Source organism: Clarias gariepinus, chromosome 7 (assembly GCF_024256425.1).
Source record: "Clarias gariepinus isolate MV-2021 ecotype Netherlands chromosome 7, CGAR_prim_01v2, whole genome shotgun sequence".
NCBI classification, from domain to species: domain Eukaryota; kingdom Metazoa; phylum Chordata; class Actinopteri; order Siluriformes; family Clariidae; genus Clarias; species Clarias gariepinus.
This window is the reverse complement of record NC_071106.1, coordinates 24581312-25722269: the sequence shown is the minus strand read 5'-3', so window position 1 is coordinate 25722269 and position 1140958 is coordinate 24581312. Positions and strand designations below refer to the sequence as shown.

The 1140958-nt window shown below is 39.9% G+C and overlaps 7 protein-coding genes, 1 long non-coding RNA gene and 1 pseudogene across 13 annotated transcripts in view; 4 read left to right on the top strand and 5 right to left on the bottom strand.

Moving 5' to 3' along the window:
- Nucleotides 1–2575: 2575 nt before the first annotated feature.
- Nucleotides 2576–18521, bottom strand: spred3 (sprouty related EVH1 domain containing 3). The gene is made up of 6 exons (XM_053500770.1): nt 18396–18521; nt 16324–16489; nt 16003–16171; nt 15730–15791; nt 5001–5165; nt 2576–4454 (listed from the first exon to the last, which is right to left on the bottom strand). The coding sequence occupies exons 1-6, from the start codon at nt 18404–18406 to the stop codon at nt 3471–3473; spliced, it is 1557 nt and encodes a 518-aa protein (XP_053356745.1). The 5' UTR covers nt 18407–18521; the 3' UTR covers nt 2576–3470.
- A 36562-nt stretch (nt 18522–55083) lies between these two features.
- On the bottom strand, nt 55084–63522 carry psmd8 (proteasome 26S subunit, non-ATPase 8). Its single transcript, XM_053501020.1, has 7 exons — nt 63366–63522; nt 62967–63039; nt 62780–62882; nt 59517–59682; nt 56952–57052; nt 56155–56266; nt 55084–55953 (listed from the first exon to the last, which is right to left on the bottom strand). The coding sequence occupies exons 1-7, from the start codon at nt 63474–63476 to the stop codon at nt 55816–55818; spliced, it is 804 nt and encodes a 267-aa protein (XP_053356995.1). The 5' UTR covers nt 63477–63522; the 3' UTR covers nt 55084–55815.
- A 16763-nt stretch (nt 63523–80285) lies between these two features.
- Nucleotides 80286–151591, top strand: sema4ba (sema domain, immunoglobulin domain (Ig), transmembrane domain (TM) and short cytoplasmic domain, (semaphorin) 4Ba). 2 transcript variants are annotated; one of them, XM_053501133.1, is made up of 15 exons: nt 80286–80613; nt 101953–102339; nt 121455–121615; nt 125716–125778; nt 126123–126221; nt 131930–132041; nt 136376–136492; nt 136805–136962; nt 139802–139983; nt 141561–141711; nt 144252–144462; nt 144693–144808; nt 145729–145886; nt 146993–147081; nt 147387–151591. In XM_053501133.1, the coding sequence occupies exons 2-15, from the start codon at nt 102216–102218 to the stop codon at nt 148157–148159; spliced, it is 2514 nt and encodes an 837-aa protein (XP_053357108.1). In that variant the 5' UTR covers nt 80286–80613; nt 101953–102215; the 3' UTR covers nt 148160–151591. The 2 variants fall into 2 exon arrangements, with proteins under 2 accessions (XP_053357108.1, XP_053357109.1); XM_053501134.1 differs by having other exon boundaries at nt 80286–80624.
- Nucleotides 151592–179678: 28087 nt separating this feature from the next.
- znf710a (zinc finger protein 710a) lies at nt 179679–190294 on the top strand. Of its 2 annotated transcripts, none has more exons than XM_053501171.1 (5): nt 179679–179723; nt 182918–184438; nt 187116–187307; nt 187466–187640; nt 187757–190294. In XM_053501171.1, exons 1-5 carry the CDS (start codon nt 179679–179681, stop codon nt 187918–187920), a joined length of 2097 nt encoding a protein of 698 aa, XP_053357146.1. In that variant the 3' UTR covers nt 187921–190294. The 2 variants fall into 2 exon arrangements, with proteins under 2 accessions (XP_053357146.1, XP_053357145.1); XM_053501170.1 differs by having other exon boundaries at nt 182918–184468.
- A 34-nt stretch (nt 190295–190328) lies between these two features.
- Nucleotides 190329–215717, bottom strand: idh2 (isocitrate dehydrogenase (NADP(+)) 2). Its single transcript, XM_053501173.1, has 11 exons — nt 215534–215717; nt 210992–211083; nt 208624–208789; nt 208364–208524; nt 208124–208267; nt 200292–200428; nt 197380–197531; nt 196746–196858; nt 195839–195936; nt 190975–191067; nt 190329–190670 (listed from the first exon to the last, which is right to left on the bottom strand). The coding sequence occupies exons 1-11, from the start codon at nt 215643–215645 to the stop codon at nt 190586–190588; spliced, it is 1353 nt and encodes a 450-aa protein (XP_053357148.1). The 5' UTR covers nt 215646–215717; the 3' UTR covers nt 190329–190585.
- A 1699-nt stretch (nt 215718–217416) lies between these two features.
- On the top strand, nt 217417–220101 carry LOC128527654 (uncharacterized; annotated as a pseudogene).
- Nucleotides 220102–248814: 28713 nt separating this feature from the next.
- On the top strand, nt 248815–809626 carry rasgrf1 (Ras protein specific guanine nucleotide releasing factor 1). 4 transcript variants are annotated; one of them, XM_053500653.1, is made up of 28 exons: nt 248815–249327; nt 293168–293274; nt 321748–321895; nt 353563–353655; nt 362465–362718; nt 372543–372622; nt 372727–372920; nt 416380–416489; nt 454037–454155; nt 454761–454921; nt 458506–458569; nt 486351–486493; nt 486607–486689; nt 496187–496435; nt 501899–502269; nt 555852–555941; nt 645995–646114; nt 646774–646944; nt 647048–647154; nt 647352–647464; nt 647709–647769; nt 649551–649654; nt 714822–714906; nt 721299–721496; nt 747265–747344; nt 753876–753993; nt 754289–754357; nt 808826–809626. In XM_053500653.1, the coding sequence occupies exons 1-28, from the start codon at nt 249052–249054 to the stop codon at nt 808916–808918; spliced, it is 3861 nt and encodes a 1286-aa protein (XP_053356628.1). In that variant the 5' UTR covers nt 248815–249051; the 3' UTR covers nt 808919–809626. The 4 variants fall into 4 exon arrangements, with proteins under 4 accessions (XP_053356628.1, XP_053356629.1, XP_053356631.1 ...); XM_053500654.1 differs by lacking the exon at nt 555852–555941; XM_053500656.1 differs by lacking the exons at nt 747265–747344; nt 753876–753993; nt 754289–754357; nt 808826–809626 and having other exon boundaries at nt 714822–714914; nt 721299–721388.
- Nucleotides 809627–830227: 20601 nt separating this feature from the next.
- Nucleotides 830228–831947, bottom strand: LOC128528359 (uncharacterized). The gene is made up of 3 exons (XR_008360932.1): nt 831862–831947; nt 830968–831014; nt 830228–830785 (listed from the first exon to the last, which is right to left on the bottom strand). It is a non-coding gene; the product is annotated as an uncharacterized LOC128528359 (long non-coding RNA).
- An 85410-nt stretch (nt 831948–917357) lies between these two features.
- reln (reelin) overlaps nt 917358–1140958 on the bottom strand; it is a 1039407-nt gene continuing 815806 nt past the window's right edge. The window contains exons 56-69 of the mRNA XM_053500241.1: nt 1119617–1119771; nt 1062493–1062707; nt 1018866–1019043; nt 1018569–1018744; nt 1018297–1018403; nt 1017886–1018128; nt 1013052–1013227; nt 957050–957123; nt 956199–956360; nt 936682–936839; nt 936367–936586; nt 935933–936130; nt 935762–935860; nt 917358–917427 (exon numbers count right to left, since the gene is read on the bottom strand). Of these exons, the coding sequence (XP_053356216.1) occupies nt 917415–917427; nt 935762–935860; nt 935933–936130; nt 936367–936586; nt 936682–936839; nt 956199–956360; nt 957050–957123; nt 1013052–1013227; nt 1017886–1018128; nt 1018297–1018403; nt 1018569–1018744; nt 1018866–1019043; nt 1062493–1062707; nt 1119617–1119771 (2174 nt within the window). The 3' untranslated portion in view covers nt 917358–917414. The remainder of the gene's footprint in view (nt 917428–935761; nt 935861–935932; nt 936131–936366; nt 936587–936681; nt 936840–956198; nt 956361–957049; nt 957124–1013051; nt 1013228–1017885; nt 1018129–1018296; nt 1018404–1018568; nt 1018745–1018865; nt 1019044–1062492; nt 1062708–1119616; nt 1119772–1140958) is intronic.

The window sequence follows — 1140958 nt, the reverse complement described above, 5'->3', positions numbered from 1 at the left end:
CATTTATCAATATGAATGAATGGTGCATGAAAGGGAAACTGAACAAGGAAAGATCAAGAACTAGTTAGCAGTGAAACTGGTGATGGTCTCACTTAGATGGGGAAAGTGTTAGTAGGTAGGCATGTGATTTGTCTTTGTTTTTTTGTAATATATTACATTTTACAAACTTTAGTTAACTATAAAGTGCTTCCAATCAGGAGTTAATGTGTAATTTTACTGATTCAGTAAGTGGATACTATTTAAGCATTGTCTCAAGTGTCATATCAAAATATGTACACAGCATACATTGCATCACACTGATTTTTCTGTCTCTGAAACTATTCCTCAAAATCTGTATTGGGGTTGTATTGGTGAGGTTTCTCAGCCAAAGAGGTAAAACAATAATAGTTAGGGGGGAGAGCAGGGAAAAAATAGCAGCTTGTAAATATTAGAAATATTTTAAAGCCTGTCCCATCAGATACACATTATAAGCTATGAGGTTCAATCTGTAATCAGAGGCAGTGTTTTTTTTTATCTGATTTGTCTAAATTCATTATTGTGAGAAGCATTTTTGTACATTGTATTCAGTTGCAAAAAGACCAAGGTCTGTATTAAAAAAATTATATTCTTAATCATAAAATTTTGTATAAAATAAGACAATTATAATTAAATATGATAGAGGATCATGCTAGAACAATCACTGCAAAAACAGGATCCATTCAGCTTAAATTATAGAGGACTAGTTTTATAAAAAGGTCACTTTGCAATTGATTACTGTGACAGTTGTGCAATATTGAACAAATTGGCACTAAAACTGGCCAACTGACTCCTGTGGGATTCTGTACACACATTAAACAAAACCAGTTAATAGTTTTTTTTATATGCAGATACAGACTTACTAAGCAGACTGATTAGATTGGAGGTTTGATTTTGTGCCATAACCGGTTTTCACTTTTAAATTTTTACAATAATATTTCTTGTCCTCTTTGACAAGCCTGAATTTTACCTGACCCCAGTGATTTTTGTCAACAGATTCCTATATACAGCGAGGAAAATAAGTATTTGATACATCAGCATTTTTATCAGTAAGGGGATTTCTAAGTGGGCTAAATTTCCACCAGATGTAGCCATCAAGCCAAATATTCAATTCATACAAAGAGATCAGAACATTTAGGTATACAAGTTGAGTCATAATAAATAAAGTAAAATGACACAGGGAGTAAGTATCGAACAAAGATAACAAGGTGCAAAATGGCATAGAAAGCCTGGAGATCACCTAAAATCTGTCAGTACTGACAGAGAAACCCTGAGGGGCACTGGTGGCTCAGTGGTAGGTGTTTCGCCTGCCATGTGGAAGGCCCGGGTTCGATTCCCAGCCAGTGCCCAAACCCGGATAAAATGGGAGGATTGTGTCAGGAAGGGCATCTGGCGTAAAACCTGTGCTAATTTGTAGTGCGGACTAGGTATTCCGCTATGCTGACCCCTTGCCGGGAGCAGCCGAAAGAACGACAACATCTGACAGAGAAACCCTGCCACCTATTAGGTTACCTATTATTCGGAAACGGAAAAAGCATCAGTTTATCATAAACGGGCCACGATCAGGTGCTCCACAGAAGAGCCCTGTCCAAGGAGTCCAAAGGATAATCAGGAGAGTTTTCCAAGATCCACTCGGGCAAAATTTCAGGAAGACCTTGCATCAGCAGGAAATGCTGAAGTAAACTATAAAGCATTGAAGAGAAAATGCTGCATGCTCACCACGCAAGATTCCATTGCAGAACATCATTTAAAGAAGCCTGTGGATTATTAGGAGACTTATATGGTCAGATGAAAGCAAAATTAAACTTTTTGACAGTCATTCTACACACCATGTTTGGAGAAGTAATGGCACTGCCCACCACCCCAAGAACACCATACCAACACTTAAGTTTGGGGGTGGAAGCATCATGGTTTGGGGCTGCTTTTCAGCAAGGGCTACTGCCAGACTTCACTTTATTGAAGGCAGGACAAATGGAGAAATTTACTGGGACATTCTGGATAAAAATCTGCTGCCATCTACCAGAAAGCTGAAAATGAAAAGAGGTTGGACATTTCAGCAAGACAATGATCCCAAACACAATTCCAAGGAAACAATGAAGTGGCTTCAAAGAAAGAAAATCAAGTTGCTTGAATGGCCCAGTCATCACCTGACCTAAATACCAAAGAAAATCTATGGAGAAAACTGAAGATCAAAGTTCATAAAAGAGGCCCAAGAAACCCTCAAGATTTAAAAAACGTTTGTGTGGAAGAATGGGCCAGAATCACTCAATGAGTGCAATGCAGACGACTGGTTTCTCCATACAAGAGGCGTCTAGAAGCTGTAATCACCAACATAGGCTTTTCTACAAAATATTAAATAAAGTGTGTTTAATACTTATTCCCTGTGTCATTTCACTTTATTTATTATGACTCAACTTGTATATTTAAATGTTCTGATTTTTTTGTATGAGATCAATATTTGGCTTGATGGCTACATCTGGTGGAAATTTTCTGTCAATAGCCCACTTAGAAATCCCCTTACTGATAAAAATGCTGATGTGTCAAATATTTATTTTCCCCACTGTATTTTTTTCATTGTTGCATTTTACATTGAACATCAAAGCCAATTTCTGTAATTTTGGTATGTTATTATCTTTTGCAGTTTCAGAACAGGTTTGTTTTTTGACCATAAAAAATACAAAATAACTTTCTTTTCTGAAGAGTGCGCATGTTTGTTCATTGTAATTTTGGTGATCCTACCCATAAGCACTCTTTTACTCTTTGTCAAAACATAAAATAATCATTCCTACATCAAATCGTAATTCTTCTTGAACAGTGTTCTCTTACTTGTCGTCTCCTGAAACTGCTCCAAAGACACACTGACGACTCAATGTGCTTCTGTATGTCAATGTGTCTGTAATATCGTCTACTTTTTCTTTCTGTATATTTTTTCTCTCCCTCTAATCTGTGTGGAACATTGAGGCTAAACTCAGTAAAAGGGGAGCATGTAAAATAATAAATTAAACAAAAACCTCTCAATGTCAAGGAAATTAACATATATTATACATTTTGTAATTTTGCCGTGTATTGTCCTCCTAAAAACAACAACAAAAAAAATTCTAACCTAGCTTTATACGTTGTTGTTTTCACCATCCACGTTCTGTGAGCCTTCACAACAGTCAGACGGAGATGAGAGAGGCTGGCGATGAGAGCCATCTTTCTGCATCTTTGAGTCTCTCTGAAGGTCACAATGCAAAGCTGCCAGTGCATTATGTGTTGGCACCACCATTAAGGGTTCTGGCAGAGTACAGATGGAATGCAGCAAAGGATTATGGGAAAAGGGACTTTTTAATGATAGTTTAAGAGATCTAGCTTAAATCCATTAAAGAATATTTAATCTATTCCTTAAAAGAAAAAGAGTGTTCCTCCTTTCCTCTCAGCCTTTTCCTGGCCTCAGATCCTCCCAAAGCCAGACCTCACCGCACAGCCTTGTGCTTTCCACCACAGCAGCCACATCTCTCTCCACAGCGCAGACATGCTCGCAGGGGCAGGTAGCAGCACATGCAGGGCACAAACAGTGAAAGTGCCAGCAGTGCCATCCAGCCAGCACAGCAAAGTGGGTGTGGCCTACGGCCCAGCGAGTCTTCACATGAACATGGCTCCCAGAACTCGCCTTCAGAGTCTGACATGCAGTGGTAGAGCAGGCTTTCAGCACACCATACACACGTCCACTGGCGTAGGCAGTGTAGAGCTGGATCCGGAGCATCCCGGCAGCGGCCACGTCCATTCTCTGAGGCACTAAACACCGAGCGACAGTACACACAGCGTGATGAGCAGGAGGACGAGCCTTGTGGACACGGGCTGTCATCATCAGGTGAGATGGCATCTCCACCCCCACTGGTCCCACTGCCCCCTCTCTTGCGAGTCCGAGAACGGGGTGTGGCAAGTGAAGTATGAATGCAGCATGGAGAAGGTGAAATTTTCCCCATCTCCTGTGGGGAGCCGCTTGCAGGAGATGCTCCAGGCATGGCATTAGGCATACAGGTGGGTGAGGAGGAGTGTCGCCGAGAGCCTTTGGTGTCCAGCATAACAGTGACCTCACAGCCTGTAGTGCCTACACCTGCCAGTTCTTTCTCAAAATGCACCACACACAGCTCTGTCTTGTCTGGTCCACTTCCTACCATAACACCTCCTGTCAGACCTCCAACTTTGGTCCGTGTGGCCCCAGCACGTCGGTAGTCCTCATAACCCCGTGAGCCCCATAAATCCTTGCATGGATCAATACTGCGTAGGTCACCTTCTTCCAGCAAGGACATGGTAGGCGAGAGTGGGGACAAGGGTGAGGAGGCTGGGGGTGCCAGAGGGGGGGTAGGGGGAGCAGGAGGAGGAGGAGGAGGGGCTGGAGGGTTCAACACAGCAGGTACTTGAGAAAGCTGGTGCTGGCAGGACCGCCTGTGGACCTAAAGAAATACAAATGATGGTTGAAGGAAACAGATAATTATAAATTAGGACATAAATATCCTAAAGTTGTGGCTAAAGTTGTCTGGAACTTTACCAATGAAAGAAATATTGAATATTTTAACCATTTCTTCCTTATATACAGTCAGGTCCATAAATTTTGGAGCAAAGTTATTATTTTTGCCGTTTGACCTTTGTACACCACATTTAATTTAAAGCTGTGACAGAAGTCAAGACTTTCAGCTTTAATTCAAGGGTGATTAAAGTGTGGTCTTAACCATTCCAGGACTTAACCATTTTCATACAGACAGGCAGAAGGATTGCCTTAAAAGCTTGAATGAAAATTATACACATCTTGAATGTTATTTCAAATTCAAGGTCCTGGTGTAAAGATGCTGGTCCAAAAAAATAATCTTTGTTTTAAATTTTTTGGACATGAATGTACATTTTTCTAAACAATTTTATATTATATAAGCTTTGGTCCATATAAACTTACCCTGCATATTTACTCTAAATGCTGTAAGAAGCAGAAAAAATTATTAAAATACCTGGGCAGGGGTCTGAGTAGTGATGGCATGGCCTTCTCCATAACCAAACTCTTCTGCTGCAGAGAGGACAAAGCAAGTGGAGGAGGACTCGCTAGTCACTATGGTGATGGGCTTGGGCAACATCTCCTTCCTGCTGTTGGAGGACGACTCACTGCCTGTGTGAGACTGATACAGACTGCAAGTTATCAAACATGCAGGAACTGCTAGTGCAAGTGTGTCCAAAGTCTGGCCCAGAGACAGATGTTAATTGGCCTGCAGCTTCTCTCTATATCAATGTATGATAGGTTGACCACTGTGGGGTCTAAAATTACTTTATATGAACAGTAAGCTAATGCTCACTGACAGCTAAATTGTAAATTCAAATACTGCCAAATATATTTAAATTAAAAAGCTAAAATTATTGTTTCATTTTTTTCACATATTATTTAATTCAGTTTATACATACATATGTGTGTATTGAACATCCAATTCCAAAATTAAGGACAATAATATTAGTTGTTGCGTCTTGCTGATTAAATTTATAACCAGGAGAATGTGTTTAAAGTTAGTTTTTCAGTTCTTCATCCCAAAGGTATTTATTTGGGTTAAGATAAGGGGTTTGTGGAGGCCACTTAAAATTTTCCCGACCTTAGTAAACTATGCCTATATCGAGCTCAGTCTGGACCATTAGATTTCGAACAATTGTGTTTTCCAATTCTTTTAGCAGCAGTTTTGGGAAGACACTTATAAAGTAATCAGGACCAATCAGAAGTGGTCCAAGGAAAGAAAACTGGTGAACCGGCAGGGTCATGAGCGGCCAAGGCTCACTGATGCATGTGTGGAGTGAACCCTGGTCTGTGTAGTCTGAACCAATAGAAGAGCTAGTGTACTGTAGTATATTCTAGATTCATTACACAAAAAGTGAAATATTTCTTTTTTAAATGTTTTATAAATTTTGATGATTATGGCTTACAGCCATAATCTGTCATCTCAAAATATTAGAATATTACATTTCAAATTTTAGTTCAGCAGTATAAATACGGTGTATGTCTCTCTCAGTTTAGTTCAGTACAAGCACAGGGAAGACTGCTGACTTGACCATTGTTCAGAAGACCTTCATCATCATTCTCCACAAGGAGTGTGTTCCACAGAAGGTGCTGTATTGGAGCTATTCATGAAGAGTTTACTGGAAAGGAGTGTGTCGCAGGTTATGGTTCATAAGCAACAGGGATGACTGCAGCCTTAAGAAGCAAAGTTGACCAAGACCTTGGAAGTGGCTCCGAAGGAGCGAAGTGAGTCCGCATCAAGAGCCACCATGCACAGACGTCTTCAGGAGTTGTGCTACAAGTGTTGCATTTCTTGTCAAGCCACTCTTGAACCAAAGACAACGTCAGAAATATATTGCCAAACTGAATCATTGCTTATTGGCCCAGGTCCTTTTTTCACATGAATTTAAATTTTGCATTTAGAAATAACTAAACCTAAACCAAAGTCCTCACAGTCTGGAGGAAGCGTGGAGCCTCACCGAACTGAAAGTGAAAGTTGCCATCTACTAGAAGACTTTGGCGAAAAAAAGAAGAAATTTATATTTATACTTTATGACTGTCTACTGACAAATTTTATGGAGATGCCAATTTCTTTTTCCAGCAGAACTTAGCACCTGTACACTGTTCCAAAACTACAACTAACCGATTTGCTGACCTTTGCTGCCTTATTTATTTATTCATTTATTATATTAGAAAGTATTCTAATCTTTTAAGTTAATGGACATTTTATTTTTTAAGCTGTAAGCCATAATCATGAAAATGTATATTTTACCTTACATGTAATGTATAGAAAATATACAACAGTTTCACTTTTTAAAATAAATTATGAAAAAAAATTAACTGGCCGGCTGTGGTGCGCTGGCTGTTTTGGTGTCTTTCTATTGAGGTCAGCATTGCCTTTTTTCCACGATTTATGCTGCATTGGCTTTTCTGTGGGATCGGACGAGACAGGGTAGCCTTTGGTCCCCACAGGCATAAATGAGCCTTAGGTGCCCATGATCCTGTCGCCAGTTTAATGCTGTATAATACAGAAATAAAAACAGATAATCAATATTAATGTTTTGTGGTGTTAACGTCATGGCTAATCGTGGTATATGTAATATGTGGGTATAATGTGTGTAGCTGCTGTGATAATGTATATTGATAAAGGCTAAATACATGCCCATTAGAAACATCAGGAGAGAATAATCAGATTTGTTTCTGCTGAAAGTTAAAAGTCTGTAGTAACTCAAATAAGCACTCTTTACAACTGTGGTGAGCAGAAAAAGCATCACATTAGGTTTATGGGCTACAACAGCAGAAGACCACTTTACGTTTAGGAATGAGAATTTAATACCATCATGAGCACAGACTCACTAAAACTGAACGTTTCATTGAGGTGACGTTCCTAAATTTTTTTCTGTCCAGTTTTGATGAGCCTGTGTGCATGATAGTCTCAGATTCCTGTTCCTATTTCTTAGTTCTTAGACTCAAACCAATGTATAAGTTCTTAACTTACTGTAAATTTCAAAGTTTAATTTTTACTCACTACTGTAAACAGTTGTATGAGTGACAATATAAGTTACAATATCCCTTAAGGTGGCTCAAACAATCCATTTGTTCCCCTTTGACTGCTCAACCAGTGAATTTTCACCCACAGAACTGTTGCTCACTCAGTGTTTTTTTTTCTGCACTGGAAACTATTGTGTGTAAAAATCAAATGAGCTCAGTAGTTTCCGAAATACTCTTACCTGTCTATGTGGTACCAACATTCATGTATAATTATGGATGTTGGTACCACATAGGCAGATCAAATAAAGGTAAGGGTTAAAGTAACAGCATTTGGATGTGAATATTAGTAGCTCTTTGTCTGAATTTTGTAAAAAATCGCATGAATTTAAAGGTGTACAGGTGTTGTTAATAAAGTAGTCAGTAAATGTATATTTATATGCTATGTGGCTAAAAGTATGTGGGCACCCTACCATTACACCCTCATGAGGGAGCCCCAAACTATTGACAAAGCGAATGAAGCACAAAATTACTTATAAAGTCTTTGTATGTTGAAGCATTAGGATTTCCCTTCTTTGAACTATGGGGCCTACCATAAACATGTTCCAGTATGACACACAACCATTCTGAACACTTTTGGGATGACGTGTAGCCAAATGCACACCAGACCTCCTTGTCCAACATCAGGTTTTTACTAATGCTATTGTGGCTAAATGAGGAGAAACAGGAACATCCTAAAATCTAGTGGAAATGCAGTTATAGCAGCAAAGTAGGGCCAAATTCATATATTTAATATCATCTATTGAATTATTGGCATGGCAAAGGCAATCATTCAAGCTATTTGGGTTTGAAATGTATATAAAAGGTGAATATGAGATAATAAATCAGAATTTCAAATCAAGTGAGTTCAGAGTTCCCACCAAACACAGGGAGAACATGCAAATTCCATGCACACAGACCTTGAGGTGAACTTAAATAATTCATCAAACAAATTTGAATATTTCACAAAGTTAACCTAAATAAATACAAAATGCATTCTTTTAAAACGGCGATTACGTTTATTAAGGGGGAAAAAAAGCTGTTGAAACCAACCTGGCCCTATGTGAAAAGTATTAAAAAACTGTGATTTTTAAAAAGCTGAGTTAAATTTCACTTGCCACACCCAGGCCTGATTACTGCCAGACATGTTAAATCAAGAAATCACTTAAATAGAGCCTGTCTGACAAAGTAAACACTAAAAATTTTACAATTAAAAATAAAAGCCACACAAAAATTTGAAACAGTGGTAACCCTTTCCGAGAGTTGCCTCCAACCACCAGCAAGTGGATCTCGAAAACCCCCACAAAATTAAGATTGGTGTGGCATAGTTAAATCCAGACTTAAATCCAAATGAGATGCCAGGTTGCCACGTATCACGAAAGTTTACAACCACAAACAACAATGTATTTTATTGAGATTTTATGTAATAGACCAATAGGCACATAATTGTGAAGTGGAAGAAAAATTATAAATGCTTTTCAACATTTTTTTTTACAAATAAAAATCTGAAGGTGTGGTGTGTATTTATATTTAACCCCTCTTTTATCACTAACTTGGTTCCTGTGGAACCAATTGCTTTTAGAAGTCATCTAATTAGTAAATAGAGTCCACCTGTGTATTATTTAATCTCAGTATAAATACAAGTGTTTTGTGAAGCCCTCAGAGGTTTGTTAGAGAACATTAGTTAATAAACAGCATCAAGCCCAGGGAACACACCAGACAGGTCCAGGATAAAGTTTTGAGAAGTTTAAAGAAGGGTTAGGTCATAAGTATGGCACAACTGCAAACCTACCAAGACATCACGTCCATCTAAACTAACAGGCTGGGCATTAATCAGAGAAGCAGCCAAGAGGCCCGTGCTAACTCTTGTGGAGCTGCAGAGGTCCACAGCTCAGGTAGGAGAATCTGTCCACAGGACATCTACGTATTAGTCATGCACTGACCTATGAAAGAGTGGCATGAAGAAAGCCATTGTTAAAAGAAAGCTATAAGAAGTTCCGTTTGCAGTTTGCGAAAGGCACCTGTGAACATGTGATGAAATAAAAATGTAAGTCGCTCTGAATAAGAGTGTCTGCCAAATGCCTAAATGTAAATGTAAATGTAAACATGTGACTCACAGGGACACAGCAAACCTGTGGAAGAAGGTGCTCTCTTTGGTCAGGCCAAAATGGAATTTCTGTGGCCTGAATGCAAATGTGTGGCAGAAAACTAACACTGCACATCACCCTGAGCACTCTATCCCCACTGTGAAACATGGTGGTGGCATCATCATGTTGTGGGGATCCTTTTCTTTAGCAGGGACACGGGAAGATGGAAAAGCAAAATACAGGGCAATCTAAGAAGAAAACCAGTTAGTGTCTGCAGAGGACAGCCTGGGCCAGAAGTTCACCTTCCAGCAAGACAACGACCCAAAACATTCAGCAAAAGCTGCATTTGAATGGTTTAAATCAAAGCATATTCATAATAGCACAGTCAAAATCCAGACCTAAATCCAAGAATCTGTGGCCAGACTTGGAAATTGCTGATCACAGACGCTCTCCATCCAGTCTGACTAAGCATAAGCTATTTCGCAAAAAAGAATGGGCAAAGATTTTACTCTCTAAATGTGCAAAGCTGGTAGAGACATATCCCAAAAGACTTGTTTTAATTTAGCCCCCTAAGTCAATATCTTGCAGAACCATCAGCAAAAGGTGGTTCTACATGGTATTGACTCAGGGCGTTAAATCCAAAAGCATGCCACACTTTTCAGATATTTATTCATAAATAAAAAAAAAAAAACATTTATAATTTTCATTCCACTTCACAATTATATGCCACATAAACACCTTATGTGTTGGTATATCGCATAAAATCCCAATAAAAATTTGAGGTTGTAACATGACAAACTGTGGAAAAGTTCAAGGGTATACTTCTGAAAGGCACTGTATGTTGTGTAAAATGTAAAATCGGGAAGGAGCAAATACATTTTCACAGCACTGTATAAGCCCAAGCCATGACACTATCTCCACTGTGCTTGGACAATGCTCGCCATTTTGGATCATAAGCAGGTTATTTCTTTGTTCATTCTTTGGCCTTCCTGTCATTTTTGTAGAGGTCCTTTTGTAGATCTTAGTTCCAGATCATTTATGGCTCATCTCTATAGTTCTTTACAAATTAATTTCAATTTGGCCATCTTAACTGCTGATATTGGGTTTGTATGTGGTATAACCTCTAAATTTCTGATTAAAATTTTTGTTGATTAGGGGATTGTGATTACCTTCACCCCTGTGTTGTGAAGTTGTTAGTGTAGTCAGTGACTTCTTTTAGTGGGAATTTACAGTTCACACATCGATTCTTTTTTCAACTTGTTGTTTATTTTTCTTGGCTGACCTGTTTGTTTTCTGGTTGTTAGTACACGGGTGTTTTTGTTTGTGCGTTTTGTTTTGTTTTGTTTAGCTTTTATATTTTGTCACTTACAGTACATGTAAATGTGTTAAACAACTTTACAGCATTGGCACATGTGACTCAAAGGTACATCTAGTAGCCCTAAGTTTCACTGTTAAGATTGCATATGTTCATAAAAAAATAATAATAATGATAATAGAAATACAGGCTTAAGCCATAAAAGTTCTGGAACCAAGATTAACCTCCACGAAAAGATGGAAGGGTGGAGAAAGAAAGAATCTGATCATGATCCAAAACATACAAACTCCTTGATCAAGCACAGTGAGGTGCATGTCATGGCCTGGGCTTAAATGGCTGATTCCGGAACTGGCTCACTAATCTTTAATAATTAGCTAAAAGCCTGAACATTCTGTCTGCTAATATATGAAGAAATACATCTTAGCTAATTGGAAGACTTCCATCATGCAGAAAAAAGTTATCCAAAACACAATGTGAACGCAGCAATGGACTTCATCAAGGGGAAAAAATAGAGGGTTTTAGATGGTTGAAGTCAGACCACAACCCAATTGAGCATGTATTTCACCTCCCATGACTGCCCATGACCTAAAATTTAAAATAGAAATAGGGGTATTCAAACAGAAACCTGAACAGTGAATTAACTCAACAAGTTGGGGAAAATATATACCGCCAAGGCTAAAAAGGTTTTACATTAATATTTTGTTTTAACTATCTTTAGCTTTGATTAAAACAAATTTGTGGTGGCATATGTGTGAAAAATGGTTATGCATGGTCCCAGAACCACTCATCTGCAGTGTAGAGTCCTGCCCATTTTATCTGAGAAGCAAAAAAACATCAATTGATGTGATAAACTGGTTATTCAGTACATTTAGATACTCAGCTGACTTTATTTTATTGACAAATAATGATGCAGAGCCTAGACCTGACCAAATTAAACAACCCCAGATCATAACACTGGCTTGGCGAGTGGGTACTATTCATGGTGGGTACATCACTTTATTAGGGCAAATCTGGACTCATAGATCACATGACCTTTCCCGTTGCTCTAAAGTCTAATCTTTATGCTTCCTAAGTTTTTTTTCCTGAGTAGCCTCACAAACAACTGTTCTAAGTTCTTGTTGCATTATGTGTGCTTTTACTTGTAACTATTAAACATACAGTTGCTTTGATTTATACTATAGATTTTTACAATGCAAATTAAACAAAAGATAATTGATCTTTAGTGCAAAAAAAGCAGGTAAATTTTAGCAGTGCAATTCTAGCAAGTGAAATATTCTTGAATCTACAGTAGCTAAACCTATGTATAATTTCTTAATATAAGATTACAACAAAACAAATATAGGATTATTAAGCTTATTTTTATCAAATTTCAGGTAAAATGTTGTGTACTACTGGCAGATACTGTAATTTTGCTTGGTTTAAGCAATTTATTTATCGAAAGAAGTAAAATTATCTGCCAATAGAACATTTTTTGTAAAAAAATATTTTTTAAGGAATTATAGATGGATATGGCAAAATTCAAGGGTATTTAATTTGCTAAGATGTGATTTTTTGCAGCGTCATGAAATTTTAATCGTCCAAATTTCTTCCACAAAGTTGACGGCTCTGCGCTATTCTTCCAGGTTGTAATAATCTGTTGGAGGTTCCCAACAAAGCCTCCATTTAAATAAACAACCTAATCCATCTCATGGCATAAGCTCACACAACCTATCAAACACTGTGGGCAATTTGGATATGCCAGTCAACCGGTACCAGATCTTTGGACAGTGTAAAGAAACCGGATTAACTGGAGGATACCAACCAACCACAGGGACAACAGGGCTACAGTGCTTACCACTATATTATACACTATATTGCCAAAAGTATCTTCCCATCTGCCTTCATATGCATATGAAATTGAGTAACATTTAATTCTTAATGCATAGGGTTTGATATGATGTTGGCTCACTCTTTGCAGCTATAACAGCTTCAATTTTTCTGGGAAGGCTTTTTCACAAGGTTTAGGAGTGTGTTTATGGGAATTTTTGACCATTCTTTTAGAAGCACATTTGTGAGGTCAGATGCTGATATTGGAAGAGAAGCTTTCTGCACTGTACTTGAGCTCATCTAAGGGCCACATGAAGTTTGGAGTTCTGTAGCTATTGCTATTCTGTAGACTCTGCAGAAAGTTGGCGACCTCAGCATTCGCTGACCCCACTATGTGATTTATGTGGCCTACTGTACAACTTTGTGGCTGAGTCGCTGTCATTCTGTATAAATTCCACTATAAGGCCTCCGAGTGGCGCAGTGGTAAAGTGCTCACCCTATCATCCGGAAAGAGATGATATTATTGGCCGAGCTCTCTCAGAGTGGAGGAATAAGAGGTATTTCCTGGTCCCACATTATCACGGCTTTACAGCCAATCAGGGGTGTCTGTGAGCTCACGCAAGCGGAAGGAGTGGATAGCGCTGTGTTACACCGCCCCCAACGATGCATGAGCAAGCAGTTCGAAAAGATGTGGTCGGCTGGCGTCACATGGTTCGGAGGAAACACGTGATAGTCTTCGGCCCTCCCGACTGAGTGGTAGTAATAGCCTAAATGTGGGAGCCCCCTAGTGACGGGGAGGAATTGGACACGACTAAATTAGGGAGAAAATCAGGAAAAAATCTAAAAAAATAAATAAATAAAATAAAATAACTTTCACTATGATATAATACCACTAACAGTTTACTGTGTAATATTTAGTAGTAAGGAAATTTCTCAACTGGACTTATTGCACAGGTGGCCGTGGTATCACAGTACCACGCTGAAATTCACTGAGCTCCTGAGAACAATGATTTTATACACTTATAACCAAAGAAGTGATTGGAGCAACTGAATTCAATGATTTTGACGTTTGAATACTTTTGGCAATATAGTGTATGGAGACTTAGAATGGATATAAAATGTCTGAACATCCTTGTTAGAAAAATCAAGGCATCAGGATCATAGGAAACATTTTATACTCCTTAATACCCCTTAACATCTTCATTTGGCAATTTTTTCAACTTTTTCTTTCAAAAATTTTATAGATCTAAGAGAAATTGGTATATCCTGTGCACAACCCTCAAGTAATTTTACAGGGTTTTGATAGATTTAGATCTGGACCCTCCCCCAAATGCCAGAAATGCCAGACTGCAAGAAATTGCTATCTCATAAAAGGAGTGTCCAGTACTTGTTAGATATTTTTGCAGCTTCTTTAATGTTACCATAGTTCTTGGTTGCCTACCTGATTAGATTTCATTTGGATTTTGGATATGTCCTGTTTTTTGTCTGGTAATACCAATCCCTTGGTAATGTGATGCAATTTCTCCACTTTATGAGGTACTTATCACTTAGGCCAACTTGGGCTGTAGGCCCAATAGTTTTTCCATGTGATGTATTCAAATGCAAGACAGGAGCAGCTTGTGGCTAGCAAGGTCACAATGTAAGACAAGATGTTTGAGAAGAAGATTGAGAGTGCTGCTCATAAAAGAAAACTGTTAAAAGGCGAAAGTCATTCATGATTAGAAATTATTGAAAAAAGATTCTGTTGATAAAGATGTTAATGATTCTTTAACTGTGTTAATAAGAAGGAATGAGTGTCAAGCTCAACAACTCGTGTTGACTAGGGGTAAAAAAATATTGGTGGCAGGGATGGTGAAGGTGGGGTCACCCCTGGCTGCGGGGCCTCAGAGCCAAGTCTGGTTCTACTAACTATGGAAAGGAAATGGCAGGAGAGGATAAGCATACAGGAGGAATGTTACCTGGATCAGCTGGAGAGTGTAAGGTGTGTATGTAAGTACATGGGACTATTTCCGTACCAAAGAAGAAGACATTACTTTGATTTGTTGTTTTTATGCTGTTATTATTAGTGTTTCTGCAGGGTTTTTTCTTTTTTTCGGTAATATGGAGTGGACTTAAACTTTCACACATTTTGGTTTTAATAATCATCTAGTCTACTTTTTCACTTTCTAAGTCACTTGTGAGTGTGGTTGTTATTAAAAGTGATTAGACTGGGTTTATGCTCAAGTAGGCTTAAGTGATTTGGTCATCTGTTGATATAAATATGGTTTATTTTCTGGCTCAGAGAGAGACAAGTCACCAATGTTTCTCCTAAGATAAACTTATACAGTCTGCGCGGTAGATAAAAGTAGCTATTATGCATTTTTATTTTGATATTTAGTGGGGAAGGGGGCTATAATACATCTCAGGGCCTACACAGTGTTTCATGGTATATCTCTTCTTTTTATCATTTTGTTCACCTCTTCTGATTGATACCTTTAAATAAAGGGATTTTGTTCATGATTTGTCAAGCAAATTTTACAGTAACAGATTATCCTTATTTAGGGTTAATTAGAAGCACTTAATTGATAACAGGTTTATGATAATTGCTTTTTAACAGGAATTTAAATATGATTATTTCTGAGCACAGGCAAATGATAATTACAAAAAGGTGTGCTTAACTAACATTAACTCCTAAAACCTCCTTATAACTCCTTATATTTTTGTTTCATTACTTAAATGTCATTGATTTCTATGTTCCTTGTTTATTTTTTTCAACATCACAAAGCTTCAATTTTAATTTGGATGTGTAGAACTTTTATAGTATATCCACTGTATATTTATTGTAATAAAATCTTAAATGTTTTATGTAATTTACTAAATAAACCGATAGTTATCACTGAGGTTTGTCTGTCTTACTATTAGTGCAGTAGGTGAAATATAAGGCATCATGATAAAAATATAGATAATTAATAATAGATAATTAGACTTACTTCTTGACCATCATCTTCAGTGTCTCCTTCTTCTGGTGTGGAGGAAGAAGGGGAGTCAAAGCCTTAAAGGCAAGTTATTAAAAAACAAGGAGATTTGGATTTTAGAAAAAATGTGTGTACATTATTATTAAACATTCAGTGCTCATGAAGAGTGTAATATCTTATTTCAAGTAATAAACTAAAGAAATCTGACCATAAGATTCCACAAGAAACTAAACTTGCTGTCGGTATCCTATCAAGATCAAGTTTTAAGCCTCCAGGTTGCTGGCATACCTTTTTCCAGTTTGTCAAGCACAATTTGAAGGCCTTTTTCAAATGAAATGGCATCAGCTGGACTCTGGAAGGTTAGGCCAAACTTCCTCTCCTCTACACGCCAATGATGGAAGATGGGGTTCACCTTATTGTAGATCAGACCCTTTTGAATGGCACATTCGAGCACAGGCTACATGAAAAGAGAATCAGCAGTGTGGGTTTTGTGAATAAATTGGCACATTGATATCACATCTATAAATCGCTGACCCAAAGAGGGCATAAGTTAGAGTCCTGTGAAGAAATGAGATGGAGACGGGCATGAACACACACGCACACACTCACTGCTCGATCGCGCAGCCGCTCTCCACGTATGATATACTCCTTCTGCCCTTGGCTTTCGGAACTCCTCCCTTTACAGATGACAACGTGGCTAAGGCCTCCACCTCCAAGGGGCACCCAGCCGCCACTAGAATCATCACGTGTCATCACCACTGCTCGGACACGCACTCTGTAATGGAAGTGTGAGGTGTGAGGACACAGGCTAGTAGAGCATCAGATATCAAAAGCAGTTGCATACAAAAACACTTAAACACCTACATAAATGCATGACACACAAACAGCCAACATTATCCACCCACCTTAATACGTGCACGCACACACACGCACATGCACACACACATACACACACACACACGGACAAACACACGGACAAACACACACACACACACACACACACACAGGGGCATACCCAAACAAAATAACAAGCAAACAAACACACACAGTTCTACTGATGGGCCAGTAAAAGAGCAGACATTTTGGATCAACGACAAGTATAATGGAAATTATGAATATCTTCAATAAAATATTCCTGTTTATTCATCTACTTGACATAGGCACTATGATAAACAGATTATTTGTATGATCATGGTGATAAAACATGAGTGTTTCCCTTTAATGTCTACTCCTCCATCAACTTTGGGTTGAAATAAACCAGTGAGTCACGATTATATCAATGACAGGAGGACAGCACGAGTTTTAGTGAATGGTCACGTGGAAAAGGAAACGTATTCTCTCTTTCATTACAGGAAACTCATACAGATATTCATACAGATCGTTGTCTTAATATTGTCTGATGCTTGGTGTAAACCGAGACGAGGTATAATAGGTGAATGTGTTAATATGAAACAGCTTCGTTCAAAAGAGTTAGATGAATTAATGGCAACAATAAACCTAAAGAAAAGGAAAAAAGAAAAGTGAGATATATCAATCCAGTGAGATATATCAATGAACGCGCCCATTAGCTGGACGAGGCCCGTGGTATGTGAGCACAGCCACAATGTTGCCGCGATCTTTTTCGACATCAGTATGTCCAGTTTAACACACAGTCTACAATAATACGCGCAAAGGATCGTACACACATATTAGATTGAAATATTCTTCGATATTCTGTGCTGCTATTTTTTTTAAGCCATTACGTCCTTCCCTCTGTGCCACCTCTCGCCAGCTGACATCCGCACTCACTCGCGTATCGCCACAAGCAGTTTTATGAATGAAATAGAATAAAAGTGGCGGATTAAAAGGTAATATGCTATATGAGTGCACAAAACGCAGTTGTTAGGATAAAAGAAAGATGAGTGGGTGCAAGAAGGAATGGAGGAAGCAAGCGCTGGGTTGGGGGGAGGGGGTGACATGAGGAAAGGAAGAAGAGGAGGGGGTTGAGGAAGAGGAGAGAGAGAGAGAGAGAGAGAGAAAATCGCATTTCATTCATAAAGTTTGGCTTTAAAACCATAATGAAACTCGAGGCGCGTTGATAAAAAACCATAAGGAGGTCCACATCTCCCATTATGTCAGGGTACATTAGTGAGTACTATCCGCAACGCGATAAAGGTCAAAAAAAGAGAGAAAAACGCCATATATTGGATTTATTTCTTTCAGTACATCTTCACATTCCGTGACATATTTCACTATTATATGAATTGTGCAAAGAAAAATATCTGGACGAAACATGCAGTTGCGTATTTTGAAGGAAGATGTGGCTACTGCTGGCAATCTATTTGTCTTTGCTACGGCGTTTCCAGTAAAATATTTTGACACTATGGTACAGCAAATTTATGTAATCTACCTGCATATATTACTTTACAAAGATGCGCGTAGAAAATAATGTACATTAGGTCTTGATAGCTAAAGGCACATCGTATAATATATGTATCTTATTTATTTAATATCTTAAATAGCAGCTATAAACGCATTTGTATTAAAGGTGGAACACACACACACACACACACACACATATATATATATATATATATATATATATATATATATATATATATATATATATATATATTCCACAGTCCATCTTGTGTGTTGTAGCAATGCAGTAATGTTTGCTAAAATAAAATATAAGGACTTACTCGCCGTCCATGACTCGGTGCTGCTTGCCGCTTCGAGCTGGCTGCCCCCGGTCTCCTGTCTTTTTTTATTCCCCTTCTCAACAGAACATACACGCACGCTTACTCTCACTCTCTCTTGCTCTTTCGCTCTCTCTCATACACACACTCGCACGCATGCACCCCTTTCCAATCTCTTAACGTATATCCATATATCTATACATCTACATAACCGCACAGTCCTAAACGCACTCGCTGTTTTCATTGTCTTATCTTTTTGTGTATTTTTTGGTGTATCACGATAGGGCTGAAGGTTGCAGCAGCCATTTTCCTTTGGTTATAGCGACAGCTCTCTCTCTCTCTTTCTCTCTCTCTCTCTCTCTCTCTCCCAGTCACTCCCTCCCTGTTTCTTTTCCTTGTTTTCCTTGTACGCTACCTGCCGTGTTTCCTTTTGACCATCGCAGCACCAGAACAACAGATCACTCACCAGTCTCAGAGGATGACGTCTAGTGCAAATAGCAACTATAAAAGTAGTCAGTTCTTCGCGATACATTACCTTGTTCAGATACGCCGTTAATCGGTTGCGATCGCCAGGTGTCTTGTTCCAAAAATGTTAGGTCACTTGTCACGCTAATGTAATGTTTTCGTTGTTGTTGCTATTATTTGTTTGTTTTGGGTGTTTTTTTTTTTACGCGAGATAACGGCTAAAGTTAAAAGCAGATATCTCATATACAGTCCACATTGTCTCGATCAGGCCTAACCTGCACATTTGTGAAATCAGTAAATAAATAATCGAATATTTTATGCTATCGGCGGCAAAGGCCTTTTAGCATTAGCCTAGACATTAGCTGCGATACTGTTCAGTACCTTGGAAAGCTCCTTTCAGGCTCCCATTGTATACGACGTAGAGCCACAACAGATTCTTACTTGTTTCCATTGAGTTGTCCCTCCATTCATGTACAACTCCCATTCATTTTTTTTTACCAAGAGTCAAAGCACATAGCCTGTCATTGATAAACAACCACTACATATTAGAAGGGTTTTTATTATTCCTGTAATGAAATTAATGTACAGCATAACATTTTTATTTTATTTTAATGGAATTAAAAAAACATTATCCAGTATTAATGGCACGTTTAATGAAACACGTCTGAACTAAAGAATCCACTCATCTAATTTAAGTTGCAGTACATTTCGACACCCTTTGTGTACACATTACCTAAAAATAACAAATATCTACTAACCCTAATACTGAGGCTATCTATTTATCCCCTTTTTTTGGGGTGGGGAAGGGGGGATAAAAGCAGATAGGTGCCATGTGAGTTTTCTCACTGGGGTGAAAAAAGACACCCCATTACTTTATTATATACTTTATTTTAATATGATTTCATGACAAACATAAATTGGCAGTTAAACAATCTCTGGCCCTATTGGATTTAAAACCAAAATACTTGTCAATAAAACTAAAGTAAGTAGATTTTAAATACATTAGGATTTTTAGGTAAGTTATCATAATCATATCTAAATTAAAATAAGTAAATATCATTGGAATTGCAATTTTAGGTATATCCACACCCCTGATTATTTATGCAATAATCCACTCAGCCAATAATGTGGCATCAATGGAATGGACAAGATAAAGCAGATATTGGTCAGAAGCATAAGACAATGTTCTGTCATTACAGAAAACACGGTGAGAGAAAAATAAACTTTTTATTCAGGATCCTGAAGAGCAGTATATTATAATGCCAATGTGTGAACAGGGAGGGTCTGAAGGTAGGATCTTTTTGGATCTAGAATATGTACTATGTCTATCTATACAGACGCAGAAGGCCCCACATAAATTTCCCTAGTGGGCCTGTACAACAAGTACAACACATGCAGTTAAATCTCTTTAAATATGGTCATAAAGCTCAAATAATCAACATCATAGGTATTAAGGTTCCATTCGTCTTCAGACAATGAAAATCACCACAAATCTCACATTTGTGTGCATCAATGTTAGTCCTAAAAAACATACTGCTTTGAGAGCTATATGATAAAGATTGATCATTTCTTGACTGAACACGAAACAAAATCCTAGTGTTTCAAATCAAAGATAAAAAAATGTGATGTCAGTAAGTTTGAGTGTGGCATGGTTGTTGGTGCCAGATGGGATCAAGCTGTGGGACAAAACAAAAACAAATATTGTGTTGTATATTTGTGTTTTGTACAGTGCTGCAAAACAAAAATTATATGATGTGTATTTAGTTTTTGGCAGCCAATAAAATGTCTTTAAATGCATGCAGGTCTCCAAACTCTATACTCTGAGTGATGATTACTGTCACTGAGAAAACATGGGTAATACTCAGTAAGAACAAGATTAGTACATAAAAGGTTTACAAGGGAGGACAGACCAAAACCAGGGAAAAAAGACTTGAGAGACAACATCAAGCTGGACCATCATTTTCCGATATGCTAAATACCAGGAACAACAGTTCAATGCGCCCTTGGAAGTCATTTGAGAGCATTATAGAAGCAGCAACAGAGATACATCAAACACGCCACCAACCCCCAGTGTCTGTGTTGACTTTACTTTCAGCTTTACTCCTGAAAACCTCTCATAGCACAGATACACAGGCAGTTTATTAACTATTATTTTGCTCCCCTTTGCCACTAAAAGCCTTGGAACCCTTGGAAAAGACTGCCCATAACATAAAACAGAACAAAAACTGTGACAACTAAAGCTACCATTCATGCACCACAGTCTGAAACCACAGCTTCCAATATCATATTTAAAAACTCAAGACCCCTTCCAAGCATTAAGATGAAGAAAACATAAAATTGTACAGAAATGACTAATGGGTTTGGAAAACATGTAACTGTTGTACATAGTTACATACTATTTATGTCCTTACTTTTCTTCAAGTAATCAGTCTCATAAAATAGCTTGAATTAATATTATTATTAGTTGCATAATTACCTATAATTATATTGTTATGAATGAATTAAGTTACCAATAATGATAAACTATTATTAATTAATTATTAACTAGGATAAGAACAGTGACTATACAGTACAGTGAATGTTTGGAGATTTTCAGTAATAGCTTTTCTTCAGTTTTGAGCTGATAAACAACAGACAATATCAATAGAAAAACATTTACTGAGGACATAAATCAGCAAACACAAATTTGTAGCATTAGAGCATAGAACGTTTAGTAAATTTTTAGGTGATACTGTGTACATGTGTGTGTTGCATTACTATGTACAGTAAATGCGCATGAAAAGACGGGTGCATTCACACTTGGCTTGGGAACAAATGAAGAAGTCTGCTCTGCTACTTCGCACAGATTTATGCCCCACACATGCGGTAAGGCATTTAAAGGGATCAGAATGTGGCATGACTAGGTGCAGTTCTTATAGGTTGATTACCTGCATGTGCCCATTGCATAGCAAATGGTGGCAGATCTGTAATAAAACCAATTTAGGCAGACATGGACTTGCCTGAGAAGCATGGAATTAAGATAGCTCTAAGATGTTTCCTGCACCATTTGCATAGTTCCTACATAAGTTCCCTAATGAGCTCTGGGTCCAAGATGTCTCAAACTGGGAGCCAGGAGCATTCCTCTAGACCACAATTTTCCCAAGGCCCCAAGGACTGGATGACATCCTGACAGAAGACTACATTGAAATAATTTTAGCCATGACATATGGAAGACAGGGTCAATTCCCATGGTAAGAGGGAGCACTAGGTTGAACATCATTAGATTGATCCTCCTCAAGATCTTTAATGGCCCATATACAATGGGGATGATGTCTTGGGTATCTAGCCATAACAGAAAATTTATGGTAGATGATAAGTTTAGGCTTAGCTTGGGCTTTCTGTCAATTTTTCTCTGTGCAGCTGGGTTAATCAGGGTTAATCAGGCTTTCTGACAGACTTTGTTCCACTAAATGAACCCCAAATTCTTCTTTCTGCTCTGCGAAGATCGATATAAGATCTAACTATTTAATTTAATTCAATTCAATTCAAATCTATTTTAGAATGCTTTTAACAATGGAGTTCTACTCCTTTGCATTTCTTTGAACTGTGGGAGGAAACAGGAGTACCTGGAGGAAATTCAGCAAGCACAGGAAGAAAATACAAACTCCGTGTTCACAGACCCATAGTGGAAATGAAACCCTCTTCCCAGAAAGTGCAAGGCCATAGTGCTAACCAGTATGCCACCGCTGCCGATATGATAATTTGAACGATTTAAGTGAATACTGCAATGATGCTCCTGTTCCTGTTAACAAAATTAGCATAATTTGACTATGTAGGATTCACTGGTATGTAGGTTAACAGCAGATTCAATGTCCTTCTGAAAGATGGCCTTGTGCTATAAAGGTCTTGAAGTAAAGTTGGATGGTAGAAGCATTGTCTTTTAAATGGGAATGTGGAAAAATGTATCTTTATGCTTGTGGGCTGTTTCATTACATGTGTATGTGTGACTAAAAATGTGCATAATATAAAATATCTATATTATTTTTAATACCTATGGTTGGAGATGTTGATTCTCAATGCTTTTGTGGCAAGCCATCCATACCATGCACCCCATGCTGACGTGTTCATTATAATTGTTGGTCACACACATATCGGACATAACACCGGACATAGCAGGTAATCAAGGGCTCTAGTACCTCATTTCCACTACAGTGGTGCTTGTGCCAGGTGCCGGTTCTGGTGCTCGGCCAGTGCTGGACGGAACCACCAAGAACCGGCCCGCTTTTACACTAGACAGGAGTTTAGCGGGAGCTGCATGATAATACGTCACAGGCCAGGCCCACTAAACAGAAACGAACATGGCCGAAGTCAGTTTACTTTTTATTCTCCAAACTATGAAAATGTATTTCAGTATCCAAAAGCAGCTTATTCGACGTGTTATAACCGCTGAAAGTTTTTTTAGCTTATTTACTATTTGGTCGGTTATTCGTGTGAAGACTATTAGTTCTTCTCTTATTTCCTCATAAACTTTTTTTTTTTCTTAAAGCAATTTCTGCTGAATCTCGGCGGATGTCCAAATTGATAAAAGCGCTTTTGTTTCGTCCGCGCTCCACATTAACGGACTTTGGGTCTCCGGCATTTTTTTTTACGCTCCCTATAACTGAAGGACTGTTTCGAGAACCCTGACTGGAACATGTTTAGGGAGGCTGCAACTTACGGCGACTTCACTGACTTGGAGGAGTACACGTCATCAGTGACCAGCTACATCAACAAGTGCACCGATGACGTCACTGTCTCCAAGAACATCATCTCACGACCCAATCAGAAACCGTGGATTACTGCAGAAGTGCGTGCACTTCTGAAGACCCGAGACTCTGCCTTCAAAGCGGGAGACAAGGTGGCCCTTAGAAGAGCAAGGGCCAAAATTTCTCGTGTCATCAGAGAGGCGAAGCGCGCACACGTCCAGAGAATCCACAATCACTTCAGGGACAGCAGCGACACACAGCGCATGTGGCAGGGCTTACAAGCCATCACCAACTACATGACATCATCACCTGCCTGTGACGGTGTTGGCTCCCTCCCAGATGCGCTGAACAACTTCTACGCTCGGATGATGTGGTGGCGAGAAAGTCCACCTCTCCTCCGAACGATCAGGTGCTGTGTCTCACTAAGCTGATGTGAGGAAAACTCTACACAGGGTCAACCCACGTAAAGCTGCTGGTCCAGGCAACATCCCAGGCAGAGTGCTCATAGAATGTGTGGAACAGCTGGCAGATGGTCTTACCGACATCTTCAACATCTCTCTGAGCAGTGCAGTCGTTCCCACATGCTTCAAGGCCACCACCATCGTTCCCGTGCCCAAGAAGTATTCTGTGTCCTGTCTCAATAACTACCGTCCCATTGCACTCACACCCACCATCATGAAGTGCTTCGAGCGCCTCGTCATGAGACACATCAAGACCCTGCTGCCCCCTCACTGGACCCACTGCAATTTGTGTATCATCCTAACCGCTCAACGGACAACGCCATCTCCACTACACTCCATCTTGCCCTCACACACTTGGACAATAAGGACACATACGTTCGAATGCTGTTCATAGATTTCAGCTCAGCATTTAACACTATCATCCCCCAACAACTGATCGGGAAGCTGAACCTGTTGGGCCTGAACACCTCCCTTTGCAACTGGATCCTGGACTTTCTGACCGGAAGGCCTCAGTCAGTACGGATCGGGAACTGCACCTCCAGTACCACCACTCTGAGCACTGGGGCCCCACAGGGCTGTGTGCTCAATCCTCTGCTGTTCACACTGCTGACTCACGACTGTGTAGAAACACGCAGTTCGAATAACATCATCAAGTTCGCTGATGACATGACCGTGGTGGGTCTCATTAGCAAGAACGACGAGTCAGCGTACAAAGAGAAAATGCAGAGGCTAACGGACTGGTGTAAAGACAACAACCTGTCTCTGAATGTTGACAAGACAAAGGAGATGGTTGTTGACTTTAGGAGGACACGAGGCGACCATTCTCCGCTGTGCATCAATGGCTTCTCTGTGGAGATCGTCGAAAGCACCAAATTCCTAGGCGTCCACCTGAAGAAGGACCTCAGCTGGTGCCTCAACAACAGCTCCCTGGACAAGAAAGCCCAACAGCGTCTCTTCTTTCTGAGAAGACTGGGGAAGGCCCAGCTTCCACCACCGATCCTGACCACCTATAGAGGAACTATCGAGAGCATCTTGAGCAGCTGCATCACTGTCTGGTTTGGGAATTGTGCCATATCGGACCGCAAGACCCTACAGCGGATAGTGAGGACAGCAGAGAAGATCATCGGTGTCTCTCCCCTCTATTGAAGACATCTACACCACACGCTGCATCCGCAAAGCCACCAGCATTGTGGCTGATCGGACACATCCCTCTCACACACACTTCACACTTCTGCCATCTGGAAAAAGGTACCGAAGCATTCAGGCACGCACATCCAGACTGTGCAACAGCTTTTTTTCACAAGACATCCGTCTTCTCAACAAAAAGGGCTTGGACTGATCCACACACACACACTCACACAACACACACACACACACACACACACACACACACACAAACATTATCACTTAGCTTAACTCAACTACCTCAAAACATTGAGACTGGACTGACTAATTAACACAAGCGCAAACACACTGACCTACACTACTAAACTATTGTACACACCAACCTGTAAATGCTCTTCTTTGCACAATATTCATTACTGGATTACATTTTTGCACTAACTTCCTAATTCTTGCTGCTACTTTAAGGAACGTTTACTGGTTCTGCACTACCCCAGCTCACCACCTCGACACCACAAAGTATTATCTTATGTTGTGTTTGTCACACCGTCATTTTGCTGCTCTTGTTTGTACATTTGCATGTGTACTTTATGTTGTCTGTTGTCTGTAAAAAAAAAAAACTAAAAAAAATAAAATAAAACTACAGTCCTCTCTTCCTCTCTGGGTAAGCTAGTTAGTCTTTGTTAATTTATGTTGTTAAATTTATGTTGTTAAAATTTATGTTGTCAGGTCAATCTGTCTTGTCTCCGCTAGCCAGCTAACTAGGCCTTTTAGTTAGCTAGTTTTAGCTCTTCTGTTAATTTATGTTGTAAATTTATGTTGCATGTAGCACCTTGGTCCTGGTGGAACGTTGTTTCGTTTTACTGTGTACTAACTGTATATAGTTGAAGTGACAATAAAGCCTACTTGAACTTGAACTTGAACCAATGAGACGTGGCGACATAGCTTACAGCAGGTTATGGTCGCTGAACCGCTGCATGTCCAGGTGGTGTTTTGAAAACAATGTGGACTTTATACACATTTGGAAGACCTTTGAGGACAAAACTGGCCTGTTAGGGTGGGACGGTGTCCATCCCACTCGGGAAGGTGCTGCTCTCATTTCTAGTAATATAGCTAATAATCTCAGAAGAAGCCTAGTTAATCGGTGACAATCCAGAGATCAGGCCAGGGAACAGACAGACAGGCTAAACCAACCGTCTGCTAGCTGCATAGAGTTGTCACTCAGGGTTCATTATATTAAGACCTTTTCTGTTGTCTGAGCTAAACAAAAATGTAGAAAGATTTAGAAAGTCTGTTTTAGTAATTTAATTATCATAGATACCACCGGCACCACTGATCTAAAGCTAGGACTGTTGAATATTAGATCTCTTGCATCTAAAGCAGTTATAGTTAATAAAATTATCACGGATCAGGAATTTGATATTCTCTGTTTAACTGAAACCTGGATTAAACAGGATGAGTATGTAGTTCTAAATGAAGCTAGTCCTCCTGGATACAGCTACATACACCAGCCTCAGTTAACTGGTAGAGGAGGAGGCCTTGCAGTTATTTATAATGATCTGACTATCGTACAAAAACACGGACACAAATTGAATTCATTTGAAGTTCTCTACAGTAACATAACAAATGTAGCTACAAATATTAAGTCAGCTCAGTCGATCCCGATAATCATCATTTACAGACCTCCAGGGCCGTATTCTGAATTTCTTTGTAAATTTGCAGATTTCCTCTCAAACCTAGTCGTTTTCGTAGACAAAGCATTAATTGCTGGAGATTTTAATATTCATTTTGAGAATCCAGAAGACCCTGTGCATAGAGCATTTATGTCCATACTGGACTCAGTAGGAGTAAATCAGTGTGTAGTAGGACCCACTCATAAAGCAGGTCACACTTTAGTTTTAATAATATCTTTTGGATTAAGAATAAGAAATTTATTCACAACTCCACTGTCTATGTCAGATCACTATCTTGTCTCAATTAAAATGTATTATAGTGATATTGTATGTACAGCGCTGCGCTACCGTACTAAACGTACATTCACATTAAGTACCACAAGGAGCTTTACCAGTAATCTCCCAGAGTTAACAACTTTGATTGGATCACTGTCTGACCTCACAGAACTCGATCGGGTGACTGAATATTTAGAGTCGACGTTCTGTTATATCTTAGATAATGCAGCTCCAGTTAAAAGAAAAATTATTAGAGATAAGAAACTTTCTCCCTGGTATAACGACCACACACTTCCTTTAAAACAGGAAATTAGAATGAAAATGGCATCAACCTAAATTGTTAGTATTTCAAATAGCATGGAAGGAGAGCATCCTGAATTATAGAAGAGCTCTTAGTGTAGCTAGATCAACATCTCTCTCCACTCTTAGAGAAAATAACAAAAATAATCCTGGACTTTTATTTAACACTGTAGCCAAATGAACTAGAAATAAGACCACTTCAGAAATATCCACAACAACATCGTGCAATAGTGAGGACTTCATGAACTTTTTAAATAATAAATTGTAAATAATAGGCATAAAATTGAGGCTTTAAAATCAAACAATTTAATTGATGCAGATGTTAAACTAGCCATGTCAGATTGGAATCTAGAATACTTTACTCTCCTTGAAGAGAATGAACTAATTTCACTCATCTCCTCTGCAAATTTATCAATCTATATTGTAGCGTTTTTCCGCCGGGAAGAATGCTGGAGAGACGAGTGAGCTTATTTGCTACCCAATGCAATGGCTGGGAGTACTTTATTAAGCACACAGCATGTAAGGCATGAGCAGCACCTTCACTCAGGAGCCTACATCCAATTCAGCACTAGCTTGAACTGGAGCACATTTCACACGTCACACCCTACACACACAAACAGGGCCAAAGCCACCAACCCAAACACCTTTCCCCATCATGGTGAACACACACCGACATCCCCGCAAGGCATGCTGGTCGTCAGCCGCCGCCCCGCCCACGCCACAATATATTAGATTCTGTACCGACACATTTTTTTAAACAGATAGTACCAGCAATAACAGAACTAATTGTTAATTCCTAATAAACTAATATTTAATTCCTCACTCAGCATTGGGTATGTTCCAAAATCCTTTAAATTAGCAGTTATTAAACCGATTATTAAAAAACCTGACCTCGACCCCTGTCAGCTGTCCAATTACAGGCCAATATCAAACCTCCCCTTTATCTCTAAGATTCTGGAAAAGATAGTAGCGGAGCAGCTCATATCTACATAGAAATAGCAAACATGAACTGTATCAGTCAGGATTTTGGCCTCATCACAGCACAGAGACAGCACTCGTTAAAGTAAAGTAAGTAAAAGTAAAGTAGTTAAAGTTTGTTGACAGTGAGGTGATTGATTGCTTTGCATCTCACGAAGCCCTCATGTCTGTGTTTCCTTCTGGCTCTCCCCTTTTAGTTATGCTGTTATAGTTAGTCCTGCCTGACTCTCTGCTTGCACTCTACACTAAATATACATTCACATTATACATTGTGTGACTGCGACCATACCTAACTCTTATCTCTTCTCTTCTGTTCTCTCTCCCCCTATCTCCCTTTCCTCTCTCCCCCTCTCTCTCCTTCCCTCTCTCTGTCGAGCTACACATGTCGTTCCTGAGTTGCCAGTGATCCAGACTCCCTCTGCCCTCTGAACCTGTCTGACCCATCCTGGTGCCCCGCTTCCGGTTGGAGTTCTCGTCACATGGATGCCCCGTGTGTCTCTTTGGGATGCATCTGGTGTCTGGGGTAGTTTCACTCTACCATAAAGACGGTTCTGGCATCGACTGGTGTTGACAGCTGTTTCTCTGAGAACTTGACTTGGCTGCAGTTGCTTGATAGTTCAGGACTGCAATTGTCTCCAATAACTACCTGGACTCCATATTTACATCAATTAATATCAACTGTTATAGCTGAACTGGCTGGCACCTAACACACTGTATAAATGCAGATCAATTCCTGCTCTCTGTTTCACCCAAATGAGGATGGGTTCCCTGTTGAGTCTGGTTCCTCTTAAGGTTTCTTCCTATTACCATCTCAGGGAGTTTTTCCCTGCCACTGTCGTCCTCGGCTTGCTCACCAGGAACAATTTGCTCATTTTGATTTATGCGCACACACATTCCATACAGACTTAATTCTTTAGATTGTGTAAAGCTGCTTTGCGACCATGACAATTGTTAAAATCGCTATACAAATAAAATTGAATTTAATTTAATTGAATATCAGAAAGCTTGAAAATCTGACCAACTGTAGCCTTAAAATCAAATCAAATTAAATCAAATCAAATCACTTTTATTGTCACATCACGTTACTGGTACGCTGGTATGGTACATGTGAGTGAAATTCTTATGTGCAAGCTACACAAGCAATAGTGGTTTACAATTATAAGAATAAATATATATATATATACACGCACACACATATCTACATATAAACATACACACATATGTATACATGTATATACACATACACGTTTGTGAGTGTGTCTACTTTTTTTCCCTCTTTTTATTTGTTTTCAAAGTATCATATAATTTTACATCAAACAAGAAAAAGTATCAAACAATTTTTGCCCCCTTAGCCTCCCACCAACCCTCTCCCCTCCCATCATAAAAAAAATTAAATAAAAAATAAGGGAATAATTTAAATATCCAAAGTCTCTTTGACTGAATATATACAGTTCTTCCTCATAGATAAAATGGTGGGTTTTGCGTGATTTGTCCGCGTTGAAGACAGTTCCAAATATAATAGCTCAAGTAGAGAATGTTACCAATGTTTAATAGAAAGGTCGCGTGGAGGTTTCCATCGTTGGACAAAAAGTTTTTTTGCAGCAGTCGAGGCAGCTAACCAAAATTTACAATCCTTTTCCTTTAGAGGAAATTGAGAGTTGTCATTCAGCAGTAAGAGAACAGGATCTTTGGGAAAGCAAATTCCAGTAATCTTGTATATAACCTCAAGCACCTTATCCCAGAAATCTTGCACATCTGGACATTCCCAAAGCATATGCATCAGTGTGCCCAGGTAACCTAGCCCACAAAATTACAATAAGGGTGTGGTGATAAACCCATAACATGTCTTGTACGCATGGTTAAATAAGCCCTATGAATGATTTTAATGTGGATAAACTGAGGATTGGGGTTTGTGGATGCATGAAATGTATTATCCCATACTTTTTCCCATTCAATTTTACGATTATTATGAATCAATTTAGATAACCATATTCTTGCTTTTGGAAAAATCTCTGCGTTATAAGTTGCAAAGCAGAAATATAAAAATAAGAAACTGTCCCTTTGTTTGGCGCATTGTTAATTCATTTTACTACTGGATGGGTTTGGAGATCAGCGCCCCAAGGTACAGTACCTTACACGCCTTTAATGCTGCACGTAATTTAAAATATAGAAATAAAGTATTCTGAGAAATATTAAACCTTTTGATCAGTTCTTGAAAGTCTAGGATTGATTTTTCTCCTTTTATGTCATTTAATATTAGAATACCTCTCTTTGTCCAAGATGTCTGTACAAATGGTTTTACACCAGAAAGTAAATTTAAATTGTGCCAAATAGGGGTATGGGTGTGCCATATAGTTTTAGAAGAGAAAAGACTTTTTATTTTCTTAAATATTTGAAGAGTGTAGGACAGAATAGAATCGTAGTATAAAGGACACTTCCTGTAAGAAATGCCAGGAAACAGAAAGTCTTGCAAACTAATTGGTGCAATTAGTTCTTTTTCTAGTTGTTTCCACGAAGATTGTGAACAGGGATCAAACCACTTCACAACCGGGAGCAGAACAAAGGACCAGTGATACCATTTAAAGTTGGGGCAGCCCCATCCACCTTCCGATTTGCTTTTCTGAATAGACCACTTAATGCGTGGACGTTTTCCATTCCATACATATTTTATCAGTAAGGAGTCTAACTTTTTCCAATAATTTGCTGATGGAGAAAGAGGGACCATGGAGCTAATGAAATTAATAGGAGGCAAAATATTAATTTTTATTGATGACATTCGGGCAGGTGATGATGAAGGTAGACACATCCATCTTTGGATATCAGCTTCAACATTTTTATAGATTAACATATAATTGACTTTTGAGATGAGGGATACAGAAGGCCTCAGTTCAATCCCTAAGTATTTAACTTGCGTTGATATCTGAAAATTATTGATAATAATAAGGGCATTGGAACCTCCTGATTTGAGAGGCATCAAAATCATTTTAGAATGATTGATTTTAAATCCAGAAAGCTTGCCAAATTCATCCATAACTTTAGGGGCATTAGGGAGTAAACGTTGTAGGTCAGATAGAAACAATAAAGTATCATATGCATATAGAGAAATGGAATAGACTGATATGCCCAACTGAAGTGGAGTAATATACTTACACTGTCTAATGAACTGTGCCAAGGGTTCTATTGAAAGATTAAACATAAGAGGGGAAAGTGGGGATCCCTGCCTCGTACCTCTACAAATATTGAAGATATCTGAAATAAGCCCATTGGTAGAAACTCTGGCCATGGGATTATTGTATAGGGTTAGTATCATTCTAATAAACTTATCGCCAAATTTAAACCTTTTCAATGTATACCATAAATACCCCCATTCCAGCCGATCGAAGGCTTTTTCAGCATCTATAAATAGAAGGCCACTAGGTGTTTTTAGTTTCCCTGATTCACCGATAACATGTAACACTCTACGCACATTATCCGCAGCCAAACGGCCAGTAATAAGTCCTGATTGATCTGGATCAATTAATTTATGAATCACCGATTGTAAGCGTCTGGCAATAACTCTAGCGTATATTTTAACATCTTCATTAATCAAGGAAATTGGCCTATAATTAGAACAATCTGAATGGTCTTTGCCAGGTTTAGGTAAAACTGTTATTAAAGCCGTATTAAGATCTTTATGAAAGTGGCCCTTGAATATGGCGTCATTAATAGTGCGTAACCAGATATGACCTAGTAGATCCCATAGCATTAAATATAAATCGATTGGGATGCCGTTAATTCCCGGTGACTTTCCCTTATGAGAATCCATTGCTGCATTATAGAGTTCTTCCAATGTAATTTCAAAATCTAAACTATCAGTTTCTCCCTTTGACAGTTTGGTTAAATTCATTTGGTCAAAAAATTATTTAACTGGTCTATGTTAGGTTGTGTTTCTGAAGTATACAATTTTTCAAAAAATGTTTTGAATGTTTTATTAATCTCCATGGGATGCGAGGTGAGATCATTTTTAGGGTTTTTGACTGCTTGAATATTAAAAAGTTGTTCATGTTTTTTCTGAGTGAGCGCAAGGAGTCAGCTTGGTTTACTACCGTCTATGTAATATTTATGTTTTGTAATAAATTAAAATTCAAATTTTATTTGTCACATACACAGTCATACACAGTACGATATGCAGTGAGATGCTTGTACAACCGCCGGTGACCTTAAAAATAAAATAAAAACTATACATAAGGAATAAATATAAATAAAAATAAATGAAATACAAAAGAAAAATAAATGTAACTAATATAATAAACAAACTGTACAAATATGGGAATAATAAAAATATTACAAAATATAGAAATATAGGAATATGGAGGGGGGGAAATATATATATTAAAATTTTAAAATGTTTTCAAGTGGCATTAAAATGTTTTAAAGTGGCAAAGTGTCATGTGCAATGGCAGATATATATGTATTGTATAAAGTTACTTATGAAAGTGACGTGCAATGGTTTCAGATATGTAAATATGTATTGCATGAATGTGTCCATGATTGTCCAGTCAATGTCAATGTTTAAAAGATATTAAAAGATATTACTCCTGTGTGGTGTGATTGAGAGACCTTATCGCCTGCGGGAAGAAGAACCTCCTCAGTCTCTCTGTGTTGGCCTTCAGGGAGCGGAATCGCTTTCCTGACCTTAACAGAGGGAACAGTCTATTGTTGGGATGGCCTTGGTCCAGCACCGCTTGCTGTAGATCAAGTGCAGGTCAGGGAGCTCAGTGCGGATGATGCGCTCAGCTGATCGCACCACCCTCTGTAGAGCTCATCTGTCCTGCATGGTGCTGTTTCCAAACCAGGTTGTGATGTTTCCCGTCATGATGCTCTCTATGGTACAGGAGTAGAAACTCCTGAGCACCTTAGAGGACAGTCTAAAGTCTCTCAAGTGTCTGAGGTGGTAGAGACACTGCCGGGCCTTTTTCACCACGATGTTGATGTGACCGGACCATGACAGGTCCTGCGTGATGTGAACACCGAGGTATCGGAAGCTGTCCACTCTCTCCACTGGGCTCCTGTTAATGATGGGGGTCTGGTAGTGTAGTTCCCCTCCTGCTTTGTACTTAAGTCCACTATCAGCTCCTTTGTCTTGCTGACGTTCAGGAGGAGATTGTTCCTCTGGCACCAGTTCTCCAAATTTACAATCTCCTCTAGGTAATCTCATCACTTGATGATGGCGGTGGAGTTGGTAGTGGCCACGCAGTCGTGGGTGTACAAAGAGTACAGCAGGGGGCTCAGAACACAACCCTGAGGGGCTCCAGTGCTGAGAGTGAGTGAGGCTGAGACATATCCGCCCATCCTTACTCCCTGTGGTCTGCCAGTCAGAAAATTGGAGATCCACTGACACATTGATGAGCTGAGTCCCAAGTGCTCCAGCTTGGTGGTGAGTGTGGAGGGAATTATGGTATTAAATGCAGAGCTGTAGTCGATGAAGAGCATTTTAACATAATTCCCTTTCCTAGTGTCCAGGTGAGTAAGTGATGTGCGGAGGAGATGAGAGATGCATCGTCTGTGGAACGGTTCTGGCGATTTGCAAACTGTAGTGGGTCGAGTGTGTCCGGTAGTGGAGAAATAATGAAGTCTCTGACCAGGCGTTTAAAGCACTTCATCACTACTGCGGTGAGGGCTACAGGGCGATAGTCATTGAGATAAGCAGGATGAGGTTTCTTCGGAACAGGAACAATGATTGACTCTTTGAAGCATGTGGGGATCACCGACTGAGATAAAGAGATGTTAAATATCTCAGTGAACACAGGTGCTAGCTGGTCTGCGCAGGCTCTGAGGATACGACCTGAGATGCCGTCTGGTTCTGCTGTTTTCCTGGTGTTTACTCTCTTGAAGGCTGTCCTCACGTCACGAGCATAAAAGATGTTTAGCTTGTCTGCCAGAGTCGCGTCCGCGTTCGTCATACCGGTTGTTGGTGCTTTATGGTCCGTAATTGCCCTTAGTCCCTGCCACAGACTCCTAGAGTCACTCTGTTGAAGCCGTGACTCTAGTTTTCTCCCGTAGCGCTGCTTCGCCTCTTTCACCGCCTTCCGGACGTTATACGACGCAGCCTTGTACGGTACCATGTCCCCCGACGCAAGTCCCGTGTTGTAGGCAGCGGTGCGAGATCTCAGAGCGTCGCGGATGGTTTTATCCACCCACGGCTTCTGGTTGGGAAATGTTCTATATGAGATATGTTAGATAGTCTTTTTCTCCACGGTATCATCCGCTAGTTTCCCGATGAATCGCACAACCGCTTCCGTAAACACGCTGCCGTCATCATCAGAGCTGTTTCGGAACATGTCCCAGTCTGCGTCATTGAGTGCATCCTGTAACGCGGCCACCGATTGGTCCGTCCAGCACGCGACCTCCCTCCGAACCGGAACTTCCTGTTTCAGCCTTTGTTTGTATTTTGGCATGAGGAAGATGGCGGCATGGTCGGATTTACCAAACGGAGGAGGAGATTGTGCCTTGTAGCCGTCCTTGACTGTAGTGTAACAGTGGTCCAGTGTCCTTTCACCCCTGGTGGGGCAAGTGATATGTTGATGAAAGTTCGGCGCTGCGCGTTTGAGGTTGGCACTGTTAAAGTCCCCCGCCACAATAAGCGCAGCGGGAGATCGGGAGATGCTGTGTTTGGTGCTGTGTAAGTGCCTCATGCAGCTCGCATAAGGCAGTGTCCGTGTCCGCTGGTGGTGGAATATAAATGGCGCTGATTATGACCGATGTAAACTCCCAAGGTAGATAAAAAGGACAACACATGATGGACAGTAGTTCCAGGTTTGGTGTGCAGGAGCGTGTGAGAGGTACAACGCTCGCGCTGTTGCACCAGCTGCTGTTCACCATTAAACACACGCCGCCTCCTCTTCATTTCCCCAAATCCCGCGTCCTGTCCACGCGGTGAACCGAGAAGAACTTGGCCGGCTGGATGGCGTGGTCTGGCACCGCTGGGTTTAGCCATGTCTCGGTGAAGCAGAGCAGATTGCAGTCCCGAATGTCTCTCTGGAACTTTATCCTGGCCCTGAACAAAACAAACAGAAAAAACAAAGAAAAGGTGGTCGGAGCAGTCGTGACGGCAGCCGACCTCACCGGCGCCATCTTAGACTATTTCCTTAAATATGCATTAAATATTCTGTTCTTTGTCAAAGCAAATCATTAAGAGCAGCCCTTTCAACAATCAATTTCTGTTGTTTTTCTCCAGAAAATTTAAAACCCAATTCCCTCTCTAATTCCCCACACTTACTCTCTAATGTTGATAATTGTTCAAGATATTTTTTTTAGTCTGGCAGCGAAGTAGATGGCATTATTTCTTAAAAACTTTTTGATAGATGCCCAGAACATGTCTTGATTAGAAACAGAATTTTGGTTTAAGTTAATAAATTCAGTTCTGCTCTCAGTTGAGAAAGGAATTCTTCATTTTGCAGTAAAAAAGTATTAAATCTCCATCTGGAAGGTTTACATAAAGTGTTAATCTGGAGATGTGCAAATACAGCATTATTGTTTAAGATACTTAAAATTTTTTTTAAATATTGATTAGATCTGGATGTAAAGATGATGAAAACATCAACACTGTTGTGTCGTCCGCAAACTTCAGAACAATGTTGGAGCTGCTAGTGGCCGTGCAGTCGTATGTGTAGAGTGAGTACAGTAGAGGGCTCACTACACACCCCTGTGGAGCACCAGTGTTCATTGTGATGGAGGATGAGGTAATACTGCTCAGTCTAACCATCTGGCATCTGTCGGACGAAGTTGAGGATCCAGCTGCAGAGAGAGCTGCTCAGTCCTAAATCTTGTAGTTTCCTGTTCAGCTTTGAGGGTACGATGGTGTTGAATGCTGAGCTATAATCGACAAGCAACATTCTCACATATGTATCTTTCTTCTCCAGGTGGGTGAGGGCAGTATGTAGAGTCAGGGCTATGGCATCATCAGTGGACCTGTTATAGTGGTATGCAAATTGTAGAGGGTCCAGTGAGTCCGGGAGCGCAGAGCAGATGAAGTTCCTGACCAGCCTCTCAAAGCATTTGCTCACGATGGGGGTCAGGGCTACTGGTCACCAGTCGTTCAGGGATGTAATGGTGGAGGATTTGGGTACAGGGACGATGGTGGCCATTTTGAAGCAGGCTGGGACTACAGACAGAGAGAGGTAGAGGTTGAAGATGTTCATGAACACTCCAGACAGCTGAGTGATTTACGCATGCATGATTTAAGGGTATGACCGGGGATTTCATCAGGACCAGCGGCTTTGCGTGCGTTCACCTGTCTGAAGTACTTCCGTACATCCTCTGCAGACACAGTGTGCGCACTGACGTCATCCATGATGCGTTCGCTGTCCAGTCTCGTGGTGTTAGTTGTGTCAAATCTAGCATAAAATACGTTTAGATCCTCACACAGAGAAGCCGTGGTCTGCGGTGTGCTGGTTTTTCCTCTGAAGGCCGCGATTGTATTCAGTCTCTGCCACATTCTTCGAGGATCATCAAATTGTTGTTCCACTCTGTCCCTGTACTCATGTTTCGCAGACTTAATAGTCTTTCGGAGTTGGTAGGTGGCGTGTTTATATTCCAATGTGTTAGCGGAGGCAAAGGCAGAGTTCCGTGCTGCCAGTGCCATGCGAACATCACTGTTTATCCATGGTTTCTGGTTTGGATACATTTTTACTGTTTTGGTTGGGACAACATCATCTACACATTTCCTGATAAATCCGCAGACTGAGTTTGCGTATTCATCAATGTTGTCCGCTGCCATTCTATATATTTTCCAGTCTACATGATCAAAACAGTCCTTTAACATGGAATCTGATTGGTCCAATCAACAGTGCACCGCCCTTAGGGTTGGAGCTTCCTGATTCAGCTTCTGCCTGCCTATAGGAGCGATGATCTGATTGGCTGAATGGGGCACGGGGTAGGGCTTTGTACGCATTCCGGAAGGAAGTGTAGCAGTGGTGAACTGAATGTGTTGATGGAGTTTCGGTAAAACTTTCCTCGAGTTGGCTTTATTAAAATCTCCAGCCGTGATAAACACCGCCTCTGGGTGCGCGGTTTCCTGACTGCTGATCACGCTGTACAGTTCCCCGTGTGCTCGGTCAGTGTCGGCTTGTGGAGGAATATAAACAGTCATAATAATGACTGCTGAAAATTTTCTCGGTAGCCAGAATGGCCGACACATAAGCAACTAAGAAACTCCAGTCCGGTAAGCAAAAGGACTTTATCGGGTGCACGTTTGCATAATCGCACCAGGAGTTATTGATCATGAAGCACACGCCGCCGCCTTTGCTTTTTAGGGCACCCTGGAAAATTATCTTGTTCCAGCCAGAAGCCACATGTGACTGCAAAGGTGCTACTGTTGACCTGTTGACCACATTCAAAAACAGTTGTCAAGGTTGCCCTAAGAACAGGAAGGGCAAACTGTCCCAGAGGCAAAGCATTCACATGCCCAAAGAATCCACCACAGCAACACATGGTACATGTGGCCGTAAATTCATAGAATAATATTACATGTTCTGAAATACCAACTGTTCTGAAATACTTTTTGCAGAATGGCATGGCAGCAAGAAAGACCACTTCTCCTCAACAGACAGAAGGCAGTTGGACCCAACAAAATTCTCGCAGTGCTCGCAGATATTTTATACTAACATATGCAATATATCGCTCCGGGCAATCCCATCATACCAATGTGCTTCAAGCCACCACCATCATCCCTGTACACAAGTCTCCAGTGTCTTAATCATCTCCAATCAAGTCTCCAGTGTCTTAATCATCACCATCATCCCTGTACACAAGAAGTCTCCAGTGTCTTAATGCCTACCATCCCATCACACTCACACCAACCACCATGAAGTGTTAGAAAGTCTCATCATGAACCACATCAAAACCCTACCCCTCTTACTGGACCCCGCACAGTTTACACATCATCCCAAATGCTCAGAGGTGAAAACTGTTTTCAACTTTGTTCATCTGGCACTCAATCACATAGATAAAAAGGCCAAGTAAATTTAAATGCTGATAATAGATTTCGGTTCAGCATTCACCACAATCATTCTGAACCTGCTAAATACCCCCCTCTACATTTGAATCATAGGCTTTCTGACTGTGAGACCTCAGACAGTCCAGAGTGGGAACACCATCACCAGCATCATTACACTAAGCATTGGGACCCCCCAGTTCTGTGTTATTAGTCTTCTGCTGTTCACTCTGTTGACTTATGACTGTTCATGCTTTGTGTGATCATTAGTTCATACCCCTAGGTTAGACTATTGTAAAGCCTTACTGTCAGTTGTTGGTTGTTTAACTGGGTGCATGAACAAGCTTCAGTTAGTTCAAAATTCAGCAGCGACAGTCCTCACTAGAACCAGAAGTTACAAGCACATTACCCCATCTTATCCATACTGCATTGGCTCCCAGTGAAATTTTACATTGATTTTAAAATACTACTTTTGACGTATAAAGCATTAAATGGTCTCGTGCTGCAGTATCTTAGTGAACTGCTAGTGTCTTATGATCCACCACACCTACTTCGATCAAAGGATAGAGGCTGCTTGTAGTACAGCGTATTATGAAAACTACAGCAGGGGGAAGAGCAGCTTTTTCCTACAAAGCCCCAAAGTTTTAGGGCTTCCAGTTAATATTCAAGAATCAGACATTCCATTCCATCTTTTCAAATCTATAAATGGCTTAGCTCCCACTTACCTTTTTAATCTGCTTGCCCCCTACATTCCGACTCGGTTACTACGTTCCTCCGATTCTGTTTTTTTTTGTTGTCGCAAGGTACCGCCTTTCTTCAATGGGCGGCAGATCATTCAGTGTTATTGCTCCCAAATCTGGAACTCTCTACCACCCTCTCCGTTCTGTTAACAACATCTCCATATTTAAATCTTTACTAAAAACTCATTTGTTTTCTGAATGTTACACTTGAATCCACCTGTCCTCTGCATATCTGGGTTTTTTTTTGTGTGTGTCTGTTTGTTGACTGTTTTTTTCCCCTCATTGTAAAGTGTCCTTGAGCTCTGAAAAGGCGCTATATAAATAAAAATTATTATTATTTTTAATAGGGATAACCCAGCGGAAGATGAGGTTGAGAGTTTTTTGACCCATGGCAGAAACTTGCTCCAGGTGCCCTGAGAGGTCATGCAGCACAGAGTGACCTTGAGGGCTTAAAGTCTTTCTTTCAGTCTATCCATTGGATTGGGGGTAAAACACTGATGATAAACTAGGAGTACCCTGATAAACACTGTAAAAAGATATCCTGTTTAATACTGGCTGCTTAAACCAAGGCAATACATAAAAACTTGTTAAAACATTACATTTTAAACTGTAAAAATGTTCAGTAATTATAACAATACAAGTAATACCAAAACAGTAGAGTACAAGTAACATTTTGGTATTTACTTTCTATGGGTCCTGTGAGGGGACACATGCACAGTACCTGTAATCACTCCTTGGATCATTGTTTCCATCCAGGTTTGGAAACAATCCAAAAAAGAAGTAAGCACTAATTTAGAAACTTTCTCAAGCAACGATAAGAACTCACATAGTATGGTGATATTCACACAGCATCGTCTCACAAAAACATAACTTAACCCATTCCTAACATTACCAATATTTGTTTAGTATTTAACAACTTTTTTGAAATTTGAAGGTTAGCCCACAAAGAGAAATCAAAAATAATAAAAAAATCATTAACTATATGATTAACTCTATAGTCCCTGATCAGCGGAAATAATTGTATATAACTATATAGATACAAATAACTATATACATAGTAAATAACTTTTAACATGCAATATTTGATCAATTTTAAGAAAACTTTAAGGCCATGGTAACGTCTGGAATTTTGGGATGACAACACTGTTGTAAATATATACCACCTGTACAAATCTTTGCCTCTAAACTTCAAATCATATACCAAGTAAATTAAATCCGTGTTTATGTATTTTATACACAAAAAGAATCTGCTCCCTCACATTGTAAACATAAGCCACCAAAATTATCTCCATTAATAATGATGGTTAACACTTAACTTGAAACAATGAATACTAATATTTAAAAGATAATTTCAACAGTGTAATAAGGCTTGGGGAGAGCAAAATTCTTGAAAATATACAGTAGATGCTTGAGTTACCCACATGTCTGCACTAAAGTAAGTTCTAAACACATTTTCAGTTTCCAAAAAAATACTGAAATATACCATTATTTAAAACATTAGCAAATAGGACTAGATCACAATACATTGCAATATACAGAAGATAACAGTATTAAATAAATATAGAAGCCTAATGTTAAATAGTGCAAAATATTTTCCAGAATACACTGTTTTCTACAGAACATCACTGCTTTAATGGAAAACAGTACATTACTGTCAGATTGTGGCAGTTTTTAACAGCAATTTTTTACAGTGAAGGTTAGAGAGGTTAGGTAGTTAGATGCTGCTATAGAGCTGTAATCTCTAATAAAATGGCAGTAAAAGAAGCCTAAGAACCTTTGGAGATCAGGTCATGAGGCTGGGGTTGGCCCGTTGGTCACTGCCTGCAGTTTGGCTGGCTCCATCTCCATCCTCAAGAGTAAGATGACAAAACCCAGAAGTGTGGTTGATGTCATGTGGAAATTAAACTTCTCAGCCTTGGCATTCAAATTATTTTTTAGGAGGCTCTAGAGGCCCTACATGCATCCCAATGCTCCTCCAGGGTGCATAAAAAGATAAACATGTTTTCCAGGTAGATAAACACAAAGGTATTCAGAACGTCCCTGAGAACATCATTGATGAGGGCCTGTCAGGACAGCTGCCACAATGGTCAGTCCAAATGGGAATATTAGATACTCATAAAGTCTGGTAGGAATGTTAAGCTGTTTTCAAGTTTTCTGCCTTGTGAATTTGGACGAGGTTTTTAAGTGTTACAGAGGTCTAGTTTTGTAAAGATATTGGTCCCTTGGAGAAGCTTGAATGCAGTGATCATGAGAGACAGGGGTATTGGTTTAATTTATGAAAGGACAAAGATAACCATCTTTTACAGAAACCTGCCCCAATTGGCTATGAAAAAGGACGAATAATTCCTGCAGCGAGAGACTCAGTAATATATTTGTTTATATCCTCTCTTAATTGAGGTGTTAGTGAATAGAAACAGCTCTTGGTAGCTCTTGTGGATTCTGGAGAGCCAAAGAACACACATGATGATGGCAGCGTGGGAGTTATTCATAATGAAGATCTCCTCCGACTGATTGCCTGACACTTTTAGCAATAGCAAAACAGTCCTGGGTGATAGATGATAGAGAACTCCCATTGAGGACCTGAACCTTGATTAGAGGTTCTACAGGTAAGAAGGAGGTTCTCAAGGCTTTGACAGTAGTAGAATTGTTTAGGTCCTGAATTGACCAATGTTTGAACCCGATAAGCTTCGCATTCATGGACAATGATCATGGGGAGTAATGGGCATTGAAGCCTCCCAAAGTCTCTTAAAAGTCTTGCCCTCAGCCATGCTTAAGGGTGCACCCGTTTACTGGAAAAGCACATCTCCAGATTTATCCACAATAGAAACATTTAAGCCAACAGCGTCAACGCCCCTCCAAGAAGAGGGGCAGACATGGAAGGGAGACAGGTGTGCTTTCATGGGAGTTGACTATCTGTTCGGTCTTCTGAGACAGAGCCACAAGTCCAATTTACCAACCCAGTCCATTAGTTCATGAAGTGATGTGGGTAGTTCTTGGGAGATCAAACCGCCCCTTTATCTCTAAAATACTGGTAAAGATAGTTGCGGAGCAGCTATGCTCATATCTACATAGAAATGGCATACATAAACTGTTTCAGTCAGGATTTAGGCCCTTATCACAGCACAGAGACAGCACTCGTTAAAGTAGTAAATTACCTCCTATTGGCCTCTGATCAAGGTGGGTGTAACCATGCTTGTATTACTCGACCTCAGTGCAGCTTTTGACAATATTGATCATAGTATTCTTCTTTACAGATTAGAAAATGTAGTAGGAATTAATGGTACAGCCCTCTCCTGACTCAGATCCCATTTGACATCCTTTACATGCTTTCTCTGGGCAACATAATCCATAAGCATGGTATTAGTTTTTACTGTTATGCTGATGACACACAGTTATATGTCTCAGCAAAACCTGATGAGGTAAACCAGCTTACTAAAGTTGAGCAATGTGTGCAGGATATAGGAAATTAGGTGCTAATTAACTTCCTTCTGCTTAATCCAGATAAGACAGAAGTTCTAGTCATAGGACCGCATACAGCTAAACCTAATACCTGGTTGGGCCACCTTTAGCAGCAACAACTGCAATCAAGAATTTTTGATAACTTGCAAAGAAAGTGTTACAGCGCTGTGGAAAAATTTAGGCCCACTCATCTTTGCAGAATTGTTGTAATTCAACCACATTAGACGGTTTTCGAGGATTAACTGCCTTTTTAAGGTCATGCCACAGCATCTCAATTGGATTCAGGTCAGGACTTTGTCTTCATTTTGTTTTTCTTCAACTATTCAGAAGTAAACTTGTGTGCTATGGATAATTGTCCTGCTGCAGAACCCAAGTTCGCTTAAGCTTAAGGTCACAAACAGATAGCCGGACATTCTCCTGCATGGTCATTCAAACAGATGCAGAGAGAGAACCGTGGCAAACTGCAATGCTTGAACTGATGTCCAATCTGGAGGATGCCATTTCGTGCCATGCCATCAGCGTAATATCTAATAGGACCAAGCTAAAAAGACATTTATTTTGGACATCTAAAAAGCACAGTCATTTTTGTTTTAGTATTGCTTTTAATTAAATTTCACCTTGAAATGCACATTTGTTAATTTTTTCCATATTTTATGTTTTTTTTTCCCTATTCTTACTTTGCTTTGTATATTTATTACTGTTTGGTTTAATTTTAATAAAAACATTTTTAAATCAATTCTATTGTCATTTTTTAAAGGATGTGGGGGATATATAGTACTGTGGGTGGGGTGGGGTGGGTAGCGCCTATCTACATACCTGCCCAGTGACCAATCAAGTTACTAAGTTATGAGGGCTTGGGTTAGGCTAAATAAAATTTGTGACTGGGTAATGTACCAATAGATGTCAGGATTTTGGAAGTCGTTTTTTTTAACACCAATCAATGTTGAAATAGAAAATCAATAGGGAAGAGCAGAGTTGTGCAAAGATGTAAAATGCAAATGGAGCTTGAGGTGTGAATTTCTCCTGACAAAATCCTTGAGTAGATTATTTGCCATGGCAACAAATGGCTGAATCATAGAAGGATTCCTCAGCAAGATACATCCGAATTGGTATCAATCCCGAAAGATCCTAGGTTAGTGGAATTTGATGTATACGCTTAGTGGTACTTGTAGATACCTTCGAAAAATAGTGGTGTATATGGGAGTTTCCTAATACAGATACACCTCTTTTTATGCAGTGATTATTGTTGCTGCGCCTGATTGGTGAAACATTCAGGTGATAGATCCACCTGCATGTGTAGAATAACTGGTTAGAAAAGTAACGAGTTGAGTGTAGCCGAATGTCGCAGAGTAAGAGTTGCATTTCTTCTTCACAAATCTACTCAAGTAAAGTACTTTTTTTTTTCAAAAAGTTGCTCAAGTAAATGTAACAGAGTAAATGTAATGTGTTACTACCCACCTCTGATCCACAGAGTATTTTCCCAAAAGTCTTGGGGATCATTAAGATGTTTTCTGGCAAAACTGGGATTCTTTGGATGTTGTTGTGGGGTCTTTTGTGACCCGTTAAATAAGTTGTTGCTGCGCTCTTGGGGTAAGTTTGGTCGGTCATCCACTCCTGGGAAGGTTCTCCACTGTTCCATATTTTTGCCATTTGTAGATAATGACTTTTATTGTGGTTCGCTGCAGTCCCAAGGCTTAAGAAATGGCTGTATAACCATTTCCAGACTGATAGATCTTAATTATTTTCTTTCTCATTTGTTTTTGAATTTCTTTGGATCTCGGCATGATGTCAAGATGTCATGATGTCAATGTCGAGGATCTTGTGGTCTACTTCACTTTGTCAGGCAGGTCCTATTTAAGTGATTTCTTGATTGCGAACAGGTGTGGCAGTAATCAGGCCTGGGTGTGGCTAGAGAAATTAAACTCAGGTGTAATGAACCACAGTTATGTATGGATACACACCACTAAACCTCCAGCAAGAAAATCAGGAGATTCGTCAATTCTCAGGAGAGGATAGGCGTCTTAGATCGTTACCTTATTTAGCGTACAGTAATCTATACAGAACACCTGACTGCTTTGGGATAATTACAACTGGAGCAGTGCACTGACCAGAGGCAGGCTCAATTATCCCCTCCGTTAATATGGCCTTGATTGGGCTCAATCAGTTCATTTTTAGCAGCAATACTAAGTACGATAAGGGTTGCCCTTGAGGGTTGATGGACTTGGCTCACATTACCTGTGTTGATTTCATGCTCTAAAAGTGAGGTGTGTCCTAAAATTTCCATCAAACAAACCATTTTTTGTCACAAGTCTCAAGCAGTTCTGATAAAAATTTTTTGTAGTCACCAAACAGCAAAGACGGCAGAAAAACTGTTGCAAAATCTCACAGAACTAAACCCAAGTAGTCACATAAGTGCTTAGGAGGGTTAACCATTTTCTTGGCTCTTTAGACAGGAAATGTGGAAACTCGCAGATGCTCAATGAGAATCTGTGCATCTGTGAGATCCAGGGAGGTTCTGTACACATTCATTGAATGAAGCCACTCTTCAGAGTTAAGGGAGCCATCTGCTGTGAATATGCATGAGTTGAAGCATGATTGAAAAAGCTTAGCAAGTTCATTGTGGTATTCATATCAAAAGTATGTGGTTGTGTAAATATGGGTGAATTACACTCAACAAAAATATAAACGCAACACCTTTGTTTTTGCTCCGATTTTTCATGAGATAGACTTAAAGATTTAAAATTCATTCCAGATACACAATATTACCATTTCTCTCAAACATTGTTCACAAATCAGTCTAAATGTGTGATAGTGAGCACTTTTGCTTTGCTGAGATAATCCATCCCACCTCACAGGTGTGCCACATCAAGATGCTGATCTGACATCATGGGTAGTGCACAGGTATACCTTATACTGCCCACAATAAAATGCCACCCTGAAATGTGCAGTTTTTTGCTTTATTGGGGGTCTGGGGATTCAGAACCGGTCAGTATCTGGTGTGACCACCATTTGCCTCATGCAGTGTAACACATCTTCTTCGCATAGAGTTTATCAGATTGTCAATTGTGGCCTGTGGAATGTTGGGCAACTTCTCTTCAATGGCTGTGCGAAGTTATACGCCGCTCAAGCACATCCCAAACATGCTCAACGGGTGACATGTCCGGTGAGTATGCTGGCTATGCAAGAACTGGGACATTTTCAGCTTCCAAGAACTGTGTACAGATCCTTGCAACATGGGGCCGTGCATTATCTTGCTGAAACATGAGATGATGTTCATGGATGTATGGCACAACAATGGGCCTCAGGATCTCATCACGGTATCTCTGTGCATTCAAAATGCCATCAATAAAATGTACCTGTGTTCTTTGTCCATAACAGATGCCTGCCCATACCATAACCCCACCACCACCATGGGCCACTCGATCCACAACATTGACATCAGCAAAGCGCAGCACACACGGTGTCTGCCATCTGCCCTAAACAATGTAAACCGAAATTCATCCATGAAGAGAAGACCTCTCCAACGTGCCAGACGCCATCGAATGTGAGCATTTGCCCACTCAAGTCTGTTACGGCGACGAGCTGGAGTCAGGTCAAGACCCCGATGAGGACGACAAGCATGCAGTTGAGCTTTCCTGAGACGGTTTCTGACAGTTTGTGCAGACATTGTTTGGTTATGCAAACCAATTGTTTCAGCAGCTGTCTGAGTGGCTGGGCTCAGACGATCTTGGAGGTAAACCTGCTGGATGTGGAGGTCCTGGGCTGGTGTGGTTACACATGGTCTGCGGTTGTGAGGCCGGTTGGATGTACTGCCATATTCTCTGAAACGCCTTTGGAGACGGCTTATGGTGGAGAAATGAACATTCAATGCACGAGCAACAGATCTGGTTGGCATTCCTGCTGTCAGCATGCCAATTGCACGCTCCCTCAATGCTTGTGGCATCTGTGGCATTTTGCTGTGAGACAAAACTGCACATTCCAGGGTGGCCTTTTATTGTGGGCAGTATAAGGTACACCTGTGCACTACTCATGATGTCAGATCAGCATCTTGATGTTGCACACCTGTGAGGTGGGATGGATTATCTCAGCAAAGCAGAAGTGCTCACTATCACACATTTAGACTGATTTGTGAACAATGTTTGAGAGAAATGGTAATATTGTGTATCTGGAATGAATTTTAGATCTTTAAGTCCATCTCATGAAAAATCGGAGCAGAAACAAAGGTATTGCGTTTATATTTTTGTTGAGTGTAGTATAAGCTGCACTGAATGGTACAGACCTTAAAGAAGTCAATAGAGCCTGAGCCCCACCATAAGGCGTTGAGCTGGCCAAGGGAGCTTGGTGTAGAGTAACTGAAGCAGAACACTCTTGCTGCTCCAAGCGCTCCAGCATACCTTTTTGTAGGTCACTTGAGTAACGAAGGCACCTCTGTACCATTGCCACTCCGCAACTGGACCTAAGCACTTAAATCTTTTACAGAATGCTGTGATCCCCCCGGAGTGGAAAACAGGTCATCAACATCGGGCCAGACAGTAATGTCAGTCTAAAAGTCAGAGTAAATAGCCATTTCTAACTTTCAGCTGCCTAATGCACAGTATGACTCCAGATCAATCCCTGCTATCCGTTATCACCCAATGAGGATAGTTCCCTGTTACGTGTCCGGTTCCTTTCAAGGTTTCTTCCTATTGTCATCTCAGGGAGTTTTTCCTTGCCTTAGTCGCCCTCGGCTTTCTTATCAGGGACTATCTAATAATTTTTATTTATACACATTAATATTTCATACAAACATTCATATTTTTCTTTTGATTGTGTAAAGTTGCTTTTGCAACATTAGCAGCTGTTAAAAGTGCTATACAAATAAAATTTTACTGAATTTAATTTTGTACAAAAAAAACAACTACGATCAATAAAATTTAAAAAAGAATAAACACAAATTCTAAGTGAAATGCAACAATATCTTAGAAATAAATTTAAGTAAGTACAATCACAAGAAATAAACAACAATATGTATACATATCTATGCAAACGTGGTCACTAGATACAGACTCCTGTTTGAATGCCATTCGAAGCTTTGTGTGCAGAAGAGGCCAGGTGTCAATCCTGAGAAGTGACAATGGAAAGTGCTGAGATTAAATTGCGTAAAGCTATCCAACAGTGAAATCAGTCAAAAATTGAAGGCGTTCTCATGCAAAAGGGGATACAATGGATATTCAACCCACCTTCTGGGTCTTATTTTGGTGGAATATGGAAAAGGCAGATAAGATCATTTGGAAAGATCCTGAAATCTGTACTAAAAGAACAAACACTAAACGATGAGAGCTTGCATACATTTCTGTGTGAAGTGGAAGCAATAATGAATGACCGACCCCTTACCACTGCTACGGATAATCCCACAGACCTGGAGCCCCTGACACCCAACTACCTGCTGCTGATGAAAAAACAGTCAAACTTGCCTCCAGGACTTTTTTTTTTTTTTTTTAAAGGGACATTTATGTACGTCGCAAGTGAGGCAAATTCAATACCTTGCTGACTTATTCTGGAAGTGATGGGTGCGTGAATATCTGCCCTTGCTTCAGGAGCGTCAAAAATGGTTTCAAGTGAGAAAAAACCTTTCGATTGGAGATGTGGTTCTAATATTTTTTTATGTTGAAAATAAAACAAGAGACAAAAAATTCAACTGACGATTCGCGCGTCAGAACTTGTGAATAACATGCCCGTACACATGTCTTTTGTGTGTCTGTTGTAGGACATTTCTTGTCACCTTTGATTTAGTTTCAGTCCATGCGTTGTGTCAATTACTTTTGGATTCAACAGATTGTTGTGTGTTGGAAAAAGTTTTCATTTAGCAGGGCATGCATTCAGTTCATTTAGTCTCTAAGCACGGCATGCATTCAGACCCTGTGACGAGTGCTCTGTGATCTAATATTGCAAGGTATAGATCTTGTCCTGGCATCTTGGCTCTCTGCATCAGACGTTTTGCTGTCTTGTAAGCAGACTTCCTCTTTCCAATTTTTTGTGGGTGACGATGTTTTATGCTGAAACTCCCACCATTTACTGAATTGTTGAAATTCGGTTGACGTACTGTACGTTGTGGCCCATTATCTGAAAACACAATGCCAGGTATTTCTTGCCTGGCAAAATAGGCTTTTAGCTTGTGAATTACCGTGGAAGACTTTGTGTCTGGCAAGTAATCCACCTCCCAAAAAATTGTTCAGTGATCAGATAGACACGATTATTGAAAACAAACAGGTCTGTGCCCACAGTCTTTCAGGCATTTCATATGGGCAGAGTGATTCTTTCTGATGTTTTACTTCTAGCGGTCTACACAGATCTCTTTATCTCTGTATCTATTTATCTGCGTGTTCATTCCGAGCCAATAGAGGCATTCCCTTGCTCTTCTCAAACATCCTTCGATATCAAGATGCGCTAAGTGAACTCCTTGTATCATGTCACTTTTTTCACCTTTGAACACAATACCATCCTGCATAGATAGTTCATCCTGGATTGAGTAGTTGTGATCTATTTTAATTGGTATATTTCTTTTGTTTATTGGCCATCCTTCTCTTATTGTCTTTATTAGTGTCTATATTGCTGTCCCACCTTTTCCTGATTACTTTTAGTCTCTCTTCAGATACCGGGATGTACCGAATAATGTTCACAATTTCTCTTTTTCCACAGATCCTTCCTGTGCGGTGTCCTCCAGCTATGCTCGGCTCAGTGCATCTGCCAACAGCATCTCCTTTCCTGGAACATAGTTAATGATGAATTTAAATTTTGTAATCTCATTAACATTTTTTAAAGTCTTTTGGGCGAATGCAGCAGAGGCTTCTTCACAATACTCTCAAGAGGCTTATCGTCAGACTGTATGATTACTTTTATTCCATATGTTTACTAATGGAATTTCTCCATGCCACTATGGTTAGGCACTCTTTTTCTATTTAGGCATAACCCATTCAGTGCCCAGCTTACAAAACCAGCTACCACTCCGCAATAATGCAGCACCAAGGCCTGTCTCAGAAGCATCACATTGTAGAACTAGCTGTTCCTTGAGGCTGTAGTAGCACAGTACCGGTGCCTTGGTTATGGGGTCTTTAATGTTCTTAAAAGCTTGTTCATGTACCTCAGACTTAAACAGATAATTCACCATGCCCAGAATTCTCTGTACACTTCTCAAGTCAGTTGGTCTTGGCATCTCTTTTATGGCCTGTACGTTCTCTGGAGCTACTTTTAGGCCTTCAGATGTGAGCAGATGTCCAATCTAGGGCACTTTGCTTTGTCTCAGTCTGAATTTGTCGGCATTCAGCTTCATGTTTCTCTCTCTGCATCTATCTAAGAACAATTTCAGAACAGAGTTGATCTTGCTCACCATTTCCATTGTTTCACTTTTCTTGTTATTAACACATCATTTGCGATTATGTGTATACCTTGATGTCCCTCTAATGCCTGGTTTAGCACTCTCTATAAAACCTCAGGTACTTGGCTTATTCCCATAGGCATTCCCAACCACCTGTACAGTATCTTCCGTAAGGTGTTGCAAACGTGGTGAGATAACTTCCTGGATCATCAAATTGGATAAACCTGGAGCAATTTTTTACACCGCAGATCTAAAATACTTGCTTTTGACAGCATAGGTAAAATCCTCAATTGTGGGCATATGGAAGTAGCTCCTTTTTAAGGTCTTGTTTAACAGTCTGAGATCTATGCAGATTCTTAACTTGCCACTGGGTTTTTACGACAATCAGACTGCTTATTCAGTCAGTGCTATGGTGTACTGGTGTTATTATACCTCGTTCATGGAGATTGTTCAGCTCCTCCTTTAGTGGTCCCATCACTGTGACTGGTACTCCACCCCCTGATCTGTCTCTATCTTGTAGTTACCTGGCAGACAACCATCACCTGTGAAAACATCTATGAACTCACTTGTTATTTGTTTCATTGTGCATTACAGTATCTGACTGCAACATCTTGGTCCATCATTGTCATAGCATTATCCACTACTAGGATATTCTCAGATTGTACTTCAACCTTCTGCATCCCCTAGACTGCTATGCTTCCTGGTACAGCAGAGTATGCATCAACTCCAGTCTGTACAACTTTTTGTTACATGGATTTCTCAATTTCAGATGGCATTTGTCTACTGGTTTTAGTGTACTTTTGTTGTTCGTCACAAGTACTTGGTCTGTTTTCTGCATTTGAACGTCAGTTTGTCAGTTCAGTCTTGACAAATCCTTTATCAGTTCCTGATTTCTCATAAAGAAACCATATCTCTCTACGGTTTCATCCAATTTCGGGTTGCGGTGTTGATCAAAGGCTTCTATTAATAGCTTTACAGTTCTGTCCTCCATTGATGAGTCCAATAGCGTTTCACAAAACACTCTACCAGTTTTCCTACCAGGTAGTAGAAAAGTTTCACCTTTGTGAAGTCAAAGAGAGACTTAGTCAGATCCACATAAGGAAGACACATGCTAAAGGAACACATACCCCCTCCAGCAACGCCTCAAATACAAAACAAAATGACACAAATTAAAGAGAAAAAGGAGAAGGACTCAGTAACAGACCACCCCTCTCTATCTGCGCACTTACTTACGCACATGCGCATTCACTCCACATTCTAGTAGTGTATTTCCTGATGGTGTTCGCATCTGAAAATGTACATTTCCGTCTCTGTGTGCATGGCGTTTGCATGTTCTCCCGTGCTTGGTGGGTTTCCTCCGGTTACTTCGGTTTCCTCCCAGTCAAAAGACATGGAGGATAGGCTAACTGGCATTCCCAAATTGCCCATAGTGTGTAAATAAGTGTGTAAGTGTGTGCGTGCCCTGCGATGGATAGGCACCCTGTTCAGGGTGTACCCAAAGCCTCCTTAGATAGGCTCCAGGTCATAATCAATATGAGTACATCCCCCCCCCCGCCAAAAAAAAAAAAACCTAGCTAACCCTAGCTACCAAAGATATCCAAGGTAGCAGACAAAGTTATATGATTATCTTATGAACAAGACCAAAGATAACTAATCCTACGTTAGCCGTCTTCCTGACTGCTCCATTTATTTTTTGGTGAACAAAATTGGCATACACCGCAGCAGTGTGATAGTGATGGCTAGTGATGATGATCGACTGGTGGTTTCATAGCATTAAACCATACGTCGCACACTGCAACAAGCTGGTTTACATGGCTGTCATCCCAGAAGGAAGCTTCTTCTAAAGCTGGCTCACAAGAAAGCCCACAAACAGTTTGCTGAAAACAACCTGTCCAAGAGCATAAATTACTGGAACCATGTCCTGTGGTCTGATGACACTAAGATCAACTTGTTTGAGTCAGATGGTGTCCAGTATGTGTGGTGACGTCCTCGTGAGGAGTACCAAGAAGATTGCCTGGGGGCTGTGGTCCATTGAGGGGAAACATGAATTGCAGCATGTACTGTGACATTCTGAAGCAAAACATGATGCCCTCCCTCAAAAAACTGGGCCAAACAGCATGATAACAATTCCAAAAACAGCGCCAACCTGACAACTGCCCTGCTGAAGAAGCTATAGGCAAAGGTGAAGAAGTGGTGAAGTATGTCTCCAGACCTGAACCCTGTTGAGCACCTCAAGCGGAAATATCAGCTCCGTGATATCATGGAGGAGTGGAAGAGGATCCCATAAATTTGTATGGTTCCATTAAGCTGACAAACGCATGAACACGATGAATAGGACATGTGACTTTGTATGGTTAAACAATGTACAGTTGTTATCACTTAGGGTGTACTCATTTTTGTTGCCAGCTATTTTGATAATAATGGCTGTATGTTGAACTATTTTCAGAAGACAGTAAATCCATACTTTTATGCAAGCTGCTCACTGACTACTCTTAAATATATCCAAGTTTTATTTCTATAGTATTGTCCTTTGAAATAATATACTAAAATGTTTGCTGAAATTAGAGGGGTATACTCACTTTTGTGTGATACCTTATACACTACATACACTTATTTACATGAGTGCTTTTCCTATTTGCTCTGAATTTAAATAAAATAAGTAAAAGTTCCCTTTGCTATTACTAATAATGTACAGTATGAGAAGAAACACCATTTTTATTAGTTTAATATTTATTACCCCAAAAATTTAGACAATAACAGGGATAGCCCTAAATAACAAAAATCGACAATGTCAGTAGCGGGTATTTCCACCATTTGCCACAATGACAGCTTGACAGCAACGCCTCATGCTCCTCACTAGCCTTATGATGTTGTTCTGAGGCAATGCGTTCCATCCCCCCACAAGTGCTACACGCAATTCTGCCAGGTCACGTGGAGGTGGGGTACAATCATCCAGTCTCTGCTTCAACTGGTCCCAGACGTGCTCTATGGGGTTCAGGTCAGGGGACATTGATGGCCATACCATATGATGCACTCCAACTTCCTGAAGTTGAGCTGTAACAATTCTGCTACGATGTGGTGGAGCATAATAATCTATGAACATAAAGTTGGGGGTGTTCTGGCAGAATTGGGGGATGATGATTTCTATGATGTCTCTGAGGTCAGAACATGCAGTGACTGAGCCATGTACAATAACCAAATCTGTTTTGCGCTGACTGGTGATGCCTGCCCAGACTGTTGCACCTCCTCGATCAAAGCAACCCTGGGGACCATGTTGACCCCAGTGTATTGCTCACCTCGCCTTCTCCAGCAACGCTGACGACAATCATTTCTGTGCACAGGACCACTGCTGCATTGCCCAGGTCACATGGTCTTGAGCCCACTGTAAACGTTCATGGCGGGGTCTTGGTGTCAGTGGAGTCACCTGCAATAAGCGTTTGGCATTCAATCCAAAGCGGTGGAGCTGATTGCGAATGGTTTGTCTGGAAACCCTTAGTACCCCTCGCATCTCGTAAACGGGCTTGCAGCTCAGTGTCAGCTGCATAATGATGTCTGAGTGCATAGGTCCTTAGGTACTGGTCATTGTTGCGGTCCGTCACTCGTGGGGCTCCACTCCTGGGTCTGTCATGAACTCTGCCAGTAGTTCTGTGTCTTGATGCAAGTCTGCTGATGACACTTTGAGACGCACCAAGTTCACAAGCAACATCTGACTGCCTGCCACCGACCCAAAGGCACGCCATGGCCAGGTGGCGCTGCTCGTCCGTTAAGTGACGTTGTGTATTTTGACAGTTTGAATGATGAACTTGGAATGACTTACTGACAATACCAGCTTTTTATACCCACAGAATGTTAACATTTATGCCACATTGAAAAAAGGTTCTTTTGGGACGGGCCCCAATATAAGGCAAACCTGTACACAATGAGACCATTACATGGAAAACACAAAATAAGGTGTATCTATCACCCCAATGCAATTGCCTCTCTATCCCAAAAATGTTTGATGTGAAACAAACACCGTATGTATGACATCCACCAAGTCTCTCACAATATCCCTAACTTATTGTGAGTAGTGTGCATATACTGTATGTATTTGATGGAAGGAGGTTTTCTTTCATCTCACGATACTTGGGCCTATTCATTTTTTACCTTGACACGAATCAGTCGTCTTGGTCCCTTTGCAGAAAAACAGCCCCAAAGCTGTTGAAAAAAAGTTGATTTCTTTACACCAAGCTGCTTACCTATTGCAGATTTAGTCTTCCCAGCCTGGTGGCCTTTGACAGCTCTTTGGTCGTGGCCATAGTGGATTTTGGAGTATGACTGTTTGAGGTTGTGGACAAGCGTCTTTTATACAGATAAGTTTAAAAAGATGCCATTAATACAGGTAACGAGTGGAGAACAGAGGAGGCTCTTAAAGAAGTTGTTACAGGTCTGTGAGAGCCAGAAATCTTGCTTGTTTGTAGGTGACCAAATACTTATTTTACCAAGGAATTTACCAATGAATGCATTAAAAATCGTACAACGTGATTTTCTGGATTTTTTATTCGTTGAGGTATATCATGATGAAAATTACAGGCCTCTCTCATCTTTTTAAGTGGGAGAACTTGCACAATTGGTGGCTGACTAAATACTTTTTTGCCCCCAAATTCTTTTTTTAGAATTGTAATCAAGTAACTGGGCTAAAAATGAATATATCTGTTTAGTAAGATGAAACAAACTAGCTATGTATTGTTTAAATGGACAGTGACTTGGTATTGTTAACTTCTGGAATTCGGACATAATAAATTGAAGAGTACATAAACATGCCTCTAATAGATTATTTTCAAATGACCTCAGGTACAAACTAATTAGTTGCCCTAATTAACCTGCCAAAAGAATGGGTTAGGGTTAAGTTTTACCAACTTGTAAAATTGTTGACTGGTGTAATAAAGCTAAATTTCTGTTGACATTTGGCTGGTAAAGTCAGAATTTGCTGTAATCATGGATCCATCCTGCACTGTTTTAATGATTCAGCCTGGTGGTAGATTAATGGTATCTGATATTTTCTTGGCTTACATCAGGCCCCCTATTACCAAGTCCACCGGTATATTGTTGCTCAAAACAACAAAAAGAAGATTCACATTATGGATGTACAGCCAATAATGTACAACAATTGAAAACCATTACTGATTTGTTTTTCAAAAATTTTACTATGTTAACACAATAGTATTCAATGAATTTTAACACGAGGTGAACATAAACAACAATGTTTACCTTTAGATTGATGTGTTGATTGTGTGTCAAAGTACACACATACAGTTTTTAAAGGCAATGATAAGTGGAGTTTGGAAAAAGAAACTAATTTAAAGTTACCCATCATAATTAACTTAAAACGATTAAAGATTTTTTTTTTTTTATTAAATATAACCAAGCCAATTAATGACCAACTGATAAGCACCTGCAAACTTTCACACTAACCCTCATTCAGTTGCTAGGATACAAAGCATGGGCATCTAAATCTGAAGATTTTTGCAGTCAGTCAAAGGGCAATAATAAACAGGTCAACAGGTTTTTGGCTTCTGATAAAGTTCTTATCTGAAATACAAATATTAAGGTGTTTCATTGCTTCCATCATTAGTTATAAAATTGTGCAAAATTCTTACACAAACTTTATTTTTTTTTACACTAAAATGTGCACAAAGAACTATCCAATTCCTTACATTAGCTCAACCCAGGCACAAGTGAGTAATAAATGATAAGATGTGTGCATGTGTTTACTTACTAGCACCAGTCCTGGGGAACCCATCTTTTCCACACAACACAATGTTTAAATTGTGAATATGTGGATTACATTGAGTTACAACATATCAATCTAAAGCAAGTCAGTGTTGGTAGAAGTTAAGGGGTTCATATGTAATTGAGTTACACAATCATTTCAAGCTGTCTTGCATATTCAATGACTTGTGTGGCCAGTTCTGTTGAAGGAATAGTTACTTCCTCTGTCCGCTGCTGCTGAGGGCTGAAAGAGTAGTAACCATCAGGGCTCTGTGTCCAGCCTCTCTACAAAAAAGCAAAAGAAAAGAAAAAAATTATTAAACGAGTACTTTATGCATGCAAGAGCAGCAACATATAAAGTACATTAAAAATATATATAAAAAAAAAAAACTTAAAACAAATTTAAAAGCCTTATTTATTTTAAACTCATAATACTACAATCTGGTATCTCTATCCACACACAAAAAAAATACTGCATATACTTACTTTCTTAGCATATTCTGTCATCTTTTTTGGCGTTGAGAAGAAAAGCACCCTTGTTGCCTCAGTGAACTGAATCTGCTCATATGCCTTTTCTATGCATCCTGCAATCTCATCACTTAAAAATAAAAAATTTATTATTAGGGAAAATGTTAATGTAACTTTTAATTAGGTTAACTACAAACTGTTAAACAACTTCAGAAAATACATGGTATATCGCTACATTCTTTAATTTGCTTTTATTTTAGCTTTTAGATTTTTGAGGACCATCAAGTCAATTAAACTTTTGGCCATTGTGATTTAATGTTACCTGTCATGACCTTTATATTTGTTTTGAGTAACAAAATTACTTACACATAAATCCTTTACAATAAAAACATACTAAACGTATCTACAATACACTGAAATTAAACTTGTTTTGTTGATCTCATGGACTTATTTTACCTAAACAAACAATTTGTATATGTTTTTAGTTCATCTGATCATTGATTCTCAGGATAATGCACTGTATGTAGTAACAAAATTATTGGGAACAAAACCCCCCTTTTGATTTTTTTTTTTTTTTTTAATAAAATAAATAACTGTGTAGCTCTAAGTGTTTTACACAGCTGATGCAGGCTTTCCTTCATACTAAGCCTGAAATATAAATGAATAATAAAATAGGTGATTTTAATCACAATAAATGCACCTTTTATGTTCTCTGTTTTTTATGGCTATGGTACTGATGTAGTTATTTCTAATTAGGTAACTTCCTAGGAGGGAGTCAATATAAAGTTCAATGGCTGCATGTCAGCAATACATACCGGATTGTGTCAAGAAGAATGTCTATAAAAAAGGTATAGCTCTCAGCAGGAATATTTCCTTTTGCAAGAAAAACTTTGTTGTAGCTCCCCTCCATCAGGTACTACAATAAAAAAAAGCACATAGTAAAATCTGAGCATTTTGCCAGTTACCACAATACTATAATGTGAAAAATTGATACCACCATGTGAAATGAAGAACACTTTGTGAATGTTCATGGCAAAATAATATCTACAGGAAAAATATAGGTGTAGCCATGTTTAATAGTGAAAGTAAAAGCATTTTTATACACCCACACATTCATGAGAATTCACAGGATTCTGCTGTGTAACAGCTGTGTGGTCATAAAACCACTTGGTAGAGAGGATATTTAAAAAAGCTTTTAATTTGTTAGGGATCATAAAGTTTGGACTTTGAAATTAAAAAAATGTGGTAAAATACTCAACAGAAAAATGCTGTGTAAAAGCAATATTATTAACAGTTATGTGCCTGTTTTAATAATCTACTTTAAAATAAGCTACTAATAAGCTACGTGCTAAATGTAAACAAACACCTGCACCAATAGATACAAGTTAGAAAAGCTACACTGAATACGCTTACTAAGATTGCTTTATATTTTAAATGCGGAAATAACAGTGCTTAAGTGGTATAAATGAATTTTAATGTGGTGGAATCGCTTTAACCTTTTTCCCCATCTACTTTTTCGATGTCCTATCTGTGATTCAAAGGGAGTGTATCTATCTGCCAAAGTGCATGTCAACGTGGTGTAAACAAGGCGCAAGATACTCGACCTTACAAAAAAAATTCTTTGAATTAATAGGTTAGGCAGAGATTTCTGCCATACTAAAAGACAGACAGACATGTATGTGGGCTTCAACCTGAAATAATATCAATCATTACATTAAAGCTGATCAGCTTTTTTTTTAGTTTTAACCTTTTAACTAAAATGTAACAAAAATGTCTGTTGATAAAAAAAATCAAATAAAGGGCTTGTCCCTGCCAAATTAGGACTGTTCTGTAGTGCATTGATGGAACAATACATAGTGTCTCTTACTACAGCTGTAAAACCTTCCATACACTTGTAAAAAACCAATAAAACACACAAACTGATATTTTTAACCACAGTCATGCAATAGACAAGGTGCTGCTGAATTAACAAAGCGCCTAGCCTCTCCAAAACAGCATTACTCTGTAGTACACTCATGGAAGTTCAAAAGTCTTTTGTTGTTCACAAATTTTAACACTAAAACCTTTACCCTTTTGCCATTATCATTTTAATGATCGATAAAATAATCATTCAATGCTTTTCTAGAACAAGGTCTACATTTATGCGCAATGACCACCAGTAAACTTGGCCAATATTGAAGCATGTCATATACACTAAAATTCTCTCCACACACACACACACACACACACACACACACACACACACACACACACACACAAACAAACAGTCTCTGTCGGCAAACAGGAATCATCTTTTTTGTGACATTAACAAGGAACCTCTCTAATGAGGTTTTGCCTACTTTTGAGGATTTCATGGTAATGTTACGTTGCATTGTTGAACAGATTTATCTCCTGCTCTGCTACAGCCTTTTTTTAACCTTTTTCTTTACAGGGGCCGTTGTTGCAATATGGTTACTAAAGTAGCTGTGGCCTGTTCCCTTGTTACCCCATGACTAATTAAGCTGATAAAAGGCCTGGGGGTATTTCTGAGTGTTGCATTTGGAAGCCGTTCACTTGAACCCTCAACATAAGCTGCCTATGCAAGAGAAGAAGGCACTTCAGAAAGCAAATAAAATAAACCCATCAGAGACATAGCATTTGAAATGGCCAATACAATCGTATGGAACATAAAAAAAAGAAATAAAAAGAAAGCAGACATAGAAGACAACTCCATTGGATGACCACATAATTCTGTCCACTGTGAAAAAGAACGCTTTCACAATGTCTAACCAAGTCAAAAACTCTCTTGAGAAAGTGGGTGCATTATTGTCAAAGTCTACAGTCAAGATACGGCTCCATGAAGTAAATGCAGATGCTTCATAAGGTGCAAACAATTGGTAATATTCAAGATCAGAAAGGTCCAATTAGACTAAACCAGAAAAGTTTGCCAAATTTTTTGAACTTCCAAAATCAAAATTAACTTGTACCAGAATGATTGGAAGAGAAAAGTATAAAGATTCCTCACTGTGTCAAACCATTACATTTCCTTTTGATTGAGCAGTAAAGCATTTAACAACAAATTATTTACTGTAAACTATGCATTTAATTTCAAACTACATAAAATCTGTGACATTTACCTTATTCTTGTTTAAAAAAAATATATATTTATTTAATTTAAACTAACATGTTATATGCTCATATGTTTTGTTTTTTTGCTACATCCCGCACACCATTAGCACAATGTCACCCGTCAGTGTTCTGCATAAAGAGTGAGATTTCTATCAGTCAGATATAAAATACTGGTATTGTACTGTTTATGACCTCAACACAACACTGATATGTATGTATGTACATGTATGTATGCAAGCTACAAGTTATCCTGGAGTTAATGTTTTAATTACCTGCTCTAATGAAACAGGGTGCCTGATGTACACATTGCTCTGGATGTCTTTAGCACTCAGCCTCTCCAGCTCTGTGTGAAACTCAGACACTCTGTTCTGTGAGAGCAGGAAGAGCAGATTAAGTCCCAGCAGTTGATGGATGTAGGCTGACTCTGACAGCTCATCCCTGCATGAAGAAAAGGGAAGTGGATGCATTACAAACAAGTTTTGACAACAACAGAGTTGTCAAATATTTTCTATTCATGAGCAAAGAAAAATATTAAAAACAAGCAAAAACTGATGACTATTCAACTAAAACCAAATGAAAAACTTTTTTTTTTTTTTTGCAATATCCTTGTCTTTATATGCAACTATTAACTTTTAAACTTTGCATTATGGGAATTTCTTTTTTTTTTTATTTGTAACAAACTGTGGTGATTTGTATCAAACATCTTTCATGGCCTATGTTAGCACAATAATTAAAATACAAAACTGTATCTTTCATTTACACCTGCCTTTCTCATAATGTAACCCAAGACACCATGTGGTCCTAATTAGAAAAATCTCCACTACACAATTAAATATATGCACATCCAGATGTTCAACTCTTGATTGGGCTCTTTACTGAAATACAAGTTACTGACAGGAAGTCTCAGTAGTCTGGATCCATAGGCAAGAATCATCTGATTAATTAATTAGTCTGCATTTGTGTTTTAAATAAGCAAGTAATTAATGAATTAAGTGCTTGGTAGATAAAAACATTTACAGCAAATGCTGGTACTGATGGCCCCTGATTTCAAAGCACTTGTGTTTATGTTAAATACAAGAAGGTTGAACATACAGGTCTTGCTGTATAAGAACTGATACTGATGTATGCAAAAATAATTTCCTCCCCAAGTGTAATAAAATAGACTACGGACCCAAATTAAAATGTTATGTGGTGGTTCACCTGGTTCTAACTTGATATTTAGATCTTCTATTGTTATGCCTAGCCTAAACATACAAGGGTATTTTTAGAAACTTTCTTCTGGGTATTTTTACCTTAAATACACACAAAAATCGCTTATGGATAACTCTTTCCAGGTAAAGATAAAAAAAAAAAAAAAAAAAAAAAAAAAAAACTAAACTCAAGCTTTCACAGCATTAGTGTGCCTTTTTATGTGAACAAATATTTTTATAAGAACCCAGGGGCAAAATCTCCTAGAGGACAGAATTTCAAAACTATCTTCGGTCTGAAATTTTAGTGTGTAAATGTTTTAGTCAAGTGTGAAGAAAAAAAATGCCTCAAAAATATATAACTCAATATTATATTTTTAACAAATAACAAAATGAAACAAACAGAAACAAAATCCAAATCAAATTAGTATTTGCAAAACTAGAATTAAAACCAATTTTTCTAAGAACACTTGCACAATTTTTGGTGGAACTTGGCAGGTACGTTTGTTCCAAACATCTTGGAGAATTAAGCACAGATCCTGTGTGGATGTAAGGAGCCCCAAATCTTTGTCTTCATCTAATCCCAGCCTGACTCGATGTTGAGATCAGGGCTCTGTGTGGGCCAAACCATCACTTCCAGGCCTCCTTGTTTTTCTTTATGCTGAAGATATATTCTTAATGACTTCTGCTGCAAGTTTGACATTTTCTGCTGCAGAATAAATGTGGGCCTCCCTGATGAGATAGCATAATTGATAATTATCTGCCTATATTTTTCAGAACTAATTAGCAGCGTTAGTTGTGACTAAATCTCCAACTCCATTTGCAGAAATGCATCCCAAAACATGCAAGAAGCCTCCAGCATGCTTCATTGTTGCTGGACATCACCTCGCCTAGCAGAGTTTGGCTGTTCCCAGTTTTAAGCCTCCAATATAGCCGTTTCTGTTTTAGTTAATGGCAGTTTTTCGACCTACATATAACACTGATGATCATTAGCATCTGATTGATAAACCTCTGCAAATATTATATATTTTTTAAATCAATATTTGGTATGACTACCCTTTGTATATATACTCAGCAAAAAAAGAAACGTCCCTTTTTCAGGACTGTGTATTTCAACAATAATGTTGTAAAAATCCAAATACCTTTACAGATCTTTATTGTAAAGGGTTTAAACAATGTTTTCCATGCATGTTCAATTGACAATAATCAATGGGAAGGGTCCTTAAGACCTTAACAGCTTACAGAAAGTAGGCATTTAAGGTCACAGTTTTAAAAACGCAGGACACTAAAGAGACTTGTCTACCGACTGTGAAAAACACCCAAAGAAAGATGCCCAAGGTCCCTGCTCATCTACGTGAACGTGCATTAGGCATGCTGCAGGGAGGCATGAGGACTGCTGATGTGGCTAGGGCAATAAATTGCCATGTCCGCACTGTGAGACACCTAAGACAGCGCTACAGGGAGACAGGAAGAACAGCTGATCATCCTCGCAGTGGAAGACTACGTGTAACAACACCTGCACAGGATCGGTACATCCGAATATTACACCTGCGTGACAGGTACAAGATGGCCACAACAACTGCCTGAGTCACACCAGGAACACACAATCCCTCCATCAGTGCTCAGACTGTCCGCAATAGGCAGTCCATGAGGAGGAGATGCACTGCAGTACTTCAAGCAGCTGGTGGCCACACCAGATACTGACTGGTACTTTTGATTTTGAGCCTCCCTTCATTCAGGGACACACTGTGAAACATTTTTAGTTTATGTCTTATGGTGTTGACTCTGTGTTCATACAAATATTTACACATTAAGTTTACTGAAAGTAAAAACAGTTCAAAGTTAAAGAACGTTTTTTGCTGAGTATATAAATAAAAAAACACATGCCTATGGACTTTCAGGCTAACCTGTATAGTTGACAATTATACAAAAGTGCATCATAGGTTTTTCTACGATCCACAGTTCATCATTCTGAATTGTAACCTAGCGGTAATATTCTTCTACACGTTGTTGCTTGTGTTGTTGATTGTTAAAATCTCTGAACTGCTGCTGTATTACAATTAACATTACAATTTCCCTTTGGGATTAATAAAGTACTATCTATACATCTGTCTATCATAATTCAATTCTTTCTTGCGTTTTCCATAGCTATACATTAAAAACTCTGTCAAAAGGAAGAAAAAAACTATTAAATAGCTGATTAGGTAATGCAAAAATCCAATTAGGCAGTTTTAAAACTACTCATGCTGACTTCATAGCAAATATCTCAGGTAGTAAATCTAGCATGTAACTAATGTAGACATCACAATTTCATAAAACAAATGCCATGTGTGTTTATGATTAATTACTTGTAATCAAAATAATAACACTTCAGCTGGGCCATGTATCGTTCAAAGGACGGGATGTCTTTCTTCAGGATACTCCATAAGGCTCCGATTTCCAGTACATCGCCTGCAAAACAGAATTCGACGTCACCACATGCGACACAAAACACTGACAAAGTCTTAGCGGTCAGCTATGCGCAATGTTACTCACGGGCTAAAATCAGCTGCTGTTTGGCGAGTTTGGTCCCGGTGGTTGGTAAAAAATTCAATTCAAGAAGCGAAATCTACAATAAAACAATTTAAATGTTTATCCTGAACACACAAAAAAATGGTTTCCTGTGCAATAGTGTTATCGATATATTTAGGAAATGGTAGTTATTCGAGCTGAACACAAAGCATAAGGACAATGATAGTGTAAATTGCCTTTAAAAAACACACACGAACAATCGCTAGGCCTGAATAATACTGAAAACAGTTATTTCATTATGCTAAATTAGCAAGCTAAATCGTAACATCTCGCTTACAAACTCACGCCTTTCATTTTTGTCTTAATTTCTCAACCCTTAATTTAATTACTTTCGCCTATCATTCACAAATTTAAAAGCAGTACCTTGAGCTTGCTCAGTATCTCCCCGCATTTGTTTAAATTAGGATTTTTCTTATTCCATTCGGCTTTCAATGTTTCATACAATCCAACAGTCTCTTTCAACACAGACGCCATAGTGATTCTGCAAAATGTACGACAAGAGGCGCGCACAAATACGTCATTCAACTACTTCCCTCTGCCTCTTCTTCTTTTCGGGGCTGTATTGCGTTAGCGTCACTGGTCGAGCAGCGCCGCCTATCTATAAAGTCTCTGGTGACGCCACGGACTAGGCATCAAGAAAAATAAATTATGGATTAAATTATATAATTTATATTTATAAACCTTATGACAAAGGATAATCGGGCAAGAAAGCCACTATGTTTCACAATTAGGTAAATAATGTCCAAATTGTGGACATTTGTGAAAAGAACATCGGTAGATAGCTTTCACTAGCTACTAACCATCTATTATTTCACAGTTGAATCCAGCAACTTAGAACGTAGGAAATAAATCTAAACTCGTCTCCCAATTTATTTGGTTGCTATTATATTAGTTCTCTGGGATTGACAGATTGATAGACTAATCGAGCAGTAGATGAGACCAAATTCTTGTAACCAATCATAACTCTAGAATGACCCCCCTCCCTGGTGTCAATTTTACTTTCTTCTTCTACAATGACGAGGGCGTCTTCTTCTTCATTGTTATCGTTACCGCCACCTGTAGGTCTTGTGCGCCCTCATTTTCTCAACCTTTCAAAACCGTCCTTAAAAAAAACGTTAAATGCTTCTTTCACTGCTCTTGTTCTCTGTCTCACACCCTTCGTCTGTTTTTATCCGGCACGTCCATACACACTTCCACACATCTTCTCTACTTCTCAGTAACGCTCCGTGCCTTTGGTTCAAGTCCTGTAAGTTGCATCACCGCCACCTATAGGCCTAAATCTCACTTTGTAATTTATTATAGCATGTAACTCAAGCAGAGAGCCTACTCGTGATAGTAACTGATAACCACGATACTCTTTTTTTACCCACTCAAACATCCAGTTCTATTAAACTATCTGGTGTACAGCAATTATAGGACACCACATAGTTACTCACATCTATCTATCTATATTAGCGCCCGTCTATGATATACTGTATGGTTATTGTATGGTAAAACAGACATACATAATTGGCATTTTTACATTAAATAATGTATCTGAATTGATTCTTTTTCTTTAATTTTACAAAGTATGAAACCTTGAAATTTATTAAAATTTTCTGATGCCCATACTTCAATTAAAAGACAGTGTTTTTTTTTTTTAACTGTGCATTGTGTTACCTGTACCTCATGTACACATGTCTCTGAGTCAATATGAGACATCTGTGATACTCCCACAGCCAGCAGTAGTTTTCTACTTTTAAATAACTGTTTCTAAACCTGCTTACAGAACTATATACAGGCTATATGCTCGGTTCACATTTTTAGTCATTTAGGACAAAATGTTTTGATCCTGTGGCACGGTGGTGCAGTGGTTAGCACTTGCACGCAAAGGTCCAGGTTTGATCCCATCTCTGTGTGCATGGAGTTTGCATGTTCTCCCTGTGCTTGGTGAGGTTCCTCCGGATACTCTGATTTCCTCCCACAGTCCAATTGGTGTTTCCAAATTGCCCCTAGTGTGTGAGTGTGTGTATGTGTGTGCCCTACGATGGATTGGCACCCTGTTCAGGGTGTACCCCACCTCATGCCCTAAGCCTCCTTTAATAGGCTCCAGGCCCTTTGCAACCCTGAATACAGGATAAAGCAGTATAGAAGATGAGTAAGTGAGTGAGTGATTGAGTGAGTTTTTTATTTTTTATTTTGATCCTTTATACATCCAACTTATCCCTCACACATGCAATTTCCTTAAATATTTTGTATTATCTTTTTGTATTTTGTATTGTTAAAATGAATTAGTCAGCCTATGTTTTTACAATGGTATAATAAGGGGATAAACATATTATATGTGCATTTAAAAAAGCATGAAAAAATGTATGGACATAAAGTTTTTTTTTTTTAGGATTAAAAATTATATATTCATGCCCTTTCCAAACCTTTTCCAAAAATAAATATATTTGGTTCCATACATTTTGTAATTTTACATTTTGCCATTTAGTAGGGAAGAGGATGTTGTTTGTATTATTGTAAGTCACTGCACCAGTAGTTGTGGAAGGCGAAAGAAGTTGCTCAGTTGCTAAGAAATTTGGATGGAGACAGGATGGATGCGACACAATATAACATAGGCTAATTTTTAGTTACATGTTAACAACAGGAAAATATATTGTTTCTTAAACGAAATGGGAGAAGCATGTAATTCGACGACATGCAATCAGGTTGGTTAAGGTATTTTTTAAATAAAGTGCGGACTAATACATTTTTTTTTTTTTTTTTATTTATTATTATTATTTTTTGTTTAACAACAAGGGAATGTACACTAGCAGTCAAACGTTTGGACACACCTTCTAACTCCATAGTCTTTTTAAATTTTTGTTACTTTGAGAATGAAAGGAAAGGTGTTCAAGACAGTGGTGAGACCAGCTCTACAGCTTAGAGACAGTGGCACTAAAGAAAAGTCAGGAGGCAGAGCTGGAGGTAGCAGAGCTGAAAGCTGGATAGAATGAGTCCATCAGAGGGACAACGTTAGATGTTTTGAAGATACAGTAAGGTCAGAGAGCCCAGATTGAGGTGGTTTGGACATCTCCTTGGAGAAACTGTGAATATATCAGTAGAGGGATGCTGAGGTTGGATCTGCCAGGCAGGGGGTCTAAAGGAAGACCAAAGAGGAGATTTATGGATGCTGTGAGAGGACATGAAGTTAGTTGATGTGAGAGAAAAAAGGCAGATGATTCTTGGTGTCATTGGTGAACATGGCCACTGGACTATTGCTGTAAGAAGGCATCATGCATACTGTTATAGTTCATGAAATAGAAACCATTTCCTTACACATTGCCTTGTCATATGTCATGGTATTCCAAGACTGCATATTGTCTTCTTTACCTTTACTTCTCACAATCACCTGCTTAAATTTGTGCTTGGCATTAATGTATCCATTTGAAAAATAAATAGTGTTTCTGGATTCACTGGGGGAATCTGAAGCTAAAATAAGCAAATTCCATAACAGCACAATACGTACATACGTATTTATTTTTTCATTTCTTAATTTTCACAGGTTATCAAGTAATTGAACAAATGAACATTCTAAATATTAGGACTGTTTTTAATATTTGAATACTTGGATGAATGTCCTCTGCTGAAAACATTGCATTCTAACTTGGCATTCTGTATTTTTTAGCAATATCTCAGCTTGTGAATTTGTCCAATCCTAAATTTCAGCTGTCTATCTTATATGTCTGTTCTGGGTTTTTTTAATTATATCTTCCTTTACTTGCATCAGCACCTCTGTGTACTGCATGTTGAGAGTTCCTATAAACAGATACCAAATATTAATTTAACATTTCGAATCAACTTTTGATATTGTATCTTTTTTTATTATTATTATTATTATAGAGCTTTTATGAGAAGTAAGGGGTGCAATGTGTCAAGGTGGAGGTGTGAGACTTTCCCACACTCACTACAACGAGATGAAGTGTCATGTGGTGTCATCTGTGCAAGGCATGCCATACATACAAACATACATAATTAATATTTTATTAAAAGTTTTGCAATTTTATAACATTTAAAAAATGTGTATTTCACACATTGGTTACTACAAGATCAGCCTGTGTGTTTCTCCAATGAACCACAGCTAACTGATAAACATCGAAGACAAATGGCAGTTAGACTTCCCCAGGAATCGGGTAAATGTTGTAAAACATAAAGATGTATGAATATTGATATGCATTTTGTTATTATTTTTTATCTGTATTTTTTATTGTTAACAGATGACATCAGTGAACTCTGTTAATTTTGCGGAGAAGTGGAGACTGAAACCTAGTGGTTAAAGGACAATATCTAGGCACAAACTTGTTTTATCTAATATCATGACCTGTAGAGCATATGCCATCACATTATCACTCCACTACAGTATGTCAATACAAAAGTCTGATCAACTGCTATCTATGTTGTAGTTGTGAGAAAAAAACAAAAATAATGAATGCCCAGAGGAAACACACACTTACAAACTACCTTTCAGATTGCCTGCAATGCATGTGACAGGTGGTTTCATATGTCTTGGAGTGGAAACCCACGAATGGATGTGAACATTTTTTGTGGACTTATTTTTGTGCACAGTGTGACGTTATAAGCCTGTTATAACAGATCAGCACATCCCCTCCAAAAGCAATTACTTTGTAACTTATTTATTATTTAAATGTAAAACTTGTTTATTTATTTACAAATTTTATTTTCTGATGTTAGCTTGTTTTTTTTATTTAATAAAAAACTAAACCATTTGTGTTATTTCTTAGTTTTGAAATTTCATATTTTAGAATATATATATATTATATAAATATTTTTTTCTATGTAAAAACTAGTCCATCGTGTAATATGTTGCTTTCTTTACGTGATACAGGCTTCAAGTAATTACCATTTCTTTTAAATCAATTAGCTGGGAAGCCTTGGTCCCTCATGAAGCCTCATTTGGATATTTACTTCTTAAAAGACACTCAAAAAGATTTATTGACAGCAAGGGTGTTAAGTTAAAAATTAAGGATTGAAAGAAAGAATTGTTGCACGTGTCCACGACTTATCCGCCAGCTCAGCAAGTTTGTTAAACGAGAAAACAGAGACAGATATGCACCCATGATGTGTCTGAATGCAAATTTTAGTTTATTTTCAGCGAAAGTCAGAGTATCTTTTTTTTGTCACATGACTTATGCTACATACATCTGTTAACAAGGTTCAAAGATAATTAGCATGTTCAAGCTAGAACAAAGAAAATTAATCATATGGAAACTCAGACAGACAATAGGAGGCACATTAGCATATTCTGGTTCGACAAAAGGATTCAGGGAAGCCATAGGAAGTATTACCATATAAGGAAGGAGGAAGCACATCAAGGGGATTGCTTTATGAACATATGACGTAGAACAAAGAGAGATGTATGAGATAGAGACGTGGGAAGTTTAACCAATGTAATAAAACATTACAAAGGGGACGTGTGAAACTAGACAATACACAGAACCAAATGAAAATTAACACATAACACGCATAGAGCACAATAGAGAACACATTAGGCCATGATCAATTTAGCTACCAAACAATTGTGAACAGCAATATTACAAGACATAGACATATAAGGATCTATATAAAAATATATATATTTTGCCTTTACATTGGTCAGAAATAGCTCTTTCAATAATGTCTTTACATTTCATACATTGGAGGACCTGAAACCAGACTCAGGAAAGTTTCTATCTGCTTCTATGTCTGTCTGTGTCTATGTATGTACAGTATGTATGTATGTATGTATGTATGTATGTATGTATGTATGTATGTATGTATGTATGTATGTATGTGTGTATGTCCATCTGTCTGACAAGCCATTTTTTGTCTTTTTTAATTTTTTGTCATATTTAATAAAACTTTGGCAATATCTAGGTATTTGCCTAAGTTAACAGGTTTAACTGCCAAGTTAAATCTGTGCCATAAAAGAAATCCAAATGTTGAAAAGAAGTGACCATATGATATGTTCCAGATTATGTCCCAGCATTTAGCATTTTTGCCCTTATATGGTGGTTATATGCATCACTCAACCAGTATGCGGAAGAAACCGAAATGACAAAATCCTTCAGAAACAGAAATAAACATGCAGCACAGTATGTCTTACTCCAAACAACTGAACCTTCAAAGATGAATGGACAGATCAATATATGTTTTTTTTTCTACGGGAAGTTTAAAACCAGTGTCTCATGTGTCCCGACATAAAACATGGGTCATTAGAAAAACATATCCACAGCAGTCCGAGGTGAGGGCATGTAAAATACCCAAATTTAGAGCACAGTGTTATGCGTTAAGATGCCCATTGGCATGGATTGCCGCCTCCACATAACCGGTATAAAATTATATATTACAACATAATTTTATTATGCAAAACTGTCTGGAAAGAAGTTAATGAAGCTTTTGGACCATGGACATCTACACACACATGCACATTCGCACACCTCCTGGACATTCATCTTTATATATTTTTTTCTTAACGTACGAATAAGTTTTTTTTATATTTCTTATATATTTTTAAAAATACTTTTTATATTTTGTTCTATTTATTTCTTGTTAATTGCTCTTTACATTTTTAAGGTCATGGGGTGGTCGTTTAACCATTTCACTGCATATCATACTGTGTATGACTGTATGTGAAATAAAATTTTAATTTGAAGAAGATCTGTGTGTATAGAGGAATGGAGTGTCATTAGGGATTATGCTGTTGCTCGGTTTATGAAAGAAAATGTTACGACATGTAGACTTGTAAGTAACTAACTAAAAAAACTAATATATAAATGAATAAATAGGTTTTTAAGGTGAGAATTCGCATCGTAAAGCACATTTCCCAAAGGAAATGATGTCAACGCAGATCATTCGTTCCAGCCACCCAAAACTATTGTCAATATTACCTATTTACAACAACAACAAAAAGTAAACTTGCTTTACTTGGCCTTCCACTGATGCGGTAGAAGTTTTGAATGACTCTCGGACGTGCGTGCAATTTGGCCGGTGTTCTGGTCGGCTTGGTTAGTTTGCTCGCAAAATTTCAGTTTTGAAGGTGAAAATTCATAAAAAATAAAAATAATAAACAATCATTGTAAAAACAATATGCTACACTTCAAAGTTTCCCCTGGAGGCAGGTCTGCTTAAAAGGTATGAATTTCTGCAATACTAAATGCACCGTAGAAAAAAATTGTTACACATTTGTTATATCTTTTGCAGTACTTTAATATCTTCCAGAAGTTTAACCTGCACCATAAATGAAATCAAAATGTTAAATAAAAACAATATTCTGAACAGTTATGTGTCGGATTTAACAGCGCTGAAGTGGTATAAGTGAATTTTATTGCGCTGGAGTCATTTTAAGACAAAACCGGACAGAGAGTATATGTGGCTGACGATAAACCAAATACAACTTATCGTAAACAAGGCGTAAGATACTCAACAAAAATGGATTTCTTTGTATTAACAAGTTAGCCAGAGATTTCTGTCGTACAGAAAGACAGACAGACAGACATGTATGTGGGCTTCAGCCTAAAATAATAATATCACTGATTACATCAAAGCTGACTAATGTACTTTACTTTATAAGTAAAGTATTTATGCTAGTATATTACAGGTCTAAATAGACATGTATGAATAACTAAATGACACATGCAGACATACACAAAAACATAAGCATCCATACTGAAGATGCAACCAAGACACAAGATGTGAACAATATTCCACTACACAAATACTCTAATATACCCGAGGCTTGCCACTTAATTATGGTGGACACCCTTATTTTAATCTCCGAATAAGGCTACAAGATTCAAAATAAGTGTCTACAACCACAAGAGGGCACTGTTGTAACAGTTTAAACTAGGGAAAAGACTAAACACTGATCACTAACTCATTCTCTATTCTGCTTATCCTGTACTGGGTTGTGGGACGCTGAAGCCTATCCCAGGATATGCAGGGCATTAGGTCAGGGTACTCCCAGGATGCACAAGCACACACACATACACATTCGTCCTATCGTGCACAGACTCAAAGGCAGGACTTGAGGCCACTGTTCTAACCACTACACCACTGTGCTAGAATGTAGGATGAATCTTCTCTGTGATTACTAAGATACAATCAGAATATTTAAAGTGAGGGTTAATTCTTCATTATACTTGAGTATAATTGGTTTATTTTATTTTTTACATTTTTATAAGGTATTTGATTCTCTTGAGCCTTTTATATTGAAAATGTTACAATATTTTGGATTTAGACATAAATGTAGCCTATTAGTGCAACTGATACATTATATAGGGGCATCAGTAGATCTACAACTATAGAACATGCTACTCGAGATTTAACATTAAGAGTGGTAGCTCACTGTTACTCTTTAAAATAGTTGCAGAGATATCTATTTCAGTTAGATATCTATTTCAGTTAAAAATAGTAGTATTGAAGGGGTAAGTGTGATGGCAAAGAAATAATCATGTCAGCTGGCAGATCAACTCTATTTTTAAAAATGCAGACCACATTCCCTTAGCATTGCAGACATCAACCATTTTCCCAAAGGTTTATGTTTACAGTTTATAAATGTAAAATTTTACATTACATGATCATGCTCTGTAGTCAATTCATTATAATTTATTCATTACAATATGTAATAATGTATGGAATAACACTAATAAAACACTAATAAAAATACATTATAAACAGATGGTTACAGAGCGATATCACAATATTTGGGAGCACTTCGTTTTTTCAAAATGCACCACTTGTCTAGACTTATTTACCCAATCCTCAATAAGTTAAAATAATAAAATCTTTAAATGATTTCATGATTTTGATTGTAATTTACTTTTAGTTAAACTTTCTGCTTTCCATCTGCAAGTCCCCTCTATTTGAAATTAATTTACAAACAAATACATATTGTTTAGAAGAGTGCACAGTTATGGACACTATGCAGGACTAATCGTCTCTGCATTTTTGCACACTGCACAGTAATGAAACTCATGGACATAGCTCATCTGTACACTCAGGCACAGTTGCACATACCCTGGACATTGTACATTTGCACATTCATGCAGATTTGCACTTTTGCACATTGCAGATTATGGACATTTATGGACCATGGACATCTACACATACATGCACATTTGCTCACTTCCTGGACATTTCCATTTATTTCCATTTAAATTCATCTTTATATTTTTTTCTTGATGTATTTTTTATATTTCTTATATATTTTTAAAAATACTTTTTATATTTTGTTCTATTTATTTTTGTAAATTGTTTTTACATTTTAAGGTCACGGGGTGGTTGTTAACCATTTCACTGCATATCATACTGTGTATGACTGTGTATGTGACAAATAAAATTTAAATTTGATTGAATTTGAAGAAGATCTGTGTGTATAGAGGAATGGAGTGTCTCTAGGGTTTATGCTGTTGCTTGGTTTATGAAAGAAAATGTTACGACATGTAGACTTGTAACTAAACAACTAAACAAACAAATAAATAAATATTTTTTTAAGGTGAGAAATCGCATAGTAAAGTGCATTTCCCATAGGAAATAATGTAAACGCAGATCATCCGTTCCAGCCACCCAAAACTATTGTCAATATTACCTATTTACAACAACAACAACAAAAAAAAGTCAACTTGCTTTACTTGGCCTTCCACTAATGCAGTAGAAGTTTTGAATGACTCAAGAAAGGTATGGATTTCTGCAATACTAAATGCACCATAGAACATTTTTGTTACACATTTGCAATATCAACACTGTTAAAAGAAAATATATCTTTAAGGAATAATATATTTTATTTCCTCTTCCTTCTTAGGTCACAGAGGTTAATTTTAAATGAGAAATATCTTCACTCATGCACTCATTCTCTTTGCAGCTTATCCTGTACACGGGAGACCTGGAGCCTATCGCAGGAGACTTGTGGCACTAGGAGTAACAGGGCACAAGCATGCCCACATTTACTCCCTCACACATTATGGACAATTTGGACATATCATTTTGCCTGATCCGCATGCTTTTGGACTGGGGGAGAAAACTGAAGTGCCCAAAGGAAACCCAGCAAGCACGGGAAGAGCATGCAAACTCCATGAACACAGATGTTAGGCAGGAATCAAACACTCAACCCTGGTGTGCAGGGCCACAGTGCCAATCATTATGACACTGCACCACCAAGATATACCCAACAAAGTTAAAAAATTTAAACATTATTTTGATATAATTTTTTTTTTCACCTTGAGAAGGATATAAAACATTTTAATAATTTGATTTTCAACTGTGATGTCTTTCTGGAGTGAGAATGTAGACCTGGCTACAGTCAAAATCAATTGTTGTACCATTAATTACAGTGGCACCTATCTGTTAATTTATTTATTTAATTATTGACCGCTGTTTATATGGCTGTCAGATGTTTGATGAGTACATACATTAGCCCAGTTGCTGAGATAATAAGAAATGGCTGATAAAGTTGTAGATGTAGGATTAATTACTAGAAAATTTGAGAACAATATTAATGTATTACAGTCTTAGCAATCTTAAAGCTGATCATACTCTAGAAGTAATACTAACTTACGGATTAAATATAGAAAATATAGTGACGTTTCCACAGTCTGAAGTTTACTCAGACCATTATCTCCACTTATTAAAAGTGTGTCTTAATCATAATATACATATATTGCAGGACTTCACAACATACATTCATAGCAACTACTGCACAGAGCTTTATCAGTAATATTCCAGAGTTATCAATTATAAAAGATGAAAGGATCACTGACTGACTGCACAGAAATCGATCCGACGAGTCGGCATTCCATTTTAATGGCATCAAACTAAATTGGTAATATTTCAAACAGCATGGAAGGAGAGCGTCCAGACCTATAAAAAAGCTCTTAGTGCTGCTAGATAATCATATTTCTCTTCTCTTATAGCAGATAACAAAAACAATACTAGATTCTTATTTAATACTGTAGCAAAATGACCACCAGTATTGTAATGTACCATGTAGTAGTAAGGACTTAAAAAAAAATTTTTTTTAGAAACAAAATTAAAAATTTCAGGCAAAAAATTCTGGTTTGTGAAACCTGTTAATTGCACGGTGGTGTAGTGGTTAGTACTGTCGCCTTGCACCTCCGGGGTCCGGGTTCAATTCCCGGCTCTGTTTGCATGGAGTTTGCATGTTCTCCCCGTGCTTGGTGGGTTTCCACTCGGGGGACTCCGGTTTCCTCCCACAGTCCAAAGACGTGTAGATTAGGTTAATTAGCGTTCCCATAGTGTGTGAATAAGAATGTGTGTGTGTGCCATGCGATGGATGTCCAGGGTGTCCAGGGTGTACCCCGCCTTGTGCCCTAAGCCTCCTGGGATAGGCTTTGTGACCCTGAATACAGGATAAAGTGATAGAAGATGAGTAAGTGATGCTCATGATAATCATGATAATATATGAGGTCAACACTTATTTTTTTTACTTGCCTTAATCTTTTACTCTCTTTCAAAAGACTGAACTAAATTCACTAATCTCTTCAGCAAAATCATTAATTTGTATACTAATCCCAAAAAATGTTGTAGTGTAGTCATACTGTATTTACAAACGAATTACATTCATGAAATGTATCAGTCAGGATTTAGGCCTCATCGTAGCACAGAGACAGTACTGTTTAAGTGGTAAGTGACCTCCTGTTGGCTGGTACAACACATGCAGCTGGAAATAAGTTTTCCAAGATAACACAGTAACTCTGCCACAGTCTCAGTCTAGGCAGAAAACTCCATTTTGAAACTTTATTGTGAATAGATCTGTCATTTATAAAGTTGCAGATCTGGGGGGCTTATTAACACAGAGTTTTTATGCTGGACTGGTGCATTTGAATGGTGTCTTCCCCCACTTTCTTTAATCACTCAGGTTTGCTGACAGTGCGGTAAATTGTTGCTTTAATTCTCAGGTAGTTACCCTGTACCCTCTCTCTTTCTCTTTGTCGAGCTGCACATGGCCCTCCTCAGTTATTAGTAATCCTGACCCCTCTTGGCCTGTCTGACGCATCATAGTGCCCTGCTTCGGGTTGGAGTTCTAGTCGCTTAGAGCTCTCTGTCTCGCTGCTGAAAATGGCTGTTTGTGGTCTGCTTGGAATGTATGTGGTGAGTGGGGATGGTTCCACTTGATTATGAAGATTTTCTTGGACTTGGCGGATGCTGGCAACTTTTCTCTAATAACTTGTGACTACAGTTGCTCAGTTTTGGATCGAAAGTAAAAACAAACAATTTTGTACCCAAGTCTCCAACAGCAAAAGTAAACTGCCCTGTTGAGTCTGTTTTCTTTTAAGGTTTCTTCCCATTGTCCCCCTCCATGCAACTCATAAGGGACAAATTTATATTTATGTCAAACATCACAGCTCCACACGGGTGTTGCAAACCTCAGTGCTTTTATGTTTTTTATAGACAGAAGAGCTATCTTCTGGCAACACTTCCAAACAAACCATACTTGTTCAATCCTCTTCTAATTGTGCTGTAATGGATTGTAAGATTTAAACATGCTTAGTGAGTTCTGTATGGTCTTTTTTTGTATGTCTCTGAGAATTGCCCATTCACCTTGGGGTGAATGTGCTTGGACGTCCACTCCTGGGAAGATTGGCAACGACCCTATGACCATTGTTAATGTCTTCCCCTCTTGGCATTAACATTAATGCTCCAGACCAGCAAACTGGAAAAAAAACAATGTTTTTATAGTCATCTGCACACCTACTAATGATCAATTAATCATGGGCTGATAATTATCAGCACCTGGCTGCAACTTACCCTCTTAAATCCTGTGAAAGCTGCAAGGTGGTAATTAGTATTGCCATGGTTTGTGCATGGAGTTTGCATGTTCTCCCCATGCTTGGTAAGTTTCCTCCGGACACCCCGGTTTCCTCCCACAGTCCAAAGACATGCAGATTAGACTAATTGGTGTCACCAAATTGGCCATAGTGTGTGTGCCCTGTAATGGATTGGCACCCTATTCAGGGTGTACCCTGTCTTGTGCCCTAAGTCTCCTGGAATAGTCTCCAGGCTTTCCACGAGAATGTACAAGATGAGCAGTATTGAGGAGGAATGAATGAATGAATGAATGAATGAATGGTGAAAAAAAAGTTATATAATGTTGTTCATCTGAGGTTGTATTTGCCAAATAAGACTATGATCCACTATGATCAGATTATTTTTATGTTTTTACATTAAAACATATAGAATTAAAAGATGGGTTACCAACTTTTGAACAGGACTGTATATAGGGTACTGGATATACATGAAAAGCGATGTCACCACAATATTTTTTAATTAATATTAATAATAATAACAATAATAATAATAATAATAATAATACTTTTTATTTAACGGCGCCTTTCATGGCATTTAAGGACACCTTACAGTACTTACAGGTGTAAGTACAATGGTTAAAAAACGACGATAAAGTGTAATTGTTTATTTTGCAGTCATGACTTGTCAGCTTGGAGCATGGATAAGAAAAAAATCACAATAATTAATATATTTTATTGCAGTCACATAATCTCAGACATAATTTCTGTCTCAGGGGCCATGTCTGGCAGATTTCTCATGTCCACTTCTGTCAAACATGTAAATGCCAACTTGACCTGCTTATCAGACTGTGCAGGATATGGGTCATGTTACCAATGAAATATTTTCTATTAGCACCACATCACTAACTTCTTATACATTATGCTTATACTATATATGGATTAAATAACTCCTCTGCTGGAATAAAGTCTTGGGTTGGTGCCCCCATCCTATTCCTGATCTTTTTTAACTGCTAAAATCAGTTACAGAAAATAAAATATGTCACATGACAAACACACAGACATATATGTGTGTGAGTGCACAAAAAACATACATGAATGGAAACACTGACCTATTGGAATTCTTTTCGAAGGTAAAGTGCAGGTTAATTTATTTTATATGTTTACTTATTATTTTGTATTAATTATTTTTATATGAATATCTTTGGGTTGTGGAACGAATAATCAGAGTTATAGGCATTATTTCTTATACGGGAAATTCACTTGGATATACGAGTGTTTTGATATACACGTACGCTTCTGGAACGAATTATGCTCCAAGGTCCAAGGTTTAACTATATATATACTCCTTAGTTACCTTGGCAGTATATTTGGGGTCCACAACCCATCTTCAGGAGGTTCTCATCCAAAATTTTACAAAACATGGCCTCATCCATTGGCCCCTCAGTGCAGCAAAGTCAATCAGCACCTTTAGCCAGTGGTGTCAAAAGTATTCACATTCCTTACTTAAGTACAAGTATAGATACTAGGGTTTAAAAAGACTTCTTTAGAAGTTGAAGTATCAACTCAAGCTTTTTACTCAAGTAAAAGTGTAAAAGTACTGGTTTCAAAGCTACTTAAAGTATAAAAGTAAAAGTAAGGTGGGGGGGGGGAGCATTAAGGATAAAAGCTTAGGCTGTGTCACGGGCCTATATACTGCACTAACACCTCATTAAAAAAAAAAGAAAAATGTGTTGTTGTTTTTTTGTTGTATTTTTTTAACGGCAATAGTGATTTGGGATACTGTATACGGCAATTTTAAAAGAATGCATTTTAGTACAATGCAAATACATTAAAGAACCATATATGTGTACTACTGAGCATTACCATGTTTTATGGAGAAGAAGATATGATAACTAGTTACCTATTAGTATTTTAATGGTGCAAAAAGTCACACCTCAGAGTAATATATATATATATATATATATATATATATATATATATATATATATATATATATATATATATGTTTGTTTTTTGAATGATAAGCTGAAATAAAATAGGAGTAATGAAGCTATTTTTAAAATGTACGGAGTAGAAAGTACAGATAATTGCGTGAAAATGTAAGAAGTAGAAGTAATGAAAAATAATTACTCCAGTAAAGTATAGATACCCAAAATTTCTATTTAATTAAGGCAACGAAGTATTTCATTACTTGACACCTCTGCCTTTAGCAGAGAAACAGCCCCAAAGCATTGAAATGCAACTTAATTCATAACATTTGTATCATGTGCTTTTTCTGGATTTTTGGTTGATATTCGGTCTCTATCCTATACCACAAACCTATGATAAAAAATTATCGACCCTTCATTACTTTGTAAGTGGGCAAACTTAGAAAATATGTAGGGGATCAAATACTTATTTCCCCCACTGTATATATATATATACAGTTTTATTGTATTAAATGGGTTTTCATTATTTTGCATTACTTAAAACTGTCAGTCACTTATCATAGGCAGAAAATGATTTTAAAAAATTACAGTAAAGTTATATGATGTTAAATGAACTTGTTAAGGATATTTGAGGCAAAATAAATCTATAGGAATAATTTCATTCAAATATGCCAAGAAAGCAGTTAGTAGTGGAAGAACGAAAGATAAGTAAAATGATTTATAGAGAACGGAAGGAAAAATTGAATAACAGGGTAAAAGAAGGCAAATGTACTGAACAATAAATCCACAATCAAAGTTCTATTATCTTAGCCTTGTTTCATGTTAAAAAATTATTTTTAGTTTATTGTGACCTGATTCTCTAGATAAAATATTTTTTCCTTCATGCGATTTTTTTTCCTGTTCAATTTAAAAGTAAAAAAAATGACTACATTGAGTTGAAACAATAATTATAATAAAGTATGTAAATTCAGCGGTTTTATTTTAATTCTGCGTAAAAGTCTTAAATCACATTTACTCTCATTCACTTATCGTTTATACCACTATAATGCTCTGGGGGCCCTGGAGCCTATCTCAGTGGCTCCCAAGACTTAATGCACGTGATAGGGTACACTCTTTACGGGATGCCAATCCATTGTAGGGCACAAATATACACACAGTAATTCACACAGAATGGGCAATTTGGGCAATTTAGACCCAAATTTAGACCCACGTTTTCAAAACTTGTTAGCATTAAAAATGTTTTAGAGATGTAAACGTTCCAAAGTGTTAAACGTGTAAAAGTTTAAAATATAATTTAATAGTTTTGTGTTTATAAAACCTTTGATATATTTAAAATATCTCTTCTCTTATTACTTTTTAGAGGTTACTCTTGGCTCTGTCCACATACATGAGGTTTACCTGTGACTGACCCTGTGTGCAGATCCTGATGCCTGCACGCTATGATTACCTGCAAATGGAGTGTGTTTACTGAAGGCTCACAGTGGGTTATTCTTGAGGACAGATGACTGCTTTACAAAGCAGCAAATGCAAGTAAGGACATTTGAAATTACTCAAGGTGGCACGGTGGTTTAGTGGTTAGCACTGTTGCCTTGCACCTCCAGGGTCTGGGTTTGATTCCTGGCTAGGTTCGATTGCCGCCTCTGTGTGCAGTGAGTTTGCATGTTCTTCCCGTGCTTGGTGGGTTTCCTCCGAGTATTTCGGGCCCCCTCACTGTCACAGATTAGCTTATTTGGTGTTCCCAGATTGCCCGTAGTGTGTTTATATATGTGCGTGAGTGACTGAGTGAGTGTGAAATTACTTAAATTGGGTTAAGAACTTTCCAGCACTTATTAAAACCTGCAAGGACTGTGCTGAATCTTCAACTTTGTGGAAGAAATGTGGTCAGATATGTGAATATATATATATATATATATATATATATATAAATATATATATATATATATATATATATATATATACAGAGTCAGGCAAAAAAATTTATATAATATATATAATATATATATTAATACTAACTTTATTGCTATATTATAATATTATTAATATTATATTAATATAATATACATCATACTAATTTTCTTTTATTGAAGTGTGTCTATATTTTTGTGTATACATACACTAATTCGCATACATGCATACATACACACACACACACACACACACGGTTAAAGGAGACATCAAAAGAGTCTAAAGTGAAGTGCTGTTTGTTCCATATAGCCTTCTGAATCGTGCATACGCCATTATAGCCAGATTTGATTTTCTCTGCATTGGACACACTATGGCGGAACAATTGTTGCTGAGACTTGTTTCCGGCCGACGTGGTTATAAAAGCACAAGGATTGGCCAATCGGATTAACCAGACACTAAGAAAGCGTGTTAAAAAAAAAAAAAAAGGTATGTTCCCATAGTGACTCGGTTGCTTTCAAGATTAGCTTCATTCGTGCAACCGAAATTGATGGATATTATTCGAGTTGCCAGAAACAAGCTTGGCTTATCGAAGTCGCTCTTTTTATTAAATATCCCTACGGACCAGATATAAATATGTTTTTAAGGTTTAAGGGAAACTAAAATGAAGCTGTGATTTATTTATTTATTATTTTTAGTTTGCCTGTGTTTTCCGCCACTCCACCCTTTTCCCTGTCTCATGAACCTTCCCTGTCTTTTGTGTAAGGGGAGGGGCGGAGCAGCGTGTCATTTAGTTACCGTACATATGCACACAGCGTGCTCAAAACGGCGTTCCACACTCATCTCAGTTAACCGTGGGTAATTTAGCCCACTGGACAAATTTAAGAGTATTTATTGCAGACTCGCGTCTAAATCCGACCGGAAGAAAAATGGAATTGTAGAGTTTAGATCTTCATCGACTGCTTCGAAGAGTGCACTGGAAAGCAAGCCTGGAAAAGAGTGAGTCCGCGGTAATTGGCACAGATTACGTTGTATTGCCTCGATAACTGGTAACACCCGCTAATGATTGATCCTGGACCGCAGGTTATTTGCTTAGTGTGTAAAACGGGTTTACAATGCGGATCTTCTGTTGTCGGCGAAATGATGCCTCTGTCTACGTGTGGTTTGTTATTGCAAGCGCTTTTTTTGGTCTGGTGTCAGTAAGGGAAGGGGCAATCGGAGACTCCATGAGAGCAAGACCTTATCTGTCTGCAAGGTGTTAGGATACCTTATGCATCACTGAAAAAATTCCCACCACGCACGTAATAGCGACAACTGACGTAATCTTTAAATCTGAGAATTCCTGCTGATTCGGTGTATTTGGAAACCAGGAAACCGTACATAGATCATCGTGTTTAACAGAATTTTAGAACGTTCTTATCAAAAAACAACTCTAAGGAAAATAAACATCTAAAGGCACAGAAAGGAAAGTCTAGGGCTAATTCTTGTTCATAATAGTGCTTGTGCAGTCTAGTCTGCAAATAAACAGGATAACTTTTAAATCAACTCTGAGTATACAGTATAACAATATAACAGGCATAAACAACAAATACTTGCAATAGTGCAACAAAAACTATTAAAAGTAAAATATTATCAACAATTCTTTCTGTTCCTTGCTACTCTTCTGAAGCAGCAGATCTTTACAAAAACAAAATGTGAAAAAAAGCAAAAACAAGGAAGGTACTGGAAAGAAAACCTAAAATAAAGGTTGTATTGGGTCAGATCTGCCTGAACAGCATTTTTGGAACAACAGCAATATGAGATCATCATTGTGAGGCTGTCAAAAAGGCTTTAACTGATCCTGCAGCTTCTGTCACTGGCATGTAACCTTGGGGAATACAAACACACATGAACATATGTGTCGTGCAATCTCTCTCTCTCTCTCTCTCTCTCTCTCTCTCTATATATATATATATATATATATATATATATGAGGAAGTCTGGAGCAGAGAAGTATGTTAGTGTGGTACAGGACATGTATGAGAGCTGTAAGACAGGGGTGAGATGTGCTGTGTGTGCGACAGAAGATTTTAAGGTGAAGGTGAGTCTGCATCAGGGATTGGCTCTGAGCTCCTTCTTTTTTACTCTGGTGATGGACAGGATGACAAAAAAGGGTAAACAGGAGTCTCTCTGGACTGTTTTTTTTTTTACAGATGACATTTTGCTTTGTAGTAAGAGCAGGAAACGGGTTAAGGAAAATCTAGAGTTGGAGGTATGCTCTGGAAAGCAGAGTAATGAAGGTTAGTTGTAGCGAGACAATATGTGTGTGAATGAGAGGAACCCAAGTGGAATGCTGAGGCTACAGGGAGCAGAGGTAAAGAAGGTGCAGGACTTTGGGTTAATGGTCCAGATCAATGAAGAGAGTTAAAAGGATGTGAAGAGGTGTGTGCTGGCAGGATGGAACCGGTAGAGAAAAGTGGCAGGTGTGCTGTGTGATAAAATATCAGCGAGAATGAAAGGAAAGGTGTTCAGGACAGTGGTGAGACCAGCAATGCTCTACAGCTTAGAGACTGTGGCACTAAAGAAAAGGCAGGAGGCAAAGCTGGAGGTAGCAGAGCTGAAGATGTTAAGGTTCTCTTTGGGAGTGACAAGGATGGATAGAATCAGGAATGAGTCTCAGAGGGACAACCCATGTTAGATGTTTTGGAGATAAAGTCAGAGAGGCCAGATTGAGGTGGTTTAGACATGTTCAGAGGAGAGATATATTGGAAAAATATCAGTAGCAGGATGCTGAGGTTGGAACTGCCAGGCAGAAGGTCTAAAGGAAGACCAAAGAGGGGATTTATGGATGTTGTAAGAGAGGATACGAATTTAGTTTGGGTGAGAGAAGAGGATGCAGAGGATAGAGTTGGATGGAGGCATATGATTTGCTGTGGCAAATCCTAAAAGGAAACAACTGAAACACAAAAAAGATATTTGCTGGCTGGAACTGTGATATAGAGAATTATAAGTAAAATAATCTATTTGTAAACAATGGTTGGAAGAATTTTTTCCCAACAATGTAATGCATGAAGTAGATGTCCCAACAGACTTGGCCAAATCAGTTTGAAGTCAATGGAGGTGATAAGAAAAAAAAAACAAAAAACTTTTAATAACTTCAGTGCAAATATGAAGCCAAAAAAGAAAAAAATGTGAATGGGTACCCTATGATAGCTTGTAGATACACCTTTAGCAGCAACAACTTGAAGTAATTGTTTATTGTAAGACTGTCTCTCACAACATCATTGTGGAGTAATTTTGGCCCATTCTTCTTAACAAAATTGCTTTAGTTCATTGAGGTTTTTTGGAATTCACATGTGCACAGCTCTCTTAATGTCATCATCACAGCATTTCATTTGGATTGAGGCCTTTGACGAGGCTGATCCAAAAACTTGATGTTTTAATTTTCATCCATTCTGATGTAAATTTACTGGTGTACTTCGGATCATTGTCCTGTTGCATGACCCAGTTTTGACCAAGCTTTAGAGTTGCAGAGAGATGCCCTCATATTTGACCCTCGAATTCTCTGGTATACAGGGTGGCCAGCTCCTGTGGCTGCAAAACAAGCCCAAATCATTACCCCGCCACCGCCGTGCTTGACAGTGGGTATGAGATGTTTCTGCTCCAACGCTGTTTGGTTTTTGCCAAACATGGCTCAGGGCATTAAGGCCAGACAACTCCACTTTGGTCTCATTTGTCCATAGGCCGTTGTTCCAGAAGTCTTGTGGTTTGTTCAGATGCAATTTTGCAAACCTCAGTCGTGCTTCCATGTTCTTTTTAGACAGAAGAGGCTTTCTCCTGGCAAGCCTTCCAAACAAACGGTACTTGTTCAGTCTTCTAATTGTGCTGTCATGGGCTTTAACATTTAACATGCTCATTGAGGCCTGTAGGGATTAAGATGTAGCTCTTGTTTTTTTTGTATTTCTCGGAGCATTGCATGATCTGACCTTGGGGTGAATGTGCTGGGACGTCCACTTCTGGGAAAATTGGCAACTGTCTTGAATGCTTTCCTTTTGTGAATAATCTTTTTTACTGTTGAATGTTAAACTTGAAATTGTTTGGAAATGGTTTTCCATTTCACCATTGGGGGTGTCGGAGTTGGAGGGAATTTATTGTTATGAATTGCAATTCTTTTGTGTTTCCAAAATTCCCAAGTCGATTTTCACATTCATAATAGAGATGAAACAGTCAATCTGTGGTTTTTAGTTTGATGGACCATGTCTGGTGATCGGCCGATCAGCCTCCAGTATAAACAATTCTGTACCGAGCGCAAAAGCTTCAGAGTGGTGCAATAGAAATATTAGAAGTATTTTTATGCTGTTACATTATCAAAAAGCACGCTCATGAAAGCCTTCGATCTGCCTCTTTTTCCAATCACTGTATGTGAATTATTCCCAAACCCACTCATTACACACTCACACAAGTTTCAAAACACTGCAAGCCCCTGTCAAGTTGAGTTTTAAGTTTTTGGTGGCATATGAGGCAGTTAAAGGTCGCTCTTTTTATAGTTCTACAGATAGTACACTCTGAACTATGTACACATTTTCATCCCGTGTGGTAGGAGTGATCAATGTTTACTTAGAAATAATAGTTATGGTGGAAGGCAGATACGTGCTGCTTAGTAAAATGTAGCTTTTTGTTTCATTTAAATTTAAGTTAAATGTTAAACTTTTCAAACTTTGTATTTAAAGTTTTGTATTGTTTAAATGCTGCTCTTGGTTTATAAGTGAGAAAACTAATGTTATAAGAAAATTGCTATTTTTTTTTAATCGTTAAAGGTTTTAAAGGTTTAAATTTTGACAAAATCAGGGAAAAATGTAACATCGAATTGGGACATTTATAAGATTGTGATACTTATAGAATTGCAATTTTAATCGAATCGGCACCTAGGTATTATGATATTGTGTTGGGTGGTGATTGGGGATTTCCATCCCTAGTGCAAACTGCCAAAACTTCTGCTTTTATAGTGGTCTGCACATCTGCTGATGATCAAGGGCTGATGATTAGCAACACCTGACTGTAACTTACTTTTTTAAATCCTGTGGAAGCAGTAAGTGGTAAGTGCCCAGTTTGTTTTCCCCCTAAGGTTTTATCTGAGGTTGTATTTGCCTAACTACTAAGACCCACTGTGATCAGATGATGATTTTTTTTTTTTTTTTAACACAAAAACACCTAGAATTAAAAGTGGGCATTTTCTAACTTTTGAACATGACTGTATTACATGCGTTTGTTATTATTCATAGATATATATACTGACTAGATCTCGCCTGTGACGCTGCTGTCCATAGGAACGATGCGTCGGGGGAAGCCGCGTCTACCCTGCATTAGTTAAAATTGGCAGAGAACTATCAACGATTAAAATCACCTTAATTTGCTTAATTGTTAACCGATTTTCAAGCCGTTTGGTTTAATATAAATGTCAGACATATATTATAGATAGAACATAGATTACTTAATTATTTTACTTATATGATATAATAAATCGTCCAAATGTCAAATGATTTTTTTTTTTTTAGTTTTTTGGTTTGTTCCAACCAAAACAAGACAGACATGTATTTATGATCGAGTCCAAAGAAAATTGAAGCTTTTGATATTAATCTACTTCAAAACTAGGTGTAAGTTTATTATTCTTCGACTTCAGTGAACTTAAAATGAACTATTGTTACTTACCTTAGCCTAGTCTACTGCACACAAAATGGCTACAATGGTGTGATATCCATACTTAAAAATACATGTTAATTAAAACATTTAAATTGTACTGGTTTATTTTGTACATCAGCCAGCCTGCAATACAATGACCCAGCGTAAAATGGTTATATAACACAAAAACAAACATAATGTGCATACGAAATGTGAAAACATCTTCCAGTATTTACAACAGCTTATTAAATAATTAGGCTACAGTATATAACACAAGTCCAGCATCTTCAGAATGGATCTGAATGCCGGGACACTTTGGCGCTTCCTTCAGATCCCCGTCCCAAGATGGCGGCGATGTTGACATGCTTAGAGGCCCAAGGCGACATCTAGTCAGTATATATATATCTATGGTTATTATTATTATTATTATTATTGCTATTGTTATTTTATGTTTTTAAATGCATCTTTTTTTTTATTTGATTATACTGTAATTTTTACAGCTATAATTTCTTACAGCTATAAAAAGGGAAAAAATCACATTGTAGAATATATTAGAATATTTTTAGTAGGGATGGAACCATCAGGGACCACACAATATGGTTTCACGTTATCTAGGTGCAGATTTGATTTGTATTGAGATTTTTATAAATATTTAAATGTTTTAAAATCTTTTTATTAAAAACAATTTGGAAACCTTGAACACAAGGAACACACGTGTGTTAGAAAAAAACAGTACACACGCGCTGTACACACCCACTTACAAACACAAAATAAAATGTTTTACGAGCACACACATGGTCACAGTGTTATAGTAAACAGTACACGAGTGCACGGATGTTAATTATACCAGTGAGAGTCGCGCACTAAGACCGAGCAGGGGATACGATTACGCACCGTTCCGCAGTGCAAGAGAGAGAAAAAACATTGGCTCAGTTGTGATCACGTGACGTTCGGCATCAAAACAACAAACGCATAATACTCGGTACTCGTAAACCAAAACTTGCTAGTTTTGCAAGTCAGAATTTATTAAAAATCTTTGCTCGTCTTGCGGAACACTCGCAAACTGCGCTACTTGCAATTCGAGATTCCATAACACTTAATTAACAATGTAAAAGAAAAAAAAATGTCAGTACGCTCTTCTTACGCTCTTTTTATACCTTCTTACAGCATCCGCTGGTACCTGTTTATTTTGCTAGCACATAAGGGACCTGTCCGCTACTATTTAATCGATTGCAGATCACCATGAAAGATGGAAGATGGATTGATTCTTAAAAAGTGTTGGTGAATATACTTGGGTGGTTGTCAATATACTTTCTGTAGGTCATCGACATCAACAAAACAAGCATTTACATAATACAACATAACTTTCAATATCAGTAGAAAACTCAATTTAAAATCACACAGAAAACCTATTTTTTTTGCTGATCTGTTTGCTACATCAAACAAGTATTTAGAGAAGGCTGCATTTTTAGGCAAAAACATGAGCTAGTCAATATGCTCTGGGAAAGATTGGTCTCTGCTCAGTAATTATATCCCCTGCAGTTGAGAACACATGTTCAGCAGTCACGCATGCTCCTGGCACACACATGTACAGCTTGGCCAGCTTAGCAAGGAAGGATCTTCAACAGGCTCACATTCCCTAAGCTCCTGCAATGACTGCAAAAGTTAAAGGGAAATTATTATTATTTTTTTTATTTCTTGTAATTTATTTGCAATTTAGCTTAATTGGGAATATTGGTCAGCTGTTTCTGTGCACTGATGAGGCAAAAGTTTAACTTATTGGAAGCTGTCCCAATAGATCTGACAGTCTAAGTCTAACTGAGCATTTCATAAAACGAACATCATAGCATTAGTCAAACATGGTGGTGGTAGTGTGATGGTTTGGGGTTGCTTTGCAGCTTCAGGACCTAGAAAACATTGCATGGTTAATGGAACCATGGATTCTGTGCTCAACCAGAAAATACTGAGGGAGATTGTCCGGCCATCAGTTCGCTACCTCAAGCTCAGGCGCACTTGGGTTATGTAGTAGGACATTGATCCAAAACACACTATCAAGTCCACCTCTGAATAGCTCAGATATAACTTAAGGTTTTTGGAGTGGCCTAGTCAAAGTCTAGACTTAAATCCAATTAAGATCCTTAAAATGGCTGTTCATGCTCGAAAAACCATCCAGTGACGCTGAATTAAAAATAATTCTGTAAAAAAAGAGTTAGCCAAAATTCCTCCACAGTGATTGCCAATTATCTCAAATGCTTGATTGCAGTTGTTGCCACAAATAGCTACGCTTAGGTTTAGGGGGCATTTTGTATAACAAATATATTCGGTATATACAGTACATGTAAAAACTGCATTGGCATAAAGTAGGTTATGGGAAAATATTCGTATATAGAAAGTCATTATTTTCACTCATGTATTTATTTATTAAAACTTACACAGTCTCTGGAAAAGCTACTTGACATTTACCACAAACTAAATCGGTGTATTCATCGCCAGCTTTAAAAACGTGCTCCACTGGAAAAACACGTTCTTTTAATGGTTAACATTTTCACACAAAAATATACAGCCAACGTCTCACAAAGAATACATATTATTCCAAAACCAAGGTTTTGGAATAATATATATTTAAAAAAATTGGTTAATAAAATTATATACTCTGTGTGATGCCCCTGCATCGCTGTGATTGACAGTGGGTATGAGATGTTTTTGCTGAAATGCTGTTTGGATTTTCCCCAAACATAGCACTTGGCATTAAGGCCCGTCTCTAAGCTGGCAGTTCCTTTGACCTCTTGACTTTTATTTGGACACAATATACATTGTCAGCTGTGACGCCTTCCATAGAGGTGTGTGCCTTTCCAAATGAGTAATTATAAAATTACTTCTATATGAATAAAAGAAAGGTTTGTTTGTACATTGGTCAGAGCACACTCTTTCAATTATATCTTTATGTTTTATACATTGAAGGAGGAAACTAGTGTCAGAAAAATTTGTTCATATGTCTGTATGACAGAATTTAAAGAACCTTTGCCAGACCTTCGGTATTTGCCTGAAGTTAAATCTGCGCCGTAAATTAAATCAAAATTTTGAGTGGAAGGGACTATATGAGCAGTTTCGTTAAACTTTTGTTAAAGTTTTTGTTTGAGCCGATCAATGCAATAGTTTACCGTAAATACACAGAGTATGCAGAACCCAGAGAAATGACTGTAATGTCCCATACGAAGTCCACAAATCCTCACCAAACACGCAACACACCATAGCTTACTCAAAAAAAAGCTATGTAACTTTTGTGAAAACTGAATCTTCAAACATGAATTGACTGGTTATTCATTGTTTATTCTTCCTGCAGGAAGTTTAAAACCAATTTATGACATATATTCCAAAATCATGGTGATTAATGCAGCCATGGAAGTAGACACTATGAAATAAAACACCGGCCGTTAGAGCAAACATATCCTTAGCAGTCCAAGGAGAGGGAGTGTACAATATCTGAAATGACAATATTGAGTCAATATGTTTTACACTAATTTTTTGTGAACGAGAAATAACCAAGTAAACTCTCTAGTCGGTTTAGGTCTGCCTCCTTGTTACACATCATGAGTGGCCGTGAGAAATGAGGAAGAAAGATCAGAAAAGTGATTAGAGTTGTATGACTGAATCTGGCCTGATTGGTAAATTGATAGTGTTTTGTTTGACTTTGTGCGTTTGTGTGTGACCAATGAGTGTGACTGATGAAGTGAATGCAGCGTCATCTAAATGCAGGGAAACGTGTGTGAGTAAATCGCATATTTGTACGAAATGAGATGGTGATTTTATCTTTTTATTTCTTTTTATTGTATTTTTTACAATTAATTATGCATCCCTACTGCAGGAATCTTCGTCTCGCTTAGTAACCACAAGCCCACAAAAGTAGTATACTTTTTTTTTTTGTCTACTCTTCATCATTGTCTTATAAATCTAAAAAGAATATGCATAAACTGAAACAGTAAACAGATTTATTGAAAATAGTGCTAAATTAAATGTCGCAAAATAAATGGTGTTTTGCCTGGAATGAACTTGTTATTCACTGCAACTCAGGAGAGAAGAGGGATACAGAACCCAAGCTTTGGATTGGCTGTTTGACATTCTTCTATAGTTGTCTTAAGCAAGACTTAAACATACTCAATCCCATTGTGAATGTTTAATTTTATTTAATTTTAATTTGCTTATAACTGTTTTTTTTTTATATGATGCATTTGGAAGGTTACCATCCGTAATGTATGATGTATGATTGTATGTATTTTTGCATTTATGAATTCTCCAGATTATAATTGACTGCAATGATCAATTGTAGTGCTAAGCCAACAATGGATTGGTATGTCTAAGATGTTGTTCCACGGAGCTCCAGTGATCAAGCTCACATGGCATACAACTGTCATTCTTGACCACACTTTTAACATGGTGACCCATTTATTTTTGCAGGGCCATTACACCGCATGGCATAGTGGTGTCATATTCACTTTTTAAATAGCTCAGTGACTGGCTGAGCTCCCTCTGTTAAACCTAGACTGTAAAGAGGTTTTTGTGCTAAATGGTGGTGGTAACCAGCTAGAAATCCGTATATGGGTGGAAAAGACTTTTGCTGTGGGGTTTTCCTAAATGCCAAATCTGACAGTTTTGCAATAGCTTTTTAGTAAAATAAGTAAAGTAAGGCTCCATAAGTTGATTTCTGTTTTTAAATCATTTTGCTAGCCTCCCCTTGCCTAAATTACAGAGGAATGGCCAATTTCACTAAATAGTGAAGTGAGTTAGTGAAAAAGAGTATGATATATTAGTATGTTTATAGTAGTAGAACTAATGTACACACATTTTATGTATTTGGCACAATGTGAGATATTAATATACAAATATAAGTTTATACAATCAGGTCCATAAACTTTGTAGCAAAAGTAAGTTTCTTGCTATTCGCCTCTGTAAACCACCACATTGAATTGGAAATGAAAAACTCAAGATGTGAGCAGAGTCAAGACTTTCTTTATTTAAACGGAATTGACCAGCAGTGTGGCATCAACAATTCAGGAATTACAGCCATACACGCAACAACATTGGCTCATGGAACAAAAGGCGACAAGCAGTTGCATGGTCAGGTGTGACCTGTTCCCTCATTAATCAAGAAGAGAAATGGTCTGGATGTTTCAGATGGTTCTGAATGTTACATTTCCCTTTGGAGCTTTTCACTCAAACTGTCAACATGAGGTCCAAAGATGTTTGTGCAAGTGAATGATAATTAAAATAAAATTGAATAAACCTAAGATAGCAAAAATGTTGGGAGTGGCCAGTACAACAGTTTGGAACATTCTTAAAAATAAAGCTTTAACTGGCAAGCTTAGTAACAGCAAAAGGCCTGGAAGACCACGGAAAATAACTCAATTTGATGACTGTAGAATCCTGTCCTTGGTTTAAAAAAAACACCAACACTTTTACAACATTTGGGCAAGTTAAGAACACTCTTGCAGGTGTTTGACAATGACACTTTCACAATGAATTTTATTTCATTTTAACCAACACTACAAAAACGATTTAATAAAAAGAAAAAAATGGGTCACATTCTATAGCTTAATTTTGTTGCTCAGAATGAGCTTTTTCATGTCTCATGAGACTGAATTTCTCCTTAAGCTGACTTAGGAGAAACAAAGAGACATAACTAAGACACAACCCGAGACATACTTAAGAAACATTTTAAGTTAATTAAACATATCAAAGATCCTCAATTAACAGCAAATCGTGACACTAAATGATACAAAATGTCATCCACCCTGAAAAAAGTGTCACACTGCTTAACTCAAAGTATGATTTATACAGGAGTTACACAAAGGCCACAGCATTGTGACAATCTTCCAGTAAAAAGAATTATTCAAAACGAGATGAAAAATTTTAAAGGAAAATTGGTTGTTTGCTCTATGTAAGGGCTACAAGAATGGCTCAGGAAAAGTTCTTTTTCACCAGTCCTCTCTGTCAATGTCCATCAAGTTTGTCCAAAGTCTGCAACGCCTAAAGTTGCTTAGTATCTTATAAAAAAAAAATAATAATAAAAATAAAAATAATATATAAATTGAGATTTGCCTAAACACCATTCCGCTACTCCATTCCCAACTTTCTGGTTTCTTGAGAGGTGCGCTTGAGCTTGCTCATGAGCTGGTGCTTACCTGACTGATGATGTGGTGCTGTTGGAGACTTCGGAACATTCTCCTGCAGTTTCTTTGTTGAGATTCTTGTTCTCCTTGAAGGTTTCTGAGGTGACATGCTACTGCAATATTGGTCTTTATTTACTGAACATAACTAACTGATGTCTCTAAAGTTACATGTTCTGGTAACTACTGTTAAACACTGAACACTATAAAAAAACTTACTGGTTTGCAAAAACTGATCAGGCAGTAACAATAACTTACTATTTAAAAAAAGGTAAAATGTAACTTGATATGTCAAACCACACTGGTTAAATTAGGGCATGCCTAATAATAATACTGTAACCAGGGTTAGGGTTAGCTGACTGATTTTTACCATGAGGGTTAGCTGACTGATTTTTACCATGAAAAAAATTCAACCTCGTGTTCAAGTGTTAGTTACCTAGAAAAGAACGTAAGCTGTGTAATTTTAAGCTAAGTATATCACAGCCTTTTTTAAAATTAATTTATTTTTTTATTATTATTTTTTTTTTTACTATAGACTGGTTTTAACTTACGTTCTTAAAAAAAAAATATATATTTTTTTTTTTTGGAAAATTTTTTAATTACTACTATTTATAACAAAGCCCAAGATTCGCCCATGCTACAGTCTCTCTCACACACACACACACACACACACCATGCATGCATACATATGTGTACACATACACAAATATAAGCACACACGTTATAAACATACGTACATACAAATATGTACATAATTAGAGGGATAGGAAGTATATCTTAAGATTTCACTAGGTCTGATAAAATCTCAATAATGTCCAAACAAAATTGTATTGTCCTTCTGTTGGTGCCATGCACTTTGGCTGTAGAACACTCCAAGAAAGCAATATCTAGCAAATAGGACATCCAGGTATGGGAAGGCTGTATCTATCCACAGTTTCAGTATAACTTTTTTAGCAGCAGTGAGGGCAATAAACAGAATCCTTTTTTGATTTGCAGACAGTGACAGTGAGGAATCATCTAACAGAAGGGAAATCAGTGGGTCCTTTTTTATTTGAGTCCTTGTAAGATCAGTCAATATAACCCGAACCAAGGACCAGAACATTTCGATTTGAGGACATTCCCAGACCATATGTATCTTGGCTTGCACTACTACATAAATGGCAAAGGAGCTCAGACTTTCTTTTCATTTTATATAATAAGTAGGGAGTGGCATATGCTTTACAAATTAGCTTATAGTGAATTATTTGATGAGCTGGGTTTTTTGAGGTAGCAAAACGGTTCCCCCAGACTGTATCCCACTTGATTGCTGCGCTAAGTTCCCTCTCCCAAAACCCTCAATAGAAATGTTGGAGTACTGTTGTACGACAAGTAATTTATAAATTTTACTCACTCATTTTACTCAACGGCTCTAGAGTCCGTATTGTTATCTGTCCAGTTTATCATAGGATAAGGAGATATTTTAGTCGACCATGGTACACCATAAGCTTTTAACGCATATAATCTCAGGTACAGAAAAAAGGAGAATCCTGGCAAAAAAAAAAATCATCTTTTAAAGTTTGAAAGGATTTGAGTCCATAATAATTGTATAGATTTTTAACGTGCCACATTCAGTCCAGGATTTGGAAGTGAATGGTTTATTGCCAGTACAAAAATTATTGATGGGGGTAGAATCGCTATAGGGATCTGGAACTCGCATAACCATTTTCCAAATTTTAATTGAGTGACTTATGATTGGAGCCATCTTTTCCAGAACTTTCTTGGATGTTCCTGTAAAGAGTAAATCTTGCAAACGTATTGGATAAACAAGATTCACCTCTAAAGCTTGCCATGGTACAGGGGAGTTGACATCCATCCAAATCCTAAGTGATCTTATTTGATAAGCCAGATGGTAGGACCAAAAATCTGGTAAAGATAAGCCACCATGAGATTTTAATACATACATAGATTTGGGACTAATTCTGGGCCGTTTTATTGTTCTACAGGAATTTTTTTTACTGTTGTGTTGAGCGCTTTAAAGTAGCCCATAGGGGGTGCTAAAAGTAGCACATGAAAACAAAAAAACTAACCTATATTCATCTTAGTAGTGGTTATCCTGCCATAAAGTCCCAATCAAAGCTGAGACCAGCATCTTAGGTTACTTTTAAAACTTATCCAAAAGAAATTGATAGTTCCTCTTGGAGATACAAGTTAATGAAGGAAAAACTCTGATTCCAAGATAGTTAAATTGGTCACTAACTGGAATCATAGTAGGTAGGGACTGAATTTCTAATTTAGCAGCTACATTAAGGGGCATACTGTAAGTGTGGATTTGCCCCAATTAATTTTGTACCCGGAGAGTTTACCAAATGTATTGAATAGTTTTAAACATTCATTAACCGAATCTGTGATTTTAGATACATATAACAAAATATCATCAGCATAGAGAAAATTTTATGGGATGTATTAATGCATCTTATAGGAGTTATTAGAGAGCATTGTCTAATCGCTTGGGCCGAAGGCTCCAAAGATAAATTATAGGGCGGAGGTGACAAGGGACATCCTTGACGTGTGCCTCTGCCAAAATAAAAGGAAGGGGAGATATAAGGGCCAGTGAGAACCCTGGCTGAACAATCAAAATAAATAGTTTTGACTATTCTTAAGAGAAAGGCGCCAAACCCAAAATGCCTCAGAACGGACCACAGAGAATTCCACTCAATTCTGTCAAATGCTTTCTCTGCATACAAAGAGGGGATTGCAGAGGATGCTGTGTAAGAATCTGCTTGTTGAATAATATGAAGAAACCTGCGTATATTATTTGCAGCAAATCTTACCCATTAGAATCCGGATTTAATCATTATTAATCAAATCTCCTATCCGCTTTGGACTCTAAAAATTTACCTTTTAATTCTTTTTTTTAGTAGATTCCCCCTAATAAAACACTTAGTGATTTCCCACAGTATTTGGGGGTTGGAGGCTGAATCTCCATTGATCTGCAAAAATTATTTTAAAGAATTGCGTAGTTCAGCCACAAATGTGCCATCCTGTAACAGAGACATATTAAATCTCCATCGGTTGTGTCTAGGACCCAAAGATACAAGAATTAAAGATGTCATTACTGAAGAATGATCAGATAAAAGAAGCGGTAGAATATTATCTTTACTAATAAATGGAATAAGAGAAGGAGACAAATGAAAATAATTGATCCTTAAATGACTCTTATGATGAGCTGAAAAGAAAGTGTAATCTTTAGCACCATCATTTTGTAGATGCCAGACATTGCACATGTTGCAAGAATGAATTAAAACAACAAGACTTGGAGGCATGATATCTGTCTAACTGGGGATCTATCACTGCATTAAAATCGCCCCCAAACATTATAGTCATCATTACAGTCATCTAAACTTGCGGCTAAATGTAACAACTCTTGAAAAAATAAAGGATCACCCTCCGTGGGTGCATATGCAGAAATAAATGCATGTTTAACATTATTTATGGAACCAATAACATAATTCGGTTTTCAGTATTTCCACCCGTTTAAGTAATTATGAAATCAAAATTATGTTTTAATACTATCAACACCCCTTTATTTTGTTGGTAGCATGGGAGGAGGAAATCACTTTAAAGTAATTATTTTGAAAACTATTTATTGCCATATATCATTAATGTAAAGAAACAAACTAGAGCTAAGGTGGAAACATCCTAAGGTAATCCCTTGAAAACATGGTATTGATCATAACTTGTACTTACATAGTCATAAACATGTTGCACACAAAACAGATGCATAAAACAGATTAGACTTACGTGGGCATCTCGGGCATAAAACAAAAGATAAAAACAACAGTATTGAAATGGGCAGAAAACGAAAGTTAGAATACACTCTTCCACCTGCCCTTAAAGTAAAAGTCTTTGGTTACGCGGCCAACCTAGCAATCCGGTTCATCTGTCAACACCTGACCCGTTCATTTTCCGGATGTAAAGCCATTCAGATTTATTTCAGTGAGATCCTCCATAGGAACTGCAGGTTCCTCTTCCTCCACCCCAGCACCGTCTCGTGGCACCGTTGTTACAACTCCTTTTTGAGAAGATTTTATGGGATGATTCAGATTGAGAGTTAGTTTTTCAACCTTCGCCGGCGAATTGAGAAGTAAGGTCTTTCCCCGGTGGGTAACTTTCACTACTGTGGAGTATAGCAAAAAAGACAATATTCCCAACTGACTTAGCTTCTACCTTGCCAATGTCATTGCTCTGCTCTTGGACGCTGTGTGTGTACTGTAGTCTGGAAAGAATATCAGCGTCATTCCCATATAAAAGATCTGTCCAACACTTTGAGCTCCATTGAGGATCGCACTCTTTTAATCTTCATTAGGTTGCCGGCGAGAGAATCATTAGGAAGATGATTTTATATAAATCGCACAGGGTCATCTCCTTCTGCACCTTCTTTCATTTAGTCATAAATGTATCATCAAAAATAGGTTTGCTTTAAATGATGTGTTTACAGAAATCACTAAACACAAACATACCAATAAAGAACTAAAATAAATTTTTTTTTGCTTCACTTCTCGATAAAAAAAAAAAAATGTATTTTAGTTCTTTATTGGTAATGACATTTGTACAGAATGTAAAGTATGTTTGCCATTTACCAGTTTAATTTCAATAAGTTCATTAAAGTGTACACAATTGTGAAAGGTTAGACAGGTTGATCAAATGGGGACATCTGGGTGTACTGGTGAATAACTGGTGATTTTTTATTTTTTTTTAAATAAAACATTTATCTATTATAAGCAATTTTGTAATTGACTTTTAGTCGTTACCAATCTACATATCTTCATTGAACAAATGGTTAATTAAAAGAGAAACTTCCTTGGGTACTTTAGTTTTGAAATTTTAAAGCAAAAAAGCAGTGTTTCCCACAGGAGTGAAATATACCTGCGGTGGTAGCCAGCAGAGTGGGCAGCATTACCATTAACCATTTTATGCATTATGTTTTAATAAATATACTGTATAGGTGTCAGGATTGTGCAATATAGAGTGAAATTTTTTTTCAGCACGATATATTTAATATAAATAACTCAATTTAATTTCATTTTAACTAAAAATGACTAAAAAATTTTAACAGAACCATATCGGCAAGAAATAGAACAGATTTATAAGATCACATGACCATAATAATAATAAGAGGAATGCATACATTAACTATGTAGTCTAAAATAAAGTGACACATGATGAAAACCCTCTCTGTCAGCAAACATACATTTTATATCAAGGAGATAATATATAATAATATGCGCATTTTGTGAGTGCTACATTTTTGCATCGTCATTCCGGTAGTACCAAAATGTTAATTTTTTAAAATTGACAACGAGTTTAATCTACACAACATATCAGAAAACCCAAATGCACAGTTTTCAAGTACTATATACTTTATGTGTGGGATAAGATAATGAGAAGATTTCTGCATCTTTGATGATGCAGAAAACGCCTAAATTTTATTCAAGTCTCAAAAATGGCTCATTTCTGTCTAGGAGACAAAGAAAAAATTAACATGAGCTTGGAGTTTCTTTGCTATTTGGATGTCTTGTGTGTCTTTTATTGCATATACCATAAATATTTTTGGCTCTGCTGTAAATTAATTTAATCGTACATACATTTTTTTGCATAAAAAATGTTAAAACAGTAATTGAAAATCAAATGAATAAAAAAAAAACCCTTGGCATAGATTCAAATATAGAAACATGCAGCAGAAATTCTGATAAATTACAAAAAATAGGGACCCACTTTTCAGACTTAAACAAGTATATGAAGATTTAACTGTGTAATGAATTGTGATAAACTATCAACTCAACTATAGCCAGATGTACCCTGTAGCCAAAACACTGAAAACTTGTTCAGTTGTTTAGGGAGGCTGCTTTTACAATGTTTGATCTACTGTCCATGGTGATGTACACCACACCATTTCTTTCCTCCTCCAAACTCCAGGGCCCGTATTCACAAAGCTTCTTAAGCCTAAAAGTTGCTCTTATTGAGGAAAAATCTTACTTTGATATTTTCATATAATTTCCCCTTAAACTTAGGATTAAATCTTAGTTAAGATAAAAATGATTCATGAAACATCTTAGCCCTAAAAACGGCTCCTAAGGTTAAAATTGTTAAGAGTAGAGAGGCTGACTTTTAAGGGCCTTAAGAGTTTCTATAGCAGAGGACAAAATGGCGAAAATAAGAAATATTCTTCAAACACTAACTGTAAAAGTAAACACTCCTCTTCTGTCCAATTTGGTTTTCTTGTTCTTTTACTTTCTTCCATCTCTCTTGGGTTGTTGACTATAGTACATACCATCCAAAAGTGCAACTTTAATAGACTGTCCTGCAATCATGTAAATTGGTAAAAGGTGAGCAATTTCCATCAATTTGAAATGGATTATAAATAATACAGTCAGTACTGTAAATAAATATAAGAACTTAAAAATAGTAACTATTTTGTGGAAGTTAGTTGCTGGAAAAGTAGACACATTTTTAAAATCTGGTTGTATTAGTTAACTTTGAGCCTATAATGGAAACTTTGCATAAAGTAGCCAGTATTCATGATTATACAATTTTTTTGTACTGTCCTTTCTCAGAGTTGCACTAAGAAGTTTCCTAAGTTACTTAATCTAGGACTCCCAGCTAGCTTTGTGAATACAGGCGCAGATGTATGAAATGCACTGTCGGACTTAAATATGGCTCCACAGCTCAGCTTGACAGTAGGGCTTGTCTACAGTCTTTATCATTGCCTTAAATAATTTGTTTTCAACTGTGCTAAGTGACAGGCTGTGATAGATGGATAGATGGATAGATAGATAAATTTTATCTATTTATCTATCTCGTTGTGCGGCTGAGAACTTGGTGTATGACGATGCACTATGTAATGTCTGAATTATTTACGTTTGTGTGGTCTGGCGGCGGGTGTTTTCAGATGTTGTTCTCTAGTACTTAATGGCTAACTTATTTTGTGGTTACATTCTAAGGTCCAAGCACTGCTTACAGTTTATTACACTTTGTGGTTTGTCGTCAGGTTTAAACTCAAGAAAAGTTGCACAACGTAGCAGCCGTTTCTTTCTTCTTTTTTTTTTTTGTACCAACGCTGTTCCATCGTCACACTCACCACCACCACTAGGTTTTTCCACACAGGTTTTTTTTTGTGTGAAACTACAGGTTTAGATCCACCTTCTTCTTAGACATCATGTAAGTGGAAAATAAATTAAATAAAAAAAAAAGGAAGAGTGATGAGAGCCATGATTGCTAATCTTTGGCATGATTGGTGAATTAATACTATTTTGTTTTATACTGTGTGCATTTGACTGATATAGCAGTTTGGGATTGTTATAAAGTAGGGAAGTGAACCTGTAAATGCAGCGCGACTTGAATGCCGGGATTACATGAGGGTGTAGTCAGCTAATCTGAAATTAAATATAGCAATGATGAAAAATAATAATCCTACAGTATCAATTGAAATTGCATGTATGAGTCAGAAATGTTTGTAACAAGCTGTCTGATGGTTCTTAAGAATCTAAAAGCCGTGTGTATGTATGTTTGTGTCTGTGTGTTCGTGCGTGTGTGCCATGATTTTATTACTTACGTTGAAACACAAACAGGGATCATGGACACACGGGGTGGCTCTAGGTATCATGGGACTCCTTGATTCCTTGATTGCCACATGTTTTTGATTTGGGGTAAATGGTAGAGGTGATTTCATAGTCCACTTGTCTGTGTGTGAGCTCAAATGGTTCTCCCTACTTGAGAGTAATCACATTAAACCTGTCATTCTTGGACCTCAGACAAATTGCCCTGTGTGTCGGGAGAATTTGTCTGAGGTCCAAAGTTGGGTGTCAGAGTGTTGTTTTTTTATTCTCACTTTCAGAACCTAATGAATTTTTTTTATGCAAATGCTCATTCTTTGTAATATTTAACTCAAGATGCAGTAGGGCTTGTTTGTTTAGTACCTCTAATAGGATGAACCCTGTGGAGGTTTGTGGGACCTCTTATGGGGCATTTATTTATTTTTTTGAATTAATTATTATTATTTTTTTTTAACCAGACCATTTATTTGTGTATGGTAACCATTGCTGCCAATCAATTTATGATCATTTGTTAAACTGAGGTAGCATTTGTGACACAGCCTAGAGCACTTGTGGATCAGGATCCCGACTCGGGGAAAACTAAGACAAATTGATGCCCTCATGCAGTTCTGTTGCAATGGCCCTATGAGGTCCAAAATTTCTATTTTTTTTTTTATAAGGGGGCTCAAGTTAAGGAAGTCTGTTCAATAGAATGTTAGTACCAGCATGTGGGCGAGGAGAAAATTAGATTTGAAAGTTGGAAAGGACACTTTTTCGTCCTTCATTTTGTTTCCCAAACAGTAATGGTGTCTTAGATGTGTGGTTTGCATTCTCTAGCGCTTAGTTAGCCCAAGAAACCATAGGAAGCCCCATTTCTCATGCAGTATGGGTAAAGGCCAGGGGATACAAAAGTAAAAAAAAAAAAAAAAAAAAAATCCAAAACACACAAAATCTTTGTTGACCGCAGAGCAAATCATACCACTGACATGAAGCAGCTAAATAAAACAAAGAAGTAACTTTTTAAAATACTTTTTAGGGAACAGCAGCTGCCTATAATGGTATTATACAGTTTTTCTTTACATGGGCCAAAAGGTATGTATATTGCTGGAACTTAATGCATTTAGTTGAATTCTTGCCAAAAGAAAGATCTATGTTAGTTTTTTTGCCAAGGGTTCACATTTTTTGTGTAATGGATAAGGTATCAAGACTCCCTATTTAGTTGTTCGTTAATGGATATAGTCTCAACTTTATTGCTTCCTTTGATAGATAAATTGTTTCTGGTAATTATGGAAAAATGTATGTATTCATTTGTGTATTTTTAACATCTAAATAAAAGATATAGCAGAAAAGCAAAGAAGAAAAACAGAGTTAATCACTTTCTTAATGGCACACCACGCCTTTTGACTCTCAACTGTGATCAGCTGTGGTCATGGTACCTGTTAGTGCAATTGAAGCAAAAAATAAACTATGGGTGGCAAGGCACTGTCAAAAGATCTCCAAGATAAAGTACTGCAGAGTCACAAGTCAAGAGATAGATACAAATCAACAAAAAAACAAAAAAAAACAAAGGCTTTCTCTTTGTCTAGAAACATATCTGTTTTTAAGAAGTGGAATGGATTTGGTACAACACAGACCCTCCCTGGATCAGGACATTGCTCCAAGTTGGATAAAAGAGTCAGGAGGGAACTAGTCAGAAAGGCTATCAAGACTCTGAAGCAGTTGTTGGAATTTATGACAAACAACAATATTATGGGGCCTATCTTGATATTGTGACAACAATATTATAAATTCTCCACAATTGTGGGAGGGTTACGAGAAGAAAAAAAAAAAGATTCCCTGCAACAACGGCCATATGCCATCACAACTGAGCTTGGCAAAAATGCAGGTGGTTAAAAGAGACTAAAATTCTTTATTTGGCCACAACACCAAACAATATGTCTGGTGGAAATCCAATAGAGCTCACCATCCAGATAACACCACCATTCCTACATTAAAGCATGGTGGTGGTAATAATATGTTATGAGGGTGTTTCCCTGCACTTTTCAGGATAGAAGGAAAATAGATGGGGCTGCCTTCTGCGAGAAAGTCAATGGGAAGAAGATTCCGATATAACTATGACCCAAAGCACTCGGCAAAACTGGCCATGCATTGGTTGGAGGAGAAAACGTTCAATGGCCTTGCATGGCCTAGTCAGAGCCTATACTTAAACCCCACAGAAAATCTGTGGAATGACTTGAAGACTGCAATTCACAAATTTTCACCATCAAATTTAACTCAACTTAAGCAGTTCTGCAAAGAAGAGTGGGCATGTATTGCAAAGTCTAGATGCGAAAAGCTGCATGTGCCATTAAGAAGGTGATTGGCTTCACCTGAATTCAATCTGCATTTTTAGTTTTTTTTGCTCAAGTTTCAAAAAACTGTTTTCTTTTATGTGAATGTGAAGTTGCGCATGATTCTGACATACAGTATTTAAATCAAACATAATATGAAAACCAAGTTTGTGTTCTGTATAAAATAAGTTAAAGTTTTTTTAGCCACTACATTTATGAAGATTTGAAATTTACACAAATCTAAAAAGAGTCCTGTCTTACTACAGGTCTTCAGAAAGCTCTGAGATTGCAAGGTATAAATAAAAAATACCATATTCCTTGTGTCTTCCTTTTCAATGTTATATGTCAAATTTTGTGAACACATTTTAAATTATAGACAATTTATTAAATTAGACCCGCATCCCTTCATAGACTTCTATTTCTTGGTCAAATACCACTGCAGTTGTCACACTTGTGTCAAGCAAAGTGCAAAAATAACACACAGTTGTTTTTCAGGTCAGTCACTTACACTGTGCCTACTAAATGGGAATGCAATTTGACATACCCTTAGAAAAAAAAAATTTATCTCCCTATTATGTGACTAACTTGACTTTTGTCTTGTGTTTTTATTTGCAGGTTTTATTTGAGGTGCTGTAATGACACAAGCTGAAATGAGTGCACTGCATGTTCTGGGAGGCTTACCTGTTTGTGGAAGGATGCTGTATTAAGTTTTAAGCTCAAGCATTTCCTCATCATCATCAATACCAGCTTCACACACAGCTTTGTCATTTGGTGGAGTAGTACACAGAGACGGAACCTTAAAGGAAAGGAGTAATGTTATTCCTCTATTCAAAAACCTCATCAATGTCCATGACGGTCATTTTGTAAGAGGCATAAGGATGGCAAGTGTGGTATGGAACTCTTTCCCAATCTGTTTCCTTTTCCTTCTGACCATCTTTTACATGGCTACTTCAGTGCACAAGGCTGAGGATGATGTCACGCCCCGCCTAAGCTTTGTATATGGTAAGAGCAATACACAGACACAGACATTGAAGTGTGGTTGATTATTACTGTATGTATTAAAGCTTGCTTCTTAAACAAGGAAAAATCCTGAGCAAAAGGTGTTCTAATATCTAGCAAAATTCATCTTCCAAATTTGTGGAATGATCCTGCAACTGTTTCTATGGGTCGAAAGTTTGTTCTTAAGCTTATTGAACAAAGCAAATCTGACCTTAGATCATTCAACAGTTTCTGCTGGGTTCTTCTAGAATTGCAATCAGCAAAAATGGGTTAAATAACCCCAAATATGTTTTAGATTTTTTATTTAAGTAGCTAAGGCAAAGTAGCTACTTTTTGCTTTGTTGACAGCTTTGTACACTTTTGGCATTCTTTCAGTCAGCCTTATGAGGTAGTCACTTGGAATGGTTTCTGAAAATCTTGAAGGAGTTTCCAGAGGTGTTGAGTACTTGTTGGCTGCTTATCCTTTATTCTTCAGTCCCAAACCCTCTCAATTGGATTTAGATCGGGTAATTGTGGAGGCGCTTGGTCATCTGATGCAGTACTCTGTCACTCTCCTTCTTGGACAAATAACCCTTACATAACCTAGTCACGCTTTGGTGGTCATTGTCCTGTTGGAAAACAAGTAAATGCATAATGCTTTGGTAGCCATGTGAATTATGTGAATGCTGGTTAAGTGTGCCATGAATTTTGAACAGGTCACCACTGTGTCACCAGCAAAGAACCCCCACATCATACCTCCACCTTCTTGCTTTACAGTGGGAACCACACATTTAGGAACTGTCCATTCACCTTATATACTGTACGTATAACAAAGACACAGTGGTTAGAAATCTTCTGCTGTTTTTTCTTCTGAAGTAATGGTTTCTTTGCACCAACTTGACCAAGAAGGCATTGACTCATGCAGTCTTCTCTGAACAGGGAGTGTTAAAATCTGTCTGCCACTTAAACTCAAAGAAGCTCTAATTTGAGGTGCTGGTGGTTCGGAAACCGAAATTAGTAAAAAGTAAAAAGGCAGAATAAATTTTGTCGAACAATGACGTTTTTAATGACGCGATCAAATAGTAACCCGCGTAAAGTGAGAGGCGCGGGCTTTATGCAGCAAACATGTCAGCAGTGTGGAAGCACTTTAAAGTGTCAGAGAAAGAGGCAAAAACGGCCGTTTGCAGACACTGTTCTGCTGAATTGTCCAGAGGGGGTGCATCTGCAAAAACGTACAGCACGTAAGTTTAATTTATCACTTAAAATCTTCGGCTTCGGCCAAGAATTTCATTTCGGTGCATCCCTAGTTATAACAGTGATTATCATAGCTCTTCTCTGTGGTACTGTTGACCGCTCTCTGTACCAATACCCAAAAATATTCATATAAAAATAATACAGAATGTAAAAAATAAAACCTTCACTTAACTTTCGAAAAGAATCCCGACAGAGCAGTGTTTCCGTTAGTGTGTGTGTGTATTTGTGCACCAGTGTTTGGTGTAACGTGTTACAAAATAATGCGTTAGACAACTTGGATTACATTTTTAATGTAACGAGTAATCTAACGTGTTAGGTCAGCCATTTAAGTCCTCGAGTAATTTGATTACAAAAAAATGATCGAGACAAAATCTTCTGCCTCGAAGCTTCTATTAATTGATTTTAAAAGCGTGCGTTATGTTTTTGCGCAATTATTTGTTTGCCGTGACAGCGCGCTTCCAGATGCAAGTCGCCAGTAAACCCCGACGAAGAAGAAGCGCTGACGTCACCCACAAAGCGGAAGGAGACGCAAACAGTTAGCTGTGTATTGATTTGATGGAGTGTTCTGTTGCGGGCTGCAAAATAATTAATTTTTTTCTTTAAAAAGCAATAAAAATATCAGCTTGCCAAGAGAAGAATAAACCAGTCAGTAAAGGCTTATATTATGCTCGAGCTGTAGATTTTGAAACTTTTAGTTCAAAGTCCGCACTACAACTTGGCACAGGTTTTACGCCGGATGCCCCTCCTGACCAACCCTCTCATTTTATCCGGGCTCGGGACAGGCACTGCATGTTGTTATGCGCTAAAATGCCCCCCTGCCAAGGATTGCCCCCCACACACAATCTCTATCAAATATAATAGGACACCACAATCAAAACTTCATATTATTATTATTTTTAAATATATAATAGTATCAATATTATCAAATATATCATTACTAATATAATTAACCCTAGAAATGTGACAAATTAATACACGAAAATTAAGACACGTAATATAAATTCTCATATAATGTTTATTTTGTGGAACATTTATTTTGCAGGTGTTTGTCATGTAATAATTTTTTTTTACACTAAATATTGTGTAATATAAATATCGTTTATGATAAAAAAATTACACGAAAGGATTTTTATTATAAAATAAGCTGTATTTATTTTTTTTGCCTCATGTCTGTTTTAGAGACATGTTACAGGTCTTTGATAAAGATCTACTTGTTTTCCTTTGGAAAAAGGTTTCATATTCACACTGTAAAACGTCAAAATGTTTGATTTTGTGTGTGTTAAAATCAAAATCGCATTATTGTTCGAGAAAATTGTGATAGGTTTCTTATGTCCATCTCGCACGGCCCTAGTGTGCATGTACTGTAGTATAACTTTAACATGAGTGAAGGTGCATATTTTATAATTTTCAGTAAAACTCAATTATGTATATATCTGTACACTAAATGTTTTTAAAAGAGTACTAGGAAAATGAAAGCCTTATGGTATAATATAAACCAACTGATATTTTACTTGTAACACACTTGCAATCACATGAGAGACAAATTCCCTACCTAAACCTGTTCATGATACAGCAGAAAGTTTCATTTGCTTTATGGCAAGCTTGTCACTAATGTGTTACATTACTGTATGTATATTTACAGTGTATATATACACCACACAGTAGTTGGACAGTGTACCAATGTCAGTTAAAAAAAATCTTTGCTGTCGCAATGGAAAAAGGTCTATAGTAGGGTGTGTTGATGACCCACATAATGGTTAAGTTGAAATTCAGACTTTCTTTCAATTGTATAATAGTTTTACGTTAATACAGTCATTTTACTTAAGCCATCCTTTTCAGTTATAGACAAGTCAGACTCTAAAAAACTTTACATTGTGCTGTCAAAATATCCATCCTTACAGTCATGGATCATAAAAGAGCAAAAAGACAAGAATTATACATGTCTATGCAGGCTTCCTGTTTTTGAGATGTATAATCCCTTTTGCTTGCAATTTCTATGCAGAAACAGGTCATACAGGACTGTTAGCATTTCACAACTAAAACATCTCAAGTCTTTTTATTGGCCTCTGTCTTTTATCATGGCGTAGGCCTGAGGAAAATTTCTTCTTAATTAGTGTATGAAGTTGTAAAGGGAAATCTTGTCTAACTATGCCAGAGGCATTCTTACATGGAATAATCATGCAGACAGATTTGGACCTGTAGATATCATCTTGCGTTTTAAAATAAAACGTCCACAAATCCCTGTTAAAACTGCAGGTTTTTGATGTAAGGGTGTAGGGTGTAGGGTGCGCTGTAGGGTGCGCAGGACCCTCTTGTTTTCCTAATCATTCTTTTTTTTAGGGCCCAAGCACTCTAAGTTGCACAGGACCCTCTTGTTTACCTATGGATTTTTTTTTACCCTTCTCTGCATTTTGGGTGTCTTAGCATGCTCAAAAACTCATGAAAATTGGCAGACGTGTTGGAATCTGCTGCCATTAGGATGCCTGAGAGGCCCAGGGCCCCCACACGAGATATTGCTCCATAGTTCATACGCATTTGCATATAAACCCTGTATACATTTAGGCCGTCAACTCTCGCAATTTACGCTGGAAAGGGATTAATAACTTTGTGTGGCATTATATTGAGGGACGTTAGATCCAGTGATGCGTTTAGTGACATCACGGTCAGTGACATCACATTAAGGAACATAATAGTGAGATGCTTTTCTTCCAGCATCTGCGGCCTATTGTACACACACACACACACATTGCAAATGCTGCTACACACGTACACATCACAAATTCTTACATCTGTCTCTCTCTCTTACACACACACGCACACACACACACACACACACCAACGCACTCAACAAATATTTAGGGCCTAAACTGACATCGGACCTACTGTATATAGTGTGTAATGTGTGCAAGTTGGAGCTGGCTGTTTGTGCGGTGGACCCGGGGTGGTGATGACACAGGATGCTTGATATATATATATATATACACACACTCACCTAAAGAATTATTAGGAACACCTGTTCAATTTCTCATTAATGCAATTATCTAATCAACCAATCACATGGCAGATGCTTCAATGCATTTAGGGGTGTGGTCCTGGTCAAGACAATCTCCTGAACTCCAAACTGAATGTCAGAATGGGAAAGAAAGGTGATTTAAGCAATTTTGACATGGCATGGTTGTTGGTGCCAGACGGGCCGGTCTGAGTATTTCACAATCTGCTCAGGTCCTGGGATTTTTACACACAACCATTTCTAGGGTTTACAAAGAATGGTGTGAAAAGGGAAAAACATCCAGTATGCGGCAGTCCGCTAGAGGTCAGAGGAGAATGGGCCGACTAATTCAAGCTGATAGAAGAGCAACTTTGACTGTAATAACCACTCGTTACATCCGAGGTATGCAGCAAAGCATTTGTGCACACGCACAACCTTGAGGCGGATGGGCTACAACAGCAGAAGACCCCACCGGGTACCACTCATCTGGACTACAAATAGGAACAAGAGGCTACAATTTGCACAAGCTCACCAAAATTGGACAGTTGAAGACTGGAAATATGTTGCCTGGTCTGATGAGTCTCAATTTTTGTTGAGACATTTAAATGGTAGAGTCAGAATTTGGCGTAAACACAATAAGAACATGGATCCATCATGCCTTGTTACCACTGTGCAGGCTGGTGGTGGTGTAGTGATGTGGGGGATGTTTTCTTGGCACACTTTAGGCCCCACAGTGCCAATTGGGCATGATTTAAATGCTACAGGCTACCTAAGCATTGTTTTTGACCATGTCCATGCCTTTATGACCACCATGTACCCATCCTCTAATGGCTACTTCCAGCAGGATAATGCACCATGTCACAAAGCTTGAATCATTTCAAACTGGTTTCTTGAACATGACAATGAGTTCACTGTACTAAAATGGCCCCCACAGTCACCAGATCTCAACCCAATAGAGCATCTTTGGGATGTGGTGGAACAGGAGCTTCGTGCCCTGGATGTACATCGTACAAATCTCCATCAACCCTAAGATGCTATCCTATCAATATGGGCCAACATTTCTAAAGAATGCTTTCAGCATCTTGTTGAATCAATACCACGTAGAATTAAGGCAGTTCTGAAGGCGAAAGGGGGTCAAACACCATATTAATATGGTGTTTCTAATAATCCTTTAGGTAAGTGTGTGTGTGTATGAGTGTATGTATGTATGTGTATATGTATATATGTATATGTATATCACTGTGTGTGTGGGTGGGTGTGTATATATATATATATATATATATATATATATATACACACACACACATACAGTGAAACCTTGGATTGCAAGTAACGCGGTTTGCGAGTGTTCCGCAAGACGAGTGGCGATGTGTTCCGCATGTGTGAAAAGAGTGGAGGAAGGGGGAGAGGGGAGCTTACTTTAGATTCACACACACACAGTGCCTGTGCGCACAAACGAAAACACTTATCTGTGGGGATTTATTTTTACTTTTTTTTTTAAGGTAAAGTGCAGGTTAATTTGTTTTATTTTTTACTTAATATCTTTAGTTAATTATTTTTATGTATTTATTTTTTGGGCTGTGGAACAAATAATTAAAATTTCCATCATTACTGATGGGAAAATTAAATTTGGTTTACAAGTGTTTTGGAATATGAGCCCGCTTCCGAAACTAATTATGCTCATAATCCAAGGTTCCAGATACTGTATACACTAGATACCGCATGTATGTGTGTTTATTTATTTATATATATATATATATATATATATATATATATATACACACACACACATCTATACATGATATGTATATATACACTCATACTCATACATATATACACTCATACACATATACATATATACACACACATTATTAAGTTTTGTGGATGATCCCTACACTGTGCAAAGTGCACTCCATACACAGAGGGGTCCAATAAAATGTATACAAACTTCAATATGAAAAATATATGCCCCTCTTCTGATTATCACATCAACAATACTGCAACTACTGACTTTTTTTAGTGAAAACTTGTTAGTCTTTCAGCTGCTCCGGTCCCCTCCCATTTTATCCAGGCTTTGGATCAGCACTCCTAAGGCTGGCGTTTGGGCAGTGGGAGGAAACTGAACCCTGGCCTTTCACTTAGCGGGCGAGCAACCTATCACTGAGCCATCAATGGCCTCACAGCCAGAAGTGTTAGTGTGTACATTTTTTTGGGCCCCTGTGTGTGTTTGTGTGTTCGCGTATTTGCGTGTTCGTTTGCATACACTATATATACCTAGCCATATAAATTGAATCAATTCTTAAGGCAAAATTTTGTATTATGAAACGCATTTTCCCATAGAAAATAATGTAAATGCAGATAATTTTTTCCAGCCATCCAAAAATATTATCAATATTACCTATTTCCAACACTTAATTGACAGACATTATACAGTACCTCACTTAAACTTAATTTATGATTTCTCTTAACATGACAGCTTCAAAAAACGAAACTGGAAGTGGCTGTCTTTGCTTTATTGCCACCGGTCTTGATGACACCATGAGTACAAAGAATGTTATGTATTTACTAAATAAATAGGCAATTAATAAACAAATAAAAATTTAAACTTGTTTGCTTGGCTTTTATGCATGCACAAAAATGATGCAAAACATGACGCATTAATGCAAACGGCTTTAAACTGTCCGGACGTGTGTGCAACTTATGCACATGCACAACATAGCCAGTGCTTGGTTTGGCTTGGTTCAGATCTTCGTATGCCGAAAATACTTTAAAAGGCAAATTTCTTGGCACATTTTAGGCAAAAATTCATGATATGGGTCGATCGTAATTTGAGGCATCACTGTTTGTGTGTGTCTGAATGTACGTATGTAAAATAGAGTTTCACTCTAAATTATGATGTCCCCATTGAAAATAGAGTGAGATTTTTTGCAGCTGTTTGTAATAAATTAGTGAAACTAGAACAATTTAAATGGCTAAACATAACTAATATTGTAGCTGTAGCTATTATGAACTTCTGAAAAAGTGATATATAGCCAGACACTAACTTTCAGAGGGATCTTAGCCCATTCCTCATGGGCAATGGCTTGTAGTTAGGTAAAATTTTCGGGTGTGCATGCTGCAACTGCTTTAAAGTGCCCCTATTATGCGTTTTTAAATATGAGCTTTCATGCAGTGTGTCATGTAGCTGTATGTGACCATAAACTATCTGCAAAGTTGTGATGCCGACAGTGCCCTATTTTTGCCTATAAAAAAAAAAAAAGTCAGCTCACATTCGCCTAAACGAGTCGTTAGCAAATCAAATGTTTTTCTGACCAGCGCTCCTAAGGCTTGCGTTTGGGCAGTGGGAGGAAACTGAACCCTGGCCTTTCGCTCAGCGGGCGAGCGACCTACCACTGAGCCATCAATGGCCTCACAGCCAGAAGTGTTAGCGTGTGTAATTTTTTTGAGCCCGTGTATGTGTTCATGTATTTGCGTGTTCGCGCGCATATACTATATATGGGTCATTGATGGATAAGACTTTTAAAAAAAAAAAAAGCCTTAAAAAAGTCATCTGGGGCAACCGTAATATATCTCAGAATTCACATTTTTATGTATCATTAAGACTAGTTAAACTCATATCAGTAAGTGGATAAACTGATGAAAAAAGATAAACTTCAATGCCCTTTCATTTTATGAAAACCATTATTTTACAAGTTTATTCTATAATATCAGAGTCTCCTTCATTATCCAGTTAAAATAAATGTTTATCCCTATAAAAGGAATGGAAAATGGCTGAATTAAAAAAAAAAGATAAAATATACAAATAATTATACTTAAACAATTAACTCTATGTATATAATTGATGTATAGAATATGAAAACTACAAATATAGGACATATATCTACCATTTAACACATTTAGCAGTGGTCGCCCCACATGATACTCGGTCGCCCCATATGATGATTTCAAGTTTACTCAAGTATAACAGGCTAACGGTTAGCCTCAGAAACCAAACTAGCTTCTTCTAGTGACAAAGCACTATCAAATTTATCATCAAAATATAGATTTGTGGAAAAAAATTATAATTCACAGTTTTGGGGTGGTCGCCCCACATGATGACCAAAAGTGACTACGACATCACAGCAGTTAAAAAACAGCTTTTTCTTACTATATGAGAGAGACTGACCATACAGTTGTTTCCAGGGGGTCTTCACTTGTGTCTGGCTGATGCAGTATCCCATCCTTGAGATGTTTTTTAAAATAAAGGTCCCAAAATTGTGGTTTGTTGGTCGCCCCGGATAAAATGGATAGAATCAACATAATTCGAACAACATTGGTTTGTATATCATGATAAAAATATATGAGCAAATGCTTTATAGTTTTACAATGGATGTAAAACATGTTTAAAATTATGCCAACTAGGAAAAGGGATATATTTAAGTTGATTTAAAGTGTTTTTAAACCAGTTGTCCTAACTAAAGTCAAGGCCGGACGGTCGCCCCATATGGTGTTTTGGCACTTCGGATAGCAGAAAAATGATGAAAAACTTAAAAATTTGGAGAAGTTAGAGTGGTTTAGTAGGTAAAGAAGGTATAACTTCTGATGAGAAATTTTTATGTATTTTTTAGTTTTTTCTGCAAAATAAAATTAACCCGGACAGAAAAAGGGGGCGTCACGTCATTGACCCATATACCTAGCCATATAAATTAAATCCATTCCGGAGGCGAGCTTTTAAATCAAAATTTTGTATTATGAAACGCATTTTCCCATAGAAAATAATGTAAATGCAGATAATCTTTTCCCAGCCATGCGAAAAATATTATCAGTATTACCTATTTCCAACATTAAATTGACAGACATTATACAGTACCTCACTTAAACTTAATTTATGATTTCTCTTGACATGGCAGCTTCGAAACTGAAAGTGGCTGTCTTTGCTTTATTGCCACTGGAGTCGTTAGCAAATCGAATCTTTTTCTGTTACTCTTCCACGTCACTAAGTAACATATCTGCATAATGTCCGCCCACATTCTACGTCGCTCACAAACAGTACTATTTCCACGTAGCTTAACGTTACATCATGTCAAGAAGATGCTGTATCCTGCGCTGTGAAACGTCCTGCTCCAGTCGTGCTTGCGAAACAGTTTATTGTCGATGTGCCACTTCAACCGTTTCATCGTCAAACTCCGGCTCGAATTGATAGGGTAAAATCGAGGCAATCTTTTCTATGTATTGACAGGTCTCCAGAGCTGTCATTCAGTTATGGTTATTGGCGTTACGTTTTCCGACACGCGCTGTAGTGGTAGACCAATCATAAAGGACCGTGCCATCTGACCAATCACAGCAGTGAGGGCTCACGGAAAGGAGGGGTTTAGACAGACTGATTCTTCAAACTGCTTTACACAAGTCGTTTACATTTAGAAATGGGGTAAAATCAAATCTATTTTTGAAGAAAACTAAAGTGTTTTTTAACCTTGCATACATGTAAACCTGTTTTAAGCGACTCATAAAGCAATATTAGCAACCTTTAAAATGGCATAATAGGGGCACTTAAAAAAAAAAGTCCTTGATTTAGGACCTTAAAGTCCACCAAGGCTTGGTTTAGAGGAAGTATGCTTGTGGTCATTATTCCGTTGGAAGATCCAATGACACAGAAGCGTTAGCTTCCTCACAGATGCCATAAAGTTTTCTTTAAGGATACTTAAATAAAATGTCTTGCTCTCTTCACGCTGCAGATTTCCAGTGCAGGCGGAAGCAGAGCAGCCACAGAGCATCACCATGCTTCACTGTAGGCAGGGTTGCATGCTTTATTCTTTCTCCTCCAAACATACTGCTAAATCATAGACCCTAAAAGTTAAAGTTTTAATTAATCAGTCCATTGAACAAAATTCCCAAACTGTCTTTTTTTTTATTTTATTTTTTTAGCAAATTGGAGCCAACTTTTCTTGTGTTTTAGGCTTAGTATCAGGGTACGACCTGACTTGACCTTCAGTATTCAGTATGCGCCTTATAATTCTGTATTAGTGCCTGTTGCCTCCAAATCTTTCTTTGGGTCCTCTGCAGTAATTTAAGGTTTTTTGAACACTTGCCTCCGCAGAAATTTTGTAGCAGCAGGTGATTGCTTCCTCTGTCTACCACATCCAGGTAGTATAGCCACTGTTTCTTTAACTTTGAACTTGCAAAATAGGCTTCCAACTGTATTTCTAGAAACATTTGGGTTCTTGTTTGTGCAAGGCAATGTTCTCTTCTATTTACTTCATGGACAACTCTCTTGCCATTTCTGACATGCATCCGGGCATCAACTAATCTCTAGAAAGACCAGGTATTTAATGTTTTCTAAATCAAGTAAATCTGTGCCTGGGACAACACCTGATTCGCCAATTTGTGCTCTAATGAGGGATTTTATTCGGAGGGTTGAATAATTCTAAAACTGCAGTAATGATTAAAATCGTTCATTTTTGTTGAATTTTGAGAAATGACTTCTTAGTAGTTGTGCTAAGCTATTTAAATTATTCTTGTTTTACTGATTTATTACCAACAGCTGCAAGTTAGTCATTTTGGTTAAAAAGGATTAAAAAAAAAATCAGTGGTGGTTGATTAATTTTGAACTTTTTTTGCAGATTTCAAATGCGCACTCATGAAAAAAAAAAAGAAGTACAGCGCCATCTGTTTAATTTTTAGATTAACTATTCATTTTTTAAAGCCAATATTTATTTATAATTTTTTTAATGATACAACGGCGTTATCACGTGCAACCACACGTGCTTTCAGACATATTTTGCCGGGGAAGCAAAATGAAGCGAGCGAAAAGAGATGCCTGCAATTTTTTTAACTGAAAAAACTTAGGCAAATTTTGTCAGACATTGGCTACTATGTCTGATCGTCAAAGCTTCAAAGTTATTTCAGCGTATTTTCGTTTTTGTAATCTTAATTTGTTATTTAAGTAAAAAATATTTAGTGCCGGCCTATTTATTTTATTCTTTTAATTTATATTACTTTGTTTTTCTCTGTTGTTGGAAACGCTGCAGGTGCGTGAAAATTTGACGATGTGTGAATCCAGATTTTGTTCTTGATATGTTCTGTGTGCTGTTGTTCGCACATGTTAAAATAAAAACAGAAAAAAAATGTTAGCATATTTAATTAGACACTCCTCAGTCCTATTTTCATTCAATTTTTATTTAATATTCTAATCTGATCAGTTAACGATTAATGTTCGGATAACGAACGGCGGTTGGGAAAATTAATCAAAATAAGCACCCCGATTTCCAACCCTTTTGTGGAATAACACAAAAAACATAGATATGTATGTTTACATCTGCCAAAAAGATATAGTGGATCCTTGGATTACGAGCACAATTAATTCCGGAAGCAAGCTAGTATTCCAAATTTAAGTTTTAAATACGCTAACGGAATCACTGCTGTAAACTAAAATAAAACAAATTACCCTGCACTTCACCTTTGAAAAGAATCGCCACAGAGCAGTGTTTCTGTGTAAAGCAGAGAAAACGAGTGTGTGTGTGAAGGCAAAAGTAGGAGGGGTCTGTGTGTGTGAGGCACGGTGTCCAATGATGCGCGCGCACGCACCTTAAGTAGAGAGAGAATATGGATTTTTAACGTCTCTAATGAGACTTGCTTTTGCTTTACACGCGTGTTGTGCACACGCATACAGACACAAAATAAAACATGTTTTACACACACACACATGGTCAGTGTTATAGTAAACAGGACACGCGTGCACGGATGTTGATTATACCAGTAAGAAACACGCACTAAGGCTACGTTCACACTGCAGGTCTCGATGCCCAATTCTGATTTGTTGCCTACATCTGATTTTTTTGACCGTCTGTTTACACGTTCTTTTAACTATGACTCATATCCGATTCACGTGTTTACACTTGCCATGCCATCTGAAACATCGCACATACTTTAATGGAGGTTCTTGCGCTACACACTAGCCAAGATAGACGAAGGTGAAATATGCTTGACGCTCTACGATATATGCAAAGTTCGCGGAACGTCACCATGGTTTTAAAACGGAGGAGGAGAAAAAAACGGCATAATTGCAGCCCGTGCATATGCTTCATTCACCAAATACTGATTACTAAATTTTATTTAGCCCTTATAAGCATTAAAAAGGGGGGGCTTTTCCTTTTCCATGTCACCTGCGATGTTATAATTCCACACGCGCTTCCACGACAATCACATTAGCACATATCTGATTTATATATATGAATGAGGCCTGAAACTGATCTCGAAATACGGAATGCATGCGTTTTTTTCCTGTTTACACAGACATAGAACATATCCGCAGGCTGCTGGGTCTTAGGCTACGTTTACATTGTCAGGTAAATGTGACCCAATTCTGATTTTTTGCTCATGTGTGACACATATCGGATATGTTCTATACTATGTATCTTTCCTCTACCTCCGCTTGTATTTCTTTTTCTCCGTTCTGTCTGAGGCGCTAAACTCTGCTAGCATCAGTGCGCAAGACCGAGTGTGTTCACTCCGCTTCGCGCTCAACTAATGTTTTTTTTTTTTTTTTAAATAATTAAATGTCTCCACGTCGCGCGACACAACGAATCGATTATGAAATTCGTTGCCAGTGCTTTTAGTAATCTATTTTTAGCGATTTTATCGATTCTTTGTTGCAGCCCTTATGCACAGACACAAATTTCAAAAACCATCTTTATCACCCAAATCTCCAAAGCTCTCTGTAAGAGAACTGCATCAAAGAGTGGCATCTTGGGGTCACAAAGCGCATTTTTAAATGAAAACCTGATGGCCTCGGTCAGAAAGCTGAAGATGGGTCGTCATTGGGTCTTTTAGCAGGATAATGACTCAAAATGTGGCGAAATCTACAGAAAAATGGTTCAACAGACACAAAATTAAAAACCTCCCATGGCCATCTTCGTCCCCAGACAACCCAATTAACAACCAGTGGGGTGGGGTGAATAGGGGAGTGCGTAAGAGAGGGCCTAGGACTCTGACCATTCCTTTTGTTTTGAATCTTTCTAGATCATCCAAAGATGCCTCTACTTGGTAAACGAACAAGTCATAATTTATTGAAAAACGCTCACAAACCGCATTACTCGCAATCCGAGGTTTCCCTGTATATATAGACACAAACTTAATCTCACATACACTTAATCTCCTCTTATAACATTTTACAAGATAGGAGATTTACCTGACCATGAAAAAATAAAGTGAATGCTTTATTCACTTCACAAAAACATGTGAAGCTGTGTTAATGATAGCAATATAACCAGTGGCAAAGGCAGTTGAGCATAAACGCATTTTACACAGCACGCACAGAAACCGCTAAATATATAGCTTTTAAATCCGCTGGCCTTTACGTCCATCTTAGTTGAATATTAATGAACTCTACACAAATGATGAATCATGATGCTGCCTCAAATGCAGCTGTGAAATTCTCAAGCTTATGCACCTGCAGAAAAAAGAGCAACTTAGGACGCACAGAACCTAAGGCAGGAGATATGAGAGCAGATTTAAGTTTGGCAAATGCGGTTGTGGCCAAAAAAAAAAAAAAACATATTATAACACATTATAATTTTTAGTCTATGGTCAACAGTACTGGGTATGACTGTGTATGTGACAAATAAAATTTGTATTTGAACAGTAGTTACACATGCCCAGAAAAGGCCATTGCCCTTTGCTGATGTTGTTTCTGCCACATGATCAGAGAGAATATATATGTCTGTCCAGCAGTGATTTATTGTCCTAAAAATTTAGTAGCAGCTAATTGAGCTTAAGCAATACTAGCTTTATGACTGTGTTCACCAATGTCAATTAAAATGCTTCAATCATGAGCATTTACAAGTGATTACCATATATGCCACCATGATCATGCATAACTGGCTGCAAAATATTCCTTCACAGAGCACATTTCTAAAAAGAAATCAGAAGAGAATGAGAAAGCGGAGTCAGCTCATTTGAATTCACTTGCATGGTACAGTATAAATGGTCTGCCAGGCACATCTGTTGAGAGCCCCAGCCCTTAAATCCAGCACAAAACAATGTTTCTTATCAATCCCGATAAGCATTCAGCTTCTCCATTTTTTCCGTAGGCAAAAATATTGTGATGGAACATTCCAAAGAAAAAAATGTATATAGCTAAATTTATTGTCTCATCTGGGACAGAAATGGACTTACCCATTTCTCAGGAATGTTTAAGAGCTGTATACTGTACTTTACACAAAAACAGGTTTTTACCTATTTTCTCCTGCCATGAGCAGGACGTGGCAGACTGCTTATAAGTTTCTGAGCAGAGCTAGTATCTTATCTAGTAGCATTTCTGTTTGAGCTTTGTGCTGTTTTCATTGTGCGTCTCTCACTCAAACTTGTCACTCTATCTTGAGTTAAATTCTGCATTCAGAAAGTGTGCCACTGTCTGAACCCCTGCAAAACACATTTTGTCCTCTAAAAATGATCAGGGGGAATCAAGCAGGAACTCTGACAATTCACCCTGTGACAACACTATTGACAAAGAGAGCAGCATCCAATCATTCCATTTTCAAAAACATTAGTTGCCTCTAAACACTCCAAATCTTTCTGTAAACAAGTAAGGCTTGTTTACACCCTAACAAAAGACTTAAATGGGCTAAAATGTTTTAACTTAGACTTGAACACTGAGACTGTGTCTAGTGGAGAGAGAGAGAGAGACGCAATGGGCCCAAAGCAGAATCTTGTTCACATAGTCAAATCATCATTTACATCTGCCAACTGAAAACGATCAGTCAAATAAGCCCTGAGCTAGGAGAGAACTGTTCTTTTAAAGTCATGAAATTTTCTAGTTTATCAAGGAGAATACTATAATCAAAAGATGAAAAAAAAACGGCAATAAGATCAAGCAGCACAAGCAAGGACATACGACCCTGATCAAAAGCCAGCAGCAGGTCATTTTACCACTTTAACTGAACCTGTCTCTGTGTCTGGGGTGAAGTTCTGGACTGATAGGGAAATGGAAATGAGATTATGGAAAAGCCTGAAACATTCTAATATATTTGTGTGTGGCAATGTGCAGTTGTAGACAATAATGTGCACTAAAGTGTTGTAATGTAATATGGAGTAATGTGCAGTATTATGCACTAATGCACAGTTAAGTGCTGTTAAGTAATATGCAGTAATGTGTACACTCTAAAAATGTCAACTATGATTTCTACTGTAAATTTCTTTTGGTGAGATGTTTGAGTTTTTACACTTTAAAATATTTAGTAAATATTAAAGTTGTAAATGTTCCTAAACTATATTAGTAAAATAATTTATTGCTGGACCATCAGACAGCAACTGTTAATGTTAATATTGAAATCTCCCGAATGGTCAACTCCAGACAGCAACAATAATATTGTTGATTTAGTTGAGGTCTGCCTGCTCCTATAGTGGTGATCATATCCTTTGGCTCCTTTTTTAATTTGGTTAGCGTAACTGGCTAACACAATTGTACATGCACATACTGTATGTGTATTATATCAGTTTCCATCAGCAAAATGTTTTTCTTCTGTTTTTAGCCCATGAGTGAGTGCAGTTGCCATTTGCTTGAGCAAACAACTTTGTTTTAATCCAAACTTTAATATTGAAGCTTATTATAATGAAACCTGCCCTTCAGCACATTTTTAATGTTTCCTCAGTCATTTTATCACATACAGCCATTAGGGTTAATCTAGTAATGCCTTAAAATTTCTAGATTAATCACATGTTAATATTGACAGCCCTTTACTGGCTGGATGCATTATGCAGAAAACCAGTTTAAACAATAGAGAACCAATATTTTTACAATTTAACTTGAAGTATCCTTTTTCCAAACCAACTCTAGGGTTAATAAGTCATTTAAGTGTGACAAATATGCAAAATAAATCAATAAAAATCAGGAATGGGTAAATACGTTTTTACAGCACTGTATGTAAAGAAATAAAGGTAGTTTTTAATTTTAGCCGTGTTCTGTTTTTCTGCAGAATTAAAAGTCCTGTTTTTCTTTACACTTAATTACACTCTATTTTTATTTTTACATATTCATTGTCTCAGTTTCCAATAAATGTTCCCTGGCCAATGCAACCATACAGAAGGTACAACTCATTCTGCTTATTCACTGCTTGAACTTGTATGTTCAAAAAAGTTTAGTTGGAATTATTGTTTCAATGGTTGTACATTTAATACTCCTTTAAAACACTAAAATAAATGGCTGACATTTTCCTCCTCTCTTTTATCTCCTCAGTTAAACTTCTCTTCGTTAAAGGTGTTGGTGTTGTGCAACAGATATTGAAAATATTTTACATTTTTGACATTACTTGCTCTAGGCAAAGTCACTAAAACTTGCGTTTTGTCAAAAAATACCAAAGTGCATAAATTTGTTATGTACCTATAGTGTCAGTTAAATATGTGTACACCTTCTTATTCAAAAGTTTCAATTTATTTTTATAGTTCTTAACATTGAATTAATACTGAAGAACAGAACAAATATGGAGTTATGTGGTCAACAAAAACGTGTTGATGCGGAATGTGTTTTATACTATCGTTTCTCTTTAAAGTTGCCACCTTTTGCTTTGATAACAGCTTTGTACACCCTTGCCATTTTCTCAGCCTCATGAGCCAGTCACCTGGAATGGTTTTCCAACAATTTTCCCAGAGGTAGTGATGGTGAAATGAAGGCATATTTAGGCATCAAAGACTTCAACAGTTCACCAAAAGAATCATATCATAAAGCTTTATTTAAGGGATTATTGTGTGTGACAAATTTTGTATAGCAAGTAGATCCTCACATGGCAAGCAGCACAATTAATTCGGGCATGCAGCTGCAAGTAATGTTTATTTACATAATCATCACTATCTCTGAATCTAAAAATTAAGTGAAGAAAAAATAGAGAAAAACATGTTTTTTTCCTCTTTTTTTTATCAACATGAATACAACTAACAAGCCACTGTTTAAAATCTTTGAACAAAAATATAATTGAAATATAAATTGGCCAGTCAGTGGGAAAGATACAATACAAAAATAAATTATTAAAACACACAATAGAAATAGAAAATTAACTGAGAAGGGGAAGTAGGAAAATAGATTTAAAACCTAGATGCAATCACACTAGAGTTTATGAGATAGATTGAAGTCATTAATATAAATCAAAAGTTATCGTTTGCATTTTCCTTTTACACATATTAGATAAGACGTAAATGTATAGTTCCTTGTAAAATTAAAATTTAAAAAAATCTCCAATACAATAATTCACAATACTATATTGGATACGACCCTTCTGCTTAAAACAAGCTTCGGAGCTTCTGTGTCATACGCAACATCACCCACCCAGAGGCACTTGTTGGCTACTTTTCCTTTATTCTCAGGTCCAACTCATCCCAAACCATCTCAATTGGATGAAGCTTGGGTGATCGAGGTGGCCAGGTCATTTGATGCAGCACACCATCACTCTCCTTCTTTAACAGATAACTCTTAGACAAATTAGTGGTGTATAAGGGGTCATTTTTCTATTGGATAACAAATTATGGTCCCAATAAGTGCAAACCAGGTCGGATGTTACGTCGATACAAAATGATGTGGTAGCCATGTTGGTTAAGTGTGCCCTGAATTTTAACCAAGTCACCAACATTGTCACCAGCAAAACACACACTACACCTCTTCCTCCATGCTTCACAGTGGGAAGCAGACGTTAAGGAACTGTCCATTCACCCTCTAAATGTCTAACAAAGACATGGGTGTTGGACCCATAAATCTCAAATTTGCACTGGTCAGTGGACAGTTTTACACTGATTTAATGTCTCTTACTTGTTTCTTTTATCTAGCAAGTCTCTTCTGCTTGTTCTTCTTTTAAACTAATGGTTTCTTGCTGCAATTCGACCAAAAAGACCCGACTGATGCAGCCTCGTCTGAACAGTGAATGTTGAAATACAGTATGTCTGCCACTTGAACTCCAAGTAGCATTTATGTCAGCTCTAATCTGAAGTGATATAAATCTGTGGTTTCTAAGGTTGGTCATTCTAATCAAGTTATTTTCTGCAGCAGAGGTAGCTCTTGCTCTTACTTTCTTGGGACAGTCCTCTTCATAGCGTTTACTTAGGGATACATTCAAAGTTCTTGAGATTTTTCAAATTGACTGACCTTCATTTCCTAAAGTAATGATGGACTGACTTTTCCCTTTACTTGTGTACTTGTGTTTCTTGCCATAATATGGATTTGCACAGTAGTTGTAGAAATCTGCACAAGGCTACTGTTGGTCTAAAGCACATTAAGAAGACAAGAAATGTCTCAAATTAACTCTTGACGAGGCACACCTGTGAACTGAAAACCATTCCAGCTGATTACGTTATGGTTCTGATGAGAGAGTGCCACATTCTTGCATATTTTGGATCTTTATAATGTTGCAAGAAATAAAATTTTGGAAAGATCATGTAGTTAGAGGTTATAAATAAAAAGTGTATACTTGTAGTATGCATGTGTGTATGTAACACTGTTTATGGGCTAGCCACATTTCTCATTCCTACCTTACGTTATTAGGTCCTTTCTTACCAAGAATGAGCCTAAAGGACACTTTTTTGTTAGCCTTTTGCTGCTTCCGCCAAGGGGTCGTTACAGCGGACCATTCAGTCCGCACGTACAAGCTTGGCAATGGAGCATTAAGGACACAAAGGTAGACAAAAACAAAATAGTAGGGCACCCTTTTTGGCACTTTTTATGCTCTCAGAATAGCATAGTTGCATGTTAGAGTCACAATATGCAGGTCTTCATAATCATGTTGTCTGGGGTAAAACTAACATTAACATAATAACAATGTTATTATGTTAACAGCAGTAACCACTGTGTTAAAACCATTTGGTATGCTTCACCATTGTTGTCTCAATGATTTTAAAATATGTTCTTCATTTCTGTCTTTTTATGTTTTTTTTTCTCCAGAGACAGAAGACAGGCCAGCCAAGAGGTTTTCACCTGCTGGAGTATTCAATTTTACCTCTTTACTTCTGAGCCCAGAAGATAACAAGCTATACATAGGTGCACGAGAAGTTCTGTTTGCAATTAACCTCAGTGATATCAGCAGACTTCAACTGCACCGCAATGTGAGTTGGTGTATTTGTTTTTGTGCTGGTATGTGTGTTTAGACTTTAGACTGACATTGACATCTGTCCACCATGGTCCTACCCAGTAATGGATGGCAAAACGGATGTACACAGTATGTGCACAAAATGCAAGTGCCAAAACCTACATTCAAAACCAGTCAAGGTAGCACTTTCTGCAAGAAAACACATCTGTTATTGTTGCATTATCAAATCACACCTGTTTAGTGATTGCTTTTAGGTCATTCCTAATTGCCTCTGAACCGTCCATGTTGTCTTGATCTTTTATTACAGCTACTGTAGTTATGGTGAGTCCAAGCTTCCTCACTAAAAGGTCTTGCTTCGTTTAGCTAACTAGATTCTAACACAATCCTGAATTCCTGAAAGTTACTCTCTAACCTCTGAACAAAGGCATTAAGGTGTGTGGACAAGGGATTCTACACCCTACATATTGCAAAAGTTTTACTGATGTAGAGAACCTTAGAAGATTTCCACGAGTGCCTACCACCTCCATAGTTTATTCCCCCCCGCATTTTGGCTACCGGCCAAAAAACTACTAAACTACTTTCACTTCTGGTTGGTTATCTTCTGTTGTCTAGTAGGGTGTACTTACTAACAGGCATGAAGGGAAGGCAGGAGTGGATAGCAGCCATACATCAGAAGAATTGGTAGCTATCAAAGTACACAAGACTTTTGTTTGAGATAAGAGTCTGTTATGGAGTGTTATTAATTAAAAAGCCTGAAATTATAAGTAATAGTTACCGGTACTAAAAATGATGATGCATATACTGTAGCACACCATTATCTCTTTTGTGAACCACTGAATAAACCCTGGCCTAATCCTACTAAATCTAAGAGGAATCACATATTTGTATGAGTAATCTGAGGTTATCATGTTATAATGTCTGCAAATGAATATCCTTGTGACATACTTCATCTATTTTCATGTGCTTGTTTTTCTTTTGAATAAGTTATAAAGTCCACCAGAACATATTTGTATTGCGATTCTTCTACAAGTATTACTCGTCAAATTGCTCCTACTAAACAGGATGCAAGTGTGCCACCTGTAGGATCATAGAAGATTGGCAACATTTTACCTCCTTCACCTCCTCAACTGCAAATATTTAAAATATTTTAAAAACAGTGCATCCGGAAAGTATTCACAGCACATCATTTTGTTACTGTATGTCACAGCCTTATTCTACAATGGATTAAATTCATTTTTTTCCTCAGAATTCTACACACAACACCCCATAATGACAACATGAAAAAAAGTTTAAGATTTTTGCAAATTAATAAAAAAAAAATAATAATGAGAAAGCACATGCACATAAGTATTCACAGCCTTTGCAAAATTGAGCTCAGGTGCATGAAGTCAAAAGGAATTGTCTGTAGACCTCCAAGACAGGATTATCTCGAGGCACAAATCTGGTGAAGGTTACAGAAAAAATTCTGCTGCTCTGAAGGTCTCAATGAGCACAGTGGCCTCCATCAACCGTAAGTGGAAGAAGTTTGAAACCACCAGGACTCTTCCTAGAGCTGACCGGCCATCTAAACTAAGCGATCGGGGGGAAGGGCCTTAGTTAGTGAGGTGACCAAGAACCTGATGGTCACTCTGTTAGAGCTCCAGAGGTCATCTGTGGAAAGAGGAGAACCTTCCAGAAGGACAACCATCTCTGCAGCAATCCACCAATCAGGTCTATATGGTAGATTGTCCAGACAGAAACCACTCCTTAGTAAAAGGCACATGGCAGCCCCTCTCTCCATCCATATATATATATATATATATATATATATATATATATATATATATATATAGGGCCCAAATTGTATACAGACTTAAATTAACTTATGGCAGCAATGTGTAGTATTATGTTTCCCTAAATATGTCAGTAGTCGCATCATCGTTAGGTAGGATCACTATTTTAAGATTGGAAATGTCAGATTTCTATCATGACACCATTAAGAAGCGACTAAGAAGTTTACATAAATTTAGTTAGTTTTTGGTAGCAATGCCTTTAATTTGTTTACTGTACCTTGGGTCAAACATTTAAGGTAGCCTTCCGCGAGCTTCTTAAAATAATTAGAATTCTCACTAGAATTTTTCTGAGTAAGGTTTGTAGGCCTCCTTGCTTGAACATGCTTTTTCATTTCTGCACACAAATGTTTTATTCTATTGATGTCAGGGCTTTGAGATGCTCTTCCCAATGCCCGAGTTTTGTTGTCCTTTAGCTATTTTTTTATCTTTGAATTTGTTTGTTCATGTATGTTGTATTTATTCTACACTCTATGTTCCAAATAAAAAAAAACTATGATGACCAAGATTTTACTTAAAGCCACAACCAGTTCTTCAGGTCTGCCCTCACCACAGAAGTCCTGACCATAACTGATTTTTTAACGAAACGAAAGATGCGTAGTACGTATAGAGAAATACCAAATGTGCATAGGATAAAATGTGTTAAGATACAGGATCTAGTATACCACCTGTCAGCTTTAAGTGTGTGCATGAGAGACCAGCCATAACACTGATACCCCCTGCTTAATGTAGGAGCAATGCTTCTGTCCTGCCTGGTTCCACAGATCACCAGGGGTAACTGATCAAGCAGACCTTACAATGCCAGCAAGTCATTAAATCGTACTAAAACTTCTCTGATTATCTGAACGCAGATAAACTATCCAGACTTCTCTATCAAGACATTTTTTCTTTCTGCAGATGTTGTGTCTGGCCATGTTAGACCATCGACACAGCCAAGGGCCTGACTGTGGTGAAACCTTAATGGCTATATTTCAAAGAAATCATATCACTTATCTTGCACCACCATCTTACTAAGACTAAGAGGCGAAAGATTACAAATCTCTGTGAACAACTGACTTTTACAACAGGAAAGAAAACTTTTATTTATGCATGGGTTTTACCTACATATGTTTATTTTGGCCATATCATAAGTATGTGAGAAAGTATGAATGAGCAATGAGTAAATATGCTAGATATGTAAGACTCATGTTCATTGGCAAATAAATTGAACCACTCTTCCTGTTGAATTTTAGTGGTTAAAATGAGAACAAAAAGAAATTCTGTGATTGGGCATGGTCTTTATCTATAAGTAAGATACCTCTAAAACTTCTACCAAAGCTTATTGGACCATATACAAATGTGGAAATGAGAAAACTAACACCCCAAAAGACCTACCAATATGGCCATTGTTATATGAGGCAATTTTATTGACTAATTTTGAGATTGTATAGTCTCGTTATTTTGTGTTACCCAGTAGAGAAAAGCTCCTCATTTATTTATTTATTTATTTTACATTGCAATGCTTGGACCTAAAGCTGGTCAATTGAAGCAACCCTAAACCCAGATCATAACACTGCCTCCAGGGGCTTGTACAGTGAGTTCTCATTATTTTTAAAATAAAATGCATCTTCTGACATGGATGTTTTAAGAAATGATAATCCACTCATGGAATTATGTAGAGTTAGTGTTTGTCAGCTAAAACATTTGAATCACTGCAGTAATTATTTAATCTAAAGCTATTAAGGAGTTGCTTATCTAATTCCTGTCAGCAATTTTTAGCATGCATTGTATGACTACATGATGACAAGAGAACTAGAGACACTTCCTGAAGAAATTATAAAGCAGGTTCAGAAAGGTGGTGCATCACTTTAGCTGGATAAAGTAGTGATAATGGCTCATGCATAGCCTGTGCATTACTAAAGGAATAATAATTTGTACTGGTTATAACTCCACTATGTCAAAATTAAGGTGAGATAAAGTTGTCCATTTAAACTGTTAAAACGTTATTTCAATTATTTGTTTTACTGTTGGTCCAATTCCTTAGAAAAGTAATGGTGAAAGCCTCCCGAGGAGGAGGATTAAGTCGCAAATTTTTGGGGATTTAAAAAGTAGAATAATAATAATTAATAATCATTATGATATTATTATTATGGAGGGACTTTCTGCCCCTGCTAATAAAGTTTTCCCTGTGTTCATATAAATGAAAATTATTTAAAGAGTTTATATTGCAAAGGAAATTAGTCTACCATGTTTTATGTATTGTATTCATTAAGGATTTTTGTATAATTACTTTATCAATTCTTTTCAGTTCACATGGAGCACACCGGAGAGAAAACGGGAAGAATGTAGCTTTAAAGGCAAAAATCTACATGTAAGTACAAACACTTATTATTATTATTTACCGTTTTGTCATAAGTCATAACCTACAAAAGCTAACTAGTACAGTATGTGGTGATGTTTTATTTCGTGGATATTCCACCTTTACACTTTCTAGAAACCTGAACCAATGCAAGAGCTGGTTTGAATTTTAAAAACAGGCTGTTTAATATGGTGCCTGATGAATTTGCTTGGTGATCCAGGCTTAATAAGATAAAGAAATAGATGTTTTATACATGTATTAACATGGGATCTGACCCCAAACACTGATGTGGTCTATCTTTCTCTTTGCCCTTTCTATCCACATGCTGTTATCCTTTCATGCTGTTGATCCGCCAGACTGACTGTTTCAATTATATTAAGATTTTACTACGTGTGAACACCACTCATCTGTATGTGTGTGGAACATATGCCTTCAGCCCTGTGTGTGCACACATTGTAAGTACATATTGGTTCTTTTACAACACTCATAAGTCAGTACATGTATTTGTTGCAGGCAGTAATCAATTATTTATATAAACAAAATTAATAAAAATTCCAAAGTGTAAAAGTGAACATTACATTGTTCAGTTTTCCCAGTTTTATTATATTAATAATCTTAATATCCTCAGATTATAGCTGTCATAATCAACTCTTCTCAGAAGCACCAAATGTCTCTATGATAAACCTCTTAAATTATTTATATTTTCCCCCTTTATGTACAGTATATGCATTCAATTGCTCCTTAACATGAAATAGAGCAGGAAAAAAAACTACTTTAGAGGTGTTTAGATGTTTTTCACTTCACAGTGCTTAATCTCTCACTGGCGCCTGCTGCCTACGTGCACATACAGTATAGAGGTTGCCTTAAACCACACACAGTTATACGTAGTCACTCATTACCCAGTCGTTCTTCACAACTCTTCTTCTTTACAGCTGTTTCACAACCACTGACCAATTGCCACACAATCTTAATTAAATCAATTTTTACAAAAGTATACTTTATAGAATAGTTTAGATGTAAGAATAGTAAAGAGCATACAACTATTTTTATTAAACTAAGAGCATACAACTATTTCCATAAACTATGTTTATTAAAGTACAGTATACGCTCTGTAAAATACTAGTTTTTGCATTTTTATAAAACATTTTTTTACTCTTTAAAGTATACTACTAGGGTTTTTTTTTTAAGGTGTAACTTCTTATGATTAAAATATACCTTTAAGTGTACTTTAAGTAGATTTGAAGTTAACTATTATTATAATTTCTATGTTGCACATAAATAAACACAGCACACAGTCAGGATTTAGAACATATTTATTTTCTTTATAAATACACATTTTAAACAAATATTTTACTTATACCAAATAATAATAACTCAAATCAACACTGCAGTTCAAAACAAAATGCCATAAATACTCAGTAATACTCAGTATACTAAGTATGGATACAGTCTTGATCTCAGAAGTTAGAGAATTTGTCCTGCAGCCTCTCAAAAATCAGTCCCTGTCTGCCAACAGGCGGGTTGTACCTCTCTACAAATATCTGCCTTGTTACATGGCTGAAGCAGAGGTACCTTAGATCCAACTAATTGTTAAAATAAATGGTAACAAGAATGACCTTTTCATGTGGTCTTCTTTGCAGTGGTTTGCTTGCCAGTATATCATACAAAATAACATAATGATAACATACAAAATAAACATTCAAAATATTTAAATCTCTTTTACTCTTTAAGCAATGCCTAAATACCTTCATGTGTGTTCTTGGCAGAAATTGCAACTCGTGAAAGTGTAAGTGTACAACATTAAACATATCATTTACACTTAGGCATTAGGAAAACACTCTTATACAGAGCGACTTACAAAAGCGCTTACGTTTCCACCATTGGATAGATCCTTACACTGGTTTACAAGGTGTCTAACCGGTCAAACACTGTTGGAAAGGATTTTTTTTAACTTAAGTACTGAAGTCTTAAGTTGTCTAGAGAAAGTTCATTTCACCACTTAGGTGCCAGAACAGAAAAGAGTCTAGATGCACATCTTTCTCGCTCTCTGAGATGGTGGGACCAGCCGAGCAGTGCTCGAGGGCTTTGTGGGCAAGCATCAGGGTTTTGAAATTGATGCAGGTAGCTACAGGAAGCCAGTGCATGAAGCATAAAAGTGGGGTGGTATGGGAGAACTTGGGGAAATATCAAAATTCCTGCTAATTATTAATGCAATGCAAATAAATATTCATGACAATAAATCAAAAAAGAATAATAACATTTCAGAGAATGACTATTGTGCTATTTTATATTAAAATTATTTGTCCCCCAACAAACTGACATGCATTAACAAAGATTCTAATTAATTAAACAGCTCTTTGACAGGCACTATCTTGTGGATTATTACACTCAGTCGTGTATTTCAAAACATTACACTGGATCATTGAACAATTAAAATAAACATCATTACAAACATTAACTTAATGGACACCTGAGCAATTGTGCCTGAATGCATACGTGTGTGCGGTTTGTGTACTAGGGCATCTAAAAATTTTTTTTGATATAATGGAAAATTGTATTATTATTATTATTATTATTATTTAATTTAAAAAGTTAAGTTTTCTTATACTCTACATTGATCATGCATAGTGTTAAATATTTCAAGCCTTATTTGCTTGTTTTAATTCCAATTACTACAGCTTACTGCTTCCTAAAAGAAAATTCAGAAATCCAAACATTAAAAAAGGATTTACAGGGGGAGCTTTTGTACCACTTTGAAAAACTGCCATCCTGCACTCAATTTTTGTAATACACATATTAAACTTGCCATCCCACAAATTGAATGCGCCTCTGTCTCAAATAATCCAAAGCTCTAGCATATACAGTTCCTCCGATATAAGTAAAAGAAGTGTAGTTGTGCCATTTGCTTGGGTATAATTTGTTACTTTCTCAGTGTCTGAGTTCCGCATACAAGCGGTAGGAGTGGCTGCAGCAAGTTGCCCAAGCCAAGCCCCCTCGACTCACGCACACACTCCCTGGAATCTCAGGCAGTATACTCAACTCAATTTAATTAAATTTTATTTGTTTACCACTTTTAACAACTCTCATTGTCACAAAGCAACTTTACACAATTAAAAGAAAATTATCGAAATTTGCGTAAAATGTGAAAAATGTGTATGAATCTAGATGATTAGAAAAACCTCCCTGAGATGGCACTAGGAAGTAATTTTAAGAGGAACCAGACACAACAGGAAAGCCATCCTCATTTGTTATGATGAAACTATAGTATGACCGTATAACTGAAAGGGAGAGCCAGAAAAAAACACAGACATAAGGGCTCCCTGATATGTAAAGCAACCAGTCACTCCACCATCAACAAACCTGAGTAATCAATGAGAGTTGGGAAAGCAGCAATAACATACCAGTTCGTCATAATACTCTACATCAATGAGTCCCCCAGATCTGCCCTTTCACCTCAGGCAAATCTGTTTTATAAAAATGATTGGCTGAATAGGTTTTTAGTCTAGACTTAAACACTACTTTTACACGAACATTAATTTGAAGGCTATTTTATAACTTTGGCTCATTTGTTAAAAAAAAAAGCTCTGCCCCCTGCTGTAGTTATCATAACACACGTTAATGACAACAACCTAGCATCCTTTGATCAAAATAGCTGTGGTAGATCATAGGACACTACCATGATTTTCACACACTCGCGCGCTCACGTACTACTGGAATCACTTCTCTAAACAGAATCATCTCCTGCACTGCTACAGCATTTTTTTGTTTTTTAAAAGGGCTATTGTTAATGTGCAGTACAGTTACTAAAGAACAGTCACTACACTTGGACACAAAATGAAAATTAAAAAATGCTGTACGCGATTGTTGACTAAACGGATGTTGACTACTGTACATAAGTGACGCACGCGCACTAAGACTGAGCATGGGAGACGATTACCCACAATCCCACAGCGCAAGAGAGAAAAGAACTATTTGCTCAGTTGTGATCACATGACGCTCGGCAGACAAAGCGCATGCATACTACAGTATATCCATACGTCGCTTATTTAAAAAGTCAAAATTTGTTACAAAAAATTTTGCTCGCCTTGCAAAGGCTCGCAGACCAAGTTATTCACAATCCAAAAAATATTTTTAAAGTGAAATTTCACTGTGAGCAAATTCAGTGTGAATAAAATAGGGATGATCATATCTTCTGGTTCTAGTGAGGACTCTTACATTAACAAAATTTCCTTCATTGTTTAGTGACAATATATTCCTTATCTTGGCAATATTTTTGAGATGAAAGAATCCTTTCCTGGTAATATTATCTACATGAGCTTCAAATAAAAGATTGGAATCTATAATCACACCAAGATCTACAGTATACAGACTCTAGTTGCCAAATGAAATGGAAAATTTACTAAAAGATGACTTTGAATCACTGAGTTTTTTCCTTAGCTCAGGCAAGACACTTCTGACACTTTTCCCTGCCACACTTTTCCCTTGCAGTCAACTTTCCATGAATATGCTTTGATACAGTACTCTGTGAACAGCCATCCTGTGCACCAATAACCTTCTGTGGCGTAACCTCCTTGTGTGTTGTTGATCATCTTAGCAGGCCTTAGTCACAAATGTCATAATTATTGAAAGTAAAACAAAAAAGGCTTGAAATATTTCACTACATGTTATTAATTTAGAATATGAGTTTCAGGTTGATAAAGTAAAAAAAAAAAAAACTCTCTGGATTAATACACTTTAATATTTATTTTTGTAAGGGATTCATTTATTAGTGAAACAGATATTAAATACATTCCAACAATAACATCTGACATTATGTGTTAGCATCTGCACTCATATTGTTCAAAAGTTGGGGTGATGAGATCAGAGCACATATGCTTTCCTGACTATTAATATTGTGAATTAAAAATTTTTGAGGAAAAAAAAAGAACATGATATTTTATATAATTTTAGACAAAAGTTGGGATACAAGTTTGGACTTTTTTTAAAGATTCTAGAACAATAATGCATTTAAAAAAAAAAAAACTAGGAAATAACACACAAGGATTACAAGGTAATTAAGTAACAACAACCCCCATCAACAATTGTTATTTTAAGACACAAAGCTTAGCTGTTCCAGAATAGTTATTTCAAGAACAGGATTGTCAAGTGCATTTGCAAAAACTATGATGAAACATACCTCCACTGCAGAGGAGTTAATTTAGAGGGATCAGCATCAAAAATCAACAATTTACAGCACTGGCTTTACAGGGCATAAGTAGCAGACCCATTTTAATAGCAACATGCTCATGTAAGGTTATTGCATACTTTGGATGCATTTTACAATGTAGAAAAAAAAATAAAATTAGGGAAGACCATGGAATTGTAAGATGTAACTGGTAGTTCAACTTAAAAGAAGAATCTTAAAAGATTGTTTCAAGTCTCATCCCAGACTTGAAACAATCTGGTGTCAGGTTCATGGTTTGGTATTGCTTTGCTGCCATGTGTCTAGCTTGTCATTACTGATGGTACCTATGATTATATAGGCAAATTTGCTTGACAATAAGAGTGTCTGAATACCCAAACTGAAGCTTGGAACACCAATTTACAAATAAGTCTACAAAGAAATTATTTAACATTTTGATTGACCAAGTCAAAGTCCAGACCTTCTGTTGTGGGAGAACCTAAACAAAGCAGTTCTTTCAAGGAAGCACACAAAATTATTGTGTTGAAGGAATCTTGTAAATAGGAACATTTCTTTACTATGTTGTGCATTACTGAAAATGTTGTTGAGGCTCAAAAGGGTCACAGCAGTTACTGGAACCAAAGGTTCATATACCTTTTATGACTATATTTTATAGATTTTAATAATTTTGCTTTAATCATTTATAATGCTCTTAGTACAAAAGCTTCTTTCAGGGACTTTAAGATTCCAAAAGTATTTTCTTTATTTACTTTAAAAACCTTTTTGCTAGGAAAACACCCTGCTGTTTGCATGGCTTTAAGGGTTTGGGAAACAGCCAAAATGACCTTCTCCAATAGTTATTTTAATAAAATATGAGTTGCGAATTGGCAAAGAGTGGCAGCAATATAATGTGATAAATCGGTAATCCTTATTGTATGGAAAAATCAATTTGCCTTAACAAAGCAATTTTAGAAAGACTCATTACAATATTTTCTTCTACAGAGCACAGCAGACTTCTCCTTGGTGCGCAGCAATAAGGGGGAGATTGTGACAGAGGATGGACGCAGTACCTGCCCTTATAATCCTGAATATAAATCCACTGCCATCATGGCCGGTATGTAAAGCCTAATTTATTGGTCTGTGTGCGTGGAGATTTGCATGCTTGGAGGGTTCCCTCTGGGTACCACTGTTTCCTCTCACAGGCTGAAGACTGTGATTACGCTTCCATCTTTCCGCGTAAAGAAAAATAAACATGTTTAAATTTTATACATTTAAAAGATGTTTAATTTTTTTGGCGGTCTTCACGGAAGCTGACATACCTTGCAGAACTTCATGGAATGTCGGGCAGTCACTCATGGTGGCTCACGGTGCCTAACACTGCATCTTACCGCGAGTTAAACTGCATAGGTCATAAAGACACCTGTGCACCCCACAATCAGCCAAAGTCTAAGTAGATACATGGGGTATCAATGATGCTTAGAATGGTAAAGAATCAGCCCAGAACTACACGGGAGAGCTGGTCAAAGCCATGAAGAGAGCTGGGACCATCGTTTCCAAGTATTACTGATGGTAGCCACTAAGACGTCATGGTTTAAAATCTTGCATCGCACGGAAGGTTCCCCTGCTTAAGTCAGCCCATGTCCAGAACCGTCTGTAGTTTGCCAGGGACCATCTGGATGATCCAGAGGTCAGATGTCCTGTTGTCGGATAAACCAAAGTAGAACCTTTTGGTCTTAACTCCATTTGCCGTGTTTGGAGGAAGAAGAATGATGAGTATCATCCCAATAATACCTACAGTGAAGCATGGGGCTGGACGCATCATGCTCTGGGAGTGTTTTTTCGTCACGTGGACAGGACGACTGCACTGTATTAAGGAGAGGATAAACGGGGCAATGTATTGTGACATATTGGGCAAAAACCTCCTTCCCTCAGTCAGAGCATTAAAGGTGGGTCGTGGCTGGGTCTTCCAACATGACAATGACCCAAAGCACACAGCCAGGAAAACCAAGGAGTGGCTCCGTAAGAAGCATATGGACTATTTAAAAGCAAAATAACAGGTCTTTGAGGGTCAGAAATCTGGCTGATAAGCAAGTGATCAAATCTCTCACAGTGGAAATGCATCTATGCTGGAAATTGTAGACCCCTCCATGGTTTCTAAGTAAGAGAACTTGCAAACTCACAGGATGATCAAATACTTTTGACTATTGACCTCACTGTATCTATTTAACCAGTATATTATACTGTATATATGTAGTATATATATACTGCATAATTATATATGTAATTATGGGACAAGAAAGATGGTATGGTACAGTGTGATGCATAGACAAAACTAACACACACAGTGGATGCTTCCTTAACGAAATGCATCGTTATCTGCAGTACACTTTGCATGCCTATCCAATAACCAAAAGTACAAATGTCTAAAGAGCAGATGACATGGTATGTAGTGATGTGTATAGGCCTGCTTGTATTTTCCTGTCCAAACTTCAACAACAAGCAAGAAGGATTTTTAAAATATGCTTAATTCACACAAATTATTCTTTATTCATGTGAGCCTAATAACTAATGGCAGCTTGCATGTAGAAAGGAATTAGTGACATTAGTGAATGGCATGAATGACTGTTTCCTATATTATAACCAACAACATGAATGAAAAATGTAGCCATGTTAATTTGCGTCTTTGATTTGAATACCGAATAAGACAGAACAAAGACCCACCCCCATAAATAAAATAAATAAATAAATAAAAAACAGTGTTCCGAATTCAACTCTATGCAGAGCATCGGCAACAACATTGTCAGCCCCCTTCTTTTGTTGGATGTCCAAGTTGAGTTTTAAGTCATCAAAGATCATCTTATTAGATTTTCTGGTCGTACATTCAGGACAGAAACACAGATTATGGTCAGCGAAAAACAACAACCGGGCAAGAACTAGAACTGATATGAACATTCAGATATTACAATGCCATTAACAGTGCCATTAACTGTAACATTTATAAATGTGTGTGCAACAAGTTTTATCTATAATGTACAGTAAATGCATAATAATATGCTAAATTGAGTGTTTTACCCTACAGATGCAGCCACTCAGAATTGCTTCTATCATCTAAAGGCTTTTAAACTTTTACAAACTTTAAACAAAGTGCAGCTGACCCTTGGGCACAATTTTAAACCTACTGAGATGTTCAGATCAAATTAAAATAAATATTTAAAATAAAATAATAAATAAACTACCCAAAACAATGAACTATTTAAAACAAATCACAATTAAACAGAACAGACACTTTTATCCAGAGTGACTCACAAAAGTGCTTAAGTTTCTGTCATTGGATAGATCCTTACACTGGGTTACTAGGTTACTAAGTAAGTACTAGCCAAACACTGTTGGGAAGGTTTTTTTGGTGGGTGGATTTACCCAAGTACTGAAGAAACAGAAATGTCTCAAGTCGTCATTTAAAGATTGACAGAGATTCAGCTTTACTGACATCTATAGGAACTTCATTCTACTACCTAGTTGCCAGAACAGAAATGAGTCTAGATGCACATCTTCCTCGATCTCTGAAATATGGTGGGACCAGCCGAGCAGTGCTAGAGGATTGGAGGGAACGTGGTGTGGTCTGTAGAGTGATTATAGCTGAGAGGTATGTGGGTGCTGGGCCATTTTTAGCTTTGTAGGCAAGCATTAGGGTTTTGAATTTGATGCAGGCAGCTACGGGAAGCCAGTGCAGGGAGCAGAGAAGTGAGGTGGTGTGGGAGATCTTGAAAAAGTTGGAAACAAGCATGCAATTCAGCTGCAGAGGACAGAGGCAGACCTGTCAGGAGTGAGTTGCAGTAGTCCAGTCTTAAAATAACAAGAGACTAAAAAAGCATCGGACTAGCCTGTGAAGAAAGAAATGGGCGAATTATTCTGATGTTGTACAAAAAGAAATATTAGCAAGTGACATTAGCAAAGTGTGGGGAAAATGACAGTTGATTGTTCAGAGTTAAGCCAAGATTGCAGGCAGTGGCTGAAGGAGTGATCTGATTGTTGTCCGGAGAGATTACAAGGTTTTGAACGGGGTGTTAATCACCAGGAATGGGCTGCAGTTTGGTTTTACTCAGATCAGAGCTTCAGCTGATGAGCCGTCATCCAGGATAAGATGTCTGCCAGACATGCTAAAATCCGAATGAAAACCTGATTTTCTGAGGGAAGTTGCAATGGTATGAAAAGCCAAGTGAGCTCTCTAAGTGACCAGGTGTAGTGGGAAAACAGGAGAGGAGCAAGTACTGAGCCCTGTGGGACACCAGTAGAGAGTCTACGTGGGGCAGATGTGGATCCCCTCCATGTCAGCTCATACGACCTATCTAACTAAGACAATTAATTAGTTATTAAGTGCCAAAACCCCAGAATTAATTGCTTTTATTAACAATAAAAAAGGAAATGCTCTCAGACAGGAGCGGGCTCTTAAGGCTTACATAAGCTCAGTTAACAGATGAGTCTTTAGCTGTTTTTTTTAAAGCATCCACAGTGTCCACCTAAATCAATTGGAAGAGAGCTCTAATGTTGGGTGTCTCAATGGTACAGTTTCTTTTAATCTTAAGCATAGAGGAAGTAACAGCAGGAATGCATGGACTTAAAGACCTTAGATTTCTACTGGCAATGTAAAGTTGCAGTCGTTCTTTAATATAGACAAACTGGATTCTAACTTTAAAATATATGCACGATTCACCTCTAGAATGTCCAGAAAAATCATAATAAGAAAGAAATCATAATAATGATTATTAGAAATTGATGTAATAAATGCATGTATAATTATCTCCAATTTAAAATATGCAGTAACAGTTGATATTGAGATGTGTCTGCCACTCATGTCTTCATAAGGAGTCTAATCTGATGTGCTGTAAATTGGTAATTTTTGTCAGGCTGGTAACTCTAAATGTAAGTTTTGCTCTTGCGTTCCTGGGATGGCCTTCATGAGAGCCAGTTTTATCATTGTGCTTGATGGGTTTTGCAAATGCATTTGACTGTACTGTTTTTAAACTATTTCAGAACCTTTGTGACCTTTTGAGTCCTAAAATAACAGACTGTTATTATATTGTATTGTTATATTATTATAAGTTCTGGGATTAAATCCCAAAAATGATTTTAGGCCATTACTAAGAAGACACAGTGCTGTTTTAGATGACAATATCTGTATGTGTTTTCTTGTTTTTGTGACTGGTGTTGAATGAGTTTTGGTAGGCAGCCACTTTTTTTTCTCTTTCCTGTACTGTGGATTGTACTGACGTAACATAATTAACAATTGTTATAACACCTGTAAAGTGTAGTGATACAAATAAATAAATGCCCCAGTGCTATTATGCTTTATTGCTGAACTTCATTGCACAGTATATGCACACATACACATCTATAAACGTGTGTGTGTGTGTGTGTGTGTGTGTGTCTAAAATATAAATTCGTTTGCAGGTGGAGATTTGTATGCTGCTACAGTCAGTAATTTTCAAGGGAATGAGCCCATCATTTACAAAAGCCTTGGTCAGGGCATGTCCATAAAGACAGAAAATTCATTGAACTGGCTTCAAGGTAAGAGACAGGACTGTTTTTAGCTTAAAGTCCCCTCAGTCCCGGCTTCTTATATTATCTGTAAGTCTATATGTTGGAGAGCTGTATGTTTTAATGTTCAATTTATATTTAAACATCCAGAATGAAATTAATAGTTGAAATAACCCACATTTCCCACTTGGCTGATAGTAAAAAGAGACACTGAATTAGAAAATGATTTTTAGAGTATGTGTATTCTTACTTCGTACAATCAGCATGTACACTATAAGTGTGGTGGAGGAGTGTGGTGGAAGTGACAAATTGAGCAATTTTTTGGATTTGCTCTTTCTACAGACCCGGCTTTTGTAGGCTCTGCATTCATACAGGAGAGCCTCCCAAAAGGCAATGTGGTGGGTGGTGATGATAAAATTTACTTCTTCTTCAGTGAAGCAGGAAAGGAGTTTGATTTCTTCGACAACACCATCGTTTCACGTATTGCTCGTGTGTGTAAGGTGAGGAGTGCTTTGAGTTTTTTTTTTTTTAATCCCTCTGACAATGCACCATAAGCACACGCGCACACACATTCACTCACACTCACTCACTACACATACAACTAAACTAAATGCTGAAGAAAATGCCCATTAACTCGGAATTACTATTCAGACTCCTCAACTCCAATTACACCATGTGATGTCAATTTACTATGCCTGCACAGCATTAAAGCAGTGAACAAGGTAGCACTTTTTTTTTTACCTTTAAATTAATTATACAGTTATTGCTTTAATACAGTTACAGTATTGCCCCCACCTCCAGATAGCTGACTGATAATACTTAGTTAGTAACCTACATTGTAAAAAATGATATACCGCCTCAATGTAAAAAAAAGTTTTGTAACAAGTTGCACAGCTTTTTTAGGTTTCCTCAACTTTCCGAGAAATTTGTGGGCCAAAAAAAAATTCAAATGGCTGCTTAGTTAACACAACATGTACCCAGTTCAAAATCTTAATTTGACTCAACTTGTAATTCAAATATTTAGGTCAGCTCAAGTAGTATTGGTTGTGGGCTCAATTAATTATATGTCTCTAGGGTTAAGCCCAACTTTTCATTTACTTAAAAAAGCAAGTTATCTCACGCTGTAGTCCATTGATGTGGACGAGTGCTTGTTTTTCTCTAAGAATCATGTTGCCCTAACAATACCCCAACAATTAAAACACACAAATATTGCTTTAAAAATTCTCCTAAAACTAGTCAAAGTTAAAAGTTTTGCAGTGAACCTGCATAAGAATACAAGTTCTATTTTGTTTAAAGGTTTTTAAAATACGTACCTGTATAACACCAGATGCTTATGAGTCTCTTCCCAGTGTGTCAGACATAAAAGACTTTGTTTCTCAAAATGTAAATCTAAGTGGAGCATGGCTCTCCAAGTCCAATAATAATAATAATTTAAATGGCTTCATAGGTGTCGGTCCAGTCCTTTTGGAATTTTTTTTAACATTAGCTAAGATCACGGGTATTCCGGGTATTACTTACCCGGAATAGAGAGTCCACAAAAATAGCCATCTTCACATTTAGTGTGATGCTTGACAGCATCAATGCAGCAGTGGAGGTGGTAGGGATCTTATAAATCCTGTGATTGTATCTCAGGGAAGGGAAACTTTACTGTACGAAGATGGGCCAACAATACAATATTAATTTATTCAACGTTTATTTAGTTGAAGTTTTTACAGGGTAGTAACCCAGTGTAAGAATCTATCCAATAAAAGAAACTTTTGTGCATCACTCTGGATAAGGGCATCTGCCAAATGTCTATGTAAATGCAGTTGTTATGAGGAACAAAATATCCATTATTCATCATAGTTAACTCGCTAGCATGTTGCAAAGACGGGGGATCCAGGTATTTAGTCTTGTAGAACAAACGCACACAGTCAAAAATTATCTAATTCAGAACTGCAGCTTCTTGCTTCTGAGGTAAGTCTGATGCAGCATAAATCCCCCACTACATGGTCACACAATTTCTTAAAGTGGTATTATGGAAGCACTTTTTTTTTTTTTTCTTGGATCTTCTCACTGTTACGTGATAAAAGACGACTATATTAATCTACTTTAGAACTAATTTATTTGCCCCATCATCTAACACACAACCTCATGGATTACATACCATTTCTGCTTACTTTTACAATAACTTCCTTCAAGCACAATATGATGTGTACATCCTTAAGTAGGCATTTATTTATTCAACACGATATAATGCAAACAGTTTAACGATATTACAAGTAAACCAGCATACTGTGTATGCCAGCATACATATTCATATATATGGAACTTTATGGCATCCATCTCTTTAAAAATAATTAAAATGAAATAACATTAACAGAGTTAAACTATTTCAGTGACCTAACACTGTACATCTCCTTTTAACTTTAAAATTTATATACACACAGTATGTATATATATATATATATATATATATATATATATATATATATATATATATATATGGTAATGTACCTAAATATACAGTACTGAAGTTTGTGCATCTTGGACAAGCATTTGCGTTTGTCAACAGAACATGTCTCTAGACACACATGTTTCCAGTAGTAAAAAGGAAGTTGTGTTGTGTACAGTAGTTCTTTTTGGTCTTGATATGGGAAAAAGTATTCACAATTGAGTATTATTTCCGGGGACAGAGTTTAAAAAAAGATGGCGGAACAAATTCCTTCCCATACCTGTCCCATTCCTAAAATCTTACACCACCTGATGCCTACTTGTGGGGAATGTTAAAGGAGAGTGCGGCCAATTATAAAGATCTGCAAATCTCAAATAAATCGGCTCCTTTCGTAGGAGTCTGCAGCATCTTTTTGTTTCGGGAATCCGGGTTAAGAATCTGCATGAACAATATGAACGCTGTCTACAGCATGGCAGTGCACACATACTTTAAATGTCACTTGCCCTACCCAGACCTGATTACAGCCAGACCTGTTCAATCAAGAAAACACTTAGATAGACAATGATCATGCAGAAAACTTTTTTTTTTTTTTTTTTCAGAAATAGTGGTAATGTGAAGCCATTTATCTTTGTCTATATGTGTGAGCCACGTGTAAATTGATGAACCAAAGTTTTCACACTGTTGAATGTTTGGCTTGATATAATACACACAAATTAACACACACATGTTTAAATTGCTATTAAGTTTCCACACCTGTCACTTGTAATCATTGTCTGTTTTTTAACTCTTGAAAGACCCCTTTACATTTAATCCAGTTAAACTGTTTAACTTAATTGATGAGGCAAAATAATTATTTTATATTATCTATATATTTTAATGTACAATTATTGTGTGTGTAATTGCAGGGTGATAAAGGAGGAGAGAGGGTCCTGCAGAAGAAATGGACAACTTTTTTGAAAGCTCAGCTCCTCTGTTCATTACCCGAAGATGGCTTTCCTTTTAACATCATTCAAGACATGTTTGTCTTGACACCCAGTAAGGGGGACTGGAAGAGCACTGTGTTCTATGGAGTTTTTACCTCTCAGTGGTATGAATTTGTTGTTTAATGACGCACGTAACTCAGTTAAATTTTATTTGTATACTGCTTTTAACAATAGAAATTGTCACAAAGCAGCTCCAAGGAATTTAAGAATATATGGGAATAGGGAAATGAAAAATGTAAGAAAATATCTATAAATTCTTGTTTTAAAGTTCTAGTTTGTTCCTAATGAGCAAGCCGGTGGCAATGTTGGCAAGAAAAAACTCAACAGGAAAACTGATCTTAATTTGGGTGATGGTATGACCACAAATCAGTCTGTGCTGTATCTGTGTGCTATAAGACTAAGAGTTCAGTAAAATGGGAAAGGTGGTCAAGTTAATATAAAGTCCACACTTCCTGCCTTCCACTGTTAGGGTACAAACTGTTTTTGGTATTTTTAGTCCTCAATTATTTAGTCACAAGCCATCACAGAAAAACTGCCTGCATCAGCCCAGTCCAAGTTCATCTACATGGTTATTGAGTAGAACCATCCTCAGTCTCTATATACATCCCAAACAGCATCCAGAGGCCCCCAATTGACAAGAACTCTATTCAGAAGCATGGCACCAGGATGTGTCCAACAGGTCTGGAGGGCAGAAGGGGTTGGTATTGCTGGCGACTCAGGTGCCATGTTTAGCTCGGCAGAAATAGATTGAAAAAGGAAAAAACAGTTAGATGTGCTAGCAGTAGTGTAGAATGTGTACAATGTAGTGCAGAATGCAAGCAGGGACTCCTGCAGGACCAACTATGCTGACTAAAAGGTAACCGATAAAAAACTTACTGACAAATGTGAATAATAGCATATTATTTTGCACAATGATGCATCCGCACCAATCAGCCATAAAATTATAATGACTGACAGGTGATGTGAATTACATTGACCACCAATTATGCACCAGTAAACTGGTGACATGGTCATGGTCCCCGAAGGTTCACCCTTACTCACGGAGACCATGACAAAAAGGTACCAGAACACCCAGTATACTACAGCCCACTACACACGGGGCACAGCAGACAAAGAGCTAAAGGGCGGTCTGGCCTTCAAACTATGCAGATTATAATTCAATCAAGCACCCATGAGATGCGCTGGACAATCAAGTTTCATCCACGGAGGCCCCACCCCACAATACCCCACTTGCTGTGGGATCTACTGACAACAGACTGTCACACCACAGCACACTTCCAAAGGCCCTGTGGAGCCAAGCCCCAAGGGGCTATTGTCATTCCAGTGGTACAAGGGAAACCCAAATCCTACGTAGATTTTATGTTGATGGATACAATGGTATGACTGATCAGTGTAAATGTAGACTAATTGCATATATTAATGCAATATATGAATATAGAATGGATTCATTTTACTGTTTAACAAATTTTATAAATATTACTTGTTTGTATAGACTCGCTTAGGTCTGTGAATGCAGGTTTTGTGTTCACCAAGTTTGTTTCATCTCCATGTGAAATTTAGGAGTGGTCAGCATAGGTCGGGATCACAGTACAAGATTACAACTATTTATGTTAAGCTGCTATTTGACAATATCCATTGTTAAAAGCACAAACAAATTAAGGTTTTATATGCATCTTTGCAGGTACAAAAGGACATTGGGAAGCTCAGCTGTGTGCACCTATACCATGAGCCAAGTGGAAGAGGTGTTTAATGGTCGTTATCAAGAGGTTAACAGAGAAACACAGCAGTGGTACACCTATAATCACCCAATCCCAGAACCTAGACCTGGAGCGGTATTTACTTTCTTATCAGAAACATTGTATTGTTTTTTTTTTTGTAATAAATAATGGAATTTAATTATTTGACTAACCCTTTAAACAATCATAAGACTTCATTTACATTACACATGGATGAATTTGTGGGTATTCTTTCATTAAAAAAGGGGAAAAAAACAAATGGCACAAAACTGACAAAAGTTTTAAATAAATAATATAATAATAATGTAATTAAAATCAATCATTGCTTTTGAATTGTTATTCAAGAGAACAGTTTAAAAAAACAGCCAGGAGCCGTGTCAGAGCAGATTGGTCGCAGTCAAGTTTATACTCCAATGGCTTATCCTGTTGTGCCTACAAAACTGGTGAAAAAAAGATTTAACCTGGTTATGGTTGAGCACCAGGTTTTATTTTTGTTACCTTATTTCACCCCTAATTTTTAGTCCAAATTTTAGTCCTTAAATTTTAGCTTCATGTCTTTCCTTTTCTACAGTCTATGTTGACATTCTTGTGTTTAATGGGTCTCTCCAGCTTGCAAAATTTTTATGAAATCTTTTTAATGGTTTTATATAATCATTTATAGTGTATTTGTCACTTCACCAATCAAACCAGTCAATGTGGTTCCCTGTGTCAGACCAAATACTTATCTTGGCTGTGCAGTTGGCTTCTGCAAACTGTTTGTGGCTTGGCCTTCTCCGTTCAAGTTTTACTGCTATGTGCTACTGTTTTCTTATGTTTCTTATCCTGAATCTACCACAGTACATCTGTGAAAATCCACTTCTTGTGCTAGTGGTTCCTTCATTCTAGTACTTCTTTGCATGATGATGACTGCCTCTTTAATCTTCTGTCACTTGCTGTCTAAATCTGTCTGCAGTTCTTCAAAACAATCTTTTGGAAGGCTTGAAATTTGTTGTTGATGGTCAATGTAAACTCCTCTTTGGTTGGTTTGTCCTTCAAATGTCCTATGTTAAACTTCACAAGCTGGGGCAACTCTCCTCTACAATTCTTGCATGTAGCAAATGTTTGTGTTGCTCAGACCTACGCTTTCAACCCCTGTAGTTACAGTGGGGAAAATAAGTATTAGATCCCCTCCCGATTTTGGAAGTTTGCCCACTTACAAAGAAATAAAGGGTCTATAATTTTTTTCATAGGTTTATGGTAAAGGATTGAGACAGAATATCGACCAAAAATCCAGAAATAGCACATGATACAAATGTTATAAATTGATTTTCATTTCAATGAGGGAAATAAGTATTTGATCCCCTACCCAACCAACAATAATTCTGCCTCTCACAGACTGGTAATGTGCTCTTGTGGTACACATATTGATTTATGAAGGTGCTCCTAACAGCAATGTGGTATGTGTATAAAAGACACCTGTCCACAAAATCTCTATCTTCCATTTAAACCTCACCACCATCGGCAAGACCAAAGAGCTGTCAAAGCAAGCCAGGAACAAGATTTTAGACCTGCACAAGGTTGGGCTACAAGGCCATCAGCTAGAAGCTTGATAAGAAGGAGAGAAATGCTGGAGCGATTATTTACAAATAGAAGAAATACAAAGTATCCATTAATGGCCCTTAGTCTGGAGCTATATGTGAGATTTCCCCTCATGGAGTAAGAATTATCATGAGAAAAAAGAGGAACCAGCCCAGGACTACATGGGAGGAGCTTGTGAATGATCTCAAAACAGTTGGGAGCACAGTCACCAAATAAACCATTGCATGGATTGAAATCCTTCAGTGCAGCAAGGCCTCCCCTCCTCAATAAGACCCGTCTGAGGTTTGCCAATGAACAGAGAAAGATTGGGATAAACTGCTGTGGTCAGATAAGACCAAAATTGAGCTCTTTGTCATCAACTCGACTCGCTGTTTTTGGAGGAAGAATAATGCTTACTATGACACTATGAACACCACAGTCCCTACAGTCAAGCACGGAGGTGGAAACATTATGCTTTGGGGCTGTTTCTCTGCTAAAGGTCAGATTGACTTTTCTGCACTGAGGGGCCAATGGATGCGACCCTTTGTGGGTTGAAGATGGGTTGTGGATGGGTCTTCCAGCATAAAAATGACCCCAAACATACTGCCAAGGCAACTAAGGAGTGGCTCAAGAAAAAGCACATTAAGGTCATGGGGTGGTCTAGCCAGAATTCAGACCTTAATCCAATAGAAAATTTATGGAGAGAGCTGTAACTTCGAGTTGCCAAGCAACAGGCAAAAACCCTTAAACATTTAAGAAAATCTGTAAAGATTAGTGGATCAAAATGCATCCCAAGATGATTGCCAGCAAGGGTTTCTCTACCAAGTAATAAGTCCTGTTTTGCTTGGGGATCAAATACTTATTTCCCTCATCGAAATGCAAATCATGTGCTTTTTTTGGATTTTTGGTTGATATTCTCTCTCAATACTTTACCATAAACCTATGATAAAAATTATAGACCCTTAATTTCTTTGTAAGTGGGTTTTTACTATTGTGTAATTAAAATGGGCTTATATATATTGTGTGAAAGTTAAACCTCCTTCATGCTAACTTTTTGTTCTTTATCCTTCCCTTTCTAGTGCATTACTAATGCAGTTCGGGCTCAGGGCATCTTTTCCTCACTGCACATGCCTGATAAGGTGCTAAACTTTGTGAAGGATCACTTCTTAATGGATGGTGTAATTCGCAGCCAGCCACTGCTGGTTAAACACAATGTCCAATATATGAAAATCACTGTGCATCATGTCCAGGCTGTACACCGGGGCTACAATGTGCTTTTTTTGGGTACAGGTGAGTTTATTCTATTATTTTAGTAGTAGTATTTTTTAAATAAAAAATATTATTTTTATTATAATTAACAATAAAACATACTATTAATTATTAATTAAAAATAGTATTAAAATTTCAGTAATCTATTTCTTTTTTAGCAATGCTATTTGTAATGCACACAACGGATTATACTGTTAAATGTGTGTAAATAGGACTCCTGTTTGTAGTATTTTACCTGTCACTTTTTCCAGATGATGGCAGACTTCACAAAGCCATTAACTGCAAGGGCAAGATGCACATCATTGAGGAGCTAACACTTTTTCTAGGACTGCAGCCTATACAGCACATCAAACTAGATGATGAAAAGGTATGGACGTTTGTTTTATGATGCAAAGGCTCTATAAATTAACACGCTTAGATATTATCTTCTTCTGTAGAGAGAACTAGGCTTGGCTCTATTGGGTGCCATTGCTTCATCTGTTATTTCTACTTTGGCATGTCTGCAGTTGTGTATGTACAGTGCTTCCGGAAAATATTCACAGTGCTTCACTTTTTCCACATTTTGCTATGTTACAGCCATATTTTAAAATTGATTATCTTATAAATTATAAATCTTTTTCTAAAAAAATTACAAACAATACCCTATAATGACAATGTGAAAGAAGTTTGTTTGAAATCTCTGCACATTTATTAAAAAAAAGAAAAAACATATGTACATAAGTATTCACAGCCTTTGCCATGCACATCAGAGCACAAACCAAGCCAGGAAGTCCAAGGAATTGTCTGTAGACCTCTCAGACAGAATTGTGTCAAGGCGCAGATCTGGAGAAGGGTACAGAGATTTTTCTGCAGCATTGAAGGCCCAGATGAGCACAGTAGCCTCCATCATCCATAAATGGAAGAAGTTTGGAACCAGCAGGACACTTACTAGGGCGTTTTTTTTTTTTTTTTAGATTTTTTTTTTTTTTTTTTTATAATTATATATATATATATAATAAAAAAAAAGATTCAACAAACTTCCTCCATGTTGTCATTATGGGGTATTGTTTGTAGAATTTTGAGGAAACTAATGATCTATTTTGAAATAGGGCTGTAACATACCAAAATGGAAAAAGTAAAGCGCTGTGAATACTCCCCGGATGCACTGTGATTACAACTATTTTTCAGTTGTCGTTCTAAGTGAAAAGATATTTAGTTCATATTCAGGTATTTACTCTCTGATAGTCATAAGCATCCTAGACTCAAATTTGCTTGTTGATTTAATGTGTGTTATCTCCTTTGGATCAGGGTGTGCTGTTTGTGTCCTCTTACTCTGAACTGGTGGAGATTCCTCTTGCTAACTGCTCAAATCACCGGAGCTGTGGAGAGTGTATACTCACCAGAGACCCTTACTGTGGCTGGGCAGGGGGAAAGTGTGTTGATGTCAGGCAGGCATCATCTAAAAGGTTAGCGGAGTAAAAGAAAAAAAAACTACATACTGATTAGATTTTTTAAAATCAATACGTTAATATCACAGTATACACTGAGTGTATGAGCATGCATACTCTGTTATTATAGTTAAATAGTACCGTGGAACCTTGGATGTGTAATGTGGCCTGCGAGTGTTTTGCAAGATGAGCCAAATTTGTTAATGAATTATGAGCGTCACTTAATCACAGTTGAGCCAACATAAACATATTTATTTAATTTTAAATATTCATCAACAACATTAGTAAATACTATAGTACTACAGAGTAGAATAACGTTATAATGAATACCGGAATCTAGAGTATCCACAACCCATACTCACTTTCCACGTCACCATGGCATACAAAGCCTGGATAAATACAGTCCATCCACACGTACAGTCGAGGCATTTCAAAATGACCAAGATCAGTACTGTAAGCTTCATTCTCAAGACATCAGGACAGTCTGCTGGACGTCCCAGAGCTCTGATTAGACTCCAAAAATAAAAATGATTAATGATAGCAATTTAATCAGACTTAATAGTTGGATTTGACTTTTCTTTTTGTTTACTGTATGGGGTAGTATGTCTGCAGTTTTATCGATAAATCTGCTCATATCTGCGCATGCGTTTATCAGCCTTTTTATCAAAAAGCTGGGTCTTAGTGCTTGCAGAGTTTATGTGTAAGGCAGAGTGTGTGTGTGTGTGTGTGTGTGTGTGTGTGTGTGTGTGTGTGTGTGTGTATTCACCCAGCAGAGGAGACGATTACTTACAATTCCGCAGCGCAAGAGAGAGAAAAAACGTTGGCTCAGTTGAGATCACGTGACGCTCGGCGTCAAAACAAGAAGTGCATGCGTGATGCATGATACTCAGTACTCGTAAACCAAGACGATGTTTTTTTTTTTTTTTAATGTAAAAATTTATTAAAAATCGTAAATCGGGTTACACGTAATCCGAGGAGTCACTGTGTATGTATATGTATGTATATATATATGAAAAAATATATCTATTGGGTATCAAAGTTTGGTATCCAAAGTAAGAAAGTATGCTTATTCTGTTCATCACTGGAATGGGTCCTAATGCGTCCTATTCTTGTTAATTTTACAGTAAAATTTTCCAAGATATAGAAGATGCCAACATAGCCACATGTGATGAAGCTATACCAAGGTCCCACTCTGCACAACTGCCATCCATACGTGAGTGAAATCAAGAATCACTTAAAATGTTATTCTCTTTTTTTGTGTTTGTTTGTTTGTTTTATATTTAGTTGAGGACTAAACTCAATGTCCAGGCATAAATGAAACTGATAAACCAACAGCAGCAGAGATCTATATGCTATAAAGTATTGAAGCAAAAACAGATCTAGCATTACTAACATACTGTAAATAACCTTACAATGTAAAGTGTATAAATAATACTTTAAATAAGTCAAGAAGGGACATTTATTTGTCTTATTGGGGAAGTTTTTTTAATTGTTACTTGTAATTTACTTTACCCACAGGTATTCTTCCTTGTCAAGTAATCAGAATCCCAGCAAACACATTTCAGGTGCTGCCATGTAAGTTGCGCTCTAACTTGGCTGAAAGACGATGGAAGTATAGCAAGGGTGCTGGACGATTTCTCTATCCAAGCTCTGAAGGAGGGCTAGTAGTAGTGGCCCAAACAGACAGGGAGGAATCCTATGAATGCTGGTCAGTTGAAAACGGCTTTTGGCAGCTCCTGGCCAATTATTGTGTTAAGGCAGAGCCACAACATGTGAGTACCATGCTGATCGGTAGCATACACACTCCGCTGGTTCCCAAAGAGGAGCCAATGATCCTTCCAGGTGAAGCTCGCTCATCACGGATAGAGACCAAAACCTACTGGAGTGAGCTGATTGTAGTATGCACACTGCTGGTCTTCTGCCTCCTTGTCTTTTCTGTGTTTGTGATCTACCGGGATAAGGACCGAATTAAATCCATGTTAAAGCAAAGCGAGTGTCCCAACATTCAGCAGAGAAAGGTACAAATGGCTGGAAAGCTCACTGAAAGCCTACCCACGAATGGCCACAATGCACCTTCCCCAATGCCAGACCAAAAGGGCTACCAGACATTGCATGAAAACCTCTTCTACAATACATCACCACAAGAGTTTTCCATATCTGAGAACAGCAAAGGTTTCTCAGAATCAGAACACCGCCCCTTGCACCGTAAGGACACCCATGTAGAGATATCACCCACCTGCCCATGTCCTCGAGTACGGCTCGGCTCAGAGATCAAAGATTCCCACATTTGAGACTACATATGCAAATGGCAACTTGAGAGTGAATGTTGAGGGAAATGATGTTGAGGGAAATGGCAGTGCCACAAAGACTTGAAAACTATATTTCTGTTGAAACTTTCAGGCAATGTTTGTATTATTTTCTTTGCACTTTTTCCCCTACTTATGTCTTTGTGATGTCCATATTCTCTCAGTCACTGGTAGTATGCATTTCATGGGACACAAATGAGAGAAAAACTAAATTATGATTCTTGAAAAAAACATTTAAAGCTAAATAATCCCATGAATATGGTGTGCTGATGTAATGCCAGTGGAACATTTGTCATATGTTGCATCCGTTGTCTGTTGGCATTCCTGTTAGTTATGGGATTCCCTCAGGGATTACTATCCTCACCCACACACATCAAGCTTTATTTTGCCGTTTGATGATTAATTTTACCACTGCAGGGTTTTAGAAGGCTATACAGTGACAGAAGGCTACATGTAGTAGTGTTGTAAACCAGCAAAGTGTAATTGGTGCAATGTGAACAAGTTTTGACTAACAAACCTCACAATATATATGCAAGGCTGAAATACGTCATCATGTCCTCCCTACAAATCAACTGTATTATGCAAACCACTGGGAATCTATTAGGAATTGGATTACTGTTGAGAAAAGCCAGCATTGGCACATAGCCAAATGTTGGTACTGCCTCTTACAGCAAATACACGTACAATCAAGTATTTAAAAAAGCTTGAGGTAATATGGTACAGTGAGGTGGTATTAATGCAAATTGGGAACAGGATATAAGGTGGCGCATGGTACAGGTCGAGCATTATGTAAAAAATTCAGGCTGTGAATGGAAAAAAATCAAGAATCTAAAAGTGGAAGAAATTTACAGCTTATGATTATTAAAGATAAGTGACGCACCAGTGTTGGGAATGAAATATAAAATTTGAGAGATAGTTAATGTAGACACTGGTGGTTACCATTATCAATAATAGTATACCCATTTTAAGAATCTGACTTGTAGTCCTTTGTGCCAAATTTTCTTAATGTAAATCAATAATCATTTGTTGTATTGCAATGTGGCACAAAAATTGTTTAAAAAAAAAACTAAACTATTAACTTTTTAGTTTAAGTGCAAAGTCATCATTATTGTGGGCTAAAATATTGGGAGATTTATCTGGACTGTATTTCATTGCTGTTTACCTTTTGAAAGTTAAAGATTCCTGGATATTCGTCTTGTTTCTTCAATGACTTAACTACTAAGACCAGTATGTTTAAAAACTAAAACAGAACTCGGTAGACTTAAATGTTGTTGTTGGTCTTTCGGCTGCTCCCGGCGAGGGGTTGCCACAGAGTCCGCACTACAACTTGGCACAGGTTTTACGCCGGATGCCCTTCCTGACACAACCCTCCCATTTTATCCGGGCTTGGGACCGGCACTGCATTCAGTGGCTGGGCATGGCAGGCGAAACACCTACCACTGAGCCACCAGTGCCCCTAAATAATAGTATCAAATCATAACACACCATCTCATTAAAAATTAATTTGGAATGAACGAATGAATGGGTTCATGGTTAAAAATTACATCCAACATCGGGGACTGAAGCATTGCCGCCTTGCACATCCAGGGTTCGGGTTAGATTCCTGACTAGGCTTGATTCCCGTCTCTGTGTGCATGGAGTTTGCATGTTCTCCCCGTGCTTGGTGAGTTTCCTCCGGGTACTCCGGTTTCCTCCCATAGTTTAAAGATTAGGCTAATTATCATTCCCAAAATTGCCTGTAGTGTGTATGTGTATGTGCCCTGCGATGGATTGGCACCCTGTCCAGGGTGTACCCTGCCTCGTGCCCTAAGCCTCTTGGGATAGGCTCTAGGTCCCCACGACCCTGAATACAGGATAAAGCGGTTTAGAAGATGAGTGAGTATGTGATAGGGGACTGAAAATCTTCCAAAGAACTTTCTATTGCACCACTTTGAACATATAATGTAAAAACACAATGTCATTTGTCTTGTAAGAGCATGCAAATATTTGTTCAATGGACTTTTCAGAAAGTATTCCAAAACAGAATTATTTAATTTTTTTTCTTGTTTATTTTTACAAAATGTTTATAAATGACTTAATTTAATATGTTGTGGAAAAATGTAGCTGTGTGCGCGCTAGTGTCCTGTTGATTGACTGCTGTTGTGATAATGGGTGTATATGTATAAAATATTTCCACAGAATGTTAACATAAATGAGGCTGTTAAATTCCCAATTTATGTAAAAATTTTGGCTGCCATAAATCTGTTGACAGTTCAGTATCAAGATTTTTTTTATGTGAATCCAGGATCATGTTCCTTGTCGTATGAAACAAAGCAATTCAGATTTATTTATATAGCGCTTTTAACAAGGGTCATTGTCACAAAGCTTTATAGAATCAAAATACTTATGAAAATGAGTTTGAAAAGTAAGGAAGCACAGTGGAGCCACCAATTGTGCAAGTTCTCCTACTTAAAAGGATGAGAGAGGCCTGGTTTGGTCACCTACAAACAAGCAAGATTTCTGGCTCTCACAGACCTGTAACTTTTTATTTAAGAGGCTCCTCTGTCCTCCACTCGTCACGTGTATTGATGGCATCTATTATCAGTATAAAAGACACCTGTCCACAACTTCAAACAGTCACACTCCAAACTCCACAAAAATCCCAGAACCACACGGGGGGACCTAGTAAATGACCTGCAGAGAGCTGGGACCAAAGTAACAAAGGCTACCATCAGTAACACACTGCGCCACCAGGGACTCAAATCCTGCAGTGCCAGACGTGTCCCCCTGCTTAAGCCAGTACATGTCCAGGCCCGTCTGAAGTTTGCTAGAGAGCATTTGAATGATCCAGAAGAGGATTGGGAGAATGTCATATGGTTAGATGAAACCAAAATAGAACTTCATGTTTGGAGAAAAAATGCTGAGTTGCATCTAAAGAACACCATACCTACTGTAAAGCATGGGGGTGGAAACATCATGCTTTGAGGCTGTTTTTTTTTTTTTTTGCAAAGGGACCAGGACGACTGATCCGTGTAAAGAAAAGAATGAATGGGGCCATGTATAGTGAGATTTTGAATGAAAACCTCCTGCCATCAGCAAGGGCATTGAAGATAAAACGTGGCTGGGTCTTTCGGCCTGACGATTATTGAAAACACACTGCCCGGGCAACGAAGGAGTCACTTAGTAAGAAGCATTTTAAGGTCCTGAAGTGGCCTAGCCAGTCTCCAGATCTCTACCCCATAGAAAGTTTTTGGAGGGAGTTTAAGTCTGTGTTGCCCAGCGACCGCCCCAAAACATCAAAAGGAATGGTCCAAAATACCAGCAAAAGGGTGTGAAATCCTTGTGAAGACTTACAGAAAACGTTTGACATCGGTCATTGCCAACAAAGGGTATATAACAAAGTATTGAGATAAAATTTTGTTATCGACCAAATACTTATTTTCCACCATAATTTCCAAATAAATTCTTTAATAATCCTACAATGTGATTTTCTGGATTTTTTTTTTTTTTTTTTGTCTTTCAGAGTTGAGGTATACCAATGAAGAAAATTACAGGCCTCTCTCATCTTTTTAAGTGGGAGAACTTGCACAATTGGTGGCTGACTAAATACTTTTTTGCCCCACTGTATGTATAAATAATAATTATCAGATTGTCCCTGATGAGCAAGCTGGGACAGTGACAAGGATAAACGCCCCTGAGATGACCAAAACCTTGAGAGGAACCAGACACAACAAGGAATCCATGTTATGACCATAATGGATCAGCACTCAGAGTGTGTCTTAGAAGGCTGGAAGTTCAGTATTACAGCACCGGTGTTCAAGTTAAGTCCACTTTCATTATTGGAGGCTCAGGTAAAAAAACATTTGTGGGACTGCCGTCACAAGTCATCAGAGACAGCTGCCTGCATCAGCCGAGTCCAAGACCATCTTCAAGGTCAAGTGGGACCATCCCAAAGCAGACCATACAGGGCCTCCATGCATCATGATCTCCAACCTGAAGTGCGGCAACAGGATAAGTCAGACAGGTCTGCAAGGGGAAGAGCTCACTGTTTTTCACATTTATCGGGTACATGTTAACAGTGACAGGTGGCATTTCACAAATAGCCATTCCACTTACTCTTTTCATCTTTAGAGGTAGAATTTTTTAGGCAAAATTTCTTTATATTTTACTACTTCCTCCGCAGGTAGAAACGATCTCAATAATTTAGAGAGAAATTCAAAGGACCCCTGGGTGTCTGTAAATAATAATTAGCAGAATGAACTAATTTAGGTTAATTTGTGGCTAAGTTTGTTATGTTGGTATAGAAAACTTCTAAGGCATTAAATTTGTGTCCACGTTTTTCTACAATGGTCGGATCATGATTATAAATAACCGCAACGCCTCTTTTACTGGTTAGGTGAGGCTGATCTATGTAGCTGTATTCAGGAGCTCTAGCTTCACTTAATGCTATATACTCATTAGATTTAATCCACGTTTTTGTTAAACACATTATATCAAACTCCTGATCAGTGTCAGTTTTATTAACAATAAGCACTTAGATATGGGAGATCTACTGTAACAGTCCTAGCTTCATCTCGAAGGCATCTTAGTACATTTTTGTTTAGGTCATGAAACAGGCACAGTCTCAATACGGTGGAACCTGATTGATGACTCAGTGCAGCTAGGAGATGTATGTTTGTCTGCTCCTTGGCCCAGGCTCTGGATAGTCACCGGTTGACTAGGCCTGTTCTGAGACTGAATATACACACAGAGTGGCCTAAAAAATGCATACACAGCATCAATGATGTATACACACACAAACATATTTCTTTTTATTTGTCTTTCGGCTGTTCCCTTTCAGGGGTCGCCACAGTGAATCATCTGCTTCCACCTAACCCTATCCTCTGCATCCTTTTCTCTCACACCAACTAACTTCATGTCCTCTCTTACTACATTCATAAATCTCCTCCTTGGTGTTCCTCTAGACCTCCTGTCTGGCAGTTTCAACCTCAGCATCTGTCCTCTACAGCATCTGTCCTCTGAACATGTCCAAACCTGGGTTGTCCCACTGATGAACTTATTCTCGATCATATCCATCCCTGTCACTCCCAAAGAGAACCACAACATCTTCAGCTCTGCTATCTCTAGCTCAGCTCTGCCTCCTGTCTCTTCTTCAGTGCTACTGTCTCTAAGCCTTAAACCGCCTTTCCACACTCTCCATTGCTTTGGAGTGTTGACCCTAAGTACTTAAAGTCCTGTACCTTCCTTACCTCTGCTCCCTGTATCCTCACCATTCCTCTTGGGTCCCTCTCATTCACACACATGTATTCCGTCTTGCTGCGGCTAACCTTCATTCCTCTGCTTTTCAGAGTATATCTCCACCTCTCCAAATTTTCCTTTTCCTGTTCCCTGCTCTCGCTACAAAGCACAATGTCATCTGGAAACATCATTATCCATTGTCCTGTCTAACCTCATCTGTCATCCTGTCCATTACCATAGCAAACAAGAAGGCTGATCCTTGATGCAGACCCACCTCCACCTTGAACTCTTCTGTCACACCTACAGCACATCTCACCACTGTCTTACAGCTCTCATACATGTCCTGCACCACTCTAACATACTTCTCTGCCACTCCAGACTTCCTCATACAACATCACAGCTCCTCTCTCGGCACCCTGTCGTACGCTTTCTCTAAATCTACAAAGACACAATGCAACTCTTTATTACCTTCGCTGTACTTCCTCACCAGCATCCTCAAAGAAAATACTGCATCTGATGTACTCTTTCTAGGCATGAAACCATATTGCTGCTCACAAATGCTCACCTCTGCCCTTAACCTAGCTTCCACTGCTCTTCCCCACAGCTTCATTGTATGGCTCAAAAGGCTTTATGCCTCCGTAATTGCCACAGCTCTGTACATCTACCTTGTTCTTAAAAACCGGCACCAATACACTTCTCCTCTGGAATCCTCTTACAGAGCTTGTTAAACAAACTAGTTAGAAAGTCTACTGCCACCTCTCCTAAGCACTTTAATACATCCACAGGTATGTCATCAGGACCAACAGCCTTTCCACTCTTCATCCTCTTCCACGCCCTTCTCACCTTACTGTTGCTAATATTTGCTACTTCCTGCTCTACAACTTCCGTCACCTCTTCTACTCTTTGTTTTCTTTCATTTTCCTCCTTTACAACTCTTTAAAGTATTCCTTCCATCTTCCCATCACCCTCCTGGCATCTGTCAGTACATTTCCATCTCGATGTTTAATCACTCTAACCTGCTGCACATCCTTCCCATCTCTATCCCTCTGCCTCTCCAACCTGTACAGATCCACTTCTCTCTCCCTACTGTCCAGCCTAGCACACAAGTCCTCATATGCCCTTTGCCACCTCTACCTTCACCTTATGCTGCATCTCCCTGTACTCCTGTCTACTCTCTTTAGTCCTCTCAGTGCCCCACTTCTTACAGTGGCTAGCCTCTTTCCCTGTATACACTCCTGGATTTCCCCGTTCCACCACCAAGTCTTCTCATCCACTTTTCCCTTACCTGATGATACACCAAGTACCCTCCTACCTGTCTCCCTGATCACATTGGCTGTAGTTGTCCAGTCAACTGAAAGCACCTCCTGACCACCGAGAGCCTGTCTCAACTCCTTCCTAATAAACTACTCAACATTCTTCCTTTTTCAACTTTCACCACTTTGTCCTCTGCTCTGCATTTGTCCTCTTCACCTTTCTCACCACCAGGGTTATTTTACACACTACCATCCTGTGTTGTCTGGCTACACTCTTCCCTAACAACACTTTGCAGTCACTGATCTGTTTCAGATTACAAAGTCGACACAAGATGTAGTCGACCTGAGTGCTTCTGCCTCCACTCTTATATGTCACCCTATGTTCCTGCCTCTTCTGGAAGAAAGTATTCACTACTGCCATTTCCATCCTCTTCGCAAAGTCCACCACCATCTGTCCTTCTACATTCCTATCCTGAAGACCAAACCTGCCCATCACATTTTCATCACCTCTGTTCACTTTCCCAACATGTCCATTGAAGTCTGCACCAATCACCACTCTCTCCCCTCTGGGGATGCTCTGCATCACTTCATCTAACTCTCCCCAGAATTTCTCCTACTTTTCTAACTCACACCTGTGGGGCATAACCACTAACAACATTAAACATCACCCCTTTAATTTCCAGCTTCACACTCATCACCCTATCTGATACTCCCTTCATCTATAAAACATTCCTTACAAATTCCTTTTTTAAAATAACTCTTACTGCATTTCTTTTCCTATCCACACCATGGTAAAACAATTTGAACCCTGCTCCTAAGCTTTTAGCCTTGGTCTCCTGGACGGACAGTATATCCACCTTCCTTCTCTGCATCATATCATCAACTTTCTTGCCTTTCCTGTCATAGTCCCAACATTCAAGTCCCTACTATCAGTCCTTAACTCTTGCCTTTCATTTCTCTCTCTGCTTTCGAACACGTCCTTCTCCTCTCCTTTTTTCGACCAACAGTAGCCCAATTTCCACCGGCACCCTGTAAGTCAACAGCACCGTTGTTAACCCGGGCCGCAACCAATCTGGTATGGAAGTGATCTTTGTGATTTACATCATTGATTTGGTAAATGTTTTACGACAAATGCCCTTCCTGACACAACCCTCTGCATTTATCCAGACTTGGGACAAGAAGACACTAGAGACACAAGTGTTTATTTTGTTTCATTTTTGTTGATTATGGCTTGATAATGAAATCAACATGAAAACACAAAATTCAGTATCCCAGAAAATTTGAATATTGTAAAAAAATCCAATATTGGAGACTCATGGTATCGCACTCTAATCAGCTAATTACTTCAAAATACCTGCAAAGGTTTCCTAAACCTTTAAATCATTTTATATCATCTTTAAATCATCTTTTTAGATGAAAAAAAATTTTGCATTTCATTTGGAAATCAAGATCTCAGAGTTTGGGAAAAATAGAGGAGAGATACAGAATCCAAGTTGCTTGAGGTCCAGTGTAAAGTTTGCACAGTCTGTGGTGTTTGGGGAGCCATGTCATCTGCTGGTGTTGATCCACTGTGTTTCATCAGCTCCAAGGTCAGTGCACCCATCTATCAGGAAGTTTTAGTTTTAGTGCACTCCATGCTTTCCTCTGCTGACCACCTTTATGGAGATGCTGATTTCATTTTCCAGCAAGACTTTGTACCTGCCCACCCTGCCAAAAGTACTAACACCTGGTTTAAGTACCATGGTATCCCTGTGCTTAATGGAACAGCAAACTCACCTGACCTAAACCCCTATGGCGTACTGTGATGAGGAAAATGCGAGACACCAGACCTGACAGTGTAGAAGAGCTGAATGTCGCTATCAGGGCAACCTGGGCTTCCATAACATGTCAGCAGAGCCACAGACTGATCGCCTCCATGTCACGCTGCATTGCTGCAGTAATTCATGCAAAGTGAGCCCCGACCAAGTATTGAGAGCTGTATGTTTATCCTTTTCAGTAGTCCAACATTTTTGTGTTAAAAATCCCCCTTTTTTTCATTTATCTTAAGTAATATTCTAATTGTCTGAGATACTGAATTTTGGATTTTCATTAGCTATAAGTCATAATTATCAAAATGAAAGGAAATAAACACTTGAAATATATCAGTCTGTGTGTAATGAATCTGTGTAGGAGTTTCACTTTTTGAATTGAATATCAGAAATAAACTTTTTGATGATATTCTAATTTTTTGAGATGCACCTGTATCTTCTTAAGCTGTTTGTGTCTTCACAAACAAATTGACAAAAATAAAAGAGCTTTACAGAGCTGCATTCTGTGCTGCACCTGAACGTCTCACACACACAGTGCTGCTGCTATTGATCTGCTGCTCAACACACATTGCGAACTGCTGCAGTATCTCAAGTTTCTATTTGTGGAGTTGTAAATGATTACACCAGTTAAACTCGGTTACATGTAACAGTTCCTAAACAGCATTCAGTAATAATGGTTTGTCTGTCGCATACAACACACTGTCTGCATACAAACATTATGCTTTCTTTACTGCTGGATCGGGAACATACAGTATCAACCATGATGATATACCATGATATCTAAAGATTGCTTGAAGAGGAAGATGAGCACAGGCAGTTTTGATGTTGAGTCAAAAATTCTCCACTTGCTTGTTGTGAATATTCTTTACTGCTTTCCAGCACATATCATATCTCTTCCTCCCGCAGGCAATACACACCCAAATTTCTCTAGCCCACTCGCTCTGCTCACTTTTTATAGCTTCCTTAAACTCACTGCAACAGACGAAACAGTATGCCTTAAAGCTCGGAGCATTTGAGCCATCATTTGTTTTATCTGTTGATGTTTATATATATATATATATATACACACACTAGTATTGTGCAGTATAGAGTGACGTATACTTTTTTTGTAGATTGACAATATATATATATTTTTTTTAATTTTTTTTTAATACTGAATTTTGGGTTTTCATTAGCTGTAAGCCGTAATCTTTAAAATTAACAAACATTTAAAATATATAAGTATTTGCGTGTAATGAGTCGACATAATAAGCTTCTTCTTTTTAAATTGAATTACTGAAATAAAACAACTTTTCAAAGACATTCTAATTTATGAGATGCACCTTTATATGTCTGTGTATATGTATATAAAATTGGATTTTCTAAATGAAATTCTGTGTTTTGAGCTGTAGAAGACTAACCTGTTTGTTAATTCAGATCTAATAGGACAATTGTAGGTAGTGTTCATGTGTACTGTTAATTGGCTAAGCTAAAATTTATGAGCATGTAATTGATGTTTTTGCAATGTGATTTAATGCTAGATCTGTTTATGGGGAGTTATATACCAGGATGGTGCGGATCTAAGGGCTATTAATTGTGAATTGTGTTTTACGTAGATTTTTTTTCCCCCTGTAGCTGCCATCTTCCTCTTGCCAAAATATAAACAAAGACTTGAACAGGAAGCCCTAGCGCAGAGAGAGGTTGCACGCTAAACAGACCAATCGTTGTGTCGCTCTGCAAGGTGCATTGAATGATGCCAAAAGGGACATGTTCCTGTGCATCACTGATGACATCACCATGTTTACAAAAGCAGTTGTTAGATTTATCGGGAAACTAGTGAATGATACTGTCCAAAAGAAATACTATCCGAATGTTCCCTAGTTAGAACCCCTGGATAAAACCATCTGTGATGCTCTGAGGCCTTGCCGCCTGCCTACAATGCAGGACTTGTCTTTTGGGACAAAACTGCATCAAACAACTTATTTATGTGGCTTAAAGCAGTGCTACAGGAGGAAACTAGCTCCTCCAGAGTGACTACAGGAACTGGTGGCAGGGATGTGCTGAAAGTCAGAGGCTTTATGTTCTCAATAACTGATTCACTGAACCCATTATAGTTTGGATATCATTCAAAACAATCAACTCATGAAAACAAAGAAAATCAGTCTGTCACCTTCATCTTCAGTGGGTTTTTATTTATTTATTTTTTTAAATATTTTTAACTTTGTACATTAATACTGAAGACATTTAAGCTATAAAAGTACACATGAAATTATGTAGTTAACAATTGTTTTAGATTTTAAATTGTCCGAAGTAGCTACATTTATCATTGACAGTTAGAGAGAGAGAAAGAGAGCATTCTCTCATCAGAGTCAATAGTTAATTTATGAGTTATTTTATGATAACGATATGTGTTAATTTTTGAGTTAATCATAATGAATTAATCAGTTGTAGTGTGTAGAGGAAGGGTGGATCCAGAGTTAATAAACTTATTAGTGCTACTACAACTACTCTACTCTTAGTCCAATGAAGAGAAAGGAGAGTCCATTATTATTTTAAGATACTGAGGTCAGTCTAAAAATCTTCAGAACTTTAAATACATATCCAAATGCCGTTTCCAGTCTAAGCAAGTGACCAACATATTTTAACATCCACTGTTCAGAGGAGATTGCATGAGTCCGGTCTTCACAGTCAAATTGTGGCCGAGAAAACGTTAGTGTTTGCAAAGCTGTCATCAAAGCAAAAGGTGACTGCTAATCAAAAATATGAAAACATATTCGAGATCATTAAATGCATTTGATTATTTAAGCATCTAAAATATATCATTCTACATTTGTTCAGTCATCATAAATTCGGTATTAATATACAATATGGAATACAACCAAAATAAAGAAAAAGACATTGAACAAAAGGATGTGTCCAAATCTGATCATTTTTATATATATATATATATATATATATATATATACACTGTGTGCGGCATTAGTGACTCAGAAAGTCACTTACATAAATGGTAAGTTAAACTGTTTCAAATGTGGTTGGCAACAAATGAGTGTGAATGTTATAGAGATTAGATAGGTGTTTTTTAGCCCAGTGATGTCTGACGTCACTAACCACCAGCTGATGCATAAAAAAAGTTTTTTTTCTCTTAAGATTTTTTGAATATAAACAAAAGAAGTCTGGCTTCTAAACTAATATTAGCTATGTCTATTCATAACATTAGTTTGCAGAGTTTATTTGGCAGCTTGCAAAATTTAAAACATTTTCTACTTGAACAAAAGTGGAATTCTTCTGTGAACTCACTGAGCACTACTAATCCGTGTAATTATTTATACAGCTAATCATTTGGCTGGATTGCAATGCATACAATGACACAGATATGGGCAATCATATCTATTTGTCACATTAAACAAGAGAATGTGTAAACATGATTGTTGGTGCCACATGGGCTACCTTTAGTATTTCTATAACTGCTGAGATCTAATTTCTGATCAGTGTTTTTTACTTACAACAATCTAGAGTTTAATAAATAAAAAAGTTTAAGGAAGAAAATGTCCAATGGGCAGCAGGTCTCCAGATTTAAATGCCTTATTGATAGCTGTCAAGTCACACTGGCCAATCCGGTTCAAGCTGATATAAACGCTACACTAACTGAGCTAACCACTCAGTGTACAATTGTCATACAGATAAAGCAGAAATAATCTGAAAATAGCCAATATTAAGGAAGTCTGAGAAATTGCTAATAGGAAATAGCTGTCCATGGTGCTCCTCAATAGGTCACTTTAACAACCTGGGACCTGTCAAACCGTAGTCCAATGCCTTAACCACTGAGCTATCCCTGTCTTGTCTATAAATAAAATGAACAGCCATGATATAATGGTGATAATATAATAGTTAAATAATAGTGCAATAGTGAGGACTCCATGAACTTTTTTAATAATAAAATTGTAAATATTAGGCATAAAATTGAGGTTTTGAAACCGAACAATGTAATTGATGCAGATGTTAATCTAGCCATGTCAGATCAGAACCTAGAATACTTTACTCCCCTTGAAGAGAATGAACTAATTTCACTCATCTCTTCTGCAAATTTATCAACCTGTATATTAGATCCTGTACCGACACATTTTCTTAAACAGATAACAGAACCCCTGTTGAGAATAATTAATTATTCACTCAGCATTGGTTATGTTCCAAAATCTTTTAAATTAGCAGTTATCAAACCAATAATTAAGAAACCTGACCTCGACCCCTGTCAGTTGTCCAGTTACAGGCCAATATCAAACCTCCCCTTTATCTCTAAGATTCTGGTAAAGATAGTAGCGGAGCAGCTATGCTCATATCTACATAGAAATGGCATACATGAACTGTATCAGTCAGGATTTAGGCCTCATCACAGTACAGAGACAGCACTCGTTAAAGTAGTAAATGACATCCCATTGGCCTCTGATTAGGGTTGTGTAACTATGCTTGTATTACTCGACCTCAGTGCAGCTTTTGATACCGTTGATCACGCTATTCTTCTTTACAGATTAGAAAATGTAGTAGGAATTAAGGGTACAGCCCTCTCCTGGCTCAGATCCTATCTGACCCATCGTTATCAGTATGTAGACTTAAATGGTGATTATTCTGCATGTTCTCTAGTGGAGTTTGGCGTTCTGCAGAGTTCAGTTTTAGGTCCACTGCTTTTTTCCCTTTACATGCTTCCTCTGGGCAACATAACCCGTAAGCATGGTATTAGTTTTCATTGTTATGCTGACGATACAGTTATATGTCTCAGCAAAACCTGATGAGAAAAAACAGCTTACTAAAATTGAGCAATGTGTGCAGGACATAAGAAATTGGATGCTAATTAACTTCCTTCTGCTAAAGTCATAGGACCGCATACAGCTAGGAGTAAAATTTTAGATCACACCGTAACTTTAGATGGCCTTTCTGTTCCATCAAATGCAACAGTGAAAGACCTTGGTGTGATTATTGATTCCAGCCTTTCATTTGAAGCTCATGTAGATAATATTAGCAGGATAGCATTCTTCCACCTCAGAAATATTGCCAGGATAAGAAATTTATTGTCGCTAAACGATGCAGAAAAACTAGTTCATGCTTTTATCACCTCTAGGTTGGACTATTGTAATGCCTTACTGTCTGGTTGTTCAACTAGGTGCATAAACAAGCTTTAGCTAGTCCAGAATGCAGCAGCGAGAGTCCTCACTAGAACCAGAAGATATGAGCACATCACCCCTATCTTATCTTCACTGCATTGGCTCCCTGTGAAATTTCGCATTGATTTTAAAATACTACTCTTGACATATAAAGCATTAAATGGTCTCGCGCCGCAGTACCCGAGCGAACTGCTATTGTCTTATGATCCGCCACGCCTACTTCGATCAAAGGATGCAGGCTGCTTGTCAGTACCGTGTATTATGAAAAATACAGCTGGGGGCAGAGCTTTTTCTTACAAAGCCCCAAAATTATGGAATAGTCTTCCAAATAGTATTCGGGACTCAGACACAGTCTCAATGTTTAAGTCCAGGCTAAAAACCTATTTATTTAGCCAAGCATTTTTATAAATAGATTTGCCATAGGTAAAGGAGCAGATCTGGGGGACTCATGGACGTAGAGTATTATGGTGAACTGGTATGTTTAGATGCTGTCCTTCCCCACTCTCATTGATCACTCAGGTTTGCTGACGGTGAGGTGATTGGTTGCTTTACATCTCAGGAAGCCCTCATGTCTGTGTTTCCTTCTGGCTCTCCCTTTTAGTTATGCTGTCATAGTTAGTCCTGCCGGAGTCTCTGCTTGCACTCTACAGTTAATATACATTCACATTATACATTGTGTGACTGTGACCATACCTAACTGCCATCTCTCCTCTTCTTCTCTTTCCCCCCCTCTTTCTCTTTCCTCCTCTCTCCCCCTTTCACTCTTTCTCTCTTTCTGTCGAGCTACGCATGTCGTTCCTGGGCTGCCGGTGGTCAGGACTCCCTCTGCCCTCCGGACCTGTCTGACCCGTCCTGGTGCCCCGCTTCTGGCTGAGGGTCTCGTCACATGGATGCCCCGTGTGTCTCTCTGGGATGCGTCTGGTGTCTGGGAATGATTCTCTCTACCTAGAAAATGGTTCTGGCCTTGACTGGTGTTGGCAACTGTTTCTTTGGGGACTTGACAGTTCGATAGTTCAGGACTGGAACTTCCTACAAGTCTACCTGGGTCTTCAATAACTACCTGGACTCCATATTAACATCAATTAACATCAACTGTTATAGCTGAACTGCCTCCCACCCTACACACTGTATAAATGCAGATCATTTACTGCTTTCTGTTTCACCCAAATAAGGATGGGTTCCCTGTTGAGTCTGGTTCCTTTCAAGGTTTCTTCCTATAACCATCTCAGGGAGTTTTTCCTTGCCACTGTCGACCTCGGCTTGCTCACCAGGGACAAACTGACCATTTTGATTTGTACAAATTCACATTTCATACAAACTTAAATAATTCTTTTGATTGTGTAAAGCTGCTTTGCGGCAATGAAAATTGCTAAAAGCGCTATACAAATAAAAACTGAATGATATGGAGACAAAAACAGATGCAAATGCTTTGAGGTATTATTACAGCAGTGAGTGAAGAACTAGGCTCAGGTATGTGTGAGATTAGAAATTTAAGTTAATATGAGTGTGATAAACTTTGACTTTGATATTAGAAAGTGATTGGACACTTATTGTCTGATATGTCAATCCTTGAAAGGTGCCACTGTAAGAAGAATTTCAGAAAGGGGTCTGACTTTTGAAAATGTGTCATTTGTGGGATCCTCCTCTAGAAAATTAAATAAATAAATAAATAAATAAATAAATTAGCTAGCCCATACATTGAATGGGGAATTGGAAATAGGGAGGTCTGGGGTTCTTTTACAATCAGAGTTAAATTTGATGAGTGCCTTAAATTTGCACAGCTAGTTAAAGCACCTTAGTAGTCAGGTCACCCGCTCTTATTCGTTGAAACATTCCCAGGCACCCTGTGTTTTTAGGACTTTATTAATTAAGTACAAAAACATTTTTGATTTGCAAACATCAATATTGTACTAAGTCGGCACGGTGGTGTAATGGTTAGCATTGTTGCCTTGCACCTCCGGGGTCAAGGAGAGTGGGCCACAATTCCTTCACTGATGTAAATGACTCAATGCTTCTTATCGCAATCATTTGATGGCAGTTTTTGCAGCCAAGGGTTGCACTACCAGGAGCAATTCAGGTTCAGCAGCAATTACTTTTTTAATTAAGGCCACAGAGGTTTGGACAGCTTTTTTCATTTAAAAACTGCATTTTGGATTTGATTGTTTATATTTGTGTAATATAACATAATGTGGCCAAAAACCGTAACCGCCTAAGGAAATGAATTTCACAGTAAAATGTTGTCTCTGAGCCTTTTAATCACAAGAGGAATAACAGATTTTGTCTCAGACCAAATTTCCCAATAAGAAATTATGGAAACATTCGTTTCACAACTCAAAGATATTCATAAAAAATATTAAATATTAAGTACAAATAAAACAGAGAGGGGTTATTGTGTAGGATGACTTTTACACATACACACACACACAAATGTTGACTTTACTTGGACTGTAAACTAAGTTACTCACAATGCAAGATTCTGTTGCTTTGTGAAATATAACAGCGTTGTCTCTACGCCCTTAAATTCTGCCATTCTGTCAGCTGATTTTCACTTTCTTAAACTGTGAACTCTGTTTTCCGAAATTAGGATTATTCTCCTATGGGACAGCTTTACAGAACAGCCAGTTTCTGTCATTGGGCTCCCAGACTGATTAATTGAAGCCGATTAATTTCTTTCGCACCCCTAAATGCACACACATACAATATACCAGACATTTTATACATTTACTTACACACTGAAAATATTGTATAGAATTGGAGGGAGAGAGAGATTTCATGCCCCTTAAATTTTTCCACATTTGGTCATGTTACAATCACAAATGTATTTTAGACCTACTCAATGTTGCACATCATTTTAAAGTGGAAGATAAATAAATGTTTTTTAAAAATTTTTACTAATAAATATCTAAAAATGTACATGTAAAAATCAATCTAAGTGAAATATTTATAGCCTTTTATTTATTTATTTATATTTTTAATTACGGCTTATAGCTCATAAAAATAAAATAAAAAACCCACCAATATCAAAATATTACAATATTTCCTAAGCTCAATCAGAAAGGGATTTACAAGTATATCTTGCAAATTGCCACTTTCTTTTGTTGTTATTATTATTATTATTATTATTATTATTATTATTATTATTATTATTATTATTTCTATTCTACATTATTTATTATTATTTTGTAAAAATGCAGTGGGTAGCCCAAACCATAAATAATAGAAACAGCAAAAATTTTCAGATGGTGCATAATTCCAACCCTTACTCAGCAAAGATATGGGCCCAGTGTTGGCCTCTTGGTGGAGCCATAGTACAAGCATTTACATTTTTTATCTGCCTCAACAACTTTAATCTTTTCAGAACTATCAGAATTGATTTTTATATTACTTTTTTCATTCTGCCAAATTCGGCTGAATACTGCCCACTGTTTTCACCATGATACATGGGCTTTAAAAAAAAAAATATATATATATATATATATATATATATATATATATATATATATATATATATACACACAATAAAATGTATGACATGCGTAGATCTAGAGGTCATATGTTTAGGTGATTCTTATAATAAATCCAAGTGACTGTTTCTCGGGACCTATAAGTCAGATCAAGCTAAAATCTGTTATATTTTATCTCCTCTGCTAGTCTGGCCTAATGGTGATGTATGGCCTAAAAGTATGGCTGTCATCAGCCACACAGATTTTAACAGCCATTTAACAGCTTTACCCTGCCCTAAGATATTGGTACAAAACCGGAATAGTATATTTGCCCATGGACTTTCCAATCTCTGATCCAATCTCTCAGCTGCCCCTTTAGGAAGACTTTATTTGTTTGTTTGTTTTTGCCTTGGATTGCTTTTGTAAGTTTTGGGTTATTGTATGTGTACAACGAAGCACTGCCATCAATTTAACAGAAATGCTATTATATCTGAGCAGAAAGTATAGCTCAATACACTTAATTATTGATCCTGCTTCTGCTATCAGTAATCACATCATAAGTAAATGCCAAGGACTCAGTTCAGCGCACCCATACGAAGTGGTTTCAAAAAGTTTCTAAACTATTTTTGTACCATGCCAACAGATAGCAGAACAAGGTTGCAAGCACAGTCACAGAGAGCACCGACCAGTCAGTGTGCCAAAAGACATCATCCTGTGTACATCAGGAGCTGTGCAACTGGTGCTATTCTGACCACATCTCTGCTTCATTTCATCATGGACAGCGTTTTAGAACAAAAGAAGGAATGTGAAATTCTCATGAAACTGGGCAAATCTGCCACAGAGGCATTTGACATGATTCACGAGTGGAACTTGTGCGTGATGATCATCGGTGAACAATCCACAACATTGCTGCCATTGTTGGTGTGTCACACGAACAGTCCAGGCAATCCATCAGCGTGTCATGGATGACCTGTCCTTGATCTTCGACATGTCCTTCATGTTGAAGATCATTACTGGTGACAAAACTTGGGAGTATGGGTATGACTCTGAGATGAAGCAACAGGACGAGACCATCTTCCCCGTGAGCAAAAAAGGCGACGAGGTCCACAGCTCGACTAAGTTGTCCTGATATCACCTCGTACAACATACAAAATTTCCCTCTTCATGTTCTTCTTCTCGTTTTGTGTGTGTGTGCGTGTGTGTGTGCGTGTGTGTGTGCGTGTGCGTGTGCGTGTGCGTGTGCGTGTGTGTGTGTGTGTGATTTGCCAGGAACTGAAAGTTGATTTTGATGAAATTTGGTGTGCTGCAACAATGTGCTACTCTCTAACTGGATTGTTCATTACTACTATAATGCTTCAAAAGCATGACCAACTGTACCCAATGAGCTTTCAGCACACAACCAGGAGGGGCAAACGTAATGGGTAATGTTCATGTATAGTTTTGTTATTGTCTACTGAAAAAACTGGCCACTGGGAGCAGTTTGCTATGTCTGCTTGCACCCCATAAAGCACCACTATATGTATGGTCCCAATCATTTAGTTTAAAATCCTGATGTTTTCTTTGTTGTTTTTGTTTGTTTGTTTGTTTGTTTGTTTGTTTGTTTGTTTTTCCTAACAAACTTTCTTTTACGTTTTACATATTAGCTTATATCTCCATTGACTCAACTCCTACTTTGAAAATTAATTTACTTTAATAATTATCGTCAAAATAGGTTGGTGCTTTTAAACAATGTGACCACCAGAGTTAAAGCAATTCTAATAAGTTGGAGTGTTATCAATAATAATAATAATAATAATAATAATAATAATAAGATGGCACTGACATTTGACAGTGTGCATCACATTTGACAGTTACTGTAGGTTCCAAACCACCTACTTGACATGGACATATCCACCTGAAGGGGACTTTATAATTAATTTAAAATTTCCATCGTTAATGTGCTCATGGGCAGCATGGTGACTTAGTGGTTGGCACTGTTGAACCTGTTGGCACAGGTTACAGTTTTGATACCTGCCTCAGGTCTGTGTGCATGGAGTTCTCCCTGTGCTAGTATCTTCCAGGTACTAAGGTTTTCTCCCACAATCCAAAAACATGCAGACTAGGCTAATTTGCATTACATAAATTGCCCGTAGTGTGTCAGTGAGTGTGTGCCCTTTGATGGATCGGCACCATGTTGAGGGTATACCCCATTTTGTGCCCTAAGTCTTCTGAGATCTGCTCCAGGCCCCCTGCAACCCTGTGCACACAGGATAAAGTGGTATAAATGATAAATGAGTGAGGGAGTGGGTGAGTGAATAACGTGCTCATCTACAGTATATGTGTTGTCAACGTAATGCGTTAAGGCACACATTGATTTCTATTTTAAGAAGGAAATGCTAATGAATACATATGCCAATCTTCATCAATGAAGTGTGCTTTTGTAACCAAAGTACTGATAATTGTAGCTCATGACGGTAATTCATATGGGATGCTTTGGATCTTTACTTCCTCAATGTGACACAAGACAAATCTGATTTAACAGAACAGAAAATCAGAGATGCGCTGAAGGTAACAGGTCTGAGAACAATTTCAAATCATCAAACTGGTTCAATCAAATAGGCCCTGATTCAAATAACTGGTCTCAAAACGGATTTTCTGTTGTGCATCTGTGACTTTCAGTTCTAGAATTTTTCCAATCAGATAAGCCCTGCTTCACTTTAAGGAAGCTGGGGGAATTTGAATTTATTTGTATGAGATTGTTTTAATGTGTAAATGAATTTAAATTAATTGAATGTGTTGCTTTGTCTTAAAACAATAACTTTATCCAAATTAGGCTAATGTGTTTTGTTTAATGGAACATGCAGACTGCAACATCTTAATGGAATTTACATCCCATCAAACAAGGTATTTTCCTTTTCAGCGACTGGTTAAATAGATGAATAATGATAATTACTAGTTATATAAACTTTTTAGTTTCTGAATATGAGGGTGCAGTTGGGTTATACTGCACTCATTTAAAGTTGTCCAGTAAGGAAATATGGTTTAATAATAATAGTATTAATAAAAATAAAATAATAATAATAATAATAATAATAATAAACTCATCAAGATCAAACTCCGATGCTCCATTGTCATTTACACATGCAAAACTTTGAGAAGGATTCTATAATGTGCAAATAACTATGGAATATCCACAGTGTCACTAGTTTATCGGTCTAGATGTCGATAGATCATTGGGTATCTGCAGCCTCTAATGAATTCATTACACTACATTTTGTATTAATCTTGCAATGTTGCTGTAAAAAATTCCTACAAAACCAAGTTCAAATAATTTGCCATTTATGGCAATATATTATTTATGTTGGAGATTCATAAATGTTTGTGTATTATATATTAGTGGAGGATTTTAGAAAAGGATTTTAAAAAAGTTTATATTAAAGCTGGAGTACCTGGGACGCACCTGCCTATTTTTGTATCAGTGGATCTCCAAGTGGCAGACCACAGGCAAAAAGGATGGGCAGATATGTCTCAGCCTCCCCCACCCTCGGACCTGGAGCCCCCCAGGGTTCTGTTCTGAGCCCCCTCCTGTACTCACTGTGCACTTACTGTATGACTGCATAGCTACTACCAACTTCACCACTATCATCATCAAGTTTGCTGACGACACCGTTGTAGTGGGCCTGATCTCTGAAAACAATGAGAAATCTGGAGAACTGGTGCCATAATTGCACCCAAACATCAGCAAGACAAAGGAACTGATAGTGGACCATCCTGACAGGAAACATCACAACCTGGTTTGGAAACAGCACCATGCAGGACAGATGAGCTCTACAGAGGGTGGTGCGATCAGCTGAACGTATCATCCGCACCAAGCTCCCTAATCTGCACTCAATATACAGCAAGCGGTTCTTGACCAAGGCCAGAAGGGACTTCAGCCACCCCAACAATAGACTGTTCTCTCTGTTGCAGTCAGTTAAGCAATTCGGCTTCTTGAAGGCCAACACAGAGAGACTGAGGAGATGCTTGAGGTAGAGACCTGAGCGGAGAAGAGATGTTTTAGTAACACTGAGTGACATAGAGCTTATAAAAGACACGCTTGGACAAAAATGGAATAGTATGGAAAATATGGAATAAATGGAATTTATTTTTTTAAACATCAAGGTTTAACTTAACATTTTTCATTTTTTTTTTTTAGATTATTTGGTATAATCAGCACTGCATTAACATGGTGTACCCCCCTTTTTCACACACTTCTGGGGTAAATGTGCCAAATTAACAGGAGGCATTGATTGCCGCCCTCTCACTTTTTATCTTTAGAGGTAAGAGTATGGAAGAATTTTGCCTTAATTATTTCTGTACATTTTACTAACTCCTCCACAATAAAACGCTCTCATCCTCTCTCCAGTTTCTTTTTCTTTTCGAAATCATTTTGTCATGGTTATGACAGTCCTACACAGCCCTATTATAGTGGACTGAAACAGGTGTGATTGGATCAGTCTGATTGGAATAAAGTCAGGCAGCCGAGTCACAAATCCATAAGTTTTGTCTGTGTGCACAAAGCTTTCACACAGCTGCTACTGATTTCACCATTTCCACTATTTAAACTACAAAAACCTGTAGAAACGACAACACCCACTATAACATGCAGCCTACTTTGTGGCTCTCAGTATCGTAAAAAGTGACATCACACGTCCTACTCCCCGCTGTAAAAAAAAAAAAAAAAAAAAAAGAGGTAGGAAGCTTCCTTAACAAGATTTATTCCAACTCTAAGGTAACAATATTATCAGTCCTAAATTAACTTTTTGATTTTTACAAATGATTCTGATATGCTTAGTTAATTCAGGCCCTGATGTGTCCAATGCTCTTGCAGTAGCATTTAAGAGGAAGGGAAAATAGCACACCATAAATGCCAGCTTTACAGGGGGGAAAAATCCTTTTAAAGTGATAACCATATCTCCAAAATTTCCCCTATCTTTTTTGTTTTCTCTTGCACTTGTCTTTTTGTACTTTGCTTTGCCTCTTTTTCTATATCTCCTTCCCCTTGCTGTCCATTTTCTCTTAATAAAACACCTTTTTGTTGTTCCTGCTGCTTTTCATTCGTATTTTTCATTTCTTTTTTTCACCCGCCCAACCCTCACTGGGACCTCAGTTTCTTCTCTTCCTCTATGTGGTTTTTCTTTATTCTCTTTTCTCAATAGTTGCAGTACTTAAAGGGAAAGGGGAAGGAGAAGGGGAGAGAAAGAGAGGTCCGTTTCAGTCACAAAACTTCCTCCTACTTGCAGCTAGTATCAGATACATGAACTTTCTCTACTCTATACAAGCTTACCAGAATCAACAAATAACATATTTTAGACACTCTGAGCACCTTTTGTGAACAGATAGCCACAGTAGCTACAGATAGTGGTTTGACCTTGGGTTAAAGTGCCTAAATTATACACTGCACACATTGTTAATTTCCTTGCTTGTTTGTTTATATTTGTTTACTTACTAACTTGCGTACATACAGTACATACGTACATACATATATACATACAAACAAAATGCCTTTTCTCAGTTTGGAGTGATTCATAATGTGTATTACCAAATCATATTTTATAACACTGCTACAATGGAATTAAGAAGAGGAATTTAAGGTGTGATGAGTGAAAAACCTTTAAAAGTTCCAAATGATCTAAGATTGTATGTTCCATCATGTGGCACTGGTCAGGGCTATTTAGGAACTGGTTGAGCCATGTAGTCAACACAATAATGCCATCATGTGAACACAGTAATGGGTTTTATGCTATTGACTTGGATATTCAAATGCACCGTCTTGCCATGGAAGCTTGAGAACCAGCAGCCATGAAACCAGTGTGCAAGACCGCTCAGTGTATCTTACATATAATGAGCAATGGTAAAAGAAGTAAAAAGTCGCCAGGACGGAAAATTATTAAAAATAGATTTCTCTCTCTCTCTCTCTCTCTCTCTCTCTCTCTCTCTTACACTACTCCATAAGTAAGAAACAGAAAAAAGCTCAGCATGATGGAATGGCAGGCTTGAAGGGGAGAGAAAGGTGAAAGACAGATGAAAGTGAAAAGAGATAAAAGGCAGAGTGAGGAGGGTGCAGGATAAAGCAGGAGGAAGGGAGACCGAGATGAAAGCAAAATGAGAAAAGATAAGAACAGAGTGAGGGAGACAGAAAGAGAAACGGACGGAGAGATAGTGTACGGTGCAGCAAAAGGGGTAACCATGGAAACAAGAAGGTACAAAAGAAAGAGAGGGGGGTTGATTTAAAAGAATGAAACTCAGAAGAAGATGATAAAGTAATTCTGGCTGAAATTTGTTAGAGTGAGGGATAAATACAAAGAATAGGAAAGTCACATGGAAGGGGCATGGCTTCTTGTAACCTATATGGAGATGTCCAAATGAGGATTAGAGCACAGTCAGGCACTGTGGAGACATCTAGTGTTAAGAGGCCTTGCAACTTCTGCATAGGGCCTCAGAATGCAATTGGAGCACCACTCATCCTAACAATGTCTTACATGTAATGTTATGTCTAAGAGAACAAATATTAGGACACATATGCCTCCCATATATGTCCACAATGAAAGCCAAGATTCATTTTAATACTTAACTCTGCACAACCCATTACCATTTATTGAATTTGAATCAGAATTATGAAGCAGGAACATATGACAGTCACGGGTGTGACCCCATGACCCTGGTGGTTGTGCCTGATTCGGTGAACTCAGGATTATGTTCATGTATTTATGACCGTTTTATTCACACCATCACTGTGGCTGCGTGACATGAAAAAATATTAAAATTTGCCTTCATGTTTGCCTATCCATATAGAATATGAGGCAGACAGTAGGTTCTTATTCTATGGTTTTGGATCTCTCTTGGCTGTGTTTTCTTTATCTCTTTCTCCCTCCCCTTTCTGTTTTACTCTTGCTCTCTCTTTCTCACTCTTTCCATTTGCTTTATCTCTCTCTCCTCATTCTCTCCCTCTCCCTATTTCCTCTCTCGTCTACCCCACCTTTCTTGTACACACACTCATTTTTCTTCTCATCCTTTTCCTTCCATCTTCCTCTTTCTGTAGCTCTCTCATGCTACCTCACAAAAGAGACTACCACTATATTTTCTTTTAATATATTCCTTGGTGAATGCTTTTAATGCTGTTTTTTTCTTTACACTTTCTATTCTTCTCTCCTTCCTCAGTACAATCTTTTCAACATTCTGCCTCTTCATTTTGTTCCCCAATGCCAAATTATTTATTTTTGCATGTGTTTGTGTATGTGTGATTAAAAAAAAGAGCCTGTGCTGAAACCATATAAGTATTGAAATTTTATAGTCCTGTTTCCTGAATTCATGGAGCTTGTCTGTTTGCTTGAGCATGTGACGAACTGCATCGGCAACTCTTGTGTCAAAATGATTAAGACATTTAGAAAGCCATTTTAAATAACAGACATGAAGGCGTTCCAACAGGGGAACAGCTCCTCCTTGCTTTGCCCAAATGAAAATGGGTAGGTCAGCACATGTCCTTTATAACTGGGTAGTTGAAGTAAATGAGAGGTAAGCTTAGCACAAATGGAGTGTTTGGTTTATGCAGACTGGGCAAGCATTTCATCCTAACTGCTAAATATTGCTCACTGACTTCATCAACATCTAGCCTGTCTGCCTTTTCTCCATAGCTGTATGTTTTTGTACATATTACCTTTGTCTTTCAGAATTATAGTCCCAGCATACCTTGTATAAGTGGAATATAGTTTCATTCACTTGCCACATAATGATGCCATAATAACATCTAAAAACATTTTGAGAAAGGTCTGCAACATGGATTCATGCTGTTGTTGATTCAGAAAACCAAGCGTAATTTTGCCAATATTAACTGCTCTGTTCCAGTTAGCCAATGTTCACAGTAGTTTCAGATTCCTGTTTTTGGCTTAGAACAGTGCAATGTATTCAGTTTCACAACATGTGCACTCTGATTTCATTGCTGCTCAAATAAGTGTGACAGATTACTTTACAGTATTTACTGTATAATTGTGAACACGACAAACTAAATCTGACTTGAGCAGTGTTTTCTCTTACCCAAAATATACATGAAAATAATTTCCTGACCGTACCTAGATATTTGCCTAGTGGTTGAAAATGAATCAATAAACATAAATCAATAAACAATAAACCTGTGTTAAATTTAATGTCTAACAACAAGAGGTCTCTTTTTTATGAAAATGATAAAAACATGATAAGAAACACTACCTTGTCAAAAAAAAAGTAATCATTTGGATTTAAATGCAGTTAATACGGTTTAAGTACAGTCAATTCTTAAAATATTTTTTTTAGATACTACCTAATGTAATTTATATGTTTCCATTTTACCCTCAAAGAAGCAGTAAGTAGATTCTTGGTTTTTAAACAACATATGTTTGAAGCTGTATACCACTCACTCACTCACTCACTCACTCTTCCTCTATACCACTTTGTCCTGTATTTAGGGTCGCAGGGAGCCTGAAGCCTATCCCAGGAGGCTTAGGCCACAAGGCAGGGTACACCCTGGACAGGGTGCCAATCCATCACAGGGCACACACACATACAGGTACACTCACTCACGCACTCATTCGCACACTATGAGCAATTTGGGGATGCCAATTAGCCTAACCTGCAGGTCTTTGGACTGTGGAAGGAAACTGGAGTACCTGAAGGGATCCCACCAAGCACGGAAGCTGTTTACCTTTCTTTTGGAAAAAATGTTCCTGTGCTTTGGGAGTTTCAAATTATAGCATCAAGCAAATAAGGAGACTGCTAGAATTATTGAAATTGAAGAACTGTTCAGTTAAAACAATTGTTCAGTAATGCTGAACTATCAGCATTACAGAAAAATTGTTGTTGAAAAAAACATGACTGACCATTAATAGAATTCACTTTAAAGCTTGGTGAAGTTGCATCATGAAAAATTGGACGTCAGAAAGCACAGCAATGTTTAATAGTGAGACTAAGACTATTTCACATGTACATTGCAAAGAGAACTTTAAAACCACATATAAAAGATTTAGTTCGCTAGAGAGCATAAAGATTGGACATTGAGCATGGAAAATGATAATATGATCGGATGAGTCCAGATCTACTCTATTTCAGAATGGTGGACAAGAAGCAAAGCACATGTAAAGATGCACCCATCATGCATAGTGCCCACTGCAACCAATTCTAGAGGCAGTGTTATGATTTGTGGTTCAGTTTTCTCCAACATGATGTTGGGTTTATTTTACATAAAGTTGGTTTTACACATTAGGGCAGTATAGGGTGCATTTATTGTTCCCATGTTTTTTCTCAATGTTGGTTTTCTTTTTAGTGAAATCTGTTAAAATCTGTTTTTTTTTCTCTCACTTGAGGTTGTTTAATTTTTGAGGAATTGAAGAGCAGTTGTTTTTGATGCCCTGATAAATACAAATGTAACACTGAGGGAGAATGTACTTTTTTTTCCCCTGACTGTACATCTAGATGAGACCTGTGAGACTCATTGTTTTAATAATGAATATCTCAACATTTCGACTAAAATTTTTGAGCCTTGGGTTTCACTTGTGAAGATTGCTTTTATTGTTAAAAAGGATGAGCTAATATGAAGACCAGAAATCTGTGGAAGAAAATCAAGACCTTCAGCATTTAAGAAAAGAAAGGGGGAAATCAGAGCATTGCACAAGCATTTCCATAGCCAATACAAGAATTTGGAATATATTGGAAAATAAAATAAAATAAATCACTGATAACCAAAAAGTGAATAGTGTGGCCAGAAAAAAAAAACAGTGTGAAAACTTCAAAAGAAAATTTAGCAACCTATGTACCAACATTCTTCACAGGGCAGGAGTGACGATATCACATTTTATCATTGTAAGGAAAATTTCAGAAGATAAATATCGGGGCTATTCCAAGATGAAAGCTATGCGCCAAATATAAAAATTTAAACAATATACTTAAATAAAGTGATGACCCACAAATGTGCAATGATGAAGATTGCCTTAACCAAAGTGATGATAAGGCCATGGTGTGTCTTCAGCCGAGACAGAGCAAGAGTAGAGGTGGAGTTATTGCATTTATTGCATGTATATATATATATATATATATATATATATATATATATATATATATATATATATATATATATATATAATCAATTAATTAATCATTGTCAATTTGCAGTATTTTTTAACCTCAGTTAAGTTCCATTGTAATGTAATCCAATGTAAAGTTGAATAATTGGATGTGTTACAAAATAGATATGTTATCTCTCTTTATTTATTATCTATATTATCTATGGTACATAACTCATTTACTTATTGCATGTGTGTGTGCATGTTGACATCCCAGCGTAGTAGTGTTGACTCTCAATAACTAGTCCGGTAAAGGCCAACCTTCCTTTTTCCTGTTTTCATCCCTCCTGCTGTCTTCCTTCTCCTTTTTTCTCAACCCAACCTCTACTCTTGCTCTGTCTCGGCTTCTTATTTATGAAAAATAGCAAGGATAGGAAAGTGTCGTGTAACTGAATGCAGAGTAAAGAAGACTTTCTCACTGCTGTAGAAATGCAGATACAGTACATTTTGTAATTGGTAAATAATGCAACATGGCTTGGAAAATCACTGACCATCCTTGACAATTTCCATAACTAAGTTGAGCCAAGTCATAATTAAGTATCTATGTTGAATTTGGGCCCCTTCAGGCACCTACTTAGTTACTACATATATATAAAATAGCTTTATGAGCTTTAAAATAGTAGTTGTGTAAAACAGTTGTGCAAATGTTTAGATTCTGATTACATTTTTTGCATCTGTAATGCCAACATTTCTCACTGTTTTCAAAAGTGCATTTAAGCCGTTTTAAACAGGATGCAAAGGGTTTAGAAATTGATCTGTGTTGATGAACAATTGGGCATTAAATTAATTTTAAAGACTAAAATTGTGTAGTGTAAATGTGTAGAAAGGGCAACAACTTCATGGTGCAGTGCATTTTGGGTAGTAATTAACATGTTTTAGGACAAAATTCTTCAAAAAGAACAGAAAAAAAAACAGAAGTGCATTGTGCAAAAATCAAGTGCAAGATTCCATACAAAGCAAAGAAGCGCTACTTAAAAGGGGGTGGGGGAGAGAGAAATTCAGTCTCCACTGTTCAAGTAATTTAGCACTTGAAGGTTAAACTGCTACTTTACTTATTTTACCTATTGTATTTACACTACCAGTGGTACAGTACAGTAAGCTTAACATATATTCCATATTCCACTGTTGTTGTTGGTCTTTCGGCTGCTCCCAGCAAGGGGTCGCCACAGCGGAATATCCAGTCCGCACTACAACTTGGCACAGGTTTTACGCCGGATCCCTTCCTGACGCAACCCTCCCATTTTATCCGGGCTTGGGACCGGCACTGCATCCAGTAGCTGGGGTTTGGGCACTGGCTGGGAATTGAACCCGGGCCTTTCGCATGGCACGGTACCATTGTGCCACCAGTGCTCTTATATATTTCATATTGTACTGATCAATATTATATTACACAGAATTGACTCAGAATCGAAGTAGTTTTCCACAATTTATTAATATACTAAACAGTATGCAACATATGAATAACACTGTTAATGCACCATGTAGTGCGCCCATTTCTGATTCTAGACTTTGAGTAGCAGGGGTAGTGTTGTTCCAAGTGAGAGCTTGCTGTCACTTTATCTTTTGGTTAGACTGCTCAGTGTTTATCGCTTTGAAGACACTCTAGAATTTCTTCCTTAGTCTTCATTAGTTGATTAATTAGGCAGATATGCAGCCAGCTAGTTGTAAGTTAGCTAAGTTGCAATCATTTTAAACCATGTATGCCCAGCTAACATTAATTACATTACAGGTATATGTGTTTTGTTTAGAACTCAACTGTGTGAAAATATATACAGCAAACCCATGAAAATGTGTTGAGAAATGTTGTTCAAGGTGACGTTTGTCCGTCTTTCAGCCACTACTTATGCCAAAGAGACCCGAGTTTAATTGGTTTGCTTTAATGTTTTTTTCATCCTGGTCATGAAAATGGTTATGGAAGTCAACATCACAGCAAGCATTCACTATTCCAGCATGTTTTAAGTTGGATAATATAAAGATCATCGCAACTGCACCTCTTTTTCCATTCATGGTTACTACTGTAGCTTTCATGTACTAAAGTCCAACAATGGACTTTGTTCTTAATGTCCTGATCCAATCCCTATTGCCTTTAAAATAATTCACTGTGTCAGCACTGAACACATTTTAACATTTACCAGGTTACATATTGAGTAGTATTTCACTTCTTGTGTCTGTCATATCATTACCCAATAAACTGTATAGAAAGTGCTGATTTTAATGGTAGAGGTATTCAGTTGAAAAGCAACACACATCATTGGCCAGGATATCGATAGTTTTGGGTATATATTTGTTGCAGAGCCATGACAAGCCACAGACTTTGGTGGAGAGGTTCAAGTATAGTGCCTGTAGGAGAGGCTTTCTCATTCAATCTCTCTGTGGATACTTGCAGGGAAACTGAATACACACATGATTGAGAAATCTTTTGCCCAGAAAAATTTCCTCTTCAAAAACCAGCAGAAACACACATGAACGGACCAAAAAAAAAAAAAAAAAATCCTACTTGGTGCACACTATTCTTTGTGCATTATTCAGTGTGCAAGTGTGATTTATGTGTTTTTTTTATGCAGAAGTCTGATACTTTTGGGCAAGTGGACAAGTTTGAGCTTTTGTTTCTTCTTATTTCTCTGAGAGGTGTAGGACTGAATTGGAGCCAGTGTATTTCTTCTTTTCTCAACTTTTATTGTTGATTCTATTCTCCCTTTTCCCCATAGGCGTAGCCATGTATTGTTTTATGTATGCATCCCCAGCTATTCTTCTGAGGTTTCTTTGCCTTTCTGTCACTTATCTCTTTTTTCCCCTTGCACTCTTTCTATTTTCTCATTCTGTTTCTCAACTTCTGGGTGCGCCCACCCTCCTCCCAGCCTCCCTCAATCTCTCTTTATCTGTCTCTATCCCCTCCCTTTCCTGATATCTTTCCCTCTATCCTCTTGCTCTCTCTTCATTTCCCTCTCTCACACACATTCATCTTATCTGTTTCACAGCCAAATACACACACACACACACACACGCACGCGCGCACTCGCGCACGCACACACTCCTTTTCTGTTCCTTGTTCCCTCTCACACATTCTCTCAGTATGCAATCTTTCCTCCAATGTCATGTTTTGTCTTTTTTTCTTTTTACCTTGTTTATTTAATGAATTGTCATTTCCTGTTCAGCAACTTAATTTTTTTTTCCTCTGGCTCCTTACGAATAGTGTAGTGTTAAATCTGCTCAGGTGTGTTGCATTTTAGGATGCACAGACCCGATGAGGGGAGTGCTTTTGTGAGATGACAGGGTCATGCCCCTCTGGTAATAAACCTACAGGAAGTCTTATTCTAATACTCTGCTATTTTCTATAATCAGGAAACAATCAAGGTTCAAATCACCTTTGCTATTCACCCAACAAACGTCTACCAGGTGCATTCACACCTAAAACTACAACTGTGAATTTTATTCTGTTATTCTGAGTCTATCTTCTTCTTTTTTTGTCTTTATTCTGCTCACTCCATTTCTCATCCTCCCTCTGCATTCTCAGCCTTTTTCATGATTCTTTTTTCACCCTCCACCATTGCCCTTTTCTATTTCTCTTACCTTCACTGCATTTTCTTTTCCCTTCTGTTCCCTCTCTCCTGCAATCCCCACCCTCCCTAGTGCACCCCTCCCTACTCTCTTTCTTTCTGTCTTATTTCTTTGACCTCATCTTTTCTTCTGTTCTCGCTATCCCTCCCCCAGTTTCTTTTCCTCCTTTTTTGCTGCATTCTCTTTCTTTCACCCTCCCCCACACCTCTCTCTTTCTATTTCTCTGTCATCCCCCATACCTCTCTCACCCTCCTCCCTCTTCCTCTCATTCTCTCTCCCCTGTCTGTCTCCCTCCCTAGCTCTTTTTCCAAAATGCTTTTCTCTCCTTTTCTTTAGGCACTTTTTTGCACTAGCTTTCAGACATTGTATAACATCCTGCAGCTTAATTCTTTGAAATTTGGAAATAAACAGACAAGTGTAACAACCCACAACTACTCCAGAAAGTGTATTACACATGATTTATTATAAATTGCTGTGCATGTATGTGCATGTGTGTGTAAAAAAAAAGAAAAAAAAAAGAAGCAAGAGCTTTTGTTTGTATAGGCTATTTAGAGGTATATGTTTGTCGAACGTCCATGTAGTTTTGTGTGTGTGTGTGTGTGTGTGTGTGTGTGTGTGTGTGTGTGTGTGTGTGTGTGTGTGTGTGTGTGTGTGTGTGTGTGTGTGTCTGTGCGTCTCAAAGGGAGAAAGAGAAGTTATACAAAAGTGTGTATGTATTTGTGTGCACACTGGCATGTGTGAATGAGAGAAAAAAGAAGAAAGGAGAGCATAAAAGGAAATAGAAAGAAAAAAGAATGTCTGTGTGTGTGTGTGTGTGTGTAAGAGAGAGAGAGAGAGAGAGAGAGAGAGAGAGGCCAGCACAGTCAGTTCTGATAACAGCAACAGTGGGAGGAGGAGGATGAGCAGAGGCACCACCCCTTTTTCTCCTTCAGCTATAAATAAGAGGTGGGTTTTTTTGCTCCACACTTCACTTGAAGGATGAGAGCTTTGAAACACCTTAAACATCACTCCAGGACCAATTTGGTAAGTACAGTTTTAACACACAAGTTTTAACACTATAGGTAACTGCATTGCAGCTTTACATTAAAGTTTGTTAATTGCAGCGGGAAAAAAAAAGTTTCACTTTTTATTTAATGTTTCTCTGAAAATGGGACACCTGACAGGAAAGTGACAGGAGTATATCCATCGCTGATAAAGGACATACTCCATCTTTCCGACATACTCCTCGCAGTTTTAATCAAAATTTTCTATCATCTCTCATTCTCACTCATACATACTCATATATGCATCATGTGTTCATATCATTGTTGTGTTTATATTAACATTCAGTTCAGCTCTGCTCTTAGTGACAGTGCGCCTATCCTGCCTGACTGCTTTTCTTTCATTTGTCTTTCTGTCTTTCATTTTCTCTGCCTTTCATTTTGCCAGTTATTTTCTCTGTTCCTTCTCTTTCCTACTCCCTCCCTTCCTGCTCTTGCTTTTTTCCCACCCTCTATCTCTCTTTCTTTCTGTTTCAGTCTCTCACTCCCCACAACCCCTCCCACTCTGTCTCTCTCTTTATCTGTCTCTTGTACTCTCTGTTTCTTAGTCTCTCTTCCCCCGCCATCCCCTTGTTTTTTCCTCTCATGCTTTCTCTATTTATGCCTCTCTTTATCTTGCTCCCCTTCCTCCTCTCTCACCCTCTCTCGCACCCCTCTTCATTTTCCTCTTTCATGTGTTTTCTCCATAAACAATCACTCTCCTTCTGTTTCATTCTCTTTATTGCACTTATCCAATCATCTGTCCCACATCGGCTTTAATACAAATAATTATAAATGATCTGCTTATCAGGTCATTTAGTTTTCCTTCTTGCTTTCTCTCACTTTTCTCTGTTGCTTTTCCTCCATGTTTCATTCATCTGTCATTACAACTATTTCCCCTTTGCAGACAAATGCAATTTGCATTTGCACATATTCGACTGGCCTCTTATCCATTCATTTTAAGGTAAATTGTTAAAAACAATTAAAAACAGCTTTAAGTGTTAACAATACTTTACTCTGTCCACAGTGTGTGATTGATCTGCTACTCCTACATGGCTTGTTTACAGGTGTTTGTGGTATATTCCAGTGACCTCAGAGATACGATATTAAAATATGCCACATTCACATCACTCTGTAGGAGAGGGTCACATAATTTTTCTAGCAGCAGGACCCTTTATCCTGAGTCCTAGGCCAGTCTGTATTGTGATCACTGAAGCTTGCTGCAGTTCAACTTTATATCTGAAGTAGAACTTTATATTAGGAAGTTTCTTTTTAATAGATTTAATGCAAGCATTTCCTCCAACATAAAGAAGGTGACATCATTTTGGGACAATATTGTGTTTACACACCATGTCATTAGGATCATGCATCTTTTTATTAGTGAATTTTTTTTATTTTATTAGCTGTGTTTTGATTTTCTAGAGTGACTCTGATAACCTTTTTATCCATGATACTGCCACTGTAGATCAAACCATTGTTTAGGGAGAAAACTGGACAATGGAATAAGTTTTTCACCTTTAACCTTATTTTTTAAAACACGATCCAAGATTATAGCAAAGCTTTTTGTTAATAATGTGTCTAAAATCTATAGCTTATAACTCAACAAAATAATCACATTGCTGAGTGTTTTGTATTTTGTTTAATTTAATATTTGAGCTAGAATAGAGGAGTGCCACTTTAACTGAGTGCCACTTTACCTGACTGTGCTCTCTCAGTTTTCCAGTTTGTTAATACACCCAATCACTGTTCATGAGCTTCCAGAAATGTATGATTTTTAAACTCATGCACCATTTATGCACAAACAAAAAGCTATATAGTTTTTACTGAGTCTTGAGCGCCTGAGTTATATGGATCTGTGATATGGATTTAGCTAAAACAAAACAAAACGTGTCTAGTTGCCTAACATAGAAGCCACAGGTAAACACAGAAGTTTGGGGCAAAAGTAGCTCAGTGGTTAATATACTTGACCGTGCAGAAGATTGCAGGTTCAAACCCTAAGACCACCAACCTGCCACTGCTAGGCCCTTGAACAAGGCCCATTACCTTAGTTGCTCAGGTGTATAATGAGGTAAATATAAGTAACACTGGATAAAGGTGTCTGCAAAATGCTGTAAATGTGATGTACATTAACTGAAATGTTGTGGAGAGTCTATTAACTATGAAAGCCAATGAGAAAGGACCCATGGAATTTTTCAGCTCTTTACCTCCTATATATAACTAAATTTAACACACTCTTAGTCCTTACTAAACAGATTTGCTTTTGGCTGTCTACCCATGGTAAATAACAAGCATAGATGTATATGTGTATAAACATAAAAGGATTTATTTATTGGGGGGATAGTTGGCATTGTTTTTTGTTAAAGTAAATTATACAACAGTTAGTTTTGACTGAATAATCTGACTGGATGAGATGGAGTGGTGATAATGAATGGTAACACTATTGTCCCAGGTGTTCTACAATCGTTAATTACATTAACTGTCGGTTACAGCATGGGTAAAAGTGGGTCTGTAAGGTCCACCATACTGTAGAGAGAGCAACTGTCTTACAAAAAACATATCCAAAACCAGCCACAGAAGTACTCAGCAGGAAATCACATATAGCTAATGTACAAAGCTAACTAGCTTGTAACAGAAGCCTGCATTCCAAACCTCTCCCAACCCCTTATCAAGGGCACTACTTTGTTGGCTGGGGTGGGTGGGTGTGTGTGTTAAAGAGACAATAAATTGTACACCCTAATACGCTAGCTTTCCATTTAACATTATTTGGGGTTCAACCCCAGAACCTGGAAGTGAACTGAGCTGATATATTTGAAAAGCAGGATAAGTGGAAATATAAAAAAAACAATCATGAGATTTACAGGACTGTCCAACATCTCCATGTTTTATATTCCTCATTTAGTACTGGTTAGAATTTTAAACTACTTTCACCAATGTAAATTACACTGTTGGTTACTAACTGTTGGTCGCTTAGGATGTGTCAGCTATGCTATATCCAGCAGTACAAACCCCCCTCTCATGTGATATTGCTTAAATATGTCACCTTGGCCTGTTATTCCACTCATTTTCCCTTATTTCACATTTATGCTGATGCACTAAATGTTCTGATTTTACAGTAGTGCCTGTTGCCACGACTGTTGTTTATAGCCATGTGATTTTAATATTATGTTTTTTGACTGTATGTCATTTGTTATCTTGAAGGAGGAGCAGGCAGTTCCTCTGGTGCACTGCTACAATGAAGTGATGGGGAGTGTTGTGGACACTGGCACACAGACTGATCCAGTAGTGGTTCTATCCTTGGCTCAAGCAGCTGTGCTGGGCCTCATATCTCAGAATGAATTCTTTGGCACCACCATTGCCCCTAATGGCTTTTACACAGGAGAGGCACGTGACTGCCCCCCTCCACCTCAAGAGGCAATGGAATATGAGTATTCAGACCAATTAATTGGTGCAAATGGAGACTACCTACCTGAGCCCAATGAAGGGAATATGAGGGCACATGGACATTTAGGGGTGGAGAAGAGGCGTTCAGGACCTCGGGTAAAGGCCAAAAGGCACCAAAGTGAAAACGATGAGGCAGAAGTACTGGCTAAGAAGTCCTTAGATGTACAGACTTGGGTAAAAGGAGAACAGCCTGAATATTCCAGCCCCTGCTACTACTCAAATAATCATTGCAATGACAGTGAGTCTGAAGTATTGGATCTTGCCCCTCACAGAATAATGTTAAAGGAGGAGCAAAATAAAGACAGCCCTAAGCCTGCAAAGGAGTCACACAAGCAACAGAGTGATCCAGATTCATACATACCTCCACAAGGCGCTGATCACACACAGGAAAGAGAAGCACACAGACAGCCTGTGGAAGGTAGCACCAAACAGGAGGGACCAGATGAGCAAAGAGCACTGAATCTTAAGACTCCCGAGGAGGAAGTGAGCCCAGCAATGAGACGCTACTATGAATCAAGTGTTTTGACTTATGAGGCTGCTGAGCCAGATCAGACAGCAGCAGAATATGATGATAGTGTACCAATAGCAGCATGGGCAGATGGTGAAAATCCTGTGGCCCGCCGTGTGCAGATTGACCGTCTGGATGTCAATGTGCAGATTGACGAGTCCTACTGTGTGGATGTGGGTGAAGGCCTGAAGCGCTGGAAGTGCCGAATGTGTGAGAAGTCATACACGTCAAAGTACAATTTGGTAACACACATCCTGGGTCACAGTGGGGTCAAGCCACATGAGTGTCTGCACTGTGGAAAACTGTTCAAGCAACCAAGCCACCTACAGACACATCTGCTTACTCACCAAGGCACAAGGCCACATAAGTGCACTGTGTGCAAGAAAGCCTTTACACAGACCAGCCACCTCAAGCGCCATATGCTGCAGCATAGTGACATCAAGCCATACAGCTGCCGCTTTTGCGGACGTGGGTTCGCCTACCCCAGTGAGTTGCGCACACATGAGGCCAAGCATGAGAATGGCCGGTGTCATATTTGCACACAATGCACCATGGAATTCCCCACCTATGCTCACCTCAGGCGGCACCAAATCAGTCACCAGGGGCCTGCTGCCTTTCAGTGTAGTGAGTGCCACAAGAGCTTTGCCTACCGGAGCCAGCTACAGAACCACTTAATGAAGCACCAGAACATGCGGCCCCACATTTGTTCTGAGTGTGGCTTAGAGTTTGCGCAGGTTCACCACCTCAAGCAGCACCTGCTCACACACAAGGTACTAGCACAGCAGGCCCTTGAACACAAGGTACTTTTAAGCTCAGTTCCTTACTGCAAATCCCAATTGTTTGGAAGATTTTTGACTTATACTCTTCATCCTTCATTTCTTTCATAATACAGATAATAATAATAATAATAATAATAATAATAATAATTATTATTATTATTATAATAACAATAACATTAATAATAATAATGTTTTAGTAATGATTTTAGTGTTTCCTCAGCTCCCAGCACACCTGAGCTAACTAATCTGTTAATTAACAGTTTTATCTTAATTGAAGAGGGTGTGATAAAGGAGGGAAAATACTAAAATGTGCAGGCCAGGGGAAGGTCCAGGACAACCACTGCTCTAAGTTAGTCCTTACCCTTTCTGTCCGTCAGACAGACAGAGTCCCCAATGGAAAACCCAAATGGAAATTGTAAATTACTCGTCAAATTACATTTTTCAGCTACTGTATAGCCCTTCTACGTTTTATTACAAGCATTAATTGGTAGTTAACATTTTTCCCTGTATTTATGCTGTGCTGTGATTTTTTTTTTTTGCCCTATTACAAAACTTTTTGTAAATAGAATTGGTCAAATGCATAAGCCAAAAAATTCAAATTGCATTAGTATGATAAATATTTGACTTATCATTACACTTATCTCAAATTTCTAATTAGGTTAAAATTAGGTAATTAAGTTATGTGACTTTCCAAAGATATATAAAGTAAGGGAATTATATCATTCACAGGTCCATATTATCGGACGTTAAGCATTTTATGCAACCCCATTTTAATTAAAACACAATGCTATTAATTTATTTTCTGGAATCCAAAAAGAAAAAAAAAAATCTATACATTAGAAATACGTTAGTAGTACAAAGCAGACTGAACTTTACATCCATCCATCCATCCATCCAGTGTCATTTGCTCACTTCATGCCTGCTTGATTGAGAATTTCCTAGTTTCAGTCATTTTTAAGCAGAAGTAAACAACCCAGCTTCAGAAAGTAAAAGTCCTGCCACATATTTGTTCCAGCTATTACCTATACCAACTGATTCTCATTAGCACAACTCTTCAGCTAGTTGGTGTAATCACCTGCTTTGTGCATAGGGAGATACATGAATATTGCACTATATGCTAAAACCATAAACTTGCACCGGTTGTAAAATTATTTAACTAGTCAATCCACTTATCTTAAAATTAGGTTTAATTAGGTTAATTAGGTAATTGTCCTAAATTACTTAAAGTAAGCACATTACCTAACTTTTTAAATGTTACTTGACATCAAACATGAAAAACGATTTGATTAAAATTAACAAAGTATGCATGTATGTATTAGCAAACATACATGCATACATATACATACATACACTGATCAGCCATAATATTAACACTGATTGGCAGTTATATACTAGTGAACTGGTGAGATGATACTCCGCCGATCCCGGCCTCTCAACTTCCCAGATCCCAATCGAGAATCCATATGATGTACTGAACAAACAAGTCTGATCAATGAAAGCCTCACCCATCAACCCACAGCAGTTAAAAGATCTGCTGCCTACACACCGTCACAGGTCTTGTGGAGTAATGCCCCAGAGGGCCAGAGCTGCCCAGGGAGCACAAGGGGATCCTACATAATATTGAACATAATGTTTTGTTTTGTAATGATACGGCTGATGAATGTACACATCCACACATTCATACAAACAAAAACAGGGTGTCCCAAAACTCTCCATACATATAGGAAATTGATCCCTTTTTTTAATCAAAGTGTCACTTAATTTACCAGAAATGGTCTACACATTTGCAATATCATTGAAAACACACATATACTAAGATAGTTGCAAGAGGGTCAGCCTCTTGCTTGAGCTCATGTGTGAGAGGATGCCTCATTGGCTGGAGCTAGTTTGGAGCAGTATGAAGCTCATATAAAGCTGGAGCATCCTCAAATGTAATTTCATTACATTGTATTATGATAACTGCTGGCAGGGTGATTATGGCGTGCACCCTTTTGGTCTTCCTGCTGTGCAATCTGTCAGAAAAAGGGTGCTGAGACATATGCAAGTAGTTTTGTTGAGGCTTGCAATCAAATCCAAACCTTAAAAAAAAATTATAAACAGAAACAGGAAAGAGGTCTGGCGATAAGCCCATAATTTTTTTATGGGTAAAATCCAAAACACAGAAATCAGGGTAAAAAAACAAAAAAAAAAACAGAACTGAACAGCACTGGAATATACGCCATGGTAAAATCAGTTAATGTTACACTGACCATTTACTTTGCACCACAACAGAGAAACATGTGAGAAACAGAGAAAAAAAAACTAACTGAAAGTATAGATATTATATAAACTTATGATTATTTTGAAAGAGATTCTGCAAAAAAAAAGTATTACTTATAGAGCATTTCTTGGGACACCTTGTGTTAGTAGCCCAAAAGGTAACCATTCTCTTCATATAGAGAGATCATAATCCCAGAGATTGTTCTACTATAAAATAAGTAGAGTCCAGATAAATATAATTCTTCTAAAATTATTCGCATAAAATTAATGAGATGAGCATTTTGAACCACACCTTCCATTTCCTTAGTAAACCTATACAGAACAAGAGTTGATATTAATTGTAGGAATCGAATTGTTCTTAACGACAAAGGAACAAAAAAGTAATTTTTTGGTTCTCTCTCTTTTAAAGGGTATGAAAGAGTACAAATGTGACGTGTGTTCTCGTGAGTTCACCCTGTCAGCCAATCTAAAGCGGCACATGCTGATCCATACCAGTATGCGGCCTTTCCAGTGTCACATCTGTTTTAAGACCTTCGTACAGAAACAGACCCTCAAAACCCACATGATTGTCCACCTTCCTGTCAAACCCTTCAAATGCAAGGTGAGATAGCAACAACTTTGCAGGATTTTTGCATGTTTAATTAGTCACAACTGCTGTTTTAAATTAGTATTTATTTATTTTTTACCTACTTCAGTCTATACTTCAGGTTAAGCAAAAGATTTCTTCACTAAGACTTTGGGTTCAATTTTGTTTTAAAGGTATGTGGGAAATCATTTAATAGAATGTACAACCTACTTGGCCACATGCACCTTCATGCTGGTAACAAGCCCTTCAAGTGCCCCTACTGCAGCAGCAAGTTCAACTTAAAGGGGAATCTCAGCAGGCATATGAAGGTGAAGCATGGCATTCTAGATGTCTCACCAGATGGGCAAGGTAAGAATATGCTTGTTTAGGGCTGCCCTGAAACTGTTATTGTGCCCTCTTGTGTACATAAGTGGCATGTATTAAATGAATGATTTAAGGTTTTAATAATTGTCTTGTATATTCAGACAGCCTCCCCGATATGGAGGGCCAGGAAGACTATGAGGAAGACAGCTTTGAATACAGTGAAAGAGAAAATATGGCAAGCAGCAACACCCAAGACCTGGCTAAACTGGCCGAGATTGGGTATTACAACTATACGAAGGCTGCTACTTACTACACCACAGCATAATGCACTGTGAGACACTCACTCACCGATAGCCTGTTTTTTTTTAAGCCTCAAGGTTTTAACATGGACTAATGATTAAATGGTTACCTGGTGGTTGTGCACTGGTATTTTAATTACTCTATAAGAGGAAATCATTCATATGCCTCCAGATCATTAGAGATTGACAGGTTTCATGATAGGTTCCAATGTGTGTATAATACTACAAGTATATTTAGGTTTCAAACAGGGGGAAATCAGCTAAAGGTCATCAGCTAAACATTCATCGCGGGAAAATGATCTAAAGCCATACACAGCTTTGGAAAGTTTTCAAAAATAACACTTCTGAGACTAATAAAAAAAGAAATTCGGCACACAGAGGTGCACTGGGAACACTCCTCAGCCCTTTGGAAATATCCAAACCATGTAATACTAAACCATTAAAGCTTCTACAAAAACACAAAATATAATGCACAATAATAAATTTTATATTTAACATGAATTCAAAAATAAATAAATTAATTAATACAATTGTTTAGGAAGAAATGCTGGAATCTGGTGAACTAACTTTTTGTAAATCATCTACCACGTCACATGTAAACCCAACTATTTTAATAGGAGGCTTGATTTGCCTAATTAATTGTTTAACAACATTCACACCCATCAGTTTTAACTAGAACGATCAATACTAATATTTTTTTCAATATTAGCATTAGCTAAATTAGGGAGCCGTCTTAGCATGTGGGTGTCTAAAATTCTAGGTACTGGTACCACATCATTCTTAAATATTAGATGTGATGACCCCAAAGTGTAACTGCATTTAGTAACTGACACACCCCATAGAGATTACTTTAGAAATAACACCATTACTTCTGATACTCAAGTATTGCACATTTTGCTCAGAAAATGCTAGCAATACATTACTGTGATTAACAACCACACTTTTATTTCTTAAAAAAAATATTTAAAATATTACAAATATTTAAGTTTTGATTTTTTTTTATCTGTAGTGCTATGAAGTGGCATAGCAGAAATGTATTGAACTTGTTAGGGAAGTGTTGTTTTAAATCTGATGATGCCACAGGCACCCTTGACTGGGAGACCAAGAATGCCAAATTGGCCATTCTCAGAAAAGGTGGAGTCTCATTGTCTCTCTTTCCTATCAATCAAACCCAGTAGGCTTACATGACATTGTGTTATTCTGACCAATTATGTTAGCACAGCTATTCCTTGCACAGATTACATCTAGACACAGAAATTGGCCTAGGCTTCTTTGACACTCTAGCTTTGACCTGGAAGTCGATCAGCGGAAGAGCCACTAACAACATGGCATCGTTATCTGCCTTTTGATAGCAACATGAATTCAAGGGACAGCATCCCCCTCATTTGTACAAAAAGTAAAGTGTACAGCATATACAAATACAGCAATACTTCGTTCCCCTGCCATGCATTTATAATGGGACATGGGCAGTAGTCAATTTAAATGGCCTAGTGCATGCAAACTTACTAACACTAGGAAATCAGTGTAGTGAACTGAGAGTTCAAAAAGATTTAGTCAGCTGGTTTCATGTAGTACAGTTTCTATAGCAACAGGCCATTTGTGTTAGGAGCTGCTATCAAAATTAGGCAAGGTGCAAAATCTTGTTTGATTTTAATTGTGTAGTACAAATTAATTATTAATCCCATTCCAGACAGTTTTATATCATGTTTGACATATTTGAGCCATTTTTAGTTTGCAATGTTATTCTTTATCATCAAAATTCCATTTTCTTGGGATGCTTGTAATGTACCATTATTAGTCTGGTATAATATATCTGGGTAAAAATGTTAGCTTTCTCATTAAAGCTAGATTACATGGTTCTTACCACATTAATTCAGGGGACCATACAAGGAACACATTACCCCATAATTCGTAGGACTTCTATTTGTCTCCAGGGGTAAATGTAAATATCAAGCCACAAACAATTTTCCCCACCCCGCATAACTATATTAACCGTCCCTGTGTAACACTGTGTGGAATACATTTTTTTCATATGGAGATCTACAGTGATGAATTACAGTCTGCAGAGGTGTGGCAGGGCCATAGATGCAAGGCACAATGACTATAAAGTTAAGCAATTTTTAAAAACATTTTTTCTTTCATGTCCACTAAACAGCTACCTGGTCAAGGCTACATGTTGTAACAGCACAAAATGGTCCAAAATGGACATTTCTACTGTTTTAAAAGCTGTCGTTAAGGCTTGAGGTATCCTGCCATACTAAGCAGGGCAAGTCTTGTTTAAGTTTTGTATAAGCTTTGATTTTGTTTGCACATCATTGTACATATGCTGTTGATAAAGTTCTATGTTAAATGTTGTGCTCTGAACAACACTGTATATTAATAAATTTACCTTTAAAACTGTCATGTTCATGAGAAGCAAAAAAGAGAAGACAAATTTATTGTTTCCAAAATGACCTTTTACCTCTGTTTCCAGGTTTAATACAGTACTGCTTACAGTAATTCATATTACAAAACTAAAACCTTGTGGTAATAAGAACATTTGGGAAATGGAGTGGACATCTACAGTTTAGTTAACACTAGCCAACAGCACTGCTGCCAAAAACTTTTCCCTTCAGCAATGATTTTTGTTACAATTACATTTAAGTTAAATGAGGTACAAAAAGGAAAGATGTGCTTCAGTGTCTTCCCTCTTCATTTACCCAGGGCTTTGTCCAGGTTGGTCTTGATTGCATCTAGGAAGTCAGTCGTGTTGACATAATGCTCATTAAGCTTGACACTGTAGACAAAAATGGATGGCAAGTTAGAAATGGGCAATTCATCAGACTGATTTCAGCATATTAAAGGAACCTGAAGTTGACACAAACATTAAAAAGATAAAAAATAAAACCTGCATGCCTTTTTGTTTCTAAAAGGTTTTAGTAAGCTAAAATGCAGGTGGTTATAACCACCTGCATTTGTATTAGTTTAAATGTTATGGTAGATCACATAATACAAAATGCCTTGGTAAGAATAAAAACAACAAAGAAAGCAATGCAGTTTTACAAACTTTTATGAACTAGCAATTAAGACAGATAAATTACTTAGCGAGTCCATGAATGCAGCCAGCGAGATCCTTTGTCATGACCCCACTCTCCACAGTGTCCACACACACTCGTTCCAGAGTCTGAGAAAACCTGGGGATAGTATGGCGTTTAGAGAATTTATATTGGTGTCAAAACTGCTTGTAGAATTGATAATGGATCATGCCTAAATTTGACCCATTATCCAAAATTTTATTTTAGCCATTTTTAGACATTCAATACATTTTTAATAATATGCTGCCAAAAATGCTTTCCCAAACAAGAACGATCTATGTCTGAACGATCATAGATTTTTGATATCTGAGACTGTGGCAAATTTCTGTCAAAAACTTTAGTCGCTATCTTGCAGTGAGGCTCTGATGGTCCAGTCTTGCACAATTCCATGGAAAAAAAATAAAAATAAACACTTTAATGGGCCTGAACACAATCCTTTAATTCTCAGTGCAAAGCAGACAAACCATACTTATCTGCTTCTTCTAAACCATGCTGGTCCCTTTTTGTCTTTTTATTTAATTGCTAAAAGCAACTTTGGTTTTTCTTTGAGATATTTCATTTACATAGAACTTAAACGTACAGTGTTAGCACTTGCATTGGACCCAGGCTTACTGATGCTTACACAATGCTATAGGACCCACCATAGAGATAGTCTCATCCTTGATTTACATTTGAATTACATATAGAAAATGTGGTCAAACAAAGACTGAAGCTCTCTCATATTACCTCGTCTTATTTACAATGCGTCTTAAGGTGTTCACACTACGGACTCCTGTGTCAAAGAAAGTCGAGACAGTTTACTTAGTGAATACACTATATAAGGAAACATTCGGTATTATATGTAATTTCATTTATTCCAATGTGTATGCTGATGTATTTTTGTTAAAAATGTATATTTTATCAGGCAGTACTAGTCTGGCATTTCTAGTTTCCAGTGTGGCAACAAAGTTGCTTTTTGATCCTTCAGGCGCTGAACAAAAGGGAAGATCAATATCGTTCTACGCTTTTTGTTGGTGTGCGGCATTTTGCGATGATCCCTAAATCATTGTTGTGCTGTAGAGAATAATGGTGTTTATGCTTTTAAACATGTACAATTTAAGGCGGTTGTAGGTTAAAGACAATGTAGAGAGGAAATACATGTGGATATCTTATTTGCGGGTTTATATACGCAGCTATTGAATTCGGAGATGGATATATTTTTTACATGGACCACAAAAAAGCAGGCGATTCAGCACTATCAGCCTAATCAACCAAAAAGCCAGCCGAAAGGAAAATTTGATGAAACCTATGTTGCGCTTGGATTCACGGTGGGGGTGGTGGGGGCAGAGGAGAGACCCGTGTGTGTTTTGTGTCTTAAACCGCTGGCAGCAGACAGCAAGAGACCCAACAAAGTAGGAAGACACTTGGAGACAACACACCCCAGTCACGTTAATAAGCCACTCGACTTCTTTGAAAGAAAGCTCTAGATAAGTGACAAAGTAAGCCTGTTATAACAATTGCACGTGTATTTTATCTGTTTTGAACTTGGTGTTATTTGATCTTATTGGTTCAGAAATTGATATTTCAAAAAATAGTAGACTTGGCAGATTTCGTTATCATTTTGTTGACAAGTGGGGCTTGAAAATTTGCCCACCCCCCTTAAGTGGGGAATGACAAAAAATGTTTTGACATTTGAACCACTGCCTTACAAGAAGATCACAGCACTTTAATCATATCCACAATGATTAAAGTGTATAAAGCACTATAGGGTCCTTACCTATCTCCTTTAATAATTATGAACAAGAGCATACCCAAAGATCTCTATTTTACATTTCTCTCTTCTACCTTTTAGTTCTTTCGCTCTCACTCTCTCTCTTTCTCTAGCTACACATGCTAAGCCCAAGTGACCAGAGGTTGCACCATCCCACTTTTACCCAGATTAGGATACATTTAGGCATTTGGCAGACGCTCTTATCCAGAGCGACTTACATTTTTATCTCATTACACATCTGAGCAGTTGAGGGTTAAGGGCCTTGCTCAAGGGCCCAACAGTGGCAACTTGGTGGTTGTGGGGTTTGAACCTGGGATCTTCTGAAACGTAGTCCAATGCCTAAACCACTGAGCTACCCCTGGCCCCAGGATAGGTTTCCTTTTGTGTCTAGTCCTCTCAAGTTTTCCCCTCATGTTATCTCGTGGAGCTTTTCCATGCCACTGTTGTTGTGGCTTGGTCAATAGGGATTAATTTATAAAATTAAAAAAGTCAAAGCTTAGTTGCTTTAGTTTTTCAACTAACACTCCTATGTGTTTGCAAAAGCGACTGTTGTGACTAAATCATCTGAATCACTTTTCATTAAAATATAACTTACTACTTTTATTTACTGTGTGTTTTTTTCACTATAACAATTACTATTTTGGAAAAGTGTGCCAGCAAGAATTGTAGAATTTCTTATCTTAAACAAAAATTTATGAATGCTAGCTCATCATACCTGTATGTGCCCTCTCTCAATATAAGGCTATTTTTTTGACAAATGTGACTGCAATCTTGCTATGCTAGTTTATATATTTTAAACTCTGCTTTATAAAAACTAATAATAATCTTAAATTTATATTGCACCATAAACCCCCTCATATTGCATAAAACAAAGTTTTAATAAGTTTTTCAAATCAGTGTTATTTAAGCCTATTTTACCCTTATAAGACTACCTGCAAGGTGTCAGGTCAACACACCATTGCTGAATAATAAAGCATCCTTTAAAGAAAAGACCAAATCATTCATGGAATTGAATGCTGTCTGACTAGCTGACAATTCCATTTTCTGCACACCTTAATAAACATGGGCAAGCAAGATCAACAAGCTAAAAATGACTAACACAGCTCAAGGACAATTACTATATAAAAGTCTTTAGGTGTAACAAAAACCCTTATAACATTTCATTTTGACCCAGAATTAAGTTTTCAATGCATAAAATTAGACAAATATGTTACATTTATGAGAATAAGCAGGTCAGCACTAAAAGTAAAAAGCAGCAAAAACAGTAATACGTTATAGGGATTAATACACCTCTTGGTGTCCTGATTTAGCAGAATAAGCCCTTTAATTAATCTGTATAAATCTGATCATTATTATGATATGCATTTTTACTATGTTTATTTGATAATGAATTGAGAAAATGGCTAGTCTACATGAAACCAATGGACCAAGTCCGTTGGTCCACTGGGGATGGGATCCCCAATACAAAAGCTCTGGGACACCATTCCATTGTGACCTTTAATCAAAGGTTTTATCAGGCTCCATTTTACACACTGGGAGTACTCTGATATCAAAAGATCATGGAAATGGAGCTTGTATGATATTTTTGAAATTACAATTATATATTGCTCTGAACCCAGGTTTACCAAAGAGTGGTCAGCAGACTCCCTCTAGGGGGTGCACAAGGCAAAGCACTGTAAGGCTAGACTACTGGGCCAGAGCAACACTATCAAAACAAAAACAAAAAATCTGCAGCACTCCTGGCATGTTCCTTGTAATCAGTGGTCAAATTATGACGTATACACATTTTCTCACACATTTAATACTTCTTTCCATAATTTTTTTTTTTGATTCTGTAAAGCTGCTTTGTGACAATGACTATTGTTAAAAGTGCTATATAAATAAAATGAAATTGAACAAACTACCAAAAGTGGCCCAAGGACATAAAAACTGAACAGGCAACAGGGTTATATGCAGTCAAGGCTCACTGATGAACGTGGGGAGTAAAAGCCAGCCTGTGTAGTCCGATCCAAAATAAGAGCTACTGGAGCTCTAAATGTCATTAATGCTGGCTCCAATAGACAGAGATCAATACACACAGTACATGACTGTTTTGGTGGCAAAAGAAAGACATCCTCAATATTAGGCGCATGGTCGTACTTAAATAGACCGCAAATATTTAAAAATTCGCTGTGATCATTTTCTCATTTACTCATGTGACAGGCCAGATGCAAATGCTTTTTTATAAAATAATTCACATGCTATAGTACAAGAAGTCCTGTTATTTTTAATCTCACTTTAGACTCCAAGCTCTCATTTGAATCTAAGTAAAAAAAGGATTTTACCCCAAAAACATTGCTAAACTTCATTCCCTCTGCACTTACAGTACTTACTTTACACTTTCAATGCTGTACAAACTTATAATCAATTGTATGAACAAGTTGCAGAATTACATTTTCAGCTAGCAGAGTTTCTAACATCACCAGAATATGAGAATGCATCACATTACCCTTGAAAAGTTACACCTGCTACATTCAAAACAATTTTGGTTTACACAGCTTAAGTGTTTTAGCCACATATGGCAAATTCAGACAAACAGAGAAAATCTGAAAATACTTTAAAATTGCTAAATCTTCTACACAACAAGACAATTTGCCATATCAGATTTTCAGCAGTTTTATAAGTTCTAAAATAAAGTGTTACACTTCTTAGAAATAGAACATGATAAAAAGTTGCTTCTAGCATTATTGATGTATTGACAAAACAAACCTTGATGACTGAAATTAACCTGGTTATTAGTTACAAATTCCAAAAACTATTCATCAAATCAGAGATCTTCAAATAAATTTTTAGATTAAACAAAGATAACCTGAGTAAAAAGGGGAGTAAACATATACGGATTTTACCACAAAAAAGTGCTTGTTCCAAAAAATAAATTAATACATTCGAGCCCAAGTAAAAGTGATAATGTTTGATAAAAAATATTACATGTTACTCAAAGTTAAATTTTTGCTAATGATGGATAAGATTGTTCCATGCGTTTAACCTTTTACCTAAGCCAAATTGACTGTATATTGGAAAATACCAATCCACATAGCCAAGATGAATACAAGATTAAAATAAAATTATTTATAATCTTACTTGATCAAATCTGGGTTTCCATCAAGCTTGCCTCTGTGTTCCAGTCCTCTGGTCCAGGCAAAAATGCTCGCGATAGGATTGGTGCTGGTTGGTCTTCCCTAACAATAAATGAACACACCAAAAAAATATCTATGTTGTATAAATGTGGTACCATGTCATTTTCTAAGATGCACAGACTGTCTAAAAAAATAAAGTTATGAGAATCTGAAAATATTCAGTATATTAAAATAAGATGATATAAATAATCCTGCTGCCACTACAAGATGCAATTGTCTGCATTTACTAGCCTAGCATTCTTAAATGTTATCTTACCTGAAGAGTTCACAATTAACTTTTAGTTCTTTTACGGCTTAAATAAATTTTCAACTCACTACTATCCAAAAACAAAAAAACTTATTACTCACATTGATAAATATTTACAATAACAGTTTAATATAATCGAATATTAAAATCAAGAGCAAAAAAATATTAACATTTTATAATTACACACTTTAACAGTTATCTACGCCACTTTTAAAACTTGAATTGAATTATGGCAGCAATGTGTATGTTCCCTCTAAAGAAATCAGTGGTCACATCATCAGTGATGCAATCATGTGACTGTGATTTTTTTTTTTTTTTGTGCATATATTTTTTCCATGTTGCATTGTGCTAACATTTTGGGCCCCTCTGTATAATTATAAAAAAAAAAAAAATAATATATATATATATATATATATATATATATATATACACACACACACACACACACACACACATACCTTTTGCAACAATGTTAAAAATAAACAACAGTATACAATAAAAAGCAATGGCTGAGGCGAGAGGGGGAAAAAAAAAACACATTAGCAGACAAAAACAGCACAATGGTTTAGAAAGTGATGCAGCAGAGGATGGAGGCTGGACTAACCTTCTGATGCTCACGGTAATGCCTAGTGACTGTGCCATGGGCAGCTTCGGCCTCAATGGTCTTTCCGTCAGGACAGACGAGAACAGAGGTCATCAATCCCAGGGAGCCAAAGCCTGGGGACATTGTAGTTTTAGCAAGCACCGTTGCAAATATGGAAAAATGCTAAAATTGAATTGAATTGAAGCACATGGCATTTAACTTGATTTAAAACCCAAAAAAGATCTTTAGGCTCCATTTTTCGAACCATTTAATAAATGGTTTTAACTGTGCTTAAAAGCATTTTTATTGTTCCTTTTTTTTTTTTTTTAAATATATATTAATTACCTGATTTGTGAAGGTCAATGCCAAATTACTATTGTGTTCATTTATGATTTATCTGTGTTGATCTGTGATTAATCCTATTCTAATGGATCCCAAACAGATTATACAAATCAGGGGAAATTCCTATTTGTCCACCGGGAACAGAGGACAAGCTTAGGACTTTTAAGACCCATGCTATTAAAATTGAACAATAAAAATAAATACATGATTATTATTTAAAAACGGCTCCAATAAAGAATGAATATTTTGTTGCAATGGTTTAAGGAGCGTTATATCATGTTCTGCTGTAAACTGAGTACATCATAAAACTTGCCTTGTGCCAAAATGTCTGACTGGACATCTCCATCATAGTTCTTGCAAGCCCAAACAAAAGCACCAGTGGACTTTAACACCTGCGCCACCATGTCATCAATAAGCCTGTGCTCATACCAGATCTTCAGCTTGTCAAACTCGGGCTTATAATTCCTGTTGACATGTTAATAAATAGCTGAATACACTGCTTTAGCTGCAAATGACTACTTAACAACATGTCCTGTCAGTGGTGGTAAACATCACCTGGATATCTCTGGGTCTGGAAGAATTGCACGTGGCCCAACTGATCGATTGACAAAAATACAGTCAGGTCTATGAATATAGGTTTTGTTTTTGTTTGTTTTTTATGGGGAGGATATTTGGTCACTGTACACCACACTGAAATTAAAAATAATTTCTTAAGATGCAAGTGACGTGAACACATTCAGCTTTAAGTCAATGGGTTTAAAAAAATAATAAAAATCACAAACGCACACATGCACATACGTGTGCGCACACAAATACATACTGTACGTACATAGTTCTGCCAGTTTTCTAGTCTGGAGCATTTAGGTGTGTTAATATATTGTCATGGGGGAAGAGACAAATTGTCTTTAAAATGCAAATGTTGCTATATCAATCTGAAAATGGTTATAAGACCATTTCTAAACAATTTGGATTTCAATGATCCACAGTGAGAAAGATTAAAAGACAAGACAATTACCAATTTTTACCAGGAGTGGACATTCACCTCAAGATCAGACCATGCAATGCAGGGAAAAAAACTTAAGAGCTTCATCACAGACCCTACAGGCCATATTGAGCATGCTTAGTGTTAAATTTCATAATAGGACTGTTAGAAGAGGACAACTATGAATAACTATGGTTTGTTTGGAAGGATGCCAGAAGAAGCCTCTTCTGTCTAAAAAGACCATGGAAGCACAACTGAGGTTTACAAGACATCTAGACATCTGGAAAACTGTCCTATGGACAAATAAGACAACGGTATTCCACTGTTGGCCATGTTTGGATCCAATCCCTTCCCAGAGAGGCAAACTTGGCTTGGCTAACACCAATGTCGAAGTGACACGTGGTCACGAAGTCCTTTGACTTCCAAGAAACGATGACTAATGACTAATCTTGGCCCACCTTAAACAAAAATGAAAAAAAAGGATAGCTATTGGACCCCTGCAGTTTGCTTATGGGGCAAACAGGTTAGTGGGCAATGCAGTCAACATGGGGCTGCAGAATATGACAGCCAGGAAACAGCAGGTAGGGCTGGGCAGAGTCAAGCACTCAGTATACAAACAGTCAGCACTGGTGCTTACCAGTGATATGTCCTCTCCCCACTGCTCTTATCCTTTTACACTAATGACTGCACATCCAAGGACCCCGCTGTTAAATGCCTGAAGTTTGCAGATGACAATACAGTCACTGGACTCATCAAAAATGGCAAGTCTGCATATGAGCAGGAAGTTGAGCAGCTGGTGCTCTGGTGCATTCAGAACAACCTGGTGCTGAACACACTTAAAGATGAGAAGATGACAGTGGACACTGGGAGACAAACCACATACTGTACACTTGACAATTTCAATTTAATAAACAAGCAAGGTCTTGACATACTAGTAATATACATGCACTTTGTCTGCCAAGCGTCACATGATCACAACTGAGCCAATTCTCTCTGTATTCTCTCTCGCGCTATGGGATTTTGAGTAATTGTCTCAAATTGTTCGTATAGTCAACATCCGCGCGCACGCGCGCGTACTGTTTACTATAACATTTTAACCATGCATATGTGCGCGCAAAAGACTAAATTTGGAATGTGATTTTTTAATTTTTTTAAATGCAGTTTTGATGGTCAGGTGGTAGGGTCTCAGCAAGACAATTCAAAATATATTGATGAATTTATGACTACTGTATTTAGAGTATATACAACAATAGACAGTTTCTTGAATACGTCGATGGTGATGTTTGTTTGTTTGGATTTGGATTTATTGCCATATCAGCTTCTCAAGCTATTTCATGGCAAGATTCACATCAAATATTAAACTGATTTATTATGTTTTGAAAATGTAAGCGATAAAGAGAATAGTGAGAAAGTTAAAAGGATATAATAATAATAAATCACATAATTAGCATGGTCTTGGTCAGAATAACAAGGTTTTACATTTGGTTCTTTTTGTGTACTTTTGACAGAAATTGTAAGAGTTTTTTTGGTTTTGCCTTGCAGAACATGTTTTTTTTTTTTTTTTTTGTTCCGGTAGAAATAGTTTTCTTATGGTGGTAAAACTTGGGCAGTCCAAAAGTATGTGTTTTATGGTTAGGATAGTTCTGCCTAGTTTATGGTTAGGATAGCGCTGACTGTCGATGGTGAAACAAAGGAGCAAAGGAAGGTATCCAGGTGATATCAACCTTCCCTCATGAATTCAAAGGAATTAGTTACATACACAATTAGCAATTTCAACGCATTATTAAAACATTTATGACACACAGACCTTGTAATACAAAAAAAAACCAACGTGACATCCATTATATAGCCAAAAGGTTGTGGAAAAATGACAATCACCCTCTCATGTGACCTTCCCTAACTGTGCAACTAACTGAGGTAGTAAAATTTACCTTGACTAAGTTTAATTCATGTTGTCTAAATCTTTTCTAGCATGACAATGTCCATGTAAACAAAGTGAGGCATATTAAGACATTGTTTGGTAAGGCTTACACTAGCATCCAACCTTATAACTGATCTTGAGGCTATACAAGCCACAGCCATGCTTTAAAGCCTAGCGGAAAGCCTTATAGCAACAATTTCCCCATTAAATGTACATAATTCTGGAATTGGCTGTTCAAAAAGCACACAAGTGTGTGGCAGATGTCCACTTTTTTTGGCCACATAAAGATCTTTAACTTTCTGAAGTAAAAAAAATAGCTCACTTTTCAAAGATGTCCTGGAAGATGTCCTTGAAGCGGCCATCATACGCTTTCAAGATCGTATTCTTGGTGCTCATGTAGAGTGGCCATTTTTTCTGGATTGCATACTGAAAGCAGCTGTGAGCAAAGCCAGTGATGGACTTGTGGAGAGAAAATTATCATATAAATATTTTACATATGGGCCCCTTAAACAAGTTTTAAAAAAATCCAGGCAAAATATTATCTAAATATTTATTAGCAACTTCACCTCACTTGCATGAGCTAGAGGTTTGAGCCAGGTACTGTAGTGACTTCATTTGGGGTTTACAGTTAGCCATGTTTAGTTGTTTGTTTTATATTTAAGTGTGTGATAATGTGTGGTAATGACCTGTAGTCTATAAAAAACAATCACTATCACAATTTAGCATTTTTATCCAGATAAAATGATCAATCACTGAAATGAAAGAATTGGAATTTCTTCACACACAAGACACAAAACAATGTTAAAGGTGGGAGAACATGAATTGAACATGAATTTGTCCCTCGAATGTGATGTTTCTACTTAAAAAATAAATGAATAAATAAATAAATAAATAAATAAATAAATAAATAAAACAATGCTTACACATTTAGGCTACTATATTGAAAATAATTAGCAAACTACATCTTAAAAATTGTGCTTTTCACAGCCAGAACCTTAAAGGAGCTTATTAATATGCACGAGTTCATACCAGGTGTCTGATCAGGCAAATAAATAAATAAATAAATACAGTAAAACCTTGGATTGCAAGTAACTAAGTCTGCATGTTTTTTGAAGTAAAAGCAAAATATGGTCTCCCATGCTTAGTCTCAGTGCACATGCGTCACTGCACTGTATATTCAACATCTGTGTCCACGTGTACTGTTTATTAAAGCATTGTGACCATGTGTGTGCATGCGTAAAGCATTTTCTTTTCTATTTTGTGTCCAAGTGTAATGACTGATTGCACAAAAAGATTATATATTTTTGATTAAACATTCCAGTGACCTGATAAAGAGCATTGATTCCAATAGTATGTGTGAAAGTCATCCTACACAAATTCACTTTGATAAATGAGTGTTTTGGGTTACAAGCAGGTTTCCTAAACAAATTATGCTTGCAATCCAAAGTTTAGCTGTAAATGCAACTTCTTTACCCATTTTTCCTAATTTGAAAATAGATATTCAATATCCTATAGCCAATGCCTTGCTAAATGTGTCATCTAATCAAAGGTTGAGTTGCAGACTTTCAAATAATAGGAAGCTGTGTTTTTGACTGTATGGAAGCTCAGGACTCAAACACACTGCAATGTTGGCTTAAAATGTTCCTTAAACCATTTAAAACCATCCAAACAGTTGGTCTAAAAAGTTTTCATTGATCCACATTAACCAAGAGTCACATGAAAAAGAGAATAAAATAATACAAGATGCTAGTGGCAGGTTTAAAAAAAAGGATTTAATTCAAATTGAATTAATTGAAATATTTTAACCTAACGGTCATATGCGGTCTTCCTTACGGTCTTATTACACACAAAATTCAAAGCTGCTTCTCTACTTAGTCCCTTCAACATCAACATTGTTTTAACTCTTCTTTGTCTGTTAAGATCCTGTAAAGTGATCTTGTACACAACCCTTTGATTCACCGTGTATCTACTTAATTCGTGTTCATTTATTTTTAATTGCCCCCTTAAAATAAACAGGAAAATATCTAAACTTATCCAGCCATGTTCGATTCCCTGTCATCATGTTAGGGCACTCCCATGTCAGCGACAGCTAACATCCAGAGAGGGTGTAGGCAACACGTGCTCCCACCAACATATGTGAAGCTGCCAACCACGTATTGTGTCACTCACTCAATCGTTTGGGGGGGGAGTAATAAATTAATAAATCTTGATTTATACATACATACATACATGCAATCTCATTTCTAAATGATGCAGATTTACTTGAATGTTTTTTTCCTGCATTCACATTTTTACTTACTTGACAACAACCCCAGATTGATGCATCAGTCACACTCATTGGTCACACTTGTGTAAAAAACGAAAACACTATTAATGTTAATAATATATTAGTAATTAATTACTATTAATTCACCAATCAGGCCAGAGATTAGTCACTTCTCTTGTTTCTTCTTATTATTTATGGTGTTTCGCCATCACTCACATGACGTGTAACAAGGAGGCAGACATGAACAAGCTTGGTGGAGTTGGAGTAGTATTTCATTATTTTTTCTGTCCAAAACATAAACTTTGCTCACTTAAACTCTCATTCTTGCCCTCTTAATTTATACCAGTATTATTTTCTAGGGATGCACCGAAATGAAAATTCTGGGCCGAAAACGAAACCGAAATTTTTGGATGCACTTGGCCGAAAACCGATACCGAAACCGAAAATGGCTTCATTAAAAAAACATGTTTAAAATATTTTCTTTTTGTTTGTATTAAAAAAATGTTGCATATTGCAACTTTGCTGTCCTCATCTGAAACTTTGAAGTGCTTCCAAACCGCCGACATACTCCGTGTTTGATGCGTAATGACAGCGCGAACGAGACGGGAGGATGGGAGAGGCGTGGCGACAATTTCGGCTTTTATTTTCGGCGCTTTCTTACGTTTCGGCCGAAACCGATAATGCTATTTCGGCCGAAAATTTTCGGTGGCCGAAATTTCGGTGCATCCCTATTATTTTCATAAGCAGAAAGTAAATCCCTCACAGATGCACATACGCGCAATTGCACAAAAATATATTACTGTCTGAATTTAGACAGGCATGTGAAAAATTCTAACTGGGATATAACTTACTGTATTAGTTAATTAAATCGGATGCTTCCATGCTAGCTGTTACACAGTCTCTGAAAACAGATCAAGAGTTTTGTCAGAGTCTATCATTATTAAAAATATTACAATAACATGAACACCTGGTATGATATCACTGCACATGGTAAGTTTCCCTCAAGGGGGTGCTTAATTGCAGCCAATCTTTATGGAAAATGGGCACTTTTGGCCTCTGGATCCAACATGTGCATTAAAATTTTTCCTTTTTGTATTTTTAAACAAATTAATTATGGGTAAATTAAAAAAAAAAATTAATCCTCCCAACTTTAAGAAGTATTGTGCCTAAACCTTAGAAGCACTACTCCTGAGCATAAAATGAGAGATCAACAGTAACAAAAAGAACCTAAAAAGCAACACAAAATAAATTAGGCATTCTAATTGGTCCTTCCTAAACCTATTTATTTTCAAAGGGTGTTCCCTACAGCCTATCATATGTCTCCTACAATTTCAACCAAATTTACATGACCGTAAATTTGAGTTGATAATTGGATCTGCGCAATATTGCATTACATCTGCTCAGCGTGCATGTGGACTGCTTAATTGCGGTTAAGCGATCAGCTTAAGACAAAAAAAAAAAAAAAAAAAAAAACTGCACCAAAGCCAAAAAAAAAAAGAAAAAAACTGCTTGCAACCTCCTTAGACCATAGCAACTTATGTTATAAGTAACTACTGTGAACCATTTAGTAGAAATTGCAAAGTATAAAGGCACACACAGTACCAGTCAAAAGTTTGCACAAGTTTAGACAAATTTATTTTCTACATTCTAGAGCAATACTAGAGTTTTTTTTTTATTTATTACATTTTATTTATATTGCACTTTTAACAACGATCATTGCCACAAAGGAGCTTTAATGGAGCAACAACAGGAAATAATACTACAGAGTTTCTTAGTAAAAAAATCACCATCTACACTTTTTTAGGTTGAATTTAGCAAATTATTTAACACTTTAGCTTCTCTTTACATTTGAACAGTTTTGTAATGTAAAGGATTATCACACAGTTGAGCCTGTATGCTCAGACAATGGATCTTACTGTATGCAGACAGTGAAGTGTTTTTGACTGTGTAGAGTTTGAGGATGCTCACACTCCTGTTAGTGCTGTTAGCTTCAAGAGTGTAAAAGCTGCACAGCTAAAATCTCAATGTGGCAGATATTTTCCGGAAGAGTGGCCGTTTTTACTTTTTGGTGGCCAGGTTGACATTAACTCACTTGAGGTTTAACTCACTCAATAAGTGCATAGAGTTATTAGCAAGTTATGATATTCTTTTTTGTTTAACTCTTCCTGGTCTTGACAAGGGGATTTTCCAAAATCCATTTTTAGGACTTTCAAGACCATACAAACCTTGCCACATTATCAATTGTCAAATCTAAACCAGACATCTAGCACAGTCCTGGAGAACTGTACAGCTTTGAATTAATACATACAGCATTAACTAATTAAGTAACAAGTCAGTTGTTACTTTAAGAAATAAAGATCAGCTGTTCTGGAATAGGGTTTATCAGGGCAGTATTTAAGTGCTTTATATTCTTTAGCATGCTCAGTAAAACCTCCCCTCTGTTTTACTTATAAAAACAGTAATGATTATTTTTAAGCATTGTTTCCACACCAAATATTGACTGTTTATTTTTTTACTTCAGTTTCCTTTCCAAAGAAATGTTTTAAAAAGCATCTTTTTTATGGCTTTTTGTTCCCAAGATGTTTGCACCGCACTGTAATGTCTATGCAAGCATTTAATATGCAGGGTAGGCTAATTAGTGTGTTCATAATACCTGCAGTGTGCGCAACTACGTGTGCTTGTGCCATGTGATGAATTGGTACCCTGTCCTGTACATCCTGTCAGGTTGTACCCTGCCATGTGCCCTTAATTCCCTGAAATAGCTCCAGGCTTCCCGCAATCCTGCCATAGTATAATTGGTATACAGAATAAGTGAGTGATTTTATTACCCCATGTGATTCTTGGCCATTGTAAAGAAGCTAAAAAACTGTGCTTCTCTGTTTCTCATTGCCAAGGCATGCAGATTGATCAAAATAAAAAAATTAATTAAGACACACAGAACATCCAACACTGTTAAACACTGCTTGGCCAAAATAATAATGATAATAAATAAATAAATAAACAAACAAATAATCACACAAACTAATACCATGTCATAACATTTATCCCTATCCAGAATTGCAGTGATTTCTCTCCAAGATCGTGTATTGATGATGGGAGATACAAACCACTGCGTATAGTCTTCTCCAGCTCACCCTAGAGACTCTCAATAGGGTTAAGGAGGGCGCCAATCCAAGTGTAAAAATGATGGCTCAAAATTTGAGCCCAATACATCCTGGCATTGTCATCTTGGAATATGCCCGTGCCAACAGGAAAGAAAATAAAATATATCCATTGATGGAAAAATCTGGGCCCAGTTTCCCGATAACGCACACTCTTAGCGTTAATATAATATATCTTACGTAAAGTGATTACTTTTCCAAGTGTGTTTCGCGAACTTTTCCCTAGGAGTCTTCTTAAGTCGCTGCCTCTTGTTTAATATATTAAATATTAAACAAAATAATTAAATATGTTTAATACCCCTATCTCACCTACAAGGTTTCGCTTGGTGGCCGCAAGTACGGTTCGTCATGATTCAGCGCGAGTTTTGGTGCCGTGATTACGTTTCCATCTTACCACGCAAAAACATTTCCGCATGTTAAACATGCGGAAGCTCGCAGACCTTGCAGATCTTCGCGGAACATTGGGCTGTCACTCGAGGCGGCTCTTGGTGCCCAACACCCCGCATACATCGCATCTCACCTATGCGGTTTGACTCAGGGTGAGATGCGATGTAAGACACTGTAAGCTGCCGCAATTGCCCGCTAACGTTCCGCGAAGTTCTGCAAGATCCGCAAACTTCCACCAAAAAAAATTAAACATGTTTAGCGTCTTGAGCTGAAACATAGTAAACATGTTTAATTTTTACGCGGAAAGATGGAAACCTAATCACAGCGCAAAAACTCATTTTCGCAGTGAATCATGATGAACCACCGTGCGAAACCACGTAGGTGAGATAGGGGTATAACACCGCATCTCACAGCGAGTCAAACCGCATAGGTGAGTCAAATCGCATAGGTGAGAGGTGTATTACGCATTACAATTACTCAGAAAAATTAATGGATGCGGGGTTTAAAACTCAAGTTTATTTTCTCATTTAACTAAATCAAATTTCATCATAAAATAAAACGTCCATCCAGTCATGAATGATCAATGAATCATATTTTAAACAAAAAGCAGCAAGCAGCAAGCAGCTGGACATCGGGATGTGGAGCGCAAGTACGGCCCGTTGGCCTGGCAAGTGCAGGTCTGAGCAGGTCAAGAAGCTCCATAATCTGTTGCCTTGGATGGCGAAACCTTTTTTTTTTTTTTTTTTTTATAGCCACGTCAGGCAAAATATGAAAAGGGCTGAAGTTTTGCCTAAAGGAAAAATGTACATGAATCACACGACTCGCGGACGGCGCTGTCTTCAGTTTAGCACAACAACACGCTGTATTGCTGCCAAATTGTTCGCCACCTGTTTAATATTAAAAGTGATTGACTTTTAATTAGCCTATTTCATAATGTGACTTATGCATTAAAATTGTCACTCTATTAGTTCTGATATCAAATAAAATAAAATTCTTAAACGGGCCTACAGCATATTCCATCATTAATATGACTTTAATAACGTGCCATAATGTGCTTGCAAACACCGCTGATTTATAAAGACTGCTGCTTAGTAGCGGCAACTAGCGTCTTGAGCTGAAACTACGCTAAGAGTGAGTTAAGGTTGGTCCAGACCAACCTTACGAACATGTGACTTACCCAAGAGATACTTAAAATACGAATGTTTCGTGAAATGTGCCATAACGTTAAGAGAGGTTACAAGTACAACTTAAAAACTACTTAGCAATAAGAACCTTTCGAGAAATGGGGCCCTGGTCATTCAATATATTCAGGTAGTCACAGCTGACCTCACTTTTTGGGCAGATACCATTGCTCAACCTAGACCTGGTCAAATAAATCAACCCCAGATCATAATCACTGCCCTAAAAGCTTGTATGTTAGGCACTAGGCATGATCGGTGCATCACTTCATCTTGGGGCACAAGTTGGGGTTAAATAACTTGTTGCCAGCTAAAACAAAATCACTGCAGTAATTATCCAGTGTGTAATTATCGGTATGCGTTTATGCCTCTTACGACCTATTCAAGCAAAACAGCCTTCAGTGTAAAAGATAATGACAGATAAAGTGCCTTTAATGAGAACTTGCAGTAAAACTCTACTGTAAAACTACTTAATTGTGTGTATATACACTTTTAGCCTTTCTATTTAGAAATACTGTTTTTATTATTTTTAATTATAATTATATTGTAGAAATACAAGTTGCCATGCTTTAAGGAGGCCTTTTGCCATTTTTAATGTTATTACAGCCAAGCATGTAAAAGCTGCACCTTTGAAATTTCTGCATGGCTAGATTAACCATGCATAAAGGAAGAGCTGCAAACTTGACCGGAATGTAGCAGTCGACATTCACACTGAACAGTTGTAAACCAACATTCCGCTACAAAAATATGCTTGAATTCACGTTAACGAAATTGTAGGAGACATGCGAAAGGCTGCAGGGACCTCCCTTTTGAAAATAAGGCATTTGTGAATCAAAAAACAAAAACAAAAGATTTAAAAATAAAAACATCCATGCACAAATGGAGAGATGTTCACAAATGGTAAGCAGTGTGTAAATGCACAAAACATTTGTGACCAAAAAACCCTCACATGTATTACTAAATACATTTTTAAAATTGAGTTAAAAAAAAAATGTATTATGACTTTTATAACTATTATTTATCTTACTCCATAAAAACCAATGACTTTGCTTTCTATAGAATTCTGATCTAAACGAGTAGCTGTTAAAAATTTCCTTTTCAATGAACACAGAGTCTCTAAATTATAAATTAACCAAATGAAAATAAATAACATTTCTCTGACCTCATCAGTATTGTACATGCCCATTCCACAGCCACCACCAGGAAAATCGAACACTTCCCACTCCTGACCTTTACTTCCATCAGCTGGAGTGAACTTGATCACAAATTTGCCTGGTGTATTCACAACAAAGTCCGTAGCTCTGTACTGTAAACAGGTCATATAATTACATAATTACATACAAGATTAAAAAAAGACATCAGTCATCACTTACTAAAAATAAGTACATCTATAATACAAGACCTGGTCACCAAAGGCGTGTCTGCCAATTGTAATAGGCTGAGTCCAACCAGGAACAAGTCTAGGAATGTTCTGGCAGATGATGGGTTCACGAAAAACTGTGCCGCCCAAGATGTTTCTGATTGTTCCATTGGGACTTTTCCACATTTTCTTCAACTTGAACTCTAAGTGACAATATGTATTTTCAGTCTGGTTAGTACACGTGGTAATCAAACCCATAACTGGAAAGCTAAAATAGTAAAACACAAAAACCATATATTTACCTTCAACTCTGGCCTCATCAGGAGTGATAGTTGCACACTTGACGGCAACATTGTACTTCTTAGTTGCTAATGCAGAGTCAATGGTGACCTGGTCATCGGTCTGATCACGGTAGGGAAGGCCCAAGTCATAGTATTTCAGCTCCACATCAACATTAGACAAGATGAGCTGAGAATACCACATGCAAGGAAACACAAGAACACATAAAAAACAGTGGCTTACGGTTAACAAACTCCTTAAATTTTGCATTACCACCAGTAAGCATGAGTAACGCAAAAAATATTTCCCAGCACTTGACCTTAACACCACATTTTCTCAACATCAATACAGTATTAGGTTTTCTAAGCATACAAGTACAAAATACAGAACTTTTTAAAAGCTCAACATTTTATGCACTGAAATCTATAAAAATTCGAATACAGTACTACTACAAGCACCATATTTTACATTTTCTGCAAACCTTCTATACATTCTTCCAAGCAATAAGGACTTCAATTATCTGCAATACTTAAGTGCTGTCTTGGTACTAGTAGTTATTGTGTTTTTGTCAGCTCACACTGCCCAAGTTTTTATAATAGCAATTTGCATATACTCCAGAATGTTATGAAGATTGATCAGATGAATTGCATAGTCCTTCTTTGCCATGAAAATTAACTTCATCCCAAAAAACCTTTCCACTGCATTTCATTGCTGTCATTAAATGACCTGCTGAGATCATTTCAGTAATCGTCTTGTTAACTCGGTTGAGAATTTTGACGAGCACAAGGCTAGAGATCATTATGTCAGGCTGATTGGGTTAGAATGACATTTTAAAAGGAGGGTGATGCTTGAAATCATTGTTCTTCCATTGCTAACCATGGTGACCTGCAAAGAAACGCATGCAGCCATCATTGCGTTTCATAAAAATGGCTTTACAGGCAAGGATATTGTGTCTAACCTAAATCAACAATTTATAGGATCATCAAGAACCTCAAGGAAAGAGGTTCAATTCTTGTTAAGAAGGCTTCAGGGCGTCCAAGAAAGTCCAGCAAGCGCCAGGATCGTCTCCTAAAGAGGATTCAGCTGCGGGATCGGAGTGCCACCAGTGCAGAGCTTGCTCAGGAATGGCAGCAGGCAGGTGTGAGCGCATCTTCACGCACAGTGAGGCGAAGACTTTTGGAAAATGGCCTGGTATCAAGAAGGGCAGCAAAGAAGCCACTTCTCTTAAAAAAAAAAAAAAAAAAAAAAAAAAAAAAAAAAAACATCATGGACAGATTGATCTTCTGCAGAAAGTATTGTGAATGGACTGCTGAGGACTGGGGCAAAGTCATATTCTTCAACGAAGCCTCTTTCCAATTGTTTGGGGCATCTGGAAAAAGGCTTGTCCGGAGAAGAAAAGGTGAGCGCTACCATCAGTCCTGTGTCATGTCAACAGCAAAGCATCCTGAGACCATTCATGTTTGATGTTGCTTCTCATCCAAGGGAGTGGGCTCACTCACAAATTTTCCCAAAAACACAGCCATGAATAAAGAATGGTACCAAAACACCCTCCAACAGCAACTTTTTCCAACAACAGTTTGGTGAAGAACAATGCATTTTTCAGCACGATGAAGCACCGTGCCATAAGGCAAAAGTGACTAAGTGGCTCGGGGACCAAAACGTTGTAATTTTGGGTCCGGGGCCTGGAAACTCCCCAGATCCTAATCCCATTGAAAACTTGGTCAATCCTCAAGAGGTGGGTGGACAAACAAAAACCCACTAATTCTGACAAACTCCAAGAAGTGATTATAAATGAATGGGTTGCTATCAGTCAGGATTAGGCCCAGAAGTTGATTGAGAGCCCAGTCGAATTGCAGAGGTCCTAAAAAAGGGCCAACACTGCAAATACTTACTCTTTGCATAAATGTCATGTAATTGTCACGTATGAAGTGCTTGTAATTATATTTTAGTACATCACAGAAACAACTGAAACAAAGATCTAAAAGCAGTTTAGCAGCAAACTATGTGAAAATTAATATTTGTGTCATTCTCAAAACTTTTGGCCACGACTGTACAAGTTATCAGAACCCGTTTACCATCTGCCAACTCCCAAAAATGGTCAGTAGTTGGAGTGATCCCAGCTCTAAACCCATAGAGCATAAGTCTTTCAAAACATAAATATTCAATCTTCTTGCAGACAGTGTACTTCACATTTTTTCACATTGCTTAAAACTTTCCCTTTTAATTTTACTTCTGTTTTTGCTCCACATAGGTGACTTTTATTTATTTTTTTTATCTCACAAAATGTTTTCCTTTAAACATGCTCACGTGTATGTTGCAGATAGAAAAATATAATGGTATATCCCTGCAGTTTCCCTTCACAGGCTCCCACTTTTTTTTTTTTTTTTTTACCTTTTCTTTGATGAATTCCCAAATTATCCTAGTCATCTCATCTCCATCCATCTCCACTACTGGCTGGGCCACCTTGATGCGCTTGTCAGCATCTGTTAGAAAAAAAAAATACTATACTGTATTTAAGCAATCAAAGCTAATATTACAATGTCTGTTTATTTATCTTTCAGCTTGCACATTCTGGAGACCCATTTTAAGACCTCAGAGACTTAGGTTAGTTTGGTAAAAAAAAAAAAAAAAATCTAAATAACTGAATAAAAAAATAATAAAAGACAATCTTTAATTACATACATAAAAAGTGATTTTTTATGCAGATTTTTCACCTACATATTGGTACTGTATTATGGCCAGATGTCCAAAAAACCTTTGGTGATATAGTCCATATTAACAAGCTACATTATAGCCTAGTTAACAAGCCTTTCTTAGATGTTGTAGTTTCAAATACCCAAACTTCCAGGCCAAGAAAAAGTCAAACACGAATACTTTGCATTTATTTCGATAAGCTTATGCAATGTCACAACATGTATTTTTACTCATGAGACATAAGATCTTGTATTTACATTAGGAGAGTCGGACCCCTCAAAGCCTTCTCCAGCACAAGATTCTCAATAGAGTTTAAGTCTGGAAACTGTGGTGGCCAGTCCATATGTGAACATTTACGCTTTCACAGTTAGCCTAACATATGCTGCAATTGCAATTTTGAGATATGCCCGTGCCACCAGAAAGAAAAATTAAATGGGAAAAAAAATGGTCATTTAGAATATTAAGGCTAACCCAAATTTTTTGAGCACATAACAGTGCTGAACCTAGACTTATCATAATAATAATAATAATCTTTTCCATGACCACATGATATGTCTGCTGACAGGGTTGCTTAAAGAATGAGAAGCTACTGAATGCATAATAATAACTTATTGCCAGCTGAAGCATATTTAAACTCTGCTCGCAGAATGAAGTGGCAGGTAACGTCTGAGCATCCTCACTTTGCGTCTTACTTGTGTCACACCAATCTGCAATGGCCTCTTTTCTATTACGGTCAAGGAAGCAGTTGTGGCCCCTAAAGGCCAACATAGAGAATGAGGACTAATCAGGCCCACAACCAGAACACTGCCAAAGACTAAATATATTTTCTTTTTTCTCTCACACACACACGCAAATCGTGGCATAGCACATTTCTTGCAGTTAGGAAGACCATCTTGCACTTTAAAATGTGTCAATTTTACTGCTACCAAAATATGAAAATGACACTGTAAAAATTGTTTGAGCAAGTGTTTAGTTTTACTTTACTTCACCCTACTCTTCACATGCGAGTACATAGGGGGAAGGGTTTGTAGATTGAATCTTAGAAATGCGAAATAAAAAAGAAATATGAAAAAAATGGGGTTTTTATCACTGAGGCTAATTAGAAAAAATAATTCAGTTTGCTAGGAAGCATATACAATGAACTGTAGAGACTGACCTTGGAAAAAGGGCATATGATCTAATAAGTCCCAATTACCATGTTACAGAGTGATGGGTGCATCAGGGTATGATGAGAGGCAGATGCACCCATCATGTCTAGTGTCTACGGAGGCAGTGTTATGGTCTGGGGTTGTTTTGGTTGGTCAGATCTAGGCTCAACACCCTTATATGCCCAAAAATTAGGTCATGAATGTCCAGATTTTTCAAATCAATTAATTTTCACATATGGATAGGCAACCACAGAATTCAGACCTTAAACTCATTGAGAATCTTTGGATAGTGCTGGAGAAGACTTTATGCAATGATCTGACTCAGGTCTGTGTGTATTAATCCATTTAATTTTTTACACATTTTGAGCACAGAGAGGCACGGCTTGTTAGCCCCTTGACAAGGGTGAAGGATCATACACATGGCGTAATGGAAACTCACATTCTCTCACTCACTCATACTCTAACACTAATCCCATCGCAGCGTTGGCGGAGGCCTAGGGCCAATCCCACAAAACGCAGGGCACAAGGCAGGGTACATCATAGACAGGGTGCCAATCACTAGGCACAAGCGCACATTTGAAAATACCAATTAGACTCCTCTGCATATGACTGGACTGTGGGAGGAAACTGGAGCATCCAGAGGAAACCCACCAAGCACAGGGAAAAATGTGAACTCTGCACATAGACCTGAAGGTAAATAATTAACACATTAAATAAAAAAATAATAATAATGTACCACATTTTTAGTCTCAACAAACTACCCTACCCATTTACTGGCGATTTTTGATCTCTGAATGTCCCTTAATGCACACTCAACTCATAACATTTTCTTCTGTTGTTGCGTTTATCATTGCATGCATTAGTTTATATACGGTGTAACCTCGCAGACACACGCGCGCACACAGCGCCTGTGTGCACAGACGGAAACACTTATCTGTTGAGATAATTTTTTTACTTTTTTAAAGGTAAAGTTTAATTTACTACAGACTAATTTTTTTTTTACTTCATATTTTGTATTATTTATTTTTATGTATTTATTTTTTTGGGCTGTAGAACGAATAATTTAAGTTTCCATTATTTGATATGGAAAAAATAAAATTTGGTTTACGAGTGTTTTGTAATACGAGCCCGCTTCCGGAACGAATTATGCTCGTAATCCGAAGTTCCACTGTAATTAGGTTAACGTTTCTCTCTCGCACAAACACACACACACACACACAAAAAAAGATATACCACTGTCCAAGCAGAGACAGACATTTACAGTTCTAACTGGGATATACCTTACTGTATTAGTTAATTAAACCTATTGCATTGATTCAGGCTGTTACACAGACTCTAAGAACAGATCGAAAGCTACAAAAAAATATACAAGAAGCATAATAGGATTGAGCAAATAATGTACATACATTCAAAATGTACAGTACAAACTACCTAACCTAACAGCAGCCTGACGTTGGTTAACAGTGCTTCTTCCATCCACTCTTGTGACTGATATCATGCTAGTCACATGTCTGCAAAAGATCAATATAAAATATGGTTGGGATTCATTATTATACTAACTTACAGCACCAAAATAACAGCCAAGGGTTGAGAACACAATACTAATAACTAAATAAAAAGAGACAACTGAGTTATCAGGGTTACATTAAAGTCAACCTGACAACTCAGTTGTACTATGTAACTCCTGTTCCCCTAGTGTGTGCTTATTGCCCTTCACGTGCCCTAGTCAGCCATGGAATTTACAGCTCCAAAGTCAAAAAGGGCTGTGGGAGAAAAATGGTTTATCAAACCCACACTTCCAATAACTGCTCAATAACAATGTTTACCCCACACTAATCCCCATGGACCAACATTGAAACTGGAGAATTACAACTCCGGTGCAACAACATGGGCAGAAATGAGTATTCACAGTTAAAATCATTTTGACAAAACGCAACCAAAACATTTTTTATAATACCACTTTGTACCAAGTGATGTGTAAACTCTAGTGACTAACTAGCAGTTGTGGTCAATTTAATCTATATACTCCTGTATAAGCAAGTGACCTAGCCTGCACCAGCTGCTGTTGTCAACCTAGCTAGGTCAAGCTTATGAGGTATTAGGCAACTTCTAATCTTTTTTTATACCCATTAGGAGCTAGCCTGAAAATTTCGGTGATTTATATAAACAATATGGTAACCGATTTCCTAACACGGGGCACTAAAGCCAACCAGACAGCTGTGCTGTAACGTTACTGCCCAATTTTAAAGGAACTTCATGTGGCCTAGTCAGCCATGTTACCGTATAGTTTCAAAGTTAGGGAGGTGTGAGACTCAACGGTTTCTCACCACTGATTTCCCTACAGTCGTTTAATAACCCGTTATATGGTGTCATTTAAAGCAGTCTTACGCAAATCTATTACGACTCGTGAGTGTATTTAAGACAATAATTGCACATAAAAAAACATAGCTCAAATGTCTTAAAACAGCAGTAATTCCGTAAACCTAAATCACTTATGGAAGCTATAATGGGTAAATTTGAATTAAGATTTTAAAGGGTGGCTTGAAACCAAGGGGTCATACGGCAATAAACCTCATACACTGATACTCCAACGACTGACCTTGACATTCAAATGTGTTGCAAAAACGAAGAACAGAACATGGCTCGAATTAAGGTTTAAATGAGCAGTCTGTATTCATAAAGGCATTCGACTCATGGTTTTTGCAATAGGTTTTTTTTTTATTATTATTACAGTCAAAGAAAACGCTTTTTATTAGCACACTCGATGCAAACAAAGACAAGCTAGCGAGTTAGCCGGCCTCCATTGGCCGCCGATTTCAAGATAGGTAGAGAGAGCCATCGAGGTTTGTAGAATTGTAACAGACGTTAAATGGTAAGGCATTTCTTACAAAACACAGTGAACAGTAACTACGTTTTAACCCATGTAAACTGTTGTACGCATTAGGAAAAACACTTCATAATATGAGAGAAACTGTGGCGCATTTAGCGAGACTTGAAGTGAGTCAAGAACTTAAAATTGGTTTGCCACGTCAAAAGGAAACTGAATTATTCTTTTATGAATAAGTCCAAATACCATTGCTTTAAAACTTACAGTTCCTCTGCTGTAGCGTCTGGCAAGCGTGAGTAGCAAGGACCGCTGGGCTTTTAGATAAAACAGCAGCAGACCTGGTAAGAGAACTGAGGACCTTAAGATAACCTGCCATGTTTAGCTGTTAGACCGCTTTGTTCGACTACTCCGAGCGAAGAGAAGGGCAGAATGAATTACCGCGCACAGTAATGTGACAGTATCCCCAACCCCCCATTGCCCTGAACGGAAGAGGAGGGGCCACGAGTTCGTGGAGCGTCATCACTCAAATAGCGAACCGTCGTAGCCGCTGTCAAAAACCGTCATCATTTGGAATGTAGAAACATATAGTTTCTTAGAAAACCATATATTAACGCTATATAACGTGGGATCAGCATCTGCCTAGGATATCATTTACAATCTTACGGAAAACACACACACTAATTAACTTTTCTCCGATTGTATTATTTGTCAACTGTTCATACTCCCATGGATACCCCAAATATAACTCAGTTCTTTGGGCATTGCTATTACTGCAAAAATAATAATAATCTTGAAGGATTTATGTGGGCTAGATGGATAATATTACAGGCCTGGGACTTTTTTATTTAGACTCTTTCGTATAAATGGAATTAAATATGACTAATTAATGGTACTATTGTGCATCAAGTTATTAATTAAATTATTTAATTAAGAAAATAATAATAAAATAATAAGTAAGTACATATATTATTGACTAAACATCTCTCCTACTACCACCTGAAACCCTTTTGAAATGCATGCGTATTGCACTTTTAATTGTAAAAATCATTTGGTAATGTTAGTTTCATTTTTCTTTTTTCTCTTTTGATAATATATAACATGACATAATTACATTAGAATGTGCAGTTTGCATGGTTAAAATGTATATTGAACAGAAATTAAACCCACATTCCTTCCTTGCGCTGCTAAGGATTGTGCTAAATTTAGCTGTGGCTGAGTTACCATACTGGGAGAAGGAACGGAAGGGTGCAAACACATGACAACGGAAGTCAGTGGCAGCTATTGCTCAGGGCAGAGAAAGCAACATTAACCTTCAAAAAATCCATTAAAATCACTTGAAACAATTCTGCTTTCATTTAGGATTTATTGTACTTAAATGCGATGGAAATAAATACTAAATGAAATGTAAATGTATTGTATTCAGAGTTACAAATGTAAACTAGTATACTTCCTTAAAATGAATAATTAAATAGTAGATAGGCTTACTGGTACTCTTGAGAATTGTACTCTTCCACCAGCCGAAATGCAGCTGAGATGTATTCGATATCACTATTGATTAGTACCCAAAACAAGTACTCATACTTGAAAATTTGTGCCCTCCTACTAGTTTCTCTACTATTACAGGAAGTCAGTATGGTTCTTTCTTAATCTGGATCTAACTCCACTACAAAGTGTAGGTCAGGGTCTGGTCAGTGGAGCAGTCATGAATCTCTGATTTCATGTATTGAGTGCATGCTGTTTGTCCTGATTATACTTCAAACTTTTGAGTTTATCTTCTAACCAATATGTCAAGGGGTGATTACAGTTTTTCCATAAACTTTGGCAAAACCAGGAAATTATTTTAGTTCCACTGGATTGGGCCAAGACATTAGTCCTTAAAGTTTTGACTGAGCACTTGTAAAACACTTTCCAAACATGACATGCAGGTCATTTTTAAGTTTCTTCAGTAGTGCTTCAGTACTACCTGTAGATATATGCTGTTTAAGTAAATCATGACCTCATGTAAATATTAACACAGGGATTTAGGTATCCTATTAATAAATTGATAAAAAAAACAGATGGAGCAATTACTAGTACATATCAGGCTGTAGATAACTAATCCTCCAGCATAGTCAGAAAAAAGAGTACACGTCCGGCAGCAAGCCAGGATGACTTGCACACACTGTGGCATTAAAAAAAAAATCAAAGGAACTTACTGGTTTATATCAACCGAAGACATAGGCAAAGGGTAGACGTTATTACAGCAAAGCGGCACCTATAATGCCAATGCATTGATGCCAAAAATGGCATCTTTGCTGTTTAGAAGTAATTTTTTAAGCCATGCTCTCCTATACATGTTCAAAAAAAGACATGGGGTGCAAGCCAAAAAATAACTTTTGAATTGGATGAATGCAACACAAATGCTGAATTTGCAGTGAAGAGTGGAATTATTCCTTATGAGTGCATTCATCTTAAGTCATTGCTCTTCTGTCCCCATTCAGACACAACACCCATCATTTTAGATGAGGAGGTACTGACAGAAATGGTTGCTTGTAGGTTTTTTGGGGATGCAAGGAAACAGAGCTGCTTAAACCAACGAAAGGCAGCTACTGATGCAGGTGTTCCACTTTCTGTTAAGGTGACTGTTGGAGGACCTCCATCCAAAAAGTTCATTTCAGTATATGAGCCAAAAGTGTCATACCACAGCAGACTGGGTAGGGTAATAGCAGCATATGATTAAAAAAAGAAGTCCTGTCACTGTCCCTGTGCCAAAGCAAGACAGACATGTCTTCACAAACCAATCGCAAGATGGCATCTTTTTAGTACTGACCGACATCTGTTTATGACTGCAGTAAGTGACATCAGGCCAGATCCAGCTGTGAATAATCAATAGACAGATTGTGCACCCAAGGCAAAGCCAGGTGAAGATGAAGGACACGCATATCCTCCTGATGATGCAGGCCTTCGAAGGATGGTTCACTATTTAATGGAAAAAAAAGCTCTTCCTGCCCAACTACCCCAGCATTTGGTCACTGGTTCCAAATCTTTGCAGGATTTTCCAAGGCAGTTGATACCAAAAGAAGCTGCGCAATTGAAGTCCTTGAGCAAACAGAAAATAAGACCTTCCCTAAAAAAGCCACAATACTCCAATGCCTACATGCACTTTGAAGCCATGACCTCACACAACTACTTGTATTCTTGTCACAAGTGTGAATACTATCCACCAGTGGTGGTCATGGACCTTCACAGGAAGGGTGTATTCAATATGCCTGGTACTGTAAGTAACAGAACAAACAGTTTTTGATGAATAAAAGAAAAATGACAATAGTATTTTAATACCTTGCTTAAATCTGCAGTAAGTGAGATGGAGGCTCTACCAGCACACTTTGATGGCACTGTCGATATCAAATTATTTTGGGACTCTGTGATGTCTAAAATCGTTTGCGGTGGCTTACTTCCCTGTAAGTATGCCACTTACTTACTTGTGTCTGTTCCACCACAAGAATACAGTGATAGTATTGTGACAGAGACTTTGCATGTTAATATTATTGTTTAATCACAATTGTGAACTATAGCAGGATTCTTAATTAAAGTAAATTTGAGCTGCTTGTTTTTTTTATATATATTTTTTTATTTATTTATTTCTAAGGTGGCCGAAAGAACCCTTTTGTGGTTGTTCCATGTTATAACAACTGGGCTCCTTGGATTGGACCAAAAACTAGAAGGGATGACATAGTTTTTAACACAGAACATGAAAAGTTTCATGCACCAAGACAGGCTACAGAAATGGCAGATCTACAAATGACAGAGGAGAGGCTCCAAGATGCACTAATTAATCTCAAGGTAATGACTTGTTACACTGATTATTAATTCACTGTGTTTGCATTAAGCTAAATATTATTTCTTGTTAAAATAATAGGTGGACATGATTAGAAAAATGTGTAAGCAATGTGGCATGGACTCAAAAGGCTCAAAAATGGACCTTATCCTAAGACTGCGGGATGAAATGAAGAACAGGTCATCTTATGTCAAGATCTTTGAGGAGGTCTGGGGAGCTTCTGGTAAGCTGCATCTTTCACTGTACATTTAGATCTGTAGTTGCATCTGTTTACTCCACAGTGTTAAAAAGTTGTTGTTTTTTTCTGCCAGGAGAATGTAATGTTTGTAGTTTAAGCATACTTGAACATCTGTAGCAGTTATTAAACATTGTTTATGTGCATTAATATAACATCAATTATGCGTTTTCCATAGGTGGTTGGGCAGTTGTTATGTGCCCCTGTGCAGTGGTGTACTCCATTAAATTTAATTTAAGAACAGAGAGTCCCAGAAACTATGCTGACATTTTGCTTAGCTGGAAGCACTTTCCAAACATAGCCATATATGATTTTGCAAGAGGACTGGCAACACATACTAACTTGAGGGAGACAGAAAAATTGCCATTTAGTCCACATGAGGGGCGGCTGGCTGAAGCAACCACAGAGAATGTGCAGCTGGCTGGTGAGGGAAAGCTAAAAGTCAATTTACCTTGGCAAAACAAAGAAAACAGGTACAGGCGTTAACTGCCACCCAATCACCGGGTCATCTGACCACTACATTCTGTATGATATTTTTCATGAGAGGAATACAAAGGATACTAGAGATGCCCAGAGCAATTATTTGCAGACATAAGGAAGAACAATTATTTTTTGAATACCCTCACACCCTTTAAGCACATCTTCATGATACGGAACATACTACTACACCACTACAACACAAAATGCAATGTTAAAACTAAAGCCAGCATCCAGAAAGTAGTGGGCAAAGATGTTCAACTGCAGTTGGATCACAACGGTCAGATAGTAATGGGTAAATGAAGGAAGCTATTTATTTTGTCAGTTGTTTAACATTGAGTGCTCATCTGTATTATCTTCTAATCGGTTTTGTTATCTTTGTTTACTACAGCCATAGCTGCACAGATACCAGATGAAGCAGAGGAAAGAGTACAATCCAGTGAGTGACAGAAAACTAGGTCTAAGTAAAAAAGCAATAATACATCTAAATTTAACAGTATGGATATTTTTTATCTTGTGGAATATTTTATGATGATTCATGTTTTCTTTTGCTTCTGTTTTCACATTAGGAGTTTAAATTAAAAAAAAATGTTACACTTGTGATTGTACACTCTTCCAACCTTCTTCTGCTACTGTATAAACAAGCTTTACTAAGACCATAAAGATTCACTTACAAATATGGATTTTCTCACCTAGTTGAAATGTAACAACAAGCCAGACAGATGAACAAGCAGACAGGAGGCTATGGGATGTTGTGTATCTCCCAGCACAACAGGATTTGGTAATTTATTCATATTGCAATGGTTGTCTTGAGTAATTTTATCTGGATTACTGTTCATATTTGTTGGAATTATAAAACAATGTTTATTTCATTTTATCAGATGGCTTATGTCTTGGATAGAGCCAAAGATCCAAGTGAGGATTTACTTCAGCTAAGCCCAGTCCAAACATTAAACAGAAGTGACTTTTGGTCTTTGGCCTTTGATGAGTTAGAGGCAACGTAAATGTCCATTCATATGCATTATTTTGCTGTTGACAGGGTTGATATGAATGCAACTTTACTAATATTCATCCATTCTTTTTATCAGATTGCTAATCAGTGCTTTCAGTTCATAGCTGCACTTGCAGATTCACAGGTCAGTTTGATGGCTTTTGTTCTGTTTAGTATTTCAGGGGATATGAAAAATGTTTAACGTCACACTACATCTTTTTAGGGCAAAGATGTGTTTGGTGTTAACAGTTATGTGGTGGTCACATGGTTGCCCCCATATAACAATGATCCTCGACCTCAACTTTACCTTTTACTATCCTTTAAAATTTGTGGCACACATTTTAATGATTTCCTTATTTTGCAATATGAATAGTTAGTGCAAAAAATCAATGATCCTATATAGAATATTAATCATCACAACTGTGGTTATTATGACATTTTATCTAAATTTAAAATTTATTTTGTGTTTAGATGCACATTATCCTGTTTTAGGTTAACAGAAACAAATAAATCCAGCAAAAGACTTGTAGGACGGTGGAGTATGTGACCATTAAATGAAGTTGCATGGCTGGTTTTAGGCTACTGGACTAGTCACTTATTTCCATTTAAAATAATAATAATGAAACATAAAAAATAGCATAATGTGTAGCCTATCACATGAAGGTGGAGTCTGTCTAAAATTATAGTCAAAAATTCTATTTAAATAAACTTATTTATTTATTATTTATTACATCATTAATTAGATGCTTTAGAATAGTTGATGAATTAAAGAGGGGTGCACAGATAGTTAGCAAACAGTTTTATCCAAAGCAACTTAAAAAGTGATGAAAATATTCATCCTTATAAGTAGTAAATAAGACAAGCTTACATAAATACAACATTTAAAAATGTATTAGAAACACACACACATATATAGTGTGAGTAATTTTCTTACCAAGTATTTGCGTAAAACTACACTATTTGTGGGCAATAAAGCATTATTAAAATAAAGTATTTACGTAATGCTCACAAAAATGGTAATGGCCATGCTGAAAATAATAAATTATAATCATGACAAATATTAGAGAAAGATAAGCATTTACTTCCATTATGGTTGAACTTGCACTGACATTAACATCCACTTGGTAGCGCTTGATGGTGTCTCAAGCCCAGCCCACTAGATCTAGCGAGGGGGAGCTGGAGCTCCAGCTCCTCCCATTTGGCTCTGCAGCGAGCACCCTTTCCAATTGTAACCACATTATATCTTATGTTATATCTGATGTACAGGTAGATTAATCAGACTTGAAATCTTTTACTCTTTCGTAGTCAATTGTGGAGAGATATGTTTGGCTTCATGGGCTGGGGATCTGGTTTTTAATGGAATCTATTGATAAAAGACCAGAAGGACTGGAGATGGCCTGCTGAATTTTTAAACGGAGGTTTGGAGTTCAGGGCTTGGTCTCTAGAGTTAAATATTACACTCACAGAGAGGAATCATTATCAGTTCCTGTAGCTTAATAGAACCACAAACGTCATGAAGACACCACAAAAGGGGGCATATCTTCTCAGTTTTTACACAGGCACAGGGTTTTGATTAATAAAAAAAAAGTGTTAGATTTTTTTAATCTCTTCTATGCTAATGCCTGACTGTTCATTTATTGTCATTTTAATGAAAAACTGTAGTAAATTCTGTAAGAATTTAAGGGGGTATATAATAGTGTAAGACAATGTAATCTAATTAGAAGATTCCTGTGCCCTGAGAACAGACCCCTCATTGTGCTTCCTCATGTCTTCTTTGGTAACAACTTCTGTATCCTGTACCCAGACCAGTATTCATCCAAATGGCTTTTGTCCGCTAGAACCCCTTTGTTTAATCAGGAGATTAAACAATCAAATGCATTTTCTGTCCCCTGTCTGTCTCCGGGTCCCTCTATGACTGACATGTTAATGACTGCTTCTTTTGATGTTCGGGACGTAGCACCGTTTAAATGTGCTCTCTTTGCTGAGAATAAACAGATCTGAGATCTCATGCCTGCGTGTGTGTGTGTGTATCAAGGTGCAGCGGACGCAACAAGAAATAACTCTTACTCTCTTCGCTTAAAACTTAGCTCGGAGTCGGAGACACTACTTTTCAATTTAAACCTAACAATATTCTACAAAATTCTTGCTCTGCGCCAGAATTTGTCAATGTTGGTCTCAATGTTAAGTCTATGGGATTTTTGGGGGGCAGTAAATTTCTCCATGTGGGGGCAATTTACTGCTCACCCCTCAGAAAAGTCATAGCACCCCATGCCCGAATGAGCCGCACGATTTGACATCTCATTCATGGGTCTACGACTAACCGTACGGGACTAATTACGCGCCAAACATTTGTAGGGAAGAAGAAGACGAAGAAGAAAAAGAAGCAAGAAAAAAATAACAAGCCGGTGAGATGATAGTAGTGCTTCGCAAGCACCACTAAAAATGTAACGCATGTTTCGATAAGTTTCGTTTTCAAGGCGCTTAATGTTAAATCTAATGTAATATCCAATCTAGGTTACCAAAAACAATAACATCAATTTGGGTCTCTATCGCTTTCTGTCGAAGCTCAGTGGTAGTACGCGCTCAAGTACTCGCGGAAGAGCCTCTTGCTGCGTTCCATTCCACAGTGCACTTCAAAGGGTGCTCTCTACTCCGTATGCGGAGAATCTCGATTAAGGGAACTTCCCTCAACAAAATTGCACCGTTCGAAACACCCAACGTCAACAACGCAGACGTCACTTCCTCCGTGAGTTACCTTGGTATTTAAAGGTGCGTTCCGAAAAGCCTGACACGGTGAAGTACAGTATACTACACAGGGTGTTCAGCCATGTTAAGTGCTATTCCAAACCGCAGGGAGCGACAGTGTTCAGTTCAAAGAGAACTGCGAATGGTGTAGGGAACGAGTGAACATCAGGTCTCTACTTCACCGGATAGGAAAATGAAAAAACTCCCATCAGTCGTTGTGTCTCGCTCGAGTGTGAAAAAAAAAAAAAACTCGAAAAAGGGTTGATATAGTTAATGTCATATTAAAAAGACACAACAATTTAGATTTTAATTTTTATCGAAAAATCCTTAGTATTAGATAGGCTAATAATCTGTAAAAAAAAAAAAAATAAATAAAAAAAAAATATATATATATATATATATATATATATAAATAAATCCGGACACTTTTAATCAATTATAATTATAATTAATCATCAATAATTTTACAATTTCACCAGTTTTAATAGTATGTTTTATAATCAGTTTTTGTTTCAATAAATATTCTTATTTCCACAGCAGCAGCGACAGGTGTCCGAGGGGCTTATGTTACCATGGTAACGCACGGAGAAAGTGACGTCAGCGCTGGTGACTTCGCAGGGTGTTCCAAATAACGGAATTTTGTAGAGGGAACTTCCCTTCACCGACATTCACTGCAAACAGAGCAGGATGTAGGGAGCACTCTGTGAACTACACTTCGGAATAAAACGCAGCCATAAGCACGTAGGCATAGGATAGCTGTCACTGCTGCTGTGGAATGCCACACCGCAGAAATTAATTAAATAATATTCATTTTTTATATACATAACATTTATTTATTAAAATTATATAATATAATTTATTTATTTATTATTATAAAAGTATGCTAGTGAAATGTAAAGTAAAGTATTTGATTAAATTACAAGATGATTGGAGATTCTTTCAAATTATTAGCCTATATAATAGTAGGGATATATTGATTGAATCAAATGAAAATTGACGTAAATGTCATTACTATTACTTCATACTCAATAATAATAATAATAAAATTTTATTTATATAGCGCTTTTAACCATGCTCATTGCTGCTTTTGCTTCACAAAAGCAAAAAGCAGCTCCTCAAAAATGAATTTTTTTTTTTTTTTTTTTTTAAGAAAATGGATATATAGATTGTTTTTCGATCTCAATTTTTCGCACTCCAACGAGGCGCAATTACTAAATGGTTTAACATTTTTCATTCCCACTTCCGACGAAGTAAAGGCTCGTTCTTACACCGTTTACGTTTTGCTTCCAGGAGTTTGGAATCGCACTTAACATGGCTGAACACCCTGTTCAGAATACTTCGCAGGGTACTTCAAGCCGATCGGAACGCAGCCTTTCACTGAACGCGCACGCCCGGGCTGGTTTTACGGGTGCTGGGCTTGGAAAAAAAACATCACAGTAGGGACAAATTTGGATTCATGGCTGTGTTCCATTCCGAAGTGTTCTTCATACGGTGCTTCCTACTTCCCTACCTTAAAGGTACAGTAACATAAGCGCCTCGGGTAACTGTCGATGCTGCTGTGGAAATTTCACACTACGGATATTAAATATTGAATATTTATTGAAAGAAAAACGGATACCATTATAAAAAATATGTTATTGAAAGTTGTATAACAATAAACTATTGATTTATACTACTACTACTATTACTACTACTACTACTAATAATAATAATAATAATAATAATAAATTATTAAAGATGTACGGAAATTGTATTTTTTACAGATTACTAGCCTATATAATACTACAGATTTCTTGGTTAAATTAAAATAAACATTATTGTGTTCTATTATGATGTCGTCCTTGATAATAACGATAATAAATATATAAATCCTTTTTCAAACTCAATTTTTTCACGCTCTTGCAAGGTGCAATGACCTTTGGGACATTTTTCATTCCCTTTTCCGGTGAAGTAAAGACCTGTGTTGTTCATTCTTCCATACAACGTTCGCAATTCCCTTTGAACTGAACATTTTCACTCCTTGCGGTTTGGAATCACACAACAATGGCTGAACATCCTGTGAAGTATACTCTGCAGGGTACTACAGGCTGATTGAAACGCACCTAAGGCCTGTTTTTCAGATGTTCTCTACACCGTTGGAAATGCGGTTTGGAATCACATTTAACATGGCTGAACACCCTGTGCAGAATACTTCGTAGGGTACTTCAGGCCAATTGGAACGCACCTCAACAGGCCTGCCCAATATAATAGTTGAGTTACAACAGTGAGACATCCCTGTGAACGAGCTTTAACTTAGTAGAAGCTCAGAGGTTTAATGTCATACTAACATCACAACTCAACAAAGAATTCAGCCATGTTAAGTTTTTTTCAAACCACAAGGAGAGAAATTGCTAAGCTCAAAGGGAACTGTGAACGGTGAAGGGAACAAATGAACAATGATTCATCAATTTTCCCATCAGTCTAGAGATTGGAATCCTCCCTAATTACTTACTGAACGGATTTGAGTCTCACAAATCCTTTGAGTAACTTGAATCAGTAGGGATTCTGGCTGCGTTTTCCTATGGTTTTCCACTAGAGGGCGATCAACGAATCTTTAGAATTCACCGAATCCTTGGACTTATGAATCCCACGGTTCAGGTGAATCTGCCAGGACAACAACAAAAAGAAAAAAAGAAGAAGTAGAGAAATTAAAAAAGAGAAGAAAATATATATATACACAAACATGAAGCCAGGGTATAATAAAACAATAAAAACAATCACAAAGTGGAGATTTTACAACTTAAGAAGACACAAAGGAAGAGTACAGGGAAACAGTTTTCTGTCTAAATTGTTTTGGAATAAAGGGAAAAAAGGTTTAGAGCCAGTACATTTTTGTTTATGGATATGATATTTAGCTAGTAGTAAACACAAATTAATTATGTAATATATTACAATATCTCTCTTTGAGTAGCCAACAAATCCAAAGAAAACATCTTTAAAACAGAAAGAAAAGTCACTTTTAAAGTAAGATTGGATGAATGTTAAGAATTCTGACTAAAAAGTCTCTGTATAGGAACACTGTGTTATAAATAAAACATTGTTTTATTTATTTTGCTTAATTCGTTAAAAGATACTTTTGAGACAAGGACCATATTGTACTACCTCCCAGGGTAAATCCTCTACAATACTTTTCCAATATTATATTACATAAGGAACTGTAATGACCTTTCTCTGGAAGCAAGCTCTGATTTAACAATTTTAATATTGATTTTAGAATATTTTTCATTTCTCTACAGAAAAGCAAACTATTTAAACCACTATGTCAGTTAGTTTCAAAGAATAAGAGCATGGCCAAGGAAATGTAGAGCCTTGTAACAATAAAGTCACCCTAAAGGGTATGGCTTTAGAAACAACAGCATATTCATTAGCAGATATAGGAATATTGTATTTCTGTAAAAAATCTAAATAATTATAAAATCTGCCATGTGTGTTAAACAACTGTCCAACTAAAAGAATCTAATATTTATTTGGTTAATCAGGGATAAATCTTCATGGGTAGACCACGCCAAAATAACAAACAAAAAGAAACTCCTGTTTGAACCTCTGTCTTACAGTACCTTTGATGAGAGGGAAAAGAAGTTAAAATAAATACAAACAACTTCCCTAACTCCCTAAAGATAAACAGAGTGAAAAGATGTACAAAAAACAAAATTGGCATCTAACCCCCTACTTCCCTTTAAGTTAGGTGAATGAGTAATGTATAATAGATATTCACAATAATTTACAATAGTTGACAACGAAAATAACAAAAGCAAAATCTGCAACACAATATACAAAAGGTACTAGGTGAAACAAAGACACAAGAAACAAACACGGCAGAAAGTCTACATGAGAAGCAATGGCACAAGATGACCCCTCTGGGGTGTTTAGGGTGTCGCCTTTAACTGGGTCAGGTGAGGAAATGGACCAATAGCAACATCCAGCCAATTAGATCCCGGACACACCCACCTGCAATACAGCATACATATACACACACACAAGAGGGCAGTCTATCATAGACCCATATCATGAATTCGTAACAGGGGTATTTGTAATATTAACATTACAGAGTAGGTAGTAGTAGAAGTATAAAATTCAGACCACTCACTTTAGAAAAAATGTTGTATAATTTTGTATAATATTTCAGAGCGAGGAGTTAACATGTGTTCTTTAGGGTGGTAAAATCTAGAAAATCTATCCACCCCTTTTTAATTGGATTCATCAGTACTGATTTTCTAAAAAAGTAGATTTTATTTTTTCCAAACAAAATTGTTTAACATAATATCAGCTTTTTTAAAGGTACCTTTATCCACTTCCAAGGAAAGAGCTGCGTAAGTAAGTCTCGATACTCCTTCAGCTTTAAAGAGTAAAATTCCTCCTCTTATTGATGGATCTCTCTGTAACCAAGAATTGTGTTTCTTTTGGATTTTTATTATTAAAGGATCAAAATTTAGTTTACTTTAGTTTTTTGGTCTTCATTAATTACAGTACACAGTGGTGTAGTGTATTGCACTATTGCCTTGCTTCTCCAGGGTCCGGGTTCGATTCCCGTCCAGGCTCGATTCCCGGCTCTGTTTGCATGTAGTTTGCATGTTCTCCCCAGGTTTGGTGCGTTTCCTCTGGGTACACAGCCCAAAGACATGTAGATTAGGCTAATTAGTGTTCCCAAATTGCCCGTAGAGTGTGAACACGTGTGTGCGCCCTGTGATGAATTGGCACCTTGTCCAGGGTGTACCCCGCCTCGAGTCCTAAGTCTCCTGGTAGAGGCTCCAGGTCCCTGCAACCCTGAATACAGGATAAAGCGGTATAGAAGATGAGTGGGTAATTACAATACCTAAATAAGTAACTTGATCTTTCACAGGAATATTACAAATGGATGGAATATTACAGCCTTTAATAGACATTAACTCACACTTGTTGATATTTAAATGGAGACCAGAAGCTCTAGACAAAGAATCAGTTTTAAAGCTAAAAGGAATTGGGAGGCATCATTTAGAAACAAAGTTGTGTCATCAGCCAGCTGGCTAATAATAATTTGTCTATTGTCAATTGTAATTCCTTGTAACTTACTACTGGAAATATACAATGTTAAAAATTGAGAGGCAATAATAAATAAATACTGAGATATAGGACAGCCTTGTCTTACTCTACGTGACAAAGTAAATATTGGAGAGGTTCCGAATTTTAACTTAATAGTACTATTATTATTTTTAGATCATGTCTTATCGGCTTTACAAAATGGATCGCCAAACCCAAACTTGGTAAGTGTTTGAAGGATGAATTTATGTTGGCGTGAATTAAAAGCTTTGCAAAAAAAGTGAAAACAATTGTAATTTTTCTTCTACTTTTTACAAATAAGTGCCACTTTGTGTTGGTCTATTACATAAAATCCCAGTCGAATACATTTACATTTATGGTTGTAACCTTACAAAATGTGGAAAAGTTCAAGTGGTATACAAGTGGTTTCCAAGGGACTGTATACAGTGGTGTGAAAAACTATTTGCCCCCTTCCTGATTTCTTATTCTTTTGCATGTTTGTCACACAAAATGTTTCTGATCATTAAACACATTTTACTATTAGTCAAAGATAACACAAGTAAACACAAAATGCAGTTTTTAAATGATGGTTTTTATTATTTAGGGAGAAAAAAAATCCAAACCTACATGGCCCTGTGTGAAAAAGTAATTGCCCCCTGAACCTAATAACTGGTTGGGCCACCCTTAGCAGCAATAACTGCAATCAAGTGTTTGCGATAACTTGCAACGAGTCTTTTACAGCGCTCTGGAGGAATTTTGGCCCACTCATCTTTGCAGAATTGTTGTAATTCAGCTTTATTTGAGAGTTTTCTAGCATGAACCGCCTTTTTAAGGTCATGCCACAACATCTTAATAGGATTCAGGTCAGGACTTTGACTGGGCCACTCCAAAGTCTTCATTTTGTTTTTCTTCAGCCATTCAGAGGTGGATTTGCTGGTGTGTTTTGGGTCATTGTCCTGCTGCAGCACCCAAGATCGCTTCAGCTTGAGTTGACGAACAGATGGCCGGACATTCTCCTTCAGGATTTTTTGGTAGACAGTAGAATTCATGGTTCCATCTATCACAGCAAGCCTTCCAGGTCCTGAAGCAGCAAAACAACCCCAGACCATCACACTACCACCCCCATATTTTACTGTTGGTATGGTGTTCTTTTTCTGAAATGCTGTGTTACTTTTACGCCAGATGTAACGGGACACGCACCTTCCAAAAAGTTAAACTTTTGTCTCGTCGGTCCACAAGGTATTTTCCCAAAAGTCTTGGCAATCATTGAGATGTTTTTTAGCAAAATTGAGACGAGCCTTGATGTTCTTTTTGCTTAAGTGGTTTGCGCCTTGGAAATCTGCCATGCAGGCCGTTTTTGCCCAGTCTCTTTCTTTTGGTGGAGTCGTGAACACTGACCTTAATTGAGGCAAGTGAGGCCTGCAGTTCTTTAGTTGTTGTCCTGGGGTCTTTTGTGGCCTCTCGGATGAGTTGTCTCTGCGCTCTTGGGGTAATTTTGGTCGGCTGGCCACTCCTGGGAAGGTTCACCACTGTTCCATGTTTTTGCCATTTGTGGATAATGGCTCTCACTGTGGTTCGCTGAAGTCCCAAGGCTTTGGAAATGGCTTTATAACCTTTACCAGCCTGATAGATCTCAATTACTTTTGTTCTCATTTTTTTCTGAATTTCTTTGGATCTTGGCATAATGTCTAGCTTTTGAGGTGCTTTTGGTCTACTTCTCTGTGTCAGGTAGCTCCTATTTAAGTGATTTTTTGATTGAAACAGGTGTGGCAGTAATCAGGCCTGGGGGTGACTACAGAAATTGAACTTTTAACTGTGATAAACCACAGTTAAGTTATTTTTTAACAAGGGGGGGCAATTACTTTTTCACACAGGGCCATGTAGATTTGGAGTTTTTTTTCTCCCTTAATAACATAATCTTCATTTAAAAACTGCATTTTGTGTTCAATTATGTTATCTTTGACTAATAGTTAACGGTTTTTGATGAGCAGAAACATTTAAGTGTGACAAACATGCAAAAGAATAAGAAATCAGGAAGGGGGCAAATAGTTTTTCACACCACTGTATATAGTGACAACAAGCCAACAGCCAGCACCTCTTACCATGTTCACTCTTCTGGCTCGACTGGGAAAATAGGGCCTAGAAATCGCTTCAGCCCGAAGACCAGCTTCACTCCTCGTTCAAGAGGGGTGGGGCACTTTTTAACTCACCAGGGTTGGCAGTGAACAACTCTCTACCACCCCCGCTGTTATCAGCTACCTAAAAAAGGTCTTGTAATCTATTCTGGAATAGTTCCTCAGCCATCTGCTCCAGCAACAGCTAACTAAAGGGATCCAATTGACAACGAGTGTCCTAGTGTTTAGCAATGTGTTGGAGCAAATGTTTCGTTAACTAACCCTTGAAGTGTGGCCTAACACCTTGTCAGCAAGCCCATTGCTCACAACAACATGGAATCCTTTTTCCAAACCTTGCATAGGACAGTTAAGCAGCAAAGATACCAATGGAAGAACAATTCTAATTTCTCTGCTCACCGAGGAGGCACAGCAAGTGTACCCTTACCACCGGGGAAGTGGAAGACTACGACCTGCTGAAAAAGAAAATTCTCACCCACCATGACCTCTCCAATGCCCAGGCAGCTCTTGAGTTTAATCAGTGAGCCAATGATGCCCAGGTCCCTGTCCAGATCAAACTGGACTGCCAGTACTGGATTGCAGTGGTTAAAGCTCGGAATCCTTTTTGCCCAATTCTCTCCCTGTGTCAGATGACCACGTGAATTGGCACATTCTTCCAGCTACAATGGGAAGACTCCTGGCTGAGAACTGCTGAGGCTTAGTTATAGAAATAGAGAGAGAGGACAGTGGTCAACCCTGGTCCACATCATACTCTGCAGTGGGTGATCCTATATTATTTTACTTAACGGTGGGAGCTGTGGGATCTCCTGGTGGTGCCACAAAGCAAAGTGGACATCGTCATGCACACCTTCACTTCTTTGTCGACCACCTGGGGGTGTAAAACACCTTGGAAAAGTTCAAAGACCAGGTCCACTCCCAAGTGAAAAAAATTTATGCTACGTATATTAAATCCAGATGATACTTACTGTAAGTATACTTGCAGCCAGTATACTTATACTTAATGACCAGTATACTTATATAGTTTGCTAGTTTGGAACAATTAATTTTGTACTAAATGCTTTTAAATTATAATTAAATTGTACAAAAGCACACATTTTTAAAATGATATTTTTATTGATATTTACCAACAAAATACAATATACAGTACAGTCGACACCCACAGCAAACTTTTAAAAACAAACAATAATCTGTTAATATAAGAGTGAACATGGAAACACCCAAGGGCAAAACAGTTCAATAAAAGAAAACATAAAAGAAAGATTCATGATTGCTCAAGTAGATTCCACAAATGGGCCCATATCCGCCAGAATAGTTCAGATTTGTTTTGTAAATCGTATGTAAGTTCTTCCAATGGAAGAAGATTACCCATTTGTGCCAAACACATCTTTAAAGATTGTACACGAGATGATGACTATAAGATAAGTATACATTTCTTTGCCAGATAAGTAATGGAATTTAATAAACAATTTAAATCAGAAGGAAGTATTTTACAATTTAACAGGTATATAATTGGAGAAATAGTGAATTTTCTAGACATTATTTTCTCAACCAGATCATGCACTTCATACCAAAAAGTTTTAATTTTCTTACACTCCCAGAATAGATGCATCAATGTTCCCGTTTTTGTATTACATTTAAAACACAGCTGAGATACATTTGGATACATTTTGTGAAGACGTACAGGGTTGAGATATGTTCTATATATGAATTTCAAGTTTTGCTCATGCACAGAAACTGAAGTTGATTTGTGAAAAACCTCCCCGCATATAGAGAGTCATTCATCATCAGTGAATGATCGGCCCATAAGCTTTTCCCAAACCTTTTTCAAAGGATTCAAAGGTGAAGAGGTTTCTGATAAAAGAGAGCCATACAGATAGGAAATCTGACCTTTTAATGCCCCTGGAAGAAGGAAATGATTTTCAATATCAGACAATTTAAAGCGGATTTTGCCCTGTCTTATTTCAGATTGAATAAAATGACATAACTGGAGAAATTTTTAAAAAAATCTGTTCTAGGAAGTTTATTATCTATTCTAAGTGTCTCGAAAGATTTGACAACATTATCTGTTAATAAATTGGCTAAATTAAAAAGACCTTTCTCCATGCAGGACCAAAGGCCAATATTAGCCAAGGAAGCAGGAAAGTTGGGGTTCAAAATAATTGGGGATTGCATGGTTAAATTCCCGGGGAGGCAGAGATATTTTTTTTACATTTTCCCAAGCCAAAAGGGTATTTAATAACAAAAAAATTTCAACTACTGGCCGGATCTCCTTGACATTATTAATAAATGGAAGAGATGTTAATGTTCCTCGGGGCACATGCAAAAGATTCCATAGTGACCCACAAAGAGCCTGTATAATTTGAAAACCATCTAAGCATTTGTTTGATCTGAGTAAAGCTGTATGTTAGGCAAAGATCCGCCTCCACACTCCCTTGGCTTGAGGAGAGAAGTAAATTTTATCCTGGGTTTTTTATTATTCCATATAAACTTACTGATGGCTGTGTTCAGACCCTTAAAAAAGTTAGAATTTAAATAACAGGGTATGCATTGAAATAAATAAAGTGAACGCATATCATTTTCATTGTGCTAATTCTTCCAAAAAATGATATTGGCAAAGAAGTCCTCCCATTCATATCCTGTTTAAGTTCTGTCATTAATGGTGAATAATTTTTGGAGAACAAATCCTTTAAGTCAGGGGTTATGTTTATGCCAAAATAAAGAAACGCAGAGTCAGTGATGTGAAAGGGACACTGTAATTTAACATTCTGTGGGGCATTTAAAAACATGGCTTGGATTTTCCCCAGGTTTATTTCGTATCCACTATACTGGCTATACTCATTAATTATCTCCAACACCCAAGGAATTGATGATTGTGGCTGCCTCAGGTAAAGAAGAACATCATCTGCATATAATGATATGCTGTGTTCCGTCCCACCTGCCCCCACGCCCCGGATGCCCCCATGCATGCGAATGCCTTCTGCCAAGGGTTCAATGAACATGCAAACAGGAGCGGCGACAGGGGGCATCCCTGACGGCTAATATAAACTATTAATGTTAACCGCAGCTGTTGAATCAGAGTAAAGAAGTTTGACTAGTCTGATGAAGTTGAAATATTGGACAAATTGAATTTGTCCAATATTTGAAACTAAAATCTCCACTCAACCCTATCAAACGCTTTTTCTGCATCCAGAGATATTATAGTGGCCGGGTCACCATCTGTATTCAACTGATGTATTATCTTCAGGAGACGACGTACACTGTCTGAGCCATAGCGAAATTTAATTGAGATAAAGCCAGATGAGCCGAGGCCTTGGCCACAATTTTAAAATCTACATTAAGTAAACTTAGTGGGCGATATGAGGCACAGTCCAATGAGTTCTTTCCTTTTTTAAGAATAAAGCTAATAGAGGCCATCTTCCAGGAACCTGGTCTTCCAAAAGGTTATCAACTACAGGCATGAAAATAGGAAAGAACTCGTGCCAAATTTTTTAATAAAATTCCAGAGGAAAGCCATCCAACCCTGGTGCCTTCCCATTAGGCACACTCAAAAAAAGGAAGTTGGCTACCTGGTACATGTACTATAATGTAATATGTGTTTTGTACATAATAATTTCATGTTTCCAAGATGAACATGAATAAATTATGTTGTATTTGCATGAAATTCAACAACTTAACATGTACTAGATTCAATTATGTTGAGATAAACCAAAGAGATCTTGTCACTATGAAAACAGGAAATATCAAAGCAAACATCGCGAGAAGAGAACACAGTTTGTTGAGAAGACAAACGTTTGGCGGGCGTGTGAGAAAGGTAAGCAGGAATTTATTTTCATCTTTCTAAATAGAAACGAAATACTGAACATAAATGTCACCTGCTGTTTAACGTTCAGTCACGTTATTTTGGTTTAAGCTATTTCTTGTATTTTTAATCACACTTAAAATACCGACGGTTATATGCAAGTGCTTAATCTGCGGTTCGGTTCTTGTTTCGGCCTGTTCTCATGAGATGTGAAGCGATAGGAACAAAGTATAAATATTTGTCATTTGCTAATTTAAGTATCCTGAATTTTAATTGAATATCTATCTTTGTATTTTTTCACAGAAGTTTGTGACTGAAAAGTGTCCTGTCTGCATCTGACTTCAGTAGTTTCCTGACCAACTGTATCTAATGGTCATATTTAAAAGTCATAACGTAAAGTTATAAAGTACAAAACGTTTTGTACTGGTGTTTAATTTTTTTTTTCTATGATTAAAATTTATTTGTGCTGTTTTATGTTTTGTACATCTTTTCAAATTGAGACCTCATTTGTAAGCTGCTGCTGCAAACAGGGTTTTTATTAAATATAAAATAAAAATTTCTGTTTTATCCCATTTGTCTTATGTTTCCTTCCTTCACAGAATTCTGTTGACCAGGGTTTGAAATTTTAATTTACTTGAATTGGATCAACTTAATTTACAACTGAAAAATGTGTTGTACCAACCCTATTCATTTATGTTAACAGTATTAAATTGTGTTGGACGCAGCTGTAGTAAATCAGTTAAATGAACCTAATAAAATTAATTAGACTGATTCATTTTTTAATTAAAATTACATTAAACATTTCAATAATGTAAGCACTAAGAAATTGTTAGAATTGTCAATGATAATGGAGTATCATAGACATAATTCAATTACATTACAATTGCACAGTCAATTGCTATTACAGTAAATGATAAAGATTATGTTAAGTAAACATGATTCTTTTACACAAGTTTAACATGAATGAAATACTTTGGTTTAGCATGCAAATTGTGTAATTTGGCCACATTTTGATGATGTGGGACCAATGTAAACAATAAAATCAAGTAAATTCAAAGGATAATTTTTTTCAGTGTATAGATTGAATAGCCGCAAAAATTTCTTCCTTTGTAAGAGGAGTGTTAAGAAAAGCCTGATCCTCCTCTGAAATTGAAGTAACAGCATCTTATCCAAAAAACTGGGATCTTGGGATGCACATAAGGAAGTGTACAGATTCTCATAAAAATCTTTAAAACTGGAGTTAATTTTAACCGGATCATACGAAATTACTCCCTCAGTAGTTTTATTAGCCGTAATGGATTTTTCAGCTTGTTCACAGTTAAGTTGATATGCTAAAAGATGACTAGGTTTATTTTCATATTGATAAAACCTTAGCCTACTAAATGTTATTAATTTTTGTGCATGTTCTAAATAGTCCAGGTTTAATTTAGATCTAGCACCAGTTAGAAGATTTCAATTTTTTGTGTAGGTGAAATTTTATGAAGCAGTTCCAATCTTTTAACCTCTTTATCTTATTTTTTATTTAGATTTTTTATAGATTTTTTTTAATTTAATTATATTTATCTAAACCTATTCTCAGCCTTTTGTTTTTTATGCCAATTAGTAAAAGAGATGATGTGGCCTCTTGAGGTGGTCTTGGCTGCATCTCATTTAGTGGCGCTATTTACTGGACATAATTCATTATCCTGCCAATATTGGGATATTTTTTCTTTAAGGAACTGGCAAAACAAATTGTCATTAAGGAGAGTACTATTAAATTTCCAATAAGATGATTTAGGGGTTGAAAATTCTGTTAAACCTAAATAAACAGGGTTATGATCAGAAAGAACCACTGGACTAATTTACAAGATCTTACACAATTAATGTATCTGGAAGGCAAGAATAGATAATCTAATCTGGAATAAGAATTATGGGGAGGAGAGTAAAAGGTATAGTCTTTGACACCTGGATGTAGTTCTCTCCATATATCCACCAAGCCTGAAGCACGACACATATTTTGAAGAGTTTGTGAAGAACGGAAGATTGATTTCGTAGAAGATGACCAAATTATTATCCATGACACAATTAAAATCCCCAGCCATAATCCCCATGTCAGATGCCGGTTCAGTCTCCGCAGCCTGTGCCTGGTGAACTCTCGTTTCTAGATCCCAATGGAGAGGTGCAATGATTTTTGATGGGGGGAGGACAGGCACGGGTTCCGCTCGGGTGGCTTCCCCCTCATGTTGCCTGGAGAGGGCATCGGCCTTGGTGTTTTTGGACCTCGAGCGGTAAAACAGATGGAAATTATAATGTTCAAAAAACAGAGCCCACCGCGCCTGCTCCAGGTTGAGCTGTTATTCTGGATGGTGATCAGATTCTGGTGGTCGGTCCAGACGATGAAAGGCTCGCTGGCGCCCTGGTGGAGTTAAGGTGGTGAGATGATGGGCGTGTCAGGGCAGTTAGGGGTGCTGCAACTATACTGTAGTCCCGGATGAAGCGACGATAGAAATTCGCAAACCCGAGAAACCGTTGAAGCTGCTTAAGGGTCTTGGGTAGGAGCCAATGACGCACAGCTTCTAGTTTCTGCGGGTCCATGGCCACACCCTGGGGCAAGATGACAAAGCCCAGGAATGTGGTGGAGCGCTCGTGAAAAGCGCACTTCTCTAATTCTTCTTACAATACAGTTGATGGGCGAGCAATCTCTTAAGGACCGCCCTGACGTGTTGGGTATGTTCTTCAACTGTTCGTGAATAGATTAGGATGTCGTCAAGGTAGGCAAATGCCCAATGCCCCCAACATGTCCCGAAGGACATTGTTTATGAAAAGCGGCGGGGGCATTGCAGAGTCCGAAGGGAATGACAAGACTTTCATAATGTCCAGTGGGAGTGATGAAGGCCGGCTTCCACTCATTGCCCTCTTTGATTTGCACCAAGTTGTAGGCACTCCAAAGGTCCAACTTCGTGAAAATGGTGGCACCAGAGAGGGCGTCCAGGGGAGAGTTGGTAAGAGGTAGTGGGTGTCGGTTTTTGATGGTAATGTTATTTAGCCCCCGATAGTCGACACATGAAGGAAGTTCACCCTCTTTTTTCTTTACGAAGAAGAACCCCGCGGTGGCGGGCGAGAAGGAGGGCCTGATGGTACCTTGGCAAAAGGCGAAAATCGCCTGTGTCTCGGTGGGTGTGAGGGAGTAGAGACGGCCGCGATGGGGGGGACCGAGCCTGGCTGAAGGTCGATCGCCAGGTCGTAGGGGCGATGAGGCGGGAGATGGGTGGCGCGTCTCTTGCAGAACACCTCAGCCAGGTCTCGGTATGCAGGAGGGATAGCGTTGGTGTCGATGTCGGGGGCCTCGGACTTCCTAGAGCATGTTCAAGTCGATGCCGGTAGGCAAAGTTCGTTGCAGGCCGGCCCCCATTGTAGGATCAGGTTTTGGGTCCAGGATATGAGAGGGTCATGTTGTAAAAGCCAGGAATGTCCAAGGATGATGGGTGGTGACGAAATGGATGTCAGATGAAATTGAATCTGTTTGTGATGTTGCTGGATGATCAGGGTGATGGGTTGTGTCTGGGTGGTGATGGGGCTAGATGATAGGGGCCGAACATCTACGGAGGTGATACGAACTGGCTGGGATAACGCCTCAGTTTTTACCCCCAGTTTTTTGACGGAAGAAGAGTCAATTAAGTTATCTGCGGCACCAGAGTCGATGAACGCAGTACTCCTGACCCGTTTGTGGCCAAACTGAAAGCTTACTTGGACCGTGAGACGGGAAACGTTGGTCATGGTAGCGAAGAGTTGGAGGCAACCCGGTGAGCTGTTCCCGTGTCTGGGCGTTTCCCGGCCGGAGAGGACAGATGGCTCTGTGGTGCGCCACTGACCCACAATAGGCACAGAGTTCCTCCCTGAATCGCCGTTCCCATTCTGCAGCGGTCAAGGAGGTGCGTCCTAGTAGCATGGGTACTCAGGCTCCGGTGTCAACCACGGCAGGAGGTGGAGATCCGACAGGTCCAGGGGTGGCAGCGATGAAGGTGGTTGGGGTACAGTGTAGGAGTAGGTGGGAGCAGGCGGCAGGGTCCTCGGGGCAGGCTTCGGACAAGATGGGAGGCGCTGATCAATGCGAAGGGCAAGCTGGATCTGTCCCTCCAGCGTGGTGGGAAGCTCTCGTCCGGCAAGTTCGTCTTTAATACGTGAAGCCAGCCCTTCGTAATAGGATGTCCGGAGTGGGGCAACTCCCCAGGATGTCTGCACAGCGAGGGTGCGAAATTCCGCTGTGTAATGACTCACGGACGATCCTGTGTCTGACCGGAGAACTGCCGTGGCCCACTTAGCTGCCTGCCCGGATAGCAACAAGACTAGAAGAGCAACGCGTAGCCGATCGGTGGAGTACTTGGTGCAACTGAACTTAAACACCAGATCTAATGCTGTTAGAAACACACTACATTTCCCATCCGTGCCGTCCCATTTCTCTGGAATTGCAAGAAAAACATCAGGGGGGGATGGGTGGTTGGGATTGATGCGGCCGCTGCAACGGGAGGCCGGCTAGCCACGCTAGCAACAGCTGCGCGGAGATTCGTATTCTCCCGCCTGAGCTCCGCAACCTCGGGGCGTAAGGCTGTGACTTCTTGGACGTCCTGGCGCAGAGTAGCAATCTCTTCGGTTAGCTGATTGATAAGCACAGCATGCTGATCCACCACATCGCAGAGGCGCGCATACTCCGCTGGGTTTACCGCGGTTGGCTCAATCATTCTGTCAGAGAACTAACCTTAGATGACCAGAAGACGTAGCTTTAGCAGTTAGCCCTGTGTAGCGTGGATGGTAAACTCAAACGCGGAAGCAAGCGAGTAGGCAGGATAACCACGCAAATTAGTCTAAGGACTCTCACGAAAGGTCAGCAAGGGAAAAACACAAATTTAACCCGTGTCCTAAAACACACACTCGAATCAGAAAGCAAAACCCAAGAAAGTGAGTACTCACGAAATGGAGGACGAACCGTCTGAATGACTGAGTGATGTAAAGCACCATCCTTTTATGCTTCGTGTTTTGTGACCGTACTACTTCCGGGTCCTAGTGCCGGTCGCGGAGCGGGTGTGTGCGACACCCCAGACAATTACAATGATGAATAAACAATAGGGTCATCTTTGATATAAAGTCAGGGCTGTCCTCTTTCGGGGCATACACATTTAAAACAGTTAAGGATTTTCCTAAGATGTGACCGGTAATCAAAATTAATCTGCAATCAGGATCCTGTTCAGTCTGCTCTAAGATAAAAGGAAAGTTTTTATGAATCAGAATGGCAACTCCCTGTTTGTTTGATGAAAAAGAACTGAAATATACCTGACCAATCCAAACTCTTTTGAGCTGTAAATGTTCCCTATCTGACAAATGTGTATCTTGTAGAAGTGCAATAGTTACCTTTTCTTGCTTCAGGAATGTTAAAATTTTCTTTCTTTCGACTACATTACCCATACCCTTCACGTTCCATGTGACCACCCTAGTCAGGTTGGACATATGTTAGTGCAGTACAAACATTTGGATGCTGTAAGTGGACAGAAGTGAATTAAATGACATACATCTGAACTACGACCAGCTCTGCTACACACAAACAAAACCCCCCATGAGCCCTCCCCCCTCTCCCTATCCCCAAATGATAGGGTTTAAATAATCCAAAAACATCACACACACACCTTCCCCCAACTCCTTCATTGACCGACCAGAAAAACAACAGCCAGAGAAGACCGCCTCAAAACCCCCCATTAAAAAAACCTTAAGCCCACTGTAATAACAGTACTTATAAAATATGTTTAACTAAGACATTACAAGAAAACAATGAATAAATAAATAAATGGTAGATGACAAAAATAAAAAGGTTTGTGCAGATCCGGTGAAAGGGCCTTGTGCGTACAAACCTAATTTTACCGAATAGCTGCATCACCTTAAAGAAGCCATGTATTTACAATTACGTTCACTAGAAAAAAACACCCTAAAATTGTTTCAAGAAAAACACCATGAAAACTATCTTAAAGTCCACGCCAATTAATCAGAAAAGCTCACTTATCCGGAACCTCCAGGAATTTAGTAGCCGATTCAACATTATCGTATAAAATAATCTTTGGAACTTTTCAAACATGTTTGAGAAGTAATAGTGTATTTTTTGGGACTGAGATGATGAGGACAGTTGGGGGTGTTGAGTTATGTGTACTCATATGATGTTGTTTGTACACATGTTAAGATAATTTTATTTTGCATAATGATGGTATATGCCCATACTTTATGGCAGTGGTTCTCAAAGTGTGGGGCGCGCCCCACTAGTGGGGAATACAGGCATGACAGGTGGGGCGCAATGAACGGGAGGGAATTAGTGGAAAATAATAGGAAAGTACCTATTCTAATTCATGCTTTTCTTTATTGACAATAAACATCGGACACTCGAAACTAAACAATCATGTGCAAAGAAATGGATCATTCATACAAGTAAATTAAAATAACTTTAGAGAAAAAGTGGAACCATAGTGCAACAATAACGGTTTAACGTCGGCATGTTAATTGCAGAGGAACAATATATATAAGGAAACATTCGGTATTATGTATGTAATTTTATTTATTCCAATGTGTATGCTGATGTTTCTGTATTTTTTCAGGCAGTACTAGTCTGGCATTTCTAGTTTCCAGTGTGGCAACAAAGTTGCTTTTTGATCCTTCAGGCGCTGAACAGAAGGGAAAATCAATATCGTTCTACGCTTTTTGTTGGTGTGCGGCATTTTGTGATGATCCCTAAATCATTTGTTGCGCCGTAGATAATAATGGTGTTTATGCTTTTAAACATGTATAATTTAAGGCGAATGTAGCTGAAAGACAATGTAGAGAGGAAATATATCTGGGTATCTTATTCACGGGTTTATTTACGCAGCTATTGAATTCGGAGATGCGAATATCAAACTAACTTTACCGCGGACACAAACAGGTGTTATAAGCCAAAGTGCCCCCCTGCCACGGATTGCCCAAACTCATCCCCCCCCCCCCACCCTCCCCCAACACATACCCACGTAATCTCTATCAAATATTATATTAGGACATACATTCAAAGGTTTATTATTATCAAATATATTATTACTATTATAATTAACCCTAGGCACGTGACAGCCGTCGAGACGATTAATACAAATCCCCAAAAATGATTATTTTATGGCACATTTATTTTGTAGGGGTTTGTCAATGTACAAATAACAAATTGTTTATCACAAATTGCACTAAATAAATATTGTTTGTGGTGAAAAATTATAGGAAACGATTTTTATTATAAAATAAGCAATATAAAAATATACATGTTGTATATTAAAAAAATATATATAATTTATATATTTTTCCCCTATACAACATTTTTTATATTGCTTATTTTATAATTAAATTCATTTGTTATAATTTGTAATTTGTAAACCATAAACCTATGAATTTATGTTCTAATATATTATTTGAAAGAGATTATGTAGGGGAGGCAATTCGTGGCGAGGGGGGCATTTTAGAGCATAACACCGGGTCAGTAGCGTACTGTATTTAGTGAGCATAATAACATCAATGGATACATTTGTTACATGGACCACAAAAAAGCAGGTGATTCAGCACTATCAGCCTAATCAACCAAAAAGCCTATGATGAAGCCTATGTTGCGCTTGGATTCATGGTGGGGATGGTGAGGGCAGAGGAGAGACCTGTGTGTGTTTTGTGTCTTAAACCGCTGGCAGCAGATAGCATGAGACCCAACAAAGTAGGAAGACACTTAGAGACAACACACCCCAGTCACGTTAATAAGCCACTCGACTTCTTTGAAAGAAAGCTCTAGATAAGTGACGAAGTAAGCCTGTTATAACAATTGCATGTGTATTTTATCTGTTTTGAACTTGCCGTTATTTGATCTTATTGGTTTAGAAATTGATATTTCAATAAAAAATACACTTGGTCGTTTTCGTTATCATTTTGTTGACAAGTGGGGCTTGAAAATTCGCCCACCCCCTTAAGTGGGGAATGACAGAAAATGTTTGAGAACCACTGCTTTATGGTGTGTGGTAGGAATTCACTGTGGCGTTATCTATTTTTAACACAAGGGTTTTGTGGCATTTTTCTTTTGTGTATGGTTCTGGAAGTCCTAACTCAACAAGAATATATTGTGGCATGGGCGGGGCGGCGGCTAACGACGGTCATGCCCTGCGGGGGTTCTCTATGTGTTCACCTTGTTGGGGAAGGTTGTTTGGGCTGGTGGCTTCGGCCATGTTTATGTGTGGAGTGTGTGTGATCTGTTGAATGTGCTCCGGGTCATGCTAAGACTGAATTGGGTCTGGGTCTCATGTAAATGGTTAAAGTACTCCCAGCCATTGCATTGGGCAGCAATTAAGCTCACTCGTCTCTCCAACATCCTTTCCGGCCGTAAAACGCTACAATATAAAGTGCCTTGCAAAAGTATTCACACACCTTAAACTTTTCCACATTTTGTCACGTTACATGTATTAAGCTACATTTACACAACAAATTAGAATTGGGCATCGAGATCTGCAGTGTAAACGAGGCTTTAGATGAGGTAAACGGGGCACAAGAGATCTATTCTTTATATTTATAGCCCTATTTACACTGCAGGTCTTGATGCCCAATTCTGATTTGTTGCCTATATCTGATTTTTTTTGACCATCTGTTTACATGTTCTTTCAACTATGACCCATTCATGATTCAAGTGTTTACACTTGCCAGACCATCTGAAACATCGCACATACTTAAAGGGAAGTTCTTGCGATACACATTAGCCAAGATGGATGAAGGCGAAATTTGCTTGACACTAGCTCTGCGATATATGCAATGTTCGCGAAATGTCACCATGGTTTTGAAACGGAGGAGGAGGAAAAAAAAACATAATTGCAGCCTGTGCATATGCTTCATTCACCAAATACTGAGGGGACCAAATACTGATTTTGCGATGTAGCCTAAATAAGCATTAATACAAGGCGGTAGGCTTTTCCTCTTCCATGTCACCTGCGATGTTATCATTCCACACGCGCTTCCACTGGAGAATAACATTATGTCATTAAACCGCAAAGAAGTCGCAGTTTTATTGACGTACAGAACACAATGCATCAGGAAAACCAATCAAACCAACCAAACCCCAACCACTGGATGCAGTGCCGGTCCCAAGCTTAGATAAAATGGGAGGGTTGCATCAGGAAGGGCATCCGGTGTAAAACCTGTGCCAAGTTGTAGTGTGGACTGGGTATTCTGCTTTGGCGACGCCTTGCCAGGAGCAGCCGAAAGACCAACAACACATACATTAGCACCACATCTTTATTCAGTTGCTCAGTGTAATTTTAAGTCATGGCCTTAAAAAATATCTTATGGGTTTTTATCCACTTGTCTATAATGCTTAATCCTGTGTGCAGGGTTGTGGGGGGCATAGAGCTTATCCCAGGAAAATTAGGGCACAAGGTGGTGTTCACTTTGGACAGGATGCCAATCCATGACCCATACAAACCCACACCTTTTCACACCCTACGCGCGATTGGGAATGCCAATTAGTCTAATATGCATATCTTTGGACTGTAGGAGGAAACTGGCGTCCCTGGAGGAAACCCATTAAGCATGGTGGGAACAGGCAAACTCCATGCACACAGAGCGGGACTCAAGCAAGGCCGGTACCCGAACCTGTACCCTGGAGGTGAAAGGTGACTAACCACTAAGCGACCATACCTTGGTGTAAGAAACACTTTAATTAAGTTTTTTTGCAGGCAGCTGAATTATCTGCAAAGGTCGCCATCTCTTCTCCAAAGCCAACCAGCCCTCAGTGGAGAAGAGATAATTCGACCTTCGCAGATAATTCAGCTGCCTGCAAAAAAACTTAATAAAAGTGTTCCTTACACCAAGGTATGGATGCTTAGTGGTTAGCACTGTAGGTAATAACACAACTTAAAATTACCCTTTTAAAATGACCTTTCTGAAGAGAGGGGTTGCTAGCTGAGCTTCTCTTAACATTAGCATAGTTTGCGCTTCATTAAGAAGTCAATTGTTCACAGTGTAGGAGTTTTTTTTTTTTTGGATATTTGAATTATTAGAATATCATTGAAAAATAGAATATCATGAAATGAGAATAACATGAAAAAGTTCATTTTTCTTTTGTGATTTCATTCACAAAGTATAACTCACATATACTTTACATTCAGTACATGTAAAGAGAAATATTTCAGGCCGTTTTAGTTTAAAATAAATTCTGGCTTGCTCATGGAAATACAAATTCTAGTCAACATATTAGAATATTTAATTTTGAGTTTGTGTTTTATATACTATAAATACCATAAAATCTCCCGAGCTAGTTCAGTACATGCAAACACAGTAATGGGGAATACAGCTGACTTGACATTTTTTCAGAAGGTGATCATCAACACTCTTCAGAGAAGGTCATTGCTGAATGGGTTGGCTCTTTGCAGAGTGCTGTATACTTTAGATGCCTATTCATGGAAAGTTGACTGGGAAAAGTGTGGTGGCAAAAGGTGCACAAGCAAAGTGCTGACCACAGCCTCAAGAAGACTCAAAACTTGGAAAAACTTCACAAGGAGTGGTGTTAGGCTGGAGTCAGTGCATTAAGAGCCACCACACACAGACATCTTCAGAAGCTGCAAATGCTGTAAAATTCCTCTTTTATACATTTTTAAAAATGAAATTAAATTTTGCATTTCATTGAAATTTAAGGTTACAGAGTCTAGAGGAAGAGAGAAGAGGCACAGAATCCAGTCCAGTGTGAAGTTTCCACAGTCTGGGATTATTTGGGGTGCCATGTCATCTGCTGGTGTTGCTCCACTGTGTTTTATCAATTCCAGAGTCAATGCAGCCATGTGGAAGAACTTCTGAAAACTTTATCGAGATGCTGATTTCTTTTCCTGCAGGACTTACAGTAGCATATGCCTACAGTGCAAAAAACTCCAGTACTGTGCTTAATTGGCCAGTCAACTCGGCTGACCTGAACACCTAGAGAATCTATGGGATGTTGTCTAGAGAAAGATGAGAAACACCTAGATCAACAATACAGATGAGCTAAAAGCTGCTACCAAAGCAACCTGTTTTCAATAATGACTCCATGTCATACAGTACATTCTATGAAAGGACCCCCACAAATAGTGTAAAAATTAGCATTATTTATTCATAATTTCTTTGTTGTAAATCCTTTTTGGAAATAATTTTAGGAAATATTTGAATATTTTGAGATTAGCTGTAAGCTATAATATTTGAAATCAAAACAAAGAAGTCTTGAAATATTTAACTTTACATATAATGTTTCTAAAATCTAAATCTGTTTGATTACCGCATGGGAGAGTGGCCAAAGTACTGCACGCACAGCAATCTGGCCCTGACGGAGAAAAGGTTGCTGTGTTTGCTGTTAAGGCCCACATTACCAGTGAGGCCAGCGACACTGAAGAGGGCCACATTGAAAAGCCTGCAGGATCTCAAATGAAATTCAAATTCAAATTTTATTTGTCACATACACAGCATGATATAAAGTAAAATGCTTATACAACTGCTGATGAACTAAAAATGTAAAAAGAAAGTTTCAGTATGAAATAAGAGAAATAAGAGAATTTTACAAATTAGAAATACAGTATATACGGTATAGAGAAATATGGAAATAAACTTTAGCTGTTTTTTAAATTTACATTATGTACAAATAATAAAATAATGAAAATAAATTAGTAGAGTAAAAATAGAAATATAAAAAATATAATAAAATATAGAAGAGATGAATTGGAATGTTGAACCATGTCCATTTATGGGCAAGATAATGTACCGAATTTGCAGAATAGCGTGCAAGGTTGCAGTTCAAAGTTCACAGTTCTATGGTGTGCGCAAAATGTGCAAATGTGTCATATTGTATGTAATGCGTTAATGTGTGTAATGTATGTGTCGCAGTTCAAAGTTCACAGTTCTGTAGTGTGCAAAATATGCAAGTGTGCCATATGAGCAATGTGATGGGTAGTGAAATTGTTTGTGAGAAAGCAGATCAGAGTGTTAAGTCCTATGTGGTGTTGTAATTGAGATTCCTTAGTCTCTCTGTATTGGCCCTCAGGGATTGAAATCGCTTTCCTGACTGCAACAGAGAGAACAGGATCTGCTGCAACTCTACCGTTCTAACGCTGTCAACTCACACCAACCTAAACATGTGAGTGGCACGTGAGCTGGGAAATGCCCCTCGCCCGGGGACCTTAAAGGTTAGCACGCTAAATAGTAAATACCGCAGATTCACCCGCCTAAGCTCATTTTACAAAAGTGAGTGGACTAAATACCTGCTGTTTCACCTAACTGAGCATGCAGGAAGGGTGATGCCCTGGGGACTTCAAAAACCGATGCTGTCTTTCAGGAGATCTTTCACTTCTGCCGAGCATCTGCCAGCATGTTCAAGCCGCCATATAAATAAATAAATTAAAAAATATATATATATATATATATGGTCAACTTGTGTTCCTCTCTAATTTTCTAGTCAGCAAATAACTGGAAATTAGGTTGAAGTTCTAGCTTGCAGTGAACCTCTATCTGTACTGGTCTTTCTGTGTCTTGCTTGCTTGCCAGCCACATTGAGGGCTGTCCTCTGTGACTTTGGACCTACCAGGAATTTTGAATAACAAGTATTGAATACATTTTATAACTGCAAACAGGCAACATGTTCATAAAATTCAGATCTGAAAAGATAACCGTATTGTGTATGCACATGCATTTTTATGTTAAATGAAATAAAACTTGCATTGTTTAGCCACGTTTATGAGGACCATTTTAGGCAATGTATGGGCGTGATGGTACTTCTCACCATGGCATTTAATAAAAAAAAGACTAGACATCCCACTTCTTCCAAAACGTCAAGCAGCCTACTGCAAGATGATTATTTAAACTAACTGGCTGGTTGCTACTCTGTATCAAGGCACTATGAGATAAGGTTAAACTTCTTGTATATTTGCTCACAGTTCTGACACAATCTAGAACTACCCCATGAGAAGAATGATGGTTACAAGGCAATGCAATACATTCATCCATCTTCTATACCATTTATCCTTTACAGGGTCATGGTGGGCCTGAAGCCTATGCCAGAAGACTTTGGGCACAAGACGCGGTACACACTGGACAGGGTAGCAATCCATCACAGGGCACGCGCGCGCACACACACACACACACACACTACAGGCTTTTTTTTATTAACACCAGTTAACCTAACGCACGTCTTTGAACAGTGTGAGGAAACCAGAATATCTAGAGGAAACCAACCAAAAGCACACAGACCTTAGGTATTAATAATCACTGCAGTAATTTTAACTTTGTGTAAGCTTATTGAAAGAATGACACAGCGCGTTTTTAATTTTGATGAAGGTATACAAGGTAATATTAATACATAACTCTCAGCAAATAGCTATTAGTATACTATACTAAAAAAGGTATAAAAGGAAATTAGAGGGAATCATAATGTGGCTGATGAAATTAATACAAGTATTTTTTATCTGAAATTTATAGATAAATGATAAGTTTACAGTGTAATGTAAGCAATATGGTGTCATGTATGACTGAGTGAAAATAATAAACAATCTAACTGGAATCCCTAATGAGAGTGATTTCAGTACAATTGATTTAATGCTATGCCTGTAGTGGTAAATACCCTACTCTTAATGATGATCAACACTAATTAGTGTAACGTTTTCACTGCAAGTGGCCTTTTTAACACTCCACAACGTGAAATTAATACAAACATTTTAATACTGTAGTGATAAACTGTAGAGTTTCTGTAGTGTCACCATGTATACTCCTAAAATGTTTTAGATATTGATGCAGTTCTGATTTAACAGTGAACAGATAACACCGAATTAACATGGCGTAAACATGGGACCTTGCTCAAATAATAATTCATAGAAACTGTTATTACACCGCATTAATTGTTGTAATGCGTCTTCCAGGGCACGGGATGCTTTGGAGACAGATTTGGCAACCATGAGTTGAGCGCAATAAATCAATGACTAATGAAACACTGACACAGTCTATTCGAAAATAGAATGTTTTTAGAATTATAAATAACATGTGTCCAGTCACCATTTATTCATTTTATCCAGTAACCTGTAAAACAACCTTACTAACAGAGAATATTGATGAATTTAAAATATAGCAAATATAGCACAAGTGCGACGGGTTTTTTTTTTTTTTACGTTCGGATGCTCTGAAAGCGGAAAGAATCACGTGACACTTTCGTCAATCTCCGGTTATCCATCGGGCGCGCGGCGCTTTGTGGAGACTTCATGGTACAGCACCGCTTGTCCTTCGTTAATCAATCGTCTGACTCTCACGAAAGTGTAAGGATTGCACGAGCTTTTGCGTCGGCCCAAACAGGTTTTTTAAGCCTAGGATATTAATAGGCTACATTTGGGTTTTTCGTTTTTCACCGTGTTTTATACATTCGTGATACCAGCAAATAGACTGCGGCTTATTGCCTATTAATCGTGGGACCTTTTGCTCGTAGAAGAAAAAGGTAAGGAACACACCGCGCTGGTATTTCGTATGCGAAAATGCAGAAGGGAATGCGACTCAATGATGGCCACATCACCTACCTTGGTCTTCTAGCAAAAAAGGACGGCACGAGGCGGGGCTGTCTAAGTAAGAAGAGCTCGGACAACACGAAATGGCACACCAAGTGGTTCGCCCTGCTGCAAAACATGCTATTTTATTTTGAGAATGAGTCGAGCTCGAGGCCTTCAGGATTGTACCTGTTGGAGGGTTGTGTGTGTGACCGGTCGCCATCGCCTAAGCCATCGCTCTCCGCCAAGGAGTGCTTAGAAAAACAGGTAGGACTGAAAAGAGGACAATTTGCTGTGTTTCCATCATCTCTCAATAAAAATTCTAGATGCAATTTAATTTGTAAACGTCTCCCTTAATGGGTGACGTTTACATATTTATTTGTAGAAAAAATAAAAAATAAATAAATATATATATATATATATATATATATATATATATATACACACACACACACACACACACAAACGCACAGAAACGAAATGATAAGCGCAACTGGGACTGCTGTGTCATGTATGCAGTCTATTTAAATGCCACGTTTGGTTTTGTGACATCTCCCTAACGTGGTGGGCTATATTGTGCTGCATAATGGGTAGTTGGTTACATAATATGTAGCATACAGTCTGGCTTAGATATTAATTATCCACATCTAAAGATCCAAAAGCTTCTATCATAATACTGAAAGACAAAAATAGAATAGTGTATACATATATTGGGTTTAAATCAGCAGATTAAATTAATCGTTGTCAAGTTTCTATCGCAACCAACACTTCACAAGTGTCTGCTTGGATGCTCTTCTTTTCCCCCAAGAGAAAATGATGATAAGGATGGTAGGTGATAAATCTCAGTCGCCATCATGCAGAAAAGTGACAACAAATCAGTGTGTGTTTGATGGGGTAATTTTCCTCTGTGATGTTATTAATAGCAAAATACCCTGTCAAACGGTTTATATACTCTTACTGACACCTCACACCTTTGGTTTTAAAGCTAGACTGTCATAATATTTTAAAAATTCAATTCCCCCAAGTGTTTCTTATCTATATTTAAAACCCAGTGTTTAACATTTAAGCTTAGTAGGATGTCCTGATAGCGATACCAGAATTGAGTATCGGTCTGATACTGTTTAAAATCTACGACTCATAAAAATTATTCTGATACTACCCAACTAGTACCAATTTAAGTTAGAGACAGCGCTCACTACACAAATTGCCACTACTTCAGTGTTGACAACTTCCATGAGGTGCTGAAGTGATAAAATGATACAGGGTGACACAGAATAACGGGAATTTTTAAAATGCGTAATGAAGCGACTTCACACACTGCACAGCAATTTTTAAAAAAATTATAAATTTCATCAATGTTTCGTAAATGGCCAGTTTTAGGTTTTAATTACTATGAATAAAATGTATTTCTTTTATCACTTTTAGATTTATTGGATTGTAAAAAAGTTCCTGTTTTTTGTGTCACCCTGTATAGATAGATAGATAGATAGATTACTTTACTAATCCTGAAGGGAAATTGTATAGTTACAGTAGCCAGTTCTCAAATTCTACAACAAGTAACCTACAAGCAAGCATTGCAGTAAGGAAAAGCAAAAAGAAAAAGATACACATTTTACATTTTAAGGTGTATTAATGAGGTAAAAATGGTGTCAATTTAAGGTGAATTAAAGAGGTAAAAAAGCTGTCAAATAATATGGATATACAGCTTCTATATGTGCATGATAATTGTATATCTAGATTGGAACAAAACTGTATATACATGTGGAATATACATGGAATGTCTATGACTGCCGCGCACTCTGTCGCGGCAAACGGCGACAGCCAAAATAAATCAGTCGCAATTCAAAGTAATTTGTGAAATTACAGCCAGGTGGCGCAAAGGGACATTTTGGAAAACGGCTGCAATTAAATTTGTTTAGACAGACTCTGTTTCTATCTGTCTATTGTTATTATTAAAGAAAATACCACAAACAGCTCAAGGGCTTGTAAAAACATTTTTTTTTTTTAATGGTAAAAATGTCAATTTTGGAGTCAGTGGTCCGAGCACAACGTAATGATCTTTGTATGATAAAATGGATCGTGGCATGAATCTACACTAGGCGCTTCAGTTTTAAATATTCATTTAACGCTGAACGCAAACAGCAAAAGAACATGATAACAATAATCTAAAAAATAATTATCATCTTGATTTTAGCTGTTTATGTCCAGCGTTGAATAATTATTTAATTAATAATAATTAAAGCTGCTCACATCATGCGCTTTCACTTAAAAAAATCCAGTGTTTAATCAGCAAGTATATGTCGCCTTTCTTTATGATACATGAATATTCTGACTGAAACAAAGCTGCTCGTGTTGGCTCATATCGGGAGCATTTTGATTAAAGGGGAGAGGAAAAGTAAAAGTGTGTACAAACAACATAGCACAATGCATGTGTGTGAATGGCTAAAATGTGGTTGTGAATAAATCTTTTAGTGAACGTAAAATGTTCGCGTGTACCCGCGGTGCGTGTGCGCTCTTTCCATTTGCCGAGTTTTGATCCAAAGTCAGGTGAACGCGCGCCCCGATATAAGACATTTATAAGAGATTTATTTTTCTGAGAAATATAACAAACACACATTTATACGTGTTAAATAAGCGCTATATTTGCAGCGCTCTGCGAAACGCACACCGATGTGAAGCGCCTTATATCTCAGTCAAAATATACAAATGTTTTAGCTGTGTAGTGGACCACGCACGCACAACCTCTCGCGGGCGCGCCTTTCTCTGAATACGCCGTTTTAACGGGGGTGGGGATAAGAAACACTAATGATTATGAATGCATCGGGGAAAACAGCAAGGAAACTGACTGGCCATTTTAATAATTCATTGAGAAGTTGATGTCTTTCCGTTTCGGCTGTGAGTGGATGCGCTGTGGTAATCCACGTTTTATACGAATTACATAAGCTGATTTTTTCTCCATTAGTTTATAGAAAAAGCAGACATTTTGCTTTCTGTAAGTATATATTTTTTACGTCTGTGAGACGAGTATAAATGGAGTTTCAAATCATTTTCTGACGCGCTCAAGTTCACAGAAACCGATACAGAATAGCGCTGTATCCCTGTTTGCTTTCATTATTGTACATCATAACGTTTTCTCCTCATTGTGCGTGCACTTAAATAAAAGTAAAGTCTTATAAAGGCTATGTAGCTTATATAGCTTTATTATATAGTTTTTGCCCATTAATCTGACAACACCTGTGACTCACCCAAGTTTTCTGATACACACAGCCAGAGTTTTCTGGCTATGCGAGTGTTACACATAATAAAATATAAAGGCTTACTGTGTTAACGTTTACTTTGTTTAAATTCTATGGAACTAAAAAACGCCTATATTTAAGTTAAAAAAATTTGACTGTAATTGTAGTACTGTGAAGAAAAATTCGTTTAATGTTTCACTTGTATTTTATAAGGTTTTTGCCGGCAGTGGTACAGCACAACTGGGGTGCTATGTAAATGTAATTTGTTTGTTTTCATAATTTCTTAAAGAACAGTATGATGATCATAACAGCCTACTGCATTTAATTCTTATAATAACGCAAAAACACATCAACATCTGCTGACGCAGTAGCAGGTCCTGAAAATGGTAGAATTTTTATGGTCATTTATTTTCGTTTATTTCAGTTAATAAATCAACTACAAATTTAAAGAACACAAAATATAAGATGACAAAAAACATACATGCGTAGCTTTTCTAATTACAGATGATAAAATCTAAAGGCTTACTGTGTTAACGTTTACTTTGCTTAAATTCGATCCTAATAAGATTTCATTTAAATTCTACAGTACATTTGTACTGTAATTTTAATACTGTGATTATGAATTCGTTTAACTACAATGTTTCACTTGCTTTTATGTTGCTACTATGTGCAGCTCTAACGGAGCGCGGCTCATTAATCCTTGAGAGCATGAACTGATGCCCGAGGCGTCAGTCTATAGTTATATAGCGCCACTCAGCGGTAGAAGCCAGCAAACGCACAAACCCAAATGTTGCCACCGTGAGGCGGGGCGGTAAAACCAGAATACCGCATAAGTAACATCTGTAAGGTGCACCTGCAAAGAAGTAATAGAAAGAATGAACACAAGTGTATAACCAGCAAATATTAATAAAAGAAGAATAAAATTAATGAAGATTATAGTGCAATGATGACAGAATGTATAAAATGTAGATGGGCCTATTTATTGTGATATCAAAGAAGGAGATTACTCTCTTTTCACACAGAACAGAATTATTGTATAGTTTAAATGCGGTTATAAAAAAAAAAAAAAAAAACCTGCGCTAAAAATGAATCCGCCTCACTGGTTTCAATGAATCAGTCTGGGAGCACGATGAGGTCTGGGAGAAAATGATGGTCCAGTAACATTGTACTGATGGCGAATAATCCTAATTTCAGAAGTATCCTCAATAAAACAGTTCACAGTTCAAGAAGGAGGAAAACTTTGACAACACGACGTCCGGGATTCCTCTCTCAAACGTAGTTTGCAGTCTAAGTAAAGTCAACATCCATGCTTGTGTGTGTGTGTAAGAAAGCCCCTCTCCTGAAAGGGTTGACTCCTTTAAAAGGTACAGTGTAGGTTAATTAGTTTTATTTTTACTTCATATTGGAGTTTCCATTATTTCTTAGGGGGAAATTTGTCAAAATGGTGTCCAGGATTTCCATCGTGATTTAAAGATGCCTGATATCTGAGAGATTTATTTTCTTAGGGACGGCTATGGTTTTTGGCCACATGGTGGCAGTGTTGGGAAAGGGGACAGATTTAGTCTGTGGCTTGGTATGCTTTATATTATATATTAGTGTCAAAGCTGTATAAGATTTTGACGGTCCTTGACTTACGGACAAATCCAACTTATGAAAAATTCCGACCTACATGCTCATGGAAAAGAACTCATTCATTACTAGAGGACTTACTGTATTTAACTGTTTTGCTATATTTTTTATTACATCATTACTTTTACCCTTTACTCTCAACATTTTGTTTTTAGGTGCTTTTTTAATTAACATAAAATGATTAAGGACAGAAACATCTAATATATTTAATATCTTGTATTCAGTATGCTGCATTGTATTCAAAGCACATAAAAAGCCGCACATAAAGCCACACCTGGCAGCGTGTTTATATAAAGGGTTCTGATACCTTGGCACTTCGATTGATCATAAGGTAGCATTGGAGCTCAGTTTATTTTGTGTTTCAGTTTTCATTTGTTTCCTTTTAAGTTTTTTAATTAATAATCCCTATCTCCAAACGGAAAGGTCTTCCCGTGCCTGTCATAAGCACCCTCACCACCTCTAATTTCATTGGCCCCCTCTGTAGCACTGCATCAGGGCTCTTATAACCATTATAACATCTCGTGGTGCAAGTCTCCATACCGCGCCACTGTAACAGAATAGTCACCCCATCAAAGGAGCCTGCGGGCTTGGAGAGGGTGCAGGAAATGGTTGAGGGTCAAGCGAGAGTGCTTGATAAGCACAAGGAAGCACTAACCGCGTTAATTTCGTAGATGCATGGGATTAATAAGTGCCTCGAGATAATTTTTGGGCAGTTCGAGGCGCCCGCCACTTCCGGGTTTACATCTGGCCGCGAGTCGATTCCAGAGTCTACCCCATTTGGTGGCCGAAACTCGACTACCACCCCCACAGCCTTATGCAGGCAAATCAGAGAGGTGCAATGAGCTAGCCATACGTGATCCTTCACAGGATCTGGAGGAATTTTAAAGGCTAGCTATCTGGGTGTGGTAAGACCCAAAAGTCAAGGCAGGACCCTGTCATGCAGGGCTCTTCCTACCAGCTACGCTCTAAGGGACCAGGATCCGGAAAGCCCGACCTGAGGCGCTAATCGTTTCAGGGGCCATGGGCAATTTTATTGACGGGAGGCTAGCCTCGGCACTGGGCATTTCAGTTTGCTTGCTTCCTTCAACCATCACGTTGGTCTCTCTGGCTGGCCAGCCAATTAAGGGTGTGTGACGCAAAGGACGGCCCCAGTGATACTACGGCTCAAACATCATTTCGAGCAAATCTCGAAATTGTTTGGTAACTCGGATGCCAGGGCAGAGAGTAGTGCTGGGGTTCCCCTGGCTATGTCGTCACAACTCTCGCATTGACTGGCCGACCCGTTCCATCTCGAACTGCCGATGTCAGTGTAAAAGGGGTGGTACTGTAACAATGTAGCTTGTTTGGCAAATGGTGTTTGGCCTAATGGGTTTAATCCTAACAGTACTGTAGATAGATTCATGAATCCCCCCAAAAACTTACTTAACAGCAACCATTTAATAAGCATGTTTTTCCTATGCTTTTATTCAATAGTGTAATTTTATTATAAGAATGAGTTTTAATTTCAGTTTAAAACGTTTGTGTACGTAGAGGGGAAGTAAAAGTGCCCTCAATCTTATCTCAGTTTTTTATGCCACAAGGGTATGAGCCAAATAAGTCTTGTGCTTGGGCTGAACCTTAGAAATGGCCAAACTAGCTACTGCTGTAGTTTCAACTGCCATAAACAACATTCTTCTTGCCATATACATCATTCGTTCCTCATTCTTCTCATAGATCCCCACAAAGGTGAGTTATCATCACTATAACTTACTTTTCGTTAAGATCCAGGATATCCAGCTTCCTACCACTAATAGTGGCCTATGGATTTCTCTACCTTAGTCTTCTTCTTCTTCTTTGTCTTTCAGCTGTTCCCTTTCAGGGGTCACCACAGCGAATCATCTGCCTCCATCTAACCCTATCCTCTACATCCTTTTCTCTCACGCCAACTAACTTTATGTCCTCTCTCACTGCATCCATAAATCTCCTCTTTGGTCTTCCTCTAGACCTCCTGCCTGGCAGTTCAAACCTCAGCATCCTTCTACTGATATATTCACAATCTCTCCTCTAAACATGTCCAAACCACCTCAATCTGGCCTCTCTGATTTTATCTCTAAAACATTTAACATGGGTTGTCCCTCTGATGAACTCATTCTTGAATGATTGTTATTCTCTACCTTAATAGAGAATATTAATATTTTCCTTTATATTTTCCTAAAAAGATAATGGCCATGAATGTCAAACTCAAACTTGTCGATGCAAAAAACTAAACAAACTGAGCAAACACACACAAAAAAATAGCAAGCAATGAAGCAGTGAAATAAAAAAGTCCATGTCAATATATTCTTATAGAAATGTTCATTAAAAGGATTATACTAAAAGAAAGGCACAAATGTACACAACACATGGACACAGAAAATCTGAAGCAGATGAGCAGCCAGACAAATCGTTCTCCTGATCAGCGATTATTGCTGATGAAGCATCTCGACCATCTGCTTTCTTTTGCGGCCTTGTGTCTATACTATGCCCTTTATGTGAGGATAGGATTTAATTTAATGTATGCACTCAAAAAAGGGTGTGTGTGTGTGTGTGTAATAGAGAGAAAGAGAGAGAGAAATAAAAAGAGCAGAAGACTGCAGTGATAAACAGAGCAAAGAATAAAATGTTATGGATTAGTAACTGATGAAGCACCAGGAAAAGCACAAAGACAAATCTTGCGCATGAATGATTTCACCACACACGACAAGCACAGTATCATGTGCTAAAAATCCTTTTTAGTGTGTGTGTTAGAAACGCATATTTACATTTAGGCATTTGGCAGACGCTCTTATCCAGAGCGACTTACATTTTTATGTCATTACACATCTGAGCAGTTAAGGGTTAAGAGCCTTGCTCAAGAGCCCAACAGTGACAACCCAGTGGTGGGGTTTGAACCTGCAATCTTCTGAACCGTAGTCCAATGCCTTAACCACTGAGCTACATCTGGCTGTATTCCCACAATTAGAACATGTGTTAAGTTCAAAAAGGTGACGCAGGAAATGCTGGAGATTTGCTTTCATTGTAAAACGTCTATGGTTTTGTATTCCAAAATAATTATGCTATTCTTTTTGGTTACAATTCTAATACCACTTAGGTTTAGATATGCAAATTGGTTCGCCAGTGCTCCTGTCCATTTTAAAGGGTTAATGTCTTAAGTTTAAGCTTATTTTGAATCTTATGTTAGTATTTAACTGTTCTTCAGCCATCAGTGATTGATACATCGCCAGCATCTTGGACCAGCCTTGGACTGTAGAAATTGAAGTTAAATGGTTCCAAAGGGCCATTATTGATTAGAGTCTAAAAGATATGTTTGCATGAATATCTTAAGCTGTACATTTATTTATTGGGTCCTAATTTAAAAGCACAAGTGATGATGATCTTAACAACTGATGCCATAGGTGCACACCTACAGCTTAACCTTAAGAGTGAATGAAGAAAATGCCTTTCTCCAAACTGCATACATGATGATGTCACATGTATGCAACTGCAGTGCAGTTTTGGGAAATAATATGCTTGCCTTTCTGAGTTCTTGCCTCAACCTTGCTCAAGACACTTGACAGTCACAGCAGCACTCCAACAGATATATAAACCAGGCGGCTTCAAACTAAATATTAAAAGGTACGGAACTGATTTCTATTCAGGTTCTATGGAGCGGTGATAGTAAGCAAAGAACTTTTATTAAACTTGCTCATAATTTACGATGGAGATTTATGTTTAAGGCAGTCTGAGACAAAATACATTGAAACCAGTGCTTGAACTTTTAAGCAACATGCATACCGTAGTGTCAGAAAGATTTAAAATACATTACAAGTTAGTACCTGATGTTAATACTTCGTACAACCCCAAGACAGCACTTAATCTCCTCCTGTCTTTCTAGATCATCCAGAGTCCTGAGTCCTCTCTTATGGACTCTCCTCTTTCAATTTAATACAATTCAATTTTATTTATATAGCGCCTTTAACAATTATTATTGTCTCAAAGCAGCATTACACAATCAAAAGCTTTCCAGCTTACCCCACATGGGGTGCTTTTTCTGCATAATAGTCTTTTGTTTTACGCCAGACCCAAAGACTGATTGTTTCCAAAAAATTATTTCTTAGTCTCATCTGACCACAGCACACGGTTCTAGTTGAAGTCCCAGTAAACTCCAAATGTTTGTTTGTCATTGTAGGTGAGAAAAGGCTTTCTTCTTGCATGCCTCCCAAACAACTTGTTGGCATGTAGATAGCACCTGATGGTTGTTATAAAGACTTTGTGACCCCAGGATGTAATTTTTTCATGCAATTCTCCAACAGTGAGGTTTGGAGATTTTTTTTTACTTATTATCTTCCTCAAAGTGTGTGTTGGCAAGATAAACTTGGGTCCTCATACAGTCTTGTTTCTCACCGTTCCAATTGTTTCAGACTTTATAATGATTTCTCTGACTGTAGATATGGGCAAGTTTAGGCGATTGACCTTTTTTTTGTAGCCATTGCCTGAGTTATGAAGGTTACCTGCCTTACTTGAATGGGGTGTTCTTTTGTCTTTCCCATGTTGAAGAGTAAATAAGAGAAATAGGCTTCTATGTCACATTATATTTATACCACAGAGAAACAGGAAGTCACGAGTTATCAATTAAAAGGTTTTAGATATTCTGATCAACTTTTTAACTACAGTAAAAATTGGTGATGGTCCACAGAAATGGTCCAATTACAATTATTTTATCAAAATTGTTAGGGGTTGTCATGTAGCGGTTGACGGCGTGGCATAAATGCAGGAAGTCAAGTGAAGATTGAAATATATTTTTTATTTAGTCCGAAAACAAAACTGAAACAAGTTTGACAACGAGTTTGAGCACAACCATACTTAACATAACAGAGACAACAACAATTAATGCTAGACGCCTGACTGACTTTCAGTCAGAATGAAGTCTAACAGAAACTAAACTGAAGCAAAGCAACCATCAATGGGAGTTTTGGTGCCCTCTAGGGATTAACCCTTACAGGGGTGCGAATAATTGTGTCGCAGGTGATTTTTGTAAAAAACAGCATGGTTTCTTTTGTATTTTTTTTTATTCACTCGAGTTAAAGGTTAGATTTTTCTAAAATTTTTAAAGCATGGCAAGATTTTGGGCATACACACTGGCACATATGCATGCAACCTAGTACACATTTAGAGCTCATTGAGCTGAACAACTTTTACATTGCGTGTCATGGGCTCTATTCAACAGGAAGTCGGTTATTTTTGGTCATTTGCAGAACACTCCCAAAAGAAATCGATACACTCTTTATACAATTGGAAATTTATACGATCGCCATCAAACCGGACCTTGTGATCTTTTGTGGAGGAATTTTTGATATCCCAAATGGGTCAGTCGTAACAACGCCTTAAACTTATGTCGAAAAGTGGTTAATAACTTTCTGTTGATCATATTGAATGACCTCACCGTGAGTGACATCATAGTGTGATGCTTTTTTCCCCAGCATCCGTGGCGTTTTGTAGGTCTTGACATAGAAATTCCCCTTCCTTATCATTCAGGGCTTTTTGGAGGTCTTAACATGCTCAAAAGTTCATGAAAATGAGCAGACTGATCGGAATCTGTGGTCATGAGAATGCGTGAAAGGTCTGGGCCCCACGCACAAGATTTTGCTGCATACTTATACACACTATGGGCTCTACTCAACAGAAAATCAGTTATTTTGGGTAGTTTGCAAAATTAAGCCTAGGGCTGGGCGATATGCCAAAAAATTAAAATCTAGTTTTTTTTTCATAAAGTTTGGCCAATTCCCGATTTAGATTTAGATTTTTTTTAAATGTGTAACTAGTCAACTTAAAACATTACAACAACATGACTGAAGTAACATTCTTTATAAGTAACTTGAAAAACCATCTGGTTACGGAACATTGTATTTTTAATGGCCATGCCATACATAAATTGGTCAACAAGGTGTAAATAAATGTAAAACAAATTCTCGAGATAAATATCTTTGCAGTAGATTTAAATGAAATATGAAAGTAAATATTGTGCAATTTGAATTAAAAATCAAATTCTTCTAAATATACAGTTAGAAAATAACCATTTTAACCAATGTAAACATTACAACAGTGAACTCAAAAAGTTAAGCAAATTTACACCAGTAAATAATAATTAAATAACAGAACTTTGTAGACCATCGTGCAAACATAGAGCATGTTGTTAAGTCACATGTAGATGTTCTTTACAGGTTTCTTGAGAGGAAGACCAGTCTGTCTACTGTTCCAGGCTTTAGAGATGCTCTCTGACAGATTATAATGTTCCCACCTGCACTGAACACCCTCTTAGAAGGGGCACTGGTTGCAGAAATACAGAGGTATTTTTTTGCAAGTTTGCTAAGCCTGGGGAAGATTGCCTCATTAGCCTTCCACCAGTGAAGTGGGTCTGTGTCTGAATCTACATCAGGAGACATCAAATAGGCTGTCATCTCAGCATCGACTTTGTCTTCCCCTGATTGAATGACAGGTTGTGATGCTGATGCTGGTGTCGTTTTCTTAAAAAAGAGAAAGTTTTCTTCCTGCCCAGCTTCTGTTCTCTGTTCTTCCTGCTCCACGTCCTGAGTCATCTGAACTGTTGTCTCAAGATTTTTGTCTGGCAACAAAAACGTCAGCTCTTTAACAACTTTCTGCTTGATTCCCTCCAACTTGTCATTTTCGATGTAAGTTGTACGGAACCTGGGATCCATCAGAGAAGCTACGTCGAGGAGTTCATCTGTAACAGGGTTGCTGTATTGCTGTTGAGGTACTGCAGTATTGTGCTTTTGATGCATTTTGTTAAATCTGTGTCATCGTCTTGTGCTTGTAGAATGCTACTGTTAAAGAGATGGAGCACTGGTTTGAGGTACGAGACACTTACATATGCTTCACCTGACAATGCATCAGTGAACTCTTGCAGAGGGCTTGCCACGTTGGAACAAGCTGCCAATTTTTTTTTTATCAGAGCCAAGAACCCGAGCTATGGCTTTCTCCTGTTCTAAAACACGCTCAATCATCTTTTGTCTTGAACCCCACCTGGTGGGAGTCTCTGTAATGAGTTGATGAGAAGGTAGGCCGAGTTCAGCCTGTGCAGATGCAAGATCTCTTCTCTTTTTCCAGCTGAAGGAAAACGCACTTACAACGTTCTTGCACACTGCAACTGCACGGTCAACTCTGTGGTCTTTCACACCATGTTCTGTTAAAACAAAGCAACAAAAAATAGATTTGAAATAATTCAATTCAATTTTATTTGTATAGCGCTTTTAACGATTTACATCATCACAAAAGAATTAAGTTTGTATGAAATGTGAATGTGTATGAATCAAAATTATATGATTGTCCCTGATGAGCAAGCCTAGGACGACGGCGACAGTGGCAAGGAAAAACTCCCTGAGATGGTAATAGGAAGAAACCTTGAGAGGAACCAGACTCAACAGGGAACCCATCCTCATCTGGGTGAAAACAGATAGCAGGGATTGATGTGCATAATAATATGCGAGACTGGAAGTTCAGTATAAGAGGAGATGTGTAAGATTAAAGTCCAGTTTGTTCCTGGAGGCTCAGGTAGACTGTGAGAAATTCCAGTCCTGAACTATTGAGCGACTAAAGTCACAGGTCCTCAGAGAACAGCTGTCTGCATCAGTCGAGGACAGGACCACCTTTATGGAAAAGTGGAATCAACCCCAGTCACCACACGCATTCCAGGCAGACCACACGGGGGCATCCATGTGATGAGATCTCCAACCAGAAGCAGGACTCCAGGATGAGTTAGAGAGGTCCAGCGGGCAGAGGGGGTCTGGATCACTGGCAGCTCAGGAGCGACATGTATAGCTCGACCGAGAGATAGGTAGAGGAAAAAGGAGAGAGGGAGAGAGAAAGAGGAGAGAGCAGAAAAAGAGAGAGCAAAGAGATGGAGAAATAACAGTTAGGTATGGTCACAGTCGAACAATGTAAAAAGTGAATGTATATTTAGTGCAGAGTGCAAGCAGAGACTCCGGCAGGACTATGACAGCATAACTAAAAAGAGAGAGCCAGAAGGAAACACAAACATGAGGGCTTCCAGAGATGTAAGGCAACCAATCACCTCACCGTCAACAAACCTGTTTATATTAAGAGACATCACATTGTGTTACATCACATTGAGTGACATCATGGTGTGATGCTTTTTTTCAGCACTTGGGGCTTTTTGGAGGACATAAAACTCCACCCTTTTAAATTTATTTCACAATTACTGTGCTGTATTGGTATGTCACATGCATGTCCCTTTAAATGCATGTGCCCAGTGTGTTCATTGTCTTCCTGGTGCGTCCGGATGCCCACTATCTTACCCAAGACATGCTCAATAATGTTCATTACATTGAACATTATTGAGCATGTGACTGGGTTGGCCAATCAACTGGAACACCTTGACCATCTTTGTTAAAGTATGAGAAGGAGCGCCACTCAGCTGAAGAATTTGCTCTCTCCTGTGGCATGGAATGTAATGGGCAGCAAGAATGTCATTGATAGCTCAGGGTGTTGATGTTGTCCACTCTGCAGATCTCTTACATGCCCCCATACTGAATGTAACCTTAAACCATGATTTTTTCCCCCACCAAACTTGACTGTTTTCTGTGTGAATCTTATAGATGATTCATTTGAAAAATCAACCTTCTGACACTTTTCCACAGTCCGTCCTTCCTGCAAGCTGTGGGCCTTTCAAATTCAAATCAAATTCAAATTTTATTTGTCACATACACAAACATACACAGTACGAAATGTAGTGAAATGCATTATACGACTGCCATTGACCCTAAAAAGAGAGTTAAATTTTACAAATAAGAAATAAATATGAATAAAAGAAATACGATAGAAATTAAATTACAAAATTAAATTAAACTAGGAAAAATAGAACTAAAAATAAAAATAGAAATGTGCTATGAAAAAATAGAACTAAAAATAAAAATAGAAATAGGATGTACAAAATAGAAATATACTGTGCAAATTGAAATATACTTTACGGTGTGTGCAAATGCAACACGATAAATTTAAGTTGTCTTCTGTTTAATGCTGGTTTCTACACACCTGGGGATGTGTTAATTACAGTATTTGCTCTAAACTGTGATTGGTTAAATCCTTTAAAGAATGTGACGACTTTTGTCTAAGCAAAATCTTTTCTGGCCCAATTAAATAATTAAAAATCACGGCATGATAAGATTTTATTTTGGTGAAATAAGCGTGATATAGAGGCATTTGTCTTTCATATAAGCCACTTCTAATTCCAAAGGATAAACTAGAAGTCACGTTATTATTTGTTGTTCCTACAACTTGGATAGGCGACAAGACTTTTGCCACGGTGTGTATGAGGAATCTGAGTGTATGAGTGTAAAGGTGTGAACAGCTGATACATCAATATAAGTCCTGGGGAAAACCTGGTGTCACTTGATCCAGGTGTGCATAGGATACATGCATATCTATGAAAAGTTGTGTATTATTTAGTGAGTGAAACAGAGGCTCTGCTAAAAAAAAGGTAGGCACATCAGTCACTTTACACCAAATAAAAGGTCTTTCTGAGTGTAATAATACTTTGCAGAAAAAGTATGTGCACCCTTTGGGATTACATGGAATTTTGCATGAATTGGTCATAAAATGTGCTCTGGTCTTTATCTAAGTCACAACAATAGAAAAACAGAGTCTGCTTAAAATACTACACAAATTTTATGTTTTCATGTTTTTATTGAACATAACATTGACAGTGCAGGGAGGAAAAAGTATGTGAACCCCTAGCCTAATGACTTCTCGAAGAGCTAATTGGAGCCAGGAGTGAGCCATCCTTGAGTCAAATCAGTGTGATGATATTGGATGTGTTACTGAATGCCGTCCCGCCCTTTAAAAACACACACCAGTCTTGGGTTTACTGGTTTCAAGAAGCACTGTCTGATGTGAACCATGCCTCGCTGAAAAGAGCTCTTAGAAGACCTACGATCAAGAATTGTTGACTTGCATGAAGCTGGAAAGGGTTACAAAAGTATCTCCAAAAGCCTTGATGTTTATGTGTCCACGGTATGACAGACAAATGAAGAAAGTTCAGCACTGCTGCTACTCTCCCTAGGCGTGGTCGTCTTGTAAAGATGACTGCAAGAGCACAGCGCAGAATGCTTAATGAGGTTAAGAAGAATCCTAGAGTTTCAGCTAAAGACTTACAGAAATCTTTGGTACATGCAAAATTTTTGTTGACACATATACAATAAGGAAAACATTAAACAAGAATGAAGTACTTTGGAGGACACCACGGAGCAAGCCATGGCTGTCCAAAAAAATATTGCAACACTAAGTTTAAAGTTTGCAACAGAGCACCTGGATGTTTAACAGCACTACTGGCAAAATATTCTGTGGAGAGATTAAACCAAAATTGAGTTGTTTGGAAAAACAGTATGTGTGGAGAAAAAAAGACACAGCACACCAAATTCAAAACCTCATCCCCACTGTAAAACATGGTGGAGGGAGCATAATGGTTTGGGGCTGCTTTGCTGCCTCAGGGCCTGGACAGATTGTTGTCATTGATGGAAAAATTAATTCCAGAGGTTATCAAGACATTTTGCAGGATGAGAATTACTTCAACAGAACAAAATACGCGAGAGTCCAGACATCAACCCGATTAAAATGCTGTGGCATGACCTTAAGAGAGTGATTCGCTCCAGAAATCCCAAGAATATGGCTAAACTGAAAGTTTTGTGAAGAGGAGTGGTCCATAATTACTCCAGGTCATTGTGCAGGTCTGATCTGCAACTAAAAGAAACCTTTGGTTGAGGTTATTGCTGCCAAAGGAGGGTCAATCTGTCACACACGCGGGGCAGAACGATATGAATCCAAGGGCGGATAATGGCCGTATTGAGATGCGGGGGCGTGGTCGGAGACGTGAACGAGGGAAGCCATTTGTCCGTCCGCCAAGTGTCAAAAACAAAAGCATGAAGCGAGAGTTGTAGTCAAAAGAAAAGTGTGAGATCAAAAACGGGAAAACAAGGGATCTCCCGGTTTTCGACCCACGCTTCCTCCTTTAATTTACTACTCCTGTCTCTTGGCCTTTTTATTTCTGTTCGCCACGCTGCTCTCAGTCTGGCCGTTTGATTGGGGGTGGAAACCAGAGGACAGGCTGGGAGTGGCCCCAATAAGCTTGCAGAATGCTTTCCGAAACTCAGAGGTGAACTGTGGGCCCCGGTCAGAGACAATGTCTATAGGCATGCCGTGGAGCTTGAATACATGGTTGATCATGAGCCCTGCAGTTTCCTTGGCAGACGAAAGTTTTGGTAGAGGGATAAAGTGTACAGCTTTGAAAAACCGGTCTACCACGGTTATGATGCAGGTGTGGCAGACAGAGTGGGGTTGCCCCGTGACGAAGTCCAGGGCGATGTTGGACCAGGGGCGATGAGGGATAGGCAGAGATCTGAGGAGGCCAGCTGGGGCAGTGTTGACATGGTTGGATCTTATGCAGACGTCGCATGCCGAAACAAAGCTAGAGACGTCCTCCTTGAGGGTGCGCCACCAAAACTGCTGCTGGGCTAGTGCCAGGGTTCCGGCGGAGCCAGGATGGCACAAGAGTTTCGAGCTGTGGGCCCACTCCAGGACTTGAGAGCACAGAGCGAGGGGAACGAAGAGGCGGTTAGGGGGCACGTTGCTTGGGCTTGGTTCATGAGAGAGGTCATGAATTGTCTCGAAAGGGCGTCCGGCTTAGTATTCTTAGACCCTGGTCGGTAGGGGAGGGTAAATTGAACCTCGCGAAGAAGAGGGACGACCAGGCCTGGCGAGAATTAAACCTCTTGGCGCTCCGTAGATACTCGAGGTTATGATACTAGGAATGGGACCTCTGTTCCCTCTAGAGAGTGTCTCCATTCTTCCAGGGCTTCAACTTGATGGCTAAGAGTTCACGGTCTCCGATGCTATAATTACTTTCAGCAGGAGTCAGGCGGTGGGAGAAGAAGGAGCAGGGGTGCAGCTTATTATCCAGGTTGGATCTTTGTGAGAGAACGCCTCCTACTCCAGTGCTGGAGGCCTCAACCTCCACGATGAACTGGCCTGACGGGTCTGGAATGGTGGGGATGGGGCAGAGTCGAACCGCTTCTTAAGCTCATTGAAAGCCTCCTCAGATCCCAGGTTCCAGCGGAAAAAGGTCTTGGCAGAGGTGAGGGCTGTCAGATCCCAGGTTCCAGCAGAAAAAGGTCTTGGCAGAGGTGAGGGCTGTTAGAGGGGCGGCGATGGAACTGTAGCCTTGGATAAACAGACGATAGAAGTTGGTGAAGCCTAAGAACCTCTGAAGTTCTTGCTGTGAGATAGGAGTAGGCCACCTAGTGACAGCTTGGAGCTTGCAGATTCCATCTCGATGCCTTTGATAGTGATACTGATAGTGAACCCGAAAAAAGTGGTAGACGTGGTGTGAAACTCGCATTTTTCAGCTTTGATGAGCAAGTTGTTCTCCAGCAGCCTCTGCAGCACCTGCCGGACGTAATGTTGGTGTTCTTCTGGGCTCTGAGAGAAGATCAGGATATCATCAAGATATACGAATACAAAGAAGTTGAGAGTCCCTGAGAACGTTATAAATCAAGGCCTGAAAGACTCCGGGGGCATTGGTAAGTCCAAAAGGGACCACCAGGTATTCATAATGTCCCGTTGGGGTGTTGAAGGCTGTTTTCCATTCGTCCCCTTCCCGAATGCGGACGAGGTGATGGGCGTTGCGCAGAGCGAGCTTAGTAAATATCCTGGCCCCCTGCAGAAATTCGAAGGCAGTTAACATTAGAGGAAGAGGGTACCGGTTCTTTATTGTGATGTCGTTAAGGGCCCTATAATCAATGCATGGGCGAAGGGAACTGTCTTTTTTGCCTACGAAGAAGAATCCAGCTCCTGCCAGAGAAGAGGAAGGGTGGATAATTCCTGCAGCAAGGGATTCAGTGATGTACTGATCCATGGCTTGGCGTTCCTTGGGTGACAAAGAGTAAAGATGGCCCTTGTGGGGGGCAGGGAGCAGGTCAATGGACCTTGAGGCTCCACTCCCGGGCGTGTCCTGACAGGAGCGTAATAACGTAGGCCACCTTGGACCGTTCAGTGGAAAAGGCGGAGGTTTGGAGCTCGAAGATCGGAGAACACTGAGACAGAAAGAAACGGCAGGTGCCTGGATCTCCCTCGTAGGTGGGAGGGGCGGGGAGGCATGGCTCCTGTTGCACGAGGGGTTTCCTCCTTGCGGTAGGGAGAGTTGTAGCCTCTGGAGCTGGGACGTGACGTCAGCGAGAAACTGGTTTGTGCTAAGCAGTTCCTGTTGGTGAGTCCCAAGGAGAGCACCTTGACTTTCTAATGCTGCTCTCATACGGTCAGAAGCTGCTGGATCCATACCTGGCTGGATTATTTTGTCAGGGGGCAGAACGATATAAATCCAAGCGCGGATAATAGGCGTATCGAGATGCGGGGGCATGTTCGGAGGCGTGAACGAGGGTTGGTGCAGGAGTAAAAGTTCCTGAGCATTTTGGAGGGCAGGCTGAAGTCTCTTAAGGGTCTGAGGTGGTAGAGACGATGTCGGGCCTTTTTCACCAAGTTCTCCAGATTCCCAATCTCCTTCAGGTAGGCCGACTCGTTGTTCAGGCCCAGATCAGGCCCACCACGAAGGTATCATCAGCAAACTTAATTATGGTGGTGGAGCTGGTAGTGGCCACACAGTCATACGTGTACAAAGAGTACAGCAGGGGGCTCAGAACACAACCCTGGGGGGCTCCAGTGCTGAGAGTGGTGAAGGCTGAGACATGTCCACCCATCCTTACTGCCTGGTGTCTGCCATGTAGGGTTTTAACGTAATAATGACAATGAATGCCTGCCGGCATTTTTCATCATTAATATGTAGGGTTTACATAATGAAAACGAATGACGGTTGCATTGTCCACCAATAAATGTAGGTCCAGTGTGTCCGGTAATGAAGAAATGAAGTGCTTTGACCAGACGCACTTCATCACTACTGAGGTGAGGGCTACAGGGCGATAGTCATTGAGAGAAGCAGGATGAGGTCTCTTTGGGACAGAAACAATGATGGACTCCTTAAAGCATGTGGGGATCACCGACTGAGATAGAGAGATGTTGACTATCTCTGTGAACACAGCTGCTAGCTGGTCTGCACAGGCTCTGAGGATAAGGCCTGAGATGGCGTCTGGTCCTGCTGCTTTCCTGGTGTTAACTCTCTTGAAGGCTTTCCTCACGTCATGCTCTGAGATGATGAACGCGTTACCGGTGCTGGCGGTGTCTTTCTGTCTGCAGCCGTTAGTGCCGCTAGCATTAGCATCGCTAGCATTAGCATCGCTAGCGTCTTTAGCTGCAGCCTCGATGCAAGCATAGAAAGTGTTCAGCCCGTCTGCCAGAGTCACGTCCGCGTTTGTCATAACGGATGTTGGTGCTTTATAATCCGTTATTGTCCTTAGTCCCTGCCACAGGCTCCTAGAGTCACTCTGTTGGAGTTGTCACTCTAGTTTCCTCCTGTAGCGCTGCTTCGCCTCTTTCACCGCCTTCCGGATGTTATATGACGCAGCCTTGTACGGTTCCATGTTCCGTGTTGTAGGCAGCGGTGCGAGATCTCTAAGCGTCACGGATGGTTTTATCCACCCACGGCTTCTGGTTGGAAAACGTTCTGATAGTTTTTTTTCTCAACGGTATCATCCGCTAGTTTCCCAATGAATCCCACAACCGTTTCCGTAAATACGCTGACGTCATCATCGGAGCTGTTCCTGAATATGTCCCAGTCTGCGTCATCGAGTGCATTCTGTAATGCGGCCACCGACTGGTCCGTCCAGCGCGCGACCTCCCTCTGAACTGGAACTTCTTGTTTCAGCCTTTGTTTGTATTTAGGCATGAGGAAGATGGCGGCTTGGTCGAATTTACCAAACGCTGGACGAGATTGTGCCTTGAAGCCGTTCTTGACTGTAGTGTTACAGTGGTCCAGTGTCCTTTCGCCCCTGGTGGGGCAGGTGATTTGTTGATAAAAGTTCGGCGCTCCGCTACAATAAGCGCAGCATCCCGGTGTTGTGTTTGTTACTGTGTGAGCTGTGTGAGTGCCTCATGCAGCTTGCCTAAGGCAGTGTCCGTGTCTGCTTGTGGTGGAATATAAACGGCGCTGATTATGACTACTGTAAACTGTTGTTTACCATTCAAAACACACCTCCCCTTGACTTCCCAGAGTCCCGTGTCCTGTCCATGCGGTAAACTGAGAAGAACTCGGCCGGCTGGATGGCGTGGTCCGGCATCGCTGGGTTCAGCCATATCTCGGTGAAGCAGAGGAGATTGCAGTCCCGAATGTCTCTCTGGAACTTTATCCTGGCCCTGAGGTCATAATGTTCTTCAGTGACTGGAAGTTGGCGAGCAGGATGCTAGGCAGAGGTGTGCAGTGTGCATGGGCTCTGAGCCTGTTCCTGACGCCGGCTCGTTTCCCTTGGGGGCGTCCTTTGTTCTCTCTCAGGATCTCACTCGGCCAGCTCGGCTCTGGAATTAAAAGCGTTGAATTGTGAGTACATTGTATACCAATAGAAACAAGGGTGTCTCCATCATACCTAATGTGCTCAATGGTGATGAATTAGTCGGTTTAAAGTTATTGGAAGATAGCTTAAAAGACGAAAACAAAGTAAGGTAGGTCGGAGCAGTCGTGACGACAGCCGACCTCACCGGCGCCATCTTGGATTTTCCACCCACTTATACCAATTATCATGCCATGCACTTATGATATATGTAGTTATGCAGAGGGGTTTTCTTGTGTTTGTCTGCTGTTCCCCTGGAAACAAACACGTCATTGGCTGTGTTTGGGGTGTGCACACGGGACCGAACCCTCGGCCCCCACCGCGATGCTATTAAAACGATGTTGCGCTTGGAGGACTTTGTGAGAGGAGCAGGACACTTTCTGCAGCAGTTATTAATTCATGGACTTATGTTAAAGAGAGCAAAAACTCTGAATCTTTCCACAAATAAACTGTGTTAATGTGGTATGCAAGGCGGGTGTGTGAATGGTGTACAGCACAAACAATTAAATGTATGGTTTAACAGGCGGTTGCCTAGTTACGGGCTCCCAGCTGTGGGGACTTTTCTCTTAACTTGTATAAGAGAAGAAGATAGGCTAGGCTAGACTAACAGCAGCAGCCACACAGCCAATACCTTGTACAAATGCAACAAATGTGGGATCTGTTGGTATCCGATGCGCATGTGACTATATTTGGGTTTAAATATGTGTGTTTTGTGTAAGGCCGCCAAGGCATTTATGTTACACATATTATGCTTTACATTTACGATATCCCTCCTGCTGTGGTTATGAAGGAGGGTTTTCTTTTCTTGTGTTTTGTTTGGTGTTTGTCTGCTGTCCCCCCGGGTGTAAACACATTTAGGCTTTGTTCGGGGGGTGTAAGCGGGACCGAATCCTCTGTGTCTACCGTTCCGCCCCTTAAGCGACGTCGCGCTATGAGGACGTCAGGAAAGAAAGCAGGACATTCTTCATATCATTTATTAATACATGGACTTTGTTGAAAAAAGAAAGGATAATCTTTACACGGCATTACAGACTGTGTGAATGTGGTATGTGGGGGGCAGGGTGAGAAGGGTTTACAGAACAATAATTAAATGTATATACACTTTAATTGTATATCGATTTCTCTGGTGGTCCTTACCTTTTCTGCTAACGACTAATTATTGTTTTAGTAACAGTAGGTAGTTTGTTACAATTTACACGTTAAATATATATTCGGTTCTCTAGTGGTCCTTACCCTTTTTCTGCTAATGGCTAGTTATTGTTCTAGTAACAGTAGGTATTTTCTTACATTATGTTTAATAAAAACATGAAAACGTATAATGTTTGTGTAGTATTATTTTAAGCAGACTGTGTTTTTGTATTGTTGTGACTTAGAGGAAGATCATAGCACATTTTATGACCAATTTATGCAAAACTCCATGTAATACCACCGGGTTCACATACTTTTTCTTGCAATTGTAGTTATAATATAACACATATACATACCAAACCAACGGTGTGCACTGAAGGCTAAACATAAACCAGGCGCGTAGATTAATAAAATTCCACCCCCGTGAAAAAGGCATATTTAGATAAAGCCTTGCCCGCAGGAGGTTGTACATGGGCCACTGAGCTTCTATGGATTCTAAAATTGCCATTGTTACGGTTTTTTAATCACTGGAATTCAAGAGCCTGAGATTTTCCTTATCATAACGTGTTGTATTGTTGCTAATCACTCTAATAACAACCCATGAAATTTTACTCTATTTTACAAATGGAATAATTTTATTTGGTATTTTTTATAGAATATTAAAATTTTATAAATTATAAAAAAATGGACCAGCCCTGGTAGTGGTTACTTTTTATAAAATATAAAAATAAAATATTCTATAAAAATACCAAAGAAAAGTATTGTGTATAGATTGTGTGATTAAAAAACAATGCATGTTGAGAAGTTTCTATTCTAATTTTCTATTCTATTATAAGTATCTTCCATTACAGGGATTAAAAAATGTCTGACAAGGTTAATTTTAGAATCTAAAATCCAGAAGATTTAAACATTTACACAAATTTAAGAAGAGGACTGAAGCATTGCAGGCCTTTAGAAAGGACTCAGACCCAAGAAAGTTTCAAAAGTGATGTTTGTCCCAGGTTCACACCTGGGGAAGGGGATAATGGTGCATTATTTGTATTTGAATGTTGTCAGACATTGTAAAGCACACACAGTAACAATAATACAACACCACCATCCTAGAATAAACAGGAATAAGAGGCCCTAATTATATTGCAAAAATATTATTTAGGACAACAAAATTCCAAAACAATTATATTTAAGAAATGAATATAAAAAAAAATTGTAAGAGACTTTTTTTTTTTTTATCTATTCTGAAAGTCTATTTTTCCAGTTATTTTCAAAGTTTGATGTCTTTAAACATATATATTTTTTTATCAATAAACTGATACAAACAGATATAGCTATATAACAGTTCATTCTTTGTACAAATGAAATCGTCAGCTAGTGAACTTCATCAGTCATCTGTCTAAACAACATTTAACCAGATCATCTGTCTAAACAACATTCAACCAATGTTTTTTTTTTTTTTTTTTTACTCATTATTGTACAGGAAATGTCAATAGCTCTGGTTCTGATTTTTCACAACACATCCTCCACACACTATATACACACACACACACACACTCACATTGTACAAACACAACACATCCTACACAAACAATGACTGTCCTAAGTACCTGTGCTATTATGTTTCCTTTCAAAAGCTACAATCGATGCTGCGTTAAAACGCTATGGGAACGCACTTCACGCGGCGGTTGTTGAAGCATGTGTGTCAAACACGCCAAAAATTGTCATATATAACCTCAGTCAGGTGATGTCATTTGATTAGCTGCACCTGGAGGTTATAAATAGGCATGAACCAGAAACATCCTCAGCTCTTTTTATCTTCAAGGACTGTATTGTTGTGTGCGTGTGTACAAGCACTTTAAAAAAAAAAAATGCAAAAATAGAAAGTATCTTATTACTCACCAGAAAGATGGCAGAGTTAGACAGGAGTGCTGTCCCTCCATGTAAAAGAATATCTCGCTGAGGGCGATCTCCACGCTTTCTGTTTGAAGTGTTTGGGGGAAGAGCACGCTATCCTCGGGCTTGAGGGAGCATGTGAGCATTGCGATTTTCTCTCTATTAAAGTCCCTCGCGCTCGGCTCGCCGTCTTTAAAACAATACCGCGAGCTGGGATGCATTTCTCGCGTGCATATCTGGCGGAAGCACACGAGACGGAATCTTCCTTTTCTCGCCGGATCATGAGCCTTTACCGTCCACTTCTCAAGCGCGCTCTGGCGCTTCTTGTAAAGGGGCAGAAGAAACTTTCTCTCTTGCTTCCGCTGAGATGGAAACTTTCACTTCAAAGCGCTCCTCTATGATGGTCTAGCGTATCAGTTGTTATTAGAGGTGGTAACAAGTCCGGTCGAACGCATACACCTTGATTCGCTGTAAAAATAAATAAATAAACTAATAAATAAATAAATAAATAAATAAAATTCCCCAAACGCTTAAAGTTAGACGACAGGTTTCTGTCGGGTGGCCGGAGGAGGGGCCTCAACGATGGCCCCTTCCCTTCTTGGCGAACTCCATGATGAGTTAACTCTTTCAGGGAATAAGCCGTATTTATCCTGTGTTTTTGTGTTATTGACATCGATTTTTTCGAATGTCATTGATGTGAAAAGCGCAGTTTTTATGATGCCCCAGATTTAAAAAAACGCTTGCGGGCTATCTCTCTCCTGGGAGCTCATCCTCCCTGAAAGAAATCCATACTCCCCACCAAGCCGTGTAGACTAACATCTTCGTTGGTGGGAAAACCTTTTTCAGGCAGCGGGTCAGGCTGGTGCTGCCCGGCACACAATGGCTTTGCAGGCATACCAGGCTGATCTACTGAGAGATCTGAGCACTGGCGGGTCTATCGATGATGCGACGTTTGATTCGGAGCTACGCCGAACCACAGATTTATTTCTCCGTGCCACCAAGCTGATGGCCCATGCTATCGGCCATTCTATGGCTGCCATGGTCGCCACAGAGAGACAGCTGTCTCTAATCTCACAGACATCAAGGACAGGGATCGCATCTTCCTCCTTGATGCCCCCATCTTGCCTTCCGGCCACTTTGGCGAAGCCGTAAACACCGCCGCAACTAGGTTTCGGAAGGCAAAGCTCTATGAGCAGGCCTTTGTGAGACTTCTCAACCTCAGGGACAACCTCTCAACAAGTGGGGAACCTACTGCCAGTTATGTCTCTTTAGGTACAAAGCACTGTAGAGATTCAGACTTTGCGGGAAAAAGGGGCCATAGAACATGCTCCCATGCCAGACAGAGAATCGGGCTATTACAGTCAATATTTCTTGGTTTCCAAGAGAGACAGGGAATTGCGTCCAATTTTACATCTTTGTGGGCTGAATATCAAAATGTTGACGGCCAAAATGATTGTTTCTCAAATCCAACCAAAGGATTGGTTTGTAACAATCAACCTGAAGGACGCATATTTTCATGCAGAAATATTGCCACAACACAGGAAGTTGCTGAGGTTTGCTTTCGGGAGCGAAGCCTATCAGTATCGGGTCCTTCCGTTACGCCAAGCGACAGTAGGTGGACAAGCGGTATGTTACTTTTACCGTCGCGGCGTATGGCGACAGCATTTGGGTTTGTGCCTTCGCTGGCTTTTACCGCCGAGTGGCACTATATAACTATAGACAGACGCCTCAGGCATCAGGTCGTTCTCTCCAGGCTTAATGAGCCGCAGCTCGTCTAGAGCCGCAGCTCGTCTAGAGCCGCGCGTAGTTGCAGATAAAATCAAGTGAAACATTGTAATTAAAGGAATTCATAATCACAGTAGTAACATTACAGTACAAATTTATAATGAAAAATTAATATTTTTAGGATCGAATTTAAGCAACGTAAACACACTGAGCCTTTATATTCTATGTGTAATTAGAAAAGCTACACATGTAGGGTCTTGTGTCATCTTATATTTTGTGTTTTTTTAATTTGTAGTAGATTTATTAACTGAAATAAATGAAACTAAACGACCATAAAATTAAAACATTGTCAGATTAATGGGCAAAAACTATATAGTAAAACTTAACTTATAAGCTACATAGCTTTTATAAGACTACTTTTATTTAGGTGCACTCACAAATTCAAATTAAAATTTTATTTGTCACATACACAGTCATACACAGTACGAAATGTAGTGAAATGCGTATACGACTGCCAGTGACCCTAAAGAGAATTAAAGCTTATAATAGAAATAAATATGAATGAAAGAAATAAGATAGAAAAATTAAATAGAAAAAATTAAATTAAACTAGGAAAAATAGAACTAAAAAATAGAAATAGAAATATGCTGTACATGAAAAATAGAAATATACTGTACAAATTGAAATATACTGTACTGTACAAGAGCATTTAAGAAATTGAGAAATTTTTATATTTTGTAAGAAAGATGGTATGCAAATATGCATAGAACAAAGTGTCTTTGTGCAAAGGTTATTAAAGTGTCTTTGTGCACTGCTCCAGGATGTAAACGTAACCATGTAATGTAGATGTGAAGGTAGGTGTGCAAAGTTATTAAAGTGTCTTTGTGCAATGGTCCAGGATGTAAACGTAAACATGTACATAAACAGTGTAGATATGAAGGTAGGTGTGCGTGGAATTGTCCATAGTGTCCATGGATGTAAAAAGATTGATTAATTGATCAATTGTGAAAAGATTGTGTTAGTTCTGTATAGTGGTGTGGTTGAGAGACCTTATCGCCTGCGGGAAGAAGCTCCTCCTCAGTCTCTCTGTGTTGGCCTTCAGGGAGCGGAATCGCTTCCCAGACCGCAACAGAGTAAACAGTCCGTTGTTGGGGTGGCTGAGGTCCTTCACGATCTTCCTGGCCTTGGTGAAGCACCGCTTGCTGTAGATCGAGTGCAGGTCAGGGAGCTCGGTGCGGATGATGCGCTCAGCTGATCGCACCACCCTCTGTAGAGCTCGTCTGTCCTGCATGGTGCTGTTCCCGAACCAGGTCGTGATATTTCCCGTCAGGATGCTCTCTATGGTACAGGAGTAGAAATTCCTGAGCACCTTGGAGGGCAGTCTAAAGTCTCTCAAGCGTCTGAGGTGGTAGAGACGCTGCCAGGCCTTTTTTACCACGGTGTTGATGTGACAGGACCATGCCAGGTCCTGCGTGATGTGAACACCAAGGTATCTGAAGCTGTCCACTCTCTCTACTGGGCTCCTGTTGATGATGGGGGTCTGGTAGTTCCTCACCTGCTTTGTACTGAAGTCCAATATCAGCTCCTTTGTCTTACTGACGTTCAGGAGGAGATTGTTCCTCTGGCACCAGTTCTCCAGATTTCCAACCTCCTCCAGGTAGGCCGTCTCATCGTTGTTCGTGATCAGGCCCACCACGACAGTGTCGTCAGCAAACTTGATGACGGTGGTGGAGTTGGTAGTGGCCACGCAGTCATAGGTGTACAGAGTACAGCAGGGGGCTCAGAACACAACCCTGGGGGGCTCCAGTGCTGAGAGTGAGGGAGAGACATGTCCGCCCATCCTTACTGCCTGTGGTCTGCCAGTCAGAAAATTGGAGATCTACTGACACATTGATGAGCTGAGTCCCAGGTGCTCGGATCCGGAGTTAAAAACGTCGAATTGTGAGTACATTGTATACCAATAGAAACAAGAGTGTCTCTATCATAACTAATGTACTCCATGGTGGTAATTTGACTGGTTTTAAAACGCTGTAAACTAACTTAAAGAACAAAAACAAAGAAAAGGTGGTCGGAGCAGTCGTGATGGCATCCGACCTCACCGGCGCCATCTTAGAAAATGACAAAAAAACGTTATGATTTTGTTAAATAAAGAAAGAAAACAGGGTGCGCTGTTCTGTATTGTTTTCTGTGAACTTGAGCGCGTCAGAAAACGAACCGAAACTCTGTGTATACTCGCCTCATAGACGTGAAAAATATATACAGTGGCTTGCAAAAGTATTCGGCCCCCTTTTCCACATTTTGTCACATTACAGCCACAAACATGAATCAATTTCATTGGAATTCCACGTGAAAGACCAATACAAAGTGGTGTACACGTGAGAAGTGGAACGAAAATCATACATGATTTCAAACATTTTTTTACAAATAAATAACTGAAAAGTGAGGTGTGTGTAATTATTCAACCCCCTGAGTCAATACTTTGTAGAACCACCTTTTGCTGCAATTACAACTGCCAGTCTTTAAGGGTATGCTTCTACCAGCTTTGCAAATCTAGAGACTGAAATCCTTGCCCATTCTTCTTTGCAAAACAGCTCCAGCTTAGTCAGATTAGATGCACAGTGTTGGTAAACAGATCGTGCCACAGATTCTTGATTGGATTTAGATCTGGACCTTGACTGGGCCATTCTAACACATGAATGTGTTTTGTTTTAAACTATTCCATTGTTGCCCTGGCTTTATGTTTAGGGTCGTATTTGGCTCCATCCATCTTCCCATCAACTGTGATCAGCTTCCCTGTCCCTCCTGAAGAGAAGCACCCCCAGAGAATGATGCTGCCACCACCATATTTGACGGTGGGTATGGTGTGTTCAGAGTAATGTGCAGTGTTAGTTTTCCGCCACACATAGCGTTTTGCATTTTGGCCTCATCTGACCAGAGCACCTTCTTCCACATGTTTGCTGTGTCAACCCACATGGCTTGTGGCAAATTGCAAACGGGACGACTTATGGTTTTCTGTTAACAATGGCTTTCTTCTTGCCACTCTTCCATAAAGGCCAACTTGTGCAGTGCATGACTAATAGTTGTCCTATGGACAGATTCCCTCACCTGAGCTGTAGATCTCTGCTGCTCGTCCAGAGTCACCATGGGCCTCTTGGCTGCAATTCTGATCAGCGCTCTCCTTGTTCGGCCTGTAAATTTAGGTGGACGGCCTTGTCTTGGTAGGTTTACAGTTGTGCCATACTCCTTCCATTTCTGAATGATCACTTGAACAGTGCTCCGTGGGATGTTCAAGGCTTTGGAAATCTTTTTGTAGCCTAAGCCTGCTTCAAATTTCTAATAACTTTATCCCTGACCTGTCTGGTATGTTCTTTGGACTTCATGGTATTGTTGCTCCTAATATTCTCTTAGACAACCTCTGAAGCCGTCACAGAGCAGCTGTATTTGTACTGACATTAGATTACACACAGGTGCACTCTATTTACTTTATATTACCACTTTATATTGGTCTTTCACGTGGAATTCCAGTGAAATTAATTGTTTGTGGCTGTAATGTGACAAAATGTGGAAAAGTTCAAGGGGGCTGAATACTTTTGCAAGCCACTGTATAGTATTTCGGCTGGTGATTTAAAAACGGTGGATAAAAAGTAATTTTATAATTATGTATGTTTATAATTGTAAGGAATCGCCACTAGAGGGCACCATTTTGCCCTTTGTAGTTTTTGTTTTGCAGACTCAGTTTCCCAGCAGAAGGCACCTTGGTCAGGTGATGCGGGAGCACACCTGAACCGAGGTAGGTCGTTAAATCTTCAATAAAGAGCTGTTTAGTCTGAAAAACTAGGTCGAGCATTAAACGTTTGTACGTACTGTGAAGTAGGCATTTTGGTTTGTGTATTTTTTTTCTTTGTTTATATGTTGGTTTATTTTATATTGTTATTTTGTAGCTCATGTTATCCCATAACTACTAAGCATGTCCCCGGGCTAAAGGTGTTGGCATGTACGTCTTGTGTGTTTAAGTGTGTGTGGAGCTGATTTGGTGTTGAGTCATGTTGTGTTGTTTGTTAGAGAATAGGTAAGTAGTTAGCCTTTGTGTCCCTTAGCCTAGCCTTTGTGTGTCCCTTAGCCTAGCCTCTGTGTGTCTCCTAGCCTAGCCTTTACGTTTCGCCTAGCCAAGCCTTTGAGTGTCCCCTAGCCGAGCCTCTGTGTTTCTGTGTCCCGAGTCCCTAGTGTTGTGTTTAGCTATAAGGTAAGTGTAGCTATGTGCATGTTAGGCTGAAGACATGCTTTGCTAGATGAATGTGTAGCTGACTGCCATGGTTAGCGAATGACCATTGTCTTCATCATTAATATGTAGTGTTTACATAATAAAGACAACAAATGACTGTTGCATTGTCCACCAATAAGTGTAGACATTTTACTGTGGACACAATGCCAACGCATCCTTCATCATTAATAAGTAATGTTTAGCTCTGGGTCAGAGTTGTATAAAATTTTTAACGATTCGGGTTAATTTAATTAACTGAATCAAAATGTATAATGTACACTTAATCGAATACCCGTCCAGCGTTTAGCACAATTTAGTGGATCTTACCAGTTCTGGTTATCACGTGGCCCACGGCTATAACACAAAATCTAGTATTTAGCAATTATGAGCAAGGTAACAAGATCTGGACAAATGTTTAGACTTAAATACATGACCAAGACAACAGTACTTTATAAAGAAACGAGAATTTATTTGACTAGTCTACGATACATGAAACTACATTACTTGAACGCACGCACGCACACACACACACACACACACACACACACACAAACAGTTTGGAAGGTTAAAATGAAATGAAGTTATTCTAGCACTGTTTACTAGATCAACGAAAGTCACCAAGGCAGGGTCTTGGGTTTAATCTCACGGTTTAGTTATGAAATGAGCACCAACTTTAGCAAGGTATGCAGTGTACGTGCATGTTATTCACAAGTTCTGACTCGTATCGTTCTCGTTACACATGGTTACTCACGACTCCAGACGTTTATTGATTTCTTTTTCTTGTTTTATTTTCAACATCAAAGTGCAACGGTTGTTACAGTTTCTTGCATAAATCCACTGTAGTCACGACAAGTCGTTTGCTGTGTTCTGTAGCTTAAGGTAGGTTACGATATTAGTCAAAAGCTTGTGTTCTCCACACCCTTCCGTATCCTTCCGTGTCTTAACAACAACTGAACGACTAACATACGTGATAGACATGCAGATACACAACTGTGGGATGATGTCACAGAACAACTCATGAAATGATGTCACAATACAACTTAAGAGTATAATACTTAATGCTTAACTAACAGACTTAATGCTTAATGATTAACTCACAGACTTAATGCTTAGCCAATACATTGAAATGAAATAAACACAACAACAAATCACAAAATGAAATATGGCCCTTACATTTCCATCCCCTAATTGACAGGCAGGGAGACTGACAATTACACACATTTTTTTTTTTTTTTAACAATAGAGCCACAAAAATTAAACTGTCTTAACATTTTGAACTTTTTGTTTACGGTTTAACTTAAGGTATTCATATTGTTGTGCACCAAATGAAAGAAACATAACTACTTGATTACTATGATTAACAGTCCCTTTCACATATGAAGCAAAACTTGTTGATGGGTCTTTCCAGTGTACTGGTTTGAGTTTTGACCTTTGAATGCTTTACTAACAGACTTAATGCTTAATGCTTAACCAACAGAATTAATGCTTAGCCAATACATTGAAATGAAAAAAACACAGCAAATAATCACAAAATAAAATATGGCCCTTAAATGCAGCTTTGTTTGTTCACTTGCGTTTTGTTTCGTTATCATCCGTTGGTTCGCCTCCAGCGAAGGGAATCACAGCGTTGCTGATTGGTTGGTGCGCTGTTGTAGAGATGACGTCTGTCTGGAAAGCCCTTTGGTGAGGCGTTGGTTGCCTGGTTACCTATGGCTGCGCTCTGGAACTACTTCTGAGGTTTTCTTTGTTGCGGGACTTTGAAGTTCTGGCACGAAGTCTCGTTGAGAGTTCTTGGAGAGCGGATGACGCCAGCAGCGGTGGCGCAGCGCCTGCAAGGGCAGAAGCCCGAGCTGCTTTAAAGATGTTGTAGGTTGCAGTTGTGATGTTAGACTTCTTTATGGTTTTTGTCCCTTTGGGGTCAGTCCCTCCTACGGGTGATTGGTCCAATCGGATGTGGTTGCGGGGTTTAGCCACGCCTCACATGGTTCCTCCTTTTGTGCATACATTAGCACGGTGTTTCGGCAGTCACGTGGGCCCCATCCGGTTGGAGTTTTTAATACCTTTTATAAAGTAATTTTGCATGAGCTCGGTTCATGCTACCAATTTCCCGTGTTAACCAACATTCTTGGAATAAAGCCAGCTTTAGATTGACATCAAACATTACATATTTTACCCACTCACTCCTTCCTTTATCTAATAAAAGGGGTTTGTAAATTCTGATTACACCTTTAAAGTTATGCAGAATAATCAAACATATACACAGGAATGAAAGATACTGAGTAAATATATGTAAATACGTTTTGCCCTACTGGCACATTTTAAAGATGTTTAAAATAGTGTCCATACCGTATGCCTTTTGTTTATTGAAAGGCATGCTTTTCAGAGGTCAAGAGAGTGTCCAGGTGTGATAGGTTCTCCCCCCAGCTCGGGGTGAAGCTGTAAAACTGTCTGCTTTGTTTACCGAATCGCCAATTTACCCCGGTTTCGGGGTCTACTTCAAAGCATCTGGCCTTGTGGAGTTTCTTAGTTTTACAGCTGTCCCCCTTAAGATAGCGAACCGAATAAGGTTATCAGGATGACTCCCTGCATGCTTGGAGAGGGTGTCTGGACTGTAATCCCTGGATTGCTCCCTCTGTGGCAGCCCTGTTATTCGCTACACCAGGTTTAGCTAATAGCCATGTTTAGCTGATTGCCATGTCTTTAGCCTTAGTCCTGTCTTTTGTCTCTGGTCCTGTCTCGTGTCTCCCCATGTCTCTAGTCTCTCCGAGTCTCTCGTCTTGTTCCCGTTTTCAGCTCCATCCCTAGCGTGAGTCTGTGTTTCGTCCTTAAGCATGTGCCCCAACATAGTGCTTATATTTAGTGTAACGGGTATTAGAGTCTGTGTTTCGTCCTTAAGCATGTGTCTCAACATACTGCTTATATTTTATGTAACTGGTATTAGAGCCTATGTTTCATCTTTAAGCATGTGTTTCAACATAGTGCTTATTACAGTAGTTAATCAATTGAAATGGTTATTACCCTCGCGCTCACCGCCGTGTAAAAACGTCAGCGGCCAAAATAAATCAGTTGCATGATTTCTAAAGTCATTCGTAAAATGGCCGCCAGGTGGCGCAAAGTGACATTTTCTCTCGTTGCAGTAAATACAATAGTGGCTGTTATATAACGTATCTCTGTATCGGTTTATTGTTATTTAAGTTCTGGATTATTTTAGGTACTTTAAACACATTGTTGGGTTGCTCATGTTGGCTCATATGAGATGTAGTTTACAAATGAACACCTGGTTGGGTTATTTTGACCTAACAACTGGTTTATTCATTATTCTTTCCTTTCTCCAAATATCAGCCTGCAGAATGTTTGAAATATTACTGTTTATTGTGTCACAGGTGTAGTTTTAAGAGTTGTATAGGCAGGAATGTGTGTGTATACAGCTCAAAACCTCCATCAGTTATTAAAGATAGCGTCTATTTAGAAAACATGCCCAGCGATTTCGGAGCTTCAGGAAATCTCCCGGTGCTCTGCGTATAACACCGGGCTAACTTATGTTGGAAAGAATTTATAAACGGTTTCCAAATGTGCGCTGTTGTTTTTTACTTATAATATTTGTTGATTTACTTTAAATGAGGTTTGGGCTCAGGACTTCGATTCGGCATCGTGATTCTCCTCTTTAATTTACTACATAGTTTTAATCAGCGCTTAGCCGCATGCATAAAGTTTTCCAGAGCGCACTGGCAGAAGTAGACTAATGATTATGAACGCGTCGGGAAAACAGCAAGCAGACTGACTCTGACCATTTAAAAAAACGTTTGCGTTAATTCCGCGCTATAAAATACTCGGGGTTTGTTGGGCTACAGTGGATTTTACTACGCGCTGTGTATGCAACGCGCGTGCAACAACGCGGAAGTGCGGCATGCAAGCAGGGCAAATGGAACGCGCCCCAGGGACTTCAAAGGAGCGAGAGGTGGGAGGGGCCGGTCCGGCCATCCGCGGAGAGCAGGGTCAGCGCGAGCAGACGGATGGCCATTGCACTCACACCGCGTAGTAAAATCCACTGTAACCCAACAAATTCCAATCATCACCAGCCGTGCCTTAGTCCGTCATGTCATGTGGGCATTATAAGATTTGTATTGAAAACTTTTAACTAAAAAGCGGCAGCTGGCACGGCTAAAAATAGACGCAGGTTAATTTTTTTTATAGTCTAAATAAAAACTCTCCGATTTAATTTCCTATAGTCTAATCAGCGCTCAACCACACGCATAGTTTTCCCGAGCGCGAGGAATATTTTTGTGCTAAATAATGTTTATGCAGTATAATAATTCCTATTAATCCTGGGTTGTTCTTTTAGTGTCACTATAGTGCTTTACAATGCCAGACAACATTCAAATACAAATTATTCACCCTCCCCAGGTGTGAATCGGCTGTTTTTAATCAGTCTATACACAATAATATTCTTTGGTATTTATTTTATTTTTTTTAAACGGGTATGGGGGCTATCTTGGTTTATTAATCTCAGTGCCTGGTTTAGGTTTGGTATTCAGTGCGCATCTGTTATATTACAACTATCATAACACTCAAATACCTTTTATTGGGGGTTAAGTGACTGATGTGCTTAACATTTTTCACCTGAGCCTTTGTTTCACTGAAAACGACCGCGACACCCCCTCTCTCTCACAAACACACACAGAGCCGACCAAATCATTAGCACGTCCCTCCCCAAAACAGCACAGACATTTACTTTCTATCCATTTACTTACACCTGAACTGAGTTGTTTGAGTAACATGGGTCGAACCCGTTACAAATCATAACAGCATACTGCATTTCATTCTTATAATAACGCAAAAACACAAGCGGGGCTGAATGACCGACATCTGCTGACGCAGTAGAACGTCCTAACACTGTTTTAATTTTATGGTCATTTATTTCAGTTAATAAATCTACTATAAATTTAAAGAACACAAGAAATAAGATGACACAAATCCCTACACGCTTTTTTTTTCTAATTACAAATGATAAAATCAAAAGGCTTACTGTGTTAACATTTATTGTGCTTAAATTTGATCCTAATAAGATTTGATTTAATTTGAATTTTAGAACAGTGGCAGCTGGAACACCTAAAACAGATGCAGGATTATTTTTTTATAATCTAAATGAAAATTCTTTTTTAAACGTGGGCTATTGTTATTTACTTGCAATATTTGTTAATTTAATTTAAATGGGGTTTGGTCTCTGGAATGTTGAGCATCATGATCCTCTTCTTTCCTTTTCTTTGTAGAATCAGCGCTTAATCGCACGCATAAAGTTTTGTAAATTCGTTTAATGTTTAATAGTAAATAATGACCCCGGTTGCGCTGTACCTCCGCTGGGAAAATCTTATGAAATACAAGTTTAGGACAATTATGATGATCTGCCACGGCGTGCGCGTGTGATGGGTGTGCGCCCAAATCTACTATAACTACTCCCTCACTCCGTAGGCTCCCTGAATAGGCGGCAAAGGGCCGGAGCCGCCTATTCGTGCCGGCTGGCGATAATTAACGTTAATATGATCTCGGGCTTGCTCCGCATTATGAAAGCAAGGCGCGGACTTCTGTCTGAGGTCTGGGAGTACGTGATGTGCACATGCACAACCTTTATCCCTTTCTTTCCATTCTCCCTCCTTTAACACTTTCTTTCCCCATTTTACCTAAATAAATTAGCCTTTTCCCCGTAAGACCTCGCCTCGTGTCCCTGCTTTATGGTGCCGTCTGTGCAACATGGGTCGAACCCGTTTACAGATCATAACAGTCTACTGCATTTCATTCTTATAATAACGCACAAACACAAGTGGGGCTGAATGACCAACATCAGCTGACGGTGTAGAACGTCCTAACACTGTTTTAATTTTATGGTCATTTATTTTAGTTAATACAGATGTGGTCATTAAGACTGCGCGTGTTTTCCCGCGGGATGCCTCAATTTAGCGTGCGGCGCGCCGCGACTTGCCGTAAGCAACATTCGGGAATTTAATTAAATGTGTTGTGCTTCACTGAATATCCGCCAGATGGCGCATGGAAGGACTTTATTTAAACGCCGGACCAAGTACTGTACAACGAAGAATTGTGTATAATTACTTAGTCTAAAACAATATTGTTCCCAATGCTGAAGCAAACATGAATTTTATTTTGCTTTACAACAGATCTTTCATGATAAATGTGTGTATATGTGCTTCATATTTTTTTCATAATGATGAAATGAGATGCTCAAATTTGTGCTTTAAAATTCTTAATAAGTTTCTTATATATTTTTTGTAATGTTTTAACAGGGACAAAACAGTGAAAGACATGGCAATGTCTCGGTTTACATGGTGTTGAAATTAATTTAATTTCCTGATAGTAGGCTATCTGATAGTCTTAACTATGCGAATGTCCTGATTCGTGAATATGCCAACATATCTTATTTAAAACGTAAAAAATGTGTCGGCATCATCAGAAGACATGAATGAACTATATATATTATATTATTAAGTAAATATTATCTTATGACCACAAACTTTTTCGGGCTTTTTATAATAATCATCATATTTGCTGTTTGTGTCCAGCATTTAATAATTATTTCATACATTATTTAACCACGGCTGGAAATAATAGCTGGAATGTGATGTGATTGTAAATTCATGACTGAAATAAAGCAGTTTGTCTTTTGTAAAGTACTTTCACTTTACAAAAGGCAGCGTTTTTATCAAAAGGTTGATAAACGTGTGTTGTACAGTATATACACCGCGACAGCGCGCGCAGTTACTCACTTCTCACCTTTCATGTAGGTCTGCTCGGACTAATTCGTTTTAAACACCCCAAAACTGTGTGTGTATACAGCTCAAAACCTCCATCAGTTATTAACAATAGCATCTATTTAGAAAAAATGCCCCAGTGATTTCGGAGCTTCAGGAAATCTCCTGGTGCTCTGCGCATAACACCGGGCCAACTCATGTCGGAAAGAATTTATAAATGGTTTCTAAACGTGGGCTATTGTTTTTTTTTACTTATAGTATTTGTTAATTTAATTTAAATGAGGTTTGGGGTTAGGACTTTGATTCGGCATCGTGATTCTCCTCTTTAATTTACTCCATAGTTTTAATCAGCGCTCAGCCGCATGCATGGAGTTTTCCAGAGCGCACCGGCAGAAGTAGACTAATGAATATGAACGAGTCGGGAAAACAGCAAGCAGACTGACTCTGACCATTTAAAAAAACGTTTGCGTTCATTTTCTGACGCGCTCAAGTTCACCAAAAACAATACAGAACAGCGCAGCTTATTTGCTTTCAAACATTTATAAAATCACGTTTTTTCGTTATTGTGAGTGCGCTTAAATAAAAGTTGAGTCTTATAAAGGCATGTAGTCTTGTATAGTTTTATTATATAGTTTTTGCACATTAATCAGAGTCCTCGTCTGTTACATTTTTAAGGACAATAGTTTTTTTTTCAGCCTGTCACGGCGTGCGCCCAAATCAATATCGCTCCTCGCTCACTAGTTAGGCGGCCTCTCCTTCAGATATGCGAAGCAGCGGGGCTGCGGAATTAGGCACGAATGGTGAAGAAGAGCTCTCCTTGATAAAGATCACGGGCTTACAATCCGCGCTATAAAATACTCGGGGTTTGTTGGTTTACAGTGGATTTTACTACGCGGTGTAAGTGAGACGCGCGCACACAACGCGGAAGTGCGGCATGCAAATGGAACGCGCCCCAGGGAGAGCCAGCGCGAGCGGACGGAGGCAGGAGCTGCTGTCCGCGGATGGCCGTCGTACTCGTATTTTATAGCGCAGGGTGAAAACCCCGTATCATTGGCATGGATGAGCTATGTCCAGCTCTGTACCAGCATGTCATGTGGGCATTATAAGACTAAACAGTGGCAGCTGGCACGCCTAAAAATAGACGCAGGTTAATTTTTTATAGTCTAAATTAAAATCCTCCTCTTTAGTGCCTCCTATTCCTATTAATCCTATTGTTCTTTTAGTGTCACTGCATGTGCTTACAATGCCAGCCAACATTCAAATGCAAATTATTCACTCTCCCCAAGTGTGAATCAGCTGTTCTTACCTATACATATTAACCTATACATTCTCACCTAAAGTGTTTAGGTAAAATTCCACCTATACAAGTGTGACAAATATGCAAAGAAAAAAAATAGGAAGGGGCAAATACTTTTTCATGGCACTTCACATGTAGTCAGATTGTTCCACTGGGCTGAAACTGTAGCAGGTGGAGTTATAGCACTTTTCAAATCACACTAACTATACACTGATATGAATAACTTTGAATGATGAATGCTACGTTAATATGATCTCGGGCTTGCTCCACATTATAAAAGCAAAGCGCGGAGTTTAGTCCGAGATCAGGGAAGTATGTGATGTGGTGGAAAATAGGCAGTGGCGGTTCTACACTGAATTGCTCCGCGGGCGAGACTCCCTCCCGCCCCACCCCCGTCAGCGCCACTTCTAACCAACCAAACCCCCTGTCTGAAGTCTGCTCGGTCTTGTTAATTTGTTTTAAAACCCCCAATTCTGTGAATTCCCCCAGCAGCGAAACCGGTTTGATGACTTCACACCTGTTGTAAAGGTGAGATGGGGGATTACAGTAACTGTGGGTGTGCTTCACCTCGGAGCGCGCTGTCGCGTTGTATTCAATGAATAGACTAAAACTAAATCATGTTTGCTTCAGCATTGAAAACAACATTGTAATAGATTAACTTTATTAAAGATTATACACTTTTGTATTCTTTGTCCACACACGTGGGCAATTTTTAGATATTGATCCTTTCTCGATGCAGCGAATTTTCTGAGCACATTAATAATAATTTCCATGAATGAAAAGGAGGAAGAAGAAAAGGTTACGCGAAAATAAGAAAAAGCTTTAGAGGTAAATGCTGTGAAATGCTTCAAATGAACAGATTCTGCCTATAACAGGTCAGGGACAGTGAGGGTGGATCCAGCAGCGCACCACATCCCACATCATAATACATGCTGATGATGACCAACACGTCTCCCCTGATCTACCAGAGCCAAGTAAAAAGAATGGCAATCAAACAGAATAAAATTAGTAGCAGCACTAACTTGTGCTAGTTATTATGATGGTGGTCAATATTAATTGAAATAATGTTTCTCAGCATTAATTCGTGTTAATATCGACTACCATAATAATTAAAGAATAAAATAAAAAATATTGTCTTTATAGATTTATATGTTGTTTGTCTTGATGTTCTTTTTTTTTTTTGTTTCTTTGACCCAATATATGTTCAGTGATACTTCAAATAACATGTTTAAATAGCATTGATTTCTGTATTGTGTTATATTTTTATACTACTGTAGTAACTGGTGTTAAAAATGTATCTCTACATTAATGAGCCAATGTATTATGGTGTGGGCTGCTGTGGGCCAGGAAGTCCAGGGACACTTTTTGGTCCCAGTCCGCCCCTGTAATAACGAATGGAGAAAGCGCAGTCAAAGCCCAGGGATTCTGTGTTCCGCGGGGGCCAGTCGTGAATACCTGACACTCAGTGACAGCCAATAAAATTGAAGCATTTTTGCCGCTTTCCACGTGGTGTGGCGTTGCTTAAATAATATCCGTATAATATCCGTATATCCTATAAAATCGTCCAGACCCTGGTTCGAATCCCGCTCTGGGTGAAAATGTAATAAATGTGAATCCTTTGTTTTACATTTTTTGCTTATGATAATCATTAAATTACAGCAACTGTGAGGTGAGTGCTAATGTGTTTCATAGCTTAAGCAAAAAAAAAATTCTCAATTGCAAACATGCATTTAGTACTGAAGCATAAGTTGATAATGTAATAGCTATATCTATGGCATTTTAGCGAATAGCACCAGCATATTGAGCACTGGCTGGGAATCCGGGTCTCCCGCATGGCGGGCGAATCACCTACCACTGAGCCACCAGGATCCGTCTGCATTTAAAGCGCATAAATACTGTTATAGTCATACATCTTTGTAGTCCTTTTGCACACGCGCGGGTGCGTTACAAGAATAATAATAATACATTCGGAGAACTACTACTAATAATAATAATAATTCTGAATGAAAATGATGAATAAATACATAACAGGTTGAGCTTGACACGTTTATGAGCTCTGTCGCTTGCTGTCAATGGGCGCCTAAGAGACATAACATTTTTCGGCTTCAGTAGACACACAATACTTTAGACTGAAACACGACTGCCCCCTACAGGTATTGAAGGGCATTTTCACAGCTTGCCGCGCGCACTCGCGGCAAGTCGTGGGATCCCTTTTCCGAAAACGTGCGTTTTTAAAGGCCAGATCTGTAAATCTACTATAAATTTAAAGAACACAAGATATAAGACGACACAAAACCCCACACGCGTCTTTTCTAATTACACGTGATAAAATCTAAAGGCTCGCTGTGTTAACATTTATTTTGTTTCAATTTGATCCTAATAAGATTTAATTTAATTTGAATTCTACATTTGTACTGTCATTTTAGTTCTGTGATTATAAATTTGTTTAACTACAATGTTTTACTTGATTTTATCCGCTACTACGTGCAGTTCTAAAACTCCGTGTCTCATTAATCCAGCAGAGAATGAACTAAGGCATGAGGCGTCAGTCTGTAGTTATATAGCGCCACTCAGCGGTAAAAGCCAGCAAACGCACAAAGCCAAACGGTACCGCCGAGTGCGGCGACGGTAGAACCTACATTCCGATTGAGTAACCCCTGTATGTGTATTAGAGTCTGTGTCTTGTCAGTTAAGCATATATTTCAATATAATGCTTATGTCTTGTGTCTTGTCCTCTAGCCTGGGTATTGGTCAGTTATGGGTTGTATAATTTAAGTGTTTGTTTCTTTGTTTGTTTTGTTTCTTTGGGAGTCCTGTTTTGATTATATCCTGAATAAAGACTCTTTTGTTTAAACCGCCCCTCTGCCTGCCCTTTTCTGCCCACGGCAATAACAACAGCCTATACCACTCAATCATGACAATAATGTTAATGACTGAGCAGAATTTTTAATATATAATCCTGTTAGTCACAATCCTTGCCCCTTGACTTTTTTATATGTTTTAAATTTGTCTAGAGGACTGGCTACACTGATTCTAATCTCTGCTTACTTCAAAATTGTCAGTAACATGTCACACGTTAATTGATTTGTGTGTTAATGTGTTCTTGAGGACAAAGCACCATCTAATAGTGGTACTCTGCAAATGAATAAATGAGGACTTGATGGGCGTTTTTACTGTTAAATCTAGACACCCCTTTGGGAAAAGGAAAAGGAGGGGCACATGGTAAGTGTCTGATAAGCCCACATTCAGCTGAGAGAGGCTGTTTTAAGTGGCTTCCAGTCAGCCATACATGAGAAACAGAAATGCAATAAATGCAAAATAACTAGATACATTGCTTAAAAGTGCAACAAACAAAAAAAAATTAAAAATGTTTTATTTTTTGTTTTATTGTTCTAAATAAAATTGTGTCATGAGTGTCAACCACAAACTCGTCAATGTAAAAAAAAAGTTGGAGAAAATACTTTAAAACACCACAAAATTTATTTGGTCTACATTAACATGGGCAATCAGGAGCAACTAGATAAATTATTCATCTGCTCAGGAAGTATTACAGATGAGGCATTCTGTGTTCTTTCTGTTGTAAACATCTATACGTCTATACACCACCATTTATGTGAGGATAATTTTATTGTATTTATACATGCAAGTGTGTGACATGACAGCGCACTGGTGCACAAAGCAAGGTTCATAAACACATGGATGAGCGAGTTTGATTGGCCTGAGTCCTGACCTCAACCTGATAGAACACCCTTGGGATGAATTTGAGCCCAGGCTACAAGCGAGGCTGACCTCACAAATACGTTTCTGAAAGAATGGTAAAATATTCCCATAAACACACTTCTAAACCTTGTTGAAGCCTTCCCAGAAGAGTGCATGGGGGGCGGCAACATCATATTAAACTTATTGGGATATTAAACATATTAAGAAATAGATGTTACCGAAGTTCATACAGATGTTACTCACGCGGTATTTTGGTTTTACCGCCACGCCTGACGGCTGGCTTTTACAGCTGAGTGGCGCTATATACTGTAACTACAGACTGACGCCTCGGGTCAGTTTATTCTCTCAAGGATTAATGAGCCGCAGCTCCTTTAGAGCTGCACGTAGTAGCGAATAAAAGTGAAACATTGTATTTACATGAATTTATAATTACAGTGCTAAAATTACAGTATAAATGTAGAATTCAAAGTAAATTAATTCTTATGATCGAATTTAAGCAAAGTAAATGTTAACACAGTGAGCCTTTAGATTTTATCTTGTTTAATTAGAAAATCTACGCATATAGGTTTTTTTGTCATCTTATATTTTGTGTTCTTTAATTTTGTAGTAGATTTATTAACTATAATAAACTAAACTAAATGACCATAAAAATTCTAACATTGTCAGGACGTGCTTCTGCGTCAGCATATGTTGATGTGTTTTTGCATTATTATAAGAATTAAATGCAATAAGCTGTTATAATTATCATAATGTTCTTTAATAAACAATGAAAACGTTTTAGCAAATTACAATTTTACATCCCAGCACCCCCGTTGCACTGTACCACTGCCGGCAAAACCATATAAAATACAAGTGAAACGTTAAACTAATTTACAATTACAGTACTAAAATTACAGTGCAAATTTAGAATTTAAATTATATATAGGCATTTCTTAGTTCCATCGAATTTAATCAAAGTAAAGCCTTTAGATTTTATCGTGTGTAACACTTGCGTAGCCAGAAAACTCTGGGTGGGCATCAGAAAAAGTGGGTGAGCCACAGGTGCTGTCAGATTAATGGAAAAAAATATATAATAAAACTATATAAGATACATAGCCTTTATAAAACTTTACTTTATTTGAATGCATGCACAATGAAAAAAAAAACGTTATGATTTTGTAAAATAATGAAAGCAAACAGGGAAACAGCACTATTTTCTGTTACTGTTTCGGTAAACTTGAGCGCGTCAGAAAATGAACCGAAACTCCACATCCATGAATCATTAAAATGGCCAGAGTTTTCTTTCTCTTTTTCCCCGATGCATTCATAATCATTAGTCTACTTTTGCCAGTGTGGTGTTTCTTAGCCCCACCCCCCGTTAAAACAGCGTATTCAGAGAAAGGCTCGCCCGCGAGAGGTTGTGCGCGCGGGGTCCACTACACAGCAAATGTGTTAGTATATTTTTTGACTGAAATAAAGCAGCACACATCGGTGTGTGTTTTGCACAGCTGGACACACAGTGGGTGTGCACACAAAGATTATTACGTAGTTTTTCGGACCACTGAGCTTCTGATTACAAAATTGACATTTTTACAGATTTTAATCATTGGAATTGAAAATATAAAAAATTTCCTTATTTTAAGGACATATATTATATTATATTATATTATATTATATTATATTATATTATTATTATACATGCCCTGTAATGTTTTTAATTGCTCAATACACAACCCATGATTTTATAATTCTATTTTACAAATGGAAAATACAAATGGATTAATTTTATTTGGTTTATTTATTTAAAAAAAAATCTAAAATTAAAAATTGTAGAGTTATTAAAAACAGTGTAGATTGATTAATAACAATACAACACAAGTTATGATAAGAAAAATCTCAATGTCAATTTTAGAATGTAGAATTCAGAAGATTTTAAATTTACACAAATTTAAGATGAGGTCTAAAGCAAGATCCATGATCCCCCAATTTGCTGAAACCATGCAAAGTGGGGAGGGGTGCATTTTAGTTTCTCCGTGTTTAAAGGTGAGAACAGCTGATTTACACCTGGGGAGGGTGTATTATTTGCATTTGAATGTGTCTGACATTGCAAAGCACACACCGTAACACTGAAAGAACAACAACCTAAAGTAAAAAGGAACAAGAGGCCCTGATTATACTGCATAAATATTATTTAGTAAAACAAAATTCTCCCGCTTTCGAAAACTTTATGCATGCGGTTGAGCGCTGATTAGACTATGTAAGAAATTAAAGAGGAGAATTATAATGCCGGATCAAACTTATTATTGATGATATTCAAAAATTTTATTAATTAAATGTGTGCTAAAAAAAACTGTTGTCACCAAAAATATAACAGATGAGGATTCCTGTCCATTAATCTGATATACAGTATGCTGGAGAAACTCCCAGGTGGGAAGACACTGCTTTGTGTAGTTAACATCAAAGACAAAAATAAATAAATAAAATAAACATTAACAACTTCCACCGAAGAGTCTGGAAGGCTCACAGGATGCTTCACAAACCAGTGCAATCATGTACACACACTCCAGAATATAAAATGCATTCAGTAATTCCAGACTTGGATGTGCACATAAGCAGCAAGCAACAAACACAAGTTTCTGCACAGATCAGTATCAGATTAAAAAAAATGATATATGTACTCAAACATGAATTTTTTTTATGGTGCTATGGTTAAACTTAAAATTTTAGAGTTTTTTTTAATTAGTGTAGTAGCTACAGCACCCCCAAGCCCCTCCCTGAATCCATGCTTGAACACAACATAAGTGTTAATGAGAAACAACTAATACTTTTTTAATTTTGTTCATTGCCATAATTTTTAAAAGCTAAATTTTTCATATTTGTATATAAATACATATTTATATATGTGTTTCATAATAAGAATTTTAGACTGATATACTCCTTAAACCTGCTTTTTTTGTACATTTCAGTATTATTTCACAGTCAACTTCAACCATGAAAATCAGAAAGCTCTTGAGCTTCGCACTGAAGATGTGAAGGACTGTGATGAATGGGTGGCAGCAATAACACATGCCAGGTAAGCTGATTCCACTACCATAACACTTTAACAAGTAAGCTTTACTTTAGATCGGATAGCATCCAAAATGTTGGGGTACCAAAATGCTTGGCTTAAGTGGGCAAAATGTTTGAAGTAGCATTTTCTAATTAAACAAAATGCCTTTATTGTCATTGTACAGAATTAGCATTATTTGAATTTAAACAAAATCCAGAAATTATAAAGATCTTAAAGTAATCTAAGGTTGTCTAATTGGCCCTGGCTAAATGTTTATTAAGGATTATTGTATATTATGCACCGATAAAGGCACAGAGTTGTTAAAATTCTGTTGGCATGGGCATATTTTTAGTGGGCATAAGTTAAGTATACTTCCATATACAGTGAAACCACGGATTGCTAGTTACCTGTTTTGCCAGTGTTCTGGAATTTTAAAATAAATTTTGACTTAAAAACGAGCAAGTCTTGATTTACGAGTACTGAAAATCAAATAGCAGTCATGCGCTTCTTGTTTTGACGCCGAGCGTCACGTGATCACAACCGAGCCAATGTTTTTTTCTCTCTTTTGCACTGCAGAATTGTGGGTAATCGTCTCCCCTGCTCGGTCTTAGTCTCACTGGTATAATAAACATGCGTGCAAGCGTGTACTGTTTACTATAACACTGTGACCACGTGTAAAGCATCTTTTATTTTGTGTTTGTATGTGTGTGTATTTTTTAAAGGGTCATATTATGCTTTTTCAAATATTATCTTTCATGCAGTGTATCATGAAGCTGTATGTGAACATAAACTATCTGCACTATCTTTGACACTGACAGTGCACGATAAATGAAGTTTTTGTCTATTAAAAAAAAGAGTCGGCTCACATTTGCCTAAACGAGTCGTTAGCAAATCTATTTTTACTCTGTTACGGATCTACGTCACTCCGTAACATATTTGCATAATGTCAGCCCACGTTCTACGTTGGGAACAACTTGCCCGCTGTCATAACTGGGTGTTACAGGCTGTTGTTATTGCCGTGGGCAACAACACCGGCTACTAAAGCTTTACATACACACAGGCTCTTTAAACTTGGCACACACTTACACAGGTTCTTCACATATAACATACTCAGGTTCTTTAAACATAACACACACACACTCACAGATTCTTCATACATCACCCACACACAGGATCTTTATACATAACACACACAGGATCTTCTAAGATACCACTCACACTTACAGGATCTTCTAAGATTCCACTTAGACACACCGGTTCTTTACACATAACACACATCGGTTCTTTACACACACACACACAAGGTCTTTTGAACCTGGCACACAGCCTCGCGCTCCTATAAGCGAACACACACACTCCCGCTCCTATGAGTGGTGTACCACACATCCACGCCCCTACGAGCGACACACGCTCACCTGCGCTCCTACGAGCGGCGTACCACACATCCAAGCTCCTATGAGAGACACATGCTCACCTGCGCTCCTACAAGCGGCGTACCACACATTCACGCTACGACAAGCGACACGCGCACCTGCGCTCCTACAAACGGTTTACCACGCATCCACGCTCCTACGAGCGACAAACGCACACCTCGAGCACACCCAGGCATAGAACATACATAACTTAGAGCCTAAACTAAAGACAGGGAGAGACACTAGAGACAACGGGAAAACGTAGAAACAAGAGGACAGAAGACACAATAAACAGTACTCACATCATACACAAGTTAAAGTAAATGCACTTATCTACAAATAACAGAGCACAAGCCTTCAGAGCCAGTTCAACAGAAAACAAATGCCCACTAGACCTCTTAATGCTCGAACCAGTTTCCCAGAACTAACATCTCTAATGAGCTACCTTGGCTCAGGTGCTTTGTCATCACCTGCCTTTTGGGAAGTCTCCCAACAAAACTACAAGGAAAAAAAATAGTGGCCACAGTGCCCTGTAGGGGCAGTCCCTTAAACGCGCCCACGTTCGATGTACGCCCTTTCCCTGACCTGCCTTCAAAGGAACAGCCGGGAAAGAGCGGGAGGGGTGGGGGGGGGGGGTGAGGAGTAGTAATGGTGGACTAGCGCTTCCGTTATTTGTTTGGACGAGAGAAGGAGAGATTGCTGTGGATCTTTTTTTCCGAATATTTTTTAGCCAGATTATTTTTAACTGGACATATTCCCCAGACTTCTCACCCTCCGTCATCGGCCTCTCGGACTTCATTGCGGCTGAACCATACTCGGTATACTCGGATAACACACATACAATAAACACGGACTTTGGACATTTTCCACTTACTTGCGTTTACGCACACATACCGTTTATTATATGTAGTTTGTAAATATTGTTTATATCTTTGTTTGGTTGTGGTGCACCTTTTTCGTTTATTTAGTTTTGTATAATACACGTTTGCTTTATCTACTTGTTTGTGTTTGTCCTTTTTGCTCACTGGACTTTTAACGCAACACCGACACAAAGATAAAAGACCTCCCGATTTTTGTAGCCACAGTTAATATAAAATTGGTTAATATAAAAATCTGGTCGTTATATGGTAAAACCGACGCCATCTTTTTTCTATGTATTGACGGGTCTCCAGAGCCGTTGTTCAGTTATGGTAATGGGCGTTTCGTTTTCCGACACACGCTGTAGCGGTAGACCAGTCATAAATCACCCCGTTAATCATCTGACCAATCACAGCAGTGAGGGCTCACGGAAAGGAGGGGTTTAGACAGACTGAATCTTCGAACTGCTTTACACGAGTCATTTACGAATCATTCCGAAATGGTAAAATTAAATCAATTTTTTGGTTTACATGTAAACCTGTTTTAAGAGACTCATTAAGCAATATTAGCAACTTTTAAAATGGCATTTACATACGAGTATACTGTTTGTTATAACACGTGTGTGCTCGTGTGTAAAGCAAAAACAAGTTTCATTAGATAGGTTAAAGATCCTTTCTCTCTTTCTCTGTCAGCCTGCACTGTATGTGTGCGCGTGCGTCATTGGCCACCATGCCCCCCCTCCCATTCACCCCCCCATTCTGTCACGATCTTTTCAAAGGTAAAGTGCAGGTTAATTTGTTTTATTTTTACTTTATAGCAGAGATCCCGTTAGTGTGTGCATGCACTAGAGTGTCATTAGAGTGTGTAGTTTGTGTGTGTTTGAAGGCGAGAGGAGGAGGGGAGGGGCAAAGTGTCTAATGACGCACGCGCACACAGTGCAGGCTGCCAGAGAAAGAAAGAAAGAGAGAACATTTTTCAAAATAAAAATAAATTTACTGCAGGTCAATAATAAATTTACCTGCGTTTTACCTTAAAAAAAAAAAAAAGTTAAAGTGCAGGTCAGTTTGTTTTATTTTTAAGGTAAAAATGCTTTGATTTACGAGTGTTTTGTTATACGAACACGCTTCCAGAACGAACTATGCTAGTGATCCAAGGTTACACTGTACTTTTTGCCATACTTGATTTCTTTAATATTGTAGTAAATATTGAAAATATTGTAGTTGCACAAATGTTGAAAGCATTATTATGCATGAAGATGCAGTTTTTATAACTCTCTTGCAAACTGTTTGTATAAGGTCAACATGCTTGTGTTGAATTAAAAAAAAAAAAAAAACCTGTAGTGAATAATGCTAGTTAATTACATACTAATTATTTGGAATACAGCATGGTACACTGATTCTATATGGATTGTGCTTATTGTTATGTGTTTGCATATGCAATTGTTTTTCTCAAAGTATAAAAATTTATTTATTTATTTATTTACTCACTTTAAATGCAAGATCAGGATGTATAAAATGGTTCTATGGTTGTGACCTATATATGACTAGGCACCAGCTTTCATTCTCAAATACATACCTGGCCACTTCATTAGGTATACATTGCTAATACAGGGTTGGATCTCTCTTTTGCCTTTAGAACTGCCAAAATTCTTTTTTACATAGATTAAATCAGGTGCTAGAGATTGTGGTCCATATTGACGCTAGCATCAAAGACATGATGTAGATTTTTTTGCATGCACATTAATGATGCAAATTTCCTATTTTACCACACACAAATAATGCTCAATTGCATTGAGATCTGGTGACTGTGGAGAGCATTTGGGTACAGTGAACTGACTGTTCTAACCAATTTAAGCTTTGTTATAAAGGCTAAACATTTGAAAAAAAGCTTAATTGATACTAAGGCACCCAAAGAATATATAATATTTGGCACAAAAATATCTCCCACACTAGTAGGGTAAATTTTTTGTTTTTAGCTGACAGGAGTGACACCCGGGGTGATCTTCTGTTGTTTTTTTTTTATTAACAATAACAAAAAAGAAAAAAATAAGAAGAGAAAAGAAAAAAAGAATTGTACAGATCTGGACATTAAGAACGCACGTTTCAAGAAAAGGGATCCCGCAACTTCTCCCGCAACTGCACGCGGCAACATGTAAAAATGCCCTTCGTTACCTGTAGGGGGCAGTCATGTTTCAGTATTATGTGTCTACTGAGCCGAAAATGTGTTATCTCTCTTAGGCGCCCATTGACAGCAAGCTACAGAGCTCTTAAACTGTGTCGAGCTCAAACTGTAAATACTGATATGTATTTATTCTTCATTTTCTTCTCTCCTTCAGTAATGATACTCCTTTGTCTGCGCTTTCTCCATTCAGTATTATTATTAATAGTAGTATTAGTATGATTAAACTCAATGCTCAATTCTCTGTTTCCTCCCTAGACCTTTTGTTTCGGTGTTTATGCAGTAAACCCATGGGTGAACATGATGACTTAAGAATTCAATTAAACACGAAAATATATATGTGGCATTTTAATTAAAATCCAACATTTTAATGGTCAGTGATTGCTGCATGGGCGTCAACTCGCACATTCTGTAATATTCCATTGTCATTCATACTGTCATTGTATATATATATATATATATATATATATATATAAAGTTCATTCATGATGGTGACACATTTTTACATTTTAAATAAGATATGTTGGAATATTTATGAATCAGGACATTCGCATAGTTAACACTATCAGATAGCCTACTATCAGGAAATTAAATTAATTTCAAGACCACTTAAACCGAGGCATTGCCATGTCTTTCATTGTTTTGTGCCTGTTAAGACATTATACAAAACTATATAAGAAATTTTTAAAGCACGAAATTGGGCATCTCATTTTATCATTGTGAAAATATGAGGCACATATACACACATTCATCATGAAAGATCTATTGTAAAACAAAAGTAAATTCATGTTTGCTTCGGCATTGGAAACAATATTGTTTTAGGCTAACTAATTATATACAATTCTCCGTCATACTTGGTCTGGCTTTTAGATAAAGTCCTTCCATGCGCCATCTGGCGGATATTCAGTGAAGCACAACACATTTATTTAAATTCCCAATGTTGCTTATGGCAAAATAAGTTGTGGCACGCCGCGCGCCAAATTGCGGCATCTCGCGGAAAAACACGCGCAGTCTTAATGGCCACATCTGTAACACAGAGTTTATTTCAAAAAACATGTTGCAACGTTTTTGGAGATTTGGCAATGCCCATGTACATGCCTCATGTACCCCCGCCTAATGCAGCCTCACGGCAGAAAGATTTTCTAAAAACTACGACTGGCTGTCTTTAATGGTACCTACACAAAGCAGTGTGGTTTGTCACTGTTGTATATAATTGAGTAGTGGCCCCTTTAAGAAAAGTGTAAGTAGGGAGTTGTCATGTGACCTGTATTGAGAGGCAGTCAAGCAGAGACAGAGAGTAGCGTGTTCGGCTTTCCTTGCAGTGAAATGCGATATTTGAGTACTTCTTGCTTGTAGTAGCATCGTGGGTATGTGTTTATTGTTTTCCTACATGTGTTTTGAAATTATTGACAGCACTTAATTTAAGTGTTAAGTTCTTTCCTAAAAATAATATTTCTGACTAGGTTGCTTTGCTAACATATTGTTGCATTAGCATTTTTTTTTGCAGTTCATAGAGTGCTAACACTACATGTACAACAGTGCAAAAAATAAGGTTTTGGTAACTGTCTGTTAAATGTTAGTGAATATGTTATACAGTGGGAGCCACGTCAAACAGCCGCTTGGAGCATGATAGGTCCATGACAGGACCGTGACAGGACCATGATCGATCCGTGCACGGAATGTGATCCCCCGCGATGACGTAGTTAACGATGCCCCACCCCATAAACGCCCCCATGCGCTTTCTAAAAAGATAGTTGCAATGCTGTATAATTCCGCCAGATGGAGCATTGACTGCTTCAGTTAACTGCAGTGTCCAAGCAGCCGGTTACTATATTTAATATATAACATAACTAACGTCAACATAGTTTCATAAAAAGATGATGTGGTAAAAAAGAGGGATAAAAAACGATTCATAAAACAGGTTTAAATCACTCAATACACAATCCATGATGCTTATGCTATTTTAATTAATGATTAAATTAATTAATAAAACTACTTATTGCAATATTTTTCACGACATCCTTAATAATACTTAAAGACGGTAACATCTGTAATTTATCTATACCAGTCGTTATAGGTACGGAATACAAATGCAGGCTATGTACAGTATTTTACATTACGGTGTATTTTATCTATTTCCGTTTAATACACTGGTAGATAATATTTTACTGCAAAGTAAAGCTTGAATTTGAACTTCTGCTTGAGTTTGTTTTCGTTATATTTTTGATGTTATTGCTGATGTTTTTTTCGCTGATAGTCAAAAATTGGCATAACAAATCGATTAATGGCGCATAATACCTGGAACAAATATCTGTTCATACGGATCAGTCTGTCTTTAGTCATTTAACCAGCATAACGTTTCCCCATCAAAGATCTGATGGGACATTAATCACTTATCACTACGGTGAATAGATGGGCTGCAGAAACAGATTAAATCCCCATAAACATTCACACTTGAACACAATACTAACAGAACTAAACAGTTCCAGAGGGTCAGCGCCTGTTATCAGGACAGGATTAACCTACAGGATACTACTGTAATTTACACTGCTTATATATTTTTGCCATAGTTTCATTTGGTTTTACGCGATTTCATGTTTTACTTGTTCGTGTGTGTACGTGTGTCTGTGTGATGACAAGACAAATTATATAGGCTACTTTGAAACGTTAATTCGAACATTTAACATTTAAATATATAAACATAAATATAAGATCGACTATTATTGTCAGGGTCAAGTTTACGGAGCTTCTTAGTCTTTCGTTAATTTTACTACTGACTCGAAACCAATGCGGCTTATTAAAGATGCACTGTTTTATTGGACATGGCTGTTTTGTAATGTTCTGCAAAATAAACACTGTCTACGGTTCGAATATACTGTGAACATCTCAAAGTCACGTCTCCTCAGATCCTTCTGCAGTAATGTTATCGTGGTGTAAATTATTAACGTATCGATGTATTTCACTTGCAGACAAAATAGACCATGTCTAGTAACGAAAGTAATGAATTTGTCACTACTCTTCTCTTACGCAGCACGGCTAAAAAGATAAGAAAAGTTACACCAATCCTGCCATGATGCTACCCTGTCCCAACACTGGCTGGGGAGATGAACTCATACCAAAACTCCAAAACTTACTATTATTTCATGAGATGAAATTAAGCTAGGATGAAGAGAACAGAAGTGAACTCTCCTCTGTGCAATATCTAAGTGTAACTGGATCAGCCACAAAATGCCCCCCGTGTAACTCTGATTAGGAAAAGCTCACAGACACCAAACCTGCAGCACTTTGGTGTAATTTTTATTATCTTTTTAGCCGTGCTGCATAAGAGAAGAGTAGTGACAAATTCGTTAATTTTAATAACGTGATGTTTGATTGGATATTATATCATTTCCAAGTTTGATAGTGTCGATTTTAGAGTGCATTATACGTGCGATGCGAAAAGGAAGTAAATAAACACGTAGCAATGCAAAGAGGACAGAGCTGCGAAATATGTAAGCAATATAAATTCAACAAAGTGTGATCATAATGGGTGTTGTTGCTGCTGTTTAGGTCATTGGTTCCACCGTGTTACTGAACGCAACTGTGTTCACGAAACCGAGCGGAGGGAAAGAAAAAACACTCGCTATAGCATTTAAATGAAAAGGGGCGGCGGCTTTTCTTTGAAGATAGCGATTGCGTAATGGGGGGCAATCCGTGCCGGGGGGCGTTTTAGGGCATAACACACCTCTGAACGTCTTTTGTCTTGTAAATGATTATCTTCGTTCACCTTCCAATCCCCCACAGCGCACACACTCTCTACACTGTTGCTATGTCTGTTGGGGCACTTGGTTATACACAGCACCTTAATGTATGAAACACTTACTTCCTGGTTTGTTTTATTTTAAATATTGCTTATTACCTTTTCCCGCAAAATAAACATTAAACATAAACAACATGCTATCATTGTGTAAATTATTAACATATTGGTGTCTTTTAATTAAGGACAAAAACATACCCTGCGCTTGTGTTTAGGGCTGATGCTGAACAGCTGTGTTCATAGGTTTAATCAACGATTTACAAGACAACAGTTAAAGCGTTTGTGGATGAGAGGTGTGTGTGTGTGTGTGTGTGTGTGTGCGCGCTCCGGCATTTCTCCGTTGCTTTAACACAAACATTTGGGCAGAGACAAGTAAGTCTAAAGTACCCCTCCCCCCGCCAAACACACACACACACACACACACACAGAGAGCAATTAGCACCATGTCACAGTCAGTATTCTCTGAGGTTTCTTACCTTCCACTCCTTCTAAGTTTGTCTTTGCTCTTTTAATGGAGTTCTTAAAAAAACTCAAAACTTTTATACTGAGAAAAAATGATTATGGGTCACATAGTCACAAACTAGCACAGATACATATGATCAAGTGTTTAACTGTTGTTTTAATTTGTTTCTACAACCAGTAATAATAATAATAATAATAATAATAATAATAATAATAATAATTATTATTATTATCATTATTATTAGCCTAAGTCTTTGACTATTTAAAACAACGTCGGGTCTCATTTTTGCACATTGAAGTTGTTGGTTTAAGTAAATGTATTTTTAAATACACAAACAATCCCCCAACAATTAAAACACGCACACATGACTTTAAAAATAAAATTTATTCTTCCAACGTAAAACATAATTTGTATAAAACAGGTAAAAACATGTTAAATTTTTGCTTAAAGGTCATTAAAATACCCGGATAACACCCGCTGCTTATCAGTCTCTATCTGGTTCTTTTATATTAAAATATCATTTAAAAAATATATATATATTAAAGATGGAACTGTTTAATTCTTTGTTTTCCCCTTAAAGTATCAGACGTTTTGCAATTCTATGTTCAGAATATACAGTAGACCTGACCAAACATCATTCTAAAGCTGTTGCACTGTGACGTCATCCCTCCTACAGCTCCCTCAACAGCTTGTTCAGGCTCCTCCAGTAGCTCCAAAAGGCCAACCGTCATCCGTCTGACCCCCCAATCCTCCAGGGCGGAGCTCTGATTAAAGAAAACAGGAGAATTTAGTGAAGACAAAGATAAATAAACGTTACAGAATATCTAGTTGTAATAAATATAAAAGACATTAATAAACCTACACCACAGAGTGTGTAAAATACTGTTTTGGGGAATTCTGGAATGTAAATAAACTGGGATAACTTTAACCAGTGAACTTTGTTAGTGTTAACCCCGGTCTGTCTGTATTATCGTCTGCATTAAATTAAAATGCGCTTTTCATACAAATAAGTTAGGCGATATAACACTCGTATATATTAGTTCATCTCTGAAGCCAAACTATAACTTATCCAGTACTAAAGCCCCCCACACCTCCTCACACACCTCCCCACACACACACCTCCCCCTCCTCACACTCCTTAACTGATAAACACTTCAGAGTTTTTATCCATCTCGGTAACTAAGCCCTCGCGCTACCGCGCAAAGTCACGGCCAAACTGAGAAAAATATAAACGTGGTTATAAACGTTTAGCTCGCGAGCTCCTGTACATATATCCTCAGCTTGTGTCCTTCATGAACTGCATCACATTATATTCACAGATATAACCTGCAGATTAACTCTCACCCAAAGAATAAATAAATGCTGAATTTATCCAGACAACACGCGGTCAGACTCTAAAGGCATTTTTATAGAGCACAAACACTCTTCATTCGGTAGTGCAGCCTTTTGTAATAGGGACATTAATAGTATTTTCGAAGCTTTAGTGTCTTTTTAGTTGAAGAGGAGTGACATTGTGAGTTTGTGACACTGACAGTAAGCTGTAATGTTAACTCCAGACTTGGTAAACAGATCATTAAGTTATCTAAAGTTACATCTGACCGCTGCTGGTGCTGCCAGTGATTTTCAAAATGGCCGATAAAAAACTAAACTGGGAAATAAACTTTAAACTAATCCCAAACAAATTTTATAAATTAAAACACCACTTACCGCGAATAGTCCATTAAGCCGCCATCTTCATCTCTAGTGCAGTTTGGTAGCGTCAGTTCGGCGGGGGTGGGAGCGGGTTGTTAAAATCACGTGATTGCAACTCAGCGCAGCTAAATTGCTGGCTGTTGTTAACGTGTCCTTGAGAACGAAGCGCCATCTAGTGGTGGAACCAGGTAAGTGCATAAATAGGGCTTGAATGGGCGTGTTTACTGTGAAATCTTGACACGCCTTTCTCGAAGAAAAAGGAGGGGGGATTACGGCGTGCATAGGGCAGCCGTACGCCATTCGTACGCAATTCACACGGCCGCGGCTATTTGGCGTGGCTCCATCTGTATTTGAAAAATTGCTACAGTTAAAATGAGAACATTTAATTTATTTCTTTGAGCATTTGTTTAGCTGTGCATTTTACACAGAAGTTTAATTGGATTATTCTTTTGTACTTTTAAACATTTCAGTTTCACCTTTCTTGTTAATGTCAATAAACCTGTGGACAAGGAGAGTCTCGTCTTCAGAGTCTTGATGTTAGGAAAGTGTTTATCTGGCTGTCAAGTTATATTCAGGACATATACCGAGGGCAGCACAGTGAAACCACGGCTTTTAGGCAAGACATTCAAGCTCGCAGCCAGTAAATTACCAGTGTGTGAAGAGACTACACCGTGGCAACAGAAATGTCTTAAGTGAGAACACGCTCTCGTGCTTCATGTTCTTCCGGAAGATCAAATGCATCATCAACAGGGTCAGCAGCAGCTAAAGCAAGGGCAAAAGCAGAAGCAGCAAAAGCACGTCTTGCTTTCGTCGAAAAGGAAGCTGATCTTAAGCTACAGCAAGCCAAGCTAGAGGTTTCTATGGAGATGCTCAAGCATCAAAAAGAAGCAGCAGCAGCCATCGCAGAAGCAGAAGTGCTTGAAGCTGTTGTTGATGAGAACATGGAGAAACAAAGTTTTAAGTTAAGTCTAAATTCTACTCCATTGGAAACTACACAGCGCACCGAACAATATATAATTGATCAAACCAAAGAACGGGGGATAAAAGAACAGGAGTGTAACGACCCATCAAAAACAGGACCAATCCCAAGTTGTAGCATTTTAGCTTCACATCTTAAACCCGATGCTGTACCATTCCTTCCATGCCAAAAGAATGTTTCTTAGCAAACACCTAATGTGCCCCCAGAACAGTCAGGGATCTATGAAAATGAGTATGCTCGTCAGTCATGGAAAGTTTGCTATGAGAACGACCATGTTACTCCTGTGCAACATTTTAGACCACGAAACATTAGTTATAATCCCATTTCTCTCCCCTCCCCCACATCTCCACACCTAAACGATAACAGTTCAAACATAAATGACTTTGTCCGATACCTCGCCCGTCGTGAACTTGTGGCAACTGGCTTACTTAAGTTTAATGACAAACCACAAAATTATCAAGCCTGGAAACTTTCCTTTGGGACTGCGACAAACGATTTAAACCTTTCGCCAAGTGAAGAGCTAGATCTCCTTTTGAAGTGGCTTGGTAAGGAATCGGCAGAACATGTGGAACAAATAAGAGCAATACATATTAACCATCCACGTGCAGGTCTGGCCATGGCGTGGGACAGACTAGATCAAATATACGGTTCAGCTGAAGTGATAGAAGACGCCTTGTTCAAACGTATTGATGCTTAGAGATTACAATAAATTGACAAGATTAAGCGATCTGCTAATGGAGCTCCAGTCCGCAAAAGCTGAAGGAGACTTACCTGGCCTCACCTTCTTAGATACGGCCCGAGGTGTCAATCCTATAGTGCAAAAGCTTCCCTTCCGTTTGCAAGAGAAGTGGCCGTCAGTCGGCGCAGCCTATAAGCAACGAAACCATGTGCTTTATCCTCCTTTCGCCTACTTCGTAGACTTTGTTAGTCAAGAAGCAAGCATAGGAAGTGATCCAAGCTTCAACTTCTTTTCGCATATAGATACAGTTCCCAAAATGGAAAAGACGGCTTGGAAACTCAATAGGCAACGAGAAATCTTTGTACACAAGACTGCAGTATCTTCCAGAGTTTCCACCGATAGTGGCGAGCTGGCAAAGGAATCTAACGACATTAATAAAATGTGTCCAATCCATCGAAAGCCGCATCCTTTGAGTAAATGTTGTACCTTCCGGGAAAAGTCAATTGATGCTTGTAAGACAATTCTAAAAGAGAATAATGTGTGCTTTAAATGCTGTTCTTCCGCAACACATATCGCGAAGAACTGTACAGCTAAAGTTCAATGTTCTGAATGTAAAAGTGAAAAACATCACACAGCAATTCACCCTGGAACTGCACCCTGGGTAGAGTCAGAACCTGCAACTGAGCACAGCGGGGAGAGAGAGGAAATGTCACCTCAATCTCAAGTTGACAGCAAATGCACAGAAGTCTGTGGAGAAAATCAGGTAGGCCGATCTTGTGCGAAAATATGTTTGGTAAAAGTATTTCCAGCTGGCCCCAGAGACAAAGCAGTAAAACTGTATGCAATCCTAGATGAACAGAGCAACAGGTCACTGGTTCGCTCGCAGTTCTTTGAAATGTTTGATGACAAAAGTCCAAGTGCACCCTACACATTGCGAACGTGTGCAGGAGTTAAGGAGGCAGCTGGAAGAAGAACCAGTGGCTACGAAGTGGAGTCTCTGGATGGAACTGTTCGAATTACATTACCAAGCCTTATAGAATGTAACGACATCCCTAACAACAGAGATGAGATTCCAACACCTGATGTGGCATGCCATCATGCACACCTTAAGTCTGTAGCACACCTAATCCCAGAGCAAGATCCACAAGACCCAATAACGCTCCTCCTAGGTCGGGACATTATACGAGTTCATAAGGTTCGCAAACAGGTAAATGGCCCACACCACTTACCCTATGCACAGAAATTAGACCTCGGATGGGTTATTATAGGCAACGTATGCCTAGGAGATGTTCATAGGCCACTGACAATCAGGACCTTTCACACAAACATTATAGAGGCAAAACGTCCAACACTCTTTGATCCATGTCCTAATGTGTTCAATGTCAAAGAAGAGTACAAAAACATCCAAATGACCAACTACTACTACTCTCCGATGTGTTCTGGGCAGGAATCTGTCTGTGATGCTGACCATCTGGGATGCTCTGTGTTTAGGCGAACCAAAGATGACAATCGGGTAGCTGCTTCAGTTCAAGATGTCTCCTTTATGAAGATCATGGATAAGAGTCTATGTAAAGATTCAAAAAACAGTTGGGTAGCGCCATTACCCTTTAAAAGTCCACGTCCGCGCCTTCCCAACAACAGGTCTCAGGCACTGAAACGTCTTATGTCACTCAAGCGCAACCTCAAAAGGAAACCAGAAATGAGAGAGCACTTCCTCTCCTTCATGGACAAGATGTTTAAAAGTGGCCATGCTGAGTTAGCTCCTCCTCTGAGTGAGAAAGAAGAACATTGGTACCTGCCAACATTTGGAGTGTATCATCCAAAAAAACCAAACAAAATCAGAGTAGTGTTTGATTCTAGTGCTCAACAGGATGGGCTATCGCTTAATGATGTGCTTCTTACTAAGCCTGATTTGAACAACACATTGTTAGGAGTGCTAATCCGTTTCAGGAAAGAAGCCATCGCCTTTACTGCAGATATAGAACAGATGTTCTATTGTTTTTTAGTGAGAGAAGAAGACAGGAATTTTCTACGTTTTCGACAATGACATTTCCAAAGATGTTGTGGATTATCGCATGAGGGTCCATGTATTTGGTAACAGCCCGTCACCCACAGTCGCAATACATTGTCTACATCAGTCTGTTCAGGGTGATCAGTTCCATGTAGATTCGGATGTAAAACATTTTGTGATGCGTGACTTTTACGTAGATGATGGCTTGAAGTCTCTTCCTACAGTCGAAAGTGCTATCAGTTTGTTGAAAAGGACGCAGGATGTTCTTTCTAAATCCAATCTGAGACTGCACAAAATTACAGCAAATAACCAGGAGGTCATGCAAGCCTTTCCATCCAGTGATTATGCAGGCGACTTGAAAGATCTAGATCTAGATGCAGACACGTTACCTATACAACATAGCCTTGGACTTAATTGGGATCTCTGCACAGACAGCTTTCTCTTTTTCGTCGGCAATGAGATAAAACCTTACACACGAAGAGGTGTCTTATCCACGATCAACAGCCTCTTTGACCCTCTTGGGTTTGTAGCACCAGTCACAATCAAAGGCAAAGCTATTCTGAGAGAACTCACCTCTGAGAACAGCGATTGGGATTCTCCACTACCCAAAGAGATGGAGGAAGCTTGGAACTCGTGGAGAGTATCTTTGTCAGAGCTGTCCAGTTTTTCCATTCCAAGAGCTTATACTAAGATTTCTCCATCAGCAGCTGTTAGAAGAGAATTGTGTGTCTTTTCAGATGCATCAACTAAGGCCATCGCCGCAGTGGCATATCTAAAAGTCACAGATGCCTTAAAGAACAATGACATTGGGTTTGTAATGGGGAAAGCCAAACTTACCCCCCGTCCTGAGCACACAGTGCCAAGGCTTGAACTTTGTGCAGCAGTGCTTGCTGTGGAACTAACAGACTTGATTTCAGCAGAATTAGACCTCCAGCTTGATGCAGTAACCTATTATTCAGATAGTAAAGTGGTTTTGGGCTACATCTATAATGAAACTAGGCGGTTTTATGTGTATGTGAGCAACCGAGTACAACGTATTCGAAGGTCTTCTCATCCAGACCAATAGCACTATGTGCCAACAGACCAGAATCCAGCAGACCATGCAACCCGTTTTGTTTCTGCATCATGTTTACAGAGCACCAATTGGCTAAGTGGACCCAAATTTCTGCTTAAGTCAGAAGCAGGTACCTCACAAGGTTGTTATGACCTTGTTGATCCCAGCTCAGACCCAAACCTTCGTCCTCTTGTGTCCACTTTAAGCACAACGACATCATCTAAACAGCTTGGTTCCAAACGATTTACCAAATTCTCATCCTGGAAGTCTTTAACTGGTGCAGTTACTCGTCTTATTCATGTAGCACATAGCTTCCAGAGAAGAGTGAAGAGAAGCAGTTCTTGTAGAGGCTGGCATAACTGTAAGGCAGAATTCACAGTGGAGGAATGCGATAAGGCTCCAGCCACCATCATTCGGACAGTACAAGAAGAAGTTTACAGCCAAGAGATCAAATGCATACAAAAGCAAGAAAAGATTCCAAAGAGTAGACCGCTTTGTATTCTGGATCCTTTCATTGATGCACAAGGTCTTCTGAGAGTTGGAGGGCGTCTTCACAAGTCAAACCTTACTCAAGGTGAGAAAACTCCTTTAATAATTCCTGGCAAGCATCACATAGCCATCTTGATTGTTAGGCACTACCACGAGCATGTTCACCATCAAGGACGTCACTTTACTGAAGGAGCTGTTAGGTCAGCTGGTTTTTGGATAGTTGGTGGAAAGCAAAGAGTGAGAAGTGTGATTCACCAGTGTGTAACTTGTAGGCAACTCAGAGCTCCATTCAGTGTTCAAAAAATGGCAAGCCTTCCAGCAGACCGTCTTTCAACAGATCCTCCCTTTACCAATGTTGGACTGGACGTGTTTGGTCCTTGGAGTGTTTCCTCACGACGGACAAGAGGAGGGTTTTTGCACAGCAAGAGGTGGGCCGTAATTTTTACATGTATGAGTGTGAGAGCTGTTCATATTGAAGTCATAGAATCGCTTGACACATCCAGCTTCATCAATGCCTTTAGACGGTTTATTGCTGTCCGTGGACCTGTTAGAAATATCCGTTCAGATCACGGCACAAACTTTGTCGGTGCATGCAAAGACTTAAAGATACCTTCAAATCTGGATCTCAAATCTGTAAAGACATATCTGTCAGACCTAGGTTGCACTTGGACATTTAATCCTCCACATGCTTCCCATTTTGGTGGATCATGGGAAAGAATGATCGGGCTTGCAAGAAAAATTCTCGACTCCATGTTTTTCCAGTTGAAAGACAAGCTTACTCATGAAGTGCTAGTGACCTTCATGGCAGAGGTAGCAGCTATTATCAATGCCAGGCCTCTTGTTCCCTTGACAACGGACCCTGAGGAGTCATTTATACTTACACCAGCAGCTCTTCTCACACAAAAGGTGAATTCTGTTACTGCACCAGCAGGAGAGTTTGGAGCTTCAGACCTTTACAAGCGCCAGTGGCGGCAAGTTCAACATCTCTCCAATACATTTTGGGATAGATGGCGGAAACAATTTTTGCCAACCCTACAAGCACGCAAAAAATGGCAGTCTGTTCACACAAATGTCCAACAAGGCAGTGTTGTTCTCCTTAAAAACAGTCAAGTACCACAAAATCAATGGCCCCTTGCACTGGTAACACAGACTTTTCCTAGTCAAGACGGGAAGGTGCATCAGGTTGAGGTCAAGGTCATCAAACCCGAAGGGTCTGCCCTTTTTTTTAGGCCTGTTACAGAGATTGTACTTCTACTTTCTCCAGATTCTAATATTAATGAATCCTAATTATTAAGTGATGTGTAACCCGCATCAGACGGGGAGTGTTTTGTCACTGTTGTATATAATTGAGTAGTGGCCCCTTTAAGAAAAGTGTAAGTAGGGAGTTGTCATGTGACCTGTATTGAGAGGCAGTCAAGCAGAGACAGAGAGTAGCGTGTTCGGCTTTCCTTGCAGTGAAATGCGATATTTGAGTACTTCTTGCTTGTAGTAGCATCGTGGGTATGTGTTTATTGTTTTCCTACATGTGTTTTGAAATAATTGACAGCACTTAATTTAAGTGTTAAGTTCTTTTCTAAAAATAATATTTCTGACTAGGTTGCTTTGCTAACATATTGTTGCATTAGCATTTTTTTTGCAGTTCATAGAGTGCTAACACTACATGTACAACAGTGCAAAAAATAAGGTTTTGGTAACTGTCTGTTAAATGTTAGTGAATATGTTATATTTGAAAAAGTGCTACAGTTAAAATAAGAACATTTAATTTATTTCTTTGAGCATTTGTTTAGCTGTGCATTTTACACAGAAGTTTAATTGGATTATTCTTTTGTACTTTTAAACATTTCAGTTTCACCTTTCTTGTTAATGTCAATAAACCTGTGGACAAGGAGAGTCTCGTCTTCAGAGTCTTGATGTTAGGAAAGTGTTTATCTGGCTGTCAAGTTATATGCAGGACATATACCGAGGGCAGCACACAGTGTCTTTCCACTTGGGAGGTTCTCCAGCATACTATTTTTGTCATGTCAGATTGCTGAACATGAGTCCTCATCTGTTAAATTCATAATAAAAAAAAATTTTTTTTTAGCCCACATTTAATCAAAAAAAGTTTGATTGTTCTTGTTCTTAAATTTATTTTGAAGTAAATTAAATAATAGTTAAAGTAGTAAAATAGTTTATAGGTTTAAATAGTTAATATATATAAAATAAAATATTAAGATGGGGAATAGTAAAATGGGAATGTTTAATGTCATGTGGGCATTATAAGTGTCATGTTGGACAGACGGCAGACGCAGATGCAGGGTCAAATAAGGAGGATTTATTAAAGTAACTTATAACACAACAAACAAAATAAAAACTAAAGACACCTTTACTCCTGGGGGAAGGAAACAGAGTCATAAGCATACAAACATCTTAACAAACACACAGGTGCACAACAGTGAACAGACAAAGGGCTACGGGCTCGGCTCGTATATATAGAGACACAGGGGTGGACACAGGTGAACTTGGTTTAGTGATTATACAGATACAGGGGAACAAGTACACACGTAGACACACTAGGGGGGGACAAAGCTGCGGTTAGTAATCCGGTGACTCAGATCTTTTTCCCCCGGACTGAGGTGATACAGATGTTACAATAAGATTTGTATTGAAAAAATCTAAATGAAAAGTGGCAGTTGGCACGCCTTAAAATAGATGCAGGATTATTTTTATTATCTAAATAAAAATGCTTTATTAATTGTGGGCTATTTTTGTTTACTTACAATATTTGTTACTTTAATCAAAATAAGGTTTGGGCTCGGATTGAGCCAACATCGTAATTCTTTTCTTTAATTTCCTTTGTAGTCTAATCAGCGCTTTTCGAGAGCAAGAAGGAATTTTGTTGTCCTAAATAATATTTATGCGGTATAATCAGGGCCTTTTATTCCTATTTATTGTAGGTTGTTTCTGTTTTAGTGTTACTGTGTGTTATTTACATGTCAGACAACATTCGAATGCAAATAATTCACTCCTCCCCAGGTGTGAATTAACTGTTCTGACCAAAAAAAAAAAAAAACCTACACGCGTAGCTTTTCTACTTACACATGATAACATCTAATGGCTTACTGTGTTAACGTTTACCTTGTTAAAATTCAATCCTAATAAGATTAAGTCTAATTTAAATTTTAAATTTGTACTGTACTTTAAGTACTTTGATTATGAATTTGTTTAACTACAATGTTTCACTTGTTTTATTTGCTACTATGTGCAGCTCTAAAGGAGCTGCGGCTCATTAATCCTGCAGACAATGAACTGATGCTTAAGGCGTCAGTCTATAGTTATATAGCGCCAGTAAGCGGTATAAGGCAGCAAACACACAAACCCAAATGCTGCCGCCGTGAGGCGCGGCGGTAAAACTAGAATACTGCTCGATTACCATCTGTAGGTCACTTAATTTATTTAGGATTTTAGAGAACTCTAGCTTTTGATTCTCTGTCAATGGGTCCTTTAAAAGATTGTTTAGTTGTAAAATAGTATCAGCTTCTAAAATTCTATAGAAATTCTAAAGAATTTCCTTACTTCGTATTTTAAAATCTCCTAATTGGATCTATAAGCTTTCTGTAATTTGACTCTTCCCCAGTAAGACTGGACAATGTCCTTAATTTTTTTTCTTCACCATTTGTATTTAAGTAGAGAACTAATCAATTTCCAAAGTAAAGCTTTTGGAGCATTGAGTGCTACAGTTGGATATAGATTGACTAAAATACTGATGGCTTTATGGTCAGGCATAGAACTATTGAAAATATTAAAAGAGATTTTATTACTGCATGTTTTAGAAATCAGCCAGTAGTCAATTCTGAATTGATACCGATAAAGCATGTCATTCATTTTAATGTTAAAATCTCCACCTAAAATCAAAGAGGCAGTAGGTATTTACCTAATGCATATCTAAGTTTTTGATCTATCCTATCAAAGAGATTGCGGTTTTCTGCAACAGAGTTGTATCCATAGATAGTGTAATAATAATTAGTATATATATTGATTGATATGAACTACCATCAGCAGAAAGTGTCCTGAAGGATCAATACTGGTTTCCAAAATACTACCATTAAAGTTATACTTCATAATCCCTACTCCAGCAAAATGTTCTGTCCCATGTGATAACTATATATCGTTGCCCTACTGTGACCTCCAAAAATTGGTATCTTGAGATGTACAGTAGAGTGACTCTGCTGAAGGAAACAGAAATCTACTTTGTGCCTTTTAGAAAACAAAAACAAGGCTTTTCTTTTAACATAATTTTTTAATCCCTTGGGATTCAGAGAAAATAAAGATAAAGACATATAAAATAAAATAAGAACACCTAAAGAACAAGGTATAAAAACAAGATATTAACTTGAACAAAAGAACCCTCACTAGAATGACAGGTGAAATATGTAAGAATCGCCCAACTCTGCAACATAGAACAAGGAATCATAACAACATAAGTAAAGTCTTTATTATTTATTTTCTACCTCTTGGTCCCATTCTTTGTTTTTTCGTTCCCCTTTTCATCATTTGGATTTTGTGATTACTTCTTCCGAACACGCACACAGTCTCAAAGTCCACTAAGGATGGCTTTAAGTGAAAATTATAGTCATTGTTAAATCAATTTAAAAATAAATCAATAAAAACAACATTAATTGTCTTGAGAATTTAACATGTGAAATGTTAAAGACTAACCATTCTAACTGGAAATACATAGAAAATCAAGTAATAAAGAAGATTCTGGAGCCTACCCATTCTGGAGCCTACCCAAGAGTACCACGATGCATATCTGGTGTGCTGAGATGCTGATGAATATGTCACAATATCATTCAGTTTATCTAATCATTTGTAGAAATCCTTTTCCTGTCGATATAAGCAAAGGGGCCTCTGAATCCTGCTTTTTTACCCTCCTTTCTTGCTTGCACAACAAGTGGGCAAAGTTCGTTTCTGGCATCTTTGGTGCTCTGAGTTAAGTCTTCAAAGACCCAAATTTTTCTTTCTTTGAGAATGGTCGTGGTTCTGGCATTTCTCCAGATTTTATCTCGGACTTTGAGTGACAAACTATAAGATAATGTGACAGCTTGAGCACGCTCCCTTAGAGTGAGGACCCAGTGGGTGAGCGACATCAAGTTTTTTTGGAATTGGTCCGCTACCTCCGGAGATACTTTACTGAATGAGTCGATTACAATTACAATTGGTACAAATACCGGCCACTCGAAGATTCCACCTCCTTTTGTAATCATCCAGTATTTAGCATTTGTCATGTAACGTACAGTTTTCTTTTTGCAGTATTTCCACCTTGTTCTGTAATGCATTTACCTTGCTTAATAACTCTTCCACTTGATTGCTCGTAAAATCAAGGGCCTGCATCACACTGTTTAGCGAACTCGTGTTGTCCCTCACAGTCGCCTCAAGAGTTTGTATCTGATTTAGAATTTTCATTCGCATATTTTCAACATATTTTCAACATTAGTTGGAAAACTTCCAACAGTTGCGCATAGGAGACTGTCGGATTTTCTAAAGCCATTTTATCACTTGTTTTAGTTTTTTTGGAAGGTGGTTTAGGAGTTTCAGGTAAAGTAACTTCACATCCTGAGGCATCCAATGTATTAATCTTCGATTAATTATATATGGATGCAGAGCTTCGGCACCTAAATGTTACTTAGTTGCCATCTTGGCCCTTCCACAATGTCAATCTTCTGTTGTTGTAGCACATCTGCTTTAAGGTTGTTTAAAATTTAAATTAATTTAATTTTCAATTAAATTTTATTTACACAGTAAAACCTCTGATTATAAGTAACGTGGTTTGCGAAATGTCTGCAAGACGAGCAAAGATTTTAAATATATTTTGACTTGGAAAATGAACAAGTCTTGGTTTATGAGTAAAGAGTATCATGTATCATGCATACGCTTCTTGTTTTGACGCCAAGCATCACGTGATCACAACTGAGCCAATGGTGTTTTTCTCTCTTGTGCTGCGGAATTGTGGGTAATCGTCCTCCCTACTGGGTCTTAGTGCATGTCTCTCACTGGTATAATCAATATCCGTGCACTCTTGTACTGTTTACTATAACACTTTGACCACGTGTGTGCCCGTTAAACACATTTCATTTTGTGTTTGAAAGCGCATGAGTACAGCGCACGTGTGCGCATGTGTAAAGCAAAAGAAAGTCTCATTAGAGGTTAAAATCAGTTTTCTCTCTCTCTCTGTCGTTATGTGTGTGCGTGCATAATTCGACACTGTGCCAGTTTTACACACACACTCTTTTTCTCTCTCGCCTTTAGTGTGTGTGTGAAGCAGAGAGGGGTTGCTTCACTTACACACACAAACACACATGCACACACACACACACACACAGACACACACACATTAAAGGTGAGAGAGAGTGTGTGTAAACCGGCACAGTGTTAAATTATGCTCGCACACACACAACGCACACACTCTGCAGCGCAATAGAGAGAAAAAAAATACACACGCACACACTAATTGGGAGAAAGTGTGTGTAAACTGGCACAGTGTCAAATTATGCATGCGCACACACAACACACACACTCCGCAGCGCAAGAGAGAAAAAACACACATACAGCGTCTGTGCGCATAAACGGAAACACTTATCTGTCAAGGTTTAATTTTACTTTTTTTTTTTAGGTGAAGTGCAGGGTAATTTGCTTTATTTTTACTTTATATTTTGTGTTAATAATTTTTATGTATTTATTTTTTTGTGGGCTGTGGAACGAATAATTGTCATGATTCTTGTGTTGGGCTGTGGGTTTATAGCGAGGCATAGATGCAGAGAAGAGCGTGTAAATTTTTAAAAAATAAATAAACCAATAAGTTACGAAACAAAACGATAACAAAAAAGAAACAAACATGAACAAAGGATATAGGCTTTCTGCCAAAACATACATTAAACAAAACATTCTTAAACAGATATTCGTCTTAACAGAAACTCAAACCAGATGGGAGGTTAAACAGACTAGGTGCTCTAAACTAACAATGAACACTATACAGACTCGGCCCTTTAACCCTGGCTTGGAGCTTTAACACAGGTTTGGGGCTTTTACATAATTAGAACTAAAACAGACTTATAATTGAAACAAACTTGGAGCTTAAACAAACATGGGACCAAACATACTTGGGACCTAGACTACTAGCTGTTATGACACTAGCTGCTAAGCTGGATGGTAGCTAAACAGACTTGTTGGTAAACAGACTAGTAGCCAAACACGCAAGGGACTAAACACGCAAGGGACTAAACACGCAAGGGACTAAACACGCAAGGGACTAAACACGCAAGGGACTAAACACGCAAGGGACTTGACTAGGCCCACGAGCAGTTACGCACACTAGCTGCTAAGCTGATGGTACCTAACTAGATTAGTTGCTAAACCGATTAGTAGCCAAACATACAAGGGAGTAAACATACAAGAGGCTAAACATACAATGAGCTAAACCAGTTAATAGCTAATCGGGTTTGTATCTAAACAGGTTGGTATCTAAGCGGGTTAGTATCTAAGCAGGGAAGTATCTAAGCGGAGGAAGTAACTAAGCGGGTTAGTATCTGTTAGTATCTGTTAGTATCTGTTAGTATCTAAACGGGTTAGTAGCTAATTAAACTAGAAATTAAACAAACCAGAAACGAAACAAACTTGGAGAATCCATACCTGGAGAAACACAACCTAAGACACACACACACATACACTAGCTGAATTAACAAAACAGATTTAAGATAGTAAGACGGTACAAAACTTAATCAAACAGTGCATACTCAAGTGAATGGGTACAAACTTAACATGACAAGCTTCATAAAACAAATACCAAAAAGACAAAACCAACAAAACAAATGCCAACTTAACACAACAAATGCAAGACACTGTCTAACAAACAAGACTACTTATAAGGAAACTAATGAGCTCCCTTGGTTCAGGTGAGCGCTGCGAGGTGCATCATGGGAAACTGAGTTCAGAAACAAAACTACACAAACACACATACAATGTCTTTGGGTGCACAGCGTCCTCTAGGGATGATCCCTTACAATAATTTGATTTTCCATTATTTCCTATGGGAACAATTGCTTTGATTTACAAGTGTTTTGGATTACGCAGTGATGAAATGTTACAAGCTCAGTCATCTTTAACTCTTTATCATGACAGCAGTATTACTCGGGCTAAAGAAAGGAGATGATATTTGGGCCCAATTTCTTTATATTGAACTGGAGAAAATTTTTCAATTCAATTTATTTGTATAGCGTTTTTAACAATTGCCATTTTCACAAAGCAGCTTTACACAATTAAAAGAACTATTTAAGTTTGTATGGAATTTGAATGTGTATGAATCAAAAATGGTCAGATAGTCCCTGGTGAGCAAGCCGAGGGCGACAGTGACAAGGAAAAACTCCCTGAGATGGTAGTAGTAAGAAACCTTGAGAACCAGACTCAACAGGCAACCCATCCTCATTTGGGTGAAACAGAAAGCAGAAATTGACCTGCTTTCATACTGTGTGTTAGTTGGCAGGCAGTTTAGCATAACAGTTGATGTTAATTAATGTTAATATGGAGTCCAGTTAGTTATTAAAAACTTAGGTAGACTTGTATGAAGTTCCAGTCCTGAACCATCGAACGGTCAAGTCCTCAGAGAAACAGCTGCGAACACCAGTCGAGGCCAGAACCGTCTTCTAGGTAGGGAGAACCATCCATAGACACAAGACGCATCCCAAAGAAACACACAGGGCATCCATGTGACGAGATCTCCAACCAGAAGCGGGGCACCAGGATGGTTCAGACAGGTCTGGAGGGCAGAGGGAGTCTCGATCACTGGCAGCTCAGGAACGACATGTGTAGCTCGACAGAGAGAGGGAAGGAGAGAGAGGGGGAGAGAGGGAAGAGAAAAGAGCAGGAGAGAGAGCAGAAGAGAAGAGATAACAGTTAGGTCTGGTGACAGTCATATAATGTATAATGTAAATGTATATTTACTGTAGGGTGCAAGCAGAGACTCCGGCAGGACTAACTATGACAGCATAACTTAAAGGGAGAGCCGGAAGGAGAAACAGACATGAGGGCTCCCTGCGATGTAAAACAACCAATCACCTTACCGTCAACAAACCTGAGTGATCAATGAGAGTGGGGAGGACAGCATCTAAAAATACACCATAATACTCTACGTCCTTGAGTTCCCCAGATCTGCTCCTTTACCTTAGGCAAATCTATGTAAAAAATGCTTGATTAAATAAATAGATTTTTAGCCTGGACTTAAACACTGAGACTGTGTCTGAGTTTCGGACACTATCTGGAAGACTATTCCATAATTAGGGGGCTTTTAGGAAACCCATAATTTTATGCCCAATATTTATAATTTTATTATTAAAAAAGTTCATGAAGTCCTTACTATTACTCGATGTTGTGGAGATTTCTGCAGTGGTCTTATTTCTGGTTGTCGACTCTAAATATTCAGTCGCCTGATCGAGTTCTGTGGGGTCAGACGGTGATCTAATCAAAGTTGGTAACTCTGGGAGATTACTGATAAAACTCTGTGTGGTAGTTGATGTGAATGTACGTTTAGAACGGTAGCACGGCGCTGTGCGTACTTTATTACTATGACACACTTGAATTGAAACAAGATAGTAATCTGATATAACTTCAGAAAATGGATTAAAAAATTTCTTATACTTAATCTGAAGAATATTATTAAATCTAGTGTGACCTGCTTTATGAGTGGGTCCTACTACACACTGATTTACTTCTACTGAGTCCAGTATGGACACAAATGCTCTACGCACAGGGTCTTCTGGATTCTCAAAATGAATATTAAAATCTCCAGCAATTAACACTTTGTCTACAGAAACGACTAGGTTTGAGAGGAAATCTGCAAATTCACTAAAAAAATTAGAGTACGGCCCTGGAGGTCTGTAAATGACAATTAGTGGAATCGACTGAGCTGACTTAATATTTGTAGCTACATTCGTTATGTTACTATAGAGAATTTCAAATGAATAAAATTTGTTGCCGTGTTTTTGTATAATAGTCAAATTATCATTGTGAATAACTGCGACATCTCCTCCTCTACCAGTTAACCGAGGCTGGTGTATGTAGTTGTATCCAGGAGGACTAGCTTCATTTAGAGCTACATAGTCATCCTGTTTAATCCAGGTTTCTATTAAACAGAGTATATCAAATTCCTGATCCGTGATAATTTCATTAACTATAACTGCTTTAGATGTGAGAGATCTAATATTTAACAGTCCTAGCTTCAGATTAGAGGTGCCGGCTGCGCATTCAGTGTAAAACCGAGTTTGTGGTATCTATGTTAATTAAATTACTAAAACAGACTTTCTGGGTCTTTCTACATTTTTGCTCAACTCTGGGAACAGACACAGTCTCAATACAGTGAACCCTGAGTGACGACTCTATGCAGCTAGCAGATGGTTGGTTTAGCCTGTCTGTCTGCTCCCTGGCCAATAACGCTGCTCTCACACTCTCTAACTCTAAAGTCTGGATGCGCTTCTCTAACGCTGATAGCTTCTCCGTCAGAGTGCTCACTAACACACACCTATCACAAGTAAAATTATCACTAATGACAGAGGAAGAATTTTTTAAACATCCTGCAGTCCACACGCTGAACGAGCTGAATATTATCAATTATATCGTACCTGAGTCGTAGTTTAGTTGTTCTCGGCTGAATTCCGTTTGTTGTTCTTAGAAGAAGAAACCCTCGCATGTTTTCCAAAAAGCGCAAAAAACGGGAAAAAAGGCGAAGCCAAATAGTATAAAGATGTAAAAACTAGTTGCTATTTATATTATTATTGTATAAATGTAAAAGCAATATACAGTGGAACCTCGGATTACGAGTAACGCGGTTTACGAGTGTTTCGCAAGACGAGCAACAATTTTTAATAATTTTTTACTTGAAAAACGAGCATTGTCTTAGTTAACGAGCACCGAGTATCATGTTTCACGCATGCGCTTCTTGTTTTAACAACGAGCGTTACATCATCACAAGTGAGCCAACGGTTTTTCTCTCTCTTGCAGCAGAATTTGTTTTATTTTTACTTTATATTTTGTATTAATTATATTTATGTATTTATTTTTTTGGGCTGTAGAACGAATAATTTAAGTTTCCATTATTTCCTATGGGTAAATAAAATTTGGTTTACGAGTGTTTTGGAATACGAGCCTGCTTCCGGAACGAATTAAGCTCGTAATCCGAGGTTCCACTGTAATTTAAACGCTGATACAAACACAAAACTTTCGCGGCAACAATACGAAAACAGAAAGTTACGTCACCAACAGCGAAAAAAAGCTGTAGTAATATCGGAGGGGAAAGTGTGGGCACACAATCACTGGGGAGAAAAAACACAAACCTGAAGAAACACATTAAGGCATACAATAAAAATCTTAAAGTAGGCTTACAGCCTCTTTAGTAGTAGTTATGTTTTGTTATATGTGATTTGTATAATGTGTATTTTATTATAATTCTTTTTTTATTGTATTTTGTAGCCTAAGCTAATTAAGGCTATTAAGGCTATCGTTACAACCGTCCAAGTACAAAATTCATATTCTTTTTTTCTTCTTCTATTTTTAAATGTTTCATTTGAATTTTTTTTTGGGGGGGGGGTTCCAATTTTCTCCCTAATTTAGTCGTGGCCAACTACTACCACACAGTCGGGAGGGCGAAGACTATCCTGTGTTTCCTCCGAACCGCGTGACGTCAGCCGACCGCATCTTTTCGAACTGCTTGCTCACGCACCATTAGGGGCGGAGAAACACACTCGGAGGAAAGCGCTAGCCGCTCCTTCCGCGTGCACGAGCTCACAGACGCCCCTGATTGGCTGTAGAGCCGTGATTAATGTGGGAGCACAAGTACCTATCATCCCTCCCCACTGAGAGAGCTCGGCCAATCAGCTCTCTCTAGGTCTCCGGCTGTGAGAGGAAAACAGCATCACCCGGGGTTCGAACCAGCGATCTCATTTGAATTGTTAAATAAGGAAAAATAAATAAATAATCAAAATTTGGAAATTCGGTTGTCTCATTTTACTGTGCACCTGTATTACCATCAGTATTGAAGTTGAAACAAGTACTTTCAAGTTGATGCATACAGTATTTTCAGTTTCATTATGTTCCAATGTAAACAGTGTATTGTTTTGTAGTTAAAAAAAAAAAAAAAGTATTGGACATGAAGCAGTTGTAGTGATGGTTAAAAATAAATATCATTAGCTGAAAACATCAGATGAAAAAATACATTTAAAAAAATATTTAGTAAATAACTAAAAAAAAGATTTTGGCTAGACTATATTGACAATTGGGTTAATTAATAGTAATCTTTATAATTGCTAAAATGTTATGTTTTTATTAGACTAAAATGCTTAATGTTTTCTTTGACTTTAACTAGACTAAAATGCCCAGACTAAACAAAAATAATAAGATTGAATAAATATGATAAAAACTTATACGGACATTTATCCCGGGACTAAGACTAAGATTAAAAAAAAAAAAAAATGGCTGAAAAAATTAACACTACTCCCGATTTTGATGATTGACTTCAGTAGGTCATGTTGATCACATCTACATGCCGAAGAGTATTAAGTAACTGTTATGTGTTTGGCTAATAAGAAATTTGTGTCATCAAGCATTTAAACCTAATGAAGTGGTCAGTGAGTGTATTAACTAAATAATACATACAGGTATGATGTTCATTTTTATTGAGATGCAGGGCAATTCTCCATAATTTTGGTGCTGGAGGAAAACATTGTCACATCATTTCTGGTACATTGTTAAAAATGTTGAATAGTCAGCATGTCCAGACAACTTGTAGCTGTTATGATTATTTATAACGATGATCTCCTAATAGCATATTTTACACTTTGATATTGTTTGTTTGCACATTCAGCTACAGAAACCTGGCTACAGAGCATGAGACTTTAATGCAAAAGTATCTCCATCTGCTCCAAATTGTGGAGACCGAGAAAACTGTTGCCAAGCAACTTCGACAACAGATAGAGGATGGAGAGATTGAGATTGAACGGTTAAAATCTGAGGTAAGATTCATTTAATATCCAATGACGTGTAATGATCATGCAATAGTAAAGAAAAAAAGCTGTTTTCCTTTTACCTTTCATAAGCAACATATTTTACTGATATTCTTAGCAACTGTGTGGATTGTTCTAAATAAAAAAGCATTTGTATCTTTTTGCATTGTTATAGGAGCCTTTGCATCTTAGAACCATACACTCAAACTACCATACAGTGCAACTGAAAAAAAAACAAAATCCCTCCAATATATCAGGGCTCTTTAGTATGTAATTTATAAACCAGATTAAAAAAATCACTTCACTTTAAAGTGCAAATGTGGTGATCTGCATGAATTGCAATAAATATTAATTTATATATTATTTAAATATTTATCCAACTCCTGTGAATGTGTGCATTTCTGTACTGAAACATGATAAAATGGTTTGCTTTCATATAGTCAGTATATGAGAACTCTGATTTCTGATTGAGGCTTGCATTTTAAGCAGCACACCTGAATGATGATGAAATACATTTTACTTTAACTGAGAATGTGCTGATGACAATAAATATACTACATCATGGTTTCAGATCAGAAGGTGTTGATCAGTCTTCAAAAGCAGCAGTGAATATTGACAATTGTAGCATAAATGCAAGTTTTATATGAATCACACATAAATATGTAGAATCTTTGTGTTTGCAGCAGCATTAAAATTACTAAGTGGTCCAGTCAAAACATGTTACAGAATGACAGCACCCCTGTGCACAAAGTACGGTGCAAAAGGGTGGTGTGCAAGAATTTAAATGGCCCGAACAAAGCCTTGATCTCAATCAACATTAACACTTTTGGGATGAACAGGAATGTCAACTGCATTCCAGGCCTTCTCACCTGATAGCAAAATCTGACCTCAATAATTCTCTTGGTAAAAGGCCACTTTCCAATATTTATGAGAAAGTCTTCTCAGAAGAGTGGATGTTATTGTAAGAGCAAAGTAGGGATAAGACATTCCGAAAGCCCATATGGATGGTCAGATGTCCACAAGATTTTGTCCATAATATATAATTTACAGTATAACTTACAGTTATAAATACTTAAATAAATGGTTTATGGGTGTAGGCTAGAGATATTATACAGTATATCAAACTTGATTTTTTACAACATTCTATTTTGACTTGCATTTCAAGTGTTAATTCAATTCTGCAATTCACAGTGAGTATAGGGACTTATTGACCCCCTTTAAAATAATCACGATTTGTTGCTTTGCAGCCTGAAATAAAGGCCAACACAGTTTTTCTTTTTTACAGCTGCTTTTCCTCAGTGCAGTTTTTAACATCTAAGTAAAATGTTTAAGTAAAAATCATCAGTAATTTAGAAAAAGGATCAACCCCTCAAAAAAATTCCTGTAAACTTAATCAGGTGAAGCTAATCACCTTCTCAATGGCACACGAAACATCACTTGCACATCTAGATTTGGAATATTTGTCAGCGCTTCTTTCAATTTGGTGTTGACCGTTTGTGGCCGACCTGTGTCATCTTTAAGTCATTCCACAGATTTTTAATGGGGTTGAATTCTAGGTTCTGTCTAGGCCATGCAATGCCATCTTTACTTTGAATATGGCGTTATTTGTATGTGACGAGGTTATTCAATACAAATAATTATACAATACAAATAATTTTATATAAACATATAAAGTGATATAAATTTAATATGTATGTATTAAATAAATCATCCATAACCACTTGTGTTGCTGTGATAATTTCCTTTCACATAAGCCTCCTCGTCGGTGTTTAGGATGATTATTTTAATTTGTGCCATGGATGATGCACATACATGGGTCTAGGACAAATAGTACGGGACTATTAACGTGCCAAAGTTTGTACAGAAGAAGTATTAAAAAAAAAAAATGAAAAAGAAGCCTTATTAGCAAGATATTACAAATGATGCTTTTCTTCACAAGCACCACTAGTAATATTAAATCGACCAGCTGCATACCGCACACAATCTATCACAACTTCCAACAAGATTTCCTATTTTAGGAATGTTGATAAATAATTATTTCCACTCTCACTCTGAGAATTTTTGGTCACTTAGGAGTGATTTCCCACTCTTAGATGCTTAGGAATCACAATCAAAGTTAATTTAGGACAAAAATTATTCCTAGCTTAGAGTAGTTCAGTGGTTTTCAAACATTTTCTGTCATTCCCCACTTAAAGGGGTGGGTGAATTTTCAAGCCCCACTTGTCAACAAAATGATAACGTAATCAGCAAAGTTTACTATTTATTGAAATATCAATTTCTAAACCAATAAGATCAAATAACACCAAGTTCAAAACAGATAAAATACACGTGCAATTGTTATAACAGGCTTACTTCGTCATTTATCTAGAGCTTTATTTCAAAGAAGTCGAGTGGCTTATTAACATGACTGGGGTGTGTTGTCTCTAAGTGTCTTCCTACTTTGTTCAGTCTCATGCTGTCTGCTGCCAGCGGTTTAAGACACAAAACACACACAGGTCCCTCCTCTGCCCCACTATCCCCACCATGAATCCAAGCGCAAAATAGGTTTCATCATATTTTCCTTTCGGCTGGCTTTTTGGATGATTAGGCTGATAGTGCTGAATTGCCTGCTTTTTTGTGGTCCATGTAACAAATGTATCCATTGACGTTATTATGCTCACTACAGTACGCTACTGACCCGGTTTGTGATCGCGGTAAAGTTAGTTTAATATTCGCATCTCCGAATTCAATAGCTGCGTAAATAAACCCGCAAATAAGATACACACATATATTTCCTTTTTACATTGTCTTGAAGCTACATCCGTCTTAAATTATATATGTTTAAAAGCATAAACACCATTATTCTCTACGGCGCAACAGATAATTTAGGGATCATCGCAAAATGCCGCACACCAACAAAAAGCGTAGAACGATATTGATCTTACCTTCTGTTCAGCGCCTGAAGGATCAAAAAGCAACTTTGTTGCCACACTGGAAACTAGAAATGCCAGACTAGTACTGCCAGATAAAATAGTAATAAAAAAAAAAAAAAAATACATAAACATTGGAATAAATGAAATTACATACATAATACGGAATGAAAAAATAAATGTTTCCTTTATTCCTATTGCCATCTCAGGGAGTTTTTCCTTGCCACTGTCGCCGTCACCCTTGGCTTGAGACATTTCATTCATTCATCTCATTATTATCTAGACAAATTTTTCTCACACATACACAATTTATTATTATTTTTTTTATAAATAATTTATTATTTTACCTTCATTTTTTTTAAGCTGCTTTGAGACAATGACCATTGTTAAAAGCACTATATAAATAAAATTGAATTTAATTTCATTGAATTATATATTATTCCTCTGCAATTAACATGCCAACGTTAAACCGTTATTGTTGCACTATGGTTCCACTTTTTCTCTGGTTATTTTAATTTACTTGTATTAATGATCCATTTCTTTGCGTGCGATTGTTTAGTTTTGAGTGTCCGATCTTTATTGTCAATAAAGAAAATCATGGATTAGAATATGTACTTTTTTATTATTTTCCACTAATTCCCTCCCGTTCATTGCACCCCACCTGTCATGTCTGTATTCCCCACTTGTGGGGCGCGCCCCACACTATTCATGAAGTTTCCTAGGACTGATCCTGATGCCATTTTGGTCTTATTTCAGGAGTAGGACTAAGAAATATTTATCAAAGGTCCTAAACTAGAACATCATAAAGGACACATTTGGACAAAAATGGAATACCTTTTTTTTTTAAACATTGCATGCGATATGTAACTGGTACATTAATGCTGTCTCTGCAGGTGACTGATACTGTACGGTTTTTCAGTAACACCGAAGATGCATCTTGGAAACAATGACACAGAAAACAAGCTGCATTCATGGAATTGTGGGCATCATCCATGGCAAACACATTAAAATAATAATATTTTTATATATACATTTTATTTACTTTAAATTTATGCGCAATTCCTACGAGTGATTCTGAGATACTTAGTAAATATGGGCCCAGATGTCTCATTATAAGAGTGGATTTCACAAAGGGAAAAGTACAGTAGATGCAATTTTATGCATACAATATACATTATTGTAAATATAATGAAAAGCTCAGACCAATAAAAAATCTTGATACCAGCATTTACCATGATTTTTGTTTCAGCAGAAAAAAGCAGGTAAGATTCGGGAATGAATACTCCCAGATACATGAGAAGTATTTGTAGCCCAGTCCTCTTTTAACATTATTATCTACAGTATGACATGCTTCAGCAAATAAGTAAAGAAGTTGGTAAATCGTTATACTGTATGTGGATGACAGGGGTTAGGGGTCTTGACATAATATATTTACAAACAAAAATGCAAGCAGCAATGCAGATGTGGCCAATAAGAGAATTTTTTTCCTGTGGAATTTTTCGAAGTGCAGCTGAATCTCGCAAGTGCCGCTGAATCACGCAAGCACCATATAAGATTTTAAATATATATGCTTCATAGTATATCTGCCAGATGGCGCATGGAAGGACTTTATCTAAAAGCCTTCCCAGCTTTTCATTCGGATTGTTAAATATACTTATACTATAGATACGTAGGTTACATTTTAAAAGTATCTGAGTAATTACAGTCTTATGCAAAAGTTTGGGCACCCCTTTATAAATAACAGATTTTGGTGATTTTTAAATTGAAAAGACATTAACACAGTCTCTCTTGGAAATGGAAAAATGCACAATATTTTCAGCAAACATTAACTTATGTCATAAATTGAACAAAAATAAAAAGATTATTATGGCACTGTGCAAAAGTTTTTGCACAGTAAGAGTTCCAGAGTCTCTAATATTCTCTTTTTTTTTTAAGGTTTTAAACCTTAATCAGCTCATTAGATCTGATTCATGACAACAGCTGTCATTATTAAATGCCATTTTTAAAGCTTTACAAATACTTTGATGGTTCAAACCTTGAAGCATGCAAAAGAACATCAACAAAAGCCTTTGGCCACAATTAGCAAAGGTATGTTTGGAGAAAACATAGTTTGCCAACTGTTAAGCATAGGGGTGGATTTATTATGCTTTGGGGTTGTGTTGCAGCCAGTGGCACAGGAAATATTGCATGGGTGGAGAGAAGAATGGATTCCAATAAATACCAGCAAATTCTGGAAACAAACATCACATCATCTGTAAAGAAGCTGAAAACATGATGGCGTTTACAACAGGACAATGACCCTAACCAAACCTCGAAATCCACTATGGAATACCTCAAAAGACACAAGCAAGGTTTTGGAATGGCCATTACAGTCCTCTAATTTAAATATCACTAAAAAATTTGAGCTGTGCAAAAAAAAAAGAGCTGTGCATGCAAGGTGACCAAAGAATATTACAGAACTAGAAGCCTTTTGTAAGGAAAAGTGGGAGAAAATCCCAATTACAAGAATTGAAATACTTTTAGCTGGCTATAAAAAGCATTTGCAAGCTGTGATATCTGCCAAAGGGAGGTGCTACTAAGTACTGATAATGTTTTTTTTTTTCTCTTTGTTTAATTTATGACATAGTTACGTTTTATGCATCTATGTTTGCTAAAAATATTGTGCATTTTTTTTCCAAGAAAGACATTGTTTACATCTTTTCAATTAAAAAAATTACCAAAACATTGACAGCTATTTCTACAAGTGCACATGTGTAAAGCAAACACAGCTATTTATTTATTTTGTATATTTAACTTTACAACCTTCAGTTGTTTGTTATATGAAAAAAATGTGCCTACCTGCTCACTACTTTTCTGTTCAAATCTAAAGAATTTGTGTGTACAAAAAATGAAATACAACAAAAAGGTTGTGTACAAGTTAACCTTAACCAATATTGTTTCCAATGCTAAAGCAAACATGAATTTTATTTTGGTTTATAATAGATCCTTCATGATTATTGTATGTATGGTATGTGGTTGTGAATTTATGACATGTGAAATCCTGCTCATAGAGATGCACCTTCACTTTGTAAAAGGCAGCGTTTATTTAGCAAGTATATATTTGTTCTATGTTATTTTACAGATTTTACATTTTGTCTATTTTGCAAAAGCTGCCCTTCTTTGTGATCTGAGTACATTATTACTGTTCCCCCAGAAATGCAACAAACTACAAAAATATGACAACGCGCTTCAATATGAGCCGCTTTTACTTAACATAACTTAAGGCCTTCCGCGCCGATCGGTGTATAGGGCAACGAGTATTCTCCATTGTGTTCGATCGACGGCCTCAGCTTCATCCCATATGAGGTCGATGACTCTCAGGTTGTTTGCAAAGGTTTGCCGCCAGTAAGTCCCTGGTCGCCCTTGTTTGCGTTTACCCCGGGTTGGCCGACAGTGCATCGCCATTTTGGGTGGCCGGTGGTTAGGTAGACGTAGGACATGGCCGGCGAAGCGAAATCTGCGTTCATTGACAGTTGCCGAAAGAAGTTGAGTGTTGGCTCGACTATAGACCTCTTCGTTCGTAATATGGTTTAGATAACTGATCCTCAATATGCGTCGCAGGCATCGCTGATGAAAAACGTCTAGCTTCCAGGTGACAGCCGCCGACATCTTCTACGTCTCACTCGCGTACGTCGCTGTGGGTGTTACGATGGAGTCGAGTAGATGGAGTTTGACTTGCATAGAAAGCGACAGGGAGTTCCAGATGGGCGGAGACATTGAAACGCGGCAGACACTTTGCCGATGCGACACGTGACTTGCGCGCCGTGTCCCCATCCACGCTGATTACACTACCAATGCAGGTGAATTCCATCACCTCTTCCATGCGATGGCCATTGAATGCTAAAAGTGCTGCATGACTAAACTCAATGCAAAAAACGGTGTTTATGCAGTAAACCCATGGGTGAACACGATGCTTTAAGAATTTAATTAAACACGAATATAAGTGCCATTTTAAGTCAAATCTAACATTTTAATGGTTAGTGATTGGTGCATGGACGTAGTATTTTTATGGTCATTCGTATTACCGTTGTTTTAGAGCTCTTTACTAAAGCATTCTCTAGTTAGTAAGTAAGTAAGTACAGTAAGCAAATAAAAGAGAAATGAATAAATAGCTTTAAATGGTACTTCAGCGTAGTAAAAGTACCCTAGCATGAGTTTATATATAATGAAAATATTATGTATAAAGAAAATCTAATTTATATATTTGTGTTTAATTAAATTCTTAACATTTTAATGGTTAGTGTAAATGGTTATCTTACACTATTTTTTGGGGAAGAGCTTGGCTTTTACTGGCTACTATACGCTGATCAGCAGTCGGCGCCGACCATTAATTAAAACTAATATTTAGGCCTAAAAAATATGCTTTAAAATCCATCTTAAATTCATGTGTATAAACCCGTGGCTCACACTTATATAGGCTACTCGATAGATACAGTAAACGTTGGCTTTTCCAACACGCCAGCGCGCTCGGATGTAAGCCGATTTATTCAAGTCATAATTAGAGAATATATAGAGAGATAAATAACATAGAGAAAGCATAATGTGACTGTCCATACAGTAAATAAAAAGAAATGTATAAAATCCAACTATTAAGTCTAATTTAATTGCTATCCATCTATTTAAACCTATCTATTTTAGGCATAGACATCCGCTCTGTCTTGTTAATTCATCTAAACCCCCTACAGTATTTGGCAACAGCGCACACAGTTTGATAAATTCACATCTACAGAAAGGTAAAAAGCGATTCCGCAGAATCTTCTGACACAGTGCTTGCTCTGAAGGACTATACTCGACAAGAATATAGAGGATAAGAATCATATTTATAATAAGATACTTAATTAAATAATATAATTATATCAAATAAGACCAAATTTCTCATTCACTGCTGAAGTAGTTAAATATTCTTATTCTGTAGGTAAGTAGTTTACATTTTAAAATACAATCGCTAGTGTGAAGTTATCAAACCGGTTTCGCTGATGGGGGAATTTGCAGAAATGGGGGGTTAAAAACGATTTAACAAGACCGAGCAGACGTCTCTGCCTAAAATGTATTTCGCCAGCAAAACATAAAAAAAAATTCTATATTTAATAAAACTTTATTGAAACAAAATTGTGTGTTCTCCTTATTTAATAACGCCTCTGGAACCAAACGTTGTGTGTATATGGAAAACAGTGAAACCTAAGCACAAACAGAAAGGACGAATAAAGGAATGTACGAAACATTAACACCTTTACCGTGTTCAAATGAATAAAGAGTGACTGCATTATGTTTCAAGACATCCTTAATTTACTTTTTTTTTTACTAATTATATTGTTAGGGGGTGCGGTGGAGATCCGCACCAAGAGATGTTTTACTGATTATAATAGCCCTGACGCAGGGCTTTAGAGGGGGTCAGTGAAATAGGAGTTGTTGTGAGAGCTTATGACAGACATGGGAAGACATTTTCGTTTGGAGATACCGTGGGATTATTAATTAATAAACTTAAGAAAACTGAAAACACAAAATAACCAGAGCCTTGTTTCTCGCCTGTGTCTTCTTTAGCGCGCTTTGACTTTGGCCCTGACACCTTTTACTGGTGCGACCGAATGATCACATGGAGTGTCGCAGTAACACGACCCGGCCCGTTCTGAACAGTTTATGCGCAGCTCTGCATAATATATGATGTATGATACATACATATCCACAAATACTTTAACAACATACACAGCATGAATTGCATTTTATATGAATGTTACATGAGACTTGAGATGCGTGCACAAACACTTACTTATATAATGTATTCACATACAAACACATACTGTATAGCTACACATAAAAAAATATAAATACATAAATACAACATAAATACAATTCCTTAAAAAAAAAGGCATGCTTAAACCAGTGGCTTGCACTCTTACCTTACGTTTACGTTTAGGTTTAATCAAATAAACACAACATACGGCAAATATATCATCTCAAAGCTAATTGACCTTTTATTAACAGATTGACATGTACATCAGCTGGATAACTAGCGAATGCTTTAGTAAAGGGCTCTAAAAGACGATGGAATATTACAGAACGTGCGAGTTAACGCCCATGCACCGATCACATACCATTAAAATGTTGGATTTTAATTAAAATAAAACACACACGTGTATCTCTCTCTCTCTCTCTCTCTCTCTCTCTCTCACACACACAAACAAAATATCTCTAAGTACGGTAAGTAGGCATGATAATAAATAATGAATTATCATTGTGTTACAGTGTGTACTGTATGCAGTAATTTGGTCATGTTAACCCCATGGTACCAATTAAATCAGACTTTATAAGTACTTTTTGGTTCAAACTTTTTATTGTGTAGTCATCATGACATATAAATTTAAGCGATTGTCCATTTTTAACAATATAAACATGCAAAAAACAATAAAGCAAGCATTAAGTACAATCAAACAAGAACCAACAACCACACCCCAAACATTGAGAAAAAAACAAACAAAAAAAAAACAACAATAATAAAAAAAATAATAATAATAATAACAAAACACACAAAAAAAAATAATAATAAATAAAAAAATAATTTTTTTTTTATAAATTAATAAATAAAAAAACTATTATAAAAAATAAAACATAATTACACTAAACAGAAGGCAGAATATTGAGAGATTTAAAATATGAAATAAATGATTGCCATTTTTTAAAAAAGCAACTACTCCCAGAGCATCTAATCTTTTCTAGTTTAAGAAAGAACATGGTATCTACGAGCCATTGAGACGCAGTAGGAGGCTTAGCAGATTTCCAGTGGATCAGAATACGGCGCCTAGCCATTAAAGAGGTAAATGCCAAAATATCGAGTTGTTTGGAACTAAACTGAGACCAGACGCGTGGAACCCCAAAAATTGCAATAGCAGGGCAAACATCAATATCAACCCGGAGCACCTTGGACATCACTGTAAAATAGTTCATCCAGTAAGCTTGCAGCTTAGAACAAGTGAAAAACATGTGACTTAAATTGCACTGAGATGCTTGACATCTGTCACATCTGTCCTCTACAGTCGAATATATTGTAGATAAGCGGGCCTTAGAGAAATGAATTCTATGTAGTACTTTAAATTGTATAAGGCTCAGACGAGCACATATTGTACTAGAACGTATTCTGTCCAATGCAGCGGTGTCAAGAACTAACCTGAGGTGACCAGAAGACTTAGCTTTAGCGGTTAGCCCTTTGTAGCGTGAATGGTAAACCCAAACGCGGAAGAACACGAGTAGGCAGGATAATCACGCTCTTTAATCTAAGGACTCTCACGAATGGGGAGCAAGGGAAAGACACAATCTAACCCGCGTCCTATAAATGCACACTCAATCAGAAAGCAAGACCAATAAAGTGAGTACTCACGATTCGACGAACGATTCCGACGAGACATGGGCCAAAACTCAATGACTGAGCAAGATGCTATGGTTTGTTTACTCCTTTTATACTTCCTGGTTCGCGACCGCTTCACTTCCGGGTCCTAGTGCCGGTCGGGTTTCGAGTGTGCATGACAGTACCCCCCTGTCCAGGACCGGCTCCAGACGGTCCTGAGGTGGAGGATACCCTGTGACGGTAGTCCCGGATGAGCTCGGGGTCGAGGATGAACCGTGCTGGAACCCAAGATCGCTTCTCGGGGCCGTAGCCTTCCCAATCGACCAGGTATTGGGTGCCTCTGCCCCGAGGGCGCAAATCAAGGATTCGTCGCACGGTGTAAGCGGGACCTCCGTCAATGATGCGGGGAGGAGGAGCAGGGGGGGTGGGTGGAATCATCGGTGAAGTGGTGAAGGGTTTCAGTTGAGAAACGTGGAATACTGGGTGGATCCGGAGCGCCGCAGGCAGCTGGAGCCGGTAGGTGACAGGGTTAATTCTCAGAGTGATGCGGTATGGACCGATGAATCTGGGTGATAGCTTTCGGGATTCTGTGTGCAGATGGAGGTTCTTAGTGGACAGCCATACCTTGTCACCTACTCTGTACAACCGTCCCGGAGGGTGTCGGCGGCGATGCTGGGCGACGTAGCTGGTGTTGGTGCGTTGGATGGCGAGGTTGGCTTGGTTCCATATCCGCCGACACCTACGGACCAACTGTTGGGCCGATGGTACGTCAACCTCCGGTTCTTGGTGGTCGAACATCGGAGGTTGGAAACCATAGCATACCTCAAATGGGCTTAGGTTCGTGGCAGAGGAGACGTGGAGATTGTGCGATAGCTCTGCCCATGTGAGGTAGCGGGCCCAGGAGCGCTGGCGATCAGACACAAAACACCTCAGGTAGCGCTCCAGCTGTTGGTTGGTCCGTTCCGTCTGACCGTTAGTCTGGGGATGGTAGCCAGATGACAGACTACTGGTGGAATTGATCAGACGGCAGAAGGCCTTCCAGAACCGGGCGGTGAACTGGGGCCCTCTGTCCGAGACGATGTCTTTGGGGAACCCATGCAGGCGGACTACGTGTTCCAGTATCAGCTCGGCGGTGTCCTTAGCTGATGGGAGTCCGGAGAGGGCCAGCAGGTGTACTGCCTTGGAGAACCGGTCAACTATCGTGAGGATGGTATTTTTCCCTTCGGAAACCGGCAGGCCCGTGATGAAGTCCAGGGCAATGTGTGTCCAGGGCCGTCGAGGAATGGGAAGTGGTTGCAGCTCTCCGGGTGTGGGTCGGTTTGGGTCCTTGGCCCTGGCACACACCGGGCACGCCTGAACGAACTCCTCTATGTCCTTCTTCATGGAGGGCCACCAGAACGCCCGTTTTATAAAGAGCAAGGTCCTTCGGTTCCCGGGGTGTCCGGCGACGGGCGAGTAGTGCCCCCATTGTAGGACCTCCGATCTTGAGGTTTGTGGCACGTAGAGTCGTCCAGGCGGCACACCTGCCGGTTCGGTCTCCGCAGCCTGAGCCTGGCGTACCCTCGTTTCCAAGTCCCAACGGAGGGGTGCAATTACACGTGACGGGGGTATGACAGGCACGGGGTCCGCCCGGGGGGCGTCCTCCTCTTGTTGTCGGGAAAGGGCGTCGGCCTTGGTGTTTTTGGACCCCGGGCGGTATGACAGATGGAAGTCGAATTGTTCAAAAAATAGTGCCCACCGTGCCTGCCGTGGGTTGAGTTGTTTGAGGTTTCTGATGGTGATGAGATTTTGGTGATCCGTCCAGACAATGAACGGCTCGCTGGCGCCCTGGAGCCAGTGACGCCATTCCTCCAAGGCCCACTTTATGCCCAACAGCTCGCGGTCCCCTACTCCGTATCGCTGCTGAGTGGGATTAAATTTCTTGGAGAAGAAGCCACAAGGATGTAGCTTCTGGTCTGGACCTCGCTGGGAGAGAACAGCACCGGCGCCCACATCCGACGCGTCCACCTCCACAACGAACGGTTGGTTGGCATCTGGGTGAAGCAGAATAGGGGCGGTGGTAAAACGGTGGCAGAGTTCTTTGAATGCAGAAATGGCGGCAGGAGTGAGGTGAAAAGGATGAGGTGAGGGCCTGGTCAGACTGGTCAGTGGTGCTGCAACTGTACTGTAGCCCCGGATAAAGCGACGGTAAAAGTTCGCAAACCCGAGGAACCGTTGAAGCTGTTTGAGAGTCTTGGGTAGGGGCCATGACGAACAGCTTCGAGTTTCTGCGGGTCCATGGCCACACCCTGGGGCGAGATAACAAAACCCAGGAACGTGGTGGAGTGCTGGTGAAAAGCACATTTTTCCAACTTGCAGTACAGTTGGTGAGCGAGCAATCTCTTGAGAACAGCCCGGACGTGCTGGATGTGTTCTTCAGTGGTGTGCGAGTATATGAGAATGTCGTCCAAGTAAACGAACACCCATCGGCCTAGCATGTCTCTCAGGACGTCATTGATGAATTGTTGAAAGGCCGAGGGTGCGTTACAGAGTCCAAATGGGATGACCAGGCTCTCATAATGTCCGGTGGGAGTGATGAAGGCCGTCTTCCACTCATCACCCTCTCTGATGCGCACCAAGTTGTAGGCGCTCCGGAGGTCCAACTTCGTGAACACGGTGGCACCAGAGAGGGCGTCCAGGGCTGAGTTGGTAAGCGGCAATGGGTGACGGTTTTTAATGGTGATCTTGTTTAGCCCCCGATAGTCGACGCATGGGCGAAGCTCGCCCCCTTTCTTCTTCACGAAGAAGAACCCCGCGGCTGCCGGCGACGAAGATGGCCGGATAGTCCCATTGCGAAGGGCGCTGGCGACATACTCCTCCATAGCCTGCGTCTCAGTGGCCGACAGCGAGTAGAGATGGCCGCGGGGAGGGACGGAACCTGGCTGAAGCTCTATCGCCAGGTCATAAGGGCGATGGGGTGGCAGATGGTTGGCTCTTCTCTTGCAAAAGGCTCCAGCCAGGTCACGATAGGGGGGAGGTATGGCGTTGATGTCGACGTCGGGGGCCTCGGACTCCGTGGAACACGTCCCAGCCTGAGCCCGTAGGCAAAGTTCAGTGCAGGTCGGTCCCCACTGGAGGATACGATTCTGATTCCAGGAAATGAGGGGGTCGTGCTGCAGCAGCCACGGGTAGCCGAGGATGATGGGAGGAGATGAGATGGAGGTGAGGTGAAGTTGGAGCTGTTCCTGGTGTTGATCGATTATGAAGGTGATGAGTTGGGTCTGGTGAGTGATGGGGCTGGATGAGAGGGGCCGACCGTCCACCGAAGTGATGTGAACCGGCTGGGATAACGCCTCGATCTTCATCCCCAATTCTTTGGCATAAGTTGAGTCAATGAAGTTACCAGCGGCACCGGAATCGATGAACGCAGTACTTCGAACTCGTTTGTGGCCAAATTGGAGAGTTACCTGGACCGTGAGACGTGAGATGGTGGCGTTGGTCGTGGTGGAGAGGTGGAGAAGGCCCGGTGAGTCTCTCCTCGTACTCACCGGGGCTGGGCGTTTCCCGGACGAAATGGACAGATCGCCCGGTGATGTGCCGCTGACCCACAATAGGCACATAACCCCTCTCTGTACCGTCGTTCGCGTTCCGCCACGGTCAGGGAGGCGCGTCCTAGTTGCATGGGTTCCCCGGCTCCGGTGTCAACCACGGCAGGAGGTGGAGATCCGACTGATCCAGTAGTTGGAGCGGTGAGAGCAGTAGGTGGTCGTGGTGCGGTGTAGGAGAAGGTGGGTGCAGGCGGCAGGGTCCTTGGGGCTGGCTTCGGGCGAGAGAGGATGCGCTGGTCAATACGAAGGGTGAGCTGGATCATTCCCTCCAGGGTGGCAGGAAGCTCTCGCCCGGCAAGCTCGTCTTTTATGCGCGGAGCCAGTCCCTCGTAGAAAGATGTCCGGAGCGCGGCATCTCCCCAGTCAGTCTGTACAGCGAGGGTCCGGAATTCAGCTGCGTACCGGCTCACGGACAATCCTCCCTGCCGCAGATGGTAGAGCTTGGTGTCGGTCTCCACCTCGCCCGCTGGGTGTTCGAAAGTGAGTCGGAGTTGGCGGGTGAACTCATTATATGAGTGCGCGGTGTCTGTATCCGCCCGGAGAACTGCCGTGGCCCACTCAGCTGCCTGCCCGGATAGCAACGAGACCAGAAGCGCGATGCGTAGCCGATCGGTGGAGTACCTGGTAAACTCAAACACCAGATCAAGCGCTGTTAAAAACACATTACACTTCCCGTCTGTGCCATCCCATTTATCCGGAAGTGCCAAAAATACATCGGAAGGAGGGGGGGTGGGTTGGTGCGGCGCCGCGGCCGCCGCGACGGGAGGCCCGCTAGCCGCGCGATCCACAGCCGCTCGGAGATCCGCATTCTCTTTCCGGAGCTCCGCGACCTCGCGGCGTAAGGCCGCGACTTCTTGGAGGCCCAGGCGCAGAGTAGCGATCTCCCCGGTTAGCTTGTTGATCAACTCGGCGTGCTGATCTACCACGTCGCAGAGGCGCGCATGATCCGCTGGGTTCACCGCGGATGGCTCAGTCATTCTGTCAAGAACTAACCTGAGGTGACCAGAAGACTTAGCTTTAGCGGTTAGCCCTTTGTAGCGTGAATGGTAAACCCAAACGCGGAAGAACACGAGTAGGCAGGATAATCACGCTCTTTAATCTAAGGACTCTCACGAATGGGGAGCAAGGGAAAGACACAATCTAACCCGCGTCCTATAAATGCACACTCAATCAGAAAGCAAGACCAATAAAGTGAGTACTCACGATTCGACGAACGATTCCGACGAGACATGGGCCAAAACTCAATGACTGAGCAAGATGCTATGGTTTGTTTACTCCTTTTATACTTCCTGGTTCGCGACCGCTTCACTTCCGGGTCCTAGTGCCGGTCGGGTTTCGAGTGTGCATGACAAGCGGCCCACCATTCCTCTTCAAAATCCTCTCCAAGCTCCCCCTCCCAGGCTCTTTTAATTTTATCAATAACACTGCCATCTAAAGATAATAATCGACCATAAATTCTTGAGATTTGTGACTTATGATGAGGGTTAAACTTCAAAAATTCTTCCCATTCTTGCATAGTGGGTAAAGAGGGGTAGCTAGGAAACAGAGTGGCAGCACAATGTCTAACCTGAAAGAACCTAAACAGATGGAAATCAGGCAGCCCCAGTTCTGAAGACAACTGCAGATAATTGCAAAAGGTACCTTCTTTATATAGGTCTTGAAAGCATCTAATACCTTTTCCATACCATTGCTTAAAAACAGGGTCATTAATAGATGGTGGAAACATGTGATTGTCCTGTAACGGCATTAATGTTGAGGCAGAGATAAATTTGAAGTGTCGCCTGAATTGACCCCAGATCCGAAGGGTGGATATGACTACCGGGCTATGTGTTAAGGAAGTAACGTTACAAGATAGGGGTGAAGTAAGCAATGCCAATAATGAGGTAGATATACATGAACTTGCCTCCAATCTGCACCACAGTGCACTGGATGGATTGAGCCAAAACATTAATTTATGAACATTTGCTGACCAGTAGTAAAACATAAAGTTGGGAAGAGCTAGCCCACCACTAAGCCGACATCTCTGAAGCAATGATCTCCGCACTCTGGGCACTTTACCACCCCACAGAAAGTGGCTAACAATCTGATCGATAGATTTAAAGAAGCGCTTAGGAAGAAATAAGGGAATGCACTGAAAAACAAAGAGAAATTTAGGTAAGATATTCATTTTAACTGCATTAATTCGACCAGTCAATGATAAATATAAATTTCTCCATCTCTGAAAGTCAGACTTAGTCTGCTCTAACAAAGGAGAAAATTGGCGGATAACAGAGAGGGCAGGGATCTGGTAATATTAATGCCAAGATACCTAAATCCTGTTTTACTTATTTTAACGGGAATGTCTGTCTGTAAGAGTCCCATAGCCAATGCATTAACAGGGAAGCATTCACTCTTCTGAAGATTCACGTTATACCCAGAAAATGATCCAAATTTTCGTATAATGGATAAAATATTTGGCAGACACAATATTGGATTAGAGATATATAATAGCAAATCATCAGCATAAAGTGACAATTTAATTTCAATACCCGCGCGGACCACACCCCGGAACAGAGATGACGACCTCAAAGCAATCGACAATGGTTCAATGGCCAATGCAAACAGCAACGGGGAAAGTGGGCACCCCTGCCTTGTTCCCCGTCTCAGATTAAAATAGCTGGATCTAACATTATTGGTGTGTATATTAGCCTGGGGAGAAGCATATAAAAGGCGTATCCAAGAGACGAAACCATTCCTAAACCCAAATTTTTGAAGCACTGCAAAAAGGTATTCCCACTCCACTCGGTCAAATGCTTTCTCAGCATCAAATGTAATCACAACCTCAGGTGTTACAGCAGAATGTTTAGAATGAATTACATTTAGAAGAGTGCGAACATTAAAATATAACTGTCTCCCTCTAATGAAACCCGTTTGTTCCTCAGATATGATCTTTGGAAGTATGTTTTCCAGGCGAAGAGCCAATACTTTGGCCAGAATCTTGGCATCTACATTTTGTAAAGACAGAGGTCTGTAGGAGCCACATGACTTGGGATCCTTATCCTTCTTTAAAAGCAGAATTATGGATGCTTGTGTTAGTGTCTCTGGTAGGAAACCTTTCTCTAAGGATTCCACATAAACATCCAAAAGTAATGGGACCAATTTACTTTGAAATTTCTTAAAAAACTCAACTGGAAAGCCATCAGGCCCAGGTGCTTTATTGCACTGCATCATTTTAATTGCTTGTTTAATTTCTTCCATATCCAAAGAGGCGTCAAGATCTGCAGCAGCAGCTGTATCTATTGAGGTGATATTTAAATCCTTTAAAAACAAAGTCAAATCATGGGAGTCCGATGAAGATTCAGATGAATATAAGATGGAATAGTAAGATTTAAATACAGCATTGATACCTTCTGGATCAGATATCAAATTACCTGATGAGTCCTGAATCTGTGGAATCAAGCGACTACCTGCCTGACGTCTTAACTGATGTGCCAAGAGCCGACTAGCTTTATCACCATATTCATAATAAGAACTACGAGTATGCAACAGAAGCCGTTCAGCATCAGTTGTTAAAATAATATCAAGTTCAGCCTGCAGATCCAGACGCTGTTTAAACTGGACTTGTGAAGGGAAGCTAGCCAACTGTTGGTCAAGGTGGAAAATAGCAGAAGTAAGCTCACGTATCCTTGCAGTGCGATGTCTATTTAAATTTGCAGAGTAAGAAATAATCTGCCCTCGGAGGTATGCCTTAAGTGTCTCCCACAGTAAGGAACAAGAAACTGTGCCATCCTGGTTTGTAGCCATAAAATCATCAATTGATGTTGTAATGAAATCTATAAATTTTTCATTAGACAAAAGTAGAGAATTAAACCTCCACGATGAAGAATATGGAGGTTGTACAGATAACTGCATATCAATGCTGAGAGGAGCATGATCCGAAATAACAATAGCGTGGTATGAAACTGATGTTACTTTAGAAAGTAATAGGCTATCTATAAAAAAAAATAATCAATGCGGGAATATGGCTGATGAACTTGGGAAAAAAAGGAGAATGCCTTAGCTTGAGGATTATAAAATCTCCAAGGGTCAACACATCCATTGCTGGACATAAACTCTGCAACTGACCTCGACATCGATGACAAAGTCCTTACCTGAGAGCCAGAGCGGTCTATAACCGGATCCATTACACAATTCAGATCCCCAGCGAATATCAATGAGTGGCTATTCAGTGAGGGTAGAATCCCAAATAACCTATTCATAAAGTCAGGATCATCAAAGTTTGGTGCATGGACATTAACAAGAAGCACAGGTTTCCGCAACAGTGAGCCAACAACGATCAAGTATCTTCCATTTTTGGCAGCTATTACCTTATTACAAATAAACTGAACCCTCTTGTTAACTAGTATTGCAACCCCTCTAGCTCTGGAATTGAAATTTGAGTGAAAGACTTCACTGACCCAGGGGCATTTTAATTTAATCTGATCCTGACTTCCTAAGTGTGTCTCCTGCAAAAAAACTATATCAGCATTTAGCCTCCTTAAATGCGAAAAGATCTTTAATCTTTTAATGGGATTTCCCATGCCTTTAACATTCCACGTTAAAAATCTAATTGTGGAGTAGACTGGATTAGGCAAAGAACCAGAAAAATTAGCCATTAACTCTACTAATCCACTGGGGAAAAAATTCAAAGATGTATTCATACCTCCTGTAAAACAAAGCAAAAACAAAACACCCAAAAAACAAGCAAACAAAAAAAACCCAAGAAACCAAAACACCATCCCCCTGCAAACAATCCCACCCATAAGCACAACCAATATTCACATCCCTAGTTGATGTGAAACTATGTGCAGACTCCAATTGGAGCCAACCCATTCTCCTCACTCTCACGATTAGTAACCAAAGAAAAGATGGAACCCTGCAGATTGTCCCAATCATTACTAATAACAAAAATGCACAGTATCTCAATCATTGCAACATTAAGCCCATTTTAATCCAGCTTATCCACCAACATTATATATACATTTATTTCAATCAAGTAACCGTGACAAAGACTAATATCTTATTATGCAACACAATACTTTTAAAGTATAGTATCAAGAAACTACTTCACCCTACTCACACTCTCGGATACTCATGAAACATCTGGTTATGTACGTTGAGATAGTAAAGTACTGACATATTCTTTAGCCAAGTCTGGTGAGTTAAACTGTTTCTCCACTCCATCGTAAGTAACACGCAGCTTGGCTGGATGAAGAAATCCAAATTTCACCCCCGGAATCTTCCGCAGCTGCTGACGGACATCATTAAAGGCAGATCGAGCATGAACAGTTTTTACAGTGAGATCTGGAAAGATGATAATTTTCATATCGCCAACTTTAAACTGCCTCACCTCCCGCGCACGCTGCAGAACCGCAGTACAGTCTGAGTGGTAATGTAACCTTGCCACAACAGCTCGTGGACGCTCCCCCGGCTTGGGCTTGGGCTGCAGCGTGCGATGTGACCTGTCAACCATAATGTCCCTGTCAGTATTAAGGACTTTCTTGAGCAATTCCGAGATAGCAAGGGTGGTACAGGGATTGTCTTCTGGAATTCCTATAATCCTTATGTTATTGCGTCGAGATCTGGCTTCCAGGTCTTCACACTTATCTTCCAATTTTGCCACAGTGGCCATGAGAGAGTCCACCTTGTCCTCCAGCACGGTGATGTCATCAGAACAGGTAGAGAGTGACTGTTCCATATCCTTCACTGTACTTTTCAGTGCAAGCATGTCCGTTTGAACCGAAACAAGACTATTCGAAAACTCCGCTTTCACAGCCTGAAGTTCACTTTTAATAGTCGATAAATCGTCACCTAGCATGGACCGTAGCTCCGAACGAAATATTTCTGCCAGTTCGTTACGTAGTGATGACAGTATTTCAACTTTTAGACGCTGAGTGTCGTCTGAAGTCATCTCGAGTCCGGTCTGCTCCTCGGCGCTAGCTGTGTCACTCTCCGCCATGGATGAACTAGCAGTAGCAGGCCGCTGTTGCGTTGTCTGTTCGTTACTGAGTTTATTGGCTCTAGTTTTCATTTTAACTTATTCAAATTAAAGAAAAGTAAACCGGGCCAACTAAACTTTATTACAGATACTCGGTAATATAAAAAAACTGTGCTTTAATATCGATTTTTAGTGAAATTCTGCAGGACCCTCCGTAAACACGCACTACTCCATATAACGCCTAACCGGAAGTCCTCTTTATAAGTACTTTTAAGTGTAATTCACACATTTACTGAATATATTATGTTTTATGTGTATACAGCAGAGGTGTGGACTCGAGTCATGTGACTTGGACTCGAGTCAGACTCGAGTCATGAATTTGATGACTTTAGACTCGACTTGACAAAATATAAAAAGACTTGCAACTCGACTTGGACTTTAACATAAATAACTCGGACTTTCACTTGGACTTGCGTCTATTGACTTGTAAAGACTTGCTACTTCCCATAAAAAGCCCAAAGATAAAAAGTATGTTAACACGGTCCGCTCTATCTCTGTTTATGTGTCTGTGCGCGTGTGTGTGACAGAGTGCATGCGCGCATTCGGCACGACATCCAATCAAAGTACCGTAGATTCTTTTGATTCGACAGTATCCAACGTGACAACAACGTGAACGCGCCAGTTCGCGAAATAATACCAAAGGTAGTTTCGTTTGGCTATAAAAAATTGGCTATATGCGCGGACCACTGAGCTTCTACGGAACGCAGTAAAGGCCAAAAAGGAAATTGTTAGCGTTTTTTAATCCCCTGACGAACTCTAGCCATCAGGATACGTTTCCCTTGTTATCTTGGACATATTTAGAATAATGAACCTCGGCTGAGTCACATGTAGGCATTAACCATGTCAGTACATGCGTTGTATTGTTTATATTTAATCACTGGTATACACTACCCAGGATTTGCTGATTTCTTTCATATGCAGTTTGGGTTTATTCAAATAATGTGACCTAGTGAATTGACATCACGCGGATAAAATGCTAATTATCTCGCATAATAATAATAATACTTATTATTATTAATATTATAATATATAATATTTAATTATAATATAATAATAATATTATTATTAATTTATATATAATAATTATTATTATTACTATTATTATTATTAATGTCTTGAGACTGTATCTGACGGGTCTCTATTTTGGCATTATGGTTTTGCTGAAAAGGCATATTTAATATGAAATATCAGACAAAATACTGACATGTTTACAGCCTACAAGTGACTCAGCCGAGGTTCATCATTCTAAATATGTCCAAGATAACAAGGGAAACACAACCTGTTGGCTGGAGTTCGTCAGGGATTAAAAAACACTAACTGTGCTTTTTATTCTTTACCGCGCTCTGTAGAATCTCAGTGGTCCGCGCATAACCCTTCGCGGGCGAGCCTTCTCCTAAATGCGCGTTCCCTGTGCCCTTTACACGGGGTTGGGGCTAAAAAAAAACGTATCCTGATGGGGGAACCAACTTCGACACAGCACCGGATTGTTTGTATACGTAGGTAGCCTACGTGAGTGTATCACACAAGGTAGGGAGCAAAGCTCTTTAATGTTATGTGAAGAAAACAACGTTATTGTTTGTATGAAGTAGCCTACTTCATTAAGATTATGTGCTACCATTTGTATTTTTATGTATCTGAGCAATGTTCTTTCATAAAAAAAGGTTTGTCAATAAATACAGATCTTACAACCATACATAATCTGTATACAATTTATTTTTCTGCTAAAAAGACTTGAAAGACTCGAAAGTCAAACCGTAGGGCTTTGGACTTGACTTGAGACTTGCTGCCTTTGACTTGGGACTTGACTCGGGACTTGCCTATCTTGACTCGGGACTTGACTCAGGACTTGAGGGCAATGAATTGAGACTTACTTGTGACTTGCCAAACAATGACTTTGTCCCACCTCTGGTATACAGTATGTGTTTGTATGTGAATATATTATATAAGTATGTGTTTGTGCGCGCGTCTCATATGTGACATTCATATAAAATGCAATTACGCATAAACTGTTCAGAACGGGCCGGGTCGTGATACCGCGACACTCCGTGTGATCGTTCGGTCACACCAGTAAAAGGTGTCAGGACCAAAGACAAAGCGCACTGAAGAAGACACAGGCAAAGCCCAAGCCAAATGCAAATTGACCTAGCGAATGCTTTAGTAACGGGCTCTAAAAAACAATGGATTATTACAGAACGTGTGAGTTGACGCCCATGCACCGATCACAAACCATTAAAATGTTGGACTTAAATTGAAATGACACACACACACACACACACACATATATATATATATATATATATATATATATATATATATATATATGTATATATATTAGTGCTGTCAAAATTAGTGCGTTAACGCATGCGATTAATTTGAAATATTTAATGCATTAAAAAAAATTAACGCAATTAACGCGGTTGCAGTTTTTTTTATTTCCTGTTGTGGCCGACGTGTGTTCAACGTGCAAAGAAGTATGGATAAGACCAAGGAAGGACTTTTAGACGGAAGGTTTCAGTATAAAACTCTGCCGGATGGTTCTGTGGATAAAACAAAAGTAATCTGTACATTTTGCAAAGCCAAATTTAAATACCAGAGAAGTAATTCGTCTTTGACATATCACTTAAAAGCAAAACACCCCACCGAAACAATCTCTACAGGGCCTCGCCAATGTAAATTGCATTGATTGTTTTGAAATTCAAATGACACAAATGGCACATACCTGTGTTTTTATTTCTGTAATAAATATGGCTTTCAAGCCAACAGTTAATTTGGAGAATATTGATGGTTTATTGCAGGTATGTTGTTTACATGAGAAAATCTGTGTTACAAGTTAAACAAAAATTCCAATAAACAATCATATTTGAATTTAAATAGTTTCATTGTCTTTACATTAATTATTTACATTTAAATATCCAAAAAGTTTCAGTCTTTTAATTGTGATTAATCGCGATTAATTGCAAAAAAAAATTGTGCGATTAATTAGTTAATTTTTTTAATCGATTGACAGCACTAATATATATATATGTATATATATATGTATATGTATATATATATGTATATATATGTATATATATATATATATATATATATATATAATATTTTATATTTATTTCATGTATATTTAAATATATATATAATAAAACAAAAACATTAAAATGTTGGACTTAATTTGAAATGACCACACACACACACACATTATATAATAATCATATATTTGTGTCTAAGTACATTTTTACATTTCTTAAATCCTCGAGGTAAACATTTGTGGTATTTAATAGCATTCACTGGTTATCAAGTTGATTTACAGGTCAATCTGCATTTGGAAATTATTCAAAATTACCAAAATCAAACATATCGAAGTACTGTAAGTAAGTAGGCATATAATAATAAATAATATTTAAATTAAATAATTAGTGTTCATTCTACAGTATAATTTGTTCATATTTACCTCATGGCAGGCGAAACACCAGTGAGCCACCAGTGCATATATATATATATATATATATATATATATATATATATATATATATATTAGTGCTGTCAATCGATTAAAAAAAATTAACTAATTAATCGCACAATTTTTTGCAATTAATCGCGATTAATCACAATTAAAAGACTGAAACTTTTTGGATATGTAAATGTAAATAATTAATGTAAACTCAAGACAATAAAACTATTTAAATTCAAATATGATTGTTTATTGGAATTTTTGTTTAACTTCTCATTTTTTTCTCATGTAAACAACATACCTGCAATAAATCATCAATATTCTCCAAATTAACTGTATTCAATTTCAATTCCAATTTACAGAAATAAAAACACAGGTATGTGCCATTTGTGTCATTTGAATTTCAAAACAATCAATGCAATTTACATTGGCGAGGCCCTGTAGAGATTGTTTCGGTGGGGTGTTTTGCTTTTAAGTGATATGTCAAAGACGAATTACTTCTGTGGTATTTAAATTCGGCTTTGCAAAATGTACAGATTACTTTTGTAAAAATTGCAACCGCGTTAATTGCGTTAAATTTTTTTAATGCGTTAAATATTTCAAATTAATCGCATGCGTTAACGCACTAATTTTGACAGCACTAATATATATATATATATATATATATACACACAGGGGTGTGAAAAACTATTTGCCCCCTTCCTGATTTCTTATTCTTTTGCATGTTTGTCACACAAAATGTTTCTGATCATCAAACACATTTAACTATTAGTCAAAGATAACACAAGTAAACACAAAATGCAGTTTTTAAATGATGGTTTTTATTATTTAGGGAGAAAAAAAATCCAAACCTACATGGCCCTGTGTGAAAAAGTAATTGCCCTCTGAACCTAATAACTGGTGGGGCACACTTAGCAGCAATAAATGCAATCAAGCGTTTGCAATAACTTGCAACGAGTCTTTTACAGCGCTCTGGAGGAATTTTGGCCCACTCATCTTTGCCGAAATTGTTGTAAATCATCTTTGAAGGTTTTCTAGCATGAACTGCCTTTTTAAGGTCATTCTTCAGCCATTCAGAGGTGGATTTACTGGTGTGTTTTGGGTCATTGTCCTGCTGCAGCACCCAAGATCGCTTCAGCTTGAGTTAACGAACAGATGGCCGGACATTCTCCTTCAGGATTTTTTGGTAGACAGTAGAATTCATGGTTCCATCTATCACAGCAAGCCTTCCAGGTCCTGAAGCAGCAAAACAACCCCAGACCATCACACTACCACCACCATATTTTACTGTTGGTATGATGTTCTTTTTCTGAAATGCTGTGTTACTTTTGCCGTTATCGATTAGTTGGGCTGGTCACGTCATTGAGGCGCGCGACCACAAGATGCACAAATACACACAGATACACAGCCGCTTGCGCAATGGAGGTTACAGGAGCGTCTGCAGAAAAAAGCGCGCGCCCCGAGTCCTCCAAGGTATGATAGCAATTTACATTAAACGCCTCTAAGAAGACGGTAACCTGCACGCTATGCAAGACCGAGCTTTCATGGCATGTCATGCACGAACACTTAAAGAGAAAACATGTTGGTGTTACGGATGGCGAAACGTCAGCAGGGTCGGTAAAAACTGTATCTCTCCATCGTGTAAAAGTTGTATAGTTTAAGTGCTTTTGTTTAAACTGTTTGCTAACTTCGGGACAGTCGCGCTAGATCTGTTCACGCGCTACTCGCTAGCATCACATTGTGCAATCACCTCATGAGCAATAGTGATAAGTTAAATGGCGCTACTTTAGATTATCTTTAATTACACGGTGCAAATAACAGTAGAATATTACATTTAGTGATTGTTGTGGTTTTCAGCGAACGCAAATAACAGTATCTTTGTGACCATTAGCTTTTTGCATTTCTACAGTTTTTTTTATAGTCCACTACAAAGTTAACTTGTAATTTACTGTGGTTTTACTTATGCATACATCATTTTATTATACAAAATTACATTATTTTAGCTGTTTATATCTTATTAACTGAATATATCAGTGTATTTTTTAAACTATAAATAAATTAAACTATAAATCATTTTTAAATATATATATACTGTGTGTGTATGTATGTATGTATGTATGTATATATATATATATATATATATATATATATATATATATATATATAAACTGTATATATTATATACTACATTTCATTTAAGGTTTAAAATGTCAAAATTAAAGATTATTAAACTCTATATGTGGCTTTTGCGTTTATTTTTATACATAAATAATACCCTGATTTCTGTTTTTTTAAATAGTTATAAGCAAAATATCAAATTTAAGAAGCGGTTAGGTTTTATCCGATTAATCGATTAATCGAAAACATATTCGCCCAACTAATCGATTATCAAAATAATCGTTAGTTGCAGCCCTAATAAAATTCTTAAATCATCGTATGGTGTCTATACTATAATTTGGTCATGTTCACCAATAGGGTAAACATTGGTGGCATTTTAATACAAATCCAACATTTTACTGGTTAGTGATTGAACGAAATAACTGTAGGCATTTTCAGTTCCTACAGATATTTGTAGCAACAGACATAAATAGCAATAGACATAAATCAAATAAATAGAGTTACTGCATTGTTTCCAGTCATCCTTAATTTACATTTTTCTCCCAATTATATGTTCACAAATACTTTGACGACATACACTTATTAATTTATCCACATACGCTTATCAAGTATCAAGAATGTGCATTTCATATGAATGTCCATGAATTTCAAATATGAGACGCGCGCACATAAAAACAATATTATTAGAATATTGACTACCATAATAATTACTAGCATGAGTTAATGCTGCTACTGATTTTATTTCATTCTGGAGACTAAAACAAAAAACTAAAAAACCAAAGATGTCAAGTAATGGATGAAATAATAATTCAATGCGTGACACAAACAGCTAAAAACATGCTTATTATTATTCTAAAAAGCCCGAAGCACTTTGTGAATATTTACTTAATATGATCAAAGTATATATACATACATACATATATTTTATATTTTGTTCATTCATGATGGCGACACATTTTTACGTTTTAAATAAGATATTCACAACATTCGCATAGTTTACACTATCAGATCGCCTACTATCAGGAAATTAAATTAATTTCAAGACCATTTAAACCAAGGCATTGCCATGTCTTTCATTGTTTTGTCCCTGAGACATTACAAAAACTACTGTAAGAAACTTTAAAAGCACGAATTTGGGCATCTCATTTCATCATTGTAAAAATACTATGAAGCACATATACACACATTCATCATAAAAGATCTATTGTAAAACAAAAGTAAATTCATGTTTGCTTCAGCATTGGAGACAATATTGTTTTAGGCTACAGTGGTTAATCAATCGGAATGTAGGTCCTACCGTCGCCGTGCTCGGCGGTACCGTTTGGCTTTGTGCGTTTGCTGGCTTTTACCATTGACTGGCGCTATATAACTACAGACTGACGCCTCATGCCTTAGTTCATTCTCTGCTGGATTAATGAGACACAGAGTTTTAGAACAGCACGTAGTAGCGGATAAAATCAAGTAAAACATTGTAGTTAAACAAATTTATAATCACAGAACTAAAATGACGATACAAATGTAGAATTTAAATTAAATTAAATCTTATTAGGATCAAATTTAAACCAAATAAATGTTAACATAGTGAGCCTTTAAATTTTATCACGTGTAATTAGAAAAGACGTAGGGTTTTGTGTCGTCTTATATCTTGTGTTCTTTAAATTTATAGTAGATTTATTAACTAAAATAAATGACCATAAAAATTATAACATTGTCAGGACGTTCTACTGCGTTAGCTGATGTTGGTCATTCAGCCCCGCTTGTGTTTTTGCGTTATTATAAGAATGAAATGCAGTAGACTGTTATGATCTGTAACGGATTCGACCCATGTTGCACGGGCGGCACCATAAAGCACGGACACGAGGCGAGGTCTTACGGGAAAAGGGTCATTTATTTAGGTAAAATGGGGAATAAAAGTGTTGAAGGAGGGAGAATGGAAAGAATGGGATAACGGTTGTGCATGTGCAGTTCCGGGGGCTGTGCCACACTGGCATGCGGGCACACAGCTGATGCTAAGTGTTGGTGCACGGAGTGGCAGAACTGAGCACGCGGAGGCAGCGCTCCTGCACGCTCCCTCGTGACGCCGCTTCTCCCGCTGTCGATGGCCGGCGCGAGTTCTCGCTGACGCAAAAACCTAACCACACTTTTCCTCTTCGGCAGCGGGGCTGCGAGGGCGGGCACGGTGCGGGAGTGAAGATGCCGCTCGCGCTGTCCTCAGCGCGGAGATCAAAGGGCGGAATTCTAGTGTCCTTGTTTAAAGCGCCTGGGCCGCGTCACATCTCCCCACTGACATGCTTTTTTTTTTTTTTATATATATATTCTCCATTACATCACGTACTTCCCAGACCTCAGACAAACCTCCGCGCCTTGCTTTTATAATGCGGAGCAAGCCCGAGATCATATTAACGTTAATTATCGCCAGCCGGCACAAATAGGCGGCTCCGTCCAATTGCTGCCTATTCAGGGAGCCTACGGAGTGAGGGAGTAGTTATAGTAGATTTGGGCGTACACCCATCACACGCGCACGCCGTGGCAGATCATAATAATTGTTCTAAACTTGTATTTCATAAGGTTTTCCGAGCGGTGGTACAGCGCAACGGGGGTCATTATTTACTATTAAACATTAAACGAATTTACAAAACTTAATGCGTGCGATTAAGCGCTGATTCTATGTAGGAAAGTAAAGAAGAGGATCCTGATGCTCAACATTCCGGAGACCAAACCCCATTTAAATTAAATTAACAAATATTGCATGTAAATAACAATAGCCCACGTTTAAAAAAGCATTTTTATTTAGATTATAAAAAAAATAATCCTGCATCTATTTAAGGTGTTCCAGCTACCACTGTTCTAAAATTCAAATTAAATCAAATCTTATTAGGATCAAATTTAAGCACAATAAATGTTAACACAGTGAGCCTTTTGATTTTATCACTTGTAATTAGAAAAAAAGCGTGTATGGATTTTTGTCATCTTATTTCTTGTGTTCTTTAAATTTATAGTAGATTTATTAACTGAAATAAATTACCATAAAATTAAAACAGTGTTAGGACGTTCTACTGCGTCAGCAGATGTCGGTCTTTCAGCCCCGCTTGTGTTTTTGCGTTATTATAAGAATGAAATGCAGTAGACTGTTATGATTTGTAACAGGTTCGACCCATGTTACTCAAACAACTCAGTTCAGGTGTAAGTAAACGGATAGAAAGTTAATGTCTGTGCTGGGGGAGGGAGGTGCTAATGATTTGGTCGGCTCTGTGTGTGTTTGTGAGAGAGAGGGGGTGTCGCGGTCGTTTTCAGTGAAACAAAGGCTCAGCTGAAAAATGTTAGGCACATCAGTCACTTAACCCCCAATAAAAGGTATTTGAGTGTTATGATAGTTGTAATATAACAGATGCGCACTGAATACTAAACCTAAACCAGGCACGGAGATTATTGAACCAAGATAGCCCCCATACCCGTTTAAAAAAATAAAAAAAAAGAATATTATTGTGTATAGACTGATTAAAAACAATGCAATTTATGCTATCATAAGGAAAATAACAAGTTCTTCCATTCCAATGATTAAAAAAGGTAACAATGTCAACTTTAGAATCTAGAATCCAGGAGATTAAAATTACACAAATTGAAATCACTGAAAGTCAGCCTCAGATTCAAGAGGTTTTTAAAGTGGGGAGAAGTGCATTTCAGTTCCTCTGAATGTATAGGTGAGAACAGCCGATTCACACCTGGGGAGGGTAAATAATTTGTATTTGAATGTTGTCTGGCATTGTAAAGCACTATAGTGACACTAAAAGAACAACCCAGGATTAATAGGAATTCTTATACTGCATAAACATTATTTAGCACAAAAAAATTCCTCGCGCTCGGGAAAACTATGCGTGCGGTTGAGCGCTGGTTAGACTATAGGAAATTAAATCGGAGGGTTTTTATTTAGACTATTAAAAAAATAACCTGCGTCTATTTTTAGGCGTGCCAGCTGCCACTTTTTAGTTAGAAGTTTTCAATACAAATCTTATAATGCCCACATGACATGACAGAATAAGGCACGGCTGGTGATGATTGGGGTTTGTTGGGTTACAGTGGATTTTACTACACGGTGTGAGTGCAATGGCCATCCGTCTGCTCGCGCTGACTCTGCTCTCCGCGGATGGCCGGACCGGCCCCTCCCACCTCTCGCTCCTTTGAAGTCCCGGGGCGCGTTCTATTTGCCCTGCTTGCATGCCGCACTTCCGCGTTGTTGCACGCGCGCTGCATACACAGCGCGTAGTAAAATCCACTGTAGCCCAACAAACCCCGAGTATTTTATAGCGCGGGGTGCAAGCCCGGGCAACGATAGCAACGATAGCTCACCAGTCATGTGTAATTCTGCGGTCCCGCTGCTTCGCATGTCTGAAGGGGAGGCCGCCTAACTAGTGAGCGAGGAGCGATATTGATTTGGGCGCATGCCGTGACAGGCTGAAAAAACTGTGTGAGATTAATGTGCAAAAACTATATAATAAATCTATATAAGACTACATGCCTTTATAAGACTCAACTTTTATTTAAGCGCACTCACAATAACGAAAAAACGTTGTGATTTTGTAAGTGTTGTAAGCTGCGCTGGTCTGTATTGTTTTTGGTGAACTTGAGCGCGTCAGAAAATGAACGCAAACGTTTTTTTAAATGGTCAGAGTCAGTCTGCTTGCTGTTTTCCCGACGTGTTTATAATCATTAGTCTACTTCTGCCGGTGCGCTCTGGAAAACGTCATGCATGCGGCTGAGCGCTGATTAAAACTATGGAGTAAATTAAAGAGGAGAATCACGATGCCGAGTCGAAGTCCTGAGCCCAAACCTGATTTAAATTAAATTAACAAATATTATAAGTAAAAAAACAATAGCCCATGTTTAGAAACCGTTTATAAATTCTTTCTGACATGAGTTGGCCCGGTGTTATGCGCAGAGCGCCGGGAGATTTCCTGAAGCTCTGAAATCACTGGGCATGTTTTCTAAATAGCCGCTATCTTTAATAACTGATGGAGGTTTTGAGCTGTATACACACGCATTCCTGCCTAAACAACTCTAAAAACTACACCTGTAACACAATAAACAGTAATATTTCAAACATTCTGCAGGCTGATATTTGGAGAAAGGAAAGAATAATGAATAAACCAGTTGTTGGGTCAAAATAACCCAACCAGGTGTTCATTTGTGAACTACATCTCATATGAGCCAACATGAGCAACCCAACAATGTGTTTAAAGTACCTGAAATAATCCAGAACTTAAATAACAATAAACCGATACAGAGATACGCTGTATAACGGTCACTGTTGTATTTACGGCAACGAGCGAAAATGTCACTTTGCGCCACCTGGCGGCCATTTTACGAATTACATTGAAATGCAACTGATTTATTTTGGCCGCTGACGTTTTTACGCGGCGGTGAGCGCGACGGTAATAACCATTCCAATTGATCAACTACTGTAACTAATTACACACAATTTTCCGTCGTACTTGGTCTGGCTTTTAAATAAAGTCCTTTCATGCGCCATCTGGCGGATATTTAGTGAAGGACAACACATTTATTTAAATTCCCAAATGTTGCTTACGGCAAATCACAGCACGCCGCGCGCTAAATTGCAGCATCTCGCGGGAAAACACGCAGTCTTAATGGCCACATCTGTAGGTAAGCATTGCCTTCTCTCCTAAAATTAAAAAGACACATTATTGGATTTATTAAAGCTACATGTGTGATCAGGTCATTGCCCTTTTCAATCAGATGAGAAAAAGGATGGATTTTGTTTTTAAGCCACAAGACAAGACAAGACAAGGCAAGACAGCAATTTGTGTGTGCTGCTAAAATGCTACTGGCAACTATAAAGATGGAATGTTTCTTGCATTTTACTTACATGCATAAGTTGATATTGTAAATAAATTAACACCTTTATGCCAACTTAAACGTGTATTTTTGCCTAACTGATTATCTGCTAAGTGCTAACAAAATGATATGAATTTCAATCAGGCTATATAGTTATTATTTTTCTCTTTTTAAAAAAGAAGTGGAAGTGCATAATTCCAGTGTGCTAATGTAGTGTTACATAGATGAATATAATGCTTGTTTCTAAATAACATATAAACCAATCAGCCATAACATTAACACATTCAATTAGTTCAATTAACTATTTAAAAGGAGTTAGCCATTTATAAGGTGTGTTTGAGTAACTATAATTTATTTACTTTGGTAGATTGCTGGACTGCTTAAAGACAATGAAAAGATCCAGTCTATCCCTGCCTCTGCTCCCAGTGAAGATGACTCTGAAATCAAGAAAATCAAGAAGGTAAGGAATATTTACAAATAGGGTTTTTGACATAAGACACACCTATAGATTAACAATTATAACACTCAAAATGGCATATTTTATTATCTATATATTATATGATAATTATACAGAATGAGATATTTAAAATGTTATATTATTTTTTAAGTTAAAAAGTAGAATTTTAACAACTGAGAAATCTGTGAAATTTTGATGGGCCCCAAATAACTACCAAGAGTGGTGAGAATTACCTGGATACTTCCCCCTGCATTGGCATACAAATGCTAAACTGTAAACAAAGTTACAATGTTAAAATGTGGCATGGTCTTTGGTATGGCCATTATTTAATTATTTGATTCAACCAATAATAAAAATACACTTATTAAATTATTTTTCCAGCAGCATAGTCAAGAGGTTGTAGAACAGTAGGGCAGGAAAATAATTTATCTCAATGACCATGACTAAGATAATTTCTACAAGGAATCATAATAATTAAACTTATACTGGGAAATACGATACTAATGGATAAAACAATAATTCATTACAATAAGTACATAATGTAAAAGTCATATGCTTGGTTTAAACAAAAAAAGAAAAAAAAAAGGAGTTGCATTCACACACAGATACATGCACTTACTACAGCTTGAGAGAAGAAAATGAGTTAAATTACATGAGCTGAGCTATAAATTCATAAACTTTAAAACAGACCAAAGCAGCAATTAAGAGAGATGGAAAAATGTTTTTTTAATCAAAAAAAGTTTGCAGCTTTGAGTAGGTTTCCTTGTTGTCTAGGTGTGTGAGGGAGATGGACTATAGGGGATGTGGTGTCGCCCTTATCGTTATGACAAGATGCAAACTGCAACAGTTCCAGTGAGGGGGGAAGCAGTGTCATGAGGAGCCATTCGAAGCACTTCATGATGACTGGTGTGAGTGCAACAGGACAGTAGTCATTGAAACAAGACACAAAAGACTTCTTCGGCACAAGGATAATGGTGGTGGCGTAGAAGCACGTCGAAACGACGACGCAGTTCAGAGAGAGGTTGAAGATGTTGGTGAGAGCATCTGCCAGCTGTTTAGCACATTTTCTGAGCACTATATTATAGATATTGTCTGGTGCAGCAACTTTACAGTACGTGGGTTGCCTCTGCCTCCCTCACATCAGCCGTGTTGAGATATAACACCTGGTTGTTGGTAGGGGTGGTTTTCCTCACTGTCTCGTCGTTCTGCGCTTCGAACAAGGTGTAGAAGCTGTTCAGCAAATCTGCAAGGTAGCCGTCACTGTCACTAGCAGGAGATATCCTGTAGTTGGTGATAGTTTGTATGCCCTGCCACATGCGTGTATGTCACCGCTGTCTCCGAAGTGGCTGTGGTTTCTTCGCATGTGTGCGCTTAGCCTCTATGATGGACTTGGACAGCCCTTGCTGTTCTTGGGGCCACCTTGTACCCCGCTCTGAAGGCAGAGTCTCAGGTCTACAGAAGTGCGCGCATCTTTAATTCACAGTTTCTGGATGGGGCGTGAGATTATGTTCCTGAAGACAGTGACTTAACACTAGAAGCGCCGAGCAGCGGTCATTTGACCGCAAGGGGGTAAAAAAATATATATATATACTTCACACTCGATCAAATTCCAGAACCCTCCTTTCATGACTTTTCCTAGTTCTGTGAGCTTAATCACCCTGTATGCTTACATTTTAAAAATCGCACCAGTAAAAGCCAGTATAAAGCTTTTTTGCTCTTATTTACGTGAAATCGCTGACAGCTGCGCGCCGTTCGAGGCGCTTCCTGCCGTTTCCAACCTGTAATTCTCATTTCTCTGAGCAGATGGCGCAAGGGATCGCGCATACTATTTATGCGTCATTCAGTGCGTATATGTAATTGTCTCAGGTTTCATTCCATATATGCAGTTTATTTTATATATATGCGTATTATAAACCTGTGAATTGTTTCACTGCTTATGGTCATGTAATAAAAGCGAGGGAAATGTGAAAGTGATGTCTGGCCACTGAATGAGAACTAAATCAAAGATTTTGGTAACTACACTGAGTGTAACATCTGCATAGTGACACTAAACAGCTGAACAACTTCACCTTTCCGTTTACCTCTGAGAAAAAAAAAAGCTGTATTTTGTTTGTTTATATTTAGAATGTTTATAAAAGTACAGGAAGTAGGCGCGGACACACACACACACACACACACACACACACCTCCCCTGAGCCCTCTGTCAACATCAAATCACCGTCGGTATGCAAATGAGTCAAGACGTCCATCATCTCTCAGGGATCCCCACCATCTCTCAGGGATCGAGGGCGGCATTCATCCAGGCTCTTTTCTGTTCTGGCACCTAGGTGGTGGAATGAACTTCCTCTAGATGTCCGTACATCAGAGACTTTGACTATCTTTAAACGACGACTCAAGACGCATCTGTTTCTCCAGTACTTGGACTAACCCCCCCCCCCCCCCCCCCCCCCGAAAAAACAAAAAAAAAAAAAAAATCAGATGTGTTGGACTAATGGTACTTAGTTATTAACCTAGTTAACCCAGTGTAAGTATGTATCCAATGTTGTAAACATTAAAGCACTTTTTGTAAGTCGCTCTGGATAAGAGCGTCTGCCAAATGCCTAAATGTAAATGTAAACGTAAGACGTAGCCTAACGTGATGTCGTGTCGGATTTCAGCGGTCACGGAGTGGAAAGACTTTGAAGCAGTTGCAGCGTTTTTTCAGTTACAACAAGCACAGCGATGAGTCCATGTTGTTTCACTGTTTATGACATAGTGACACTAAACAGCTGAACAACTTCACTTTTCCGTTTATCTCTGAGAAAAAAAAAAACGGATTTTGTTTGTTTATATTCAGAGTAACACCTTCCATCCATCTCTCATAGTCTATTGTTAGTTTTAGTGATTTGGCAGAAACTAATTATCATTAAGTACCCCAATACCATTGATCATAAGTTTCAGCTGAAACTAATTCTATACATGCAACAGAAAATGTAGACGCAAATTCCAAATGTATAAAGATGCATGCTATATATATATATATATATATATATATATATATGGGTCAATGACGTGACGCCCCCTTTTTCTGTCCGGGTTAATTTTATTTGCAAAAAAAACTAAAAAATACATAAAAATTTCTCATCTACTTGTTATACCTTCTTTACCTACTAAACCACTCTAACTTCTCCAAATTTTTACGTTTTTCATCGTTTTTCTGCTAACCGAAGTGCCAAAACACCATATGGGGCGACCGTCCGGCCTTGACTTTAGTTAGGACAACTGGTTTAAAAACACTTTAAATCAACTTAAATATATCCCTTTTCCTAGTTGGCATAACTTTAAACAAAACTATAAAGCATTTGCTCATATATTTCTATCATGATATACAAACGAATGTTGTCCGAATTATGTTGATTCTATCCATTTCATCCGTGGCGACCATCAACAAACCACAATTTTGGGACCTTTATTTTAAAAAAACATCTCAAGGATGGGATACTACATCAGCCAGACACAAGGGAAGACCCCCTGAAAACAACTGTATAGTAAATCAGTCTCTCTCATATAGTAAGAAAAAGCTGTTTTTTAACGGCTGTAATGTCGTAGTCACTTTTGGTCATCATGTGGGGCGACCACCCCAAAACTGTGAATTATAATTTTTTTCCACAAATCTATACAGTGGAACCTCGGATTACGAGTAACATGGTTTACGAGTGTTTTGCAAGACGAGCAACAATTTTTAATAATTTTTTACTTGAAAAACGAGCATTGTCTTAGTTAACGAGCACCGAGTATCATGTTTCACGCATGCGCTTCTTGTTTTAACAACGAGCGTTACGTCATCACAAGTGAGCCAACGGTTTTTCTCTCTCTTGCAGCAGAATTGTAGGTAATCGTCTCTCCTGCTGGGTGAATACACACACACGCTGTGTGTGTGTGTGTGTGAGATGTGCGTGTGCGCGCGCACACACACACACATTAACGGAGAGACCGTTTTTAAAACCGTTTAAAAATTAGCAAGGAACATCGCTAGTCACACTCGCGTGAGTGCATACTAACAGGATTACCACTGTAAAGTAAAACAACAACAACAACAACAAAAATTAAACAGCTCCTCACCTTTGAAAACAGTCGCGACAGAGAAGAGTTTGTGTGTCTATTTGGCAACCTAAAAGAAGGGGAGCTGTAAAGCCGAGACCTATCGTCTCCCCTGCTGGGTCTTAGTGCTTGCAGTGTTTTTGAGTGTGTGTGTTTGTGTCTGTGTAAGGCAGAGAGTTTGTGTGTTTGTTTGGCAACCTGAGAGAAGGGGGCCGTAAATGCGAGCGAGCCCCCCTTCATCCCCCCTCCTCTCAGGTTGCCAAATAAACACACAAACTTCTCTCTGACGCGATTGTTTTCAAAGGTGAGGAGCTGTTTAATTTGTTTTTTGTTCTTGTTGTTTTACTTACAGCAGTGATCCTGTTAGTATGCGCTCACGTGAGTGTGACTAGGAATGTTCCTTGCTAATTTTTAAATGGTTTATCCGTTAATGTGTGTGTGTGTGCGCGCGCGCGCACATTTTACACACATACACTCTGCATGCACAAACGAAAACCCTTATCTGTCGGGGTTTAATTTTACATTAAGGTAAAGTACAGGTTAATTTGTTTTATTTTTACTTTATATTTTGTATTAATTATATTTATGTATTTATTTTTTTGGGCTGTAGAACGAGTAATTTAAGTTTCCATTATTTCCTATGGGAAAATTAAATTTGGTTTACGAGTGTTTTGGAATACGAGCCCACTTCCGGAACGAATTAAGCTCGTAATCCGAGGTTCCACTGTATTTTGATGATAAATTTGATAGTGCTTTGTCACTAGAAGAAGCTAGTTTGGTTTCTGAGGCTAACCGTTAGCCTGTTATACTTGAGTAAACTTGAAAACATCATGTGGGGCGACCACTGCTAAATGTTTTAAATAATAGATATATGTCCTATATTTGTAGTTTTCATATTCTATACATCAATTATATACATAGAGTTAATTATAATTATTTGTATATTTTATCTTTTTTTTCTAAATTCAGCCATTTTCCATTCCTTTTATAGGGATAAACATTTATTTTAACTGGATAATGAAGGAGACTCTGATATTATAGAATAAACTTGTGAAATAATGGTTTTCATAAAACTTCGGATACAGATGTTACACTCAGTGTAGTTACCAAAATCTTTGATTTAGTTCTCATTCAGTGGCCACACATCACTTCCACATTTCCCTCGCTTTTATTACATGAGCATAAGCAGTGAAACAATTCGCAGGTTTATAATACACCGCGGCAAAGTGAACCTTCAAATAGAAGGTTAAAATAGAATGAACAAACTAATAAATTTTTACACATGTCGTGGCGAAAAGTTTTGAGAATGACACAAATATTAATTTTCACAAAGTTTGCTGCTAAACTGCTTTTAAATCTTTGTGTCAGTAGTTTCTGTGATGTACTGAAATATAATTTCAAGCACTTCATACGTTTCAAAGGCTTTTATCGACAATTACATGACATTTATGCAAATTTATGTAGAGAGTATTTACAGTGTTGGCCCTTCTGCAATTCGACTGGGCATGCTCTCAATCAACTTCTGGGCCAAATCCTGACTGATAGCAACCCATTCTTTCATAATCACTTCTTGGAGTTTGTCAGAATTAGTGGGTTTTTGTTAGCCTCTTGAGGATTGACCACAAGTTCTCAATGGGATTAAGATCTGGGGAGTTTCCAGGCCATGGACCCAAAATTTCAACGTTTTGGTCCCAGAGCCACTTAGTTATCACTTTTGCCTTATGGTGCTCCATCGTGCTGGAAAATGCATTGCTGGAAAACCAAACTGTTGTTGGATTGTTGGAAGAAGGTGCTGTTGGAGGGTGTTTTGGTACCATTTTTTATTAATGCCTGTGTTTTGGGCAAAATTGTGAGTGAGCCCACTCCCTTGGATGAGAAGCAACCCAACACATGAATGGTCTCAGGATGCTTTACTGTTGGCATGACACAGGACTGATGGTAGCGCTCACCTTTTCTTCTCCGGACAAGCCTTTTTCGAGATGCCCCAAACAATCGGAAAGAGGCTTCATCAGAGAATATGACTTTGGCCCAGTCCTCAGCACTCCATTCACCATACTTTTTGCAGAAGATTAATCTGTCCATAATGTTTTTTTTTTTGAGAAAAGTGGCTTTTTTGCTGCCCTTCTTGACACCAGGCCATCATCCAAAAGTCTTCGCCTTACTGTGCGTGCAGATGCGCTCACACCTGCCTGCTGCGATTCTTGAGCAAGCTCTGCACTGGTGGCACTCCGATCCCGCAGCTAAATCCTCTTTAGGAGACGATCCTGGTGCTTGCTGGACTTACTTGGATGCCCTGAAGCCTTTTTTAACAAGAAATGAACCTCTTTCCTTGAAGTTCTTGATGATCCTATAAATTATTGATTTAGGACGAATGGACGAACAATGATTTCAAGCATCACCCTCCTTTTAACATGTCAAGTCTGCCATTCTAATCCAATCAGCCTGACATAATGATCTCCAGCCTTGTGCTCGTCAACATTCTCACCTGAGTTAACAAGACGATTACTGAAATAAACAAACAGGTCCTTTGACAGCAATGAAATGCAGTGCACATGTTTTTTTGGGATTAAGTTAATTTTCATGGCAAAGAAGGACTATGCAATTCATCTGCTTACTCTCCATACCATTCTGAAATATATATGCAAATTGCTATTATAAAAACTTAAGCAGCAACTTTTCCAATTTCCAATATTTATGTAACACGACTGTACAATTCTTGCAATGCCAGAGTTTGATGCAGTAGCTTCAGTGTCTGTTCTCTAGCTTTAGTTAGTCTTTAGTTAGTCTAGCTTTTTAGTTAAAAAACATCCATTCCTGACAATCAATTCAAATCTCTTCTCTTCATGCAAACCCTTTAGAACATGGGCATGACAAGATCACATCTTTTGCTGCCCAGTGTTTGTCAGGGTGTCATCCAAAAGAACTATCATCAATATCTGGGCCCGTATTCACAAAGCTTCTTAACCCTAAAAGTTGCTCCTAATGAAATTCTTAGACAAAATGGCGGAAAGAAGAAATATTCTTGAAACACTAAGCATAAAAGTAAACACTGCTTTTCTGTCCAATATGTTTTTTTTTCTCTTTCTTCCTTCTATCTCTCTTGAATTGTTGGCTACAAACCATCCAAAAAGGCAACTTAAAAAAACTGTCCTACAATCATTGAAATTGGTAAGAGGTGAGCCATTTTGCTCCCATCAATCTGAAATGGATTATAAAAAATAAAATCAGTATAGTAAATAAATGTAAGAACTTTAATATAGTAACTACTGTATGGAAATTGTTTGCTTGAAAAGTAGACACATTTTCAGCATTTGGCTGTTTTAATTTAAGATATTTAGCCTATAACAAACTTTGCATACAGTAGTCAGTATTTATTTCTTATTGATTATTAATATTATTCCATTTCTTTATATACAAACATTATGATTTCACTGTTAATTCTATTATCATGTATTCTATTTTCAAAAGAGTGCATTTTAAAACCTTTACAGTTTTTATTTTTTATCAACCAATCACAGTCCTTGAATTGCTGCGTCATCCCTAGCAACGGGGTCAACCACACCTCTTCATTAAGATAAAGGTTTTTCTACTTTCCTTACTCAGAATTGCTCTAAGAAGTTTCCTAAATGACTTTTAGTCTTGGACTCCCAGCTAGTACTTTTAAAGCTGAGATAGGTGCTCTCTGAGAGAATTGTAAGAAGCTTTCTGAATATAAGTCCTGCTCTTTTGCCTCATTGTGGATGATTTTGAACCCAGGAAGTCTATATAATGCATCTTAAAGGCCACTTTAAATACAGATACTGTATACTGTATACCAAATACATACTATATTTGTGTACAGACAGGGGCATTTTCCAAACTTTTACTTAAAAATCACTTTGGTATTACAGCGTCTTGTCGGTTTGTTTATCAGGTCAGTTTGTTTAACCGGCATCAAAACAAGTACACTTTGCTTATTTAGTATGTTTAGGCATAAAAATCACTTAAAATATTTACATTAATCTTGAAATTTGACTTAAATAAAAATCAAATCCAGAGCTTTGACTATTAATGTTTGAGAATCCTTTGTAAAGATTGTGAATGCTACAGTAATTTTAAAATGTAAAAAATTACTGTCAGGACTTCTTTATTTAGTTGGGCCAGCGCAGGCTTTGACATCAAAGTTGATGAAATAGTGCCAACAGCATTGCCAGATTTGGTAGACATTTGTTGTAATATGAAACACTGACACATAGGCATATCTTCTTTGTGAGATCCTTTTCCTCTTACCACCTGCCAATGCACCACCTCACTTTATACTGTATGGATTAGCATCACTAGATCAGTTGAAAATCACAAAATCTTTGGGAATTTTCACTTTTAGTCATGCTTAAAAATGTGTATATTCTAAACTGAAAAGAACGAAACAAATAGTAGTAAAATAAAGTAATTGATTAACATGAAAAAAATTACCTATTGGTACATTTTGTCAAAAAAAAAAAAAGAGTTAAAGCTAGAATAAGGAAAAAAACAGCCATGAGGTTTGGGATATTAAGGCCTAATTCATTTTAACTCATAACTAAGTTTATTTAGGGTCATCTGTTAAACATACAAAAAGTATCCAGGTGGTTTTCCTCATCCTTGCAAGTGGACATATAAAATTACATGTTTAAGTTTTAAATAAGACAACAGTTTCACATGTTGATGTATTTAAAATTCTAATGGTATTAGACTTCCTTAACAACTCATTCAGGTACAGAGCTTCTTGCGTGGTTGGATGTGTCGGAGAAAGTGGAAGAACATTATCCAGGATTATATTCGTTCACCACATGCTGAAAGCATGAGAAAGAGAAACCAGGTGGTGTTTAGCATGCTGGAAGCCGAGGCGGAGTACGTCCAGCAGCTCCACATCCTGGTCAACAATTTCCTTCGACCACTCCGCATGGCTGCTAGTTCCAAGAAGCCACCCATTACACATGATGATGTCAGCAGCATTTTTCTAAACAGGTACTTGAATGGAGAACTTGCATGGGGGTTTCTATGTATAAACTGTTTATCTTTCATAAATCAATTTCCATACTTTTTACTACTAAAAATACTTTTTACTTTTAAATTAGCAGACAAATTGTTTCTTTAGGTGTCTCAATTTACTGTGTTCCTACCATAATGAGTTCCATCATGAAATAAGAGATCAAGCCGTGAAATTAATCCTCCTGTGCTAGACTAACGAGCTTGCAAAAGGTCCATTGTGGTGGGGAGTATAGTCCTGCTGTCACTCATGACCGGCTGCTCAAAACGCTCCAAGATGAGCTGAAGTCATTAAGAATTCATGCTGCACAGGTAGGATGGGAGTAACCTTAAAGTACTGTGGGGTGATTTTTTGGCTCAGGGGAATAAATTTATTCGGCAGAACATCAGCCAGCTGATCCGCACATTGGCTACCACAACTTTGTGAGTGGGGACAAAGGAATGAATTTCCTAACAGAAACAGTGTTTGATGCTTTAAATTGTGCAGGCATACAGTGGGAGCCACGTCAAACAGCCACCTGGAGCATGATGGGTCCATGACAGGACCATGCACGATCCGTGCACGGAATGTGATCCCCCGCGATGACGCAGTTAACGATCCCCCCCCATAAATGCCCCCATGCGCTTTCTAAAAGGATGGTTGCAATGCTGTATAAACCCGCCAGATGAAGAATTGACTGCTTCAGTTAACTGCAGTGTCCAAGCAGCTGGTTACAATTCAATATATAACTTATGTCAGCTTACTGTAGTTTTATAAATAAATAATGTGGTAAAAAAGAGGGAGAAAAACAATTAATAAATCAGATTTAAATTATTTAATACACAGCCCATGATGCTTATGCTATTTTTAATAAATTAATTAATAAAACTACTTATTGCAATATTTTTTCACGACATCCTTAACAATCCTTAAAGACATGGTAACACCTGTAATTTATCTATACTGGTCGTTGTAGGTACGGAATACAAGTGCGGGCTACGGTACATACTGTACAGTACATATGACTGTATATTACTGTACATACTGTAAATAGTATTTTATCTGTTTCCGTTTAACACACAGGTATATAATATTTTGCTGCAAAGTAAAGCTTAAAATGTAACTTTTGCTTGGGTTTGTTTTTGTTATATTTTTTTATGTTTTCGCTGATGTTTTTTTCTATGATAGTCAAAAATTGGCATAACAAATCGATTAATGGCGCATAATATCTGGAACAAATATCTGTCCATACGGATCAGTATGTCTTTAGTCATTTAACCAGCATAACGTTTCCCCATCAAAGATCTGATGGGACATTAATACCCCTTATTACAACTGTAAATAGATGCGGCAGCAGAAACAAATTAAATCCCCATAAACATTTACACTTAATGTATGCTGTGCATAGGGCAGCCGTACGCCATTGCCCGCCATTCACACGGCCGCGGCTATTTGACGTGGCTCCATCTGTATCTAAAGATTGGAAGTTTTCTTTCAACAGCTACACTCAATGCTGCGTGAAAATGCTATGGGAACATCTTTTTGTGTTACCGGTTGTGAAGCATGTGTGTATCAAACACGACAAATTTTGGCTATATATAACCTCGGTCAGGTGATGTCATCTAATGAAGTGCACCTGCAGGTTACAGTATAAATAGGAGTGAACCGGAAACATCCTCAGATCTTTTTGTCTTCAGGACTGCATTGTATTTGCGTGTGTGTGCAAGCGAGTTTAAAAGTGTTAACTCACCGATATGGTGGAGTTTGTTAGGAGATCCGCGTTATAGATCTCTGACATCTTTCCAGGTGGGGAAAAGCTTTCAGGCAGCGGATCAGGCTGGTGCTTCACTACACACCATGGCGGGTTTTTCAGGCTTACCAGGCTGACCTGCTAAAAGATTTGGGCACGGGCAGGGCTCTTCATGATTCCTGGGACTACGCCGAGCCACAGACCTGTCTCTTCATGCAACAAAGTAGATGGCCCGTGATCAGCTGTTTTATGTCTGCAATGGTTTCCGCCGAGAGGCACCTGTGGCTAAATCTCACAGGCATCAAGGATAAGGATTGTGCGTTCCTCCTTGATGCCCCCATCTTGCCTTCCGGCCTGTTTGGCGACGCAAATTCTTTCCCCGCCGTGCTCAAGAGTTGATACCCAGTCCTGACTAGGTCTGACTTTTGTGAGGTGTAAAGCACAGAAAGAGAGTGCACCCCCTCGTAAGACTGGGATGTGGCGCGTCATGCTTTGCAATCCGCCGCAAAGAAGTCGGACCTACGTACTTTCTTCTTCTTGAAGAAGTCCTGAGGCTAATTTGCCCAGGACCGTGGGACTTTCCCTACCAGACAGAGAGTCAGGCTACTACAGTCTGTATTTCTTGGTTACCAATTTTAGATCTTCGCGGGCTGAACCGCTATCTGAAAAAGTACAAAATATTGACTGTCAAAATGATTGTTTCTCAAATTCAACCAGAGCATATGTTTGTGACAATCGACCTGAAGGACGCATATTTGCATATAGAAATATTGCCACAACACAGAAAGTTCCTGTGGTTCGCTTTCGGGGGGGAAGCTTACCCGTATCGGGTCCTTTCATTTGGCCTAGCTCTGTCACCTGCAACCGTATTTTGAATGACCTAGACGACTGGCTGATTCTGGCTTAGTCTCCGAAGCTAGCGATTCGTCATCGGCATGTCGTCTAGCTTATCTTGATTTTTTAGGAATGAGACTCAACGCCATTAAAAGCGTTCTCTTTCCTGCTCAGAACACAACATATTTGGGTGCCACGTAGGATTTGATCGCAGTGCGGGCAAAGCTGTCTCCTGCTTGTATCGAATCCATTTCCAACACCCCAAAGGTAATCAAGCTAGGCCAGAAGGTGACTGTTCATCACTTTCAGAGATTTTAAGGTCTCATGGCAGCTGCGTCCATGGTGATACCTTTGGGCCTTCTGCACATGAGATTGTTTCAGTTGTGGCTAAAAGCCAAGGGATTTTATTTAAGGGCCAATCCCCAGATGCAAATAAGGGTTAGCCGCCAGGGCCTAGTACCCTTTCTATGTGGTTCAGACCCCGGTTTCTGACTTTAGGTCCCACTCTATCTGCATTTTGTCATTGCGAGACGCTAACGACAGACGCTTCCCTCACGGGCTGGGATGCAGTCGTGGATGGCCGTCAAGCCAAAGGGAGCTGGAGAGGCCATCATCTCGCATGGCACATCAGTTGCCTCAAAATTATGGCTCTATTTTGGCCCTGAAACACTTCCTCCAGCAGTTGAGAGGCTACCATGTCCTAGTGCGGGTGGACAATACTACGGTACTCCTGTACATAATCGCCAGGACGGACTGTGCTCTCGCTGCTTGAATAAGCTAGCACACCAGGTTCTGCCTGGAGCACAGGACGAGTTCCTGTCACTCAGGGCGATGTACATTCCAGCTAAAAGCCAGGGGATTTACTCAAGGGCCAATCCCCAAAGGCAAATAAGGGTTACGCACTTGGGGCTTCATACCCTTTTTTTGTGGTTCAGACCAGCTCAAAGGGAGCTGGAGATTAAACAATCTAGAACACCAGGTTCTGCTTTGAGCACAGGACAAGTTCCTGTCCCTCAGGGCAATTTACATTCCAGGGCATTTGAAGGTGGAAGCAGACCTGCTGTTTTGACAAGCTGTGACACATGGAGAATGGAAACCCCAACCTAAAGTAATCAGTCAAATCTGGAAGAGATTTTATGTAGCAGAGATGGATTTCTTGGCCTTGCAAGAAACAGCACAATGTCCCCCCTGCTACTTTTTAACTCCTTCAGCCCCTCTGGGTCTGGATGTGATGGCCCATACGTGGCCCAGACTACCTCTCTAATATCTCTCCTCGACGGCTCACCTTGGGTGATTCCAGTAAGGAGGGATCTTCTGTCTCAGACGCAGGGACAATATTTCATCTCCGGCCCGAGCTCTGGAACCTTCACGCCACTGGAAGAACCTATGTCCTCAATGAAATGGAGTGTATTTAAAATTTAGTGCATGGCAAAACATGTAGACCCAGTCCACTGCTGAATTGTTTTAGTGTGAGTTTCTGCAAGAAAAGTTGTCGTCAGGCTTATGCCCTAGTACTTTCAGAATAAACGTAGCCGTCATTTCAGCTTGTCATGTTCTGACTGATGGGGATTCACCCTTTAGTCGCCCGTTTATTCGTGGAGCTAAGCAACTGAGGTCACCCACTAGAGCGACGGTCCCCTTTCGGGACTTAGTGATTGTACCCGAAGGTCTGATTGACACCCCTTTCGAACCACTAGAGTCAGCGCCAGTCACCTTCTGACCCTTAAGATGTTGTTTCTTATGGTTACCTCTTTAAAGAGGATTAAAGATCTGCAGGCTTCGTCAGTCTTCCCATCCTGCCTAGACTTTGCCCCTGGGCTAGTCAAAGCTATTCTGCATCCTCACCCGAACTATCTTCCGAAAGTTCCATGCTCGACCATGCTGTCCTCAAAGCCTTCTGTCCTCCGCCTTTTACAGCTCCGGAGTAGGAAAGGCCTTACTTACTGTGTCCAGTACACGCTCTTCAGATTTATGTCCACCGCACTAGCCAGTGGCATAAGTCAGAGCAGCCTTTTTTATTCCAAATGCTGTCACATCGGGTGAGGGATGCTATTGCCCTAGCCTACAAAGGCACGTGGTCACACTTTGCCTCTAGGAATCAGGGCTCATTCGACCAGGGGGATTGCCTCATCTATTGCGCTGGCAAAAGGTGTCCCCTTGCAGCAAGTGTGATGCGGCAGGTTGGTCCTCTCTGCACACATTTGCCAGATTTTATAGTTTGAAGAGTTTTAAACCATAAAATAAGGGTTTTATAGTTAAATACTATAAAATAGTTTTATAGTTTTGTCCTTGAGTAAGTCTGAGACCTCTCTGGTTATTGGCAACACAACCTTGGGGGTCCAGGCACTTGCATTGCAGCGGCGTTGGTATTCTCACCCCCATAGCGTTTTCACGCAGCATCGAGTGTAGCTTTTGAAAGGGAAGGTCTCGGGTTACGTTGCTGTAACCCCGTTCCCTGAAAAAGCGGGAATGTTATGCTGCGCTCCAATGCCGCACTGCTTGCATGACTGGTCCTAGGTTTATGATTTACAGATTGCACCAAACGAATTTGATTAAGTCTACACCCCAATCCTGTAACGGGGTGCAATCAGTGTCAGGGGGTATTTTATCGCATAACACACACATTTAAATAAATAATTATACAAAAACACTACGTTGTGTGACTTAACTTTTAGAACTAAAAGTTTCAAAATCTATAGCTCAGGCATAATATAAGCCTTTACTGACAATTTCTGTTGTTTTCTCTTGCTGGTTTCTTCTTCTCTTGACTCGCTGATATTTGTATCGCTTCCTTTCATTTTGCAGACCGCAACAGAACGCTTCCTCAAATCAATACACAGCTAACTGTTTGCGCCTCCTTCCGCTTTTTTGGGTAACGTTAGCGCTTCTTCTTCGTTGGTGTTTACCGGCGGCTTGCATCCAAAAGCGCGTTGTGTCAGGCCAAATAAATAATTGCGCAAAAACATAACGCAAGCTTTTGAAATTAATTAAAACAATTTTTAGTAATTAAAGATCATCTTTGCTAATCGAATTACTCGAGTTACTCGAGGAATCGTTTCAGCCCTAGTATCTAAAAGCCTAATTAAAAGTATATAATTAATTATCAACTGCATGTAATGTAGTAAAATATGAATAAAACAATATTAGACACAGATATATGGTATTTACACGAGTGCACAAGTATAAAGCAAACTCAATTATTTTCTATTTCAATAAATATATGTATATTTAACTTTTTTCAGTTGTTTAAGTTATATGAAAAATAATGTGCCTACCTGCTCACTATTATTTTCTGTTCAAATTTAAAGATGTCCACACGTGTGTGCAAAACAAAGAATTGTGTATAATAAGTTAGCCTAAAACAATATTGTTTTCAATACTGCAGCAAACATGAATTTTATTTATTTATTTTTTTTTACAAAAAAATTTTCCTGATGAATGGGTCCGTGGCCCACTTATGGCAATGCCTCGGTTTGAATGATCTTACAATCTATTTAATTTCCTGAAAGTTAGCTTTCTGATAGTGTTAACTATGCGAATGTCATGATTCGTCATAAACAGCATATCTGCATTAAAATGTAAAAATGTGTCCACATTGAGCATCATCAGAAGACACAAATGAAAAAACAAACAAAAAAAATCTATATTTTTACATAAATTCTTATATGCATGTCATATAAATCGCTTCAGGTTTTTTAATAATTGTACTCATCATGCTTTTTTTGCTGTTTATGTTTGGCATAAAATAATTATTCGATCCATTATTTGACCATAAATGGCTGGAATGTAGTTATGAATTCATGACAGAAATAGGGCTGTAACAATAAACGGAAATAGGGCTGCAACGATAAAAATCAAGTACTAAAAGAGTCGGCACAAATTTAATAATCGATTCGTTGTGTCCCGCGACGCGGAGACATTTAATTATTTAAAAAAAATAATAATAATTAGTTGAGCGCGGAGCGGAGTGAACAAACTCGGTCTGGGGCACTGATGCTAGCAGAGTTCGGCGGAGCAAATAAAAAGAGAGAAAAGATACATGGCAGAGGCAGAGAACTCGAGACAGGGGTAGCTGCAGATCGGAGTAATAGGCGTGTCGAAAGGTGGGGGAGTGCCGAAAGGTTGGTGTGCCGAAAGGACTTTATAATTGGTTGCGCAAGTTGCCTGTTTCACACAAAGACGAGTATTAAACGCTATTGTCCTTTCTAATGCGTTTATGTAATGCAGCCAAAATAATCCTCTATATTAAAATTCCATTCTTTTCCTGTAAAATATCGATATTACAAATATTCTTTTCTTAACATTCTACTGTGTTGCCACGGGTTACTGACGTCATCCTCGCGCGCCCCCTACCTTTCGGCACGCCTTTTGCTCCAGCCTGCAGTTATCCCTACTTGGAAAAATCCGTAATCGGGTAATTGTCTCCCCTGCTGAGTCTTAGTGCCTGTCTTTTACTGGTATAATCAACATCCGTGCATGCGTGTACTGTTTACTATAACACTGTAAGCACGTTTGTACGCGTTAAAACATATTTTATTTTGTGTCTGTAAAATCCATTTTTTCTCTCTGCTCAAGGCCCTCCGTCTGCTCTTTGCCTGCTGTGTGTGTCTTTGTGTGCGCGTCATTGGACACCGTGCCCCACACACACACAGAGTCCCCTCCTACTTTCGCCTTCACAGACACACACACACACTCTTTTTCTCTGCTTTACACGAACACTGCTTTATCGCGATTCTTTTCAAAGGTAAAGTGCAGGATAATTTGTTTTATTTTTACTTTACAGCAGTGAATCCGTTGTTGTATTGCTCAATCGAGTGTCATTAGAGAGATTTCTTGTTTATTTTTCCGATAAAACAGTGTTTCTGTTGTGTGTGCGCGCAAGGGAGAGGGGGGAGCTTACTTTAGATTTACACACACACACACACACACACACACACAGCGCCTGCGCGCACAAATGGAAACATTTTAAAGGTAAAGTGCAGGTTAATTTGTTTTATTTTTACATAATATTTTGTATTAATTATTTTGATGTATTTCTTTTTTTGCGCTGTGGAACGAATAATTTAAGTTTCCAAGAAATAAAAAAAAACACAAACATAATCCCCCAGAAATGCAACAAACACAAATATACAGTATAGGCTACTTGCTAAATGTAGCCTCTAAAAAAATGCCTCTAATTCCAGATACTGGATGTTTATTATTCTTTTATTTCTTTGTAATGTGTGTTTGTTGAGCTGTACTAAAAGGAAACAGAGTTAGTTGTGTGTTTTGAAACCTGCGAAAATTGCAGCACTTCTGTAAACAGAGAAAACATAATATTCCTGTGCATAAATATAAAGGAATGTTTGGGCCTATACGTTATATATATATATATATATATATATATATATATATATATATATATATATATATATAATTTCACTTAGATATTACAGATTAAAACAAGGATAGAACACCTGCTGAGCTTTAGTTCATTGTGATGCAGACAAATCGCCTAGGAAAGACGATAAAAAAAAAAAAAAAATGTTTTTACAAAATCTGACTATATCTTGTAAATTAATGAAATACACTCAAGAAGTATCAAATCCAACTAGGAAGTCTGACTTAATTGCTACTGTTACATTTTGGTTTGAGAAACTTGCAACCATAAGTGTCAAAAGTGAGATGCAACTCAATGTATTAAAAGTCTAGGCTGTTTAAAGTTCTTTAATAATCAGAATGGATACACTGAAAGGGCTACAGTGTAATGGCAAAAAGAAAAAAAAAAACTTATCATTAATAAAAAATCAATAAAAGCCACTACTTGAAACACTACTACCCCTACAGGTAATGAACGTCTTCCTGAGGATTGATTCCTTTTCTTAAGATATGCATTCTTAATGGTCACATCTGGCACGGTGGTGTAGTGGTTAGCACTGTTGCCTTGCACCTCCAGGGTCCAGGTTAGTTTCCCGGCCAGGCTTGATTTCCGTCTTTGTGTGCATAGAGTTTGCATGTTCTCCCTGTGCTTGGTGGGTTTCCTCTCAAGTACAAAGTGCCCATAGTGTGTGTATGTGTGTGCCCTGCGATGAATTGGCACCCTGTCCAGGGTCTACCCCGCCTCGTGCCCTAATTCAATTCAATTCAATTTTATTTGTATAGCGCTTTTAGCAATTTTCATTGCCGCAAAGCAGCTTTACACAGTCAAAAGAATTATTTAAGTTTGTATGAAATGTGAATTTGTATGAATCAAAATGGTCAGTTTGTCCCTGGTGAGCAAGCCGAGGGCGACAGCCTCCTGGGATAGGCTCCAGCTCCCAGTGGAACTGAAAACAAGATTAAGCGATATAAAAGATGAGTAAGTGAGAGTGAGTGAGTGTCTTTAAATGTAACATTTATTAAATAATAACAATAAACAGATATACACAGAGATAGGCTATGTAACAGTTTATTCTTTGTACAAATAAAATTGTCAGCTAATGACCTTCTCGTCCGTCTAAACAACATTTAACCAATGTTTTTTTTTATTATTATTATTCATTAATGTACAGTAAATGTCAATAGCTTTGGTTCAGATTTTTTTATGTTTGTTGTATAAAGTACTCTGATGTGGAAATTACCATCACTATAGTATTACTTCGATGCAACATATGACTTTATGACTTAAGCTCTGATTATTTTGGGAAGTCAAAAGCAATATTGAAGAGGAGAAGAGGAGTGGGTAGGAGGGGCGAGCTGTAAAATAAATAAATAATAAATAATTGATTAAGGTGATGTGCCTATTCACAGCTGCCCTCAGCTGACATAAAGCCACTTTTTGGAGCTCCTCCACAGGACTGGAAATTTTTTCTGCCCTAATCTTGGTTCGGTACTTACCATTGGCCTCTTGAATCCTTACTTTAAGTTTTTTCTAGACTCATGTAATTTCATCACTGCCCCAATTCTGTAGGCCCTCTTCTTCCGGTTTAAGAAAGAGTAAGAAAACATCTATATTCAAATATCATCTTATATTTGTAATCTTAATCCAAAATGTATTTCATTTTTAGTGCAAAGTATATTCTCTATATTGGCCATGCTATTCCAATTTTTTTGTGTGTGTGTGTGTAGACCTACTGTAAGAGGCAGCCATTTAAAGTGGTGTCATAAAATGTATAACTGTTTAATATTTACCTACGAGAGTCTACTAGTATACTGTTCCTTCTGTTTACAGTACCTATCCAAAAATAATGTAAATTCCTTGTTTTGCTTTTGTATTCGCAGTGAAACCATCATGTTTTTACATCAGATATTTTATCAAGGACTAAAAGCAAGAATAGCAAGCTGGCCTACATTAGTACTGGGTGAGTGCTTTGATATCAATTATATTGTCAACCAAAGAGGTAATTAAATAACAGCTAAATTATAACCAGTTATTATCTGTTCTTTTATTATCTTTGTCAACCAGCTGACCTCTTTGACATTCTTCTGCCCATGCTGAACATCTACCAGGAGTTTGTTCGCAATCATCAGTACAGCCTACAGATTCTCGCACACTGCAAACAAAACCGTGATTTTGACAAGCTGCTTAAGCAGTATGAGTCCAAGCCTGACTGTGAGGAGCGCACTCTGGAGACCTTTCTCACTTATCCAATGTTCCAGGTGACCATTTTCTTTTTTAACAGTTTTTTTCCTCTCCTTTTCTCATTATAAGCTTAATCAAAGCTATGACCCTAAATATTTGACAAAAATATTTTTCTTATTCTTCTTATAATTAGTAGTAGCACAAATAACACACCTGTTGTTGCAAATGGGCTGTTCCAGAGATTTTAATTGTGAATCACTGGAATTTTTACACATAACACAACAATCTGTAGTGTTTAATATGGAAAAAAAACATTGACTTATTGAAAATGCCTAGATCTAACAGGACCTTGCTCATAATTGGTAAATACCCAATTTTGTATTATCATGGTAGGGCGCGAGATAAACAGGATTGCTAAGATACACATAATCGTGCTATTAAGTGTGTGATAATAAATTCACCTTAAAAAATGTTTTGTGCATGTTGAAATGCCTTTCTGCTAACCACAGAGGTATAATATAAGAGTCATTATAAGAGTGATTATTGTTTTTTTTTTTATAATCACTCTTATATCATACCTCTGGGTGATTCCATCTCAAATCAACCAGTGGGTTCCACCACATGATCACAGATTTTGCTGATTTTTTCACCAATTGTTGATATTGCCATGAAAATAAAAAACCCCAATTTTTTTGTCCCAACTCCCACTCGTTAAAAAATGGCAGCCATCTCAATTTTTGGCCTTCAAAGTGCTTTTAGACATGCCACGCCCCTTTTTGAAATCCTCTTTTCCTTGATAACTCGCTTGCTTTATGTCATATGGAGTTTTTATGTAGATTCAGATTCTGCAATCGGAATTTGGCTATCTGCTGTGGTTATGGAGATATTTCTGAAAAAACGTTTTTTGGGGGTACCCCTTTTCGACCCCCCAGAACCCAAGGTCTGTATGTATATATGTTACTCAAAAAAATAGGGGTTACTTCACATCACCTTATCTTGAAAATAAATAAAAACCAGGGGTGTGTTATGCCCCTCATCTCCATATGACATAAAGCAAGCGAGTTATCAAGGAAAAGAGGATTTCAAAAAGGGGCGTGGCATGTCTAAAAGCACTTTGAGGCCAAAAATTGAGATGGCTGCCATTTTTTAACGAGTGGGAGTTGGGACAAAAAAATTGGGTTTTTTTATTTTCATGGCAAGATCAACAATTGGTGAAAAAATCAGCAAAATCTGAGAGGTGATGGTGGAAAATTTCTCTTTCATTGGTTGATTTGAGATGGAATTACTCTTCTGTAGTTAGCAGAAAGGCATTTCAACATGTACAAAACATAATTTTTTAAGGTGAATGAAACATCAGACAGCCATACTGGGTTCCACTCCTGTCCATTAAGATCAGGAATCTAAAGCTATAATAAGCACAGGCTTATTATTACTGGACTGTTTCAGTGAAGCTCTTGGCTTAATTTTATGCACTCTGCCACTGTAATGTAGGGTTTCAGCTCTGGGTCGGAGGTGAATCGAATCTTTAACAATTCGGGTTAATTTGATTAACTGATTTACAATTTATAGCATATACGTTCTATACTATCCGTTCACCGTATAGCATGATTAAGCGTATCTTACCAATCTTGTTTATCCCGCAGCCTACAGTAATAATACAAATTGGGTATTTACCAATTATGAGCAAGGTAACGTAAGATCTAGGCAAATGTTTGGACTTTAAAATACAGTACATGACAAAGACAAGAGTTCTTTAAAAGGAAACAAGAATTTATTGAGCTAATCTATGATACATGAAACTACACTACTTACAGATAGAGCCGCAACCGTGTGAATGGTGTGCGAATGGTGTACGGCTGCCCTATGCACGCCGTAGCCCCCTCTCCTTTTCCTTCAAATAAGGCGTGTCAAGATTTCACAATAAACACGCCCATTCAAGCCCTATTTATGCATTTACCTGGTTCCATCACTAGATGGCACTTCGTTTTCAAGGACACGTTAACACAAGCCAGCAATTTAGCTGCGCTGAGTTGCAATCACGTGATTTTAACAACCCACCCCCGCCGAACTGACGCTACCAAACTGCACTAGAGATGAAGATGGCAGCTTAATGGACTATTCGCGGTAAGTGGTGTTTTAATTTATAAAATTTGTTTGGGATTAGTTTACAGTTTATTTTCCAGTTTAGTTTTTTATTGGCCGTTTTGAAAATCACTGGCAACACCAGCAGCGTGCGATGTAACTTTAGATAACTTAATGATCTGTTTACCAAGTCTGGAGTTAACATTACAGCTTACTGTCAGTGTCACAAACTTACAATATCACTCCTCTTTAACGTAAAAAGACACTAAAGCTTGAAAATACTATTAATGTCCCTATTACAAAAGCTGCACTACCGGATAAGGAGTGTTTGTGCTATATAAAAATGCCTTTAGAATCTGACTGCGTGTTGTCTGGATAAATTTAGCATTTATTTATTCTTTGGGTTAGAGTTAATCTGCAGGTTATATCTGTGAATATAATGTGATGCAGTTCATGAAGGACACAAGCTGAGGATAGATGTACAGGAGCTAGCGAGCCAAACACTCATAACCGGGTTTATATTTTTCTCAATTTGGCCGTGACTTTGCACGGTAGTGCGAGCGCTTAGTTACCGAGCTGGATAAAAACTTTGAGGTGTTTATCAGTTAAGGAGTGGGGGGAGGTGTGCGTGTGTGGGGCTTCAGTACTCGGGAAGTTATAGTTTGGCTTCAGAGATTAAATAATATATGTGAGTGTTATATCGCTTAACTTATTTGTATGAAAAGCACATTAAGTACATTTTCGGTTAATTTAATGCAGACGATACTACAGACAGACAGTGGTTAATGTTAACAAAGTTCACTGGTTAAAGTTAGCACAGGCAGTTTATTTACATTCCAGAATTACCCAAAACAGTATTTTAGACACTGTGGTGTAGGTTTCCTAATATCTTTTATAGATAAAATCTGTAAAGTTTATTTATCTTTGTCTTCAAAAAATTCTCCTGTTGTCTTTAATCAGAGCTCCACTGTGGAGGATTGGGGGGTCAGACGGATGACGTTTGGCCTTTTAGAGCTACTGAAGGAGCCCGAACAAGCTGTTAAGGGAGCTGTAGGAGGGATGATGTCACAGTGCAACAGCTTTAGAATAATGTTTGGTCAGGTCTGCTGTATATTCTGAACATAGAATTGCAAAACGTCTGATACTTTAGGGGGGAAACAAAGAATTAAACAGTTCCATCTTTAATATTTTCAAAAAATTATATTTTAATATAAAAGAATCAGATAGAGACTGATATGCAGCTGGTGTTATCTGGGTATTTTAATGACCTTTAAGCAAAAATTAAACATGCATTCACCTGTTTTATACAAATGACTGTTTTACCTTTGACTAGTTTTGGAAGAATAAATGTTATTTTTAAAGTCATGTGTGCGTGTTTTAATAGTTGGGGGATTGTTTGGTTATTTAAAAATACATTTACTTGAACCAACAACTTCAATGTGCAAAAAATGGGAACCGATGTTGTTTTAAATATTCAAAGAGTTGGGCTAATAATAATGATAATAATCATTATTATTATTGATAATAATAATATTATTACTGGTTATTACAAATGAAAACAACAGTTAAACCCTTGATCATTTGTATCTGTGCTAGTTTGTGTTTGTGAATGTAACCCATAATCATTTTTTCTCAGTATAAAATGTTTTGGGGGTTTTAAGAACTCCATCAAAAGAGCAAAGACAAAACTTAGAAGGAGTGGAAGGTAAGAAACCTCAGTGGAGAATACTGACTATGACATAATGCTAATTGCTCTGTGTGTGTGTGTGTGTGTGTGTGTGTGTGTGTGTGTGTGTTTTGGCAGGGGCAGGGGGAGGGGTACTTTAGACTTACTTGTCTGTGCGCAAATGTTTGTGTTAAACCAACAGACTTTGCATGACAGGCTGGGGGAAAACATGAACACGTGGGTAAAGTGACAGCGTGGAGAAAAAAAAAAGAAATACGAGGCAGACAGGGCATAAATCATGATCGTGGACGATCAAAATTACTGCACAATCCACTTTTTCAGAATAATCGTTGTATCGCCATATATAGTGCACAACAGGTTGTATCCTTAGCAGTTCGATAGGCGGCGCCAGGTTAACATTCTCGTATATGTTGCTCGTAAATTCAGTGAGATAAAGTGACAATGGAGGGAACACGGAGGAGTTGGTTCCTAAAAAAAATGCAACTTCTGTAATATGGAAATGTTTCGGATTTTTGCAAATAGAAACAGCGCAAACAACAGTTATTTGCAAATGTTGCAATGATAAGATTCGCACGACGGATAGCAACACAACGAATCTTTTTAACCACTTCAAGAGAAAGCACCCGAAAGAATATGCAGAGAGTCAAATTTTAAAAGGACCCCACGCGAGTACATCATCGGGTACAACCAAGCAGCCAGAAACAACAAGGCTTAAACAAACAACTCTAACAAAAGAAACATATCAGAAAGGAACTCCGTATGAGAGAACGAGCAAGCGCTGGAAAGACCTAACTGATGCCTGACCAAGGACATGATTCCTATAAAGACTGTGGAAAATGAGGGCTTTAAAAGACTGTTCAAAGTTGTAGATCCACGTTACGAAATACCCAGTCACAAATATTTTTCCTCCACTGCCATTCCACAGCTTTATTCAGAGTGCCGCAGCAAGATTCAAAATAAAATTCAAAACGTTTAGTTTTTTGCTACAATAGCAGATTTATGGTCTAGCTGTATGTCAGAGCCGTATTTAAGTCTGACGATTCACTTTATTCATGAGTGAAAGTTGTGCAGTGCGTGTCTAGAAACAACATATTTTCCACAAGACCACACAGGCGAGCTCATAGCGCAAGGTCTTAGGGACGCGCTTGAATGTTGGGGACTGAAAGAAGCACACATGACCTGTATGACGACAGATAGTGGGGCCAATATGGTGAAGGTATTGGAGCTGAACAGCTGGACTCGTCTGCAGTGTTTTGGGCACAGACTCCACCTAGCCATCGGTAAGTGCAACTAAAAATAATAATGGTCTCCGATATTCAAGTGATTATATTCAACTTTTATAATAAATCATTGCAAATTACATTGGGAACTTTGAACATAGTAAAATCATGAGATTAGTTTGCTATAATAATTGCACTGGTATGAGTAAATGTTTTGTAAATGTAATGTTATATATACATTTAAACATTTTATATACATTTTTACATTGTGTTGTGCATTAGGTTAAATCTAATTGATACATTGTTTTTTTTTTTTTTTTTTTTAGAAAAAAGTGCCAAAGACCCTCGTGTTGAACGTGCAACATCGGTCTGCAAGAAAGTTGTCAGCACATTCTCCTTCAGCTGGAAGAAAAAGAGGGAACTAAGTAATGCTCAAGCTGAGCTAAAGCTACCTCAACAGAAGCTCATCACTGAGTCCCCAACACGATGGGGTTCGAGGCTCAGCATGATTGAGCGAGTGCTTGACCAGGAAAAGGCGATTTCCTAAAGGCAGACAAGAAGGCAGGGCATTTGGTCCCATCATGGCAAGATATTGACGTGATGGAGTCTGTGAAAAAAGCACTGAGTCCACTGAGAGACTTTACTGATGCACTCTCAGGTGAGGACTATGTGAGTGTATCTTATGTCAAGCCAGTGCTTCACATGTTGAAAGTCAACATTTTGAGCCTGAATGATGAAGACACTGAACTAACAAAAACAATGAAGACAACCATTCTCAATTACCTCACTGACAAATATCAGGACCCCACCACTGATGACCTGCTGGATATGGCTTCGCTTTTTGATCCCAGATTCAAAACACAATTCATTGCCAAAGACAAGGTAGAGGGAATACAAACCAGAGCTGTGGCTGAGCTGGAGTCTTTGATGAACATGCACATACAGTATCCAAAATCAGATCAGCAGCCTACATCTAGTAGCTCAGCCTCCACATTACAAATCCTTGATGAGGATCAGACACCACCCAAGAAAGCAAAGAAATCACTTTCCAGCTTGTTAAAAGCCTTAGGTGTTGCAAGTGCATCTGCAACCACATCAGTTTCCTCATCTGTGAAAGAGGCAATAGAAGGAGAATTGAAGGGATACTTGTCCACGCCAAATGCAGAAAGTGAGGTGGATCCGCTGGAATGGTGGAAAGTCCATGAGGCAAACTTTCCAAGAATTAGCCAGCTTGCTAGAAAGTATCTCTGCATTCCAGCCACAAGTGCTCCCTCGGAAAGGGCTTTTAGCACTGGTGGCAATATAGTCACCTGCCAAAGGGCATCTCTTAAGCCTGAGAAAGTGAATCAGCTGGTCTTCCTTTCTAAGAATTTGTGATTGTGATTTGTCATACTTTGTAAGCTTTAGAAATGTATATGTTCCAAAGCAGGTAAGTTTACAAGACTCAGGAATGAGGTCAGGAAATATTTTTGTATCTTTATTTAATTTTTTCGTTCTGAAACATGTTGCACAAAAATCTATGGTACTTGACAGAGTACAAAAGGTAGTTTACAGATTGTATGTTTATTTTTCTTTTCTAAGCCAATGTTTATTTTGGGAGTTATACTAAAGTCTGTGCACTTGCATTGACAGTTAATATTTTTATTTAATCTTTATTTAACTTTGTAAAAAAAAATAATAAATAATAAGCCATTTACAGTTTTGAAGGTGTTGCTGAGGATCTATGTCTAATAAGCTATCTAATTTGTTAGACTTGTTAAACTAAGATTTGTTAAACAAATGTTCATTTTGATGGTACAGTAATTGTAATGCAAGTCTTGTTAAATGTTCTTTCTTTGCAGAATAGCACTTGCATTAAATCTTCATTTGATTAAAATATTCTTAAACATACATGGTAAGAGTATATTTTTATATGGTGACATTAGTTTGGTTGTATTGTACCTTTGTAATTTGCAAAATAGTCTTTAAAAACAACTTGAAAAAAGAATCTAGATAAAAATCGTGAATCGTGATTTCCCCAGAAAAAATCGTGATATGATATTTTTCCCATATCGCCCACCCCTACCCCCCTTTATAAACGCCTCTGGGCGTTAGAGCGCAGAGCCTCAGGGTAACGTTTATAAAAGTCAAAAATTAACTTGGGGTCTAGGACAAACTTGGCAGGGATCCAGCTTCTCTCCTCAGGTCCACCACCAGGAACCGAATGCCTCTACCTCGCAGCAAGCTTTCAACAGTCGGCGGACGGTGTAGGCTTTACTGCCGTCAATGATACGGGGAGGAGGTAGAGGGTGGGTGGGTGTTCTTAATGGGCATGAGGCGAGACGGCGCAGCTGGGACACGTGGAATGTAGGGTTAATTTGCCGCATAGTTGAGTGGAGCAAGTGTTAAACAGCGCAGCGGTTGACTATCTTGGTGATGGTGAAGGGGCCGAGATAACGAGGGTAAAGCTTGCGGCAGGTGGTCTTTAGGGGGATATTTCCGGACGGAAGTTTTGGTAGGGGGATAAAGTGAGCAGCTTTAGAGAACCGATCAACCACGGTCATAATGCAGGTGTGGCCGGCGGAGGGGGGTAACCCAGTGACGAAGTCCAGGGCAATGTTGGACCAGGGGCGATGAGGGATGGGCAGAGGTCTGAGGAGGCCAGCTGGGGCCGTGTTGTTATGCTTGGATCTTATGCAGATATTGCACACCGAAACAAAGCTAGAGACGTCCTCCTTGAGGGTGGGCCACCAAAACCGCTGCTGGGCTAGTGCCAGGGTTTTGGCGGAGCCTGGGTGGCACGAGAGTTTAGAGCTGTGGGCCCACTCCAGGACTTGAGAGCACAGAGCGAGGGGAACGAAGAGATGGTTAGGGGGCACGTTGCTTGGGCTTAGTTCATGAGATGGGGCTTGCTTGACACTGGTTTCGATGTCGAGCTCGGCCACGGCGAGTAGGCAGGGGGGTGGCAAAATAGTTTCACCTGCGGCAGGGTCTTGGGTGGTCATAAATAGTCTCGAAAGGCCGTCCGGCTTGGTGTTCTTAGACCCTGGAGAGGGAAAAGTTGAACCTTGCGAAGAAGAGGGACCACCGGGCCTGGCGAGAATTGAGCCTCTTGGCGCTCCGTAGATACTCGAGGTCCAAACTAGGAATGGGACCTCCGTTCCCTCTAGCCAGTGTCTCCATTCCTCCAGGGCTAACTTGATGGCTAAGAGTTCACGGTCTCTGATGCCGTAATTACTTTCAGCGGGAGTTAGGCGGTGGGAGAAGAAGGAGCAGGGGTGCAGCTTTTTATCCAGGTTGGATCTTTGTGAGAGGATGCCTCCTACTCCAGTGCTGGAGGCGTTGACCTCCACGATGAACTGACGTGACGGGTCTGGGATGGTGAGGATAGGAGCGGAGGTGAACCGCTTCTTAAGCTCGCTGAAGGCCTTCTCAGATTCCGGGTTCCAGCAGAAATGGGTCGTGAGGGCTGTTAGAGGGGCGGCGATGGAGCTGTAGCCTCGGATAAACCGTCGATAAAAGTTAGCAAAGCCTAACAACCTTTGAAGTTCTTGCCCTGAGGTAGGGGTGGGCCACCTAGTGACAGCTTGGAGCTTGGCAGGTTCCATCTCGATGCCTTTGGGGCTGATGGTGAACCCGAGGAACGTGGTAGACGTGGTGTGAAACTCGCACTTCTCAGCCTTGATGAATAAGTTATTCTCCAGCAGCCTCTGCAGCACCTGCCTGACGCGATGTTGGTGTTCTTCTGGGTTCTGAGAGAAGATCAGGATATCATCCAGAAAGACAAATACAAAGGAATTGAGGAAATCCCTGAGAACGTCATTAAGGCCTGAAAGACCCCGGGGGCATTAGTAAGTCCAAAGGGGACCACCAGATATTCATAATGTCCAGTTGGCGTATTGAAGGCTGTTTTCCATTCATCCCCTCCCCGAATGCGGACAAGGTGATAGGCATTGCGCAGATCGAGCTTGGTGAAGATGCTGGCCCCCTGAAGAAGTTCAAAGGCGGTAGACATTAGGGGAAGGGGGTACCGGTTCTTTATTGTGATGTCGTTGAGGCCCCTATAATCAATGCACGGTCGAAGGGAACCATCTTTCTTGCCTACAAAGAAGAATCCAGCTCCTGCCGGAGAAGAAGAAGGGCGGATGATTCCTGCAGCAAGGGATTCCGTGATGTACTGATCCATGGCTTGGCGTTCCTTGGGTGACAGAGAGTAAAGACGGCCCTTGGGGGGGGAGGGTACCTGGGAGTAGGTCAATGGCGCAGTCGTATGGTCGGTGGGGGGGAAGAGAGACCGCACGTGATTTGCTAAACACAGTCCTGGGGTCCTGGGGGACACGGGTCCGGTGGCTCTTCTGTGGGAACGGGGTCAAGGCATGGCGTGGTGGCGGCGCGTAAACATGACGTGGAACAAGATGGGCTCCAGGCTACGATCGAGTTCCTGACCCAATCAATGTGCGGGTTGTGTTGGGTTAACCAGGGGAGGCCTAGGACGACCGTGGCATGTGACCCCTCCATGATGAACAGCGACGTCTGTTCCAAGTGGTTGCCGGAGACCCTTAGACCAATGAGAGGGGTTCTGTGGGTGATAGATGGGAGCGGACTCCCGTCGAGGGCCTGGACCTTAAGGTGGTTCTCCAAGGGCAGCGCAGTAATACCCAGGGTTTTGGCCGAAGCCGCATTCAGCAGGTTGCGATCCGAACCCGAGTCAACCAGTGCCTGCACAAGGTGGGTCTGTTGCTCATGGATGAGAAGGATGGGAAGCAGATGACGTTGCTCTGGGAGCCTCCTTGGAGTCCTTCTTTCTAGTGCTCCCAGCTGAACTAGAGGGCGCCCCCTTTTGCTGGACAGTTCTTGAGCAGGTGTCCTGGTTTTCCACAGTAAAAGCAGGCCCCTTCCACTCGGCGGCAGAGTCCTGGGTGGAGAAAACCAGGCCGGCCTACGAAGACGGAGGTGTGCATCTACTCGGCCGGCCAGATCCATAAGCTCTTGGAGAGACGCGGGGAGCTCTCGTGAAATTAGCTCATCTTGGAGCATCTCTGTCAGACCCTCCATGAAGACGTCGCATAGCGTTCGGTTGTTCCAACCGCTGAAGAGGGCCAGGGTCTGGAACTCAATGGCATAATCATAGGCCGAGCGGGAGCCTTGGCGGAGTTTCAACAGTCTTCGGCCCGCCTCTCTGCCGTGGCATGAGCGGTCGAACACCCTCTTCATTTCTCTGGCGAAGTCCTCGTAATTGGAACAGCAGGGGTCGTGGGCATCCCAAAGCGCGGTGCTCCATTCCCGGGCACGTTCTGACAGGAGCGTGTTGGCGTAGGCCACCTTGGATCGTTCGGTTGGAAACGCTCAAAGATCAGGGAACACTAAGATAGGAAGAAGCGGCAGGTGCCTGGATCTCCCTCGTAGGTGGGAGGGGCGGGGAGGCGTGGCTCCTGCTGCACGTTGGGGTTTGCTCCTTGCGGTAGGGAGAGTTGGAGCCTCTGGAGCTGGGACGTGACGTCAGCGAGAGACTGCTTTGTGCTGAGCAGTTCCTGTTGATGAGTTCCAAGCAGAGCACCTTGACTCTCCAATGCCGCTCTCACATGGTCAGAAGCCGCTGGATCCATAGCTGGCTGGATTATTCTGTCACGGGCGAAGGGCAGAAAGATATGAATCCAAGCGCGGATAATGACTGTATCGAGATGTGGGGACGTGGTCGGAAGCGTAAGCGAGGGTCGAATGCCGTGAGTCCGTCAGCGAAGAGTTAAAAACAAAAACACGAAGCGAGAACCGTAGTCAAAAGAAAAGCGCGAGGTCAAAACCGGGAAGACAGGCAGCGGGGCAAAGCGAAACCAAAAGGACGAGAGACAGGAGTCGAAAATCAAAGGGGAAAGCGTGAGTCGAAACCGGGAGATCAAAAGGCAGGCGAACAATCAAAATCAGCAGGCAAAAAATCAATAACGAGAAAAAACAAAACAAGGTCGTAACGTGCAAGACAATGAAAGAAAACGCGAGAGAATCGAGGTATAAATACACACAATAATCCAGCGATCTGAGCAGCGCGCAGCGCGTGCTTAAATCACTGGAATAATCAGCGGAGGAGATGAGAAACAGGTGTGTAGACGGGGCGGAAACGGGGGTGTGGGAAAGGATGCCTGACAGGCTGGGGGAAAACATGGGCACGTGGGTAAAGTGACAGCGTGGAGTAAAAAAAAGAAATACGAGGCAGACAGGGCATAAATCATGACAAAATCGTTGATTAAACCTATGAACACAGCTGTTCAGCATCAGTCCTAAACACAAGCGCAGGGTCTGTTTTTGTCCTTAATTAAAAGACACCAATATGTTAATAATTTCCACAATGATAACATGTTTATGTTTATTGTTTATTTTGCGGGAAAAGGTAATAAGCAATATTTAAAATAAAACAAACCAGGAAGTAAGTGTTTCATACATTAAAGTGCTGTGTATAACCAAGTGCCCCAACAAACATAGCAACAGTGTAGAGAGTGTGTGCGCTGTGGGGGATTGGAAGGTGAATGAGGATAATCATTTACAAGACAAAAGACGTTCAGAGGTGTATTATGTCCTAAAACGCCCCCCCACCCCGCCACGGATTGTCCCCCATTATACAATCGCCGCCCCTTTTAATTTAAACGCGTTAGCGAGTGTTTTTCTTTCCCTACGCTCGGTTTTGTGAACACAGTGGCGTTCAGTAACACGATGGAACCATATGCCTAAACAGCAGCAGCAACAACCATTATGATCGCACTTGGTTGAATTTATATTGCTTAAATATTTCGCAGCTCTGTCCTCACGTGTTTATTTACTTCCTTTTCGCATTGCACGTATAATGCACTCTAAAATCGACACTATCAAACTTGGAAATGATATAACATCCAATCAAACATCACGTTATTAAAAGTAACAAATTTGTCACTACTCTTCTCTTATGCAGCATGGGTAAAAATATAATAAAAATTACACCAAAGTGCTGCAGGTTTGGTGGTTGTGAGCTTTTTCTAATCAGAGTTAGACGGGGGGCATTTTGTGGACGTTACAGAGTATATAATTTGTTGTGTCAACTGTTTACAGCGTTGGCTGATTTTGTGATTGAGACCCATGGGTTACATTGAAATATTTTTATTAGTAGTAGTCAGCCAGGCTTTAGTAACCCTGGATAAATCACAATATAAGCCCTCTCTCGCGCACGCGCTCTCTCTCACTCTCTCTCTCACACACACACGTACACACACAAACAAATAACACATGAAGTCACGTAAAACCAAATGAAACTATGGCAAAAATATATAAGCAGTGAAAAATACAGTAGTATTCTGTAGGTGATTCCTGTCCTGAGAACAGGCACTAACCCTCTGGAACTGTTTAGTTCTGTTAGTATTGTTTTCAGGTGTGAATGTTTATGGGGATTTAATCTGTCTCTGCTGCCGCATGTATTCACCGTAGTGATAAGTGATTAATGCCCCATCAGATCTTTGATGGAGGGACGTTATGCTGGTTAAATGACTAAAGACATACTGATCAGATATTTGTTCCAGATATTATGCGCCATTAATCGATTTGTTATGCCAATTTTTGACTATCAACAAAAAAAGCATCAGCGAAAACACCAAAAATATAACAAAAACAAACCCAAGCAAAAGTTAAATTTTAAGCTTTACTTTGCAGCAAAATATTATCCACCAGTGTATTAAACGGAAATAGGTAAAATACATCGTAATGTAAAACACTGTGCATAGCCCGCATTTGTATTCCGTACCTACAACGACTGGTATAGATAAATTACAGATGTTACTGTGTCTTTAAGTATTATTAAGTATGTCGTGAAAAATATTGCAATAAGTAGTTTTATTATTTAATTAATTAAAAATAGCGTAAGAATAATGGGTTGTGTATTGAGTGATATAAATCTGTTTTATTAATCGTTTTTTTCCGCTTTTTTACCACATCATCTATTTATGAAACTATGTTGACGTAAATGATGTTATATATATTAAATATAGTAACCGGCTGCTTGGACACTGCAGTTAACTGAAGTAGTCAATGCTCCATCTGGCGGAATTATAGAGCATTGCAACCATCTTTTTAGAAAGCGCATGGGGGCGTTTATGGGGCGGGGCATCGTTAACTACGTCATCGCGGGGGATCACATTCCGTGCACGGATCGATCATGGTCCTATCACGTTCCTGTCATGGACCTGTCATGCTCCAGGCGGCTGTTTGACGTGGCTCCCACTGTACACACACACACACACACACACACACCCCTACACACAAACAGTTCAGAGGGTGAAAGTTAATGGAGTTCTTCTAGTACTGTTTACTAGATCTGAGAAAGTCACAAGAGCAGATCCTTGGGTTTAATCTTACTGTTTAGTTTAATTCGCGCTCCGCTTTTTAGCAAGGTATGTAGCTTTGTTGGTTTTACTTGCATTACGTGATAATTGTTCTCGTTGGTTCACATTCAGCGAAGGGAATCATGGCTTTGCTGATTGGTTGGTGCACTGGGTTAGGATGGCGTCTTTTGGGAAAGCCCTATGCGGTGTGTTGGTTGCCTGGTTACCGGTGACGGCGCTCTGAGACTTCTTCTGCGGGCCTCTTCATTGGACGGCGATGGCGTTCAAGCCCGAAGTTTTTTTGCGTGTAGAGGAGAGATTTTGGCGCAGGTCAGAAGTCATGGCTTAGGCAATGGGTTGAAAGCTGTGTAAGAGAGGGGGAGTCTGCTTGCTTCCTTCAGATAGCGTGACGTTCAGACATGCAGAGGCTGTTCGGAGCTTGGGTTTTTGACCTCACGGAGCAGCCATTTGTCCCAATCAGAAATGGTTGGAGGCGTAGCCACGCCCCGCATGGTTAATTCTTTTCATGCATACATTAACCTATAGTTTGTTCTACCATGTGGGAGGCCATCTCACATAATAGACCAAACTATATGTTAATGTATGTAATTTAGATTTTTAGTAGTTTTAGTAATTTAGATAAAGTGTCTAATCATTGTTTAAATGTGTATTAACAAATGAAAAAGTGTATTGTTTTTTGAATACACAGAGCTTTCATTTGATACCAAACGTTCCATATCTTGCATACCCATTCATACAGATGTCGCCATTAAGACTGTGCGTGTTTTCCCGCGAGATACCGCAATTTGGCGCGCCGCGACTTGCCGCAAGCAGCATTTGGGAATTTAAATGAATGTTTTCTGCTTCACTGAATATCCGCCAGATGGCACATGGAAGGACTTCATCTAAAAGCCGGACCAAGTACAACGATAAATTGTGCATAAAGTTAACCTAAAACAATATTGTTTTCAATGCTGAAGCAAACATGAATTTTATTTTGTTTTACAACAGATCTGTCATGATGAATGTGTGTATATGTGCTTCATATTATTTTCATAATGATGAAATGAGATGCCCAAATTTGTGCTTTTAAATTTTCCTATATAGTTTTTGTAATGTCTTAACAGGGACAAAACAATTAAAGACATGGCAATAAATGGTATTGGTGTAAATGGTATTAAAATTGCTTTAATTTCCTGATAGTAGGCTATCTCATAGTGTTAACTATGCTAATGTCCTGGAAATTGGCAGAATTTAGGGGTTTAAGAAAAATAATAAATATAAATGGTAGCAATAGAATCAGACTTAATAGTTGATTTTGATACTTTTTATTTACTGTATGGACAGTCGTACTATGCTTTCTTTGTTTTTTTTTCATCTCTCTATATATTCTCTAATTATGACTAATAAATTGGCTCACATCGGAGCACGCTGGCGTGTTGGAAAAGCCAGCATTTATCTATCGAGTAGCCTATATATTTGGTTGTTATTTTATCTCTGGGAGGTGGATTATGCCTGATTTTTTTTTTTTTATAAATCGCACGCGTTTATAATCCTTTTGATCAAAACACTGCCTTTTGTTAAGTGAAAGTGCGATCCGCGGGTTTATACATGCCGATTAATAAATTTTAGATGGATTTTAAAGCATCTTTTTTAAGCATGGTGTATCTGCACTGAGAGTTTGTGTGTTTGTGTGTACAGAGAGTTTGTGTGTGTGTGTGTGTGTGTGTGTGTGTGCGCCCACGGAGAGTTTGTTTGTGTGTGCGCCCACGGAGAGTTTGTGTGTGCGCAAGTACAGAGAGTTTGTGTGTGCGCAAGTACGGAGAGTTTGTGTGTGTGTGTGCACGAAGAGTTTGCGTGTGTGTGTGTGTGTGTGTGTGTGCTCGAAGAATTTGTGTGTGTGTGTGCACGGAGAGATTGTGTGTCCGCGTGCGTGTCTCATACTGTACTGTAGGTGTGTATGCACAGAGAGTTTGTGTGTGTGTGTTTTTGACGTTATCTTCTCATTCAAATATGCTTTCAACCAACCAACCCTGTCCTCCAAACTCCAAAGGCTACGTGTCATTGCTGATAACTGCTTCTTTGATCTGCTGGTTACGGCGGGGCGTCGACTGCTGATCAGTGTAAAGTAGCCTGTAGAAGCCAAGCTCTTCCCCAAAAATAGTGTAAATGTCTGCAACAATCACTAACCATTAAAATGTTAATTTAATTAAACACAAATATACAAATTAGAATTTAATTTATACATAATATTTTCATTATATATGAACTCATGCTAGGGTACTTTTACTACGCTGAAGTACAGATGTGGTCATTAAGACTGCGCGTGTTTTCCCGCGGGATGCCTCAATTAGGGTGTGGCGCGCCGCGACTTGCCGTGAGCATCATTCGGGAATTTAAATAAATGTGTTGTGCTTCACTGAATATCCGCCAGATGGCACATGGAAGGACTTTATTTAAACGCGAGACCAAGTATTGTACAACGAAGAATTGTGTATAATTACTTAGTCTAAAACAATATTGTTCCCAATGCTGAAGCAAACATGAATTTTATTTTGCTTTACAACAGATCTTTCATAATAAATGTGTGTATATGTGCTTCATATTTTTTTCCTAATGATGAAATTCATTCATTTCATTTCATTTACCTTTATTTAACCAGGAAAAAAAACTCACTGAGATTAACATCTCTTTTCCAGGAGTGTCCTGGCCAAGATAGGCAGCCAAATAACAACAGACATTACAAAGAAGACAATTGACATATTAAAAACAATCACACACAATTTGATTTCTCTCTAAGTTACACAATAAAGACTTAAAATTTTTAAGTGACACTAAGTTCTGTAACTTTATCTCCTTTTGAAGAAGATTCCAATCTGAAGTAGCAGCATATTTAAAAGAAGTTTTACCAAGTTCAGTCCTAACAAAAGGCACACAAAGATTGTAATTTGATTGAGAACGTAGTGAGTAACTCCTAAATGAAGTCCTTTGTATAAGACAGCAGAGATAAATTGGTAAACAACCCAAAATTGCTTTTTATATCAACATATCCCAATGCATTTTTCTACGGATACTCGAAGAAGGCCATGCAACTCTATTATATAATTCACAATGATGTGTTGAAAATTTACATCCAGTTATAAATCTTAGAGCTCCATGATACAGAGCATCCAATGATGAAAGAAGATAAGAAGGGGCATGCTGATAAACTACATCCCCATAATCAAGAACTGGTAAAAACATAGCAGAAACTATTTCTTTCTTAACCTTAAATGAAAAACATGACTTATTTCTAAAATAAAAACCAAGCTGCTTCTTTAATTTATTTTGCAAATACTTGATATGTGAACTAAAACGCAATGTATTGTCAATAATAATGCCCAAATATTTGTATTCCAACACCGATGTAACTTGGCTCCCCTGATAAGTTTGAAGTGCAGTAGATTTCTCTGAGGTTCTAGAATTTGAAAATAGCATACACTTTGTTTTGTCAATATTCAAAACCAACTTCAGAGCACAGAACCTATTTTGAATCGTATCAAAAACAGACTGTAAAGAAACTACAGATTGTTGCTTAGAAGGAGCTGAGCAATAAACAATGGTAGAATCAGCATAAAAATGGAACTTTGCATTATCAATATTAAAATCAAGACAATTTATATATATACTAAATAATAATGGCCCTAACACAGATCCTTGAGGGACTCCCTTGATGATCTCCAGAAAATCTGACCGAGCACCTTCCACCTGAACACATTGAGTTCTGCCCTGTAAATAGTTTGTAAACCATAAAATAACATTTTCTGATAACCCTACCTGTCGAAGCCTTTCTAATAATATAATGTGATCCACAGTATCAAAGGCCTTTGACAATAAAAAGACATGCACAATGTTGTTTATTATCTAAGGACTCCACAATATCATTCAGAACCTTTAGGACGGCTGTAGTGGTACTATGCCCTTTACGAAAACCAGATTGATTAATAGATAGAATATTATGACAATTTAAGTATTGAACCAACTGATTGCTAACTAAATTTTCTAAGACTTTTGAGAGAATACACAATTTAGATATTGGTCTATAATTATCCATTAGGGAAGAATCTCCCCCTTTTGGCAAAGGAACAACAAATGCTGATTTCCAAATCCTAGGAATTATATTAGTTAGTCATGAGAGATTAAATAAATATGTCAATGTAGGCGAAATCAAATCAGCCGCTAATTTTAGATACAGTGGGGCAATATGATCAGGACCTGACGATTTATTAACATCTAGTTCCTTTAAAGCCGAATAAACATCGGTGGGAGTAATCTGTTGAAAAACGAACTCACTAGACCATAGCTTACGTTCAGCATTAAGGAAATCTAGGTCAAAAACTGTATTATTATTTATCGGATATACAGACCCTGACGCAATGAAATGTCTATTAAAACTATCAAGCATTTGTTTTTTATCTGTAATTTTGGTAGACTCTATCGTTAAGCAAGGAAACCCGGAATTGGATTTACTACCAGTTAACAGTTTAATATTCCTCCACAACTTCCGAGAATTTGTCAAATTTTCTGTGGTTTTATTAAGAAAATAATCAGATTTCGATTTTCTATTTGCAGCTGTACATTTATTTCGAAGCTGCCTAAAACATAACCAATCAGAGTTTAAATGTGTTTGTCTAGCCCTGGCCCATGCTACATCCAATTCTTGAATAAGTTCACAGAAGACGGTTGAGAACCATGGGTTATCCCGAAATTTAACTCTATATATATATATATATATATATATATATATTTTTTTTTTTTTCCCGGCCTGTCAGTATCACAGATAACACATAGCAGAGAGTATGTGTAGCTGTTCTATCATCATTCACAGCCATTTTTTTTATTTTTATATTTATTTATTTACTTATTTATTTATTTTGTTTGTTTCCCATATTATAACAGACAAGACCGGGGACCAAAAAAAGAGAAGAGAGAGTAAAAAAAAAAAAAAAAAAAAAAGAATAAAAATAAATAAACAAACAAACACTTAAGGGGAAAAAAAAAAGGGAAAAGAGAGAAAAAAAAAAAAAGAAGGGGGGGGTGAGAGGGGGGAGAGAATATAGTCAAAATTCGCTTCTGCACCTGCCGAAGAAAAAGAGAAAAAACAACAGCAGAGATAAAATGTGCCGCGCACATAATAAAATATTTTGAAATAAACATTTTGTTTTGAAGCAACAGCAAAGACAGTGTGTGTGTGAGCACCTGTTTGTACACCAGTGTGAACGTTTGTGTGCACACCTGTGTGTGTGAGCGCGCTTGTTTTCATAGGGCTCCTCCATGTAAATGTTTAATAGTGTGTGTGGGGGACCACAGTCCCATCCCGCGAGGCATGGAGCAGATACGGCGGAGACACGGGTCCCAGACATCCAGAGGCCCCCCAGAGCACAGGAGTCTCAGGAGAACCACCGCAGGGACAGCCCCCCCACCCCGAAAGGGGCAGCGGAGAGCCCAGAGGGGGGTCATCTAGCAGCCCCAGTGCAGACGCCCCAGGGGGCCGTGGTGACAGGACCGCAGGCTCCGCCGGTGGTCGTCCACTCCGAGGCAGTCCGGTCCCTGGGTCCAGAGATCCCAGGGCCCCCCCCATCCACCAGCCGGTGCCCCGCCAAGCCAGGAGAGCCAGATCCCGCCCAGCGACCGCCGCGAATGAGCCAGCGCTCACCCGAGCGCCCCGCCCCGGAGCGAGAAACCAACAACCCACCAGCGGCTGGGGGCACCCCACAGCTGTGTGTGGTGGTAGAGCAGGGGGGGCCTGGGATGTTGAGAGAGGTGGAGTCTAGGACCTGACCTGACACCTAAATGTAGACAGCCAGGCACACACATACACAAACATACATTCCCACCCTCATACACACAAACAAATATTCACACACTCACACATGTATACACACTCACACTCCCCATATACCCACTTCCCTCCGCCGTGGGGACAGAAAGACCCCCCCGGTCCCCGCAGCAGCGGAAAGGACCACCAGCCCAGACCCCGACCGAACGGCCAGCTCCTCCTCTCAGCCCCCGGCCCTGGACCGCGGATAGAGAACGGCGGTGTGGAAAAAAGGAAGACCCCCGCTTCGCTCCTCCCGCTCTAATGTAGTGTTGGTGTGTGTTGTTCTAAAGTGCTTTAAAACAAGGGAGGCAAGACACTAACCACCCTCCGGCAGCTCGTGTCAGCTCTGCCCCTCCCAAGAACCCTAAATGTCTACGTGCCACTTAAAATTGGGAAGTGGGCACTGGCACCAGAGGTAAGGCTGATTAAACAGCCCGCCCTCTGGACGCCATTCAGTGTGCTCACCCCCAAGGCCCTATATGTATGTGTAACATGACAGTAAGTAATGAGAGTGTCTAAGATGTGATATAAAATTGAGATGCAGGTGGTCACAAGGAGACAGGAAAGGAAAACCTCCCCTGCATCCCAGCAACACCCCCGCACCCCAAAGCCCTACCTGTATGGTGTTGTGATGGAGCGGGAAGAGGGAAGCATCTGGGATGGGGAGAAAATAATCAGAGGAGGCAAGTACCCCCCCCTTGGGACCAGCTCCCCTACTGACCCCCATAGGCACCCCCCGTTGCCCAAAAAAAAAAAAAAAACGCCCAGGGCCGGGGGCCCAGGGCCCATCCAAACCAGGGCCCATGGCAGCGGCCCCACCGGCCACCGCAGAGCCCGGGGCAGCCCACCAGGCTGGCAGGAGAAAAAAAGAAAAAAAAAATTATAGTAAATAAATAAATTAAAAAAAACACCGCCCAGGAGCCACCCGCGCCCCCTCCAGGCCAGGACCGCAGCCCCAGCGCCGGACCCCCCAAGAAACCCACCCCGCGAGAACGCCTAGACGCCCCAGGCCAGCATGCCCCCCGCCGCATCAGCAACCAGGACCAAACCGGACAGAACTGCGGCCCCCAGCCACACTAGGTAATGGAGCCGATCAAAGGAGCCCAGAGAGATTGATCTAATGTGGCAACAGACGCCGTGTCAAGACTAATATAGTCTAACAAACGATCTCTATATTGGTTGATATTAAGATTATTTCTATTTTTCCAGTTCATGAGGACAGTCTTCTTAGCAATGCATAAGGCGGTGAAAGCCATGTGGATTGTGTTGACCTCTGTAGTGAAACCCTCTAGGTCACCCAACAAGCAAACTGAAGGAGAGGCTAGAATGGAACATTTAAGACACTTTGATAAGTCTTTACAAATCTCATACCAGAATTTCTGAACAGGTGGACAGAACCATAGAGCATGTATGTAATTGTCAGGTGTGTTGTTTTGGCAGTGTGAGCAGTTGTTAGAAGCTGTAAGACCCATCCGGAACATCCGATGACCTGTGTAGTGCACTCTATGCAGAATTTTGTATTGTATTAATTGTAAACTGGGATTTCTAATCATTTCAAAAGGTTTTAAACATATCTGAGACCAGAAATTGTGGTCCCAGCTGACTGATAAATCTGCCTCCCATTTTGCAATAGGAATCGATACTGATTCATCTATTTTGGATAGTGTCCTGTATATTTTAGATAATAATTTGGGGGTCCTGAGGTCAAGGAATTCTGCCACTCTTGGTGGTATTTGAAATTTGATATGATCGGAATTAAATTTCTTTCTTATTATAGATTTAACTTGTTGATATTCTAAAAATCTGTTCTTGTTAATCCCATATTGATTGACCAATATATCAAAAGGAATAAAATCTGTCCCTTCGAATATATGTTCCAAGTATTTAATACCTTTACCACCCCAGTCCCTGAAGTTTATCATATTATTGTTTTGTACTATGTCAGGGTTGTTCCATATGGGAGTGCGTTTGCATGGGATTAGTGAAGACTCTTCATTACTGAAGTCATTTTAAGAAACTCCCACCATGCTGTCAGAGAGGAGCTGATACTGATGCTTTTGAAGCAAACATGTCGTTTGATGTTTGAGCTAATGAATGGTAGATCTGAAATCTCTATATTATTGCATAGTGCCTGTTCTACATCTAGCCAAGGCTCATCTAAGAGGGTGTGTTTTAACCACCCTGATATGTGTTGAAGCCTGTTGGCTAAGAAATAGTGGTGAAAGTTCGGCAGATCTAGTCCTCCTTTGTCCTTGGTCTTTTGTAGTGTTTTTAAGCTAATACGCGGGGGTTTACCTTTCCAAAGGAATTTAGAGATGGAGGAGAGAGATCTAAACCAGTCAGTTGACGGTTTGCTTGGGATCATTGCAAATAGGTAATTAATTCTTGGCAAAACCATCATTTTTATTGAAGCTACCCTTCCCATGAGTGATATAGGTAGAGACTTCCATCTGGTTAGATCATCTTCTATCATCTTTGAAAGTGGGATGTGGTTTAATTTTGTTAAATCTGCGAGCCTAGGTGAGACATTAATACCTAAATACTTAATATTTCCAGATTGTAGTGGAGTGGAGGAGGAGGACTGAAAGGAGCAGTTAATCGGAAGAACAGTAGATTTTAACCAGTTTATTGAATAATCTGAGATTCTTGAGAAAGAGTTTATCAATGTAATTACCTCAGAGAGAGTGGTTTGTGAATGCTGGAGAAAAAGTAACACATCATCTGCGTAAAGACTAACTTTATGTTCTATATTCTTGCATTTAATGCCTTTAATCGCTATAATCTGTCTCTATATTTTCTCAAAGGTGCATGCTTATTAATAATTGACATAAAACTATTATAAAAATATTCCCAAGCAAACTCAACATCTGGAATTAAAGTACTTTTATCCCAATCAATTTGTGAAAGATCATACGAAAATGCCTGCTCACTAAAGTGTTTCATAGAACGTTTAACCATAATTCTCGGGTTCTGCTTAGACAACCGTGTATCTCTAACTACTGCCACAACACAATGATCACTAATATCACTTGCAAATACAGAAACTGAGGAATATTTATGCGGAACATTTGTAAGAACAAGATCTAATAATGTAGATTTTTCTTGATATTTAAGATTTGGCCTGGTGGGTGTATCTACTAATTGAAAAAAATTATAACTATCACACTTTTTTTTTTAAATCGTCAGATATTGCATGCATCCAATTCAAATTAAAATCACCCATTATAATCAATTCCTTATATTCCAAAGAGGTCAATGTATGTATTAATGACTGTACAGCATTACTAGTAGCCGAAGGAGGTCTATAACAACCAGCTATAGTGATCTGAAGGGTTTTGGACACAGAAAGATTTAAAGCTAATAGTTCATAATGTAGCGTTTTTACGCCGGAAAGAATGCTGGAGAGACGAGTGAGCTTATTTGCTGCCCAATGCAATGGCTGGGAGTACTTTATTTGGCACACACGCAGTCTAACAAGCAGCATGAGCAGCACATTCACTCAGGAGCCTACATCCAATTCAGCGTCAGCCTGAACTGGAGCACATTTTACACGTCACACACCCAACACACACACAACAGGGCCGAAGCCACTAACCCAAATACCTTTCCCCATCATGGTGAACACACCGACATCCCCGCAAGGCATGCTGGTCATCAGCCGCCGCCCCGCCCACGCCACACTGCCCCCACCCGAGCTGTGACCGTCCCTGGTCACCATAACGAACTTTGTTTCGGAGGCGTGGAGGCGGTCGGCGCTGGCGGTGGGAACGCCGGCGTCCTTTGGCAGGTGAGGGATGAACGCGAACATAGTCCTGAGGCGGTCCGGCCTCCACAGAGTTCGCTGTTTCCTCGGCGTGCGGCTGGTAAGGCGCAAGACGGTCCCGGTGGAGCAAAACTCGGGCCCGCCCTGCCAACCGCACCCGGTAGATAACATCGGAGAGCTGAGCAATTACCGTGCCGGGGCCCACCCAGTGAGACACACGCCCGGCCGAGAGCCCCCTCTTCCTTCCGGAGGAACACACCCATACCTGCTCTCCAGCAGCAAAATCTCGCCCCCAGCTGGGAGTGTCCACGCCCATAGGTGCCCCCACCCGAAAGTCCCGCAGCGATGCCCGCGAGCGCTGGGTGGGGCCCGTCTGCCTGGCGATGGGCGGATCACGGTTCAGCTGCGACACCGGCAAAGCCACTGCGGGTGACGCAGCAACTCGGCTGCACGCTGGCTCAGACGGCTGATCACCTGAGGCTGAGAGCCTGGAGGACTGCACAGGGAGAATGTTCAGCATCGAGGGTTCTACGTCGCGACGGCGCTCCATGAGCGCCCACAGTAAGACGCCATCCAGCACACAGTTGACGTAAAGCCCAGCGCGGCTTTCCAAGCGTCCTCCCGGCGCTAGTTTAGCAGCTGCTGGTGTACGCTGTCCCGTGCCTCGCCCTCGCCGCAAAACGTCGGAGAGCTGCTTGTTGCCTAGCCGCGACGGGTAGCCCTGTCCCCGGCTAGGTTCACGAACCGAGCGCCACTGAGCTGCGGGCGGTCGCTCGGCTCTTCCGCCGTGATGTACCGCCGATATGGGCTCAGCGCGCTCGGCCTCATGCAGCGGCAGGTCGCTTTGCCGGCTAACGGCGCACGGAGCTGTATCGTGCTCCGGCGCTTGCGCAGCGCCAGCCTCCGCCTCGAGATCCAGCGGCGGGATTTTCTTCTTGCCGCTCCGCGTTGGTTGACGTGGTGTGCTTGCGCTAGCTCCGTCAGGAAAGCGCTTCTTCTGCGCGAGTAGTCGCTCCGCTACTCGGCGGCCCGCTTGGATTTTCAGAAGGTCCTCCGTTGTGCGCTCGAACCCGTTACTCTCCATCCCACTTCTGACACCAATGTAGCATTTTTACGCTGGAAAGAATGCTGGAGAGACGAGTGAGCTTATTTGCTGCCCAATGCAATGGCTGGGAGTAGTTTTTTTGGCACACACGCAGTCTAACAAGCAGCATGAGCAGCACATTCACTCAGGAGCCTACATCCAATTCAGCGTCAGCCTGAACTGGAGCACATTTCACACGTCACACACCCAACACACATACAACAGGGCGGAAGCCACTAACCCAAACACCTTTCCCCATCATGGTGAACACACCGACATCCCCGCAAGGCATGCTGGTCGTCAGCCGCCGCCCCGCCCACGCAACAATACTGTTTAGCTATTGAAACTGAGAGTAGCAATGATGCCTTTAAATGTTCTTTGACATAAATTGCTACCCCACCACCCTTTTTTAATCTATCTGATCTAAAAACCTTATAACCAGTAATACTGATGTCTTTATCTAAAATAGATTTGTTAAGCCAAGATTCAGATATAACTATCACATCTGCATTTGTATTTTTAGCCCAGATGTATACCATATCCAATTTGGGCAACAAGCTACGAACATTTAAATGTATAAATCCCAATCCAGATCTCGATTTTTAACTCAGTTGGAGTAGTGAAACTTATGCCAGTATAAGGTCCTGGGTTTGGAGATACATTCCCAGACATTAACAACATTAAAACTATTAGACTCCTTCGTTTAACTGAATTTCTCACTCTACTTCCAGCCATAGTCCCGACACAAGTTATATTAGTCAAACAATAATTTTCTTTCCTAGATAAAGCACATTTCATAAAATCCAGATACTTAAAATCCATGGGGTACAGCAGTTCATAATATTGTTCGAGCATAACAAAATTAGTAGATACTCCATATTGTGTCCAAATATCAAAATTTACAGTTGATGAGTTACACACTGAAAATAAACCACAAACATACCCACTACCACTAGTATGAACTTGACAAGGTATCCAAGTGAATAAACTTAAAAATATCATGCATCCAAGCGTAGAACACCACATAATGTACGCAAGCAATTTGTCGACCACAGAGTTAAAAAAATATATATATATAGTCCCATATAGTAAAGTAATATCCAGGATCCCAGGTACACAGTCAGATTCAGCTCGTAAACTGAATGCTTGTGCGCGACACAGAAAATGTGTGCAATGCAGCAAACCAGATTTAATTCCAGATTCCAATCTGAGGCTCAAACAGCGGCACACAATCACGCGCACAATATGACATTAGGCCGGATTGCTTATGAATTGAATGCTTTCATATGATGTAATATGAACAGTGCGCAGGTATGCACAAAATAACAAATCAAATTTAAATCAAATCCCAAGCAAACAAATTCTGGCACTTGTTGAACCTAAAGTTCCTTGATTCCTACTCCGACAAAGACACACAATCACGCTCATACGCAAGTACCTTGAGCTGAAAATCTTATGAATTGACGCTTGTGTGCGATGTAATAAAACTGTGAATTTTGTCAGCCGAGTCTATGAAGGATTAAAACAGTTTTAAATTCAATTTAAATCCAATTCCCGTTCCAACTCCAATAATCAAGCACTTCACAGGCTCAAAATTTCCAGAATTACTGCTCAAGCAGCGGCGCTCGCTCAAAAAATGGAGTAGAAAATAACTTGTAACTTGTGTGATGCTTGTGTGCGATGAAATGAGATCAGTCAGATTTACAGCCGATTCCCGTGCCAACAAGACTTCGAAGGATTAAAACATCCTGGAAGCCCAGACGCGATAGCTTGGATCGGGTACAGATGTGGTCATTAAGACTGCGCGTGTTTTCCCGCGGGATGCCTCAATTTAGCGCGCGGCGCGCCGCGACTTGCCGTAAGCAACATTCGGGAATTTAAATAAATGTGTTGTGCTTCACTGAATATCCGCCAGATGGCGCATGGAAGGACTTTATTTAAACGCCGGACCAAGTACTGTACAACGAAGAATTGTGTATACTTACTTAGTCTAAAACAATATTGTTCCCAATGCTGAAGCAAACATGAATTTTATTTTGCTTTACAACAGATCTTTCATGATAAATGTGTGTATATGTGCTTCATATTTTTTTCATAATGATGAAATGAGATGCCCAAATTCGTGCTTTAAAATTCTTAATAAGTTTCTTATATATTTTTTGTAATGTTTTAACAGGGACAAAACAGTAAAAGACATGGCAATGTCTCGGTTTACATGGTGTTGAAATTAATTTAATTTCCTGATAGTAGGCTATCTGATAGTCTTAACTATGCGAATGTCCTGATTCGTGAATATGCCAACATATCTTATTTAAAACGTAAAAAATGTGTCGACATCATCAGAAGACATGAATGAACTATATATATTATATTATTAAGTAAATATTATTTTATGACCACGAGCTTCTGGCATTTTATAATAATCATCATATTTGCTGTTTGTGTCCAGCATTTAATAATTATTTCATACATTATTTAACCACAGCTGGAAATAATAGCTGGAATGTGATGTGATTGTGAATTCATGACTGAAATAAAGCAGTTTGTCTTTTGTAAAGTACTTTCACTTTACAAAAGGCAGCGTTTTTATAAAGCGTTTTTTAAAGGCAGCGTTTTTATGTAGGTTGATAAACGTGTGTTGTACAGTATATACACCGCGACAGCGCACGCAGTTACTCACTTCTCACCTTTCATGTAGGTCTGCTCGGACTAATTCGTTTTAAACCCCTCAAAAATGTGTGTGTATACAGCCCCAAACCTCCATCAGTTATTAACAATAGCATCTATTTAGAAAAAATGCCCCAGTGTTTTCGGAGCTTCAGGAAATCTCCCGGCGCTCTGCGCATAACACCGGGCCAACTCATGTCGGGAAAGAATTTATAAACGGTTTCTAAACGTGGGCAATTGTTTTTTTTTTTTTACTTATAGTATTTGTTAATTTAATTTAAATGAGGTTTGGGCTCAGGACTTCGATTCGGCATCGTGATTCTCCTCTTTAATTTACTCCATAGTTTTAATCAGCGCTCAGCCGCATGCATAAAGTTTTCCAGAGTGCACCGGCAGAAGTAGACTAATGATTATGAACGCGTCGGGAAACCAGCAAGCAGACTGACTCTGACCATTTAAAAAAACGTTTGCGTTCATTTTCTGACGCGCTCAAGTTCACCAAAAACAATACAGAACAGCGCAGCTTATTTGCTTTCAAACATTTATAAAATCACGTTTTTTCGTTATTGTGAGTGCGCTTAAATAAAAGTTGAGTCTTATAAAGGCATGTAGTCTTATATAGTTTTATTATATAGTTTCTGCACATTAATCTGAGTCCTCATCTGTTACATGTTTGAGGACAATAGTTTTTTTCAGCCTGTCACGGCGTGCGCCCAAATCAATATCGCTCCTCGCTCACTAGTTAGGCGGCCTCTCCTTCAGATATGCGAAGAAGCAGGGCTGCGGAATTAGGCACGAATGGTGAAGAGCTCTCCTTGCTAAAGATCACGGGCTTTCAATCCGCGCTATAAAATACTCGGGGTTTGTTGGTTTACAGTGGATTTTACTACGCGGTGTGAGTGAGACGCGCGCACCCAACGCGGAAGTGCGGCATGCAAACGGGGCAAATGGAACGCGCCCCAGGGACTTCAAAGAAGAGCCAGCGCGAGCGGACGGAGGCAGGAGCTGCTGTCTGCGGATGGCCGTCGTACTCGTATTTTATAGCGCAGGGTGCAAACCCGGGATCATTGGCATGGATGGCATGTCCAGCTCTGTACCAGCATGTCATGTGGGCATTATAAGACTAAAAAGTGGCAGCTGGCACGCCTAAAAATAGACGCAGGTTAATTTTTTTAAAGTCTAAATTGAAATCCTCCTCTTTAGTGCCTCCTGTGTGTGCTTACAATGCCAGACAACATTCAAATGCAAATTATTCACTCTCCCCAAGTGTGAATCAGCTGTTCTCACCTATACATATTAACCTATACGTTCTCACCTAAAGTGTTTAGGTGAAATTCCACCTATACAAGTGTGACAAATATGCAAAGAAAAAAAATAGGAAGGGGCAAATTCTTTTTCATGGCACTTCACATGTAGTCAGATTGTTCCACTGGGCTGAAACTGTGGCAGGTGGCGTTATAGCACTTTTCAAATCACACTAACTATACACTGATATGAATAACTTTGAATGAAGAATGCTACGTTAATATGATCTCGGGCTTGCTCCACATTATAAAACCAAAGCGCGGAGATGGAGATCAGGGAAGTATGTGATGTGGTGGAAAATAGGCAGTGGCGGTTCTACACTGAATTGCTCCCCGGGCGAGACTCCCTCCCGCCCCCCGTCAGCGCCACTTCTAACCAACCAAACCCCCTGTCTGACGTCTGCTCGGTCTTGTTAATTTGTTTTAAAACCCCCAATTCTGTGAATTCCCCCAGCAGCGAAACCGGTTTGATGACTTCACACCTGTCGTAAAGGTGAGATGGGGGATTACAGTAACTGTGGGTGCGCTTTACCTCGGAGCGCGCTGTCCCGTTGTATTCAATGAATAGACTAAAACAAAATCATGTTTGCTTCAGCATTGGAAACAATATTATACTAGGCTAACTTTATTAAAGATTATACACTTTTGTATTCTTTGTCCACACACGTGGGCATCTTTAAATTTTTAGATATTGATCCTTTCTCAATGCAGCGAATTTTCTGAACAAATTAATAATAATTTCCATGAATAAAAAGGAGGAAGAAGAAAAGGTTACGCGAAAATAAGAAAAAGCTTTAGAGGTAAATGCTGTAAAATGCTTCAAATGAACAGATTCTGCCTATAACAGGTCAGGGACAGTGAGGCTGGATCCAGCAGCCCACCACATCCCACATCATATTACATGCTGATGATGACCAACACGTCTCCCCTGATCTACCAGAGCCAAGTAAAAAGAATGGCAATCAAACAGAATAAAATTAGTAGCAGCATTAACTTGTGCTAGTTATTATGATGGTGGTCAATATTAATTGAAATAATGTTTCTCAGTATTATTTCGTGTTAATATTAACTACCATAATAATTAAAATAAGTAACTAGTTTACTAGCGTGAGCTACTGCTGCTACTGATTTTATTTCAGCTTACCTGTTCAGTTTTATTGCCATTCCTTTTAAAATATTGTCTTTATAGATTTATATGTTGTTTGTCTTGATGTTCTTCTTTTTTTTTTCGTTTCTTTGACCCAATATATGTTCAGTGATACTTCAAATAACATGTTTAAATAGCATTGATTTCTGTATTGTGTTATATTTTTATACTAGTAACTGGTGTTAAAAATGTATCTCTACATTAATGAGCCAATGTATTATGGTGTGGGCTGCTGTGGGCCAGGAAGTCCAGGGACACTTTTTGGTCCCAGTCTGCCCCTGTAATAACTAATGGAGAAAGCGCAGTCAAAGCCCGGAGATTCTGTGTTCTGCGGGGGCCAGTCGTGAATAGCTGACACTCAGTGACAGCCAATGAAATTAAAACATTTTTGCCGCTTTCCACGTGGTGTGGCGTTGCCTAAATAATATCCGTATAATATCCGTATATCCTATAAAATCATCCAGACCCTGGTTCGAATCCCACTCTGGGTGAAAATGTAATAAATGAATCCTTTGTTTTATACTTTTTGCTTATGATAATCATTAAATTATAGCAACTGTGAGGTGAGTGCTAAATGTGTTTCATAGCTTAAGCAAAAAAAAATTCTCAATTGCAAACATGCATTTAGTACTGAAGCATAACTTGATAATGTAATGGCTATATCTATGGCATTTTAGCGAATAGCACCGGCATTTTGAGCACTGGCTGGGAATCGAACCCGGGCCTCCCGCATGGCGGGCGAATCACCTACCACTGAGCCACCAGTACCCATCTGCGTTTAAGCACATAAAACAATACTGTTATAGGCTAACGTCATACATCTTTGTAGTCCTTTTGCACACGCGCGGGTGCGTTATAATAATAATAATAATAATAATAATAATAATAAATTCGGAGAACTACTACTACTTATAATAATAATTCTGAATGAAAATGATGAATAAATACATAACAGTTTGAGCTTGACACGTTTATGAGCTCTGTCGCTTGTCGTCAATGGGCGCCTAAGAGACATAACATTTTTCGGCTTCAGTAGACACACAATACTTTACACTGAAACACGACTGCCCCCTACAGGTAATGAAGGGCATTTTCACAGCTTGCCGCGCGCAACCGCGGCAAGTCGTGGGATCCCTTTTCCGAAAACGTGCGTTTTTAAAGGCCAGATCTGTACCATTTAAAGCTATTTATTTATTTATTTTTTATTTGCTTACTTACTTACTAACTAGCGAATGCAGTATGAACGGCAGTATGAATGACAATGGAATATTACAGAACGTGCGAGTTGACGCCCATACAATCATTGTGTATAACCATTAAAATGTTGGATTTGAATTAAATTCCACTTATATATTTTAAATTCTTAAATCAGCGGGCTCACCCATGGGTTTACTGCATAAACACTGGAATAAAAGGGAGGAAAAGGAGAAGTTTTTTGCATTGGGTTTATTCATGCAGCACTTTTAGTATTCGAGGCCAAAGCAACCCAACAGTGTGATTTAAGTACCCGAAATAACACAGAAATTTGACTGAGCATAAACAACCCAACTATGTGTTTTCAGAAACCCAGCATTTTTTAATATACTATTACAGTACTAATGTATGAACAAAGTGCAGTCAAAGCCCGGAGATTCTGCGTGCTGTCGCGTTGTATTCAGTGAGTAGGGTATATTTTTGTTTGTTTCATTTCATGTCTGTAGTTTTATTGATAAATCATATCTGCGCATGCGTTTATCAGCCTTTTGAACAAAAAGCCGCACACGCTCACTTTCACTTTGCAAAAGGCAGTGTTTATTGTTTAGTGTATATTTAAAGCTTATTTCCAAACTTATATGTAAGGAAAAAATATGAATAAAAAAATTAATACGAAAGAAAAATTAATTTAACTAGTAAAATAAACTGTACAAATAAGGGCATAAATATTACAAGATATAGAAATATAGAACGAACAAAGTGTGTGTATATATATATATATATATATATATAAATTTTAAAGCAACAATCGTTGTGCAAATATGCATGAAAAGTGACTTATTAACGTGTCTTGTGCAATGATCCAGATGTATAAATATGTAGTGCAAGTGTGTATGAATGTGTCCATGATTGTCCAGTCAATGTTGGGAGTTTGAAAGGTGTTATTATTCCTGTATGGTGGTTTGATTGAGAGACCTTATCGCCTGCTGGAAGAAGCTCCTCCTCAGTCTCTCTGTGTTGGCCTTCAGGGAGGGGAATCGCTTCCCAGACCAGACTCTGAGGTGGTAGAGACGCTGTAGGGCCTTTTTCACCACGGTGTTGATGTGACAGGACCATGACAGGTCCTGCGTGATGTGAACACTGAGGTATTGGAAGCTGTCCACTCTCTCCACTGGGCTCATGTTGATGAGGCGGTCTGGTAGTTCTCCTGCTTCGTACTAAAGTCCACTATCAGCTCCTTTGTCTTGCTGACGTTCAGGAGGTGATTGTTCCTTTGGCACCAGTTCTCCAGATTTCCAATCTCCTCCAGGTAGGCCGAATCGTGATCAGACCGACCCCAACAGTGTCGTCAGCAAACTTGATGATGGCGGTGGAGTGGCCACGCAGTCGTGGATGTACAAAGAGTACAGCAGGGGGCTCAGAACACAACCCTGGGGGGCTCCAGTGCTGAGAGTGAGTGTGGGACATGTCCGCCCATCCTTACTGCCTGTGGTCTGCCAGTCAGAAAATTGGAGATCCACTGACACATAGATGAGTCCCAGGTGCTTCAGCTTGGTGGTGAGTGTGGAGGTAATTATGGTATTAAATGCAGAGCTGTAGTCGATGAAGAGCATTTTAACATAATTCCCTTTCTTAGTGTCCAGGTGAGTGAGCGTTGTGTGGAGAAGATGAGAGATTGCATTGTCTGTGGAGCGGTTCGGGCAGTATGCAAACTGTAGTGGGTCCAGTGAGTCCGGTAGTGAAGAAATGATGAAGATTCTGTCCAGGCACTCAAAGCACTTCATCACTACTAAGGTGAGGGCTACAGGGCGATAATTGTTAAGGGGGACACGATGAGGTTTCTTCCGAACAGGAACAATGATGGACTCTTTGAAGCATGTGGGGATCACCGACTGAGATAAACAGAGGTTGAATATCTCTGTGAACACAGGTGCTAGCTGGTCTGCGCAGGCTCTAAGGATACAACCTGAAATGCCACCTGGTCCTGCTGCTTTTCTGGTGTTTACTCTCTTGAAGACTCTCCTCACGTCATGCTCGGAGATGATGAACGCATTTCTGGTGCTGGTAGTGTTTTCCTGTCTTAGCATTAGCATCGCTAGCGTCTTTAGCTGCAGCCTCAAAGCGAGCATAGAAAGTCTGCCAGAGTCATGTCCATGTTTGTCATACCGGTTGTTGGTGTTTTATAGTCTGTTATTGTCCTTAGTCTCTGCCACAGGCTCCTAGCCCTTCTGTTGTGTTAGGGTCAAAATTGACCCGTTTTCAAGTTTAACTGTGTAAAAAGTACACTTTCCTTTTTTGTCCTGGAATGAGGCTTCACCTAATCCTCAGACACACCTATTTAAATGCAGCAAAATAAATTTTCACAATTTTAGTAAATTCTAAAGGTCTCAAAAAAAAAAAAAAGTTATATATGTGGTGTTACGGATCCAAAATGACCCGCCAAGAAAAAATTGCTGTTGTATGCATCACTTAAATCTATGGGTTGCTCTGAGGATCATTTATGGCCCAATGTGCACAGTTACAGTAGTTGATCAATTGGAATGGTTATTACCGTCGCGCTCACCGCCGCGTAAAAACGTCAGCGGCCAAAATAAATCAGTTGCATTTCAAAGTAATTCGTAAAATGGCCGCCAGGTGGCGCAAAGTGACATTTTCGCTCGTTGCCGTAAATACAACATTGACCGTTATACAGCGTATCTCTGTATCGGTTTATTGTTATTTAAGTTCTGGATTATTTCAGGTACTTTAAACACATTGTTGGGTTGCTCATGTTGGATCATATGAGATGTAGTTTACAAATGAACACCTGGTTGGGTTATTTTGACCCAACAACTGGTTTATTCATTATTCTTTCCTTTCTCCAAATATCAGCCTGCAGAATGTTTGAAATATTACTGTTTATTGTGTTACAGGTGTAGTTTTTAGAGTTGTTTAGGCAGGAATGCGTGTGTATACAGCTCAAAACCTCCATCAGTTATTAAAGATAGCGGCTATTTAGAAAACATGCCCAGTGATTTCGGAGCTTCAGGAAATCTCCCGGCGCTCTGCTCATAACACCGGGCCAACTCATGTCGGAAAGAATTTATAAACGGTTCCTAAACATGGGCTATTGTTTTTTTACTTATAATATTTGTTAATTTAATTTAAATGAGGTTTGGGCTCAGGACTTCGATTCGGCATCGTGATTCTCCTCTTTAATTTACTCCATAGTTTTAATCAGTGCTCAGCCGCATGCATGGAGTTTTCCAGAGCGCACCGGCAGAAGTAGACTAATGATTATGAACGCGTCGGGAAAACAGCAAGCAGACTGACTCTGACCATTTAAAAAAACGTTTGCGTTCATTTTCTGACGCGCTCAAGTTCACCAAAAACAATACAGAGCAGCGCAGCTTACAACACTTACAAAATCACAACACTTACAAAATCACAACGTTTTTTCGTTATTGTGAGTGCGCTTAAATAAAAGTTGAGTCTTATAAAGGCATGTAGTCTTATATAGTTTTATTATATAGTTTTTGCACATTAATCTGACATAGTTTTTTCAGCCTGTCACGGCGTGCGCCCAAATCAATATCGCTCCTCGCTCACTAGTTAGGCGGCCTCCCCTTCAGACATGCGAAGCAGCGGGACCGCAGAATTACACATGACTGGTGAGCTATCGTTGCTATCGTTGCCTGGGCTTGCACCCCGCGCTATAAAATACTCGGGGTTTGTTGTGTTAAAGTGGATTTTACTACGCGCTGTGTATGCAGCGCGCGTGCAACAACGCGGAAGTGCGGCATGCAAGCAGGGCAAATGGAACGCGCCCCACGGACTTCAAAGGAGCGAGAGGAGGGAGGGGGGCGGTCTGGCCATCCGCGGAGAGCAGAGTCAGCGCGAGCAGACGGATGGCCATTGCACTCACACCGCATAGTAAAATCCACTGTAACCCAACAAAGCCCAATCATCACCAGCCGTGCCTTATTCCGTCATGTCATGTGGGCATTATAAGCTTTGTATTGAAAACTTCTAACTAAAAAGTGGCAGCTGGCACGCCTAAAAATAGCCGCAGGTTATTTTTTTAATAGTCTAAATAAAAACGCTCCGATTGAATTTCCTATAGTCTAAAAAGCGCTCAACCGCACGCATAGTTTTCCCGAGCGCGAGGAATTTTTTTGTGCTAAATAATGTTTATGCAGTATAAGAATTCCTATTAATCCTGGGTTGTTCTTTTAGTGTCACTATAGTGCTTTACAATGCCAGACAACATTCAAATACAAATGATTCACCCTCCCCAGGTGTGAATCGGCTGTTCTCACCTATACATTCAGAGGAACTGAAATGCACTTCTCCCCACTTTAAAAACCTCTTGAATCTGAAGCTCTTCTGGAGACTTTCAGTGATTTCAATTTGTGTAATTTTAATCTCCTGGATTCTAGATTTTAAAGTTGACATTGTTACCTTTTTTAATCATTGGAATGGAAGAACTTGTTATTTTCCTTATGATAGCATAAATTGCATTGTTTTTAATCAGTCTATACACAATAATATTCTTTGGTATTTTTTTTTTAAACAGGTATGGGGGCTATCTTGGTTCAATAATCTCCGTGCCTGGTTTAGGTTTAGTATTCAGTGCGCATCTGTTATATTACAACTATCATAACACTCAAATACCTTTTATTGGGGGTTAAGTGACTGATGTGCCTAACATTTTTCAGCTGAGCCTTTGTTTCACTGAAAACGACCGCGACACCCCTCTCTCTCTCACACACACACACAGAGCCGACCAAATCATTAGCACGTCCCTCCCCCAAACAGCACAGACAATTACTTTCTATCCATTTACTTACACCTGAACTGAGTTGTTTGAGTAACATGGGTCGAACCCGTTACAAATCATAACAGTCTACTGCATTTCATTCTTATAATAACGCAAAAACACAAGCGGGGCTGAAAGACCGACATCTGCTGACGCAGTAGAACGTCCAGACACTGTTTTAATTTTATGGTCATTTGTTTCAGTTAATAAATCTACTATAAATTTAAAGAACACAAAAAAATAAGATGACACAAATCCATACACGCTTTTTTTTCTAATTACAAGTGATAAAATCTAAAGGCTTGATCCTAATAAGATTTAATTTAATTTGAATTTTAGAACAGTGGCAGCTGGAACACCTAAAACAGATGCAGGATTATTTTTTTATAATCTAAATAAAAATGCTTTTTTAAACGTGAGCTATTGTTATTTACATGCAATATTTGTTAATTTAATTTAAATGGGGTTTGGTCTCCGGAATGTTGAGCATCAGGATCCTCTTCTTTACTTTCCTGCGTAGAATCAGCGCTTAATCGCACGCATTAAGTTTTGTAAATTCGTTTAATGTTTAATAGTAAATAATGACCCCCGTTGCGCTGTACCACCGCTCGGAAAACCTTATGAAATACAAGTTTAGGACAATTATGATGATCTGCCACGGCGTGCGCGTGTGATGGGTGTACGCCCAAATCTACTATAACTACTCCCTCACTCCGTAGGCTCCCTGAATAGGCGGCAAAGGGACGGGAGCCGCCTATTTGTGCCGGCTGGCGATAATTAACGTTAATATGATCTCGGGCTTGCTCCGCATTATAAAAGCAAGGCGCGGAGGTTTGTCTGAGGTCTGGGAAGTACGTGATGTAATGGAGAATATAAAAGAAGCATGTCAGTGGGGAGATGTGACGCGCCCGAGGGACTTTAAACAAGGGCACTAGAATTCCGCCCTTTGATCTCTGCGCTGAGGACAGCGCGAGAAAGAGCTGCGCGAGCTCCCGCGGCATCTACACTCCCGCACCGTGCCCGCCCTCGCAGCCCCGCTGCCGAAGAGGAAAAGTGTGGTTAGGTTTTTGCGTCAGCGAGAACTCGCGCCGGCCATCGACAGCGGGAGAAGCGCTGTCACGAGGGAGCGTGCAGGAGCGCTGCCTCCGCGTGCTCAGTTCTGCCACTCGCACCAACACTTATCGTCAGCTGTGTGCCCGCATGCCAGTGTGGCACAGCCCCCGGAACTGCACATGCACAATCTTTATCCCTTTCTTTCCTTTCTCCCTCCTTCAACACTTTCCTTCCCCATTTTACCTAAATAAATTACCCCTTTCCCGTAAGACCTCGCCTCATGTCCGTGCTTTATGGTGCCGCCCGTGCAACATGGGTCGAATCCGTTACAGATCATACCAGTCTACTGCATTTCATTCTTATAATAACGCACAAACACAAGCGGGGCTGAACGACCAACATCAGCTGACGCAGTAGAACGACAATGTTATAATTTTTATGGTCATTTATTTTAGTTAATAAATCTACTATAAATTTAAAGAACACAAGATATAAGACGACACAAAACCCTACACGCGTCTTTTCTAATTACACGTGATAAAATTTAAAGGCTCACTGTGTTAACATTTATTTTGTTTAAATTTGATTTTAATAAGATTTAATTTAATTTAAATTCTACATTTGTATCGTCATTTTAGTTCTGTGATTATAAATTTGTTTAACTACAATGTTTTACTTGATTTTATCCGCTACTACGTGCTGTTCTAAAACTCTGTGTCTCATTAATCCAGCAGAGAATGAACTAAGGCATGAGGCGTCAGCCTGTAGTTATATAGCGCCACTCAACGGTAAAAGCCAGCAAACGCACAAAGCCAAACGGTACCGCCGAGCAGGGCGACGGTAGGACCTACATTACGATTGATTAACCACTGTATGGCCTCTTTCACATGCAAAGGCACAGACAGAGACCCACAGAAACACATGCATACAGGTGCACACCCCCCACCCCCCACGTGCACCTCAAACTTTCTTGCAGCATATTGATACATTGTTTATAAACATTGGCACATATAAAGAGGGTTTGGGTGGGATACTATCAGTTGAATTCTGTAGGAGCATCAGTCAACATGAGCAAAAGGTATACTGTTCATGCGGCACTGGATCATATCTTTGGTAATGATGGTGTTTCTGAGGATAGAGGGCAAAGTGAAGCTGAGGGGGATGCGTCTGAGGATGAGGATGACTTTCAGTATGACCCTGAACAAGACCAAACATCCGATGAGGAGGACCCAGATGTCACAGATGATCAAAAAGAGGTTTTCAAGTCAAGAAAATGTGACATTCCATGGTTATCAAGCCCTCTTCAAACCCAATCCAGGGCACCGACAGAGAACATCCTCAGATTGACCCCAGGGCCTACTAGATACGCGGTGTCACACGCCCAAGACATCAAGTCAGCATTTGAACTGTTCTTTCCATGACCTATTCAGAATATCCTACTTGAGATGACCAACATGGAAGGAAGAAGAGTGTTTGGTGATACCTGGACAGAGATGGACAAAACACAGCTCGATGCCTACATGGGACTGTTGCTTCGGGGGTATACAGATCCTGTAATGAAGCTACGGCCAGCTTATGGCATAGTGAGTCAGGACGCCCTATTTTTCGTGCCACAATGTCGCTTCAGTCCTTTCATGCATTATCAAGAGTGCTACGTTTTGACAACAGGGAGACAAGAGTTGCTCGTCTTGAGAATGACAAGCTTTCTCCTATCAGGGAGGTTTGGGACAAATGGTTGGAAAATTTACTCTTCGTGTACAATCCTGGGCCAGAGGTGACAGTGGATAAACGGCTAGTCTCTTTCAGAGGCCGCTGTCCCTTCAGGCAGTACATGCCAAACAAGCCTGGAAAATATGGTATCAAAATCTGGGCAGCATGTGATGCAAAAATTGCCTATGCATGGAATATGCAAATATATACCGGAAAACCTGCCAGCGGAGTGCCAGAGAAGAACCAAGGCAAGCGGGTCGTCCTGGACATGACCAAGGGTCTTTGGGGGCACAACATAACCTGTGATAATTATTTCACTTCCTATGACCTCGCGCAAAAACTTCTAAAGAGGAAGCTGACGATTGTGGGAACAGTCAGGAAGAACAAACCTGAGCTTCCCCTAGCTCTTTAAGGAACAAAAGACAGGGCTCCTCTCTCATCAAAGTTCGCATTCACAGAAAGGACCACAATTGTCTCCTACTGTCCCAAAAAAAAACTAAAATGTACTAGTGATGTGCACTCTCCACAGGGATGCTGGTGTGAGCAGTAGGGAGGACAAGAAGACAGACATAATTCTGAACTACAATAAGAACAAAGGCGGCGTAGACAACCTGGACAAGGTCACAGGCACGTATACATGCAAGCGGGGGACAAAAAGGTGGCCAATGGTTGTGTTTTACAACATACAGTACTGGATGTGTCTGCATACAACACATTTGTGGTGTAGACTGAAATAGATCCAGGATGGAATGGGGAAAAAACCATCAAGAGGAGGCTTTTTCTGGAGGAGTTGGGCAAGTTTCTGGTGTCTCTCTTCATTGAAAGACGAGAGCAGCTGCCCCGAACCGAAGCGTCTGTTCGTTTGGTGAGAGAGCTTCAGCCAACACCCACACCATCATCCTCTGATAAGAACCAGGGAGGAGATTCCAGGAGGAAGAGAAAGAGGTGCCAGTCCTGTCCCGCCAACAAGGACAGGAAATCCAACACCACTTGCCACACATGCAAGAAAATCATTTGCAAGGAGCACACGGTAACCATCAAATATTGTGACACACACACACACACACAGTTCAAATTATGGTTTGTTTTCATTGTTTAGATTATGGTTAATTCAGAACAACATACCTGCGCTAACACCATATTATTTTCAATGTTCAGTTTATGGTCAATGCAAGTGCATGAGCGCGCACACAACCACACACACGGTGTTGTTTATCATTGTTCATTTTATGGTTAAATTGTTTGGTTATTTAGTATGTTTAAATAAAAGTTGGTTTTATGGAATTTTTTTTTGACTTGTTGTCTTCATCCTACCATTTATCTATGCGGGTCCGTTTTGACCCGAAACACCAAAGATGTCACTATTTGTTAATAATTTTAAATAAATAAAAAAAAATTGGTAGGTGTACTCTAATATTAGTTTATAACACATTTAAAGTTTATTATTACTCATTCTATAAGAAAAATAAATATATTTAGTGAATTTAAACAGTTTTTGCAATCAAAAATGTATATTTTAAAATACTGTGTCTGTGGAGCCGACTAAAAAATCTATTCACACACTAGTTCCATTTATATGAATACATACTTAGCCAGCAATTAGCTAAAAAACAACTTTGATGAAAAGTGGTGATTTTAAGCATTTTCAAGCATTTTTAAATCATGGGTCCAAATGGACCCGCTAACACCACAGGTGTAAGCAGCTTTCTAACACAATACAAGGGCTAGAGTCACTCTGTTGGAGTTGTGACTCTAGTTTCCTCCCGTAGCGCTGCTTCGCCTCTTTCACCGACTTCCGGACGTTATATGAAGCAGCCTTGTATGGTTCCATGTCCCCCGACACAAGTCCTGTGTTGTAAGCAGTGGTGCGAGATCTCAGAGCGTCGCAGATGGTTTTATCCATTCACGGCTTCTGGTTGGGAAACGTTCTAATAGTCTTTTTCTTCCCACCATCATCCACTAGTTTCCCGATGAATCCCACGACGGCTTCTGTAAACACGCTGACGTCCTCATCTGAACTGTTATGGAACATGTCCCAGTCTGCGTCATCGAGTGCGTCCTGTAACGCGGCCACTGATTGGTTCATTCAGCGCGCGACCTCCCTCTGAACCGGAACTTCGTGTTTTAGTCTTTGTTTGTATTTTGGCATGAGGAAGATGGCAGCATAAGGAACATGGCGGGATTTCCCAAACGGTGGACGAGATTGTGCCTTGTAGCCGTCCTTGACTGTACTGTAGCAGTGGTCCAGTGTCCTTTTGCCCCTTGTGGGGCTGGTGATGTGCTGATAAAAGGTCGGCGCTTTGAGGTTGGCACTATTAAAGTCCCCCGCCACAATAAGCGCGACTGAAACACGACTACCCCCTACAGGGAATAAAGGGCATTTTCACAGCTGGATCCCTTTTCTGAAACGTGTGTTTTTAATGGCGACATCTGTACCTTTATCTATAGCAAGGGTTATACAGGTTGATTACACTCCCTAAGTTTATGAAGCAACTGCCAGGGCTTGTAAAACAGTCTTCTTCCCTATTCAACGGAGTTTCTTGCTGATTTACACATTTTGAGTGGGGATTTAATACGCTTCTCTGTTGTGCAAGGAAGTTGCTTTCCAGATTTATACCCGAATTGGAGACGTGAAACCATTTCTTTCCTTGTTTGCTGATGTCGTGAAACTGTCTTTTCCTTGTTCAACGGCTTGCTAAATTTGCACCATTTGAGGTTGGAGTTGGTGAACGCCATCTGGGTTTCCTCTTTTGACCAGGTCACATTTCCAGCTGCTTCACACCACCGAGAGAGATAGCATGTGCCCCGTTATGGTGAATGGTGACAGATTCACGGCTCCCTTTGAGGTGGACTATCAGTCCCTACAGCTATATGGTTGATTGATTGGTTAACTGTATAAATAAGCAGGGTTCTAATTTAAGTGGGTGGTGAGTGTACATTTGTGCTGATAAATGTGGTTATTTATAGTTGTCATTTTCTTAAATAGGGTTTATATACACTAATGCTCAAAAGTTTGGGATCACTTCTGGTCGTAAAGCAATGCTGAAGGCATCCAAAGTATGCAATAATCTCCTTTAAACAGTTAATTTTGGGATATATCTGCTACTCATGATCTGTAAAGCCTTTATATTAATAGCCTTTATGCTATTAACTGGTGACTGTTGAGGCTGGTAACTCTAACTCATAGGTAACGTTTGGTCTTGCCTTCCTGGGAACGTCTTCATGAAAGCCAGTTTTATCATGGTGCTTGATGAGTTTTGCAAATGCACTTTACAATTCTGTTTTTCCAAGAGCTTTTTCAGAAAGGCTGATTTTAGTGTTTTATAATAACAACCAACTGCTGTGGTTACATAATTACTTAAGTCTATATGTGTTATTTCATTATTTTAAAGTCACTAAGCAAAAACAAATGAATTTGCAACTGATTTTAAGCCTTTACGCAGCAGTGTATGTCTTCAGTACAATGGAACCTTAGATTATGAGTAACTTGGTCTGCGAGTATTTTGCAAGACGAGCAAAGTTTTAAAATAAATATTAACTTGTTAAACGAGCGAGGTCTGGATATACAAGTACTGTAGTACGCATTGCTTTGTCTGCCGAGTGTTGCGTGATTACAGCTGAGCCAATAGTTCTTCTTTCTCTTGTGCTGTGGGATTGTGGGTAATTGTCTCCCATGCTCCCTTGTCTCAGTGCGCGTGCGTCACTTATACAGTCAACATCTGTGCGCACATGTACTGTTTACTATAACGTTGTAAGCATGTGTGTGTGCACATGCGTGAAGCATAAAGTTCAAAATGCAGTAGCAGTGTGTGAGATCCTTTAAAATCTGTTTAAAGAAGTGATAATGTCCGAGTGTAAGTGTTTGTGTGGGTGTGTGTGCATGCACATGAAGCATTATTTTTATGTTATCTACAAGTGTAGTGACTGTCCTTTATTAACTGTACTGCAACAATGGCCCCTAATGATTTCGGTAGTGTGTCATCCATTTTATTTAGTGCTCAAAAAATTCCCCATCAGACCACACTATAGAATATAGTAAATTATAATACCCGACAGTTTTTTTCTTTTTGTTTTTTTTTTACTTTATATTTTGTATTAATTATTTTTATATGAATATTTATGGGCTGTGGAATGAGTCATTTAAGTTTCAATTATTTCTTATGGGGGAAATTCACTTTGATATAGGAGTATTTTGATATACAAGCACGCTTCTGGAACAAATTATGCTCGCAATCCAAGCTTTAATTGTATTTTTTTTCCTCCCTTGTGTTTCTTTGCTGATTACTAAAAAAAGCTACATAAAAATTAAGTATATTATTAAGATTATTGTGATTTCCAGCATTACTGTGATAGCTGATTTGCATAGAAAGCAGATGCCATTTTACAAACTGCCACCTCATTGCTTAAATCCAAACATTTAAATCATAATTATGTCAGGTATTATTAGTTACTATATACTATGGTGTGGTCTGATAAGGTATTTCTTGAGCACTAAATAAAATGGATGATTAAATATAAATTACATAACAAATGTAAATTATCCTTCTGAGCTGCTGTGTTGAGATGAGAGCTAGTCATCTAAATGGGTAGTCCTTAAATACTAATTGTTCTTTTTTAATTGCATACATTGTGCCATTCTTGCTGTTTTCATATTACATTTAGCAACAAGGGAAGAAATAATTAATGTCAATTACTAAGTTAATCAATTAATTACTCAATTAATTAATTTCAATACCTTTGCACATATTCAATTTTATTTGTATAGCGCTTTTAACGATTTTTATCATCACAAAGCAGCTTTACACAATCAAAAGAATTAAGTTCGTATAAAATGTGAATGTGTATGAATCAAAATGATATGATTGTCCCTGATGAGCAAGCCGAGGACGGCGCCGACAGGCAAGGGAAAACTCCCTGACTCTAATCTCCCTGAGATTAAAGTCCAGTTTGTTCCTGGAGGCTCAGGTAGCCTGTAAGAAATTCCAGTCCTGGACTATTGAGCGACTGAAGTCACAGGTCCCCAGAGAACAACTGTCTGCATCAGTCGAGGACAGGAAAGTGGAACCACCCCCAGTCACTACACGCATTTCAGGCAGACCACACGGGGCATCTATGTGATGAGATCTCTAACTAGAAGCAGGACTCCAGGATGAGTTAGACAGGTCCAGAGGGCAGAGGAGATCTGGATCACTGGCAGCTCAGAAGCGACATGTATAGCTCGAAAAGAGAGATAGGTAGAGGAAAAAGGAGAAATGGAGAGAGAGAGAGGAGAGAGCAAAAAAGGAGAGAGCAAAAGAGATGGAGAAATAACAGTTAGGTATGGTCACAGTCGAACAATGTATAAGGTGAATGTATATTTAGTGCAGAGTGCAAGTAGGGACTCCGGCGAGACTAACTATGACAGCATAACTAAAAAGGGAGAGCCAGAGGGAAACACAGACATGAGGGCTTCCAGAGATGTAAAGCAACCAATTTCCTCACCGTCAACAAACCTAAGTGATTAATGAGAGTGGGGAAGACAGCATCTAAACAAAGTTAACACATATAAAGTGTGATCTTTGCGGTCCTGACCTAACTGTCTTCATTGTTAGTTACAGTTTCTTTTTTAGTTGCTTTTTTCCAATATGTGTTTTTTTTTTTTCCTCTACACAGATTCCACGCTACATTTTGACTCTCCATGAGCTGTTGGCCCACACACCTCATGAACATGTGGAAAGGAATAGTTTGGAATATGCCAAGTCCAAGCTTGAGGAGCTTTCCAGGTACAAAGCATATGTACCACTCATTCAATATGATATTCACATACACTGTTGTCAATTATTCCAGAGAACCATAAGAATATCCATTTATAGTGCACAAGATAAAAATGCAAAGACTTTTACATCAGTTTAAAAAAATTCAATTATTTTAGCGAGGCAAAGCTTTTTAAAGTTTTCAATCTGCATCCAAACTTAAAAAGCCGCCTCAACGTTTAAAAAAAGATTCGTAAGTTGCACAGCTTTTTTAAGTGTACTCAACTTTTTTTTTTTTAAATTGCTGGCCAAATTAAATATTTCACATTGCTGTTTAGTTGACACTACATCTTAAATTAATCTTAAGTTGATTCAAATTGTATTTTAAATATTTAAGTAATCTTAAGTAGTATTGTTTGTGGGCTCAATTCGTTTTATTTGTCTAGGGTTGGCTTAGCCTAACTTTTCATTTTCTCAAAAAGATAACTTGTCTTCCATTGTAGCTGACGGATGTAGTTGGTTCAAGTGATTATTTTTCTATAAAAACAAATTGGCCTAACAATACTCCAAAAAAACTGCCAAAACCATAAAACAGCAGAATACACATTCTATTTTGTTTAAAGGTCCATAAACTGGATAACACCAAATGCTTATCAGTATCTTACTGATTGTTTTACTTTTATATTACAATATCAAAACCATTTTTAAAAACTGGCAAAGATAAAAGGTTTTTGTTTTGTCAGACACAAAAATAAGTCTATGTCAACAAGAGTTTCTCAACATCAAAGGGGAGCATTTCCAATATAAATTGTTTAAATTGCTCTGTAGGTGTCTGTCCAGTCCTTTTGTAATTTAATGTTTAAAGCACAGACCTAATCAAGCATCACTCCTAAAGCTGCTGTATAGTCACCCCAGCCCTCAAGGAGTACAGCCCCCTCCTACACCTTGGTCATGCTCTAGTAGATCCAAAATGCCAACCGTCCTTAATTTGACCCAATACTCCACAGCAGAGCTCTGGTTAAAGAGAACCAGAACAAGTCTTGTAAAAGTCTTGTGATTTTTTTTTACAGAATATCTAGTTATGATAAAAAATAAAATATATTAATAAGGCTATATATCACCAAAGAGTCTTTCTGGAAATCTAATAATGTGTTAAATCTATGTACTGTTTCATATTTAAAAAGGATTACTTTGTCATTCTCAGGAGTAACTGAGAATTTTCACAACAGGGATTTTTACAACAGGATGTTAATGAACCATAGTTCTCTTTTATAGTCAGAGCTGCATCAGTAATGTTACTCTTAGCAAAGAAATTAGACGTTATCGGTATAACAAACTAGAATGACCAGGGACGTCAATGGTCTGCTGAAAGATCTGGACATATGTGTGAAATCCATGAGTAGGTTTTAGAGGTCTCCAAAACTAACAAAGTATTTTTCTTTTAATAAAGTTTCGCATTTTCTCTGCCCTAAATCTTTCACCGTAGTTTAAGCTGTCTTGTGCTTGGGTTGAACAGTCACACAAGTTAACATATCCTGCTGTAGCTTTTTCCGCCACCAAGTAATTTTCCTCATTCTTCTTATATATCTGTATAATGATGTTATTATTATTATTATTATTATTATTATTATTATTATTACAACAACTTAATTATTTTTTCCTAACATGTTAGTTATGCTTATATAGGCCTAACTGTTAAATGTTTATCCAGCTAACTACCAATAGCATTGGCCTATGGACTTCTCTCACTTGGTAAGCTAACTTACCAAGAATAATACCCTGCTAGTAAGAGTAATGTTAAATAAGATAACGTGAACTTTAAATATCCTAGCTGTGTGTTTATTTTAAATTTAGTGATGGATCCATCACCAGCGGTCCTGGACCAAGCAGTAGTGTGGGAAGTGGGAGTTTGAATATAGTCTAAAAAGTATATTGGGCCTTAATGGACCCTAATTTGAAAGCTCAGGTTATGATTTGCCCAAAAAGTGATGTCACAAGCAGCTAAAAGGTGCATAGCTACAGCTCATTCTTAGAAAGAATAAAGAATATGACTTCCCCAAAACTGTATCCATGACTACAGTGCATCTGGATATAGTGTGTGCTGAGTTTTGGCTTATGCTTTATAACGGCTCTAATCTGATGTCCTGTTTACTGGTGATTTTTAAGCCTGGTAACTCTAAATAAACATTCATCCTGCCACTTTCATCCTGGTACTTGATGGGTTTTGAAAATGCAATTGACAGTACTATTCGTGCAAGAATCTGACTTTCATGTTTTAAAATAACAGCTGACTGTAGCTGTTGTTACTTAATTATCTAATGAAAAAATCCAATATTGTTTTGGAATGTAGAAAATAAATCTAAACTTGTGCCCAAACTATTGAATAGTGCGTTTAAACTTGACTGGTACTCCATATTGTAGATTAATTGCACGTAAATGATTACGGCTTAAAATCCAGTGTCTCAAAATATTAGTTATAATATTCTATCTCTAGTCTCGGTAAATTGCTATTTATACATAAAATATAGTCTATCTCTCTGTTTAGTTCAGAGAATGTTGTCCAGAGGATGATCGATACCCTTCACAAATAGGGTAAGCCACAGAAGGTGCTATATTGAAGCATATTCATGATAAGTTAACCTGAATTAAAAACTTTGGTAGGAAAAGTTGTGTACGCAACTTGGATGACTGCAGTGTTAAGAAGATTGTCAAGCTGATTCAGGACTTTGAGAGAGCTTTACAAGGACTGAAGTGAGGGTAAAGTACATCAACAACTACTATGCACAAATGTCTTGAGGAAATGGGCTGCAATTGTAGCATTCCAAGTATTAAGCCACCCTTGAACTAGAGATAACATGAGGAGAAAAAAGGAGAAAAAAGTACAGTGGAACCTTGGATTGTGAGCATAATTCGTTTCGGAAGCGTGCTTGTGTTGCAAAACAATGGTATATCAAAGCGAATTTCCCCCATACAAAAAAATTTAAACTTCCACAACCCAAAAATATTCATATAAAAATAATGAATACAAAATATAAAGTAAAAATAAAGTTTCCACAGGTGGTAATGATTTGGGATGCCATGTCATCGGCTGGTGCTGGTCCACTGTAATCTAGCAAAAGATTTGAGAGCACTTCATGATTCTCTCTGCTGACAAGCTTTATGGAGATGCCGATTTCCTTTTCCAGCAGAATGTATCACCTGCTCACAGTGCCAAAACTGTGCATGTTATTACTGTGTTTAATTTGCAAGACAGCTTGTCTGATATAAATCCCATAAAACATATATGGGCTATTGTCAAGAGTAAAATGGAATATAGTTCTTTTTCCTTTAAGGTGGGCGTGGCTATACGCATCACTCAACATATTGCAGCAGTCCGAGGTGAAGACACATTGTTATGCGCTAAATGTTTAGTAAAAGCGTTATGAGTAGTTATGTGTAGGTAATAATCTATTGTCCTTTACAATAAGCTACTAATAAGCTAACACATGCTAAATTTACTAAATATTTTAAATTAATTTAATTTATACTGCAAATAATTCATGTGTTACCGAATTTTTTTTCAAGTGTTACCGAATTTTTTTTTTTTAACTATATTTACTATTTACTAAAGAAGTGTTTTAATTTAGGTCAATATATCAAATGACACCAAATTATAAACAAAGAAACAATACATACATTACCATTTTTAATTATACATTTATTTGCCAAATTGGACAAGAAATTAAATCTAAACTTAATCTGGTTTACTTAGCAAGTGAAATGAAACAAGATCATAAGAACAGTGAGCTGAAATATTAAACAGACAAACAATACATCTGCCACAAACATTAAATAGCTGACAAGACGTCACGACTGCTCCGACCTACTTTTCATTATTTTTGTATTTTAAGGTAATTTCCAGTAACTTTAAATCGGCAAAATCACCACCATTGAGTACATTAGGTATGATAAAGACACTCTTGTTTCTATTGGTATACAATGAACTCACAATTCAACGTTTTTAACACTAGAAGCGCCGAGCAGCGGTCATTTGACCGCAAGGGGGTAAAAAAAAAAAAATACTTCACACTCGATCAATTTCCAGGACCCTCCTGTCATGACTTTTCCTAGTTCTGTGAGCTTAATCACCCTGTATGCTTAAATTTTTAAAATCGCACCAGTAAAAGCCAGTATTTAGCTATTTTGCTCTTATTTACGTGAAATCGCTGACAGCTGCGCGGCGGCATGACGTTTCCTGTCTTTTCCAACCTGCGATTCTCATTTCTCTCAGCAGATGGCGCAAGGAATCGCCCATACTATTTATGCGTCATTCAGTGCGTATATGTAATTATCTCAGGTTTCATTCCATATATGCAGTTTATATATATATAATATATATAATGTATATAAAATATCGCTGATTATCAACGCCAGAACGAATGGCGAATTGTCGATATTTTACGGAAGCATATATATTTCGTTCTGGCGTTGATAATCAGCGATATTTTATAAGGACATTTACGGAATTTCGCTTTACTTAATTTTATAAGGTTTTGAGAAAATTAATTCGTTTGTTCGTTCTGTTAGAAGCTTCAGTGAAATTATCTCCAAAACAATATTGTTTTACATATTACATATGTAATGACCCCTCCTGAGGATATAAAGCCTCATTATTGAATTTGAATAAATCAGATCTACCACAGCAGATAATAAACTATGCTATGTCATAACCGAAGCAAACACCACGATTATGCCTCGTTTCGTTCAGTGTTGCTAGCTTTCCTTTTTGTTATAGTACGAAGCCCCTAGATGGACCAAGGAGGAGAAAAAACGGCAGAAAAAAGTCTAAAACTTTGGGTTATAATTCCAAACATGACTTGTTTTTTTCCCTCTTCCTTTGTCCCCTTAGAGACTCTGTAGTAGGTTTTCTCAGTTGAATATGAAAAAAAAAAATGCCGCTTATTATCAACGCGGGAATGAATGGCGCATTGTCCAAGTGCAAGTTGATCTTGGAGCTAAAATATTTGCTTTGGGTGAAAGCGCCATCTAGCGATCATTGTGTGTCAGCAGCAGCTTCCCATTCAAAACAATAGGCGGTCAAATGACCGCTGAACCGCGTTTTTAGTAGGTAACACTGGCGCGGCGCTTCTAGTGTTAACTCCGGATCCGAGCTGGCCGAATGAAATCCTGAGGGACAACAATGGACGCGACGCGAAGCAGCGGCCCCGAGGGAAACGAGCGGGCGTCAGGAACAGGCTGAGAGCTCGTGCACACCACATACCTCTGCCTAGCATCATGCTCGCCAACATCCAGTCACTAGAGAACAAACTCGATGACCTCAGTGCCAGGATAAAGTTCCAGAGAGACATTCGGGACTGCAACCTTCTCTGCTTCACCGAGGTCCATGGCTGAACCCAGTGGTGCCGGAACACGCCATCCAGCCGGCCGAATTCTTTTTGGTTCACCGCATAGACAGGACACAGGACTCGGGGAAGTTAAGGGGAGGCGGCGTGTGTTTAATGATGAACAGCAGCTGGTGCAACAGCGCGAGCTATGTTACTCTTACACGCTTCTGCACACCAAACCTGTAACTACTGTCCATCATGTGTCGTCATAATCAGCGCCGTTTATATTCCACCTCAAGCAGACACGGACACTGCCTTATGCGAGCTGCATGAGGCACTCACACAACAACAGACACAGGACTTTAATAGTACTCAAACGCACAGCGCCGAACCTTTATCAGCATATCACCTGCCCCACCGGGGGCAAAAGGTCACTGGACCACTGCTATACTACGGTCAAGGATGGCTACAAGGCAAAATCTTGCCATCCGTTTGGTAAATCTGACCATGCCGCCCTCTTTCTCATGCCAAAATACAAAGAAAACTAATACAGGAAGTTCCAGTTCAGAGGGAGGTCATGCGCTGGACGGACCAATTGGTGGCCGCGTTATAGGACGCACTTGATGACGCAGACTGGGACATGTTTAGAAACAGCTCCAATGATGATGTCAGTGTGTGAAACTAGCGGATGATAACGTGGAGAAAAAGACTATTAGAACGTTTCCCAACCAAAAGCCGTGGGTGGATGGAATCGTATAAGGCTGTCATATAACGTCCGCACTAATGGCTGCAGACAGGAAGGCACTGCCAGCACCGGAAACACGTTTATCATCTCCGAGCATGACGTGAGGAGAGCCTTCAGGAGAGTAAACACCAGGAAAGCAGCAGGACCAGACGGCATCTCAGGTCGTATTCTCAGAGCCTGCGCAGACCAGCTAGCACCTGTGTTCACAGAGATATTCAATCTCTCTTTATCTCAGTTGGTGATCCCCACATGCTTTAAAGAGTCCATCATTGTCCCTGTTCCGCGGAAACCTCATCTGCTTCTCTCAACGATTATTGTCCGATAGCCTTCACCTCAGTAGTGATGAAGTGCTTTGAACGCCTGGTCAGAGACTTTATTTCTTCACTACCCGACACACTGGCTGGTTCATCAAATTGCAGTAGGCATTTGCTGAGCTTCTTCATGCATGTCCCTGAAAGGCCTTTTTCTCTGATTTCAGGGAAGTTCCTAGGATCCATGTAGGAGACATCTGAACACAGCACTGCATTTTCTGCATAACGGCTATGAAAGCTTTCAATAACACTTTCCAAGATCACATTGTGGATGTTGATTTTGTAGTCAGTGTCTGCATTAGCAATAGGCTCATCTTGTGCCAGCTCACCTAGTTGCCTCTTGTGTTTTCTAATTGTCTTCTTTGGGAGAGAAGTCTGAACTTCAGCCTCACTGTCCTCAAGCTTCTCCAGAATGCCATTGGCCCATTCAACAAAGTCATCTGCGGCCCTCATTACACCCTGAAAGTCCCCGGCACACTTTCTCAAGCTCTCCTCTGTTCCTGTCACCAGGTGCTGTGCTAAAGCAATATTCATGCCACTTGTTTGTAAATATTTAGAGAGAGGGGTTGTCTGCTCAAAAGTCCTGAGAAAAATCTCAGCTGTCAGTATGGTTTCATACTTTAGGAGAGCAGCCTAGTACCCTTGGGCCTAGTTTCGGATGACAGGTTTCATGGTCACATCCTTTTCAATTTTTTCCATAGTGGTGACCAGATCTGTGTAAAGTGATCTGTGTCAGGCTTTGCAAACCTTCCAAATACTTTCCTCAAGGCCTCATCTTTGGCCCACCAGCGCGTATCACCAATTACACCAAGCCGTCTGTGTCTCTTGTCCTCACTGTTTTCCTCCCATAGCTTCATGCGCTTGTAGGAATCACAAATTAACACTGCAATGTCATTTAGTAGTGAAAAAAGGGACTCACTTGCCACAACAACCCCTTTAGTGTCAGCTAGAACAAGGTTGAGGACATGTGAGTAACACCATATGTGTACTTGGTTAGGTGATGCTCCTGTGAGCAATGCAGAGAAACCTTTGTATTGTCCCTGCATGTTTGCAGCTTCGTCTGTTGCATTACCAATGCACTTTTTGATGTCTATGTCCATTTTCTCTAGGGTCTGTTTCACAAGCTCCACAATATACTGTCTAGTTGATGACTCACAGTCAATGACTGCAATGAGTTTCTTGTGGACAACATCAGTAACATATCGCAGAACTACTGCACACTGGTCTTAAACTGATGTTAAATCCTGTGTTGTGTCAATTTGTATTGAGAACATCCCTGCCTTTCTCACCTAAACAGCAATTGTCTGTTGAATCATATTTCTTATTAATTCAACTACTTTATTTACTGTTGTTTTGGACATCAAAGTTACCATGGCCCCTTTTCCTTTAGTTCTCACCTGCTTCTTTTTCTTCTCAATACAATTACTAACATGTTCCTGTAGGCAGACTTGCTCAGCAAAAGTATGAGCTCAAGAAAGTTACCATGATTGATAGCCGTGTTTTCTAGGTAATTTGTAGCTTCATGACTGTGCCCTCTGTAGCTTGGCCCACATTTACCAAAAACTTTCACTACATCAATCACACGTTCCAAGACCTGCCTTCTCTTTCTAACCTGGTCTCGATGGACGGTCATTTGCTTATCAGTCAGAAGGGTATGGATATTTGCTTTGTTGACTCTAAGAAAAAAGGCTTCAGCACTTTCTTTATGGATACTGCTTCTCTCATGTTCCTGTACTCTCTCATGGGCATGTTCCCAGGCCTGCATAACTTCTTTGACAAATGCCTAAAGGTTTTGCAAATGCAAGACATACTGAGCAGAATAGGGACATTCAAATTCAAATAAAAAATTCATTTGTCACATACACAGTCATACACAGTACGATATGCAATGAAATGCTTGTACGACCGCCGGTGACCTTAAAAAGAAAATAAAAACTATATATAAGGAATGAATATTAATAAAAAGAAATGAAATACAAAAAAAAATGTAACTAGTAAAATAAACAAACTGTACAAATAAGGGCATAATAAAAATATTACAGAATATAGAAATATAGGGGGGAATATATATATATATATATATATATATATATATATATATATATATATATATATATACATTTTTAAAAATGTTTTAAAGTGGCATTAAAATGTTTTAAAGTGGCAAAGTGACGTGCAAAATGGCAGATATATATAAACATGTATAAAGTGACTTATGAAAGTGACATGTGCAATGGTTTCAGATACAGTGAAACCTCGGATTATGAGCATAATTCGTTCCTGAAGTGGGCTCGTATTCCAAAATGCTCGTAAACCAAATTTAATTTTCCCATAAGAAATAATGAAAACTTAAATTATTCGTTTTACAGCCCAAAAAAATTAATACATAAAAATAATTAATAAAAAATATTAAGTAAAAATAAAACAAATTAACCTGCACGTTACCTTTCAAAAAAGTTAAAAATAAATCCTGGCAGATAAGCGTTTCCCTTTGTGCATGCAGGCGCTGTTTGTGTGTGCACGTGTGTGTGTGTGTGAGGCTAGAGTAAGTGGAGACTCTTGCTTTCAGCCCCTCTTGCCTCTCTTTCCTCATCTTACACATTAAAACTTTCCTCTCTCGTTTAAACACACTCACACACACATTAAAGGAAAGACTATTGTTCTCATTTAAATTATTAAAGCTTCTCCACTTAATTTTAATGTTGCTCACGACAGCGTAACAGTCGATGCCTGTTCTTTTATTTTCTGCATTGTCAGGTTATATTACAAACTTTCGGGTGGATCCTGCACTTAAATCCAACAAAAAAAACTACTGAAGAACAAAACTCAGGCTCAATATCCTAACTTAAATCTCACATTCGCGTTCACACACACCGGACTGCATTACCCACAATGCATCTCCCGCACTGGACTACACTTCCGTAAACAGGGGTCATAAATCAATGTCTCTCTCCCGCTACACTGTTTTATCTAAAAAAAAAGCTATAAACATCGCTAATGACACTTGTGTGAGCGCAAAACTAACAGAATCACTGCTGTAAAGTAAAACAAACAAACAAATGACCCAGCAGCTTTCCTCTGAAAAGATTTGCGACAGAGTTTCTTCGGGGAGCAGAGTGTGTCTTTTGCCTTCATTTCTGTGCGCGCGTGTGTGTTTGTGAATGAGGGTTTCACACACACACAGCCGGCACAGTGTCTAATTACGCTCGCTCGCGCGCACACACACACACACACACCGCGATGAGGAAGAAAATAGATTTTTAACCTCTGTATTGAGAATTTCTTTTGCCTTACTCGCACGCACACACGTGTGTTATAAGAAACAGTACACGTGCTGTACACACGCGCTTCCAAACACATAATAAAATGTTTCACAGACACGTAGTCACAGTGTTATAGTAAACAGTACACGCGTGCACAGATGTTGATTATACCAGTAAGAGATGAGCACCAAGTCCCAGCAGGGGAGATGAATTCCCGCAGCACGCGCGAGAGAAAAACTTTGGCTTAGTTGTGATGACGCGACGCCTGGTTTCAAAACAAGAAGTGCATGCGTTATACATGATACTCGGAGCTCGTTAACCACGACAACGCTCGTTTTTTAAGTCAAAATTTATTAAAAATCTTTGCTCGTCTTCCGGAACACTCGTAAACTGCGTTACTCGTAATCCGAGGTTCCGAGGTAAATATGTATTGCATGAATGTGTCCATGATTGTCCAGTCAATGTCAATGTTCAAAAGATATTACTCCTGTGTAGTGTGATTAAGAGACCTTATCGCCTGCGGGAAGAAGCTCCTCCTCAGTCTCTCTGTGTTGGCCTTCAGGGAGGGTAATCGCTTCCCAGACCGCAACAGAGAAAACAGTTCATTGTTGGGATGGCTAAGGTCACCACGATCTTCCTGGCCTTGGTCCAGCACCGCCTGCTGTAGATTGAGTGCAAAGTTTCTAAGACTGTTGAGACTGTTTCCAAACCAGGTCGTGATGTTTCCCGTCAGGATGCTCTCTATGGTACAGGAGTAGAAAGTCTAAAGTCTCTTAAGCGTCTAAGGTGGTAGAGACGCTGCCGGGCCTTTTTCACCACGGTGTTAATGTGACAGGACTATGACAGGTCCTGCGTGATGTGAACACCGAGGTATCGAAAGCTGTCCACTCTCTCCACTGGGCTCCTGTGATGGGGGTCTGGTAGTTCCTCTCCTGCTTTGTACTAAAGTCCACTATCAACTCCTTTGTCTTGCTGACGTTCAGGAGGAGATTGTTCCTCTGGCACCAGTTCTCCAGATTTACAATCTACTCTTCATTGTAGGCTGACTCATCATTGTTGGTGATCAGGCCCACCACAACAGTGTCGTCAGCAAACGAAATGGCTCTTTCAGATGTTTGAACTGGGTGTCACTTAAAAAAAAAAAATCTTATTAGACTGTGGATGGGCAAAATAATCAAAAGAGATATCAAGGCTTTCACTGTCTCCTTCATCTTTCCCTGAATCCTTCTCTCTCTCTCTGCACATCTAGTTGCTCTGCAATATAAAATAAGCGTGTTTAATAATATTTATTTATAATTGTGCAGCCATCAGTTGTGTGACCTCAAAATCACAGTCCTACTACTGATCATGCTGCCTGCATGTTTAGTTTTGCTTATCTTAAACTTTACCTGAAGGTTTCTGCTCTGACTCAAACGCTGAACTGTCCACCACCTCTAGCTCAACAGCAGGAGCATTTGTAGCACTAGTGCTACTGCTGCTTCCTTCCTTAATAAACAAACAAACATTGTATGCTACATATTGTAGACTAGAAATGAAAAATCAAAACAACTAATACTGTATTCTTTTCCATGCCATCTACTTGATTTATTTATGATTTAAAACAATTTGACCCACTAACACTATTCTGTCCACTTTTTATAAATTTTTATTTACTATGTAAAAAATATGCTACATGTAGACGAAACGAGACTTGACACAGCACAGCAGCACTTACATATTGTTGCTCGTTTGTTGGTTTAATTTTATCTATTGTAATTATCTAAGTAATTTAGATAAAAGTGTTCGTTTTAAAGTGTTTTTTAAATGATTTAGTCAGATATACCCTGTCTCTGGATATAGCCAGATATCAGGCAGTGCGCCGTGACGTTGGCTCATGTGGGAGTGTAATTTTCCCTCCTGATCTTTTAATCTTTCCTTCCCTTTCCATTGCCTGATTCGTAGATTGAGAGATCAGTCAATTAATTCGTAGTTGCACACCAGCCTATCACATGTCAGGCTGATTGTCTGCACAGCGGCAGCCGGCAAGCCAGAACGACCGTCAGGCCACCGGGAAATGTCCCGGTGCTCCCGATGGCCAGTCCACCCCTGGTTACCATTTACATCTCCGATTTTATCTCCATTCAACTTCTTATTATTAACAATAATATCATAAAAGAAAATGTGTATAAATATTTTGGTACTAGATTTATTGGTATATGTTGATATGAATGATAATATTTTTAATGATTTAAATGTATTAATATTATATTAATAACATACATCATACTATTTTTCTTTTCCTAAACTTTGTCTTACTCTGTATTTCACTTCACTATATTTATTATATGTTACTTTATCCCAGTTATAATTATGAGAGAAAATTACTTTTAAAATTTTTTTTACTTAGCTTCAGTTACTTTTTTATAAAATTGTCACGCTTTCAGTGCTTCGCGCTGATCAAAGACCGCGTCAGTCATTAACATTTCCTTTCCCACGCTGTCAGGCTTTTATCACGCGGTCATGTTTTCCCACGCTGTCATCGCTCCCCTCGTACCACTCCGCCGTTCACGCGGCTTTGAACTCTCGCTCTCACTTTCTTGACTATGGCTTAGCTTCACGTTTTGGCACTCTGGAACCCCACGAAAAGACAAGCCTACCAGCCCCTCCCACTTATGGGGGAGAACCAGGAACTTGTAGGTCATTTCTCTCACAATGCTCACTGATTTTTAAGCTACAAGCTTCCTCCTTCTCATCAGAACGTTCTTGGGTGGCCTACGTCATCACGCTACTAAACGGTAGAGCCAGAAAGGGTAGCACAGCCCTCTGGAAGGCTTGCAACTCATCCTGTGAGAATTTCGACAACTTCTCCAAGAAGATGAAGAGGGTTTTTGATCGCTCATTTGTCGGCAGGGAGGCTGGAACTAGGTTATTAAGACTTTGTCAGGGATCCCGCTCTGCTTACGACTATGCCATTGAGTTTCGCACACTAGCCGCCTCTAGTGGGTGGAACGGCAAAGCCCTAGCGGATGTTTTCCTGGAGAAGTTATCAGAAGGACGAGCTCATCTCTCATGAACTTCCCACGGACCTCCACGAGCTCATGGATCTCGACGGGCGGATCGACTCACGTCTCTATTTAAGACAACCATCCAGAAGTGTGCCCTCTGCCAGGAAATCACCCCAACCCAGAATAGGGAACACGTCCCCTACTCTGAAGCAGACAAATCGAGAGGAGCCCATGCAGCTAGACAAGGACCCGCATCTCTGACGAGGAGAGACGTTGATGCCGTCTACAAGGGGCTTGTTTTTACTGTGGAGCTTCAGGACACAGGCTTAAAGACTGTCCAGTCTTTTGTTCCCAAAAGACTCCCACAATCACGTTCCCTACTTCCTGTAAACCTAATCATTGGCGGTCAGGCTCACTCGATTTAGGCACTTAGCGACTTCCAGCTCTGACCGGAACTTGATCAGCGCCACTACTGTAAAGGCATTAAAGGTCTCTTGTGTACCGCTGGACCCTCTGCTCCCCATTTAGGCCTTGGATGGAAGCCAGCTTGCTTCCCCCCCGTTAACTTTAAGGACGTCAGGGAACCACTCTGGGAAGATCTGCCTCTTCGTCATTGACAAATCACACGCCGCTTTGGTCCTCGGACTCCCCTGGCTAGCCCTCCATGGTCCCCAGATCGACTGGACCAAGCACATCACCACGGGTCGGAGTCTCTTATGCTCCACGACATGCCTGCACTAAGCACTTTCTCTGGCTTCTATCCCAGTCACGCCCGATAAAACCCTGAACATCTCCAACGTCCCCACCGAATACCATGATCTCAGGCAGGTCTTTGACAAGACCCGAGCCATGTCGCTCCCACCGCATCGACCATATGACAGTCCTATTGATCTTCTCCCAGGCACCTCTTCCCCAAAAGGCAGACTTTACTTTCTGGCACGCCAAGAAAGAGAGGCCATGAATAAATACATCACGGACTTCCTCTCTGCCAGAATCATCTGTCCATCCGCCTCTCCCGCTGGGGCGGGGTTTTTCTTTGTCAAGAAACCTTCAATGGTTTCTGGAGTTCGCAAACTTCTATCGCCGCTTCATTCGGAGTTACAGTTCCGTCGCCGCCCCCTCACCTCCCTGACTTCCGCCAAGGCGCGTTCTACTGGAATGAGGAGGCAGACAAGGCTTTCGTGGACCTCAAAAGGCAGTTCACCTCAGCCCCCATACTCACCATACCCGACCCATCTCGCCAGTTTATGGTAGAAGTGGACGCCTTTAACACTGGCAATGGGGAAATCCTCTCCCAAAGATACTCATGAGACAACAAGCTGCACCCATGCTCTTTATATTCGCGCCGTCTATCTCCGGCTAAGAAAAATTATGATTTAGGCGACCGAGAGCTCCTAGCCATGAAATAAGCGCTGGAGGAGTGGAGACATTGGCTGGAGAGGACTGAGCTCCCCTTTATAGTGTGGACCGATCATGGGAACATAGAGTGCCTGCGCACTGCCAAAAGACTCAATGCCAGTCAAGCTCGATAGTCGTTGTTCTTCTGTAGGTTTAATTTCACCCTGTCCTACTGCCCAGGTCTTAAGAACACTAAGCTGATGCCCTTTTCACGTCAGTTCTCCCCCCCACAGGATCACCTCACGCTTCTGGAGGGCCTTTTGTAAACTCATCGGAGCCTCTCCTAGCCTGTCTTCAGGCTTCCACCCCCAATCCAATTGCCAAACAGAATGAAAAAAAACAAGCAATGGAAGTCATCCTCCGGTGTATGACCACTTGTGACGCTACCACCTGGAGTAAGTTTCTCCCGTGAGTCAAGTATGCTCACAACTCCCTACTATCTGCTTCCACAGGGCTCTCTCCGTTCCAGTGCTGTCTGGGCTACCAACTACCACTGTTCCCTACTCAAGAGGAGGAGGTAGAGGTCCCCTGGGCGTAACATTTTGTCCACCGCTGCAAACGTACATGTTTACGAGCCAGATGTAATCTGGACCTTTACAGACCGACTTTTTTGTGAATGGAGGTGACTTACCTTGGCTACCTGGGCAGAAGAAGCGCCGGAAAAGGGGTAAAAGAGCCGGGATCCTGGTCAGGCTGAGGAACAGACAACACCATGCCCCGCTTTCCAGCAATCTTCTAGCGAACGTCCAGTCTTTGGAAAACAAGCTGGATGAACTAAGAGCCAGGATAACCTTTCATAGGGACATTAAGAACTGTAAAGTCTTTGTTTTTACAGAGACATGGCTGGACCCTTCCGTCCCCGACTCGGCCATTGTCCCTGAGGAACTCTCCATTCACCACCGGGATAGAACAATAGACTCGGGTAAATGCAGGGGAGGTGGCGTGTGTGTAATGACCAACAAATGGTGGTGTACTGATGTACAGGAGGTTTCATCGGTGTGCTCTCCTGATCTTGAACATCTCATGATCAGATGCAGACCTTTTTATCTGCCCAGGGAGTTTTCAGCAGGGGTAGCCATGGGTTAACGGAGAGGTCCGCGCAGCGCTCAGAAAGCGGACTGCAGCCTTTAGATCTGGAGACCCAAGTGAGTACAAATCATCCCGGTATGCACTCAGAAAAGCAATAAAAACTGCCAAGGGACAGTACAGAGAAAAGGTGGAATCCTGCTATAGCAACTATAACACCAGGAACATGTGGAGTGGACTGAGGACCATCACAGACTACAAGTGGAGGAGCTGCAGAGTGGGGGAGGTAACTGCTTCTCTACCTGATAAGCTGAACACCTTCTATGCATGCTTTGATAACCACCTATCTCAGGAGCTTTCACTGGAAGAGGACAGCTGCCCTCTTCAGATATCTCAGGCAGACGTGTGTAAATACTTCAGGAAAGTAACCACATGGAAAGCTCCTGGACCAGACAATATCCCAGGTCATGTCTTCAAAGCATGCGCCCGCGAGCTAGCGGATGTCTTCACAGACATTTTTAACCTTTCCCTGCACCAGTCTGCTGTCCCAACATGTTTTAAGAGGACCACCATCATCCCTGTCCCTAAGAAAATGAATGTGAGCTTCCTAAATGACTATTGCCCAGTAGCACTTACTTTCATTGCCATGAAGTGCTTTGAGCGCATAGTCAAAGCTCACATCACATCCTTACTCCCTGCTTTACTCGATCCCCTTTAGTTTGCCTACAGGTCTAATAGATCTACTGATGATGCAATAGCATTATCTATTGCACACTGCCCTCTTTCACCAGGACCAGAGGAACACACATGTGCGGATGCTGTTCATTGATTATAGCTCCGCTTTCAACACCATCATACCATCATACCCAGACAGGTCATGAAACTCCGCGACCTGAGCATCAGTTCCTCCCTGTGCAGCTGGAACCTAGACTTCCTTACAGACAGACCTTAGGTGGTTCGGATAGGCAATATCACCTCATCCTAATGAACACTTAGCACCGGTGTCTCTCAGAGATGTGTGCTCAGCCCCCTACTGTTCAAATTCAAATTTTTATTTGTCACATACACAGTCATACACAGTACGATATGCAGTGAAATGCTTAAACGACCGTCAGTGACCTTAAAAAAAATAAAAACTTATAATAGATATGAATAAAAAGAAATACTTAAGAAAAATAAATTTAACTAGTAAAATAAACTGTCCAAATAGGGGCATAATAAAAATATCAAAATATAGAAATATAGAAAAAAAGTAGATATATAAAAATTAAAAGAAACAGTGGTTGTGCAAATATGCATGAAAAGTGACTTATTAAAGTGACTTGTGCAATGGTCCAGATGTATAAATATGTAGTGCAAGTGTGTATGAATGTGATCATGATTGTCCATGATTGTCCAGTCAATGTTGGGAGTTTAAAAGATGTTATTAGTCCTGTATGGTGATGTGATTGAGAGACCTTATCGCCTGCGGGAAGAAGCTCCTTCTCAGTCTCTCTGTGTTGGCCTTCAGGGAGCGGAATCGCTTCCCAGACCGCAACAGAGAAAACAGTCCATTGTTGGGATGGCTGAGGTCCTTCACGATCTTCCTGGCTTTGGTCCACCACTGCTTGCTCTATATCGAGTGCAGGTCAGGGTGCTCGGCGCGGATGGTGCGCTCAGCTGATTGCACCACCCTCTGTAGAGCTCGTCTGTCCTGCATGGTGCTGTTTCCAAACCAGGTTGTGATGTTTTCCGTCAGGATGCTCTCTATGGTACAGGAGTAGAAATTCCAGTCTGAAGTCTCTCAAGCGCCTGAGGTGGTAGAGACGCTGTCAGGCCTTTTTGTACTAAAGTCCACTATCAGCTCCTTTGTCTTTCTGACGTTCAGGAGGAGATTGTTCCTCTGGCACCAGTTCATCAAAATTTAATCAAAATAGTCAGTTTGTCCCTAGTGAGCAAGCCGAGGGCGACAGTGGAAAGGAAAAACTCCCTAAGATGGTAATAGAAAGAAACCTTGAGAGGAACCAGACTCAACAGGGAACCCATCCTCATTTGGGTGAAACAGAAAGCAGTAAATTATCTGCATTTATACAGTGTGTTAGGTGGCAGGCAGTTCAGCTATAATAGCTGATGTTAATTGATGTTTCCTTTCAGAAGGAAACACAAACATGAGGGCTTCCTGAGATGTAAAGCAAACAATCACCTCACTGTCAGCAAACCTGAGTGATCAATGAGAGCGAGGAAGACAGCATCCAAACATACCAGTTCACCATAATACTCTACGTCCATGAGTCCCCCAGATCTGCTCCTTTACCTATGGCAAATCTATTTATAAAAATGCTTGGCTGAATAAGTAGGTTTTTAGCCTGGACTTAAACACTGAGACTGTGTCTGAGTCCCGAACACTATTTGGAAAACTATTCCATAATTTTGGGGCTTTGTAAGAAAAAGCTCTGCCCCAGCTGTATTGTTCATAATACGCGGTACTGACAAGCAGCCTGCATCCTTTGATCGAAGTAGGCGTGCCGCATCGTAAGACACTAGCAGTTCGCTCAGGTACTGCGGCGCGAGACCATTTAATGCTTTATATGTCAAGAGTAGTATTTTAAAATCAATGCGAAATTTCACAGGGAGCCAATGCAGTGAAGATAAGATAGGGGTAATGTGCTCATATCTTCTGGTTCTAGTGAGGACTCTCGCTGCTGCATTCTGGACTAGCTAAAGCTTGTTTATGCACCTAGTTGAACAACCAGACAGTAAGGCATTACAATAGTCCAACCTAGAGGTGATAAAAGCATGAACTAGTTTTTCTGCATCGTTTAGCGACAATACATTTCTTATCCTGGCAATATTTCTGAGGTGAAAGAATGCTATCCTGGTAATATTATCTACATGAGCTTCAAATGAAAGGCTGGAATCAATAATCACACCAAGGTCTTTCACTGTTGCATTTGATGGAACAGAAAGGCCATCTAAAGTTACGGTGTGATCTAAAATTTTACTCCTAGCTGTATGCGGTCCTATGACTAGAACTTCTGTCTTATCCGGATTAAGCAGAAGGAAGTTAATTAGCAATGTTGCCTGGTCTGATGAGCCTTGATTTCTGTTGAGACATTCAAATGGTGAAGTCAGAATTTAGCATAAACAGAATAAAGTGTAAAATAAATTGAAATGTAAGATCTTTGACATGGGGTGCACCAAAGACACACAGACACGAGGCGAGGCCTTACTGAAAAAGGGTAATTTTATTAGGAAAAATGTTAAAATGAAAGGGTTTAAAGAACACTGCTCACCTGGCATGTGTGCACTCGGCTGACAGTTGGGTAGTGGGTTCTGCAGCCTCCTTAAAGCAGCTCTTACTGTTTGGCCAGCCGGCGCTTCCAGCTCTTCAACTCTTCTTGAGTGTGGCCACAGACGGGAGACCTATGTGATTGCAGCCAATGTTGGCTGTCGCTTCTCCAATAAACACAGTGGCGATCACGGCTGTGAAAGGGGGCTTTAATGTCATATGCAGAGCCTTTCCTTTTCAGCAGTGCAGTCCTTGAGCGGCTAGGGCCCCAACTCCCTGGGGTGCATGCTGCTCGCCTGCCACCCTCTAGTTTGACATCTACTATTCATTCTTGCTCCCAAATCTTTAAACTTTGGCTCTGCACCCTGAGCTAGGGTCCAGGCTTCACTTTTATAGAGTGGACCAAGCTCGGGATCCATTAAAATTATCATCTAAATCAACTAAAAGTGGCTCTTATATCTTCTTGCTATTGAAGAAAACAAGTTTTAAACGTCCCCCGGACATACGCAAAACTTAGCCTGTGGTTGGTTTGTTCTCTCATATGTGAAAAATGCTTACAAAGGCAAATTTCTTGCAAAATTTAAGTTCTTAAGGCAAATATATATATATTATTTAGGAAGGTACATACTGTACATAAGTAGGAGGCATCCACGAATTCTGCCTTGCAAACATTGTGGTGTTTCTGTAAACCTTCAAAATAAAGCCCTTTTTACACAGTGGGCATGAAACAAATCAGTAAAAAATACTTTTTTTTATAGTCATTCAGACAAAGGTCACTTTTATGTTGAAATGTTCCTCATGGCTTCTTTCAGAAAACCACATGACTGTGGAGAAGAGAGCCATAGTACTTGTACAATATTTGCCATTCTCATGAGATTCTACAGTACATCATGAGCATCTACAGTACAGTACATACTTCCTGAGCATTTTAAAATTACTTGAATGTTTTTTTTTAGTCTGTCATCGCAGTCTTGTTTTTTTTTTTTTTTTTTTTGGGGGGGGGGGGGGGGGGGTTATAAACATGATAAAATTAAGAAAGATGCAGTGTGCTAGGAGATTTTAAAGAACAGAACGTGTTAGACTCGACATGCTGCTGTTATTTATTTATTTTTTAAAGTATGCTGTATACCAGTATTAAAACTGCTAACATTTTTTAAGGAGTTAAGGCTAACCCTACCTCCTCAAAAATGCAAAAAAAAAAAAAAAAAAACTTCCCAACAGCGGCACAGTGGTGTAGTGGTTAGCACTGTCGCCTTGCACCTCCAGGGTCCGGGCTCGATTCCTGGCTTTGTGTGCATGGAATTTGCATGCTCTCCCTGTGTTTGGTGGGTTTTCTTTGGGTACTCCGGTTTCCTCACACAGTCCAAAGATATGTAGATTAGGCTAATTAACATTTCCAAATTGCCTGTAGTGTGTGAATGAGTGTGAAAGTGTATGTGTGTGCCCTGTGATGGATTGGCACCCTGTCCGGGGTGTACCCTGCCTTGTGCCCTAAGCCTCCTGGGGTAGGCTCCAGGTCCCTGTAACCCTAAATATAGGATAAAGCGGTATAGAAGATGAGTGAGTGAGTGAACTTCCCAACACTGTTTGACTGATGGTACTTGGTAACCTAGTGACCCAGTGTAAGGATCTATCCAATGATGGAAACTACAAAGCACTTTTGTAAGTCACTCTGGATAAGAGCTTCTGCCAAATGCCTAAATGTAATAGTGAGGTTTAATTCTAACATTGGATAATTTGTGATTTTATTTATTTATTTACTTGTCATGTGTTTTTTTTTTTTTTTGCAGTCTCCACAAGAAAGTGACAAATACTATTTGAAAATTATTCCCCTGCTAACCTAATGCTCAAAACCTGCAACCTGTTTAAACAGGCAACAAACATTTTTTTTGTATTTGATGGGCACAAAATACTTAGATATTTACTTAAAAAAACTCAAAGACTTTATAATACATGCTCTTATGCCCTGTTGTGTATAGGTATACTGCCTGTGATACTAATGACAGTGTGTAAGTCTAGAGCTTGAGCCACTTGCTGTAGCCACACTTCCCCTTGCATAGCAAATTTACAGACACAGAGAACATAACCTGATATCGTGAACTGAAATGCCAATGGCAGTCCCCTGCTTCTGGTTTTTACATGTACAGTATATCTAGAGGTTTGGTACTGGAATTGTTTAAACAATGGGAAATAAAATGATGCAGAGTCTCCATAGCAAATAAAGGTAAACCAAACAATTGCTTTATGTCATTAATGTATGTTTAATATAGACTCTGTGACCACTGCAGTTTAAATGTACATGGAACATGTGACATGTACTTGATTTTCAGTCAGTTTCACCCACTTATCTTCTTAGTCAAAATTGACCCACCTTATGTTTACCAGTAGGGAAATGTTATTTTTAAACCAGAAATGTAATGATTTTTCCTACAGTCACCCCAGCTGTAGAAAATGTGGAGCATCATCTTTGTTTATATGTCCTTGAAGGCTATACACCATCAGAAAAAAAATATTATCTTCAGGTCATTTTCGTCCCAGAGCATGGTAATTGTTTACATGCAGACACATGTACAAATACACAGGGTCCACAAAATATGATATTGCCCATGCCTAGGACACTTTGCCTCAATGTTCTACATGTTCATTATACCATCCTTAAAACATTATCCAACAGATAAATTTAAAGGGTTTCCATAAATATTGTTAAAAATTTAAGAGTGCATCCACCCTTGTATGTTTCCTCATATTTATGGAAACAACCCAAATTCTTACATGATTGACATACAGATCTACATAGGGTTGCATATCTTAGCAGGTATGTATAGTTCCAGGAGGCTACATCTGGTTTTGGTCTTGTGTCTGTCAAGTCTGTATTCCTTCACATATTATGAACTCAACCATTATCTCTTGAAGAGGCAGATCACCATGGTTGGCACAGTTCACGAACAAGACAACCCCACCTGCCATTTTCGGAAGCAAAACGGAGCGTTGCCTTCAAATGAAAGTTTGCTTTCACCTCCACCATCATTCTAGTTTTCTTCCTACTTAAGGTTAAAATAATATGTTCCCCTTGAACACAGTGCACAAGATGCCCAAGATTACGTGAGGTCAAGAAGTCTCATCATTCCTTATCCGTCACACATCATCCTGGAGTGCAAACACAATAAAGCAGGCATGGACAATCTGGATAAGGTGATTGGAACTTACAGGAGGTAGGATGACTGCCCACTCACCCCTGGTCATTTTCCTTAATTTTTGTGCCCTAATGCAGTATCTTTATGATACGGGAGCAGGATCAACCAGAAGACCAAGAAGTGGCTGCTCCTTATGTAGTTGGTACAGGCACTTGAAACCACAAACATTCAGAGAGGAGAGTGTCTCCACCTCAGAGCAGCCTTTGGAGCACTTGGGAAATGTTATCATGTTCAGGACTTTTGTACTGATCCACTGAGACTGCAACTAGGACAAAAAAGATGGTAGAACCTATATTACATGTGCTATGATAAGCATGTAAGAAATATATCTGGAAAGTCCGTACTCATTTGCTTACTGTCCTACATGTGCTAAATAAATGTTTGTGGGTGGGGACAATTGTGAACAATTTATGAGGTATTTAATAGTTTATTTCAACTATTTTTTATTCATGCAGTGCTTTTAACAATGCTCATTGTCGCAGAGCAGTTTCATAGAATAAAAAAAAATTAGTCTGAAGAGTGTAAGGAAATACAAATGTCAAATTACAAATTACAAATTATAATTTAATTTCCTGATAGTAGGCTATCTGATAGTGTTAACTATGCGAATGTCTGGATTCGTGAATATGCCAACATATCTTAACATATACTGTACGTTAAATATTGGCAGGGGGAATTGGCAGAATTGAGGGGTTTAAAACAATTTAACAAGACTGAGCAGACGTCTCTGCCTAAAATGTATTTCGCCAGCAAAACATAGTATAGGCCTATATAGAAATAAAATGTTTAATAGTACCAATCAAATCAGACTAAATAATTACTTTGAGTGTAATTCACAAATTTACTAATTATATTATTTTTTATGTGTATACAGCAGTGGTTCTCAAAGTGTGGGGCGCGCCCCACTAGTGGGGAATAGAGATATGACAGGTGGGGCGCAATGAACGGGAGGGAATTAGTGGAAAATAATAGGAAAGTACCTATTCTAATTCATGCTTTTCTTTATTGATTTTTTTTATCTTTATTTTCTTTATCGGACACTCGAAACTAAATAATGACACACAAAGAAATGGATTATTAATACAAGTAAATTAAAATAACATCAGAGAAAAAGTGGAACCATAGTGCAACAATAACGGTTTAACGTCGGCATGTTGATTGCAGAGGAACGATATATAAGGAAACATTCGGTATTATATATGTCATTTCATTTATTTCAATGTGTATGCTGATGTTTCTGTGTTTTTGTTAAACATTAATATTTTATCAGGCAGTACTAGTCTGGCATTTCTAGTTTCTAGTGCGGCAACAAAGTTGCTTTTTAATCCTTCAGGCGCTGAACAGAAGGGAAGATCAATATCGTTCTACGCTTTTTGTTGGTGTGCGGCATTTTGCGATGATCCCTAAATCACTCGTTGCGCCGTAGAGAATAATGGTGTTTATGCTTTTAAACATGTATAATTTAAGGCGGATGTAGCTTAAAGACAATGTAGAGAGGAAATATATGTGGGTATCTTTTTTGCGGGTTTATTTACGCAGCTATTGAATTCGGAGATGCGAATATCAAACTAACTTTACCGCCGTCACAAACAGGTGTTATGCGCTAGAGTGCCCCTCTGCCACGGATTGCCCTCCTACATAATCTCTATCAAATATTATATTAGGACATACATTCAAAGGTTTATTATAATCAAATATATTATTACTATTATAATTAACCCTAGGCACGTGACACACTTCGAGACGATTAATACAAATCCCCCAAAATGATTATTTTATGGCACATTTATTTTGCAGGGGTTTGTCAATGTACAAATAACAAATTATTTATCACAAATTACACTAAATATTGTTTGTGGTGAAAAATTACAGGAAATTATTTTTATTATAAAATAAGCAATATAAAAATATACATGTGGTATATGAAAAAATATATAATTTATATATTTTGCCCCCTATACAACCTTTTTTTTATATTGCTTACTTTATAATTAAATTCATTTGTTATAATTTGTAATTTGTAAACCATAAACCTATGAATTTAGGTGGGCAATCCGTGGCCTAGGTCGGGGGCATTTTAGACAATAACACAGTAGCGTACTATATGTAGTGAGCATAATAACATCAATGGATACATTTGTTACATGGACCACAAATAAGCAGGTGATTCAGCACTATCAGCCCAATCAACCAAAGATCCAGCCGAAAGGAAAACATGATGAAGCCTATGTTGTGCTTGAATTCATGGTGGGGATGGTGAGGGCAGAGGAGAGACCTCTGTGTGTTTTGTGTCTTAAACCGCTGGCAGCAGACAGCATGAGACAAAGTAGGAAGACACTTATCGCACAACATCTTTTTTTGAAAGAAAGCTCTAGATAAGTGACGAAGTAAGCCTGTTATAACAATTGCACGTGTATTTTAGTTTTGAACTTGGTGTTATTTGATCTTATCGGTTTAGAAATTGATATTTCAATAAATAGTACACTTGGCCGTTTTCGTTATCATTTTGTTGACAAGTGGGGCTTGAAAATTCGCCCACCCTCTCAAGTGGGGAATGACAGAAAATGTTTGAGAACCACTGGTATACAGTATGTGTTTGTATGTGAATATATTATATAAGTATGTGTTTGTGCACATGTATCATATGTAACATTCATATTAAATGCAGTTCATGATAAGTGTATGTTGTTAAAGTATTTGTGGATAGTATTTGTGGCCCCTCCTATCTCTCGCTACGTTGGAAGTCTGCTTGCATGCCGCACTTCCGAGTTGTTGCATGTGCGTCGCATTTGCACCGTGTAGTAAAATCCACTGTAACCCAACAAACCCCGAGGATTTTATAGCGCGGGATCATTAGCAAGAATAGCTCACCAGCAGTGTCTAATTCTAACTAAGCCCCGCTTCTTCGCATATCTGAAGGGAAGGACGCCTAACTAGTGAGCGAGGAGCGATATTGATTTGGGCGCACGCTGTGACAGGCTAAAAAACCCATTGTCCTCAAAAATGTAAGATGAGGACTCTGATTAATGTGCAAAAACTATAATAAAACTATATAAGACTACATAGTCTTTAGAAGACTTTTATTTAAGCGCACTCACAATAACGAAAAAAACGTTATGATTTTGTGAATAAGCTACCAAAAATAAGCAAATAAGCTGTGCTGTTCTGTATTGTTTTTGTTCAGAGTCAGTCTGCCTGCTGTTTTCCCCGACGCATTCACAATCATTAGTCAACTTCTGCCGGTGCGCTCTGGAAAACTTTTTGCGTGCGGCTGAGCGCTGATTTAGACTACGTAGTAAATTAAAGAGGAGGACACATGACATGACTGAATTAGGCACGGCTGGTGAGCCGTTTTTAAATTACTGGAATGGAAGAGATGGTCCTTATCGTAACATGTCTTGTATTGTTTTTAATCGCTCGATACACAACCCATCATTTTTAAATGCTATTTTACAAGGGTAAATACAAATGGAATAATTTACTTTGGTTTATTTATTTATTTTTAAATAAAATCTAAAATTAAAACATTGTAGAGTATTTAAAAGCATGCATGTTATAATAAGAAAAATCGCATTCCAGAGATTAAAAACGGTAACAATGTCAATTTTAGAATGTAGAATCCAGAAGTTTTTAAATTTACACAAATTTAAGAAAAGGCCCGAAGCAAGATCCAAGATCCTTCACTTTGCTGAAACCATGCACAGTGGAGAAACTTATTCACTCCTGGGGAGGGTGTATTATTTGCATTCAAGTCGCAAGATCCCTTTTTAATGGCGACATCTGTATGTATAAACCACAATTTTTAGATAATCCCTGAAGAGCAAGGCAAGAATTGATGGTAGCAAGGGAACAACTCCCTTAATAGGAAAAAAAAAAAAGAAAAACTTGCAATGAACCAGACTCAAAAGGTGGACCCATCCTCATTTGGGTGACATTGGATAGCAGGGATTGAGGCTGGAAATTCAGTAAAAGAGGAGACATGTTTAAGTTGAGAGTCCCTATTCATTATTAGAGGCACCGTTACAATACTGTTTGTGGGAATGTGTTTGTGTTTGTGTCTGAGCTGTGTCATGTGTCATGAGCTGAGTCCAAGACCATCTTTATGGTCAGGTAGAACTTTATGGTCAGGTAGAACTGTTCCCAGTCACCACACGCATCCCAAGCAAGACAACAAATGTCCACTTTGGTCTATGTATACAGTATGCTTGACAGACCTCCTCTGCTATTCCAAGCAGCCTGTACCCATTGACTGAAGTAGGCATGCCAGGTCATAAAAGTATAGCAGTTCACTTAGATGCCATTGCATGAGACCTTCTAGTGTTTTATAGGTCAATAGTGGTATTTTAAAATCAATACGAAATTACTCTGGGAGCCATTGCAGTGTGGATAAGATAGGGGTGATATGCTCATATTTTTTGGTTCAAAAGAAGAACTACAGGGTGGGTGAAAAGTAACTAGGGTTTAAAAATCAGTAATAAATGACATATTTTTAATAAAAAATTATTGAAGCAAATTGTACATGTATATTATTAAATAGGGAAATTAAAGCAAGTATTAATGTACTTCTTTCATTGTTCACCGAGATGTGGTCATCAGCTTTGCGTGACAATTTTTTTATTATCTTAGGACTTGTGATATTAGAATATCTCAGAATACAACTGGTGTTGTATTCCTCCCTTTCACTGTATGCCACCATCCCTGCACAAGAACAATCAAATTCCACATTCGCTTCTGAAAAGTTAGTTAATTTTCACCCACCCTGTAGTTTTTCTGCATCATGTAGATGTAGTGTCTTATATCCCTATCTCATTTACATCATGCGGTGGAGTCCATGCGGTTGCCGTACGGTTTAGTGTGAGTTTTTGCAGTTTTGGCATTGATATGAAGCTTGCAGAATGTCGCAGAAGCAGAGAAATTTATGTATTTGGGTAGGACACATTAAATGGAAAATTTATAACATAGAATAAAAATAATGTTAAATAATTATTATTAATACCTCTAATTACCTTTAATAACTTGGGGCAACAGTCTTCACCCATCTAGAACTGTATAGCAGCAAGTCTTTTTTTGTAAACTGCTACCAATTGATGCCAACACAAAAAATTTACGACCATAATTTATTATGTACATTAACAATAAAGCAGAACAGTTCAGAAAAGTTAGCATCAAAAAAATCATCAGTCCATATGTGGATAGCACTAAAGTTACTTGTCATTCACAAAATCCTCATCGCGCCTGAATCAGCTGCGTTGTGAAAGAGGTGTTTTCAGGTTTGTAGAGTAAAAGAAAGTAGCAACTTCACTGAGAGCAGCTGCAGTGGGTGATGATGAATGCTGGACAGTGGATGCCTTCTTAGGTTTAGTTAGACCTCTTTGAGACAGTATTAGAGCCAGATTCAGGATCTCCATCCTCCTCTTTGCTGTCATCAGTAGAGTACTAGCCCTACTGGACAGGTTCTGTGACAGTTGACATTTTTTTTTTCTTTTTAACTCTGCCAACCTCTACATGAAGTTTTGGATCTAGCCAAAATTCTCTAATATCCACTTGTCTCGGTCTGTCATTGGCTGTGCTCCTGACCCAGAAGGCTGCTTCTTGGTAAGTTACCCAGCCCTATCTCTCATAGAACATAGAATTAATCTAGGTAGTCAACTGGTTAGCTCTGATGCCCAACTGCTGTGCCCTTTCTGCTTCTCTCTTCACTCTGCTTCTCTGTTCTCTATTTTTATAGTAAGCCATTCTAGGATTGTACAGGAATATTGTACAGAATAATTTTCCCTGTACCAGTCAGTTAATTCTTGTTCCTGTTCAGGCTGCAATGCAAGTGCAGTTGCCCTGGTCTTCTTGATTGAGATAGAGCAGATGTTTCTAAAGCTGATTATAAAGACATCTTGGTTGCTTTGGGAGCAGGTGTGTCTGAGGCTGCTTCTAAAGCCTTCTTTGTTGCTTCTGGAGCTGGAGTATTTGTAGCTGGTTTATTGTCAGCCTTATTCTCCACATATCCTCAGCAGCCAGTTTTAAGACCCTGACCCTGAAATTGTTCTGGATTCTGGATATGGTGGTCAGTGTGTACCACCAGTTGGTGCCAAAATAGTCCCAACAATTTAGAAATGTTGTATGATACAGAATTAATACTGCTGACTATTGGTCTGAGAGTGACTGCTTCCTTGTGTATGTTAGGAATTCTATAAAGGCATGGAATGTCTTCTTCATGGTCACCCTGTCAAAGGTGCTGTTTTAAATAATTTATCGTGATGGACCTTTAGAAGTTTGTTGTTCTTTGACTTGTGATAATCTGCTGTATTCAAGACAACAGTGCATTTTCTCTTACCTGTAGATGGGATGGTTATGGTTTCATTTCTGCTGAGAGCTTTCAGGGACAATCTCTTTCGCATAGTGACATTGGAAAATGGTGGTTTACCATTGTCACTGCAGCTAATGCTGCAGAGACTTTCAGCTTTTGCCACAAGTACAGTAGATTGTTCTAGATAGCAGATTCTGTACCTCTAATAAAATTCTCAACAGGAACCTGTTTGAGTTTGGTGCCAGTGTTAAGACCTTTGGCTCTTTGGTGAGGTGAGTTCCCTGTCTAAAAGGTTCTTAACCCACTTTTTCTTTGTGTCCTCTGTTGATGTCCCACCATTATTTCCCAAGGAGGCTCCACTGTAGTCTGTTTCCCGGGAGAGAAGGTGGTCAAATTTCTTGGTTTGTCTCCTTTCCTTTATGATGTTGGGCCAGTTGTGCATTATGGATGAGCAGTATAACTCTGTCAAGGACTGTGATGGGTAGAGCGGCTGAAAAGTTTTGATAGTTTTGAAGATAGTCTGTTTTAAAATTTAACGTGTTAGTGGTGAAGTGGACTTGTCAAACTTCACGGATTCTATTCCAAAGTGTGGAACATTATGTCTGTAAAGATTCTCAGTTATCCAGGTGAGGTGATTTGGAAGTTAAGTCATGTTAACTGGACTTTTTTCTTGTTCAGTAGATACGTTTTACTACTCTACCAAGTAGCTTCTTTAGTCTAAAGTAAATTAAAAAGTTATTTTTCGGTTTCTTGTATTCGTGGACCAGTGAGAAAATAAAACGGCTTGTTACATGAGTATTTCTCCTATTCTCACCTTCTCCATTGTTTATGTAACAAGCGTTTTAAGTTGGTGGAGGATCCTTTGACCTTGGAGAACTTAAATATGTGTAAAGTATATAAAATTAGTTATTTACAGTTATTTGTTTATACTGAAAGATGTGCAGTTAAAATATGCAAGTTAAGTTAGCAACTAAGAGACTTAACACTGCAACTTACAGTATATATGAAATACTGGTTTACCAGACTGTTTGTTGTTTTTTTGTTGTGGCTAATTATAAGGATAATTACGCTTTGTCCTCTTAAAACTTGTCCACTGACAGTTGCTTTGACATGAGGCAAAGGGGCTTGTTTATTTTGAGGGCAACATTCGTAGTAAGCCTGTGGAAAGGTCCAGCTATGGGTGCAAAAGTCAAAAGTTGTAAGCAAAAGAATCACTGCCTCAGGGAAATACATAACACTATGGTTATTTTGTTACTGATGGAATCATTCTTTTTTCGTAGTGCACTTCATCAATTCACCATCAAACTGTTCAAGCACATGCTAATGTACAAAATGAATACAATAATATTACACACTGGAGAAATACAGTGTGTTGAATACAAAGGGTTATATTTTATTGAAGTTTATAACTATAAGTAATGTAGCCAACATTTTTGCCAGTAAATAATTGCAAATTCTACAGTATGTTCTTTACAGTGCAGAATTTTGGAACAACTGAAGGTGAGTAAATAATGGCAATCCCTTTAAGAAACTTGCCATCATTTACTCAGAATGGCATTTTGGTATCAATAAAAACGAATCTGACTTCAGTTAAAACTCACAGCTCATAGTCATACAGTATTTCTGCTTAAAAGAGATAAATGTTTAAATCTGCTACTGACTGTCCTGATTCATTTAACCTAGAATACTCTAACATTTAGCCATTTTTTAAAAACATTTAACATTCTTTAAAAATTTTTGTAAGTTTACCATTTTTTTTTTTACATGACCGAAGGACAAGCCTGAAAGCAAGTGTCATTTTATAGATGGCTTCTCCTGTAGATGTAGTATTGATTTGCTGATTTCTCAGGTTGTTGCTGGGAGGTTGTAAAGGTCTTTATTTTCAGAATAACTGAATTCAGAATAATTTAATTTGGATTTGAATTATTGAACATTTAAATTAATATGTATTTTTAATATATTTTACACCAATTGTTAATATTAAATTAACAAAAGCACAAAGGCGTCACCAGGTTTTTGCATAGTTTAGAGTGACACATCGTACCCGTGTACTTTAAAGGTCCTACACATCTCATTTGTCATTAAATGTTAATATAATCTTTAGGGTCCTAATGAAAAGTTTGTATTATACGTTAATTAAAAATTCAAAAGGATTGTGTAAAAAAAACACTACTTTTACCTGGTAAAAACTAGCTCTGTTCTCAGCAACCTGTTTCAGTTCATGCTAATTTAAATGCTCATGACCTCTGCTGAGCCTGCCCCCCCCAGTTCTGTGGGGCGTGTCTTCACAACACACGTGGGGTATAGCCACGGAAGTGTAGTCCAGTGCGGGCAATGCTTTGGACTGCATTACCCACAAAGCATTGCCCACAACGCAGTGCTTTGTGGGTAATGCAGTCCAAACTGGAAAACGGTGGAATATAGTGCCTGAGCCTGTTTTCTTCAGTCATTTTTGGTTTGATTTAAGTACAGAACCTACGCGGAAGTTTGTAATATCGCCTGACAATGCAGAAATTAAAAGAATGGACATGCATCGACTCGATTTGTCTTTCTCATCACTGCATTGGCATAAATTAACGGGCTGTTTCGCTGCCGCGAGCAACAACAACAAAAGCGGAGAAGCTTACTGAGAGAGATACGGACGCGATGTGTTTACTGATGTGTTTACATGACTTCTTAATCTTCGACAGACCTCGTTATAAACCGTCTAACGTTACAAAGGTAAGCATAGTATAGTTTGCCGACTACGTTTACAGTTTGCAACTAGACAATCACCTTAATGCATTGTTTATTATAAACGGGCGATTAGGGATTATATAGAGACGGATGTACACAGAGCCATAACCATGTTCTATGAGAGTATAAGTTAACTTACACTCCGCATTCATTGTGATTATTAGAAAAGGCGATCTGCAAAGAGTCATAGAAAAAGAAATTACTCACTGAGCCTGGTGAAGATGAAGCAGGAACACGAAGCGTTAGTACAGATCTATTTTTTAGGAGCAGCTTCCTAGCAAAACCTGCTTTATATTGACCCGCGTTTATAAAGCAGTCTGGTGAAAAATGATTATCGCAAACATGAACGCATTTAGGTAGATCGGCGGGGACGTTAGCTTTAAAAACTAAATTCAGCCACTGTGTCCTCAGCGGCTCAGATGTCGGTAGTGAATGACGACTGCTGTGTTCGCTATTACACCCAACAACTGTACACCACACTCGCTTAGGCGCCATTTTGCTCCAGCGGCGAAAAACAATGGCCGACAGCTTCTTCTCACTCGGGGCGGGTCTTTGCTAAAACACCAGTGTCAATCAACTAGTGTAGGAGCGGCCTCTTGTGGTGTGGCGTCACATCGACAGCCATTTGCGATTGGCCTGATTTCAGAAGGGGCATGTTATTGTAATAAATGAGAAGAAAATCACTGGGCGGCTCTTTATCATCGTAGAGTGGTTGTGTACGCACTCTCCTAACACACAGTTCAGTCCAAACAGCTTAAAAAAGTGCATGTAGGCCTGTATGACCCCTTTAAAGTCAAAATGTGTAGCCGCTACGCAAAATGCGTACAGGTTGGCAGGTCTGAATTGTTAAACATGCAACACCAGTGGTTCACCCTTAATTTTATGAAGCGATGAGAATACATTTGTGTAAATAAATTAAAATTACTTTATTCAACTATTTCTTTCAGTGTCTGGAATGTGTTTTTGGTGCACAAAAGTATTCTTCAAAGGGATACTCTATGCTAAAAATGTTAAATAAAGTTGTTGTTTTTGTTCTAACTTTTATATTTAAGTAATATAAATATGCATACAAACTAAGACAAGTCTCGGAGAGTCTGGAAGTTTAAAATTCTTTTCCACGTCTGCCACTGTTGCTGAAACCTAAGAAACAAAACAACAAAAAAAATTGAAAAAAAAGTTATTACATACAAACTATAACCCTATAAGAAAATTTTATAATAAAAAAAAGCACAGAGCATGACTTGCATCTGTCCAAAGAATGAGTGCTTTAGGTTTTTCCTTGAAGTGTGACAGAATCAGAAGGATGACACATGGCATAAAAGAGAATTCTCCACTGTCATCATACTTCATAAGTATGCGCTGCATCTCATTTGTCCCTCCTGGCTTTTGAGGGAAACACTAAAGTATCATCTTTCCCCTTTCTTACATAGACTTCTCAAGTTTCTCCAGAATTGTTATATTGTAAGAGACTTGAAGTGCATGTACATCTCTTTGAGCATGAAAAGATACGGCCATTCACTTTTCAAGTCAGCAATCGATGGACGTGGGTAGGAATTGATGGACTTCCTTTGAAGATAATATGTTGCCTTCATTAGCTTACTGAGATGTCCTCTCTCAACCCCAGCTGGTCCCTCAGTACTGTAGAGGTCTTCTATTTCTTGTTGTTTTTCTTTGAGACTCTCCTCAGTCTCTTCTACAGGACATTTAGGCTGCCATCTCACACAACCATATTGGTCTGCAGGTTTTGGGGCAATGTCTTCAGATGACAGATTTGAGGTCTTGATAATGTGCAGCCACGATTAACATGCTCCACTTTTATTTTTAGTTGAGTCAAAAGTGATCCATAGCCAGTACCAATTTTTGTGCCATCTTGCAGGATGTCAGCATTTACATTTACATTTAGGCATTTGGCAGACGCTCTTATCCAGAGCGACTTACAAAAAGTGCTTTAATGTTTACATCATTGGATACATACTTACACTGGGTTAACTAGGTTAATAACTAAGTGCCATTAGTCCAACACAACACAACTGGGAAGAGTTTTTTTTTTTTTGGGGTGTGTGGGGGTGTGGGGGGGGAGGGGGGGTTAGTCCAAGTACTGAAAAAACAGATGCGTCTTGAGTCGTCATTTAAAGATAGTCAAAGTCTCTGATGTACGGACATCTAGAGGAAGTTCATTCCACCACCTAGGTGCTAGAACAGAAAAGAGCCTGGATGAATGCCGCCCTCGATCCCTGAGAGATGGTGGGATGAGGTGAGCAGTGCTGGAGTATTGGAGGGAACGTGGTGCAGTGCGTGGTGTAATTAGCGCAGAGAGGTAAGTGGGTGCTGGGCCATTTTTAGCTTTGTAGGCAAGCATCAGTGTTTTGAATTTGATGTGGGCAGCTACAGGAAGCCAGTGCAGGGAGCGAAGGAGTGGTGTGGTGTGGGAGAACTTGGGCAGGTTAAAAACGAGACGTGCTGCTGCATTCTGGATCCGTTGCAGAGGACGAATCGTGGACAGAGGCAGGCCTGCCAGGAGTGAGTTGCAGTAGTCCAGTCTTGAAATAACAAGGGACTGAACAAGCACCTGAGTAGCCTGTGAAGAAAGAAATGGGCGAGTTCTTCTGAAATTGTAAAGATGAAATCGACAAGAGCGAGTAAGGTTAGTAAGGTGTGGGGAAAATGACAAATGATTGTCCACGGTTACCCCAAGATTGCGGGCGGTGGCTGAAGGAGTGATTTGGTTGTTGTCCAGGGATATCACAAGGTCTTGACCTGGGGATGAGTCACAAGGGATAAACAACAGTTCAGTTTTACTGAGATTGAGCTTCAGCTGATGAGCAGCCATCCAGAATGAGATATGGTGAGACATGCTGAGATCCGGGTGGAAACTGGAGTGTCAGAGGGAGGAAAGGAGAGAACAAGTTGTGTGTCATCTGCATAACAGTGGTATGAGAATCCATGCGATGATATGACCTTACCAAGAGACCGGGTATAGAGGGAGAACAGAAGAGGACCAAGTACTGAGCCCTGCGGGACACCAGTAGAGAGTCTACGTGGGGCAGATGTAGATCCCCTCCATGTTACCTCATATGACCTATCTTTTAGGTAAGAAGCAAACCATTGCCACGCTTTTCCATAAATTCCAAGGCTTGTAAGAATAGATAATAGAATCGTGTGGTTCACCGTGTCAAATGCAGCTGACAGGTCCAGGAGAATGAGGACAGCAAAGCTTTGTGGATACTGTTTAACAATCTTTTTTGCAACAGTCAAACACTGTGATTTTGATGGATTTAACACTGTCAGTCTCATCTCATCAATGACAATTCTTACAATTTCTCTGCGATCTTAGCTGTGGGGTGTCTTCTAACTGCAATGGCTGTTTTAATACCTGTAGGCATCCTGTTCCAGGGAACTTCAAAGTTTTCTGGCCATACAATTAAGTCCACAGTTGTGCTGGAACTGTTTGTGCGTGAGACACTTGGTGTGCATGAGGAAGTAAAATCTGATAATGGAGAGTCCTCTGTTGTGGTATAATGGGGCATTCTTGTGGCTTTTTGTGGATTTACTTTGTCATAACCTGTTTGATCTGAAAAGGAAAAAAAAAACATAATACAGCTCAGTACCAATCACAATTAATGTTGAAGTAGTTAAAATTATTCTTTGATTTACCTTTATGTTGTCCTAAATACAACTCCAGCCAAACACAAATATATTTTTTTCATAATTGTGATGTTTATATCCATACAATGCAAGTCATTAGTATATTAGCTTAAAAGGACAGTTCACACAAAAATAAAAATGCTTTTGAGAAAGCATGAAGGTAAACAAAAAAATCAGTAAAGTCTTCTTTTTAATCCTTCATGTCAAGTGTTTTTGCAGTAGCAATCAGTTAGATGATTATGACATACCGTCTACATTCCACGCATTGAGGAGCCGACGACACTGTATTGGTGTAATGTGATCAGGAAAATCTTCCTCTTTAACGAACTGAAGGTCAGACTTGGACTCAACTTCTATGCTTGCCAACTTGTTCAGGAGAGACAGGAGATCTTGAGATACGAGATGCAAATGTGGATTTTACAGTAAATGTCCTTTCACAACCCTTAAAGGGCATTTCAATTCTCTGCCCTCATCTATGTTGCCTTTTAAATGTCTAATTAAATCACTCAGAACTGTACATGTGAAATTACAATGTCAGTCTGACAAATCAGTGTTGTCTGTTTGCTCAAATCTAACCCCTTTATGTGACTTCTGATAAGCCTTATGGTCTCTATATAGATGAGACTTGAACGCTGAAAATTGTGTAAAAGCATGGGAACAGTCAGGTACTCCACAGGTGAAAGAGCGGTTTGGAACATTACTGTTCACTTTTACGTGTCTAGTAAAACCTACAATGGTATTGCTCTCATATTGACAGAATTTACAGTGATAAATTTCTTATTTACTGTAGATTTAGGTTCAAGCTTTATATACAAGTAGGTTATGTGTGAACTTTTTTTGCTAGTCGTTTCGACGGATTCATTGCTTATATCGTTTAAAGCAAAATTGTTTACATTACGTTTGGTTTTGACTCAGGCCTTTTAAAAATACTGGCATTACACATTCTCACTAAACCAGCATTTCAGGCCATATGTTGTGTCTGTTTATATGCAATTATTGTAAAAATATTCTATCGAGAGTAAGACAAAAAGCAGCATTCATCAACACTGGCATGACATTACGTTTTTACCTTTTAGCTCTGTGGTGGTTTGGCTTGCCTGACAAAAAAATAATAAAAAAAAGAAGTTAGACACATTCCTTTACAAAATAAACTTAACATTTCAAGAGAACTCTTCCATCGATGGTAATATTAATGGGTTTTTTTTAAGTAAGAAAAACTGAGCACTTCATGTAACGTTAATTTTGTCTCACACGCACTTCGATAGAAATGCTGTGTCTGCCAAACTACAAATACTCTCTAGAAAGAAAAGGCAAATAAAGCTAACAAACTGCAGTATATATCAACATTAACATGATGATAACGATTTACTTTTTAGCTTAGGCTGCTTTCTGAAATTACTTTACATTAAAATAAATAATAAATTAGTTGTCGCTGTGGTTCACTTTCTCCTCAGACCACCAGATTTCAAACCATATCAGTCCGTGCAATACCATAATGCAACATCACAGTAAGTTCTTCTAGAAATATTTAAGATACAGTGAAAGCACCTTCTACCTGTAAATTAATTACAGCTAACAGTGAAATAAACAAGTTAACACTTGTAAAGCCCTGTATAACCCATAATGCATTGCAAATTACATCAATAAATTGTAAAGTTAGTTTCTAAATTGTAAGTTTCTGTATAATTTTGCTGTAAAAACAATTTGTTACAGTGTACATTTAAATCTATTTCACTTTTTAAGCAGTGTACAACCACCTTTGCATTTTCTTGGCAGAAACTTCAACATGTAAAATAAAAAATAAAAAAAAATTGTGTTATTAATACAATGCAACTCAATATTTATGAAAAAAAACCACACAGAAGAAAGTGAATTTAAACACAAATGCACCTTATTAGTTAAATCACAAGTATGCATTAATGTAACATGCCGCAGGAGTAAGCAGAGGTGATCACAGAGATATAAATGGCATTAACAATAACACTATTTGAGCTAACATAACTAGTGGATTACCCTGCTATTACAGTGTCAATTTACAAATCCATACTTATCAAGTAGTAAATGGTGATGAATTATGAGACATCAAAAAAAAACAAAAAACATTTCAGAGAATGGGAAACCAAGTCGTCCTTGCAATAATGTAAAACAGGCTCACTAGTGACACACAGCTTTTTACAGCCAAATTATATTAAAATTCTCTGGCTAATGTGATACAAAATTTTTAATCTTTATTTTTTGCTTTAATGGCAAGTTGTTAATTCTAACTTAAAAAAAAATGGCTGCTTTATTCTAGCTGTTGGTTGAAAAGAAAAGTGACAACATCCTGACATGAATTGTGAAATGAAATGTTACACTACATTACACAAAACACTCACTGTACATGACCAAAATAAAATAAAATTACCAACAAAAGTGCATGCGCTTAATTTTTTTTTTTTGCTTTATGAGCTCAGGAGTCTCATGTTCCTAAGGGGCCCAAATACAGTGTTTGTGCTCAGTCCTACCACACTTAAGAGTGAAAGAGCACATCAATCCTTGTATCAGAATACTGTCCTACAACACCAGGGAGTGAGACTGATGTTCCATCTCCAGCATGTAGATGATGTCTCCTCTCGTGGCTGGCCACCAGTTGACTGGAATTATCTTGTTCCAACTTCTGAAGCTGTTAGCTTTAGCCCGAAATACATACAATGATCCACACCTTCAAAACCTGACTGCTTAATTCTGCAAAACCGAGCTTGTCTGCAACACAACACAGCAAGCTCCGAACAAATCGCGGGAGAGAGGGAGAGGGAAAAGGATCCACTTGGTTGCCATGCAAAAACATGGCGACCCTCCCGAATGACAATACTCTGGGACACCCAAAGAAAATGGCCTCAGATTTGCCAGCACTCCACAACGCCCAATGCGATTGGCTCACCTTACTTGCCCAAGCATATGCATGCATATACTGCTACACATGATAAAAAAGTGAAACTGCATTGAGGCTGTTCCCTTTTTTTCCTTTTGTTGCCTATCTAACATAGGCTACATACACTTAAATTAAAATTCTCTTTGGTAAATATTGGAGGCATCCTTTGATGTCCTGACAAACACCTTCAACCTTTTGTGTTTTGTTGTTTAGTTAGGTTCTGATGGTCTCATAGGTTATATGGCATAACTTTTCCTCACCTTTTATATTTATGTTGATATTATTTATGTTATGTGTTTTATAAAGTGTAGGCCGTATTTAATACATAGTTTATTATATGTGGACGTGGTAGAGTAACAAAGCCCACAATTTTAAAATTGTCATTATAACAATGTCTTAATTTGGATTACCTACAGTATCTTTATAATTGTTGTATTCTGATGTGAGTGCTAAATGTATGCTTATTTTAAGAATCATGCATGATGAAGTAAGTGAAACAGAGAACATCAGGAAGAATCTGGCCATTGAGCGCATGATTGTGGAGGGCTGTGACATTCTACTGGATACTAGCCAGACTTTTGTCAGACAAGGTAAATGCACACTTATTATTTAAAGACAGTGATTAATCTAAAGGACTGCCTGGTTAAATATCACAAGTTTTAGAAGAACAGTGTACTGAAATTACAGATAGAGCAATGGTTTAAAAAACTAATTACATATTTCCCGCGTAACCAGCTACAACGCCAGGGCTTGAATATTATTCAGAGGAGACCCATCTTCTGACAAAAAAGAAATGGCATTGAATTAAGTGTGTACTATGCTATACGATTAGTTACAATAATAGGAAGGACCTGTGTTTTATTGCTTTACTTTTTTCTGATACCAGATAAAAATTCAATTTTATTTTATTTTTTTATTTATATAGCGCTTTTAACAATGGTCATTGTCTCAAAGCAGCTTCACAAAGATGAAAGAAATTCAAAAAAATAAAAAATAAAATAATAATAATAATAATAAAATAATAAAATAATAAAATATTAATAATAATAATAATAAATTGTGTATGTGTGAGAAAAATGTGTCTAGATAATAACGAGATAAATGAATGAAATTAAAAAAATGAAAATAAAAGTGTACAAGGAAAAATAATAATTAAAAAAATACCTTTTTTTTTTTTTTTTTTAAACATTCTAAGGATCACTTATCCAGGTACCCATGAGTGAGAAAGGGAAGATCACCCGTGGCCGTTTAGGCTCCTTGTCTCTGAAAAAAGAGGGTGAAAGACAGTGTTTTCTTTTCTCCAAGCACCTCATCATCTGTACCAGGGGCTCTGGGGGAAAACTGCACCTCACAAAGGTAAGATCTAGGTTTGCGTCCATTGTGTTTTTTTTGTAAAATTAAGAAATAATGAATATTTTGATTATCAATTTTATAAGCTCAATCAGCTCAGCAGAATAATCCACTAGATCTGAAAAACTCTAATTTTTAATTTCCTAAATTTGTGGCCTGAGACACCGTCAGACATTTCTAAAAAAATAAAAAGTCAGTATTGTGGCCAACCAAAACTCCAAGGACCCCATCATGACTCCCTGTTTGTTCGATAACCTGTTTAACCGCTCAAGTTTGATCTTTTATGTTAAAGATTTGATATTAATACTGTTGTGTTCTCAACACCATCAGTCCTAAATTATATTAAATTTCGGATAATTATCAGTAAAATTAATTTCAAGCATATTAAACATGTATCTAGCAAATTTTGCAGTTGAAGTAATTTTGCATGTGAAATTGACGTAAAATTTTGTCAACAATATCAGACATCAAAACTGTCAGGAATTTCATCTGATAGTGATAAATTATTGTGTGACATGTTGACAAATACATTCAGAGTATTAGTTCACTGCTTTTTTCATGATTACATGATTAACGTTTGTTTTGTTTAACAGCATGATTCATTGCACACATACACACACATGCTCATTCACATTATAGGCAATTTGGGAAAGCCAGTTAGCCTAATCTGCATGTCTTTGGACTGTGGGAGGAAACTGGGGTACCCGGAGAAAACCCACCTAGCATGGGGAAAAATTCCAACTTCCATGCAAACAGACATGAAGCAGAAATTGAACGTGGACCCTGGAGATGTATGGTGACAGTGCAAACCACTAATCTACTGTGCTGCCTAAATCACATTGCAGTGGTTTTAAAAATATAAAAGCTGGATTTGAGTTCAATGTTAAAAACTTTTTTATATTTTTTATAAAGATGTGAAAATTGTCTCCAAAATGTTAAATGCTGCATAAATGTTTACAATAAAATTTAATAGTTTTATATCTGTAAAACCTTTTGATATCTTTTAAAGATTTTTTTTTCTTGTAACTTACTAGAGGTTTACCCGCGGATCTGCCGAAGTGCAGATACTGACGCCTGTGTGCTACCATTACCTGCGAATGGAATGTGCAGTCAACTCACTCATCATGCTGCTCCAATGTTTCGGCAGTCCCAACTTCTGCCTGTTGTATGCGCCTGCCGCTGTAGACACTCTTAAGTCTAATCGAGGGTTTCAGTAGTCCTGAGCTCGACCTGATGTACCCATTTTCATTGCAGACAGGGCTCACTAAGCATGTTAAATGTTAAAGTCCATCACAGCATAATTGGAAGAAGACGGAAGAACTATGGTTTGTTTAAAAGGGCTGCCAGGTAAAAACCTTTCTGTCTAAAAAGAAAATGGAAGCACGAAGGTAGTTAGCAAAACTGCATTTGCACAAAGCATAAGGCTTCTAGAACAATGGTCATATGTAGAGTTGTTGGCCTTAATGTTCAGCATCATGGCGGTTGAGATATGGTAATTTGTACTTGTTTTGCAGCCACAAGACCTGGGCACCTTGTAGTCAATGAGTCAACCATAAACTTGAGAATTCAGGAGGCAAATATGAGGCCATCCAGGGGCACACCTGTAAATCTAGAATGGCTGAAAAAAAAAAGAATCTGGGTTTTAGAAAAGTCCAAATCTCAAGCCAATTGAAATGCTGTCATGGGACAAACCTCAATGAACTAAAGCAATGTTGTAAAAAAAAATAAAAATGGGCCAAAATCTCTCCACAACTATGTGAGAGACTGATAAAGTCATAAAGTAACCAATTCTTTCAAGCTGGTAAAAGGTGGATCTACTGGCTATTTATTGGGTTACTTACAGTAATACATTTGTTTTATACTTGTTATACTTTACACACTGCTTGTCCAAAAAAGTCTCACACTCTAAAATTTCCATTAATTTGTTCGAAAAACCTTATACAATAGTGTATTTAAATTGTTTGAGATATTGTATTGCTGACAGGAGAGTTGCAACTGCACTTCCCAAATACCTTCAGTGGTGGCCAAATTAATTTGTAAAAAAAAAAAAAAAAATGCACAAGTTTAGCCTGAGGGGTTTTGGCATTTTCATCCTTGAATATGCCCATGACATTCGGGAAAAATATTGCATTACTTTAATAATATAGTAGTCAGCTGACTTAATTTTATTGCCACATACCAGTGCATAGACCAAATACAAACAGCTACACAAAAAGGTAAAATAAAAATAAAAACTTTGTAAAAATTTATCTGGACCCCTCACCATTACATCCACATGTGGGGTTTCACCAAACTGTTGTCAGACAGATGTAGGCACAGAATTCGTTAGTATTGTTTACATTTTTATTTTGGGATATAACGCTATGATTTTACCTGTCCTAGGACTACAAGTTCCAAAACTGTTTTAAAGTATAATGCCACAGTGCGCAAAGTAATTCAGTAAACTAGTGGAAAGCATTGTCAGAGGAGTAGAGGCTCTTGTGCCATCAGTGGGGGAACCAAATCTACGTTAGTAGATAGTCAGGTGTCCACATACTTTCGGGATATATTGTGTAGACTTGGATAGGTGGAAAGGATAAGTGGATTACATCTTTAAAATGAGCACAGACTATACCATTTTGTTACAGTCTGACAAATGCAAAATCTTTAAAAAATTTATTAATTTATAATGTAAAAACAATATTATTAATTATTAATTTTATAATTTTATCTAAAAAGTTTTTATGCAGTGCATTTCCAATGTATTCACAAACTGAGCAGTTTGGATAGGGAAATCATATAAAAAATAAAATGTTGGTTTGTAACTTACATTTCTTTTGTTCTTTAATAATTTAATGAAATATATTTGTTGTGCTAAGGAAAATCCTGTTAACTAAGTTTGACGCTTAGTAACTGTTTTGGTAAATGGGGATTATGAAAAATTCAGGCAAAGTAATCTTTTTGATAATGACTGCCTACTGGTACTGTTACTAGCAATGGTTTAGTGTTGTTTGAATTAATATTTTATGTACTATGTAACCAAAGGGTTATATACATTTGACCATCACACACATATGCAAGCCTTTCCAAACTGTTGCCACAAAGTGGGAACCACACAATTATACAATATGCCTATGTATACTGTAGCATTAAAATATCCTTTTACTGCAGTCTAGCTTAGATTAGCTTAGCTCAATGATGTTTCAGCATGACAGTGTATGTTTATAAAAGCCTTTCATGAAATCATTGTTGTAGTGGAAAAACATAGCATAAAATTCTTATTGATTTTAACAGCTTTGGGAGTAATTATCTGAACTGTATAAAGTAAGGTTCTTGCCCAGCCGTATGTGTAATTTTTTTCACCACCATGCTCCAACACCTAGAGAAAGGCCTTACCAGAAAAATGAGGGTTATTATAATAACAAATTGGTGACTAAATTGGTGAGTATATTGTGATGAAGTAAAACCAAAAATGTTTGTGATTTCAAGTGTCCACAAACTATTGACCATATAATGTATTAAATAAAACTAAGCAGTCATTACCACAAACATTTCTTTGCCTAAATTTCCCAGGATAACAGCTGATTCGTCTCTGTATCTGTGGCCAACAGAATGGAGTGATCTCACTTATTGACTGTACATTGATTGAGGACCCTGAAAGCATGGATGATGAGCGTAAGTACAACAGCATTTGATGTTTGTTTATCTTATATCCACAATATGAAATTTGTTTCCTAACAATGAACTAAAAACTATTTTTAGGCTGAGTAATGTTTCAGGAAATGCAAGGCTATTTTGGCAAAGCTACAGTCAATAATGCATATACAATAAAACGCTACAATACAATACAAAAAACACATTAAAAAAAAAAAAAAAAAAAAAAAAAATATATATATATATATATATATATATATATATATATGTTTTTTGTATATACACACACACACACACACACACACACACAGTGCATCTGGAAAGTATTCACAGCGCACCACTTTTTCCACATTTTGTTATGTCACAGCCTTTTTTTCCTTAGAATTCTACACACAACACCCCATAATGACAAAATGAAAAAAGTTAACTTGAGATTTTTGCAAATCTATTAAACATAAAAATATTGAGAAATCACATGTACACAAGTATTTACAGCCTTGCCATGAAGCTTAAAATTGAGCTCAGGCGCATCCTGTTTCCCCTGATCATCCTTGATATCCCGATATTCTTGATATCCTATATATATATATATGCCCTGTGATGGATTGGAATATATATAATACACATTTTCAGTACATCCCCAAGTGAGTAACTGCCAGTGTGGACTACATGTTGTTGGGATAATGTTAAATAAATTACATATACATTGCAAATAAGATTCCAAAACATTATTAATAGCTTTTATTGGTATCGCTTAAATGAAATAGATGAATAAACGGAACAATATCCAGCTCAATGCCAAGGACAGCATTAATAAGGCCCTCCATATTAATTTGTCCAGTCTATTTTTGACTGCCAGGTTCATGTTATAGCCCCAACCGACCACCACATGAAAGATTAGACTCATAGAACATCAGAGCCAACAGTTCTGTAACGTATACCTTCACTGACAACAAAAGAAAGTCATGAAATAGTTATACCAAAAACTAATGACACATATGCCCTGCGATGGATTGGCACCCTGTCCAGGGTGTACCCCACCTCGTGCCCTAAGGCTTCTGGGATAGGCTCCAGGCCCCCGCAACTCTGAATACAGGATAAAGCGGTATAGAAGATGAGTGAGTGAGAGTAATGACACACATGCTCTCTTCTTTCCTGCTCTTTTTGAACATGCCAATCCTTACCATTACCATCACTACTGCCATCTAGTGGATAGGTAATTGGTATGCTCAAAAACAGCGGAGAACAAGTAGCTGAATGCAGAAAGGGGCATGTGTCATTAGTTCTTAATCTTTTCACTGCAAAAGAATCCTAGCTGCAGTGATTGAGACTAGAGAGAGGAGAGGAGGAAATGGGAGGGGTGCTGCGGGAGGAATTAATTGAGGCTCAGAAGAATGACGTTTCGCTTGTGAAGTGTTTTAAACTGGCTGAAAGATCAGAACTGAGTAACGTCTCATTTTTTGTCGAAGATGGTTTACTAATGCGGAAGTGGCATGAAGGTAACGCCCACGAGGATGAGTGGAACGTGGTGTATCAAGTGGTGGTTCCCTCAATTTTTCGCCGGCAGGTATTGTCCTTGGCGCATGATCATTCGTTGTCAGTTCAACATTTTTTTTGGTATGGTTTGAAGCGTGATGTGGTGCAGTTTGTAAGACTTGTCATGTTTGCCAATATTCTGGGAAACCGAACCAGGTGATTCCACCAGCACCTTTGATTTCAATCCCCGTTATAGGCGACCCTTTTGATCATGTGATCATAGACTGCGTTGGTCCTTTACCCAAAACCAAGTCTGGTAATCAGTTTTTATTGACCATTATGTGTACGGCTACCAGATATCCGGAAGCGATTCCTCTTCGCAATATCACAGCTTGAACGGTTGTTAAAACGTTAATAAAATTTTTTACTACTTTTGGTTTACCAAGAATTGTTCAGACAGATCAGGGAACTAATTTCCTAGTCACATTGTGTGCCCAGGTTTTTAAATTATTTGACATTGCTCACCGCATATCCAGTGCCTTTCTTTCAGAGAGTCAGGGATCTCAAAAAGACTAATGTATTATTCAAAAAATTTAATGTATTAGACTATGTGAGTAAATTTCATGACAGACTTCAGAAGGCTTGCATGTTAGCTTGTAAATTATTGACAAAAGCTCAGGGGAAAATGAAAAGGTGGTATGACAAATCTGCTGTGAATAGATCTTTTGCAGTGGGTGACCATGTGCTGGTTCTGCTTTCTGTTCCTGGATCGGCATTAACAGCACGTTTCTCGGGTCCTTATAAGATCTTGGAGAAGCGGGGAGAGACAGATTGTGTTGAGCACGTCAGACAGAAAACGTCAAAAACGGGGGTGTCATGTTAACATGTTGAAAGCTTATAATACTAGAGATGATGCGAAGTCTCAGGAGAAGGAAGATGATTCCGTTCATCCAATAGCCAATTTGTCAAGTTTCTTAGCACATCTCAATGCTGATCAGGAGGAGGAAGTGGTTAAACTCCTTAGTAAGTTTTCTTCTATATTTGGTGATTTGCCTACACTTACAAATGTTTTACAACATGACATTGATGTGGGTGATGCCCATCCAATTAAACAAAACCCTTATAGAGTTAACTCTGTTAAAAGAGCTGTGATGAAGAAAGAAGTTCAGTATCTGTTGGAGAAGGGTTTGGCCAGTCCTAGTTTTAGTCCATGGAGTTCACCATGCCTTTTGGTGCAGAAGTCCGATGATACAGTTCGCTTTTGTACTGATTACAAGCGTGTCAATGCTGTAACGATTGCTGACTGTTTCCCAATGCCAAGGATAGAGGATTGCGTGGACAGCGTAGGTTCTGCCAGGTTTGTGAGTAAATTGGATTTACTCAAAGGATATTGGCAAGTTCCATTAACTCCTAGAGCCGCTGAAATTTCAGCTTTTGTGACACCAGACTATTTTTTACAAAACAAAGTGATGGCGTTTGGCCTGCGGAATGCTGCAGCCACTTTCCAGAGGTTGGTTAATCTAGTTCTTGTGGACATTCCAAATTTTAATGCTTACCTCGATGATGTAGTGATTTACTCACAGAGTTGGTCTGAGCATATAACGCTTTTAGAAACCGTTTTTAAGCGTTTACAGGGAGATTCTTTAACCTTGAATTTGGCTAAATGCGAAACTGGTAAGGCTACAGTGACCTATCTAGGTAAACAGGTGGGGTATGGTCAGGTACATCCAGTAATGGCGAAAATCACAGCTATAAACGAATTTCCTGTGCCTAAAACTATATAGGATATTCGATATTCCTCTCGAAACCCTAGATGCCAAAAATTAGGGAGACGTAACAAAGACATACGCACGCACGCACACACACCACCGCATGAGCACACACTCCCCTCCGCAGGCACACACACACTTCCACACTAGCGCACATACTGTACATACCTACCCCGCCGGAGCACACACATACAAATAATAAATAATACAAAATAAATGATTCTTTGGAAAAAAAAAAACATTGGCACAGTTATGATCTTATTACTTTTTTGCGTCAAAACAAGAAGCGCATGCTACTCAATGATAGTTGGTACTCGTTAACCAAGACTCACTCGTTTATAAAGACAAAATTTAATACACATTTTTGCTTGTCTTACAGAACGCTCGCAAACCGGGTTTGAGGAGGTTCCACTGTATTTGTACGAAACTGTAAGGATTTCTTGAATTTTGTTAGACCCCCTTTTGTCTACTCAGTGCTCACCCTGTATTCTGATTGTCCCGCATGGCCAGGGAACCCTGAATCCTCTGTGGAAAAAGTTCAGTTAGGATAGCAGTGCGAGTGATTGCGATTATTTCTGCTGGTCCGTCATATTTACAATCTCCCAGTTTTCCAGGGGTCAAAGATTTTATCAAAACAGTACCTCCCCCATTAAAGGGATGTGTGGGATTTGTTAAGGGTATTGGAGTCACATCAGCAATTTGTTTATAATGTTTAGTTAGAGTATCTATTAGAGCAGCAGAATATTCAGCAATATGTGTATCAAGATCAGTTGGTCCTATTGCGGGTTTGCCTTTCCTCCATGGCATGGGAAAGGGTCTGCCAAATATAATTTCATGTGGTGACATGTGCACGTCTTTTCTTGATGTCATTCTCATTTCAGCCAGAATAGCAGTAACAGATCAACTTAATTTTTACTCCCCGTGCTTTGCCTTGCTTTAGTAAATTTTTAGTGTCCTTTTTGTTCTTTCTACTATACCTGAGGGCTGTGGATAATAAGGATTGTGAAAATGCCAGAAAAGTGTAAGATATTTACATAAATTCTGTGTTACCTATGATGTAAAAGGTGTTCCTTTATCTAAGTCAATAGCACGAGGCAAACCATAATGAGGTATTATTTCTTTCGCTAGGACTCGGGTCACCACCTCTGCATTCTCTCGAGCACACGGGAAAGCTTCTACCCACCTAGAAAACCTGTTGACCAAAACCAGAAGATATTTAAATGGGCCACATGCAGGCATATGCATAAAATCAATTTGCCACTCTGCAAATGGGGCAGTGGGTAATGGAAGACTTTCGTGTTTACCTAAACCCTTTATTCTGAGCACTCCAAGCATCTAGATATTAATAAATCAATTGTTCCAAGCTTGTTTGCAATGCAAAAGATTTTTTTCATATCTTCGTTAACCCCCCTTTGTGTGATGTGTAACACCACTGAACTCGCGCATAAGGAACGGAAGACAATAAGACTGCAGGCACAAAAGAAGGCAGCTCAAGTTTGCCAAAAAGAATCATTCGATTTTGCTGAAGCTTGTAAAGACGATAAATCTAAATAGGGAATTAAAGAGCTAGCAAGAAAAGATGTACAGTAGGTGGACAAGCGGTATGTGACTGCATTTGGGTTTGTTCGTTTGGGTTGAGTGGCGCTATAAAACTACAGACTGAGGCCTTAGTTCGTTCTCTTCAGGATTAATGAGTCGCAGCTCGTCTAGATCCGCACGTAGTTGCAAATAAAATCAAGTGAAACATTGTAATTAAACGAATTCATAATCACAGTATTAACATTACAGTACAAATTTATAATTTAAATTATTTTAAATATTTTACGGATCGAATTTAAGCAACGTAAACGTTAACACACTGAGCCTTTAGATTTTATGTGTAATTAGAAAAGCTACACGTGTAGGGTCATGTGTCATCTTATATTTTGTGTTCTTTAAATTTGTGGTAGATTTATTAACTGAAATAAATGAAACTAAACGACCACAAAAAAAACACTGTCAGATTAATGTGCAAAAACTATATAGTAAAACTCTATAAGCTACATAGCCTTTATAAGACTCTACTTTTATTTAAGTGCGCTTACAATGACGAAAAAACTTTATGATTTTGTTAAATAAAGAAACCCAACAGGGTGCGCTGTTCTGTATTGTTTTCAGTGAACTTGAGCGCGTCAGAAAATGAGCCGAAACTCTGTGTATACTTGCCTCACAGACGTGAAAAATATATACTTATAGAAAGCGAAATATCTGCTTTTATATAAAATAATGAAAAACAAATTATTAGATTATAAATTATGTAACTTGTATGAAAAGTGAATTGTATGCGCTGGTGCGGAGACGACGAGATGACATTATCACCATCAGCACAGCCGAAACAATATTAGAAATAACTAATTTATTAATGAATTATTAAAATAGTCAGAGTGAGTTTCATTGCTGTTTTTCCCGAAGCATTCATAATCATTACTCTACTTCTGCCGGTGCGCTCTTGAAAACTTTATGCGTGCTGATTAGACTACGTGAATTTAAAGAGCAGGATCACATGCACATACACATACATACATACACATACAGGTACGTATGTTGTTTGTATATGTGTTTTGTACACAATTTCACTTTTCCCCTTCTAATCTCCCCTTTGATCAAAATGCTCCCGATATGAGCCGACACGAGCAGATTTGTTTCAGTAATAATATTCACCTACTGTAGGCAACATATACTTGCTGATTAAACACTGCATTTGTTTTAAGTGAAAGCGCGCGCGATGTGAGTAGCTTCAATTATTGATAATTAAATAATTATTAAATGGTGGACATAAACAGCTAAAAAAAACAATATTATTCTTTTGATTATTATTATCATGTTTTTTTTTTGCTGTTTAAGTTCAGCTTCGTGTAAATTCATGCCACAAGTTATTTTATCATACAAACATTATTATGTTGTGCTCGGACCACTAAGCGTCTGTAAATTCCAAAATGGACATTTTTACAGTTTTTTTAATCACTGGAATGGAAGAGATAGAAAGTTTCTTTATCATAACACACCTTGTATTGTTTTATATAGTTTCTCCAATTGTGTAAAGGTGAGAACAGCTGATTCACATCTGGGGAGGGTGATTTATTTGCATTTGAATGTGTCTGACATGGCAAAGCTCACACCGTAACACTGCAAAAATAACAACCTAAAATAAATAGAAATAAGAGGCCCTAATTATCCTGCATAAATATTATTTAGTAAAACAAAATTCTTTAAATGTAATTTTTTGAATAATAACAATAAACCGATACAAACAGAAACTACAGTATATAACAGTTCATTCCTTGTACAAATAAAATTGTTAGCTATTGAACCTAATTAGCTAGTTTATTTATTTATTTTCGCATGGCGCCACAAAGACAGCGCTTATTTGACACGTATAAATGTGTGTTTGTTGTATTTCTGGGAGAAAGAAATCTTTTATAAATCTTTCATATCGACGCGTGCGTTCCTCTGACTTTAGATCAAAAGTCGGGAAAGTGAAAGAGCGCACACGCGCATCGCGAGTTCACGCGCTTTTGGGGGAGGGACATGCTAATGACTATTTGGTCTGCTGTGTGTGTGTGTGTGTGTGTGTGTGTGTGTGAAATACAAATTGAATATTTTTTTGTTTTTTATTTTATTTTTTTTTATAAAATATTAACTTCAATATCAATTATCAACCAAGTGCACTCACAATGACGAAAAAAACTTTATGATTTTGTGATTATTTATGAAAGCAAGGAGGGTGCGCTGTTCTGTGTTGTTTTTGGTGAACTTGATCGCGTCAGAAAATGAACCGAAACTCCTCGGTTAATTAGTAAATATATACTTACAGAATGCGAGATTTCTGCTTATATAAAAGTAAAAAAATTTTGACGATGTAAATCGTATGGAAACTGCAGAGAAGACAAGAAGACATGATTACCTTCATCACTACTGCCGAAACCAAAGACATCCCTAATTTATTAATTATTTTTTTAAATGGCCAGAGTCAGTCTGCTTGCTGTTTTTCCCAATGCATTCATAATCATTAGTCTACTTCTGCCGGTGCACTGGGAAACTTTATGCATTGGACTTTATGATTAGACTACATAGGGAATTAAAGAGTAGAATCACGATGCTGAATCAAAATCCCGAGCACAAACCTTATTTTAATTAAATTAACAAATATTATAGATAAAAAACAAAAGCCCACGTTAAGAAAATGTTTAGAAATTCTTTCTGACATGAGTTGGCCCGGTGTTATGCGCGGAGCACCAGGAGATTTCCTGAAGCTCAAATCTCCGAAATCATTGGAACATTTTTTCTAAATAGACGCCATCTTTAATAACCGATTGAGGTTTTGAGCTGTATACACACGCATTCTTGCGTAAGCAACTCTTAAACTACACTTGTGACACAATAACAGTAATATTTCGAACATTTGGCAAGCTGCCATTTGGCGAAATCAGAGAATAATGAATAAACCAGTTCTTAGGTTAAAATAACCCAACCAGGTGTTCATTTGTAAAAAACCCACTACATCTCATATGACCCAACATGAGCAACCCAACAATGTGTTTAAAGTACCCGAAATAACCCATAACTTAAATAACAATAAACAGATACAGAGATACGCTATATAACAGTTTATTCTTTGTACAAATTAAATTGTAAGCTAGTGAACTCAGTGGTTCTCAAACATTTTCTGTCATTCGCCACTTAAGGCGGTGGGCGAATTTTCAACCCCCACTTGTCAACAAAATAATAACGAAATCAGCCAAGTGTACTATTTATTGAAATATCAATTTCTAAACCAATAAGATCAAATAACACCAAGTTTAAAACATATAAAATACACGTGCAATTGTTATAACAGGCTTACTTCATCACTTATCTAGAGCTTTCTTTCAAAGAAGTCAAGTAGCTTATTAACATGACTGGGGTGTGTTGTCTCTAAGTGTCTTCCTTCCTTGTTGGGTCTCGTGCTGTCTGCTGCCAGCGGTTTTACACACAAAACACACACAGGTCTCTCCTTTGCCCCCACCATGAATCCAAGCGCAACATACAGTTGGCTTCATCATGTTTTCCTTTCGGCTGGCTTTTGGGTTAATTAGACTGATATTGCTGAATCACCTGCTTTTTTGTGGTCCGTGTAACAAATGTATCCATTGACATTATTATGCTCACTACATACAGTACGCTACTGACCCGGTTTGTGTCCGTGGTAAAGTTAGTTTGATATTCGCATCTCCGAATTCAATAGCTGCGTAAATAAACCCGCAAATAAGATACCCAGATATATTTCCTCTCTACATTGTCTTTAAGCTACATCCGCCCTAAATTATAAATGTTTAAAAGCATAAACAACATTATTTTCTATGGCGCAACGAATGATTTAGGGATCATTGCAAAATGCCGCACACCAACAAAAAGAGTAGAACGATATTGATCTTCCCTTCTGTTCAGCGCCTGAAGGATCAAAAAGCAACTTTGTTGCCACACTGTAAACTAGAAATGCCAGCCTGATAAAATATAATAAAAAAAAAAAATTACATATATAATACCGAAAGTTTCCTTATATATCGTTCCTCTGCAATTAACATGCCGCTGTTAAACCGTTATCGTTGCACTATGGTTCCACTTTTTCTCTGATGTTATTTTAATTTACTTGTATTAATGATCCATTTCTTTGCGTGTGATTGTTTAGTTTTAAGTGTCCGATCTTGATTGTCAATAAAGAAAAGTATAAATTAGAATATGTATTTTCCTATTATTTTCCACTAATTCCCTCCCGTTCATTGCACCCCACCTGTCATGTCTGTATTCCCCACTTTGAGAACCACTGATTTAACCAATGTTTTTTTTTGACTCATTATTGTATAGTAAATATCAAAAGCTCTGGTTCAGATTTTTCATGTTTGTTGTATAAAGTACTCATGTGGAAATTACCATCACTATTGTATTTCTTCGATACAACATTTTTTTTTTTTTAATTAATCATATTTTTAAACAGGCAAGTGAAAATGTCACTTTGCGCCACCTGGCAGTCTTTTCACAAATTTTTCATTTATTTGAAATGCAACTGATTTATTTTGGCCGCTGTCATTTTGTCACAGCGGTGAGCGCGGCGTTAATAGCCATTCCAACTGAGTGGCTACTGTATCTGGCAGCGCACTCGCAGGCTAACCACAGAGAAATTTCCTGTCATACGGTTTTGAACAGGAACCATCCACAAACAGAGTGTCACCAATTTTTTTATAGGGTAGAAGACCAATCAGAACGTATACTAGTGGAGTGAACAATCTCTTAGCAGCAGTCATGATCTCTGTATTTTCTAGCGTGTCGTCCTGTGCATTGATCAAGTGTCCCAGAGCATATGCAAAGGGTGTGAAGGGGTAGATTTTATCTCTAAGTTCCTAGTAGAACAAAGAATAATCTCATACCCAGACCGTCTCTGAGCCATCATGTGTTGTGTTTGAAGGTTCTTTAGCACTTGTTTAACATGATGTGGAGAATACAAAACTAAAGAAGAGAGAGAACAATCTTCTCAGAATCTTGTACCATCACCGCACAAGCGGCCACAGCCCTAAGACAGGTGGGCAAACATTGTGCCACAGCATCTAAAGTTTTTTTTCACCTTTGTATCCTTTACTTTCTACAAACAAAATTCCACTTGTTTGCTTTCTAAAATACCGTCAACTTCCATTGTTCTCACACGCTCGCCTAATTTTTTAAATAGTCATTAACATTAAAAATTTTATGATTTCAGGTCAACAGTTATTTAAGAAGGTTGTAAGGAAAAGTGGGTTAGGGTTTGCCTCAGACATGGGCATACCACCCAAAAGGGTCCAGGTTTTTAGAAACCTCTCTTTTCTTGTCTACGATTAGTTAACTGAGACAGACCCTTACTAGCTTGTTGACGTGCGAGAAGGTAAGTAGTTAGCTCATCTTTTAGGAGTTTTATAGTCTTATTAGAATTACCCCTAAGAAAGTCATATTCCTTTTTTTCCCGTTGTCCCTCCCTTCTACGTCTTCATGTTTCACCACTACAGCCTATGTATCTGTTTTAGAGTCTAAGCATTTTACCGTCGTTATCAATTCAGCCTCGTCGTACCCATCTCCCAAAACCAATTGCAAAATAAAGCGATAATCTGCACCAACGAGCTGACAGTGCCTAGAAGCCTTTATCAGCATATCAACAAAATGCAAAGGTTTGTTGGGAGAAGAGAGCATCTTAAGATCTTCAGTGTGCTTACGGATGGCGGAAGGATGTTTGGGCCCTTTGGTCCCATGGAGAAAACAAATTGAGTATTTTCTCATCCGGACCTTCATTGTCCGAGTTATCATCATCGTCACCATCAGTATCCTCGGGATCAACCAAAAGAGGGCTGTCAGGAGTTCGTCCCGACACCCTCTTGGGAGTCTTTCCTTTTCCTGAGAAAAATCCCTCCAGTGAGGCTCCCCTCGCTTTCTTAGCAATGGAGCAGCTCGCAGGTGAGCACGCTTTTGTGGGTACGGGGAGATGGGCACAGATGGGCAGCTCACAGGATTAGTGGGATTCAAATTAGGATAGATTTTCTCAATAATTGGTTGGTTGAAAGCTGATGTTACCATGTCAGCATGATGGAGGAGGGCTCGGAAAGGTTGAGTAAACAGACGGCTTGAATTTAGTTTTGGATGTGACTTTTGGAATCTTTTTCTTTTGTATTTCAGTTTATTTTATGTCTATGTATTTATTCCAAAGAGCTTTCATTTCTACCCATTTTTGGTAACATAAACCCATGTAGGGATAATCCCAACCTGGATCACCCATTTCCTCATATATCTGAGAGTGAGCAGAGGCTAGATATTCAGACTTAAAAGTACCGGCACATGGATAGGTTAAAAATTAAAATTGTCTACTTTTGTCTACTTAGTGCTCAGCCTGTATTCTGCTTGTCCCGCCTGGCCAGGGAACCCCTAAATGAAACACACAAGTTAGCTCAGTGAGATGTTCAAAGTTTATTGTGGGAGACAGGAGTATATATGCACACACACAAAAGCACCAAAAAGGTGGGTGCAGGAGCGATTACATCTGGTCTGGAATGTTTATAAAAGATAACATGAAGAAGAACAGAAACTTGGATGTAGTTCTGCATTAACGAGCCTTCAGCAGTTTTACGGCCTATTAACATAAACTGTACTAAGGAATGAGTTTGTCGATAGTGCAGAATATCATGAAACACACTAAAAATATCTAAAAATATACCCCAGACAGATTTTTTAAAGTCTACTTCTAGTTTCTTCATTTTCCTGATATTGAGCTGTAGGTGTCCACTACTGTCTGGTACTCTGAAGAGTCACCTTTATTCTGAAGATAGCAGGGCTCAGACGTATAAGTCAGACATATACAGGGTAAAGAGAAAGGGAGACAGAGCTGCAAGTGTGTTATGTTGCTACCTACTGCAGCATGAGTGACAGTTCAAAAAGATGCGTTTGGTGTCTTTGTGTGTGTTGTAGGAAACATGTGTTAGCCTATGCCCTCCGTAGCTAATGTGGAAGTGCCTTGAACACGACTAAATTAGGAAAAACATTTTGGAAATAATAGTTTTTTTTAGCACACTGCAAAGTTAAGGAGCACAGGCCTTCGTTATTCTCCAGGATTATTACCCTGGTGGGACAATTCAAAAACTCTGTAGTCTGTAAAGTGTCTTGGTGAGGGACAAATAATTGAAGTCTACTGAGATCAAGAACAAGGTGTAGGAGTGGCAGCTTTTAATTCTGGCTATGACAGTGTATGTTAGCACATGCGCCAGCAGTGTAAGCAGATGGAGAAATGTAAATTGTGATTAAATAGGCATGAGAGATCTCTTTGGGCATAGTATGGACAGATCCCCATAGCCAGCAGTCCAATATCAGAACAATAATAAGAATAATCCTTACTATTATATAGGCTAGTAATTTGTAAAGAAAATAATAAATATAATAAGAAAATAAAGATTATAATAATTTCTTTGCCGGAAATGTAACGTTGCATTGTCATTAAACAGATTGCCTTTCTAACTTTTTTCATGAGGGCCATTGGTGCATACAGTTACTAAAGAACAGTCACTACACTTGGGGACAGATGTGGTCACAAAAATCAGTTGATCACATGATATTTTGCAGACAAAACGGATTCGTACTACTCGTATATCAAGACCTTGCTTGTTTATAAAGTTAAAATTTATTTAAAAATTCTGCTCATTTTGTAAAATGTTCGCAGACCAATTTACTCCCAATCCAAGGCGCCTCCTTTAAGGTTTTTTAAAAAAATATTATGGAATTGTTACAGGAGATCCAGCATGTATACATGTATGCAAGAAGGGAAAAGTGGAAGCAAAGAGGATAAAACAGTGAAAACATCTTCTCCCTACCTCACACTTTTTCTTTGTCTTTCGGCTGTTCCCTTTCAGGGGTCGCCACAGCGAATCATCTGCCTCCATCTAACCTCTGCATCCTCTTCTCTCACACCAACTAACTTCATGTCCTCTTTCACTGCATCCATAAATCTCCTCTTTGGTCTTTCTCTAGACCTCTTGCCTGGCAGTTTCAACTTCAGCATCTTTCTACCAATATATTCACAATATCTCCTCTGAACATGTCCAAACCACCTTAATCTGGCCTCTCTGACTTTCTCCAAAACATTTAACATAGGTTGTACCTCTGATGAACTCCTTCTTGTTCCTATCCATCCTTGTACTCCCAAAGAGAACTTTAACATTTTCAGCTCTGCCTCCTGTCTTTTCTTCACTGCCACTGTCTCTAAGCTGTAGAGCATTGCTGGTCTCACCACTGTCCTGTACACCTTTCCTTTCATTCTTGCTAATACTCTTTTATCGCACAACACACCTGACACTTTTTTCCACCTATTCTTCACCCATTCCAACCTGCCTGTACCCGCCTCTTTACCTCCTTTGAACACTTTCCGTTGCTCTGGACCGTTGACCCTAAGTACTTAAAATCCTGCACCTTCTTTACCTCTGCACCCTGTAGCCTTACTGTTCCTCTTGGGTCCCTCTCATTCACACACATGTATTCCATCTTGCTGCGATTAACCTTCATTCCTCCAGAGCATACCTCCACCTCTCCAACTTTTCCTCTACCTGTTCCCTGCTCTCGCTACAAAGCACAATGTCATCTGCAAACATCATAGTCAATGGGGACTCCTGTCTTACCTCACCTGTCATCCTGTCCATGAGCTAAAAAAAAGGGGCTTAGAGTCGATCCTTGATGCAGACCCACCTCCACCTTGAACTCTTCTGTGCACTGTCTGTGCACTCTCATGTCCTGCACCACTCTAAAATACTTCTCTGCCACTCCAGACTTCCTCATACAACACCACAGTTTTTCACCTTACGCTGCATCTCTCTGTACTCCGATCTACTCTCTTCAGTCCTCTCAATGTCCCACTTCATTTAAGCTAGGCTCTTTCCCTGTATACGTTCCTGGACTTCCTCATTCCAAGTCTGGACTTCCAAGTCTCCTTGTCCACTTTTTCCTTACCTGATGATATGCCAAGTACCCTCCTACCTGTTTCCCTGATCACATTGGCTGTAGTTGTCCAGTCAACTGAAAGCACCTCCAGTCAACTGACCACCCATAGTCTGTCTCAACTCCTCCCTAAAGACTACACAACATTCTTCCTTTCTCAGCTTCCACCACCTTGTCCTCTGCTCTGCCTTTGTCCTCTTCACCTTCCTCATCACCAGGGTTATTTTACACAACAACATTCTTTGTTGTCTGGCTACACTCTCCCCTACCAACACTTTGCAGTAACTCATCTCTTTCAGATTACAACGTCGACACAAGATGTCCACCTGAGTGCTTTTGCCTCCACTCTTATGTCACCCTATGTTCCTGCCTCTTTTGGAAAAAAGTAATTACTACTGCCATTTCCATCCTTTTTGCAAAGTCCACCACCATCTGCCCTTCTACATTTCTGTCCTGAAGACAAAACCTGCCCATCACATTTTCCTCACCTCTGCTCCCTTTCCCAACATGTCCATTGAAGTCTGCACCAATCACCACTCTCTCACCTCTGTGGATGCTCTGCATCACTTCATCTAACTCACTCCAGAATTTCTTCTTCTCTTCTAACTCACATCCTACCTGTGGGGCATAACCACTAACAACATTGAACATAATCACTTCAATTTCCATCTTCAGACTCATTATTCAATTCAATTCAATTTTATTTGTATAGCGCTTTTAGCAATTTTCATTGCCGCAAAGCAGCTTTACACAATCAAAAGAATTATTTAAGTTTGTATGAAATGTGAATTTGTATGAATGAAAATGGTCAGTTTGTCCCTGGTGAGCAAGCCGAGGGCGACAGTGGCAAGGAAAAACTCCCTGAGATGGTTATAGGAAGAAACCTTGAGAGGAACCAGACTCAACATGGAACCCATCCTCATTTGGGTAAAATAAATGTACAGTGTGTAGGGTGGGAGGCAGTTCAGCTATAATAGCTGATGTTAATTGATGTTAATATGGAGTCCAGGTAGTTATTGAAGACCCAGGTAGACTTGTAAGAAGTTCCAGTCCTGAACTATCGAACTGTCAAGTCCCCAGAGAAACAGTTGCCAACACCAGTCAAGGCCAGAACCATTTTCTAGGTAGAGAGAATCATCCCCAGATACCAGACGCATCCCAGAGAGACACACGGGGCATGTGACGAGATCTTCAGCCAGAAGTGGGGCACCAGGATGGGTCAGACAGGTCCGGAGGGCAGAGGGAGTCTGGATCACTGGCAGCTCAGGAACGACATGTGTAGCTCGACAGAGAGAGAGAAAGAGTGAAAGGGGGAGACAGGATGAGAGAGGAAAGAGAAAGAGGGGGGAAAGAGAAGAAGAGGAGACATGGCAGTTAGGTATGGTCACGGTCACACAATGTATAATGTGAATGTATATTAACTGTAGAGTGCAAGCAGAGACTCCGGCAGGACTAACTATGACAGCATAACTAAAAGGGAGAGCCAGAAGGAAACACAAACATGAGGGCTTCCTGAGATGTAAAGCAAACAATCACCTCATCGTCAGCAAACCTGAGTGATCAATGAGAGTGAGGAAGACAGCATCCAAACATACCAGTTCACCATAATACTCTACGTCTATGAGTCCCCCAGATCTGCTCCTTTACCTATGGCAAATCTATTTATAAAAATACTTGGCTAAATAAATAGGTTTTTAGCCTGGACTTAAACACTGAGACTGTGTCTGAGTCCCGAACACTATTTGGAAGACTATTCCATAATTTTGGGGCTTTGTAAGAAAAAGCTATGCCCCCAGCTGTATTTTTCATAATGGAATGGCCAATTCCATAATTTAGGGGCTTTATATAATCAATGCGAAATTTCAGAGGGAGCCAATGCAGTAAAGATAAGATAGGGGTGATGTGCTCATATTTTCTGGTTCTAGTGAGGACTCTCGCTGCTGCATTCTGGACTAGCTGAAGCTTATTTATGCATCTAGCTAAACAACCAGACAGTAAGGCATTACAATAGTCCAACCTAGAGGTGATAAAAGCATGAACTATTTTTTCTGCATCGTTTAGCGACAATAAATTTCTTATCCTGGCAATATTTCTGAGGTGAAAGAATGCTATTCTGGTAATATTATCTACATGAGCTTCAAATAAAAGGCTGGAATCAATAATCACACCAAGGTCTTTCACTGTTGCATTTGATGGGACAGAAAGGCCATCTAAAGTTACGGTGTGATCTAAAATTTTACTCCTAGCTGTATGCGGTCTTATGACTAGAACTTCTGTCTTATCCGGATTTAGCAGAAGGAAGTTAATTAGCATCCAATTTCTTATGTCCTGCACACATTGCTCAATTTTAGTAAGCTGTTTTTTCTCATCAGGTTTTGCTGAGACATATAACTGTGTATCGTCAGCATAACAATGTAAATTTATACCATACTGACGGATTATGTTGCCCAGAGGAAGCATGTAAGGGGAAAAATAAAATTAGAATTTGAAAAAGCAGTGGGTCCAAAACTGAACCCTGTGGAACACCAAACTCCACTAGAGAACATGCAGATTAATCACAATTTAAATCTACATACTGATAATAATCGGTCAAATAGGATTTGAGCCAGGAGGGGACTGTTCCCTTAATTCCTACTACATTTTCTAATCTGTAAAGAAGAATACCATGATTGATGATGTCAAAATCTGCACTGAGGTTAAGTTATACAAGCATAGTTACACGACCCTGATCAGAGGCCAATAGAAGGTCATTTACTACTTTAACGAGTGCTGTCTCTGTGCTGTGATGAGGCCTAAATCCTGACTGATACAGTTCATGTATGCTATTTCTATGTAGATATGAGCATAGCTGCTCCACTACTATCTTTTCCAGAATCTTAGAGATAAAGGGAAGGTTTGATATCGGCCTGTAATTGGACAGCTGTTAGGGGTCGTGTTCAGGTTTCTTAATTGTTGGTTTATTAACTGTTAATTTGAGAGATTTTGGAACATAACCATTGCTGAGTGAGTAATTAATTATTCTCAACAGGGGTTCTGTTATTGCTGGTACTGTATCTGTTTAAGAAAATGTGTTGGTATAGGATCTAATATGCAGGATGGTGAATTTGCAGAAGAGATGAGTAAAATTAGTTAAATCTTTTCAAGGGGAGTAAAGTATTCTAGATTCCGATCTGAGATGGCTAGTTTAATATCTGCATCAATTACTTTGTTCAGTTTCAAAGCCTCAATTTTATGCCTAATGTTTACAATTTTATTATTAGAAAAGTTCATGAAGTCCTCACTATTGCATGATGTTGTTGTGGAGATTTCTGCAGTGGTTTTATTTCTGGTTAATTTGGCCACGGTATTTAATAAAAATCTAGCATTATTTTTTGTTATTTTCTATAAGAGTGAAGAGATATGTTAATTTAGCTGAGTACTGTAAACAAATGAACAAAGTGGCAAAAAAAGACAGACTATTGTGTCACGGTTCGCCACCAGAGGGCGACATGCTCCCGGATGCCATTTTGTTTTTGTTTGTGTTTCCTGTGTTTCCTTTGGTTTTTAGTTGAACTTCAATTCCCAGAGTGCACCTCGGTCAGGTGATGGGAGCACACCTGAACCGAGGGTAGTTAATTACGTTTGTTATAAATAGTCTTTCAGTTTAGTTTCCTTGGTCTGGCATCTGTTGTGTTAACTTGCGTTCAAGTTAAGTGGGTGTTATGTTTCCCTGTTCTTGGTGTCATGCCACTTCCCTAGCTCCTGGTTTGTGTTATTCTTGTTTTAGTTTTGTTTAGTCATCCTAGTTTGTCATGTTTAGCCTGTCTCAGTGTCTAGTCCATGTTTAGCCTGTCTCAGTGTCTAGTCCATGTTTAGCCTGTCTCAGTGTCTAGTCCATGTTTAGCCTGTCTCAGTGTCTAGTCCATGTTTAGCTTGTCTCAGTGTAACTCCCTGTCTCAGTGTATCTCCATGTTTAGCCTGTCTCAGTGTAACTCCCTGTCTCAGTGTAACTCCATGTTTAGCCTGTCTTAGTGTAACTCTTGTTTAGTTTAGATCCTGTTTTGTGTAGCCTTTGGTTTCCCTTTCCTTAGTTTCCCTGATGTAGATGTCTGTATGTTTGGTTTTCCTAATTAAAAGACTTTTCCCCCATGATCACCTCTGCTTACACACCTTCCTTAAAACCCACACAGCACACCCGTTACAGAATGCCAGACCTAAAAAGTAGTAGTATAGCGGAGGGGCCTCCCCTGGATAATTTTTTTGGGGGGGCTAGGATCATGACGTCGGGGCAAGCGGACCTCGTGGGTAGTCGGCTTGCCATCCGACGAAACAATGTGGAACACGCAGGAGCGAGGGGAGCGACGCCCTGCAGTGCTCAGCAGCGAAGGACTGGAGAGAGCGAGCGAGCAACGCAGCAGGACTGGAGAGGCTCGAGGCTGGCGATACGACGCGTGCCCCCACAGACACAGGACGACGGAACCAGGGGTAAGGAAAAACCCCAGTCGGTGTGTCGGCAAAAGGGGCATGGCGAGGAGCAGCAACAGCAGAGGCGACTGCTCCAACAGCTGACTGGAGAGCTGATCCAGCAGATCAATGCGTGCCGGGCAGCCAATGACCAGGAACGCATGCAAACCCTGCTGGAGTTGGGTGCACGGCTCCAGGACCAGCTCGTCCAGCTAGACAAGGGAAGCCCAGTACCTTCAGTCCACCCTGCCGCGGTCCCAGAGAGCCCAGTGGAGGGCTCCAGTCTCCCAGAGAGCCCAGTGGAGGGCTCCAGTCTCCCAGAGAGCCCAGTGGAGGGCTCCAGTCTCCCAGAGAGCCCAGTGGAGGGCTCCAGTCTCCCAGAGAGCCCAGTGGAGGGCTCCAGTCTCCCAGAGAGCCCAGTGGAGGGCTCCAGTCTCCCAGAGAGCCCAGTGGAGGGCTCCAGTCTCCCAGAGAGCCCAGTGGAGGGCTCCAGTCTCCCAGAGAGCCCAGTGGAGGGCTCCAGTCTCCCAGAGAGCCCAGTGGAGGGCTCCAGTCTCCCAGAGAGCCCAGTGGAGGGCTCCAGTCTCCCAGAGAGCCCAGTGGAGGGCTCCAGTCTCCCAGAGAGCCCAGTGGAGGGCTCCAGTCTCCCAGAGAGCCCAGTGGAGGGCTCCAGTCTCCCAGAGAGCCCAGTGGAGGGCTCCAGTCTCCCAGAGAGCCCAGTGGAGGGCTCTGAGAACCCCGACAGGCATGAGCCAGAGCCGCCTCTGTCCAGCTTCGGCAAGCTTCCCCCGCTGCCCTACTTCGTCGACCTCGACGACGGCGACCCTCAGCCCTATGCTGATGGTGAGCTTCCGCCTCTGCCCTGCGTCGTCGACCTGAACGACATCGTGCTGCCGCCTCTGCCCTGCTTTGACGGCCTCGACAGCGGTGAGCCTTTGTCCGGCAATCCAGCTCTTCCTCCTCCGCCTTGCGTTGACGTCGAGCCACCTCCCTGTTTCGCTGACGACGACGCAGTGCTCCTCGCTCCACCGCCCGGCTTCGGCGACGTCCCAGCGCCAGTGCTCCTCGCTCCGCCGCCCGGCTTCGGCGACGTCCCAGCGCCAGTGCTCCTCCCTCCGCCGCCCGGCTTCGGCGACGTCCCAACGACCCAGCTCCGTCTCCGCCACCCGGATTCAGCGACCCAGCTCTGTCTCCGGCGACCCAGCTCCGTCTCCGCCCGGCGACCCAGCTCCGCCTCCGCCCGGCGACCCAGCTCCGCCTCCGCCCGGCGACCCAGCTCCGCCTCCGCCCGGCGACCCAGCTCCGCCTCCGCCCGGCGACCCAGCTCCGCCTCCGTCTCCGCCTGGCCATGACACAGCATCACTGCCCCCCCTGCTACCCTCCCCAGGGAACTCGGGCTGCAGCCCATCTGGCGGGAGGAACATGCACGGATTTTGGGGAGGGTGCCCTGGACCACCATTTGGCGCTCCGGTGTAGCGCCTTTGGAGGGGGTAATGTCACGGTTCGCCACCAGAGGGCGACATGCTCCCGGACGCCATTTTGTTTTCGTTTGTGTTTCCTGTGTTTCCTTTGGTTTTTAGTTGAACTTCAATTCCCAGAGTGCACCTCGGTCAGGTGATGGGAGCACACCTGAACCGAGGGTAGTTAATTACGTTTGTTATAAATAGTCTTTCAGTTTAGTTTCCTTGGTCTGGCATCTGTTGTGTTAACTTGCGTTCAAGTTAAGTGGGTGTTATGTTTCCCTGTTCTTGGTGTCATGCCACTTCCCTAGCTCCTGGTTTGTGTTATTCTTGTTTTAGTTTTGTTTAGTCATCCTAGTTTGTCATGTTTAGCCTGTCTCAGTGTCTAGTCCATGTTTAGCCTGTCTCAGTGTCTAGTCCATGTTTAGCCTGTCTCAGTGTAACTCCCTGTCTCAGTGTAACTCCATGTTTAGCTTGTCTCAGTGTAACTCCCTGTCTCAGTGTATCTCCATGTTTAGCCTGTCTCAGTGTAACTCCCTGTCTCAGTGTAACTCCATGTTTAGCCTGTCTTAGTGTAACTCTTGTTTAGTTTAGATCCTGTTATGTGTAGCCTTTGGTTTCCCTTTTGTCCTGTGTTGCCGTTCCTTAGTTTCCCTGATGTAGATGTCTGTATGTTTGGTTTTCCTAATTAAAAGACTTTTTCCCCCATGATCACCTCTGCTTACACACCTTCCTTAAAACCCACACAGCACACCCGTTACACTATTGCTGTAGTTAATATAGTACAGATTGTGTTGTAAAAGACAAGAGGCACATTAACTTTACAAATGTGTAACTCGTCAGCTCTGAAAACATATCCACTGTGACCATTACCTCAGCAAAACAAGAACTACTTGAGGTTCAAGGCCTTTTCCCCAACAACCTTGCCACTGAGTATTTTTAAACATTTTATGCGACATATGACAGGCTTACTTTTACATATGAGGAAGTGGTGGCTAAGCTGCCTGCTCATATAGACTAATATGATTTTATGTACTACACTTGGCTGATTTGAAAAATGGATGAATAAGACGGTATACAGGTTTTTCTAATGCAGTGCTTATTGACTGTCTATTTATTGCTGTACTTATTTGTATTATAATTTATTTCACGAGCATATTTATTTTAATGTTGACCAGAACTGTTTTAGCTACAATTTCAGAACTGTCATAAAATAAGTCAGTGGATTTAAATGCGAAATCTTGCTCTCCAGATGCTTTCCGAACAAACTGAAAAATTATATAGTCTAGATAATACAATACAATGTTTTTTAATGCAATAAAAGATAATACAATTAATTTTTTAAACATATTTTCATTAAAGTTTGTGTGTGTGTGTGAAACTTAAATAAGAGCAGAAAGTTTTACTGTGTAAGATGAGAAGGGGGAGATGGGGAGGGGCTGATTCCTCCCCTCCTTTTACTTTAGCTTCACACACATATACAATCAAACACACACACATAGACACACACAGCACCTGCGTGCATAAACAAAAACACCTACAGTGGGAGCCACGTCAAACAGCCGCTTGGAGCATGATAGGTCCGTGACAGGACCATGATCGATCCGTGCACGGAATGTGATCCCCCGCGATGACGTAGTTAACGATGCCCCGCCCCATAAACGCCCCCATGCGCTTTCTAAAAAGATGGTTGCAATGCTGTATAATTCCGCCAGATGGAGCATTGACTGCTTCAGTTAACTGCAGTGTCCAAGCAGCCGGTTACTATATTTGATATATATATAACATAACTTACGTCAACAAAGTTTCATAAATAGATCATGTGGTAAAAAAGAGGGATAAAAAACAATTCATAAAACAGATTTAAATCCCTCAATACACAATCCATGATGCTTATGCTATTTTTAATTAATGATTAAATTAATTAATAAAACTACTTATTGCAATATTTTTCACGACATCCTTAATAATACTTAAAGACACGGTAACATTTGTAATTTATCTATACCGGTCGTTGTAGGTACGGAATACAATGCGGGCTATGTACAGTATTTTACATTACGGTGTATTTTATCTATTTCCGTTTAATACACTGGTAGATAATATTTTGCTGCAAAGTAGCGCTTAAAATTTAACTTCTGCTTGGGTTTGTTTTCGTTATATTTTTTATGTTTTCGCTAATGTTTTTTTTCGCTGATAGTCAAAAATTGGCAAAACAAATCGATTAATAACGCATAATATATGAAACAAATATCTGTCCATACGGATCAGTATGTCTTTAGTCATTTAACCAGTATAACGTCTCCCATTAAAGATCTGATGGGACATTAATCACTTATCACTACGGTGAATAGATGCGGCAGCAGAGACAGATTAAATCCCCATAAACATTCACACTTGAACACAATACTAACAGAACTAAACAGTTCCAGAGGGTCAGCGCCTGTTATCAGGACAGGAATCACCTACAGGATAGTACTGTAATTTTTACTGCTTATATATTTTTTGTCATAGTTTCATTTGGTTTTACGCGATTTCATGTTTTATTTGTTTGTGTGTACGTGTGTGTGTGTGTGTGTGTCTGTGTGTGTGTGTGTGTGTGTGTGTGAAAGAGAGAGAGAGAGAGCGTGCGCGCGGGAGAGGGCTTATATTGTGATTTATTCAAGGTTACTAAAGACTGGCTTACTACTACTAATAAAATATTTCAATGTAACCCATGGGTCTCAATCACAAAATCAGCCAACGCTGTAAACAGATGACAAGACAAATTATATAGGCTACTCTGAAACGTTAATTTGAACATTAAAAAAACATATATATATATATGTATATATATATATATATATATATATATTACGGGGCTTCTCAGTCTTTCGTTAATTTTACTACTGACTGGAAACCAATGTGGCTTATTAAAGATGCACTGTTTTATTGGACATGGCTGTTTTGTAATGTTATGCAGAATAAACTCTGTCTACGGTTCGAATATACTGTGAACGTCTCAAAGTCACGTCTCTAGATCCGTCTGCAGTAATGTTATCGTGGTGTAAATTATTAACGTATCGATGTATTTCACTTGCAGACAAAATAGTCTAGTAACGAAAGTAACGAATTCGTCACTCCTCTTCTCTTACGCAGCACGGCTAAAAAGATAATAAAATGACACCAATCCTGCCATGATGCTACCCTGTCCATACACAACACTGGCTGGGGAGATGAACTCAGACTTTACAAAACTTACTATTATTTCATGAGATGAAATTAAGCTAGGATGAAGAGAACAGAAGTGAACTCTCCTCTGTGTAATATCTAAGTAGAGTGTAACTGGATCAGCCACAAAATGCCCCCCGTCTAACTCTGATTAGGAAAAGCTCACAGACACCAAACCTGCAGCACTTTGGTGTAATTTTTATTATCTTTTTAGCCGTGCTGCATGAGAGAAGAGTAGTGACAAATTCGTTACTTTTAATAACTTGATGTTTGATTGAATATTATATAATTTCCAAGTTTGATAGTGTCGATTTTAGAGTGCATTATACGATGCGAAAAGGAAGTAAATAAACACGTAGCAATGCAAAGAGGACAGAGCTGCGAAATATTTAAGCAATATAAATTCAACAAAGTGTGATCATAATGGTTGTTGTTGCTGCTGTTTATGTAATTGGTTCCATCGTGTTACTGAACGCAACTGTGTTCACAAAACCGAGCGTAGGGAAAGAAAAACACTCGCTAACGCGTTTGAATGAAAAGGGGCGGCGGCTTTTCTTGGGCGGCGGCTTTTCTTACGATTGCGTAATGGGCGGCAATCCGTGGCAGGGGGGTATAACACACCTCTGAACGTCCTTTGTCTTGTAAATGATTATATTCGTTCACCTTCCAATCCCCCACAGCGCACACACTGTTGCTATGTCTGTTGGGGCACTTGGTTATACACAGCACCTTAATGTATGAAACACTTACTTCCTGGTTTGTTTTATTTTAAATATTGCTTATTACCTTTTCCCGCAAAATAAACATTAAACATAAACAACATGTTATCATTGTGTAAATTAACATATTGGTGTCTTTTAATTAAGGACAAAAACAGACCCTGCGCTTGTGTTTAGGACTGATGCTGAACAGCTGTGTTCTTAGGTTTAATCAACGATTTACAAGACAACAGTTAAAGCGGTTGTGGATGAGAGGTGTGTGTGTGTGCGCGCGCGCTCCTGCATTTCTCCGTTGGTTTAACACAAACATTTTGCGCACAGACAAGTAAGTCTGAAGTACCCCTCCCCCTGCCAAAAAACACACACACAGAGCAATTAGCACCATGTCATAGTCAGTATTCTCCACTGAGGTTTCTTACCTTCCAAGTTTGTCTTTGCTCTTTTAATGGATTCTTAAAACCCCCCAAAACATTATACTGAGAAAAAAAATGATTATGGGTCACAATCACAAACACAAACTAGCACAGATACATATGATCAAGTGTTTAACTGTTGTTTTCATTCGTTTCTATAACCAGTAATAATAATAATAATTATTATTATCATTATTATTAGCCCAACTCTTTGACTATTTAAAACAACGTCGGGTCCCATTTTTTGCACATTGAAGTTGTTGGTTTAAGTAAATGTATTTTTAAATACACAAACAATCCCCCAACAATTAAAACACGCACACATGACTTTAAAAATAAAATTTATTCTTTCAAAACTAGTCAAAAGTAAAAGTAAAAACAAATAATTTGTATAAAACAGGTGAAAACATGTTTAATTTTTGCTTAAAGGTCATTAAAATACCCGGATAACACCAGCTGCTTATCAGTCTCTATCTGGTTCTTTTATATTAAAATATCATTTTTTAAAAATATTAAAGATGGAACTGTTTAATTCTTTGTTTCCCCCCTAAAGTATTAGACGTTTTGCAATTCTATGTTCAGAATATACAGTAGACCTGACCAAACATCATTCTAAAGCTGTTGCACTGTGACGTCATCCCTCCTACAGCTCCCTTTAACAGCTTGTTCAGGCTCCTCCAGTAGCCCCAAAAGGCCAACCGTCATCCGTCTGACCCCCCAATCCTCCACAGCGGAGCCCTGATTAAAGACAACAGGAGAATTTAGTGAAGACAAAGATAAATAAACTTTACAGAATATCTAGTTGTAATAAATATAAAAGATATTAGTAAACCTACACCACAGAGTGTGTAAAATACTGTTTTGGGGAATTCTGGAATGTAAATAAACTGGGATAACTTTAACCATTGAACTTTGTTAGTGTTAACCCCGGTCTGTCTGTATTATCGTCTGCATTAAATTAAAATGCGCTTTTCATACAAATAAGTTAGGCGATATAACACTCATATATATTAGTTAATCTCTGAAGCCAAACTATAACTACCCGAGTACTGAAGCCCCCCTCACCTCCTCCCACACACACCTCCCCCCACACAAACACACACACACACACCTCCCCCCCCACACTCCTTAACTGATAAACACTTCAGAGTTTTATCCAGTTCGGTAACTAAGCGCTCACGCTACCGCGCAAAGTCACGGCCAAATTGAGAAAAATATAAACCCGGTTATGAGCGTTTAGCTCGTGAGCTCCTGTACATCTATCCTCAGCTTGTGTCCTTCATGAACTGCATCACATAATATTCACAGATATAACCTGCAGATTAACTCTTACCCAAAGAATAAACAAATGCTGAATTAATCCAGACAACACGCGGTCAGACTCCAAAGGCATTTTTATAGAGCACAAACACTCTTCATCCAGTAGTGCAGCTTTTGTATTAGGGACATTAATAGTATTTTCGAAGCTTTAGTGTCTTTTTTAGTTAAAGAGGAGTGACATTGTGAGTTTGTGACACTGACAGTAAGCTGTAATGTTAACTCCAGACTTGGTAAACAGATCATCAAGTTATCTAAAGTCACATCTGACCGCTGCTGGTGCTGCCAGTGATTTTCAAAACGGCCGGTAAAAAAACTAAACTGGAAAATAAACTGTAAACTAATCCCAAACAAATTTTATAAATAAAAACACCACTTACCGCGAATAGTCCATTAAGCCGCCATCTTCATCTCTAGTGCAGTTTGGCAGCGTCAGTTCGGTGGGGGTGGGGGGGGGGGTGGGTTGTTAAAATCACGTGATTGCAACTCAGCGCAACTAAATTGCTGGCTTGTGTTAACGGGTCCTTGAGAACGAAGCGCCATCTAGTGGTGGAACCAGGTAAATGCATAAATAGGGCTTGAATGGGCGTGTTTACTGTGAAATCTTGACACGCCTTTCTCGAAGAAAAAGGAGGGGGGACTACGGCGTGCATAAGGCAGCCGTACACCATTCGTACGCAATTCACACTTCCGCGGCTATTTGGTGTGGCTCCATCTGTATCTGTGTTAAAGATCCTAAAGGAAAAGTGCAGGTTAATTTGTTTTATTTTTACTTTATATTTTGTATTAATTATTTTTATGTATTGATTTTGGGCTGTGAAATGAATAGTTTCCATTATTTTTTATGGGAAAATTACGAGTGTTTTGGAATACGAGCCCACTTCCGAAAATAATTATGCTCGTAATCCAAGGTTCCACTGTAAATGCTAATTGCTGTGCTGTTTGGGGGGAGTGATGTGCGGATGCATGCCTATGTCCAACAGAACAAGAACAGCTTAAATGAAGAAACAAATGTATAAACAAATGAATTTTTTTTTTTTATATATTTTCACGTAAATAGTCTTATCTGCACATAATTTTCCATGATAAAATAACTCGTGGCAGGAATCCACACAAAGCACTTCAGTTTCAAATAATCATTTAACTCTGGACACAAACAGCAAAAAATGCATGATAATAATCATGATAAAAATAATCATGATGCTTTTTTGTTTTGTTTTTTGTGTCCAGTGTTGAATGATTACTGTATTTGACCACGAATGGTTGGAATGATGAAATAAAGATGCTCACATTACGCGCTTTCACTTTTTAAAAATGCAGTGTTAATTTTTTGTTTCTTATGCCTAAAAGTGATAAAATTCTAAGAAAATTCTTAAAATGATGACATTTCTTAAAATTGCCCCTTCAGGTTAGGACAAAATCTTAGTTAAGAAAAGAAGAAATATTCTCCAAACACTAACCGTAAAAGTAAATACTCCAAATACTTCTGTCCAGTTTAGTTTTCTTGTTATTTTACTTCCTTCCATCTCTCTTGGATTGTTGGCTACTGTACATCCCATCCAAAAGTGTAACTTAAATAGACTGTCCTGCAATCATGTAAATTGGTAAAATGTGAGCCATTTTTCTCCCATCAGTCTTCTACCATCTTTCATAGTTTGGTTTGATGTCGGTAACTAAAAATCAATACAAATGTATACTGATTTTTTGTCTTTATGTTACAATCAAAAGTCTATCCTGACAGAAATAGTTACAGAGTTCACTGATTATTTTAATTAGTGTTAGAAACTAAAAGTCATATTTAATTTAATTTAATACAATTTAATTCAATTTTATTTCTATAGTGCTTTTTAGCAATTTTCATTGCCGCAAAGCAGCTTTACACAGTCAAAAGAATTATTTAAGTTTGTATGAAATGTGAATTTGTATGAATCAAAATGGTCAGTTTGTCCCTGGTGAGCAAGCTGAGGGCGACAGTGGCAAGGAAAAACTCTCTGAGGTGGTAATAGGAAGATACCTTGAGAGGAACCAGACTCAACAGGGAACCCATCCTCATTTGGGTGAAACAGAAAGCAGTAAATGATCTGCATTTATACAGTGTGTAGGGTGGGAGGCAGTTCAGCTATAATAGCTGATGGTAATTGATGTTAATATGGAGTCCAGGTAGTTATTGAAGACCCAGGTAGACTTCCTTTGTATTTACCAAATGTCAAACCAGAGATTTTGGACTGAGATTTGACAGTGCTCTCCACTACTGTCATCAAAACAGCAACTGAAGATCTTTAAGAAAATTGTGTTCCATTTCTCCAGTAAAGTTCCAGAGATTTATATAATATATACCATGACAAAATATACCATATCACACTGTTGCAGAGGATTTTTTTTTCTATGCATACCTAAAACACTTTGATGTTTTACCTTTAATTAATCTTTAGTCATCTATTTAAAAAAAAAATAATAATAATTTTCACCGGTCTCTTCTATAGCAAAATCAGACAAAAACAGTCAAGATATGGAGCACCTGGACTTTAAAATAGTGGTGGAGCCTAAAGAAAGCCAGTCCTTCACCATCATTCTAGTTGCCTCCTCAAGACAAGAGAAGTCAGCTTGGACCAGTGACATCAGCCAGGTATGTTCACTTGCACTTACTTGTGTTCATTCATCCACACAGCTTCAGGGTGTAATCAAATATATATTTTTTTATTTCTACATATGCTCTCTCTCTCTGTCTGTTTCCCACAGTGCATTGACAACATCCGGTGCAATGGACTTATGATGAATGCATTTGAGGACAATTCAAAAGTCACTGTGCCACAGATGATCAAGTATGAATCTCATTGCAATACACTCATGAGACAATTCAAAAGTAAATTTAATTTAATGACAAGATGTGCAAAATTCACTTTTTATAATTTTGGACAGTCACATTGCTCTCTATGGTGTATGTACATGCAAAAAAGATTATATTTATCTTCTTCCCAAAATAGTCCTGATTTTTGAAAAATACTAAAGCTCAAATATGCAGGTTATTAATATTTACGGAAACATGGCTAAGCAGCGACATTCCCGACAGCGCAACCGAACTAACTGGGTGCTTCATCCTACGAGCGGACAGGACAACTGAGGGCTCCAAGAAGACTAAAGGTGGAGGTTTATGTATTTATGTAAACAAAGCCTGGTGTACTAACTGAACGGTCATTGGAAGTCACTGTTCTGCTGATGTGGAATTTTTAACGATTAAATGCAGACCCTTCTATCTACCGAGGGAGTTTACAACTACAGTTATAACTGCTGCATACATACCACCGGATGCTAATGCTAAGACTGCTATGAAAGAACTGCATGAAGCTATTAGCAAACAACAGACTGCTTATCCTGAGGCTGCTTTCATTGTTGCAGGGGATTTTAATCACTCTAACTTGAGAACAGTACTCCCCAAATTTTTTCAAAATGTAGACTGTCATACTAGAGGAAGCAAAACTCTGGATCATGTCTATGCAAACATAGCTGAGGCATACAAAGCTTTAACCCTCCCCCACCTGGGACAGTCTGATCACCTTTCATTGTTCTTGCTCCCCAAATACACTTCGCTCATCAAACGTGTGAAGCCCTCAGTTACATCCATCAGAGTGTGGACTGGAGAGACTGACACTATACTTCAGGACCGATTCCACCACACTGACGGGAGTAGGTTTGCCTTTCAAGCTACTTCTGACTCTCACACAGACATTAATCTGTACACTTCTTCTGTTTTGGACCACATCAAAGCCACCATTGACAGTGTAACAACTGTGAAGCAGATTACAACATACCCCAATCAGAAGCCATGGATGAACAGGGAAGTTCGGCTCCTGCTCAAGGCCCGGAATGCTGCCTTTAGATCAGGAGATGCGCAAGCCTATAGTGCATCTAGAGCTGACCTGAAAAGGGGTATTGATAAGGCCAAGTGGAGCTACAAGTTGAGGATCGAAGATCATTTCAAAAACTATGATCCTCGGCGTATGTGGCAGGGCATACAGTCCATCAGTGACTACAAACCCACCCACTCTGCACTCATATCCACTGAAGTCTCCTTCCTCAACGAACTTAATAATTTCTATGCTCGTTTTGATCGGAGTCACCAAGGAACAATCACTACGTCGATACCACCTGTGAACTTTCAGCCTCTCTCACTTTCCACCGCAGAAGTCTTTGCTGCCTTCAGCAGGATAAATAAACGTAAAGCTGCTGGCCCTGATGGAATACCTGGACGTGTGCTCAGAACCTGTGCTGAACAGCTGTCTGAGGTCATGACGGACATCTTTAATCTGTCCTTATCCCAAGCAACAGTGCCAACTTGCCTTAAATCCACCTCTATTGTACCTGTGCCTAAACACTCCAAACCCATGTGCCTTAATGATTACAGACCAATTGCACTCACAGCCATACTCATGAAGTGCTTCAAGCGATTAGTCCCAGCTCACCTCAAGAAAAGCCTTCCACCCACACTAGATCCTCATCAGTTCGCCTACCGTGAAAATAGGAGCATTGAAGATGCTGTCTCCCTAACACTACACACGGTATTATCTCACCTGGATAATAAGAACACTTACACAAGAATGCTTTTTGTGGATTTCAGCTCTGCGTTCAATACAGTCATCCCCTCCAGGCTGATTACGAAGCTCGCTGATCTCGGAATCAACACCTCTCTATGCAGCTGGATACTGGATTTTCTGACCAACAGACCACAGAATGTTAAATCCAATAACATTCTCCCCTCAACCATCATTCTAAACACCGGCGTTCCACAAGGCTGTGTACTGAGCCCCTTCCTGTTTTCACTGTACACGCATGACTGCAGTCCTATGTATGGTTCCAAATACCATAATTAAGTTTGCTGATGACACAACAGTGATTCGCCTCATCAATGACAACGACGAGACCAACTACAGGGCAGAGGTAATGCACTTGCCCGAGTGGTGTGCTGACAATCACCTGCTCCTGAACACCAGTAAGACCAAGGAGCTCATTGTGGACTTCAGAAGGAGAAGAGGTAATACACACACCCCTGTCTACATCAATGGGACAATGGTCGAACATGTTACTACCTTCAAGTTCCTGGGGATACACATTTCTGAGGACTTGAACCTGGTTCACTAATACCTCCAGTCTTCTCAAAAAAGCTTCCCAGCGTCTCTTCTTCCTGAGACTACTGAGAAAGAATCACCTTTCTAAGGACATAATAAACAATTTCTATTGTTGTGCAGTAGAGAGCATCCAAACCTGCTGCATTACAGTCTGGTACGGTAACTGCTCTGTTTCGGACCGTAAATCCATCCAAAGGGTGGTGAAAACCGCCCAGCGCATCATTGGTACCCCTCTTCATGGCATTGAGGAGGTGTACAAGAAAAGGTGTCGGCGTAGGGCCCGTAGCATTGTGAAAGACACCTCTAACCCTGCACATAAACTTTTTTCTCTCCTTCCCTCTGGAAAAAGGTTCAGATGCCTAAAAGCCAAGAGCAGCAGGATGAGAAACAGTTTTTACCCCACAGTGATTACCTTATTGAACACTTCACCATCCACCTAACCCCTTTACATGCACAGCATCATCACTGATAACCCAACATCCCTGTATAATATTTCTGTAAATATTCCCTGTACATTCACTTGTATAATCTGCACATAGACAGTACACTAATATATGTATATTGATATATGTATATATGTGTGTATAGATATACTCTCTGCATTCCCTTCCAGCTGTTAAGTTATTCATATTTATTCGTATATATTTTCATACTATTGCACTTCCTGTAAATTTAACCATATATAGTTTCTGTATATCTTTATCCTATATACTTATATTTAGACATATCTGTATATCTACACTTATTCAGTCAATTAATTCATCCATCTCCGCTCACTTTACACTGTATATTCATTTAAATATATACATCCTGTATATTCTTCTGTAAAGCCAATTCATACATAGCCTTTATTTTTATTTATTTATATATAGTATATATAGATCTGTATATATGTTTATACCCCACTGCTAACTTATATTTCTGGTTAGATGCTAACTGCATTTCGTTGCCTTGTAACTATGTGCAATGACAATAAAGTTGAATCTAATCTAATCTAATCTATTAGGTTGACAGCTAACCATTAATGGGAAACCTGGCCTTCTTATGCTCCTTGTTGTGTTTAAATCTTTATATCACTGAGCACTGAAAATGTCATCAGGAATCAAAACCATTAAATATGTACACAATAATTTAATTGCTAAAAAATATATTATCACAGGCCTTAATAATAAATATTTTCTGATTGGCTTTGAAAATGTTTCTTACTGAAGTATTCCATTGGTATTTTAAACTACACCCACTGTTATGGTGATTTACTGTAGAAAGGAATGAAATAGAAAGAAAATCAGACATTTAGGATGTAGGATCTGAGCTAAATTTAATCTGTGAAATAGAATACAAAATTAAAAAAACACCTTGAAAAAACATCCAATCGCAATGAGAAAAAAAAATCCTTTATATCTATACTGATGGACTGGAAATTGTGTTTGGAACAAAAGGATGGCTAAAACAAAAAAAAAAACATTATAAGCAGGATAGTCAATTTTCCTAAAATTTTATTGCAGCAATACAAAATGGTACAGTAGTCAGTAGTTTGTATGGCCCCCACATGCTTGTATGCATTCCGTAAAATGTTGGGGCATGGTCCTAATGTGGATAGTGGGTGTCCTGGGGTATCTCCTCTCTGATCTTAACCAGGGCATCACTGAGCTCTTGGACAATTGGAGGAACATCACTGACCCACCACCAAACAGGTCATGATGAACAATGTTACAGGCAGCATAACATTCTCCATGGCTTCTCCGGACTCTTTCACATCTGTCACATGCTTAGGGAGAAGCTGCTCTTATCTGTGAACAGCACAGGGCGCTATTGACAGAACTGACAATTTTTCTGTTTTCCAACCAAGTAAGGATGTCGGGCCCTCAGGCCACCCTCAAGAAGTCTGTTTTTGATTGTGTGGTCAGAAACATTCCAACTAGTGGTCTGTTGAAGGTCATTTTATAGAGGCTTTGCCATTACTCAACCTGTTCATCCTTGCACAAAGGAGCAGATACTGGTCCTGCAGAAGAACTTTCTATAGCCCTGTCCAGCTCTCCTAAAGTAACTGCATGTCTCGTACAAACTTCCCCAGGGACTTCTTGAGACTGTGACACAGTAAACATTCTGGCAATGGCACCTATTAATGTGCCATTTTGGAGGAGTTGGACTGCCTGTGCAACCTCTGTACAGTAGTTCTATGACAGTGCCACCTGTAAAACCATTTCTGGTTTGGGTTCATCTTATTTGGATTGCCCCTATAGTGCACCTGCTGTTAATTTCATTAACACCAAAGCAGCTGAAACTGATTAACATCCCCTTCAGCTACTAACCAGGGCCCGTATTCACAAAGCTTCTTAAGCTTAAAGTTCCTCCTAGTGATGAAATTCTAAGAAAATTTAGGACTAAATCTTAGTAAAGATAAAAAGAATTCACAAAACATATTAGCCCTAAAAACAGCTCCTAAGGTAAAAAAATGTTGAGAGTAGAAAGAAGGACTTTTAGGAGGCATAAGAGTTTCTATAGCAGAGGAGAAAATGGAGGAAAGAAGAAATACGTAAAAGCTAAAATTAACACTGTCCTTCTGGCCAATTTGGCGGCTGTTTGACGTGGCTCCCACTGTATGCCTGCACAATTTAAAGCACCAAACACTGTTTCTGTTAGGAAATTCATTCCTTTGTCCCCAGCACACTCACAAAGTTGTGGTAGCCAATAACGTACCTAATCAAGTGCTCAAAAAATGTGCAGATCAGCTGGCTGATGTTCTGCTGAATAAACCTATCCTCCTGAGCCAAAAAATCACCCCACAGTACTTTAAGGTTACTCCCATCCTATCTGTGCAGCATGAAGTCTTAATGACTTCAGCTTATCTTTGAGTGCTTTGAGCAGATGGTCATAAGTCACAGCGAGACTATACTCCCTACCACAATGGACCTTTTGCAAGCTCGTCAGTCTAGCATCGTAAAATTAGTGTCGGGGCTTGATGTCTTATTTCATGATGGAACTCATGATGGTAGGAACACAATGAATTGAGACACCTAAAGAAACATTTTGTCGGCTAATTTACAGGGTAGTGCATACAGTGTAATTAAGAGGAACTTGGTAATAAAGCAAGACATGACCCAAAACACCCTGCCAATATAACAAAGGATTTAATTAGGGAAAAACTAGAAGGTAAAAGTAAAAGCCAATCACCAGACCTTAACCCAATTGAGCATGCATTTAACCTTTTAATAGGAGAAATTATTTAAAACAAAAAAGAAATCATACATTACTGTTAAGTGAGGTTTAATGTCTATTCTTTATATTTACCTTAATTTACCTGTCTTTTCTAAATTTTCTGATTGTTTTTATATGCAAAAATATAATTATAAAAATTGATAATATTGATAATATCTTTTGGGGGCTGGAACAGATTATTTACATTTAAATTTTTTTTTTTAATAATGAAAAATGTGTTTTGCAATATGAAATTTCACCTTAGGAATTTACCTGTGGAACAGATTAAAGTTGTATGCGGAGGTATTACTGTACTTGAAAAAATTCCACCAGGGAATTTTTGGTTTCCTAAAATCAGGTGACAGGTGACAAACCAGTTCTCAACTGTCTGCAAAATAATGGTGTTCTGTTTTATTTAATTGTGTAATCAGTAATCTAAGTACTGGTGAGTACTATTGTACAAAGTATTTTAGTCACTATATACAGGTGCAACTCAATACGTTATAGTATAATCATAGTTATTTTACTAATGCAAAAAGTAAGACTCGTATAATTTTATATAGATATAACACTCACAGACTGCTATATTTTAGGTGTTGATTTTTTTTATTTTGATGATTATGGCTTATAGCTGAAAAAAAAAACAAATTTTCTGTATGGGGTTTAGGTCGGCTGAGTTTGCTGGCCAGTCTAGCTAGTACTTTTGGCAGTGTGTAGGCGCCAAGTCCTGCTGGAAGTCAGCATCTACGTAACGCTGGTCAGGAATGGGAAGCCTGAAGTTCTCTGAAACTTCCTGGTAAACGCTGCGCTGACCTTGGACCTGATAAAGCATGGTGGACCAACACTAGCAGATGACAGGGCTCCCCAAACCACCACTGACTGTGCCAACTTTACACTGGACCTTAAGCAACTTGGATTATGTTCCTCTTTTCCTTTCTTCCAGCGTCTGGGTAGGGGTAGCTCAGTGGTTAAGGCATTGGACTACGGTTGGGAAGATCCCAGGTTCAAACCCCACAACCACCAAGTTGCCACTGTTGGGCCCTTGAGCAAGGCCCTTAACCCTCAACTGCTTAGATGTGTAATGAGATAAAAAATGTAAGTCGCTCTGGATAAGAGCATCTGCCAAATGCCTAAATGTAAATGTCTGGGACTCCTATTTATAAATGAAATGCAAAATTTACTTTTATATGGAAAGAGGATTTGGCTGGCTAAACAACATTGCAGTCCTTTTTGTCTTAGCCAGGTAAGACACTCTCTTTGTCATTGTCTCTAGTTCAAGAGTAGCTTGACACAAGGAATACAACAGTTGTAGTCAATGTCCTGGATACATACAGTGGTGTGAAAAACTATTTGCCCCCTTCCTGATTTATTATTCTTTTGCATGTTTGTCACACAAAATGTTTCTGATCATCAAACACATTTAACTATTAGTCAAAGATAACACAAGTAAACAAAAAATGCAGTTTTTAAATGATGGTTTTTATTATTTAGAGAGAAAAAAAATCCAAACCTACATGGCCCTGTGTGAAAAAGTAATTGCCCCCTGAACCTAATAACTGGTTGGGCCACCCTTAGCGGCAATAACTGCAATCAAGCGTTTGCGATAACTTGCAACGAGTCTTTTACAGTGCTCTGGAGGAATTTTGGCCCACTCATCTTTGCAGAATTGTTGTAATTCAGCTTTATTTAAGGGTTTTCTAGCATGAACCGCCTTTTTAAGGTCATGCCACAACATCTCAATAGGATTCAGGTCAGGACTTTAACTAGGCCACTCCAAAGTCTTCATTTAGTTTTTCTTCAGCCATTCAGAGGTGGATTTGCTGGTGTGTTTTGGGTCATTGTCCTGCTGCAGCACCCAAGATCGCTTCAGCTTGAGATGACGAACAGATGGCCGGACATTCTCCTTCAGGATTTTTTGGTAGACAGTAGAATTCATGGTTCCATCTATCACAGCAAGCCTTCCAGGTCCTGAAGCAGCAAAACAACCCCAGACCATCACACTACCACCACCATATTTTACTGTTGGTATGATGTTCTTTTTCTGAAATGCTGTGTTACTTTTACGCCAGATGTAACGGGACACGCACCTTCCAAAAAGTTCAACTTTTCCTCATCGGTCCACAAGGTATTTTTTCCAAAAGTCTTGGCAATCATTGAGATGTTTTTTAGCAAAATTGAGACGAGCCTAATGTTCTTTTTGCTTAAAAGTGGTTTGCGCCTTGGAAATCTGCCATGCAGGCCGTTTTTGCCCAGTCTCTTTCTTATGGTGGAGTCGTGAACACTGATCTTAATTGAGGCAAGTGAGGCCTGCAGTTCTTTAGATGTTGTCCTGGGGTCTTTTGTGGCCTCTCGGATGAGTTGTCTCTGCGCGTAATTTTGGTCGGCCGGCCACTCCTGGGAAGGTTCACCACTGTTCCATGTTTTTGCCATTTGTGGATAATGTCTCTCACTGTGGTTCGCTGGAGTCCCAAAACTTTAGAAATGGCTTTATAACCTGTACCAGACTGATAGATCTCAATTACTTTTGTTTTCATTTGTTCCTGAATTTTTTGGGATCTTGGCATGATGTCTAGCTTTTGAGGTGCTTTTGGTCTACTTCTCTGTGTCAGGTAGCTCCTATTTAAGTGATTTCTTGATTGAAAAAAGTGTGGCAGTAATCAGGCCTGGGGGTGACTACAGAAATTGAACTCAGGTGTGATAAACCACAGTTAAGTTATTTTTTAACAAGGGGGGCAATTACTTTTTCACACAGGGCCATGTAGATTTGGAGTTTTTTTTCTCCCTTAATAACGTAAACCTTCATTTAAAAAACGCATTTTGTGTTCAATTATATTATCTTTGACTAATAGTTAAAGGTTTTTGATGAGCAGAAACATTTAAGTGTGACAAACATGCAAAAGAATAAGAAATCAGGAAGGGGGCAAATAGTTTTTCACACCACTGTATGTGCATGGGGCCTCTTGAAGCACTGATTCCAGCTGTACAGTAGTCCACTCCTTGTAAATTTCCTCCAAATTTAAAAATGGCCTTTGTTTCACAATTCTCTCACTGCTGTGGTTATCCATGTCCCTTGTGCACCTTTTTCTCTCACATTCTTTCCTTCCATTCAAATTTCCACTAATGTGCTTGTATACAGCACTCTGTGAACAGCCAGTTTTCATTAGCTGTAAGCCATAATCAAAGATAAAAGAAAGAAACACTTGATGTATACCAGTCTGTGTCTAATGAATTTATATTTGAGGTTTCCTTTTCAAGTTGAATTACTAAAATAAAGCAACTTTTCAATGATATTCTAACTTAGTGAGAAACATCTTGTCAGATGTTGCTGTGCCTAAATTCTGGGAAACAACTACTACCTTTTGTTTGCTTATGACATAGTTTACAAACTTAAAGCTTTAACACTCAGCTTAAGTAACCATAACATATATTTAATCAAAAATTTTTTTATTTTTTTTTGTACATTCAATTACCTTGCCCATCTCCCTGAAACAAACATGCTGGATATAAGCCAAATAAACAAACATTGTAGTAAAAACAGTCAGGCCACCTAGCTGAGTGATTTTCTTATACAATGAATTTCAGACTTTGAACAAGATGATGCATAGCTATACGAAAATTACCATAAAGTAATTGAGTTAATCGGATCTTGACTATGCCATGGTGCCCTGCCAGTATTGTTAGTCCCTCCTCTCTCTTCAAATTTAAAATGCACTTTAGGGATTGGCCATCATTTGGTATGTGTTTTGGTGAAGCCAGGGCACAATATGTGTATGTTTACAATCATAAAAACTAAAGGTTTTGTGCAAGTATGAACGTTATGAGTAGGAACGTCTGTAGTTGTTAAAACTATAAATTGAAGAAAAATTTTGAATTTCACTATGTAAAGGATTTCCTTAAGCTACAACACTTATCGTGTATATAACATAAACACACACATTTCTAATGTTATATATTGTTCTACTAGAAACCCTATTCACATGTGTGTATTCTGGGTTTAGATCTGATGCCAGTCTCTACTGCGATGATGTGGATATTCGCTTCAGTAAGATGATGAACTCGTGCAAAGTGTTGCAGATCCGCTATGCCAGCGTGGAGCGATTACTGGAGCGGCTGACTGATCTGCGCTTCCTGTCTATTGATTTTCTCAACACATTTTTGCACTCATACCGTGTCTTCACCACTGCAGATGTTGTACTCGACAAACTCATTGCCATCTACAAGAGGCCCATCAGTGCCATCCCAGCTCGGTGGGTCTTATATGTGGCTTGCTACTGCTCTGATAAGGCATCCGAAAATGCAAACATTGCTGATAATTATTGGAAACTTTAGAATTTTGTCATATAAATTGTATAATTGAAGCTGGTTCATTCAGCTTTTTTAAATGTCATGAACTTCATAAACTTACCAATATTATTATATGTGGTTTTTTTTTCTTCAATATATGTATGTTTACAATTACACAAAAAGTTAAGGTTGTCTGCCAGTATGGAAAGTACAATCATAGACTGTTACAGTGTCATGAAAAAGTGTTACCTCTTCTTGTTTTTTTTGTTTTTTTACATATTTGTCACATGCAAATGTTTGAGATTATTAAACTAATTTTAATGTTACACAAAGATAATAAAAATGCAGTTTTTAAATAAAGATATAATTTATTAATGGGAAAAATATATTTTCAAATCTACCTGGCCCTATGTAAAATAATTGCCTTTGAACCTAGTTACTGGTTGTGCCACCCTTGGCATTAAAAACTTGGAGAAATTTTGGCCCACTCTTCATTGCACAGCATCACATTGGCTTCATGTAAGATGTTTGGCTCCGGACGCACCACAGACACACACACAAGAGTTTAGATCTTACAATAAAAAACTAATTTTATTGGAAAATCTGGGAAAAAGAAAGTGTTTTAGAGGCAGTACCAAGCTGGCATGTGGGCATTTGGCTGGTGAGTGATGGTGGCCGGCAAGTGGCAGAGTGGACCCATGTGGGCAGCAGCTCCTGCAGGCTCATTAATGTGGCTCTTACATGTGCGGCCGCGGATGGGAGTCATGCCACTTTAAGTTTAACATCCACCAAGCTTTTTTCTCGATTCCAACTTCTATACCCCTCTCTTTGGCCCGTAAGCATCCTTACACCTGCTAAAGGGGAGGTTGTCTACCCAGTGAGCCCTTGATGTGTGTGAGAGGTGAAAAAAAAAAAATAATTAGGTGCACACCAGTTACTGGTGCACACTGTAACACTCTTGACTATTGGTATGATGTTCTTTTATGAAACGCTTTTAGTTTTGGACTAATGTACTGGGATACTCATCTTCACTAAAGTTAAACTTTTGTCTGATCTGTCCCCAGATCATTTGCCCAAAAGTCTTGGGGATAATCGAGATGTATTTTGGCAAATGTAAGACTTTTGCAAATGCAAGAGGTTCTGTTTAAGTGAAAAAGTCTGGCAGTAATCACGCCTGGGTGTGGCAAGTGAAATGCCTAATTTACCATTAATGATTTAGCAAGTAGGGGCAATTACTTTTTCACATAGGGACAGATAGGTTTGAACAGCTTTTTTCTCTGGACAGGACTGGATTTGAAAACCCCTGTAATAGATCATTATTTAAAACTGCATTTTGTATTTACTCTGGTTATCTTTGTGTAAAACTTGTTTGATCTCAATCTATTTAAGTGTGACAAATATTTAAAAAAAAAATCAAAGTTGCGGGCAAATACTTTTTCATGGCACTGTATATCTGGTTGTTTATTACGGTTTCCCTTTTAATTTTGAGGTTACTGGAATTTTAAATGCTTTGTCTGAGATGGAAAAAGGAAAAACATAGTCATAAATATATTCAGTTCAGGAAAGCCTGTACAGTGAAAACTACAACAGTGAAAAATTTAGTTATAGTTACATAGACAAGATGATCCTAGAAAATGATTAGGCAACAGAAATAGTAAACAGTATGCTAAAACATGATGACAAAGCACTCTGGTCACATCTTGATTTGCTATTTTAATAGAAGAGGTATAACTTTATACTGTCCTTTTTAAAGTGCATCATGGGCTCTTCTGCAAATCTTGATGGGAGTGAACCCTCCTGTGAAGATAAATACATAAATTAGGGTCCCAGCAAATTGTGAATATCAACTATTTTACAGCCACCAATGGCTTTGAGTACTAGATAGAATAGTTTTCAATGTTTCATGAGTGGAAGGACTGGCATTACTCACTCATGTCAATCAGAGCCAGAAAAAACTAATGCATCTGTAACTTAAAGATGACAAATACACTTTCCAGAGAGTGCCACATTGCTCTGTGCTTCACAGTTGGCACATGGGATCACAGGAGAGTTTCCAGGTGGTGTTACGCCCTTCATCTCAAGTTTCCAGTGTAGCTTCTCACACTGAACTTGATAATTGGTTATGGGTGGGCATAAGTCCTTTGGGCTGTAGGTTACCAGCAGTGGATCCCTGTCTGCAGATCCATTTTGTTGGAGGTATAGCGGGTGATAAAAAAAAGTGGCTAATCAAAAGCTGATCCCTCTGTCAAGGAAAGTCCCTGCAATGACCACCAGTGCCCTTCTAGCCATGCATGCATCTAGTCTGGCTGCGTCTTTGCATGGTCCAATACACATTCCAACATTGACATCATCTTTCCTCAAACATTAACCAGTAAAAAAGTAGTAAGGTAAAAGTAGAAAGTAAAGTAGTAAGGAAAAGAGTAAAGTAAGATACAAATGAAATTGAATTATTGGTGGTTGCATCACTGTGATCCAATTTTTTTTTAATTACTTTTTTTTAATGGATTCCTATGAAAAGCTGTTTTCTCTGAGCAAGATTATTACCTTTTCATACAAAACATATATTTTAATTTCTTTATTCAAACGCTTTTTATTTTGGTGAATACACCTGATGCATGCATCTCTCTTTCCTCAAAACAATTCAGCAAGTAACATTTATTTACATCTACAGTGCTTCTGGGGTGGCTAGCAGATTTGATAGCTGACATGGGTGACAGGATATGCACCACAGCACCTGAGTGAATGTTAGTTTTTTATGATCTACAGTACCATGACTACTTGTCAGGATGAACTAACCTCGGAGACCAGAATAGCGATTAGCCCAATGTAACGTGGATGGTAAACCCAAACGCGGAAGAGAGCGAGTAGGCAGAATAACCACATGATTTAGTGTAAGGACTCTCACAGAAGGGGAGCAAGGGAAAAACACAAATTAAACTTGCGTCCTATAAACACACATTCAATATCAGAAAGCAAAACCCAAGAAAGTGAGTACTCACAAATCAGTAGACAGACAGCCGAAACCGACATGGGTGAACTCAATGACTGAGCGTAGAATCATGGTTTGTTTACTCCTCTTATACTTCCTGGTTCGTGACCGCTTTACTTCGGGTCCTAGTGCCGGTCGCCAATTGAGTGTGCATGACACTACTTTGATCAAAGGATGCAAGCTGCTTGTTATTTCCTGGTATTATGATAGCTACAGTAGGGGCGGAGATTTTTCTTACAGTGTTTAAGTACAAAAATGTATCTTCCAATTATTATTTGGGACTCAGACGCAGTCTTATCTGCATCATCTATTGTCATCTTAGGAAGATTTACCTTGCCATGAGCTTGGCTTGCTCATCACAGACAATCCCTTTAACTGTTTATACTCCAGAGGAAAACCCCTGGATTGGTCCTTGGGGTGGAACTGGACTCTCTTAAGGAAGTAGTGGAGAGGAGGACACTAAACAAAATGATGTCCACCATGGCCAACTGCGATCTGCACATAGTTTTCTTCAAACAGAGGACTGTGTTCAGTGACACTATGAGACATAGGAAATCCTTAGTCCCCAGAACCATTGGGCTCTTCAACATCTCTCTACAGGGACATGGTAATGTGGACTGGGGGATCTAGGCTAAGGCTCATCTGCTATACATTACAGTGTTGTGCATGCATAACTTTTTCATTTGTTAAATTTAGCGTCTGCTTAGTTACTCTCCCTTTTGCATATTTGCACAACTACTTACGTATCTAAACCTTTAATACCAATTGCAGTGTCATTTTATGACATTAAGTTGTACATCAATGGCTGCACTGCAATTTACCTTATTTTTCTTATTCTTTTTTTTTAACTTGTGATTTATATTCTTATCTTCTCTTCACATTGTTTGACCCCATCGGAAAAAAAATTATGACCTTTGATATAGAGAGCTCTTGGCTATGAAACTGGCAATGGAGGAGTGGAGACACTGGCTGGAGGAGACTGAGGTTCCATTCCTGGTGTGGACTGACCACAAGAACCTTGAATATTTATGGACGACCAAAAGACTTAATGCTCGTCAAGCCTTGTGGTCACTGTTCTTCTCCAGATTCAATTTCCACCTGAATCTAAAAACACAAAAGCCAGATGCCCTCTGCCCTTTTATTTTCCCAAGATTCCATGCCATTTAACGCCATCTTTTCACCTTACTGTCTGGTTGCCTCCACTGAATTGGACATTATGACCAAGGTTAGGCAGGCCCAATTCATGTTACTCTCCTCTTTGTTCTCCTAACCATGTTCCTGATGGCCAACATTAAAGGAGGATTTTTACAGCTTTGTGGCAGCATGTGATTTTTGCTTAAGATGCAAACGCGTCAACCAACTCTAAATCAGTCTCCTCAGACCCTAACTGGCCCTCTATCACCAATGCTCAAGTATCGCCCTGGTTTGCCCACATCAGATGGAAACACCTGAATTATGACTGAGGTATACGTTTTTTCCGAAGCAGGACTCTTTATTATGCTTCTTTAGTTCCCTACTGCCAAAGAGACTGCAGAGCTGATGATCTTCCATGTTTTCCAGCTTCATGGCCTTCCCAGTGATCTTGTTTTAAACAGATTTTTTTCAGGTAACAATTTTTTTACCTCTCAATTTTGAAAGGCATTCTATAGGCTCATCAGAGCTACTACCAGTTTGTTATTAGGATTTCACTGCCAATTTAATTGCCAGACGGAAAAGATGAATCCAGAAGCATTCAGAGATCACCCTGAGAAGCCTCTCGGGACGTTGCTTTTTGGAGCAAGTTTGTGACCTAGATTTGAGTACACTCTGCATTCCCAACCCTCGCCGTCCACAGTGTGGCTGCTGTTTGGTTTGGGTCTTGTGTTGTATTTGTGTGTTTTAGATAGTGAAGAAATATTGGAAGCATGTGCTTGTTTGCCTTTTTACTTAATAGATAAGGTGGCTGATAAGGTTGTTTGGTCTTTTATTTTGACCTTGACAAGCCTAATGATTTCCAGGGACTTTAACCATCCAGTTTGCATAATTACATGTTCTAAACCAAAAAATTATTGCAGGTGTTTATTCATTTTCTAGTCATAATTTATTGTTATCATCCTCAACCCTAGACTGGGGCAAACAACATAAAAAACATGTATTTGGCCTAAACCTCCCTGGTTGGCAGCTGTTATTTGAGAGATAGGGTAGGAATTGGCAAATTATCAAATGAGGGGGAAATGGAAGGAATTCTCATCAAACACATGTCCAGGGAATATCTTTTAATGTTTTATACTCTAGAATGTTTGTAGAGACTATGCTGAAGAACACTGAAGCTTGCAGACAAACTTCTTGGGACTTTTTTCTAAAAATAAAAAAAATCTAAGTAAACATTTATGAAATCTTATGTCAGCTACCTTTCATCATTTTCTGTCCCTCTTTCTTTGTTTTTCTGCTTGCACAGCTCTTTAGAGCTATTCTTCGCTAGCAGCCAGAATACTAAGCTGCTATATGGTGAGCCACCCAAGTCACCCCGTGCCTGTCGTAAATTCTCCTCACCTCCACCACTGGCTCTTGGCAAGACATCTTCTCCTAGCAGGCGCCGCAAGCTCTCACTCAACATTCCCATCATCACAGGTGGCAAGGCACTGGACCTTGCTGCACTTACTTGTTCTTCCAATGGATATACAGGCATGTATTCAACCATTACACCTTTCAGCAAGACCACACTGGACATCAACAAGCTCTATGTGTCCAGCTCGATCACCAGCAAGATCAGTGATGAGACTGAAGGCAAATCTGAGCAGGCAGAGGAGCTCTCTCTTGATAAACAGGGTAAGTGTGTGTGAATGTGTTTGTATCAGGAAAATTTCACCGCCTCTTTATTTTAAGAAAAGGTGTGTTTATTGTATTGCATTGTACTTCTGTATTTTCAAACTTAAATTTTGTCAGTTGCTTTTTTTCTATACCATACTTGTATGTTTATATAAATGAAATGGCAGCCAAAATTAGCTTAATTTGATTTCAAACAAATTTTATTTTACAAATCAATTATGTATCCTGATTTTCATTTCCCACTTATGATTATTGTGTAAACTGCATACAATTTTCACAACTAATGCCAGGTAAAAATGTCTATATTGTAGTCAAATATATTTATTATAATAATATAGCACTTTCTAAACATGGTTGCCATATACCAAATATAAAATAATTACAATTATTTTAAAAAAAATTTTTGTATAATTATATAATATGTAATATACAGTGCTGTAAAAAGTATTTGGCCTCTCCCTGTTTTTATTTTTTTGCATATCTGTCACACTTTTGTCACACAAATTTTATTTTACACAATGATAACCTAAGTAATTACAATGCAGCTTTTAAATTATGATTTTATTTATTGATGGAAAAAAGCTTACCTGGCCCTATGTGAAAACGTAAGGTGCTCCTTAACCTATTACTGGTTGTGCCACTTGGCAGCAACAACTACAGTGAAGCACTTGTGATATCTCGTAATGCGTCGTTCACATCACTGTGGAGCCATTTTGCCTCATTTTTTTATTTAAGAAAAATTTAAATTTAGACACATTGGTTTTTAAGTGTAAAGGGCCTGTTTAAGGTCAATCAGATTTTACTCTGGACTTTAACTAGGTTTTTTTGGATCATTGTCCTGCAGCATAACCAAAGTGCACTTGGGCCTGAGGTCACCAAATGACAGCCGTACATTCTCCTTCAGGACTTTCTGGTAGAGTGCAGAATTTATGGTTCCATTAATTATGGCAAGTTGTCCGGGTCCTGAAATTGAAAAGCAGCCCCAGACTATCACACTACATCTGCTTTGTTTGACTGTTGGTATGATGCTCTTTTTTATGAAATGCTGTGTTAGTTTTATGCCAGATGTAATAGGGCGGGCAACTTCCAAAAACTTTAATTATTTAAGACAAATGTGCAAAACAATTAAAATTCAGTATACTTTTTCATGGCACTGTAATTTAATTATCGCCTCTTATTTTAATGACATTCTTTGTTCATGTATAGTAAGAGTTATTTTCTATTTGGTTAAGCCTCAAAAGCATACAAAATGGCTATTTATCTTCTCAAATTTTGATTTGTGATTAGAACTTTTAAAATGTATTTTGAAATTTACATGTGTTAACTGAGCAAACAGGCAAATTTGCATTGTCATTCAGACATCTGGTTATGTTTGGACTGTGTGAGGAAACCAGAGCATCCAAGGAGAACCCATCAAGCATGGTAAAAACATGCAAGCTCATTGACATAAAGGAGCTTTGCAGAATTCCCCAAAAATATGAAAATGAATTTGAAAATTAGTATAAGGAAGTACAGTATATATAAATTATAATAATGAGTTTCTTGGAAAAACTATCTAAGATGATATTAGGAAGAAACCATAAGAGCAACCAGATTCAACAGGGAAACTATCATTATTTGTGTGATCACAACAGTATGACCATAAATTAGTTCCCTATATATTTCTATGCTATTGACTGAAAGACTAAGAGTTCCATTTAATGGGAAATGTGTTCAAATTAATATATAATATATAGTCTTAAACTGAGCCTCTAACATTGAAAGTGAACCTAAATTTTAATTTGAACACTTTTCCCCTTATACTGATTTCCTCCCTCACAGCAGACAGTATTACCATAAATCAAGGTCTGCTATATCCATCTGATATCACCCAAAGGGGGATGGATTGCTCATTAGAGAAAAACTGATCATTCACGAGAGTAACGGAGTTTGCGAGTGTTCCGAAAGATGAGCAAAGATTATTAATTAATTTTGAATTGGAAAACAAACAAGTCTTGGTTTACGAGTACTGAGTATCATGTATCATGCATGCACTTCTTGTTTTGACCCAGAGCATCACGTGATCACAACTGAGCCAAAGGTTTTTCTCTCTTTTGTGCTGCGGAATTGTGGGTAATTGTCTCCCCTGCTGGGTCTTAGTACGCGTCTCTTACTGGTGTAATCAACATCTGAGTACGTGTGTACTGTTTATTATTACACTATGACCATGTGTGTGCGCGTAAAACATATTTTATTTTGTGTCTATATGCGTTTGTGTATGTTTCATTAGTGTGTCGCTTGAGTGTCATTAGAGAGATTTCCTGTTTATTTTTCCGATAAAAAAGTGTTTCTGTTGTGTGCACGCATGTGTGTGAAAAGAGTGGAAAAAAGGTAAACTGTGTAGGACACATGGGGAAAGAGTTACTTTAGATGCACACACACACACACAAACACAAACACAAACAAACAAACATACACAGCCTGTGTGCACAAACGGAAATACTTATCTGTCCGGATTTATTTTTACTTTTTTTAAAGGTAAAGTGCATGTTTTTTTGTTTTGTTTTTTTTTTACTAAAAATTATGTGTTAATCATTTTTATGTATTTATTCTTTTGGGCTGGGGAATGAATAATTTGAGTTTTCATTATTCCTTATGGGAAAATAAAATTTGGTTTACGAGTGTTTTGAAATATGAGACTGCTTCCTGAACAAATTATGCTCGTAATCCACACAGTGTAGTCCACTGTACAGATCTGGCCTTTAAAAATGCACGTTTTCGGAAAAGGGATCCCACGACTTGCCGCAGCTGCGCGCGGCAAGCTGTGAAAATGCCCTTCATTACCTGTAGGGGACAGTCGTGTTTTAGTCTGAAGTATTATGTGTCTACTGAAGCCTAAAATGTGTTGTGTCTCTTAACAGCCCATTAACAGCAAGCAACAGAGCTCATAAACATGTCAAGTCCAAACTAATATGTATTTATTTTTCATTTTCTTCTCTCCTTTAATGATGATACTTCTTTGACTGTGCTTTCTCGATTCAGAATTAATATTATTAGTAGTGGTAGTAGTGCTCTGAATTTATTATTGTTATTCTTCTTCTTATTATTGTAACGTACCCGCGCGTGTGTGCAAAAAGACTACAAAGATGTATATTGTGGTGTAGGCGGGGCGGCGGCTGACGACCAGCATACCTTGCGGGGATGTCGGTGTGTTCACCATGATGGGGAAAGGTGTTTGGGTTAGTGGCTTTGGCCCTGTTGTGTGTGTGTTGGGTGTGACGTGTGAAATGTGCTCTAGTTCAGGCTGACGCTGAATTGGATGTAGGCTTCTGAGTGAAGGTGCTGCTCATGCCATACATGCTGTGTGCCTAATAAAGTACCCAGCCATTGCATTGGGCAGCAAATAAGCTCACTCGTCTCTCCAGCATTCTTTCTGGCGTAAAAACGCTACAATATGTTAGCCTATTGTATGCCATGAGGAAGACCCGGGTTCGATTTCCAGCCAGTGCCAATGTTATGCGCAAAAATGCCCCTCCCTGCCATGGATGGCTAGTCGTGAATAGCTGACACTCAGTGACAGCCAATGAAATTGAAGCATTTTGCGGCTTTCCACGTGGTGTGGCATTGCTTAAATAATAGTATAAAATTGTCCAGACTCTGGGTCGAATCCCGCTTTGGTGAAAAATGTAATAAATGTGAATTCTTTTTTTTACACTTTTTAATTATGATTATCATTAAATTAACTTTGGAGGTGAGTGCTAATGTGTTTCATAGCTTAAGAAAAAAAAATCTCAATTGCAAACATGCATTTAGTACTAAAGCATAACTTGATAATGTAATGGCATGGTTATATCCAAAACTTGGTTTGTGGCTGTTAAATAATAAGACTGACTTCACTTATTCAGCCCACAGCTTTCACATATTTTGTGGCACATTTATTTTTCAGGGCTTTGTCATGAATATGCAAATAAACATTTATATATAATAAAAATAAATATTGTTTATGATGAAAAATTAGACAAAACTAATTTTATTATAAAATAAACAATATAAAAGTATACATTCCTATATGAAAAAAAATTTCTATTTTTTCATATACAACATATTTATTTTCATATTGCTTATTTTATTGTCTCATGTAATTTGTAATTTGTAAATCACTAACCTATGAATTTATGTTCTAATACAATATTTGACAGCGATTATGTTGGGAGGGGGCAATCCATGGCAAGGGGAATTTTAGCGCATAACAGTCCCTAGACCTTTTGGTCTGGTGTTTATGGGTAAACTCGATGATTTAACAATTTTATTAAACACGATTATATATATATATATATATATAAGTGGCATTTTAATTCAAATCCAACATTTTAATGGTTAGTGATAGATGCATGGGCATTAACTCGCATGTTCTGTGATATACCATATGGGCGTAGTTTTTAGAGCCCTTTACTAAAGCATTCACTAGTTAGTAAGTAAGTAAGCAAATAAAAGATACACTAATAAATAGCTTTAAATGGTACTTCAGCGTAGTAAAAGTACCCTAGCATGAGTTATAGTTATAGAGTTATATATATATAAAATAATAAATAAAATATAATGTATATATTTGTGTATATTCACACTATTTTTTGGGGAAGAGCTTGGCTTGTACAGGCGACGCCCCATTGTAACCAGCAGATCAAAGGAGCAGTTATCGGCTATGACTTCTGAGTTTGGAGGCCAGAGTTGGTTGGTTGGAAGCGCGTTTAAAGGAGAAGATAACGTCACAAATAAAAATTAATATTTAGGCCTGATAAGATGCTTTAAAATTCATCTAAAAATTCATTTATCGCCATAAACCGACAGCCTTAACAAAAGGCAGCATTTTGATCAAAAGGATGATAAATGCGTGTGAAACATGCAGACATAAAGGACTATACTCGACAAGAATATAGAGAATAAGAATCATATTTATAATAAGATAATTAATTAAATAATATAATCGTATCAAATAAGAACTTTATCTAATAGCCAGACCGACCAAATTTCTTATTCACTGCTGAAGTAGTTAAATATGCTTATACTGTAGATAAGTAGGTTACATTTTAAAATATGAAAAAAAAACAGTAGTAGACACAAATATAGATGGTAGTATATATGCAATGAAAAAGCTATTTACACATGAGTGCTCAAATGTAAAGCAAACACAATTAATAATTTACTGTGTATATTTAACTTTATTCAGCTGTTTAAGTTGTATGAAAAATAACGTGCCTACCAGCCCACCATTATTTTCTGTTCAAATTTAAAGATGACCACGTGTGTGAACAAAGAATACAAAAGTGTATAATCTTTAATAAAGTTAGCCTAATACAATATTGTTTCCAATGCTGAAGCAAACAAGCTTTTGTTTTAGTCTATTTTTTGAATACAACGCGACAGCATGCTCCGAGGTAAAGTGCACCCAGTTACTGTAATCCCCCATCTCACTTTTACGACAGGTGTGAAGTCATCAAACCGGTTTCGATGCTGGGGGAATTCGCAGAATTAGGTGTTTTAAAACAAATTAACAAGACCGAGCAGACGTCTCTGCCTAAAATGTATTTTCCCAGCAAAACATAAACATAAATAAAAAAATAGATAGATAATAAATAAAGTAGATAAAATGTTTAATGTTCAATTAAATCAGACTTCATAGTTGGATTTGATACTTTGAGTGTAATTCATAAATTTAGCGTAGTAAAAGTACCCTATCATGAGTTAATATATACCTATATCAAATAAAATTTCATATTATACACACACAAACACGTACACATCGCACAGCTCTTTCTCGCGCTGTCCTCAACGCGGGGATCAAAAGGCGGAATTCCAGTGTCTTTGTTTAAAGTCCCTGGGGCGCGTCGTATCGCACCACTTATATGCCACTCTCCTATTCTCCACCACATAACGTACTTCCCAGACCTCGGACTAAACTCTGCGCCTTGCTTTTATAATGTGGATCAAGCCCGATATCATATTAATGTTAATTATTGCCAGCCGACACGAATAGGCGGCTCCGTCCCTTTGCCGCCTATTCAGGAAGCCTAGGGGGTGCAAGAGTAGAGATAGTAGATTTGGGCGCACACCCATCACAGGCGCACGCCGTGGCAGACCATCATAATTTCCTTTAATAGTAAATAATGACTCCCGTTGCACTGTACCACCGCTGGCAAAACCTTATGAAATACAAGTTAAACATTAATTGAATTTACACAACTGTAAGTGAATAACAATAGCCCACGTTTAGAAAAGCATTTTTATTTAGATTATAAAAAATAATCCTGCATCTGTTTTAGGTGTTCCAGCTGCCATTGTTCTTATGGCTCTGTCAGAGTCAATCATTCAGTAACATTAAATTTCCATGTAAAACAGGTACATCTGCATGAATAAATTGATATGATGAGCTATTGATAAGTGATTAACAGTATGTAAACGACTCAGTTCAGATGTAAGTAAATGGATAGAAAGTAAATGGCTGCGCTGTTTGGGGGAGGGACACGCTAGTGATTTGGTCTGCTGTGTGTGTGTGTGTGTGTGTAAGAGAGGGGTGTCGCGTCGTGGATTATTCAGTGAAACAAAGGCTCAGCTGAAAAATGTTAGGCACATCAGTCACTTAACCCCAAATAAAAGGTATTTCTGAGTGTTATGATATAGTTGTAAAATAACAGATGTACGTTGCGCACTGAATACTAAACCTAAACCAGGAACGAGGTAAAAATACCAAAAACTATTATTGTGTATAGGGTGATTAAAAACAATGCAATTTATGCTATCATAAGGAAAATTCTCAATTTCTTCCCTTCCAATGATTTAAAACAGTAACAATGTCACCTTTAGAATCTAGAATCCAGAAGATTAAATTTACAAAAATTTAAAAAGAGGCCTTAATCAGTCTTCAGAAGAGCCTCAGATTCAAGAGGTTTTTAAAGTGTGGAAAGGCGCATTACAGTTCCTCTGAATGTATAGGTGAGAACAGCTGATTCACACTTGGTGAGAGTGAATAATTTGCATTTGAATGTTGTCTGACATTGTAAAGCGCAGTGACACTAAAAGAACAACAATTTAGGATTAATAGGAATAGGAAGCACTAAAGAGGAGGATTTTATTTAGACTATAAAAAATTTTACCTGCGTCTATTTTTAGGCGTGCCAGCTGCCCCCTTTTAGTTAAAAGTTTTCAGGACAAATATTATAATGCGCACATGATATCAAACATTCCCCATGTTAACATTTCACATATTACCATCCGTGCCTAATTTTGCGGCCCCGCTCCTTTGCATATCTGAAGGAGAGGCCGCCTAACTAGTGAGCGAAAAGCGATATTGATTTGGGCGCACGGTGTGACAGGCTGAAAAAACCATTGTCCACAAAAATGTAACAGATGAGGACTCAGATTAATGTGCAAAAACTATATAATAAAACTATATAAGACTACATAGCCTTTATAAGACTCAACTTTAATTTAAGCGCACTCACAATAACGAAAAAACGTTGTGATTTTGTAAATGTTTGAAAGCAAATAAGGTGCGCTGTTCTGTATTGTTTTTGGTGAACTTGAGCGCGTCAGAAAATGAATGCAAACATTTTTTTTAATTGTCAGTCTGCTTACTGTTTTCCCAACGTGTTCATAATCATTAGTCTACTTCTGCCGGTGCGCTCTGAAAAACTTTATGCATGTGGCTGAGCGCTGATTAAAACTATGTAGTAAATTAAAGAGAAGAATCACGATGCCGAATCGAAGTCCTGAGCCCAAACCTCATTTAAATTAAATTAACAAATATTTTAAGTAAAAAAAAAACAATAGCCCACATTTAGAAACCGTTTATGGTGTTATGCGCAGAGCGCCGGGAGATTTCCCAAAGCTACAAAATCGCTGGGGCATTTTTTCTAAATAGATGCTATCTTTACTAACTGAGGGAGGTTTTGAGCTGTATATACACACACATTTTTAAGGGGTATAAAATGAATTAATAAGTCCGAGCAGACCTGCATGAAAGGTGAGAAGTGAGTAACTGAGCGTGCAGTCGCGTTGTATATACTGTACAACACGCGTTTATCAACCTTTTGATAAAAATGTTGCCTTTTGTAAAGTCAAAGGACAAAAGACAAACAGCTTTATTTCAGTCATAAATTCACAATCCAGCTATTATTTCCAGCCGTGGTTAAATAATGGCTGAAATAATTATTCAATGCTGGACACAAACAGCAAATATTATGATTATTATAAAAAGCCAGAAGAACTTTGTGTTCATAAAATAATATTTACTTAATATGATATATATTGTTAATTCATGTTTTTTGATGATGTTGACACATTTTTGCGTTTTAAATAAGATATGTTGGCATATTCACGAATCAGGACATTTGCATAGTTAACACTATTAGTCTACTATCAGGAAATTAAATTAATTTCAAGGCCATTCAAACCAAGACATTGCCATGTCTTTCACTGTTTTGTCCCTGTTAAAACATTACAAAAACTATATAAGAAACGTATCAGGAATTTTAAAGCACGAATTTGGGCGTCTCATTTCATCATTATGAAAATAATATGAACACACATTCATCATGAAATATCTGTTGTAAAACAAAATAAAACTAATGTTTGCTTCAGCATTGAAAGCAATATTGTTTTAGGCTAAGTAATTATACACAGTTCTTCGTTGTACAGTACTTTGTCCAGATTTTAGATAAAGTTCTTCCATGCACCATCTGGCAGGTATTCAGTGAAGCACAACACATTTATTTAAATTCCCGAATGTTGCTTAAGGCAAGTCGCGGCACGCTGCGCGCTAAATTGCGGCATCTGGCGGGAAAACACACGCAGTCTTAATGGCCACATCTGTATACATATTTCCTCACATTTCCTGAACTTTTCTTGATTCTGTAAAATGCTTTGTGAAAACTACCATCATTAAAAGAGCTATATAAATAAAATGTAATTTATTTTTAATAAAACGTCCACAGTACTTGCTCAGAGACTAAGGTACAAAACTGTTTGTGGCAATTTCAGTCTTTGACTATTAATCGACTGTAGTAATCTACTTTATGGCCATTCAATGGAGCCATTCTCTGTCAACAAATACATGCCATGCAACCATACTCATCAACAACCAGTGTGATGAGAACTCCAAACCAGAAGTAGAGCACCAGGATGAAGTGTTGACTGTGAGATTGTGTCTGAGCATAACATCATTTGCAAGGCTATTTTATGATTGTGGGACTGACTAAAATAGGCATGCCAGATTATAAAACACTAGATAGATAGAATAAAGTGTGAATAGGATAAAAGTGATGTGCTCATATATCCTGGTCTTATATGAGCTATCCGCTATCTTAGCTTCCTAAATTAAACAACTTTCGTTAAAATTCCTAAAACTAAACGGTCGAAAGTGTGGCTATATTTCACAAGAAAGGATTCCGACACCGCGACGTGCAGCAAATGTTTTACAGCAGTTGCGTGTAAAGGGGGAAACACGTCAAATCTAATGAAACATTTGAGGGCACACGGAATGAACTTAATAGCAGAGAGATGCACCATGTCTGACAGCTTGCGGGCAAACACCTGGCACTATCGATGTGGATGACCCCATCCCCAGTCATACCAACCGTAGCAAAAAGGAGTCCACCAATTATGATGACGACAGCAGCCTTTCCGCAGGTTAGTTGTAGGCTAATGCAATGTTAATTGCAAAATGCTAACAAATGGTCAAACGATTTGTAAAATACTAATGTAACATAGATTCTGTTAGAATATAATTATGACTTTCCAGCTAGTACTAGTAGTACTACAACAGTGACCCAATTTACCATTGCAAAGAAGGCTAATCTGACTAAGGAGAATTTTTTTTCTTTTTTTTTATGGATTTTTGAGTCATCCACCATCATTTTGTGGTTTTTGTAAAGTATCGGTTTAGGCACCGTTTTGGCACCGGTACCGTTTTAAAAGTATCGATTTGGCACCGGTATTGAAAAAACCCAAACGATACCCAACCCTAGTAACTGGAGCTTTTCGATGCAGCTACTAGAACATCCAGACAGAAATGCATCACTCTAGTCCAAGTTAGAGGTGACATGAAGTATGTCCAGTATGAACTATTTTTTTTGCAGCAAAAAATCTGCAATTTTTTAAAAATGAAAGGCATACAGCTGACAGGGGTCAAGGTCAGGTTTCTTGATTAGGGGGTTAATAACTGACAGTTTCAAAGATTTAGGTACATACAGATGTGGCCATTAAGAATCTCCACCAGATGGTGCATGGAAGGACTTTATCTAAAAGCCAGACAAAGTCTGTCAGAGAACTAACTTGGATAGACCAGACAATGTAGCTTTAGCAGTTAACCCTTTGTAGTGTGGATGGTAAACCCAAACGTGGAAGCAAGCGAGTGGGCAGGATAACTAGCAAATTAGTCTAAGGACTCTCACAGAAGGGGAGCAAGGAAAAAACACATATTTAACCCGCGTCCTATAAACACACACTCAAATCAGAAAGTAAAACCCAAGAAAGTGAGTACTCACGAAATGGTGGACGAACAGTCTGAACCGATATGGGCACCTCAATGACTGAGCGATGTGCCGTGGTTTGTTTACTCCTCTTATACTTTCTGGTTCACAACCACATTACTTCCGGGTCCTAGTACCAGTCGCGGCTTGAGTGTGCATGACAGTGTACAACGAAGAATTGTGTATAATTAGTTAGCCTAAAACACTATTGTTACCAAATGCTGATGTGTGTATATGTGTGTATGTGCTTTATATTATTTAAATAATGATGAAATGAGATGCCCAAATTCGTGCTTTAAAATTAATAGTAAGTTTCTTATATAGTTTTTGTAATGTCTTAACAGGGACAAAACAATGAAAGACATGGTAATGCCTCGGTTTAAATGGTCTTGATTATGGTCTAAATTAATAAAATTTATGATGCCTTTAATATGATATATATCATATTAAGTAAATATTCTTTTATAAACACACAGAGTGCGTCGGGATTTTTTTAATAATAATCATCATGTTTTTTGCTGTTTGTGTCCAGCGTTAAATAATTATGTCATCCATTATTTAACCACAGCTGAAAATAATAGCTGGAATGTGATGGTGAATTTAAGACTAAAATAAAGCTGTTTGTCACCGTGCAAAAACCCGTGGCTCATACTTTTACTTTACAAATGGCACGTTTTTTATTAAAAGGCTGATAAACGCGAGTTGTACAGTATAAACAATGCGACAGCGCGCTTAGTTACTGTAATCCCTCTTCTCACCTTTGATGTAAGTGTGAAGTTCTCAAACCAGTTTCGCGGATGGGGGAATAGGCAGAATTAAGGGGTCTAAAATGAATTAACAAGATCGATCAGACGCCTCTGCCTAAAATGTATTTTGCCAGCAAAACATAGAATAAATAGAAATAAAATGTTTAATGGTACCAATCAAATCAGACTTTATAATTACTTTAAATTCACAAATTTACTGAATATATTATGTTTGTATGTGTATATGTGTTTGTATGTGAATATCTAATATGTAAGTATGTGTTTTTGTGCGCGTCTCATATGTGACATTTATATGAATTGCAATTCTTATGAATTGCAACTCTATATTTAATGATGCGGCTTGTGCGAGGGGCAGAGCCGTGCATAAACTGTCCCGAACAGGCAGATCCGCAGGATAATACTACGCTTTCTGAACAGGCTGTCTGCACTGTGTGCGCTGTTGGCAAATACTGTTGCGGGGTTTTAGATGAAATAACAAGACAGAGGGTTGTTATGTATGTATGTGTGTGTGTGTGTGTGTGTGTTTATTTGCTTACTTACTTACTAACTAGCGAATGCTTTAGTAAAGGGCTCTAAAACAATGGCATTATGAATGAAATCGGAATATTACAAAATGTGTGAGATATATATTTATTTGGCATTGAGTTTAATCATGCAGCACTTTTAGTATTCATAGCAAAAGCAACCCAACAGTGTGATTAAAGTACCCAAAATAACACAAAAATTTGACCCAGCATAAACAACCCAATGATGTGTTTACAGAAACCTACTAGTACTACTACTACTACTAATGAATAGAGAAAGCGCAGTCAATGCCCGGGGATTCTGCGTGCTGTCGCTTTGTATTCAGCGAGTAGCATATATTTTTGTGTTTGTTTCATTTCATGTCTGTAGTTTTATTGATAAATCTGCTCATATCTGTGCACGCCTTTATCAGCCTTTTGATCAAAAAGCCGCACGCGCAACTCACTTTGCAAAAGCAGTGTTTATTGTTGAGTGTATATTTAAACACAATAAAACAATATTGTTTTAGGCTAACATATCATACAATTTTGTCTTTTTGCGCACACACGCGGGTGCATTGCAATAATAATAAGTATAATGGTAATAATAAATTCGGAGCACTATTACTACTAATAATAATATTAATAATACTGAATGAAGAAAGTGCAATGAAAGAAGTATCATCATTGAAGGAGAGAAGAAAATAAAGAATAAATACATATCAGTATTTACAGTTTAAGCTCGACAAGTTTATGAGCTTTGTTGCCTGCTGTCAATGGGCGCCTAGGAAAGATAACACATTTTCGGCTTCAGTAGACACACAGTACTTCAGATTAAAACACGACTGCCCCCTACAGGTAATGAAGGGCACTTTCACAGCTTTCCGTGCGCAGACACTGCAAGTCGTGAGATGCCTTTTTTCGAAACGTGCGTTCTTAATGGCCAGATCTGTAGCCATTGCTAAGTGAATAATTAAATATTTTAGAAGGAGTTGTTATTTCTGTTAGTGAATAATGTAATATTTTCAAAAGGAGTTTAGTTAAAAACAGTTATTTCTGTTATAATCTGTTTCGATAAATTTGTATGTTTTAGATGAAGTACACAAGTTGATCATTTAGCTCAGTGGCCACTGCTCTACATATTTTAGTGTTTTCTCTGCTCTACCACTCACTCACTCATCTTCTATACCGCTTTATCTTGTATTCAAGGTCGCGGGGATCTGGAGCCTATCCCAGGAGGCTTAGGGCATGAGGCAGCCTGGACAGGGTGCCAATCCATCGCAGGGCACACACACATACACACACATCCATTCACACACTACGGGCAATTTGGGAACGTCATGTCTTTACCTACATGTCTTTGGAATGTAGGAGGAAACCGGAGTACCCAGAGGAAACCCACCAAGCATGGGGAGAACATGCAAACTCCATGCACACAGAGACGAGAATCAAGAATCTTTAATTAAGAAAAGGCTATTAATTAGTTGATTTGTCAAATTAGGTGTGATGGAAACTAACAAATCATTTAAATGTGCAGGGTAGTAGTCCACCAGGACCAAAGATGAGAAACACTAAATAAGCGGAATATATAATTGAATCAGTTCAGTCTGATGTCCTAATCTGATATAGTAAAATTATCACGTACAAGGTACATGTGTTATCATTTAAACTAGGTTGCTAGTTATTTCTAAGTTTCTAGCCATTAATGATTTTCCATGGTAGCAGCCTTCAAATTCCATATGTTCTAGTGCAGGGGTCGGCCACGCGCGGCTCTGAAGACACATGTGGCTCTTTTATCCCCCCACTGTGGTTCCCTGTGGCTTTGAAAAATAAATAATTAGTATTTAATAAGAAAAAATATTTTATTTTAGCTCGTGTTTTTTTTTTTTTTCAAATGTAGTTTTAAATTTGAAGATTATGGTTATCTTGTAACATTAAAATAAAACGTCTTGGGTTACTTTGCTGTAACCCTGTTCCCTGAAAAGGCGGGAACGAGATGCTGCATGAAAATGCTATGGGAAACATCTTGTCATGTTGCCGGTTGTGAAGCATGTGTGTATTAAACACGCCAAATTTTTGGCTTATATAACCTCGGTCGGGTGACGTCATCTGATAAGACGCACCTGCAGGTTATAAATAGGAGTGAACCGGAAACATTCCTTCAGATTGATTTGTCTGAACTGATGTCCGGTCACGTAGGCAGTGCGGGATTGGGACGCAGCATCTCGTTCCTGCCTTTTCAGGGAACAGGGTTACAGCAAAGTAACCCGACAAGTTCCCTTTCAAAGGCTACATTCAATGTTGCGTGAAAACTCTATGGAAACGAGAGTGCCACTGCCGCCGCACTGCAAGTGTCTCGACCCCAAGGTTGTGTAGCGTGTGCACACAATTCAATTTAATTCAATTCAATTTTATTTGTATAGCGCTTTTAGCAATTTTCATTGCCGCAAAGCAGCTTTACACAATCAAAAGAATTATTTAAGTTTGTATGAAATGTGAATTTGTATGAATCAAAATGGTCAGTTTGTCCATGGTGAGCAAGCCGAGGGCGACAGTGGCAAGGAAAAACTCCCTGAGATGGTAACAGGAAGAAACCTTGAGAGGAACCAGACTCAACAGGGAACCAATCCTCATTTGGGTGAAACAGAAAGCAGTAAATGATCTGCATTTATACAGTGTGTAGGGTGGGAGGCAGTTCAGCTATAATAGCTGATGTTAATTGATGTTAATATGGAGTCCAGGTAGTTATTGAAGACCTAGGTAGACTTGTAGGAAGTTCCAGTCCTGAACTATTGAACTGTCAAGTCCCCAGAGAAACAGTTGCCAACACCAGTCAAGGCCATAACCATTTTCTAGGTAGAAAGAATCATCCCCAGACACCAGACGCATCCCAGAGAGACACACGGGGCATCCATGTGATGAGATCTTCAGCCAGAAGCGAGGCACCAGGATGGGTCAGACAGGTCTGGAAGGCAAAGGGAGTCTGGATCATTGGCAGCTCGGGAACAACATGTGTAGCTCGACAGAGAGAGAAAGAGTGAAAGGGGGAGACAGGAGGAGAGAGGAAAGAGAAAGAGGGGGGAAAGAGAAGAAGAGGAGAGATGGCAGTTAGGTATGGTCACAGTCACACAGTGTATAATGTGAATGTATATTCACTGTAAAACCTCACAAGGTTGAGAAGGTCTCAGAACTATGTCTGGGTAGCTGACTCGAGGACCCGTAAGCCCGGAGTAGCATGAACATCCAGATTATAAATGTAACAAATGTGTGCGGAGAGGACAACCCTCCACGTCAAACACTTGCTGCAGGGGAATACCTCTTGCTAGTGCAATAGATGAGGCGATCCCCCTGGTAGAATGAGCCCTGATTCCTAGAGGCGAAGTGAGCCCACGTGCCTCATAGGAGAGTGCAATATCTCAGTGTAGTGGCGGCCGCCCCCCGGTTGTGGCCCCAGAACATGTAAAAGCTGCTCTGACTTAATCCACTAACTGATGCGGTGGACATAAATCTGAAGATCACGTACTGGATACAGTAAGTGAAGTCTCTCCTGCTCCGAAGCTGTAAAGGCGGAGGACAGAAGGCTTCAAAAACAATAGGGTGCATGTTGGGAATGGAACTTTCAGGAGATAGTTCAGTGAGGATGCAAAATGGCCCTGACTAGCCTAGGGGCAAAGTCTAGGCAGGATGGGGAGACTGACAGATCTCTGATCCTCTTAGAGAGGTAACAGCCATTTAGAAAAAACATATTGAGGGTCAGAAACCTGAGGCGCTGACTCTAGTGGTTCAACAAGGGGCCACAAGCCCGAGGACAACTTTCCTGCAGAAACTCCAGCACTGAAACAATACGGCAGAAGACTGGGTCTACCTGCTTTGTCATGCACCAAATTTTAAATGCATTCCATTTGAGGGCATAAGCTCTTCTAGGGGAGGGGGCCCTAGCACTTAGAATGGCCTCAATTATGCTGGCTGGAAGACCAGCTTGACTTAGTTGAGACAAGTCTGTGGCCTGGCGTAATTCCAATACGCTCTACCTTGAAGAGCCCCGTCAGTACTCAAGTCTCTTAGCAGGTCAGCCTGGTAGGCGTGCAAAACCGCCATGGTGTGCAACGGAGCACCAACCTGACATGCTGCCTAAAAAGCTTTTCCCTCCAGGGAAGATAAAAAGCCTACACAGCTTGAAAGGAAGTAATAGCTTTTCAGGAAGGATGATGTGCCAGGAGAGAGATAGCCTGGAAGCGTCTCTTCTATCTGGGTGTCATCATATAACTCCGCGCTTTCACCTCAACTATATTTAAATAAATAAATAAGTTGATAGCAGGAAAACACGGGATAAATATAGCTTACTCCATGAAAGGGTTAAGTCATATGGAGATTGCTAAGAAAAGGGGAGAGAGCGTCGTTGAGGCTCCGCCCCCCGGTCACCCGACAGAACCTGCCTTCTATGGGTTTATTTTTTTTTAAATGCTTAGAGGCTATTACCATCTCCGCGGAAGCAAGAGAGGATGTTTTATCCTTGCCCATTCACAAGAAGCGCCAGGGTGCGCTTGAGAGCGGACAGAGGAATTTCCCGATCCGATGAGAACGCGAAAGAAGTAGGAGTTTTTAAATCCGTCTCTCACAGCTCTGCTGGATGCACGAGTTTAAGCCCCAGGAATGCGCGGCGGCTCGAAGCTTCTCAAGGAATGCGAGGTGCGCGCGTAGCACTTAATCGAAGCAGTAAAGTGTAGAGATTGCCCTATGATATGGATTATACACACGGAGGGACATCTCGTTTAAAACTCTGCCATTATCGGTGAGTTAAACACTTCTTATTTTGCTGGTTAGACACAGACACGCACACACAACTGGGTGAAGACAAAGAATCTAAGGAACGTTTTTGGTTTACTCCTATTTATAACCTGCAGGTGTGTCTTATCAGATGACGTCACACGACCGAGGTTATATGCAGATGTTACTCATGCGGTATTCTGGTTTTACCGTCACGCCTCACGGTGGCGGCATTTGGGTTTGTGCGTTTGCTGGCTTCTACCGCTGAGTGGCGCTATATAACTATAGACTGACGCCTCGGGCATCAGTTCATTCTCTCAAGAATTAATGAGCCGCGCGCCGTTAGAGCTGCACATAGTAGCAGATAAAATCAAGTGAAACGTTGTAGTTAAACGAATTCATAATCACAGTATTAAAATTACAGTACAAATGTAGAATTTAAATTAAATTTAATTAAATCTTATTAGGATCGAATTTAAGCAAAGTAAACGTTAACACAGTGAGCCTTTAGATTTTATCATGTGTAACTATAAAAGCTACGCATGTATGTTTTTCGTTTTCTTATATTTTGTGTTCTTTAAATTTGTAGTAGATTTATTAACTGAAATAAATGAAAATTAATTACCATAAAAATTAAAACATTGTCAGGCCGTGCTACTGCGTCAGCAGATGTCGCTGTGTTTTTGCGTTATTATAAGAATTAAATGCAGTAGGCTGTTATGATCATCATGATGTTCTTTAATAAATAATAAAAACATTTTAACAAATTACATTTTCACATCCCAGCATCTCCATTGCGCTCTACCACCGCCGGCGAAAACCTTATAAAATACAAGTGAAACATTAAACGAATTTATGAGCACAGTACTAAAATTACAGTACAAACTTAGAACTTAAATATAGGGATTTCTTAGTTACATCAAATTTAAGCAAAATAAATGTTAACACAGTGAGCCTTTATATTTTATCATGTGTAACACTCGCGTAGCCAGAAAAGTCTGGCTGTGTGTATCAGAAAACGTGGGTGAGTCACAGGTGTTGTCAGATTGATGGGCAAAAACTATATAATAAACCTATATAAGCTACATAGCCTTTATTAGACTTTACTTTTATTTAAGTGCATGCACAATGATGACAAAACGTTAGGATGTTGTAAAATAATGAAAGCAAACAGGGATACAGCGGTATTCTGTATCGGTTTCTGTGAACTTGAGCGCGTCAGAAAATAAACCGAAACTCCGTGTATACTCGCCTCACAGACGTGAAAAATATATACTTACAGAAAGCAAAATGTCTGCTTTTATATAAACTAATAGGGAAAAAAAATCTGCTTATGTAATTCGTATGAAGCGTGGATTAGTACAGCGCATCCACTTACAGCCGAAACGAAAAGACATCAACTTATCAATGAATTATTAAAATGGCCAGTCAGTTTCCTTGCTGTTTTCCCCGACGCATTCATAATCATTAGTCTAGTTCTGCCGGCGCGGTGTTTCTTATTCCCACCCCCGTTAAAACTGCGTATTCAGATGCTCGCCTGCGAGAGGTTGTGCGCGCGGGCCACTACACAGCTAAACATATTTGTATATTATGACTGAGATAGGAAGGCTGTGTTTCGCACAGCGCCGCAAAGACAGCGTATATTTAACGTATATTTAACGCTTATTTAACACGTATAAATGTGTGTTTGTTATATTTCTGGGAAAGAGAAATCTCTTATAAATGTCTCATATCGGCGCCGCGGGTTCACGCTAACATTTTACTTTTACCAAAAGATTAATTCACAACCACATTTCGGCCATTCACACACATGCATTATGCTATGTTGTTTGTAGACACTTTTACTTTTCCCTCTTCTAATCTTCTTTTTGATCAAAATTCTCCTGATATGAGCTCATATCGTTTCATAAAGAGAGGCGACATATAATTGATTAAACACTGCATTTTTTAAGTGAACGCGCGAGATGTGAGCAGCTTTAATTATTAATAATTAAATCATTATTAAATGGTGGACATAAACAGCAAAAAGAACAATATTATTTTACTTTTAATTATTATCATGTTATTGAATGATTGTTTGAACCTGAAACCCTTTGCGTAGATTCATGCTATGAGTTATTTTATCATACAAAGATTATTACGTTGTGTTCGGACCACTAAGCGTCTGTGGATTCCAAAATTGACATTTTTACCACTGGAATGGAAGAGATAGAACGTTTCCTTATCATAACACGCCTTGTATTGTTTTTAATCGCTCGATACACAACCCATCATTTTTAATGTTTTTTTACAAAGGAAAAAATACAAATAGAATATATTTATTTGGTTTATTTTTTGAATAAAATCTAAAATTAAAACATTGTAAAGTACTTAAAAACCGTGTAGAATGATTAAAAACATGCATGTTATGATAAGAAAAATCTCATTCCAGGGATTCAAAACGGTAACAGTGTCAATTTTAGAATGTAGAATCCAGAAAATTTTTAATTTACACAAATTTAAAAAGAGGCCTGAAGCAAGATCCAAGATCCCCCACTTTGCTGAAACCATGCACAGTGAGGAGGGGTGCATTTTAGTTTCTCTGAGTGTAAAGGTGAGAACAGCTGATTCACACCTGGGGAGGGTGTATTATTTGCATTTGAATGTGTCTGACATTGCAAAGCACAGTCAGTGACACTGCAAGAACAACCTTAAGTAAATAAAAATAAGGGGTCCTGCTTATACTGGAATAATATTATTCAGTAAAACTAAATTCCAGCCGCGATATACCATACTATAACCATATTATACAAATGATAGAAGTGTATATTTAAGTTATTTTAATGTTCTATTCTGTAGGTCTATTTTCCCAGTTTTTTATATTTAAATTTTGATGTCTTTAAATGTAATTTTTTAAAATAATAACAATAAACCGATACAAACAGAAGCTATATAACAGTTAATTCCTTGTACAAATAAAATCGTTAGCTAGTGAACTTAATTAGCTAGTCTAAATAATATTTTTTTACAAGCCCTTGAGCTGTTGTTAGTGCTTGATTGGCCAGTCAGTTTCCTTGCTGTTTTCCCCGACGCATTCATAATCATTAGTCTAGTTCTGCCGGTGCGGTGTTTCTTATCCCCACCCCCGTTAAAACGGCGTATTCAGAGGCTCGCCCGCAAGAATACGGCGCGCGGTCCACTACACAGCTAAACATATTTGTATATTATGACTGAGATAAGGCGGCTCATATCGGCGTGCGTTTCGCACAGCGCCGCAAAGACAGCACACACGTATAAATGTGTGTTTGTTATATTTCTGGGAAAGAAAAATCTCTTATAAATCTCTCATATTCACGCGAACATTCTACTTTCACCAAAAGATTAATTCACAACCACATTTCGGCCATTAACACACATGCATTGTGCTATGTTGTTTGTAGACACTTTTACTTTTCCCCTTCTAATCTACCCTTCGATCAAAATGCTCCGTGTAAATTCATGCCACGAGTCATTTTATCATACAAAGATTACTACGTTATGCTCGGGCCACTAAGCGTCTGTGGATTTCCAAAATTTTTACCGTTTTTTAATCACTGGAATGGAAGAGATAGAAAGTTTCCTTATCATAACACGCCTTGTATTGTTTTTAATCGCTCGATACACAACCATCTGAAATAAAGCGGATCACATTGGCGTGCATTTTGCACAGCGCCACAAAGACAGTGTTAACACATATAATATAAATGTGTCTTTGTTATATTTCACTAAAAGGCTTATACACACATGCATTGTGCTGTGTTGTTGTTACACACTTTCACTTTTCATCTCCACTTTGATCAAAATGCTCCCGATATGAGCCGACATAAACAGCTTCGAAAAATCAGATTATTCATCTATCATAAAGAGAGGCTACATACACTGCATTTTTTTAAGTGAAAGCGCGCGATGTGAGCAGCTTTAATTATTAATAATTAAATAATTATTCAATGCTGGACATAAACAGCTAAAATCAAGATAAATGTTATTCTTTAAATTGTTATTATCATGTTCTTTTGCTGTTTGGGTTCAGCATTAAATGATTATTTGAAACTGAAGCGTCTCTTGTAGATTCCTGCCATGAGTCATTTTATCATACAAAGTTCATTACATCGTGCTCGGACCACTGACTCCAAAATTGACATTTTTACTGTTAAAAATAAAAATGTTTTTTTTAAGCCCTTGAGCTGTTGTTTGTGCTATTTTCTTTAATAATAACAATAACAGTAAACAGAGAGAAACATAAAGTCTGTCTAAACAAAATTAATTGCAGCTGTTTGCAAAATGTCCCCTTGCGCCACCTGGCGGTCATTTCACAAATTACTTTGAATTGCAACTGATTTATTTTGGCTGTTGCCGTTTGCCGCGACAGAGTGCATGGCAGTCATAGACATTCCGCGTGAGTAACCACATTAAGCCAAAAATTTGGCGTGTTTGATACACACATGCTTCACAACCGGCAACATGACAAGATGTTTCCCATAGCGTTTTAATGCAGCATCGAGTGTAGCCTTTGAAAGGGAACGTGTTGATTTTTTGGTCCCTTAAAACTTCCTCTGTAATAATAATCCTCCGTGATAATAATAATAATTGATTTAAGATGTACTGAGATTTATTTATTTTTTTACAGATTACTAAACTATATATTATTAAAGATTTCCTGATTTAACATCATATTAATTTGATGTCCTCATTGATAATTCAATTAAATTTTATTTATAAAGTGCTTTTAACAATGGTCATTGTTTTAAAGCAGCTTCATAAAAACTAAAAGACGATTATGGAAATGTGTAGAAGAAAGTAAAAATGTATGGATGATAGTGATTTGATTGTCCATGATAAGCAAGCCAATGGCAATGGTGATAAGGAAAAACTCCCTGGGATGGCAATAGGAAGAAACCAGACTCAATAGGGAGCGCATCCTTATTTGGGTTATAACAGATAGCTGGAATTTGTTTTTGCTCACATACTGTGTTAGGCAGCTGGAAGTTCAACATAACCAAAGAAGTTAACATGGAGTCCAGTTATCCATGGCACCAGTATGGTATGAGTCAGAGAGGTGCAGAGGGGAACTGTGGATCACTGGGAACTCGGGAGCAGCGTGTATAGCTCCAAAGCATCATGAACCAGAATTCAGCTGGCGGTGGTTCTTCTCTGGATGTCTAAGGATCCTCGCAGGGTTGGCCTCTGTCTACTGGAGCTGGCACAATTTCCAGGTGCCTCGGGATGGGTAGAAAAAGAAAGAACAGGTGGGAAAGAATTAGCGTAGTTGCCATTCATTATATTAGCAGCACTTGATGAGAGTTTGCATTTAAATGTACTGGAGTATAAGGTTATGGGATGAATTATGTGTATGCTAAAGAGATGTGTTTTATGTCTGCTTTTTAACTGTGAGACTGTGTCTGAGCCCCAGACATTATCAGGAAGGCAAGGCTTAGGAGATAAATATAAAAACGATCTGCCTCCTTTTGTGGACTGATGTTCTAGGATCTACCAGAAATCCAGAATTTTGTGATCCTAAGAAGCACTGCGAATTGTAACGTGTCAGAAGACTGGCTAGATACATGGGAGCTAAACCATTTAGGGCCTTGTATGTAAGTAATGCTAGTTTGTCATCAATTCTAAATTTAACAGGTAGCCAGTGCAGGGATGATAGTATTGGAGTTGTGTGATCAAATTTTATTGATCTGGTGAGAACTCTGGCGGCTGCATTTTGGACTGACTGTAGCTTGTTTAATAAGGATGCAGGGCAACCACCTAGTAATGCATTACAATCCAGTCAGGAGGTCATGAATTCATGAACTAGCTTTTCTGCATCAGATATGGATAAAATGTTCCTTTTATCCATATCTGATGCAGAAAAAAATAAAATGTGGCAATATTTTTAAGGTGGAAAAAGGCTGTTTGTGTAATTGTGGAAACATGATTTTCAAAGGACAAGTTGCTGTCTAATATTATGCCTAGGTCTTTCACTGTCAAGTTGTATAATTAGTAGTATAGTACATCCTTTTTTTCCAGTCATCCAATCTTTTATATCTTGGACACACTCAGTTAATCTAGACAACTTGTATACTTCGTCTGGTTTTGATGAGATGTCGTATAATTGGGTATCATCAGTATAGCAGTGGATACTAATCCCATTTCTTTTAATGATGTTATCCAAGGGAAGCATGTATATGGAGAACAGCAGAGATCCTAAAACTGACCCTTGTGGGATCCCATATTTTACTGCCATTAAACCGGACAGTTCTCCATTCAGATCTACAAAATGGTATCGATCGGACAGGTAGGATCAAAACCATTTTAATGCCTGTCTCTGAATCACTCTAAAGTGTAATTTTGTAAGCGTTCTCTATGAATATTATGATCTATAGTGTTGAATGCAGCACTAAGATTAAATAAGATGAGTATTGAGGTGCAGTCGGTCTGAAGCTAAAAACGAGTCATTTGCGATTTTAACATCTGTTAACAGTTTCTGTACTGTGATGGGGCCTGAAACTTGACTGAAATTCTTCAAAGATATTGTTTTCCTGTAAGAATGCACATATTTGAGCTTTCTAATATTTTTTATATTGTAGCATTTTACCGCCGGAAAGGATGTTGGAGAGACAAGTGAGCTTAATTGCTGCTCAATGCAATGGCTGGGAGTACTTTATTTAGTATAGGAAAGTATAGCATGAGCAGCACATTCACACGAGAACCACATCCAATTTAGCCTCAGCATAAACCAGAGCACATTCAACAGGTCACACACACACCACACACAAACATGGCCAAAGCCCCCAGCCTAAACAAGAGAAGGGGATTAATACAGATCTGGCCTTTAAAAACGCACATTTTCGAAAAAGGGATCCCACGACTTGCAGCGCCTGCGCACAGCAAGCTGTGAAAATGCCCTTCATTACCTGTAGGGGGCAGTCGTGTTTCAGTCTGAATTATTGTGTGTCTACTGAAGCCGAAAAGTGTTATGTCTCTTAGGCGCCCATTGACAGCAAGCGACAAAGCTCATAAACGTGTCAAGCTTAAACTGATATGTATTTATTCTTCATTTTCATTCAGAACTATTATTATTAGTACTAGTAGTTCTCCCAATTTATTATTATTATTATTGTAACGCACTTGGTGTGTGTGCAAAAGGACTACAAAGATGCATAATATGTTAGCCTATAACAGTATTGTTTTATTGTTTTTATGTGCTTTAACCATAGACGGGCACTGGTGGCTCAGTGGTAGGTGATTCGCCTGCCATGCGGAAGGCCCGGGTTCGATTCCCAGCCAGTGCTCAAAATGCCGGTGTTATGCACTGAAGTTATACTTCAGTACTAAATGCATGTTTGCAATTGAAATTTTTTTTTCTTAAGATATAAAACACATTAGCACTCACCTCACAGTTGCTATAATTTAATGATTATCATAAGCAAAAAGTGTAAAACAAAGGATTCACATTTATTACATTTCCACCCAGAGCGGGATTCAAACCAGAGTCTGGACGATTTTATACTATTATTAAGCAACGCCACACCACGTGGAAAGCCGCAAAAATGCTTTAGTTTCATTGGCTGTCAGCTATTCACGACTGGCCCCCGGGAAACGTAGAATCCCCGGGCTTTGACTGCGCTTTCTCCACTCGTAATTGCCAGGGGTGGACTGGGACCAAAAAGTGGCCCTGAACTTCCACTACAAGGATGACAAATATGCAAAGAAAAAATAAATCAGGAAGGGGCAAATACTTTTTTTTTTTATGGCACTGCACATGTAGTCAGATTGTTCCACTGGGATTAAACTGTGCCAGGTGTAGTTATAGCACTTTCAAAATCATACTAACTACACTGATATGAATAACTTTGAATGATATGAATAGCTTTTTATTACCCTTGTGACTCAATAAGAGACAATGCAAAGAATATTTTCTAACAGCATGTAAATGATACATTTTGGCAGTATTGTCTTGCATCTTTTAAAATACATAAATAAATTAAAAAATCACAATACTGACAAAATGTCTTATTTTGCTGTCAAACTGTTTATAAGCCTCCTGGGTCTCTGTGAGACTGGTGCTACTGGACACTGAAAATATTGTAGTTTTATATGTTGTTTGACTTATTATTCTTTCCTTTGTTTCACAAATATGACCCGATATATGTTCAGTGAAACTTTGTTTTACGTTTTTGTATTGTGTTATATTTTTATAGTAAGTAGTTTTTAAAATTTATCTCCACTTTAATGAGCCAATGTATTATGATGTGGGATGTGGTGGGCTGCTGGATCCAGCCTCACTGTCCCTAACCTGTTATAGGCAGAAGCTGTTCATTTAAAGCATTTCACAGCATTTACATCTAAAGCTTTTTCTTATTTTCGCGTAACCTTTTCTTCTTCCTCGTTTTTATTCATGGAAATTATTATTAGCTTGCTCAGAAAATTCGCTGCATCAAGAAAGGATCAATATCTAAAAATTTAAAGATGCCCACATGTGTGGACAAAGAATACAAAAGTGTATAATCTTTAATAAAGTTAGCCTAATACAATATTGTTTCCAATGCTAAAGCAAACATGATTTTGTTTTAGTCTATTCATTAAATACAACGCGACAGCATGCTCCGAGGTGAAGCGCACCCACAGTTACTGTAATCCCCCATCTCACCTTTACAACAGGTGTGAAGTCATCAAACCGGTTTTGCTGCTGGGGGAATTCGCAGAATTGGGGGTTTTAAAACAAATTAACAAGACCAAGCAGACGTCTCTGCCTAAGATGTATTCCGCCAGCAAAACAAACATAAACAGAAAAATAAACATAAGTAAATATAAAATGTTTAATGGTTACAATTAAATCAGACTTCATAGTTGGATTTGATACTTTGAGTGTAATTCATAAATTAAGCATAGTAAAAGTACCCTAGTATGAGTTAATATATACCTATATCAAATAAAATTTCGTATTATTCACACACACATTGATTTATACACATCGCGCAGGGGGGTTAGAAGTGGCGATGATGGGGACGGGAGGGAGGGAGCAATTCAGTGTAAAACCGGCACTGCCTATTTTCCACCACATCACGTACTTCCTGGACCTCGGACTAAACTCTGCGCCTTGCTTTTATAATGTGGAGCAGGCCCGAGATCATATTAACGTTAATTATTGCAGGCCGGAACAAATAGGCGGCTTCGTCTCTTTGCTGCCTATTTAGGGAGCCTACGGAGTGAGCGAGTAGCTATAGTAGATTTGGGCGCACACCCATCACAGGCGCACGCTGTGACAGGTCATCATAATTTTCTTTAATAGTAAATAATGACCTCCGTTGTGTTGTACCACCGCTGGCAAAACCCTTATGAAATACAAGTTAAACGAATTTACAAAACTTTGTGTGCGGTTAAGCGCTGATTCTACATACAGTAGGAAAGTAAAGAGGAGCAGTGGCGGACTGGCCATCTGGAGCACCGGGAGTTTTTCCGGTGGGCCGCTGGCCAATGTGGGCCAGCCCAGTCAGTACGCAAATATAGACTATGTATATATATAAAAAAAAAATTACTGAAACTATAATACCATGCATCTCTTTTCTACACATATGGATGCGCAAGTGTGCCACTGACAAAGAGCGTGTGTTTGTTACCGCGGATTCCAGTGGAACAATCTGACTACATGTGCAGTGCCATGAAAAAGTATTTGCCCCTTCCTAATTTTTTCCTTTGCATAGCCTATTTTTTACACTTGTATAGGTGGAATTTCACCTAAACACTTTATGAGGACAAGACAAATTGGCCTTTTTGATTAAAAACAATGCAATTTATGCTATCATAAGGAAAATATCAATTTCTTCCATTCCAAGGATTAAAAACGGTAAGAATGTCAACTTTAGAATTTAGAATCCAGAAGATAAAATTTACACAAATTTAAAAAGAGGCCTTGATCATTGAAAGTCTTCAGAAGAGCCTCAGATTCAAGAGGTTTTTAAAGTGTGGAGAGGTGCATTAAAGTTCCTCTGAATGTATAGGTGAGAACAGCTGATTCACACTTGGGGAGAGTGAATAATTTGCATTTGAATGTTGTCTGGCATTGTAAAGCACACACACACTAAAAGAACAACAACCCAGGATTAATAGGAATAGGAAGCACTAAAGAGGAGGATTTTTATTTAGACTATTAAAAAAAAATAACCTGCGTCTATTTTTAGACGTGCCAGCTGCCACTTTTTAGTTAGAGGTTTTCAGTACAAATCTTATAATGCCCACATGACATCAAACATTCCCCTTGTTAATATTTTAACTATTACCATCCGTGCCTAATTCCGCGGCCCCGTTGCTTCGCATATCTGAATGGGAAGCCGCCTAACTAGTGAGCGAGGAGCGATATTGATTTGAGCCCACACCGTGACAGGCTGAAAAAACTATTGTCCTCAAAAATGTAACAGATGAGGACTCAGATTAATGTGCAAAACTATATAAGACTACATAGCCTTTATAAGACTCAACTTTTATTTAAGCGCACTCACAATAACGAAAAAACTTTGTAATTTGGTAAATGTTTGAAAGCAAATAAGATACGCTGTTCTGTATTGTTTTTGGTGAACTTGAGCGCATCAGAAAATGAACGCAAACTTTTTTTAAATGGTCAGAGTCAGTCTGCTTGCTGTTTTCCCGACGCGTTCATAATCAATAGTCTACTTCTGCCGGTGCGCTCTGGAAAACTTTATGCATGCGGCTGAGCGCTGATTAAAACTATGTAGTAAATTAAAGAGGAGAATCACGATGCCGAATCTAAGTCCTGAGCCCAAACCTCATTTAAATTAAATTAACAAATACTATAAGTAAAAAACAATAGCCCACGTTTAGAAACCGTTTATAAATTCTTTCCGACATGAGTTGGCCCAGGGTTATGCGCAGAGCGCCGGGAGATTTCCCTGAAGCTCCGAAATCACTGGGGCATTTTTTCTAAATAGATGCTATCCTTAATAACTGATTGAGGTGAGAAGTGAGTAACTGAGCACGCTGTCGCGTTGTATATACTGTACAACACGCGTTTATCAACCTTTTGATAAAAACGCTGCCTTTTGTAAATTGAAAGTACTTTACAAAAGACAAACAGCTTTATTTCAGTCATGAATTCACAATCACATCACATTCCAGCTATTATTTCTCGCCGTGGTTAAATAATGGATGAAATAATTATTCAATGCTGGGCACAAACAGCAAATATGATGATTATTATAAAAAGCCAGAAGAACTTTGTGTTCATAAAATAATATTTACTTACTATGATAATATATATATTGTTTATTCATTCACGTTTTAAATAAGATATGTTGGCATATTCACGAATCAGGACATTCGCAGTTAACACTATCAGATAGCCTACTATCAGGAAATTAAATTGATTTCAACACCATTTAAACCAAGGCATTGCCATGTCTTTCACTGTTTTGTCCCTGTTAAGACATTACAAAATCTATATAAGAAACTTTTAAAGCACGAATTTGGGCATGTCATTTTATCATTGTGAAAATAATATGAAGCACCTGTACACACAATTATCATGAAAGATCTGTTGTAAAGCAAAATAAAATTAATGTTTGCTTCAGCATTGGAAACAATATTGTTTTAGACTAAGTAATTATATACAATTCTTTGTTGTACAGTACTTGGTCCGGCTTTTAGATAAAGTCCTTCCATGCGCCATCTGGCGGATATTCAGTGAAGCACAACACATTTATTTAAATTCCCGCATGTTGCTTACGGCCTGTCGCGGCACGCCGCACGCTAAATTACGGCATCTCACAGGAAAACACACGCTGTCTTAATGGCCACATCTGTACCTGCTAACTTTAGGCACATGACCTAAATATAGTGAAGAATTTATAATGTTTAGGAGTGGCTCTCCAGCTGAAATTATCTCTTTTTTTAGAAATATATTCGGAATTGGATCTAACAAACACGTTGATTTAGCAGTGGTTTGCACAGCTCTTCCCCCAGCGACTTGTGGGTTTATATTAAGTTTCTGTTTTTCAGTACTGAATGTTTTTTTTCTTTTGCTTTGTGATAATGTAACACAATATTACATCAACGTGTGTGGTACCTGTCCTATACCTGTAAAGCAATAAAAATCTAGATGTGAAGTTTTAGGTTGAACTAGATCACAAGATGCAGTTAGAGGTTGAACATCCAATATTTTCTTCCTGACACTTTCGATTTTCCTCACTACTAAACTGTGATGGAATACTCTCTGCAGATATCTTTTTTCAGTTTGTTAATCTAGCCATTGTACTAAATAAGAACCTGGAATTCTTTTGCAATATTATCATTTTGCTTAGATGCTCGACCCTAGCAGATTTTAGAGCCAGTCTTTAACTGGGCATACTGTTTTTATAGGCAATTCTAAAAAAAAAAAATTCTAGTTTAGTTTTTTTCACTTTCACTCGAGGTTACGTGTTGCTCTCTTAAGAATGTGAATATGACTATTGACTATGGTGAAGGTGTTTTTTTTTTTATTTAATGTCGGCAACAGTATCTAGCATGCTGGTAAATATAGTGCCTATACTGTCATTTCGTCTAGCCGTGGTAGCACGGACGTACCAGATGATGGAGTCTCTGATGATCACCCCGTCGTATACCATCACGTGAAGGTGAGCAAAGTGGTTTCGGGTTGGGATTTCGAAGACGGGTGGCGGCTCGTGTATTCCGCAATTTGTGTCATGCCGACAATTTACCTGGGACAGGTGATCATCGGTGACCTTCACCTGTAGGTCACGCATCTGCTTCTCCGTGGCCTCCAGCTCAAATGCTCAGATTTGAGCTGGAGGCCACGTCTCCTCACCTGCACTCAGAGGCAGACACATGGACATGGTGTTTTTATTTTGAGTAGTAACAGAGATAATTGGCGTGAAAAACGTAGGCAAACTTGTGACAGCCGGACTAAGCAATGCTAATTTGATAGCCGACTAGAAGCGGGTTTGCGATATAAAACTAGCGATATTAAGTGTTTCAAGTAAGTATAATATGAAAATACCTATCTGTTATGTGTTTAGTCTTTATAAGAGGACAAAAAGTTAGAATATAAGGCTGGATTACGCTAGAACATAGAGAATCAGTCTGGCAGAGCTCGGAAAAAGGCAGCCTTTTAGGCCTCCTAGGGCACCACAAGGAGTGTGCATACCTGATAATAATTATAAAATATATAAATATTAATATAAATATATTCATAATAATAATAAATATATTAATCTTTTTTTTTTTAACTCAATTTATTTGGTTAAATACAGGCTCCTGTACACACAATAAATTGATGATGTCACAAAAGCAGAAAGCATTTTTGGTTTGCTGTGGATGATTTAAGTTTGGCTTTTCATATCATTAATACAAGGAGGACTCAAATAGACTGTGAGGGCTAGCGATCTGTTTAGTTCCTTTCGTTATGCTTCTTCTTCTTCAAGTGTAAGCGTGTATTGAACTCGAATAACATCCAAAGTCCAGTCATTTTCTTTTCTTTTAAGTTTAATAACAAAATAACTGGAAATGTTACACGGTCAAAAAACTGTAGCTCTCCAATCTGGACATGCAGAATTCAAACGGCCCATGCCGGAAATGACATCAACGTCATTTTGAATATTTACATAAAACGTATTAAATTGTTTAAACACAATTATTTAACAATTACTTAACCCAAACCATAACTTATTTCTCTTCTACAAAAATAAACAAATAACTTTAATGGCTCTTACATATCCGGCCCCTAATTGGTTGGGCAAGGGACAAACCAATTATAATAGACGCGTTCAAACCATAAAAGTCATTAAGCTTTAACATTTTAAATAAGCAACTTAGTTATTTCACATTTCTTAGTCTTTCTTCTTTATGATTCTTTGTTTTTCTGCTTATTTAATTTGCTTCTTGGATTAAACTCAATTTGTTTACTGGTTTTTCTAAAACATTTGTTTTCGTTTGTAGCTTTACTCGGCGTACAGCTCCACTGGAGTCTGGCAATGTTTCTACTACTCTTCCCATTATCCACGAATTGCGTGGTGAAGAACTGTCCACCACTAAGACAACATCGTCTGGCTCAAAGTTTCTTTTAGATCCATTTACTGCGCTCTTGTAAAATGGGTAGGTATTCATGAGTCCATCTACTCCAAAACAAATTGGCAAGATACTGGACATGTTTCCAGCGTTTTCTTGCGTATTGTTCTTCCTTTTTAAAGAGACCCGGTGGTAGGTTGGGTTCAGCTTTCAACAACAGCAAATGGTTAGGTGTCAGAGGCTCAAGGTTATTTGGACTGTCTGATGCACTTGTTATTGGTCTGTTGTTAATGATGCTTCCCACCTCGCACATGATAGTGTGAAGACAGTCATCGTTGATAGACTGTTCTTTTAAGAGCGCATTAAGTATTCTTCTTACGGTACGGATTTGGCGCTCCCAGACTCCGCCCTGATGGGAAGCAGCTGGACTATTGAAAATCCATTTGATGCCTTTCTGTAGCATGGTCTTTTTAATTTTGCTGTGGTTCAGGTTGCTTAGTGATTCTCGCAACTCTCTTTCGGCACCAATGAAATTCGTGCCATTGTCCGAGCGCATGACTGACACCTGTCCTCGTCTGCTTATGAAGCGCCTTAAAGCATTTATGCATGAATCAGTGTCCAAGCTATCAGCTACTTCAATATGCACTGCTCTAATTGTTAGGCAGGTGAACAACACTCCATACCTTTTCACAGTACTCCGGCCCCATTTAATGTCAAAGGGTCCAAAGTAATCGACACCCACATTTGTGAATGGGGGTTTATCAGGGATCAAGCGGTCTTCTGGTAGATTGCCCATTTTTTGCCCTCCAACTCTTCCACTGAGTCTGCGACAAACTGAGCACTTGTATATCAGTTTTCTAATAGCTGAGTTAACTTGAGGGATCCAGAATTTCTGTCTGAGCATAGATAGCAGGTAATTTCGACCACAGTGTCCATATCTTTGATGAATGTCACTCAGAATTAGAGCGGAAATTCTTGAGTGCTTAGAGAGAATCGCAGGATGTTTAGATTCTTCTGACATATTTGCTTTGTTAAGCCTACCACCCACTCTTAATATTTCCTTCTGAAGCACAGGGTTAAGTTTGTACAGTTGACTTCTTTTCTTTAAAGGAATGTTCATTTTCAAAGCCTCAATTTCTTCTGAGCAGTGTTGTTTCTGACTGAACTGAATGAGCTGTATTTCTGCTTGATTTAAGTCTTCCAGGCTCAGTGATTTACTTCTCATTCTTGATTTGTAATTTTGCATTTGGCCCTGTAGTAGAATTGCCTGTTTTTCTGGGTCTTTTTCTGATTCTGCGATGGTTGCTTGGAATTGTTTTCTTGCTTTACATAACTGCAACAGTGTTTCTTTGAGTCTTAACATCCATGCTATTGCTCTTTTCAATCGAAACCAGCCTGAGTAGTAATTTGTTGACTTGCACAAAGGGTCATTGCTTTTAAAGATGTTAAGAACGTTGGCTTTGATTTCATTTTTGATTTCAGGGTCTTGTTCTGGAACTTGACTCATCTTATCTGGTCTTTGTGGCCATTCTTTTTCTGGTTTTAACAAGAAGTTGGGACCTTTTAACCATGTTTCTGCTTGCACAAAGTCCTTTGCTTTACATTTACATTTACATTTAGGCATTTGGCAGACGCTCTTATCCAGAGCGACTTACAAAAAGTGCTTCAATGTTTACATAATTGGATACATACTTACACTGGGTTAACTAGGTTAATAACTAAGTGCCATTAGTCCAACACAACTAAGAAGATTTTTTTTTTTTGTTTGTTTTTTTTTGGGGGGGGGGGGTTAGTCCAAGTACTGGAGAAACAGATGAGTCTTGAGTCGTCGTTTAAAGATAGTCAAAGTCTCTGATGTACGGACATCTAGAGGAAGTTCATTCCACCACCTAGGTGCCAAGTTTTCCCACACCACCCCACTCCTCCGCTCCCTGCACTGGCTTCCTGTAGCTGCCCGCATCAAATTCAAAACACTGATGCTTGCCTACAAAGCTAAAAATGGCCCAGCACCCACTTACCTCTCTGCGCTAATTACACCACGAACTGCACCACGTTCCCTCCGATCCTCCAGCACTGCTCGCCTCATCCCACCATCTCTCAGGGATCGAGGGCGGCATTCATCCAGGCTCTTTTCTGTTCTGGCACCTAGGTGGTGGAATGAACCCCCCCCCCCCCGAAAAAAAAAACTCAGATGTGTTGGACTAATGGTACTTAGTTATTAACCTAGTTAACCCAGTGTAAGTATGTATCCAATGTTGTAAACATTAAAGCACTTTTTGTAAGTCGCTCTGGATAAGAGCATCTGCCAAATGCCTAAATGTAAATGTAAATGTAGAACAGAAAAGAGCCTGGATGAATGCCGCCCTCGATCCCTGAGAGATGGTGGGATGAGACGAGCAGTGCTGGAGGATTGGAGGGAACGTGGTGCAGTGCGTGGTGTAATTAGCGCAGAGAGGTAAGTGGGTGCTGGGCCATTTTTAGCTTTGTAGGCAAGCATCAGTGTTTTGAATTTGATGCGGGCAGCTACAGGAAGCCAGTGCAGGGAGCGGAGGAGTGGGGTGGTGTGGGAGAACTTGGGGAGGTTAAAAACGAGACGTGCTGCTGCATTCTGGATCAGTTGCAGAGGACGAATCGTGGACAGAGGCAGGCCTGCCAGGAGTGAGTTGCAGTAGTCCAGTTTTGAAATAACAAGGGACTGAACAAGCACCTGAGTAGCCTGTGAAGAAAGAAATGGGCGAATTCTTCTGATATTGTAAAGAAGAAATCGACAAGAGCGAGTAAGGTTAGCGATGTGTGGGGAAAATGACAAATGATTGTCCACGGTTACCCCAAGATTGCGGGCGGTGGCTGAAGGAGTGATTTGGTTGTTGTCCATGGATATCATAAGGTCTTGACCTGGAGATGAGTCACAAGGGATAAACAACAGTTCGGTTTTACTGAGATTGAGGTTCAGCTGATGAGCAGCCATCCAAAATGAGATGTCTGCCAGACATGCTGAGATCCGGGTGGAAACCTGAGTGTCAGAGGGAGGAAAGGAGAGAACAAGTTGGGTGTCGTCTGCATAACAGTGGTATGAGAATCCATGCGATGATATGACCTTACCAAGAGACCGGGTATAGAGGGAGAACAGAAGAGGACCAAGTACTGAGCCCTGCGGGACACCAGTAGAGAGTCTACATGGGGCAGATGTAGAGCCCCTCCATGTTACCTCATATGACCTATCTTTTAGGTAAGAAGCAAACCATTGCCACGCTGTTCCACAAATTCCAAGGCTTGTAAGAATAGATAATAGAATCTTGTTGTTCACCGTGTCAAATGCAGCTGACAGGTCCAGGAGGATGAGGACAGATGACAGTTTAGCAGATCTAGCAGCATGGAGCTTCTCAGTGACTGACAGAAGGGCAGTCTCTGTGGAATGTGCCACTTTAAATCCAGATTGGTTTGGGTCATTAAGGTTGTTCTGCGAGAGATAAAGAGACATTTGATTATAAACGGCTCTTTCAAGACCTCTAGTAGCTTGATCTGCAGGATTCTGTGATGATTTGACATACCTCCACTGTAGAGGAGTCGTAGCATCCCTTATTAGTGAGATCCTGTTTGCCACAAGGGTTTTGAAGCGAGCACTCTCACTCCCGATATAGTTAAACACTGTAGTGCTGTCTGTCCAGAAAACAGACTGCTGTAGGGGGATTTCAAGTTCTTTTCTTAGTATTTTGTCTATTTTAACAGCTACTGATGCCGCTGTCAGTTCGAATCTGGGAATTGTGATTTGTTTTAGTGGGCTAACTCCCCATTAACAAAGAACCATATTTTTGATTATGTTCATTTTTAAGTACCAGATAGGATGCCGTGCCATAGGTGCTCTCGCTGACATCAGAAAAGTGATGCAGCTGTGCTTCCCTTATGTTTCTAAAGTTCTCTGGCTTTACGCACCTCTGGATTTTGAAGTCTGAGAGTTGACTTAACTCCTCTAGCCATCTGACCCACTGATTGGCATGCCTGCCATCAATCTCCTCATCTCATCCGTATCCTTGTTTACACATATCCCTTAAAAGGAGTTTGGCTGGTAGGATGAGTGGCACCAGAAAGCCAAGGGGATCATAAATTGAGTTGACCATTGAAAGTATACCTCTTCTGTTCAAAGGCTTTTTCTGTACCTGGATGTTGTAGGTGAAGGTATCATTTTCAGTGCACCACTGCATGCCAAGTGCTCTCTCAATGGGCAAAGAATTCTGATCCATGTCAAGATCCTTTATTCCGCTGGCCCTTAAATCTTCTGGGATAGAGGATAATACCTTCCTACTGTTGCTTACCCACTTCGTTAAGCAAAAACCTCCTTCGGAACATAAGTCTCTAATGTCCTTTACTAGGTCAATTGCTTCCTTTTCTGTGCACACTGATCTCAAACAGTCATCGACGTAAAAATTGTTCAGAACTGTTTCAACAGCCTTTTCAGATGCTACATCTTTCCTGTCCTCTGCTGTCTTTCTCAGAGGCATAAGAGGCACAGCTTGGTGATAAAGTGGCTCCGAAAAAATGCACCATCATTCTATACTCCTCTACGTGTGCGTTCTAATTACCATCTGGCCACCAAAGAAACCGAAGCAGGTCTGCATCCTCTTCTGGCACCCTCACTTGATAGAACATCGACTCCACGTCTGCCATCATGGCTATCGGTTCTTCTCCAAACCTTATGAGCACACCTGTAGTGGTAAAACCAAGTTTCAATGTCCAATTTGTCCCTTGTTTCTTCGCCACTGTGAGAGGTGTTGATACAATATTCTGACGCGTGCAAGTTGAATGAATAGATCCAGAGAAAGGCTTGATAGTGTTCCAAACAATAACTCAAGTTTATTAAATCAAAGTAAAAATGATTTTAAACATGACAAAAACAAACAACTTAAAGATGGCTTGCTGGCTTGTTGCACCATGCCCTCTAAGCTCCATGTGCACGGTCAAGAAATTGTGTGCTCTCGCCCCAGCGCCCCCCTCCTGTTAGGGGTGGCATCTCACTTTAAACATTTTTCCCCTCTCACCTATAGAGGGCACACACTCAGAGAAATAAACAGAATTAGCAATACAGCAACAAAATAATCAAGTGAATATGAAGAAAAATTATAAAAGATAAATATGGCTCCTACACTCGGGCCCCTAATTGAGGGTTTAAACATCAATTACAATAAATGAAATATAAATGGAGCCAAAAATGTCTATACAAGAAGAAAATAATACTCATCCTTTAAGCATTGTTTAGTAATTACGATTAAATCAGTCCTACGTTTCTGCATTTTCCAACAACAGGCAAAGTTTGGTAATTGGTCTTTCCAAGAAACCAGTCTTTGTCTTAAGTCTAACAGTTCTTATGAGTCCTTTGGAATCAGGTAGAGCTTCTGTTACTCTTCCAATAGGCCACGATCCACGAGGTGCTGAACTGTCTACAACTAGCACGATATCTCCTTTCTGCAGTCCTCTTTTGGCAGTAAACCATTTTTGACGTTCTTGCAATAATGGTAAGTATTCTTGGGACCACCTCTTCCAAAATAGGTCTGCTAAATATTGTACTTGCCTCCATCGACGTTTGACGTATACATCTGACTTCTGAAATAATCCAGGTGGTAAAGCAGGGCTAGATTTTAGCAGGAGAATGTGATTTGGTGTTAAAGGTTCAAGGTCATGATGGTCATCAGACAACGTGGTAATAGGGCGACTATTTAAGATTGCTTCTACCTCACAAAAGAGTGTTTGCAGTTCTTCATCATCAAGGGTGTGGTGTTGTAGAATGGAGTATAATGTTTGCCTCACCATTCGAATAACCCTTTCCCATACTCCCCCATGATGTGAGGCTCCTGGAGGATTAAATGTCCACTCAATTCCTTTCTGGAGCATCGCCTTCTGGATTGTGCTTTGGTTCCATTCAGAAAGTGAATGATGTAGTTCTCTTTTTGCACCCACCAGGTTAGTTCCATTATCAGATCGAATACGCTTGACTTGACCTCTTCTGGCTACAAATCGTCTTAAAGCGTCAATGCAGGAATCTGTGGTTAGTGAGTGAGCCATTTCTAGGTGAACTGCTCTGCACGTCATGCATGTGAAAATGACTCCGTACCTTTTTACTTGACTTCTACCTCTTTTTGTCTCAAAAGGTCCAAAGTAGTCAACACCAACATTGCTGAAAGGTGGAAGATCTGCTTGTAGTCTTTCCTTTGGCAAATCAGCCATTTTCTGTTCTCCAATCTTACCTCTGACACGCTTGCACACAAAGCATCTTGACAGAACTTTGCGGGCTGCAGAATTGGCATTTATGATCCAGTATTTCTTTCTCAGATGTGAGAGAACATGATTTCTGCCTGCATGTCCGAGTTGTTCATGTATGTGTTGAAGAATAAGAGTAGAGATGTGAAGATCTTTTGGTAGAATTATTGGTCTCTTAGTCTCCTCAGGCATTGAAGACTTGTTTAATCATCCTCCAACTCTCAAAACTCCATCATCAATCACAGGATCAAGCTTGTACAAGCTGCTGAACCGATTCAACCGCTTTCCAACAACTGATGCCTTTTCAATTCTTGATATTTCTTGTGCATATCTTTGTTTCTGGCAAAACTCAATATTGGCTTTTTCTGCTTTTGAGAGATCATCCAAAACTATGGATTGTCCACCAAGAGACGTCTTGAATGCTTTCAATTGGTCACATACCTTGCTTCGATTCATAGAGGTTGCCTGAATTTCTTTCCCTTTTGCATTAAGCAAGCGAAGGATGTTCTTAAACTTCAAGAACCATGCTACTGCCATCTTCAGTTTTGTCCAACTTGAAAAGTAGTTAAGCAGTTGGCTAGTAGGATTTTCCTTTCCTTTAATGACAGTGCTGTACACAGTGGTGTTCCTTTTAACTTCAGTATCATCAGGTGAAAGTGACACGGGTACCAAGGACTCTTCAGGCCATTCCTCCTCTTTCTTCCACAGAAAGTTTGGTCCATGGATCCATTCTCTGCACTTTACCAATGTGCTGGCACTCACTCCTCTTGATGCCAAGTCAGCTGGGTTCTGCTTTGTGCTGATGAATTTCCATTGTGTTACATCTGTGTTTTCTCTGATAAAAGAGATCCTGTTTGCAACAAATGTGCGGAATCTTGCATTCTCATTTGCAATATATTTCAGCACTGACTGACTATCGGTCCAAAAGATAGAGCTTTTGAGATCAAGCTTCAATGCTTTTCTTAGCATAATGTCCACTCTGACTGCCAACACTGCAGCTGTCAATTCAAGACGTGGAATTGTGACATGTTTAAGCGGGACCACTCTGGCTTTCCCCAGCATGAAAGCCACATGTACTGTACAGTCTGCATATCATCAGTCAGTCTCAAATAACTTACTGTGCCGTATCCCTGTTCACTAGCATCAGAGAAATGATACAGGCTCTTGACGAAATCTAGTAAGGACATCGAATAGTGTGCTGGTTAAATCAGGACCCTGAAGAAGCTCTGAATTGAGGGATTTACCTTGAAAGGTAGCACCACAGTCAAAGACAACTCTTATAGTCTGTTTTTGTGGATGGTATACACCGTGATGTGGGATGTACCATAGTTTACCATCTGTTCTCTTCAAGTCTTGTTGTGGCACCAATTCGGCATAACCTTTACTTATGACTTCTGTTAGAAACTCAGTATATTCAGTTTTGAATTGTTCATTCCTCTTGAACTTTCTTTTCAAACTTTGAAGTCTCTGTTCTGCCACTTGGTAATTGTTAGGCAACACTGTGTTGTCCTTCCTGAATGGTAAATCAAGAGTGTAATGTCCATCTTCCAACTTGATAGACTGTTCTGCAATCTTGATAAACCTTTTGTCTTCTACAGACATTTCAGCCTTGTCTTCTCTCGACCTCTCATTGAAATCATGGTTGTACTGTTGCTTCAACATATTCTCCAGGTTTAAGACAGAGATTCTGTTAACAACACCACCATGAGAGATATTCCTATTCGCTGTGGGTTTACCTTGCAAAGGACCATTAATGACCCATCCAAGAAGAGTCTTAACTGCGTATGGCCCATCCCCTCGGCTATTAATGATTTCCCAAGGTTCGATAGCTTTAGGAATATTGCTTCCAATCAGCAACTCCACCTTGGCTGGAATCTTGGGAAACTTTACCTGACTCAAGTAAGGCCATTTAGACAGTTCATTTGTGGGTATGTTACAGGTGTCAACAGGCATGCTCCTTTGTGAGTAGACTTCAGGCATTTGAATGAAGTTATTCCCTTCCAGTGAAGATACTTCCAACCCACTGACGATGTAAGAGGGCACAGATTTATCCTGGCTCATGGTTCGAAGAACAATATTGGTCTTCCTTCCAGTAATGTTGAGATTCCTCATAAGATCCTCTGTGCAGAAGCTTGCCGAACTTCCAGGATCAAGAAAAGCATACGTGTGTAGAATCTTACTTCCTTTTGAACTTTTAATCTGTACTGGTACAATTGACAACAGACACTCTGTGTAGCTCTCTGAGCTTCCGACTCCAGGATGCTTACCAGCTTTCATGGTCACCTGTGTGCTACTCACAGGTGCTTTCTTCAGTTGTTTCGATGTTTCCAGTGGTCTAATGTGTAACATACTTGGATGCTGTTTGTTGCATATGGTGCAAGTGAGAGGCTTTGTGCAGTCTTTACTCACATGACCTCCTTTGGTCAGGCACCCAAAGCAGATTCCATTTTGTCTTATGAAATTAATTTTTTCTCTATGTGGCTGCTTTTCAAATAGCAAGCATGACATTAATTTGTGTCCATTGTTGCAGTAAAGACATGATGATAGTGGTGAAACTTTCAATGGTGTCTGTGGTGGTTTTACATGCACGTTGGTAGCAAAACTGCCTTTGGATTTGGGCTTTACCAGAACTTTGGGCTTTCCCTTACTTGGGCTTGAGTCCTGGATATCACCAAATATTGGGTCAGAGACGATGCTAGCTTGTTTTTCAATAAAGCTGACAAGATCTACCATCTTTACCTTGCTACCCCTTTGTTCTTGTAACTCAAATGCCTTCGTACGCCACCTCTCCCTGAGCTTGTATGGGAGTTTGAGAGCCATACTTCTCATGTTGGCAACTGTGTCCAGTTCTTCCATGAACTCCAAATCTTCCATTGCATTGCAGCAGCTTCTAAGAAACAAAGCAAAGGCCTGTAAAGCTTTTGGATCTTCTGATTTAATTGAAGGCCAGAAGAGTGCTTACTCGATATAAGCACATGAAATCCTATATTCATTGCCAAAGTGTTGTTTCAGTAGCTGCTTTGCCTTTTGGTAACCTCTGTTTGGTGACATGTGTTGGCAACTTCTTACAAGCTCCTGTGGTAGCCCCCTTCTGTACTGAATGAGAAAGTGCAATCTGTCTTCATCATCAGTTGTTTTACTTTCTATGATGTGCTCAAAGGAATGAAAAAATGACCTGTATTGTAGAATATCCCCACCAAATACTGGAATTTCTCCTCTTGGTAAGGTGGAACGAAGTTGTTGTTTCACAAGCATGTCTGTCAGGCTGTTTTGTCTCTGAAGAATTGTAGCAAGATCAGGCCCTTGAATGGCACTAGATGATGTTGAGTCTCTACTTTCCAGTGGTCTTGCTTGAGTTGTAGGAGAGATTTGTGAAGATGAGTTGGCATCAATACTCACAGTAGTGTGTTGTTGAATTGTCTTGCTCTTCTCAAGAAAAGAACGACTTGCAGTCATAGTCACACTTGGTGCTGCTGTTGCTGTAGAAAGTTGTGCATGAACGGTCTCTTTTGGTCTCACTTCTTCTAAGTTTGTTGCACTTGATGGAACTTTATTCAACATCTCTTCAAAATATACATTCATGGCTTCTTTTGTGTCCACATTTGTCACAAAGTTTTCAGCATTTCTTAGATACTCAATTTTAGCTGTGTTGGCTGCAATTTCTGTTTGCACATCCCAAACCTCCTTCATCTTTCGAAGTTCTTCTTCTTTCTTCTCTATAGCATGTTTTCGTTGCAGTGCATTGGCTTTGGCATGTAAAGCTGCTCTTTCTGCTTCTGCACAGATGCGTGCTGAGCTAGATGTTGACACACTGGATCTGCTGGACCTACTAGATCTCTTGCTATGCATAGATGAAACCACTGAGACGTTATCTTCATCATTTAGTTGGTCAGTCACATTTAAAACAGGAGAAACTTCAATGCTAGCTTGGGAGCCAGGTTCTTGAATGGCAGATATCCACGTCTCAACACTAAAAACAAACACATTAACTTGCTTCATTCTTGGCTCATACCAGGTTTTCAAGTCTTCAGCTTTATCTTCTTCATTTAACACTTGAACATAAGATTCTTGAAGAGACTTGAATTCATCAAGTTGTTCATTGAACTTCAACATATTTCCCTTTACTTCTTCTAAATATTCAACATCAACCATCAATGAGTTAACAATATTTATTCTTCTTGTGAGATGTGCCATCTTGCCTGCTCTAGAGGCCTTCAAACGAGCAGCAACTACATTCAGATCTTGCTGAGCTGAGTTTGGGGTATGCTCTGGATCAGACTCAGCCATTTTGTCAACAAAGCAAATATCCCTTTCAAGTTTCCTTTAATCCTTCTTTTAAAAACTTTAAAGTTTTTCCAATAACATTCAAAGCTGGTTCAGCACATTGTTTCCACAAGCACATACCTTTTTATGATGCTTCCTTTGTTTGCTGCCATGCTGTCTCAAACTGTCCATCCATTTGATGCAAATTCCAATACAATCGATCTTCTTAAACACATTTCTGTTCAGAGCAATTTCTTGACGATTGTTGTAGTGGTAAAACCAAGTTTCAATGTCCAATTTGTCCCTTGTTTCTTCGCCACTGTGAGAGGTGTTGATACAATATTCTGACGCGTGCAAGTTGAATGAATAGATCCAGAGAAAGGCTTGATAGTGTTCCAAACAATAACTCAAGTTTATTAAATCAAAGTAAAAATGATTTTAAACATGACAAAAACAAACAACTTAAAGATGGCTTGCTGGCTTGTTGCACCATGCCCTCTAAGCTCCATGTGCACGGTCAAGAAATTGTGTGCTCTCGCCCCAGCGCCCCCCTCCTGTTAGGGGTGGCATCTCACTTTAAACATTTTTCCCCTCTCACCTATAGAGGGCACACACTCAGAGAAATAAACAGAATTAGCAATACAGCAACAAAATATTCAAGTAAATATGAAGAAAAATTATAAAAGATAAATATGGCTCCTACACACCAATTAGTGTATTTGTGAGGTTTGGACCTTGCAGCAATTGACTGTTTAGAGACATGTCTTGAAAGGAAGCGGTACAGTCAAAGACCACTCTAATTTTCTTTTTCTTTGGATGGTACACCCCATGATGTGGTATGTACCATACTCTGTTGTCGTTGTGGTCAAGCTGTTCAGTGGGGACTTTAACTGCATACCCTTTCTCTTTTATGTTCTTCATGAAGTTACTGTAATCTTCAAGCAAGCTTGAGTTTCTTTGTAGCTTCCTTTTTAGGTTAGCAGCACGCAGTTCAGCAACACATCGATTGCTTGGCATTTTGACATATTTATTTCTCAATGGCAATTTCACACAATAATGCCCGTTCTCAAATTTTGTGTTTTCTTGCACTGACTGCAAGAATTGTTTGTCGTCCAGTGACTTTTCTTCCTTCTCTTCATAGTGGCGTTCAGGAAACTCGGAGTTATACTGTTGAATCAACAATCGCTCTATTTTCATCACTGAGAGACGATTAACTCTATGCTAAGGCATTTTAGACTTCTCCACAGTGTTGCTGTCCCTTTTAATGTTTCCATTCACCACCCAGCCCAGCGCAGTTTTCACAGCATAAGTCCCATCTTGTTGGCTATTTATGATGCGCCAAGGCTCCATTGCCTTTGAATTATTGGCTCCAATTAAAAGATCCACCTTTGCATTAATGCTAGGTATGCTTACTTCACTCAAGTACGGCCATTTGCTGATATCTTTTTGTTTTAGAATGTTCTCGTTTCGAACAGAAATGTTACTGTGTGTAAAGACTTTACGAAGCTCAAAATACTTGGTGTCCTCCAGCGCACACACTTCCAGGTCTGTGAGGATAAAACTGTTAACTAGCTTTTGCTGACCCGGCTTATCCTGACACATAGTACTCAGTAGAATTTGAGTTGGCTTACTTTTCAGGTTCAATTTCCTTCGCAACTCTTCAGTGCAAAAGGTAGCCGTATCCCTGCATCCAAAAAGGCATATGTTTCTACATATCTGTCACTTTTTCCCGATTTGATCTTAACTGGTACTATTGACAGCACACAGTTATCTCCTGCTGACTCCGAGAAGCTACTTGATTGGTAGTTAAGGGAGACCTGGGCACATGAATTCGTTTTGTGATTCAACGTCCATTGTATGTTTGTGGCCGTCCTTAATGTGTAAAATACCTGGGTGTTTTTGGAAGCATTCCCTACAATCTATTCTTTTCTTACACATCTTGCTAATATGACCTTGAGTTAAGCATCCAAAGCACAAGCCCTTAGACTTCAAGAATTCCATCCTTATCGTATGTGGTTGTTCTTTAATTTCACTGCATGACTCAAGAGCATGGGCTTTATAGCAGTACATACATGGTTTCTCAAAGGCATTGGTCTTGGGTGTACTGACCTGTTTTCTTAATGCATCTGAAGGCTTTCTTTTTTCCATGCATATATTGGTTGCAAAGCTGCTCTTGCTTATGCCTTTCTTAGGATACTTCTCTTTCGGATTCGCCTTCACTGCTACAACATTATGGTTATCCAGTATGTCTCCAAAGAGAGGGTCCATAACCAGTTTTGCTTGATGGTCAATAAAGTCAACTAAATGAGTAAATCTGGCTCTTACTTCCTCTTGCTCTTTGATGTCAAAAGCTTCCGATCGCCACCTTTCTTTCACCTTGTACGGCAACTTTGAAATTACAACTAGGATTGATGTCAAATATTGATGTTATATTCCACCACAAGCGGACACGGACACTGCCTTATGCGAGCTGCATGAGGCACTCACACAACAACAAACACAACACCGGGACGCTGCGCTTATTGTGGCGGGGGACTTAAATAGTGCCAACCTCAAACGCGCAGCGCCAAACTTTTATCAGCACATCACCTGCCCCACCAGGGGCGAAAGGTACACCACTGCTACACAATGGTCAAGGACGGCTACAAGGCACAATCTTGTCCACCGTTTGGTAAATCCGACCATGCCGCCATCTTCCTCATGCCAAAATACAAACAAAGGCTGAAACAGGAAGTTCCGGTTCAGAGGGAGGTCGCGCGCTGGACGGACCAATCGGTGGCCGCGTTACAGGACGCACTCGATGACGCAGACTGGGACATGTTCAGAAACAGCTCCGACGATGACGTCAGCGTGTTTACGGAAGCGGTTGTGGGATTCATCGGGAAACTAGCGGACGATACCGTAGAAAAAAAGACTATTAAAACGTTTCCCAACCAGAAGCCGTGGGTGGATAAAACCATCCGCGACGCTCTGAAATCTCGCACCGCTGCCTACAACACGGGACTCGCGTCGGGGGACATGGAACCATATAAGGCTGCGTCATACAGCGTCCGGAAGGCGGTGAAAGAGGCGAAGCAGCGCTACGGGAGAAAACTAGAGTCACAACTCCAACAGAGTGACTCTAGGAGCCTGTGGCAGGGATTAAGGACAATAACGGATTATAAAGCACCAACATCCGGTATGATAAACGCAGACGTGTCTCTGGCAGACGAGCTGAACACTTTCTATGCTCGCTTCGAGGCTGCAGCTAAAGACGCTAGCGATGCTAATGCTAGCGGCGCTAACGGCTGCAGACAGAAAGTCACTGCCAGCACCGGAAGCGCGTTCATCATCACCGAGCATGACGTGAGGAGAGCCTTCAAGAGAGTGAACACCAGGAAAGCAGCAGGACCAGACGGCATCTCAGGCCGTATTCTCAGAGCCTGCGCAGACCAGCTAGCACCTGTGTTCACTGAGATGTTCAACATCTCTTTATCTCAGTCGGTGATCCCCACATGCTTCAAAGAATCCATCATTGTTCCTGTCCCAAAGAAACCTCATCCTGCTTCCCTCAATGACTATCGCCCTGTAGCCCTCACCTCAGTAGTGATGAAGTGCTTTGAACGCCTGGTCAGAGACTTCATTATCTCTTCACTACCAGACACACTCGACCCACTACAGTTCGCTTATCGTCCAAACCGTTCCACGGACGATGCAATCTCTTATCTCCTCCATACATCTCTCACTCACCTGGACACTCGGAGGGGGAATTATGGGAAAATGCTCTTCATCGACTACAGTTCTGCATTTAATACCATAATTCCCTCCACACTTACCACCAAGCTGGAACACCTGGGACTCAGCTCATCAATGTGTCAGTGGATCTCCAATTTTCTGACTGGCAGATCACAGGCAGTAAGGATGGGCGGACATGTCTCAGCCTCCCTCACTCTCAGCACTGGAGCCCCCCATGGTTGTGTTCTGAGCCCCCTGCTGTACTCTCTGTACACCTACGACTGCGTGGCCACTATCAGCTCCACCACCATCATCAAGTTTGCTGACGACACTGTTGTGGTGGGCCTGATCACGAACAACGATGAGACGGCCTACCTGGAGGAGGTTGGAAATCTGGAGAACTGGTGCCACAGAAACAATCTCCTCCTGAACGTCAGTAAGACAAAGGAGCTGATAGTGGACTTCAGTACAAAGCAGGTGAGGAACTACCAGACCCCCGTCATCAACAGGAGCCCAGTGGAGAGAGTGGACAGCTTCAGATACCTCGGTGTTCACATCACGCAGGACCTGGCATGGTCCTGTCACATCAACACCGTGGTAAAAAAGGCCCGGCAGCGTCTCTACCACCTCAGACGCTTGAGAGACTTTAGACTGCCCTCCAAGGTGCTCAGGAATTTCTACTCCTGCACCATAGAGAGCATCCTGACGGGAAATATCACGACCTGGTTCGGGAACAGCACCATGCAGGACAGACGAGCTCTACAGAGGGTGGTGCGATCAGCTGAGCGCATCATCCGCATCGAGCTCCCTGACCTGCACTCGATCTACAGCAAGCGGTGCTTGACCAAGGCCAGGAAGATCGTGAAGGACCTCAGCCACCCCAATAACGGACTGTTTACTCTGTTGCGGTCTGGGAAGCGATTCCGCTCCTTGAAGGCCAACACAGAGAGACTTCTTATTTGTAAACTTTAATTCTCTTTTAGGGTCAATGGCAGTCGTATAATGCATTTCACTACATTTCGTACTGTGTATGTTTGTGTATGTGACAAATAAAATTTGAATTTGAATTTGAATTGTCCAGTTCTTCCATATACTTTCCATCCTCCAATGTGTTACGACAACCTATCAGGAACAGAGCATATGCACTTAATGCTTTACCATCATCAGACTTGATCTGAGGCCACTTTAAAGCTTTATCAATATAGGCCCTTGCTATGATCAGTTCATCTCCATAATGCCTTTGAAGAAGTCTTTTTGCTTCTTTGAAAGCTCTGCTTGATGGCATATATTCACAGCTTCTGATTAACTCTTGGGGCTCTCCTGCAGTGTATTGTTCTAAATAATATAGCTTATCCTTTTCACTGTCTGTTTTATGTTCAATTGTGTGCTCAAATGACCTGATGAAGGATTTGTAGGTTAACGGATCTCCGGTAAACACTCGGATGTCTTTACTAGGAAGGTTAACTTTTTCTGTTCTGCTGTCGTTTGCTTGACAATTAGCACCGTGGCCAGTGTCTTTTGATGTGCCTACTTGTGGTGCTGCAAGTGACATGGCATTTATTTTTACTTTTCCCCACAGCTGAACGACAAGGTGAATAATCTCTTTGCTCTGTTTTCGATTCATGCTCTGTAATTGCTTCAGATGAATTCCTTTCCTTTGCTTGGATCGTACACTGCTTCTGTCATCCTCTGAATGTTTATACTCATTTAGTACCATTATTTTAGCATTGCTTTCAGCAAGAGCGGTTTCAATTTCAAGTTCTTCCATTTTTGCTGTGAGCTGCATCTTTTCGATTTCGAGTTGTTGTTTTTTCTTTAAAGCTGCTGCTCTTGCTAGCAAAGCTGCCCGCTTTAATTCCTCTTGTGCACGTGCAGACCGTATTGAGGAGGAAATTGATCCACTTTCAATATCTGAACCATGCTTCTGTTTTGATTTAGTCCTGTACATGGATACCTGTGAGGCACTATCATGAGGAGCAACATCATCCTCCATTTCATCATTTTGGCCTTTTTTATTGCTAACAGCAGCCAACCAATCTTTCATTTTCCTTTTAAAAAGTCTTAAGGAATCCATTTTAGGACCAACCCAATTTTCTTTTCATCTTCAGGCAGAAGATCTTGTACTTGCACGTTTAAATCGGTAAACTCCGTTAACAACTGTGCAAAATCATTTTGCATCAGATCTTGTACATTCAGCAGATTTCCATCATCGGTCATTAACTCTTCAATGCCTTTGATCTTATTGGTAAGAGCAGATTTTGCCCTTCTTAAACTAATGCGCCTGTGAAGCTGCTCTTCTAAGGCCCTTTCCGTGGGTTTAAACACTCTTTTGTGTTTAACAATCGCAACGTCATCCTCTCCTCCCTCAGCCATCATACTTCTTTTAGTGCACAAACTGCTTGCAAACGTTCAAAAGTACCTGCGATACCTTTCTTTCTCAAACGCATGCATTTCAGCTTCACAATAAATAAATGAGTTAACTTATAGCCGATTTAAGGTCCGTTACCTCGTACGCAGATCCGAACTTTAGTATGCGGCGACGTTCCTCCAGAGAATAACGCAATGTCCGTGATTTATAATCTGTGATCATTAAAGGTTTCCGTGATCATTCAAAGACCATCCTCTTTCGTCGATGTCCTTGTCATATGCGCGACATTCACACATTTTTTTCTTCGTTTCACTTTTCCATTCCACAGAGCTAGTTTTTTGACTAAATGTGAGGGCTAGCGATCTGTTTATTTACTTTCATTATGCTTCTTCTTCTTCAAGTGTGAGCGTGTATTGAACTCGAATAACATCCAAAGTCCAGTAATTTTCTTTTCTTTTAAGTTTAATAACTAAATAACTGGAAATGTTACACAGTCAAAAAACTGTAGCACTCCAATCTGGACATGCAGAATTCAAACGGCCCTTGCCGGAAATGACATCAACGTCATTTTGAATATTTACATAAAACGTATTAAATTGTTTAAACACAATTATTTAACAATTACTTAACCCAAACCATAACTTATTTCTCTTCTACATAAATAAACAAATAACTTAAATGGCTCTTACATAAACACTGAGTATTATTTTTGAAAGTAACCTTCAACATAATTTTTGTCCGGAGTTCATAATGTTTTTGTTGCATGCAGAAATAAAATTTAGTTTTTTTTTGCAGCAGTTCATTGATTTCACAAATTTTCACAGATTTCACACTATTTTTTATTTTTTATACATAGCATAAAAAATGATCTATGCAGTATTATCTACATTTTAGATGACAAATTGGTTTTGCAGCCCCGGTGTTATCTTTTCTGTGGGAAACCGGTCCAAATGGCTATTTAAGTGTTTAAGGTTGCCAGCCCCAGTTTAAGTGAAATTGCTTTCCTTGCATGTCTGATACACTCTAACATATGTTTTAAATATGTGTATGGTGGTTCTAGTTCTCTCCCTCTCCCTCTCTCTCTCTATCTTTGCATGCACTAGTATATAGTAGCTTGTTACAATTGCTCTTCTTTTAGTGCTTTTTCTTTCTCATTATTTGAATATTTCTTTTCTCTATTTTGTCTATAAATAATAGTAAGCTCAAATGATCAAAAATTTTTCTTCTTTTTTGGTAGTGGAATTCCTTTTTTTCTGGTCAACCTGAGACCTGTGTGCAGGAACATGGAACTATTTTATACATTTGTTCTACTTATCAGGCTGTACTACTCATGCTTATCAAACATGCACATACCAAAAATACGTCATGTTTCGCTCCTTTATTGGACCCATAAATTCGATACTTCTCCCAGCGACTTCTGCGTTTGTTTAGTTGTTGTTGTCAGTACTGAAAGTTTTTTTTTTTCTTTGTGTTGTATTGCACATTTTATTTGCATGGATAATGTAACACAATATTACATCACCATATCTTGTAATCTATCTTGCATTAATGTTTCATTACAATGCTTAACGAGCATCAAAGCAATAAGGATTATATTATGTTACAAAGTCCTACTTGTGTGTCAGAAAATGTTACTTCTGATTAAACTGTACTATATTTTTTGCAGTGCTAAGACTAAGACATTATAGGTAAAAGAATTAGAGAAAAGAGAATGGACTGGTGTATTTTAAATTTTTGTTTACTGCTAAGAATTCAGGCAGGGTGGGAAAAATTATAGATCACCAGCTTCTTTTTTTATGCCAATGATAAAGGATGATCGCACTGCAGCTGGCCAGCACTGTTCATCCAACTTTGTATTGAACATCAGTAATGAGATTGAAAGGAGGACAGTGAGAGGACGCAGAGGTCCAACAGGGTGAATGTGAGGAAAATTAAACCTACAGAGGGAGCCACATCAAATAGACGCGGCCGTGTAAATGGCGTGCGGCTGCCCTATGGACAGCCCCCTCCCTCTCCTACCAGAAAGGCGTGTCAAGATTTCACAGTAAACACGCCCATTCAAGCCCTATTTATTCAGTTACCTGGTGCCACCACTAGATGGTGCTTTGTTTTCAAGAACACGTTAGCTCCGTTTAGCTCCACAAATGAACGGGCAACTAAAGGGTGCTTTCCCACAGAAAACCCCATCAATCAGAACATAGCAGGCTAAAATAGCGGCTACGTACATTCTGAGAGTACTAGGGCACAAGCCCGAGGACAACAACATTTCCTGCAGCACTGAAACAATTCGGCAGTGGACTGGGTCTACATGTTTTGTCATGCACCAACTTTCAAATACATTCCATTTAAGGGCATAAGCTCTTCTAGTGGAGGGGGCCCTAGCACTTAGAACAGTTTCAATTACGCTGGCTGGAAGACCAGCTTGACTTATTTGGTCCTGCTCTGGGGCCAGACGTGAAGGTTTTAAAGCTCGGGCCAAGGATGAAATATTGTCCCCTGCGCTTGAGACAGAAGATCCCTCCTCACTGGAATCACCCATGGTGAGCCGTCAAGGAGAGATATTAGATCCGAGAACCACAGTTTTGTCGGCCAACAGGGTGCTATCAATAAGAGGCACAAACGCTGTTGACGGACCCTCGCCAGGACTCCTGGGAGCAGAGCTATCGGAGAAAATGCATAAAGGCATAATTTGAGCCACGTATGGGGAATCGCGTCCAGACCCAGGGGAGCTGGAAGAGTCATAAAGTAGTAGAGGGGACATTGTGCTGTCTCTTGGGAGGCAAAGAGGTCCACCTTTGCTATAAAGAATCTTTCCCAGATCTGACTACTTTGGGGTGGAGTCTCCATTCCCCGTGTGTCACAGCTTGTCTGGACAGTAAGTCTGCTCCCACATTCATGTGCCCCGGAATGTAAATCACCCTGAGGGAAAGGAACTTGTCCTGTGCCTAAAGCAGAACCTGGTGAACTAGCTTGTTCGAGCGGCACGAGCGCAATCCGCTCCGGCGATTTATGTAGGAGACTATCGATGTGTTGTCCACGCGCACTAGAACATGGTAGCCTCTCAACTGCTGGAGGAAGTGCTGTAGGGCCAAAAATAGAGCCATTATTTCGAGGCAATTGATGTGCCATGCGAGAAGATGGCCTCTCCAGCTACCCTGGGTTGGACGGCTATCCATGACCGCACCCCAGCCCGTAAGGGAAGCGTCTGTCGTTAACATTTTGCAATGACAAGATGGATTTAGAGTGGGACCCAAAGTCAGAAACCATGGTCTGAACTACATAGAAAGGGTACAAAGTACTTTGCGCATAACCCTTATTTGCATTTAGGGATTGGCCCTTGAGTGAAATCCCCTGGCTCTTAGCCACAACTGAAATGCTCTCATGTGCAGGAGGCCCAAAAGTATCACCATGGATTCAGCTGCCATGAGGCCCACAGATTTTTGAAAGTGATGGACAGTCATTTTCTGGTCTAGCTTGATCTCCTTCAGGGTGCTAAGAATGGATTCGATACGAGCGGGAGACAGCTGTGCCTGCATAATGATCGAATCCCATGTGACACCCAAGTATGTTGTCCTCCAAACTGGAAAGAGAACGCTTTATCGTAGCGTTAAGTCTCAATCCTAAAGAATGGAGAGGAGCTAGGACGACATCCCAATGTCGAAGCGCTAGCTCCTGAGACTGGGCCAGAATCAGCCAGTCGTCTATGTAATTTAAAATACGGATGCCCTGGAGTCACATACACATCCATACACTTTGTATATGTGCGATAGATAGAGCTAGACCAAATGAAAGGACCCGATACTGGTAAGCTTTGCCCCTGAAAGCGAACCTTAGGAACTTCCAGTGTTGTGGCAACATTTGTATGTTAAAATATGCGTCCTTCAGATCTATTGTCACAAACCAATCCCTTGGTTGGATTTGTGAAACAATGATTTTGACAGTTACCATTTTAAATCTGTGCTTCTTGAGATAGCGGTTCAGCCCGCGAAGATCTAGAATTGGACCTGTTTTTCTTGGAAAGCAAAAAATAACGACTGCTCAGGTGATGAGACAGTAGCCTGACTCTGTGTAGGGGAACATGTTCTATGGCCCCTTTTTCCAGCAACGTCTGCAATTCGAGAGTTAGCAGATGCGCCCTTTCCGGTATCACGGAAGTGGAGACCACGCCGTTGAAAAGTGGAGGGCGATGTGCGAACTGAATCCTGTAGCCTTTTTCCCCCATGGTCCTGGGCGCATGAGCTTCAGGACTTCTTCTTAAAGAAGAAGACAGTGCGGCAGGCCGATCTCTTTGAAGCGGCTTGTAAGGGGCCAGCCGTACCCCAGTCCTTACGAGGGGATGCCCGGCTGCTAACGCTTTTCTTTTGCACCTCCCACCTGGTGGAGAGTCAGACCTGGTCAAGACTGGGTGGCCGACAGTCCCGACTCTTGAGCACGGCGGGGAAGAAATTTCCCGAAGGCCTGTTTATAAAGCCTAGCTTCCCGAAACCTATTGCCGACGGAATTAACAGCATTGCCGAACAGGCCGGAAGGCGGGCAAGGGCATCAAGGAGGAATGTTCAATCCTTATCCTTGATGCCTGTCAGGTTTAGCCACAGGTGCCTTTCTGCGGATACCAGGGAAGCCATAGAACAGCCGATAGCACGTGCCGTCTGCTTGTTCGCTTAAAGAGACAAGTCCGTAGCCCGGCATTATGCTCTGTCATCCACAATCCACAAGTCTTTTAGCAGATCAGCCTGGTATGCCTGCAAGACCACCATGGTGTGCCGTAAAGCGCCGGCCTGACCTGCTGCCTGAAAAGCCTTTCCCACCAGGGTAGATGAGAGTCTACATGGCTTGGAGGGAAGTGTTGGCTTTTTCAGGGAAGATGATGTCCCAGGAGAGGGATAGCCCGCGAGCGTCTCTTCTATCTGGGGCATCATCAAATAACCCCATGCTTTCGCATCAACAATATTCGCATAAAATGAAGTCTAAGGTACAAAAATACGGGATGAATAGGGCTTGCTCCAGGAACGAGTTAACTCGTTGTGGAGGTCACCAAAAAGGGGAGGAAGCCGCGTTGTGGCTCCATCTCCTGGTCACCTAACAGAAATCTGTTGTCTAACTTAGAGCGCTTAGGGATGGCTTGCTCCTGCGACCAATGTGCAGCCACTCGACTGCACGTGTTATTACTTTAAGCAGCTCCTCATACTCTCTGTCCTCTTTAAAGGAGCATTCTGAGGTAGCTACTTCCATTTCCGCAGAAGCAAAAGAGAAAGTCTCTCCTGCACATTCACAAGAAGCACTGAGGCGCGCTTGTGAAGTGGAAAGAGAAACTTCCCGATCAGATGAGAGGGCGAGAGATAGGAGGGGGCAGTCTGTCTCATGCACCTCTGCCAGATCGGCGGTCTGAAGACAAAAAGATCTGAGGAATGTTTTCGGTTCACTCCTATTCATAACCTGCTGGTCCGTCTCATCAGACGACGTCACCTGAGCGAGGTTATATAAGCCAAAATTTGGTGTGTTTGATACACACATGCTTTACAACCGGCAACACGAAAAGATGTTACCATAGCGTTTTCACACAGCATCAAGTGTAGCTTTTAAAAGGGAACATTGTTTATTTGCGGAATAAGGTAATAAGCTATATTTGAAATAAAACTAACCAGGAAGTAAGTGTTTCATACATTAAAGTACTGTGTATAACCAAGTGCCCTAACAAACATAGCAACAGTGTACAGTACAAACAAAGAGTGCGTGCGCTGGGAAATTGGAAGGTGAATAAGGACGAGACAAAATTCAAGACAACTCATTTACACGACAAAAGACGGTCAAAGGTGTGAATGCGCATCTCCGCTTTGCTCTTTGGTGTGTGTGTGTGTGTGTGTGTGTGTGTGTGTGTGTGTGTGTTCGTGTTTTAGGTTTCTAGGGGTGCATTCTTAAATTCAATCGGTCTGAATCTTTATAACCATTAGTGCGTCACGTTGTCTTGTAAATAGCTAATTAAACCTATGAACACAGCTGAAATAAGAAATAATAAACAGACACATAGTCTTTTTTATATTATCGGTATAGATAAATTACAAATGTTACCGTGTTTTTTAAGATTATTAAGGCTGTCTTAAAAAATATTGCAATAAGTAGGATTATACAGCAGTGCAACCATCTTTTTGGAAAGCGCATGTGGGGCGTTTATAGGGCGGGGCATCGCTAACTGCATCATCGGGGGTGATCACATTCCATGCACTGATTGTGCATGGACTTGTCATGGTTCTGCCATGGACCTGCCATGCTCCAGGCGACTGTTTGACGTGGCTCCCACTGTACATATATCCCCCCTCATATTATGGGTAACCCGAGATTGCTGGAAAATAAGAAGGATCGGCTGATGGCTTTATTAAGACAGAGAACATCTTTTGTGAATGTAGTCTGATGTGTTTTACAGAGACTTGGCTACATGATGAAATATCCAATTCCAGCTTTACAGTAAATGGCTTTAGCGCTGTTTGGGAGGACAGGAGGAGACAGCAAAAAGGTAAGAGGAAAGGAGGAGGGTAGACTGTTAATAATAACATGTGGTGCTATTGTAAAAGACCATGTTTGTAGCCCTAATATTAAACTTTTTGCTGTAAAGCTTCTGCTCTATTATAGTGAATCTCGAAAAATTAGAAGAGCATGAAAGAAATTCTTTAATTTAAAAAGAGGATATCTCATATATTTTACATTTATTACGGGTAAAGTAAAATATATTTCAAATATTGTTTGTTTTTAATTCTATGATTATGGTTTGCAGGTCATGAACAACAAAAAAATCCATCACCTCAAAATATTTGAATATTTACCTACTATTTTAACTACTATTGATAAAGTATAAACATAACATATCTTTCGGACTAGTTCAGTACACAAATAAGAAAATCTGCTGACTTGACAGCTGTTCAGAAGATGATCACTGATTTCCTCCACAGGGAGGGTATGCCACATAATCATCTAGCAAATACTGTATTGAAGCATATTCATGAAAAGTTTAACGGAAGGATGAAGGTGTGGTAAGAAAAGATGTACCACAATATTTGCATAGCAAATTTGTCAAGCAAAGCCAATTCGAGACCTTGAGAAAGATCTTTTACAAAGAGTGGAGTGAAGCTGGAGTTAAGTGTATTCACACATCGACATCTTCATGAAACTGTTGATGTATCGGTCTCACTGAATGCCTCAGGAAGTTATCCAGCAAGCTAAACATCTTCCCACAATTCTGGACACTGGGGGTGAAGTTAACGTCTTCATCATAAAAAAAAGTTGTGAAACTGTAATACAAATACATGAACCAGAGAATTCATGAGTAACATGAATTACAAAATACATAAAATATAGGAGATTCAATAGAGATTCAAGATCCAAAATCACAATATTAAACATTTATTTTATTTTAGTTTTACTCACTTTACTAGGAATGCCGTTGCAAAGGTCTAACCAAGCAGGCACCAGGGAACAAGCCATGCAAATTCACCATGCGATTTAAAATTACTTTCGCATTCTCCCACTTTCTTTGTAAAAATATTATCAAAATAAAAGTCCAGATATCTAAACTGAACTGGTAGAGGCAGAACACTGCCCATCTGGTAATTTCCCTGTTACAATACCACAACCATTTTTACTAACACCAGACTGGGAATAAAAGGAACACAAGGTCAGAAATAGGCCTGTTGTAAGTCTTTGTGACTCCTTGCAAAGTAACCTTTACTTCAACCTTTCTTACAAGTTTATCCTGACTTGGAATTGTCTTTATGATGACCCCCATTGGCCATTCATTTCTTCTGGCACCAGAGGGTGAGCGTTGACTATGGCTGTGACCTTAGGCATAAACGTAGTTAGTGTCTCATGCATGAGCTGCACACGTCCAGAGTAAGTAAGTAAGTAAGTAAGTAAAGTTTATTTATATAGCACATTTCCCTCAGCAAGCTGACCAAAGTGCTTAAGAAAATCAAGAGATAAAAACATAAAACAAACAAATAAGACAAAATAATAAAACAATAAGACAGTAAAACATAAATAAAATCCAATCAGAAAGCCTGGGAGTAAAGGTGTGTTTTCAACATCGTTTTAAAAATTGTAATAGATGGAGCAAGATGGATGTCCAATGGCAATTTATTCCAAAGACGGGGGGCGGCGACTGAAAAAGCCCTATCACCCTTTGTTTTTAATCGTGATCGAGGGACAACTAAAAAAGCCCTGTCAGAAGATCTTAAAGATCTGGAAGATGAAAAAAGAGTAAGTATATCTGTGAGATAAGAAGGGGCTTGACCATTAAGAGCTTTAAAAACAAACAACAACACTTGAAATTGAATTCTAAAATAGACAGGAAGCCAATGCAGAGAAGCTAAAATTGGTGTAACATGATCAGTTTTCTTTGCCCTGGTCAACAGCCTTGCAGCAGCATTTTGTACCAACTGTAAACATGCAATAGATGACTGAGAAAGACCCAAGTATAATGAGTTACAATAATCAAGACGAGAGGTGATAAAAGCATGAATGACCTTCTCCAGGTCTTGAAAAGACAAAAATGATTTCAGTGTCGAAATGATCCGTAACTGATAAAAACTATTCTTAACAACTGTATTTATTTGCTTGGTCAAGCAGAGTTCAGATGGCACCAAGATTCCTGACCTGGGTGGAGACTGAGGAGAAATGTTTACCAAGCTCATTGATAAGGTCACCTCTCAATTTTGGGGGTCCAAAAACGATAACTTCTGTTTTATCTTTATTAAGTCGAAGAAAACTATCAGATAACCATTTCTTGATATCCGCAAAGCAGGCCAATAAAGGTTTAATAGTACGCCAGCTTTCAATGGTAGATACAACTGTGTATCATCAGCATATAAATGAAATGAAAGGTTATGCCTCCTAATAATATCTCCCAAAGGCCGCATATATAGATTAAAAAGAAGTGGACCTAAAATGGATCCCTGTGGTACTCCACAGATAATAGGAGCAACAGATGAAGAGAATTTACCTAACTCAACAGAAAAGGACCTGTCCCTAAGATATGAACTGAACCATTTCAAAGCAGTACCCCTGATCCCAAACAAATGCTCTAACCGCCAAAGAAGAATATTATGATAGAAACCAGATTGAAGAGGTTCTGTTAATTTAGTTGCATTCAAAAATGAGGTCAATTGTAAATATACAACTTTTTCCAAAAGTTTTGATACAAATGAGAGCTTAGAGACAGGTCGATAATTATCGAGGCAACTTTCATCCAGCCCCTGTTTCTTAAACAAAGGTTGAACAACAGCATGCTTAAAACATTTCGGGACTACCCCAGCAGCTAGGGACGAATTTATCAATGATTGAATGGCAATACCAATTTCAGAAAAAGAGGCCCTAATAATCTCTGAAGGAATTACATCAAGTGAGGAGGCAGTTGTCTTCATCTTGTTGACCAAATCACAGAGTTCTTTCAAAGAGACATTTTGAAAACAAGAAAAAGAAGCCGGACTAGGCAGCAAAAACAATGACAGATTTGATAACTGCAAGGTAAAAGAGGAGTAAATAGCTAACACTTTCTCAGAAAAAAAACTTAAAAAAAATTTCGCAAAGTTCTGTTGAGGGTTCCACGTTAAACTGACAACTTGGATTAATTATTGAGTTAATTGTAGAAAACAAAATTCTAGGTCTATTAGAGTGTGTAGCAATCAGGTCTGAGAAATACTTTGACCCAGCTGATTTTGCTACATTCTGAAAGTTAATCAAACACTCTTTAAAAAAACTCATGAGACACAGTTAAAGAATCATGTTTTCATTTCCTCTCAGCCTTACAACAAGCCTGCCTAAGAGAGCAGGCATTGTTATCCAGCCAATAATAGGATTTCTGCCTGGGTAATTTCAACTTAATTGGTGCAATAGAATCTAAAATATTAGAGCAAGATGTATAAAATAAAGAAGTTAGTTCATCAGGGCCAATGGAAGACTCAACTGCCTTCAAAAAGGATTCTTCAACAGCATTAGCACGATAGATTTCACTAAACTGAGAAGGAATAGCTGCATTTATGCAACGAGAGTAATAGCCCACATGCTTTTTCACACTTACAGAGTTCACAACATGGACATTAAAAGCAATGGGAGTGTGATCAGAAAAGGAGGCATCATCTATGTTTATGTTTTCTACAGCAACACCAATGGACAAGATAAGGTCCAGAGTGTGACCATGGACATGTGTTGCTCCATTTATATGTTGCATAAGACCAAAAGATTCCAAAATGTTAAGAAATTCAGCAACCAAGGGTCGACCTGGGCAGCACACATGTACATTAAAATCACCCAATAATAACATTTGGTCATATGATGGCGTAATAAGAGTTAAAAATTCACAAAACTCTGGTAGAAAAACACTATCAAATTTAGGTGGCCTATAAATAAGCGCGCAGAACACCGCATACGAATCTGACTCTAGCACAATACATTGTAACTCAAACGATGAATAACTCCCAACAGAAACAGTCCGTATATTAAGAGATTGTTTAAAAACCATAGCAACCCCACCGCCCTTGCCAGAACACCGTGGTGTACTAATAAAAGAACAGTCCGGCGGACAGAGTTCCTCAAAAACTGACAACTCACCAGCACAGGCCCATGTCTTTGTCAGAAATAGGATGTCCAAGTTACGTCCAGTAAAAAAGTCATTTAGGATGAAAGTCTTATTGCACACGGACCTAGCATTAACTAGAGCCATGTTAAGATGAGATTGTGATGACAGGTTCCGATCCAGTCGAACAAAATCCAGTTTACGGAGATTTACACATTCCACTCCTCTCCGGCGAAGTCGTAACCGTGCAACGCGGAGGTAGATGAATCACGAAGAACTGGGTAGACTGGAAGATGAAAAGCATATCTATAATCCAAGGAGCGGCCCTCCAAATTTAATAAACCCAGGGAAAACTGGGTCGAGGATTGTATGGTGTGAGCAATTGCCCATCTAATTCTAACCCGAACACCACCACGACTGCCTCTCTTCCTGCGGCGTTTCCGTAGAGCAGGAACGCAACAAGGTAGCCGGTGAGTGTACTCTGGCGCAGATTGTTTAGACGAGGATTGAGAGCGGGAGTATAGAACAGGACAGCTTCCCAGGTAACCAGCTTCCATACAACTTTTGATGTTGAATAAGGCTTGGCGATCGTAGGTCAGCACTGAGTCTACATGATACCAGTGCAACACCACACAAAGTACAAACAGTACAGATACCAAACGAACAGGTACGACAGACTGGAACACATAAGACACATAAGAAAGACGGCATGCCGAGTACACAGGCGCCATCTTGACTGAGTTCTACTCAGAGTGTCCAAGAATGCTGTCTAAAATACACCTTACCGCTCCCAAACAAAACCTAACTAACAGTTCTTTATAAAGAAACAAGAATTTATTGAACTACCCTACGACATATGTAACTACACACACACAGATCTGGCCATTAAAAATGCACGTTTCGAGAAAAGGGAACCCGAGACTTGCCGCGGATGTGCGGTGTGCCACATCAAGATGCTGATCTGACATCATGAGTAGTGCACAGGTGTACCTTATACTGCCCACAATAAAAGGCCACCCTGGAATGTGCAGTTTTGTCTCACAGCAAAATGCCAAAGATGCCACAAGCATTGAGGGAGCGTACAATTGGCATGCTGACAGCAGGAATGTCAACCAGATCTGTTGCTCGTGCATTGAATGTTTATTTTTCCACCATAAGCCGTCTCCAAAGGCGTTTCAGAGAATATGGCAGTACATCCAACCGGCCTCACAACCGCAGACCACGTGTAACCACACCAACCCAGGACCTCCACATCCAGCTGGTTGTGATTGGTGTAAACATTAACACTATTTTCGGGGGGAAGGGAGAGTCCTAAGCTATAAAAGAAATTGAACAAAATAACTGTAGGCATTGTCAGTTCCTACAAATATTAGTAGCAACAGACATAAATAGCAACATACATAAATCAAATAAATAGAGTTACTGCATTACGTTTCAAGACATCCTTAATTTACATTTTTTTCCCAATTATATGTCCACAAATACTTTGACAACATACACTTATTAATTTATCCACATACGCTTATCAACAAGTATCAGAAATGTGCATTTCATATGAATGTTAATGAATGTCAAATATGAGACGCGCGCACATAAAAACAATATTATTAGAATATTGACTACCATAATAATTAGCACGAGTTAATGCTGCTACTGATTTTATTTCATTCTGGAAACTAAAACAAAAAACTAAAAAACTAAAGATGCTCTCAGGGCTTATGCCCTTACTGAGGATTTATAGTAGGAAGAGAGGAAGTAGAGTTTGTGCAATTTAACCCGAGAGCGCGCACTAAACTGATGCGTGTCTCTCTCCCTCACTCTCTCGCCGGTGTCTCAGACAGCCAGAGGCTTGGGCTTTGCCTGTGTCTTCTTCAGCGCGCTTTGTCTTTGGCCCTGACACCTTTTACTAGTGCGACCAAATGATCACATGGAGTGTCGCAGTATCACGACCCGGCTGAACAGTTTCCCGTTCCCTGAGACATTACAAAAACTACTGTATGTAAGAAACTTTTAAAGCACGAATTTGGGCATCTCATTTCATCATTGTAAAAATACTATGAAGCACATATACACACATTCATCCTAAAAGATCTATTGTAAAACAAAAGTAAATTCATGTTAGCTTCAGCATTGGAGACAATATTGTTTTAGGGTAACTAATTAAACACAATTTTTCGTCGTACTTGGTCTGGCTTTTAAATAAAGTCCTTCCATGCGCCATCTGGCGGATATTCAGTGAAGGACAACATATTTATTTAAATTCCCACATGTTGCCTACGGCAAGTCGCGGCACGCCGCACATTAAATTGCGGCATCTCATGGGAAAACACACGCAGTCTTAATAGCCACATCTGTACGTACAAACAGTTTGGAGGATGAAAATTAATGGAGTTCTTCTAGTATTGTTTACTAGACCTGAGGATGTCACAAGAGCAGAGCCTTGGGTTCAGTTGTACTGCTCAGTTTTAAAGCAAGCACCAATTTTCAGCAAGGCATAAAGCTTTGTTTTTTTTTATTATTTGAGTTACGTTTTATTCTCTTATATGTTGGTTTGCCTCCAGCGAAGCGAATCACGGTTGCTGATTGGTTGATGCGCTTTTGTTGAGATGACGTCTTTCAGGGAAGCCCTTCAGTAACGCATTGGTTGCCTGGTTACCATTGGTGGCGCTCTGGAACTTTTTCTGAGGGTCTCTTTATTGCAGTACAGTTCTGTTTTGTTGAGAGTTCTTAAAGAGCAGATGACCCGGTCATTTGGTGGTGCAGCGGCGAAGGAGTGGGCGAGCTTGCTTCCTTCAGACAACAACGACGAGGCTGTTCAGATCTTGGGTTTTTGACCCAGCAGAGTCACTCCGTCCCAATGTTGATTGGCTCAATCAGATGTGGTTGCGGGGCTAAGCCTCGCCTCACGGGGCTCCCCCTTTTGAGCATAAATTAACCTGATATCACATGGGCTATCACATGGGGCCCATCCCGTTGATGTTTTTTTTACTACCCTTATAAAGTATATTTGCATGAGCTCTGTACATGCTACCAATTTTCTGTGTTCTTTGTATAAAGCAAGCTTTCAATTGATATCAAACATCTTGCACACTTGTTCATTCCTACATATAATAAATGGGGTTTGCAAATGCTGATTAAATTTTTATAGGTTATACAAAGTAGCCAAACATACACATAGTCAAAAACCATACTAGGTAAATATATTTATATAAAATTTTGCCCTACTGGCACACTTTAAAGATTGTCTGAAATAATATTTATGCCATATGCCTCTTTGTTCGTTGAGCCACGAGGAGAAAACAAGGGACATCCTGTGTCCTTGGGGTTAATAAGTGTCAACCATGTGACTGGGTGGTTCCCCCTAATTCGGGGTGAAGCTAAAAGACTGTTTTCTTTGTTTATCGGATTGTTGATTTACACCATTGTGTCCAGGTTTAATTCTAGGCATCTGGTGTTAGTGCGGCTCCAGGCACAGCAGAGGTTCTGTACTAGGCTTGGTAAAGTTTCTTGCGCCTTCATTTCACAGACGCTGCTTTGTATTTGCAGATGAGATAAGGTTATCAGGATGGTACTATTTGGCTGCGAGAGGGGTTCTGGAATGTGATAGATTGATCGCTCACTTTGCTGTGGCCTGTTGGCATTCCTACAACAGCCCTCATACATAAACAAGTAAACAGTATTGCACATCACTTACTATTCACCTGCCCCCCACATGTACGCCTTGTGGACACTTCCCAGGGCCCGAAGGTGTCCATACCCACTCAAGTGTGGGTTCCTTTAAAGTCTAACTGCTGACAAGTCACACATTTGCTATACTATCAACCACAGACTGCTCTCTCTCACTGCACTCTCTGTGAAGTACCTTACTTGATGTTGAATCCTTTCATGATGATGCCGCACAAGAAGCATTTAAACGTGGCAATCAGCAGGTAAGATTATTGGATTTATTTGTTTTGGTACAGGACCAGAACAGTTGATGTGCCCACCTACTCTGAGCAAGCCTGTGTTGATGATAGGATTCAGTATTCAGTTTCGTGAGAGGGCTGCGACAGGTGAAGGCGTGTTTGGCCGTGATGCAGCCGAATTCCTCTGCATAGGATTCATGTTGTACATTTCTAATGATTAGCTGCTCAGCTTTTTCAAGCATTTCACAGGACACAGCCTCTCTTACAAACATGCTACCCAGTGCAGTCTCCGCTCTATACTGGGTGAGCAAAACAGTGGGCAATGTGCTGGAATTTAGCTACTGCTCTTATCAGAGCCTTCCATGTAGAGAAACGTTCCCATCGTTTTGAGCTCAAATATTGCTGTTATATGTCATACTGCTATATGCATAGATAGCGTTTTTAGTTTATGACGGATCTCTGCATTGTTTTTAGGATCAATGAGTTCAAACCTTTGCAGTTCAGGAGGTGGCCTTGGTAAGTAATTGAGCAATGGGGGTCCTGTAAACTGTATGGTGTCTTAAGGGTTTGAGCTAAAACAGAGTGTGATCCATGGTCAGCAGGGTTCTGTGCTGACGGCACATTATGCCACTGTAAAGGCATGGTAGACTGCCTAATGCGACTCTGTTATTCACCTACACATAGAAGCACCTTGACTGGTTGTGTGTGTAACCAAGAACTACCTTGCTGTCTGTATTGAAACAAATGGAATCAAGCGTGTTGTCAAGTTCTTCCATTATGACTTCTGCAATTTCAACAGCTAAGACTGCCACACACAATTTAAGCCTGGGAACTGTGAGTTTAGACTGAATATGGTTACTGAGGAGCGAGCCGCGATTTGCCCAAGATAAAACACAGTCTTGTTGTTCCATTAGTGCCGGTAACCTTGAGGTAAGTGATAGCAGATATGGCTTTGACCGAAGCATCAGAAAAAATGCACAGCTCCATGCTTTTAATCTTGAAAGAAGAGATAGACGAATATGCATGAGGCACATTAACGCTACTAAAATGTTGTAATGAGGTCTTCCATTCCTTCCATTTTTCTCGCATGTCCTCAGTGAGGGTGGAGTCCCAGTCAAAAGCCTGTGATGATAACTCTCTGAGTATCAATCGCCCTAACTGGTCAAAAAGGCCATTGATAATTGAAAGCATCCCCTGTTATGTATACATGATGTTTCATCTTACCCCAAGACTTTGTTATTCCAGTAAGTCATCTGTGAACAGATCAAGATCTTGGAGATCTTTGGCAGTTCTCCCACAGGAAATGCGTCTATCACTTCAGCCTTGTTGGAAGTTATTTTGTAGGGTCGGATATTTGAAACTGCAAACATCTCCTGAGTTCTCCTGAGGAGATCATCTGCTTCTTTTATTGTGGAGACTGCTTCAGGAGCGTAACATGTCTTTGCAGTTTTCTCGTATTACAATGCAATGGAACATCTGCTTGATATCTGCTGTAAATGCGACTGCGTCTTTCCTAAATCTTATTAGTCAAGTAGGCTTTTATTGTCTCTTCAACCATATACAGATCAGTCCAGAGTAAAATTAAACAACATTCCTTAAGGCCCAGTGTGCTACATAAGTTAACAACATAAATGAACAGAACTAACTAGCTACAGTAGGTACTTAGTCAGAATGGTTATTACAGCCGCGCTCACCGCCTCGGCAAAATGACAGTGGCCAAAAAAAATCAGTTGCATTTCATTCGTAAAGTCATTCGTAAAATGACCGCCAGGTGGCACAAAGTGACATTTTCACTCGACACAGTTTAAAAATATAATTAAGTCATTAAAAATGTTGTATCAAAGAAATACAAAAGTAATGGTAATTTCCACATAAGTACTTTATACAACAAACATGAAAAATCTGAACCAAAGCTATTGATAATAACTGTACAATACTAAGTTCAAGTTCAAGTTCACTAGCTGACAATTTTATTTGTACAAAAAATAAACTGTTATAAAGCATATCTCTATATCTGTTTATTGTTATTTAAGTTTTGGGTTATCTCGGGTACTTTAAACACATTGTTGGGTTGCTCATGTTGGGTCATATGAGATGTAGTGGGTCATTTACAAATGAACATCTGGTTGGGTTATTTTGACCTAACAACTGGTTTATTTGTTTTTCTCTCGTTTTTCCAAATGGCAGCCTGCAAAATGTTTAAAATATTACTGTTATTGTGTCACAAGTGTAGTTTTAAAAGTTGTTTAGGCAAGAATGCGTGGGTGTACAGCTTAAAACCCCCATTGGTTTAAAGATAGCGTCTATTTAGAAATTTAAATTTAATTTAAATGAGGTTTGGGCTCAGGATTTTTATTCGGCATCATGATTGTCCTCTTTAATTTCCTATGTAGTCTAATCAGCGCTTAACCACACGCATAAAGTTTTCCTGACTCTGACCATTTAAAAAATTTATTGATAAATTAGTTATATCTTTGATTTCGGCTGTAGTGATAAAGATAATCATGTCATCTCGTCGTCTCCGCAGCAGTGGACGCAAAAAAAAAATCCACTTTTCATATGAATTTCTTTGTCTAATTTTTTTATTTGTTTATATAAAAGCAGATATTTAGCTTCCTTTAAGTATATATTTTTTCACATCTGTAAGGTAAATATAAACGAGTTTCGGTTCATTTTTTGACACGCTTAAGTGCACCAAAAACAATACAGAACAGCGCACCCTGTTTGCTTTCAAGTTTTGTTTATTGTGAGTGCGCTTAAATAAAGGTAGAGTCTTATAAAGGCTATGTAGTCTAATTTTATTTTGTAATTTTATTATATAGCTTTTGCTCATTAATCTAGCAAACTTTTTCTGATGCACACCCAGAGTCAGTTTTCTAAACGTGGACTATAGTTATTTCTTCCTCCTCTTCAATTTTCTACCAGGATAGTAGGACTCTAATCTGCGCTCATCCGAACGCATAAAGTTTCCAGAGCGCAGAATAATTTCTTTGTACTAAATAATATTTGTGCAGTATAATCAGTATAATCAGGACCTCTTATTCCTATTTATCCTCGTTGTTTTTGATTGTGCTTTACAATGTCAGAGAATATTCAAATGCAAATAATTCAACCTCCCTAGGTGTGAATCAGCTGTTCTCACCTATACATTAAGAGAAACTGAAATGCACCCCTGCCCACTTTAAGACCCTCTTGGATCTGAGGCTCTTCTAAAGACCTGCAGAAAGGCATCTTTTTGAAATTTGTATAAATTTCATCTTCTGGATTCTAGATTTTAAAAATGACAGTCACCTTTTTTAATCCCTGGAATCAAAGCAATTGAGATTTTCCTTATGATAACATAAATTGCATGGTTTTTAAATCACTATACACAATAATTTTCTTTGGTATTTTTATAAAATATTTAAATTTTACGCTAGTGTTACACATGATATAATTTACAGGCTAAATTTAAACGCAAAAACACAAGCGGGGCTAAATGACATCGACATGCTGTGGCTAACGCAGTAGAACTTCCTGACGATGTTTTAATTTTATCGTCATTTATTTCAGAACACGAAATATAAGATGACACAAAACCCTACAAACATAGTTCTTCTAATTACATGATAAAATCTAAAGGCTCACTGTTTTAACGTTTACTTCGCTTTAATTCGATCCTAATAAGATTTAAATTCATTTGAATCCTACATTTGTACTGTAAAAACAAAATATAAATAGATCAACTCACCGCTGTAATCATACACTAGATTTAATTATATCTCATGGTATAGATGTCACTAATATAGAGATTTTAACTCAAAGTGATGATATCACAGACCATCACCTCCTGATATATACTCTACCCGTAGAACAGATTAGCTGTGTCTCTCCACGTTATCGATTTGTTAGAAATATGAATCCGACTACTAAAGACAGATTCACAAGTAATCTACCGGATCTGTCCCAAATTCTTATTAGACCCCTAAATGCAGACGATCTAGACGAAGTGACCAGCAGCATGGGTACTATTTTTACCAGTACATTAGACACTGTTGCTCCCATCAGATTAAAAAAAGTCAGAGATAAAACACTTGCTCCTTGGTACAATAGTCATACTCGCGCCCTAAAGAGAGCAACCCGTAACCTTGAGCGAAAATGGAGAAAAACTAAATTAGAAGTTTTTCGAATTGCGTTTAAAGACAGTATGTGCAGCTATAGACGGGCTCTAAAAACCGCTAGGACCGAGCATCTTAGCCAACTGATAGCAAGAAACCAAAACAATCCCAAGTTCTTATTTAGTACAGTAGCCTGCCTAACAAAACCTAAGATGCCTGCAGAGAGTACTCCACAACATTTTAGTAGTGAAGATTTTATGGACTTCTTTAATGAAAAAATCGATAGCATAAGGAAGAAAATAACAGAGGTTCAACCTCTAATAGCATCTCATGATCTAGTTCAGCCAAGAGCTTCACATTTAGATTTTCAGTGTTTTACAGGTATAGGACAGGAAGAGCTGTATAAACTTATCACCTCAGCTAAATCAACAACGTGCCTGTTAGACCCAATACCAACCAGATTTTTAAAAGAAGTAATGCTTACAGTTGGAGAGCCAATTGTAAACATTATTAATTCTTCATTATATCTAGGTCACGTCCTTAAACCTTTGAAGCTGGCAGTTATTAAGCCGCTTCTTAAAAAATCTAATTTGGACGCGAATGAAATAACAAATTATAGACCGATTTCAAACCTTCCGTTCATATCAAAAATATTAGAAAAAGTAGTATCAGCTCAAATATGCACATTCTTGCAGGAAAACAACATCCTAGAAGAATTTCAGTCAGGTTTCAGGCCACATCATAGTTCAGAAACTGCACTAGTTAAGATTGCAAACGACTTGTTTTTAGCTTCAGACCAAGGCTGCATCTCAATATTAGTCTTACTTGATCTAAGTGCTGCATTCGACACCATAGATCATAATATTCTCATAGACCGCCTACAAAATCATATAGGTATTCAGGGGCAGGCATTAAAATGGTTTAGATCATACCTGTCTGATCGATACCATTTTGTAGATCTAAATGGAGTACCGTCTGATGTCATGCCAGTGAAATATGGTGTCCCACAAGGGTCAGTTTTAGGACCTCTCCTGTTCTCAATTTACATGCTTCCCCTGGGAAACATCATTAGAAGGCATGGGATTAGTTTCCATTGTTATGCTGATGATACCCAATTATACATCTCAACAAAACCAGATGAAATACCCAAGTTGTCTAGATTAACAGAGTGTGTCCAGGACATAAAAGATTGGATGACCAATAACTTTCTTTTACTAAATTCAGATAAGACAGAGATATTGCTCATCGGCCCAAAAACCAGCACACAACAGCTTTCACAATTCAGCCTGCGTTTAGAAGGATGTACTGTTACTACTAGCTCAACAGTAAAAGATCTGGGCGTGATATTAGACAGCAACTTGTCTTTTGAAAATCATATTTCCAATATCACAAAAACAGCCTTTTTCCATCTTAGAAATATTGCCAAACTTAGGAGTATCCTATCCGTATCTGATGCAGAAAAGCTAGTTCATGCATTCATGACCTCCAGACTGGACTATTGTAATGCATTACTAGGTGGTTGTCCTGCATCCTCAATAAACAAGCTACAGTTAGTCCAAAATGCAGCCGCCAGGGTTCTCACTAGATCCAGAAAATATGATCATATAACACCTATATTATCATCCCTGCACTGGCTACCTGTTCAATTTAGAATTAATTACAAAATAGTACTACTTACATACAAGGCTTTAAATGGTTTAGCTCCCTCATACCTAACCAGTCTTTTGATACGCTATAATCCACCACGTCCCTTAAGATCACAAAACTCCGGACTTCTGGTAATTCCCAGAATTTTAAAATCTACAAAAGGGGGCAGGGCATTTTCATATTTGGCTCCAAAGCTTTGGAATAGCCTTCCAGACACTGTTCGGGGAGCAGACACGGTTTCCCAATTTAAAAGTAGGCTCAAGACGCATCTCTTTAATCTGGCATACGCGTAACTCAACCCATAACCTCATACTCCATTACACTTATCCTGAATGGCAACTACGCTAATTCTCTCCATCTTTTCTGTATTTTTCTACCCATCCTGAGACATCTGGAGATTGTGCCAGCTTCAGTAGACAAAGGCCAACCCTGCGAGGTTTCTAAAGCATCTTGAGAAGGACCTGCTCCAGCTAGATTCTGCTTTATGATGGCTGGAGCTACACATCCTGCTCCTGTGCTTCCAGTGATCTGACCCCATCTGCCCTCTGCACCTACTGCTGAACTGAATCTACACAACTTCTGATATATTGAACTTTCACCTGCACAACACACTTGATGTTATTTCTATCTGTTATCACCCAGATGAGGATGGGTTCCCTGTTGAGTCTGGTTCCTCTCAAGGTTTCTTCCTATTGCCATCTCAGGGAGTTTTTCCTTGCCACTGTCGCCGTCACCCTTGGCTTGCTCATCAGAGACATTTCATTCATCATTCATTCATTTAATTATTATCTAGACACATTTTTCTCACACATACACACTTCCAAATATTTTCTTTTCTTTTCTTTCTTAAAAAAAAAAAAAATCTTTCATTTTTTTTTCTTGTGAAGCTGCTTTGGGACAATGACCATTGTTAAAAGCGCTATATAAATAAAATTGAATTGAATTGAATTGAATTGTAATTTTAGTACTGTAATTATGAATTCGTTTAACTATGTTTCACTCGATTTTATCGACTACTACATGCGAGCTGCATAAAGAGGCACGGCTCAATAATACTTGAGAGAATGAACTGATGCCTGAGGCGTCAGTCTATAGTAATATAGTGCCACTCAATTGTAAAAGCTAGCAAATGCACAAAGCCAAATGCCACCGCCAAAAACCAACATTCCGATTGAGTACCTACTGAAACTAAGAAACCTAATTAGTTGGCTAGCGGAGACAAGACAAATTGACATGACAACATTAATTAAGAACATAAATTAACAAAAACTAGTGAACTTAGAGACATAATTAGCTGGCTAGCTGGGACAAGACAGATTGACATTTTAAGTTAACAGAGAACTCTACGTTCTTATACAAAAGAGACAACATAAAGTGCACGTGTAAATGTCCACACAAGAATCAGTGTACATTTACATTTACATTTAGGCATGTGGTTTACAAAAAGTGCTTTAATGTTTACATCATTGGATACATACTTACACTGGGTTAACTAGGTTAATAACTAAGTACTATTAGTCCAACACAACTGGGAAGAGGGTTTTTTTGTGTGTGTAGGGGCGTAGTCCAAGTACTGGAGAAACAGATGCGTCTTGAGTCGTCGTTTAAAGATAGTCAAAGTCTCTGCTGTATGGACATCTAGAGGAAGTTTATTCCACTACCTAGGTGCCAGAACAGAAAAGAGCCTGGATGAATGCTGCCCTCGATCCCTGAGAGGCGAGCAGTGCTGAAGGATCGGAGGGAACGTGGTGCAGTGCGTGGTGTAATTAGCGCAGAGCGGTAAGTGGGCTCTGGGCCATTTTTAGCTTTGTAGGCAAGCATCAGTGTTTTGAATTTGATGCAGGCAGCTACAGAAAGCCAGTGCAGGGAGCGGAGGAGTGGGGTGGTGTGGGAGAACTTGGGAAAGTTAAAAACGAGACGTGCTGCTGCATTCTGAATCAGTTGCAGAGGACGAATCATGGACAGAGGCAGGCCTGCTAGGAGTGAGTTGCAGTAGTCCAGTCTTGAACTAACAAGGGACTGAACAAGCACCTGAGTAGCCTGTGAAGAAAAGAAATTGTAGAATTCTTCTGATATTGTAAAGAAGAAATCTACAAGAGTGAGTAAAATTAGCGGTGTGTGGGGAAAATGACAGATGATAGTCCACGGTTACCCCAAGATTGCGAGCGGTGGTTGAAGGAGTGATTAAGTCTTGACATGGGGATGAGTCACAAGGGATAAACAACAGTTCAGTTTTACTGAGATTGAGCTTCAGCTAATGAGCAGCCTTCTAGGATGAGATGTCTGCCAGACATGCTGAGATCCGGGTGAAAACCTGAGTGTCAGAGGGAGGAAAGGAGAGAGTAAGTTAGGTGTCATCTGCATAACAATAGTATGAAAATCCATGCAATGATATGACCTTACCAAGAGACCGGGTATAGAGGGAGAGCAGAAGAGGACCAAGTTCTGAGCCCTGCGGGACACCTAGTAGAGAGTCTACGTGGGGCAGATGTAGATCCCCTCCACGTTACCTCATATGACCTATCTTCTATGTAAGAAGCAAACCATTGCCACGCTGTTCCACAAATTCCGAAGCTTGTAAGAATAGATAATAGAATCTTGTGGTTCACTATGTCAAATGCAGCTGACAGGTCCAGGAGGATAAGGACAGATGACAGTTTAGCAGATCTAGCAGCATGGAGCTTCTCAGTGACTGACAGAAGGGCAGTCTCTGTGAAATGTGCCACTTTAAATTTAGATTGGTTGGGATCATTTAGAGTTGTTCTGTGAGAGATAAAGAGACATTTGGTTATAAACAGTTCTTTCAAGAATTTTGGAAATAAAAGAGAGAAGTGATACCGCGCAAGAGTTGTTAACTTCTGATGGGTCCAGGCAGGGTTTCTTGAGGATGGGAATAACCCTTGCCTTCTTAAAAGCAGCAGGAACATGACCAGATGATATGGAATGGTTGATGATGGTTGTGGTGAAGGGAAGGAGGTCTCATAAGATGGCCTGGAGCATTGTGGAAGGGATTGGGTCTAATGAACAAGTGGTGGGGTTAGATGACGAGATGATCTGCTGAATCTCATTAGATGACAGGTTGGAGAATTCTGCTAAGGGAGGGAAGGGAAGATCCTGAGGTTCTGCCGTAGGAGTTTGTTTGGGAGCGCAGGACTGGCGGATTGCTGCAATCTTCCTATCGTAAAATGTGGCAAAATCGTCAGCAGTCAGAGAGGAAGGGGCGGGAGGAGCCGGTGGGTTGAGTAGTGAGGAGAAGATGTGGAGTTTGCCAGGATCATGTGCAGAGGCCTCCAGCTTTTCTCTGAAGAAGGTAGTTTTGGCAGAAGTCACGTCACATGAGAATTTGGAAAGAAGAGTCTGGTAAAAGATGAGATCTGCATGAAGTTGCAATTTCTTCCATCTTCTCTCTGCAGTTCTTAATTCTCTCCTGTTATTGCGCGAATTCCCTGCCTAGTGCAGTGGTTCTCAAACATTTTCTGTCATTCCCCACTTGAGAGGGTGGGCGAATTTTCAAGCCCCACTTGTCAACAAAATGATAACGAAAACGGCCAAGTGTACTATTTATTGAAATATCAATTTCTAAACCGATAAGATCAAATAACACCAAGTTCAAAACTAAAATACACGTGCAATTGTTATAACAGGCTTACTTCGTCACTTATCTAGAGCTTTCTTTCAAAAAAAGATGTTGTCGATAAGTGTCTTCCTACTTTGTCTCATGCTGTCTGCTGCCAGCGGTTTAAGACACAAAACACACAGAGGTCTCTCCTCTGCCCTCACCATCCCCACCATGAATTCAAGCGCAACATAGGCTTCATCATGTTTTCCTTTCGGCTGGATCTTTGGTTGATTGGGCTGATAGTGCTGAATCACCTGCTTATTTGTGGTCCATGTAACAAATGTATCCATTGATGTTATTATGCTCACTACATATAGTACGCTACTGTGTTATTGTCTAAAATGCCCCCGACCTAGGCCACGGATTGCCCACCTAAATTCATAGGTTTATGGTTTACAAATTACAAATTATAACAAATGAATTTAATTATAAAGTAAGCAATATAAAAAAAAGGTTGTATAGGGGGCAAAATATATAAATTATATATTTTTTCATATACCACATGTATATTTTTATATTGCTTATTTTATAATAAAAATAATTTCCTGTAATTTTTCACCACAAACAATATTTAGTGTAATTTGTGATAAATAATTTGTTATTTGTACATTGACAAACCCCTGCAAAATAAATGTGCCATAAAATAATCATTTTGGGGGATTTGTATTAATCGTCTCGAAGTGTGTCACGTGCCTAGGGTTAATTATAATAGTAATAATATATTTGATTATAATAAACCTTTGAATGTATGTCCTAATATAATATTTGATAGAGATTATGTAGGAGGGCAATCCGTGCCAGGGGGGCACTCTAGCGCATAACACCTGTTTGTGACGGCGGTAAAGTTAGTTTGATATTCGCATCTCCGAATTCAATAGCTGCGTAAATAAACCCGCAAAAAAGATACCCACATATATTTCCTCTCTACATTGTCTTTAAGCTACATCCGCCTTAAATTATACATGTTTAAAAGCATAAACACCATTATTCTCTACGGCGCAACGAGTGATTTAGGGATCATCGCAAAATGCCGCACACCAACAAAAAGCGTAGAACGATATTGATCTTCCCTTCTGTTCAGCGCCTGAAGGATTAAAAAGCAACTTTGTTGCCGCACTAGAAACTAGAAATGCCAGACTAGTACTGCCTGATAAAATATTAATGTTTAACAAAAACACAGAAACATCAGCATACACATTGAAATAAATGAAATGACATATATAATACCGAATGTTTCCTTATATATCGTTCCTCTGCAATCAACATGCCGACGTTAAACCGTTATTGTTGCACTATGGTTCCACTTTTTCTCTGATGTTATTTTAATTTACTTGTATTAATAATCCATTTCTTTGTGTGTCATTATTTAGTTTCGAGTGTCCGATAAAGAAAATAAAGATAAAAAAAATCAATAAAGAAAAGCATGAATTAGAATAGGTACTTTCCTATTATTTTCCACTAATTCCCTCCCGTTCATTGCGCCCCACCTGTCATATCTCTATTCCCCACTAGTGGGGCGCGCCCCACACTTTGAGAACCACTGGCCTAGTGTGTGGGAGGGCAGCTGTTTAGAGTTAAAAAGAAGGAGTTATGGAGAGGAAGAAGGAAAGAGGATTGGAGTTTGTCAGATGGAAGGTTGAAATCTCCTAGAACAGTGAGAGGAGTCTTAGTAGAAAGAAAAATACTAAGAAGCATGTCCATTTCATCTAGAAAGTTTCCTAAAGAGCCAGGAGGATGGTAAATAACCAAGATGTGGAGGTTAAGTAGAGATGTTACCTTAACTGCATGAAATTCAAATGATGAAAAACTGAGATGAGACATGGGGATAGGCGAGAAGGACCATCTCTTGGACAACAGGAGACCCGTACCACTACATCTGCCAGTTTCTCATGAAGAGTGAGAGAATACATAGGCAGAGGATAGGGCAGCCAGTGTAGCTAAGTTCTGAGGAGATATCCAGGTCTCAGTTAGTGCCAGAAAGTCAAAAGAGTAATAGTTAGCTAGGGCAGAGATAAAATCTGCTTTCTTTACAGCAGATTGGCAGTTCCAGAGCACACCTACCACCAGTGCAAGGCAATAAGACAGTACTGAAGGGTAGATGAGGTTTCTGGGAGCTCTGTCTCTGCTGTGTGAGTAAAAGTGTCCTGGTCTGTGAGAACTGACAGAGATAGGTTGAAGACACATGCTAGACTGAGGTAATTGTCTCTATTGCTAACTTGTAATTTCTTGGTAAACAAAAGTTTGAGTCAATTCTCTGTCCACTTGCTATCTAGATTCTTGACTAACTTTGTTGCAGGATATGCTTATTATTAGACACCTTCAATCTATGTAGCTAAGCCCTGTCTACAATTCACACCTTAAGGAAGCCTGAAACTACTCTTGATTTCTTCCTCCCCGCCATGCTCCGCAGAGGGAGGAGAAGACTTGGAGACCCATAGAGCTGGGCCTGGGTACAGGGCAATTGGGTGTCTATCACATTGAGAACATTTGACTCTTGAATCACAGCGGCTTTATTTGTGGTGCAACATTTAAAAAAGATATTGTGCTTTTTAAGTATTCCTTTTAGCTCTACAATGGGCATTTCTTTGAAACCTCTGCACTTCCGCAAGGGGTGTAGCTTATGATAAACAGGGCACTGATGGTTAGGGTCCTCAGCAGGAGAAACGATTTGGAGGGCAGGGGATAAATGTTTGTTTTGTGCAGAGAGACTGTTCTGTGACCACTGCCTTTACTTTTTATAACCCTGTCCTTCCTATTTGCAGCGTTGTAAAAGGAATGGAGATTAAAGGTTAAACAAAAGCATTACGTGCTTTTGTTCGCCTGGCGCACAAACACTGAGAAGAACTCAAAAACTTAAAAACCTCTGGTGTATTAAGATAGGAGAGCCAGGCAGGTATCCTTCTCATTTGGCAGACTCAACTTCAGCCAGCAAATCAGACAACTTTAGTTAAGCTTTGTGAACAGGGCGCACTCTGTGGTCTCCGGTGACCCGTACATCTTCTCCAACCTCTCCCAAATGAGATATAATATAGATATTTTGCTAGGTTGGATATAAGGCTCTGTCACTGGTGTGGTCTGGAGCCCTGGAAACATAAGGGTTATGACCATTGACCTGGCGTGTGTAAGCAGATAAACTCTCAGGAGTAGATAAATGCCTTACTCAACTTTACCACAATAAATTCTAGACACCGGGGATGAAGTTAACATCTTTATTATGAGAAAAGGTGTGAAACTGTAATACAAATACATGAACCAATTCGTACAAAGAAACATGAATTACAAAATAATGCAATCACGGCGGGGCGAATCCAGTGTCTTCTGGTGCCAGTCCCAAGTCTGGATAAATGCAGACGGTTGTGTCAGAAAGGGCATCCGACGTAAAAACACTTGCCAAATCAATGATGCAAATTACAAATATCATATCCATACTAGATCGGTCGCGGCCCGGGTTAACAACGATGGCCACTGGTGCTGTTGACCCACAGGGTGCTGGTGGAAATGATTAACTATGACAGAGGAGGCAAGAGAGTTGATTGATATGATGCAGAGAAGATGGGTGGATACACTGTGCGTCCAGGAGACCAGGTGGAAAGGTCGTAAGGCTAGAAGCTTAGGATCAGGGTTCAAATTGTTTTACCATGGTGTAAGGTGAAAAGAGTATCAGACAGGTTGATGAGTATGAAGCTGGATATTGAAGGAGTGATGTTAAATGTTGTTAGTGGCTATGCCCTGCAGATAGGATGTGAGTTAGAAGAGAAGGAGACATTCTGATGTGAGTTAGATGAAGTGATGCAGAGCATCCCCAGAGGTGAGAGAGTGGTGATTGGTGCAGACTTCAATGGACATGTTGGGGAAGGGAACAGAGGTGATGAAAATGTGATTGGCAGGTTTGGTCTTTAGGACAGGAATGTAGTAGGACAGCTGGTGGTGGACTTTGCAAAGAGAATGGAAATGGCAGTAGTACATAGTTTCTTCCAGAAAAAGCAGGAACATAGGGTGACACATAAGAGTGGAGGCAGAAGCACTCAGGTAGACTACATCTTGTGGCGACGTTGTAATCTGAAAGAGATTAGTGACTGCAAAGTGTTGGTAGGGGAGAGTGTAGCCAGACAACACAGAATGATGGTGTGTAAAATAACCCTGGTGGTGAGGAAGGTGAAGAGGACAAAGTGGTGGAAGCTGAGAAATGAAGATTGTTGTGTAGTTTTCAGGGAGGAGTTGAGACAGGCTATGGGTGGTCAGGGGGTGCTTTTAGTTGATTGCACAACTACAGTCAATGTGATCAGGGTTGACGGGTAGGAGGGTACTCCGTACTCTCCTCAGGACTTGTATGCTAGATTGGATAGTAAGGAGGGTGAGGTGGATCTGTACAGGTTGGCGAGGCAGAAAGATAGGGATGGGAAGGATGTGCAGCAGGTTAAAGTGATTAAAGATAAAGATGGAAATGTCCTGACAGATGCCAGGAGGGTAATGGAAGGATGGAAGGAATACTTTAAACAGTTGATGAATGAGGAAAACGAAAGAGAACAAAGAGTAGAAGAGGTGACTATTGTGGAGCAGGAAGTGGCAAATATTAGTAAAAGTGAGGTGAGGCGGGCGTTGAAGAGGATGAAAAGTGGAAAGGCTGTTGGTCCGGATGACATACCTGTGGAGGTATGGAAGTGCTTAGGAGAGGTGGCAGTAAAGTTTCTAACTGGTCTGTTTAACAAGATCTTGGAGAGTGAGAGGATTCCCGAAGAATGAAGGAGAAGTGTATTGGTGCCGATTTTAAGAACAAGGGAGATGTGCAGAGCTGTGGCAATTACAGAGGCATGAAGCTAATGAGCCATACAATGCAGCTGTGGAAAAGAAAAAGTAGAGGAAGCTAGGTTAAGGGCAAGGTGAGCATTTGTGAGCAGCAATATGGTTTCATGCCTAGAAAGAGTACATCAGATGCAGTATTTGCTTTGAGGATGCTGGCGTAGAAGTACAGAGCAGTTAAGAAAGAGTTGCATTGTGTCTTTGCAGATTTAGAGAAAGCGTATGACAGAGTGCCGAGAGAGGAGCTGTGGTGTTGTATGAGGAAGTCTGGAGTGGCAGAGAAGTATGTTATAGTGGTGCAGGACATGTATAAGAGCTGTAAGACAGTGGTGAGATGTGCTGTAGGTGTGACGGATGAGTTTAAGGTGGAGGTGGGTCTGCATCAAGGATCGTCTCTAAGGCCGTTTTTGTTTGCTCTGGTGATGGACAGGATGACAGATGAGGTTAGACATGAGTCTCCATGGACTATGATGATTGCAGATGACATTGTGCTTTGAAGCAAGAGCAGGGATCAGGTGGAAGAAAATTTGGAGAGGTTGGGGTATGCTCTGGAAAGTAAAGGAATAAAGGTTAGCCGCAGTAAGACAGAATACATGTGTGTAAATGAGAGGAACCCAAGAGGAACGGTGAGAATACAGGGAGCAGAGGTAAAGAAGGTGCAGGACTTTAAGTACTTAGGGTCAATGGTCCAGAGCAACGGAGAGTGTGGAAAGGAGGTTAAGAGGTGGGTACAGGCAGGTTGGAATGGGTGGAGAAAAGTTTCAGGTGTGTTGTGCAATAAAAGAGTATCAGCGAGAATAAAAGAAAAGGTGTACAGGACAGTGGTGAGACCAGCGATGCTCTACGGCTTAGAGACAGTGGCACTGAAGAAAAGACAGGAGGCAGAGTTGGAGGTAGCAGAGCTGAAGATGTTGAGGTTCTCCTTGGGAGTGACAAGGATGGATAGGATCAAGAATGAGTTCATCAGAGGGACAACCCATGTTAGATGTTTTGAAGATAAAGTCAGAGAGGCCAGATTGAGGTGGTTTGGACATGATGGTAAATCAAATTTAAATTTTATTTGTCACATACACAGTCATACACAGTACGAAATGTAGTGAAATGCTTATACGACTGCCATTGACCCTAAAAGAGAATTAAAGTTTACAAATAAGAAATAAATATGAATAAAAGAAATACGATAGAAAAATTAAATAAAAAAAAATAAATTAAACTAGGAAAAATAGAACTAAAAATAAAAATAGAAATATGCTAGGAAAAATAGAACTAAAAATAAAAATAGAAATATGATGTAAATAAAAATAGAAATATACTGTACAAATTGAAATATACTGTACTGGGTGTGCAAATATGCATAGAACAAAGTGTCTTTTGCAAAGGTTATTAAAGTGACTTTGTGCACTGGTCCAGGATGTAAACGTAAACATGTAGTGTAATTGTGAAGGTAGGTGTGCAAAGTTATTAAAGTGTCAATAACTTTGCACACCTACCTTATATATATCGGTAGAAGGATTCTGAGGTTTGAACTGCCAGGCAGGAGGTCTAGAGGAAGACCAAAGAGGAGATTTATGGGTGCAGTGAGAGAGGGCATAAAGTTAATTGGTGTAAGAGAAAAGGATGCAGAGGATGGGGTTAGATGGAGGCAGATGATTCACTGTGGTAACCCCTAAAAGGGAACAGCTGAAAGACAAAGAAGAAGAAGAAACATGAATTACAAAATACATAAAATCTAAAAGATTAAGCATTAGATACCTGGCTAATGAAAGGCTATGCACAGCTTTACTGAAAATCACTCTTAACTTCATATTAATTTTCTATCTGAGCAAACTGTAACTAAAATAACAATATAAAAAATTTATTCCATTTTTGTTTTACACACAAGCAATGCCTTTGCAAAGTGCTAACAAATCAGGCATCAGGGAACGAGCCATGCAAATTCACCATGCAATCTAAAACTACCACATTCTCCTACTTCCTGTGTAAAAATAGTGAAAAATAAATGTCCACATATCTAAACAGAACAGATTACTGGTAGAGCCAGAACAGTTGATAATGTCAAAGGTGTCCTACCTGGGCTAAGGGAACAAAGTACTGTACCATTGCTCTAAAGTCCTCTTTTCAGATAAAAGTAAATTTTCCATTTTATTTGGAACTATTTGCAATGGGACTGAACTGGGTTCAACCCAGTAATTTAAGGAACTTTATTAAATACAGAGGGATTAATCAGACAAGAGCAGAAGGAGCAGAGCAGTGAAACTGTGTGTTTAAGTCGGTGCATGACCGGATGAAAGAGGAGGCAAAGTGGTGACACATTTAAATTTTGGTTCCCTTTTAAAAGCTACACTCGATGCAGCATAAAAACGCCATAGGAACGTCTCTTTGTTTGCCAGTTGTGAAGCACGTGTGTGTCAAACACGGCAAAAACTTTGCTTATATAACCTCGGTCAGGTGACGCCAACCGATGAGGTGCGCCTGCAGGTTATAAATAGGACTAAACCGGGAAACATCCTCAGGTATTTTGTCTTCAGGATCAGCATGTGTGTGTGCAAGCATATTTCCAGCTAAATAGAAAGTTACAACTCACCATAGACATGGCAGAGTTTAACAGGAAATGTGTCCATCCGTGTGAGAGTAATCTTGCGGAGGGCGATCTCCATACTTATTGTGTTGAGTGTTTGGGGGAAAAGCACGCTGCCCTCGGGCTTGAGGGAGGATGTGAGTATTGCAATCTCCTCCCAATTAAAATCCTTCACGCTTGGCTCGCCTTCTTTAAAATGAAACTGCAAACCGGAGTGCATCCCTGGGGTTCGCGTAATGATCTGGCGGAGGCGTGAGAGATGGAATCCTCCCTTTTTCTCGCTCTCTCGCCGGATCATAAGCCGTTACTGCGTACTTCGGGTGTACTGACTACTGTCGGGTGGCCGGAGGGAGGATCCTCACTGGCGCTTTCTCCCCTTTTTTGCCGATCTCTATGACGAGTTGACCCGTTCATGGAAGATGCCATATCTCGTATCTCGTGTTGTACCATCGACATCGATTTATTTTAATGTCGTTGATGCAAATGCACGGGGTTACATGATGATGCCCCAGATAGAAGAGACGCTTGCGGGATATCTCATTCCTGGGATGGCATCCTCGCTGGAAAAGCCCACTTTTCCCTCCAAGCCGTGTAGACTGACATCTTCGCTGGTGGGGAAGGCTTTTCAGGCAGCAGGTCAAGCTGGTTTTGCTCTGCATACCATGGCTATTTTACAGGCATACCAGGCTAACTTGTTAAATGGCCTGAGCCATCATCTGAGCCCTGAGCGGGGTCATCGACGAAAAGGCATTTTTGGAGTTACGCCGAGCCACAGTTCTGTCTCTCTGGGCAACCAAGCAGACGACCCGTACTATTGGCCGCTCCATGGCTGCCATGGTGTCTACAGAGGGACATCTGTGGCTTAATCTTACGGGCATCAAGGATAGGGACCGTTAGGTTTCTTCCCCGCCGTGCTTAACAGTCGTGAGCGTTGGCCACCCGGTCCCGGCCAGGTCTGGCTTACCCAAGGCGTGAAACTCAGAAAGAGAGTATGGTGAGCTGCGCACCCCTTCTTAAAGACTAGGGTGAAGCTCGCTGCGCTTCACAATCCGCCAAGAGAAGATCGGATCTGAGGAGCATTATCTCAGAAAAGAGAAAATCCTCAGAACCATAAGGGTGTCCCTTGGGAAGAGGTGCATGGACAGCAGTCTCCAACAAAGTTTTATGTGTTCGGTTTCCTCCTGCCATGTTTTAGGACACCGAACACCTAACAGCCACCACCACCACCGCGTTCTTTTGACTATGTATGACATATTGAGTGTCATGTGGGATCCGACTGCAATGCAGGCACAGCTGTCTCCTGCGCGCATCAAATCCATTCTAAACACCATAAGGAAGTTTTTTACCACTCTCAGAGTGGTTTCAGTGGTGGTTAAGTGCCAGAGGATTTCATCCAAGGGCCAATCCGCAGAGGCAATGAGGGTTACGCACCGAGAGCTTCGTACCCTTTCTATGTGGTTCAGACCCTCGTCCTTGACTCTGGGTCCCAATCTAGGTCCGTGTTGTCATTGCAAGCTGCTAATGAAAGATGTTTTTCCTCACGGGCATGGGTGCGGTCTTAGATGGCTGTCCAGCCCAGGGGATCTGGAGAGGTCATCTTCTCGCGTGGCACATCAATTGACTGGAAATGATGACTCTATTTCTGGCCCTGAAATACTCCCTCCAGCAGTCAAGAGGCTAAAACCTTCTGCTTTAGGACAGGACAAATTCTTGTCCTTTAGGACCATTTACATTCCAGGACATAATAAAACATAGACTACTGCTGAAATGTTTCAGTGCTGAAGCTTCTACAAGAAAATTGACTTTGGGCTTATGCCCTAGTACACCCAGAACGTGCGTAGTTCTGCCTACTTCCAAACTTATGGGGTTTTGTAGAAAAAAAAACCCTTTGTTATGTGGCCGCAGCCGAAGGGCAGCTGCCACTAAACGAGTCGGGTGAGAGATGTTAGTGCACTAGCCTATGAGGCGCGTGGTACACTTCGCCACTAGTAATTAGGGCCCAATTTTTGTGTTAGCATCCCAGAATTATGTCTAAGACTCCTTGAGGGGACTGTGCGCACACTACAGAACCATGGGTGTCCAGACACTTGCAGTGCGGTGGAGTTGGTATTCTCGTTCACATAGCGTTTTTACTCAGCGTCGACTGTAGCTTTTGAAGGGTTACTTCTCAGGTTCCTTTGCTGTAACCCTGTGTAGACAGTTCTTAAGACAGGTCTTGACTTTTTCCCTTTTAAAGCTTGCTTGCCTGACCTCACCATCACTTGTAAACTTGTAATCATCTAGTGGTTGATATGAAAATCCACCATGATGGTGGTGTCATGTGTTTATGTGTCACTCTTTAGGACTTCCTGAAAATGTTTCTGCAATAGCCACAGAGCAATAACCACATTTCTCGTGCATTAATAGTCCTTTAAGGTAACATTTATGACCTGCTTTTCCAAATAATTCACCAGATAATGCCAGTCAGGTTAGCTGCCATCACGGCTACTACAACTACTTTTTGTTTGTTTTTTTGTTTTTTAAGTAACTAAGTTTATACCAGTAAATTTCAGTAATTGAGAACATTAGGTATGATAGGGATACTCTTATTTCCATTGGCCATGTTATCCAGCCAGCCGAGTTCTTTCTGGTTCACCACAAGGACAATACACTGGAAACTCGGAAGTTAAGGGAAAGTGGCATGTGTTTAAGGTGAATAGCAGCTGGTGCAACAACACAAAAGTCGTTCCTCTCACATGCTCCTCCACACCCAACTATTGACTATCAAATGTTATCCTGAAGTTTACATTGGTCAAAATCAGTAATGTTTATATTCCACCTCAAGCGGACACAGACACTGCCTTATGCAAGATGCATGAGGCACTCCCACTGCACCAAAGTAAAGCTGCACGGAGGGTGCGCATATAGTGGCTTTTTCGGATTTTAAGAGCATCAAACCTTAAACACGCATCCATGTTGGGGCAGCGCTGAACTTTTATCAGTACATCACCTGCCCCACTATGGGTGAAAGGACACTGAACTATTGTTACACAACAATTAAAGATGGGTACAAGGCACAATCTTGCATCCCGTTTGGGAAATCTGACCAAGCCACCATCTTTCTCATGCCAAAATATAAACAAAGACTAAAAAAGGAAGTACTGGCTCAGAGGGAGTGTACCCTGGACAGACCAGTTGTCAGCCACTCTACAGGACACAGTTAATGACGCAGACTGGGAAATGTTCTGGTGCAGTTCTGGTGACATTAATGTGTTTACGGAAGCGGTTGTAGGATTCATCATGAAACTAGTAGATGATACCATGCAAAAAATTATCATCAGAATGTTTTTCAATCAGAAGACATGGATGGATAAGACCATTTGCGATGCTCTGCACTGCTTCTTGCACTGCTGCAAGCGGCACTTGCATCAGGTGATATTGACTCATACAAGGTTGCATCATACATTGTTCGGAAACAGGTGAAGGAGGTAAAGCTGTGCTTTGTGAGGAAACTAAGCTCACGGCCCCAATAGAGTGACTCTAGGAGCCTGTGGCAGGGAATAAGGACAATAACTGCTAATGAAGCACAGACATCCGAATGTGTCCCTGGCAAACAAGCTAAACACCTACTACACTCGCATTGCGGCTGTCGCTAACTATGCTAATGCTAAAGCTAATGCTGTTCGCTGCCGAGAGAAAAAGAATGGCAACACCGGAAAGCCTGTGCAGACCAGCTAGCTTCCGTGTTTACAGAAATATTTAATCTCTTCTTCACCCAATTGGTAATCCCCACATGCTTTAATGAGTTCATCATTGTTCCTATCCCAAATAAACCAAATCCTGCTCCCCTAAAAAATTATCGCCCTGTAGCTCTGAGTTCAGTAGTGCTTTGAACGCCTGGTCAGAGACTTCATCCTCTTTTCACTACATGACAGCAGTAGAAGAGGAACTACCAGACCCCCATGAATGAGAGCCTAGTGGAGAGAGCTCAGATATCTTGGTGTTCACATCATGCAGGACCTGTCATGGCACCGCCGTGTTTGTCTGGCAATATTGACACCTGCCCACTCATATGTGTCAGCTATTTACACCTATATACTGTACACTCAGATTCCTCACACAAACTTGCTTTTTTGGCCTCGCTTTTGGGAGCATTATATCATCTGTTCAACATCATCTGTTTGGAGGTTGTGTGATGCGCCTTGGTGGCGATGGCACAGGTGCTTGGGCCTTTTCTTCATTGCTTGCAACTATTTTTTAGATTTTATTATTTCTTATAAAGCATTTTGCCTCCTTGCTTCTTTTTTCCTTTTCAAGGTCACAAACAGTCATGTAAAGATGTTACTCATGCGGTATTCTGGTTTTACCGCCACACCTCACGGTGGCGAGATTTGGGTTTGTGCTTCTACCGCTGAGCCTTTAGATTTTATCATGTGTAATTAGAAAAGCTATGCATGTACGTTTTTTGTCATCTTATATTTTGTGTTCTTTAAATTTGTAGTAGATTTATTAACTGAAATAAACGAAAATGAATTACCATAAAAATTCTAATTTTTCTAATAAAAATTTTCTAATAAAAAAAAAACAACATTTTAACAAATTACATTTTCACATCCCAGCACCCCGGTTGCACTGTATCAATGCCGGCAAAACCTCTTATAAAATACAAGTGAAACATTAAACAAATTTATTATCACAGTACTAAAATTACAGTATAAATTTAGAACTTAAATTTAATATAGTAATTTAATTCAATTCGATTCAAATCAATTTTATTTGTATTTTATTTTAGTTGTATATTTAAGCAATTGTTATTGCCGCAAAGCAGCTTTACACAATCAAAAGAATTATTTAAGTTTGTATGAAATGTAAATGTGTATAAATTAAAATGGTCAGTTTGTCCCTGGTGAGCAAGCCGAGGGTGACAGTGGCAAGGAAAAACTCCCTGAGATGGTAATAGAAAGAAACCTTGAGAGGAACCAGACTCAACAGGGAACCAATCCCCATTTGGGTGAAACAGAAAGCAGTAAATGATCTGCATTTATACAGTGTGTTAGGTGGCAGGCAGTTCAGCTATAATAGCTGATGTTAATTGATGTTAATATGAAGTCCAGGTAGTTATTGAAGACTCAGGTAGACTTGTAGGAAGTTCCAGTCCTGAATTATCGAACTGTCAAGTCCCCAGAGAAACAGTTGCCAACACCAGTCGAGGCCAGAACCATCTTCTAGGTAGAGAGAATCATCCCCAAACACCAGACGAATCCCAAAGAGACACACGGGGCATCCATGTGATGAGATCTCCAACCAGAAGCAGGGCACCAGGATGGGTCAGACAGGTCCAGAGGGCAGAGGGAGTCTGGATCACTGGCAGCTCAGGAACGACATGTGTAGATCGACAGAGAGAGAAAGAGTGAAAGGGAAAGACAGGGTGAGAGAGGAAAGAGAAAGAGGGGGAGAAAGAGAAGAGGAGGAGATGTGTAACACTCGCGTAGCCAGAAAACGTTGGCTGTGAGTATCAAAAAACGTGGGTCAGTCACAGGTGTTGTTAGATTAATAGGCAAGAACTATATAATAAACCTATATAAGCTACATAACCTTTATAAGACTTTACTTTTATTTAAGTGCACGCACAATGACGAGAAACCGTTATGACGTTGTAAAATAATGAAAGCAAACGGGGATACAGCGCTATTCTGTCTCCATTTCTCGGAACTTGAGCGCGTCAGAAAATAAACTGAAACTCCATGTATACTCGCCTCACAGACGGAAAAAAAATATACACTCACAGAAAGCAAAATGTCTGCTTTTATATAAAGTAATGGAAAACAAAAACAGCTTATGTAATTCGTTTGAAATGTGGATTACTACAACGCATTTACTCACAGCCGAAACGGAAATACATCAACTTATCAATGAATTATTAAAATGGCCAGTCAGTTTCCTTGCTGTTTTCCCCGAAGCATTCATAATCATTAGTCTAGTTCAGCCTGTGCGGTGTTTCTTATCCCCACCCCCGTTAAAACGGTGTATTCAGAGAAAGGCTCGCCCGTGAGAGGTTGTCCGTGCGTGGTCCACTACACAGCAAAAACATATTTGTATATTATGACTGAGATAAGGCGGCTCACATCGGCGTGCGTTTCGCACAGCGCCACAAAGACAGAGCTTATTTAAAACATATTAATTTGTGTTTGTTGTATTTCAGGGAAAGAGAAATCTATTATAAATCTCTCATATCGGCGAGTTCACGCGAACATTTTACATTTACCAAAATATTTATTCACAACCACATTTCGGCCATTCACACACATGCATTGTACTATGTTGTTTGTACACACTTTTACTTTTCCCCTTCTAATCTCCCCTTTAATCAAAATGCTTCAGATATGAGCCGACACGAGCAGCTTTATTTCATGTATAATATTTCTCTATCATAAAGAGAGACGACATACACTCACCTAAAGGGTTATTAGGAACACCTAGTGGAATTTAGGTGCGAATTTAGTATGGCAGTTGCTTTAATTCATTTAGGGGTGTGGTCCTAGTCAAGACAATCTCCTGAACTCCAAACTGAATGTCAGAATGGGAAAGAAAGGTGATTTAAGCAATTTTGAGCGTGGCATGGTTGTTGGTGCCAGACGGGCTGGACTGAGTATTTCATAATCTGCTCAGTTACTGGGATTTTCACGCACAACCATTTCTAGGGTTTACAAAGAATGGTGTGAAAAGGGAAAAACATCCAGTATGCAGCAGTCCTGTGAGCGAACATGCCTTGTTGATGCTAGAGGTCAGAGGAGAATGGGCCGACTGATTCCAGCTGATAGAAGAGCAACTTTGACTGAAACAACCACTCGTTACAACCGAGGTATTCAGCAAAGCATTTGTGAAGCCACAACACGCACAACCTTAGAGTGTATGGGCTACAACAGCAGAAGACCCCACTGGGTACCACTCATCTCCACTACGAATAGGAAAAAGAGGCTACAATTTGCACGAGCTCACCAAAATTGGACAGTTGAAGACTGGAAAAATGTTGCCTGGTCTGATGAGTCTCAATTTCTGTTGAGACATTCAAATGCTAGAGTCAGAATTTGGCGTAAACAGAATGAGAACATAGATCCATCATGCCTTGTTACCACTGTGCAGGCTGCTGGTGGTGGTGTAATGGATGTTTTCTTGGCACATTTTAGGCCTCTTAGTGCCAATTGGGCATCGTTTAAATGCCACGGGCTACCTGAGCATTGTTTCTGACCATGTCCATCCATTTATGACCTCCATGTACCCATCCTTTGATGGCTACTTCCAGCAGGATAATGCACCATGTCACAAAGCTCGAATCATTTCAAATTGGTTTCTTAAACATGACAATGAGTTCACTGTACTAAAATGGCCCCCACAGTCACCAAATCTCAACACAATAGACCATCTTTGGGATGTGGTGAAAGGGGAGCTTCGTGCTCTGGATGTGCATCCCACAAATCTCCATCAACTGCAAGATGGCAAAACGGTAACAATGTCAATTTTAGAATGTAGAATCCAGAAGATTTTAAATTTACACAAATTTAAGAAGAGGCCTGAAGCAAGATCCAAGATCCTCCACTCTGCTGAAACCATGCACAGTGGGGAGGAGTGCATTTTAGTTTCTCCGAGTGTAAAGGTGATAACAGCTGATTCACACCAGGGGAGGGTGTATTATTTGCATTTGAATGTGTCTGACATTGCTAAGCACACACAGTAACACTGCAAGAACAACAACCTGAAGTAAATAGAAATAAGAGGCCCTGATTATACAGGGCCTCTTATTTGCCCTTAATGTGGCCATTAAGACTGCGTATGTTTTCCCGAGAGATGCCACAATTTAGCGCGCGGCGTGCCGAGACTTGCCGTAAGCAACGTTCGGGAATTTAAATAAATGTGTTGTGCTTCACTGAATATCCACCAGATGGCGCATTGGAGGACTTTATCTAAAACCTGGACAAAGTACAACATAGAATTGTGTATAATTAGTTAGCCTAAAACAATATGGTTTCCAATGCTGAAGCAAACATGAATTTTATTTTGTTTTACAACAGATGTTTCATGATGAATGTGTGTATATGTGCTTCATATTATTTTCATAATGATGAAATGAGATGCCCAAATTCATGCTTTAAAATTCCTAATACGTTTCTTATATAGTTTTTGTAATGTCTTAACAGGGACAAAACAGTGTAAGACATAGCAATGCCACGGTTTAAATGGTCTTGAAAGTAATTAAATTTTTTAATCTGATAGTGTTAACTATGCGAATGTCCTGATTCGTGAATATGCCAACATATCTTATTTGAAACGTAAAAATGTGTCGACATCATCTGAAGACATGAATGAACAATATATATATTATCATATTAAGTAAATATTATTTTATGAACACGTAAAATACGTTCTTCTGGCTTTTTATAATAATCATCATATTTGCTGTTTGTGTCCAGCATTAAATAATTATTTTATCCATTATTTAACCACGGCTGGAAATAATAGCTGGAATGTGATGTAATTGTAAATTTATGACTGAAATAAAGCTGTTCGTCTTTTGTAAAGTACTTTCACTTTACAAAAGGCAGCGTTTTTACAACGCGACAGTGTATACAGCTCCAAACCTCCATCAGCTATTAAAGATAGCATCTATTTAGAAAAAAATGCACATAACACGGGCTAGCTCATGTTGGAAAGAAGTTATAAACGTTTTCTAAACGTGGGCTATTGTTTTTTTACTTATAATATTTTTTTAATTTAATTTAAATGAGGTTTGGGCTCAGGACTTCAATTCGGCATTGTGATTCTCCTCTTTAATTTCCTACATAGTTCAAATCAGCGCTCAGCCGCATGCATAAAAATTTCCAGAGTGCACCAGCAGAAGTAGACTAATGATTATGAATGCATCGGGAAAACAGCAAGCAGACTGACTCTGACCATTTAAAAAAAACGCATTAATTTTCTGACGCGCTCAAGTTCACCAAAAACAATACAGAACAGCGCACCTTATTTGCTTTTAAACATTTACAAAATCACAATGTTTTTTCGTTATTGTGAGTGCGCTTAAATAAAAGTTGAGTCTTATAAAGGTTATGTAGTCTTATATAGTTTTATTATATAGTTTTTGCACATTAATCTGAGTCCTTATCTGTTTAATTTTTGAGGACCATAGTTTTTTCAGCCTGTCACGGTGTGTGGCCAAATTAATATGGCTCCTCGCTCACTAGTTAGGCGTCCTCCCCTTTAGATATGCGAAGGAGCGGGGCCGCGGAATTAGGCACGGCTGGTAATAGTTAAAATATTAACAAGGGGAATGTTTGATGTCATGTGGGCATTATAAAATTTGTACTAAAAACTTCTAACTAAAAAATGGCAGCTGGCACGCCTAAAAATAGACGCAGGTAATCCTTTTTTTATAGTCTAAATAAAAATCCTCCTTTTTAGTGCCTCCTATTCCTATTAATCCTAAGTTGTTGTTTTTTAAGTGTCACTGTGTGTGCTTTACAATGCCAGACATTCAAATGAAAATTATTCACTCTCCGCAAGTGTGAATCAACTGTTCTCACCTATACATTCAGAGGAACTGTAATGCTCCTCTCCACACTTTAAAAACCTCTTGAATCTGAGGCTCTTCTGAAGCCTTTCGGTGATTAAAGCCTCTTTTTAAATTTATGTAAATTTAATCTTCTGGATTTTAGATTCTAAAGTGGACATTGTTATCGTTTTTGATCCTTGGAATGGAAAAAATTAATATATTTCTTATTATAGCATAAGTTGCACTATACACAATAATATTCTTTGGTATTTTTTTTTATTTATTAAAAACGGGTATGGGGCTATCTTGGTTTATTAATCCCCGTGCCTGGTTTAGGTTTAGTATTCAGTGCGCACCGTACATCTGTTATTTTACAACTATATCAGAACACTCAGAAAGACCTTTTATTTTGGGTTAAGTGACTTATGTGCCTAACATTTTCCTGTAAATAATATATTTTAGCAGTACTGTCTTGCATCTTTTAAAATAAATAAATTAAAAAACATCACAATCTCAATACTGCGAAAATGTCTCTTTTTACTGTCAAAGTGTTTATAAGCTTCCTGGGTCTCTGTGAGACTGGTGCTACTGGAAACTGAAATAATTGTCTTTATACATAGTTTTATATGTTGTTTGTCTTATTGTTCTTTCCTTTGTTTCTTTGTTTTACAAATATGACCCAATATATGTTTTTTACGTTTTTGTATTGTGTTATATTTTTATACTAGTAAGTAGTTTAAAAATTTAATCTCCACTTTAATGAGCCAGTGTATTACGATGTGGGATGTGGTGGGCTGCTGGATCCAGCCTCGCTGTCCCTGACCAGTTACAGTTATAGGCAGCATCTGTTCATTTGAAGCATTTCACAGCATTTACCTCTAAAGCTTTTTTTTTTTCGTGTAACTTTCAGCTCCACCTTTTCTTCTTCCTGCTTTTCATTTATGGAAATTATTATTAATTTGCTCTTTGTCAGCGGCGCACTTGCGCATCAATATGCGTATAAAAGATACGCAATATTATGGAGAGTGGCATGTTTAAAAAAGGACACTGGAATTCCACCCTTTGATCCCCAGCGCGAGAAAGAGCTGCGCGATGTGTATAAATCAATGTGTGTGTGTGTGTAATATTAAATTTTATTTAATATAGGTATATATTAACTCATGCTAGCTTTGACTATGCTAAATTTATGAATTACACTCAAAGTATCAAATAGCGCAGAAAGCGCAGTCAAAGCCCGGGAATTCCGCGTGCTGTCACGTTGTATTCAGAGAGTAGCATATATCTTTGTGGGTTTTTTTTTTATATCTCATGTCTGTAGTTTTATCCATAAATCTGCTTTTACCTGCGCACGCGTTTATCAGCCTTTAAATCAAAAAGCTGCACGCGCAACTCACTTTCACTTTGCACAAGACAGTGCTTATTGTTTAGTGTATATTTAAAGCGCATAAACACGATAAAACACTAATGTTTTAGGCTAACATATCATACATCTTTGTAGTCTTTTTGCACACACGTGCGGGTGTGTTACAATAATAAGAATAATAACAATAATAAATTCGGAGCACTACTACTACTATTAATAATAATTATACTGAATGGAGAAAGTGCAGTCAAAAAAGTATCATCATTGAAGGAGAAAAGAAAATGAAAAATAAATACATATCAGTTTGAGCTTAACATGTTTATGAGCTCTGTCCCTTGCTGTCAATGGGCGCCTAGGAGACACAACACATTTTCGGCTTCAGTAGACACACAATACTTAAGACTAAAACACGACTGCCCCCTACAGGTAATGAAGGGCATTTTCACAGCTTGCCGCGCGCAGGGATCCCTTTTCTAAAAACGTTATTAAAGACCAGATCTGTACTGCACAAATATTATTTAGTACAACAAAATTTCAGCCACGATATATATTATATATACTATAACCATATTATACCAAAGATAGTAGTGTATATTTAAGTTATTTAATGTTCTATTCTGTAGGTCTATTGTCCCAGTTTTTTTAATATTTAAATTTTGATGTCTTTAAATGCATTTTTTCATAATAACAATAAATCGATACAAACAGAAGCTATATAAGAGTTTATTCTTTGTACAAATAAAATCGTTAGCCAGTGAACTTAATTAGCTAGCCTAAATAATATATATTTGTTACAAGCCCTTGAGCTGTTGTTAGTGCTTGTTTGGCCAGTCAGTTTACTTGCTGTTTTCTCCAACACATTCATAACCATTTGTCTAATTCTGCCGATGCGGTGTTTCTTATCCCCACCCCCATTAAAACGGTGTATTCAGAGAATGGCTCGTCTGCGAGAGGTTGTGCGTGCACAGTCCACTACACAGCAAAAACATATTTGTATATTATGACTGAGATAAGATTTATTCACAACCACATTTCGGCCATTCACACACATGCATTGTGCTATGTTGTTTGTACATACTTTTACTTTTGGTAAAAGTATGTACAATGGTTATGAATGCTGCGGGTTCACATGAACATTTTACATTCACTAAAAGATTTATTCACAACCACATTTCAGCCATTCACACACATGCATTGTGCTATGTTGTTGATACACACTTTTACTTTTTATCTCCACTTTGATCAAAATGCTCCCGATATAAGCCGACACGAGCAGCTTTGTTTCAGTCAGAATATTTATCTCTCATAAAGAGAGGTGACATATACTTGCTGATTAAACACTGCATTTTTTTAAGTGAAAGCGTGCACGATGTGAGTAGCCTTAATTATTAATAATTAAATAACTATTCAATGCTTGACATAAACAGCTAAAATTAAGATGATTATTAGTCTTTAGATTATTATTATCATGTTCTTTTGCTGTTTGGGTTCAGCGTTAAATGATTATGTGAAACTGAAGCGCCTCGTGTAGATTCATGCCATGAGTCATTTTATCATACAAAGATTAATACTTTGTGCTCGGACCACTGACTTCAAAATTGACATTTTTACCGTTAAAAATAAAAATGTTTTTACAAGCCCTTTAGCTGTGTTTGTGCTGTTTTATTTAATAATAACAATAGACAGATAGAAACAGAGAGTCTGTCTAAACAAAATTAATTGCAGCTGTTTTGCAAATTGTCCCTTTGCACCACTTGGCAGTCATTTCACAAATTAATTTGAATTGAGATTGATTTATTTTGGCTGTTGCCATTTGGCCGCGACAGAGTGCGCGGCAGTCATAGACATTCCGCTTGAGCAACCACTGTAAGCATTTTACTAAATATTTTAATGTTTATGGCTTTGTATGTGACAAATCCAAATTTAAATTTTTATTATTTTTACCTTAATTTTTCTAGTAATACCTGTCTCTGTGATATAACAGATATGCATATTACCCTGTATTTAAACATTATGCCAGGCAAAATGTCCAGTGTTGCTGTATAGCTGATATAACTTAAGACACTTTAGGCCAGAGGTGTATAAAAATTTAACATTTTATTATTTATTTAGAAGTTAAATAAAATGAAAGCTTGGCTAAATTCCTGTGGCATCAGTGCAGCTTCTTTCACACACAGCACACGTAAGACACACACACACACACACACACACACACACACACACACACACAGATAAGAGACAACAACTGATATGTGTCTAATATAACCCACTAAACAATAGGTACTTGAAAAAAGACTTAGGACTTTTAAGTAATCATTTTAAACTCAAATATGGTCACATATACTGTATAATCATGCACAGTATGTTATGCAGTGAAATGCTTATACAACTTTATGTATAAAAATGTCATGACTAAAAAATTATATATATATAAAAAAAATGTCATGACTAAAAAAATGAAAGGTAGAAAAGAAAGATTCTTCTTTCTATTCTAGATGGATTTTTCTGCAATAGGAAAAATTACCCTAAGAAATGTAAATAAAAAAATACGATTTGGACTAAATGTGCAAATCTACGACTTACAATTCACAAGGTACAATAAAAATATTATTAAAATGTATTAAAATATGTATAAATTAAACAGGATGTGCAGAATGTGCAATATAATAAGCTATGCCATGTAGGTATGACAGCAGCAGTATGAGTGGAACATGAAGTATGAAATTAAGTTGTGTGTGTGTGTGTGTGTGTGTGTGTGTGTGTGTGTGTGTGTGTGTGTGTCTCTCTCTCTCTCTCTCTCTCTCTCTCTCTCTCTCTCTGTGTGTGTGTGTGTGTGTGTGTGTGTGTGTCACCAGCAGTGTTATTGTCCATGTCCATGTTTTAAAGTGCAAGTTCGCTTGAATTTAAAACAAGAGATGTGTAGTAATGTAATCAATAGTGAGTAATATAGTGTGCACCAACACAGGTGTAAAGAAAACCAAGGCAAGTCTTCTTAGTTTAGTTCTATGTGCTGTTCTGGTTGAGCGCCCATATACAGATGTGGCCATTAAGACTGCGCGTGTTTTCCCACGAGATGCCGCAAATTTAGCGCGTGGCATCCTGCGACTTGCCGTAAGCAACATTCGGAAATTTAATTAAATGTGTTGTGCTTCACTGAATATCCGCCAGATGGCGCATGGAAGGACTTTATCTAAAAGCCGGACCAAGTACTGTACAGCGAAGAATTGTATATAAGTACTTAGCCTAAAACAATATTGTTTCCAATGCTGAAGCAAACATGAATTTTATTTTGCTTTACAACAGATCTTTCATGATGAATGTGTGTATATGTGCTTTATATTATTTTCATAATGATGAAATGAGATGCCCAATTTTGTGCTTTAAAAGTTTCTTATATAGTTTTTGTAATGTCTTAACAGGGACAAAACAGTGAAAGACATGGCAATGCCTTGGTTTAAATGGTGTTAAAATTAATTTAATTTCCTGATAGTAGGCTATCTGATAGTGTAAACTGCAAATGTCCTGATTCGTAAATATATAAACATATCTTATTTAAAACGTAAAAATGTGTCGACATCATAAGAAGACATGAATGAACAATATATATATTATCATAGTATTTTGTATTATTATCATAATATTTGCTGTTTGTGTCCAGCATTTAATAATTATTTCATCCATTATTTAACCACGGCTGGAAATAATAGCTGGAATGTGATGTGATTGTGAATTCATGACTGAAATAAAGCTGTTTGTCTTTTGTAAAGTACTTTCACTTTACAAAAGGCAGCGTTCTTATCAAAAGGTTGATAAACGCGTGTTGTACAGTATATACAACGCGACAGCGCAGTTACTCACTTCTCACCTTTCATGTAGGTCTGCTTGGACTTATTAATTCGTTTTAAACCCCTCAAAACTGCGTGTGTATACAGCTCAAAACCTTCATTAGTTATTAAAGATAGCATCTACTTAGAAAAAATGCCCCAGTGATTTCGGAGCTTCAGGAAATCTCCCAGTGCTCTGCGCATAACACGGGGCCAACTTATGTCGGAAAGAATTTATAAATGGTTTCTAAACGTGGGCTATTGTTTTTTTACTTATAATATTTGTTAATTTAATTTAAATGAGGTTTGGGCTCAGGACTTCAATTCGGCATCGTGATTCTACTCTTTAATTTACTCCATAGTTTTAATCAGCGCTTAGCCGCATACATAAAGTTTTCCAGAGCGCACCGGCAGAAGTAGACTAATGATTATGAACGCGTCGGGAAAACAGCAAGCAGACTGACACTGACCATTTAAAAAAAAAAATTGCGTTCATTTTCTGACGCGTGGCAAAGGCCAAACAAAGAGCATATGAGGACTTGTATGCTAGGCTAGACAGTAAGGAGGGAGAGGGGGATCTGTACAGGTTGGCAAGGCAGAGAGATAGAGATGGGAAGAATGTGCAGCAGGTCAGAGTGATTAAAGATAGAGATGGAAATGTACTGACAGATGCCAGGAGGGTGATGGAAGGATGGAAGGAGTATTTTAAGGAGTTGATGAATGAGGAAAACGAAAGAGAACAAAGAGTAGAAGAGGTGACTGTTGTGGAACAGGAAGTAGCAAATATTGGTAGAAGTGAGGCGTTGAAGAGGATGAAGAGTGAAAAGGCTGTTGGTCCTGATGACATACCTGTGGAGGTATGGAAGTGCTTAGGAGAGGTGGCAGTAGAGTTTTTGACAAGTTTGTTTAACAAGATCTTGGAGAGTGAGAGGATTCCAGAGGAATGGAGGAGAAGTGTATTGGTGCCAATTTTTAAGAACAAGGGAGATGTGCAAAGCTGTGGCAATTATAGAGGTATAAAGCTAATGAGCCAGACAATGAAGCTGTGGGAAAGAGTAGTGGAAGCTAGGTTAAGGGCAGAGGTGAGCATTTGTGAGCAGCAATATGGTTTTATGCCTAGAAAGAGTACATCAGATGCAGTATTTGCTTTGAGGATGCTGGCGGAGAAGTACAGAGAGAGGTAACAGGGAGTTGCATTGTGTCTTTTTAGATTTAGAGAAAGCGTATGACAGGGTGCCAAGAGAGGAGCTGTGGTATTGTATGAAGAAGTCTGGAGTGGCAGAGAAGTATGTTAGAGTGGTGCAGGACATGTATGAGAGCTGTACTGTAAGACAGTGGTAAGATGTGCTGTAGGTTTGACAGAAGAGTTTAAGGTGGAGGTGGGTCTGCATCAAGGATCGGCTCTAAGCCCCTTTTTGTTTGCTCTGGTGATGGACAGGATGACCGATGAGGTAAGACAGGAGTCCCCATGGACTATGATGTTTGCAGATGACATTGTGCTCTGTAGCGAGAGCAGGGAACAGGTGGAGGAAAATTTGGAGAGGTGGAGGTATGCTCTGGAAAGCAGAGGAATGAAGGTTAGCCGCAGCAAGACGGAATACATGTGTGTAAATGAGAGGGACCCAGGAGGATCGGTGAGGCTACAGGGAGCAGAGGTAAAGAAGGTGCAGGATTTTAAGTACTTGGGGTCAACGGTCCAGAGCAACGGAGAGTGTGGAAAGGAGGTGAAGAGGCGGGTACAGGCAGGTTGAAATGGGTGGAGAAAGTGTCAGGTGTGTTGTGCGATAAAAGAGTATCAGCGAGAATGAAAGGAAAGGTGTACAGGACAGTGGTGAGACCAGCAATACTCTACAGCTTAGAGACAGTGGCGCTGAAGAAAAGACAGGAGGCAGAGTTGGAGGTAGCAGAGCTGAAGATGTTGAGGTTCTCTTTGGGAGTGACAAGGATGGATAGGATTAAGAATGAGTTCATCAGAGGGACAACCCACGTTAGATGTTTTGAAGATAAAGTCAGAAAGGCCAGATTGAGGTGGTTTGGGCATGTTCAGAGGAGAGATTGTATATATATCGGTAGAAGGATGCTGAGGTTGGAACTGCCAGGCAGGAGGTCTAGAGGAAGACCAAAGAGGAGATTTATGGATGCAGTGAGAGAGGACATGAAGTTAGTTGGTGTGAGAAAAGAGGATGCAGAGGATAGAGTTAGATGGAGACAGATGATTCGCTGTGGCGCCCCTGAAAGGGAACAGCCGAAAGACAAAGAAGTTCATTTTCTGACGCGCTCAAGTTCACCAAAAACAATACAGAACAGCGCACCTTATTTGCTTTTCAATAAAGTTTTTTTTGTTATTGTGAGTGCGCTTAAATAAAAGTTGAGTCTTATGAAATATTAACAAGGAGAATGATTGATGTCATGTGGGCATTATAAGATTTGTACTGAAAACTTCTAACTAAAAAGTGGCAGCTGGCGCGCCTAAAAGTAGACGCAGGTTATTTTTTTTTTTATAGTTTAAATAAAAATCCTCCTCTTTAGTGCCTCCTATTCCTATTAATCCTGGGTTGTTGTTCTTTTAGTGTCACTGCGCTTTACAATGCCAGACAACATTTAAATGCAAATTATTCACTCTCCCCAAGTGTGAATCAGCTGTTCTCACCTATACATTCAGAGGAACTTTAATGCATCTCTCCACACTTTAAAAACCTCTTGAATCTGAGGCTCTTCTAAAGACTTTCAGTGATTAAGGCCTCTTTTTAAATTTGTGTAAATTTTATCTTCTGGATTCTAGATTCTAAAGTTGTTATTATTACCATTTTTAATCCTTGGAATGGAAGAAATTGATATTTTCCTTATGATAGCATAAATTGCATTGTTTTTAATCAAAAAGGCCAATTTGTCTTTTCCTCATAAAGTGTTTAGGTGAAATTCCACCTATACAAATGTGACAAATATGCAAAGGAAAAAATTGGGAAGGGGCAAATACTTTTTCATGGCACTGCACATGTAGTCAGATTGTTCCACTGGGATCCGCGGTAACAAACACGCGCTCTTTGTCGGCGGCGCATTTGCGTACCCATTGCACATATTTTTTTTTAATATACATATATTTGCGTACTGACTGGGCTGCCCCACATTGGCCAGCGGCCCACCAGAAAAACTCCCGGTGCTCCAGATGGCCAGTCCGCCACTGCTCCTCTTTACTTTCCTACTGTATGTAGAATCAGCGCTTAACCGCACACATAAAGTTTTGTAAATTCGTTTAACTTGTATTTCATAAGGGTTTTGCCAGGTGGTACAGCGCAACGGGGGTCATTATTTACTATTAAAGAAAATTATGATGATCTGCCACGGCGTGCGCCTGTGATGGGTGTGCGCCCAAATCTACTATCGATACTCGCTCACTCCGTAGGCTCCCTGAATAGGCGGCAAAGGGACAGAGCCGCTTATTCGTTTCGGCTGGCGATAATTAACGTTAATATGATCTCGGGCTTGCATTATAGTTTAGACTATAGTTTAGTCCGAGGTCCGGGAAGTAAGTGATGTGGTGGAGAATAGGCGGTTCTACACTGAATTGCTCCCCGGGCGAGACTCTCCCCCCGCCACTTCTAACCCTCCTGCGCAATGTGTATAAATCAGTGTGTGTGTGAATAATATTAAATTTTATTTGATATAGGTATATATTAATTCATGCTAGGGTACTTTTACTATGCTAAATTTATGAATTACACTCAAAGTATCAAAACCAACAATGAAGTCTGATTTAATTGTTACTATTACACATTTTATATATACGTATTTATTTTTCTATTTATGTTTATGTTTTGCTGGCGAAATACATTTAGGCAAAGACGTCTGCTTAATTTGTATTAAAACCCCCAATTCTGTGAATTCCCCCAGCAGCGAAACTGGTTTGATGACTTCACACCTGTCGTAAAGGTGAGATGGGGGATTACAGTAACTGTGGGTGCGCTTTACCTCGGAGCGTGCTGTCGCGTTGTATTCAATGAATAGACTAAAACAAAATCATGTTTGCCTTAGCATTGGAAACAATATTGTATTAGGTTAACTTTATTAAAGATTATACACTTTTGTATTCTTCGTTCACACAGGTGGGCATCTTTACATTTTTAGATATTGATCCTTTCTTGATGCAGCGAATTTTCTGAGCAAATTAATAATAATGTCCATGAATAAAAAGGAGGAAGAAGAAAAGGTTAGAGGTAAATGCTGTGAAATGCTTCAAATGAACAGATTCTGTCTATAACAGGTCAGGGACAGTAAGGCTGGATCCAGCAGCGCACCACATCCCACATCATAATACATTGGCTCATTAAAGTCGAGATAAATTTTGAAAACTACTTACTATATAAATATAACACAATACAAAAACTTAAAACAAAGTTTCACTGCACATATATCGGGTCATATTTGTCAAACAAAGGAAAGAATAATAAGTCAAAAACATATAAAACTACAATATTTTCAGTGTTCAGTAGCACCAGTCTCACAGAGACCCAGGAGGCTTAAAAACAGTTTCACAGCAAAATGAGACATTTTGTCAGTATTGTGATTTTTTTAATTTATTTATGTATTTCAAAAGATGCAAGACAATACTGCCAAAATGTATCATTTACATGCTGTTAGAAAATTTTTTTTTGCATTGTCTCTTATTGAGTCACAAGGGTGTTGAAAAGCTATTCATATCATTCAAAGTTATTCATATACATATCAGTGTAGTTAGTATGATTTTGAAAGTGCTATAACTCCACCTGGCACAGTTTAATCCCAGTGGAACAATCTGACTACATGTGCAGTGCCATAAAAAAAGTATTTGTACCTTCCTGATTTATTTTTTCTTTGCATATTTGTCACCCTTGTAGTGGAAGTCCAGGGCCACTTTTTGGTCCCAGTCCGCCCCTGGTAATAACGAATGGAGAGAGCGCAGTCAAAGCCCGGGGATTCTGCGTTCCCCGGGGGGCCAGTCGTGAATAGCTGACACTCTAGCTAGCCAATGAAATTGAAGCATTTTTGCGGCTTTCCACGTGGTGTGGCGTTGCTTAAATAATAGTATAAAATCGTCTAGACCCTGGTTCGAATCCCGCTCTAAATGAAAATGTAATAAATGTGAATCCTTTGTTTTACACTTTTTGCTTATGATAATCATTAAATTATAGCAACTGTGAGGTGAGTGCTAATGTGTTTCATACCTTAAGAAAAAAAAATTCTCAACTGCAAACATGTATTTAGTACTGAAGCATAACTTGATAATGTGTAATGGCTATATCGTGGCATTTTAGCGCATAACAACGGCATTTTGAGCACTGGCTGGGAATTCGAACCCGGGCCTTCTGCATGGCTGGCGGATCACCTACCAACGCGCGGGTTCGTTACAATAACAATAATAATAATAATAATAATAAATTCGGAGAACTACTACTACTAATAATAATTCTAAATAAAAAAAAAAGAATAAATACTTATCAGTTTATGAGCTCTGTCGCTTGCTGTCAATGGGCGCCTAAGTAACATAACATTTTTCAGCTTCAGTAGACACACAATACTTTAGAATGAAACACGGCTGCCCCTACAGGTAATGAAGGGCATTTTCACAGCTTGCCGCGTGCAGCTGCGGCAAGTCATGGGATCTCTTTTCCGAAAACGTGCGTTTTTAAAGGCCAGATCTGTAGCTAGCAAAAAAAAAAGATCCTCTACAGTCTCTCTTTATTTGCCTTCAGGGAACGGAAGCACTTTATTACTGAACTCCTTTACTATCTTCATAGCTTTAATCCAGCACTTCTTGCTTTAGATAGAGTGCAGGTCAGAGAGCTCCTGACCACCCTCGATGTTGATCTGCACTTGATGTTTCCCATCAAGATGCTCTCTATGGTGCAGTACTGGAAGTTCCTAAGCACCTTGAACCGCAGTCTAAAGTCTCTGAGGCGTCTAAGGTGGTAGAGATGCTGCCGGACCTCTTTACCAAGGTATTGGTAGTTTCTCTCCTTTTTTTGTTCTGAAGTCGACAGTCAAACCCTTTGTGTTGCTGATGTTTAGGAGGAGGATGTTCCTCTGATCCTCAATGGTCAGGGCAACAGGGTGATAAAGCAGGATGCTGTTTCTTTGTGACAGGAACGATAATGTACCCTTTGAAGCATGTGGAGATTACTGATTGGGATAAGGAGGGGTTGAATATTACTATGAACACAGGTACTGGCTAGTCTGTGCAGGCTCTGAGGACTCAACCTGGGATACCCTCTGGTCCCTCTGCTTTCCTGATGTTTCCCCTCATGTCATGATCTGTAACTCCTGTAGAGCTGTTTTGCCTCCTTTATTACTTTGCAAACATTGTATGATGCAATTAATGTGTTATACAAACATAAATTTATACATACACTTAAGCACACAAATGTGTACCCACATATATGATGCAGGCAGTGTCTGTGTCTACCTGAGGGTGAATATGTGTTTGTGTCTACCTGAGGGGAAAGATAAAAAAGGATGGTGATGATGGTCTGAAACTCCAGGTTGTGCAGAGGTGTGTAAGAGGTACAATGCTCACACTGTTACACCAGCTGTTGTTTACCATTAATCATATGCCGCCTCTCCTTGACTTCCCTGATTGAATAGTTGTATCCATACGGTGTACCAAGAAGAAGCTGGATGGCGTGGTCCAGCACCACTGGGTTCAGCCATGTCTTGGTGAAGCAGAGGAGATTGCAGTCCTGAATGTCCCTCTGGAACTTAACCATAGCCCTGAGGTCATCTATTTTATTTTTGGTGACTGGATATTGACTAGCAGGATGCTACTGTAGGGCAGAGGTTTCCAGTGTGCACAAGCTCTCAGCTTCTGCCTGACACCAACTCACTTCCCTCTGGGCTGCCCGATCTCACTCGCAATCATAGATCTTGTTTTAAATGTATTGAATAGTGAGTGCATTGTAGACCAGAAGGAATAAAAATATATGTCATACCTAAGCTATGGTGAGGAAAGTGAAAGTAGCTTAAAAAACTGGAAAACAGCAAGAGAAGTTGACCTTACAGGCCAATTCTGCTCAGCATCCAGTTATCCAGTCAAGCACAGATTCTAAAATTAACCAATTAGAACTATGGTCACAACAAAAAGTGTACTGTTGTTATATTCATAATGCATAATATTTAATTTTAGCCATTTGGTAAGGGCCATGCAGGAAGCAATTGCATTGGGTCCCATGGCTGGGAAGCCAAAGTCCTGTCAGTCCTTCGATTATATACATGGTGTATATAACGATAAAAGGGTAGGTTGATGATTCAGAATAATCAATGCATTAACTAGACTAGGGCAGCAACAGCAAGTGCTGCATAATTATGTTTTTTAACAAATTTTAATTTAAACTTAATTCTGTTTGAATTTCTTTATGGGTGTAAGGGACTGCCCCTAGAGAGCACTGTGGTTGTCATTATTTTGTTTGTAGTTTTATTGGAAGACCCAGTTTCCCAGAAGGCACCTCGGTCAGGTGAGGAAGGAGCCAATTAGAGACGTTATAAAAAGCTGTTAGTTCTGGGAAACTGGCTCGAGCATTAATACTGTCTAGTGGGCATTTTGTTTTGTTTCTATTTAGATTTATGTTGAGCTGGCTCTGAAGGCTTGTTTTTTGTGTTGAATGTACTTAAGTATATTTTTGGGTTTACCTGTGTTTATGTGAGTATTGTGGAGTGTGATTAGTGTCTTATTGTTTCCAGTTACTCCTGTTTGTTCCTCCCTCGTGTCTCTAGTGTTTTTCCCTGTTGTTAGTCAAAGCTCTAAGCCTGTGTATGTTCTACGAGTGGGTGTTGTTCATAGGGGTGTGTGTGTTGTGAGAGTGTGTGTATCGCTCATAGGAGAGTGTGTGTATCGCTCATAGGAGAGTGTGTGTATCGCTCATAGGAGCATGTGTGTATCGCTTATAGGAGCAAGTGAGCAGACTTTGTGGGCAGTCGACTCACTATCCAACGTGGAGCGAGATTATGTGTAGCACCCCGAAGGAAGACTGGAGGAGGTGAGCAACCAATGCAAGGAAGGCTCCCGGCTTGCGAAATGCTGCATACCCTCGAGGACACAGCACGACGGAGTTTGGAGTGACATGGCTCCCTGCATTGACTGCGAGGTACGAACTAGGGGATACAGGTGCAGCGGTAAGCAGGGTGAAGAGGATCCCCAGATTGGGTCCCCATGAACAGCAGAGGGGGATGAACATCAGCGGCAGCGATTAAAACTTCAATGGAAGCAACAAGGAGATGAACTTGTGCCATGCTCTAAAGAACTGGAGGCAAATGCAGACCATGATAAAAAAAGGTGCAGCCCTGCTCGAGAAGGAAGCAGGTAAGCCAAACTCTATCACCAGTCTCCTGTTGGCCTTCGTGTAGGCCCTGACTCTCTTGTTGACCTTGGTTGGCCGTACGCGCATCATTTGTAGGAAATAAGAAAAGCAGTGGACAGGCGACAGCCAGTTAACAAGGTGGCTTTTGTCATGCTTTCTCTTGGCTCAGAGAAAGACACCTGCCAGAAAAAAAAAAACACATTGCACTACAGTCCCCCACCTCGTAAAGAACTGGCCCCATAATCTAGCGACAAGCCCATGCCAACAAAACTAGAAATCAACTGATATTTGCGACAGCAGGTCAAACCAAGTGGTTTCAATTAAAAAGTTTCTCTTCTCACGTTGCTTGACACAGAAAGTGCCATCATGCTAGCTTGTCTGCGGTGGTTAAAATGCATGGTCATGCGAGCTGCTTTCAGTCACTTGTGTGCATGGCGTTTGGTGGGAGGTTCCAGCAGCTGGTACTTCCTGGTGCAAAATGGTTTGATTTACCACCATACACAGATAAGAGGCAAGCAATGCCACCATGCTGGTGGAGCCACATGCCAAGGTGGACACCATAATGCTCCTAGCACACTCAACTCCCCTCGGAAGCCACCTAGGGATGAACAACACGATAGACACTATCAACAATCACTTCCACATATGGATCTCACATCTAAGGCCAAGGAAAAAAGAAAGTGGCCCCAGCCATGTTTCAGCAGCTTATGGACATTGGTATGTGTTGTCACTATCCGTATTCTGTAAACTACAGGAAGGTTCTTAAAGAACTCAAGAAAACCTAGACTCACAGCGAACCCAAAAAAGTGTCACTTGGGGCTGACAAGGCTGTCTGATCCTACCCACAACTGACAATAAAGAGACAAATATGTGCTTTTTGTACTTATTTACTATTGCTTGAAGCTTGGGTACTGTGACAGCAGGCTGAAAGCCAATGCATTGAACACAACAGAGTATTCACAGAGCTTTTAGCACATTGGACAGTTCCTCTGTGTGAAGTGGAGGGGCGGAGAACTCACCAGGCCTGGACGCTGATTATGGCTCACCATCTCACTGGTATGCATGGCCCATAAAAGGCCTATGAAAGCCCAGTCTGATGACTAGGTTCTTTTAGTACACGTTTACATTTGTCTCCTGTGACTTGGCCTCAAAAATAGTAGCTTGCAGCACACCCTTGATCATGATCCACCACTTCAGCGTCTGACCTCCCCTGCTTGGTTCACCACGGCATGAACACGAAGACTCAACCTGCTTTAAACTACGCCAGCTGAACCTGCACCCCTCCACGGGAGATCCCTTGGAGCCACTGAGAATTAACGTAGGTATAGTGTCTGACCATTCATTACATTGAGAAGACACTGCTGTTTACACTTCTGTAAAATAAAAACACTGTTTGTGGAACTTGGTTTCTGTGTTTCTTTCCATCTTCTTGAACTGCAACAGAGGGTTTATGTGTGGAAACAAGTGAAATAGATAAAACTTGTAGTACTGAAGGATATGGAGTGTGTAAACAATGTTTTTTGGTTTATTATGTTTACGCTGTCCCACTAAGTCTTCACTCTCGCCCCCATGCTTTTAAAACTTAACTAACAAAAACGATTCAATGCTGAATTCGCATAACTTTGTGTGAATAATATCATTAACACATTCTCATTATGGCATTTTCTAAAGAATCTGAACTAGAATAAGCTTTGCACTGGGAACTCTTCAATGAAACCTGGACAAATTATTATTAAATATACAGTTGGTAAAGGAAAAAAATCAACAACATAGAAGACAGCCACAGTTTTATCCTTTTTTTGTTTCATTTATGTTACAATTATTTTATCTAGATGTATTTACTGCTAAATATGACTCAATTAAGTGAAGCTAATAACCTTCCCAATGGCACACTTTCAGTTGTGATCTGCTGTGGTATTTTTTTTAAATGGCTCAGGATAAAACGCTGGGGCATTTGGGGGATGTTGCTCCAAAATAAATGAAAGAGCCAGGAGGAAACTGGGCAAAAAGGTGAAGCAGTTGCAAGAATTTATGACAAAGAATGGTAATTGTGTGGATGTGACAACAATATCACAAATTCTACACAAATATGACTTATATTGGAGGGCTACAAGAGAAAACACGCTTCAAGAAAGGCCATGTGCACAACTAACTTTCTTTTGGCTGCTTTTTTTTCAAGGGGTCGCCACAACAGGCCAGCCAATCCACACACAACTTGGCAAAGAATTTTAACACAACCCTCCCAGTTTATCCGGGCATGCAGTGACTGCGTAGTATGGGGTGTGGCAACCACAGATGGCTGGGTTTGACTTAAATGTATTTATTTGTCCACAACATTGAACATATCATTGTCTTACAAAAATCCAATACAGCTTACCATCCAAATGATGCCATTCCTATAGTAAAACATGGATGTGGTAATATCCTGTTATGGGGGTGTTTTTCAGGAGCAGGGTCTAAAACACTTATTAGAACAGAAGGAAAATGAATAGGGCAAAGTGATGTCATATTCTTGAGGAAAATCTGCTGCCCTTTGCCAGAAACTTGGGACTGCGAAGAAGGTTTAGCATCCAACATGACAATGACCCAAAGCATACAGCAAAATTGACCACACAGACCACACAGTGATTGAAGGGAAAAAAGTAGATGTCTTTGGATGCCCTAGTCAGAGCCCAGACTTAAACCCCATTGAAAGTCTGTAGAATAACAGCCACCATCAAATTTAACTTAACTTAAGCAGTTCCCTTTCAAAAGCTACACTCAATGCTGCGTGAAAACGCTATAGGAGCGCTCTTTGCACGACTGGTTGTTAAAGCATGTGCGTCAAACCTGCAAAAAATTTTGGCATATATAACCTCGGTCAGGTGACATCATTTGATTAGGTGCACCTGGAGGTTATAAATAGGCATAAACCGGAAACATCCTCAGCTCTTTTTGTCTTCAAGGACTGCATTGTTCTGTGTGAGTGTGCAAGCACTTTTTTAAAAGAAAGCGAAAATAGAAACTGTCTTATTACTCACCAGAAAGATTGCAGAGTTAGACACGAGTGCCGTCCCTTCATGTAGAAGAATATCTTGCTGACGGCGATCTCCACGCTTCCTGTTTTCAGTGTTTGGGGGAAGAGCACGCTATGTCGGGCTTGAGGGAGCAGGTGAGTACAGCGAGTTCTCCCTATTAAAGTCCCTCGCGCTCGGCTCGCCGTCTTTAAAACGAAGCCGCGAGCCGTGACGCATTTTTCGTGTGCATATCTGGCGGAAGGGTCATGAGCCTTTACCGCCCACTTCTTAAGCGCGCTCCGGCACTTCTTGTAAAGGGGCAGAAGAAACTTTCTCTCTCGCTTCCACAGAAATGAAACTTATCAATTCAGTGTGCACTTCATTGTAGGTTTTCTTGCTCATGCACCCTTTTTTAGATTTTCTACAATTTTTTTTTTTGTTTGACAGAGCATTTGGTGCAATGGCCATCCCAGTACCTTGACATCATTGTCTTTAAACCTTTTTGCCACAACTTTTGAAATATACTTGGTCATTTAGAAGACACATTTTTGACTAACCTTTACCTTTCTAGCTAATGTCTTGAGTTGTTGCTTCAATATGTCCAGATAATCTCCCTTCCTTGTGATCCCATCTATTTTGTGAAGTGTTTCTTTAGACCAAACATTTCTCCCAAAAATAATATCTTTGTTCCAGCATGTAGTCTGATTTTTTTATGGTGGTTTTTGGAGCAGTGCCTTGTTCATGGCTGAGCAGCCATTCAGGTTATGTTGATATAGAACTTGTTTTGTATCTGATACATCTGCTGTTTTCACAAGGCGTTTTAAGATTTGTGCTGGGATTGATTTGTTGTATTTAAACCAAATTAGGTTAATCTCTAGGAGACAAAATACATTTCATTTTTGGGCAGTATGTTAGTCACATTGTAATTATACTAGCATATTATTGCATGTCTAGATGAATGTGGTACCTACAGGCATTTTGAAAACAGAAAAAAAAACAGACTTGTTTGTTCTTGTTTAGTGTATTTTTTATTTTATATTATATATATTTAAAAAATGATCTTGACCATAGCTAATGTCCTGTCTTCTTGTCTTCCAGTTATTTAAGAACTCCAAAATACCAGACTTAGGCCTTGTCTACATGGGCCTTAAAATCGAGTGTTTTTCTGGCATTCGTAGCATCCGGTGAGCGCAGATTAAGCGCTGAGGGTTTTCTACACGTAGGAGTCAATGAGAGTGTTCACACAGGCTTTGGTGACGTGGGTTTGTCCGGCTGCGCGTTCCCGACACTGCCTCCACAGGTTAACACACAAACTGCAATTTGGGCTGCAGGCTGACGTTAGACAGAGCCAAATGAACGCCAGTGTAGAACTCAATCAAGCATCACTACAAAACGCAACATAAGCGTCTAGGATGTTCAGAGCGCGTTCTTTATCCAAAAATTTAACGCCCATGTGAACAAGGCCTTAAAGAAAGTATTCTTTTATAAAGGTAGTCACACTTCTTAAATATGTACATGTCAGTAGAATTTTTTAAAGATTGTGTGTGAAGGTGGACCTACAGCCAGCATGCACAAAAATTCTATCACTCATTATTGGACCAAGAAAACGAAAGAATGGAACGTGTTCAGCAGGATGCAAGTGCATCTTGTGCATTTGGGCCAGTGGAATGACCATCACATCCCCACCTCACACCTTCGCAATGGCTGAACATGGAACCCAATTCACCTTTTTTCCCCAGGCAGTGCAAAGTCTTTCTGTATTTTTTCTTTTTATTGTTTTTCTCTTTTATTGAAATTTAAATGAACAATGCAAAGTTCTGGTTCTTAAACCAGCCTCTACTTTTGTATTGCTCTGCCCTAGATCAGCTCTCTAAACTGCGCGACAATGAAAGCAGCTGATTTAAATGCTGGGGCTCACGTCACCCCAGAGCAGTACCTCACCACCTTCTTCAGGCTAGCTTATTTTGCATTAGAGGAAGAACAGGCAGAAGATTATGACAAAAGCAGGAATCCTGGCTTGTAGCAGAACAAAACCAAAAAAGTACCCATGGTGTTCCATCTAGGGACATATAATCTCAGCACAACTCCAAGGGCCCACCTTGACTCTCTGTGGTACATTGTGGGCTGCTGGATGCACCAGACCAGCAAACAGCACTGAAGATAATAGACTGAATCACCACTTACTCCTTTCCCTATCTCATCATCAGAGGAATGAAAGCCTTTCAGCATCATAGTTCCTACCTTAATATGTAAAATGGCACTATTGGAATGGGCCATTGACCCTCTTGGACAGGAAATAAAGAGTCCAGGCAGTCTAAACCCATCTCAGATCACCATCCCTAGGAAGAGATAGTGCCCCAAGATGAGAAATTGCCAGTGGACCCAGAGTACCAGGATTGTGGACTGTAAAATGTGCACCCAGCACCATTTAGATTGGTGATGCCAATCCAGATTTCATTGGTAGTATTGCTGGTAACAGCAGTATTGCTGGTGAGCCAATCTCTATTTCCACATGACGCACAGATGTAAGGGATCCTTCCAGTTGTGTGTGTGCATTATAATCTGAGGAAGATTCCAGCCACTTGTATCATGGTCAAAGAACGATGGGCCAAACACATGATTCGTCTTTGGTAATGTCCCAAACTTTCCTGTCCATCCTCTTCTAGGGCACAACTGGCTGGGGCTCCAGAGAGAGTTGCATGTTGCTCTTCTAGTTGCATGTTGCTGACATGACCTAGGCAAACCTGAAAGACACATGCCCTGATGACAGCGTAGAAACTAAAGGTGAGCCAAACCCACCTGCTAACTTTAAATTCTGCGCCTGAGCAGGTTACACATGAAGGTACATTTTGGAGAGAACAAAATGAAGATGACCACCTGAAGCACTGAAGGGGGCAGGTGCTCCAGATAAAAGGAGAAGCAAAAAATGTGTGCACATCCACAATCATAATTCATCATTAAAAATGGAAAAAAGAGCAATGTGGTTTATTGGCGATGCCATTGACACAGTAATGCATCTAGCTTCCACTCATCCACTTGGTTGTCATCTCGTGGGCCTTGTAGCTCACGTGTATTGTACAAAAAATATACACTGAATTGCATCAGATATCAATATTTACAATATTTTCAGTGTGTAAATGAATGTATAAAATGTTTAAAGTCCTTTATATTGTATGTGTACATATTGGGATGCGGGAGAAATGATTCAGCCTCACCGGTTTCAATGAATCAGTCCAGAAGCATGATCATAGAAAATCGCTGTCCTCTATATAAATAATCCTTTTATCGGAAAATCCTCAACAAAACAGATTTCAATTCCCTTCACGATTTAAAGGCGCAGAAACAAAACTGTTACATTTCATGTTTGAGATTAATTTCCTTAGGCACAGTTACAATTCATGGCCACAGGATGGCAGTGTGTGGATATTCATGTCAAAGGGCCTATAAGACTCACTTTCTCAGATTTAAAAACACATTTTTCCTCTATGGACAGCACGATCAAAGAACATAGAAAGTCCTACCTTTCAGCTGGGTGGGTCAACTCAAAGAGCTACTCACTTACAAAGGTACACCTTTGCCTTCAAACTAATATCAGATGTGAGCAGCACAGTGGAATTGTGATGTCTTCGCACAGAGGTCTGTATGCATACAGAATAGGGTAATAAACCCATGGTGGAAATGGCGAGTCCAATAACTTTTAAAGACACAGAGGTAAGTTAAGCAGAAATCCTTCATTATTTAGCATTTGATAGCTAACATTACATCAATTAGGTGGCACGTTTCTAATTGAGGCTAATTGAGGCCTTACATAATATCCTAACTGCACATTAACATCTGGCTGATATCAACTTTTGTCCTCTGGGTGTGGCTGGCAGTCCAATGAGGTGTAAGTGGCCATACTATTTAAGGACCCTTATTTTTATGGATGTCGCTGTGTCATGTTGATTCTGGGCTCTTCTCCCCCTGGTGTTCATCTTTTCACTTCTGTTGCCATTTGAGTGATGACATGTTGCGGTGATTGGATCAGTTAATCTGTGCCAATTATAGTTTGACTGGAGTGGGGCTGTTGGCATCGGCATTGCAGTTATGTTTCGTAGTTGTATTAAATTTCTTGATTGCTTGTAGTGGTGGTATTTTTTTGTGTTGTGTTGTTTTCAGTAATGGAGACAAATATGGTTTTGTGAAGGCTATGTGATCAACCTTGTTTGTCAAACATAAAGGAGAAATGAAACCTCACAATCTCTAATCCCTTGCTGATGATGCCTCCAAAGCTCGCAATAAAATAAATGTGAATAATTATTTTATTCGTCACATACACAGTCGTACACAATGTTATGCAGTAAAATGTTTTAACAGCTGCCCATGACCTAAAAAGTAAAAGAAAATTTATAAAGTATTTAAATGAGGAATATGAGAAGAATATAATAAATAATACAGTATAAAAATATAGAAAAAAACTTTTTACTATGTACAAGTAATAAAATAGAATTGAAATGGAAATGTCCAGTCATGAGCAGAACTACACCAGTGTGTTGATTTTTCCACAAAAGCATACCGTTTATGCAACCCACAAAGGACCATGCAGGGTTTCTCCACATCACTGTCATGCTAAAAACAGCATACAGACCTAGGGTAAAGGTCATCAACCCAACACTGAAACAGATGTGTACCCACATACAACAATCACACAGATATTGAGGAGTATACACGGACTGTCATTTCCTACATTGGGAAATTTGTTAATGATATGAGTACTACTCAAAGAGAGAGCTGAACTCAAAGATCTGTAACATTTTCTACATACACAAAAGACCCATTGCTCTCAAATATTGTTCACAAATCTGTCTAAATCTGTGTTAGTGAGCATTTGTCTTTTGCGGAGATAAGCCATCCCACCTCACAGGTGTAGCAAATCAAGGTGCTGATTAGACAGCATGAATATTTCCTGCACAAACTGTCAGAAACCGTCTGAGAAAAGCTAATCTGCATGCTCGTCGTCGTCATCGGGGTCTAGACCTGACTACAGTTTGTCATCTTAACCGACTTGAGTGGGCAAATGCTCATATTTGATGGCGTCTGGCACGTTGGAGAGGCATTCTGTTTATGGATGAGTTCCGGTTTTCACTGTTCAGGGCAGATGGTAGACAGTGTGTGTTGCGTCATGTGGGTGAGCGTTTTGCTGATGTCAATGTTGTGGATCAAGTGGCCCGTGGTGGCAGTGGGGTTCTGGTATGGGCAGAGATATGCTATAGACAACGAACACAGGTGCATTTTATTGACGGCATTGTGAATGCACAGAGATATCGTGACAAGATCCTGAGGCCCATTGTTGAGGCAATTATCCACGACTGTCACCTTATGTTGCAGAATGGTAATGCACGGCCCCATATTGCAAGGATCTGTACACGACGAAGCTGAACACATCCCTTGCATGGCCAGCATACTCATCGGACATGTCACCCATTGAGTATTCAATTCAATCCAATTCAATTTTATTTGTATAGCGCTTTTAACAATTTACATTGTCACAAAGCAGCTTTACACAATCAAAAGAATTAAGTTTGTATAAAATGTGAATGTGTATGAATCAAAATGATATGATTGTCCCTGATGAGCAAGCCAAGGACGACGGCAACAGTGGCAAGGAAAAACTCCCTGACAAGAAACCCTTGAGAGGAACCAGACTCAACAGGAAACCCATCCTCATCTGGGTGAAAACAGACAGCAGGGATTGATGTGCATAATATTATGTGAGACTGGAAGTTCAGTATAAGAGGAGATGTGTAAGATTAAAGTCCAGTTTGTTCCTGAGACATGAGGGCTTCCTGAGATGTAAAGCAACCAATCACCTCACCGTCAATAAGCCTGAGTGATCATTGAGAGTGGGAAAGACAGCATCTAAGCATACCAGTTTACCTAATACTCTACATCCATGAGTCTTCCAGATCTGCTCCTTTATCCAAGGCTAATCTATTTACAAAAATGCTTGGCTAAATAAATAGGTTTTTAGCCTAGACCTAAACACTGAGACAGAGTCTGAGTTCCAAACACTATTTGGAAGACTATTCCATAACTTTAGGGCTTTGTAAGAAAAAGCTCTGCCCCCAGCTGTACTTTTTATAATATGCGATACTGACAAGCAGCCTGCATCCTTTAATCAAAGTAGGCATGGCCGATTGTAAGACACTAGCAGTTCACTCAGATACTGCAGCGCGAGACCATTTAATGCTTTATACATCAAGAGTAGTATTTTAAAATCGATGCGAAATTTCACAGGAAGCCAATGCAATGTGGATAAGATAGGGGTGATGTGCTCATATCTTCTGGTTCGAGTGAGGACTCTCTTATGTCCTGCACACATTGCTCAACTTTAGTAAACTGTTTTTTCTCATCCGGTTTTGCTGAAACGTATACTTGTGTGTCATCAGCATAACAAGGAAAACTAATACCATGTTTACATGCCAGAGGAAGCATTTATAGGGAAAAAAGCAGTGGGCCTAAAACAGAACCCTGTGGAACACCAAACTCAGTTTGAGAACATGAGGAATGGTCACCATCTAAATCTACAAACTGATAACAATCAGTCAAATAAGATCTGAGCTATAAGAGGGCCGTTCCCGTAATTCCTACAGATGTGGCCATTAAGAATGCGCGTGTTTTTCCGCCAGATGCAGCAATTTGGCGCGCAACGTGCCGCGACTTGCCGTAAGCAACATTTGGGAATTTAAATAAATGTGTTGTGCTTCACTGAATATCCGCCAGATGGCGCATGGAAGGACTTTATCTAAAAGCCAGACAAAGTATGACGGAGTTCCCTTTCAAAGGCTACACTCGATGCTGCGTGAAAACGCTATGGGAACATCTTGTCGTGTTGCCGGTTGTGAAGCATGTGTGTATCAAACACGCCAAATTTTTGGCTTTTATAACCTCGGTCAGGTGACGTCATCTGATAGGACGCACCTGCAGGTTATAAATAAGAGTGAACCGGAAACATTCCTCAGATTCTTGTCTTCACCTAGTTGTGAGCGTGTTGTGTCTTACCAGCAAAATAAGTGTTTAACTCACCGATAACGGCGAAGTTTAAACGAGTTGTCCCTCCGTGTGTATAATCCATATCGGAGGGCGAACTCTACTCTTTACTGCTTCGATTAAGTGCTACGCGCGCGCCTCGCATTCCTTGAGAAGCCTCGAGCCGCCGCGCATTCCTGGGGCTTAAACTCGTACATCCGGCAGAGCAGTGAGAGACGAATTTAAAAACTCCTTTCTTTCGCGTTCTCATCGGATCGGGAAATTCCTTTGTCCGCTCTTGTCGTGGAAATTAATTGAAGACTCAGGCTTTGGTTTCAGAAGATAACGACCTTTATTTATCATGCAATAATGGCCGGGGGAAACTGCAGTGTCACACTGAGCTCTGAACGCTTTTCGTTTAAATACCCTCTGATACAATGGAGTATTCAGTATACAGTGATGTTCCACAACAGCTGGGTTTCTTTAAATTCCCCCGTTCTATGTATACCTTACCTTCCTGGGCAAGCACATTCCAGGAGGCCTTATATGGTTACATTTTGCACGTACAATTCCCCATCCTACGTATAGTTTGGATTCCTAGGCAAGCACTTCTCAAATTGACTACAGAGAATGACTATTATGTTCCAATGGGTACCTAAAAGTAAGTGAAATCACATAAAAATTACTACCATATATCCCCCCTTTGGGACTTACAAGTCCCACATTAATTGGTCAATCTAGAGTGCAAATCCATGTGTTAGTTGTCCTTACACTAATCTGGTGATTAAATCAAATCACTGGATTTTATCAATAACCAACCTATGTATTCGCACTTTAGGGGAGTATCAGCCAAACGTCTCTTTCCTTACTTTTGACAACTAGGACAAGAGTAAAAGACTGACCTCCATGACATCATACTTTCCATAAGCTATAACATGACTTATAATGCAATTAATACAGTGACTTTCTAGGCTTATGCTAGTTGGATAATGTACACAATTTAAATGAAACATGCATAACACAGTACAATTTTAAAGTAGACCTAATTTTTAACAGTCTTCTTGTAATACAGTATACTCTTCAACCCAGATACTTTGCGCATCGTAGAGGGTCACCTTTTGGGGAGAGGCCAGGCCAGTGCTTTCACCCAAGGCATGGTTCATCATTAATCATCTTCTTCGTCCTCGTCCGAGGTGCCGGAATCCTCTTCTGATTCTTGGGAATCACCATCAGAGCTGTAAATGTCTTTATCATTGGTTAGGGGTATTTTTCCATCTTGCCATTTTAATACCTCAATTTGTTGGACTGTATTGAACTTTTATGACCAAAGATTTTAATATAGGGAGTACACAACAGAACAATAATCCTCCTACCAATATAGCAAATCCCAAGAACATACCGAATTTAGCAAACCATGCTCCCCAAGCTCCCAGTTTTAGGTCTAACCAGTCCCATATTTTATTATCCCTTCCAGCATTTTCAGTTACTTCACGTCTCAGATTTTTCAGTTGATTCATGGCTTTGGTAAATGATCCATCAGGTGCGGTATTATTAGGTATATAAGTACAACATTGATCACCGAACAGGACGCACACACCTCCTTTTTCAGCTAATAACCAATTTAATGCTTGTCTATTTTGCCAGGTCATTGTACTGGTAGCTACTAATTGCTCTCCTAATGCAGCCAAAACATCTTCAGTATAATTAATAAATCGCTGTTGGTTATAATAAAGATAATTTATCCATTCAGCATTTTTATTAGGAGTTATCCATATAAAAATAGACTCAAATCCAGATTTTACTTCATCTCTGGCTTTGAATTCATTAGGTATACCTCTGGGTTGTCCTACTGAATTTATGTAGACATTGGGATCAGCCTGATAAGCTCTTTTTACTCAATGATTGGCTTCTAAGTCACTCTTCATAGGTTGTTCTATATCCCAATTCGTTATTGATATTTCTTGAATCATTTGTACTCTAGCACAGATTCTTTTCCAATCTTTTGGTAATGTTGCCCTTAACAGTGTTCCCCCACAGAGCCAGAAAAAATCAGCTACAGGTACTGACTGGTCATCGTAACGGAACTTAAGTGGAAATATTAATGTTTGGTTCTTACATCTATGCGTTATACTTATATTTGCATGCACTGTTGCTGTTGCATGAAGTACAGTCTTTTTAAGGACGTCGGATCGGCTAAAGGAGTCCGTGTCTAGGGGCCACATTATCATGCAATTACCCTGAAATTCTCCCATGCTGTAATTTCCTCTTGTCTTATTGAAGCATTCATACTCAAGTGTATAATCTATTTCATACTCCGAAGGTAACTCTATCTTTTTAATCTCTAGTCTTACATCTAATTGCTGACACCATTCTCCCCATTCGGGTGTATGGTATCTATTGAAGTAATCTGGACTACTTAATATTGCTAAACATTCTGCTGGACATAGGGGTCTTTTGAAGGCATGCAGATGACAAAAGTGCTGGGCAAATCCTGCACAATGTCTAAAGTCATATTGGTTGGGTACTACTATAACTTTTTTTCCTTAATGGTGATGGGGTGCAAAATAAACAACTAGTTATTTTATTTTCCTTGGCTGTGTAGGCAGCCCACTTATACCACTCATGTGCTATGTTCAAGAGTTTCTCCTTTATTTTCCTGCCAACAGTTTTGGTACTGGGAACCTTTTGATCATCCGTCAATTGCTGTAAAGTTAATTCTTGGGTAGTCTGGCTGGAGTTGAGTAGTGGTGAGGTGACTACTGGGTGATTTAATATCTGGAACATAAAGACCATTAGGTATGCTATCCCCTTTATTTTCCCCATAATTTTGCTTTATTTCCACCCCACCTTTCACACAGATTTCAAGACCTTGTACGTTGTCACTGTCAGGTGGTGGGTCCTCTTCTTCTGCACCTTTTTCCTTAATTACTTTAGGGACCCTTGTGCAATGATTTACATGATACCAGGTGGTTTTGCCTTCCACTTGGACTGCTGTGGGAGTGGCAGCTACAACTGTGTACGGTCCCTCCCTCCTGGGTTCGTGCCACTTCCTCCTGAACACCCGCAGATAGACCTGATCTCCTGGAGTGATGGGACACAAAGCGTCTTTTTCTTCCTTCGTCTCCTTGCTTTTTTCCTGCACATAGATTGCTTTATGTATGGCAGTTAGTTTCCTCATATATGATCTGAGTTCCAATTGTAATTGTTCTAGCGGTGGACCTTTATAGGGTCCTCTACAGAATGGCACAGGCATGGGTCGACCCGTAAGCATTTCATGCGGGGTTAAGTGTGTATTCCTGTTAATCTGCATGCGATAGCTCATTAGTGCAAGAGGTAAAGCATCAACCCAGTTGAGTTTTGTACTAGCACAAATTTTGTTAAGTTTAGCTTTGAGAGTGCCGTTTATTCTTTCTACCATACCCTGGGACTGCGGATGATAGACACATTCAAAACTTTGTTTTATTTTCAACTGTTGTTAACAGTTTTCTAAATGAACGCTGATCTATTATCTGAACTGATTTTTGACGGAATTCCAAACCTAGGCATCACTTCCCTTGTGAGGAATTTGATAACTGTTCCGGCCCCTTCATCTGCAGAAGGCATTGCTTCTACCCATCTACTAAATCTGGCTATTATTACAGGCATGTACCTTTTGCCTCGAGCATACATTATTATTTCCATATAATCTATAACCAAGTGCTTAAAAGGTCCTTCTGGTACCGGTATATGACCAACGGATGTCGCTGTTCCTTTTTGACATTATGCTTAGCACATATCTTACATGAAGCTAGACACTCATCATCTATAGCATACAGCTTGATTTTTCTCACAACCTCTTCTCTAGCACAATGGTCAAATCCACGAACATCTGAAACTAAATATGTTTAACCGTGCTGTGGGTGCTATGATCAGACTTTCATGTGAACGCCAAATACCTTGTGCATCCTCCAACTTAGGCTGCGGTTCTAAGGACTATTGGCACCTGCACTGCCAGTTGACACTTTGATGCTTGCTTTGATTCTAAGTCTGCTACGGTGTGTTGTTACCTTTAGTGACATAATAACCATCTTGGTAGCATCCTAACAGACATTAGTTTACTTGGTTGTTCAACATGCTGAATGAGAGTTCTGTCACTCCTTTTAACCCATCCTCACGTTCACACTGTTCTAAACAGATGACCTACCCCATGCGATAGGCTGTAACTAAGCAGAACATGGTTGTGAAGTGTGCTAAGATAAGATGGGTTTGAAGTTTTCTCCATCTTTTCTTATTACTGCATATTCTGTGTGACTTCCTCCATGGTCTCTAAAACTAGAACCATCGACAAAGTAAGTGACTTCTGCTTCCGTTATCGGTTTAGACTCAAGATCAGGTCGTAACCTAGTAAATGCTAATGAATTTGCCACACAATCATGAGACACTCCTTCATAGTCTAAAGGACCAACTGGGTTAACTGTGTCACATTTTTTTTTAGTAATATCGGGATATGTAAGCAATGAAGAATATGCTAGAATGCGAGCTTGAGTAAGAACAAATTTCCCTTGTTCTATTAGTTCTACAACTTTATGATGGGTATAAATGGTTACTGGATAACCCATAGTCAATGTAGATGCTTTGTCATATGCATAATGTATTGCTGCAAGTCCCTGCTGATGGCATGGTGGGTAACCTTGCGCTACATTATCTAGCTTAGTGCTGTAGTAAACTAGGGGGTGTTTCCTCCTTCCACTGCAGGTTTCCTGCATCAACACAGTAGATGCATATCCATCCGCTTGGTTAGCCACATACATATAGAACATTTTGGTATAATCAGGTATACCTAAATTGGTGCTGTCTACTTTTCTTTTTGAGTGATTCAAATGCTAACCGTGTTTGTGTTCCATTTAACTGGAGCACAATCTTGCAGTCCTTCTTCTTTCATTACGTTTTTACTGCACACTTCCCAATTCAGTTAGGATTGAAGCCTATTAAGCCTAGAGAGGTCATCAACTGTTTTACTGTTTGTGGCAATGGTGCTTTACTTATCCCTACTAATTGAGTATGTGCTATGGCTATTGTACCATGTGACATTAGCCGCCCTAAATATTCAACTTGAGGTTTACAATATTGCAGTTTAGTTTTAGACACTTTATGACCCCCTTGCGCTAACTTACTAAGTACTTTAATAGAGTCTCTATGACAGGTTTCTAATGATGACGAGCATATTAAACAATCATCCATAAACTGGAGAAGGTTACCTTCTATCATTAAATCTGCTAAATCAGCTTTCAAAACCTGATTAAATATATGGGGAGCGTGGCGGTAACCTTGAGGCATTCTTCGGTACGTATATTGTTTACCAGCATATGTAAATGCAAACAAATATCTACTCTCTTCCGCCACTGGAATACTGAAGAAGGCTGAACAAAGATCAATTACAGTAAAATATTTGGCTTCGGGTGGGACATTGGTTAGCAATGTGTGTGGATTTGGAACATCTGCTGGAAAATCCTCTGTTATACTATTAATTGCACGCAAGTCATGCACAAGACGCCATTTATTTGTACCTGGCTTAATTACCGGGAAAATTGGAGTATTACAACAACTGATTGTTTCTTCTAGTACAGATGCTTTCACAAGGCCTTCAATAGTGGTTTTTATGCCTGCCTCTGCCTCAGGTCGTAAAGGATATTGTCTTATTCTGGGCAATTTTACATCTGGTTTAAGTTGTACTTGAATCGGGCTGGCAGATTTAATTAGGCCTACATCTGTATCATGACGAGACCATAATTCAGGTGGGACCTGACTCTCCATTTCCCTAAACAATTCATCTTCGATAGTCTCAACTACCTCAGATGCTGATGCCATTTGGGTTTGTGACGTGTGGCTAACTACAACTTCCTGAGGAGTACCAATTAAGCTATTACCACACAAGATCTTAATATAATTTTTATCCTCAGAATGAAAAATTAACGGATTTGTTGTTGATTTCCACTGGACTTCTTTTGCTTTCTTCATCATTGGGCCTAAATCCTTTGAGCTGCTATTTTGACTTACATACAATGTCACATGAGGAACAGAATTAGTTACATTGAACCACCTCTTTACAAAATCAGAATCATCTACACTGACAGCAGCTCCTTGCCGACCTATGATGATGTGCTGTGTAATTAGTTCAACCTTGTGTTCTTTTGTTTCTTCCAGCCATGTTTGTTCTATGTCAGTATTCTTAGTTGGGTCATACATCATTGTACAGTGGAAAGCCGCAGTGGGTACTTGTGCTTCTGGAATCTGTGCTTTAATGAATTTTCCCCACTTATTAATTATTTGATTTACGTCCCTCTCTAGCTGTCCTATCCAATATACATTTGCTTGTGGCTCAGTCATTACCATTTGATTTTGAATACCTTTCATGTCAACATACACACCTTTTGGGGAACACCATATTTGAAGTCCTAATTTACATAATGCATCTCTACCTAATAAATTAACTGGCGTCTGACTTGAAACTAATACAGGTATGGTCACACTTTTATTGCAAGTTTGCAGACGGACTGGAGCGGTCATAGGGATTAACTGCTTTTGTCCCGAGAATCCTACTGTCTTGGCAAATTTTCCAGACAAGGGGAGATGTGAGGCATGACTTAAATTTAAGCATGTATAAACTGCTCCTGTATCAATTAACATGGGTGTATTTTTCCCGTCTACCTTAATGTGTAACATGGGTTCTTGTTCAGCATTAGTTGTTAAGATTGGTAACTGATTCTCCCCTATAGGACTCTCTGGGCACCCCTAATACCCCTGTTTTGGACCTCCCCATGGGTTTACTGGGCCTGGAACTTGATCTCGAGGAGGCTGTAGCCACTCTCCTCCCATCGCACCCCGCGTGGGCGCTGGCCATGGATGCGTTTGGCAGCTTGATCGATTATGTCCAGCCTGTCCACATCCCCAACAGACTCCTGGGGGAAAGTTAGACTGATTATTTCTTTGTCCTCTCTGTTGTTGATTGGCTCTCCACTCCCTCTGCCCTGGTTTCTGAGTGAACACATTAATGACAGGTGCAGGTATCTGGTGTGGGTTTTGGGAAAATGCAGCTGGTGTTGTCATCGTGGTGACTGTAGCTGGCTGGATCCTCGGTGAAGGATTTGGCCCTCTTACAGACATCTGCCCTGCTTCTTCTGTTGCCAGGGTAGCTTGGACTTTTCTCTTATTTTTCTTTGTTAGTTCTTCCAGCTGTAACTGAGTCAGCTTTCTTTGCAGTTCTTTTTCTTGAGCTTTCAACTTTTGTTCACTTCTCCTATACTGTTCAACAGCATGTGAGACATGATCACAGAACTCTTTATGTGATTTGGAGGTTAAGCCGACCACGTCTTCCAGTTTACTTTTCACCGGTTGAGGCATGGCATTTACTATAGTTTGTCTGAACAGTGTAGACAACAGTGCATCTCCTTCAGGATCACTTTCAGTTTCTTGCTTCCACCTCTTTAACTGCTTTTGAATGTAAAGTGTTGGATTCTCTGTTTCTTCCAACTGATCACCTTTCAATGCTTTTGGGTCGACTCTAGTTGGATATTCTGAACGCAAGGCTTGCCACACAGAAGGACGATAAGCATCAAAGACAGTTCCATCCATATGATATGTATCCACAGCCTCACTTAAGTCCGAGGAATGGAGGACTTCTTCCATTTTTCCTCCTCCTAAAATCTTTGCCAACAAAGCTTTCATATCTCCTATAGACAGAAGCCTGCCTGAGGTCTCTTCTTCTAGGACCTTGATCCATTTTCCTGCACCCTCGTGGATGTTAGGGAGTCGGTTGACAAGCCCCTCGAGATCTTGAGTTGCCCATGGTACATATTGTCCCCGTGCACCTTTAATTAAAATTGGGAATTGTGGAGCTAGGTTTCTAAGTCTAGCAGTGTCTCTTACCTGTTTCCAACTGCCTATATTGAATGACAAGTTCTCCTCACCGTCATCCTCTCCACTGTACAAAGGTCTATCCCCAGTTCCTAATGTTGTATTTATCTTACTTCTTGCTTGTGATGGTGTTTTAGTATTCCTGTCTAACCTCTCTCCACATCCCTGCACATCTTCCGATTCCTCTATTTTATCCCCCTTCCCATATAACTTTTTTACTCTTTGTAGGTCTGCTCTTACTTCCTTATAACAATCTAACGGTGTGCTGCCCTCTCTATCCATTCTCCTATCCTGCCTCTTTCTTGACTTTACACTTGCCTCTTTGCAGTCTTCTTCTAAATCTACATGTCCTTCCATCTGCATTTCACCAGTGACTTCAACCATGCCCTTGAGCATAGGGAATTGACCTTCTGTCTGCACATATGGAGGAGGCGTAGCTAACGCTTCCTCTCGGTTATTCCGTGCTTCACTGTCTAACCTTTTTGACTTTTTCCTCATCTGCTTTTTCTTCCGTACCTGTTCCTCTCCTTCTTTCTTAAACAAAGCTAAGACCTCTCTCTCCTGCTGTCTTTTCAACTCTCTCTGGACACGCTTTTTCTCTTTTGCTGCCGTCTTGTAATTTTTTACTAGAATCTCCATTTCATGACACAACGCTAGATCAAATGACCCCTCCCTTGGCCATTTTGTAATCAAATCTTTAGTTCTCTTTTGCCATTTATTCGAGATCTTAGTTATGAGATCTCCACTCAAGGGATATTTCAACACTAATGCATCCACTGGAGAGGCTGCCATTATGCTTTATAGCCTTTTTCACCACAACTTAGATATATTGTTTTGTCTTATGCTATACACTTATTTTCGTGACCAAATTTACTTACAACATACAATATGGTATAATCACAGAACAATCCACCTTCCAGACCAAGACTCAGCAATGATAACCACTCTTTATCAGACACCTTGACCCCTTCTATCACAAGGTGGTATGGGTGGACTTAATGAAGGAAACAGAACGTGATCACCCAGGAGCTAATGGAACCCGAGCTAAACCAACCTGAAGCTGAACTAAATAAGGAGCCGAATCTACACAAGAACCTAAATATAACCCAAGACCATAACTTAACCTGAGCAACCTATATTCAGAAACAAAGAGAAAATAACACTAGAACAACTAGTCGACCGGGTCTGACTGTTGCGAGGCGTGAAACACACAAGTAGAGTGTTTTTGAGCTGGGCACCCCCTCGCAAGATTGTAGTGCGACACGCAATCCGCCTCAAAAGAGGTCAGACTGGCATATTGTCTTCACAAAGAAGCCCTAAGGTTCATGTGCCCAGGACCGTGGGGGGTGGCCCCCCAATGGGGAGAGGCACGCAGAATTCCTTTTAAAGAATGAAGTGTTCTCCCTGGCACCCCCAGGAGGTTGGTGTTCTTGGTCCGCCACCACTGGTGTTTCGGGCAACTCCAGTCTCCAATAACATGTTAGTTCTTCGGGTTTTTTCCTGCCATGTTTTAGGATGCCGAACATCTAACATCCCCCCCGTTTAACCAAGCCGCTGAGCTTTGCCCCTTTCTGAGAAACTGGCAGCGTGGAAGCTACTGCCAAGTATATCTTCTTGAGTACTAAGCACTGTACAGAGAAACTACAGGATTCAGTTCTCACATCACTCTTTGCGTTTCAATGGCGTGTTCTCCACTTCCATGAAACCGGAAAGTGCAAGAGGAACGGGGGGCTGCGTCCAAATTTTTTAGATTTTGCGGGCTTTACCGCTATCTAAAAATAAATCAATAGAAATATATTGCCACAACACAGGAGGTTCCTGAGGTTCGCTTTCGGGGGCGAAGCTTACCACTATCGGGTCCTTCCATTTGGTCTAGCTTTTTCACCCGCACATACACAAAATACATGGATGTAGTTCTGACTCTTACGACTCCAGAGCATCCATATTGAATTACATGACTGGCTGGCCCAGTCTCAGTAGCTAGCACTTCGACATCAGCATGTCGTTCTAGCTAATCTTTGTTTCCTAGGATTGAGATCCAATGCCATGAAAGCATGCTCTTTCCTGTTTGGAGGACAACATTTTTGGGTGTCACATGGAATTTGAGCGTAAGCGGGCACAGCTGTCTCCCGCTCGTGTCGAATCCATTCTCAACACCGTCAAGGAAATCAAGCTAGACCAGAAAGTGACCATTACTTTCAGAGATCTTAGCTCTCATGGCAGCTGTATCCACGGTGACACCTTTGGGCCTTCTGCACATGAGAGCATTTCAGTTGTGGCTAAGAACCAGGGAATTTTACTCTAGGGCCAATCCCCAATAAGGGCTATGCGCCAGGTGCTTCGTACCCTTCCTATGTGGTTCAGACCCCGGTTTCTGACTCTGGGTCCCACTCTAAGTTCGTCTCGTCGTCGCAGGTGCTAACGACAGACGCTTCCCTCATGGGCTGGGGTGCGGTCTTAGATGACCGTCTAGCCCAAGGGAGCTGAAGAGGCCATCTTTTTGCCCGGCACATTAATTGCCTCAAAATCATGGCTCTATTTCAACTCCTCCAGCATTTGAGACTACCATGTCCTAGTGCGGGTGGACAGCACTATGGCAGTCTCATATATTAATCGCCAGGGTGGACTGTGCTCGCGCCGCTAAATAGCTAGCGCACCAGGTTCCTGTCCCTCAGGGTGATTTACATTCTGGTAAATTTCATGTAGCGGAGGTGGACCTCTTTGCCTCGCAAGATCAGCAAATGCCCCCTTTAATACTCTCTGACTCTAAGTCAAGCTGGTCTTCCAGCCAGCGTAATTAAGACTATTCTAAGTACTAGGGCTGCCTCCCCTCAAATAGAATGTATTTGAAAGTTCAATTTAATTCAATTAAATTTTATTTATATAGCGCTTTTAACAATGGTCATTGTCTCAAAGCAGCTTCACAAAAAATTAAAGAATTTTTAAAATTAAAAGAAAAGAAAAGAAAATATTTGGAAGTGTGTATGTGTGAGAAAAATTGTGTCTAGATAATAATTAGATGAATGAATGATGAATGAAATGTCTCTGATGAGCAAGCCAAGGGTGACGGCGACGGTGGCAAGGAAAAACTCCCTGAGATGGCAATAGGAAGAAACCTTGAGAGGAACCAGACTCAACAGGGAACCCATCCTCATCTGGGTGATAGCGGATAGAAATAACATCATGTGTGTTGTGCAGGTGAAAGCTCAATATAACATAAGTTGTGTAGATTAACATGAAGTCCAGTTCAGCACAGGGAGTCAGTCGGTGCAGAGGACAGATGGGGTCTGGGTCACTGGAAGCACAGGAGCAGGATGTGTAGCTCCAGCCATCATAAAGCAGAATCCAGCTGGAGCTGGTCCTTCTCTGGATGCCTCAGGAACCTCCCAGGGTTGGCCTTTGTCTACTTAAGCTGGCACAATCTCCAGATGCCTCGGGATGGGTAGAAAAATACAGAAAAGATGGAGAGAATTAGCATAGTTGCCATTCAGGATAGGTGTATTGAAGTATGAGGTTATGGGATGAGTTATGCGTATGCCAGATTAAAGAGATGCGTCTTGAGTATACTTTTGAATTGGGAAACCGTGTCTGCTCCCCGAACACTGTCTGGAAGGCTATTCCAAAGTTTTGGATCTAAACATGAAAATGCCCTGCCCCCTTTTGTAGATTTTAAAATTCTGGGAATTACCAGAAGTCCGGAGTTTTGTGATCTTAAGGAGCGTGGTGGATTATAGCGTATCAGAAGACTGGTTAGGTATGTGGGAGCTAAACCATTTAAAGCCTTGTATGTAAGTAGTACTATTTTGTAATTAATTCTAAATTGAACAGGTAGCCAGTGCAGGGATGATAATATAGGTGGTATATGATCATATTTTCTGGATCTAGTGAGAACCCTGGCGGCTGCATTTGGACTAACTGTAGCTTGTTTATAGAGGATGCAGGACAACCAGCTAGTAATGCATTACAATAGTCCAGTCTGGAGGTCATGAATGCATGAACTAGCTTTTCTGCATCAGATACGGATAGGATACTCCTAAGTTTGGCGATATTTCTAAGATGGAAAAAGGCTGTTTTTGTAATATTGGAAATATGATTTTCAAAAGACAAGTTACTGTCTAATATTACACCCAGGTCTTTAACTGTTGAGCTGGTAGTAACAGTACATCGTTCTAAACGCAGGCTGAATTGTGAAAGCTGTTGTGTGCTGGTTTTTGGGCCGATGAGTAATATCTCTGTCTTATCAGAATTTAGTAACAGAAAGTTATTGGTCATCCAATCTTTTATGTCCTGGACACACTCGGTTAATCAACTTGAGACAACTTGGGTATTTCATCTGGTTTTGTTGAGATATATAATTGGGTATCATCAGCATAACAATGGAAACTAATCCCATGTCTTCTAATGATGTTACCCAAGGGAAGCATGTATATTGAGAACAGCAGAGGTCCTAAAACTGACCCTTGTGGGACCCCATATTTCACTGGCATTACACCAGACAGTTCTCCATTTAGATCTACAAAATGGTATCGATCAGACAGGTATAATCTAAACCATTTTAATGCCTGCCCCTGAATACCTACAGTGGTTAATCAATCGGAATGTAGGTCCTACCGTCGCCGCGCTCGGCGGTACCGTTTGGCTTTGTGCGTTTGCTGGCTTTTACCGTTAAGTGGCGCTATATAACTACAGGCTGACGCCTCATGCCTTAGTTCATTCTCTGCTGGATTAATGAGACACAGAGTTTTAGAACTGCACGTAGTAGCGGATAAAATCAAGTAAAACATTGTAGTTAAACAAATTTATAATCACAGAACTAAAATGACGATACAAATGTAGAATTTAAATTAAATTAAATCTTATTAGGATCAAATTTAAAGAAAATAAATGTTAACACAGTGAGCCTTTAAATTTTATCACGTGTAATTAGAAAAGACGCGTGTAGGGTTTTGTGTCGTCTTATATCTTGTGTTCTTTAAATTTATAGTAGATTTATTAACTAAAATAAATGACTATAAAAATTATAACATTGTCAGGACGTTCTACTGCGTCAGCTGATGTTGGTCATTCATCCCCGCTTGTGTTTGTGCGTTATTATAAGAATGAAATGCAGTAGACTGTTATGATCTGTAACGGATTCGACCCATGTTGCACGGGCGGCACCATAAAGCACGGACACGAGGCGAGGTCTTACGGGAAAAGGGTAATTTATTTAGGTAAAATGGGGAAGGAAAGTGTTGAAGGAGGGAGAATGAAAAGAATGGGATAAAGGTTGTGCATGTGCAGTTCCGGGGGCTGTGCCACACTGGCATGCGGGCACACAGCTGACGATAAGTGTTGGTGCGAGTGGCAGAACTGAGCACGCGGAGGCAGCGCTCCTGCACGCTCCCTCGTGACGGCGCTTCTCCCGCTGTCGATGGCCGGCGCGAGTTCTCGCTGACGCAAAAACCTAACCACACTTTTCCTCTTCGGCAGCGGGGCTGCGAGGGCGGGCACGGTGCGGGAGTGTAGATGCCGCGGGAGCTCGCGCAGCTCTTTCTCGCGCTGTCCTCAGCGCGGAGATCAAAGGGCGGAATTCTAGTGTCCTTGTTTAAAGTCCCTGGGCCGCGTCACATCTCCCCACTGACATGCTTTTTTTTATATTCTCCATCACATCACGTACTTCCCAGACCTCAGACAAATCTCCGCGCCTTGCTTTTATAATGCGGAGCAAGCCCGAGATCATATTAACGTTAATTATCGCCAGCCGGCACAAATAGGCTGCTCCCGTCCCTTTGCCGCCCATTCAGGGAGCCTACGGAGTGAGGGAGTAGTTATAGTAGATTTGGGCGTACACCCATCACACGCGCACGCCGTGGCAGATCATCATAATTGTCCTAAACTTGTATTTCATAAGGTTTTCCGAGCGGTGGTACAGCGCAACGGGGGTCATTATTTACTATTAAACATTAAACGAATTTACAAAACTTAATGCATGCGATTAAGCGCTGATTCTACGTAGGAAAGTAAAGAAGAGGATCCTGATGCTCAACATTCCGGAGACCAAACCCCATTTAAATTAAATCAACAAATATTGCATGTAAATAACAATAGCCCACGTTTAAAAAAGCATTTTTATTTAGATTATAAAAATATAATCCTGCATCTGTTTTAGGTGTTCCAGCTGCCACTGTTCTAAAATTAAAATTAAATCAAATCTTATTAGGATCAAATTTAAGCACAATAAATGTTAACACAGTGAGCCTTTAGATTTTATCACTTGTAATTAGAAAAAAAAGCGTGTATGGATTTGTGTCATCTTATTTCTTGTGTTCTTTAAATTTATAGTAGATTTATTAACTGAAATAAATTACCATAAAATTAAAACAGTGTTAGGACGTTCTACTGCGTCAGCAGATGTCGGTCTTTCAGCCCCGCTTGTGTTTTTGCGTTATTATAAGAATGAAATGCAGTAGACTGTTATGATTTGTAACGGGTTCGACCCATGTTACTCAAACAACTCAGTTCAGGTGTAAGTAAATGGATAGGAAGTAAATGTCTGTGCTGTTTGAGGGAGGGACGTGCTAATGATTTGGTCGGCTCTGTGTGTGTGTGTGTGTGTGTGTGTGTGTGAGAGAGAGAGGGGTGTCGCGGTCGTTTTCAGTGAAACAAAGGCTCAGCTGAAAAATGTTAGGCACATCAGTCACTTAACCCCCAATAAAAGGTATTTGAGTGTTATGATAGTTGTAATATAACAGATGCGCACTGAATACTAAACCTAAACCAGGCACGTAGATTATTGAACCAAGATAGCCCCCATACCCGTTAAAAAAAAAAAAATACCAAAGAATATTATTGTGTATAGACTGATTAAAAACAATGCAATTTATGCTATCATAAGGAAAATAACAAGTTCTTCCATTCCAATGAGTAAAAAAGGTAACAATGTCAACTTTAGAATCTAGAATCCAGGAGGTTAAAATTACACAAATTGAAATCACTAAAAGTCAGCCTCAGATTCAAGAGGTTTTTAAAGTGGGGAGAAGTGCATTTCAGTTCCTCTGAATGTATAGGTGAAAACAGCCGATTCACACCTGGGGAGGGTGAATAATTTGTATTTGAATGTTGTCTGGCATTGTAAAGCACTATAGTGACACTAAAAGAACAACCCAAGATTAATAGGAATTCTTATACTGCATAAACATTATTTAGCACAAAAAAAATTCCTCGCGCTCGGGAAAACTATGCGTGCGGTTGAGCGCTTTTTAGACTATAGGAAATTCAATCGGAGGGTTTTTATTTAGACTATAAAAAAATTAACCTGCGTCTATTTTTAGGCGTGCCAGCTGCCACTTTTTAGTTAGAAGTTTTCAATACAAAGCTTATAATGCCCACATGACATGACGGAATAAGGCACGGCTGGTGATGATTGGGGTTTGTTGGGTTACAGTGGATTTTACTACGCGGTGTGAGTGCAATGGCCATCCGTCTGCTCGCGCTGACTCTGCTCTCCGCGGATGGCCGTACCGCCCCCCTCCCACCTCTCGCTCCTTTGAAGTCCCTGGGGCGCGTTCCATTTGCCCTGCTTGCATGCCGCACTTCTGCGTTGTTGCACGCGCGCTGCATACACAGCGCGTAGTAAAATCCACTTTAACCCAACAAACCCCGAGTATTTTATAGCGCAGGGTGCAAGCCCGGGCCACGATAGCAACGATAGCTCACCAGTCATGTGTAATTCTGCGGTCCTGCTGCTTCGCATGTCTGAAGGGGAGGCCGCCTAACTAGTAAGCGAGGTGCGATACTGATTTGGGTGCACGCCGTGACAGGCTGAAAAAACTGTGTCAGATTAATGTGCAAAAACTATATAATAAAACTATATAAGACTACATGCCTTTATAAGACTCAACTTTTATTTAAGCGCACTCACAATAACGAAAAAACGTTGTGATTTTGTAAGTGTTGTGATTTTGTAAGTGTTGTAAGCTGCGCTGCTCTGTATTGTTTTTGGTGAACTTGAGCGCGTCAGAAAATGAACGCAAACGTTTTTTTAAATGGTCAGAGTCAGTCTGCTTGCTGTTTTCCCGACGCGTTCATAATCATTAGTCTACTTCTGCCGGTGCGCTCTGGAAAACTCCATGCATGCGGCTAAGTGCTGATTAAAACTATGGAGTAAATTAAAGAGGAGAATTACGATGCCGAATCGAAGTCCTGAGCCCAAACCTCATTTAAATTAAATTAACAAATATTATAAGTAAAAAAACAATAGCCCATGTTTAGAAACAGTTTATAAATTCTTTCCGACATGAGTTGGTCCGGTGTTATGCGCAGAGCGCCGGGAGATTTCCTGAAGCTCAGAAATCACTGGGCATGTTTTCTAAATAGCCGCTATCTTTAATAACTGATGGAGGTTTTGAGCTGTATACACACGCATTCCTGCCTAAACAACTCTAAAAACTACACCTGTAACACAATAAACAGTAATATTTCAAACATTCTGCAGGCTGATATTTGGAGAAAGGAAAGAATAATGAATTAACCAGTTGTTGGGTCAAAATAACCCAACCAGGTGTTCATTTGTAAACTACAAACATCTCATATGAGCCAACATGAGCAATCCAACAATGTGTTTAAAGTACCTGAAATAATCCAGAACTTAAATAACAATAAACCGATACAGAGATACGCTGTATAACGGTCACTGTTGTATTTACGGCAACGAGCGAAAATGTCACTTTGCGCCACCTGGCGGCCATTTTACGAATTACTTTGAAATGCAACTGATTTATTTTGGCCGCTGACGTTTTTACGCGGCGGTGAGCGCGACGGTAATAACCATTCCAATTGATCAACTACTGTATGTGATTTTGTAAACGATCTATGAGAATATTATGATCTATGGTGTCGAATGCAGCAACTAAGATCAAGTAAGACTAGTATTGAGATGCAGCCTTGGTCTGAAGCTAAAAACGAGTCGTTCGCAATCTTAACTAGTGCAGTTTCTGTACTATGATGGGGCCTGAAACCTGTCTGAAATTCTTCTAGGATGTTGTTTTCCTGCAAGAATGTGCATATTTGAGCTGATACTACTTTTTCTAATATTTTTGATATGAACGAAAGGTTTGAAATCGGTCTGTAATTTGTTATTTCATTCGCGTCCAAATTAGATTTTTTAAGAAGCGGCTTAATAACTGCCAACTTGAAAGGTTTAGGGATGTGACCTAGACATAATGAAGAATTAATAATGTTTAGAAGTGGCTCTCCAACCGTAAGCATCACTTCTTTTAAAAATCTGGTTGGTATTGGGTCTAACAAGCACGTTGTTGATTTAGCTGAGGTGATATGTTTATACAGCTCTTCCTGTCCTATACCTGTAAAGCACTGAAAATCTAAATGTGAAGCTCTAGGCTGAACTTGATCGTGAGATACTATTAGAGGTTGAACCTCCGTTATTTTCTTCCTGATACTAATGATTTTTTCATTAAAGAAGTCCATTAAGTGTTCACTTCTAAACTGTGATGGGATACTCTCTGCGGGCATCTTAGGTTTTGTTAGGCGAGCCACTGTACTAAATAAGAACCTGGGATTGTTTTGGTTTCTTGTTATCAGTTGGCTAAGATGCTCGGTCCTAGCAGTTTTTAGAGCTTGTCTATCGCTGCACATACTGTCTTTATACACAATTCGAATAACTTCTAATTTAGTTTTCCTCCATTTTCGCTCGAGGTTACGGGTTGCTCTCTTTAGGGTGCGAGTATGACTATTGTACCACGGTGCAAGTGATTTATCTCTGACTTTTTTTAATCTGAGGGAAGCAATAATGTCTAATGTACTGGTAAAAATAGTGCCCATGCTGCTAGTTACCTCATCTAGATCGTCTGCATTTAGGGGTCTAATAAGAAATTGGGACAGATCCGGCAGATTACTTGTGAATCTGTATTTAGTAGTCGGATTCATATTTCTAACAAATTGATAACGTGGGGAGAGACAGCTAATCTGTTCTACGGGTAGAGTATATATCAGGAGGTGATGATCTGTGATATCACTTTGAGGTAAGATCTCTATATTAGAGACATCTATACCATGGGATATAATTAAATCTAGCATATGATTAAAGGGGTGAGTTGCTCCATTTATATTTTGTTTAACCCCAAAGGAATTTAGTAAATCCATAAATGCGAGAGCTAATGCGTCATTAGCATCATCTACATGAATGTTAAAGTCTCCTACTATTAACACTTTGTCAGAGTTAACCAATAGGTCTGATAGCAGATGTCCAAATTCTTTAAGAAAATCGACATATGACCCCGGGGGTCTGTACACGGTGGCCAGAGTAAAATATAGCGCGGGTTTATTATGTATTTTACTGAGTGCAACATTAATGATGAGCACTTCAAATGAGTTAAACCTGGGCCTTATTTTCTGAGTAACAGTGAGTACATCATTGTAGATAGTGGCGACACCACCACCACGACCAGTTAGACGGGCTCGTGTTTATAGAAATATTCTGACGGAGTAGACTCATTCAGACCAATATATTCATTTGGTTTAAGCCAGGTTTCGGTGAGGCAGAGTGCATCAAGGCAATAATCCGAGATCATTTCATTAACAATAAGTGCATTAGGCGCAAGCGATCTAATGTTGAGAAGTCCAAACTTTAGAGGTAGATTTTGATTACTTATTTGGCCTTTTTCTGGTTTTATGGTTATCAAATTGTTTTGGGCAGATTTAACAAATTTATTCTTTTTTCTCACTATTCGGGGAACAGCCACAATTTCTATAGGACAAGCTATGTGTGTGCATCTATCAGTAAGGTGAGTTGTGTTGTGGCTAATGTGATTGGAATCTACGGTATGACTTACCGCCAGTCAAATGGTTCGTAATGTCCTGGAGATGTTGTCTGAAAGGACTGCTGCTCCAGCTCTGCTAGGGTGCAGGCCATCGGTGTGGTAGAGCCTAGGACGCTCCCAGAAAACATTCTAGTTATCAACAAAGGGTAATCTCTGTTGTTGACACCAAGATTGTAACCATTCATTAAAGGCAAATAATCTACTTAACCTCTCGATTCCTCTCTGAAATGTCGGAAGTGGTCCAGATACGACGATCTTTGTCGTGGGTGATGTGCTGCGGACCTTCTCAACCAGGCTCCTGAAGTCCTTCTTTAGGATCTCCGTCTGCCTCAGCCTGATGTCGGTCGTGCCAGCATGAAGAATCACAGCTCGAATGTTCTTCCTCAGGGCCGCAGGCACCTGTGCAGCAACATCAAGAACACGTGCACCAGGTAAACAGCGTGTGTACGCATTACCTTTAGCCGTGGTAGCACGCACGTGCCGGACGATGGAGTCTCCAATGACCAGCGCGTCGTGTACCGTCTCGCGGAGAGGAGCGAAGCGATTTCGTGTCGAGATCTCCAAGACTGGTGGTGGCGGAGAAGGAGAGGTCCTCGCCCAGGGCTTGGCGCGCGTCTTCCGCTGCTGCAGTATCCAGGCCTCGAGGTATCCCGGCGCCGGGGTGAAGGAAACCTGGGCGGGCTGCGTCCTCGGTGCGTTGGACCTAGGCAGAGAAGCACGCGGGGTTTGAGGTTGTCGGAGAATTCTCATGCCGAGAATTTACCTGGGACAGGTAAGCGTCGGTCCGTGACGATTCCAGCGTGGCTTTCCGCTGCTGTAGCCGGGCCAGCTTCACCTGTAGGTCGCAGATCAGCTTCTCCACGGCCTCCATCTCCAAGTCCACCGAGTGCAGCTCCAATGTATCCTCACCTGCACACAGGGGCAGAGAAACTACCGACATGGTGTCTAAAAATTGAAATAAACGGTGCGAAAGAGCGTAAACAAACTTGTGATAGCCAGGCTAACGGGCTAGCGATGCTAATGGAAAGCCGGCTAGAAGCGGTGTGCTGCAAAACAATTAAAACTTATACGATATAAACTTATACGAAAACGATATAACACGCGTTTCGAGTAAATATATTGTAAGATAGTATGAAATACTTATTTCTTATATGTTTACTCTTCGTAAGGGGACAAAAAAGTTGAAAAATTGGTCAGTCTGGCGGAGCTCGGAAAAAAAGTTGGTGCATGATGAAGCAGGTAGACCCAGTCCACTGCCGAATTGTTTCAGTGCTGGAGTTTCTGTAGAAAAAATTTGTCCTCTGGCTTGTGCCCCCTTGTTGAACCACTAGAGTCAGCGCCTCAGGTTTCTGACCCTTAAGATGGTTTTTCTAAATGGTGTTACCTCTCTAAGAGGATCGGAGATCCCTATTGTTTTTGAAGCCTTCTGTCCTCCGCCTTTACAGCTTCGGAGCAGGAGAGACTTTACTCACTGTGTCCAGTACGTGCTCTTCAGATTTACGTCCACCGCATCAGCCAGTGGCGTAAGTCAGAGCAGCTTTTACATGTTTTGAAGCCGCAAGCTGCGTGAGAGATGCTATTGCCCTCTCCTATGAGGCGCATGGGCTCACTTCGCCTCTAGAAATCAGGGCTCATTCAACCAGGGGAATCGCCTCATCAATTGCACTAGCAAGAGAGATTCCCTTGTAGCAAGTATGTGACGCGGAGGGTTGGTCTTCTCCGCACACATTTGCCAATATGCATCCTATTGTTTTGAAGCCTTCTGTCCTCCGCCTTTACAGCTTCGGAGCAGGAGAGACTTCACTTACTTTGTCCAGTACGTGCTCTTCAGATTTACGTCCACCGCATCAGCTAGTGGCGTAAGTCAGAGCAGCTTTTACATGGTCTGGAGCCGCAACGGGGGGTGGCCCCCACTACACTGGGCTATTGCCCCCTCCTATGAGGCGCGTGGGCTCACTTCACCTCTAGGAATCAGGGCTCATTCAACTAGGGGGGATCATCTTATCTATTGCACTAGCAAGAGGTATTCCCCTGCAGCAAGTGTGTGACATGGAGGGTTGTCCTCTCCGCACACATTTATTACATTTATAGTCTGGATGTTCATGCTACTCCGGGCCCACGGGTCCTCGAGTCAGCTACCCAGACATAGTTCTGAGACGTTCTCGGCCTTGTGCGCACACGCTACACAAGCTTGAAGTCCAGACACTTGCAGTGCGGCGGCGTTGGCACTCTCGTTCCCATAGCGTTTTCACGCAGCATCGAGTTTAGCCTTTGAAAGAGAACGTCTCGGGTTACTTTGCTGTAACCCTGTTCCCTGAAAAGGCGGGAACGAGATGCTGCGTCCCAATGCCGTACTGCCTACATGACCGACGTCCGTTCAGACAAATCAATCTAAGTAATGTTTCCGGTTCACTCCTATTTATAACCTGCAGGTGCGTCCTATCAGATGACGTCACCTGACCGAGGTTATAAAAGCCAAAAATTTGGCGTGTTTGATACACACATGCTTCACAACCGGCAACATGACAAGATGTTGCCATAGCGTTTTCACGCAGCATCTTGTTCCCGCCTTTTCAGGGAACAGGGTTACAGCAAAGTAACCCGAGACGAATTGTGTATAATTAGTTAGCCTAAAACAATATTGTTTCCAATGCTGAAGCAAACATGAATTTTATTTTTTTTACAATAGATATTTTATAATGAACGTGTGTATATGTGCTTTATATTATTTTCACAATGATGAAATGAGATGCCCAAATTCGTGCTTTAAATGTTTCTTATATAGTTTTTTTAATGTTTTAACAGGGACAAAACAATGAAAGACATGGCAATGCCTTGGTTTAAATGGTCTTAAAATTAAATTAATTTCCTGATAGTAAGCTACCTGATAGTGTTAACTATGCGAATGTCCTGATTCGTGAATATCCCAACATGTCTTATTTAAAACATAAAAATGTGTCGCCATCATAAATTAACAATATAAAAAGTACGATTAAAAGGTGTCAGGGCCAAAGACAAAGCGTGCTGAAGAAGACACAGGCAAAGCCCAAGCCTCTGTCTGTCTAAGACACCGCAGAGAGAGTGAGGAAGAGCAACACACATCAGTTTAGCGCGCGCTCTCGGGTTAAAGTGCACAAACTCTACTCTCTCTCTTTCTACTATAAATCCTCAGTAAGAGCATAAGCCTGAGATCATCTTTAGTTTTTTAGTGTTTTGTTTAAGTTTCCAGAATCCCGTCCGTTCTCATGTAGACAGCGGAGCTCTGTTTATTTTGTGTTTTCAGTTTTCTTTTGGTTTCCTTTTAAGTTTATTAATTAATAATCCCATGCTATCTCCAAACGGAAATGTCTTCCTGAGTCTGTCATAAGCTCTCACAACAACTCCTATTTTACTGACCCCCTCTAAAGCCCTGTGTCAGGGCTATTATAATCAGTAAAACATCTCTTGGTGCGGATCTCCACCGCACCCCCTAACAATATAATTAGTAAAAAATATGTAAAATGTCTTGAAACATAATGCAGTAACTTTTTATTCATTTGAACACGGTAAAGGTGTTAATGTTTTGTAAATTCCTTTATTCGTCCTTTCTGTTTGTGCTTAGGTTTCACCAGTGGCGGACTGGCCATCTGGAGCACCGGGAGTTTTCCCGGTGGGCCGCTGGCCAATGTGGGCCGGCCCAGTCAGTAAGCAAATATATATAAAAATGAAGAAAACCATATATTGCATCTCTATGCATATGGATGAATGCGTTGACTGCACAGGCGCCGCTGACAAAGAGCGCATGTTTATGTTACTGCAGATTGCCCTCCCTCAATATTAGTTTGTTTGGTCTGTTCCATTCCATTTCGGTCCCCCCCTCAAGCGAATTTCTGTGAGCAAATTAACAATAATTTCCATGAATGAAAAGGTGGAGCTGAAAGTTACGCAAAAAGAAGTAAAAAGCTTTAAAGGTAAATGCTGTGAAATGCTTTAAATTAACAGATTATGCCTTCGGCGTAAAGGAAAGTTCCAGTATAGTATAGTCCTTCATGTCTGCATTTTTTCGCACACGTTTATCATCCTTTTGATCAAAACATTGCCTTTTGTTAAGGCTGTGGGTTTATACACATCGATGAGTGAATTGTAGATGAATTTTAAAGCATCTTTTTAGGCCTAAATATTCATTTTTATTCATGGGCAGGTGGATTACGAAGTGAAGTTGTTCAGTTCTGTACGGTGTATCTGCACGGAGAGATTGTGTGTGTGTGTACGGAGAGTTTGTGTGTGTGTTTGTGACGTTATCTTCCCCTTCAAATGACCAACCAATCAACTTGGCCTCCAAACTCAGAAGCTACGTGTCGAAGCTGATAACTGCTCCTCTGATCTGCTGGTTATAGTGTGCTGTCGCGCTGTATTCTGCAAATAGCACATAATTTTGTGTTTGTTTTATTACATGTCTGTAGTTTTATCGATAAATTTGCTCATATCTGCGCACGCATTTATCAGCCTTTGATCTTAGTTCTTATCTTAGTAGTTAAACGAATTCATAATCACAGTATTAAAATTACAGCACACATGTACAATTTAAATTAAATTAAATCTTATTAGGATTGAATTTAAGCAAAGTAAACGTTAACACAGTAAGCCTTTCGATTTTATCTTGTGTAATTAGAAAAGCTACGCATGTTTTTTTTTTTGTAAGTGCGATGTAACCAGCTTTAATTATTGATAATTAATTAATTAATTATTAAATTGTGGACATAAACAGTAAAAAAAACAATACTATTATTTTGATTATTATTATTATGTTCTTTTGCTGTTTGAGTTCAGAGTTGAATGATTATTTAAAACTGAAGCCCGTCGTGTAGATTCATGCCACAAGTCATTTTATCATACAAAGATTATTACGTTATGCTCAGGCCACTAAGCGTCTGTGGATTCCAAAATTGACATTTTTACCATTTTTTAATCACTGAAATGGAAGAGATAGAAAGTTTCCTTATCATAACATGCATTGTATTGTTTTTAATCGCTCGATACACAACCCATCATTTTTAATGCTATTTTACAAGGGTAAATACAAATGGAAGAATTTTATTTGGTTTCTTTATTTATTTAAAAAAAAAACTGAAATAAAACATTGTAGAGTAATTTAAAACAGTGTAGAGTGATTAATAACAATACAATGCATGTTATGATAAGGAAAATGTTGTGCACGCGCGGTCCACTACACAGCAAAAATATGTTAGTATATTATGACTGAGATAAGGCGGCTCACATCGGCTTGCGTTTCGCACAGCGCCGCATAGACAGCGCTTATTTAACACGTATAAATGTGTGTTTGTTATATTTCTGGGAAAGAGAAATCTCTTATAAATCTCTCATATCGGCACGCGCATTCATCTGACGTTGAAAAACTCGACAAAATGAAGGACCGCACACACGCAACGCGGGTTCACGCAAACTTTTTACATTCAATAAAGGCTTATTCACATCTACGTTTCAGCCATTCACAGACATCATTGTGCTATGTTGTTGGTACACACTTTACCTTTTTCATCTCCCCTTTGATAAAAATGCTCCTGATATGAGCCGGCACGAGCAGCTTTGTTACAGTCAGAATATTCATCTATTATAAAGATAGATAAAGAAATACATATTCTTGCTGATTAAACACTGCAAGTGAAAGCGCGCGCAATGTGAGCAGCTTTAATTATTAATAATTAATAATAATTAAATTCTGGACATAAACAGCTAAAATCACGATGACTATTATTATTTTAATTATTATTATTATTATTATGTTCTTTTGCTGCTTGGGTTCAGCGTTGATCAAAAAGCCGCACGCACAACTCACTTTCACTTTGCACAAGGCAAGTGTTTATTTTTTAGTGTATATTTAAAGCGCATAAACACAATACAACAATAATGCACAATAATAATAAGAAGAATAATAACAATAATAAATTCGGAGCACTACTATAATAATTATAATACTGAGTAGAGAAAGCACAGTTAAAAAAGTACCATCATTGAAGAAGAGAAGAAAATTAAAAACAAATACATATCAGTATTTACAGTTTGAGCTTGACATGTTTATGAGCTCTGTCACTTGATATCAATGGGCCCCTAAGAGAGAGAACACGTTTTCGGCTCAGTAGACACACAATACTTCAGACTGAAACACGACTGCCCCCTACAGGTAATGAAGGGCATTTTCACAGCTGGATCCCTTTTCTCGAAACGTGCGTTTTTTAATGGCCAGATCTGTACTACATTTTCTAATCTGTAAAGGAGAATACTATGATTGATAGTGTCAAACGCTGCACTGAGGTCAATTAACACAAGTATAGTGACACAACCCTGATCAGAGGCCACTACGAGGTCATTTACTACTTTAACGAGTGCTGTCTCTGTGCTGTGATGAGGCCTAAATCCTGACAGATACTGTTGGTTTATGCTATTTCTATGTAAATATGACCATAGCTGCTGTGATACTACCTTTTCCAGAATTTTAGAGATAAAGGGAAAGTTTGATATCGGCCTATAATTGGAAAGCTGACAGGGGTCAAGGGCAGGTTTCTTGATTAGTGGTTTAATAACTGCTAATTTAAGGGATTTAGGAACATACCCACTGCTGAGTAAACAGTTAATTACTTTCAATAAGGGTTCTGTTATTGCTGGAACTATCTGCTTGAGAAAATGTGTCGGTATAGGATCTAATATACAGGTTATTGATTTTGAAGAGGAGATGAGTGAAATTAGTTCTCTCGCTTCAAGCGGGGTGAAGTATTCTAGGTTCTGATGTGATGTGTTTAATTTATCATCTGTATCACTTAAATTGTCTGGTTTCAAAGCCTGAATTTTTTGCCTAATATTTATGATTTTGTTATTAATAAAGTTTATGAAATCCTTACTACTGTATATTGTTGTTTTGGAGATTTCTGCAGTGGTCTTGTTTTTAGTTAATTTAGCTATGGTATTAAATAAAAATCTAGGATTATTTTTGTTATTTTCTATAAGAGTAGAGAGATAGATTGATCTAGCAGCACTGAGAGCTTTTCTATAGTTCAGGATGCTCTCCTTTCATGCTATTTGAAATACTAACAATTTATTTTGATGTCATTTAAGTTCTAATTTCCGAGCGATTTGTTTTAGAGTGCATGTGTGGTCATTATACCAAGGAGCGAGTTTCTTATCTTAAATCATTTTTCTTTTAACTGGAGGTACATTATCTAAGCTATAACGAAGTGTTGACCCTAGATATTCAGTGGCTTGATCGAATTTTGTGGAGTCAGATGGCGATCCAATCAGAGATGATAATTCTGGGAGATTATTGATAAAGCTGTGTGTGATATTTGATGTGAACGTACGTTTAAGGCGGTAGCGCAGAGCTGTGCGTACATTACTACTATGACACACTTTAATAGAGACAAGACAGTGATCTGAGATAACTTCAGACTGTGGAATTGTAATTATGTTTCTTATACTTAATCTGAACGATAATATTAAGTCCAAAGTGTGACCTGCTTTATGAGTGGGTCCTACTACACACTGATTTACTTCTGCTGAGTCCAGTATGGACATAAATGCTGTTCTTAGAGGGTCTTCTTGATTCTCAAAATAAATATTAAAATCTCCAGCAATTAGCGCTTTGTCTACAGATACGACAAGGTTTGAGAGGAAATCTGCAAATTCACAGAGAAACTCAGAATACGGCCCTGGGGGTCTGTAAATGATGATTAGCGGAAACGTCTGAGCTGACTTTATGTTACTGTAGAGAATTTCAAATGCATTAAATTTAAATCTGTGTTTTTGTACAATAGCCAGATTATCGTTGTAAATAACTGCAACGCCTCCTCCTCTACCAGTTAACCGAGGCTGGTGTATGTAGCTGTATCCAGGAGGACTGGCTTCATCTAGTGCTACATACTCGTCCTGTTTAATCCAGGTTTCAGTTAAACATAATATATCAAATTCCTAATCCGTGATAATTTCATTAACAATAACTGCTTTAGATGCAAGATATCTAATATTTAACCATCCTAGCTTCAGATCAGAGGTGCCGGCTGAGTATTGAGTGTGATCAGAGTTTGTGGTATCTTTGTTAATTAAATTACTAAAACAGACTTTGAGTGTTTCTACATTTTTGCTTAGCTCGGGGAACAGACACAGTCTCAATACAGTGATTCCTGAATGATGACTCTATGCAGCTAGCTGATGGTTGGTTTAGTCTGTCTGTCTGTTCCCTGGCCTGGGCTCTGGATTGTCACTGATTAACTAGGCCTCTTCTGAGACTATGAGCTATACTACAAGAAATGAGAGCAGCACCTTCCCGAGTGGGATGGACACCGTCCCGCCCTAACAGGCCAGTTTTGCCCTCAAAGGTCTTCCCATTGTCAATGAAGCACACATTGTTTTCAGAGCACCACCTGGACATCCAGCGACCATAACCTGCTGTAAGCTATGTCGCCACGTCTTATTGGGATGGGACCAGAGCATATTACGTCATCGGACATCGCCTTCACTAATTTTAACCCCTCTGTAAAGTTATTCTTGCTAACCTCGGACTGACAAAGGCGTATATCATTAGCTCTAGCATGTACCACTATCTTTGAGAACCTGTGCTGTCCTAGAGCCCTAAGATTACCTGCTATGTCCGGTGCTCTGGCTCCCGGGATACACCTAACCACTGCCGCTGGCGCCCCCAAAGGCCTGTCTAATTTCACATGTCTCAGTATAGAGTCTCCTATAACCAGAGCTCTTTTATGTTTCTCAGCGGGTGCATCACTGAGGAGAGCAAACCTGTCGGACACGTAAAGCGCAGAAGAGGTGTGCTCCGGTGGGCTAGCCTTAGCGTTAGCTTTGGCTGTATGAGTATGCGGCCGAGTCGTCAGGCCTGTGAGGGCTCTAATGCAGGAGTCGGGGGCTGGTTATCTCCGCCTGCGGCACCCAGACTGTCCGCTACAGGAATTACGCTACTCTCAGACTCTCTAACCCTCTCTAAAGTCTGGATGCGCTCCTCTCACGCTGATATCTTCTCCGTCAGAGTGCTCATTAACACACACCTATCACAAGTAAAATAACCACTAACGGCGGAGGAAGAATGTCTAAACATCCTGCACTCCACACACTGAACAAGCTGAATATTAGACATCATAACGTACCTGATTCAGAGTTTCAGTTATTTGGTGATGAATTCCGCTTGTTGTTCTTAGATGATACGCGCGTTCTTCGAAAAAGCGCAAAAAAATGAAAAAGCAAAAGTCCAGTAGTATTGAAGTGTAAAATTAGTTAATGTTGTTATTTAGTATAAACAAGAAAAGGCAGTGTAATTTAAACCATGATACAAACAAACGAGGAACTTTCACGGGAACAATACAAAAAACAGGAAGCTACGTCACAGGAGACGTAGCTATGACGTAGAGTATGTTGGCGATGTTCTGGATCGGGGTGTTCTGGATCGGCGTATACAACAGCATGTTCCAGTTCCTGCCAACATTTAGCAACTTTGCTCACTCAAGTCGGACCAACAATCCACTTCCCACAATTAACAACCTGATCAACTCTATGCGAGGAAGATGTGTTGCACTGCTTGAGCCAAATGGTGGCCACACCAGATACTGACCGGATTTCTAAACCCCCAGTAAGGCAAAACTGTGCAGTGTGGCCTTTTACCGTGGGCAGTTTAAGGCACACCTGTGGAATATTCATGCTGTCTAGTCAGCATCTTAATATGCCACACCTGTGAAGTGGGATGGATTATATCGGCAAAGGAGAAGTGCTCACTAACACAGATTTGTGAACAATATTTGAGAGTAATGGGTCTTTTGTGTATGTAGAAAATGTTACTGATTTTTTAGTTTAGCGCATGAAAAACGGGAGCAAAAATAAGTGTTGCAGTTATATTTTTGTTCAGTGTAGTTGTGTTAAGCTATTTAAATTGATCTTGGTTCATTGATTCATTATGAACAGCTGCAAGTTAGCAGTTTTGGCCAGAAAAAAATATTGTCAATGGTGGTTAAAAAAGTTTAAGTGCAACTGAAACTGTGCAACTATTTGCTTGTAAAGTGACCATTGTGGAAGCCTCTTCAGCCTCTTGCAATCTAGAAGCCTCTGTGTCTATTTCTCCAGATTTATGAACATCTTCATTCATCAGGCTGTCAGGAATCTGAATTATTGTCCATCTCTTCCACCATCTCTCTCTCCCCCCCCTTTAATAACTTTGGCTTGTAAAACTTGTTTTGATCCATGGAATGGAGAGAAACAACTTTACGATTTCTCCATATGTTTTGTATGCCAGAAATGGTAAATTTCTGAATGTAAAAAATGGACTCTTCAACATAGCTTTTTTTGCACAATATTCATCAATTGCCAATTTGCACAAACTATTTTTTTATTATGCCAGGGGTGGCACAACCAGTTATTAGGTTCAAGTGGCAATTTCTTTTTTAAATGGAGCCAGGTAGTTTAGCAAATATCACTCACTCATCTTCTATACCGCTTTATCCTGTATTCAGGGTCGCGGGGACCTGGAGCCTATCCCAGGAGGCTCAGGGCACGAGGCAGGGTACACCCTGGACAGGGTGGCAATTCATCGCAGGGAACAAACATGTATACAATCACACACCCATTCACACACTACAGGCAATTTGGAAACACCAGTTAGCCTAACCTGCATATTTTTGGACTGTGGAAGAAATGAACGGAACCTGATGGAACCCTTGGCTTAATCAGAAAATAAAAGTGTATTTCCTATTGTCTGTTGCTCTTCAGGTCTCTCTGTGACATACATGTTAATGACATACAGTGGGGGAAATAGGTATTTGATCCCCTACAGATTTTCTAAGTTTGCCCACTTATAAAGAAATAAGGGGCCTATAATTGTTATCATACTTTTATGGTAAAGGATTGAGACAAATTATCAACCAAAAATTCAGAAAAAGCACATGATACAAATGTTATGAATTAAGTTGCATTTCAATGAGGAAAATAAGTATTTGATTTCCAAGCAAAACATGACTTTGTACTTGGTAGAGAAACCCTTGCTGAAATGGCAGTGGGAGGATGTTTCTTGTAGTTGTTTACCAGATTTGCACACATCTTGGGATGCATTTTGATCCACTATTCTTTACAGATTTTCTCTAAATGTTTAAGTTTTCTTGCCTGTTGCTTGGCAACTCGAAGTTACAGCTCTCTCTGTGAATTTTCTATTGGATTAAGGTTTGAAGTCAATCTGTAGCTTTAGCAGGGAAACATCCCCAAAGCATAACGTTTCCACCTCCGTGCTTGACTGTATGGACTGTGGTGTTCATAGTGTCATAGTCAGCATTTTTGTTCCTCCAAAAAACAGCAAGTCAAGTTGATGACAAAGAGCTCAATTTTGGTTTCATCTGACCACAGCAGTTTATCCCAATCTTTCTTTGTTCATTGGCAAACCCTAGACGGTTCTGTACATGTGTCTTCTTGAGAAGGGAAAGCCTTGCTGCGCTAAAGGATTTCAATCCATACCGGCGTATTGTTCCTGACTTGCTTTGACAGCTCTTTGGCCTTGCCAAAGAGTGGTGAGATTTGAATGGAACGTAGAGATTTTGTGGACAGGTGGCTTTTATATACATACCAGATTGTTGTTAGGAGCACCTTCATAAATTAATATGTGTACACACAGGAGCACATACCCAGTGTAAGAGCCATATTTAATTTTTATAAATTTGTTGTTGTGTTTATTTCTATTTAATTAGTTAAGCATTAAGTATCATACTCATAATTTGTATTGTGACATCATTTCATGAGTTGTTCTGTGACATCATCCCACAGTTATGCAGTTTCATGTCTATCACGCACGTTAGTTGTTTGTTGTTGTTAAGACACGGAAGGATACAGAAAGGTGTGGAGCACACAAGCTTTTGACCGTGATAACGTGAGACAGTAAGCTAAAAGGAATACAGTAAATAAGTTGTTGTAACTGTAATCTATCGAAGCTACAGAACACAGCAAGCGACTTGTCGTGACTACAGTGGATTTATGCAAGAAACTGTAACAACCGTTGTTTTTGATGTTGAAAATAAACAAGAGACAAAGAAATCAACGAAACGTCCGATGTCGTCAGTGACACTGTGTAACTAAAGACACGCGTCAGAACTTGTGAATAACATGCACCTACACCCAGTCTGTGAGAGGCAGAATTATTGTTCGTTGGTAGGGGATAAAATACGTATTTCCCTCATTGAAATGCAACTTAATTCATAAGATTTGTATCATGTGCTTTTTCTGGATTTTTGGTTTATATTCTGTCTCAATCCTATCCCATAAACCTATGATAAAAAATATAGACCCTTCATTTCTTTGTAAGTGGGAAATACTTATTTCCCCCACTGTACATCAAAAGAACCTGTCACACAGGGCACCTGGTCAAAAGCTTACATATTCAATTCAATTCAATTCAATTTTATTTGTATAGCGCTTTTAGCAATTTTCATTGCCGCAAAGCAGCTTTACATAGTCAAAAGAATTATTTAAGTTTGTATGAAATGTGAATTTGTATGAATCAAAATGGTCAGTTTGTCCCTGGTGAGCAAGCCGAGGGCGACAGTGGCAAGGAAAAACTCCCTGAGATGGTAATAGGAAGAAACCTTGAGAGGAACCAGACTCAACAGGGAACCCATCCTCATTTGGGTGAAACAGAAAGCAGTAAATGATCTGCATTTATACAGTGTGTAGGGTGGGAGGCAGTTCAGCTATAATAGCTGATGTTAATTGAAATAGCTGATGTTAATTGACATATGGTCTCTTCATTGATAATAAACAGAGATCTTCAGACATCATGTGTGCATGTGTGTTTGTCTGATGGACACAACAAGCAATATTTATTTTTCAAATTCATTAAAACCTAACCATTTAGGTTTCCTCTGTTCGATAGTGATAGGAGAGTGAATCACAAATGAGAAATCAAAAAAGTAGATCAGATAAAGATTATGTTTTGTCTTAAAATGACCACAGCCCAGCAAATTAAAATTCAATTGTACCACTTCAGCACTCTTATTTCAGTGGTAAACATATTAAGCAATCCCAATCAAAATATTCAGTTTATAATTCACTTTCGATTAACTTATAGTTTAGGGTCATCCAAAGTATAAAACATAAAGCTATAGATGAAAGAATGAGTTCTGGCAAATGTACATCACTTTTATTTATATAAAAAAAAATCATGATTTACATGGTGCAGACAAAGGGAATATATGCCCATGTCATTAGGGGGTAAAAATTTGATTGATTAAATAACCTGGTTGTATAGATGAATACAGGTAGTTATTTGACATCATTTTATTGCCATAACAATGCAGACCCTGGACCTGATCAACTGAAGCAACCCCAGTAACGCTGCTTCCAGGTTAGGTGTATGATGGGTGCATCACTTCATTTTATTCTTTGCACAATATTTCCACAGTTACACAATGGTAACATTGAGCTTCCACCTCAGAACAGGAAAAAAATCTGTGATATTATGTTGTTTATTTGTACTTGTGCCAAGACTGTGGACTTTATAAGAGAATTAATGTACCACTGAACACAATGCATCTTTAAACATTAATTAAACATTAGTTATTCTTTCTTTTCTTAGATCATTTAGTGAGGGAGGAAAGTAACAGTGAGCAGATCCATAGTGATGAGCAAGATGCAGAGGCTTCACCCACCAAATCGCCTACAACACCAAAAACTGTCAAATGCAAAACCTCTTCAGGTAGGTATGCATTCTGTATCTGATTCTGATTATCAGTCAATTAACAAGAGCATTTATGTCTCACAGGAGTCATGTGCAATACTCACACTAACTTAAAACTAACCCTGCATCATCATGCATCTTCAGAGACATGGACTTGCATTACTTAGTAATATTTGGTTTATATTCGGAACACTTTTATTATGTAATTATTATTACAATAATTAATTAATTTACAATTATAAATTGTCTTATTTATTTATTTATTTATTTATTTATATATTTATTTAGTTAGTTAGTTAGTTAGTTATTTACTACATGTAACCTCAAAGTTGTTTGTAAAATTCCCAGAGTTTTGCATTTATAAAAATAGGTGAACCAGCCAATCTGGCACCAACAATTATGTCATGTTCAAAATTACTGAGAAAAATGTTCCCCCCTTCTGATTATATGAACAGTAACCAAAGCTGTTACACTGTGATACTAATATATTGAGCATGGGTTCATGCATAATGTAATCTCTAAATCTAACCTTACACTTTTTTTCAGACACCTGCACATGCCTAGTTTTTATTATTTACACTGCATTCACTGTAAGACTACATACTGTAAATATGTTTGGTACCTGGTAATAACATTAAGCTGCAATAGGAGATTATTTTGCTCTAACTTTTGTGCAGATCTCTCCCTATTCTCCTACAATAATGGCATGATGATTTCCTCTTGCCGGGAGCTAGACAACAACCGAAGTGCCCTTTCGGCAGCATCTGCTTTTGCAATTGCTACAGCTGGTGCCAATGAAGGTACGCCAACCAAGGAGAAGTTCCGCCGCCTGTCCCTGGCTGGCACAGGTAACATTTTATGTTCAGATTACACAGTGCTTTCAATAAGATGATTAACAGGCAATGAATGCCAGACAGGAAACAAATAAGAATAATTGTGAATGGTTACCAGGATTTCCCACAGACCAGAGAAATGGAGATAAGGAGTTTGTGATTCGCCGGGCAGCAACTAACCGTGTACTTAATGTCTTGAGGCACTGGGTGTCCAAACATTCCCAGGTGAAAAGTGACATGGCTTTTGAACTTTTTTTTGTCAGGAAATTAGGCCATACATAATGTTTGGCAGTAGAAGAATTTACATAAAATTAACAAACAGCTCTTTAACAAAAATATTAAATAGTCATTAGTACCTGATGATTATGTAAATCTAACTCTCTCTCTTATTTTCTTACTGTTTCTGCCCCATGCATGTCCAGGACTTTGAGACCAACGCAGAATTAAAAATGAATGTGATCTGCTTTTTAGAGGAAGTCATGCATGACCCTGAGCTGCTAACTCAGGAAAGAAAAGCAGCAGCCAACATCATAAAGTAGAGTATCACTACAGCCTCTCCAAATATATATATATATATATATATATATATATATATATATATATATACAAAGTACTTCCCATATTAGCTAAAACACCATACTGTTTCCTGTATTTTATATTATCAAACATTAGATTTAAAATAGATTTTGACTAAATTTACATACAATGAAATTATATGTATATAGAGTGTTTTCTAATTTTTTATTTGGTATAAAGACTGTTAACCATTCATGTGATAGGACACTTACACAGGATGATCCTGGTGACAATCAGATCTCTCTGGAAGATGTACTACTGATTGTGAGTGCGATGCTTTCGGTCACAATTAAACCATCAATTATTTCATATATTTCATGCATTTGTTAATTTGTGCATATATATATATATATATATATATATATATATATATATATATATATATGTACATATGTGTATGTACAGTGGTGTGAAAAACTATTTGCCCCCTTCCTGATTTCTTATTCTTTTGCATGTTTGTCACACTTAAATGTTTCTGCTCATCAAAAAACATTAACTATTAGTCAAAGATAACATAATTGAACACAAAATGCAGTTTTTAAATGATGGTTTTTTATTATTTAGGGAGAAAAAAAATCCAAACCTACATGGCCCTGTGTGAAAAAGTGATTGCCCCCCCTTGTTAAAAAATAACTTAACTGTGGTTTATCATACCTGAGTTCAATTTCTGTAGTCACCCCCAGGCCTGATTACTGCCACACTTTTTTCAATCAAGAAATCACTTAAATAGGAGCTACCTGACACAGAGAAGTAGACCAAAAGCACCTCAAAAGCTAGACATCATGCCAAGATCCAAAGAAATTCAGGAACAAATGAGAACAAAAGTAATTGAGATCTATCAGTCTGGTAAAGGTTATAAAGCCATTTCTAAAGCTTTGGGACTCCAGCGAACCACAGTGAGAGCCATTATCCACAAATGGCAAAAACATGGAACAGTGGTGAACCTTCCCAGGAGTGGCCGGACGACCAAAATTACCCCAAGAGCGCAGAGACAACTCATCCGAGAGGCCACAAAAGACCCCAGGACAACATCTAAAGAACTGCAGGCCTCACTTGCCTCAATTAAGGTCAGTGTTCACGACTCCACCATAAGAAAGAGACTGGGCAAAAACGCCCTGCATGGCAGATTTCCAAGGCGCAAACCACTTTTAAGCAAAAAGAACATTAAGGCTCGTCTCAATTTTACTAAAAAACATCTCAATGATTGCCAAGACTTTTGGGAAAATACCTTGTGGACCGACGAGACAAAAGTTGAACTCTTTGAAAGGTGCGTGTCCCGTTACATCTGGCATAAACGTAACACAGCATTTCAGAAAAAGAACATCATACCAACAGTAAAATATGGTGGTGTCAGTGTGATGGTCTGGGGTTGTTTTGCTGCTTCAGGACCTGGAAGGCTTGCTGTGATAGATGGAACCATGAATTCTACTGTCTACCAAAAAATCCTGAACGAAAGTGTCTGGCCATCTGTTCATTAACTCAAGCTGAAACGATCTTGGGTGCTGCAGCAGGACAATGCACAAAAACACACCAGCAAATCCGCCTCTGAATGGCTGGAGAAAAACAAAATGAAGACTTTGGAGTGGCCTAGTCAAAGTCCTGACCTGAATCCTATTGAGATGTTGTGGCATGACCTTAAAAAGGCAGTTCATGCTAGAAAACCCTTAAATAAAGCTGAATTACAACAATTCTGCAAAGATGAGTGGGCCAAAATTCCTCCAGAGCACTGTAAAAGACTCGTTGCAAGTTATCGCAAACGCTTGATTGCAGTTATTGCCGCTAAGGGTGGCCCAACCAGTTATTAGGTTCTGGGGGCAATTACTTTTTTACACAGGGCCATGTAGGTTTGGATTTTTTTCCCCCTAAATAATAAAAACCATCATTTAAAAACTACATTTTGTGTTTACTTGTGTTATCTTTGATGTGTATTAAATGTGTTTGATGATCAGAAACATTTTGTGTGACAAACATGCAAAAGAATAAGAAATCAGGAAGGGGGCAAATAGTTTTTCACACCACTGTATGTGTGTGTATATTTTTTACAGGCTAAGAGTGGGAAAACAGAACCCTTTGAGAACCACTCGGCTTTGGAGATTGCAGAACAGCTCACACTGCTAGACCACCTGGTTTTTAAAGTCATCCCATACGAGTGAGTATATCTTTGATAGTTTAATAATTTGGTAATTTCAAATTAAAGTTAAAGAAGTTCAAAAACCTCTGTTAGACGTTGAATACTGTCGGACATGTTTAAGAAAAAATAGATTATTAACTTGTCTCTAAAATAACCAGCATTCTACTCATGATCTACTGATTTCTGCTCACAGGAAAGATTCATCAATTACTATCAATTAACCCTGTGAACCAGCATTAGGATGTATTTCTTGATAAAGACTTTACATCAATACTATTGACATTTTTCAGACACACAATACTACCTTGATATCAGTGGATGACGAAAGCACCAATTAACAGTTAATGACGTAGAACGTGGGCGGACATTATGCAAATATGTTACAGAGTGACGTGGATCCATAACAGAGTAAAAATAAATTTGCTAACGACAGACCATAACTGAACCACGGCTCTGGAGACCAGTCAATACATAGAAAAGATGGCATCAGTTTTACCGTGTAACAACCAGCTAATTGTATAATAACTGTGGCTACAAAAATCGGGAGATCTTTTATCTTTGTGTCGGTGTTGTGTTAAAAGGCTGGTGAGCAAAAAGAACAAACACAAACTAGTAGATAAAGCAACGTGTATTATACAAAACTAAATAAAGTAAATGAAAAAGGTGCACCACAACCAAACAAAGATATAAATAATATTTACAAACTATATATAATAAACGGTATGTGTGCGAGTGAGTGGAAAATGTCCAAAGTCCGTGTTTATTGTATGCGTGTTATCCGAGTATACCGAGTATGGTTCGGTCTCAACGGGGTTAATGAAGTCGATGACGGAGGGTGAGAAATCCATAGAATATGTCCAGTCAAAGGTAACCCAGTTAAAAAAATCTTCAAAAGAAAATGATCCACAACAATCTCTCCTTCTCACGTCCAAACAAATGCGCTGTTCCACCATTACTACTGCTCCCCCTGTGAACAGCTGGGAAAGAGCGTGGGGGGGGGGGGTGATGGGGGAGAAGTCGTAATGGTGGAACAGCGCATTTGTTTGGATGAGTGCACATGCGCATTGCCACTTCACGAGTTTTAAGTTTAGTTTTGGTGAATGGTGGAGAATAAACAGTTAAAAAGGATTTAGTTTGCTCACATTTTTATTGTTTTTATATATTACAAAGTGGTTAAGCGAACCTGGCATGAATGCTCGGTCACATTAACAAGAGTGTGTTAACGTTAATTGTAAGATGGCGGGCAAGTTGTTCCTGACGTAGAACGTGGGTGGGCAAGTTATTCCTGACGTAGAACGTGGGCGGGGACGTTGTTCGCGACGTAGAACGTGGGCGGACATTATGCAAATATGTTACAGAGTGACGTGGATCCATAACAGAGTAAAAATAGATTTGCTAACGACAGGTTTAGGCGAATGTAAGCCGATATTTTTTTTTAATAGACAAAAACTCCATTTATTGTGCACTGTCAGCGTCACAAATAGTGCAGATAGTTTATGTTCACATACAGCTACATGACACTCTGCATGAAAGAAAATATTTGAAAAAGCATAATAGGACCTCTTTAAACCTCTTTCTAGCACATCTCTAAGATTATTAGAGGTGTTAAGGTTTGGACTCTGTGGTGGCCAATCCATATGTGAAATGATGTTTCATGCTCACTGAACCACTCTTTCATCATCTTGAGCTCGATGAATCCTAAAATTTCCATCTTGGAATATGCCAATGCCACCGAAGATGATGGTTTATCACTATATCCTTCCAGGTTCAATAATTCAAAAACCCAATTTTGGTAGTTTTAACAATATCTTCAGTTGTTTTCTTAATGCAAGACAATAATTAGATCCTTCTAAAAAAGAGTAAGAGTAAAAAGTATCTTTGCCAAGACCATAGGATATGTTCAATTCAATTTAAACTTTATTTATATAGCACCTAGCAACTACCAGGAAGAACCTAGGTGCTGAACAAGGTGCAAAATGCAATGTGCAGATGAAAGTTAACATAAAAGTAATAAAACATAGTAATACCATAAAAGAAAATAAAAACTAAAACAAGAGAAAATACATTTTGTACAGTTGATCTAAAAATCAGGATAGTAAGTATACCCTCTATAAAAAAAAGGCTTAAGTGAATAAGTTTGTCTTCAATTTAGAATTCTCATTTAGAAGTAAGATCAGGAGGTAGGGAATTTTAGGGTTTAGGTGCTGCCACTGAGAAGGCATGCTCATTGATACCTGTTAAAAGCCATGCCGCAGCATTCTGAACCAGCTGTAGGCAATGGAGAGTGGACTAAGTAAAGCCTAAATTAAAAGTGCTGTGGTAATCCAAATGTATAAAAGCATAAATGGCTTTTGCATCAATGTTTTTCCATCAAAACAAAAGGCTTCATCTTTAATAATAGACAGAGTTGAAAGAAGCTTGTTTTTACAGTATAATGGATGGTACTTGCTTAGCAAAATTCAAATTGCTGTCAAATAAGATGCTCAGGTTTTGAACCTTGTTTTTTAAGATTTAGTGCAAAACCAAAAAAGGTTCAAATTGAGCTGCCCCTGCATACTACAACAGCATATTTAAAAGCATCTGGCACATACAGATGTGCTCATTAAGAATGCGTATGTTTTCCTGCCAATTTGGCGCGCATGGTGCCGCGACTTGCCGCAAGCAACATTCGGGAATTTAAATAAATGTTTTGTGCTTCACTGAATATCTGCCAGATGGCGCATGGAAGGACTTTTTCTTAAAGCCGGACCAACTACAATGAAGAATTGTGTATAATTAGTAACCTAATTATTATTTAGTTGCCTAAAACATTATAGTTTCCAATGCTGAAGCTATCTGTTTTTACAACAGATATTTCATAATGAACGTGTGTATACAGTGTCAAGTATTGAGTGCATAACTGAACATAATTATTTGAAGGTTTACTTTTTTTGTTTTAAAAACACATTTCTTCTATTGGTCGGATGAAATATGCTAGTTTTTAGAGATAGGAATTTTGGGTTTTCATGAGCTGTATGCCAAAATCATCAATATTAAAACAATAAAAGGCTTGAACTACTTAAATGTGTAATGAATCTAAAATATATGAAAGTCTAATGTTTATTAGTACATTACAGAAAATAATGAACTTTATCACAATATGCACATTTTTTGAAAAGGACCTGTATATGCTTTATATTATTTTCATAATGATGAAATGAGATGCCCAAATTCGTGCATTAAAAGTTGCTTATATAGTTTTTGTAATGTCTTAACAGGGACAAAACAATGGGCCGGGTCATGATACTGCGACACTCCGTGTGATCGTTCGGTCGCACCGGTAAAAGGTGTCAGGGCCAAAGACAAAGCGCGCTGAAGAAGTCAAGGGATCGCGCATACTATTTATGCATAATTCAGTGCGTATATGTAACTATTAATTTCCGCATTGATAATCAGTGATATTTTATAAGGAGATTGAGAGATTTAGCTTTACTTAATTTTACAACATTTTGAGAAAATTTATTAGTTCGTTCATTCTATTTTGTTTGAATAAATCAGATCATATCTACCACAGCAGATAATAAACTATGCTATGTCATAACCGAAGCAAACACCATGATGCCTTATGCCATTATGAAATATATAACGTATTGAAACGTTTATAACTTATCGAAAGTTATTTGATTAAATTTACAAGATGTACGGAGATGTATTTATTAAAAAATATATTTTTTTTACAAAGCCTATATAATACTAAGGGTTTCTAAATTAAGTTGAATTTTAAATTATTGTGTCCTATTTATATGATTTTGCTCTCGAAAATGATTATAATAAATATATAAATAAATGTTCAACATCAAGTGATAATTTTTCATTCCCTTTTCCGCTAAAGTAAAGATCTGTTGTTCACTAGTTCACTACAGCGCTTCGGTCCGCTACTCTGTGCAGTTGTGTGTGCACGGAGAGTTTATGTATGTATGTCACATTCATGCAATGTTTTTATAGAATATGTGCATTAATTGCCGCCAGGGGTCCGTTCTTCGTACGTCGCTAACTCAGTTAGCTGGATTTGATTGTTGTGGATTTGTCCTGATCTTGGATTGTTTCGTTCTTTGATGCGCTTCTCGCATTTGCTGTCATAGCAACATATCCGTAAGCTTGAACCTGCTCGGTAGCAGGTTTATTTCATGTAAACAGGATTTAGACTGCGCTTCTGCCGGGTCATCATTGGTTGAAATGGCGAGGTCACATCTGATTGGTTAAAGAGCACGACTGACGTGGACTGACTCACGTGGGAAAAGAAAAGTATATGCCCCCCTGCCATGGACTCCCCCCACACATAATCGCTATCAAAAATTATATATGAACATTCATTTATAGGTTTATTATTATCAAATATGATATTACTATTATAATAAACCCTAGGCATGAGACAGCCATCAAGACCATAAATACAAATTCTTGTATATTTTGTAACACATTTATTTTTCAGGGGTTTGTCATTAAAATATGCAAATAAATATTTATATATATATATATTAAAAATAAATATTTTATAATGATAAATTGGACGAAACTAATTTTATTATAAAATAAACAATATAAAAGTATACATGTATTTGAAAAATATTAATATTTCTATTTATTCATATACAAATATTTATTTTCATATTGCTTATTTTATTTTATTGTCCTATGTAATTTGTAATTCGTAAACCATTAACCTATGAATTTATGTTCTAATATAATATTTGATAGCGATTATGTGGGGGGGCAATCCATGGCAGGGGGGCATTTCTTTTTCCATTTCGTCAACCAATCGGAGGGGTTGTGATCAGTGTTACTACTGTCGATGCACATCGCCTTTTAAACCAACGCACAAGCGCGCAATAATCCTAGATAATGCAATCCAGCTATACTTATTATCAACAACAGGTGTGCTCGAAGAACCAACTTAGCCAGATCGTAATTAGCACGCTGATCTCATCTTAGATGTGTCGCTTCATCTCGGATGTGTCAAGCGACGTACGAAGAACGGACCCCAGGTCTAGGAGGTTGTAAAACACAGCCACAGGCCAGCGCCGGGTGCCTCTCTTTACTCTCTTTACTGAATACAGCCGCCATTTCATCCATAACATCAACGCCAAATTTAGTGCTGTTGTAAGGAAATTGTTTTAGGCAGTTTCTTTTTGCCATTATCAGTTGAAACTGCCTGATGCATTGTGCTCAGAATGCATTCGCTTTGCCTATAAAATCGTGAGCGTTATATTTCTTCTTTTTCCCAGGAAAGGCTCCACAATACGCATTACAACGGTGTCTGATAACCGCTGACCAACCGCCCTACTGTCATCTTTCCCTAGATAGAGAATTGCGTTCAACATGTATTTTGTTTCAACATCAGCACAAATACAAAAATGTATATAAAAAACATAAATATAAAAACAATCGACTATTATTGTCAGGGTCAAGTTTACGGGGCTTCTCAGTCTTTCGTTAATTTTACTTCTAACTTGAAACCAGTGTGGCCTATCAAAGATGCACTGTTTTATTGGACATGGCTGTTTTGTAATGTTCAGCAAAACACTGTCTATGGTTCGAATATACTGTGAACGTCTCAAAGTCACGTCTCTTCAGATCCTTCTGCACTAATGTTATCGTGGTGTAAATTATTAACGTATTGATGTATTTTACTTATAAAATAGACCATGTCTAGTAATAAAAATAACGAATTTGTCACTACTCTTCTCTTATGATGCACGGCTAAAAAGATGATACAATTACACCAATCCTGCCATAATGCTACCCTGCCCATACACAACACTGGCTGGGAAAATGAGCTCAGACTTTCCAAAACTTACTATTATTTCTTCAGATGAAATTAAGCTAGGATGAAGAGAACAGAAATGAACTCTCCTCTGTGCAATATCTAAGTAGAATGTAACCTGTCTAACTCTGATCAGGAAAAGCTCACAGACACCAAACCTGCAGCACTTTAGTGTAATTTTTATTATCTTTTTAGCCATGCTGCATAAGAGAAGAGTAGTGACAAGTTCGTTACTTTTAATAACATTATGTTTGATTGGATGTTATATCATTTCAAAGTTTGATAATGTCGATTTTAAAGTGCATTATATGTGCAATGCGAAAAGGAAGTAAATAAACACGTAGCAATGCAAAGAGGACAGAGCTGCGAAATATTTAAGTAATATGAAATCAACAAAATGTGGTCATAATGGTTGTTGTTGCTGCTGTTTAGGTAATTGGTTCCATCGTGTTACTGAAAGCAACTGTGTTCACAAAACCGAACATAGGGAAAGAAAAACACTTGCTAACGCGTTTGAATGAAAAGGGGCGGCAGCTTTTCTTTGAAGATAGAGATTGCATATTGGGGGCAATCCGTGGGGTTTGTAGTTTGAGGGCATAACACACCTCTGAACGTCTTTTGTCTTGTAAATGATTATCCTTATTCACCTTCCAATCCCCCACAGTGCATACACTCTCTACCCTGGGTGCTATTTGTTGGGGCACTTGGTTATACACAGCACTTTAATGTATGAAACACTTACTTCCTGGTTTGTTTTATTTTAAACATTGCTTATTACCTTATTCCGCAAAATAAACAATGTTATCATAGTGTAAATTATTAACGTAATGATGTCTTTTAATTAAGGACAAAAACAGACTCTGCGCTTGTGTTTGAGACTGATGCTGAACAGCTGTGTTCATAGGTTTAACCAACGATTTAGAAGACACCAATTAAAGCGTTTGTGGGTGGAGAGATGTGTCTGTGTGCGCTCTTGCATTCTCCGTTGAATTTAACACAAACACATTTGCACACAGACAAGTAAGTCTAAAGAACCCCTCCCCCACCAAAAAACACACACACACACCGAGCAATTAGCACCATGTCAGTCAGTATTCTCCACTGAGGTTTCTTACCTTCCATTCCTTCAAAGTTCGTCTTTGCTATTTTGATGAAGTTCCCCCCAAAAAAATTTATACTGAGAAAAAATGATTATGGGTCACATAATCACAAACACAAACTAACACAGATACAAGTGATCAAGTGTTTAACTGTTGTTTTCATTTGTTTCTATGACCAGTAATTATATTGATAATAATAATAATAATAATTATTATTATTAGCCCAACTCTTTGACTATTTAAAACAACGTCGTCTCCCATTTTCTGCCCATTGAAGTTGTTGGTTCAAGTAAATGTATTTTTAAATACCCAAACAATCCCCCAACAATTAAAACACGCACACATGACTTTAAAAATAAAATTGATTCTTCCAAAACTAATCAAAAGTAAAACAGTAATTTGTATAAAACAGGTGAATACATTTACATTTAGGCATTTGGCAGACTCTTATCCAGAGCGACTTACATTTTTATCTCATTATACATCTGAGCAGTTGAGGGCCTTGCCAACAGTGGCAACTTGGTGGTTGTGGGGTTTGAACCTGGGATCTTCCGAACCATAGTCCATTGCCTTAACCACTAAGCTACCCCTGGCCCCATGAATACATGTTGTATTTTTGCTTAAAGGTCATTAAAATACCCGGATAACACCAGCTGCTTATCAGTTGCTATCTGGTCCTTTCATCTTAAAATATCAATTTTAAAGAATATTAAAGATGAAACAGTTTAATTCTTTGTTTTCCCCCCTAAAGTATCAGACGTTTTTGCAATTCTATGTTCAGAATATACAGTTTATAAAAAATAGACCTTTGATGGTAGACCTGACCAAACATCATTCTAAAGCTGTTGCACTGTGACGTCATTCCTACTACAGCTCCCTCAGCAGCTTGTTCGGGCTCCTCCAGTGGCTCCAAAAGGCCAACCGTGACCCGTCTGACCCAATCCTCCACAGCAGAGCTCTGCTTGAAGACAACAGGAGAATTTAGTGAAGACAAAGATAAATAAACTTTACAGACTATCTAGTTGTAATAAATATAAAAGATATTAGTAAACCTACACCATAGAGTGTGTAAAATACTGTTTTAGGAAATCTGGAATGTAAATAAATTGCCCGTGCTAATGTTAACCATTGAACTTTGTTAGCGTTAACCCCGGTCTGTCAGTATTATCGTCTGCATTAAATTAACAGAGAATTTACTAAATGCGCTTTTCATACCATTATGTTAAGCGATATAACACTCGTATATGAGCATTAGTTCATATCTGAAGCCAAACTATAACTTACTGAGTATTGAAGCCCCTCCCCACACACACACCACCCCTCCCAACACACCTCCCCTCCCCCCACTCCTTAACTGATAAACACTTCAGTGTTTTTATCCAGCTCGTTAACTAAGCGCTCGCGCTACCGCGCAAACTCACAGTCAAATTGAGAAAAATATAAACCTGGTTATGAGCGTTTAGCTCGCTATCTCCTGTACATCTATCCTCAGCTTGTGTCCTTCATGAACTGCATCACATTATATTCCAGCAAAAATAACCTGCAGATTAAATCTTACCCAAAGAATAAATAAATGCTGAATTTCAGATTCACACTCAGTCAGATTCTGAAGGTATTTTCAGAGAGCACAAACACTCTAACTCGGGTAGTGCAGCTTTTGTAATAGGGAGATTAATAGTATTTTCGAAGCTTTAGCGTGTTTTTGATTAAAAAAGGGGTGACCTTGTGAGTTTGTGACACTGACAGTAAGCTGTAATGTTAACTCCAGACTTGGTAAACAGATTATTTTGTTATCTAAAGTCACATCTGACCGCTCCTGGTGCTGCCAGTGATTTTCAAAATTAAACTGGGAAATAATCTGTAAACTAATCCCAAAAAATTTTTAAAAATAAAACACCACTTCCTGCAAATAGTCCATAAAGGCGCCATCTTCATCTCTGTAGTGCAGTTTGGTAGCGTCAGTTCGGGGGGGAGGGGGTTGGTTGTTAAAATCACCTGATTGCAACTCAGTGCAGTTAAATTGCTGGCTTGTGTTAACGTGTTTTTGAAAACGAAGTGCCATCTAGTGGTGGAACCAGGTAAATGAATAAATAAGGCTTGAATGGGCGTGTTTACTGTGAAATCTTGACACGCCTTTCTGGAAGGAAAAGGAGGGGGAATTACGCCGTCCATAGGGCAGCCGTACACCATTTGCATGCCATTCACATGGTCTATTTGACGTGGCTCCATCTGTAAATGTGTAAATTTAACTAAGGTAAATGAAGCATGTCTTGAAACATAATGCAATAATGCAGATCAAACATAATACACCTGTCCATAAATAAAAAGGAATATTTAGACCTTTATGCAAACTATATTTCACTTAAATACACAGATTTAAACGATAAAAGAATGGTGATGGGGACAAATGGAAGGAGGAAGGAAATGGAGACATCAGTTTTCATAATTTTACAAAATCTAAATATATATAGAGAATGTATGAATTATACTCTAAGTATCAAATACAACTATGAAGCCTGATTTAAGTGGTACAATCTAAAATTTTATTTTCTATTTATTTTATGTTTTGCTGGCGAAATACATTACAGGCAAAGACGTCTGCTCAGTCTTGTTATTTTGTTTTAAAACCCCCAATACAGCCAATTCCCCCATCAGCGAAACCAGTTTGATAACTTCACACCTATCGAGAATAAAAGGTGAGAAGAGAAGTTACAGTAACTGGGGGTTCTGTAGGGGTAAAAAACCTAATTTAAAGCAGATGGGCTATAGAACAGTTATGTTATGTTATTTTTTTTAAATATAATAATACATGTGTGTGTGTGTCTGTGTTTTTCTTTCTCTTGCGCTGCAGTGTGTGTGTGTATGTGTTATGTGTTTGCGCACATAATTTGACACAGCGCCTGTTCAAACACAAACACACACACGCTCTCTTTCTCTCTCGCCTTTACTGTGTGTCAGTGTTAGAGTGTGTGTGTTATGTGTGTGTGCGTAATTTTGTGCCGGTTCATTCTCTCTCTCTCTCTCTCTCTCTCTCTCTCTCTCTCTCTCTCTCTCTTTCTCTCGCCTTTAATGTGTTTGTGTGTGTGTGTGTGTGTGTGTGTGTGTGTGTGTGTGTGTGTGTGTGTGTGTAAAACAAAGAGGAGGTGCTTCACTTACACACAACCCGCACAGTGTCAAATTACGCTTGCGCACACACATAACACACACTCAGCAGCGCAGGCGAGGGAAAAACACACACATACACAGCACCTGTGCACATTAATGAAAACACTTCTGTCGGGATTCATTTTTATGTTTTTTAAGTTAACGTGCGGGTTAATTTGTTTTATTTTTACTTTAGATTTTGTGTTAATTATTATTATGTATTTTTTTTGGGGCTGTGGAACGAATAATTTAATTTCCATAATTTCTTATGAGAAAATGTGCTTTGATTTACGAGTGTTTTGGAATACGAGCCCACCTATGGAACGAATTATGCTCGTAATCTGAGGTTCCACTGTGTGTGTATATATATATATATATATATATATATATATATTGTATTTTTTTCATCATAAATTAACAGTTCTAAGTAGATGAATCTAGTCAAATTTAATTTTTAAATTAACGCCTAGCTTATTTGGTTTATGATAATCTTATAGTAGAAAACACGAGGTAAATTTGACTATATTCATTTACTTAGGCTTTTACCATAGGCTTAACGTAGGGGTCTGTCAGACAACAGTAATTTGTCTTCAGTCTTTTCAATTCAGCGGACATGGACTCATCGCTGTGCTTGTTGTAAATGGAAAACTGCTGCAGCTTCTTTAAAGTCTTTCCACTCCTCGACCGCTGAAATTCGACACGACACTATGTTAGGCTACGTCTTGACTCATTTGCATACAGACGGTAATTGGATGTTTACCGAGGTCTCAGGGAAAGTGTGTGTGTGTGTCCGCGCGCGTACTTCTTGTACTGTTATAAAAATTCTAAATGTAAACAAACAAAATACAGCTTATTTTCTCAGAGGTAAACGGAAAAGTGAAGTTGTTCAGCTGTTTAGTGTCACTATGCAGATGTTACACTCAGTGTAGTTACCGAAATCACTTCCACATTTCCCTCGCTTTTATTAAATGATTCTTATGTGAGCATAAACAGTGAAACATTCTGCAAGTTATTAATACACTGTGGCCAAGTGAACCACGTTCCCGCCGATTAGGCGCATGGTCCGTTGCCTAGCAACACTAAACAAAATGAGGCATAATCATGGTGTTTGCTTCAGTTATGACATAGCATAGTTTATTATCTGCTGTGTTAGATCTAATTTATTCAAATTAAATATTGTTTTAGCCATAATTTTATGGAAGCGAGTTCAGAACTAAATCGCTGCTCCTGCTCTCTCTGAGATGTTCAGAAGCTTCAAATAGAATGAAGAACTAATACATTTTCTTCATATGATATAAAATTAAGTAGAGCTTTCCTATTTGTTATAGTACAAAGCCCCTGGATTGACAAAGGAGGAGAAAAAAAGGCAGAAAAAAGTCATGCCAAAGACTTTGGGTTATAATGCAAAACATGACTTGTTTTTTTTTTCTTCTGTCATTTTTTTTCTCTTCCTTTGTCTCCTTAGAGACTCTGTAGTAGGTTTTCGCAGTTGAATATGAGAAAAAATTGCTGATTATCAACACGGGAATGAATGGCGCATTGTCTAAGTGCAAGTTGATCTTGGAGCTAAACTATTTGCTTTTGGCGCGGCGCTTCTAGTGTTAAGGCATTGGACTACGGTTCGGAAGATCCCAGGTTCAAACCCCACAACCACCAAGTTGCCAGTGTTGGGCCCTTGAGCAAGGCCCTCAACTGCTTAGATGTATAATGAGATAGAAAATGTAAGTCGCTCTGCATAAGAGCGTCTGCCAAATGGCTAACTGTAAACTGTAACTGTAAACTGTAAGACACCAGGGAGAAAGTGAGAAAGATTGACACGCATCAGTTTAGTGCACGTAAACCTCCTGACCACAATAAGGTGGCAATTCCTCAGGGGGAAACTGAAAAATAAAAATTAAATAAATAAAACTAAATAAAATACAATTTTCTTAATCCAGATTTTATCAATCAACGACATAACATTTATCTTAGCTGGATGGTCTAATTCTCAAAAACATTTAACCTAAAGTAAGACAAGTAAAGTTGTCAATAAAAAAAAACTAGGTTAAAGCAGATGGGCTATAGAACAAATTATTTTATGTTTTTATATATTTTTTATTATTTTTATAGTAAATGAACAGCTCCCTTCTCTCCAATCCACTCTAAAACAACATTTCCTTGTGCGTGCGCTGCAGCCTGTAAATGAATACACGTAGCAGAGGGACAAAGACATGAGGGAAATCTAATACTGTATTAAATCAATTACCCTTTTTGTGTCCCTTTTTCAGAGGATTTTTCCGCTACCACAAATTTATTTATTTTTATTTTTTTAAATTTTCTCCCTTAGTCGTAGCCAATTCCTCCCCATCACTACACACCACATTAAGACTACTACTACCACTCAGTCAGGAGGGCCGAAGACTATCACACGTTTTCTCCGAAACGCGTGACATCAGCCGACCGCATCTTTTAAAACTGCTTACTCACGCACCATTTGGGGAGGAGTAACACACTCGGAGGAAAGCGCTAGCCGCTCCTTCCGCGTGCGCGAGCTCACAGACGCCCCTGATTGGCTGTATATTAATGTGGGAGCGCAAGTACCTCTCATCCCTCCCCCCTGAGAGAGCTCGGCCAATCTCGGTGCCTCCGGCTGTGAGAGGAAAACAGCATCACCCAGGGTTCGAACCAGCGATCTCCGGATGATAAGGCGAGCGCTTTACCACTGCGCCACTCGGAGGATACCTCAAATCATTTTATTTACTTGTAATATATCCATTTTGTGAGTATATCAACATGTGCTTTCTCAACATTTCAAAATTTTGATTTGAGGGGGCAAGACATTTATTTGCCCCTGCGTAGAGCCGGCCTCGCTCACAACTCATATTTCACTAACCCCCTCTAAAGCCCTGTGTCAGGGCTCTTATAATCAGTAAAACATCTCTAGGTGCGGCTCTCCATACTGCACCCCCTAACAATATATTCAGGAAAAAAATTTAAATTAAGGATGTCTTGAAACATAACGCAGTAACTCTTTATTCATTTGGACATGGTAAAGGTGTTAATGTTCATTTCTTTATTCATCCTTTCTGTTTGTGCTTAGGTTTCACTGTTTTTCAATTACATACAACGTTTGGACAACAATGTTCCGGGAGCGATATTAAATAAGGAAAATACAAAATTTTGTTTCAATACAGTTTTATTAAATATAGAATATAGCAGACAGTACATGGGAAATGGTCACTGAAATAGCTGAAATGATATTGTGAATTTATGACTGACATAAAGCTGTTCATCGGCGTGCGTGAACCTGTGGCTCGTACTTTTACTTTACAAAAGGCAGCATTTTTTATCATAAGGCTGATAAACGCACGGATTTATCAATAAAATGCAGACATATTTCACCAGAAAGTCATCGCCTCTCACAATAATACAGATCAAACATAATACACATGTCCATAAATAAAAAGGAATATTTAAGCATATACACAAAATGTATTCCACTTAAACATTACAGATTAAAACTAGGAGGGTACAGTAGATGTGCTGAGCTTTGGTTCATTGTGATGCGAACAAAAGGTCTAGGAAGGAAATAGATTTCGTTATTTTACAAAATCTGAATATATTCAGTAAATTCATGAATTACACTCAACGTATCAAATCCAACTATGAAGTCTGGTTTAATTGGTATCATTAAACATTTTATTTCTATATCTGGAATGAATTTTTAATCTTTAAGTCCATCTCATGAAAAATCGGAGCAGAAACAAAGGTGTTGCGGTTATATTTTTGTTGAGTATATATATTCGTGTTTCATTAAATTCTTAAATCATCATGTTCACCCATGGGTTTACTGCATAAACCCCAGAACAAAAGGTCTAGAGAGGAAACGGAGAAGTTTCTCTTTCCGTTTTTTGCATTGAGTTTATCCATACAGCACTATTAGTATTAATAGCAAAAGCAACCCAACAGTGTGATTAACAATAATTTTATAATTTTTTTTTTTTAAACGAAATAACACAAAATTTTGACCCAGCATAAACAACCCAACGATGTGTTTACAGAAACCCAGCATTTTTTTAGTGTACAACTACTAATGGCTGGACAAAGCCCAGTCAAAGCCCGGCGATTCTGCGTGCTGTCGAGTTGTATCTAGCGAGTAGCATATATTTTTGTTTGTTTTATTTCATGTCTGTAGTATATACAGAATAAATCTGCTCATATCTGTGCACCCTTTTATCAGCCTTTTGATCAAAAAGTTGCACGTGCAACTCACTATGCACAAGGCAGTGTTTATTGTTTAGTGTATATTTAAGCACATAAACACAATAAAACAATAATGTTTTCGGTTAACATATTATACATTTTTGCATTTTTTGTTGTACTTAGTCTTTTTGCACACGCACGGGTGCGTAACAATAATAATAAATTCAGAGCACTATTACCACTAATACTACTAATAATAATAATACTGAATGGAAAAAGTGCAGTTAAAGAAGTATCATTACTGAAGGAGAGAAAAATGAAAATGAAGAATAAATACACATCAGTATTTACTGTTTGAGCTCGACACGTTCATGAGGTCTGTCGCTTGCTGGGCGCCTAAGGGAGATAACACATTTTCGGCTCAGTAGACACACAGTACTTTAGACTGAAACACGACTGCCCCCTACAGGTATTTAAGGGCATTTTCACAGCTTGCCGTGCCAAGTCACAGGATCCCTTTTCTCGAAACGTGCGTTCTTAATGGCCAGATCTGTACAGTACCCCAACCTAAGACAATAATTATAAAAGGCTAAAAGGACCCATACAACTAAAAACCTCCCTTGGTAGTCTGGTCGGTACTTCATCTAGAGGAGATGATGTATTAAGGATGAAATAATGTTGGAAGGATTGGAGAGTTTGGAGACAACCCTGACTGAAATCCTTAAAGACAGCTAAGCACAAAGGAGCCTCTGTACCCTCAGGGATCTGTGTATAAGGCCCTGTCTCAATGCTGGTATTTTCAAGTCAGGACCATTTAGTTGAGCACTTTCACTAAGCATTTATTGACGATGACAGTTATAGTTGATATGTTTCGACAAGTACTCTGATTTTGCTGTTTTTCCTGGTTGATGGAAAACTGTGCCAGAGAATTTTAAAACCTTTTAATTTAAAAGCCTGTCCTTTTTCCATTTATGTTTTGCTTTCCTGCAGTGTGTCCTTAGGGTACTAATATTGTCATTTATTTAAGGGTCCTCTCTCTCAGATACACACACCCTCTCTCTCTCACTCACAGACTCTCTCTCTCTCACACACACACACTCTCTTTGTCTCACACACACACACACACACACACACACACACACACACACACACACACACTCTCACTCTCACACTCTCTCTCTCACTCACACACTCTCTCACACACACACACACTCTCTTTCTCTCACTCACACACTCTCTCTCTCTCACACACTCTCTCCCTCTCTGTGCACATGCGCTGGGTGTGAAAAGAGCGCAAGGCTGTTTGGGGTCTTGCCACATTTTGTGAACTACTACCGAGGTTATTTATTTATTTTTCTTTGATTTATGATATTAGAAAAAAAGTGTTAAAACTTTATCGTAAGAGAGAGAGAGCGCAGCACTATGGCCTCTGAGGCCGGTGGGGAAAGTTTGTCTCTCCGGAATGCCGTCAGGTGTGTCACGGACAATGGGGTACTGGTGGAGGAGGTACTGTTAGCGTTGGATTGGGCAGGTTGGGTGCAAGAGTTTCTACTTAGCTTCCAGGATGAACAAAGCGTGGTGGTGTTTTTGAAAAAGACGAACCTTGTGAGTGCGCTCATAAAGAGCGGAATAACTGTGAGAGGATCTGCAGTCCAGGTCACCCGTCTGTCTGCCCCCGAGACAAGAGTGGTGATATGAAATGTGCCTCCATTTATACAGGACGAGGCGATCATGAGGGAGCTGTCCCGATTCGGGAGGTTCGTCAGTCCCGTGAGAGCCATCCCGCTCGGGTGTAACAGCTCCAGTGTGAGACATGTCCTGTCCTTCCAGGACGAGGGAGGTCAGTCCTACACACACCGCCACCACAGAGACACACACCGCACCCGGCGCTGACCCGAACACCGCCACTACTGTCCACAGCGCGAGTAAACATCCCGGTGTGTGTACAGTAGTCAGCGTTGACCACACCCCCAATGCTGATCCCAGCACTGGAGAGACACAGGAACCCCAGACGGGGCGGCGGCTGACGACCGTCATGTTTTGCGCCGGGCTTGTCAGTGTGTTCACTCTGTTGGGGAAGGGTGTTTGGGTTAGTGGCTTTGGCCATGTTGTGTGAGTTAGGTGTGTGTGACCTGTTGAATGTGCTCCGGTTCATGCTAAGGCTGAATTGGATGTGGTTCTCAAGTGAATGTGTTGCTCATGCTATACAGTGCTGTGTTGAATAAAGTACTCCCAGCCATTGCATTGCGCAGCAATTAAGCTTACTTGTTTCTCCAACATCCTTTCCAACGGTAAAACGCGTGTGTGTAAGTATGTAGATAAAATTGTAAAACAGTAAATTCCTTAATTTCTTATCATAAAGTGAGTTTAAAACCTCAAAAACCTCTCTCTCACTCACACACTCTATCTCTTTCACACACTTGCTCTCTTTCTCACTCACACACTCTCTCTCACCTACACACTCTTTCACACACGTGCGCAAGCACACTAATCAACAACCATCTAATAATTGTACATACCAACCTGTAATTGCTCTTTTGCAGAGCATTTATTACTTGTTATTTACACAAAACTCTTTATCATTTAGTTAGAGTACTTTTCCATTGCAGAAAATTCTTCATGCATGTTGTTTTAGTCAAGACCTTTATAATTATTCTACCATCATTACTCAGAAAAGTCTGACCCATAATCTTTTTACTACTAACAGCAGGAATAACAGGGCGGGGCCGATGCTTGTAGGACGACTTTCACACACACACACACACACACGCGCGCACACACGCTAACGGAATCACTGCTGTCTGGCTCACGGATTACATAAATTGTCTGAATAATGGATTACATTTTTGAAAATATAACTAAATAACTGAGTATATAAATGGCGGACCTACAATAATGCATTAGATTACTCGTTACATCAAGTTCAGTCCGTGGGGTGCGCCGTATCCTGTAACCCAGTCACCAACACAACAAGCAAAAAGGCTCTTTTTAATGCCAGATTTATTGGAAATTAATCTTATGTTAAAGGATTATTTTACTTCCCATGAACTTGACTTTCTCTTATTCATCAAGACCTGATTTAAACCAGGGGATGACAGTGAGCTTCAGCCTCCAAACTGCTCAGAATTATATCTTTTAAAAAATTTGTGAGCTTTGAGCTGTTTAACTGCTTATCTATGGTGATTTTAATATTCATGTGTGTTGTGCCTGAATAATAACTTTTCTGCTTAATTTATTGGACACACCCTGAACTTGATCTCATTAGGCTTCCACTATAAAGAATGTGGGTTATTCATGCTTCTTGGATCACTTTCCAGTCCTGTTTGGTGTCTTTTCTCACTTATCGCCCGGCATGTTGAATCTACCTGCTCAATATGGCCGAATTATTTCATTGCAAACTCCCCATGTTTTCAAAAATGCCTTTATGGACAACTCTCGGGCTGATCTGGCACAGATCTGTACCTGAACCCAGATAGTTTTATCTATTATTTTACTTCTTCACATGCTTTTTCTTATTCTGAGCAAAATTACGCTCTGTGTGAGAAAGAGGTTTTTGAGGCTTTAAACTCACTTTATTATTACAAATTAAAGAAGGGACTATTTTACAATTTATATACAAATTTACATATTGTATCCATATATACACATATATACACATATACACACATACACACACACACAACATACACACACTCATACGTGCACCCATACAAAACATTAACATATGTACTTTTTTTTAAATAAGGGGAAAAAAAACGTGACCCTCCACCCAACCAACAACTCCAACTTTTTTTTTTAAGGCTTAATTTTTCCTTTTATTTTAGGTCAGTCATACAGTCTTATTTATAGTTTTTGGTTTGTTTAGCTTCTGTCTATTTTTTCTTCCTCCTGAGTGTCAGTGGGTTTTTCAAGATTTTTTTCCTGCTGCTTTTGCCTTTATTAATAACATTTATACTAAATGTTTATTTTTTAAGTCCGGTAACTGTAGCTGGTCTAGTGTTTGTAGGTATCGGTTTGTTTGCTCCTGGATGTCTATGGTTGTGTCTTGGTGTGAATCTGCTGTGCTGCTACTCGGGTTGTATGTTTACTGGTGTATTCTGGTTTTTGCTGTAGTGCTCCTTTTAGGTGTCGGTGGTGGTGTGCTGGTTTGTGGCTGCTGTATCTCTTCTGGGCAGATTTTAGGGGCGGAGTCAGCATTAGGGGCGGAGTCACTGTCTGCAGTGGATACTGTACTCTCACTGTTTACAGTAGTGTCCGTGTTGTTGTCTGCTCCCGGCGCGGTGTGTGTCTCTGTGGTGGTTGTGGTGGTGTGTTCAGGGCTGACCTGTTTAAGTCGCGGCTGCGGTGTGTCGCTGCAGCCCGCTGTGGGCTCCGCCTCCCTGGTGTTCTCCTTGGCTGGCTGTCCCCGCGCCGCTGCATCCCGGCCATGTCGCCGCGAGCTCCCCGGCTGCATGGCTCTGTGTGGACAGCTTAGCCTCTTGTCTCCCATGTGTGTGTGAAAAAGAGATAGAGAATGTGTGTGTGTTTGTGTGTGTGTGTGTGTGAGAGAGAGTGTGTGTGTGAGAGAAAGTTTTTTTTTTTTTAGTTTTAACTTAACTTTAATAAATACTGATAATTTACAATAAAAATTATTTTACAACAGCATCAGTTAAAAAGAGAAAAAATAATAAATAAACAACTAGAATATAACTAAAATAAAGAATAATCAGGGTAAAGAAGTGCTAAAAAAACAGTTCACCTTCATCAATAAAACAGAATACGTTTTTATAACACCACTTAAGCATAAAAGTATCCAGGTCATTCATTTCTTTAAAAACATTAAAATCTATTTTGACCCGAGCTTTCACTAGAGCTCTGAAAACAGAAATGGGGCTGGTCAATCTTTTTTTTTTTCTATATTTTATTTTTTCGACTTATGTTGATAGCTATTTTTGCTTCTCCTACAACAAAGTTAAACAGTTTCCATTTCTGTTTTTTAGCCTTTTTATCATGAGCCACTGCTCTTGTGTCCTAAAAAATCTAGTCCTTCTGTTTCTACTAGTCTCTTCAGTGTTGTGACCTTTTTTGTTGTTGTAGAATTTGTGTGAGACCTGGAGAACTGTCCTTAATGTCCATTCGTCCTTCTCCCAGTAGTGGCTCTACCAGATTGACACTCTTACAGTCCATGTTTTAAAAATACTTTTGTAAAAATTGGACATGTTAAAAACATTAAAAACTGCTGAATCTATAAATAACAAGGTATGATCAAAATTAAAACCATTGATTTTTTTCAATATAATAGCATCACTCCATAACAGGGAATCAGATCTGCTCAGGTATATGAAACCAAAATGCTGTGATTCTGCTCCTAATGCTCCTATTAACCCTTTCGTCCTTTTTCTTTAGGAACGGAGAGGACACTTAGTGTAATGTATCCCATACAAAATTAACTAAGCATGACTGTATTTTTCCAACGAGGCCCGTAGGGGGCTCTAGGCTGGCCTCCCCCTAAGTGACATGTTCGGTTTAAGCCACTCCCATTTCTTGAGTCTGCCTTCTATTTTAAAATAAAACTATTTAAAAATTTAAAACCCCCTTCCAGTTTTTCTTTTCATCATTTAAGTAAATTCGTAAATATTTCAAATTCAAATTTTATTTATCACATACACAGTCATACACAGTACGATATGCAGTGAAATGCTTAGGCAACTGCTCATGACCTAAAATAGAAGACTAATAGGGTAAATAAAACTAGAAAAGAATAAAATAAAATAAAATATATAAACTAAAGTTAAAAAAATAAATAAATAACTGTACGACAAAAATACACAATATAGAAAATATTTGAAGAATGTATAATGAAATATAAAACAATAAAAGCAGCTGAACGGGTAGGTATATTTATGTAATTTTTGTATGGAATGGTAGTTGTAATGGTAAAGTAATGTCCACTGTTTGTGCAATTCACATATTTAAAGTGTCAAGTGCCGTGCAAAAAATGCTTAAAAAGTGATTTATGTAAAGTGACTTGTGACCACCAGGTGTAGTTGTGCAGTGGCCACTAGTGTAAACGAATGTCCAGAATGTCCAGTGTATGTGTGTAAAGACCATATGTGTGTCAGTACTGTGTGGTGGTGTGATTGAGAGACCGTATCGCCTGTGGGAAGAAGCTCCTCCTCAGTCTCTCTGTGTTGGCCTTCAGGGAGCGGAATCGCTTTCCTGACCTCAACAGAGAGAACAGTCCATTGTTGGGATGGGTGAGGTCCTTCACAATCTTCCTGGCCTTGGTCCAGCACCGCCTGCTGTAGATTGAGTGCAGGTCAGGGAGCTCGGTGCGGATGATGCGCTCAGCTGATCGCACCACCCTCTGTAGAGCTCGTCTGTCCTGCATGGTGCTGTTCCCGAACCAGGTTGAGATGTTTCCCGTCAGGATGCTCTCTATGGTGCAGGAGTAAAAGTTCCTGAGCACCTTGGAGGGCAGTCGGAGGTCTCTCAAGTCTGGTAGAGACGCTGCCGGGCCTTTTTTACCGCGGTGTTGATGTGACAGGACCATGACAGGTCCTGCGTGATGTGAACACCGAGGTATTTGAAACTGTCCACTCTCTCCACTGGGCTCTCGTTGATGACGGGGGTCTGGTAGTTCCTCTCCTGCTTAGTGCTGAAGTCCACTATCAGCTCCTTTGTCTTACTGAGGTTAAAAGGAGGTTGTTCCTCTGGCACCAGTACTCCAGATTCCTAATCTCCTTCAGGTAGGCCGTCTCGTTGTTATCAGAGATCAGGCCCACCACGACGGTGTCGTCAGCAAACTTAATGATGGTGGTGGAACTGGTAGTGGCCACACAGTCATATGTGTACAAAGAGTACCGCAGGGGGCTCAGAACACACCCCTGGGGGGCTCCAGTGCTGAGAGTGATGGAGGCTGAGACATGTCCGCCCATCCTTACTGCCTGTGGTCTGCCAGTTAGGAAGTTGGAGATCCACTGACACATAGATGAGCTGAGTCCCAGGTGCTCCAGCTTGGTGGTGAGTGTGTAGGGAATTATGGTATTGAATGCAGAGCTGTAGTCGATGAAGAGCATTTTAACATAATTCCCCCTCCGAGTGTCCAGGTGAGTGAGTGATGTGTGGAGTAGATGAGAGATGGCATCGTCTGTGGAACGATTTGGACGGTTTGCGAACTGTAGTTGGTCCAGTGTGTCGGGTAGTGAAGAAATGATGAAGTCTCTGACCAGGCGTTCAAAGCATTTCATCACTACTGAGGTGAAAGCTACAGGGCGATAGTCATTGAGTGAAGCAGGATGTGGTTTATTTGGGACAGGAACAATGATGGACTCTTTGAAGCATGTGGGGATCACCGACTGAGATAAAAAGATGTTGAATATCTCAGTGAACACAGGTGCTAGCTGGTCTGCGCAGGCTCTGAGAATACGACCTGAGATGCCGTCTGGTCCTGCTGCTTTCCTGGAGTTCACTCTCTTGAAGGCTCTCCTCAGGTCATGCTCTGTGATGATGAACACGCTTCCGGTGCTGGCAGTGACTTCCTGTCTGCAGCCGTTAGCGCCGCTAGCATTAGCATCGCTAGCGTCTTTAGCTGCAGCCTCGAAGCGAGCATAGAAAGTGTTCAGCTCATCTGCCAGAGTCACGTCTGCGTGCTTTATAATCCGTTATTGTCCTTAGTCCCTGCCACAGGCTCCTAGAGTCACTCTGTTGGAGTTGTGACTCTAGTTTCCTCCCGTAGCGCTGCTTCGCCTCTTTCACCGCCTTCCGGACGCTGTATGACGCAGCCTTATATGGTTCCATATCCCCCGACGCGAGTCCCGTGTTGTAGGCAGCGGTGCGAGATCTCAGAGCGTCGCGGATGGTTTTATCCACCCACGGCTTCTGGTTGGGAAACGTTTTAATAGTCTTTTTCTCCACGGTATCATCCGCTAGTTTCCCAATGAATCCCACAACCGCTTCCGTAAACACGCTGACGTCATCATCGGAGCTGTTTCGGAACATGTCCCAGTCTGCGTCATCGAGTGCGTCCTGTAACGCGGCCACCGATTGGTCCGTCCAGCGCGCGACCTCCCTCTGAACCGGAACTTCCTGTTTCAGCCTTTGTTTGTATTTTGGCATAAGTAAGATGGCGGCGTGGTCGGATTTGCCAAACGGAGGGCGAGATTGTGCCTTGTAGCCGTCCTTGACCATTGTATAACAATGATCCAGTGTCCTTTCGCCCCTGGTGGGGCAGGTGATGTGCTGATAAAAGTTCGGCGCTGCGCGTTTGAGGTTGGCACTGTTAAAGTCCCCCGCTACAATAAGCGCAGCGTCCCGGTGTTGTGTTTGGTGCTGTGTGAGTGCCTCATGCAGCTCGCATAAGGCAGTGTCCGTGTCTGCTTGTGGTGGAATATAAACGGCGCTGATTATGACCGATGTAAACTCCCGAGGTAGATAAAAAGGACGACACATGATGGACAGTAGTTCCAGATTTGGTGTGCAGGAGCGTGTGAGAGGAACAACGCTCGCGCTGTTGCACCAGCTGCTGTTCACCATTAAACACACGCCGCCTCCCCTTGACTTCCCCGAGTCTCGTTTCCAGTCCATGCGATGAACCGAGAAGAACTCGGCCGGCTGGATGGCGTGGTCCGGCACCGCTGGGTTCAGCCATGTCTCGGTAAAGCAGAGGAGATTGCAGTCCCGAATGTCTCTCTGGAACTTTATCCTGGCCCTGAGGTCATCAAGTTTGTTCTCCAGTGACTGGACGTTGGCGAGCAGGATGCTAGGCAGAGGTGTGCGGTGTGCACGGGCTCTCAGCCTGTTCCTGACGCCGGCTTGTTTCCCTCGGGGCCGCCGCTTCACGTCGCGTCCTTTGTTTTCCCTCAGGATCTCACTCAGCCAGCTCGGATCCGGGGTTAAAAACTTCGAATTGTGAGTACATTGTACACCAATAAAAACTACACCAATAGAGTGTCTCTATCATAACTAATGTACTCCATGGTGGTAATTTTGCCGATTTACAAACGCTGAAAACTAACTTAAAAAACAAAAACAAAGAACAGGTGGTCGGAGCAGTCGTGACGGCAGCCAACCTCACCGGCGCCATCTTGGAACACATTTTAAAATATTTAAAACCTCCTTTTGTCCATGTTAGTGTACCTGGTAATTTAGGTAGGCCGTGAGACCAGCTTTCTATTGCAATGGTTTTACTCTTTTTCCCCGTTGATTCTAGATGAAGATACTGGACTAAAATCTAAGACTATCTTTTCCAAAATCTTGATTTTGCTCTGATTTTTTACTAATACCATAATGTCGTCTCCGTAGGCAGATAAAACATGCAGGATATTAAAACCTGGTAAAATAAACCACTTTAAGGAAGTTTGTAATCTTGTAAGCTTCTTCTTTAAGGAAGTTTGTAATCTGTTTGTAATCTGTTGTACACCTTATCAGTTAAATCAAGAATGATTTAACTGATAAGGTGCACAACATACCTGATAATGAACAGCCTTGTCTGATTCCACATTTTACTTTAAAAGGATTGCTTAATCCTCTGTTGATCTTCAGTACACTTTCAACGTTTGGTACATCACTTTGACCATTGCTATAAGACTAGGGCTGAGGCCAAAGGCCTCCAGAGTTTTCCAGAGGTATTGGTGCTTAACCCTGTCAAAAGCTTTTTCTTGGTCCAGTGAAATCTGACCAAGATCGACTGCCAAAGAACTGGAGATGTCCAGAATGTCCCAAATCGAAGAGACATTATCAATGATGGATCTATTAGGCACACAATATGTCTGTTCAGTTTGAATTATTGCATCTTTGATGTTTTTGAGCCGATTGGCTAGTGCTTTTGATATTATTTTATAGTCGGTACAGAACAGTGACACTGGATGCCAGTTTTTAATGTCCTGCAAATCCCCTTTTTTGGGAAGGAGGGTGGAAAAACTTCCAGCAGCTCCTTGTTTTTGCTGTAGTCACTTTTGTACAGGTCTTTGTAAATGTTTGTAGCATACCGTCTGATGTCATTGCTGTTTGATATGTACTGCCCATCCTCTGTGTGCAGTATATGCATGATTCTGCTCTGTTCATTTATTTTAAACTGACAGGTATTATTTCACTGGTTATAGAGACATTAAAATTATGTTTAAAACAATAAAATCTATCTAATCTAGCTAGCGAAATAAACTGATCTCTAGAATGTGCCCATGTGTATTGTCTCTCAGTTCCGTGCAGTCTTCTCCACACATCTACCAGATTATGAGTTTTTAGAACCCATGTTAATGCATATTTAGATGCTGCATGGGGTTCCATATGATTCCTATCTATTGATTTATCAGAACAGATAGTCTTTAAAATCACAGCTGGTTAAAAGTTCATTCACCTTGTTTAAAAATAAAACTCTTTCAGGACCGCTGATTGGGGCATATGCATTGATTAATACTAGATTAAAATGTTTGTATTTTGCTGTAACTAATATTAATCTACCAGCAATCACTTCTTGTGTGGTGTACAGTAGGATTTAGGTAAGAAGTGCTTGGCAAAAAGAGTGCCCACTCCTGCACTCACTGCACGCACTTGTACTGATCATTCTTTTTACTGTGTTTGCTGTATGAATGTCACATCTATATGTTTTCATTTAATCAATTCGTATAATGCTGCCTGTTTTCTTGGATCCCTTCCCCCCGTATGTTTAAGGAAGCAATGTTAAAATCAGTCATGAATAAAAATAAGGAAGAAAAGAACATTTATTCTACAGGTTTTCTTTTAAGCACTCTCTTCATCTTCACTCTGCAAATCTTGCCTGGTTTTAGTTACAAACATTTTAAGTCTATATATTTCCTGGTAAGTGAAGTCCCTGTGTTTTTCTCATATTATGGCCGTTGCTGAGTTGACAAAGTTTTGTTTGTTGGGGAAGAACTGGTCTACTCGAACTCCTTTCAGATCTTTTTCTTTATATCTGCCAATTGGTTTGTCCCAGTTTTGCTTGTCTTCATCACTTTCTGTTTCTGCATTTGTGTCTTGTTCGCTGCTGGATTTGACTTCTGCTTCCTGACTATTTATGACTTGTTTTTCTTTTTTTATTTCAACTAGCCTTCTCTTTCTGGTCTGAGGCCCACTGTTCTCTGCTTTAGATTTTCTTTTAGACCTAACCAGAGTAAAACCAACATCATCTATGCTCATGCCTGTGTTTTCTGAACCTAAGCATTAATCATTGCATTGACTGTTGTGTGTTCTGAAAAGCGTTCTCACTCACGGTAGAAGAGAGGAAATATACTTGCATTCATACAAGGTATGAAGCTTTGTTTATTTACTTGCATTATGTTTTGTTCTCATCCGTTGGTTCACCTCCAGCAAAGGGTATCTGATTGGTTGGTGCGCTGTTGTTAAAATGACGTCTTTTGGAAAAGCCTTTAGGTGAGGCGTTGGTTACCTGGTTACCGATGGTGGTGCTCTGGAACTTCTTCTGAGGGTTCTGGGTAAACTTGCTTCCTTCAGACAATATTGACATTCAGACGCCGAGCATGCCAGCTGCAAAGGAAATGGTCGAGTTTGCTAGTTACCTTGAGACGTCGTGATGTTTAGACAGGCTGTTTGGTCCTTGGATTTTTTACCTTACGGCGTGGGTCTGTCCTACAGCCATTTGTCCCAATCAGAGGTGATTGTTAGCGTAGCCACGCCTCGCATGGTTCCTCCTTTTCGTGCATACATTAACCTATGGTTTGGTGAACCATGAGTTTGAGTCATATGACTAACATAAGTCTGAGTCATATGACTAACGTTTCATACACATCAACAGTCTTTGAATACACCAAGCTTTCATTTGATACCAAACTACTGTCTCTTTCTTCTTCAATGGCTTGCTTATTTGTTCCATTTGAGGTCGGGTTGGTAAAAGCCATCAGGGTTTTCTCTTTCGACCAGGTCAAGCTTTTAGCTGCTTTGTATCACCCAGAGAGAAAGCATGGTGCCGTTTCGCTAGGTCTAATAGCCTGCTAGTCCCTACACTTAACAGGTAGCCAGTGCAGTGATGATTGTTTTGGAGTTATATAATTATATTTTGTTGATCTGGTGAGAACTATGCCAGCTGCATTTTGGACAAACTGCAGCTTGTTTATTGAGGATGCAGGACAACCACCTGGTAAAGGATTACATTAGTCCAGTCTGGATGTCATGAATGCATTAACTAGCTTTTCTGCACCAGATTGGATTTGCTGAATACTATCCTGAGGTTGTGGTATTCTGTTAGACTGTGGGGGACATCCAGCAGATCCCATCCGTAGTGGCTGGGTTAGGGTTAACCTTAACCCTGATGCAAGTTACCGGGAGCGGTTTACACGTTTACACGCTCATCGCCTATCTTCTTCCCCAGCCGGGGCTGGAATTCTCTTTCAAAGAGAAAAAAGAGAAGTCCCTTTGTTCCTGCATATATTATACAGGACTCAATAAAATCATGGTTAAAAATCGATACCCACTCCCAATGATGTCTACAGCTTTCGAGGCTACTGCAAGATGCCCGACTCTCTTTACCAAACTGGACCTGAGAAACGCTTACTATTTAATCCGAATCAGAAAAGGTGACAAGTGGAAGACGGCCTATAACACTCCCACAGGCCATTATGAACATCTGGTAGCTCCTTTTGCCCTAACCAACGCCCCAGCAGTTTTTCATACTTTGATCAACTATGTTTTTCGTGACTACTTAAAGATCTTTGTTTTCGCTTACCTCGATGACATCCTGATTTTCTCCCATTCACTAAAGGAACACAAAATACATGTACGGATATTCAAAATGATTCTGTAAAAAACACGTCACTGAATTTGTCTACTACCTCTTTGAGCTCTTGGTGTTGGACCGAAGGCGGGGCTTCCCCTTGTTGAAGAATCTAACGTTTCTTTGGCTTGGGAGAGATGGAGACTGAGACACAAGCCAACTGTTCAATCCATTTGTTTTAGCAAGTTAATATGGTAAAGTTCAATGCTTTTTCACTCACCTGGCTGTTTCTATCACAGTGTGGGGACCTTGCCATCGGGCCAGGAATTCCCAAGCCTCCTTAGCCATATCGAGCAGACCGTGAGGTCTTTTCCAAACAGCAATTCATATAGCATTAATCCAGTAGAGGCTTGTGGGGTTTCTTCCACCACAAAGAGTACATACGGGGGAGGAGTTGGTACCACTTTCAGCCACTTTCATTGATCACTCACCCTAACATCCTCTTCAGTGTTTGGTTAAAGCATTCTACTAGACAGTCCACCTGGGGGTGATAGACGGAGGTTCAAATCTGCTTAACCTGCAACAGCCAGCATACATCAGACAACATGTATAATGGCATAACCCACAATAACCAGAATGTACTCATGGCCTTTAGCAGACTTGGGAAGTAGCCCCACTAAATCCATCCCAATTTGTTCAAAACGGATGACAATGACCGGTAGTTGAAATTAATGCACAGTTTTCTGACATTAGTTTTATCCTTAACAGAATTTTTTTAACTTTGCATCGAGTCCTGGCCAGTGAAAGCGATCTCTAATTTTCCCGCAGTTTTCCCTGCTCCCAGGTCTCCCCCCAGTGGGTGCAAGTGTGCTAGGTGCATCACTGTGTCCACCTTCTCTTGTAGAACTACTAAGAGATTGCATGGTTCTCTGCGCCTTTCTGTGTGGATAAATAATAGTTAATTTTTAAAATAAAAAGTTAAAGATTGACTTACTTTCAGTGTTTTGCTACTTTTCTTCTAATTCGTAAACCTGCCCCCAGCAGTGTTTAAATCGATTGTCCTCCAAAATTTTCATTTTGCTTTAGCTGTTGAGACAGAAAAGACATGGGATTAGTAAAGGATAGAGTCTCACCTTCGGTTTTGACATCTGCATCCACTTTGGTGACATCTGATGTCATCGGAGCAATTTAGCTTTCCACCATCCAGCTTTTTTTTTTACAGATTTTAATCTAGGCCAGTCTCATCTGAGGATTAGCCATCACACCAACGATCATTGTGTGCTTTCCATATTGATCTCTTGCCAAAATTTGTGCACATTGCATTGATCTCTATTGATGCAAGTTACCGGGAGTGGTTCACACGCTGGGGCTCCTAGCAGGATCATAGAGGGCCATACTATTTTTTTGTAGTAGTAAATAGAGCACTCAGTCGGCTGTGACTCTTTTGATGACTTTTAGCGTTGTAAGACGTGTTGGCTGCAGCCACGATGTAGCGAGTCTCATCAAGTGATCTATTTGAGCTCATGGTGGTGTTTGAGAATCATAATTACAGTGGTAAAACTCCCCCCCCCCCCTTGTATACTGGAGTCCGCATCCTGCCATAAGTTTTTCTTTTAATAGCTTGTAATCCTCTCCTTCGTCTTGGTTGAACACAAAGTAGGCACACTGAGAGCTGTTAGGCTATTATGGACACTGCCACAAATCAATAAAACAAATGCAAATAACCAATTATAATAATATTTCTTACCTTATGCTCAGTAAAAAGTGCTGGCCTGCACTCCAAAGGTTTTTTTTGATTGGTTCCATTTTTCCTTTTTTTTCTTTATAAGTAAAATGTTGGGCCATTTTTTGGTCTTATATGGTCTTTTTTACGTTTTCAACAAGCATTTCTCTAGCTATTTTTACCCTTTCACAAACAGAAATCTGGGAAGTATTTTTTTCTTTTATTTGTGTTTTTTTCTTTTATTTTGGAGGCTGTCCTTTAGGTGAGTACTTTTTTCTCCATTAACTGTGACATAAAGGCAACTAGCTTAAGAGAGTTTTGACCGGTATTTGGCCACCTTAAATTTGCGACTATTTTTGCACCACACATTATGTACCTACTATACACTACATTTTAAACCACCGTGTGCCTAACAACCAACATAACTCACCTGGGCTGGAAAATCACCAAAGGACACCATCTTCATCCAATAAGCAGCACAAAAAATTGCCTCTTTGCTTTCACTGGGTGAGTAGAAATTTCTGTTAATTAGCTAATTAGGACTGTGACACCATGTGTCTCCAAATCCGAACTTTTGCACAATATTACAATTTTCAGGGTTTTCATTATCTGTAATAACCATCAAATTTAAAAGAAATAAACACTTTAACTAGATTAGTCTTGTGTAATGAATTTACACCCACTATTATAGAGTAGTCAATGTGCATCTTGTATAACATATATACTGTCCCCTGAAAATTCCACAAACAGCCATTACTGTAAAAAAAATAGCTGGCAACAAAAGTGAGTACACCTTAAGTGATAACAGGTGTATATTTTTAACCATGCAAAATCACATGCCCTATTTATTATGTTAATGTGTTTGTCAGTGGCTAATTTTTGTTACCAGTTATTTAGAAAATTTTTTTTGCAATAAAAGCCCTTATTTAGGGCTTCTGAGGGGATCAACTAAATAGAAGGCTATAAGAAAGCTTAATACACGCACAGGAAGATCTTCCAATTTGCAGACAGTTTATTAATTAGGAACTAAAACTAAACCAAAGAAAACTAAAAACAATAAACTTACTAAAAGCTGTCATCTCTTTGAAAACTGATGGGCCACTGGAAACTTTAAATAAAACTTTGTCCTCAAGTCCACCCTAACTAAGGATTTATGTGTGATAAACTTAAATGTAAAGACATTGGCTGGGTCTTTGTTTTTATCTTGGACTTGCTGTGCACTTTGTCTTTGCCTTTGGTCTTTGTCATGTTCTTAGCCTTGTAGGGATGAACAGGCCTCCCAAAGAGAGCAATTAATTGATCACATTCCAGAGCCCCTCTCCCAGCCTGTATGTCGCCATTCCGATAATCTTATCTGGTCCGCAATTATAAAGGAGCGTCTGTAAAATAAAGCTGCAGGAAACAGGCATGGCAGGCATGGGGCAGGAAGTTTGCTGTGTCTATATACGTACAGTATATACATAGTATGTTTTATTCCTGTGTGTATGTTTGATTATTCTGCATAACTTAAAAGGTGTAATCAGTATTTACAAACTCCTTTTATTAGATAAAGGAAGGAATGAGTGGGTAAGATATGTAATGTTTGATATCAATCTAAAGCTGGCTTTATTCCAAGAATGTTGGTTAACACGGGAAATTGGTAGCATGCACAGAGCTCATGCAAAATTACTATAAAAGGTATTAAAACTCCAACCAGATTAGCCCAAAAAGGTTTTTTTTTTCTGTCTCCATCTGCTTTTTTTCTGTTCAGCGACATTTCCTTCTTCTTGGCCCTCAGTGTTACCTTCTTGTTGTTTACATTTACATTTAGGCATTTGGCAGACGCTCTTATCCAGAGCGACTTACATTTTTATCTCATTATACATCTGAGCAGTTGAGGGTTAAGGGCCTTGCTCAAGGGCCCAACAGTGGCAACTTGGTGATTGTGGGGTTTGAACCTGGGATCTTCTGGACCGTAGTCCAATGCCTTAACCACTAAGCTACCCCTGGCCCGCTGACTTGTTTAGTTTCTTCCTGTCCAGTTGTTTGTAAACTATTTGCTTGTTCATTTCAGTTTCTTGGTTGGCTGTAGCTTCTTTTTCAGGACAGTCCTGGATTAAGTGACCCTCCTGACCACAGCCAAAATATTTAAAGTTTCTGGAAGTTGCAAAAATGGCAAATTTCTCCTCGTGTACGTTTACTTTGAACAACTCTATAGGAGACAATGAGTCTGAGTTTGGGGCCTTTGCAGCCTGCTGGTATCATTTTAATGGGCGACACTAATTCTCCAAATCTAGATAGCTGTTTACGGGGGTACCGAAGGGGAGAACATTAACCAGGGTATCCTTAATCATGGACTTGCTAGCTATTACTGTCTCAGCTTTGTGAATCTCATCCATACAACCATACAAAAAGTGGCAAAAAAGAAAAAGTTTTCACCTTAATCTCACACTCACATGCTCTGTCAACGCTCACACACAAACTCACTCGCGCATGCGCACAGAGAGAGTGAGAGAGAGAGTGTGTGAGAGAGAGAGGTGAGGTTTTAAACTTTTTTTTAAGGAAAAACCCTCCACCCCACCAACAACTCCAACTTCTTTTAAAGTCTTAATTTTTTGTGAGTGTGTAGTTGTGTCCATGTCCTGTGGTTACTCTTTGCTGGGTTTCAGTTTCTTGTTGGCAAATGTGAGATTTTCCAGTTTCTTGGAAATAGTTTGTTGACTACATGTCTCTTTTCTTTCTCTGTTAGCTGTAAGAATGTGTTTATTTGTTCCTCGACGTCTCCTTGCGGTTCTCTGTGTGTGTGTGTGTTCTGTAATGGTCATCTCGTCTCTTCTTCTCCTGGGTTTTACTGTAGTGTTGTCTTTGGGTGGCGGTGTGCAGGTCTGGGGTTCCTGTGCCTTTCCGATGCTGACATTAGGGGCAGGGTCAGTGCTGACTACTGTACATGCGTCGGGGCTCCGTCTGGGCAGCTTAGCCTTTTGTGTCCGACGTCCCCGCACTCGAAACACCTCAGCGGCTCTGTTGAAGTGAAAACGGTGTAGCTGCTGTCCCCCGCTTTACACTTAAAGTTTACACTAAGTGTGACTTCTTGGTTATTTAAAAACCATTAGGACCTGTCTCCGCTGGAGCTCTTACACCCAAGGGGGATGGCTCTCATGGGGCTGACGAACCTCCCGAATCGGGCCAGCTCCCTCATGATCGCCTCGTCCTGTATAAACGGAGGCACATTTGATATCACCACTCTTGCTGCGGGGGCAGACAGAGGGGTAACTTGGACCGCAGATCCTCTCACGGTTATTCCGTTCTTTATGAGCGCACTCACAAGGTTCGTCTTTTTCAAAAACACCACCACGCTTTGTTCGTCGAGGAAGCTGAGTAGATGTTCTCACATCCGACCTGCTCTCCCACCGCTAACAGTACCTCCTCAGTACACACCTGACGCCATTCTGGAGAGACAAACTTTTGCTCACTCTCTTTCACTATAAACTTTTAACTTTTTTTTCCCTTTCTAACAACATTAACCAAAGATAAATAAATAAATAAACTCGACAGTAGAACACAAAACTTGGCACAGCCTCGCGCTCTCCTCACACCCAGTACATGCACACAGAGAGAGAGCGAGAGAGAGAGAGTGTGTGTGTGAGAGAGAGAGAATGTATGTGTGTGTGTGTGAGAGAGAAAGAGTGTATGAGAGAGGGAGAGTGTGTGAGAGAGAGTGTGTGTAAAAGAGAAAGAGCGTCTGTGTGTGACAGAAAGAGTGTGAGTGAGAGAGAAAGAGTGTGAGTGTGAGAGAGGTTTTTAAGGTTTTAAACTCACTTTATTATTACTATGGATAATTAAGGATGGGGACTATTTTACAATTTATATACAAATTTACATATTGTGTCCATACACACACACACACACACACACACTCATACGTGCACCCATAGTCAATATATAAACATATGTACTTTTTTTTTTTTAAATAAGGAAAAAACCCATGACCCTTTACCCCACCAACAACTCCAACTTTTTTTTTTTAAGTCCTAATTTTTCATTTTATTTTAGGTTCAGTCATAGAGTCTTATTTATGGTTTTTGGTTTGTTTCGCTTCTGTCCATTTTTTCTTCCTCCTGAGTGTTAGATGGTTTTTGAGGTTTTTTTTCTTGCTGCTTTTGCCTTTATTAATGCCATTCTTTTTAAATGTTTCTTTTTTAAGGCCGGTATCTGTAGCTGGTCTAGTTCTTGTACTGTAGGTATCGTTCTGTTTGCTCCTGGATGTCTATGGTTGTGTCTTGGTGTGAATCTGCTGTGCTGATGCTGCTACTTCAGAGTCTGACTGCGGGTTGTACATTTGCTGGTGTGTTCTGTAGTGGACGACTCCTCTCTTTTCCTCCTGATTTTTGCTGTAGATCTCTTTTTAGGTGTCGGTGGTGGTCTGCTGGTTTGTGGCTGCTGTATCTCTTCTGGGCAGATTTTATGGTCTGCGGGGGCAGACAGAGGGGTGACTTTAACAGCAGCTCCTCTCATGCATATTCCGCTCTGCGTCAGTGCGCTCGCGAGGTAAACCCTGTTCACAAACACCACCACCATCCTCATTTGGGTGAAACAGAAAGCAGGAATTGATCTGCATTTTCCTCTGTGTTAGGTGGCAGCCAGTTCAGCTATAACAGTTGATGGTAATTGATGTTAATATGGAGTCCAGGTAGTTATTGGAGACAATTGCAGTCTAGAACTATTGAGCAACTGCAGCCAGGTTAAGTCCTCAGAGAAACAGCTGTCAACACCAGTCGAGGCCAGAACCGTTTTTATTGTGGAGTGAAACACCTTCCCCAGAAACCAGACGCATCCCAAAGAGACACATGGGGCATCCATGTGACGAGATCTCTAACCAGAAGCGGGGCACCAGGATGGGTCAGACAGGTCCGGAGGGCAGAGGGAGTCTGGATCACTGGCAGCTCAGGAACGACATGTGTAGCTCGACAGAGAGAGGAAAGAAAGAGAGGGGGAGATAGGGAAGAGAGAGAGGGGGAGAGAAAACAGAAGAGGGGAGAGCAGAAGAGAAGAGATAACAGTTAGGTATGGTCGCAGTCACATAATGTATAATGTAAATGTATATTTACTGTAGAGTGCAAGCAGAGACTCTCTCAGGACTAACTATAACAGCATAACTAAAAGGGGAGAGCCAGAAGGAAACACAGACATAAGGTCTCCCTGAGATGTAAAGAAAACACTCACCTCACCATCAACAAACCTGAGTGGTCAATGAGAGTGGGGAAGACAGCATCTAAACATACCAGTTCACCATAATAATCTACGTTCATGAGTCCCCCAGATCTGCCCCTTTACCCAAGACAAATCTATTTATAAAAATGCTTGGCTAAATAAATAGGTTTTTAGCCTGGACTTAAACACTGAGACTGTTCCATAACTTTGAACACATAACTAAAGAAAAAGCTCTGCCCCCAGCTGTAGTTTTTTATAATACGCGGTACTGACAAGCAGCCTCTGATCAAAGTAGGCTTGGCGGATCGTAAGACACTAGCAATTCACTCAGATACTGCGGCGCGAGACCATTTAATGCTTTATATGTCAAAAGTAGTATTTTAAAATCAATGCTAAATTTCTCGGGGGAGCCAATAAAGTGAAGATAAGGTAGGTGTGATGTGTTCGTATCTTCTGGTTCTAGTGAGGACTCTCGCTGCTGCATTCTGGACTAGCTGACGCTTGTTTATGCATCTAGTTAAACAACCAGACAGTAAGGCATTACAATAGTCCAACCTAGAGGTAATAAAAGCATGAACTAGTTTATCAGCATTGTTTAGCGACAGTATATTTCTTATCTTGGCAATATTTCTGAGGTGGAAGAATGCTATCCTGGTAATATTATCTACATGAGCTTCAAATGAAAGGCTAGAATGTATAATCACACCAAGGTCTTTTACTGTTGCACTTGATGGAACAGAAAGGCCATCTAAAGTTACGGTGTGATCTAAAATTTTACTTCGTCAGCATAACAATGAAAACTAATACCATGTTTATGGGTTATGTTGCCTAGAGGAAGCATGTAAATGGAAAAGCAGTGGATCTAAAACTGAACCCTGTGAAACACCAAACTCCACTAGAGAGCATGCAGAATAATCACCATTTAAGTCTACATACTGATAACGATCGGTCAAATAAGATCTGAGCCAGGAGAAGGCTGTACCCTTAATTCCTACTACATTTTCTAATCTGTAAAGAAGAATCCCATGATCAATGGTGTCAAACACTGCACTGAGGTCGAGTAACACAAGCATAGTTACACAACCCTGATCAGAGGGCCAATAGAGGGTCATTTAAAACTTAAACGATTGCTGTCTCTGTGCTGTGATTAGACCTAAATCCTGACTGATACAGTTCATGTATGCTATTTCTATGTAGATATGAGCATAGTTGCTCTGCTACTATCTTTTCGAGAATCGGGAGGTTTGATATTGGCCTGTAAATGGACTTTTAGACTTTTATACATAAATTATATATATATATATATATATATATATACATATACATATACACTCAACAAAAATATAAACGCAACACCTTTGTTTCTGCTCCGATTTTTCATGAGATGGACTTAAAGATCTAAAATTCATTCCAGATACACAATATTACCATTTCTCTTAAACATTGTCCACAAATCAGTCTAAATGTGTGATAGTGAGCACTCCTGCTTTGCTGAGATAATCCATCCCACCTCACAGGTGTGCCACATCAAGATGCCGATCTCACATCATGAGTAGTGCACAGGTGTTCCTTATACTGCCCACAATAAAAGGCCACCCTGGAATTTTTTGTCTCACAGCAAAATGCCACAGATGCCACAAGCATTGAGGGAGCGTGCAATTGGCATGCTGACAGCAGGAATGTCAACCAGATCTGTTGCTCGTGCATTGAATATTCATTTCTCCACCATAAGCCGTCTCCAAAGGCGTTTCAGAGAATATGGCAGTACATCCAACCGGCCTCACAACCGCAGACTGCGTGTAACCACACCGTCGCCATAACAGACTTGAGTGGGCAAATGCTCACATTCGATGGCGTCTGGCACGTTGGAGAGGTGTTCTCTTCACGGATGAATCTCGGTTTACATTGTTCAGGGCAGATGGCAGACAGCGTGTGTGGCGTCGTGTGGGTGAGTGCTTTGCTGATGTCAATGTTGTGGATCGAGTGGCCCATGGTGGTGGTGGGGTTATGGTATGGGCAGGCATCTGTTATGGACAAAGGACACAGGTACATTTTATTGATGGCATTTTGAATACACAGAGATACCGTGATGAGATGCTGAGGCCCATTGTTGTGCCATACATCCATGACAGGCCCGTAGCCAGGGGGGGTTCGGGTGGTTCGAACGACCCACCCCCCACTGCCAAAGGTCCAGAATTTTTTGTTATTATTATTATTATTATTATTATTATTTACATTTTTTTTTGAGACAGATTAAAATTGTTGGGCATTATTTAAAATAACACTTTATTACAAAACAATTTACAAAAAAAAAAAAAAAACCTGCGACGTGACAAATCTGCGCAGCAACTGACGTTTTTTAAATCTGTGAGGCGGCATCCAGCGGTGTATAATATGAGTCGAAAAGAGCAGGAGAGACGGAAGAGAAAGCAGGCAGCAGCGTCATTATCGCAGAATATTGAACATATGTTCAAAAAGACTGCCAAACAGAGTAAGTCTGTTACTACCTCAAGATCAAATTGCTAACGCTAGTTAAGTGGTAGCTAATCGTCAACCCCACATCACACACAGAATAGTTCTCTTGTGCCTTTTCTTAAGCAGTCTGAATGGCTATGACAAGTCTGTAACATCTTAAATAAACATTAACGGACAGTAGCCTATCTGATAGATCTGTAAATTTATTATGTTAGAGAAAGAACGACGAGTTCAATGCATAAACAAACCTGCTTGACCATGCATAATATTAGGATTTATTAACATTTTATTTTTAATTAATAAATTATTCTATTAAATTAGTAAATTTATTAAATTATTCTATTAACCATAGGCGATGCTGTCTAGTGTCTATACGCAGTGTAGACAGCATTCGAATGAAGTTTATCATGAATAATTGTTACATAAAACATAAAATAAAATAAGCCCACAAAAAATAATTTTCATCCATCCCACAGTCTTGTAAGTACATTAACTGATCGTCTTTCCCCCGTAATATTTGTATATTATTATTATTAGATAATTATTGGTAATATTTTTATATTTGTTTATATTTGATTTTTCCCCTCATTTCGATCTCTTTACTTACGTTCTGAATGTAAATGATAGCCTACTGTAAATGCTCGACATGCCAATAAAGATTGAATTATGCTATATGACTGGGATTTTAAAGGTTGAATTTAACATATTTTATTATATTTCGCCTAATTAATAGACTATATAAATAACAATTTGTTGAATATTATATAAGTTCAATAAAGTGAAGAGGCAAAGACAAAGAAATGAGAGAGCATGTTGATGAGAGAAGTTGAATTTGTAGTTTAATAATATTCCAGTAAAAATTCCTTAAATGTATTCTGTTGTTAGTGTGGTTTTTAAACTTTTGACCTCTGTGTGTGTGTGTGTGTGTGTGTGTGTGTTTTTGAAGTGAAAAAAGGCGCACGTGATCTTGATAAGCAATTTGACAACATTGTAGTAAATATTTTTGGTGCATCAAAAGCATGCACATTATGATACCAGCAGACAAGCTAATCCAGCACATGTCACTAAAATGCAGTATTTAAACCTCAAAATAAAATACAAAATGACTAAATACTCAAATACAAAATACTGAGAAAAAAGGTCCACTTTTTTAAAAAAAGAACCCCCCCTTGCACTAGGCTGGCTACGGGCCTGCATGAATATCACCTCATGTTTCAGCAAGATAATGCACGGCCCCATGTTGCAAGGATCTGTACACAGTTCTTGGAAGCTGAAAATGTCCCAGTTCTTGCATGGCCAGCATACTCACCGGACATGTCACTCGTTGAGCATGTTTGGGATGTGCTTGACCGGCGTATACGACAGCGTGTACCAGTTCCCACTAATATCCAACAACTTCGCACAGCCATTAAAGAGGAGTGGACCAACATTTCACAGGCCACAATTGACAATCTGATAAACTCTATGCGAAGAAGATGTGTTGCACTGCATAAGGCAAATGGTGGTCACACCAGATACTGACCGGTTCCCCAGACCCCCAATAAAGCAAAAAACTGTACATTCCAGGGTGGCCTTTTAATGTGGGCAGTATAAGGTACACCTGTGCACTACTCATGATGTCAGATCAGCATTTTGATGTGGCACACCTGTGAGGTGGGATGGATTATCTCAGCAAAGCAGAAGTGCTCACTATCACACATTTAGACTGATTTGTGAACAATGTTTGAGAGAAATGGTAATATTGTGTATCTGGAATGAATTTTAGATCTTTAAGTCCATCTCATGAAAAATCGGAGCAGAAACAAAGGTGTTGCGTTTATATTTTTGTTAAGTGTGTATGTATGTATGTATGTATGTATGTGTATATATATATATATATATATATATACACACACACACACACACACACACACACACAGTGGAACCTCGGATTACGAGCACAATTCTTTCCCGAAGTGGGCTCGTATTCCAAAACACTCGTAAACCAAATTTTATTTTTTTAATGGAAAGTTAAATTATTTGTTTTACAGCCCCAAACAATAAATACATGAAAATTATTAATACAAAATATTGAGGAAAAATCAAACAAATTAACCTGCACGTTACCTTTCAAAAAAGTAAAAAATAAATCCCGGCAGATAAGCGTTTCTCTTTTGTGCGCGCAGGCGCTGTGTATGTGTGTGCGTGTGTGTGAGGCTAGAGTAAATGGAGACTTTTGCTTTCAGACCCTCTTGTCTCCCCCTCCTCATCTTACACATTAAAACTTCCTCCTCTCGTTTAAACACACTCTCACACACTTTAACTGAAAGACTGTTGCTTTCTTCTAAATTAATAAAGCTTCTCGCTTTTTTATGTTGCTCGCGACACCGTAACAGCCCGTTATTTCATGCTCGTGTAATGATCAGATGGACAAACTCATCGATGCCTGCCCTTTCTTTTATTTTCTGCATTGTCAGGTTATACTACAAACCTTCGGGTGGATCCTGCACTTAAATCCAACAAAAAAAAAAAAAACTACTGAAGAACAAAACTCAGGATTTATATCCTAACTTAAATCTCGCATTAGCGTTCACACACACTGGACTGCATTACCCACAATGCATCTCCCGCACTGGACTACACTTCCGTAAACAGCGGTCATAAATCAACATCTCTCTTCCGCAACATTTTATCATGTTTTTATCTGTTTTTTAAACATCGCTAATAACACTCGTGTGAGCGCAAACTAACAGAATTACTGCTGTAAATTAAACCAAACAAACAAATGACCCAGCACTTTACCTCTGAAAAGATTTGCGACAAAGTTTATTCACAGAGCAGAGTGTATGTCTCTTGCCTTCATTTCTGTGCGCGCGTGTGTGTTTTTGTGAATGAGGGTTTCACACACACACACACACACACCCGGCACAGTGTCTAATTACGCTTGCTTGCGCCCGCGCGCGCACACACACACACTGCGATGAGGAAGAAAATAGATTTTTTACCTCTTTATTGAGAATTTCTTTTGCTTTACACGCTGTGGAAAAAAATGATTGATCTATAATTGTAGTCGAGTGGAAGGTACCAAATACCCAGAAGGCCTTGGTTCAAGAGGCTTTGATCCTCGCAGTACTTGTTCAAAGAGACGCCTGCACGACAAATTGAGGAAGCGAGAAAAACATGCAGGCAGAAGGCAAGGGTTAGGTAATAGAGCAATAAGATAAGAAAACTAACATCAGGAAAAAATAATAACCTGTAATCTGTAATAATAATACTAATAATATTCACGACGATTACTCTAAAAAATAGTTACTTTACCAAATTGAACTAATATTGTAATATACACTATATTAATCTACTACTGTATATATGTATATATGTAATCACGTAATCTTGATTTTATCACTTCTGTTTCTGCCTCTGACACCTGTATTTCTGACCATAAACTCCTTGACTTTAGCCTTAATCTGCCTATGCACTCTAAATGTCTTAAAACTGTTATTTCATATCGTAATTTTAAAGCAATTGACACTGTATCATTTTGTACTTCTATTGTCTCTTCAAATCTTTCTGATGTCATTGATATTTCTTCTCCATCCGTGATACTATCTAATTACAACTCTACAATTTCTGAAATCCTACAGCAGTATGCTCCTATTAAGACCAGAAATGTCCCCGCCACTCACTCTTCTCCTTGGTATACCCCTGAGCTCCGTATTCTTAAGGCTACTGGCAGACGGCTTGAACGTCTTTACAGGAAAACGACGATCAAGATGGCGCCGGTGAGGTCGGCTGCCGTCACGACTGCTCCGACCACCTTTTCTTTGTTTTTGTTCTTTAAGTTAGTTTTTAGCATTTTAAAACCAGTCAAATTGCCACCATGGAGTACATTAGTTATGATAGAGACACTCTTGTTTCTATTGGTATACAATGTACTCACAATTCGACGTTTTTAACTCCGGATCCGAGCTGGCCGAGTGAGATCCTGAGGGAGAACAAAGGACGCGACACGAAGCGGCGGCCCCGAGGGAAAAGAGCCGGCGTCAGGAACAGGCTAAGAGCCCGTGCACACCGCACACCTCTGCCTAGCATCCTGCTCGCCAACGTCCAGTCACTGGAGAACAAGCTTGATGACCTCAGGGCCAGGATAAAGTTCCAGAGAGACTTACGGGACTGCAATCTCCTCTGCTTCACCGAGACATGGCTGAACCCAGCGGTGCCGGACCACGCCATCCAGCCGGCCGAGTTCTTTGCGGTTCACCGCATGGACAGGACACGAGACTCGGGGAAGTCGAGGGGAGGCGGCGTGTGTTTAATGGTGACAGCAGCTGGTGCAACAGCGCGAGCATTGTTCCTCTCACACGCTCCTGCACACCAAATCTGGAACTACTGTCCATCATGTGTCGTCCTTTTTATCTACCTCGGGAGTTTACATCGGTCATAATTAGCGCCGTTTATATTCCACCACAAGCGGACACGGACACTGCCTTAAGCGGGCTGCATGAGGCACTCACACAACAACAATCACAACACCGGGACGCTGCGCTTATTGTAGCGGGGGACTTTACCAGTGCCAACCTCAAACGTGCCAAACTTTTATCAGCACATCACCTGCCCCACCAGGGGCGAAAGGACACTGGATCATTGTTATACAACGGTTAAGGACGGCTACAAGGCACAATCTTGCCCTCCGTTTGGTAAATCCGACCACGCCGCCAACTTCCTCATGCCAAAATACAAACAAAGGCTGAAACAGGAAGTTCCGGTTCAGAGGGAGGTCGCGCGCTGGACGGACCAATCTGTGGCCGCGTTACAGGACGCACTCGATGACGCAGACTGGGACATGTTCCAAAACAGCTCCGATGATGTCAGCGTGTTTACGGAAGCAGTTGTGGGATTCCTTTGGAAACTAGCGGATGATACAGTGGAGAAAAAGACTATTAGAACGTTTCCCAACCAGAAGCCGTGGGTGGATAAAACCATCCGCGACGCTCTGAGATCTCGCACCGCTGCCTACAACACGGGACTCGCGTTGGGGGACATGGAACCATACAAGGCTGCGTCATACAGCGTCCGGAAGGCGGTGAAAGAGGCGAAGCAGCGCTACGGGAGGAAACTAGAGTCAAAGCTCCAACAGAGTGACTCTAGGAGCTTGTGGCAGGGATTAAGGACAATTTCGGGTTTATAAAGCAACAACAACCGGTATGACGAACGCGGACGTGAATCTGGCAGACGAGCTGAATACTTTCTATGCTCGCTTCGAAGCTGCAGCTAAAGACGCTAGTGATGCTAATGCTAGCGCCGGTAACGGCTGCAGACAGGAAGACACTGCCAGCACCGGAAGCGCGTTCATCATCACCAAGCACGACATGAGGAGAGCCTTCAAGAGAGTGAACACCAGGAAAGCAGCAGGACCAGACGGCATCTCAGGTCGTATCCCCAGAGCCTGTGCAGACCAGCCAGCACCTGTGTTCACTGAGATATTCAAAGTCTCTTTATCTCAGTCGGTGATCTCCACATGCTTCGAAGAGTCCATCATTGTTCCTGTCCCAAAGAAACCTCATCCTGCTTCCCTCAATGACTATCGCCCTGTAGCCCTCACCTCAGTAGTGATGAAGTCCTTTGAACGCCTAGTCAGAGACTTCATCATCTCTTTACTACCAGACACACTGGACCCACTACAGTTTGCATACCGTCCAAACCGTTCCACGGACGATGCAATCTCACATCTCTTCCATACATCTCTCACTCACCTGGACACTCGGAGGGGGAATTACATTTACATTTACATTTAGGCATTTGGCAGATGCTCTTATCCAGAGCGACTTACAAAAAGTGCTTTAATGTTTACAACATTTATGTTTTTTATGTGAATTATGTGAAAATGCTCTTCATTGACTACAGCTCTGCATTTAATACCATAATTCCCTCCACGCTTACCACCAAGCTGGAGCGCCTGGGACTCAGCTCATCCATGTGTCAGTGGATCTCCAATTTTCTGACTGGCAGACCACAGGCAGTAAGGATGGGCGGACATGTCTCAGCCTCCATCACTCTCAGTACTGGAGCCCCCCAGGGTTGTGTTCTGAGCCCCCTGCTGTACTCTCTGTACACCTATGGCTGCATGGCCACTACCAACTCCACCACCGTCATAAAGTTTGCTGACGACACTGTCGTGGTGGGCCTGATCACCAACAACGATGAGACGGCCTACCTGGAGGAGGTTGGAAATCTGGAGAACTGGTGCCAGAGAAACAATCTCCTCCTGAACGTCAGCAAGACAAAGGAGCTGATAGTGGACTTCAGTACAAAGCAAGTGAGGAACTACCAGACCCCCATCATCAACAGAAGCCCAGTGAAGAGAGTGGACAGCTTCAGATACCTTGGTGTTCACATCACACAGGACCTGGCATGGTCCTGTCACATCAACTCCGTGGTAAAAAAGGCCCAGCAGCGTCTGTACCACCTCAGACGCTTGAGAGACTTTAGACTGCCCTCCAAGGTGCTCAGGAATTTCTACTCCTGCACCATAGAAAGCATCCTGACGGGAAACATCACGACCTGGTTCGGGAACAGCACCATGCAGGACAGACGAGCTCTACAGAGGGTGGTGCAATCAGCTGAGCGCATCATCCGCACTGAGCTCCCTGACCTGCACTCAATCTACACCAAGCGGTGCTGGACCAAGGCAAGGAAGGTCATGAAGGACCTCAGCCACCCCAACAATAGACTGTTCACTCTGTTGCGGTCTGGGAAGCGATTCCGCTCCCTGAGGGCCAACACAGAGAGACTGAGGAGGAGCTTCTTCCCGCAGGCGATAAGGTCTCTCAACCACACCACTATGCAGAAATAACACAATCTTTTCACAATCAATCAATCAATCTTTATACATCCATGGACACTATGGACAATTCCACGCACATCTACCTTCTCATCTACACTACATGTTTACGTTTACATTCTGGACCATTGCACAAAGACACTTTAATAACCATTGCACAAAGACACTTTTTCTATGCATATTTGCACACCATTATATTTCTATTTGTACAGTATATTTCTATTTTGTACAGCATATTTCTATTTTCAGTTTATATTTTTAGTTCTATTTTTCCTAGTTAAATTTTATTTTTATTTTATTTTTTTATTATTATTTTATTTTTTTAATTTAATTTTTCTATCGTATTTCTTTTATTCATATTTATTACTTATTATAAGCTTTAATTCTCTTTTTAAGGTTACTGGCGGTCGTGTAAGCATTTCACTACATTTCGTACTGTGTATGACAGTGTATGTGGAAAAAAAAATTTGAATTTGAATTTTTAATTTGAAAACTGGTCTTACTGTTCACTATTTGGCTTTTCTAGATCATCTTAAATGTTATAAATCTGCTCTCTTCTCAGGCCGCTCTAACTTTATCTCTGCCACAATCAATAAATCGAGCAACAGAACAAAAGCATTATTTAATAAGATAAATAAACTTACCAACTTACCACCTCAGGATGCTTTAGTATCTAATGAGTTTTGCTGCACTTTTTTGGATTATTTGCTTGAGAAGACTAATGCTGTCCACCAATGTTTCCCTACTAATACAGAGCTCAGCCATCCAACAAATCTATCCCGTCAGTCTCTTTTTCTCTGACGACCCCAGATTCTGTCTCTAAGCTAATCCTTAAATCCAACTCTTCATCCTGTCATCTTGATCCTGCTCCTACTTCTCTCCTGAAATGTTGTCACTCTGCCATCTCTGCACCTATTTCTCATTTCATTAACGCATCTCTTACCTCTGCTTCATTTCCTCTGCCACTAAAAACTGCTGCCTGTTAAACCTGTGCTCAAGAAACCCAACCTTGACTCCTCAGTCTTATCTAACTATCATCCCATTTCTAATTTACCTTTCATATCCAAATTACTGGAAAGTACTGTTGCTGCTCAACTCCAGTCTTATCTAGTTGATAATAATCTCTTCGCCCCCCTTCATAGTATTGAAACTGCACTTGTAAAGGTAGTGAATGATCTCCTCCTTTTTTTTGTGATTCTGGTTCCTTGTCCATACTGCTGCTACTTGATCTCAGCTCTGCCTTTGATACTGTCTCCCATAATTTGCTCATTTCTCGTCTCTCTGGTCTGGGTATCTCTGGTACTGCTCTTTCTTGGTTTTCTTCCTATCTCTCTGATAGACAATTTTATATTTCTGTTAAGGATTTTTCGATCGCCCACCATCCCACTGAAGCAAGGTGTTCCCCAGGGATCCATTCTTGGCCCACTATTTTTCACAATTTACATAAACCCACTCGGTCTGATCCTTCAACGTCATGGTCCAACTATCACTTTTATGCCGACGACATTTAACTCTACTCTATCTGTACACCTACTCCATCTTCCCAAATTGACAAAATCTCTGCTTGCGTGAAGGACATAAGAGATTGGCTTAACTTAAACTATCTGAAACTTAACATGGACAAAACTGAAATAATTTTTATCGGAACCCCAGCACTCACCAGCAACATCTCTGTGAGATTGATGGCTCTCACATCAAAACATCTACTTCTGTCAAAAATTTAGGAGTAATCTTTGACTCCACACTCTCCTTTCAGCCTCACATTAAATCTGTCACTAAATCTGCATTCTTTCATTTACGCCGCATTGCCCAACTGCATCCATTCATCACTACCAAATATGCCGAAACTCTCATCCATGCATTCGTCTCATCATGCATTGATTTTTGTAATGCTCTTTTAATTGGTCTACCCGCCAGCTCCATCACCAGATTACAATATATTCAAAACTCTGCGGCTAGGATACTCACTCATACCAAACGCTCTGCTCATATAACCCTAATCCTGTCTGATCTCCATTGGCTCCCAGTTGTTTACCATATCAAATTCAAAATTTTTCTCCTTGTTTTCAAATCTATACATGGCTTAGCCCCGACTTACCTTTTTAAAAACATCCCCCACACCATTACATCACCACCAGCAGCCTGCACAGTGGTAACAAGGCATAATGGATCCATGTTCTCATTCTGTTTACACCAAATTCTGACTCTACCATTTGAATGTTTCAACAGAACTCGAGACTCATCAGATTAGGCAACATTTTTTCAGTCTTCAACTGTTCTTTTTTTGTGAGCTTGTGCAAATTGTAGCTTCTTTTTCTTATTTGTAGTGGAGATGAGTGGTACCTGGTGGGGTCTTCTGCTGTTGTAGGCAATCCACCTCAAGGTTGTGCGTGTTGTGGCTTCACAAATGCTTTGCTGCATACCTCGGTTGTAACGAGTGGTTATTTCAATCAAAGTTGCTCTTCTATTAGCTTGAATCAGTCTGCCCATTCTCCTCTGACCTCTAGCATCAAGGCATTTTCGCCCACAGAACTGCTGCATACTGGATGTTTTTCCCTTTTCACACCATTCTTTGTAAACCCTAGAAATGGTTGTGCGTGAAAATCCCAGTAACTGAGCAATTGTGAAATACTCAGACCGGCCCGTCTGGCACCAACAACCATGCCACGCTTAAAATTGCTTAAATCACTTTTCTTTCCCATTCTGACATTCAGTTTGGAGTTCAGGAGATTGTCTTGACCAGGACCACACCCCTAAATGCATTGAAGCAACTGCCATGTGATTGGTTGATTAGATAATTGCATTAATGAGAAATTGAACAGGTGTTCCTAATAATCCTTTAGGTGAGTGTATATATATATATATATATATATATATATATATATATAGTTTATTCATGTCTTCTGATGATGGCGACACATTTTTACACTTTAAATAAGATATGTTGGCATATTCAAAAATCTCCAAATTTGTGGTGTGAGTCTCCCCTCTTGGTGGCTGATAAGGAGTTCAATCTTCTCTGGCCTTTTAAATTTTTTGAAAAAGTCTGCTTCTGGACTTTTTAATTAATTTTTTTTAATTGCTCTGGAGTTAAAATTATGTGGACTTTGGCGAACCCATAACAGATCAACTGATGAGCCTTCATGTTCCCCTCGTGAGTTTTGACTCTAATCCCGAGGAGGTCTCTTTTTGTGATCACTCTAATAGCCATCTTGCCTACCCCATGAACCACCAATGTAACATTCTTTCCTATTAACTTGAGTCTATCAGCAGCTTTGTGCGTGATATAATTTGTGTCTGAGGCCAGATCTTTCGAAGTGGCAGTTTTTTGTCCTGCATTAGTGGTTAGTTCCATTAACATCATGATAACAGGGAGTTCCTTTAATCCACTACAGTCTTTGTTTCTGCAAAGATGGTTGTCGCTGTACCTGTCACCATTCTTGTGACATCCCAAGCACTTTTTACACGCACCCAGTTCCTTAACAATAGATTTCTTCTTTTGCAAAAAGTTTAAAGAACTAAATCTAGCAGAGAAGACACACACAACGCATCCACTTTCTGTAGAAACTTTCTTTGTCATTCTTGTGAAGGAATACTTCTCAGACTTCTTTTTTGGCCTTTCTACCTTTTCTGAGATTTAAAGCTGCTCAAGCCTTTTAAGAATTTTTTTTCTTTCTTTAGGAACTTTAGTAGTGCATCAAAGTGTTTTTCTGGCATGATGCCATTTGCAGGATCCATCATGTAGACCATTCATTCATGTAGTCTTTTCACAATCTCAGTTAACTTACTTTCAATGGACTTTATTACAAGTGAGTTCTTGATTGCGCTAATGTTTCCAAGGTCCGTATTATCTGCCAGGGCCTTTTCTACCATTTGGATTAATAATTTTTAAAATCTGCACTAGCTCCCTGTTAAATACCGTGTAGATTTTAAAATACTACTTTTAACCTACAGTACAAGGCACTAAACAACTTGGCACCTTCATATCTTTTGGACCTTTTCGATATACATATCCCGTCACGTGATTTAAGGTCTGCTTCTGCAATTACACTCGTTCGTCTATGTACATGGACAGTTTCTATGGGGTATCGAGCTTTTGGTTATGTGGCACCTTTTTTATGGAATCGACTTCCTGTCGAGGTCCACAACAGTCCCCCAGTCTCCCAGTTTTTAAATCTCGTCTAAAAACCTGTTTGTTTAGTCAGGCTTTTATGTAATGTAGTTTTTTGTACATTGTAATAAGTACCATTGTACTTATACTTTGACTGTAAGGTGTCCTTAAGTGCCATGAAAGGCGCCGTTAAATAAAATGTATTATTATTATTATTATTATTATTATTATATAGCCATCCCTGGCTGATTCTCTTTCTTAGCATAAATCCTTTCTAGCTCCTTGACAATTTCCATGGCGATTGTGGTTCTGTTTCCACAGCAGTTCTCCAACACTCTGAAAATGTGCAGATATGCTGTGTTGTAAGAGGAAAGTCTGAGCTCTTTGGCAATCTTGCCGTCAAGGCTGTCCACCAGTTAAATCTTTTTAACCTCAGCTGACTACTACATTTAGGCATTTGGCAGACACTCTTATCCAGAGCGACTTCCATTTTTACATTATACATCTGAGCAGTTGAGGGTTAAGGGCCTTGCTCAAGGGCCCAACAGTGGCAACTTGGTGGTTGTGGGGTTTGAACCTGGGATCTTCTGAACCGTAGTCCAATGCCTTAACCACTGAGCTACCCCTGGCCCATGGATACTACTACTGGCATGATCTGAGTTGCAAATGCTATTACATCCGTCTTATTTTTTACATTAATGTCTGATGCTCATGCATTCTCTGTAAGCCTCTGAGTACATGTAAATTTAATTTTTCTTGCTTTACACTTACTGCCAAACTCTTTTAGCTTGCATACGTGACCCTCTAACTCTGCTCTTTTCTCAGTTGTTGGGCTCCACCTTTCCCAGTTTACCAAGCCTTGGTTGCCTCTTTCACCAGTCTCAAGAGTTCGAGTTGCATATTATAGCTGACAGTATTGACAAGCTTGGTGATAGCATGTTCACAAGCTGTCTTTGCCACTGAGATAGTATCTGACATCTTGACTTGTCCATATATTTTCCAGAGGTTTGCTTTCACTAGCTCGTCAATTTCTTTGAGCCATGTGTTGCATTTCTTCTCTGTTTATTTGAAATCAGCTTCTTGCTGTGCTGAAAGAGGCATTACCTGAAAGTAATACCTCTGCACCGTCTTTTTTGGTGAGCTTTAATCTTTGCCAGTAATCCAGCCTTGTAATCATTGTTTGTTTTAAAAACTTTCCTTGCTCCAGTGCGGAGCTTTTTAAATTCCTTTTTAAGTTCTGATTCCTGCAAATTATGTGCTTCTCTGTTGAGAAAGTTAGCTAGCTTGCTGAAGCTACTTTTTGCAGAAGTTATCTCCCTTTTTAGTTGCTTAACTGTTTTTCCAAAGGTTTCTTTTGCCATTTTGCTTGGATATTATCCTCTTAACCTGTGTCAGAGGTTTTTCTCAAAAAGACTTTACTGAGCTGTTGATCTCTGTCCACACTGCTATACCTGGTTATGTAGTGATTATTGACCATCAAGTTTTCTGGGAATTTCCACATCAACTTTTGCTTTAAACTAAAAAAAGCCATTATCCAACTACAGGGGACATGAGGATCAACTCTGGAATTACTTTTAATTCTTGTGTCTGACAGCTTAGCAAGCTACACAACAATCATTTAAAGTGGATTTAACTTAAATGAAAAAAAACGGAAAAAAGGTACATCACTATTTCTGAAAAATAATAGTTAAATCACTACTTATAATAAATATTAGTTCAGGAAAGGCAACCGGTGTAAAACCTGTGCCAAGGGTGTATTTGCAGACCAAGTGTCCAGTGTGGCGACCCCTTGATAGGAGCTGCCGAAAGACCAACCACACACAGATACAAACAGAGATAGGCTATATAACAGTTAATTCTTTGAACAAATAAAATTATCAGCTAGTGAACTAAAAACTGAAAATTGTGGCCGTTTTGCCAAATATCCTATTGTGTCATTTCACAAATGACTTTAAAATGTGACTGATTTATTTTGGCCGCTTTTGTTTTGCCATGGTGGTGAGCATTGCAAAACATTTGTAATAGGCATTCTGGTTGAATACCTACTGTACTCCCCCAAGTTTGTAAAGTGACTGTAAGTTGCAGCCTCCCTGAACATGTTCCAGTCAGTGTTCTCAAAACAGTCCTGAAGAGCACACAATCCTGGCTCCGGCTGGCTAGGTTTTCATCTGCTTTAGAACTGTTTTTTGAACCCCTGATAAATGGTCTGTATATTGGTATTAACATAAGAGATTTTATGCTGGTACTATCATAACAGAAATGTTTGTGTCAACAAGATCCAGTCTGTTTTTGTCCGCATATTGATGGACTTTAGGAAGCACTGACTTGATATTTATATTGTTGAAATCTCCAGCGACAATAAACAGTCCATTGGGGTGTTCTGCAGTTCACTGATCTTTGCATACAGTTCACAGAATGCTTTCTTAGCATTAGCACTAGGTGGAATGTACACTCCGATAATGAGAATGGTGGAGAAATTCCCACGGTAAATAAAAAGGTCTACATCTAACAGTACCAAACTCCACCAAAGATAAGTAACAGCACTAAGGGATGGTGTCTGGAACTCTGTCGCTGAGCCATGTATCCATAAAAACAAATTAGAAGTCTCTAACCTCATACTGTACAGTCTGCTGCCATCAAATATAGTCCAGTTTACTGGGTTATTGATTTCCAAAAGTGTCTGGCAGATGCACTACAACACAAGATAAACAAATGCACTACAACACAAAATAAACAAAGTAGCACCATTTTGGTTGCGGATCAGCTGCTGTGTGCTACTGCCGTGCTGCCATCTTGGAAGACGTATCCCATGAAGATTGCTGAAATACAAAAATGTTAATAATTGTCAAACATATTATTATTAATAAAACCTGGAAGCATAATAGTGATCCATCATCTTCAATTGTGATTGGAGATTAATTAAACACTTGGTGAAAGTAGATTGTAAATAAACACAGGTAAAACTGATAGCATCTTTAAAAGTAAGAGCATTTCCATTCAGACAATGCAGTGTAGACACATAAAGAGGAATCAAGGGATTGGGAAAACACAGCTGTTTAGCCTTAAACAACTACTTATCAGTGAGGCTAATTGGAAGGTAAGGATTCAATTTGCTAGGGAGCACTTCCTGACCTGTTGGTCAGGTCTGGGTTTAGCAACCTTATGTGCCCAGAAGAGAATTACCTGAATATACTGAATGACCAGGTTTTTCCATCAATGTAATTTTTCTTCCCTGATTACACAGGCATATTCCAGGATCACAATGACGGGATTTATTGGGCGGACACATTGTGAAAGAGTGAAGCATGAGACATCATTTTCACACATGAACTGGCCACCACATTGTCCAGCCCCTTAACCCACTGAGATAAATATTGTTAGGAACCAGCCAAATTAACCAAGCACTTCCAGGTCGTAATTCCACTCTCCAATTTCTCTCTGTGCATTCAGCTAATTTCCACCCCACACCTGAGCTCAATTATGCCATCACCAACTTAAAGAACAGAGAGAGATTCAATTGACACTGGAGTATCTCTTTTGTGTTCCTTGCATTTGGTTTCCGTGGTAAAATTCCAGTAATCTCTGCCCCTAATGACACTGCCCATTCTTTGAATTTCATTTCTTATCTTTGCCCTTGTGACAGTAAAGCCTTATTTAGGTGTTGAGGCTTCCCAGCCAAAAGTTTCATCAGTAGGTTTATTTCATGAAGCTTTATTTAAGGGCTCATTGTATTGATATTGTAATGGAAATGTTGTGTTGCAAACAAATTGTAACATTTCAAGCAGCACAATTAATATGGGCATGCAGCTGCAAGTAATGTTGCATCCATCACTGATAGTCATGTGGAAATCCCCTGTTCAAAGCAAATGTTAATGCACATAATCATTTCTGAATCTTTAAAAAAATGAATTGAAGAACTAAAATAGAAAAGAACAAACAGGACAGTCCTATTTGAAATCTTTGAACAGAATATACACTACGTTCCAAATTATTACGCAAATGATATCTTTCTCTGATTTTCATAATTAGTCAATGCAAATGACAGTTAGTATAATTTTCTAGTTATCAAGCATGAGTGTATAATTTAAATTTTATTGAACAAACGTCCTATTGATAACAATATTTATTTAAAAAATAAAAAACTAAAAATGCATTACAATAATGTGTTCCAAATTATTATGCACAACAGAGTTAAAACATTTTATAGGCTCTAAAGAACTGAAAATGGGCTTTTGTTGAATTTGCAGTTTTAGGGGGGCATATTTACTGAAATTAAAAGCTATTTTAATCAGAAACATCCTAACAGGGCATGTTGCATCTTGACATAAGACCCCTTCTTTAATATCACCTTCACAATCCTTGCATCCATTGAACTTGTGAGTTTTTAGACAGTTTCTGCTTGAATTTCTTTGCACGATGTCAGAATAGCCTCCCAGAGCTGCTGTTTTGATGCAATCCGCGTCCCACCCCCATAGATCTTTTGCTTGGGGATGCTCCAAAGGTTTTGGGTTTGAGGTCAGGGGAGAATGGTGGCCACAACATGATCTTTTATGCCCATAGCAGCCAATGACACAAAGGTATTCTTTGCAGCATTAGATGGTGCATTGTCGTGCATGAAGATGATTTTGTTACGGAAGGCACGGTTTTTCTTATATTACCATGGAAGAAAGTGGTCAGTCAATATACTTTGCAGAGGTCATTTTCACACCTTCAGGGACCCTACAGGGGCCTACCAGCTCTCTCCCCATAATTCCGGCCCAAAACATGACTCTGGCACCTCCTTGCTGATGTCGCAGCCTTGTTGGGACATGGTGGCTAGCCACCAACCATCCACTACTCCATCCATCTGGACCATCCAGGGTTGCACGACTCTCATCAGTAACCAAGACTGTTTAAAAATTAGTCTTCATGTATGCCTGGGCCCACTGCGACCGTTTCTGCTTGTGAGCTTTGGTTAGGGGTGGCTGAATAGTAGGTTTATGCATAACTGCAAGCCTCTGAAGGATCCTACACCTTGAGTTTCGTGGGACTCCAGTAGCTTCAAATACCTGTTTAATGCTTTGTAATGGCATTTTAGCTGCTGCTCTCTTAATCCTATGAATTTGTCTGGCAGAAACCTTCCTCATTATCTGTACGAACCTGTCTGTACACTGAATCAGCCACAAATGTCTTCACAGTATGATGATCACGCTTAAGTTTTCTTGAAATATCTAATGTTTTCATACCTTGTCCAAGGCATTGCACTATTTGACGCTTTTCTGCAGCAGAGAGATCCCTTTTCTTTCCCATATTGCTTGAAACCTGTGGCTTGCATAATAATGTGGAACAACCTTCTTCAGTATTTTTACTTTGATCGGGTTTATCTGGCAAACTAATTATCACACATGTCTGAGATTCATTTCAGTGATCCAAAGAGCCCAGAGACACAACACCATCCACGATTTTAATTTAAAAACTGAACATTTAATGTTTATGACCCTTACATTCAATTTGCATAATTATTTGGAACAAAGGCTATACATTCACCAGTCAGTGTTAAGGATTCAATAAACAAATACATAAAATATTTTTCCTGAATGTTAAAAAAAAATCTCCAATATAAATATTCAGAACAGTGATACATTCATTTGAATGAACCTTTATTTCGACTTTTAAGCATTTAATGTGTTAACTTCATTTGTGATTGGTCACGTGACTCTCAGAGAAAGGATACATGCCTTGAAGCAAGGCTTTACTTGTAAATGCCCCTTCTGCTCAACACATCTTTTGGAGCTTCAGTGTTGTACATGACATCACTACTTTGCTCTTTGGATTGTACTTTGTAATTAATACTGTCTGCCCTACTGCCTTCCCATATCTAGTGCTGTGCATTCTTGGTGCTTGTGCATTTTCACTTTAATTCTGCAGAAAATATCCGCTATAGATTTAACCTGCTTCCTCCTGTGTCTGAAAAGGAAAAGACTGAATGTTGGGTTTGGAAGATTACTTCCAGTTTCTGATCAAGGATTTGCTTCCCTGCGAAGCTGTCTTTATAATAAGCACTTCTCGAATGAAAAGAACCCCACCTACGTAATAACCATGACATTCCCCATTCATCCTAGTAGCATCACTACACATGTTGACTCTAACAGTTCTTTACTGCCTTACTTCTCTCTGCTTTTGAGTATCTAATCGATGAGCTCAGTGTCACCCTTTATATAATTTATGTTCAAAAACAATATGCCAGGTTGGTGCAGGGTTTGATGCCTAGTCTGCATTATTTCTTGTGGAGACAGTTAAATGTCTATGCCCTGTAACCACAATTACACTTGTGCTAAATCAGAAAAAACAGATTTTGCTGCAAGCTCAAATATCTAGCAATATTTAATTGATAAATCTGATAAATGTGGGACACATTATTGGATTACAGCTGGTTTGGAGAATATATGTGTAGTTCCAGCGGAAGACTATTTAGAAACCTAGTAACTCTGCAAGAAATGCAAGCAGGAAAGAAAATTCAGTGCCAGTTACCCCCTTGTTATAATAGGGACCATGTCACAAGTAAACACAAAATGCAGTTTTTAAATGATGGTTTTTATTATTTAGAGAGAAAAAAAATCCAAACCTACATGGACCTGTGTGAAAAAGTAATTGCCCCCTGAACCTAATAACTGGTTGGGCCACCCTTAGCAGCAATAACTGCACTCAAGTGTTTGCGATAACTTGCAACGAGTCTTTTACAGCGCTCTGGAGGAATTTTTGGCCCACTCATCTTTGCAGAATTGTTGTAATTAAGCTTTATTTAAGGGGTTTTTTAGCATGAACCGCCTTTTTAAGGTCATGCCACAACATCTCAATAGGATTCAGGTCAGGACTTTGACTAGGCCACTCCAAAGTCTTCATTTTGTTTTTCTTCAGCCATTCAGAGGTGGATTTGCTGGTGTGTTTTGGGGGCATTGTCCTGCTGCAGCACCCAAGATCGCTTCAGCTTAAGTTGACGGTCAGATGGCCAGACATTCTCCTTCAGGATTTTTTGGTAGACAGTAGAATTCATGGTTCCATCTATCACAGCAAGCCTTCCAGGTCCTGAAGCAGCAAAACAACCCCAGACCATCACACTACCACCACAATATTTTACTGTTGGTATGATGTTCTTTTTCTGAAATGCTGTGTTACTTTTACGCCAGATGTAACGGGACACGCACCTTCCAAAAAGTTAAACTTTTGTCTCGTCGGTCCACAAGGTATTTTCCCAAAAGTCTTGGCAATCATTGAGATGTTTTTTAGCAAAATTGAGACGAGCCTTAATGTTCTTTTTGCTTAAAAGTGGTTTGCGCCTTGGAAATCTGCCATGCAGGCCGTTTTTGCCCAGTCTCTTTCTAATGGTGGAGTCGTGAACACTGACCTTAATTAAGGCAAGTGAGGCCTGCAGTTCTTTAGATGTTGTCCTGGGGTCTTTTGTGGCCTCTCGGATGAGTTGTCTCTGCGCTCTTGGGTTAATTTTGGTCGGCCGGCCACTCCTGGGAAGGTTCACCACTGTTCCATGTTTTTGCCATTTGTGGATAATGGCTCTTACTGTGGTTCGCTGGAGTCCCAAAGCTTTAGAAATGGCTTTATAACCTTTACCAGACTGATAGATCTCAATTACTTTTGTTCTAATTTGTTCCTGAATTTCTTTGGATCTTGGCATGATGTCTAGCTTTTGAGGGGCTTTTGGTCTACTTCTCTGTGTCAGGTAGCTCCTATTTAAGTGATTTCTTGATTGAAACAGGTGTGGCAGTAATTAGGCCTGGGGGTGACTGCAGAAATTGAACTCAGGTGTGATAAACCACAGTTAAGTTATTTTTTAACAATGGGGGCAATCACTTTTTCACACAGGGCCATGTAGGTTTGGATTTTTTAATCCCTAAATAATTAAAAACCATTATTTAAAAAAATATATTGTGTTCAATTATGTTATCTTTGACTAATAGTTAAATGTGTTTGATGATCAGAAACATTTTGTGTGACAAACATGCAAAAGAATAAAAAATCAGGAAAGAATTTTTCACACCACTGTGTGTGTATATATATATATATATATATATATATATACACACGAGGTTATCATTTGTGAGCAGCAATATGGTTTCATGCCTAGAAAGAGTACAGCAGATGCAGTATTTGCTTTGAGGATGCTGATGGAGAAGTACAAAGAAGGTAATAAAGAGTTGCATTGTGTCTTTGTAGATCTAGAGAAGGCGTACGACAGGGTGCCAAGAGAGGAGTTGTGGTGTTGTATGAGGAAGTCTGGAGTGGCAGAGAAGTATGTTAGAGTGGTGCAGGACATGTATGAGAGCTGTAAGACAGTGCTGAGATGTGCTGTAGGTGTGACAGAAGATTTCAAGGTGGAGGTGGGTCTGCATAAAGGATGCAGGATCTAAGCCCCTGTATATTTGCTCTGGTGATGGACAGGATGACAGATATGGTTAGACAGAAGTCGCCATGGACTATGATGTTTGCAGATGACATTGTGCTTTGTAGCGAGAGCAGAAAACAGGTGGAAGAAAATTTGGAGAGGTGAAGGTATGCTCTGGAAAGCAGAGGAATAAAGGTTAGCCGCAGTAAGAAGAAATACATGTGCGTGAATGAGAGGAACCCGAGAGGAATGGTGAGGATACAGGGAGCAGACGTAAAAAGAAGGTGCAGGACTTTAAGTACTTAGGGTCAAGAGTCCAGAGCAACGGAGAGTGTGGAAGGGAGGTGAAGAGGCGGGTACAGGCAGGTTGGAATGGGTGGAGAAAAGTTGCAGGTGTATTGTGCGATAAAAGAGTAACAGCAAAAAGGAAAGGTGTACAGGACAGTGGTGAGACCAGCGATGCTCTATGGCTTAGAGACAGTGGCACTGAAGAAAAGACAGGAGGCAGAGTTGGAGGTAGCAGAGCTGAAGATGTTGAGGTTCTCCTTGGAAGTGACATGGATGGATAGGATCAAGAATGAGTTCATCAGAGGGACAACCCACGTTAGATGTTTTGGAGATAAAGTCAGAGAGGCCAGATTGAGGTGGTTTGGACATGTTCAGAGGAGAGATGGTGAATATATCGGTAGAAGGATGCTGAGGTTTGAACTGCCAGGCAGGAGGTCGAGAGGAAGACCAAAGAGGAGATTTATGGATGCAGTGAGAGAGGACATGAAGTTAGTTGGTGTGAGAGAAGAGGATGCAAAGGATAGGGTTAGATGGAGGCAGATGATTCACTGTGGTGACCCCTGAAAGGGAACAGCCGAAAGACAAAGAAGAAGATACACACACACTACCATTCAAAAAGTTTGGGGTCACTTGCAAATTTCTTTGTTTTTGTTTAGTGATTTATTTTCTACATTCTACAACAATACTGGGTGTGGTTGGGTGTCAGGGGTTCCAGATCTGTCTGGGGATCATCCGTAAAAGTGGTGAGGGGTCAGTCATTCATTATTGCTTCCACCTCACCCAGGAATGTATGCAAGCTCTTATCATTTAGTGTTTGTTCCTTTAGTACAGATATTAGGATCTTTCTGACTGATCTTTTTGACTGACCCAGAAGGTGGGTTGAATATCCATTGTATCCCCTTTTGCATAAGAACGCCTTAAATTTTTGACTGATTCCACTGTTGGACAGCTTTACGCGATTCAATCTCAGCACCTATAAAGTTTGTTCCAGTGTCACTTCTCATGCCTGACACCTGGCCTCTTCTGCACACAAAGCGTCGAATGGCATTGAAACAGGAGTCTGTATCCAGTGACTGCGCAACTTCAATATGCACAGCTCTTGTTGTCAGACAAGTAAACAATACGCCATATCCTTTAACATTACTTCTACCTCATCTGACATCGAAGGGTCCGAAATAGTCAACTCCTACATTAGTGAACGGGGGGTGATCTGGTGTTATTCTGTCACATGGCAGTTCTGACATCTTTTGTTCACCAGTCTTTGCTCTGATCTTTCTACATGTCACACAACTGGAAAGAAAGTTTCTCACAAGGGAGTTAGCAGTCATAATCCAGTATTTCTGCCGTAATTTTGAGAGCATATAATTCCTTTCACAATGTACAACCTTTTCATGAATGTCTCTTATGATTAAAGTTGTGATATGTGAATCTTTAGGTATAATGACTGAGTGTTTTACATGCTCAGGCATTGCAGGCCTACCAAGATGTCCTCCAACTCTAACCACTCCATCCTGCAGTACTGGATCTAGTTTGGAGAGGCAACTGTTCCTTTTTTACAGATGCATTACCCTTTTGCAATATGGAAATTTATTCTTTAAATTTTTGACTTTGAATGAACTTGATGACTTCATTCTCTGCTCTTGTTAAGTCCTGAATTGTCAGAGACTTGTGGTTTTCTGTCATTGTCATCTACACGTCTTTTAACATTTTTTGTTCTCTGTTTAAGCATGTCCTTGATATGAAGAATCCAGGCAACAGATTTTTTCAACTTGTACCAGTCAGAGTGATAATTAATCAGTTTGCTTACGGCCTCTGTGCTCTCAGTAGTACTCACCAGATTCACTAAAGCTTATTGTTTGATCTTGTTATCGTCCTCCTTTATCGACAGATCATGTATGTTCTCAGGCCATCTACACTCTGGTTCTTTGAGAAAAGAGGGACCATGGATCCAATTGACATTTTTTAAGAATTTTTCACAGGATACTCCCCTGGGTGCAGAATCAGCTAGATACAGTATTTTGAAGTAGACATACCTTCACCGCTGTGGCTTGGTTAACTCTCTTATAATAGCAATCCTGTTGGCAACGAAGGTTTTGAAACAAAGTTTTTTGTTGTCAATATAACTCAAAACAGTTGTACTGTCAATCCAAAAATGGAGTCCAGCAACTTCATTTCCAGTTGGCCTTTCAACATTTTGTCAGTGTTCACAGCAACTACTGCCACAGTCAATTCCATTCGCGGAATAGTGGTTTGTTTCAGAGGTGCTACACGAGAGTTACCCATCATAAAGGCACAATGTGTGAGTCTATCAGCATTTACCAACCTAAGGTATAAGACAATTCCATATCCCATCTCACTTCCGTCACTTGCGTCTGAAAAGTGATGAAGTCGGGCTGTAGTTGTAATTCCAAAGTCAACTGGTTTTATGCATCTTGCCACACTGTACTCAGACAATTGATGCAACTCTTGTAGCCAAGCCTTCCATCTTTTTGCAAACTGTTCAGGAATGTCATCATCCCATGTAAGATTTTATTTGCACAACTGCTGCATTAAGATCTTGGCTGGCAGTATGACTGCTTGATCATGGCTCGAAACAGACTTCAAACAGTCGTCTACATAAAAGTTTCTAAGTACTGTGTTGACTGCCTCAGCAGATGCATTGCTGCGGTTTTCTTCTGCTTCCTCCTAAGGGCGAAGTTAGCAACACTTGGAAACGATTTTGCACCAAATTTGCATCTTGATTTACATCTCCATTCGGCCACCATAGAAAGCGTAGCAAATCTGTGTCTTTTTCCAGAACTCTCACCTGATAATACATGGCTTCCACATCTGCCATCATGAGAACTTCCTCTTGCCTAAAGCGTGTAAGCACTCCAATAAGTGAATTCGTCATGTCTAGTCCCTGTAGGAGCTCGCTATTCAATGATACTCCATGGTAGCTGGCAGCACAGTCAAAGACCACCCTTAGCCTTTTCTTCTGAGGATGATATACACCGTGGTGAGGTATATTTGACCATCTTGTCGACTCAAGTGAGGTGTAGGGACTCTGACTGCATGACCTTTTTCAACTCAGCCTTATCATCACAATTTTGTTCAGGAAAATCATGGTTGTACTGTTGTATCAGCATTTGTTCCACACTTTCGATGGAAATTCTGTTGGCTGTAACACTCATCTGCTCGTTGTCATACATGCTTTCCTCTACCGATTCTCAAAGAGGTCCACTTAGAGGCCATCCAAGAGCAGTCTTTACTGAATCTGGCCCTTTGTGCCTGCTGTTAATTATTTGCCATGGTTCTAGAAGCTTATACTCTTTGTTGCCTATGAGAATTTTAACTCCAGGTATGGCCACTTATCAATGTCGTGCTGAGACTGGGATGCTCTTTTGTGTAAACACTTTGGAAAGTTCAACAAAGGTGTTTTCTTCCAGACCACTAACCTCCAAGTCATTGAATACATAGCTTGCTACTTGTTTCTTTGAGTTCATGGTGCTTAACATCATGTCAACTTTTCTGCCTTAAACATTTAACCACCTTGCTAATGACTCCGTGCAGAGAGTAGCAGACTACCTGGCTCCATAACGGCATACACTTCTACTGTCTTGTCACTTTTCTTAAACTTTATTTTAACAGGTACTATGGAGAGAATGCAATTGTCTCCAGCCCCAGTACAGACGCTTGTTTCATGACTCACTGTAGCAGACAAGGTATTAAGTGTTTCAATTTCATTAACTTTTACTTTGAGAAGGACCCAGGAGGATCGGTGAGGCTACAGGGAGCAGAGGTAAAGAAGGTGCAGGATTTTAAGTACTTAGGGTCAACGGTCCAGAGCAACGGAGAGTGTGGAAAGGAGGTGAAGAGGCGGGTACAGGCAGGTTGGAATGGGTGGAGAAAAGTGTCAGGTGTGTTGTGCGATAAAAGAGTATCAGCGAGAATGAAAGGAAAAGTGTACAGGACAGTGGTGAGACCAGCGATGCTCTACGGCTTAGAGACAGTGGCGCTGAAGAAAAGACGGAAAGCAGAGTTGGAGGTAGCAGAGCTGAAGATGTTGAGGTTCTCTTTGGGAGTGACAAGGATGGATAGGATTAAGAATGAGTTTATCAGAGGGACAACCCACGTTAGATGTTTTGGAGATAAAGTCAGAGAGGCCAGATTGAGGTGGTTTGGACATGTTCAGAGGAGAGATGGTGAATATATCGGTAGAAGGATGCTGAGGTTGGAACTGCCAGGCAGGAGGTCTAGAGGAAGACCAAAGAGGAGATTTATGGATGCAGTCAGAGAGGACATGAAGAATTTCATTAACTTTTACTATTACCTGAGCTGTGTCTTGTGCGGCAATGTGTAGCATGCGAGGATGTTTCTTTGAGCATGACTGACATGTGATTCCTCTTATGCAGTCTATGCTTAAATGTCATTTTACTAAACATCCAAAGCTAAATCCATTCTTTCTCAGTCCAATTGTCTTTATATGTCTTAGCGTTGAACTGGTAGCATTCATCTAAAGTATGACTTTTCTCACAGGATGCACAAGGTTTAGTGAAAGCACTGATAAATAATGCACTATTACTCTTTGCTGTAATCAAGGCTTTATGATTTTCACCAACCTGTTTTATGCCGGTTGTAAAGCTGCTACCACTTTTTTCCTTCCTTTTTTAGCTTGGATCCTTCAAGAGATTTATTGCAATGTTTCATATCACTAGTCAGAACGTCCAGGTCTCCAAAAAGTGGATTTGAGAATACTTTTGCTTGTCGATCAACGAATTACACCAACTGCATGAACTTGGCTCTTTTCCGACGGCGCTTCTCATATTCGTATGCATGGACCCTCCATCTTTCACACAATTTTTAGGGCAGTTTTGAGATAATAATCCTCATGTTGGTAGGATTATCTTACTCATCCATGTATTCAATGTCTTCCATAACATTACCAGAAACAGGGAGAAAGCACTTAATGACTTTGCATTCTCTGACTTTATTTCAGGCCATTTAAATGCCTTTTGCATCAGCGCTGTTGCAATTTTTAGCTCATTTCCTAACCTGTTGTGTAACAGTTTCTTTGCTTCTGCATAACCACGATGATCTGGCATATGCTGGAAGCTCTTCACAAGATCTCTAGGCTCTCCTTTAGTGTACTGATCAAGAAAGTATAACTTATCAGCATCACTATCAGCTCTGGATTCAACACCATGTTCAAACGCCTTTATAAAAGACCTGAACTTAAGCGGGTTTCCATGAAACAAAGGAACGTCGCGCTGAGGTAAAAAGAAATTGCCTTTGACTCTTCGCAAGCATTTCTGTGATATCTGTCTGATGTTGCATCACTTTCTGAAGATCTACTGTATCAATATTATGAAGTGAATATTTATTGTCTTGGGTAGACCGTTCTTTCAAAAGCACACTTGATTGGGCTGTCTCACAATGTGACGGCATTCTGCCATATTTTGATGACACACTGTACTCGTCATGTTCATTATGTTCCGATTTGGGAACATATGCAACAGTCGATTTGATGACCACACTCTATCTTGCAGGATGTTGTCGTTCTTCACAATCCTGATAAAGCTTTAATTTAGCATCGGACATTGCAAGCGCTGTTTCGATTTCCAGCTTTTCCATTTTAGCCTTTAATTGTGCTTCCTCCATTTCTAATTGTGTCTTTAATTGTGCTTCCATAGCCTTTCATTTTGTCTTTAATTGTGCTTCCTTAGCTTTTAATTGTGCTTCCTCCATTTCTAACGCCTGCCGTTCTTCTAGGGTCGCTGCTTTAACCAAGGCTGCTCTGTTAGCTTCTTCTTTAAGACAAGCTGAGGATGCTGCAAATGTTGAGGACCTTTCGGATACTGCCGTAGCTACGCTTCCAGGCTTAATAAAAGCGGGTGTCTTAGTTGCCACCATTGACCCACTGTCCATTAGTGAAACTTCATCGTTAAATGTTTGAGACATCTTAAAGTGGCTTTTAGTGGCGCAATCCACAACTCCACTTTTGCCATGAATTCTGTGCAGTACAGCAATTTGGGCTGATACCAGTTGTACTGATCACATTTGTATTCTTCTTCATTTAAGCACAATTGCACATCTGCATTGCTTTCCATAAAGTCTTCTAGCAGCCCTTTGTACTTACGACACTTAGTTTCAACGTCATTCAAATTGCAAGCATTGTCCATAAGCAACTCTATTTCGTTGGATTTTGCAGTTTGTTGACTCCACTTGCCTCTTCTGGTGTTCTGCCATAGCGAATTTGAAGGCAGGCAAATCCTCTTACGGTTTCTTATCAACAGTTACTGCGTGTTCTTCCAAGATTGCTTTCACATGCAGGTAAGGTGCACTCTTAAGTCACTTGTCTTCGCTTGAATGATGGAGCAAGCTTTTGAATTTACATGTACGGGCATGTTTTTCCACAAGTTTTGACGTGTATCTTTCTTATTGAGCTGGTTTACTCACAACTCGGACGTCCATAAATTCTTCGTCTCTTCGTTTATTTTTTAACGTCAAACGTTCAACACTTCTTAAAGTTTTCTTGCAGGAACAATTATGGAGTTGGAAAGTGACCCCAAAGTTTTGAATAGTAGTGTGTGTGTGTATATATAATATACACATGAATATATAACAATTAATATTTAGCATAGTTTGATTTGAATTCTGGATTGGCAGAAGAAAATGGATCTGTGACAATGACAACACCTATGCAGATTAGCTTTTCTTCCAACACATTCAGTAAATTTAGTTCATCAGATTTATCCCAGATCCTATGTGTGTTCAGTTTCTGAGTGTTTATGAATCTGTTACGGATCCACCTGCGGTGGCGGTAACAGGGTCCATAGGTTATTGCCCAAGTGGACCCTCACTGGCCCACCCTGGCATATTTGATATCAAAACCCCTAATTGTGGGGACACATGTACCCAACATTTCACGGCAGTCACACAGAGCCCACGTGGTTGGGTGATGCTCATAAAACCATCAAAACATTACAGCACTAATGATTTTAAATATAAGATGTGTAATCTGTTTATATAAAAAGCACCAGAATAAAGACAATGTTCTTTACCTTGCACAATGTGTAATTTCAACATGGGAATTAATACATTTTCCCTTTTCCTGCAACTGGCATGGTTCTGAAAAATCACAGATTGACAATACTATAAAGTTAGCCTTATTTAATTGGTTATTATTTTTGATCTTCAGTCAAGTTGTCAAGCTCAGTTTAGTTTTAGTTCTCAGATTAGTCTGAGAAGTCACAGATTGCCATTGCTATAAAGTTAGCCTTATTTAATTAAATAATATTTTTGATTTTCAGTCAAGTTGTCAAGTTCAGTTTAGTTTTTCAATTCAATTCAATTCAATTTTATTTATATAGCGCTTTTAACAATGGTCATTGTCCCAAAGCAGCTTCACAAGAAAAAAATGAAAGATTTTTTTTTTTTTGTTTGTTTTTAAGAAAGAAAAGAAAAGAAAATATTTGGAAGTGTGTATGTGTGAGAAAAATGTGTCTAGATAATAATGAAATGAATGAATGATGAATGAAATGTCTCTGATGAGCAAGCCAAGGGTGACGGCGACAGTGGCAAGGAAAAACTCCCTGAGATGGCAATAGGAAGAAACCTTGAGAGGAACCAGACTCAACAGGGAACCCATCCTCATCTGGGTGATAACAGATAGAAATAACATCAAGTGTGTTGTGCAGGTGAAAGTTCAATATATCAGAAGTTGTGTAGATTCAGTTCAGCAGTAGGTGCAGAGGGCAGATGGGGTCAGATCACTGGAAGCACAGGAGCAGGATGTGTAGCTCCAGCCATCATAAGGCAGAATCTAGCTGGAGCAGGTCCTTCTCAAGATGCTTTAGAAACCTCGCAGGGTTGGCCTTTGTCTACTGAAGCTGGCACAATCTCCAGATGTCTCAGGATGGGTAGAAAAATACAGAAAAGATGGAGAGAATTAGCGTAGTTGCCATTCAGGATAAGTGTAATGGAGTATGAGGTTATGGGTTGAGTTACGCGTATGCCAGATTAAAGAGATACGTCTTGAGCCTACTTTTGAATTGGGAAACCGTGTCTGCTCCCCGAACAGTGTCTGGAAGGCTATTCCAAAGCTTTGGAGCCAAATATGAAAATGCCCTGCCCCCTTTTGTAGATTTTAAAATTCTGGGAATTACCAGAAGTCCGGAGTTTTGTGATCTTAAGGGACGTGGTGGATTATAGCGTATCAAAAGACTGGTTAGGTATGAGGGAGCTAAACCATTTAAAGCCTTGTATGTAAGTAATACTATTTTGTAATTAATTCTAAATTGAACAGGTAGCCAGTGCAGGGATGATAATATAGGTGTTATATGATCATATTTTCTGGATCTAGTGAGAACCCTGGCGGCTGCATTTTGGACTAACTGTAGCTTGTTTATTGAGGATGCAGGACAACCACCTAGTAGTGCATTACAATAGTCCAGTCTGGAGGTCATGAATGCATGAACTAGCTTTTCTGCATCAGATACGGATAGGATACTCCTAAGTTTGGCAATATTTCTAAGATGGAAAAAGGCTGTTTTTGTGATATTGGAAATATGATTTTCAAAAGACAAGTTGCTGTCTAATATCACGCCCAGGTCTTTTACTGTTGAGCTAGTAGTAACAGTACATCCTTCTAAACGCAGGCTGAATTGTGAAAGCTGTTGTGTGCTGGTTTTTGGGCCGATGAGCAATATCTCTGTCTTATCTGAATTTAGTAAAAGAAAGTTATTGGTCATCCAAAAATTGTTTAAATTTTTTTTTTTTTTTTTTTTAACCAAGGGAAGCCAATTCACTCTGGCTTCACTTGTCATGGTTCTGAGAAATCAGTTTCACAATGCTATTAGGATAGCCTTATCTGATTGGTTAATCTTTAGCTCTATTAATAATAGTAATAATAATAATAATAATAATAATAATAATGTTTTTTTTGTATATATAAAGGGAAGCCAGGATGAGGTAAGACATGACAGTAAAAGTTCAATACCCAATTTCACCACACAATCATCACCTTTAGGGTTTTTTTGTGAGTTTCACACACAGTAAAATACTCAGTAAAAAACAGAGAAGAAATGGCAGTCAATAATAGCACAGAGGAGTTTATTACTAAAGAATTTATACATTTGCTCAGTTTCTAATAGACCAGACTTATCAGAACCTTTACATAGACAATAGCCTAATCCTAGCATTTATTTTATTTTTGTTTATTTTGTTAAAAAAAAAAAACACAAAAAGAAACAAATGAAAAATTGTAAAGTTTAAAAACCTACTTGTAGTTATACACTGAAATAATATTGTCACTATTTTTGCAGGGAATTCTTTGGACAAGGCTGGATGAAGAATGACAAAAATGAAAAGACACCCTACATCATGACAACAACAAAGCACTTCAACGATGTACATATGTATCTATGGTGACTCTATTATGTACATTATTACCAGAATTGTAGTTCTTTTTCACTTCTTCTAACTGCTGGAAATGGTGAGAATCACCTGGCTGTTATACATCCATTTTTCCCTTTATTCTTGTTACCTTGTGCACATCGGAACCTTATGTGCACCACATAGCTCACAGCTCAGATCTGGAGGTAACCTATACTCCAAAGCTGGCAATAGACATTATATTTTTAAGTGTTTGTTTTTTGTTTTTTTCTTTTTCATATTACTTAGAAAAACCTAAGCCAAAAATATTTTTGAGTACTTTAGGTAAGTTTTATAGCCTTCACAGTTTGTAGGCTAGTGGGCCTTTGGCTAAGCATGGCCACCATAACTAATCGGGTCTTTTTTACCTCAGTGTGTGCTGTTACTTATTGAGCTTGTTACTATATGTTGGCCAGATCCACTAACATAAATCACCAGGGCTAGAATTCCATCTAAAGACCATTTTAAAAAAAACATTCTCTTTCCCAGGTTGAGTTTCTCCTTGAATTATTAATTAGCTGGTGTTTGGAAATGGTTCATTAACTTGGGGCTTGTATCTGAAAAGCACAGTTCGAAAAAGCCAATATTAAATCCTGGCTGACAGCCTGAAAATGATGTGCTGCAAAGAGTGTCTATAAAATATCTTGTTCACGAAGAGAACACAGCTAATTGTCATTTATGTCCTTCATAAGATGGATTTGCTTGCATTTGTGACTGCATGACCCAGTGTGAGGAATGGAAAAGTGGGGGGATGGTATGGAGGCCCTGGGATTATCAGTGGACAAAAATGGAAAGATGCCTGTGTAACATCAGTATTCACTGCAAATTCTGCACTTTACATTAATTAGTGACTTGGAATGTCTCTTTTATGCAAAAAAAAAAAAAGGTATTCAGGTGATTCTCACCAGGTTATCCCTGTTCACAGAACCACACATACGTACATAACCAATCTTTGTTTCCCAGGAGAGTGGACTGATTAGTTGTATGGCTGTTCATATGATTGGTTGACAAATCAATTATAATCAAGAGAACATTTATGAATACTGACAATGTACGTGATGAATCCCCTAGTAGAAAAAATAATAATGTAATGGAGATAAGCTGATTATGAGGTTAAATTACCTTTAATCACACACATATTGTCATGTCATTTACAGACTTGCTTAGGTGCTGTTACAGATGGCACATGTAAATTGAAAGTGAAAGCATATCTAAAAATTCCTAAGATTCTTAAATTTTTGTATATGCTGCTTTCCATCAGGAACTTGTTGTTGGATGAAGTTTTCATATAGCTGTGGTTTCATCCACCAGGAAACATGTTTTTCTGACTTTGCTATAATGATGTTGGGATAACGTTAAGTGAATAACCAGCTTTGCAAATACAACCTTAAACAACAGAGTATTAGTCTCAGAATAATGATATTTCTTAATGTGAGTTTGCACAACATCTATCTATTTGTAACAAAGTGAGATCCCAGTCAAAAAATTAATAAACACAACAGCTTCCCCTAGACAGCACATGCATCTAATGTTTCTTGTACACAAAAGTGCTTGCGTGCCTTTTGAGTGTTCTCTCTCTGATTGATTTTCTTTTAAACATAGCAAGCTATAAGTAGATAGCACCCAGCACTCTCACTGCCAAGACTGGGGCTTAAATGCTACTCAGGGCGTCAACTGTGCTGCAGAAAAGAAGACAAAAGGGGTTAGCATTTTCATTAATGTATTTAAGTTTGGAAATAAAAATAAATCCTATTATTAAGTATAGTTTTGACTTACAATAGCATTTGTATCTTTGTATTAGAGTTACTCATTTAACCTTACCCCAAGGTCATGTGATCTTTGTCCAAAGTAAGTTCATCAAACTCTATTTTTTATGAACTAAAATTTTTTATAATAATAATAATAATAATTTTAATACCAGTAATGCAAGTGTCTTTAACATTGGCATGCCATTTTGACATCCAAAGACTCCTCCTGGGTTTGTGCAGGATCTAAAAAAACCAACGACACCCATGTTGCTCCGATACTGCTCAATTTAATTTCCTTCATCCATCACTTAATTCTTGACAGACTTGATGTGTGTGTGTGTGTGTACACACACACACACACACACACACACACACACACACACACACTCCTAAAGGATTATTAGAAACACCTGTTCAATTTCTCATACATATATACACACACCAATTTGAAATGATTCGAGCTTTGTGTGACATGGTGCATTATCCTGCTGGAAGTAGCCATCAGAGGATGGGTACATGGTGGTCATAAAGGGATGGACATGGTCAGAAACAATGCTAAGGTAGCCCGTGGCATTTAACCGATGCCCAATTGGCACTAAGGGGCCTAAAGTGTGCCAAGAAAACATCCCCCACACTATTACACCACCACCACCAGCACATGACAGTAGTGGTGATATTATAAGATAATTGCATTGTCTTATCAACCAATCACATGGCAGTTGCTTCCATGCATTTAGGGGTGTGGTCCTGGTCTCCAAACTGAATGTCAGAATGGGAAAAAAGGTGATTTAAGCTATTTTGAGCGTGGCATGGTTGTTGGTGCCACAATCTGCTCAGTTACTGGGGTTTTCACGCACAACCATTTTTAGGGTTTATAAAGAATGGTGTGAAAAGGGAAAAACAGTATGCGGCTGTTCAATGCCTTGTTAATGCTAGAGGTCAGAGGAGAATAAGCCGACTGAAATAGCTGATAGAAGAGCTAGGGGTAGCTGAGTGGTTGAGGCATTGGACTGCGGTTCAGAAGATCCCAGGTTCAAACCCCACAACCACCAAGTTGCCACTGTTGGGCCCTTGAGCAAGGCCCTTAACCCTCAACTGCTCAGATGTATAATGGGATAAAAATGTAAGTCGCTCTGGATAAAAGCGTCTGCCAAATGTAAATGTAAATGTAGGAGAAACTTTGACTGAAATAACCACTTGTTACAACCGAGGTATGCAGCAAAGCATTTGTGAAGCCACAACATGCACAACCTTGTCATCTCCACTACAAATAGGAAAAAGAAGCTACAATTTGCACGAGCTCACCAAAATTGGACAGTTGAAGACTGGAAAAATGTTGCCTGGTCTGATGAATCTTGATTTATGTTGAGACCTTCAAATGGTAAAGTCAGAATTTGGCGGAAACAAAATGAGAACATGGATCCATCATGCCTTGTTACCATTGTGCAGGCTGGTGGTGGTGGTGTAATGGTGTGGGGGATGTTTTCTTGGCACACTTTAGGCCCCTTAGTGCCAATTGGGCATCGTTTAATGCCACGGGCTTCCTGAGCATTGTTTCTGACCATGTCCATCCCTTTATGACCACCATGTACCCATCCTCTAATGGCTACTTCCAGCAGGATAATGCATCATGTCACACAAAGCTCGAATAATTTCAAATTGGTTTCTTGAGCATGACAATGAGTTCACTGTACTAAAATGGCCCCCACAGTCACCAGATCTCAACCCAATAGAGCATCTTTGGGATGTGGTGGAACGGGAGCTTTGTGCACTGGATGTGCATCCCACAAATCTCCATCAACTGCAAGATACTATCCTATCAATGTGGGCCAACATTTCTAAAGAATGCTTTCAGCACCTTGTTGAATCAATGCCACGTAGAATTAAGGCAGTTCTGAAGGCGAAAAGGGGGTCAAACACCGTATTAGTATGGTGTTCCTAATAATCCTTTAGGTGAGTGAGTGTATGTGTGTGTGTGTGTGTATATATATATATATATATATATATATATATACACACATACACATATACATACACGGTGGAACCTTGGATTACGATCATAATTCGTTCCGGAAGTGGGCTCATATAAAATATAAAGTAAAAGTAAAACAAATTAAGCTGCACTTTACCTTTAAATAAAAAAACAAAATCCTGACACACAGGTGCTGTGTGTGTGTGTGTGTGTGTGTGTGTGTATATGTTTGTGTGTGAATCTAAAGTAAGATTCCCTCTCCCCCTTTTTGTCTTACACAGACCCTTCCTCCCCTTTTTTCACACACACGCGCACACAACAAAAATGCTGTTTTATCAGAAAAAATAAACAAGAAATCTCTCCATTGACACTTGATTGAGCGACACACTAATAGAATCACTGCTGCAACGTAAAAATAAAACAAATTAACCTGCATTCTGTGTAGAGCAAAGAGAGAGAGGGTGTATGTGTCTGTGTGTCTGTGAAGGCAAAAGTAGGTGGTGTGTGGTGGGTGCGGGGTGGGGAGGCACGGTGTGCAATGAGGCACGCTCACAGACAAAGAGCAGGCTAAGCCTCAAGCAGAGAGAGAAAATGGATTTTTAACCTCTCTAATGCGACTTGGTGATCAGTGTTATAGTAAACTGTACAGTGCATGGATGTTGATTATACCAGTAAGAGACACGCACTAAGACCCAGCAGGGAAGATGATTACCCACGATTCCTCAGCACAAGAGAGAGAGAAAACGTTGGCTCGGATCACGTGGCACTCATTGTCAAAACAAGAAATGCATGCCTGATACATGATACTTGGTACTCGTAAACTAAGACTTGTTTGTTTTCCAAGTCAAAATTTATTAAAAATCTTTGCTCATCTTAACCGTGTTACTCGCAATCCGAGGTTTCACTAATATATATATATATATATATATATATATATATATATATATATATATAAAAAACAGTGAGATCAGTAAGTTTTTGATCACCCTGTAAGGTTCTCTTACTTACAAATCATGTGAGGGGTCTACAATTTTCAGCATAGGTGCATTTCCACTGTGAGAGACCGATACTAAAAAGAAAAATCCAGAAATCACATTGTATGATTTTTAACAATTCATTTGTGAATTATTGTGTCAAATTAGTATTTCATCACTTTCTTATCAGCCATTTCTGACCCTCAAAGACCTGTTATTTTGCTTTTAAATAGTCCATATGCTTCTTACAGAGCCACTCCTTGGTTTTTCTGGCTGTGCGCTTTGGGTCATTGTCATGTTGGAAGACCCAGCCACTATCCATCTTTAATGAACTGAGGGAAAGAGGTTTTTGCCCAATATGTCACAATACATGGGACCGTTTATCCTCTTCTTAATACACTCCAGTCATCCTGTGCAGATAAACACCCCCAGAGCATGATGCTTCCAGCCTCATGCCTCACTGTAGGTATGGTATTATTGGGATGATACTCATCATTCTTCTTTGTACAAACACGTCGAATGGAGTTAAGACCAAAAAGTTCTACTTTGGTCTCATCTGATCACAGAACTTTCAGGGAAACCTTCCATGTGATGCAGGATTTAAAACCATGACGTCTTAGTATATTACTGATAGTAGCTTTGGAAACGATGGTCCCAGCTCTCTTCACGGCATTGACCAGCTCCTCCTGTGTAGTTCTGGACTGATTTTTCACTATTCTTAGTATCATTAATACCCCATGTATCTACTTGGACTTTGGCTGATGGTCTTTATGACAGCTAACGACCTCAAACAGGTGCTACTAATTTAGAATCATGAGCAGAGTGTAGCTGGACTATTTAAAAGCAAAATAACAGGTCTCAGAAATCTGGCTGATAAGCAAGTGATCAAATACTTATTTGACACAGTAATTCACAAATAAATTGTTAAAAAAAAATCATACAATGTGATTTCCGGATTTTTCTTTTTAGATTCTGTCTCTCACAGTGGAAGTGCACCTATGCCGAATATTCTAATATTCCATCCCTCCATGCTTTATAAGTAAGAGAACTTGCAAAAACACAGGGTGATCAAATACTTACTGACCTCACTGTGTGTGTGTGTGTGTGTGTGTGTGTGTGTGTGTGTGTGTGTGTGTGTGTGTGTGTATATATAATTTTTATTTATTTTTTTGTACACTACCAGTCCAAAAGTTTGGACACACCATCTAATTCCATGTTTTTTCCTGATTTGTATTAATTTCTTCAACAGAGGGCAAAATATGCACCAATCTTCTCTGACGAATTGATATTGAGATGGGTCTGATACTTCTGCTCTGTAAAACATTATACCAGCTCTGAGGCGCTGTTAATTGGTAATTTTTGAAGGTTATAACTCTAAATAAACCTTCATCCAAGCCAGTATGATCATGGTGCTTGAAGTGTTATGCAAATGCACTTGATAATACTGCAAGAACTATTTTATAAAAGCTGACCTTTCTGTCTTAAAATAAAAACTGACTGTTGTTGTAACTTAATTACCTAATTTTATGTTTTGAAATTTCCAGTATTGTTCTATAATGTAGACAATAAATCATAAACCAAAAAGCTTAAAGGGTGTGTTCAAACTTTTGACTGGTCCTATGTTTATATGACTTAATATACCTAAATTTTAAATGAATATATTTAAATTTGAAGGTAAGCAACCTGATTGCATCAGAGATCCTGCGTTGCGATGATATGAACACACGAGTGGCCGTGATGGAGAAGTGGGTGGCAGTAGCTGACATCTGCCGCTGTCTCCATAACTATAATGCTGTGTTGGAGATAACCTCATCCCTTAATCGCAGCGCCATTTTTCGCCTCAAGAAGACCTGGCTCAAAGTTTCCAAACAGGTAGGACAAAGAATATGAATTAATGTGTGGTTTTATTTTTTAGCATGGTACAAAATTTTTAAAGGACTGAAAAGCATTTTCTCTTTAAAGCACGCATATCCTAGAACACCTGCTGAAACATTAACAGAAAATGTTATTATAATTATTATTAATCATGTAACTTAGGTTTTTGCAAGTGAGGCTTACAGTGGGGGAAGTAGGCTTTTGATTTTCTAAGTTTGCCCACTTACAAAGAAATGAAGGGTCTATCATTTTTATTATAGGTTTATGGTAAAGGATTAAGACAGAATATCAACGAAAAATCCAGAAAAAGCACATGATACAAAATGTTATAAATTAAGTTGCATTTCAATGAGAAAAATAAGTATTTGATCCCAAGCAAAACATGACTTAGTATTAGGTAGAAAAAACCTTTGCTGGAAAGCACAGTGGGAAGACATTTCTTGTAGTTGTTTAACAGATTTGCACACATCTTGGGATGCATTTTGATCCACTATTCTTTATAGATTTTCTCTAAATGTTTAAGGTTTCCTGTCTGTTGCTTGGTAACTCAAAGCTACAGCTCTCTCCGTAAATTTTCTATTGGATTAAGGTCTAAAGACTGGCTAGACCACTCCATGACCTTAATGTGCTTATTCTTAAGCCGCTCCTTAGTTGCCTTGGCAGGATGTTTGGGGTCAGTTTCATGCTGGAAGACTCTTCCACGGCCCATCTTCAGGAAGTTCTCATCCAAAGTTTTACAACACAGGGCTAATCCATTGGCCCCTCAGTGCAGCAAAGTCAATTTGTACCTTTAGCAGAGAAACAGCACCAAAGCATAAGGTTTCCACCTTCATGCTTGACTGTAGGGACTGTGATGTTCTTAGCGTCATGGTCAGCATTTTTCTTCCCCTGAAAACAGCAAGTCGAGTTGATGACAAAGAGCTCAATTTTGGTCTCATCTGACTACAGCAGTTTATCCCAATCTTTCTCTGTTTATTGGCAAACCTCGGATGAGTCTGTATATGTGTCTTCTTGAGAAGGGGAAGCCTTGCTGCGCTGAAGGATTTCAATCCATGCAGGCATATTGTCCTACCAATGGTTTGTTTGGTGACTGTGCTCCCAATTGCCTTGAGGTCATTCACAAGCTCCTCCCATGTAGTCCTTAATCCATGAGGTAAAATCTTGCATATAGGGCCATTAATGGTTACTTTGTATTTCTTCTATTTGTAAATACTCACTTCAGCAGTTGTCTCCTTCTTACCAAGATTCTAACTGATGGTCTTTTAGCCCATTCCAGCCTTGTGCAGGTCTAAAATCTTGTTCCTGACTTGTTTTGACAGCACTTTGGTCTTGCGGATGGTGAGGTTTGAATGGAAGATAGAGAGTTTGTGAACAGGTTGTTTTTTTATACACATTACACATTGTTGTTAGAAGAACCTTCTTAAATTAATATGTGTACCACAAGAGCAAATAACCAGTCTGTGAGAGGCAGAATTATTGTTGGTTGGTAGGGGATCTCTCACTTATTTCCAAATGCAACTTAATTCATAAAATTTGTATCATGTGCTTTTTTCTGGATTTTTGGTTGATATTTTGTCTCAATCCTTTACCATAAACCTATGATAAAAATTGTATACCCCTCATTTCTTTGTAAGTGGGCAAACTTAGAAAATCTGTAGGGGATCAAATACTTATTTCCCCCACTGTAAGTGCAGGAGGTTAAATGTGATTTAAATAAAGAAAAACAAACATGCATAAACACTTACTCTAACCATGAACGAACTAAACAGAAATGAACCAAACCTGAAACTAAAACAAAGAAAACTATGAACAGGAGAAAACAAAACAGCAGTTACCAAAATAGTTTAGCCAAACAGTATAACAGAGCTAAACCAAAACAGATGCAAGACAAAGCTAAACTGAAAATCCTGGCTTCTTATAGCCACACTAATAAGTCACCTCAGTTTAGGTAAGTGCTTCCATCACTAGACCAAGGTTCATCCTAGGCAATGAAGTCCAAAACTCAAAACAAAACAAGAGTCTTAGGGCGCAAAAGGAGCTACTTCACAAGGTCCTGTGTCTGGCTTCCTGACACAGAGGCTGCAAGACAGGAAAGATTTCTTCCCATTCAGGAGGTGTGGCAGGTTGTCAAAGCCAGGCGGCAGACAGAGCACTGGGTCGTCGAAGCCGTGCAGCGGAGCGAGCACTGGGTCGTCGAAGGTGTAAAAACATCCTTAATGCTCAACCTCCTGCACTTAAGCCTCACCTGCAACAACCTAAGTTATGTGACAGAATGCAAAGACCATTATAGCGAGCACTGAGTTGGTGAGACTGGGCGGTGGAGTGAGCACTGGGTCGGCAAGGCTCAGCGGATTGAAGCCGGATGGCGGAGCCAGCTGTTGTTCGGGCAGTGCAGGGCTCTCTGGGGAGACTGGGCCCTCTGCAGAATTCTCTGGAAAGACTGGGCCCTCTGCAGGGTTCTCTGGGCAGACTGGGCCCTCTGGGCAGACTGGGCCCTCTGCAGGGTTCTCTGGGCTTTAGACTTCCGGCTTTGCTACCGTTCGGACGTTCCTGCTTACTGCTTTGCGCTTTGCTTGTTTTGCTCCCTATATCTGTTTGCTCCCTATATCTGTACCTCTGCAGAATTCTCTGGAAAGACTGGGCCCTCTGCAGGGTTCTATGGGCAGACTGGGCCCTCTGGGCAGACTGGGCCCTCTGCAGGGTTCTCTGGGCTTTAGACTTCCGGCTTTGCTACCGTTCGGACGTTCCTGCTTACTGCTCTGCGCTTTGCTTGCTTTGCTCCCTATATCTGTACTTTTCTTTGATTTCTACTTCAGCAGATCAGCACAGTGCTCAAACAAAACATTTTTGGCACAAACACTAAAATTAAAAACTTACATTCCAGAGACGAGAAAACACAGCTGCCTACTTTAAACAGACGAGAAAGAAAATGCCTTTTGTGAAATCTACCTGCTGCAGGACCTGCCAAACACTTTTACAAAGAATTGCAGTTCCTGAAACAAAGTTACTTGCTGGACTTCCAAAACAGGCAGAACAATCAGCAGATCGTCATCATGGACCACCTCAGCATACAGCTGGTGAGTCTCGTAAATCTAGCAGGTCTCAACAGTTTATACCAAGTGTAAAGGAACATGTCGAAACTGATCGACAGATTCATCGATGGCACAAACAGGGAGCGAGACCCAAAGGCACTCGAGACATCAGATTGTCACGAGTATCTCACATTGCTGCAATAGCATCCTCTTCCCCAGATATGGCTATAAAAAGACTTGCAAACACTGGTATTTTGCCACCCCCTATTCATCTTGAAAACAGATTTAAAGTGTTAATGAATGTGGGTGAGGAAAATGTGACTGAGTATGGATTGGATCAGCCAGCAACTAATGTCGCTACCAACAGGCGCTCAAAGTCGAGCAGACAGCGGTATTTAGCTCAGAGCGAAACCGAGGTTAAGACTCTGATAATCGGGGACTTAATTATCAGAAACATTAGCAGCAGAACAAAAACATCATGCTGCTTTTCTCAAGCAACTGTCTCTGATGTGAACAGGGAACTTCGGAACATTCTGACGGAGCACAAGACTGCAAACAGAATCATTATCCACGTGGGGAAAAATGATATTCGGAAAGAGCAGTCGGAACTCCTAAAGGAGGATTTCAGTGAACTCTTTGAAACACTTCAAAGACTTAAAGTTCAGTCTTTCATTAGTGGACCACTCCCAGCAAGGGGAACTAACATGTTCTCACAGTTACTTGGGCTGAACACATGGCTACAAAGAACCTGCAATTCAAAAGGAGTCAACTTCATTGACAACTTTAATCTTTTCTGGGGCCATAGACAACTGTTTAAACTGGATGGTCTCCACCCAAACAAACTCGGTGCAAGGGTGCTAAAGGAAAATATCTATTTCTCCCTCTATCATCCTTCAGCAGAGAAAGGCACATGTACGCCTGGGAGAAGTATGAGTGACCACAGACAGTTATCGAGTCATCATGGGGTTAAAGAATCCCACAAGGACATTGATAACACCACGCAGCCAAAACAACCACTGCTCATGGACATCCCGGCTCAGTCCTGCCCACAGAGCTCATCACGGACAGACTGTGACATACAACAGCTTCAAGATAACTGTAAGGGCCATATTTCATTCTTGTGATTTGTTGTTATGTTTATCTTATTTCAGTTTATTAGTTAAGCATTAAGCATTAAGTATCATACATATAATTTGTATTGTGACATCATTTCATGTGTTGTTCTGTGACATCATCCCACAGTTATGCAGTTCCATGTCTATCACGCACATTAGTTGTAGTTGTTGTTAAGACACGGAAGGATACAGAAAGGTGTGGAGCACACAAGCTTTTGACCGTGAGACAGTAAGCTAAAAGGAATACAGTAAAATAAGTTGTTGTAACTGTAATCCATCAAAGCTACAGAACACAGCAAGCGACTTGTCGTGACTACAGTGGATTTATGCAAGAAACTGTAACAACCGTTGTTTTTGATGTTGAAAATAAACAAGAGACAAAGAAATCAACGAAACGTCTGATGTCGTCAGTGACACTGTGTAACTAAAGACACGCGTCAGAACTTGTGAATAACATGCACCTACATTAAAGTCAAAAGCTTGGCTCCGTCGCAGAAATGAAGATAAGTAATTTAAGATTGTGAAGAGCGCGCGTGCGACTTCAAAAACGCGCATCAACCGAAACCGAAAGCGAGAAGAGGACTTGCCTGCCTTAAACTTCACCATGTCACACGGCGAGGACAACGCCGCTATCGCCGAATCTGAGCAGGTGATGGTGCTCGACGAACTGAAGAGCGCCAGAGAAGGCAAGTGGAGTCTGTTGACTGTATTATACAATGAACTAGAGGCGCTTATGGACAATGCTTGTAATTTGCATGACGTTAAAGCCAAGCGCCGCCAATACAAAGCGCTGCTAAATGACTTTATTGAAAGTAAGGTAACAGTGCGATCGTGCGCAAAGGATGAAGAGCGTGAAACCGATCAGCACCACTGGTTTCACCCTAGATTAACGCGCTGCACAGAATTCATGGTAAGAGTGGAGTCGTGGATCGCGGACACTAGTAATCGCTTTAAGTTGTCTCAAACAGTTGACGATGGAGTTTCGCCAAACGCGCGTGTGTTAATGGCGGAGCGTAAGACGCCCGCCCCCCAAAGGCACGGAAGCGTAACGTCAGCGGCATCCAAGAGGTCCTTAACGTCAGCAGCATCCGAAGCTCGACTAAAAAAGGCAAAAGCCAACAGAGCAGCTTTGCTGGCTAAAGCAGCAACTTTGAGAGATCGGCAGGCGCTGGAGCTGGAGGAAGCACAATTAAAGGCTGAGGAAGAGCAATTGAAAGCACGATTAAAGGCTGAGGAAGAGCAATTGAAAGCAAGATTAAAGGTTGAGGAAGAGCAATTGAAAGCACGATTAAAGATTGAGGAAGAGCAATTGAAAGCACAACTAAAGGCTAAACAAGCACAATTAAAGGCACAAAAGGAAAGGCTGGAAATGGAAACGGCGCTTGCAATGGCTGATGCTGAACTAAATTCTTACCAGAACCGCAAAAAACAACATCCTGCCAGACGGAGCATGGTCGTCGAAACGAGTGGTGCACGCCCCCCGGAACCAGAGCAAAACGACCACTGCAACCACAGTTCGGCAACGGAATACCTCGAGCTGCCATCACGCCTCCGAGCAACCCACTTAAGCATGCCAGTGAGTGCCAAACCCATAATGTCAAGCACCCTAATGGAACGGCCCACCCAAGGTAACGAACACTCACTTTACAACACTGACATAGTGGAGCCTCAGGGTAGGATGCCACTTCAGGCAGATCTTACAGAAATGTTTGCAAAGAGTCAGAGGCAACATTCCTTACCTCCGCGCAACGTTCCTCCATTCTATGGTGACCCTCTTGAGTTCACGTCCTTCGTAAGAGCTTTTAAACATGCCATCGAAACCAACACTGATAGCAATCATGAAAGGCTGTTCTTTCTCGAGCAGTATACTGAAGGACAGCCTAAGGATCTAGTGAGAAGCTGCCAGCTCATGCCAGAACATCGTGGTTACGCAGAGGCTATGAAACTGTTACATGACAATTTCGGAAACAGACAAATAATCGCTACAACGCTGATGCAAAAGGCACTCAACTGGCCGGAAATAAAGTCAGAGGACGGAAAGTCGCTAAAAACTTTCTCCCTGTTCCTAGTAAAATGTTACAATACCATGTCAAGCATCGATTACATGGATGAGCTAGACAATGCTACCAACTTGAGAGGTGTTGCCTCAAAACTGCCCTACAAATTGCGTGAAAAATGGAGAAGCCACGTATACAAGTACGAGGAGCGCAATCAGGAAAAAGCTAAGTTCGTGCAGCTGATGAAATTCGTAGAACGAGAAGCAAAGGTAATGTCCAACCCACTTTTTGGAGACCTGAACGTTTCGACTAGTGGTAAAAAACACAGCAGCAAATCCTCTCCAGGATTCAAGCAAAAAATTGAAGAAAAGAGGGGCAGCAGCTTTGCGACTGGCGTAAAACAGGTTGGTAAAAATCATAGAGACTCAATCACAGTAAAGAGTAGTGGTGCATTAGTTATTAGTGCCTTCACTAAACCTTGTGCATCCTGTGAGCAAGATCATACCTTAGACGAATGCCACAAGTTTAACAATGAGACATATAAGGTCAAATTGGACTTTCTAAAAAAGAATGGATTCTGCTTTGGCTGTTTAGTAAAAGGACATTTAAGCAAAGACTGCACGAAGAAAATTACCTGTCAGTTGTGCTCAAAGAAACATCCTCGCATGCTACACATTGCAGCAAAAGACACAGCTCAAGCAATCGTAGAGGCTGACGAAACCGAACCAGTTCAAACATTGCCTGTTACAGCGAGTCACGAAACGAGTGCGTGTATCGGGGCTGGAGATGACTGTATTCTCTCCATAGTACCTGTTAAAATAAAGTCCAAGAAAGGCAACAAGACAGTAAAAGTATACGCCTTTATGGACCCAGGTAGCTCTGCTACCTTTTGTACAGAGTCATTAGCAAGGCGATTAAACATACAAGGTAAAAAAATTGACATCATGTTAAGCACCATGAACATGAGGAAACAAGTAGAAAGTTACGTGCTTACTGACCTAGAGGTTAGCAGTCTGGAAGAAAACACCTTTATTGAACTCCCCAAAGTATCCACACACAAAAGAGTATCCCAGTCTCAGTGGAAAATATTCCACAACAGCACGACATTGATAAGTGGCCATACCTCAGCGAAGTAAAACTTCCTTACATTAATGCTGGAGTTGAAATTCTCATAGGTAACAAAGAGCACAGGCTCCTAGAACCATGGCGAGTAATTAACAGCAGGCACAATGGGCCATATGCAGTAAAGACTGCTCTCGGATGGACCATAAATGGACCTCTTCGAGAGTCGGTCGAGGAAGGCACATGTGACAATGAGCAAGTGAGCGTTGCAGTCAACAGAGTCTCCATCGAAAGTGTGGAACAAATGCTGATACAACAGTACAACCATGATTTTCCTGAACGGAACTGTGATGACAAAGCTGAGTTGTCACAAGAGGACTATCAGTTTTTAGACTCTGTAACTAACTCCCTGCAATTTACCGATAATCACTTCTACATCGGTCTCCCATTTAAGAAAGCAGCTATTCAAATGCCCAATAACCGAAGCGCAGCCATGCAGCGCGCACTGAACCTCAAACGGAAGTTTAAGCATAACCGCTCCTTTCACAAAGAGTATCTAAACTTCATGAACGACATGTTTGAAAAGGGTCACGCAGTCAAGGTCCCCACACCCCACCTAAGTCGACAAGATGGGCAAGTGTGGTACATACCTCACCATGGTGTGTACCATCCTCAAAAGAAAAAGCTAAGGGTAGTCTTTGACTGTGCTGCCAGCTATCAGGGAATATCATTAAATAGCGAGCTTCTGCAGGAACCCGACCTGACAAACTCACTCATTGGGGTGCTCGCACGCTTTAGACAAGAAGAAGTTGCCATGATGGCAGATGTGGAAGCCATGTACTATCAGGTCAGAGTTCCGGAAAAGGACACAGACTTGTTGCGTTTCCTGTGGTGGCCGAATGGAGACATGAGCCTGACTTGGTTGAGTATAAAATGGTTGTTCATTTGTTTGGTGCAAAATCATCTCCAAGTGTAGCTAACTTCGCCCTTAGGAAAACAGCAGAAGAAAACCGCAGCAATGCATCTGCCGAGGCAGTCAACACAGTACTTAAAAACTTTTATGTAGACGACTGCTTGAAGTCTGTCTCTAGTCATAGTCAAGCAGTTGCGCTATATAGCAATCTCACCAAACTGTGCGCAAGTGGAGGGTTTCACCTCACCAAGTGGGCAAGTAATAGTCGTACATTGCTAGCTTCCATCCCTGAGGGTGAGAGAATTAAAGACATGAGGGACTTAGATTTGAGTAAAGACGCACTCCCTGTTGAGAGAGCTCTAGGGGTGCTGTGGTGTATTAACTCAGACACGCTCAAGTTCAAGATTAGTTTAAAAGAGCGGCCTGTGACTAGAAGAGGAATCTTGTCAGTCACTAGTTCAATTTATGACCCCTTAGGCTTCCTTGCACCAGTCATACTGCCAGCTAAGATCTTAATGCAGGAGTTATGTAAAGAGAGACTCGCTTGGGACGATGACATTCCCGAACAATTTATAAAAAGATGGAGGGCCTGGCTACACGAGTTGCATCAATTGTCTGAGTTTAGTGTAGCAAGATGCGTAAAACCAGTTGACTTTGGAGTTACAACTACAGCACAACTTTACCACTTCTCCGATGCAAGTGAAATGGGATATGGAGTTGTCTCATATATTAGGTTAGTAAATGCTGATGGACTTACACACTGTGCATTCATGATGGGGAATTCTCGCGTAGCGCCCTTGAAACAAACTACTATCCCCCGAATGGAACTGACAGCGGCAGTGGTTGCCGTAAACAACGACAAAATGTTGAAAGGTCAACTGGAAATAGAACTGCTGGACTCTGTGTTTTGGACCGACAGCACAACTGTCTTGAGATACATTGTTAATGAAAAACTTTGCTTTAAAACCTTTGTCGCTAACAGAATCTCCATCATACGAGAGTCAACCAAGCCACAGCAGTGGAGGTACGTCAACACTTTAAAAAACCCAGCTGACGCTGCTTCCAGAGGAGTTTCCTGTGAAAAATTCATGAAAAACAACAATTGGATCCATGGTCCCCCCTTTCTTAAAACACCAGAGAGTAAATGGCCTGAAAACATTCACAATCTGTCGACGAAAGAGGATGACATTGAGATTAAACACTCAGCCTCAGCGAATCTCGTAAAAACTACAGAGAGCACAGATGCCGTGAGTAAACTGATTAACTATCACTCTGACTGGTATAAGTTAAAAAGATCCGTTGCCTGGATTCTTTGCGTTAAAGATATGCTTAAACAGAGAACAAAAAGGATTAAGGGACAGGCAAACAACTCAATAACAGAAAACCATAAGTCTCTAACAATTAAGGACTTAACAAGGGCAGAAAACGAAGTCATTAAGTTTGTTCAAAACCAAAAATTCAAGGACGAAATTTCCATGTTACAAAAGGGTAATGCTTCCGTAAAAGGAAACAGTTGTCTCTCCAAACTAGATCCAGTACTGCAGGATGGAGTGCTAAGAGTTGGAGGACGTCTTGGTAGGTCTGCAATACCTGAGCATGCAAAACACCCTGTCATTATACCCAAAGACTCACACATTACAACCCTAATCTTAAGAAACACTCACGAACAGGTCGGACATTGTGGAAGGAATTATATGCTTTCAAAATTGCGGCAGAAATACTGGATTCCGACAGCAAATTCCCTTGTGAGAAAGTTTCTGTCCAGTTGTGCGACATGCAGAAAGATCAGAGCGAAGAATAGTGAACAAAAAATGTCAGAACTGCCACGCGATAGAATAACACCAGATCACCCACCGTTCACTAACGTAGGGGTAGACTATTTTGGACCCTTCGAGGTCAAACGGGGTAGAAGTAATGTTAAAAGATATGGCGTATTGTTTACTTGTCTGACAACAAGAGCCGTGCACATTGAAGTCGCGCAGTCATTAGATACAGACTCCTGCTTAAATGCTATTCGACGCTTCATGTGCAGAAGAGGCCAGGTGTCAGTTATGAGAAGTGATAATGGAACAAACTTCATAGGCGCTGAGACTGAATTGCGTAAAGCTATCCAACAGTGGAATCAGTCAAAAATTGAAGGCGTCCTCATGCAGAAGGGGATACAATGGATATTTAATCCTCCTGCTGGGTCTCACTTCGGTGGAATATGGGAAAGGCAGATAAGGTCAGTTAAAAAAATCCTGAGGTCTGTACTAAAAGAACAAACACTAAACGATGAGAGCTTGCACACACTCCTGTGTGAGGTGGAAGCTATGATAAATGACCGTCCCCTTACCACCGCTACAGACGATCCCACAGACCTGGAGCCCCTGACACCTAACCACCTGCTGCTGATGAAAAAACAGCCAAACTTGCCTCCTGGTCTTTTCAAAAAAGAGGTCATTTACGCACGTCGCAAGTGGAAGCAAATTCAGTACCTTGCCGACCTATTCTGGAAGCGATGGGTGCGTGAATACTTGCCCTTGCTTCAGGAGCGCCAAAAATGATCTCAGGTGAGAAAAAAACTCTCGATTGGAGACGTAGTCCTAATAATTGATGAGTCTTCTCCAAGAAATTCATGGGTCGTTGGACGGATCACGAAAGTGTTCCCTGATAAAAAAGGACTTGTGAGACGTGTACTGGTCAAAACTAAATCCAGTACCCTGGAAAGACCCATCGATAAGCTGTGCCTGATATGTGAAATGGACTGTTAATTACCTTATAAAGTAGTCATGTTCCTTTCATTTGGTACGCAGCGATATGAATACCTTAAGTTAAATCGTTAACAAATGTCTAAAGTGTTAAGAAAGTTAATTCTAAAGTGTTAAGCAAGTTAATTCAAATTTTAATCCAATAGTAAGTGTTGTGGCCCAATTGTAAAAAAAAAAGAAAAGGAAAAAACAACAAAACAAAAAATGTGTGTAATTGTCAGTCTTCCTGCCTGTCAATTAGGGGCTGGAAATGTAAGGGACATATTTCATTCTTGTGATTTGTTGTTATGTTTATCTTATTTCAGTTTATTAGTTAAGCATTAAGCATTAAGTATCATACATATAATTTGTATTGTGACATCATTTCATGTGTTGTTCTGTGACATCATCCCACAGTTATGCAGTTCCATGTCTATCACGCACGTTAGTTGTAGTTGTTGTTAAGACACGGAAGGATACAGAAAGGTGTGGAGCACACAAGCTTTTGACCGTGAGACAGTAAGCTAAAAGGAATACAGTAAAATAAGTTGTTGTAACTGTAATCCATCGAAGCTACAGAACACAGCAAGCGACTTGTCGTGACTACAGTGGATTTATGCAAGAAACTGTAACAACCGTTGTTTTTGATGTTGAAAATAAACAAGAGACAAAGAAATCACAAGAATGAAATATGGCCCTTACAATAACCTTCTGGAAAACAGCCAGGAAATTCAAAACAATATACTACAGACACAGTATCCCTCTCTCCAGCTTCTCCACTTCTAAGCTTCTCACAGAAAATGGAGGAACTGGTGTACACTGGGACCAAACTCTCCCACTCTTTTGCTGCAAGCCCCCAGATGCCAACTAATAAACAGCGGGCTCCACAACCACCAAGGCCTATGGGCCCAGCTCGTCCTCCTCCTCCTGTGAGAGCTCTTCGACCGCTGCCACAGCGCCAAGGCTCGAACCCCCCTCCTCCATCTGGTCTAGGTGAAATAAAACAAACAGATAGCAGCTCTCAGTGATGTGTGTCGGGCCCCCCTCTATGATAGCAGAAACATTTACAAATGTTTACAGAACAAGCGGGAACCCAGTGTGCCTGTAGCTTTCTCTATCTCTGTTCTATCACGTGATAGAAAGCCCAAGGCCTTCTTAAGCCGTACAGCTGACCCATCTAATCTCCGACCTGTTATACATCAAACTAAGATTACTGTGGGGACAAAAAATAATGCCATCAAGGTAGCATTTTTAAATAATTGCTCGCTAAAAAATAAATCCTTTCTAATCAATGATTTGATCACCACGAACAAATTGGATTTTATGTTTTTTAATGAAACTTGGTTAGATGATAGCTGCAGTGCAACAGTCCTAAATGAAACAGCGCCTCCTAACTTTACTTTCATGAGTGTCTGCAGAAATGCTAGGAGAGGCGGAGATGTAGCTGCTCTATTTAAAGATGTCTATCAATGCAAGCAAATGTCATTTGGTCAGTATTTGTCTTTTGAATATCTAGGTATATTGCTGAAAGTTGCCCCACGCATTCTGTTTATCATTATTTACAGACCTCCAAAATATTCTCCAGACTTTATTGAAGAGTTTACAGAACTGCTATCAATGATTTCCTCAGAGTTTGACTGTTTTGCCATAGCAGGGGACTTTAATATTCACATTGATAATGTAGAAATCAATATTACAAAATAAATGATAAGTGTTTTAAACACTTTTGACCTGATTCAGCATGTGCACGGGCCCACACATAATCGTGGACACACTCTAGACTTACTCATCAGTAAGTGTCTAAGTATCTCATCCATTATTATAAAGGACGTAGCACTATCTGATCATTTCTGTATTTTCTTTGATATATTGATTTCTGTCACCACTGAATCTAGATCTGTGTCTATCAGAAAAAGATGCATTAATGAGAACACAAGTGCACTATTTATGAAGGCTATATCTTTAACACCAAGCATTTCTGCAGACTCTGTTGATGTTCTCCTTGATTCCTTTAACTCAAAAGTTAAGAATGTTATTGACGATATTGCTCCAGAAAAGGTCCGAAAGGCGGGCAGACAGAAATCACCATGGAGAAAATCAACAGCAGTTCAGAATATGAAAAGACAATGTCGAAAAGCTGAGCGGATGTGGCGGAAGACGAAACTTGAAATCCACTATAGCATCTATAAAGACAGCCTTCGTGCTTTCAGTGTGGAACTAGCCAAAGCTAGACAGACCTTCTTCTCAAACATTATAAACAGCAATATAAACAACACACGCACTCTTTTTGCTACTGTTGAGAGACTGACAAACCCACCAAGTCAGATTCCTATTGAAATGCTCTCTGACAGCAAATGCAATGAGTTTGCTTTCTTTTTCTCTGAGAAAATCAGTAATATTAGGAGGGCTATTAACACATCAAGTTGTGCAGAGATTAGAAAAACTCAAACACAACCTCACAAAACAGTTACTATGTCTGTCTTTCAGGCAAATGATAGCAAAATCTTGAAAGAAACAGTACAGCACCTCAAATCGTCAACCTGCGACCTTGACACACTTCCTACATCTTTGTTTAAAAGTGTGTTAAACTGTTTGGAAACAGATTTATTAGAAGTGGTGAACACCTCACTTCTTTCTGGGACTTTTCCAAACTCTCTAAAAACTGCAGTTGTTAAGCCACTTCTAAAAAAGAATAATCTTGATAACTCCGTATTAAATAACTACAGACCAATATCAAATCTTCCTTTTACAGGTAAGATTATTGAAAAGGTTGTTTTTCATCAGGTAAACAACCATTTAAACTCAAATGAGTACCTAGACAGTTTTCAATCTGGTTTCCGAGCGCATCACAGTACAGAGACAGCGCTCCTAAAGATAATAAATGATATTCGTTTAAATTCTGACTCCGGCAAAATATCAGTGTTGGTACTGCTAGATCTCAGCGCTGCGTTTGACACAGTCGATCATAACATATTAATAGAAAGACTGGAAAACTGGGTCGGGCTTTCTGGGATGGTACTCAAATGGTTCAGGTCATACATAGAAGGGAGAGGTTATTATGTAAGTATAGGAGAGCACAAGTCCAAGTGGACATCCATGACATGCGGAGTCCCACAAGGCTCAATTCTTGCACCGCTCCTGTTTAGCCTATATATGCTCCCTCTAAGTCAGATAATGAGAAAGAACCAAATTGCCTATCACAGCTATGATGATGATCCCCAGCTTTACCTAGCCTTATCTCCAAATGATTTTAGCCCCATAGACTCCCTCTGCAAATGCATTGATGAAATTAACAGTTGGATGTGCCAGAATTTCCTTCAATTAAACAAGGAGAAAACTGAAGTCATTGCATTTGGAAACAAAGATGAAGCTCTGAAGGTGAGTGCATACCTTCACTCTAGGGGTCAGATAACAAAAAATCAAGTCAAGAATCTTGCGGTGATTCTGGAGACAGACCTTAGTTTCAGTAGTCATGTCAAAGCAGTAACTAAATCAGCATACTATCATCTCAAAAACATTGCAAGAATTAGATGTTTTGTCTCAAATCAAGACTTGGAGAAACTAGTCCATGCCTTTATCACCAGCAGGGTGGATTATTGTAATGGTCTCCTCACCGGCCTTCCCAAGAAGACCATTAGACAGCTGCAGCTTATCCAAAATGCTGCTGCCAGGATTCTGACTAGAAGCAGAAAATCTGAGCACATCACACCAGTCCTCAGGTCCTTACACTGGCTTCCTGTAACATTTAGGATAGATTTTAAAGTACTTTTACTTGTTTATAAGTCACTTAATGGCCTAGGACCTAAATACATTACATATATGTTCACTAAATATAACCCTAACAGACCGCTCAGATCGTTAGGATCGAGTCAGTTAGAAATACCAAGGGTTCACACAAAACAAGAGGAGTCCGCCTTTAGCCATTATGCTGCCCGCAGCTGGAACCAGCTTCCAGAAGAGATTAGATGTGCTAAAACATTAGTCACATTTAAATCTAGACTCAAAACTCATCTGTTCAGCTGTGCATTTATTCAATGAGCACTGTGCTACGTCCGAACTGACTGTACTATTTTATGTTTAATTTTTTTTTTGTAACTGTCTTATTTTTATTTTATATCATGTTTTTATTAGTTTTAATTAGTCTTTTATTTTATTTTTTTTAATTAAATTTTAATTAGTTTAAAGTTTTGTTGCAAACTGCATTTATTTTTATTTTAAATGAAATGTAAAAGTTTTTGTTAAAATATCTTATTGCTATTATCTTTTATTTTATTTCATGTTTATTTTATTTTCTTCTATGTAAAGCACTTTGAATTACCACTGTGTATGAAATGTGCTATACAAATAAACTTGCCTTGGGCAGACTGGGCCCTTCGCAGAGTTAAGGCTAACAGGCGGATCAGGGCTTACATTAGGGCTAACAAGAGACTGGGTGCTGGACCGTGAGTCACCTGCTTCCTTATCGAGCTGAGTGAGCTGTTTCTGGAGCAGTAAACCATGCTCCAGCAGGGTTTGCCTGTGTTTAAGATCCTTTGCACCATGGCACATGTTCAGCTTTTTGATGAGTTCATTTGCTTATTGTTGGAGCATCGTCGCCGTCGCTCCTTGATGTCACGCTGGATGGGGGGCTGACTGTCCACAAAATCCGCTCAACATGGCGTCACTTGCACAGCGCTCGCCTTGTAACTTGTAACTGTCATGTAACTTGGGTTGTTGACTTTAGGACTTTTAATAAAGAAAAACACTAACCACGAACAAGCTAAACAAAAATAAACCAAACCTGAAACTATCACAAACAAAACTATGAACAAGAGAAAACAAAATTGCAGTCACCAAAATAATTTAGCCAAACAGTTTAACAACAGAGCTAAACCAAAAAAGATGAAGACAAACCTAAACTGAAAATCCTTGCTTCTTATAGACACATTAATTAGTCACCTTGGTTCAGGTGAGTGCTTCCATCACCTGACCGAGGTACATCCTGGACAATGAAGTCCAAAACTCAAAAATAAAACGTCTTGGGTTACTTTGCCATAACCCTGTTCCCTGAAAATGCGGGAACACGATGCTGTATGAAAACGCTATGGGAACATCTTTCTGTGTTGCCAGTTGTGAAACGTGTGTATCAAACACGCCAAATTTTGGCATATATAACCTCGGTCAGGTGATGTCATCTTATAAAGTGCACCTGCAGGTTATAAATAGGAGTAAATCGGAAACATTCCTCAGATCAATTTTGTCTGAAGGGACGTCCAGTCACGCAGTGCAGCATTGGAGCGCAGCGTCTCATTCCCGCCTTTTTAGGGAACAGGGTTACAGCAAAGTAACCGGAGACGTTCCCTTTCAAAGGCTACATTCGATGCTGCGTGAAAACGCTATGGGAACGAGAATACCAAAGCCGCCGCACTGCAAGTGTCTGGACCCCAAGGTTGTATAGCCTGTGCGCACAAGGCTGAGAAGGTCTTAGATAGGGCTGCAACAACTAATCGATAAAATCGATAATTATCGATAATGAAATTCGTTGTCAACGAATGCTGTTATCGATTAGTTGGGCTGCTCACGTCACTGAGGAGCGCGACCCCAAGATGCACAAATACACAGCCGCTCGCGCAATGGAGGTTACAGAAGCGCCGGCAGGAAAAAGCGCGCGCCCCGAGTTCTCCAAGGTATGGGAGTGATTTACATTAAACGCCTCTAAGAAGACGGTAACCTGCACGCTATGCAAGACCGAGCTTTTATGGCATGTCATGCACGAACACTTAAAAAGAAAACATGTTGGTGTTACGGATGGCGAAACGTCAGCAGGGTCGGTAAAAACTGTATCTCTTCATCGTGTAAAAGCTGTATAGTTTAAGTGCTTTTGTTTAAACTGTTTGCTAACTTCAGGACAGTTACGCTAGATCTGTTCACGTGCTACTCGCTAGCATCACATTGCGCAATCACCTCATGAGCAATAGTGATTAGTTAAATGGCTCTACTTTAGATTAGCTTAATTTACACGGTGCGAATAACAGTAGAATATTACATTTAGTGATGGTTGTGGTTTTCAGCGAAAGCAAATAACAGTATATTTGTGACTATTGGCTTTTTGCATTTCTACAGTTTTTTTATAGTTCACTACAAAGTTAACTTGCAATTTACTGTGGTTTTACTTATGCATACTGTACATCATTTTATTATACAAAATTACATTATTTTAGCTGTTTATATCTTATCAACTGAATAGATCAGTGTATTTTTTAAACTAATATATATATATATATATATATATATATATATATATATATATATATATATATATACTGTATATACAGTATTATGTTTAAAATGTCAAAATTAATGGTTATTAAACTCTATATGTGGCTTTTGCATTTTTAAAAGTTTATTTTTATACATAAATAATACCCTGATTTATGTTTTTTTTAATAGTTATGAGCAAAATATCAAATTAAAGAAGCGGTTAGGTTTTATCCGATTAATCGATTAATCGAAAACATAATTGCCCAACTAATCGATTATCAAAATAATCATTAGTTGCAGCCCTAGTCTTAGAACTATATCTGGGAGGCTGACTCGAGGACCCGTGAGCCCAGAGTAGCATTAACATCCAGACTTTAAAATCTCACAAATGTGTGCGGAGAGGACCAACCTGCCACGTCACACACTTGCTGCAGGGGAATACCTCTTATTAGCGCAATAGATGAGGCAATCCCCCTGGTTGAATGAGCCCTAATTCCTAGAGGCGAGGTGAGCCCACGCGCCTCATAGGAGAGGACAATAGCATCTCTCACTCGGTGTGACAAGGTCTGTGTAGTGGCGGCCTCCATAGCATATAAAAAGCTGCTCTGACTTATGCCACTGACTGGTGTGGTGTACGTTAATCTGAAGAGCACGTACTGAACACAGTAAGTGAAGTTTCTCCTGCTCCAAAGCTGTAAAAGCCAGAGGACATAAGGCTTCAAGAACAACAGGGTGCATGGTTGAGAATGGAACATTTGGAAGATAGTTCAGGTGTGGATGAGAGGTAATGACCATCAAAAAAACATCCTAAGAGTCAGAAACCAACCTGACAGGTGCTGACTCTACTGGTTCGAAAGGGGTGTCAATTAGACATTCGAGCACGATAGATAAATCCCACTAAGGGACCGTGGCTCTAGTGGGTGGCCTCAACCGTTTAGTTCCACGAATGAACGGGCAAATAAAGGGTGTTTTCCCACAGTAACCCCATCAGCTGTTTGCACATTCATGCGCTCTGGAATGTAAATCGCCCTGAGCAGAACCTGGTGTGCTAGCTTATTCATGCGGCGCGAGCGCAGTTCGCCCTGGCGATTAATATATAAGACTACCGTAGTGTTGTCCACCCGCACTAGCACATGGTAGCCTCTCAACTGCTGGAGGAAGTACTTTAAGGCCAGAAATAGAGCCATCATTTTGAGGCAATTGATGTGCCGCGCAAGATGACAACCTCTACAGCTCCCTTGGGCTGGATGGTCATCTAAGACCACACCCCAGCCCATGAGAGAAGCATATGTCATTAGCATCCTGGGACGACAAGACGGATTTAGAGTGGTACCCAGAGTCAGACACCGGGGTCTGAACCACATAGAAAGGGAACGAAGCCCCTGGCGCATAACTCTTATTGGGGATTGGCCCATGTGTGAAATCCCATGGTTCTTAGCCACAACTGAGATGCTCTCATGTGCAGAAGGCTCAAAGGTATCATCATGGATGCAGCTGCCATTAGAGATAAAGATCTCTGAAATTGATGAACAGTCACTTTCTGGTCTAGCTTGATTTCCTTGAGGGTATTGAGAATGGATTTGACATGAGCGGGAGACAGCTGTGCCCGCCTTACGATCGAATTCCATGTGTAAGAGCCATGTTTTATTTTTATAAATTTGTTGTTGTGTTTATTTCTATTTCATTAGTTAAGCATTACACATTGTTTATTAGTTAAGCATTTAGTATGATAATCGTAAGTTGCACTGTGACATTATTCCATAGTTGTGTAGCTGCATGTCTATCATGCACGGTAGTAGTTAGGATACGGAAGTTGTGGAAAACACAAGCTTTTGACCATAAGCTTAAAGATACAGCAAATAGGTTGTTGTAACCGTAATCTACCATAATACTATAATCAAAAGGATACAGCAAATAGGTTGTTGTAATGATAATTTAAGACCGTAAGCTACAGGATACAGCAAACGAGTTGTCACAACCACAGTGGATTTATGCAAGAAAACTATAAGAACTGTTGAACTTTGATGTTGAAAATAAAACAAAAGACAAAGAATTCAATGGACTTTGAATCGTGAGTAACCAAGTGTAACAAGAAAGATACGCGACAAAACTTGTGAATAACATGCCGGTACACCATGTGACACCCAAAAAAGTTGTCCTCTTAACGGGAAAGAGCACGCTTTTCGTGGCGTTGGGTCTCAATCCTAAGAAACAAAGATGAACTAGGACGACATCCAGATATCAAAGCGCTAGCTACTGAGACTGGGCCAGCCAGTCATGCAGGTGAGAGAGCTAGACCAAATGGAAGGACCCAATACTGGTAAGCTTCGCCCCCGAAAACAAACCTCAGGAACCTCCTGTATTGTGGCAATATTTCTATATGAAAGTATGCATCCTTTACATTAATTGTCACAAATCAATCGTTTGATAGGATTTGAGAACAATCACTTTGACAGTCATTATTTTGAAGCTGTATTTATTTATTTTTAGATAGTGGTTCAGCCCGCGAAAATAAAAAAATTGGATGCATCCCCTCGTTTCTCTTGGGAACCAAGAAATACTGACTGTAGTAGCCTGACTCTTTGTCTGGTAGGAGAACATGTTCTATGGCCCCTTTTCCCAGCAACTTCTGTCAGCAGATGCGCCCTTTCCGGTTTCACAGAAGTGGAGACCACGCCGTTAAAATGCGGAGGGTGATGTGAGACTTAATCCTGTAGCTTACCTCTACAGTGCTTAGTACCCAAGGAGATATACTGGGCAGTAGCTTCCACACTGCCAGTTTCTCCGAAAGGTGCAAAAGGTTGGCGGCTTGGTTGAACGAGGGGGATGTTAGATGTTCGGCATCCTGAAACATGGCAGGGAAAAACCGAAGAGCTAACACTTTAATGGAGACCCGAAACACTTTAGTTTAACACTTTAGTTAAACTTTAGTTTAACTTTAGTTTTTTTTAACACTTTAGTGTTGCCCGAAACGGGCAATAAACACCGACCTCCTGGAGGTGCCAGGGAGAACACTGCATTCTCAAAAGGAATTCTATGTGCCTCTCCCCATTGGGGGGGCACCCCCATGGTCCTGGGCACATGAGCCTCAGGACTTCTTTGTAAAGAAGAGAGTATGCCAATCCGACTTCTTTGAGGCGAATTGCACCACACTCCAATCTTTACGAAGGGGTGCCCGGCTCAAAACACTCTCCTTGTGTGCTTCACGCCTCGCAAGAGTCAGACCCAGTCGAGACTGGGTGGCCGACAATCCTGATTCTTGAGCACAGTGGGGAAGGAATTTCCTGAAGGCTTGTTCATATAACTTCGCCTCACGAAGTGGCGACCGTATCGCCAAACAGGCCGGAAGACGAGATGGTGCATTAAGGAGGAATGCACGATCCTTATCCTTGATGCCTGTGAGATTCAGCCACACGTGCCTCTCCGCGGAAACTACCGCAGGAGAAAACGGCCGATAGCATGAGCCGTCTGCTTTGTTGCACGAAGAGACAAGTCTGTGGCCCGGCATAATTCCAGAACGCCCTATCTTTCAGAGCCCCGCCAGTGCTCAAGTTTCTCAGCAGGGCAGCCTGGTAGGCTTGCAAAACCATCATGATGTGTAGTGGAGCACCAACCTGATCTGCTGCCTGAAAAGCTTTTCCCTCCAGGTAAGATGAAAGTCTACACAGCTGGGAAGGATGTGTTAGCTTTTCAGGGAGGATGATGTCACCGGAGGGAGATGCCTGGAAGCATCTCTTCTATCTGGGGTGTCATCATATAACCCGCGCTTCCACATCAACTATATTTAAATAAATAAATAAATAAGTCGATTGCACGAAAACACGAGATGAATAAAGCTTACTCCATGAAAGGGTTAACCCGTCGAGGTTGCTAAGGAAAGGGAAAGAGCATTATTGAGGCTCCGCCCCCCCGCCACCTGACAGAAACCTGTCGTTGAATTTTTTCGAGTGCTTTGAGGCTATTTCTATCTCCGCGAAAGAAAATGTCTATCCTGTCCATTTCACAAGAAGCGCGAGGGCGCGCTTGAGAAGCGGACGGAGGAATTTCCCAATCCGATGAGAACTTGAAAGAAAGGAGGAAAATCTGTCTCTCGCAGCTCTGCTGGATGCACGTAGTTTTAAGTCCCAGGAATGCGCCGTGGCCCGTAGCTTCTCTGTAAGAATGCGAGCCACACGCGAAGCACTTTAATCGAGAGAGTAAGTGTGGAGATCGCCCCTCTGGGATGGATTTATCACACCGAGAGACACATTTCGCTTGAAACTCAGCCATATTGGTGAGTTAAACACTTCCTTATTTTTGCTGGTTTACATGGTGTGAAAATCGCGCTCCGAAAGAGCGGAGGCACAGATCACCCAACAAACTCCACCAAATCGGTGAGTTAATATTATTTAAATTAAGACAAAAAGTTCTGAGGAATGTTTCCGGTTCACTCCTATTTGGAACCTGCAGGTGTGCTTCATTAGATGATGTCACCTAATCGAGGTTATATATATATGTGTTTGATACACACATGCTTCACAACCGGCAACACAGAAAGATGTTCCCATAGCGTTTTCACGCAGCATCGAGTGTAGCCTTTGAAATGGAACAAGAGTCTTGGGGCGCAAGGCGCCCTCTAGAGGTAAACCATGACATTATTATTACTATTATAAGTAGTAGTAGTAACTATAAATATTATTTAATAAGAGGTTTAGTTGTATATTGTTTTTTCAAAAAAACACTTGATAAACTAGCTTTATAGAAATGTGGACATACATCCTAATGAGTAAGCCTAAAGCACTGGTTGAAACTGGTTTGTTTGATTGTAAATTATTATGGTAGATGATTTGCCAGCTTCTGTGCTCCATTAATGACACCCCATTCCCGTAAGTCTATTTGGCCAGAGCTTGTTACCTATTATTATTTGGCTATTTTAATAAAATAAAGCTGCATGTAAAAATACTTTATATTGCAACATTCTATTGTTGCAAGGCAGAGCAGAATGAGATGAATCCAAGCAAAGAAGTATGACAGCAGGATTATACAGGGAAAGTGACAGTGTGAGGAAAAACATGAAGAGAGAAGATGTAACAGGGACACTTAAAAGGTGGGGTTGTTCCACTGAATATTTAAGGGGAGCAAGAGCTTAACAGCGCATGGATTGACAATCTAATTATGGGGAAGGGCTCAATGTTATGGGGAAAGAGGTCACGGGAAATGGTCTTCAGGAGAATGTTTTGAGTGGAGAGCATGCCTCTCTGCCCCACACTGTACTTGCCTAAGAGTGCCTGCAGTCAGCTTGTCCCTTGTATCTTCTGCCGACCCGACATGTTTGGATCTTAGATGTCACATGCTGCCACAAAGCTGGAGATGTCCTCCCTGAGCATGGACCACCAAAACTGCTGCTGGGTTTCCGCCAGGATGCAGGCTGAGACCGGGTGGCAGGAGAGTTTTGAGCTGTGTGCCCACTCCAGGACCTGACAATGTTGACAGCAGGATCATACAGGGGTGTGGTCAGGAGGTGGAAGCGAGGGTCGAAATCAGTCGGTGAAGCATCAAAGCCAAATCTCAAAGTGGGAGCCATAGTCAAAAGGGGATGTGTGAATTTGGTAACCGAAAAATCTTAGAGCAAGGCGTCTGTGTAAAAAACGTGAAATGGAAGCCGTAAATGTTCACGCCATTCTTCCCTGCAATAGTGTTTGAACTTTGTCAAATAGAATTTTAAGTCAAATTGTGCAAATCCTTGTTCAATATAAAAAGTCCTGTTCGCTCACCCCAAAGATTTTTATTTCTGGATGTGCTTTTCCAAACCCTGGATCTTATTTTGGTGAAGCCATTCCTTAATTTGGAGGTGTGGAGCAGGTCATTGTCATGCTGAAAGTGGAACATTTTCTTTACCTTAAATGTTTAACCAAGTTAAACCTACTGTTCCAGCTAAAGAAAAGCAGCCCGGATGTAGGACACTGCTGCATCCATACATACTGCATCCTTCATTGTGGGGACGGTGTTCTAATGATTTTTGTGAAAAACACATGTTTTGGTATTATGGCCATGTTTTCAACAAACAAAGATGAAACAAAAATTTATTTATTTTTATTAATAAGTTAGGCAGTAAATTCTGTCTTACAAAGACTGGCAGATTTGTACTTGATGTGAAGATGTGAAAAAATTACAATTACTTTTTCACATACGGTTGCGCAAGGCAGGTTCAAACAGCTTTTTTTCCCTTAATAGATAAAATGAATATTTAAAAACTGCATTTTGTATATACTTGGGGTATCATTGTGTAAGATTAAAATTTGTCTGATAATCAGAATCATTTAAGTGTGACAAATATGCAAAATAAGTAGATGCTATTTCACAACACTGTATAAATCATAATTGTCAGTTGTTATCAGTAAACAGTGGTAACAGTGGTCCTACATATATCGGCACTAGGAATAAAACAAAATGCTAGCTAGAGAACAAGTGAGATTGTATTTTTGCAAAAAGATATACACATCAGCAAATAAACACCCAAACAACTATGAACAAACAAGACTGGAAACAGCTTTAGGGTGGACCCAGGCCAAAATAATAAACCAAAGATATCTGCATTAAAAACATGAACAAAAATACATATATCTTTTCTGACTTTCAAAACCAAAAACAGTGATTTAATTCCTCCCCTCTCAAAATAAACAGCAGAATACTGGAATACCCAAAACATTATCAGATTGTTACAATCACAATCTTAAACAAAAAACAATTACACTGCTGATTACGTGGCTAATTAAGTCACCCTGAGGGCTGAGGCTGCCATTGCGACAGGCAGAAAACATTGAGTTGAGTTTTGAGTGAAGCGGCCTGGAAAGACATACACATGCACTCACACACAAGCAAGAGAGCACAGTAACAAACACTTATACAAAACACATACATTGACGAACATCTTGTTGGTCATAACAAGACTCAGGAACAAAACTGTTCGTTTGTTTTTTAGTCCTGAACTACCGGTTAACTGTGGTCACAAGAAATCAGAAAACAGCTGTGTGCATTCGCAAAATCCAAACCTTCATGTTTAAGTGGAACCGTCTCCCATTCAACACATGCAGACAATAATAATTATAATTTATACAGTGCTGCACCACAAGAGTTGCCTCCATGCGACTAGATCTCAAACCAGGATTAGGGCGTCAGGATGAGTCAGACAATCTTGGAGCAGCCATTTGAGCCAGCCAAAGAGTGCCATTTGTAGCTGAACAGAGAGAAAAGACAGTATAATACAAAAATAGAGCCAGAAGGGGACACAGAAATGAGGGCTCTTTGGAAAGTGACCCAACTTATCACTGGACCCTTAACAACCCTCAGTGATCAATGAGAGCTGTTTGCTTGATTTTGGAATTCTTCTGATGCACTTACTAATGAGAGTAAGTAAGAATTAACAACAAGGTAAAACCAAGAAATAATCCAAAATACACATTGCCTTATACTTTATTTACATAAATCTCAGATTTTCCAATAAAAATATATAATATACATGTATACAACCAAAATTTCAGGAAAAGTTGGGGTGTTTTTACGTTTTAATAAAATGAAAACTAAAACTTTCAAATCACATGAACCAATATTTTCTTCACAATAGAGCATAGAGAACATAAGAAATGTTTAATGATTTACTTTTATTCATTAAATAAGTTAATTTCAAATTTGATGCCTGCTACAGGTCACAGAAAAAATGGAACTGGGGCAAAAAAGGATTGAAAAAGCAGAAATGTTTGAAAATATTCAGCAGGAAGAACATCTAGAATCAGGTCTATAACATTATTGCATTATTATGTTACTTAGAGATCAAAGGTCTCTAAGAAGTAAAGATGGGCAGATGCTCTCCAATCTGTAAAATAGTACATAAAAGGTTACTGGAATACTTTAAAAACAATATTCAAATTGCAAAGGCTGTTTTTTTATCAGTTTTTTATTTTTATTTTTATCATTTACAGTACATAAAATAATCAAAAGATTTAGGTAAACTGGAGAAATCTCTGTGCTTAAGGGACAACACCAAATACCTTCGTGGGATACCCATGGTCTGGACATTATTAAATGGGCCTGGGAATAGTCCCAGAAATCACAGCCGGTAAACACAATCGACCGTGCCACCTGCAGACGCTGACTTAAGCTCTGTTATGTAAAAAGGCTATATGTGAACATGGTTCAGAAGCGCTATTGTGTCCTATAGGCCAAGCTCATTAAAAATTTACTATTTCAATGTGGAAAAGTGTTCTATGGTCTTGTCGGAAATCACAAACACCACATCCTCTGGGCTGTAGAGGAGGGAGACCAGCGTCTTTGATAGTGTGCAGGTGAAAAAGTGCATACTGTATGGGCAGCATGCTTGCTTTGGAAGGCATTATGAATTCTGAAAGGTATATAAAGGTTTTAGACTATGTCTATTTCAGGGAAGGCCTTGCATACTTTAAGACAAAACCACATGCTGCAGCTATTACAACAGCATAGCTTTGTAGTAAAAGAACACAGGTGCTAAACTTGTCCAGAGCTTTCACCTATAAATAACATTTGTCGGATCGTTAAATGCATAAGATTTTACTGTATTGGATCAGTACTGAGTTGAAGCATATAAAATTTTTACATAGTCATTTTTGTATTTTTGTACATTTTTGAGATGTATAACGTCTTTTGATTTTGATTTTCTCCTTAGACCAAAACAGTTATTGACAAGCTGCAGAAGTTGGTTTCATCTGAGGGAAGGTTCAAGAACCTAAGAGAAGCTTTAAAAAAGTAAACACAATGTTGCTCATTACTTTTGTCTTCATGTTTGTTGTGGTGTTCTTCACAAGTTATGTGATTGTGTGCTTAAATGTATACTTGAGCCAAATATGTACAGTGGAACCTTGGATTATGAGCATAATTTGTTCCAGCTTGTTTCGGCTTGTATTCCAAAACACTTGAAAACTTAAATAATTTGTTTCACAGCAAAATAAATAAATAAATAAAATAGTTAACACAAAATATAAAGTAAAAATAAAACGAATTAACCTGCCTTTAAAAAAATAAAATAAAAAATAAATCCAGACAGATAAGTTTTTCATTTGTGTGCGAAATGTGTGTGTGTGTGAGAAACTAAAATAAGGAGTATGAAGGTAAAACAGTAGCAAAACCCGAGAGCTTGCAAATTAGAATGTGAGAACTTGTAAAATTAATATTTGTATTTGTAAGTTGAAATTTATACTCACAGCTCTGATGTGAAAAGCTGCATTTATCGATTTGCACACCTGTGTTTTGAATTCGAAGTTGCAGATTAATAGTGACAAATGTGTAAAGTGTCATTCACATAAACAAAATGACAGGCACAATTGTGTTCTACACATTTATCTTTGCGCTTTACTTCAGTTTCGCTGTACAACCACAAGTCAGCGCTCACAACCTCTCAGATCTGGCAGTACAACCTCAAATCCAAGCGCTCTGACTTTTGCTACTCATTTTGCGATATTCCTGTAGCAAAACTCACTTGTGCACTTTTAAACGCGGGGGTGGGGCTGGGGTGGGAATGAAGTCATTTTATTGTCATTTTTCACAATTTTAAGAGACTTCATTAAAAAGTGAGTTTGCTAGAGAAAACCTTGTATAAAGAAGATTTTGACAATCTACATTTATAAATGAAAATATAAATATTTTTATCATCATTTTCAAAATAACAAATAATTTCTTTCACATTCAGTGTTATCATTAAACTAATTTTAACTGAAAAAGCAGAAAAACTCCAAAAGGTCTCTCCAAAAGGATTGTACATTCTGACAATTAACAAACAAATGACAAAGATTCCTCACAGCTGTTACAAAAGGAACATTCTTTCCCAACATCCATAAAGTTAGAAAGCAACATATTGGTTGGGTATATGTTGTGTAAAATCTTTAAGTGAATTTCTCTTACCTTATTTGAGATAATACTTATATGGAAGCAGCCATGCCTTCCTCCAATTAACATCTATAAGTATGGAATTCCAAAAACATTTTCTACTTGGGATAACTCTCTGTTTTTCAATAAAAACTAGTCTTATATCTTTGTTAGTACATTTTTTATCAAATACATTTTTACCATTTATAAGGAAATTACAATCTTTATTGTCAACTTTATAGTAAGTCAAGTGGCTGCACATTAAAACTCTTTAAACTTTAATGGAAAGTTAAACTTGGACAAAAAAGAATCATAAGAGTAAATTCTTAAAGATGAATCAAATAAATCACTCAAGTATATTAATCCGTAATCCAACCAATTCTCAAAAAATAAACTCTTGCCTTTAACTGTAATTAATTCGTTATTCCAAATTTTCGTTCTGTGAGGAGAAAAATTATGCACAAAGCACAATTTCCAAGCCAACAGTGCATGCTCATGGAATTTAGACAGTTTTATGGGTAAAAAGAAGACAAAAAAATTACAAGTCAAAAGAAAATCAAGACCTCCCACCATTTTAAAAATATTATGTAGAATAAAAAAACATTTTGAATCAGGATCAATCACACACTTTTAGATACAGTTAATTTTGAAAGTATTATTCATGTCTGTATAATCTAGCATTTCTAAACCTACTTCAGATTTCTTCCCAGCTAGTAATTTTTTTTTTAAGATGGTGGTGTTTATTTTTCCATCAAAAGTTAACCAATAATCTATTAATTTCTTTACACGTACAATCCTGAACAAATAAAGACAGGCCAGGAAAAATTAATCTAGATAGACCTTCTGCCTTTGTTAATAAGATTCTGCCTAAAATAGACAAATCTCTTCTTAACCAATTGTTAAAAATCCTTTTTGTTTTCTTAATTTTGTTATTAAAATTAAGCTGCTGCCTAACTGACAAGTTTTTTTTTTAATGTAAATTCCTAAATATTTAATACATTCTTTTACTGGAATGTTAAACATTTCTTGTTCAGAAAAATCATGCACTGGAAGGATTTCACACTTTGTAATATTTAACTGGAGACCTGAGGCATCAGAAAATGTTTAACTAATCTAATTGCATTCTTAAATTCATTCATTCATTTGATTCTTATCTTTCAGAAATAAAGTTGTATCATCAGCCAATTGCGAAATTTTTATTTCTCTATTAAGAAATGTTATACCGTGTAAATTTGGATTTTTTTACAACACCAATTGATGATAATTCCACAACAATCAAAAACAAAAATGGGGAAATAGGGCAACCCTGCCTTACTCCCCTATTAATGAGGAATCTTCTAGAAGTATTATTCTGTAATATAATGGAGCTATTAATACCTCCATAAAACATTTTAACCTGAATAAAATTATTTTATTAAAGTCTGAATAAAATTATTTCCAAAACCAATTGTATGTAAACCCTTTAATAAAAATTGGTGATTAATTGTGTCAAACGACTTGTAAAAGTCAAGAAACAAAATGAGTGCATCGAATTAACAAAGTGATTATAGTCCAATAAGTCCAATATAAGTCTAATATTTAAACTAATATGACGTTTTGCCATAAAACTAGTTTGAAATTCACCAATTATGTTACTCAGACCACTTTTTAGTCTAGTGGCATAAACTAAGTCTAAAATTTTATAATTAACGTTAAATAATGTTATTGGTCTCCAATTGTTAATGATTAAGGGGTCTTTATCTGGTTTTAAAAGTAAACTGATAACAACTTGTTTTATTGTTGCACTCATTTCTTTCTGTTTTAAACATTCTTTATACATATTAAATAAAGGGTTTTCTTCATAGAAAAAAAGAGCTTTAGATATCTCAGCTTTGGAAATATCATCCTCACAATATTTTCTAAAATCATTAGAAACTGTTGGAACAAAATGTTTTACTGTTTGTAAAAATTTACCGATTTTTCCATTGTCAAAATGGGAAGTATAAAGTTTTTCATAAAAAGAATACACAAAAGATGCTATATCTGAGGGTTTATTAGAGATTGTTTCATTTATTTTATTATTTTCTTTATTCTAAAGAAAAAAAAACTAGTATTCCTTTCCCCTTACAAAACCTTGGCTCTTGATCTCACATAAGCACCTTTTGCTAGTTCTATATACAATTTATCTATTTCTAAATTTAGAAGATATAATTTAGACTTTTCTTCCTCTGACAAAATATTTTATTTAAAGTAATAAGTTGATCTGTTATCATTGTGATCTTATTAATTTTCTTTAATTTTTTACCTCTTCTCATAGCAATTACCATGACTTTAAATTTAAATAGCTCCCACTTCTGAGTATAATTTAAATCATTATTTTCAAAAATACTTGCTAGTGATTTAATTTGTTCCACAAAGTAACTATCAGAAAGAAGACAGTTGTTAAATTTCCAGTATCCACGAATCGTACTACCCTTACACCCATCAAAAGCGATATCAATTTGTGATCTGATAGAAGGACACAAGTAATTTTTGTTTCCGAAACATAGTGAATTAAATCATGAGGAATCAACCAGTAATCTTCTTGATTTTAAAGAAAAAGAGCTATTATTCCAAGTATAGTCACAGCAATTGGGGTTTAAATATTTCCATACATCAGAAACTTGTAACTTGTCAGTTATAAAATAAAATAAATCTGAAATTCGTGAACAGATATGTTTAGGTAGAAAGCGGTCAACGGAATCATCCGGGGCATCATTGAAATCACCACAAATAATTACATATCCATCCTTTTTTAAATCTGTTATTGTATCACAAATCTTCTTGAACATTTCTAAATTGTGTGCTTTAACATTAAACCCATAGACATTGCAAATTTTTAAAGTGGAATTGTCCAGTTTAACAGTCAATATAATCCATCTTTCATTATTTGAACGAATAGTTTCCAAAACGTTTCCTTTGAATTTGTTAAAGAAAATTGTGACACCTGCTGAATGATTGGATCTGTGACTAAAAACAACGTAATCTCTCCATTGGGATTTCCAAAAGTTTAAGTCAGTGTCACAAGAATGGGTCTCTTGAAAAAAAAGTACTTGAGCTTCTGTATGTCTTCCAAAAAGAAATATAGCTTTTCTTTTAACAGCGTCGCGAATGCCTCGAACATTTAAAAAAATTAATTTGAACTTGACAAACTTGTAATCAGCCAATATGAAAAATAATCAATTAAACGAGTATAAAGTAACAAATACCTTTGGAGAAAGTAAAAATGGAGAAAACATGAAACATACGTCAATCAAAACACTTGCATTGGTCTTGCACTGACAGCCACCATCCACTCAGTTAATGTCAGGAACACTAATGCGCACCCCTTCAATGAATGCAAATACTCCTCGAAAGCCGGCCTTCTTGCCCTCTTCTCTTGCACGTTTCACCAGTAGCTATGCCTTCTTTCTTGCGACTCGTTCCTCCGAAGACAAATCTTCCTTGATGTGTAGCCTGTTTTCTTTTAGATAGTGATTGTCTTTGGCATCTCTCCACACTGTATATCTCGATAAAGACGAATGGCAAACTGTATAATGATCACTCTATGGCGACCATCACCTCTTTGTCTAAATCTATGAACCAAATCCACTACATCTGGAAGTTTATGCGCGATCTTTTGGAGACACTTAATATCTCGTGTGTTACACTCCCTGTCTGGACCACTTTCCTTCACTCCATAAATCCTGAAATCCCGTCTTCTTTTGTAGTTCTGCATTCCTGTACACACCTCCTTCAGATGCTTATTTTCTTGCTGCAATGCAACATTTTTTCCAGACTTAAAATCTTCTCTTTGTGGGACGTGCTCTCTCGTAACAGCTCACTTACGGTGGTAGTAAGAGTGGTGATAGAAGCAGCAGTATTTTCCAAGACCCTCTCCAAGGACTCAACTCTCTGAAACGTACCGTCACATTTCGATGAGAGTTCAGCCACAGCATTAATGAGTGAATCGATTTTCTCATCAATGTTCATTTGTACTTTCCCTTTTTTCCCCCGGTGGACTTTTAACCGGAGTGCACGGAAGAAATACGGCAAGCACGTCTACGTCCCTGGAAATTTCGTTGACACTTTTGCTCTCACCAGTCGCCATCTTGGCCCCCCCCGCAGCCGAGCCCTCGGCACCGCGCGCACACTGCTGCTGACGTGTTCAATCCCAGGGGATAGCCGACACTCCAGCTCCCAGGCAACACACAGACACGGAACAACAACACAAAGAAACAAAAACCCTCCTGCATGATCACAGCAGGAGGAACGCCATGAGTTCTCAAAACATAAACATACAATATACGCCTCGGCGGGCTTTGCACAAATAAGTTAAATATATATTAAAACCCATGTACTCACATGCGCTTTGGACAAAGATATCCCGCACTCGGGTTTAGGCTTTAGCGTTAGCTTTTAGCTATTAGCATTTAGCTCGAGGCTATGGAATGGCTGCTGTTACCTAGGCCCAGTCTCTCTTCCTCTTTTATTAAAATTACATTTTAAAAATTAAAGGCTGCAGCGACCCCCGCTGGCCAGGAGCGCGTAACTAGGCAACCACCTGTTACAACTGTTGCACTATGGTTCCACTTTTTCTCTGATGTTATTTTAATTTACTTGTATTAATGATCCATTTCTTTGCGTGTGAACCACGGCTCTTATGACACTCGATTGGGAGACACACTAACTGAATCACTGCTGTTAAGGTAAAATAAAACAAATCAACCTGCCCTTTACCTTTGAAAATAATCGTGACAGAGCAGTGTTTCTGTGTAGAGCAGAGAGAAAGAGAGTACGTGTGTGTCTGTGAAGGCAAAAGTAGTAAGGGTCTGTTTGTGGCACGGTGTCCAATGACGCATGCACGCACGCACACACAGACACAATAAGCACCTTTACGCAAAGAAAGAAATTTTTAAGAAAGGGTTTTTAAGCTCTCTAATGAGATTTGTTTTAGCTTTATTCATCACATGCACTGTACACACACGCATACAGACACAAAATAAAAGATTTAATAAAAGTTATATTGAATAAAAGATTTACATGCACACGTAGTCACAGTGTTACTGTTAACAGTAAGCACATGCACAGATCTTTATTATACCAGTCAGAGACGCGCACTAAGACCCAGCAGGGGAGTCATTTACCCAACAATTCTGCAGTGCAAGAAAGAGAAAAACTGTTGGCTCAGTTGTGATCATGTGATGCTTAGTGTCAAAACAAGAAGCGCATGCGTGATACATGATACTTGGTACTCATAAACCAAGACTTGTTAATTTTTCAAATCAAAATTTATTAAAAATCTTTGCTCGTCTTGCGGAACACTCGCAAACCGCGTTACTTGCAATCTGAGGTTTCACTGTACTTTTATGGTTTCACTGTTTACATGATCTAATAAAGTACTCATGTGCCTGCTAGTTGCGACCCTCCATGTGTGCCATACTTGGGAATGTACCTCACAGACCTAGCATTCATTGAGGAGGGTACACCAAACTACACAGAAGACAACCTGGTTAACTTTTCCAAGATGAGAATGGTAAACAATTCTTGTTTTGCTGAGCCTTCTGTTCTTTTATTTTAAATAGCCAAATCTAGACAAAGTTTTTAAATAGATATTTTTGGAAAGTGTTAAATAAAATGTGATAAAACCATTCAGTACAGATTTAGTAACCACTGTAATATAATTTCATTACTGTAATGTGTTTAAAAAGGAGTAAAACACCATATCCCTTAAAAATACACATTCCTAAAGAATTTAGAAAGGAAACATGATTGATTTTTTTGCAAACTTTTTATTCTGATTAAACTCAGTGATTTTTATCCTTTTTTAGATTTCCCATATCATCCGAGAAATTCGGCAGTTTCAGCAAACATCATACAAGATTGATCATCAACCAAAGGTATGTAAAACCATGGATAGAGTAGGGGTAACTGCCAAATTGTGTAAAAAACAGACAAACAGATGGGGTACAATCAATAACTCTACACCTACAAAATGCACATATACAATTCATGTAATGAGTTCAATTTATCATATGGTTGCCCTATGTGGTTATAGCACATAGGGCAACCATAAGGATGAGGGTGAGTAACAAATTATCCGCTCTCTGGATGTAGAACTTATTTTGATAAATTTTTAAAAAAGTGGAAAGAAATGTGAGAAAATACTGTAGCGTTTTTCACCGCTAAGCAGGAACTTGGAGAGACGAGTGAGCTTCCTGGCTGCCCAATGCAAATGGCTGGGAGTACTTTATTCAACACCAGCACAAAACAGCACATCCAACCTCCATAAATACACATCCACACTAATTAAAACAGACATCTACCCACACACACACACAACCTGGCCGAAACCACTACCCCAAACACCTTTCCCCAACACGGTGAACACATAACAATCCCTCCCGCAAAGCATGATGGTTGTCACTCAAACCCCACCCACGCCACACTGCCCCCACCCGAGCTGTGACCGTCCCCGGTCACTATGGCGAACTCAGTCTTGGAGGCGTGACGGTGGTCGGCGCTGGCGTTGTGAACGCCGGAGTCTTTTTGCGGAGGAAGAAGGGGTGGAGCCCTCTTTCTGAGGCGGACCGGCCTCCACAGAGTTCGGTGTTTCACTGGCGTTGGGCCGATAGGGAGCGAGACGGTCCCGGTGGAGCACGACCACTCGCGACCGCTCCGTCAACCGCACCCGGTAGACTACATCGGAGAGCTGGGCAATGACCATGCAGGGGCCCATCCAGTAATACATGAGCTTAGGGGAGAGCCCCCTTTTCCTTCCGGGGGAATACACCCACACCTGCTCCCCAGTAGTAAAGTCTCACCCCCGGCTGTGAGTGTCATACACGCGGCGCTGCTTAACACCGGCGTCCGCCAAGTGTCTACGTGCCAACTCGTGGACACGAAACAGTTTGTCTTTCAGTGAAAAAAAATAATCCAAACCCGGCTTCCTGGGTAAATCTACTTGTGGAGGGGACCCGAACACAAGGTCCACAGGCGTGCGCAACTCGCGACTGAACATTAACACAGCTGGCGTCAGCTGTGAGGACTCCTGCACTGCTGTGCGATAAGCCCAAAGCACTAGAGGCAAACGTTCGTCCCAATCCTTCTGCCGGTCGCTGGTAAGCACGGCGAGTTGGGTGGTGAGCGTTCGATTGAAGCGTTCCACGAGGCCGTCACTCTGCGGATAAAGGGGCGTAGTGCGGGTCGTTTTTACCCCGAGGCGCTCGCAGACCGCCGCAAACACCTCCGCCTCAAAGTTACGCCCCTGATCGCTGTGCAACTGCTCCGGGGCGCCGAATCGGCTGAACACCTCATCCACCAGCACTCGAGCCGTGGTGGAAGCGCTCTGGTCAGGGACAGCAAACGCCTCTGGCCACTTTGTGAAATAATCCATGGCCACCAGCACATACCGATTCCCGCGATCGGAGATGAGAAACGGCCCAAGAATGTCTACGCCCATACGCTCCATAGGTGCCCCCACCCGAAAGTCTTGCAGGGGTGCTCGCGAGCGCTGGGTAGGGCCCTTCTTTGCCGTGCAGACGTCGCATCTGTGCAGAAAGAGTTCACTATCAGTGTGGCAGCCCGGCCAGTAAAAGCAAGCGCGCAACCGCCGCAGCGTTTTAGTGAGTCCGAAGTGTCCTGCACCCGCATGCCCGTGCACCATTCCCAACACTCATGCCCGCAGATTCCGCGGCACCAGCAGCTGAAAAGATTCGCCAGCGCCGCACGGCCGTTCCCAGTGGCGGTAGAGTAAACCTCCCCGCAACGCTAGTTGGTTGAACTGCGAGTGGAGAGCTTTTTCCTCGGGCCCCAGGTGAGCAACAGCTGCATAATCCGGTCTCTGGCCCGCGTTAACCCACCCAGGACCCGCTGCGGCGCCGGATCTTTCTCCTGTTCGGCAATTAGCTGATCACAGTCCATCTGTGGCACAGGCGAAATGACTACAGGCGATGGTTTATGCGGCGCAATAACTCGGCTGCACGCTGGCTCGGACAGCTGATTACCGATGGGGGCTCCGGAGGACTGCGCAGGGAGAACGTTCTGCTTCAGGGGGGTCGGAGGGTGTTCGATGTCGCAACCACCCACGCGCTCTTCAACCCGCTCGCAATGACGACAACGCTCTTTGCTGCACGGCCGGCGGGATAAAGCATCGACGTTAGCATGCAGTTTTCCCGCTCGGTGCTGAACGTAAAATCATAGTCCTGCAACCGCTCGAGCCATCGCGCTAACTGCCCCTCGGGCTCTTTAAAACTAAGCAGCCACACCAGCGAAGCGTGATCGGTCCGCAGCAGGAAGGATTGCCCGTATAAATACGGCCTAAAATGTTTAAGGGCCGCGACGACCTCTAGCAGCTCGCGCCGGGTGACGCAGTAGTTCCTCTCCGGTCCTAACAACGCGCGGCTGAAGTAAGCTATAGCACGCTCTTTACCCTCGGAAACCTGAGACAGGACGGCCCCCAGCCCTACATTGCTTGCGTCCGTGTCGAGGATAAACATACAAGATGTATCAGGATATCCGAGAACGGGCGATGTGACCAAACCCGTCTCTCGCCGCAACAGCTGGCACTTTTTGGGGTTGAGCCGCAAATTCGCCCGCCGGATAGCCAAAAATACTTCACGTAGGTTAGCTAGCGCAACCGCAAACTCCTTGCCGTGCACCAATAAATCATCCAGGTAAACGACACAACGATTGCGAGGAATATCTGTCAACACTTTCTCCATCAACCGTTCGAACGTCGCTGGAGCGTTACAGAGGCCGAACGGCATGCGCCGAAATTGCCATAGCCCTTGCCCGATCGAGAACGCGGTTTTTGGTCGTGCTTCCGGGGCAAGCTCTACTTGCCAATATCCGCTACGCAAATCCAACAAGCAATTCTTTTGATTTTGTAAAGCTGCTTTGTGATGATGTAAATCGTTAAAAGCGCTATACAAATAAAATTTAATTGAATTGAATAAACCACGCGGAGCCCGCAACCGTGGTCTTCGCCCGTGTTCCAGCGCATCATCTATTCGCGGTAACGGATAAGAATCTTTACGCGCCACCTCGTTTAACCGCACGATTCGTCCTTTTTGCGCACAAGCACAATGGGCGAAGACCACGGTCCGGACACTGGCTCTATGACGCCCGAGTCGGCCATCTCACGCAGCTTCTGCTCGTCGATAGCTCGTTTAGCTAATGGGAGGCGTCTCGGATGTAGCCGAACAGGCGCTGCGTTACCCGTATCGATCGTGTGCTGCACTAGATTGGTATGTGTACACTCGCGCTCATCTACCGCGAAAATATTTACGAACTCGTGCAAAAGGGACCTCACGGTGTCGGTCTGTGTCTGACTAAGCCCTACACTGCTACGCTGCATTAGCTCGGCCATTACCCTCGCTCGGTCGGCTACCGGATGTTTACATGGCGCGTCCACCGGAAGTTCCGCCCCCCTGGTGCGTGCTTCTAACACGTCCGGCTGCGCTTTGGGCACTAGCAACCTGGCTAACCCGAAGTTACCACGCAGAGTTCCGTCCGTGAGATTCAGTACCGCACCCCACCTTTCCAAAATGTCTAAACCCAAGATACAATCATCCTCAATATCTGCCACAAAGAATGGATGGAAAAGAATGATTGCACCTACTTGTATTAGCACTGTGCGACAGGCCCGTATCTTCAAATAACTCCCCGACACGGTGCGAATGCTCAAAGCCGGGTCCGGCAGCATACAACCGCGCTCGCCTTGTTCTAGTACTCCCCAGCGCAGCAGCGAAACTGTAGAGCCAGTGTCTACGAGCGCCCGTAACGAAACATTGTCCAGGCCACAGTTCACGTAGACACCCGCGCGATTTCCTAAGCGTCCTGACCAGAAGTTGAACCCGGCAGTTGGGGAAACAAAGACGGCTGTGGGAGGCGGCTTCCCCTCGGCGCCCCCCGCAGCTAGTCTTAACGGCTGCTGGGGTACGTTGTCCTCAGGCCTGAGAGCGTTGCAGCTGTAGTCCGGCGGTCCCTGGCCTCGGCGTGGTCGCGGAATCTCGGAGGCTGAGTCGAGGCCTAGCCGCGACGGGTAGCCCTGTCCCCTGGCTAGGTTCACCTACCAAGCGGCCCCGAGCCACGGGAGAACGCTCGGCTCTTTCGCTGTGGTGGTCTGCCATGATGGGCTCGGCGCGCTCGGCTTCGCGCAGCGCCTCAAACAGGGAAGCCGGTGCCGCCAACCAGATGTGCTCGCGAAGCCGCGATGGCCGAATTCCCCGCAGGAACGCATGCCGTGCTAGCTCTTCCTGCTGGACGGGCCCGAATTCCGGGTAGCCCCGGCGTGCGAGAGATCTCAGGTCCATGGCGAACGCCCCCAGTGGCTTGGAGGCGCTCCGCACACGGGTTGCCACCTCCTTTGGGGCTCGACAGCGCCGTTGTAGGACGGTAGGTGCAGCTGCAGGTCGCCTCGCCGGCTGACGGCGCACGGAGCTGTAGCTTGCTCCGGGGTGCGCTCTAACCCGTTACTCTCCATCCCACTTCTGACACCAAATGTAGCGTTTTTCACCGCTAAGCAGGAACTTGGAGAGACGAGTGAGCTTCCTGGCTGCCCAATGCAAATGGCTGGGAGTACTTTATTCAACACCAGCACAAAACAGCACTTCCAACCTCCATAAATACACATCCACACTAATTAAAACAGACATCTACCCACACACACACACAACCTGGCTGAAACCACTACCCCAAACACCTTTCCCCAACACGGTGAACACATAACAATCCCTCCCGCAAAGCATGATGGTTGTCACTCAAACCCCACCCACGTCACAATACATTCACAGGCTTCTGTTTATGTTCCTTTGTGAGTTGTTTCAGCCCTTAGATCATAAAAAAATCTAACAACAAATAAATCACTGCCCCCCTTTTTTTTTATAATTAGAGTGCAGATAATGTGTGACTCACAGTAATAGACTTTGGGGTTTTACCATCCTTTACAGAAGGCTCATATGCGTGCCAGTCCCATGACCACTCTATGGTTAAAAGGTTTCAAATGTCTGTAATGAAATATTGCTGCTGACAATGGTTTCCAAAGGCTTAAAACTGCCTTTACTATGACACCTCTATGTGTACCATACTTGAGGTCGTACCTCACAGACCTGGAATTCATTGAGGATGCTACACCAAACTACACAGAAGACAACCTGTTTTAACTTTTTGAAGATGAGAATAATAAGTGCTATTTTGCTGAGCCTTCTGTTATGGTATTTAAATTTCTGTTATGTTATTTTAAAATATACAACATTACATAACATATTGTATTTACAAAACATGTGTTTTATATGGTTAAAAGTGTGATTGTATAGCAAAAAAATAGTTTTAGTTACCATGAAACATTATTGAGCTTATCAATTGTTCACTGATGAAGACTTCGGTACAAAACTGTTTGTGGAAATTTCAGTTTCAAAACCATTCATGAGAAAAAGCCCTTTTCATGAATAATAAATAGAACTGTACTCAATTATCAAATGCATATCTAAGAACACTACATGGCCCCATGAGATAAAAACTCCAACCAGATGCACAGCATCAGGATGGGGGTGAAAAGGACAGTGGGAGCAGGGAAGAAACAGAGAGAGAGAGAGAGAAAAAAAAGAAAGAGTTTCAGTCAATGTAAAAAATAGTAAAAGAGAAACACAGAAAACACAGACACTGACATGTCACTTTAATTTACATGTGGTTGTAATACCAGTACCACTGTCTTGTCAGAATTATATATAACGAAGTTAATAAGAATCCAGGGTCTAAATTCACTAACTATATTAAACTGGTGTCAGAAAGTTTTTTTCTGAAACATTGAAAAGTGTCAGCAATATAAAAGCGGAAATGAATACAATAATTACAAATTACATTACCCAGAGGATGCATATACAGTGGGTAATCAACCAGAATGCCTATTACCGCCATGCTTACCGCTGCGGCAAAACGACAACGGCCAAAATAAATCAGTTGCATTTCAAAGTCACTTGCGAAATGACTGCCAGGTGGCGCAATGTGAAATTTTCATTCGCTGCAGTTTTAAAATATAATCAAGTCATTAAAAAATGTTGTATTGAAGAAATACAATAGTGATGATAATTTTATAAGTCATTTATACAACAAACATGAAAAATCTGAACCAGAGCTATTGATATTTACTGTACAATAATGAGTCAAAAAAAAACATTGGTTAAATTAGACAGACGATCAAGCTCACTAGCTAACAATTTTATTTGTACAAAGAATAAACTGTTATATAGCGTATCTATGTATCTGTTTATTGTTATTTACGTTCTGGGTTATTTGGGGTACTTTAAACACATTGTTGTGTTGCTCATGTTGGGTCATGTTTCGTTATTTATGAGATGTAGTGGGTCATTTACAAATGAACATCTGGTTGGGGTATTTTGACCCAACAACTGGTTTATTCATTATTCTCACGGTTCTCCAAATAGCAGCCTGCAAAATGTTTGAAATATTACTGTTATTGTGTCACAAGTGTAGTTTTAAGATTTGTTTAGGCAAGAATGCGTGTGTATGCAGCTTAAAACCTCCTTCGGTTATTAAAGATAACGTCTATTTAGAAAAAAAATTCCCCAACGATTTTGCAGATTTGAGCTTTAGGAAATCTACCGGCGCTCTGCGCATAACAAACGTGGGCTATTTTTATTTTACTTATAATATTTGTTACCTTAATTTAAATGAGGTTTGTGCTCAGGATTTTGATTCAGCATTGTGATTCTTCCTTTTTAATTTTCTAGTCTAATTAGCACTTGACCGCACGCATAGAGTTTTCCAGAGTTCACCGGCAAAAGTAGACTGATGATCATGAATGCATCGGGAAAAACAGCAAGCTGACTAACTTTGACCGTTTTAACCATTCATTGATTAATTAGTGATGTCTTTGGTTTTGGCTGTAGTGATGAAGGTAATCATTTCATTTCGTCGTCTCCGTAGCAATGGATGCAGCAAAAATTCAATTTTCATACAAATTACATTGTCAAAAATTTGTTTATATAAAAGCAGATATTTCATTTTCTATTAGTATATATTTTTCACGTCTGTGAGGCAAGTATACACAAAGTTTCGATTCCTCTTCTGACGCACTCAAGTTCACCAAAAACAATACAGAACAGCACACGCTGTTTGCTCTTAAACATTTACAAAATCATAAAGTTTTAGTATTTAAATTTTATAGTCATTTAGTTGAATTTATTTCGGTTAATAAATCTACTACAAATTGAAAGAACACAAAATATAAGATGACACAAGATCCTACACATGTAGCTTTTCTAATTACACATAAAATCTAAAGGCTTAGTGTGTTAACGTTTACGTTGCTTAAATTCGATCCTAAAAAAATGTAATTTAATTTTAATTATAAATTTGTACTGTAATGTTACTACTGTGATTATGAATTCATTTAACTACAATGTTTTACTTGATTTTATCTGCAACTACGTGCGGCTCTAGATGAGCTGTGGCTCATTAATCCTGGAGAGAACGAACTGATGCCTAAGGCGTCAGTCTATAGTTATATAGCGCCACTCAGCGGTAAAAGCCAGCAAATGCACAAACCCAAATGCTGTCGCCATACGCTGCGACGGTAAAGGTAACATACCGCTTGTCCACCTACTGTATATAGTCTATTCTCTGAATACAACGCGAAAGCACGCTCCGAGCCGAACACGAGCAGACCACCAGTTACTGTAATCCCTCTTCTCACCTTTCATTCACGATAGGTGTGAAGTTATCAAACCGGTTTTGTTGATGGGGGAATTGGCTGTATTGGGTGTTTTAAAACAAAATAACAAGGCCGAGTAGAAATCTAATGCCTATAATGTATTTCGCCAGCAAAACATAAAATAAATAGAAAATAAAATGTTAGATGGTACCAATTAAATCAGGCTTCATAGCCTGATATTATTTAAGTATAATTCATACATTTACTGAATATATTTAGATTTTGTAAAATAACGAAAACGGATGTCTCCGTTACCTTCATCCTTCCATTTGTCCACATCACCATTCTTTCCTCATTTTAATCTGTGTATTAAAGTGAAATATAGTTTGCATAGAGGTCAAAATATTGCTTTTTATTCATGGAAAGGTGTATTATATTTGATCTGCATTGGTGCATTATGTTTCAAGACATGCTTTATTTACCTTAGTTAAAATTTACACATTTACACCTTACAGCGTGGACACACTGAAATCTAATGCCTACTAAAGCGCGCTGCCAGTTCACGCAGTTCATGGCCAATAAACAAATAAGTTTGGTATCAAGTTCTGGGTGGCCGGTGATGCTGAAACAAAATACATGTTGAATGCAATTCCCTATCTAGGGAAAGACAACAGTAGGGCGGCTGGTCAGCGGTTATCAGACATCGCTGTAATGCATATTGTTGAACCTTTCCTAGGGAAAGGAAGAAATATGATGCTCACGATTTACCAGGCAAAACGAAAGAAAAATGTATGAATTTATCAACTGATAATGGTGAAAAGAAACTGCCTGAAACATTTTCCTACTACAACAGCACTAAAGTTGGCGTTGATGTTATGGATGAAATGGCGCGTCTGTATTCAGTAAAGGGAGGCACCCGGCGCTGGCCTGTGGCTGTGTTTTACAACCTCCTAGACCTGGTGGCAACTAATGCACATATGCTATATAAACAGTGCTGACCATATGCAGGAGGTAAAGAAGCTATGTGCGCACCAGAAAATGGCGAAGGCAGCAGGGGCACAGTATACTAAGCTGTTTATAAAGTAGACACTGTTTTTTATGAATTACTGTAAATAAACTACATACCTATGAGACGCGCACACATACATACACAAACTCTCCGTACACACACACCTATGAGACTCGCGCACATACATACACAAACTCTCCATACACACACCTATGAGACTCACGCACATACTGAACAAACTAAACAAACTCTAACAAACTCTCCGTGCACACGCAACTGCACAGAGTAGTGAACTGCAGCGGTGTAGGGAACTAGTAAACAACGGATCTTCACTTTAGCGGAAAAGGGAATGAAAAATGATCAGTCATTACATATCGCTGAAGCGTGAAAACATTGAACTTGAAAAATTATTTATATATTTATTAGAATTATTATCGAGGACGACATCATATAAATAAGACACAATAATTTACATTTCAACTTAATTTAGAAACCCTTAGTATTATAAAGGCTTGTAATCTGTAAAAAAAAATAATAATAAAATAAATACATCTCCGTACATCTTGTAAATTAATCGAATCTTTTTTGATAAGTTATAAACGTTTCAATACGTTATGTATTTTTTATAGTATTTAGTTTTTGTTTTAATAAAACTAATAGCAACACAGAACGAAACGAGGGATAACCATGGTGTTTGCTTCAGTTATGACATAGCATAGTTCATTATCTGCTGTGGTAGATCTGATCTGATTTATTTAAAAGCAATAGAATGAACAAACTAATGAATTTTCTCAAAAATGTTAAAAAATTAGGTATATATAAAACTGCATATATAGAATGAAACCTGAGTGATACATATACACACTAAATGACGCATAGATAGCATGCGCAATCCCTTGCGCCATCTGCTGAGAAAAATGAGAATCGCAGATTGGAAAAGGCAGGAAACGGCATGATCGCCACGTAGCTGTCAGGAATTTCACGTAAATAAAAACAAAATAGCTTTTTACTGGCTTTTACTGGTGTGATTTTAAAAATGTAAGCATGCAGGGTGATTAAGCTCACAGATCTAGGAAAAGTCATAAAAGGAGGGTTCTGGATTTTGATAGAGTGTAAAGTATTATTTTTTCCCCATTGTGGTCAAAATGACTGGTGCTCGGCGCTTCTAGTGTTAATGTTTCACTTGTATTTTATAAGGTTTTGTGGTGGCTGTACAGCGCAACAGGGGTGTTACTGGGATAGAAAAATGAAATTTGTTAAATGTTTTTGTTATTTATTAAAGAAAATCATGATGATCATAACAGCCTACTGCATTGAATTATTATATGTTTTTAAAATAATTTTTTTGTTCTTGTTTTATTTTTTATAATAATAAGTAAATAAAACAACATTAACTAAATACTAAAATAAATAGTATAATGGTTTAAATAGTTAAATGGTTAAAATAGTAAAAAGGGGAATGTATATATAATATGATATATAATATAAAATGCATTATAAGATTTGTACTGAAAACTTCTAAGTAAGAAATAGCAGCTGAAACGCCTAAAAAAGGATGCAGGATTATTTTTTATAGTCTTAATAAAAATGCTTTTCTAAATGTGGGCTATTGTTGTTTACTTTCTCCTCTTTATTTTCTACATAGTCTAATTAGCGCTCAGCCGCATGCATAAAGTTTTCCAAAGCGCGGAGGAATTTTGTTGTTTATGTCAGACAACATTCAAATGCAAATAATTCATCCCTTCCCAGGTATGAATCAGCTGTTCTTACCTATACATTCAGAGAAACTGAAATGCACCCCACGCCACTTTAAGACTCTCTTGGATCTGAGGGAATTCTGAAGATCTGCAGTGCTTCAGGGCCTCTTTTTAAATTTGTGTAAATTTTATCTTCTGTATTCTAGATTCTAAAATTGGCAATGTTACTGTTTTTAATCCCTGGAATGGAAGAAATTGAGATTTTCCTTATTATAACCGAAATTGCATTTTTTTAAATCACTATATACACAATCATTTTCTTTGGTATTTTGATAAAATATTTAAATTTTATATAAATATGAAAAAAAAAACAGGGGTGGGGCTAAGAAACACGCATCTTGGTTTATTAATCCTCATGCCTGGTTTTAATAGGTTTAATATTTAGTGCGCACCGTTTGTTCAGTTTGTACATCTGTTATGTTGCAACCATATTATAACACTCAAAAAGACCTTTTATTTGGGGTAAAGTGAAGGATTTTTTCAGCAGACCCTCTGTTTTTTCCTGAATAATCTACGACTTTTTAATGAATATGTAAAACCTATTGACGCATCTCAGGTGACACACACACACCAAAACACACAGAAACAGCGCAACAATGAGCATTTACTTACATCTGAACTGAGTCGTTTACATTAATCATTGATCTCTAGCTCCTTATAACAATTTATTTATACAGATGTCCCTGTTTTACATGGAAATTTACAGGCGTGTTTCTGAAGATTTATTCTGATAAAGAGCCATTTAAGAACAGTGGCAGCTGGCACACCTAAAATAGATGCAAGATTATTTTTTATAGTCTGGATAAAAATGCTTTTCTAAACGTTGGCTATTGTTATTTACTTACAACATTTGTTAATTTAATTTAAATAAGGTTTGGGGTCTGGGGTATTGAGCATCATGATCCTCCTCTTTAATTTTTTTTAGGTAGTCTAATTAGCACTCAACTGCACACAAAGTTTTCCAGAGAGTTTTCTGGCTATACGCTAGTGCTACACATGATATAATCTATAGTCTATAATCTATACATTTATTTTGTTTAAATTCAATGCAAATAAAAATGCCTAAACTTGTACTGTAATGTTACTACTGTGATTATGAATTCATTTAACTACAATGTTTTACTTGATTTTATCTGCAACTACGTGCGGCTCTAGATGAGCTATGGCTCATTAATCCTGGAAAGAACGAACTGATGCCTAAGGCGTCAGTCTATAGTTATATAGCGCCACTCAGCGGTAAAAGCCAGCAAACGCACAAACCCAAATGCTGTCGCCATACGCCGCGACGGTAAAAGTAACATATCGCTTGTCCACCTACTGTATATAGTCTATTCTCTGAATACAATGCGAAAGCACGCTCCGAGCCAAACTCGAGCAGACCACCAGTTACTGTAATCCCTCTTCTCACCTTTCATTAACGATAGGTGTGAAGTTATCAAACCGGTTTTGTTGATGGGGGAATTGGCTGTATTGGGGGTTTTAAAACAAAATAACAAGGCCGAGTAGACGTCTCTGCCTATAATGTATTTCGCCAGCAAAACATAAAATATATAGGAAATAAAATTTTAGATGGTTCCAATTAATCAATATAACAGAAGTTGTGTAGATTAACATGAAATCCAGTTCAGCACAGGGAATCAGTAGGTGCAGAGGGCAGATGGGGTCTGGGTCACTGGAAGCACAGGAGCAGGATGTGTAGCTCCAGCAATCATAAAGCAGAATCCAACTGGAGCTGGTCCTTCTCTGAATGCCTCAGAAATCTCGTAGGGTTGGCCTTTGTCTACTGAAGCTGGTACAATCTCCAGATGCCTCAGGATGGGTAAAAAAGTACAGAACAGATGGAGAATTACCGTAGTTGCCATTCAGGATAGATGTACTGAAGTATGAAGTTATGGGATGAGTTACGCGTATGCCAGATTAAAGAGATGCGTCTTGAGTCTACTTTTAAACTGGGAAACTGTGTCTGAGCCCCGAACGCTGTCTGGAAGGCTCTCCTACAGCTTTGGAGCTAAATATAAAAAAGCCCTACCAACTTTTGTAGATTTTGAAATTCTGGGAATTACAAGAAGTCCAGAGTTTTGTGATCTTAAGAAGCGTGGTGGATTATAGCGTATCAGAAGACTGGTTAGGTATGTGGGAACTAAACCATTTAAAGCCTTGTATGTAAGTAATACTATTTTGTAATTAATTCTAAACTGAACAAGTAGCCCATGCAGGGATGATAATATTGGGGTTATATGATTATATTTTATATGATATGACTATCATATTCATAGTCACAAGCAAGACTTGTATTGAGATTCAGCCTTGGTTCGAAGCTAAAAAGAAGTCGTTTGCAATCTTAACTCGTGCAGTTTCTGTACTATGATGGGGCCTGAAACCTGACTGAAATTCTTCAAGGATGTTGTTTTCCTGCAAGAATGTGCATATTTGAGCTGATACTACTTTTTCTAATATTTTTAATATAAAGGGGAGGTTTGAAATCTGTCTATAATTTGTTATTTCATTCGCGTCCAAATTAGAATTTTTAAGAAGCGGCTTAATAACTGCCAACTTGAAAGGTTTAGGGACGTGACCTAGATATAATAAGGAATTAATAATGTTAAAAGTGACTCTCCAACCGTATGCATCACTTCTTTTAAAAATCTGTACTAACTGTACTAAATAGGAACTTGAGATTGTTTTGGTTTCTTGCAACCAAATCAGTTGATCTTTCAATCAGTTGGCTAAGATGCTTGGTCCTAGCAGTTTTTAGAGCCTGTCTATAGCTGCACATACTGTCTTTAAACGCAATTCTAAAAACTTCTAATTTAGTTTCTCTTCAATTTCGCTCGAGGTTACGGGTTGCTCTCTTTAGGGCGCGAGTATGACTATTGTACCAAGGTGCAAGTGTTTTATCTCTAGCTTTTTTTTTTTTTTATCTGATGGGAGCAACAGTGTCTAATGTACTGGTAAAAATAGTGGCCATGCTGCTAGTCACTTCATCTAGATCGTCTGCATTTAGGGGTCTAATAAGAAATTGGGACAGATCCGGCAGATTACTTGTGGATCTGTCTTTAGTAGTCGGATTCATATTTCTAATAAATCAATAACGTGGGGGGACACAGCTAATCTGTTTTACGGGTAAAGTATATATCAGGAGGTGATAATCTGTGATATCATCACTTTGAGGTAAAATCTCTATATTAGAGACATCTATACCATGGGATATAAATAAATCTAGCGTATGATTACAGCGGTGATTTGCTCTATTTATTTTTTGTTTAACCCCAAAGGAATTTAATAAGTCCATAAATGCGAGGGCTAAAGCGTGGTTAGCATCATCTACATGAATGTTAAAGTCTCCTACTATCAAGACTTAGTCAGAGTTATCCGATAGGTCTGATAGCAGATGTCCAAATTCTTTAAGAAAATTGACATATGACCCAGGGGGTCTGTTCACGGTGGCCATTGTAAAATATAGCAAGCCTTTATTATGTATTTCATTAAGTGCAACATTAATGATGAGCACTTCAAATGAGTTAAACCTGGGCCTTATTTTCTGAGTAACAGTGAGTACATCATTGTAGATAGTGGCGACACCACCATCGTGACCAGTTAGACAGGGATATTAACTTCCCTCAAAATTCTGTAGTGGCGTATGTAATTGCCGTTGAATTTCTTGCAACCTTCTATGTTGTGCAAATCCTGAGTTTTCACAGCAATTGTGGAGATTGTGCACTCCATTAAACAAAATGCCTTTGTATTCTCTCCTAAACTTGTTCTTTTCCCAAACCACTTTTCCACTGCTGGAAAATCTTTTGGACTGACATTCGCTATAATGTTCTCTTGTATTGTAAAGTACTGAAACACCTCTACTGTTTGAAATGAGACCAGAGGGTGGACCAGGCACAAGCACACATACAGATGTGGCCATTAAGACTGCGTGTTTTCCCGCCAGATGCCGCAATTTAGCATGTGGCGTGCCGCAACTTGCCTTAACCAACATTTGGTAATTTAAATAAATGTGTTGTGCTTCACTGAATATCCGCCAGAATATTCAAAAGAATTAAGTTTGTATGAAATGTGAATGTGTATGAATCAAAATTATATGATTGTCCCTGATGAGCAAGCCTAGGACGACGGCGACAGTGGCAAGGAAAAACTCCCTGAGATGGTAATAGGAAGAAACCTTGAGAGGAACCAGACTCAACAGGGAACCCATCCTCATCTGGGTGAAAACAGATAGCAGGGATTGATGTGCATAATAATATGCGAGACTGGAAGTTCAGTATAAGAGGAGATGTGTAAGATTAAAGTCCAGTTTGTTCCTGGAGGCTCAGGTAGACTGTGAGAAATTCCAGTCCTGAACTATTGAGCGACTGAAGTCACAGGTTCTCAGAGAACAGCTGTCTGCATCAGTCGAGGACAGGACCACCTTCATGGAAAAATGGAACCAACCTCAGTCACCACACGCATTTCAGGCAGACCACACAGGGCATCCATGTGATGAGATCTCCAACCAGAAGCAGGACTCCAGGATGAGCTAGAAAGGTCCAGCGGGCAGAGGGGGTCTGGATCACTGGCAGCTCAGGAGCGACATGTGTAGCTCGACAGAGAGATAGGTAGAGGAAAAAGGTGAGACGGAGAGAGAGAGAGGATAGAGCAGGAAAGGAGAGAGCAAAAGAGATAGAGAAATAACAGTTAGGTATGGTCACAGTCGAACAATGTATAAGGTGAATGTATATTAAGTGCAGAGTGCAAGCAGAGACTCCGGCAGGACTAACTATGACAGCATAACTAAAAAGGGAGAGCCAGAAGGAAACACAGACATGAGGGCTTCCAGAGATGTAAAGCAACCAATCACCTCACTGTCAACAAGCCTGAGTGATCAATGAGAGTGGGGAAGACAGCATCTAAACATACCAGTTCACCTAATACTCTACGTCCATGAGTCCCCCAGATCTGCTCCTTTACCTAAGGCAAATCTATTTATAAAAATGCTTGGCTAAATAAATAGGTTTTTAGCCTGGACTTAAACACTGAGACTGTGTCTGAGACCCGAACACTATTTGGAAGACTATTCCATAATTTTGGGGCTTTGTAAGAAAAAGCTCTGCCCCTGCTGTAGTTTTAATAATACGCGGTACTGACAAGCAGCCTGCATCCTTTGATCGTAGGCGTGGCGGATTGTAAGACACTAGCAGTTCACTCAGATACTGCGACGCGAGACTTTTTAATGCTTTATACGTCAAGAGTAGTATTTTAAAATCGATGCGAAATTTCACAGGAAACCAATGCAATGTGGATAAGATAGGGGTGATGTGCTCATATCTTCTGGTTCGAGTGAGGACTCTCGGTGCTGCATTCTGGACTAATTGAAGCTTGTTTAAGCACCTTGTTGAACAACCAGACAGTAAGGTGTTACAATAATCCAACCTAGACGTGATAAAAGCATGAACTAGTTTTTCTGCATCCTTTGGTGACAATATATTTCTTATCTTGGCAATATTTCTGAGGTGGAAGAATGCTATCCTGGTAATATTATCTACATGTGCTTCAAATGAAAGGCTTGAATCTATAATCACACGAGGTCTTTTACTGTTGCACTTGATGGAACAGAAAGGCCATTTAAAATCACAGTGTGATCAAAAGCTTACTTCTAGCTGCTTGTGGTCCTATGACTAGAACTTTTGTCTTATTAGGATTAAGCAGAAGGAAATTAATTAACATTCAATGTCTTATGTCCTGCACACATTGCTCAACTTTAGTAAACTGTTTTTTCTCATCTGGTTTTGCTGAAACGGATACTTGTGTGTCATCAGCATAACAATGAAAACTAATACCATGTTTACGAATTATGTTGCCTAGAGGAAGCATGTAAAGGGAAAAAAGCAGTGGGCCCAAAACAGAACCCTGTGGAACACCAAACTCAACTTGAGAACATGAGGAATGGTCACCATCTAAATCTACAAACTGATAACGATCAGTCAAATAGGATCTGAGCCATAAGAGCGCTGTTCCCTTAATTCCTACTACATTTTCTAATCTGTGAATGAGAATACTATGAGCAATAGTGTCAAAAGCTGCACTGAGGTCGAGAAACACAAGTATAGTGACACAACCCTGATCAGAGGCCACTAGGAGGTCATTTACTACTTTAACAAGTGCTGTCTCTGTCCTGTGATGAGGCCTAAATCCTGACTGATACAGTTCATGTATGCTATTCCTATGTAAATATGAACATAGCTCCTATGATACTACCTTTTCCAGAATTTTAGAGATAAAGGGGAGGTTTGATATCGGCCTGTAATTGGAAAGCTGACAGGGGTCGAGGTCAGGTTTTTTGATTAGTGGTTTAATAACTGCTAATTTAAGGGATTTAGGAACATAACCACTGCTGAGTGAACAGTTAATTACTTTTAACAGGGGTTCTGTTATTGCTGGAACTATCTGCCTAAGAAAATGTGTCGGTATAGGATCTAATTCACAGGTTGACGATTTTGAAGAGGAGATGAGTGAAATTAGTTCTCTCGCTTCAAGGGGAGTAAAGTATTCTAGGTTCTGATGTGATGTGAATAATTTATCATCTGTATCACTTAAAGTGTCTGGTTTCAAAGCCTGAATTTTTTGCCTAATATTTATCATTTTGTTATTGAAAAAGTTCATGAAATCCTCACTACTGTATGTTGTTGTTGTGGAGATTTCTGCAGTGGTCTTGTTTTTAGTTAATTTAGCTATGGTATTAAATAAAAATCTAGGATTATTTTTGTTATTTTCTACAAGAGTGGAGAGATACATTGACCTAGCAGCACTGAGAGCTCTTCTATAGTTTAGGATGCTCTCCTTCCATGCTATTTGGAAAACTAACAATTTAGTTTGACGGCATTTGCGTTCTAATTTCCGAGCGGTTTGTTTTAGAGTGCGTGTGTGATCGTTATACCAAGGAGCGAGTTTCTTATCTCTAATCATTTTTCTTTTAACTGGAGCTACATTATCTAAGCTATAACAAAGTGTTGACTCTAGATATTCAGTCGCTTGATCAAGTTCTGTGGAATCAAATGGCTATCCAATATTAATAACTCTGGAAGATTATCGATAAAGATCTGTGTGGTATTTGATGTAAATGTACGTTTAAGGCGGTAGCGCGGTGCTGTGCGTACATTATTACTATGAGACACTTTAATCGAGACAAGACAGTGATCTGATATAACTTCAGACTGTGGAATTGTAATTATGTTTCTTATACTTAATCCAAAGAATAATATTAAGTCCAAAGTGTGACCTGCTTTATGAGTGGGTCCTACTACACACTGATTTACTCCTACTGAGTCCAGTATGGACATAAATGCTGTTCTCAGAGGGTCTTCTGGATTCTCAAAATGAATATTAAAATCTCCAGCAATTAACGCTTTGTCTACGGAAACGACAAGGTTTGAAAGGAAATCTGCAAATTCACAGAGAAATTCAGAGTACGGCCCTGGAGGTCTGTAAATGATGATTAGCGGAATCGTCTGAGCTGATTTTATGTTACTATAGACAATTTCAAATGCATTAAATTTAAATTTGTGTTTTTGTACGATAGCCAGATTATCGTTGTAAATAACTGCGACGCCTCCTCCTCTACCAGTTAACCGAGGCTGGTGTATGTAGCTGTATCTAGGAGGACTAGCTTCATTTAGAGCTACATACTTGTCCTGTTTAATCCAGGTTTCAGTTAAACATAATACACTGCTCACAAAAATTAAAGGAACCCTTTTTTTTATTGGGCCTGGCATGAAATCAATTAAACCTGTCTGATAATTTTCTGGTTGGTTAAGCAGCTGAGGGCATTGTTAATCCCTTTCAGCTGTATTGGTGTTAATGGACTTAATGACAGATGCACTACAGTGGCAACAATTAAAAAACCCTCAAAACAGGACTGATTTTACATGTGGAGGTCATTTCAAGTTTCTCCCTCTTGATCTTTTTTGGCTGGTTTTCCACTCGTGCTAGTTTTGGCTTGAGTATGTATCTCTACTGGCAGTATGAGGTGATTCCTTAACCTTACAGAAGTTGGCCAGGTTGTCCAACTTCTCCAGGATGGCACATCCACACGTGCTGCAGCAAGAAGGTTTAATGTGTCTTCCAGCACAATCTCCAGAACATGGAGGAGATTTCAGGAGACTGGCGGTTATTTTTGGAGAGCTGGACAGGGCCGTAAACGGTCCTCAACCCATCAGCAGGACCAATACCTGCTCCTTTGTGCAAGGCGGAACAGGCTGAGCACTGCTCGTGCCCTACAGAATGACCTCCAGAGGGCCACTGGTGTGAATGTCTGGCCCCAAACAATCAGTCTCTGGGAAAAAGTCTCTACCCTTCACTTCATGAAGATGGCCTGAGGGCCTGACGTCCTGTAGTGGGCCCTGTGCTCACTGCCCAGCACCATGGAGCTCGACTGGCATTTGCTCAAGAACACCAGAATTGGCAAGTCCGCCACTGGCGCCCTGTACTTTTTACAGACGAGAGCAGGTTCACCTTGAGCAGCTGTGATAGACGTGAAAGAGTCTGGAGAAGACAAGGAGAACGTTATGCTGCCTGCAACGTCGTTCAATATGACAGGTTTGGTGGTGGGTCAGTGATGGTCTGGGGAGGCATATCCATGGAGGGACGCACAGACCTCTACTGCCTAGGAAATGGTGCTCTGACTGCCATAAGGTATCGAGATGAAATCCTTGAACCCTTTGTCAGACCCTACACTGGTGCAGTAGGTCCTGGTTTCCTCCTAATGCACGACAATGCCCGGCCTCATGTGGCACGAGTATGCAGGCAATACCTGGAGGATGAAGAAATTGAAACAATTGAATGGCCTTCACGATCCCCTGACTTAAACCCAATAGAACATCTGTGGGACATTATGTTTTGGTCCATTAGGCGCCACCAGGTTGCTCCTCAGACTGTACAACAGCTCAGGGATGCCCTCAGACAGATCTGGGAGGAAATGCCACAAGACACCATCCGTCGTCTCATTAGAAGCATGCCCCGACATTGTCAAGCATGCATACAAGCTCGTGGGGGCCGCACAAGATACTGAAAAGCATTTTGAGTTGCAGAAATTAAGTTTTTGAAAAAATGGACTAGCCTGCCACATCTTCATTTCACTCTGATTTTAGGGTGTCTACACAATTGAGCCCTCTGTAGGCTGAAAATTTTTATTTCCATTAAAAGACTTGGCATCCTTTTGTTCCTAAGACATTGCCCTGTCGTTATTTGCATAGATATCCAACTTCATATTGAGATCTGATGTATCTAATGTGTTTCTTTAAAGTGTTCCTTTAATTTTTGTGAGCAGTGTATATCAAACTCCTGGTCTGTGATAGTTTCGTTAATAATAACTGCTTTAAATGCGAGAGATCTAATATTTAACAGTCCTAGCTTCAGATCAGAGGTGCCGACTGCGCATTCAGTGTGATCTGAGTTTGTAATATCTCTGTTAATTAAATTATTAAAACAGACTTTCTGAGTCTCTCTAAATTTACTTTTGGCTCGGGGAACAAACACAGTCTCAATATGATGAACCCTAAGTGACGACTCTATGCAGCTAGCAGACGGTTGGTTTAGCCTGTCTGTCTGCTCCCTGGCCTGGGCTCTGGATTGTCACCGATTAACTAGGCCTCTTCTGAGACTATGAGCTATACTACAGGAAATGAGAGCAGCACCTTTCCGAGTGGGATGGACACTGTCCCGCCCTAACAGGCCAGCTTTGCCCTCAAAGGTCTTCCAATTATCTATGAAGCCCACGTTGTTTTCGGAGCACCACCTGGACATCCAGCGGTTAAGCGATCATAACCTGCTGTAAGTTATGTCGCCACGTCTCATTGGGATGGGACCAGAGCATATTACGTCATCGGAAATCGCCTTCGCTAATTTAAACACCTCTGTAAAGTTATTCTTACTAATCTCTGACTGACTAAGGCGTATATCGTTCGCTCCAGCATGTACCACTATCTTGGAGAACCTGTGCTCTCGTAGAGCCCTAAGATTACCTGCTATGTCCGGTGCTCTGGCTCCCGGGATACACCTAACCACTGCCGCTGGCGCCCCTAAGGCCTGGCTAATTTCACATGTCTCAGTATAGCGTCTCCTATAACTAGAGCTCTTTCAGGTTTCTCAGTAGGTGCATCACTGAGGAGAGCAAACCTGTTGGACATGTGAAGCGCAGAAGAGGTGTGCTCCGGTGGGCCTTAGCGTTAGCTTTGGCTGAACGAGTATGCCGCCGAGTCGTCACCCACTCGCCCCGCTGTGAGCGCTCTAATGCCGGAGTCGGGGGCTGGTTATCTCCGCCTGCGGCACCCAGACTGTCCGCTACAGGAATAACGCTGCTCTTACACTCCCTTACCCTCTCTAAAGTCTGGATGCGCTCCTCTAACGCTAAGAGTGAGCACTCTTCTCAGTCAGAGTGCTCACTAACACACACCTATCACAAATAAAATTACCACTAACGACGGAGGAAGAATGTCTAAACATTCTGCACTCTACACACTAAACAAGCTGAATATTAGACATGATATCGTACCTGAGTCGGAGTTGTAGTTATTTGTTAGCTATATTTTATAGCGCTGCTGTACTTCAAGGAGCTAGTGGCCACACCAGATACTGACTGGTACTTTTGATTTTAAGCCTTTCTTTATTCAGGGACACATTGTAAAAACATTTTTAGTTTATGTTTAATGGTGTTGACTCTTTTAGTGTTCATACAAATATTTACACATTAAGTTTACTGAAAGTAGAACCAGTTGAAAGTCAGAGGACGTTCCTTTTTTTGCTGAGTATATTTAAATATATACTTTAGATCGGGAGTTGCCAACCTGCAGCTCCGGAGCTGCATGCGGCTCTTTCATGCCTCTGCTGCGGCTCCGGAGCCGTGTGCCTATGGTAATATATTTTTAGGCTAATATTCTAATTTTAAAATAAAACGTGTTCATTTTGGGCTCAAAATAGCCCCCTCTCCAAACCCACACACACACACACCATCAACAAATTATTTTGCTGAATAGTAAATAGACTAAAACAAAATCATGTTTGCCTCAGCATTGGAAACAATATTGTAAAAGGCTAACTTTATTTAAGATTATTTTACTTTTACTTTTAAATTTTTTGTTATACTTCATCTTTTTGCACACTCGTGCGGGCATTTTTAAATTTGGACAGAAAATAATAGTGGGCTGGTAGGCACGTTATTTTTCATATTACTTAAACGGCTGAATGAAGTTAAATATACACAATAAGTTAATAGTTGCATTTGCTTTACATTTGAGCACTTGTGTAAATAGCTTTTTAGTTGTATATACTACCATATCATATATTTGTGTCTAATACTGTTTTATTCATATTTTACAATATTACATGCAGTTTGTAATTTACTTCCAATTGTACCTGCATATCTACAGTATAGGCATATTTAACTACTTAAGCAGTGAATGAGAAATTTGGTCGGTCTGGCTTTTAGATGAAATCCTTATTTGATATAATTTATTATTATTATTATTATTATTATTATAAATATGATTTTTATTCTGTATATTCTTGTTGAGTATAGTACTTCAGATCAAGCACTGTGTCAGAAGATTTTGCGGAATCTCTTCTCACCTTTCATTCATGATAGGTGTGAATTTGTCAAACTGTGTGCACTGTTGGCAAATACTGTAGGGGGGTTTAGATTATATACAAGACAGAGCAGATGTCTCTGCCTGAATTTTATTTCCCCAGCAAAACATAAAATAGATTTAAAAAAATAAAAAAATAAAAATGATTAATGATAGCAATTAAATCAGACTTAATAGTTGGATTTGATACTTTTCTTTTTATTTACTGTAATACTGTAATAGTTTTTGCATACAGGCACGGGCATCTTTAAATTGAAACAGAAAATAATAGTGGGCTAGTAGGATCGTTATTTTTTTTATATAACTTAAACGGCTGAATGAAGTTAAATAAATACAATAAATTAATAATTGTGTTCACTTTAAATTTAAGCGATTTGAATTAAATTTGATTTAAATGTGTAAATAGCTTTTTTAATGCACTTACTACCATATCATATATTTGTGTCTAATAATGTTTTATTTATATTTGACAACATTACATGCAGTTTGTAATTTACTTGCGATTGTCCTTTTAAAATGTAACCTACGTATCTACAGTAAAAGCATATTTAACTACTTCAGCAGGGAATAAGAAATTTTATATAATTTTATTTTTTAATTATCCTATTATAAATATGATTCTTATTCCCTATATTCTTGTCGAGTATAGTCACAGAGCAAGCATTGTGTCAAGATTCTGCGGAATCTCTTCTCACCTTACATTCATGACTGGTGTGAACTTAGCAAACTCTGTGCGCTGTTGGCAAATACTGTAGGAATGTTTAGGTTTAAATGAATTAAGAAGACAGAGTGGACATGTCTGCCTAAAATAGATTTAAAAAATAAAAAAAGATTAACGATAGCAATTAAACTTAATAGTTTAATAGACTTAACAGACTGAATGTTTTTCATCGCATACACAATATCCCAGACAGCATAGCGAGATCAGCGGGCTCTCCGTGGATTGATTGTCGGGTCTGGGAGATGGCGCAGACGGAGAAGAACGAGGAAGCAGAAGCGGGGCTGCAGAGCCAGAGTTATGCTAAGGCTAAAGAAACAACCGTATAAGCCTCCTCTACTGAGCCTGTATCTCACCAATGCCAGATTCCTGGTACATAAAATGGATGATTTGGAATTACAACTAGTCGAAAATCGCTTTGTTCGCGACTGCTGTGTTTTGATGATCACTGAAACCTGGCTTCATCTGGGGATTCCCGATGCTAGCATACAGGTAACAGGTCGCACTCGGCTCCGCTGGGAATCCAGTGTGTGTGTGTGGATAAACACAGCTCCTGGTAGGGTGCTCAGAGTGTGTGCCCAGCAGCTCACCCCTATCTTTACCAATATTTTGAACCTTTCTTTAGCTCAGGCAGTTATTCCATCCTGCCTAAAATCAGCCATAATTATACTAGTACCAAAGAAGTCTCCCATCACCAGCCTAAACGATTATCGTCCTGTGGTCCTTATTCCAAAAATCATGAAGTGCTTTGAGAGACTGGTTCTCCAGCACATTAGGACCATCTCCCTCAAGATTTCGATCCCTACCAGTTCGCATATCGTGCAAATACTGTAGATCCACAGAAGATGCCTCCACTCATTTTAATGGTGGTGCACAGTATGCAGATATTGAAAGCTCTCCACTCTGTGCTGAACCACCTTGAGCAGAAGCAAAGCTATGTCCGGATGCTCTTTGTGGATTATAGTTAGGCATTTAACACAATCATTCCTGAAATCCTTGTTACTAAAATGGTCAGTCTTGGCTCCCCCTCTTTCATATGTATCTGGATAGAGGATTTTTTCACCAACCGGCACCAGTTTGTGAGACTTGGTCCCTATCTCTCCTCCATTTGTACACTGAACATCGGATCCCCACAAGGCTGTGTGCTGAGCCCCCTCCTGTACTGTCTGTACACTCATGATTGTAATGCCACTTACAACAATAATCTCATAGTTAAGTTTGCTGATGACACCACATTAATCAGACTCATTTTAAAGGGAGATGAGGCAGCTTACAGAGAGGAGGTCCTGAAATTAACAGCCTGGTGTTCAAAGAACAATCTGGCTTTGAACACCAAGAAAACTAAAGAGATTATAGTTGATTTTAGGCGGCACAGCACTAATTTAGCCCCCCTTTATATAAATGGCGAGAGTGTGGAAATGGTCCATATTTTCCAGTTTCTTGGTATCCTTATCTCTACTGACCTTTCTTGGACAGACAATATCACAACAGTTATCAAGAAGGCTCAGCAGCGGTTACACTACCTGAGGGTGCTCAGGAAGTACAATCTGGACTCTAAGCTGCTACTGACCTTCTACTGCTCGATTATTGAGAGCCTGATGACATACTGTATCACAGTATGGTATGGTATGGCAGCTGCACCATGGCAGACAGGGTGAGGCTCCAAAGAATAGTAAATTCAATTCAATTCAATTCAATTTTATTTGTATAGCGCTTTTAGCAATTTTCATTGCCGCAAAGCAGCTTTACATAGTCAAAAGAATTATTTAGGTTTGTATGAAATGTGAATTTGTATGAATCAAAATGGTCAGTTTGTCCCTGGTGAGCAAGCCGAGGGCGACAGTGGCAAGGAAAAACTCCCTGAGATGGTAATAGGAAGAAACCTTGAGAGGAACCAGACTCAGCAGGGAACCCATCCTCATTTGGGTGAAACAGAAAGCAGTAAATGATCTGCATTTATACAGTGTGTAGGGTGGGAGGCAGTTCAGCTATAATAGCTGATGTTAATTGATGTTAATATGGAGTCCAGGTAGTTATTGAAGACCCAGGTAGACTCCAGTCATGAACTATCGAACTGTCAAGTCCCCAGAGAAACAGTTGCCAACACCAGTCAAGGCCAGAACCATTTTCTAGGTAGAGAGAATCATTCCCAGACACCAGACGCATCCCAGAGAGACACACGGGGCATCCATGTGACGAGATCTTCAGCCAGAAGCGGGGCACCAGGATGGGTCAGACAGGTCCGGAGGGCAGAGGGAGTCTGGATCACTGGCAGCTCAGGAACGACATGTGTAGCTCGACAGAGAGAGAGAGAAAGAGTGAAAGGGGGGACAGAAGGAGAGAGGAAAAAGAAAGAGGGGGGGAAAACAAAGACAGCACAGAGGATTATCGGCTGCCCTCTTCCCTCCCTGACGGATGTCTACACCTCCCGCTGCCTTATTAAAGCAAAAAACATTAATAAAGATAATTCACACCCTGGTTTTGATCTGTTTGACTTGATGCCCTCAGGGAGGCGCTACAGGTGCATCACAGGAAGGACAAACAAGATTCAAGAAGAGTTTTTTTCCCCAAAAGCAGTAACTAGTTTAAACGTATACTTGCATTAATTGGATAGTATTATAAAGTCTAACCCTATAACCCTTGAACTTCCCTCCTTCAACTATGCAAGTCTATTATCTAATTGGTAGTGATAATAAATGTGCAATATCTGCATACTGTGCACCACCATTAAAATGTATTCAATAATCACCATTCATTATACATAACCATTATTACTGTGCAATATCTAAACAATGTGCAATACCCAAGTATATTATACTGTATATTCAGACACCCAATAATTAATAACCCTACTAGTTATTTATTATTCATATGTATATAGTGCTGTAGAACTGTTTATTGTTTGTTGTAAACTATATATTTGCACTGAGGGAGTTGCTTTAATCTCATTGTACATGTGTATAGTGACAATAAAGGCATTCATTCATTCATTTATTCAATAGTTGGATTTGATACTTTTATTTTTATTTACTTACTCATATTATGCTTTTTCTTCATTATTTTTCTGTATATACTGTATATTCTCTCATTATGACCTGAACAAATCGGCTCGCATTGGAGCCGCTGGCGTGTTGGAAAAGCTAGCGTTTATCTAGCGAGCAGCCTATATATTAGTTTGTTGTATTTTTGTGTGTGTGTGGGGGTGGGGGGGGGGGTATATGTCTGCATTTTTATTAATAAATCGCACGCATTTATCATCCTTTTGATCATAACGATGCCTTTTGTTAAGTGAAAGTGCGAGTCTTTCTGTCAGAGAGCTCAAGTTCAAGTAGGTTTTATTGTCATTACAACCCTATACATTTAGTACACAGTAGAACGAAACAACGTTCCTCCAGGAACAGGTGCTACATGTAACATAAATTTACAACATAAATTAACACAGACACTAAACTAGCTAACCAAGAGGCCTAGTAAGCTGGCTAGCAGAGACAGGACAGAGAGACAAAACATAAATTACAACATAAATTAACAAAAACTAACTGGCTAAGTATAACATTTTTACAGACAACATAAAGTGCACGTGCAAATGTGCAAACAAGAGCAACAACAAAGTGACAGTGCGCAACTACGACATAACAGAACATAAAATATGGTGTTGAGGTAGTGGGTAAACATGAACATTCTTTAAAAGCAGCAGCAAGAATTGAGGAATTAGTGCAAAAATTAGTCCAGTAATGATCATTGTGCAAAAGATAAACAGTGAAGCATTTACAGGTTGGTTTGTACGATAAGTTGGTGGTGTAGGTCAGTGTGTCTGCACTTGTGTTGATTAGTCAGTCCAGTCCCAATATTTTGAGGTAGTTGAGTAAAGCTGTGTGATAATGTTTGTGTTTGTGTGTGTGTGTGTTTGTGTTTATCAGTCCAGTCCCTTTTTGTTGAGGAGACGGATGGCTTGTGGAAAAAAACTGTTGCACAGTCTGGATGTGTGTGCCTGAATGCTTCGGTACCTTTTTCCAGATGGCAGGAGTGTGAAGTGTGTGTGAGAGGGATGTGTCAGATTAGCCACAATGCTGGTGGCTTTGCGGATGCAGCGTGTGGTGTAGATATCTTCCGATGATCTCTGCTGTCCTCACTATCCGCTGTAGGATTTTGCCGTCCGATATGGCACAATTCCCAAACCAGACAGTGATGCAGCCGCTCAGGATGCTCTCGATGGTTCCTCTATAGAAGGTGGTCAGGATCAGTGGTGGAAGCTGGGCCTTCCTCAGTCTTCTCAAAAAGAAGAGACGCTATTGGGCTTTCTTGTGTAGGGAGCTGGTGTTGAGAGACCAGCTGAGGTCCTTCTCTAGGTGGACACCCAGGAATTTGGTGCTTTCGACGATTCCCACAGAGGAGCCGTTGATGCTCAGCGGAGAATGGTCGCCTCGTGTCCTCCTAAAGTCAACAACCATCTCCTTTGTCTTGTCACCATTTAGAGACAGCTTGTCTAACCTGGGTAGACCAGACAACGTAGCTTCAGCAGTTAGCCCTTTGTAGCGTGGATGATAAACCCAAATGCGGAAGCAAGCGAGTAGGCAGGATAACCATGCGAATTAGTCTAAGGACTCTCACGAAAAGGGAGCAAGGGAAAAACACAAATTTAACCCGCTTCCTAAAACTCATACTTGAATCAGAAAGCAAAACCCAAGAAAGTGAGTACTCACGAAATAATGGACGAACAGTCTAAACCGACATGGGCGAACTCATAGACTGAGCGATGTGCCGTGGTTTGTTTACTTCTCTTATACTTCCTGGTTCGGGACCGCATTACTTTCGCGTCCTAGTGCCAGTCACGGATTGAGTGTGCATGACACTTTCATGCCTCTGCTGCAGCTCCAGAGCCGTGCTCCTATGGTGATATATTTTTAGACTGATATTGTAAGTTGAAAATAAAACGTGTTAATTTTTGTGCTCGAAATTCCCCCCACCATCAACAAATTATTTCGCTGTCTCCATCAACCACCCCCCACCCCCACGGTGGAACGTAGTGTCCGAAACCAAGCTTTCTGCCATGCTTTCCTGGCCGAAAAGTGTTTTTCATCCAAAGTGATATGCAAAACAAGAGCCTCCTCATACTATAATAGTTTTGATACACTGATCTGTCTTTATCTGATTTAATATTATACCTTGATTGCTTCACAGCTTCAATATACTGTAGGTTTTAGTATGCACTTGACTCATTTTCTTCTCGCCAATGAGGTGCAAAATATAATTTACATGTAAAAAAAATTTTTACAATCTTGTCATTAGTTAGTTTAATCAGTTTAATATGCTATTTTCCAACTTAAAGAGCAAGCTGAAGATGCTTTTTTACTTAAATTTCTATTTAATACAATCAGACCACATTTTCATTACTGTAAGGTTTTTATTGAGTGGTTACATAGGCAGAAATACAGATTAAGATGGATTACACTTTAATTTGTGTTTTTTACATCTACTACATTCCAGTATGTCCACCCTAATTCATAACCACGACTGGAAGGACTTTAAACAGTCTATTTATGTAGTTGTTGCATATAGTATCATTTAGTTCTTTAAACCAGAACTTTTCTATGGCAGCAATTAAATCGGTCTTTGTAGTTGGTTTTGCTGTTTTTTAAATATTGTTGCGTGGGCGTGGATCATTGGCTGTGAAGATGGACCCAGGTTCAGGTGGAGGTGCAGGTCATGATCCGCCCAGTTCTTCTGTGGTGCCACTGTAGTAAAAGCGGAGGTGCTGGAGCCCGAGATGTGAGATCCATAGCGTCGCATAGCCACCGGGATGTGAGATAGAGCCGTGGTCGGGAAGGCAGAAGTGTTGGATCGGAGCCGTGAAGTCCGTCCTCGATGTCGCCGTGCCAAAACGTGGAGCTAAGCTGTAGTCGAGAAAGTGAGAGCGAGAGTTCAAAGCCGTGTGATCAGTCAGTGAGGCCGTCAAGCCAAAATAAACGCGAAGCAAAGCCGTGGTCGAGAAACGAAAGCAAAAGTTCAAAGCCGGGATGCTTGCAGCAGGGATCGTCTGGCTCGTAACCATGTACGTCTGCAGCGGCGGACAAAATGTTGTGCCGAGGGGACCTCAACCTCCTCCTTTTGAGTGGGACACTGGTGGTTGGTAGCCCAGACAGCACTGGAATGGAGAGAGCCCCGTGGAAGCAGATGGTAGGAAGTTGTGAGCATACTCGACCCACGGGGGAAACTTACTCCAGGTGGTAGCATCACGAGTGGTCATACACCGGAGGCCGACTTCCATTGCTTGTTTTTTTTTGTTCTGTTTGGCTGTTGGATTGGGGGTAAAAACCAGAAGATAGGCAAGGAGAGGCTCTGATGAGTTTACAAAAGGCCCCCCAGAAGTGTGAGGTGAATTGAGGGCCACGATCTGAAACTATGTCAGTGGGGAGGCAGTGAAGACGAAAAACATGAAGGATGAACTGCTCTGCAGTCTCTTTGATGGACGGAAGCTTGGGGAGCAGAACCAGGTGGACGGACCAGGTGGACGGACTTAGAGAAGTGGTAAGCGATGGTCAGGATACAAGTATTCCCATCAGATGAGAGTAGTTCTGTTACAAAATGGTGAGGTATGGGTAAGGGTCTGAGGAGGCCAGCCTGAGGGCAGTTGGTGCTCGGCCCGGGCTTCTGAGTCAATGCCTGCTTGACTTTGGTCTCGATGTCTAGCTCTAAGACGGCAACGAGACACTGAGATGGCAGAATGGAGTTGCATGGTGTGGGATCCTGTGGGGGGAAGAGAACTAACCTTCGGTAGGACAGGGTAAAATTAAACCTAAAGAAGAACAACGACCACCGAGCTTGACGGGCATGGAGTCTTTTGGCGGTGCGCAGGTACTCTAAGTTCCTATGATCGGTCCACACTATGAAGGGGAGCTCGGTCCCCTCCAGCCAATGTCTCCACTCCTCCAGCGCTACCTTGATGACCAGGAGCTCTCAGTCGCCTACATTGTAATTCCTCTCAACCAGAGATAGATGGCGGGAATAGAATGAGCAGGGGTGCAGCTTGGGATCTTTGGGAGACGATTCCCCCAACGCCAGTGTTGGAAACGTGATGGGTCAAACTGGCGAGATGGGTCGGGTATGGTGAGTATGGGGGCTGAGGTGAACCGCTTTTTGAGGTACACGAAGACCTTGTCTGCCTCCTTTTTCCAGTAGAATCGCATCTTGGAGGAAGTCAGGGAGTTGAGGGGGGCACCGACAGAACTGTAACCCCGAATGAAGCGGCGATAAAAGTTCGCAAACCCCAGGAACTGTTGAAGGTCACGTCGAGAGGCGGGCATGGGCCAGTTGGAGATGGCCTGGACCTGGAGGGAGAGATAATAAATCCTAGGAACGTTGTGGAAATTGTATGGAACTCAAACTTTTTTGCTTAAACAAAGAGATTGTTCTCTAAGAGCCTCTGCAGAACTTGGCCAACGTGGTGCTCCTCCAGACCTCAAGAGAAAATTAAAATGTCGTCCAAGTAAATGAACATGAAATAGTTCAAGAAGTCGCGGAGGACGTCATTAATGAGGGCCTGGAATACGGCAGGGGCATTGGTCAGTCCGAGCGGAAACACCAAATATTCGTAGTGCCCGGTGGTAATCAATGCATGGAACGGGTAGCGATTCCTGACAGTTATCTCGTTAAGCCCTCTGTAATCAATGCATGGACGAAGGAACTTGTCTTTTTTCTTGACGAAAAAAAAACCCTGCCCCAGTGGGCAAGGAGGATGGACGAATAAGTCCAGGGGCAGGGGAATCTGTGATGTACTTATTCATGGCCTCACTTTCTTGGTGTGCCAGAGAGTAAAGTCTGCCTTTTGGGGGACAGGTGCCCGGGAGAAGATCAATAGTACAGTCGAATGGTCGATGCTGCGGAAGTGACATGGCTCGGGTCTTATTAAAGACCTGCCCGAGATCATGGTATTCGGTGGGAGCGTTGGAGATGTCAGGGGTTTCATCGGGCATGACCAGGGTAGGAGCCGGAAAGAGTGCTGAGTGCAGGCATGTCGTGGAGCATGAAGGACTCCAACCCGTGATGACGTGCTTGTTCCAGTCGATCTGGGGACCATGGAGGGCTAGCCAGGGGAGGCCGAGGACTAAAGCGCCATGTGATTTGTCAATGATGAAGAAGCAGATCTTCTCAGAGTGGTTCCCTGACGTCCTTAAAGTTAACGAAGGGGTTCTACATGTGATGGGTGGAAGCTGGCACCCATTCAAGGCCTGAACGGCGAGCGGAGTGTATAGCTGTACACAAGGGATTTTTAATGCTTTCACTGTAGTCGCACTGATCAGAGTCAATGAGTGCCTGAATCAGGTGGGCCTGACCACTAATAATTAGGTTTACGGGAAGTAGGGGACCTAATTGTGGGAATTAATCAGGAGGAGACACCTCTAGTGCTCCCAGTCTGACTAGGGGGTGCCTCCCCTTTACTGGACAGTCTTTAAGCCTGTGTCCTGAAGCTCCAAAGTAAAAACATGCCCCTTGTATATAGCGTCGGAATCCCTCCTCGTGACTAGCTGCATGGGCTCCTCATGATCCATCTGCTGCAGAGTAGAAGGCGCATGCTCTATTCTGGTTTGGGGTGATTTCCTGGCAGGGGGTACAAGATGGCCGTTGTAAACGGAGATGTGAGTCGGCCCTCCTGGCGAGATCCATGAGCTTGTGGAGGTCCGTGGAAGGTTCATGAGAGATGAGCTCATCCTTAAGAGCTTCTGATAGCCCTTCCAGAAAGAACATCTGCTAGGGCTCTGTCGTTTCATCCCCTAGAAGCGGCTAGGGTACGGAACTCGATGGCATAGTTGTAAGCAGAGTGGGATCCCTGACAAAGTCTTAATAACCTAGTTCCGGCCTCCCTGCCGACAAAAATGAGCGATTAAAGACCATCTTTATCTCCTTGAAGAAGTCATCAAGTTTCTCACAGCATGGGTCATAAGCTTCCCAGAAGGCTGTGCTCCACTCCCTGGCTCTACCCGTTAGTAGCGTGATGACGTAGGCCACCACCAGGAACATTCTAATGAGAAAGAGGAAGCTTGTAGCTCGACAATCAGGGAGCATTGTGAGAGAAATGACCTACAAGTTTCTGGTTCTCCCCCATAAGTAGGAGGGGCTGGTAGGTGTGGCTCTTGTGGGGTTCCGGAGTTTATGGTCTGAGCTGTAGGCACCTGGAGAAGCTACACTTGGGGGATGACGTCAGCTAGAGTCCGTCTTGAGGCTATGAGTTCCTCTTGGTTCTTACTGAGGAGCACACCTTGGCTCTCCAGTGCCTGTCTCATCCCGTCTAACCCTGCTGGGTCCATAGTGATGGCTGGATTATTCTGTCGCATTGGCGCGGATCGTGGGCTGTAAAGATGGACCCAGGTGCAGGTGGAGGTGCCTCCCAGTTCTTCTGTAGTGCCGCTGTAGTGAGAGCGGAGGCGCTGGAGCGGAGATGTGTGATTCGTAGCGTCGCATAGCCGCTGGGATGCGAGATAGAGGTCATGAAGGCGGAAGTGTTAGATCGGGGCCGTGAAGTCCATCCGCAATGTTGTCATGTCAAAACGAAAAGCAAAGCGAAATTGCCAACGTGAAAAAACCATGGACAGAAACGCGAAACAAAACACAATAATCCAGCGGCAAGACAGCGCGCTGCGCTTCCTTCAAGTTCAAGTAGGCTTTATTGTCATTACAACCATATACAGTTAGTACACAGTGAAACGAAACAACGTTCCTCCAAGACCAAGGTGCTACATGCAACATAAATTTACAACATAAATTAACAGAGACACTAAACTAGCTAACCAAGAGGCCTAGTTAACTGGCTAGCAGAGACAGGACAGAGAGACCTAACATAAATTACAACATAAATTAACAAAAAACTAACTAGCTAAGTATAACTATTTTTACAGCAGACAACATAAAGTGCACGTGCAAATGTGCAAACAAGAGCAACGACAAAGTGACAGTGCGCAACCACGACATAACAGAACATAAAATATGGTGTTGAGGTAGTGGGTAAACGTAACAGTAACAGAACCTAAAATATGGTGTTGAGGTAGTGGGTAAACGTAAACATTCTTTAAAAACAGCAGCAAGAATTGAGGAATTAGTGCAAAAATTAGTTCAGTTATGATCATTGTGCAAAAGATAAACAGTGAAGCATTTACAGGTTGGTGTGTATGATAATTTGGTGGTGTAGGTCAGTGTGTCTGCACTTGTGTTGATTAGTCAGTCCAGTCCCAATATTTTGAGGTAGTTGAGTTAAGCTGTGTGATAATGTTTGTGTTGGTGTGTCTGTGTGTGTGTGTGTGTGTGTGCGTGTTTATCAGTCCAATCCCTTTTTGTTGAGGAGACGGATGGCTTGTGGAAAAAAGCTGTTGCACAGTCTGGATGTGTGTGCCCGAATACTTCGGTACCTTTTTCCTTATAAGCTAGATGAAATCAGCGCCAGATCAGAAACCGGTGTGCCAGCGGGGTGGCCCGTGAGGGGAGATGACAGCGTAGGAAAACATGACCACATGATGAAAGCCTGACAGCGTGGGAAAGGAAATGTCAAAAAGTCTTTGATTAGCGCAAAGGCACTGAGAGCGTGACAAATATAGTCTTTCATTGCATGCCATACCTTCTCAATGGGATTCATATCAGGGGAGTCAGCTGAAGTCTTCGTAAGTCAGCGTAAGTTTCTTCTTTGGGTTCGACCAAAGTCGCGTGCATTTCCGAAAGATAGATGGATGGATGGATTAATGGATGGATAGAATCAACAGTGACTTCGCACTCGACTTTGGCAGAACCCAAAGAAGAAACGTAGTGTAAAATTCTGAACGAATAGACAGTGCTTATATAGCATTAATAAATAAATGTACTGCATTAACAAAACTTCTCTCCTATCGCCAACTCATTTTGGAAATTAGGTACTTAATGCAAATGGAATTTGTCACATTTCAAGTAATGTTTGCATAAGCCCACAGCGAATCATCTGCCTCCATCTTACCCTATCCTCTGCATCCTCTTCTCTCACACCAACTAACTTCATGTCCTCTCTCACTGCATCCATAAATCTCTTCCAAAACATCTAAAGTGGGTTGTCCTTCTGATGAACTCATTCTTGATCCTATCCATCCTCGTCACTCCCAAAGAGAACCTCAACATCTTTAGCTATGCTACCTCCAACTCTGCCTCCTGTCTTTTCTTCAGTGCCACTGTCTCTAAGCCGTAGAGCATTGCTGGTCTTACCACTATCCTGTACACCTTTCCTTTCATTCTCACTGATACTCATTTATTGCACAAGACACCTGACACTTTTCTCCACCCGTTCCAACCTGCCTGTACCCGCCTCTTTACCTCCTTTCCACACTCTCCGTTGCTCTAGACCGTTGACCCTAAGTACTTAAAATCCTGCACCTTCTTTACCTCTGCACCCTGTAGCCTCACCAATCCTCTTGGGTCCCTCTCATTTACACACATGTATTCTGTCTTGCTGTGGCTAACCTTCATTCCTCTGCTTTCCAGAGCATACCTCCACCTCTCCAAATTTTCCTCCACCTACATTTATTAATTAATTAATTTAAAATAGCATACGCATCATGGGTTGTGTATTGAATGATTTTTAAAAAATCTGTTTCATTATTTCTTTTACCACATCACCTATTTATGAAACTATGTTGACAATGTAAGAACTGCCTATACATTGAAGATAGCGTATACGGCTGCTTGGACACTGCAGTTAACTAAGCAGTCAATGCCCCACCTGGCAGGATTATAAACAGATCTATAAACCGTCTTTTTAGAAAGCGCATGGGGGCGTTTTTTGGGGCGGGGCATCGTTACCATCCATGACTCATGAGCTACCATGCAATTTGTTAGCTAAAGTTTATTTAAGGCAATATACTGTATAATGAGCATACAGGCTAACATATAGGGCAGCTAATACAGTAACATTGATATGCAAATCAGGAAATAAAGTCTTTAAAATGTGTTAATTTGCATACATTTGAGCAAAATAACATATGGATGCAAAATAGACCAATATCTTAAAAATTGAGCAGTATATGAAATGCCCTGCCTTAAATAACTTTACCAATAGAATGGATAGTTATTAGACGCGGAGCCTGGGATCAAAATTTTTTATGTTGTATGCCAAAAGATCTTAACAGCACCCATCAAATATAAAACAAATAGTATCAAATTGCTAAAATCATGGTTAGGTACCAAAAGCAAAACACAAGAGAGAACAGATGTTGCAAGTGTTACACCTGAAGATGAAGTAGAGATATCTCAAGCAACAATTGAAAGACAGGAATAGTCTTTAGAGGCAACAGCTGAAACAGATGACAAAGATGATCAAAAAATTACTGTCAGTGTTGAGGCGAAGGAGCACACAGTAAGGAAAATGGTAGATCATGTTAAGATTAAGGAAGTTAAGTTTAAGATTATAGGAGAGGATGAGGTTGAGGAAACTGTAAGTAATGTGTAAGAGGCCATTTTAAAAATTGCATTCCTAAAGTATTCAACATATCCTGTCCACAACCATCTTTTCATCTTACAGTAGCAGCCACGTCAAACAGCCGCCTGGAGCATGACAGGTCCATGACAGGACCATGACAGGACCATGCTGGATCTGTGCACGGAATGTGATCCCCCGCGATGACGCAGTAAACGATACCCCGCCCCATAAACGCCCTCATGCGCTTTCTAAAAAGATGGTTGCAATGCTGTATAATCCCGCCAGATGGAGCATTGACTGCATCAGTTAACTGCAGTGTCCAAGCAATGGTAAAAAAGAGGAAAAAAACATTTAATCAAAAAAATTTATATTAATTAATACACAACCCATTATGCTTATGCTATTTTTAATTAATTAAATAAACTATTTATTGTAATATTTTTCACGACAGGGCAAATCCTTAAAGACACGGTAACATCTGTAATTTATTTATACCGATCGTTGTAGGTACAGAATACAAGTGCGGGCTATGTAAAGTATTTTACATTACATTGTATTTTATCAATTTCCGTTTAATACACTGGTAGATAATATTTTGCTGCAAAGTAAAGCTTAAAATTTAACTTCTGCTTGGGTTTGTTTTCGTTATATATGTTTTTTTCGCTGATGGTCAAAAATTCGCATAACAAATCAATTAATAACGCATAATATCTGGTACAAATATCTGCCCATACGGATCAGTACGTCTTTAGTCATTTAACCAGCATTACATCTCCCCCATCAAAGATCTGATGGGGCATTAATCACTTATCACTACGGTGAATAGATGCGGCAGCAGAGACAGATTAAATTCCCATAAACATTCACACTTGAACACAATACTAACAGAACTAAACAGTTCCAGAGGGTTAGCGCCTGTTATCAGGACAGGAATCACCTACAGTTTACTACTGTATTTTTCACTGCTTATATATTTTTGCCATAGTTTCATTTGGTTTTACACGATCTTATGTGTTATTTGTGTGTGTGTGTGTGTGTGTGTGTGTGAGAGAGAGAAAGAGAGCGTGTGCGCAAGAGAGGGCTTATATTGTGATTTATCCAAGGTTACTAAAGCCTGGCTTACTACTACTAAGGAAAATTATTTCAATGTAACCCATGGGTCTTAATCACAAAATCAGCCAACGCTGTAAACAGATGACACAACGAATTATATACTCTGAAACGTTCATTTGAACTTTTAAAAATATATATAAAAAAACATAAATATAAAAACAATCAACTATTATTGTCAGGGTCAAGTTTATGGGGCTTCTCAGTCTTTTGTCAATTTTACTTCTTACTCGAAACCAATGTGGCTTATTAAAGACGCACTGTTTTATTGGACATGGCTGTTTTTTAATGTTCTGCAAAATAAACCCTGTCTACGGTTCAAATATACTGTGAACATCTCAAAGTCACGTCTTTTCAGATCCTTCTGCACTAATGTTATCGTGGTGTAAATTATTAACGTATTGATGTATTTCACTTGTGGACAAAATAGACCATGTCTAGTAACAAACGTAATGAATTGTCACTACTCTTCTCTTATGATGCACGGCTAAAAAGATAATAAAAATTACTTAGGGCATAAAATTAATTTAGGGCATAAAACACCTCTGAACGTCTTTTGTCTTGTATATGATTATCCTCATTCACCTTCCAATCCCCCACAGGGCACATACTTTGTACACTGTTGCTATTTGTTGGTTATACACAGCACTTTAAACACTTACTTCCTAGTTTGTTTTATTTTAAATATTGCTTATTACCTTATTCCGCAAAATAAACAATGTTATCATTGTGTAAATTATTAACGTATTGATGTCTTTTAATTAAGGACAAAAACAAACCCTGCGCTTGTGTTTAGGACTGATGCTGAACAGCTGTGTTCATTGGTTTAATCAACGATTTACAAGACAACATTTAAAGCATTTGTGGATGAGAGGTGTGTGTGTGTGTGTGTGTGTGTGTGTAAGTCTAAAGAAGTTTGTCTTTGCTCGTTTGATGGAATTCTTAAAACCCCCAAAAAATTTTATACTGGAAAAAAAATATATATTATGAGTCACATATCACAAACACAAACTAGCACAGATACATATGATCAAGTGTTTAACTGTTGTTTTCATTTTTTTTATGACCAGTAATAAAATTAATTATTATTATTATTATCCCCTCTTTGACTATTTAAAAGTTGTCTCCCATTTTTTGCCCATTGAAGTTGGTTCAAGTTGGTTCAAGTTAATGTTTTTTTAAATACCCCAACAATTTAAACACGCACACATGACTTCAAAACCCCCTGTTCCCCCCCTCCTTAACTGATAAATACTTTAGAGTTTTTATCCAGCTCGTTAACTAAGTGCTCGCGCTACTGCGCAAAGTCACGGCCAAATCGAAAAAAATATAAACCCCGGTTATGAGCGTTTAGCTCGCTAGCTCCTGTACATCTATCTTCAGCTTGTGTCCTTCATGATCTGCATCACATCATATTCCAGTCACAGAAATAACCTGCAGATTAACTCTTACCCAAAGAATAAATTAATGCTGAATTTATCCAGACAACACGCAGTCAGACTCTAAAGGCATTTTCATAGAGCACAAACACTCTTCCTCGGGTAGTGCAGCTTTTGTAATAGGGACATTAATAGTATTTTCGAAGCTTTAGCATATTTTTTAGTTAAAGAGGAGTGACATTGTGAGTTTGTGACACTGACAGTAAGCTGTAATGTTAACTCCAGACTTGGTAAACAGATCATTAAGTTATCTAAAGTCACATCTGACCGCTGCTGGTGCTGCCAGTGATTTCAAAACTAAACTGGGAAATAAACTGTAAACTACACCAAATAAACTTTATAAATTAAAACACCACTTACCGCGAATAGTCCATTAAGCCGGCATCTTCATCTCTGTAGTGCAGTTTTGTAGCATCAGTTCGGCGGGGATGGGGGTGGTTTGATAAAATCACTTGATTGCAACTCAGCGCAGCTAAATTGCTGGCTTGTGTTAACATGTTCTTGAGAACAAAGCGCCATCTAGTGGTGTAACCAGGTAAATTAATAAATAGGGCTTAAATGGGCGTGTTTACTGTGAAATCTTGACACGCCTTTCTGGAAAGTAGGAGGGGGGATCACGGCGTGCATAGGGCAGCCGTACGCCATTCGCACGCCATTCACACGGTCACGGCTATTTGACGTGGCTCCATTTGTAAGTGTAATGACAGCTACAGTTGCCAGCTACTCAATCGGAATGTAGGTTCTACCGTCGCCGCACTCGGTGGTACCGTTTGGCTTTGTGCGTTTGCTGGCTTTTACCGCTTAGTGGCGCTATATAACTACAGACTGACGCCTCATGCCTTAGTTCATTCTCTGCTGGATTAATGAGACATGGAGTTTTTCGAACTGCACGTAGTAGCGGATAAAATCAAGTAAAACATTGTAGTTAAACAAATTCATAATCACAGAACTAAAATGGCAGTACAAATGTAGAATTCAAATTAAATTAAATCTTATTAGGATCAAATTTAAACAAAATAAATGTTAACACAGTGAGCCTTTAGATTTTATCACATGTAATTAGAAAAGACGCGTGTAGGGTTTTGTGTCGTCTTATATCCTGTGTTCTTTAAATTTATAGTAGATTTATTAACTGAAATAAAGGACCATAAAATTAAAACAGTGTTAGGACGTTCTACTGCGTAGAACATTATTATAAGAATGAAATGCAGTAGACTGTTATGATCTGTAATGGGTTCGACCCATGTTGCACAGGCGGCACCATAAAGCACGGACACGAGGCGAGGTCTTACGGGGAAAAGGCTAATTTATTTAGGTAAAATGGGGAAGGAAAGTGTTGAAGGAGGGAGAATGAAAAGAAAGGGATAAAGGTTGTGCATGTGTAGTTCCGGGGGCTGTGCCACACTGGCATGCGGGCACACAGCTGACGCTAAGTGTTGGTGCGCGGAGTGGCAGAACTGAGCACGTGGAGGCAGCGCTCCTGCACGCTCCCTCGTGATGGCGCTTCTCCCGCTGTCGATGGCCGGCGCGAGTTCTCACTGACGCAAAAACCTAACCACACTTTTCCTCTTCGGCAGCGGGGCTGCGAAGGCATGCACGGTGCAGGAGTGAAGATGCCGCGGGAGCTCGCGCAGCTCAAAGGGCGGAATTCTAGTGTCCTTGTTTAAAGTCCCTGGGGCGCGTCACATCGCCCCACTGACATGCTTCTTTCATATTCTCCATTACATCACGTACTTCCCAGACCTCAGACAAAACTCCGTGCCTTGCTTTTATAATGCGGAGCAAGCCCGTGATCATATTAACGTTAATTATCGCCAGCCGGCACGAATAGGCGGCTCCGTCCCTTTGCCGCCTATTCAGGGAACCTACGGAGTGAGGGAGTAGTTATAGTAGATTTGTGCGCACACCCATCACACGCGCACGCCGTGGCAAATCATCATAATTGTCCTAAACTTGTATTTCATAAGGTTTTTTCCCAGCAGAGGTACAGCGCAACGGGGGTCATTATTTACTATTAAACATTAAACGAATTTACAAAACTTTATGCGTGCGATTAGGCGCTGATTCTACGTAGGAAAGTAAAGAAGAGGATGCTCAACATTCTCAAGAGAGAGAAAGAGAGAGAGAGGGGTGTCACAATCGTTTTCAGTGAAACAAAGGCTCAGCTGAAAAATGTTAAGCACATCAGTCATTTAACCCCCATAAAAAGGTATTTGAGTGTTATGATAGTTGTAATATAACAGATGCGCACTGAATACTAAACCTAAACCAGGCACGGAGATTAATAAACCAAGATAGCCCCCATACCCGTTAAAAAAAAAATAATAAAAAAAAATACCAAAGAATATTATTGTGTATAGACTGATTAAATACAATGCAATATAAGGAAAATCTCAAGTTCTTCCATTCCATGGATTAAAAAAGGTAACAATGTCAACTTTAGAATCTAGAATCCAGGAGATTAAAATTACACCTGTATTTGAATGTTGTCTGGCATTGTAAAGCACTATAGTGACACTAAAAGAACAACCCAGGATTAATAGGAATTATTATACTGCATAAACATTATTTAGCACAAAAAAATTCCTCACGCTCGGGAAAACTATGCGTGCGGTTGAGCGCTGATTAGACTATAGGAAATTAAATCGGAGGGTTTTTATTTAGACTATAAAAAATTAACCTGCGTCTATTTTTAGGCGTGCCAGCTGCCACTTTTTAGTTAGAAGTTTTCAATACAAATCTTATAATGCCCACATGACATGACGGAATAAGGCACGGCTGGTGATGATTGGGGTTTGTTGGGTTACAGTGGATTTTACTACGCAGTATGAGTGCAATGGCCATCCGTCCGTTTGCGCTGACTCTGCTTTCTGCGGATGGCTGGACCGGCCCCTCCCACCTCTCGCTCCATTGAAGTCCCTGGGGCGCGTTCCATTTGCCCTGCTTGCATGCCGCACCTCCGCGTTGTTGCACGCGCGTTGCATACACAGCGCGTAGTAAAATCCACTGTAGCCCAATAAACCCCGAGTATTTTATAGCGCGGGGTGCAAGCCCAGGCAACAATAGCTCACCAGTCATGTGTAATTCTGCGGTCCCGCTGCTTCGCATGTCTTCGCAAGGGAAGGCCGCCTAACTAGTGAGCGAGGAGCGATATTAATTTGGGCGCACGCCGTGACAGGCTGAAAAAACTGTTGTCAGATTAATGTGCAAAAACTATATAATAAAACTATATAAGACTACATGCCTTTATAAGACTTAACTTTTATTTAAGCGCACTCACAATAACGAAAAAACGTTGTGATTTTGTAAGTGTTGTGATTTTGTAAGTGTTGTAAGCTGCGCTGTTCTGTATTGTTTTTGGTGAACTTGAGCGCGTCAGAAAATAAACGCAAAGGTTTTTTTAAATGGTCAGAGTCAGTCTGCTTGCTGTTTTCCCGACGCGTTTATAATCATTAGCCTACTTCTGCCAGTGCGCCAATGCATGCTCCTGAGCGCTGATTAAAACTATGGAGTAAATTAAAGAGAAGAATCACGATGCCGAATCGAAGTCCTGAGCCCAAACCTCATTTAAATTAAATCAACAAGTATTATAAGTAAAAATAGGCCATGCCATCTGCCCCTAAAACACAAGGACAGCCAGGCACAAGAAAATTTTTACCCCCAGGAAATCTACCTCATGAACAGATAAATGTTTTTCTTACCGTGCGATAAAAATATGTGCAATGGAACACATATTTACAGGTGTATCTTAATAAATTAGAATATTAACAAAAAGTTGATTTATTTAAGTAATTTACCTTAAAAGTTTTAACTTGTATATAATATAGATTCATTACACACAGACTAATATATTTTAAGTGTTTAACTCTTTAATTGTTTAAAATTTAAAATTTTAATTGTTTTAAATTTAAACTAATGAAAAACAAATTGCAGATTAAGTAGTTCGTATGAAACATGGATTATAGGCACATTCACTGCGGAGATGACAGGATGACATGATTACCTTCTTCACTACAGCTGAAAACAAAGACATCACTCATCTATGAATGAATTATTCAGTCTCCTTGCTGTTTTTCCTAGACACATTCGTAATCATTAGTCTGGTAAAACTTTATGCATGCCGTTGAGCGCTGATTAGACTACGTAGGGAATTAAAGAGGAGGATCACAATGACAGCTCAACATCCTGTGCCCAAACCTCATTTAAATTTAATTAACAAAAATTGCAGGTAAACAACAATAGCCGACGTTTAAAAAAGCATTTTTATTTAGACTATAAGTAATAATCCTGCATCTATTTTTAGCTTTGCCAGTTGCCATTGTACAGCTCTTTATCAGAGTAAATCGTTTAGTGACAAGCCTGTACATTTCCATGTAAAACAGGTACATCTGTATGAATAAATTGTTTAAATGTATGTATCATGAGCTATTAATTATTGATTTATGTAAACAACTCTTTCAGATGTAAGTAAATGCTCATTGCTGCGCTGTTTGGGGAGAGGGTATATGTGTGTGGGTGTATGTGTGGGGGTGTGTGGTCAATAGGTCTTATATATTCATGAACAGTTGTGGATTATTCAATGAAACAGAGGCTCTGCTGAAAAGAGTTAGGCACATCAGTCAACTAACCCTAAATATAAGGTATTTCCAAGTGTTATAATTTTGTTTTAACATGACAGATATACAAACTGAAGAAACAGTGTGCACTGAATACTAAACCTAAACCAAACACACAGATAAATAAACCAAGATTTGAGATGGAAAGTTTCCTTATCATAACATGCGTTGTATTGTTTTTAATTACTCTATACACAACCCATTATTTTTTATTCTATTTTACAAATGGAAAATACAAATGAAATAATTTTCTGAAAATTATATGAAACATGAAAATAATTTTATTTTCATGTTTTATATAATATAATATAAAATTAAAATATTCTATAAAAATACCAAAGAAAATTATTGTGTGCAGAGTGATAAAAAAAAATGCCTCACCAACCAATTGTTTGGTCAAAATATAGCCGCTTAGCACAAGAAAAGAAGTACACAACTATTGTAAACAAGAACCCAAAAGTGTATTATACAATAATAAAAATAGGAGGTGCACCAAAACAAACAAAAAAACTAATAATGATATTTACAAAATATATACAAAAGGATAATGTGTTAGTGGGTGGAATGATTGTCCAAAGTCCAAGTTATTTATACAGATGTGGCCATTAAGAATGCGCTTATTTTCCCGTGAGATGCTGCAATTCTGCGCGCGGCGTGCTGCGACTTGCTGTATGCAACATTTGGGAATTTAAATAAATGTGTTCTGCTTCACTGAATATCCGCCAAATGGCGCATGGAAGGACTTTATCTAAAAGCCAGACCAAGTACGACGGAGAATTGTGTATAATTAGTTAGCCTAAAACAATATTGTTTCCAATGCAAAAGCAAACATGAATTTAATTTTCATTTAAATTATAAGATTATTTTATAATTTATTTATAATTAAATTATGGGGTATAAGAGGGGGCAGCACCCCCTTAACTAAATGTCTTACCCCCCTCAAATAAAAAAAAAAAATTATGTTGAGAAAGCACATGTTAATATACTCACAAAAATTAATACATTACAAGTTGATAAAATCATCTGCAGTAGCAAAAAATCCGCTGTAAAAAGGACACTACATAACACTGTATTAGATTTCACTTAAGTCTCTGTCCCTCTGCTGTGTGTATTCATTTACAGGCTGCAGCGCACGCACATAAGCACAGGAAAAAAAACAGTGCTTGAACATGATGTGTACACATGATGCCCCCGAAAGGATCTTTAGTTTTTTTTAGTTTCCAGAATCTCGTCTGTTCTCACGTAGACGACAGAGCTCTGTTTATTTTGTGTTTTAAGTTTTCTTTTGCTTTCCTTTTAAGTTTCTTAATTAATAATCCCACGCTATCTCCAAACGAAAAAGTCTTCCCGTGTCTGTCAGCACTCACAACTCCTATTTTAATGACCCCCTCTAAAGCACTGCGTCAGGGCTCTTATAATCAGTAAAGCATCTCGTTGTGAGGCTCTCCACAACGCACCCCGTAACAATATAAGTAGAAGAAAAATGTAAATTAAGGATGTCTTAAAACATAATGCAGTTACTCTTTATTCATTTGAACACGGTAAAGGTGTTAATGTTTCGTACATTCCTTTATTCATCCTTTTTTCCATATACATACAATGTTTGGACTACAATGTTCCGGAAGCGATATTAAATAGGGAAAATACATAATTTTGTTTCAATACAGTTTAATTAAATTTATAATATATATATTTTTTTGCTGGCGAAATACATTTTAGTCAGAGACGTCTGCTCGGTCTTGTTAAAACGTTTTAAACTCCTCAATTTTGTAAATTCCCCCAGCAGTGAAACCGGTTTGATAAGTTACACCTATCACGAATGAAAGGTAAGAAGAGGAAGTAAGTCTGGGGTTCTGTGGGGGTTCACCTCAAAGCACGCTGTTGCGTTGTATTCAGTGAATAGACTAAAACAAAATCATGTTTCCTTTAGCATTGGAAACAATATTGTATTAGGCTAACTTTATTTAAGATTATTTACTTTTGTATTTTTCATACTTCGTCTTTTTGCACACACGCGCGGGCATTTTTAAAATTGAACAAAAAACAATAGTAGGATGGTAGGAACATTATTTTTTCAATTAACTTAAACGGATGAATGTTTAAGTTAAATATACACAATAAATTAATAATTGCCTTTGTTTTACATTTAAGCTTTTTCATTATATATATATATATATATATATATATATATATATATATATATATATATAATGAAAAAGCTATATATATATAATGAAAAAGCTTAAATGTAAAACAATATATATATATATATATATATATATATACTTCCATATCATACTGTTTTAATTATATTTTACAACATTACAGGCAGTTTGTAATTTGTATCTACAGTATAGGCATATTTAACTACTTAAGCAGTGAACGAAAAATTAGGTCGGTCTGGCTTTTAGATAAAGTTTTTATTTGATATAATTTTATTATTTAATTAATTATCTTATTATAAATATGATTCTTATTCTCTATATTCTTGTAGAGTATAGTGCTTTAGAGCAAGCATTGTGTCAGAAAATTCTGCGGAATCCCCCCTTTATTCACGATAGGTGTAAATTTATCAAACTGTGTGCGCTGTTGGCAAATAGTGTGGGGGGGTTTTAGATGAATTACAGTAAGAAGAGAGCGGACGTCTCTGCCTAAAATAGTTTAAAAAATAAGTAACTAAATATGGTTAATGATAGCAATTGAATCAGACTTAATAGTTGGATTTAATACATTTCTTTTTATTTACTGTATGGACAGTCATATTATGCTTTGTCTATGTTATTTATCTCTCTATATATTCTCTAATTAAATCGGCTCACATCGGAGCGTGCGGGCGTGTTAAAAAAGTCATGCGTTTATCTATCGAGAAGCCTAAAGAGGGGGGTAATTTAAACGCTGCCTTTTGTTAAGTGAATGTGCGAGCTGCAGGTTTATACACGCCAATAAATGAATTTTAGATGGATTTTAAAGCATCTTTTTACTAATAGCCAGGTGTATTACGAAGTGAAGACCTTTTGTTCAGTTCTCTGCACTGAGGGATTTTGCGTGGGCGCACGGAGAGTTTGTGTGTGTCCGCGAGCGCGTCTCATACTGTAATGTAGGTGTGTATGCACGGAGAGTTTATGTGTGTGTGTGTTTATGACGTTATCTTTTCCTTCAAACATGCTTCCAACCAACCAACCCTCCTTTTGATCTGCTGGTTACAGTTTACACTGCTGATCAGTGTAAAGTAGCCTGTACAAGCCAAGCTTTTTCCCAAAAATAGTGTAAATGTCTGCAACAAACACTAACCATTAAAAGGTTAAGAATTTAATTAAACACACATATATAAATTACATTTTCGTTATACATAATATTTTCATTATATATAAACTCATGCTAGGGTACTTTTACTATGCTGAAGTGCCATTTAAAGCTACAGTATTTATTAATTTCTATTTTATTTGCTTACTTACTCACTTACTTACTTACTAGAATGCTTTAGTGAAGAGCTCTAGAACAACGGCAATATGAATGACAATGGAATATTACAGAACGTGCGAGTTGACGCCCATGCACCAATCACTTACCATTAAAATGTTGGATTTGAATTAAAATGGCACATATCTATATCATGTTTAATTAAATTCTTAAATCATCATGTTCACCAATGGGTTTACTGCATAAACACCGAAACAAAAGGGAGGAAACTGAGAAGTTTATTTTTCATTTTTTTTTAGTTTAATCATGCAGCATTCTTAGTATTCATAACAAAAGCAACCCAACAGTGTGATTAAAGTACCCGAAATAACACATAATTTTGACCCAGCATAAACAACCCAACGACGTGTTTACAGAAAGCCAGCATTTTTACTACTTCTAATGAATGGAGGAAGCACAGTCAAAGATTCTGCATGCTGTCGCATTGTATTCAGTGAGTAGCATATATTTTTGTGTTCATTTCATTTCATGTCTGTAGTTTTATCGATAAATCTACTTATATCTGTGCACGTGTTTATTAGCCTTTTGAACAAAAAGCTGCATGCTCAACTTACTTTCACTTTGCAAAAGGCAGTGTTTATTGTTCAGTGTATAATTAAAGCGCATAAACACAATAAAACTATATATTGTTTTAGGCTAACAACATACATTTTTGTATTATTAGTTGTACTTTGTCTTTTTGCACACATGCACGGGTGCGTTACATATCTGCCAACAACAGTTTCCACAATATTATGCAAACTCCAAAACAGTTGTCACAAAAACTCTATGTCACATAGCGTCTCTCCGCAAAAACAGTCTGTAACTGCTCTCTCTAGCTTTTCTAGGGCCTCCTGAAAGTAGCTCTCCAAGCCTGCTAAGCTAACGTCAAAGTCCAGGGGCCTCATGTTGTCACGACACGTCAAGCCACAGCCCCGTCATGATCACCTGAGAACTTCCATTCCATTTCTCCAACCACCTCTTATCGCTTACCGCCTCACTCTCCGCTCTCCACGCACCTGTTCACTATCAGTCATCACCCATCATACCTACTTAAACCATGCCATGACACCACCATGTCGCCAGATTATTGTGTCCCTTTCGTAGCCCAATTTTCCAGCGTTAGTTTCATGTCTCGACTACCTGTTACCGACCACGCTTCGTTTCTTCTCGACCACGCCACTGTCTCACGTTTGGATTTCACGCTCACGGAGTTTTGTTATCGACCCTTGGATTTGCCTCAACGACCACGAATTCGGATCACGGACCTTCTCTTGTCTCTCTGGCTCTGAACCTTGCTCACCTTCGACCACGATAAAGCTTTGTAAAACCAGCCACCAACCTGTGCGGCGTCTCCATTCGCCCGCCGGCTCTCCACGTCTCTGCAACACTGCGCTAATCGCGCTGCACACCAAGTTTCCTCACCGGCTCTTTGCACTTCCGCATTCCTGCACAGGACACACAAGGCGCTCTCGCCGACTCGCGGCGCTTTAGCATTCCTCACAGATCCACGCTGCACACAGAGCGCTCACGCGCGCTTCCGCATTCCAGCGAGACTCTGCTCACGCCACAGCACAGAGCTAAACCGGCACTTTCTCTTTGATCCACTCGGCCGGCTCAGTCTGCTACACAAGCACTACCACTAATCACAGGTCTAACTCTGCGCTTGGATCCATCACGCCCTCTAGCGCCCCGTGACACATGTATCAATGCTGCGTATGCACAAAAACTTTGCTTACGCCACTTTTCACCCTCACGGTCAGATTTACTAACAGTAAAATTAACGTGAGAATGTGCGTTCTTCCACGCGAACTTCATGTCTAGCGTACGTGTATTTCTTGTGTGTGTTTGTTTTATTTCCGTTGGCGACTCCTAGAGGCTATCATGTTAAAATGCACCAACACGTGAAAAACATTGCTATTAATTTATAATTGATAAAATGGGTTAATTGACACAATATTTTTTGACCAATTATGTGATTTAGAACATATAAAAGCATTTGCAAATGTATACAACCCTTAGTCTATGGCAAAGGCAGTGTTGGCCTTATTAGAGGACATTGTCAATGGCTGAATCTGAAGGGAACGTGTTTTTAGGGATCACAGTGATTTTCTGGCCCACGCTGATTCAATTCAATTCAATTTTATTTGTATAGCGCTTTTAGCAATTTTCATTGCCGCAAAGCAGCTTTACATAGTCAAAAGAATTATTTAAGTTTGTATGAAATGTGAATTTGTATGAATCAAAATAGTCAGTTTGTCCCTGGTGAGCAAGCCGAGGGCGACAGTGGCAAGGAAAAACTCCCTGAGATGGTAATAGGAAGAAACCTTGAGAGGAACCAGACTCAACAGGGAACCCATCCTCATTTGGGTGAAACAGAAAGCAGTAAATGATCTGCATTTATACAGTGTGTAGGGTGGGAGGCAGTTCAGCTATAATAGCTGATGTTAATTGATGTTAATATGGAGTCCAGGTAGTTATTGAAGACCCAGGTAGACTTGTAAGAAGTTCCAGTCATGAACTATCGAACTGTCAAGTCCCCAGAGAAACAGTTGCCAACACCAGTCAAGGCCAGAACCATTTTCTAGGTAGAGAGAATCATTCCGAGACACCAGACGCATCCCAGAGAGACACACGGGGCATCCATGTGACGAGATCTTCAGCCAGAAGCGGGGCACCAGGATGGGTCAGACAGGTCCGGAGGGCAGAGGGAGTCTGGATCACTGGCAGCTCAGGAACGACATGTGTAGCTCGACAGAGAGAGAGAGAAAGAGTGAAAGGGGGGGACAGGAGGAGAGAGGAAAGAGCCAGAAGGAAACACAAACATGAGGGCTTCCTGACATGTAAAGCAAACAATCACCTTACCGTCAGCAAACCTGAGTGATCAATGAGAGTGAGGAAGACAGCATCCAAACATACCAGTTCACCATAATACTCTACGTCCATGAGTCCCCCAGATCTGCTCCTTTACCTATGGCAAATCTATTTATAAAAATGCTTGGCTAAATAAATAGGTTTTTAGCCTGTACTTAAACACTGAGACTGTGTCTGAGTCCCGAACACTATTTGGAAGACTATTCCATAACTTTGGGGCTTTGTAAGAAAAAGCTCTGCCCCCAGCTGTATTTTTCATAATACGCGGTACTGACAAGCAGCCTGCATCCTTTGATCGAAGTAGGCGTGGCGGATCGTAAGACACTAGCAGTTCGCTCAGGTACTGCGGCGCGAGACCATTTAATGCTTTATATGTCAAGAGTAGTATTTTAAAATCAATGCGAAATTTCACAGGGAGCCAATGGAGTGAAGATAAGATAGGGGTGATGTGCTCATATCTTCTGGTTCTGGTGAGGACTCTCGCTGCTGCATTCTGGACTAGCTGAAGCTTATTTATGCATCTAGCTGAACAACCAGACAGTAAGGCATTACAATAGTCCAACCTAGAGGTGATAAAAGCATGAACTAGTTTTTCTGCTTTGTTTAGCGACAATAAATTTCTTATTCTGGCAATATTTCTGAGGTGAAAGAATGCTATCCTGGTAATATTATCTACATGTGCTTCAAATGAAAGGCTGGAATCAATAATCACACCAAGATCTTTCACTGTTGCATTTGATGGAACAGAAAGGCCATCTAAAGTTACGGTGTGATCTAAAATTTTACTCCTAGCTGTATGCGGTCCTATGACTAGAACTTCTGTCTTATCCGGATTTAGCAGAAGGAAGTTAATTAGCATCCAATTTCTTATGTCCTGCACACATTGCTCAATTTTAGTAAGCTGTTTTTTCTCATCAGGTTTTGCTGAGACATATAACTGTGTATCGTCAGCATAAAAATGAAAACTAATACCATGCTTACGGATTATGTTGCCCAGAGGAAGCATGTAAAGGGAAAAAAGCAGTGGACCTAAAACTGAACCCTGCGGAACGCCAAACTCCACTAGAGAACATGCAGAATAATCACCATTTAAGTCTACATACTGATAACGATGGGTCAGATAGGATCTGAGCCAGGAGAGGGCTGTACCCTTAATTCCCACTACATTTTCTAATCTGTGAAGAAGAATAGCGTGATCAACGGTGTCAAAAGCTGCACTGAGGTCAAGTAATACAAGCATAGTTACACAACCCTGATCAGAGGCCAATAGAATGTCATTTACTACTTTAACGAGCGCTGTCTCTGTACTGTGATGAGGCCTAAATCCTGACTGATACAGTTCATGTATGCCATTTCTATGTATATATGAGCATAGCTGCTCCGCTAGAATGACTGGCTTATTAGCCGTTTCAGATTTCCAAGAGCTATCCTCTTGGAGCTCTGTGCTAAGTTGGGTCCAAATTTGGAAAGAGAGACAGCGAGGAGCCACACATTACCCGTTCCCTTACAGGTGCTGACAACGCTTGGTTACCTGGCAACTGGTTCTTTCCAAAAGGAAATGGCAGACCGCTCGGGGTTAAGCCAGTCATCTTTGAGCCGTGCCATGCCAGCTATATGGGACGGGATCATCCGCATGTCTAGCAGGTATATAAGGTTTCCATACCATGCAGTTGACCAGCCAAACATTAAAGTGCAATTTGCAGCGATCGCCGGTTTTCCTAATGTAATCGGAGCAATCGACTGCACGCACATTGCTATAAAGGCGCCATCTGAAGACAAATTTGCATACGTGAATCGGAAACATTTTCAATTAAAAAATGTGCAAATAATATGTGATGCTTAAATGCGCCTAACAAATATTGCCTAACCCATGATTCATTCATCCTCACAAACAGCATGGTTGGGATCAGGCTCCAAGGTGGCAGGGTGCGCGATCGGTGGCTTCTTAGTGAGTGATGTATTTAAAGATATTACACGTTTTTTTTAATTTTGTTATTAATTCTGGAGGACAAACTTGCAAATAACAGTTTTTCTCCGGTCTACCTCCGATAGGAGCACCTCCAATTCACATTCTGTGAAGTTTCTCTTCTTGCTTGCTTTTGCCTCTGTTTTTTTATTTGGTTTTGCCAAAGTGGAGTCATTACCATATTTATACGGAGGAGGAGGCAGGGAGGGGTTTTGCGCTCGTGCACGTGCGCTCAATTTCACGGTAATTCGGATGTACAAAGAGAATATGCGTGGGATTCTGCGTACGCAGTGATTCATACATCAGATTTTTTTTACTGCGTACGCACATTTACAGCTTATCCGTACACAATGTTTGAGTATGAATTCAACGCAAGTCTTTGAACATGAGGCCCCAGGTTATTTCTGAATGGGAGTGTGTGTATGAGCAGAGATAAATCGATCTCACCGAAAATTATGGAAATATACTGAGAGGCCGATGACGGAACAAGAGTGCTATTCCGAAGCAGTCCAGTTGGTGGTAATCCGAATAAATGCAGTCTGTGGTGGATGTTTTTTTTTTTTGCTGGTGTGAGCGTAACCACCTACAATTTAACATCAAGAAAACAAAGGAGCTGGTGTTCGACTTTAGGAAAAGTGGAACCCCTGTGATTCCTACTGTATATCTGTCCAGGGAGAGACAGTGGACATGGTCTCTAAATATAAATACCTGGGAGTGCATCTGAATAACAAACTGGACTGGTCACTTAACACATTGGCACTCTACAAGAAAGGACAAAGCCGGTTGTACTTTCTAAGAAGGCTTGGGTCTTTCAACATCTACAATACTATTCTATGGATGTTTTATGAATCTGTTCATGTCGAGTCTGAGTGTCGTTTTCTATGCTGTGGTCTGTTGGGGCTGCAACATGAAAGCCGCAGACAAGAACAGATTGGACAAGGTCATTAAAAGGGCTGGATCTGTCCTGGGCATGGAGCTGGACTCTGTTGATGTCGTGGCAAGGAGGAAGATTCTGTCTAAAATGCACACAATCTTGAACAATCCTTCTTACCCACTACACAGTGTTCTCTCCGACCAGAGGAGCAATTTCAGCCAGAGACTGATCATGACCAGGTGTTTTACAGAGCGCCACAGGAGATCTTTTCTTCCAATGGCCATTAAACTATATAACTCATCTCTGTAACGCTTTCACTAAGGGATAGGGACTTATCCCTAGTCAGTAGTTAATGTTCAATAATACTTTCGGACACTACTGTTCCCACAACTTAAGTCCAAGTGCAATATATGATTATCACTACATTTGTATGTACAATATCAGTATACAAATTATTTTTTTGTGCAATATGTAACTGTGTGCTATATTTAATTTGATTTTTACTTCTATATTTATTGTATTTCTCTTTTAATTCTATTTATTGAATTACATTTTTTCCTTGTCTCTCTTTTTTTTAATTATCGTTTTTTTTTTTTTTTTTATTAAATTAATCAATGCAATTGTATGACCAAGACAAAGCAATTTCCCTCTGGGATTAATAAAGTTCTTTGAATCTTGAATCTTGAATTTAAATATACACTAAGCAATAAACACTGCCTTTTGCAAAGTGAAAGTGAGTTGCGCATGCGTTTTTTGATCAAAAGGCTGATAAAAGCGTGCGCAAATTTATTGATAAAACTACAGACATGAAATGCAACAAACACAAAAATATATGCTACTCGCTAAATAAAAAGCCACAGCACGCAGAATCCCCCGGCTTTGACTGTACACTAAAATGCTGGGTTTCTGGGATGTTTACGCTGGGCCAAAAATCTGTGTTATTTTAGGTACTTTAATCACATGTTGGGTTGCTTTTGCTATGAATACTAAAAGTGCTACATGATTAAACTCAATAAAAAAAAAAAACAGAGAAATGTCTCTGTTTCCTACTTTTTTTCCGGTGTTTATGCAGTAAACCCATGGGTAAACACAATGATTATTAATTATATCAAGTAAGGACTTTTATCTAAAAGCCAGACTGCCCATTTTTTCCTCTTATTATTATTAATTAATTGTGTATATTTAACTTTATTCAGCCGTTTAAGTTATATTTTTTTATTTTATTTTATTTTATTTATATAGAATATTTAAAGAACAACCATGGTTGACCAAAGTGCTTCACAATGCCAAAAAACATAATCACACACAATCAATTAATACATTAAAATTTGTCAAAATGTCTCAAAAACTCAACTTAATAAAAAGCCAAAGAATATAAATGTGTCTTAAGTAATGACTTAAAAATTTCAACACCCTGAGCAGACTTTATGTGAGCAGGTAAATCATTCCACAACTTCGGTCCCACCACTAAAAAAGCTCACTCACCTTTATATTTTAATCTGGCTCTCGTAACATCCAGGAGCAACTGATTAGACGACCTCAGTGCTCTAACAGGAGTGCAGACATGTAAAAGCTCTAATAAATATACAGGCGCCAACCCATTTAAAATCTTAAAAACAAACAATAAAATCTTAAACTCAATCCTAAAATGGATATATATTTTTTAATATAAAAAATAACATGCCTACCAGCCCACGATTTTTTTGTTCGAATTTAAAGATGCCCGTGTGTGTGTGCAAAAAGACAAAGTACAATAAAGAATACAAAAGTGTATAATCTTTAATAGAGTTAGCCTAATACAATATTGTTTCCAATGCTGAAGCAAACATGATTTTGTTTTAGTCTATTTGCTGAATACAACGCGACAGCGCGCTCCAAGGTGAACACCCACAGAACCCCAGTCTGTAATCCCACTTGTCACCTTTCATTTATGTTAGGTGTAAGGTTATTAAACCAGTTTTGCTGATGGGAAAATTCGCAGAATTGAGGGGTTTAAAACGAATTAAGACAGAGCAGATGTCTCTGCCTAAAATGTATTTCGCCAACAAAACATAACATAAACATAAATAAAAATAAAATGTTAAATAGTACTAATTAAATTAGACTTCATAGTTGGATTTAATACCAATGTGTAATTCATAAATTTACTGAATATATATTTAGATTTTGTGAAGTAACGAAACCTGTTTTCTTCCTAGACCTTTTGTACCACACTGTAAACCCTAATGCTCAAAGTGATTAAATATATTAAGTACTGTTAACTTAAATAATTACAATTAGTTCAAATTAATAGACCTTGATGAGTATTAAGAACTTTTTGGTATGTATAAGTTTGTAGAAATGACACTTTTCAAGTTAGCTGAACAAGCACTTGAAAAGCACTTGATATTTTAATTGTCTGGAAGGTTTTGCTATTTCCCGGTTTTCATAGTGACAAGATCTCTTTGGTTTATCTCAACATGATTAAATCCAATACATGTTAAGTTGTTGAATTTTATGTAAATACAACATAATTTAATCATGTTCATCTTGGAAACATGAAATTATTATGTACAAAACACATATTACATTTTAGTACATGTAACAGGTAGCCATGTTCATTTTTTTGAGTGTAGCAGTGTTATTTGTCCTTTTATAAAAATGTTTTTATTTCCTGTAATTGAGTCAGCAGTAATATAATGCTTTTAGTTATGCTTTAAGCTCATGTTATAGCACATTTACTGCACATGAAGTAAATAAACTTTTATAAATAAGCTTTTAGAAGGCAACAATGGCATGAACTGAACTTAAAGTGTTTCTTTGTTTTTCCTTGTTTTTTAGGCAGCCCAGTATTTGCTAGACAGTAGCAATGTGTTGGATGAAGAAAGCATGTATGAAGCTTCACTCAGAATTGAGCCCAAAGTGCCCAACTGAGAAGACAGCTTCTGTGAAACGCAAATGGTTGTATAGCCCAACATATGTGAATACAGAGTGTGTATTAGGTTCTATACACTGCACGGCCAACAGAAAGTCTTAAACTCTGATATTTCATTTACTACAGAGCCTTTTGATTCGCAATGTCACAATATTTATTTTCCTACAGAGTAACAGGAAAGATCTTAAAGCTCTTGTTTTGATGACGGGAGCGTCAGCCTGCTGTATAAAGTCTTCTCTAATGCATCCCAAAGATTATCGTTTGGGTTATGGTTTGGATTTAATTCAGATGAATCCGGGCATTGTCATCTTTTTAACACTAATGGCACTTGATCTTGATGACACTGTCATAATTTAAATATTCCCAGGGAATTTCAGGGAATAAAGAAAGAGCTGGTCATTTAGTATTTTAGTATTTAGGTAAGCTGACCTTATTTAGGGAAAATAACATTGCTGAACCTTGACCTGACCAACAGAAGCAACCCTAAATTATAAAACTGCCTCCACAGGCTTGTGTGTTAGCACTATGCATAATGGGTGCATTGTTACCTTGATGCACCCATCAATCTGGAACAGATTAAATGGATTAATCTGAACTCTTCAGATCATGTGACCTCTTTTCAATGTTCCACAGTATATTTCATTCTTTTTCACATTTTTTTTAGTTCTTTTTGTGTAAACGCTTTTACTTTTACTAATAAACATAGCCATGAGTCGTACTTAAAAACAAAAAATACTACTACTACTACTACTACTAATAATAATAATAATAAGTTCACCTTTCAACTTGTAAGTGGTTATGAACATGATCATCTAAAAAAATTATTCCACATTCTTCCACAAAAAAAGAGAACCACATTTTCTCAAAGATGATGATTTACCACTATACTTCCATATGTTAATAATGTGCTGGACAGTTCCTAACCCAATTTTGGTAGTTTTAGCATTTTCCTTATATCTTTTCTTAGCTTGATGAAGACCAAAAATTTGACCCTACTAAAACAGAGTAACATCTTTCCCATGACCACAGTATATGATTTTTGCCATGGTTGCTTAAGACATGAGAAGATACTCATTGCATCAGTTAGGGTTAAATAACTTCTTGCCAGTTGAAATATATTATTATATCACATTTATATTTACATTTAGGCATTTGGCAGACGCTCTTATCCATAGCGACTTACAAAAAGTGCTTACAAAAAGTGTACTATCACTGCAGTAATTTTCCAATAAATCCAGGTGTTGATTTATTTTTGGCCGGGCAGTGTATTATGTTTTTTTTTTAAATTATTATTCTGTGTTGGTAAGTTTTTTCCTAGAATTTAGTTTAGCATATAACGATAAAAAAATTATAGAGGATTTGCATATATCATGGTATTACCCTTTATGACAATGTTTTCTACTTCTCAGTAACAATAAAGAAAATGTGAATGCTCTGAAATTAATATCATTTTAAATGTTATTTAGGGTCCCTTTACTGATTCAGGTAATACATAAATGTAAGTCCTCCCTTTGTTGAAAGTTATCTGATGTAATTCTTTGATGAATTTCACACGTGTTTTTTACTGACTATAATTTTTTTTAATAGATACACCATGTGATAATAATAAAAAAAACAAATGCATTGGACATTTGTACATAGATTATATTCCAAGCCAAAAAATAAAGTAATGTCATATTTAACAATAAAAAAAAATACAAATGTATGTGATTATTTTATACTGTGACACAGAACACTTGGAATATTCCCAATTATTTGGTGACAAAAATATATAAAGTTAAATTTGCTAATAAGATTTATGCTGTTGCATACAGAATATAATTTTACAGACTTCACTTTGCAATTAGTGGTAAAGGATATTAGGGTCTAGTTGCATGCTAATGTTTGCATTATATGCTGGACTAATGACTAATGATAGTCTGTTGCCACTTTATAGCATGAAATTGGAAAAGTATTATTATTATTATTTAATTAAATTTTAATTACATTTTATTTATGTAACGCTTTTAAAAGTGCTTGTTGTCTCAAAGCAGCTTTACAAAAATGAAAAGAAAATTTAAAAAAGAAAATTTATGGAAGTATGTATGTGTAAAAAAATTTGTCTAGATAACAATGAGATGAATGAATTAATGATGAATAAAATGTCTCTGATGAGCAAGCCAAGGGTGAAGGCCACAGTGGCAAGGAAAAACTCAGTGGATGGCAGTAGGAAGAAACCTTAAGAGAACCCAGACTCAACAGGGAACCCATTCTAATTTGGGTGATAACTGATAGAAAATATATAAATAACATAATGTCTATTGTGCAGCTGAAAGTTCAATATAACAGAAGTTCTTTAAATTAACATGTCCAGTTCAGCACAGGGATGAGTCAGCAGATGCAAAGAGCAGATGGTGTCTGGATCACTGGGAGCACAGGAGCAGAATGTGTAGCTCCAAAACCATCAAGGAGCAGAATCCAGTTGGAGCTGGTCATTCTCTGGATGCCTCAGGATCCTTGCAGAGTTAGCCTTTGTCTACTGAAGCTGGCACAATCTCCAGATGCCTCGGAATGTATGAAAAAAAAAGAACATATAAAAAAAATTAGGGTAGTTGCCATTTAGGATAGATGTACTGGAGTATGAGGTTATGAGATGAATTACGTGTACTGTATGCCAGATTAAAGAGATGCATCTTGAGTATACTTTTAAACTGGGAAACTGTATCTAAGCCCTGAACATTGCCTGGAAGGCTATCCCAAAGCTTTGAGCAAAATATGAAAATGCTACCCCCTTTCGTAGATTTTGATATTCTGGGAACTACCAGAAGTCCAGAGTTCAGTGATCTTAAGGAACATGGTGGATTGTAGTGCATCAGAAGACTGGCTAGATACTGTATGTGGGAGCTAAACAATTTAAAGCCTCATATGTAAGTAATATTATTTTGTAATTAATTCTAAACTACTGCATAGGTAGCCAGTGCAGGGATGATAATATTGGGGTTATATGATCATATTTTCTGGATCTGGTGAAAACCCTGCAGCTGCATTTTGGACTAACTACTTCTTTGTCTTTCGGCTGTTCCCTTTCAGTGGTCGCCACAGCGAATCATTTGCCTCCATCCAAACCTATCCTCTGCATCCTCTTCTCTCACACCAACTAACTTCATGTCCTCTCTCACTGCATCCATAAATCTCCTCTTTAATCTTCCTCTAGTCCTCCTGCCTGGCAGTTCCAACCTCAGCATCCTTCTCCCGATATATTCACCATCTCTCCTCTGAACATGTCCAAACCACCTCAATCTGGCCTCTCTGACTTTATCTCCAAAACATCTAACGTGGGTTGTCCTTCTGATGAACTCATTCTTGATCCTATCCATCCTCGTCACTCCCAAAGAGAACCTCAACATCTTCAGCTCTGCTACCTCCAACTCTGCCTTCTGTCTTTTCTTCAGCGCCACTGTCTCTAAGCCGTAGGGCATTGCTGGTCTCACCACTGTCCTGTACACCTTTCCTTTCATTCTTGCTGATACTCTTTTATTGCACAACACACCTGACACTTTTCTCCACCCATTCCAACCTGCCTGTACCCACCTCTTCACCTCCTTTGAACACTCTCCGTTGCTCTGGACCGTTGACCCTAAGTACTTAAAATCCTGCACCTTCTTTACCTCTGCTTCCTGTAGCCTCACCGATCCTCCTGGGTCCCTCTCATTTACACACATGTATTTCGTCTTGCTGCGGCTAACCTGCATTCCTTTGCTTTCCAGAGCATACCTCCACCTCTTCACATTTACATTTACATTTAGGCATTTGGCAGACGCTCTTATCCAGAGCGACTTACAAAAAGTGCTTTAATGTTTACATAATTGGATACATACTTACACTGGGTTAACTAGGTTAATAACTAAGTGCCATTAGTCCAACACAACTAAGAAGAGGTTTTTTTGTTTTTTTTTCGGGGGGGTTAGTCCAAGTACTGGAGAAACAGATGAGTCTTGAGTCGACGTTTAAAGATAGTCAAAGTCTCTGATGTACGGACATCTAGAGGAAGTTCATTCCACCACCTAGGTGCCAGAACAGAAAAGAGCCTGGATGAATGCCGCCCTCGATCCCTGAGAGATGGTGGGATGAGGCAAGCAGTGCTGGAGGATCAGAGGGAACGTGGTGCAGTGCGTGGTGTAATTAGCGCAGAGAGGTAAGTGGGTGCTGGGCCATTTTTAGCTTTGTAGGCAAGCATCAGTGTTTTGAATTTGATGACTTCAAATGTTCCTCCACCTGTTCCCTGCTCTCGCTTCAGAGCACAATGTCATCTGCAAACATCATAGTCCATGGGGACTCCTGTCTTACCTCATCTGTCATCCTGTCCATCACCAGAGCAAACAAAAAGGGGCTTAGAGCTGATCCTTGATGCAGACCCACCCCCACCTTGAACTCTTCTGTCACACCTACAGCACATCTTACCACTGTAAGATGTACAGCTCTCATACATGTCCTGCACCACTCTAACATACTTCTCTGCCACTCCAGACCTTCTCATACAATACCACAGCTCCTCTCTTGGCACCCTGTCATACGCTTTCTCTAAATCTGCAAAGACACAATGCAACTCCCTGTTACGTTCTCTGTACTTCTCCGCCAGCATCCTCAAAGCAAATACTGCATCTGATGTACTCTTTCTAGGCATGAAGCCATATTGCTGCTCACAAATGCTCACCTCTGCCCTTAACCTAGGTTCCACTTCTCTTTCACACAGCTTCATTGTCTGGCTCATTAGCTTTATACCTCTATAATTGCCACAGCTTTGCACATGTCCCTTGTTCTTAAAAATTGGCACCAATACACTTCTCCTCCATTCCTCTGGAATCCTCTCACTCTCCAAGATCTTGTTAAACAAACTTGTCAGAAACTCTACTGCCACCTCTCCCAAGCACTTCCATACCTCCACAGGTATGTCAACAGGACCAACAGCCTTTCCACTCTTCATCCTCTTCAACGCCCTTCTCACCTCACTTCTACTAATTACATTTTGGACTAACTGTAGCTTGTTTATTGAGGATGCAGGACAACCACCTAGTAATGACTTATGAATGCATGAACTAGCTTCTCTGCATCAGATACGGATAAGATGTTCATAAGCTTGGCAATATTCCTAAGGTGGAAAAATGCTATTTTTGTGAGATTGAAGATATGGCTTTCACTGTCGAGCTGGTAGTGACAGTACATCCTTCTAAATGCAAGCTGAATTGTAAAAGCTGTTGTGTACTGGATTTTGAGCGAATCAGTAATATCTCTTTCTGAATTTAGTCAAAGAAGTTATTGGTCATCCAATCTTTTATATCCTGGACACATTCAGTTAATCTAGACAACTTGAATATTTTTTCTGGTTTGGGTATCATCAGCATAACAATGGAAACTAATCCCATGTCTTCTAATAATATTACCTAAGGGAAGCATGTATATTGAAAACAGCAGAGGTTCTATAACTAACCCTTGTGGGACCCCATATTTCACTGGCATTATACCAGACAGTTCTTTATTTAGATCTAAAAGATATTATCGATCAGACAGGGATGATCTAAACCATTTTAATGCCTGTCCCTGAATACCTATGTGATTTTGTAAGCGATCTATGAGACTATTATGATCCATAGTGTTAAATGCAACACTAAGATCAAGTAAAACTAGTATTGAGATGCAGCCTTAGTCCGAAGCTAAAAACAAGTCATTTGCAATCTTAACTAGTGCAGTTTCTGTACTATGATGGGGCCTGAAACCTGACTGAAATTCTTTGAGGATATTGTTTTCCTGCAAGAATGTGCATATTTGAGCTAATACTACTGTCAGTTACTGCCAGGTCACGCCTCAAGCCAAGCCATGATCACCTGTGACTCCGTTCTACACTCCAGCCCACTGCTTTAATTTTGCTGCCTAATTCACCGGCTCAGCACACCTGTTCTTCATTTCATTCATTACTTTGCTCTATATAACTCTTTCTAAAACCACCACCTCTTGCCAGACTACTGTGTGCCTCCATGCCCAATTTCCCAGAGTTCTCCTCTGTTTCGACTTTTAGATCTCGACCCACAATCTGTATCACCGACCTCACTCTCATCTCATCTTTTGGCTTTTTCGGATTTCTGGTTATCGACTCTCGCTCACGTTTCATGACCACGATTCAGGATGACGGACTTTATTTGAATTCTCGGTTTGAACCATGCACGCTCACGGTCTAAATTATTCCCCATGGATCAGACTCGCATTAAGCACACGCTGGCTCTTCACTCCCGCACTCTCTGATCATGGCTCGCGCCGCGCCTCTTTTCATTCATAAAACTATCAGCGCGTAGTTCATCACAGCATAACCGGCGCTGTTTTCCATAGGCCCTCTGCGCTTGGATCCACCTCGCCTGAACGGACTGTGGTTTAGGGACGTGACCTAGATATAATGAAAAATTAATAATGTTTAGAAGTGGCTCTCCAACCGTATGCATCACTTCTTTTAAAAATCTGGTTGTGGTAACATTGTGCCTGCAATGAAATTTGTTTAAGCTGATCTTTTTCCTGGGCTGAATGATTGCATACAACTTAAAAAGAAAAAAAATATGCATGCATTTTCACTTTTTTACTTGAAATAAACCCAGGGTTATAAATATAAATAGAAAGTCAAACTTTCTTACCCATGTGCAAGTTATCTAATTCTACAGTCCTACCATGTGCTCCGATCCCTTTCAAGACTCTCTTGTTCATCCTTATAAATGTTTGAATAGCACAGCAATGGTTGGTGGCATAGAACAGCAATGATTTGCTATCCTATTTTGTCAGACATATGATAATTTATTGGAGGGGATTCACATATGTAATATGTAACATTTTTTTACACAGATGTGGAATTTTTTTTTTTTTTTTTACATTAAACATAATTAATTGCAGTATTAAAAATTGTAATAGAGTGGAACCTTGGATTGTAAGAATTATTCATTCCAGAAGCGTTCCGTATATCAAAACACTTGTAAATCTAAGCGAGTTTCACCTATATGAAATAATGAAAACCTCCGATTATTTGTTTCACAACCCAAATAAATAAATATATAAAATAATTTATACAAAATATAAAGTAAAAATAAAACCTTTAGAAAAAGTCAAAATAAATCCTGACATATAAGTGTTAGTGTTTGTTTACGCACGCGCTGTGTATGTATGTTTGTGAAGCTAAAGTAAGATGAGGGGAAGAAAGACGCCCTCCCCCCTCCCTACTTTTATCTTCATCTTTGCTCTCACACACACACTCAATGGAAATACTGCTTTATTAAAAAAAACTACTTTAACCAGAAACCTCCTTAATTAACCATTGAATGCGCGAAAATTATCTTTAAACTCTCTAATAGCACTTACTTTTGCTTTACACACACAAAATAAAAGATATTTAATGTGCACACACGTGGTCACAGCGTTATAGTAAACAGTACATGCGTGCATGGATGTTGAATATATGAGTGAGAGACGCGCACTGAGACCGAGCATACAGTAGAAGAAGATTATCTACAATTTCGCAGAGAAAGAGAGAGAAGAACCATTGGCTCAGTTGTGATCACATGATGCTCGCCGTCAAAACAAGAAGTGCATGCGTGCTTCATAATATTTGGTATTCGTAAATCAAGACTCGCTCGTTTTTCTAGTCAAAATTTATTAAAAATGTTTGCTTGTCAAGGGAACGCTTGCAAACCGAGTGAGGGTAATGATTTACGTGTCTAAGCAGGTGAAAAAAGATGAGATTTGCATGGCTGTAGCAAGAGGACCCACATCTTAAACACTGTTGGGAATTTCTTTGTAAAAAAAATATATATATTGTCTTATTACATAAAACTATGAAAATCTGAGTGCGATCTCTTGGTGGTTAACAGGCGAAACTTGACACGGTGATACACCTGGCTTATTCCATGGCCTTTGAAGTGAAAACACCATTGAGAAGATAAAGAAAAGATTGCACTGGCTGGGGCTCAACGAAGATGTATGGGGTTTTTAGCTCTTTGTCAGGGGTAATTCAATTCAGGTTGATTCTATTAAACTGATTTACAATTTGGATTGGCACCCTGTCCAGGGTGTACCCTGCCTCGTGCCTTAAGTCTCCTGGGATAGGGTCTAGGTCCCCGCCACCCTAAATACAGGATAAAGCAGTATAGAAAATGAGTGAGAGTGAGTGATTTACAATTCATAGCATACAGTCTGTCCACCGTAAGCACACACACACACACACACACACAAACAGTTTGGAGGGTGAAACTCCCCAAATTTCTAGTATTGGTTACTTGACTTAAAAAAGTCACAAGAGCAGAGCCTTGGGTTTAATCTTACAGTTTAGTTTTGGGTCGTGTGAAAATTTTTACGGTGTAAAGCTTGGTTTGTTTACTTGTATTACATTTCATTCTCATCCAGTGGTTCGCCTCCAGTGAAAGGAATCATGGCATTGCTGATTGGTTGGTGCGCTGTTGTTGAGATGACGTCTTTTTGGGAAGCCCTTCGGTTGCTTGGTTACTGATGGCGGCACACTGGAACTTCTGCTGAGAGTTTTTTGTTGCAAGTCTCGTTGAGAGTTCTTGAAGAGCGATGACTTTCACTTGGTGGTGCAGCGGTGAAAAGACGATGGCAAAGAGCACCTAAAAGGGTGGTGGAGCACCCGCAAGGGCGGAAGGACGAGCAGCGAAAAAGTGGGCGAGCTTGCTAGCTATCTTTAGACATGGTGAACCAGCACATACCTTGGGTTTTTGACCCTGCAGAGTCGGTCAAAAACCCAAGGTATGATTGGCCCAATCAGATTTGGTAGCGGGGCCCTGCGTGGTTCCCCCTTTTTGTGCACAGCTTAGCCCAATTTGTCTGTCACATGGAGCACATCTGGTTGGAGTTTTTAATACCAAGATGGTGGCTTACTCCAGGAAGTTCTTCTTCCGTGTCTGTTTTATTGTGAGTGCCGAAGTATGCTTGTTCAGGTCTTCCTACATGTCTGTTTCATTGTGAGTGTCAAAGTATGCTTGTCTGAGTTGACTGTAGTAGTTGACTGCGGAGGTTCATGATGACCTTGTCTCATTTCCAGAGCAGCCCATAGTCCTTGTTCTGACTCAGAGTCAGCAAATTCTTTGATGAGGGCTTCTCGGAGCAGGATTTTCAGTGCGCACTTCGGGGTTGGTTGTTGTTCGGAGCAAATAGAGTATACCTTGATCAGTGATGTTGGGTCTCATTTCCAGATGGAAATTATTATCTTGTAGATAATATTGGGCATCTTAGCTATCTGGCATATGCGGGGTGAATTTGTCAATGTTCCTGGCAAGCTTGTTAAGGTCTCTGAGGTCTACCCTGTGCGAATGTTCTGTAGCTGAAGGAAGCAGGTTTTCTGTGTTTTTCTCATAAGGTGGGGTTCTTTGGAGGGAGCTGGGGAATCCTTAGGCCTATTTGTTGGTCCAAAAACACACGGTCCTGATCTGCAGGGGTGAGATAAGTGCCTGTTGTTGTCTTGACAGATCATGGCATCATTCATAGGCGAGCTTAAGTTCCTTTTTGGCGCTGTTAAACTCTTCTTTAATATGGTCCAGCTGCCACGTAAGTCATCTGATCTCATTCTTTGCCTTGTCCAGGTAAATTTCAAGGGCTTTAATGTTGCTGTTTTTATCCCTGAAGTCAGCCTTGGCCTTTCCCAGTACCTGTTCTGCATACTCCAGCCTGTTGGAGAGATCAGCATAGTCTGCCTTGCCTTGTTCCCTTTCCTGCACTTTGGCGCCTTGCTTTATCTCATCACCCGCTTTCTCTTGCTCCCGAGCCTCCAGTTCCAGCTCCTTGATGCGTCATTGTGCACATGTCAGCTCCTACTGGAGATAGGCAGTGTGCCTTTTGCTCAGTTTGAGGGCGATGATGAATGTGTGAAGTAAGGATATGGTGTCTGCTTGCTTTAGTGTGTCAGTGACCTCAGATAGGAGGCGATTCCACTAATCATCATTTACAGACCTCCAGGGCCGTACTCTGAATTTCTCTGTGAATTTGCAGATTTCCTTTCAAACCTTGTCGTTTCCGTAGACAAAGCGTTAATTGCTGGAGATTTTAATATTCATTTTGAGAATCCAGAAGACCCTCTGAGAGCAGCATTTATGTCCATACTGGACTCAGTAGGAGTAAATCAGTGTGTAGTAGGACCCACTCATAAAGCAGGTCACACTTTGGTCTTAATATTATCCTTCGGAGTGAGTATAAGAAACATAATTACAATTCCACAGTCTGAAGTTATATCAGATCACTGTCTTGTCTTGATTAAAGTATCTCATAGTAATAATGTACGCACAGCGCCGTGCTACCGCCTTAAACGTACATTTACATCAAATACCACACAGAGCTTTATCGATAATCTTCCAGAGTTATCAACTTTGATTGGATCGCCATCTGATTTCACAGAACTCGATCAAGCGACCGAATATCTAGAGTCAACACTTCGTCATAGCTTAGATAATGTAGCTCCAGTTAAAAGAAAAATGATTAGAGATAAGAAACTTGCTCCTTGGTATAACGATCACACACGCACTCTAAAACAAACCGCTCGGAAATTAGAACGCAAATGGCGTCAAACTAAATTGTTAGTTTTCCAAATAGCATGGAAGGAGAGCATCCTGAACTATAGAAGAGCTCTCAGTGCTGCTAGGTCAATGTATCTCTTCACCCTTATAGAAAATAACAAAAATAATCCTAGATTTTTATTTAATACCATAGCTAAATTAACTAAAAACAAGACCACTGAAGAAATCTCCACAACAACATCATACAGTAGTGAGGATTTCATGAACTTTTTCAATAACAAAATCATAAATATTAGGCAAAAAATTCAGGCTTTAAAACCAGACAATTTAAGTGATACAGATGATAAACTAATCACATCACATCAGAACCTAGAATACTTTACTCCCCTTGAAGCGAGTGAACTAATTTCACTCATCTCCTCGTCAAAATCGTCAACCTGTGAATTAGATCCTATACCGACACATTTTCTCAAGCAGATAGTTCCAGCAATAACAGAACCCCTGTTAAAAGTAATTAACTGTTCACTCAGCAGTGGGTATGTTCCTAAATCCCTTAAATTAGCAGTTATTAAACCACTAATCAAAAAACCTGACCTTGACCCCTGTCAGCTTTCCAATTACAGGCCGATATCAAACCTCCCGTTTATCTCTAAAATTCTGGAAAAGGTAGTATCACAACAGCTATGTTCATATCTACATAGGAATAGCATACATGAATTGTATCAGTCAGGATTTAGGCCTCATCACAGCACAGAGACAGCACTCGTTAAAGTAGTAAATGACCTCCTCGTGGCCTCTGATCAGGCTTGTGTCACTATACTTGTGTTACTCGACCTCAGTGCAGCTTTTGACACTATTGCTCATAATATTCTCCTTTACAGATTAGAAAATGTAGTAGGAATTAAAGGAACGGCCCTCTTGTGGCTCAGATCCTATTTGACTGATCGTTATCAGTTTGTAGATTTAGATGGTGACCATTCCTCATGTTCTCAAGTTGAGTTTGGTGTTCCACAGGGTTTTGTTTTAGGCCCACTGCTTTTTTCCCTTTACATGCTTCCTCTGGGCAACATAATTCGTAAACATGGTATTAGTTTTCATTGTTATGCTGATGACACACAAGTATACGTTTCAGCAAAACCAGATGAGAAAAACCAGCTTACTAAAGTTGAGCAATGTGTGCAGGACATAAGAGATTGGATGCTAATTAATTTCCTTCTGCTTAATCCTGATAAGACAGAAGTTCTAGTCATAGGACCACAAGCAGCTAGAAGTAAGCTTTCTGATCACAATGTGATTTTAAATGGCCTTTCTGTTCCATCAAGTGCAACAGTAAAAGACCTCGGTGTGATTATAGATTCAAGCCTTTCATTTGAAGCACATGTAGATAATATTACCAGGATAGCATTCTTTCACCTCAGAAATATTGCCAAGATAAGAAATATATTGTCACTAAACGATGCAGAAAAACTAGTTCATGCTTTTATTACCTCTAGGTTGGATTACTGTAACGCCTTACTGTCTGGTTGTTCAACTAGGTGCTTAAACAAGCTTCAATTAGTCCAGAATGCAGCAGCGAGAGTCCTCACTCGAACCAGAAGATATGAGCACATAACCCCTATCTTATCTACATTGCATTGGCTTCCTGTGAAATTTCGCATCGATTTTAAAATACTACTCTTGACGTATAAAGCATTAAATGGTCTCGCGCCGCAGTATCTGAGTGAACTGCTAGTGTCTTACAATCCGCCACGCCTACTTCGATCAAAGGATGCAGGCTGCTTGTCAGTACCGCGTATTATTAAAACTACAGCAGGGGGCAGAGCTTTTTCTTACAAAGCCCCAAAGTTATGGAATAGTCTTCCAAATAGTGTTCGGGACTCAGACACAGTCTCAGTGTTTAAGTCCAGGCTAAAAACCTATTTATTTAGCCAAGCATTTTTATAAATAGATTATCCTTAGGTAAAGGAGCAGATCTGGGGGACTCATGGACGTAGAGTATTAGGTGAACTGGTATGTTTGGATGCTGTCTTCCCCACTCTCATTGATCACTCAGGTTTGTTGACGGTGAGGTGATTGGTTGCCTTACATCTCTGGAAGCCCTCATGTTTGTGTTTCCTTCTGGCTCTCCCTTTTTAGTTATGCTGTCATAGCTAGTCCTGCCGGAGTCTCTGCTTGAACTCTGCACTAAATATACATTCACTTTTTACATTGTTCGACTGTGACCATACCTAACTGTTATTTCTCCATCTCTTTGCTCTCTCCTTTTCTGCTCTCTCCTCTCTCTCTCTCTCTCTCCTATTTCCTCTACCTATCTCTCTGTCGAGCTATACATGTCGCTCCTGAGCTGCCAGTGATCCAGACCCCCTCTGCCCGCTGGACCTCTCTAACTCATCCTGGAGTCCTGCTTCTGGTTGGAGATCTTATCACATGGATGCCCCCGTGTGGTCTGCCTGGAATGCGTGTGGTAACTGGGGTTGGTTCCACTTTTCCATGAAGGTGGTCCTGTCCTCGACTGATGCAGACTGCTGTTCTCTGAGGACCTGTGACTTCAGTCGCTCAATAGTTCAGGACTGAAATTTTTCACAGTCTACCTGAGCCTCCAGGAACAAACTGGACTTTAATCTTACACATCTCCTCTTATATTGAACTTCCAGTCTCGCATATTATTATGCACATCAATCCCTGCTATCTGTTTTCACCCAGATGAGGATGGGTTCCCTGTTGAGTCTGGTTCCTCTCAAGGTTTCTTCCTATTACCATCTCAGGGAGTTTTTCCTTGCCACTGTCGCCGTCGTCCTAGGCTTGCTCATCAGGGACAATCAGGGACAATCATATCATTTTGATTCATACACATTCACATTTCATACAAACTTAGTTCTTTTGATTGTGTAAAGCTGCTTCGCTATACAAATAAAATTGAATTGAATTGAATTGAATTGAATTGAATTTTGGTTGCAACACTTTCCAGCTATGTCTTCAGATCTTCCAAGAGACTAAAGGGGTTTGTGTAACAAGACACATTTTGATAGGGTTCTAGAGACACAACTGACACAGACTTGAAGAGAAGAAACAAAATAAAACAAAACAAAACAAACAAGGCAAACAGATATATAAGTATGCAATGTCAAGTGTGAGCTGATGCTGAGTGTGCTATTAACTGGGAGTCTCTGTGGGAAGAACTAGTGAGCACACACAGTTAGCACAGCTAAAGAATAGAGTCAGAAAAGAACAACACCACACAGAGCAAGGGATAGCGTACTAATGGGTTGCTTTTACTTTTCCTATAAGAGGAAGTTCCCTCTTTTTTTGTAAAGAAAGTTTGTAGCTAATGTTAAGCTAAGAGGGGAAGGCAAAACAGAATCTACTTTTCTGGTTGCAAAACGAGTGCAATATCAATTTTCTTCTTTCCCTTTTGTTTTTATTTTATTAAGTTTGATCTAGAAGGGTGCTCCTAAATAAAGGGGTTTTAAAATGGAGATTTCCCAATATCAGGATGGTTATTGTTATTAAAATTTCCTCTGGGGGAAAAGAAAACCATAATAATGACAGTACTGGCTTCTTAGCTGATGCGTTTGACAACCATACACAATTGAAACGCTTCTAGACATATATTCAAGTTCTGATGGCCTACCTATCAGTCTTCTTGTTGTCCTACTTTAGCCTTGGCTTAGTAGAATCCCAGCACGTAAAGGGAAATTACGGTGAGAGTTGGATGCCTTCGTGAGTTTGTCAAACTGATGGAGATAAAATAAGACCTAGCAGGTAGAGATAAGGCTTGGTTGCAAATTAAAGTTTTATTTTTACAAAGTAGGATGCTCTGGTCCCATCCCAAAGCGACGTGGCGACATAGCTTACAGCAGGTTATGGTCGCTAAACCGCTGGATGTCCATGTGGTGCTCCAAAAATATTGTGGGCTTTATAAATAATTGGAAGACCTTTTGAGGGCAAAGCTGGCCTGTTAGGGCGGAATGGTGTGGTGGTGTTCATCCCACTCGGGAAGGTGCTGCTCTTATTTCCTGTAGTATGGCTCATAGTCTCAGAAGAGGCCTATTTAATCAGTGACAATCCAGAGCCCAGGCCAGGGAGCAGACAGTCACTTAGGGTTCATTATATTGAGACTGTTTTTGTTCCCCGAGCTAAGCAAAAATGTAGAAAGACTCAGTCTGTTTTAGTAATTTAATTAATATAAAGACAAAAAATTCAAAACACACTGAATACACAGCCAACACTTCTGATCTGAAGCTAGGACTGTTAAATAATAGATCTCTCGCATCTTAAACAGTTATTGTTAATAAATCTATCACAGACCAGGGGCCTCATGTACAAAGACTTGCGTTGAATTCATACTAAAACATTGCGCACGGACAAAGCTGTAAATGTGCGTGCGCAGTAAAAAAATCTAATGTATGAAACACTGCGTACGCGGAATACCACGCATATACCAGAAATTAAGCGCACGTGCACAAGCGCAAAACCCCTCCCTGCCTCCTTCTCCGTATAAATATGTTAATGACTCCACTTTGGCAAAACCAAACGAAAAAGCAATGGCAAAAGCAAGCAAGAAGAGAAACTTCACAGAATGTGAATTGGAGGTGCTCCTATCCGAGGTAGACCGGATATAAACTGTTATTTGCAAATTTGTCCTCCGGAATTAATAACAAAATAATATAAAAACTTAGCTGGAATAATATTTTTAAATACATCACTCACCAAGAAGCCACCCATCGCATACCCTGCCACCCTGAAGCCTCATCCCAACCATGCTGTTTGTGAGGATGAATGAATCATGGGTTGACCCAGGCCACCTTGCCACAATATTTGTTAGGCGCATTTGAGCAAATTTTATTATTTGCACATTTATTAATTGGAAATGTTTCCAATTCACGTATGCAAATTCGTCTTCAGATGGCGCCTTTATAGCTATGTGCGTGCAGTCGATTGCTCCGATTACATTAGGAAAACCGGCGATCGCTGCAAATTGCGCTTTAATGTTTGGCTGGTCAACTGCATGGTATGGAAACCTTATATACCTGCTAGACATGCGGATGATCCCGTCCCATACAGCTGGCATGGCACGGCTCAAAGACGACTGGCTTAACACCGAGCGGTCTGCCAGTTCCCTTTGGAAAGAACCAGTTGCCAGGAAACCAAGTGTTGTCAGCACCTGTAAGGGAACGGGTAATGCGTGGCTCCTCGCTGTCTCTCTTTCCAAATTTGGACCCAACTTAGCACAGAGCTCCAAAAGGATAGCTCTTGGAAATCTGAAACGGATAATAAGCCAGTCATCATCGTGGGCCAGAAAATCACTGTGAAAATCCCTAAAAACACGTTCCCTTCGGATTCGGCCACTGACAATGCCCTCTAATAAGGCCAACACTGCCATTGTCATAGACTAAGGGTTGTATACATTTGCAAATGCTTTTATATGTTCTAAATCACATAATTGGTAGAAAAATATTGTGTCAATTAACCCATTTTATTAATTATAAATTAATAGCAATGTTTTTCACATGTGTTGGTGCGATACTTTGTAGTGTGCAATTTAACATAATTGCCTCTAGGAGTTGCCAACGGAAATAAAACAAACGCACACAAAAAATACACGTACACCAGACATGAAGTTGGAGTGGAAGAACGCACATTCTCGATAGACAGATTATTGTTGTAAATATCTGCAACGCAGAGGCTCGTGTATGTAGCTGTATCCAGGAGGACTAGCTTCATTTAGAGCCACATACTCATCTTGTGCTAAGGAAGCACAATAAAAGGCTAAAATGGAAAAGCTGGAAATTAAAACAGCGCTTGCAATGTCCAATGCTAAATTAAAGGTGTATCAGGATTGTGAAGAATGACAACATCCTGCAAGACAGAGTGTGGTCATCGAATCGAGTGGTGCCAAATTGGAACATAATGAACATGACAAGTCCAGTGTGTCATCAAAATATGGCAGAATGTCATCATGTCATGAGGCAGCCCATTCAAGTGTGCCCGTAAGTGTCAGGCGTAAGAAGACAAGTACTTTGAAGGAATGGTCTACCCAAGACAATGAATATTCACTGCACTATATTGATACAGTAGAGCCTCAGAGAGTGATGCAACGTCAGACAGATATCACAGAAATGCTTGTGAAGAGTCAAAGGCCATTTTCTATACCTTAGCGCGACGTTCCTTTGTTTCATGGAGACCAGCTTAAGTTCAGGTCTTTTATGAAGGTGTTTGAACATGCTGTTAAATCCAGAGCGGATAGTGATGTTGATAGGTTATACTTTCTTAAGCAATACACTAGAGGAGAGCCTAGAGATCTTGTGAAGAGCTGCCAGCATATGCCAGATCATCGTGTTTATGCAGAAGCAATAAAACTGTTGCACGACAGGTTTGGAAATGAGCTAAAAATTGCAACAGCACTGATGGAAAAGGCATTCAAATGGCCTAAAAATAAAGTCAGAGGATGGAAAGTCATTAAGCGCTTTTTCCCTGTTTCCGGTCACTTGCCGCAATGTTATGGAAGACATTGAATACATGGATGAGTTAGATAATCCTACCAACATGAGGATTATTATCTCAAAACTGGCCTACAAATTGCGTGAAAGATGGAGGGTCCATGCATACAAATATGAAGAGTGCCGTCGGAAAAGAGCGAAGTTCATGCAGTTGGTGGAATTCATTAATCGATAAGCAAAAGTATTGTCAAATCCACTCTTTAGAGACCTGGACGTCCTGACTAGTGATAAGAAACACTGTAATAAATTTCTTCAAGGATCCAAGCTAAAAAAGGAAGGAAAAAGAGGTAGCAGTTTTGCAACCGGCGTAAAACAGGTTGGTGAAAATCATAAAAACTTGATTACAGCAAAGAGTAATTGTGCATTAGTTATCAGTGCTTTTACAAAACCTTGTGCATTTTGTGAGAAAAGTCATACCTTAGATGAATGCAAACAGTTCAACGCTAAGACATATAAAGACAAAGTGGACTTTTTAAGAAAGAATGGATTTTGCATTGGATGTTTAGTAAAAGGACATTTAAGCAAAGACAGCACAAGAAGAATCACATGTCAGTCGTGCTCAAGCAAACATCCATGCATGCTACACCTTGCCGCACAAGACACAGCTCAGGTAATGGTAAAAGTTGATGAAACTGAAACAGTTAATACCTTGCCTGCTACAGTGAGTCATGAAACAATTGCATTCTCTTGCATTCCAAGAAAAGTGACAAGACAGTAGAAGTGTATGCCTTTATGGACCCAGGTAGTTCTGCTACTTTCTGCACGGAGTCATTAGCAAGGCGGTTAAATGTTCAAGGCAGAAAAGTTGACATGATGTTAAGCACCATGAACTCGAAGAAACAAGTAGAAAGCTATGTGCTCACTGACTTGGAGGTTAGTGGTCTGGAAGAAAACACCTTTGTTGAACTTTCCAAAGTGTTTACACAAAAGAGCATCCCAGTCTCAGTGGAAAACATTCCACAACAGCATGACATTGATAAGTTTCCATCGAAAGTGTGAAACAAATGCTGATACAATTGTACAACCATGATTTTCCTAAACGGAATTGTGAGGCCGAGTTGTCACAAGAGGATTATCAGTTTTTAGACTCTGTGTCTAACTCTCTGCAGTTTACTGACAATCACTTCTACATCGGTCTTCCATTTAAGAAAGCAGCTATTCAAATGCCCAACAACCGAAGTGCAGCCATGCAGCGCGCACTGAATCTCAAAAGAAAATTCAAGAATAACCGCTCTTTTTACAAGGAGTATTCAAACTTCATGAACGACATGTTTAAAAAAGGTCATGCAGTCAAGGCCCCTACACCTCATTCGTCAAGATGGTCGAGTGTGGTATATACCTCACCATGGTGTATATCATCCTCAGAAGAAAAAGCTTAGGGTGGTCTTTGACTGTGCTGCCAGCTACCAGGGAGTATCATTGAATAGCAAGCTCCTACAGGGACCAGACATGACGAATTCACTCATTGGAGTGCTTACACACTTTAGACAAGAGGAAGTTGCCATGATGGCAGATGGAAGCCATGTATTATCAGTTGAGAGTTCCGGAAAAAGACACAGATTTGCTGCGCCTTCTATGGTGGCCGAATGGAGATGGAAATCAAGATTTGATCGAGTACAAGATGGTCATTCATCTGTTTGGTGCAAAATCATCTCCAAGTGTTGCTAACTTCGCCCTTAGTAAAACAGCAGAAGAAAACCGCAGCAATGCATCTGCTGAGGCAGTCAACACAGTACTTAGAAACTTTTATGTAGACGACTGTTTAAAGTTTGTTTCGAGCCGTAATTAAGCAGTTGAGTTATATAACAATCTCATCAACCTTTGTGCAAGTGGAGGGTTCCACCTCACCAAGTGGGCAAGTAATAGTCGTGCCTTACTGACTTCTATTCCTGAGAGTGAAAGAATCAAAGACATGAGAGTCTTGGATTTGAGTAAAGATGCACTTCCTGTCGAGAGAGCTCTAGGGGTGTTGTGGTGCATTAATTCAGACACGTTTAAGATTAAGATTAGTTTAAGATTAGTTTAAAAGAGCAGCCCGTGACCAGAAGAGGAATCTTGTCAACTAGTTCAATTTACGACCCCTTGGGTTTCCTTGCACCTGTCATATTGCCAGCCAAGATCTTAATGCAGCAGTTGTGCAAAGAAAAACTCACATGGGATGATGACATTCCTGAACAGTTTGCAAAAAGATGGAAGGTCTGGCTACAAGAGTTGCATCAATTGTTTGAGTTCAGTGTGGCAAGATGCATAAAACCAGTTGACTTTGGAGTTACAACTACAGCCCGACTTCATCACTTTTCAGATGCAAGTGAGATGGGATATGGAATTGTCTCATAACTCAAGTTGGTAAATGCTGATGGACTCACACATTGTGCCTTTATGATGGGGAACTCTCGTGTAGCACCTCTGAAACAAATCACTATTCCACAAATGAAATTGACTGCGGCAGTAGTTGCTGTGAACACTGACAAAATGTTGAAAGGCCAACTGGAAATGGAGTTGCTAGACTATGTATAAGGACTGACAGTTTAACTGTTTTGAGTTATACTGACAACGAAAAACTTTGTGTCAAAACCTTTGTTGCCAACAGCAGTGCCATTATAAGAGATTCAATCAAGCCACAGCTGTGGAGGTATGTCTATTTAAAAAAAATCCATATGATTCTGTATCCAGTGGAGTATCCTGTGAAAAATTCATGAAAAATGTCAATTGGATCCATGGTCCCTCTTTTCTCAAAGAACAAGAGCGTAGATGACATGAAATCATTCATGACCTGTTGATAAAGGAGAACGATAACGAGATCAAACATTCAGCCTCAGTGAATCTCGTGAGTACTACAGAGAGCACAGAGGCCGTGAGAAAACTGATCAATTATCACTCTGACTGGTACAAGTTAAAAAGATCCGTTGCCTGGATTCTTCATATCAAGGACATGCTTGAACAGAGAATAAAAAAGGTAAAAGATGTGTAGATGACCCAATGACAGAAAACCACAAGTCTCTAACAATTCAGGATGTAGGTGCATGTTATTCACAAGTTCTGACGCGTGTCTTTAGTTACACAGTGTCACTGACGACACCAGACGTTTCGTTGATTTCTTTGTCTCTTGTTTATTTTCAACATCAAAAACAAGGGTTGTTACAGTTTCTTGCATAAATCCACTGTAGTCACGACAAGTCGCTTGCTGTGTTCTGTAGCTTCGATAGATTACAGATACAACCACTTATTTTACTGTATTCCTTTTAGCTTACTGTCTCACGGTCAAAAGCTTGTGTGCTTCACACCTTTCTGTATCCTTCCGTGTCTTAACAACAACTACAACTAACGTGCGTGATAGACATGGAACTGCATAACTGTGGGATGATGTCACAGAACAACCCATGAAATGATGTCACAATACAAATTATATGTATGATACTTAATGCTTAATGCTTAACTAATAAACTGAAATAAGATAAACATAACAACAAATCACAAGAATGAAATATGGCCCTTACACAGGACTTAACAAGAGCAGAAAACGAAGTCATCAAGTTCATTTAAAGAGAAAAATTCAAAGAAGAAATTTCCGCGTTGCAAAAAGGTAACGCATCTGTAAAAAGGGACAGTTACCTCTCCAAACTGGATTGGAGTGCTAAGAGTTGGAGGGCACCTTGGTAGATCTACAATGCCTAAGCATGTAAAACACCCAGTCATTATACCTAAAGATTCACATATCACAACTTTAATCTTAAGAAACATTCATGAAAAGGTTGGACATTGTGGAAGGAATTATATGATCTCAAAATTGCGGCAGAAATACTGAATTACGACTGCCAACTCCCTTGTAAGAAAGTTTCTTTCCAGTTGTGTGACATGTAGAAAGATCAGAGCAAAGTCTGGTGAACAAAAGATGTCAGAATTGCCATGTGACAGAATAACACCAGATCACCCACCGTTCACTAACGTAGGAGTTGACTATTTCGGACCCTTCGATGTCAGACGAGGTAGAAGTAATGTTAAAAGATATGGCGTATTGCACTCTAAAAAATAAAACTGTGCTGTACTTATTTTTTTTGGTGAAACATTTTTACACTTAAAAATATTGAGTAAATATAAAAAAATATAAAAATCATGTAAAATATACTTTATGAATTGAGTACAAGTCAGTAAAAAAATTAAGTAGACCTGAATAACTATATTTAGTACAATGATGTACAAAATCGAGTAAATGTAATGAAAATTAGAAGTTAATGAAAAGTGAAAATAAGTAAAATAATTGAGTAGATATAATTGAAATGGAAGGTAGAAGATACTGAAAATTATACTATTATTTAATAAACAAATGTGCTACATTTACTAAATATTTTAACTGAATGAAAGAAACAATACACACATTTTCATTTTAATTTTAATTAAACATTTATTTGCCAAATTTGACAAGACATGAAGTCTAAACTCAACCTGGTTTACTTTGCAAATGACATGTAACAAGATCATAAACAGAGAGCTGGATTTATCTTATTAGTAAACAGTTTCACAAACAATACTTCTGCCACAAGTATTATACAGTTAACACATGGAAAGTAGACTTTTGTATTAGAATCTAATGAGTCACATTTTACATCTGAAAGATCGCACACCTTCACACTTCAGTTTCCTGCAAACTGTGGGATCCATACACATGTGTGTGCAGACCTTCTCAGGTCTTAAAGAAGCAATGACAGTCTAAATGAAGACAGGACACTAAATATCCATGACCAACAGTACCATGCTTCACTCAATAATGATCGAAATTCCTTTTGATGATACGACAAATGTGCAGAGCTTACACCGCCATCCCATAAACTGGCACCTGAAAAAGGAACAATAGTATACACATAAGTACAAGTGTGACTGTTAATATAAATCTACCAGACTGGTAAAATAGTACTTCTGTTTAAATACATACTTTTTGGACTAATAGTCTACTTCTATCTTTGATTCAATGGTTACGCATTTAATACTTCTGTAACATTTAAAAAAGTTGACATTTACCTCCTGTTTTATCTCCATTCAACTTCTCTTCATTAGTGGTGTTGGTGCTGTGAAAGAGATATAGAAAATATATAACATGTTTCACACAAACACACACACACAAAATCAATCAGTTTTAGGTTCTTTTACTTACATATCAGAACATACATCATGTTTCACTTCAATATTTTTATTTCATATTACTTTCTCCCAATTCTAATTCTGAGAGAAATGTTGTATTTTCACTAAATCTTTATATTTCATAGCTTTAGTTACTAGTAGCACATTTATTTTATAACATCTGCTGCTGCTTGCTCAGTGTTTAATCATGTTAAAAATACTTATATACAGTAACGGATAAAACAGTACCAGAGTCCGGACACTGCACCTCATTTCTGCTGTTTAAACCGGATTTGTTCTGAGTTTCTTTCTTAAAGTGTCGGAATGACCGAGCAGACTCGCGGTTCAGTGTGTGAGGTGGACCGTTACAAATGAAATACAGTTAATTACTGTATTTGAACATGCTAGTTTTATATCCTCGCCACAGTGGCGGTAGGCTGCGCAAAATCACCGCATTTGGCGGGAGAAATTCAAATATTGCGGCACAACCGCGGCCGGTTACACCGAGAAACCCGGAAAAAACCCGGACATGCACGCGCTGCTGCTCGGTGTTAAATCTCTCCTTTTACGCCAGATTTTAAGTGTCTGTATTAAACGCGCTTTAGCTGAGCAGTTTGGTGGCTGGAACAAACAAGCTAAATCACAATGAACCCCAGGACTGGCCTGTTGCTAGCTATCGTTAGCTCTGGAGCTCAGCTGTGACAGGATTCAGAACAGTAACTCACACCCTATAAAGTTGTGTGTGCAGGCAGACAGAGTCATTATTACAGTAACTTGTGTTAGCTGTTTACTCACCAGGATTTATAAGGAATGTTCCAGAATGTTCCAGGTGCTTCATGTCCATTCTCACATCCTCACAGCCTTCTTGTCTCTGATGTTACACCAGACTTCTCATGAGCACTTGCACAGGGCAATTTACTCAATTATTTAAGTTTTTGTTGTTAAAAATAAAGAATATTGAGTTGGAATAATTTATAATTGTAGTTCTTGAAACTAATCAGTACAATTACTCCATTAACAGATATTTTGATTGAAATGTATCAAAAAATATTAAGTGCATGTTAAAAATATAATTCAGTTAGTCAAATACTGATTTTTACTAGTGAAGTAAACTTAAATTATAGTGTAAATTTAAGACAAAATGAATAATTGTTTTTTTAGGCATTTATTTTGATTTGTCTAACTCAAACAATCATGTATGTGACTTTTAGAGATTTTATTAAGGTAACATAACTTTTTTATAACTGTGAAATTTACAAGGCCACAGAATCATTTTTTAGAGTGTGTTTACTTGTCTGACAACAAGAGCTGTGCATATTGAAGTTGCGCAGTCACTGGATACAGACTCACCTGCAGGAGAGGCCAGGTGTCAGTCATGAGAAGTGACAATGGAACAAACTTTATAAGTGCTGAGATTGAATTGCGTAAAGCTATCCAACAGTGGAATCAGTCAAAAATTTAAGGCGTTCTCATGCAAAAGGGGATACAATGGATATTCAACCCACCTTCTGGGTCAGTCAGAAAGATCAGTCAGAAAGATCCTAATATCTGTACTGAAAGAACAAACACTAAATGATGAGAGCTTGCATACATTCCTGTGTGAGGTGGAAGCAATAATGAATGACCGACCCCTTACCACTGTTACGAACGATCCCACAGATCTGGAACCCCTGACACCCAACCACATGCTGTTGATGAAAAGACAGCCAAACCTGCCTCCTGGACTTTAAAAAAAAAAAGGCAATTTATGCACGTCGCAAGTGGAAGCAAATACAGTACCTTGCTGACTTATTCTGGAAGCGATGGGTGCGTGAATATTTGCCCTTCCTTCAGGAGCGTCAAAAATGGTTTCAAGTGAAAAAAAACCTTTCGATTGGAGATGTGGTTCTAATAATTGATGAGTCTTCTCCAAGAAATTCATGGGTCGTTGGAAAAATCACGAAAGTGTTCCCTGATAAAAAAAGGACTTGTGAGACGTGTGCTGGTTAAAACTAAGACCAATACACTGAAAAGACCCATTGACAAGTTGTGCCTCATATGTGAAATAGACTGTTAATTATGTCATATCTAGTTATGATTTTTTTTCTTTGGTACGCAAAGATATGAACACTTTAAGGCAAAAGGTATACATTTAGAAGGTTTAAAGTGATGATTAATGTAAATGGTAAAACTACATGGCTCTATCGTTAAAAAAATAAAAATAAATAATTGTCAGTCTCCCTGCCTGTCAATTAGGGGCTGCAATGTAAGAGCCTTATTTCATTTTGATTCTGTTGTTGTGTTTATGCACGTTGTGTTTATTTAAAGTTGTAAAGTTGTTGTGTTTATTTAAAGTTGGTAAAGTTTATTAGTTAAGCATTCATTTATGTTAATCGTAAGTTGTTTTGTGACATCATTACATAATTGCGCAGGTGCATGTCTATTACGATATAACCGATACAAACAGAAGCTATATAACAGTTCATTCTTTGTGCAAATAAAATCATTAGCTAGTGAACTTAATTAGCTAGTCTAAATAATAAAAATGTTTTACAAGCCCTTCAGCTGTTGTTAGTGCTTGTTTGGCCAGTCAGTTTCCTTGCCGTCTTTCCCGACGCACGCGTGGTCCACTACACAGCAAAATTATGTTAGTATATTATGACTGAAATAAAGCTTCTCACATCGGCGTGCATTTCGCACAGCACCGCATAGACAGCGCTTATTTAACACGTATAATTGTGTGTTTGTTGTTTAATTGTAACACACTCTGTGCAGAAAGTAGCAGAACTACCTGGGTCCATAAAGGCATACACTTCTACTGTCTTGTCGCTTTTTTTGGACTTTATTTTAACAGGTACTATGGAGAGTATGCAATTGTCTCCAGCCCAAGTACAGGCACTTGTTTCATGACTCACTGTGGCCGGCAAGGTATTAACTGTTTCAGTCTCATCAACTTTTACCATCACCTGAGCTGTGTGTTGTGCGGCAATGTATAGCATGCGAGGATGTTTCTTTGAGCATGACTGACGTGATTTTTCTTGTGCAGTCTTTGGTTAAATGTCCTTTTTACTAAACATCCAAATCAAAATCCATTCTTTCTCAAAAAGTCCAATTTGTCTTTATACAATTCAATTCAATTTTATTTGTATAGCGCTTTTAGCAATTGTCATTGTCGCAAAGCAGCTTTACACAATCTAAAGAATTATTTAAATTTGTATAAAATGTGTATGAATCAAAATGGTCAGTTTGTCCCTAGTGAGCAAGCCAAGGAAAACAGTGGCAAGTAAAAACTCCCTGAGATGGTAATAGGAAGAAACCATGAGAAAAACCAGACTCAACAGACAACCCATCCTCATTTGGGTGAAACAGAAAGCAGGAAATGATCTGCATTTATACAGTGTGTTAGGTGGCAGGCAGTTCAGCTATAATAGCTGATGTTAATTGATGTTAATATGAAGTCCAGGTAGTTATTAAAGACTTAGGTAGACTTAGGAAGTTCCAGTCCTGAACTATCGAACTGTCAGGTCCCCAGAGAAACAGTTGCCAACACCAGTCGAGGCCAGAACCATCTTCTAAGTAGATGTTCTAAGTCAACCCCAGACACCAGACATCCCAAAGAGACACACGGGGCATCCATGTGACGAGATCTCCAACCAGAAGCGGGGCACCAGGATGGGTCAGACAGGTCCGGAGGGCAGAAGGAGTCTAAATCACTGGCAGCTCAGGAACAACATGTGTAGCTTGACAGAGAGAGAAAGAGTGAAAGGGGAAGACAGGGGGAGAGAGGAAAGAGAAAGAGGGGGAGAAAGAGAAGAAGAGGAGAGATGGCTGTTAGGTATGGTCACAGTCACACAATGTATAATGTAAATGTATATTAACTGTAGAGTGCAAGCAGAGACTCCGGCAGGACTAACTATGACAGCATAACTAAAAGAGAGAGCCAGAAGGAAACACAAACATGAGGGCTTCCTGAGATGTAAAGCAAACAATCACCTCACCGTCAACAAACCTAAGTGATCAATGAGAGTGAGAAAGACAGCATCTAAACATACCAGTTTACCATAATACTCTACGTCCATGAGTACCCCAGATCGGCTCCTTTACCTAAGGCAAATCTATTTATAAAAATGCTTGGCTAAATAAATAGGTTTATAGCCTAGACTTAAACACCGAGACTGTGTTTGAGGCCCGAACTTGCAGCTTTGTAAAAAAAAGCTCTGCCCTCAGCTGTATTTTTCATAATACGCAGTACTGACAAGCAGCCTGCATCCTTTGATCGAAGTAGGCGTGGCGGTTCGTAAGACACTAGCAGTTCGTTCAGGTACTGCGGCGCAAGAACATTTAATACTTTATATGTCAAGAGTAGTATTTTAAAATCAATGCGAAATTTCACAGGGAGCCAATGCAGTGAAGATAAGATAGGGGTGATGTGCTCATATTTTCTGGTTTTAGTGAGGATCTCGCTGCTGCATTCTGGACTAGCTGAAGCCTGCACCTAGCTGAACAAACAGACAGTAAGGTATTACAATAGTCCAACCTAGAGGTAATAAAAGCATGAACTAGTTTTTCTGCATCATTTAGCGACAATATATTTCTTATCTTGGCAATACTTCTGAGGTGAAAGAATGCTATCCTGGTAATATTATCTACATGAGCTACAAATAAAAGGCTGGAACCTATAATCACACCAAGGTCTTTTACTGTTGCACTTGATGGAACAGAAAGGCCATCTAAAGTTACGGTGTGATCGAAAATTTTACTCCTAGCTGTATGCGGTCCTGCGACTAGAACTTCTGTCTTATCTGGATTAAGCAGAAGGAAGTTAATTAGCATCCAATTTCTTATGTCCTGCACACATTGCTCAACTTTAGTAAGCTGTTTTTTCTCATTAGGTTTTGCTGAGACATATAACTTTGTGTCATCAGCATACCAATAAAAACTAATACCATGCTTACGGATTATGTTGCCCAGAGGAAGCATGTAAAGGGTAAAAAGCAGTGGACCTAAAACTGAACCCTGCAGAACGCCAAACTTCACTAGAGAACATGCAGAATAATCACCAGTCTACATACTGATAACATACTGACAACATCTACATACTAGACACAGTCTCAATACAGTGGACCCTGGGTGACGACTCTATGCAGCTAGCAGACGGTTGGTTTAGCCTGTCTGTCTGCTCCCTGGCCTGGGCTCTGGATTGTCATCGATTAACTAGGCCTCTTCTGAGACTATGAGCTATACTACAAGAAATGAGAGCAGCACCTTCCCGAGTGGGATGGACACCGTCCCGGCCTAACAGGCCAGTTTTGCCCTCAAAGGTATCCCAATTATCTATGAAGCCCACGTTGTTTTCAGAGCACCACCTGGACATCCAGCAGTTCAGCGACCATAACCTGCTGTATGCTATGTCACCAGGTCTCATTGGGATGGTTCCAGAGCATATTACTTCATCGGACATTGCCTTCGCTTGTTTAAAGACCTCTGTAAAGTTATTCTTGCTAACCTCTGACTGACGAAGGCGTATATCGTTGTACTACTATCTTACAGAACCTATGCTGTCCTAGAGCCCTAAGATTAATTGCTATGTCCGGTGCTCTGTCTCCCGGAATACACCTAACCACTGCTGCTGGCGCCTCTAAAGGCCTGGCTAATTTCACATGTCTCAGTATAGACACTCCTACGAGGTGTGCTCTGGTGGGCTAGCCTTAGCGTTAGCTTTGGCAGAACGAGTATGCCGCTGAGTCGTCACCCACTCGCCCCGCTGTGAGGGCTCTAATGCCCGAGTCGGGGGCTGGTTATCTTCGCCTGTGGCACCCAGACTGTCCGCTACAGGAATAACACTGCTCTTACACTCTCTAACCCTCTCTAAAGTCTGGATGTGCACCTCCAATGCTAATATCTTCTGCGTCAGAGTGCTCACTAACACACACCTATCACAAGTAAAATTACCACTAACGACGGAGGAAGAATGTCTAAACATCCTGCACTCCACACACTGAACAAGCTGAATATTATCCATGATATCATACCTGAGTCGGAGTTTAGTTGTTTGGAGCTAAATTCTGTTTGTTGTTTTTAGACAAAGAAACTCGCGCGTTCTCCAAAAAGCGCAGAAAAAGGCGCAGCCAGTACGAAGATGTAAAAACTAGTTACTATTAATATTATTATAGTATAAATGAAAAAGCTATGTAATTTAAATGCTAATACGAACGCAAAACTTTCGCGGCAACGATACAAAAACAGGAAGTTACGTCACCCCTAGCATGAGTTTATATGTCTTAGCGTTGAACTGGTAGCATTCATCTAAGGCATGACTTTTCTCGCAGAATGCACAAGGTTTAGTGAAAGCACTAATAACTGATGGACCACTACTCTTTGCTGTAATCAAGTCTTTATGATTTTCACCAACCTGTTTTCCACCAGTTGCTACCTCTTTTTCCTTCTTTTCTCGGCTTAGGTCCTTGGAGAGGTTTGTTACAGTGTTTCTTATCACTAGTCAAGACGTCCAGGTCTCTAAAGAGTGGGTTTGACATTACTTTTGCTTGATGATCGAAAAAATCCATAAGCTGCGCCAACTTGGCTCTTCTCTGATTGCGCTCTTGGTACTCGTACGCATGGGCCCTCAATCTAACACGCAATTTGTAGGGCAGTTTTGAGACAATAATCCTCATGTTGGTGGGAATATCTAACTTGTCCATGTGTTCAACATTTGCCATAACATTGCGGCAAGTTACCAGAAACAGGGAGAAAGCGCTTAACGACTTTTCATCCTCTGGCTTTATTTTCAGCCATTTAAGTGCCTTTTGCATCAGCGCTGTTGCAATTTTTAGCTCTTTTCCAAACCTGTCATGTAGCGTTCTAATTGCTTCTGCATAACCAAGATGATCTGGCATATGGTGGCAGCTCTTCACTAAGTCTCTAGGCTCTCCCCTAGTATACTGCTCAAAAAAGTATAGCTTATTGATATTACTATCAGCTCTGGATTTAACGACATGTTTAAACGCCTTCATAACGGACTTGAACTCAAGTGGGTCTCCATAAAACAAAGGAACATCAAGCTGAGGTAAGGAAAATTGCTTTAGACTCTTTACAAGCATTTCTGTAATATCTGTCTGACGTTGCATTACACTCTGAAGCTCTACTGTATTAGTATTATGGAGTGAATATTCGTTACCTTGGGTAGGCCATTCCTTTAAAGTACTTGTCATTTTAGGTTTGACACTTACAGGCACACTTGAACGGGCTGCCTGGCGATGTGATGGAAGTCTGAGCTATTCCAATGACACACTGTGCTCGTAATATTCATTGTATTCCAATTTGGAAACGTGCACCAATTCAATTCAATTCAATTCAATTCAATTTTATTTGTATAGCACTTTTAACGATTTACATCATCACAAAGCAGCTTTACACAATCAAAAGAACTAAGTTTGTATGAAATGTGAATGTTTATGAATCAAAATGATATGATTGTCCCTGATTGTCCCTGATGAGCAAGCCTAGGACGACGGCGACAGTGGCAAGGAAAAACTCCCTGAGATGGTAATAGGAAGAAACCTTGAGAGGAACCAGACTCAACAGGGAACCCATCCTCATCTGGGTGAAAACAGATAGCAGGGATTGATGTGCATAATAATATGCGAGACTGGAAGTTCAATATAAGAGGAGATGTGTAAGATTAAAGTCCAGTTTGTTCCTGGAGGCTCAGGTAGACAGTGAAAAATTTCAGTCCTGAACTATTGAGCGACTGAAGTCACAGGTCCTCAGAGAACAGCTGTCTGCATCAGTCGAGGACAGGACCACCTTCATGGAAAAGTGGAACCAACCCCAGTCACCACACGCATTCCAGGCAGACCACACGGGGGCATCCATGTGATGAGATCTCCAACCAGAAGCAGGACTCCAGGATGAGTTAGAGAGGTCCAGCGGGCAGAGGGGGTCTGGATCACTGGCAGCTCAGGAGCGACATGTATAGCTCGACAGAGAGATAGGTAGAGGAAATAGGAGAGAGAGAGAGAGAGAGGAGAGAGCAGAAAAGGAGAGAGCAAAGAGATGGAGAAATAACAGTTAGGTATGGTCACAGTCAAACAATGTAAAAAGTGAATGTATATTTAGTGCAGAGTGCAGGCAGAGACTCCGGCAGGACTAACTATGACAGCATAACTAAAAAGGAAGAGCCAGAAGGAAACACAAACATGAGGGCTTCCAGAGCAATAAGGCAACCAATCACCTCACCGTCAACAAACCTGAGTGATCAATGAGAGTGAGGAAGACAGCATCCAAACATACCAGTTCACCTAATACTCTACGTCCATGAGTCCCCCAGATCTGCTCCTTTACCTAAGGCTAATCTATTTATAAAAATGCTTGGCTAAATAAATAGGTTTTTAGCCTGGACTTAAACACTGAGACTGTGTCTGAGTCCCGAACACTATTTGGAAGACTATTCCATAACTTTGGGGCTTTGTAAGAAAAAGCTCTGCCCCCTGCTGTAGTGTTAATAATACGCGGTACTGACAAGCAGCCTGCATCCTTTGATCGAAGTAGGCGTGGAGGATTGTAAGACACTAGCAGTTCACTCAGATACTGCAGCGCGAGACTATTTAATGCTTTATACGTCAAGAGTAGTATTTTAAAATCAATGCGAAATTTCACAGGAAGCCAATGCAATGTAGATAAGATAGGGGTGATGTGCTCATATCTTCTGGTTCGAGTGAGGACTATTGCTGCTGCATTCTGGACTAATTGAAGCTTGTTTAGGCATCTAGTTGAACAACCAGACAGTAAGGCATTACAATAATCCAACCTAGACGTGATAAAAGCATGAACTAGTTTTTCTGCATCGTTTAGTGACAATATATTTCTTATCTTGGCAATATTTCTGAGGTGAAAGAATGCTATCCTGGTAATATTATCTACATGTGCTTCAAATGAAAGGCTTGAATCTATAATCACACCGAGGTCTTTTACTGTTGAACTTGATGGAATAGAAAGGCCATTTAAAATCACAGTGTGATCAGAAAGCTTACTTCTAGCTGCTTGTGGTCCTATGACTAGAACTTCTGTCTTATCAGGATTAAGCAGAAGGAAATTAATTAACATCCAAACTCTTATGTCCTGCACACATTGCTCAACTTTAGTAAGCTGGTTTTTCTCATCTGGTTTTGCTGAAACGTATACTTGTGTGTCATCAGCATAACAATGAAAACTAATACCATGTTTACGAATTATGTTGCCTAGAGGAAGCATGTAAAGGGAAAAAGCAGTGGGCCTAAAACAGAACCCTGTGGAACACCAAACTCAACTTGAGAACATGAGGAATGGTTAACATCTAAATCTACAAACTGATAACGATCAGTCAAATAGGATCTGAGCCATAAGAGGGCCGTTCCCTTAATTCCTACTACATTTTCTAATCTGTAAAGAAGACTATTATGATCAATAGTGTCAAAAGCTGCACTGAGGTTGAGTAACACAAGTATAGTGACACAACCCTGATCATAGGCCACTAGGAGGTCATTTACTACTTTAACGAGTGCTGTCTCTGTGCTGTGATGAGGCCTAAATCCTGACTGATACAATTCATGTATGCTATTCCTATGTAGATATGAACATAGCTGTTGTGATACTACCTTTTCCAGAATTTTAGAGATAAACGGGAGGTTTGATATCAGCCTGTAATTGGAAAGCTGACAGGGGTCAAGGTCAGGTTTTTTGATTAGTGGTTTAATAACTGCTAATTTAAGGAATTTAGGAACATACCCACTGCTGAGTGAACAGTTCATTACTTTTAACAGGGGTTCTGTTATTGCTGGAACTATCTGCTTGAGATAATGTGTCGGTATAGGATCTAATTCACAGGTTGACGATTTTGACGAGGAGATGAGTGAAATTAGTTTACTCGCTTCAAGGGGAGTAAAGTATTCTAGGTTCTGATGTGATGTGATTAATTTATCATCTGTATCACTTAAATTGTCTGGTTTTAAAGCCTGAATTTTGTGCCTAATATTTATGATTTTGTTATTGAAAAAGTTCATGAAATCCTCACTACTGTATGTTGTTGTTGTGGAGATTTCTGCAGTGGTCTTGTTTTTAGTTAATTTAGTTATGTTATTAAATAAAAATAAAAACCACTCGGTTTGATGACCACACTTGTCTGTCTTGCAGGACTTTGTCATTCTTCACAACCCTGATACACTTTTATTTCAGCATTAACTATTGCAAGCTCCATTTCGATTTTTAGCATTTCCTTTTTAGCCTTTATTTGTGCTTCGTTAGCCTTTAGTTGTGCTTTCTCTATTTCTAACACCTGTTGGTCTAAGGTTGCTGCTTCAGCCAACAAGACTGCTCTGTTAGCTTCTGCCTTTTTTACCGGAGCTGAGGATGCTGTAGATGTTGGGGACCTTTTGGATGCCGCCGTTGCTACGTTTCCGTACTTGTTAGAAGCGAGTATCTTAGACAACACCAGAATTGCGCTTTCCAGTGGCGAAACCTCGTCGTTGACTGTGTGAGGGATCACAAAGCGGCTCCTAACTTCTGCGATGCACGACTCTACCTTTTTTGTAAATTCTGTGCAGCACAGCAATTTAAACGTATACCAGTTTTGCAGATCATATTCGCATTCGTCTTTGTTTAGGCACAATCGCAAGTCTCAATTGCTCTCAACAAATTCTTCTAGCAGCCCTTTGTAGTCCGTATAGTACTTAGTTTTAACATCAAGCACGTTGTAGACATTGTACATAAACAACTCTATTTCGTTAAATAATGCAGTCAATTGACTTCACCTTTCGTGCTCTGGCGTTCTTCATTTTGTGAAGCTTGTCAGCAGAACCTTTGTCGACGAGCGCCATCACACGCTTAGATTCGGTGACAGCAGCATTGTCTTTGCCATCTGCCATAGTGAGTTTTAAAGCAGGCAAATCTTTACTTTCGGTTTCAGTTGATTGTCAACAGTCACTGCGTGTTTTTCCGAGAATTCACATACAGGTAAACATACACTGTTTTTAATAACTCTACAATGTTTTAATTTTAGATTTTATTTAAAAATAAATAAAGAAACCAAATAAAATTATTTCATTTGTATTTACTTACTGTACTTTCTATCTCTTCCATTCCAATGATTAAAAAACGGTAAAAATGTCAATTCTGGAATCCTGAGACGCTTAGTGGTCCGAGCACAACGTAATAATCTTTGTATGATAAAATGACTCGTGACATGAATCTACACGAAGCGCTTCAGTTTCAAATAATCATTCAACTCTGAAGTCAAACAGCAAAAGAACATGATAATAATAATCAAAGGAATAATATTGTTCTTTTTGCTGTTTATGTCCACCATTTAATAATTAATTCATTATCAATAATTAGACACTGGCAGAAAATGGCAGAAATACGCCATAGATAAGAACTAAGATCAAAAGGCTGATAAACGCTAATGTGCAGATATGAGCAGATTTATCGATGAAACTACAGACATGAAAGGCAACAAACACAAAAATATGTGCTACAGGCTGAATACAACGTGACAGCACAAAGAAACCCCGGGGTTTAAATGCGCTTTCTTCATATATTAGTACTGAAGTAGTACTCTAAAAAAATGGTACTTCAGCACAGTGTTGCCAACTCGTCAGTAAGGAAAGTACAGTAGCTATTGGCTGTCGTAGAAGTCGCTAGAAGTCGCTAGATGACGTCATCACGTAATTTGCATAATGCACGCTGCACATGCAAGTTATTTGCAAATTCAGAAAAGTAAAAGACAATTCTGTCATATGGCTTTCATAAAGTTACGTGACACTTATTTGAAGCTTGAAATATGGTAAGAATGTGTATTTTTATCTGACAAACCCATTTGTAACATTTCGACCTTTATCTCATAACATTGAGTTTATTCTTGTAGATTTACATATATTTTTTTTTTTTAACGTGGCACTAAAGCTCCATCGTACCGTCGTAGTTTTTATACATAGATATATAAATATATATTACTATATATATCACCATTTTTTTTTATATTTAGCAGATGTTTTTATCCAAAGGGACTTTGGATAAAAAAGGGAAATCAACAAAAGAGCAAAGACATGCACATGCTATGCCATGTCTCAGTTAGCTTATACACAGTGCATTTAGTAAATGCTGATGATAGAATAGAAAAAGAATAATACATGCTTATGGTAGGCCTCTGTTTTTATATATATATATATATATATATATATATATATATATATATATATATATATAATAGCCTAAATAAAATAAAAAATATAGTAAACAAAAAGAACAGGAAAGCTAGTGTTACTGGTTAACATTAGTTTAGTTTTTTTAATGTCACAATTCCTACCCTCCTCCTTTACCTGGGCTTTTTTATTTATTTTTTTATTTTTCCTTTATTTAACCAGGGGAAATCATATTGAGACTATAGTCTCTTTTTCAAATGGTCCCTGGCCAAGAAAGGCAACACTTTAAAGTTTAAGTAAAAATACTAAAAATAGAGAAACCTCATCTACAATACACAAAACATATCATACAACATCACATAATACAGATCATAACCACACAACCAGACAACAATAAAGATTAAATGCAACATCAAATAAAATATAAAACAAAATAATAATATAACAACCAAGACATCACACGACAAGCAGTATAAGCAACCACAAGCACGGAACAGACTATATACAGTCACATTTATAGCTGAAAGTCTCTGTGAGATATGATTTAAAATCATTAAGTGTAATAAAAGAGCTTAGTTTCAACTGTTTCTGCAAAGCATTCCAGGTTGAAGGGGCATTGTAACGGAAGGCAATTTTACCAAATTCAGATTTTACAGCAGGCGTAGTAAAAAGAATACAATTTTTTGACCTGAGATTGTACTTGTTTTCTATAAAAGAGAATATTGATAAATAAGAAGGCAACAATCCCATCACAGCTTTATAAACAAAGATAAGCCAGTGATGCTGTCTACGAACTGAAAGAGGCAGCCAACCTGATAGACTGTATAAATTACAATGATGTGTGGAAAACTCAGCCTTTGTGACAAAACAAAGGGCAGAATGGTAAACAGAATCCAGTGAACGTAAAACAGACTTTGATGCATGCATATAAAGAATATCTCCATAGTCTAAAACAGACAAAAAGGTAGCAGCCACAAGTTCCTTTCTTATTTTTAAATTAAAACAAGCCTTATTTCTATAATAAAAATGTAACTTAACTCTCAGCTTTTTCACCAAGTTATCTACATGGGGTTTAAAAGAGAGCTTTTCATCTAATAAAAAACCCAAATAATTATAATACGGCACTCTTTCAATTTCCTGATTATATATAGTGACAATTTGAGGCAAATCCTGGGCATTGAAAAAATGAGAAAATAACATAAATTTAGTTTTTTTTAGAATTTAATACCAATTTTAACTTAAGTAGATTTTTTTGTAAAGCTGCAAAAGCATCCTGTAATTTTGTTAATGCCTCATAAGGAGATCTAGCCGTACTGTATATAATAGTGTCATCAGCATAAAGGTGTACAGCTGCATCTACATGTGTACAAATATCATTTATGTAGATTGTAAATAATAGAGGCCCTAATATGGAACCTTGGGGGACTCCAACTATTAATTCTGCCTCCCTTGACATAATGCCTTCACATGTGACACACTGATATCTGCTGGATAGATAATTTTTAAACCACTTGATAGCATTAGCAGATATCCCAATTTTAGACAGACATTGTAGCAAAATAGTATGATCAACTGTATCAAAAGCTTTCGAAAGATCAACAAATAATGCTGCACATGAATGTTTACAGTCAATAGCACTGACAATATCATCAACTACCTTAATGGCTGCCGTGGTGGTGCTGTACCCTTTCCTGAAACCAGATTGAAAAGGAGTGAGGATATTATATACTGTTAAAAATTCCTTTAGCTGATCACTAACCAATGACTCAAAAATTTTGGCTAGTACTGAGAGTTTTGAGATAGGACGATAATTGTCCATAATAGATGGATCCCCATTTTTAAAAAGTGGTGTTACATGTGCTATCTTCCAAGATTGGGGTATAATATTTTGTTCCAGAGATAGATTAAAAATATAAGTTATCGGATCAACAATAATGTTAGCTACAAGTTTCAGAAGAGAAGGGTCAAGCCCATCAGGTCCAGCAGCTTTTTTACAATTTATATTTCGCAATCCAAATAAAACCTTTTCCCGTGAAATTGGCTCAAAAGTGAAGAGGTCCGTGCAAGCACTAGGGTGAAATAACCCTGGAGATGAAAGATGGTCTACTTCCGACTTAAAAAGAAATCCGGCAGAGGCAAAATGGTTATTAAAAACATCAACAATATCTTTTCTATCAGTAATTTGCTCATTATTAACATTTACAAATTTAGGAAAAGTTGAAAATGAAGAATTTTGTAATGTTTTCATAGAATTTATAATTTTCCAAAATTTAGCTGGGTTTTTTAAATTTCTCGTTGTCTCATCAAGATAGAACTGTGACTTAGCTTTACGTATTTGTGTAGTGCATTTATTTCTTAATTGTCTAAAATTTAACCAATCATTGTTTTGCTTTGATTTCCTTGCCTTTGCCCAGGCCAAATCCCGTTCATGCAAGAGAGTAGATAATGCGTCAGAAAACCAGGGATTATTCCTCCCCTTCACTTTGAACTTTCTCAGGGGTGCATGTTTATTTAAAATACCCATGAATGAATCCTTAAAATATGACCATGCCAGTTCAACATCAGGAATTAAACAGACCCTTTTCCAATCAAAATGAAAAATATCATGAACAAAAGCTTGTTGATCAAATGATTTAAAATACCTTTTCTCCACAATTCGTGGCACTGTCTTTTTAAGTTTACAATTTCTAATCATCCCAATAGCACAGTGGTTACTTATATCATTTGAAAAAATACCTATTTGTGTACATTTTTCTGGATTATTAGTTAAAATCAAATCAATTAATGTGGATTTTCTTAAATCATTAATGTTAGGACGAGTGGGAGCATTTATTACTTGAGTTAAATTAACAGAATTACAATAATCTTTAAAATCCTTTGACACATCTGTCAACCAATTCCAGTTCAAATCGCCAAGGATAATAATTTCTTTCCGATTCATAATATCTGCAATTTCAGTTGAAAGTATGGATAAGGCTTCTTTGATAGCTGAAGGAGGTCTATAACAGCAGGCAACAGTTAGACTAGTATTTTGTAATTTTAAATCAATAGCCAACAGTTAAAAACACTTAGGGACAGTCATGGACTTTATCAAAATAGCATTAAATCTACAATTTACATATATAACAACCCCCCCTCCTTTACTCTTCCTATCTACACGAAATATATTATAACCATCAATGGCGATATTATCATCTGCGAGAGTTTTCTTCAACCACGTTTCTGATATGGCAATAATATCTGCCTTCGTAGACACCGCCCATATTCTAACAAAATCAATTTTATGCATCAAACTGCGGACATTCAAATGAACAACTTTCAAACCAGGTCGGATTGAAAACTCCGAAGGAACATACAGGCATTCAGGTACAGGACCTGGGTTTGATTGAACGTTTCCAGCCATAAGTAACATCAACAATATGAGACGACGTTGCCACACATGTTTCAATGTATCATCCTTAGACAAACATTTAAATGAGTCAAATGACTTCACATTAAAGTTACAAAATTTTTCTCTAACGAAAAACAAGTAGACAAGAGAAAGATCAATTCTAAGTCCATGTAAAGAGAGTTTGCTAGGCTTCCGTATCCGAGCATGTGTGTGTAATGTACATTTTGACGGTGCATGTAAAGCAACAAATAATGTCCTTGGAGCATCTGGTGCCTTGTAGTCCATACAACAAGTCTTTAAAGTTAAAAGACAAAATAACCATATTACCTGTAGCGCACCCATAACAAACAAACTGTTGGGAGACTGTCCGCGGTGAGTCCAAAACAATCGACGCCAATCAGCTGGATATTTCGTCCATAAGCCTATGCGAAAATATGGGAATTGTGTTCGGGCAAAGGGAATTGGAAATGGGGTAAGGAAATTTTGATTTTCAACATTTAAACATGGAGACTTCCAGAATGTGGCACCCCAAGCAAGCGAGCAGATATAAAGTGCTAAACCGATTATTGACGCAATAGAATGGAGTTGGAGATTCCGGAGCTACGATTTCTTAACCTTCTTTCTTATAGATGAGCATAACGAAAAACAGGACAAAAACAGAAAACAGGACGAGATGAGGTAGCTCATGCTACAAACGTGCTACAAACGTGCTGCCATCTTGGATTTTCCGATAATGTTGCCGGCTTGGGACCGGCAACATTGTAACATTTTTTAAATACCATCTACATTAACAATTTAACAGAGTAGTCCAATTTCTTTTGTTTTTGTTTTTTCCCCCCTCAACACTAACACTAGTTACCACTGGGGGGGGGGGGGGGGGGGACACCTGCGAGAGGACAGGCCTGTCTGTGAGTGCTTTGGGACGGGGGAGGGGCCGGCGGCGGGAGCTGCTGTGGCAAGTTGAGAAGAGTCAGTATAGACACATCAGAGTCTCCAAAAGTCTCCAGTAACACAAAAAGTCGCCGGAGGGATTTGAAAAGTCGCTAAATATATGGCGACAAAGTCGCTAAGTTGGCAACACTGCTTCAGCATAGTAAAAGTACCCTAGCATGAGTTATATATAAAATAAAAATGTGTATAAAAAAATATAATTTATACATTGGTGTTTAATTAAATTCTTAACATTTTAATGGTTAGTAATTGTTGCAGACATTCACACTATATTTGGGGAAAGGGATTGGCTTGTACAGGCTACTTACTATACGCTGATCAGCAGTCGGCGCCCCGCTGTAAGCAGCAGATCAAAGAAGCAGTTATCGGCTATGACACGTAGCCTTCTGAGTTTAGAGGCCAGAGTTGGTTGGTTGGAAGCACGTTTGAAGGAGAAGATAAAGTCACAAACACACACACAAACTCTCCATGCACACACACACACACAATATCTCTGTGCAGATACACCGTTCTTCACTTCGTAATTCACCTGGCCATAAATAAAAATAAATATTTAGGCCTAAAAAAATGCTTTAAAATTCATTTAAAATTCCTTCATCAGCGTGTATAAACATGCAGCCCTAACAAAAGACAGCGTTTTGATTAAAAGGTTGATAAGTGCATGCGAAAAAATGCGGACACGAAGGACTATACTGAAAAAGAATAAAGAGAATAACAATTATATTTATAATAAGATAATTAATTAAATGATAAAATTGTATCAAATAAGAACTTTATCTAAAAGCCAGACTGACAACATTTTTTATTTAGTGCTGAAGTAGTTAAATATGCTTATACTGTAGATACGTAGGTTAAATTTTAAAAGTAGAATTGCAAGTAACTTACAAACTGAATGTAATGTTGTAAAATATGAATAAAACATTATTAGACAAAAATATATGATATGGTAGTATATAAAATGAAAAAGCTCAATAATTGCTTAAATGTGAAGCAAATGCAATTATTAATTCATTGTGTATATTAAACTTCATTTAGCCGTTAAAGCTATATGAAAAATAACGTGCCTACGAGCCCACTTTTATTTTGTGTTCAAATTTAAAGATTCCCACGCGTGTGGGCAAAAAGACGAAGTACAACAAATACAAAAGCGAATAATCTTTAATAAAGTTAGCCTAATACAATAGTTTTCAATGCTGAGGCAAACATAATTTTGTTTTAGTGGATTTGATACTGTGTAATCATAAATTTAGCATTGTAAAAGTACCCTAGCATGAGTTCATATATTTCTATATTAAATTAAATTTCATATTATACACACACACACACACACACACACACACACACATTTTATATATATATATATTTGTATATTTATGGTTAATTTAATTCTCAAATCATCGTGTTTACCCATGGGGTAAACATGACCAAATTACTGCAAAAAACACAGGAACATGATAATTATTCATTATTTATAACTAGTGAATGCTTTAGTAATGGGCTCTATAAGACAATGGATTATTACAGAACGTGCGAGTTGACGCCCATGCACCGATCACAAACCTTTAAAATGTTGGATTTTAATTAAAATGACATATATACACTCACCTAAAGGATTATTAGGAACACCATACTAATACGGTGTTTGACCCCCTTTTGCCTTCAGAACTGCCTTAATTCTACGTGGCATTGATTCAACAAGGTGCTGAAAGCCTTCTTGAGAAATGTTGTCTCATATTGATAGGATAGCATCTTGCAGTTGATGGAGATTTGTGGGATGCACATCCAGAGCACGAAGCTCCTGTTCCACCACATCACAAATATGCTCTATTGGGTTGAGATCTGGTGACTGTGGAGCCCATTTTAGCACAGTGAACTTATTGTCATGTGCAAGAAACAAATTTGAAATCTGGAAGTAGCCATCAGAGGATGGGTACATGGTGGTCATAAAGGATGGACATGGTCAGAAACAATGCTCAGGTAGGCCGTTGCATTTAAACGATGCCCAATTCGCACTACGGGGCCTAAAGTGTGCCAAGAAAACATCCCCCACACCTTTATACCACTACCACAAGCCTGCACAGTGGTAACAAGGCATAATGGATCCATGTTCTTATTCTGTTTACACCAAATTCTGACTTTACCATTTGTCTCAAGAGAAATCGAGACTCATCAGACCAGGCAACATGTTTCCAGTCTTCAACTGTCCAATTTTGGTGAGCTCATGCAATTGTAGCCTCTTTTTCTTATTTGTAGTGGAGATGAGTGGTACCCGGTGGGGTCTTCTGCTGTTTTAGCCCATCCGCCTCAAGGTTCTGCGTGTTGTGGCTTCACAAATGCTTTGCTGCATACCTCGGTTGTAACGAGTGGTTATTTCAGTGAAAGTTGCTCTTCTATCAGCTTGAATTAGTCGGCCCTTTCTCCTCTGACCTCTAGCATCAACAAGGCATTTTCACCCACAGGATTGCCGCATACTGGATGTTTTTCTCTTTTCACACCATTCTTTGTAAACCCTAGAAATGGTTGTGCGTGAAAATCCCAGTAACTGAGCAGATTGTGAAATACTCAGACCGGCCCGTCTGGCACCAACAACCATGCCACGCTTAAAATTGCTTAAATCAAAATTTAGTTTGGAGTTTTGGAGTTCAGGAGATTGTCTTGACCAGGACCACACCCCTAAATGCATTGAAGCAACTGCCATGTGATTGGTTGATTAAATAATTGCATTAATGAGAAATTGAACAGGTGTTCCTAATAATCCTTTAGGCTAAACTGAATGTCAGAATGAAAAAGTAAGGTGATTTAAGCAATTTTGAGCATGGCGTGGTTGTTAGTGCATGTTCCGAACCAGGGACATGTTCCCAAACAGCTCCAATGACATCAATGTGTTTACGGAAGCAGTTGTGGGATTCATCTGGAAACTAGGGAATAATACCATGGAAAATGTCAACAATGTGGGTGGACAAAACCGTCCACGACGCTCTGAACCCTCGCACTGCTGCATATAACATTAGACTTGCGTCAAAGAACCTGGACCCATACAAGGCTGCCTCATACTACATCCGGAAGGTGGTGAAAGAGGCAAAGCAATGTTCTCAGAGAAAACTAGAGTCACTGCTCCAACAGAGTGACTTTAGGAGCCTGTGGCAGGGATTAAGGACAATACCGGACTACAAAGCACCAATATCCGGTATGACAAACGTGGACCTGACTTTGGCAGATGAGCTGAACACCTTTTATGCTCGCTTCGAGGCTGCAGCTAAAGATGTAAAGACACTGCCAGCACAGGAAACTCGTTCATCTCCAAGCATGACATGAAAAGAGCCTTCAGGAGAGTGAACACCAGGAAAGCAGCAGGACCAGACGATATCTTAGATCAAATCCTCAGAGCCTGCATAGACCAGGTAGCACCTGTGTTAACAGAGATATTCAACCTCTCTTTATCTTGGTCGGTGATCCCCACATGCTTTAAGGAGTCCATTATTGTTCCTGTTCCAAAGAAATCTTATCCTTCTTCCGTCAATGACTATCGCCCTGTAGCCCTCACCTTAGTAGTGATGAAGTGCTTTAAACAGCTGGTCAGAGACTTCATCATGGACACAACTGAACCCATTTCAGTTTGCTTACTGTCCAAACCACACTACAGATGATGCCATCTCTCATCTTCTCCATACATCTCGTAATTACCTAGACACTAGAAGGGGGAATTATTTTAAAATTCTCTTTGTTGATTACAGCTCAGCATTTAATACCATAATTCCTTCACACTCACCACCAAGCACTTTGACTATCTTTAAATGACGACTCAAGACGCATCTGTTTCTCCAGTACTTGGACTAACCTCCCATACAAAAAAAAACCCTCTTCCCAGTTGTGTTGGACTAATGGCACATAGTTATTAACCTAGTTAACCCAGTGTAAGTATGTATCCAATGATGTAAACACTAAAACACTTTTTGTAAGTCGCTCTGAATAAGAGCGTCTGCCAAATGCCTAAATGTAAATGTAAGCTGGAGCACCTGGGACTCATCTCTGCGTCAGTGGATCTTTAAATTCCTAACTGGCAGACCACAGGCAATAAGGATCGGTGCACATGTCTCAGCCTCCCTCACTCTCAGCACAAGAGCCCCCCTAGGGTTGTGTTCTAAGCCCCCTGCTGTACTCATTGTACACATTTGACTGCGTGGCCACTACCAACTCCACCACCATCATCATCAAGTTTGCTGACGACACCGTCGCAGGGGGCCTGATCATGAACAATGATGTGAAAAATATATCCTAACAACCTTTCATCAAAACGAGAGTTGACAGTTTTATTGCCCCTTTGGTTTTTTTTTTATGACCCTAGGAATGTGTAGGGAGGTGAGGCTCGATAAAAGGTGCTTATGCGTTAGACATCGTTTCATTTTTATGTTGATGTGAGAAGTTGATTCTTTTTTATTATTATTATTATTATTATTATTATTATTATGACCAGTGGAAAAAAAATGAACGCTCATGAGGGTATAATTTCTGAGTTGCCTTTGACGGTTGTGTGTGAATCGTCTTTAACTAGAGCTCTGAAGAAACGCGTTATGTATCTGCATCGAACTCAGCGCCCACCGCGTGATTCGCTTCGGGAAGAGATGAGCCTAGATCAGGGACGTAAGTGGGGCTTCGTGTTTAAATACTTAGATGGGGAGATGTTTTTTTACCAACTGGAGAACGGTGAAACATTTAACCCATGTGTTGAAAAAACAGCTATCACATCGAACGACTGGGGTATGTTGAGCTTACTGATTATTAGTTTACTTAAAGAAGGGAAGGAGAACAAAGGATCCTTACCAGAGAGTGAGAACCTAAATCTGTGGGATGAGATTGAAGAAGAAATTCATGTTGATGAAACAACAACGGCAACAAAGAGTGTGGTGGTGTTAAACGAATCTAAGAAAAGACTGATGAGAATAATATGGGAGACAAAAGCATCAGCTACGGGAAAATGGTTCTACCGCATGAGTTGGGGTTTGACCAGCAAGAACAAGCCAGAGGGTTTGGTGACCATGGAGCGCTTCAACACAGAGTGTGGTGTTTTTCACACGAGTCTGAGCATCCCTGTCGACGCTTGGATCCGAATGCATGAAGTTTTCGGCAGGCGAATCACAGGACTTTTCCACAAGAGTCGTGATTGGATGGATCAGCTCGTGACGAGACGCGCTCTCTCCTTCTAACTCCACCTGTTCTTCAGGCGGTTACTTTAAATCCCTCTAGTTTTACAGCTTCGGAACATCCGTAAAGTTATCCGAATTTATGTCATCGGTGTCATGGCGAGCGACTCAACACAAACTTTGGTGCCTGAAAGTCAGCCGTGTGATTGGGAGGGCTGCGAGTGCATGACGGTTATGGTGCGTCACAATGATGAGCCAGACGGATGGCTTTCCCGTTTTTATCTGGACGCGATAAAAACTGTGGTGACAAGGCTGTTGAGTATAGTCTTGTATCGCTACCGAGAGTAAACCTGCTACGGTTGTATCGTAAGACTGTTTCGTTTTATAATACCTCTGGTAAAAAAGGGTTTTAGCGTTGCTAAGCCTCATCTAACAACTGCTGCTAAGGGCATCGCTTCAGACGTGATTAGCAGAGCCGTCAGGAAAACAAGCGAAGGCTCGGGAGATCAGGAAGGGTCAAGAATCGGAATCTCGGAGAGCTCTAAAACGCCCGCCTGGTCAGCGTGTACCAAAGTCTAAAAAACGAAGAGTATCTAAACAGAGGAAATCAGTTGGTCAAAGTAGGTCTGCGGGAAGGAGGTCGACAGCGAGGTCTCGCGACATATTTCAGAGTTGACCAGAAAAAAAAAATCAGACATGGCTCTTTTACACGAGAAATCGGCCGAATGCGCCATGACGGAGCTTGATTTATTTTCGGCCCCTATGACCCAGCTCTCTATCAAAGAGAGCCAACGCATAGAGATTCAACCTTTATCCGCAATACATTTACATTTAGGCATGTGGCAGACGCTCTCATCCAGAGCGACTTACATTTTTATCTCATTACACATCTGAGCAGTTGAGGGTTAGGGGCCTTGCTCAAGGGCCCAACAGTGGCAACTTGGTGGTTGTGGGGTTTGAACCTGGGATCTTCCAAACCGTAGTCCAATGCCTTAACCACTGAGCTACCCCTGGCCCTACTGAGCTACCCCTGGCAATAACCGATAGAGGTCCAATAGAATTCATAATAAACAGTAGCGGACATCAATATCTGGACCTTTCTGAAACATTTTTTATTTTTAAGATTAAAAATTACTAATCCAGACGGATCGGATATCGCACCCGACGCGCCCGTGGGATTAGTGAATTACCCCTTAAACCCCATTTTTTCACAATGCGTCGTTACATTGGAAGACCGATTAATCTCCCAAGCCAGCGCCACACCACATCCTTACAGGGTTATTATAGAGACTTTGCTGAATTATTCAGAGGACACTCTGAAAAGTCAGTCCAGCGCCGGTCTGTTTTACAAAGACACAGCGGGAGCCATGGATTCTGTGGTGGTGTTAAACGGCCCCAATCGAGGCCTTGTTTAGAGGGCCCGATTCAGTTAGGAATCTAGGGAAATTCATCTGCTAGGCGCCCTTCATGCAGACATTTTCTATTGCGAAAGGATCCTATTAAACGGTGTGGATTTGCGAATCAGGCTAATTCGCGCTAGCGAAGAATTTTCCCTCATGCATCTGAGCAATCATATTTACCTTCTGAAAATACTGGGAGCGTCTCTCTTTATCAAAAAGGTCTTGGTTGCCGCCGCAGAACGTTTAGGTCACGAGACGGCCTTGGCACGAGGCAATGCCTTGTATCCTATTTTGCGTATAAACGTGAAGACCGGAGAATTCCCTGGTATGTAACCACGAGAATCTATTTATAGGGGCTACCCCTAAATACGTGGTGTTGGCTATGGTGAATCACGAAGTGTTACTAGGTAAATGTAACCTTTCACCGTTTAACTTCATGCATAACGACGTCAAATATCTAGCGTGGTGTCAAGACGGTAGACAAATCCCTGCCAAAGCGTTTCAACCTCAATTCAACAATGGCTTGGCCGTCATAGAGTTTTACAACATATTTACAGCTACAGGAAGACATCTGAAAGATCTACCACTCGCCATCGACAGACACGATTTCCACGAGGGTTACGCTTTATTTGTTTTTAACCTCAGCCCCTCTGAAGACACAGAGGCTGTTTCTCCCATATCCAGCGGTTCTCTCAGACTGGAGTTTTCGCACTTCGTTACCTCACACAACCACGCTGATAGTGTACGCATGCTGCAATTCAATTCTTGAAATAAACTCTAAAAGAAACGTCCTACTCGACTATTACTGAGTCTGTACCGACGGAAGAGGAGAAAAAAAAATGAACAATCATCAGCTGGAAAATCTTCTCCGTCATCTACTGGGAGATTCGTTCAGCGGCGTTTACTCCTCTGATGAGCTACCAATGCTACCTAAAAGTTTTTTATCGACCGGCCTATTTCGTAGTTAACACACACCCGCGACACATGCCCGGAGAACACTGGCTCGCTCTCTCTCTGGACGCAGACGGGGGAGCGGGCTTTTTCGACTCTTTCGGTTTCCCTCCGGACTTTATGTATTACCCAAAAACAATTCTGGATTTTCTGGAAAATCAAAGAGGGGTGAAAAACATTTTCTATCATAACAGACAGCTGCAGAGCCCCGTGTCGGCTGTCTGTGGCGAACATTGCATGTATTATCTGTGTCATAGGGCATGCGGAGTGGCGTACGAAGACGTGCTATCTTTTACGGAGTTGATGTGATAAAAAATGACAGGATGGTCTCGGAGTTTATAAACAGATATCAGAGTTGTATAAGGAATCGTCGAGCAGTTCTATTTAATCACACTGTCTGCTCTCTAAAGATTTTCACCGAGTGCATAATATGTAATAGTATTTTTATTTAAAGTGTGTGTGTGTGTGTGTGTGTGTTACACCCTTTATTTCTAATATTTCTTTCCATAAACCTATATATATATATATATATATATATATATATATATATATATATATTCCCTTTATTTTTTTATAAACCTTGATATTGTAGCGTTTTCACGCCGGAAAGGATGGTGGAGAGACGAGTTAGTTTGCTTGCTGCCCAATGCAAATGGCTGGGAGTATTTTATTCAGTCCACACAGTTTAACCAGCAGTATAAACCACACACACATATTACACATACCCTGGCTGAAGCCACTAAACCAAACACCTTCTCCCAACAGGGTGAACACATAACCCCATCCCGCAAAGCATGATGGTTCCCAAGCGAAACCCCGCCCCCGCCACATGCCCCCACCCGAGCCGTGACCGTCCCCGGTCACCATGGCGCACTCAGTCCAACAGACGGTGGTCGGCGCCGGCGTTGGGAACGCCGGAGTCTGGTTGCAGAGGAAGGGAGCCCGTCGCCCTCCTCCTGAGGCGGACTGGCCTCCACAGAATCCGACGATGCCCCGGCGTGGGGCTGATAAGGAGCCAGACGGTCCCGGTGGAGCACGACCAGTCGCGACCGCCCCGTCAACCGCACCCGGTAGACCACATCAGAGAGCTGTGCGACGATCGTGCAGGGGCCCACCCAGTGCGACATAAGCTTAGGTGAGAGCCCCCTTTTCCTTCCGGGGGAATACACCCAAACCTGTTCCCCAGTAGCAAAGTCTCGCCCCCGGCTGTGAGCATCGTACACGCGGCGCTGCTTAACCCCGGCGTCCGCCAAGTGTCTACGCGCCAATTCATGGACACGGAACAGTTTGTCTTTCAACGAACCAAAATAATCCAACCCTGGTTTCGTGGGTAAATCCACAGGCGTGCGCAACTCGCGACCGAACATTAACGCAGCTGGCGTCAGTTGCGAGGACTCCTGCACCGCTGTACGATACGCCCAAAGCACGAGAGGCAAATGCTCGTCCCAATCTTTTTGCCGGTCGCTGGTAAGCACGGCGAGTTGGGTGGTGAGTGTTCGGTTGAACCGTTCCACGAGGCCGTCACTTTGTGGATGCAGGGGCGTGGTGCGGGTCTTTTTCACCCCGAGGCGCTCGCACACCGCCGCAAACACCTCCGCCTCGAAGTTACGCCCCTGATCGCTGTGCAACTGCTCCGGGGCGCCGAATCGGCTGAACACCTCATCCACCAGCACTCGAGCCGTAGTGGAAGCACTCTGATCGGGAACAGCGAACGCCTCCGGCCACTTGGTGAAATAATCCATGGCCACCAGCACATAACGATTCCCGCGATCGGAGATGGGAAACGGCCCCAGAATGTCCACGCCCATACGTTCCATGGGCGCCCCCACCCGAAAGTCTTGCAAGGGTGCTCGCGAGCGCTGGGTAGGGCCCTTCTTTGCCGTGCAGACATCGCATCTGTGAACAAAAAGTTCACTATCAGCATGACAACCCGGCCAGTAGAACCGCGCACGCAACCGCCGCAGTGTTTTAGTTACCCCAAAGTGTCCCGAACCTGCGTGCCCATGAACCATCCCCAGCACACATGCCCGCAAAGTCCGCGGCACCAGCAGCTGAAACGATTCGCAAACGCCACACGGCCGTCCCCACTGGCGGTAGAGTAAACCCCCCCGCAACGCTAGTCGGTGAAACTGTGAGTGGAGAGCCGACTCTTTTTTTTTGGAGAAGTAATTCTTCTCCGGCCCAGACAACGCGCGGCTGAAGTAAGCGACAACACGCTCTTTGCCCCCGGCAACCTGAGACAGGACGGCCCCCAGCCCTACATCGCTCGCGTCCGTGTCGAGAATAAACCTACGAGCTATATCCGGATATTCGAGAACGGGCGACGTAACCAGAGCTTCCCGTAACCGAGTGAACGCACGCGCGTGCTCCCTGTCCCAGCGAAACGGCTGGTTCTTTCTCGTGAGCGCGTGCAGCGGGCTGGCGATCGTGGCAAAATCCCTCACGAACCGGCGATAGTACGACGCTAACCCGAGAAAGGTGCGTAGCTGCGACACATTGGACGGCTCAGGCCAATTCTGTACCGCGGCAATTTTGGCTGGATCGGTGGCAATCCCTTGCGCGCTAATCACGTGTCCCAGAAAGACAGTTTCTTGCCGCAACAACTGGCACTTTTTGGGATTGAGCCGCAAATTCGCCCGCCGGATAGCTAGAAACACCTCCCGTAGATTAGCTAGCGCGACCGCAAAATCCTTGCCGTGCACCAATAAATCGTCTAAGTAGACAACACAACGGTTGCGAGGGATCTCTGCCAATACTCTCTCCATCAACCGTTCGAACGTAGCGGGAGCGTTGCAGAGGCCGAACGGCATGCGCCAAAATTGCCATAGCCCTTGTCCGATCGAAAACGCGGTTTTGAGTCGTGCTTCCGGGGCGAGCTCTACTTGCCAGTACCCGCTACGCAGATCCAACGAGCTAAACCACGCCGAGCCCGCAACGTGTTCCAGCGCATAATCTATTCGCGGTAACGGATAAGAATCTTTGTGCGTCACCTCGTTTAACCGCCGGTAGTCCACACAAAACCGCCACGATTCGCCCTTTTTACGCACAAGTACAACGGGTGAAGACCACGGTCCGGATGCTGGCTCTATGACGCCCGAGTCGGCCATCTCACGCAGCTGCTGCTCGGCTATAGCTCGTTTAGCTAACGGGAGGCGTCTCGGATGTAACCGAACAGGAGCGGCGTTACCCGTATCGATATTGTGCTGCACCAAATTGGTATAAGTGCACTCGCGCTCATCTACTGCGAAAATATCTGCGAACTCGTGCAAAAGGGACTTCACGGCGGCGGTCTGCGTCTGATTTAGCCCCACACTGCTACGCCGCATAAGCTCGGCCATTATTCTCGCTCGGACAGCTACCGGATGTTTACATGGCGCGTCCCCCCTGGTGCGTGCTACTAACCCGTCCGGCTGCGCTTTGGGCACTAGCAACCTAGCTAACCCGAAACTACCACGCAGAGTCCCGTCCGCGAGATTCAGTACCGCACCCCACCTTTCCAAAATGTCTAGCCCCAAGATACAATCATCGTCGATATCCGCCACAAAGAATGGGTGAAAAAGAATGATTGCACCTACTTGTATTCGCACTGTGCGACAGGCCCGTATTCTCAAATAACTCCCCGACACGGTGCGAATGTTCACGGCCGGGTCCGGCAGCACACGACCGCGCTCTCCACGCTCCAACAATCCCCTGCGCAGCAGCGAAACTGTAGAGCCGGTGTCCACGAGCGCCCGCAGCGAAACATTGTCCAGGCCACAGTCCACGTAGAGCCCCGCGCGATTTCCGACACGTCCCGACCGGAAGTTCAATCCGGCGGTTGGGGAAACAAAGATGGCTGCGGGAGGTGGGTTCCCCTCGGCGCCCCCCTCGTTTAACGGCTGCTGGGGTACGCTGTCCTCCGGCCGGAGAACGTTGCAGCGGTAGTCTGGCGGTCCCTGGCCTCGGCGTCGTCGCAGAAACTCGGAGGCTGGGTCGAGGCCTAGCCGCGACGGGTAGCCCTGTCCCCGGCTAGGTTCACCTACCCAGCGGCCGCGAGCCACCGAAGAACGCTCGGCTCTCTCGCCGCGGTGTTCAACCAAGATGGGCTCGGCATCTTGTGTCCGAAATCCGGGTAGCCCTGGCGCGCGAGAGATCGCAGGTCCATGGCGAACGCCCCCAGTGGCTCAGAGGCGCTCCGCACGCGGGTTGCCAACTCCTCGCCCGCGGCCTCGTTACGGTCCCCTGCGCAGTGCTGCAGCTTCAACCAATCGTCCCGCTCATCAGCCCGAAGATCTTGCAACGCCCGCAGCGCGTCACCCTCCAACGAGAGGGCCACCCGGACGGCTGTTTCTGCCGGGGACCAGCCCGCGAATTTGGCGGCTAGCTCTACTTGAGCGATAAACGCGTGGGGGTCGCCGGCGCCGTTGTAAGCCGGCAGGCGCAGCTGCAGGTCGCTTCGCTGGCGGACGGGGCATGGAGCTGTAGCTTGCTCTGGTGCCGGCGCCGCGTCACTGGAGGAATCCAGTCCAATGCCGGAACCTGAAACGCGCCGCTCCGCTCCGGTCGCCGCTCTTTGCCCGCGCTGGCCCCATCAGGGAGGGTCTTCTTCCTCCTTAGCTGCTCTGCTACTCGGCGGCCTATTTGGATCCTCCGGATTTCCTCCGGGGTGCGCTCTAACTCGCGACTCTCCATCCCACTTCTGACACCAATTGTAGCGTTTTCACGCCGGAAAGGATGGTGGAGAGACGAGTTAGTTTGCTTGCTGCCCAATGCAAATGGCTGGGAGTATTTTATTCAGTCCACACAGTTTAACCAGCAGTATAAACCACACACACATATCACACATACCCTGGCTGAAGCCACTAAACCAAACACCAACTCCCAACAGGGTGAACACATAACAACCCCATCCCGCAAAGCATGATGGTTCCCGAGCGAAACCCCGCCCCCGCCACAATATACAGTATAATCAAAAGACTGTTATCCTTTTCTATTTTATTTTTAATATTTTGCTTCATTTACCTTGATATATATTCAAATGAGTGTTACCCCTTTTTAATTTCTATTTTATTTCCAATATTATTCTTCATATACCTTGATATATAATCAAAAGAGTGAACATAAAAAAAGACATGATATATTGTATTCGAATCAATAAAGATTTTATTTTCAAAAGGATAAAAAATAATGCGTTGTTTATGCACTCATTCATTCATTCATGAAATATTAAGCCATCGCGACGAGATATTTACGAGTCGCCGTTTCTTTCTCTTCTTTTCAAATACCGATAGCGAAGGTGTCTCGGCTATTTTCGCACGCGTTGCCTGATGAGGCGGCGAGGCGGTGGTATCAGCATCGTAACTCTTACCCGACAAGCCGTCCGCTCCACCGTCTTTAAGCGATTCAATGTCCCGCCGCGCTTGGTTGTTGGGGATGATCGATAAGGGATGCTTTAAGTTTGTTAAAATATGTAATTTTAACATCTTTCTGTGTTGCCGGTTGTGAAGCATGTGTGTATCGAACATGCCAAATCTTGGCATATATAACCTCGGTTAGATGATGAAGCGCACCTGCAGGTTATAAATAGGAGTGAACCGGAAACATTCCTCAGAACCTTTTTGTTTTCAGGACCGTATTGTGTTTGTGTGTGATGTGTGCAAGCGAATTTAAAATAATTAACTCGCTGATATGGTGGAGTTTGTTAGGTGATCCGTACAACTGCTCTTTCGGAGCACGATTTCCACACCGTTGTTTCGAGTGCTTCGCGCGGCTTGCATTCTTTAAACAGAACCACGAGCCACAGTGTATTCTTGGGTTAAACAGTGCAATCTGGCAGGTGTGCACGAGACGAAAGGGAATCCCCTTTTCTCTCGCGCTCTCGCCAGGTCAGGAAGTTTTTCGTCCAATTCTTAAGCGTGTCTCGGCGCGCTCTCTCTCTTCCTTTTTTTTCTTGGCAACCTTCATGACGAAATATCTCTTTCATGGAATAGCCTTATTCATCCTGGGTTTTTTTCATGCCATCAACTTCGATTTATTTGAATATTGTTGATGTGAAGGCGCGGTTATATGATAATGTCCCACATAGAAGAGACGATTGTGGCTATCTCTTTCCTGGGACATCATCCTCCCTAAAAAAGCACACACTCCCCACCAAGCCTTGTACACTGACATCTTCCCTGATGGGAAAAAGCTTTCAGGCAGCTTATCAGGCTGGTGCTCTTCTGCACACCATGGCGGTTTTGCAGGCTTACCAGGCTGACCTGCTTAAAGACTTAAGCACTGGCGGGGCTCTTCAACGTCATTCCTGGAATTACACTGAGCCACAGACCTGTCTCTTCGTGCAACAAAGCAGACGGCCCATGGTATCGGCTGTTTTTTGGCTACGATGGTGTTCCACGGAGAGTTACCTGTGGCTAAATCTTACGAGAATCAAGGATAAGTATCATGCATTCCTCCTTGACCCCCACAATACCGGTCTCCATGAAATGTTAGTTTTTCTGTCTTTTTCTGACATGTTTCCGGATGCCGAACATCTAACACCCCCCCGTCTAACCGCTAAGACTTTGCCCCTTTAAGGGGAAACTGGCAGCATGGAAGCTACTGCCAAGTATATCTCCTTGGGTACTCAGCACTGTAGTAAGAGCTACAGTATCCAGGTCTCACATCGGCCTCTGCGTTTCAACGATGTGGTCTCCACCACCGTCAAACCGGAAAGGGCGTATCTGCTGGCTCTGGTGTTACAGACGTTGCTGGAAAAAGGGGCCATAGAAAATGTTCCTCTACAATACAGAGAGTCAGGCTACTACAGTCAGTATTTATTGGTACTCAAGAGGAAAAGGTGGCTGCGTCCGATTTTAGATCTTCGCGGGCTGAAGCGCTATCCAAAAAAAAAAAAAAAAAAAAGACAGGTTCAAATTGTTGACTGACAAACTGATTGTTCTTAAATCCAATAAAGGGATTGATTTGTGACAATTGATCTAAAGGACGCATATTTACCAGTATTGGGTCCTTCTATTTGGTCTAGCTCACCCCGCACATTAGACGACTGGCTGATTTTTGGCTCAGGGATGTCGTCCTAGCTCATCTCCGTTCCTTAGGATTGAGACTCAATGTCATAAAAGCTTTCTCTTTCCTGCTCAGAACACAAAATATTGGGGTGTCATGTAGGATTCGATCGCAATGCGGGCACAGGTGTCTCCTGCACGTGCCGAATCCATTTCCAACACCCTGAAGGAAACCAAGCTAGGCCAGAAAGTGACTGTTCATCACTTTCAGAGATTTTTAGGTCTTATGGCAGCTGCATCCACATGATACATTTGGGCCTTCTGCACATGAGATTGTTTCAGTTGTGGCTAAAAGCAAGGGGATTTTACTCAGGGCCAATCTCCAGAGGCAAGTAAGGGTTATGCGCCAAGGGCTTCGCACCCTTTCTATGTGGTTCAGACCCCAGATTCTGACTTTGGGTCCCACCTAACATGTGTTTTTGTCATCGCGAGACGCTATTGACAGATGCCTCCTTTATGGGCTGGGGTGCGGTCTTAGATGGCCGTGGAGCCCAAGGAAACTTGAGAGGCCATCTTCTCGCGTGGCACACCAATTGCCCCGAAATGCAAAGGCTTCATTTTAGCCCTGAAACACCTCCTCCAGCAGTTAAGCCTGCCATGTCCTAGTGTGGGTGGACAACACTACGGTAGTCTCATACATTTAATCTTCAGGGCAAACTGTGCTCGCGACGCTTGAATACGCTAGCACACCAAGTTCTGCTTGGGGCACAGGACGAGTTCCTGTTCCGCAGGACGATGTACATTCTAGCTAAAGGCCAGGGGATTTACTCAAGGGCTAATGCCCAGAGGCAAATATGGGTTGCACGCTAGGTGGCTTCGTACCCTTTTCTATGTGGTTCAGACCCCGGTTTCTGACTTTGGGTTCCACTCTAGGTGCGTTTTTGTCATCGCGAGATGCTAATGACAGATGCCTCCCTCATGGGCTGGGGTGCAGTCTTAGATGGCCGTCCAGCCCAAGGGAGCTGGATCAATTGCCTCGAACATAATCGCCAGGGTGGACTGTGCATGGCTATTCTGCATCCTCACTCAGTTTTACTCGAAGCCTTTTGTCCTCTGCCTTTTACAGCTCTGGAGAAGAAAAGGTTTCACTTACTGTCTTCAGTATGCACTCTTTAGATTTACGTCCACTGCACTAGCCAGTGGCGTAAGTCAAAGCAGCCTTTTTTTTTGCCAAATGTTACATCAGAAGAGAGTCTGCATGTTCATGCTACTCTGGGCTCACGGGTCCTCAAGTCAGCCTTCCAGAGCTAGCTTTGAGACCTCCTTAGCCTTTGTGCGCACACGCTACACAACCTTGGGGGTCCAGACACTTGCAGTGTGGCGGCATTGGTATTCTCGTTCCCATAGCGTTTTCACGCAGCATCGAGTGTAGCTTTTGAAAGGGAACGTTTTGGGTTACTTTGCTGTAACCCTGTTCCCTGAAAAAGCGGAAACAAAATGCTGCGCACGAATGCTGCACTGTTTGCGAGATCAGACGTCCTTTCAGACAAAATTGATCTGAGTAATGTTTCCGGTTCACTCCTATTTATAACCTGCCGGTGCACTTCATTAGATGACGTCACCTGACTAAGGTTATATATGCCAAGATTTGGCGTGTTTGATACACACATGCTTCACAACCGGCGAAACAGAAGTTCCTATAGCATTTTATTTCACCTTTTTTGGGCAACAGGGTTACAGCAATGTAACCCGAGACGTTTTGATCACACATTTCCCAAATGTTTTACGGGTAATTTTTTGCTGTTACAATGTAAGTGAAGACAGTTACGAAGCATCAATATAGTGTGCATTTTTCAATGCATTTATTTTGTTAAATAAAAGTAAGATATTCATATTAATCAGTATGGTGGTTTTTGTGTGTAATTATTTTCACCTGAAAACATTTTAGTGTTTTGGATTTTTTAACACTATGAAAGAGTTATTATTAAAATTAACTCAAGTTAGGAGTTAAATTTTACTCCATATGGTAGTAAAATTTCAACTCCACAGGAAAAGACTCCTGAAAAGAGTTGAAAAATCAACTCGCAGAAAAGAGTTAATTTAACTCTGCTGTAACAGGCGGTTGTCTGGTTACGGGCTCCCGGCCGTTTGGGGCGCTGTGGGAGCTAATTATGAAATTCCCATAAAAGAAGAAGAGAGGCTGGGCCTAGGTAACAGCAACCATATCACAGCCAGATGATAATGCTATTGCTAAATGCTAAAAGCTGAGATCTTATGAACCCAAATGCGGGATATACTTGTCCGGTGCGCATGGTTTTTTTTTGTTTGTTTTTGTTTTGTTTGTTTGTGTGTTTCCTGGGAGCTGGTGAGTGTGGGCTGTTTTCCGGGACTAAACACGTCAGTGGCAGTGTGCACGCAGGACCGAGTCTTCGGCTCCTGCCGTGCCGCCCTTAAAGGGACACCGCTCGTGGAGGACGTCGGTCACGGAACAGGACGTTCTCTGGTTTTACTTTTGTATATATGGACTTGCGCTAAAGAGAGAAAGGACTCTAAATCTTGTGCACAACATAATGGACAGTGTGGATGTGATGTGTGTGGCCGGTGTAAATATATAGCACAATATTAAATGTACTCAGCAAAAAAGAAACGTCCCTTTTTCAGGACTGTGTATTTCACAAAAATGTTGTAAAAATCCAAATAACTTTACTGATCTTCATTGTAAAGGGTTTAAACAATGTTTTCCATGCATGTTCAATTAACCATAATCAATTAATTAACATGCACCTGTGGAATGGTCGTTAAGACCTTAACAGCTTACAGAAAGTAGGCATTTAAGGTCACAGTTTTAAAAACGCAGGACACTAAAGAGACTTGTCTACCGACTGTGAAAAACACCCAAAGAAAAATGCCCAGGGTCCCTGCTCATCTGTGTGAATGTGCATTAGGCATGCTGCAAGGAGGCATGAGAACTGCTGATGTGGCTAGGGCAATAAATTGCCATGTCCGCAAATATTTACACATTAAGTTTACTGAAAGTAAAAACAGTTGAAAGTCAGAGGACCTTTCTTTTTTTGCTGAGTATATACACTTTGAATATATATCATTGATATCTCTGGTGGTCCTTATCCTACTCTAATTTCTGCTAACGGCAAGCTATTGTTTTGACATTAATAGTAGCGAGTTTGTTACAGTGGCGCCCAACGTCCGGCCATCAGAGTTTATATATTTTATGTGTATTTTACATTCATGCATTTTTATTGTTGCTGTTAGCTGTCACCTAGCCAGCCTTCTCTTACTCCATTTTACACTCTGCAAAATATCACTCAAGGTTTGGTTAAACATTCTGTTTTTAAAGGTAAATTGTGGCGAGTCATGGTCGAGTCTGATGCACGAGCTGAGGAAGGGTCGGTAGCTCATGACTTTACAGCAGGCCTTTTCGTGACACTTTGTGAGCCCATTTAAGATGAGGGCCCACAGGGTGACTATGGGGCAGAGCAAACACTCACTGATGAAAAGCTGCCTCCACCTCCTCCCCTCGTCGACCATGAAGACAACTAAAGCCTCATTTTCATAGTGTTAGCCGCCCGCCTCAGTCAGATAAAGATGACTATGCAGGCGCTGGAAGACAAACTTACCTGGCGAATGGATGAGCTGTCGGATCGGGTCGGTGAGCTGCAACGCATCCACGATACAGGGGTATTAACATACCAACATAAACTAGAGAACGCCCAGGTGGAGATGCAGCAACTGTGTCAGACAGTGAAAAAGCAGTGTGAGGAACAGTAAAACAACATAGACCATTCCATGGTGGAGTGCCTGAAGAGGCGAGACTCACAGTTAAAAGCCATGATGAGTGCGTAACCGGTCGCTACCTCCACTCCTCATCCTCCCTCTCCTAGTAGCTGCTCACACTCTCCTGCTCCCAAGCCACCTGTCTCCCTTTACAGGTATGTGGCCAATCCATTGCCCCAAGTGTCTGATGCCACCAACTCCATAATCTTCAGTCTGGTTAGCAATGCCGCCCTGTCAGGAGAACATAAACATCAGTTACAGGAATTATTATTAGAATGGCCATCAGTGTGCACCGACCAAATTGGCCACACCAAGGCAATCACTTACCATATATACACCATCGATGAGAGACCAGTCAGGAAAAGGACTTACCCTGTACCTGTCCACAAACAGCAGATTGGCCGGAGATACGGCAGAAACTGTGTAACCTGTCAGAAATACAAACCCAGTATAAGTAAGCTGACAGGTCCTCTACAAAGAACACCTGTGGTGGAACCTGGTTACATGTTGGGAGTAGACCTTATGGGGCCATTTCCACGGTCATCCCGGCTCAATGAACATCTGCTGGTGCTCGTAGATTACTGCAGCAAATGGGTCGAGATGTTTCCCTTAAGAACAGCAAAGGCTCACAACATCGCCAACATTTAAACTAGGGAAATTTTCACACAGTGGGGCACACCAGCTTACCTGGTCTTTGATCGAGGCCCACAGTTCATGTCCCTGCTGCTCAACTCCATCTGCCAGCACTGGGGTGTCACCCAAAAGCTCACCACCGCATATCATCCCCAAACCAATATTACAGAATGGACTAACTGGACGTTAAAATTTATGGTCGCAGCAGTCGTTAAAGAAAACCACGAGCAGTGGGACCAATGGCTTTCAGAGTTCCGGTTTGCTATCAACACGGCCTGGCAGGAAAGCACTGGTTATACCCCAGCGGAGATAGCACTGGGACGTAAGCTAAAGGGGCCACTGGAGCGAATGCTGCATCGAACCCTACCACCTGATCATTTCAATTCAATTCAATTTTATTTGTATAGCGCTTTTAACGATTTACATCATCACAAAGCAGCTTTACACAATTAAAAGAATTTAGTTTGTATGAAATGTGAATGTGTATGAATCAAAATTATATGATTGTCCCTGATGAGCAAGCCTAGGACAACGGCGACAGTGGCAAGGAAAAACTCCCTGAGATGGTAATAGGAAGAAACCTTGAGAGGAACCAGACTCAACAGGGAACCCATCCTCATCTGGGTGAAAACAGATAGCAGGGATTGATGTGCATAATAAGCGAGACTGGAAGTTCAGTATAAGAAGAGATGTATAAGATTAAACTCTAGTTTGTTCCTGGAGGCTCAGGTAGACTGTGAGAAATTCCAGTCCTGAACTATTGAGCGACTGAAGTCACAGGTCCTCAGAGAACAGCTGACTGCATCAGTCAAGGACAGGACCAACTTCATGGAAAAGTGGAACCAACCCCAGTCACCACACGCATTCCAGGCAGACCACACGGGGCATCCATGTGATGAGATCTCCAACCAGAAGCAGGACTCCAGGATGAGTTAGACTGGTCCAGCGTTCCTATTCCACAGTGGAGCGTCAGGAAGCCCTGTTCCAGGTCATCCGGAGGAACATAGCCCAGGCCCAGGAGCGGCAGAGGAAGTACTACAACCTCAGACGACGGGCTGTCACGTACAATGTGGGCGACCTCGTGTGGGTCCATGCTTTTCAGAGGACTCGCTAATGGCCAAACTAGCTCCCAAACGGAAAGGACCAGCTAAAATCCTCAAGGTTCTTAACGTAAATTACAGAGTGGAGTTGGTAAATCAGGCCGAGCCATTTCTGGCCCATGTGACCAACATAAAGCCTTTTTATGGCGCCATCACGACTTTTTCCAAGGGGGGAGGGGGTGTAACAGGCGGTTGCCTGGTTACAGGCCCCTGGCCATTGGGGGCGCTGTGGGAGCTAATTATGAAATTCTTATAAAAGAACCAGAGAGGCTGGGCCTAGGTAATATCAACTATATCACAGCCAGATGCTAAAAGCTAAGATCTTATCAACCCGAATGCGGGATATGCTTGTCCCGCATTCGGGATATCATTCATATACTTGCATGAGGGTTTTTTTTTGTCTTTGTTTTGTTTGATTGTGTGTTTTTTTGGGAGCTGGTGAGTGTGGGCTGTTCCCCGGGACTAAACACGTCAGCGGCAGTGTGCACGCCCTTAAAGGGACACCGCTCGCAGAGGACGTCGGGCACGGAACGGGACCTTCTCTGGTTTTACTTTTGTATATATGGACTTTCGCTAAGGAGAGAAAGGACTCTAAAGCTTGTGTACAACATAATGGACAGTGTGGATGTGATGTGTGAGGCTGGTGTGAGTGGTGTAAATATATAGCACAATATTAATTTAAGTATATACACTTTGAATATATATCATTGATATCTCTGGTGGTCCTAATCCTACCCTGATTTCTGCTTACGGCATGCTATTGTTTTGACATTAATAGTAGCGAGTTTGTTACACTGCGCTAGAGTTTATTAGACGGTCACGCATGTACACTCAAATGTAGTTGAAATAAACTCACAGAGAGTTTATTCCAAAGGCCAGAATTTGCTGTGTAGTTAACCAGAATGACTATTATGGCAGTACTCACCACCACAACACAACGACAGCAACCAAAATCAATTAGTCGCATTTCAAAGTCATTCATGAAATGGTGCAAATGGACATTTTGAAAGACAGCTGCTATTAAATTCTTGTTTAAATCTTGTATCAAAGAAATGCTACACTAATAATAATTTCTGAGTACTTTATACAACAAACATGAAACATCAGAACCAAAGCTACTGACATTTACTGTACAATAATGAGTTAAAATGAGTTTTAGACAGACAATTAAGTTCACTAGCTGACAATTTTACAAAAAACACACTGTTATACAGCCTATCTCTGTTTGTATCTGTTTATTGTTTAATTTATTTAAAGATATAAAATTTTTAAATAAGAAAATTTAACTAACTTAAAAAATAACTTTTGTTAATTTGTTAAAATTGATGTAAATGTTTCATAGGATTTTTTTTTTCAGAAATTTAAAATAATATTTATGCAGTATAATCAGAACCTCTTAATTTGCTATTTGTTTTTATTTGTTGTTGTTATTTAAGTGTTACTGTTTGTGCTTTACAATGTTAGAAAATATTCAAACGCAAATAATGCACTCTTTCCCACTTCCCAACATGTGTAAGCTGTTCACAACTATACATTCAAGAATTCCCCACACAATATTTTTCTTTGGTATTTTTATAGAACATTTAAATTTTATATTTTATTAAAAAGGGTTTATACCAGTGCTGGTCTATTTTTATAAAACATAAAATTAAGATATTCTATAAAAAATACCCCAAAATTATTATTTTTGTAAAATTGCCTAAACAATCCATAGAATAATTAAAAACAATAAAACTTATGTTATAATAAGGAAATTCTCTGTCTCTTTCATTCCCGGGATTAAAAAGGTAACAATGTAAATTTTAACAAATTAACAAATATTGTAAGTAAATAACAATAGCCCACGTTTAGAAAAGCATTTTTATTTAAATTATAAAAAAATAATCCTGTATGTGTTTTAGGTGTTCCAGCTGCCACTGTTCTGATGGCTCTGTCAGAGTCAATCATTCTGTAACAAACCTGTTTGGGGGAGGGACGTGCTAATGATTTGGTCTGCTGTGTGTGTGTGTGTGTGTGTGTGTGTGTGTGAGAGAGAGAGAGAGAGAGAGGTGTCAAGAGGTCTTACATACTCATGAAAAGTCAAGGATTATGTAGTGAAATAGATGATCTGCTAAAAAATGTTAGGCACATCAGTCACTTAACCCCTAAATAAAATGTCTTTCTGAGTGTTATGATATAGTTAAAATAACAGATATACAAACGGTGCGCACTAAATACTAAACCTAAACCGGGCACGAGGATTAATAAACCAAGATAGCCCCATACCCGTTTTTATTTTTTTTTACATTTACATTTATATAAAAATACCAAACAATATTATTGTGTATAGAGTGATTAAACACAATGCAATTTATGCTATCATATGGAAAATCTCGATTTCTTCCATTCCAAGGATTAAAAACGGTAACAATGTCAACTTTAGAAGATTAAAATGACACAAATTTAAATCATTGAAAGTCTCCAGAAGAGCTTCAGATTCAAGAAGTTTTTAAAGTGTGGAGAAGTGCATTTCAGTTTCTCTGGATGGTATCCAAGATGGCGCCGGTGAGGTCGGCTGCCGTCACGACTGCTCCGACCAGATTTTCGTTGTTTTTGTTCTTTAAGTTAGTTTTTACCGTTTTAAAACCAGTCAAATTACCACCATGGAGTACAATGTACTCACAATTCGACGTTTTTAACTCCGGATCCGAGCTGGCCGAGTGAGATCCTGAGGGACAACAAAGGACGCGACGCGAAGCGGCGGCCCCGAGGGAAACGAGCTGGCGTCAGGAACAGGCTGAGAGCCCGTGCACACCGCACACCTCTGCCTAGCATCCTGCTCGCCAACGTCCAGTCACTGGAAAACAAGCTCGATGACCTCAGGGCCAGGATAAAGTTCCAGAGAGACATTCGGGACTGCAATCTCCTCTGCTTCACCGAGACATGGCTGAACCCAGCGGTGCCGGACCACGCCATCCAGCCGGCCGAGTTCTTCTCGGTTCACCGCATGGACAGGACGCGGGACTCGGGGAAGTCAAGGGGAGGCGGCGTGTGTTTAATGGTGAACAGCAGCTGGTGCAACAGCGCGAGTGTTGTTCCTCTCACACGCTTCTGCACACCAAATCTGGAGCTACTGTCCATCATGTGTCGTCCTTTTTACCTTCCTCGGGAGTTTACATCGGTCATAATCAGCGCCGTTTATATTCCACCACAAGCGGACACGGACACTGCCTTATGCGAGCTGCATGAGGCACTCACACAGCAACAAACACAACACCGGGACGCTGCGCTTATTGTGGCGGGGGACTTTAACAGTGCCAACCTCAAACGTGCAGCGCTAAACTTTTATCAGCATATCACCTGCCCCACCAGGGGCGAAAGGACACTGGATCATTGCTACACCACAGTCAAGGACGGTTACAAGGCACAATCTCGCCCTCCATTTGGTAAATCCGACCACGCCGCCATCTTCCTCATGCCAAAATACAAACAAAGGCTGAAACAGGAAGTTCCGGTTCAGAGGGAGGTCGCGCGCTGGACGGACCAATCGGTGGCCGCGTTACAGGACGCACTCGATGACGCAGACTGGGACATGTTCAGAAACAGCTCCGATGGTGACGTCAGCGTGTTTACGGAAGCGGTTGTGGGATTCATCGGAAAACTAGCAGATGATACCGTGGAGAAAAAGACTATTAAAACGTTTCCCAACCAGAAGCCGTGGGTGGATAAAACCATCCGCGACGCTCTGAAATCTCGCACCGCTGCCTACAACACGGGACTCACGTCGGGGGACATGGAACCATACAAGGCTGCGTCATACAGCGTCCGGAAGGCGGTGAAAGAGGCGAAGCAGCGCTACGGGAGGAAACTAGAGTCACAACTCCAACAGAGTGACTCTTTGAGCCTGTGGCATGGATTAAGGACAATAACGGATTATAAAGCACCAACATCCGGTATGATAAACGCAGACGTGACTCTGGCAGACGAGCTGAACACTTTCTATGCTCGCTTCGAGGCTGCAGCTAAAGACGCTAGCGATGCTAATGCTAGCGGCGCTAATGGCTGCAGACAGGAAGTCACTGCCAGCACCGGAAGCGCGTTCATCATCACCGAGCACGACGTGAGGAGAGCCTTCAAAAGAGTGAACACCAGGAATGCAGCAGGACCAGATGGCATCTCAGGCCGCATTCTCAGAGCCTGCGCAGACCAGCTAGCACCTGTGTTCACTGAGATATTCAACATCTCTTTATCTCAGTCGGTGATCCCCACATGCTTCAAAGAGTCCATTATTGTTCCAGTCCCAAAGAAACCTCATCCTGCTTCCCTCAATGACTATCGCCCTGTAGCCCTCACCTCAGTAGTGATGAAGTGCTTTGAACGCCTGGTCAGAGACTTCATCATTTCTTCACTACCAGACACACTGGACCCACTACAGTTTGCATACCGTCCAAACCGTTCCACAGACGATGCAATCTCACATCTCCTCCACACATCTCTCACTCACCTGGACACTCGGAGGGGGAATTATGTGAAAATGCTCTTCATCGACTACAGCTCTGCATTTAATACCATAATTCCCTCCACACTCACCACCAAGCTGGAGCACCTGGGACTCAGCTCATCCATGTGTCAGTGGATCTCCAATTTTCTGACTGGCAGACCACAGGCAGTAAGGATGGGCGGCCATGTCTCAGCCTTCATCACTCTCAGTACTGGAGCCCCCCAGGGTTGTGTTCTGAGCCCCCTGCTGTACTCTCTGTACACCTCTGACTGCGTGGCCACTACCAACTCCACCACCGTCATCAAGTTTGCTGACGACACTGTCGTGGTGGGCCTGATCACCAACAACGATGAGACGGCCTACCTGGAGGTTGGAAATCTGGAGAACTGGTGCCAGAGAAACAATCTCCTCCTGAACGTCAGCAAGACAAAGGAGCTGATAGTGGACTTCAGTACAAAACAGGAGAGGAACTACCAGACCCCCATCATCAACAGGAGCCCAGTGGAGAGAGTGGACAGCTTCAGATACCTCGGTGTTCACATCACGCAGGACCTGACATGGTCCTGTCACATCAACACCGTGGTAAAAAAGGCCCGGCCGCGTCTGTACCACCTCAGACGCTTGAGAGACTTTAGACTGCCCTCCAAGGTGCTCAGGAATTTCTACTCCTGCACCATAGAGAGCATCCTGACGGGAAACATCACGACCTGGTTCGGGAACAGCACCATGCAGGACAGACGAGCTCTACAGAGGGTGGTGCGATCAGCTGAGCGCATCATCCGCATCGAGCTCCCTGACCTGCACTCAATCTACACCAAGCGGTGCTGGACCGAGGCCAGGAAGGTCGTGAAGGACCTCAGCCATCCCAACAATGGACTGTTTACTCTGTTGCGGTCTGGGAAGCGATTTCGCTCCCTGAGGGCCAACACAGAGAGACTGAGGAGGAGCTTCTTCCCGCAGGCGATAAGGTCTCTCAACCACACCACTAGGCGAAACTAACACAATATTTTCACAGTTCTCAAAATCAATCAATCAATCTCTATACATCCATGGACACTATGGACAACTCCACGCACATCACATCTACACTACATGTTCACGTTTACATTCTGGACCATTACACAAAGTCACTTTAATAACCATTGCACAAAGTCACTTTTTCTATGCATACTTGCACAAAATTATAGTTCTATGTATACAATATATTTCTATTTTCAGGTTCTATTTTTTCTAGTTAAATTTTTATTTTAATTTTTTATCATATTTCTTATATTGATATTTATTACTTATAAGTTTTAATTCTCTTTTTAAGGTCACTGGCGGTCGTGTAAGCATTTCACTACATTTCGTACTGTGTATGACTGTCTATGTGACAAATAAAATTTGAATTTGAATTTGAATTTGAATTTTATAGGTGAGAACAACTGATTCACACCTGGGGAGGGTGCGACAACCCAGGATTAATAGGAATAAAAGGCCCTTACTGCATAAATATTATTTAGTACAGTAGTAACAACATTCCTCTGCGCTTGGGAAAACGTTTTGGTGCGATTGAGCGCTGATTGGACTGTAGGAAATTATGATGTAGGAAATTCAAAAGAAGAATTTTTATTTAGACTATTAAAAAAATTAACCTGCATCTATTTTTAGGCGTGCCAGCTGACACTTTTAAGTTAGAAGTTTTCAATACAAATCTTATAATGCCCACATGACATCAAACATTCCCCTTGTTAATATTTTAACTATTAATTTTACTATTTTAGCTATTACTATTTCGTTCACTTCCAAATAACATTAAAACAAGAATAAAATGCTATATATATTGTTGACTACATTGGTGGTCTCCGTCCACCCGCGCTGACTGCTCTCCGCTGTTGGCCGGACCGCCCCCTCCCATCTCCCGCTTCTTTGTCCCTGGGGCGCGTTCCATTTGCCCTGCTTGCATGCCGCACTTCTGCGTTGTTGCGTGCGCGTCGCACTCACACCGTGTAGTAAAATCCACTGTAACCCAACAAACCCCAAGGATTTTAAAGCGCGGGGTGCAAGCCCGGGATCATTAGCAACGATAGCTCACCAGCAGTGTCTAATTCTAACTAAGCCCCGCTTCTTCGCATATCTGAAGGGGAGGACGCCTAACTAGTGAGTGAAGAGTGATATTGATTTGGGTGCACGCCTACCATAATAAAGACGGACATATAAATACTGAATTGTGCACATTCCAGGGTGGCCTTTTATTGTGGGCAGTATAAGGTACACCTGTGCACTACTCATGAAGTCAGATTAGCATTTTGATGTGGCACACCTGTGAGGTGGGATGGATTATCTCAGCAAAGCAGAAGTGCTTACTATCACACATTTAGACTGATTTGTCGACAATGTTTGAGAGAAATGGTAATACTGTGTATCTGGAATGAATTTTAGATCTTTATGTCCATCTCATGAAAAATCGGAGCAGAAACAAAGGTGTTGCGTTTATATTTATGTTGAGTGTATATATATATATATATATATAGCCTATATATAATTTTAGTATTGTGAAATCTTTTTATACTGCTAAGTAGTTTTAAAAATTAATTTCCACTTTATACTGTACATACACCCGCATGCGCGGTAATATCAACACACGCTCTTTGTCGGCGGCTCCCGTGTGATCGACGCACTCAGTCATACTGTATATGCGTAAAAAAGGATTTTTTAAATATATATATATATTTGAAATTACAGTCACGTTGTAATTATTCATTTATGTGCTTCAACGTTCATTTTAAAAGAATTATACATTGCCATGCTTGGAAGTTTTGAATAAATTAAGAAACCTTGATTATACTGCATAAATATTATTAAGTACAACAAAATCTCTGGAAAAAAAACAAGAAATTAATTTTTTTTTTTAGAAATGTAAGGCTGTATACAGCATATTGGTTCAGTGCCAGACGAAGTGCGACTCCGGGTGTACTGCATACATATTACTTACAGAAAATTAGTCTGACTTTCTCACCTTTGATTCACACATTTGCAACTCCACCCACATTCCACTGCCTTGGCATATAAAGATGGCACTTGCCATCTACAGTAACTTTGTTTAGGACTTACTTCGCAAGGTGACTGCTCCGCAAGTTCAAAATGAACACCGCATAATTTTACAGCAGGCTAAGAAGCACTAGGAAGGTAAGAACAACTAATAACTTTGTTGCTGATTGATTAAACAATATTCTATCATTCTGTATAGTTTTATATTTTACAATGTTTTTATCTGTAGGGAATATTTGATTTTTAGTATGTTTCATTGTATTCTGTGTGCATGAGAACAGAGTGATTTTCTTCCTCTTCTCACGACACAAGCTGTACTTTCAATAAACACATTCTATAGAAGTTTATGTTAAAGGTCGTAAAACTGTTAAACGCTCGTAAATGCAGAGCTACTCCTAAATTTATGTTTTTCCTTATCTTATCTTTTAAAAGCATTCCAGACTGGATGTAAACACTCCTGCATCCACCTTTTCTTTGGTTCTTTGTGTGTGCGTATATATACTCCTGTCTCCCACAATAAACTTTGAACGTCTCACTGAGCACTGACTTGTGTGTATCATTGAGGGGTTCCCTGGATCCAGGCGGGACAAGCAGAATACAGGCTGAGCACTGAGTAGACAAAAGGAGGTCTACCAAAATTCAAGAAATCCTTACAATTTGGGGGCTCTGTCCGGGATACCTCTAATCAGGTGAGTGCTGCTTTTTAATTTTTTTCTCTATAAGCAGAGCAAGCACGCTCCCTGGTTTTTGGTATCTGGACCATATACAGTACGGGAGAGGATTGTCTTGGGGCTTTTACGCCTGTTTAGTGCGCGCTCGCTTCTGAAAGGTTCCTTGAACTGAAGCATAGTGTGAAAGCTGTATTCTGTTGCCCGCTCTTTGTTATTGTCTTTGTTGAGCTCTTTGTTGTTGTCTTTGTTGAAGTATTGTGTGTTGTTTGTTGAAGATATTGTTTTTTTCTGTCGCGGGTTAATTCACATTTATAAAATGGGTAATAAGAACACAACTACTTATCCAAAGCCGGACCCAGAAGAGGTTCTGCGTGATTGGATGAACAGGTGTGGACTTACTTACTTTACCACACCTTGGCTTGATCATTTATCAGGGTGGACTGAACCACAATCTTAATTTTTAACCTATCCACGAGGAGGTACTTTTAAGCCTAAATATCTAGCCTCTGCTTATTCTCAGATATATTCAATTCAATTTTATTTGTATAGCGCTTTTAGCAATTTTCATTGCCGCAAAGCAGCTTTACACAGTCAAAAGAATTATTTAAGTTTGTATAAAATGTGAATTTGTATGAATCAAAAATGGTCAGTTTGTCCCTGGTGAGCAAGCCGAGGGCGACAGTGGCAAGGAAAAAACTCCCTGAGATGGTAATAGGAAGAAACCTTGAGAGGAACCAGACTCAACAGGGAACCCATCCTCATTTGGGTGCAACAGAAAGCAGTAAATGATCTGCATTTATACAGTGTGTAGGGTGGGAGGCAGTTCAGCTATAATAGCTGATGTTAATTGATGTTAATATGGAGTCCAGGTAGTTATTGAAGACCCAGGTAGACTTGTAAGAAGTTCCAGTCATGAACTATCAAACTGTCAAGTCCCCAGAGAAACAGTTGCCAACACCAGTCAAGGCCAGAACCGTCTTCTAGGTAGAGAGAACCATCCCCAGACACCAGACGCATCCCAGAGAGACACACGGGGCATTCATGTGACGAGATCTTCAGCCAGAAGCGGGGCACCAGGATGGGTCAGACAGGTCCGGAGGGCAGAGAGAGTCTGGATCACTGGCAGCTCAGGAACGACATGTGTAGCTCGACAGAGAGAGAGAAAGAGTGAAAGGGGGAGACAGGAGGAGAGAAGAAAGAGAAATATATGAGGGTATGGGTGATCCAGGTTGGGATTATCCTTACATGGGTTCATGTTATCAAAAATGGGTATAAATGAAAGCTCTTTGGGATAAATATTTAGACATAAAAGAAACTAAAATACAGAAGAAAAAGATTCCAAAGGTCACATCTGAAACTAAATTCAAGCCGCCTGTTCACTCAACCTTTCCGATCCCTCCTCCATATCATGCTGACATAGTAACGTCAGCATCTGACCAACTAATTGTTGGTAAAATCTATCCTAATTTGAATCCCACTAATCCTTTTGTGAGCTGCCCATCTGTGCCTGTCTCCCCTGTACCCACAAAACCGTGCTCACCTTCGTCGGAAGTGTGTGCCTCAGGAAAGGGAAAGACTCCCAAGAAGGTGTCAGGACGAACTCCTGACAGCCCTCTATCGGATGATCTTGAGGATACTGATGGTATGATGATAATTCGGACGATGAAGGTCCGGATGAGAGGTCTCGCCCCAAACCTCGACAAGAAAACACTGCGTTTGTTTTCTCTATGGGACCAAAGGGTCCAAAAATCCTTCCACCATCCGTAAGCACGCTGAAGGACATTATTAAGATGCTCCCTTCTCCCAACAAACCTTTGCATTTTGTTGATATGCTGATAAAGGCTTCTAGGCACTGTCAGCTCGTGGGTGCGGATTACCGCTTTATTTTGCAATCGGTTTTGGGAGATGGGTACGATGAGGCTGATTTGATAAAAACAGTAAAATGCTTAGACCCTGAAAAAGACACATGGACTGTAGTGGTGAAACAGGAAGATGTAGAGGGTGGGGGAAGACGGAAAAAGAAGGAATATGACTTTCATTGGGGTAATTCTAATGAGGCTATGAAACTTTTAAAAGATGAGCTAACTACTTATCTTCTTGCACGTCAACAAGCTTGTCAAGATCTGTCACAGGTAACTAATTGTAGACAAGAAAAGAGTGAGACTACATCTGGAGCGGTTTTGAGAGACCTGGACCCTTTTGGGTGGTATGCCCCTCCCTGAAGAAAACCCTAACCCACTTTTCCTTACTACCTTCTTGAATAATTGTCGACCAGAAATCATGAAAATTTTAAAGTTTCAATTGTCAGATCGTTCTACAATGACTATTAAAAAATTAGGTGAGCGTGTGAGAACACTAGAAGGAGATGGTATTTTAGAAAATAAACAAGTGGCATGTTTGTTTGTGGAAAGTGAAGGATACAGAGGTGGAAAAAAGGGAGGTACAGAAGGCCGAAGAGGCCGTGGAAGAGGTAGAGGAGGTCTGCAGGGTCAGAGTGTACCCCGTAGATCTGGTTATTGTTATTATTGTTATAAAGAAGGTCATTGGGCTCGTGAATGTCACACGAAGGCCCGAGATGAGGGACGTAGTGGACAAAATGTGTATAATCAATTGAATGATGTTAATGAGGTGTTTTCTCCTAATCCTTCCCAGCAGCCACCACAGCGAGTACAACAACAACAACAACAGCAATATAGACCCAATCCCTTCTCAGGGATGCAGGTAGGAGCATATGATGCATAGGGATGCCCGCAGAGTTCCAGCCCCGCGATGTTACTTTGTACTTTCGAGTCACCTCAGGTTAATGAGTTGCCCTTTATAGAATTATGTATAGATGGTTCCGTATTCTCTTTCTTGGTTGATACGGGAGCCACAATGTCGTCTTTGGGTCGTGATTACAAGGGGCCGCTCTCGAATAAAAGTATCAGCTCTGTGGGAATTGAAGGGGTTGCTCAACGGAATTATTTTACTCCCCAGTTAACTGTAACATGTCCTTTAGATAAGGGAATTCATCTTTCTCATCGTTTTGTTTGCATGCCTGATTGTCCTTTTAATCTGTTAGGTCGTGATTTAATGAGCAGGCTACACATGTCCCTGACTTTTTCTGGCGCGAAACTCACTGTTGAAGTGCCTGATTCAGTTTCTTTCTCCCACCTTACAAATATGCGTGTAAATAATTGTTTCCTTCCTTCACAGAACAGCTCTCTTCCTGCTGCCCTTGAATGTGTGCCAAGCAGTCTGTGGGCTGAACATAAGGATGAGGTGGGGTTAGTTCACTGTGTGCCTTATAAAGCTAAATTAAAACACTTGCAACCTGTGTACATCAAACAATATCCACTCTCCGAGGCCAAGGCTTCAGGAATAGATGAAATTTTAAGCTCACTGCTCAAGCAGGGTGTTGTTAAACCATGTGTAAGTTCTTATAACACACCTGTTAACCCAGTCTTGAAACCTGATGGTACGTGGAGATTTACACAAGATCTGAGAAAAATAAATGATATAATTATCCCTGTAGCACCTGTTGTGCCTGATGTGCTGTCTATTGTTTCTTCTATACCTTGTCATCATTCACATTTTTCTGTTATTGACCTTTGCTCTGCCTTCTTCAGTGTTCCTGTGGAAGAGCAGACACAGCCATTGTTCGCCTTCACCCACAGGGGGCGTCAGTTCACCTGGTCTCGTCTTCCTCAAGGCTGTGTTGACTCACCGGCTGTTTTTTCGGCTGTAGTAAGAGATGCACCTGGTGATCTAACTCTCCCCACACTCAAAAAAATGAACCTGGCTACCTGTTACATGTACTAAAATGTAATATGTGATTTGTACATAATAATTTCATGTTTCCAAGATGAACATGAATAAATTATGTTGTATTTACATGAAATTCAACAACTTAACATTTATTAGATTTAATCATGTTGAGATAAACCAAAGAGATCTTTTCACTATGAAAACCGGAAATATCAGATCAAACATCGCGAGAAGATATCGCGAGAAGAGAACGCAGTGTGTTGAGAAGACAAACGTTTGGCGGGCGTGTGGAAAAGGTAAGCAGGAATTAATTCCCATCTTTCTAAATAGAAACGAAATACTGAACATAAATGTCACCTTCTGTTTAGCGATGTTTAGTCACGTTATTTTGGTTTAAGCTATTTCTTGTATTTTTAATCACACTTAAAATACCGACGGTAATATGCGCGTGCTTAATCTGCGGTTCGGTTCTGGTTTCGGTCTGTTCTCATGAGTTGTGAAGCGAGAGGAAGAAAGTATAAATATTGTTCATTTGATAAATTAAGTATCGTGGATTTTAATTGAATCTATCTATGTATTTTTTCACAGGAGTTTGTGAGTGAAAGTGTCCTGTCTGCATCTGACTTCAGGAGTTTCCTGACCAACCGTCTCTAACGGTCATATTTAAAAGTCATAACGTACAGTTATAATGTACAAAACTTTCTGTTGGTGGTAAAAAAAAAAAATTCTATGATTAATACTTATTTGTGGTGTTTTATGTTTTGTACATCTTTTCAAATTGAGACTTCATTTGTAAGTTGCTGCTGGTGTAAAATAAAAATCTCCATTTTATCCCGTTTGTCTTATGCTTTCTTCCTTCACAGAATTCTGTTGACCAGGGCTTGAAATTTAAATTCAACTTAATTTACAACTGAAAAATGTGTTGTACCAACGCTATTCATTTATTTTAACAGTATTAAATTATGTTGGACGCAGCTGTAGTAAATAAGTTAAATGAACCTAATAAAATTAAGTTGACTAAACCTAAGAACATTAAGTTGGGCCAACAAAATTGCTTAATGCTGAAAGAAAGCCATTAAATCAGGTGGAAATTCTTTCCATAATTTAATTATGTTCATTCAACAAGTTATTTTTTTGAGTGCACTGATTCTGTTGTCCTATCTTACGCGGATGATCTACTGGTGTCCGCAGCTTCCCCTGTTGTCTGCGAAGAAGCCACCATTTGTCTCCTGAAACACCTGGCACGGAAGGGTTTCAAGGTATCAAAGACTAAATTACAGTTTTGCAGAGACACTGTAAAATACCTGGGTTTTGAACTCTTCCAAGGCCAAAGAAGGCTCTCAAAGGAACGAATCCAGGTTATTCTCGACACTAAACGTCCCAGCACTAAACATGCTCTCATGGCTTTCCTGGGATTGATCAACTACTGTCGTCAGTGGATTCCTGACTGCTCATTTCATGATAAACGCATCAGGACAGCCATCTCACACAACGATCCGCTCCAACAACCTCTGACATGGACTGCTGACATGGTTGAGGCATACAAGGAACTAAAAAAGGCCCTATGTTCCGCTCCAGCACTGGGCCTGCCTAACTATCAGAAAACGTTCCATCTATATGCGTGTGAGCACGGGGGCACCGCTTCTGCTGTATTGACACAGGAGCATGGGGAGGGGGGGGTGGGGGGGGGGGCGGGGGCGGGGGGAATGAGACCATGTGCTTTCTTATCTAAAACTTTAGATGCTGTGGCACAAGGTTTGCCTGCCTGTCTCAGGGCTGTGGCCGCCTGTGCGGTGATGGTACAAGATGCTGAGAAGATTGTTCTCTCTCATCCTTTAATTTTGTATTCTCCACATCAGGTTAAACAAGTGCTACAGAACCTTCAAACACAACATATGACGGCTCAGAGACGGTCTGGGTATGAGATTATCCTTTGTTCTACAAGTAACTTAGAGATAAAATCCACCTCTTCTTTTGACACCCTTGGATATGCTCTGGCACGCTTGATTAATGCACAGGACGACACGTTAGTAGATACAGATCATGACTGCTGTTCAGAGATCATTCACTCCACTAGTATACGCCCTGATTGTCTTCTACTCCATTAGCAACTGGTGACACTCTGTTTGTAGATGGTTCTTGTTCAAAACCGTATGATGGGAAATTTCTCTGTGGTTATGCTGTGTGTGCATTGCCAGATATAACCATTGAAGCTTACTCTCTCCCTTTCTCATCTGCTCAGGCAGCTGAACTTTTTAACTCGTGCGTGTGTTCTTTCTGAGGGAAAAGATGTCACTATATACACTGATTCTCGTTACGCTTTTGGTATCGCTCATGACTTTGGCCGCATCTGGCAATCCAGGGGTTTTCGTTCTGCTGAGGGTAAGCCAATTTCTCATTCTTCTCTAGTTCAGGATTTGATAGACGCATGCCATCTACCTAGTACTCTCGCTATTGTAAAAACTAAGGGTCATTCTTCTGGTGACTCTATGGAAGTGCGAGGTAATTCTTTAGCTGATTGTATTGCTAAAAAAGCAGCTCAAAAACATATTTTCTTTCCTGACTCTGGTTCTGATTTGATCAATACATCCTTTCTTGCTAGCTCTTTGATTCCTGATGTAGATTTATGGTCTTTGCAAGCTTCAGCCACGCCAAATGATTCCTCTTTTTGGCAAACTCAAGGTGCCTACGTTGCTTCTGATGGTTTATGGTATTGTGCTGATGGTCGTTTGTGCCTGCCATCTCATTGTCTTCTGTTCCTCGTGCGCGAGTTCCACGGTGTTACACATCGCGCGCGAAGGGGGGTTAAGGAAGATATGAAAAAACTCTTTTGCATAGCCAACATGCTTGGAACAATTGATTCATTAATATCTAGATGTTTGGTGTGTGCTCAGAATAATGTGACAAAGGGTTTAGGTAAACATGAAAGTCTTCCATTACCTACTGCCCCGTTTGCAGAGTGGCAAATTGATTTTACGCATATGCCTGCATGTGGCACATTCAAATCTTCTGGTTTTGGTAGACAAGTTTTCTAGGTGGGTGGAAGCTTTCCCGTGTGCTCGTGAGAATGCAAAGGTGGTGACCCGAGTCTTAGCGAAAGAAATAATACCTCGTTATGGCGTGCCTCATGCTATTGACTCAGATAAAGGAACTACCTTTTACATCTCAGGTAACACAGAATTTGTGTAAATATCTTTCACTGTCCTGGTATTTTCACATTCCTTATCATCCACAGTCATCAGGTATAGTAAAAAGAACAAATAGGACACTGAAAGAAAAATTGACTAAAGCAATGCAAACCATGGGAAGTAAAAACTGGGTTGATCTGTTACCTGCTGTTCTAGCTGAAATGAGAATGACACCAGGAAAAGACGTGCACATGTCCCCACATGAAATTATATTTGGCAGACCCTATTCTGCTGCTCTGATAGATACTCTAACTAAACATTATAAACAAATTGCTGATGTGACTCCAATACCCTCAACAAAACCCACACATCCTTTTAATGTGGGAGATACTGTTCTGGTAAAATCTTTGACCCCCAGAAAACTGGGAGATTGTAAATATGATGGACCAGCAGAAATAATCGCAATTACTCGTACTGCTGTCTTAACTGATCTTTTTCCACAGTGGATCCATGCTACTAGGCTGAAGAGATGTCCTGTCGGCGTGAGACCAAAGGATGAATAAATGTGTGTGTATTATTATCTTCCTGTCTCTGTGATTTTTGTTTCCTAGACTAAAGACGTGCCGCAGTGATGTCCAACCCGTGATGTGACATAGAGAGAGTGACGTGACACAGAGGGATCGTCTGGGGTTGCCACTGAACGACTTTACTTCTGCTATTAGTGTAGCATTTCTGGTGGTGTCTTAGCGCCTCGTAAGGTGGGACGAGTGCAGATTGGGCATGCCCGCACTCTGAGCACTGTATCGTCAAGAAAGGCAATAGTTCACCACTAGTAGTTATTTATGAGTTTGCACTCAACCTGTTATATTTCTGTGTATTCTTTTGGTCACACTCCATCCTGTAGAGTTTGTAGAACAGCACTAGGAGTAGAGTGGAAACCTCTCCTGCCTTAGGATGAAGTTTCTTTTTGTCCTCCTAATCTTGACCAAGGGATTGTTGTACATAGTGCAACCTCATCCACATGATAATGTTTTTTGGAGATTCGCTAATTGGACCGCTAAGCAATATACCAATGAGTCTTGTTATGTGTGCCAACATTTCCCTTCCGCTGTAGGACAGACGTCACTGAGACCTCTACCTGGTAATGAATCAGCTCTCTAAGTAGGTTGGGGAGTTTGGTATACTTTGTTTGGTCAATGGGCTTCTTATCTCTCCCTTGTCGTACCGGTTTTGTTTATTTTATTGTTGTTGTGTCTTTTAGGTCCATGCATTTTTTCGCTGTGTGCAAAATCTTTTGTATAAGTATGTTTCAGGTTATGTTCCTGGTCCGATGACCTATTATCCGCCAGCGACTTCTTGAAAGCTCTGAGTTTTATTCAACGATATTTCTTATGAATAAAAGGGGGGAATTGTAGGGAATATTTGATTTTTAGTATGTTTCATTGTATTCTGTGTGCATGAGAACAGAGTGATTTTCTTCCTTTTCTCACGACACAAGCTGTACTTTCAATAAACACATTCTATAGAAGTTTATGTTAAAGGTCGTAAAACAGTTAAACGCTTGTAAATGCAGAGCTACTCCTAAATTTATGTTCTTCCTTACCTTATCTTTTAAAAGCATTCCAGACTGGATGTAAACACTCCTGCATCCACCTTTTCTTTGGTTCTTTGTGTGTGTGCGTATATATACTCCTGTCTCCCACAATAAACTTTGAACGTCTCACTGAGCACTGACTTGTGTGTATCATTGAGGGGTTCCCTGGATCCAGGCGGGACAAGCAGAATACAGGCAGAGCAAAATTCAAGAAATCCTTACATTATCTTTGCACTACGTTTGATACTGTAGGAATCTTTGGAAAACAGAGCTCCACGCCCTCAACCATTAACAGAAAGGAGGGCAAAAGCTCCCGCTGCTGCCAAAAAGAAGCAATTGGTGCAGAAAAAAGCAGTAACATGCTCTATGATTATAATATATTTACATATATTATAAACGCTACATCAAATCGTAAGTGTGAAACTGAGAAAATGACTTTAAAAGGGTTTCAGTTACTGTTATTATTAAGACACTTCATTATTTTTAAGATACTTAACCACACCAAGATTTGTATTAACACATACAGTATACTTTATGCTATTATAGGCAACTACCCTGCATAGAGAAGCAGTTAAAAAAACACAGACTGTGGCGGACTTAAGGTCTGCGCTGGAGAAGTGTGACGCTGAGATTGAGGCGCTCAAACAGCAGCTGCGTGTCTGCAAGGCAGCACATGCTCAAGAGATAAATGCCCTTCGGAGTGAATTTCAGGACTGCAAAGAGGCACACGCAGTTCTGCAAGCCACCCATAGACAACTTGTTGAGACCCACACTGGTGTCTGTGCACACACCCCAACCCCAGACTTTCTTACACCGACCAGGAGTACTGCTAGTGGGTATGCAGAGAGCGGGGAAACGATGTCTCCAGCCACAGCTTCCATTACAGGCGACCACCCAGAACTTCCTTTTACTCCTCCCGCTACGGAGCTTCTCGAGTCGCTGATGACTCAGAGTCAAGGACGGCCAGATCGGCTTGGTTGCTTGTTGTTCCGCACTGTGGTACCGCAAGATGTCTATAAAAACTGGGCGTCCACAACAAACTGGGATAGTTCCAGAGGCAAACGTGGACTGCCAGTAAACTTGAGACATTTTCTGATGACGACAGTGGCCAAGAAGTTTCCCCTTCTGACTAGTGGTGACAGCAAGCGGGTCAAGGACAGAGTAAACGAATTTTTACGCTCACCGAGGGTCACTGTCGCACATAGACGTTTACACTACTAAACGTTTACACTACACTACTAAATTTTGTTTTAGCTCTATTTTAATTCATTTCTTTATTTCTAACACTTTATTTCAACATGGTTGGTACTGTATGTATGTAAAACAGATGTGTTCTAATTTTCTATTCTAATAGTTTGCTCTATTTGTTTTTAGTTATTTCTATATTTAAATTTGAATTCAATTTTACAATTTTAACTTTTGTAAAAATAATAAAAATGTTCCTTACAAGTCCTTGTGTTGTTTGTGCTGTTGTTCTTTAATAATACCAATAATCAGATAAAGATGAATGAAATGAGAATATGAAATAAGGGAAGGGTGAATAATTTGTATTTGAATACTTGGGGTTTGTTGGGTTACAGTGGATTTTACGGTGTGAGTGCAATGGCCATTCATCCGCTCGCGCCGACTCTGCTCTCCGCGGATGGCCGGACAGGTCCCTCCCACCTGTTGCTCCTTTGAAGTCCCTGGGGCGCATTCCATTTGCCCCGCTTGCATGCCGCACTTCCGCGTTGTTGCACGTGCGTTGCATACACAGCGAGTAGTAAAATCCACAGTAGCCCAACAAACCCCGAGTATTTTATAGCGCAGGGTGCAAGCCTCGGATCATTAACAACGATAGCTTACCAGTCATGTGTAATTCTGCAGTCCTGCTGCTTCGCATGTCTGAAGGGGAGGTCGCCTAACTAGTGAGCGAGGAGCGATATTGATTTGGGCGCACGCAGTGACAGGCTGAAAAAACTGTTGTCAGATTAATGTGCAAAAACTATATAATAAAACTATATAAGACTACATGGCCTTTATAAGACTCAACTTTTATTTAAGCGCACTCACAATAACGAAAAAACTTTATGATTTTGTAAATGTTTGAAAGCAAATAAGGTGCGCTGTTCTGTATTGTTTTTGGTGAACTTGAACGCATCAGAAAATGAACGCAAACGTTCGGACATTCTTTCCGACACGAGTTGGCCCGGTGTTATGCGCAGAGCGCCGGGAGATTTCCTGAAGCTCAGAAATCGCGGGGCTTTTTTCTAAATAGACGCTGTCTTTAATAACTGATGGAGGTATACACACGCATTCCTGCCTAAACAACTCTTAAAACTACACTTGTGACACAATAAGAGTAATATTTCGAACATTCTGCAGGCTGATATTTGGAGAAACGAAAGAAATAATGAATAAACCAGTTGTTGGGTCAAAATAACCCAACCAGGTGTTCATTTGTAAACTACATCTCATATGAGCCAACATGAGCAACTCAACAATGTGTTGAAAGTACCTGAAATAATCCAGAACTTAAATAACAATAAACAGATACAGAGATATGCTATATAACAGTCACTATTATATTTACTGCAATGAGCGAAAAATGTCACTTTGCGCCACCTTGCAGCCATTTTACGAATGACTTTGAAATGCAACTGATTTATTTCGGCTGCTGACGTTTTTACACGGCGGTGAGCGCGACGGTAATAACCATTCCAATTGATTAACTACTGTACAGGAGCTAGCGAGCTAAACACTTATAACCGGGTTTATATTTTACCCACTTTGGCCGTGACTTTTTTTATTTTATTTGAGAAAAAGAAGGGACAATACATATTAATGAACATTTTCACAAATGTAAATATGTCAGATTATAGCCTAAGTCTAATTCCCATCTGCAGACCCCCTGGCAGGTTGGTGTTACACACAAATTAAAAAAATACATACAGAGCCATATATACAGACTATATACAGAGAGACAAGGACAAAAACAGTGATCACATCATGTTAAAACAAACAATAACAACAAGAGTGAACAACAAAGGACAAAATAGAAAATCAAAAAAGATCATCTGTATCACACACACCAAATTTGCACATGCCCTGACTGATCTGATATTGCACTGACCCAAATTACACCATTCTATATTACACTAACCCGCATTACACTAACCCCTATTAAACAACCCATGTTAAACTGTCTCTAATCGCACAACCCATACTGCACTAATAATTGTATTCCTTTTTTATAATCCACTAACTCTGTCTTACGTCTTATATATATTGATTAACTAAACATGATCACATGTTTGAATGTCCCTCAGCCACAGTTTTAAATGACTCCTAAAGGTAGGAAGACTTGTGCTTTTCCTCCCTGACAATGAAATACTATTCCAAGAGCTCACTCCCTGATATGACAGGACATTCTGTGAAAAGGCGGTCCGCCCAAATGTCAATTTACAATCACCTCTCATAGTGGCTGTAGTCACTCGAGACCTGGCAACACTACTAGACTTTTGTTTAATAAAATCACTCAATGGTGCAGGCGCCAGACCATATAGAACCTTATAGATTAGACAGGCTGATTTAAATAATTTAAAATTAGCAAAATTTAAAAACTTGTATTTATCTAAAATTCGACAATGGTGATATGATGAAGGTTTTTTATTTAATATTTTCAATGCTCTTTTGTAGCATACTTTGATTGGCCCAATAACAGCATGACTCGTATAGGACCAACTCGTGATACAGTACTCAATATGAGCCAGTATCATAGAGTGCAGGAATGTAATCGCTGCTGTATCCGTTAATAATGAGCGAATGTGTCTAAAGTTCTGTATATTAACATTTACTATTTTCACTACTTTTTTAACATGTTTTTTAAAGGATAATTTCAAATCTATTAGCACTCCAAAACACTTAAATTCCTCAACATTAATTCTTGTTCACCCATGCAAACTTTTACTCCGCCCACAGTTGTTTTAGATTTACTAAAAAACATTGATACAGTCTTTTTAACATTATGGCACAAGCATGAATCATTCAGCCATTTTTGTAAGTCATTTAAGGCTGATGAAAGCTGATGGACTGCATCATCAGCACTTTTAGCTTGTGTAAAAATTACCGTATCATCTGCATACATGATCATGTCCACATTTTTACACACATTGGGCGAATTATTTACATACAGTAAAAATAAAAGGGGGCCTAAAACTGATCCCTGAGGGACACCTTGCTTACAGTGAAGATAGGGTGACTTACTATTCTTTATTTGCACGCAATTGTTTTCTGTCCAATAGATAAGACTGTATCCATTTAAAGGTTTGATTACTAAAGTTAAATGTATAAGAGCATAAGATGCACATTTAAAGTCAAATGCACATTTAAAGTCAACAAAAACAGCCGCAACATAACTATTTTTATCTAAATAAGACTTTACCTTCTCAACAAACACACAGACAGCCGTTTCAGTTGAGTGTAGAGATCGAAATCCGAAATGCATAGAATGCAAACCCGGATTGGAAACATTAAGATGTGCAATAATAGAGTTAGCGACCCACTTTTCTGCTACCTTTAAAAAGATAGGAAGTATACTTATAGGTAGATAATTAGCAGGGTTTAATTTATCACCCGATTTATATATTGGTATGACATTTGACACCTTCCAACTCAAAGTGACGACTGCCTGCGTGATTGATAAATTAATAAGATGGGTCACAGACACCAAGATACATGATTTATAATGCTTCAGAGAATTGGTATCAAATCCAAACACATCCCTTGCTTTTGAACTTTTCAATTTAGAGATTTTGTTTTCTACTTCATTTTCTGTAATTATTGAAATATTAAACTTTGAATTTTGAATTGAGGCATTAATATGGAGATCGGTGTTGCCAATATTTTGTTGAGATATTTTGTGGCTCTGATACCGATTAATTGTCAAATTTGAGTTCAAGGTCTTTATAAGCATTATGCTTACTTTTACCAAGGAGTTTGTTAATATTTTCCCAAATTAGCTTATATTTTCCTTTGGCACCATTAATTACAGTCATGAAAAAATTCGCTTTTGCCATTCTCAAAGTTTGTGTGACTTTATTCCTTACAGATACAAAATTTAATCGATCAATAGTTGTAATGATTTTTTAAGTAGTTTGTCTCTAAGAGTCATAAGCTGTTTACACTCACTATTGATCCAGGGCAAGGAATAAACTCGTTTCTTTAAATGGCCCGCCTTCTGAAAGTGAGACAAAACCCCTTTAATAGAGGAGGATAGTAGATCACAACATTTATTAGTGTCATCACAAGATGATATATTAGACCAATCAAAATTATTTAAAGCTGCAGTTAAACCTTGTTCTTGGCTCTTTGGAATAAATGTTTGTTTTATATTAGTGCTTTTATTAACACTTCTCAAACGTTTTTTAGTCAACTTTCTAGAAAAGAATATGGCTTTGTGGTCAGACAAGCCAGTCAAGAAATTGTATGTTTTTATCATTCTATCTGGTTTGTTAGAGAACACCAGATCTATTAAAGTTTTAGAACGATTTGTTATTCTAGTTGAATCACTAATCATTTGTGTTAGTCCAAAATTATCTGTAATTTCTTTCAGTTTCTTTCTATCACTTTTGTTGTCCCAATTTATATTTAAATCTCCCATTAGAATAACCTCATTATTAAAATCACAACAACTCAGAAGTAATTTAAATTCATCATAAAAATCTACTTTTACTGAAGGTGGGCGATAAAGACATAAAACAGATTAAATTGAGATTTCAATAGGCCAAATTATTTGTGTACATTTCAGAGAGTCCTTCATATAAAGTAACACCCCTCCCCCCTTACCTTGCAGCCTATTCTCTCTAAAGACATTGTAGCCTTGTAATGATACCACTGCTTGTGGGAAAGAGGATTTAAGCCAAGTTTCTGAAAGTCCCATAAAATCTACATTTGAGTTAATAAGAAGATGCTCCAATTGTTCCCTCTTAGGGGCCATACTGCGTATATTCAGATGGCCACCCAAGAGCCCTTTATTTTTACACTGTGGATCCCATATAGTTCTGGCTTGATTAAGAGTCTGAAATAACTTACATGATCAATGTTTTTTATATACAGGGTTCCTCTATGTACGCATGGGTGTAATGGGTTGTGTTGACATACTGGGCTTAGTTATAAAGGGTCCTGCAGTGGTGGTATTAGCCCAGGGAACTGCTATAGTTCAGGTAGCAGTGGTGGAATTAGCCCAGGAAGCTGTTGTAGCCCAGGTAGCAGTAGTGGGATTAGCCCAGGAAGCGGTTGTAGCCCAGGTAGCAATGATGGAATTAACCCATGAAGCTGTTGTAGCCCGGATAGCAGTGGTGGAATTAGCAGGTAGCAAAAGAGGTATCAGTGGTGGAATTAGCCCAGGAAACTGTTGTAGCCCAGGTAGCAATGGTGGTATTAGCCCAGAGAACTGCTGTAGCCCAGGGAGCTGCTGTAGCTGTATCACAGGACTTAAAACAGGTCCAGGGTTTTGCTCAACATCACCAGCCAGAAGTATTACAGTATCATCAAAAGATACACAACCCCAGGAGATGATCTAGATGCTATTTGATCAAGTTTACCTGGGGGCGGCCTAGCATGACCACAATCCAGGATTCTTACATACAGAAAATGTTGGCTCCTCTTTGCTGGATAAAGAGTTAAGTTATCCATTTTCCTTGGACTCATTAAACTCAAGAGGAGGTAGAAAAACAGGAAAAAAACAAACAAGCATGGAACAAGCCAAGGGTTTTTAATATACTTTTGTGGCAAACACACAGGACCTGCCAAACACTGTGGCTGCACCCTGGCGGCCAACTTGTCATCACAGTGTCAAAGTGTCATCACTTTGCATGGTAGCGTGAGCGCTTAGTTAACGAGCTGGATTAAAACTCTGAAGTGTTCATCAGTTAGGGGGTGGGGGGAGGGGAGTTTTGTGTGTGTGGGGGGGTGGCTTCAGTACTCGGTAAGTTATAGTTTGGCTTCAGAGATGAACTAATGCTCATACTGTATATGAGTGTTATATAGCTTAACTTATTTGTATGAAAAGCGTATTAAGTAAATTCTCGGTTAATTTAATGCAGACGATAATACAGACAGACCGTGGTTAACGGATTCCAGAATTCCACAAAACAGTATTTTACACACTATGTGATGTAGGTTTGCTAATATCTTTTATTTTTATTACAACTACATATTCTAAAAAGTTTTTTTTTTCTTCACTAAATTCTCCTGTTCTCTTTAAGCAGAGCTCCGCTGTGAAGGATGGGGTCAGACGATGATGGCTGGCCTTTTGGAGCTACTGGAGGAGCCTGAACAAGCTGTTGAGGGAGCTGTAGTAGGAATGCAACAGTGCAACAGCTTTAGAACGATGTTTGGTCAGGTCTATATTCCAAACATAGAATTGCAAAACGTCTGATACTTTGGGGGAAACAAAGACGTGTTAAAGCCAATGGAGAAATGCAGGAGCGCACATAGACACACGTCTCCACCCACAAACTGTCGTCAAATTCAATTCAATTAAATTTTATTTGTATAGCGCTTTTAGCAATTTTCATTGCCGCAAAGCAGCTTTACATAGTCAAAAGAATTATTTAAGTTTGTATGAAATGTGAATTTGTATGAATCAAAATGGTCAGTTTGTCCCTGGTGAGCAAGCCGAGGGCGACAGTGGCAAGGAAAAACTCCCTGAGATGGTAATAGGAAGAAACCTTGAGAGGAACCAGACTCAACAGGGAACCCATCCTCATTTGGGTGAAACAGAAAGCAGTAAATGATCTGCATTTATACAGTGTGTAGGGTGGGAGGCAGTTCAGCTATAATAGCTGATGTTAATTGATGTTAATATGGAGTCCAGGTAGTTATTGAAGACCCAGGTAGACTTGTAAGAAGTTCCAGTCATGAACTATCGAACTGTCAAGTCCCCAGAGAAACAGTTGCCAACACCAGTCAAGGCCAGAACCATTTTCTAGGTAGAGAGAATCATTCCCAGACACCAGACGCATCCCAGAGAGACACATGGGGCATCCATGTGACGAGATCTTCAGCCAGAAGCGGGGCACCAGGATGGGTCAGACAGGTCCGGAGGGCAGAGGGAGTCTGGATCACTGGCAGCTCATGAACGACATGTGTAGCGCGACAGAGAGAGAGAGAAAGAGTGAAAGGGGGGGACAGGAGGAGAGAGGAAAAAGAAAGAGGGGGGGAAAGAGAAGAAGAGGAGAGATGGCAGTTAGGTATGGTCACAGTCACACAATGTATAATGTGAATGTATATTAACTGTAGAGTGCAAGCAGAGACTTTGGCAGGACTAACTATGACAGCATAACTAAAAGGGAGAGCCAGAAGGAAACACAAACATGAGGGCTTCCTGACATGTAAAGCAAACAATCACCTCACCGTCAGCAAACCTGAGTGATCAATGAGAGTGAGGAAGACAGCATCCAAACATACCAGTTCACCATAATACTCTACGTCCATGAGTCCCCCAGATCTGCTCCTTTACCTATGGCAAATCTATTTGAGACTGTGTCTGAGTCCCGAACACTATTTGGAAGACTATTCCATAACTTTGGGGCTTTGTAAGAAAAAGCTCTGCCCCCAGCTGTATTTTTCATAATACGCGGTACTGAAAAGCAGCCTGCATCCTTTAATCGAAGTAGGCGTGGCGGATCGTAAGACACTAGCAGTTCGCTCAGGTACTGCGGCGCAAGACCATTTAATGCTTTATATGTCAAGAGTAGTATTTTAATATCAATGCGAAATTTCACAGGGAGCCAATGGAGTGAAGATAAGATAGGGGTGATGTGCTCATATCTTCTGGTTCTGGTGAGGACTCTCTCTGCTGCATTCTGGACTAGCTGAAGCTTATTTATGCATCTAGCTGAACAACCAGACAGTAAGGCATTACAATAGTCCAACCTAGAGGTGATAAAAGCATGAACTAGTTTTTCTGCGTTGTTTAGCGACAATAAATTTCTTATTCTGGCAATATTTCTGAGGTGAAAAAATGCTATCCTGGTAATATTATCTACATGTGCTTCAAATGAAAGGCTGGAATCAATAATCACACCAAGGTCTTTCACTGTTGCATTTGATGGAACAGAAAGGCCATCTAAAGTTACGGTGTGATCTAAAATTTTACTCCTAGCTGTATGCGGTCCTATGACTAGAACTTCTGTCTTATCCGGATTTAGCAGAAGGAAGTTAATTAGCATCCAATTTCTTATGTCCTGCACACATTGCTCAATTTTAGTAAGCTGTTTTTTCTCATCAGGTTTTGCTGAGACATATAACTGTGTATCGTCAGCATAACAATGAAAACTAATACCATGCTTACAAATTATGTTGCCCAGAGGAAGCATGTAAAGGGAAAAAAGCAGTGGACCTAAAACTGAACCCTGCGGAACGCCAAACTCCACTAGAGAACATGCAGAATAATCACCATTTAAGTCTACATACTGATAACGATGGGTCAGATAGGATCTGAGCCAGGAGAGGGCTGTACCCTTAATTCCCACTACATTTTCTAATCTGTGAAAAAGAATAGCGTGATCAACGGTGTCAAAAGCTGCACTGAGGTCAAGTAATACAAGCATAGTTACACAACCCTGATCAGAGGCCAATAGAATGTCATTTACTACTTTAACAAGCGCTGTCTCTGTACTGTGATGAGGCCTAAATCCTGACTGATACAGTTCATGTATGCCATTTCTATGTATATATGAGCATAGCTGCTTCGCTACTATCTTTTCCAGGATCTTAGAGATAAAGGAGAGGTTTGATATTGGTCTGTAACTGGACAGCTGACAGGGGTCGAGATCAGGTTTCTTAATTATTGGTTTGATAACTGCTAATTTAAAAGATTTTGGAACATATCCAATGCTGAGTGAAGAATTAATTATTCTCAACAGGGGTTCTATTATTGCTGGTACTATCTGTTTAAGAAAATGTGTCGGTACAGGATCTAATATACAGGTTGATGAATTTGAAGAAGAGATGAGTGAAATTAGTTCATTCTCTTCAAGGGGAGTAAAGTATTCTAGGTTCTGATCTGACATGGCTAGATTAACATCTGCATCAATTACATTGTTCGGTTTCAAAACCTCAATTTTATGCCTAATATTTACAATTTTATTATTAAAAAAGTTCATGAAGTCCTCACTATTGCATGATGTTGTTGTGGAAAATCGTTGATTAAACCTATGAACACAGCTGTTCAGCATCAGTCCTAAACACAAGTGCAGGGTCTGCTTTTGTCCTGAATTAAAATACATCAATATGTTAATAATTTACACAATGATAACATTATTTTGCGGGAAAAGGTAATAGGCAATATTTAAAATAAAACAAACCAGAAAGTAAGTGTTTCATACATTAAAATGCTGTGTATAACCAAGTGGTCCAACAAATAGCAACAGTGTAGAGTGTACGCGCTGTGGGGGATTGGAAGGTGAATGAGGATAATCATTTACAAGACAAAAGACGTTCAGAGGTGTGTTATGCCCTCAAATGCCCCCCTGCCACGGATTGCCCCCATTACACAATCTTCAAAGAAAAGCCACAGCCCCTTTTCATTCAAATGCGTTAGTGAGTGCTTTTCTTTTCCTACGCTCGGTTAATTCACAGTAAATTCACAAGCTCACATAAAATCACAGTTGCGTTCAGTAACACGATGGAACCAATGACCTAAACAGCAACAACAACAACCATTATCGTCACACTTTGTTTAATTTATATTGCTTAAATATTTCGCAGCTCTGTCCTCTTTGCATTGCTACTTGTTTATTTACTTCCTTTTCGCATCACACATGTAATGCACTCTGAAATCGACACTATCAAACTTGGAAATTATATAACATCCAATCAAACATAATGTTATTAAAAGTAACAAATTTGTCACTACTCTTCTCTTATGCAGCGCGGCTAAAAAGATAATAAAAATTACACCAAAGTGCTGCAGGTTTGGTGTCTGAGTTAGACGACGTTAGACGATAACATTAGTGCAGAAAGATCTAAAGGGACATGACTTTGAGACATTCACAGTATACACAGTGTTTATTTTGCTGAACATTACAAAACAGCTATGTCCAATAAAACAGTGCATCTTCAATAAGCCACATTGGTTTCGAGTTAGAAGTAAAATTAACAAAAGCCTGAGAAGCCCCGTAAACTTGACCCTGCCAATAATAGTCGATTGTTTTTATATTTATGTTTTTATATATATATTTAAAGTAGTAGTAAGCCAGGTTTAGTAACCCTGGACAAATCACAATATAAGCCCTCTTTCGCGCACACTCTCTCTTTCTCTCTCTCTTTCTCTCTCTCACACACACACACAAATAACACATGAAATCGCGTAAAACCAAATGAAACTATGGCAAAAATATATAAGCAGTGAAAAATACAGTAGTATAATGTAGGTGATCCCTGTCCCGTGATAACAGGCGGTAACCCTCTGGAACTGTTTAGTTCTGTTAGTATTGTTTTGTGTGAATGTTTATCTGTCTCTGCTGCCGCATCTATTCACCGTAGTGATAAGTGATTAATGTCCCATCAGATTTTTGATAGGGGAGACGTTATGCTGGTTAAATGACTAAAGACATACTGATCTGACAGATATTTGTTCCAGATATTATGTGCCATTAATCGATTTGTTATGCGAATTTTTGACTATCAGCGAAAAAAACACCAGCAAAAACATCAAAAATATAACGAAAACAAACTCAAGCAGAAGTTAAATTTTGCAGCAAAATATTATCTACCAGTGTATTAAACGGAAATAGATAAAATACACTGTAATGTGAAATACTGTACATACTGTAGCCCGCACTTGTATTCTGTACCTACAACGACCGGTATAAAAAAATTATAGATATTACTGTGTCTTTAGGAATTATTAAGGATGTCGTGAAAAATATTGCAATGAATGGTTTAATTGATTAAGTAATAAATTAAAAATAGCATAAGCATTATGGGTTGTGTATTGAGTGATTTAAATCTTTTTCATTAATAATTTTTTCACTCTTTTTTACCACATCATCTATTTATGAAACTATGTTGACATAAGTTATGTTATATATAGAATATAGTAACCAGCTGCTTGGACCCTGCAGTTAACTGAAGCAGTCAATGCTCCATCTGGCGGGATTATACAGCATTGCAACCATCTTTTTAGAAAGTGCATGGGGGCGTTTATGGGGCGGGGCATCGTTAACTACGTCATCGCGGGGGATCACATTCCGTGCACGGATTGAGCATGGTTGTGTCATGGTCGTGTCATGCTCCAGGCGGCTGTTTGACATGGCTCCCACTGTAGTATAGAGCCATACTCATTCACACGCCGGCCTCACACATCACATTTATACAGTCCGTTATGTTGTGTTAAGATGCAGAGTCCTTTCTCTCTCAGCACAAGTCCATAAATAAAATAAACCAAACCAGAGAATGTCCCCCTCTGTGCCCGATGTCCTCCACGAGCGACGTCTCCTTCATTGGCACAATTTGCGGCTAGAAGTTTGGTCCCGCGTGCACACTGCTGCTGGTGTAGTTAATCCCGGAGGGACAGCTGTTGCACACGCCAACTCACGGGAATCTTAGCAATCCAAGATGGCGCCGGTGAGGTCGGCTGCCGTCACGACTGCTCCGACCACCTTTTCTTTGTTTTTGTTCTTTAAGTTAGTTTACAGCGTTTTAAAACCGGCAAAATTACCACCATGGGGTACATTAGTTATGATAGAGACACTCTTGTTTCTATTGGTATACAATGTACTCACAATTCGACGTTTTTAACTCCGGATCCGAGCTGGCCGAGTGAGATCCTGAGGGACAACAAAGGACGCGACGCGAAGCGGCGGCCCCGAGGGAAACGAGCCGGCGTCAGGAACAGGCTGAGAGCCCGTGCACACCGCACACCTCTGCCTAGCATCCTGCTCGCCAACGTCCAGTCACTGGAAAACAAGCTCGATGACCTCAGGGCCAGGATAAAGTTCCAGAGAGACATTCGGGACTGCAATCTCCTCTGCTTCACCGAGACATGGCTGAACCCAGCGGTGCCGGACCACGCCATCCAGCCGGCCAAGTTCTTCTCGGTTCACCGCATGAACAGGACACGGGACTCGGGGAAGTCAAGGGGAGGCGGCGTGTGTTTAATGGTGAACAGCAGCTGATGCAACAGTGCGAGCGTTGTTCCTCTCACACGCTCCTGCACACCAAACCTGGAACTACTGTCCATCATGTGTCGTCCTTTTTACCTTCCTCGGGAGTTTACATCGGTCATAATCAGCGCCGTTTATATTCCACCACAAGCGGACACGGACACTGCCTTATACGAGCTGCATGAGGCACTCACACAACAACAAACACAACACCGGGACGCTGCGCTTATTGTGGCGGGGGACATTAATAGTGCCAACCTCAAATGTTCGGCGCTGCGCGTTTATCAGCACATCACCTGCCCCACCAGGGGCGAAAGGACACTGGACCACTGCTACACAACGGTCAAGGACGGCTACAAGGCACAATCTTGTCCACCGTTTGGTAAATCCGACCACGCCGCCATCTTCCTCATGCCAAAATACAAAAAAAGGCTGAAACAGGAAGTTCCGGTTCAGAGGGAGGTCGCGCGCTGGACGGACCAAACGGTGGCCGCGTTACAGGACGCACTCGATGACGCAGACTGGGACATGTTCAGAAACAGCTCCGATGGTGACGTCAGCGTGTTTACGGAAGCGGTTGTGGGATTCATCGGGAAACTAGCGGACGATACCGTAGAAAAAAAGACTATTAAAACGTTTCCCAACCAGAAGCCGTGGGTGGATAAAACCATCCGCGGCGCTCTGAAATCTCGCACCGCTGCCTACAACACGGGACTCGCGTCGGGGGACATGGAACCATACAAGGCTGCGTCATACAGCGTCCGGAAGGCGGTGAAAGAGGCGAAGCAGTGCTACGGGAGGAAACTAGAGTCACAACTCCAACAGAGTGACTCTAGGAGCCTGTGGCAGGGATTAAGGACAATAACGGATTATAAAGCACCAACATCCGGTATGATAAACACAGACGTGTCTCTGGCAGACGAGCTGAACACTTTCTATGCTCGCTTCGAGGCTGCAGCTAAAGACGCTAGCGATGCTAATGCTAGCGGCGCTAATGCTAGCGGCGCTAACGGCTGCAGACAGGAAGTCACTGCCAGCACCGGAAGCGCGCTCATCATCACCGAGCATGACATGAGGAGAGCCTTCAAGAGAGTGAACACCAGGAAAGCAGCAGGACCAGACGGCATCTCAGGCCGCATTCTCAGAGCCTGCGCAGACCAGCTAGCACCTGTGTTCACTGAGATATTCAACATCTCTTTATCTCAGTCGGTGATCCCCACATGCTTCAAAGAATCCATCATTGTTCCTGTCCCAAAGAAACCTCATCCTGCTTCCCTCAATGACTATCGCCCTGTAGCCCTCACCTCAGTAGTGATGAAGTGCTTTGAACGCCTGGTCAGAGACTTCATCATCTCTTCACTACCAGACACACTCGACCCACTACAGTTTGCTTATCGTCCAAACCGTTCCACGGACGATGCAATCTCTCATCTCCTCCATACATCTCTCACTCACCTGGACTCTCGGAGGGGGAATTATGTGAAAATGCTCTTCATCGACTACAGTTCTGCATTTAATACCATAATTCCCTCCACACTTACTACCAAGCTGGAGCACCTGGGACTCAGCTCATCAATGTGTCAGTGGATCTCCAATTTTCTGACTGGCAGACCACAGGCAGTAAGGATGGGCGGACATGTCTCAGCCTCCCTCACTCTCAGCACTGGAGCCCCCCAGGGTTGTGTTCTGAGCCCCCTGCTGTACTCTCTGTACACCCACGACTGCGTGGCCACTACCAGCTCCACCACCGTCATCAAGTTTGCTGACGACACTGTTGTGGTGGGCCTGATCACGAACAACGATGAGACGGCCTACCTGGAGGAGGTTGGAAATCTGGAGAACTGGTGCCAGAGAAACAATCTCCTTCTAAACGTCAGTAAGTCAAAGGAGCTGATAGTGGACTTCAGTACAAAGCAGGTGAGGAACTACCAGACCCCCGTCATCAACAGGAGCCCAGTGGAGAGAGTGGACAGCTTCAGATACCTCGGTGTTCACATCACGCAGGACCTGGCATGGTCCTGTCATATCAACACCGTGGTAAAAAAGGCCCGGCAGCGTCTCTACCACCTCAGACGCTTGAGAGACTTTAGACTGCCCTCCAAGGTGCTCAGGAATTTCTACTCCTGCACCATAGAGAGCATCCTGACGGGAAATATCACGACCTGGTTTGGGAACAGCACCATGCAGGACAGACGAGCTCTACAGAGGGTGGTGCGATCAGCTGAGCGCATCATCCGCATCGAGCTCCCTGACCTGCACTCGATCTACAGCAAGCGGTGCTTGACCAAGGCCAGGAAGATCGTGAAGGACCTCAGCCACCCCAATAACGGACTGTTTACTCTGTTGCGGTCTGGGAAGCGAATCCGCTCCTTGAAGGCCAACACAGAGAGACTAAGGAGGAGCTTCTTCCCGCAGGCGATAAGGTCTCTCAACCACAGGAGGAGCTTCTTCCCGCAGGCGATAAGGTCTCTCAACCACAACCACGAACTAACATAATCTTTTCATAATTGATCAAATCTATCAATCTTTTTACATCCATGAACACTATGGACAATTACACGCTCACCTTCCTTCATATCTACACTACATTTTGTACATCTACATCCTGGACCATTGCACAAAGACACTTTAATAACTTTGCACACCTACCTTCACAACTACACTACATGTTTACGGTTACATCCTGGACCAGTGCACAAAGACACTTTAATAACCTCTGCACAAAGACACTTTGTTCTATGCATATTTGCACACCAGTACAGTATATTTCAATTTGTACAGTATATTTCTATTTCTATTTTTATGCACATCATATTTATATGTACAGTATATTTCTATTTTTATGCATATCATATTTCTATTTTTATTTTTAGTTCCATTTTTTCTAGCACATTTCTATTTTTATTTTTAGTTCTATTTTTTCCTAGTTTAATTTAATTTTTTTATTTAATTTCTATCGTATTCTTTTATTTATATTTATTTCTTATTTGTAAATTTTAATTCTCTTTTAGGGTCAATAGCAGTCGTATAATACATTTCACTACATTTCGTACTGTGTATGTTTGTGTATGTGACAAATAAAATTTAAAACACACAAACAACACGCAAACAAAACAAAAAACCCTCCTGCATAACCACAGCAGGAGGGATGCCATGAGTGCACAGCAAGCACATACAAATGTGATATTAGTGTTTTGTGCAGTTCACTGATCTTTAAGCCGGTGGGCTAGGGTTTGTTTTTAGCCTAGCACAGACTCCCGCCCACTTGGCACGCTTCTGCTTCCTCTTGCACTGCTTCTGTTGTCCCCTCCAACAACCACTGGCATCAGGCAACGCTGAGGGCTCAAGGCCTGGTTCTTGCAGCAAGCCAAGGTCGAGTAGCTTTTCCCGCAGCTCATCGTGGATGTCGTTAACCAGGTTATTTTTTTCCAAAAGTGTCTGGTGGTGGTATATATGGACCCCGGTTGAACCGATGTCCATAAAAGTGTAAAACAAATGCGCTACAACACAAAGTAGCACCACTTTGGCTCTGGAGCAGCTGCTGCCTGCTACTGCTGTGCTGCCATCTTGAATCCCTAGTCAGCCTGGTCAATGGGGTGCAGTGCTTATAATCCGTTAAAAATTGTATACCTTTTCTTATTTTGTGGGGGTCATAATTTTCTAAGTGTGCGCTTCTGATATCTGAGCTTGGCTTCTTTAATGCCCTTCCTTAGTTCTTTTTTGACATTATTGTAAGCCAGTCTGTCCCCTGATCTGATGGCAGCCTTTCATGCTCTAAGCAGAGATTGCACATACCTGTTAAGCCATGGTTTTTGGTTCACCAAACTTGGTAGTTAACACAGTATCAGTGCAAAAGGCTATGTATGCCAAAACAGATTAACTATATTACTCTAGATCTACTGTATGCTGGAAAACAAACCAGTCTGTATTTTTAAAACAGTCTTGCAGGTATGAAGTAAACTCTACTTCCCTCTTCACCCATTGTTCACTTCTTTCCTGATCAGTTTTGCTCCCGAGGATTTGAAATCACACTTAATATGGTCAAGGTAATTCAAACCGATCAGAATGCACCTTTGGTTTATGTGGGGGTTTACATGGCTCAGAGTAAATTGAACAAGTTATCACCTGTTTTAAAGTTCAGTTACTAAATAGAACATTCATGAAATAAACTTCATGAGAGAATATGAGAAATCATATACTGTACTATATATATATATACACACAAATGAATTAGTTCACGAATACCATGTGATGTATAAGGTTTTAAAATTAACCATTTCTTTTTTTTTCTTTTTTTTGTAGGTGCATTCCAAACATCTATAAATCAAATATTTATGAACTATATATTTTTTTATACATAAAAATGTTTTACATTTTATATTTGTGAGTCACTTTCTGTTTATTAGGGTATACTGGTTTATTTTAATGGAACCTTTTTGGTCATTTGTTAGTTTGTTTGCTGGTTAGTTGGTTAAAAATTAGGCAAAACATATGCCAATACCACTCTGAGCTGTGTAGTCATAACTATCAATGTGATGCTTAGAAGCTAAGCAGAAGGGCACAGACTGTTCATTATGGCGGGAGAGCTAAACTGTTGCACCTGTTGTGCTTTTCTAATAATTAAACCTAAGGGATAAGTTGAGACTTGAAGTTGTTCTTCTAAACGTAATCATTTGTAATTTGGTATGTCTTGTTCTTTAAGTATCATGCAATCTCTTTTTTTATGGCAGGAGAAATACATTTGATTGAATGTTAATTTTGTTGCAGGTTGAACAAAGAGAAAATGAAGCAGTTGGAGAAGAATTGGTTGTCCAATAGATCTCCCTTAAAGCAGACTTATTTTGCCTTTTGGGTGTGTCTGATTTTCCTTCCTGGTTTGCACTGTGAAAAACTACTTTGTTACTACTGTCCAATGCAATTAGTTAGCAAACCATGTAAGCATGTTTTGACTGAATGCCTACCAGGACAGTGGTGTTTTACTGCAACTGGCCATTATGGAGATTACAATGGAGTCCTTATCAAAGGCTGCATACCAGAGGAAAAATGCCTGAAGAAAGGCAATCATATTATTCATGGGGCCAACATATCATTCAGATACAATTGCTGCATTTATGATTACTGTAACTCAGGCCAGCACTGGAAATGCACCCATAGATTGCATGTGACAGTCTTTGCTCTGGCTATTTTATCTAATTGGCCAACCTGAGAGACCTGACAAACTGAGATCTGATGTGGCATTCAGTAGCAAAATTCAAATGAAAATAAATGTTTAAATAACATGTAGAATTCGACCCTGCCAAGGATTGTTACAAAAAATAAAATTGTATGAAATACTGGAATCCATTGTTTGTCATAATCTCAAAGTTATTTTTTTTTTTATTTATTTATTTATTGGGAAAAAAAATGAAATGCAAAATGAAAACAGTAATAGGAACATATTTTTTATACTTTTACACATTAGGCAGGACCTTATTTCCATTATACAAAGAAATATATATTTATTTATCTATCTATATATCCACCTACCCAAAAGGTAGTAAGACAGCATTCACAAGGACTATTTGGTATCTGCCTATGTTCTCAAACTGTATTTATTAAGTGCCTCAGAATCACTCCTTGTAATCATGCTTAAAGTTAATTTAGGGCCCATATTTACTAAGGGGCTCAGAATTATTCCCAGGAATTGCACAAATTGTTATTTTTTAGTCCTAATACTCATCACTGGCTTCCTGTTTTCGTATCGTTGCCGCGAAAGTTTGCGTTTGTGTTAGCGTTTAAATTACATACTTTTTTTCATTTATACAATAATAAATATTAATAGCAACTAGTTTTTACATCTCACACTATTTGGCTTCACCTTTTTCTGCGCTTTTTGGAGAACGCGCAAGTTTCTTTGTCTAAAAACAACAAACGGAATTCAGCTCCAAACAACTACAACTCCGACTCAGGTACGTTATCATGTCCAATATTCAGCTTGTTCAGTGTGTAGAGTGCAGGATGTTTAGACATTCTTCCTCCGTCGTTAGCGGTAATTTTATTTGTGATAGGTGTGTGTTAGTGAGCACTCTGACGGAGAAGATATCAGCGTTAGAGGAGCGCATCCAGACTTTAGAGAGGGTTAGAGAGTGTGAGAGCAGTGTTATTCCTGTAGCGGACAGTCTGGGTGCCACAGGCGGAGATAACCAGCCCCCGACTCCGGCATTAGAGCCCTCACAGCGGGGCGAGTGGGTGACGACTCGGTGGCATACTCGTTCAGCCACAGCTAACGCTAAGGCTAGCCCACTGTAGCACACCTCTTCTGCGCTTCACGTGTCCAACAGGTTTGCTCTCCTCAGTGATGCACCCACTGAGAAACCTGAAAGAGCTCTGGTTATAGGAGACTCTATACTGAGACACGTGAAATTAGCTAGACCTTTAGGGGCGCCAGCGGCAGTGGTTAGGTGTATCCCGGGAGCCAGAGCACCGGACATAGCAGGTAATCTTAGGGCTCTAGGACAGCACAGGTTCTCCAAGATAGTAGTACATGCTGGAGCTAACGATATACGCCTTCGTCAGTCAGAGGTTAGTAAGAATAACTTTATAGAGGTGTTTAAATTAGCGAAGGCGATGTCCGATGGAGTAGTATGCTCTGGTCCCATCCCAATGAGACGTGGTGACATAACTTACAGCAGGTTATGGTCGCTGAACCGCTGGATGTCCAGGTGGTGCTCCGAAAACAACGTGGGCTTTATTGATAATTGGAAGACCTTTGAGGGCAAAGCTGGCCTGTTAGGGCGGGACGGTGTCCATCCCACTCGTGAAGGTGCTGCTCTCATTTCTTGTAGTATAGCTCATAGTCTTAGAAAAGGCCTAGTTAATCGGTGACAATCCAGAGCCCAGGCCAGGGAGCAGACAGACAGGCTAACCCAACCGTCTGCTAGCTGCATAGAGTCGTCACTCAGGGTTCACTCTATTGAGACTGTGTCTGTTCCCCGAGCTAAAATCAAATTTAGAAAGACTCAGAAAGTCTGTTTTAGTAATTTAATTAGCATAAAGACCACAAACTTGGATCAGACTGAATGCGCAGCCGGCACCTCTGATCTGAAGCTAGGACTGTTAAATATTAGATCTCTCGCATCTAAAGCAGTTATAGTTAATTAAATTATCACAGATCAGGAGTTTGATATATTCTGTTTAACAGAAACCTGGATTAAACAGGATGAGTATGTAGCTCTAAATGAAGCTAGTCCTCCTGGATACAGCTACATACACCAGCCTCGGTTAACTGGTAGAGGAGGAGGCGTCGCAGTTATTCACAATGATAATTTGACTATTGTACAAAAACACGGACACAAATTTAATTCATTTGAAATTCTTTATAGTAACATAAGTGTATTTAACTATATTAAGTCAGCTCAGTCGATCCCGCTAATTGTCATTTACAGACCTCCAGGGCCGTACTCGGAATTTCTTAGTGAATTTGCAGATTTCCTCTCAAACCTAGTCGTTTCTGTAGACAAAGTGTTAATTGCTGGAGATTTTAATATTCATTTTGAAAACCCAGAAGACCCTCTGAGAACTGCATTTATGTCTATACTGGACTCGGTAGGAGTAAATCAGTGTGTAGTAGGACCCACTCATAAAGCAGGTCACACTTTAGATTTAATAATATTATTTGGATTAAGTATAAGAAATTTATTCACAATACCACTATCTGAAGTTATCTCAGATCACTATCTTGTCTCAATTCAAGTGTGTCACAATAATAATGTACACACAGCGCCGCGCTACCGTATGAAACGTACATTCACATCAACTACCAAACAGAGTTTTATCAGTAATCTCCCAGAGTTCCCAACTTCGATTAGATCACCGTCTGACCCCACAGAACTTGATCAGGCGACTGAATATTTAGAGTCGACATTTCGCTATACCTTAGATAATGTAGCTCCAGTCAAAAGAAAAATTATTAGAGATAAAAAACTTGCTCCCTGGTATAACGATCACACGCGCACTTTAAAACAGACTGCTCGGAAATTAGAACGTAAATGGCGTCAAACTAAATTACTAGTATTTCAAATAGCATGGAAGGAGAGCATCCTGAACTATAGAAAAGCTCTTAGTGTAGCTAGATCAACATATCTCTCCACTCTTATAGAAAATAACAAAAATAATCCTAGATTCTTATTTAATGCTGTAGCCAAATTAACCAGAAATAAGACCACTGCAGAAATCTCCACAACAACATCATGCAATAGTGAGGACTTCATGAACTTTTTTAATAATAAAATTGTAAATATTAGGCATAAAATTGAGGTTTTGAAACCGAACAATGTAATTGATGCAGATGTTAATCTAGCCATGTCAGACCAGAACCTAGAATACTTTACTCCCCTTGAAGAGAATGAACTAATTTCACTCATCTCTTCTTCAAATTCATCAACCTGTATATTAGATCCTGTACCGACACATTTTCTTAAACAGATAGTACCAGCAATAATAGAACCCCTGTTGAGAAAAATTAATTCTTCACTCAGCATTGGATATGTTCCAAAATCTTTTAAATTAGCAGTTATCAAACCAATAATTAAGAAACCTGACCTCGACCCCTGTCAGCTGTCCAGTTACAGACCAATATCAAACCTCCCCTTTATCTCTAAGATCCTGGAAAAGATAGTAGCGGAGCAGCTATGCTCATATATCCATAGAAATGGCATACATGAACTGTATCAGTCAGGATTTAGGCCTCATCACAGTACAGAGACAGCGCTTGTTAAAGTAGTAAATGACATTCTATTGGCCTCTGATCAGGGTTGTGTAACTATGCTTGTATTACTTGACCTCAGTGCAGCTTTTGACACTGTTGATCACGCTATTCTTCTTCACAGATTAGAAAATGTAGTGGGAATTAAGGGTACAGCCCTCTCCTGGCTCAGATCCTATCTGACCCATCGTTATCAGTATGTAGACTTAAATGGTGATTATTCTGCATGTTCTCTAGTGGAGTTTGGCGTTCCGCAGGGTTCAGTTTTAGGTCCACTGCTTTTTTCCCTTTACATGCTTCCTCTGGGCAACATAATCCGTAAGCATGGTATTAGTTTTCATTGTTATGCTGACGATACACAGTTATATGTCTCAGCAAAACCTGATGAGAAAAAACAGCTTACTAAAATTGAGCAATGTGTGCAGGACATAAGAAATTGGATGCTAATTAACTTCCTTCTGCTAAATCCGGATAAGACAGAAGTTCTAGTCATAGGACCGCATACAGCTAGGAGTAAAATTTTGGATCACACCGTAACTTTAGATAACCTTTCTGTTCCATCAAATGCAACAGTGAAAGACCTTGGTGTGATTATTGATTCCAGCCTTTCATTTGAAGCACATGTAGATAATATTACCAGGATAGCATTTTTTCACCTCAGAAATATTGCCAGAATAAGAAATTTATTGTCGCTAAACGACGCAGAAAAACTAGTTCATGCTTTTATCACCTCTAGGTTGGACTATTGTAATGCCTTACAGTCTGGTTGTTCAGCTAGATGCATAAATAAGCTTCAGCTAGTCCAGAATGCAGCAGCGAGAGTCCTCACCAGAACCAGAAGATATGAGCACATCACCCCTATCTTATCTTCACTCCATTGGCTCCCTGTGAAATTTCGCATTGATTTTAAAATACTACTCTTGACATATAAAGCATTAAATGGTCTCGCGCCGCAGTACCTGAGCGAACTGCTAGTGTCTTACGATCCGCCACGCCTACTTCGATCAAAGGATGCAGGCTGCTTGTCAGTACCGCGTATTATGAAAAATACAGCTGGGGGCAGAGCTTTTTCTTACGAAGCCCCAAAGTTATGGAATAGTCTTCCAAATAGTGTTCGGGACTCAGACACAGTCTCAGTGTTTAAGTCCAGGCTAAAAACCTATTTATTTAGCCAAGCATTTTTATAAATAGATTTGCCATAGGTAAAGGAGCAGATCTGGGGGACTCATGAACGTAGAGTATTATGGTGAACTGGTATGTTTGGATGCTGTCTTCCTCACTCTCATTGATCACTCAGGTTTGCTGACGGTGAGGTGATTGTTTGCTTTACATGTCAGGAAGCCCTCATGTTTGTGTTTCCTTCTGGCTCTCCCTTTTAGTTATGCTGTCATAGTTAGTCCTGCCGGAGTCTCTGCTTGCACTCTACAGTTAATATACATTCACATTATACATTGTGTGACTGTGACCATACCTAACTGCCATCTCTCCTCTTCTTCTCTTTCCCCCCCTCTTTCTTTTTCCTCTCTCCTCCTGTCCCCCCCTTTCACTCCTTCTCTCTCTCTCTGTCGAGCTACACATGTCGTTCCTGAGCTGCCAGTGATCCAGACTCCCTCTGCCCTCCGGACCTGTCTGACCCATCCTGGTGCCCCGCTTCTGGCTGAAGATCTCGTCACATGGATGCCCCGTGTGTCTCTCTGGGATGCGTCTGGTGTCTGGGAATGATTCTCTCTACCTAGAAAATGGTTCTGGCCTTGACTGGTGTTGGCAACTGTTTCTCTGGGGACTTGACAGTTCGATAGTTCATGACTGGAACTTCTTACAAGTCTACCTGGGTCTTCAATAACTACCTGGACTCCATATGAACATCAATTAACATCAGCTATTATAGCTGAACTGCCTCCCACCCTACACACTGTATAAATGCAGATCATTTACTGCTTTCTGTTTCACCCAAATGAGGATGGGTTCCCTGTTGAGTCTGGTTCCTCTCAAGGTTTCTTCCTATTACCATCTCAGGGAGTTTTTCCTTGCCACTGTCGCCCTCGGTTTGCTCACCAGGGACAAACTGACCATTTTGATTCATACAAATTCACATTTCATACAAACTTAAATAATTCTTTTAAATATGTAAAGCTGCTTTGCGGCAATGAAAATTGCTAAAAGCGCTATACAAATAAAATTGAATTGAATCACTGTAGAACATAAAAGTTGTTTATGAAACCTCTTACTTTCAGTGTGTAAGGTTTTATAAAGTAGTAAGACAATGTAATCTAATGAGAAGATTCCTGTGCTCTGAGAACAGACCCCTCACTGTGTTTCCTCATGTCTTCTGTGGTAACACCTTCTATATCCTGTATCCAGACGAGGAGACATCCAAATGGCTCCTGTCTGCTAGAATCCTTTTGTTTAATCAGGAGAATGCAAATGTATCTCCTCTCACCTGTATGTCTCCGGGTCCCTACATGACTGACATGTTAATGATGGTTCTTTTGATGTTCGGGACGTAGCACCGTTTAAATGTGCTCTCTTTGCTGAGAATAAACAGAGATCTTCAGACATCATGCCTGCGTGTGTGTGTGTGTGTGTGTGTTTGTCTCTCCCGGTCGATCGGGCCCGGACCGGTAAGTGTATCAAGGTGCAGCGGACACAACAAGCTAAAACTCTTCTTCTCTTAGCTTAAAACTTAGCTCGGACACACACTTCATCTTCATTTTAAAAACCTAACAATTTGGGGGCTCAGTCCGGTCTTCCCTCTCAGAGGAAAAAGTAAGTGTTTATTTTGCTCTTTTTGATTTTTTTCTCGGTCAGGGGAGAATTTGTTCTCGTGAGATTTGGTTAAAATAAAGTTTAATTCACGTTATGTTTTCTAAATAAGTTTTGTTCACCATAATTAATTTTACTCGTCTTGTCTAAAAGGTTTTGTTATTTGGAGCAAGTTTTATATGGCTTTCATCACGGTGTTTTAAATTAAGAAAGCTTCGTTGTAGTGTCAGTTCCGCCGTGTTTTAGAGAACCGTTGTTTAATTTTTAACCAAATTTGTTCCTCGTTTCGAGTCGCGCTTTAAACAACTCGTTAATTAATTTAGTAAAAACAATTAAAATGGATATGGTATTTGCAAATGTTTATGACAAGCAGGCAAAATACTCTGTTATTTATAACAGTTCAGTACTTAGTGAAATAGAAACAAATGTTGCTAAATTACTATGTCATCAACCCACGTCCACGATTGCTATGGGTTACTAGACGCGGGCGCTGACCTGCTGTCTGCGTGCTTTAACTGTAGGCAATGTAACATGGTCAGAAGGCCGAAATGGGCAAATATACATTCAGATGTTCAGTTGTTTTTCATATTGTTTTTTTATTACAATATTGATGATAACTGTTGGCTTGCTTGTAGTTAGCTTTGGTATCATTACATGTTGATTGTTTTTCCATCGGGCACTGAATGCAACATTTGGCTCTTGTAGTATTATGTAATTGTAGTTAAGTGTTGTCACTTGTTTGGAATGTTACAAACTGAAATCTGGAGTGCATGATTTTAACAAATATTGAGGAAAGTTTTGGTGTGACGATGAGAGTCCAAGCAGAGAACAGTAACAGGAATTATCTGTGCCAGAAAGGTATAAGCAAGTATGAAAAGAAAAGTTTATAGAATTGTTGTGAAACCAGCGGTCTTGTATGGTTTGTAGACATCGCTGCTGATGAAAAGAAAGGAAACAGGGCTGTAGGGGCGGAGCAAAAGATGGTGCAATTTGCTTTGATGGTGACAAGAATAGACAGGATTTGGCATGTGTATATTGGAGGAACAGTGCAAGTAGGGCAGTTTGGAAACAAAGTTAGAGAGGCCAGATTAAGATGCTGTGGACATGTGCGTAGAAGGGATAATGACTTTATACAGAAGTGACTGTTAGAGATGGAGTACAGGCAGAAAGAAGATTTTGAACAGTTTTGTGTACATTTCAACAGTTTTTAAACAAGTTCTCCATCTAAATCGGGCACCACTAGACACAAGGTCTAGTCACATGACGTTTTAATTTGGTTTTATGTTCAATAGATTCTGATCCTAAAAAAAAAAATAATAATAATAATAATAAAAAAATAAAACATGAAAATTAATAATACATTAATAATAATAATGATAATGATAATAATAATAAATTAATAATAATAATAATAGATAACTGTTTTTGTTCACCTGCTATACCTGAAATTTAAGAAGTTGCGTTTATTAGTTTGCGTTCCCTTCATAGGAAAGTCAAATTAATTTAAATTCCCTTCGGTAATTTAAGGGGGCATATGTGGCGAATGTATTCATACCGTTCAAAGCTATTTGTAATTTTTGGAAGAATTTCTGTAATTTAGTGAGGCATTTGTGATGTGCATTAGTGTATAAGCTGGCCCTGGCGTAGCGGCGCGTGGGTAACAAATAAAATTAATTAATTGGTTAAAATATCCATATTCCTTAGAGTGCGGACTTTGGAACAGGGAGCGGCATGCGGTTGCAGTTATACACTTACGATGTGCATAATTTAGCTTTTTTTTGGGTATTGCTCTCCTTGTCGTAGTTACGTGCGAGATCGGCCAGGCGCAACCGAGGCTCGTTTCACTGAGCGGGTGTTCTCAGGAACAAGGCAGAATGGTTAGGGACTGCCGAATGCCTCGTTAAATCACGGTAGTTGCATTCTAAATTGCAATATTAGTTTTGGATAAATATGTAAATCCCCACCTTGGTTAGAGGACATGGACTTAGTGTAAGGCTAAAATCCATTTCCTGAGCATTTCTCAGGAACAAGGTACAGTGTGTAAGTTACAGTATTTTAGAATTTTAATAAATATATATTCTGGAATAAGTCAATAAAACGAGCTTAAAGTGTCCGTAATTAAACTGATCATCTTGAGGTGTCCGCCTAACTTTGATACACTACAATTTACCAACAATCAAAGCATGCTTATGAAATTATTACATGTGTGCACACAATGTAACAACTGCAGTAACAAAAATAAGTAAGTAAATAGATTAATTCTTGATTGAGAAATAACCAACTATTGGCACAAGTTGGATCCCAAATTATGCAGCGTTGAGCTCCGCTGCTCCAAATTCAGCACAAGCCTTGGCTTGGGAGCTCGTGACCGAGCGATGTGCACTCCTGACACAGACAAAGAACTGACTGACTGACTTCAACTAATATTCAAACTAACACACCTAACATGACAAACATTAGTACAGATTGTATGTGAAAAAGATTAATGTCTTCCATGTTGTATATGACTGTACTCTTGTTTACCCATAACTATATTGCTTTTACAGAAAAACAGCAGCAGCAAGATTTAATCATAATTTCCTCAACAGAACAAAAGTACACTGGAAGGAATCAGGCCGCATAACAAATCGTGACAATGTGTGATGCCATTAAACAACCTTCTCTTTTATTTTAGATACAGAAATTCCATTGGATCAGCTGATGGTTGACTTTACTGTGTCCAATGAAATTTATGAATGTTGTTTTATCTAACCAAAGGCTTTCTCATAGCAACATCAGACAAGGAGGAATTCGGGAACAATTCATCAGAGATATCACTAAATCATCCATATGTAACTCTAATCTGAGATTTTACTAATTCATATGCTGATACGTGTCTTCTGTAGTGAAGGCCTAAAGGCACGGGCCCATAATGAAGTGCTAGTAACCTCTCGTATGGGCTCCAACTGACTCTCTACAATACGTAAAGTATCTGGGTCGAAGAAGAGATCAGCTTGGAAGATGACTTGGATGTTTTGGACACTGATTTTCCACACCTTACCTCATACACATACAGTACACACTACTGTAATAGTCTGAAAACACACATGGCAGAATTGTACACACATTATGGACTGTATGAAGTTATGATTGGCACCTTGACATGTTATATCTGATGTATGAAGTTATGATTGGCACCTTCACATGTTATATCTGATGTACAGGTAGATTAGTCAGACTTGAAGTCTTTTACTCTCTCCTAGTCAATTGTGGAGAGAGATGTTTGGCTTCATGGTCTGGGGAACTGGTTTTGAATGGAGTCTATTGATAAAAGACCAGAAGGGCTGGAGATGGCCTGCTGAATCCTTAAACGGAGGTTTGAAGTTCAGGGCTCTGTCTCTAGAGGTAAATATTACACTTACAGAGAGGAAGTTCATTATCAGTTCCTGTAGCTTAATAGAACCACAGGCGTCATGAAGACACCACAAAAGGGGGCATATCTTCTCATTCTTTACACAGGCACAGGGTTTTGATTAGTGAAATTTTTTTTAATTTGATTTTGTAAATCTCTTCTATGCCATAAACTGTTGTAAATTCTGTTAGAATTTAAGGGGGCACTGTAAGGTTTTATAAAGTAGTAAGACAATGTAATCTAATGAGAAGATTCCTGTGCTCTGAGAACAGACCCCTCACTGTGTTTCCTCATGTCTTCTGTGGTAACACCTTCTATATCCTGTATCCAGACGAGGAGACATCCAAATGGCTCCTGCCTGCTAGAATCCTTTTGTTTAATCAGGAGAATGCAAATGTATCTCCTCTCACCTGTATGTCTCCGGGTCCCTACATGACTGACATGTTAATGATGGTTCTTTTGATGTTCGGGACGTAGCACCGTTTAAATGTGCTCTCTTTGCTGAGAATAAACAGAGATCTTCAGACATCATGCCTGCGTGTGTGTGTGTGTGTGTGTGTTTGTCTCTCCCGGTCGATCGGGCCCGGACCGGTAAGTGTATCAAGGTGCAGCGGACACAACAAGCTAAAACTCTTCTTCTCTTAGCTTAAAACTTAGCTCGGACACACACTTCATCTTCATTTTAAAAACCTAACACAGTGAGAAGTAGGACTGTTCCCAGGAAAGTGTGTGACGTCACTGTTTACAACAAAGTAGGCTGCACATTATGCTGGGTTTTGTAGTTTTTTTTTTTTTTTTGTAGTTTTAAATGGTGGAAAAGCAAAATGGTGGAAATAGCACCAATTTATGTGAAAGCTTTATGTAGACAAAATGTATAGAAACATGACTTGGCTGCATTATTTTATCCTATATTATATTAGAGCTGTCAAAATGGTGAATGAGACACCGCAGTTTTTTTTTATTGACACCGCGCTGCATGGTGGGGAAATATATGAATCTGCACATAATCTAAAATAGTGCTGAACCATCAAGTTTTGAATTAATGTGGTCATTTAAAAAAAACATGAAATTAAGGCCATTTTCACATGCACAATGCGACAAGAACTCAAAATTGGACTGACCAGCTTTGTAGTGATAAGAAAACCTGTTAATGGTTTGGCTAGTAAAAAATTTATTGTTAGTCGTTCCGCTGCTTCCATCAAGGAGTTACCACAGCAGACCATCCTATTTGCATACAACTTGGCACAGGTTTTTAACCCAATGCCCTTCCTGATTCAAACCTCCCGTTTTATCTGGGCTTGGTACTGGCACTGCATCCAGTGGCTGGTGTTAGGGCATTGGTTAGGAATTAAACCTGGGCCTTTCACACCGCAGGCAAGAAGCCAACCCCTAAGCCACAATTGCCCAATCAATCAATTAATCAATCAATAAAAAACTTACTTTGGAGAAATAGAAAAAGGTTTAGTAGTATATAGGGACATATGTCCAGTGAAACTGGTCTGTCAAGCTAAGAAAAAAAATGCATGAAATAATGTACCCGCCCACGGTACAATCATTGGTTCTAGATTTGTTTTAGGTATACAAGTCTAGGTTCAGCAATGTTAGGTAAGAAAAATTGCAAAAAAAATGAAGGAATCTGACTACCTGAAACTACTAAGAGATTAGGTTAGCCATTAATGCATTATTATTTCCTCCCTGACATGAGAATATCCCATGTCCCAAAGTGTGAAAGTGTGGTTCTGGGAGCCTGGGAAATCATTTTCACACATAGATCACTCACCCTTTTGGACGATGTTGCCAAATAATATCTATATATATATGCAACTTTGTCATCTTTTTGTTGGACCAGGGAACCCTATATTTGGTGTTCAGTCTTTAGGGAGAGTACAAATAATATAAATGAGATTGTAATATACTTCTGTTTACTTACATATATATATATATATATATATATATATATATATATATATATATATATATATATATATATATATATAATGTCTGTTTATTACTGTATCCAGTGTAGGGAACAGGGCTCCCAAAGAAAGCAATCAATTGATCATATTCCAGAGCCCCTCTCCCAGCCTGCATTTTGCCATCGCCATAATCTTACTGTATCTGATCTGCGAACATAAAGTAGCGTCTGTAAAATGGAGTTGCAGAAAACTTTACAAGGCATGGGACAGGAGCTTTGCTTGGATGCCAAAGTAAATCCAAAAACAAGGGTGTAAATTGGTGATCCGGTAAACAAAGCGGTCAGTTTTACAGCTTCACACCGAGTTGGGGGGGGGAAACCACCAAGTTACACTTTAACACTCTCATTGACCTTCAAAGTACATCCCTTTCAATGAGCAAAGAGGCGTACGACATGAACACTACTTTAAACTATCTTAAAAGTATTACAAATGGGACGGACTGACTTTGAAGTGTCAAAACCAGCAAGCAGAAGGCAGAATTGTCCACAACCACTACTACAAACTACTTCAACAACCTCTTCCAAGCAGCTCGGGCTTCCTCCCTTGGGGGCGCTACTCCAAAGTCCTGCAACGAAGACACCCTCATAAGAAGTTACAGAGCGCCGCCATAGGTAACCAGGCAACCAACACCTCATCGAAGGGCTTTCCAGAAAGACAGTATCTCAACAACCGTGCACCAACCAATCAGCAACGCCATGATTCCCTTCGCTGGAGATGAACCACTGGATGAGAACGTAACGCAAGTAAATAAACGAAGCTTCATACCTTGCTGAAAAGTGGTGCTCAATTTATAACTAAACCGTAAGATTAAACCCAAGACTCTGCTCTTGTGACTTTTGTTGATCAAAGAAATAGTACTAGAATAACTTCATTACCTTTCACCTTCCAAACTGTTTGTGTGTATGTTTGTGTAGTAGTGTAGTTTTATGTATCGTAGATTAGTCAAATAAATTCTTTAAATAAATAAATTGTCAAATAAACTGTTGTCTTGATTATGTATTTTAAAGTTTAAAAACAATTGCCTAGATCTTAAGTTATCTTGATCAGAATTGCTAAATACTAGATTTTCTGTTATCATCGGTGGCCATGTGATAAGCAGAATTGGTGAGAATATACTAAATTTTGCTAAACGCTAAACGGGCAGTTGATAAAGTGTACATTATAAATTAAAATTCAGTTAATCAAATTAACCTGAATCGTTAAGGATTCAACACACCTCTGACCCAGAGCTAAAACACTACATATTAATGGTGAATAATGCAAAAGTCAGTCCATGTCATTATTATGTAAACCCTACACCACAATTAAAATATGCTGGCTTTTAAGCTCACATTTTTTAAATATATACTGCAAATTGTTGTAAATTGCTCATCGTTAACTCTCTAATTCCTGACACGATCAAAAGCCATGTCACATGTAGTTTGATATAGTTTCTGGCATACATAAAGAGGTATTTTGATTCCAACTAGTTGTCCCTATGGGCCAGGACTGTATGTAGCACTTAATTATTATAAGAAAAATTGAAGTAAAACCCTTTTTGAAAACTGATAACTCATTTATTTAGTACACAGCTTTGAATACAGACAGATTACTATACTTTTTGTTTCATTTTTCCTAACACCAACATGAAGAACATACAATGTATGGAAATAAATATTGAGATACTTTTTTTGTTATTTAACACACCCCCTAAAAAAATAAATAAATAAATAAATAAAATAAAATAAAAATAATAAAAATAAAAAGAAATAATAAATAAAGTGATTAAAAAAAGTTACACACACTAAGATATTATCCAATCAGCTTTAGCTCACAACACTCAATGTGGTGGCTATTTCATATGTTAAAATAATTCCTTATGTTCCCAGAAACACCATACCATAGTCCACAATTGTCTGTCCTCAATCAGGGAAGAAAAACTCTATTGATCTGATTCCAAGTTGACTTGATTTTATTGCCACATAACACTATCTCTAGAGGCTTAGACATTGGGCATTATGCATGATGGGTGCACCACTTCATGTGCTTCCCTTCTCACCTTGACATGCCCATTTCTGGATAAGGCTCAATGACCTATTATTCATTGCTCCAAAGTCCAAATCTTTATGATCCCTAGCAAATTTGAGGTTTTTTTTTTTTTTTTTTGAGTAGTCTCACTAATAAGTTATTTTATTACAACCACACAGCTGTTTAGTTGAAATCCTGTTACGTCTCATCACATTGTATGTATGGATATGCTTTTACTTTTACTATTTAACATAGCTATGGCTTTTCCTGTTATTTTTATTTACCATGGAACTGTTAAACTTTTGTTTAAGTGATTTCTATTCATAATTTATGAGCACATTTCTTCCACAAAGGTTGACAGTTCAGAACTATCCTGCCAGGTTTTGATAATTTGTTAAATCTTCTTCCCAGATTTGCAGCCCAAATAATTTGACTCTTGTTTTGTTTTTTGCCCAGGCACCTGTCTGTTTAAAGCAGGTAACAATGTTATTGTCACAAAAGCTCTCAATGCAAAATTCTCATTTAAATTAATGGTAATTGTGCATTTTCTTTTGAATAGTGTTCCTTGTAAATGCTGCTTAAAAATTCCTTTTGTCTAAAAATGATTTTCAACAGGAACAATTACACTATAGACGAGGGAAGACATCACAGGCATGAATTTCTATTAACACCAGAACATACTATTAATATTCGCAATGCTTATAGGGTACATTTTAAATAAGTTACATATAGGACCATTTACCACAAAAAGGAGTTTTGTGGTCTTATTTTGTTCCTTGGCATGTTTTTTTTTTTTTAAATGGAAACGGAATGTGTATGATATGAGCACAATATCAAATAATCACAAATAGAATTCATAAACACACAACATTAAGGATATAAACAATCACTGTTATGCAGTCTTTACTGAACTTTGGAAATAACTAGAAATGTAATGTTCCTCTCTGCATAGGCTCACTTGAAGTATAGCCTGAATTCCTCTATGATCACAAAACCTCATCATGGATTGATCTGGTAGAAGGTTGCAGTGTGCTAATTAACTTTATTTGCTGAAATGAGTTTATTACAAGAAAAACAACATAAATATGTTTGAAAATTACACTTTGTGATTGATGTAATGGGGTCTTTTTTCTTTAGATGCACCTCCATATTTTCTTTGCTTGCTTCTTAGATTCTCCGTCTGAGAAAAAGAAGACACGTAAAGAAAATAGTTAAGTCAGGAACAAAAATGTTTGGCGATTAGATTTTACTCATCCCTATTAACTGTATAACATATATGCATATACAAAACGGAGATTAGGCAAACACTATGAATTAATGGCAATTAAAACATATACTGTACCTGTACATCTTATGCTTAAATGATTTACCTTAAAAAATATTCTACTTTAATGTTCTACAATTTTATTAACTTCAACTTCTTATATGTTTTTTTTAACAAGGAACAGTTTTTATTGACTGCCATTTTATAATATTCTTTGTAAGTATTTTTAAATTATAAGTTATATTACATTTGTATAGAAAATACCTGTGTCCATAAACAAAGAAGCTGTTCAATCTTCTACTTTCATGATTTCTCTGCATAGATTTTATGATTTCATACGATTAAGGAAGACCTGTCTCAAAAAGCTAGTTTAATACAGACTTTCTGACAATACAAGAGCATAATAACCATTAGAAAGGACTATTTTCTGAAGAAAATTAGTGGTGCTTGCTGTGGCAAAACATTAGAGTCAGGCTAACAACATGCTAATTACGCTAGCATCATGCTAGCAACATGCTTATATAGTTAGCATAATGTTAGCAGCATGCTAATCATGTTAGCAACATGTTATTCAGGTTAGCATTGTGCTAGCAACATACTAATCATGACAGCATGCTAATAAAATTTGCTAGGGGTGTGGTTTATTAGCATCATGATAAATGCAAAAGACTGATTGGTTGCCTGAGTTAAATGAGTGTCTCCATCAATGGGATTCACAGTTCGATTCAGTTTTACAGTTCCTATGGAAGTTACCATTATATGTCCATGGGGCAAATTTCGGCACCTCTTGTGCCCCAAGGAGAAAAACCTATACCCTCTTGCGGGGTATGCTATAAATCCGTCAAGGTTGGTCTTAAGGTTAGGTCAATGGGAAAAGTCATGTCAAGCACCCCATTTCTGAATGAGCCACACAATTTGACACTTCATTTATGGATCTATGACAAACAGTATGGGAGTATTTATGCAGTAAAGTCCCCATTATATGTCAATAGGGCAAATTTGGGCACCTCTTGCGACCCAGCTCTTCGCTTTGCAAGCACCACTAATAAGCCTGTGAGATAATAATAGTGATATTACCACATAATCATAGTGGACATGTGTCATGGGTTGATCTGCATTAACTCATAAGACAAGCTACAAGTGATTGTGTCATGAATATTCCCTAGAGGGCAGCCTCATTTAGTTGTTGAGTCTTCCCAGCCAATAGATTTACCAAAAAGTTTAAAAGCTTCATTTAAGGGCTCATTGAATAAATTCGATCCTAATAAAATTTAATTTAATTTGAATTCTACATGGTGGTGTAGTGGTGTCGCCTTGCACCTCCAGGGCCTGGGTTCGATTCCCAGCCAGGCTTGATTCCTGTCTCTGTGTGCATGGAGTTTGCATGTTCTCCTCCGTGCTTGGGGGGTTTCCTCCCACATTTCAAAGATATGTAGGTAAGGTTAATTGACGTTTCCAAATTGGCCGAATTGTTGTGTGAATGTGTGTATGTGTGTGTGCCCTGCGATGGATTGGCACCCTCTACAGGGGTACCCTGCCGTGTGCCCTAAGCCTCCTGGGATAGGCTCCAGGTCCCCGCATCCCTAAATACAGAATAAAGCGGTATAGAAGATGAGTGAGTGAATTCTCCATTTGTACTTAATTTTAGTACTGTGATTATAAATTCGTTTAACTACAATGTTTCACTTGATTTTATCCTCTACTACATGCAGCTCTAAAGGAGTGCGGCTCATTAATCCTTGAGAGAATGAACTAAGGCCTGAGGTGTCAGTCTATAGTTATATAGCACCACTCAGCGGTGCTATATAACGCAAACGCACAAACTCAAATGCCGCCACCATGCACTGCAGCAGTGAAAGCAACATTCCGATTGAGTACCTACTGTATAGTGTATATAATATAAATCTATTCAAAAGGAGGATTGAGCTGTTAACATGAGCTTTCTGTCCGAAAGGAGCATGACACTGCTCATGAGCATGAACACGAGTATGAACTGGTGCAGCATGGAGAGAACCTGTTGCCACCATGAAACCGTGTAGTTTGCAATATTGCAAGTTTTGCAATGTCTTTTCCACCATACTGGGACTAGCACACCTAGTAAAACATAACATTAAAATGATGCCAGGCAGGATTGTGCACCAGCACCCATAGAGAGTCCTGGAAGCATTCTGCCATGCCATCGAGGCTGAAGTAGACAAAATCTTACAAGATGGCATTAACGGCAAGACAACCAGCCCCTAGTCCAGTCCCATTCGTAGTGGTGCCCAAACCTGACAGCCACTAAAGCATTTGAATGACTTTGTAATAACGGCTAAATCAGATTTTGGAGTTCCATGTGTATCCACTGCCCCGCATGACAACTTCATCGAGTGACTGGAAAAAGCTTGTTTAATCTCCACTCTGGACAAAACATGGGCAATGCTAAGTACCCTGGTACTGCTTTCACAGAATTTAGGAGGGTAAGTTTGATTTTCTGGAGTATTCAGGTGTGTGTTAGCCCAATACCAGGGTGGAAAGACATAAGCAATGGTCTTGCAATGCTTAAAGAAAAAAAAAAAAAGATACATCTTAGCCTCTACCAGCCTCACTGAGCATACAAATTTTTAACCCTCTGAGGTCCGCGCACGCATATATGCATTTTAAGGCGTCTTCCCCTGATGACGCCAATAAGAACTTAAATTACACTTTCAGTTTTAATCGTACAGACAAGATCTTTATATTAATAAAATCTGTAAAGTGTCTACTTTTTTTATGCAGCGATTTTAAAAATAAAAATTTGAGCATTAATAAAATAAAGAAAACAAACAGGGTGCGCTGTCTGTCGCTTTGGTCTGCGTTAATTGCAGGAAGAAACACGTCATTAAAATGAACTGAAACTCAGCAAATACTCCAGAGAGAGACACAAAATACATATCTATAGAAAGCTTGAATTGACTACTTTTACATTTACTAATTCAATTCGGAAACAAATAATCTGTTTTTATGTAATGCGTATGAAAGTAAGGAGTGGTACAGATTCTCCTGTATCGGCTCATTACAGCTAATGTGATCCCGCCTCCCCGTGCGCGCGCACTGTTCATATGGAAATGACTCTTTCATTAACAGCAGGAGGTGGGATCACATCAGCTGTAATGAAACAAAAAAAGCATAAAAACAGATTATTTGTTTCCGAGTTAAATGCCCAGTCCCTGGAGCTTGATGATCAGCCTTGTGAGTATTTCGCAGATTAATCAGTATTAATCAGAGCTAAAATTAAGCTAAATTAATCACAGCATTTTTACATACAGTGGTTACTCAAGCGAAATCTCTATGACGCACACTCTGTCGCGGCCAAATGGCACAAGCCAAAATAAATCAGTCACAATTTAAAGAAATTTTGTGAAATGACCGCCAGGTGGCGCAAAGGGACATTTTGCAAAACGACTGCAATTAATTTTGTTTAGAGAGACTCTCTGTTTTTATCTGTCTATTGTTATTATTAAAGAAAACAGCACAAACAACAGCTCGAGGGCTTGTAAAAACATTTTTATTTTTAACGGTAAAAATGTCAATTTTGGAGTCAGTGGTCCAAGCACAACGTAATAATCTTTGTATAAAAAAATGACTCGTGGCATGAATCATGAGGCGCTTCAGTTATGGTTATAGTATAGTATGTCGCGGCTGGAATTTTGTTGTACTAAATAATCATATAATGCTGAACCCAAACAGCAAAAGAACATGATAACAATAATCTAAGAAATATTAATCATCTTGATTTTGGCTGTTTATGTCCAGCATTTAATAATTATTTAATTATTACTATTTAAAGCTGCTCACATTGCTCGGACTTTCACTAAAAAAAAAGGGTTGTTTAATCAGCAAGTATATGTCGCCTCTCTTTATGAGAGATGAATATTCTGCCTGAAACAAAGCTGCTCGTGTTGGCTTATATCGGGAGCATTTTGATCAAAATTCGCTGTGCGAAACGAACACTGATGTGAGCCACCTTATCTCAGTCATAATATACAAATATGTTTTTGCTGTATAGTAGACCGCGCGCACAACCTCTTGCAGGCGAGCCTCTAAATATGCCGTTTTAACGGTGGTGGGAATAAGAAACACCGCACCGGCAGAACTAGACTAATGATTATGAATGCGTCGGGGAAAACAGCAAGGAAACTGGCCAAACAAGCACTAACAACAGCTCAAGGGCTTGTAAAAAAAATATTAATAAGACTAGCTAATTAAGTTCACTAGCTAACGATTTTATTTGTACAAAGAATGAACTGTTATATAGCTTCTGTTTGTATCGGTTTATTGTTATTATTTAAAAAAATACATTTAAAGACATCTAAATTTAAATATAAAAAAAAAACCTTGGAAAATAGACCCACAGAATAGAATATTAAAATAACTTAAATATACACTTTTATCTTTGGTATAATATGGTTATAGTATAGTATATCGCGGCTGGAATTTTGTTGTACTAAATAATATTTATGCAGTATAATCAGGGCCTCTTATTTTTATTTACTTTAGGTTGTTGTTCTTGCAGTGTTACTGTGTGTGCTTTGCAATGTCAGACACATTTAAATGCAAATAATACACCCTCCCCAGGTGTGAATCAGCTGTTCTCACCTTTACACTCGGAGAAACTAAAATGCACCCCTCCCCACTGTGCATGGTTTCAGCAAACTGGGGAAAGATCTTGGATCTTGTCTCAGGCCTCTTCTTAAATATGTGTAAATTTAAAATCCTTTGGATTCTACATTCTAAAATTGACACTGTTACCGTTTTTAATCACTGTAATGAGATTTTTCTTATCATAACATGCATGCTATTTATCAATCTACACTGTTTTTAATTACCCTACAATGTTTTAATTTTAGATTTTATTTGAAAATAAATAAATAAAGCAAATCAAATTATTCCATTTGTATTTTCCATTTGTCTCTTTCATTCCAGTGATTAAAAAACTGTAAAAATGTCAATTTTGGGATCCACAGACGCTTAGTGGTCCGAGTGGTCCCACAACATAATAATCTTTGTATGATAAAATGACTTGTGGCATAATTCTACACGAAGGGCTTCAGTTTCAAATAATCATCCAATAACATGTTAATAATAATTAAAAGTAAAATATTGTTCTTTTTGCTGTTTATGTCCACCATTTAATAGTTATTTTAATTATCAATAATTAAAGCTGCTCACATCCCGCGCGCTTTTACCTTAAAAAAATTGCTGTGTTTAAACAGCAAGTATCTGTCACCTCTCTTCATGATAAAGGAATATTCTGACTAAAACAAAGCTGCTCGTGTCAGCTCATATCGGGAGCATTTTGATCAAAGGGGAGATTAGAAGGGCAAAAGTAAAAGTGTGTACAAACAACATACAGTAGCACAATGCATGTGTGTGAATGTCTGAAATCTGGTTGTGAATAAATCTTTTAGTAAATGTAAAATGTTCACGTGAACCTGCGGCGCACCCGTGCGCTCTTTCACTTTGCCAAGTTTTGATCTAAAGTCAGATGAATGCGCGCGCCAATATGAGAGATGTATAAGAGATTTATCTTTCCCCAAAATATAACAAACACACATTTATACGTGTTAAATAAGTGCTGTCTTTGCGGCGCTGTGCGAACCGCACGCCGATGTGAGGTGCCTCAGTCATAATATACAAATATGTTTTTGCTGTGTAGTGGACCGCGCGCACACAACCTCTCGCGGCGAGCCTTACTCTGAATACACCGTTTTAACAGGGGTGGGGATAGGAAACACAGCACTGGCAAAAGTAGACTAATAATTCTAAATGCGTCTGGGAAAACAGCAAGGAAACCGACTGGCCATTTTATTCATTAATTGACAAGTTGATGTCTTTTTTCGTTTCGGCTTTGAGTGGATGCGCCGTAGTAATCCACGTTTTATACGAATTACATAAGCTGATTTTTTCTCAATAAGTTTATATAAAAGCAAACATTTTGCTTTCTGTAAGTATATATTTTTCACGTCTGTGAGGCGAGTATACATTGAGTTTCGGTTTATTTTCTGACACGCTCAAGTTTACCGAAACCGATACAGAATAGCGCTGTCTCCCTGTTTGCTTTCATTATTTTACATCATAACGTTTTCTCGTCATTGTGTGTGCGCTTAAATAAAGGTAAAGTCTTATAAAGGCTATGTAGCTTATATAGCTTTATTATATAGGTTTTGCCCATTAATCTGACAACACCTGTGACTCACCCACTTTTTCTGATACACACAGTTTTCTGGCTATGCAAGTGTTACACATGATAAAATATAAAGGCTCACTGCGTTAACATTTACTTTGCTTAAATTTGATGGAACTAAGAAACTCCTATATTTAAGTTCTAAATTTGTATTGTATTTTAGTACTGTGATGATAAATTCGTTTAATGTTTAACTTGTGTAAGGTTTTATAATATAGTAAGACAATGTAATCTAATAAGAAGATTTCTGGGCTCTGAGAACAGACCCCTCACTGTGCTTCCTCATGCCTTCTGTGGTAACACCTTCTATATCCTGTATCCAGACAAGGATACATCCAAATGGCTTCTGTCTGCTAGAATCCTTTTGTTTTCCAAGATGGCGCCGGTGAGTTCGGCTGCCGTGACGACTGCTCCGACCACCTTTTCTTTGTTTTTGTTTTTTAAGTTAGTTTTCAGCGCTTTTAAATCGGCAAAATTACCACCATGGAGTACATTAGTTATGATAGAGACACTTGTTTCTATTGGTGTACAATGTACTCACAATTCGAAGTTACCGGATACAAGCTGGCCGAGAGAAATCCTGAGGGACAACAATGGACGCGATGCGAAGCGGCGGCCTCGAGGGAAACGAGCCGGCGTCAGAAACAGGCTGAGAGCACTGGAGAACAAGCTCGATGACCTCAGGGCCAGGATAAAGTTCCAGAGAGAAATTCGGGACTGCAATCTCCTCTGCTTCACCGAGACATGGCTGAACCCAGCGGTGCCGGACCACGCCATCCAGCCGGCCGAGTTCTTCTCGGTTCACCGCATGGACAGCACACGGGACTCGGGGAAGTCAAGGGGGGGCGGCGTGTGTTTAATGGTAAACAGCAGCTGGTGCAACAGCGCGAACGTTGTTCCTCTCACACGCTCCTGCACACCAAATCTGGAACTACTGACCATCACGTGTCGTCCTTTTTATCTCCCTCGGGAGTTTACACCGGTTATAATTAGTGCCGTTAATATTCCACCACAAGCGGACATGGACACTGCCTTATGCGAGCTGCATGAGGCACTCGCACAACAACAATCACAACACAGGGACGCTGCGCTTATTGTGGCGGGAGACTTTAACAGTGCCAACCTCAAACGCGCAGCGCCAAACTTTTATCAGCACATCACCTGCCCCACCAGGGGTGAAAGGACACTGGACCATTGCTACACTACGGTCAAGGACAGCTACAAGGCACAATCTCGCCCTCCGTTTGGCAAATCTGACCACGCTACCATCTTCCTCATGCCAAAATACAAACTGAGGCTGAAACAGGAAGTTCCGGTTCAGAGGGAGGTCGCGCGCAGGACGGACCAATCGGTGACCGCGTTACAGGACGCACTCGATGACGCAGACTGGGACATGTTTCGAAACAGCTCAGATGATGACGTCAGCGTGTTTACGGAAGCGGTTGTGGGATTCATTGGGAAACTAGCGGATGATACCGTGGAGAAAAAGACTATTAGAACGTTTCCCAACCAGAAGCCATGGGTGGATAAAACCATCCACGACGCTCTGAGATCTCTCACCGCTGCCTACAACATGGGACTTGCGTCGGGGGACATGGAACCGTACAAGGCTGCGTCATTCAACGTCCGGAAGGCGGTGAAAGAGGCAAAGCAGCGCTACGGGAGAAAACTAGAGTCACAACTCCAACAGAGTGACTCTAGGAGCCTGTGGCAGGGACTAAGGACAATTAAGGATTATAAAACACCAACATCCGGTATGACGAACGTGGACGCGACTCTGGCAGATGAGCTGAACACTTTCTATGCTCGCTTCAAGGCTGCAGCTAAAGACGCTAGCGATGCTAATGCTACCGGCGCTAACGGCTGCAGACAGGAAGACACTACCAGCACCGGAAACGCGTTCATCATCACCGAGCATGACGTGAAGAGAGCCTTCAAGAGAGTGAACACCAGGAAAGCAGCAGGACCAGACGGCATCTCAGGCCGTATTTTCCGAGCCTGCGCAGACCAGCTAGCACCTGTGTTCACGGAGATATTCAACTCTTTATCTCAGTCGGTGATCCCCACATGCTTTAAAGAGTCCATCATTGTTCCTGTCCCGAAAAAACCACATCCTGCTTCTCTTAATGACTATCGCCCTGTAGCCCTCACCTTAGTAGTGATGAAGTGCTTCGAACGCCTGGTCAGAGACTTCATCATTTTTTCACTACCCGACACACTGGACCCACTACAGTTCGCTTACCGTCCAAATTGTTCCACAGACGATGCCATCTCTCATCTACTCCACACATCACTTACTCACCTGGACACTAGAAGGGGGAATTATGTTAAAATGCTCTTCATCGACTACAGCTCTGCATTCAATACCATAATTCCCTCCACACTCACCACCAAGCTGGAGCACCTGGGACACAGCTCATGTATGTGTCAGTGGATCTCCAACTTCCTAACTGGCAGACCACAGGCAGTAAGGATGGGCGGACATGTCTCAGCCTCCATTACTCTCAGCACTGGAGCCCCCCAGGGATGTGTTCTGAGCCCCTTGCTGTACTTTCTGAATACATATGACTGTGTGGCCACTACCAGCTTCACCACCATCATTAAGTTTGCTGATGACACCGTCTTGGTGGGCCTGATCTCTGATAACAACGAGATGGCCTACCTGAAGGAGATTAGGAATCTGGAGAACTGGTGCCAGAGGAACAACCTCCTCCTAAATGTCAGTAAGACAAAGGAGCTGATAGTGGACTTCAGCACTAAGCAGGAGAGAAACTACCAGACCCCCGTCATCAACAAGAGCCCAGTGGAGAGAGTGGACAGCTTCAAATACCTCGGTGTTCACATCACGCAGGACCTGTCATGGTCCTGTCACATCAACACCATGGTGAAAAAGGCCCGACAGCGTCTCTACCACCTCAGAAGCTTGAGAGACTTCCGACTGCCCTCCAAGGTGCTCAGAAACTTCTACTTCTGCACCATAGAGAGCATCCTGACGAGAAACATCTCAACCTGGTTCGGGAACAGCACCATGCAGGACAGACGAGCTCTACAGAGGGTGGTGCGATCAGCTGAGCGCATCATCCGCACCGAGCTCCCTGACCTGCACTCAATCTACAGCAGGCGGTGCTGGACCAAGGCCAGGAAGATTGTGAAGGACCTCAGCCATCCCAACAATGGACTGTTCTCTCTGTTCAGGTCAGGAAAGCGATTCCGCTCCCTGAAGGCCAACACAGAGAGACTGAGGAGGAGCTTCTTCCCACAGGCGATACGGTATCACACCACCACACAGTACTGACCCACACATATGGTTTTTACACACACTGGACATTCTGGACATTTGTTACACTAGTGGCCACTGCATAACTACACCTGGTGGTCATCATATCACTCTGTCACAAGTCACTTTAAATAAATCACTTTTTAAGCATATTTTGCACCGCACTAGACACTTTAAATATGTGGATTGCACAAACAGTGGACATTACCATTCTTTTATTACTATTTAGTCTAACACCATTCTACACAAAAATTACATTAATATATACCTACCCGTTCAGCTGCTCTTATTGTTTTATATTTCTTTATACATTCTTCAAATATTTTCTATATTGTGTATTTTTGTCGTACAGGTAATTATTTTTTTTACTTTAGTTTTTATATTTTATTTTATTCTTTCCTAGTTTTATTTACCCTATATTTTAATTTTCATATTTATTTCCTATTACTATTCATAGTCTTTTATTTTAGGTCACGAGCAGTTGCCTAAGCATTTCACTGCATATCGTACTGTGTATGACTGTGTATGTGACAAATAAAATTTGAATTTAAATTTGAATAATCAGGAGAATGCAAATGCATCTCCTCTTACCTGTCTGTCTCCGGGTCCCTCTATGACTGACATGTTAATGACTGGTTCTTTTGATGTTCGGGACGTAGCACCGTTTAAATGTGCTCTCTTTGCTGAGAATAAACAGAGATCTTCAGAAATCATGCCTGCGTGTGTGTGTTTGTCTCTCCCGGTCGATCGGGCCCAGACCGATAAGTGTATCAAGGTGCGGCGGACACAACAAGCTAAAACTCTATTGAAAATGTAGTTTGTTAAAATGTTTTTATTATTTATTAAAAACATTATGATTATCATAACAGCCTACTGCCTTTAATTCTTATAATAACGCAAAAACACATCGACATCTGCTGGCGCAGTAGCACATCCTGACAATGTTAGAATTTTTATGGTAATTTATTTTCGTTTATTTCAGTTAATAAATCTACTACAAATTTAAAGAACACAAAATATAAGATGACAAACATATATGCGTAGCTTTTCTAATTACATATGATAAAATCTAAAGGCTCACTGTGTTAACGTTTACTCAAATTCGATCCTAATGAGATTTAATTCAATTTAAATTCTACATTCGTACTGTAATTTTAATACTGTAATTATGAATATGTTTAACAACAATGTTTCACTTGATATTATCCGCTACTATGTGCAGCTCTAACAGAGCGTGGCTTATTAATCCTGCAGAGAATGAACTGGTGCCCGAGGTATCAGTCTATATAGTGCCACTCAGCGGTAGAAGCCAACAAACACACAAACCCAAATGCTGCCACCATGAGGCGTGGCGGTAAAACCAGAATAATACATAACATCTGTATGTATTTTTGTTGTCCAGATGGGAGAGGGGCTAAATGAAGTGTGGCAGAAATGGCATCATCTGTTGACCTGTTCAGTCAGTGGGCAGATTGGTCCTGAATTGATAGTAGCTCCATTTGAGTTGACTCAAGACTATTTAATTCAATTTTATTTGCATAGCGCTTTTAACAATTGTTATTGTCACAGAGCAGCTTTACACAATTAAAAGTTTAATCAAAAGACTAGTTTCTCAAAGTACTTTACTATAATGGTGGTTAGTGCAACTGGACAGAAGTTGTTCAAGCATGATGCAGTACAAAGGCACATGCATGATTGTAGATGTCTTCAGGTATTTGGTAATTCAATTTCAACTAAATTTTATTTGTATAGCGCTTTTAACGATTTACATCATCACAAAGCAGCTTTACACAATCAAAATAATTAAGTTTGTATGAAATGTGAATGTGTATGAATCAAAATTATATGATTGCAAGCAGCTTGCGCCAGCAACAGGTAAAAGATGTGCAGGAATGAACAGGCTACCACAAAGTAAGCTATCAATCTCCGGAATGCCTAAAAGCCACCACCTAGCCTGAGTGTCTCCATCTTAACTACCTTATCTAATTCATGACACAAAGCAGGAAGAAGTTTAACCTAATCATGGAAAGGAAGTCCGCTGTGCCTGAAGCCAGCATTAAATGGCCAGTGTTAATTACAGTGTAAATTAGCAAGCCAATAAACAAAGTAGAGACAGTTTTATAGCTTCACTCCAAGTTGGGGGAACTACCAACTCACACCAGTAACCCCCTTTTTAACCTTGAGAGCACATGCCTTTTCCGGGGGAACAAGGAGACTATACTTGCTCAGATCATTGGCTCAGTAGAAAAAACTTATATGTACTGCTTGTAGTGAAAAAACTTGCTCGTTTAACAAATTAATATTTGTTAAAAATATTTGCTCATCTTGCTAAGTTCTGATCCAAGTTCTATTTATATACAACTTCATTCCATACAAAAAGTCCATAATTTTATATTTTTTACATTGTATAGCTAGGTTTTTCTTATTCTTCTTATATTTTTCATATATTGTTTATTTTGTATTGAACAAATATCTTTATCTTTCTTAGCTAAATTTACTTCTGTTTTCTTTTTCCTATTTACTTCCTGATAATAGTCTTTTATTTTAAAGTCATGGGCGGTCGTCTAAGCATTTCACTGCATATTGTACTGTGTATGACTGTTTATTTGACAAATAAAATTTAAAATTGAATTTAATTTAGTGTTTCTTTAGGGATTTTTAACGATGTCTTGAAAAATATTTCAATAACTAGTTAATTAATTAAAGTTTAAATAGCATAAACATCATGAGTTGTGTATAGAGTGATTTAAAAAAATATATATTAATCGGTTTGTAATTTTTTATCACATCTATTTATGACCAGTATTATAGTGCCATTATACTGATTTCCAGCATACAAAACACAACATATGCTCGTATATGCTGGTCAAGCTGGTCGCCAGCTGTGACCAGTATACCAGCACCAGCTTTATGGTGCTATAATGCTGGTCACTTTACTGATGCTGATCCCCAGCATACCAGCACCAAAACATGCTGGTATCATTGCGGGTCAAGCTCGTGACCAGCTATGCTGGTCTATGTTGTTTTTTCCACCAGCACTAGCATAAGCAAGGTGACCACCATACCAACACCAGCATCACAGCATTATGATGCTGGTCATCAGGATACCAGCACCAAAACACAACATATGCAGCGCATGCATCCCAAAATACCAACATTTGATGGTAGGCTGTTCACCCCATCAAATGTTGGTATGATACAGAATACATGCAAATATTACAATGTATATTGTAAATATTTGCTTTAGGTATGCCAGTAACAAGACAAAATTCAGGTTTTACAAGATGGTCATCCAATAACTCTGGAAAATACAGAATAGAATCAGTATAAAATCAGCTTTATTGACCAACACAAACAGTATTAACAATGTGTAATATGTAACGATATAAACAATATGCACATTTGTAACAGTATGATAATTTACCAATAAACAGCAAACAAGTTTTGATGAAAAAAAAATTATAACAAAAACATAACATGAGACCAACCTCGCAGGGATACGTTCACACAGTTACTTTCACACCACAGTAGTGTAAATGAGTGAGCTTGGACCTTACTCATTATTTAGGGGTCTGTCGGTTTATGAGCCCTAAAGTAGTTCTGACATGTCCTGACATTTGTGTATTTTTCTTACTTATAAACATATAAATGTAACCTTACTTATAAACACATAAATGTCACCTCTTTCACCTAGTAAAAAGTCATACATCTTTGTGCCTCTCTCGAAAAGCAGTTCTTGTTTAACTCAAGACACAAGTGAACATCGCATACCTGGCAATTCCATGATGTTTTTTGCTGCTTACCATAAACTGTTCCCTTTCAAAGGCTACACTTGATGCTGCGTGAAAACGATATGGGAAACATCTTGTCATGTTGCCGGTTGTAATGCATGTGTGTATCAAACACGCCAAATTTTTGGCTTATATAACCTCGGTCGGGTGACGTCATCTGATAAGACGCACCTGCAGGTTATAAATAGGAGTGAACCAGAAACATTCTTTAGATTCTTATCTTCACCTAGTTGTGTGCGTGTGTCTGTATAACCAGCAAAATAAGTGTTTAACTCACTGATAATGGCAGAGTTTTAAACGAGACGTCCCTCCGTGTGTATAATCCATAGCGGAGGGCAATCTCTACACTTTACTGCTTCGATTAAGTGCTACGTGCGCGCCTTGCATTCCTTGAGAAGCTTTGAACCGCCACGCATTACTGGGGCTTAAACAGGCAGAGCTGTGAGAGACGGATTTAAAAACTCCTTTCTTTTGCGTTCTTATCGGATCGGGAAATACCTCTGTCTGCTCTTAAGCGCGCCCTGGCGCTTCTTGTGAATGGGAAAGGATAAACATCCTCTCTTGCTTCCGCTGAGATGGTAATAGCCTCTAAACACTTAAAAAATAAATAAATAAATAAACACCATAGAGACGGCAGGTTCTGTCGGGTGGTCGGGGGGGTGGAGCCTCAACGACGCTCTTACCCCTTTTCTTAGCTATCTCCATATGAGTTAACCCTTTCATGGAGTAAGCTGTTTTCATCCTGTGTTTTCCTGCCATCAACTTATTTATTTATTTAAATATAGTTGAGGTGGAAGCGCGGGGTTATATGATGACACCCAGATAAAAGAGATGCTTCCAGGCTATCTCTCTCCTGGCACATCATCCTTCCTGAAAAGCTTTTACTTCCTTTCAAGCTGTGTGGACTTTTTATCTTCCCTGGAGGGAAAAGCTTTTTAGGCAGCAGGTCAGGTTGGTGCTCCATTGCACACAATGGCGGTTTTGCACGCTTACCAGGCTGACCTGCTGAGAGACTTCAGTACTGGCGTATTGGAATTACGCCTGGCCACAGACTTGTGCTATCGGCCGTTTTATGGCTGCAATGGTTTCCGCAGAGAGGCACTTGTGGTTGAATCTAAGGGGCATCAACAGGAAGGATCGTGCATTTCTCCTTGAAGCCCCCATTTGCCTTCCGGCCTACTTGGCGATGTCATTAACTCGGTCGCCACTAGGTTCATGAGGCGAAGTTATATAACAAGCTTTCAGGAAATTCCTTCCCTGCCGTGCTCAAGAGTCGGGACTGCCGGCCACCCAGTCTCAACCGGGTCTGACTCTTGCAAGGCGTGAAACACACAAGGAAAGTGGTTTTGAGCTGGGTGGCCCACTAATGGGGAGAGGCATGCAGAATTCCTTTCAAAGAATAAAGTATTCTCCCTGGCACCCCCAGGAGATCGGTGTTCTAGTTCCGCCACCACTGGTGCTTCGGGCAACAATAAAATCCAATAAAAATGTTAGTTCTTCGGTTTTTCCTGCCATGTTTCAGAATGCCGAACATCTAACACAACCCCCCTGTTTAACCAAATGGCCCGAGACTTTGCCCCTTTCTGAGAAACTGGCAGCGTGGAAGCTACTGCCAAGTATATCTCCTTGGGTACTAACACTGTAGAGAGAAACTACAGGATTCAGTTCTCACATCACCCTCCGCGTTTCAATGGCATGGTCTCCACTTCCATGAAACCGGAAAGTGCGCATCTGCTGATAGAAGTTGCTGGGAAATGGGGCCATGTAACATGTTCCCCTAACAGACACAGAGTCAGGCTACTACAGTCGGTATTTCTTGGTTCCCAAGAGGAACAAGGGGGCTGCGTCCAATTTTTATATTTTGCGGGCTTTACTGCTATCTAAAAATAAATCAATAGAAATATTGCCACAACACAGGAGGTTCGTGAAGGTTCGCTTTCGGGGGCTTAGCTTACCAGTATTGGGTCCTTCCATTTGGTCTAGCTCTGTCACCCGCACATACACAAAATACATGGATGTAGTTCTGGCTCTTATGACTCCAGAGCATCCGTATTTGAACATGACTGGCTGGCCCAGTCTCAGTAGCTAGCGCTTCGACATCAGCATGTCGTCCTAGCTCATCTTCTTTTTTTAGGATTGAGATCCAACGCAATGAAAGCGCGCTCTTTCCTGTTCAGAGGACAACATATTTGGGCGTCACATGGGATCCGAGCGTACGCGGGCATAGCTGTCTCCTGCTCGTGTCGAATCCATTCTCAACACCCTCAAGGAAATCAGGCTAGACCAGAAAGTGACCATCACTTTTAGAGGTCTTAGCTCTCATGGCAGCTGTATCCATGGTGACACCTTTGGGCCTTCTGTACATGAGATCATTTCAGTTGTGGCCAATCCCCAATAAGGGCTACGCGCCAGGTGCTTCGTACTCTTCCTATGTGGTTCAGACCCCGGTTTCTGACTCTGGGTTCCACTCTAAGTTCGGGTCCAAGAGTCAGCTACCCAGACATAGTTCTGAGACCTTTTTGGCCTTGTGCGCACATGCTACACAACCTTGGAGTCCAGACACTTGCAGTGCGGCAGCGTTGGCACTCTCGTTCCCATAGCGTTTTCACGCAGCATCGAGTGTAGCCATCGAAAGGGAACGTCTCGGGTTACTTTGCTGTAACCCTGTTCCCTGAAAAGGTGGGAACGAGATGCTGCGTCCGAATGCCGCACTACCTAAGTGACCGGACGTCCGTTCAGACAAATCAATCTAAGGAATGTTTCCGGTTCACTCCTATTTATAACCTGCCGGTGTGTCTTATCAGATGACGTCACCCGATCGAGGTTATATAAGCCAAAAAGTTGGCGTGTTTGATACACACATGCTTCACAACCGGCAGGATTCAGTTCTCACATCACCCTCCGCGTTTCAATGGCATGGTCTCCACTTCCATGAAACCGGAAAGTGCGCATCATGACAAGATGTTTCCCAGAGCAATGGAACACTAACCCTGTAACAAGCAGTAGTAACATTTCTGGCATCTGAGGTCAGTCCATGTGCTGGTTGTGCGCAGTCACAGGTGAAGCCTTATCGTGTGGCCAACTGATTAAAAAAATACAAGAGATCCATTCCAAATCCAGACCTCTGTCGTGGTCCAGGTTACCATGCAGGCAGGAATTGCAGAGTCTGTGTTTTCCATGACATAGTGATGGTTCGTCTATATCTTGCCTGCTTGTTTGCATTTGGTCTCTATAAAACAGGTGACTGATCGTTTTCACGGTCACAACTGTTTATAAAACAGGAAAAAGAAACATAAGCATGATAGCAATAAAATAATGTATATTATCATCAATAATTATTGACTATGTATAAAGAAAACACAAGCTTTTGTAATGTTAAACAATTTATACTTTTTGCATTACGATTTACATTTACACGTTAATATCAAAAACATTTGTAAGCTACATAGCTAAAGTGCTAAAGTGTTTGTGGTAAATAACATTATAGATAGCAGTCTCATAAGCTAACCAAAAACTGAAGCAAATATCTTAACACAAACATTTACACCACAGCTCATTCTGTCAACCATCTGTAATCTACATACTATAAGGCATTAGCTTAGTCACCGTGAGTTAACCTGCTTATCTTAAGCTACATAAGGCAGTATGCTTGCATAATTTAGCAGTGTTATCTACATGCAAACCAAACCACATAAGTGACATTAAATGACAATCTTTCACATAAACTGGCAAAAGCTTGTAAGAAAATGAGGAAAAATAAAAATAATATTAGTTTTATTATATTAGAATAAGGATTATATGAGATTTAATAACTTACCCATGGTTACAGTTTGCTGGATTCTCCTCCTTCGTTCTCTGGTGGAGTCTTAGTGTTGTTCTGAGGTAAATCTAAACTCCTCCCACTGTCCAGAACATTCTGTAGAGCTTTAAAAAACCATTACAGCGCGTGACATCTTCCACACGCGCAGGAAACGTATTGCATCTACTGTGTGTGAGTGTGTGTGTGTGTGTTTGTGTGTGTGTGTTTGGGGGCATGCCCTTGATTGTTTTCCTATGGAAATTGTGTGGGCGTGTCCTGTCTCAGGTTATTGTCAGTCAATGAAGTGTGGCATCTCTCCTAAGATTTATATGGATTACATAAACTGAGAATATTTATATTTAATTAAGCTTGCTTCATTTAAAAGTAGACACTTTAAGCTTTCTATAAATATATATGTATAGATATATAGATCTATGGATATGTGTGTGTGTGCAGTATTCACTGAGTTCTCATTTTAGTGACTCATTTCAAAAAGATTTTCGGGAGACTGGGGCGGCGGAAATACATTTATAGATAAATAGATATATGGATATGCGTGTGTGCAGTATTTACTGAGTTTCAGGTTATCTTAGTGATGTGTTAAAAAAAGATTTTCGGCAGACTGAGGCGGCAGAAACCAGACAACCCAGCAGATATTTAATAAATGTAAAATAATGTATTTACACATTTTTGGTAAATGGATTATTTTTGTCTTTTTTTATTTAAATGCATTTTAAGATAACACTGCACGGTTCATATATTTACATCACACACTATTTTTAGTACTAGCTATTAAAATACAAGATAATGAGCTAAAATGGTAACCAATTTTATAAATCATGCTGCTCTATGCTGGATTTTTCAGCAGGCATGCTGGTCTTCCATCAGTTATACTGGTTGATCAGCTTAACCAGCACCAGACCAGCTTTAACCAGCAAGACCAATGCTGGTGGTAAGGTATCATCAGCATAGATATGCTGGTATTCCATCAGTTATGCTGGTTCACCAGCTAAACCAGCATCAGACCAGCACTAACCAGCATAGACTAGCATATAAATCATGCTGGTCTATGCTGGATTTTTCAGCAGGGATATGAAATATATAATAAAAAGTGTAGAAACAAATGAAAAGGAGAGAGAGAAACAAACAACAGTGTAAAAGTATACAGGTCTACTCACAGAACAACGTCTACATGGTCCAGGGCCCACTGGTCTTTCCCTGTACCACCATGACGTGGCTGCCACCATTTCAATTGCACCCCTTTCACACGGGCCTCACTATAAGAAAAAAAATCTAATTATTTATATAGAAAACTATTTATATTCTTATGAATTTTTTTCATTACTTACAGGGGAATGCTGTAGGAGACTCTCTGTGCTTTGATAAAGTCTTTAGTCTGGTGTTGGGCAATGACATGCCATCTGACTCCATTGTTAACACTGTATTGGAGCAGCACACCACGGTCAGCAGTGTCAATTTGGTTTAAAGCTGAGTTGCAACTGTTTGTCTGTGACATGCTTCCAATCTGCAGCACAAAAATGATCTTGCTGCAAGTCAGAGGCAGGGAGAGATAGAGAGAAGTTTAAAAATTGTTAGCTTTATTTTACCAATTACTCCGCTCTTGACATAATTTCACTGGCCAGATCTAAAGTGAAAACACACTGTTAGCAAACTCCAAAGTACCTTTAAATTGTTTAATATTTATAAATGCAGGAATGGATCTTTATCTTAAAGTGGATTAAGTAAATAGTACTCTAGCCTTTAACTATATGATGTGCTGTACCTGGCCTTGGAAAGGTCTAGAGGTTTGGAGATAGCCTGTCTTATTCTGCAGCCATTAAAATACAGTGAGTCTCCATAGGCATGTGGAGAAAGCTGGCCACAGCCACTGCTAATTCGTCCACCCTGAATGATACTCCACCTGTCTTCAGACACAGACCCAGACTCAAAGTTGTCCTTGATAGAGTTGGGAAGATCACTGCTCCACAGGGAGCAATCATCACCTGAGGGAGAGACCAAAAAATGAAGCGATATATCCAAGGCACTTAATATAACTTAATATGTACTGTAAACAAAGTGGCAAATTATTTGTGCTAACCATAGTGCCCTTCATCACAAAGGCAGACTGCCCCGGTGGTGCAGTACCCATGTCCACTGCAAACACCTGGACATGCTTCACCAATGTAGACATTATCGATTCCCCAGCTATGTCGGACACCAGCATATGCTTTTTGAATCCAACGGAACTGTGTTGCACTGCATAGCAGAAGAAGCATGTTTATGTTACATTTAATTATGGTAATTATCATGGTCTTCTGTTAACCCTGTTCTTCTGTTAAATCCTGGATCATCAAAGTAATTTTTTTTTGTTTAAACCTGTCACAGTGGGTAATGTGACATGTAGATTTCGGATGAGAAGACAGAAAATCACAAAAAAATTCAAAAGGTTTGCTGATCAAATTAAAAATAAAATTCATCATGAACACCTTTAAATATATTTGTACTTAATTGATATTTTATTATAAATTATTTGTTATATTAATGTAAACATTTTTCTAAACTTTAGTTTAGGGCCCATATTAAGCATTCGCTGGTTAGTAAGTAAGTCAGCAAATAAAAGATAAATTAATAAATAGCTTTAAATAATACTTTAGCGTAGGAAAAGTACCCTAACATGAGTTAATATATATATATATATATATATATATATATATATATATATACCCACACACACTGAACAAAAATATAAACGCAACACTTTTGTTTTTGCTCCCATTTTTTATGAGATGAACTCAAAGATCTAAAATATTTTCTACATACACAAAATAACCATATCTTTCAAATATTGTTCACAAATCTGTCAAAATCTGTGATAGTGAGCACTTCTCCTTTGTCGAGATAATCCATCCCACCTCACAGGTGTGCCATATCAAGATGCTGATTAGACAGCATGATTATTGCACAGGTGTGCCTTATACTGGCCACCTGTAAAAGGCCACTTTAAAAGATTCAGTTGAATCACACAGCACAATGCCACAGATGTCGCAAGTTTTGAGGGAGCGTGCAATTGGCATGCTGACAGCAGGAATGTCCACCAGAGCTGTTGCTTGTGAATTGAGTGTTTATTTCTCTACCATAAGCCGTCTCCAAAGGTGTTTCAGAGGATTTGGCAGTACATCCAACCAGCCTCACAACCGCAAATGATGTGTAGCCACACCAGGCTAGGTCCTCCACATGTTCACCTCCATGATCGTCTGAGACCAGCCACTCGGACAGCTGCTGAAACAATCGGAGTGCATAACTAAAGGATTTCTGCACAAACTGTCAGAAACAGTCTCAGGGAAGCTTATCTGCATGCTCGTCGTCCTTATTGGGGTCTCAACTTGACCCCAGTTCTTCATTGTAACGGATTTTGACAGATTTGTGAACAATATTTGAGAGATATGGTTATTTTATTTAAGTAGAAAATGTTTCAGATCTTTGAGTTCCTCTCATTAAAAATGGGAGCAAAAACAAAAGTGTTGCGTTTATATTTTTGTTCAGTATATATATATATATATATATATATATATATATATATATATATATATATGTGTGTGTGTGTGTGTGACATTTCCTCTAGCTTTTCCAGCATGTGCTGTTACACAGTCCCAATCAGGACGTTTTCAAGATGTTGTTGATCTCTCTGATTCTCACATGAGTGTGGAACCTAAACTGGTAGAATGCAAGTTATTTGTTGAGAATTAAATGTTTTCCGAGCATGACTCCCAGCTTCCACCTGAACTTTATTCCATAGTGGGTAGGGAACATTTGGCTGCTGCCTAGAAGTTGGATCCTATGCTTGTGAACTGCATTAGCGCTGCAGTTGACAGTTGTGATCTTTTGTTGACAAGGGTAGGATATTTTTGGGACAATTGTATTCTGACAGTATATCAGATTGTTTTGTCTTCCAATTATCGTTCCCATGTTTTGAAATTGGCTCACGAAAATGTTCTTGCAGGACACCTTGGTGTCACCAAAACATTTCAGCGGTTAGTTAAACATTTCTACTGGGAGTTAAATCTGCTGTGTCTAGTTTCTGCCGGTCATGTGACATCTGCCAGCGTGCGGGAAAACCAAATCAAACCATTCCTAAAGCTCCTCTTCAGCCGATTCCTGTCATTGGAGAGCCTTTTCAGAAGTTGGTGATTGATTGTGTAGGGGCCTCTTCCAAAGACGAAAAATAGGCACCAATATATTTTGACAATAATGTGTACTGCTACCCGTTACCCTGAAGCTATACCGTTGCGTACGTTGAGAGCACAAGTAGTGCTGAAAATTTTGCACCACATTTGGTTTGCCCAGAGTTATTTAAACTGACCAGGGGTCAAACTTCACTTTGAAGGTGTTTGGACAAATGTTAAAGGAGTTGGGAATAATACATCACATGTCTACTGCATACCATCCTGAGTCACAGGGATCAGTGGAACGCTTTCATCAAACCCTAAAATCTTTGCTCCGCACCTTATGTATTGTGACTGGAAAAGACTGGGTAGATGGCTTGCCATTGCTCACGTTTGCTGTAAGAAAGTCTGTTCAGGAGTCACTAGGATTTAGTCCTGCTGAGCTCGTATTTGCTCACACTGTTCGGGGACCCTTGAAGTTGTTAAAAGAGCAGTTAATAGGTAAGGATAGTGCACCTATTCCTGTTCTAGACTATGTCAGTTCTTTCCGAGTTTGTCTGCACAAAGTCTGCGAACTGGCAAGAACTCATCTTGCTGTAACACAGTCAAAGATGAGGGCTCACTTTGATAAAAGTACAGTACAGCACAGTTTTTACCCGGGTGAGTCTGTTCTTGTGTTACTTCCCATTCCTGACTCAGTACTGCAGGCTAAATTTTCTGGGCCTTGTGTCATTGAACAGAAGCTTGGTGAGACAGATTATGTTGTGGGTACCCCTGATTACAGACGCAAGAATAGGGTATGTCATGTTAAAATGTTAAAACCCTATGTTGCACGTGAGGTAACCAAACCTACTCTTCTCTCTGCACCACAATGTAACCCTTGTGTTCCAGTGGTTTCTGACCGTGTTCTTAGTGATGGGGATTTGATGCTGTCCGAACACCAGACTCCTGGTGTGCGTCTAAACAATTCTGCCATGTTGGGTAATATAGATTCACATTTATCCTACTTGCCTAAGAATCAGCGTGAAGATAGTGAAGTTGTTACAAAAATTTCTCGCATTGTTCTCTGATGTTCCAGAAAGAACAACAATGTTGTCTCATGATATTGATGTAGGAAACTCTGTTTCTATCAAACATCATCCGTACAGGGTAAACCCTGCAAAACGAGAAATCTTGAAGACTGAGGTAGACTACCTCCTTCAAAATGGGTTGGCTGTGCCCAGCCAAAGTCTTTGGAGTTCTCCATGCCTGCTGGTCCCAAAAGCTGATTCTACCTTTCGTTTCTGTACTGATTATCGAAAGGTAAACCACGTCACAAAACCTGATTCCTTTCCCTTACCTCGAATGAAAGATTGTGTGGATAGGGTTGGTGCTTCAAAGTTTGTCACAAAGTTAGATCTATTAAAGGGCTATTGGCAGGTCCCTTTAACTGCACGTGCATGTGAAATCTCTGCATTTGTCACCCCTGACAACTTCCTCCGGTACAATTGTATGGCTTTTGGGATCCGAAAAGCCCTAGCGACATTTCAAAGGCTCATGCAGAAGGTTATGTCAGGGTTGTGTGACTGTGAAGCGTACCTGGATGACATTGTGGTCTATTCAGATAATTGGGAAGACCACATCCATAGCTTAGAGAGTGTATTTAGCAGGTTGAATGAGGCTAAGTTAACTCTTAATTTTGCAAAATGTAAGTTTGCTAAAGCTGTAGTAACTTACCTTGGGAAAAAGTGGGTCAAGGTTGTGTAAGGCCCGTGACAGCTAAAGTATCTGCCATTGTCGAATTTCCTACTCCCGTTACCAAGCGTCAATTGCGCCATTTTTTGGAAATGGCGGGGTACTACCATGGGTTTTGTAAAAATTTTGCAACAGAGGTGTCACCATTTACTGACCTGCTTAGTTCTGTGAAGAAATTAGTTTGCAGTTCTCAGTGTGAAAATGCTTTTCGTGCTGTAAAAGACCTTCTCTGCAATGCTCCAGTTCTCTCTGCCCCTAATTATTCTATTCCATTTAAGTTGCAAGTGGATGCAAGTGCTGTAGAAGCAGGTGCGGTCCTACTGCAAGACGACAGCATTGGAGTTGAACATCCTGTCTGTTATTTCTCTAAGAAGTTCTCTAAGTGTCAATGCAACTACAGTACCATCGAGAAGGAGGCTCTCGCCCTGGTGATGGCAATCAAACATTTTAAAGTTTACGTGGGTGGTAGCAGCTGTTTGCCTCTGGTTGTCTATACTGACCACAACCCTTTGGTTTTTCTCTCCCATATGCGCAACCTCAATCAGCGTTCGATGCGCTGGTCACTCTGTCTGCAAAAATATAACTTAAAAATTCAACACAAGAAAGGCTAAAAAAACATGGTGGCGGATGCACTGTCTAGGGCCTGTGATGGTGATGGCGAATGAGATGTTACTGTATATTCCTGTATACATAAAAATGGCATGATATTTACAATCCGTGGGTTGTAAATTTGGTGATTGGGGTGTTGCGTCCCAGGACATAATTATTTTTATTTCTTTTGGTGTTATATTTGTGAATTATTTGATAGTGTTTTGGTGTTGTGTTTCTCTCTCTCTCTCTTTTTCTTTTCTCTACTCAGTGCTAAGCACTTAATGAAGGTCAGCTGATCCCAATTGCAACCAAGTACTGGCCTGCGCTGATTGGCTGTTGGAGGGAGAGCTTGTGGATAAAGCTGGAAACTCTGTGTGAAGACACCCCCTCTTTTTGTTTTTCCCTCCTGTTCCAGACGTTAGGTTGTGTGCTAGCCATTGTTTGTGTCTTTTTTGGTAGTGTGCAACATGGACAAATGTTGTTGTTTTACTTTCATTAGGTAAATTCTCAACCTGAGAAGTGAGCTTCATAATTGTAATTTTGGGAGCAGTAGGAAGGTGGATGCCTTTTTTTATGTCCATGTTTTCTCCTGTTTTCAGTTAGAAAGGGAGTAAGGTAAGACTTTTGTTGTTTATTTTGAATTTTGTTTTGTAAGCTTAGAAAGTGCTACTCCTATAGGTTAGACCTTTTATGTTTGTTGTTTTGGCCTGGTCCCCTCCTGAAGCTTTGTTTGCTCCTGTCTTTATACCCCTTTTTCTTAAATTTGTCCTAATAAATCCCCTCTTTTGAGTGTTGCCAAAAATCTGTGTGTGTTTTTTTTTTTTGTTGCAAAGGCTGGAACAGGAGAGAAGAGCTTTTGCTTGTCGGTGTTTTGGCTGGCATTTGTAAATTTCCTTGTTACAACTTCCCTAACCCTAGACTGGGGACGCATGTAACAATAAATATATACTTACTTTACACTGATCAACAGTCGGCTCCCCGCTGTAACCAGCAGATCAAAGGAGCAGTTATCGGCTATGACACATAGCCTTCGAAGTTTGGAGGCAAGGGTTGTTTGGTTGAAAGCATGTTTAAAGAAGAAGATAACGTCACAAACACACACAAACTCTCCATGCATACACACCTACAGTATGAGACGCGCGCACAGACACACAAACTCTCCGTGCACATACACCGTGCAGGTAACAACTAAACAACAGGTATACACCTGGCCATAAATAAACATTTATATTTAGGCCTAAAAAAGAGGCCTTAAAATTAATCTAAAATTAATTCATCGACGTGTATAAACCCGCAGCTTGCACTTTCACTTAACAAAAGGCAGCGTTTTGATCATAAGGATCATAAATACAGACGACTTATCAATACAAATGCAGACATATAGGCTGCTCACTAGATAAACGCTGGCTTTTCCAACACACCAGCGCACTCCGATGTGAGCATATTTGTTTAAGGCATACTAAGAGAATATATATAGAGAGAAATAACAGAGAAAGCATAATACAACTGTCTATACAGTTAATAAAAAGAAAAGTATCAAATTCAACTATTAAGTCTGATTTAATTGCTAGCAATAATATATATATATATATATTTTTTTTTATCTATTTAAGGCAGAGAATTCCTAAAAACATTATTAGACACAAAGCAAAAATATACTTAGCAAAAAAAGAAACGTGCCTTTTTCAGGACTGTGTATTTCAACAATAATGTTGTAAAAATCCAAATAACTTTACAGATCTTCATTGTAAAGGGTTTAAACAATGTTTTCCATGCATGTTCAATTAACCATAATCAATTAATTAACATGCACCTGTGGAATGGTCGTTAAGACCTTAACAGCTTACAGAAAGTAGGCATTTAAGGTCACAGTTCTAAAAAACGCAGGACACTAAAGAGACTTGTCTACCGACTTTCAAAAACACCCAAAGAAAAATGCCCAGGGTCCCTGCTCATTTGCGTCAACGTGCATTAGGCATGCTGCAGGGAGGCATGAGGACTGCTGATGTGGCTAGGGCAATAAATTGCCATGTCCGCACTGAGACGCCTAAGACAGCGCTACAGGGGACAGGAGGGACAACTGATCATCCTCGCAGTGGAAGACCACGTGTAACAACACCTGCACAGGATCGGTACATCCGAATATCACACCTGCGTGACAGGTACAGGATGGCCACAACAACGGCCCGAGTCACACCAGGAACACACAATCCCTCCATCAGTGCTCAGACTGTCCGCAATAGGCAGCCCATGAGGAGGAGATGCACTGCAGTACTTCAAGCAGCTGGTGGCCACACCAGATACTGACTGGTACTTTTGATTTTGAGCCTCCCTTCATTCAGGGACACATTGTGAAACATTTTAGTTAATGTTTTATGGTGTTGACTCTTTTAGTGTTCATACAAATATTTACAAATTAAGTTTAGTGAAAGTAAAAACAGTTGAAAGTCAGAGGACGTTTCTTTTTTTGCTGAGTATATATGGTATGGTAGTATATACAATTAAAAAGCTATTTACACATAAGTGCTCAAATGTAAAGCAAACGCAATTATTAATTTATTGTGTATATTTAACTTCATTCACCGTTTAAGTTATATGAAAAATAATGTGACTACCAGTCCACTGTCCAGTCCATTATTTTCTGTTCAAATTTAATGATGCCTGTGTGTGCAAAAATACAAAGTAAAATAAAGAATACAAAAGTGTATAATCTTTAATAAAATTAGCCTAATACAATATTGTTTCCAATGCTGAGGAAAACATGATTTTGTTTTAGTCTATTCACTGAATACAACGCTACAGCGCGCTCCGAGGTGAACACTAACAAAACCACAGTTACTGTAATCCCTCTTCACGCCTTTTATTCATGATAGGTGTGAAGTTATCAAACCTGTTTCGCTGATAGGGAAATTTGCAGAATTGAGGGGCTTAAAACTAATAAAAAAGGACCGAGCAGATGTACATGAAAAGTGAGAAGAGGGATTACAGTAACTGAGTGTACTGTCGCATTGTATATACTGTATAACATGCATTTTTTAGCCTTTTGATAAAAACACTGCCTTTTGTAAAGTGAAAGTACTTTACAAAAGAATAACAGCTTTATTTAAGTCATTAATTCACAATCACATCACATTCTAGCTATTATTTTGAGCCGTGGTTAAATAATGGATGAAATAATTATTCAATGCTGGACACAAACAGCAAAAAACATTATGATTATTATTATAAAAGGCCAGAAGCACTTTGTGTCCATAAAATAATATTTACTTAATATGATAATTATATATATATATATATATATATATATATATATATATATATATTTATATATACACACACTCAACAAAAATATAAAGGCAACACCTTTGTTTCTGCTTCGATTTTTCATGAGATGGACTTAAAGATCTAAAATTCATTCCAGATACACAATATTACCATTTCTCTCAAACATTGTTCACAAATCAGTCTAAATGTGTGATAGTGAGCAGTTCTGCTTTGCTGAGATAATCCATCCCACCTCACAGGTGTGCCACATCAAGATGCTGATCTGATATCATGAGTAGTGCACAGGTGTACCTTATACTGCCCAGAATAAAAGGCCACCCTGGAATGTGCAGTTTTTTGTCTGAGTCTGGGGACTCAGAACCGGTCAGTATCTGGTGTGACCACCATTTGCCTCATGCAATGCAACACATCTTCTTCGCATAGAGTTTATCAGATTGTCAATTGTGGCCTGTAGAATGTTGGTCCACTCCTCTTCAATGGCTGTGCGAATTTGTTGTTGGATATTAGTGGGAACTGGTACACACTGTCGTATACACCGGTCAAGCACATCCCAAACATGCTCAACAGGTGACATGTCCGGTGAGTATGCTGGCCATGCAAGAACTGGGACATTTTCAGCTTCCAAAAACTGTGTACAGATCCTTGCAACATGGGGCTGTGTATTATCTTGCTGAAAAATGAGGTAATGTTCATGGATGTATGGCACAACAATGGGCCTCAGGATCTCATAACGGTATCTCTGTGCATTCAAAATGCCATCAATAAAATGTACCTGTGTCCTTCGTCCATAACAGATGCCTGCCCATACCATAACCCCACCACCACCATGGGCCACTCGATCCACAACATTGACATCAGCAAAGTGCTCACCCACACGACGCCACACACACTGTCTGCCATCTGCCCTAAACAATATAAACCAAGATTCATCCGTGAAGAGAACACCTCTCCAACGTGCCAGATGCCATCGAATGTGAGCATTTGCCCACTCAAGTCTGTTACGGTGACTTGAGTGGAGTCAGGTCAAGACCCCGATGAGGACGACGAGCATGCAGTTGAGCTTCCCTGAGACGGTTTCTGACAGTTTGTGCAGAAATTGTTTGGTTATGCAAACCGATTGTTTCAGCAGCTGTCTGAGTGGCTGGTCTCAGACGATCTTGGAGGTGAACCTGCTGGATGTGGAGGTCCTGGGCTGGTGTGGTTACACGTGGTCTGTGGTTGTGAGGCCGGTTGGATGTACTGCCATATTCTCTGAAATGCCTTTGGAGACGGCTTATGGTGGAGAAATGAACATTCAATTCACAAGCAACAGATCTGGTTGACATTCCTGCTGTCAGCATGCCAATTGCACGCTCCCTCAATACTTGTGGCATCTGTGGCATTTTGCTGTGAGACAAAACTGCACATTCCAGGGTGGCCTTTTATTGTGGGCAGTATAAGGTACACCTGTGCACTACTCATGATGTCAGATTAGCATCTTGATGTGGCACACCTGTGAGGTGGGATGGATTATCTCAGCAAAGCAGAAGTGCTCACTATCCCACATTTAGACTGATTTGTGGACAATGTTTGAGAGAAATGGTAATATTGTGTATCTGGAATGAATTTTAGATCTTTAAGTCCATCTCATGAAAAATCAGAGCAGAAACAAAGGTATATGATATAGGTTTTTAATATATGTGACGTATATAAAGTTGGCCGTTTTCCTATATTATATGTACATATGTGCGTGCATATATGTGTGCATATATGTACCTATATAGACATATATGTGACATATATAAAATTGGCCGTTTTCCTATATTATATGTACATATATGCACATATATGTGTGCATATATGCGTGCATATATGTACCTATATAGACATATATGTGATTTATAAAATTGGACGTTTTCCTATATTATATGTACATAAATGCGTACATATATGTACCTATATAGGTACATGTATTCACGTATATATGTACGCATATATGTATGCATTACTAAAATCTAGGTAAACATATAGGTGCATATATGCACACATATAAACATGCATACATGCACCCATATTTTTACCTAGATATTAGTAAAATTATTAAAATCCATAGTTGCTAGACAACATAAAAGCCCAAAATGTAGAATTTTTTATTTATTTTTATTTTTTTAAGAACAATCAAATAGTAAAAGAACAAAAATATAGTACCAGAACAAAAATAAGACAAAAAAACTCAACAGGAAGAAAAAAAATATATATATATTGAGGACCTTCTCAGCTTCGTTAGATTGGAATTGATAGATGTGCCTTTCTGCCCTCGGGTGGCTGCCGGCCACTTCTTCAATGTAGCATCTAGAGAAGACAAAAATAATAAGACAGTATAATAATAATAAATGATTATTTATTAAAATTTCAGACGACAACAATTAGTGCCACAAGGTTATTTGCTACACTATATGTTCTACAAAATAGAGGACTACACACCTTATAGCGCAATACCCCAGAAATGTGGCTTTAAAGGAAAGGTAGGATTAAAAAGTGAGCAAGCAATCAATTAGTATATACAGTGGTGTAAAAAACTATTTGCCCCCTTCCTGATTTCTTATTCTTTTGTATGTTTGTCACACTTAAATGTTTCTGCTCATCAAAAACCGTTAACTATTAGTCAAAGATAACATAATTGAACACAAAATGCAGTTTTTAAATGAAGGTTTACGTTATTAAACTGTGTGAAAAAAGTGATTGCCCCCTTGTTAAAAAATAACTTAACTGTTGTTTATCACACCTGAGTTCAATTTCTGTAGTCACCCCCAGGCGTGATTACTGCCACACCTGTTTCAATCAAGAAATCACTTAAATAGGAGCTACCTGACACAGAGAAGTAGATCAAAAGCACCTCAAAAGCTAGACATCATGCCAAGTTTCAAAGAAATTCAGGAACAAATGAAAACAAAAGTAATTGAGATCTATCAGTCTGGTAAAGGTTATAAAGCCATTTCTAAAGCTTTGGGACTACAGCGAACCACAGTTAGAGCCATTATCCACAAATGGCAAAAACATGGAACAGTGGTGAACCTTCCCAGGAGTGGCCGGCCGACCAAAATTACCCCAAGAGCACAGAGACAACTCATTCGAGAGGCCACAAAGGACCCCAGGACAACATCTAAAGAACGGCAGGCCTCACTTGCCTCAATTAAGGTCAGTGTTCACGACTCCACCATAAGAAAGAGACTGGGCAAAAATGGCCTGCATGGCAGATTTCCAAGGCGCAAACCACTTTTAAGCAAAAAGAACATTAAGGCTCGTCTCAATTTTGCTAAAAAACTTCTCAATGATTGCCAAGACTTTTGGGAAAATACCTTGTGGACCGACGAGACAAAAGTTGAACTTTTTAGAAGGTGCGTGTCCCGTTACATCTGGCGTAAAAGTAACACAGCATTTCAGAAAAAGAACATCATACCAACAGTAAAATATGGTGGTGGTAGTGTGATGGTCTGGGGTTGTTTTGCTGCTTCAGGACCTGGAAGGCTTGCTGTGATAGATGGCACCATGAATTCTACTGTCTACCAAAAAATCCTGAAGGAGAATGTCCGGCCATCTGTTCGCCAACTCAGGCTGAAGCGATCTTGGGTGCTGCAGCAGGACAATGACCCAAAACACACCAGCAAATCCACCTCTGAATGGCTGAAGAAAAACAAAATGAAGACTTTGGAGTGGCCTAGTCAAAGTCCTGACTTGAATCCTATTGAAATGTTGTGGCATGACCTTAAAAAGGCGGTTCATGCAAGAAAACCCTCAAATAAAGCTGAATTATAACAATTCTGCAAAGATGAGTGGGCCAAAATTCCTCCAGAGCGCTGTAAAAGACTCTTGATTGCAGTTATTGCTGCTAAGGGTGGCCCAACCAGTTATTAGGTTCAGGGGGCAATTACTTTTTTACACAGGGCCATGTAGGTTTGGATTTTTTTTTCCCTAAATGATAAAAACAATTATTTAAAAACTGCATTTTGTGTTTACTTGTGTTATCTTTGACTAATAGTTAAATGTGTTTGATGATCAGAAACATTTTGTGTGACAAACATGCAAAAGAATAAGAAATCAGGAAGGGGGAAAATAGTTTTTCACACCACTGTAGGTCCCAAGCAGATACAGTAACAATAATGGGTGCCCTACCTTATGCAGTCTCTAATGCCTAATAAACGCGACCAGCTGCTTCCCATCCCCTCTGGTTGGCTTTCCACCTTAAAGTAATATTTCAAAATTATTATTAAGGGGGGGGGGAAATGAAGGTGGAGAAAGCAAGAGTTTTTTTATATCACATCATGTTTTCTTGAGGTTCAAAAAAATACAAAAATGCCAAGTAAAAAAGTGATGGCCTGCACACAAACATAATTTATTTCACAAAACATGACTGACTTGTTTCTTTTTTTTTTCAAGGACAGAAGAGATTAGGAACATGTTTTGTACCATTCAGGTTGCAGCAAAGTCTTAAAGTCGAAGGTGCCAGCAGCAGATTCCACATCATGGCAGTAGCAGAGGTGGCAAGGCGGGCTGCTTCCCACAACACATCACAATATTAATTTATTGGCAACTTTTAAAAACCTTTTCATGTTTCATACTGATTCTTGCTTAGCTTCCCAATAGTTACTAGGATTTTTTGTAAAAATGTAGATTAATGATAAAGATATAAAACAGTGTTATAAGCTAACCAAAACGGAGCCAAATACATATTAGAAACCATAATCTAAAGCTATCCAAAACAAGGTGAAATACATAAGAACATTTATAAATATCTGTAAACTCCATAAGGCATTAGCTTAGCCACCGGGAAATATCATGTTTGTGCTACATACAGTAAGGCAGCATGTTAGCATGATTTACCTAAACCATGTAAATGGCATTGAAAGCCAATGTGTCACACAAGCTGACAAGAGCTAGCTAAAGTGAGGAAAATATTTACTAATATTAGTTTAATATTATCAGAATAAGAGTTATAGACATAATAACTTACCCAGTGTGTCCTCCGTTGGATCTATCCTCTCTTCAAAATGCTCCCGTTCGTCGTCAGAGCCACACAGTCTTCTTCTGAGGTAAATGTAAACTCCTCCCACTTTCCAGAACATTCTGAAGAGTTTCCTTGGATGTGTAGTAGCGCGTGTCATCTTCCAAACGTGCAGAAAACTGAATCTGTGTGTAAACTCAAGCCTGTCTTTGTGTGTGTGTTTTTCATGCCGGTGTCCGAAGCGTGGCCTAGTATGTAAATTAGCCGGACCAATTTCACGTGTTCGCACATAAGTTTTTTACTTTTGTTTTTTAGTTAGTTCTTAGTTATTGCCTTGATAATAGAAAATATGAGCGCATCATGTATGACCTCAAACATGATATGCACCTCAATTTTGCCTATATGCAGCATATATATTATCATATATATGCATACTGCATATAGGCGATGATATATGCGCATATATTCTCATATAGGTGAGGATATATGCGCATATATACCACATATAGGTTTCATATATGCGCATATACAGATGTGGCCATTAAGACTGCCCGTGTTTTCCCGCAGGATGCCTCAATTTAGCACGCGGCGCGCCGCGACTTGCCGTAAGCAACATTCGGGAATTTAAATAAATGTGTTGTGCTTCACTGATCCACCAGATGGCGCATGAAAGGACTTTATTTAAACGCCGGACCAAGTACTGTACAATGAAGAATTGTGTATAATTACTTAGTCTAAAACAATATTGTTCCCAATGCTGAAGCAAACATGAATTTTATTTTGCTTTACAACAGATCTTTCATGATAAATGTGTGTATATGTGCTTCATATTATTTTCATAATGATGAAATGAGATGCCCAAATTCGTGCTTTTAAATTCTTAATAAGTTTCTTATATATTTTTTGTAATGTTTTAACAGGGACAAAACAGTGAAAGCCATGGCAATGTCTCGGTTTACATGGTGTTGAAATTAATTTAATTTCCTGATAGTAGACTATCTGATAGTCTTAACTATGCGAATGTCCTGATTCGTGAATATGCCAACATATCTTATTTAAAACGTAAAAAATGTGTCGACATCATCAGAAGACATGAATGAACTATATATATTATATTATTAAGTAAATATTATTTTATGACCACAAACTTCTTCTAACTTTTATAATAATCATCATATTTGCTGTTTGTGTCCAGCATTTAATAATTATTTCATACATTATTTAACCACGGCTGGAAAAAATAGCTGGAATGTGATGTGATTCTGGAAATAATAGCTGGAATGTGATGTGATTGTGAATTCATGACTAAAATAAAGCAGTTTGTCTTTTGTAAAGTACTTTCACTTTACAAAAGGCAGCGTTTTTATCAAAAGGTTGATAAACGTGTGTTTTACAGTATATACACCGCGACAGCGCGCGCAGTTACTCACTTCTCACCTTTCATGTAGGTCTGCTCGGACCAATTCGTTTTAAACCCCTCAAAAATGCGTGTGTATACAGCCCAAAACCTCCATCAGTTATTAACGATAGCGTCTATTTATAAAAAATGCCCCAGTGATTTCGGAGCTTCAGGAAATCTCCCGGCGCTCTGCGCATAACACCGGGCCAACTCATGTCGGAAAGAATTTATAAATGGTTTCTAAACGTGGGCTATTGGTTTTTTTTTACTTATAGTATTTGTTAATTTAATTTAAATGAGGTTTGGGCTCAGGCCGATTCGGCATTGTGATTCTCCTCTTTAATTTACTCTATAGTTTTAATCAGCGCTCAGCCGCATGCATGAAGTTTTCCAGAGCGCACCGGCAGAAGTAGACTAATGATTATGAACGCGTCGGGAAAACAGCAAGCAGACTGACTCTGACCATTTAAAAAACGTTTGCGTTCATTTTCTGACGCGCTCAAGTTCACCAAAAACAATACAGAACAGCGCAGCTTATTTGCTTTCAAACATTTATAAAATCACGTTTTTTCCGTTATTGTAAGTGCGCTTAAATAAAAGTTGAGTCTTATAAAGGCATGTAGTCTTATATAGTTTTATTATATAGTTTTTGCACATTAATCAGAGTCCTCATCTGTTACATTTTTGAGGACAATTGTCTTTTTTCAGCCTGTCACGGCGTGCGCCCAAATCAATATCGCTCCTCGCTCACTAGTTAGGTGGCCTCTCCTTCAGATATGCGAAGAAGCGGGGCTGCGGAATTACGCACGAATAGTGAAGAAGAGCTCTCCTTGCTAATGATCCCGGGTTCATCCGCGCTATAAAATACTCGGGGTTTGTTGGTTTACAGTGGATTTTACTACACGGTGTGAGTGAGACGCGCGCACACAACGCGGAAGTGTGGCATGCAAGCGGGGCAAATGGAACGCGCCCCAGGGACTTCAAAGAAGAGCCAGCGCGAGCAGATGGAGGCAGGAGCTGCTGTGCGCGGATGGCCGTCGTACTCGTATTTTATAGCGCAGGGTGCAAACCCTGGATCATTGGCATGGATGAGCTATGTCCAGCTCTGTACCAGCATGTCATGTAGGCATTATAAGACTAAAAAGTGGCAGCTGGCACGCCTAAAAATAGACGCAGGTTAATTTTTTTATAATTTGTTTTAAAACCCCCAATTCTGTGAATTCCCCCAGCAGCGAAACCGGTTTGATGACTTCACAACTGTTGTAAAGGTGAGATGGAGGATTACAGTAACTGTGTGGGTGCGCTTCACCTCGGAGCGCGCTGTCGCGTTGTATTCAATGAATAGACTAAAACAAAATCATGTTTGCTTCAGCATTGAAAACAATATTGTATTAGATTAACTTTATTAAAGATTATACACTTTTGTATTCTTTGTCCACACACGTGGGCAATTTTTAGATATTGATCCTTTCTCGATGCAGCGAATTTTCTGAGCAAATTAATAATAATTTCCATGAATGAAAAGCAGGAAGAAGAAAAGGTTACGCGAAAATAAGAAAAAGCTTTAGAGGTAAATGCTGTGAAATGCTTCAAATGAACAGATTCTGCCTATAACAGGTCAGGGACGGTGAGGCTGGATCCAGCAGCGCACCACATCCCACATCATAATACATGCTGATGATGACCAACACGTCTCCCCTGATCTACCAGAGCCAAGTAAAAAGAATGGCAATCAAACAGAATAAAATTAGTAGCAGCATTAACTTGTGCTAGTTATTATGATGGTGGTCAATATTAATTGAAATAATGTTTCTCAGCATTATTTTGTGTTAATATAGACTACCATAATAATTAAAATAAGTAACAAGTTTACTAGCGTGAGCTACTGCTGCTACTGATTTTATTTCAGCTTACCTGTTCAGTTTTATTGCCATTCCTTTTAAAATATTGTCTTTATAGATTTATATGTGGTTTGTCTTGATGTTCTTTTTTTTTCGTTTCTTTGACCCAATATATGTTCAGTGATACTTTAAATAACATGTTTAAATAGCATTGATTTCTGTATTGTGTTATATTTTTATACTAGTAACTGGTGTTAAAAATGTATCTCTACATTAATGAGCCAATGTATTATGGTGTGGGCTGCTGTGGGCCAGGAAGTCCAGGGCCACTTTTTGGTCCCAGTCCGCCCCTGTAATAACAAATGGAGAAAGCGCAGTCGAAGCCCGGGGATTCTGTGTTCCGCGGGGGCCAGTCGTGAATAGCTGACACTCAGTGACAGCCAATGAAATTGAAGCATTTTTGCCGCTTTCCACGTGGTGTGGCGTTGCTTAAATAACATCCGCATAATATCCGTATATCCTATAAAATTGTCCAGACCCTGGTTTGAATCCCGCTCTGGGTGAAAATGTAATAAATGTGAATCCTTTGTTTTACACTTTTTGCTTATGATAATCATTAAATTATAGCAACTGTGAGGTGAGTGCTAATGTGTTTCATAGCTTAAGCAAAAAAAATTCTCAATTGCAAACATGCATTTAGTACTGAAGCATAAGTTGATAATGTAATGCCTATACCTATGGCATTTTAGCGAATAGCACCAGCATATTGAGCACTGGCTGGGAGTCGAACCCAGGTCTCCCGCATGGCGGGCGAATCACCTACCTTGAAGTCTTGAAGTCTTTTTAGTCCTTTTGCACACGCGCGGGTGCTTAACAATAATAAGAATAATAAATTCGGAGAACTACTACTACTAATAATAATAATTCTGAATGAAAATGATGAATAAATACATAACAGTTTGAGCTTGACACGTTTATGAGCTCTGTCGCTTGCTGTCAATGGGCGCCTAAGAGACAACATTTTTCGGCTTCAGTAGACAAACAATACTTTAGACTGAAACACGACTGCCCCCTACAGGTATTGAAGGGCATTTTCACAGCTTGCCGCGCGCAACCGCGGCAAGTCGTGGGATCCCTTTTCCGAAAACGTGCGTTTTTAAAGGCCAGATCTGTAGGTGAGGATATATGTGCATATATACTGCATATAGGTTTCATATATGCGCATATATCCTCATATAGGTTCTTTCCATGTGGGATATATATATAGTTCATTCACGTTTTCTCATGATGTCGACACATTTTTACATTTTAAATGAGACATGTTGGCATATTCACGAATCAGGACATTCGCATAGTTAGTACTATCAGATAGCCTAATATCAGGAAATTGAATTAATTTCAAGACCATTTAAACTGAGGCATTGCCATGTCTCTCAATGTTTTGTCTGTGTTAAGACATTAAAAAAATTATATAAGAAACTTTTAAAGCACGATTTTGGGCATCTCAGTTCATTATTATGAAAATAATATGAAGCACATATACACACATTCATCATGAAAGATTTGTTGTAAAACAAAATAAAATTAATGTTTGCTTCACTATTGGAAAAAATATTGTTTTAGGCTAACTAATTATACACAATTCTTCGTTGTACTTGGTCTGGCTTTTAGATAAAGTACTTCCATGCACCATCTGACGGATATTCAGTGAAGCACAACACATTTATTTAAATTACCGAATGTTGCTTGTGTAGCGGGTTCCGCACTACTTTGTATCATCAAACGTTTAGACACTAAGCGAAGGTTTTTGCATTATGGACCATATCAGAAGACCACATTCGCTCATGAGCCAGTGTTGCAACGAGACAAGCGAAATAATTACCAACACCAAGTTGTAGTTAGAAAAAATAAAAGGGATTTCTTATTTGCATTCGACAATATTTACACAAACAAATGAAAGTTACAACATAAATAATTCACAAAATACTATTTTTTTTGTTTTGATTTGAGAATTGATGAAATAAATTGATCTCTAATTTAATTGACTTTAAAATGTTTTTCTTTAGGAAATGTGTATGGTTTTCTTTATATATATATATATATATATATATATATATGTGTGTGTGTGTGTGTGTGTGTGTGTGCGCTCAACCTTTTAATTTACCTCGTTTGCTTTAACTGTAAATACCTGTGTATACTCTGTGTAAAGAAATATACTTAAATCGATCCCTTAAAACAAAAATACTTCATAAAATAAAACAATTAAATACAAATAAAGAAACAAAAAAACTATACACTATCAAAACCCTTTAGTTAAATGTCCATGAGATGAATGAAGAGGTGTATGGAATGCAATTATTTAAAGACAAAACAAATCCTGTCTTCTGCAACAATGTCCACAGAAAACATACAAAATGGTCCTACCACTCTGATGATTAACAACAATTTTCCCAGTTCCGAAATGGTCTGGCTCGCCAGTTCCTGCCAACGTTGTGCTCTTTGCAGATGGCAGAAATGACACGTTTTATAAAATCCAGGATCTCTTGTCCAACTCCCAAGAACTCAGGCAAAAGACTCAAAGTGTTATTTAAAACCATAAACTTAACAATCTATTATTTTACTATTTAATTATCTCCCAAGACACCTGTCAGAAGTTTTTTGTCCTTTTTTTTTTTTTGAAAACAACTAATATTTGCACTACTAACAAATAGGACGTGTTTCATCAACATTGTAGTGAATCACATGAAAGCTACTGATTGTTCTCAAGATACAATTCCTGCAAAGCTAATAAAAGAGACTTTTAGTGCAGTGGGGTATTATCTACTTGTTTACATGAACAGTTGTTTCTCATCTCAAACATTATATTGGGGTCCGTGGGACAGGACTTGATTGGTTCCACAATACCTATATAATAGGAGTTTCTCTGTGATGGTTGGTATTTCTTCCTTACTTTGTTATTTTTATTGTATATGCTCCCTTTGGGATTAATTATTAGTAGACAATGTTTTCTTTCTTTTTATGCTGATTTGCAAATATATTTCCCTTAAACATTCAATGACAAACATGCTTAATGAAAAATATTAATTGTTTGAGTGACATTAAACAGTTGTTGTCACAAAATGCTCCGGTTTTAAATAATTACAAAATGGAGTATCTTAAACACACACACACACACACACACACACACACACACACACACACACACAATCACTCAGATAAACTCAACCACCTCAAAACATTGCGAAAACATTGAGAACTAATAATCACACGCATGAAAAGACACTAATTTACAAACATGTAAAAATTGTACGTACCAACCTGTATTTGCTCTTTTGCACAAAATGGATTACTTGTTATTTGCAAAAAATATATTTTCGATCTTCGCTGCTACTTACAAGAAATGTTTACCATTTCTCCTCCCACTACCTCAACTCATTATCTCATCACCACAGAGTATTGAAATGTGTCATGTTGTTGCACTTGTTTGCACATTTGATGCAATATGTTGTTCATACTGAACTGCTTTTCAAAAGGTTTTATCATTGGCTTTAGGATATGTTACCCCTGAATTAATTGAATGCATATTACTCTGAAAAAGATAAATATTAAAATATTTCATACCCAGAGGTGACATGGTCAGGTAGTTGCAAGGTAAATCTGGTCCATACTAAGCTGTTAACTGGGCTGTAGATGCTGGACTCATGGAACTGGAAAGGGGAACATCCCACATTATTCACTGAAGAGGGAAGGCACGCAGAGTGTACCAAGTGCCAAAGGTCTGACCTGTAGAGAACAGATATAACCAAACTGCTATAAAACAGAAAGATTGTCACAAATGTAAGAGCTATATGTTTAACCATGTGACCACAATGAACTTTATTGTGTTAAAACAAAATGTTGTATGAGAGGATCTTGAATTTTAATAATTTTTAAAGTATTTTTCATTAGCAAACGTTTTTTTGGATGGTTCAGAGAAGTTGCTCTTGGAAGATTTTTCTGTACCATTCTTTATTTATGACTGTGATTTTAGGTAAAAAAAAAAAAGTGAGCCTCTTCCTTGGCTGAGAAGCATCACCACACATGAATGGGTTCATGACACAGAAATGAGGGTAGTGCTCTCATTTTCTTCTTTAGACAAAGCTTATTTCCATATGCCATAAACAATCAGAAAGAGGGTTTATTAAAGAAAATTATTTCTACCACAGTCCTCAGCAGACCAATCCCTGTACCTTTTGCAGAATATCAGTCTGTCCCTAATGTTTTTCCTTGAGAGAAGTAGTTTCTTTGCTGCTCTTTTAGAAATGTATGAAGTCTTTTATTTTTTGGATTTTCTTTTTAACAAAAGCCCTATTTTTTGAGATCATAAAATTGTGACCTCAAATTCAGAAATGTAAGAAAGCCCTCTTAATCTCCTTCTTTGATTGTCCAGTTTTCAATTCATGCTTTCTTTTCTGTTACTCCCTTTTACTTACCTGCCATCTTTTCTGTATTGTAGAAGCACTGGGTAATGGTCTTCACAGCTTTCTTCTTCACAACCTACCACAATCTGTAACAAGCAATGTATTTAACATTTAACACTAAATTTGACACTTAACACTAAATGTTAGTTACAACTTCATGGGTGCAAGGTTACTTCAAGGTTTTCAAAAGGTGTAACATTTCTTTTTGCACATTTTAATCCATGCTGAATGATTAGTGTGAATGCTGTAAATACAGTATTGTATAATAATATCTAATGAAAAATATTTTTTATAAATATGCTGTATTTGCAGCAGGTAGTCAAGGGGTATGCATATTACCGCCGTGCATACTGCTGCCAGCCAAAATAAATCAGTCGCATTTTGTGTCATTCATGAAATGACTGCCAAGTGGCGCAAAGCGACATCTTCATTCAATGCAGTTTTCAAATATAAATGGAGCTTAAGTAAAAAAATTCGGTAATAATAATAATAATAATTATTATTATTATTACTGGTTATAGAAACAAATGAAAACAACAGTTAAACACTTGATCATATGTATCTGTGCCAGTTTGTGATTATGTGACCCATAATCATTTTTTTCTCAGTATAAAATTTTTTGGGGGTTTTAAGAACTCCAAAAGAGCAAAGACAAACTTAGAAGGAGTGGAAGGTAAGAAACCTCAGTGGAGAATACTGACTATGACATGGTGCTAATTGCTCTGTGTGTGTGTGTGTGTTTTTGGCGGGGGGAGGGGTATTTCAGACTTACTTGTCTGTGAGCAAATGTTTGTGTTAAACCAACGGAGAAATGCAGGAGTGCGCACACACACACCTCTCACCCACAAACGCTTTAACTGTTGTCTTGTAATTCGTTGATTAAACCTATGAACACAGCTGTTCAGCATCAGTCCTAAACATAAGCGCAGGGTCTGTTTTTGTCCTTAATTAAAAGACACCAATATGTTAATAATTTACACAATGATAACATGTTGTTTATGTTTAATGTTTATTTTGCGGGAAAAGGTAATAAGCAATATTTAAAATAAAACAAACCAGGAAGTAAGTGTTTTATACATTAAAGTGTTGTGTATAACCAAGTGCCCCAACAGACATAGCAACAGTGTGGAGAGTGTGCGTGCTGTGGGGGATTGGAAGGTGAATGAAGATAATCATTTATAAAACAAAAGACGTTCAGAGGTGTGTTATGCCCTAAAACGCCCCCCCCGGGGAATGCCACCATTACACAATCGCTATCTTCAAAGAAATGCCGCCGCCCCATTTCATTCAAACGCATTAGCGAGTGTTTTTCTTTCCCTACGCTCGGTTTTGTGGACACAGTTGCGTTCAGTAACACGATGGAACCAATTATCTAAACAGCAGCAACAACAACCATTATGATCACACTTTGTTGAATTTATATTGCTTAAATATTTCGCAGCTCTGTCCTCTTTGCATTGATACGTGTTTATTCATTTCCTTTTCGCATCGCACATATAATGCACTCTAAAATCGACACTATCAAACTTGGAAATGATATATCCAATCAAACATCACGTTATTAATAGTAACGAATTTGTCGCTACTCTTCTCTTATGCAGCACGGCTAAAAAGATAATAAAAATTACACCAAAGTGCTGCAGGTTTGGTGTCTGTGAGCTTTTCCGGATCAGAGTTACACGGGGGGCATTTTGTGGCTTCTCCAGTTACACTCTACTTAGATATTGAGAGGAGGAGTTCATTTCTGTTCTCTTCATCCTAGCTTAATTTCATCTCATGAAATAATAGTAAGTTTTGGAGTTTTGGTCTGAGTTCATCTCCCCAGCCAGTGTTGTGTATGGACAGGGTAGCATCATGGCAGGATTGGTGTAATTTTTATTATATTTTTAGCTGTGCTGCATAAGAGAAGAGTAGTGACAAATTCATTACTAGACATGGTCTATTTTGTCCGCAAGTGAAATACATCAATACGTTAATAATTTACACCACGATAACATTACTGCAGAAGGATCTAGAGACGTGACTTTGAGACGTTCACAGTATATTCAAAGCGTAGACAGTGTTTATTTTTCAGAACATTACAAAACAGCCATGTCCAATAAAACAGTGCATCTTTAATAAGCCACATTGGTTTCGAGTCAGTAGTAAAAAATTTTTATTTTTTATTTTTTTTAAATGTTCAAATTAACGTTTCAGAGTAGCCTATATAATTTGTCTTGTCATCTGTTTACAGCGTTGGTTGACTTTGTGATTGAGACCCATGGGTTACATTGAAATAATAAAATTATTTCACGCTCTCTCTCACACACACAAACACGTACACACAAACAAATAACACGAAATCGCATAAAACCAAATGAAACTATGGCAAAAATATATAAGCAGTAAAAATTACAGTAGTATCCTGTAGGTGAATCCTGTCCTGATAACCGGCGCTGACCCTCTGGTTTAGTTCTGTTAGTAGAGTGTTCAGGCGTGAATGTTTATGGGGATTTAATCTGTCTCTGCTGCCGCATCTATTTACCGTAGTGATAAGTGATTAATGTCCCATCAGATCTTTGATAGGGGAACATTATGCTGGTTAAATGACTAAAGACATACTGATCTGTATGGACAGATATTTGTTCCAGATATTATGAGTTATTAATCGATTTGTTATGCCAATTTTTGACTATCAGCGAAAAAATCAAAAATATAACGAAAACAAACTTAAGCAGAAGTTACATTTTAAGCTTTACTTTTCAGCAAAATATTATCTACCAGTTTATTAAACGGAAATACAGTAGGTGGACAACCAGAATGCCCATTACCGTCGCACTCACCGCCGCGGAAAAGCGGCGACGGCCAAAATAAACCAATCGCATTTCAAAATAATTAGTGAAATGACCACCAGGTGGCGCAAAATGACATTTTCTATCATCTCGGTTTTTAAATATATTTAGAGCTTAAGTCATAATAGAGTCATAACAATATGTTGTATCGAAGAAATACTACAATGCTGATAATTTCCACATCCAAGTACTGTGTCCAACAAACATGAAAAACTATAAATATAAAAAAATATGAGTAAGAAAACATTAGTTTTATTTTGTTTTGACAGACTCTGTTTATATCTGTTTAGTGTTATTTTTAAAGAAAACAGCACAAACAGCACCAGGCCTGTAAAAAAAAATTTATTTCAACAATAATTACAGTTGTTAGTTGTAAGTTTTAAATATAGAAATAACTAAAAACAAATAGAGAAAACTTCCAGAATAGATAATAAAAAAAATAAATCAATAAAAAAGAACCAACTATGTAAAAATTGAGAACCGATAAATTAAAATAAAACAGAGCAAAAACTATATTTAATAATACAGTATAAGCGTCTGTGAGCAACAGTGACCCTCGGTGAGCGTAGAAATTCGTTTATTCGGTCCTTGACACGCTTGCTGTCACTGCTAGACAGGAAGGGAAACTTCTCGGCCACTGTCACCAATAAAAAATTTCTTAAGTTCACTGGCAGTCCATGTTTGCCTCTTGAACCATCCCAGTTCGTTGTGGATGCCCATTCTGCATAGACAGCCTGCGGTACCACAGTGCGGAACAGCAAGCAACCAAGCCAATCTGGCCGCCCTTGACTCTGAGTCATCAGCGACTCAAGAAGCTCCGTAGTGGGAGGAGTAAACTTAAGTTCAGGATGGCAGTTTGTAATTGATGCTGTAGCTGCAGACACCATTTCCCTGCTCTCTGCATCCCCACGAGCAGTACACCTGGTCGGCGTAACAAAGTCTGGGGTTGTGGTGTGCACACAGTTTAACCGTGTATTAAGAGCCTCTGTGAGTTCGCTACAATAGCAAGTTCTTTGTGGGTGGCTTTCAGATCTGCGTGTGCCTCTTTGCTGACTTGCAACTCACTCCGAAGGGTATCCATCTCTGCCTTGCAGACACACAGCTGCTGTTTCAGCGCCTCAATTTCTGTGCCACGCTTTTCCAGCTCAGGCGTCACGTCCACCGCAGTCTGTCTTTGCTTAACCACACGGCTATACAGGGCCTATATTAGGATAAAGTATACAGTATGTGTTAATTCAAATCTGCATGTGGTTAAGTACAGCGTGTGGGCAACTTCTTTTTTTACATCGAGAAAATAATGTCTTGGTCTTAATAGTAATTTCCAAACTTGACAACAGTATTTTTCTCAGTTTTACATTTGCGATTATATACTTATATAATTATATAACTTAAAGTAAGTTACCGCTTTTTTCTGCACCAAGCACTTCTTTTTGGCAGCAGTAGGAGCTTTTGCTTTCCTCTCTGTTAACGGCTGAGGGCGGGGGGCTCTGTTTTCCAAAGATTCCTGTCAACATAGTGCAATGATTACAACATCGTTGGTAAAACTATAAAGAACGATAGAATATTGTTTAATCGATAAGCAACAAAGTTTTTAGTTTTGTTACCTTCTTTGCGCTCCTCAGCCTGCTGTAAAATGATGAAGTGTTCATTTTAATCTGGCGTAGCAGTCACCTTGCAAATGAAGTTCGTCCTAGATGAAGTTACTGTAGATGGCACATGCCATTTATATAACAAGGCGGTGGATGGTGGGTGGAATTGCAATGTGTAAAACATAAGCGCAAAAAGCCCGAAAACTTATACAAATATGTATGCAGTATAATCGGGGCCTCTAAAGTCATTATTCACTTGCAATTCGTCTGCCACTGAACCAAAATATATTGTCTTACATTTGTTTTTTCAGAGATTTATTTGTGCAAAACAATATTTATGTAATATAATCAAAGGCTCTTAATTCGTTATTTGTTTGCAATATAAACCATAATACATCCTAAGATTTGAGAGATTTGTTGTAAAAAAAATAAAAAATAAAATTTCAGATATTTGTTTGTGCAAAATAATATTTATGTAATATAATCATAGGCTCTTGATTCGTGTGCGAGCGTGCAGCAGCTTGGTGCGGTTGTTCTCGGAACTTTCGTGTGTTTTTACTTTTTATTATACTTTCCTTCCATCAAGCAATTTCCCTCTGGGATTAAAAAAGTTATTTGAATCTTGAATCTATAAACCAAAATACATCTTACGATTTTTGAGAGGTTTAATTGCTAAATATTACTTACCAAGGTTTTAAAGTGTCCCAATAATACTTTATAAGTATTTATTTATACAATGTCGAACTGTACCTGTTTTACATGGAAAGTTACAGGTCTGTCACTAAACGATTTACCCTGGCAAAAAGCCAGATACTGTAAGAACGGTTATTTAAAAAGCATAACTGGGCTATTACCTGATCGTCAATCATAATCTTGCTTGTTATTGAAGTAATAACAATAGTGTTTTTTTTTTATTGAATAGAAATATAATTGCGCAACTGTTAAGCATTAGCCCATACTTGAGAATCTATTCGTTTTAATTCCCAATACATTCTACCGGGGTAAAATCACCCTAATATTAACAGCCATCCTTCAAGAGATTGCATATACAATGGGTTGTCTTAAGAAATTTTTTAAATGCACAATGGTTTATCATATAAACTACAGTGTCTAAAAATAATAAATGCACAGCATATTTAACTCAAACAAATAAAAGATGACCGAAATTAGAGAGTAAAATCTGTGGAAGTAACAGTCTGTATAATGAGTTTTTGCTCTCCACCACAAAGAAGCTGAAATGAACAGTGGATCCTGTATTCTTTATTTGTTATTTTATTATTGATACACTTGTGTATTTTATCCTTTTTTTTGGATTCACTGTTATTTCTTATTCAAGTTCAAATGCTTGCGCCGGTGCGTTGACATCGCAATCATTTAAGTACAAAAATAATACATTGTAAAACACTATTCATTTTGACTGACAGACTTACAGTACACGCTAAATTAGAGACGCTAAAGGTGAGTGGGTCCAATATCTCTGGTCTTAAAAAGTGGATGGGTCCTGTCCCACCCACATGCATTCATTTAAATGCTGCGTGGTCCCTTTTTAAATGCTAGCCTATAACCTTTTTTGCGCTCGAGCTTTCTGCCACTCTATCGACCATGACGAAGATTTCCTCTGAGATGAACATCAAGATCAGGTCTCTGTGGACAGCAGGACACCATTTCTCTGATATCAGGAAATTTTTGATACAGTCAGGTGTTCATGTCTCCATTGAAAGTGTCTCCAACTACATTGAAAGTGACCAGGTAGGTAATGTTAGTATATGTTTCGTACAACAATTAAAATTTTACATTAATCTGAACTTGAATAAAATGCAAGTTTTATTTGTATAGTGCTGTACTCCAGTGCATTGAAGAAATTCTGGACGAGGATGATGAACGGTCTGCTAAACAGATTCAAAACGAGCTTCAGATCTGATTGCAATTGAAATTATCAATTCGCAAATGACCCAAAGCATAGAGACAGTGTATTGCTGAGTCGGGGATAAACTGGGTGAAAACACCTGCCGAGTATGTTTTTTCCTTGTGGTCTATTATTTTAAATTAACTTACTTTATGAAATGTTCACAAGACAAGTTCCTCTAACTTGTTCCTTACATGCAGGTCTCCTGATCTCAACCCGATAGAGATGGTGTGGCACGCGCTAAAGGAGTTTGTCAGACGTGAGGCTAAGCCATGGAACAAAGATGAGCTTCTTCAGGCCATTGTGACTTACTGGAGTGACCGCTTGACCGAAATTGCGTGCAATAAATATATTGATCATTTACAGAAGGTTTTGCCGGAGGTGGTACAGCGCAACGGGGGTGCTACTGGGATGTAAAATGTAATTTGGTAAAATTTCATTATTTATTAAATAAAAACTATGATGCTCATAACAGCCTACTGCATTCCATTCTTATAATAACGAATAACGCGTACAAAAGCTTTTCTAATTACACGTGATAAAATCTGATAAAGGCTTACTGTGATAAAGTCTATTTAAGAAGTAGCTTAAATTAATAATATTTAATTTAAAATATAAATTTGTACTGTAATGTTACTACTGTGATTATGAATTCGTTTAATTACAATGTTTCACTTGATTTTATCTTTAGATCAAAACTCGGCAAAGTGAAAGAGCGCACGTGCGCGCCGCAGGTTTACGCGAACATTTTACATTCACTAAAAGGTTTATTCACAATCACATTTCAGCCATTCACAGAAAAATCCACGACTTTTCATGAGAATTTAAGACCTCTTGACACCTCTCTCTCGCACACACACAGCAGATCAAATCGTCATTAGCACGTCCCTCCCCCAACCAGCGCAGCATTTACTTACATCTAAACTGAGTCGTTTACATAAATCACTGATCAATAGCTCATGATACATACATTTAAACAATTTATTTATACAGATGTACCTGTATTACGTGGAAAGTTATAGGCTTGTAACTGAATGATTTACTCCGATAAAGAGCCATATAAGAACTGTGGCAGTGGGCACACCTAAACATAAATGCAGGATTATTTTTTATAGTCTAAATAAAAATGCTTTTGACAATGTGGGCTACTGTTATCTACCTTAACCTTAAATTAGGTTTGGGCTTGTTGCGTTGAGCATCGTGATCCCGCATAAAGTTTTCCAGAGCGCACCGGCAGAAGTAGAGTAATGATTATGGATGCTTCGGGAAAAACAGCAATGAAACTGAATTTGACCATTTTAATAATTAATTGATAAATTAGTGATTTCTTTGGTTTCGGCTGTGCTGATGGTGATCATGTCATCTCGTCGTCTCCGCACCAGTGATTCGTACGAATTCATACGAATTACATAATCTAATAATTTGTTTTCCATTAGTTAATATAAAAGCAGATATTTCGCTTTCTATAAGTATATATTTTCACGTCTGTGAGGCGAGTATACACGGAGTTTCGGCTCATTTTCTCACGTGCTCAATTTCAGCGAAAACAATACAGAACAGTGCACCCTGTTTACTTTCTTTTTTTAACAAAATCATAAAGTTTTTTTCGTCATTGTGAGCGCACCTGAATAAAGGTAGAGTCTTATAAAGGATATGTAGCTTATATAGTTTTACTATACATTTACATTAATCTGAAAGTGTTTAAATTTTATGGTCGTTTAGTTTTATTTATTTCATTAATAAATCTACTACAAATTTAAAGAACACAAAATAAAAGATGACGCTAGACCCTACACGTGTAGCTTTTCTAATTACACATAAAATCTAAAGGCTCAGTGTGTTAATGTTTAAGTTGCTTAAATTCGATCCTATAAATATTTTAATTTATTTTAATTATAACTTTTTACTGTAATGTTACTACTGTGCTTATGAATTCGTTTAATTACAATGTTTCACTTGATTTTATCTGCAATTATGTGTGGCTCTAGACGAGATGCGGCTCATTAATCCTGGAGAGAATGACGAAGGCCTGAGGCGTCAGTCTGTAGTTATATAGCGCCACTTAGCGGTAAAAGCCAGCAAACGCACGAACCCAAATGCAGTTGCCGTGCATGGCGACGGTAAAAGTCACAGACTGCCTAGCCACCTACTGTAGATAAAATACACCGTAATGTAAAATACTGTACATAGCCCTCATTTGTATTCCGTACCTACAACGACTGGTATAGATAAATTACAGATGTTACCGTGTCTAAGTATTATTAAGGATGTTGTGAAAAATAGTGCAATAAGTAGTTTTATTAATTAATTAATTAATTTAATCATTCATTAAAAATAAGCATCATGGGTTGTGTATTGAGTGATTTAAATCTGTTTTATTAATCATTTTTGATCCCTCTTTTTTACCACATCATCTATTTATGAAACTATGTTGACGTAAGTTATGTTATATATTAAATATAGTAACCGGCTGCTTGGACACTGCAGTTAACTGAAGCAGTCAATGCTCTATCTGGCGGAATTATACAGCATTGCAACCATCTTTTTAGAAAGCGCATGGGGGCGTTTATGGGGCGGGGCATCGTTAACTACGTCATCGCGGGGGATCACATTCCGTGCACGGATCGATCATGGTCCTGTCACGGTCCTGTCATGGACCCATCATGCTCCAAGCAGCTGTTTGACGTGGCTCCCACTGTAAACTAAAATGCACCCCTCCCCACTTTAATACCCTCTTGGATCTAAGGCCTTTTTGAAGACCTGCAATGCTTCAAGCCTCTTCTTAAATTTGTGTAAATTTTAAATCCAGATCCTAAAATTTACACTTACCATTTTTAATCCCTGGAATGGTAGAAATAGAGATTTTCCTTATCATAACATGCATTGTGATTTGAATCCACAGAAGCTCAGTGGACCATGCACAACACCACAAACAGCAAAAGGGCATAATTATTATATATTTTTGCTGGTTATGTCCAGCATTGAATAACTATTTGACTACAAATGGTCGGAATGGCTAAAATACTGCTCACGTTGCATGCGCTTTCACCTTTAAAAAAACCAAGTGTTTATTCACAATTCTATATTTGTGCTCTGTTGTTTTTTTATGTACTGAATTTGCATTTTGTCTGCTTTGCAAAAGTCACCCCTCTTTATGATCTGTGTATATTATAACTAAAACAAAGCTGTTCATATCGCTAATATCGGCAACATTTTGATTAAAGTGGATATGAAAAGTGCAAAGTGAAAGTGTGTACCAAAAACAGCTGTTTTATTTTACTCAAAATATGCTGATTACAAACAACAACAAAGCACAATTCATGTCTGTGAATGGCTAAAATGTGGTTGTGAATAAGCCTTTAAGTGAATGTATGCAGGAACCCATGGTGCGCGTGTGGGCTCTTTCACTTCGCGAAGTTTTGATCAAAAGGCAGATGAATTTTTTTGTCTGTAGTGACAAAAGTAATCATGTCGTCTCGTCATCTTCGTAGCAGTGGATGCGCCAATAATTCACGTTTCATACGAATTACATAATCTGAAATTTCTTTTTAATTAGTTAATGTAAAAGCAGACATTTTGCTTTCTGTAAGTATATATTTTTCACATCTGTGAGGCAAGTATACACAGTTAATTTTTTTGACACGCTCAAGTTTACAGAAACCAATAAAGAGCGCACTCTGCTTTCATTATTTTACAAAATCATAACATTTTGTCATCATTATGAGTGCACTTAAACAAAAGTAGAATCTTAAAATGGCTATGTAGCTTATATAGTTTTAGTAAATTAATCTGACAACACACCCACTTTTTCAGATCCACAACGAGTTTTTCAAGCGTTACAAATGATAAAATATAAAGGCTTACTGTGTTAACATTTACTTTGATGCAAATAAGAAATGCCTATACAGTGGAACCTCGGATTACGAGCATAATTTGTTCCGGAAGTGGGCTCGTATTCCAAAACACTCGTAAACCAAATTAAATTTTCCCAAAAGGAATAATGGAAACCTAATTTTTTGGGCTGTAGAACGAATAATTTAATACATAAAAATAAGACAAAATATTAAGTAAAAATCAAAAAAATTAATCTGCACGTTACCTTTCAAAAACGTAAAAAGTAAATCCTGGCAGATAAATGTTTCCCCTTTTTGCACGCAGGCGCTGTGTATGTGTGTGTGTGTGAGAGAGAGACTAGAGTAAGTGGAGACTCTTGCTGTCAGCCCCTTCTTTCTCCCCCTCCTTATCTTACACATTAAAACTCTCCTCTCATTTAAACACACACACACATTAACGGAAAGACTGTTCTCTTCTAAATTAAAGCTTCTCTGCTTTTTTTTTTATGTTGCTCGCGACAGCATAACAGCCTGTTAGTATATGCTCGTGTAATAATAAGATGGACAAACTGGTCGATGCCTGTTCTTTTATTTTCTGCATTGTCAGGTTATAGTACAAACTTTCGGGTGAATCCTGCATTTAAACCAAGCCAAAAAAAAAAAAAAAAAGAACAAAACTCAAGCTCTATATCCTAGCTTACATCTCGCATTCGCGTTCACACACACACACTGTACTGCATTACCCACAATGCATCTCCCGCACTGGACTACACCTCCGTAAATAGCCGTCATAAATCAACGTTCTCTCCCGCTACATGTTTTATCTAAAAATTAGCAATACTATCGCTAATGACACTCGTGTGAGCGCAAACTAACAGAATTACAGCTGTATAGTAAAACAAACAAACAAATAAACCAGCACCTTATCTCTATAAAGATTTGCGATTTTTTTCGGAAAGCAGAGTGTGTGTCTGTGAATTTTGGTTTCACACACACACAGCCGGCACAGTGTCAAATTACGCTCATGGGCGCGCGTGCACACAGTGATAAGGAAGAAAATAGATTTTTAACCTCTGTATTGAGAATTTCTTTTGCTTTACTTGCGCGCACACAAGTGTTATAAGAAACAGTACACACGCTATACACACGTGCTTCCCAACACAAAGTAAAATATGTTTTACACACACACGGCATCACAGTGTTATAGGAAACAGGAGAGACGAGAAAAGAGAGAGACGAGAAAAGAGAGACGGGAGACGAAAAAAGAGACGCGAAGCACAGGCAGAAGGACAAAACACGGGAAAGAACACAACTACTACGCGTAGAGCTGAGACAGGAGAGACGAGAAGAGGAGAGACGAGAAGAGAGAGACAAGACTTGAGACGAGAAGAGACGGAAGAGACGACAAGAGAGAGAGACAGGAGAGACGAGAAGAGAATAGAGACGACAAGAGAGACGAGAAGAGAATAGAGACGAGAATAGAGAGAGACAGGAGAGACGAGAAGAGAATAGAGAGAGACAGGAGAGACGAGAAGAGAATAGAGACGAGAAGAGAATAGAGACGAGAAGAGAATAGAGACGAGACGAGAATAGAGACGAGAAGAGAGAGAGACAAGACAGACAAGACTTGAGACTAGAAGAGACGGGAGAAATGACAACAGAGACAAGACAGACAAGAAGAGAGAGACGGGAGACAGCAGAGACGGGAGACAGCAGAGACGAGAAGAGACGAGACGAAGAGAGGGACGGGACTAGGGCTAAAGACATGGCATTTAGCTAAACATGGTTAAGCAGAACTTAACCATGGCAGTTAGCTACACATTCAACTAGCTAAGCATGTCTTTATCCCCAACATGCACTAAGCTACACTTACCTGACAGCTCAACACACACTAGAGAATTGGGGCACAGAAACAAAGAGACACGGGATACCCAGTGGCTAGGCTAGAGGACACTGAAAGGCTAAGCTTACTGGGACACTAGGGAGGCAGGAAACACAGAATAGCTAGAGGCACAAAGGGGATATGGCTAGAAGCATGCTAGTTAGCTCAACCTAGATTTTAGCTACACACACTTCTAGCCAAACACACACCAAGCTACTTACCTGGCTCTAGCTAAACACACCAAAAACAGGAGGACAAAACCACAATACTCACATACACAGATGACACGACTGAATCAGCTCCACACACACAGACAGACAGAACATATACAGAAAACAATGCCAAATTTATCAAAACTTAAATCAAAATATAAACTAAACAAAGAACAAAACAAAATGCACACAAATGACAGTGGTTGAAACCAATAATGCTCGACCCAGTTTCCCAGACTAAACAGCTATTTATAGTTAGATTAATGGCTACCCCGGCTCAGGTGTGAACTCGCATTACCTGACCGAGGTGCCTTCTGGGAAACTGAGTCAGCCAACAAAAACTACAACTAAAAAACAGCGACCTCTAGTGGTGGTTCCTTACATTAATCAACACCAGCTGAGAATAAAATTAATATATTGTGTTCTATTTGAGTGCAATTCTGACCGAATGAGGAAGCAATAATACCTATATGTACATGTGAGACCAACATTCTCTCAGTACTCTGTATAGATACATAACAATGTACAGTACATCAGCATTCCTGTATTTTGGCCTTTTGTCTGATCTAGCCATTCTCTCCTTTTCAAAGTGCTTCATCTTGATGCACATTTTGTCCTCAATTAATGTATTTTTATTTATGAGTCAGGGTTCTACCTGCAGAATATCAGCCAGCAGCAAGAAGCACCAATGGCAACAGTGTCTTTGGGGGAGTCAGGGTGCCTTGGCAGTGAGACAGAAATGTCACAATGTGTGCTGCTGTGGTCAGTGTGGGGTCATACAACAACATGCAAAACTTTGTCTCAATAATATTCTTAGTGAAATTAACATTCTTCGACAAATTTAAAAATATCCTCACCCTCCCACAGGAAAAGGAACCAGAGCAGAGCTATTTATCATGGAACGATCCCACACCACGGTCATCCTGGGCCTACCTTGGTTGACCTGCTATAACTCACAGATCGACTGGGCCAGGAAAACAATCTTTGCCTAGGGCCTATCATGTTCACGACCTGCTTAAGAGTTGCCGTCACACCACGCCTCAACCCAGTCACAACAGACAAACCACCAGATCTTATTCCCACAGAATATCATGACCTTAATTCTGTGTTCAGGAAGTCCTGCGTCTATTTCTATCTCCCCAACCAAAAAAGATAGTTCCGATTGTCCCAGAATTGATTACAGGGGCTTGAACGAGATCATAGTAAAGAATCGACACCCTACCTCTTACGTTCTGCTAATAGCTACCGCATTTAAACTCATCCAAGGAATGAAGCTGTTCCGTTTGGTCTTACTAATGCGACTACAGTCTTCTAGGCCTTTATTCACGATGTACCCTTGATCTTTTCTCAAAACCTAAAGGAGCATCAAGACCATATTCTGCAGGTGCTGCAGAGGCTCCCAGATAATAATTTATTTCTTAACGCAGAGCAGTACGAGTTCCATAATACATCTACCACATTCCTTAGAATCGTCATTGGGCCTTTAGGCATTGAGTTGGAGCCCACCAAGCTCCAAGATGTTGTGAACTAGTTCATGCAAACTCATGGCAGGCACTCCAGAAGGTTCTGAGGTTCACCTAATTTTATTGTCATTTTATCTGTGTCTAGAGCTCCATCTCTAACAGCCCTCACCTCTCACAAGACTTGCTTCTGCTAAAACCTTTAATCCAAGAGAGCCTTTTCCAAAGCAGCAGTTTAAGAAGTGGTTCACGTCTGCCCCTATCCTTACCATCCTGGACCCATCATGTCAGTTCATCATGGAGGTTGATGCCTCGAGCACAGGAGTAGGGGGCCTCCTCTCTCAAAAGTCCATGCAGGACAACTAGCAGCATCCCTGCTCCTATATCTCCCATCACTTATCTCCCACTGAAATGTACTATGGCATCGGCGATCATGAGCTCCTCGCCATCAAGCTTCTGTCTGTGACACTATTCTTCCTCCCCCTGCTTGCTTACTGCAGCTGAGCTCGACATTGTGACTAAAGTCAAGCAAGCTCTGTCTCATTAGCGCAGGCCAAGTAACACTCTTCCCAATCACCTAAGTCCAGCAACATTTTTGGCATTCCATGCTAAGGGAGGATGTCTCCAGCTTCGTGGCAGCATGTGACATGCGAGGTGCAAACATGTCAACACTGCCCCAGCAGGCCTCCTCAGACCTCTACCTATCTCTTACCACTCATGGTCCAGCATCGCTCTGGACTTCATCACAAGAAATGCCTACCTCTGACGGCCACACCTGCATCATGACTGTGGATCAGTTCTCCAAAGCTGCTCTTTTCATCTCCCCGGCAAAACTCCCATCCACCAAGGAAACCGCAAATATTATGAATCTCCATGTCCAATGGCCAGACAGAGAGAAGAACCAATCCCTCGAGGTTGCCCTGTGATAAAAGGCCTTCCAGGACATCACCTGGAAGGATCTACTGGCATCACATGGATCTACTGGTCTGTCTACCTTCCAGTCTCCCTTTCAGTGCTATCTAGGGTATCAACCACCCTTGTTTCATTCCCAGGGGGAGGAGATGAATGTTCCATCTGCCCAAGCTTTTATCCGCTGATGTAGAAAGACCTGGTTACAAGCCAGAAAAAAAATGCAACTAATTATCAGCAGAAGCTGAAAGAGGCAAGCTGACCATAAGCTCAGAGACATTCCCCTAAAGACCATCCCTGCAAACTCTCTCCCTGTTACATTGGGCCTCATGCCCTTTACTGTGTTTTCCACATACTCTGCATAAGTTATGCGTATAGACATGCTCACCTCAAGGAAAAAAATGCTATACAGGTAGCCACCAACTTACAGTGAGAGCCACGTCAAACAGCCGCCTGGAGCATGACAGGTCCATGACAGGACCATGCACGATCCGTGCACGGTATGTGATTCCCCGCAATGACGCAGTTAACGATGCCCCGCCCCATTAACGCCCCCATGCGCTTTCTAAAAAGATTAGAAAACTCTATAAAGGTTGAAATGCTGTAAAATCCCGCCAGATGGAGCATTGACTGCTTTAGTTAACTGCAGTGTCCAAGCAGCCGTATACTATATTCAATATATAACATAACTTACGTCAACATAGTTTCAAAAATAGGTGATGTGGTAAAAAAGAGGGGTAAAAAATTATTTATAAAACAGATTGAAATCACTTAATACACAACCCATGATGCTTATGCTATTTTTAATTAATTAATTAATAAAACTACTTATTTCAATATTTTTTACGACATCCTTAACAATCCTTAAAGACATGGTAACATCTATAATTTATCTATACCAGTCGTTGTATTTTATTTGTTTCCATTTAATACACTAGTAGATAATATTTTGCTGCAAAGTAAATCTTAAAATGTATATGAAAATGTTTTTGTTATATTTTTGATGTTTTTGCTGATGTTTTTTTCGCTGATAGTCAAAAAGTAGCATAACAAATCAATTAATGGCGCATAATATCTGAAACAAATATCTGTCTATACGAATGAGTATTTCTTTGGTCATTTAACCATACATAACGTTCCCCTATCAAAGATCTGATGGGACATTAATTACTTATCACAACTGTAAATAGATGTGGCAGCAGAAACAGATTGAATCTCCATAAACATTCCCATATGAAAACAATACTGACAGAACTCAACAGTTCCAGTGGGTTGTCATCTGTTATCAGGACAGGGATCACATACAGGATACTACTGTATTTTTCACTGCTTATATATTGTTGCCATAGTTTCATTTGGTTTTACACGATTTCATGTGTTGTGTGTGTGTGTGTGTGTGTGTGTGTGTGTGTGTGTGAGAGTGAAAGAGAGAGAGAGAGAGAGAGAGAGAGAGAGAGAGAGAGAGAGAGAGAGAAAGCAAGCGTGTGCGCTAGAGAGGGCTTATATTGTAATTTATCCAAGGTTACTAAAGCCTGGCTTACTACTAGTAATAAAAACTTTTTTAATGTAACCCATGGGTCTCAATCACAAAATTAGCCAATGCTGTAAACAGATGACACATCAAATTATATACTCTGAAACGTGTATTTGAACATTTAAAAATATATACAAGAAACATTAATATAAAAAGAATCAACTATTATTGTTAAAGTCAGCCCGTGGCTGTTTAGGATCAAGTTTACGGGGCTTCTCAGTCTTTCGGTAATTTCACTTCTGACTTAAAACCAATATGGCTTATTAAAGATGCACTGTTTTATTGGACATGGCTGTTTTGTAATGTTCAGCAGAATAAACAACATCTATGGTTCGAATATACTGTGAACGTCTCAAAGACATGTAATAGAGAGAAGTCTCCTTAGATTCTTCTGCACTAATGGTATTGTGGTGTAAATTATTAACGTATTGATGTATTTCACTTGAAGACAAAATAGACCATGTGTCTGTTTAATAACTTCTTTTAAACAGCTGTGTTCATAGGTTTAATCAGGGTTTATTTACAAGCCATACGTTTATTACAAGACAACGTTGAAGCACTAACGGCTAAAGTGCCACCGGTGTGTGTGTGTGTGCTCCTGCATTCCTCAGGTTTGTCTGAGCCGGCTTCATTGTCGTCCTTGACATGATTTTCCCAACTTGCCGTTTATAAAAACAGACAGACTGAATTTAAGAATGCAGCCCTAGGAACACACACACACACACACACACACATGTACTGAAGAGCAAAGCGGAGATGCACATTTACTCCTCTGACCGTCTTTTATCTTGTAAATGAGTATCCTCATTTACCTTACAATCACCCTCAGCACACACACTTTGTACACTGTTGCTATGTTTGTTAGGGCACTTGGTTATACACAGCACATTAATGTATGAATTACTTACTTCCTGGTTTGTTTTATTTTAAATATTGTGTATTACCTTATTCAGCAAAATATATGTAATATATTGTGTAAATTAATAACGTATTGATGTCTTTTAATTAAAGACAAAAACAGACCCTGCACTTGTGTTTAGGACTAATGCTGAACAGCTGTGTTCATAGGTTTAATCAACGATTTACAAGATGACAGTTAAAGCATTTGTGGATAAGAGGTGTGTCTGTGTGCGCTCCTGCATTTGTGTAGACAGGTCTAAAGAACCCCTCGGGGATTCTTTACACACAAACACACACACAGAGCAATTTGCACCATGTCATAGTCAGGTTTCTCACTTTCAGATGGAGTTCTTAAAACCCAAACATTTATGTATAGTGAGAAAAATGATTATGGGTCACATAATCACAAACTAGCACAGATACATATGATCAAGTGTTTAACTGCTGTTTTCATTTGTTTCTATGGCAATAATAATTATTATTAAAATTATTACTGATGACAGTGGTTACTCAATCGGAATGTAGGTTCTACCGTCGCAGCGCTCGGTGGTACCGTTTGGCTTTGTGCGTTTGCTGGCTTTTACCGCTGAGTGGCGCTATATAACTACAGACTGATGCCTCATGCCTTAGTTCATTCTCTGCTGGATTAATGAGACACGGAGTTTTAGAACTGCACGTAGTAGCGGATAAAATCAAGTAAAACATTGTAGTTAAACAAATTTATAATAACAGAACTAAAATTACAGTACAAATGTAGAATTCAAATTAAATTAAATCTTATTAGGATCAAATTTAAACAAAATAAATGTTAATACAGTGAGCCTTTGGATTTTATCACGTGTAATTAGAAAAGACGCGTGTAGGGTTTTGTGTCGTCTTATATCTTGTGTTCTTTAAATTTGTAGTAGATTTATTAACTGAAATAAATGACCATAAAATTATAACATTGTCAGGACGTTCTACTGCGTCAGCTGATGTTGGTCATTCAGCCCCGCTTGTGTTTGTGCGTTATTATAAGAATGAAATGCAGTAGGCTGTTATGATCTGTAACGGATTCGACCCATGTTGCACGGGCGGCACCATAAAGCACGGACACGAGGCGAGGTCTTACGGGAAAAGGGTAATTTATTTAGGTAAAATAAGGAAAGAAAGGGGTAAAGGTTGTGCATGTGCAGTTCCGGGGGCTGTGCCACACTGGCATGCGGGCACACAGCTGATGATAAGTGTTGGTGCGCGGAGTGGCAGAACTAAGCACGCGGAGGCAGCGCTTCTCCCGCTGTCGATGGCCAGCGCGAGTCCTCGCTGACGTAAAAACTTAACTCAAACGTCCTCGCAGCCTTTTCCGCTTCGGCAGCGAGGCTGCGAGGGCGGGCACGGTGCGGGAGTGAAGATGCCGCGGGAGCTCGCGCAGCTCTTTCTCGCGCTGTCCTCAGCGCGGAGATCAAAGGGCAGAATTCTAGTGTCCTTGTTTAAAGTCCCTGGGGCGCGTCACATCGCCCCACTGACATGCTTCTTTTATATTCTCCATCACATCACGTACTTCCCAGACCTCGGACAAAACTCCGCACCTTGCTTTTATAATGCGGAGCAAGCCCGAGATCATATTAACGTTAATTATCGCCAGCCGGCACGAATAGGTGGCTCCGTCCCTTTGCTGCCTATTCAGGGAGCCTACGGAGTAAGCGAGTAGCGTTAGCAGATTTGGGCGCACGCCTATCACAGACACCAGCCGTGGCAGATCATCATAATTGTCTTTAACTTGTATTTCATAAGGTTTTCCGAGCGGTGGTACAGCGCAACGGGGGTCATTATTTACTATTAAACATTAAACGAATTTACAAAACTTTATGCGTGCGATTAAGTGCTGATTCTACGTAGGAAAGTAAAGAAGAGGATCCTGATGCTCAACATTCCGGAGACCAAACCCCATTTAAATTAAATTAACAAATATTGCAAGTAAATAAAAATAGCCCACGTTTAAAAAAGCATTTTTATTGCATCTATTTTAGGTGTTCCAGCTGCCACTGTTCTAGAATTCAAATTAAATCAAATCTTATTAGGATCAAATTTTAGCACAATAAATGTTAACACAGTGAGCCTTTAGATTTTATCACTTGTAAATAGAAAAGAAGCGTGTAGGGTTTTGTGTCATCTTATTTTTTGTGTTCTTTAAATTTATAGTAGATTTATTAACTGAAATAAATGACCATAAAATTAAAATAGTGTTAGGACGTTTACTGCGTCAGCAGATGTCGGTCTTTCAGCCCCGTCTGTGTTTTTGCGTTATTATAAGGATGAAATGCAGTAGACTGTTATGATCTGTAACGGGTTCGATCCATGTTACCCAAACGACTCAGTTCAGAAGTAAGTAAATGGACAGAAAGTAAATGGCTGTGCTGGGGGAGGGAGGTGCTAATGATTTGGTCGGCTCTGTGTGTGTGTGTGTGTGTGTGTGTGAGAGAGAGAGAGAGGGGGGGGGGGTGTCGCGGTGGTTGATTATTCAGTGAAACAAAGGCTCAGCTGAAAAATGTTAGGCACATCAGTCACTTAACCCCCAATAAAAGGTATTTAGTTGTAATATAACAGATGCGCACTAAATACCAAACCTAAACCAGGCACAAGGATTAATAAAACAAGATAGCCCCCATACCCGTTTTTTTAAAATAAAAATACCAAAGAAGATTATTGTGTATAGACTGATTAAAAACAATGCAATTTACGCTATTATAAGGAAAATCTCAAGTTCTTCCATTCCAAGGATTAAAAAGGCAACAATGTTAACTTTAGAATCTAGAATCCAGAAGATTAAAATTACACAAATTTAAATCACTGAAAGTCAGCCTCAGATTCAAGAGGTTTTTAAAATGGGGAGAAGTTCATTTCAGTTTCTCTGAATGTATAGGTGAGAACAGTCGATTCACACCTGGGGAGGGTGGATAATTTGTATTTGAATGTTGTCTGGCATTGTAAAGCACTATAGTGACACTAAAAGAACAACCCAGGATTAATATGAATTAATATACTGCATAATTATTATTTAGCACAAAAAAATTCCTCACGCTCGGGAAAACTACGCGTGCGGTTGAGCACCGATTAGACTTTAGGAAATTAAAGCGGAGGGTTTTTATTTAAACTATAAAAAAAATAACCTGCGTCTATTTTTAGGCGTGCCAGCTGCCACTTTTTAGTTAGAAGTTTTCAATACAAATTTTATAATGCCCACATGACATGACGGAATAAAGGCACGGCTTATTATGATCCCGGGCTTGCACCCCGCGCTATAAAATACTTGGAGTTTGTTGGGTTACAGTGGATTTTACTACGCGGTGTAAGTGCAATGGCCATTCGTCCGCTCGCGCTGACTCTGCTCTCCGCGGATGGCCGGACCGGCCCCTCCCACCTCTCGCTCCTTTGAAGTCCCCGGGGCGCGTTCCATTTGCCCCACTTGCATGCCGCACTTCCGCGTTGTTGCACGCGTGTTGCATACACAGAGCGTAGTAAAATCCACTTTAACCCAACAAACCCCGAGTATTTTATAGCGCGGCGTGCAAGCCCGGGACCATTAGCAACGATAGCTCACCAGTCATGTGTAATTCTGCGGTCCTGCTGTCTGAAGGGAAGGACGCCTAACTAGTAAGCAAGGAGCGATATTGATTTGGGCGCACACCGTGACAGGCTGAAAAAATTGTTGTCAGATTAATGTGCAAAAACTATATAATAAAACTATATAAGACTACATGGCCTTTATAAGACTCAACTTTTATTTAAGCGCACTTACAATAACGAAAAAACTTAATGATTTTGTAAATGTTTGAAAGCAAATAAGGTGCGCTGTTCTGTATTGTTTTTGGTGAACTTAAGCGCGTCAGAAAATAAACGCAAACGTTTTTTTAAATGGTCAGAGTCAGTCTGCTTGCTGTTTTCCCGACGCATCCATAATCAAACTTCATGGAAAACTTCATGAGTGCTGATTTAGACTATGGAGTAAATTAAAGAGGAGAATCACGATGCCGAATCGAAGTCCTGAGCCCAAACCTCATTTAAATTAAATTAAATTAACAAATATTATAAGTAAAAAAAACAATAGCGCACATTTAGAAACCGTTTATAAATTCTTTCCGACATGAGTTGGCCCGGTGTTATGCGCAGAGCGCCGGGAGATTTCCTGAAGTTTCGAAATCGCGGGGCATTTTTTCTAAATAGATGCTATCTTTAATAACTGATGGAGGTTTTGAGCTGTATACACATGCATTCCTGCCTAAACAACTCTTAAAACTACACCTGTGACACAACAACAGTAATATTTCAAACATTCTGCAGGCTGATATTTGGAGAAACGAAAGAATAATGAATAAACCAGTTGTTGGGTCAAAATAACCCAACCAGGTGTTCATTTGTAAACTACATCCCATATGAGCCAACATGAGCAACCCAACAATGTGTTTAAAGTACCTAAAATAATCCAGAACTTAAATAACAATAAACCGATACAGAGATACGCTGTATACAGTGGGAGCCACATCAAACAGCCGCTTGGAGCATGATAGGTCCATGACAGGACCGTGACAGGACCATGATCGATCCGTGCACGGAATGTGATCCCCCGCGATGGCATAGTTAACGATGCCCTGCCCCATAAACGCCCCCATGCGCTTTCTAAAAAGATGGTTGCAATGCTGTATAATTCCGCCAGATGGAGCATTGACTGCTTCTGCAGGGTCCAAGCAGCCGGTTACTATATTTAATATATATAACATAACTTACATCAAAATAGTTTCATCAATAGATGATGTGGTAAAAAAGAGGGATAAAAACGATTCATAAAACAGATTTAAATCACTCAATACACAATCCATGATGCTTATGCTATTTTTAATTAATGATTAAATTAATTAATTAATAAAACTACTTATTGCAATATTTTTCACGACATCCTAAATAATCCTTAAAGACACGGTAACATCTGTAATTTATCTATACCAGTCGTTGTAGGTATGGAATACAAATGCGGGCTACGTACAGTATTTTACATTACGGTGTATTTTATCTATTTCCGTTTAATACACTGGTAGATAATATTTTGCTGCAAAGTAAAGCTTAAAATTTAACTCTTGCTTGAGTTTGTTTTCGTTATATTTTTTATGTTTTCGCTGATGTTTTTTTTCGCTGATAGTCAAAAATTAGCATAACAAATCGATTAATAACGCATAATATCTGGAACAAATATCTGTCCATACGGATCAGTATGGCTTAGTCATTTAACCAGTATAACGTCCCCCATCAAAGATCTGATGGGACATTAATCACTAATCACTACAGTGAATAGATGCGGCAGCAGAGACAGATTAAATCCCCATAAACATTCACACCTGAACACAATACTAACAGAACTAAACAGTTCCCTTTCAAAGGCTACACTCGATGCTGCGTGAAAACGCTATGGGAACATCTTGTCATGTTGCCGGTTGTGAAGCATGTGTGTACCAAACACGCCAAATTTTTGGCTTTTATAACCTCGGTCAGGTGACGTCATCTGATAGGACGCACCTGCAGGTTATAAATAGGAGTGAACCGGAAACATTCCTCAGATTCTTGTCTTCACCTTGTCTAGTTGTGAGCGTGTTGTGTCTAACCGGCGGAGGGCGATCTCTACACTTTACTGCTTCGATTAAGTGCTACGCGCGCGCCTCGCATTCCTTGAGAATCTTCGAGCCGCCGCGCATTCCTGGGGCTTAAACTCGTGCATCCGACAGAGCAGTGAGAGACGGATTTAAAACTCCTTTCTTTCGCGTTCTCATCGGATCGGGAAATCCCTCTGTCCGCTCGCAAGCGCGCGCCGCGCTTCTTGTGAATGGGCAAGGATAAACATCCTCTCTTGCTTCCGCGGAGATGGTAATAGGCTCTAAGCACTTAAAAATAATAAAAATAAAAACATAGACGGCAGGTTCTGTCGGGTGGCCGGGGGCGGAGCCTCAACGACGCTCTCTCCCCTTAGCAATCTCCATATGAGTTAACCCTTTCATGGAGTAAGCTGTATTCATCCCGTGTTTTCCTGCCATCAACTTATTTATTTATTTAAATATAATTGAGGTAGAAACGCGGAGTTATATGATGACACCCAGATAGAAGAGACGCTTTCAGGCTATCTCTCTTCTGGGACATCATCTTTCCTGAAAAGCTATTATTTCCTTTCAAGCTGTGTAGACTTTTTATCTTCCCTGGAGGGAAAAGCTTTTCAGGCAGCAGGTCAGGTTGGCGCATTGCACACCATGGCGGTTTTGCACGCCTACCAGGCTGACCTGCTGAGAGACTTGAGTACTGGCGGGGCTCTGCAAGGTAAGGCGTATTGGATTTACGCCGGGCCACAGACTTGTCTCTTCGTGCAACAAAGCAGACGGCTCGTGCTATCGGCCGTTTTATGGCTGCTATGGTCTCCGCGGAGAGGCACTTGTGGTTGAATCTCAGGGGCATTAAGGAGTAGGATCGTGTATTCCTCCTCGATGCCCCATCTCGCCTCCCGGCCTACTTGGCGATGTCGTTAACTCGGTCGCCACTAGGTTCATGAGGCGAAGTTATATAACAAGCCTTCGGGAAATTCCTTCCCCGCCTTGCTCAAGAGTCGGGACTGTCGGCCACCCAGTCTCGACCGGGTCTGACTGTTGCGAGGCATGAAATACACAAGGAGAGTGTTTTTGAGCTGGGCACCCCCTCGCAAGATTGAGGTGCGTCACGCAATCCGCCTCAAAAGAGGTCAGACTATATTGTCTTCACAAAGAAGCCCTGAGGTTCATGTGCCCAGGACTGTGGGGGGTGGCCCCCCAATGGGGAGAGGCACGCAGAATCCTTTTAAAGAATGAAGTGTTCTCCCTGGCACCCCCAGGAGGTTGGTGTTCTTGCTCCGCCACCACTGGTGTTTCGGGCAACTCCAGTCTCCAATAAAATGTTAGTTCTTCGGGTTTTTCCTGCCGTGTTTCAGGATGCCGAACATCTAACATCCCCCCCGTTTAACCAAGCCGCTGAGCTTTGCCCCTTTCTGAGAAACTGGCAGCGTGGAAGCTACTGCCAAGTATATCTCCTTGGGCACTAAGCACTGTACAGAGAAACTACAGGATTCAGTTCTCACATCACCCTCCGCGTTTCAATGGCGTGGTTCCACTTCCATGAAACCGGAAAGTGCAATAGGAACGGGGGGCTGCGTCCAATTTTTTAGATTTTGCGGGCTTTACCGCTATCTAAAAATAAATCAATGGAAATATTGCCACAACACAGGAGGTTCCTGAGGTTCGCTTTCGGGGGCGAAGCTTACCAGTATCGGGTCCTTCCATTTGGTCTAGCTTTTTCACCCGCACATACACAAAATACATGGATGTAGTTCTGGCTCTTACGACTCCAGAGCATCCGTATTGAATTACATGACTGGCTGGCCCAGTCTCAGTAGCTAGCGCTTCGACATCAGCATGTCGTTCTAGCTAATCTTTGTTTCCTAGGATTGAGATCCAATGCCATGAAAGAATGCTCTTTCCTGTTTAGAGGACAACATTTTTGGGTGTCACATGGAATTTGAGCGTAAGCGGGCACAGCTGTCTCCCGCTCGTGTCGAATCCATTCTCAACACCGTCAAGGAAATCAAGCTAGACCAGAAAGTGACCATCACTTTCAGAGATCTTAGCTCTCATGGCAGCTGTATCCACGGTGACACCTTTGGACCTTCTGCACATGAGAGCATTTCAGTTGTGGCTAAGAACCAGGGGATTTTACTCTAGGGCCAATCCCCAATAAGGGCTACGCGCCAGGTGCTTCGTACCCTTCCTATGTGGTTCAGACCCCGGTTTCTGACTCTGGGTCCCACTCTAAGTTCGTCTTGTCGTCGCAGATGCTAACGACAGACGCTTCCCTCATGGGCTGGGGTGCGGTCTTAAATGACCGTCCAGCCCAAGGGAGCTGGAGAGGCCATCTTTTTGCGCGGCACATCAATTGCCTCAAAATCATGGCTCTATTTCAGGCCCTAAAGCACTTCCTCCAGCAGTTGAGACTACCATGTCTTAGTGCGGGTGGACAACACTATGGCAGTCTCGTATATTAATCGCCAGGGCGGACTGTGCTCGCGCCGCTAAATAGCTAGCGCACCAGATTCCTGTCCCTCAGGGCGATTTACATTCTTGAAAAATTTCATGTAGCGTAGGTGGACCTCTTTGCCTCGCAAGATCAGCAAATGTCCCCTTTACTACTCCCCCTCAAATAGAATGTATTTGAAAAGTTGGTGCATGACGAAGCAGGTAGACCCAGTCCACTGCCGAATTGTTTCAGTGCTGGAGTTTCTGCAGAAAAAATTTGTCCTCTGGCTTGTGCCCCTTGTTGAACCACTAGAGTCAGCGCCTCAGGTTTCTGACACTTAAGATGGTTTTTCTAAATGGTGTTACCTCTCTAAGAGGATAGGACAGCTATTGCCCTCTCCTATGAGGCGCGTGGGCTCACTTCGCCTCTAGGAATCAGGGCTCATTCAACCAGGGGAATCGCCTCATCAATTGCATTAGCAAGATGTATTCCCTTGCAGCAAGTATGTGACACGGAGGGTTGGTCCTCTCCACACACATTTGCCAACATGCATCCTATTGTTTTGAAGCCTTCTGTCCTCCGCCTTTACAGCTTCGAAGCAGGAGAGACATCACTTACTGTGTCCAGTACGTGCTCTTCAGATTTACATCCACCGCATTATCTAGTGGCGTAAGTCAGAGCAGCTTTTACATGTTTTGAAGCTGCAAGCTGCGTGAGAGATGCTATTGCCCTCTCCTATGAGGCGCGTGGGTTCACTTCGCCTCTAGGAATCAGGGTTCATTCAACCAGGGGAATCGCCTCATCAATTGCACTAGCAAGAGGTATTCCTTTGCAGCAAGTCTGTGATGCGGAGGGTTGGTCCTCTCCGCACACATTTGCCAATATGCATCCTATTGTTTTGAAGCCTTCTGTCCTCCGCCTTTACAGCTTCGGAGCAGGAGAGACTTCACTTACTGTGTCCAGTACGTGCTCTTCAGATTTACGTCCACCGCATTAGCCAGTGGCGTAGGTCAGAGCAGCTTTTACATGTTTTGAAGCCGCAAGCGGCGTGAGAGATGCTATTGCCCTCTTCTATGAGGCGCGTGGGCTCACTTCGCCTCTAGGAATCAGGGTTCATTTAACCAGGGGAATCGCCTCATCAATTGCACTAGCAAGAGGTATTCCTTTGCAGCAAGTCTGTGACGCGGAGGGTTGGTCCTCTCCGCACACATTTTCCAATATGCATCCTATTGTTTATGAAGCCTTCTGTCCTCCGCCTTTACAGCTTCGGAGCAGGAAAGACTTCACCTACTTTGTCCAGTACGTGCTCTTCAGATTTACGTCCACCGCATCAGCTAGTGGCGTAAGTCAAAGCAGCTTTTACATGGTCTGGGGCCGCAACAGGGGTGGCCCCCACTACACTGGGCTATTGCTCTCTCCTATGAGGCGCGTGGGCTCACTTCGCCTCTAGGAATCAGGGCTCATTCAACCAGGGGGATCGCCCCATCTATTGCACTAGCAAGAGGTATTCTCCTGCAGCAAGTGTGTGACACGGAGGGTTGTCCTCTCCGCACACATTTATTACATTTATAGTTTGGATGTTCATGCTACTCCGGGCCCACGGGTCCTTGAGTCAGCTACCCAGACATAGTTCTGAGACCTTCTCGGCCTTGTGCGCACACGCTACACAACCTTGGAGTCCAGACACTTGCAGTGCGGCGGCGTTGGCACTCTCGTTCCCATAGCGTTTTCACGCAGCATCGAGTGTAGCCTTTGAAAGGGAACGTCTCGGGTTACTTTGCTGTAACCCTGTTCCCTGAAAAGGCGGGAACGAGATGCTGCGTCCCAATGCCGCACTGCCTATGTGACCGGACGTCCGTTTAGACAAATCAATCTGAGGAATGTTTCCGGTTCACTCCTATTTATAACCTGCAGGTGCGTCCTATCAGATGACGTCACCTGACCGAGGTTATAAAAGCCAAAAATTTGGCGTGTTTGGTACACACATGCTTCACAACCGGCAACATGACAAGATGTTCCCATAGCGTTTTCACGCAGCATCTCGTTCCCGCCTTTTCAGGGAACAGGGTTACAGCAAAGTAACCCGAGACGTTCCAGAGGGTCAGCGCCTGTTATCAGGACAGGAATCACCTACAGGGTACTACTGGATTTTTACTGCTTATATATTTTGCCATAGTTTCATTTGGTTTTACGCGATTTCATGTTTTATTTGTTTGTGTGGATACGTGTGTGTGTGTGTGTGTGTGTGTGTGTGTGTGTGTGTGTGTGAGAGAGAGCGCGTGCGCGAAAGAGGGCTTATATTGTGATTTATCCAAGGTTACTAAAGACTGGCTTACTACTACTAATAAAAATATTTTAATGTAACCCATGTGTCTCAATCACAAAATCAGCCAACGCTGTAAACAGATGACAAGACAGATTATATAGGCTACTCTGAAACGTTCATTTGAACATTAAATATATATATATATAAACAAATTACGGGGCTTCTCAGTCTTTCGTTAATTTTACTACTGACTCGAAACCAATGTGGCTTATTAAAGATGCACTGTTTTATTGGACATGGCTGTTTTGTAATGTTCTGCAAAATAAACACTGTCTACGGTCCGAATATACTGTGAACGTCTCAAAGTCACGTCTCTTCAGTTCCTTCTGCAGTAATGTTATCGTGGTGTAAATTATTAACGTATCGATGTATTTCACTTGCAGACAAAATAGTCTAGTAATGAAAGTAATGAATTTGTCACTACCTGTACTCTTCTCTTACGCAGCACGGCTAAAAAGATAATAAAAATGACACCAATCCTGCCATGATGCTACCCTGCCCATACACAACACTGGCTGGGAAGATGAATCCAGACTTTACAGAACTTACTATTATTTCATGAGATGAAATTAAGCTAGGATGAAGAGAACAGAAGTGAACTCCCCTCCGTGCAGTATGTAAGTAGAGTGTAACTGGGGCACCCACAAAATGCCCCCCGTGTAACTCTGATTAGGAAAAGCTCACAGACACCAAACCTGCAGCACTTTGGTGTAATTTTTATTATCTTTTTAGCCGTGCTTCATAAGAGAAGAGTTGTGACAAATTCGTTACTTTTAATAACTTGATGTTTGATTGAATATTATATAATTTCCGAGTTTGATAGTGCCGATTTTAGAGTGCATTACGTGCGATGCGAAAAGGAAGTAAATAAACACGTAGCAATTCAAAGAGGACAGAGCTGCGAAATATTTAAGCAATATAAATTCAACAGTGTGATCATAATGGTTGTTGTTGCTGCTGTTTAGGTAATTAGTTCCACCGTGTTACTGAACGCAACTGTGTTCACAAAACCGAGCGCAGGGAAAGAAAAAACACTCACTATAGCATTTAAATGAAAAGCGGCGGCGGCTTTTCTTTGAAGATAGCGATTGCGTAATGGGGGCAATCCGTGGCGGTGGGGGTGGGGGGGAGGGGGGGATGTTCGTTTTAGGACATAACACACCTCTGAACATCTTTTGTCTTGTAAATGATTATTAGATTAGATTAGATTCAACTTTATTGTCATTGCACATAGTTACAAGGCAACGAAATGCAGTTAGCATCTAACCAGAAATATCAAGTTCAAGTTCAAGTTTGTTTACACAAATCAGAAATATAAGTTAGCAGTGGGGTATAAACATATACAGGTATACAGATCTATATATACTATACATAAATAATAAAAATAAAGGCTATGTATGAATTCGCTTTACAGAAGAATATACAGGATGTATATATTTAAATGAATATACAGTGTAAAGTGAGCGGAGATGGATGAATTAATTGACTGAATAAGTGTAGATATACAGATATGTCTAAATATAAGTATATGGGATAAAGATATACAGAAACTATATATGGTTGAATTTACAGGAAGTGCAATAGTATGAAAATATATACGAATAAATATGGATAACTTAACAGCTGGGAGGGAATGCAGAGAGAGTATATCTATACACACATATATATACATATATCAATATACATATATTAGTGTACTGTCTATGTGCAGATTATACAAGTGAATGTACAGGGAATATTTACAGAAATATTATACAGGGATGTTGGGTTATCAGTGATGATGCCGTGCATGTAAAAGGGTTAGGTGGATGGTGAAGTGTTCAATAAGGTAATCACTGTGGGGTAAAAACTGTTTCCCATCCTGCTGCTCTAGGCTTTTAGGCATCTGAACCTTTTTCCAGAGGGAAGGAGAGAAAACAGTTTATGTGCAGGGTGAGGGGTGTCTTTCACAATGCTACGGGCCCTACGCAGACACCTTTTCTTGTACACCTCCTCAATGCCATGAAGAGGAGTACCAATGATGCGCTAGGCGGTTTTCACCACCCTTTGGATGGATTTACGGTCCGAAACAGAGCAGTTACCGTATCGGACTGTAATGCAGCTGGTTAGGATGCTCTCTACTGCACAACGATAGAAATTGTTTATTATGTCCTTAGAAAGGTGATTCTTCCTCAGTAGTCTCAGGAAGAAGAGACGCTGGGAAGCTTTCTTGAGAAGACTGGAGGTATTAGTGAACCAGGTTAAGTCCTCAGAAATGTGTATCCCCAGGAACTTGAAGGTAGTAACACGTTCGACCATTGTCCCATTGATGTAGACAGGGGTGTGTGTATTACCTCTTCTCCTTCTGAAGTCCACAATGAGCTCCTTGGTCTTACTGGTGTTCAGGAGCAGGTGATTTTCAGAACACCACTCGGGCCAAGTGCATTACCTCTGCCCTGTAGTTGGTCTCATCGTTGTCATTGATGAGGCCAATCACTGTTGTGTCATCAGCAAACTTAATTATGGTATTGGAACCATACATAGGACTGCAGTCATGCGTGTACAGTGAAAACAGGAAGGGGCTCAGTACACAGCCTTGTGGAACGCCGGTGTTTAAAATGATGGTTGAGGAGAGAATGTTATTGGATTTAACATTCTGTGGTCTGTTGGTCAGAAAGTCTAGTATCCAGCTGCATAGAGAGGTGTTGATTCCGAGATCAGCGAGCTTCGTAATCAGCCTGGAGGGGATGACTGTAGTGAACGCAGAGCTGAAATCCACAAAAAGCATTCTTGTGTAAGTGTTCTTATTATCCAGGTGAGAAAATACCGTGTGTAGTGTTAGGGAGACAGCATCTTCAATGCTCCTATTTTCACGGTAGGCGAACTGATGAGGGTCTAGTGTGGGTGGAAGGGTTTTCTTGAGGTGAGCTAGGACTAATCGCTCGAAGCACTTCATGAGTATGGGTGTGAGTGCAATTGGTCTGTAATCATTAAGGCACATGGGTTTGGAGTGTTTAGGCACAGGTACAATAGAGGTGGATTTAAGGCAAGTCGGCACTGTTGCTTGGGATAAGGACAGATTAAAGATGTCCGTCATGACCTCAGACAGCTGTTCAGCACAGGTTCTGAGCACACGTCCAGGTATTCCATCAGGGCCAGCAGCTTTACGTTTATTTATCCTGCTGAAGGCAGCAAAGACTTCTGCGGTGGAAAGTGAGAGAGGCTGAAAGTTCACAGGTGGTATCGACGTAGTGATTGTTTCTGGGTGACTACGATCAAAACGAGCATAGAAATTATTAAGTTCGTTGAGGAAGGAGACTTCAGTGGATATGAGTGCAGAGTGGGTGGGTTTGTAGTCACTGATGGACTGTATGCCCTGCCACATACGCCGAGGATCATAGTTTTTGAAATGATCTTCGATCCTCAACTTGTAGCTCCACTTGGCCTTATCAATACCCCTTTTTAGGTCAGCTCTAGATGCACTATAGGCTTGCGCATCTCCTGATCTAAAGGCAGCATTCCGGGCCTTGAGCAGGAGCCGAACTTCCCTGTTCATCCATGGCTTCTGATTGGGGTATGTTGTAATCTGCTTCACAGTTGTTACACTGTCAATGGTGGCTTTGATGTGGTCCAAAACAGAAGAAGTGTACAGATTAATGTCCGTGTGAGAGTCAGAAGTAGCTTGAAAGGCAAACCTACTCCAGTCAGTGTGGTGGAATCGGTCCTGAAGTATAGTGTCAGTCTCTCCAGTCCACACTCTGATGGGTGTAACTGAGGGCTTCACACGTTTGATGAGCGAAGTGTATTTGGGGAGCAAGAACAATGAAAGGTGATCAGACTGTCTCAGGTGGGGGAGGGTTAAAGCTTTGTATGCCTCAGTTATGTTTGTATAGACATGATCCAGAGTTTTGCTTCCTCTAGTATGACAGTCTACATTTTGAAAAAATTGGGGGAGTACTGTTCTCAAGTTAGAGTGATTAAAATCCCCTGCAACAATGAAAGCAGCCTCAGGATAAGCAGTCTGTTGTTTGCTAATAGCTTCATGCAGTTCTTTCATAGCAGTCTTAGCATTAGCATCCGGTGGTATGTATGCAGCAGTTATAACTGTAGTTGTAAACTCCCTCGGTAGATAGAAGGGTCTGCATTTAATCATTAAAAATTCCACATCAGCAGAACAGTGACTTCCAATGACCGTGCAGTTAGTACACCAGGCTTTGTTTACATAAATACATAAACCTCCACCTTTGGTCTTCCCGGAGCCCTCAGTTGTCCTGTCCGCTCGTAGGATGAAGCGTCCAGTTAGTTCGGTTGCGCTGTCGGAAATGTCGCTGCTTAGCCATGTTTCCATAAATATTAGAATGTTGCAGTCCGATAATTTTTTGCTGTTGGCAATACGGAGTCGCAGTTTGTCCATCTTATTTACCAGAGACCTCACATTAGCAAGGAAAATGCTGGGTAAGGAAAGCCGGTGTGGTGTTAGCCTTAGCTTAGCACGGAGCCCTCCGCGCTTCCCCCGCCTTTGTTTACGGTCTCTTCGCCGCCTGCGAGCACTTCCGCCTGGCCGGGGATAGCCCGTAACCTCCGATGGCTTGTAGATCTCAAGAGGAATGAGACGAAAGTCTACTATGCCACTGTTTATTTCTTGTAAGTTGATGTCTAAAAGTTCCTGTCTACTATATGAGGTTAGACAGAAAGCGTCTTGCGTAAATAAACTGAATATGATTAAGTAAATAACTACTAAACTGCAGTTTCTGGAGAGACGCCGAGCCTCGCGTTGCGCACGCGCCGCCATCTTGGTCACTAATCTTCGTTCACCTTCCAATCCCCCACAGCGCACACACTGTTGCTATGTCTGTTGGGGCACTTGGTTATACACAGCACCTTAATGTATGAAACACTTACTTCCTGGTTTGTTTTATTTTAAATATTGCTTATTACCTTTTCCCGCAAAATAAACATTATACATAAACATGTTATCATTGTGTAAATTATTAACATATTGGTGTCTTTTAATTAAGGACAAAAACATACCCTGCGCTTGTGTTTAGGACTGATGCTGAACAGCTGTGTTCATAGGTTTAATCAACGATTTACAAGACAACAGTTAAAGCGTTTGTGGATGAGAGGTGTGTGTGTGTGTGTGTGTGCGCGCGCGCTCCTGCATTTCTCCATTGGTTTAACACAAACATTGCGCAGACAAGTAAGCCTGAAGTACCCCTCCCCCCGCCAAAACCACACACACAGAGCAATTAGCACCATGTCTTTGTCAGTATTCTCCACTGGGGTTTCTTACCTTCCACTCCTTCTAAGTTTGTCTTTGCTCTTTTGATAGAGTTCTTAAAACCCCCCAAAAAATTATACTGAGAAAAAAATGATTATGGGTCACATAATCACAAACCAGCACAGATACATATGATCAAGTGTTTAACTGTTGTTTTCATTTGTTTCTATAACGAGTAATAATAATAATAATAATAATTATTATTAGCCCAACTCTTTGACTACGTCAGGTCTCATTTTTTGCACATTAAAGTTGTTGGTTTAAGTAAATGTATTTTTAAATGCACAAACAATCCCCCAACAATTAAAACACGCACACATGACTTTAAAAATAAAATTTATTCTTCCGAAACTAGTCAAAGGTAAAACAATAATTTGTATAAAACAGGTGAAAACATGTTTAATTTTTGCTTAAAGGTCATTAAAATACCCGGATCTTTTATATTAAAATATCATTTTTTCAAAATATTAAAGATGGAACAGTTTAAACTTTGTTTCCCCCCCTAAAGTATCAGACGTTTTGCAATTCTATGTTCAGAATATAGAGTAGACCTGACCAAACATCATTCTAAAGCTGTTGCACTGTGACGTCATCCCTCCTACAGCTCCCTCAACAGCTTGTTCAGGCTCCTCCAGTAGCTCCAAAAGGCCAACCGTCATCCGTCTGACCCCCCAATCCTCCACAGCGGAGCTCTGATTAAAGGTCCTACACATCATATTTTTCATTAAATGTTAATATGATCTTTAGGGTCCTAATGAAAAGTTTGTATTATACGTTAATTAAAAATTCAAAATAATTGTGTAAAAAAAACACAAATTTTACCTGGTAAAAACTAGCTCTGTTCTCAGCAACCTGTTTCAGTACATGCTAATTTAAATGCTCATGACCTCTGCTGAGCCCGTCCCCGCCAGTTCTGTGGGGCGTGTCTTCACAACACACGTGGGGTATAGCCACGGAAGTGTAGTCCAGTGCGGGCAATGCTTTGGACTGCATTACCCACAAAGCATTGCCCACAACGCAGGATTATAGAGCCCGAGCCTGTTTTCAGTTTGATTTAAGTACGAAACCTACACGGAAGGTTGTAATATCCCCTGACAATGCAAAAATTAAAAGAATGGACATGCATCGACTCGATTTGTCTCTTATCACTGCATGGGCATGAATTAACAAGCTGTTGCGCTGCCGCGAGCAACAACAACAAAAACCGGAGAAGCTTACCGAGAGAGATACGGACGCGATGTGTTTACTGATGTGTTTACATGACTTTTTTTAATCTTCGACAGACATCGTTATAAACCATCTAACGTAACAAAGGTAAGCATAATATAGTTTTCCGACTACGTACACAGTTTGCAACTAGACAATCACCTTAATCCATTGTTTATTATAAACGGGCGATTAGGGATTATATAGAGACGGATGTACATAGAGAAGAAGCCATAACCATGTTCTATGAGAGTATAAGTTAACTTACACTCCGCATTCATCGTGATAATTAGAAAAGGCGATCTGCAAAGACTCATAGTAAAATAAATCACACTCACCGAGCCTGGTGAAGATGAAGCAGGAACACGAAGTGTTAGTACAGATCCATTTTTTAGGAGCAGCTTCCTAGTAAAACCTGCTTTATATTGACCCGCGTTTATAAAGCAGTCTGGTGAAAAATGATTAGCGCAAATATGAACACATTTAGGTAGATCGGCGGGGACGTTAGCTTCAAAAACTAAATTCAGCCACTGCGTCCTCAGTGGCTCAGATACCTAACCCTAGGTAGGTACCCTAGGTAGGTACCCTAGGTCACTAACCCTAGGTAGTGAATGACAACTGCTGTGTTCGCTATTACACCCAACAAATGTACACAACACTTGCTTAGGCGCCATTTTGCTCCAGCGGCGAAAAACAATGGCCGACAGCTTCTTCTCACTCGGGGCAGGTCTTTGCTAAAACACCAGTGTCAATCAACTTGTGTAGGAACGACCTCTTGTGGTGTGGCGTCATACGGCAAGGCATTTGAGATTGGCCTGATTTCAGAAGGGGCGTGTTATTGTAATAAATGAAAAGAAAACCACTGGGCGGCTTTTTATCATCGTAGAGTGGTTGTGTATGCATTTACCTAACACACAGTTCAGTCCAAACAGCTTAAAAAAGTGCATGTAGGCCTGTATGACCCCTTTAAAGACAACAGGAGAATTTAGTGAAGACAAAGATAAGTAAACTTTACAGAATATCTGGTTGTAATAAATATAAAAGATATTAGTAAACCTACACCACAAGGTGTGTAAAATACTGTTTTGGGGAATTCTGGGATGTAAATAAACTGGGATAACTTTAACCTTTGAACTTTGTTAGTGTTAACCCCGGTCTGTCTGTATTATCGTCTGCATTAAATTAAAATGCGCTTTTCATACAAATAAGTTAAGCGATATAACACTCGTATATATTAGTTCATCTCTGAAGCCAAACTATAACTTCCCGAGTACTGAAGCCCCCCTCACCTCCCCACACACACACCTCCCCCCACACCCCCCCCCCCCACACACACACACACACACACCTCCCCACACACACACACACCTCCTCCCACTCCGTGACATTGTGAGTTTGTGACACTGACAGTAAGCTGTAATGTTAACTCCAGACTTGGTAAACAGATCATTAAGTTATCAAAAGTCACATCTGACCGCTGCTAGTGCTGCCAGTGATTTTCAAAACGGCTGGTAAAAAACTAAACTGGGAAATAAATTGTAAACTAATCCCAAACAAATTTTATAAATTAAAACACCACTTACCGCGAATAGTCCATTAAGCCGCCATCTTTATCTCTAGTGCAGTTTGGCAGCGTCAGTTCGGTGGGGGTGGGTTGTTAAAATCACATGATTGCAACTCAGCGCAGCTAAATTGCTGGCTTGTGTTAACGTGTCCTTGAGAACGAAGTGCCATCTAGTGGTGGAACCAGGACAATGCATAAATAGGGCTTAAATGGGCGTGTTTACTGTGAAATCTTGACACGCCTTTCTCGAAGAAAAAGGAGGGGGGATTACGGCGTGCATGGGGCAGCCGTACGCCATTCGTAAGCAATTCACACGGCCGCGGCTATTTGGCGTGGCTCCATCTGTAACAGTCACTATTGTATTTACTGCAACGAGCGAAAATGTCACTTTGCGCCACCTGGCGGCCATTTTACGAATGACTTTAAAATGCAACTGATTTATTTTGGCCGCTGACGTTTTTACACGGCGGTGAGCGCGACGGTAATAACCATTCCAATTGATCAACTACTGTAGCTAACTCTTTGCCTCTGAAGTAGTTGGTTCAAGTAAATGTTTTTTTTTAAATACCCAAACAATCCACCAACAATTAAAACATGCACACGACTTTAAAAATAACATGTATTCTTCCAAAACTAGTCACAGGTGAATACATGTTGCATTTAACACTAGAAGCGCCGCGCCAGTGTGACCTACTAATAACGCGGTTCAGCGGTCATTTGACCGCCTATTGTTTTGAATGGGAAGCTGCTGCTGACACACAATGATCGCTAGATGGTGCTTTTACCCAAAGCAAATAGTTTAGCTCCAAGATCAACTTGCACTTGGACAATGCGCCATTCATTCCCGCGTTGATAATCAGCGGTATCTTTTTTTTCATATTTATCTTAGAAAACCTACTACAGAGTCTCTAAGGGGACAAAGGAAAAGTAAAAAAAAACAAGTCATGTTTTGCATTATAACCCAAAGTTTTTGGCATGACTTTTTTCTGCCGTTTTTTCTCCTCCTTTGTCCATCTAGGGGCTTCGTACTATAACAAAAAGGAAAGCTCTACTTAATTTTATATCGTATGGAGAAAATTTATTAGTTTGTTCATTCTATTTGAAGCTTCTGAACGTCTCGGAGCAGCGATTTAGTTCTGAACTCGCTTCCGAGAAATTATCGCTAAAACAATATAAAATTTGTATAAATTACATCTACTACAGCAGATAATAAACTATGCTATGTCATAACCGAAGCAAACACCACGATTGTGTGCCTCGTTTCGTTCAGTGTTGCTAGGCAACGAACCACGCGCCTAATCGGCGGGAAAGCGGTGCACTTTGCCGCGGTGTATTATAAACCTGCGAATTGTTGCACTGCTTATGTTCATGTAATAAAAGCGAGGGAAATGTGGAAGTGATGTGTGGCCACTAAATGAGAACTAAACCAAAGATTTCGGTAACTACACTGAGTGTAACATCTGCATAGTGACACTAAACAGCTGAACAACTTCACTTTCCCGTTTATCTCTGAGAAAAAAAAAAGCTGTATTTTGTTTGTTCATATTTAGAATGTTTATAAAAGACACGTAGTGGGCGCGCGCGCGCACACACACACACACACACCCCTCCCCTGAGCCCTCGGTCAACATCTAATGACCGTCGATATGCAAATGAATCAAGACGTAGCCTAACGTGGTGTCGGGTCGGATTTCAGCGGTCACAGAGTGGAAAGACTTTGAAGCAGTTGCAGCGTTTTTTCAGTTACAACAAGCACAGCGATGAGTCCACGTTGTTTCACTGTTTATGACACTAAACAGCTAAACAACTTAACTTTTCCGTTTTCCTCTGAGAAAAAAAGCTATATTTTGTTTGTTTATATTCAGAGTAACACCTAGTTTTAATGATTTGGCAGAAACTAATTATCACTACATAAGTACCCCAACACCATTGATCATGAGTTTCATCTGAAAATGCAAATGTTTTTTCTATTGCCTACTGACATGTTAATAAATGCCTTTTTTGATGTTCAGGACACAGTACCTAACCAAGAGCTCTCATTGCTTAGAATTAACATAGCTCTAGTGTGTAGTGTGTGTGTGTCTCCTGATTCGGTGACTAGTAAGTGTATCAGGGTGCAGCGAACACAACAAGCAACTCTTCTTCTTTTAATTCAGCTTAAAACTTATTTCAGGCACTCTCCTTCTGTTCTGACTTGGTGTGGTGTACACTTGAGAAGTGGGACGAAAATCATACATGATTCCAAACATTTTTTACAAATAAATAACTTTAAAGTGAGGTCACTGTTTTTCATTTTGTAGTTTTTTGTTGGTTGACTCAGTTTCCCAGCAGGCACCTCGGTCAGGTGATGCGAGTGCACACCTGAACCGAGGTAGCCATCAATCCATCTCTATAAATAGCTGTTTAGACTGGGAAACTGGGTCGAGCATTTTTGGTATCACCACTGTCACTTGTGTGGGCATTTTGTTTTAGTTTGTTTTTGTTCTTTGTTTAGTTTATTTTGGTTGTGTTGACTTGGGCTCTGTTATTGGCAATGTTTCTGTCTATGTTCTGTGAGTCTGTGTTAGTGGAGCTGATTCAGTCCTGTCCTCCTGTGTTCTTGTGTGTTTAGCTAGAGTCAGGTAAGTAGTTAGGTGTGTGTTTGGCTAGGAGCGTGTTTAGCTAAAATCTGTGTTGAGTTACAGTAACTAGCATGCTTCTAGCCATAGCCCCTCTGTGTCTCTAGCTGTCCTGTGTTTCTTACCTCCCTAGTTGCCCAGTGCGCCTAGCCTTTGATGTGTCCTCAGCCTAGCCTTTGATGTGTCCTCAGCCTAGCCTTTGATGTGTCCTCAGCCTAGCCTTTGATGTGTCCTCAGCCTAGCCTTTGATGTGTCCTCAGCCTAGCCTAGTCTTTGAAGGTCCCATAGCCTAGTCTTTGAAGGTCCCCTAGCCTAGCCACTGGTTATCTCTTGTCTGTGTTTCTGTGCCCCCATTCCCTAGTGTGTGTTAAGCTATTAGGTAAGTGTAGCTTAGTGCATGTTGGGGCTAAAGACATGCTTAGCTAGGTGTATGTGTAACTAACTGCCATGGTTAAGCTTAACCATGTTTAGCTAAAAGTCATGCCTAGCTGATTGCCATGTCTTTAGCCCTCGTCCCGTCTCTCTCTTGGTCTCTCGTCTCTAGTCTCTACGTGTCTCCCTCTAGTCTCTACGTGTCTCTCTTCCCTCTAGTGTCTCTCTTCTCTCTAGTGTCTCCCCTCTCTCTAGTGTCCAGTCTCAGCTCCATGCATAGTCTGTGTGTCCTGTTATGTGTTTGTCCTCCTCCTGCCTGTGTCTCGCCACAGGGCGTGTCATGTGTCTCCCTCTGCCTGTGTCTCGCCATAGGGCGTGTCATGTGTCTCCCTCTGCCTGTGTCTCGCCACAGGGCGTGTCATGTGTCTCCCTCTGCCTGTGTCTCGCCACAGGGCGTGTCATGTGTCTCCCTCTGCCTGTGTCTCGCCACAGGGCGTGTCATGTGTCTCCCTCTGCCTGTGTCTCGCCACAGGGCGTGTCATGTGTCTCCCTCTGCCTGTGTCTCGCCACAGGGCGTGTTCTGTGTCTCCCTCTGCCTGTGTCTCGCCACAGGGCGTGTTCTGTGTCTCCCTCTGCCTGTGTCTCGCCACAGGGCGTGTTCTGTGTCTCCCTCTGCCTGTGTCTCGCCACAGGGCGTGTTCTGTGTCTCCCTCTGCCTGTGTCTCGCCACAGGGCGTGTTCTGTGTCTCCCTCTGCCTGTGTCTCGCCACAGGGCGTGTTCTGTGTCTCCCTCTGCCTGTGTCTCGCCACAGGGCGTGTTCTGTGTCTCCCTCTGCCTGTGTCTCGCCACAGGGCGTGTTCTGTGTCCCCTCTGCCTGTGTCTCGCCACAGGATGTGTGTTTGTCCTCCAGTCTCTGTCTTGCCAGAGAGCCCCTGTTAGCACAGAGTTAAGTATTGTTTGTTTGTTTCTTTGTTTGTGTCTTTATTTATACTTAGTGTTTAACCATCATTAAAAGACTCTTTTTAATTACACAAACCCTCTGCCTCTATGCCTGCTCCTTCCGCCCACGGCGTTCAACACCTGCCACAACACCCTGTTCGTGAAACCCCCTTTGGTCTGAGTGCAATCAGTTGCCCATAGACATTGCCTGATGAGTGCTAATGACTAAATAGAGTGCACCTGTGTGTAATCTAATGTCAGTACAAATACAGCTGCTCTGTAAAGACTTCAGTGGTTGTCTAAGAGAATATTGGGAGCAACAACACCATAAAGTCCAAATAACACACCAGGCAGGTCAGGGATAAAGTTATTGATAAAATTAAAGCAGGCTTAGGCTACAAAAAGATTTCCAAAGCCTTGAACATCCCACGGAGCACTGTTCAAGCGATCATTCAGAAACGGAAGGAGTATGGCACAAGTGTAAACCTACCAAGACAAGGCTATCCACCTAAACTCACAAGCCGAACAAGGAGAGCGCTGATCAGAAATGCAGCCAAGAGGCACATGGTGACTCGGGACGAGCTGCAGAGATCTACAGCTCAGGTGGGGGAATCTGTCCATAGGACAACTATTAGTCATGCACTGCACAAAGTTGGCCTTTATGGAAGAGTGGCAAGAAGAAAACCATAAGAAGTCCCGTTTGCAGTGTGCCACAAGCCATGTGGGGGACACAGCAAACATGTGGAAGAAGGTGCTCTGGTCAGAAGAGTCCAAAATGGAACTTTTTGGCCAAAATGCAAAATGCTATGTGTGGCGGGGGAAAAAAATGCACATCACATTTGAACACACCATCCCTACTGTCAAATATGGTGGTGGCAGCATCATGCTTTGGGGGTGCTTCTCTTCAGCAGGGACAGGGAAGCTGCTCAGAGTTAATGGGAAGATGAATGGAGCCAAATACAGAGCAATCTTGGAAGAAAACCTCTTGGAGTCTGCAAAAGACTTGAGACTGGGGCGGAGGTTCACCTTTCAGCAGGACAACGACCCTAAACATAAAGCCAGGGCAACAATGGAATGGTTTAAAACAAAACGTATCCAAGTGTAAGAATGGCCCAGTCAAAGTCCAGACCTAAATCCAATTGAGAATCTGTGGCAAGATCTGAAAACTGCTGTTCACAAACGCTGTCCATCTAATCTGACTGAGCTGGAGCTGTTTTGCAAAGAAGAATGGACAAGGATTTCAGTCTCTAGATGTGCAAAGCTGGTAGAGACATACCTTAACACTAGAACTACCAGGTTTTTCTGACCCCTCCAGCCCTACCAGAGGTAGGCCAAATGGCCCCTTGGTTTTAAACTAACAACTTAATCACACAAAATTGACTCCCATTCATTTGTAAATGAGTGGCCGATTGGAATGTGTCACTCCCCTTCCCCCCACAAATGGAAGGGCAGAGTAAGAAAAGCTTTGAAGGATGCTGGGAAACCATATTTAAATCGAAGAGGAGAACAAAAACCAGGGAAAAATCCACCTAAAGATATGAGTGGAAGAAGCGTATGTGTGATGTGATCTCTCTCTCTCTGAACACGCTGAGGAGCACTAAACGCCGCAAAAACAGTTAACCTATCAAAATAAACCACATACCATATACAATAATTTAAATGTACGTAATTAAGGTCAAAGACATATGTAAATATCAGGATTACATCATGATTCTTTCTCATTGATTTTTACTATTTTGCAAGTTGTCTGAGACGTACACACAAACATATTTTTTTTATAAAAAGAAAGCCTTTCAGGTAACAAAGTATAAAATAAAGCAAAGAGCAGAATGAGCAAAGATAAAAATCTGTGTCAATTTATCTTTTTTATTCGAATAGATACACATTACAAATAAACATAATATGAATAAAAAACAAAGTTTTTATTTTTCAGGAAAATTAGGTGTATTCAGCAGTATTGAATTAACAAACATGAAAGGTGAAACACTATATGCTTACACACTTCATCCATCATTTCATTCTATTTTATCTTAAATATGTGTGAAGAATAGAGTGAACTTTATAGTTACTTACACTATGTGTATCTGTTATGAATAAAACACATGAGCAAATTAGATTTGAATGGGTTGTTATTGTTGCTTCCATAGACATCTTTGTGTATTTTACAAGCTCAACATGTGTTGTTTTACCAGTACATATGTGTGTTTAAATGTCTGAAACCTAAAATATGCCTTATGTGGTTAACCCTATGGGGCCCGAGGTGATTTTGGGGCCCTTGAGATGTTTGGACATGTAATGTGTCACTCTCCTTCCCCCCAAGAAGTGTACTCTAAAGTACCTCACACATGGCTGTGGTTTGGATGACTGTGGGTAGGGCTGTTTACTGATGACAAGCTAAACTTGGGAATAAAAGGGATAGTTTACTACATGCATTCACAATCTTCAAGAACTTATCGGTACGAACAAGCTGCAAAGATGCCAAGACATTACACTGCTGCTGAGGCTTTGGCTCTGCTGTAAAAAAAAGGGGGGCCCATTGTAATGTGTCACTCCCCTTCCCCCCAAGAAGTGTACTCTAAAGTACCTCACACATGGCTGTGGTTTGCATGACTGTGGGCAGGGCTGTTTACTGATGACAAGCTAAACTTGGGAATAAAAGGGATAGTTTACTACATGCATTCACAATCTTCAAGAACTTATCGGTACGAACAAGCTGCAAAGATGCCAAGACATTACACTGCTGCTGAGGCTTTGGCTCTGCTGCAAAACAATGGGTGGCCCATTGTAATGTGTCACTCCCCTTCCCCCCAAGAAATGTACTCTAAAGTACCTCACATATGGCTGTGGTTTGGATGACTGTGGGCAGGGCTGTTTACTGATGACAAGCTAAACTTGGGAATAAAAGGGATAGTTTACTACATGCATTTACAATCTTCAAGAACTTAATGGTACGAACAAGCTGCAAAGATGCCAAGACATTACACTGCTGCTGAGGCTTTGGCTCTGCTGCAAAACATGGACTCTTGTGACTCGGACGGTGGGGAAGTATCCATTCACTTGCAAGAGAGTTTGGACTCTGACATGTCTTTAGGTGATGAGATGTGTTCCAGGGTTAGAAAGTAGAACTCCTCTTAAGAAGAAAATTCGGCTGGAGACACAGACCACACAGAAGAATTCCAGCTATGAGACGGCAAAAGATGGCACAGTGTGGGTTGAGGAAGAAGTAGGGAGGTCGCTCCCTAACGGCCAACTAGAAACATATACATGTGATGGAGAGCCAACAGGAGAAGTCAGAAGAACCATCGAAAATCGCTTGCAGAGCTTCTTGTTTTTGGTGAGTTGGGACATCCTTCACACTATAAGAAAATGTACAGTTGAGTATGGCCGCAGGATGGAAGCAGATTGGGACATGTCTGTCTATGAACTGATGGCGTTCATCTCCATCCTTCTCTGGAGGGGGGTGATCTGAATTCCGTCGCTGGCTGATGCATGGTTGGCAACATTGGGAATCTTGCACGTCAAGAGCACGATGGCCCGAAACCGCTTCCAGGACATCATGAGACACCTACGCTTCGATGACAAGGACACACGCACTCAAAGGGTAGCAACGGACAAGTTCGCAGCAATCTTAAACGTTTGGCAGATGTTTGTTGCTAACTACATCAAGTCTTACAACCCGGGCCAGCACATCACTGTCGACGAGCAACTTTTTCCAACCAAGTCTCGCTGTCCTTTCCAGCAGTACATTGCCACAAAACCTGACAAGTTTGGAATCAAGTTTTGGGTTGCATGTGACTTGAAGTCAAAATACATGTGCAAAATACATCCCTTATCTTGGCAAGGACCTCAGTCGTCCCTCTGAGGAGAGACGGCCAGTCGCTGTGTTTTACAACTTGATTGACATGGCAGCAATGAATGCTCATGTGCTGTTTCAGGCATGCACTGGAGTGAAGGAGAGAAGGGTGGATTTCCTGGCGCAGCTTGCAACTGAGCTTGCTAAGCAGTTTATGCAAGCAAGGATGGTGGACAAGGAGCAGCTGCTTTGGCAACAACCTGCCACACCACACCCAGGGAAAAGGGCCAAGTGTCAGGTGACCTTCCAGTGCAAGAAAAATAATGCAAGCTTACGCTGTGTAGCCTGCTACAAGTACACATGTGGAAAATGCAAAAAGGAAACTGAGTGGCAGTGCCAGATATGTGCCAACAGATCACACCAATGAACTGCTAAAATACTGGTCACTCACACACACACACACACACACACACACACACACACATACACAAACACCAGATGTTGCACACTTATGTAAATATATATTTTTCTATTAGTGGTAGTAGTTTTTATGCTGGGAGAAGGCTACGTGGAGATAAATGAGTGGAATTTACATACCATTTGTCTTCAGTATGCCTCTTCTATGCTTTTCTTTTTATTCTATTTTATTGTGTTTTCTTATTGTGTCAATTTGTTGGGCAGTCGTGCAATACATTTCACTTCATGCCGTACCGTGTATGTATGTGAATGTGACAAATAGAATTTGAATTTATGTTGTATGTTTTTTGTTTAGGAAAATTAAACGCTTTGAACTTTGGAATCTTTGAATAAATTTTTTCTACACCAATTGTACCCATGGTATGGCCCCTTACAAATTGCTCCTAGATGACTGTGATCCCTGATTGTAAAGACAATAGCACCTTGTACGTTGCTCTGTAAGTAATTGCCACATTTAAGGAACAAAGGCAACTGTTTACACGTGATTAAGGATATTAGGTAAAAACAACCGGGCCAAATGGCCCCTCTTTGGTAGAGCTAGGGGAATAGGGCCAAATGGCCCCTCCCTGGTAGTTCTAGTGTTAAAAGACTGGCAGCTGTAATTGCAGCAAAAGGTGGTTCTACAAAGTATTGGCTCAGGGGGCTGAATAATTAGGCACACCCCACTTTTGAGTTATTTATTTGTAAAAAATGTTTGGAATCATGTATGATTTTCGTTCCACTTTTCACGTGTACACCACTTTGTATTGGTCTTTCACGTGGAATTTCAATAAAATTAATTCATGTTTGTGGCTGTAATGTGACAAAATGTGGAAAAGTTCAAGGGGGACGAATACTTTTGCAAGCCACTGTATATGTTCATAGTAACGAGACACTTCTTTGCCTGGCCTTAAAAAAGCTATAATTTAATATTATACATTAAATTAAGAAAATTATCGAACAGACATACTACATTTATTAAACAAACAAGTAATATGTCTTATGTCATTAAGTTTTTTTTTATTAGCAAAACAAAAAAGTGTTGAATGATGAAAGTCAGGCAGAAATTGCTTTTTTAAACAACCGCCAATGTCAAGCCAGATAACGTGAAGCTTGTCGCATATGGAGGAGAGGGGATTTAGACTGCATGCTCAACCAAGTTAACTTGTTATTTTAGTGACCAATCTTACTCTTTGCTGTTCCAAGTAGTGCAGAAAAAGAGGTGGTCGACTTGAACATCTTGTAGACTGGGAGGGGTACGGCCCTGAGGAGAGGATTTGGGTCCCTAAGGCAGACATCCTCGACTCAAATCTCCTCAGGGAATTCCATTAACAACACCCACAAATGCCTGCTCCCAGGGGTAGAGGTCGTCCACCCCAGAGACATTTTTTGCGGCCCTCAGGAGTGGTCCGTAGAGGGGGGAGGTTCTGTCACGGGCACGCCAGGCTCCGCCACAAATCAACACTCCCAATCTCCTGAATACTGATCACACACACCTGCACCTCATCACCTACACACATATATACACGTCACTTCCCTTCACTTATTGTCTGAACTCCAATACGGATGAGGACTCCATGCTGCCTATGCATCAAGCTAAAAAGCTCAACTCTGTGCTACTTTGTCCCCGTGCTACTTTGTCCCCGTGCTACTTCGTCTCCGTGTCTCTTCGTCTCTGTGTTTCCTCGTCTCCGTGTTCCTCCAATATCCTCATCCTTTCTACCCCACCAACCTCTTTTGATCCTCTGTCCGTTCTGCTATTTATCATTATTAATAAAAGTGCCCGTTCGGGTTTTTCCCCTTTATTCTGTTTGTTGTGTCGGTCCTTTCCATAACAGGCAAGAACTTCAAGACTACAACATATTAAATTCTCGTGCCTGTAGAGTGTATTATACTGATGTGGTAACAGTGTAAAGACACCCTCTGATTTTAAATTTTAGCCGAAAATTTAGAGCAGTTTTAGAATGGCCGTCTATGGAGAAAAGAGAGGAAGGTGGCTGCGCTCCGATGGCATTTGTGAAAAAACTGTAAATCTGATCTCAATCAGGAAGACACGCAATGAAAGAAGAAAATGATAGCAACGTTGTGATGTATAAATTATTTATGTAGAGCGAAAGCTGTAGGCAGCAAAGAAGGAGAAATACCTTTTTTATAATTATTCTTCACATTGTGTTTGTATGGGAGTTGACAGTGGCATAAAAATTTCATGAAAAATCTAATTTTTCATAACACTTAAACTGCTCCTGTGAAATAACCGTAAAAGATAACAAGACATGGATTTAATCAGTAAAAGTCCAAAGTATTGTGCCCCATGTAAAGTATAAAAAATGTTTCTATAAAAAACTATTGGTGAGTGGTAGACCTTTAAAATCGCCTGGGTTGGCACCTTTTTTATCCAAACAGTCCAACTTTTTAGGCTAAAGAATAATAAATGGATTTCTGGGGAAGAAGAGTAATAAGTGCACCTGGGCACACTTAACTAAAGAGCAAAAATTTTGCTTCAGGACGAGTTAGACAGGTCCAGAGGGCAGTAGAGGTCTGGATCACTGGCAGTTCAGGAGCGACATGTGTAGCTCGACAGAGAAATAGGTAGAGGAAAAAGGAGCAAGGGAGAAAGGAGAAAGCAAAAGAGATGGAAAGATGGCAGTTATGTATGGTTGAAGTCGAACAATGTATAAGGTGAATGTATATTTAGTGCAGAGTGCAAGCAGGGACTCCGGCAAGACTAACTATGACAGCATAACTAAAAAGGGAGAGCCAGAAGGAAACACAGACATGACGGCTTCCTGAGTCTGCTCTTTTAAGAGTTTTTAATGACATTTTTTTAGCAACCGACTCCGGAGATTCTGTACTACTTGTGCTTCTAGATTTAACAGCAGCTTTTGACACCATAGATCATGAGATTCTTTTATCCAGGTTGGAATAGTGGGTGGGCATTACAGGCTCAGCCTTGCAGTGGTTTAGGTCCTACCTCTCTGATAGAACCTTTTGTGTTAATATAGATGGTTTCACTTCCAACTCTGCTGCCCTTCCTTGGGGGGTACCACAGGGCTCCATTCTTGGTCCACTTTTATTTTCCCTGTATTTGCTCCCACTCGGAGCTATTTTCCGGAAATATAACATCTCCTTTCATTTTTATGCAGATGACTGTCAAGTTTACCTCCCATTAAAGCACAATGGTGCATGTTCAAGCTTCTTCTGAGATTTTCCCATCTGAGAAAGCCTTGATTACAAATTTGGGTATTAAAATGGATCCTATTCTAAAAATGGTTAGTCAAGTAAATGCTGTGGTAAAATCCTGTTTTTTCCATTTGAGGCGAGTAGCAAAGATTAAGCCTATATTGTCAAGGCGGGACTTGGAATCGGTTGTTCATGCTTTTATAGCCTCTCGTCTTGACTATTGCAATGCTTTGTTCTTTGGAATCAGCCACACCACTATGGCTCGCTTACAGTTGGTACAAAATGCCACAGCTCGTTTTTTAACTGGTATAGGCAGACAAGAGCATATTACCCCAATCTTGGCTTCCCTTCACTGGCTTCTAGTGCATTTTCAGATCCGTTTTAAAATTCTTTTATTTGTATTTAAGTGTTTAAATGGTCTTGCTCCAGCCTATCTGGTGGAATTGTTGCACCCATATGTTCAATCTCGCTCTCTTAGGTCTACTGACAAGCTGCTACTTCAAATTCCAAAAACCCGTTGCAAACTTTGAGGTGATCGTGACTTTTCAGTAGCTGCTCCTCAATTATGGAATGAGTTACCCCTACTCATTTGACAAGCTCCATCAGTGGCTGTTTTTAAATCACAGTTAAAAAATCATTTTTACTCTCTGGTCTTCACCCCAGTGTGAAGCATTTTGAGATTTTTTGTGTTTTATCTCTTATGATTATTATTATTTTTATTATGATTATTATAAGTAGTAGTAGATTATTCGCTATGTTCTTAGTTGTTTCTTTTTCTTGTTACGATTATTTTAATTTTTTATTTTAATTTTTTATTTATTAAATTTAAAGTTTTATAATAAAACACCCTGCTGTTTATGGCCTGATTGTTGACTTTTGTACAGCACTTTGGTCAGCTTTGTTGCTGTTTTAAAGTGCTTTAGAAATAAAGTGGTATGGTATGGTATGATAAAGCAACCAATCACCTCACCGTCAACACACCGTGATCAATGAGAGTGGGTAAGACAGCATCTAAAACAATGTTTAATGGTACCAATCAAATCAGACTTCATAATTACTTTGAGTGTAATTCACAAATTTATTGAATATATTATGTTTACATGTGTATACAGTATGTGTTTGTGCGTGCGTCTCATACAGTGGGAGCCACGTCAAACAGCCGCTTGGAGCATGACAGGTCCATGACAGGACCGTGACAGGACCATAATCGATCCGTGCACGGAATGTGATCCCCCATGCGCTTTCTAAAAAGATGGTTGCAATGCTGTATAATTCCGCCAAATGGAGCATTGACTGCTTCAGTTAACTGCAGTTTCCAAGCAGCCGTTTACTATATTTAATATATAACATAACTTACGTCAACATAGTTTCATAAATAGATGATGTGGTAAAAAAGACATTACAATTAATAAAACAGATTTAAATCACTCAATACACAACCCATGATGCTTATGCTATTTTTAATTAATTAATTAATAAAACTACTTGCAATATTTTTCACGACATCCTTAATTATACTTAAAGACACGGTAACATCTGTAATTTATCTATACCAGTCGTTGTAGTTACGGAATACAAGTGCGGGCTACAGTATGTACAGTATTTTAAATTACGGTGTATTTGAATCCCTACCAAACAATCCATCAAATTTGGTCTCGATGTTAAGTCTTTTTAGGACTTTTTGGGCGGGATCAATTAACCGCCCATCCTTTATAAAAGTCATAGCACCCCATTCCCGAATAAGCCACACCATTTGACACCTCATTCATGGGTCTAGGACGAAAGGTGCGGGACCAGTTACACGCCAAACTTTCATAGGGTAGAAGCAAAAGAAAAATAAGCCTGGGAGATAACAATAGTAGTGCTTTGCTTCGCAAGCACCACTAATTCGCTTCGCAAGCACCACCAGAGGTACATTTCCTGAAGAAAATGTGAATGGAAGAGGCTGATGTCATAGCTGATGTTGGTCTCAATGGTAATGTTAACAAATTATTAAACCATTATAGGCAAACTTTTCCCAAGAAATTCTCCCATTATATTTACATTTTTCTATCAAAATATGTTATGTCATAAACCTCGTCATTTGACTCCCTACGTCATTTGTACCAAATGATTTTTTTTTTCCATTATAATTACTTTTTCTTGCTGATTCCTTTTCATTATCTTTACACCTAATTGGTTTAGTTTATAAAAAAGCAGTGCTTTTTTTTCTATACATTCCTGATTTTTCCTGGTCTATTCTAAGGTTCATAAGAGACAGACCATGCGTAAGCATTTTTTTACACTGACATTTCAGTTTCTTGTCTTTGTTCTACTTTGTTGTATTTTATTTCAATCTTATAGCTAATTGTACTCCCTCTGGACAGCTTGGATAGCATGGACAGTACAGATTTTAACCCTATTGAACCTGCCATTGACCGGGTTTCTGTGGGCCCCATCCAGGCTGAGTGTTAGCCGTCTGTTTCATCAATGCAATTTCTACAGGAGAGAGGGCATACGTATTTCAGGAAGGATGACTCCAATCCTGGTCCTTCCAAGAGTCTTCGTCTGGACGTAAACAGCCCTTCTCCTCATGCCTTTAGAGTCTGGCACTATAGCTCCTTCTGCACTTAGGCCTGTTTGTCATGTAAGTGTTGCCATTCAGACCAAAATTAACGTGTCTGTTAGTACACAAACTAACAAGAGTGCAACTGTTGGTATGCAAACAGATTAGTATTATCATATTGTTACATTGCTGCATACGCAAATATATTTTGCTAAAATATGCTTACAGGCCCTAAATATTGTTGCAATTTTAGGTGTACCACACATCCTGTGTGCTTTTTGAGCATGGCAAGTCCTCCAAAAAACTCTTTGAGTTTTTGAGATATTGAGAAAAAAAAAAAAAATCACACTATAATGTTACTCTTGAAGTTATTAGCCAATTGCCCATGACATGGGTAGGAAAAACTGTTTAGCCCAATGAGAACTAGAAATGTACCGAATTTGTATACGTGCAAAATGTGTAGCAAAATATAATATTTAGAAAAGGAGAAATTTTATGTTTAACTTGCAAAAAGCCCCAAATGCTGGATAAAAAGCATAACACTATGATGTCACTTAATTTGACGTCACTGAATGTGATGACACTTAATATACAGTAGTTGATCAATTGGAATGGTTATTACCGTCGCGCTCACCGCCGCGTAAAAACGTCAGCGGCCAAAATAAATCAGTTGCATTTCAAAGTCATTCGTAAAATGGCCGCCAGGTGGCGCAAAGTGACATTTTCGCTCGTTGCCGTAAATACAACAGTGACCGTTATACAGTGTATCTCTGTATCGGTTTATTGTTATTTAAGTTCTTGATTATTTCAGGTACTTTAAACACATTGTTGGGTTGCTCATGTTGGCTCTTATGAGATGTAGTTTACAAGTGAACACCTGGTTGGGTTATTTTGACCCAACAACTGGTTTATTCATTATTCTTTCCTTTCTCCAAATATCAGCCTGAAGAATGTTTGAAATATTACTGTTTATTGTGTTACAGGTGTAGTTTTAAGAGTTGTATAGGCAGGAACGCGTGTGTATACAGCTCAAAACCTCCATCAGTTATTAAAGATAGCGGCTATTTAGAAAACATGCCCAGTGATTTTGGAGCTTCAGGAAATCTCCCGGCGCTCTGCGCATAACACCGGGCCAACTCATGTCGAAAAGAATTTATAAACGGTTTCTAAACGTGGGCTATTGTTTTTTTTACTTATAATATTTGTTGATTTAATTTAAATGAGGTTTGGGCTCAGGACTTCGACTCGGCATCGTGATTCTCCTCTTTAATTTACTCCATAGTTTTAATCAGCGCTCAGCCGCATGCATGAAGTTTTTAAGAGCGCACCGGCAGAAGTAGACTAATGATTATGAACGCGCCGGGAAAACAGCAAGCAGACTGACTCTGACCATTTAAAAAAACGTTTGCGTTCATTTTCTGACGCGCTCAAGTTCACCAAAAACAATACAGAACAGCGCAGCTTACAACACTAACAAAATCACAACACTTACAAAATCACAACGTTTTCGTTATTGTGAGTGCACTTAAATAAAAGTTGAGTCTTATAAAGGCCATGTAGTCTTATATAGTTTTATTATATAGTTTTTGCACATTAATCTGACACAGTTTTTTCAGCCTGTCACGGCGTGCGCCCAAATCAATATCGCTCCTCGCTCACTAGTTAGGCGGCCTTCCCTTCAGACATGCGAAGCAGCGGGACCGCAGAATTACACATGACTGGTGAGCTATCGTTGCTATCGTTGCCCGGGCTTGCACCCCGCGCTTTAAAATACTCGGGGTTTGTTGGGTTAAAGTGGATTTTACTACGCGCTGTGTATGCAGCGCGCGTGCAACAACGCGGAAGTGCGGCATGCAAGCAGGGCAAATGGAACGCGCCCCACGGACTTCAAAGGAGCGAGAGGAGGGAGGGGGGGGCGGTCTGGCCATCTGCGGAGAGCAGAGTCAGCGCGAGCAGACGGATGGCCATTACACTCACACCGCGTAGTAAAATCCACTGTAACCCAACAAACCCCAATCATCACCAGCCGTGCCTTATTCCGTCATGTCATGTGGGCATTATAAGCTTGAAAACTTCTAACTAAAAAGTGGCAGCTGGCACGCCTAAAAATAGACGCAGGTTATTTTTTTAATAGTCTAAATAAAAACCCTCCGATTTAATTTCCTATAGTCTAACCAGCGCTCAACCGCACGCATAGTTTTCCCGAGCGCGAGGAATTTTTTTGTGCTAAATAATGTTTATGCAGTATAAGAATTCCTATTAATCCTGGGTTGTTCTTTTAGTGTCACTATAGTGCTTTACAATGCCAGACAACATTCAAATACAAATTATTCACCCTCCCTAGGTGTAAATCGGCTGTTCTCACCTATACATTCAGAGGAACTGAAATGCACTTCTCCCCACTTTAAAAACCTCTTGAATCTGAGGCTCTTCTGGAGACTTTCAGTGATTTCAATTTGTGTAATTTTAATCTCCTGGATTCTAGATTCTAAAGTTGACATTGTTACCTTTTTTAATCATTGGAATGGAAGAACTTGTTATTTTCCTTATGATAGCATAAATTGCATTGTTTTTAATCAGTCTATACACAATAATATTCTTTGGTATTATTTTTTTTTTTAAACGGGTATGGGGGCTATCTTGGTTCAATAATCTCCGTGCCTGGTTTAGGTTTAGTATTCAGTGCGCATCTGTTATACTACAACTATCATAACACTCAAATACCTTTTATTGGGGGTTAAGTGACTGATGTGCCTAACATTTTTCAGCTGAGCCTTTGTTTCACTGAAAACGACCGCAACACCCTCTCTCTCTCACACACACACACACACAGAGCCGACCAAATCATTAGCACGTCCCTCCCCCAAACAGCACAGACATTTACTTACACCTGAACTGAGTTGTTTGAGTAACATGGGTCGAACCCGTTACAAATCATAACAGTCTACAGCATTTTATTCTTATAATAACGCAAAAACACAAGCGGGGCTGAAAGACCGACATCTGCTGACGCAGGAGAACGTCCTAACACTGTTTTAATTTTATGGTCATTTATTTCAGTTAATAAATCTACTATAAATTTAAAGAACACAAGAAATAAGATGACACAAATCCATACACGCTTTTTTTCTAATTACAAGTGATAAAATCAAAAGGCTCACTGTGTTAACATTTATTGTGCTTAAATTTGATCCTATGAAGATTTGATTTAATTTGAATTCTAGAACAGTGGCAGCTGGAACACCTAAAACAGATGCAGGATTATTGTTTTATAATCTAAATAAAAATGCTTTTTTAAACGTGGGCTATTGTTATTTACATGCAATATTTGTTAATTTAATTTAAATGGGGTTTGGTCTCCGGAATGTTGAGCATCAGGATCTTCTTCTTTACTTTCCTACGTAGAATCAGCGCTTATTTGCACGCATTAAGTTTTGTAAATTCGTTTAATGTTTAATAGTAAATAATGACCCCCGTTGCGCTGTACCACCGCTCGGAAAACCTTATGAAATACAAGTTTAGGACAATTATGATGATCTGCCACGGCGTGCGCGTGTGATGGGTGTACGCCCAAATCTACTTTAACTACTCCCTCACTCCGTAGGCTCCCTGAATAGGCGGCAAAGGGGACGGAGCCGCCTATTTGTGCCGGCTGGCGATAATTAACGTTAATATGATCTCGGGCTTGCTCCGCATTATAAAAGCAAGGCGCGGAGGTTTGTCTGAGGTCTGGGAAGTACGTGATGTAATGGAGAATATAAAAAAAGCATGTCAGTGGGGAGATGTGACGCGCCCGAGGGACTTTAAACAAGGACACTAGAATTCCGCCCTTTGATCTCCGCGCTGAGGACAGCGCGAGAAAGAGCTGCGCGAGCTCCCGCGGCATCTTCACTCCCGCACCGTGCCCGCCCTCGCAGCCCCGCTGCCGAAGAGGAAAAGTGTGGTTAGGTTCTTGCGTCAGCACATGCACAACCTTTATCCCATTCTTTCCTTTCTCCCTCCTTCAACACTTTCCTTCCCCATTTTGCCTAAATAAATTACCCTTTTCCCGTAAGACCTCGCCTCGTGTCCGTGCTTTATGGTGCAGCCCGTGCAACATGGGTCAAACCCGTTTACAGATCATAACAGTCTACTGCATTTCATTCTTATCATAACGCACAAACACAAGCGGGGCTGAATGACCGACATCAGCTGACGCAGTAGAACGTCCTGACAATGTTATAATTTTTATGGTCATTTATTTTAGTTAATAAATCTACTATAAATTGAAAGAACACAAGATATAAGATGACACAAAACCCTACACGCGTCTTTTCTAATTACACGTGATAAAATTTAAAGGCTCACTGTGTATATTTATTTTGTTTAAATTTGATCCTAATAAGATTTCATTTCATTTAAATTCTACATTTGTATCGTCATTTTAGTTCTGTGATTATAAATTTGTTTAACTACAATGTTTTACTTGATTTTATCCGCTACTACGTGCAGTTCTAAAACTCTGTGTCTCATTAATCCAGCAGAGAATGAACTAAGGCATGAGGCGTCAGCCTGTAGTTATATAGCGCCACTCAACGGTAAAAGCCAGCAAACGCACAAAGCCAAACGGTACCGCCGAGCGCGGCGACGGTAGGACCTACATTCCGATTGATTAACCACTGTAATGCCAGACAGTTATTAATTTTTCAGCATAAGTTTAAGGCATCGTTACAGCTGACACATTTGTGGTATAAAACATATCTCTGTCATGCACACTCGGAACGCGACCGGCACTAGGACCCGGAAGTTAAGCGGTCGCGAACCAGGAAGTATAAAAGAGGTAAACAAACCATAGCACCTCGCTCAGTCATTGAGTCGCCGATGCCACGTCGGAATTCTCCAACAAACTGTGAGTACTCACCTTCTTGGTTCAATTTCCTGATCGAGTGTGTATTTATAGGACGCGGGTTAGATTGTGTCTTTCCCTTACTCCCCATTCGTGAGAGTCCTTAGACTAAATAGCGTTTGCCTACTCATGTTCTTCCGCTTTTGGGTTTACAATTCACGCAACAAAGGGCTAACCGCTAAAGCTACGTCTTCTGGTCATTCCAGGTTAGTTCTTGACAGAATGACTGAGCCCGCCGTGATGAACCCAGCGGATTACGCGCACCTCTGCGATGTGGTAGATCAGCACGCCAAGCTCATCAACACGCTAACCGGGGAGATCGCTAATCTGCGCCGGAACCTCCAAGACGTCGCGGCCTTGCGCCGCGAGGTCGTGGAGCTCCGGCAGGAGAACGCGGATCTCCGGGCGGCTGTGGATGGCGCCGCACCAACCCCTTCCTTCTGATGTATTTCTGGCACTTCCGAATAAGTGGGATGGCACAGACGGGAAATGTAATGTGTTTTTAACAGCGCTTGATCTGGTGTTTGAGTTCAATGCCACCAGGTACTCCACCGATCGGCTACGCATCGCGCTTCTGGTCTCGTTGCTATCCGGGCAGGCAGCTGAGTGGGCCACGGCAGTTCTCCGGTCAAATACAGACACCGCGCACTCATATAATGAGTTCACCCGCCAACTCAGACTCACTTTCGAACACCCAGCGGGCGAGGTGGAGACCGACACCAAACTCTACCATCTGCGGCAGTGAGGATCGTCCGTGAGCCGGTACGGAGCTGAATTCTGGACCCTCGCTGTGCAGAACGACTGGGGAGATGCCACGCTCCGGACATCCTTCTACGAATTCCACATCCTGTGTGCTTTTTGAGCATGGCAAGTCCTCCAAAAAACTCTTTGAGTTTTTGAGATATTGAGAGAAAAAAAATAAAAATCACACTATAATGTTACTCTTGAAGTTATTAGCCAATTGCCCATGACATGGGTAGGAAAAACTGTTTAGCCCAATGAGAACTAGAAATATCCCGAATTTGACATGTATACGTGCAAAATGTGCAGCAAAATATAATATTTAGAAAAGGAGAAATTTTATGTTTAACTTGCAAAAAGCCCCAAATGCTGGATAAAAAGCATAACACTATGATGTCACTCAATGTGACGTCACTGAATGTGATGACACTTAATATAATGCCAGACAGTTATTAATTTTTCAGCATAAGTTTAAGGCATCGTTACAGCTGACACATTTGTGGTATAAAACATATCTCTGTCATGCACACTCGGAACGCGACCGGCACTAGGACCCGGAAGTTAAGCAGTCGCGAACCAGGAAGTATAAAAGAGGTAAACAAACCATAGCACCTTGCTCAGGTTAGTTCTTGACAATCTCTAAAATTTTCATTAGTTTTTAAGCATGTTAAAACTACAAAAAAGCCCAAAATGGTGGGAAAAAATCTTTAGGAAAAGAATAGGGCCCTTCACACACTATGATGACATAGGGCTGATGTCAGGGCTCTTCACACACTATGAAGACATAGTGCTTGGACCCTAATAATCCCCAAAAGATTAAAACATCATAGACATGTTGTTATTGTGCTGATGGCATAGTGCTTGGGCCCCAAAAATCCTTAGAAAAAGAAGCGGGCCCTTGCACATTATGACATATGGACTACGAGACATCAACATTATCATAGTGTGGCAATTATGTCATCACTATGATATCATAGTGCTGATGTCATAGCTTGGGCCCTAATTATGAATGCTGACCTTGAATTGCAAGATGTATCCTGGCTGGACAATGAGCTCTCTAGTAGCCAACATGTTGTAGGTTTCATCTTGATTTTTGTTTGGCCAGTAGAGGTGGAAAGAAGGATTGCCACAAAAACCAGATGTTTGAACACCATTTGGATAGAAACTCCAGCTTTCTTCATGAAATATACCATCTGAGGGTTTGAAGAGAGAGAGAGAGTAGGGGGGGAGAGAGAGAAAGAGAGATTATTTAATACAACATTATGGTCTGGAATTTGTGGCAGCCTGTAATACTGGTGTCAGAAATAAGTCTAGTAATAAACCCCCTGCTGGCTTTCAGAGACCAATTCCAGCTCCTTGTTGGCCTTGGTCACACATTGCTTGTGATTTAAAACCAAACCATAATTTCCAGGACCCTTCTTTAAACTAAACATAGTTCTTCATAATGTCCTGTATGTTTAGGTTAACTGTTCTGCTGCATGATCAAAATAGCTTGAACCACATCTTGATACCACAGTCTGATTTGAAATCATTGCATAGCTAATGGAGTATGACTGTCTTATATCTTCTGCAATGGTGCAGGACCTGTGGCATGGAACTGTATAAAACAACCTCATCTTTGCAGCATATTTACCTCACCTTAGAGTTCCAAGCCAAGATTTAAGCCTCCTACACAGGTGTTTCTGATTTAGCTAATAACTGTATTTCAACATATATTTAAAACAGTTAATCATTAGCATGTGCTTGGTATAATTGGTTAATTATATACCTAAACTACAAAATTCCTGACTTTGGCAAGTATGCAATTGTAAGAATTGATGTTGGTTTAAAGCCAAAGGGTAGTCACAGCAAAAATGTATTTAATTTAGATTGTTTTTTTTAAAGCAACCTTACGTTGCAGCATTTCTTCACATCTAACTAAAACATATAATATAAACTATATTAAAAATGTAAACATACTTAAATACATTTGTGTATACACTTCAACATGAAAAATATATGCCTCTCTCTTGTAACATGATGCCATCAATGATTGTGTGACTACTGACATTAGAGAAAACATAACACTAGCATTGCTGGCATAATAAAGTTTTAAAAACACACATGACAATTGTTTAATTGTGTATACATTTTTAGGCCTCTCTGTATATATAGGTTAAAAGGTTGGACACAAGTTTGAATATATTTCTCTATATTTCAAAACAATACTGGAGATTTCCAAGCTGAAAATATATGAAATAACTTATATAGATTATTCATTCTTAAGAACTGGGACAAAACAAGTCCAGCACATTACATTGTGTTTTCTGGTAAAATTCTTCTTTTCTTGTTCTTCTGAATGTTGTATTTGCCTAATACTAAGATCCACTACAGTAAGATGATTTTTTTTTTTTCAAATTAGATGGTGTTTCCTTTTAAAGGCTACACTCAATGCTGCGTAAAAATGCTATGGGAACATCTTTTTGTGTTGCCGGTTGTAAAGCATGTGTGTATCAAACACGCCAAATTTTGTCCTATATAACCTCGGTCAGGTGACGTCATCTGATAAAGTGCGTCTGCAGGTTATAAATAGAAGTAAACCGGTAACATTTTTCATATCTTCTTGTCTTCAGGACTACATTGTGTTTGCGTGTGTGTGCAAGCAGGTTTGAAAGTTACCAATACGGCAAAGTTTGTTGTGTGATCGCGGCACATTCCTGGGGTTAAACAGTACAGATCTGACAGACGTGCACGAGACCGAATTCCCCCTTTCTCGGCGCTTCTTGTGAATGGGCAGGAGAAACATACTCTCTCGCATCCGCAAATAGGGAGTTACTGCAGGTAAGTAATGCATGCGTTCGAGCATTGCATATCTTCTGGCTGCTGTAGCGGGATTTCCGCAAGCGCTCAAAATTAAATGACAAGTTTCTGTTGGGTAGTTAGGGGGCGGGGCCTCAGCAACGCTCTCTCTCTGTCTCCCTTTTTTTGCCAACCTTCATGACGACATAAGGATCGTGCGTTTCTCCTTGATGCCCCTATCTCGCCTTCCGTCCTGTTTGGCGACGCTGTTAACTCCGTTGCCACTAGGTTTCGGGAGGCGAAATAATATGAAACAAGCCTTTAGGAAATTCCTTCCCCACCGTGCTTAAGACTCGAGACTGTTGGCCACCCAGTCCTGACCAGGTCTGACTCTCGTGAGGAGTGAAGCACAGAGATTGAGTATTATGAGCTGGGCACCCCCTCGTAAGACTAGGGTGCGGCGCGCCGCGCTTCGCAATCCACCTCAAAGAAGTCGAACCTGCGTACTATCTTCTTTACCAAGAAGAAGTCCTGAGGCTCATTCACCCAGGACCGTCATCCAACGAAATGTTAGTTCTTCGGTCAATTCCTGCCATGTTTCAGGATGCCGAACATCTAACACCCCCTATCTAACCGAGCTGCCAAAACTTGTGCCCCTTTCAGAGAAACTGGCAGCGTGGAAGCTTCTGCCAGGTATATCTCTTTGGGTACTAAGCAATGTAGAGAGAGTTTACAGGATTCACTTCGCACAACACCCTCCGCGTTTCAACGGCGTGGTCTCCTTTTCCGTGAAACCGGAAAGGGCGCACCGACTGACTCTAGAATTACAGACGTTGCTGGGGAAAGGGGGCCATAGAACATGTTCCTCTACCAGACAGAGAGTCAGGCTACTACAGTTGGTATTTCTTGGTTCCCAAGAGAAAGAAGGGTTGCATCCAATTTTAGATCTTCGCGGGCTGAACCGCTATCTGATAGCGTTATTGTTTCTCAAATCCAACCAAAGGATTGGTTTGTGACAATCGATCTGAGCGACGCATATTTTCATATAGAAATATTGCCACAACACAGGAAGTTCCTGAGGTTCGCTTTTGGGGGCGAAGCTTACCAGTATCGGGTCCTATGTGGCCTAGCTCTGCCACCCGCACATATACAAAATGCATGGATGCAGTCCTGGCTCCTTTATGACTTTAGGGCATCCGCATTTTGAATTACATAGACGACTAGCTGATTCTGGCCCAGTCTCAGAAGCTAGCGCTACGACATCGGCATGTCATCCTAGCTCATCTTGATTCTTTAGGATTGAGACTCAATGCCACAAAAAACATTCTCTTTCCTACTCAGAACACAACATATTTGGGTGCCATGTGGGACTCGATCGCAATGCGGGCACAGCTGTCTCCTGTGCGTGTTGAATCCATTTTCAACACTCTGGACACTCTGAGTCCACGATGATACCTTTGGACCTTCTGCACATGAGATGATTTCAGTTGTGGCTAAAAGGCAGGGGATTTTACTCAAGGGCCAATACCCGGAGGCAAAGGGTTATGCGCCAGGGGCTTCGTACCCTTTCTATGTGGTTCAGACCCTGGTTTCTGACTTTGGGTCCCTCTCTAGGTGCATTTTGTCATCGCAAGATGCTAACAACAGATGCTTCCCTCACGGGCTGGGGTGCTGTCTTAGATGGCCTGGAGAGACCATCTTCTCACGTGGCACATCAATTGCCTCAAAATTATGTCTCTATTTCTGGCCCTGAAACACATCCTCCAGCAGTTGAGAGGCTACCATGTCCTACTGTAGGTGGACAACACTATAGTAGTCTCGTACATAATCGCCAGGGTGGACTGTGCTCGCGCCGCTTTGATAAGCTAGTGGACCAGGTTTTGCTTGGGGTACAGGATGAGTTCCTGTCCCTCAGGGTGAGTTATATTCCAGCTAAAAGCCATGGGATTTTACTCAGGGGGCCAATCACCGGAGACAAATAAGGGTTACGCAGCAGGGGCTTCGTACCCTTTCTATGTGGTTCAGACCCCGGTTTCTGACTTTGGGTCCTACTCATTTGCATTTTGTCACGCTTCCCTCATGGGCTGGGGTTCAATCTTAGATGGCCATCTTCTTATGTGGCACATCAATTGTATCGAAATGATGGCCTTTTACAGCTCTGGAGCAGGAAAGGTTTCACTTACAGTGTCCAGTACACGCTCTTTAGATTTACATCCACCGCACTAGCCAGTGGCATAAGCCAGAGCAGCCTTTTTTATGCCAAACGCTGTCACATCGAGAGAGGGATGCTATTGCCCTAGCCTACGAGGCGCGTGGACACACTTCGCCTTTAGGAATCAGGGCTCATTTGACCAGGGGGATTGCCTCATCTACAGTATTTTGCTGGCAAGAGGTGTCCCCTTGCAGCAAGTGTGTGATGCGGCAGGTTGGTCCTCTCCGCACACATTTGTCAGATTCTATAGTTTGGATGTTCATGCTACTCCGGGCTAACAGGTCCTTGAGTCAGCCTCTTAGAGCTAGGTCTAAGACCTCCTTGGCTATTGTGCGCACATGCAACACAACCTTAGGGGTCAAGACACGCATTGCTATTTTCGTTCCCATAGCGTTTTCACACAGCATCGAGTGTAGCTTTTGAAAGGGAATGTCTCGGGTTACTTTGCTGTAGCCCTGAAAAAGTGGGAACAAGTTGCTGCGCTCCAATGCCGCACTGCTTGCATGACTGGATGTCCTTTCAGACAAAATTGATCTGAGGAATGTTTCCAGTTCACTCCTATTTATAACCTGTAGGTGCACTTCATCAGATGACGTCACCTGACCGAGGTTATATAAGCCAAAATTTGGCTTGTTTGATACACACATGCTTCACAACCAGCAGCACAAAAAGATGTTCCCATAGCTTTTTTACGCAGCATCTTGTTCCCACTTTTTCAGGAAACAGGGTTATAGCAAAGTAACCGGACATTTTTACACAAAATTACATAGAATTAATAGAATTGTACAAACCTTTAAACATAAGAAAACATTACTATGCTTATTTTATATACTATGATTTAGTATTCAAAATGCGTAATACCTTCATCAAAGGTGTCCAGGAGAGTGCTGGGGTTAATTTCAGAGCCTCCAACCAGAATGTTATCAAGGGCCCATTGAGCACGGTCAGGATTTGAGGTTACCAAACCTGAAGAAACCTTAAGTGGTTGCCACCAGCGTAGGCGTGTAGCATTGGTCAGAGCTCCCTCAGGCAAAAGAATGTAATCTCTTCTTACTGACAAATACTTCAAATAATCCATTTCATGAAGAATTGTCCATGATATACCTTTGTGGATGAACGCGTATGGTTGTGTGTATGAAGTAGAAAAGAGAGAGAGAGTTTGTGTATTTAAGAGATAGAGAGAGAGGAGGAGGTCAGGAAGAGTGACAAAGCCAAAGAGAATTCATTATTTGCCATTATGAAAAAAAAAGAAGAAAAATGCCTTCAACAAACCTCCATCAGAGGAATAATCCAGTAATACACTTTCTTTTCGACAGGATGAATAATGGCATATGGTTATATTGTCTTCACTTCCAATTCTTGTCCAGTATTCTACAAACCTAAATTATAAGACAGCATAAAAGAGTGGTTAAAGTACCATTTCTTTACCATTATAATCTGATATTACGTTTTGTAATTGCACTTAAAATTCAAATGAAGATGCTCTACAAGTTACTATATAAAATTTAATAATTTAATAATTATACAATGACTTTAGTACTGACTTGGCTCCACGTAAATCAAGGTCGACAGTGACAGCCTGCCTAGTATTAGCCCCATTAAAATACAGGGCCTTTCCCTCAACCAGCGCTCTACAGTCTGTGCATGGATGTCCTCCCTCCAAAATTTGCCACTGTGAACCCTGGGAATCCTCCCATTCAAAACGCTCCTTTAGTGTTTTCTACCAAAAAGCAAACAGACAAACAAGCAAACAAAGAAAATGTAAATGTAAAATACCTTAATGTTTATGTTTAATGTGTTTGCTTGTATATAGTACCTGCTATACAGTAAACAGACATTACCTTGAAAACCGAGGTAGCATAGCAGTTCTGTCCAGAAAATCCTGCATCACAGAGGCAGCGCTGTTCTAGACAGTCACCATGACCGTTGCAATGGTTCTCACATGCAGGTCCAATGTAAATATAACCTAATGCCCATTGTGTGTCCGAGTGTTGTTGATAAAACCGGAAACGAACAGCTCTGTGGTGTATTATATTGCATAGTCACACATTTATTTGCAAACACTTTCTGAAAACATTTGAAAAGTGTAAGAGTTATGTAGGGTCCCTTTAGTCAAACTAATTTCAACAGCTCAAGGTGAAAGGTCATGTTAAAGGTAATGTGAATCTTTATATTAAGATTGCTCTATTTTAATTTTGACAGCTAAAGCTTAAAGGTGAGAAATGGGTAATTAAGTTGCGTCTTTCTTGTGAAAGTAAATGTCTACACGTTTAATTTATAAAGAATGTTGGTGTCTCTTTTCTATGAAAGTAATTGTTTAGTGAAGTTTACATCATTAAGAATGTTGGTATATTTGCCCTGCAAGAGTCCACAAACCATCAAAACTAATGTTAACACCTTAAGTTAACATATAAAAGAATCATAAAGATTAGTTGTCTCTTTAATGTTTTTGCATTTGTTTAGGTCATTAAGAAAATTGTTGTCTCCTTTCCCGTACGAGTCTACAAACCATCAACTAATATTAATACCTTAAGTCAACACATGAAAGGATCATAAAGAGTAGCTGTCTTTTAAATGTTTTCAAATTTGTTTAAATCATTACGAATATTGTTGTCTCCTTCCCTGTATGAGTCTACAAACCATCACACTCATTTTGATGGCTTCAGGTCAAAGGTGACATTTGTTTAGGTCATTAAGAAAAACTGTGTCTCCTTTCCCATGAAAGTAAATGTTTTTTACTTCTTTCCCCTGAGAATATACAAAACATCTAACTAATTTTGACAGTTTGATAGATGTGGCAAATGATTTCGCCCAAGGATGTTGTCACCATTGAAATTAGAGGTGATATGCTCAATTTATTGTCACACATTCAATTAGTCAAAGGGTCCATCAATTTGCAGCCTTTTCTGAGCATGCTTAAAATGTCATTCAAAGTAAGCATGAAATTTTTACGGACAATACATTTGAATTAGTAATTCAAATTGTTTAGCCACCTCGCGATGGTACAGTTAGAAAAAAATTGGTTCAATCTTTAGTTCAGAAGTTGTACAGAAAAAAATTAGGCATTATACATTTTTTAGACAACATGTGCTTTGCTTTATGTGCAACTTTTGAATCCTGTGGAAAAAGCTGTTTTCAAATAGAAAAGATTGCTAAGCAAATACAACAAGATGTAGGGTTAACTGAAGACCACACCAATCACAGTTGCTGATGTATTAAAATTTGAGACACATTTGAATTTTAAAATTGTAATTGTTAACTGTTCTATAAACAAGGCTGGATACTCTTTCTTTTAAACCAGCAAAATGCTGCATGAAAATATACTGTACTTGTTTTTGCTTGCTATTACAGGGTTAAAAGCATCACAGAGCTTTTGAGTTCTAGATACAGTACGCCTGTCACTCAGGGTTTGAAGACTCATGGAAACGTTGATGCGAATTTAACTGTAACATTTGTCATATTCAGATCGTTACAAACCTGCTCAAAATGTAATTAAATGTCCAGATTGCTTAAGGTTATGTAGTTCAGAATTTTGTTTTGCTTTGATGTGCATAAAGCAAAGCTTCAGTCCAGCGATGCGTTTCTACTGCAGTAACTGCAAAAGTGTGATACAACAGAACGCTTTTAACAGTAAAAAAAAAAAAAAAACCTGTGTGAGAGGACGTGTAAACTCGAAAACTTGATAGAGATACTGAGCATAGCTGTTTTATACAACCGGTAAGAATTCCCGAATAGCAATTACATATTTTATGATTTTAAAACTAGGCAGGAATAGAAACTCAAAAAGCTAATTATTTATGCTATATTGATTTTTACGGAGAGGAGCGATTGTTGGAAGGAGACGGGTGTGCTGCTGAGTATTTTAAGACATTCTGGGCTAACAAATACAAAGGCTACAGATGTGGCCATTAATACTGCGCGTGTTTTCCCGCGAGATGCTGCGACTTCCTATAAGCAACATTCGGTAATTTAAATAAATGTGTTGTGCTTCACTGAATATACGCCAGATGGCGTATAATTACTTAGCCTAAAACAATATTGTTTCCAGTGCTGAAGCAAACATGAATTTTATTTTGTTTTACAACAGATCTTTCATGATGAATGTGTGTATATGAGCTTCATATTATTTTCATAATGATGAAATGAGATGCCCAAATTCGTGCTTTAAAATTCCTAATAAGTTTCTTATATAGTTTTTGTAATGTCTTAACAGGGACAAAACAGTGAAAGACATGGCAATGTCTAGGTTTAAAAGATCTTGAAATGAATTTAATTTCCTGATAGTGTTACCTATGCGAATGTCCTGATTCGTGAATATGCCAACATGTCTTATTTAAAATATATGTATTCATAAGTTCTTCAGGCTTTTTATAATAATCATCATATTTGCTGTTTGTGTCCAGCATTGAATAATTATTTCATCTATTATTTAACCACGGCTGGAAATAATAGATGGAATGTGATGTGATTGTGCATTTATGACTGAAATAAAGCTGTTCGTCTTTTGTAAAGTACTTTCACTTTACAAAAGGCAGCGTTTTTTGATTAAAGGGTTAATATACGCGTGTTGTACAGAATAAACAACGCGACAGCGCGCTTAGTTTCTCACTTCTCACCTTTCTTGTGGGGCTGCTCAGACTTATTAACTCATTTTAAACCCCTCAAAAATGCATGTGTATACAGCTTAAAACCTCCATCAGTTATTAAAGATAGCATCTATTTAGAAAAAAATGCCCCAGTGATTTCGGAGCTTCAGGAAATCTCCCGGCGCTCTGCGTGTAACACCGGGCCAACTCATGTCGGAAAGAATTTATATACTGTTTCTAAACGTGGGCTATTGTTTTTTTACTTATAATATTTGTTAATTTAATTTAATTTAAATGAGGTTTGGGCTCAGGACTTCGATTCAGCATCGTGATTCTCCTCTTTAATTAGACTACTCCATAGTTTTAATCAGCGCTCAGCCGCATGCATAAAGTTTTTCAGAGCACACCGGCAGAAGTAGACTAATAATTATGAACGCGTCAGGAAAACAGCAAGCAGACTGACTCTGACCATTTTAAAAAACGTTTGCATTTATTTTCTGACGCGCTCAAGTTCACCAAAAACTTTTGGTGCCTAACACTGGAGACTCCTTCCATAAATGTTAAGTGCTCATGCTTGTTGGAGCACAAATCATGTTTATTTTTAAACATTTACAAAATCACAACGTTTTTCCGTTATTGTGAGTGTGCTTAAATAAAAGTTGAGTCTTATAAAGACATGTAGTCTTATATAGTTTTATTATATAGTTTTTGCACATTAAGCTAAGTCCTCATCTGTCCTCATCGGACAATAGTTTTTTAAGTCTGTCACGGCGTGCGCCCAAATCAATATCGCTCCTCGCTCACTAGTTAGGCGGCCTTCCCTTCAAATATGCGAAGAAGCGGGGCTGCGGAATTAGGCACGGATGGTGAGCTCTCCTTGCTTATGATCCCGAGCTTGCAATCTGCGCTATAAAATACTCGGGGTTTGTTGTTTTACAGTGGATTTTACTACACGGTGTGAGCCAGACGTGCGCACAACAATGCGGAAGTGTGGCATGCAAGCGGGGCAAATAAAACGCGCCCCCCCAGGGACTTCAAAGAAGAGCCAGCGCAAGCGGACAGAGGCAGGAGCTTCTGTCTGCGGATGGCCGTCGTACTCGTATTTTATAGCGCAGGGTGCAAGCCCGGGATCATTGGCAAGGATAGCTCACCAGCATGTCATGTGGGCATTATAAGATTTGTATTGAAAACTTCTAACTAAAAAGTGGCAGCTGGCACGTCTAAAAATAGACGCAGGTAAAAAAATTTATAATCTAAATTAAAATCCTCCTCTTTAGTGCCTCCTATTCCTATTAATCCTATTGTTCTTTTAGTGCTACTGTGTGAGCTTTACAATGCCAAACCACATTCAAATGCAAATTATTCACTCTCCCCAAGTGTGAATCAGCTGTTCTCACCTATACATTCAAAGGAACTGTAATGCACCTCTCTAAAAACCTCTTGAATCTGAGGCTCTTCTGAAGACTTTCAGGCCTCTTTTTAAATTTGTGTAAATTTAATCTTCTGGATTTTAGATTCTAAAGTTGACATTGTTACCGTTTTTATTTTTATTTTTTTGTTTACCGTCATTAAATTGCATTGTTTTTAAAATTGTTTTTTTTGTCTTACAATGCATCAAGATGATACCCCCGAAATGCAAAATGTTCATGATAACTCACAAAAAAAGGCCAATTTGTCTTTTCCTCATAAAGTGTTTAGGTGAAATTCCACCTATACAAGTGTGACAAATATGCAAAGAAAAACTTTAGGGAAGGGGCAAATACCTTTTCATGGCACTTCACATGTAGTCAGATTGTTTCACTGAGATGAAACTGTGCCAGGTGCAGTTATAGCACTTTCAAAATCACACTAACTTTACACTGATATGAATAACTTTTAAATGATGAATGCTTTTTAGCACCCTTGTGACTCAATAATAGACAATGCACAGAATATTTTCTAACAGCCTGTAAATGATATATTTTAGCAGTATTGTCTTGCATCTTTTGAAAAAAAAAAATCACAATACTGCGAAAATGTCTCATTTAACTGTCAAACTGTTTATAAGCCTCCTGGGTCTCCGTGAGACTGGTGCTACTATACACTAAAAATATTGTCTTTATACATAGTTTTATATGTTGTTTGTCTTATTGTTCTTTCCTTTTTTCTTTGTTTCACAAATATACAACCGCATGCGCGGTAACAAACACGCGCTCGTTGTCGGCGGCGCACTTGCGCATCTATATGCGTAGAAAAGAGATGCAATATTATGGTTTCCGTCATTTTTTTAATATACATTTATTTGCGTACTGACTGGGCTGGCCCACTTTGGCCAGCGGCCCACCGGGAAAAACTACCGGTGCTCCAGATGGCCAGTCCGCCACTGCTCCTCTTTACTTTTCTACTGTACGTAGAATCAGCGCTTAACCACGCATAAAGTTTTGTAAATTCGTTTAATGTTTAACTTGTATTTCATAAGGTTTTGCCAGCAGTGGTACAGCGCAACAGGGGTCATTATTTACTATTAAAAAAATGATGATGATCTGTCGCGGCGTGCGCCTGTGATGGGCGTGCGCCCAAATCTACTATCGCTACTCGCTCACTCCATAGGCTCCCTGAATAGGCATTCACAACAAATCTCCCTATTTGTTCCGGCTGGCGATAATTAACGTTAATATGATCTCGGGCTTGCTCCACATTATAAAAGCAAGGCGCAGAGTTTAGTCCGAGGCCCGGGAAGTACGTGATGTGGTGGAAAATAGGCAGTGGCGGTTCTACACTGAATTGCTCCCCAGGCGAGACTACCCCCACATCCACCCCCCTCCCCCGTCAGCGCCTCTCTTTCGAGAAAGAGCTGTGCAATGTGTATAAATCAATGTGTGTATGTATAATATGAAATTCTTTTTTTATATAGGTATATATTAACTTATGCTAGGGTACTTTTACTATGCTAAATTTATGAATTACACTCAAAGTATCAAATCCAACTATAATTAAATCCAAGTCTGATTTAATTGTTACCATTAAACATTTTATATTTACTTATGTTTATTTTTCTATTAATGTTTATGTTTTGCTGGCGAAATACATTTTAGGCAGAGACGTCTGCTCGGTCTTGTTAATTTGTTTTAAAACCCCCAATTCTGTGAATTCCCCCAGCAGCGAAACCGGTTTGATGACTTCACACCTGTCGTGAATGAAAGGTAAGATGGGGAATTACAGTAACTGTGTGGATGCGCTTCACCTCGGAGCGCACTGTCACATTGTATTCAATGAATAGACTAAAACAAAATCATGCATTGCTTTAGCATTGAAAACAATATTGTATTAGGCTAACTTCATTAAAGATTATACACTTTTGTATTCTTTGTCCACACACGTGGGCATCTTAAAATTTTTAGATATTGATCCTTTCTCGATGCAGCAAATTTTCTGAGCAAATTAATAATAATTTCCATGAATAAAAGGAGGAAGAAGAAAAGGTTACGCAAAAATAAGAAAACGCTTTAGAGGTAAATGCTGTGAAATGCTTCAAATTAACAGATTCTGCCTATAACAGGTCAGGGACAGTAAGGCTGGATCCAGCAGTGCACCACATCCCACATCATAATACACTGGCTCATTAAAGTGGAGATACATTTTTAAAACTACTTACTAGTATAAAAATATAACACAATACAAAAACATAAAACAAAGTTTCACCGAACATATATTGGGTCATATTTGTAAAACAAAGGAAAGAATAATAAGACAAACAACATATAAAACTACAATATTTTCAGTGTCCAGTAGCACCAGTCTCACAGAGACCAAGGAGGCTTATAAACAGTTTGACAGCAAAATTAGACATTTTCGCAGTATTGTGATTTTTTTATTTATTTATGTATTTCAAAAGATGCAAGACAATACTGCCAAAATGTATCATTTACATGCTGTTAAAAAAATATTCTTTGCATTGTCTCTTATTGAGTCACAAGGGTGGTAAAAAGCATTAATCATTCAAAGTTATTCATATCAGTGTAGTTAGTATGATTTTGAAACTCCATCTGGCACAGTTTAATCCCAGTGGAATAATCTGACTACATGTGCAGTGCCATAAAAAAAGAATTTGCCCCTTTCTGATTTTTTTTCTTTGCATATTTGTCACCCTTGTATGGGTGGAATATTCACCTAAACACTTTATAAAAAAAGGACAGATTGGCCTTATTTTGTGAGTTATCATGAACATTTTGCATTTCGGGAATATCATCTTGATGCACTGTAAAACATACCACTCATCAGTGATGATGAACCAGTGCCTGCTGATGATGACCAACACATCTCCCCTGATCTACTGTACCAGGGCCAAGTAAAAAGAATGGCAGTCAAACTGAATAAAATTAGTAGCAGCATTAACTCATGCTAGTAATTATTATGGTAGTCAATATTAATCCAAAATAATGTTTCTCAGCATTATTTCGTATTAATATTGACTACCATAATAATTAAAATAAGTAACTAGTTTACTAGCGTAAGCTACTGCTGCTACTAATTTTATTTCAGCGTACCTGTTCAGTTTTATTGCCATTTCTTTTAAAATATTGTCTTTATAGATGTATATGTTGTTTGTCTTGATGTTCTTTTCTTCGTTTCTTTGTTTTACTAATATGACCCAATATATGTTCAGTAATACTTCAAATAATATGTTTAAATAGCATTCATTTCTGTATTGTGTTATATTTTTATACTAGTAACTGGTGTTAAAAATGTATCTCTACATTAATGAGCCAATGTATTGTCTCATTAATGTCATAATGTTGCTTGCTGTCAATGGGCGCCTAAGAGACACAACACATTTTTGGCTTCAGTAGACACACAATACTTCAGCCTGAAACATGACTGCCCCCTACAGGTAATGAAGGGCATTTTCACAACTTGCCGCAGGATCCCTTTTCTCAAAACGTAAGTTTTTAAAGGCCAGATCTGTATACCTTTATTGCATATTATGCTTGAGGGTTTGATTAATACCTTTTGTTAAATTATTAAGTGAAAGAAGAAATAACGCCACCGTAAAGCCATGCGGTTTTCAGAAAAAAAGAAAGATTTTTCCACATTCCTGAAACACCTTAGAACACCAAAACTACGTAGGTCCTTATCCTGAGCCTAAGTTTTACGGTGTGAATAGTAGGGCTGCACAATTAATCCAAACAAAAAATCATGAACTCAATTCATACATACATGTAATTTCATTTCTGAATGACGGCAATTCACTTGCGTACATTTCCCTGCATTCAGATCACGCTGAATGTTCACATATTTACTTTACAACAATCCCAGTTTGCTATATCAGTTAAGGTCACTGGTTGCACACATAACACTAATAAATTACTAATTAGGCCAGAGATTAGAAGATCCCTCATTTACGGCATTCCGCTGTCCTTCACATGACGTGTAACAAGGAGGTGAAGCTTAACATGCTAACCAGTAATCAGGAGTTGGGGTAGAATTTTTTGTTTGTTTAAACACTCACTTACTCCATGACTTCATCTTAAACTGTATTTTGCTTGCTGAATTCCAGTCAATAATAAACTTTTTTTTGTTTGTTTGTTTTAAACATTCTGATGACCTGACTCCTTTTAATACTTTATGTGTCTGCTGAATGTGTATAGGTGGGTCAAATATGTATGCGGGTTGACTTGCAGTGAGATGAGGCATTAGGCACCGTATTTATTCAACAAACCACCTAACACTGTTACATTTACCTTGTGCTGATAAATCATCATCATCATCATAATAATAATAATAATATAAACGTCTCGGGTTACTTTGCTGTAACCCTGTTTCCTGAAAAAGCAGGAACGAGATGCTGCGCGAAAGCACTTTGGGAAATGTTTCGTCGTGACAGGTTGTGAAGCACAGGTTTTGAAGCACATGTGTGCCAAACACGCCAAAATTTTTGCCATATATAACCTCGGTCAGGTGATGTCACTCGATTAGGTGCACCTAGAGGTTATAAATAGGCATGAACCGCAAAACATCCTCAGGTCAATTTTGTCTAAGAGATGTCCAGTCACGCATGCAATGCGGAATTGGAGCGCAGCATCTCGTTCCCGCTTTTTCAGGGAACAGGGTTACAGCAAAATAACTCGAGACGTTCCCTTTCAAAAGCTACACTCGATGCTGTGCGAAAGCGTTATGGGAATGAGAATACCCACTCGGCCACACTAGAAGTGTCTGGACCCCCAGGGTTGTGTAGTGTGTCCCCATAAGGAGTCTTAGGTATAATTCTGGGATGCTGACTCGAGGACACGCGAGCCAGGCATCCAACTATAAAGCCTGACAGATGTCTTGCGAAAAAGGCAGCCTGCCGCATGACATACTTGGACACCCCTCTTGCCAGAGCAATTGATGAGGCAAGCTTCCTCGTCCAATGGGCCCTAAACACTAGAGGCGAAGTGTGCCACACGCCTAGACTCCTCCAGTGGCGGCTGCCCTTTGGCCGCGGCCCATGACATATGAAACCTGCTCTGATTTACGCCACTGGCTAGTGTGGTGGTGTGCTGTAAAAAGCATGAACTGGACACAGTGAATGAAGTCTTACTGCTCTGGAGCTGTAACGGCGGAGGACAGAGGCTTCAAGAACAACTGCGGAAGGTAGTTGGGCGAGGATGCAGAATAGCTCTAGCTAGCTAATTGGCACCATTAAAATGCTTATGAGGTCTGCGAATAAGCCAGCAACTAAGGGGTGCTTTTCACAAACACCATCAGTCAGGACATAGGCCGAAATAGCGGCTGCATACGTTTCGAGTGTACTCGGGCACAAGCCGTAGGTTAGTTTTCCCTGCAGAAACTTTCAGCACTGAAACAGTTGGCAGTGGACTGGGTCTACATGTTTTATGTCCTGGAATGTAAATGACCCTGAGGGACAGAATTGTCCTGTCCTTAAAGCAGAACCTAGTGCGCTAGTTTCCCTAATGGCGCAAATCTAGTCTGACTACCGTGATGTTGTCCATTCGCAACTTGCAACGACAGCACGGACCTAGAGTGGGACCCAGAGTCAAGGACAAGGGTCTAAACCATATAGAGAGGGTACAAAGCTCTCGGCGCGTAACTCTTATTGCCTCTGGGGATTGGCCCTTGAATGAAATCCCCCGGCACTTAGCCACCACTGAAGTGGTGAAAGTTACTTCCTGGCTTAGCTTGAACTCCTTTAGAGTGTTTAAAATGGATTCGATATGTGCTGGGGACAGCTCTCCCCGCATTGCGGTCGGATCCCACAGGACACTTGTGTGTCATACTTTGTGTAGGAAAAAGAACGCTTTCTGTGGCATTGAGACTCCATCCTTAAGAAAACGAGGTGAGCTAGGATGACATGTCGATGCCAAGGTGCTAGCTCCATAGAGAGGGTACGAAGCTCGCAGCGCGTAACCCTTGTTGCCTGTCAGCTGCTGGAGGGAGTATTTCAGGGCCAGAAATAGAGTCATCGTTTCAAGGAAATTGATGTGCCACGCGAAAAGATAACCTCTCCAGATACCTTGGGCTAGATGGCCATCTAAGGCCGTACCCCAGCCTGTGAGGGAAAACGTCTGTCGTTAGCAATCTGCGACGACAACACAGACCTAGAATGGGACCCAGAGTCAAAGACTGGGGTCTGAACCACATAGAAAGGGTACAAAGCTCTCGGCGTGTAACCCTTACTGCCTCTGAGGATTGGCCCTTGGATAAAATCCCCCGGCACTTAGCCACCACTAAAACCACTCTAGGAGCGGTGAAGTTGCCTCCTGGTCTAGCTTGGACTCCTTTGGGGTGCTATAATGGATCCGGCGCGGGCAGGAGACAGCTGTGCCCGCATTGCGGTCACATTCCGCATGGCGCTCAACGTCATACCTCGTGTAGGAAGGAGGACGCTTTCTGTGGTGTTAAGACTCCACCCTAAGAAAATGAGGTGAGCTAGGACGACGTGTTGAGGTGCTCACTGTGCTTTGAAGGAAGTGAAAAACCCACGCCATTGAAAACGAATAATTGAATTCTGATGGTGATGGTGGTGGCTGTTAGGTGTTCGGTGTCCTGAAACACAACAGGAGGGAACAAAGCACCTAACACCTTGTCGGAAACCGCACCTGTCGCCTGACCTTGAGCATTTGGGGGATTTATTTTATTCATTTATTTTTACGGCGAATCGAGGTGTATGCATTAGACCGCATGTTACCACCTCTAACAACAACTAACACACTGGCTCATCACTAGAGGAGTGCTCTGAAGTGATAGTTACCATCTCCACGGAAGCAATAGAGAAAGTTCTTCCCCCCTTCACAAAAAGCGCCGAAGCGTGCTTGAGATGTGAAAGGTAAAAGGCTCATGATCCGGCGAGAGAGCAAGAGAAAAGAAAAATCGCCACATATGCACGCGAAAAATGCGTTGCGGCTTGCGATTTTTAAAAAATGGCGAATCCGAGCACGAGGGACTTTAATTGGGAGAAATTGCAATACTTACCTGCTCCGTCAAGCCCGAGATAGAGTGGTCTTTCCCCAAACACTGAAAACAGAAAGCAAGGAGATCACCCTCAGCGAGATATTCTTCTACACGGAAGGACGGCCTCGTGTCTAACTCTGCCATCTTTCTGATGAGTAATAAGACACTTCCTATTTTCGTTTTCTTGTAAAAAAGAGCTTGCACTCACGCACACTTACAAAGCGGATTCTAAAGACGAAAAGATCTGAGGATGTTTCATGCCTATTTATAACCTCCAGGTGCACCTAATCGAGTGACATCACCTGACCGAGGTTATATATGCCAAAAATTTTGCCATAGAGCTTTCACACACGCCGGGCGGGTTTTTCGCTGCGCGCCGAGCGGGTTATGATTGGTTGAAATAGCGAGGTCACATCTGATTGGTTAAAGAGCACGACTGACGCGGACTGACTACTGTGGGAAAAGAAAAGGATCTTGCATATATATATATAAAAATAATCGCTATCAAATATTATATTAGAAGATAAATTCATAGGTTTATTATCAAATATTATATTATTATTATAATAAACCCTAGGCACGAGACATTCGTCAAGACCATTAATACAAATTCTTGTATAATGTTAATTTTGTGACACATTTATTTTTCAGGGGTTTGTCATGAATATGCAAATTAATAATTATATATAATGAAATAAATATTTTTATAATGATAAATTATATAAACGAAACTAGTTTTATTATAACAAACTATATAAAAGTATACATGTATTTAAAAAAAAAATTATTTTTTTTCTATTTTTTTCATATTGTGGCGTGGGTGGGGTTTGACAGACGACCATCATGCTTTGCGGGAGGGGTTATGATGTGTTCACCGTGTTGGGGAAAGGTGTTTGGGGTAGTGGCTTCGGCCAGGTTGTGTGTGTGTGGATATAGATGTCTGTTTAGTGACTGTGGAATGTGATATTGCTCAATAAAGTACTCCCAGCCATTTGCATTGGGCAGCCAGGAAGCTCACTTGTCTCTCCAAGTTCTGCTTAGCGGTAAAAACGCTACATTTGGTGTCAGAAGTGGGATGGAGAGTAACGGCTTAGAGCGCACCTCAGAACAAGCTACAGCTCCGTGCGCCGTCAGCCGGCGAGGCGACCTGCAGCTGCACCTGCCGTCCTACAACGGCGCTGTCGAGCCCCACGCATTCACCGCCCAGGTGGAGCTAGCCGCTGACTTCGCGGGCTGGTCCCCGGCGGAAACAGCCGTCCGGGTGGCCCTCTCGCTGGAGGGCGAAGCTCTCCGGGCGTTGGAAGACCTCCGGCCGGATGAGCGGAAAGACTGGGCGAAGTTGCGGGAGTCGCTACACTTCCGGTTCGGCGCGAATGACCGTAACGAGGCCGCGTGCGAGGAGCTGGCAACCCGCGTGCGGAGCGCCTCCGAGCCACTTCGCGAGCACATCCGGTTGGCGGCACCGGCTTCCCTGTTCGAGGCGCTGCGCGAAGCCGAGCGCGCAGAGCCCATCATGGCAGACCACCACGGCGAAAGAGCCGAGCGTTTTCCCGTGGCTCGGGGCCGCTCGGTAGGTGAACCTAGCCGGGGACAGGGCTACCCGTCGCGGCTAGGCCTCGACTCAGCCTCCGAGATTCCGCGACCACGCCGAGGCCAGGGACTGACGGATTACCGCTGCGACGCTATCAGGCCTGAGGACAACGTACTCCAGCAGCCGTTAAAACTAGCCGAGGAGAAGCCGCCTCCTACAGCCGTCTTTGCTTCCCCAACGGCCGGGTTCAACTTCCGGTCAGGACGCGTAGGAAATCGCGCGGGTGTCTACGTGAACTGTGGCCTGGACAACGTTTCGCTACGGGCGCTCGTGGACACTGGCTCTACGGTTTCGCTGCTGCGCTGGGGAGTATTAGATCAAGGCGAGCGCGGTTGTATGCTGCCGGACCCGGCTTTGAGCATTCGCACCGTATCGGGAAGTTATTTGAAGATACGGGCCTGTCGCACGGTGCTAATACAAGTAGGTGCAATCATTCTTTCCCATCCGTTCTTTGTGGCAGACATCGAGGATGATTGTATCTTGGGTTTAGACATTTTGGAAAGGTGGGGTGCGGTACTGAATCTCGTGGACGGAACTCTGCGCGGTAACTTCGGGTTAGCCAGGTTGCTAGTGCCCAAAGCGCAGCCGGACGGGTTAGAAGCACGCACCAGGGGGGCGGAACTTCCGGGGGACGCGCCATGTAAACATCCGGTAGCCGACCGAGCTAGGATAATGGCCGAGCTAATGCAGCGTAGCAGTGTAGGGCTTAGCCAGTCACAGGCCGACACCGTGAAGTCCCTTTTGCACGAGTTCGCCGATATTTTCGCGGTAGATGAGCGCGAGTGCACACATACCAATCTGGTGCAGCACACGATTGATACGGGTAACGCAGCGCCTGTTCGGCTACATCCGAGACGCCTCCCATTAGCTAAACGAGCTATCGCCGAGCAGAAGCTGCGCGAGATGGCCGACTCGGGCGTCATAGAGCCAGCGTCCGGACCGTGGTCTTCACCCGTTGTGCTCGTGCGTAAAAAGGACGAATCGTGGCGGTTTTGTGTGGACTACCGGCGGTTAAACGAGGTAACGCGTAAAGATTCTTATCCGTTACCGCGGATAGATGACGCGCTGGAGCACGTTGCGGGCTCGGCGTGGTTTAGCTCGTTGGATTTGCGTAGCGGGTATTGGCAAGTAGAGCTCGCCCCGGAAGCACGACCAAAAACCGCGTTCTCGATCGGCCAAGGGCTATGGCAATTTCGGCGCATGCCGTTCGGCCTCTGTAACGCGCCAGCGACGTTCGAACGGTTGATGGAGAAAGTGTTGACGGATATTCCTCGCAACCGTTGCGTCGTTTACCTGGACGATTTATTGGTGCACGGCAAGGAGTTTGAGGTCGCGCTAGCTAACTTGCGTGAAGTATGTTGACAGCAGTGCAGGAGTCCTCACAGTTGACGCCAGCTGCGTTAATGTTCGGTCGCGAGTTGCGCACGCCCGTGGACCTTGTGTTCGGGTCCCCCCCACAAGTGGATTTACCCACGAAGCCGGGGCTGGATTATTTTTTTGTACTGAAAGACAAACTGTTCCGTGTCCACGAGTTGGCACGTAGACACTTGGCGGACGCCGGTGTTAAACAGCGCCGCGTGTATGACACTCACAGCCAGGGGCGAGACTTTGCTGCTGGGGAACAGGTGTGGGTGTATTCCCCTGGAAGGAAAAGGGGGCTTTCGCCTAAGCTCATGTCTCACTGGGTGGGCCCCTGCACGGTCATTGCCCAGCTCTCCGATGTAGTTTACCGGGTGCGGTTGACGGGGCGGTCGCGAGTGGTCGTGCTCCACCGAGACCGTCTCGCCCCCTATCGGCCCAACGCCAGTGAAACATTGAACTCTGTGGAGGCCGGTCCGCCTCGGGAGGGGGGCTGCACCCCTCCTTCCCCCGCGGAAGGACTCCGGCGTTCACAACGCCAGCGCCGGCCACCGTCACGCCTCCAGGACTGAGTTCGCCATGGTGACCGGGGACGGTCACAGCGCGGGTGGGGGCAGTGTGGCGTGGGTGGGGTTTGACAGACGACCATCATGCTTTGCGGGAGGGGTTATGATGTGTTCACCGTGTTGGGGAAAGGTGTTTGGGGTAGTGGCTTCGGCCAGGTTGTGTGTGTGTGGATATAGATGTCTGTTTAGTGACTGTGGAATGTGATATTGCTCAATAAAGTACTCCCAGCCATTTGCATTGGGCAGCCAGGAAGCTCACTTGTCTCTCCAAGTTCTGCTTAGCGGTAAAAACGCTACAATATACAACATATTTATTTTCATATTGCTTATTTTATTTTATTGTCTCATGTAATTTGTAAACCATTAACCTATACATTTATGTTCTAATATAATATTAAATAGCAATTATGTAGGGGGTGCAATTCATGGCAGGGGGGCATTTCAGCGCATAACACGTGTTATGCGCTGAACATGAGCTGCTCTTTTTCCATTTCGTCAACCAATCGGAGGGCTTGTGATCAGTGTTTCTACTGTCGATGCATATCGCCTTTTAAACCAACGCATGAACGCGCAATAATCATAGACAACTCAATCCAGCTATACTAATCATCAACAACAGGTGAGCTCGAAGAACCAACTTAGCCAGATCGTAATTAGCACGATGATCTCATCTTAGATGTGTCAATTCATCTCGGATGTGTCAAGCGACGTACGAAGAACGGACCACTGTACCACTTAAGACAAAATGGTACTGGGCTTTAAAAACAAACAAACAAAAAAAAAAAACTAAGAAAAATCATAAAACTTTTTGCAGATAAAAGAGCATCAGTTAAAACAAAAAGGAAAGCTACAGTGGTTAATTAATCGGAATGTAGGTCCTACCGTCGCCGCGCTCGGCGGTACCGTTTGGCTTTGTGCGTTTGCTGGCTTTTACCGTTGAGTGGCGCTATATAACTACAGGCTGATGCCTTATGCCTTAGTTCATTCTCTGCTGGATTAATGAGACACAGAGTTTTAGAACTGCACGTAGTAGCGGATAAAATCAAGTAAAACATTGTAGTTAAACAAATTTATAATCACAGAACTAAAATTACAGTACAAATGTAGAATTTAAATTAAATTAAATCTTATTAGGATCAAATTTAAACAAAATAAATGTTAACACAGTGAGCCTTTAAATTTTATCACGTGTAATTAGAAAAGACGCGTGTAGGGTTTTGTGTCGTCTTATATCTTGTGTTCTTTAAATTTATAGTAGATTTATTAACTAAAATAAATGACCATAAAAATTATAACATTGTCAGGACGTTCTACTGCGTCAGCTGATGTTGGTCATTCAGCCCCGCTTGTGTGTTATTATAAGAATGAAATGCAGTAGACTGTTATGATCTGTAAACGGGTTCGACCCATGTTGCACGGGCGGCACCATAAAGCACGGACACGAGGCGAGGTCTTACGGGAAAAGGGTAATTTATTTAGGTAAAATAGGGGAGGAAAGTGTTGAAGGAGGGAGAATGGAAAGAATGGGATAAAGGTTGTGCATGTGCATTTCCGGGGGCTGTGCCACACTGGCATGCGGGCACACAGCTGATGCTAAGTGTTGGTGCGAGTGGCAGAACTAAGCAAGCGGAGGCAGCGCTCCTGCACGCTCCCTCGTGACGGCGCTTCTCCCGCTGACGATGGCCGGCGCGAGTTCTCACTGATGCAAAAACCTAACCACACTTTTCCTCTTCGGCAGCGGGGCTGCGAGGGCGGGCACGGTGCGGGAGTGTAGATGCCGCGGGAGCTCGCGCAGCTCTTTCTCGCGCTGTCCTCAGCGCGGAGATTAAAGGGCGGAATTCTAGTGTCCTTGTTTAAAGTCCCTGGGGCGCGTCACATCTCCCCACTGACATGCTTTTTTTATAATCTCCATTACATCACGTACTTCCCAGACCTCAGACAAACCTCTGCGCCTTGCTTTTATAATGCGGAGCAAGCCCGAGATCATATTAACGTTAATTATCGCCAGCCGGCAAAAATAGGCGGCCCCGTCCCTTTGCCGCCTATTCAGGGAGCCTACGGAGTGAGGGAGTAGTTATAGTAGATTTGGCCGCACACCCATCACACGCGCACGCCGTAGCAGATCATAATAATTGCCCTAAACTTGTATTTCATAAGGTTTTCCGAGCGGTGGTACAGCGCAACGGGGGTCATTATTTACTATTAAACATTAAACGAATTTACAAAACTTAATGCGTGCGATTAAGCGCTGATTCTACGTAGGAAAGTAAAGAAGAGGATCCTGATGCTCAACATTCCGGAGACCAAACCCCATTTAAATTAAATTAACAAATAGTGCATGTAAATAACAATAGCCCACGTTTAAAAAAGCATTTTTATTTAGATTATAAAAAAATAATCCTGCATCTGTTTTAGGTGTTCCAGCTGCCACTGTTCTAAAATTCAAATTAAATCAAATCTTATTAGGATCAAATTTAAGCACAATAAATGTTAACACAGTGAGCCTTTAGATTTTATCACTTGTAATTAGAAAAAAAGCGTGTATGAATTTGTGTCATCTTATTTCTTGTGTTCTTTAAATTTATAGTAGATTTATTAACTGAAATAAATTACCATAAAATTAAAACAGTGTTAGGACGTTCTACTGCTTCAGCAGATGTCGGTCTTTCAGCCCCGCTTGTGTTTTTGCGTTATTATAAGAATGAAATGCAGTAGACTGTTATAATTTGTAACGGGTTCGACCCATGTTACTCAAACAACTCAGTTCAGATGTAAGTAAATGGATAGAAAGTAAATGTCTGTGCTGTTTGAGGGAGGGACGTGCTAATGATTTGGTCGGCTCTGTGTGTGTGTGTGTGTGTGTGTGTGTGTGTGTGTGTGTGTGTGTGTGTGAGAGAGAGAGAGAGAGGGGTGTCGCGGTCGTTTTCAGTGAAACAAAGGTTCAGCTGAAAAATGTTAGGCACATCAGTCACTTAACCCCCAATAAAAGGTATTTGAGTGTTATGATAGTTGTAATATAACAGATGCGCACTGAATAATAAACCTAAACCAGGCACGGAGATTAATGAACCACGATAGCCCCCATACCCGTTTAAAAAAAAAATACCAAAGAATATTATTGTGTATAGAAAAACAATGCAATTTATGCTATCATAAGGAAAATAACAAGTTCTTCCATTCCAATGATTAAAAAAGGTAACAATGTCAACTTTAGAATCTAGAATCCAGGAGATTAAAATTACACAAATTGAAATCACTGAAAGTCTCCAGAAGAGCCTCAGATTCAAGAGGTTTTTAAAGTGGGGAGAAGTGCATTTCAGTTCCTCTGAATGTATAGGTGAGAACAGCCGATTTACACCTGGGGAGGGTGAATAATTTGTATTCGAATGTTGTCTGGCATTGTAAAGCACTATAGTGACACTAAAAGAACAACCCAGGATTAATAGGAATTCTTATACTGCATAAACATTATTTAGCACAAAAAAATTCCTCGCGCTCGGGAAAACTATGCGTGCGGTTGAGCGCTTTTCAGACTATAGGAAATTAAATCGGAGGGTTTTTATTTAGACTATTAAAAAAATAACCTGCGTCTATTTTTAGGCGTGCCAGCTGCCACTTTTTAGTTAGAAGTTTTCAATACAAAGCTTATAATGCCCACATGACATGACGGAATAAGGCACGGCTGGTGATGATTGGGGTTTGTTGGGTTACAGTAGATTTTACTACGCGGTGTGAGTGCAATGGCCATCCGTCTGCTCGCGCTGACTCTGCTCTCCGCGGATGGGCGTACCGCCCCCCTCCCACCTCTCGCTCCTTTGAAGTCCCTGGGGCGCGTTCCATTTGCCCTGCTTGCATGCCGCACTTCCGCGTTGTTGCACGCGCGCTGCATACACAGCTCCAATCCACTGTAGCCCAACAAACCCCGAGTATTTCATAGCGCGGGGTGCAAGCCCGGGCAACGATAGCAACGATAGCTCACCAGTCATGTGTAAGTCTGCGGTCCCGCTGCTTCGCATGTCTGAAGGGGAGGCCGCCTAACTAGTGAGCAAGGAGCGATATTGATTTGGGCGCACGCCGTGACAGGCTGAAAAAACTGTGTCAGATTAATGTGCAAAAACTATATAATAAAACTATACAAGACTACATGCCTTTATAAGACTCAACTTTTATTTAAGCGCACTCACAATAACGAAAAAACGTTGTGATTTTGTAAGTGTTGTGATTTTGTAAGTGTTGTAAGCTGCGCTGCTCTGTATTGTTTTTGGTGAACTTGAGCGTGTCAGAAAATGAACGCAAACGTTTTTTTAAATGGTCAGAGTCAGTCTGCTTGCTGTTTTCCCGACGCGTTCATAATCATTAGTCTACTTCTGCCGGTGCGCTCTGGAAAACTTCATGCATGCGGCTGAGCGCTGATTAAAACTATGGAGTGAATTAAAGAGGAGAATCACGATCAGTCGAAGTCCTGAGCCCAAACCTCATTTAAATTAAATTAACAAATATTATAAGTAAAAAAACAATAGCCCATGTTTAGAAACCGTTTATAAATTCTTTCCGACATGAGTTGGCCCGGTGTTATGCGCAGAGCGCCGGGAGATTTCCTGAAGCTCAGAAATCACTGGGCATGTTTTCTAAATAGCCGCTATCTTTAATAACTGATGGAGGTTTTGAGCTGTATACACACGCATTCCTGCCTAAACAGCTCTTAAAACTACACCTGTAACACAATAAACAGTAATATTTCAAACATTCTGCAGGCGGATATTTGGAGAAAGGAAAGAATAATGAATAAACCAGTTGTTGGGTCAAAATAACCCAACCAGGTGTTCATTTGTAAACTACATCTCATATGAGCCAACATGAGCAACCCAACAATGTGTTTAAAGTACCTGAAATAATCCAGAACTTAAATAACAATAAACCGATACAGAGATACGCTGTATAACGGTCACTGTTGTATTTACGGCAACGAGCGAAAATGTCACTTTGCGCCACCTGGCGGCCATTTTACGAATGACTTTGAAATGCAACTGATTTATTTTGGCCGCTGACGTTTTTACGCGGCGGTGAGCGTGACGGTAATAACCATTCCAATTGATCAACTACTGTATTAACAAGTCCGGAGGATTTTTTCTGCCTCTGCTTAGTCTAGCTGTTCCCTTTATAAGCAGTTTAGATATGACATGAGATAAAATTCAGTTTTTAAACATCAGCTCGTGTAAGGGTTAACCCCGAAAGGGCGCCAAACGCCCACTGATTATGTTTGTTTTGTAGTTTAGTTTGAGTTGGACTTTATGTCCCAGATTGCACCTTGGTCAGGTAAGGGGAGCACTCACCTGAACTAGGAAGAGTAATTAAGTTAATTATTATAAATAGCCTGACTGAAGTTCAGCTCATCCATTGAGTTTTTTCATCTTTTATGCCCATAGCAGGCAATGATGAGATGGTGCATTGTCATGCATAAAGATGATTTTGCTATGGAAGGCATGGCTCTTCTTTTTGTACCATGGAAAAAAGTCAAAAACTCTTTATACTTTGCAGAGGTTATTTTCACACCTTCAGGGACACTAAAGGGGCCTACCAGCTTTCTCCCTATGATCCCGGCCCAAAACATGACTCCGCCACCAAATTGTTGACGTTGCAGCCTTGTTGTACATGGCCATCCACCAACCATCCACTACTCCATCCATCTGGACCATCCAGGGTTGCACGACACTCATCAGTAAACAAAACTAGTCTTCGTGAGCATTGGTTAAGCGTGGCCGAATAGTGGATTTATGCACAACTGCAAGCCCCAAATCAGCCACAAATATCTGTCATGAAATATCTAATGGTTTCATACCTTATCCAAGGAATTGCACTAGTTGACGCTTTTCGGCAACAGAGAGATCCTTTTTCTTTCTCATATTGGTTAAAACCTGTGGCTTGCATAACAATGTGGAACAACCTTTTCCAATGTGGAACAGTACTTTTCCTTTAATTGGGCTTATCTGGCAAACTAATTATCGCAGGTGTCTGAGATTCATTTCAATGAATATATTATACACACTCACTCACACACACACACAGAGCAGGCTGACAGAGAGAGAGAAAATTGATCTTTAACCTCTTTAATGAGACTTGTTTATTTGTATTTGTAAGGGATCCATCACTGGAGGCGAGTTAGAATCCATGAGCAGGGTTTTATTGAATAAGTCACAGGGCAAACAATACAACCAAAAGACAAAGTCAATGTCCCGGCAAAGTCAGAAACCAAACAGGCCGGCAGTAGCAAACAATCCAAATCAGTAATCCAAAAGCGTGGTAAAGAAACTTAGCAATGAGGTCATACACAGGAGACAAACAAACTAAGGAACATGTAAGGCTTGGTACACAAATGAACTGAAAATACTTCGCACTGAAGGTTACTGGAAGCAAGCTTAAGTATCCTGCTCACACAGGAAGTAAACTTATGACCTAGGAAGTGACTTGTACTCTGGCGAGGGCTCCCTCTGGTGGAGGGATGGCTGATTCCAGGACTAAGAGGTTACAGTACTATAATAAACACATGCGTGTGAGAGGACGACACACATATATAAACAAAAAGTATAGGAAGCTTTATGCGCACACATGTGGTCACAGTGCTATAGTAAACAGTACACACGTGTGCGTTGGATTTTATTAAGAGTCTCACTGCCCCTTAAAAAGTATTCCCTCAAACATAGACCATCAGGGTGGAGAGAGTTATTACACACTATAACTAAATAAAACATACTATTTTTAAGAGGACCTACTGTAACAGAGATGTTTGATGTAAAATATTTGTTATAAAAAGATCTAAAGCTTCTTTAGCCATTACCTTCCTACCTACTCATCTTCTTTACCTCCTATAAACCTTTATACCGTCTTTAAATCTTTCCCTTCTAAATATTCACTCTGGGTAGATTTTTAAATTACTCGCAAAGATTATGACTAATGTATTTTATCATTAATTTTTATAAAATATTAAAAATAAACTATTTTTAAATTGTTTTAATTATATATTCCACTGCATGTTCATACACGGAATGGATAGGTTTTTTATTTACTTACTTAAGGTTACATACCCAAAATATAATTAAACAAAAACACACACTTAAACATGTAGTTAGGACAAATATAAAGAGTAAACACATTGTATTTAAGCAACTGAACATTTTTTATTTACTCTAGGGTAATTTTTTATAACTAAAGACGCAACATAATTCTCAATTTTGTTAAAATATTTGCTAAACCTAGACATAATATGATTAAATAAATATCCTTTAGTTCTGTGACATAGAAAAAAAACAGTGTTGTCCGCAGCATACTGAAGTAAAGTTTTGAACTTGTACAGGATTATACAGTGAAACCTTGGATTGCAAGCATAATTCGTATCTGAAGCATGCTTGTATATCAAAACACTCATATATCAAAGCGAATATTTATATAAATATAATTAATACAAAACATAAAGAAAAAAATAAAATAAATTAACCTGCACTTTACCTTCCTTAAGAATCATGGCTGTAGTGATTGAGATCAGAGAGGAAGAGGAGGGGATGGGCTGCTGCGTAGGACACACACACCCCAGTGCGAGCACACACACACACACACACACACACACAGCCCTGCGCGAGCATAAACTAAAACAAAATAAAATATGCTTTACATGCACACACACGATTACAGTGTTACAGTAAACAGTACACACATGCAAGGATGCTGATCATGCAAGTGACGTACGCACTGAGGCCGAGCATGGGACACGATTACCCATAATTTTGCTGCGTGATAAAGAAAAAACATTGGCTCAGTTTGATCACGTGACTCTCGCTATCATAACAAGAAGCGCATGCGTGCCACATGATAACCCATGATATCTGCTACTCGTACATTAAGACCTGCTTGTTTAACAAGTGAAAATGTATTAAGATTTAATGTGATAAGATTTTTGCTCATCTTGCAGAATGCTTGCAAACCGGGTTACTCGCAGTCCAAGGTTCCACTGTATTTTATAATGCAACAGTTGTTTTGCAGAAAATCTTTTATCGAGAAAGGAAAGAGCTTATAGTCCGGCAGGTTTCCATATGAGTCAAAAAACTTTGCAGATGACTCATCATTAAGGAAAAGCTAACCAGAGTTCAGCCTGCATGTCCCTTCGGATGTGTATTTCCTTTATACATAGCTGGAAACTCACTCAGCGTATTCATAGGTAGATCATCACAGGCCAACACTCCATATATTTGAAATATTTTATCTCATAACGTCCATTAAATTAAATGGTGTAAATTCCTTTACTGGTAATCAATCAGCATGTTTCTTTGGTTATATTCAAAATGCTGTCAAAACTGGCGTAAAACGATCAGATTTACCGTTCTCGGAAGAGCTTGTCGAGTTCCAAATGCATATTCCCAGACTTTATCTATGAGAAATGTTATCCACAATCATCATGCGGATTCAGGTTGAATGCAAATAATGTATATATGTTCAGGTTTTTCGTCCTTTTGATTGCTAAGACATGATCCTGTAGTTGTTTTCCTGATGCAAAAATTAAAGAGTGAAATTCACAGACCACATTACCCGTCTGGAAGACTGGTTGAAATGGTTTTGCAGGGTATTGTGTTCCATTTACACAAAGCGCCACAAATTCTGTGTCAAAATGTTTTAAATGAAAATGATTTTTCTTATATGCTCTGCTGAGCATATCATTGTCAAGATAGTTTTAGGTAATGGTCCTAGGAAAAGTTTATCGTTGTGAACAAATGCAGCGCCCTGCCACTAAACTGATTGTCTTCCTACAAACTTTCTCGGAAGGACGGCTGGCTCGATATGAGTCTATACTGCTAGATTGAGAAATCAGTCGGTCTCCGAGCATGACATCCACTTGTGAAAAAAGCGATGCTATAGGATAGTTAACAACCGCCACCCTTACATCATTAGTTATGCTGGAGCCGACAGGATCAAATATTTTACAGGACCAATGTAAAAAGGTATTTTTAATGACCAAATAAAATTCTGATGTTCCTGCTATGTAGAATTCTTAAGGTGTGTTGTCTAAGAGAACAGAAAGCGGAGGAATTTCAACATATATGTAAGTTTCAATACTCGTTTGAGTATGAGGTGGTGTGAAAATTTCCAATTCTGACATTGTACACTCTGGGGACAGACTGTGTAAGAAAGCCATAAGGTTAAAGCTGCTTCCTTTTGTGAGAGATTCAACAAGGCCTGCTACCTCTCTGCTTCTTTTCACACTGGTCTCAATTTTAGTTACCTTGCGCCTTTTATTTGAAATCATGTAAAGTTGACCCACAGGTCTTTTAGATTGTTTATGCAAAATCAATGCAAGACCAATCCATCTTGATTCTGAGATTGCATCTTGGTCATGACATTGCTCACTACATAATAAACAAAACCATTGGCAGCTAACTTTAAATGAGGTTTGGCAACAGCAAATCCTGTTTTGATGACTGAAACCACCATTATAAAAAAAACATTGAACAGATCTCCTAGACCCGACCCAGACCTGTTGGGGGCGCCATGAAAGACAGGTAGTCCATTTTCAGCTTGGTGAACGTAGTAAACAACATAGGCCTATGTAAGTTTTCCGTCCACTTCTCAGCCGCGCCTCGGCGCTTCTTATGAATGGACAGGAGACCTACTCTCACTTCTGCGGGTAGGGAGGAGTTACTGCAGGTAACTAATGCATGCGATTGAGCGATTGCATATAGTCTGGCCGTAGAAGCGGGATTTCCCTAAGCAGTTTAAAAAAATAATAATAATTTAGACGACTAAATTATTATTTAGGTTTCTGTCGGGTGGCCGGGGAGGAGCTTCAGTGACTCTCTCTCTCTATTCCTTTTTTTTGATGACCTTTATGACAAGTTAACTCTTTCATGGAATAAAATTAAGTCCGTCGCCACTAGGTTTAGGAAGGCCAAAAAAGTCTTCAGGAAATTCCTTCCCCGCCATGCTTAGAAGTCGGGACTGTCGGCCACCCAGTCTCTACCGGGTCTGACTCTCGCGAGGTGTGAAGCAAAAAGAAAATTTTATGAGCCGAGCACCTCCTCGTAAGACTGGGGAGTGGCTTCGCAATTTTGAGCCGGATTGCGCTTCGCAATCCGGCTCAAAGAAGTCGGTTCTGCTAACTGTCTTCTTCACAAAGGTCCTGAGGTTCATTTGCCCAGGACCATGATCAATCGGGTGATCAATCAAACATCCTGGCAATTGTTTTTCAGATCTTGATCAATAATTCTGTCCAACAGCTCCCGTCATATCACGAATGATAGCTAAACTGGTGGTGGATAGACACCTATCATGTTTATCATTATCATTGGATGGCAGATAGGTGAGATTTCTTTTTTTCTAGGCTTTCACCAATCCTTTCACCTTCTTCAAATTCTGAACAGCTCATACAGATGTCGCCATTAAGACTGCGCGTGTTTTCCCTTGAGAAGCGTGCGGCGTGCTGCGACTTAACGGAGGCAACATTCGGGAATTAAAAAAAAATATTTTGTGCTTCACTGAACATCCGCCAGATGGCGCATGGAAGGACTTTATCTAGAAGCCGGACCAAGTACAACAATTGTGTATAAAGTTAACCTAAACCAAAATATTTCCAATGCTGAAGCAAACATGAATTTTATTTTGTTTTACAACAGATATTTCATAATGAACGTGTGTATATGTGCTTCATGTTATTTTCATAATGATGAAATAAAATGCCCAAATTCGTGCTTTAAAAGTTTCTTATATAGTTTTTGTAATGTCTTAACAGGGACAAAATAATGAAAGACATGGCAATGCCACGGTTTAAATGGTATTGCAATTAATTTAATTTCCTGATAGTACGCTATCTGATAGTGTTAACTATGTCCTGATTCGTGAATATGCCAACATCTCATTTATAGCATTTATAGCTTAGTAGCTTCCTGTTTTTGTATCATTGCCGCGAAAGTTTTGCGTTTGTATTAGCGTTTAAATTACATATCTTTTTCATTTATACAATAATAATATTAATAGCAACTAGTTTTTACATCTCATACTATTTGGCTTCGCCTTTTTCTGCGCTTTTTGGAGAATGCGTGAGTTTCTTCTTTTAAGAACAACAAACGGAATTCAGCTCCAAACAACTAAAACTCCGACTCAGGTACGTTATCATGTCTAATATTCAGCTTGTTCAGTGTGTAGAGTGCAGGATGTTTAGACATTCTTCCTCCGTCGTTAGTGGTAATTTTACTTGTGATAGGTGTGTGTTAGTGAGCACTCTGACGGAGAAGATGTCAGCGTTAGAGGAGCGCATCCAGACTTTAGAGAAGGTTAGAGAGTGTGAGAGCAGCGTTATTCCCGTAGCGGACAGTCTGGGTGCCACAGACGGAGATAACCAGCCCCCGACTCCGGCATTAGAGCCCTCACAGCGAGGCGAGTGGGTGACGGCCCGGCGGCATACTCGTTCAGCCAAAGCGAACGCTAAGGCTAGCCCACCGGAGCACACCTCTTCTGCGCTTCACATGTCCAACAGGTTTGCTCTCCTCAGTGATGCACCCACTGAGAAACCTGAAAGAGCTCTGGTTATAGGAGACTCTATACTGAGACATGTGAAATTAGCCAGGCCTTTAGGGGCGCCAGCGGCAGTGGTTAGGTGTATCCCGGGAGCCAGAGCACCGGACATAGCAGGTAATCTTAGGGCTCCAGGACAGCATAGGTTCTAGAAGAGGCCTAGTTAATCGGTGACAATCCAGAGCCCAGGTCAGGGAGCAGACAGACAGGCTAAACCAACCGTCTGCTAGCTGCATAGTCGTCACTCAGGGTTCATCATATTGAGACTGTGTTTGTTCCCCGAGCTAAAAACAAATTTAGAAAGACTCAGAAAGTCTGTTTTAGTAATTTAATTAACATAAAGACCACAAACTTGGATCACACTGAATGCGCAGCCGGCACCTCTGATCTGAAGCTAGGACTGTTAAATATTAGATCTCTCGCATCTAAAGCAGTTATGGTTAATGAAATTATCACGGATCAGGAGTTTGATATACTCTGTTTAACAGAAACCTGGATTAAACAGGATGAGTATGTAGCTCTAAATGAAGCTAGTCCTCCTGGATACAGCTACATACACCAGCCTCGGTTAACTGGTAGAGGAGGAGGCGTCGCAGTTATTCACAATGATAATTTGACTATTATACAAAAACACGGACACAAATTTAATTCATTTGAAATTCTTTATAGTAACATAAGTGTATTTAACTATATTAAGTCAGCTCAGTCGATCCCGCTAATTGTCATTTACAGACCTCCAGGGCCGTACTCGCAATTTCTTAGTGAATTTGCAGATTTCCTCTCAAACCTAGTCGTTTCTGTAGACAAAATGTTAATTGCTGGAGATTTTAATATTCATTTTGAAAACCCAGAAGACCCTCTGAGAACTGCATTTATGTCTATACTGGACTCGGTAGGAGTAAATCAGTGTGTAGTAGGACCCACTCATAAAGCAGGTCACACTTTAGATTTAATAATATTATTTGGATTAAGTATAAAAAATTTATTCACAATACCACTATCTGAAGTTATCTCAGATCACTATCTTGTCTCAATTCAAGTGTGTCACAATAATAATGTACACACAGCGCCGCGCTACCGTATAAAACGTACATTCACATCAACTACCAAACAGAGTTTTATCAGTAATCTCCCAGAGTTCCCAACTACGATTAGATCACCGTCTGACCCCACAGAACTCGATCAGGCGACTGAATATTGAAACCTGGACATCCAGCGGTTCAGCGACCATAACCTGCTGTAAGTTATGTCACCACGTCTCATTGGGATGGGACCAGAGCATACTACTCCATCGGACATCGCCTTCGATACATTAAGCATTGAGTATCATACTCATAATTTGTATTGTGACATCATTTCATGAGTTGTTCTGTGACATCATCCAACAGTTATGAAGTTTCATGTCTATCACGCACGTTAGTTGTTAGTTGTTGTTAAGACACGGAAGGATACAGAAAGGTGTGGAGCACACAAGCTTTTGACCGTGAGACAGTAAGCTAAAAGGAATACAGTAAAATAAGTTGTTGTAACTGTAATCTATCGAAGCTACAGAACACAGCAAGCGACTTAGTTACTTAACTACAAGCGACTTAGTTACTTAATGTAACTACAGTGGATTTATGCAAGAAACTAGGGATGCACCGAAATTTCGGCCGCCGAAAATTTTCGACCAAAATAGCATTATCGGTTTCGGCCGAAACGTAAGAAAGCGCCGAAAATAGAAGCCGAAATTGTCGCCACGTCTCTCCCATCCTCCCGTCTCGTTCGCGCTGTCATTACGCATCAAACACGGAGTATGTCGGCGGTTTGGAAGCACTTGAAAGCAAGTTTTGTTATTGTTAAACAGCCTTATTACTGTTATTTATTATCAATAAAAGTTTGATTGCTTAATTAATTTGTAGTTTTTTTAATACAAACAAAAAGAAAATATTTTAAACATGTTTTTTAATGAAGCCATTTTCGGTTTCGGTATCGGTTTTCGGCCAAGTGCATCCAAAAATTTCGGTTTCGTTTTCGGCCCAGAATTTTCATTTCGGTGCATCCCTACAAGAAACTGTAACAACCGTTGTTTTTGATGTTGAAAATAAACAAGAGACAAAGAAATCAACGAAACGTCTGATGTCGTCAGTGACACTGTGTAAGTTAAGACACGCGTCTGAACTTGTGAATAACATGCACCTACAGTGTATTTAACTATATTAAGTCAGCTTAGTCGATTCCGCTAATTGTCATTTACAGACCTCCAGGGCCGTACTCTGAATTTCTTAGTGAATTTGCAGATTTCCTCTCAAACCTAGTCATTTCTGTAGACAAAGTGTTAATTGCTGGAGATTTTAATATTCATTTTGAAAACCCAGAAGACCCTCTGAGAACAGCATTTATGTCTATACTGGACTCGGTAGGAGTAAATCAGTGTGTAGTAGGACCCACTCATAAAGCTGGTCACACTTTAGATTTAATAATATTATTCGGATTAAGTATAAGAAATTTATTCACAATTCCACTATCTGAAGTTATCTCAGATCACTATCTTGTCTCAATTCAAGTGTGTCACAGTAATAATGTACGCACAGCGCCGCGCTACCGTATGAAATGTGCATTCACATCAACTACCAAACAGTTTTATCAGTAATCTCCCAGAGTTCCCAACTACTTTTGTAATAATAAAATTGTAAATATTAGGCATAAAATTGAGGTTTTGAAACCGAACAATCTAGCCATGTCAGATCAGAACCTAGAATACTTTACTCCCCTTGAAGAGAATGAACTAATTTCACTCATCTCTTCTGCAAATTCATCAACCTGTATATTAGATCTTGTACCGACACATTTGCTTAAACAGATAGTACCAGCAATAACAGAACCCCTGTTGAGAATAATTAATTCTTCACTCAGCATTGGTTATGTTCCAAAATCTTTTAAATTAGCAGTTATCAAACCAATAATTAAGAAACCTGACCTCGACCCCTGTCAGCTGTCCAGTTACAGGCCAATATCAAACCTCCCCTTTATCTCTAAGATTCGGGAAAAGATAGTAGCGGAGCAGCTATCCTCATATCTACATAGAAATGGCATACATGAACTGTATCAGTCAGAATTTAGGCCTCATCACAGTACAGAGACAGCACTCGTTAAAGTAGTAAATGACCTCCTATTGGCCTCTGATCAAGGTTGTGTAACTATGCTTGTATTACTTGACCTCAGTGCAGCTTTTGACACCATTGATCACGCAATTCTTCTTCACAGATTAGATATGTAGTAGGAATTAAGGGTAGAGCCCTCTCCTGGCTCAGATCCTATCTGACCCATCGTTATCAGTATGTAGACTTAAATGGTGTTTATTCTGCATGTTCTCTAGTGGAGTTTGGCATTCCGCAGGGTTCAGTTTTAGGTCCACTGCTTTTTTCCCTTTACATGCTTACTCTGGGCAACATAATCCGTAAGCATGGTATTAGTTTTCATTGTTATGCTGACGATACACAGTTATATGTCTCAGCAAAACCTGATGAGAAAAAACAGCTTACTAAAATTGAGCAATGTGTGCAGGACATAAGAAATTGGATGCTAATTAACTTCCTTCTGCTAAATCCGGATAAGACAGAAGTTCTAGTCATAGGACCACATACAGCTAGGAGTAAAATTTTAGATCACACCGTAACTTTAGATGGCCTTTCTGTTCCATCAAATGCAACAGTGAAAGACCTTGGTGTGATTATTGATTCCAGCCTTTTATTAGCTCATGTAGAGAATATTACCAGGATAGCATTCTTTCACCTCAGAAATATTGCCAGGATAAGAAATTAATTTTTTTGTCGCTAAACAATGCAGAAAAACTAGTTCATGCTTTTATTACCTCTAGGTTGGACTATTGTAATGCCTTACTGTGTGGTTGTTCAGCTAGATGCATAAATAAGCTTCAGCTAGTCCAGAATGCAGCAGCGAGAGTCCTCACTAGAACCAGAAGATATGAGCACATCACCCCTATCTTATCTTCACTGCATTGGCTCCCTGTGAAATTTCGCATTGATTTTAAAATACTACTCTTGACATATAAAGCATTAAATGGTCTCACGCTGCAGTACCTGAGCGAACTGCTAGTGCCTTACGATCCGCCACGCCTACTTCGATCAAAGGATGCAGGCTGCTTGTCAGTACCGCGTATTATGAAAAATACAGCTGGGGGCAGAGCTTTTTCTTACAAAGCCCCAAAATTATGGAATAGTCTTCCAAATAGTATTTGGGACTCAGACACAGTCTCAGTGTTTAAGTACAGGCTAAAAACCTATTTATTTAGCCAAGCATTTTTATAAATAGATTTGCCATAGGTAAAGGAGCAGATCTGGGGATCTTATGGACGTAGAGTATTATGGTGAACTGGTATGTTTGGATGCGGTCTTCCTCACTCTCATTAATCACTCAGGTTTGCTGACGGTGAGGTGATTGTTTGCTTTACATGTCAGGAAGCCCTCATGTTTGTGTTTCCTTCTGGCTCTCCCTTTTAGTTATGCTGTCATAGTTAGTCCTGCCGGAGTCTCTGCTTGCACTCTACAGTCAATATATATTCACATTATACATTGTGTGACTGTGACCATACCTAACTGCCATCTCTCCTCTTCTTCTCTCCCCCCCCTCTTTCTCTTTCCTCTTTCCTCCTGTCTCCCCCTTTCACTCTTTCTCTCTCTCTGTCGAGCTACACATGTCGTTCCTGAGCTGCCAGTGATCCAGACTCCCTCTGCCCTCCGGACCTGTCTGACCCATCCTGGTGCCCCGCTTCTGGCTGAAGATCTCGTCACATGGATGCCCCGTGTGTCTCTCTGGTATGCGTCTGGTGTCTGGGGATGATTCTCTCTACCTAGAAAATGGTTCTGGCCTTGACTGGTGTTGGCAACTGTTTCTCCGGGGACTTGACAGTTCGATAGTTCAGGACTGGAACTTTTTACAAATCTACCTGGGTCTTCAATAACTACCTGGATTCCATATTAACATCAATTAACATCAGCTAGTATAGCTGAACTGCCTCCCACCCTACACACTGTATAAATGCAGATAATTTACTGCTTTCTGTTTCACCCAAATGAGGATGGGTTCCCTGTTGAGTCTGGTTCCTCTCAAGGTTTCTTCCTATTACCATCTCCGGGAGTTTTTCCTTGCCACTGTCGCCCTCGGCTTGCTCACCAGGGACAAACTGACCATTTTGATTCATACAAATTCACATTTCATGCAAACTTAAATAATTCTTTTGACTGTGTAAAGCTGCTTTGCGGCACTGCTTTTTTCCTTTTACATGCTTACTCTGGGCAACATAATCCGTAAGCATGGTATTAGTTTTCATTGTTATGCTGACGATACACAGTTATATGTCTCAGCAAAACCTGATGAGAAAAAACAGCTTACTAAAATTGAGCAATGTGTGCAGGACATAAGAATTTGGATGCTAATTAACTTCCTTCTTGTGATGTATGAGAGTTGTATTATTATTCCTTACCTGAAGGTGGTGCTCTCCTTATTAAGATATGCTGGTATACCTGGTAAGAGGGGTATAGAATAAGAGAGTAAAAAGTGAGCAGTTGTTTGCAACCTGGTCTCCGTGTGTCTTTGTATTAAAAGTTATCCACCAAACATCACATGGTGTCAGAAGAAAACTATGGATCAGTTAAAACCTCCTAACAGTTTGGATTTTGAAGGGAATTTAGCGGAAAACCGGCGAACGTGGATTCAAAAGTTTGATCTGTATCTAATTGCAACTGGCATTGCAGAAAAGAGTGACAAGGTAAAATGCGTGACATTTCTTCACGTGGCGGGAGATGAGGCCATAAAGGTATTTAATACCATGGACTTTGATGATGATGTGGATAATTTTGAAGTGCTCAAAGAGAAGTTTAGAGAATACTGTGAGCCTAGAAAGAATATTACGTATCTGAGACATATGTTTTTCACGAGAGCACAGGGACCGAACGAAACCATCGATGCATACGTGACTGACTTAAAAAATAAGGCAAAAGATTGTGAGTTTCGAAGATTAAATGATGACTTGATTAAAGATCGCATTGTCTGTGGTGTTAAAAATGATACTGTGAGAGCTAGACTTCTCAGAGAAACAGATCTGAACCTAGCAAAGGCTGTGGATATTTGTTGTGCAAACGAAATAACACAAAGCCACTTGAAAGTGCTGCATGAAGAAGCAGAAGTTGCAGTGAACAAAATCACGAAGACAAAGTCGGCCAGACAAGTGAATATCAAGCACACAAGGAAAGAGAAAGAGTGCACAAGATGTGGGTATGTACATGAGCCAAGGAAGTGTCCGGCATATGGGAAAATTTGTAATGAGTGCTCGAGGAAGAATCATTTTAGCCGCATGTGCAAAACTCCACAGAAAAAGGACAAACAAACAAGATTTGAGAAAAAAGTACATGAGATAGAACAACAAGATGCTGAATTATTTATTGGTACCATTAAAATTGAACAAAGTGAGGGAAAAGCTAGCAAATGGCTTCCACAAATGTATACAGTCTGTACAATGGAAAGTGAAACCAAGAAATGGACACAAGAATTCAGCATAAACAATAGTCTACTTACTTTTAAGCTAGATACAGGAGCAGAGTGCAACTCTTTCTTAAAGATTTTGAGAAAACTTCTAACAAGACAACAACTTTAAAGAAGTCAAATTGCACTTTAGTTACATATTCTGGCCACACGATGGAGACAAAGGGTAAAGTATGGCTTAACTGTGGATACAAAGACACTGAGTTTGATCTGGAATTTCAAATTGTAGAAGAAGATTTACCAGCAATTCTGGGAAGAGAAGCATGCTCAAAACTTGGATTGATTAAAAGAGTGTACGAAGTAGAAAACAAAAATGAAACTGACATTCTGAGTAAATATCAAGACGTGTTTACTGGTTTAGGATGTGTACCAGGACTGCATCACATACAGCTAAACCCAGATGTTGCTCCAGTCATTCATGCACCACGAAAAGTACCCATAGCTCTCAAAGAGAAAGTCAAACTGGAACTGAAACGAATGGAAGATCTTGGAGTTATTGTGAAGCAAACTGAGCCTACTGATTGGGTCAATAGTATGGTTACAGTATTAAAGCCAGAGAAACTCAGGATCTGCATCGATCCACAAGATCTTAACAAAGCCATCAAGAGAGAACATTATCCGTTGCGTACAATTGAAGAAATTGTAGCGGAGATGCCAAATGCTAAAATATTCTCAGTACTTGATGCCAATCATGGATTTTGGCAAGTACAGTTGGATGATGTGAGCTCTAAACTATGTACATTCAACACTCCTTTTGGAAGATACCGGTTTTTGAGACTTCCATTTGGCATGGTGTCAGCTCCAGAAGTATTTCAAAAGTGCATTGCACAAAGACTGGAAGGCTTAGAGGGAGTCGTGAACATAGTGGATGATATTCTGGTGTGGGGTGAAGACATGGAACAACATGACAAGAGACTAAGAAAGCTGTTAGACAGAATCAGAGACCTTAATCTAAAATTGAACAAAACCAAGTGCAGGATCAGGATGACTGAAGTTAGCTATGTAGGACACATTCTAACGGCAGAAGGATTAAAGCCAGACAACGGAAAAGTCAGAGCAATACAGAACATGCCAGAGCCACAGGACAAAGCTGCACAGATGAGGTTCTTAGGACTGCTTCAATATCTGTCCAAGTTCATTCCAAACATGTCAGACATAAGTGCGCCATTGAGGAAACTGCTGGAAGGAGATGTAGCATGGCATTGGGGGTCAGAACAACAGAAGAGCTTTGAAAGATTGAAGTCACTTGTGAGTAACACTCCAGTGTTAAAGTATTTTGATATCAACAAAGAGGTAATGCTGTCAGTGGACGCAAGCGCTGAAGGTCTTGGAGCAGTGTTACTGCAAGAAGGACATCCGGTAGCATTCGGCTCAAGGTCTCTTACTGAGTGTCAGAAAAGATACGCCCAAATAGAAAAAGAACTCTTAGCAATTGTCTATGGCTGCGAGAAATTCCATCAGTATGTCTATGGAAAAACAGTACAAGTGGAGACGGATTATAAGCCCTTGGAGACCATTTTCAAAAAAATCTCTCCAAAAAGCTCCTCCGAGACTGCAAAGAATGCTGATGAGATTACAGCTGTATGATATACGGGTCAGTTACAAGCCTGGAAAGGACTTGTCGAGCGTACTTAAAAGAACAAGTGGAACCACTACTGGAAGATGAGTTACAAGTTCATACACTGTCAGTGTGTTTGCCAATCTCCAAGGAAAAGAAGGAAACATTCAGAACAGCAACAATGCAAGATGTAGAGCTGCAACAAGTCGTGAATGTAGTTCAGTCAGGGTGGCCTGATGACATAAGAAAAGTTCCAGCAGACATAAGAAAGTACTGGACTTACAGGGAGGAACTTACCTGTTCTGATGGATTACTCTTCAAGAATTGGAGAATCGTAGTTCCACAAAGCTTGAGAGCAGACATGCTTCAAAGAATTCATGAGTCACATCTTGGTATTGTCAAATGCAAAGAGAGGGCAAGAGATGTGATGTTTTGGCCCGGCATGGCAAAGCAAATTGAGGATGTCGTGTTGAAGTGTGCTATCTGTAATACTTTCAGATGGAGTAACACCAAAGAGCCACTTATTCGTCATGACATTCCAGACAGAGCATGGGCGAAAGTCGGTGTTGACTTGTTCCACTTCAACCAAGAGGAATACTCGATGTGTGTGGATTACTTTTCAAAGTTTCCGGAGATTGCTAAACTCACACAAACGACGAGCAAACATGTGGTGAGAGCTCTTAAGTCGATCTTTGCGAGACATGGAATCCCGGAGGAAGTGGTGTCGGATAATGGTCCACAATTTTCAAGTGCCGAATTCAGAGCATTTACAGAAAGCTGGGAGTTTGGACATACCACGTCTAGTCCTGGATTTCCTTAGGCAAATGGACAAAGTGAAAGGGCAATCCAGACAGTTAAGAACCTGTTAAAGAAAGCACAAGAGAGCCAAGGAGATCCTTATATTGCATTATTGGAGTACAGAAATGCTCCTATGGATGGTGTGAAACTGTCTCCTGCACAGATGCTTATGGGTCGAAGATTCAAAACAAAATTGCCTACATCAACAAAGCTGTTGAGACCACAACTGTACAGAAATGTACATAAAGACATTAAAGGCAGACAGCTTAAACAGAAAAGTTACTTTGACTGTGGGGCAAAACAGTTACCACCTCTTGCAACTGGAGAAAACATGAGGGTGAAAGTCAAGAACAACTGGCAACCAGCAATTGTGTTAAGGTCGCATGAAACACCGAGATCGTTTGTGATTCAAAGGCCTGACGGAAACTTCTGCAGAAGAAATCGGAGAGACTTGCTGAAAACCAGAGAAGTGACATTTTCGAAACCAAGCTCTATCGAGTTGGATGAGTGTTCTTCAGACAACAGCGAGTTTGCAGAGAGTAATACTTCGGGGCAATCACCTGCACTGTCACCAGTGAAAAGACCTGTGACACCTGTTAAGGACATGGAAGATCAGGAAAAAGGTCAAGTTGGGGAAGACTGATTAAACCACCAAAGCTCTATTCTCCATAAAGACATTAAAGAAAAAAAAAAAGGTTGTGTTTATAGTTTATAGGTACTATGTTTATAGTTAATAGGTTGTGACATCAAGAGTAAGTTAAGTTATAGTGTGTAATTGAGAAAATAATTATAATAGTAAATGTGTAGTTGTTATTTTGTAAAGGAATTTATTTCTTAAGAGGGGAGATGTAATGTATGAGAGTTGTATTATTATTCCTTACCTGAAGGTGGTGCTCTCCTTGTTAAGATATGCTGGTATACCCAGTAAGAGGGGTATAGAATAAGAGAGTAAAAAGTGAGCAGTTGTCTGCAACCTGGTCTCCGTGTGTCTTTCTATTAAAAGTTATCCACCAAACATCACACTTCTGCTAAATCCGGATAAGACAGAAGTTCTAGTCATAGGACCGCATACAGCTAGGAGTAAAATTTTAGATCACACCGTAACTTTAGATGGCCTTTCTGTTCCATCAAATGCAACAGTGAAAGACCTTGGTGTGATTATTGATTCCAGCCTTTCATTAGCTCATGTAGAGAATATTACCAGGATAGCATTCTTTCACCTCAGAAATATTGCCAGGATAAGAAATAAATTTTTTTGTCGCTAAACAATGCAGAAAAACTAGTTCATGCTTTTATTACCTCTAGGTTGGACTATTGTAATGCCTTACTGTCTGGTTGTTCAGCTAGATGCATAAATAAGCTTCAGCTAGTCCAGAATGCAGCAGCGAGAGTCCTCACTAGAACCAAAAGATATGAGCACATCACCCCTATCTTATCTTCACTGCATTGGCTAAACTTAAATAATTCTTTTGACTGTGTAAAGCTGCTTTGCGGCAATGAAAATTGCTAAAAGCGCTATACAAATAAAATTTAATTGAATTGAATTTAAAACATAAAAATGTGTCGACATCCTCAGAAGACATGAATGAACTATATATATATATATATATATATATAAGGTGTCCTGAAAAGTTGAAAGGTGTCAAGGCTAAAAACAAAGCGCGCTGGAGAAGACAGGAAAATCCCAATTCTCTGTCTGTCTAAGACAACGGCGAGAAAGTGAGCTGCATCAGAAGCCTGGAGAAGTGGAATGCACTTTGTCAGGCCTCTACCTTCAGACCTGTCCAAATTGGGTGTCTCACTTGAAGACTAAGCTCCTGCTGGTATATCTCTTTAGGTCACTGAGGCACGAAAACCCCCTGACCACAATAAGGTGGCAATCCCTCAGGGGGGAAACTGAAAAATAAAATTAAATAAATAAAACAAAATAAAATAAAATATCCTTAATCCAGATTTTATCAATTAACGACATACCATTTATCTTAGCTGGATTGTTTAATTCTCAAAAACGTTTACCCTAAAGATAGACTTAACACACTTTCCTTTTCAGGAAAGAGTGCAGAGATCCAGGCACTCAAATGGTAACAAGCAGGATGCTACGGCTAAGGCATCCTTCGCCAGTGAACATCCCTGTAAGCGCAGGAGGGATCGCACCCCCGATAACTCCATGTCCTCACGCTCTGATATCTTACAAGCTAAACAGGCGAGAACCATAATATATCAGGAACCTGAAAATGATACTGAGTTACAGATTTTAGCTGCTTTACGTGACTTAGCCACTCAATTTAAAACACATACAGCTACCGGGAGCGCACAACCAACCACAGCCTCCTTAGGTGATGAGCAATCACACCAGGGGACAGATGATTCGGTAGATGTTATTTTGCTGCATGCAAATGACTCACTTTATGGAAGTGAGGGTAACGCTAAAGAGCACAATGAGGATGAATCCAGGTCTGGTGCTTCTAAAGAAGAAAGATCACACTCTGACATCCTTTCTCACGTTTTGAGTGCTGCAAAAATATTGGGTCTTGATACTAAAGAAGACGTTAGTGTCTCAACCCCACAGCAAGGTGTCTGGGCAAGTATTTCCTGTGCTCAACTCCCTGTGTCTATCCCTATGGCTAAGGATTATTCTCAAATGTTGAGAAAAACATGGAATAATCCAAAAGCAGCACCCCAGTTTAATGCAGGATGCAGGCGACTGGCCAAAATAAATTATGCTCCTAAGAGTGGCATGGGTAACATGCCTCAAGTAGAAAGAGAAAGTGCAGCATTAACCTCTTTACATCCTGATCGGGTCACAGATAACCCTAGGTGTCCTGATAACGAAGGTCAGAAGACAGATTGACTAATGTGCCAGGCATACAATGCAGCGACCAGGGCAGCCCGATCGGGAAATGCCCTGGTAATAGTCTTGGCAGCCCTGAGAAAAGTGATCAGCTCAGAAGATTGCGATGTTGTGAATCTGGTCAATGCAGCTCTTATCACACATTTACAACTTACCAGGGATATTGGTGCATCCATGTCTTCAGCGGTCATGGCCCGAAGGCAGATTTGGTTGGCTCAGACATCCCTGTCTAAGACCATAAAAAAAGAATTGACCAATATGCCGGTGGTTCCTGGTAGAGTTTTTCACACTGACTCTCAGTCCGTGTTGAACACCGCCAACCTGGCAAGGTGCAGGAGGGAATCTGTCCAGCAAACATTTGGTCATATGGCATCCACTAGACTTGACCATAGAGGTGCTCAGCTCTTTTGTCCCCCACACTCGCACCATTTGGATCACTGGGGGCATAAAAGGAGACAAACTAAGGGTTACCAGCCCCATGAAAAGAGCACCAGACCATACTACCATACTCCCCAGTTTGATCAGCCTCCAGCACGTGGAGGATTCCCAAGGAGGCACAACCCCAGAGGATCCAAACCCCAGGGAGGTCCTGCATAATGGTCTCGGGGCCGCCGGAGCATGCTCCCAGCTTTGCCTGGACAGCTGGGAAAAGTGCACATCAGATTCCTGGGTCCTAGGTATTGTCAAGAACGGATACAGGATACAATTCCGGCAGGGGCCTCCTATTTTTTTAGGCGAATGGTTCACTTCCATAGACCTAAAGGACGCGTACTTTCATGTACCCATCTGTCCAAATCATCACCCATCCCTTCGCTTTGCCTTTCAGGATCGGGTTTACCACTTCAAGGTCCTTCTATTTGGCCTCTCGTTATCTCCAAGAGCCTTCACCAGGGTGGTTTCAGCAGCCCTTCATCCCCTCCAGTGTGCAGGAATAAAAATCCTAGCATACCTGGACGACTGATTAATCTGCGCACCTACCCGCAGTCAGGTTATCAGAGACACTGGAACAGTAATCCAACATGTCCAGTCTCTTGGATTCAAAATAAATAGGGACAAAACCAATCTAAGTCCTCGGCAATGGACACTGTTTGTAGGGATTTCCCCAGACTATTACCTAATGATGGTCTTGGTATCCCCTCAGAGAGTGAGAAAATTATCCAGTCTGGCCCAGTCATTTCACCTGAACAAAAAAGTGAAACTAATTCAGTTCCAGCAGCTGCTGGGTATGATTGCAGCAGCAGCAACTGTGGTTCCCCTCGGCCTTCTTAGAGCCTGCCCACTACAATGGTGGGTGAAGAGTTTTAATCTGCATCCCAAATTGAACATAGATTTGAGAATAAGAATTACACAGAGGTTTATCCAGATGCTACGCCCTTGGTGGAGCAAGAGGCTACTATCACATGGGACACCCTAAGGGAACATCCCAGCGAGATGATCTGTGATAACAACAGACACCTCCCTGACAGGATAGGGAGCAGTCTGGGAAGGCAGATCTGTCAGGGGCACCTGGGACCCTCCCTGGACCTCAGAACACATCAATGTACTGGAGTTAAGAGCGGTTCACCTCTCTCTGAATGCCTTTTTCCCGTTATTACAAAACAAACATGTTTTGATAAGGACGGACAACATGTCCACGGTGTATCACATCAATTACCAGGGGGGAACCAGATCAGCACGATGCCTCTGGGTGACAAGAAAACTACTTTTCTGGGCGTCCCAAAACTTTCTATCTCTCAAAGTTGCGTTTATACCAGGAGTGGTGAACAAAGCGGCAGACCTGCTGTCTCGAACCGGACCACTCCCAGGAGAGTGGCGTCTCCATCTCGAAACAGTGAGACTTGTATGGAAACACTTTGAGATGGCAAAGATCAATCTGTTTGCAACAGCAGAGACAACTCTAAGCAGCCTAGGAGATCCCCTGGGGATAGATGCACTATCTCAAGAATGGCCGGAAGAGTTGTTGTATGCTTATCCCCCTACATTTACATTTAGACATTTAGACATTTGGCAGATCTCATTATACATTATCTCATTATACATCTGAGCAGTTGAGGGTTAAGGGCCTTGCTCAAGGGCCCAACAGTGGCAACTTGGTGGTTGTGGGGTTTGAACCTGGAATCTTCCGAACCGTAGTCCAATGCCTTAACCACTGAGCTACCCCTGCCCCCTCTACCTCTGATTCCCCTGCTGCTAAGGAGAATAGCAATAGGTCATCACAAAATCTTGCTGGTGGCCCCAAGATGGCCAAAGAAACTCTGGTTCCCAGCACTTCTACGCTTGGTTTAAGGTCACCCTTGGCAGCTACCGAAAAGAGCCGATCTTCTGTCTCAAGCAGCAGGACAAATTTGGCACCCAAAGCCGGAAATTCTACATTTGTGGGTGTGGTCTCTACTTAGCCCCTCTCTAACCTCTGATGAGGCTGTAAGGAGAACAATAAATAGATCTAAGGCACCCTCTACTTGGAGTAACTATTCAAGCAAATGGTGAATATTCTCCACATGGTGCCGAGATCAGCAGCTAGATGCTACCAATTGTGACACTAGCTTTGTTCTCCCGTTCCTCCAGACGTTGTTGGATTCTGGGAAATCGGTTAACACCATAAAAGTATATATCTCAGCCATCTCACATTTTCATGCATCTGGGCTGGGTGCAAGTGTTGGTAAACACCCCTTACTGTCTCAGTTCCTTAAGGGCACACGCCGCTTATGCCCAGGGAAGATGATGAGGTCACCCGCTTGGGACCTTACTACTGTCATCATTTGAACCTTTGGACAGGCCAGCTTGAAGTTCCTGACATGGAAAACAGTCTTTCTCCTGGCAATATGTTCAGCCAAGAGGTCAGTGAATTGCATGCTTTGTCGGTCAGCGAGGACTGTCTGAGATGGAAGGCGGAAAACGCGGGAGTTTTTCTCTGGCCAAATCTGGCATTTCTACTCAATGAGCTGGGCGGCGGCGGAGCTGAAGCGACGTCCGCTTAGCTGGGCGGCGGAGCTGAAGTGACATCCGCGAAGCCTGGAGGTTGAGGAAGGACAATGTTCTCTCAGTCGCTCCACGACTCGCCATCTTTGCTTTCGAGCAGAGACGGAGGGAATGTGTCGTCCTTACCGTTCAGCAGTGGTGGAGGTGGAGAAGACGCATCCTCGTCGCCGTACAGCAGCGGCGCGTAGTCCTCCATGTCAGGCAGAGGCGGCGGAGGTGGAGGAAACGCATCCTTGTCGCTGTGCAGCAGCGGCGCGTAGTCCTCAACGAGGAAGAGAAGCGGAGGTGGAGGAAACGCGTCCTTGTTGCCGTGCAGCAGCGACGCGTAGTCCTCCGTGTTGACCACAGGCGGAGGCGGGTGAGGGAGCGCGTCGTCCAGATCAGAGAGAGGGAAAATATCCGGGACTACAGCGTGGCTCTCCCGAACCTGGACGAGCAGCTTTTAAAGCTGCACCACCTGCTCCTGCAGGTCAGAAATGCGCTTCTTGTTTTGCTGCGCCAAAAACGTGTAGACGTCCCCGGTTTGTCCCTCGCCACCGTCATGCCAGACCTCCTCAGCCCGTGCCTCTTGGTCGGTGGTTGGGACCTTGTATCTCCCCGCTGCCTCACCTTTAAATGGCGTCCGCCGAATGGCCAGCCTGCAGCCTGCCGCGCCTCTATCTCTCTCTGCTCCTCGCTGTCTTCCAGCCAGTCCGCCGGTTTGGCGAGCCTGCAGCCTTCCCAGCTCTGCCACAGCTCTCTCTCTCCTTCCCCCTTGCTGCCGTCCAGCCATTCCACCAGCTCGGGCGAGATGGTAATAGTTCCCCCCCAAAAAACATCTGGGGGAGAGACCTCCGCTATGCCACTTTTATGGTCTAGCTTTCTGTCATGGTTTTTCAATCGGCGTGTGGCATAACTGCAGAGGTGAGCTGGCAGTTCAAAAGAGGCTTTTATTAAGCTGAACACGAAACACAAAAGTAGAGCTTTTCCTGAGGAGCACGTTCGACATTTTAATGTAAATACTAAACAAAACCACACCGACATAAACCATAATATATAAACAAAAGCTAGACGCCTGACTGAAGTTCAGTCAGGCTATTTATAATCATTAACGTAATTACTTTTCCTCGGTTCAGGTGTGTGCTCCCCTCACCTGACCGAGGTGCAGTCTGGGACACGAAGTCCAACTCAAACAAAACTACAAACATGAATCAACACAATGTCTTTGGGTGCTTTGGCACCCTCTAGGGGTTAACGCTTACAGTATTTTAACAATAATGTTGTAAAAATCCAAATAACTTTACAGATCTTTATTGTAAAGGGATTAAACAATGTTTTCCATGCATGTTCAACTAACCATAATCAATTAATTAACATGCACCTGTGGAATGGTCGTTTACACCTTAACAGCTTACAGAAGGTAGGCATTTAAGGTCACAGTTCTAAAAACGCAGGATACTAAAGAGACTTGTCTACCGACTGTGAAAAACACCCAAAGAAAGATGCCCAGGGTTCCTGCTCATCTGCGTGAATATGCATTAGGCATGCTGCAGGGAGGCATGAGGACTGCTGATGTGGCTAGGGCAATAAATTGCCATGTCGGCACTGTGAGACGCCTAAGACAGCGCTACAGGGAGACAGGAAGGACAGCTGATCATCCTTGCAGTGGAAGACCACGTGTAACAACACCTGCACAGGATCGGTACATCCGAATATCACACCTGCGTGACAGGTACAGGATGGCCACAACAACTGCCCGAGTCACACCAGGAACACACAATCTCTCTATCAGTGCTCAGACTGTCCGCGATAGGCAGTCGATGAGGAGGAGATGCACAGCAGTACTTCAAGCAGCTGGGGGCCACACCAGATACTGACTGGTACTTTTGATTTTGAGCCTCCCTTCATTCAGGGACACATTGTGAAACTTTTTTAGTTTATGTCTTATGGTGTTGACTGTTTTAGTGTTCATATAAATTTTTACACATTAAGTTTACTGAAAGTAAAAACAGTTGAAAGTCAGAGGACGTTTCTTTTTTTGCTGCCTATATGTGTGTGTGTGTATATATATAAATATATATTGTGTAATATTTAGGCCAGAGGACAATGCTGAGTAAGAAATTGTTTCATGATTTATTAACACATAGGGATTTGCTATACTTATTCTTAAAATTTTTATTCTTATTCCCCTACATTCATTAATCCATTGTTGTAGTTTATCCTGACACTAATTAAAATTGTGCTATGCTTTTAAAGAAAGTTTAGAATTTTTCTATTGTGTGTTAATGTTAATGTGTTAATGCGGAGAGGGATTAGAAGGTAGGGGGGTTCTAAACAACAGTATACACAATTAACTACTCTCAATGACCCTATTAAGAGTATAAAACCATTAAACCTTAAACCATCAAAATTCGTTTTATTTTTTATTTTTATATTCTGATGGGAAAGAAGTAAAAAACATTCACTTTCATGGGACAGGAGACAATTATGACCTTTGATATGACCTTTGACATTTAGCTGTCAAAATTAGTTTGACACAAGGAACCCTACATAACGCTCTCTAGTGTATGGAATTAAGGCTGAGCATCTGGAAGAAAGTTGTGTTATTTTTAATTAGGTTAAAAAAAAAGATTTTTACAATTCTGTGAAAACAATGAATTTATGAACATGCTTACTTGTCTACGAGACTGTCAGGCAGGGGATAAACAGCTCTCTTCCAGCCTTTTGCAGGAAAGAAGGCAGAGGGCTGGGAAACTTGTGCCCCACATAAAGGGTTACCTGGAAGGCACTGTGGTACCAGATACTTCCAGGAGACACCATAGTCCACTGAATATTGAACATGAACATGCCGTTCAGCATTTCTCCTCGGCACATTGCAACCAACTGCAATCTGCAAATAAACACAAATACAGTATATTGTATTATACAGTTGAAAAAATATATGCTGACCACTAAACATCCAGAAAACGGACTGTGGGTTATCATCAGCAATTTATAGCCAAGTGGTCTGTTGTTAGGTCCTAAGCTTGGATTAAGATTTTTTTTTTTTTTGTTGTTGTTGTTCTTTTGTGTTTTGCTGAGTTTATCTGCATGCTCTCCATTTTGTCTGTGTGCATAAAGCTTTTACTCAACTACTGCTGATTTCACTATTTTGCTTTTCCACTATTTAAAACTACAAAAAAACTGTAAAAATGACAATAACCCACTATAATGTGCAGCCTACTTTACTGCTCTCAGTGAAAAGTGACATCACATGCTTTCCTACTCCTTGCTGGGAAAAACAGTAGGAACTTTATAAATAACTCTTTTGTCCTTCACTGAGGCAGGATGATTTTTAGTCCGAAATTAACTTTGAGCACAATTCCTACAAGTGATTCTGAGACGCTTGGTGAATATGGGCCCAGAGTTTGGGCTAAACCTGGAATCAATTAGTACAGGACCCAGGTGAGGTCTGCCTTATATGACAAGGATCGCAGGCAAAAGTGGACTAGGGTATTCATTGATAGCAGACCCATCCAGAGCCCCTAGGTTTAGCAAAGAGGTTTTGCTTTTAACAAGCATTGGAGACGATAGTGACTTGTCTGGCAATAAAGATAAGAACAAGGTTGGAGTTTTTACTGATGTTCTTTAAGGGGGATCAGGGTCCGATTTACCTGCATAGGCTCTAGGTATGAGCTGGGGGTTAGCACGAATACTGGGTGTGGGCTAGGAGATCTGGGTCTAGAGAAGAAGGCTCCCTGTTAAATCCATGAGGCCGCTGAGATCACTGGGGAGTTCCTGGGTAATCAGTTGGTCATTGACATCATCAGGGAGACCATGGGGAAGGCATCATAAATTGCTTGGGCATACCAATTTGTGGGATGCTGCCTGAATGTGAAACTCAATAGCATAATCATATGCAGAAGAAGTCTTGGCTAAGCTCCAGGAATCATCTGGCTGCATTTCTGCCAGAGTGGGAGCAGCATGAGTCACTAGTGTTCCAAATAGGATTCCCCCATTTAGCCCCACCCAGCCATTGAGGAGTGTGATTACATATATGCCAGGAAGATGGGAAGGGAAGATGCTTAAAGAATTGACCAGCAGAGTCAATTGTGACAGAAAGGAGCATCTCGGGTTACTTTGCTGTAACCCTGTTCCCTGAAAAAGTGGGAATGAGGTGCTGCATGAAAACACTATGGAAACTCTTTGTTCTACCAGTTGTGAAGCATGTGTGTATCAAACATGCCAAATTTTGGCGTATTTAACCTTGGTCAGGTGATGTCATCTGATGAGGTGTACCAGCAGGTTATAAATAGGAGTGAACCGGAAACATCCTCAGGTCAATTTTTGTCTGAAAGGATGTCCAGTCATGCCAGCAATGCGGCATTGAAGCGCAGCATCTTGTTCCCGCTTTTTCAGGGAACAGGGTTACAACAAAGTAACCCGAGACATTCCCTTTCAAAAGCTACACTCGATGCTGCGTAAAAAAAAAAATGCTATGGTAACAAAAATACCAAAGTGTCTGGACCCCCAAGGTTGTGTTGCTTGTGCGCACAATAGCCAAGGAGGTCCAAGACATAACTTTGGGATGCTGACTTGAGGACCCGTGAGCCCGGAGTAGCATAGACATCCAAACTATAAAATCTAACAAATTTGTGCGAAGAGGACTAGAGGATGTGTGCCACATCACACACTTGCTGCAAGGGGAACACCCCTTGCCAGCGCAATTGATGAGGCAATCCTCCTAGTCGAATGAGCCCCGATTCCTAGAGGCGAAGTGTGACCGTGCGCCTCGTTGGCTAGGGCAATGACATCTTTGGTGCCCCGCTTCTGGTTGGAGATCTCGTCACATGGATGCCCCGTGTGTCTCTTTGGGATGCGTCTGGTGATGATTCTCTCTACCTAGAAGATGGTTCTGGCCTCAACTGTTGTTGGCTACTGTTTCTCTGGGGACTTGACAGTTCGATAGTTCAGGACTGGAACTTCCTACAAGTCTACCTGGGTCTTCAATAACTACCTGGACTCCATATTAACATCAATTAACATCAGCTATTGTAGCTGAACAGCCTGCCATCTAACAGACTGTATAAATGCAGATCATTTACTGCTTTCTGTTTCACCCAAATGAGGATGGGTTCCTTGTTGAGTCTGGTTCCTCTCAAGGTTTCTTCCTATTACCATCTCAGGGAGTTTTTTCTCTTGTCACTGTCGCCCTCGGCTTGCTCACCAGGGACAAACTGACCATAATTTTTTTGATTGTGTAAAGCTGCTTTGCGGCAATGACAATTGCTAAAAGCGCTATACAAATTAAATTGAATTGAATAAACCCCATTAGGCAGAACATGACAAGCTGAAATAGCAGCTACGGACGTTCTGAGAGAACTAGGGCATAAGCACAAGGACAACTTTCCTTGCACAGAGAAAAAAATCTGTGGCTCGGCGTAGCTCTGCAAATGCCGCGCCATTGATAGACCTGCCAGTGCTCAATTCTCTCAGCAGATCAGCCTGGTATGCCTGTAAATCAGCCATGGTGTGCTGGGCAGCACCAGCCTGACCCGCTGCCTGTAAAAGCTTTTCCAACCAACAAATTTGTTAGTCTACATGGCTTGGTGGGAAGTATGGGCTTTTTCAAGGAAAGAGCCCCAGGAAAGAGATAGCCTGCAAGCATCTCTTTGATCTGGGCCATCATCATAAAAAATCGCGCTTTCGCATCGACATTCGATGTCAATAGCACAAAAACATGGGTTGAATAGGGCTTATTTCATAAATGAGTTAACTCGTCATGGGGGTCACCAAAGAAAAGGAGGGACCAACGTTGAGGCCCCTCCCCTGGCCACCCAACAAAAACCGGTCATCTAACTTTGAGCGCTTGGGGGATTATTATTATTTTTTTGCTCCTGCGGCCAGTCGAGGTGTAATCGTTCGACCGCACGTTTTTTTACTACTTCCAGTAACTCCTCAAATGCTCGGTCATCATTAGAGGAGCGCTCTTAGGTGGCTATCTCCATTTCCGCGGAAGCAAAAGATGAACTTCTTTCATTCACAAGAACCATTGGAGCACACTTAAATAGTGGACGCTAAAACTTCCTGATCCGGCTAGGGCGTGAGAGAAAGGGGGAATTCCGTCTCATGGGCGTCTGCCAGATCGGCACATGAACCCCAGGAATGTACCGCTAAGCACTCAAAACAGAAAGTGTGGTGATTGCCTTTCGAAAGAAATCTGTCACCCGGGGGCAAGCATTTCCTATCCAACTCTTCTATCGAATATTAAGTTATCCAACACTTTCTTTCTTTTGTTTGTATATTCGCTTGCACACACACACACACACACGCAAACACAATGTGGTACTTGAAGACTAAGGCTATGTTTACTCTGCAGGTCTCGATGCCCAATTCTAATTTGTTGCCCATATCAGATTTTTTTGACCATCGGTTTACACGTTCTTTCAACTATGACTCATATCCGATACACGTGTTTACACTTCCCATGCCACCTGAAACATTGCGCATACTTAAAGAGAGGTTCTTGGACTACACACTAGCCAAGATAGATGAAGGTGAAGTATGCTTAACGCTCTGCGATATATGCAAAGTTCGCAAAACGTCACCATGGGTTTAAAACGGAGGAGGAGAAAAAAACAGCATAATTGCAGCCTGCGCATAGGCTTCATTCACCAAATACTAATTTCTTAATTTTATTTAGCCCTAAAAAGCCAAAAAAAGGCCCTGGGGGGGGTTAGGTGCTTTTACTTTTTTATGTCACCTGCGATGTTATAATTCCACACGCGCTTCCACCGGAGAATAACATTACGTCATTAAACCGCGAAAAAGTCGCAGTTTTAATAAAGTACAGAACGCAATGACTCAGGAAATCCGATCTGTCTGTTTACACGACAATCACATTAGCACATATCTGATTTATATCTGATTTATTTCCTCATATGAAGAAGGCCTGAAACCGATCTTAAAATATCGGAATGCATGCGTTTTTTTCCTGTTTACACGGACATAGAACATCCGATATGTGTCACATTGAAGCAAAAAAATCTGAATTTGGTCACATTTACCTGACAGTGTAAACGTAGCCAAAAAGAACTGAGGATGTTTCCAGTTGACTTCTATTCATAACCTGTAGGTGCACCTCATCAGATGACGTCACCTGACTGAGGTTATATAAGCCAAAATTTGTCGTGTTTGATACACACATGCTTCACAACCGGTAGAACAAAGAGATGTTCTCATAGTGTTTTTACGCAGCATCGAGTGAAGCTTTTGAAAGAGAACAACAAGTTCTGGGTTCAGGAGCCAGGAGTAATGACGTATGGGTTAAACTGGGTCAGGGGTGGGATTAGCTAGTGGTTGCTGTAGTTCTGAGGAGATAGGAAAATGTGTCTAGATAACCTGCTAGATACTTCAGCTGTGCTCTATTTTGAAGTGTACTTCACAGGGTGCTCCCTACACCCTGCTCAGTTCGCAGGGATTGTCGGTGACTGCTTCACTATTCGGAACCAGCACAAACGTCACTTCCTTCGTGTGTTACAAATAAATCAAGTCCGCTCCTGGAACTAGAATTACTTTTAAAACCATCTGGAGCCTAAGGCCGTTTCTAAAGACCTCCAGTGCTTCAGGCCTCTTCTTAAATTTGTGCAAATTTGCATTTTGTTGTTTTTTAATTACTATATTCACAATAACTTAATTTGTTATTTTTTATAGAATATTTATATTTTAAATTTCATAAAAATAAACCATTACCAGTGCCGGTCCATTATTTTGATAAAATATTACATTTTATAAATCTACAAAAAAATCAAAATAAAATGATTTCATTTGTAAAATAGTATAATAAATCATTGATTATGTATAGAGTGTTTAAAAATAATACAACGTATGTTATGATCGGGAAATTCTTTGTCTCTTCCATTCCAGGGACTAAAATATGGTAACAATGTCAAATTTAGAACCTGTAGAAGAAGGTCAGTGGTCCACGCACATCCTTGGTTAAAACACATCTTGGTTAATTAATCCAGTCGTCTGGTTTAGGAATTTACACACACAGTTCAGTAAACCGCGTGCATGAGTATCTCAAAACAACTAAATTATAACACTTAGAAAATGTTAGAACTTATTTTTGGGTAAAGTGACTGATGTGCCAACCTTTTTTTAGTAGAGCCTCTGTTTCACTGAATAATCCAAAACCTTTTATGAATATTTAAGACCTATTGACACACTTAATTAACAAAGAGTGGCAACTCCTGGAGTGGTGTGCTGAAGACCAAATGTCATCAGCACACCATTCCACTCAAACAGCTCAGCATGTGGCATTTTACTTTCAATTCAATTCAATATAATAGAATTTTTACCAATGGTCAAAAAAAAAGCAGCTTAACAAAAATGAAATGAAAATTTAAAAAGAAAATCTATAGAAGTGTGTATGTGTGAAAAAAATGTGTCTAGATAATGATGAGATTGTCCCTGATTGCTTATCAGGGACAATCTCATCACACAGCCAAGGGTGATGGCAACAGTAGCAAGGAAAAAATCACTGAGATGGCAATAGGAAGAAACTTTGAGAGGAACCAGACTCAACAGGGAAACCATCATCATTTGGGTGATAACTGATAGAAATTATATAACATTATGTGTGTTATGCAGCTGAAAGTTCAATATAACAGAAGTTATTTAAATTTACATGATGTCCAATTCAGCAAAGGCGTGAGTCAGCAGGTGCAAAGGGCAGATGGGATCTGGATTACTAGGAGCAAAGAAGCAGCATGTGTAGCTCCAAACCATCACAAAGCAAAATCCAGCTGGTGCTGGTCTTTCTCTGGGTACCTCACGATCCTTGCAGGGTTGGCTCCATATGCCTCAGGATGGGTAGAAAAATAAAGAACAGGTGGAAAGAACTAGCGTAGTTGCCATTCAGAATAGATGTACTGGAGTAGATATACTGGAGTATGAAGTTATAGGATGAATTACGAGTATGCCAGATTAAAGAGATGAGTCTTCTTTTAAACTGGGAAACTGTGTCTGAGCCCCAAACATTGTCTGGAAGTCTATTTCAAAGCTTTGGAGCTAAATATGAAAATGCCCTACCTCCTTTTGTAGATTCTGAATGTCAACATACCAAGCACCAAGATGGCGCCATTGTGTATGGTCTGCCATCCTACCCTGTTTTGTTATTTATTAATTGCTGTGTTTATTTGAATTGTCTCTTATAATGTGTCATCTCTGCTGATAAACAATCACCTGACACTGTTAAAGATATGGGCTAGTATGAACAACTTGCATGACAGTGGACGTTCAAAGACACCACCACCTTTTCTAGCGTCTGTACCTGCCCATCTATGGCGTCCTGTTTACCCATTGCGTCGCAACAAGAGGCGCAAGAGACGCGGAAAGAGAGAAGATATTCTCATTAAACTGAAAGCCTACCTGGCCTCCTGTGTGGATAATCTGGGCTTTGCTTCAAATGGAATATCTACTGAATGTGGAAATTTTTACCTCCTTTGCTCTCAGGAGTACAGCTATCGGTGGCTCAAAACGGCTATTCCAGAAGCCATGTGTTCGCCTCCGTGTCGCCAGCCAGTGATGATCCAGGCACGGGGCTGTGTACAGGGAAATCTCCGCCAGCTCAGTCGAGCCCCAAAGCAGAGCCATAAGGCTGCCTTGTTAAACACTCGATCACTCACAAATAAGACTTTCATTTCATTTACGCAACTTGTATTTTATTTTGCTTGGCTAAAACAAGGTGATAACAGCACCTTCTCCGAGCTCTGCCCTCCCGGCTATTCCGAGTGTCACATTGCGGTGGAGGACAAAACAAAAATTCAGCTGCCGTTTACTTCCATGTAAAAGCTACAATAGCTTTGAGATAGAACTGGTTGATTCAGTTTGCATGTCCTGTACTGTGTGCTATTGTTTATTATCCACCTAAATACAATTAGGACTTTATCACGGTTTTTCAGAGTTACTTTCTAAATTAGTGCCAAAATATGACTCTCTGGGGTCCGAGGTAATTTTGGGGCCCTTGAGATGTTTGGACATGCTCTGATATTTGTGCTTTTTTCAGCTACTTATAATATATTATTGAACAACCTGTATTTTTCTTGTAATTAGCACAAACTGTTCTACAATAATACGTGATAAAATTAATGTATGTGTTTGCATTTTTTGGGAAAAAAATATTATGCGTGGTTAGTAAGTTTTGTGAAAATAAAAGTAGCTGAAATAAGGCCATTAACACTAGAAGCGCCGCGCCAGTGTCACCTACTAATAACGCGGTTCAGCGGTCATTTGACCGCCTGTTGTTTTGAATGGGAAGCTGTTGCTGACACACAATGATCGCTAGATGGCGCTTTTACCCAAAGCAAATAGTTTAGCTCCAAGATCAACTTGCACTTGGACAATGCGCCATTCATTCCCGCGTTGATAATCAGCGGTATCTTTTTTACATATTCAACTGAGAAAACCTACTACAGAGTCTCTAAGGGGATAAAGGAAAAGGGAAAAAACGGCAGAAAAAAAACAAGTCATGTTTTGCATTATAGCCCAAAGTTTTTGGCATGACTTTTTTTTCCCTCCTTTGTCCATCTAGGGGCTTCGTACTATAACAAAAAGGAAAGCTCTACTTAATTTTATATCGTATGGAGAAAATTTATTAGTTTGTTCATTCTATTCGAAGCTTCTGAACGTCTCGGATGGAGCAGGAGCAGCGATTTAGTTCTGAAATCGCTTCCGTGAAATTATCGCTAAAACAATATTAAATTTGTATAAATCAGATCTACCACAGCAGATTATAAACTATGCTATGTCATAACCGAAGCAAACACCACGATTATGCCTCGTTTTGTTCAGTGTTGCTAGGCAACGGACCACGCGCCTAATCGGCGGGAACGTGATTCACTTGGCCGCGGTGTATTATAAACCTGCGGAATGTTTCACTGCTTATGCTCATGTAATAAAAGCGAGGAAAATGTGGAAGCGAGGGAAATGTGACACTAAACAGCTGAACAACTTCACTTTTCCGTTTACCTCTAAGAAAAAAAACTGTATTTTGTTTGTTTATATTTAGAATGTTTAGAAAGTAAACGAAGTAGGCGCGCACGCGCACACACACACACACACACACCCCTTCCCTGAGCCCTCGGTCAACATCTAATGACTGTCGATATGCAAATGAGTCAAGACATAGCCTAACGTGGTGTGGTGTCGGATTTCAGCGGTCACGGAGTAGAAAGACTTTGAAGCAGTTGCAGCGTTTTTTTCAGTTACAACAAGCACAGCGACGAGTCCACGTTGTTTCACTGTTTATGACATAGTGACACTAAACAGCTAAACAACTTCACTTTTCCGTTTACCTCTGAGAAAAAAAAGATGTATTTTGTTTGTTTATATTCAGAGTAACACCTTCCAACCACCTCTCATAGTCTATTGTTAGTTTTAATGATTTGGCAGAAACTAATTATCACTACACAAGTACCCCAACACCATTGATCATGAGTTTCAGCTGAAACTAATTCTATACATGCAACAGAAAATGTAGATGCAGATTCCAAATGTATAAAGGTGCACTCTCTCTCTCTCTCTCTCTCTCTATATATATATATATATATATATAGTCTGTCACGGAGTGAAAAGACTTTGAAGCAGTTTATATGTTAATCTAAGCTTGAACTTATCAACATTGTTTCGTTCAGATTCCGTTTCTTAATCTTTCCTTTTTTTTTATATATATATATATATATATATATATATATATATATATATATATATATATATATATAATTTTTTTTGTTCAAATAAAATCGCTATTACTTGACCCTGAAGTTTAGTTTAGCACACAAAAAACTTAAAAGTCCTTTCTGGTAAATCAACTCCATATGTAGTTTATTTACAGCAATTCATTAAAAATGAATATATATTATACAGTACATGGTAAACACGAGAAAGATTACAAAATAAAAAAAAAAAACAGTGTCTTCTTTATAAACAGCTTATGTGCGTCAAGATGCTGAAATCCCTTGCATGTTGCCCCTCAATTTTGTGCTTCCATTTCAAGTGGAGAGATATTTGACCGACAGCCTAGAACAAAAGAACTGTAGGTGTGATCACAACCCCCTCCGAACGACCGTGCCATCAATCACTGACCACCTCAGAAGTTCCCTCCAATGTATGCTGATGTTTTGCAAGTATTTTTGCAAAACTATGGCAGTCTCTTGAGAGGTGGTAGAGGTGGTTGGAATGTGTTATTCATTTATTTATTCTATACAAGGGCACTAACTACACAGACCAAACTGATACCTTATTGTATTTTTATACTCATCGCTGTGCTTGTTGTAACTGAAATGTATAGAATTAGTTTCAGCTGAAACTCATGATCAGTGGTGTTGGGGTACTTGTGTAGTGATAATTAGTTTCTGCCAAATCATTAAAACTAACAATAGACTATGAGAGGTGGTTGGAAGGTGTTACTCTGAATATAAACAAACAAAATACAGCTTTTTTTCTCAGAGGTAAACGGAAAAGTGAAGTTGTTCAGCTGTTTAGTGTCACTATGTCATAACCAGTGAAACAACGTGGACTCATCGCTGTGCTTGTTGTAACTGAAAAAACGCTGCAACTGCTTCAAAGTCTTTCCTCTCCGTGACCGCTGAAATCCGACACGACACCACGTTAGGCTACGTCTTGACTCATTTGCATACCGACGGTGATTGGATGTTTACCGAGGGCTCAGGGGAGGGGTGTGTGTGTGTGTGCGCGCGTGCCTACTTCGTGTACTTTTATAAACATTCTAAATATAAACAAACAAAATACAGCTTTTTTTTTCTCAGAGTTAAACGGAAAAGTGAAGTTGTTCAGCTGTTTAGTGTCACTATGCAGATGTTACACTCAGTGTAGTTACCGAAATCTTTGATTTAGTTCTCATTCAGTGGCTACACATCACTTCCACATTTCCCTCGCTTTTATTACATGAACATGAGCAGTGAAACATTCCGCAGGTTTATAATACACCGCGGCAAAGTGAACCACGTTTCCGCCGATGAGGCGCGTGGTCCGTTGCCTAGCAACATTGAACAAAACGAGGCATAATCGTGGTCTTTGCTTCGGTTATGACATAGCATAGTTTATTATCTGCTGTGGTAGATCTGATTTATACAAATTTAATAATGAGGCTTTATATCCTCAGGAGGGGTTATTACATGTAATATGTAAAACAATATTGTTTTAGAGATAATTTCACAGAAGCTTCTAACAGAATGAACAGACTAATGAATTTTCTCAAAACGTTATAAAAATTAAGTAAAGCAAAATCCCCTAAATGTCCATATAAAATATCGCTGATTATCAACCCCAGAATGAATGGCGAATTGTCGATATTTCACGGAAGTATATATATATATATATATATATATATATATATATATTAAACTGCATATATGGAATATGACACCTGAGATAGTTACATATACACACTGAGTGACGCATAGATAGTATGCGCAATTCCTTGCGCCATCTGCTGAGCGAAATGAGAATCGCAGGTTGGAAAAGACAGGAAACGTCATGCCGCCGCGCAGCTGTCAGCGATTTCACGTAAATAAGAGCAAAATAGCTTTATACTGGCTTTTACTGGTGCGATTTAAAAAATGTAAGCATACAGGGTGATTAAGCTCACAGAACTAGGAAAAGTCATGAAAGGAGGGTCCTGGAAATTGATCGAGTGTGAAGTATTATTTTTTTTTTACCCCCTTGCGGTCAAATGACCGCTGCTCGGCGCTTCTAGTGTTAAACTCATACAGAACATTCGTTTACAAGACTTTTAAAAACTGGGCTGGTGGACTAGTGTTTTTGATTCAAAATGATGTGAAAATGATCTTGTTTACTTGCTCACAGAAAACAATATAGTGATTAACATTTTTAAGTCACTTTTTGAGTGTAAAGGGTCGATGCGAGAAGGCATATATATCATTACCAATGCAGTGATTCACACCTGAGAAGACGAAGGCCTGCATAGTGAGCTGCATAATGAGCCATTAGACAGGTATGTGACTGAGAGGAGAGTGACAAGAAAGAATCTGAGGACAAAATAAGTTTATATATTTTCAGTGTTTAGGTTATTTGAGAATGTATTTGACACACACAAAAACTTGAGATTCACTAGTGAGTTCAGTTAAACAGTTTATTAGGCCTAAACAATTAAAGTTGACTTTTTAGCAGCATTACTGCCTTTTTGTAAGTCGCTCTGGATAAGAGCGTCTGCCAAATGCCTGAATGTAAATGTAAATTACTGCAGTCACTATAACAGAAAATTTAGCTGTTATCACAAATTACACATAAATTACATGTTAAAATATAAAAGTGTAAGAACAGTGCAAAAAAACACTGATGATGCCAATAAGAACTTAAATTTGTCATGCACACTCGGAACGCGACCAGCACTAGGACCCGGAAGTTAAGCAGTCGCAAACCAGGAAGTATAAAAGGATATCTTGTTCAGTCATTTGGCCCATGCTTCGTCGGAATCGTTCATCGAATCGTGAGTACTCACTTTATTGGTTTTCCTTTCTGATTGAGTGTGCATTTATAGGACGCGGGTTAGATTGTGTCTTTCCCTTGCTCCCCATTCGTGAGAGTCCTTAGATTAAATAGCGTGATTATCCTGCCTACTCGTGTTCTTCCGCGTTTGGGTTTACCAAGTCTTCTGGTCACCTTAGGTTGGTTCTTGACAGAATGACTGAGCTATCCGCGGTGAACCCAGCGGATCATGCGCACCTCTGCGACGTGGTAGATCAGCACGCCGAGCTGACCACTTAGCTAACTGGGGAGATCGCTAATCTGCGCCTGGGCCTCCAAGACGTCACGGCCTCGCGCTGCGAGGTCGTGGAGCTCCGGCAAGAGAATGCGGATCTCCGGGCGGCTGTGGATCTCGCAGCGGCCGCTGCGCCGCACCATACCCACCCACCCTCCTTCCGATGTATTTCTGGCACTTCCGGATAAATGGGATGGCACGGACGGGAAGTGCAGTGTGTTTTTAACAGCGATTGATCTGGTGTTTGAGTTTAATTCCACCAGGTACTCCACCAATCGGCTACGCATCACGCTTCTGGTTTCGTTGCTATCCGGGCAGGCAGCTGAGTGGGCCACGGCAGTTCTATGAGCAGATACAGATACCGCCCACTCGTACAACGAGTTCACATGCAATTAGGACGCGCCTTCCTGACCATGGCGGACCGCAAACGGCGGTATCGAGGGGGCTTGTGTGCCTACTGTGGGTCGGCGGCACATCACCGGGCGATCTGCCGAACGCACAGCCCCGGTGAGTGCGAGGAGAGACTCACCGGGCCCCCTCCACCTCTCCACCACGACCAATGCCACCATCTCACGTTTCACGGTTCAGGTAAACCTCCAAATCGGCCACAAACGGGTTCGGCCATAATTGACTCCGGTGCCGCTGGTAACTTCATTGTCTCTACCTATGCCAAAGAATTCGGGGTGAAGATTGAGGCGTTATCCCAGCCAGTAAAGATCACTTCGGTCGACGGTCGGCCCCTATCATCCAGCCCTATCACCCATCAGACCCAACCGATCACGCTCGCCATAGACCAGCACCAGGAACAAATCCAACTCCACCTCACATCCATCGCATCACCGCCCATCATCCTCGGCTATCCCTGGCTGTTGCAGCATGACCCGCTCAGCTGGGGCTGAGGCTGGGGCGTGTTCCACGGAGTCCGAGGCCCCGGATGTCGACATCAACGCCATCCCTCCCACCTATCGAGACCTGGCTGGAGCCTTTTGTAAGAGAAAAGCCACCCATCTGCCACCCCATCGCCCTTATGACCTGGCGATAGAGCTTCAGCCGGGTTCCGTCCCTATCCGCAGCCATCTCTACTCGCTGTCGGCCACTGAGACACAGGCTATGAAGGAGTATGTCGCCAGCGCCCTTCGCAATGGAACTATCTGGCCTTCTTCGTCGCTGGCAGCCGCGGGGTTCTTCTTTGTGAAGAAGGGGGGGGGGCTTCGCCCATGCATTGACTATCGGGGGCTAAATAAGATCACCATTAAAAACTGTCACCCATTGCCGCTTACCAACTCAGCCCTGGACGCACTCTCTGGGGCCACCGTGTTCACGAAGTTGGACCTCCGGAGCGCCTACAACTTGGTGCGCATCAGAGAGGGCGATAAGTGGAAGACATCCTTCATCACTCCAACCAGACATTATGAGAGCCTCGTCATCCCATTTGGACTCTGTAACGCACCCTCGGCCTTTCAACAATTCATCAATGACGTCCTGAGAGACATGCTAGGCCGATGGGTGTTCGTCTACTTAGATTTACATTACATTTACATTTAGGCATTTGGCAGACGCTCTTATCCAGAGCGACTTACAAAAAGTGCTTTAATGTTTACATCATTGGATACATACTTACACTGGGTTAACTAGGTTAATAACTAAGTGCCATTAGTCCAACACAACTGGGAAGAGAGTTTTTTTTTCATCTAGAGGAAGTTCATTCCACCACCTAGGTGCTAGAACAGAAATGAGCCTGGATGAATGCCGCCCTCGATCCCTGAGAGATGGTGGGATGAGGCGAGCAGTGCTGGAGGATCGGAGGGATTGTGGTGCAGTGCGTGGTGTAATTAGTGCAGAGAGGTAAGTGGGTGCTGGGCCATTTTTAGCTTTGTAGGCCAGCATCAGTGTTTTAAATTTGATGCGGGCAGCTACAGAGAGCCAGTGCAGGGAGCGGAGGAGTGGGGTGGTGTGGGAGAACTTGGGAAGGTTAAAAACGAGACGTGCTGCTGCATTCTGGATCAGTTGCAGAGGACGAATCATAGACAGAGGCAGGCCTGCCAGGAGTGAGTTGCAGTAGTCCAGTCTTGAAATAACAAGGGACTGAACAAGCACCTGAGTAGCCTGTGAAGGAAGAAATGGGTGAATTTTTCTGATATTGTAAAGAAGAAATCGACAAGAGCGAGTAAGGTTAGCGATGTGTGGGGGAAAATGACAAATGATTGTCCACAGTTACCCCAAGATTGCGGGCGGTGGCTGAAGGAGTGATTTGGTTGTTGTCCAGGGATATCACAAGGTCTTGACCTGGGGATGAGTCACAAGGGATAAACAACAGTTTGGTTTTAGATGACATTCTCATATACTCTCACACCACTGAAGAACACATCCAGCACGTCCGGGCTGTTCTCAAGAGATTGCTCGCTCACCAACTGTACTGCAAGTTGGAAAAAAGTGCTGAGCACTCTACCACGTTCCTGGGTTTTGTTTTCTCGCCCCTAGGGTATGGCCATGGACCCGCAGAAACTCGAAGCTGTTCGTCATTGGCCCCTACCCAAGACTCTCAACCATTCGTTGTGGAGGTGGACGCGTCAGATGTGGGCGCCTGCGCTGTTCTCTCCCAGTGAGGTCCAGACCAGAAGCTACACACTTGTGGCTTCTTCTCCAAGAAATTTAATCCCACTCAGCAGCGATACGGGGTAGGGGACCGCGAGCTGTTGGGCATAAAATGGGCCTTGGAGAAATGGCGTCACTGGCTCCAGGGCGCTAGTGAGCTGTTCATTGTCTGGACGGATCGCCAGAATCTTATCACCATCAGAAATCTCAAACAACTCAATCCATGGCTGGCACGGTGGGCATTATTTTTTGAACAGTTCGACTTCCATCTGTCATACCGCCCGAGGTCCAAAATTACCAAGGCCGACGCCCTTTCCCGACAACAGGAAGAAGACGCCCCCCGGGCGGACCCTGTGCCTGTCATACCCACTTCACGTGTAATTGCACCTCTCCAATGGGACTTAGAAACGAGGGTATGCCAGGCTCAGGCTGCGGAGACCGAACCGGCAGGTGCGCCGCCTAGACGACTCCCCAATACGTGCCCCAAACCTTAAGATCAGAGGTCCTACAATGGGGGCACTCCTCGCCCGTCGCTGAACACCCCGGGAACCGAAGTACCTGGTCATTCGTGAAACGGGCGTTCTGGTGGCCTTCCATGAAAAAGGACATCGAGGAGTTCGTTCAGGCGTGCCCGGTGTGCGGCAGGGCCAAGGACCCAATCCGACCCACTCCGGAGAGCTGCAACCACTTCCCATTCCTCGACGGCCCTGGACGCACATCACCCTGGACTTCATCACGGGCCTGCCGGTTTCCGAAGGGAAAAACACCATCCTCACGATAGTTGACCGGTTCTCCAAAGCAGTACACCTGGTGGCCCTCTCCGGACTCCCATCAGCCAAGGACCCCGCCGAGCTGATACTGGAACTGGAGTGCGCCTGCATGGGTTCCCCAAAGACATCGTCTTGGACAGAGGGCCCCAGTTTACCGCCCGGTTCTGGAAGGCCTTCTGCCTTCTAAGTAGTCTATCATCTGGTTACCATCCCCAGACGGTCAGACGGAACGGACCAACCAACAGCTGGAGCGCTACCTGAGGTGTTTTGTGTCTGATCGCCAGCGCTCCTGGGCCCGCTACCTCACATGGGCAGAGCTATCCCACAATCTCCACGTCTCTTCTGCCACGAACCTAAGCCCATTTGAGGTATGCTATGGTTTCCAACCTCAGATGTTCGACCATCACGTACCATCGGCCCAACAGTTGGTCGGCGGATATGGAACCAAGCCAACATCGCCATCCAACACCAACTACATCGCCCAGCATCACTGCCGACACCCTCCGGGACGGTTGTACAAAGTAGGTGACAAGGTATGGCTTTCCACAAAGAACCTCCATCTGCACACAGAATCACGAAAGTTATCACCCATATTCATCACTCTAAGAATTAACCCTGTCACCTACCAGCTCCAGCTGCCTGCGGCGCTCCGGATCCACCCAGTATTCCACATTTCTCAACTTAAACCCTTCATTACTTCACCTATCAGTTTTGATCGTACAGACAAGATCTATATATTAATCGAATCTGTAAAGTGTCTATTTTTATTTGTATGTTAAAAATAAAACTTTGTGCATTAATAACATAAAAAAAAAAAACGGGTGCGCTGTCTGTTGCTTTGGTCTGCGTGAACTGCAGGGAGAAACGCGTCACTAAAATGAACTGAAACTCAGCAAATACAGAGACACAAAATACATATCTATAGAAAGCTTGAATTGTCTACTTTAACATTTACCAATTCAACTCAAAAACAAATAATCTGTTTTTATGCTGTTTTTTTCTTATTACAGCTAATGTGATCCCGCCTCTCTGTGTGCACGCTGTTCATGAAAGGTTCATTTCCATATAAACAGCGCGCACACAGGGAGGCGGGATCACATTAGCTGTGACAGGAGAATCTGTACCACTCCTTACTTTCATATGGATTACATAAAAACAGATTATTTGTTTTTGAGTTTAATTTATTCCTTTTATCTAAGGTCTTACAAAAAGTTGTCTCCAACTGATGCAGTCTTTTCTAGAAAAAAAAATCATGTTTGAGAAAAATTCCAATCCGGCATTAGAACTTGCCATAGCACTGAATCCACTCTCCTAAAGGCACAGAATGATATCCTCCTATCCCTTGATTCCAAAAAAAACCCGTGCTGCTCGTGATGTTGGACCTTACTGCAGCTTTTGATACTGTTGACCACTTGATTCTCCTGACACGTCTGGCACAAGAACTTGGCCTTTAAGGTGCTCAGGTGCTTCAAGGTGCTCAGCCCTAGCAGCTTTTAGAGCCTGTCTATAGCTGCACATACTATCTTTATATGCAATTCAAAAAACTTCTAATTTAGTTTTTCTACACTTTTGCTTGTAGTTTTGGGTCGCTTTCTTTAGGGCGTGAGTATGACTATTGTACCATGGTGCAAGTGTTTTATCTCTGACTTTTTTTTTTTTTATCTGATGGCCCCATGATGGCAGCAACAGTGTCTAATGTACTGGTAAAAATACATAAATCAATGATCAGTATCTCATGATTCATACAGTTGAACAATTTATTTATACAGATGTACCTGTTTTACATGTTAATTTACAGGCTTGTCACTGAACGATTTACCCTGACAAAGAGACATATAAAAACAGTGGCAGCTGGCACACCTAAAAATAGATGCAAAATTATCTTCATAGTCTAAATAAAAAAGTAAATTTTTTTAAACCCGTGCTATTGTTGTTTATTTACATTATTTATTAAATCAATTTAAATGAGGTTTGAGCTCCGGGATTTTGAAGATAATAAGAAATTCCTACATTCAATTTAAAGTCTAAATTTATACTGTACTTTTTGTAGCCAGCAAATGCGTCACCTGGCTTGGGTCCTATTCGACTAATCATTATTAGTTTGTAGATTTACATGGTGACTATTTTACATGTACTAAAGTGGTGCTGGATCAAGGCCAGGAAGATCGTAAAGGACCTCAGCCCCCCCAATAATGTTTTTTCTTTAGCGGTCAGGAAAGCAATTTTGCTGCTTCAAGGCCAACACAGAGAGACTGAGAAGTTAAGAAGCTATGTCTATTTGTATTTTATTTCTATTCTATTCCATAATAAATTTTTTGTTAATAATCTTGCTTTTAACGTCACGGGCAGTCGTATAAGCATTTCACTGCATATTGTACTGTGCTTTGTATGTAACAAATATAATTTAAATCTGGATTTGGAAATTTGGAATGTGTAAAGAATATTACACACTGGATGCAAATAACTTCCTTTTGCTTAATACTGATAAGACTGTAGTACAGACCTGGCCATTAAGAACACACGTTTTGAGAAAAGGGATCCCGCAAAAATATATGCTACTCGCTAAATACAACGCGACAGTGCGCAGAATTCCCGGGCTTTGACTGCGATTCCTCCAATTATTAGTACTGTAGTAGTACACTAAAAATGCTGAGTTTCTGTAAACACATCGTTGGGTTGTTTATGCTGGGTCAAAAATCTGTGTTATTTCTAGTACTTTAATCACAGTGTTGGGCTTTTGTTACGAATACTAAAAGTGCTGCATGATTAAACTTAATGCAAAAAACGGAAAAAGAAACTTCTCCGTTTTCTCCCTTTTGTTCCGGTGTTTAGGCAGTAAACCCATGGGTGAACACGATGATTTAAGAATTTAATTAAACACGAATATAAGTGGCATTTTAATTTAAATCCAACATTTTAATGGTTAAGTGTTTGTTACAGACATTTACACTATTTTTGGGGAAGAGTTTGGCTTGGACAGGCTACCTACCTTGATCAGCAGTCGGCACCCTGCTGTAACCAGCAGATCAACGGAGCAGTTATCGGCTATGACACGTAGCCTTCTGAGTTTGGAGGCCAGTGATGGTTGGTTGATTAAAAGCATATTTGAAGAAGAAGATAACATCACACACACACACACACACACACACACACACACTCTCTGGGCATACACACCTACAGTACAGTATGAAACGCACACATACACACAAACTCTCTGTGGGCACACACACAAACTCTCCGTGCTCACACACACAAATCTCAGTGCAGATACACTGAAAGGTGAGAAGAGATTCCGCAGAATCTTTTGACACAATGCTTACTCTGACGAACTATATTCGTAAAGGATATAAAGAATAAGAATCATATTTAATAAGATAATTAATTAAATAATTAAATTATATCAAATAAGAACTTTATCTAAAAGCCATACCGAGCCACTGGGGGCGTTCACCATGGACCTAAAATGTCTCGCGCGCCGGGGCTACCCGGAATTCGAGCACGATAAGCAGAAAGAGCTAGCTCGTTGTGCGTTCCTTTGGGGACTCCGGCCGCCACGGCTTCGCGAGCACATCCTGTTAGCAGCACCCTGCGCGAGGCTGGGCGCACTGAGCCCGCTGAGCCCATCATGGCAGAAGACCACTCGGGGGTAGGTGAACCTAGCCAGGGACAGGGCTACCTGTCGCAGATAGGCCTCGAACCAGCCTCCAAGATTTCGCGACGACGCAGAGGCCAGGGACCGCCGGACTACCACTGCAACGTTCTCAGGCCTGAGGACAGCGTACCCCAGCAGCCGTTAAACTAGCTCCGGGGGGCGCCGAGGGAAAGCCGCCTCCCACAGCCATCTTTGGTTCCCCAACTGCCGGATTTAACTTTCGGTCAGGACGTGCAGGAAATCGCGCGGGGGTCTACGTGAACTGTGGCCGCTATGGGCGCTTGTAGACACCAGCTCTACAGTTTAGCTGCTGCGCTGGGGATTAGTGGAACAAGGCGAGCGCGGTTGTATGCTGCCGGACCCAGCCTTGAAAATTCGCACAGTGTCGGGGAGCTATTTGGAGATACAGGCCTGTCGCACAGTGCGAAGTCTCTCCTGCTCCGAAGCTGTAAAGGCAGAGGACAGAAGGCTTCAAAACAAAAGGATGCATATTAGCAAATGTGTGCAGGGAGGACCAATTCTCCGTGTCACACACTTGCTGCAAGGGAATACCTCTTGCTAGTGCAATAGATGAGGCGATTCCCCTGGTTGAATGAGCCCTAAATCCTAGAGGCAAAGTGAGCCCACACGCCTCATAGGAGAGAGCAATAGAATCTCTCACGCAGCTTGCGGCCCCAAAACATGTAAAAGCTGCTCTGATTTATGCCACTGGCTGATGCGGTGGACGTAAGTCTGAAGAGCACTTACTGGACACAGTGAGTGAAGTCTCTCCTGCTCCAAAGCTGTAAAGGCGGAGGACAGAAGGCGTCAAAAACAATAGGGTGCATGTAGGGAATGGAACTTTCGGAAGATAGTTAATGAGGATGCAAAATGGCCCTGACTAGCCCAGGGGCAAAGTCTAGGCAGGATAGGGAGACAGATCTCTGATCCTCTTAGAGAGGTAACAGCTATTTAGAAAAAACATCTTAAGGGTCAGAAACCTGAGGCGCTGACTCTAGTGGTTCAACAAGGGGGCACAAGCCCGAGGACAAATTTTCCTGCCAAAACTCCAGCACTGAAACAATTCGGCAGTGGACTGGGTCTACCTGCTTGTCATGCACCAACTTTTAAATACATTCCATTTGAGGACATAAGCTCTTCTAGGGGAGGCAGCCCTAGCACTTAGAATGGTCTTAATTACGCTGGCTGGAAGACCAGCTTGACTTAGTTGGTCCAGTTTAGGGACCGCCAAGGCGTCCAGACACTGGAAGAGTCAGAGAGTAGTGAAGGGGACATTTGCTGATCTTGCGAGGCAAAGAGGTCCACCTCTGCTACATGGAATTTTCCCAGAATGTAAATTGCCCTGAGGAACAGGAACCTGGTGCGCTAGCTATTTAGCGGCGCAAGCACAGTCCACCCTGGCGATTAATATATGAGACTGCCAAAGTGTTGTCCACCCGCACTAGGACATGGTAGTCTTAACTGCTGGAGGAAGTGCTTTAGGGCCAGAAATAGAGCCATCATTTTGAGGCAATTAATGTGCCGCGCAAGAAGATGGCCCCTTCAGCTCCCTTGGGCTGAATGGTCATCTAAGACCGCACCCCAGCCCATAAGGGAAGCGTCTGTCGTTAAGACGAACTTAGAGTGGGACCCAGAGTCAGAATCCGGGGTCTGAACCACTTAGGTAGGGTACGAAGCACCTGGCACGTAGCCCTTATTGGAAATGGGCCCTAGAGTGAAATCCCCTGGTTCTTAGCCACAACTGAAATGCTCTCAGGTGCAGAAGGCCCAAAGGTGTCACCGTGGATACAGCTGCCATGGGAGCTAAGATCTCTAAAAGTAATGGTCACTTGTCTAGCTTGATTTCCTTGAGGGTGTTGAGAATGGATTCGACACGAGAGGGAGACAGCTGTGCCCGCTTACACTCGAATCCCATGTGACACCCAAATATGTTGCGATGCTTTTATGGCGTTGGATCTCAATCCTAAGAAACAAAGATTAGCTAGGACGACATGCTGATGTCGAAGCGCTAGCTACTGAGACTGGGCCAGCCAGTCATGTAATTCAAATACGGATGCTCTGGAGTCGTAAGAGCCAGAACTACATCCATGTATTTTGTGTATGTGCGGGTGAGAGAGCTAGACCAAATGCAAGGACCCGATACTGGTAAGCTTCGCCCCGAAAGCGAACCTCAGGAACCTCCTGTGTTGTGGCCATTTTTCTATTGATTTATTTTTAGATAGCTGTAAAGCCAGCAAAATCTAAAAACTGGACACAGCCCCCCGTTCCTCTTGGGAACCAAGAAATACAAAATCTAGTAGCCTGATTTTGGTAGGGGAACATGTTACATGGCCCCATTTCCTAGCAACTTCTGTCAGCAGATGCGCACTTTCTGTTTTCATGGAAGTGTAGACCACGCCATTGAAACGCGGAGGGTGATGTGAGAACTTAATCCTGTAGTTTCTCTCTACAGTGCTTAGTACCCAAGGAGATATACTTGGCAGTAGCTTCCACACTGCCAGTTTCTAAGAAAGGGGCAAAGTCTCGGCGGCTTGGTTAAACGGGGGGGATGTTAGATGTTCGGCATCCTGAAACATGGCAGGAAAAAAACGAAGAACTAACATTTTATTCAAGACTGGTGTTGCCCGAAACACCAGTGGTGGCGGAGCAAGAACACCGATCTCCTGGGGGTGCCAGGGAGAACACTTCATTCTTTGAAAGGAATTCTGCATGCCTCTCCCCATTAGAGGGCCACCCCCCAGGGTCCTAGGCACATGAACCTCAGGGCTTCTTTGTGAAGAAGACAATATGCCAGTCTGACCTTTTTTGAGGCAGATTGTGTGACGCACCCCAATCTTACGAGGGGGTGCCCAGCTCAAAAACACTCTCCTCGTGTGTTTCACGCTTTGCAACAGTCAGACCCGGTCGAGACTGGGTGGCCAACAGTCCCGACTCTTGAGCAGGGCGGAGAAGAAATTTACAGACGGCTTGTTATATAACTTTGCCTCATGAACCTAGTGGCAACCGAGTTAATGACATCGCCAAGTAGGCCGGGAGGTGAGATGGGGGCATCAAGGAAGAATGCACGATCCTTCTCCTTGATGCCCCTGAGATTTAACCACAAGTGCCTCTCCGCGGAAACCCTCGCAGGCATAAAATGGCCGATTGCACGAGCCGTCTGCTTTGTTGCATGAAGAGACAAGTCTGTGGCCCGGCGTAATTCCAATATGCCCTACCTTGAAGAGCCCCGCCAGTACTCAACTCTCTCAGCAGGTCAGCCTGGTAGGCGTGCAAAACCGCCATGGTGTGCAATGGAGCACCAACCTGACCTGCTGCCTAAAAAGCTTTTTCCTCCAGGGAAGATAAAAAGTCTACACAGCTTGAAAGGAAGTAATAGCTTTTTTTAATTATTATTATTATTATATCATTATTATTATTTTTTAACTGCTTAGAGGCTATTACCATCTCCGAAGCAAGAGAGGATGTTTATCCTTGCCTATTTACAAGAAGTGCCAGGGCGCGCTTGAGAGCGGACAGAGGAATTTCCCGATCCGATGAGAAGGCGAAAGAAAGGAGTTTTTATATCCGTCTCTCACAGCTCTGCCGGATGCACAAGTTTAAGCTCCAGGAATGCGCGGCGGCTCGAAGCTTCTCAAGGAATGCAAGGGGCGTGCGTAGCACTTAATCAAAACAAATCAAAGTGTAGAGATCGCCCTCCGATATGGATTATACACACGGAGGGACATCTCGTTTAAAACTCTGCCATTATTATGAGTTAAACACTTATTTTGCTGGTTAGACACAGACACGCACACAACTAGGTGAAGACAAAAATCTGAGAAATGTTTCCGGGTTACTCCTATTTATAACCTGCAGGTGCGTCTTATCAGATGACGTCACCCGACCGAGGTTATAAAAGGCAAAAATTTGGCGTGTTTGATACACACATGCTTCACAATCGGCAACATGACAAGATGTTTCCCATAGCGTTTTCACGCAGCATCGAGTGTAGCCTTTGAAAGGGAACAGGATCAGATAGCCTACCATCAGGAAATTAAATTAATTTTAATACTATTTAAACTGAAGCATTGCCATGTCTTTCATTGTTTTGTACCTGTAAAGACATTACCTAAAACTATATAAGAAACTTTTAAAGCAGGAATTTGGAAATCTTATTTCATCATTATGAAAATAATAAGAAGCACATATACACACGTTCATTATGAATGATCTGATTATGATTATGAATTATGATTATGAATTTTTTCTTGTTGTTAAACAAAATAAAATTCATGTTTGCTTCAGCATTGAACACAATATTGTTTTAGGCTAACTAATTATACTCAATTCATCGCTGTACGTGGTCCGGATTTTAGATAAAGTACTTCCAAGGGCCATCTGGCGGATATTCATTGAAGCACAACACATTTATTTAAATTCCCGAATGTTGCTTGCGGCAAGTCGCGGCATGCCGCACGCTAAATTGCGGCATCTCGCAGGAAAACATGCGCATTCTTGTACTTGTACTAGGACCACATGTAAAATGCATGCTGATTATACAGTAACTCTGAATACCCTTTCTGTTTTATTATGTGCAACGGTAAAGGACTTTGGTGTGATTATAGATTCCAGTCCTAAACATATATAGATATGAATAGATAATATTCCTAGGATAGGATTCTTTCATCTTAGAAATATTGCCACATTGCACATTGTCTCCCCCCCCCCACTGATTGATAACTTTTTGTTTGTTGAAAGAAGAATGACTGGTTGTTTTAAGAAAGGAAAGGTGTACATGAAATAAAATGAAAGGTGTACAGGACAGTGGTGAGACCAGCGGTGCTCTACGGCTTAGAGACAGTGGCGCTGAAGAGAAGACAGGAGGCAGAGTTGGAGGTAGCAGAGCTGAAGATGTTGAGGTTCTCCTTGGGATTGACAAGGATGGATAGGATCAAGAATGAGTTTATCATAGGGACAACCCACGTTAGATGTTTTGGAGATAAAGTCAGAGAGGCCAGATTGAGGTGGTTTGGACATGTTCAGAGGAGAGATTGTGAATATATCGGTAGAAAGATGCTGAGGTTGGAACTGCCAGGCAGGAGGTCTAGAGGAAGACCAAAGAGGAGATTTATGGATGCAGTGAGAGAGGACATGAAGTTAGTTGGTGTGAGAGAAGAGGATGCAGAGGATAGGGTTAGATGGAGGCAAATGATTCGCTGTGGCGACCCCTGAAAGGGAACAGCCAAAAGACAAAGAAAAAGAAGAAGAGTGACTGGTTGTTTTACTCCTCAGGAACCCCTCATGTTTGTGTTTTCTTCTGGCTCTCCCTTTTAGTTGTCATAGTCAGTCCTGCTGGAGTCCCTGCTTCCACTCTGCACTAAATATACATTCACCTTATACATAACGTGACTGTCACCTTACCTAACTGTTTTCTCTTTTTCTCTCTCTGTCAAGCTACACATAGTGCTCCCGATCTGGAAATGATCCAGACCCCTTCTGTCCTACTGAACTGTCTAACTGACCCTTGTCACATGGATCTTCAATGTGGTCTGCTGGAGAAGCATGTAAGATAGTTCCACTTGACCATGAAGATTGTCTTCGACTCAGCTGATGATAACAGTTCTCTGATGACTTGTGACTACAGTCACTCAATAGCGACTGCATAACTGAGCCTCCAATATTTAAAGTCGACTCTGTATTAACTTAAACAGGTTTTCTGTTATAATAAATTTTTGTCCCCTAACACAATATGATTGCAAAATCACCCAAATAAGGATGGGTTCCCCATGGAATAGTTCCTCTCAAGTTCAGCAAGGAGTATTGCTGTCCTATCGCCATTTCAGGGTGTTTTTTCTTGTCTCCATCATTTCCAGCTTGATAATCAAGAACAATTTAATAATTATGATTCATACACATTTTCTCATATATTTTTAGTTGCTTTAAAATAAATGAAACTGAAATAGTCAGTATATAGCTATTATAGCTTTATACATCGATTTTATTTAAAATAATGATAAATGAATAAGCCTTTCTGAGATAATTATGGTTGATTTTTTCTTCAATAAATGGTAGGATAAAATGTCTGATTTTTTGTAGGGTTTTGTGGTGACATGAAGGGAAACCTGCATGCAAGAGTCTGTTTCTTTTTCTTTTTTTGTATTCTGCCACTTTATGTATGACCCACATGGCTGATGGAAACATTAATTATGAACAAATATTATTAATATCTGTTATCACAATGTTATTAATAATAACCAATAAACTAACATCTTTTAATTAGATTTAAACTCACAAAATTCCCCTTTAGCAGGTACTATTCTCTGCACTATTACAGTCAGAGTAGAGGAAGAAGCATTTAAAGTGTTACACTGGAGAATTGAAGAAAACAGCAAAAATGAACAAAAGCAAATGACTTTGAAATGTTTCTTTTTTGATACATGAGTATGTTAATTCATGCAGCAAATACATGGTTAGTGCTCCTCAATCATGACTTTCTGCATCAATGCAGCATAGTACAGAGGTTATCAAGACCAAGACCAAGTTTGATTTGATAGCAGCCTTTAACTCATCTGTATTTTTGGGTTGGTGTTTCTAATCTCCATATACAAGGCAATATGCTTCTGATGTTGTCTTTGGTTCATGAGTGGCTTGATACTAGGAAAGCAACAATTTTAGGGCATTCTTTAAAGGCTTTGTGTGGTTGCTTTTGATGCATTCTTTTTAGGCTTACTCCCTGTTTTCTGAGCCAGTTCTCAAAGTTAATTTAGGAATTAAAATAGTTTTAGCTCAGAGTAGGACATAAAAGTTGTTATTAAAGCTTCCTACTCTTGCTTTCAGCAAGGTATTGCTGTTCCTAGGTCACTGTTTGCAAAGGTTTATGCACTCAGAGAAAACAGCATGCTGTGACTGCATGATGTTATCTTAATCAGACTGCCCCAATTACAACTGTTTTATTCCCCTTTAAACGAGCTCCTAAAGACTGTCATAATTTCATAAATTATCTCAAAGAAGCTTTACACAATCAAAAGAAAATTATAGAAATTTGTATGAAATGTAAATGTGTATGAATCAAAATGATTAGATAGTCCCTGATGGACAAGCCAAGGGTAAAGGTGGCAAGAAAATACTGGCTAAGATTAAATGAAACGCAGACTGGAGAGATGAGACCATTTTGTGTGCAAAGAAGGTGGTAAAATGTCAATAAATAATTACAGGAAAATTCTGCCCTATTCTTACCTCTAAAGATAAAAGTAAGTGGGTGGCAACTTTAAAAAAAAAAAAAAATCAATACCACCTGGCAGTTTGCTGTATGTACTCCCCAAAAGTGGGAAAAGTTGGGGGGGTACACAACCAGGTACATAAGCCTTCTCATCTGTACTTGTGACAATTTTTTTTTATGTGTGTGCCATGGATGATGCTTACATCATCATGTTAGGGGAGTTACATGTCAGGGAGTTTCTTCTTGCCACTGTCGTCCTCGGCTTGCTCATAAGGGACTATTTGAACATTTTGATTCATTTACATTCCATACAAACAAAATAATTATTTTGATTGTGTTAACCTGCTCTGCGACAATGACGATTGTTAAAAGCGCTATACAAATAGAATGTAATTAAATTGAGACACTTGAAAAAAGACCTTAATGCTGTCTGCTCCAGAGCTGCCATATCTTGGCTAACCCTTACAAATTTAAATTTAAATTTTATTTGTCACTTACACAGTCATACACAGTATGATATGCAGTGAAATGCTTATACGACTGCCAGTTACCTTAAAAAAAGTAAAAACTTATGTAAAAAATAAATATGGATAAAGAGAGATACTAAAGAAAATAAATTTAACTAGTAAAATAAACTGTAAAAATAAGGGCATAGTAAAAAATATTACAAAGTATAGAAATATAGAAGAAAAAAGGAGGTGTAATATATAAAACTTTAAAGTGGCTATTGGTTGTGCAAATATGCATAAAAAGTGACTTATTAAAGTGTCTTGTGCAATAATCCAGAATGGAGATTTAAATATGTAGTGCAGTTGTGTATGAATGTGTCCATAGTGGCCATAAATGCCCAGTCAGTGTTGGATGTAAAAAGATGATGTTAGTGCTGTATTGTGTTGTGGTTGAGAGACCTTAACGCCTGCGAGAAGATGCTCCTCCTTAGTCTCTCTGTGTTGGCCTTTAGGGAGTGGAATCGCTTCCCAGCCTGCAACAGAGGGAACAGTCCATTGTTGGGATGGCTGAGGTCCTTCACCATCTTCCTGGCCTTGGTCCAGCACCGCTTGCTGTAGATCGAGTGCAGGTCAGGGAGCTCGGTGCGGATGATTCGTTCAGCTGAACGCACCACCCTCTTTAGAGCTCGTCTGTCCTGCGTGGTGCTGTTTCCAAACCAGGCCGTGATGTTTCCAGTCAGAATGCTCTCTATGGTGCAGGAGAAGAAGTTCCTGAGCAACTTGGAGGGCAGTCTAAAGTCTCTCAAGCGTCTAAGGTGGTAGAGACGCTGACGGGCCTTTTTTCACCACGGTGTTGATGTGACAGGACCATGACAGGTCCTGCGTGATGTGAACACCGAGGTATCGGAAGCTGTCCACTCTCTTCACTGGCCTCTCATTAATGATGGGGGTCTGGTAGTTCCTCTGATGCTTTGTACTAAAGTCCACTGTCAGCTCCTTTGTCTTGCTGACATTCAGGAGGAGATTGTTCCTCTGGCACCAGTTCTCCAGATTTCGAATCTCCTCTAGGTAGGCCGACTAATCATTGCAAACTTGATGGCGGTGAAGTTGGTAGTGGCCACGCAGTCGTGGGTGTACAAAGAGTACAGTAGGGGGCTCAGAGCACAACCCTGGGGGGCTCCAGTGCTGAGAGAGAGGAAGGCTGAGGCATGTCCGCCCATCCTTACTGCCTGCGGTCTGCCAGTCAGAAAATTGGAGATCCACTGACACATTGATGAGCTGAGTCCCAGGTGCTCCAGCTTGGTGGTGAGTGTGGAGGGAATTATAGTATTAAATGCAGAGCTGTATTCGATGAAGAGCATTTTCACATAATTCCCCCTCCGAGTGTCCAGGTGAGTTAGAGATGTATGAAGGAGATGAGAGATAGCGTCATCCGTAGAGCGGTTTGGCGAACTGTAGTGGGTCCAGTGTGTCTGGAAGTGATGAATTGTCTCTGACCAGGCGTTCAAAGCACTTTATCACTACCGAGGTGAGGGCGATAATCGTTGAGGGAAGCACGATGAGGTTTCTTCGGAACGGGAACAATGATGGACCCTTTAATGAATGTGGGGATCACTGACTAAAATAAAGAGAGGTTGAATATCGCTGTATACACAGGTGCTAGCTGGTCTGCGCAGGCTCTGAGGATACGACCTGAGATGCCGTCTGGTCCTGCTGCTTTCCTGGTGTTCACTCTCTTGAAGGCTCTTCTCACGTCATGCTCGGTGATGATGAACGCACTTCCGGTGCTGGCAGTGTCCTCCTGTCTGCAGCCGTTAGCGCCGCTAGCACTAGCATTGCTAGCGTCTTTAGCTACAGCCTCAAAGCGAGTGTAGAAAGTGTTCAGCTCGTCTGCTAGAGTCACGTCCGTGTTCGTCATACCGGTTGTTGGTGCTTTATAATCCGTAATTGTCCTTAGTCCCTGCCACAAGCTCCTAGAGTCACTCTGTTGGAGCTGTGACTCTCGTTTCCTCCCATGGCACTGCTTCGCCTCTTTCACCGCCTTCCAGACGTTGTATGACGCAGCCTTGTACGGTTCCATGTCCCCCAACGCAAGTCCCGTGTTGTAGGCAGCGGTGTGAGATCTCAAAGCCTCGCAGATGGTTTTATCCACCCACGGCTTCTGGTTGGGAAACATTCTGATAGTCTTTTTCTCCACGGTATCATCCGCTAGTTTCCTGATGAATCCCACAACCGCTTTCATAAACACGCTGACATCATCGGAGCTGTTTCTGAACATGGTCTCAGTCTGCGTCACCAAGTGCGTCCTGTAACGCAGCCACAGATTGGTCCATCCAGCGCGCGATCTCACTCTGAACTGGAACTTTCTGTTTCAGCCTTTGTTTGTATTTTGGCATGAGGAAGATGGCGACATGGTCGGATTTATCAAACGGTGGATGAGATTGTGCCTTGTAGCCATCCTTGACTGTAGTGTAGCAGTGGTCCAGTGTCCTTTCGCCCTTGGTGGGGCAGGAGATGTGCTGATAAAAGTTCGGCGCTGTGCGTTTGAGGTTGGCACGTCCCGGTGTTGTGTTTGTTGCAGTGTCCATGTCCGCTTGAGGCGGGATATAAACGGCGCTGACTATGACTGATGTAAACTCCCGAGGTAGATAAAAAGGACGACACATGATGGACAGTAGTTTCAGGTTTGGTGTGCAGGAGCATGTAATATAAACAACGCTAGCGCTGTTGCACCAGCTGCTGTTCACCATTTAACACACACCGCCTCCCCTTGACTTCCGCGAGTCCCGTGTCCTGTCCATGCGGTGAACCGAGAAGAACTCAGCCAGCTGGATGACGTGGTCCGGCAATGCTGGGTTTAGCCATGTCTCAGTGAAGCAGAGGAGATTGCAGTCCCGAATGTCTCTCTGGAACTTTATCCTGGCCCTGAGGTCATCTTGCTTGTTCTCCAGTGACTGGACGTTGGTGAGCAGGATGCTAGGCAGAGGTATGCGGTGTGCAAGAGCTCTTAGCCTGTTCCTGACGCCGGCTCGTTTTCCTCAGGGCCGCCGCTTCGCGTCGCATCCTTTGTTCTTCCTTTAGGATCTCACTCGGCCAGCTCGGATTCGGAGTTAAAAACGTCGAATTGTGAGTACATTGTATACCAATAGAAACAAAAGTGTCTCTATCATACCTAATGTACTCAATGGTGGTGATTTGGCCGATTTTAAAATGCTGAAAACTAATTTAAAAAAAACAAAAACAAAGAAAAGGTGGTCGGAGAAGTCGTCACGACAGCCGACCTCACCGGCGCCATCTTAGATCTCCTGTGCTCTGACCCCTGTCCCCAAGCTGGGATACACAAAGAATAGTTTTTTTGATAGTTTAAGACTTAATGGTGGCACACTGGTGAATGCTGTATGCTGGTACCTCCAGGATTAAGGTTTTATGTCCCGCCTCCGGTTTATGTCTATTGAGTTTGCATGTTCTCCCCATGCTTGGTGAGTTTTCTCCAGGTACTTTGCCTTCCTCTCACAGTCCAAAGACATGCAGATTAGGCAAGCAGGTCTATCTCTAGCTCAAGGTTAGCAGCAAGCATACCTAAATAATGCTGAATTTAAAAGTATTTTAGCAGCACTAGTGTCCTCTTCTGCATTTCATCAAAAAAGTCCTTGCAGGCACCCTCATAATCTTGTTAACTGGCTCTCATTCTGTTGAATGCATCCCTATTTACTTGCATTTATGGTAAGTGGATCCTAATCCTTATTGTTTGGTTCTGTAATTAGTCACTATTAGCAGAGAGCATATTCAAACAAATCTCAATAAAAAAATATTTCAGTAGCACTGCAATTCTGTCAAATTGAGCACTATTTAACAAAAGAAGTACCAATGTTTAATGAAATAAGGGAAATCTGCTTTATGCACCAGGAGGCATGATTCTTCCGCTTCAGTTTTAAAAGTTATCAAATGAATAAACTTGTTTCTGTTTCTGATTCCAAACATTTAAAAACATCAGGCATCTAAACAATGTGCCTCTGCTAGACACCTACATTTGGACTATTATGTTTAAACTTTAATGTGTTTTAGATAAAATCTGGACGAAATAAAGCTAAAAAAAATAGCTGCTGTGATAAAAAAAAAAAAAAAAAAACAAGCCACAGAATCTGAAGTGGAAATGTCTAAAATATCTGGCTTTAAAAGGCAAGATATAGATATGGGGGGAGTAGCAAAAGAATTACTTAAAAATCAATTATGCTTGTATAGATGCCATTTAATATTGTTTTCATGTTCTGTTTCTATTTATAATGTTCTTTTAGTTTAAAAATGTTATTTTTATAATAGTCATAATTTCTTATTTTAATAATTTATTTTAGATTTAATCATGTATAAATATGTATAAATATAAATCATGTATAATGCATTGAACACATGACTTTTTGCTTATTTTTCGGTTTTATTGCCAGGCTTATTGTCATATACAGTAGAGCCTTGGATTGTGAGTAACTTTTTGTGAGCATTTTGCAAGACAAGCAAAATTGTTAAATAAATTTTAACTTGATAAACAAGCAAAGGCATTGTGGGTAATTGTCTCCCATGCTCAGGTCCAGGGCATGGGCACCCCTTGTAAAGTGAAAATTTGTGCACACATGTACATGTGTGTGTGTCTGTGCGAATATTTATTATAAATTATCAGGGTTTCCATTATTTCTTATAGGGAAATTTGCTTTGATATATAAGTGCTTTGATATACTGTACAAGCACCATTCCGTAATGAATTATGCTCGCAACTTAGAGTTTAACTGTGCTAAAATAAAAACTTACACAATTTTTATGTAACTTTTTTTACTATTTGTTTTAAAACATTTTCCTACACTAAAATAAAATAATTTTCTGCTTGACAAGAAAATTATCAACTAAAACAAAATAATACTAATAATAGTTGCTATTTAAATAAAAAAAAACATAAAATCATTTGTTATTATTCTGTATAATTACATTCAAGATGGCCACTGTTCTGCCAATTTCTGTTTGCTTGACAACCGCATAACATGCCCAAAAAGTTTGTGTAGCTACAGTGGTTACTCAAGCGGAATGTCTATGACTGCCGTGCACTCTGTTGCGGCCAAACGGCAACAGGCAAAATAAATCAGTCACAATTCAAAGTAATTTGTGAAATGACCCCCATGTGGCGCATAGGGACATTTTTGCAAAACGGCTGCAATTAATTTTGTTTAGAAAGACTCTCTCTTTTTATCTGTCTATTGTTATTATTTAAGAAAACAGCAAAAGAACATGATAATTTTTAATAATTATGAATTATAAAACACCGCACCGGCAGAACTTGAAAACAGCAAGGAAACTGACTGGCCATTTTAATAATTCATTAATAGGTTGATGTCTTTTTGTTTCGGCTGTGAGTGGATACACTGTAGTAATCCACGTTTTATACAAATTACATAAGCTGATTTTTTTTCCATCAGTTCATATAAAACCAGACATTTTGCTTTCTGTAAGTATATATTTTTCACGTCTGTGAGGCGTGTATACACAGTTTCGATTCATTTTCTGCGCTTAAGTTCACAGAAACCGATACAGAATAGCGCTGTATCCCTGTTTGCTTTCATTATTTTACAACATCATAATGTTTTGTCATCATTGTGCGTGGACTTAAATAAAAGTAAAGTCTTATAAAGGCTATGTAGCTTTTTGCCCATTAATCTGACAACACCTGTGACTCACCCACTTTTTCTGATACACACAGCCAAAGTTTTCTGGCTACGCGAGTGTTTCCTTTCAAAAGCTACACTCAATGCTGCGTGAAAATGCTATGGGAACATCTTTTCGTGTTGCCAGTTGTGAAGCATGCGTGTATCAAACACGCTTAATTTTGGCTTATATAACCTCGGTCAGGTGATGTTGTCTGATGAGACGCACCTGCAGGTTATAAATAGGAGTAAACCAGAACATTACATTCTTCAGATCTTTTGTCTTTATGACCGCATTGTGAGCGTGTGTCACAAACAGAGCAAAAAAAAGTGTTACTCACCGATATAATGGCGGAGTTTAAAACTAGAAGTGTCCCTCCGTGTAAGAATCTTCTTGCGGAGGGCGATCTCCACACTTTTTGCTTTGAGTGTTTGGGTAAAAGTCACACTCTCCAAGGGCTTGGGGGAGGCTGTGAACACTGTGATCTTCTTCCCATGAAGGTGCTTCGCGCGCGCCTCGCGTTCTTTAGAGAGCCACGAGCCGCGCTGCATTCCTGGGGATCACAAGCTGATCTGGCCGAGGTGCAAGAGAGTCACCCCTCCTTTCTCTCGCCCTCTCTTCCGATCGCGAAGTCTCTCCTTCCACTTCACGAGCGCACTACCGGCACTACAGTGTGTAGAAGAGGCTTGCTCTCTTGCTTCTGTGAAAATGGAAGTAGCTACCTCAGAACGCTCCTCTAAGAAAGATAGAGAGTATGAGGAGCTGCTTGAAGTCATAACGCGTGCAGTTGAGCGGCTGCACATTGATTGGCCACAGGAGCAAGCCTTTCCCAAACGCTCAAAATTAGATGTCAGATTTTTGTCGAGTGGCCAGGAGATGGAGCCACAACGTCGCTCTTTCCCCTTTTTTGATGAACTCTATAACGAATTAACTTGTTTATGGAGCAAGCCTTATTCATCCCATATTTTTATACCATCAACTTTGTTTTATGCGAATATCATTGATGCAAAAGCACGTGGTTACATGGTGATTCAAATAGAAGAGACGCTTGCGGGCTATCTCTCTCCTGGGACATCATCCTCATTAAAGAAGCCAACACTTCCCTCCAAGCCGTGTAGAATTTCTTTACCCTGGTAGAGAAGGCATTTTAAGCAGCAGGTCAAGCCGACGCTTCTTTGCACACCATGGCGGTCTTGCAGGTGTATCAGGCCGACCTGCTAAAGAATTTGAGCACAAGCAGCACTGTAAATGAGTTAGCCTTCACAGAATTACGCCAGACGACTGACTTGTCCCTTCGTGCAACTAAACAGACGGCCCGTGCTATCGGCTGTTTTATGGCCTTCCTGGTGTCCGCAGAAAGGCACCTATGGTTAAATTTGACAGGCATCAAGGATTAGGATCGAAAAAATTTCTTCTTGATGCCCCCGTCTCACCTTCCGGCCTGTTCGGCAAAGTCGCCACCAGGTTTCGGGAAGCTAGGCTTTATAAACAGGCTTTTGGGAAATTTTTCCCACGCCGTGCTTCTTTTCAAAGAAGTCGTCCTGAAACTTATGCGCCCAGGACCGTGGGGGTGGACCCCCCGTTCCTTTCACATAGGAAGACGCCCTCCCTGGCACCCCCAGGGGGTCGGTGATCAGTTTCCGCCGCCTTTGGTGTTTCGGACAACACCGGCCTTCAACAGTACGTTAGTCCTTCGTGTAAGGGCAATATTTCATTCTTGTGATTTGTTGTTGTGTTTATTTTATTTCAGTCTATTAGTTAAGCATTAAGTATCATACTCATAATTTGTATTATGACATCATTTCATGAGTTGTTCTGTGACATCATCTCACAGTTATGGAGCTGCTTGTCTATCACGCACGTTAGTTGTTAGTTGTTGTTGAGACACGGAAGGATACAGAAAGGTGTGGAGCACACAAGCTTTTGACCGTGAGAGAGTAAGCTAAAAGGAATACAGTAAAATGAGTTGTTGTAACTGAAATCTATCGAATCTACAGAACACAGCAAGCGACTTGTCGTGACTACAGTGGATTTATGCAAGAAACTGTAACAACCGTTGTACTTTGATGTTGAAAATAAACAAGAGGCAAAGAAATCAACGAAACGTCTGGAGTCGTCAGTGACGCTGTGTTACAAAAGACACGCGTCAGAACTTGTGAATAACATGCACGTACACTTCGGTCTTATCCTGCTGTAATCCAGGATGCCGAACCACTAACACCCCCCGTGTAGCCGAATTGCAAAAACTTGTGCCCCTTTCGGAGAAGCTGGCAGCGTGGAAGCTACTGCCAACCATATCTCCCTGGGTGTTAAAAACTGTAGAAAAGGGCTACAAGATTCAGTTTGCACATCGCTCACCGCGTTTCAATGGCATGATTACCACCTCAGTGATACCGGAAAGGAATCTGTTGACTCTGGAAAAAGCAACCATAGAACAGGTTCTCCTTCCAGACATAGAGTCAGGCTACTAGAGTCGTTATTTCCTGATTCCCAAGAAAGACGGGGGGCTGCGTCCAATCCCAGATCTTCGCGGATTGAACCGCTATCTCAAAAAATACGGATTCAAGATGTTGACTGTCAAAAGCATTGTTTTACAAATTTAACCAAGGGATTGGTTTGTGACAATAGATCTGAAATATGCATATTTTCACATAAAATTTTTGCCACAACACAGGGAGTTCCTGAGGTTTGCTTTCGGGGGAAAAGCTTACCAATATCGGGTCCTTCCATTTGGTCTAGCTCAATCACCCTGCACATACACAAAGTGCATGGATGCAGTCCTGGCTCCCTTGCGACTCAAGGGCATCCGTATTTAAAATTACATAGACGACTGGCTCATTCTGGTCCAGTCTCAGGAGCTAGCACTTCGACATCGGGATGTTGTCCTAGCTCATCTTCATTTATTAGGATTTAGACTTTTTAGCTCAAAGAACAACATACTTGGGTGTTATTTGGAATTCTATCGTTATGCGGGCACAGATGTCTCCTGCTCGTATCTAATCCATTTTCAACGCCCTCAAGGAAATCAGGCTAGACCGGAGAGTGACTGTACATCACTTTCAAAAATGTTTAGGCCTCATGGCAGCTGCATCCACAGTGATACCTTTGGGCCTTCTGCACATGAGAGCTTTTCAGTTGTGGCTAAGAGCCAGGGGACTTCATCCAAGGGCCAATCCCTGAAAGAAAATAAGGGTTACACGCAGAGGACTTCGTGCCCTTTCTACATAGTTCAGACCCCGGTTCCTGACTTTTGGTTCCACTCTAGGCCCGTCTTGTCGTCGCAAGATGCTAACGACAGACGCTTCCCTCACCGGCTGGGGTGCGGTTTTGGATGGCCGTCCAGCCCAAGGGAGCTGGAAAGGCCATCTTCTTGCATGGCACATCAATTGCCTCGAAATGATGGCTCTATTTTTGGCCCTACAGCATTTTCTCCAGCAGTTGAGAGGCTACCATGTTCTAGTGTGGGTGGACAACACATCAGTAGTCTCCTACATAAATCGCCAGGGTGGACTGCGCTCGCGCCGCTTGAACAAGCTAGTGCACCAGGTTCTGCTTTGGGCACAGGACAAGTTCCTGTTCCTCAGGGCGATTAAACATTTTAGGGCACATGAATGTGGGAGCAGACTTATTGTCCAGACAAGCTGTGACACACAGGGAATGGAAGCTCCATCTTGAAGTAGTCAGTCAGATTTGGTCAAGCTGGTCTTTCAGCCAGCGTTATTAACACTATTTTAAATGCTAGGGCTCCCTCCACTAGGAAAGCCTACTCCCTCAAATGAAATGTATTTGGAAGTTGGTGCATGACGAAGCAGACGCTCTTATCCAGAGTGACTTACATTTTTATCTCATTACACATCTGAGCAGTTAAGGGTTAAGGGCCTTGCTCGAGGGCCCAACAGTGGCAACTTGGTGATTGTGGGGTTTGAACCTGGGATCTTCCGAACCTTAATCCAATGCCTTAACCACTGAGCTACCCACTGGACTTGTAGTGCAGCGGCGTTGGAATTCTCATTCCCATAGCGTTTTCACGCAGCATCGAGTGTAGCCTTTAAAATGGAACATCTCGGGTTACTTTGCTGTAACCCTGTTCCCTGAAAAGGCGGGAACGAAATGCGCTCCAATGCCGCACTGCCCACGTGACCGGATGTTCCTTCAGACAAAATCAATCTGAGGAATGTTTCCGGTTTACTCCTATTTATAACCTGCAGGTGCGTCTCATCAGACGACGTCACCTGACCAAGGTTATATAAGCCAAAATTTGGCGCGTTTGATACACACATGCTTCACAACCGGCAACACGAAAAGATGTTCCCATAGCGTTTTCACACAGCATCTTGTTCCCGCCTTTTCAGGGAACAGGGTTACAGCAAAGTAACCCGAGACGTTACACATGATAGAATATAAAGGCTTATCGTGTTAACATTTACTTTGCTTAAATTCCATGGAACTAAGAAACACCTATATTTAATTTAAGTTATAAATTTGTACTGAGTAAATTTGTACTAATTTTAGTACTGTGATGATAAATTTGTTTAATGTTTCACTTGTATTTTATAAGGTTTTTGCCAGCAGTGATACAGCGCAACGGGGGTGCTGGGATGTGAAAATGTAATTTGTTAAAATGTTTTTATAATTTATTAAAGAACATTATGATGATCATAACAGCCTACTGCATTCAAATTCTTATACTAATGCAAAAACACGTCTTGACAATGTTAGAATTTTTATGGTAATTTATTTTCGTTTATTTAAGTTAATAAATCTACTACAAATTAAAAGAACACAAAATATAAGATGACAAAAAACATACATGTGTAGCTTTTCTAATTACAAATGATAAAATCTAAAAGCTCACGTTTAATTTGTTTCAATTCGATCCTAAAAAAGATTTAATTTAATTTAAATTCTACATTTGTACTGTAATTTTAATACTGTGATTATGAATTCGTTTAACTACAATGTTTCACTTGATTTTACCCGCTACTATGTGCAGCTCTAACAGAGCACGGCTCATTAATCCTTCAGAAAATTAACTGATGCCCAAGGTGTCAGTCTCTACAGACGTGGCCATTAAGACTGCACGTTTTCCCGCGAGATGCCGCAATTTAGCGCGCGGCGTGCCGCAACTTGCCGTAAGCAACATTCGGGAATTTAAATAAATGTGTTGTGCTTCACTGAATATCCGCCAGATGGCGCATGGAAGGACTTTATCTAAAAGCCGGACCAAGTACTGTACAACGAAGAACTGTGTATAATTACTTAGGCTAAAACAATATTGTTTCCAGTGCTGAAGCAAACATGCGTGTATATGTGCTTCATATTATTTTCATAATGATAAAATGAGATGCCCAAATTCGTGCTTTAAAATTCCTAATAAGTTTCTTATATAAATTTTGTAATGTCTTAACAGGGACAAAACAGTGAAAGACATCGCAATGTCTCGGTTTAAATGGTGTTAAAATTAATTTAATTTCCTGTTAGTAGGCAATCTGATAGTGTTAACAATGCGAATGTCCTGATTCGTGAATAATTCAAATTCAAATTCAAATTTTATTTGTCACATACACAGTCATACACAGTACGAAATGTAGTGAAATGCTTACACGACCGCCAGTGACCTTAAAAAGAGAATTAAAACTTATAAGTAATAAATATCAATAGAAGAAATATGATAAAAAATTAAATAAAAATTTAACTAGAAAAAATAGAACCTGAAAATAGAAATATATTGTATACATAGAACTATAATTTTGTGCAAGTATGCATAGAAAAAGTGACTTTGTGCAATGGTTATTAAAGTGACTTTGTGTAATGGTCCAGAATGTAAACCTGAACATGTAGTGTAGATGTGATGTGCGTGGAGTTGTCCATATTGTCCATTGATGTATAAAGATTGATTGATTGATTTTGAGAATTGTGATAATATTGTGTTAGTTTTGCCTAGTGGTGTGGTTGAGAGACCTTATCGCCTGCGGGAAGAAGCTCCTCCTCAGTCTCTCTGTGTTGGCCCTCAGGGAGCGGAATCGCTTCCCAGACCGCAACAGAGTAAACAGTCCATTGTTGGGATGGCTGAGGTCCTTCACGACCTTCCTGGCCTTGGTCCAGCACCGCTTGGTGTAGATTGAGTGCAGGTCAGGGAGCTCGATGCGGATGATGCGCTCAGCTGATCGCACCACCCTCTGTAGAGCTCGTCTGTCCTGCATGGTGCTGTTCCCGAACCAGGTCGTGATGTTTCCCGTCAGGATGCTCTCTATGGTGCAGGAGTAGAAATTCCTGAGCACCTTGGAGGGCAGTCTAAAGTCTCTCAAGCGTCTGAGGTGGTACAGACGCTGCCGGGCCTTTTTTACCACGGTGTTGATGTGACAGGACCATGTCTGGTCCTGCGTGATGTGAACACCGAGGTATCTGAAGCTGTCCACTCTCTCCACTGGGCTCCTGTTGATGATGGGGGTCTGGTAGTTCCTCTCCTGCTTTGTACTGAAGTCCACTATCAGCTCCTTTGTCTTGCTGACATTCAGGAGGAGATTGTTTCTCTGGCACCAGTTCTCCAGATTTCCAAAATCCTCGAGGTAGGCTGTCTCATCGTTGTTGGTGATCAGGCCCACCTCGACAGTGTCGTCAGCAAACTTGATGACGGTGGTGGAGTTGGTAGTGGCCACGCAGTCAGAGGTGTACAGAGAGTACAGCAGGAGGCTCAGAACACAACCCTGGGGGGCTCCAGTACTGAGAGTGATGGAGGCTGAGACATGGCCGCCCATCCTTACTGCCTGTGGTCTGCCAGTCAGAAAATTGGAGATCCACTGACACATGGATGAGCTGAGTCCCAGGTGCTCCAACTTGGTGGTGAGTGTGGAGGGAATTATGGTATTAAATGCAGAGCTGTAGTCGATGAAGAGCATTTTCACATAATTCCCCCTCCGAGTGTCCAGGTAAGTGAGAGATGTGTGGAGGAGATGTGAGATTGCATCGTCCGTGGAACGGTTTGGACGGTATGCAAACTGTAGTGGGTCCAGTGTGTCTGGTAGTGAAGAAATGATAAAGTCTCTGACCAGGCGTTCAAAGCACTTCATCACTACTGAAGTGAGGGCTACAGGGCGATAATCATTGAGGGAAGCAGGATGAGGTTTCTTTGGGACTGGAACAATAATGGACTCTTTGAAGCATGTGGGGATCACCGACTGAGATAAAGAGATGTTGAATATCTCTGTGAACACAGGTGCTAGCTGGTCTGCGCAGGCTCTGAGAATGCGGCCTGAGATGCCATCTGGTCCTGCTGCTTTCCTGGTGTTCACTCTCTTGAAGGCTCTCGTCACGTCGTGCTCGGTGATGATGAACGCGCTTTCGGTGCTGGCAGTGACTTCCTGTCTGCAGCCATTAGCGCCGCTAGCATTAGCGCCGCTAGCATTAGCATCGCTAGCGTCTTTAGCTGCAACCTCGAAGCGAGCATAGAAAGTGTTCAGCTCATCTGCCAGAGTCACATCTGCGTTTATCATACCGGATGTTGGTGCTTTATAATCCGTTATTGTCCTTACTCCCTGCCACAGGCTCCTAGAGTCTCTCTGTTGGAGTTGTGACTCTAGTTTCCTCCCGTAGCGCTGCTTCGCCTCTTTCACCGCCTTCCGGACGCTGTATGACGCAGCCTTGTATGGTTCCATGTCCCCCGACGCGAGTCCCGTGTTGTAGGCAGCGGTGCTAGATTTCAGAGCGTCGCGGATGGTTTTATCCACCCACGGCTTCTGGTTGGGAAATGTTTTTAATAGTCTTTTTCTCCACGGTATCATCCGCTAGTTTCCCGATGAATCCCACAACCGCTTCCGTAAACACGCTGACATCACCATCGGAGCTGTTTCTGAACATGTCCCAGTCTGCGTCATCGAGTGCGTCCTGTAACGCGGCCACCGATTGGTCCGTCCAGCGCGCGACCTCCCTCTGAACCGGAACTTCCTGTTTCAGCCTTTGTTTGTATTTTGGCATGAGGAAGATGGCGGCGTGGTCGGATTTACCAAACGGAGGGCGAGATTGTGCCTTGTAACCGTCCTTGACTGTGGTGTAGCAATGATCCAGTGTCCTTTCGTCCCTGGTGGGGCAGGTGATGTGCTGATAAAAGTTTGGCGCTGCACGTTTGAGGTTGGCACTGTTAAAGTCCCCCGCCACAATAAGCGCAGCGTCCCGGTGTTGTGTTTGTTGCTGTGTGAGTGCCTCATGCAGCTCGCATGAGGCAGTGTCCGTGTCCGCTTATGGTGGAATATAAACGGCGAAGTGCCAACATATCTTATTTAAAACGTAAAAATGTGTCGACATCATCAGAAGACATGAATGAACAAAATATATATTTTTTTATAAGTTCTTCTGGCTTTTTATAATCATCATCTTATTTGCTGTTTGTGTCCAGCATTGAATAATTATCTTATCTATTATTTAACCACGGCTGGAAATAATAGCTGGAATGTGATGGGATTGTGAATTTATGACTGAAATAAAGCTGTTCGTCTTTTGTAAAGTACGTTTACTTTACAAAAGGCAGCGTTTTTTTTCAAAAGGTTGATAAACGTGTGTTGTATAGTATATACAACGCGACAGCGCCCAGTTACTTACTTCTCACCTTTTATGTAGGTCTGCTCTGACTTATTAATTCGTTTTAAACCCCTCAAAAATGCAGGTGTATACAGCTTAAAACCTCCATTAATTATTAAAAATAGCATCTATTTAGAAAAAAAATGCCCCAGTGATTTCGGAGCTTCAGGAAATCTCCTGGCGCTCTGCGCATAACACCGGGCCAACTCATGTCGGAAAGAATTTATAAACTGTTTCTAAACGTGGGCTATTGTTTTTTTACTTATAATATTTTTTAATTTAATTTAAATGAGGTTCGGGCTCAGGACTTAGATTCGGCATTGTGATTCTCCTCTTTAATTTACTCCATAGTTTTAATCAGCGCTCAGCCGCATGCATAAAGTTTTTCAGAGTGCACCGGCAGAAGTTTAATAATCATTATGAACGCATCGGGAAAACAGCAAGCAGACTAACTCTGACCATTTAAAAAAACGTTTGCATTCATTTTCTGACGCACTTAAGTTCACCAAAAACAATACAGAACAGCGCACCTTATTTGCTTTCAAACATTTACAAAATCGCAACGTTTTTTTGTTACTGTGAGTGCGCTTGAATGAAAGTTGAGTCTTATAAAGGCATGTAGTCTTATAAAGTTTTATTATATAGTTTTTGCACATTAATCTGAGTCCTCATCTGTTACATTTTTGAGGACAATAGTTTTTTAAGCCTGTCACAGCGTGCGCCCAAATCAATATCGCTCCTCGCTCACTAGTTAGGCGGCCTCCCCTTCAGATATGCGAAGAAGCGGGGCTGCGGAATTAGGCACGGATGGTGAGCTCTCCTTGCTAATGATCCCGGGCTTGCAATCCGCGCTATAAAATACTCTGGGTTTGTTGGTTTACAGTGGATTTTACTATGCGGTGTGAGTGAGGCGCGCGCACAACAACGCGGAAGTGTGGCATGCAAGCGGGGCAAATGGAACGCGCCCCAGGGACTTCAAACAAGAGCCAGTGCAAGCGGACGGAGGCAGGAGCTGCTGTCCGCGGATGGCTGTCGTACTTGTATTTTATAGCGCGGGGTGCAAGCCCGGGATCATTGGCAAGGATAGTTTACCAGCATGTCATGTGGGCATTATAAGATTTGTATTGAAAACTTCTAATTAAAAAGTGGCCGGTGGCATGCCTAAAAATAGACGCAGGTAAATTTTTTTTATAGTCTAAATTAAAATCCTCCTCTTCAGTGCCTCCTATTCCTATTAATCCTATTGTTCTTTTAGTGTCACTGTGTGAGCTTAACAATGCCAGACAACATTCAAATGCAAATTATTCACTCTCCCCAAGTGTGAATCAGCAGTTCTCACCTATACAGTGGTTAATCAATCGGAATGTAGGTCCTACCGTCGCCGCGCTCGGCGGTACCGTTTGGCTTTGTGCTGGCTTTTACCGTTGAGTGGCGCTATATAACTACAGGCTGACGCCTCATGCCTTAGTTCATTTTCTGCTGGATTAATGAGACACAGAGTTTTAGAACTGCACGTAGTAGCGGATAAAATCAAGTAAAACATTGTAGTTAAACAAATTTATAATCACAGAACTAAAATGACGATACAAATGTAAATTTAAATTAAATTAAATCTTATTAGGATCAAATTTAAACAAAATAAATGTTAACACAGTGAGCCTTTAAATTTTATCACGTGTAATTAGAAAAGACGCGTGTAGGGTTTTGTGTCGTCTTATATCTTGTGTTCTTTAAATTTATAGTAGATTTATTAACTGAAATAAATGACCATAAAATTATAACATTGTCAGGACGTTCTACTGCGTCAGCTGATGTTGGTCATTCAGCCCCGCTTGTGTTTGTGCGTTATTATAAGAATGAAATGCAGTAGACTGTTATGATCTGTAACGGGTTCGACCCATGTTGCACGGGCGGCACCATAAAGCACGGACACGAGGCGAGGTCTTACGGGAAAAGGGTAATTTATTTAGGCAAAATGGGGAAGGAAAGTGTTGAAGGAGGGAGAATGAAAAAAATGGGATAAAGGTTGTGCATGTGCAGTTCCGGGGGCTGTGCCACACTGGCATGCGGGCACACAGCTGATGCTAAGTGTTGGTGCGCGGAGTGGCAGAACTGAGCACGCGGAGGCAGCGCTCCTGCACGCTCCCTCGTGACGGCGCTTCTCCCACTGTCGATGGCCGGCGCGAGTTCTCGCTGACGCAAAAACCTAACCACACTTTTCCTCTTCGGCAGCGGGGCTGCGAGGGCGGGCACGGTGCGGGAGTGAAGATGCCGCGGGAGCTCGCGCAGCTCTTTCTCGCGCTGTCCTCAGCGCGGAGATCAAAGGGCGGAATTCTAGTGTCCTTGTTTAAAGCGCCTGGGCCGCGTCACATCTCCCCACTGACATGCTTTTTTTATATTCTCCATCACATCACGTACTTCCCAGACCTCAGACAAACCTCCGCGCCTTGCTTTTATAATGCGGAGCAAGCCCGAGATCATATTAACGTTAATTATCGCCAGCCGGCACAAATAGGCGGCCCCGTCCCCTTTGCTGCCTATTCAGGGAGCCTACGGAGTGAGGGAGTAGTTATAGTAGATTTGGGCGTACACCCATCACACGCGCACGCCGTGGCAGATCATCATAATTTTCCTAAACTTATATTTCATAAGGTTTTCAGAGCGGTCGTACAGCGCAACGGGGGTCATTATTTACTATTAAACATTAAACGAATTTACAAAACTTAATGCGTGCAAATAAGCGCTGATTCTACGTAGGAAAGTAAAGAAGAGGATCCTGATGCTCAACATTCCGGAGACCAAACCCCATTTAAATTAAATTAACAAATATTGCAAGTAAATAACAATAGCCCACGTTTAAAAAAGCATTTTTATTTAGATTATAAAAAATAATCCTGCATCTGTTTTAGGTGTTCCAGCTGCCACTGTTCTAAAATTCAAATTAAATCAAATCTTATTAGGATCAAATTTAAGCACAATAAATGTTAACACAGTGAGCCTTTAGATTTTATCACTTGTAATTAGAAAAAAAAGCGTGTATGGATTTGTGTCATTTTATTTCTTGTGTTTTTTAAATTTATAGTAGATTTATTAACTGAAATAAATGACCATAAAATTAAAACAGTGTTAGGACGTTCTACTGCGTCAGCAGATGTCGGTCTTTCAGCCCGGCTTGTGTTTTTGCGTTATTATAAGAATGAAATGCAGTAGACTGTTATGATTTGTGATTTCGACCCATGTTACTCAAACAACGCAGTTCAGGTGTAAGTAAATGGACAGAAAGTAAATGTCTGTGCTGTTTGGGGGAGGGACGTGCTAATGATTTGGTCGGCTCTGTGTGTGTGTGTGTGTGTGTGTGTGAGAGAGAGAGGGGTGTCGCGGTCGTTTTCAGTGAAACAAAGGCTCAGCTGAAAAATGTTAGGCACATCAGTCACTTAACCCCCAATAAAAGGTATTTGAGTATTATGATAGTTGTAATATAACAGATGCGCACTGAATACTAAACCCAAACCAGGCACGGAGATTATTGAACCAAGATAGCCCCCATACCCGTTTAAAAAATAAATAAAAAATACCAAAAAATATTATTGTGTATAGACTGATTAAAAACAATGCAATTTATGCTATCATAAGGAAAATAACAAGTTCTTCCATTCCAATGATTAAAAAAGGTAACAATGTCAACTTTAGAATCTAGAATCCAGGAGATTAAAATTACACAAATTGAAATCACTGAAAGTCTCCAGAAGAGCCTCAGATTCAAGAGGTTTTTAAAGTGGGGAGAAGTGCATTTCAGTTCCTCTGAATGTATAGGTGAGAACAGCCGATTCACACCTGGGGAGGGTGAATAATTTGTATTTGAATGTTGTCTGGCATTGTAAAGCACTATAGTGACACTAAAAGAACAACCCAGGATTAATAGGAATTCTTATACTGCATAAACATTATTTAGCACAAAAAAAATTCCTCGCGCTCGGGAAAACTATGCGTGCGGTTGAGCGCTTTTTAGACTATAGGAAATTAAATCGGAGGGTTTTTATTTAGACTATTAAAAAAATAACCTGCGTCTATTTTTAGGCGTGCCAGCTGCCACTTTTTAGTTAGAAGTTTTCAATACAAAGCTTATAATGCCCACATGACATGACGGAATAAGGCACGGCTGGTGATGATTGGGGTTTGTTGGGTTACAGTGGATTTTACTACGCGGTGTGAGTGCAATGGCCATCCGTCTGCTCGCGCTGACTCTGCTCTCCGCGGATGGCCGTACCGCCCCCCTCCCACCTCTCGCTCCTTTGAAGTCCATGGGGCGCGTTCCATTTGCCTTGCTTGCATGCCGCACTTCCGCGTTGTTGCACGCGCGCTGCATACACAGCGCGTAGTAAAATCCACTGTAGCCCAACAAACCCCGAGTATTTTATAGCGCGGGGTGCAAGCCCGGGCAACGATAGCAACGATAGCTCACCAGTCATGTGTAATTCTGCGGTCCCGCTGCTTCGCATGTCTGAAGGGGAGGCCGCCTAACTAGTGAGCGAGGAGCGATATTGATTTGGGCGCACGCCGTGACAGGCTGAAAAAACTGTGTCAGATTAATGTGCAAAAACTATATAATAAAACTATATAAGACTACATGGCGTTATAAGACTCAACTTTTATTTAAGCGCACTCACAATAACGAAAAAACGTTGTGATTTTGTAAGTGTTGTAAGCTGCGCTGTTCTGTATTGTTTTTGGTGAACTTGAGCGCGTCAGAAAATGAACGCAAACGTTTTTTTTAAATGGTCAGAGTCAGTCTGCTTGCTGTTTTCCCGACGCGTTTATAATCATTAGTCTACTTGCATGCGGCTGAGCGCTGATTAAAACTATGGAGTAAATTAAAGAGGAGAATCACGAGTCCTGAGCCCAAACCTCATTTAAATTAAATTAACAAATATTATAAGTAAAAAAACAATAGCCCACGTTTAGAAACCGTTTATAAATTCTTTCCGACATGAGTTGGCCCGGTGTTATGCGCAGAGCGCCGGGAGATTTCCTGAAGCTCAGAAATCACTGGGCATGTTTTCTAAATAGCCGCTATCTTTAATAACTGATGAGGGTTTTGAGCTGTATACACACGCATTCCTGCCTAAACAACTCTTAAAACTACACCTGTAACACAATAAACAGTAATATTTCAAACATTCTGCAGGCTGATATTTGGAGAAAGGAAAGAATAATGAATAAACCAGTTGTTGGGTCAAAATAACCCAACCAGGTGTTCATTTGTAAACTACATCTCATATGAGCCAACATGAGCAACCCAACAATGTGTTTAAAGTACCTGAAATAATCCAGAACTTAAATAACAATAAACCGATACAGAGATACGCTGTATAACGGTCACTGTTGTATTTACGGCAACGAGTGAAAATGTCACTTTGCGCCACCTGGCGGCCATTTTACGAATGACTTTGAAATGCAACTGATTTATTTTGGCCGCTGACGTTTTTACGCGGCGGTGAGCGCGACGGTAATAACCATTCCAATTGATCAACTACTGTACATTTAGAGGAACTGTAATGCACCTCTCTAAAAACCTCTTAAATCTGAGGCTCTTCTGAAGACTTTCAGGCCTCTTTTTAAATTTGTGTAAATTTAATTTTCTGGATTCTAGATTCTGAAGTTGACATTGTTACCGTTTTTATTATCATTTTTTTTACTGTTATTAAATTGCATTGTTTTTACAATTGTTTTTGTCTTGAAATGCATCAAGATGATACCCCCAAAATGCAAAATGTTTATGATAACTCACAAAAAAAGCCAATTTGTCTTTTCCTCATAAAGTGTTTAGGTGAAATTCCACCTATACAAGTGTGACAAATATGCAAAGAAAAAAATTAGGAATGAGCAAATACTTTTTCATGGCACTTCACATTTTGTGTGTAGCGCGTTTATTCATAAGTGTATGGATATCGTCGCAACTGGTGTCCGTACATACAAAAGCCAGACACTTTTCAACCTAAATAACCCAGTTAACCCTTATATTATGTTAAGGGTCAATTTGACCCATTTCAGTTTTTATGTTGACCAAAGTACTGTTTATCCTTCTTTTATCTTCATGAAATTTTGTGACTTTTCCTCATCTGAGGTCATAAAATGGTGTGTAAAATATGGACACGCTGATGTGTCCTGGAATGTCTGTGCAGAGTTTGTATACAAAGATGATGTTGTGGGTCATTTTGACCCGGACACTTTGATGTGGGTAAAAACCTGATCAGATCCAAAATAAACATGTCTCTCTCATGTACTTTGTTTTGAATAGCCTCTAAATAAACATTCAGACCCACAGACCCAGGTGTGTGTATGGGACAAGCTTTCTTCCCTTTGTCCTTGTCACTGTTCTCATGTCATCTCTTTGAGAAGCACACCAAAATGAGCTCCAGAAAGTTTACAGCTAAAGAGGTTTTATCAGAGATTTTTAACTGGGATAGTGATGAAGAAGAACAGATTTCAGAGACAGAGGATTGTTCAGAGCCCGAGGACAATGTTATTGATGATCCTGACTGTCAATTTTCCTACGATGAGGAGGATTCAGAGGAGGAGTCTGCTGCCGTCTCTACATCAGATGAAAAACAAGGACTGCAGCAATCATCATCCACATAGGGCACATGGACATCTAAAGATGATATTATGAAATGGTCAACATCACCACACCTAAGCCGCGGCAGACTGTCATCTTCCAATGTCATCAAAATGACTCCTGGTCCTACAAGATTTGCCATCACATGAGCTGATGATATTCAATTCACGTTTCAGCTCTTCATATCCCCACCAATAGAGAGGGTTATATTTGTCATGAGTAACTTGGAGGGGAAAATATGGGCAGCTTGTGATGCAAAATCTAGCTATGCATGGAATATGCAAGTATACACTGGAATGCTACCTGAAGGAGCATCTGAGAAGAGGGATCCGTGTGGTGCTGGAGATTAGTGAAGGAATGCAAGGTCACAACATTACTTGTGACAACTTCTTTACATCCTACCACCAGTGCAAGACAGCCCGTTGGCCCTTGGTTATTTTCTACAACATTGTAGACGTGTCTGCTTACAATGCCTATGTCCTGTGTACTGAAATCCATCATCACTGGAATGCTGGCAAATTCTACCGACGTCGGCTTTTGCTAGAAAAACTGGCCAAAAGACTTGTCACTTCCAAGATCTAAAGGCGAGCCAGCCCAGCTCGATCACCAGCAGCTGCAGCTGTAACAGAAAAAGTCAAGTTCGTGCCATCCATACAATCTGCAATGGATCCAGTGGATACAGGTGTATAAAAACAGAAGAGATGCAAGGTCTGTCCCTCCGGAAAGGACAGTAAAACAAGCACATCTTGTGTGAAATGCAAGAATTACATCTGCAGAAAGCACACATTTACATTATGTCCATCATGTGGACAACATTGAAAAATGTTGAACCCTGAAAATCTAAAACTAAATAAAATAGTTGTTACAAAAATTATTCTCGAATTTCAGATTGTTTTGTATTTCAGTTTTTAAAATGTTTATCCGAAAGCAAATAAAGTTGCTGTTGTTTAAACCCAGTTTTTTGACAGTTATGAGTGGATTTACACAGTGCGGGTCAAAATGACCCGTAACATAACCAACGTAAATTTTTTTCAACATAATATGAGGGTTAATGATATCCACGATGAGCTGCGGGAAAAGCTACGCGACCTCGGCTTGCTGCGTGAACCAGGCTCGAAGCCTCGGCGTTGCCTGATGCAGGAGGCCGGAGGAAGGGTCATCGGAAGCGGTGCGCGAGGAAGCGGAAGCGCGGCAAGCGGGCGGGAGTCTGTGCTAGGCTAAAAACAAACCCTAGCCGGCCGGCTCTCCCATCCATCATCTTATCCAACGTCTGCTCTCTGGACAATAAACTGGACTACATCCGACTCCAGCAGGCTACACAGCGTGAGGTTAGAGACTGCTGTGTCTTTGTTTTCATGGAGACATGGCTCAGCGACAGAGTACCGGACGCCGCTATTCAGCTAGACGGGCTAGCCTTGTTTCGCGCCGACAGAAATGCAGCTCTGTGCGGTAAGACTCGTGGTGGCGGCTTGTGTGTTTACATCAACACGAAATGGTGCAAGAACTCTGTGCTAGTTTCTAGTTATTGCTCATTGCTAGTGGAGTTTGTGATTGTTAGATGCAGACCTTTTTATTTACCGCGGGAATTCACCACTAATTTCATTATCGGAGTGTACATTCCACCTAGCGCTAATGCTAAGGAAGCACTATGGGAACTGTATACAAAGATCAGTGAACTGCAAAATACACACCTGGATGGACTGTTTATTGTTGCTGGAGATTTCAACCATGCAAATCTCAAGTCAGTGCTTCCTAGATTCCATCAGTATGTGGACTTTGCAACGAGAGGGAAAAACACGCTGGATTTTGTTTACACAAACATCCCCGGCGCATATCGGGCAGAGCCCCGCCCCCACCTCGGCTACCCAGACCACATCTCTGTTATGCTAATTCCAGCATACAGACCACTCGTCAGGCGCTCAAAACCGGTTCTGCAGCAGGTGAGAACCTGGCCAGCAGGAGCCATCTCTGCTCTTCAGGATTGTTTCGAGTGCACTGCCTGGAACATGTTTAGGGAGGCTGCAACTTACGGCGACTTCACTGACTTGGAGGAGTACACGTCATCAGTGACCAGCTACATCAACAAGTGCACCGATGACGTCACTGTCTCCAAGAACATCATCTCACGACCCAACCAGAAACCGTGGATTACTGCGGAAGTGCGTGCACTTCTGAGGACCAGAGACTCTGCCTTCAAAGCGGGAGACAAGGTGGCCCTCAGAACAGAGGGGGCCAAACTTTCTCGGGCCATCAGAGAGGCAAAGCGCGCACACGCCCAGAAAATCCACAATCACTTCAGAGACAACGGCGACACACGGCGCATGTGGCAGGGCTTACAAGCCATCACAAACTACAGGACGACATCACCTGCCTGTGACAGTGACGGCTCCCTCTCAGATGCGCTGAACAACTTTTATGCTCGGTTTGACAGGCAGAACGACGTGGCGGCGAGGAAGACCACCCCTCCTCCGACTGACCAGGTGCTGTGTCTCACTACAGCTGAGGTGAGGAAAACTCTACTCAGAGTCAACCCACGTAAAGCTGCTGGACCAGACAACATCCCAGGCAGAGTGCTCAGAGAATGTGCTGAACAGCTGGCAGATGTTCTCACCGACATCTTTAACATCTCTCTGAGCAGCGCCGTCGTTCCCACGTGCTTCAAGGCCACCACCATCGTCCCCGTGCCCAAGAAGTCTACTGTGTCCTGTCTCAATGACTACCGTCCCGTGGCACTCACACCCACCATCATGAAGTGCTTCGAGCGGCTCGTCATGAGACACATAAAGACCCTGCTGCCCTCCTCACTGGACCCACTGCAATTTGCGTACCGTCCTAACCGCTCAACGAACGACGCCATCTCCACTACACTCCATCTTGCCCTCACACACCTTGACAAGAAGGACACATATGTTCGAATGCTGTACATAGATTTCAGCTCAGCACTCAGCATTCAACACTATCATCCCCCAACAACTGATTGGGAACCTCTGCAACTGGATCCTGGACTTTCTGACCAGTAGGCCTCAGTCAGTACGGATCGGGAACTGCACCTCCAGCACCACCACACTGAGCACTGGGGCCCCACAAGGCTGTGTGCTCAGTCCCCTGCTGTTCACACTGCTGACTCACGACTGTGTAGCAACACACAGTTCGAACCACATCATTAAGTTCGCTGATGACACAACCGTGGTGGGTCTCATTAGCAAGAACAATGAGTCAGCGTACAGAGAGGAAGTGCAGAGGCTAACGGAGTGGTGTAAAGACAACAACCTGTCTCTAAATGTTGACAAGACAAAGGAGATGGTTGTTGACTTTAGGAGGACACGAGGCGACCATTCTCCGCTGAGCATCAACGGCTCCTCTGTGGGAATCCACCTAGAGAAGGACCTCAGCTGGTCCCTCAACACCAGCTCCCTACACAAGAAAGCCCAACAGCGTCTCTTCTTTCTGAGAAGACTGAGGAAGGCCCATCTTCCACCACCGATCCTGACCACCTTCTATAGAGGAACTATCGAGAGCATCCTGAGCGGCTGCATCACTGTCTGGTTTGGGAATTGTGCCATATCGGGCCGCAAAACCCTACAGCGGATAGTGAGGACAGCGGAGAAGATCATCGGGGTCTCTCTCCCCTCTATTGAAGACATCTACACCACACGCTGCATCCGCAAAGCCACCAGCATTGTGGCTGATCGGACACACCCCTCTCACACACACTTCACACTCCTGCCATTTCGAAAAAGGTACCGAAGCATTCGGGCACACACATCCAGACTGTGCAACAGCTTTTTTCCACAAGCCATCCGTCTCCTCAACAAAAAGGGACTAGACTGATAAACACAAACACAAACACAAACATTATCACACAGCTTAACTCAACTACCTCAAAATATTGAGACTGGACTGACTAATCAACACACAAAGTCAACACAAAGTGCAGACACACTGACCTACACCACCAAATTATCGTACATACCAACCTGTAAATGCTTCACTGTTTTTAACAATCTTTTGCACAATGATCATTACTGGACTACATTTTGCACTAATTCCTCAATTCTTGCTGCTGTTTTAAGGAATGTTTATGTTTACCCACTACCTCAACACCATATTTTATGTTCTGTTATGTCGTGGTTGCGCACTGTCACTTTGTTGTTGCTCTTGTTTGCACATTTGCACATGCACTTTATGTTGTCTATAAAAATGTTACTTAGCTAGTTAGTTTTTGTTAATTTATGTTGTAATTTATGTTAGGTCTCTCTGTCCTGTCTCTGCTAGCCAGCTAACTATGCCTCTTGGTTAGCTAGTTTAGTGTCTATGGTAATTTATGTTGTAAATTTATGTTGCATGTAGCACCTTGGTCCTGGAGGAACGTTGTTTCGTTTCACTGTGTACTAACTGTATATGGTTGTAATGACAATAAAGCCTACTTGAACTTGAACATGTAGTCAGATTGTTCCACTGAGATAATACTGTGCCAGGTGGAGTTATAGCACTTTCAAAATCACACTAACTTTACACTGATATGAATAACTTTGAATGATGAATGCTTTTTAGCACCCTTGTGACTCAATAATAGACAATGCACAGAATATTTTCTAACAGCCTGTAAATGATATATTTTAGCAGTATTGTCTTGCATCTTTATAAATAAATAAAAAAAATCACAATCACCGTCATTTTTTTAAATATACATATATTTGCGAACTGACTGGGCTGGCCCACATTGGCCAGCGGCCCACCGGGAAAACTCCTGGTGCTCTAGATGGCCAGTCTGCCACTGCTCCTCTTTACTTTCCTACTGTACATAAAATCAGCGCTTAACCACGCATAAAATTTTTGTAAATTCGTTTAATGTTTAACTTATATTTCATAAGGTTTTGCCAGCAGTGGTACAGCACAACCAGGGTCATTATTCACTATTAAAGAAACTTATGATGATCTGTCACGGCGTGCGCCTGTGATGGGTGTGTGCCCAAATCTTCTATCACTACTCGCTCACTCTGTAGGCTCCCTGCATAGGCAGCAAAGAGACGGAGCCGCCTATTTGTTCCGGCTGGCGATAATTACCGTTAATATGATCTCGGGCTTGCTCCACATTATAAAAGCAAGACGTGGAGTTTAGTCCGAGGTCCAGGAAGTACGTAATGTGATGGAAAATAGGCAGTGGTGGTTCTACACTGAATTGTTTCCCGGGCGAGACTCCAGACCCCCGTTTGCGCCTCTCTTTCGAGAAAGATCTGCACAATGTGTATAAATCAATGTGTGTGTGTATAATATGGAATTTTATTTCATATAGGGATATATTAACTTATGCTAGGGTACTTTTACTATGCTAAATTTATGAATTACACTCAAAGTATCAAATCCAACTATGAAGATTCTGCGAATTCCCCCAGCAGCGAAACTGGTTTGATGACTTCACACCTGTCGTAAATGAAAGGTAAGATGGGGGATTACAGTAACTGTGGGTGCGCCTCACCTCGGAGTGCGCTGTCGCGTTGTATTTAATGAATAGACTAAAACAAAATCATGTTTACTTCAGCATTGGAACCATATACATATTGTATTAGGCTAATTTCATCAAAGATTATACACTTTTGTATTCTTTGTCCACACACATGGGCATCTTAAAATTTTTAGATATTGATCCTTTCTCGATGCAGCAAATTTTCTGAGCAAATTAATAATAATTTTCATGAATGAAAGAAGGAAGAAGAAAAGGTTACACGAAAATAAGAAAACGCTTTAGAGGTAAATGCTGTAAAATGCTTCAAATGAACAGATTCTGCCTATAACAGGTCAGGGACAGTAAGGCTGGATCCAGCAGCGCACCACATCCCACATCATAATACACTGGCTCATTAAAGTGGAGATAAATTTTTAAAACTACTTACTAGTATGAAAAATATAACACAATACACAAACATAAAACAAAATTTCACCGAACATATATTGGGTCATATTTGTAAAACAAAGGAAAGAATAATAAGACAAACAACATATAAAACTACAATATTTTCAGTGTCCAGTAGCACCAGTCTCACAGAGACCCAGGCTTATAAACAGTTTGACAGCAAAATTAGACATTTTCGCAGTATTGTGATTTTTTATTTATTTATGTATTTCAAAAGATGCAAGACAATACTGCCAAAATGTATCATTTACATGCTGTTAGAAAATATTCTTTGCATTGTCTCTTATTGAGTCACAAGGGTGGTAAAAAGCTATTTATATCATTCAAAGTTATTCATATCAGTGTAGTTAGTATGATTTTGAAAGTGCTATAACTTCACCTGCCACAGTTTAGTCCCAGTGGAACAATCTGACTACATGTGCAGTGCCATAAAAAAAAAAGTATTTGCCCCTTCCTGATTTTTTTTTTTTTTTTTTTTTTTTGCATATTTGTCACCCTTGTATGGGTGAAATTTCACCTAAACATTATATGAGGAAAAGACCGATTGGCCTTTTTTGTGAGTTATCATGAACATTTTACATTTCGGGGGTATCATCTTGATGCATTGTAAGACATACCACTCATCAGTGTAAGATGCAAGTGTAGCAGGTCAGTGATGATGAACCAGTGCCTGCTGAGGATGACCAACACGTCTCCCCTGATCTACCAGAGCCAAGTAAAAAGAATGGCAATCAAACTGAATAAAATTAGTAGCAGCATTAACTCGTGCTAGTAATTATTATAGTAGTCAATATTAATTCAAAATAATGTTTCTCAGCATTATTTCGTATTAATATTGACTACCATAATAATTAAAATAAGAAAACGCAGTCAAAGAAGTACCATCATTGAGGGAGAGAAGAAAATGAAGAACAAATACATATCAGTTTGAGCTTGACACTTTTATGAGCTCTGTTGCTTGCTGTCAATGGGTGCCTAAGAGACACAACACATTTTCGACAATACTTCAGCCTGAAACACGACTGCTCCCTACAGGTAATAAAGGGCATTTTCACACCTTGCTGCGCGCAGTCCCGCTTGCCACGCGGGATCCCTTTTCTCAAAACATGCGTTTTTAAAGGCCAGATCTGTAGTTATATAGCGTCACTCAGCGGTAGAAGCCAAGTATTGCAAAGGACCTATACTTTCATCTTATTAGGGGAAGAAGTGTATTTTCAATTTAGCAGTAAAACCGGTACAAGCAAATGCAAAGTCATTACAGGTTACAGCATATGTGAAGTAGAAATACAGTGAAATCTTGGATAGTGATTAACCCGGTTAACGAGTGTTCTGCAAGATGAGCAGAAATTTTTAATAAAATCTAACAATGGTGCCATCCTAACAAACTTATCTGGTTCGCAATCTTACTAAGGACGTCTGTAAAACTAAGAAACTCCACAAGGCCAGATCCTTTGAATTAGAACCCGAAACCGAGGGTGTAAATCGGGGATCTGAGGGGGTGGGGGGTGTTGTTGGGGGGGGGGGGGCATGGTTGGAGAACCTATCACACCTGGACACTCTCTTGACCTCCGGAAGACATGCCTTTCCATGAACAAAGGCATACAGCATGGACACTATTTTAAACATCTTTTAAGTGTGCCAGTAGGGCAAAACGTATTCACATATATTTAATGAAACATTAGCCTCATCTCCTCATGAAAAAAAAATCTGGTTAAACTTTCATTACATTTTAATCTGATAATGGATGGTGTGTCATTGGATGGTGTGGCATTACAACGCCTGCTATGACAAACAGAAAAAAAATTATTCTTTTCAAGAAAAGTATGGTACCAGGTTTTTAACACATGGCACTCGTATATATAAGCATATGTAAAACCAGCTAGACCTTTAACCGATCTGTTGGATCAGTTCAGCATTTCATTCCTGACAAAATGATTATGGCACAAAGTGCACTGATAATTCACGGATCAACTTTTGTTTCTTTCATTATTACTAATCACTCCTCACGGTCACCTCAGCTCTAGTGTTAGAGAACTTTTTAAAAAACATAAAAAGCACTGTCCTACCTAAAAATGTGGATGAAACAGATTTAGATGAACACTGAAAAATAAACACCTTTTGCGTCAAAACAAAAGAGGCAGAGGCGGGCTTTTTCGCCACGCGCAGATCCGGCCAATCACAGCTCCCAAAGGGAAAACCATTTCGTTTCGTTTAGTCGTTCGACAAACTCGGCGCTCATTCCGTACCAGACGAGACATCGCTGTTCACGCCTTGCGTGCGTGTAACGTCGGACAAGCTCACGCCGAATTTGCTTTTCTTCAAATCCTTCCCAACGATTCAGAGCTCTCACCCTCTGGTACAAATCACCCCGGACAAGCTCCGCTTGTTCTTCTTCTTTTTAAGTAACAAGTTCTATAGGCCGTTCAAATTGATGCACGTTTTTACCACACTGAATAAACGTTTTCATGTTCTCCCATTGGTAATAAATTCATCTCCCCGTCTTAATAGTTAAGCACAAACATCTTGAAATGAGTTCAACACACTAAGCATATTTTTACTAAATAAAACAAAACACACCGAACAAATTCTTACAAAAAGTAAATAAAAAAAACATATATGATATCTTAAATAGTTAAATAAATGAATGAAGTGAAGGAAATAAATGAATGAAAATGAATTAAACGACATCTAGGAATGTGTAGGGGAAACACCCCCAGACCTCCCTACACATTCCTAAGGGTCATAAAATTTTTTTTTTTTAAAAACCAAAGGGGCAATAAAACTGTCAAGTTTCGTTTTGACGAAAGGTTGTTAGGATATATTTTTGTTTTTACGTTCTAAAAGTGTCTGGCGGTGGTAAATGTGAACACCGGTGTCGTCGATGTATATATACTTTGTAAAATAAATGTGCTACAACACAAAGTAAACAAAGAAGCTGCATTTTGGGTCCGGAGCAGTCGCTGCGTGCTACTGCCGTGCCACCATCTTGGATCATTCCTCAGAAGAATACAAGTATGCTGTAGTTGGATGAGATCCTCACTTAAAAGTAAATTAAATACTATCTTGCAGGTTGCCAGTTTACCCTGGTTACGGAGCATGTGCCTCTGCAATAGATGGTGTGGGCTAAGGTTACCAACACAGTTATACCCAGATGGTTTCTTTAATTACATGGCCTATTCTTTCTGGTCAAGCACCAAGCAGAGGCACAGTCTGGCAGTGCAGATGATTTCTCAAGGAAACATGCCCTGTGAGATGCCTTGGCAGTTAACTCAGTGTATAAATAAAAACTAAGCATACAGCAATAGAATATTATGACTGCTTTGTATTATGCATACCTACATTTTTTTAATTTGCACCAGAAGAAATGTGTGACACATTTTCTACCTGCGATTACATTCATGGAAAAAAAATAAATAACTTGCAGAATCCATCTGTACCTAAGTTGTGGATTTTGGTCGGATTGCCATATTAAAGTACATATAATATATTCAAGTTATAATATAATATTATAATATAGCATTTTTATTATACATTAAAGCTGAAAAAAAGGCATACACTGACCTTAAACTGCATGACCCAGCCTTTGTCTGGGATGATGTCATGTGTAACAGCATACACTTCTTGGCCATCCATTTTTCCACATACCATTACCTCATCTGGGAAGAGGCAGAAACTTCGTACACAACAGTCTTCTGAGAAGAGCCAGTGGTCGCTTACTGTGAAAGCAGTAGTCATTGAAACTGCATTAAAAAAAAAAAAAACAGTATAAACAGATTTTAAATAAATATTACATCTTTTATGCTTTTGGATAATTTGTGAGCATTACTTATTAATTCCACATCCAAAATATTGGTCCTGTTTATATGTATAGGAATATTTTACAAAAATATCATTGTAACACATCTGTCTAAAAACAAACATGTTTTGAAAGGAACAAATACCTTTATTTACACAAAAAAAGTAAAAAAAAAAAAAAAAACCCTGTGAACACAAGTTAGCTGTCTAGGTTTTGATATTATGTCAATACTTTAATTTTAACTTTTCTGTACAATTTTAAAAACATATGTAATGTGCAGAATCTGAGGTTGCATGAAGGGATGTAAAACTCATGGTAATTTATATATACACTACATAAGGTATAAAGTATTTAAACTACACTTAAGACAGTTTTGAGAAAAAAAAAACTTAAAATGGATTTATTTTTTACAAAAGCAGAGGTCATTTGGAAAAAGCAGAGGTCATGGAAGACATGCCATTTGAATTATTTATTCAGTTATGTAAAATAATATTATTTGGATGATGGCCATCCTCTTTTCAATCCTTTACCTGAAATTGCAACTGCAATGTTGTGATAGACCCACCACTTCAAACAAAACTATCATAAGCAAACAAATTATATTGTTACACCCAATGCTTCTTTATAACTAGATTGTCTATTCTGTTCTAAAACTGTCCGACTCCCGTCGCTCACTCTGTTTTTCACAGTAAGATAATATTTTTTTACTGCCTTCCCATGATTTTTACATATATTTTTGTTCATGAATGATTATATTTGCCCAATGCTACTGCCTACAAATTTTATTAGATAGATAGATAGATAGATTACTGATAAAAGAAAATTTCAAGCATCCAGTTTCAAGGATAATAAAAACAGTAGGAATGGCCCATCTTTAAACAAAATGATAATTTAAAAATAATTATAATTGATGAATATTCAGTGGATAGACTAGTGCAAATTGAAATGTGCAACTGAAATATACTGTAGAAACTAAAAGTGACATCAGTGCAAATTGTGAGTGGTACATAACTGAGGTAACGAAATTAAATGCAGTACTACAGATTAGAGTAGATACAGATGACTGAGTTCAGTGAGTCTGTTGTAAAAAGATAAAGTACATGTATAACTGAGAATGAGTGGTAGCAAAGGAGCCATCATGACTAATAACTCCAATCACATCCCCTGGCACCAGAAAAAGATGTTTAAAGCAAGCAGTCACAAGAGATGATGTGATTAGTTGTTCATGTGCTCTCATGTGCAGATAGACAGGGAAGTGGGGGGAGTCTAGCACATAATTAAAAATCTCTGTGTGTATTTATTTATTCATTTATTTATTATTTTGTGGTGGACTGTCACCACTGGCTTTAGCTGGTAAAGACACCACCATATACAATCCACATAAACGCTAAGTAAACAAGGACTTTTTAACAGTGAACCAAAATAACTGTATAATCAAACTACGGGAGAACCGAACTACAACAGGCAAACACTATTTCTTGGAGTATATGCTGTTCAGCCTTAACACTTTGACCACCCACCTAACATGAAAAAGGTTCCCCACGTTTTGCCACCAAAATGATGATGCACTGTGTCTTCTGACACTGTTCTATTAGGACCAGCCTTAAGCTTTTCAACAATTTGAGCTAGAATAGTTTTTTTATTGAATGAGCCAGCCTTCACCTTCTGCATAAATCAATGAGCCTTGGCCACACATCACCCTGTTGCTTGTTCACTGTCTGCATAATAATCATCTAATGTGTATGTTCCATTTGAGCTGCCAGAACCTCCGACCTATCAAGGCATGGACTCCATAAGACCTCCGCAAGTCCACTGCAATTAGGGAATACCATTGGCATAAAGTGTGCATTTGGTCTAAAATAATGTTTAGGAAGTCGTTACATGTCAAAGTAACATGAATGGCAAGACCAAAGATTTCCCAAGAGAACATTGCCCAGAACATCATATAGCCATATAACATATATAACAACATAACCTCTGCCCCAAGTAATTACACACAGCCAGCTCTTTACAGGATAAATGGACAATTTTTAAGAACAAAAGCATTTTTTATTGTATTTGTACAATTGTATTGTTTTATTGTATTAAATTGTAAAACAGCCCATCTCTGAATGTTAATAGAACAAGGAAGATGGTTGTTGACTTCAGGAGGACACATAGAGACCGCTCTTTTCTGAACATCAAAGGCGCTTCTGTGGATATTGTCAAGGATACCAAACTCGATACTTACCAAACTATCGAGAACATCCTGAGCAGCTGCATTACTGTATTTTGGCTATCTTGGACTGCAAGACACTGCAGCAAATAGTGAGGAGAGCCAAGAAAATCTCCCTCTATCATGGACATCTACTGTACACCACACGCTGCATATGCAAAGCTACAGTGGGAGCCACGTCAAACAGCCGCCTGAAGCATGACAGGTCCATGACAGGACCATGACAGAATGTGATCCCCTGCGATGACGCAGTTAATGATGCCCCGCCCCCTAAATGCCCCATGCGCATTCTAAAAAGATGGTTGCAATGCTGTATAATCCCGCTAGATGGAGCATTGACTGCTTCAGTTAACTGCAGTGACCAAGCAGCCATATACTATGTTTAAAATATAACAGAACTTATGTCAACATAGTTTCATACATAGATGATGTGGTAAAAAAAAAAAAAAAAGATTAATAAACAGAGGATGCTTATCCTATTTTTAATTGATTAATTAATTAATTAAACTACTTATTGCAATATTTTTCACGACATCCTTAGCAATCCTTAAAGACACAGTAACAGCTGTAATTTATCAATACCAGTTATTGTAGGTACAGAATACAAATGTGGGCTGCATTTAAAAATTTTAAATACAGTATTTTACATTACTGTGCATATTATCTATTTCTGTTTAATACACTGGTAGATAATATTTTGCTGCAAAGTAAAGCTTAAAATGTAACTTCTGCTTGAGTTTGTTTTCATTATATATTTTTTATGTTTTAGCTGATGTTTTTTTTTCCGCTGATAGTCAAAAATTGGCATAACAAATCAATTAATAGCCATAATATCTTGAACGAATATCTGTCCATATGGATCAATATTTTTTAGACATTTAACCAGCATAACGCTCACCCATCAAAGATCTGATGGGCCATTAATCATTTATCACAACTGTGAAAGATGCGGCAGCATAGACAGATTAAATTTCCATAAACATTTACACTTGGAAACAATACTAAAATAACTTAACAGTTCCAGAGGGTTAACATCTGTTATCGCAGGAGAGGAATCACCTATTGTACTGTACTACTGTATTTTTCACTGCTTATATATTTTTGCTATAGTTTCATTTAGTTTTACGCAAATGTGTGTGTTATTTGTGTGTGCGTGTACTGTATGTGTGTGTGCAAGAGAGAGTGAGAGAGATAGCGTGTGCATGAGAGAGGGGTTATATTGTAATTTGTCCAAGGTTACTAAAGCCTGGCTTACTACTAATAAACAATATTTTAATGTAATCCATGGGTCTCAATCACAAAATCTGCCAACGTTGTAAACAGATGACACAACAAATAATATGCTCTGAAACGTTCATTTAAACATTTAATTATAAATATATACAAAAACCTAAATATATAAACAATCAACTATTATTCTTAAAGGCAGCCCGTGGCTGTTTAGGGTCAAGTTTACGGGGGTTCTCAGTCTTGCATTAATTTTACTTCTGACTCGAAACCAATATGGCTTATTAAAGATGCACTGTTTTATTGGACATGGCTGTTTTGTAATTTTCAGCAAAATAAACACTGTCCCATTAGATACTTCTGTACTAATGTTATCGCGGTGTAAATTATTAACATATTGATTTATTTCACTTGCGGACAAAATAGACCATGTGTATGTTTGGTATTTGTTTTGAACGGCTGTGTTCATAGGTTTAATAAGCTATTTACAAAAAAACGTTGAAGCACTAACGGCTAAAGTGCCACTGGTGTGTGCTACACATTTGCGCGCCGGCAGGATGTTAGAACCATCTTACAGTCAGTAGTGGGGGGAGTCAGTACATTCTCACATTTCACTCCTCCTAAGTTTGTCTTTTAATGAAGTTCTAAGAAAACTAAGAAAAAAATAATTTGGGTCACTTAAGCACAAAATAGCACAGACACAAATTATCAAGTGTTTAATTGTTGTCGTTTTCTCAAACAGGATTTTCCCAACTTGCCGTTTATAAAGATTTAGACAAACTGAATTCAAGAATGCACCCCTATGAACCTAAAACACAAACACACGCACACTGAAGAGCAAAGCGGAAATGTGCATTCACTCCCCTGACCATGTTTTGTCTTGTAAATTAAATATCCTTATTAACCTTCCAATCCCCCCCAGCGCACACACTCTGTACACTGTTGCTATGTTTGTTAGGGCACTTGGTTATACACAGCACTTTAATGTATGAAACACTTACTTTCTGATTTGTTTTATTTTAAATGTTACTTATTACCTTATTCCGCAAAATAAACAATGTTATAATTGTGTAAATTATTAATGTATTGATGACTTTTAGTTAAGGACAAAAACAGACCCTGCGCTTGTGTTTAGGACTGCTGAACTGCTGTGTTGATAGGTTTAATCAACGATTTACAAGACAACAGTTAAAGCATTTGTGGATGGAGAGGTGGGTGTGTGTGTGTGTGTATGTGTGTGTGCGTGCGTGCGCGCTCCTGCATTTCTCCGTTGGCTTTAACACAAACACATTTGCACACAGACAGGTATAAAGAACCCCTCCCCCGTCAAAAAAAAAAAAAAAACACACACATGCACAGAGCAATTAGCACCATGTCATAGTCAGTATTCTCTATTGAGGTTTCTCACCTTCCACTCCTTCAAAATTTGTTTTTGCTCTTTTGATGGAGTTCTTAAACCCCAAAAATGTATTTATACTGAGAAAAAATAATAATGGGTCACATAATCACAAACACAAACTAGCACAGATGCATATGATAAAGTGTTTAACTGTTGTTTTTACTTGTTTCTATGACCAGTAATATAATTAATAATATATTTTTTTATTATTAGTCCAACTCTTTAACTATTTAAAACAAAGTCGTCTAACGTTTTTTGCCCAATAAAGTAGTTGGTTCAAGTAAATGTTTTTTTAAATACACAAACAATCCCCCAACAATTAAAACACGCACACATGACTTTAAAAATAAAATGTATTCTTCCAAAACGAGTCAAATGTAAAACAGTAATTCGTATAAAACAGGTAAAAACATGTTGTATTTTGCTTAAAGGTCAGTAAAATACCCGGATAACACTAGCTACTTATCAGTCTCTATTTGGTTCTTTTATATTAAAATATCCATTTTAAAAACTATAAAATGAGTCTTTGTTTCCCCCAAAGTATCAGACGTTTTGCAATTCTATGTTCAGAATATAGACCTGACCAAACATCATTTTAAATCTGTTGCACTGTGACGTTATTCCTATTACAGCTCCCTCAACAGCTTGTTCAGGCTCCTCCAGTATCTCCATAGACCAGTTGTCACCCGTCTGACCCAATCCTCCACAGCGGAGCTCTGCTTAAAGAGAACAGGAGAATTTAGTGAAGACAAAGCTAAATAACTTTACAGAATATCTAGTTGTAATAAAAATAAAAGATATTAGTAAACCTACACCACAGAGTGTGTTAAATACTGTTTTGTGGAATTTTGGATTGTAAATAAACTGTGCTAATGATTGAACTTTTTTAGCGTTAACCACGGTCTGTCTGTATTATCGTCTGCATTAAATTAACCGAGAATTTATTTAATGTGCTTTTCATACAAACAAGTTAAGCGATATAACACTCGTATATAAGCATTATTTCATCTCTAAAGCCAAACTATAACTTACTTAGTACTGAAGCCCCCCACACCTCCCCTTCCCACACACACACACACACCTCCCCCCATTCCTTAACTGATAAACACATCAGTGTTTTTATCCAGCTCGTTCACTAAGTGCTTACACCACCGTGCAAAGTCACGACCAAGTGGGTAAAATATAAAACCTGGTTATGACCTTTTAGCTCGCTAGCTCCTGTACATCTATCCTCAGCATGTGTCCTCAATGAACTGCATCACATTATATTACCAGAAATAACCTGCAGATTAACTCTTAACCAAAGAATAAATAAATGCTGAATTTATGCAGACAACACACGGTCAGATTCTGAAGGCATTTTCAGAGAGCACAAACACTCTTCATCGGGTACTGAAACTTTTGTAATAGAGACAATAATAGTAATGTTTTTGGAATCTTTTGAGGAAAAAAGGAGTGAGATTGTGAGTTTATGACACTGACAGTAAACTGTAATGTTAACTCCAGACTTGGTAAACAGACTACTAACTTATCTAAATAATCTGTAAAATACCCCAAAACAAATTTTATGAAATAAAACACCACTTACCGAGAATAGTCCATTAAGCTGCCATCTTTATCTCTGTAGTGCAGTTTGATAGCGTCAGTTCGGCAGGGATGGGTTGTTAAAATCACATGATTGCAACTCTTTATTTTCTGTTAATTTGTGTTGTAAATGTATGTTGCATGTAGCACCTTGGTCCTGGAAAAACAATGTTTCGTTTTACTGTGTACTAACTGTATATGGTTGAAGTGACAATAAAGCCAACTTGAACTTGGTGCTCCCCCATTAATCACGGCTCTACAGCAAATCAGGGCCATCTGTGAGCTCAAGAAGCAACTAGCGCTGTCCTCCGAGTGTGTTATGTGCCTCCAATGGTTCGAAAAGATGCGGTTGGCTGGTGTCACGTGGTTTGGAGGAAACATGTGGGAGTCTCCAATCCTCCTGACTGAGTGGTAGTAGTAGCCTTAATGTGGGAGCCCTCTAGTGATGGGGAGGAATTAAATATGACTAAATTAAGGCGAAAAAAAAGTTTTGCTTTAATTAATTCTTTCTCCAGTTTTGCTTTCTTTTTGAAATCGTTTTGAACATATTAACAGTCCTATATAGCTCTGTAATAGGGCCTTAAACAGTTGTAATTGGAGCAATCTGATTAGGATAACTCCATGCTTAAATTTTGTATTTGTGCTTAAAGCTTTTACACAACTGGCACTGATTTTACTATTTCACTGTTCGACTGTTTAAAACTACAAAAACCTATAAAAAGTACAACACCCACTATAATGTGCAGCCTACTTTGTGGCTCTCAGTGTCACACTATTTCCTTGACACAGTACTTCCCCTTGCTGAAAGTAAGACTAGGAAGCTTCGCAACCAACTTTAATGAACTACTAGCTAAGGATATTTAATTTCAGTCCTACTGTAAATTTGATTTGAGCTCGATTCTTAGTGTAAGTGAGTGGTAAATAGAAGGTCTATTCCTGTATTTTCCCTTAAGTGGCCACAAAACAGTGCTGTGTGTGTTATGTGTAAGAGAAATGCATAAGCATTCTTGTTTTTAGACATTTTGTGTAATATGCAGTGAGCAAGAGATGCTGCACGCTCTCTGTAAAATCTTGTCATATTTGAGACCATCCAGCAGTAAATATGATATTTCTTGTTAATATTCTTGTTAAATGTCATGTCTGTATGTATTTTTTAAGTGTTATTTCCAAGGGTTGTCATATTTGTAAAGTTATATTGTGTGCAATGATGTCCGATAGTAAGACAACACGTGTGGTGTAGGCCTGTTTAGATGTAAATCTAGAAAGTGGAATACACTTAAATTTGCAAATGTTTCATGTGTTTTCATGTGCCTTACATGTTATGTGGTTGTTTACACAATGTACTTCTTGAATGCTTGAGATTTTAGACTTTGTAAGGTAAACGTGAGCTGCAAAGTAGGAGTTCATGGTTATGTGGATTTTTGCCGTCCATGCGCTGATGTTTAAGAGTGTTTTTTTTTTTTGTTTTGTTTCTTTGCATACTGACTGTGAACAACCTGTTTAGTTGTTATAATTTTCATTATTTTTCTTTTCTTTTTTTACTGAAAGTTTATTTTAGGTGAACATTCTCAAAACTACCCGTTTTTGTTATGGATATATATATATATTTTTTTTTTTGTGTGTGTGTAATGTTCTATTTATTTTAGGGCAAATGTGATATACCTATTTTTGTACAATAGTCCCCATCTATCTGTTGTAGCAAGGGGGACATTAATTATGGCAACATATGGTAGACGCACATGTGGTGTAATAGTGAAATCCCCGCAGAAGATGGAAGACACTGTTGCAGGTAAGATGTATAATGATTCTCTCTGTCCGTCGTGTAAGCTGTTAAGTTTAAAGTCGTATTTTGTCTTAGACTGCATAGAAACTATATGCCAAGCTGCTTGTGACAGATATTTAGCTTCTTAAGCATGTTGTCTGGCTTGCTACAGGACACTGGGATGTGAGCATGTTGCCGTGTATGTGTGTTGTAGGAATGAACAGGCCACCCTAAAGTAAGCGATGAATCCGTCAAATTCCAGAACCCCTCTCCCGGCCGAATGGTGCATCCTGATAACCTAATCTCATCTGTGACACGTAAATATTAAATTCAAATATTTAATAAAAATACTAACAAAAATTAGTGTATAGAGTGATTAAAAACAATGCAATTTTTAACAAACTACCTACTGTTACTAGAACAAAAACTTGTACCATTATCAGAAAAATGGTAAGGACGTGCACACCCCAAACCCATCCAATGACGTGCTTATATCCAGGGGATATAAACACTAAACGAACACAAGACAAAACACAAGAAAAGAAAACCCCTCCTGCATAACCACAGCAGCAGGAGGGATATCGTAAATACACAGCCTAATATGGGTAATATAAATGCCTCGGGGTCTTTACACCAAAAAAAAACATTTAAACCCATGTACTCATATGCGCTTCAGATGAACATATCCCCACTCGGGTTTGCAAAGTATTTTAGCTGTGTTATGGCTGCTATTACCTAGCGCAACCTCCCTTCTTTTATACAATTAATGGGAAAGGTTGCCGGGAGCCCAGAACTAGGCAACCACCTGTTACACCTCCTCCCCTTGAAAGAAGGCGTGACTTCGACATGAAATGGCTTTAAATTAACTACATGAACCGTGAATGGAAGTTATAGTACTTCCCCTGGCACTCTCTGGCATGGGTTACGTTGCTCCGGATGACCTGAAACAGTGCTTCTGTGGCACAGGCAGAATGATCAGGTGAGATGTTTCGATGCAGCATTCTCTCTAGTGGTCCCTTCAGCTTGCATTCCAGTGCTATCTCTGCTAGGGTGTAACTAGTGCTTTCCTGTCAGGCTGTATTAATAGCAAACCGGAACTCAGGAAGCCATTGGTCCCACTGCTTGTGATTTTCTTTGACGAACGCTGCGATCATGAACTTTCCCACACGGAAAAAACCTATATAAAACATATATGTTTTAATATAGGTTTGATATAGGTTTTTAATATATGTGACATATATAAAATTGGCCGTTTTCCTATATTATATGTACATATATGTACATATATGCGTGCGTGCATATATGCGTGCATATATGTACCTATAGACATATATGTGACATATATAAAATTGGCCGTTTTCCTATATTATATGTACATATATGCGTGCATATATGCGTGCATATATGTACCTATAGACATATATGTGACATATATAAAATTGGCCGTTTTCCTATATTATATGTGCATATATGTGTACATATATACGTGCATATATGTACCTATGTGCATATATGCACCTATATTTTTACCTAGATATTAGTAAAATTATTAAAATCCATAGCTGTTAGACAACATAAATAAAAGCCCAAAATGTAGAAATTTAATTATTTTTATTTTTTTAAGAACAATCAAATAGTAAAAGAACAAAAATATGACAAAAAAACTCAACAGGAAGAAAACATATATATATTTTGAGGACCTTCTCAGCTTCGTGAGCTTTGAATTGATAGATGTGCCTGTCTGCCCTCGGGTGGCTGCCGGCCACTTCTTCAATGTAGCATCTAGAAAAGACAAAAATAATAAGACAGTATAATAATAATAAATGATTATTTATTAAAACGTTTATAAACATCTGTAAACTCCATAAGGCATTAGCTTAGCCACCGGGAAATATCATGTTTGTGCTACATGCAGAAAGGCAGCATGATAGCATGATTTACCTAAACTATGTAAATGGCATTGAAAGCCAATGTGTCACACAAGCTGACAAGAGCTAGCTGAAGTGAGGAAAATATTTACTAATATTAGTTTAATATTATCAGAATAAGAGTTATATAAGACTTAATAACTTACCCAGTGTGTCCTCCTGGATTCTCTCTTCAAAATGCTCCCCGTTCGTCGTCAGGGCCACACAGTCTTCTTCTGAGGTAAATGTAAACTCCTCCCACTTTCCAGAACATTCTGAAGAGTTTCCTTGTCCGGGGGCGTGGCCTAGTATGTAAATTAGCCGGACTGATTTCCGTGTGATTGGCGTGTGGGTGTGTCCTGCCTCGGGTCATTAGCAGATAATGTGACAGAAATTCTAAAATGTGTTTTTTATTTAGTTAGTTCTTAGTTATTGCCTTGATAATAGAAAATATGAGCGCATCATGTATGACAGTTGCCAAAGTGAGATATGAGCTAAAATGACCAGATCCTGCCATGAGCTATATAGGAGACATATCTTGTATGTACATATAGGGCTTATATGTGGATATAAAGAAGCAATACAGGAGACCTATATGGCCTGTATATGCACATATATGCACCTCAATTTTGTCTATATGCAGCATATATATTATCATATATATGCATATATACTGCATATAGGCTTCATGTATGCGCATATATCCCCATATAGGTGAGGATAAATGCGCATATATACTGCATATAGGTGAAGATATATGCGCATATATCCCCATATAGGTGAGGATAAATGCGCATATATACTGCATATAGGTGAAGATATATGCGCATATATCCTCATATAGGTCAGGATATATGTGCATATATACTGCATATAGGTGAAGATATATGCGCATATATCCTCATATAGGTGAGGATATATGTGCATATATACTGCATATAGGTGAAGATATATGCGCATATATCCTCATATAGGTCAGGATATATGTGCATATATACTGCATATAGGTGAAGATATATGCGCATATATCCTCATATAGGTCAGGATATATGTGCATATATACTGCATATAGGTGAAGATATATGCGCATATATCCTCATATAGGTCAGGATATATGTGCATATATACTGCATATAGGTGAAGATATATGCGCATATATCCTCATATAGGTCAGGATATATGTGCATATATACTGCATATAGGTGAAGATATATGTGCATATATCCTCATATAGGTGAGGATATATGTGCATATATACTGCATATAGGTTTCATATATGCGCATATATCCTCATATAGGTTCTTTCCATGTGGGTTAATGTTCGATTAATTCGTTCAGTGATGTTGGTTTGGGGATGGTAGGCTGTAGTGAGCTTTTGGGTCACGCCCCAGTGCTGGAAGATGGTGTTAAGTAGCTGGGTGAATTGCGGACCTCAGTCAGATACCAGGTAAGCTGGTGTTCCCCACCATGTGAAAATCTCCCTAGTTAAGATGTTGGCTAGGTTGTGAGCCTTGGCTGTTTTTAAAGAAAACCTCACGACCCATTTGCTGCAGTAATCAACGACCACCAGCAGATGTTTGTTGCGCTGGGATGAACAGGGAAAAGGAGATCTACCCCCAAAATAAAAACAGGTTCTACCACAGGTGTGCTTTGCAGTAAACCTGCTAGCTTATAATACGAGGTTTGTATTTCTGACAAGTGACAGTTTTTGCAATATTCTCAGACATCTTGGCATATCTCTGGCCAGTAGATGACCTCCAGAAGCCTCCTCAAGGTCTTCATCCACCTCAGCTGACCACTGAGAGGGTTGTTGTAGGCGTACTGCAGATTTTAAGGTTGCTGAGACGTTGGGATGACCAGCTGGAAGAGACTACACCCAGCCTGTTTGGGGATCTGGCGATAGAGAAACTGGTTTACTATGCAATTATGTATTTTCTTAATGTCAGGATCTAACCTTGCTTTTCTCCACAGTGCACATAGCGCCTCATCTGCCTTTTGGGCCTTCTCTAGCTCTCCCCAGTCACATGGCAGACCCCACTGTAGATCATTTCCTCAGTGTACCGCCAGATGGGCATTTGTGGTCTCCCTCCCAGCGCAATGACGGGGAATCAGGAACGGTGTTGCACTGAAGTCTGGGGCTGTATGGGATGCATTTCCACCTGCCAATATTCACTATGCAGGTCTATTGAGCTAAACATAGTAGCCCCGATGAGCGCCTCCAAGATCTCGTGGACCTGGGGCATAGGGAAGCCATCAAGTGGTGTTTTGCTGTTAAGCCCCCTGAAGTCCACACAGAAATGGGTCCCGCCATCCTTTTTCCCTACCAGCAAGGAGACAGGAGAAGACCATGGCGAGGTAAATGGTCTAATGATCCCCGCTGAGTAGAGGTGCAGACTGGAAAATATTCCCCTTCTATACCTGGGATGGTATAGGAGCGCTGGCTAAAATTAATCTGTACACCAGCCTCCGTTAGAAAATCTAGCCCTAGCACACAGGGAAATGTAAGATTACAATCTCTCATGATAAAAAGACAAACTTTAGACTCCACTCCTTGCAAGTAGCATTGGGCATGTAGTTCACCTATTGCAGCCTGTACTAAGCCATTGGCCAATGAGAAAGACTGCCCTCTTGTTGACTGCCATTTTTCGGTCAGTCTCTTTATCCTCTTCCACAGGGCTTCGGTTACGAGGGAGAAGGTACTGCCTGCCTTTTGCACTTCTTCATCTGTTTTGGTGTTGGAACGGGGTTCTGCCTTTGCCTAAATACTTCAGCTGCATTAAAATCCCTCTCCATCAGTGTTTCAATATTCACCAGTGGTGGTTATTGTGCTCCACAGCAGGCTGGCAATACGGGAATTACAGTTCCTCAGTGTTGCTTGCACTATCTGCCTCTCCGTCATCCCTGGTTTCGACCTTAGGCACAACATCGTGCTGAAAGGCGAAGTTCCTTATGCTTTCGTCAGGACACTGGAGCCGCTCTCTCAGACACTTCTCAGCCTCGACATCATGGTCTCCGATAAGAAATGCCTTTAGCAGAGCAGATTTAAATGACACCCAGCTCCTGACACTGTTTTTCTTGCTGTCCACCAGTCTTTTGCAGTGTGTGAGAGTACAGAGAGGAATGTGGCCAGTATCTCACCATCAGAGAGTGGATGTGAGGGTAAGTATTCCTCACACCTTTCTACAAAACTAATTGGATCTTTTACATATCAGTTTTACATTAACATATCAGTGTTGCGATTGCATTCCAGCTCACCCACCTGATCGGACACGGTAAACACGGCGGTAATAGGCATTCTGGTTGACTACCTACTGTATGTGTACATAAGTGCGTGTGTGAGTGTTCAAGTAGCGTAGTTCATGTATCGTAGAGTAGATCAATAAATTCTTGTTACTTTATAAAGAACTGTTGTCTTGGTTGTGTATTTTAATGTCTATCAACATTTGCCCAGACCTTACGTTACCTTGCTCCTACAGTAGGTACCCAATTGGAATGGTTATTACTGTCGCGCTCACTGCCGTGTAAAAACAACAGTGTCCAAAATAAATAAGTTGCATTTCAAAGTAATTCGTAAAATGGTCGCCTGATGGCGCAAAGTGACATTTTCACTCATCACAGTTTTAAAATACAATTTAGTCATAAAAATGTTGTATCTAAAAAATACAATAGTGACGGTAATTTTCACATGAGTACTTTACACAACAAATATGAAAAATCTAAACCAGAGCTTTTAATATGTACTGTACATTGGTTAAATGTTGTTTAGATCAATTTCACTAGCTGACAATTTTATTTGTACAAAGTATAAACTGTTATATAGCGTATCTGTTTATTTTAGCTACCTTATACGCATTGTTTGGTTGCTCATGTTGGGTGATATGAGATGTAGTGGGTCATTTACAAAGAAACACCTGATTGAGTTATTTTGACCCAACAACGGGTTTATTAAAAATTTTTTCTTTTCTCCAAATGGCAGCCTGCAAAATGTTCGAAATAATTGTTATTGTGTCACACGTGTAGTTTTAAGAGTTGTTTAGGCAAGGATGCGTGTGTGTATACAGCTCAAAACCTCCATAAATTTTTAAAAATAGCAATTTCGGAGCTTTAGGAAATCTTCCTCTCATAACACTGGGCCAACTCATGTTAAAAAAGAATTTATAAAAGTTTTTTTTTTTTATGTGGGATATTGTTTTTTTTTACTTATAATATTTTTTAATTTAATTTATATGAGGTTTGGGCTCAGGACTTCGATTCGGCATTGTAATCCCCCTCTTTAATTCCCTACCTAGTTTCAACAGTGCTTAACCGCACGCATAAAGTTTTCCAGAGCGCACCGGCAGAAGTAGACTAATGATTATGAATGCGTCGTAAAAAACAGCAAGCAGACTGACTTTGACCATTTCAATTCATTGATAAATTAGTGAATTTTTGGTTTCGGCTTAGGTGATGATGGTAATCATGTCATCTCGTCGTCTCCGCAGCAGTGGATGCGCCAAAAATCCACTTTTCATACAATTTACATTGTCTACATTTTTTCCATTAGCAGACATTTCACTTTCTATAAGTATATATTTTTTTCACATCTGTGAGGCGATTATACACAGAGTTTCGGTTCATTTTCTGACGCGCTCAAGTTCACCAAAAACAATACAGAAAAGTGCACCCTGTTTGTTTTTAAACATTTACAAAATCATAAAGTTTTTTTTTTTGTTATTGTGAGTGTGCTTAAATAAAAGTTGAGTCTTAAAGGCTATGTAGTCTTATATAGTTTTATTATATAGTTTTTGCACATTAATCTGAGTCCTCATCTATATCGCCCAAATCAATATCGCTCCTCGCTCACTAGTTAGGCATCCTTCCCTTCAGATATGCGAAGGACTCAAAGAAGTGAGAGCTGGGAGGGTCCGGTCCGGTCATCCGCGGAGAGCAGAGTCAGCGCAAGCGGACGAAGGCAGGAGCTGCTGTCCTTGCGGGCCCATGCTGCCACTCTGTCCGCTGCTCACCACTTACCAGCCTGTGCCCGCATGCCAGCGATGCACTGCCAACTAAACCTGCACGTGCACATTCCTTCCTTTCCATCCTCACTCCTTTAACCCTTTTCTTCCCATTTTTTCCCATAAGACCTCGCCTCAAGTGTATGCGAGCCCGTGCACTTAGGGTCAAACCCGTTACAAGGTCCAAATGTAGTCAACAATATAAAAAAAAACGCTTTATTGTTCTTGTTTTAATGTTATTTTGAAGTAAATCAAATAGTACTTCTAACTAAAAAGTGGCAGCTGGCACGCCTAAAAATAGATGCAGGTTAATTTTTTTATAGTCTTAATACAAATTCTTCTCTTTAATTTCCTATGTAGTCTAATCAGTGCTCAACTGCACGTAAAAAGTTTTTCAGAGCGTGGAGGAATTTTGTAGTACAAAATAATATTAATGCAGTATTTGAAATTGAGAATTTGTGAATTCAACAGAAATTAAGATTTTTCTTATGATAGCATAAATTGCATTAATTTTAATCACTCTATACACAATAATATATTTTTTTTTTTTTTTTTTTTTTTTATTAAAACGGGTATGGGGCTATCTTGGTTTATTAATCCTCATGCCTGGATTAGGTTTAGTATTCAGTTCAAACCATTTGTATATCTGTTATTTGACTGATTTGGCTAACTTTTTCCAGCAGAGCCCCTGATTTACTGAATAAATCTTTTCATGAGTATGCAAGACCTCTTGACACCCCTCACACACACACACACACACACACACAGCAGACCAAATCGTCATTAGCACATCCCTCCCCCAAACAGCACAACAATGAGCATTTACTTACATCTGAGTCGTTAACATAAGTCACTGATCAATAGCTCATCATATCAATTTATTTATTACATGGAAATCTACAGGTTTGTTTTTGAATGATTTACCCTCACACAGCTATAACAACGTTTGTTGATTTAATTTAAATAGGGTTTGGGCTCTGGGTTGTTGAGCATCATGATCCTTCTCCTTACTTTCCTATGTAGTCCAATCAGCGCTTAAACGCACGCACAGACTTGTAAAATCGTTAAATGTTTAACTTGTATTTCATAAGGTTTTGCCAGCAGTGGTAAAGCGCAACGGTGGTCATTATTTACTATTAAAGAAAATTCTAATAATCTGTCACGGCGTGCACCTGTGATGGGCGTGCGTCCAACTCTACTATAGCTAGTCGCTCACTTTATAAGCTCCCTGAATAGGCGGCAAAAGGACGGCTTATTTGTGCCAGCTGGCGTTAATTAACGTTAATATGATCTCTGGCTTGCTCTGTCTTATAAAAGTAAGGCGCAGAGTTTAGTCCGAGGTCCGGGAAGTACATGATGTGGTGGAGAATAGGAGAGTGGCATGTGAGTGGGGCGATGTGACACCCCCCAGGGACACGTACACTGAAATTCCGCCCTTTGATCCGTTTGCCTTAAGTTTTTGCATTTGTGCAGCGAGGACTTCCACCGGCCATTGACAGCGGGAGAAGCGCCGTCACAAGGGAACATGCTGCAGTGCTGCTTTTTCATGCTCCGTTCTGCCACTCTGCCCACCGCCACTTATCGTCAGCTGTGTGCCCGCATGCCAGCATGGCACTGCCCACGGACCTGCACATGCACAACCTTTTTCCCTTTCCCTTTCTTTCCATTCTACCTTCTTCAATCCTTTCCTTTCCCATTTTACTCAAATAAATTACCCTTTTCCCCATAAGACCTTGCCTCGTGTACGTGCTTTATGGTGCCGCCCATGCAACATGGGTCGAACACGTTACAGCCTACTGCATTTCATTCTTATAATCAGTGGTGTCAAAAATATTCACATCCATTACTTGGGTAGAAGTATAGATACTAGGGTTTTAAAATACTTCTTTAAAAGTTAAAGTATTAACTCAAGCTTTTTACTCAAGTAAATGTGTAAAAGTATTGGTTTCAAAACTACTTAAGGTATAAAAGTAAAATGGGGGGGGAAGCATGTTTTTTTGTTGTATTTTTTAACGGCGATAGTGATTTGGGATACTGTATATGGCAATTGAAAAAGAATGCATTTTAGTACATTGCAAATACATTAAAAAAACATAAATGTGTACTACTAAGCATTAACATGTTTTATGGAGAAGAAGATACGATAACTAGTTGCCTATAAGTATTTTATTCGTGTAAAAAGTCTAACTTTAGAGGCATGTCATTGATAACCTTTATTGGAATGTAAATGTACATCCAAGCTTAGCTGGCTTAGCTATCATTACTGTTACCTAAATCTTAAGTCTCTATCACGGACATCTTCGTCTACCTATCACAACCTTATCAACCGAAAATGCTATTTTATTCAAACGTCCTTGCTGGAGTGTGTGACATGACGTCATGTGCAGGTGCGATGGACCGCGTACCAACCAATAGGGTATCGAAATGGTATGTTTATACTTGCCGCGATTTATTAGTTTTTTTTTTTAATGACAAGCTGAAATAAAATAGGAGTAACGAGGCTATTTTAAAATTGTAAAGAGTAGAAAGTACAGATAATTGTGTGAAAATGTAAGGAGTAGAAGTAAAAAGTCGGCTGAAAAATAATTACACCAGTAAAGAATAGATACGCAAAATTTCTACTTAAGTAAGGTAACAAAGTATTTGTATTACGTTACTTGACACCCCTGCTTATAATAACGCAAAAACACAAGTGCGGCTGAATGACAGACATCTGCTGATGCAGTAGAACGTCCTGCCAATGTTTTCATTTTATGGTCATTTATTTCAGTTAATAAATCTACTACAAATTTAAAGAACATGATATAAGATGACACAAAACCCTACAGGCCTAGCTTTTCTAATTACACGTAATAAAATCTAAAGGCTCACTGTGTTAACATTTATTTCGCTTATATTTGATCCTAATAAGATTTAATTTAATTTGAATTCTACATTCGTACTGTAATTTTAGTACTGTGATTATGAATTCATTTAACTACAATGTTTCACTTGCTTTTATACGCCAATACGTGCAGCTCTAAAGGAGCTGCAGCTCATTGATCCTGCAGAGAATGAACTAAGGCATGAGGCATCAGTCTGTAGTTATATAGCACCACTTAGCGGTAAAAGCCAGCAAATGCACAAACCCAAATGCTGCCACGGAGCAACGCAACGGTAAAACCAACATCCCGATTAGGTAACCACTGTAAATATCACCAGATTTGGTATTATCATAGTTGGCCATGGGACAAACCAAATTGGTAAAATACAATAAATCGTGCTACAGTGGACATCCGTCCACCGTATAGCATGATTTATTGTATCTTACCAATTAAGAAGAAGAAGTGTATGCTATAAATTGTAAATCAGTTAATCAAATCAACCAATTATATATTTAATTTATTAATCGTTAAAGATTTAATTCATCTCTGACAAAGGGCGCAAACTCTACAGTGTACTGATAGTGTCCCTTGCTGCTTTTTCTTAGGTATATTTCAGCATTTCCTTAATTATTTTTATTGTTAACATGCATTTGGTATATTAAGAATTTGTTTGAGTGACAAACACTTTTTTTTTATTGGAGTATACTTTATTTTTGAGTAAGATATTTTGTATTTTTGTTGATCAGAGTTTGGTTCTGTTAAAATTTAATAATTCCAGTATTTTGTTTGGTGTTAATTGTATTAATTATTTTGCATAATAATAGTTCTGCAACGCACCTTATTTAGATAACATCTTGCTAACAAACATTTGAAGAGCACCTTGGGTTGGCAGATACTGGCTTGAAAGTGAAGCTAGAAAAATGTTTCCTTCAAGACTCGTTTCTTGCGTTTCTTAGGCCATCAGGTGTCAGTGCAGGGGATTTCTCCTGACCCAGATAAGGTTGCCGCAGTTTAAAGACTCCAGAAACAGTCCATGTACCATGTTATAGGAACATTTTTTGTGATGCTGGTTGTGAAGCATGTGTTTATCAAACATGCCAAATTTTGTCTTATATAACCTCCGTCAGGTAACGTCATCTGATGAGATGCGCCTAGATGTTATAAATAGGAGTAAACCGGAAACATTCCTCAGATCGATTTTGTCAGAAGGGACGTCCGGTCACGCAAGGTGCGGCATTGGAGCGCAGCATCTCGTTCCCGCCTTTTCAGGGAACAGGGTTACAGTGAAGTAACCCGAGGCGTTCCCTTTCAAAGGCGGGAACAAGATGCTGTGTGAAAATGCTATGGGAACAAGAATACCAACCCCGTCGCACTGCAAGGTTGTGTAGCGTGTGCGCACAAAGGCCGAATGGGTCTATAAACTATCTCTGGGAGGCTGACTCGAGGACCCATAAGCCTGAAGTAGCATGAACACCAAATCTAACAAATGTGTGCGGAGAGGACCAACCTGCCGCGTCACACACTTGTTGCAGGGGAATACCTCTTGCCAGAGCAATAGATGAGGCGATCCCCCTGGTTGAATGAGCCTTAATTCCTAGAGACGAAGTAAGCCGCCTCATATGAGAGGGCAATAGCATTTCTCACCCAGTGTGACAGGGTCTGTGTAGTGGCGGCCGCCCCTGGTTGTGGCCCCCATAGCATATAAAGAGCTGCTCTGACTTACGCTACTGGCTGGTGCAGTGGACGTAAATCTGAAGAGCATGTACTGGACACAGTGAGTGAAGTCTCTTCTGCTCCGGAGTTATAAAAGGCAGAGGACAGAAGGCTTCAAGAAGAACAGGGTGCATGGTTGAAAATGGAACTTTCAAAAGATAGTTCTGGTGAGGATGTAAAATGGCCCTGACTAGCCCAGAGGCAAAGTCCAGGCAGGATGGGGAGTCTGACAAGGCGTGCAAATCTCCAATCCTCCTCAGAGAGGTAATGGCCATCAGAAAAACCATCTTAAGAGTCAGAAACCTGACAGGCGCTGACTCTAGTGGTTGGAAAGGGGTGTCAGTTAGACCTTCGAGCACGATAGATAAATCCCATGAAGGGACAGTGGGTGGCATCAACCGTTTAGCTCCATGAATGAAACGGGCAACTAAAGGGTGCTTTCCCACAGTAACCCCATCAATCAGAACGTGGCAGGGTGGGATAGCGGCTACGTACGTTCTGAGAGTACTAGGTCACAAGCCTGAGGACAACTTTTCCTGCAGAAACTCCAGAACTAAAACAATTCGGCAGTGGACTGGGTCTACCTGCTTCGTCATGCACCAACTTTTAAATACATTCCATTTAAAGGCATAAGCTCTCCTAGTGGATGGAGCCCTAGCATTTAGAATAGTATCAATTACACTGGCTGAAAAACCAGCTTGATTTAGTTGGTCCCATTCAGGGGCCAGACATAAAGGTTTCGAGGCTCAGGCCGGGGGTGAAATATCGTCCCCTGAGCCTGAGAGAAGATCCCTCCTTACTGGAATCACCCACGGTGAGCCGTCAAGGAGAGATATTAGGTCCAAAAACCACAATCTGGTTGGCCAACAGGGCGCTATCAATAAGAGGCACAAACACTGTTGACGGACCCTCCCGGGAGCAGAGCTATCGGAGGAAATGCATAAAGGCGTAATTTGGGCCATGGCGTCCAGATCCAGGGGAGCTTGACGAGTCAGAGAGTAGTAGAGGGGACATTGTGCTGTCTCTTGGGAGGCAAAAAGGTCCACATAGAAAGGTACACCTCTGCTGTAAAGAATCTTACCCAGATTTGGCTGACTACGTTGGGGTGGAGTTTCCATTCCCCATGTGTCACAGCTTGTCTGGACAGTAAATCTGCTTCCACATTCATGTGCTCCGGAATGTAAATCGCCCTGAGGGACAGGAACTTGTCCTGTGCCCAGAGCAACACCTGATGTGTTAGCTCGTTCAAGCGGTGCAAGTGCAGTCCGCCCTGGCGATTTATGTAGGAGACTACCGATGTGTTGTCCACCCGCACTAGAACATTGTAGCCTCTCAGCTGCTGGAGGAAGTGCTGTAGGGCCAAAAATAGAGCCATCATTTTGAGGCAATTGTCCCCTGGGCTGGACAGCCATCTAAGACCGCACCCCAGCCGGTAAGGAAAG

What these genes read in the sequence shown, in the direction of transcription:
- rasgrf1 (XM_053500653.1), top strand. Translation starts at nt 249,052, where the DNA reads ATGCAGAAGGGAATGCGACTCAATGATGGCCACATCACCTACCTTGGT. An exon ending in CTGGCCTACATTAGTACTGG is followed by an intron (nt 372,623 to 372,726) that starts GTGAGTGCTTTG and finishes TTTGTCAACCAG; the next exon opens with CTGACCTCTTTGACATTCTT. An exon ending in CAACAAAGCACTTCAACGAT is followed by an intron (nt 714,907 to 721,298) that starts GTACATATGTAT and finishes TTAAATTTGAAG; the next exon opens with GTAAGCAACCTGATTGCATC.
- psmd8 (XM_053501020.1), bottom strand. Translation starts at nt 63,476, where the DNA reads ATGGCGTCTGTGTTGAAAGAGACTGTTGGATTGTATGAAACATTGAAA. An exon ending in AGATACTGAGCAAGCTCAAG is followed by an intron (nt 63,040 to 63,365) that starts GTACTGCTTTTA and finishes GTTTTATTGTAG; the next exon opens with ATTTCGCTTCTTGAATTGAA. An exon ending in ACAGCAGCTGATTTTAGCCC is followed by an intron (nt 62,883 to 62,966) that starts GTGAGTAACATT and finishes TCTGTTTTGCAG; the next exon opens with GCGATGTACTGGAAATCGGA.
- znf710a (XM_053501170.1), top strand. Translation starts at nt 179,679, where the DNA reads ATGAGAGCTTTGAAACACCTTAAACATCACTCCAGGACCAATTTG. An exon ending in ATCACTCCAGGACCAATTTG is followed by an intron (nt 179,724 to 182,917) that starts GTAAGTACAGTT and finishes GTTATCTTGAAG; the next exon opens with GAGGAGCAGGCAGTTCCTCT. An exon ending in TCAAACCCTTCAAATGCAAG is followed by an intron (nt 187,308 to 187,465) that starts GTGAGATAGCAA and finishes TTTGTTTTAAAG; the next exon opens with GTATGTGGGAAATCATTTAA.
- idh2 (XM_053501173.1), bottom strand. Translation starts at nt 215,645, where the DNA reads ATGGCAGGTTATCTTAAGGTCCTCAGTTCTCTTACCAGGTCTGCTGCT. An exon ending in TTCCAGGACATCTTTGAAAA is followed by an intron (nt 197,532 to 200,291) that starts GTGAGCTATTTT and finishes ACATGTCAACAG; the next exon opens with GAATTATAAGCCCGAGTTTG. An exon ending in GTCAGACATTTTGGCACAAG is followed by an intron (nt 196,859 to 197,379) that starts GCAAGTTTTATG and finishes CAATGTCCCCAG; the next exon opens with GCTTTGGCTCCCTGGGATTG.
- spred3 (XM_053500770.1), bottom strand. An exon ending in CTGAAGATGATGGTCAAGAA is followed by an intron (nt 5,166 to 15,729) that starts GTAAGTCTAATT and finishes AGTCTGTATCAG; the next exon opens with TCTCACACAGGCAGTGAGTC. An exon ending in CTACTCAGACCCCTGCCCAG is followed by an intron (nt 4,455 to 5,000) that starts GTATTTTAATAA and finishes GTATTTCTTTAG; the next exon opens with GTCCACAGGCGGTCCTGCCA.
- sema4ba (XM_053501133.1), top strand. Translation starts at nt 102,216, where the DNA reads ATGGCAAGTGTGGTATGGAACTCTTTCCCAATCTGTTTCCTTTTCCTT. An exon ending in TTAAAGGCAAAAATCTACAT is followed by an intron (nt 125,779 to 126,122) that starts GTAAGTACAAAC and finishes TTGATCCGCCAG; the next exon opens with ACTGACTGTTTCAATTATAT. An exon ending in TGCACAACTGCCATCCATAC is followed by an intron (nt 147,082 to 147,386) that starts GTGAGTGAAATC and finishes CTTTACCCACAG; the next exon opens with GTATTCTTCCTTGTCAAGTA.